This window comes from Camelus dromedarius, chromosome 4 (assembly GCF_036321535.1).
Source record: "Camelus dromedarius isolate mCamDro1 chromosome 4, mCamDro1.pat, whole genome shotgun sequence".
NCBI lineage: Eukaryota > Metazoa > Chordata > Mammalia > Artiodactyla > Camelidae > Camelus > Camelus dromedarius.
This window is the reverse complement of record NC_087439.1, coordinates 73,480,630-74,415,309: the sequence shown is the minus strand read 5'-3', so window position 1 is coordinate 74,415,309 and position 934,680 is coordinate 73,480,630. Positions and strand designations below refer to the sequence as shown.

Genomic DNA, 934,680 nt, shown 5'->3' with positions numbered 1-934,680 from the left:
CCCGAGAGACTGGGTCACACGCCTTCCTCTACACCTCTCCCCCTAGTCCAGAATCAGATTGCCCAACACTTCAAATTATCCCATCCGGGTCAGGGACCACAATGCTGATGCGCTCTTTGTTTAATGCGGGGAGGCCCTGACACTAGTTCTTTAGCGGGTGCTTGTCAAATCCTTGGGAGGTGGGGACAAAGGCTCTGGCCCTTTCCCTTGTTCAGCTGTCTCCCATCTAGACAGACACTGAACCCCACTGTTAAGTTCAAACACTGAGTTTTGATTTGGAGAGGAAGGAGGTGGAGTGGAGTTACTGAGAAGAAAAAAGGTCCTAGATTGCCGCATTCGTGGGGCTTCCGAGTGTTTCCACCAGTTCTGACTCATTCATTACTACAAATTCCAGTTACCATGCTCTTCTTCAACGGCTAGAGGACCCAGCTCTCAGACAGCATGGGATACACAGGGGATACACAACGGTAATACTCATAATCGTAGTTAAGTGTTGATACTTCTGAAATTCGGAGCAAACGCTTATTCATTCAACAATTACGTACTGAGTGCCAGCTTTGTGCGAGATACTGGCTGGGCACAGTATGAAAGGGGGAGCAAAGACATCCAAGACACCCAGTCTCAGGATGTATCTGACGTAAACCAAATGGTCACCCCTAATTAATGTAATTACAGACTGAGATAAGAGATCACAGGGGAAAGAAATAGTTGTGAAGGAATCCATGACAGATAAAATAGATCAGACTGGTAGGTGAGGATAGGCTTCCCTGAGAAAGTGACAAGAGCTGAGATTCTGCAAGAGGAAGGGTTAGGTAGGCAAGTGGATGAGGTGCTGCACCCAGTTAGCCCCACGTGCCCCTGGCATGCCATGGAACAAACCCTCATTGAACAGCAAGCCAGAATCACAGTTTCTGGGTCAAGACCAAATAGCTACCCTTCACAAACAAAATGTGGACTCTTCCTCCGCACTTCCAGAGCCTTCCCAAAGAATCTGTGTGAGAAAGGAAAGGAGGAGGTGGTAGCATTTGCCTAACATCCTCCCATTTATTATCTAACCTTGAACTTGTGACTCAGATCATGCCACAAGGGGCACCAAGAAAGCACTCTCCTGACTTCCACTCCTCTATCCTCAGTGATGCACAGAGACCAAAAAAATTCTCTCCAAGGCCTCCGTGCAACACAAAATAGATTGCTTTTGTTGCACCTATAAAGCAGTTCTTTACTGCTGTTGTGGTATAGTTATTTATTAATATCAGCCTGCATTTACCTTCATCTGGTTTTTAAAGTAAATGAATAGGACACTGACTTCTCTACTTAAATACTTAAATTCAGAAGAGTGATAATGCACGAATAGATTTGATGGATGCACTCGAGATCCACTTCTGTTTATCATGGGCATGCCTACACACAAGTTCTCGGGGCCTAGTTTGAAAGGAGGAGCAATCAGTTCTCAAGCCGATCAGTCCCATCATCCCCGGGTGTAACTAGTATTTTTAACACTCCCATTACTATCCAGAAATGAAATTCGTAGATATTATTACCTACCTATGCACATTTCCCTCAAATCAATATAATCTCCTAATTTGTATAATAAGGGAAAAATAAAAGGAAAGTAATTTATAACTAACGTGTATTTCAATAAGTATATGCTATAGCACAACTCTATTAGAAGAAAAAAGAAGTAGTAAGATGCTTGCACCTGGATGTAGAAGCTTTGTGAATGTGAGAACTACAAATGTGGTCCAATATAAATGTGTCTCTTAGCAACTAAGGTATCAACATGGGTGTTGTCATAGGTGGCATGATTTTGTGAAAGGGTGAACAGTTCTTGGTCGAGTTCTAAACAAAATAAAGAGCAAAGGATTGAGCTGAATTTATTGATATGAATGCATTTACCAGAAAGTCTGGATTTAATATGGGAGCTCATGAATTGAAAGTGACTCCAACAGCTTCCTTCATTGGTTAAATGAAACTCAGACTCAGTGGTCATCTATATTCGATGACATGGACATAACAGAATGCCCCTGGTATAATGCAGAGGAAAAAACCTAAAGGTTCATGGAGATGGGAATGTTGGAGTGATTTTATTATGCATAACCTGTACATACCCTAGAGTAAGGCATTGAAAAATACATTAGTAAGGGCAGCACCGGAAAAGCTCTGTGGTAGCTGGATATGATGGTGAAACATGCTTCCATTGCGACCGCTCCCTGATTTCTATGAGAGTGGGATCTTGGGATGGCGATGGCCGGGTTGCAGCACTTTACTGGCAGGGACCAAGGGGACACTTACCACAATGCGCATCAGGGACAAAGTGGTACCCAAAGGTCTTGACCTACAGGGATATTTGGTGATGCATTAGGTGGCCCTAGGAATGCAATAGATGGGTAGACTTCTGAAATATTCTTTGATCTCTCTAACAGGCAAAACTCTAAATCTGCTGCTTGAAATCTGACTTGAGCCATCAAATGAAAAGTTATTCTTTTCACTCAATTTCCATTCCTCAGACAGTTCTCAGACATACAGCCCTTGAGTGAAAGGGAGGCTGGTCCCCTTAAGGAAGAACCTTGCACAGTTGCCATAAATATATACTACAAATCTTCATCCAAGCCTTCCCCAGAGGAACGTGATTTTATTAAGGTGACCATACAACAGGTAACAGGAAACACCCAGATATTTCAGGGAGTACTTGAGACTGTTTCTGAATTAATGCTAATTCCTGAGGTTCCAGAATATCACTGGGTCCACCAGTCACAGTGGAGCCTTTTGGTACTCAGGTAATAAGTGGATTTTTCACCCAAGTATACATTACCATGGATCCAGTAGGTTTGCAGACCCACCCTGTGGTTATTGCCTTGGTTCCTGAATATATAATTAGAATAAACATACTCAACAACTGGCAGGATCACCACATAATTTCCCTGACCCACAAAGTGAAGGCTGTTGTGGTAGGAAGGCCAAGTGGAAGCCTCTGGAAATTTCCTCTTGCCACCAGGATAGAAGACCAAAATCTATACCACATCCCTGGAGAGACCTAGAAAACAGTACCACCATAAAAGATGTGGATGATGCAGAAGTGGTGATATGATCACTCCCCACCTTTAACTCACCTGTTCGGCCTATGCAGAGGCAGGTGGATCTTGGAGAATAATTATGAATCGTTCTGAACTTAATCAGATGGTATTGCCAGTTGCAGCTGCAGTTCTATATGTGCTATCTTTATCTATCCCAGTTTGCACCAAAGCTGTTTGCTGTTATATGGTGAGGCCAGCAGTACACCTTTACAGTCTTGTCTGTGGAATGTAAACTCTCCTGCTCTCTGCCATCATCTAGTCTGCAGAGATCTTGATCGCCATGTTGGAGTCATCAAGCTGATTGGACCTAATAAACAGGAAGTAACAAATACTTCAGAAATCTTAATAAGACACACGAAAACCAGAGGGAAGGATATAAATCCCAAGAAAATTCACCACCTTAGTGAAGTTTCTAGAGGTCCAAGTGATCTGAAAGATGTCAGGATACCCCCTCCAAGGTGAAAAACAGATTGTTGCATCTTACACCACCTACCACTTAAAATCAGACACAGTATTTGTTGGGCCTCTCTGGATTTTGGAAGAAATACATACCACTTTTGAGTGTGATGCTCTGACTATCTATCCAGTAACCCATACAGCTGGCATTTTTTATCAGGAGTAAAGGAAAGGAAGACTCTGTAGCAGAACCTTACAGTGCAGAGGAACCCCATAATACTTGAAATGTCTATGGCAAATATATGTATTTATTTATATATTTATATACATTCAATATATATATCAAATATTTGCCTCTGGCAAACTCTGATCGAAGACCCACAATGCAGGCTTCTTAGGTTTACAGCAAAGTCATGCCCTCTTCTGCAGTTAACGATTCTCCATTTGAGAAACTATACCTAGCTTGTTACTGAATTTGAATGACTGGCCATAAAACATCAAGTGACCATGCAACTCAGCTGCCCATTATGAACTGGATGTTATCTGACCCCTCGACACACAAGACTGGGCGTGCACAAGAGCAATCCCTCATCAGATGCAAATGGTACCTGAGAGACAGCTTGAGCAGGTCCAGAAGGCACAAGTTGCCTTAGACAGTGACTCAGATTCCTTTGATACTTACTCTCAGCATATTTTCCCCTTATCTTCAGCCAGTTAGATAGTTTACATGCAGTTCTCCTCAGTGTACTGGCACAAGCTGGAAGTGATCTGCTCTAGCATTAGAATTCCCAGGAGGAGTCCCTCTGACAGTAGTACTGAAGGGAAATTCTCTCAGTGCAAGGACTGTCCAGCAGTGCACTGGGTGTCTACTTTGTCTGCACTGAGAGATAGCCAGAGGTACGGATCTACACTCATTTATGGGCAATAACTGATGATTTTCCTGAATGATCAATAACTTGGAAAGAGAGGGATTGGGAGACTGATGACAAGGAGGTCTGGGGAAGAGGTATATGGATACACCTCTCAGAGTGGGCACAAAGTCTGAAAATATTTGTGTACACAAAAGGGCATCCACTCAGAGAAGGCTTTCAATAATCAAGGGATGACACACTTGGTGGAGCTGGCCTCATTCTCCACCTGCTACAGTTCTTGCACAAAGTAGCCATGGAGTCAGGAATAAAAGCTGTGCATGAGCTCAAGTATATGGACTTCCCCACAAAAAGGCTTATATCTGCCAACATCAGGGATCACCCACTGAGTTCCAATATGGTACTATTTCCAGGAGGGACTAGCCAGTTACCTGGCAACAGACTGATTGATTATTCTGGACCACTTCCATCATGGAGGAGACAGCTATTTGTCTTCACTGGAGACAAATAGCTGTCTTCACTATATACCCATGTGTGTATGTATGACTATATATGCCTATGTGTATTTAAAACATATCAACATAAATACGTAATATACATCACTGTAGTGGACACTGTGGTGTACCACCCGGTTCCTACCTTCAGGACCAAAGCCCTTGCTCCCCCAATTGTAGGGGCAGCCTGCATTTGAGTCTTTCCCCCAAGAATTGCCCTCAGCCAAAAGTAGCTGCCTCACCCGAGGTTATAACCCCTCCCTGAAGGTATTCTTATCCAGTGAGTGCAAGGGAACAAAGGCCCAGCCCCCTTGCCTCAATGTAGAACGTCTTAGCCCCAGAGCTCCCCATGGGATCAGCTGAGGCCTGTGCTGCAACGGCAGGGCAGATCAGCTTCTCCCTCATTCCCCACAGGCTGTGACCCTAAAAACCAGTAAGTCTCAGCCTGCCAGTCTCCAACTCAGAGACTGTTACTGAGAAACCCCATCCGGTATAATTATCTACTTCGAGTTTGCGCTGGTGGTTTAAATAATTGATGTCCTGTTTGTGAATAAATCAGAACACCTTCCTGGTGTAGGTGACAACCACAAGCAGAGCTGTGTAAATGACTTCTGAATGAGGGTAAATTTTGAATGAGGTTACCTCACCGTCTCAGCACAGAGACGCTTCGGTTTTGGAGCTGTTGTGGCCTTTGACTGCACGTTAAGCTACAGGAGGTCCAAGGGCTATCAGGTGATCATCACAGAGCAGAACCAAGGGCCTAGCAATCTACGCTAAGGAGATTAGAAAATTCTGTCAATGTATTTTTATAAAGTTTTATCTATAAGCACTATTTACTTCTGCACACACCTTGCTTCCTGGATTCTGAACAGCCATGGAGTTTAGGTTTGTACCCATGGTTTAATGGCAGTTTTTCAAAGGGGATAAGATGAAATATTTCCACCCCATTAAATGATCCATATTAACAAGTCGACACATATAAAGCACTCACAACAGTACTTTGCACAAAATCAGCATAAGATGAATGCTTTTATATCCATTGTAGTAAAATGTGAAAAGATGACATCTTAGAATTGAAGAAATATGGTAGTTTAAAAATAAACATACTGTAAAGTTGTTTTTGGTCTTCATTTGCTGGAAGTTACGTTCTTTAGAACAGGAAATGTCTTCCTTGGCTGTTGATTTTGACTGACCTTGACCTTCTAACACATGTGTAATCAGTAGCTTTCAGTCAAGTCCTTCATTGTTTTATTTGCTATTATTCATCTGTTCTATTTCATTATCTTATGAGTATCAACGTTCTATAACTTTTTATATTTTATTTTGTATTTGTGCTGTTTCCCTCATTGTATTAGAAACTTCTGCCTTATACTCCTTCAGTAACCCCTGTAGTGCTGGCTACTAAGTACTAATTTTATAAATAAGGGCACACTATCTGATTTTAAAAGCATGAGAGTGGAGGGCATGTTAGCTACAAACACAGAAATTCTACTCAATATATACTAAGATTATTTTATTTACATGCTTATTCAGAATCCCACTTCCCTACCCAAAGTGTAAAATTCAGCAACACAAAAAAACCTGTCAGAAGTAGAACAAAGAAAGAGCTAAGTTATTACAGTGATTTAGAAAGTACTTAAATTTTTCCTGTGAGAGTTTGTTATAATGAATATTGCATTTGCTCTGTTAAAATTTCCACTGTTTACTTGGTTTTAAAAATTCCATTCCATTTCTTTTCTTTTTCTTTTCTTCTTTTTTTTTTTTTTTAGTGGAGGTACCGGGGATTGAACCCAGGACCTTGTGCATCTTAAGCATGCCCTTGCTCTACCACTGAGCTATACCTGCACCCCCCATTCCATTTATTTTCAGCTTTTTCAGACAGCTGTGTTGGAAAAGCAAATCAAAAACAGGAGAGGATGAGAAGGTAAGAGTCACCTTAGAATACAATGGGATGGCAATAGAGAAGAGAAGAGAAGCTGCAAAGAATGTGGAAAAGGTAAAGTCAGTGGAGGCATCAGGTTCCATTAGAAGAGAAGCTCCCTGTGGGGCACTCGAACGTGCAGTGCTGGTCCTTCAGCTTCACTGGGACACCGTAGAATCTGAGGTATCATTCTCAGTCTTCCTCCAGGAAAATGATCACGCAAATTCACAAAATGTATTAACTGCCTCTCTCTCTTTTCCTTTACAGCCAAACATCTGAAAGGGGATATCTCTTTTTTCCTCCCCCCACCCTCTACTTCCTCACCTCCTCAGCCCTCTCCAACTCCGCTGAGCCACTCCCCTGAAAACACAGCAGCTCCAACCAGCTCCAGTTGGCCACATGCTGACAACACTTTGTCTTTGGCCCAAAATGCATTTCTGTGTCTCAGGACAACCATATTTCTCCTGTTCTCCAGACCAGCCAACTCCTCTCTTGGATGTCACAAAATCACATCACACTCGACATACCCAAAAAGGAATTCATGTTCTTCCCCTAAACTCACTCCTCCTCCTGTGTCTCCATCTCAGTAAATGACACTACCATGAACCTAGTTTGGTCTAAGAATAAAAGCTGATCTCTTCCAAGTCTGATCCATTCTTGTTTTGTCATATCTTTTAAATCTATCACTTATTCTGATCTTAATCGCTAGGACTTCACTTCAGACTAGTCTCAGAGTATACCTGCCTTATAGGAACAGCCTCCTAGCTGGTTTCCCTGGACCTGTTCTCCATCCCACAGGCAGTACAATCTTTCTAAGCTGCAAGCCTGATCAAGTCACTCTCCTTCAATGGCTTTCCATTACCTTCAGGCTATTGGCAAACATGTTAATATGCTTGATTTTCAAGTTCCTGCACTCTCCCCACCCACCATTCTTCTTGCAGGGAAGCCACGTTGCTCAGGTCTGGAAGGCACCATTCCCATCCTAGTCTATGTGAATGATGACTGCTAGAGCAGTGCAGTGCACAACCTGTGAGACTAAACATGGCAGCCTCGCCTCTTTATCTCACTTTATACTCTGAGTCTTTGCACATCGCTGTTTCCTGTTTATAATTTCTTCCACCTCAATGTCATTTTCATCTAGTTCAGATCTCAGATATCACTTACCCCAATGAAGCTCTCCCTTAATCACACCACCGCCTAATTTTGGAATAGGAATTTCCCTAAGGCTTATGTTTAGTGCCCTCTGCTTAACCCCTATTTTTGTACTTATCTCTTAATCCTATAAATGCCTGTTTACTTTTGTGACTCCTCTTTTAGGACAGGGACTGTGCTTTATTCACCTTTGCATCTCTAGTTCATTGTATAGCATCTAGCACAAGGTAGGTGCAAAGTAAATACTTTTGAATGAATGCAACTTGGGGCAAATCGTTTAATCTAGCTAAACCTTAGTTTATCACTGGTCACATAAGACTAAGAATGTCTGTCCTCAATATTTTACAGAACAATATGACAAAATGTATATGGAAAATGTTTTGAAAAGTGAAAAGAAATGATGAAGGAGAGAGAGAACAATTGGCATGGCATCACCATAAAGAGAAGGCAACAAGGAATGGGATGATTCTAAGGAAAGGCATGAGAGATACCTTTCAACTCCATCATGTTAAGACCTTAATGCTGGTGCTGCTGAAGTGAGCACAGATTCTGTCTTGTCTTAAACTAGAACAAGTAGCTGTAATGCTTCAAAAGTGAGGGCAAAAAGGAAGGGTATAACTCAGTGATGGAACCTGTGCTTAGCATGCATGAGGTCCTGGGATCAATCCTCTGTTAAATAAATAAATAAACCAAATTACCTCCCCTCTCCCAAAAACAAACAAAAAATGTTTATAAAAAATTTTTTTAAATAAATGTTTAAAAAGTAAGGACAAGTAGGAAATGAGGAACGTAGTTGTGAAACCATGATACCAGTTCATTAACTGGTCATACAATCTGTGAGATACATGTAATTATTTCTTTCCTGAAGACCAAATTGTTCAAAATGGTGTTCCAAGGGCTCAGGAAATCACAGGATAAACTCAGCTCTTCTTCCTGGAGCATGATTTTTACTCAGTGATTCAGGGACTTAAATCATTTACTTGGTAAGTAACTGGAAGCAGTATTTTCATATTTGTATAAACAAGTGGATTTATAATAGCTTGGACCATAGCATTTGCATACATCTTTCAAATAAACCTGAGACTTCTGACTTTCGGTGTTGGCAAATCCATATTGTCTCTCTCCCCTCCTGCTACCAAAGCTTCCTGCTCCAAGCCCTAGGAGTAAGTCTTTACTCACTGTGCTCTTGGAGTGCTTAGGAAAAGTGCTGCTTTTAGCAGTTTGTAGGCTTCTGTGCTGCTGAAAGGAAGAAAAGACAGAAGAATCTTCAGCAAACATGTCTGGTTCCATTGCACCAGAGGCCAAGTTTATCATTGAGTATTGATTTGTAGGTCTGTTCTTTACCCCTAGCTTGCCCACTGCACTGGTCAATTGTGTACATATTGATCACTAGTCCCCAGAAGAATCAAAAAAATTTTAATGCAGAGGAATCAGTACAAACTTAACAACAAGGGAAGAATTCCAAATCTATATTCCCTTGATATTTGGCCAGTGGCATCATAATCTTTGCATCTAAAGGTCAACACATTATATCCAAAGGAAAGGGAGAAGGAAACTTACATATTTGGAGCCTCTACTATGTGCCAGGCACAATGCCAGGAGCTGTCCATTCCCCCACCATCCTCCCTTATTGCCCCAGACACAGTTAATCCTGCTCCCCTTCGTATGATACCAGTACTACTTGGTATAACACTTTAAATATCAATGAGTTGTTTGTCTCAATCTACTGTAAACTCCTTGAGGGCAAGGCCCATTTCAAATTCATCTTTGTATCCCAAGCACACTCAGTACCTGGTCATATAATATGCCTTCAGTCAAATTTTTACTAACTGAATTAAAATTATCTTTTCTAACATACAGGATATTGTTAAGAAGCTAATGCTTTCATACTCCAAAAATTCTTTCTCTAGAGAATTATAGGCCAATATCACTGATGAACATAGACACCAAAATCCTCACCAAAATTTTAGCAAATAGAATCCAACAACACATAAAAAAGATTATACATCATGACCAAGTGGGGTTCATCCCAGGGACACAAGGCTGGTTCAACATACGCAAATCAATCAGTGTAATACATCACATCAACAAGAGAAAGGACAAAAACCACATGATCATCTCAATCGATGCAGAAAAAGCATTTGATAAAATTCAACACCCATTTATGATAAAAACTCTCGCCAAAGTGGGTATAGAGGGAACATATCTCAACATCATAAAAGCTATATATGACAAACCTACAGCCAGCATAGTACTCAACGGTGAAAAACTCAAAAGCTTCCCACTAAAATCTGGGACAAGACAAGGATGCCCACTATCACCACTCCTATTCAACATAGTCCTGGAAGTCCTAGCCACAGCAGTCAGGCAAGAGAAAGAAATAAAAGGGATCCAAATTGGAAAAGAAGAGGTAAAAGTGTCATTATAGTATATTAGTATATAAAATAATGACCCATACACACTTTTAAGTTATCTTTGCAAAGCACCCTTTTCAATAATATGTTAAGTAATCTGTGAAATGTATCTCTAAAGTGAATCACTAAGTGTAAATGACCCCCACTTCAGTCACTTTAACAAGTGACAAAGAACAGGACCAAACAGATCAGCCACTATGGAAAATAGTATAGAGGTTTCTCGAAATATTAAAAATAGAATTGCCATATGATCCAGGAATTCCACTTCTGGGTATTTTCTCAAATAAAACAAAAATACTAATTGGAAAAGATGCATGCACTCCAATGTTCATTCCAGCATTATTTATAACAGCAAGATATGGAAGCAACCTAAGTGCCCATCAAGATGAATGGATAAAGAAGATGTGGTGTATATATATATACATATATACATAATGGAATATTATATATATATATATAATGGAATATTACTCAGATATTAAAAATGAAATCTTGCCATTTGTGATGACATGGATAGATCTAGAGAGTATCATGCTAAGTGAAATAAGTCAGACAGAGAGACAAATACCATATTATTTCACTTATTGTGGAATCTGAAAAACAAACAAAATGAAAACAGACTCACAGATACAGAGAACAAGTGGTTGCCAGAGGGAAGAAGGTGGAGGAGTGGGGGTGAAATAGGTGAAGGGAATTAAGAGGTTCTGCAGTTATAGCATAAGCCATAGGAATGTAGTATATGGTATAAGGAATATTATCAATAATACTGTAATAACTTAATATAGGAGCAGATGGTTACTGGACTTATCATAGTGATCATTCAAATCACTATGTAGTACACCTGAAACTAATATAACATTGTACGTCAACTATATTTCAGTTGTAATAAAAGGAACAGTACCAAATTCACACTGCTCATAGAGGATTTAATATGCATACTGAATCTCCAAGTCTGCAGCCTCAGGATTGTTTTTCTTCCTTTTCCAAGTCCAATGTAATCAAAACAGAAATTTCTTCTCATCACTGCACTTTAGAGTGCATACGAAGTAGGCACTGTGTAAACAAACACATGCACACACACACACACACACAAGCATAGAAGAGGAAAAATAATTAGAAACCAGGGGACTCAACCATGCCCTGATTTAGAGCCAGCTCAGATTTATGAATTCAAATGTTTTGAGCCTAATCCTACTCCTATCAAGTTCAAATTTACTTGACATTTGTTATATTGTGACTTCCTGTTTTTGTAGAAGAAGAATCCCAAAAATGGTCCAATAAGCTCCTTGGACAGTGTCTAACTCCTGCAATGCAAGACTTGGTACATTTAGCAGTAAACGAATAAGAAACATATGCAATGCATTTCTTAAAATGTGTACATTTTCAAAAACTCAGGGGGATGAGTGCTTGACCAAGTCTATCTGTGGTTTCATTGAATACTTGAAAATTAGTTAATGACATTCAGAAACACAAAGACACAGCTGGGTTTTCCCATCCAATCTGCAAAACACGTAGCTGTCAACCAGTGATGACAGAACCCATAGGAAAGTACCCTCAATCTTTGTGGAAATAGGAAAGAATTAAGATTTAGTATCCGGCACTTTGTTGGTTGGATGCATCGCTAATAAGGAAATCAAGAACAAAGTGAAAGAATCTAAAAATATGCTTGCGTGTTTTACATTTACAACTTCTCTGCTGTGTAATTGCCAGCTCATGGCTCATGATGAAAAATAAACTGGCAAATATCAAATCCACCAAATGGTTCGCTGGCAAGTCTTAAGGAGCCTTGATGAAGGTCTATAATAGCTCATATTGTCATGCAAAAGCTTTCTTCCAAGTCAACAAGCACTTAGAATGTTGCAGATAGGGTTACAGAGCCCCACTTCCTCAAGCCCCATCAGCCTAAGGTTATGTTGGCTTTTAAGTCCAAATATGTTCCTGGCTAAGCACCCCCTACTTCCACTCCAGACCCTAAGTAACTCTCATGTGTTCAAGAAATAAATCAACACACGCTAGGTGCTTCTTCTCTCCCTCCGGGCTTTGCTGGGTACACACTGAGTCTGCTGAGCTTCTGTAATCTTCTACCAGCCCTACGGCTTTGCAGTGTTCTCCCAAAGCTCAGAGAGAAAGCATCCTACCCATGGCACAGTCCTTAGTGCTCCCAAACCTGTAACACCTTCCACGTGCCAAGTACCACTGGTTCCTCTTCGGGCTGCACTATGCCAACGCCATGCTGTGCTCCATGCAAAAAGGCAGGTACCATACTTCTCTCCAGAGAGTTCATATCCACTTCCTGGGGCTGGGTGGATGGAGGCCAAGCAGTGTCCTTCCACTCCCCCTCTTTCACATCTCTGGCTCCAGGAAATCACCTGCAGAATTTCCTGTGCTGGAGTGTGAATTTATCAACTCACTTAACCTAGCTCAGCTCAGATACAGCCAGGAGCATCCACTGGTAGAGTTATTGCCAGAAGGTTCCTTTTAATTTGATAATTCTGTGTGGTTGAACAGAACTGAGAGCCTGTTGTCGAAAGATAAAAGGAAAAGGAAATCAGGAAACAGGAAACAAAAAACACAAATAAATGTTATTTGTGCTAATGATTCCTCATACTATAACACACAATGGTCAAATAATCACAAGAAAAGCACGTGATCAATAGGTACTCAACAGATAAAGAAAAAAGCATTTGATAAACAGCACCCACTGATGATCACAAAACAACTCTTAAAGCTAAAAATAAAAGAGTAGAAGAGAGTGTCCTTCATGTGATAGTTGATATTTACCCCCCAAAAATTTAAAAGCAATCTTATTAATTAATGGTAAAAAGTTCAAAGCATTTTCTTTAAAGGTAGGAACAAAGCCAGGAGGCCAGCTATGACTGCTTCTATTCAACATTTTGCAAAAGAGCCAAGCTAAAGGGAAAAACCAAAATTATCTTAATCATAGACAATATGATAGTTTACATAAACAAGCTAAGAGAATTAACAGAAAAATCATTAGAACTAATAAGAGAGTTCAGCTACATTGCTGGACATAAGATATGCATGCAAAAATCAGTAGTGTTCCTATACATTTAGGGTCAGTAAATTTTTTCTGTAAAGAGCCAAGTAGTAAATATTTTAGATTTTGAAGGCATATGGTCTCCGTCTTAGCTAATCAAATCTGCCACTAACGTGCAAAAGCAGTCACATATGATATGTGAACAAATGGGCGTGGCTTTGTTCTTCTTTACAAAAGAAGGCTGTGGGCTGGATTTGGTCCACCGGCTATAGAGTTTGCAACTCCCATTATATACCATTGATGAAAAATTAGAAAACATTATTTAAAAAGAAAAGATACCATTTACTATATCAGCCCAAACTGGAAGGCAGCCCTTCTAGCAGCCCAAACTAGAAGGCACTTATGAATAAATCTAACAAAATACCTTAACAGATGTCAAGATTTATTGTGAAATAATAGAAACTATAGTAATATAGTATTAATAAAGAGACAGATAAATTGATCCACACAGTAAAACAGGGACCCCAGGAACAGACCCTTTGACAAAGGTGGCACTGCAGCTCAGTGGGGTAAAGACTGATTATTCAATAAATGGCACTGGAATAAATGGTTACTATATGGTAAAAAAAAAAAAAAAAAACAAAAAAACCCCTGAATTTATATCCTTTCCTCACACCACACAGAAAAATCAATTCCAGGTTGATAAAGTATCTAAGTAGAAAAATCAAAGCTAAAACCAATTAGAGAGCAATATAGGAGAATATCTTTAAGACTGTGAGAAAAGGAAAGATTTCTAAAACAAGACACAAAAAGCCCAAAACATAAATGAAAAAAATTAAAATATTTAACTACGTTAAAATAGAAAATTTCAGTACCTCAAATATGAATAATGTTAAAAGATAAGTTGTATTAGTAAAGATATTTGCATATACATAACTAAAAAAGGTTTCATATCCAAAATAAAATATAAAAATAAGAAAAATAACCCAATAAAATAGTATTTTTAAAACTGTAGTTGACCCACTAGTGAGCCCTGAAATCCATCTCATGGGTTGTAGACTAGCATTTAATAATATAAAGTAGATTAGAATAGAAAACATCTGAGTACATACCATACATTAAAGATAAATATTACTTTGTGAAATTTCTGCTTCAGTTATATATCTAAGTGTGTGTATGCATGTGAACATGAGTCACAATGTAAAAGTTCTTACAGTGGTAACAGTTTTAAACACACTAAAACAGAAAATTAATAAAATATATAGGGTTGTGCGAAAGTGTGAATGTGATTAGTGCCACTGATTTGTACCTTAAAAATGGTTTAAATGGTAAAATTTTGTTATATATATTTGATCGCAACATATATAAACAGGTAATTCACGAAAGAGGAAATCTTGAATGATCAAAAACACTTCTAAAAAATGCTTGATACCTGTAATCATCAGAGAAATGCAATTTTAAATCCTAATGAGTTACTCTTCACACTCATCAGATGAGCAAATAATTTAAAAGTCTAGCAATGCCAAGTGTTGCTAAGAATGTGAAGCAACAGAAACTGTCTTACTTGTATCTGGGATTATAAACTTATTATTTAGTAACGTCTAGTAAATTCAGCAAGCAATTCCACCAAGGAGAAATGCTCATTGCAGCACTGTTCATAATAGTGAAAAAAAATGAATACAATCTAAATATTGACTAACAAGAAAATGGATTTAAAAAAAACAATAAATACTGTACAACTATGATAATGAATGAGTCTCATGCATCAACATGGATAAATTCCCAAAATATAACTTTATGCCAACAAAGCTGTAAAAGCATATACAACAGCATGATTTATATTAAGTTTGAAATATTCAGAGGACTACTGCATAGTATTAAAAATAGAAATATTTTCAATGGATTGATAAATATCAAATGGAGGGCAAGGACCACCTTTGGGAAAGGAGGGAGGGAGATGTGATTATGGAGGGTACAAAGAATCTTGAATTTCATCTCTAAAATTTTATTTCTTGAGTTGGGTGCTGGGTACACAGACCATTATTTGTGATCCTTCCATTTTTTTTTCTTGCATGCTTAAATGTTTCATTTATTTAAAAACAATCAGTCAACAAGAGATCCTTGACAGTTAATTCTATGCCAAGCATTGTGCTTAGGCAATGAGATATATAATCCAGGATAATAGAATGCCCAGTGATGGGCACTCAATAAATATTCAGTTCATCCATGAAATGAATCACTACAAGACACAGTCAATTCCTAATTGTAAAAACTAGAATAATAGGCATGGGCCAAACAGAGACATGCACATGATTCTCAGCAGTCACTGAGAGTGATTCAGGAAAAGGGACAGGTTTAGGGATGGAGATGATGAGCTTGGTTGAGCCTGAGGTGCCTTTGGGGCATCCAAGCTGAGAAATATGTAGATGGAGTTGGATATATAAGAGGAGGTTTAGATTTGAGATTTGTCAGCACATGGTTGATTACAAAAGCCATGGAATCAACTAAGATAATAAAGGGAACAGGAAAAGAATGAAAAGAAATAAGCCCTGGGGAAAACTAAGGGTTAAAGATGGAGAACAAGCTGGAAAAGGGATTCAGTCCAATATTCCAGCTCCTTGAAAAATAATACTAAGGTGACACCCATCTGAAATGCTGCTGAAGGATATAAACAACGTTCTTAAATTTTATTGTTGTGACTACCAAGAAGAATTCTCCCAACCTCTGCCTCGCGATCTCTCATGTTAAAAATTTCAGATGGATGCTTTTGGTCAGGTGAAGCTAGGTCACATGCCTGTGTTCTAGCTGTCACAGAGCTGGGAAAGTGATTGTCTGATATGTTAGTTCATTATGGGAGGAGGACTCTATTTCCAATATTTCAGTCACACAAGGGAGGCACTTCCCTAAACAGAGGAAGAGGGTTCACATACAGACAGCCCCCCATTTGTAGTGACAAATGTCCACTATAGAAATCTTTTCAGCCTCACTCCTGCTCATCATGACCACAAAAGCCAATGAGTTTTCAGTGAGTTACAACCAACTGAGGACCAAATTATATTTCCAACAATGATTGTGATATGGCTTCTTGTGTAATTGTTTCACTGTACTTTTCAGTGAAAGACTGAAGACTATAAGAACTCATTTAGAAGACTATAAAAATCCTAATGAGATCATTTAAAAAAAAACTTTGTGGTAAATTTTAAACAAACACTGAAATAGAATAGCAATATAAACCCCCACCTACCCATCACCTGGGTTCAATAATTATCAACTCGTGGATAACTTTATTTTTTCTTTACTCCCATCTGCTACATCACCCCTTACTATTCTGAAGAAATCCCAGAAATCCTATTATTTCATTCATAAACATTTCAGTGTGGCTTCCTAAAAGGTAATGACTCTCTTTAAATATAACCACAGTACCGATTATCATACCTTTAAAAATCAACAGTAGTTCTTCAATATCATCAAATATTCAGTAGCTGTTCAAATTTCCAATCATTTCATAAGAGTCATAAATTTGTTTTATAATTTATTTGATTAGGATCTTACATATTGCCATTGGGTGATAATGTCTTTCAAAACCGCATCCACTCACCCATCATCTGTCTCTTTTTTTTCTTGCAACTTTAAACTGCAATTTAAAATTCCAACGGAAATAGATCAGGGCAATAAAGAGGTCACCCAGGTTTTCCCTGGAGAGCCATTTTGGTGGAAAATGCTTGGTGAGATGTCCAAGCTCATTTTTTTAGCTGAAATTGGAACTCGGGTTTGTTTATACTGTGGTTGCACAGAGCACCATTGCATTGCATTGTCAAAAGCTCTAATTTTGTTGGACTATCATGAAACATCCAGAAGTGCTATGGGATATCTTCCATCACTACACTTACCTCTTCTGAAAAATTAAGGACCAATCATCAAACACTTTTTTAAGGAACAGAAGAGATTGACTTTGGAGGTGCCCTTTTATAGTGACAGATTTCCTGAGGATTTATCTTCCCTAAATGAAGCAGCCACAAGTCAATTTGACTTTAGATAGTTGTCTCAGTAAAAACTGTTAACCTAACAATAAACTCAAAATCATTTTGAATTACTTTCTGAACTGTGGACAGAAATCCAGCCCCACAAAGTAGTCCTTAACACACACTTGATGTTTTTGGCTTATAAGACAATAATGAAATTTTACTTTTAGCATTTTTTAGTTTTCTTTTTTAAGATGCTTAAACATATGTTTATTTTAGCAAGTTTCCATGAGTCCTTAGAAGTGTTTTACTACACAACTACCATGGGTTTCCTCATTGATTCTGAATTCTGGTTTTTCATACATGGAGTCTATATCTTTAAAATTCTTATTGTTTATGCTATATATAAAATGGATAAACAACAAGGTCCTACTGTGTAGCACAGGGAACTATAGTCAATATCCTGTAATAAATCATAATAGAAAAGAATATGAAATAGTATATTTATATAACTGAATAACTTTGCTGTACACGAGACACTAATATGACGTTGTAAATCAACTATACTTCAATGTAAAAAAAAGGAAGAAAGGGAACGAAAATCCTGACGAGAAAAAAATTCTTGTTTAAAATTAAATTTCTTTGTAATGCACCTTTTTGAATATGAACTTTTTCTTCTTGTGCCTCTGAGGGCTTTCAGTGTTGCTGCACACTGAACCCATTTTACCTTGTTATCCATGGCAGCTGCTTTGTGATTGTAATGGAATCTAAACTGAGATTATATAATAAGGTGGTCAGTCCTCACAGGGAGCCCTGGCAGCTTGGACAACGGTGGAGCCCCCCCTCAAGTAACTTATAGACTGGAAACCATTCCTAGGGACTGGAGCGGGAGGATGTGAGAGGCCTCGTCAGGAGCATGTGTATATGAGACACCTGGAGAAACAGCTGAGGGGAGCTGGGACGAGGGAGGGGACGTTGCCAAGATCCTATGATTATGAGGTGAGGGAAATAGGCTGTCAACTCCCAAAGGTCACTGAGGCCTGCTTGTTTGATTTCCAGCAGCTCTAGTGATGAGGGCTTCCTTGGTTGCAGGTCCAACTTCCAAGAATCAAACTCACATTGGCCTAAGCAAAAAAGGAAAATCATTGGGTCACTTAATAGAAAAGCCCAGGAACTCAAACAATGTCACCAGGCCTGTTTTTTCCCCTCTCTCCACATCCTTCTTGGTACTTTCCTGTTCTGACTTCTTAGCCTGACATTCTACAGGCCTGAGAAGCTCCAGCCTTGTGTCAGCCTGACACTGGCAATCTCGGCAGAAGGAATAAATTTCTTTCCATTTAGTTACAGTAAAGGTCTCAGGGTTGGAACTCATTGGCTCAAATTGCGTCACTGAAGCAAAGCTGGTTAGGAGGAAGGAAGACCAGCCAGGCCTGGAACACAAAGAATGGGGTCTACTCTGTTCACATGCCTGAACTGAGCGTAATAGTGAGGCAATTCCTCCTAGGCAATCAGGACGCCGCTACCCAGAGAGGCAGGGGATAAGTGATGAGTAGACAACAACAACATACGTATGCGTGCAATAGCCGTGCTGTGTAAAATCTGTGTTGTTTTAAGCCCTTGACAAGTGATCAGTAGGGTATAGAGTGAGGGTAGAAGACAGGTTCTCCCCAGGAACAATGGGGCTGGTTCCTAGTGCAATAGGGAAGGTTTAAATGTGGGAGGAGAAATGCATTGCAGAGCAGAGAGCTAGAAATGATGTGATCTGGAGGTATCAACTAGGCCACCCAGGCATTCTGTGGAAGGACTATCAACTAGAAGGAAGTTGTCTGACAAAGAGCTGAAGGAGGCAGAGGCAGATTCAGAAAGTGTATCAGTTAATACGGTTTTGGCTGCATGTGACAGGACACATGACACATTCCAGAACAAATGGTAACACTCCATTATTCTATTAGGAGATTCCAGAGTTGGTAGAGCAATGGTCTAATGACATCAGGTCACTGGGCCAGCTTTTGTGAGCTTCTCTTGGCTTTCTCCTCATGGTTGCAAGATGACTGCCACAGCGCCAAGCATCACATTCTCACACATCAATGTTCAAAGACAGAAAGAAAGTGATGGGGTGGGTTCTCTCCCTACTTATCTCTCTTTTATCAGAGAAAAAAATCTTTCCTAAGTACTCAACTAATTTCCTTTTATATCTTACATATCCAGGTTTTCATTACAAGAGAGACAAAGTAAAATCTATAGATAGCTTTTCTTCTGATAAATCCAAGTAAAATTAAGCTCAATAACAGTTTTTGTTGAATGGTAAAAATATAGTACCATCCCACTTTTAGAAAACAACTTGACCTGTCCATTCATTGAGCAAACATGTCAGTGCCCATTACATACCAGACACTGTTCTAAGTGTGAGGACAAGCGGTGAACAGAACACATGTAAATCCCTGCCCTGTCTCTCCATCCAGCCAGCTGCCCAACTATTCTACATCTGCTTACGTGCACTAACGGAAGTGTTCCACAGTAAGACTTAGTTTGATTTATTCTTTTCTCCGTTGTATTTCTCTGAACAGCTTTATTGCTTAATGTAACTGTTATTTACATCCTCCAAGAAGCAGATATCAAAACGAAGATAAAGGGGCTAGAGGTGTGTCATGGTTAATGCCTGTGAAAAGTAGAGGTGAGAGGGAGCAGGAGTGGGCAGGGAAAACCTTCTGACCACAGTGTCGGTCTGACACCTGCAAAAGAGAGGGAAGGAAGGAAGCTTGGGAGAAAGAGCTCCAGACTGCAGTGCAGCTCCGAGAAGTTTCACACAATCCAACAGGCTGGTCTAGCCCCTGGGCTGCTTGTAGAGCAATCTGCCGGTGTGGGCAGAAAGGCCAGGCCTAGTCCCCCTGCCGTGCTCAGAACTGGCCAGGAGCTGCCTGGGAACAGAGTGGTCTCAGCTCAAACTGTGGCAGCCCCCAAGGGTGTGGCAGCTGGAGAGAATGCCCACCGTGCTCCTCACAGCTGAAAGGCGAGCTCCTTCTTGAAGTGAGGTCTGAGCAAGGCTTCCAGAGCTGCCACACTCACCATGCGAGACTTCTGGTTTAAAAAGTCATTTCTTAAAAAAAAAATTTTGTAGCCATCATATAAAGACAAAAGAGCAGAAAATAGTCTGGTTTATTTTCTGCTAAATTGAAGAACTGTGAAAGAAAACACAAACTTAACTGCATAACATTTTATAATTTCTATAACTTAAAAAGAACAATAAACAGAATTAAGGGCAAGCAACTAAACTACGGAAAACATTTGAAATAAATATGACAGGCAAGTTAACAGTCTTTAGCTGAAGAGAATTAATAAAAATTGATTAAAAAAAAAAACATTTGAACCCCAATAAAGATAATAGGTAAAAGATATTAGACAATTTGCCCAAAAAAGGTATAAAACAAATAGAATTGGAATATTTTTAACTTCACCTGTAATTAAAAATCTGTAATTTTATACAAGATTTTTTTTAACCTAAGAAATTCACAAAGGCTTAAAAAATTGTATTACTCAATACTTGTAAGAGTAGGTGAAACAAGTTATTCTTGTGCATTTCTGGAGATGGTATAATTTCGTGATAATTTTGGACCTATTATTTTCCCTTAATAGAATATATGCCAAGGAAATAATTTAAAATAGGGAAAAAAGCTTTAGGCACAAGAATGTTATTCCAGTCAGGAATCTTGATTATGAGAAACTCAACTCAAGCGGCTTAAGCCAAAAAGGGGAAATTATATGTTCATATAAACAAACCATCAAACCATGGAAAGTAGGGTTTAGAGCAAGCCTGGGGGTAGACTGGATGCAGGAACTCCACAGCAAGTCATGCGCACAAGCTCTCTCTCTCTCTGTCTCTCACACACACAAACACACACACATAGACTCCATGCCCCTCGGCATCTGATGTTTGTTGGCCTCATTCTCACAGCTCCAGGAGAAAAACAAAACAAAAACAATGGTATGTTAATTAGTAGGTATTGAAAGACTGTTTCTCTCAACAACAGTCGGAGTTTTAAAAGGAGCTCAGGTACAGTACATGATGGAGAACAAGGCAGCCACGAGCTTTAGGGGCACATCCTTACAGCTGGAATGCCAAGGGAGTAAGACTCTGCGCTACTCAGCCCAGCAGGTTCATAAGCCCATCACTGAGCCAGTTCACGGCCGGCTTTTCCCCGTCAGATCTCTCTCTCAGTAACCCCTGCCTATTAGTCTTATTCTAGATCCTCACAGTCTGTCACCTGGACTGTCCATATTTGCTCCCAAGAGGTCTCACACTTTCCATAACAACCCCCTACCTCTCCCTCACATGCCACATCAGCCCCCATTAATCCATCCTGTGCACTGTGAGCAGTGTTAGCTTTTTTCCTAAAACACAAATCCGACTGGGTCACTCTTTTGCACCACCTTTTCACCAGACCCCACTTCTCTTAGGATGAAGTCCATGTCCTCATGGAGAAGTCCATAAGGCGACACAATCTCCCCTCCCACTGTTCTCCTTGACACACACGCTCCAGGTCCACACCCTGCCCTTGAGCTTGCTCTGTTTTACCAGTGCTCGGGCAACCAGTTCCAGGCAGACTGTGACCAGCTCTGAGCAAGTCCAGCCATGGCCACCTTGTCTCCGTTCCACACCAGGGGCCTCTGGCTTGATTCTCTGGGGCTCCTTTAACCTCATGAAGTAGGATGTTCACGAGAACCTTCTGTTAAATTAATCAAACACGGAGGCCACTAGATTAACATGGCACTAATGCCATGGCAGCCTACTAAGCAAACCCAAATCTCAGCCTACAAAGACTCAAGGTCACAAAATCAAAACCTAAGGACAACTAATTACAGCCAACTGGGCTTCAAGCTACAGCCAATCAAGCAATTGCTTTGTTTCTGCAGCTTCTCTATAAATGTCTCCCCTCGGCTCCTGTTGGCAGAGTGCTCCTGACTACTTCCAGTTTGGTGCTGCCTGATTCTAATCAGTTTTTCTGCAGATAAACTCCTAAAATTTTTAACACACCGTGGTTTATCTTTTAACACTGCTCAACTCTCAGGCAGGCACCAGCCAAAGGCCCTGAACAACTGAAGCCTACGAGGCCATCCTTGACCAATATCAAAGCCAGTGGATAAATGCCTTCCTCTTTTGTTCCTCAAGAGGACAGTTTTAAGATGTTTCATAAAGCTCCTTGGAAGGCTCCACAGGATGGAGCACCAGTCACCCACGCTAGTGCCGGACTCAGTGGCCACGTGCACGTGTTGGTGCTTCTTCCCCGTTTCATGTCCCCTGAGATCACATTCCCAGAAAGTCTACCTGAACCCAAATCTCTGCCTCAGGATCTGCTCTGGGAGACCTCAGGCTAGGACACTAAGTTTTTCCAGGCCAACAACTTCCCTGGAAGGTCATAATCTGACCACCTTGGGCAGGAAGATCCAAAACCTGAGAAAAGAAGGAGGACTACTCAGTGAGAAGACAACTGCCTTAATCCAAAACCTAATTCTAACTCAGGTAGAACTGGGGATCCAAGAAGCCCAGTCTCAGAGCAGTTTGGCATTCAAAGCAGCAATCCAGCAACCAAACTAATGTGAGTAAAATCATTACCATCATTCCTATCAGAAAACATCAGGCATAGGGAAGTGTATTTTAATACACATGTATTTTTTTAATCCTCTCTCTTACCTCCACCACTCTCACTGTCCTCTACATGGAAAAGAACTGCCCGTCAAGTCTATATTCTCTCTCCTTGACCTCCAACTTTCAACTTCAAAACTCCTTAGAGAATGACAAAGTCTTCATAGTTCTAGACTTTCTTCTCCTTTCTTTTCCCCCTTTATCGTCCCTCTCTTTTGCTCTTGGGAGTAAATCTTGGCCTTTTTCTTTGAAAATACCCCAATCCATCTATTCTGTGTTATGTTTTCTACTACTGTCCCAATTCAGCATCACAGAGCCTAGAAACCAACCTAGCAAAGACCGAATCCTCTGCAGCTCTTGGAGAGGAAGAAGAAGTGGTAGCCCCAAGACTCAGAATTCTCTTTAGTGGGATAAAAGAGGCTGCGAACGCTCAAATAATTTGTTCTTAGTCACGCGATATGTAAGTTAAACACAAAGGCAAGTGCACCTCGAGTTTCCTCGTTCCTCTGCAAGGAAAAGAAGAAAAGAGGAGTGAAGGGAACAGCCTTTAAATATTGACATTAACCCAGGAATTCTCGTAGCCCATGTGCTGTCTACCTCTACTTTTGAAGCATATGTTATACAATATATTTTATATTTGTTAAATCCCTTAACGTACTTCTGTCACTGAGTAGTCACTGGTAGCTCAGATATTCACAGGCTGCGGGAAGTAGGGACTAACTCACACAGAAATATGCTAATGACACTAAATGGGCAGCAGGGGGAATTAACAGAAGGTTACCTGGATCACAGTGCTACAAACACTGGAAATCAGATTATAATCACATGCTATTTATGAGCCTGGACTCAGGGCCACAGGAGCTCATGACATCATGGAGCTATGATCGCTGGACACTTCCAACTCACCTCTAGAGCTGGACCTGCCACATAGGTGAGCTGGATGTGCTCCCAGGTTAGGGTGTAAGCTGTGCAGGAGAGAACTTGCCAGGGTCTCTCTCCCTACCTCTCCCTTTTACAAAGCTCTTCCTTTGGACAGCTTAACATCCTTGGTCAAGCCTGGTCCCATTGTGGGGTGATGGTGGTCAGGAGAGGATGTGGCTTGCGCATCACTTTCACAAAGGGTCTCAGGCGGAGGAGACAACTCATTGAACCAAGAGATACAATAATGGGGTTGAAGAAAGATGTGCGCCATATGCCATACGCTTAAACTCAAATCTAGTCCACACTGCCTGAGTGCTTGTGAAAGGATAATTTAATAAATCCTATAATTATCTTGTGAGCAGTGCAATTATATTGTATTATTTGTTAAATGTGTTAAACTGTTAATTGCCTCAATGTAAACATTCAAAACAGCACAGTTTTTCAAGTCATTTTGCATTTCTTCCTCTTTTTTAATAAATGGGAATAACTTAGGCCTGTCAAATTCTGAGCACTCCCAAGTCAAGTAGCTTTTGTCTGGACATTATGCTTCTATGGGCTTCGACTTTGTAGATCTCTACAACATTCATCTATGTGTTGACTAGTTAGCAAATAAGAGAAAATTAAATAACTGGTACCTGAGTGCATACTCTTTGTAAGTCACTGGCACAAATGAAAAAATAGTAGACATAGTTCTTGCCCCCAAGTTTATATTCCAGAGAGGGAGATGGGCACTCATCATGGAATCATGTCATTAATCTAAAATTACACTCATGATAAGTTGCAATAGAAGAATTTGACCTTCTTTGGTGGGAATCAGAAAAGTATTCATGAAAAAAGGACAGAGGTTAAACAAAAAGACAACCTATGGAATGGGAGAAAATATTTGCAAATGATGTGACTGACAAGGGCTTAATTTCCAGAATACAAACAGCTCATACAACTTAATAACAAAAAAAAAACAACCCAATAAAAAAACGGGCAGAAGACCTAATCAAGCAATTCTCCAATGAAGACATACAAATGGCCAATACACACATGAAAAAATGTTCAATATCACTAATTATCAGAGAAATGCAAATCAAAACTACAATGAGGTATCACCTCACATCAGTCAGAATGGCCATCATTGAAAAGTCCACAAGCAATAAATGCTGGAGAGGCTGTGGAGAAAAGGAAACCCTCCTACATTGTTAGTAGGAGTGTAGTTTGGTGCAGCCACTATGGAAAACAGTAAGGAGATTCCTCAAAAAACTAAAAATAGACTTACCATATATGATCCAGATTCCACTTCTGGGCATATATCTGGAGGAAACTAATTCAAAAAGATCCATGCTCCCCAGTGTTCATAGCAGCACCATTTACAACAGCCAAGACATGGAAACAGCCTAAATGTCCATCAACAGATGACTGGGTAAAGGAGTTGTAATACACACACACACACACACACACACACACACACACACACACACACACACACACACACACACGAATACTGCTCAGCCATAAAAAAGAATAAAATTATGTCTTTTGCAGCTACATGGATGGACCTGGTGATCATCATTCTCAGAGAAGCAAGCCAGAAAAAGAAAAATACCATATGATATCACTCACACATGGAATCTTAAAAAAAGACACAAATGAACTTCTTTACAAAACAGAAACAGACTCAAGAGACATAGAAAACAAACTTATGGTTACCAGCAGGGGAAGGGGGTGGGAAGGGATAAATTGGGGGTTTGAGATTTGGAGATACAAACTGCTGTATATAAACTAAATAAACAACAAGTTTATACTGTATAGCATGGGGAACTGTATTCAACATCTTGTAGTAAAATATAATGAAAAAGAATATGAAAATGAATATAAGTATGTATACGTATGACTGAAACATTATTCTGTACACCAGAAATTGACACAACTTCGCATGCTGAATATATTTCAACTAAAAATTTTTTTAATTAAAAAAAAATTTTTTTAAGAAAGGACAGAGGTTAAACAGCTATCTGAAAAGGGAATAGAAACAAAGTAGGAAAATGTGGCAGGGTTGGGGGAGAGAGTCCAAGGCAGGGGGAAGAGCAAGGTTAAAGGCCCTGTGGTGAGAGGGAGCAGCATAGATTAGAGACTTTGAAGGATGCCCTGAGCCTCTAAGGTACAGAGAACTGGAGAAAACAGAGTCGGGATGAGGCTGGTTGAGGAGATTACTTTGAATCCCCAGGATTTTTTTTTCTTTCGAGGAGGATCATCTCACCGCTGCCCACACACACCACCTTCAAGCCCTGCCCGGAACACCGCTGGCCCCCATCCCATAACCAAAGTCTAATTACCTTTCGGAGCTCAACTTGAGCCTGCGCTCTCTAGAATAAATCTGCTAAGTACTTACTGCTCTTAAAGCAGGACTTTCTTACTGTGCTGCAGATTTTGAACAGTAGTAAAACCATGAGGGAACAAACCCGTAATAGCGAAAGTGTTGTCCACAGGAAGAGGATCAAGCAACAGCATTAAAATGAGTTTAAAGAAGTAGACCAAAAAAAAAGGGAAATATGCCCACACAGGAATTTTTTAGTTTTTACAGATAAGGGGAATTTTTACGTATTCAGAACAACAGCTTTGACTTATTAGGAGAGTTTTCACATCAAAATACTGCAAGGCATGCCAAGGGGTGTGGTGTAAAAACGGGTTAGAAAGAAGCTGAAGAGAGAATCCACGGAGCCAAAATTTGCCTCTTTAAAAGACTTTCGAAAAAGTAGACAAAACTCTGGCAAATTGGTAAAGAAATCAAAAGAAGCATAAATAGACAATATTAGGAGTGATAAGTGAGCATTACTAAAGACGCCACAACGAGTTTTTAAAATAAGAGAACATTTTGGGGAGGATATAACTCCGTGGTGGAATGCGTGTTTAGCATGCACGAGGTCCTGGGTTCAATCCCCAGTACCTCCATTAAAATAAACAAACAAACCTAATTATTCCCTCCCCCAAAAAAGAACAAACCAACCGAAGAGAACACTAAGAACAATGTTTTGGCGTAAAGCTGTAAACAGATTAAGTAAATAATTGACTACAAAAATATATCTCGTCAAAATTAATTCAGCAAGAAAGTAAGTTAGACAATATATAACTGGAATTAGACAGGTAAGGTAGACTTAACCTCAAATAATTCAGGGCCAGTTTACGGCAAAGGAGAGAAAAGGCCCTCAGGAATTCCCACAGCAGCAAAATGGGTCTTTCCCCCACGCTCCTCCCAACTGCCTACCTGTGATGTACAAGGAGGACACCGAATAACTGAGACTATCAATGAGGCAGATTTTCTTCTCACACTGACATCATGTTGGCCTGCAGGTTTTCCTGAAATTTGCATCAGCAACACTATCCTTAAGGGTCTCTTTTAAGCAGGTGTGTGCGACGAAACCGGCCTAAAGCATCATGCCGGCAGTCCTAAGCCTCTTTGGTTGGTAGGACATTTTTGAACACCAGTGGCACACTTGAAAGGCCTTCAGACAATACCAAACAAGTCAGCAAGAATTATAATAGGATCGTGCTACAGTGGAATGAGGCACTGTGACTGTCAAAGCAGCACGGTCACGGCTGTCACCCTGCAGCACCATGTCAGTGTTTGAGCAGACCCTTTGCTACCTGACCAGGCTGTACCATACATTGTGAAGGCAAAGACCTGACATCTCACATCCAAGAACAGAAGACCTCTCTCTGGCACCAGCTTGCACTTTTCCTTAAATCTCTTATGTCTTAACCCATAGCAAGTTCTATGCATTGTGTCACACAGCCCTGGTTGAGTTACTCCATCAGAATTGTAACAGTGAGACTCTGTAAACACAGGACTTGCCCCAAGACTGGAAGAGTAATGAAGGCCCGAATCAATTAGCATATTTGATTGGAATTATGGTGTCATGTATGACACCGCCTTATTCACTCATTTCTCTACTGTCTTGGTCCTGGTTTCCCAGAAGTTGACCCTGAGACGAGGATTTGTGTGCAAGTGACTTATTAAGGAAAGGCTCCCAGGAGAAAGCAGTAAGAGGGTGGGAAAGCAGGTCAGAGAAGGGAAACAGCCAGGCCAGGCTCTTCACGCCCCAGCCTCAGCCTGATCCCACGGGAAACTCTGGAGGGTCAGTTGCAGCACAGAATCTGTCCTGCCTCAAGGCAAAGGAGCCAGCTTTCTACTCTTGTATCAGTCAGTCATTGCCTTTCAGCTGCCCTGAGGGCATGAAAATTCCCATTAACTTTGAGCTCTGGGAAGTGTCCAGTTCAGGCTGCTTCGTTAGCCCTAGGGTAGTTCTCCAAAGTGCAGGTTTAAGCTATTAAGAGCGGAAACCCCCAGAAGCTGTGGATGGGAACACAGCACTGGTAAATGTTGCCAAGGGGACAGGAGGTCTGAGACCTAAAAGTGCTTAACTGCTCTGAGTCTCAGCCTTTGCATCTGCGAAGTTCAATGGATTTACCTCCAACAAGGTGACCTTTAATCAGTTCTAAGATGCATGTATTTTCAAATTTCAAATCTTTGAAATCAGGATACATTTTATAATCACTGCTGGCCAGGCAGTAACCACGACAGAGTTGTTCCTGCCTGTGCTTTAGAGAACTTGGGCCTTGCTGCTCACATTAATGTCACCTTAATTGAGTGATATGCACTGTTAACAGTTTATATATTTTAATCACCATTTTAAAGGTCCGCAGAATGACTCCATTATGATTCAACATTGATATGAAAAGTTTCAACAGAAACACACAGCAGAAAGTGGAAAAAGCAGTAGAACATGTGAATTTGGTATTAAAGATACAAATGTTCCTCTTAGGAGGAATGACTATGTTTACATATTTTTAGCAAGGCAATAAACCAAACACAGCCTTTTTATAGACCCTTAGGAAGGAAGACACTCACAAGTAGATGAATTTTGTTACAGAGAAATGTGCAGAAAGCTTGCCTCTCGTGGCAGAGAACTTGCCCAATCCTTCAGAACAGAAGAAAGAAATTTCAAAGCAGTAAGGGGCTAGTGTGGCCGACTCATGGCAGACACTGGCATGTGTCACAGTCAGCTGGCAGGTTTTTTTCTTATTTCCTGATACATAAAATAATGGTGAACCAGACAGCCAGTGATGCCTGAGACTGGATGAAATTCCCCCAAACTCCAAAAGTCACAATCACATTTGGCTGTGCCCTGGAGCTGACAGTGCAAAGCAGAATGTGAGGAAACAGTGCCACCAGGTAAGAAGAGGCCAGACCTTATGGGTGTGGCCCTGGCTGGCAGCAACAACATGGGATCGACTTATAACAGATGGGAAGGAAACCTTTAACGTCTAAGAGAGAGTAGCTAGAGATGGCTCATGACGAACCAAGTGGTACCTTCTGGAGCTGCTCTGCCTCTGTTCTCTCCCCATGAGAGACTCCTTCTCCTCACCATGATACGCAGAGACTTCATAATCCTCACACGGCCCTAACAGCAGGCCCACTGAAGCCCTGGCTGGGCTGGCTGTGGCCCCTCTTGTTGCTTCCTGTGGGGGTCCCGGGGTCTCACAGGAGGAAGTGGAAGAGCCCTGGGGGCAGGGAGGGAACAAGGGCAGTAGCTACTTACCAGTGTGGAAATCCTTTAATGTTTAGAAAATCATTGCGGCCACATGGGTGTTTACCAGCTGAATGTCAGCCCCGCTGTGACCCTTCCTTCTACGTCTCTCCCTCCCCGTACGACTTGGAGAGGCCAGACAATGTAGAAAGCGTGGGTCAGGGTAGAGTCTGCCATGGGCCTGAATCCCTGCTGGATGACCTTAAGCAAGCCATGAACTTCTCACACTCTCAACTTTTTCATTTATATAATGCAGAAAACATGCAATCCTATAGGTTTCTTAAAATTAAATGCAATAAGGTGGATGGAGTGCTTACTCATGGGACTCAACACATAGCAAGTTCTTCACAAACAGAAGCTGCTACGACAGTTATGTTTCTCATGCACAGTTGTCCTGTGGTATCTGAGGGGACTGGTTCCAGGGCCCCCGCAGGTAGCAAAATCCTCAAATGCTCAAGTCTCTTATAAAAATGGCGTGGTGTTTGTGTATAGCCTACGCACACCTCCCGTATACTTTAAATCATCTCTGGATTACTGATTAATACCTAGTACAATGTAATGCAATGTAAATAGTTGTTATACTGTGTGGTTTAAGGAATCATGACAAGGAAAAAAGTCTGTACACATTCAATACAGACGGGAGGATAGAAGACCTAACGTCGGAGTGTAAGTCAGCAGCAACGTCACATTTTCTAATCCCCAGTTGGTTGAATCCGCGGATGCCGAGCCCTGGATGTGGAGGGCGGTGCTAATTTGTCCAGTCACTCGTGGATGACTCACACTAGCCAGGCCATGTTGAAGATGTGGGTTTTAGGGTCTGACTGCTGATAACCATTACAGCACACCCACAACGAGAACATCTGGTTTCATGGCAATTCTAGTCCCTGTGTTCTTTGAATCGGTTTAGGATTTCCTTTTCCACCTCCAAAACAAATAAAAGCTTTGTGCTAAATTTACCATTTCTGAGAGGGTTGAAAACATTCTTTATTAAAAAAAAAAAAAAACCAAAAACAAACAAACAAGCTCCAGGACGCTATGGGAGAGAGTTATCTATTTTGGCAAGTTGTGTTTCCACTAAGTGCACATTACAGAGTCAACTCACCCTGGTAAAGCAGTTGAGATATTTCTCACTGACCTTTCTGGCCCCAATTATCTAATGCTCAGCAAAGCTTTTATGGAAAATATCATCACAATTTATAGCTAATGAGTGAGCTGAGCACTCTCTGTGTCTTTAAAATGTGCCTCCTCATCCTATATTAATGCTCATTTAGTACTGTTTTTCATGTTATACATACTATCACAGTGAACATGCTTGTAGTTACATCTTTGTGCCTTCCTCTAATCACTTCCTGAGAAATTCCTAGAAATAGAATGGCTGGGAAATATGCTATACAGATTTTTTTTAACTGAACATGTATTGCCCTCCAGAAAGTTTGTTACCAATTTATGATTTAAGCAGTAGTGTATATAAGTGTCCTCACTCATATTCTCATCAACATCTAACTCTTTACGAGTCTGGTAGGTGAAAATACCACCGTATTGTTTTATTTTGCATTCCTTCAGTTACTCGTTCGTTAAGCATCTTTTTGTTTGCTTATTAACCACATGGATTACTCACTCTGCTTGAGTCTTTTGCTCATTTTTCTATGGGCTCCTGGAATTTTTATTGTTACAAACATTTTAAAATATATAATAAATAAATGTTATTTATATAAATGCAAATACAAATGAAGAACTCATGACTATATACAGAGGGTATTTGAAGGTTTTAGCTATTACAATCTGGCCTGGTAAAAAGGAGTTCGAGTCATTCTTTTTTTTAACGGAGGTACTGGGGATTGAACCCAGGACCTTGTGCATGCACACACTCTACCACTGAGCTATACCTTCCCCTCCAGAGTCACTCTTAGGTTTTAGTTTCAAATATAGTGCTTAGAGTAGATTCGAGATAATTTCGTGCTAGTCAACAAGACCTAGCCACAATATTCTGATTACTACTTTAGAAATCAAGATAAGCCAATGTGATTAGTAATAAATCTTGGCTCCTCTGAGCAGACCTAATAAATAGGCCCTGCTCTTAATGTAACAACCCTGGGGAAGAGAGATGGAAAATCACCTGTGAAGGGCAGACCTTACTGGTATTTCTCTGCTCCTAGTTGATGATGGCATAAAATTAGCAACAACTATTTCTCGGCATGAGACCTTTCAGCTCTTGGCAGTAGGAGGCACAGGGGCACTCTCCACACATTGACCTGCCCTGAGGGAGGATGGAGGGGTAAGGCTGGGGGAGGGATACAGCAGGCAGGATCCTCTTGGGAGAGAGAGGAGCGCTAAAGGTGAGCATCCTACAGGCCAGGCCAGCTCTGTCCAGGTGTGTGGTGGGGAAGGGGCTGGCTGGCAGAGGACAGTCAACCTGTGGGATGGCCATCCGCCCCAGAACGTCAAAGCTTTGGGAGGGCTGGTGGGGCCCCAGTGTTAGTGGTGGAAAATGTGCCCCTTCTCTGTTCATTAAGTTGCCTCAGGAGTAAATCTGTGTGTGTGCTAAGACCATGGTCCTTCCCTGGTTTCTGTGCAGTGATGGAATGCATGATTTTGGTTTTCTTTTTATCACTCATTATTTTTATTCATGAGTGTATACATGAATCTCCTTTCCTTTCCAACTGGGTTATAAACTCTTTGAAGGTAGTATTTCTTTGTAGAATTCTTAATGTTTAGCAAAGTTTTAAGTACGCAATAAATACTCAAATGTTTATCTCTACCAACATACAACCTACTAATAAATAACAGAATTTTTAAAGATTAAATAATACTATATAAAATAAATATTTTATTACTGAACTATTATTTATTTCCAAGATCTGTAAAATGGGAAGGAAGAAGAGAGAATACATAGGAAGGCAAATGGAAAAGAGGGTATGCTTTCTAGGTCACAGAATTTTATAACCAGAGGGGGTCATAAACATCATTAATCTAATACTTCTATTTTACAGAAGGAGAAAATGATATCAGAAAGAATGACTAATCTTTTTGTTTGTTTTTCTTTTTTAAAAAAATAAGATCACAGATAGCAGCTTTTTTTTCACTTATAAAACATGAACAATCTCCCCACATCATTAGATATTGTTCTATGGCATCATTTTTAATAACTTTGTGGTATTTTAATGTAAGAATATGCCACATTTATTTACTCATTCCTGGGAAGGCACTCTAACCTACAATAGAAGTACTACCAGGAGGGATAAACTGGGAGTTCGGGATTTGCAGATACTAACTACTATATATAAAATAGATAAACAACAAAGTCCTACTGTATAGCACAGGGAACCGTATTTGATACCTTGTAATGACCTAGAATGAAAAAAGAATATGAAAAGGAATATATATATGTATAAATAAATCACTATGCTGTACATCAGAAACTAATACAACATTGTAAATCAACTATACATCAATTAAAAAATATTTTTTGCTGCAAAAAATAAATTATCAATTATCCATAGTAAAAACAAAAACAAAAAGACTAGGAGTCATGGAAGCCTCTTTTCAAGAAAATGAAAATTTTGTTATCTTGGTATAAATATTTTAAGCTAGGCCCACAGGTGTTGCCTGGCAGGGGCCACCAGAATTTTGCTTTGACAGCAGATGGTCAGTATCTAGGAGATGATTATCTGTGTCTAAAAGGAAACCATGGGGCTCCCCAGGCTTCCCTCTTTTGCCTTCTCATTTCTTAGTCCCTCTATAATCTTATTTACTCCTACTGCTTGATTTACCTTCACACACACAAAAAGAAAAAAAGAATATTAATTCGCTGTTATTGGTATCATGTAAGACCCTTCCTCACCTGGCCAGGCCCACCTCTCACCCTCACCTGTTGCCTCACAGACCCTACAGGGTCCTGCACTCCAGCCCCTCCCCACTTACTCTCCAGCTCACTTTACATGTGCTGATTGCTTTGCTAAGAAGCCTTTCCTCTAAACCTCATATACCTGTTTTTCAAAACACAGCTCTGAGCTGACTTCACCTGAAGGCCTTCCATCAACCCCCACCTGGAGTGGGGCTAACCCCACCCAACGCCTGTCTGCATTTTGTGCAGCCTGTGCTCTCTCTCTCCAGGACTTACTACATAGAATGATAATGCTGCTTCCTTGGCCTTCTCACGCACTAAATTGTAAATCCTTGAGGGGACTGGGATCCTCAGCATCTTGTATATGCCTGGTGTGAAGTAAAGTGCTCAGTGAATGTCTAGTGAATGAAGTAGAAACTGCTTTTTTAAATTTCTCACATTATTTCATTCTTTGGCTCCCCACTGCACCGAGCACAAACCTCCCTGCCAGGTTTTCAATGTCACATCCAATAATCCTATCCCATCCACTCCTGACACACCCCTCCCTCAACTGGACAATCTGTGTGTTGTCCCTGAGCCTTCGGTCCTCAGTCCCACCTCTACCCTGCTCTCCAGCCTGCAGTGTCGTCCTCACACCAACATTCAAGGACGGATTCAGATCTTCCTGCTACTTGAAGTTGTCTCTGATGACTCTTTTCAATTTGTTTGTTTCCTTATTCTACAGATCTCCTTTTTCTAACAGCCTGATTTCAAATACTTAGTCATCTTTGATTTGTGTTCTGATATTTTGTTTGTAAACCATGCTCACGATATTCACCTGGCCACCTCTTACTCTTAATGAGCTTTCCTGACAATTACCACATGATTATTTTCTAATTTCACCTGATTTTGTAAATGTAGATTATAAACAAGTATAATTTCAGGTTCACTTACTGCTTCACGCGGTTACCAGGTCTTCCCGTATAACCGTATCTTCCCCGGGGAAATGTATTCTCCTTCTACATTCTCTTGCTGCTTCCTAAGACGCCTGGAATAGTGTCATATACATAACCAACAATAAATTCTCACCTTATTAGCTGACTTTAGATGGTTAAAGTTTTTCTAAATATTAGAAAATAATAACTAATGATGTAAAATGTTATAAAGGAAAAATTCATCCCACCCCAGTAACAGGATTTAGACTAATTCTAAATCAATGAAGGCCAAAATAATGGGATTTTACTTTATTTCATAGAGTCAGAATCTCTTACAGGAGGAAGGAAACTTCAGAATTACTTAGTCCTTATCCCAACACACCAATCAGCAGTCAGAGCCCCTCCTGCAGCTCCACCATGAAGCTTTGAGGCACAGCTTCCGGTGACAGCAGGCCCCGCTGTCTGAAAGCAGCTCAGTGAGCAAGTGTGTCCTTGTGCTGACACACAGATCTGTTTCCCTGCAGCTCCTCTCACTTGTCCTACTACTGCCCGTTTGAGGCCAAACAGAACAAATCTAATTCTTCCACATGACACTCCTTCTAGTATTTGAGACAGTTATGATGGCCTCTCTCCTCCTTTCCCTGCCCCATCTTCTCTATACTAAATCTCCAAACTCCGCACATGGTGGCCATTGTTCCTGTTCCCTTGCTACCTGTGTGTGTGTGTGTGTGTGCGCACACGCGCGCGTTTCCTGACCAAGATCCATGTTGTCCACGTTCCTCAAAGGGTGGGCCCACAATACTCTTGATTAGGGGCTGCAAATTCAGATACTCCCAGGGGCCAGACCCTACTAAAGGCAAATGCGTGGCTATGGCTCAGTGTAAAGAGATAAGGAGTGATGGGAGCTGACTTTACCCCTGACTCTCCTATGTGAAATCTTAAACCCATGTGCTGGCCAAATAATATTGGAGCGTGTGAACCATATATGCCATTTTGAGCCACGAGTTATGTGACTAAAGCAAAGCTGACTATCATCTCCCTGATACAAAAGAGGCAGCTGACATTATATTATACCAGCTACTACATGTGTTTGTACATATATATACATACATGTATATATAATATTATATGTTATATGCATTATATATTTTTGTGTTTTTATATTTTATATATAATAGTTTTATACTATAATTATAATTTGTATATTATACATTATATAATTTATATATTATACAAATGTTGATTTTACCTGAGCCCTGTGACCTCAAAAACAACAATGTTAAACCTCAGTTCCCCTCTTTGAGAAAGTCCTCTTATCAGATGAATTTTTTCTTTGATGGGACACCCCATTACTTTTGGCTGGTCAAGGCATCGTAGGATTCTAATTCTCTGACACCACTGAGGTAAGTGGTTCCATAGCATTTACTAACCTGGCCAAAAAGCCTTCAATACTTTTATTTGTGTCATCAATAAAACATGTTCGTGATACAGGGCTGAAAACTGAGTCCTCAGGAACATTTAGAAACCTTTGTCCTAGTCCCTTTTATTGTTAGTTAATGTAGAGTTAACTCTATAGGAAAATAGAGGTAATGAATTAAATATGAAAAATCATTGGCACTTCCTTAAGGCAGAGGCACAAAATAAATATTTGTTGAATTAATGGTCCAAGAAAGAACCACATTTCAATGTAATATTCTTTGATCTAATTGAGCATTTTTATTAAGTTTTATGTTTGTGAATAAAATAATATACTAGTATAGTCATGGGGGAAAAAGCTGCCCAACTAGCTCTGATCCACTCATTAGTCTTCTGAATATGTGATAGTAGAACCAGTTTTTTAAAATTTTTATTCATTCATCCAACAAATATTTATTAGTATTTATTGCACAACCAGATACCATTTTAGGCACTGAGGATAAAGAAGTAAATCAAACCAAGTTCCTAAACCAAACAGAGTTCCTAAACCAAGCCGAGTTCCTAAACCAAGCCGAGTTCCTACCTTGTTGAGCTCACATTCTAGCAGGGAACACGTAACGAGTAAGTCAACCAATAAATATATAATGTCAGCTTATAATAAGGGCCTCGTAGAAAAATAAAGCAGATTAGGGGATAGAGAGTGATGGTGGGAGGGGATACTTTAGACAGCATGGTCAGGAAAGGTAGGCGCAAGCAGCACACATACCCGAGAAGAGAGACTCCCAGGCCAAGAAAGGCAAGCGCAGAGAGAGGCCTGGGATGGAGACACAGTTGGCTTATCTGAGGGACAAAAAAAGAAGGCCAGTGCGGAGTGAGGAGGGGTGGAAAATGTGAGTGACAGGCAGGGCCCAGGTTATACAAAGCCCAGAAAGACATGGTAAGGACTTCGGATTTTGTCAAAGATGACTGGAAGCCACTGGCGGACTGAGCCCAGGAGCATGACGTGGCCCAATTTTCCTTTTGCAGGCTCACTCTGGCTGTTGTGTAGAGAGTAGACTGGATGTTCTACAAGGGACCAGAGAAGACATGAGTTTTTTCCTTTGTGCCTTTCTTGTATCTCTTTTACAACTCCAGTAAGGACCTTTTTAGAGTTTTTAAATATTTTAGCACCAATGAAATGGATGGGATTAGCCAAGTGGCCAATCAAAGATTCATGAGCTTTAGAATAGTTGCTTCAAAAGTTATTGTAAAGTTCACCCATCCATGAAATGTGAAATGCTTAGGTTGAAAACTACTTCCAGCTGTTCATGAAGATATACGTACCAGGACACTAATGCAGTTCTGTGCATGTCAGAACCCTGGAGGCAAATAGCTGGGGTTTCGCTCAACGATGCTTCTTTTAAGAAAGTGGATGTCAGTGGCCATTTCAAAGAAAACTGTATGGAAACTATAAGGCTATCAAGACAGAGGTAACTAATAATAATAATGAGGAAATAATATAGTAAAACTCTCTGCATTTTAAATATGTTTTGTGTGCTATTAAAAATTACGCTTGTAAATGTAATAAATTAGAACTCCATCTGATGACACTTCCTGCTGGTGATGACTCAAAACCTACCCATCCTCCACCTGATTTGGTTCAGAGAAGCAATGTACCCCATCTCAGGTGGATCAAAACTGGCCTAATCATGACCATGGTTTCTTCCTCTTCCACCTTCCCATGCAAGTGGAGGTGGCCATATGACCCACTTCTGGCCAGTGAGGCATAGGCAGAATCTGCTTGGGAGCATGATCTAAGGAAGCTTTAGCTTTCCTGATAAAAACGGTTGGACACAGCTGACCTCCCCTTTCCCTGCTTCCACCTGCCTTGTGTTTGGGCATGTCGGCTACTACTCTATGTACTGCAACCATGAGGGAAAGCCAAGAGCTCTACCAAGATGCTGACCACCATCTTTAGCCACCAAACCAACACCATCAGACTCCTACTTCCAGACTTCTTATTAAGTAAGAAATTGAAACTCCTGTGTTTAAACCTCTGTAAACTGGGTTTTCTGTTACTTGTGGCCAAAGAAATTTTTAATTGAGACCTTTGAAGTCACCATTATTCTAGGGAAATGAAATAGCCATCATTATGACTTATAATCTAAAGAACAAGATATGCTGTGCAAGTTCAATGATTGGGAGATATCACGCTAAAGAAATCCCTACAGGATATCATCAACCAGCATCTATCCTGGTCTTTCAGGATTCTCTCAGATTTGTCTGGTATAATAGTTTTAAAATGCCTTTTGGGAAAGATAGCTAACTCTCTTTCCCTCTAAACATAGGGAAATTTACTGCCAGGCTGAATAGGGAATGAGTATCTGGGATAAAGAGATGGACAAACTCAAGAATGGACTCGCTTCTGCTTTGATTAGGCTGGCAAGTTCAAGTCCTAGTACTCTGACAGCAGCTCATCACACACCAGCCCCTCTCTGTGCTTGGAGTTCCACGTCTGATTCTAGATTCGTGAAGAAAGAACCTCCAAGACACAAACGTCCACTTTGATTAGCTCATAACTAGGATGAAGCAGCACGGAAATCTGAATACAAAACATGTGTTACATATAGTCTACTGTCACTTGTGCGAAGTGAATAAATACGCAGGAAGGATTGTAATGGACGTGTGATTTACTAGCATTTGATTGCTTTCACCTGGCTGATGTAGACGGTAAAGAGGTACCCCCGGTTCAAGACTGCCTTTTCCTCTTTGTTTTCATTCCCTTTTTTCTTTTTCTTTCTTTCTTTCTTTTTTTTTTTTTTTTTCCCTTTGGTGGCATCTGTAAAGCATTTCGCTTTCTAATTGTGGATCGCACAGTGCTTTCATGGCTCATGTTACTGTCTTTCAACTTCAAGCCCCTCTTTCCACCCCCACTCTTAAATGAGACATAAAACAAAATGAAAAAGGAGGCCAGTTGGAATTTATTTTCCTCTCTCTGGAGCAGATGTTAAACTCAAACTTTTTAAACAAGGGGATATTAAAAGAGTCTTCTTTTCATGCCAGAGCAACTGCCCCCGCATCCTAAGTCGCAGCCTCAGGAGGAAGCCCCGCTGACCTTTTCATCTAGGGAGAGGGCAGAGGACGGGACGCCATGCTGGCTCCCAGCTTTTCCTACCGTGGGCCTTGGGCAAAACTTTGAATCTCTCTGGGTCTCAGTTTACTTACCTGAAGAGGGGTTGAATGAAGGAATCTTTGAAATTATTCCAGCTCCTAAGAGTCAATGAATTTTCTCAAAAATTCGAATGTAAAACCACTGACCATTTTTACGAGAAAAGTCACTTTCCCTCTTCCAATTCCTTTTCTCAGTAACCAGGGATCATCTCCTTAGTTTGATTTTATATGGGGTTTGATGCTAATCTCAGTTACTTGGTGTGAAAGCTTTCTAGTAAAGTAGATGTTGGAGAAGCTGCTCCTTTAATTCAGAGACGTAGGTTTAATCTGTTTAGAGAGCCTCACCTGACAAACAGCAGCACTTCTCTGCTTCAGGACTTTTGACATGAGAGCTATTTACTGTTCACGCCTGACCAAAGCAACTGTGTGTTATTAAACTCTCTGTCTCTCCTCTTTCTCTCCCCTACCCCGCTACACATGCACACGAGTGTTACGATCCTTCTAGCTAGTTCAGTTTTCCCCAAATTGAGGTCAAGAATCTTTTGACTTCCGCCCTCCCTGGTAGCTCCCTCCAATTCACGAGTGTCCATCCTGTTTTCTTTATTCACGGTCTGATAAACATCGTTACCCCATAATCCTCAGACGACAGGTACTCATGGATGGAACCTCTTGAGTGTCCCTTTCTAGACAAGCTAACCGGATGCTTCCTATAACAGTGGGTTAGAGAGAAAATGATGGGTTAAAAGGAACTTTCTTTGCTCTTTCTCCGGAAAGGCTACTAGACTCGTATGCCTGGGCATTGTCACTGTAGTCACGGCCACGACAGTGGTGGTGAGAAAAAGCAAGATCCTCGCTCACACAATTCCCCTTGTTTTTAACTCAGGAAAATGCCTGAGGCCAATTCACTTAAGACTGATTTAAATTTTATGGCTCATTTTTACAGCATCCTGAGCCTCTGATTCCACTCAATTTTGTCCTGTTTCAACAAATGAAAAGTGGTTTTGCTGCCAAGCAGCCTGAAGAACAGAAGCATTTGCTCAGGAGAAACGCAAGCCAAGGGACGCAAGAAGCCAAGGGATTTCTCATCGTTATCACCCAGGAACATCTAGCATGCTTTTTTTTCTTCTTCCTTGTTGGGGAAGCTTGAAGCTTCAAGGCCCGACTCAGAGCCACATGGTTTTCATTTCCTGGCCTCCTCCCTGGGCCTCTGCAACACCCGCAGAACACACAAAGGCCCCATCCTCTGTTTGTAGACTCAAGACATCGTCACTGGTACATTTTCCACAGAAGCAAATGAGGCATTAAAAAGTCCATACTCTGCATACGTATCAGCCCAAATAACAAATGGCTGCCTGCTGGCCCCATTCGTTCCCTTGATTTGTAGGAACGCTCATGCTGGTTCAGACTTGAACAGCTTACAAAGCACTTTTACGTTCATTAATCCGAGCCCTTGCTGTAAGCCTGAGAGAAGGGTACACCTTTCGCTTCATGTTACAGACAGGCAGATGACTGTGTGAAGAGGTGAGGTGACTGGCCGAGGTTACACAAGTCAGGGCAGAGCCGCGACTCAGCCCCAAGTCTCTGAATCTGAGTCCAGAGATCATTTTTCTCCCCCACAACTCTAACCTGTGCAATGTCTTCTCTTGTTAGATTGGAGACGTAACATAAATCAGAGCCTGACTGGGCAATGCTGGGTTCCAGAAAAGTTGTCTTGGAAAATACAGTATGAAAAGGTGCTAAGATCCTGGTTGTGGAGTCAAACAGCTTGGGTTGAATGTGAGTGCTGCCTGCTAATGGCTGTGTGCTATTGCATACTTGCAGGGGGCTTCGTTCACATGGTACATCATGAGAATGGGGTCCCTAGAGGTCTCCAGTGCAACTGTCTTGGGAATTACTTGACGTCCCTGTGACTCAGTAGTCCCAGCTGAGAAATGGGCATAATGAGTCCTACTTCCAAGGCTGTTGTGGCAACTGAATAAAATAAAGCATGACCTGGCCCAGTAAAAGACGCTCCAAAATGCTCTGTCCCCCTTGATTCCCCTGATCCTCACCTCCTTGGGTATGTCTCCACTCATACCCCTTCCTGTGGAAATGTTTGCCTCTAGTGAGAGTCTTCCCCTTGTATCCTATACATTTGCTACTATTCCTGTGGCTGGGCCACCCCGACCCCCATCCTGGCAGTCTACCTGGCGCACTGAAGACAGCACTGAGTCAGGCACTGTGCTAAGCCTGAACGTGTATGCCCTCCCTTCATCCCGTGTTCCAGGATCTGCCCCGCCCCATCACTGAACCAGGTCCCCCTGATGAATGAGCAGCATAAGGTGCTCCAGGGGAATCTGGATAAGAAGATTCCCATCCAGGTGACAAACAGGGCTGGGACATCCCCTCTCTGAGTCTCATCTAACTCATCTGCTAGGAGAGGTTTCCTAATACCTGCCCTGTCCCTGAAGAGAACTGCTGTCCCTACAAACACAATGAACCAAGAAAACCAGTGTAAGAGGCTCTGAGTGATTATTAAAAGAAAGGGCCAGGCTCTCATTATTTGCCAAGAGCCCAGTTTTAAAATCTGCCTCCAAGAAGTATAAACAGAACCTAACAGACAGGGAGTGGGTAGAAGTCTAACCACCAACATAATAAAAAGACAGAAAGCTCCATGTAGCAAAGGTACTGCAATGCTGGAGAGACATGAGGAAATTAGAGCTGAACTACCTAGGATTTCTAAGCTAAGAAGGAAAAGGACATCAGAGAACCCTAGAATGCCCTGCCAATTTCTTTTGTATTCCTAGTTTCAGGCTGATCATGTGGGCTGAGGGTCAACATCCCATCAACCAGACCCAGCTCACCTGCGTGTGTCTGAACTGCACGCACCCAACAGGCAACCACGTGGAGTCTTGCCCCTTTTTCTTTTTGCCACTCTGCCTTGCGTGATTGTAAATAAGAGAACATTAAGAGAGTCCCTGAAGTTAGACCTGGGATAGTGTTTCTAAATGCAGAGTCCTCACCTGTGTGTATTTATGGGACAATTAGATGCACAATACAACTCAGAAACTCTTCCGGGGAACTCACATGTGATCAGAGCAGTGGTATTTGTTTGTTCAATTCCCCACATATTTGCTGGGCACCTGCCTGTCATGCCAGGCCCTGCACTGGGCACTAGATGTAGAAAGGTGTGTAAGGATCAGAGTGGCCCCCAAAGACTCAGGCCATGACAGGTGGGGGAGGGACAATTAGGCTCCAGCTACTTGCTGCCATTGCTTGTTTGTTTGTTTTCTTCTTTGCTGTGTGTCTTTTTTCCCCAAAGCAGGTAAAGGGAGGGTAGCCCAAGCATCTGGTAAGAATTTGCAAATCTCAACACACTCCCTAAGACCCGCTGGAAATTCCTCATCCCCCAGCATCATTTTATAAGTTGCTGGCAAAAAAATAAGCACTCATCTTTTTTAATATTTGTAACTGTGAAATAATAGAAAATATATATTGACCCTTGCTCCCAGTTCCTAACACAGAGCTCCTAAATGTCTTGGAATTTCCTTGGTATAGGAGCAGTGTTTGGTTCTAAGGAGGCAAAGCTTGGTGGGCCCCTGGATGGGTGATGGTCACCAGAAAGACCAGCCAAGTTCCAAGTTGGGAGCTTGGAACTTTAAGCACCTTCCCCTATCCTCCGGGGAGGGGAGACTGGAAATGGAGTTAATGGTCGATCATGTCCGTGTGATGAAGCCTCCATAAAAATCCCAAATGTATATGGGGTTGGGGAGCTTCCAGGCTGGTGGCACGTGGCAGGGCTGGAAGCTCTGTGCCCCTTCCCACATGCCTTGCCCTGTGCATGTGTCTCTTCCACCTGGATGTTCATCTAGATCCTTTATCATATCCTTTCATAACAAACCAGTAAACGTAAGTGTTTCCTGAATTCTGTGAGCCATTCTACCAAATTATCTAACCCAAGGAGGGAGTAGTGGAACCTCATATTTACAGCCAGTCGGTCAGAAGTACTGGTGACAACATGGAACTTGAGATCGACATCTGCAGTTGGGGGCCTGGGGGCAGTCATGTGGGGGCTGAGCTCTTAGCCTGTGGGATCTGATGCATCTCCAGGTAGATAGTGTCAGAACTGAATTACAGGACACCCAGTTGGTGTCGGAGAGAACTGCTTTGTCAGAGGAAAAAAACCCACACATTTGGTGACCAAAAGTGTCAGCAGTGAAGTGCTCTGTGTGAGTAGTAAAGGGAAAACATACAGGAGGAAGAGTGAGTTTTTCCTGCCCTAACAAAATGAGGGAGATGATTATTTGCATTAAAAGTTATTTTTCCTTTAAAAAATAATCCTATAAATTATTTATAGTGCCTTCAAAGAATATTAAATTCATAAAATCCAGCATTTACCTTAAAGTCTTTATTCCACAGTGAGGTTTGCCGGATATCAAAGGCTAGTTTCTGCTAAAAATTGTTAAAGGTCTGGCTCCAAAGCTTTGCAAACTACCAGTTAAAGGGTCAACCTTGTTTTCATGGGCTCTGCTGCCCCCTATCAGAAGCTAAGGATGTTACAGGAAATCGAATTTTTTGAACAAAGCTTTTCCTCAGTCACCTGATGAAACAGATTATGCTCACACCTTGTGAATTAAGACCAAAGAACTATTTGCTTTAAAATGTGCCTGCTTGTGGAATCTAAAAAAAAAAAAAAAAAAGAGAGAAGAAGAACATAAATACAAAACAGAAACACACTCATAGAATACAAACTTGTGGTTGCCAAGGGGAAGTGGGGTGGGAAAGGACAGACTTGGACTTCGAAATTTATAGATACTGACAGGCATATGTAGAATAGATAAACAAGATTATACTGTATAGCACAGGGAAATGTAGCTCACAGCAAAAAAGAAAGCGACAGTGAATGTATGTATATTCACATATAACTGAAAAAAATGTGCTCTACACTGGAAATTGACACAACATTGTAAACTGACTATAACTCAATTCTTTTTAAATGTTAAAATAAAAAAAAATAAAATACAATGTGTCTGCTTGCTTTGCTGCCTAGAAGTTTTGTACAACAGTAATAATAATCACAGCAGGAATAATCTGTCTGAAATAATTTGGGGCAGTTGCCACTCATGGAGTCCGTCAGCCCATGGGCACTGAGCAGCAGGCAGGGGCTGGGCCCAGGCCACAGGCTCAAGCCTTTCCCAGACCGCTGGGCAAGAACACATGAGTGAATGGGCGACTTCAGCACGGAGTGAGGAGAGGCGTGTGGGTATCAGGTACTAGGGGAGCACACAGACGCAGCACTTTGACCAGTGGGTTCCAAACAAAGTAAGAGAAGCCCATTCTCAATGAAAGAGCAGGAGCCAGCCAAGAGAAGAGGGAAGCAAAGGGCTCTCCCACATAGTGGCAACTGTGTCTGCCAGGGCAGGGAAGCCCAGAAGAGGGTGGCAAGTGCAGGCCACAGCAAGAGGGGAACTGAATTAACTGAATTAAGTGGTGGGCTGACTCCCAGCAGCCCAGCTGCCTCTCCTCCGCCTGACGACTGCTGGCTGTGAGGTCACTTCATCCCATTGCCTCAGAGTCTGCCTGGGTCAGAGGTCTAGACAAAGGAGAGCAAGAGGGATTCAGCAGAGCAGCGAGTCCAGCCAGCAGCTGCCCTGTGTTCCGCAAGCATTCCACTTACATACACAGGAGGTGAAATACTTTGTTAGCTAACTAAGGACACTGTCTCAAGACTTGAATCAGGAAAGGGAGCCGTTAAATTGCCAATAAAGATTTGCACATAATCAGAGATACTGTTCACAAGACAACAGAAAGAAACACCAAGGGGTGAGGGGTGGTGCGGGGGAAAACCCTGTGATTTGTAAACTCAACCCATGAGAGAAACTGAAAATTTAGTGCTCACTTCCCTCATTTCCCTTCAGTGTTGGACATACTGCTTCACCTTGTGAAAGCAGTTTTGTCCTTTTTAGAGCACGCACGCACCGAGGCATTAATCATTTACAGTTGTCCATTATTTATCTCATTTCCATTTAGTGCATCATCTTTCAGTGAGTCATACGTTTTCCCTTTGAATAGCCTTTTGGCAAATTTTTTCCATTATTCTTTCCCTTCTCTTTAGTTCATTCTTTATTAAACATTAAATACACATTTATTTCTATACTCTGTAATAAGATTTTCCATTCTCCTGGTCTCCTAGTGACTTATTTGATTTTATTGGCCCTAAAGGATTTCAGTAAAAAAATGATACCCCTCCAAAAAAAAAAATGTATTTATCATTAGTCTAGAAGAATAGGGTCAAAAAACTAATTTCAATATTTAAAATAGTTTCAAATGGCACTGAATACACACACCAGTGGAAAGAGCATCAGCTTGGAGCCAGCCCGGCCATGGTTCAAATAATAACACTACCACTTAACCTGTCTAACTCTTAATTTTCTTCTCTGTACAATGGGCATACTAAATGTCTTCTTCACAAGCCTATTGTGAGGAACGAAGAAGGAAATTGATGATAAAGCACTTTGGAAATTATAAAGCACTAATCAAATGTAAAGCATATTGTTTAATTGCTTCCTGAATAAATATAGGTTTCATAATCTTTCCTTTGAACACAAAGGTTCTAATCATGAAAACATTCTTTACTTGCCTTATCTCACTGTTTTAGGACCTTGCCAAGGTCAGGAATGATTCCCTTCCCCCAGCGGCCTCAATTAAGTGATTCTTGTTAAAACCAGCGAGACAAAAATTTCAGCACATAAGTAAGAAAACAGCATTGCATTAGGATTTTCCTTCATGTCCTTTTATTTTTTTATGCAAGATAATATTATGTGGTAATTAGCTGTTATCCATCCCTTTTCAGGCCTTTTTTTTTTCTTTTTGTTCCCCAGAAGTCCAAATCACCTGGGACCCTTTAAGATGAGAGAGAGCGCTGGCAGGCCATGGAAAACCTCCATGGACTGGACCCAGTAACTGCGTCAGAGGGACCAGGTAGCTTGATCTCCTTTAATAACACTTCTTGGGCAGAGGTGATTGATTTCACTAACATCTAATTACAACCTTCTTTATCATACTAGAGCAAGAGGAGGTTATTTTTCTTCTCTAAGAAAAATATCAAAACATAGGATCCATGTATAATTTTGAGTGGAGACAGAAATATCATTAAAGTTTGCAGCACATTAACTGCTTCTGCTTCCTTACCTTGTTATGACATGTGTCCATGATCTCTTGGGGTGGCTGGCCAGCGCGCTGTAGTGCCATGCTCCAGGAACAACACTGACAGCTCATCCATCCCAACTCCCATGTGGAAAATGTCCAGGAAGCCACTTAGTCTGCAAGTGAAATTTGCCATGGTCTTTTGAAAGGTTCACTAGTAACCATTTTCCCCTGAAAAGCACAGAATATTCTAGATACTGTGTGGTATAAAAAATCATTTTTCTAACACCCTCCAGACTCTGAAAGATTGGACCTTTAGAGAAAGTAGCAAACAAGTAAGTAATCTGAAGAACATGAAACCAGCTTGATATCAATTCCTTCCCCAATTGGCCCCTGTTCTTCTGCAGTGGTTGGCCAGGTTGAGGCAGTGACCAGCAGGGCCAGTGTCACAGTGAAGAAGGAGGGAGAAAGGTGTTGGGTGGGGTCTCTGATTTAGTCAATCTGAGGGTCTTCTTTGAACTAGTTCTGCTCCGAGGACACTTGCTAGACACACTCTTTATATACATCTAAATGCTGTAGGTAAGGAAATGAACAAGGAATACTGATCCTCCTACAGCATGGTTCAATTCATGCCATTTCCCTGCTTGAAAACCTTCGATAAATATTTGTTGAATAAATGAATGTTGAATGGCCAGTGGTTACTCATTACCTACAAAGATCAAAGAATGGCCTTGGAGGCTTTCCATAAACTGAAGCACAAATACATACACCTCATTCATTCATTTATTCAATAAACATGTATTGGGTACCTAGTAAGGAAAGAATTATACTTGGTGCTGGAGATTCAGGTTGAGCAGACATATGATACTGGTGCGAACTTCTTGGGGCTACATCTGATCTTCCACTATTTCTTATCACTAGGGCTGCCCCCTGGCTCATGCCTTCTTCAACACCACCCAAACTTCCATTACTTTGTCAAAGTTTTTCCTCCTTCCCTTCTAATACCGTGTGTGCAATTCAAACTTCTCCTCAAATACAAGCTCAAGTGCACCCTCCTCAAGCTGCCTTCTAACCACACTTTCTCTCCTCCCTCTCCCACATGAAGCTCTGTCCTCTGAACTCACTGAGAACTTGACCCACAGCTTTGTTTTGGCATTATCTCCTCTTACCGTATTTCCTTCAGCAGGAAATACTTCAGTATTTCCTTCACCATCTTTCAGGGAAGGATCTTTTCAATTGTATTTAGAGCAGCTGGCCTTGCAATAGTTGGCACTTGTTAAACATTTGTCAAATGAATTAATAAATGAACGAACTCCTCGTGACTTAAGTTGTAGATGCTTCATTTACACCATTGAGAATGCATTTCCAAAATCCCCTTAAAGCTATGATTTCATGAACGTAAAAGCCAAATAGGTCATTTGTTCAAGATTATTCAGTGCAATGAAAACGTAAAAATGCCCATCAGAAAATGAAAATATGTTGCACTGCATATCTCATTAGTTAAGTACCTGAGGCAGAATCTGTCATTATCTCCAAAGAAGTAAAATTTGAGGAGTGAATTGTGCTTCTAACCACTGTGTGACACTAGTTCTACTAAATGATGTGAAGATTTGAACAGTAAACCTATGCTTGCAAGTCTTCAATTGCACTCAGCCCGGTCCCCTAATCCTCATCCTCCTTCTGCTGCACCTGAGATCAATCCAACCAAATACCTTCTCCATCCACCCGGGCTGTTGAGCAATACTAGAGAACACCCTGCAATTCCGTGGAACTATCAGGCAATCCTAAAGGTCCCTGATGAGTTCCTTCTCATTCTCCCCCAAGAGTTGTTTCCAAAGTCTTCTCCTCAAGCCACCTACCAGTCTCCATCCCCTCAAATTTCAGCAATAACAAAAGAGATCTCCTCCCTCATGATAATAAAAATAGTAAGCTATATCAACATCAACCACTGTTACATGTGTTAAGCACTATGCTTTGGCATTTTATCACAGAGGCATTATCTCAGAGAATCTTCACAAGGACCACCATTATTATTGAAGCACTGCTATTACCCTCAGTCTACAAATTAGGAAACTGAATCTGGGAAACTGAAGCACAGAGAGGCCGAATAACTTGCCCAAAGTCATAAAGCCACTAAGTGTCTTACCCAAGTTATAAATCCAAGTCCCAGTAAACTCCAGAGCCAATTGGTAAACCGGTGCTATGTTGATTCCCTGTTCCACTTTTCCCTCAGGATATGATACAGGTAGGGAGAAGATTCTCAACAGCCTGTCTGGCTCTTGTCCCATACCAGCTCATACGGGCCTCTAGAGAGTGAGCCTCTATCTGTTCAGCCCAAGGTTCTCCTACAACCAATGTCGACCACAAGTAGGAGAAGCAATGTAGATAATGCACCTATGAGGTTTACTAATGACACTGACTGAACCAGCTTGTCTCAGCTCATGCTGCTCTAACAGAATACCACAGATGGGCTGGGGAGGGGGATGCTTAAACAGTTAACATTTTTCCCTCATGGTTCTGGAGGCTGGGAAGTTAAGATCAAGGTGCCAGCAGGCGCTACTGTCTGGGGAGGGCATGCATGCTGCCTAGTTTGCAGGTGGCCATCTTCTCATTGCATCCTGACAAAGCGGAGAATGAGAGAGGGTTAGCTCTCATATCCCTTCTCAGGACACTAATCCCATTCATGAGGGCTCCACCCTCATAAGCTATTTATCTCCTAAAGGCCCATCTAATACCATCACGTTCGGGATTAGGGTTTCAGCACATGAATTTTGGGGGACACATTCAGTCCATAGCACAGCCTTATTGGAAAAAGCAATTGATTCTACATTAAAAAACAAAAACAAAAAACATTTTTCCTTCTCTTGTTCCCTCCCTATTGATTTTCCCCAGATTTCAGCAAGGTACCATCCTCAGGGGTTTCTGACCACACCTTGGCTATCTGTGTCTATGGAACAACCTGCTTTCACACCTATAATAGGAACTCTTGCCCTTTCATTACCATATCACTACCACATTAAGAATTGAGTAGACCCTAGACTATGGCTTCTCAAGCTTTAATGTACATATAGATTACCTAAGGATCTTATTAAAATGCAGATCCTAATTCAGCAGGTCTGGGGTACAGTATATCTAAAAAGCTCCAAACAGCATTGATACTTCTGATCTCCAGGCCACACTTTCAGTAGCAACGACCTAGACGTTTGGCATCTGAATTTCTTCCCTTGTGATCATATTGGAGCTAAGTGATTTTATTCCCAAATGTGTATATTCTGCTTTGGTGATCCAAATATGCAGAGCATCCAGCTACATGTTACACATTGTATACATATTACACATTGTATGCATATTACATACTACAGACACCAGTTGTTAAACTGCATCAGGTTTCAAAATTTTTTGGTTTGAGTATTTTTGTACGTCTAATTTTCCTCACTTGTTTCTAAAGCAGCAATAAAACCATTTGTATATTTTGATGCTGCCATGACATGGACAAACTTTCCATGCCTACAATCTCACATCGTCTTCCTTATGGACTCAGGGAAAGATGTTTCTCTTCCTGTCCAAGAAACTTCCTCCGTCTGTGCCGACTTCCACCTCCTCAGAAGCACATTGTTACCTGTTTCCTTTTGCTCATCAGCCTCCTTTTCTATTTTATCTAGTCCAAATTTCTTTTAAGTAATACTGATAGAAAATTACTTCATGAAATTATATTAGAGAGGGCAAAGGCAGCAAAATCTTAATTGTTGAATGTAGGTGGATGATAGATGGGTGTGCACTGTACTATTCTTTCAACTTTTCTCAGTATTTGAAAATTTTTAAGTTTGGGAGCAGTTAAGATAAAGAAACAATGAACAATTTATGCTACTTTTTTCTTTCTAGCACAAACATACTCCGGGATAACATAAATCCCCTCCAGCACCTCTCACTCGTTAAAAACTTCCCCCCAAATTTAACAAAGTTGTATTTGTCCAACATGACATGCAAGCATGCCTTTTATAATCTTTGGATTATAAAATGATAAACTATTAAGAATAAACTTTGAAATCTCAGCTTTTCTAGCATAAGCACTAACCTACCTCTTCTAGAGTTTACTGAGTCTTAAATTCTGAGTCACCTTAAATTCTAAATTCTACAGCTTCCTATCCACATTTTTTTAATAGGGAAAAACCAAGGGTCTGTGTGTCCTGCCTGCCCTCCTCCTCCAGCCACACTACACACCCCACCTCACAAGTGACAACCAGGGCCCTAAAAACTGCAAAGTGGCACACCAAGCAGCTGCAGCTCCTGTCCGTGTTGTGCACCTGGCTCCAACTGTCACAAGCTACTTAGAGGACCAGAGAGCAGTCAACAACTTACATGTTTTCAGTGCGCTTTTCCCAGGACCAACGCAGAGATTTACCCAATGTAGGTGTTTAAATATTTGTGTAAAGGTATTTCTACTTACTTCCAAGGTAACTGCTGCCTAAAATGTTTTTTATACCACACTTTATCAGCCATATGTGAGCCCTACTTAAACAAGTCTCAAAATGGTTCTCAAGCTAGGGAGACTCTGCCCTAAGGTACATGAGACAGCATCTGGAGGTGTATTTGGTTGTCACAACTAGGGTGGGGTGCTACTGGCATCTACTGGGTACTCAGGGATGCTGCCCAACAGCCTACAACGCCCAGGACAGGAACCCACAATGATGTCTGGTCCCAAATGTCAACAATGCCAAGGCTGAAAAATACTGTGACAGCTGCAGTTTCTGCTTCATCCAACCTTGCGGGATTTAAGCACTAAACATCAAAGAACCAAACGATTGAACCTATGTCGCTGCAGCTGTCTTTTTCAGCTTCTTTTAAAGAAAAAGCTTTTTGGTTTTTCAACATTAAGTTCTCTTGTTTGGAAAACAACACAAGCTCATTATCAAAGTGGCATAACCACAACATAGTATGATAACAATACAAAGTCAACTAAGATTAAAAACTGGTCTAAGACTTTAGATATAATAAGTTTTATTCATCTGGTAGTACCTGATGCTCACAGGGCACCGTACAACAAATTTAAAAAATACAATATGAAAAAAATTGAACAGCCAAAGAGATCAATTCCATTAGAGGGCCCACAGAAAAACCAACAAAAGCCCACAGAAAAACCCACCCACTATCACCTTAAGAACAATAATTTCTTCCTGCTTAGGTTTGGCTTTAAGAAACACCAAAGAAAATGCGAAAGAAAAAGTCTTTGAAAGATAGTTAAAATTTCACATAGCGTCTTTCACATGAGTATATCACAAAATGCTTTCTTTATTCAATAAGCATATAAAATAACCCAAACATCTGTGAGCCTCTATTTGGTCCCAACTTTTAAGATCGTAAGCAAGCCTCACCTCTCTGTTCTCAAATTTTTTATCAGTAAAAAGTCACTTACGGTGTAGTCTCCTTGCTCCACACTGCCACTACAAAGCATGGATGTTTTATATAAAGAGCAAGGGCCCAAGCAAATTGAAGTTATACAACTACCTGAAGTGAAAATGTAACTAAATTTTCCCAAGACTGGTTTAAAATCAAATTTTGGCTTTGAAATCTAATTGTATTCTTCAATTTTCGTGATTAGTAATTACTGAAGCACATTTGGCAACAAGTATAGAGAACGGCCAAGATTTAAAGTTGCATGAGGGTTACTGTTACAAAAACTTAAGATTAATTTTGGAAATTTAAGTACACACTGATATGTGACATGTTACGTCACACAAGAAACAATAACGAGTTACCAACTCTGCCTGGACAATCAACTAATGATCAGTATCCATTTTGTACAAGTCAGTGAATTACAAGCCGTTTCTCAAGTAAGCCTCCAAAACAGGAAGCCCCAAGTATTAACAGTTCAAGGAACAGACCTCCCAGTCTCGGAACACTGCTCTTACTGCGGCAGAGGCATCCCCTGTTTAGGATGCTGCAGAAGCTCATTTCCCATTAGAGTTCAGAGAAGTGCTATTTCATAAGGAGACAAAATTAAAACAGCTATGGAAAGTAAAATGACTAAGACTAAGAAATTTTTGGCCAGAAAATTAGGAAAAACTGAAAATATACTTTATTATACAAAAAACGGTAAGCACTGCCTTAAAGCTTGGTTCCTCTAGAATTAAATGGCATCTCAGTTTATGCTTGACCACTATACATCAACCTATCTGATTACTAACTGTAAAACTACGCAAACCTAGACATTTCAGCTGTGCCCACTGGGTAATGTAAGTACGTTAAGTAACCTGTAGCTAGATGTCTCTTCCTTTCCATCATACGGCATTTCTAAAGGGCGAGGGGGCAGGTCAAAAGCACCTTTGCATCCCCTACAACTGAACACAATGGTTGGTATACATACAGTAGGTGCTCAACAGGTATTTACTAAATACACTGTTGAGGAGTGGCTTATGACATGGGAAAAGAGCCCAAAGATTGTCTTATTCTATTAGCATTACTTAGGTAGCAAGCGGTTTTAAAGATACCTTCCCCACGTTCTAAACAGAATCAAGAGTTGGACATGACATGAATCACTTTCCTTAAACATGTTCATAAAGCATTTTGAGAAATCAAGCGATGAAAGGCGCTACGTAAGTGCAAAATAATATTTCAAGACAGTTCGGCAAAGGTGCTATATCTTCTATGGTGATGGAAGGGTTGTGCTAGTTTGAGGTGAACACCCCAAAGCTACTCTTCTCAGTATCAGTATTAACAGAAAATGGAATTTTGACAAGGATGCCATCACTTTATATAGTTTGCATTCTGCTAACTACTTTCTATAAACCAAGTGACAGAAAATGATATTGAGCCACTTATTCTACACAAACCAATACTTTATCAAAGTTCCGCATTTTACAAGTCATGTTCAAAAAACACACACAAGTTAGCATTTTGTACACAAATGTTTATTTCTCAATTAAACATTCCCTTTAAACAGAAGGAATGAATTCTAAATCTTCATAATGATGAATTAAAAATGAAATCCCTCCAGTATAGTGTGTGTAATCACTGTGTTCTTGGTCACTACTGGCATTTACTGTTTAACATCAAAAACAAACACAGGTTATTTAAAAATCATGCTACTGGATTTCTAGCTCTTCCTCTATTGACCAGTTCTACGCTGATCTGCAATGTTTAAAAGTTTACATCACCAAATCGAAGCAAGTTTAAGGTGTGAAACAGCTGTGCATTAAACACAAAATAAACAATAAAGTTATAAGATATAATCAAGTTCATAACGAATATAGGTGTTCTTATCATCATTGTAGATTCTTGGGTAATGTGCTATGAGAGCATCCTGTGAACCAATGTAGATGGAATTGTAAATTTTCCAATATACATCTCTGACTTTCCGGGCTGGATGAAACAAACCCTAGAATAATTAAAAGGTTACATTATTTCAAGAAATACATAACCTTAACACAACAAACAAAAAACCATAAAGATATGGTTCGAAACATTTAAGAGGAAAAAAACCTGACAATTGCACAAAACTGCAATGGGCAAAGACAAAATCTAATCCTCCCGCCCCCTCCACGACTGTCTTCCCATACAGCACAAATATACCCTCCTGATAACCCGAACAGAGACATAATTCAACTAAGTTACTTTGTTCAGTGAGTATCTTTTAAAAATCTTGAACCTACCTGTAAACAATACTGAAGCATTCTGCATGGTCCAATAGCAACTCTCAGACCCTCCAGGGCCCCCATAACTGCCTGAATTACATGGGGAGATGTCTCAAACACATTGGGCCATACATAGTTCAACAAGTGATTCAGCGAATCTTCACAACCGAATCCATAAACCCCAAGCGACATGTGCTGCACCACCGCACTAGCCGTCTGTCTGTGTACAAGGTCCCTGGAACAGGGAGGGGGAAAAAGCTCTTTGTCAAGATACAGTCTCTGTTTCACAGAAAATACTTGCCTGTCCATTAGAAACTAAATCACAAATTTAATGCATGGAATGGATGCAGGGTATCTTTACACCTTATGTATCTGATATAGAATGCTTTTAGAACGACTGATAATTCTACTTGAGAACTTGTTTTAATGACTCAAACCTCACCATGGCTCAGAAACAAGCCATATTCTCCTTTGAAAGTAGTGTGAGTAAGAGAGCCCTGAACAGTGTATTTCTGTATGCTTCTAAAAGGGGGATACATGGTCTTACATGTAAATGATTAACAGTAATATCTCATTTTAAACCCTGTAAATTTAAAATCTTAAAGTAATTAAATACTAGTATACAATAAACAAACTGAGATTAAATCCATTCTCTTGTAGATTTTTAAAGTTTCATTCAAGAACTCAATCTGGGGAAAGGAAGAGAAGGACCAATAATTTCTCAAACCTACAGAAGTAAGAACTCTTATCACCTCTCATGGTTTAACTAAATTTGTTTATGACTAACCATCAAGTTATCCATTCCACAATTATTCAACTGAGTACAAACACCATGTGAGTTGGTAGTGGGTATAAAAACAAGCTCACACTCTTTACTCTCAAAGGCAGAAGAATATCTTAAAGGTACAAAAGGAAAAAAAAAACAACAACAAAAAAACCAGAACACCTGAACTTACCACACCCTTATTTCTGTTATTTTATTATAATAATCTACTAGGCATCGTAGTGAAGCTATACTCCTCCTTAATAAATACATTTTCCAACTGAAGTAATGTTTTCATTTAGTAATTTTTGATGGAGTTACTACCTCAACTACTTGGTACATGCAACATAATTTTTTAGTTTTTTTTTTTAAGTGAAAGTGAGTTTACTTGGAGAGATATACATTCCATAGGCAGAATGAGGGCCATCTGAGGTCAGACAGCACATAACCTTTAACTGCAGGCCATATACATCAATGACTCCACTATGAAGCTCAGGCACACCTCACTGAATATGGAGCAAGTATGAGTTACTCCCACTTTAATGGACCCCAGATGGTCAGACTTTCAGAGAGCATGATTCTTATTCTGTCTCCATGTCTTCCATATAGACCTTGTGGTAACTTGCTGAGTCCTGTTAAGTCTCCCTTTTGGAAGGTCAATAATAAGTAACTTTAATATGCACCTAAGAGTAATTGAGTAATTGAATGAGCTCTAAGTTGAATAACTTATCCTTCCTGAAAAATAAAGAGCCAATGAAACAGTCCTTTCCCTTACTACTTGGACCTTGAACTTTCTCTTACATGATCTTCAGTAGCTTTTGTGTTTAAAGTTATTATGTCTGCCTAGATGGTTAAAGGTATCAGAACTCTATCAAGTCTATCAAGCCATACTTTATTAATGGCCACCATCTGAATAAGTAGGGGCCTGCAATGGGAATAGGGTGGCTTGGGCAGGACGGGCAGGCTATGTTCCATAGTTTAAAAGCCTAACAGAAATCTCTACTTCACCTGCCATAAAAGATCAGGTCTCTCTGGCACACCAATAAGCGCATGCTCATCAATTACATGATATAAATTAATTTTTAAAACAAAATTTGATCAATTGCCGCTTTTCAAAATGTATTCAGCCTAATAGATATAAGAGGGGATTAAAAAGGGGAGGGGACACTTGGAAAAGAAAATTTGGGGAACCACTATAGTATATATAATCATATTTAGTTTCATAAAAATCCAAGCTAGCAGTCCCTTCTTTAAGTGCATGACAACAAACAGGTCATTACTTCAGTAAGTTCTAAAATAAAAGAATTAGTATAACTTTCTTGCATTTAGTTCAAGTCACTTACCTATCCATTAAAGCATCTTCAAGTAGTGGTGTTACAGCATAAATGTAGTCCTTTCCCATTTCACCAATATATTCAAACAAGAAGGAAAGTGACTTTAACACTCCATTTTGAACATTCAGTTCAGGAACTCTGTATTCATTCATTAAGGCAGGCAGTACTGTGAAGGGTGAACACGTTTCAGCGACAATAGCTATTGCTACAGTGGTACAAACTCTGTTCTGCCTTTCCTGAACTTTGAGGTTGTTTAAAAGTGTAGCCAATACATCATGAGGGCTGGAAAAAAATAAATTTGTCAGCAAACTGTTAGATTACAAGTCAAAAAAAATTTTGGAGGGAAGAAAAAATACAAAAGAATGAAACTTTATGCTAAGTAATTAATTACTGGGAGCTTAGTAATTTTATGATAAAATACACTACTTTTAAGTCACTGGCATTATTGCTTCTACTTAAAAACTTCATTTAAATTAAAATGTTCACTTTCATGAAAAAGTTCAAATGGATTCATTCATTCTCAAATGTCATTTATGGTCTTTAGTAAATTTCCTGAAATACAAAAAAAATTTCATTGAATGTTTAGACTGAGTAATTCGAGTGGCCAGAACACAGCCATTAGAGCTAGGCAACCTTACAGTAGTATCCAAACTGTGGTCTCCCATGCCACAACCTGTTTTCCTTTATTTTCACTCCCACACACCTTTACTACATTTCTTCTTCTTCTTTAAGCATTTATTTTACCACAAACTTAGAGGGACACAGGAGATAAAAAGTTAGCACAACAGCTATTCATTGCAAATTTCTTGACTACATCACGGATGAAATAAATATTACAGCTACCAAAAGAAGGGTAGGGAGACTCTAATATGATTTTTGTTAACGTTGCACTGCTTGAAAATATTTTGTTATTAAGCCACACACATACATGAAATGAAGTATCTCATTTCCTACAATGACTTTCTTCTAGTTTGGCTGTGGTGGAGTGGAAGCAAATAACCACAAATTATCTAACAAAATAGCTGTTAATTCAGTTGTCTGTTGATCAATTTTTAAAAAAAAGTTTTTAAAACACATAAAGCAGAGTAACATGAGAACTGAATTATGTTACTTGTTTTATTAAGAACTGGCCTTAATATTTTAAGAGGACCAACAAAATTTGAGATTATTCTGAAATGGTACTGTTTCCCTCTCTAAAAATAATGAGGTATGATGAAATGAAATCTGAAACCCTTCCACTATTTTAATTCAATTTAAAATTTAAGAAACCATTTCAAAAATTGAAGTTCAGTGGTAAAAGTCCATTCTGATTTTGCCTTACTCACATGCCTTATAAGAGATTTCTACAGAAATAGAAGCATCAACACTACAACAGGTTTATTGTAAAGTAAAAACACACAAACAAAAAAAACACAGAAGTAAATAATACTCACCCAATGGCCTTTGCAATATAACCAAATGTGTTGACTGTGGCTCTACGAATAGCTTTCTTGTGAGCTTTTAAGAGCTCTAAAAGCTCAAAACAAATCCTCATCCATTCTCTTGCAGACACATATTCAGCTCCCCTAATTTTAAAAAAAAAGTTAAATTTTTGGTGACAAGAAGTTTTAAAAGGTAAACCTGCAAATTCAGTTCTCAAAACATGATTACCAATCCATTTAAGCATTAAACATAAATATTACTATTGTTCAGAAAGGATGGTTTAGTTTTAAAAATATACTGCCATTCCCTCATTACCATCCAAACTGAAATTTCACTGAAAGTATTAATACTGGATAGACTGACCATATATACTTACACTAGCAACATTAAGCAGATTTGCAAAGTGAATAAAAAGTTGCTAAATGTGAAAACCAATACTGCTTAAAAAATATTTAGGTAATCTGCTTACCTATCAGCAATACGTCCAACAAGATCAATACAATTCTCTTGTACTTTTTCATGCCTATTCTTTAAGATGGGGGTGAGTCTAGGCAGCAGATCTTTAATTGGTGGGGTCATCTTATGCATACCTATTTAATAGAAGTCAACACACTATCAATTAACATTTGAACTACAACCTCGGTTCACTATACCTTTTATTCAGCAAGTAATATACATGACTAGACATAAATATAAACTTACAGCTGCCTATGGAAAGAAAAAGCCCCAAATTCTGACCAAATGCAGAATTGTTTTTAACTCTTTATTAACAACTTCTGATTATGCAAAGAAATGAAAGAAATTAGTGAAGTGATTTAAAGAATGATGGATACTCAACAACAAAAAAAAGTTTTATTTGGTTCTGAAATGTATTTGTACACTGACATTTAAATATGGGGACAGCTTATGTTCCGGCCATACACAACAATATAAGCCAGAGGTAGACATGTAAATTAAAGCAAAATTTTCCAGAAAGGGCCCCCTTACCCTTTAACTGCAAAACAAACAGATCTCCAGTCTCCCTGCAATGCAGGGCATACTTGGATGGTATTTACACCTATGAAGAGAGAAAAAAGGAGGCAGCTGGCAGGGGCTCTTGCTCTAACTAGAACTGCTTGCTCTGACCAATAATATGGTTTACAACTCCCTGCAAACCAGAGCCCTCAAGTGGCCCAGTAACTAATTTTTGGCAAGTATCTCCAAGTATAGAAGACAGGGCTGAACTAGTGATTATATGTAAATGCAATGGTTCAAAGATCTCCTATACTGCATAAAAACCTCTTACCAAAATGAGAAAAACAGTGGCTATCACAGCCAGCTATTTTGACCTCCTGATAGGTTATTTCTGCCCTTCCAACCTCTGCACAAGTTATTTTTGCAATAATTACATTCAATTATAATGACGGATAAAACAGGAGACCATTTGTTTGCTCCATCATAAGGACCTTAAAGAATAAAAGCTTTGTTCATGCACTCCCGACAGCATTTGTAATAAAACTGTGTTTTAACTTTGGATTAAGAAACTGAACGGATAGTTTTAAAGAACTGGAACTAAATAAAAATGAGATTATTTGATCAAGTCACTTTTCTCCCTGGTTATTGTTCCTTGAGTTTGATAACAAGCAGGAAAACCTAACATAATCAAGTTTGAATTAAATATATATTTGATCCTAAAGCTAAATTAAAACTTCAGAGTTCTCTCTGTCCCCTCCACCTCCCTTCCCACATATTTTAGGTGAGACACTATTTTTACTAGGGTCCCCTAACCCATGACTTTTTTTAAAAGAGTTTTCTGAGTTGTGACTATTCCCTCCTCTCTTGCAGGTCCTCATCTTGCCCTCTTTTCTCTTTTAAAGTGAAAGATAAATGGGTTTTGGGAGGTAAGATTCTTATGACATTCCCAACTGAAACTTTCAGTGGTTAAAAAAGGTATCAGAGACTCAACTCCTAAGTAGGATTCTGTACTTTACTTTCAAAAAGCCAAAGAAAGTTAAAAAAAAAAAAAACAAAATTAAAAAATTCTTACATGACCAGCAAATTCCATACCTATTACATTTACAATGGCCTTCAGTGCTCCAAGAATGCTGCCCAAGACTTCAGGGTACTCTTCACCCAAATACTCATACAAAACAACACCCAAGTGCCCCATCAGTTTTTCCTGTAATAAAAAAAAAATGTTAAAAATGTTACTGCTTACATTACTCCTTTTGGTGAAGAAATAAGAATCTGATACAAAAGCTTACCTCTTGACAAGTCTTCATAACAACAGCAGTTCGAGAGATCAAGTCAGCTGCCTGTTGCCGAACTTTTGCTGACTTATTATTTAAACGCCACAAAACTGTACCACAGATCTGAGGCAAATAAGGTTTGACTCGTTTGCCAAGAGCATTGACCACTGTGCCAAAGCCGTTCAACATTACTGAGTCCTAAAATACAAACAAAAAGTTAAATTAAAAAACTACATTCAGGGGGGAGGGTATGGCTCAGTGGTTAGAGCACATACTTAGTATTTATGCATGAGGTCCTGGGTTCAATCCCCAGTGCCTCCATTAAAATAACTAACTAAATAAATCTAATTACCTCCCCCCTTAAAAAAAAAAACTACATTCAAAGTGAACAAGAATTCAGTGTGACTAAACAACTGAAATACATTAATATTGTTTTTAAAAATCTAACCTAAAATTCTGAGGTAAAAGAATACTTCTTTGTAGCCAACTAAATGAGAACATGAGCATTTAAAAAATTATTTCAAATTTAATTACTTTAGTGATAACAGTTGCTTGAAAATATGTTTTACAAATATGAAAGTCAGTAGCAACTTGCCATTAATAATTAATATCATTACCTCTGTAGTCTGTTCTTGGAAAGCATAAAGAATACCATCAATCAGTTGTTCTTCAAGTTTATGATCAATATCTGCTGCTCCCAAGTTGCCCATAATTTTCTCAATTGTTTCCATCACCATTTTTCTGTACTGCTCAGCTTCATCTTTCAGATCATCCACAATCCTGGAGATAATTTCTGCTGCACCTACTTTGTTTGCCAACTCCACAGTAGTATCAACTAACTAAAAAGAGAAGGAAAAATATCATTTAATTTATTGCTTTTCCAAGGAAATAGAGACATCATGAAAATGGAATATTCTAAAGATACTATTCAGCTGGTAAGCACGCTGACAACAGTTGACTCCTATTATAAACTTTAAGAGAAAGGTGACCAAAAAAATTTAAATGAGTCCAAATCTAAGTGATTTAAGGTTAAGACTGTATTCATGCTTCACCTAGCCAGATTAAGAGTTCATTTACTAGATAAAAATGTCAACTCATAGTTAGCTATTTATCCTAGAATGCAAAATCAAAATGGAAGTTAACTGGCTAACTAAAATCCATTTCCTTTCACAACCAAGCACAAACAACCCGTGAGGTTCCCAGAGCAAAAAATAATTTGTATAATATGCATTCTAACTGACTAAAGGATTAGCTGGAAGGATTTTTTTAATTTAAACTTTTCTTTTTAATGAAAGACCACCATTAAAAGTACCCATAGTTTCACTGGACAGTGGTTCCCAAACTCAGCTAATTAATCGCAATTACTGGAGCTTTTTAAAAAACACGTATTCTTGATTCCATCCCCCAGAGCATTACTTCTTAAACTTTAATGTGAAAACGAATCACTAGGGGATCTTATTAAAATACAGATTCTGATTCATAAGTCTAGGATGAGCAGCTCTTGATATTCTGCATTTCTAACAAGCTCCCACGTGATCACATTTTGAGTAGTCATTCCCCAGAACTTCTCATTCAGTAGCTGTAGGTTGGGCCCTATAGTAAAAATGCCCTAGTTAATCTCTCTAATGAATCAGGTTTCAATGGCATATTCTCTAATCAATGCTATAATGTAATAATGCCCAGGGATGAAAGGATTTTTGAAAATACTTAATTTTTTACAGTAAAAGCTTACCTGTCGGTAATTTCTTCTATCCAAAGCCATTCTATGTTGCCAGAAGTGTTTGAAAAAAGGAGGAAGGATCTCTGTTTTAATGTAGTTTGCTTCTACACCATCTGTTCCACAACACTGCTTTACAACCTAAAACATTAAAAAATAATATAAGTAACCAGAGTCCTGGTTTAATATATAGTATTTTTTTAATGATATAAAATTCTCTTTGAACCATGACACACACCCCAAATTAGACTAACAAATCTTGAACAATTAATAATTTGGAACAATTACCTTCAGCACAATTTTCTTCATTTCTTCATCAGGAGACTGGAATTCTCGAATAAGAATTAACATCACTTCTCTAGTATAGTAGTTGGCATATTCTGCATCCATGAGAGGAATAAGATACCCAATAGCTTTTAAGAAAGCAGCCAGACCCTGTTTTAATGTTAAAAAATACATATATACTTGGTAAATTACATTTAAATCACTTTAACTTCAATGAATAGAAATAAAAAGAAAAAAGAAATCAAATTGGTGGATCTACCTTTCCTCTGTGTTGGCGGATACCCTTCCATAGAGGCTTTAACACAGAATCAAAAGATTCAATACCATAGGGAGTTGCTGCTTCAGCCAAGGCAGCAATGGCCAAAGCACTAATGGTCCGAACTTTCTGCTGCTCATCCACGAGACCTATAAAAAAACCAAACACAGGTTTTAACTAAGCAATATTACCTAATTCATATCATTATCAAGATTCTAGCAATGTATCTAACCATTTAGTCAAACTGCAGAATCTGTTCACATTAGACAAAACTAGGCAAAAGCCAGTATAAACCACAGCTTATTAGCAGCTCATATTACAAATTCCATCATAAACTATATGGTGTTTATGTAGTTCACTTCTATTTCTCACTCCAAAAATCAAGAGCCTAATTTTCAGGAAACCTGTCTTATAAGATAGACAAAGTTATATTACAACTCACCATGCTCAATGATTTCAACTAAACTTCTGAGATGTGGCAAGATGGCACAGCCCATAAGAATAGCTATTTGCTGTACAATCTTAATACCAGTGTGTCTCGCTTGCCAGGACTTCTTGCTTTTGCACACAGCTTTTAAGAAGGGCAATAATGAAGGAATCCCCAGGGCAGAGGCGACAACAGCAAAAGCTCTAGCTGTTGTGTTACGGACATACTCATCCATGTTATCTATATCAGGTCTCATGGTAGAGATCATAGTAGCCAGACCAGCAGCCTAGAAGTGCAAGAAAAAAGGTAACATTAACCCTCAACTATTTCCTTCTAGTCAAATAATCTAATCAACAAATATAAAACTGGGAGGAGGGTATAGCTCAGTGGTAAAGCGCATGCTTAATGTGCATGAAGTCCTGGGTTCAATCCCCAGTATGTATGTATGTATGTATGTATAAATATAAATCTAATTCTCCCCTCAAAAACAATTAAAAAGAAAAAAAACCCAAATATAAAATGTTCTTTTCCAGAAATATAAATACCTTTGCCAAATTAGAAATAATCTCTCGACCTTCCACCCTGGCATAGTAATCTTCATCAATCAACAATGGTTCAATGACCACTAAGATCTGAAAAAGAGAAGGAGCTACATTTTCACACCAATTACTGACACAACGTTCATGTAGCAGACTACATATAGAAATTTATGAGGACTATGTTAGTCAAGGGACAAATTAAGAATTTTAATCACACAATTTCAAACTCCATATAAAGGTATTTGGGAGAATTGTTAACCACACAGACTATTAAATACACACACACACACACTACCCTGTAACTGGATTTTATAATTCTAAGCCATAATTACCATCAGTAAAAAGATGGTCCTTAGTACTAAATGGCATGGTATAGAAAACATACATTTTCTCATCCTAATATCAACAAAAGCAAATTTTAAAATATGAATAATATGAACCCATTCTATAAGATGGCAAAAAGTTAAATCTATTTATATATGTATTTATTTGTATGTGTGATAACACACTTGTGCAAAGAAAAAGATCTGGGAGGGCATATAAATTTAACATTGGTTAAACAAGTATCTTGAAAGGGGTTGAAATTTCCCTTTTCATTAGAAATGTATAGCTTCAGCTATTACTTTTTTAGAATGTTAAAATTTCACAAATACACCTAATAATAAGCTGGGAGGGGAGAAATCCATGAATTCCTTTTATTTTTTAAAAATATCAAATCATTAGAAACACAAATTGATAACAACAAACCTTGTGCACATATGGTCGAACTAAGTCATCAAGTTTGTATAATATTCTATCAATAACTTTCACAAGTAAATGACGTTCTTGATCCTCAAGTGTAGGAGACATCAGTAGAGGAAGAATCTGATTAAACAAAGGACCAGCTCCAAATTCACGAGCTTTATCAGTAATCTGACGCAACGCAGCCTGAATGAAAAGATTAAAAGGTTGTTTCTTTATAAGTGTTCTGAATGAGCAAATTAATTACTTCATGGTTTTCTGTAACTGAGTATTTTAATGTAAACTTCCCAGACATTTTACATAGGGTAATAGCAGGAATTCAAATAGTAGGAATTCAAAATTACTGAGGTATGAATTCCTGTGAAAAGGCTCAATGTTTTCAATTAATTCAAAAGGATAATAGAGCAAGAGTCACACGGGTGTAATACAAAATTCCTTAACCTTCCCTAAAGGATCACCCATCTTCAAGCCACATATGATTCTAATACAATTCCCCACATAATTCCACTAATTAGACCTTAGAATCTTCAGCATGTTTAAAAGGTTTTGAGGATAATATGGAGGATCTCTTTTTTTCCAATATCCTTATTAGCATAAAATCTCTGATGAAAAAGCTAAATCCTTCACACACCTTTCTCTCGCCTATACTCTGCCATTGGTAAAGATGAAGAAGTTAATTAGAAATTTCTAAACATATAATTATAATGAACATGATGATTTAATAAACTGGTACTTACCTTTCTCATTGGAGGTGTTCCATTCTTAATCTTTAAAAGCAACTTCATTATTTTTCTCTCTTTTTGCTCTTCTGGACTAAGTGTTGATTCATCAACATCAACCTAACAGTAAAAAGTAAAAAAATTTAAAGGTAGGTGTAGAGACTATGATTTGCAGCTGCTAAATAAAAATATTTTATTTCTGCTGTCACTTACCAAAAGTTTATCAAAGTACTGAATATCATCAGGTTTTAAAAATGGAAGATTTCCCGATGGCTGGTCATTAACACTTTTCATAGTTCTATCTTCAGTTTGCATGTGGAAACCGGTCATACCACCCAAAGGTGTTGGAGTTGCTGTCAGTTTTCGAGCTGGAGTTCGAATAGGAACATAACCAGCTGGAGGAGGAAGTACCTAATACAGTTAAAAAACAGTTTAGGATTTTCTTAACTTTATATAGTAAAGAATTGCATAAATGAGTAATATTTGCACTTACGCTTTCTGCTTAGAGACAAAAATTAACATCGATTCAGTTTTTCTATCTTAATTATAAATTTAAAATATATGACAAATATTAATATATCTCACCAAATTTAAATTTAAATTAACTGTATTAGGAGTGTGGGGAAATGAGGAGATACACAAAATGGGCTTATAAAATTCTGATCAAATATTACTCTATATAAACATGTTGGTGAACCAATGTCACGTAAATGGAAATAAGCTCACAAAGTGCACATAATATGTGAAAGATTATATTTTAGTAATAAAAACAAAGATTCTTCACATAAATTTCTGCACTGTAAAAGGAAACCTTAATATTTAAGTCACTCAACAAAAATGAGTTAAATGCATAAAAACTAAAACCAAAATATTTACCAAAGCCCTGTAGAATACACACCATTTGACTAAAACAAAAAAATTCACTAAAGATTCACAAAGATGATTTTTCCCTCCTATTAATAAAGAAATCAATGAATACAACTGAGACAGACACGCAGGCAGTCAAGAGCAGGTTGTAAAGTGACTATACCCACAGCATTACATGGAGGCTGTAAGAAGTTATTAAGCAGTAATTCGTGCATACTTGAAACAAATACTCTAACACAAACCTAATGAGGGGGCAAGGGGAAATACAAACAAGCATACAAACTGTTAAAAAGCAATAGCCCTTGGCAGAAAAAGGTTCTTTATATAAAGGCCACCAAATGATTTAGTTTCCAACTTTGGTTATAACATCAGATATGACCCACTTCAGATCAGCAAACGGTCCCTGAGTCCCAGGTACCTACAAGATTTTATAGTTTAAAACAAACTTCAAGTTGTTACAGTAAAGAAAGAACACTGTTTGTGTTCACTGGCAACCCATGAACTTAAATACACAAGATCTTGTGAGGCACCAAGTAAAATAACCATGATTTAATATGAGCTTAATCTTGGGGCTGCTGATAAACTGAAGCAGCAAGCTATTCTATACCCCTAAGGGAGCAGTTCTTAAATATGGTCCTAGAAGTCCTTGAGAGTTCTCATCTTCCATAAGTAATAAAAGCTTCATGTCTTTCATTTCTTTTCATCTCTATGACTTTTTGGAAATGAAATATACTTGGAAATAGCTAAAGAATGAAATAGTAGTAGTAAATTTGGAAAAGGCCAATGCAAACTTGATCAGTTAATATTTTTCAAAGAATATTTAAAATAAAATTCACATCCTAAAAACCACATTTGTATTCACTGTTATTACCTTATATCCTTCTGGGAACATAGCATCTAATTCTTCGTCAGACAGTGGGCGATTTCTCTCATCAATTTCTCTCTCCCACCGCCAAGCCTGAAGTTGTTCAGGAGTCATACTCATTATGTGACCTACCAAAAAAGCAAATTTCTGTAACAATCTACACAGTGTACTTCATCATACATAGGTCCTTGGGATGTAAGACAGTTAAGATCATTCTAACATTTAATAGTTTTTATATTATAAACTCAAACCAAGACTTCTTTTTATGTCCTGTTATTCTTGCTAAAAATTAGGCATTAATTAAGAAAAAACCACAAAGAAAAAATTCAAAATATTAACGGGGGAAAAAAATTATTTATGATAAAGTTCATACCTGGAGTAGGGGTAGCCATGTTCATGGCTGGTGTGCCAATTGGTGTTTTTCCAGGGGTCAGAACAGGAGTGCTTCCACCCATCTGACTAGCTGGTGTTTCATCCCAACGTGACTTTCTTTTACTGGCTCCAGGAGTTGGTGTTTCACCAATGGAATCTCCACCTCGATCTGTTCGAGGAGTCTCAGCCCATCCACTTCCATGCCCAGGGGTATCTTTAAAGAAAAAGAGTGAATAAGCCTACAATTTTAACCACTGTCAAAAAATTACTGTTTATTCTCAAACTGATTAGGTTCATAAACAGGATATTCCTAAAGTGGAGATCCATTTAAGTTTTAATGTTTCCTTTACTATTTTTTGGTTCTTTCCCACTGATGACAAAAACAATAAACAGTAACCACTGAGGAATAGGAAAACAGAGCAAGTAATTTTTTTTTTTTTTTTACCATCTATAGTATCACAACCCAGAGACTGCCACTTTATGTATCTTGAGCCACTCTTAATTTCTCCTTAAAGTGAGATTACTCCACATGCACAATTCTATACTGCTTCTCCGGTCCATTATATTTTAAACACTCTGCCTTATCATTAGAAATTTCGTAATAAAATTTTAATACAGCAGATGTATTACTAAATCTTAACTTCTCAAAGCTAATCTCAAAACTGTTAACGAAATACAATTTTAGAGAGTTTACACAAAAAAAGAAATTTAGGCAAATTTACACAGAAAGAAAGTACACTAAAGGTTACCAGGGTCTGGGAAGAGGAATGGAGAGTTACTGCTTAATGGGTACAGTTTTTGTTTGGGGGTAATGAAACAGTTCTAGAAATGAACAGTGGTAATGGCTGCACAACACTGTGAAAATACATGCCACTAACTGCACACTTAAAATGGTTACAATGGTAAATTTTATGTTATGTATATTTTACAACAATAAAAAAACAGGTTATGGTATACAAACTTTATTTTCTCCTAATGTTCTTCCTAAAACGAATCTTAAACTTCTTCAAGAAGGGAAAAGAATTAGGCACATAATCTCCTCAGTTTTTTATCTGTCCAGAAAGCAGTTATTTATCCACCCAGGACTAGAGAGAACAGATTTTGACCTGTAAACATACTACTCATCAAATCAACATTTCTCCTTAACATAAACCCAGACTCCAGTAGAAGTACCTCTTTCTGTTTTGGGGGTCTCATCCCATCTGTTTTTACGAGCACTGGAAGTTGCACCTCCGTGGCCTGGTGTTGCGTGCCCTGGTGTATCACCTCGTCCAGGAGTAGCAGCCCCCGCAGGTGTGTGACTAGGTGTAGGATCCCATATTTTTGAGCCTGGGGTTGCTCCAGGAGTCTCACTTCCCTTTGCACGACCTGGTGTCTCATCCCATCTTAAGGAAGGGGTATGTCCAGGGGTCTTAACAGAGCAAAAAAAAAAAAAAAATATTTCATACACCCACATAAAAACAACTAGAAAACTTCTGTTTAAGTAAACAGAAAAACTAAATAAATGTTTCAGTTCATAATTAAGAAAGATTATCCTTCTGCTTAAGATATGTACTTTCTAACAATATGTTTACAACTAAAAGCAATTCAAAGCTTTAATTTGGGGCAATGAAAAAGTCCTAGGTTAAAAAAACCGATGTATTTTGGGTAATATTCTTGGTTTTGCCACTACTAGCTCCATAACTTTGGGAAAATATTAAGGCTTCTGTCTGGATCAGCAAAGAATTTCAGCTTTAATTTTATCAGCACTGCTCAAACTGGAGCTTAGAGACACAGACAGACTCAGGAGTTCCCACTAAGAATATTTTTGTGTTTTTGTTCAATTTTGTGTGTATTTAATTAATATAGGCATGTTCTGGATCACCTGGGTAATTATAACTAGATCCTGACACATAATTTCAATCTTCAAGATGAGTTTATATCTATAACCACATTTATAAAAATATTACTCTAACTGATGCTGGCAAGATTAGTGAAAAAGATTAGAATTAGACTTAAGTAATCAAAAGTTCCATGGTAGTTCAAATAGAGACAAGTAGTGAGCAACGTAGGGCATCAGAAAGTGTGTGATAGCAAACAGTGCGAACAATACTATTATCAAGAACAGTAAGTAATTTAGCGGAAGCAAAATAAATTCTGTATTTAAATTCTGTTAAGTTTTGTAGTATACTTTTATATATTTCCTTTGAAGTTGGATGCTCCAACACAAGAGTCCTACTTTACTTTGTTTGCAAATTTGCCTATATACCATAACAAATATAAGACTCAGTATTTTTCCTTTCAAAAGATTCTACTACTTAGCGGTGAGACAATTCTGAATTAGGTGAGTAAAGCACATAAATTGTTGAAAATTTTGGTAACTGCTCCTCCTGCTGAATCAGGAAGGAAAAAAATTCTTCCTAGTGTTCATTCTAATTCCCACAGTCATGCTTAGGATGGAGTTATGTTAAATGAGAAGTGCGAAAGAAAAACATGGTCTGAATTTCTTTAGTTTTTATAAGACAGACACCGACTCCTGTGTCTACTTTTCAGTTAAACATGACAGAAGGACAAGTTTCTTTTTTTCAGTTTTTAAAATTTGCAATGAATGTCAGCAACAGAATTTAAGTTAGTAATAATTTATATTCTGCAGAATCAAAGCCTCTCATATATCAAGCAAGCAAATGGGAAGTCCCCAAGATCTAAAACTGAACAGTTCGGGAATTATGTATTAGGTTTAGCATATTTAAATTCTGGATTTGGGGAAACACTGCTGTGGTCTGACAGGTTTTCCCTAATTTGTAAAAAAAAAAAAAAAATCTGCAGTAGTCTATGTTAGCATCAACAGTGACTTACACTAGAGAGGTGGGGACAGAGATCATAAAAACTGGCTAGATCCTGAATATATTTAAAGGTGGGGCCAAGAAAATTTATTTATGAATAGGTGTCAGGTAAGAGAATAAGAGGCGTATAGGATGACCCTGAAACGATTCCTAAGGGTTTTGTTTGTGCCAACAGAGCAGGCTGGAGGGAGTGAACACGGAAAACACCTATTAAACATCAACTATGTCAGGTCAGAGAAGTAGGGATGGATTTGTAAGTTAGGGAGCTGTCTGATACGGACAGTACATAAAGACAGCAGTGAGATCCTAGGGAATAACTTTAGATGGAAAAGAGGACCAAGGATGGAGCACTGAGTACCCCGAAGTTAAGGAAACTGAGGAAGATACAACAAACAAGATTTAAGAGCAGCAGCCAGTGAGGGACGTACTATCAGAATCAAGAAAGACTGAAGCCCAGAGGCTGAGAAAGAGAAGAGTACCAACAAATGCCGAATGCTACTGATATGCTGAGTACTATGAGGACTGAGATCTGCTCTTCGGATTTAACAATGAGGAAGTCAAGTCACCTTGACAAAAGAGCTGGTGCGGTGGTGCACGTAAAAGCACAGAGCACAAGTATAGACAGACAACTCATTTAAAGCATTTTGTGGTAAAAAGAGATAGAAAAAGGATGATAGATGGGAGAGGATGTGAGGGTCAACAGAAGATTTCTTGTAGTTTTTTGTTGTCTTTTTTAAAGATGAAGATGGGTAAAATGTGTTTGCTGGTGATAATAACCTAGAGACAACTGAAGTTACATGAGAGTCCTTGAGTAATAGGAGATAGGAAATGGCACATAAGCATATGGGCTAGCTTTAGATGGCCAACCTGTACCAACAGTTCATATTATAACAGAAGGAAAAGCAAAGGAGATGAGAACATACACAGGCCTACCAGTAGATTTCACAGCAGGAACATGTATACTTTTCTCTTTTAATTGTTTCTATCTGGGGTAAGGGGAAATAGGAAGCAAAGTCATCAACTAAATAGGAAGCAGCTAAGGAGGTACTACAGGTTTGACATAGCATAAAGAAGTCCTCTGAAGGGGAGGGGAACAGAGTTATTGCTTAATTATTACAGAGTTTGCTTGAAGTGATGAAAAAGTTTTGGAAATAAATCATGCTAATGGTTGTACAACATTGTGAGTGTAATCAGTACCATCAAATTGTACACTTAAAAACGGTTAGAACGGCAAATTTTATACGTATTTTACCATACACACATAAAAAAGTTTTAGGTAAGTAAATGAATGAAGGAAACACACTTAAATTCTTCTTCCAGAAAATGAGGAAGACCACTATGTTATACTCAACCTCCACATAATGTGACATATTGCATTTCTATATTTAATATTCCAAAAGGAACATTCCTTTACTCCATGTTATGAACTGAATTGTGTCTGCCCCAAAAGTCATGTTGAAGCCCAAACCCCCACTGTGACTGTATGTGGAGATTAGATCTTTAGTGAGATAATTAGGTTAAATGAGGTCACAAAGCTGGACCCTAATGTGATAGGACTGGTGTCCTTATACAAAGAAACACCAGAGCTCACTCTCTTTCCATGTGCAGAGTGAGGATACAGCAAGAAGGCAGACATCTGCAAGCCAGAAAGAGAGCTCTCACCAGACACCAACCCTGTTGGCACCTTGATCTTTAAGCCTCCAGAATTGTGAGAAAATAAATGTCTTTTGTTTAAGCTACCCAGTCTGTGGTTATCTTTTTATGTCAACAAAACCAGACTAACATACAACATGAGAGAAAAAAATTTTTAAATAATAAATAAAAAGAAATTACCTCTGCTTGATCCCAACTTGATAGCTTTTTTGGAGTGGCACCAGGAGTCTGATCAGCTGTTTGATCCCAACGCCGTTTTCGTTTTGAAGGAGGCTGGGATGCTGCTGCTCCATTGACGACTTTTAGTTCTCCAGCTTTAGCTTTTTCTGCTAGCTGTTGCCTAATTTCTCTCTGAAAAATATTTAAATAAGCAGTGAGCATGTTTAAAACATTTTCAATAGACTTCTATATCATTAGTACAGTCATTTCTATTTAATGCCATTTTATTCTTCACTCAGTCTCCTTTCTATGCTACTGGTAGTCCCATTCCTTACTTTTCCCCTCCCATATTTTCAAGTTTTATACACTGTCTTTCTGCACAATAGACAAGCAAATATAGAATTTATAACAGAGTATGCTTATTTATATATAGTTCATGAAGTAAAATCTTCAGTCACTGGTAGTGAACTAAAATGTTTCCAGTGAAAAATAGTTTTACTTGAAACAAATATAAATAGCGATTATGTTAGAAAAGTGATAAAGTAAAAATTTCAAAATTATGTTACAATAACTAAATATTATATATATAGTCACAAAAAATGCACACTTAATGACTTTAAAGTGAGTTCCATTACCCCACTTAATCCATTCAACAAACAAATCTATTATATATTCATAATAAAGTTACGGAAATTAACTATTAAAACAAAATGAAGCAATCTTTGCAGGCCAGCAGGATTCTTGAGAATTTTCCACCCACATTCAAACTGAATTTTTTGGAAGAATTAGAGGCTTTTCAGAGAATGACTGTACTATACTGACTTTTCCCTTACACACTGACTTCAGGCACACATCATCAATCCTCCCCACAGATATATCCACTATAAGATGTGTGTGTGTGTGTGTGTGTCTGTCTGTCTGTCTGTCTGTCTGTCTCTCCAAGGAGCAAGGAGTCAGGCACTAGAAAAGCATAGAAATATGAAAAGTTTAATTGGGGAGGTGATAGAATTTGGGGTAAGGTTCTTTATTAACTTAATTTTTATTAATATTGTTAAAATACTACTTGTGGAGCAAATAAAAAGGAAATATAAAAGTTTCTCAATCTCAACTTTTTTTTTTACATTCTTTCACAATCATTAAAATAAAGCAGGTTCACAGACCTCTTCTTTAGTTAAATGCTGTTCTCGCATTACATCCATGTAAGTCCTAGCATTCATTTTAGGATCAGGGGTCTTCCCTCCTGCAGAAAAGAACAGCAACAGGACAAGAGTACAATAAATAAAAGATAATGAGGTTCAATTGATTTATCTGCCCTGCTCTACTATTACATTATTTCATAATCATTTAATTTATTTTTTGATGGAAAACTTTAATAATTATACATCTTACTTTTTATTGAGTTTGCTGATCAATTTAACCTGTTTGAACACAAACATATCTACAGCAGTTTAAAACAAATATTTTAATGCATATAAAAACAAAATGACAGCACAGTTTAGAGTCTTCAGAAGTGATGGGTTCCTGGGTTGCTAATCCGGAATACGTACACTTTCGTGCCTTTGTCTCCATCAGCAGTTCTGACTTCAAGCAGCAGAATAGAAGCCTAGAAAATTATCTCTTTACCATTAGTAACACTTTGGAAAGATATTTATATTCAAAACATTACCTGTTGCAAGCTGTTAAAATCCTGACTACAAGTAACTATGACTAGACAAATTCTTCATACAATGTTCTAGAACAGTTAAAGTTTAGAAAATGATTTTCAAAAATATACCTCTAATCTTATTCTGATGTCATGTTACTAAAAAGGGCTTCATGCTTTTTACATTTTGTTGAAGCAGAAACATTTTATTTTCTTAGAAAGTATAAGTAACAACTGGAAACATATTACTTGAGATATATTACTTCTACCAGTTATTATGATGCATACAGAAAAAAAGTGGTGTACAAAGAGATGTGTTAGTCTCTTGGTTAAAGTTTCAGCATTTGCTTTTCAAACTTCAAAATATCTTAAAGAAGCCCAAACAGTATATAACAAGATTCACAGAGGCACACTACGTTTTAGAAATGTGATAATTAGCTATACAAGTAGTATAGCATCACAATTTAGGAAAAAAATAATAAAATTCTAAGACATTTCCTATGCTGAAGATCATGCCCAATTGGTAGTGTCATTCTTTCTGACACTAGCTCTGATAAGACTTCCTTTGGAATACTTTTTCACCATAATCTAGAGAGGATGTGTTGAACTGCACCCTTAAGAATGCAGACAGGACTGGCATATAGCAGTACTGCTGTAGGAAAGAAATTAAGGACAGTTAGTATGGGCCTGTGAATTCTGACATACATGTTTAAATCAATTACAATTATGCAAGTAAAAAAAGAATATCCCTACTAATTCATGCAGGCTGAAAGTCTAATTTGTAAACCTGCAGCAGAATCTAATTTTAAGAAACAGGCACCTAATTTTGATTTTGAAACTCACTCACCTGAGGAAAGCTTCCATCAGGCTCACTATGTCCCTTGTGCTGACCTGCACACTAAAATTAGCAAAACAGACTCCAACTATTAAAAATATCAAAGTCTCTGTATACATACTTCTGTTTTAACTTTAAGTATGCTTAAAGCAAAGTAGGTGCAATTACTAAACTATATTTAGAGCAATATGGGGGGGCTCTAATGTGGAAACAGATTCTCAAAAGTAACAATCCTAAAAATCTAAGATTTGGAATGAAAACTTTCAATAATTTGAAAGTATTCTGAGCAGAAAAACACATTTGTTCAAAGTAAAGAAAGCGTACCCAAAACAAAAGTAAACGAAAAACCTTTAACCCTTTGCGTTTCTATGGCATTGGCTCATTATTTTCTTGTCCTTCTACCTGGAAAGAAAACTGGCATTATAAAGATGAAGAATATGGCATCTGTGACTTCAACCAAATCTATACAAATCTCTAACGGGGGGATTTTTAAAAAGAAAAGCAAATTCATAAGCATGCCAAAAAAAATCAAAGGGCTAAAGACAACTTAACACAAATAAATTTCTGAACACTTATAGAAAAATGGGAAAGAATTACCATCTGCAAAAGGATCAAGACGCTCCGGGGAAATTATCATGGTCCGCCTATGTTTTTTGTATTCATCTTCCCGGTCTGCAATCTTCGGAGGTCGGTGCTCAGCAAATGGATCATACTGAAAAGGGGTATGTCTCATTTAATACCCACTTATTAAATAACCAAACAGAATATTACAAACAAAAATCAAAACATTATAAAACACATAAAAATGTTTAATAAATGCCTATTAATGTTTCTGTATTTTATGAAGATATGCTCATGTGAAAAAAACAGGGCATATGGAAATGAGATAATTTCCACAGTTCAATTCTTCATGAAATGATTACCCTAATAAGATAAACTGGGGATTATTACTAATTCTCCCAAATCAAGTCTTCTCCATACATTCTAATAACCTGATTGCTAAAACATGTGAGTTTCCATGGGAATTAAGACAGTTTTATCTGAATAAACTCTGGCTTTAATTAAAAGCAAAAACAAAAAAAAAGGCACCTGTTCTGTTGACTGTGGTATGTCATTAAGCAGTGCCACAGGGGCGTGGTATCCTGGCTTCTTTTGCCCGAGCAGACTTGTAGATGATGAGTAGTCGTCGTCATCCTGCAATGAAACACCCCCAAAAGCCACAGACAAAAATGTCAGCACTTAAAAACTAGAACGAACATACAAAGAGATTCAACATAAAATCAAAAGACAGTATGATGAAACTTGTTAACACTTAGGTTTTCTTTTCAACTTGAAAAGCTATTAAGGAAATTCAGTTCACCACATTCTTTTTAAAAATAGTAAACAAGGAATGCTTTCTGTGGAAGTCAATTAAAGTAGGTAGAGACTAGGAAAACCTACGCATTTCCTTTTCTCAGAGGGCACAATGAAATTTGCTTTGGGAACTACAAACAGCTTCATATTTAGAACTATCCAGCTTCCTTGTCTTTTTAATTTTTTCTCCTAAACATGATTTAACCACAGAAACAAGTAAAATGTAACTAATTTTAAATGTATTATTCCTCTGGTAGTAAGTTTAAACAGAACAATGTTATATTATTACTTTACTAGTGTAAGAAGTGCAACAATGGGTAACTCTCCTGAAGATCTTAACATCTCATTTATTCTATTTAAAAATGAAATGACAGGCTGATCACACTTTCCTAGATGACCTCATGCTCTGGGGCTGCCTCTGGCCTTTTGAGATGGCCTGCACTCTGTCTATGGAGTGTGTATCTGTTTGAATAAACTTGCTCTCATTTAAAAAAAAGAAAAAGCAATGACAATTTCCCCCTCAGCTTCTGGAACATACAGCCATCACAGTCTCTTACCATTAAGGTATGATAGTGCAAATAGACTCTTGATTGGCTTCTAGAAATTTTGCCTTTGGAACTTTAAAATTTTTCTTAAAAGAAAAAAGTGCTAACTATAAAATACGACTTGAATTTCATAAAAATAACAAGTTTCATAAACTACATACAAAAAATGTTACTGAATCACACAAAAATGATTAGCTACTTCACCAAATTTGGATGTTCGGGATGGTCTGACAAAATATAAGCTATGTGTAATATATAAAAACACTTGAAGAGATGTATTTCAAAGTGAGAGGTGGTCATCCTCCACAGTAACTGAAATAGGCACACAATGCCCATTAGTATCAGTAACAAGAAACAGTCCATTCATATTAAGATACCAAAAGGGAAAAAACAGCATCAAGCACAAGTCAGAAATCAAAAGTCACAAGGACAGAAAGAAGTCACCTCACACTCTAGATAAAGCTCAGCAGGTAAAGATTACTTCACAATTGTTAATGATTTGCAGGTATTCTTCTGGATGAACAAACTAGTTCTAACATAAAAGATTCAGAATTGAGCACTTTCAGAAGTTTCTTAGAGAAGGACACCTTCAACAGTTTTACCCTCCCAAAGAAAGATCTCCCAATCTCCAAAATGTCCTCCCAGATTACACCAGATGACTCAAACAGAAGATTCCTTTATATATCTTGCTCTCCATCAAAACATGCTTGGACTCTTCATATACTTTGAGACTTACATCTTCAAGTTCAGTCGCAGCAATCGATGTCACGTATCCAGCAAATCTGCTGTCACTTCCACCATAAATTTCCTGGTCATAATAACCTGTAGAATCAAGGCCCACTCCTTGAGCTTCGTCAAGAGCTGCCTTCTTGCCTTGAATTTCTCGAATCTGTGCTTCAATGTCTGTAAGAAAATTAATACAGATTTCTTAATTTCATTTTCCAGAGGGTACTCAATACAACACATTTCTCTACTAGGCATTATCAAAAAAACTCTTCTAAAGAGGGTGGAGGGAGAAATTGAGAGTTTGGGATTTGCAGATACTAAATACTATACATAATAATAACAGAAAGGTCCTACTGTATAGCACAGAGAAGTACATTCAGTGCTTTGTAACAGCTTATAATGAAAAAGAATAGAAAAGGAATATATATATAAAACTGAATCACTATGCTGTAACACCAGAAATTGATACAACATTGTAAACTGACTACATTTCAATTTAAAAAAAGTTTAACACTACCAGAAAGGTAAAAACAGTACAATAGAGAGTGGTTCTCAAAATTCAATGTGCAACAAATCATCTACAGATTTTTATTTTGTTCAAATGCAGCAGGCCCAGATCAGACCTAAGTTTCTGCACTCCTAACAAGCTCTCTCGTGATGTCCTAAACATCTTCAACAGTCAAACAATAAAGGATGAAGTCTAAATTCTTAAGCATAGAATGCAGAGCCACAGAGTTTGGCTGTAACCATCATCATACTAGTTTTATAATTTAGAGTGTGAGTTTTAGAATCAAAATGTCTGCCTTCAAATAAAGGCTCTTTCTCTACTAATTAATACATTATTTAACTTATGTGTGTTTCCTACAACATAAAGTTTTAAGGATTAAATGAGACAATGAGCATGAAAAACTTGAGCATTCAATGACTAAATTAACTCTTGCCATATATCACTCCCCAAGCACTGTGTCTATTCATAGGTCTGACAATCAAAACATGCACATTTGGGGGGTAGTGAAGCATCAACTCTTCTTAACTGCTGTTTGAATTTTGAATTTTTTCAAGACTGAAAAACATTAAAACAGTACAATGAACACCCACATACTCCTCACCTATGTTCATCAACTGTTCATGTATATAAGAAATAAATATAGGTGTGTGCATATAACTTTTCTAAACCATTTAAAACCCCTAATATTTCAGCATGTATTTCCAGATCTAGTACACTCTCCTACATAACCACAACAGTATTAACATGCTCAAAAAATTAAACCTTGATGTGACATCTAACATACAATCCAGTTTCAAGTCTCCCTAATCATCCTAATAACATTCTTCATAGACGTTCTCTCCTTTGGTCCATGATCCAATCAAGAACCATGCACTGAACTTAGCTGTCACATCTCTTCAGTCTTCTTTAAATATAAACTAGTTTTCCAACCTTTTAAAGTCTTTACTGACACCAGCTAACTTTAAATTACAAACTAACGTTTCATTAGTTTGTAATATAAAATCTGATTAATATATAGATATGTAAACAGTTTTCTACTGCCAGTGGTCTGTGGCCTAATAAATAGATGTTTCAGTTCTTGCCTGCTCATCACCTTCAAATGAACTAAGCCCTTTGACATTAGGCACTTTTAAAATTAAGTTCATGTACTAATTTGTAAGGACCAAAAGGAAAAAAATTCAGTGGCGTAATGCAAGTGCCCAACCTCCAACCCCAGCTGAGGGAGAAAACCCTCCGTAGTTTCTCAAGACGGGGTTGGTTTAAAGCAGAAAATGTAATAACACTACCAAGTCCAAGGCACAGCTTGTGGGAGAGGATCTGAGAAGTTCAAAATAATCCAATAGGTTTAATATTGAAATTAACAGCCCCAGTCTGTAAATACACCTCAAAATTTTTTTAGTGTGTCACAGTCCCACCATCTCCAGTTGCTCATTTTTCTTGCATTTCTTCCCTCAAAGCTGTTACAGCAGCCCAGGCAGCCAGGAGTCTCCGCTGTGAGTAACCACAAATATTCTCATCTGAACTGGGTGATGCATTTTATTATTCTCTTTTGTTTTTGTCACAAGTATTAAATACGTACATATAAAGTTTTAACCCATATTTGCTGCCTTCCCCCCACCCCCCAGGAACACTTCTTCTCCTGGAACACAGAAGAAACCTCTCCGGGGTTAGTAAGACTGGCTAAAGGATGAGTGAAGGTCTACTCTTCATTTTTCCTTTCTGCACATTTCCATTTCTGAAATGTTTGAGTTTTTTTTTAAAATACTAAGTGTACATATCACTCTTAAGTAAATAGGTTCTTTTAAAGAACCACAAATGGTACTGCCATCAGGATCCAGGCACAAAACACAAATGGGTCAATCAGGCCAAATAGTCTGCAATCTCTCCTCTATAGCATCACTGTGGCCCGACCACTTGTATTTGAAATCACTTGGGGCACCTGCTACAATCACAAACTCCTAGGCCTCATTCACATTAAATGAGAACCTCCAACTTACGAGCTCAGGTTTCCACATTATTAACGAACACCCCAAGAAACTCATACCTGGCCCATCACTCCTCCACTTCCAGCCCCAGCCCACTCTTACCAAAATCATCTATTTTATACTTTCTTCTAGGTCACATGCAACTAAAAAACCAGGAAAGGGGTACTGTTTCACAAAAATTGCATCACAGGATACTTATCACTGTGCAGCTTGCTTCCCCCCACCCCCATCTCACTTAACACATCACAGCTTTATTTTCCCACTGAAGAACTTTTCCATCCTAAGTTTTCAGGAGCTATTATCCTTTATTTGGATAATATATTTATTCAGAAACTACTTTCATCTACTGAGTCTCCCCTACTGATTTTATGTACTTACTGATAAAACAACAGTTTTCTTACAAAGGTACACAAATATGGAATTAGAATTAGTGTTTATTTAAGCCTGTATGTATTGTGACTGAATATCCATTAAACCAAAATTCAGCAACAAAATTACCTAGCTCAAGGTCTTATGAGGCTAGGCAGCTGTTTATAGTTCATTCTGAGGGGAGTTCATTACTAAATTTCTACAGGTTGTATATTATAGTTTAACCAGGTAATGTTTCTGTATCTTTATGTACAGATTAAAAAGTCCAAAAAGCTAATTGGTCTTGTTCTGCATTGTGAACTGCAGCACATTTACACAAATCATGTTACCTACAATATTACAACAGATCCCACAAAACCCAGCAGTTAAGCAAGTGACAATAATTAAAAACGAGAAAACTCAGTAATTATTTCCAAATAAACCTCATGCCAAAATACCAAACATAATACAAATATTTACAAGCAAACAAATTTTATCAATACATTCATGAACAATGTAGCTGTTTTGTTTCCAAAATAAGTAAGATTTGTGGAACAATTATAGCAAAATATTAAGAACTGGTAAAGCTGAGCAATGGGTTACACTGTGTTCATTATATTTTTTCCCTATACTTCTCTATGTTACATTTCATAATAAAAATGTAATTTTCCATCTATAGAAGTTATTAAAAATAATTTTCAAATTTTTTCTCTCCAGCAAAGTTTGTAAATTTCCACAGCTTCAAACTTTATAAACATTTTACATCTCTACAAAAGGCAAAAAGTTGTCTTTAACTCTTTATTTTCAAAGCTAACTAAATTATAGCTATTGGTATGTAGATATTCCTGTACTTTCTTAAAAATGAACTGACTAAAAATAAGATAATTTCTGACAACAAATGATAAATACGTAAGACTCATTAGTAAGTAAGAAAACAAAACGAGAGGGAACATACCCAAAATAATAACCAGAGGTCTAAAATATTAAATAAAAGACTTGATGTGGCAGCGAAAGGAAATGTTTATGCTAATCTCCCTCTAGTTCAATCATGAACAACATGAGCAAATCCTCTGTTCCTAATCCCTTTCCAAATTAGAATCCCTGTAATCCCTGTAATGTCCCAAGACATTCGGATGTGAAAATAAAGAAAAATGGATACCGTCTGCTAGAAACTGGGTAAGAGCCTAGGATTGCCATACATGATTACCTGGAGCTGGCACTCTAATCCACCCACCCCATAAATGATTCCAGTCTTCATGCTGTGCGTACCAAGTTTGTGCCTTTTTATTACTAAGTAGCATTCTATTGTACTTCAGTGTGTTTATCCATTCTCTATTTGAGTGGCATTCAAGTTGTTTGCAGTTTGTAGATAAAAATACCATAAACATCAGTGTACAGGTTTTTGTGTCAACACAGGTTTTAGTATCACTTGGGTAAAAACCAGGAGTAGGACTGCTGGGTCTTACAATAAGCACACATTTAATTTTATCAGAAACTTCTGGAGTCTTTTTGGTGGGTTTACTTATGCAAGTTTAAGGACAGAGGAGAGTTGAATTATTTTGTGCAATAGAAGAATTTTGAGAAACGAAATGGAGGACAGAAATTAAGGGAATATATAAAATGAAGAAAAACTGGGTTAAGTGAGATTATAAAATTCCACAGCCTTATGATGTTAAAGGGTAACAGAAGGTAGAAATATCTAACATGAATTTCTGAATTATCTGATTATCTGGATCAAACCCTCACTTCTGTTCTCCACTTAATCTTACCCCCATCTTCAGTAAATCTATTGAGGGGGAGGAGAGTTTCTATGGCAGGACTCTTGGTAACTGATGCTGAACACTTAAAAAGAGAGCAGGGATTCCCTATTTTGACAGGAGATTCGGAATCCTAAAATTGAAATTATGGGTAGTCCTCCAAATCCCGAGTTGGTATAGTCTGGAAGTGGTAAAAAAAAAAAAAAAAAAAAAAAAAGCCTTAGACAAGAAACCAAAGTACTAGTTAAGTATCAGACTTGTATTTACCAAAGAGCCTAAAAGAGCCTCACTAAAGGAGGATTCTTAAGGGTAAACTGTCAAGGGTGGGGTTTTTCTTAAGTTGGTATTCCTATTTTAAGATATGTGTTATCAGTGGGACTCATTAAAAAAAAATTATTCCAAGTAGCAGTTAAGCTTATTAGAAACCTGTGAAGAGTATATTCCTTGCCATTAAAATTACAGTGGGAAAGGCACCTGAATTTGCAAGTCCTTTATTAGATTTCCTTGCCACGGCCAGTCCAACCTTAATCTTAAGTATGATTTCAGAAATGTGCTCATTCCAAAACCCAATAATTTTCTTGGAGCATCCCATGCTGTGGGCCTCCTGACATCTTGATTTCAGCAGTACTGGTGGGAGAATCTAAGAGGAAGTTGTGAGTTTTATTGCCATTTTCTTTCCCTCCAGACTGTGGGAAACTCTACAGGACAAAGGTACCCCAACAAATTAATTGCAAGGAAAAAGAAAAAGACATGAAACATAAAAATTTAAGACTAATCATGTATGGACTTTATTGGAATGATTCAAACTGAAAAAGTGTTTACAAGGCAATCAGCAAAAATGAACACTTACTGAATATTTTATTATATTAATTTTAGGTTTAATAATGGTATTTTTTTTTAAGTCCTTACACTTTAGAGATACACACTGAAAAATGTATGGATAAAATGGTATGTCTGGGATTTGCTTCACAGTAACAGGAAAGGTGAAACAGGCCAGTGAAGAGATTAAGAGTGGCCAGAGTTTATAACTGTTTAGCTAGATGATGGGTGCAACATGGGGGTTCATCTCACTATTCTTTGTATATGTTTTCAGTTTTCAATAAAAAGTTTTAAAACTTTTAAAACCTTTTAAGTTCCTCCCTTTTCTTCCCCTCATTCTTGGTAGTTCTTTCTCCTAGCCCTTTTGAAACCATGGAATCTGACCCCATGAAACAGAAAAGCTCTCTCTTCTGAAATAGAGTTCTCTGCTATACACAATTTTTCCCCAGCTCTTTTGTGTAATATCTTTAACCTTAAAAGTTTCAATTCTTCTGTCATGTTTTTCTTTTCTAGCTTTACTGACCTTGCAAATGATGTTAATGTAAAATTTAAATGTTAAGATGTAAAAATATTTATTTTAAAAACTAAATTTGTTCCTATGATCTATAAAGAAAAAATGTTATTATTCAATTGAACCACCCCCCCTTTTTCGGAGGGGAATTCTGATCCTAGGAATATTTTCAACTACCAGAGAACAAATCCCTTACCTAAAAGGTGGAGGTTAATGAAGTGTGAATTAATGAATAAATTTATGAACTGATCCACTTGAAATCTCAGTTCATATTCAATAAAAAGATTTCCATTTTTCATTTATGTATAAATTATTGTATTATTTTATAATTCAAAAAATGGGATAACTTAAAATTACAGACATTTTTCTGACATTAATACATTCAATGTCTTCTCTGAGACTTGAGTTTGACATCAAAAGATAGTACTACTAGAACCAGAGGTCTTTTAAAAGATGGGCAACATCTAGCCTACTGTTTGTATTTTTAACTAAGACCTAAATATTAAACTGAGATAAACCACCCCTCGTCACATCTGATACACCTATTTAATAACTGTCCTGCTGGTTTCCCCTCCTGTGTCTTCTTTTTCCTATGCCTCAGACAGTCTAAGTCCAGCTTGTAGCACTTCCTCTTCCTTGATGCATCTTTATTCCTCATTTTTAATTTGTATTATTTGCAACTTTCTAACCACTGTTCACTGTGTTACAGAGACACAGCCTCTGGATGTTAATCACTCACTGACACTTTCAGTCTGGTCCACATTTACTCTCCACCAGTCAGAAGCAAGTGGTAAGCAAGGATTTCTCAAAAAGACTCCTAAAAGACATCCAGAAAAATAGAAAGTATATTCTGTATACCAACTTTCAGTCTTAAAACAAAATCCAAGCAGGACAACTAATTACAGTGGTAAATTATTTTACTGAACATTACAGATATCAGTTCCTAAATGATTATTTCCTAGCTAATATCAATTAAATTAATTCCTAAATATTCTACAGAAAAGAATTTTTTCAAAATCTTTAAGCAATTTTTTTTTATCATTTTTATTTTGACTAGCAACATTCATACTGGACATCTACAAAACCAACACAATAACTATTCTGAACACAGGAAAATAAAAATCTCAGAAGATGAAGAGTGAAAAAATAACTATTCCAGCCATTCTACAAGCAAAGAATTAGGGAGAAAACTTTTTCAGCCTTGTGATGCCCCCAAAAATCCATTCAAAGGATGGCGGCAAAACAAGCCAATATATGGGATTTGGGGATAATTCATTTTTCTCTTTTCCGTAACACAAAAGTGTGTGTTCCCTCACTGGCCAAAATCACCAATACATGAAAAACTGATGGATGGCAAGATTATGCACATGAATTACTGTATACACTTGACATAATTTAACATCAAAAAGGGGTTTTTAAGAGACTTATCATATTTAATTATCTCCTAAATAATAGACACTTAGGTAATTTCCAATCCTGTTATTACAAATAGTACAGCAAAAAAAAAAATCACTGTTGATAAATGATTTTCCATGTGTGAACATTTGTAGAAGTAAAAGCGGAATTGCTGGATCATGATATATGCATTTAGCAGTTGAAGATATTTGCCATTTGATCTATTCTTCTTTTAACTTTATGTATTTATTTTATAATATTGTATTTTTAAAATTGAAGTATAGTTGATGTATAATATTATATGTTACAGGTATACAATATAGTGATTCACAATTTCTAAAGGTTATACTCCATTTAGTTATTATAAAATATTGACTATATTCCCCATGTTGTACAATTGTAGCTCATTTTATACCTAAAAGTTTGAACCTCTTAATCCTCCACCTCTTTCTTATCTCTTCCCCTTCCCCCTCCCCAGTGGTAATCACTAGTTCCTTATCTACATCTGTGAGTCTGTTTCTTTTCTGTTATATTCACTAGTTTGTTGCATTTTTTTAGATTCCACATGTAAGTGGTATCTTACAGTATTTGTCTTTCTTTGTCTGATTCACTTCACCCAGCATAAAAAAAGGGATTATTTTTGATTTGCAAAGTCCAGCTTCTTCTATATTTCACTCCTGGAAAGCATAAGCCATACTGACCAGGGATTTAAAATTAAAAAACAAAAACAAAAAACTGGGTGGTTAAAGAGGATGTTAAGGGCTGTTCCTAACAGAAGAAACATTTGAAAGAAATAACAGCAAGAAAGAAAAAGTTAGAAGTTTGGTTCAATGAAGGGAAGTAACAGCCTGTGAAAAAAACCATATTAGAAGGTACAACAATAACCTACTGCAGTTTGAATACATTATCATCTACCTAAGACTCAATTACGAAGTACAGATGCAGCCATTACCTTAATAATAAATTACAAGTTACAACAAAGAAATGTCTTTACCAGGACATTATTTAGGATGAAAAGTTTATATAATCTTCTTAACTTAAAAAGCAACATGATAGAAAACTCTAAGACAAAAATTAAACAACTATTACACATTTTTAAAAGCTGCTCCAGTGAGATTCAAATTCAAGACCTCCTGTCAACTACTTCAACAGCCTAAAAACAGTTGTTTTTACTCCCTCTAGGTCACCCTTCACTCTGCCCACCAATGACTTTCCTAAATCACAGAAGTAATTTGTTACCTGAGAGAATGAGAAGGGCACTTTATCCTGTAGATATTGGAAAGCCAAAATCAAAACCTAGCTCAGCATTCAAAGCCTTCCCTAATCTTATGCTAACCTAACATTTCTTCTTCTGAGCTCAGGAAGTTCCGAAAATAAAGCCCTACTTCCCACGTATCTTACCCAAACAGATGTACCCAAACCTATCTAATCGTTCAAAGATGTGTTTAAATGCCCCCTTTCTTTGAAACTCTTTAATACTTCCAGTATAAATTAATCTCTCAGTTAAGTGTTGGTAAAATATTCAGCACTCATCATGTGCCAGGGTACTAGCGATACCAAAGCAGTTTCTGCACACAACCACCTCAAGTATAAGAGAAAATCAACACGATAGCATATTCCCAGCAATAAAGGTTTGCAGAGTACTGCAGTAGCACAAAAACAGAAACAAACAAACCCACACACACACACACACACACACACACACAAAAAACCCAACCTAAGAAACTAATTCTGCTCCATGTTATCAGAAATGGCTTAACAAGTGAAAACTGAGATGGACATAAAGGACTAGCATTCTCCAAGAAAAAGCCACGCGGAAGGAGTTGGAAACTATGTAAATACTAGAAGTACTTCTACTAAACATTTATCACCCTGTCTTATACTCCAAAGTGATGGACAAATAGAGTTCAGATGCGAAACTGAATGTGCCAATACTTTCTTTATGGCATCAGTTAATTTGTACTGATGGAGAGCATATTCTGAAATAAAAAAAGCTGTTTTGGTAAATGAACTGCAATCTTCTATAAACCCAAACTTTCAACTGGGTTTCTAAAACACAGGAAAACTGATCATAACTTTGATTTTCTTATCCAAAAATATTTTACGATAAAGATATCATAAACAAGTAATCAAAAACATAAAATGCCCCCAAATGAATAATCTACTACTGAATGAACAAAAATAGCAACATCTTTACATTTTCCAATTATGTTGCAAAAGATGTTTGAGATAGTCTACAGACAGAAGAGTAAGTGCCTAGAAAACATTTGTGTTTGAAGTGTTTCAATCCCAAATACCTATCAAAAATAGTAAGATTAAAGTTATTGCCAATTTATAAGTTGCAGAAAGCTGGACTTCAGTTCTTAGGGGTGACACAACTATTTATGGTCCCAACCAACATTTCCAGACCCATCTACTTTTTCCCTCCTTGAGCTCTTGCACTCTTCCTGCCACAGCCAACTACTCAAACACATCTTTAACGACTCACTGCCTGGTTACAAGATGTTCTCTCAGGCTCGAACGTCCTCCCCTAATTTAAAACCGATTGATTCTTGCAGACCAGGGACACGTCATCTCCAGGAAATAGCCCTAAGCATAAATTAATCACTCCGTTACCCAGGTTCCCAGAACAAGTTGCTTCTACTTCTGTTAAACATTCATTTGCCTCATAAAAGAATGAAGATGTATACACATCTGTTTCCCCCCTAGACTGTAAAGCTTGATGGCCTTAGTCTTTGTTAACTCTCAGACTAACTGAGCCAGGTACCTAGAAACGACGTGTGAAATAAAAGTGACACTCTTCAAAGCTCCTGTTTGATGAAAATTTCGGATTCCAGGTCAGAAATCAAGGAATGCAGCTCCAACTCCCCATGTCTTATCTTTTCTCAAAAGTAACCCTGTTTCCTGTCATTTCTAAATACTCCTTAACGGATTCCAGCTTATTCCCAACATTTTCCTAATTTTGCATACTCTGTATTCCACAAAATGACCAACTACTTTTAAAATTTTAGCCATTAATTAATGTGCCTTTCCCTCTTCCACCAAAAATCAGTCTCCAAAGAACAATTCTATACTAAAAATAATCGAGAGAGAAAAACTACCAGTTTATGCCCAACTCATTGCGAACAACAACAACAAAAACCAAGAATATATCTCAGACACCAGAAGATACACAAACTAATGAAGGTTAAGAGTAATGGGCCTATTTGACTGAATTCGATTTAGGGCTGCCCGAAAATCGGCTGCTGTGTCTCAGGGCTTTTCTGACCGTCCTAAGCACTAACTATGCCAACGACAGTTCCGAGAGGCAAGAGACTGTTCCCACGCCCGTCTTTCCGATCCCTTCCCCAGGAATCCTCCTTAGCGAGCTGTTTAAAAGAGGCCCTCTGATAAGAGAAGAAAAGCAACTCCTATGTAGCAACATCCAAACACGGAACAAAGCGCCAGTCGGGGGTGTACGAGTAGGACGCCATTACGCGGGGCAGTGGCCTGCGCCGCGAGCGCCGAGCAGACGACCCGGGCCCCGAAGCGCGGCCTCGGGCCCCACAAAAGAAACCACAAAAAGAGGCAGAAACCTAAGAAGACAAACTCTTGGCATGTTGGGTAGCGGAGAACACACGTAACTAGGAGAAAACCGTTTACCTTCGTGAGTCTTGGCGATCTTCGCCATTTTGTCCACCCGAACACACAGACGGAACTGGCGCTCCCAAGAACTTCCGCTCGTCGCCGCGGCCACGGAGAAAAATAGCTGCAGGCTGTTCTCTGCGCATGCACCGGGCGGGAGCGCGCGCACCGTCGGGTAACACGTGACAGAGCAGCCACCTAGGTGGAACAAAGAGGTGCATTGTGGGTGGAGGGAGGATCGGGGCCGGAGGCGGCTTTCGTGGCAAACCCGTAAAGAACTAGGTGAGCCTTAGTGCTTTAAAGTGAGTAACTTTGCCCTGGGGGGAAAGTAGATTCCCCCAGGACAGTTAAAAACCATCATTGTAAGAAACGTTAAGGTTTCAGGCCTGGAAGAAGCCTCAAACCTTCAATCCCCTTTCTCCAAACTCACCGGAAGGCGTTTGGGGACCAGACAAAAGCTTTCTTTAGCGTGTCTCAGCTGTTGCAGTGCTTAGTTACGGAAACGATTGTAAGTTTCCTCTCTCGCACTGTAGTTCAAGGTCATTTTTCATTCTTTTTAAATAATTAGCTACCATTTGAGTAGGAGTTTGGTATACAGCATATGTTCCCAAGCACTATTGAAATTTACATAAAATGGGTAAATTGTTGCTAATCTCACGAAATGAGAGAAAAACTAGGACGGGGGTATACATAAATTGTGCAAGGTCAGACGGTTATTAAGTTACACAGCAGGAACTCTGCCACTCTTAAAGCTTTTTAACTTTAGATTCTTAGAAAAGCCCAGATCGTTAGCATTAATACTGATTTAATGCCTCTCTTAATCCTAAACATCATTCCTAAACCAGGAATTTTTAAAAGATAAGAATACTGCGGTCTTTCTTCCCCTAAGCATCAGCCATAGGAGCATTACCTTGTACTGGCCCTTGCACTTTAAAGAACGGAACTTAGAGAAGTTCTTTAGAAGCAGTTTAGGAAAGCAGGTAAGGGTCAAGGTTATAGCCATCACGAAGAAAACGATTTACCTCGATGTGTGATAGAGAAATACTTAGTAGAAACCTTAGTAACAAAAAAGTGAGATTTTTGTTAGCATCGATGAAATCATTTTGATGAGCTAAAATTTTCAGGTGTTTGATTTAATTGTTTTAATTTAAGTTAAACTAGCTAGGGGAGGAGGAGGATGAGACAAGAGAAGAACATGTAGATTATTATGCCAATTATTGATAAATTCTAGTTCTTGAATTGGCAGAGGGTCCACAGATATTCCTTAAATGGTTTATAACCTAGACATAGATTACATGTATTCTTTTAGATATACAAAATACCATATTTTAAAATAATAAAAGGAAAAAAGAATGAATGAGAAATTATGAATTAGAGAAAGGTGTTATTATCATCCATCAATAGCAAACAGGGAGAGGGTGTAGCTGGGTGGTAGAGTGCATGTCTGGCATGCATGAGATCCTGGGTTCAAGCCCCAGTACCTCCATTAAATAAATAGATGAATAAACCTAGTTACCTCCCTCCAAAAGTTTTTTTAACAACCCAACAAACTAAAAATTCATCCATGTTGACATAAAGAATTGCAAGGGTGTTGCATTTCTTGATTCGTGATTTTTTAAAAAAAGATAAATCCATAAATACAACTCAATCGCAGTCATATAAAAATATATGAAAATTCACCAAAATGTTAATAGTAGATGTTTGTGAATGATCGAATTATGAGTGGTTTTTTTCTTTGTAATTTTTAGTATTTTCCAGATACTCTGCTAGGAGCATATATAATTTTTACAAACAGGAAAAAAAATGAAATAGAAAGCATTTGTAAAGTAGGGAATCACGTCTTTTGTTTTTCCAAGATAGACAAGCTGTGCCTGCTGACCACTGTGTACTATGTGCATATTTCTCTAGGTTCCTAAGCATTAAGTTACTTTTGTAGGGCAAGTGCACATATGGGGTAGTGAGATTTAAGAGACTTTGCCAAAGATCAAGGGAGACTCCCTTCTTTTAATCGTCTTCTAAAGATGAACTGTCTTTAATAAAATAGTGACTTAGATATTCAGACAGAAATAAGGAGTTTTCAATAAGTACCCTTTAGTTTCCATTTTCAATATTAAATAATAATCAGGTATTACTTAAAGTGGATTTCCCACCCTTTTCTGGAGAGGTTTTTTATTTCAAAAGTCAGAAGAGGTGACCTCCCCGCTTTGTATAACCTAGACAACTGAGAGTGATGACACCCAATTAATTAAAAGGAAAATCCATTCCTTTTCTTATCAGGGCATTTGGAGGCTTGCTTTTCCTCAAAAAATACACCAAAGTAGCAAACATACATAATTTTTCTAGACAAAAAACAAGATATAATAATTTTCAGGATGTTAATTGCTAGTTGTAACTTGCACAAATTACCTTTGGGGATGAAGCTATAAAGGCCGTGAAACTCCATGCTATTGGAAAACCACTGACAGTTTATCAATCCCATCTTTTCAAAGGTAAAGGGACTGAATGGACCACAGTCTTGATGCATAATGTTAAGCTTTCCAGAAATCTCCTATATCAAAGGGACATTACACTCTACCTTCCCTAGGCCAAGACTCTATTTCCATCTGCCTTTCAGTTACACCTAAATTTCCAAAACTAGAGTTTTCTTTCTGAAAATTTGAAGCATTACTCGGTTAAATAAAAGATAACCCTGAGACAATGTTTTGAGTATGTCAGTCAATGTGCCTAACTTTTCCTTCTAGCTTCAATTGACCTGACCAAACTCTCTGTTCAGGGGAACAGCACTGGTTATTCTCCTGGAAGAGATAGGCACCTGACCAGCTATCTAGAACCTGGCCTCAAATATGCGCATAAACAAAGGAAGTTATTGGCTAAGCCAAGATACCTTCTCTTGGAAATTTTAACTGGAAGTATGAAAGGAACCTGCCAGTTGCTATTGAAACAGAAAGAGTCAGAGGAAAATGTCACTTTAATGACATAAGAGTGAAGAATCACTAACCCCTATTGCTTGAGTCCCCACAGCTACGTTGAGTCCAGAACCACCTCCAGTTCCAAGCATCCAAAGGACCATTCTTGAAATAATACAGCTTTTCTTGGACTACCTTGGGTGATTTCTCTTTCGGCTATACCAGGCCTAACTAGAAGAGAAGAGCAGTATATTAACATATTTGTGTGACTTTATTAACTAGCTTCTTTTTCTAGCTAAAAGTCAGCAAGGAGCTGTCTTTAATTCATATTGGTGAAATATCTAGATTCAGAGCACATGTAAGTAAAGTAGGTGTCCCAGATAGCTAAGGGGATTGGGTCTCAGAAACATTAGATGCCTGTAATGCTGTGATGGACTTCTAATATGTGTCAACTTAGCTAAGCTGTAGTCCCCAGTAATTCAAACAAATACTAATCTAGGTGTTGCTATAGAAGGTCTTGTGGTTGTGCTTTAAGTCTATAATAACTGACTTTAAGAAGATTGTCCTAGATAATCTGGTTAGGTCTAATTCAATCAGTTGAAAAGTCTTCAGAACTGAGGTTTCCCTGATGAAGAAATTCCACCTGTGGACAGCAACCTCAGCCTGTGCTGGAGATTTCCAGCCTGCCTTTGCTGACAGCCTGCCATATAGATTTTGGACTTGCTTGTTAGCCAGTGCCCCCAGTTGTATAAACCAATTCCTTGCAATAAATGCCTTGTTTGTTCTTGAATTAATGTCTTAATATGTATCTCATACTGGTCTGTTTCTCCAGTTGAACCCTCATCAGAACAAAAGTTAAAGTTAAATTTCATCACTCATTTATTAAAAAAAAATTTGAGAACCTCAATGAGGACCTATCATATACCAGACATTGCTTTAGATGCTGGAAATACAATGTTGAACAAGATACTGCCCTCACAGAGATCTGATTCTTAGAGAGATTAAAAATCTATTTGTATGTTTGTATAATTTCAGGTACTATCAAGTGCTATGTAAAAAATCAGGTGGAGTAAGGGGAGAGCGAGCAGGATGGCAGGGTGGGATAGAAACAATGAGGTGTCTGAGAGGACGACATCTGAGCAAATACCTAAATGAAGTAAGGGAATGAGGCTGGTACCAGAGTGAACTTACATATGTTGGCAATAATAACAACAACAATAGCTATAGTACAAAACTGGCAGTTTTTGATGCCACCCAAAACCCAAAGAAACCTACTAGGCAGTGGGAGGAACAAGATGCAACAGTTTGTCCTTTACTTTGGAGGGGCTGTGCAGGCATGCCCCAGGCCACTATGCTCTAAAACAGTGCTTCTCAACTGGGAGTGATTTTTGTCATCCAGGGAATACTTGGCAATGTCTACAGACTTTTTTGGTAATCACAACTTAATCCTCTTTAGGTTCCTAGAATGTTTGCCTTCCCATTTCCACCCGCATCTCCCGTACTCTCTTTCACCTGGCTTACTCCTTCTCACCCCATAGGACTGACCAGGTGTCATCCAACCCAGGAAATCTCCCCTGAGGAGTGATAGCTAGCATGCCTTGATATTGCCATGCTCCTGAAATACCAGAAACATCTCTAACTTCTCTAGCCACTTTATATGATAATTGTTTCCATGTGTCTTTCTCTCTGACCTGAACTGTAACACCTAAAGCAACTTCAAGGGAGGAATTACTCGCATCTGGAGGCCAGGGATGCTGCTCAACATCCTATGTTCCACAGGAAATCTCCCCACAACAGAATGTCAGCAGTGTCACCATTGAGGAATCCTGCCCTAAAATATCACTAATGGAGCAGACCCTTAATTTGCATTGGGTTTACCCCCACCCTCTAGAAAATACGTGTCTTTCCAAGCCTCCAACATACCTATCATTTCCTGATCATTTAGTCTGATTAACATGGTTACCACAATGCCATCCATACGGTGGATTAATACGTTTTGCTGTATGTCCAGATGTCTAGGTCCTTTAAGACTGTATTGTGATACCAGTACCTCCATTAAAATATAGAAGTAAATAAATAAACCTAGTTACCTCCCCCCTTTTAATAAAATTTTTTAAAGACTATATATTGATAATTATTATGATAGACTATATTATGGGAGAGTTAACAAAATTCAGGAGTAAAACTCAATGTATACTCTTGTCCAGCTCAAGAAAATGAATACTATTTTAAATCCTTATTATTAGGGATGGAAAACAACTCTTTCATCAAATCAATTGCTGCTTACCTGAGGTCACGTTGATCTGCTCTGGCTACCACATCTGGCACAGCAAATGCAATGTGGGGCTACCACCTGGTTGAATTTGTGATAGTTTACTGTTACCCACCAGGGTGTGTATAGCCCCTGTAAGGGCCAGACTTCAATTTAGACATGATGGGGACCACCACCCTTCCATTCTTCAGGTTTTTAAGGCACTAATCTATGCCATATTTTCTAGAATATGGTAATATTTTTATTTACTATCTTGGCAGAGAGTGTTTCATTAGCCTTCCCTACTACATTCTTATTCCACAGGCCAAGGACTCATTATAGCATCTGTAGGATTTTCTGTGTATAGTATCATCTCAGCTGAAAACAGTGGCAGTTTTACCACTTCTTTTCCAATTTGGGTTTCTTTTATTTCTTTTTTTCTCTGATTGCTGTGGCTAGGACTTCCAAAACTACGTTGAATAAAAGTGGCAAGAGTGGGCATCCTTTTCTTGTTCCTGATCTTAAAGGAAATGATTTCAGATTTTTACTGTTGAGTATGATGTGAGCTGTGGGTCTGTTATATATGGACTTTATTATGTAGAGGTATGTTCCTTCTGGAGAGTTTTTATCATAAATGGATGTTGAATTTTATCAAAAGCTTTTTCTGCATCTATTGAGATGATCATATGGTTTTTATTCTTCAGTTCATGTGGTGTTATCACACTGATTGATTTGCAGATATTGAAAAATACTTGCATCACTGGGATAAATCCCACTTGATCATGGTGTATGATCCTTTTAATGTATTGCTGGAGTTGACTTGCTAGTATTCTGTTGAGGATTTTTGTATCTCTGTTCATCAGTGATATTGGCCTGTAATCTTTTTTTGTGATGTCTTTGTCTAGTTTTGGTATCAGGTGACCTCATAGAACGAGTTCGGAAGTGTTCCTTTCCTTGTGAGTTCCTAAGTGATAAGAGCACTAGGAGCATCTTTTATTCTATTGAGGCAACTCTGGGTGGGCTCCTGGATGGAATTTCCAGCACCCCCTCCACACTTCTCCAAAGAGGGTAGAGGGGCTGGAAATGGAGCTAACAATTGATTATGCCTTTGTGATGAAGCCTCCAAAAAAAATCCCAATACTATGGGGTTCAGAGAGCTCCCAGGTTGGCAAACACATCTACACTGGGAAGGTGACGCATACCAACTCCATGGGTACAGAGGCTCCTGTGCTTGGGACTCTCTCATACCTCACCTTATGTATCTCTTCACCTGGCTGCTGTGCTCATCTGTATCCCTTATCATATCCTTTAATAAACTGGTTAACATAAATGTTTCCCTGAGTTCTGTGAACCTCAAAAAAATTAACTGAACCTGAGTAGAGGGTCATGGGAACTTCTGATTTGTAGCCAAGCTGGACAGAAGTTGTGGGTAACATGGGATCCTACTCCTTGCGATGGGCATCTGAAATAGGGTTGAAGCAGTCTTGTGGGACTGAGCCCTTAACCTGTGGGATCTGACACTATCTCCAGGTAGATAATGTTAGAATTAAGTCATAATGACACCCAGCTGGTGTCACAGAGAATTGGTGTGAGAAAATCCTCCGCACATTTGGTGATAAGAAGTGAATTGTTTTGTGTGAGTAGCAAAAGAGACACAGGAGGAATACACAGGTGGAAAACTGAGTTCTTCTAATTCACTGTGTGTTGACTTTTGCTCTGTTGATAGTGTCCTTTGATGTATAAATTTTTAATTTTGATGAAGTCCAATTTATATTTTCTTCTGTTGCTTGTGCATTTGTTGTCATATCCAAGAAATCACTGCCAAATCCAATATCATGAATAATTTAGTTTTCATTCCAGAAAATAATGTATATTACAAGTTATTCAAGTAGTACCTCCCAAAAAGATACAAAATGAAAAGTAAAAGCTCTTCCTCACGTCTCATTCCCCAAAGGTTTTATATATATATTTTTTTCAAACATCCACAAGAATTAGATACAACACTATTATAAACTCTCCATTACCCATATTCAGTTCAATAATTATCAACAAATGATCAATTTTGTTTCACACACTCTATTCCTCTGCCCTCCAGTGGATTATTTGAAAGCAAACCACAACCATCATATTCTATTTGTAAAATCTTCAGTTTGAATCTCTACTGAAGTAGAGGTTTCAGTTGAATTTGTGTATGTCTTCTTAATTTTGTATATGTCTTCTTATATTTTGTATAGATCTTGTATGACTTCTTATATTCTGTTCAAAACAAAATCCAAATAATGCCTCTTAAATCTTGTAAATTTCTAACAATCCTCCCACCCTGCTAGTCCCCCTTCTTTATTTGACCTTTATTTGTTGAAGAAATTGGGTCATTTGTCCTATAGAATTTCTCATATTCTGTATTTGGCAGATTATATCCCCCTGGTGTCATTTAACATGTTCTTCTATCCCCTGTTTAAACTGGCATATCTAAAAGCTTTACCAGATTCAGATTCAATTATTTTGGCAATAATATTTAATAGGGATGTTGTGTCAAATATATTTTTGGCAGCATCATTGGTTTGGACTCTAAGATACTGCTTCCCACAGGTATCTACTCAGTTTTAAGTTACTACCAATCTTTTCCTATTGCATAGACAGATTTTTAGCCCCCAATTTATGGAAGCGCTGTTGCCTACTAAAACTGAACCAGAGTTTTTTTTTTAATCACCTTTAAGCTTACAGCATATTATTCTTTCCTTTGCTAAGAAGTTTAATGAGTACCATGCACTGTCATTTATTACAAAGATTCCTTTATTTGCCTTAAAATCTGGGGTGGGGAGAATATTCAATTGGGTGACCCAGTTTAGTGGATATTTTCTTATGTCTAGAAAGAGTTCAATGAGAAAATGTTTGGTAGATGTAATTAAAAGAAGGCCTTATATTAAGTTCACAAACACATCAGGAGGTGGGGGTATAGCTCAGTGGTAGAGTGCATGCTTAGCATGCACGAGGTCCTAAGTTTAATACCCAGTACCTCCATTAAAATTTTTTAACTAAAAAAAAAGTACATCATGTATTGTACTGAAAAATATGTTCAACAGGGCTTCTAGTTAACAATACCAATGGTGTGAAATAAAACTTTGTAGAATGTGGCAACATGATGACTATTATTTTGTAGGCAACTGGTAACCACTGTGGTGTTGAGCAGGGGAGTAAAATGGTGAAAATGTGTTTTAAAGAAAGATACTATGGGCAATATTTAAGGTTTAAGGCAAGAAGGGCAGCGGTTGTGTATTTGAAGGTAATCTGAAATAGAATTGTTTGGATGCAGCTACAGGACCACCTCAATTTGACAAGTACATCCTGTATTGTATTGAAAAGTGCTTAACATACTTTGTAGCTGGGGATTTCAACTCACTCCACAAAGCATCTAGTAAGGGATGGCTGCAAAGAACAAAGCAAGAGTAGAAAATAATAATCATACATACACACAGAAGCTGAAATATTTATGTAAATGTAAATCAGATCCAGTCACCTCAAATGACTTCCCCTTACATTTAGAATAAAATCCAAAGTTCGAACCATGGCCTCCCATGTACTATGAAAAAGCCTTCACTACCTCTGACCTCACTCACTGTGAGCCAAAGCCCTGCTCCTCATAAAACAGGATCTTGGTCTGCAGCCTTTGCACTTGTTCCCTCCACCTAAAGACACTCCTCACCCAAATATTCACAGAGTTCACCTCCTCACTTCATTTAGGCCTTTGTTCATTATCACTTCCTCAGAGGCCCACCTGACCACCCCATATAAAATAGTACCCCACTTTACCCCCCTCCATGCTTTACTTTTTTCCTACAACACGTGATTATCTGACATTGTATTATATACTAATTGATTCCCCCCACTCTAGAATATGAGCTCTATGATTGTGAAGAGTTTTGTTCACTTATCCAGCACCTAAAACAGCAGAGTGAGTGCTCAATAAATATTTGTTGACTGCATTTAATCATCTACTTCATTTACTCCTCAAAATGGAATGCAGTAGGTAGTGTTGAGGGACACAACAGGTGGCAGGTTGGTGAACCAGTGACATGCAGACTGGTAAAAGAATTTACCAGAGGTAAAGCATGAGAATAGAAAAGGAGTTTATTAGGTACGCTGCCATAGACAACGACGGGCCATGCAGACAAGAGGTGCCTGCGTGAGCACCAGGGGCCAGTTGATGGGGTGTTTCATAAGGTAGGGCCACAAGGTGCCCGATCAGCGGAAGTCTGATTGGTTGTAGATGAGGTAAGAGGTTTAAGGTCCGTGAAAGCCAGTAGGGTTTATGACTGATAAGGTGGGCTGAAAGGAAGAAGCCTGAGCTATTCTGAGATTAGTCATCACCTAGGACTATTAGTTTATGAGGGCAAACACGCTCAGTAAAGAATGCACTTCATCTGTTGAGGGATCACAGACAGACAACTGAGAGTACAGAAATGGGGGTGGATGGACTTTGAAGGACATCAGTTGGCCCCACAGGTAGTATGGCGATCCCCACTCTACAGTTTACAGGGAACTATGACATACAAAGGGGTACAATGTCAAGACTTCTTGACTGACTGATTCCTGAAATGGGTGAACTGAAGCAAAGTCTGGTTTGTTGGGAGTAAGGGACACCCAAGCCATACACGGAAACCAATTAAAATGGCCACACTGTAAGAAAGCAAATAGAACGGAGTCTCTTCCTAAGGACACGACCTGATACTGCCCTCACCTCAACCTCACGGGGTAAGCACGGAAAATACTGTGTTAGACAATTAACAGCAACACTGACGGCCAGACTTCGCAGCCAGCAGTGACGGCGACGCTGGCCCAGCCCTCACGGATACGTAATTAACACCCAGAACCCCGACTTCCTCCCGCCCCTGGGCTGGGCTCACGTGGAGGTCCTCGCGTCGGGAAGCAGCACACACGAGAACTGCGGCGGTTGGCGAATTGGGAGAAGAGGTCCAGCGCGGGAGGTGTGGTGAGCGGACACCAAGGGTCTTACGTAAGGCGCCCGAGCGCCAGGCGGGAACTGAATCCCCGCCCGCAGGGAGGGGGTGCGCCCAGGCGCCCTGCGCTCCCTCTGATTGGCCAGCGGGATGACGAGCGCATTTACAGGCAGCTGTGGGCGCTGGGAACGTGCGTCAGCTTTGCGCAATCGGAGAGGGAGAAGGGGCGTGTCTGGCGGCTCAGGAAGCCCGCCGATTGGCTGGAAGGCGCCGGCCCCAGGCGGCCCAGGCCTGCCAGCCGAGGGCGGCGCCGTGGGAGGTGGCGACCGGCTTCTGTGAGATGATCATGGCAGCTCGGACCGGTCAGAGGGCCCTGAAAAAGGTGGTCTCGGGATGCCGTCTGAAGTCGGCGGCGGCGACCAGAGCCCTAGCTCCTGCGCAGGGGCTTGCGCGGAACGTCAGGTAATGAACAACGGGGTCGCCGCGGCGAGGGTAGTTTTCCGCCCGGGCCTGCTGAGCAGGGGGACCGGGGGCATTTGGGGTGAGGCTGAGCCGGACCGGATGAGTTTCCGCGTCTCTGGAGAGAAAGGGTCTCCTGCCTTCCGCATTTGAGGGACTGGGGCCCCGCGCATCCCTCCTTGGCCGAGGTTCGCCGGCCTGTCCCGGACCCCCGGTTTTGTGGGCGCTGCCCTCGCGAGAGGCGGTGAATCATCGGCGAAGCTACTTTGGAAGCAGCTGATAAAGCAGTTCGGCGGGGGTGCCTTTGGGCTCTTCCGGTCTCCTCCCCTATGGCCTACTGCTGGGGCTCTCGGAAAGTTTTAATTTCTCCGCTGAAGGGCTGTGAGCTGATGGGCGTGTGGGAGTTCATGGTTTGGCGGTGAGCCCCCTTCGGTTCCCCCAGCGTGCCAGATGCTCTCCCAGTTTTCTGGTAGCGGTCTTTGCCCCCGCCCTTTGTGGCTTGCTAAACTAAACGTAGCCGAAGTCGGAGACTTGGATTTTTCCCCATGCCCCTGTTACTTAGAGGTCCTGTAACCTTGAACCAGTCTTCGATTTTCCTGGTTGGTTTTGTTTGTTTGTTTTTTGGTAGATGATGGAAGTGGAGACAGGAAAGATTCCATAATTTCACCATTTAGTGTACTTTTATTAGTGACATTTTAATAAATTATACTAGAAAATTAAAGTTAACGTTTAACATGAATTCAGTTGTAAATAGCACGTGATGGAAGGCGAAAACACACATCTGGTTGAGCTCCAGGACATTTAGATTCAACGAAGAATTTTTTAAATACCAACAATCCAACCAACCCCAAATCCTTTTAGATATTTATTGGTTGAAACTAAAGTAAAATCATCTCATATCGTTCACTCTTGCTTTAGGAAATAACCTGAAAAAGTAGTTTCAAGCAGAACATACCCTATTGTCCTTTAGAGCTACTTGTATTACTCTTAAAAAGTGTTGGCTTGCAAATAAAACTGTTACTTTTGGTTAAAAGAATTGCTTTAGTGATCAAATTAAGGCTTAAAATCCTTGATAAGTATTTATTGTTTATGATAATAAAGAATAAGGGAGTTTATGAGGTCATTGCAAGGCTGAAACATTAACAGAGAGTCTGGCCTTTATTTTAATAGAGTATTTGAGATGCAGTATTGGAAGATTAGTGACAAAAAAAAACTCCTTCATCTGGTCCAGTTTTCATATCATGGTTTAACCATACTTATGAGTGTATGGCTCTCATACTGTAGTTGAAGACATTATTCTTGATAGTGTGTGAAAATGGATGTACTGTCCAGGGCATTGTAACCATGGTATGCAAGCTGATCTCAACAACAACTATTAGCTTGCTTTAAATAGGCATTCTTCTTGTGATTGTAATCAAATTGTGTAAGGGTTTCTTTTGGGGGGGTAGGGGGATGGTATTATATGAACTTGGTACAAAATTCAAAACTGTATACAGTGAAAAGTAAGCTTCCCAGACACCCAGTTCACCTCTTCAGAAGCAAGGATCTCGTTCTTTTTTTTTTTTTTTTTAAATAAAGATTTATCTCAGAGATGCCTTTTCTGGTACTGATTTATCAGAAAATTATTAATAATTGTACATAATGTGTGCTACATAATTGGCTTCCAATAATAGATAACAAGGTATCTATACAAAAAGTGAGAAAAATGGGTAAAACTTACAATAGTTAAAGACATCTAAAGAATGTCTCAGAAGGGCATTTTTTACACTGTTTGCTTTCTGTAATCAATATGACTACCAGAGATCCTAAATTATTTTTTGTGACTTCTTTTTAAAGGGGGAAGCTAAATTAACTGCCTGATTATTTTGTTTCCACTGTTCTGCTTCATTTAGCAGAGTAACTCATTCACTTTCATTGTTATGATCCCACTTTAAAGCAAACTATAGGTTTACTAAAAAAAAAAAAATCACCATAGGCTTTAAAAAATGTTATCACTGCCTTTAAAATAAGACTCACAGGGGGAGGGTGTAGCTCAGTGGTGGAGTGTTTGCCTAGTATACACAAAGTCCTGGGTTCAATCCCCAGTAGTTCCACCAAAAATAAATAAATATAAGCCTAATTATCTCCCTACCCCCCCCCCAAATAAGATTCACATTACAAGTCATAGTTTTAAAGATTTTCAGGAACACATAACACACTTATTCTCTCTAGGAGGTGAATCTATCCAAAATCTCTTTTGACTGAAAAAGAATATCATACATCTGTTTGAAATACGCTCTTACCATCATTATAAAATCAAATACTACTTGTGATTCCCTAGAAAACTTAGAATTCACAAAGCCATCTTGTTTTACCATCATTTACCCATTATTCCATCCTTGAAGTGCTGTTAACAGCTGGGTACGTAAGAATTCTAAAATCTTAAAAAGGGGCCAGTAAGTTCATTCATACATTTCATATGTTTGAGTTTTTCCCATTGTCATGCAGCATTTAGCTTAACTATTTTCACTGACCTTTCTTTCATCATCTCTGTAATGAGCCCATCCAATTTTTATAAACAGCCTTAATTGTTCAAAAGTCCTTTCTTGTATTTTTATAGCCATATTCTTAAGTATCACCCCTTATCTTCTGGCTGAATGTTCCCAGTTTCTTCAGCAGCTCTTAACTTGATTTTCTCTTCCTCCTCAGCCAGACATTAAGGTATTAGTATTAATATCCTTAAGGAAATTTTATTTATATGTAAATCATATTTTCTATAAATCACGTTTTATATATAACTTAAGGAGATTTCACTAGGTCACTCCAATTCCCTTTAAAAAAAAAAACTTGAAAGACTTGATTTAATGAAATATCACTGTCTTACCTGGAACTCTTCAACAGCTTCTCATTGAGAATAGATTCCAGATTTCTTTATCCTGGCTAATAATCCCCAGTATGATCGAGCTTCAGCTTGTCTCTAACGTTATTTCATGGTGCTCTCCCCCTGGCTTGCTATATTGCTTTATATATATATATAAAGTCTTTATATATAGTCTTTCTCAGTGTCTGGGTACTGCCAGGCTTTTTCCTGTATCTACCTCTTCTCTTCCCGTAGACATACACACATACATGTGTGAGAGAGAGATTATATATATGTGCGCACATAGTTATTATGTGCATACATACCTATTTCTCTTTGCATGGCTAACTCCTTATCCATTATGTCTCAGCTGAAATATAACCTCAGAGGACTTGCTCGACCACCCTGTCTAAAGGAAGTCCTAATTACATGTCCCTTCACCCATTTCTATTTTAGCACTTTTTTTGGATCATCAACTAGAATGTTTCATGTTTGCCTTATTCACCATTTATATCCTTACTGCCTGGCACAAAATAGGAGCTCAGTAAGTATGTGAACTAACACATGAATAGTAGTGTAAAATAGTTGTGCAGTAATTTTATTAAAGGCTAAAAATGTTTAGGTGAACAGGAGCATATCAGGCATCTGTATTTAGAAGTACCCTAAACAATTAACATTCTAATTACCTCGGCATGTTTTTACACATACACACTGAAATGGAGATTAGAAGGTAAAGGATAACAGAGCAGCAGTTCTCACGGGGCCATCAGATATCCAATCAGAGTGAGATCTAGTTTCAAGTTTCATAGAGTAAATCAAGAATTACAGAACCCCTATGGATCCAGCTGGGAAAACAACCTGGGTAGATGAGTTGAAAATTGGATGATAAATATTCTAGCAAACCAAGGGCAAGAGTATGTTGTAACACATGACTACAGAATAAAAGCAAGCTTCTGGGAGAGATAACCTTTTGTGCTAGAAGTTTCTAATCTTAACTCTAAGGTTATTTTTAGTTTTCTTTATGGTGTTTAAAAAGCTTATTTGTGTGTGTGTTTCAGGACTCTTCTAAGGTTGTAAAGCCTTCTAAGGTGTGATTGTTACTTTACGATCTCATTTGTGTTTCCTCTTAATTGTCAGTGTTACTCTAAATCAGATAATTTTTGTCTTTTTAGATATTTAGCTTCCTGTGGTATACTGATGAGCAGAACTCTTCCACTGCATACCTCAGTTTTGCCTAAGGAGATACATGCAAGAACTTTCTTCAGAATTGCTGCACCGTTAATAAACAAAAGAAAAGAATATTCAGAGAGGAGAATTATAGGGTTTGTATATAATAATTGTTCTATTAAAAGAGCATGGCCACAATTTTCCATAGACTGTCATGCCTCTTTTTCGGGATTCTCTTCTTACTAAGCTCTTATTTTTCTAGCTCTTTCTGTTTTATAAGTGTTTGTTGAATGAATATAATTATATGATAACTTTATAGGACATATTTAAATATCAACATTTAAAGGAAATAATTAAACTGTTTATGACCTGCATTTTTGTACACTATTCTTTTTTATACTGGAAACATTACTGATATGTTGGGCCAAATATGTTTGTATAGCCCCCTCACATACACACATACATAGGTAAGGACATATAAACACGCTGAGAGGCCCCTACCAGCTACAGCGGAAATTAGCAAACTTTCTGTAAAGTGCCAGTTAGTAAATAGGTTTGTGGACCACACTGTCTTTGTTGCAACTACTTAATTCTGTCATTGTAGCCCAAACATAGCCATAGACAATATGTAATAAATGAGTATGGCTGCGTTCTAATAAAACTTCATTTGCAAAACTAGACAGCGGGCCAGGTTTGGCTCCTCATCTAGGGATATACACAACAGAGTATAGAGACTGTAGTTCTGCTAAACCCGAAATACAGCAGTCCTTCATGTGGGGAGTTTCTTAATTCCCACCAAGCTGTCAAGTATTACATGAATTCTTGTAAAAGTGCGTTTCATTCATTTTATTCAATTGCTTTTTCCCTTCTGATTTTTCTGTAGTAAAGGAATTTCATCAGACTCATAACTTTTGTCACTAAACTTATCTTTATTATTGGCTAGTCACTGTATTAGTTAAGGTAGTGCTATTAGCTATATAGGTAAAACCCAGAAGTATTTTTCTTTCTCATGAAAAATTGAAGTGAGTGTTCCCAGTACATGGGCAGCAATCCTCAAGTAGTGATTCAGGAACCCAGGCTCCATCCAACTTGTGACTTTTGTAATTCCTTAGTCTTCAGAGTCTCTTAGGAAGAGACTTAATCATATTGGTTTGGAAGTGACGCAGTGTTTACTCTCAGATATTGTTGTCAAGAACTAGAGGGGAGGGTATAGATCAGTGGAGGTCCTGGATTCAATCCCCAGTATTTCCATTAAAATAAATCTAATTACCTCCCCTAGTCATGCTTTAACCTTAGGAATTGTAGCCTCCTGATGGCCAGCAATAATGCCACATAAAGTGAGTCTAAATAGGTAGACATCTTTGCCACAACTGGTGTCTTAAGAGAAATGGCAACAAAAAGATGAGAAATCAGATAGTGAATTGGTCTGCTTTACTTTTGAATCACTAGTAATAGCTTCCTTTTACTGAGTACCTGCCATTTGACAGGCACTGCTGGGTGCTGCATATTTGTTGTTTCATTTAATTCTCACAATCACCATGTGAACTAGGTATTATTCCCATTTTAGAGATGATGAAACAAGTTCAGAGAGATAATGTGTGTTGTGACCCCAAAGCTTACTTTTTCGCATCATGTTTACTTCTTACTTGCTTCCTTCTTCCTCATGCTAAAATTCTTATTACAAATGGTCTTATCTAATGATCTTCATCTTCCCCCATATTTGACATAAACACATTATAATGGGTACCATTTGCTAAGTGCTTAGTAAGCATTGTGCATTATGCCAAAACTAACCCTTAAAAGAACACTTTGAAGGCATTTTTCAATTATGAGTGAAGAAAATGAAGTTGAGAGATTAATCGATCTACCCAGGTCACATGACTTACTATGTTTTAGAGTTGATATTTGAACACAGTCCTTTGTGACCACAAAGATCATCCCTTGACCATTGTGCTATATTGCTTTCTTAGTCATTGTAGACTGCTTTTATGGCAATTAGCTTCCAGGCTACGAGGAAGCCTTCTTCATGGGACCTATTTTGACATTTATTTCCAAGTGTCTGAGAACTTGGGGAGGGTAGATTTATTTTCTCCCTCTTTGCTGTGGGCCTCATTTCATGATCATAAAGTTCATAAACATACATATACTCATTCTGTCATATTCCAAAAATACCCTTTTGAATTTAGATTGTGATTGTTTACTATATCAATTTGAGGTGAATTATGTTTTAACAGTGTTGAGTCTTTATATCAAGAGTAGTATGTGTCTGGCTCTCGTTATTCAGTTGTCTTTTACACATATCCACAGTGGGTTTTTGTTGTTTGTTTTTTTTATTTAAACCCTGAATTTTTTTTTGTTGAATTTATTTCTAGGTATTTTGCATTTCTGTGCTAATGTTTTCTACTTGTTCTTGTTAGTATAGGAACAGTATTAATTTTTACACACTTTATAACAGGCTGTCTTACTGAATTCTGAATTGATTCTCTACCAAATTGATAATCATATCACCTGCCAAATGATAATTTTGCCTAATTCTTGTCCACACATGTGCCTCATAGTTCATGTGCTAATTTAACGACTACTTTCAGAACAGTGTTAAGTAACAATGATAGTCAGCATCTTTGTTTTATTTCTAACTCTAATGGAAATGCTTCTGGTATTTTACCGTCCATGAAGGGAACCATATAATTTTTTTATATAGGCTAATTAATATGGTTATAATAATATAATTATTAGTGTTAAACCATTCATATATCCTTAAATGAGTTGTATTTCATTGTTGTTGGTTTTTATCAATATATTGCTGGATTATATTTGCTAATATTTAACTTAAAACTCTGTACTCACAGGTTATGTGGGTCTATAGATTTTGTAATATGTAGTTTGTGAGGTTTGGGTTGGCAGGATGTTAGGCTGGCTCATAAAAAGAATAAAAGGTTTCCTTTCTTTGTGTTCTAGAAGTTTCTTTCCCTTAATTACAAAATTATTACATGCTTGTATAAAAAGTAACAATATAGAAATATACCACAAGAGTTAGTCTATTTTAACTCCTACTTCTTTTTCCTGAATTAACAACTGGTAATTGTTTAATCTGTATTCTTCTAGGAGTTTTTAAATGTATTTTCATTACATTCATAATAATTATTTTTAGGAAAAAATCAAATGTTTAAAATTGAGGAAATAGAGTATATACTTATAATTTTTCTCAAATAGATAATAGAATTGTATATATCCTGTCTGCTTTAGTGTGCCTTTTTTCATATAACAGTATATTGTAGTAAAAACTATTAAGTGTAAAATAAGCTACAAGGATATATTGTACAACACAGGGAATATAGCAAATATTTAATAATAACTATAAATGGAATATAACCTTTAAAAATTGTGAATCACTATATTGTACATTTGTACCTTATATAATATTATATGTCAAGTATACTACTTCTTAAAGTATACAATTGACCCTTGAAAAATGGGAGAGGTTAAGTGTGTAGACCCCCTATGCATTAAAAAGTCTGCATACTACTGTTTCTGTCTCAAAAACAAAGGAATTGATAAATCACTTACCCAAGGGCAGGAAGCTGAAACAATTTGGATAGAATCAGGACTCAAACCCTAGCTTCTTCGATTCTGCGTATTGTAATCTCTAATAGAACTTTTCCTCACACATAATTTAAACATCTGTAAATGAAAATACAGGTACTATATTTACTGAAAAAAATTTACTTATAAGTGGACCCACACAGTTTAAAGCTCTGTTGTTCAAGGGTCAACTGTATATTTGATCTTAATCCTTTAAATAACTAATAGAGTTCCACAGTGTGAGTGTACCCTAATTTATCAATCATTTATCATTATATTAAGCAATATTAATGTTTATCATCTAATAAACATTTAGGTTGCTTCCAGTTATTTTTCCTCTTAAACTCTCAATTTTTAAATGCTGGTCATTAATTAAAATTTTAAAAACCACATCTTCAAGCCAGATCCAACCAGTGGTCTGCCCCTTTGCAATCTCTGCTAAACATAAATATTTAGCTCCATTTTATTTTCTTTGTTGCCTTGAAGTCATTTATCCCAGAGGTGGTGGTTTATCCTATTTGAGCCAAATGATTTATTGCTTTATACACAATAAGTTTTATTCATATTCAGTTTAAAGTGTACATATACCATACAACTAGGTGTGGTTAATATCTCTCTCTCTCTTTTTGGTGGGGGGAAGATATTCTATGCAGGAAATGTATGATGTAGTATCAGGAATGGAGGATTACAAGCATTTTGTTCCTTGGTGCAAAAAATCAGATGTAATATCAAGGAGATCCGGATACTGCAAAACACGACTAGAGATTGGATTTCCGCCTGTATTGGAGCGCTATACATCAGTAGTAACCTTGGTGAAACCACATTTGGTAAAGGTAATGGTTTTGTTATATGACATTTTAAAATATTCCCTGAATATTGATTATATCAAGTGAGCTAAAGGTATAATAGCTTAGAAAGATTTCTCTAAACTCATAGGAGGGAAAAAACAAACCATTTATTTTATCTTCTAATCATGTTATTTTATACAATATTAGCATTATTCTTTCCAAGTAGAAATTTAACTGGAACGTGGAAATGAAAAGCTTTTCTTTTGTCCCTCTGTTGACTACTGAACCACAGGAAAGATTCAGCCACACAAGTGAGAAATGTTTTAATTTAATCCTTACACTATTTTTTTTTTAAGTTAAGGAAGGAAAAATGGTGAGAGGATGAAGAAAGGTAGAAAGGCTATACATGTGGAGAACATAAACATTGTTGAGGTCATCCTGCCATGTACCAGGTACTGAAATGCCAGGTACTGTTGCATGCATTATCTTAATCATCTTACCTTCTCAGAGGAAAAGTTACCCAGACTTAAACACACAAAAAGGCAGAATTCCACAGAGTAATAGCCATTTCTTTTGAGTTCCTAGAGTGGTAACCAAAGACTTTCAAAGCTGAGTTGCCCACAAGATTTAGTGGCAGTGTCATTTCTTGGTAATTGGCCAGAGCTAAGTGCTTTCATCATCTCTTCATCAGGTGTTGAAGGAGATGAAACTTTCATACTGGGAAGTGTACACTGTCCAGTGAAGCTAAGAACTTGGAGTCCACTCTAGTCTCACTCTCAAAACTTAAACTCCACTTAAAAGCCATGCTCTGCCCCACCCTGGGACTTGGAGATTATTATGACTGTTTCCACCTGTTTGTCTCATAGTTTTTTGGAGCTTTTACCTTCTATGCTGCACTGCCTCTCTCGCAATGACTAACATAGACTGAGCTCTTTATAGTGCTTTACTTGAATTAATTCATTTAATCTTCACAACAGCCCTTTGAGGTTCAAAATGTATTATTCTCTGTCTTATGGTTGAGCACACTAAGGCTTAGAAGAGTTAGATAACTTGTCCAAGGTCACACAGCCAAGACTAGCTCCATCTGACACTAGCGAATAGCTCTATAATCTTAAATTTTTTTTTCTATTCCCTGACATCAGTCTTTGTACCATTCAAATTCTTATAACTTAGATCTTAACATTTTGCTGCATCTAACAGTCTTCGTACCATTCAAATTCTTATAACTTAGATCTTAACATTTTGCTGCATCTAACTAAAAGAACTCTTAAAAAAAAAAAAATCTCATTTTCTCCTCCTAGCTTTCTTCCCTCCCCTGGCTTCTTGACACATACAAGATAAAGTTAGTCACTTTATCATTGCTCATGGGCTCATCTGCCCACTCTCCCCCACCCCTCAAAACACTCTGCACTTAATGTTCAGTCAGTACCATACATCTTAAAAGTCCCATAAATGTACGTGTAGTACTTACACCACAGCCCTGGGCCTTTGCATATTGTTCTCTCTTCTACCTGTAATGAACTCAACTCCTTGCCTATTAATCCTTCAAGTTCCAGCCTGCTTTCTCCCTTTTCCTTTCATGTAGGTAATCAGTCCTGCCTGAATGATTCCTCTAGGCCTTGTACATGCTTTATTTCTTTCTTTTACCACTCTGTAGTATAATTTCTTTCTTCATTTGGATTTCCACTTGACAGAATTGAGCTACTTGAGGGAATGGGAGATCCCTTTTCATCCGTGTTTCCTTAGCACCAGTACTACAGTGACGGGAGTCATGAGAGCTCTTTGTTTATGAAGGTCTCAGCCTCATGTTCTTGGGTTATTGTAGATCCAGAGATGTTCATAATAACAAAGTTATTTCGGTAACTTTCAACACTGCTGAGGAGGGATGAGACTACTAAGAAAAAGAAAATCTTCAAAACAGTGTGTACTAGATGGTGATTACTATCTCAATTTTATGATGCTTAGGGAAATTAAGAGCCTTATACGAATTCATACTGTGTGTGTCTAATTCCAAAACTATTTTACCATTAAAATAAGCTGCCTCAATTAATGTGTTAATTTATTGTTTAAAAACATATTTGAGAATAACACACAACTGTACATATTCAGCTTTCAGTCGTCCCTGCTTTCAGGTTCTGCATGTTAATACCCAGTACACATGTATGACGTACAATAAAAATCACGGTAACCAAGGGAGCAGCAGAAGCTATGTGACGTTTTCTGTGAATTACTAGCTACCCTAAATGTGCCTGTGACTTACTGTGTCCGTGATTCTAATCTATACACATCTGTAATGGCCAGAAGCCTTCCTACTGTTTTCAGTGTCTCTGCTGGTAGGAATGAGGTCTTTGGCAGTATTGTCCTTATCAAAACATACTATTAAAAATCTCTGGGTCCTTTGCCTAGATTATTGATATGAGTATAGCACTGCCACATTTTGTGAAAAAGTAGTCAGAGGAAGGTGCTATATCGTGGTAAGTATTCTCAACAGCTTTTTCTCTTTCATTGTTGAATTTCCTGTAAGCTTCTTATGTGATTATTAAGGGTAGAATGCATTATCTTACAGTTGGATAACTGAAATAATAAGATTTTATTTTGGACTTTTGATATATTTAAAAATTTGATGGCCATTATTGAACTGTGTGTAAAACTGAGCCTTTGAAGAAAAATTTCACTTCTCCCCAGTGATTTAGCATAATGTGACTTAATTCAGCTATTAAAGTAGTTAGTATTTTAATAACTATTATTTTATCATGACTAAACAAGTTTTAAAACATTCACTGGTTTCCATTTTTTTAATTAAAATAATATTTTTTTAATAAACATGTAAATAGAGCATTTCTTTGTAAATGCTTCTTAACATGGATGCATTTGATCTTTATAATAATTCTACTGTGTTACTGTCTGGTTATCCATTCAGAAGGGTTTTAGATGAAGAGGAAGTGAGGAATACACTGCAGATAACTCCTTGGCCCCCAAGTTTGAACTGTCTGTGGAGATATCCAGATACAGTCAGAGAAATAATCCTACATTCTGTGTTTAGGAAGGCTGTAGCTTAGAAGAAAAAGTGACTCCATTCACTTTAGGGAAACAGAGTTTACCCATGCAGGTTCTTATTTTGCAAGTCTATAGTGTATAGCCTGAGAGGGGCAGTCCAAACCCTTGAGGGGGATAAATTATCAAAGAGAAAGGGGGTAGAGAGACTTGATCATTTATTGGCCCCAGGATATGACAGAATTGCTGCACACTTAAGGCTTAATTGAGGAGGAGGGTGTAGACTTTGAAACAATCATTTAAAAAATCATCTGCTGCTGAGAGAAGGTGATATGTACTCCTGAGGTCAGTTGTCTACTGCCATAATAAGACCCAGATAGCATCTTAGGACAGAAAATAAAGAAGCTGAACTTCATTCATGGTCCTTACAGTTCTAACAATGGACTAGTGGCTGTGGTTCTGGCCACCATTTTTCACACTGGCAACTCTTTAGTGGGCCTCAGTCAACACTTTTTAATGATACAGAAGGAAATACCAAAATGCACTGCACATAGTATCACTATGTATTGTGTTCTGGTGTGTACACACACGTAAAATAAATATGGATGCTGATGAGATTAGAGGTCAGAAAGCAGTGGGTCAGGGACAAGGGTCAGAGCCAGACTTTCAGAAAACTGAAACCATAGAGGCCTCTAGAAATAAAGAATAATGAGTGAAAGAAAGACTAAATGTGATTGACAAGAGAAAAATCTTTGGGTAGGAAAGAATTAGAGAATTGTGCTAGGAATCTGTGCCAGATGCCTTACAAATGGTTTAGCCATCTCAGCGATGTATCAAACAGGCATTATACTCATTTTAAAGATTCAGGAACTATGGTAACAGGGAATTAACTTGTTCAGGATCACTTATAAGAGGCAGAGGTAGAAATAAACTTCCAGAAAATCACTCCCTGTTTTGCTGTGAGAGAACTCTAAGTAGCACATCGGGTGATAGCAGTGGGAGGGAGAACAAGTGGCAGTCTTGGGGATCCCAGGAGAAAAGAAGATGACTTACATTGGCAACAGATCACTTCCTGGTACCAAGCTAACAATAAGCTGTTTTTGTCAACTGTGGTCTGACCTATAAAAATATTTACCTTTTGAAGAAATCATCCTCAGTTGTAGATTCTGGATAATCTAAATGGTATTTTACTGTGGTTTTATCTTTTTCTTTTTTTCATTTTGTTCTAGGCGTCCTGTACGGATGGGAAGCTCTTCAAACATTTGGAGACTGTTTGGCGTTTTAGCCCAGGTCTTCCTGGCTACCCAAGAACTTGTACTTTGGATTTTTCAGTAAGTATCTCATTAAGCCCTTAATTTGTTCCAAATATCAGGTAAAGCTGGTAAAGAAGGAGTAATCTATTTTTATTAGAACTCACATGCCATAATAAATAACCTATATGCATAGCAATTACTGAAAGACATTTTTTTAAATCTCAAATTTCTGAGTATTGAATACCTTTTTCTGCACTAATTTTATAAGAATGTTAATGAACCTTTCTCTTTCTCTATTCTATTTCTTGAAACTTTGCATAGTCATTCCTTATCTATAGATTAGAAGACACAAACACCAAATGAAATCTCCACATTGACCTGCATCTTATGATTTGCAGAAATAAAGTGCAAAGGAAAAAAATATATTTTTAATTTAGGGGCTATGGTATTTTCTTGTTCATATCACCTTAGCTATAGAAAACTTAGAGCCATTTGTGTGGCTTTTTCTTTGCCAACAGATAACATGAGATGTTCTGTTTTTGCAACTCAGGCTTACATTTTAAGAAATGGTCATAATTTTGAGTAAATTACATTGTTCTCAGCTCTTAAGTTGCTTTCATTAAAAAATTAGTGGGCATTAATGAGACAGTTGGGGAAATTTGAATGAAGTCTCTATAGATTAGGTAATAGCGTTATTATCTAATAATATTTTCTCTTAATTTCCTGGTTTGAATTGCACTGTGGTTATATAAGGCATTAAAATAGGGGAATCTGGGTGATAGGTATATGAGAAATCTTAGTACTATTTCTGCAACTTTTTAATAAATAAAATTATTATAAAATAAGAATTGAAAGTTTTAGAAGTTAGTGGATATTTGTTCCTTAAAATCTTTCTCCAACCAGTTGCCTTGAATTCTGTCTCGAGGGGAATATAAATAAAGTTCTAAATCATTGTCTACTTTAAGATTGACCCACCTTCCCCATCTATTTTGTGGATCAGTCTCTTCTTTCTGTTACTACTTCCCATGGGAATATCCTATCAGAAAGATCACTTACCTTTCTCATTTCCTTTTGGGAGGTAGAGTAGCTCTAAAAGGGGCACATGAATAAGAAGCCAAGTGATAAACATGGTATTTAGCAAAGCTTTTTTTCTTGTTTTCTGTAACTTAATAAAAGCAGACTCTTTGCCCTGAAATGAGATTCATTGACCTTGTTTACTTAAGCTGGTTGTGCAGCCATCGTTGTATTTACTGCAGTAAGACTCCCTCTTTTGAGGGATGTTAAGAATCTCATCCAGATAGACCCGTATAGCTATGCCTTAGCTATATGGCTGGGTGGACCAAGTAGCCCATTTCGCAGTGTGAACACCATAATCCTAAGTAGAGATCGAGTAAAAGAAAGATCTTTCTAAAATAGTTATTAACATTTTCCTACAGGTTTCTTTTGAATTTCGCTCCCTTCTACACTCTCAGCTTGCCACATTGTTTTTTGATGAAGTTGTAAAGCAGATGGTAGCTGCCTTTGAAAGAAGAGCTTGTAAGCTGTATGGTCCAGAAACAAATATACCTCGGGAATTAATGCTTCATGAAGTTCATCACACATAAAGGGAAAAAGGAACTGGTCACCTGCTTGTAACTAGTTTATTCACTTTTAGGAAGTGCTTTCATCATTTGCTTTCAGAAGCCGGAAAGCATTTGTTAAACACAGCTTTGATTATAAACCTGTACCATTGAAAATTTGCACTTGGAATATGGAACCACATGTACATAGAATTCAATCAAGTGTAATTCAGAGTAATATGTATATTAGCATATTTGTATTGTATATTTACAGTAATGGGATGTCATCACTTGCTAGAATACTGACATCACTCTTCTGAGCAGAAATTGAACCTGTAAATTTAAACCTTTTTAATATCTCCTGATCTGAAAGAGGTTGGTTGAGATAACTCATGCAGTGTATATTATATTAACCATGTCATGTTTAAGTTATTAAATTGAGACTATTTATAACTTTTTGTCATAGGGCCTGCCTTGTGGCCTAGGATATTTGAGTAATCATCAGATGCTTTAAGTAAAAATTTTGACTTAAAAATACTGTTAGTGAAGGTTCCCTGGCATTTTTCTTATTTTTAAATTGTTCTTATGGGTAGTAGAAGATAATTCTGTGCTATACTGAGGTTAGCTTCCAGAAAAAGTGAAAAAAAAATTTTTTTTTTTTTTTGGTGCGTGGTCCAGAGTTTTAAATTACTTTTCTCATAGTTAGCAACCCTCTCCCAGACACTTTGACTGCTGTTTCAATAATGCTGATTGCTTGTCAAATTTTGTCTACAACAGTGGGCAATAGATGAAGATAAATTGGTTGGTGTGTCTCCAGCACTGTGCATCCCTATTTTTTATTTATTGCGTGTACTCACTTTCAATAATGTATTTCAAACCGGTATTTTTGTAAACAAATCAATGTAAGGACTGAAGTAATAACTTAATAAAGTTAATTTGTTTATTTTTTGTACAGTTATTTTGGTTATTGAAATCCTCCTGGATTGTTTCAATGTGTATTTACATAGACACAGTAAAATTGGTTATTGTATTTTATGTCTTAAAACACTTTCATAGAAACAAATGTGAGCAAAATTCAGTCTTCCTTTAATCAATATTGATCCCCTTCTCTCTTGTCACTTCATACCCAACAACCCTCTTGCATTAGTTACCCTGACAGTCACAGTGCTATTAACTTTGTTTCATCAGATCAAGAAGGGACTCCAATAATTAGTTCCCTACATAAATGCATGTTTGCATCAACTTGTGCAGTAAATGTTTTGAGTAGCTGCTCTCTGCCAGACAGTGGGTATATGGTGGTGAATGATTGCTTGGTTGTTCCTTCACACAGGTAAAGTATCTTTCCACTTACAAATAAGCTATTTTTCCAGAGCATAGTTTGTATATAATTATGTACCTTTTAAATAACGAAGTTGTTTTTTTTTTTTAAGTGGCAAAGATAAGACATTTTCTTTTTTCCCTGTACAGTACTACTTCTCTTTTGATGGAAATAAGAACCTATGCTTTACCACTATTCCTACAAATGCCACAGGTAAACCCTTAGGTTCAGAATCTAACTTAGTGATTGGACGTAACTGAGCTGATACTATGATACTGTATGTACATGGTATTTTGGTGAGGGAACCCAGGAATACCCAAATATTTCCTTGATCTAGCCATCCCTGTGACCTGTGAGGTTTCCCAAGTACGGTCAGAATGCAAGGTACTAAACAGTTTATAGGAATTAAAATGAGGCATAGTGACTGGTGAGTTTCACTGTAAGGAGATCAGGTGAGCCAGACTTTCTATTGGGGGATTCCTCAAATGGCAGAATCTAGAGGTCTTTTCTCACAGTTTTCCTACACAAGTATTCTCCTATCTGCTGCCCTGGAGAAATACAGGGGTGGGAATAGAAAGGGGGACAGATGGAGTAGAAATAATGCCTGGCTGTTGGCATTTTGTAAGATTAGTAAGGGACTGAGGGCCCCATAGTTAGGAATGTAGGCTTTCCCTTAATCTATTTTTAGCTCCCTCTCTCAGCCTATCTCTGTTCTCTCTGGTGTCTCAGGCTGAGAATCATTCCTATTCAATTTCTACAGAGAATTAACCTCTAGGCATCGGTCCTCTAGTGGTGCGGGAAAGGGGAGGAGATGGGAGTCCAATATCCCAGTAATCCTTCAGCTGATTTCACCCTCATTTCCACTGCCACACCTGGCCTTACCTCACTCCCTAGACCCCCAGTATCCAGCGAGTCCAAATACTACATCTCTGGGGGAGTTCTGTGGGACTAAGTACTTTGCTTCTTGTATTCCTTCAGGTTCTTGGGTTGTAACTATATCAAGTCTAAGTCACATCACTTTTCCATCAATTTTCAAACTTCCTATAGATCTACTGACATCCCTCATCTGCAGTTGTCTCCTTGTCTTTTCTTTGTAATTTATTTCACCACTGTTTAGTGGGATTTTGAAAAGAATAAGTAAGAATGGTGAATACACTAGCTTATATAGAGAGATTTAATATGCATTCTTACTTGCATTTTTTCAAACTTAATTTTCATCTTTTGACAGATTAGACTTGTCACTAATTCTCGAGTGTAAATACTGCACATTGAGGGGAGAGAGCTCTTCAAGGCAAGTTTATGGGCCACTGTCATTACCTAGAATCCTAATCTCTTTCTTCCTCCAAGTACTAGTCATTTTTTATCCTATCCATTCATTCATATCCATTGGATGTTACTCCTTCCCCTCAGTTGCCCTGGAATTCCTTATGTATTCCTGAGGACAATTTGGGGAGTTTTTTGTTGTTGTATTTTTAATCAGAGGGGCTCTGCAGCAGTGGGTAAATACTTTTATTTGTCCCTTGTTTAATGTGTGATTTATTAATCTATGAATTTATTAAATAATTAAAATTTTAAAAAATTAAACAGCATGTCTAAGGGGAGGGTATAGCTTAGTGGTAGAGCATGTGCTGAGTATGCATGAGGTCCTGGGTTCAATCCCCAGGAACCCCATTAAAAAAGTAAAAATAAATTGAATAAATAAACCTAATTACCTCCCCCCCACCAAAAAAGGTAAAATTAAGTAGCATTTCTTTAGATACTCACATACTGCTTATATAAATAACCAACCTAAGTGTATGAAATTTAAATAAATTTCCCTGAATATTTAAATATTGCAGATTTAATCAAGGGCTTCTAAACATTTAACTAAAATTGCAAATTCAATATATCAGATTCTCTTTAATGTCTTAACATGTTATGAGACAGAAAGAGCCCACAATGTTATAATGATACAGTAATAGTTACACATAAATAGGATATGAGTGTTACTATTTCAGCTTCTTGTATTATTATTTCTATTTCTTCTGATGTTGCCTGTGTGAGTAGTTTTTATATCTTTCTGGACACTCAGTATATTAATTAGACTCAAACACTCAAGAAGAGACAGCATCTTAGACCAGCTGAGGTTGCAGGATGTTGGTAACCAACTGTTAAGAGCCTTGAGCCTTAGGATGAGTCCCTGTTTTTCGTTTTTGTATCAACACTTGTTACAACACGAGGGTCTTATATCCTTTGTGTTTCAGAGATTTTAATGCTTAGACACTTGATATCTTTCCTAGAAATGAAGTGCTCTTCAAGTTTTGTGTGGTTGTCAGAACCTAACTCTTGTTATTTATGGTATATTGACCTGATTTGTCAGTATAAAAAGAAAACATGTTGTCTCATGAATATATCAATATTCACGAGGTTCATCAGTTCAGCTCCAATGTTTCATTCCCTTGGGAAGTTAACTTCAAATTTCAAATTCTGGGGAATTTGGGAAATTTATTATCGTAGAACCCATTACTGGACGTTCTTTAATTATTCGTGACCTATGCTAGTTGGCTGCCGTACTCCCTTTCTACGTGATTATTTTATGAGACTCCCAGTCCCCCTCACTCTGCCGTTGGTTCAGTTCCTAGTCTCTATTTGGTTTTCTACTTTATTTTACTCCTTCCTATTTTAACTTGAATGGAAACATGAATATAATCTATACTTTATAAACAGATACATACTTATATGTCTGTACTCTGGCTTTTTTTCTAAACATTTTTTTATTGATTTATAATCATTTTACAATGTTGTGTCAAATCCCAGTGTTCAGCACAATTTTTCAGTTATTCTTGGACATATACACACTCATTGTCACATTTTTTTCTCTGTGAGTTATCGTAACATTTTGTGTATATTTCCCTGTGGCTTCTTAACATCAGTAAGGCATTAAACATATACCATTTACTAGTTTATGTTGGAAATATCTTTTTCTAGTCTTCACATTCACTTCCTTCTTTTGAGTATTATCATGAACTCTTGGCTTCGTTCTAATTCACTATAATTATTTGTTATTATTGTTACTCAAAATATCCTAACTTGGCCAGTAGACACCCCTTGGGTTAGTTCTAGGAAAAAAAAAAAAACAAAAAAAAACCACTCTTGATATCCTTGAAAGTATTCTGTCAGGCAGCAAGTTGTGTTTCAGACCCATCCTGATTGTTTTTTCTGTCCCAAGGCACGGACTTAACTGCTATCCAAGGAATCCTGTTCCCTTTTAGTGGAAATTAGTATTAGAGATGAAAATCTGGTTCTAGGGACATACACAAGAATTGGTGATGGGCACAAATTCTGTTGCTGCTGCCAATGATACCGTTAGGCCATTTTTTTGGTGACAGAGTCAGAGATTTTTCAAGATTACTAAATTCACAATGATTATTTTCAATTTGGTAGTTTTTCTTGTAATTTTTTATTTCACCAGCCACTTACTCCAACAGACAGCCCCTTATATTCAATCCAGTTTGAGAATCATCAGTTTGGCACTGCTGTTTGTGACAAACAGAGATATCCCTCGTTACATGCCCCAAAATGTGCTTTTTAGGTTTGAGATTCTCCAAGTCCTGAGCCTAGCTGGGGCTGCCTGAGTTGCAGTAGAAACATTCTATTTTCTCAACTCTTTTCCTAAAACAGCAACATCTGACTTCATAGTGTCATTCCTTTTTCCTTGGTTATTCCTCTATCCATCTTTAAAGCAGATCCAGCTGCCTTTTATTAAAGGTTCACCTTGATGGTCAGGGCTAAATATTGGATCAGTGGCTTGTGTCCCCTCAAATGCCCCTTTTCTCACTCAGGCTCATACATTTGTTCTCCTAACACTCCTGCAAAAATTTCTGCCTTGAAAAGGCCCTCCGTGGGTCTGTACTGTTCAAATGAATCCTACTTGCTTTCAAGTATGGCATTTAGGGCCTGGACATTATATTTTGTGTGGTTTCCCAAGAGATTTCCATGAAGGAAGGCCCTGAGCAGGTTTCCTCAGAGATCTACCATTCCTGCTTCCTCATCTAGTCACCACCATCTTTAGCCTTGACCAAATAAATGGTGTTTGAAGGAACCACCTTGTTTCTGGATACTCCTGCTTCTCGCTAGTATCTCTCCAATACTGTAATCACCTTGTGCAGTTCTAGTGAAGAAAGGAAAAAGGAATTTCCCCAACCACCTGTATTGACTTCTCTGGCTGCAGCTTTCAGTTTTCTTAAAATTGCCTAGATCCTGGCTTATGGGTTCATTCCAGGCTTGCTCTTTGGTTTGAATTTGAGCTCTTCAATCAAACCGTGATTCAAATCTGGGGTCTACCACTTAAATAGCTCTGAGACTTTGATAAAGTACTTAACCTTTCAGAGCCTGCTTACTAACTGTAGTATAGGTGTAGTAAGTAATCCCTAATTGAAGATTGTTCTAAGGGTTAAAATGATGCAAGTACTTAGTCCAGTGTCTAGCACATATAACTTTATATAATTTTTTTCCTCCGTCTCATTGGGCTCATCATTCTCTGAACTAATTAGTAACTAGAAATCTTCAAAGAAAACTAGAAAGCAGCTAGAAATCTCTAAAAATCCCAGGTATTTCTCACTTTCTTTTCTTCTATTCATGTAGGTTGGCCTTTAAGATACTAATTATATAAAACCGTTTCCCTATAGTTCCTTTTCCTCTAACCCTTGATAGTATTAGCTCTTTTGCTTTCTGCCATGTGAATAGCCAAAGCTATGTTCTAGGCAAGTTTTGTTTGCTTAAAATGCCTTTTATTCATTCAGTCCCCTCTAATCTGTCATTGTTTCTAACCCAACGAAGTTGAACAATGCAGAGGTATTTCTAGGTGCAGAATTTCAAGTGACTTCGGCTTTTGATCTGTGATGAACTTTATTTTTCCTTCTATTTCTGTCCAAACTATTCATACTAGGTAAGGAAAGCAGAAACATTTGCCTCAATGCCTACCTTACATCAAACCTCTTAGCAACAACCCAAGAGCCAAACTGACCAACAGACTGTTGTTCATTCCCCGGCAGGTCCAGATTCCATAGCTCTGAGGTAAGACTACATTCTTGGCACAGGTCAGAGTAAAAACTTAGATATGGCAGTTACAGAACTTGCACCTTATAGTCAATCTAGAAAGCAATGTTCTATTTTGCAAATCAGTGTTTGTCCCCAACACACTCACACACACAACCCCCACCCCCAGCTACTATATTAAAAATAAGCCATACCTCTATACTGTGTTATCTAATAAAGACAGTGCACTGAGACAGAAAACCATTTCAAGGTAAGAAACAAAGGTGATCACACTGGGCTGTGCCTGTCAAGTTGTGGATGCCCTTCCCCCACTATACATTATGCTGGCACACACCTCTTTTTCACTGAACACATTTCATCCTACAAACCCCACCCTCCTCACTTGTGAGTACCTAGCAGGGAAACCACTGCTTCTCTGTTATGCTGAAGCTCTAGAACAATAACTGTAATTCTTGTAAGAAACAAGTTGCTCTTTTCTTTATGGTCAAACCCTAAGATACACAATATTCAGAGTTACCACTTTTAAAAATTCACCCCCATTACCAATGTAATAATGTAATCCAGTCTGCAGCAAAGAGAAATACTATAGGTGGAATAACTTTATAAACTTGTGCAAAACCCCACCCCTCCTCCTTAAATTGGCTTTCATTCCTTGTATCTCTGGATCATGGAAAGGCTAACACAATTAACTTTAAACAATTTTTATTACACAAAGGTTGTCACATAATTGGATATTTCTCTACTCTGTACACAATTATTCTTACTCTCCACAGAAAGGCTGCTTCTTAACTTCTCATCTGGTGATGGCAAGTACTAAAATCCTGACTTTAACAGAATAGTAGTAAAAATGCCTCAGTGATTTAAGTTGAAAGCAGTACATTGGTACATGGCTCTTATTCTCATTTATCAGGAATGTACAAATGTCTTTATTCAAAAAATATAAAATAAATTATCTGTAGGTGTGGACAATGACAGCAGTAAACCATTCCATGTTGTCAACTGAAACCAGTAACTGATGGTTATAGTGATTTTCTTAAACATCAGCCAGCCTTTTCTTCAGTCATCTCCTTCAACCGACCCCTCTTGAAGTTATTGGTGAGGAATGCTGCCTCGAGCCTCCTCTCACAGTTCACTAATGGTAAAGCACTATTCTAGGAATTAGAACATGCCGCCTCCCATACCACCTCCCATTCCACCCATTCCACCCATGGCAGGATCCTTCTCTTCCTTAGGAATTTCTGTGACTACAACTTCTGCTGTAGTTAACAGAGAGGCCACTCCAGCAGCATCCAGCAATGCCGTTCTTACAACCTAGGGGAATAGTAATAAAATATTACTTTTCCTTAGTAAAAAATAAACTAGACCTAATGAAGAGTTCTTGAAAGTATTCCTGACAGTGGTCAAACTATTTACTATATAGTTTATAGTCACTATTTGATAGTGGCCAATTACTTACCTTAGTTGGATCAATGATTCCTTTTTCCACCATATTCACAAAATCTCCAAGCATAGCATCATAACCAACTTCTGAAGAACTCTGCAAAATTTTCTCAACTATCAATGATCCTTCAACACCGGCATTCTTAGCAATTGTCATTGCAGGAATTTTGAGTGTTCTTTTAATAATTTCTATTCCTATAAAGAAAATAATTTTTAGCAAATTAATTTTAGTTCTTTTGTATTAAAGCACAATTCTACTCGTAAGAGTACGGATATTGAAAAATTCCAACTAGGAAGATGCCACAGATCAAATCATTCCTCCTGAAAGACGTGACGCATCTTTCGTCTCTCCCTGACATCAGCACTATTCTACTTCTGTTATTCTGGAAATTGCTTTGTGACTTCTTGTTCCACTTAGTGGGCAGCAACAACATAATTCTAACAGAGTCTAAAACCTGGCTGCAAATAAACTAATTTCTAAGGTAACTTTTTACCAATTTTTTGATCTTCATTAGCTGGAGTTATTGAATCCAAGGCTGGAATGCACCGAAGCAAGGCACAGCCCCCTCCTAGAACGATGCCTTCTTCAACAGCAGCTCGTGTAGCATTAAGGGCATCAGTAACTCTGTCTTTCTTTTCATTTACTTCAACATCACTTGTTCCACCAACCTGAAGATTAAGAAAGAATTCCAGTTAGTATGGCCTCTGCCATTCAAGATGCTGACTGCCAGGAGTCATTAAAAAGCATCTGGTTTACTTAAAAAGCAATTTTACAAAGGCTGCCTATTAAACAGTTAACAGAGTGAGTTTAGTGTCAGACTCCAGAATGATCATTGAACATCTTCTCCCACACAATCCCCCCACTACAAGTTCAATTCTGGTTTTAAGAATATTTCAGTAAAGAAATTTTATAAATAAGTATCTCCACAAGAAAGTGGATTCCCTAAACATTTTGGTTACATGGCATTATTGGGGAATACCACTGAAACAATCATTCTTGGGCTAGAACCCAAGCAGCTTATAAAATACAACAATGAATCTTACCTTCAGCACAGCTACACCATCTGAGAGTTTTGCCAGACGTTCATTCAGTTTTTCCTTTTCATATTCACTGGTTGTGATATCTAACTGCTCAATGATTTCTTGAATACGCTTTTCAATTTGAGCCTTGTCACCTTTCCCTTTCAAGAGCATGGCATCATCTTTGGTCACAATGACCTCTCCAACTTTTCCTAAGTCATGGGGCTGAACATCTTCAAGATTTAGAGTCAGTCCCTCTTCTCCAAATACCTACAAAAACATTAAAAAAAAAAAAAAAAGGAACCAATTACAGTTTATACTTTTTTCATTATATCAAGTTTATTAATATATCACACAGGTGTTTTGAAGAGAGAAACATCTTATAATACTATGTTTCTTTGAAACATGAGATTTCAAGACCATAGCTAGTCCAGACAAAACTGAGTATTGTCTTTCATTACATTTCCAACTGCTCACTTAATCCTCAATTAATATTAGCTTTTTTGAGAAAAGTATAAACTCATCTAAGGCTATACTTTTAGTGGAACAAAGACTAGAACCTAGGCTTAAACTCTGAAGTCCTGTCTTTCTAGTACATTCCTGAAAACATGGTAGTCAATAAGCCCATTCTTGTGCCAGAGTCCTGGCAAGTTAAGCAAAGGGACCTTCGCAGTACTATTTAACCCAACCTCCTCCTCCCCACATCCAGCAGAAACACAGATTAGGTGAGCTGACAGTAGTATCTGTGAAAATGTGAATTCTCCTCATAAACCTCAGACCTGGATGTGTGACTAACATGCAGTAAATCAAAATCACATTTATTTTACTTACTGCTCCACCAGTAGCAATAGCCATGTCTTTAAGCTGGTTCTTTCTATTGTCACCAAAACCTGGAGCTTTGACTGCTACAACCTGGAGACCAACTTTCAGCCTGTTAAGAACAGTTATTAAGAAGATTTAAATTTTACAAAAAATACCTGTCTAGTTCTTCAAGTTCTGACTAAGGTTACTTAGGAAGCTGAACTTCTAAAGATTTTTTTTTTTTTTTTGCCACCTGGCAACTTTTAGATAAACTGAGACAGGAAAGAACAATTTATCCACATTTGCTAGTGTCTGCTTACCTTCTTAATGTAAACTGCTGACCTTACATCCCCGTTGAAAATGTGTAAGTTAAATATAGTGATAACTATTTTATAGATTGTGAGGATCAGAATTACTCTATACTAAATTTGGGGGTCATCTAGTCAGCAATTACCCCTACTGGATGGGTTCCATTTAGTATTAAGCTCCTATTAAAGTCAAGCTTGAGCAGCTCTTTCTTTTTTATTGAGATATAGTTGATTTACAGTAAGTTTTATGTGTATCACATAATGATTCATAATTTTAAAGGTTATACACTTCATTTACAGTTATAAAATACTAGCTATATCCTGAGCAAGCAGTTTTTAATTCAGTTCCTTTATAAATGTAAAATACTGCTGATAATAACATTAAGTTTATATACAATTTTTATCAGGTAATGAACTTAGAACATAAAATTTATAAAATGCCCAGTTGAGACTAGGCTGTGAAATGGAAGGAATATACAAACGTTTAAGACAGAAATGATCAATTTTATTAAGAAGTCAAATAAAAATCAGATTTAAACTGATGGTATGCCAAGTAAATTGGAGATCCAACTTTACAGCTACCAGTAAAATGGCTCCATGAAAACTCCTTAGGCCTGCTTTTTCTTTTTTTTTTTTTTTTTACTTCGGTTTCAAATCCCACAACTCTAGGGCTTTTTCATAACCCAAAAAGCAAATCCAGGCTACAAACATTCCAGGATAATTCACTTAGGTCAGGTCAAGGTGTGCAATTCTCTAACATATACCTGCTATTTCATTTGTGTCCTTCCATTATAATAAAATTGGAGAATCTCATTTCTAATATACCTCAGTTCTAAGACTAGGAAGAATGTGTATTTTAATAATGCCCTAAGATAACTGTTTGCAGCATTAATATTACCTGTCTTACACTAGAAAATACATTAAATTATAGATTTAAAAAATTAAGTGAACAGACCTCAGCTTACTTCAGGTAGAGGCCCAATCTCTATTTCAGACTATACATTAACATTTTCTTTTTAACATATTACGTAAAATACCAATGGCTAAATACACTTAGGTTAGAATGGTAGTTGTTTATTTATCTCTTCCCATGCAAAATTATAATTGGGAAAATATTTTTCTCTGGAAGTCTTTTTTTAAAAACCGAAGAAAACACAAGTCAGTCACCTTCAAAACAACTGTAAACTCTTAGGCTATCTTATGAGAAAGTTGCACAAAACATTAGGGCTCTGGGACCCCACTCAAAAAGACAGAAACATGACTGGACTAAGGGTTCATGAAGCACACCTACACAGCTCTAGATACAAACACAAGTGGTTTGGTGTGGAGGTACATACTGGAGATTTCAATCAATACAAATAACTGCCTTTCAACTGGAAATGTAAACCAAATACCACTGCCTATTACCTATTCAAAACGAGTGTACTCAGAGCTTCTCCATCCACATCTTCAGCAATTATGACCAAGGGCTTACGGTGAGCATTGGCAATTTCAAGAGCAGGAACAATGGATTGGACACTAGAAATTTTCTTTTCACTCAATAAAACATAGGCATCTTGGAATTCACATTTCTGACCTGCAAAAAACATAGACTATTTCTAACCAACTTCAGAACATTATTCTGAAAATGACTGCAATTTATTTAAGTGAAAAAGCTCTAAACCAAAGTTCCAGTACACTTTATGTTAAAAAAAAATTTTTGGGTTATTCCTGGGTTCTATCCCCGGTACCTCCCTTTAGAGAAAAACAAAAATCAGTTACTGATTTACTTACCTTTTGATGTATTAATAAAGTATGGAGAAATATAACCTCTATCAAACTTCATGCCTTCAATAATTTCTAATTCATCATTCAGTGTTTTTCCATCCTATGAAAATCAAAGAATTCGTTATATGAATTTCACTTAAGAAACACTAAGGTTCCAATTACAGACTAATTTTTATCAGGTCCTCACTTCTCATAAGGAATCCAGGTAGGACTACCAATGCCCCAGGGCATCCAACTCCATATCTGCAAAAGTTTCAAGAATGCATATTTGAACTAATTTTTACATCTATCATTTATTTATTTATTTTTTTCTTTTTATATTTTTACAGTATCATTTAAGTCAGGATGGATTTACTCCTAAAGGCAAAGTTTAATAGTTCACACAAAACACAGTAAGCACTCTATTCTATATAGGTGCCTATTATACCCATGAAAAATGAAATATACTTTTGGAAACACATATAGATCAAAATTTTTTTCATTTTGGGGAGAGGAAATTAGATTTATTCATTCATTTTTTAAAATGGAGGTACTGGGCATTGAACCCAGGACCTCATAGATGCTAAGCACACACTCTACATCACTGAGCTATACCCTCCCCCCAGATCAAATTTTTGTATTTGTAAAACTCAGATTTCATTACCAAACACCTCATTCCAATCCATCATTAAAAACACACTTGCCTTTACTGTGATAACGCCCTTTCTTCCAACCTTTTTCATTGCATCAGAAATGATGTTACCAATTTCTTTGTCTCCATTTGCAGAAATCGTAGCAACCTGAAATAATGAAATAACTCTTCCAAATAAGGCTAGTGTCCTCAATCAACTCCCTTACCCTCTCCCAGTTTCCAAATTGATACATCCTTGGTGGGAAGCTAGAAGGACAGTGACAGTGGTGAGACGGGGGAGGGGATTTTATGGCATAATTCTAATGGTTGTTTTCAACTTTTAAAATTCATTATTTACCCTCATTATTTTTGAAAGATATGAAATAAACACACAATTATTCTTTTAAACAGAAACAGAAGAGAAAAGGGAGGCTGACGCTTATTTTTACCCCTTGACAAATGTGGCAGTATTACAAATTACGCAACTTTGATAAATGGACAAGGAACATTTTCCACACATACAAATGAGTTTTTATTTGGAGCCATTTAGAACTAAAATGACAACCCATTTAAGATTCAAATTATGGTCACTGCATTACTTTCAAATGCTTCAGGAGCAAGAAAAATGCTTCCAATGCTGGTGACTGGGAAGTATTGTTATTCTGACACTAGTTGGTAATTATGGAACAAAATCATGTTACTAAAACTTTAAAAAAAAATTTATCATAAAATATTACCAAAAATTTTTGTACCTGGGCGATCTCTTCAGGGGTTGTGACAGGTTTAGACTGCTTCTTAAGTTCAGCAATTACAGCATCAACAGCTAGCATCACACCTGGTTGAAGAACAAATATTACAGTGCTCATTCTCTCATGGCTCCATGTCAAGTAAAATTTCTGGTTCACATTACATGTTGCAATGCCTTAATGCTTATGCACTGCTCCTGAGTCAGCACTTCTCACGTGGAGGAAGATGGCATGCACTGGAACGGGAACTTTAATAAATGAAGTCCCACAGTGCCAAAATTATTATGAAAATTGTATTTTAAAAAACCCAAGGTGTACAACTTCAAGAATTTCACCATCCAACTCATTCTGTGTAAATCTTCCCCATAATATGTTGTATATTTCTGAGGGTCATCCAACACATTTCCCCTCAACTGAATGACACAAAAAACACCCAAATGGATTACAGTCCATTATTTTAAACAAGTGTAACTCTCAAGGATAAGGACTTTCCTGTGGCTGTGCCCTTGGGTTTTAAGTGCCTGAAACTTTCTCACTTAAAAAATATGTAACTATGAATAAAACATCTTTAACATACAGCATCCCGATGTGGATTTGAGAAGCCCATTTTGTTTGAACAGGACTAGCTCTTCCCTTCTTTGAAAAATGTTACTTCAAAAAAAAAGCAAGTTGTGTGAAAACAATGACTTTATTTGGGAAGTATCCTTAATAACCTCAATTCAACTTGCGAGTGGTTAATGCAACACACTCATTTGGATCTCAAACACTGAAATAGATGAGATTATGATACCTCAGAACACCAGAGATGCCAGTTCTCACAAAGTTATTAATGGCATCCCCCTTTACTATCCTGGTTTAAGTTTCCTAATTTGGATGATAACAAACCCTAGAGATACATAGCAATTCCATGCCAAGGAGAGATCTTTAAATTGTGGCCCAGCTCCCTAAAACAAGCAAAAATAAACAAAATGCAGACGAATACACAATACGTGCTGTTAAGAGGCAAGGGAAAAAAAAGCAAACTCATTCTGACACCCTGGGTGACATGGTTTCTTGTTTAGCCCTACTTTCCACATAACTAAAGTAAAACATCAAAACTGTATAATCTCTTTCTGTTCTGATTCTCATTAAATTTACTATTTTCAAGGTACACAATATATGCTGTAACTTCCAATATAAGCTGTTGGTTTAAGGGAGAAGTGGGGGACAGGGGATGACAGGGATGGATGACTGTGGAAAACAGGACTGTCTTAGTCACATTTCCCCCTTTGATACCTAGCACAGAACCCACCACATAGCCAAACGTAAGATCACTACTCAAGAGATTTTTTTTTAAGGATTTTTAAAGATTTTTCAGGAAAGAGGAAAAACAACAAAGAATCAACTAATATAATTTAACTGATAGTTTAAAACACTGTGATGACAATAAAGAAACACTCCTACCTCTCCTGATTTCCACTGGATTAGCACCTTTGCTAATCTTCTCGAACCCTTCCTTGGCAATAGAACGTGCTAGTACAGTTGCAGTAGTGGTGCCATCCCCAGCCTCTTCGTTTGTGTTATTGGCAACATCTTGAACAAGTTTAGCGCCAATATTTTTATATTTATCCTTTAAGTCAATGGACTTTGCAACAGTCACACCATCTTTTGTCACTTTGGGACTTCCCCAACTCTGTTCAATAATCACTGTCCTTCCCTATAATTGCAGAGGAAAAAAAAGTCACAGACTCACGATTTAACTTAAAATAGGAGCAGTTTTTATAATAGGCAATTACTTGAAAGCCTCAGTCCAACACCTGACAGCATGAACCTCAAGGGCAAGCTCATCAATGTTCTTAGTTTACAAAGTGACCTCTTTGTTGCAAAGTACATTTCCTTGGATGAGATGTTATAGGAGATAAAAGTCCTAGAGACCCATGTCATCTTATAAAATAAGAACACAAGATAAACTAATAGCAATTTCGTGGATTATACTGAAATTCTAGAAGTCTTCACATAATTTATACTTAAGTTTTGTCCCGTGCCTGCTATCTCTAATAGTACTGTGAAAACTTTAAAACGTGCTTTAAAATTTACTTTCTAAAATATTAACAGCAAGATAAGTACAGCATACCCTTCCTGAGTTGTTCAACATTAAATCTCAAATATAGTGCAAATAGTATTGTGGCTTTGAATTTGAACCAAAGCTGCTTCTTGTGAGGCACGCAAATACCTTATTTTACAGTTTTGATCACTTCGATATTTGTAATGTCTTCAATCTGAAATGCACTCGACCATGCATGACCCTCAGAAAGGTTTCTTCAAATTACTCATTACCCTTTATTCCCCAATCTATTTGTTAAATGAGACTTAAACTTTTAAATGTGCTTTGGAACACAAGGGACAACAGGAAAACGTTAGGTTAAACTAGAACCTACAAGCACATACTTGAGGTATTATGGAAGTTACTCTCTTCCCTCTATGCTTGGTACTAAGCACTGGGAAAGAAATCAAAATCTAACTCAAGCAGGCAAGCAAAATTAATTCTACCCTGAGTTTAACAATCTATCTTGAGCTAGGAGTTAACAATTTGATTACGTCACATCGTACAAAATAAGGTTTTGCAAATTCGGCAGATACTGTTTAAAGTCACCAAAGCACTGTTCAATAGCTTTGTATGACTACTCGCCATCAACAAAATGTTATTCTTTAACAATATCATAAATAACAACAAAATTAACGATACTGATACCTTTGGCCCCATAGTAACGGCTACAGCATCGGCTAAAAGGTCTACACCTTGAAGCATTAAGGCTCGGGCATCTGCACCAAATTTTACATCTTTGGCATAAGCCCGAGTGAGATGAGGAGCCAGTGCTCTGGACACTGGCCTAATCTGGCGAAGGACTGCGGGTAATCGAAGCATTTCTGGAGGAGAAACAAGCAGATTATCAATATAATACTAGCACTACCCGTGGTGTGTTACAACGCGATCACCTGTGCAACAGAACAGGAACTGTTAGAAGCGAGCTGGGCTGACCTCTGCCAGCCACTGCACCTGGGCCTCGGAACGCTCCACAGCCCCGAACACCAGCAAATAGCGCAAGCTTTAAGAAACAGGCCGCCCCACGCCTCATCTAAAGCACGAGCACAAAACATATCCTTCCCCATGGCCACCTACCCCGGACGCTAAAAACGAGTTAATCTTTCACCGCTAAAATGGCCTTGTGAGCAAAACCGCTCCAAATGCCCCTGAAAACCCAAGTCAACAGGGAAGAGGCAGGCTATAAACCCAAATGACCAAGGGAGTAAAAATTCTCCCGAAGGTGCAAACATCCGCTGAGTAAAATGTGTCCTCATGTATCCACTCGGGGATACTGTATCAGGGCGGCATGCAAGGCCGCGATGCTGGGGGCGGCGGCACGGCCCACTCTGGGCGGCCCCACGTGTTTTTCCATCAGGACACCCAAGCAAGGTCAAAGGTGGAGGCGATGTACCCCAGCTGTCCGCGGGGCCAAGGGCGGTTCCCACGCGCAACGACCACCCTCCCCGGCACTCTACACCCGGCCAGAAACGGGCTGCATCGGAGGACCCATGTGAACACACTTCCCCGATTCCACACACACTCCCGGGTAAGCCCTCCCTGCTGCGCCCTGACCGGGCGGGAGACCCGGGAACTCCACTGCGCACGTGATGGGTCCCCTCATGGACCCAAGAGGCCTGGCTCTGCGGGCCTGGGCCTGCAGCGCCCCGGGGAAGCTCTGGCTGTCGCCGGCCCGCCAACTCAGGACAGCGGGGGAAGGCCGGCTCAGGGTTCCGAAGCGCAAGGGTAAGGAGGCGCGGGGCGGCCGCGTACCTGCGGGGCAGCGGCACGATGTGCGAGCGGAGAGACAGGCCGACGGCGGCGAGTGAGGGACAGAGCGCAGGGCGCACACGGCAATGAGCTTGTGTCCCCTCCCTCCGCGGCTCCCCCCGCCCCTCCGCAGCGCGCGTGCGGGCGGCGCCCACCCCCTTCCCGTCGGCTCGGGCCCGGCAATCTGCACGCGCCGCGCGCCAGCCCCGCCCCTCCCTACCCGCGCTAGGCCAGGCCGGCGAGCTCAGCTCTCTCCGGCCGGCTTAGGCTAGTTCCCGGGCGGCGCGCCGTTCCAGAACTTTCCGGGAAGCGCCGCGCTGTGTGGGTCAAGGGTCAAGTCGCGTCATTTCCGGGAGGGGGGGCGAAGGGCTAGTACTTTCACCTCGGCCGACGGCCTAGAAAAGCCTAGAAGGAGCTCCTCTTTTCTTCCGCCTCCCGGTCGGCGCGTCAGGGGCCTGCGCAGAGCTCAGGAGACGAATCGCGGGGCGCGCTGCTGCGGCCGCCCCCTCTCGCGGGGAGGGGCCGGGGCGGGAGCGAGCGCGCTTGCGCGTTGCACGGCCTTTTCCCCAGTTCACGTGGCCGGAGGGCTGGACTGCGGGTTTCTCTTTGCGGCAGCGGCGGGAGGGGAGAGTACGAACTGCGGGGACCGGAGTCATGGTGAGTACCGCGTCGGCCGGTGGCCCGAGGGCCAGGGTTGGCCTGGGGTGCACGCGGAGCCCGGACGGCTCCCTTTGGGCCTGTTGAGAGGGGTAGGCGGTCACTCAGTGACCGGGCGCTGCGCTAACCCTGAATAGGAGAGGCTCCACTGACCTTTTTCTCAGCCGAGAGCTCTTTGCACGCGCGTGGAGGCAACGTGTGGCGCAGGGGGTGGGAACCCCGACTCCAGCGCGGCGGCCGACCCAAGTGCAGTTCCGCAGGGCCTTAGCAGGTGTGCAGTCGTCTTGAAAAAAGCATGATTCCAGACGGAGGAAGTTTAATGTTTGCTGACAATTTCTAGGAAAATCCGAGGAAGAAGAGTGCTTGACCTTGGATTGAACTAAGGTTGTTCTTAAAGCTGCTCTGGCTACTGACCAGAGGAGCCACAACGACCCCTAACACACATAGGGAATGGAAAATTAAGCTTGGAATGTAGAGTTGAACGTTCTAAGGGATTTTCTTTTAGTAATCTGAATTTTGGCGTTATCTTTGAACGCCACATGTGGTCTGTTTAGCATATATTGTTTTTGTTTCAAGTTTAACATTTCTCTCTCTACAGGCAGGACAGGCATTTAGAAAGTTTCTCCCCCTCTTTGACCGCGTATTAGTTGAAAGGAGTGCAGCCGAAACTGTAACCAAAGGAGGCATCATGCTTCCAGAAAAATCTCAAGGGAAAGTATTGCAGGCAACAGTAGTAGCTGTTGGATCGGGCTCTAAAGGAAAGGTAAGGGACGACTAAAATGAAACTAATGTTTATGTGATGTGAAATGGAGAGAGAAAAAACCTTGGTTATTATTAAAAGTAGCCTTTTAGATAGCTTTTTTTTCTATTTATAATAGCTTGTTATCTTAAAGATCATTTCTTTGGGGATTCACATCTACTCTCACACTAGCAAAAATGATTGTGAAATGAAATAGCTTATTTTATATGATGGAGAGTTGCAGAGTGTTAAAATCAGTAGGAATAATTATGCTTAAAGATAACCCGTGGGGGCTTTTTAAGAATTGAAGGGAAATTTGAACTCTTGGTCTAACCTCTAACACTAAAATTGCCCTAATCCTTTAACCACTTTGGGCCTTGGTTGGCATACCTTTGAAAGGAACTGAAATATGCTTCCACGCATTCTTCAATTACTGTTTAGACCTCAGACTTACAAAAGTGTCAGCTGGATTACACATATGCCCTTTGGGACAAATATGTTAATTGCATTGTTTCAGTTGCCTCTAAGAAAGTTCTAGCAGGGAGTTACCTTATCCTGGAGTTAGGAATAGGAAGGCTTTGGGCACTCTGCTTCTACCCTCTCTGCAAATCTGCCTTGGAGGAAAGGAAATTGAATCACAAATGTATATGTTCCAGAGCCAGAAAACTTTTCATAAGGAAGTTGAATATGCCCATTGTACCTATGGTAGAGTTGAGTTTATGTTACTATTTAACGGTTAAAAACTAGTTTAGTTTTCCCAGTATAGCACTTTGAACTTTTACACTGAAATCAGGTTTTACTTTAAGCCACTGTGTGTGCATTATTTCAAAATGTAACTCTATAGTGGTGTTTTTGAGTGAAAGTCTATGATTGTATAAATTATATCACTTGGCCACCAAGTTCTTTTTTAACATTTGATTTGAGTGAGCACACTTATTAAAGAGTTAAGTGTAAATACTTGATCAACTAGATGTCTTTGCTAATAAACATCCTTATTTTCTGAAGGGTGGAGAGATTCAACCAGTTAGTGTGAAAGTTGGAGATAAAGTACTTCTCCCAGAATACGGAGGCACCAAAGTAGTTCTAGATGACAAGGTATGTAAATTTCATAATTTTAAGAGAAAGTTAAGTATTTGCTATTAGTTTTCTTAACTAATGGTTTCTCTATTTGCAGGATTATTTCTTATTTAGAGATGGTGACATTCTTGGAAAATATGTAGACTGAAATGTCACTATTGAAATGGCATCACGTGAAGCTGCCCATTCCACTGAAGTTCTGAAATCTTTTCATCATGTAAATAATTTCCACATCTCTCTTTTATAATAAACTAATGATATCCAAACTAATGACATCCAGTGTCTCTCAAATTTAGTTTCACTGTACTGATAGAAACATTTCCAAATAAAAATATATAAATGAATGGTTAATCTTTATTTAGTGATTTAAGATGGTTTTTAGGGTTCTTAGTTTGGTGGGGGGTTTTGTTTTGTTTTTTTCAAGTAACCTGTAGAGAATTCTGGGAAACAAGGTTTTCAATTTTCAAATTGAGTTTAGCTTTTATATATATATATATATATATATACTTGATGCTGATACAAAGCCACAGATTGACACTTAAGAAAGACAAGTAGTGACATTCTAATTTCATACATAACAAACATTTAAGTATAATTCTTCATTTATGAAATCTATATTTTGAAAAACTTAATGAACATTTCCAGTTCTTAAAACAATATTACTACTTAGTCTACTTAACAAAAAATCCAAGGCAGAGTATATAGTAGGTCCCATTGGCTGAGTGCCTTCTGTATGCCAGCTAGGCACTGTGATAGTATTTACAGCTAACACTTCAGGAGGGTTTTCCAGGTGTTGGCAACTGTTGTGGGTATTTTTGCATGTATCAGTTGGTTTAATTTTTAAACATAAGATGTAGGTACTATAATTCCCATCTGGAAGATGAGGCACAGAGGAGTTAAGTAATAACTGGAAATACTCAGTAGGAAGTGACAAAGCCAGGATTTGGACATGTCCACCTGCAGATGCTAAAACTTCATCTTATATGGCCTCTGCTACTTTGTCAGCTAATTCTAAGCACTTGATAGTTGTAATTTCAACCTTGGTGATAACCACTGTGGGGGTGGTACCTAAAGTGTCTGCCAATTTTAGTAGGTATCAAGTATAAAATTTGTTGAATTTAACATATAGGAAACTGAATCACAGAACTGGATAAAATAGCTTGATTGAGCTATAGCAGCTAGGGAGAATTAAGATTTGAATGTAGAGAGTCCTACACGAGAGTCGATTGCCAGACCCTAAACTTGACTACTTGGCTACCAGCTATTTTCTGCCTTGGCAGTCAAAATTTATTTCCTAGTTTTGGTTCCTTACAAGCTAGTTGATGATCATGTCTTAAAAGTTGTTTCCCATATTTAAATTGTGTAATTGAACTCTAAATGAAATTTTAAGTGGCATGGGATAAAAGTCTCCATTTTTGGCTATGTCCGCATCAGTAAAGTAGTATTTATGTGTACTTATATGTTAGTGCCATTTGGTAAACTAAGGTTTTTGTTATATTTAGATAAAAGATTAAAAGCTCTATTTTCACAGATCCAGAGTTGGTCATCAGTTTCTTACTGTGCCCCAGACACGTCATAACCTTGTAAGCACAATTTACCCTCTATTTCACCAGTGAGAAAACTGACTCAGAGATGAGGAAACTTGTTCAAGGCCATGTGGCTGGTAAATTGCAGTTAGGAATCCAGTCCAAAGGCCATGATTATGTTTTCCCAAAACCCCAAAAAATAAGTGAGTTTTGAGATCTAAAATGACAGTTTGTGAATCTTGGTTTGTCCTTGGAATTACTTGGTATACTTGAAACTTCAGGACTCCATCCACAATGTAAGTCAGAGGGATGGGAGAATTTTTTGTATCACAGAAGTCCTGTGATGCTTGTCTAGAAGAATTGCTAAAGATACAATTTTAGAGTGAGTCTTGCCTAATATGGGCAAGAGTTTTGGCATGAGATAATTTGGGCCAAAAATGAGGAATTTAGGGGTGTGGAACCATATGTTTTTGAAAAGCATGTCATTCACCTCAACAGAAAAATAGTAAGGAAAACAAAATAGATAAAATTCTGACTGGAATTTTCATGATAACATTACCATTTTTTGAGCACTTGCCAGGCACTGTTTTAAACACTTACCATATAATCTTGCTAAACTGTAGTCATAGCAATCCTTTGAGGCAGATGTTCTTTGCTTTATAGGTGAATGATGCACAGAGAAGTAGAATAACTTGCTCAAGCCGACACAAACTTTAAGTCATAGGTTGGAATTGAACTTAGGTTTGTCTGACTTCCAAGTCTGCCTTCCACTATTCTACACAAAAAATTTGGGAAATTGAGACTAAAAATTACCAGGGAGCTATTCTATCTACTATAGATAAGTGTTGTACAGTAGATATCTGGAACTTTTTCATCTTGCTTAACTGAAACTTTATGCCTGTTGATTAGCAATTCCCAATGTACCCTTCTTCCAGTCCCTGACCTCCACCCTTCTACTCTTCTCCTTCCACAAGTTTGACTATTTTAGATACTTCATGTAAGTGGAATGCAGGATTTGACCTTCTGTGATTGGTTTATTTCACTTAGCATAGTGTCCTCAAGGTTCATCCATGTTGCCAAATATTGCAGGATTGCCTTTTTTAAGGCTGAATAATATTCCATTGTATGTGTACACCACATTTTCTCTAACCAGTAGATGGACATTTAGGCATCCACATCTTGGCTATTGTGAATAGTGCTGCAGTTTACACAAAAGTGCTAGTATCCCTTTGAGATTCTGATTTCAATTCTTTTAGATAAATACCCAGAAGTGGAATTGCTGAATTCCACTACTATGGTAGTTCTATTAACTTTCTGAGGATCCTCTATACTGCTTTGCATGGTGGCTACGCCATTTTGCTTTCCCACCAACATGGATCATAAGGTTTTATGTAACAGAGATATGAACTTGTCACATTTGTTTCCTAATTTGATGTGCAGTTTTTGTTTATTGCTAGTCAAATCTCATTCTTTTGAAAATTTAAGTTATTCATTGATCCATAATTTTAGTGTATAGTATATGTCTCACTTTGGTTTTTTAACCAATGATTATCTTTTCTCAACTTTATTGGAGTATCCATTCTTCCCTACCACCACTCCCCTGCTCCAAAATTTGAGATGTCACTTTTATCATACATTAAATTTTTAAATAAACATATTTCTGGATTTTGTAGTCTGTTCCATTGATCTCTATTCCACACTGTTTTCAATATAAATAATAAAATTTTTAAGTTTTATATGGCATTTCTTCCCCATACTTTTTCAACAATACACTTAGATGGCTGTGAGCACTTAAGCTTCTCAGTATGGACTGCCAGATTGCTCTCCAGCATTATACTAAGTCATGCCTTATCCAGCAAGTTAATTGCTGTTTTCCCTGCACCCACACCAAAATGAATTTTGAACTTTTGGTTTATTTACATAGAGTATTTAAATGTTTTCCTTCACTCTTAAGCAATCTGTATGAGAGAGCCCACTCAAACCCAGGATCTGGATCCTGTGTTGCTTACATACTGGTTTTGTGACATTTGACAAATCCTAACTCCTCTTAGTTTAAGAATTAGCTGTAATAGGAGGGCTGTAGATGTCCCTAACATTTTTAGTGAAGTCTGTTATTTTCTTCCCAAACTTTAATTTTACTTAAAAATAGATAACATGTATGTAGTTAAAAATTCAAAAGGATATACACTGAAAGAGGCCTTCCCATCTCTGTGCCCCAGCCACACAGTTCCATCTCTGGAGGCAAATAATGTAACAGTTTATATTCTTCCTTTCAGGGGTGTTTTATGTATACATAAGTATTTGTGTGTATATGTATGTATTCTATGTATATAAAATATACATTTTTTCCTTTTAAGAATAAAATAACATTTCATACACTCCATTTGGCACCTGGCTTTTTTTGTATTAACAATTTGTTTTTAGAATTAATCTATAAAGTACATAAAAAAGCTTTTTCATTCTCTTTATAGCTGTATGATGTTTCGTTATATGGATAAGCCAAAATTTATTTAGGTGTTTCCCATTGATGGATATTTAAATTCTATTCTTATGCTAATAGAAATACTTCTGCAATAAATAAAATTTTTCATAAATTTTTTGCACATGTGAACAAGTATATCTGTAAGATAAATTGTTAGGCATGTAACTGCTATGTCAAAGGGTTTGTGGACTTTTATCACATACGTACACACATTTCTCCAAGTTGCACATTTGTATTAGTTTTATCAATTAATAGTCCTATCAGCAAATGTAAGACTGCTGATTTCTTCCCACTCTCAATAATACAGGATATTATACAGTTTTTATTTTGCCAAACTGATAATTTGTCATTATGAATGAAGGTAAACAACTCGTGTTTTAAGAGCCATCTCTATTTCCTTTACTGTTAACTGACTGTTCCTATTGAGTGTTAATGTCTTTGGCTCATTTTTCTAGTGGGTGACTTGACTTTTATGATTTGTGTGATATCTTTATTTATCAGGGAAATTGGTCCTTTGTGATAAGCTTTTTCCTCCAGTTCATCATTTTGTCTTTGATTTTGTTTATGCTTTGAACTTGTAGAAGTCACTTTGGTATAACTGAATAAATAAATGTTTCCCTTTATAGCTTCTGGTTATTATGTCAAACTCTGAAAGGTCTTCTCCAGTACTTTAAGGTTCTTTCATGGTTTCTTTAGGTATTTTCATAGTTTGGGTTTTTATTTTCCAATCTTGGCTTTATCTGGAGATTTTCCTGTTATAAGAGACAAGGAATGGATCCAACCCCTCTTCCTTTTTACAGATTAAGTGTAGCTCTTTAAGACATGTTAAAATTTAGCCTAACTTCTTGATCTCCAGAATATGTAAGCAGCTCATACAACTTAATAAGAAAAAAACAAACAACCCAATCCAAAAATGGGCAAAAGACCTAAACAGCAATTCTCCAAGGAAGAAATACAAATGATCAATAGGCACATGAAAAAATGCTCAGTATCACTAATTATCAGAGAAATGCAAATCAAAACTACAATGAGGTATCACCTCACACCAGTCAGAATGGCCATCATTCAAAAGTCCACAAACGACAAATGCTGGAGAGGCTGTGGAGTAAAGGGAACCCTCCTACACTGCTGGTGGGAATGCAGTTTGGTGCAGCCACTGTGGAAAACAGTATGGAGATTCCTCAGAAGACTAGGAATAGACTTACCATATGACCCAGGAATCCCGCTCCTGGGCATATATCCAGAAAGAACCCTACTTAAAAATGACACCTGCACCCCAATGTTCATAGCAGCACTATTTACAATAGCCAAGACATGGAAACAGCCTAAATGTCCATCAACAGATGACTGGATAAAGAAGATGTGGTATATTTATACAATGGAATACTATTCAGCCATAAAAACCAACAACATAACGCCATTTGCAGCAACATGGATGTTCCTGGAGAATGTCATTCTAAATGAAGTAAGCCAGAAAGAAAGAAAAATAACATATGAGATCGTTCATATGTGGAATCTAAAAAAAAAAAAATCATAAATATAAAACAGAAACAGACTTACAGACATAGAATACAAACTTGTGGTTGCCAAGGGGGCGGAGGGTGGGAAGGGAGAGACTGGGATTTCAAAGTGTAGAATAGATAAACAAGATTATACTGTATAGCACAGGGAAATATATACAAGATCTCTGGTAGCTCACAGCAAAAAAAAAGTGATAATAAATACATGTATGTTCATGTATAACAAAAATTGTGCTCTACACTGAAATTTGACACAACATTGTAAAATGACTATAACTCAATAAAAAAATGTTAAAAAAAAATTTAGCCTAACTCTTACAAAATGCTCTTTTGGTCTTAGTTAGCCTGGAGACTTGACTTGGAAGAAACAGTAGTGGATACTTAATTGGCTTGTCACTTTAAAAGGCCAGTTTGTTATAGTATTTTTATGCCATTCATTTTTTTTTTAACATGTGTCAGGCACTGTCTTAGGCCCTGGAGATAAGGGATGAATAAATGGAGGAGGCAGAAGTAAACAACTAAATTAATAGCATAATTTTAGACAGGAGGAGGGGATAACTCAGAGGTAGAGTGCCTGCCTAGCATGCACAAGGTCATGGGTTCAATCCCCAATCCCTCCACTTAAAAAATAAGTAAAGAAATAAACCTAATTACCCTCTCCCCTAAAAAAAATAGCATAATTTTAGAGATTAGTGTCATCAAGAAAATAAAAGTCGAGAATGCTGCTAAGTTAATGAGAGTATCCTATTGAACAAGGAAACCATAATAGTCTGTTGTGACTTATCTCTTCTGATCACCTCTTCCCTTCCTGAAAATTCAGGAATTGCTGTATTAGTTATCCATTGCTGCATAACAAATCATCCCAAACTTAGTGGCTTAAAACAACAATAAGCGTCTCACACAGTATATGTAGTTCAGAAATCTGGGGGCAGCTTATTCGGGTGATCCTAGTTTGGGGTCTTTTGTGAAGCTGCCATCATCCAGAGGTTTGACTGGAGCTGGAGATTTTACTTACAAGATGGACACTTACGCTGGGAGGGCAATGCTTGCTTGGTGTGAGCTTCGGTTCCCCACCATGCAGATCCCTTACAGGCTGCTTGAGGGTCCTCACACATGACAGCTTTCTCACCCAGGGCAGGTAAGCTAAGAGTGTAAAGTAGAACCACAATGTCTTTTATGACAAGTCACATGACATCATTTTCACAGTGTTCTGTTGGTTAAACAGATCAACCCTATTCAATGTGAGAGAGAATCACACAAAGATGTAAATCCCAGGAGATAATGATCACTGGGGACATCCTGGCAGCTGGCTACAACAATCACCAATTGGTCAAATATTCTGGAATTCCAGAGAGGAGAATGAAGTGCTGTGGGAGTTCAGTATCTCACTTATTTGTAGTCAAAGTTGTCTTAGTTTGAACTTTGTAAATCCAAAAAAATTGTCCATAACAAGTTTCATAAAGAGAAGTTAATTTTCAAATAATATGTTGAAAACGTATATAACCACACATACAATGTAACTAATTTTTTCAGCTATGAACGTACATCTCCATACTTCACTGCTGCTTCAACTTTACTTGGAGGAATGAAATCTCCTGCATCTCAGATAAATGCTACTTTAAGGCACATTTCAACTACTTTATGCATCATTCAGTCTGTCAGCTTTGTTCTTAGGCTGCCTTCTTTCAAGTCAAGATGGTTGATGCAGCTTCAGACTTGACAAGGTTCACTGGCAGAAAAAAGAGGCTATCTCTATTAGTATTTCTTCAGGAGCAAGAAAACCTTTCCCCCAAATGCTCCAGGTGCCTTTTCTTATCTCTTTAGATTAAAATGGAGTCACATGCCCATCCTTTAAATGTTGGCTTAGGCCAATAAGGATTTAACCTCAGCTAGAAATGGTTTTACCTTTCCATAGTCATATAGGGAGAGATGGATACTGAGCAAGAGCAAAGTCTTTTTGCAAAGAACATGTGTGAAGGGGAACGAATGGCAAGTAGGCAACCAACAGGGGCTGCTTAATACTTAAGACATTTTGTTTTGTAGTGTAGTAATCCATATATCTTCCTTTCCCCTTTATTTTTAAGCTTTTAAAGGAAAGGAGATTATACATCTTAGTCATGTCTCTCAGCACTTGCTCAGTGCCTTACACACAATGGGCATTCACTATTTTACTTGGATTTTAAAAGTCCCCAAAGAGATTTTCATACTGGATGCACATTTTTGAAATTATTTATGATACTTTGGGTTTACAAAGTATTTTCTGCCAAAACTTTAAAAGATTCCAGAAATATTTACCTTTATATTCGCTTTCATACTCTGTGAGGAGAAGGAAGGAAATGCCATGCACTATTTTCATTTAAAAAAAATCCTTTTATTTGATAGATTGTTCAAAGTCTTACAGTCAACAGGCACAAGAACTTAGATTTTCTGAATCTCAACCAGAGTTATTTCCACTTGTCTCTATTTCCTTTAAAAAGACTACTCCTTCTATCACCAAAATATTCAAGTAACCCATTATTACATGTAACAGTTATTACAGATCATGTTCTTTTTTTCTTCTCCTCCTCCTCCCTGCTAAATTAATCCTGGTTATAAAATTGTTTTTGTTTGGAGGTCACAATGTGCAGACTGACAGAGGCATTAAAATGTGAAGGTTATGAGCTAGAAACATTTCAACCATAAAAAGCAAAGTTCTTCCTGTAAACAAGGCCAAAATTGACATCACAGTACAACTTTGCTGGACTTTTCAAAGAGACAAATGCGTATTTTGTTCCTGAATTTAGTACCTCCTTAGGCACTTTTTCTCTTGTTCTTTTCAGGTGGGCTGAAACTTACAAACCTGAACTTACAGGAATATTTAAGATAAGCTCCTTCAACTATAGGTAACTGATTTTTACAGCTCCGGGACAGCACCACACAGTCTGCGACATTGTAACTTAATCATTGGAGTAAGTAAGGTGGGGGGCCTACCTAGGACTCTGCTCTCCACAGACCCACCCATAACTCTCTTAGGGAGGGAACATTTAGGTACTACTTATCTTAGTTTCTCACTGTATTTAGTAAGAGAATTAGTGATTTGCATGACTGTCTCCATTACTAGACTCTAAGAAACTTATAGTTAAGGACGGGGCCTTTTCATACTTGTACCTCAGAGCCGAATAGGTAGTAGAGCTTAATAAATATTTGTTTAATGAATAAATCTTCTGATATCTAGGAGGTAGTGATGGGATTAAGTCCTTCCTCTTGAAAAGTTACCAGTTTCTACATCTTCTAGAAAGAGGGAATCTTAAAGGCAGGTAGACTTCCTATTGTTAAACACCTTTGAACAAAGTTCCAAGTCACTGACAGTTACTCAGTTTTGCACTCACTCATTTGAACCAACTTCTCCTTCACGCCTCCCTTCCATCTTTGGAGGCTATCTGTGACCGTAGCTCTACTCTTAGCATTTTCAATACACCGTTAACTGTATGTGATGGGATATCTGATAGTTTGCTCTCTTGGAAATCACCCTTCTGTATGTACTCTTTGCCCTTTGAACTGTCTTTCCATCCGGTAACCGAAAGCCTCCCTCATCCTAGTTCAAAGGTTTAAAGTTTCTAAGCAGGAAACAAAAATGTTTGCCAAAACGTCCGTTAGTTCATGACTTAAGAGAACAATTAAAACTTGCAACAGAAGAAATTTGGAAACTTGTGAGATGTACAACTCCCACCGTCTTTCAAGGGGCATTCATTTTCTCCTTCTGCTTCTGATTTGCAAAAATTACAAGCTAATTTTGTCTGCTTAACGCACAATATCAAGTGTCCACTCTAGCTCAGATAATTGGCATGTGGGTCTTTTATCTACATAAACTAACTTGTCATTGAAAAGGTCCTTGGCTTTGAAGTCAGCGGATGGCAGAAATATCATTTGACACTCAAAACTCCAGTCTGATTTGAGATTGGGTCGATTTCAGGCAGGGTCTGTGGAATCTTCCCAGACTGCTGGCCTGTTTCCCACTTTGCATGCCTAGGCGGACTTCGGAACAGAATTATGCTTCTCTATGTAGTCGCCTGCACAAGGGTTTACTGAAAGGGTCGCCATTGTGCAAACTCTGTCCTTCCAGAGTGACTAACAAAGCCCAAGGAGATGCGTCAACGCCGGCCTTGCACATTCATTCGGTAGCCCTCTGCGCCAGACTGCAGGCTTACTCGGCAGCCGCTCTTGGCCGCGGAGGCCAGATCTTTCCCTACCTCCAGCAGCCGCCCGCTAGGCGTCGGCTGTTCCTTCTCTTGTCCCCCTCCCTCCGTCAGCCGGCCCTTTCCCGGACTCCCCCCGGTCCTCCCGCCCTGCTCCGCGCGGGCTACGGCTGTGCCGTCAGCAGCCACCCCTCCCCGGCGCCCAGGCCACAAGCGCCGCTCCGCCCCGCCTCCCGCGCAGGCAGCCGTCCCCCTACATCCGGGTACCGACTCCAGCCGCCCAGATTCTGGCACTATGGTCATGGCGGAGGGGACGGCAGTGCTGAGGCGGAACAGGCCGGGCACCAAGGCTCAGGTACTGTCTCTGCACCTTTGCTGGAGGGGGGGCCTCTTGGTGCCGAGCCGTGCCGCGCCGCGCCGTGCCGCTCCGCACCTGGACGGTGGATTCCTCTGGGAGGAGGTTGGGCCGGGGCGGCCGGCGGGTGGGGGCACTGGTGCCCGGCCTGCTCTTCCGGAGCCTCGGCCCCTCGGTTTGCCTGAGGCAGCGGCGGCACTGGCGGCCCGCGAGGCCTGCGGAGCCCTGACTTGAGGGTGGGCGTGAGCGGCGCGTGCGGGCCGCCGAGGCCGTGGGCTGGGATTGTGTCAGCAGCGACTGTTTGTTCTGGCTTCTCCTCGGATCCTCAGCTGACCAGCGTCGGAGGGGCGCGGACGGCCAGGTGGAGACCCCGGGGGTTCTGTGAGGGTTGAGGCTCCGGATGTGGGAGGGAGGGGTGTAAACACAGTCCACCTCGTCCTAGCTTCCAGTCCCTACCTGACTTGTGACGTGCCCGACCTCTGCCATCCAACTTGTCTAGCCGGATCTGGGAGTCGATAATATACTTTATCCTCCTCCTCCTGCTGCTTCCTTTTGACCACTTCTCGCCGCGGCTGTTCTCTGGTCCAGCAGGTTTTATCATCAGGTTGTGACTTGTTAGATGTCATTCCTTATGAATTTCTTTGTTATTAGGTGTGAAGCATAGGAAATGAACTGAAGATAATCGTATAATCATATCAACTTTTAGTAGGCCTGTGCGTGGGGGTGAATTGGTGCTCGTTTAGGTACGTTTAGGTATTGAGTCGGGATTTGCGAAAGACGGGATGCCTCATTCTTTAAAAAAAAATCAAATAGACGTTTAGACTTCCTTTTATTAATCTGCCTGGTGAAATGGCTTGCTGTTAGCTAGATGTTCTAAAGGCAGAAGAGGTGTGTTAAAATGTAATTTTAAAGAAAAAATGATCCTGTAAGTGAAAAAAAAAATAAGAAAGAGCCATGGAGCTATCACCGTATGCTAGAGAATAGATTTTAATATCTTGCACAGAATTTGGAAAGGGAGTCCTTTCAAAGGGGACTTTTAGATCCCAGACATCTTCCCATATCCATATTACACATAAGGAAACAAGCCCACAGATTAGACTGCGTTTGTAGTCTCCAAATTCTTAGTTCACTAGTGACCTTTTCTCTTTAACAAGTTACTTCTATTTCTGAATTTTAGAGTTTAGTCTGAAAGTCTTTATAGAGTCACCTATGTCATTTACTTACAGTGGCAGTTTTGTGGTAGTACTAAGAATTTATATATTATTATGCTTTCTTTTTAACTTTTCCAAAATTTCTTTCTTTATAAACTTTTCTCAGATAACTTTACTTCGTATTCTGTGGAAACATTGCTTCCGATTCTTTTAAGTGATCAACTTTATATTTTTGTATTCATAAATGGACTTCTGTACTCACATTCTGAGAGTTACCCATTTTTACTCAAAAGTTCTTAATTTTGAAAGGTTACAAAATCATGTATTTTAAGTCAGTATTGTTAACACATCTGTTTGCTCTGTTATGAATAAGTCACATATAAGAAAGCTCCTTTGCTTTTTTTCCACATTGTCATAGATTAATGTTGTTAAGTAAAATACAGCAGAAAAGGTTGGGACTAAAAAAAAAAGAACTGCTTAAGTAGCATTCAGTCCTATCCCTTGTCTTTCACACTGATTTCCTTCAATGAAATGGGTCTATTCTAAAATGATTTATTTAGAACTAAAATAGAGTAAGTAGAATATCTTCCTACTTATTTTTTTAAATTGGTTAGATTGGGATATAGGCACATAGTTGGTTTTCAACAAATGTTTGAAATAGATGAGAATGTTCATTAAGCTGGAGTTTTGGCACCTGTTGTAAGTGTTTAAAGTATATCACAGTTATGAGGCAAAACATTTAATTTCTAATTAACTTTTCAGACATCTTTTCTGTGTACTACTATATGTGTTTTCTAATATTTTGAAAACAAAATATTCTACAAACTATTTTGATTTTTTTAAAACAAAAAAATAGGCAAGCTATATTGATAGAAACATTTTTCACTACAAACCAGAAAGGAAGAATTTTAAAACTACTTTTTAATAATATGTAGGTGATATCTAGGAAAAGACATCCTGGAACAATCTCTAGGAAGTTATTTTTATTTCCCAACATGTAAAAATAAAGGTAGTTCATTTTCATTCAGATAAGGCAACTATTAAAAAAAATAGATGTGAAATGTTTAAGACACTTGAAAACGTACATCATACCCATCACCTACCCTCGGAACTAAGACATTACTGATATAGTTGAATCCCTCTGTACGACATTCTTTTGTCTTCTATCCATTCTCAGCCAGTAATGGTGATTATCATTTCTTCTCTTTCCTTTATACTTTTATTGAAATATACATTATCATAAGTATGCTTTGCACTTTCTTAAATTTTTATTCATGTGGTATCATACACTGTATTCTCCAATTTGCTCCAGTTTTTGCTCAAGATATTTGTAGACTTACCCATGTTTATTGATACAGGGTTATAGATCATTGCCTTACTACTACCTTTTCCCCTAGTTTTCCCTTAGACATTTGTTGAATACTTACAATTGTTAAACATTGTGCACCTTTTAAGAATATATAGGTAAACTGCTGAAAAATCAGTCAAATGTAAAGATTCTTAACCACTTAGGGGAATGCCTGTGAACTGAACTTTTTATAGAAGAATTTGGAACCAGTGCAAGGTGATCCACAAAAATATCTCTCTTAAAAGAAGATTGTTTGATTTGGATGGCTACTTTTTGATGGAGCTCATATTTTGATTTAAATATTTAAAATACCATTTGGAGTTGGAATTATAATTTATAATGTCTGTTTAAATAATACTGAAGGGATAGTAGCTATTTTTAACTCTAGCTGTTCTCTTTAGATGAAAACTGATTCAGTGTTTTGGTGCCTGGGGATTTTTTTTTATTTTATTTTATTTTTTTTTGCATTGTAACTTTTGGAAAGATATTTAACCACTGTGAACAAAAAAAGTGATAGACTTATTTCATCAGTTAAGTAATACATGAAAGGAGCCATATTTGAGGGATTTGTGGTTGAAAAAATGTAACTTGTTCAATTAAATGAAATCTTGGTGTTCATTTAAAAACATAGCATAAAATTCCTTTAATGTATTCATTAATAATCACATTGTTTATAATAGGAGAGCTTTTCTTCTCTTCTAGTATAACTTTGGATCTTTATTAAGAATTGAAGCTAATCATACTAGTATTGCATCTTCTTTGTAATTTGGTATGTGCTTTAACTATGAATTTTTTTTATAGGATTTCTATAATTGGCCTGATGAATCCTTTGATGAAATGGACAGTACACTAGCTGTTCAGCAGGTAATAACAACAGTTTCTTTCTCAACTCCAGTAACCTAAGCATTTTATCTCTCTTGGTATAGTTAAGTATTCATACCTTTTTTTGCACAGCCACAATCCATGGAATTAATGAGATGCCTGTTTAAAACTTTTATCAAACCTCATTTTGTTTTATGATGGCATATTAAACTATAATCAGACTTAAATACATTTTATTACCTGTTAATATGTACCAAATTAGGGTATAAAATTTGATTTTAGAATGAATTTAATTCAAACTGAAATGAAATGAAATGAATGCTTAATTAGAATAACATAAGTAGAAAGAAATAGCATACTCATTTGGTGACTGAATACTTGAGAACACGTGTCTAAACTTTACATTTTAATGTTAGTTACTGCTGCTTCTCAAATTTCCATAGCTAATTATTAAAAATTGCATTAAAAGGTTGGTAAAAAGATGACTGAAGTTGGTGTGCACTAGTATATTGAACAAGGCTGTTTGGCTTCATTTTGATAGCCAGATAATAAAAATAGATAGCTATTTGGATATACTATGTTATTTGAAGATCTTGAAAAACAAAATAAAAATACAATTGAATCCTTTGAGTTTTAAAAACTTAATTCATAATCTTAACAGAAACATTAAAAACCTTTAGAATGGATTCTGTAATATTTAGATATTTAGTACAGAAAATAGAATAGTACTGGTAAGTGAATGGCATTGCTCATTGCCTTTTAAGAATGTATTGTTCAATCAGCAAATATTTAATGGGCTAGCAAAGAGATAGATCTTGTGGAGGATACAGAAATATAAACATGGAGATCTATGCCTAGGAATTGGCAAAAATTAAGAGGAAAAATGTGCAGATATTTTTCCCTTTAAAAGCAGGGTTTTTGTCCTGATACTTTGTTGAATTTGTGTATTAGTTCTAACAATTTTTTTGTGGAATCTTTAGGGTTTTCTACATACGAGATTATTTCATTTGCAGATTTAACTTCTTTCTTTTCAATTTGGATGCCTTTTATTTTTCTTGCTAGTTGCTCTGGCTGAAAATTCCAATACTATTTTGAGTAGAAGCGGCAACAGCAGGCATCCTTATCTTGTTCCTAATCTTAGAGAAAAGCTTTCAGTCTTTTACATTGAGTATGATGTTTGCTGTGGGTTTTTCATATATGACCTTTATTATGTTGAGTTAGTTCCTTTTTATTTCTAGTTTGAGCTTGAGTGTTTTTAATCACAAAAAGATGTTGATTTTGTCAAATGTTCTTTCTGCACCAGTTGAGATGATCATGTATTTTTTTTCCTTCATGCTATTAACATGGTGTATTGATCAATTTTTGTATGTTGAACCATCCTTGCATTTTGGGAGTAAGTCCCACTTGATCATTGTGTATAGTCCCTGTAATTTGGTGCTAAATTTGGTTTGCTAAGATTTTTGCATCAATGTTCATAAATGATATTGTTTATAATTTTCTTAGAGTATCTTTGTCTGGCTTTGGTATCAGGAATGCTGCTCTCATAGAATCAGTTAGGAAGTATTCCCTTCTCTTCAATTTTGTGGAAGAGTTTGAGAAGGATTGGTGTTAGTTCTTTAAATATTTAGTAAAATTCACCAGTGAAGCCATGAGGTCCAAGGCTTTGCTTTGGTTACACAGCGTTGTGAATGTAATTAATGCCATTGAATGTACACTTAAAAATTGTTAAAATGACTATTCTTTCCTCACTGAATGGTTTTGTCATGGAAAGAAAAAAGATTAAAGAATATCATTTAACCTTATATGTATATGTGAGGGTTTATTTCTAGTTGCTGTATTCAATTCCATTGGTCTATATGTCTATCCTTATGTCAGTACTACACAGTTTTTTTATTACCATAGCTTTGTAGTAAGTCTTAAAATTGAGAAGTGTGCATCCTCCAACTTTTGTTTTCTTTTCAAGATTATTTTGGCTGTTTGGTGCCCCTTGCAATTACATACACATTTGAGAATCAGCTTTCCCATTTATACAAAAAAGAGTTCTGGAAGCTTAATAGAGATTGTATAGAATCTGCAGATTGCTTTGAGTAGTATTGATATCTTAACAATGTTAAGTCTTCTATGGACATGAGATGTCTTTCATTTAGGTGTTCTTTAATTACTTTGAGCAGTGTTTTGTAGTTTTCAGTATACAAGTGTTTAATCTTATTTAAATTTATTCCTACTTATTTTATTCTTTCAGATACTATTATAGATGGAATTGATTTCTTAATTTTCTTTTTGAATTGTTAATTGATGGTGTTTAGAAACAACTGATTTTTATATATTGATCCTGCTACTTTGCTGAATCCTTTTAGTAGCTTTATTAGCTTCCCTGTGGATTCTTTAGGGTTTCTGCATATTGGATCATATCATCTGTGACTAGAGATAGTGTTTTATTTATTTTTTCTTACTTAATTGCTCTGGCTGGAAATTAAATACAGCGTTGAATAGCAGTGGGGAAAGCAGGCATCCTTTTCTCATTTCTGATTTTGGAAGGAAATCTTTCAATCTTTCACCATTGAGTATGATGTTATCTGTGGGTTTTTCCCAAATGCCCTTCATCATATTGAGGGAGTTCTCTTCTACACCTAGTTTTCTGTGTTTTTATCATGAAGGGTGTTGGATTTTGTCGGAAACTTTTTCTGCACTAATTAAGATGATTGTGTTTTTCCCTTTATATATTAATGTAGTGTTTTCGTTGGTTAATTTTTTTTTTTATGTTCAACTACCTTTCATTCCTTGCAGCTTTCTTTTGATACATGTTTGCGTGGTGTATCTTTTTCCATCCTTTTACTTTTAACCTACCTATAACATTATATTTGAAGTAAGTTTCTTGTAGACAGTGTAGTTGGGTCATATTTGTTCTTTCTCACGGTCCTTGTGTTTTAACTGGTGTATTTAGGCCATTTAATGTGAATGTAGTTATTGATAGATAGATTCAGATCTACCATTTTATTACTTGTTTTCAGTTTGTTTCCTCTTTTTTGTTTCTCTTTTCCCTCCTTTCTGCCTTTTTAACGGTTATTTGAGCATTCTTAGTATTCTATTTAACTCTAATTTTGACAATATTTATGTAATTTTTTTGATGATTTCTCTAGAGATTACTTAAGTACATGCTTAATTTTTCTATTTAGTAAATATTTTACTACTTTGATTGAAATGTAGAAACTATTGTCATTTAGACTCCTTTACCCTTCCCGTTTATGCTGTAGTTGTCTATATTACATCTACATACATTGAAAACCCCGTCAGACGGTATCATATTTTTTGCTTTTATCTGCCAAATATATTTTAAAAATCAAGAGGAGAATGGTTTATTATATATATATATACCCAGATACTTATAATTTCTGTTGCTCCTTCTAAGTTTCCTTGTGGTATTATTTTTTTCCTTCTCTCTGAAGAACTTCAGAATTTCCTTTGGCAGTTCTTTTAGAGCTGGCTAGGAATTCTCCTTAGTTCTCTTTCATCAGAAAACATTTTTAATTTTATCATCATTCCTGAAGGGTATTTTTGTTAGTTGTAGAGGTTTGGGCTGACAGTTCTTTTCTTTCAGCACTTTAAAAATGTTCCATTTCTTCCCGGCTTCTGTGATTTCTGATGAGAAAGCTGTTCTTGTTTGAGTCTTTATTCTGTAGATCATGCATGTTTTCACTGGCTTCTGTATCTTTAGTTTTTTGGCAATTTGATTATGTATTTGAGCATGGATTTCTTTGGGTTTTTCTGTTTGGTGTTTACTCTACTTTTTTTTTTAATTGTAGTAAAAAATACATAACATAAAATGTGCCATTTTTAAGTGTACGGTTCTGTGGCATTAATTACATGCACAGTGTTATGCAACCATTACCGTCTCCATCTCCAGAACCTTTTTATCTTCTCCAGTTAAAACTCTGTGCCCATTAAACAGTAATAACTGCCATAAGATTTACCATGTAATGTGATATTTTAATTAATTCTAAGAACTTCTTTGTTTATAGTATATACAACAGAACATAAGGGCAGATTGTTCCAATATTGACAAGATTCTTGAACCACCTGAAGGCCAAGATGAAGGTGTATGGAAGTATGAACATTTAAGGTAGGTCTTTAATGATACACAAAATAGTTATAGTACTTTTTAGTAATATAATATAATATAATAGTCATAAATAAAAATGGAGAGCACTTTAGTATAATACATCCTCTGCCTTATTTTAACCAACTTTAAAATTAACTACTTGCTTACCTATGGGATTGATGATGAAAATAAGCAAGGGTGGTTTTTTTCACTATAAGCATAATTCCTAAGAAGTAAGAGTTCATTTTAATTTACAAGTTTTTAATTTCAGATCTAAGAAAACCTTTTCCTCCCTATTTAACTTAGACTATGAAATATTTATTATACAAAACTTAAAAAATCTTTGTCATGCATATTCCATTTGTCCTGGTGCTATCATTAATACTTCTGTTATTATTTTCTGAATATTAGCCACTTTGATTTGTATAATTTATGTATTATACATCACATATATATATTCTTTTGTGTCTTTATTATAGTGTATATGTCTTTATAGTTGACCAGGAAGAGTTTTAAAAATAGTTTGGCTTTTTTTTTTTTTTTTTGGGTGCATGCTTAGTGTTACTGATTTGAGATTTAATACTTGCTGTTACTGGTTAACGTGGTTGATTATATTATGATTTTAATGGGAACTGGGTCATGACTTCAGTCATATCTCCTGTAATTAAGAAAAGATACCACTTCCTCTGAGTGGATGTAATTCCATGCCAGTATGCATAGCTTAGTGACCGTAGATTGTAGACTAGAATTCAGCTTTGGCTTGTCTCTTCAGCTGCACAACTGTATGTGTTAGCCGTGTATTGAATTAACTTGAAGCTGTTACATTTGCACCATTTGCCACAGGTTGTACCCATAACACTACCAAATCAGTTAGCTTAATTTTGCTATTGGCCATAAGTAGATTGGACTAGACGAGAATCTTCTTTATCACCACCCATCTTTATTACAATTTAGTAGAAAATAACTCAAAAATACATAGCATACAGCTTATAGCTATGGGGCAATAGAGAATGGTGTGGTGATTCAGAAATAGTGTTAATTTTTATAATCTAAGAACAGCATTATTATTAGGCATCTGATTGAAAATTTGACTCTTCAGTTTGCTTTCTTCTATTTTAATGCACTGTAAATAAATAAGTAAATCTAGTTTTTCTTTCATATATATGCAGATTTTTTTCCTTTTGGAACTCTCTTTTATATTCTAGTTATGTAGGTTTTAGCTTTACATATTTATGGAACAAAAGTGTACTCATTTGTTTGATGAGGAAACATAATAGTGATTAACTATTTTGACACGATTTTTTAGAGAGAACACATTCATTATTCTGACAACATAAAGTCAGTTATTTTATGACATAAGGATTAATTGCCTTTTCATATAAATTAGCAAGTCTTTCTAAAAATGATCTAAAGGTCATATAATTTGCCCCATTTTTCATCTCTTCAAAAATGTTTTTTGAGCCCTCACTATATTCCAAGCATCGTTCTATAATTCTCAGTTTGATAATTTTAGAGGGAAAGGATATTGTGAAAAAATGCCCAAGATCTATTAAGTGACAGTAAAGCAAGTTACAGAATTGTGTATGATATTACCCCAATATATTTTTAATCTGTGCATAGAAAATCAAATTTGCATGTAAACAATAATTATCTTTTGGGAAGAGGTAGTAGAATTATGGCAGACTTTTCCTGTTTTATATTCTATATTTGGTCATGTTTAGGGTTCTTAGATGAAGCATGTTTATAATCAGAACAAGGCTTATATAATACATAGAAGTATAAAACATCTAGTCTTTTTTCTGTGTACCTGTTTGTATACAGATATATAAACACACATAAATTTTTATGTAACTGGAATCTTACTGTGAATATAAGCATATATCCTTTGTATGTTTGTGTAATACCAACATTTTACTACTTTCCAATTGCTAACACTTCAGAATGTTTCAAAATTTGTGTATATATATAGTTTGGGTGAACGTCTTTGTACATATATCTGCATGCAGTTCTGATTATTTCATTAGAATAGGTTGTTAGAACGACATAGTCAAAAAATATACACTTTGGCTTGGAGGGTATAACTCAAGCAGTAGAGCACATGCTTAGCATACACAAGGGATCAATCTCCAGTACCTCCTCCAAACATGAATAAACCTAATTACCTCCCCCTCATAAAACAAACAAAACAAGCAAAAACATGCACACTTTGTAAGGGTCTTGATAAATATTTCCAGATTACTTCTCAGAAAAATTTAACAATTTCCACTGGGTAACAGTGATCAACTCACTGAACTCTGATATTGAATATCATTAGGGTTGTTAGTTTTGGTAATCTATATGTCTTTGTAAGAAATATGCCACGTAAATTCAGATGGTGTTGATAATGGTGATGAGGGAGGAAGGGCAATATTGATGGCATTCTGTTTTTACAATTAATATTCTAAAAATGTGGAGAATAGATAAGAGTTTTCATTTATATATTTACATTTTTAGGCAATTCTGTCTTGAGCTAAATGGACTTGCTGTCAAACTTCAGGTAATATTTTCTTTAAGTTAAAGCTATAATTGAAAGTTCTGTTTTTTTTTTTCCTGATTTTGTATATTAATGTACTTACAAAGACTTATCCCAAATTTTTAATTATTCTAGAATTTTACATGAGAATGTAGCAACCCAAATGATAAGCTTTTTCATTATTATTTTACATATTAATAAAATAATACATTTTTAAACATTTTTATTGATTTATAATCATTTTACAATGTTGTGTCAAAATTCTAGTGTAGAGCACAATTTTTCAGTTATACGTGAACATACATATATATATTCATTGTCACATTTTTTTCTCTGTGAGCTACCATAAGATCTTGTGTATATTTCCCTGTGCTATACAGTATAATCTTGTTTATCTATTCTACAATTTTGAAATCCCATCTATTTTTATTTATGTACAATAAAATTACATATTTTTAACAGAGTGAATGCCATCCAGATACATGCACTCAGATGACAGCAACTGAACAATGGATTTTTCTTTGTGCAGCTCACAAAACTCCAAAAGAGGTAAGAATTTATGAACTAGAATGACTAATAAAAATCACGATAACCTAAATCTCTTCAAGACAGTGATAGACAAATTTTTAGCGTCTTTAGGTCACTTATTTTGTCTTTTGATTTAGAGTTATTTGCTTTAAGTTTACTGCCACAGTGCTATTTTAGGATTTCTTATTGTTAGTATCTTTTTAAAAATTTTTAATTGCAGTATAATTGACCTACACTATGTTAGTTTCATATGCACTACATAGTGATTCAGTATTTCTATGCATCACAGAATGATCACCATAAGTCTAGTTACTGTCTGTCACCATACAAAGTCATTATAATATTGTTGACAATATTCCTCATGCTGTACATTTCATCCCTGTGACTCATTCATTTTGCAACTGGAAGTTTATAACTCTTAGTCATCCTTACCTATTTCACTCATCCCCACCACCCATGTCTCCTCTGGCAACCACCTTTGTTCTCTGTATCTGTGACTCTTTCTGTTTTATTGTTTGTTCATGTATTTTGTTTTTTAGATTCCACATGTAAGTGAAATCACGTGGTATTTGTCTTTCTTTGACTTATTTCACTTAGTGTAATACCCTCGAAGTCCATACATGTTGTTGCAAATGATAAGGTTTTATTCCTTTTTATGATTGACTAGTATTCCATTGTGTGTGTGTGTGTGTGTGTGTGTGTGTGTGTGTGTGTGTGTGTGTGTGTGTGTGTGTGTGTATCTTGTTTATCCATTCATTTGTTGATAGACACTTAGGTTGCTTCCATATCTTGGCTATGATAAATAATGCTGCAGTGAACATAGGGATGCATAAAGCTTTTCAAATTAGTGTTTTTGTTTTCTTTGGAAGAATACCCAGGAGTGGAATTGCTGGATCCTATGGTAGTTCTATTTTTAATTTTTTGAGGAACCTCCATACCGTTTTCTAGTGGCTGCACCAGCTTACATTCCTTCAAACAGTGCATGAGGGTTCCCTTTTCTCCTCATCAACATTTACTTATTGTCTTTTTGATAATAGTCATTCTTAACAAGTGTGAGGTGGTATCTCATTGTGGTTTTGATTTGTATTTCTTTGATGATTAGTGATATTGAGCATCTTTTCATGTGTCTGTTGGCCATCTGTATGTCTTTGGTAGGGAAAACATATATTCAGGTCCTCTGGCCATTTTTTAATCTGGTTGTTTTTCTTTATATTGAGTTATATAAGTTCTTTGAATATTTTTGGATATTATCAGGTATGTCATTTGCACATTATCTTCTCCCATTCAGTAGGCTATCTTTTCATTTTATTGATTATTTCCTTTGCTGTACAGAAACTTTTTAGTTTGTTTTAGTCCCATTTGTTGATATTTGCTTTTGTCTTCCTTGCCTGAGGAGACATAATCAAAAAAGTATTGCTAAGACCAATACCAAAGAGCATACTACCTATGTTTTCTTCTGGGAGTTTTATGGTTTCCTATCATATATTTAAGTCTTAAATCCATTTTGAGTTTATTTTTGTACATTTTTAAATGGTTGAAGTGGCAAATTTTATGTTACTTATTTTACCACAATTTTTTTAATGGGAAAAAAGACACACCCCCATAATGGCATACACTTCTCCCGCTAGAATGACTGAAATATAAAAGACAGATAATAACAAGTGTTGGCCAAGATGTGGAGAAAGTGGACCCCTTATACATTACTGATGGGTTTGTGAAATACTGTAGCCACTTTGGAAAGCAGTTTGAAAGTTCCTCAAAATGATAAGCACAGAGTTACTGCATAACTTACTGATTCCACTCCTAGGTATATATGGAGAAGAAATGAAAACATATATCTACACAAAACTTATGCACTGATGCTGACAGTCACATTATTCACACTAGCCAAAAATGGAAACAGCCAAATTTCCATCAGCTGATGAGTAAATTAAAAATATGTGGTATATGCATAGAATGGAATATTATTCAGCCTTAAAAAGGAATGAAGTCTATAGAGGGAGAAACATATTTTACAGTATTTAGTGTATATTAAAAACATTAAAGTCTATAAAGGTTCTGAATTTTTAAAAAAAGAAAGTGATGAAGTACTGATTCTTGCTGCACTGTATCATTAAAATTAGTTTCAACTGTTTCTTTTTACTTTTTTAATGGAGATACTAGAAAATTTTGAATTAAATGTGTAGCTTACATTATATTTCCATCGAGTGGCACTGATTTAAAGATTGTAAAACCGTCCCATGGCACACCTAAATGACCAATATGAGTGAGAAACACAGTGACATGTGATACTTGTTTTCAACCAAATCACATGTAATCATATATATGGAGAAAGATTTTTTTTTCAATAAATACTGCTCATGGTACTGTTTTAGGTAGTGAGTCCACTAGCCACATATTCCTATGGATATATGGTTAGAAAAGTGCATTTTTTTTTGTTTTGATAATCTGTGTATTTATAGCCATGCACTAAGCTGTGTTTAGTAGTTAATAGGTTTTAAAATACCAGTTCATTCTCAACACTTGAAAAATACTCTGATTACTGGATTGAACTAGGATCATTTTTATTCCTTTCTCTGTTTTATTTTTCCTTTTTGGTTCCCTTGTTCATTCTTAGACTTCCTTTCCTTTGATGCTTCTCCCTCTCTGCCCTCAGAAGAACTGAATGAGGAGAATTACTTGGCAGTTTTATTTTCCTTCTAATAGGTTTACTGATTTGCCATGAGACAAATAGGTTTCGTTAGTTCTGATAAATAGAATAGGTTTATTTAAATGTAAAGAAACTTCATATTTCACGTTAAATTAAAGCAGATTCAAGGAGTAAGTTTTTTAGAAAGCTGCTAGATTAGTAACAAGATGCCAGTCGATGTAAGGGATGCTTTTTAGGATGTAAGAAGACAGTGATCTCTGGAAGTATTTGTGAAGAGAAAGAGGCTGCTGATCCAATTGGTAAAGTATAAATCAGTGGACTAGGAATCAGTATATCTGGGTTATGGTTTTTGAGTTCTTCTTCCTAACTGTATGAAGTTGCATAAGTCATAAACCATCAGTCAAGGGTAGTCTCTGCTCTGTGCATCATTCTCCGGAAGTCTCCCTCTCATGCTTTGGAGTTGGGATGTTTACATACTTGCTTACTTGAATCTCTGTGATACAGAGTCAGCCTCCTCTTAGCATGCCTAAAGAGCAGACTTTCCTAAGTTGGATTGCTTGTTTTTGAGGTGTTCTTTATCCTTGCCTATAGATTTTTAAGATCTGGGAGGAAACCTGTGCAAACTCTGCAAACTGACCAGCCTCAGTGTCCTCATTTGTAAAGCCAGAGGTTTAGATTAGATAATCAGGTGTTCTTCCCAGCTCTAAGCATTGTTCTCTTCTAGGTAGAATATTGAGAGTGAGAAATTGGGAGACTGATTCACTTATCTTCTAGAAGCTGCACAGCATAGTTCATGGGGATAAGAAAGCCTTATTTATTGAATTGCACAGTCATTCTGATATTGTAAGGCACTTTTTCTTAGCACATGCTCAGGTTTTGGGGATTAGACACCCATGTAATAAATATACCTGACTTCAGAGGTGGAGCTCTTTGTTGATGCATTTCTATATCCTTTCCTTTACAGTGTCCTGCCATAGACTATACTAGACACACTCTTGATGGTGCTGCATGTCTTCTGAATAGCAATAAATATTTTCCCAGCAGGTAAATAAAACTTTTAAACACGGTGCTAAACTTTTTTGGATTTAATTTTTAAAACTGATGTTTTTAAAACTAAAACTAGTTTGATTAATTCATTGAATTCTTTAAACTTACTTTTATCCTGTTGTATATTCAGCTTGTTCAAAATTATTCACATTTTGAAATTAGGGTTGTGGTTAAACTAAAAGCATCAAGACTCCTGAAGCTCACAGGTCAGTTCAGTCAAGAGTAGTCCTGTGCATACTGTAATATATTATATATTATTGGTGAGGTTTGTGACCGGACTTTTATTCTATTTAAGATATTTATTACCAGGTGGGTAGATTTGGAGACTCCGCCCCCCCCACCCCAAATATCACTAACTTCAAAGATCTCATATAAAATATGTAAAAAAAAAAATACTTTTTGCCTCAGTATCCTTTATACATTTTTAAAAATCAGTAATATGTAAGCAATTTTTATTTTTACACATACAAAAGAAATTCAGTTCTGTAGAATAAACTGATTCCTTTCAGTAGTTTTAATCAGCTCTAGTGGACAAAATATTAATGTAGTAAACAAATGTCTTAATAAGTTTTGATATGTCAGAATTTGTTTTAATTGCATTAAACCAAGTTTCAAAGCTATAATACTGAATTTCTTAGGCACTGTGGTTAGGTAGAAGGAGCACTGACCCAGGAGTTGATAATGGGTTTTAATCCTGCCTTCACCACTTACTAGCAGTATGACCTTGGACTGGTCACTTATTTTCCCTGGTGTCAGTTTCCACACTTGTGAATTGAGAAGATTGGTTTCTTTTTCCTGAGATCTGTTCAGCTCTATGAATCTGTGATTTCTTTTCTGTTTCTAGGGTTAGCATAAAGGAATCATCTGTAGCAAAACTAGGATCAGTATGCCGTAGGATTTACAGAATATTTTCACATGCTTATTTTCATCACCGGCAGATATTTGACGAATATGAAGTAAGTATATTTCACTAATTGTCCTGATATCTTATCAGAATGACAATAATTTATTTTGATATTATGTCTGGTTTATTTGATTTTGAATAATAAATTAAAATAACATTTTTTTCTTCCTCTACAGAATGAAACATTTTTGTGTCATCGGTTTACTAAATTTGTGATGAAATACAATTTGATGTCCAAGGATAACCTGATTGTACCAATTTTAGAAGAGGAAGTTCAGAATTCAGTTTCTGGAGAAAGTGAGGCATGAAGGGAATCATATAGAAAAAATGTACTGATCACATAATTAACATTAATTATGTACTGTATATATGTCATTTTAGACACATCAATCATGTATCCATATTATAGCTTCTTTGTTTAGTATAGGTTTTTGTATGCTAAGTGTTGCCTTTTAAAATGGGAAATACTTTTTAAGTTATTCATGAGCTGTATATTCACTGGTGTGGCACTCATGGTTTTTAAATAAGATTAGTATTATCTGTTTATAATGCCTGTTAATAAAAGAATTTACAGTTTGGTAAAATTGCTGCTAAACAATCATTGGATCACAATCCTCATCAAATCTATAAAAAGATGAGTGAGCTTGAGGTTTCACACAAGCCATTTACTAAAGAGGTAGTAATGTTTTCTTTTGATTTTATCCCTGAGTTTAGATATTCTAGAAAATTCTGTAGTACATAGTTCAGTCTTAACTGTTAACTTTTCCAAATTGAAATAAGAGTGTTTTTAAATTCTGTTTATAGTTTTTGATATACATATATGATTGTGTGTATATCCAAATATAAATGCAAATGAAACGTTAGTAGTAATTAAATACTCTTACTATGCTACATAAACTATATTCTAGACCAGCATACTTGGAAAGGATTTACCTTTCTGCATCAGTGGACTGTTACATACAAGATGATGATAAAGCATATAAATGATGTTCCACCGGAAACCTGCCCTGTCCTTCCCTTCTTTTCATTTCCCTTAACTCCCTCCCCAGGCTACATTAGCTGAGAAGCTTTTCACCAGACTGTGATTTAGTGGTGGCTTATACCTATTTATATTTGTATTAATTGCTTACAAATTATACCTCATATTAGCGATTCCATTACACTACAGGAAAAATGTACTGGTATAGGCTCTTGCTTATCTTTGCTTTGCGAAATTGTTCTAACTACTCAGAAAACAGTCTTTAAGATAGTTTGACTTCCTGTTAGTAATATTAATCTTTTCATCTAACCATCTCAGCAGCATTTAAATATTTACCTAGAGTTGAAAAATATTTAGTATTTATTTTACACTTTCTCTCCACAATGTTTACGTTTGAACTATATACACATGTGAAATGTTTTGCAATAATTCACAGTTTCCAAAGGTGTTGATGAACGCTCATACAGATTTTGGACTTAAAATTCAGCATCTTAAAAAGAATTCAACTGCAGATTTTACAGTCTTACCAACTGAATGCAATTTCAAACAAAGCACTGGAGGTCTTATTGCTAAACTGGTTGTAACAAGGCACTAAGGGTAAAAAAAATTGTACATGTAGTGAAGAAAATATTTAAATCTGTCTTTTGAATATAGTTAACAAACATGAGGAACTTCTTTTTCATTTAAATGGGTTTCTTTGAAATGAAGATAAATGTCTTCATTTTTTTTTTCAGATTGGAGGAAGTAATTTATACCACATGAGACAAGTATGTGCAGCAAAAATGTGGGAAATAGTACCGTCCTGAGAGTTTGTGTATATATTTATGCCTTCCCAATCCTGCCAGTACATCAGGCTACGAGCAGTGCTATCCCAGCAGCCAGTCATTACTTTACCCCAACCCACACCTATCTTTTGAGAAGTTTTATGTTCACAGTGAAAGGAATGTTGACTTTGAAATTATGCATTCATATTAATGTCACTATGAACCTATGGGAATAGTAATTTTTACACAAACTTGCTAAAACTTGAGAGACTAAAGTACTAAGGTAAACTATATAGCAGTGCAGCTGTTCTCTCTAGACGATGTCTCAGTGGATTTCTGTTGCTTGACTATTTTCGTAGTGAACATTTGAATTAAGGCAGTGGTTGGGATTGGTGATCTCACTAAGTATTTTGAAACACATTTTGAATAATATGGCTTGGTGTTAATGGGGAAATAAAATATGATTTTTTTCTTACTCATTTCATCTTCCCTGTACTGTGTGTTTGGAATTGATCATAAAAAAAAAAAGTCCCCCAAAGAAAACATCAGTTTGTAGTCTTGCTTTTGTATTCATATTGACATCTTATCCATACTTCTTGCACTATAAAGTTGACTCACATTATTTGGTAAGACCTAAATGAAACCGTTACTGTATTTCCTTAATACCGTTTACAGAATTTTGAAAACATACATGTGTATACCTAAGTGGCATTTTAAAAAACTAACGAGCCTGGCAAACCATTGTTTTGTAAAGTAAGTGTTCTAAGAAGAAAGGAATAGAAAACTCAGTTCTGTGCAGTAAGGAAGTTAGGCGCTACTTTTTGTTTGGATTATACAGTATAGATCCAGAAGTTAAAATTTTCTTTTCATAAAATTATTTTGACCATATAGTCAACTCGTTCTTTTTCTCCTATTGTATCTGGGAAAGTAGCTAATTTTTAATAATTTATGTTCCCATAAGTATCATAGTTCTCTTGTGTGTGTACATTTTCTTTTATCTGACTTGCAGTGTTAAATTTGCATTTCTGGAGCAGTTTCTCACTTAAATTTTTAACTAGTTAACACTTTTAATGTGAGAATAAAATTTTAAATCCATGATTAATTACATTGTTAGCAAGAACTGTGTTACAGTCTCAAACACGTTTACTGACCGATAGCAAATTAATTTTTTCCCTGGGTACTTTGCCCTCTTCGTTATGTGATGACTTCTTTTTGCCTGAAGGCTTCCTATAATTTTACTGCCCAGTTAAATTCTACATTTTATATACTTTATTTTTTAAATACCTCTTGAATGAGTTAAAAGGCTTCTGGGTGTAGTTCTTCCTTACTATGCAAATACTTCACTTTTTAGTAAAAGTAGTTGACTTTCGTATTTTGAATAGTTAATTCTTAACTAAGCAGACATTATGGATGTATGGATATAACATGTTTAGCAGTTTATTTGATACAGTGAAAACAAATGTATTTTCTGAAAAAAAAGTTATTACTGTAGGGTACACTATAAAACCAGATAACTACCAAGTTAATCCACTAGAGGGATAGATTACACATCTGAAAGTTTTAATTTAATGTTTGAGGATGCATAGATCTTTTCTGTGGGCTAAGAATCTAATTACAGTACTTTGATTTTTTTCTGCTATTTACATTTCTTTTTATAGTATACAAAGCTTCACATCAAATGTGAGAACCTAATGTAGTTAAACAGAGAATACTAAGTTTTCATAATAACCCACACTTCCAAAAGAGAAATACAACTGACATCCTGAACTTACATCCATGAAGATAGTATGTCAGTTAAGTGTTGTGTCTGATATTGATTCTAGGGTTAATTACAGCATCAACATTCAAAATTAGTAAGATACTCATTTTTTAATGAAATCAGCATTTTATCCTGATCTGAATTTCTGTTATAAACATTGGTAAAAGCAGATTATGATTCCATGAACAGTGTATTTACTACTTTATTTTGAGTGGACCTCATGAGAGCCATCTATATCTTGTATAATAATTAGAAATCTTCACTTAAAACATGTAGTTTGTCACAGATAATAGGGTTTTCTCTGCCCTTTTTTTGTTAACAATGTCAAAGGAACTCTCATACAATATGATGCTTTATATAAAAGAATTTTTTACATCTGTGTAATCATTTGCTGATTTAATATTTTTGGTTGTTTTAGTTACCAGTGTCAAGAAGAAAATGTTAGTTTCTTTTTAAAAAACTCTTTATATCTTGTTCTAAAAGTAAGGGATTAAATGAAATAGGAGTGATAGGATTTTGTCCTCGTATCTCCCCTACCTCCCTCAGAGATAGACTGAGGGAGTCAAAGGAGCAAGGCAACCCCAGAGATGTAGAAGCAGTGGGTAAGGTCATTATTGCACTGGCAATGAGATACCACTTCACCCAGTTCTAAAAATTCAACAGTGTCTTTTTGATTTTTGAGGGTAATCTCTTATTTAACTACCCTAAAAATGTCATGGTTTTAAAATCAGGGGTGTATATAAATTGTTCTTCCCTTTATTTGAATCAATATTTAAGCCACTTTTTAAACTGGTGCATTTGGGTTTTTAAACATTTTACAAAACAAATGCAGATCTTGGATTCTGATTTTTGAGATACCATGTTAGTGATTATATTAGTTTTCAGTGTCTGCTGTAGTAAATTACTACAGACTTAGCGGCTTAAAACAATACAACTTTATTCTCTTCTAGTTCTTTTGATCAGAAGCTTTAAGTAAGTTTTACTGGGCTAAAATTAGGTTCCCAGTTCTTTCCAGAGGCCCTGGGGAGAATCAGTTCCTTGCATCTTTTAGCTACCGGTGGCTGCTGGCATTATTTATCTTGTGGCTGCATCATTCCAGTCTCCACCTCTGTTGTCTCATTGCCTTCTCTTCAGTAGTGATAGCCTTCTCCACCTATCTTTTATAAGGATGCTTGTAAATGCATCTTTGGGCTCACCTGGATTTCCCTATCTCAAGATTGTTAACCACATTTGCAAAGTCCCTTTTGCCATATAAAGCAACATAGTCACAGATTCTAAAGATTAGGAAGGGGACGTCTTAGGGGGCCTTTATTCAGCCTACTACAGTGACCCTCAAATTCACATCGTTAATCTCAAAAAGTTCTCCATGCTATAGAATTAATTTTTGCTCTGATAGTGGTTTTTTTTTATTTCCTGCATGTTATCTAATTCATGCCAGCCAATCACACATGCTTCACTTAAATCTGATTGAAAAAGTTGGACTTGCGATCATTTTCTGCAGACTGCCGTTTACTACGCCCTCCTTGTATTGATCTGTTGATAGCTAAGTTCTTGGCATGATCATTTAGTTGACAGAACTGATCATTCTGCGGTTGAGAGAACTTGTTTACCAGTTTGTGAAAGACAGAGTAGGAGAGATGGAAGAAAATGGGATGGAAGAAGATTTCCCAAACTGCTTTGTATGTTAAAAAAAAAATGGGGGAGCATTTAAAACAACAGATTCCTAGGCTCCACCTTTGGAAACTGATTTAATAGATTCAGAATGGCAGGGCCTGAGTCTGGGTTTTAAAAGCTTCACAAGTGACTCTGATGTGCTCTCAGTTTGGGAAACCATCGGGGAAATTTAGGAGATGAGGTAAAAGTACAGTTCTTTCAAACCAGTAAGTAATAATTGTAGCCATAGTTTTCTCAGGGGAGAGATGAATCTGGCAATAGCAGAAACATTCACCGCTAAGGTGTTTTCCGAGGGGAAGGGGTGTTTGGGGCATGCCATCTGCTCCTCCCAGGGTCACCGAGGATGAGGAAGGCTACACAGAGCAAAGTGGGGAGAGAGGGTGGCTCCTCAGCTGACCCTCTGCCTCCAATCAGCTTTGTTGCCAGAGTTGTCAACAACTGGGTTTTAAATGTGGAAGCCTTTCGAGACATGTTGAACCCCACAATTTGATGGAATTCAAAAGCCTTGTTTTATCATAAGACCAGTACTATTTGTGGGGACCTTTAACCATGACGTTGAGGGTAAACGTCCTGTATTTTGGTTTGATTTATTGAGGAAAATCAGGTCTGTAATGTTTTGGTTGCTTACAAGTGAGAATGCTGCTATTGCAGAATTTCCAGGTGCATCTCGGATACAGGTGGGTATAGAGGAAATTGCCACTTAAGTGTTTCTTTTCTGAAGAAGTAAGTATAACTCATACCAGCTGCCTGGAATCTTTAGGGCACTTCGTAGGGATAGTAATTTTTTGCCATCAGTTGTGTGCACTCTTGTTTAGCATATTCTAGACTGAGGAACGTATTTATCTGTGTGAAGGCAGTGTAGATACTGAACACAGCCTTTATATCACCACTCTTGAATCACTTGACTTTATTTTGGGAACCAAATCCTAAGCAAGAGTTGGCAACCTCTTCTTCGCACATCTAAAATGTCTCCATTGTGCTGGTATTATTTAGCAAATCCCAGGGAAAAGATAAGAAAAATACATTTAGAGCTAGAAAAGGGAACTTAGGGATCATTGAGTTGAGCCTCCCTCTTCTTGTCCTCTTGTTTTACAGATTGAAATACAAAGCAGAAACCCCAACAACAAACTAAGGCCTCAGGAACTGGTTGTCCAGAATTCCCGCAGATAGATAGTGCAGAGCTGGGGCCTCAAATCCCTGAACATTGTGAAAGTTAACGTAGAAGAGAAGAAAGGAGAAAAGTTCACCTGATGGGGTCTGGGAAACCAGCACCCCCTCCCATATGCCTTCTCAGTCCTGTATAGATGCACCATCAGGTAGTCTCCATTCTTAAAACACCCAAGTTAAGTTGCATTTTAGATGGGATTCTAAGTGCTTCTTGGGGCCAGAGCTAACACAGCAGTCATATCTGAGTCTCCCAGAGTAGGCTAAAGTTGGGGGTTGTATGAAATCATTTCATCTAATAGAGCAGTTGGTACATCAGTGTGTAGTACACTAAGTGGTAGGGATGTTCAGGAACTTCCAAAACCCCTGATTAAGTTCCAGGGCATAACTGATTTGGGCTGATTATAAACAATCCTTCTCCTGTTTACAATTCCAGATTAGAAATAGGCCAATCATCAACTGGCTAAAATCCCATTTGCCTTTAGCTTTCACTAGCTAACTTACCAGTATGCCAGAAGCTTCACAGTGTACCCATTTTTTCCCAGAGCTTCCTATACAACCAAGTAGTAACCTGACGGATTTCTCAAGTTAGACCCAAGTGTGCTTCTTTGAGTCAGAATTGCACATTGCAGTTGTTACTTGGCCCCTAGCCTTCTCTGTTTATGTATCAACTGATTTAATATAAAATAAGAAATTTCAAATCATCACTCTATAAAAATTTAGCCTGTGATAACCTAGATCCACTGGAGTGAATAAATCAAGAAATTACAAGCTATTAATGCAGATGACATTATATGTCATGCATGGTTTCTCCTAAAAGAGGTCTTCCTCCTGATAAGAATACACTTGCATCTATCTAGTTCAGTAAGTGACTGAAGCATCTTAAGGCCTTTACTTACGATCCTGGAAGCAAATTAGAAAATAAACTTTAGGTAACAGCCATGTAAAGAGCAATACTTTCTAGAAGCTACAAATGAGATTACCAGAAAAGAAAGAAAATGTGATGTTTGTGAACTTGGGAGGAATAAGCTATGGAAAAGGATATCTTTAACTGTAGATTTTCAGTTCCTTTTTAAGTAAATGTAGAATATCTTACAATTTTTAGTTCTTCAATTCTACATTTTAATTTTTTTTTGTGAAAATTATCTCTAAAAAGTTTTTTAAAAATTCACTGGATAACATACAAATTGTGTTTTATAAAAATGTCTTATTTTAATGTTTTAGGTCTAGTTAGACTAAGTCTTGGGAACAATCTATATTAAAACATTCTTTTTTCTTAATCACATTAATAAGTTTTTTCGAATCAATATTCACAAGTATTCCATTTAGTAATTAATGAAGGTTTTTGTTTGGTGTTATGTTTATATATAGTTATTTTGAATATCTGAACATAGTTAAATGTGTTAACACAACAGGAGTTAAAATAACTTGGTGGTTGATGATTGCTTGGGGCAGAGGAAATGTAGCATGGTGCATCCATAGCAAAATGAGCTTGTTAGTTGTTGTTGAGAGATTACGGCTAGAATGGATGGAGATTGCTCTTTCTTACTGAATAAGATGCCAACTTTTAGGGCAAGGGTAGAGATCAAGTCCTTGTTATTTTAGTTAAATACCAGTTCCCAGATGTAGAGCAGTTAGTGTGGGAAGAATCCATCAGTAGAGAGGAAAGCTCAGATTTAGCAGAATAATAGCAAGTAGAATGTGACCGTACTGATCGGTGTCACATTTCTGGGGCAATGGGAGAGGCCACAGTCAGTGAAGTGAGGTGTTAGGTGTCAGGAAGGGCCTCTTGACTGTGCCTTTCCGGCCATCAAGGCCTCCAAACCCAAGGCCTTGTTTCCCCCGCCACTCTTCAGACACCACTCTCTTGCAAGATTCAAGGGCTCATACAATGAGAAATAACAAGTAATAGACATCACTCGTGTAGAATCAGAATGAAGTGTGAAAGGGGCTCCAAGATAGTAGCTGGAAGTTCAGTGATGATGGTGAAATTGAGGGCAGGTGGAGAGTGACAGGTAGGATAGATTTCTCCTGATGCAAATGTTCTCTCGACCTACAGGAGGATTTTTCATCTTTGTGAGTTCCCTAGTGCCTACTCTCTCCCAACGCCCCTGACATCGTATATCGACTGATACCTCCCTACCTCAGGTCCTGGCATAGCCATTTGCTACTCTGTATGAGCTGAGATGTTCTGTTCTGAGGTCCCAAGACCTTAAAACTAGACAGTTTTCAGTTCTTTTAGGCACCAGATTTCACTAACATGAGATCAAATATATCACAATGTAGACCCATTTCACATTAAATATAATTTTTACATTTAAAAAATATAAATTTGAATAGCCTTTTGTAGTTGATTTTAAGAATTTGGCTATTAGTCACTTAGTTTACACATGGCCATAGTTTCTCATCAATCATCACATATGCCTTGGAATTGAGAAAAGCTACTCTACAAAGTATTTTCAAAATGAATGACATTTTTTATGAATATGAAAGGAAATAATGTTGATGTATATTATGCTTTATAGCTATTTATTCATTTTGTGGTTTTCATATGTTAGAGCCAACACTTTTTTTAAAAGATCTCAAACACTTTGGGGGACTCCTGAAAAATTCATAGGTCTTCATGTTCGAAATGATCTGCTTATAATTTTATAACACAAACACATGCTATTATTAGAATATTATTATTGTTTATCAAGTATCATTTGCTCAAAGAAGCCTTCCCTGACCTTGAATATGTTAGGTTTGTCTTTTACAGCCTCTCCTAGCAAACTTTGCTTCCTCTGAGTATTTCCATCAACTGTAATTACATAATTATTTCTATTACTATTCATCTACCATCTGTCTCCTCTGCTAGCCCATTGATTCCATAAGGGCAAGACTGTGTCTGTTGGCTCCCTCGTCCCTGGCATGGCATCTGATCAAGAGTTAAATATTTGTTAAAGGGATGAATGGGTGAGAGAGTGAACCTGCATTGAACACTGAAAACTAAAAAGCACTCTTAAAACATGTCATCCCTCCTCTGTCTTTTATTAGGGATGTCTGCTTTTTATATTGTCTGTGCCGGTAGCGGAAGTAGCATGGCTTTCTGTAGATGTGATTTGTTCTTAGCTGCTTAGCATCCAGTCTTGGGGCTCTGGCTCTTTGGGAGACCTTGTGAACTGCCTAATACACTTGGCAAAGTAGTGATATATCTTTTTATTTACCACATACAAGTATAAAACTATATTTAAATGTTCAGATATTATATTCAAATTTAAAAGATGCCTTATGTTTATTCTGGAGTTTCTCCAGGCATAAAGTTATTCCCCACATTAAAAAGAACTTCTTTGCAAAGTTAAAATGAGACCTTTTGAAGAAAAATAGTGTTTTCAATTTATTGAGCACCTAGCCAGGTGTCAGGAACGGTAGTACATTTCCCACATGATCTCACTAAACGTTCATATGATTAAATTTGTATGTTACTACCCCCATTTTACATACGAGTAAACTGAGCTGCAAGGTAGCTGTTCAGTGTCCACAGGAACGAGTAGCAGGGCCAGGGTCTGAGCTCAGTCCTGGCTCCAAGGCTCAGGCTTCTCTGTTTTGATATGCTACCTCGTATGTTTCTGAGCGTTGCTGCTACCTATCTTTGGAAGAATTAATTCTCATATTGAGTAGGATTGTGTTAGGCAGCATGTGTTGGAATGGAGTGGCTTAACCAAATAAGGTTTTGCTTCACTTTGTAGCAAGACCAGAGGTCAGCAGTCTTGGGCTTGTGCAGTGGCTCCAGGGTCCTGATGCATGGAGTCCCAGGCTCCTCCTGACTCTCCATCCCACCATCCCTGCCTCTCTCCTCCAGGCTCCTGCATGATTATAAGAAGGCTGCTCCCCTCCAGGCTCCATACCCTGGCCAACCCTGGGTATTAACAATTTTTTTAAAACTGCTAACTCAGTGGAAAAAAAAAGGCATCTTTTTTTGCTGTTTGTTTTGCAGTTTTTCATTAGGGAGTTGAAATTGTGGCATGTTTATTGGTTATTTATGTTTCTTTTTTAAGAAATTGCCTATTTGTGTCATTTGCAGTCTTTTCTACTCGATTGTTCATCTGTTTTTTATTAACATCTTTGGTGTACTTAGAATATTAGCCCTTTGTCACTTGATTGTTTCTTCATTCCAGTTTTTTATCTTTCGACGATGTTGATGGAGTGTTTTAAATGTGTAGTTTTAGTATTTACATAGTCTTTTTCTTTATCTCTTCTGAGTTTTGAATTATGCTCTAAATATTTGCTCATATATTACTTCAGCATTTTTATATTTTTGTTTTTTACATTTGAGTCTCTAAGTCATCTGGAAGATGTTTTGGAATAAGGAATGAATCTCATTCACGTTAACTTGAGTCCATGGCAGTAGTTCTTTACATGAAGAGGTGGGAAGAAAGGGGAAGTACACATAGAATGTCACCTGTAGCTGCATCATAAAGCTGGAAGTTTTAAAAAATGGGATCCTAACACATACTTTTGGAGAATGTTTAAAAAGGAGAAAAATCTTGAGTCATATGGTTTCCCAAAAGAACAAATTCAAAAGACATGGGGTTGAATGAACTAACATTTACAGGAAAAAACATTGAAATGTTAAAACCTACTTTTTGTTTGCATGGTATAAACATTAAACGATGCCCGAGAAAGAAAAAAGTTAATCTAAATAAAATATCCAAACATAGTATCTTTCAGTTTCCTATTAATCACTGAAATTAGAAGACATGCTTCTTGTGTTAAATAAAAAGTTATGTTACTAACCACATCTATTGCAGTGATGTGAGTGGTTCTATTTTTGAAACTTTAACATATTGAAAACAACCCTGTCCCTGAGGATTAGTATCCCTATTAAGACACAGAGGAGATTAACCTGTGTCCTTGGTAGTTACATAACCAACGAAAGAAACTCTTACGTTAGAAAGCCTGGACTTCAGATTTCCCAGATGTCCATGTAGGTGGTTCTTGGCCAGCCCACCTGGGAGCCAGGTCGCCTGGCCACTCAGACACAGCAGTGATTAACTGGGAGGGCACAGAGCACACTCGATTGAAACTTGGAGGGTCAATTCAGACTTTCTTTTCATGCAGGCAAGTCTTCTAATTCCCAGCTGTTTTATTTAGTGATTCCATTTTTTATGAAAAAATAAGAATAACTCAATTTCCATTTTTTTATTGGTTTGCTTCATTGACTTTTTATGCCTTAATGCACCCTTCGGAACTTAATTTTCAGCAACTGAGAAAATATTTTGCAGGAAGGTGACTCAACAGGTGAAGGAAGTTAAAAAAAAAGTCCGTATGTTACTAGAACTGATTTTCCTTTGAAGCTGCTGTTTAGGGATGTAACAACAAAATGTGGCAGATGCTGTATTTGTGCAATCTTCAGTAAAGCCCCCTGAAATCAATTCTATTATCATCCCCATTTTACAGATAAAAAATGTAAATCTCAGAAAGGTTAAGCAACTTGTCCAGGATCACACAGCTAGCAAAGAGCAGATGCACCGAAGATGAGGCCACCTGGTCTGTCATCACTTCTGAAGTGTGGTCCTAGGTGATGATCTCCTTTTAAATTTGTTTCTATGGCTATTTTTCATATTTTCTAAATGTGTATCATTCTTTTTCGTTTACTGCTAGGGAATGACCAACCTATTGTCCTTCTTGAATGTCTTCCTAACCGATCAACAGTGTTGAGTAGATTTTCGAGTGTGTTGACACCCTGGCAATCTCACTGATTGTTTGTGAAGGAGTTGGAAGGATTTGGGGTATGAAAGGAGCTTCTGGGTTCAGGTCTTCCTATTTCTTTCCTAATGCTTTCTAAACTTTCGTCTGTTTTAAGCACTTTCATAACTTCTTGTTGAAGTATGTTCATCATATGTGCTCTATAATCTTTTAAAGATAATTCTAACATCTCTTTTGCTGTGGACATTTATTTATTGTCTTTTTTTACTTAGTTTGGGATCTTTCTGGTTGTTGGTTTCATGAATAATTTTCTATTGAAACCTGGTCAGTTTCATATCATGTTATAAGACTCTGGATCTTATTCCTGCCTTCTGTGCTGGTTGGCTTTTTCTGACACTATGCCAGCAGCAGAATGGGGGTACTGCCTAGTTACTGCCAGGTGGGAGTAGAAGACCGGGTACCCCACTCGACCTCTGCTGATTCCTGAGGGTGCTTTATTCACTTCTGCTGGGCAGGGGTGGGCGTTCCAGTTCCCTACGTGGTCTCCACTGAAACCTCAGTGGGAGTGTCCTCACTGATGCTTAGTGAAAGTCCTGACTCTCCACTAAGCCTCCTCTGACACCACCCCAGTGCGGAGGGAGAGAGATGCCTCATTACTACAGATGGAAGTGAACTTCCTACATGATCAACACTAAAACTATGTGGTGAGGGTTGTGGGGCTCTTACTGGCAAGTGGGGATGAACTTCCCGATTTCCTACGATCTGTCTCTGACATCACCCTGCCCAGGGTGTCAGCGCCCCTTGGTATAACTGTGTGAGGGTGGAAGTCTAGGCTTCCAGCTCGGTCCATGCTGGTGCAGCTCAGGGTGAGGTTGCAGGTTTTTCTGTGGTGTTTGGCTGGGGCGAAGCACTCATTGCCTAAATATGTGCTGCCTTGCTGGGCTTTCGTTAGGGTTGTTTGATCTGCAACGTTGGCATTTCTAGATTGCTAGTGTCTTCAGCTTCCAATTCTGAGAGGCAAAAATGAAACCAAGAAACTCACCACTGGTCATCTTATGTTTCTTTTATATATGATCGTCTGTCAGACCTGGCTCTGTAAACTTAGGCTATTGTACAAGGGAACTTCACTCTCAAGGTATGATAAATTGCCACAACAAACATTATTTAAATGGATGTGCTGCAAGTTCTGCTGGTTTGCATTTAGCTAGTTTTCCTTCTCCACCAGTAAATTTTGACTTAACTTGCTCAGCCGAGACTCTCCCCATTGCAAGCACTTGCTCCATCTGAGTCCTCACTCGAAATTCCATCTTTCCATACAGGGGGGTCTCTGGAGCCCTGAGTTGCTTAGAGAAAGAAATCTTTTTTCAGTCTTAATGCAGAAAGAGCCATAGTCCGTCCAACCCAGAGGGAATGGTAGTGGGGAATCAAGGGGGTGAGGAAAGACCAGGAAAAAGAGGCAGTTCCTCAGCTCTTCCAGAACGAGAGACATGAAACTGCATCTGGTAGATTGATGTTCAAATATACAGACGTCTGCTCCTGATAAAGCAAATGGTTTGGAGATCGTGATTTGGACTGACTGGAGCTCTGCCTCCTGCTTCTATGGGTGTCTCCTGAAAGCCTGTGAAGTCTCTTAAAGAAAGTCTCTTAAAGAGAGTGACGTTTCTGTTCATCTTTAAGAGAACTGTAGTGACGTTGATAGAGTTGCTTCTCAGCTCAGTGTGATATCTCTGGTGAGCAGGTGTTAAATGAACGCTGTCCATGCAGGTAACAGGGTGACAATCAACCCAGATGGGATGGAACTAACAGGTGGTTATTGGAACCTGACACAGAAGTGCCACAGATGCTGTACCAAGGGGACTGACAGAACTTCACACCCACATCTATGGTTTCAATATTTTCTGTCATCGTAACTTGTAGGTCTTAAAAATTCACATGCCAGAGCCCACAAGGAATTACATAGTGTTACGAAAAGAACTGATTTATGTGTGTCAGATAATGATAAGGTTAGTCACCTTTAACTCCTTAGGCATACAGAGTCCAAGTTTTGTCAATTTTCTTTTTTAAAAGATAGACTTGGAGTTACTTATATATATTTCGAATGCTCTAGAACCACTTGGTCATTATTTATTCACTATCATACAAATTTGCCACATAACTTAAGGGGAACTGTTAGTGTAAATGCTTATAAAATAGGTTTTGAGGATATAACTGCTTAGATTATTCTAATAAAAAGGTTTTTTTTAAATAAGAAGAAATAACCGATTAAAAACAAACTGAAAAATTATTCTTCCACAAATCAAAAAAAAAAAAAAAAAGGGATAGTCCTGAGTTTTCCTTTAGCCAATAAAATTTTCTATCTCTGTTTCTAACACTATAAATCCCTTCTGTGTCCTGGCAGATCATACTGGAGTCTTGGTCTCTTATAGATCCTGGTATTGGGGAAAACTGTCTGACCTTTGAGTTCATTACCTGTGTCTCATAACTCATGACGTTTTGTGGGCTCCAGAAGTAGTGCTTATTTCTACCAAAAATCCACCAACTCTTGAATATGGGACTCAATTTCATCTAAAAATCAAAACAACAACAACAACAACAAAAAATTTCTGCAGTATTGATAGCAATTTCCACAGAATAATACTGAACAGAATATTCTTAAGTTTCTTTATCCGTATAAAGGTAATGCTTCTGCCTGGCAGAAGTGGAATAACTCCATGTCAGTCTTATCAAGAATCCATGGAGATTGGCCTAGTTTAGTTACACTAATTGTTATATAATATATAACATGTGAAAATTATTAACATGTGATACGTATCTGTCATACATATAAAACATGTGAGCATTTGTGTTCAATAAAACAGCAGCCCAATAACAAACGAGATTTTATTATTTGAAGGATCTTATAATGTCAACACCAATGCTAATAAAATATATATAATAGGTTGAAATCCTCAATGGTACAGTCCGTTGTAACTCATTGAATTTTCCCACATTTCAAAGAAAGACTTTCATAGACAAATGAAAATCCTCTATTTTGTAAAATTTTGACCCTTACCTGCTAAGGGCTGGGCAAGTCTTAAGGCATCCCCACCAGCAGAGCGAGAACAGCAGAGATGGCACGATAGGTCACCAGACGCACGGCATGTGCTGTGAGCACCTCTGGATTCCTGCAGGACTGGGTTTCTACATTCTTCATGATTTAGCAATCAAAATAAAAGTATAACTCAAATCTAGACAGATGTAAAAGACTTCGGTCTCCATTTAAAGTTGATGTTACCCTTTTCAGACTATTTACAATTTAAAAGAAAGAAAATTAATTCTGTTGACTAAGGTTTTTAAATACTGAGATTGTGGGTTTTCGTATTGAGTTTTATGGGATGCTGCTTCGCTCCGTGTCTAGGCTGTTAGAAGCAACAATGTTTAAGCTCAACGAGTAAGTACAGAGTTGGTAACATGGTGACACTTTAAAACCGAAGACATACAAAAAGGACTTTTTCCCAAAGAATATTTTAACAAATAAGGGTTTGCTTTGTATATACATGCCAAAGTTAGAGACAAAATTTGGATTAATTGTTATATTTAGGGAATAGGTATTTTATTAATTAGCCCTTTACGTGTGTGTGTTTATGTGTGTATCTGTGAAAGAGAGAATTTTCAGCTTAAGTAAGACTTTGACTTCCTGAGAATTTTCTAATTATTAGGTAAAAATACTGGTTGAGATGCTTAGTTGCCTTACCAGGAATTTTAAGAAAAGTACACCTTGCACATTCATGAGAAACTGAGTACACTTTCGGTTATTAACCTAATGAGACATCTGCTTAAACAGATGTTTTAGTTGTGAGAACTGTAAACATGATTCTAAATTTACAAATATGTTGGTTATTCTTCTTCGTCTTGGAAGTTGAGCCAAAGTTTATGCAGACTGAAGGAAAGCCTGAGTCTGGAAAAATTCAAAGCATTACATAAATGCAGATAAAATAATACAATAAAGCCACTTGGCAATTATTTTAATAATTATTTACAGGGCGTCTTGCTTTCCTTCACTGCTCACATACAAGTGACCTGAGTTACTCCATCCTCCTGGTCAAACTGTCCGTCGTCTAGTTCCCGAAGGACGCTGTCGCTGCTGCTGAACCCGGAGAGGCTGCCATGCTGGGCGGGCCCCTTCTCCTTCATCCAGCACTCCCGGGAGGGAGGGAGGAGGCGCCCCTTGGGCGGGCTTCTGCTCTCCGCAGGTTGGGACAGGGCCGTGTCCAGCCCAACGCTCCTGCTGGTGGCTTTGCCCCTGTCTTCGCCTTTCACGTGCCGGCTGCCTTTCCTCTGAAACAAGAGATTGGCGGCCAGGAGTTAAAAGGATGGGTGCTGTCCTGCCCCTCTGATGGAGCACATACCGCCCTCTCCCCACTTCTCTTCCAAGTCCTGCTCTCTTCAAGGACCAGCTAGAGCCACCCTTCACGTCGCCTCCACCCCCAGGGGAAAGGGCACTCCCCTCTCTGTTCATGATCCTTATGGCTTCCTGGCACCTCATTCTCCTCATTGGCAGGTTGGCTGTGTGCCGTCTGGGCCCTCAATGACGTCTCTGAGGAGAGAAGCCTGTTGAGATCATAGTTTGGGGAACAAAACAGGTAGAAACACAGTAAAGTTTCCATTTTTCTCCTTGGTGTTGGGATCTAAGCAGCAGAGAAAGTGCTTCAGAGACCATCTCACCCCTCTCACATAGGAAGAGGCTGCTCAGATAATTCAGACCCAGGTCAGATTGGAAGAAGGGGCCCTCTTCTGGGTAGAGGGGGCCCTCTCCTCGTCCTGCTGCAAACCGCTTCTGCCTGACACGCTCAGCAACGGGACCAGCTCATCTGCAGACAGAGGAGCTGCGAGTGTTTTCACTATGAAATATTACTGAGGCCTGACTATGTCCTTGGTATGGTTCAGAATAAAGAGGAAACTTTATTCTGCCAAAGATACTCAAGTCAAACTAAGATACCTAAGTCAATAGAAGGAGGGCTCAGGGAGAGAACTGCGGGTGTTCAGACTCCTGATGAGATTTCCTCAATATGGATAACACGACATATATTAGATCATGATCCTATCCTCTGGCACAAGAACTGAGCAAGGAAGATAAAAAAAGATAAAGATAGAATAAAAAAGATAAATTAAAAAACATTTTAAAAAACCCCAGCAATTTCCCAGAGTACAAAGAGTTTATTTGTTTAAAGTTGATTTATATGTTAGGTGGGAGCTAGGATTACATTTTCTTAAATGTAAAAACTAAAATTACTCTCAAAGAAAAAACAAAACACAAAAACACAGATGTCAGATGCCTAGGCTAGTCTTAGAAAAGTTTGTTAAACCACAGGTTTGCTGAATTATAAAGTATAAAATATAAAAGTATTTTCTACTGGTTTTCATGGCAAATATACAGTGCAAACAAAAGAGCTTAATTACATTGGATTTTGTGGGCTACCGCAGAATGCAGCCACAGCTGATTACACTGTTTGTATAGGAAGACACAGTCCTCAGTGTGTTGCATTGTTCTGGGGGGAAGGTAACTAGGTTTACTTATTTGTTTTAATGGAGGTCCTGGGGATTGAACCCAGGACCTCGTGCATGCTAAGCACACACCCTACCACTGAGCTACACCCTCCCTGCTCAGTGTGTTACATTGAAAGGAGTGTGTTGGCAGCTCATCTTTTTCTTGGCTGAGTTACCACAGTCCTCAGGCAAGTTTAAAGGACCGAGCCTGCAGTGGGTCCTGCCTTAATAAAGGCCCACCCTCATAGTCCCAAGTCAGACATAGCTTGATGGTGGTGACATTTTCCATTGGCCCCCTTGCATTCACCCAGTGCAAAAATCAGATCTCAAATCCTTTTCCTTTTTATTCTCATTCACCAAATGTATTATAATTTACTCTCTTAGGGAACAGAATTTGAGAATGGCACGTTCCCCCTGGCATGGGGACACTGGTCAGCGAGGATATAGCCTTTTGGCTGCAGGCAGAGCTGGTGGGTACTGCCAGACAGGGCTCCTTTCTCAAGCCTGGCTACTGGCTCTCTTTCCCACATGTATAAAGAATGTATTCACTCTTGAACAACCTCTCAGGTTGACTGAATGAAATGGGAAGGAGGGGTTGCCTGGGAGCACTTGGCAGCCTGGATCTTTCCTTCCTCACCAGCATCGTGGCCAAAGGTGAATTTTGCAATAAATTCCTTATTGTATATGAGCCAACAGAGGCCAGCTCTCACATACTCAATGAAAACTTTCTAAATAAAAATTGGGTATTATTCAGAATAATAAGAGTCATAGTAATTCACTTTTAGATGAGTATTAATATGTAAACAGCTGCCAAATATAAATTTCAAATATTAGAAGATAACAAGTACCTAGTATGGTGACTCTAAACCAGATTTCAGAAGAAACACTTTTCTAGCACGTGACCCTTAGTAAATACATTTTCAGCAATGATGCTGCCTCCCCTACTCCACCCTCACTCCACACAAAATAATATCTTTTCCAACAAATCAAGTTGCAATGTTCTTACAACCTAAGAGTGTAGGAGTCTGGATCCTGAGCAGTCCTTGGAGATCATCTGCTTTAATCCCTATTTCTACAGAGGCAGGACCCAGGCCCAGAAAGTAGATGGAATTGGTCCAAGGTCATGGAGTAGCTGGCTTTGAACCTGAGCCTGAGTGTCTTACCTTATTCTTTTCACATTATTCACTCTGCAAAAATGTGAGTAGATTTGTGGTTGAAGACTTGTGTGTTTCTCAAATAAAAATTTCCAATTACAAAAATAATACACATTTAATTTAGAAAACCTGGCAAAAACAAAGGAAAAAGCAAAACCCACCCACAGTCCTATCTCACAGAGATACCACTGTTGAAATTTGGCGTGTTTTACTATGTATTTTCATATGCACACAGAGATGTATACAGCTCACTTTTGCCCTTAGCACTGACTATATTTTGAGTATTTCTCTATGTCAATTAGGAGATTTTTCCAGCTACATTGACAGGCTTATTCATATATCTTCTCACTTTCTTCTGATATTTTCACTATAAAATTGGGGGAGATTATACCAAGATTTGCATGCAGATCTAATATCACCCTTGATAAAATTGATCTACTTTTGAGAATCATTCTCATTTATTAAAAATGGGTGACCTATTCCAAATACATGAGACTCATTGACAAGTCAGGTGCATTTAGGGTGTCCTACCATTCTATCTTTTATTTTCCACTGTCGGTGTCTTAAAAACAAAAGCAAAAGAACAAAGTCAGAACTATACCAGCAATCATTAGACACTGTATTGTCTTGGACAGTGTTATGATGGACAGAGAGGAAGAGTAGCTAAAAAATACGGTTTATAAAACAATAAAAGCATGGAGTGGACATTCAGGATTTCTCTTCCTTGTGTGTCTCAGGCTTGGGGGAAGGATTAGGAAGCTGCTATAAACCTATGTGAAGTGTAGCTTTAGTACCAGTTAGAAGAGTCAAAGGTTTTGAATCATGCAGAGAAATCTCATCCCTGCTCACTCACAGAATATGTTCCTGTGTCACCCAAGCTTGGGGCTGTCAAAATCATTCTAATCTAGGAGGGGACAAGCTGTAGTGGACAATTGCCTTTCCAGCTAGCTTTCCTCTCCACCTTCTCCTCTGCTGCAGTGTGGCCACGTGACCCTGTCAGATCCAATCAGAGTCCTTTCTTGGGATGGCTATATTGACTTTGGGATCAAGACGTTCTTTCTTTCTAGAAATTGAAGTATAGTTGCTTTATGATATTATATTAGTTTCAGGTGTACACCACAGTGATTCAATAATAAAATAGATTATACTCCATTTAAAGTCATTATAAAATATTGGCTATCTTCCCTGTGCTCTAGTAAGTAAGTAGGTCCTTATAGCTTATTTTATACATAGCACTTTGTCCCTCTTAGTTCCCTACCCCATCTTGTCCCTCCCCACTCCCAGCGGGTAACCACTAGTTTGTTCTCTATATTTGTGAGTCTGCTTCTGCTTTGTTATATTCATTTGCTTATTTTTTTAGACTCCACATATAAGTGATAACATAGAGTATTTGTCTTTCTCTGTCTGACTTATTTCAAGAAGTCCTCCCTTTCCAATGAGGTGGCCACACTCACCTCATAAGAAGCCCTCTGCACATAAGACACAGAAGCTGAAGCAAACAGAACGTTCTGGGGGTGTTGACTCTGGTGTCATTCCATACCTGAGGCTCTGGTCTTTGTAGCTCTTTTTTTGATGTTATGAGCTATGCCAATATCCTTCCTATCTGGAAGCCAATAAATTGCCTTATGTACAGAGGCTAATCTGAGCAGGGTTTCTGTCCCTTACACCCCAAGGGGCACGAATAGGTCATACGGACACAAGTGTGGGTGGCCCAGGAGAGGGCTGCTCTCCACCCTGAATGTCGCCCACTGGCTACAGTGATCCCTTTTCCCTTCTGCCCACACCAGTAAAAAGCCCATTTGCTTTGAGTGAAAAGCATTCCTTAGATGAAGAACTTCTTTAATGATAAAAGCAAACTGCTTTCATCTTTGTTTTCACATGATGCTCTCTGAGGTACCCGACATCCTCTATTACACTGGCACCAGATTTGATTTTACATGGACTTCCGCTGAGGACACCAACAGCTAATGAATGAAATATGACCTGCATGACTTTCACATAATTTCAAATGAACTTCAAATGACTGGAAACGTAAGAACAAAGCTTGATAAATAATTATCTCACTGTAGAGTAAGGAAAGAAGTTAAGGTACATGTTAAATAGTTCTCAATATTCATATGACTTTATTACAGTTACCTTGGAAAAGATCTAATTCAGACCATTTCTCTGCTGCTCCTTCTCTTCTTGGTTTATATTAGAGAAATGGCTCAATAGATGTGATTTATCTCTTGAAATCATTCATTTTGAGGTATATTTAGAGACAGGAAAATTATTTGAATGCAAAATTGCTCTAAATAAGAAAAATAAATGTAAAATGGGAGCCATTTAAATGTGAACTCCTGTGTCCCAGGGCCTATTCTCTCCATCTTTCTTCTAATAACAGAACTCCGCCCCCGCCTCACCCCCAGTGCCTTGCAGTTTTTAGCTGGGCACATGCTATTTCACTGTGGTACCAGTACATGGTTGCCCCATGACATTTCCCAGCCTCCCTTGCTGACGCTTGTAATGACATAAATAAGCTCAGGCCAATGGGATGTGCGAAGAAATATGTCCGTGACTTGGGAATCAGTGCCTTAGAAGCATGCCTGGAATTCTCCTTTCCTACCTCCTGCTGGCTGGACAGGGCAACAACTGCGGCCGCAGCCCTGGGTCCAGGGGCAGAAGCCAGATGTTGTGGGTGGCAGAGTGGACCAGTCATGCGGCAGAGCCTCGCCCACCCTACAGTGCCTGTCCATCTTTAGACTGTTAGGAGAGAGTCCTTTCTGTTGTATTTAAGTCATTCTATATCGGTCTTTATGGCATAGCATCTTAGTAACTAATTAGTGACTAATTAATAACTAACAGAGAAAAAGTTGCTGGCAATCAAGGCTTTTTAGTTTAATCTCCCCCCAACTTTCCAATTATGAAAGATTTCAAGTATACAGAAAGTTTAAAGGATAGTATAATGAATCCACTACCTAATTCAACACATTAATATTTTGCCGTATTTGCTTTACATATATATGTACCTGTGTGTTTTTTAGAACATCGAAAAGCATCAGTACACTACATTTCTACCTACTAGCTGAAGGTAATTTTTAGCTGGAGAAAATGGAGGGTCATTATGAGTTTCTGGATTTTAATTCAGTTTCTCCACAGAGTTAAGTACTGACAGAAAAACATTCCTATAAAAACAAAAGCAACATTCCATGTGCCCAGGCGCTGTGCCCGGCCCCCTACATGTTTTCTCACTGAACTGTCCTTACAACCCTGTGGTGGGCACTAACGTCCATATTTTACAGAGGACGACACAGAGGCTTGGAGAGCGTGACACTGTGCGCGTGCACACACACACTCACATACATCCTGGAATCCCTTTCACGGCTTGTTGTCTACCCCTAAGAACACCACCGGATGGAAACCTTACTCTGAGTCAGTGGAAACTAAATACTTTTAAATGACCTTTTGTTTCTTGTAAATAATTATCAAAGGGAAACGGGCTGAAGAATTTAACTGAAATAGACTTTTAGGTAATAAAAAAAATCTGATGAGTTTTTATGCGAGTCTTCAAAGGAACAGAAAAGAAAGGAGATCTTGACAGAAAAATTGAGAACATATAATAGATGGAGGGAAAATCCTGGTCAGAGTCTCTTACCCTACTTAGCATAGCTAGCGCTTCCTTGAATCTAGTTAGACGCCTCCCCACAAAATAAAGAAAAATTTAAAAAATAAAAATAGATAAAAGGAACTGCAAGATAAAAAGAACCTTGCTTTATTCCCCTGCACAGCCTTATGCAGAGGAAGGGGAAGTTAACAACCTCATTACACTTCATAAAAATCCCATTACCCACGGAGAGTCTTTACTGAAGGACCAAGATATAAAAAATATAGTCTACGTGGTTTATAAAGCAAACATGGAAAAAACATGGAAAAGTGTAAAGTTCTATGAATCTTAACACATATGTACAAATTTGTGTACCCACAGTTAGGACACAGAACAGTTCCATTATCCCCCTCAACCCCCCGCCCCCCACCCAAGCTAGCCCTTTATCACACCTTACCTCAAACCCCTAAGCCCTGGCAACCATTGACCTGTTCTCCACACTACGGTTCCGTCTTTTTGAGGATGTCATATAAATAGAATAGTCCACTCTGGCTTCCTTTTAATCAGCATGCTTTTTGAGATTGATCCAAGTCATTGTGCATATGAAGAGTTCCTTTGTTTTTATTTCTGAGAAGTATTTCATTGTATGGAAGAACCACAGCTATTTACCCACACACCTGTTGAAGACATTTGGATTGTTTCCAGTTTTTGGAGATTATGAATAGAACATGTAAATATTTATGTGTAGCTTTTTGTGTGAACACAAGTTTTTATTTCTCAAGGGTAAATGCCTAAGAGTGGGATTGCTGGGTCATATGTAGTTGTATGTTTAACCCCATAAGAAGCTGCCAGACTGTTTTCCAGCGTGGTTGTACCATTTTGCATTCCTCTCAGCAGTGTTAGATAATTTCAATTGCTTCTCATTCTTGCCAGTTCTTAGTACTGTCAATTTTAAAACATTGTAGTCATTCTAGCAAACGTATGGTAGTATCTCATCATGGTTTTCATATGCATTTCCCTTAATGATTAACAGTTTAAATATTTTTCTACATGCTTATTTCTCATATACATATCTTCCTTGGTGAGATGTCCAAAACTTTCTAAAAAAATGTTGTTGTTGTTGTTGTTGTAGGGGTAGGTAATTAGGTTTGTTTACTTTTAATGGAGGTACTAGGGATTGAATCAAACCTCATGCATGCTAGGCATGCACTCTACCACTGAGCTACACCTTCCCTCCAAGACTTTTCACTATGTTTTACCTGGGTTGTTTGTTTCTTATTTTTAAGTTTTGAGAGATCTTGATACATCCAGGATTCGAGTCCTTTGTCACGTATGTGATTGGCAAGGTTTTTGTTTTTGCTCTGAGTCTGTGGCTTGTCTATTACTTCCTTAGTGTTATTTGAAAAATAAAAGTTTTTAATTTTGACAAAGTCTAATTTATCATGTTTGAAAAAATGAACTATGCTTTTGGTGCCATGTCTAAGAACTCTTTGCTTAGCCCCAGTTCATGAAGATTTTATTTTCTTCTATTATTTTTTTCTATGAATGTTCTAATTTTCCTAAAACAAACTGTCTTTCAATAGCTAAAAGAAAATTGAGGCAGTAAAGGGGAATAGAAATATTTTGAATTGATATTTTCCATGTTTAAAAAATTCTCAAGAATATTATATAAATCATATCTGTGAAATATAAACAAATTCCAAAAGTAAAGTTCATGATAACTTCAGGAGAAAAAATTCCAACAACATACTTTCTTCATTATGCAATTCTTAATTCCCTCCCCCATAACAGAGGCATGAAATGGATTTGCTTAATATAAAATTCTGTTCTATGTTGAGGTAACTGAATATGAAAAGTCTTGTAATCTTGACATTTGTCTCAGTAAAAGAAAGAGAGAAAATTCTTTTTAAGGGTTAAACTTTAGATCAGTTTCTACCAGCCCATGAAATTTATCATTTTATTGAAAACTCATTGACAATCCTAAGGCAACATTTGTAATATCTCAAATTTCCACTAACTGGTTTTTGGAAATAAACACCTTTGAAACAATTCTCTGAAAACCTTTATAAATGAAGCAATCCCCCCATCAATCCCTCACAAACAACAACTGATTTCAAGGTACAAACAAAGAATGGTGCCATTATGGACCTACAACTATAAACATTTTTTTCAAGGTGTTTTATAAATGTGTAACTTTCACAAAATACATATGAGATAGCTACATTAACTCTGTGGTGATAGTCATAGTCTACTTTCCCAATACTACTGCTACCTTTTTTGAGGTACAATAACAAATTCTTTCCATTAGAGAAAACTAAAAGAATTTACGAATTGGTTTTCTGTTATAGCTATTAGACTGAACCACCTACATGTTCTGTCCTGAAGTAATCTCAGTATTCCGAGATTTCCTGCTAGGAAAATTAAACATTTATTAAAGGAAGAAATAGCAAATCCATTTAAAATCCGTTTAAAAAAAGAATCCTGAGTTATAAAATACAGTACTTCTGGGCTTCTCATTGACACAAAGTGACTACTTGTATACTTCCTTACTACTGTATAAGTGAACCAGTAATTTTATATTTCAATGAATGTAAATATAAAGAATACCCAAAGAAAAGCTACCACTAGACTACTGAGTGGTATTTAAAATTAAACAAAAAGAGCTCAAATATTTTCAGGGAATCAGAACTGTAGCATGGTGAGAAGTTGCTTTGGGGCAGGAGAAAGAAGAATGAAAACCTTTTCTGGCCATTCATTACGTAGACCCCACTCATCTTGCTTCTTCTTGACAGAATATTTCTTGTGAACTAAATGAATTTGAGCTGTCGTCCTCCCCGGGGTTGGGAGGCACTGCTCACCTGCGGACTCTAATGCAGTCTTTCTGATAACTAGGTGCTTGGCCGCTCTGCTCTCCTCCCTGGGGAGGCATCTTCCTACCTATCTTTCTACCTCTCTACCTATTTACCTATCGAACCAGTGAGAGTCCTTCCAAAATTAACGTGAGAGAACTTGGCATGGCTGTATTATATACACTGTCAGTCTAGCTTTACTAGTTTAGAAAACTTTAAAGTTTTCTAAAACAATATTTTCTTAACATACAAAAAAGAATCACTTTAAATAATTAAATATTAAATCACTAATAATTTTCTGGTACATTTGCAAATTTTTTGTTTTAAAAGTTATACTTTATTAATGCACAGATTGCTACATTCAATGATACTGTTCTGGGGGTGCTGGGGAACAGCTCAGTGGTACAGTGTGTGCTTAGCATGCCTGAGTTCAATCCCCAGTACCTCCACTTAAAAAAAAAGTATTAAAAAAATGATACTATTCTAGCTGTGCATCTAGTAATGGTCTAGTAAGGATAAGGTGACTTGATACTCAGCATAGCCCTTTGCTGAAAAAATATGCCTTGAATGACAATACAAAGGTGCTGTCAGAGATCAAGACAGGACTGCACAGATCTGTTGTAATATCAGGTACATTCACTTATAAGGCTTATAACTGTAGGGGAGGAAAAAACTTTTCCTTTACCATCTTATGTTCAGTACCTTGGATCTGCAAATCAAACTGAAAAAGATTAACAGGAGAGAAGGAGGCAACTTCACAAGTGGAAATTTGTGTCACTTTTTAAGAAGAGCAATGTATGCCCTGTTTCTGTCAGAAAGGGAGAGGGTAGAGCGTTCCTCCCATGTCTGCTGTTTCCTAATTGCCTGTAGCTCAAAATACTAATCCTTGTGCTCAAGTGACATATTTTGGGGTAATCGTCTGATCCCTTTCAGAGCTGTCTCATGTGCCTGTTTGCTGGCACACTTCCCTTGTTATATGTTGGTTTGGAAGGTTGTTTCTGTATCAAGCCCACACTTCCTCATTTGTCCACCATTTAGAATTACAATGAGAGTTTAAGGATTAAATGCTCCTGTATAACATTTAGTTCATAAAGCACCAATTTTACTCACTTCTGGTGTCTGAGCAGCTGCATTCCACATAACTGGTCTCTGAAGGAAGACAACCTGCTTTGTAGCCAAATTGCCTTCACTGCAAATTAAAACAGTAGCATTAGTATTAGTGAATTAGTAATTCTCTATATTTCACATTTGGCTAGAATGTTCCACAGGTATCCTTTAGTAAAATAATCTTCTCATCCAAAAAAAATTATGAAATAAGATTCTACGTTAAGTTGCAGCTGGAAAAACGAGAAAAAAAGAAATCCCCCAAAACTAAATACAGTCATTACAATAGAACATTTTAATGTTTAAAACTTGCAGTCTCACTGTGCCAACATCCCTATTTTCATCTCTTTGTGTCCCCTCCTACTCTTTATCAACGAATAGATTTCCCCATGTCTACAACCACTGCATATTTGCATTTCTGTGTTCTATGTTTATCCCATTTCTTGTTTGCACACTGTTATCATATTCTTAATAGCTACAAAGAATTAAGCTTAACAGCTGCAAAGAATTAAGATACCAAAATGTACTAAGCCTTTATTATTGGAAAATTAGGTTGTTTCCAGTTTTCTGCTGATTATAAATAATGCTGCTATAGAAATATGTATAGTCTTTCTTATTCTTTATGACTTATTTCCTTGAGATAAATTCTCAGGAGTAGGATTATTAGGCCAAAAAAGGGTACAATTTAAGCTCCTTGGTGTGCACTGCCAGATTTGTCCTATAAAAAGAAGAGACCGCTCTGGACCGCTGCACGTGAGAAATTTCATATACATTTTCAGCTGCGGGACTTGAGCCCCCGTTAGTTTCATTTTCAGACGCTTCTTTGTAGTCAGCTACTCAGTATTCTCCCTGTTTAACTATCATCGTGGCAAATTACCCCTTGCCAAAGACTACTTGGGGTTTGGATTTCTCTGAAATGCTTTTCACAGAGTCTCCACGGATTTATGAGGAGGAGTGTCTGTAGCTAATGTTGCTCAGTTACGACTTTTATTATGCAAAAAACCCAAACAAAACCTCACTATTAGCTGCATTTTCTGCTGAGCTCTTTTTCTGGGAAACAAATGCAACATTGAAACTCTGGCCCTCGTGGTCAACCCCACACCACTTGAAAATCCCAAACTTACTGATACTGTTGAATTTTGAAAAACAGCAAATCCTCCCCCAAAGTGGTGGCTGCCTCTTTTCTATTTTATTTTTGAAAGGCTGCTCCTGGTCTAATCTCATTTTAGTTTGGCTTTATGTTTGATTAGAAGAAAAGACTTGAAATATAGCCTAACTTTGGGAACAACTTGAATCATCAGGAGACATCGACTTATGACATAGGTGTTCCAGGAAGGGACTAGCGGGCTACAGAGCAGGCTGGCCTGTTTGGGGGTGCATGGAGTTTACTGGAAAAGGTAGTAGCTTTGGAACCAGATGGGTCCTGGGTTCAAATCTCAACTCTGCTGTAAACAAAGAATGCTGCCCACCATCCCGTTCTGTAAGAATCAAGTCATTAGTCACTGGCCTACAATTCACCCTGAAAGGAATTCAGGCCAAGATAAGGGTGAGGCACTCCATGTTTTGGTAAAACAGGGGAAACAGGTAAAACAGGCCCTTCCATAGTTAGAAATATTTCAGGAGAAATTTCTTCCATGAACCCGGATTCTTGCATATTTAGAAAAGCACTAACAGCATTAACTGAGATATCTGTTCCTCATGACCAACCTTCTATCAAGATGTGTGCCTGACCACTCGTAACCCTTCTCTGAAATCACAGATATACTGACCTCCTGCCTTACCTCTTCGGAGCAGTTCCTCAGAGCTTTCTGAGAGACTGTATCCTGGGCTAGAGTCCTTAGGAAGTCCCCCCAAAAAACAAAACTCACAGCTCTCACGTTGTGTCCCCCTCGCCCCCGGTCGACACTACCATAGTAGGTGACAATACCCCGAATAGCGGAAGACTTTAGCAGAGTTTCAAAATTCTCTTTCGTTTCCTCTCAGGGACTTTGTGAGGAAAAACAAGCCAGTGTGTGTGAAGAGCCTCCGCCGTGCCTGCCGCCGGAGGAGCACAGCAATGTGATTTCCTTCCACGTCCTCCATTCATTCAGCAAAATGTGCAGAGCAGGGAAGTGGGAGGGAACTAGCTCAGAATCAAGAGTATCTTCCAGAGAGAAAAGTTGAGGGGAAGGGTACACAAGAACAGAGAAGAGGCTTCTGGATAGTGCTCGTGGGCTGTGCTCCAGGTAGCGAATCGTAGGAGGGAGCTGGGCCTACAACTATCCAAAGATGACAAGGGAAGATAAGGGTAGAATTATTCTTCCTGAATAGAAAGCAGGAGAATGTCAGGGGAGGGATCGGGGGTGACCTGGAGCGATGATAGGATGGGGCGAGTCTGAACGCATCAGGATATGATGCTTGGTTCACAGCAGGCTTCTCAACCTTTTCTGATGGGGTCAAACAATAAGTGTGGAGATAGTTTCTCAAAGGCTGACTATCTTAGGACAGTCTCTGGATGCCGAGATAAGACTTTGGATGGTTGGCATCTTCCCATCTCTTCGGAGGTCCTTAGAGCCAGACTCAATCTGAAATATGTCTGAGATCTCCATCTCCCTGGTTTTCTAAGGGATGTTCTGATTTAAAATAGGTCCTCTTATTTTCAGAACATCTGTGAGATGTGGAATGCCTTTTGGTTTGGAGAATCTGATCGCGGTAGAACTGTAAGGGGAAGAGGTCTGAAGCCTTACAGAGGGACACCTGTCCACAGGGCAGGTGAGTCCCTCACAGTCTGCAGTAGCTCACAAGGGACCTCGTTTACAGAGTGTGGATAGAATATCTGCCCCTGGAGCACAGGTTTCTGAAAGGATTTGACTTTGCGACGGGACCAGAGAGAACTTTAACGCTCTCCTCGATGCTCCAGGAGGACACGGCCTACATCGCTTATTCCCCACGGAAATTTCCATCCAAAAATGTTGTTAGTTAATTGAGTGATTTAGTATCACCCTGAGAGGAAGTTAAGAACCTCTGGATGGGCAGAATGGGCAGTCATGCTTTGATGTCATAGGAAACAAATACAGCTTTTGAAAGATGCTCGATTTACACATAAACTCTGAGAATGTTCTGGCACAGCCTGTGTTGGTTGAGATTTTAAGCTGCAGTATAAGCTGGTCAAGGGCACAGCCTGCAAAGAAGATGTGGAAATACCACTAGTCCGTCCTCTCTGAGGGCAGCACGTCAGCACGAGGGCCAGGGCACATCAGCATGAGGGCCAGGGCAGCCTGAGGGGCTCAGTCCCTGTAGGCAACCGTGGAGAGCAGGGTGGAAGGACGTGAGGGCCTGGGTCAGGGTAGGGAAAGGAGTCATTAGTACAGGAGAAGGACCAGGAAAACACCGCGACTCCAGAGGCCACAGCCCTGGTGGGATCTAGGGCACTAGGCCAAACTGAAGGAGGAAAACCAAAGTCAAACCCCTGAGGCCTACTGGAGAAAAACGAGATCGGTGGGAGAAGCCAGGTCAGGTGCAGGCATCTGACAGACCAAACCAGTTGAAGCAGAGGGAAAGTATGAAGCTGAGTCAGCTACTGGATCACAGGGAGGATCAGGCAAAGTCCAGAGGGCAGGTACGGACCTGGAAGAGGAAAGAGAATCCACCAGCACTGCTGTGATTCCCTGGGACAAGTGGCTTCTGCTCTCTGCCCTGGTATTAAGCTCATCTTTCAATGCGGGCAGATCTTAGCGTGGGATCTGGGGAGAGTGAGCCAGCGGCTGTATTCACAGCACAGGCAGAGCAGCCAGGCCACAGATGGGGGAGGAAATGAGTTCAACCAGCTGTGTGGCTTTACGCTACAAAGTGTCAGCACACCTCATTTCTCTGTGATGTATTTATCCGAGAGGCAGTCAGGTATGGGGAAACAGCATGGCTTTAGAGTCAATTAGACCCACCCTGGTTTTGCATCCCAGCTCAGTTTGCTAGTGATGAGACGCTGAGGTAGTTGCCCTATCTTTCTGAGCCTCCTGTTTCTCTTCTCTAAAACAGAGAAGGTTCTAGCAGTGCCAGTGAGACGGTGGAGGTAAAGTCCTTAGCCCTGGAGCACAGCAGATGCTCAGTAAATGTCTGCTTCTCCCTTCACTGCCTTCTTCCATGCATTCCATAAGGAAACAAAAAGAGGACTCTCTACTTCGTTGTTTTTAAGGGAGGGGGGTTTGCTGTGGCATCAACAGACAATCAAGAAGAAGACTGGCTTTCCAATAACAGAAGATCCAGTGGACTAAACTAAGAAAAATAACTTCCATGTGTGCAGTGCTTTCGGTGTACTGAGTACTTCCCACGTGCAATAGCACATTTGTTTCTTATGATAGTCCTTTCAGGTGGGCAGAGAAAATATTATTTTCCCCATTTTGTGAATAAGGAAATTGAAACCCAGAGTTTTCAAGAGTTTTGTCTTGAATCATCTCTGGTTCCCCCCTTTCCACAACACAATGGCATCTTGACAGCAAGTATAGATGAACTCAGGGGAGCCCTGACTACAGAGAGGAGGGGCCTCGTTTAATTCGATTCTGACCGGACAACTTTATAGTGAATGACTAAGTGTAAGCTATTTCGCAAAAGTCCAGATTTCTATGTTAGCATCTCCGCAATTTAGCATTTCAGCTTATAATGTTCAGGAGTTATAATGGACAAGAGTGAAGGAAATAAAAAGAAGGGTTCATCTTCCCTGGGTTAACTAGACTGTTGAAACAGAACACACAGATCGGTGTTAGTATGAGAAAAAGAAGAAGAGACAGGAGCAAGTTCATGACCTGTGGCATTTTAGTGACATTTTTATAAAAGATGAATCACTGAAAGCTTTGCCTTAAAAAATTCTCCCCATGAATTCAGTTTTACACAAGAGTGAGTAAGTGTTACTTATAAAAACGAACAAGCAACAAAAACAAAATAAAAAAGCAGTTCTATATTGGTTTGATGATATCTTTAGTGATATTTAAATTTTAAAGTCATTTTTGCGGGAAGTTACGAGGACAACTTGAGCTTCCGCTTGATCCAATATTTGCTTCCATTTCAAGCATCTTTGAAACAGAGCTGGAGACTTAGAATTTATGGATAGGTGGGAGAGAGGCTTTCTACACTCTTTAACATACAAAAACCAAGGTCACGTTGGATTGGCCTGTGGGAATGGCCCCCTCGACCCCCTGGCCCGCAGCTGAATGGCTGCTTGTGGCATTCTCATACCTGGAATGGCCACACCATCACCACTGCCTCTTTCCAGCCCGCCTATCTTTTAAGGTTCATTTTCAAGTGTGACCTCCTTCTGAAAGCCTTCAATGATCCCCCAATGCAAGGGCCACACACCCTTTTTGGGGCCCCCCCTGGGTCCCTCGCATGCAGCTTAATCCCTTTCCCAAGGACTTCTGTGGCCACTGGTACAGTTTCCCTCCTACTAGATCTAAGCTCTCTGAAGGAAGGTCTCCTTAAGCACTACATCTTCCACACTAATTAGCAGACAGCCCCTTTTAAAATGGTTCTCAGTAGATATTTGAAGAATCAAAGACTTCATGAATAAGTGGTCATTTGGTTTCTGTGATAATGTACTGATGCCAGAGAGCACGCTTAAAAAAAACCATAACAAGTGAGCAAAGGCTTGCAGGAGAGAAAAAAGGCTTCCTAGGTCTTCTTACATCTATGAAGTTCATTAATTTTTAGCATGAATCTTTTTAAGATTTAGCTGTTCCTTCTCCTTTCACAAAATGTACTCCTCAGGCACACCAGCCTATAGTAACTGTAGCTTCCAGAATTTTATGTTAATTTAAAAAATTAAAATGTCTCATGTTATGCCCAAATTTAAAAATAATTCACTCCTTGCTTCCCCATATTACTTCAGGTAAGGGAGAGATTTCTTAAATACTCCAAAAGGGGTAAAGATGCATATATTTGCATATTAATCCAAAGGCAAATCTGTTCATCCAAAGGCATCATAAAGAGAGTAAAAAGATAAGCCACAGAATTAGGAAGATCATTGCAACACGTGTAACAAATAAAAAGTCTCACCCAATATATATTTTAAAACTCCTATAAATACAACTTTAAATGTGGACAAAAGATTTAAACAGGTAGGTACTTTACAAAAGAAAAATCCCACTGGTCAATAAACATACGAAAATGTGCTCAATTTCAGTAGTAATTAGGTAAATATAAACTAAAACCACACTGAGATCATACAATATATACACTTACCAGAATGATAATATTTAAAAGTATGACAATTTTTTGTTGTTGTTGGAGCAATGGGAACTTTCATATTCTGCTGGTGGGGGCATAAGCTACAACATTCCACTTGGAAAGAATTTGGCATTTATATCTGATAAAGCTAAAGAAATGCCCTCTGACCCAGCAATTCCTCTTCCAGGACTATGCTCTTAAGAAACACAGGCATGAGTACTCAGGTTCAGAACAGCATGCTTGTCATAGCCACACCTGGAGGCAACCAACCCGTCAGAAGCAGAATGGATAAGTAAATACACACAACATGGATACATCTTAAAATGTTAAGTGAAAGAAGCAACATGTGAAAGAATATACATAATTCCATTTTTACATAATTTAATACAGGCAAAACTAAACTTTGTTTAGGGGTGCAAATGTGAGTGGTAAGGCTATTAGGAGAAACAAAGAAATGATTATCCTAAAAGTTGGGGTAATATTCCTTCTGTGAGAAGGGAGGGGGTGTGATGGGGAAACACATGGGGCACTTCTAGGGTGTGAGCAATATTCTATTTCTTGTCCAGTGGTAATTACACAAGTGTTTATGTAACTAAAATCATGCACATTTGTGGTTTATGCACTTTCTATATGTGTTTTATTAACCAAATTGTTTTAAGAGTGTACGTAATGCTAATATGTAGGAGAATAGTTGTGGATTTATACGTGATAAAAATGCTCCCTCCCCTTTTATATTTATTGGTTTTGGTAAAGTAAGTCGTGAATTCTATGGTTTTTTTTTTTTTAATTGAGGTATAGTTGATGTACAATATTATGTAAGTTCCAGGTAAAAAACACAGTGATTCACAATTTTTAAAGGTTATACTCCGTTTATAGTTATTATAAACTATTGGCTATATTCCTTGTGTTGTACAGTATATCCTTGCAACTTACTTATTTTACGCATAGTAGTTTGTACCTCTTAATCCCCTACCCCTATCTTGTCCCTCCCCACTCCCTACTGGTAACCACTAGTTTGTTCTCAATGTATAAGTCTGTTTCTTTTTTGTTATACCTATGGGTTTTCAATTAGGAGAGGCCTTTAGGAATTCATTCACCTGTACTCACTTTTCCTTGAATATATCCTACACTTTCCTGATTGTGTTTTTTGCTTAAGAAAGAGGAAATACTTTGCAGGATTCATACTTCAACTTTTCACCTTCCATGCTTAATAGCAGACATCACTGATTCATCACCACATGCTTTTTTGCTCATCCTGGACTTAGAATCCCTGCTTTTATTGCATTTGGGCAGCCACTACCAACAGACCAGCGCTGCTACCTGAGATGAAACCTATTTACTATTCCCAGTTAGCCCTACCTGCCACCAGGCGGATAAATGGTCTCCTCCCTAAAACTACTTTTGGAAGTTCTGTTCTTTCATAACAATGCCCCTCAGACTTCACAAACTTCACAGACCTCCTCTCCTTTTTTACGGACGTCCTCTATTCTGTGCACCAACCTCACACTCTCCCCATTTTTCATTATTGCTTCCCCAAGGAGCCTTCGTAGAAATTTTCTCCCCAATTCTTCCCCTTGCCCCATTAAATTTTAATACCAAAGATATGCTGTGTATTTGTTTATGTACTGTGACCTTGTGGAGTGCCACAAACTGTTGTAATAGCTAAGATTTTTTCACCTCTCTGGGGCAATATCTCCTTTATGGAGAACACATGGTCTAGATACCCATTGTGGGGCTTGTCAGGGTCTGTTCCGCATTAGTTACTTTTGACTGTGTCGTCTCTCCAAGTAGTTTATGAGTTCCTGGAAGCCAGGGTCTGCTCCTGGAGTGGGTAAAACATTGCCTTACACATACCAGGCACTCAGTAAATATTTGAGTTGAACTGAAAGAACATTCTGTTTAAAATAAAGCGCAAGAAATGTGAATCAGTCTGAGTACAAACTGAGCTGGTCCCTCAGATGAGTGGCTTATTTGCAACTACTTAGTCACTTGTGAGATAAAAATACTCTTATAAAAAGCTTTCATTCACGGTCCCAAAATCCATTAGACTGGAGAAAACAGAACTGTTAGGTTAATTTGTATCTTCTGACTCATTCTGCATCATCTTAAGCATTAATTAATTGCCATGGTTTAAAACTTGAGTTCCCTTACTGAGTTTATGATTAATCTCTCTATGCAAACTTTATTAGCTTGCTTGTCAGTATTAAAGAAAAGGGGGCGTTGAAACCAAGCAGGACCCTGTGGGGCCTGCTGGTACAAAAACTCCCTGAGTTCCAAAGAGCAAGTTCAAAGAGTTAAAGATTAGGACAGCCACAGGACTCCTAGCTCCTCCTAAAGGGGATATAGGTAACAATCTGATTCCTATGTGAGTTGTTCTATAGAAATAAGATCTCCACCCAGGTGGAGGATGGTGACTACATGCTGACCACAAGCACTGACCCCAGACTGGTTGGAACCAGAAGGTTGAGATTCCCAAACGTTGACCCAGAGGCTGCACAAAATGGACAAGTTGGGGCAGGGACAGTGAAAGTTTTCTCCTTTAGTTATCATATTTCGTCCTTTAGGACTAGACTTTTGAATATTCTCTGTACAGTATAACTTGATTTATTTTACCAAAAGTCCCCACCTTTAAGTTCTGTCTTCTGAGATTCAAATGAGGGTGTACATCTTTCTTCTATCTTGTGTTCTAAAATGCTTTCTCTGTCAATGTTAAGTTATAATTCAGTGTTTCTGCAAGTGCATCAGAATCACTTGGAATTCTTGTTAAAATGCGCACCCCCCTTCCCTGTCTGCCCCAGATTATTACTGAGGAGAGGGGAGCTGATCTGAGATAGCCAAACAGAGGGCACTCTGGCTCCTCCTTCCACTTTATTCCAGTGATTATTTAGAGGTCAGTAATATTAGCTGCTGGTTCAGCTAATTTGATCCTCTATCAGATTTACCCTGAAAAATTTAATGTAAATTTTTACCTTGTTTTTTGGAAAGGATAAGGACTGGGTCTATTTGTATAACTATATAGTGATAAGGATTAAAAAGGGATTCTGGCAAGTTTTCAGGGCTGACAACAATAACCCAGGAATAATGTAGTGATATCAGATTACCACATCATGATGTTTCCACAGTAATATAGCTTTAAACTTTGCTGGTATGATGATGCCTAAGTTAATGAAGCAACAACCTTAACCTAAGGACACTATGGAAAATAACTTATGTAACTGATTAACAGGATATATTTGTTTGTTTTTATTGAAGTAGAATTGCTTTACAATACTGTGTTAGTTTCAGATACACAGAATAGAGATTTAGTATTTTTGCAGATTATATTCCATTATATGTTATTACAAGATAATGAGTATGTAAGCAGATAGGGCAAGGGGTCCCCAGAGAAAGAGAACCAGGCATGGCTTTCTTGACACAAGAAAAGCCATTTTGGCCTAAGCCATTTTGTAATCTAACAGGTCTTGGTAATTAATGATCTTCAGGGAACAAAGGAATGAAGAAACAAAAGAAAAGTAATCAAGAAGCAAGAGTTCTGAGATAAAACAGAGTCCTAGTTTCTCCTCAAGGGACCTACAAAACAATCTGATACATATCTTTGAGGTCTGCAGGAAAACTAGGCCCCACCTGGTGAAGGATGGTAACCCTGTGCTATGTCCCCAGGCAGGTCAGAACCTAAGGAATGATGATTTTGACCTTGTCTGACCATGGTGACTTCAATCAACTAAAGCTTGGCTTCTGTCAACCTTTGCCCCAATTCTGTGCTAAGTTCTCTTCTGCTCAAACCCCTTCATGAATATTCATGTCTCCTTAGCTTAAAACTTCCCCAGTTTTGCTGTTGGGGAGACACTGCTTTGGGAAAGAGCCCTTGTGTCCTCCTTACTTGCTGCAAGTAGTAAGTCCTTCCTTCTCCTGGTCTTTGGCTAGGTTGTGTCTTTTGGCTTGATACTCATCAAGACGTAAACCTAGTTTTCGGGTAACAGGTACAATTCCCTGTACTATACAGTATACCCTTGCTGCTTATCTGTCTCTAGCAGTTTGCATCTGTTAATCCCATACCCCAATTTGTCTCCCCACTCCACCCTCTCCCCTTTGGTAACTACAAGTTTGTCTTCTATATAACAGGATGTATTTCAGTAATGAGAGAAATGAGGAGAAAATACCTTATGTATAGACCATTCAAGTTATGGTAAAGGTGACAGAAAAGTAGGAAAAAAATGAAATTTCTTAAGACACTTTGTTGTATATGAGTCAAAAATATTTAAGGAAGAAAGTTTTCACTGAGTTGTTTTCAGACATGTGGGTCCCAAAAGAAAGAGGATGACAAACATTCATTTTTCTGGGTGAGAGCATAACGTGTAAGCATATATCTTTATGGTGTCATTATTTCTGTCCCTTTTATTGGCTTGTAATACTCAGTGCTGATTTTGTATACAGTGAATTACAGTATTTACATTTTTTTGAAATATCCTGATTTAGGACAGGCCAAGCTATCATGCTTGCACAATTCGTTTTAGCTTCTTAGAGATTTTGGTTCTGCTAAAGGATTAGGTCCCATATTAATAGCTCTATTTTATTAGCCTAGTGTGCACAGGCCCTGCATGGGTACTTTGTATATATTATCTTGCTTAATTATTTTGATAATCCAGTAAAGTTGATATTATTGTACCATTTTCCAGATGAGGGAACTGAGACTTAAAGAGGTTCCCAAAGCATACAGCTGGCAAACAGTGAAGGTATAATTCAAATGAGATCTGTTTAGTTTAAAACCTGGACCACTCTTGTAGTTTCAGAAACTAAAAACTTTCAGGCTCTATTGTCTACCTGGACCAAAATGAACTGTATGTTATATTTTTATTTATATTTAAAGATGACCTGGCTAAAGGTGAATACAACCTCTTGTGTACTGAAGCAGCTAAGACCGGCCTATGTCTTAGAGATAGCATACTTGGACAAAAATAAAAAGGCCCTGCCTTGTGCAGAGGCTGGGCCAGCCACCGGTGGGTGGGGCTGGGTCACACGGCTGCTGGCTGCGGGGCCTGGAGGGTCCTAGTAGCCCCTTTGCTGTTTTAATTACACATAATGATGAGCTTTCACAAGGAGGGCCTGAAAGGTCCACTCTGACTCCACAGTGTCTTGGTGGATGCTAGGAGTACAGGAGACGCTGGAATGGTGGTGAGGTAGCCGTGCTGCCTCTGCTCCAGAAACAACACACGCAGCCACTCCTTAGTGCAGAGGGCCTCCTAATCACTGCACCCGCCTGTGACCTTACGTAGTCTGACATGCAGGACGAAGTGGTCAAGCCAAATATGGCTCTGGGCTCTGTCACCTCTCCCATCCAGTATAGTTGAGACCTCTTCCTTCCCACCTTTGGTGTCAGTCCTGTTCTCATTCCCAAACCAAGCAGGAGATACTCAAGGAGCTCCAGCCCATGTCCTAAGGCTCAGCACCCACATGTCAGTCTTGCCGTCTAAACTGGTGCCCAGTCAGTCACTCTTACCACTTTAGGAAATATTTAGACTCATGAGAACAGAAGCCCTGAGTGAACGGGAGGGAGGAATGATAAATACATTTTTCACTGGGGAAAAAGGAGCATGAAAGGTTCAGAACTCAGAGGACTTCTAGGAAGGACTAACTGTAATGGGCCAACAACACCCTAAATTATACACCTAGGACAACCACCAAAAAGAGGTGTGAAGGCCAAATACACAAGTTATTCCGAGGGAGGGTGGGGAGTGGGACAGACCAATGGCTTGGCGGATGGAAGGCGAGGGGTGGCAGGGAAGTGGAGTTTCCCTCTCGCTACCTCCTGCAAAGTTCCTCAAATGTTAATGAGCTTCAGGAGCTTGTGAAAATGCAGATTCATGGCTCCTGCTCTCAAGGCTTCTGACTGTGACACTGGGAAGAGCCACCCAGTACGTGTATGTTCACAGGTTCCCCAGGTGATTCATATTGCTTGGTCTGAAGACCAAATCTTGAGATACTGCTGTACTGTGATCTGACAGGTATGCCACAGATTTTTAAAAGCTGGGTAATAATTCAGAGAGTTGTCACTCACAATTTGAGAACAGTTACCAACAGATCTCTGAGAAGAAAAGCAAATTGCTTTGCTTACTTCTAATGCCTCTTTTTTAAAGCTTGAGTGTCTTTACTCTGTATTCACTTTTATCCCTCTCCCCACCTGAGGGAGGCGTGGCTTTATTAAAGGGCCATGTCAATCAAATGTTCTTAAAGTTTGTGGGGAGTTCGGGTTATGGGAAGGGGTAAGCTGGTAAACTGTAAAAACCAGAGGAGGCCGGAGTGGGGTAGATGTGACTGAGGAAGGAGGAACTGCCTCCTTTAGCTACAGACTGTTAACTGTAGTTGACTCTGCTTTTGGGGAGGCCGGTACTGTGCTGTCCTCTGCAGGTAGGACCAGCCCAGGCAGGACAGCCTTGGCAATCATTTCCTGGATGCCAAAGAGGGCGGGCGGAATGTTTCTGAGTCCAAGGGATAACAAAGCACTTTATACAGAAGGCTTAATTGGTCTCAATCTCTCTCCAAGCAAACAAGCAAAAAAATAACAACTCAATTTTTTCCTTCCCAGGAAAAGGAGAAAAGGCAAAGTTGGTATTTGTGAAGGGCTGGCATTTTGGTTCTAACATAGGTATTTATTTTAGTGGAAGTAGCTAACAAGTCCATACTGCAGCAGAAAATGAACCCCCTCCCCACTGGCCCTGGAGGAGAGGCACGGAGGCAGAGGGGCTGGTGCTCCTCCATCCGGCCCTCTCTGGGCCCCACTGTGGTCCTAGCCCTGCCCGTGTTCTGGGGGGAGGCCCGTTTCACACAGGCAGGGCAGAAGAGCAGGACAAAGAATCCTACACAGGGGGCTGTGTTTTCTGTTTGCAGATTCATATCGACTTAATCTTCGCTCTGGGGAAGAACAGACATCTCGAGTTGAGAAAAAGAAAGTATAGTAAAGTAGTCACTGAGTGGAGAGGCAGCATTCTGAGTGCTGGAAGCAGCACTGAATTGGGAGCTGGTCTGCTGTGCCCCTGCTCTGGCTGTGCCTTCAGGACCTCACACGCCCTTGGGAAGGAGATGTTATAGCTTGTACATACACAGTTGGCCTCTGATAGTGGATAGCAGTTCGGCATCGGAGGATTCAACCAATTGTTGATGGAAAACATTTGCAAAAAAACCCCCAGAAAATTCCAAAAAGCAAAACCTGAATTTGCCAGCAACATATTTACATAGAATTTACGTTGTATAGGTATTATATGTAACCTAGAGATGATTTAAAGTATAAGGGAAGGTGTGTGTAGGTTATATGCAAATACTGCACCATTTTATATAAGGGACTCGAGCATCTCCAGATTTTGGTACTCGCAGGGGTCCTGGAATCAGTCCCCCATGAATACTGAGGGATGAGTGTATGATGTGAAGGGGTTAGATTTGCTGATCTCCGAGGTCCATGAAATCAGATTAGTTCAGTGAAATGCTTTTTGTAGGCATTAAATAAGCAGATACGTTGGAGTTATCTTAACAGATGAGCTGTATTTCAGAATGCAACGAGGCTATGTCACGATACTTTGGCATTACCTGTCATGTCTCAGTATAGGTGTAGGCAGCACGCTTGTCAGGAGCCATCCAAACTCAGCCAGAGTGTGCAGCAGAGGGCCGTAATCTGTTTTGATTTCACAGCCCTGCGTGAATAAGCACAGAGCTCATAGTCTAATGACAAAGACACCCAGCTACACAAGTGATCACAGTGAAGGGTGATGAGTGTTAGGATCAGGGGACTTCACGCTCCATTAAGTGCCGTTTTACAGGCTGCAGTCGTCCTGGGCTTCATTTCTGCTCCCTGCTGCCTTCCTACCATTGAACTGAGTTAGAAACACCGGGGATCAGAGTGGAGCGAGGTTTCCGTCTGGTTCTCCAAGATTTGGGCCTTCCTTTTGTCTTACTCCCTTGGTCTCATTCTGGCATCAAACTTCAATGTTTGGGGCCCCAGGAAGCTCCCTGGGTGATTTGGATCTAAGCAGAGTCCACACTTTCAGAAAACTGGTCTCGGGACTGGGAAGCGAGGACGTGGTATAGAGTGAGGACTGGGGAGTGAAAGGTGAGAGACGCGGGGAGTGTCTGCACTTTTCACTCATTTGGAATTGATACTTACTGGGAGCTTTACCTCTTTTTCCAAATCCTTTTTTCCCCCTCAGTGGGATATCTAGTTTCTTTGAAAACAATCAAATGTGTCTCTCTAACCTTTCCAAGGCCAGAAAGGCAAACGTGTCCTTGAAAGAGGCTGTCAGCAGGGGCCTGGCGCACACAGGACAACCTCCCTGAATTCAGTCTATACACCTCAAGGACTGTCGGCTGGATGACATCTGAACTCGGAGCGCACACCATGATGCACTGTCATCTCTGACTAGGAAGGACAATGTTGTGTGTACATATCTGTTCTGGTGAGAGGGAGAACACCTTTGGATATTTTTACCTTTGAAAGTCAGTTCACAAGGTTAAAAAAAAGTCAGCCACAGGTTGCTTGAAGATAAAATACTAGTTATTGTTTTTTCACTTTCAGTCAGTTGTCATGGCATCGTGGAAAGGGAATCTCAGTGCCAGGGGACTTTGTTTAGGATTAGAATGCCAAATCTTTGGGAATCCTCTGCCATTTATGTATAGATAATTATTTTGCTATCTTATAACAAAGCTGAACAGGAAGTAAAGCAATCACCTTTTCACAAACCTGAAAGAAGTTTGTTCAAGCACTTGTGATGAAATTCTCAACATTGAATAAAACTGTTTGAGAGGGGAGGGTATAGCTCAACTGGTAGAGTGCGTGCTTGGTGTGCATGAGGCCCTGGGTTCAATCCCCTGTACCTCCAGTAAAAATAAACAAATAAATGAACTTCCCCACAAAAAAAAGAGAAAAAAAAAAAAAAGAAAAGAAACATGTTTGAAGAATACTGAATGTGTTAGGCAATGAAGACCTTTAATGTGTAAGACGAAATACAAAATGGAAGCCAAATTTTCAGAAAACAGTAGTTTACCTCAATAACAGTCCATTGTTCGACTACAATGGCATCATTTCCTTTCCTGCTGGATCCTGGAACTCCAGAGCCTTCTTCTTCATAGATAAAGAATCCTTCCAAAGATTTGGGGGAATGGTCCCCTGTGAGGAAAAGGATACAATTAATAAGAGTAGTAAATGCTAAAAGATCATTGAAAACCTCGAATAACCTTGTAGGAAGCTGAAAGAAAAACATTAATTAATGAACACTTGTTTTGACAGCCTCCTTCTCTTTGAAGGTAATTTTTAATGCTTTTTTTTGCAAAGGTCAAGACAGTTTTATACTTAACTGAATTAAAATCAAACTGTAAATATGAAAACCACAATAAAAACAAGATAAAATAATATACAGTGAGAAGCAAGTGGATTTCCTAAGCCTAAAAAGCATCTGGAAATCACCTTCAACTTGAAATCAAATTTTGGTTTCTGATCTAAATGTTGTATGCATGTTAATTATATCATTAAGAGAGACAACATCAGAAAGATTAATCCCTGAAATTACAGGTGTGATATTAAAATTAATGTGAAGTAAGATTACTTCAAAAAATATAAACACAGAACAATTCTTTACCTCAATAATGCTTGGAAAAAAAAAAAGAAAGAAAAAGAATGGTAACAGGAAGATCCTAAACAAGAAGTCATTGTCAGAAGAATTCCTGCTAGGAAGGAAGTTTTGAGGGAGGGCCTCTCTGACATTTTTTTGAATAGCTGACAATAACCAGCTGGCCAAAACTAAACTGATTTTTATGGAAGTTCTTTTGTCTCCTATTTTGCAATAAGAGACAATTTTCCCATGGTCATGTGCTGGTTAAACATTCTGGTTTTTGTACAGCTCATTGTCATATCAAAGTTTCCCTGGTTGACAGTTTTCTAAATAACAACCTACAAAGTTTTCAAAAGATCTATTTAGCTTAAAGATAAAAAAGAAAAAAGTGATTTAAACATAATTTTCAGTATTTATTTTTATTAACAGGCTATAAACTTCATGAGAAAATCATTATTATTATTATTGTTAATAATAATATTTTATGTCATTTACAGTTAGGGCAGAATATCATGAAAGATTTACATTGTTCAGACTGGTTCCCAACAGCCCAGTAAGGTTTAATTTACTGGTTGGAATTGTTTTTCTAATTACAGTATATATTCCACTTCCTTTAAATGTACTTGTCCACTGTCACACCACAGAGATCAGTGGAATTAAATCTGTTTTTGATTCTAAGTTTAGAGCATCACAAGACTATCTTTAAAATTGTATATTTGCCTCAATTCCTTTTTTAGAATGGGGATATGAACCTTAAAATAATTAGCTATTCTGATAATTATGTAGTTAGTTATAATCTGCTTCTTATTTACTTTAGGATTATATAGTTGGAGACTATGTGTTGTGACTGTCTGTTTTCTTTTTCTCAATTTTGAGATTCCCCAGCACTTTTAAACCTCTTTTGATTTATCAGAATAAGGGTGCTAGACTCAAACCCTGCGATATGACACAAGAATAAAAGAAAAAAATCACTGCTATGCAACAACATGGATGCGTCTCAGAGATACTATGTTGAGCAAAAGTGAGATATGAGAGAGTACCTACTGTGCATTTCAACAGACATAAAGTTCAAGAACAGGCAACTTAATCTATGGTGCTGGAAGTCAGAATAATGCTTATCTCTGTGTGGGAGGATACTGACTGGGAAGAGTCATGAGGAGGGATTTTGGAAATGTTCTGTATTTTTTTTTTTTTTTTGCATTTTTCCCAGCTTTACTGAGATATAATTGACATACAAGGAAATGTTCTGTATCTTGAACATTTGTGTTCTGTTCAGCTGTACCCAAAAGACTAATGCACTTTACTATATGTATCTTCTACTTCAATTAAAAACAAAAGTCCTTCCTTCTCACTTAAGAGCTCCCCAGGCTCCCTGGCTGGCTTTTTTAGGGTCCATGCCAGTCAGCAGAGCCACAGAAGAATGATACTTCCTTCCACAGGAGAGAGTAAGTCTGTCTCTTCAGACATTCTCCCTGACAGAAGTGGCAGCTGGGGAGGGTGCCAGGGAAGGCCTCAAGGGGAGTGACCATTTGGGTGCTGGACGTGTTAAATCTTCCAGGCATGGGGGTAAGGTGATAATTCCGAACAACTACTTAATAATTGTCCTGAACTGAGTCATCTCCTAACATTACATATCTCAGAGCTTCCCACCCAGTGTGCCTTGGCCCGTTCGTGAGTTTAGAACAGTCATGGGTGTGCTAAGGCATGGGCGCCCCCTCCTGCCCAGAGCAGCTTTTCCGCATATCCCTATGTGCGCTGCAATGCTGCCATTTCTACGTGTGCATAGTATGAAAAAGTCACAAAGCGTTGGCCTGACCCAAGGCTTCTCATTTTTTTTTTGGTCAAATACCACCAAAAGCAAAGGAAAAAAGACTTGTATCATTGAAGGATAGTCTCCAGGTACAGTTTGAAGTGATTTGTGGCAAACAAAAGGTTTTTTATAAAGTCTAATGTTTTATCTTAAAAACCCACTCAATTTTTGCATTCTCTTCAAATATGTTCATATTATGCGAAAAAGCAATGTTCCTTCTTCTGCCCTGTCAACCCCCAATCCTAAAGCAACATCGACATTCTAGGAAGAGGTTTATCCAGTGAAATTGTGTACTCCTGGCACAAAGCTGCATACCCCTCGGGTACTTGGACCCTGGTTTGAGAAGCACGAGCTTAAAAATTTTCAGGGAGTGGTTTACTTGTCTGGACATGTGATCATACCCATTCATTTCAGCTAGATATGACATTGACATTTTTGTAAACATGAGGAAATGGAACATTCCAATGGTCCCATTCCAGTGGAACATTTAGTATTTGGGGTCCATGTGTCATTTTTGGCATTAAACTGCCCAGAAGTGGTCCTGGGACCATCTCTGAGACGTGGGGGGCAGGCACATGTGGGAACTGTTATATCTGTATTTCATTCACGAACATTCTGTTTCCTGAATGCATCTCTGCCTGTTTACTCCTCTCCGTCTCTGCATCATCTTTCTGGGTCATTGCAACAGCCTTTTGACAGCCTCCCCACTTCCACACTTGCATTCAATGAGCCATTTCCCAAAGCGGGGCCAAGTAGGTTATTTTTAAAATGTAGGTCAGGTCATAACTCCCTCTTTAAATCTTCAGTGAGTGATTTGAAATAAAAATCCTGGTACGATGGCAAATTGGTTTAGAGCACACACTCCCTCTACCCTCACCTTCTAGTTGCATGAGCACATTACTTAATATTTCTGTGCCTCAGTTTCCTTATCTGTAAAAGGGGAATAATCATATCTGCCTCATAGGGCTGCTGTGGGGATTAAATGAGCTAGTAAATGTGAAGTACTCAGAGCAATGCTGGCATCGAGTAAGTGCAAGTACGTGTTAGTTCTCACTGCGTTATGTGTATTATAAGATCCGCACTGAGTGGCTGCTGCTCACCTCTTCCACCCTGACTGGAGCCATTCCTCTTGTAGACCCTGCTCCCAGCTCCTCCTTCCCACCCTAGGGTTTTCATACATTCGGGGACATTTCCTCTGGCTCTTGAATACCAACTCCTTTCCAGGCTTCCAGTCTCAGTGTACTTGTTACCCTGTCAGAAGGGATCCCCGGCCACTCCTCTAAGTTGGCTCTTCCCTGTTAATCTCATTACAATATTCTGTTGGGTAGCATCACAACACTTTTGTCAAGTTTGAAATTAGATATATGTTTTGATACCTGTTACTGCCTGGCTGCCGGATGCTGCCTGGCTAGCTTTTTGATGTTCATTTTGCTCATCCTTATAAACCCGTGCCTGGCCTAGGGCCTGGCACACACATATATGTGAACTGAACAGACATGTGTTTCACTGTCATCACTCTACCCTACTCCTCATTCTGATACATCTCCTCCACCAACTCCACACAAGTAATTTTATAGGGGTGAAAAGGTTAAAATGAATATCAAGTGAAGTCTGAAAAGAACTCACAAAAAGTAGCCTTCCGATGTGGGTATACTAAAGGTGGGAAGAGGATGATGCTCTGAGGATGATGGGGACATTGGTAGGTAGTGAAGTGTGAGAACTTCAAGGCTCTGTGTGTGTATGTGTATGTGTGTGTGTGTTTTGTACCAGCTGGCAAGGCTGCCCATCTCATCCATGTCTGCTGCCTGCTGGTTCTCTACCCATTTTGGAAGAATGAAGTGTTTTGTCTCTGTTGGCTCAAAATGGGTAAGCCTCTTGCAGGCTCCCCTAGGTCATCTGGAGGTTCTGTAAGTGTGCAGTGAATCCAGCTGTGGACCAGATGGTGGAGGCCCAGCAATGCTGGAGAAGGTCAGGAACAGGAGGCCTTTGCAGTGAGAACTCTCAGGCTACAAGAACAGCAAGAGGGTCCCTGGGGGCCTCTGCCTATGGGACTTTTTAAGGTAGAAAAGTCTTTGAAAGTGGGTGGGAAAGGGCATTGAAGAGGAATTTCACAGACCAGACAACTTTTCCACCACGACTCTCCTGAAGGAGATGACTTCAAAAAAGTTTTTTTCCCCTCTCTCTCTGTTTTTGGAGACTTTTATAAAGTGAGATTTCTGAAATGAGATTTGTGGAGTAACATATTTAAAGTTCTGAGCAATGTCAGGTTTTGTACTTCTACTCCTCAAGGTGGGCTGACTTCTGACAATATTTTAGAAGAGGATGGAAGCAAGACAAAACAAAATCTACATTGTCCTCTGTGTGCTTTAGATGTCAGGCATCAGATATCCCAGAACAAAGCCATCAGTTCAGCCCTGCTTCCTCTGACTGGCTTCTCACAGTCACACAGGCATTGGTCACAATTTCCCCTCTGCAGCTTCCCTGTGTCCTCCCAGGAAAGTCCCGAGTGACACACCCAGTTGCCAGACCCCACTGACTGTGGTGGCTCTGGTGGCTTGTTAGGGTTTGGCATGGCCTGCAGTACAAAACATCTAACGAGACATTCCAGAGCTGCTGAGAGGCAGGGGGGAGAGCGGGGAGGGGGGCACCACCCCCCATCCCCAGCTCTCTAAATAGCTTCTGAGGCTTTAAGAAACAAAAGCTCTACAGAGCCCCTGGCTGGCATCTGCTGTGGCTAATTTTATTTTCATCAGGCAAAGCCCAAGGCAGGGGTGCCTAAAAGATACTGTGAAAGGAGTGTTTTTTGTATTTCCTTCAGCAGTTAGTCACAATCCAAAATTTGAAATGGCTCCAACTTAGACTCTCTGGAGGGGGGAGGGAGGGAGAGAGAGAGACAGAGACAGAGACAGAGACACAGAGAGAGACAGAGAGAAATATATGAAGTACAAATTGACCTCCAGATAGGTGGTTCATCCTAGAAGTACTGTAGCTGCATCTAGCAAGTAGCAGGAAAGGAAAACAACCCCAGAAAATGAACTGACAAGGGGCGAGGTGCTGAGGGGTTCACTTTGTACATACTATATCTTATTAAATTCTATAACAATTAGGAGTGTTTTTGTCCTCCTTTTAGGAAACTGAGGCTCGGTGAGCTCAACTACCTTCCCCAGGTCACACAGCTCTAAGTAGAGGACGTAGGATTTAAACCCTCGCCTGTCTGATCCTCAAGTCCATGCTCTTCAAATCAGGCCTGGCTGTTTCCATAAAAGATCAACTTGGAAGAAGTTGCTGATAGCAAAAAATGCTAATAAATATTTACTGAGCACCTGTTAAGTGCCAAGCACTGTGCAAGGTGCTGTATTCCTGGGTGCTCCAATGAGCTGGATTCTTAATCTTGGTTGCTAGTTAAAGGGACCTACTGGAACATGACTCGTTAATTTTAAATAGTCATCCAAAATCTTTAGCTGTATTGGTCAAGGTGTCACTAGGCTGATTTAATGATAATAAGGTATATTGAGATTTCCTCATATTTGCTTTCTCATTCCATCCTGTAGCCTCATTGAGTTATGGTCCCTAGCTATCCTGAGCTTCATAACCTCCATCCTTCCTAATGCAGTTCCCAGTCTCCTTACTATCGATTTTTCTTTTCTTTTAGCACTAACTTCTTTTGAAAAACACTTTCCTTAGAAATCATTTATGGAAAATTTTGTTTATTTTTGTGATAGACATGAATGATTACATAATCCACTGTAACTAAAAGAAGAAGGCTAGAGAAAAATGAAAAATAGGGGGAAGGCTAAATAAATATAGGTTAGTATCATTTTCTGAACCAAAATTTATTTTTCTATACAAATTATAGAAAGAGTCAGGTATAGATTGGAGTACATGGCGGGTAGTGCCCCAAACTGGGCAAGTGTAATAAACTTGGATAGTCATTGTCAAATCCTGTCACAGGCCTCCTGACTGGCCTGCTGTAGTAAGTACACCTTCACTTGGAAAACCTTACTAGTTGATCACACAGTGGTTTGTCCATTCCTAATCGTTACAACCCAACAGCGAACATTACACTGTAATTCTACCGCACAGTATGGTTAAGCTTTTACATTAAAGCTACATAGCTGTGTAATAACTGGAATCTATTTCTTTAGGAATAATATCTGTCCTTTTAACCACAAAACTTGAGAGGCAAAGACATCTCCACCAACTCTGACATGAGGTCCAATTCTTTAGCTATTAATATATCATAATGTAAAACTTACCTTTAGATGTTTCCCAGCACACAAAAGAATCAATTAAAGACAAGCCTTGTTTATAATAAAATGTAGTTAACTCCAGCCAGTCGGCATCAAGCGTACTAACGACAGGGCCTTTTCTTGTCACTTTCATGGACAGGATGCCTTCCTGATAGGTCCAGCAGGTTGATTCATCATCAAAAACATTGAAGACTGTGTACAACTTGTTATCTGAGGACAGGCATTCAGAAGGAGGAAAAAGAGGGAAAACTGTAATTGTATTGAAAAGATTCCTAAAATCTTTTTTTGGTAGTATTCATAGGCTCTTTCAAGCAGTCAAACAAGCATACAGTATCATGAAATTACCCACACTTTATCAAATGTTAACATTGTGCCAAGTTTGCTTCAGATTTTTTTCAAGGAAATGAGAAATGGGTGTAGTTTTAGGCTCATGATTGTATCTCCCCAATCCTATCTCCAGAAATAGCTACTGTAATGAATTTGCTGTTTATCATTCTCGTGCAAGTTCTTTTAATGCACACTTCTATACCCAGAAATGGTGTTTTGCAGTTTAAAAACCATGTTTTGCATTTTTAAAAACTTTTTAAAAAAGGATATTATACTGTGTATATCAATCTATAAGTTGATTTTCTTGTTCAACATTATGCTTCTGAAATGTAATTAATACATTTAGATCTTACTCATTTAGTTTAACTACTACAGAGTATTCCGTTTCCTTTTCTCCTGTTGATAGACATACACATTATTTCTAGATTTTTGTTATTACAAACACTATGTCTCTTTGGACACGTATGTGAGAGTGACTCTAGAATGCATACTTAAGACATGCAACTGCTGGGTCATATACTTTACTATAAGTTGGCAAATTCTTAACTTCAGGGTCTACGGACCCACATCTATGGTTGTGTTTTAGGAAGCATATGGGGTGGGGGTATAGCTCAGCTAGTGCATGCATGAGGTACTTGGTTCAATTCCCAGTATCTCCATTTGCAAAAGAAAAAACAAAACAAAACAAAACAAAAAAGGAAGAGTAACACCGCTTGTATCACAGACAGAAGTGTTAGGGATGTGCGTGTTATGTGCATTTTTCTGCGTTGAGCCTCCATGAACTGCACCAGATTCTTCAAGAGGTCTTTTGTATGTGTCTTCGCCCAGCCCCCACCATTATTGCTCTTACTTCCCCTGCACCCAAAGTTAAGAACCAACCACTGCCACAGAAATGTTATTGAAAAGTACAGAATTTTAAAATAAACGAAATAGAAAGCAGAATCTAAAGACTGCTGATTAAATTAAGTAGCACATTGGATTTGGTGGTGAGGTGATGAGAGGGTAAGTTGGGAAATTCTCTGGGTTCTTTCTTAAGGCGGTTGTGTTGACTGTGGCCCAGTGGGTCTCTGCCTTGTGTGAATATTGAGGAAAGTCACCCCAACCCAGAAAGCCGACACCACCAGTGTGTGTGGCCTTAGCACCAACACTGATCAAAGGACCAGTTAATAGTAGCTAACTTAATACAGACTTTATTCTGTGCCAGGCACTAGGCTAAGCACTTTGTAGACATCTCATGTCAACTTCTCACAAGCATCCTTTCTGTAAAGAATTCATCAAAGTAGTCTGACTCCAGACTCTTAACTCTAAGGCGTACATAGTCTTTGATTTTTCTCTATTAGTGCTTTTTAAAGAATGCCCTTAAAGATATCAGAAAACTTAAAAAGCCCAAAATACATTAAAAAATACTCCCAATTTCTTGGAAGATTTGCTAGTTGGCAAAGAAGAATAAAACTATTGTTTAAAGTTATTTAAGGATGCAGGCACTATTGTTATATTAATTGTTTCATCATGATGTGCATTTTCATAGTCTAATTGACGATCAAAGAAAGCCAATTAACTTCAAAGGTGAAAATCATCCTTGAAATGGGAAAGGCCAAAACTAAAATTCTCACACACTATTTATAGAGAAAAACATAAATCAGAACAGCTTTCTTTACATAATCACTTTTTTGGTACACATGCACAGCCTCCAATTTACAGAGGAACTGGTCTATGACTAAATGGAAACCAACTGTCAACACGAAGTTTCATTATGTGGATGGCATTGTATGGCCATGCCAGGGACAACTGTTTGAAAAACTGCCCTACCTTATTTCCAGTGGTAATAATTAAAAAAAAAATCAAGACAAGTTTATATTAGTTTATTCAGTCTTTATAATTTTTAGAGGCTTTTTATTTATTTATTTCTTTGGGGAGAGGTAGTTCGGTTATTTATCTATTTATTTACTTTTAGAAGAGGTACTAGGGATTGAACCCAGGACCTGGTACATGCTAAGCACACGCTCTACCACTTGAGTGTTTGGAGGTTTACTTTGCCTCATATTTGTAAAAAACCAAAAACCAAAAACCAAAAAAACCCTTAAAACCCCCCTCAAAAACTTATGTTTGCTAAATGTCAATACACATACTATTTCTACTCATCTGGACTATTACCTTCTCCCTTCCTTGATTTAGAGAAACTGGGGCTGCCATCTCGTTCCATTTGACACTGTCCACTTTCATGATGGAGTTCTTCCTCAATGCCACTTTCAGATGACTGTCCACTTAATGTCCCCTCATTCCAGCTCTTATAGTTTTCCTCTGAACTGTGTCTCAGGTGTAGTGTCAATTCTGCATCTCCATCCTGGTTGGTTCCGTTGCAGAACTTAAGTGGTGGATAATGCTGTGATATGAATCCAACAAATTTCATTCCTCTTTTAGCATCTGCGTTAATCTGAGGTTTAAAAAGAGATGTAGAACAAAATGTAAACTTTGTTTGCATTGATTGCTTTTTCAATTAACTTTTAGGCTCCTTAAGGAAATTCATTAGAGAAGGAGTAAACTGACCAGTAATTAAACTCCCATTCATAAACAAATGAATAACTTCTAATATGGCACCACTCCTAAAACCATGTCACACTATTATCGTGATTACTTCAAATAGAATCAATACACTTTAGAAATTATGAAAACAGGAATCATATTTTCTCTGAAAGGTTACTATTTGGGAAGAACTAATAATTCTATAGCATGCTTTTGCAGCTCTGTTAATAATGGTTTTTTGACTTGGAGAAAAATTTAAAACTATTCCAAGAAATACTCAAAAATAGCATTACCAAATACATATTAATTAAAATAAAGAAGACATTAATTTAAAAACAAAAAACATACAGCCTTGTTTGCTTGATGTGGATAAAGAAAAATGCTAAAAAGACTAATTGCTAATTTTTTTATGACCTATATTATTTATTTTTTGGGGGGGAATTGAGTTTGTTTATTTGTTTTAATGGAGGTACTGGGGATCAAACCCAGGACCTTGTGCATGGTAAGCATGCACTCTACCACTGAGCTATATACCCTCCCCACAAATGATTAATTCTTGACAAATGTGTACATGTAATGCACAAGCGCAATTCATATTAGCACTCTTAAGAAGCTTTCTGATCTGTTTATCTCTTGACACTATTGTCTCCTTTCTGAGCTAAATACACATGATTAGATTCAATTCTATCAGTTAAAGAATAGGATGCAGAAGCACATGACATAATGCCAGTGAAATCATTAGTGACCTAAAGAGTGGCTATTTTCCTATCATCACTTTTCTCTTTCTCTGCTTTTGTGTCATTTCTTCATTCTTTTTGTTTCCATGTCTTTCTCTGGTGTTCAATTGGCAATTCTTTCAAGGGAAGGCACTGTGTCTTACTCATTTTTGTATTGCAATGTTTTGTACCTATAAGTGCTCTATAAGTACTTGTTAAATAGGTTAAAAGGAAGAAATAGCAACATCTTTTATATGGTCACTGTTTTAAACATTTAAATTAAATGTTTTAAATATTACCTGCAAGGGGGAGAAAGAGTTATGATGGAGGTTGCAAGTGCAAACATCTATAGTCAGAAATAGAATGGAATGAAAAAGGCCAGGAAGAAGTGGGACAAAACCAGATAGTAATGTCCAGTCAAAGGAGGCGACTGTAACTCAGCTCCAGCGGATGAGGAGGAGAATTCTGAGGACCAGAGGGTGTGGGTATGTGAGGCAAGGACAAACACTGCTGACACAGTATCACTTATGCCTATAAATGACCACATTAAGATTGTGACACTGCAAGAAGCCTCAAAAATAACCATAAATTGTCCTTTATATCAGGTGTCCCAGGAGAGGAGAAGGAGGTGGTAAGGAGGCAAGTGGAAACCGGTCAATTTATTGTCAGTGCTTTCTCTAGGTCTTATTCGTTGATTTTGGTGAAAAAGAAGGTTTTCTCTATTACTGAAAAGTATTATTTGGGAAAGTCTGGTAACGTATAAAGTATTATTGTCTTTTACATTTTTTAAGTTGGAAGATTGATATTTTTAATGTTTTTTAAATTAAAGTATAGTCAGTTTACAGTGTTGTGTCAACTTCTGGTGTGCAGCATAATGTTTCAGTCAAACCTATACACACATGTATTCATTTTCACATCCTTTTTCATTATAGGTTACTACAAGATATTGACTATAGTTCTCTGTGCTATACAGTTTCATGTTATTTTTATTTAAAAATCCTGGGGAAAACACTTGCAAATCTAATTTTAAAAGAGCAAACATTGACATAATGTTATAATGACTTAAAACCTAGCTGTTCAACAATCAACTTTTTATATAAAGCAGTCATTCAAGAATACTACTTGGCACTCATCTATTGTTCTTGTTCATAAACGAGGCAACGTCCACACATTTCATGTGCTATGTTTCCTGAAGCTTTTCTCTTCATGAAATAACCCCATTACTCTAATTGCTGAAATAACAGTGCTTTCCTGTTTAAACAGATCTCTTACTCAGTCCAGGAAGTCAAATGCAAAACAAGGGCTCTGATGATGATCTATTAAGACTAAATTAGTAGTTACTTTTTGTTTCTGGAGTGCATTTATTCCCAGAAAAAAAAAAAAAAAGAAATTTCCCAGAATAGTAGTAGTAAATAGTGTGTATACCTTGTTTATAAAAATCCAGTCTCAAAGACTGTTTCTGAAAAGTCTTACTGAATGGTGACTTTATATTTAAGTGGGAAATACCATTAGCAGCTATAACTGGCTACACACAAACCACAGATAATCTTACACACACTGTTATTTAGAGCTTGGGAACAATAAACAGTGAACAAATTTCATAGTTGCTTACTTGAAAGGAGACAGCTTAGGTTTTAGGCTGTATTCATTTAAACAAAGGCTAGACCTTACACATATGTCAATGCAACTAAAGTTAAAAAAAATTTTCACCATAATATCTCATCAATTTAGAATACTTATGAATGTACAGTTTTTTTTCTTGGTTTTAATCAATATATATTTGGTGCTCAGTGTTTCACTTAAGGTTCAATTAAGTTATATTGTATGGACTTTTTTCTCTCAACAGTCAATATAATTGTCATTTTTAATGAGCATAAAATATTCTATCATATTTGATATAAGATTGCCCCCTCAGTTTCCCAATTGTTGAGAATTTGGCCCCTGTTTACTGTTGATTAAAATATCTTTGCATAAACATGATTTTTCCCTTTTCAATTAATTTCTTGGAATAGATTCATAAAGAGGAAATTACTGGGTCACAAAATAAAACAAGACTTATGACTTTTATTACCAAATTAGTATTCAGAAACACTATACTAATTTATTACAATGCCAATTACAGTATATGCATGTTTCTTTAAAAGTCTTTCCAACACTGGATTTAATATTTTCAATTTAATTTCTCAGTTAACACTAGTGAGAAATTAATTCAGTTTTGATTTATATTAAAAATTATTAGTTGGGTTGAACTTTTTGCTGAATGTCTCTTTCTTATTTGTGTTTCTTTTTGTACTCTCTGTCCATAGATTCTGTCTACTCAAGACTGAACATACTTTCATGCATTCATTTCCTGTATATTCTGAAAATGAAGCTTCCATAGGACACATTTGTTGTGGATTTCCCCCTGCCTTGATTCTATTTTTTCCTAGTAAATAACATGTTTATATACTCAAATTCCTCAATCTGTTTATAATTAAATATGTCCACTCTTTCATTTTCTTTAGGATTTTTTATACTTGAAACACTTCTCTCTTCATCCCATGTGAAATGTGTGGAATCTATTTTCTACAGAACAATTGCCCATTTTCCCAGCAGCACTTACTGAGTAATGGTTGCTCCCTTATTTTATTTCATCAGGTTTGTTATGAAACTCCTTTTATGTGTATAAATTTATTTCTGGCATTTCCTTTCTGTTTCACCGGCCTGCATTTCTGTTTTTAACTCTATGATTTGGTACATGTGCTTCAATATGTTTTAAATTCCGGTAGACTAAGTCACCTATCATTTTCCTGTTCTTTTTAAAATAAGAAAGGAAATTGATGAAGAAGAAATACCAAATATCTCTCAATATCCCATGAAAAAAATGTATACTTTTAGTACCTTTTCTATCAGTTCTTTTGCTACGTCATTTGTTTGTGTCTCATAAGTTAGAGGACATTCCTCAATCACAAGCCTTGGGCGTCTTTGTCCACTGGGTGCTGTCGAATGCTTCGTGCTGCAACAGAGAATATGTTCATGGTTGGAAGCCAACTGCTGATTTTCAGCTAATATGCTCATGTGAAAATGAGTGAGCAACTCACAAATAAGGTCAAGGAAATCCTTTTTCTTTGTTACTTCAACCCTAATGGTTGTCTTCTTATGTAAAACTATTGGAAAAACACAGTAACTTCTATTAATTTAAACCTCTATTAATTTAATTTCTAATTTAATATGGAAGAAAAGTTTCATGTCTGTTGTTCTGATAAAAGTTATGAGAAATGATTTTAGATCACTGTTATACCTCATTATTGTACAAAAGCACAAGTAAAAATCCTATTTAAGTGCAGATAAATACTGTCCTGTCTTTTTCCATTTTCTTCTTTTCTGATTTTCACCACTTGCCTATTCTTAGCCTTGGCAGGGCACTGCTAAATCTATCTGAAGTAGTGTTAAAAGAGAAAAAATAATTTATCCACGGTTTATAAGATTTGTAATTTGAACATATGTGTTGCTGCTGTGTGATAAATGACATACTTACTTAGCAATGCTTGGATGTGTACATATCTGATGAGGCTCCGTGTCTTGGTGAAAGCTGAGAGCTGAACACACCCTCTAACACATGTGTAAGTGGGTCCCTTAAAAACACATCTGGGATTTTCTTAAAGCCCTTTTACTTTTTTTCAGTTTTCCTGTTTTCACACTTTTCCTCTTATTTCATTTTTCCTTCTCTGCTTGTCCCTTTCATAGTGAAAGTGATTGATTATTAACTAGTCCGTGGCTATAAACAGAAAACACAGTTCTTACCCTGGTCTTTGAGATGATTTTGATATAGTTGAAGAGTTGTGTAAAAAACAAAAATTAATGTGTTAATCGAAGACATTGGTCTGGTTATTTTCATTCTTCACTAGAAGGAGCAGCAGTATTTTGAATACTATCAAACATACAAGCTAAGCTGGCAAAAATGTTTGCAGTATTGTTTGGAAAAGCAGCTATTTTAAAAAGTTAAAAAAAAAACTAAAATGAGTGGCTTTTACATTCTGTTTTTTGGAAACAGCTGACAAGAGATCTATCCAGTTTGTGAGATCTTGGCATGTAGGCCTTTCTGCTGCAAAAGTTTTAGAAGGTAGAGATTGTTTCTGTTGCCATTATTAATAAAATAATATTGGACAGTTAAAAAAATGCTCAGTGAAAGTGGTCCTCGTTGGTCCGGTCAGCTCTTTTAGCCCAGTTATAGGATAGGAAGAATGCCACTAATGGCTACTCCTTCATCTGCTGAAGTTGCTACGGGAGCTTCCAGGTGCTTCTTGAGTCTATTTTCCTTTCTCTTTGTTCCCTGACATTCTTGCACAGGACCTGTGTTGTCTGCAAGGGGCTAAAATCTATGAGGAGTTTTAAAGAAGGAGATTTAAGTTTCCTTCTCTCAATCCAGGTTCAACTGCTGGGAAATGTGCCTCAAACCAAAACCCCTAATTTTCCTTTATTTGCCATTACTTTGTTCAAGCTTTCTTTTCTTTAGCCAAAGAAAACTGTCACTCTCAACAGCTTCTTAGTATGACAGTTTTTTTGAGCACCAGGCTTACCTTAACTTCAAGCGCGACAGGACCACCCTGTATAGGTAACTTGCAGGTAGGTGTTTTTGCTGCCCCACGGGTTGTATAACAGGATGAATAGCCCCAACAATATATCCTTTAAGATAGTAGTCTTCCACTTTTGTTACGATATCTGGAATTGAATTTATCTTGATGACTTCTGGGTTCGGTGAAGCTGCAAAGAGAATTGCACATTCATGTGTGCACGCTAAAATGCAAAGAGAAATTTACACATTCATAGAGATGAGTTATACATTATTTCTATCTATGTGTGATAAAACTAATGAATAGGAAACATATCCATATGATTTACTCTCAACTAAAGTTACACTAACATGTGTTATATATTTTCTAGATTAATTTCAGGAAAAAGCAAAAGTAACTTTGGGAGCTGGTCGATAGATAGTATTATCAATAATGTTTTAAAGTAGAAATACAAGGCCTTATATATATATTTTCAATTAAGGCAGCTTTATTTTTTAGGATTTCATTTGAGTGATGACATTTCCATTAATAGATATTGAAGACATACATAAGAGAAATAATATTATGTTGAAGAGCTAATTGTTTTAAAGATTCTGAACAATATGAGATGCATAATTTCTCAAGAATGATGTTCATACAAATCTAAAAATTAAAAATGGGAGAAATAGTACTTGTTAAGCAAGAAATGTCAAGTGCTTTTCTTCTTTCCAATTACATTTCAAAAACACTTTTTTAAGTTTCTCTGGGAGAATAAAAATGATCCTTTTTTTACAGCACTTACATAAATACTTGAGTAAAGAAATTGAAAAAGTAAAGGTCCAGAAGTTCTTTTTAATAAGAAAAAATTCTAAATATAGAGAAAATTTAAATGCAAAATTGATATGCTATTGAGCATCCCTCTGGAGAAAGGCAAATTTGTAGAAACTATAGAATAGTGCGATCTGTACAGCTTTTAGTAAAAGGGAGAAACGGGTGTGTTCTTTGGTTCTTAATGTTCCAGTAGTTTAAATTAATAATTTAAAAAAACAACTTTACTCTCTATAACAGAATTTCTCATTTTCTGGAAGACAACCAAGAATTAATATCTAGAAATAGACCTGCAGTTTGGTTATCTCTTGAGTAAGAAAACATATGAAATTAACTACAGGCATGGTCAGTGCTGACTGTTGGCCTTCTGTCAGCGTGGTCAGTGCTGTCAGAGCAAAAAGCTGCTGCTAATTGCCTGACCGCAGGAAGGAGGTTAAGAAGCAGACAAGGAAGACGGATCAGAGGAAATCCTCACCTCCTCTTAACATTAATATCCATGTGACAGAACAGAAATCCACTATGTGGATTCATGTGAGCTCATGCCAACTTCTTAAATGAAAATAAAGTACTGAAAGAAAAGTTATATAAATGAGGATGAATCCATTGACTCAAATTTTCATCCTCTTGGATTTAAACTAGTCTACTTGTAGTATATTTTCATCATGACAGATAGGAATAAAAAAAAAAAGAGAATGGTCCTGGACTTGGAAGAAACAGCTGGGTTTCATTGCAAAACGACGCAGTTCTGCCTGGTTGTGTACCAATCACTCTGTGATTCATCTGGTTTTACTTTTTTTTTTTTAGTATTTTAACTACCAACCCTGATTCCCAAACAAAGAAACTAAAAAACTATAAAATAGAATAAACTGTTAAGACTAAGGAATGAAACATAGCCTAAACTCATTTTTAGAACTATATACGAATCCTACAAAATTTTAAAGAAAATTTTGGCCTTCTAATGGATCTCACTGCTTATTGTAGAAAGTGGAAATGCTTAGCATGTTACAGAAGAACCTTCATAGTCTGGCCTCTGTCTACTTACTCAGCCTTTGCTCTTGTCATCCTTTTACTTGTGTGTCTTGCTGGGGCAGGACCGAGCTCCCAGAGTTCCTGAAGCTGGCACACTGTTTCATGCCACCGGGCCTTTGTTTCCCTTCCTGCTCCCAGGCCAGTTAACCACTCCTTCCTCTGTGCTATGTGTGTTTCCTCCTAGTCCCCTTGTCAGACTGTATTACAGTTCCTTGTATGTGTGTTTGTCTCTGCTGTCAGACTGAGAATTCCTTAAGGGCCAGGAACCTATCTTCTCTTTCTATGCCTAGCATTTTCCTTAGGTCACTATGTTAAGTTGGAAATAATTGTCCATAAGGGGAACAAAGAGGCAAAATTACTGCATAAAAAAGGAAAAGCTATCAAGATTAGCTAGTATAAATGTAAAAAGTAAGGTTAGTAAATTCAGGAACAGCTGCACTTATTCTAGGTTATTCCATGGCTTGTGAGAGAGAGACACAACAGAGAGAGACCACACAGGGAGAGTTGTGGGACAGTGACTCTTCTGATCACAGAAGTGAGGGTGGTCAAGAACACTGTGAGGAAGGTCGTATTCACTTCAGGAGGCTCTAGCTTCAGGCTGTACTTTATGTTCCTTAAGTTAATGATACTTTGGGGAGAAAAAAACACATTGCCATTGAGGTAAAAAGTAATGAGAGATGGAGCTACACTGGGTGTAATTACCTCTACCTTGGAGTGAAGTTTGGAGAGGAATTTGGGACAGGACTGCACTGCAGACAAGGAATGAGCTTGTGGACTTAGCAGATCTCTGGATCCTGCCTTGCTACTGTCACTGGTTTGGTTGGAGTCACCATTAGTTCCTATGCAGTCTTATCTGGTCTACTCTGGCATCATTGCTTGGAAGGAAATCCCAGAAATCAAGAACTCAGTGTTGGGAAAAGTCCTCTTTCCTGTAGCCCTGAGTTAAGAGTTCAGAGCGATTTAGGCAGCCTGATGCTCTGCTTACTCTCGGTGATCCTGCCACCATCCCAGAGAGCAGAACAGTGCAGGAGCCAATTCAGAAAAGGCACTTAATGAGCTCAAAGAGGCACTTAAGTTGTCATTAAACATAGAATATTTGAAAATATTTCAGTTATTCTGTATTATCATTAGATGCTCAGCAGTTAGTAATTAATATTGCTAGACTATTTTAGTTCTATCACACCACCTCCATCGTTAGAGATTGTCTATTATCTGGAGATGGATGGTGGTCATGGTTACACAACAATGTATGTGTACTTAATGCCACTTAAAATGGTTAATATGGTTAAATGGTTGATACAATAAATTTTATGTGTATTTTACCACAATAGAAACGTTGTATGTCAAAGATAATATATATTGTACATGTACCTATTCATATACATAATATATATTTATTTTAATTGTGTTAAAAACATAACAAATTTTACTATCATAACAATTTTTTGGGGGGAGGAGGAAATTAGGTTTATCTTATTTATTAATAATAATAATAAGGTACTGGGGATTGAACCCAGAACCCTGTGTATGCTAAGCATGCACTTTACCACTAAGCTATGCCCTCCCCCTCATAATCATTTTTAAGTGTACAGTTCAGTAGTGTTAAGTATATTCACATTGTTGTGCGATAGACCTCCAGAATGTTTCATCATGCAAAATTGAAACTCTATACCCATTAAATGACTCCTTATTTCTCCCTTCCCACAGTCCCTGGCTTAGAAATTCTCTAAGAGTTTGACTACTTTAGATACTTCATCTAAGTAGAATCATACAATATTTGTCTTTTTGTGTCTGGCTTATTTCACTTATTATAATGTCCTCACAATTCACTCATGTTGTAGCATGTGACAGGATTTCCTTCTTTTTTAAGACTGAATAAGATTCCATTGTGTGTATATTCCACACTTTGTTTATCCATTTATCCATCAGTGGACATTAAGTTGTAAGAAAATTCAAAGCTTATTGAAAAAATACTACTTACTTGACAAAAGTAAAACACAGAAATATATAGATTATAGCTGATATCTTAAGAAATTTATGAGTGGAGATGAACATTTTATTTTTGTGAAAGCATGTCTTTGAAAATTGCTACATTTAATACAAGAATAAGGAATGTGCCTTGGCTTGGAAATCTTCCCTTTACCATTACTGAAGGCCAGGTGATAATTATAGTGGGTATCACTACCTGCATGAAGCTGGTTATTTTTCCAAACGGTATGACTAGATAATTCAGAGAGCTTGAGGTGTCAGTCAACAAACCACTTAAGGATCATTTGCGTAAAAAAATATGAGTCAGGTTGTTGCCTGCAAACTTTCCATTTGGTAATTTCTGGCAATATCAAGAAAGCCCCCTCTCAAACTTGCAGAATGGGTGTTAGGTACTTGGGAGAAAGCTCTAGCACTCTTTTAAGAAATGTGGCATTGCCAATACTCTTGACAGCTCAGAGGAGAGAAAACTAAGTGGAAAAATGGGGGCATGAGGATTCTTAGTTCATTCTTGATTCAGAAGAATTGGGTCCTGAGTATGAAGAAGTTTTAGGAATATCTTTATTTCACTTAGCTTTCCTTTTTTATATGTGTAAGAGAAAGACAGAAGGAAAAATTTATGTTTAAAAATGTCTAAAAGAGCTTTCGCCACTGGTAAAAAATAAAATTACTAAGTGATAAGGAAATAGTCATAGTTTAATTTTTTAATATGTGCATTTTTTTCCTAATTGGTACATAAAGTAATGGTGTGTTTTACAATCAACAGTGTCTTGGAGTCAGTGGAAAATGGTAAATTATATAGCAAAGAAGTGATTGCAAAGACATTGGCTAGAAGGATAAGAAACTGAAGAACTATTGGTTTGGTAGTATAGATGCCCTCAATTAAAACAAACATCTAACAGGAATAAATTCTTAGTTCTTTCCTTAAGTCTAAAGCTCACAATGAGAGAAATCTGATTTAATTATGTTCATTTGGTGGGGGAAAGGTGGAAACCCTGGAGTCTTCATCTGACCACAGACTAATTACAAATTAGGAGTTTATCTGATGTGATTATGGGCAGTAGGAAGGGGGCTCATGGAATTCTGTGCTGAGCAGACCATCTCTGGCATACTCCCTGCTTATTTTTTTCTTTTTCACATATATCCCTATCTAAATAATATCAGAATATACTAACGTTCACCTGGCTATCTTGTTTAATATCTTCCTCCCTCACCTGAATGAAAGCTCTGAGAAGGCAGGGTTCATCACCATATTTCTATACCTAGAACAGTGCCTACCAAATCAAGGTTCAATGAATATTGGTAGAATGAACAAGTGGATTGTGTTCAATTTAAGGGCCAAATTAGAGACAGGCAGTTTCAAGCTGGAGTATGTTCCAGAGAAAGTGTTCAGGAGAGCGAGAAGTCTGAAGACCCTGCCAGATGTCCTTATCCATGTGCCAAATAAATGAGGAACAGGATGCCATGTGGATATATCTAAAGGGCTGTCACAGAGGAGAGGCTGGCAGGTGTGACACTAACTGAGCAATGGAGGAGGCGGGTACACAGAGGAGGATTCCTCTGAACTGCAGAGGGGCAGGGCCAAACAGGACTCTGAAGAGCTCAGTTCTCTAAATATATGTATGGCAAAGAAATATGGCCAAAAATTAGAGGTGAGAGAGATTTTTGTCCCACCAAACTGGGAAACAGACTGCTAGCAACCTCAAAAATCTAGTACTCAAAATACCCCTCAGCTTACAAAAAAAGTTCTCACAAAGCCCATCCACTTTTTCCATAAGAGAGGCATGGAGCTATACCCCCCAGCTCCCTCTCTACCAAGCAGCCATTGGACTAGGGTGAAATGTTCCACACTAAGTCATTGAGCACAGTTACACAATTTTTTTCACCTCTGAGTACCACCTGGACTTCTATATCATTATATTTTTCCTTTTAATTTTTCATCCTAAACTTAAATTCATTTCAAAAAGAATTTATATCTCTTATATAGCCATAAAACAGACTCATAATCCATAAGTAGAAAGTTACCTACAAATGTATACAACAAAAAGAGAACACTCATCAGATTCTAGCTAGATACCATTATCTGCCAAAGACTCTGAGCCACAATTCTGCCCTCTCTTTGTTGAAAGGGAGAATTAGCCACTAGAGAGATGTTAAAGACAAACTGATTGGAAGGCTTAAAAAGAACTGAAAAGGGCACAGCTTTCTAAGAGATTCAATGTTATTTAATTCTGTGTTTGTGTGTACAACTTAAAAGGCTTGGAGACTCTACGGGGATGGAAGTAGCAAGGACACAGTGATGGTAGCAAGGGGAACAGATGACATCAGAGGGAATAAAATGAATTATAAAACCAGATAAAAGAACCGTAAAAACTTTACAGATTGAGGTCCCTTAAAGGGCTTTTCACATGTCATTGGCCCAGGTGATAAAGACAATGAAATCATCCCCTCCATTCTATTGTTTCAGAACAAAGTTTTCAAAGGCAGTGATACGCAACACTTAACAGCAATCACCAAGAAGACAGCTGTAGCAGAAGAACACTGGTGCTTAAAGAGGTTCCTGTTCAGGTGGAGAATGCATTTATTTCTAAGGAGCACCTTGTTCTCAGGTGATGTCAAAAAAATCTTCTTGCACTCTCAAGAAAGTAAGGTTATTGTCTTAAGTTTCAGTGTGGAAGAAATGTTAATGCACAAAAGACACACACACACAGACACACACACACAGACACACACACACACACACACACGGAATTTTTGGGAAGAATCACAAATGAGAAATCCAGGAAAGTTATAAAGGAAGAAAAAAATTGTACATCAATACTAATAAGCCTATCTTAACCTAAGTTTTTGTAAAGATCATGTCATTTTGGGCCCAGTGCTTTATATTAATTATTCAACTGTCTCAAGTGTGCATGTTCTTCTGTCTGGAGGTCTGTGTCTTTTGATAAATGGCACTCAGCATAGACATGATAATTATGGTTAAGTGCTTCAAAATACTTATTAAAGCACCGACTGAATGAAAAATTGGTTGTAACATTAACATATTCAATAGACAGAGCTCCAGGATGCTCATGGAGCAGCAGTTTAGAGAATAGGACCAGGAGGTTTGGATGCAAATCCCAGCTCTGCCACTTACTAGCCTGGCAAGGTATTTTGCATGCATGTGCCTCAGTTTCTTCATATGCAGAGTGAGAATAATAACAACAGAGTTTACCCTATAGGGTTGTAAATAAATTTATAAATTATAAAGCATCTGGAACGTAGCATTTGCTATACAACTGTCGGTTGCTTTGTTGAATTAGGGCCTCCCCTGTGGAAAGAGAGGTAGTGCACTCTTCTCACTAAGAGCATTAGGGTATGGAAGCAAATCTTCTTGGCTCAAATCATGCCATTTACTAGATCTGGAACAAGTTACTTTGCCTTCTGAGACAGGGACAAACAATAGTATTAACTTCGTAGCGTTGCTTTGATATTAACTGTAAAACACGAGCCCAGGGCCTGGTACAAAGTAAACACTCAGACATGATGTGCCCGCTTGTTGCTGGCCCAGCTCAGAAAAGATAGTTTCGAATGAAGCTGTCCTCAGAGATAAGTCATTGTTGGCTTAAAAAATCTCCAGGAAGATCATTGTAGAGATCTGGATTTATTCCAAAAGCCTGGCCTGGCTCCCCACCTTTAGAATTCTATGTCAGAGGCCTCTAACTCATGCTCTAGATCTTGGGTCCCTAACTCACATTGTAGATTAGGTGTCCCCAACTCAGGGCCCCTAACTCACACTGATCTACTACACTGAGTCCTGGACTCAAGTGTCAAAGGTACCAGGCTGATAAAACAAGGAAAGGGGCCTGTGCTGGAGGAGGGACTTGCAGAAGACTCAAAACCTCGTCCAAGAGTGCAGCAGCCCTGGCCCAGTGCTGCTGTGTGGGCATGTGGGCCTGATGTAACGGATCTTCTAATTTTTAAGAAAACTCCCAAATCCAGATTCTTAGGCAATATCTCCCAATTTTAAAAGGTGATAGTTAATTCAAATATCTTAACACTCTACACATCAAGTGTGACCTGTCTAAAGGCTGAATACAGCCCATGCCTTGTTGGTTTGCAGCTTCTGTTCTGGTCAACCCAGGGATTCTGCAGCCCAGAGCCTGCCCAGGTCCAGGCCAGGCCACCTAGACCATCTTAGACAGTGCTCAGCATCCTAGGACACAGAAAGTGATTCAATTCTTCTTCACTAGTGGGGATGATGGTGACAGGGGAGGGCTTCTTATCCTACTTTGGGACATTAAACATGCTAGCATCATTCAAGAAAGGTAAACCCAGGAGCAAGGAAAAGAGAAATAAACATGGGAACTTTGTTTAGAAAGTCTCTTCATGTAATCCCCTCGATTTTAAGTAATATTTTAAACTGTGCTGAAAGAGACTGGAAGCCTGAGTCAGCTGAGAGATGTGAGCGAGGGAGTGCTCTGCACGCAGAGAGGGATTATCGTCAGTGCCCTCCAGAGGGAATGACTGTGTCTCCACCATAGGCTCAGTGTTTGAAGCCAAGCCTTTGATTCGGTGTCCTTACACTGGGGCAGTAATATCAGAGACTCTTATTACTTTTTAAACACAGGAAATCATGGGGGAGGTGTGGTTGTTTTGGCTAGAATTTGAACAGCACAGGCAGTTAGCAGCAGCTGCAAGCCATCTCGCTCTTCTGAGCTCCCCAACCACCAAAGAACTGAGTTCTTTCTCAGTTCTTTGGGAGAAGGAACAAATGGTGCTGCTGACAGCATTAATGGGTGTGGTTGGTTGCTGTTCAGTTGATGCTACATATTTGCAAAAGCTTTATTATACCTTACAAGGGTCTTGTAAAGAACTGATGAAGGAAAGTATTTTGTAATTGCTTTGAAAACTATACACTTGTGGGGTGGATTTTTATGATTAAAATGGAAACATGCTGAGGGTTATGCAACATTCTATCATTTATCCTCACAGTTTCTAAAATAAAGTATCAATAATAGACTTTATTATGGTGCTTTGCTTAAAAGCTTCACAAAGATAAAATTTTAAACAGAAAAAGTCACATTCCACCATAAAGCTAAGAACTTGTTCAATGCCAAAAGCTTTGCTCTGATGATGCAACTCCGAAAATAGCCCAAGACATATATCTGTTCTTTCCACCAATTTACTTCTGAAGATTGGTATGTATTTTTGAACTATTTATGAAACATTATTTTCTCAGACAAAAATACCATGTACAAACACTGGCAAGTAATTTTTACCATGTTTTCAAAAGGGAACAGACGGTCAAACTCCATATTATATCTAGCAAATACAGTCAAAAAATAATAAGTAACATGTACCAAGTGCATACTTTGTGCCAGGCACTATGCGAAGTGATTTACGTGCCTAATCTTACAAAACTCTATAAGGTAGATATTATCATTATGCTCAGATGAGGAAATTCAGAGAGATTTGATAACTTGCCCAAATTGTCAGTGAGTGAGTGGTAAGTCTGTGATCGAATCAGAGAGAATGCCTCCAGAGCCAGTACATTCTAGTGCCTACAGGAAAGTAAAACTTCATTGATTTGCATCATTGTTAATTCAGAAGCTGTGAAAATTCAGACATAAGCTGGGTGAAAGCTTTTGACTACTATAAACTGTTAAGCAATTTAATGTAGGCATGTTAAAAGGAGGTATCGGGTTTACTTATCAAAATGTTTTAAATTACTTAGAAATATAAACTACTATGTAAACAACATCCAAATTATGTAACCTTTTATGTCTTCAGTAAAAGCTGCCATCTTTGTAGTCACTCGCTAGCATATTTTTAATTGAAATAATACAACTGTAGTTTTGAAATACACTCAAACCCCAATACAGGCAGATATGCAAAAGATCACACCATGACTGTTTAAAACTCCTGCAGCCTTGTGTTTGCTGCCTCCTTCATGTGTTTCTCTCCACCTATTCTGTTCTATTCCTAGTTCCCACACAGACCATCAAATTGTCTCTTGTCTCTGAGTCTGTACATTTTGTCTTTTAGCCTTGTTTGCCTTCCCCCTACTTCCTACTCAGTCTTATTTTTAACCTTTAAAAAAATCTTTCGTGGGGTAAGAAATGAAACATACCCAAAAATGCAAAAAACGTACTTGAAACTGCCAACATTTGGTAAAAACCATCCATTCAAAAATCAGAAAGTGGTGGGCACTCCAGCAGCCTTCCATGCCACCCTTTCCAATCACAGTCCCCCTCGCCTGCTGTGCGCTACCTTGATTTTTATGGGCCTCACTTCCTTGCTCTTTTTAGTTTGCTATGCAAGAATGCAAGTAAACACTACAGTTTAGTTTTGCCAATTTTTGGAGATTTCTGTAAATGGAATCATGCAGAATGTACTTTTTTCTGTCTTCTTTCACTGAACACTATGCTGGTGAGATTCACCCTGTGTAGCTTGTGTAGTTGTAGCTTGCTCGCTTTCATTGCAGTGTAGCAGAGACAGCAAAGCGCAGGGCCTGTTTTGTTGCATATGGCGTGTTGGCACCACAAGGGCTGAGTTGAGTAATTGTGAGAGACCACGTGGCTTGAAAAGCCTGAAATATTTACTATCCAGCCCTTTACAGAAAACGCTGGCTGACTTCTGCAGTATAGTTTTGCATTGTCTGAGCATACCACAATTTATTTTTCCCGTCTCTTGTTCTTGGATTCCTGAGTTGTTCACACTTTTGGGTTATTACAAATAACCTTCTATGAATGTTCTTGTATGTCCACATGGTACGCACAGGCACACTCTTCCACTGGGTATACGTGTCTTCAGCTAACTAGGTGATGCCAAAGCATTTTTTCCCCCAAATGGTTGTACCAATTTACCAACACCTGCGATTAGCAGTCTTTCTACATTTTAGCCATTTTGGATGATTTGTAGTGTTTTCTTACTGTGGTTTTAACATGCATTTTTCCTGATTACTAATGAGGTTGAGCACATTTCATACATCTATTAACTGTTTGGATTTCCTGTTTTACTAACTACTTGTCCAAGTTTCTTGACCATTTTTCTATTGGGTTGTTTGTCTTTTCCTTTTTGATTTTCAGTTGTATTTTATACATTCTGAATACAAATCTTTGTCTAAGTTCCACTCATTCTTTGACCTCAGATGAGGTGGCACTTCTTTTAAGGAGTCTTTTGGGTCCTACCACTCAGATGGAGGTGCTCTTCCTTCTGCTTCGCTAACCCTCATACTTCTGGCATAGCCGGTATCACAGCGTAGAGCACATGGGTTGTAACTGGATGAGTGTTTATCAGGGCCCACTGGTAGGATGCTCACTAGGATGCAGGTTCATAGACATCAAGGACTAGGCTTTATTTATCTCCATATCCTCACTCTTAGCTCAGTAGGTGCTCAGTAAGTGTTAGTTCAAAGAATGAATAAATGTCCACCCAGATGTAAGAAAAAAACCCTAGATTGCCAATAGAAATGTATTTTCTCCCAACATCAATATTTATTTAAGTGGGTCAACTGTATGCTATTATCAGAGATTCCCTACTCCCTCAGGTCAGAATGGGATCTTTCTCTCCCACAATAATCTAAAATTGAGTTTTTTTATTTTTCTAAACCAAAATATCTCACCATTTCAAACATAATAGAACTCCTCATATAGTTATTTCACCTGGTAGGAATTTGGACTAGGCACCATGACAGGGATTATTATGTTGATGCTTGAGTAAATTTAGTCATTTTTATTATAAATTTCTTTCTACATATAGCACTTTACATTTGAAAATCTTTTGACTGCCTGAGGAAATACCCAAGAACTTATTAGATTCTGACAGATAAAGAAAATTTAGCTGGACTGGCCTTCCTTCCTTCTTTCTTTCCTCTCTCCCTGCCTCCCATCTATCCTTCTTTCCCTTATTTCTGATCCTTTATTCATCTCTTATTGATTTTTTTTAGTTTTAATTTTATTTTTTTATTTTTAGGGGAGGAGATAATTAGGTTTGTTTATTTATGTATGCATTTATGTATGTATGTATTTATTTATATAATGGAGGTACTGGGGATTGAACCCAGGACCTCGTGCATGCTAGGCACGTGCTCTACCATTTGAGCTATACTCTTCCCCCTCTAGTTGATTTTTTTTAATGCATTCTCTTCAATGCCACGTCTTTATTCTTTTTGAAAGTTCTCTAGTATTTAAAATTACTGACCATTTCTTTTTTAAAATTCTTTTTATATTTCCTTTTGGGGAGTGATTAGGTTTACTTATTTATTTATTTTAATGGAGGTACTGGGGATTGAACCCAGGACCTCATGCATGCTAAGCACACACTCTACCACCGAGATATGCTCTCCTCTTCATTTCTTGCTTTTTGAAATCCTCCCTTTCCTTATGTTCTCTGGTGCTACCTAGTCCTACCTGTCCTCATTCTTTGTCATTTTCATTGAGTTCTCCCCACTATGGCTAAATATGCCTGATGACTCAGCCCAAGACACTTATGCTCTGCCCGTATTCCTTCTCTTTAAGACCTTATTTCAGTTCCTCCTGGAAGTCATCATCTCTAGCCGTGCACCTGCAACTCTTTCTTCCAGGATGCTCCACTGCCCCCTCACATGCAATGTGCCTGGAAGGGAACTGCGCTTTCACCACACACTGACCCTCTGTGGGACGCCCCTCCTACTGTAAAAGGCATTATTCCCAGTTACTTGGCTCAGAACCAGGAAGTCATCCTGGACTCCTCATTCTTTCTGTCCCTTCACATCCAGCCAGCCACAGGCCAAGTTCCTCCTTGGTAATGTCTGCTACATTCGCCCCCGGCATCCCACCCTTATTGCTGCCCCTCACAGGCAGTCAGTCTTCTAACTTTTCTCCTCACTTCCATCTGTCCCCACCGCAAGGTCACAATAATCTAAAAACACTTCTCTGTATCTATCAACTACTTGTTCAAAAGCCTTTACAGCTATTATTCCCTGAAGAATCAAGGAATCATTCCTCAGCCAAGTAAGAACATTCTGTACTCCATTTATTTCCAGCTTTACTTTCTGCTTCTATAAAATCTCCCTTAGCTCACTCCTCTATTCAATAGCCCTTGAAAGTACCTCAGCCTCTTGATCTTTTTCTAATTATTTAAGCCCATTTTTTCTTCAGGGTCAGTGAAAGTCTTAATTTGAGTTCCAATTGATCCTATTCAAAACTGATTTTTCCTTTTTCTGACACATCTTGTATCTTGCATTGTAATTTTTCATTCATGAATTCAACACAACTTATTGGCCATTGGTCATGTGCCAAACACTGTGCCAAACACAGTGCCAAACACAGTGATTCAAAGGTGGATGTAGCATGTTTCCTGACTTTGAGGAGCTCACAGTCTTGTCCGGTTTGACCAATTAGAATATAAAATACTTGAGGGCAGAAACTATGTCTTACTCCTTTTTGCATTTCCACTACTTATGAGCACCTTCTACAGAATACACACATCAAAGTATTTATTACCGTTAACAGTGATGATAGAAGACAATGAGAATTTCTTGTTCAATAATTAAGAAACAAGCTAGAGGCCAGCAACAGTTTATGCAATATATTTTACATAATTCTACTAGAAAGTCAAATAAGGAAACTACCATCCATTAGGTGTTTTTAGTATGGTAGAAACTCTTTTTAATCATAAAGCTATACATGCTCTAAACAATCCTTAAGGCTATGGTGATTCAGATTGTTTTCTGGGATTGCCCAAGGAGGTGGACCAAGGAGGTTTTGCATCATTTGCAGAGTTAGTTTAACTTTTCACTAAGAAATTCTATAACATACTCAAATATATACTCATACATACTCATAAATACACACAAATAGATTACTATGCAATAATTCAGAAAATTTATCATAAGAATTGTGCTGAAATCTCACTAGTGTAGTTGATAGACCTGGCATGAAGCCAGAAGGGATAATAATAGTTTTATTAAGTGCTTACTAAGTGCCAGGTACCTTTTCGAGTAGATTATCTTGTATTATTGCCTTTAATCCTCAAAACAACTCTACATGTAAGCACTATCAGAATCCCCATCTTACAGACGAGGAAGCCAAGATCAGCAAAGTTTACAAACTTGCCAACTTAGTGAGTGAAAGAGCCTAGATTCAGAACCCAGGAACCTGACTCCAGAGTCTTATGTGCTTAATGATTAAGCTATTATTTCTCCCATTGAAATATATAAATAATGGCTCAAAGTACCCGCCTCAACGCCCTAAAAAAGTGTGGGAAAGGCAAACACACAGAGAATGGAACTAAATAGAAAACAGATATATAAATTATTCAAGATAATTATAGCCACCACAAAACAGGGCACTGGAAATTTCAAAGGGTCTCCTATTGCCCCACTGGGACTTGACTCTCTGTCCCATGCTCTCTGTTCGGAAAAACAGAGGAAAGCAAGGTAAGAGACAGGCTCTTCAGAGCACACACAGCTATCACCAGACCATCTTGTTTCCTGAAAGGTTGGCTCACTGCACATGGCCTCTGAGACGCAGGAGGTACCACTGTTCAGTACTCCTCACAGAAATCCCCAGCCAGAGGGCCAGTGTTGAACGAAGAGGGCTGGCATGCTTTAACTCCCCGCATGACTCACCCCTCTACACAGTGGAGGGGCAGGTGTGGAGCAGAGACAACTGAAGGGGGGAAGGTGTGGAGCTGGGCTGATAGAGTCTTCGCCTCTGAGGCAAAGGCAAAGGCAAGGACAAAAACAAAGCAAAACAAAAACCATGTGGAACAACTGGAGAGAAAAGGAGCACCACGAGACTAGGTGCCTGACGAAATAGGAACCAGGTGCAACTTTAAAATGTGTGCCTGCTATCTATGTTTGCAGACTATGCCCTTACACTTTATAATGTAATACTCTAGCACCTCCTCCAAAAACCTGGAGTAGAAGGTAGAAATGTTACTCCTTTCACAGAGAGAAGGGCTTCTGATAATAACAAAACCAGAATGACTTCTGAAGAAAGCTTTAGATATTTCTGATTCAAGGATGGCTGTATTTAAACAAATTTGTTTGAAATAGCTAGCATTGTTGTGAAGAAATAAGTCAGAAAAAAAATTTTAATTACTTTAAAACCTATGGGGATGGTGCAGCAAATCTGAAAACGCAGATCAAAATGGCTCTGGCCTAAACTTTATGAATAGACAAGGTTTTGAGATTAAGGAAAGTATATGTTTGTGTCCTATGGATTTACAGAAACTAGTCCTAAAAATAATTGACAAGGACAATCAGTGGAGAAAACACAGCACCACATCACGAATATTTTCTCAAATGAAGGTTTTTTAAAATGTGTAGAAAAAATTAATATGCGTGGTTACTTCTGTGATTATCATTATCCAAATTCACTCTTAACTTTCATAATTAAAAAGAAAGCTAAGAATATTGACATTTTCCCCTTTGGTAGTCTTAGCCTTAAATAAAAATGGAAATGTGAATATGTTAAAAGTATATGTACAGATTTTGCATATGTCTCTGGAAGGGAGTTTGCTTGCTGGCTAGTTTAATTTTTGACAAAGAAAAATGGGCTGCTCTTGCTTCTTGCACAAAGATGCACTGTTCACAGAGCAAACCAAAAAATGGAGAATTTGTATTTAAGTTGAAAAGAAATTAAGATCATATCCAAAATAATTTACTTAGTAAAAACTTTTGATTAATTGGTAAAATGTGTGGTTTATTAGAATTAAAAGTAAAACTTTGTAATAAGAACTTAAAATACTGATATCTGGAAATTCTAACAGCAAGCAAGACACTCTAAATTTCATTGTTAATACCCTGAAATTAAAGATATAGTTCTGCTTTTTAAAAACTCAGTTTTATCAATGTGGTTGTACAATACTCTGAAGTTTCCACAAGAAGTGAGGCAAAGTGTTTGTGAAGTCCGTCTGCCTCTGTTCCTTGCACAGGGCTGCCATCTGGGCTTGTTTATTTGTGTTTCCAACTTTCTGGAACAGGGAGTTTCTCTGTTAGGGACAGGGCACCAAGCAAAGGAAGTGTCTTACAGAAGACTATCTCTTTTTTCCTTTTTTACTGTATTTTCAAACTTCAAGTTTAGTTTGGTCAAAAATATCAAATGACTAGCACAATCATAAAATTTAACAGAGTTGGAAGCCTCAGAATTGTCTTAGCAGACACTTCCACTTGATGCAAGTAATATTTCCTACATGCTACCTTTTTGTGCCTTTCAGATCTTTTTCAAAACACAAACTGTCATTAAGGCTATAGCTATTTGGCCTGGAAATCAAATATTTTTTTCACGTACCCTTCTACAAATAAGCATTTGGTTTAAAAATGAAAGAAATATTTCCAAGCAGTTTTTCTAATTTTATAAAGCACATATGAGCCAAATTTACAAAAACAAAGCAAACAAAAATCTTTCAGAATGTAATTAAGAAACAAAGCATTATTGTTAGATTGACTGTACAATCTGATTATGAAGAACAGTTTAAAAATTCACAAACCAACACTGAAAAAAAACTAGTAGTCCCTTATCTTTGAAATCTTTCATTTAACAAATAAAATAGAAACAAAAAGTACCTTGTAAAGTAAAATCCAGCAATACATATTCGTAAGCAAATTCTGTCTTTGTTTCCACTTGCGGTCTCTTCAGGGTAGAAAATATTTTTCCAGGGCTGCTATCATCAGAGTCTTCTAGCTTTCTAAGTCCGCACCCCATGGCAAAATCTGTAAGGAATTAAATTGCAGGATAGGGGAGGGAGAGCAGCAAATTCTGTTGTTTAAGCTGCAAAAAGAAAGTTACAGACTTAACTGCTTTGATTTTTTCAGCTAAACCATAGATACTCAAAAAGAAAACATTTGAGTCCAAAGAAAGGAGCTGAAGACTTTTTCTATCCATTTTTCTGTGAAGTCGTTGAACCCATGATGATTAAGCTACAGCTCCGGGAGGCTGGGCTTGATCTTAGGAGAAACATGCAAGCTGCTACAACTTAGCGGAGAATTTCCATGCCACGTCAATTTACAGCCAGCCCCCTACCAGAGTTCTGTCGCTCAGGGCACCAACAGGGCTTTGTCTATCCCAGTTGGCTGGATGATAAAGGAGGTGTACAAAAACGGAAATAAAAAGGCAAAAGTGCAAATCAGATGGAATAATCTACAAGTAGAGGATATATTCAGACATAATGGCATGCAATTTCTGATTCTGTTTTCTCTTTTCCCTCTTTCCTGTGCCCACCCCCTCCTTCCTCCCTGCTACTACCAAGAAAGCAAAAGGAGAGAGAGAGGGGGAGAGAGAGAGAGAGAGAATGAAAAAAAAAAAATGGATTCTCAATGTGGTTGGAAAGAAAAATCATTTCCAGAAAGGAAGTCAGCTTTATGAGGAAACTGCTTCTGGAGAGTAAAAGGAGAAAATTTAAAGTTAAAAAAACCCCACTTTAGTCTTTAGATAGCACTTTTGAGGGTTTCTTTCCACATGAAGTTTTGTTGTGCTGGAAAAAATCACATAGTAGTTAAAACTGCCACATATGAAATTTTTTATTAAGTATCATAATAAAAAGACTTCACAAAGGAGACACGGTAATATGGATAATTAGTTTCCCTAACATTCTTAAAGTTTAAAATACTCTACTGTTAGAAGGCTTATGATAATAGTAACACTTCCAGTTTCCAGAGCATCCTTAAAAAAAACAACTGACAACTTGATTCATTCCGTCTCATAAAATGCCATTTACCTGAAGTCAAAAACAATTTATAATGGACCAATTATAATGAGTGTTTATTGTATTTTACCATTTATCGTCCAGTAGTATGGTGTACTTATCAAAACTGTGAGCTTTGGCATCAGTCCGCCTGGGTTCAACTCCTGGTTCCAATGCGTACTAGAGACGTGATCTTGGGCAAGTTACTGGATCTCTTCAAGTTTCAATTTCCTCCTCTATAAAATGGAGTTAATAATAGTACTTACTTCATAGGCTTGTTATGAAGGTTGAATGAGATAATCTTATCTCATATCTTAACATCACGCCTGGCAAATAGCATAAAACAAATTTGTTAATGTGTTTACATTATAAAACAGGGTTGAGAGTAGTAACAGAAAGGAAGTGATTCTGCTACCACTCCCATTTACAAACTAAACCTGGATCACATTTCAGATTTTAGGGAACACAAACCTGGAAAGATTTTTCAATTACATTGAAGAGTACACATGAAAACTCTCAAAGGGAGCTGGATTATTTAGTTTGTAGATCCCTATGACCTCTTGTCTCTTCCTTTTGCTTGCTTGTCTTTAAATAGTTTACTTCTCAGAAATGTTTTTCACAGAGGAAAATTCCACAGTTATTCATTCTCAAGGATGAGCATGGTGGTAAGCAACTTCTGGGTAAATTTGGCTAAAAAGACAGCAGACTGACCTAGTGTGACTCATTTGACTATTCCCAGTGCTTTCAAGCCTGTCATTCTTCATGTCCTCTTTTGTAGGACGGGCTATGAGCTTCTGGATAGCAGACGTAGACTATCTGGAGTTCACTAGTCCCTACTGCAGTGGCTGGAAGATTATTAAGTACTCATTATATTTGTTAAGTGCCTGCTATATTCCTGGCACTAAATTAGATGCTCGCTGGGCACACAAGTTGACTAAACATGGCCTCTGCCCTAAAGAAACTTAAGGCTTAATGTGGAAGATAGACTTACAAACAGATAATTTCAATTTGATTTGGTAGCTGCTAAGTTAGAAGTATGCATAGGGTGCTTTAGAAACTCAAGAAGGGTGCTCTAACTCAGCTTTAGGGTGATTTCTGAGCTGTCTTGAAGGATGAATACGCGTAAGATAGAGAAAGGTGGGGAGCACGTGCCAGGAAAAGGGGAAAACATGGGCAATGTCACAGAATCATGAAACAGCATGGCATGGACTTGAAGAGACACGAAGCAATTGAGAATCACTAGAACATAAACTCTGAAAGAAGACTAAGCTGTAAGGGAGGCAAGAGCTAATTGTAACAGCTTTTATATGCCACACAAAGGGGATTTTGACTATTTCATAGGCAACAGAGGAGAATCAAATAATCAAAAGGAAAAATCAAAGGAGGAGTTTGAAATAGGTAAGTGACATTAGTTTGTGCCTTTGATGGATCACAATGGCTGCTTTAAGGAAGATGGTGATCCATCACTTAATCATTTTTCTCTCCCAAAGTCCAATAGAGTAAAATTTTATTTGATGCTTAATGATGTTTCAAAACACATTTGCATGTATCAATATGGCACACACTTCTGCTATTTTAACAATTAAATGGGATTTCACTGTATTAATACAGTGCTTTATATGTAGAATTTTGGCTATTTCCAAAGTTTTATGGTGAAGAATTTTGTAAAGATTACTTTTCCCCCTACTTTGGATTATTTCCTGAATACTTAGATTCTATTTCATAAATGGTCAAAGGAAGTAGTTTACATACAAGGAAATCAGAAAGTAATAAGCAAGAGAAAATGTATTCTAATGAGTAAATAATTCATTTATATTACTTATAGAAATATGTGGTTGGCTATAAACTGTTTAAGGTATTAACCTTAGATTTTTTTTTCTTTAAAACTGTATTTTGGTCAGTAAGGTTTTGTTGGTTATCACATATATTTGCTCCATACCTCTTTAATGCTTGTGCATTTTTTTGTTTGCTTTTGTCATTATTTTAAAACATATTTTTTAATCAAAGTATAGTCGGTTTACAATGTTGTGTTAATTTCTGGTGTATAGCATAGTGATTCAGCTATGCATATACATTCCTTCTCATATTTTCATTATAGGTTATTACAAGATATTGAATACAGTTCTCTGCGTTATACATAGGACCCTGTTGTTTATTTTTTTTATATAGTAGTTTGTATCTGGAAATCCCAAACTCCCAATTTATCTCTCCACCTTGGTAACCATGTTTGTTTTCTATTTCTATGAGTCTGTTTCTGTTTTGTAAATGAGTTCATTTGTGTCTTTTTTTTTTTCAGATTCCCATGTTAAGTGATATATGATATTTTTCTCTCTTTCTGGTTTACTTAGAATGACAATTTCCAAGTCTATCCATGTTGCTGCAGATGGCATTATTTTATTCTTTTTTTATGACTGAGTAGTATTCCACTGTAATGGGTTTTATATGCCACAACTTCTTTATCCAGTCATCTGTCAATGGACACTTAGGTTGCTTCCATGTCTTGGCTATTGGAAATAGTGCTGCTATGAATATTGAGGTGCATTTATCTTTTCAAATTAGAATCTTCTCTGGATATATGCCCAGGAGTGGGATTGCTGGATTATATGGTAAGTCTATTTTTAGTTTTTTAAGGAATCTCCATACTATTTTCCATACTGGCTGCACTAAAGTATATTCCCACCAACAGTGTAGGAGGGTTCCCTTTTCTCCACACCCTCTGCAGCATTTATCATTTGTGGACTCTTTAATGATGGCCATTCTGACTGGTGTGAGGTGATACCTCATTGTAGTTTTGATTTTCATTTCTCTGATAACTAGTGATATTGAGCTTTTTTTTCATGTGCCTATTGGCCATTTGTATGTCTTCATTGGAGAAATGTTTGTTTAGGGCTTCTGCCCATTTTTTGACTGGGTTATTTTTTTTTTTGTTATTGAGTTGTATGAGCTTAAGCCTTTGTCAGTGGCATCATTTGCAAGTATTTTCTCCCAGTCCATACATTGTCTTATTTATAGTTTCCTTTGCTGTACAAAAGCTTGTAAGTTTAATTAGGTCCCATTTGTTTATTTTTGCTTTTATTGCTATTGCCTGGGTACACTGCCCTAGGAGAACATTGCTAAGATTTATGTTAGAGAATGTTTTGCCTATGTTTTCTTCTAGGAGGTTTATAGTTTCTTGTGTCATGTTTAAGTCTTTAAGCCATTTTGTTTATTTTTATGTATGTGAGGGAGTATTCTAACTTCATTGATTTACATGCAACTGTCCAGCTTTCCCAGCACCACTTGCTGAAGAAGAGGATGTCTTTTCTCCATGTGTATTCTTGCCTTCTTTGTCAAAGATTAATTGACCATAGGTGTGTGGGTTTATTTTGAGGTTCTCTATTCTATTCCATTGATTCATATGTCTGTTTTTGTGCCAATACCATGCTGTTTTGATTGCTATAGCTCTGTAATATTGTCTGAAGTCTGGGAGGGTTATTCCTCCAGCTTCATTCTTTTTCTTCAGTATTGCTTTGCAACTCTGGGTCTTTTGTGATTCCATATAAATTTTAGGACTATTTGTTTTAGCTCTGTGAAAAAAGTCCTGGGTAATTTGATAGGGGTTGCATTAAATCTGTAGATTGCTTTGGGTGGTATGGCCATTTAAACAATATTAATTCCTCCAATCTAAGAGCATGGGATATCTTTCCATTTCAATGCTTGTACATTTTTAGACAAACCCTTTTAGTCAAAAATTTTTTCCACATCTCCACTTTGTACTTAAGAAAAATGTACATTTCTTCAATAGTATATTTCTCCACTTGAGACACATGTTCTGTTTTCTGTTTTGTTTTTGTTTTCTAATAAATAAACTTGATATTTTGGAATAATATTAAGTTCACAGCAAAATTGAGCAGCACGTACAGAAAGTTCCCATATACCCCCTTGTTTCCCCACATGCACAACTTACCACTGACATCTAGCATCATCTTGTTGCATTTGTTACAATCAGTGAAACTGCACTGACACAACATTATCATCCAGAGTCCACAGTTTAGATTAGGGTTCATTCCTAATGTTGTGTATTCTATGGGTTTTGACATACACTGACATGTACCCACCATGATAGTATCATACAGAGTAGTTTTCACTGTCTAAAAAATCTGTGCTCCATCTATTCATCCCCCCTCCCTTACTTCTTGTTTAACTCTGATGTATCTGGAAATTGTAATACAAAGGGTAAAATACAGATCTAAGTCAATCCTTCCCACTCTGATACCCAATTGTCACAGCCACATTTATTTTCATAGATAAGCTTTTACCAATTGTGTGTCCCCAGGCTTGTCATATATTGAATACTTACAGTAATCAGGATACAGTTTTGAAATAAACATTTTCTAACATTGCTCATTTTTTCTGTATTGAATTATATTTGCAGCCAGTTGTAGATTTCAGGGATAGCTTTCAGTTCTGTATCATAAAGGGGGTTTTCCGAAGTGCAGACGCTTACGTGGCTGGATATGATGCAGATGTATTATCAGTTCTTATCTATGCTCTAGGATGGACTCACTTGGTCCTTGAATGAATGAATAAACCTTATGAAAACACTCTGCATAACTGGCAGCATATTAATCTCATAGTTACTACTCAAGTTTGGAACACTTGAGTTCACCAGTCTTAAAGCTTCTGAGAGATAATATGTATCATCCAACCCGTTTCCTACAGGGAAAAGTTTTTGCATAATAGTAATTTTGAAATCCAATCTATTTTATCTGGCCCTGATCCCCCCAAATAAATTCAACAGTTTTATGGAGTGCATACTATGTATGTAAGGCACTATGTGGACACAAAGATTAAAAAGCCAGTTTATGCTCTCCAGAGTTCACAAGCTAGCAGAATAACATTGAGTTTTAACTATTTAATATACTATTAGTTTCATAATATAATCAAACTTCCTAAGTCATTAGTGACTTTTTGAAAGTACTACTTATTGAAAAAGCCATTCTTTCTTTAATGATTAGAAATGCCACACTCATCACATATTTCATAGCTATATAGACTAAGAATTGTATTTTAACTTTTCACTTAGTTCTCTAGTCTGGCTTCTCAATATCACATATTAAAATTTTTTTATGGCTTTCTAATCTTTCAATATCCATCAGTTCACAATATTATTATTCTTTAAAACATACTGACTATTCTTAACTATTTATTCTTCTAGATGGGAAATTTTCAAACTATGTATACAGAATCCTCTGGTTCCAAAGAGGTGCCAACTTTGGTGACAAGACTGGGCTTTGATCATGAGGGGAGGCCAAGCACTCTTCCTTTAAACAGAATATCTTAGTTTTATCAGTTTCATATACCAGTAACAAATAATTAAAAAAACATAATTTTCAGAAAAGGACACCATTTACATTATTGATAAATTATGCAGTTTCAGAAATAAATCTACCAAAATATAAGCCAAACTTGTATGTAGAAATTATAAAATTTTAACAGCATTTAAGGGGACTTAAGTAAATGGAGAGATATGCATAGACATTTTAAGGAACACTTAGTATTGTAAGTATATTTCCCCCCCAACCCCTTAATACCTATTATTGAGCTATACATTTAATGCAATGGTGACCTTAATCCCAACAGGTTTTTTTTTTTTTTTGCATAAAATTTGTCAAGTTGATTTTAATATTTATGTGGAAGACAAAAGGGCCTAGAATGTCCAAGATACTTCTGAAGAATGAGGAAAGATTAGTTCTTTATATATTAAGACTTATTATAAAGCTATAGTAATTAAAGCTATTTTTAGCAAGGCATAGACAAATTAACCAATGGAACAGCATAAAGAGTCTAGAAACATAAATATGCATATGTGGAAATTTAACATATGATGGAGGTGGCCTAGCGGATCAGTGGGAAAGTGGACTTGCAACAATTAGCTATCTATATGGATAAGAACTGGATCCCTGTCTCATATCATATATAAAAATTTCAATTCTACAGAAACAATTTGAACATCAAAAGCAAAAAGTTTATACTTTTATATGAAAATATGGATAAATATTTATCATGACTTCAGAGTACTGTGTATTTTTAAGGCAAAAAAGATAATCATAAAATACTCCTAAATAATTAATTGTAAAATGACAATCATAAGATATATTTTAATAAATTCTACTATATTAAAATTAAGAACTTCTATTCATTAAGCCCCTTTAATGTGAAAGGACAAATTGATAGATGATATCTCAACCATTGAAGGAACAGTATCAAGAATATGTAAAGAACTCCTGCAAATAAATAAAAAGGCAAGCCAATAAAAATAGGCCCCAAATCTAAAAAGTTACTTCACAGGCAAAGAAACATACGTAATTAATAAATATATGAAGAGATTCTTGACTTTACTTCTATTTAGGGAAATGCAAATCAAGACCACAGTGAGATAACATCTTATTGGGGTAAAATACACATAATGTAAAATTTACCATTTTAACCATTTTAAACTATTCAGTGGCATTAAGTACAGCTGACCCTTGAACAACATCAGGGTTAAGGGCACAGACCCTCCGTATAGAGAAAAACCCAACCATAACTTTACAGTAGGCCCTCCATATCAGTGGTTCTACAGCTGTGAATTGTGTAGTGTGGGTTTATTGAAAAAAATTGCATACAACTGTATAAACCCATGTTGTTCAAGGGTCAGCTATACACTCACAATATTGTACAATGATCATCACTATCAAGTTCCACTATCAAGTTTTCATCACTTCCAGAAGAAAATTCATATCCTTTAAGCATTCCTTTACTCTCCATTTCAACTTTCTCCCAGCCCCTGGCAACCACTAATATCCTTTCTATCTCCATGCATTTGTCTGTTCTGAATGTTTCATATACTGGAATCTACAACATGTGGTCTTTTGTGCCTGGTTACTTTCGTTTAGCCTAATGTTTTAAAGATTTATCTGTGTGGTGGCATTTATTAGTACTTCATTCCTTTTTATGGCTGAATAGTATTCCACTGCATGGATATATCATATTTGTTTATCCAGTCATCTGAAGATACTAGCTATTTGGGTTGTTTCTACCTTTTGGCTATTGAGAATAGTGTTTCTATAAATATTAGTGAGATAACATTTTATACTTATTTGGCTGGAAAAAATTAAGAAGTAGATAATATCAAGTATTGGGGAGATGTCTTTAATGGTATGTTGTTGAGGGGAATGTAAATTTATTTAATCATGTTGGAAAATGGCATAACCTTGTGAAATCGAACTTTCACATCCTCTGTGATGGAGCAATAGCCCTCCTAGATATGTACCCATGAGAAATATTAGCATATAAGTACTGGGAGATATGAGAAAGTTAATAGTAGTATTGTTTCTGAGAGCCAAAAACTTGAACCTCTCAAATGAGCATTTCCAGCCATTTCTTTCAAGGAGTTCTGATATAATGGGAAGAAAAGAAATGGAGCATTAGTGGAGGCTGAAAATTTTTTTCTTTTTAAAATGGGAGAAAAAAAAATAGCATGTATGTATGTAGAAGAGTTGATTCCCCAGACAAGGGAAAAAAGGAATTGGGGGCAGGGAAGAATTTCTGGAGAACCTGACTTCTCAGATATTTAGTCTGGATTTGCCTTCTGGTTCTGGAGGGTCCTGTACATACCCTCCAGTTTTAAGTTTTACCTATCCTCTTGCCCTTCTTAAACTGCCGGATCAAATAGAGGACATCAACTAACCACCCAAAGGAAATTTGCTGTACCTACTGTAACTCCTACAGAGCATTTGATTGGTCTACTTTCTATATCACTACAGCAATTAGATCCAACTCACTACATGCCTCAATTAACAAATTATTATACAGCAGTCAAAATGAATTAATAAGAGTTATAGGCAAAACATGATCAATCAACTACATGTAGTATGATATCCTTTTTTAGAATGTTTAATGCAAGCAAAATTAAACAATATGTTACTTAGACATACTATGTACGTAATAACATAAATGCCAAAGTACAAAATTCAGGACAACGATTACCTCTGGGAGGAAGACAGGAAGACACGCAGAAAAGGAGCACATTGATCGAAATCACTGGTAATCTCCTAGTTCAGTGGTTCTCAAACGTTAGTGTGCATCAAAATCACCTAGAAAACTCATTAATACCTAGACTGCTAGGTGCTGCCCCCGAGTTTTTCATTCAGGAGGGGTGATGGGACTTAAGAATATTCCTTTCTTAAAAAAAAGATGGCCACTCACAGACCAAAGATGAGAGTATGTCATATTGCATTCCAGCTTTCTGGATCTCAGTAATCTTTTGCAAAGATTGGGCACATCACAAGTCTACCTCTTTCGTTGATTCAACAAAAATTGTGTTTGGAGGAAAGATTTCTCTTACTTTTTCAGTTCTTATCCTTCCGTCAAGTGCTTTAGGTCATTATTTTTCTTCCCTCCCTCCCCCTCTTCCTTCTGGATTTACTGTGCCAACTAGGTTCTGAGGTAAAATTTATATGCTATGTCAAATCCTTCCGTTGACCAGGGCATATGTAGAGGGTATACTGTTGCAATGTGCCACTGACTGCTGTTTGAGTAATGCCTGAATACAACATTCTCGCCCACAAGCAACTCAGCCTGGAGAAAAAAGCCAGACTCATTAACATAAAATTACAACCCAAGGCAGGACACGCAGTACGTACAGAAAGGTAAAGATTTAACTGCTTTCGTAACCTGCCACACACCCGGTTCCTCTAAGCTACCTCTCTTGCGCGCTCCCACAATTCACAACCGCTGTACGGCGGCGGGCGGAGGGAGAGCGCGGGCGGGCCGGCGGCGGGCCGGCTCTCGGGCGGGACTTCATTGGCTTTCTGGCCGGAAGCGGCGGTGCTGCCCGGCTGCGCATGCGCCCCTCACACGTGCTTCTAGAACGCCCCCTCCGCTGCTTCAGTCCGCCGGAACCATGCTGCGAATTCCTGCCTTTCGGCTGTTAGGACGCGCGGGGGCGAGTAGGGTCTCGCTCTTGGAGGACTTTGGCTTACGCCACTACAGTTCGGGCGCTCTCTGTGTCCGCGACGATACAGGCGACGCGCGCGCCTACTTCACGACACCCATTTTCTACGTGAACGCGGCGCCACACATCGGGCACCTGTACTCGGCACTGCTGGCGGACGCTCTGTGCCGCCACCATCGCCTCCGAGTTCCCAGCGCCGCTGCTACGCGATTCTCCACTGGGACGGACGAGCACGGCCTGAAGATTCAGCAGGCAGCAGCTGCTGCGGGCCTGGCCCCGTCCGAGCTATGCGACCGAGTGTCTGCCCAGTTCCAGCAGCTTTTCCGGGAGGCTGACATCTCCTCCACCGACTTCATCCGCACCACTGAGGCCCGACACCGGGTGGCTGTGCAGCATTTCTGGAGGGTGCTGAAGGCTCGAGGTCTTCTCTACAAGGGGCTCTATGAAGGTTGGTATTGCGCCTCCGACGAGTGCTTCCTGCCTGAAGCCAAGGTCACCAGGCAGCCGGGCCCGTCGGGGGATTTGTGTCCTGTATCTCTGGAGAGCGGGCATCCAGTCTCCTGGACCAAGGAAGAAAACTATATTTTCAGGCTTTCCCAGTTCCGGGAGCCTCTCCAGAGGTGGCTGCGGGGCGACCCCCAGGCAATCACCCCGGAGCCATTCCACCACGCAGTCCTTCAGTGGCTGGAGGAGGAGCTGCCGGACCTATCCGTCTCTCGAAGGAGTAGCCACTTGCACTGGGGTATTCCAGTGCCCGGGGACGATTCGCAGACCATCTACGTGTGGCTGGATGCCTTGGTCAACTACCTTACTGTAATTGGCTACCCAAACGCTGAATTCAAATCTTGGTGGCCGACCACCTCTCATATCATAGGCAAGGACATTCTCAAATTCCATGCTATCTATTGGCCTGCCCTCCTCTTAGGGGCCGGTATAAACCCACCACACCGCATCTATGTCCACTCTCACTGGACGGTCTGTGGCCAAAAGATGTCTAAGAGCTTGGGCAATGTGGTGGATCCCAGGACTTGCCTTGATCGCTATACTGTGGATGGCTTTCGCTACTTTCTCCTTCGGCAGGGAGTCCCCAACTGGGACTGTGATTACTATGATGAAAAAGTTGTTAAGTTGTTGGATGCTGAGCTGGCAGACTCTTTAGGAGGGCTCTTGAACAGATGCACTGCCAACAGAATAAATCCTTCTGGGACCTATCCGGCTTTCTGCACTACCTGCTTCCCCAGTGAGCCAGGGTTGGGGGGGGCATCAGTTCGTGCTCAGGCAGAGGACTATGCTCTGGTGAGCGCAGTGACCACTTTGCCCAAGCAGGTAGCCGACCACTATGATAACTTTCAGATCTATAAGGCTCTGGAGGCAGTGTCCACCTGCGTCCGGCAAACTAATGGCTTTGTCCAAAGGCATGCACCATGGAAACTGAACTGGGAGAGCCCAGTAGATGCTCCCTGGCTGGGTACTGTGCTTCATGTGGCCTTGGAATGTTTGCGAATCTTTGGAACTTTGCTCCAGCCTGTCACCCCAAGCCTGGCTGACAAGCTTCTGTCTAGGTTAGGGGTCTCTGCCACAGAGAGGGGCCTTGGAGAGCTCTATTTCTTGCCTCGATTCTATGGACATCCATGCCCTTTTGAAGGGAGGAGGCTGGGACCTGAAACTGGGGTCTTGTTTCCAAGACTGGACCAGTCCAGGGCCTGGCTGGTGAAAGCCCATAAGACCTAGAAACTCAGTTCTTACTAGCTTGTGGTAAAAAAGCAAATGTATTATTTTCTTATTTTGCATTTTCAGGAAAGTTATACTAATGTCTTCTAAAGTGTTGTGTCAAACGAGCACATAAATAACGTCCCTGTGAAAAGAGGTTTGTAGCCTTTCAGGAGCCTACTCCCTACTCCTCAGTTCTCTGTATCCATTAACCACTGTCCTTTGTACCCCAGTGTCTCTAAGAGATCTCCAGGGGAAATATGGGTAAGAGACAACTTTGCTGATACTGTTCCTTCTCCTGGTGCCTCCTTCCAAACCACAGCTACGTTATTTGCCCAATACTACCTCTCATGGCTTGTTTTTCATTGGCCTGGCCTCTGCTGGGCAAATTAATGAGAGTGGGGGTTGGAGGCCCCCTACCTCAGCTTTTACTTTGTTATATATTTTGGGTCTCCTATTAAAAAGAGATTGTTTCATTAAACCGTTAAAAACCAGTGTCCTAGACTACATGATTTTTGCCCATGTTTATATTTTCAGCTCTTAACTGTGACTCTCTTCTTTGCTAAAGTACAGTAGTTGTGCTTTGTAACATTACACTTCAACCAGTAGATGGCTCTAGTCTCACATATTTAATTACTTAACATTGAGGTTTCAGAATATTTAGAGTAAATTTTCTCCCTCCTAATTTTGCATAATTTAAATTTAAAGAAAAATTTTGTTCCTTTATTTAAAATAAGGATAACTGCAACCATGCTGTTTTACAGAAAGCTTTGAAAGAAGATCAGAATCCTCAGTTTTTATCAGACTACTGAAAAAGGGTATTTACTCTTAAATGTTTAGTAAGCTGATAAGTAAATGTATCAAGTTTGGACTATATGATAAATTATAAAGCTCTCTTGAGGTACTTGGTATGATAAAGTTTTTTTTTTTATAACAACAGGTTTATAGGTATGATTTAAAAAAATTTGTAGATAGTTCAGAAAGGCAATATTTTCTCTATATTTCTTGGTCTTTTTTGTTATCCACATACATAATTTACCTTATATGATTTGTTTTGGTCAGTCAGGAACTATAACACAATATAGAAATTGTGGAATAGCTATTATAAATGTTAATACATTTACTTTCAAGTACTCTTTACTGATTATTTCTTTTGCTCCTTTAACTTATTAAAGTTTAAAAGTTTCTAAGTACCTTATTCAGATCTGTTCTGCTGCATTTGTTGAAGGTGGTGGTGAAGGGAGGAAGTGATCAGTGCTCCAGGAATCTCAAACTGGATTTAGGGATCTCTCCAAGTCTCCATAAGAGAATATCACAAAGAAGATGTTAAGGTATCATTTATACAATGACTACAACACAGTAAGCCAGCATTGTATCTTATAGGTGACTGGATAGCAAGGGCAAAGTTTAAAATGAGAACTTGCCTTGAGATATCCATTCTAAGCATGGTAGCAAAGCAGAGAGGGCTCACTATGAAGTAAACTATTAATGCTGGTAGTTCCCCCAGATTTATTCAGCTCATTTCTGTTTATTAATTGGTGTTGTGAGAGTTTTCTGGCTGCTTGGAAAATTGCTTAGAAAAGAATGCTTGAAGGCATTCTAAAGGTGGAAGGACCATTTCTACCAATGTTCCTTCATATCTTCCTTATTCTTCATAATGGAATCCTCGGCTTGCCATATGACATATTCCAGTTCCTGCTGGGATTACTAGGGCAGATTCCTGGGAACTAAGATGGAGTGTAATAATCTAGGGCTGGACAGCAGAGCAGGGAAAGAGATGGGATATGTTTACATGGATGAAGGAAGACAGACTTGGAAAACAAATGTTGATAACCTCTGCCTTAGAAGTGCCATTATAACGGTCTTACAGTCACTATCATGAATGAAGGGACAGTGTCTTCCTCTTGAATGATCTTCCCCATGGCCTAATGCCAGTCAGTACACTGGACCTTGGCTTGCTGGGTATTAATTCCTTTTGTGCAGTCTCATTTGTGCAGGCACTTAACTGCTACCAGAGTATTTGTGGTACTGGAGGACACAAGAAAACAGGGGAACCAAAGAGGAGAGGGCATAATTATTACAGAAGACAGGGTATTTTGAGTGAAGAAGTGAGGTAAGTTGGATGTGACTTACTCTGTGGTGATATGAAGGTGAACCAGTTGGATTCTCTAGGAGGCAAAATAGGTAAAGCAAATATTCTTTGGGTATTGAGTTGATATGTTTAGTTTGATCCAGCAGTTTAAGAATGGCAAGTGGAGGACAGGTGAAACTTAAAACTGGAGGGCATGCACTTCCAAGAGAAGGCATCCTAATCACTTGTGGGAGATGATGATAATAAACTTGAGACATCTAAGAATTCCCCTATTCCAGAAATGCTAACACCTTATCTGGCATCGTGTGGATTCCTTGACCAGAAAGGAAGTTTCTCCCAAATACGATCCTAAGGCTTTCAAATATTCATTTTGGAGTATTCTTGGAGGCAGTGTTGCAGGAGGTGACAGAGCACTGAGCAGGTGTTCATGGGATGTCAAAGTAAAGTAATAAGCTGTCAACCCAGTAGATTACAGCCTTATCTATGAAGTCGTGCAAGAAATTGTAGGCAGTGTATATGTGGCACCATTGTATACTAGAGGGCTATTCCACAAGTGAACTCAAGGATTAGGCACCTCAGAAGACAAAGCCTATGGCTAAATGGAGGCCAAAAATAGGCAGCAATAATAAATAGTTTAATTTCAATGAAATCTCATACTTATTCTGGAAGTAGGCCTTATTATTTTTTTTAAACACCTGTGTGACTGTCAGGGCTGAGAAGAGCCTGATAAATTGAATATTAAGTTGAGAAACTCAAGAAGGCCTCTGCTGGGACATGGGCTCTGAGGCACAGGCCTTTGTTTCTTCCTCCCATAGGTGTACTTGTGATTGGCACGTAACTCTTTAGATCTGGGAATTTCTGAAACTGAAGTAAAGCCAGTAGTTGGTCAGGTTGTGGGCCTCCAACTAGGATGACTTACCATCACAAGTGGCTTGGGTAGCAGGTGGCAGTACCAACCATTTGACAGATTACTCCTTGGGCATTATGGTAGGGATGGTTTCCTGGACCTCTGATTGCTTCACCCCTAAGAGAGTGTATAGTTACAGTGTCGGCCTGCATTAATGTAACCTTGAGTTACGGTGGAGAGGCCAGGCCTCTTGACTAAGAGTTGGTCCATAAAGCTGCTGTCTGATAATCTGTAATTGCCTCTTGGAGGCAGTTCTCCCCTATCCATAGTTCTACCAGGTGTAGAACAACCGTTCTTCCTGCTGAGGTCTGGGATGCTGTAAACCTTGATGGGTCCTTGCCCTCATCTTTTGCCAGAATGAGTAATATAGTGGGCCTAAAAGGGTGTGGCAGTTAGGTGTCTGTTTTTGCTGAAAAAGTTTACTAGTTCAGAGAGCTTGAGGAGAGCTAGGGCACAGGCTGGGGTAACTAGGAGTACAGGTTAGGGGGATCAGTTCTAGAAAGCCTTGGAGTCCCTTGCAAAACTAAGACAGTATGAAGTATGTCATTTCAGCACAACACAGCTGGCCCTGCCCTTCCTCTTGCAGGAGCTTTGGATAGGATTGGTTAATTTCTATCAATAGGACACAATAAACTTGGAGGTTAATGTTGCTGGAAGGGCCAGAATAGTAACAACCAAGTTAATGGAAGTTAATTAGTGGGGACTTTCACCTTTAAAGGAGAGTGACTCTTTTTTTTGAGACAAGATAGGAGAAGTCCAGCTTAAGCTGATTTTTTTCTATCATCAAGAACTACTTTGAGTTTAGGGGAAGGGACTAACCAGTTTAGAGGTGAAATTGACTTCTTAGTTTTCAGGTAGTCCTAGGTTACCCATTATAGATCCTCTGAATTAAGCAGAACCATCTAATGGAATAGTTAACCATATTTAAAATACCCTGCTTAAGATTGTATCACATTAATCAGTTTCTACTTACATTTCCATGATGAGGAAAGGGGATTAGGAAGAGCTACACACCAAGAGGATCTTCCTATGGCCTTGACAACTAGAAATAATATACTCTGTACTGTACCTCCTTTCATGAATAGCTGTTGGCAGCTTCAGCTTTACTTGGATCTTCACCAAAGTAAGGCGAGACTATAGTATAGAAGTTCCACCCTTGGCTATGAACTGAGTTTCAATCCCATTTTGTCTATGACACAGTGTACTCACCATGGATTTTAAAGTCCACAGCTCTTCACTTAAGAACAGGATAGTATCAGATGTCAGGATGTTTTTGGAAACCGAACATACGATCTGCAAGAAGAAAATTATAGCTCCAAGGAGAGATGAGCCTTGCCTTCAAGTCATTAAGGATTTTTGAATGAAACATCTGCAGAGGCCTGAAAGACTCATTGGGTAAGCAGGACAGCTCTGGGAACAACTATGGAAATGGATGATGCCAATTTTCTTAGTGTATGGTGTGGGTAAAGCAGTACTAACCTCCTCTAATAAGGCCATACCTTGTATGTATACACTCTCCTTAGCTGACAGTCACTGTGCGATTTGTGGGATTGAACATGAAGATGAACTTTCAAAACCAGATTTATGACTGTTACAGATTGGAGTCATTGTCCTATTCTCTTAATACATTCAATTAAAATATGATTAATTATATATTTTCCTGATTAAAATATTTTTAAAAGGGTAATAACCTTTATTCTGGAACACATTAAATATGATAGTTCAGTAATCTGACTTCCTTTGAACTAATCTGGAAATGTCTATTGGTTAAAAGGCTATAAATACTAAAAATATAAAGTTATTAAGCATATTACACAATTTTAGTTGATCACTAAAATACTACAAATAGAATGTATTTCTTCCTAGCCAGATGAAATGTTAAAAAAAAAAACTCAGTCTAGTAGAAGAGAGGAATGAGAAAAAAAGGCAAAGAAAAATGAAAAATATGGCAAAAGAAAACCCATAATAAGATGGCAGAAATAAATACAAATATATCAGTAATGATAATAAAACAAAATGTCATAGGATGAACTTTCTGTCAAAAGACAGCAATATTCAAGCTTAAATTTAAAAAGTTAGCTCTATGTCATTAAAAGGTATATACTTATCACAGAAAATGAGACATGAAGAAACACTAGGCATGTATTAACCAAAATAAATCTGGTATCATAATATTAATAGTAGATAATCTGTTTTGAGGGGAAAACCATTACTAAAGTGAGACTTAATATAAAAGGAGTAACGTACCAAAAAATTACAACAATTACAAACTTATATGATCCAATGACAGATAGCCTCAAAATGTAAAAAGTTAAAACTGAAAATAACAAGAAATGTTCAAGTTTGGGAAGAAATGAAACTGCCGATTGTGAGTTCGGAGAAACCAGGCAATGAGAAAGTAAAAATATTATAACACTAGACATTAGCATTTCAGTCTTCAGTGCTCACTATTAAGTGTATCATCACTGCTAAGTGTAGAAAAAAATGAAAAATTTATAGCAGTTAAAGTTTTGTGACTCTAGAACTCTGTCCTTTTCCATGCATGCCTCTGTGAAAATAATGACTTGCTTTTTGAATAGAAATATTGGTAAATATAGCTGTTCAGTAAGTCTTCTCTGGATTATTAAAAGGGGAGGATCCCACGGCCACAATTTTGCCAAATTCTCTTAATTATTAGTTCAGTAATAAGTGAAGGTGAAGGGAGGGAACCACCAGTTCTGTGTTCCTTATTTGTGTTCTCTCATTTACTTTTTCGTCAGCCCTATGATGTATTCTTCTAACTCCATTTAACTGGTAAGAAATTGAGACACAGATTAAGTAACTTGGCTAAGGTTATATGGCTTATAAAACAGGAGAGCCTAGACTCAAACTTGTTTTAGTGCCAAAGCTCAACACCATCCTTAGCACCACGACAGTGCCTGAGTGTGTCCTGAGGGCGCTGTGTCGTGGGGAAGAGGAGGTAGTAAAATTAGTTCTTGACACTAGATTATGAAAGAGATGAGTGCCAGAATAGAAACTTAGGAAAAATACTTACCTTATGCTGAAATATGGTATATTTTCCTTTTGCTCAGTAGTTTCCTTTATACCTGAAGCCTGCTTATGTGTGCTGGTGTAAATTGTTAAAAGTGTTAATAGCTCTATAGTCTCTGTTTTTCTTTTCCCTTAAGATTATTTTGTTTCTTATTTTCAGAATAGGGTTCCAGGTTTTTGAATCCAACAGTTCTCTAAGTGAAAGTATGTTGTCATAAATTCATGAATCTAGTTATTTAAAAATAACATTTTACTAATTCTTTACACATTTATCTCTAAACATGAAAACATCAATATTCAAGTTTTATTTGAGTTAACTATTATAGCAACAAAGCCAGAGAATTTTATTAAAGGTCACAAACACTGAAACTTTTTCATTTCATACATACAGTTTAATACAAATGAACTTATTAAAAGACTCATCTATTTACTAACAATTTAAGTTCTGTGAATTTACTGAACATTTATTACTGTATTCTTATGACATCTTTCCTAACAAGCCTGCAGGAACCAGATTAAATGCCCTTGACTCCAGTTATTACCAAAGCAAATACCACCATGTTAGCAAAAATGCCACACATTGGATAATTCCTGGTAAATTGTATCTGCTATATGTCATATATGACAGTCAAGTTTTAACTTCTACAAGTTAGAGACTTTATTATGAATTGCATAAAGAATACGCTATTGTCATAGTTTACTTTTTTTTTTTAATGAAATGTAGCTAAAGTTGGGCTACACCGTGAAGAAGTTCAGTGTGAAACCCATGGTATATAGGTCTTTTAGCTATCATCTAAGTTGTACTTCTAAAAATGTATCAAAAACTATTAAAGTCTTTGCTAACTTGAGAGCTAAGAACATCTACATTTTATTTTGTTTTAAATAATTTCTTCAGAACTGTTTAAATTCAAGCTACACAGTCCCATAGTTAGCAAGGCACGATGGGTACTTTTCCCGTGTTTTTTGCATGGTAGATTACGACTTGTTAATAGAATCAGACTGATATATTATAAAAAAAACTCTACATAGCATTTTTAAGATTACCTTTGAAAATCACTTACTAAAGGAATTTATAAAGCCTTTCATAAAGCAGAGAATCCTCAGTCCTTGTAAATTGAAATTACTGCATTAACTTTTTGTATTTAAATTTCTATAAAAATTGTATTATGGAAACGCCCTACATTTTTAAAAAGCAAAACTTTTTAGTCCTGAGTTCAGTTTCATTTTACAACTCATTATTGGAATGTAATTAAATAAATCAAGTTACAATGTGTAAGAATCCTATTTTGGTATTATAGAAGAAAATTGTTAAGTACTAAAATAAAATTAATTATTGAAAATATGTGTGGTTAATTGCATGAAAGCTGATGGTAGGATTTTCACACCATTTTAAGATTGGGGAGGAGTATATTTTGCTGAATATAAAGGAAATATTTTTAACATTCATTATGACATTGTCTGACCTAGCTTTAAAAGTAACAATAATCAGTCCTCGAAGTATGAAGTTTTTTCTTATTAAAATTTTGTCCACATAAAAATCAGCTTCTAGAAGGTAGTTAATTCATAACAAGTTTTAAATAAAACATTTTTGGATGTAACTAATGTCATAAAATTAGCTTTCTAGCCTAACAAGACTATATAGCACTTCTTCCTTTTTTCCATAATCCATGGAGACCATCTAAAAGCGGAGCTATCGGTTCTGGGGCACAAAAACCAATATAAATGTATAACTGTGTATAGCTAAGTGTAAAAATTAGGAAATCAGACTGATCTCAGAAAAACAAAGGAAAAATAGTGAAGACTTACTGCTTAACATCTAATGTAGTGTGAAGGGGACTAGCCAAGTTCAACTAAGTTATCAAGACCCATCATTGGTTAAGTTTGTAGAGGTAGATGTCTTAAATATTCAATATGTGAAGGTAGGTAAGTCTGAGCTCGAGTTAATCAAGTCATTCTTTAAAGATAGGCACATAGCTAGGACACAGGTGTAAAAATGTATTTGGTAAACACAGGATTGTTGATAAGCTTATTTTCATTTTTCCTTTGGCTTAGACATTAGGATATTAAATATGTTATTTTATTGAAAGCTAGTCTCACAAACAAACAGCTGGTACATCCTGAATAAAAGAATCCTAAGGTTGACTTTACTAATCAGTATTTGGGTATGTATAGGGTAGGGAAAATTTACATCTATTACATTGTTTAAAAAATAGTTCGCATAATAGATCAGATACTAATAAGGATTTTAGGAAGTTTCTTTTAAGTGTTGCTAAAAATATGTTATGTAAGTGGATATTGTGTAGCTTTCTTTGTTTTGGTACCAAAGTTAGACATATTAAAAACAAAGATCCTAAAAATGATTAGCAAGAAACAAACTGAAAGTTATTAAAAATCACCTTAAATTGTTAGTGTATACTTTAAAACTATTATCCTTTAGATGTTTTCTCCAAAACACCAAAGGAAAAAAAAAGATATGCTTTTTTAGGTAATTTTTTTTATGTTAATTAAACATTTCCTTTATATACTGTCATTGGTTGTTTCAGAACTATATGCGGTTAAGCATGAGGGTTTAGTATCTATATCCTTGTTCATTTTTATATCATGACCTAGAATAAAAAGGACTTTGATAATTAAAAGTTAAAACATTGATCTTTTTATAGTTATTAAAGCTGTTTCTGCTATCATGGATATGTTATATTAGCTATAAAATAAGAGGAAAGTATCACAATTTAGGCAGAACAGGCTTTTTTTAGTACATTAGAATTAATGAACTTTCACATCACCTCTATTTTTTCTGTATTTTATATGTGGAGAGAAAAAGGAAGTAATATAATTTTTACAGAATTGAATGAATGTACTATGGAAGTACATCAGTACATTTTTGTAAAGAGCACAATTATCTACAATACCTTAGCTAAGAAAAACACTAACGTAAATTTTTTTGAAGCAAATGCAATTATTCTTGGACTCTTCAAATTTGTAAGTTTTAGAACAAGCCTGAATTATAAATATGGGATTAAAGTGTATACTGAAAACACCAGACAAGTGGAGTATTAGACTGTTTCATGATCTTTTTGACTAGAGCTTTAATTATAGAACACTGGAACATAACATACAGCATGCTACTTTCAAAATAAATGTAGCAAATAAAATATTCTCAATAGACGGACTGGTCTTTGGATATATACTATTTAGTCTATAACTGTGCTATTACATTTTATTCCTCAACCTAATTATTTTAGCCCAGAAACATTTTGGTGATTATACTCCAAAAATATATACATCAATGGATAATTAATTCTTCTTTATGAGACAGGATAAAAAAATTAACTTATAACTGGGTTATATCTTTCTAATATTATAAGAAAGTTTTAATATATAATTCTTATTCTTTCCTAACAAGTGCAAACCAACTTTAGTTTTTGGAGTGGACATGAAATTAAAATAGTGAAAAAAGTAAGACTTCTAGTATTGTGCAATCAAATTTAAATAAATGCTTGAATAAATTTCCTTATAGTTAATTTAAATATTGCTTATTTATATAACAATTTTTATTCTTTTACTATTAGCCCAATCTTCTATAAAATGAATATAATGTTTTTGCAGAAGAAACTTGGGGTATATATTAAACAGGCAGCATTTAAAGAGAAGTTGGCATGGCTGTTTTAAAATTTAAAAAGTTCTGTTAAGTGTGGTGTTTTTTAATGAAAAACTTTCAATTCTGTAAGAGCAGACAATCAAGCTTTGTATTTAGAACGTGAAATATAATGTTATGGTTAAGTTTTATTTAGTCAAAGTTAATGTTCTGAAAGTCTAGAAACCTTAAAAACTAAGACCTGAATGAAAGATAAAAAGCAGTATTAACAGTGTCACTGTGTGGACATGATAAATGCAGTGAATGCTTATACTTGCTAAGATGCTGTAAGAACCCTTATGCTTGCCTGAATAACAAGAGTGCCAGAAGTACATAAGGAGATAGAGATCTTTAAGTATATTTAAGAATAGTGTCAACTTTGGCCATTGTAATTGATATAAAATAAATGGTCATAATATCAGAGATTTCCAGATATTATATATACAAATTGTTCTTATATGTATTAATATCTGGCAAAATTTCTAATGTAAACCTAGAATTTGAAATGTTTTATCAAAAATATTGAAATAGGTAAAATATACACAAACCTAAATATAGTGAAAATAATGCGGAAGCTAGAATCTTCTACACATGCTATCTCCCCAACAAGATAGTGTTTTTTTTTTTTTTTTTTTAATTTACCTTATTACACCACATGGCTTGTTGCTATGTATGTTCTGTATATGCCATGCTATGTTTAAGAAATATAAAGCTTCCGGAATAAAACTGTAAAATCCAAACACTAAAGATGTTTTCAAGTGGTTGTATATGACATTATCATGTTGATAAGATAACCAGATGATGACCAAAATCTTCAAACTTTATCAAGATACTTGTTTTATAGATATGACCTTTATTTTATTTGTTACAGATTATAAGTCTATGTTACTTAAGTGTGTTGAATTATTAAAGGAAACCATGATTTTATCCTGTACCTCCAATATTCTGGCTACTTAGATTTCTTTACTTCCCTTAAAAAAGCAAAAACATTTAACCTTAAGCATGTCCGAAACCCTCACATTTGTTACCAGACCACACATGGGGCCAGTTGTTTTCTATTATTGGATATAATAGTTATCCAAGTCTCTACTTAACAGAATCAGTAGAGGAAGATGCAGTAAGAACTGAATTCTCTGCTCTGAAATCTTTTCTAGGATGAAAATGTGGGCTTCGAGAATATCGAGGTTTCAAACCTACAGATGAAGGCTGAGAAAAGCTTCTTCTCACAGAATGTAACCTTGGTTCCTATTAAGAGATTTAGAGAAAATTAGGGTTTTAATGCACTTTAAATGGCTCTTATTTTATAATTACTTAATGGAAAGATTTAAAAAATAATATTAACTGGGCCTGGATTCTGAGGAGAGAAGGTGTACATTAGGAAATTCCCACTAGAAAGAGTAGGCTACCTTATAACCCACTGCTGGACAGGGAGGCGTCTTAGGGCTATAAAAAAGACTCATAGCAAAGGGTGTGAGAATAGCCACATCTAATAGTATTTCTGAATTATTAGGTTCTACTTCCTCCTTTGTGCCAGCCCTAAACTTTGGTAAAGAAAAAAAGATTTATGTATTTAGTGATATACAAAATTACAGGCAGATCCTATGGTTGAGAAAGTGTCTATCCAGAGAAAATCAGGGAATTATTAATAAACTTTGATGTTAATAGAGGAATATTCTACTATTAAATATCTAATGGATAGACTGTGTTCTAACAAATGATTTTTATTTGATCCACTGTTGAACATAAGGACTGCTGGAGATACTGCTTTGCTCAATATACTTGAGAATAGGAAAATTTTAGCTAAGGCATCTCTAATGACAAATACCTTACTTCAGAGCATCAGTGTTTAGCCAGATCCTTTTGTCTCATCATTTGCTCATCATCAAAAAAAATCTCGTCATTTGCTCTGTCTGCTTTAGATGACCTGAGTTTAAATATTGTGATTCAAGAAGAATGCAGGCATCAAGGAGCCTAAGGAGTCTCTCTTAAAGATGAATAAAACTTTGGAAGTAGCATGTAGGCTAAATCAATTACCCAGCTTGAATTGAACAACAGAAATGTATTATCAAGTGTTCTGGTAGTTCTTCTAAAAACTAGCAACTTCAATATAATTAAGGGAAATTAACTAAAGCTTCTAAGATAAAAAGCCCAATTTCCCTAAAGAGGCATGGTAGATTAGCTATTGTACTCTCCATGATTTGGGCATTGATACTATTCTGTTGACCTGCTAAGACTAAGCATGTCTACTAACAATGAAACAATTTGCCAATGCTAAAATAGTTATAAAAACAATGGGTAATTTTTTAATGGCATATCAGACCTAGATGCTTCTAGTTTTAAAAATGTTTTAAATTGTGCAAGTTACACAGACTTTATTCATATCACTTATGGATCCTTTGTGGAGGTACAAAATAGTCTTCTAACCAGAAAAGAAGCATTTATCAAACATTGTAAAATAATGTAAAAGATAGTTATCAAAATCAGTGTTGTGAAAAAATGCACTTCAGTGACATCAAGCTATATTTAACTGTAGGCACTGTTAGAATTTTTGAGCTAAGGAGGCTTAAGTAGGCAATTATGATAATGATCCATTATCTTGGAATCACACATTTATTAGTATAAAAAGTAGCAAGAGTTTGGTACTGTCATTAGGATGTAAAAAAAAAAAAGAAAGAATAACCCTTTCCCAAAATAGCAAACACTACATAGAAGGTCCATTCAAAGACTGGTAAATGTCTGTATTGCAGTTATAAGCAAGAAGAATGGAAATGAAGAAGAAAAGAAACCAAAGGTGCATTTGTTTTTGTTGGTAGACTTTATGTTTTCAAAAACATGTGGAAATGTGCCATGTTCCCCAAATACAGAGTAGATGGCAATGCCTGTAGGTATCTTGTGCTATCAGAGGTAATCAAGTTTTTCTGGGATAACTTAAAAGGCCTTTTTTCTCACCTTGTGTTCCTTCTATTTCTGAGTGCTGAACTGCACAACTGTCAACACTTCTAAAGAAAATTTTTGACTAACAATCTAAAAAATTCTAGTGTAATTCTATTTCCACTATTTTGGTTGGGAAACTGTTCATACTTAGGTTACTTGATCAAAGCATGATTAAACAGTTTCATGTTAACCACAACTTTTTAATTTTAGAATTGAAACACTTTTTTGACCCTGACTCCCAGATGCTTAAGGGATTATGTTTAGACATTTTATTTGTGTCTAAGACTTAATTTTAGTAATTCAATGAAAGATGATCTATAACTCTTGAATAAGACAAAAATTATTTCTGAAAAGTATCATGTTCTCTAAGGATCTTCCCTTCTCAACTCCCTTCTGCAAAACCACTCCCCATAACCACTTACCTCTTACAAGTGACAGTTTATCAGTGATCAGAAGTTCTAGGTTCAACCTCTTAATAGTAATGTCATCATCTCTGGCAATTCTCTTAACCTTTCTAAGCCTCACTTCTCTTATAAAACGTTGTCTGATTATCTCACAAAAAATAGTGAGTGGATACAATGAGATAATCTATGTGAAGTGCCTGTAAGATTTATGGTGCTATATAAATACAAGGTATTATTCTTGTCCTGGAAAAATATAGTAAGCAAAAATGTGATATTCTAAGCATGACTTTATAGCAGATTATCATCAATATCAACAAAGTTAATGTGGTTTTTATATGACTTTATATAGTTTTTATAGACTTTAAATAATCTTCAATGACTAAACTGAAGCTTTTCTTTAGAACTACCTAGAAATCATATAGCAAATTTAGTTAACAGATTAATTTACTAATATTTTAAGACTAATATTGTAAGACTATTCCACAGTTATGGACCCTGTAGTCCTTAAGGTACATGATTCTATGATTTCATGTTTATAATATAGGGAAAGAGGCTTATACCTAAACATAATACATTTTTTTTTATATAGCTGTATCAGTGGCTAAGCCAGAAAGCAATAAAGCATCAAGGGCTGAAGTAACAGGGGAGATCACACCTATTCCTTGTGGCTGCGTGCCTTTCAGACTATACTTTTTGATCCTAGTTTAATGTTACATTCATTTTTTTAATGTCTTAATAGGGTTACCTACATCCCAGTTTCCCTGGGACAGTCTAGGTTTATGGCTTTTGTAATACTAGAATTTCATTTTTGAAAAATAGTCTTTGAATAGAATGATTTAATAGGTTTATTAATATGATAAACTTCTTTGTTGGTCAATAAGTACATATTTCAAAAATTATATAATTTTAATTATTTTTGGTGCCCATTTCAAGTGCCCTGATTTGAATGATAAATATATCATTTCGGCAGATGATGAGAACTGAGAACAGAGATCAGCAAAGTCAAGAACTTCCTGACTACTACAAGCAGCAGAAGTGAAAGCAGAACTTGATACGACTGATAAAATGTCAGAGGGCCTTGTCTATAGGTAAATACCTTTGATTTCTAATAAGAGAATCAAGTCAAGTCTGTTTGCTGCTCATCAATGAAGGTGGGAGTGAGATTCAAGAGGAAATAAATGCTGGAAAACAAGGACTTTTACTTCTGAATCCATATAATCCCATTTCCAAGAAGGTTAAGTTAATATTCATATTGGAACTTGGCAGGTCTCTGAGAATGTAATTATCTCTGAGAAAAGATGAAGTTACATTCTCACACATGACCCTACTTAAACAGACCCTAATGACAAGCTTGTTTTACTAGGATAAACTGTATTTATTAACAATAGAGACAAGACTCTTTTGAAATGGAATGACCTGAGATTAAATCATGTTAGTGAATACTATATTGTTGGCTACCTTTACCTAGAGTGTATAAAGATGTTTGGTTTGAAGGGTGTTTAATAAAGAAAGTAGATCAACTGGATGAAGAAATGATCTTTAGAAATAATTTTGGATATTTTCTCCAATAATTAATCAGTTAGAAGAAAATAAGGGAAGTTGAATTCTCTGTAATAGGTATACAAAATTTAAGCAAAGGTGATGATTTAAAAGTAATTTTCAAGAAGCAAGTGAATGGATTGAAAAGAAGCTTTTAACTTCAAAAATACAAATCTGTTCAAGTGCAAACCAAAATGTATTTCATTATCTAGGGTTGTACCTATGAGATCCTTTGAGGAAACAAGATAGCCTTTTTGAAATACAGTAAGATAAGATATACAAAAAGTATTAAATGACATATCCTTTCTAATTTCATCTGATCTTTAGGAATTAGACACAAAGATACTCTGTCCAATCATCATCTTTTAAAATTTCTTCTTATATAACACATAAAGCAAATGAAAGAAAAGGATATAACATTCCACATTCCAGCAAAAGTTACCCTGGTCCTCTCTCCCTTTTTTTCATACTTCCAAAATGCACTGTTATTAGGAGCCATTTGTGAAAAACATGGAGCTTCAAGAGCAACCAATAGGTTCAGAAACAGAAGAAGGAAAGAAGCTGTGAAAACCAAGAATGACACTCAGGTATGAATTAGGTACTTTTAAGCTGGATATCTTAAGCCAAAACATCTTTCCCCATATTGCCTGAGAAAACATGATTTTTTTTTTTCATGTTGCATTATACTACTGGAAATTCTACTAAATTGGATTGAGTGTTTGGGTTGATAGACATTCTCTTTAACCCTATTCTTAGGGCAGTCGAGGTGGGGAAAGATCCTTTGTTCTTTCTTTCATTCCCAAAATCTAGAATTCAAATTAGTTTTGTTAGATTATATATTTAGCCCAATACTGACATCTTTTCTGGGACTCTCCTGTGAATTTAAATATCATTGCTAATATGGTTGACATTTGGCAAAACTCTTCCCAAAATAAGTATGCTTGATTGCATTTTTTCTTTCAGTTTAGAGCCATATTTGCAAATGAAAGCAGAGGTGACAGTGCATATGTAATGGCTACATTATAAATATAAATAAGCCCTATTATTTTCAGTCAGTGAAAATTAATTGAATTGGGTGGATAAGAAGAGACTCAAGGGTCTCTAAAAATTTGGAGAAATTCTATCCAAAATAGAAAATGGAGGTCCTCAGAATGCTGAGAGCCATAAGGGGCAAAGCCAGATGGAGGGAGGTCTTCCTCATTGTCAGCACACTCAGGTGTTTTTTTGTTTTTGTTTTTAAACTGATTCAAACATCGAGGATACGGTATTTGGAAAACAAATTGGAATAGAGATATTCAGGTAAATAGACAGTGAATTCTTTCCAGACTGAAAGAAGACAACTGGTAGGCTTAGGGAATTCATGAGACAGGAAGAATATACAGTTGACCTTTGAACAACACACAGGTTTGAACTGTGTGGATCCACTTATAAGTGGATTTTTTTCAATAAATATGAACTACAGTACTTCACAATGTGCGGTTGGTTGAATTTGCAGATAAGGAACCAGAGAGGAACCAGAGAGGATACAGAATGGTGGATATGGAAGGTCAATTATGCATTATACTCAGATTTCTGACCGTGTGTGTGTGTGTGTGTGTGTGTGTGTGTGTGTGTGTTGGTGTCCCTAACCCCTGTGTTGTTTAAGTGTTAACTGTAGTTTGATTTTTCACTTGTAATTTTCCAACAGGGAAACTGCAAAAAGCACTGAAACCTGTTAAAGACAAAGATCTAGAGAAAATTCCACAAAACTTGTCAATGGTAAGTAATGGGAGGAAAATAAATGCTAAGAACTTCGAGACACTTACTTTGAAGCTTTTATACTTGACTCTTCTTATATAACAGAATAACACAAATACCATCTCCTCAAAAGCATTATTTTCCTCAGGAAAGAAAAACTCTCAGAGATCTATTTTACCCTCTCTACTCCATGAAGGAAGAAATTAAGAAAAAAGTAAGAGTCTAATAAAAAAAAACCTCCTTTTAGAAATTCTCTTTAGGCCTAAGAGCATACTGGAATCTTGTAGGTACATACATCCCAAAGAAGTATGAGGATCTAGAGTCCCTCAAATTTTCTCTGATGAGGAAAAAAACCGACAAGTAAGAGGGCTGAATTGAGGAAAGACTGTGGGAAGGGCTTTAGTCCCTACATATAGAGAGGCAGCTTCTTACACACCTTCTTTCCAAAGGGGAGAAAGTACACTAAGATGTATGACTCAGATCACCTTTAGAGAAATACTAAATGACCATTATACACCTTGAGAGAAATGCAAAACAGGTTAACACACTAGCTTCACTAATTATGCACCAAAATAGTAGTAAATAAACAAGTGTTGGCTTCTTTTAACTAAGAAATACATATCAAATGAAAACTGACAAATCAGTAGATGGAAAATGTAAAAATTTTATGTTTTAAAAATAAGTCAGATGTCAAAATGGTATCACTCACTAGCCTAAGTAAAATGTCTTAATGACTATTCATACTGTTATTGTGTATCTTTACTTTGATACAGTCAGGTCTGGCATTATATTAGTTGATACTATTTTAAGCACCATGCCTAAAAAGAATGACAAAATGAGAAATCCTTAATCTGTTATTTCACTAGTTCAAAATCTACACCTTCTATTTTATATTTGTGATTCTGATGGGTCAGAAAGTAGGTAACATCAAGATAACCATGAAACTAGTTTATAGAAAACCGAAGAAGGATTATGTCATGTGAAAAGGAGAAATAAAGACAATGTGAAATAATGTGATCTTGAATGGTACTTGATTTCTGAGAGGAACCAGGAATGTAGAAAACATTAGCAAACTTATGCAATACATAAAAGCAGAGACAGAAACACACAAAGCAGCTCTAACAACAGCAATAACTTCAGATGCTAATCAGAGAGTAGTACTCAAAATGTAAGTACAGAAGCTGATAGCATATTTTTAGGAATTTATGTAAAGAATTAACACACTGAATAGAGTTGAAAGAAACAGCACCAATTATGAATATTCTATCTATCTTTTGAAAAGAATTTGGCCCTTTCCCCCTGAAGTTTATAGAGATTTCAGAGTACATTTTACACAGGGTACAGGGTCTAGCAATTTATTACTATAACAATAGGGCATATTGACGCATGATATCAAAGTTGAATCAGGAAAAAAAAAGTTGAATTGGATGCCCTCCTAAAATTTTTTTCTAGTCCTTTGATTCTATATTTTAAATAGTATCCAGGCACTACTTTTGGGAAAAATACAATGACTTTTTGTGTATGACCCCAATTATTTTATAGTTAAATATAGCATAAATCCAGGAAATATACTTCCTTAATATATGAAAGTTATCATGTATAAACATGTCTGAAAATACTGTACTGCCATCATTGGCAAAAATTTATAAAGCAATGTTATAAACTAAATCATACCTCTTTTTCTAAGCTATCCTTCTGAAATCAGCTGACAGAGGAAGTTACAGACTTAATTTTCCAAGATGCTTTATCTTTTGCATGCTACCATCTTTCTATCTCTGACTGTATTAGAGATTCTGGGAAAACAGGTTGCAAAGTTACTACTTTGTGATTCTGGTATGGGTACTAATATATATATATATTATTCATTTCACTTTAAAACAGAGTGAACTGCAGATGTCTTAAGATTGGCCTTCCAAAATGGGTACTAAGTAAGTAAAAATTTCTTTTCAAAATTAATCTATAGAAGATATACTACAGAAAAGAAAAAATAAAAATGAACTTTACTTAGTATATGTAGGGAGAATTTTCAACCTCCAAATCTATTATCAGAGAAATATGTTTGAGCTATCAAGCTAGGCCATGAAGAAGGTTGAAGATGTCTTCCATGTATTAGGTTGCAATAAATGCCACCATTTTGATTAGCTTCTCAAAATAAAGCTAAATTGTAAGAAAGCCTATGTGTATGAATTATATACGCATGTATATTTATATAAACATGTACGTGTGTATGCATATTATGTATATATATTACATGTGTGCATACATATAATCTATATAGCTCTGTGGAAAAACACACTTTGGTATCCATAATTATCAAAATTCCTTATCCAACAATACATCATTAATTTTTATTAACAGGTCCGGGATTTGTTTAGCATCATGTTTAACATTTTGAAAATCAAAACATTAACTTTTTTGTCCTCAAAGATAGTACTATTAAAAGAAGATCTCTAACATCAGAGGTTAATAATTTTACTTACAGAACAAAAACTTCTGAAATTTCATTGTGGGCCTTTTAATTAGTCTTTTTACATTTCTAAAAACTGAGAATAATTAATGTACATGGGATCCTCATATGCTAGAGTATATTCATATGGTCCTACTGTTCTTAAGAAACCATTTGACTAGCAAGCTTATTCACTATGGTTTCAGAAGAAACACCCAGACTCACCAGGAAAAACTCTGGGGTCCAAGTCTTATTATTTCTGCTGCTGCTGAGCATGGAATATATTTGGGGATAGAATAAGAGAAGAAAGATATAGATTTATTAAGGTCATGCCAATATTTACGGGTTTTCTCCATCTCTCCTAAAATTAGGAGGTTAGTGAAAGAGTTGCAAATGGATTGAAGGATTTTTTCATACTACAAATAAATTTTAGTGATAAAAACACTTATGATTTGTTCTGTAACTTTTGAACAACAGCTTTTCTTTCCCCACCTATTTTCCAATTTTATAATAAGAACTGGCTTTAGAATAAGAATTTAAAGTTTTCCTTTGGTATAGAAATAGTTTTGCTTTTTATGGAAATAATTAATTGTCCTCTTAGGAATTGGTAACATATATAATTAAATATATCGGTAAAATATAAGATGAAAAGGTCAAAAGGTTAAAGCATTCATAGAACACCAAAATACAGTAGAATACCAGTCAATGTTATGGGATCATGGCAGAGGTGAGCCTTTCTTATAACAAAACAAGTCTACTAGGTGACCCATATTATATAAAATTTGGTACCAAATGGCTTATAGGTAAGCTAGATCAATATTAGAGAATAAAATTTAATATAGTAAAATTAATCACATGAAAAGGCAAGAATACTGATTATGTTGATAGTATTTCTATTTCTAATGTTTGGAAAATGTTATAAAGAAGTATAAATACTATTCAAGTTCTGAAAACCAATGTAGAAGCAACAGTAAATGAGGAATAGCAGTAACACATAAATAAAAAATTAGACAAAAAATGACAAAATAGCAAAGTAGTAGAACTGAGTCACTAAGATTAAACATAATATATACTAAAGGGCAAGAAAGTATTAAAAATTCTATTAGAACTAGAAATGACTCTTACCCTAAATATTAAAATAAATAACAAAGAATATGAAACATAACTTCTAAAAGACTGATAGAAAAAGAAATCACACAAAGCGGAGAAAATGAAGACACCTCACTATTCCCAATGTGGTTATTATTTATGGAATGGATAAAACATGTTGTAGAAAACGGCACTACAGTTAGATTAACACATTAAAACACCAACATGCCACATCTACCTAAATAATTTTCTAGAACAGCTGAAAAAGCAAATTTCATCAAATTTAGACAGCTTATAGTGGAATAAATAAGTATGGCGAGGTATTAACTAACCCTAAGTTTCACAACGGGCAGCTTCTAGCCGGTTCGTTGAAGCTGGATCTCGGCCACACAAGGATCGTTGGATAAGAAATCAGTTGAGCTGGACTAGAGCTGCCCAATTGTCTTAATAATGAATGCTCCACACTGTCTGTTAAGTAAAGAGAAAGAAAATACAGATCAGAAAGACTGAACTGAGGGAAAAAAGAATAAGTTAGAAGAGATGAGTGTAGGACATCAATGAACACTTACTAAATTCCTGCAGAACATGTGGTACTAATTTATTAAAGCGTTAAGAAGTGAAAGGATAGAGATGAGGAGGGGTCCGGAACTCAGGAAAGGCTTTCTCCCTGCTCTCGGAGAGCTTACAATCTATTTCACACAATCTCTAGTGTCACAGTATAAATGTTTCATACATATATAAATGAGTAACAGGTCAAAGAGAAACAAGTGAGTTACAACATTCCTTCTATTTTGAAAACATTATTATGCGTGTGTTAAACACATTTTTTATTTTTTAAAGAGAGTAGAGATTGGCAGAAGGCTATTTAGAAAGTTGTCTAGAACCCCTAAAATTCTCTTCAAGTTTGCATTGGTATGACAGGTATTTAGGTAGGTGTGTCATATAATACAGAGTAGTTCCATGTATCTGTGTCATCCTGAGATTTTTTAAATGTTAGTATTAGTTTGGGACAAAGAAACACCCTAGTTTCTACTACCTTTTTGACACTTTGGGCATAGGTCAGCTTCTAATTTAGGGAACCAAGTTATCCTATGACATATTTTAAAATTTTGGATAGGCTCAAAATTTTCCATATTCCAATTTCTCTAGAGCAGTACTATCTGACAGAAATTTCTGTGTTGATGGAAACATTCTATATTTACACTGTCAAATATGGTAGTCACTAGCCACACAGGGCTATTTAGCACTTGAAATGTGGTTTTAACAAGCGGTGCTGGGAAAACTGGACAGCCACATGTGAAACAATGAGATTAGAACATTCTCTCACACCATAAACAAAAATAAACTCAAAATGGTTTAAAGGCCTAGATGTAAGACCAGAAACCATAAAACTCCTAGAAGAGAACATAGGTGAAACGGTCTTTGACATAAATCATAGCAATATTTTCTTCGATCAGTCTTTCAAGGCAAAAGAAATAAAAGCAAAAATAAACAAGTAGGACCTAATTAAACTTAAAAACTTTCACAGCAAAGGAAACCATCAACAAAATGAAAAGACAACGTATGAGATGGGAAAAATATTTCTAAATGATGTGACTTACAAGGGGTTAATATCCAAAATATACCAACAGCTCATACAACTCAGTATCAAAAAAACAATCCAATCAAAAAGTGAGCAGAAGACTTTAAATAAACATTTTTCCAAAGAAGACATAGGATGGATACAGACACATAAAAAGATGCTCAGCATCACTAGAGAAATGCAAATCAAAACCGCAATGGGGTATCACCTCACACCTGTCAGAATGGCTGTCATCAAAAAGTTTACAGAAAGCAAATGTTGGTGAGGATGTGGAGAAAAGGGAACCCCTGTACAGTGTTGGTGGGAATGTAGATTGTTGCAACCATTATGGAAAACAGTAAGGAGGTTCCTCAAAAAATAAAACATAGAACTACCACATGATCCAGCAATTCCACTCCTGGGTATACATCTAGAAAAAAATGAAAACACTAATTTGAAAAGATACATGCACCTCAAATATTCATAGCAGCCCTATTTACGATAGCCAAGACATGGAAACAACCTACATGTCCATCAACAGATGACTGGATAAAGATGTGGCATATATATATATACAATGGAAAACTACTCAGCCATAAAAAAGAATGATATAATGCCATTTGCAGCAACATGGATGGACCTAGAGATTATCATACTTCATGAAAAAGAATATATATATGTATAACTGAATCACTATGCTGCACGCTAGAAACACTGTAAATCAACTATAATAAAAAATGTGATACACACACACATACACAATGGAGTATTATTCAGCCATACAAAAGAATGAAGTACTGTTACTTGCAGCAACATGGATGGACCTAGAGAATATTATGCTTAGTGAAATGAGTCAGAGAAAGACAAATAAAATATATTATCACTTATATGTGGAATCTAAAAAAGAGGACACAAATGAACTTATATACAAAACAGAAACAGATTCACAGACATAGAAAACAAACTCATGGTTACCAAAGGGGAAAGGGGAGGGGCAGGGATAAATCAAGAGTTTAGTATTAGCTGATACAAACTACTATATATAAAATAGCTAAGCAACAAGGATTTATTGTATAGCACAGGGAATTATATCCATTATCTTATAACCTATAATGGAATATAATCTGCAAAAAAACTGAATCGCTATGCTTTATACCTGAAACTAACACAATATTGTAAATTAATTATACCTCAATTAAAAAGAATGTGGCTAGTTGCAGCTGAGGAACTGAATTTTAAGTTTCATTTAATTAATTTAAAATTGAAATTAACTAGCCTCATGTGGCTAGTGGTTACCATGTTGGGAACAGCGTGACTCTAGGGGTTCAAACTTACCTGGTTTGCTGAACTCCACAGACGGGCCAGGATTTCTCTGGGCTGTTCAGTACTGTCCAGTATCACTTAATATCATTCACTGCTGTGTTCTCAGTGTCTAGAATACTGGCTTGCACATGGAGGTGCTCAACAAATGTTTGGTAAATGAATTGAATCTACTGTGGTAATATACAGCTATTTATGCCTAATCAGCTACTCATAGCTTACTGGCAATATGCCCTGGTTCTCTCAGGAAAGATAAAGAAGTGAAGTTAAACTTGTTTCTGTACGTGGAATTGCTTGGTTAAAGACTCAGTATGCCTAGAGAGAACAGGAGCAGTGCTAGCTTCACCATAGCTCAAAAATATGAATAGTTATATGTGAGTAATTTAGGTTGATAATTATGGAAATATTGAAGGCAGAATATAATATGTAATGGCAAAGAATTTGGTAAGGATGTGGATAAGAGCTGCTGAGAGTGATAAGAGGGAAAAAAACTAACTTCAGATTAAAAACTGAATTCAGATTTTATGCATGACTAAAGGATGGAAACTGAAGATAGAAAAGTCTTAAATAAACATACAGTAATCTGGTTAAGCAATAAAAGAGCTTAGAAGAGGGATTTGGCAGTGGGAAGACAAATGAATATATTATTTTTAGTAAGTTAGTGAGCTGAAAAAGGGACACAAAACAGTATAAATAGACCGTGTAACTTTAAGAGGTCAGAAAAATCACTGGTGTTTTGATTTCAGGGTATAAGGAGGATGGGCAAACTAACAAGAGGTGAGGAGTCTGAAAATAAAGTGTAAGATATTTTGTATTCAGTTTGAGGAGGTAGTGACCATCCATCCAGGTGTTGTTCTTTTAGTGTTAACACAGGAAGAAAATCAAAGCATTATGGTTAGACTCACTATTAAACACTACTAAAATGTAGAAGACTGGAAGACTCTAGAAGAAAAATTTGAGAGCAAAGAGAATCCATGATTAGTAGCTGGTAAAAGAGGAAGAAATCTATTTTTTTGAAAGAGAAAGATCAAACAGAGTATAAGGAAAGAAAGCCACATATGAGAATAAATAAAATTTGAGCACAGGCTAGTTGACAGTACTGAATTAAAGACAAGCTAAGAGGACAAGAAGTAGAACAAGACCCTTGGGGTTTGACTAATAAATCAAATCTTGGCAATAAATCTTAGGTAAGTAATCTGACTAAATCTCAGTACTGAAGGAACAATAATTTCATATGAGTGAAAAATACACCCCTATACTCCTCCTTCATGCCTTTCCAAAACATAAATTAAAAATATTATTAGTGTAGTGTGGAATACAAAATTCTATTGCTTATTATCCTGTGTCGTCAAAGTGGGGAAAGATATTATCCAAAGAATGTTCAGGAAACCATTCTGTAAGGTATTAAGGTTTGATGAGTTGAATCTTATGTCCTGAAAGTAAGGTGCTCATTCAAGTAGCATGAGTGCTAAGAGGAAAGAAAATAGATTGAGTAAAAGGAGGAAAAATGTTCAGTTAGAGGGAATGACAGACTCAGAATGCAAAGGAAGTAAGTGCTCAAACTAAGAATGGAAATACCTAATTGGTATGCAAATAAAATACATCAGAGAATGAGACAGATTCCCTTCCCCACCATAAAAGTACAAAATTTACTTAGAATACTATATCAGCCAATCCTTATCCTTACCCAGTAATGAACAAATATCCTTATTCACACTTACCCCACATTGATTACATATTTTGGCTGGTAAGAATTTATGGAAAATGTAAAATTAAAGCAGTCCAGATGCGAATGGTTAAATAATCCATGTAGGTTAAAAATAGATGAAAAACAAGTAATTAAAAATAGAAATAACCAAAGCATTTGTATTATATTTCACAGTATACTTTAAGAGGATATACGAACCTGACAATGGGTTAACCCAAATATTGTAAAACTATGGCCTTCAGGCCAAATCTGGCCAATCACCTGTTTTTGTAAATAAAATTTTACTGGAACACAGCCACAATCTTTATTTATACCTCATCCATAGTTGTTTTCAAGCTACAATAGCAGGGTTGAACAGTTGAGTTAGAGACATGTGGGCTACAAGCTTAAAATATTTACTATTGGGCCTTTTACAGAAAGTGCATTGACCCCTGGGGTTGAAACTATTCAGACGAAAAAAAGTTTCAGGCTGAGAACTTCTGAAAATCTTTGAAGGAAAACAATAAGACACTTTAAATTTGAAGAGTGTATAATACTCTATACTGTGGAAACAAATGATCAGCATCCTCAAATATATTGCATTCACCTTGATTAAAGTCAAAATCAGAAATTACAAGTTTAATAGGAACTTGAGAAAAACTAAGATGCTATTGATACTAATGCTTTTCAGACTACAAAGAACAGGGATTAACTAGGTTGTATGTTTAGATACATAAGATAAGTATTTGTGCACTAGTTACCACAGTGTTTAAGTTAAATCTATACAGTACTTATTCTATGTTTTACCATCAGGAAGTTGAGGTTCTAAGTCTACAGAAGCACAAAGAGCTCGCCTATAATATTAAGAAGTTTGTTTTTAATACTTCCAAGGCCTTGACTTTTTAACCTTGAGGTGTTTTTTCATAGAAAATTACATCTGTTATAATGTTTGTTGTAGGAATGTGTGTTTGCTTAATGTGGTAAACTGCATCTGCAGTTTCTGGTTGGTATTATTCCCCATCAGCCTGCTTCCTATGTCATTGTTTATCTAGTCTGAATAACCTCAGCTAGTATGGAAGACTCAAAAGCTCTCTTAGAATTAGGAACATGTAGCTAAAGACATTCCTCCTTATAAAAATTTATGTTACAGGTGAAATAAAGTGACTCTAACACAGAGGTTAACTGTTTTTATTAAAATTTCTTTTTGCTTTTTCTATATATTTATTACAGGTACAATAGAGGTCTTAATAAATAGTTGCAACAGGTTAATTGTTTTTGTGTATGTGTGCCATGGACTTTGGCAGTCTGCAGAGGCCTGTGAATCCTTCTCAGAAGCATGTTTTTAAACATATAAAATACGTAAGAGAAGGGAAACAAGGGAAACAAGTTATACTGTAGTACACTTATATCTGCGGACTCTTTAGGAGGGGACCTTGGGACCAGATTAACTTTAAAACTCAGTGCAGAATCTTACTATCTTTTTTCCTTGAACTCAAGATCAAATGTAAATGACTGGCATGGTGATTATTCTTTAATACCATTAAGAATCAGTGTGTTACTCTTTTTGCTACAAAGATACTCAATAGCATGTAGACCCCATCTTGCATACTATCATCATTAACATTTCAGGTATAAAAGTGACAATATTCAGTGACCATCTTAAGGCAATCTTAGTTTAGATTTCAACATTTTAGGAACACCAAGGGCAACAAGATCCAGGTCTACATATTTTCTTAAGAGCAGCAACTGAATTCTGAACTTAATTAATTAAAAATGTAATTCCCTAATTGTTTTAGAAAGTTTGATTCAGTGAGGATATACTACCATTTAAATGTGTCATTAAGATAAAAAAGAAAAATGTGGTGATATAAATTGCCATTTATATGGAAAATAAAAACTCTCAATTATATATTACATATAAATATATATGTTGTGTATATATAAATATATATAATGTGTATATATATGGTAATATACAATTATATTACCTTTCTAGAAGACAGAAATATAAAGAAAAGATTGTCATAATTATAATAGCTGTGAGGGACTAATGGGAAACAATTATTGACCCTGTTTCAATGTTTTCTTTTATTTGGGCACATCCACAATCAACTGTAGTACTAAACATATAAAATCAATAGTTAAAGGTTCTAGGTTGGAACCTGGGTACCTTGATAATTTAAAAAAAAAAACAAGACTTATTTTTTAGAGTAGTTTTAGGTTCACAGCAAAAATTGGGTAGGAAGTAGAGAGCTCCCGTTGACTCCTTACCCTCAGATATGCACAATGACCTCTACTCAAAACTGGTACCAGAATTGTGTATTTGTTACATCTGATGAACACAACATTATCACCCAAAGTCCACAGTTACATGAGAGTTCACTCTTGGTGTCACACGTTCTATGGGTTTTGACAACTGTATGACATGTATCCATCATTATACTATCAAACAGAATAGTTTTACTGACCTAAAAATCCTCTGTGCTCTGCCTATTCATCTTTCCCTCCTCACAACCCCTGACTACCACTGATCTTTTTAGTGTCTCCATAGTTTTGCTTTTTCCAAAATGTCATATAGTTGAACCATACAGTATGAAGTGTTTTAATTTTTTTTTTATTTTTAACTGAGTAATATGCATTTAAGATTCCTCCATGTCTTTTCATGGCTTGATAGCTCATTTCTTCTTAGTGCTAAACTATATTCCATTGTCTGGATGTACTGTTTATCCATTCACGTACTGAAGGGCATCTTGGTTGCTTCCAAATTTTAGCAATCATGAATAAGGCTGCTATAAACATCCTTGTGCAGGGTTTTGTGTGGACATAAATTTTCAACTCATTTGGGTTAACAGCTGAGAGCACAGTTGCTAGATTCTATGGTATGAGTATTATGAGTATTATATATACTAACTATGAGTTAGTATAGTTAGTTTTGTAAGAAACCGACGAATCGCCTTCCAAAGTAACTGTACCATTTTGCATTATACCACAAATGATTTTCCCTGTTGCTCCACATCCCTGCTAGCATTTAGTGCTGTCAGTGTTCTGGATTTTGACCATTCTAATGGGGGTGTAGTGGTATCTCATCTGCGTTTTAATTTGCGATTCCTTAATGACATATGATACTAAGCGTCTTTTCAAATCCTTCTTTTGACAACTGTATATCTTTTTTGTGCACTATAAAATTTTATTTTTTAAATATATTTTTATTGAAGTACAGTTTACAACATTGTATCAAGTTCTGGTGTGCAGCACAATACTTCAGTCACATAGGAACATACATACACCTGTTCTCATATTCTTCTTCACCATAGTTTACTACAAGATATTAAATATAGTTCCCTGTGCTATACAGAAGAAACTTGTTTATCTATTTTATATATATTAGTTAGTATCTGCAAATCTCCAACTCCCAATTTATCCTTTCCCATCCCCTTCCCCCTCTGGTAACCATAAGTTTGTTTTCTATGTCTGTGAGTCTGTTTCTGTTTTGTAAATAAGTTTGTCTTTTTTTTATTTTTAGATTCCACATATAAGTGATATCATGTGGTATTTTTCTTTCTCTTTCTGGCTAATTTCACTTAGAATGATGATCTCCAGGTCAATCCATGTTGCTGCAAATGGCACTATTTTATTCTTTTTTTATGGCTGAGTTGTATTCCATTGTATAAATATACCACAACTTCTTTATCCAGTCATCCATTGAAGGACATTTAGGTTGTTTCCTTGTCTTGGCTATTCTAAATAGTGCTGCTATGAACACTGGGGTGCATATATCTTTTTGAATTAAGGCTCCCTTTGGATATATGCACAGGAATGAGATTGCTGGATCATATGGTAAGTCTATTTTTAGCTTTTTGAGGAATCTCCATACTGTTTTCCATAACGGCTGCATAAAACTACTTTCCCACCAGCAGTAGGAGGGTTCCCTTTTCTCCACACCCTCTCCAGCATTTATTGTTTGTGTACTTTTGAATGATGGCCATTCTGACTGGTGTGAGGTGATACCTCATTGTAGTTTTGATTTTCATTTCTCTGATAACTAGCGATATTCAGCATTTTTTTCATGTGCCTACTGGCCATTTGTATCTCTTCCTTGGAGAACTGCTTGTTTAGGTCTTCTGCCCGTTTTTGGATTGGGTTGTTTGTTTTTTTGGTTATTAAGTTGTATGAGCTGTTTATTCTGGAAATTAAGCCCCTGTCAGTCTCATCTCTTGCAAATATTTTCTCCAATTCTGTAGGTTGTTGTTTTGTTTTGCTTATGGTTTCCTTTGGCGTGCAAAAGCTTGTAAGTTTAATTAGTTCCATTTGTTTATTTTTGCTTTCATTGCTACTTCCTGGGTACACTGCCCTAGGAGAACATTGCTAAGATTTATGTTAAAGAATGTTTTGCCTCTGTTTTCTTCTAAGAGGTTTCTAGTGTCTTGTCTTAAGTTTAAGTCTTTAAGCCATTTTGAGTTTATTTTTGTGTATGGTGTGATGGAGTGTTCTAACTTCATTGACTTACATGCAGCTGTCCAGTTGTCCCAACACCATTTGCTGAAGAGACTTTCTTTACTCCATTGTCATACAGTGTTTTCTTACACTAGCTAGCAACCATTTCATCTTTCCTGTTTTTCAGTTTGTAATTATTGGGAGAATGGGATATATTTTTAAAAACTCATTTAAATTCCTCTTATATATGTTCTAATACATAATACATATATATGCTATTTGTTTTTCACTTTTCAGCTTTATTAGGTAGAATTGTTGCAATTTGACTGCACATATACAATATATTTCATGTAAATATATATATACAATATGATTATGCTGTTTATTCTTATCCTCAATGTAGTTCCATATGCAAAAAAATTTTTACAGGACCCCATGCAGTGTATATTTTTCTGTATACTCATCATTGAATGGAGATCTATCCATGACAACTCTAAAACATTGGTTTCATGAGTCCTTGAGTCTCCTTACTGTTCTCTGTCCTCTCTTTTAGTTTCATAGCAAGAAGGAGGCTTGATACACATGGAACCAGTGCAATTACTGGTGCCTTCCTGGTTGAGCCTTTCTTTGCTCCTGCTGCCTAGTTCTCTGACTACTCAGTAAAATAATTTATTTTCTAGAATATGAGTCTATCTATAGTTTGACTATGCACAGTCCATGAAAATTTTTACCTCCACTGTGTGCTCAGAGCTGCTAAGCACAGGTCTTTCTTATTCCTGCTCTCCGGAATACAATGCTTTATACTTGTCCTCTACCCCAAGGACCTGTTGAATATAAGGGAATTTTAATCTCTAATTGCTTAATAAGAAGTGTTAATGATACTGAAATGAGGAAATAGTTAGGAAGAAGACAGTGGTGGAATTTTTATGTAGAGACAGTTGCTAATTTTTAGGCAAGAGCATATTATGGCTCTCTGAGCTAGAAATAAGACACAGTGGTAGTAGGTCATATCCTTTTCCAATTTACTTTTGAATCATTCTGTCTTTCTGAAGGGTAAGGTGTAACAGGCCAACAGTTGTTTTTCATTCAAGTCCAATCAGTGCTTTAATTAGAAGAAATTTCTCATAGCCTGGCAAGTGGTTAAATATTATCCTTAATATCAAATATTTTCATGAATCACTAGTATACACTGGACTTAAATAAAAAGAACATTTAACTTAAAGGTGAATTTCAAATTATAATTTACTCAGTTTCCTGTATCTCAATTAATCTTTATAAGAATAAACTTACTAAACACTTACATTAATGCACAAATGGAGAAACACTGTAAGGAAATGTAAATACTTTGTAATTCTCCATTTATACCTTTCTTACCTAGGGATTTGATATTCATCTTAAAATCATAATAGTTCAAGTGCCCAAACTGAACCAAGATTTTCCTTTTGTTCCTGCCTATAGTCTAGTTCAATGGGATACTTTTGACATTATTTGATTTTGCTTTAATGACTTTAAAAATTAATTCTATATAAGATATGACTCTGCTGAATTTGGGAATGATACCCTAATTAATATCATACTAACCTAGTAGTTTCTGTATTGGTCTGCTTTACAATGTATTTGATTTGACAGAGTACAGTAGCCTGTGGCTTAAAGTCAGTGAGAAGTTTCCAGCCGTCATTTCCAGCAGTTACACCTGCGCTCTGAGCTCTGAATAAGGTCTCTAGTTTATTGATTAGATTTGTTGCTTCAAGATAGTTTTGACATCTGAAATTGCTACATACATTTAACATCCTTAAAATTATAACAGAGTCTTAAAAATGATTTACACTTATAAAAACAACAGGCTCAAATTCTTCCAAGGAATTATTCCTAACTTTCTGTATTTTAAGGCACCAAAGATTTTGGTATACAAGGGAAAATTTGCATAGGAAGAATAAAGGCTAATTTTTCAAATGTCAATATTTTAATATTAGTCTACTTAAATAAATTTTAGGAAAAGATCGTCTCCTAGTGATCTAATAACATTTGTGTATTAATATTTCTATGTTATAATACAAATACACTATAAGCAAAAGTAGACAATTTTCCACACAGTAAAATGTGTATAGTAAAGCATTTCTACAAGCTGTATAGTTTTAGAAAACTATAGAACTGGTTTTGGATTTTCTGTTCCTGAGTAGGGCACCATTTCCTACTGAGTGCCATCAAATCACCTTAAGAAGAATACTGAGTATACAATACATAGAACATTCAACCTTGAAAAAGGCAAAAGATTAATACGATCTAAAGAGAAACCAGAGTATTAGAACGTTCAACCTTGAAAGATAAAACAGGAAATGTAAAACTCTATACAAAACCCCTGTGTTCCAGTTTTGACTTTGAAAGTTTATTTAATTAAATTTTCTTTTTTCTCCTCATCTCTAACAAAAAGAGAATTGTGGGTATTTTTCCTTCCCCTCTTAACTCAAGCTTTCTATGATCCTGCATCTCTAAATTAAAAATAAAAATGTCAAATCTCATTAATTCTGAGATATATATCTTTTTATGTTTCAAAAAATCTGAATCAGGATACATTCACAATTGATGGCAAGGTTTTTTTTCTTTTGTAGTGATACATAAAATAATGGTGTGTCTTATAATCCATGATATCTCAGATTCAATGAAATGATATGACAGTTGTGTGAGACGTGGGCTTTGAAGTAAGCTAGTTAACCACAGTTAATAGCTCTTCAACTCCTCTCTAATCCTTAAATCTTAACTTCGGCAGGACCAAAATATTCCTTAGGATGTATCCCATGTGATAACCAGAATTATCATAAACCTTAACAAGACAGATTAAATATAAATAGAAACAAGTCAATGGTTTTGTTCCTGTTTAGCCTGGGCATAACAGAGCAAAGATTTATGTCAGGATAGAAAGGGTAAAGTTCCACTTTGAAGCATTTTTCTAGACATGCAAGAGGCAGGTTTCTGATTCCAGAAAAAGGAAATATATCTATTCATGCCTCTGTTATGACTTATATTCAACATATGTGTAATTTTTATATGACTAAATTAAATAAGATACCAACTTCTCTTACAATTTCTGCCATTTCATACTCACAGATCTGAGAAAATGTAGGAAACTGTGTAGTCTTAAACTAGAAAAATTAAACTTTAAATCAAGAATGTTTAACATTAATATTCTTTGGAAATTTCTCCTATCTGACTACCACTCTATCCTCTATTAGAATTATCCAAGGAGTACAACTTCAGTCATTTGTGTTTACAATGTCTATGTATGTATAATATATACAATCTGTAACTGATTATCTAGTATGGCATAGCTATTTCAACTATTTCTAGAGAAGTGTATTTGGAGAAAATGTTAACATAAGAAGCAGTCTGTTTTAGAAGATTTTGATACTATAATAAAATCTCTACAAATAACATTTAGTAACACTTTAGGCTTTGATATTAGGTTGAAATTATGGTTTTACTCCATGTTTGCAGTGGCAACAGCAGTGAAGAAATGCAGTGAGTGGTGAAGGCGTGAGGTGATGAGAGAGTAGGGAGGCTCCTTAAAGTAGTTTAAAGTTACTGAAAGTTGGTATGGAGTTCCAACACATGGGTTGGATCAGAAGCAAAAACATGAGTGTGTAATAGCTAACCTCCATCATTTTGTTATACAGAATACACTGTAAGCAAGATTCATATTACCATTATAAGTTAATCAATCTGGGTTCTTTATTAGACATATAGTAACATTTCCCTAAGTGATGATGTAAGAGTTTCACTAAGAAACTAGGTCACATGGGAATAAGCAGAATTCTCTGCTATACAGTAGATAGTTGAAATATATTGAATATATAAGTGGATGTAACTAGACTATCACTCTTGGCCTGGATCTGATGTAGGATGCATGAGCACAATTCCTAAAGTGAAGAGTAGATCATTAACTGTCTTCATTTCCCCACATAATACTTAGCTACATGTCATTAACATAACATAATAAAAATATGAGTATATGAAATATCCAGGAAAATTCATAGAGACAGACAGTATATTAGAAGCTACCAGGGACTGGGGAGAGGAGAGAATGGGAAGTTATTGCTTAATGGGTACAGAGTTTCTATTTGGGGGTGACAAAAAGTTTGGAGATGGTGGTGATGGTTGCACAGAAATGTGAATATAATTAATACTATTTAGTTGTATATTTTAAAATGGCAGATTTTAAGTCATATATATTATGACAGTAAATAAAAGTTTTGACCACCTGTGGTTTATAAATTGCTTAAAACTAATTAAAAGAAATTATAGCTAATTTAGAATTGTATTTCCTTCACATGAAAGGTTTCACTAATTCTGTACTTCTGATCACAAATGTGATATAAATAAATATCCAAAGTTGTTTCTTTTTGGAAGAGAAATTTGGAAAACTTGAAATATGACTGAAGAATGACAGAAAAAAAATCAAAACCAACTTCTTACTTTGATTGGTTCGGGCTGCATCACAGGTGCAGGCATAGCAATGGCACTTGGAGCATAAACCTGGTGATATGTTGCTTGAACTCCATGATCAGAATAAGGCTATTACAAAAACAAGGAAAAATGTTGTTTTTCATTTATTAATTAAAAATATTTATTCAGCATTATAACATACTAGGCATTTTGCTACACAATGGAGAAATGCAGATGAGAAGCACATTCCCTGTCTTTAATTAACTTAAAGACTGATATGGGACAGACTAGTCAAAATTACCCTAAGACCTATGAGACACACAGGAAAGCATGGGAGAAAAGAACAGAATTAGTTGATGTAACTTAAAGTTGGGGAGGTGGTCAGGGAAAGCTTTCTAGTGGAGTTGATGCTTGAATTTGAAGAATTCGGGAAAGAAAGTGGAACCAACATGTGAAAAAGCACAGAGGCAACTAAGAACACACCTCATTTGGGAGATCTGTGAGTTTGTTTGGTACAGCTGGAAGGAAGATTATACACTAAACGACAGCTGAAAGATGAGGCAGTGGAGTAACAGGCAGGGAATAGATCATGTAAAAGTAGATTTATGGCTTGTCCAACAGATCATGGTACCGTTCACTGAGATACGGAATACAAGAAACACAAGGTTGATGTTTATGTAATTGTGAGTGGGTTGGAGTTAGGTTTGTAACATGTAAAAGTTGAGGTATCTGCAGGACTTCTAGTAGAGGTATACTGTTGATAGAAAGCTAGATGGCTCTATAGAACAGCACTAATAGAAATATTATGTGAACTACATATTAATTAAAATGAAGACAGTCAAAAGGTACAAACTTCTAGTTATGAGTAAGTAAGTACTAGGGATGTAATGCACAACACGATAAATAGAATTAACGCTGCTGTATGTTATATAGGAATGTTAAGAGAGTAAACCCTAAGAGTTCTTGTCATGCACAAATTTTTTTCCTAATTCTGTACTTTTGTATCTGTGAGATGATGGATGCTCACCCAAACTTACTGTGATAATCATCTCATGATGTATGTGAGTCAAATCATTATGCTGTAAACCTTAAACTTATACAGTGCTATATGTCAATTATATCTCAATAATACTGAAAGAAAAGAAAAATTTCCAGTAGCAATGTTAGAAAAGTAAAAAGAAACAAATAAAATAAATTTTTGGTAATACATTTATTTTAAACTGATATAGTCAAAATATATCAAAGTGTAATCAACATAAAATTAGTGATAAGTAAAAGTTTTACATTCCTTTTTCATACTATGTCATCAAAACTTGGTGTGTATTTTGCACTTACAACACTATTGAGACCAGCCACAGTTCAAGTGCTAAACAGCCACATGTGGTAGTGGCTATCGTTGTACTGGGCAGTGCAGGTCTAAAATTCAGGAGTGAGGCTCGGGCTAGAGACATGGGTATGGATGATAACCTCAGAATGAGTATGTAGGGTGAAAGAATGGAGAATCAAATATGAAATCATGGGGAGCAAAAGATCAGCTAACAAAGAAACATAAGGGGAGGAAAAAGAATTGCCAGAAGAAAGCAGTATCATGGGAACCAAAGGTAGGAAGAGTTTCAAGGAGTATGTCCAATGTCTCTGAGAGGTCAAGTAAGATTAAAAAGCAAGTATTTGGCAATTAGGGAGTCACTGATGACCTTTATCCAAGCAGCAGAAAGGTAATAAAGCAGACTTCAGCAGGCGAGGGGCGTATGGGTAGTGAGGCAGTAGAAACACTGAGTGTAGACTACTTTTTCAATCTTGGCTTTGAAAGGTATAAGAGAATTAGGGCATCAGTGGGGGTGTGTTACAGGATAATAATTTTTGTTCTACCAGGAGCTAGACACTATATCAAGAACTTCTGTATACAACTCTAATCTTTTCATCAATCCTGCAAAATAGATTTTTCTGATGTCTTTATTTTACAAATGTGGACATTATGAAGCCAACACTGTGAAGAGTTAAGTAATCATCCAAAGTGGCATACTAGTAAGTGGTGAAGCTATGAACCAATGGAGAGAAAATTAAATAAATGAGAAAAGAAGGATAATAGTGGAATGAGGTCTCTGAGGAAGAGGGAAGCGATAGTATCCAGAGCAAAGAGGCAGAAATAACCTTGGACAAGAAAGGTTACTTAAAAAAATACAAGATGCTAAGGATGAGTTATGATTCAGGTAAATTTGTATTTTGGGGGCTGGAAGCTGAGGTGGTTTCCACAAAGTGTTCCCTACCTACTCTGCAAGGTAGAAGGTGAAAGCTATATTCTAAGAGTGAAGGGGTAAATTAGCCACTGATACAAGTGAAAAATGATGCTAATTTATTTTTATATTTTAGGAAATCTAACTATAAAACTTGTAAGAATAAGCCCTATGTTTTTTAAATTTAGGGAAAAAACACTTAAAATATAAACTACTCCACCCTATTCATTAATTTATATATTAGACTTATATCTTCTACCAGAAATAATAATAAATTAAAAATATGCTTATATTATTTTGTATGGAAGTATCATAAAAATTAACAGTACAGTTATAACCTAACATAAACAATATTTCCAGAAAAATCTTATTAGATTCCACTAAATAGTGAACTATAACCTGGTAAGTTATCTGATGTAAGAAATTAAGAATGCAGTTTAGTGTCAAAATAGATTACGGCTAAAAATCTAATGTAAAAGCATTCTTACCTCACTGCTCCCCCAGCCCCCCAAAACCAGAAAACAACAAAAAGAACAAAAGACAGATTTTTTAAATGCCACCATCAAGTAAACAAGGAAGTGCCCATGATCCCCAAACTACAAACAATGCAGAATGTCTGTCAAATGCTATGCAACTTGGACCAATATAAAGGAGGATTCTGAAGCCTGAGGAAGGTTATGATTTCCCTGAAGGTCAATGTTCTGAAAGGTCTATTCAAAGATTCTTTATAGTCTCAAGTGAAGGGGTGTGTCAGGCCAAGGCATAAGCAGGAAAGATCACCACATAGATCTAATTTTACTTAATAGCAGAGGAGGCAGAACTGAAGGAGAAATCATGCTTTCAGTATTTCTGTGATCTGCTACCTTGCATTATGGCTGAGGGACACGCCGAAGGTGAAGCAGGGTGAAAGTGGAAAGTGAAGTAGCAATTACTGTAACCCAGCACAGAAAACCTGAGACAAAGGAGACTTTGCTAGGAGACAAGTGATCTCCAGAATGCTAAAAACCGGCAGAAGAGCATCTCAGGCAGGAGACGTGGCAGACTTGGTGGTAGGGTATTTGAGACAACAGCATGCTCCTCCCACCCTGTATTTCAACAAATAGCTGGTCTCATTTAAGAATTAGTAAAGACAGGAAGGAAAAGGAAGCAACCTGAGACTTCTCATCCTCTCCAACTCCATCAAGGGAAAAGCAGGAAGGGGGAAAGAAAAGAAAATAGTAGAACAGTTCAGATAAGTATAATTCTTTTGATCTCGAAAGAAATTATAATAACACGATCTCTAAAAAGAGCTTCAAAAAGAGATTTTAAGTTAAAAGACATTTATAGGCAATGATGTAAGCAAAGTATCAGAGTTTGGGATTAAAAAAAGCTAAAAATAAAATAGAGATGGAAGCTTCATTAGTCATAATAAAAAGCAGACTAAACACAATGAAAAATATAGTCATAGTTATCTTGAAAAAGCATATAAGACAACATTAAAAAAAAACCATGGTAAATTATATCAGAGATGACAGATATGAAAGACAAAAAGATCTAACATGTGCATCACTGGTGTTCCTGAAGAAGAAGGAATAGAACTGGAATAAAAAAATTTTTTTCAAACTTCTAACAGGAAAAAAGAAACCGTGAAATAAAAACTAGTCTAAAAATCAAAAGGGCAAACTGTGTCCCAGGAAAAATGTTATAAAGACTAATAAATTCCAAGACATATACTGGTGAAGTGATTTCAAATTAAGACAGACTTTTCAGACATGCAGGAAGAAAATGCAAATTATGTATAAGGGGGAAAATCAGGCTGGCTTCAATCTTCCTTATAGCTATACTCAACACCAGAAAAGAGTAGACTAGAAGTTCTAAACGAAAATCATATTTTTATGGGTTGAATTCTCTCAAAACTTTTGTGTTGAAGTCCTAACCTCCAGTATGTTAAGAGTGTGACCTTATTTGGAGAGAGGGTCTTTACAGAGGTAAGCAAATTGACATATGGTCATTAGAGTAGAATCTAATCCAGCATGACTGGTATCCTTTTAAAATTGGGAAATTTGTAAACAGAAACAGGAAAGACAATATGAAGACACAAGGTGATGATGGTCATCTTCAAGCCAAGAAGAGAGGCTTGGAATAGCCCCCAGATGGAACCAATTCTGCCAACACCTTGATTTTGAGCTTCTAGCCTCCAGAACTGCGAGACAATAAATTTCAGTTTTTTAAGGCATCCAGTTTACTGTACTTTGTTCCGGCAGTCTTGGAAATCTTCAAAGAGTATGATGCAGCTATTTTATAGCTAATCTTAATTTCTTTCAGATTTATAGACAACAAACATGTGGACCAAACAAGCCTGTAAGAACTCAGAGAATACAGCACCTATAAACCTTCTTCAACAAAGAGTACTTGCATATTTAGTCAACCAAGTGATAAATGGAGGCTGAGATGAAGAATGGAGAAATTCTAGTAAAACTACTGATAGTAAACATGAAGATTCAAAATTGTGGAAATTATTGTTTCAGAACAAAATTACAACATTACAAACCTTAGCAATATAATAATAATAATAAGGCTAAAACAATACACTCAAATTGGGTGGTGGGCATTAAATTCCAAATCTTTCACAACACATTTAAAACATGCTATGTACAGTTTCTGGCATATAGATGATAAGGTTATTAGTAATGGTCTGGGAATATAATTTAAACACATGGAAAATAATATTTACAATTTGTAGTTATAAAATAAATTTGATTTACATTTTTAAAGGAAGAATTTTTTAAAAGATTTTTTTCTTCTTTGACTTAACTTTTATATGCTTTAAATTGACAGAATGTTAGTAACAATACATATTAGCAGGCAAACCAGAAGAAGCATTTGACATCTTACTCTTTCAAGGGGATTGAGTCAGAGATTAGCCTAATAGAGTGAATGACTGAATTAAGAAATGGTTCAGAACTAGTTAAGAAGGCTAAGATGAAGCATTCTTAGATATAAAAATGTGAGTAAATCAAAGAATATACAAGATGTTCAACCTTAATGAAGGTCTTGAACAAATATCTTTAGGAAAGAAATAAATGTTAAGATGAAGTAGTTATAGATAAATTACTTTGAGACTAACACATACCTCTGGAACTGAAGCTTCCATCAGAGACAGTGGAGGAGGAACACATCCACTGTCTTGTGCAATTTCCACTGGTTGATAAATAACCTCTGAAGGTTGCAGGTATAAGAACGGAGCAGAAGAGGCAGGAGACTAAAATGCAAAATCGTATTTCTAATTAAAATAGGATTAGTTATTTCAATTAAACCAAATGACTTACCCAACACATGAAAGAAATATTGGTTTCTTATTTTCCTAAAGTTGTTTTTCAGGCACAGCACTAAAGTATCTTAGCAACAAACTAGTAACTCTGTATTGTTATAAATTCCAATTATGTGGATGTTACTAAAAAACGTTAACACTTATAAGTACTAAAAGTTCTTAGTACTTCAGAACCTCATATATAAATCAGATAATAATTAAGATCACAATTAAAGGTTGTAATAATATAACCTATGGTATTTAAATTGGCATAAATGTCTATTCTCAGCTTTCTGACTTCCCATGGAAATGGGAAATGTCATTAAACAATCTTTTCAGTGGTATACTATTTGTTATCAAAAAAAGTTGGGAGATGGAATACTTATTTAGGAGCACAAATAAAACTGAAGTAAAATCTGAAGTAAAGCTAGAAAAATGCTATATTTTCTAATAATACTAATAGTAAAAAGTAAATTTTCATTTCAGTTTGTATAGCACTTATTTATAAAATGCTTTCACTTACAAAAATCATGTGAGGAAACTTTTAAAGGTATAGTATTACTACTTTCACTTTACAAATGAGGAGGCTGAGAAATAGTGATTAAATGAATTTCCAAAGGTTATCACAGTTAATAGAAGAAGTCTCAAATCTAGTCCTCCTGTCTTAAATATTCATGCAGTCTTCACAAAAACCATGAAAAAAGTTAATACTTACCTGAGGAACACCCCACTGCCACTGACCTGGTAGACACTGTGCAGGGGCCTAAAATGAAAAAAAAAAATCCATTCCAATTATAAACAAGGGTTAAAACTGGATATCTACATGCAAAAGTATGAAGTTGGACCCCTACATTTCAAATCATATTACAAAACATTAACTCAAAATGGGTCAAAGACCTAAATGTAAGAGCTAAAATTATAAAACTCTTAGAAGAAAACATAGGTGTAAATCTTTGTTTTTTTGAAATAGACAATTAAATATTATGATCTCAAAAGCACAAGTAACAAAGCAACAAAAGAAAAAAGATAAACTGGACTTCATCAAAATTAAAAATTTCCATGCTGCAAAAGATACCATCAAGGAAGTGAAAATAAACCCACAAGATGGGAGAAAATATTTACAAATTATATATCTGATAAGAAACTTGTATCTGGAATATATCAAGAACTTTTATAACTCAATAATAAAAGGCAAGTAACCCAATTTAAAAACTGGTAAACAACATGAATAGGACATTTTCCCGAAGACAATATACAAAAATGGCCAGTAAGCATATAAAAGACATTCAACACCATTAGCTTTGGGTTATGGAAATCAAAACTACAAATTATTATCACTTCACATTCACTAGGATATAATAAAAAAGGTAGATATTAAGTATTGGCAAGGATGTGGAGAAGTTAGAACTCTCATAAACTGCTGATGGGAGTGTAAAATGGTGCAGCCTTTTGGGAAAATACTGTAACACTTCCTTGAAAGGTTAAATATAGAGATGCCATATGACCCAGTGATTCCACTCCTAGGTATAAGACCTAAGAGAAATGAACACATGTCCACACAAAAATTTGTACATTATGTTCACAGCAGCATAATTTGTAAGAGCTAAAAAGTGGAAATAACCCAAATGTCCATCATCACATGAATAGATAAACAAAATGCGGTATATCTGTGTAATGCCCAAAACAGGAAAATCTATAGACAGAAGGTAGATTACTGGTTGTCTAGGACTGGGATTATGGGAAAGGGAAATGGCTGCTAGTGGGTAAGGTTTTTAAACTTTTTTGGTGGTACAGTTGCATAACTCTTGTGAATTTAGTAAAAAAATCACTCTATTGTACACTTTAAAAGGTGAATTGTATGGTATGTGAATTATATCTAAACAAAGCTGTTATTTAAAAAAAGGAGGGTCAAATTATTTAAGAGTATTTATTGTAAGATGACAATATAAAAGACTATTTCTTAAATTAGTTGTATTATTTCTTAATAATAATTTTTTAGCTTATTTTCCACATTTGATAAAGTCTTTTTTTATTATTGAAATAAAAAAACAGAAAAAAAGAAGATCCCATGAATTTACCATCTAAACTTTTAATTTAGTTCTGACCACATCATCTGCTAATGGATGATAATCACTGTACTATAATGATGACCAAGATAAGGTGAGCTCTCTGATCTGTGTACCATGTTCAAAAAGGCAGGATAATGTATAATGTCTTAAGAAAATATTTTAATAAAAAATCTGATTTAAAGATTTCTATCTAGGTTTGTAGATAAACAAAATCATTATCTACTTAAGAAGTGAGAAATAAGGAGATAAATACTGACTGAACCATGCATTACCTGATTTTACTAACAAAAATTGGTAAAGCTGTCAATCTTAGAATTTGTAAAAAGAAGGAGCAAGAGAAGATGCTTATCAAAATAGCAATTTTAGGGGCAGAATGATGATAAATAAATTTATAACTGGAAAGAAATGTGTGAAGTGAAATTATTTCTTTTATTGCAAAATATTAGTATGTTACAAACTGGTACCAAAATCATTCCTGAGTATATCTCGGTAACATACTTCCAATTTTATAATTTGTGTCAAGTGGAAAACCAGAGTCAAAGTATAAAATTAAATTGTATTAGAAACTTTTCAGAACACATTTAGGTCATGTATGTATATATGTAATCAATTAATGAAGGAGGAGCTGGACTCCACAAGGTGTAAGCAGAAAGCAACTTTATTCTGTCTCACCCTTGGCACTGTAACAGCACTGTGTCGAAACTGGTGGTTACCAGTGGTGAGAGGGATGGTCGGTGGTAGGGGAGGGATATGATAAGGGTAGGAGATTAAAAGCTGCAAACTACTATGTATAAAATAAATAAGCTATAAGAATATATTGTACAGCACAGGGGATATAGCCAGTATTTTATAATAACTATAAATGAAGTATAACCTATAAAAATTTTGAATCACTATGTGGTATACCTGTAGCTAATATATATAATATTGTAAATCAACTATACCTTAATAAAAAATGAATAAATAAACTTTTCAAAGAGTAAAACAGACAAACAAAGGAAAAACACAATTCTGTGTTGAGCTGTTCTTCCTTGCCCCTGGATAAAAATTCAGATAGATCACTTCTAGGGGTGGGGCAGATTCCAAGTACTAACACTCCGGTTAGGTACTTTACCAGATTTTTTGGTGATTTCCCTGTTGAGAACTTCTGACTGCAATTCTAGACCTTGATTCTAGAGGTTCACTTCACATAGATTTTTTTCTCTCCTAGGGTAAGCTTAAAGTTTTTTGGAAAGAGTCTCTTCTGTGAGGTTCATATCTTGCTTTGGGAAATATAAACCTTCATTTGCTGTTAGGCATTTAACACTTTCCCACTGTACCCTTCTCGTCTGACTTTGCCTCCATAGACCACTCCAGCTTCTTCAGATACTTTTTAGGTGAGGTCTGGTCCAAGTGGTACTATCTCACAAATTTCAGGGGACAAATATTAAACTCTCATTCTCTGAAGTCATCTTTACTTGATTGAGGAGAATGGGAAATGCAACTCTCTCGTTAAAGAAAGCCTCATTACCAACCTCTCTTATTAACTGCGTCCTCATACGTGCTCAAGGTAGTCAATAAGCTAAGGGTCCCAAAACTGGTTTCACAAGTTTTGGTTTGTTATGCTAAATGGCCTGGTACCTAATGTTCTGTATTTGGGGTCCCTGTCAAAATTTTGAGGCACCTTAGGAAAAGTCATGCTTCATACATACTTTAAATAAATGTCATTTACTTACTTTCATTTTTACTAAGTGAAGAAAACACTCTAGATAATTTTATATTTAGCATAGTAATAGAATTTAAAAATAACTGACCTCCCCAAAACCTAGTCTAATACTAAAAATAATTCCAGTACTGTACTGTAATTTCATGTGGGTCTATTTAAAAAGTTCAAAAAGAAAAAAAAAACCCAGAAATAAATTCTCTTCCACTGTTCCAAAGGTATGAGACAATGTGACTTTATTTGTGAATGCTATTGATGACAAGTTGGCAAAATTTTTCTGTAAAGGGCCAGAGGATAAATAGTTTAAGCTTTGCAGGCCACAGAATCTCTGTCGCAGCTTCTCAATTCTGCCACTGCAGCACAAAGGAGCCACAGACATCATGTAAACGAATATGGCTGTATTTCAATTATGCTTTATTTACAAAACACCAAAGTGGTCTGGCATTACCGTTCACTTATCCCCAATTTCCCACAAGAATTAATGAAATAAAGAGGATTGTTTAACTAAATATATTACACAATATATTACTTATTTTAATATACATTTATTAAGCATAATAACTAGAAATTGACATAAGGTTAACAGTAACATTAAAAAAAAATCAGCCTGTGGTCCAAAATCTTTATCTTCCTTTGGGAATTATTTCTAAAGTCTTTTTAGATTAAACGTTAGCCACAGGAGCAAAACTGACCTCATTACATTTGCTAAAAGGAAATAAACAGTCCATCTTCTTGTATGATATTGTTTAATTCCTTCATAAAAAAAGAAAAATACCACTGCTATCAAGGCTTAACTTTTTAATTACTAGAAAATTTGTATGAGAGGGAAGAAAATGAAAGTTACTCAAAAAGGACAAAGTATCAAAGAAGATTTTATAATTTAATGTTTACCTGGTAGTGATATGCAGGTTGCTGATAGACAGGCTGAGCTACCATCACAGGGGAACTAGATATAGAACGTGACTGTAAGAGGAAAAACAAAACAGAAAAATTATTTCAGGCAAAATTCTTTAAAATAGTTTATAATAAAATTTATCTCACACTGTGACCTAAACGCAGCCAACTTACGGTTTATGATGGAAATGTCATTTTTCTACCTCTTATTGATATTGTTACAATTCCATTTAGCTTTAATTTTATAAGTCTAAAATTATCACAGTATTTTTACTTCCACGTGGTTTCACTTCCACAGCAATGCTAAAACCACCACCAGAAAAGCTGCTTTTAGTCCAAAGATTATGAAAATACAGTTCTAAGAGAATATTTAGAAGAAAATGGCAGCTAGACTTAAGGTAACACTGCCTATTTCCACTGTAGAGACCAGCAGTAGAATAATGTTTACATAGCATTTAGAGCTGAATGAATAATCATTATCTGATTTTGCCACTGATTTCCCACTACTTATAAATAGTTAACATCCTATTTCCTTGTTATACATTTAATTAAAACAAATACTTTATTTACTGAAGCATTTGTTAAATTGTATTTATTAATCTGATATTTAAATGAGTTAATCATCCAATAAACTTAAAGGTGATTTATTATGTTTGAAGAAAGTACATCTAACAGTTGGTTATTCAGAGTAATAGAGTGAACCCCAAAATTGGTCATTTAAAACTAGATCATTAATAAAATAGTGAAGTTGTATTACAAAATAGGTAAAATAGGCTTTAATGATAGAAATTAAAATTCAATTTCTAACATGGAATATAATTTACATTGTTTTAACGTTTACCCCCTCAAACTAAAGAAAAGTATCATAGTTTTGCATAATTTTCAGACTATCATGTGCTAATAAAATTGTGCCACAGATTAACATTAGAAAATAATAATGTAATTTACTGTACTTAGAATAATGGAGGAAAAAATGATAATCTCAGCAGATACAGAAAAAGCATTGTGAAAATTCAATACCCTTTCATAATAAAACCTCTTAAGTAATCCAAATAAAAAGTAACTTCCTTAATTGATTTAGGGCAATAAGTCACAACCTGGTGGGATTTTACCCTCCTAGGGAACAGTTGGTAATATTTTGGTTTTCATAGATGTGGGGAGGCTAGGATACTGCTAAAAATCCTGCAATGTATTGGACAGTCTCCCACAACAAAGAATTAGTCATTTGGCCCAAAATGTCACTAGTGCTAAGGTGAAGAAATCTTGGTTAAGGTTAAGAGTATCTTCTAAAACCTACATATAAAGCATGAAAGCACAACACTGATAGTGAATCACTGAACTTGTTTCCTTTTTTAAGAACAAGGTTATGGCATTATCACATAAATACTGTAGCAGAGACATTGCCAGTGCAATAACTTGTGAAAAAAAAAGAGAGAAACAAAAGAGCAGAAAGAGAAGAATACTGAGTCATAAATGATTGCCTATAGGAGAGTTTGGCAGGGTTACTGATAAAATATCAACATTTATGAATCAAAAGCATACTACACACCAGTCACAACCTACTGGGAAGTGTGATTAAAAAAAATATGCCATTCATAAAAGCAACAAAAACTACAGAGTACCTAAGAGTAAATCAAACAAATGATGTGTCAAATTTTTTTATGGAGAAAGCAAATTTTACTGATGGATGGAAAGACCTAAATAATGTTTATGAATTGGAAAATTCAGTATTATGCTTAAATGTCCCACATTAATGTATATATTTAATGCAATTCTAATAAAAACAAAGGCTTTTCACAGAGCTGAACAAGCTAAATTATGACATTTATATTTATAAAAGCAAAGACTTCAGGATAGATGAGAGACTCCTAAAGAACAGAGTGAGATTATTGCTCTATCAGTTTCTAAGACTTATTATAAAGCAACAGGAATTATAGCAGAATTAGGAAGGGCGAACAAATATACCAATGGAACATAACAGGGAGCCCAGAAGGAAACTCCCACGCACAGAAATTAGGCATTTGACAGAAGATTCATTTCAAAACAGTGGAAGAAGATGAATTAGTCAATACATAAGCTTCAGATTTAAGATCTAGATGTGAACAACAGCAACACCATGGTATTTTTTTTTTTAAACAAGACACAAATCTGAAACCATGAAAGAAAAGATTAATACATCTCTCAACATTAAAATAAAAAACTTCTGTATGACAAAAAAATACTATAAACTTAATGGACAAGGCACAAACTAGAAGATATTTACAATGCACAAAATTCATATAATGAACTCAAGAAAAAGACAAACAATCCCAATAGAAAAAAATGGGCAAAAGATACGAAGAGGCAGCTCACAGGAAGAAACTTAAGTGGGCAATAAATAAAGGAAACTATGTTCAGTCTTACCACTGGCTCAGCAAATGAAAGGTAAAACAAGATACCATTTCATGATACTATTGGCAAATCTAGTAAATTAAAGGACTGGCAGATTATGGAGAAACTGAAGCTCTCATAAACAGTTAACTAACTTGTATACTGGTACACTTTAGAAAGGTATTTGGCAACATCTACTCAAAGATGTGTATACTCTAGAAATGTGAAATTCTGCTTCTACACATATATTGTAGCCCAGACCAAGGCAGGGGAACACAAAAATCTTCCAGTGCTACCTGGGCATGAACAGGTTTAAGAGTGCTAATTTTCAGGTATTTCATATGGCCTCCTTCCTGATTTGATCTGTGAATGTATCTGTGTAAAATGGATTCTTCTTTTCAAAATTCCCCTTTCACAATTACTCTTTCCCTTCATTATTAAAGGCACACTTATTCTGGATCTTGCTATAATGTGTTGTTCTGGAATGTAAACACTAACAGGGCATCAAACAAATAGACAATTCAAGAGAGCAATACCCTTCAGAAATAGGAGAGAGCAAAGAAAAGAGAGCTTATATAAGAAATATTAAGGGGGAGTTGGTACCTTATTTCATATCCAGGGAAGAAAATAAATTATGTGATGGTCACAGGAATACATATTAATTCATTTATTTGAACTTAAAAATAAAGCCATAATTTTCTAATAGAAACTAAATTTTATTTGATTGACTAATTTTATTTGGTTGACTGGTTTTGTTAACTGAGTTATAGAGCAGATTTTTCCATTTTTCTAAGGTATAATTGACACATGACATACTAGTTTCAGGAGTATAACATAATGATTATACATATATATATATATATATATATATATATATATATATATATATATACACATACAAAAAATGAAATGATAACCACAATGAGTCTAGTTAACATCCATCACTACACATAGGACATTTTCCTTAAATGAAATCTGTAGCTACAAAGTTTTATAAAAATATACCTAAAGCAAATCTATAATATTTAATATGTCCAAACTATTTTTAATTATGGTAAATTTCAGATATCAACTTAAAAATGAGTGACAGTATTCATAATTTTTCCAAAAAACTTTAGAGGATATATAAGCAGAAACTTTGAAGACCACTGTCCTAGATAAGCTCTCACGCAATATATACCAAATCTAGATGTTCAATGTGGTCTTGATTATAGAAAAAACTGAAAATGCCTATGAACAGGGGAATATATACTCATACAATGGAATATATAAAAAATTGAAGTAAGTGAACTAGATATACTAGGCTCAGCATGGTTTAATCTCAAAAATACAGTGCTGAATAGAAAAACTAGGTTATGTACATAGTATTTAAAAACCACCAAAAGGAACACTGTATATCTATTGTTTAAGGATATCTATCTACATTTGTAGTAAAAACATATACAATTTTTTTTTTAGGAAACAGGAAAGATACTCTGGTTACCTCTGAGGAGGAAAAGAGGGTAGGATAATGAGGGTAAAGAGGCTTTACTTGAATTTATCATATTTTACACCTGCCATTGAAAGAACTTAAGTAAACATGGCAAAATGTTAACATCTATTAAATCTGAGTGGTCGCTATATGGCTGTTATATTATTATTTGTATTTGTCTGTGGTTGAAATAGTTCAGAAATAAAAAATTTAACAGTAATAGATGGAAATCCTTCTAAAATGAAATAACTTACAGGCCAAGGTGGTGGAACAGAAGTTACTTCTGGAGTTTGAAAATAAGCAACACCATTATGGTAAGTGTAAGGATATCCAGTTGAAGTTGTTAGATACATTGTTCCAGCTGCTGGCATTATGCTAGAACCTAAAATGAAGATTAAATAGTAATAACTGAAATGTTCAGTTTAACATTTAAAAATATAATTTCTGAACACTGGAAAATGTTTCTCTTAATACATGTAATATAACTACAGTAAAAATGGAATGTTACAAGTTTTTAAAAAATTCCATATCTTAACACATCTTTGAAGTATATATTTTCAAACCTACTACCTTAGAGCTTTTATTAGCTTAAGGTGAGTAAAAGAAAAAGAAACAAGTTTAACAAGGAATGCTAAAAATTTACCAATTCAGATTTTAATACCGGTATAATGAAACATAACACTTAACTGAGATTATTATTAGCAAAGTCATTATTTTTACAAATATAAATTACATTTAATTTAAAGTTACATCAAGACTCCAGACACTGTAGTGAAGTTCCTAAGATCTTAGTAAGACCTTGACCTTTTATTTGTACAAGGTCAAAGATGATAGAGGCAGTGAAGTTGGACAAGTTCTACTTTCTTCAGGACACTTGTTCCACCCTACAGGTTCTTTGGATCTACTATCAGCAAGCATTCACTCATGCTATGACTAACTTTTATTCTCTAGTCTCCCTTTGCTATAACTGCTGCTGTTGCAAACATGACCACAGATCTTCATGTTGCTAATTTTGGGTCCTCATCTCTTTTCCCAGGTCATGTATACTCCTTTCCCCAAAATAAAAAAGAAATTTTTTATTAGGAGGAGACTAAAAATTTTATATGCCAAGCTAGAGTTAAGTACTTGACCAGCAAGGTTATATAAATTACTGAACTGGCAATTCTCCACCCACTATACTAGCATTTCTCAAAACTTAAAATACATTGTAATAACCTAGACAGTTTATTAAAATACAAATTCCAGGTCCCCATTTCAAGAGATTTTGATTCAGGAGTTCTAGGACAGGGTCTGAGGAATTGCGTTTTGACAGATTCCAAGTGAACTGTTGGTGTCTGCAAACCACACTATGAGCAGAATTGGCCTACCACTTTAAGTAGCACTATTACTTCTCAGCTTTTATATTTTCACTGCATTTCACCTAGTATTGTTACTGCATATTTTAATGGTTCTTAATTCAATGCTTTTGAGAATTTGATGAGAGTCACAGACCCTTTTCTCAGAAGTATGTATATTCAAACAAAATTTTATACACAATTCAGGAGATTCATGGATTTCTCTCCAAAGATCATTAAGGAACCACAGGTTTATCTGTTAAATAAATAAATTTTGAGTGATTATTATTACAAGGCATTGAACTAGGCTCTGGTGACACAGCCAAAAAGAGAAAAGAAAAAAGTTGAGCATGCCATGGCCTCTATCTTCATAGAAGTTAGGTTCTGGTGGGGAAGACAGTCATCAGCTAATTACACGATTAATTAAATACAATTTTGACAAATACATGAAGAGGCAGTATAGGGTATTAACACTGGGTAGTATATGATACTATGCTGAACATTTCAAATATATACGTATGTATATATGTAGCATTTGTCAGGAAATGATGTTTGTTTTGGGCTGAGCTTTAAAGAATGAATGGGATGGCAAAAATCATTCTAGGTAAACAAAACAGTATATCAGGAGAATGGTTATGTTCTGAAACTGGAAGAAGGCTAGATGGTTAAAACATGGAAAGAAAAAGGAAGAACAACTCAAAATAAGCAGAGAATAACATAAGATGTGCAATTCTGAAAGATCACTCTGGCTGCTTTGTGTGTGATGGGTTGGAAGGTAGCAAGACTGAATTCAGAAAGACCAGTTAGGAGGTTTTTCTAGTAATTAAGGCAAGCAAAGTGAGTAGCTGGGACTCGAATGTTGGTAATGGAAATGGAAAAGAAATGACAGATTTGAAAAAAAGTGAAGATAAAAATCCTTTGTACTTTGTAAATGTACTTTTAATATTTATTATTTCTTCGTAGAAAAGTAAAAAGAGCTTTGGAGTCAAACTCTCCTGGATTTGAAGGCTAACGCTACCATTTGGTTAAGTTATTTAACCCCATACTTCTCAAATTTGGGCATGGGATGGTATGTCAGGAAATATGAAAAGGCATAAGCTGAACATGGTGATCTTCCTATACAATCAGTTTTATTAGAACAATTATTTTTAGGAAATATTTTTATATTATAAAAAACAATACAATGTTATGGAACAGACTGAAAATTGTGCATGAAGTTTTTACATAAACCATGAGACTTTAAAGAAAATTCATAATTCTGGTATGCTGCACTGGATTAAGACCCACAGCATGCCCAGATTAACTCTCCTCTACATTCAAGAGTATTTCAGCTGAAACGTTTCTAAAACAATGGTTTTACCTTTGTAAGACTATTTACAAAAATAAAGCAAACAATACCTTACAAGTTGCTGTAAAGATTAAATGAAATAAATGAAAACCCGTAACACTGACCCTTGCACCAAATAGTTCTTAAATAACTATTGGTCTGTTTGAAAGCATTCAGCATAGTGCTTATTTATGTTCTATTTTTAGCAACTTGTGGGTCATAATAGGAACAGTACTACTTGTTCCTACTGCTGGTGATAATGGGCTAAAGAACTGTTCCTTGTAGCTTAACTCTTGCAACTAATAATAGTAGTTTGAAGATATTTAGCATTCTGCCAGATTTGTGCATTCCATTTTGGAGTATCAATCTACTGAGGACACAGCAGTTATCTTCTAAATTAACAAATACTAAGCCAAAATTAAACTTGATATTTGTTGACTTCTAAGTCAAAAACAGAACAGTCCAAATGAGCACAATCAATTAGTTTGTTAACAGATATACAATAACTACCTAATGTTTTAAGCATCCCAGTAGACACTAGGACACTATGAAAATTTAGTTACAAATTTTATGTGAAGTTTCTCCTAATCAAAGACTCTGTTAAGAGATTTTAAAAAATAGTATAGGTAAAAAGTTAACTGTTAAGATGTCTAATTTAATAAATCAAAAGAATAAGAAAAAAAGAGTAGAGTTGAAAGCATTATGAAAATTTGCGGAAGGCACCTAATTTAGCCAATTCCTAAAGCTTTAGGGACTGTTTCTTCTGATAATTATGCTACACGTGGTTGGGTTAGAGTACACACCATACAGAGTTCTGATATTTGTTCTTTATTTTTACTTTCAGTAGTTTTACTCTAATTTTAAATTACTTTGTTAATTAGAAAATTTTCTAAATAGTAATTCTTAATTATTTCTAATTACTTTTGTAACTTTAAATTATATTTTTATCATAAATGATTTTCCTTTAAAGATGTAACTATATGGAATATAGTTAAACATCATTATTTATATAAAATTTTCCTAGCCCCCACACCCCACAATCTAGTATGTATTAATTTGTGGTGAGAACTATTCATTTGACCATCAAATTCACTAAAATAACTTTATTAAATGAAAGAAACTTGATATTTTAATGAAATTCTATCAAAAGTCTAGTATTTCAAAAAAGAACAATGCAAAAATATTGAAAAATACATTAGTTCTCAATACATACGAGGGATCCCTACTTGTTGTTTTCTTATTGCTGGACCAATGTTCAGTTTCTTATCCTTATAATTAAGTTTTTCAGCCTAAAATAAGAAAAAATAAATTATTTTATTATCATTCTTTGAAAGCATCAGGGCATAATGGAAAGGGCAAAGTCTTTGGATTTAAACATCTGGGTGTGAATCTTGGTTCCAATGTTCTGACCCTAAGTTCTTATCTGGCAATTTACCAGTTATTAGTGTGAGCAGAGAGGTGAAAAATTTGAGTCACCTGACACAATGGTCCCAGCTAAGGTCAAACAGGGTGACACTACGTTTTCTTGTTTCAGCTTTTATACTGTAAACAAGTGTCGTTTTCATATTCTATTTAGTGCCACGTTTTTAACACTTTTGTACTTTATGCGGGTGTTTCTGCTATTTAAAATATCTCTCAAGTGTAGTGCTGAAGTGCCTGCCGGCTAGTGTTGCTAGTGCAAAGAGACTGTCATGAGCATTAATGGAGAAAAATCTGTTAGTTGGGTTTAATTCAGGTATGAGTTATAGTGCTGTTGGCCATGGGTTCAATGTTAATGAATCAGAAATACACATTAAATATAATGTCTTTAAACAGAAACACACATAAAACAAAGTTATATATTGATTGGCTGATGAAGATATTGTGACCAGAAGCTTGCGGAGGCCTAGCCCTGATTTCTTCTAGAAGTACTTCAATATTTGCTACGTGGTGACTATAGAACACAACCACTACAAATAATGAGAATTGACTGCATATGACAATTAAATACAATTCAAGTAATATTTTTTCTTAAAAAATTAAATGTTATGCTTTCCAGATTTAAAGTTATTATACTGAACTGCAGGCTACAGACTTTTTCTAGGAATGCTCTTAGTTTATATGAAGTTTTTCATAGGTGGGAAATAATCTCAGCTAACTTCACTCTAGAAATCCACATTTGTAGTGGTTTTTCAGGAATTTAAAGTGCTATTAACAATTCAGAAAAGATACATCCCTAAATGCTTAGTTTAAGCAAATAAAGTGAAAAATTATATTACAGCTTCACAACCATACTTATATAATCATTTGGAATTTGTTTTTTTGCAGATAAAGTTTTGCTTTAATCTTTCTTTTATTCATTTTTTGGGAGATTAATGTCAATTTTAAGATGCAAAGAAGGTATATATATATATATATATATATATATATATATATATATATATATATATATATATATACACACATATATTTAGCAATTGATCATTGTACTGGAACCCCACTATTAAATTCATACCTTAAAGGATTAGTTTTAAAGAAAGAAGTTCCAAAAATGAAATTAAATACACCAAAAGATCTTACCTCTTGTAAAATTTTTTGTGCATCTTCTTGTGTTTCAAAAGTGACGAAACCATACCTAAATAAATGCATTAATTATTTTCTTAGAATATTACATTGGAATTATATTAAGATTAAAAAAATTTTTTTTAAGAATAGGCCATGGTAGGAGTGAGCATTTTCTTATGGCACACCAGTATGCAAAACTTAGGTGAATCATTCACAGCTTAACACTATCACCCCCTCTTAAAGTGAGGGGACTAAAAGAGAAAAAAAAGACCCCAAGGATACTGTAACAGTTTCAGATCTGAGCTATATGTAAGGTAGGAAAGCATGAGAGTTTTGTGTTCTGGTTTACAAATTAGGATGCAATAAATTTCAGTCCAGAGCAATAGTCTCCTTTTAAAATGACAGAAGTTTGGCTTAAATAGAAATCAAAATAGAAAAAACCTTTAAAAAAATTAAAAATTTCAACATAATAAAATTTTTTATATTGGCAAGTGAGAATACAAGCATTATTTACTATTATCAGCATATATAAACTGATAATGCAACTATTAGTATATTTCCCAAATAAAATCAACTAAAATATGTACAACACACCCAGACTTTATATCTGCTTTTCATATATAATTGCTACCTTCAGAATATAAATCATATGATTAAGATAAAAATACACAATGTATGTCATGTCCAAAAAGCCAAAATAGCTTCCTATAAAAAGGAACAAAAGAAATAAAAAGTATATCTCCCAAAAAAGTAACCTCTATTTAGATAACTTAGTGCTAAACTACTATTTTCTTCAAATCATAATTACTGTTATGTAATTAGTCAATATTTACTGTCTTCTTCAATTCATAATTTCTATATTATATATGAATTTTCTCTTTCCAGCAAAGAAATTTCTCTTTTTCTATTTGCCTAAACATTAAACAAGGGCTAAGGAAATATTTTGATGCTATTTTTTGTTTGGTAGAACACATATACCACCCAGTGGAAAAAGTATAAAATACAGTTTACATTTCTATGTATGCTTTTTAATGACAAAAAATGGACATTACAAATTCTATTAGCCAAATACAAGAGGTACAATCTCATTTCATCCCAATATTGTTTGTAAGTCTGAGGAAGTATTTAATTTGTTTAAAAATAACCTCTCTGCAGGATCCCATCTCTTCTAAAGTGTCCACCTGTCATACTTATATGTAGTTTCCCACTAATATAATTTTTAATCCTTATTGGTCCCTTCTTTTATGCCTATGAATATGTATATATTGCTTATTTTTCAAGAAAATAAACACAATCCTTCATTGACTTCCTTTCCTTAACTTTGCAGTCAAACTTCTTAAGCAAGCACACTATGTTAAATTACCTTTTTCTTCTCTGATATTTGGCTTTTGTATGTATTAATCCACTGAAATAGCTCTAAGGTCTCTAAACAAATCCTACCGCTTTTTCCTCAATTTTCATCCTCTTTGATTCAGCAATTAAAAATCATTCTCATTAGAGTTATATTTCTCAGATTAGTCCCTTAACTAGGTCTTTGAGACACAACCCACAGACATTATTTTGTGTCAGCCTTTTTAAAATAAAGTTCTCTTTAGTCTAAAGCAGGCATACAATTCCAAAAGTATCAGATTCCTTTAGCTTCTGGTTCCTTGGCTACTGGACATTAGCTACTCAATATTATGTGCTTACTTCCTAACAATGAACTGTCTCTCAGACTATGTAAGAATAACTTCCCAACGAATTAAGGAATATTATGGTGTCTCCCTCCAAAATACACATGTGTGCACACACACACACACACACAAAACAGGAGATCAAAAGGTAGGAGGAAAGATGGCATGAAACTCTGTTTTTAACAATGGAACCAAAGTAAGTTAGCATGCAAAACCTAGTAATCCAATAAAAATACAATTGTTAGTTCTATGTACTTTCTATAGTAATACTAACCCTTTGGACACTCCGGCTCTGTCATTTACAATCTTCACTTCTTTTACAGACCCATATTGGGAAAAAAATTTTCTTAAATCATTTTCATTTGTCTAATGGCATAAAAAGAAAACATGAAAAAAATTTTAATGTATAAATGATGAAACAACTCTTATGCTTGTTTTGGAGATGAAAAAGGTAATAAATGATAATAATATGCATATAAGAATGCCTCTCATAAAAATAGTGCATGAAACCACTAGGTTATTAAAATCAATATGAGTATTTTGCTTTATGCAGTAGCTATGTTAAAGTGTAACATAGCAATAAAAATTTTAAGCTGAATTTGTAAAAAAACTACAAAGAAAGTTCATTATTTAAAGGAATTCTTGTTCTCTAGTTGGCCAGTTTTTAATAAAATTGAATTAGGCATGGCTGTAATTATAGTAAGGGTTTATTACTATTGGTTCTTGTGGTTCAGAGAGGCCCACAGTCATGGTAGTGGAACTAGGTTACGCTGGACTACACCAGTCACTCCATTTTAATCAGCATAGTCTCCAGGAAAAGTAAGGTGTTAGGAAGGAAATATATTTCCAAAAGTACTTGAACTCAATTTGTGATAATAACAGAGAGGCTACAAGATTTAAAGTTTTAGATGCTTTATCTGTACTCAATACACATTTCAGCCTAATACAGACATTATGATGATATTCAAAATAAAAATGAGTCATAATTAGACTTTCACGTACAAGATATCTACAAAGATGGTTTGGCATATCTGGTTTTAACTGAAATAGTCTTATACTAGACTCTTATCACCTTTTCCTAGAGTATTCACACTAAATTCACTGTAACTTCAGTTTCTGGTTCAGCTATAAGTGTTTCTCCCAAGAGGAACTTTAAATATCCCTAGAAAAGATTTTCTTTATATATCTAGGAAAAAACACGCCTAACAGCAGAGAGCTATACCGCTTGAGCTCCACTGCTCCCTCACTACTTACTGGTTTCAAGCTAGTAACCTAAAGCGTGCTGAACTGGATGATGACAAATCCTGGGTTAATCAAAGAGTAACTAACTGCCTCTTATTTCAATAAACACAAAATGGAATCAACGCCAGAATAAAGATTTCTATTAGTGACTTGAAAACAAATTAATTCAAATTATTCTCTGATAGAAGAATCAGTAGTTCAATTTTGCAGCTCCACTTCTTTGTTGAAAAGTAAGGAGACAGAAACTCAAAATGATTAAATATTAAAAGGTATGGGCCGTAGGGTTTTAAAAAGAAGAGTTTTTAAAAGTTTGAGACTTCTTGCTACTATGGTAGACTATTTCCTTGCTAGAAATTACCTACAGTTTTGGGAAGGTAGAAGTATGATGGAGGGAAACCTAGCAGTTACCTTAAAGCTTTGACTGCATTGTAGCAATGTTTCCCAAGTTCATATTATAGCTGATAGGCTTCAGTAACCTACAATAACTTAGCCATACAAATTATTGCATTTATGGATGGTTTATTTAAAAAATTTAATAAGCTAATATAATAAATTCTTAACAAGAATATTCAACTTGAATATTTATGGGCCAGCTGTTAATAATTTTCATAGAAAAAGAAAATATTTTTCTAAAAGAGCATTTCATACATTGTTTTCCTTAATTTATTTTTAGTGCACCAATCACATTCTTGCTTAAGACTCATAATTTTGACAAATACATTTAGGGTAACATTTCTCTTGAGCAGGATTCCATTCAAATTGTGAGAGACTGACTACGGGAAAACAGTGAATTATAAATGTCAAATATCATACCCTAATCACACAGGATTTTTTTTTCATTAAGACGATTCTTCAATAAATTTCAAATATGTAATATATAAGCTTGGAAATCCTTCTATATATCCACTTGGAAGTAAGAGTATTCCACTTAAAATATCCATGCTTTTCCTTCTTGCTTTTCCTATAGGTGTTTACTACCACCTTCCACATGGGGGTGCTGCATAACATCTCACAAACTGTGCCTCTCTGAAAGAGGGAAATTGGCTGATTACATTATTTAAACATATTACTGTTAAGATGCTTTATTCTGACAAGGACACAGGGCTTTTTGGGTGATCAAATTCTAAATTACGTTATAGAAAGAAATTTACAAAAAAGTTTTGAAGTTACTCAGGAACCTGAGATAAAAGTTGGGATAGAGAAACAGGATTTCATAAAACTGTTTTCTGTTTTTTTATTTTTCCTCTTAATTGAGACTTCTTTTGAAAATTATAATCACTCATTATTTGGGCTACTGGAGTACTATGTAAAAAAGTACAATTAGTGTGGTATGGTAAAATAAAGAATGTGGAGCTATGAGTCAGAAATCTAGGATTCTAGTTTTCACTTTGTCATGAAGTAGCTATGAGCCTATAGAATACCAATGAATCTCAGTTTCCTTGTATGTGAAATTGGACAATTATATACACTCTACTTAACTGACATTGTTGTTGAAAAGATTCTTTATATTAAGACAATTTGAAACATCCTAAGCATTATGCAAATAGCAAATATGTTATTATTTTTATGGCCGCACAAAGAAACAACTTCTGAGAAAATAACTTCTAATACAAAAAAATACACGAGGTACCTTAAAGTCAATGCCTCCTACGAAGATGCGATTAGGGATCACTGTTCCATATCTTGGGGCACTTGTTGGGTTATTCAAAGGCACAGGTGACACAGGATTAGGGGATGAAGATAATGAATCTGTTTGCATTTGATTTGATGTTTGCTGTAAAATAAAATTCTTGTAAACTCTTAGCATAGGGTATAAGTTTTGATGCAGGCTGAAAGCATATATCCTTCAAAAAGATAAGTCATTGACAAAATGCAGTATTTTAGATTTCAATTTTATTCTATTATTATGAAGATTATAACTAGAGCTAAAAACTTTTTGGGGAAACAAAAATATAGGAAATGTAGAATCTACTTCTCTACAGAGAATATCTTAAATCTTAAACATATTACTTAAACATGCATGAGTTAATCATTATTAAATATACTATTTAAATATTTTAAGTATTAAGGAGGAATATTAAACTTAAAAAGATGTCTGAGAAAGAGAAAAGCAGCCCTGGACAGCGAGGAACTGGCCTGGCACAACCAACTAGGCCCTGGTGTTGTTAGGAGTTGGCCGGAACTCACAGCTAGGCTGTGCTGTTCTCTTGCTAACGGAACACCAACATCAGGCAAGTCTACTCTGTGACTGTGACGGAGAGAGAAAAAATAAGACCATTCCATAATCATGTCTGTGTAGTGACAAAAACAAAAGCATTGTCCAAACCACAAGAATGACTAAACATCCTTCTATCCTAGCTGATAAGACTACTCCTTCTTTATCAATCACAGCTTTAGCCTCAATCTGTTTTTCTTGCCTTCTAGGTAAAGAATTAACATACCCAATCATAGAATCACTCCCACTTCCTAACAACACGAATTTCAGAGTAAAGCCTTCTTCCTTAAGCCCTCCCAAAAAAAGTGCTTAACGTAAGTCTAAATTCTATAGTAAATTCTTTCCAACACCCTTTTAATGCTGAGAGGCCCCATGGTGTATGTTTTTCCTTGTTGCAGCAATTCAAAAGATCCAACTTTATTAAGTTACAAGTGTGTTCACAATGGTTTTTAGCTAAAGGGCACTGACAAGTAAATAGGCTCTGACAAGTTCACCATTTTTCAACTCTAAAGTGAAATTTTTAAATGCACTTGTCAATTTGAAAAGTGGACTGATTTTGTAAAAAAAAAAAAAAAGTACCTAAAACACATAGGTAGAAGTGAGTTCAGTACATATTCATATGTTCACAATTCTAAGTCAGGGGAACTAACTTAGATTTTAATCAGTATATATTAACATATAAGCCTTTGCACAATAGCAATATAGAAGACTCTTAGGGTACATCTGAAAAAAGAAAGACTTGAGAATAGAATTTTGAAGAGAAACCAATTTAAGAACTTGCTAATTATTTTCCTTCTGAGAATTCTAGACAGACTTCTAAGATAGTCTAATGCACTAAAAAGCTCCAAGTTTCAAAAAGGTTGATGTTCATAATTTAAATTCTCTGAGAAACAAATTTATGACAATGAATTTCCAACTTAGATAATGGATTTTTCTTTTTCACATTTGCTCTCCTTTCACTTCATTGGCCAATAAAACCATAATCCCTAAATTAATCTCTGCAAGATGTACAGAGAAATGACTAGGTCAGTGGTGACTATGGGGCTATAGGCTGCACCGTATGGGCTTATTCTCCACCTAGTCTTAAGGGCAAAAACCACTCCTCAGTAAGAGAGTTCATAAAAACATCTATTAAACCACAGAGTCATCATATTTAATAATTGCTATGTTGTAGTTGCTAATTAAAGAAATTGGGAATCCAAACGTAACAGCATCACATTTGGAAGTTATCTGCAACTTCTGTCACTTCACTTGTAAGACATGGTGCCCAGATTGGATGATTCTTGGATGCTCAGTTTTACTTTGCAACTGTGGATTTGTATTGCTAGAGATAACAGAACAGCTCTAGTAGATACAGTCTTTTCTTTCTGCCTGTTTGTTTAGAGAATGTAGAAACCACCTATTTGCAAAGCTTAAAAAAAATCAGTCTTCAAAAAATTCTCTTCTTAAAAACAAAATGAATTCAATGGATGAACTTATTTGTTCTCAGATTTGTTTAAATATAAGTCAACTCCATTATTTTTCATTGAGAGAGGAATGACATGAACAGAAGAGAACAGAGTGCTTTATTTCCAATCTTGAGAAATCAGTTAAACGATACAGAAGAAAGAAAATCATGAACTTTTTACATTCCACTCCCTTCATTCTCCAGTTTCTAAGGTTCCTGTTCTATTGTGGGTTCCAACTGCTTTATTTCTATCTTTACCACTAACCTCTTTCCAACATACTATATAATTTACTTATTAAGTTTATTGTCTGTCTCTTTTCACTATAATGTAATAATGTTCACGAAGAGAGGGAGTTTTGCCTATTTCGTTCACTGCAGCATCTAAAGTAGTAACCATACTAGCAGGAATTCAGTAAATATTTACAAAACAAATGAACAAACGAATAATTTCTTCCTGCTCACAAAATGACAACCATTAGATTGTGGGCTTAAGAACACAATATAAATAATGCCCTGAAAGTATTTAATCTTGGCAGTAACAAGGCTCAGGTAGAGGCAACATCCAAGTTCCTCAGAGGTCAGCGATTCACTGAGTTAGTAAAGAAAGCCTCAAATTCTGCTGGCAATAATTTTGCAAATGTATGAAAAGCACCTAGAAAAGTGCTGTTTTGAGGTAAGAGGTAAGGGACCTTAGCTTAGTAAAACTTCTAGCACTTAAGAGTTTATTCAGAATTTCCTCCAAAGTAATGTGTCCTCAGTGCCTCCTCCCCTCGAGAATTACCCTCGAAATCTATCAACTACTTTGCCAACGAGACCACGGGAAGAGGGCGGGCTAACCGTCGCTGTCACGGCCTCCGTGCTCCTTCCCCTCCGCGGCCAGCAAGTTGACGCGCTGGGGGAAATGGCCGCGGCGACAACTTCCTCGGGTTCTCTCGGGTCATCGTGAACTTGAGCACTGACTCGAGGATCCACCCCCTCCCCACTAAAGTGCGGGAGGGAAAAGAAGGCTAGCCAGCGAGAAATTTTGCCCCGCAAACCCGCTAGCAGCAGTGGCGGGAACCCTCAACGGCACCGACCCGGACGCCGGCCTCGTGTGCAGCCGGCCCTCGGCCCTCGCGTGGCGCGCGCTGATTGGCTGCCGGAGGGGCGGGGCTGGGCGAGGCGCGGTGGCACGTTGCCCTCGGGCCTCCTCGGCCTCCCTTAGGCGCGCACCCGTGCTAGAGTGCCCAGGTACGACCTAGTCACAGGTGGCCCCCGCCCCTCCCTGGTCTCTCAGGCCTTCTGGTCTCAGCCGACCAGTAGGGGAGAGGAAGCATCCGCAGTTCGGGCAACTCCCCACGTGGGCAGCTGGGCTGAGTCCGGCTGGACTGAGCGTCGAAGAGGCAGCCAAGCCCGGTTTCGGCGGGAAAACTTTCTCTAGCTGGACCCCCTTGGTGCACAGGGTCCAGCCACCCACTGCCTCCCGAAACCTCCCGGCCGTTTCCGAGGTCCCCCAGCCCGTCTACACCCAGTCCAGGCCCGGGGGCCGCACCTTCCCCACCCCACGACACAACCCGATGGGGGCCTGGCGGCTCTTCCCAGCCGTCTATGGGGCTCCCTGTCCACGTTCCTTCTCGACAAAATAACGGGCTATAGACTCGCCCTTCCAGCCCCTCATGGACGGAGTCCACGTTGCTCCTTCTCCCGGCTCCGCTACCCTGGGGCGCAAGGCCCAAGGCCCTACCGCCGTACTCACCGCTCGGGACTCGGTCTCCATCTTCCTTTCCACTCCTCAAAATCCGGGGGAAAGGAACCGAAGCCTAAAATTTCAAAGTACCTTCACACCCAGGAAGCCACACCACGTTTCTCGACGGAGACTCCCCCTGGCGGCGACGGCGGCGGTGGCAGCTGCAGGGGCGCAGGCTCGGACCCGGGGCCTGAACCTGCCACCGGGGGTGGTGGGAGGGGCAGACGACGTCGCCTCGGGCCGCGGGCGGCGGTGCGGGCGGGCGCCGCAAGGCGGGGAGGGGCGCGGGCGGGCAAGTTTCGGCGGTGGCCCGTGGTAGTCAAGCTGAGCTGTCTCAGGGGCTGAGCGTGCGGCAGGTCGGGGCGTGCGTGGAGTGTGCGGATCGAGGACTCGGTTCTGGGGCCACTCTTGCCTGCTTTCAGACGGCTGGGGAGGAGAGAACGAACGGTTCTGCAAGGCTCCATGCACCGCACGCCTTTCCCTCCTCCCCGTTGGAGAAAAGTTGGCCTCGGGGTCTGGTGGGTTTCGAGAGGTGGAGGTGACCTCCGGCTTCACTAAGGTGCGAAAAGCCGGTTGAGGGGCGACTTCGGAAGGCTGGTGCGGGGCGGGGAGGTCAGTTTGCAGAGTCAAAGTCTGACCCCCGGGGCCTGACGCGCCAAACTCGGGGGCTCCTGAGAAGCCGCGGACGCGGCGCTGCACCTGTTGTCGCCGTCACTCATCCCCGCCGAGCGGGCGGGGCGGCGCGGGCGGCTTGGCTGGGACTCGCCGCCCGCCCCAGGCCCGCGCCCGCTGAGCACCGCCTGGCCGCCGCACAACTTCGGGAGCCGGCCCGCGACGGAGCCACCCGCGCGCCCGAGGGGTGAGGACTGCGCGGCGCGACTTGGCTGGAGTGGCTCCAGCCGCCAGCAGCCTTGGGATCTCCTTTGAAAGAAGACTGCTTTGCAAAAAATATTTCTAAAGGGTAGCTGCAATTTATATATATAATATATATTATATATATATCACCATTATCACATATTTTATTTATAATATATAAAAAATATATAACTGAGTATTAAATAATTACAACTAGGTAGACTTCTGTAATAATGATGATTATAGCTACCATTTATGAAGGGCACACTTTGTGCAAGGCACAGTGCTTCACAGTCAGTATCATCTAATTTCATTCTCACAGAAGCCCTTCAGATAGATACTTCTATTATCTTCATATTACAGGTGAGAAACTGTACATTTGGAGGTTAAGTAATTAGGTCAAGATCTAAAGCTATGGATTTAACCAGGGGTCTCTCTGACAACACGTCATGATCTTAACCATTTTGACGTCTATTTTTAAAGAATTAGCAGCAACAGTTGTTAAAAGTTACATCAGTAATGACTTTTATATTCTCTATTGTAAAAGTTTGACTTTTGAGTTATTTTACTTTCATGATAGAGTTAAAAATGATATTATATATCTAATTTTTAACTTGTTTAAAGATTAGATCTTCATATTATTTATCAAAAGTAAAATGGGAAACAATTTTTTTCACTGAATACAGTTCAGCTAAAATATCCTAAAAGTTATTGTACATGTGTGCATGCAATTTAGGCTCATTTTCTCATGTTTTAGTTTCTGTGGAAACAGAATACAAACCCGTTCAAACTAAAACTCATTCCAGAACAGAATAATTTTGCTGTTCAATAACACTAGAACTGATCTTTTGGCATTTTTTCCCCAGTAGTAATGATAGATTTGTGTAGTTATTACTATATAAAAGAATATTTTAAAACTTGGGTAGATCATGTAAAGTTATACAATTCAACTTGGTATGTGTTTATAGAGTTCCTATTAAGTTCAGTACATAATACTATATGCTATGAGATATCAGAAGATGAACTAGATCAAACCTCTGTCCTTGATGTGTTTTCAGTCTAGAAGGGGAGAAAAGGCTAATATCTCAAAATAATAATTATACCTAAATATGCTTATAATAAATGGGATGCGTGCAGAATAAGGTAAGTGGTATGAACTATGATCAAAGACCTGTGGGAGCACAGGAGACAGCTTTGTGGAGCACAGTGTCCTGGGCTGGGTAAGGGCACCATCAGAGCCGAAATGCTGATCTGGGGGGGAATGTGAGGAAAGAATTTGAGCCCCTGTTATGTACCCAGCACTGGGCCAGGCACATTCTTTTAAAATCTTAGTTATCATTCTTTGTTTTTCTGGCAATCGGAGCACTACAGAGGTAAGAGTGACGCATTTAGTTACATTTCTAGAAAGTGGTAAATGCAATTTTTTATTCTTATTTTTTATTGCAGTGTAGTTGAGTTTTACAGTTAGTTTCAGGTGTACAGCAAAGCAATTCAGTTATACGTATACATGCATATTAAATGCAGTTTTAAGTTTGATTCATATGCAGTGCACTGTGCCATGTTATTTATACCATGTATTAAGGACTTAGAATTTTATTCTGGAGGTCTTTGCAAAAAGGGGGCCATTGAAGGTTATCGAGTCAGGAATTTATATAATGAGAGTCAAAATTTAGAAGGATAGTCTCAGACCAGAAAACACTTTTTAAGGGACTGGAAACAGAATAGAATTAGGAAGATACTACTCTAGTATCTAGTAATGGGGACTTGAACAGAGGAGGCAGCAGTGAGAATAAAATACTGTGAAAGAGTTAAGGAGAAACTAGAGAGGATTGGAGACTGTTGGGCATGGACAGTGATAGACGGGATTGGTGAGGGACATTCAGAAGTCTCAAGTTTCAGATACTGGAGATGTCATTGACAAAGATAAATATTAGAGTCCAACACGTAACAAATTGCAGACCTAAGTATCCCATTTCCTTATGTGTCATGCTGGCATCCCAGTGTCTCTCATCTTTTCTCTTCACAGTCTATCAGAGCATAGTTCTCGTTTCAGGGATTTACCTAAGCTTTACCCTCCCTCTTGTTTGCCTTCCCTTACTGGCAATTCTCCTGTTCCTGCCTCTTAAGTTTTCTAGCTACAGATCTAACTCCAGATGCCCATTTTCGGCATTCCTTTCCTTAATAACCCTTTGGATGCCTTCTTGAGCTTATAGACCTAGATGACCATTTGCGAACCTCCTTTGGACCAGCCTTTAAGGCAGGGATATGGCGGTGATTAAGACCTGGTTCTTGCCCTCCTTAGCCTGTGGTCTAGTGGGAAAATGAGCTAAGTAAAAAGAAAATTTATACACTTCTTGTGCTAAGTGGAAGCATAGAAGAGTTTCTAGGTGCAGAGATACCCCAGACCGAGGAGTGACTTAACTTGGTAGATAAAGCAACATGAAAAACCATGTTTAAAAGATTCCTCTGCTTCCATTTTCTTTCTTTTTTGTCCCAAGTTCTATTAACCTCTTGTTGTATTTTGGAGGATTATTAGGTGCTTTCTTTTTCTCCTTAATGGCTGGGTATTTGAAATAGGAGAGGTGAGGGATTGGAAAGAAATCTGCCGTAAGGAAGCCAAGAGGTCAGATTTCCTTTTCCTCTACAAGTAATACAGTATTTACATGTTGAGAGGATGTTACAGAAATAGTCTAGACTAAAGCAAAATCAGATTTATTGGAAAATTCCTCACAAAAATTAACTGGTTTATTTGATTATGCTGTTTACTTTGAGTAACTACTTAGTCACACGAATATACAATATAGAATCTATTGTGCAGCATAAGGTAGGAACTCAGTAAGTATTTATAGAATAAGAGGCCAAATGAACAGACAATTTTCACTCCACCCTCCACTTACTATTTTATTCTTCCTCTGGACTGAAAGTGAAGAACAATCAATCATTGCCAGAGAACCTTCATCTTGATTCACGCACAAAGTATGGTTTGATAATTATACACATTTTCAATTGCTTCTTAGGGGAAGACCTTATGTTTGGAACATCTCACTTGCAGAATCTTTTGAACATTCTCAGATATTTCCCTAAGAGCAAATAATACTACTGTATACAAAAATAAGACACACAAAGCAAGCCTTTAGTACAAGTATGGTTACCCAGAACTCATCGTTCGGTTGTAGCCTCGGTCCTACGGTGTTTGCCTTGGCTTGCCCCTTTATTTTATCCTAACCTGCTTTCACCTCCTGACCACTAACTTTGCTGGTTTTTATCCTCTTTTCATTCTTTTCTCATTCTTAGATTTGATCTGTAAGGGAGGAAAAAGTTTTCCTCAACCTTAGGATCCTTGGCTGGGCCTGAAAATTAAACTGACAAAGACATTAACAGGAGAAAAAGGATACAAATTTTATTGAATTGTCACATTAACATAGAAGCCTTCACAAAAGAATGAAGACCCGAAGAAGTAACTAGTACTGGAAGCTTTTACACCTTAGACAAAGAAACAATAGGTTTATGAAGAATTGACAAGACAAAAGGATTTGGGCTAGAGATAGTAAATGGTGAAAAATTAATGAGGAAGGTAAGGGTTGGTTTAACAAGGTTTGTTTGCAGATTCTTCTGGTACCGTGTCTGGACTAGAAAGAATTTGTCTCCAGTAAAAGGAGAATTAATTTCCTCCCTTTAGGCAGAAAAAGGGGGAGCTTGTTATACATTGACTGCTTCTTCATTGCTTTCAAATCTAAATAATTAGTATGTTGAAGAGGCATATTTTGGGTGACATTCTGATTTCCGTCAAATGCATGAGGTATTTTCACAGCTACAATCATGACACCTTTTAATGAATTTTTCTTATACCCTTAGGCTTCTTGGCAATACATCATATCATTCTCCTAGTGTTCTTTCTCCGTGATGTTTCAAACATCTATATATAAACATGTGTTGAATTGTCACTTGCTCATTCTACTCCAGCAACCACACTGTGTCTGAGTAGTGGGCAGTTGCTGCCTTGGTGTACTCTGATATTTTGTACCTGATAGGCCACCATGTGCTGTTGTGTAGATTATTCAATGCATAACAGTATATGGTCAAAGGAGTGACTAGGCTGAAACCTGGCCCTTGCTGCTCAACTCACATTATCATATAGCCACCGGGTCCCATCCATTCAATGAAAGAACCTTTTTTCTAATTCATAAAAAGGTGCTCAATGGGCCAGTGGCAGCCCTGTCTAAATATAGCTCCTGTATTGTAAGAGGGTATCAAGAAACACTAGCTTATGTTTGTCATGTTTTACTATGGCATTCTCAGATGTAGGTAGGTAACTGCTTGACATTTGGAAAAATTTTCAACTGGGTGAGTGTTTCAAATTGAGTTCCTCAGGAAACAGACTCTGACATTTGCATGCAGGAGTTTTTTTGGGACCTGTACTTGGGAACAGCACCTGAGAAGAGTGAGGGAAACAGAACTGGGCCAAAGTTGAATTGTGATGTTGCATTAGAGTTTTCAGCAATCTTAGGATGACTTTCAGAGTTGTCTCTAGTGACCAGGATTCCCTGCTTCTCCCCCCACCCCCACCCAGTCTACAGTCTATAGTCACTGGATGCAGGCTGCTCTCAGGGAGTGAACCTGACTTTGGACAAGATGGTGCTCTTTGGCTGAGGGCAGTTTCTGAGACAACTCATACTCCCAGCATCTAGGGAGCAAGGGCTCAGTACTGAAGGTGGATTTGGGCACGCCACAGCATATGCTAAAGTAACTTCATAACCACTGAGTGATTTTTTCTCCACAATGAGATTAAGCAGGTTACTACTAATTGATTTTGGTTGAAGGAACACATGATAGAAACAGAAAAATTCCAGGAAAAATTCAAATTTTTTTTTCTTAGAGCACCTGAGAGATTGAAGATGGGTTGCATACCAGTAACATAGATCCAGTAACATAAGATTGTCTGAAAATCCAGGTTGCACGTTGTATTTAATGACTGCAGGCTTGAAAATGTCTTTCCATGAGTTTGTCCTCTGTTGGTCCCATGGTCAAGAAAATATCTACATTGATTATTATTGGGGAAATATAATTAAAAGACAAAATCTTTTTGTAACCCAGAAAACCTCTCCAAAAGGTGACAGAGACAGAGAACAGTTTCATTATTGAATAAGCATGAAACTTGTGGTATGTATGACAGGCAGTCCACTGAGAGACTGCAAAGACAGAAAGGAATCTTACCCTTTATACAGCCAAGTGGATACAAACTGTTACATCACACAGAATTCATCCCAACTTTACCTGATAATTGGGGTGACCATCTTATTGGCTTTATCCAGAGGAAAAACAAACTTCTCATATCTTTGTCACGGGAGGTAGTTTTGCAAATTAGAGCCAGGCAACCACAAAGGTTAGGCTGTTAACCTTTTTACTGAAACTGGGAGATAGGGGAGCTATAACCTTGGATGTTTGAATTTCCAAAAGATGCATTAAAAAAGATGGTTCTTGAGGAAATATTTCTGAGTTGTGAGACTGGTCAGAGATTTATTTAGCTGTTATAGGTTTGCATACATTTGAAAAGGACAGAGAAAGAAATTCTGAAAGAAAAAGGAGAGGGGGAGAAGTCTCTTCTCTTATTTTCTTTCTTTTTTAAAAAATATTTTATTTATTTATTTATTATTTAATTATTTTATTTTGGTAAGGGGAAGGTAATTAGATTTGTTTACTTTTAGAGGAGGTACTGGGGATTGGACCCACCACTTCGTGCATGCGAAGCATGCACCCTACCACTTGAGCTATACCTTCCCCCCTTCTTCCCTTGTTTTCAATAGGAAGAATTAAGCATCTTATTTTAGTTTGTATTTGCCCTTTCATTATATATCTGGATGTATTTAAGTTTGGCTCTCTCTGAAGCACTGAAAAATTTTAGAAGCAATTCAAAGACATTATTTAAGCATCTGGAGTAGCTTCACTGACTATTATGGTAATAAGCTTGGGAGAGGTCAAGTTTTGAGAGGTAGTGTTATAATGTAGTGATTCAGTGACAGGAGTGGTGGGGCTTTGGATTCTGACTCTGCTGTGTACCCCAAAGGGAGTTGTATAACCTCTGTTTTCGATCCCCAAAATAAGGATGATAGCATTTACTACTTCGGGCTATTGATCAATTGAGATGATATGCACAAAAGCCCTAGCACAAAACCCACATTCAGTAGGTACTCACTGATGTTGTTTTACTGAGATCTGTTTCCACGTAATAGTAAGAATGTTGATTAACTTTATTTATAATACAAATATAGTCACACAAAAACTGCAGTTTAATTTAGTCTTTCTTATGGTACTAGTTACTTTGGATTTATTAGCTTGGTCTGGGTACAGCTTATTTGATTGTGAACTCAGAATGCAAGCTTTCCTTTAGCTTGTTCCTTTTCCCTTGGAGAAAGTGGACATGAACAATGTCCACTGTAGGAGAATGCCTTGGAAAATAACCTTGACAAGTCTGCATTGTTCTAATGGCTTGGATGCCTTGACTATTGTGCTGACACATCTCTATTTATATGTGTATATATATATAGATGAATGTAAACTGAAGTTGAAAAGATGCATACCTGGTTGTTAATTTGACTTGCAAGGAGTGGGAGGGTTGAGTGGATGGAAGAGTAGAGAAATGTGTAAGACAAGTAAAAGAGGATATGAAAAAATTTGTACAAAAATGCGTATGATCACATTCATGCTATTATTTCTAAATCTCATACGAAAGGCGAAATTGGGTTTATACAGCTTAGAGGAAAGAAATGAGAGAAATAATGTCACAGAAATGGAAATAACCATACACAATTTTATTGAATATACAACATTTTTTGGTTTTTACTGGTTTAATAGATGTCAAGAATGTTTATTTGCTATATAAATCAAGCAGTATCTGGTCATATGAACCAACAGCATGGTTGTGGAAAGAACTTAAACTTACACATCTGAATCAGTCAGGAGAGTTTAGATTCTGCTATAGCAGCAAATGACCTCCAAATCTCTGGGGCTTTCAACAAAGGTTGCTTTCTTGCTCATGTTACCTGTTCATTGCAGATTGACTGCAGCTCTGCTGGACCTCATTTTCAAGATCCAGCCTCTATCTGGTGAACAATTAATTTTGTGGCAAAGGAAAATGAGATCATGGTAAGTATATACTTGCTCTTAAAACTTCCGTCCACAAGGGGTTCTTCCATTCATCTTTTACTGGCCTAAGCAAGTCACATGTCTGAGCCTGCAGTCAATGGGACAAGGATGTATTAACTCTCTCACGGGAGAGGACTGGTAAACATATCCCAGAGTAGGAAGATCTGGTTTATGACAGAGTATTTATGAAGTATTTCTATGTAATCATAGTAATGAATATTGTTAATGATTGGTGAGTAAGGGGAACTAATGATGAGAAACAAGAGAAAATACTTTTTTTCTAAATTAGTAAGTGCTTTTTTCTCATCCACTGGGTGTACAGGTAAGAGACACTCCTTTTGATTTTAATTTAGTTTCAGTCACAGATCGTAGACCATTCTTTACATTTTCAGAATAGAAACAAAAACTTCTTTTAATCTATATTTTGCAGATAGGAAAAATTAAGGTAGATGGGAGGGTAAGATTCAATTTTATACACAGATTTAATTTTTCTGAAGTTTAGAATTCACAGCAATCTGTTGATGAGAAATGTAACATTTATCAAAAATCAGAAAAATATTCCTTCCTTTAGAAATGATAGTCTGAAAATAATAGTGTTTGGTACTTTTTGCTTAGAGTTTAAGTATTTGCTCATAAAGAATCTTCCAAATAAATTCTGTCTGCAGCTGTAAGCTTAGTTATTGAAAACTCATTTTGGTTCGGAGAAACTTTAAAGAAAGCTCTGTAACCTTTCATTACACTAATTATAGCATTATACCATGTTTGTTGCTTATTATCTCACTTCACAGTTTAAATTAAATTTTAGTCCTTTGCTGCTGCTCAGAATTTCAGATGACTCCTGCAACACGTTTTCCCCCCCTAATCTTTCAAAAACAATTGTGACATTATCTGAACAGTTTCACCAGTACATTTTATATAGAACAGAGAATGGCAAAATTCCCAAGTGTAGTTCAACAGCTGTTGCTCCTCCACTTGGGTTAAGGGTAGAGGCAGCTGTATCCATGGTGACCTGTCTGAGTCAGTGAGGGTGGGAACTGTGGGATTCTCACTGGGGTTAATGACAGAGCAAATGCAATCCAGCTTTCACTAGACATTTGGCCTCAAAAGGAATTTTTTAGAATAAAGGACTCACTTTTTACAGCTTCTCACTTTTGTAAAGCAGGTGAACTTGTGCTTAACCACAGAGCTACACCTGAAAACTTATTTGGAACTAAAAAAAGGCTTGCAAAAGGGACCATATTTCACTCATGTCTTATATTTGAATTTCAAACATACATTACGATTTTGTGCTTATTTAAATATCACACTCTGCTTCTTTCACCCAAAAGATTTGATGTAGAATGCAACAGAGGCATATTAATAAGGTTAACAAAACAGCTATAAGACTAATACACCATGACCAAAGGAAAGGAGTGCATCAGAGAAAGAAATATGACTCTCTATGTTCTTCCAGTGGGTCCTATGATGCTGAAAAGCATTGATAAACTTCATGTCTTGGCAAAATTGGAGGAAGAACCCCCACCACATGCAGATGAATTAGATTAGGGGTATGTACCTGGGATGGGGGAGGGGAGGAGGACCATACCTCATATTCACTCTTGCATCACAAGTGTCAGGCTTTGAGAGTATGTTTGATTTGAAGAAGTTTATATTATAAAATCATATCTGGGAAACACTCAAGTTGTTAAATAAAATAAATAAATAAGAGAAACACATTTTCATGGGGCCTCACAGGTGCCATTCCAGTGGTACTTTTCATATGTGCCTTTGTGGCTTCTGCATCACTGGGGAGCATAACCATAACATGAGCTCCAACTCCAGGATCTGTGTCAAAGTAAGTTAATACACAGAAAATAAATCAACACTTCACTGTCTATTTTTATAAGACCTTTGCCCTGCACATACAGACTGTTCCCAGATGATTGGCCAGGGGCTCCTGATAGTGTCTCTTAGCCTCAGGGTCGGTGTGGGGTGATTCCTGAGGGGTAGTGTTAATGGACAGACCCCCGAGCTTTCTGTTTTCCTGCAGATAGTACAGGTTTCCCAACACCTGGACAAAGCAGCAGCCATTTGACACTGAAGAACATTGACTGCAATTAGAGATTTCTTAAATTTATCGCCTTCCAGTACTTTGAAGTTTCATTAAACTGGTGAATCTAGATCTGTCCTAAACAATTTGTAACTTCGCATTCTTCTAGGACTGTTATCATGGAGTGGAGTGTACTGTACTTAGAAATAAAGTTAGTTGAGTTTTATGTTTTAGTTACTGAAATTTCCTACGTAATTGCTGATATAAGGGACAAAGGAATATCTGTCAAGAAAAGATAAATCTTGAATCTTAATAGGATGTATTAGGTTTTGCTTATCTTTAATTGACTTAACATATATTTAGGATACTGTAATATTTATACTACAAATTACCCTGTAAATTGTTTTTTTCTTGAACTAACAAATAAAAATGATTACAATGTGTATTGGGGAGTTCTGTGACTGAATACAAAGATATATGTGACTCAACTGAAAATGCTGTACTGATGTTCAATGAATCAGTCAGTTTGAATTTATCAGGAGAACTGGCTTTTAATATTAAAATATTCTTTCTTACATATATGTGGATGAGAGGATAAATGTATTTCTTCATGCACTAATAAATCAGTTAGCTGCATACTACATCGTGATGAAAGAAAGGTAATGCTGGTATTAAGAGAAGAGGTCGTTGTGCCTAATGTGAGTGGTCCCAGATCAGAAGGAGTGGTTCTTCAGAATACATGAAGTCTCCAGGACCATCACAGGACATGCTCCTTATGAGAGTCTTGTGTAGCAGGAAGAGTACAAGCTTCAGAGTCACTGACTGGGACTCAAATCCTGGTTCTGTCACTTCTGGTTGGCTCTGACTTTGAGCAAACTAATTGACCCTTTGAATCCTTAGTTTCCTTATCTGTAAAGTGAAGTCAGAGTTCTTTGTAGAGGATTATCTGGTACATAGAAAGCAGTTTTCAGTTCCCTTCCCCAACTGTGATTTCCTGGTAGTGTATGGGAAGTCTTAACATTCTCACTGGATTTTTCTTAGGCCCAGGGTTCTGGAGTGACTAACTCGGGCTGGGACTACATTGATGTATCTGATCTCTGATTCGGGGCTAGGTATTTTTAGTTTTGCTGGATCTGGCTAGGTTCTCATCAGTTGTTTTTCAATCCAATTCTAGATTTCATGTTACTCGAGTTTATAAGCATCCTTCTAATTTTGCAACTGTTTGCTTTGGGTCTTCTCTGATTTTTGCCCTGGGATGGAACTCTAGACTCCTTGACAATGAGAAGTCCTCAGTAACAGAGCCATTTTTCTTTATCAGAAGTGGTTGTTTTATTCAGTCAGAGGACTGAAAAAGTGCAGATTCTGCCCACAAATATTCATTGAGCACCTACTCTGTGCTAGGCGTGATTCTGGGAGCTGAAGATACAGTAGTGAACAAAACAGACAAGGTCTTTATGCACATGGGGATTATGTTCTCCATTTCAGTGGGGCAGAGACAGGAGGTCAGCATGACAGAGTATATAAGTAAGCAATTCCATGGACAGGACAGTTTATTTACAGTCATAAAATCCTATAAGAAACAAAACAGAATAATATGAATAATATGGTTTGTGTGTCGGGGTGAAGGGGCAACTTGAGATTTGTGGTCAGAGAAGGACTCTCTGAGGTGGTGACATTTGAATTGACAATTTATGGTTCTTATTCACATCCTTTCCTTCTCTCCCCAACCCCCAACTTCCATTTTGCCCATCAAGTGATTGCCACATTACTTGGTGAAAGATTGGGAGGCAGGAATTGTGGGTGATAGTAATTTGGAAAGAGGGGGTTGTTCATGGAGGGGTAGGAATGTGTCTATGGCTGCTGAACTAACTGAATCTGTCTAAACCTTTCTCTCAGTTTTGGGAATGGGGCCACAGAGCAGAATCTGTGCCTGGGAAGGAGCAGGTTCAATGGAAGGGTTTATTTTTTATTTTATTTTTAAAAATTATTTAACTGCAAACATGAATATCAGGAGAAGTCTTCTGAGCTTATGCTAGAAGACAACAGTATGAAAGACTATATTCTTAGAGTAGAATGAATTAGACAACAGCCTTAACGAACAGACACTTAGAGCAAAGGTTCAGGTGTGTATGTGTATGTGTGTGTGTGTGTGTGTGTGTGTGTGTTTGCCTTCAGATGATGGTGAGAGAGAAGCCTGCTAAGGAAGAAAAGAGATGAATCCAACTGCCCATCATCTAATTGAAACACAAAAAATTTTATATACTATATGCTATACTTTCTGGCTTTGTGTGTGTGTGTGTGTGTGTGTGTGTGTGTGTGTGTGATGATCACTGACCTTAAATGTTAGTAAGGTGACACTGATTTTAATATTAAAAAATTATTATCAGGATGGTATACACAAGCCATTTACATGGGAAATCCCTGTAAATGATGCTAATATCATAGAACAAGATATTGAGTGAGATAACTGCAGTTTTAAATTTCTCTGAGGACACTCCAAGAATGGAATTTTTATTTGGGTAACCAAGAAAAATAAAGCTCTGAAAGCAACTGTAGAAGACAGAAATAAAACAGTATTAGTTGAATATCAAAGAAAAAAATGGTACTTTAAAATAGGTTATATTTGTGAATTTAGCAAGTAAAATTCTTCCTATTATGAGATAGATGGGAATTCCCTGAACTAATGGAGAAGAAGGACATGTATTGTTCTTTCAAGTCTAGGTGCCCTTTTATTTCCTTTTACTTCCTTCCATTTGTGGGTTATAAAGGCAGATTAGTTGAAAGGACATTTTTAATTGAGTTTCCCCTCCTCTCTTTCACATATGAGAAAGAAAGAAAAAGCATTGCTATTGTGGATGCAATTCTCAGGGTTTCACTAGAGGGTAGTGTTGGTTCTAAAACGAGAGGTTGCTAATCTGGTATGTTCATTACTAGGCTGCATTTATATTTAAAGAAAAGGTAAAAATCAGGCCTTTTCAGTCTTCCCTCAAAGTTGGTAAATGTCAAGTCTGAAAACTCCCAAGGGCCTCATCCAGTTCTGGCTGCTTGCAGCCCCAGAGGAGCGAGATAAAGTGAAGAGATTACTGGAGGAGTTAAGTGGCAAGTTCTAATTTCAGCTCCTGCACTAACTAGTAGACAAGAAACTGAAATTTTCTGGGCCTTTATCTCATCTGTACAATAAAAGGGCTGCATCAGATAATCCCTAAATCTCTTTGCATCTCTAAAAGTCTGATATTCTAACAAATTGTGAGTCAGAAAGCCTGAAGAATTTCTCATGTTCTTGGCTGAAGGAACAAATAACACCCCAAATTATACAATTGTTAATAATTAAATTATAATTTAATGTATAAGCGAGGCTTAACATAGGTTCTAATATTAAAAAAGCCTTTAAATTAAAATGTCAAATCTTCTGTCCTACTAGGAGACATCAGAGCTATCCTTTTCTCATCTGAGTATTCTGCAGGTAATTTCAGTGCCTTAATGCATCATTCAAGGATATCTCCCCTCTTGGTTGCTAACTTGCTGGAAATGAGCTAAATATGTTTATATAGGATTATCTAAAGAAAGGAAGTTGAACCACTTTCAAATAGGGATGTTTTAGGATAGAGACTAAATCCCTCACCTCACCTTGTACTTAGCATCCATCACATCTGTGAGGAGTCACTCTCCAGAGGGGTTTAGTTGGTTCAGTTTCCTATTACCTTCACTTCTTTTATGTGATTCTCTTTTCATGTCACATTTTTTCACATTGCAGAGTGAACTGAAGATCTTTTCACGGAACTTGAAGCAGATTACCCAACTCTAGGATCCCAGTAAACCCTGGTTTATCTCAGCACGGACTTAACTTCTAAAGGTGAGAGTCTGCAGTTAACCCCTGATGGTGGGAAGCTGCACTCCGCGTCACGCCAAAGGCTTTGACACTGATACTCAGCATCCCGTTTCCTTGACATTGCTTTGCTTTAAAACGAAGTTTTTCTTTCCCCCTCCCCCATCCCCTGATTTTGTTGCGTCTTCAGGTTCGTTTCCAGCATCTAAACTTCCAAAATATACACCGAGCGCCTCCGGGTGCGCACACGCGCGCACGCGCTCACACCTCGCTCTAGTACACGAGCCCCGCTGGGCCGGCTCCCAGTGAGAGAACACATTCCATTCTTCGCGCTCGGGCACACCCCTCCGCAGTGGGGATTGGTCGGCCGACTCCCCCTCGGCGAGGCGAGGCTCCTAAGAGGCCCAGACGGCTGCCAATCCCCACGGGCTGTCAAAACAAGTCTTCCCTCCCTGTCACAACAGAGCGGAGTGGAGGTCGCCGCCGCCGCCGCCGCCGCCGCCGCCGCCGCTCTTCCTGGGGCCGCTGCGTCGCCGTCCGCGGGCAGGTGGAGGGTGCGCCGGGCCGCGGTCTCCGGCCTTGTCTCCTTTCAGGCCGCGCGCGTCCCGGCCTCGGAAGCCGCCGGGCCAGGCGCCCGGTGCCTTTTGTCTGGCGCAGAGCGGGCGTTTGCATCACATTTCGGACACCTCCCTCTCCTGTTCGCCTCTTCTTCTCCCTCCCGCTCACATCTTTTCCCCACCGCCGCTGCCGTCCCCCAGTGGACTGCCGGCCTCCTGGACCAGAGCCCACGGACGTCTCGACCCGAGCAATGTCTCCTCTCTAGAAAGTTGCCGCCGCCGCCCGGCGGTGAAACAAAGTCTGGCGGGGCCGCCACCCGGTGCGTGAGCGCACCCGTGCCCAGCGGCTGGACTCCGCTGCCGGGCGTGCCGCCTCGCCCGGGGGAGCCCGAAACGCGCTCGGCCATGGCCGAGGGAGCAGCCGGCAGGGACGGTCCCGTGCCGCCAGACGTGGCCGGGGGCGAAGAGGACCCCCGAGTGGGCCCAGACGCCACCTCCGGGGATGGCTTGGCGGCCGCCCCTGGGGGCCGGTGGAGGGACCGTCGCAGTGGGGTCGCGCTGCCCGGTGCTGCAGCGGCCCCGGCGGACTGCGAGGCCGGCCTCCTGGAGGCGGCGCGGGCGACCCCCCGGCGTAGCAGCATCATCAAGGTAAGCGAGGCCGCGCCGCCCCGGGAGCGTGGCTGTGGGTGGTGAGTGGGTCGGGATATACGGTGTCCGGAGGCATCTCAGGCTTGGCATTGTTTTCTCCCATCTCTTTCATTACTAATCCTTCCTTCCTCGTCCGGAGGTTCCCAGACTCAGCTCTTGGCGGTGGAAGCAGAAGTGACTTTTTTTCCTGATAGCGAAGGAAAAGTTCCGTTCTGCGTCTTTGTGTTTTAATGGATGCGTTTCCTCATTTTCCCTGAAAGCTTCGCTAAACCGTTGATGAGGAGGGAGAACTCAATATAAACGCAGACCCGCAGGATGGTTGTGCACTGCTCTCCAATGAAAAGTTAGCTTTTCCCCCACAGTAAAGGAAATGCAGTTTACTCTCAAGTGAAAAAACAAAAACAAAAAAACACCAACAATAAAAACCCCAAACCCTCAGGACTCAAATGGTCCTGACATCTCTCGGAGTGTGAAATTTCCCCCCGTAGGCAGGCAGAGTTTTCTTTGGACGCTGCGGCAAAGTAAAGAGCGATGGTGAAGTCCAGAGTTTCCGCGCTGCGGAAATCGCAACCGGAAAACAGTCAATCCACCAAGCAACATTCCGGGTCATTGTGGTTACCACCACATCCAGGGAAAACGCTTCCCGACCCTTCAGCCACCAGTCACGGTTTCCCTCCATCCATTTGACAGGAAATTTGTAAGCCTCGCCCCTTTCCTATCTCTTCATGTTTTCCTTACACTTGGGGCTTTTTTCCTATTTAGTATTTTATCTTGGGTGCATGACATTGGGATAAGGTCTCCTAGAAGTCAAAACCCTCCCACAGGCTTTGGGAAAGGGCCTCTTAGCATAAATGCATGTGGCTAATCTTGCGTATGTGACATTAAAATCTACTTTGGTAGAGCTATCGGTATGAAACTACTTATATATTAAAATAAGCCAAAGATGATAGTGAAAGGTGGACTTGGAACTGCTTAGGATTCAGCGTACTTGGTGTGCTAATACATTTAAAACGCTTGTTCAGGTTTAAATTGTATACACCACATAATACATATCTCTTTCTCAATCTCTAAATTGGAGCTCCTCCTGCCAGTGTGGGTAGACTGCTCCCACAGTCCATCCACCTAGTTCCAAGTATGGTCTAAGCTTTTCCCCAATCCTGACACACAGAAGTTTAAAACCGAACAGGGAGATTTCTATATTAAAAGAAGAGTGGGCGGTTGTTGCAAATGACTTATAGTAGTTTTGTTATTTTGTGACTTTCAGATTATGTGAAGAGGAGTGTTCTGTTCTGGGTGTGAATTTGGATAAAATGGAAATGATCGTTGTTTTTTCTTTTTAACCCACAGGTCAGAAAGTATATTGTTTTGAACCCCCCCCCCCAAAAAAAATCACAGTTAGGCAATGTACATTTTGGATTCTAAGATATAGAGAGTACACATGTTGTGTGAAAACAAGAGCCACAAGAAAGTTTAAAATAGAGCATCATAAAAAGCAGTGGGCTTTTCATGTTGTAAAAATAAAAGTAACAGAGTGTAAAGAATATACAAATCCTTATGCTAAATTTTCAGTTTTTAAATTTTAGTATGTGCTTTTTGATATTCTCAGAAGGGTCTTTGCTGAGTAATGGTGACTTTTTTTTCTTGAACTATAATTGATTTACAATATTGTTAGTTTTTGAAGTTTCTTTTTGTGACAAAAAGGAGGGAGGCAACAGAATAGCAGCTTGATCCTTTTCCTATTTAATAGGAAAATAAACAGTTAATAAATGGTGTTTAAAATTAAAGATACAAGAAAATGAAATCAGTTATTATTTTAGATTAGCTTTAATTGGAAAAGTAACATATGCACAGGATAAAAACAAATGTTGCAAAGGAGTATAAAGGTAAAACTCCCAGCCACTCCATATTCCCACTTACTTAGTCCACTCCCATAACTGCTAACACTTTCTTATGTATCCTTCTGGAAATATTCCAAGTATGTAAAAGCATGTGTATCTGTCCATATCTGTGGTGAACGATTGATGCGGCTGATTTATGTAATAAAATTTGGCTAGAGTTTTACAGACCTCATAGCTTCAGATTTGCTCCAAACATTTTGATGCCTAGAAGGTTGTCTAAGGTCATTGTGATGAGTCAGTTAAATTTCAAGGACAACCTTGTAGGTCATTGGTGGTCAGTGGTTCTTGGGGTCTATTCCCAGAGGTCTTCATTTTCTTCCATTTTCTTCATTTTCTTTCTTGGGGAAAGAGGCAGGTGGTGGGCTCTATTCTACTCCCTCTGTGAGGTCAAGGACCCTTCTGTTAACATCTTGAATCTGCCGCCCTGTGGTTTATTCACTGTAGCATAATAAAAATGAGAGTTTCTAAAAAAGTCTAGATCATATAAGGAATCAGTAGCATATGTTCTGTATTGAGAAAAAAGATGCATTCTTCATCGTTTTGCCAAGAGTTCTTTTTATTTGGCATTGAAACATATATGAAAAGAAAGGCTTTAGTACATTTTAAGTTAATCAAACTATTACATGTTGTTCCAAATAGCCTTAGTACAATGATAATTGATATTCATGATCATAACACTGAACCACTGAAAGATTGTGAATCATGAAATATTAAATTCCTTTCAGCTCAATTTTGGGTATTGTTTCCATTCTAATTTGACTGCTAATTCTCCATGAATTTGAATATTAGATAAAACAGAACAGTGCATTTCTCTTATCATGCCAGAAACCAGACTGTCTTGTATATTAATAAAATGAATGTTTTTAGTAAATTTGCCCTCCCTAATTTGTGAAAACATGTGTTTAATTGAGAAAATTTCCTTCTGAGCTGATGAAAACAATGGCAACATTTATCTTTATATATCTTTGGAAAGTCTTCATTCGACTATGATTGTTTCTTCCCTTATATGCCCAGTTCTAAGTTTTAAAAAATTTAATGTGAGAATTAAACTAAGTTCTCTTTAACCTGTCCATTTTTCCCTGTGTTTTTCTGCGTGATTATTTTTGACAGCATTGACATTGATAAATGTTGCATGTTTTTTGGTAAGTGCATTGTTGTATATACCACAATATTGCACTAGACTCCATCTTAATTGCTTCTTCATGACTAGTGGTTTAAAATGACAAATCAATTACATGCAAGATTGATACTATCTAACAATTATATACTATTCTCCATTCAAATATATTTCTACTTAAGAAATTAGACCATTTATCTATCTCATACTTAGTATCAAATTTATACATTTAAAATATTCAACGTTTTATAGTTTATAGCTCTGTAATAGAAATTTCTGGAAATAGAAAGGAGTGTAGCTTATTCCCTATACTAGATGGTAGGAATTGAGATACATACATGTTTTAAAAATAGCAGTTGATTTGTCTTCCAATATATATATATATCTCACATATAATCGTTTTTTCCATTTCCTTTTGATTCTACATAAGTGTGAATTCTCTAGAAGAAATTATCACTCAGATCCCGTGGACATAGGTGTGTGGGATGAGGATAGGAATTGGAAATAAGGTGCTGAGACGTGCACTGAAGCAGCTAAAGTAATGACTTCCGTGTTGTTTGTGTCTCTTATTTTATATCATGGCCAGTTATTCTGTCATGTTTATTGTGGGGCTGTTGTAGTGGGTTTCTGAGCTGTAGCCTCAAAGATGCACCTTGGGTACCTGTTGACCCAAATCAAAATTTTGGTACTCCTCAGAGGGGCAAAGGAAATTTTTTTCACTTCATGAAGTGCTGCCTACTATGAGTCAGGTACTATACTGAGAGCTTCCATTCATTATATCACTTAATCCTCATAGCAAACTCTCTACAGTAGAGAAGGGAGGCACAGAGAGCTACTAATGCTATGTGGAGTCAGGACTCATACCCATGTCTGTTTACCATGAGAACTTGTGGTCTCATGCTGATTCTCAGATGCAGGAAGCCCACAATCCATGACTACTTTTTAGATTAGAAACAACATGAACATCCAAGAAAGTGGCAGATTATTGGGACCCCCCAAACCATCCTTTCTCAGCTCCACCGTCTCCCCATTTCAGAACACCTGGATATGGATGACTCTGGAAAGGGATTGCAAACTCTCCTGCCTTTTGTCATTGTGTTAGGCCTACACTGTATTTGAAAAGGCATAGCAGCTTGGCAGATGTTCGACTCATCAGTGTATGGAGGGCGCATCTCCTCTCTTATACCAGGCCCACTTCTCCTGTGCCCATGCAGACAGTTGAGTTTGTGAAGGACTGTATTCTCTTTTAGATTGATGTAAATATCATAGGATATTTAGGGCATAGGAATATGAGTTATTCTAGAGGAGTGATTAAATAGGGTATCTTGAGTAGGAGCTTTGAAAACATTTTTTTATAGAGACAGCTATGAAGGGAATTAATTGTGATTGAAAAATAACTCAAAACTTTTAGACATTGGTCTGGGAGTTAATCAGCATTTATAGACTCTTTTGCCTGTAGAAATACATGTTAAAAGTTCCAAGTAAGCGACTCCTGGGTGAATTTTGGGTAAGCAACCCGATTGTACAGTGGAGCTGGCCAGCCTCTGCTGGGTACCATGAGCATGTCCTGGTGACTCCAGTTGTAGGTGCTCCTGAGGTTTGATTCATAAATAGCATTGAACTTCTTGTCTGGATTTGTTTTATTACCCAGTAACTTCAGTCAGAGTGTTTACTTTCCCTGAAATTGCCATAGAAACATGGTCACATTTCACCTTAGAAGTGGTTGCTTCTCATTGTAGTGCCTTTCTGATGTGATTTATTATAGCATCTCTCAAGAGAATTCAGAATAATATTTAGATAAGGAGCCTCGTCATATTTTGATGAAAGATTTTAGCAGTACGTGTTGATTAATGCTTGCTAATACTATCAGAATTTACACCAATTTTTTCCTTTTTGGAAAACATATTAAGGTTTAAAAAGTAGAAATTAATTGCATACCTACTGAGGAATCAAACATACATTGCAATTAAGACGGAAGAGTGGTTATCCTAGCCTTTACCTTTTCACAGTAAACAGGTGATTAAATTTTGTACAGTAAAATGTCAATTGAACATTTATTGCCAAATAACACCACAGGCACAACTGGGTGTAATGAAAAGATATCAAGAAACAGCCGACTTTACCTTTGGTGCTACTGAACTAACAATCCATTAATGCTTCTAGGTAATAATGCCAGAGTAACTGGTCAGGCAGTGGGCTGGGGAGTAATCAAAGAAAGAATTGCAGCAGGCTTCCCTGCCCACCCCTCCACCCCTGGCTCCCCACCCCAGTGACTTCTGTTCAACTTTAACAACTGAACATTAAACATAACTCCATTTTGGGGAGCAGTGTCTAAACTGAGATATGTATAAGATTGTACATCAAAACAAATTATCCAGCTTAAAATGACTAAACAGAAGTAAAAGGCAGGAGTAAAGTTATTTTTTGAGTTTCCCATTGGTATCTCAGTACCAGTAAATGACCCATTGGTTATTAAATGAGGAGGGAGAATAATCTGATTGCACTTCCAATCTAAATCTAGTAAACCTATCACAGCAGAACCTGTCAGTTTGACAAAATCTCGTATTTTGATGTGTTCTAATAATGTAAAAAGATTTGTTTGTAGTTTTATCAAATCTTATTTATTTTTACATGCCAGTTCATCTTTGTATCCCAGTTCCTATAAGGTTTATGATAGAATATATTGTAATTCATGAATTTACTAAATTGACAATAAAAAAACTGGTTAGCTTCTATAATGACAACGTTCTGTCTTGTGTATTTCAGCTAACATTTGATGGCAGCAGAATTATAGTATGACAAAGTATTGGAATAGTCCCTTGGATTTACAATTGGATTTGATTTGTAGTTTAATCTGTAACATTTTATGTGGATGTGTTGAAAAAGGATATAATCTAGCATTTTCAATTTACCTCACTAATAATTAATCTAGCATCATTTTGAGATAAGTAAGATTGCACAGGTGAGTAGAAAAGAATCATTTTTTATATTATCATTATTGCTCTGGGAAGAAGAAAGGCAAGTTAATTTTGAAAAAAAAAAAAAGAAAAAAACAATCCATCCAAAACAAAACAACATAACAACTAAACTACTTTAGTAAGTGTGCTTAGTTCTCAAAGATTTCTTAATTTGTACTTGTGAATTTAGGAAAGTGTGTACGTATTACTGGCAAGGTTATTGTGTTTTTCCTTAACCATACAACTTTGTATTTAAAAGTTTAAAATACCTTTCAAAGATAATATTTGCTTTCTCAATTCCTTCACACTGACTTGTTCAAGAGCCTTTTAAAAGATGCTAAATCTGTACTAGACTAAGCACAGGCAGTATGTATAAGCAGGCAAACTTGTATTATTGCATTGTACCATGTAATGATTAGAAATGAAGGTGAGATTATATTCAGAACACCTTCCTTGTGAGACGTTGAGGAAGATAAATGTATAAGGAAGGTGAAGAGACAAAAGAACCCTTGGTACTGTTAGCTAGGACCAAGATGGCAGGGCAGAATGCTAGAAATGGACCTGATTGTGTTATAGGTGCTTTTCTCTAAGGCTCAAGTGATTTCAAACCAAAGCAGTCCAAATAAGCCCACATCCCCCATCCCAGATCTGACCGCCAAAGATGAGCCAGATCCTTCGGGCTAGAGAATAAGGAGTCAGCGGGAGGAGAATGTGTATCCCCTCTAAGCCTTTCTTGGCCCAGGCTGGCTCAGCAAAAGGGCAACTGTGTCGGAAGATCAAGTGTAAACTGCCCTGCTCTGCTCCCTTCAGGTCAGCCCGTTGTTGGGTTGAGGGGAGAAAGAGGAAACCACGCTGTGTGCACTCTGACTTTTACCTCCTTTGAAAACTTCATCTCCATAAAATAGAGTCTATCAATGTCCTTGAAGATGCAGTCTCAGTCATTATCATGACTAATTTTTGGAGGAGGCAGTAGGGGCAGAGGTGAGGGGTGGGAGGTTGGCAGAGTCTGTGCTCCCCCGGAAACTTGGATGCAAAGACATCATCAGCATTTGGTGAACTCCCCTTTTGAAATATTTTGGAATTATTGATTCCATGGTATAATTAAATATTATGTATTTAGAAATGTTATTAAAAGTGAAATGCTTTATTTTTATGTTTAATCTAATAGGTAAAACGCCCAGTACATCCTGAAGAGATATTCCTGTTGAGAAATGTCCTTTATAATAATAGCAAATGCTTATATAAGTTGTATTATGGGTCTGGCATTGTTCTAAGCACTTCATGTGTATGAGCTTAGTATTTTCAATTGTTATTTCCATTTTTACAGATGCAGAGATGTTATATGACTTGCCCAATGTCACATAGTTAGTAAATGGTAGAGTCAGGAAAAGGACCCAGATAGTCCAGCTCCAGAGGTTGTTTTTAATCTTGTATATCCTCTTAGATAATATTGATTTAAACCTTAGCTAGTACGCATGAAAGACAAGACATTATGTAGCTACCTTAAAAACCAAGTTTAGCTGACAAATCAAAAAGGAAATTCTGAAAACAATTTTGGGAAACTCTGTTAAGGATTCTTTGAATATATTTTTTATAATAATATACCAGTTTCATAACCTTTCTTGTAAAATTCCCATGACTTTACAATAATGTTGTACTTCATTTTCCCTTGAGGTGAGTTGAATTCCTGTTACTATATTTTTACTCTTTTACTAGAATTTGCATCTTTACCATGAAGCAAGAATTTATGATCCAACTTTGGTATAAATTATGCAGGCTAAGGATGGACTGTTAATCATTGCAACCTGATATGATTTATTTTATATTTGATAGCTTTGTCTTCCAGCATCAATAAATCAATAAATGTATCTGAGTTGCCAATCCAAGGAAGTTGCAATTTTGATAAGTGGTAGAGGATATGATGCTATATGATTAAGATTTCCACCTAATTACATTTGAGATGGGTATAGTTCATCACACATACAAGGAATATTTGAGGAATTCCATTAAACTGAAAGTCTATTTAATCATTTAGTTCCCTTTTTGGGGGAGAAATTCCAAAGTCAGTATGTGGGAAATTTAAATGCGTGATTATGTAATGAAATTACTGTGCTTGTGGCCACTTTATTGTGTTGAAGGTAATGAGTCCATTCTGCTATGCAGAGATACAGCACCACGCCAAATGGTACCCAGAGGTTTGTCCCCATCATTTGGATACTGGCCAGGTATTAAAGGCACAGTCAGCTCTCTTGTTGAAACACTCCTCATATGGCAGCTTTAATTATCTGTCTGTGGTTATGTTACATTATTGAAAAGATAAAGGACGTTGGCTTTTTCTTTCTCTTCTCTCTCTCTCTTTTCTTTTATTGCAGCATTTGTACGATAAGGTGTTTGGTCACATTCTTTTTTTTTTTTTTTAACAATAAGTCTTTCCCTGAACTTCTGAAACTTATGAGAAATATTTTTCCTAACACCTTCTCATGTTCAGTTAGTATGGAATCAAGCTGGTTTTGTGATAAATACAGTCGTGTGTACTTGTGTGTACACACACTAGACACATTGGAAGTCAGAAGCCTCAACATCAGGTGATCTTTTGGTTCCCAGCTTTCTGTCCTACAGGTGGGATGATAGTCTTTATCTTTGTCACAAAAGTAATTGCATGGGCTGTGAGAAGTCACACTCAGAGTATTAGCAGTTAAATTTGACCAGAAATTGAGATTTCTGTGGTTTGGGGAGAAGAGGAAGAAGGATGAATGTGTGTTAAAGAGAATGGAGTCAGATGGGATCATATTTATAAATGGACAGAGTAATAGCTCAACAGATGTCTCTACTTGGATCCTTCTGCCAGAAGTTGTTCATTTGGGAACTCAAATTTTTGGGATTTTCTTGGCTTTTTGGTTCTTGTGGAGATTCTTTTAACTTATTAACACCTCACACCTTAACATGCCCAACAGTAATTGCTCGGCACAGAGCCCTTTGGGCCTAGAGATTCCTGGGAAGGATCTAGCAAGGACTGGTCTAGGTTGGTGATGGGAATGCTTGGCATTAAAGACAAGCCTTGTCTGCTTTTCTGTTTTTCTAGGCCTAGCCCTAGGAAAGTCCAAGGAAATTTTTCATAGTTGCACCTTCAGCATGACATGGTCACCAGCACAGAGAAATGGGTTCTGATAAACAAGTGGTCATAGAAGTTGGTGTAATAGGACAGAAGTAGTTGTGAGTGCTGGAATTAGTCATCACAGCTTAAAACAAAAGACAAAAGATTCCAGATTCAGGGGAACATGAACTGTTGTGTTCAACCATCACTTCCAGTCTTATAGAGAGGCAGCCTTCACTACTGCTCCTGCCTACCCTGCGTCTCTGAGTTAAATAAAAGGAGGACTTCAAGGGAGGAGGTAGCCTTGGAAGGGGGTTGTGATTCCTGAAGAGAGCCTGTTCCTTCTACTTTCCTCCTTTTGTGCGGAAGAGCTCATGACCCCTTCTGAAGTTGAGAGAGAAAGAACTCAAGAGAATCAAGTGAGAAGATTAGGCAGGTAATGGTGGTGGCATGCAGCAGTCCCCCTCTCCACTGAGTCTCCCTGGAAGTTGGGACTGATGCCCATCTCTTCTCTGTAAGGTACTGAGCTACCAGACTGTCAGAGCTCTGATGCCGTCCTGAGTGTGGAGAAAGGGAACACTTTAGAAGGTGGTCAGGCATCTTGCTGGTGCCCCTACCCAAAGAAGCCTTTTGAGCAGAGGAACTCTAGTAACAGAAGGCTGGGGCAGAGGCTGGGTAAGGGCTGGGAGGAAGTGGTCAGTGCCCAAGCCAGATCTCTAAAGTCAGTGTGATGAATGTGCTGGAAGAAGGGCACTGTGGAGAACCAGCAGCTCCACAGATGGTCAGCATTTGGATACCTGCCTCACAGAGAGAACCAACAGTTGGTTCAATGTTAGCCTGAGGAGCAGAGAAAACCAGCCCAGTGGGGCCTGCAACATCCCTATGATGCCATCTCTGGGGAGAGCGTGGCCCTTCCCATCCCTAGAAGGGAAGTATAGGGAGGAAGAGAAACAGAGAAGTGGTAGACCAGACCCACCCACAGCCGCAACCACCACCATCACCATCTACTTGCTTTGGGGGCTTTGGGGTAGAAAGAGGACCTTGAGTTGAACATGAGATTAAAGTTTTAAAATGAGTAGAAATGAGTTTTTAGGGACTTGAAAGAACCCTTCTAATAGCTGAAAGATACAGAAACACTGTGGAATCTTAGTGAACTCAGTTATTAGTAATAACTGGAGTACCTGGGGCAAGGGAAATCTGAGATGGCATAGTTGGGAGAGAGCAGTTGTGGGAAAAATAAAACTCACTTGCTTGTGCTCCAGCAGCTTGAGACTGCCCGATTATCCAATTATATTATTATAGAATGGGAGAGCTTAGAGATCACTCTCTAATTCTACCCTTTCATTTACTAAGCATGGCTGCCCACCATCTCTCCCCTTCTCCCCAGGAGCCATTAGGAGATCGTGTATGATACCATGAATAGGTAATGGAGGGTTCTTTTACAATTTCATGATATAGAGTAACAGGCACTAACGTTACCAGGATCTTACATTATTTTAAATTCTTATAACAATCTGGCAAGAAATGGCTAGGGTTATCATTTCAACCTTACAGATAAGGAAGTCAAGGCTCTGAGAGGTAGGGAGGCTTGTTCCGGGTCTCACAGATATTAAGTATGTGTGTGTATGGTAGGGTGGGGGTGGGAAAGGGCAGAATTTTTTTCTCTCTATTTTCTTTATCCCTCAAACCTGCAACCCCTAGTACTCTAAATTTAAAAAAAAAAACAAAAAAACAAACCCCCAAAAAACCAAAAAACAAAAAAACCCCAAACAGTGATTTAAGAATATATTGATTTGGTTGCATGGGACCAGGGTTAAGACAGAGTTAAGGTGGCTCAGTCTTGCATTGTTCTGCAGTGAAAGCAGCCACCATTTATTGGGTTAGGTGCACATATTTCATTTAAGATGAAAGTCAGAGGGATCTGAGCAACAGCAATAGATTTGCGGGGACCGCTTAGGCATACCTTCTGGAGTGCAGGCTTGGGTGTCTTACTCTTCAAAACCTACCTTTTAGGTGCCCTAAATATTAGTTTTCTGTTCTCGCTTTAGCAAATTACCACAAACTTAGTGTCTTCAAGGAACGCAAATTTGTTATCTTACCATCTAGAGGTCTACAGTCTGAAATGTGTCTTACTGGGCTAAAATCAAGTTATTGACAGGGCTGTGTTCCTTTTTGGAGGTTCTAGGGGAAAATCCATTTTATTGCCCCTTTCAGCTTCTAGAATCTGCTGCATTCTGTGGATCATGGCACCTTCCATCTTCAAGGCTAGCAACTGCTGGTGGAGTCTTTCTTACATCACACCCACCTTTAACTTTTAGTTTTCACTGTGCCCCATTCTAACTTTTCTGTCTTCCTCTTCATATTTAAGGATCCTTGTGATTACACTGGGCTCACCCAGATAATCCAAGATAATCTTCTTATTTTAAAATCAGTTGATAAGTAATCTTAATTCCATCTGTAACCTTAATTCCCCTTTGCCATGGAACCTAACATATTCACAGGTTCTGGGGAAATGGACATAAAACTCTTTGGGGACCATTACTCTGTCATATCCTAGTTTCAGAACAAAGTCATTGTTGTAGTGATGATTTTTTCCCATTATGGATGAATTTTATTAGATTCTTTAAATAAAAATGTAATTTGTTATCATTATGAACAGTTCATGGCATTAAATTTTAGGATTTTGATAGTAGTTTTAATGGAAAATAATTAATTTATGAATTTTAGGAACATTTCATTTCTAATTGCATTTGCATTTTTACATGATATACTTTTTATACTTTAATATATAGAGCTTTAATAGAAAATTAAACTAAAAGAATCCTTAGAGTTTACCTCATAATAGTTGAATCCACCTCTTTATAGATTTAGAAACTGAGACTTAGAGGGGTTATTGACTTCCTCAAGTCGTAAAGCAAATTGGTGGAGACCTGGTACTAACATCTTCCAACTTTTTATGATCTCATAAAATTTATGAAGAAAGGGATTCAGATTTTTGGATTTTATTCTTAATATGACCTTTACAAGAATTGAAGAACGGCTTTCAGGTTCTCACAACATTCTTATACATTTGATTTGGCTCTGAGTAGAATATACTTCTGAAAACTCTCCAGGAAAAAATTGATTCAACTGATCTATTTGGGCAGATGTCCTCTACTTTCTTCACTGTTAAAAGTATAAAACTTCATAATTTATAATTGGAATGAAGGGATGATGGTCCAGACAGAGGAATTTTTTGTGGTTAAAATGTGGGTCTTATGTTTCCTTTTAGAGGTATTTTGATGAGTCCTGGTGACTAGTGTGTGAAATCAGTTCTTTATTTTACCTCTTTCAACTATCTTGAATAAGTTTCCTCAGAAGATTCATATTTTAGAAGCTACTCATACAGCCATACACAAAGTACACACCTACCTGAGCCTCGAGTCATTATTGTGCTCCTGTGTATACTGTCAGAGGAAGGGGGTTTCCAGCCTGTAAGGCAATGCAAGGTGTTAAAATAAGAATAAACCCACATTTCCTCAGTGGTGTATATATTAAAGAGTAATTTCCAGGCAAGCTACATCATAGAGAACCAATTATTATCTGGTTTAATGGACAGACCAACCTATGGAATGTTTTCCATTGTATGAAGCCTGTTAAAAGCCAGAAGAGAACAATGGTATTCTCTGCTGACATTGGGATCAACTGAGGATAGGTTGGGTTTAGTGGCATTAAATAAAATTTAAAGAGTTGAAATCAAAATTTAAAAAAATCCTGGGTGTAAATAGTAAATATTTATTTATATAAAATGAAAACTCTGCACCAGGTATTTTTGTTGTTCTGAACCCCTTCAAGAAAAATGTGGAGGTAACTAAACTGTGACTTAAGTCCTTTAACAACTCTGCCTAATATCTGATTATCTTTTAAAAATCTACTTTCTTACAAGATATAAACCATTGCTCTGAAGTATCTTATGGACATAAAAGCTTAACTTTGTGTCACTCTGATTATGTCTTGAATCCTTCTGAATTCTTATTCATGATTTCAATTTTGATTTTTAGTTTTTACAGTTGAAAATTATTTGAGCACTTTAAAGGACAAGTAGATGACTAAGGTAGATTATTTGTCTCATTCCTATAAGGATCTTGGTGCTATTTCCTTTGAGGGACTATTTTTGTAGTTTTCTTCAAGTACTCTTTTTCTTTTATCATTTGGGTCTTTTCCTTCATAAACTAGTCTGTTTCCAGCTTCCAGAAAATGTATCATTGGTGAGACAAACAAAAGCATTGTTTGCTTTAAATGGCTGGCTCAAACTACATCAGAATTTTAAATTTCACTATTAAAAGTATTTATTAAAAGAGGAATTTAGCTGAGAATATTTATACACGAATCTCTGAGCCTTTGAAATGAGAGAGTTTACTTTCCATATTTATATAATACTTGCATTTATTGGGAGGTGAAGTTGCTCTAACAAACATATATTGGCTTAAACAGATAGAAGTTTATTCCTCTAGTAAGTAACATTTCATAACTAAGCAGATTATTCTGAATTAGGTAAGTGGTTCTGATCCCTAAAGTAATTCAGGTATCCAGTTTCCTTTTGTCTTCTTTTTGGGCATCCTATAAGATGTTGTTTTGTCCCTTTGATTAAGCTGGCCCACCAACATATCCCCCTTCTGTCCCATAAAAAAAGGGGAAAAAGAAAGTGGAGGGCAAGTAGCTTTCTTTTAAGGAAATTATCTGTAAATTGCACTTATCACTTCTACTTTTATTGTACTGGCCTGTTAGTGATATGGCTACGCCCAGCTGGGGAATGTAATCTCTACCTAGGTAGTCATGTGCTCAGCTTAAAGTTTAGGAGATTCTTATTAATAAAATGAAGAAAAAGAGACTGTAAATTTTGTTAAGATTAAAATAATTAGTCATGGAATATATTCTTAACTTGGAAAAGGAATAAAAATATTCTGTGATATAAGGGAGTTAAACATTACTCTGATATGTTTTGGGCTTCACATTGTTTGAGCTGGGTCAGGCAACTGATGAGACCGCAGCTTATGTGCTACGAGGTCCTATTTCAATACCAGTATGAATCCGTTAACTTCAAAATTATGTTTCACTGACATGAACTGCGCTTTTCATCTTGACTTGTAAATTCATACTATATGTGAAACACAAAAACAACCTCAAACAAGGACAATCCTGGATGTTTTGTGTGACTATGACGTGCCGCACATGGTGGGAAGAATCTGATGGACTGTCTTGGGTGAGCCTTGGGAGGGTGTCAGGTGCAGTAACCACACCAGAGGAGGAGCCCCTGTAGAGGTGTGGTTATTGGCCTCCAGTCAGCAAGGAGCCCCCTTCTCTTACAAGGGAGCCAATTCCATTTTCAGGCTGCTTTCACTGTTTGAAAAAAATTCTTCTGTTGAGTCCAAATCAAAGTCTTCTCTGATACATTTTCTAGGCAGTCTGATTTCTACCTCAGGAGCTAGAAAGAGTAAGTTTAAGTGCTCATGTGACAACTCTTGATGCATTTGAAGGGAGTTATATGAATGTCTCCTTCCACATTCCCACTGCAATAATAACCCTTGACATTTACTGAGTGCTTACTGTCTTCCAGACAATCTTCCAAGCACTCTACGTATGTTAACTCATATAATTCTCACTAGGCTTCTGAAGTGGGAAGGGGATGTCTACCCTACTTTCATAGATGAGGAGGCTGAGAGACAGACAGGTAAAATAACTTGCTCAGATTCACACAGCAAATAAATGATGTGTTCTGATTGTCAGTGTTTCGTTGAAATTGTTGTTCTTAGACTACAACATTGTTGTCACACTAGATGCACTGTGATCCACCGTAGTCGACTGTTTTACCTCCCTTTTTCTGGATGCTATGTTTCTATGAATATAATCATCAGGGGAATTTTCCTTCCAGAAAGAAAAAAACCTAACATGTTCCGCTGACAGCAGTTCAGCAAGTTGTCCTTGTATTCCAGATGCTATGCTTCTAAATTTGGGAGGATCTGATGCATTGATTGAAGGCAGGTTTGATATGGAAACTGTATTCAATTTAATGTGATATATAAAGCCACTGTATTTTTCTTAAATGGGAAGATAATTGGTAAAAAAAAATAGTAAAGAAAGATTTTCCTAATTACTGTGTGAAACAATGGAGATAAATTAGGGATTAAGAGACTGGCTAGAAGTTTCCAGAATTAGGTTTCAAGTTCAAGAGGTAATGTAGCACTGCTGTTAAAAGAGTGGGCCCTGGAAATGAACTACCAGAATTGATTTTCAGAGCTGATTTTCAGTTTATTAGCTATATGACATCAGGCATGTTACTTAATCTCTTTGGCCCTCCCTCAGTTTCATTACTGTAGTAGAACCTACCTCATAGGGTGGTTGGGAGGATTAAATGAGAGGATTCATGTAGAATACTTAGCTAAGTAGTTGGCACATGGTAGACAATCAATAAATACTGGTTATTATGATTTGGAAATGGAAAAGATAAAATCTGAGACAAATGTTGAAATACAGATTGTCAGGACTTTTTAGAGACATAAAGGAATCATTAAGTAAAAATAATTCTTAAGATTTTGATCACAGAGGGCTTTGAAGAGACTGGAATCTTTGAGTCATGGAGCAAAACCTGTCTCCTGGCTGCTGTGTATAACCTGATTAGGGTTGGAGTGGTCACCTTTCTAAAGTGATGGGACTCCAATGTCTCTGCTCCTGGTCTTTGGAGTTGTAGAGGTCAGTTACCATTTTTTCTCTAATTTCTTGCAGCATTACAAAGAAAAATGCACAGATTTTAGTTGATATAGTCACTAATCATTAAAAAACAAAGATTCCCATCCCTACCAAAAAAGTTCTGTAAACCAACCAGCAGTGTATGTAATTACTACCCACTATACCCCTTCTTGACCAGACAATTGTACAGTTTTTGACAGAGGGTCAAGTTTGTGCAAATACGGGTTTCAACTTCCTCAAATTCTAGAGGAAAAGAATGAGCTATATATGAATTTAATGTAACTCTACTTAGTTCAGCAAATGACTGTTAAGTATTTACCACATTTGACATAGAGCTGTGTGCTCGGCTTTGATTATTCTCTTGTCTAAAAATCTTTTATTAATGAACAGTATGTAGTGGGTTCTTTTTTCTTGCTTCTAGTTGATTGAAATTTAAAAAAAAAGCTCCCATAACCTCCACCTTGGCACACACTCAGCCTTAAGGAACACCTAAAACTTAGTAAAGGCATCTATTAGAAATAGCTTCTTCATTAATTTAGATTAAACCTTTCAAATTTCAATTTCATCTTACAATTCAACTAAATCTTTGCTTTTATTAAACAAAAACCTCTCACAGCTAATTACTTCCAAGTTCTTTTTTTCTTCTGGAATTAGGCTCATATTTGGGAAAGTTTGTGAATATAAGCAAGATGTGAGTGAAAATTTGACTAAAAATATTTTTAAAAATCATGTCTGACTCAGACTCAGGTTTTCTATATGTTTAAGCTTCTGTTTTCCTTGTTAGATTGTAAATTCCTTAAAAACAAGAACTCATTCAAACTGTTCGGTTTGTGGTCTCTAAAAGGAGAAGGTATGGGGGAGGGTGTAGCTTAGTGGTAGAGTGCGTGCTTAGCATGCGCAGGGTCCTAGGTTCAATACCTCGTACCTCCACTGAAAATAAATAAGTAAATAAACCTAATTACCTCCCCTCTGGAAAAAAAAAGTTAAAAAAATTAATAAAAGGAGAAGGCATAATGTTCTGTAAAAATGGGGGCCTTAAATAAATAATGACTAATATTAAAATAAATCCTTAACATTAAGGAAAGAAGTGAACCATAAAATTGGCAGCTATTACTCAATTTACTATGAGTAACAGTACAATAAAGGGGCAGTGCTATCTTTTTTTTTTTTTTCTGCAGCCTTTCCGACCAAGGCTGCTGAGAATCTGAGGAGCTTCCTGCTAGTCTTCTTGCTTAGGGGTTGCCACTTGCCAAGCTCTTATGAGAGACGTGCTGGTCAGTGGATGGAAGAAGATATAAAAGATACATTTTCTACTTCTCTCTTTATACTCCTTAGACTTAAACACAGCTTCTGTCTTTTTTTTTTTTTTAAATTGAGATATAATTGACACATAAGATTATACTAGTTTCAGGTGTACAACACAATGCTTTGATATATGCATATATTGTGAAATGATCACAACAATAAGTTTAGTTAACACTCATCGCCACGTATAGTTACAAATTTTCTTTTTCTTATCATAAGAACTTTTGAGATCTACTCTCAGCAACTTTCAAATATAACATTATTAACTATAGTCACCATTCTGTGCATTATATTCCCCTGACTTATTTAGTTTACAACTGGAAGTTTGTGCCTTTTAACCACCTTCACCCATTCTCTTCATTCCACATTCACAGACCACCCCCTGCCCCGCCTCTGGCAACCACCAATCTAATCTGTACTCCGTATCTATGAGTTCAGGTTTTTTGTTTGTTTTATTCCACATGTAAGTGAGATCATATGGTATTTGTCTTTCTCTGTCTGACTTATTTCACTTAGCGTAATACCCTCTAGAGCCCTTCATGTTGTTATGAATGGCAGGAACTCCTTTTTATGGCTGAATAATATTCCATGGTATATATACCACAAATTCTCTGTCTGTTCATTCATCTGTGGGCACTTAGGTTGTTTCTATATCTTAGCTACTATAAATAATGCTGCAGTGGACATGAGGGTGTAGATATCTTTTCAAGTTAGTGTTTTGGTTTCCTTCAGATAAATATCCAGATGTGGAATTGCTGGATCTGTATTTTCCTTTATTAAGACATCCTGAAAGAATTGGAATTTTGGCTGAAATCCTTGTGCAAACCAATCATAGATTCCATCTGAACTAGAGATAATGTATTGCTGCTGAATGACACTGGGCCCAGTCATAACCTCCACTCCCAGTAAACTTAATTGAGGAGCCAGTATTCTTGGAAGTTTAAAGCTGTAAGTCTTTACAGTAGATCATATGGGCAATATTCTCTGAGCTTCTCAGCCATAACCTTGATTTTGACAAGAAGGAACTAAATTAGAAACTATCCTATAAACCCTGGGAAATAACAGCACCCTTTGTTTATTCTCACCAATTCTAAAGAGAGAGACCACATTTTAGACTTTACTGGTGTCTTCTGTAGCTCTAAGTGTTAGGCATATACTTGATTTATTTCTCTCCCAAAATTGAATCAAGATGACGTTTTCTTCCACATTCCTACAGGATCCTTTACCTGAGTTAATGCACCTACCATTACTAGGTTCACTTTCCTTAATAGGAACTTAAATCTTTGGGAGACAGCTTGGGCAGGGAAGGGGACACAGACTTGAGAATTTGATCTGGGACACTGGAAGCTCAGTTTTGCTACTTACTAACTTTGTGATCATGAGAAAGTATTAAAATTTTTCTGAGCATCAGTTTCTTTGTTGGTAAAGTGGGAGTTACAGTGATCTGCAAATTTGCTGTATGGCCTGGAGGTGAGGAATATAATAAATATACCTATATAGATATATCTAAGATATATATTAGGCTGTACCTAAAAAGAGAAGACTTGGCAATCCATTTAACTAGCAACATCTCTAACAAAAAATACTGCTTATTAGCTGGTAGTGAAACGTCTGTAACTACAGAAATTTTAAAGACATGGTTTATATACATTCCCAGTGGCAGTGGTCAATATTTCCTTCGTGGTTTTTCACCCAACCTCCCAACAGCAGTGTACTAGTGTTATGATATGCAGTCCTATTGGCTGCCACAATCTCTTAATCAAGCCATGTATGACATTCATTCAGTCACATTATCTTTCTGTTATCTGAAAATGACTTGCCCACAATTGCTTAGGTTAATATGTGTGAATGTGGGCCATGTCTGGTGTCCTAGCCCTGTCATCTACCTGTACCTCATTCTGTGAGATACAACTAAAATAAAAGCAATGTTAATTCTTTAGGTAATTATATATAAAGGAATTTCTTAGTTATGACAGATTTTGACTGTTTTATTCAAATACTGAAAAATTGGGTTGATATATAGTAATACACATGCCAGGGCCAGGAAGATGTGGGCCGTGTATCTCATTATTCAATGTTTTATATTATTAAATCTTTAGTATGCTTAACGTCTCTGTTGCGGTGCCAAGGCCATTGAAATTTGACTCTAGTAACAGCCTTTTTGGCAAAGCTCATCAAAATTTTTTTCAAGCTGTAATACATTTGGCAAAGTTACTTTTAATGATTGATTCATTCATTTGTTCATTGATGCTTTTGTTATTTGTGACAAGATTATACTTTGTAATATAGAAATTCAAAAGTGAGGCAGATATAGTTTATACCCAATGTATTAAAATTATAATCTCAGATAGAAAGTAGTTGTTACAAAAATAGGGTATTGTACTGTGCTCCAGGCTAAATGCCTAAAAATACTTATTGAATAAATGAATCCCTCCAGGCCTGTACCTGTGTTTGCTGGGTATTTTCACACCCCAGATTTGTCCTTCTCCGTGTTCCCCATCTCAGGAATAGCACCACCGTGCCCTCAGTTGCCTCTGCTAGCAATCTGGATGTTGTCTTTGGCTCCCTCCTTCTCTCTCCCATCATCTCCAATCTATTCCCATGTTCTCTTGGTTCTACCTCCTCAATACTTCTCACGGCTGCTTTAGTTCTGGCTACTTCCATGCTTAGCGTCTATCACCATAGCATCTACCTTGCTGGCCTTCTGCCTCCTACCACCTTCTTTTTACTAATCTATTATCCAGAATAGAAGCTAGAGTCATATTCCTAAAAGGCAAATCCAATTGTACCATTTTCCTGCTTAAAACTTTGATCACTTCCCACTGCCCTATGAATAAAGTGCAAATTCCTTCATGTGGTTCAGGAGACCCTATACAATACAGACCCTTTTTACCTGTCTGGCTCCATCTCCCACCACTTCCTACTCTCACATTCCGTTCTATGAGATGACCCTATGTATAAAGCGTAGAGCCCTGCCCATTGCCGCTCGGTATATGTTACTGTTCTTATTCTCAATGTGCCTTCTCTGAAAGTGGCACAGCTGGAAAAAAAAATATTTTCAGAAGCATTGAACAAGGGAGGTTGGAAGAGAAAGAAGCTCATAGTTGACAAGAGGATATAATAAAATAATCTAGGTGCTGGCAATTAAATGAATAATGGGTACCCCATGATATTAAGGCATTATTAAATCCATTAAACTTCGGAAAACCTTTTTTTGGGGGGGTTGGTTTTTAAAAAATTATTCAGTGTAGCATATGAAAAAGGACTCTGTTGGATCTTAAGTTTATTGTTTCTTCAGATTATGATCTAGTTTAGAAAAGTCGCCAGATATTCACTCTTCAAGAATTATATTGTTTTCTGAAGTTCCCGAAATGGTCATGGCACTGCTGTTAAGTGTTTAGTTGGCTACAGAATTTCCTTAAATTGTGATTTTTAGTCAATAGAATATGATGACTCACAGGGAATGTAACTGCTTTCTGTTTTAGCTTGCTGATCTTTGTGTAGCCAAATCTACATGTCTGTTACTCTCACAGATTAAGACGTGTGTTTGTGTATTAGGGAGGAAATAAAGCTTCATTTAGCTAATATTCTATATCTAGCATGACAAATATTATTAATAACTTGAGTTTGAATCATTTAGGTCATGCTTTAAAGGTGAATAGTGAAGTTTGTCACTACTATTTTTCTGTAATATTGTTATAACTGGGTTGGAAGATTTGTTCTCATTAGTTTGGAGTAAATAGACCTTTTGAAAATATCAGTAATTCAGTGATGTTGCTATTTTTAATGAAACTTTGTGTAAGAGATTGATCGGTTTATCTGATGGCTGTTGTCAAATATCTTTGGAATAGTATAAATACTACATAAAAGATTTTTTTATGTTGTTGCAATATTTTGATGACCAAAATTACCTCTGAACTCAAAACTTAAGAAAACTGACAGTGAAAAGCAAAACAAAACATTTTATTTTAATGGCTCTGAATTTTTAAATGAGATTCAAAGTTTTAATTTTTTGCTAACTTAATATATATGTTTGATTAAGTAGAATTATTATCTAGCATAGGATATAAAAATTCTTATGCCTGGATGATTATGATTTAGCAATCAAGTATGGATTTTGAAAAAACATTCAGTAATGGTAATTTGGATGTTTAGAATAAATCTTTTAAAACTTCTCACAGCTTTAACATGTTGAGGGAACCTTTGTTAAAGTGTCCACATAGTGATGTGAAATACACTTGTATGGGCAGATGATTGATTGCCTTGATCAATTTTAATTATGTCCGTAAATCCATAATTGAATATTCTAGTCACTGCCATTTGGGTAAAAGCAAATACTAAGAGCTGTTATGCCTCTTTAAGAAGCATATCAAGAATGGCTGGAAACAGAGTGTCTTTAACTGTCCTAAAATAATTCTATAAATGGTTACTGCTTTCTTTCAAAAGTTAGGAATCCTGTTGAATCTATTACAGTTCTTTACATGAGCTGCCAGCTGATTGTGATAATTACATGCCATATAGCACAAAGTATGATCTATGATGTTATCATTACGGTGTGTTTGCTAAGTAGAAGAATGAAAAATAGAAAGTATAGTATTGGCAGAAGGACTGTATGTAAGATTGTCAGGCAACATACAGGATTCCCAGTTACATTTGCATTTCAACTGACTCAAAAAGATATATGCACCCACATGTTCATAGCAGCATTATTCATAATAGCCAAGAAATGGAAACAACCTAAATGTCCTTCAGTGGATGAATGGATAAATAAGTTGTGGTATTTTATATATGTTTCTATTATATATATATAGGAATATTGTTTAGCCATAAAAATGAGGAAATTTGCCATTTGTGACAACATGGATATAACTTGAAGGCATTATACTAAGTGAAATAAATCAGACAGAAAAAGACAGATACTGTATGGTCTCACTTACATGGGGAGTCTAGAAAAACAAACCCGTCCCCTAAAAAAAAAAAGCCAATGCAAATCAAACTCATAGAAAAAGAGATCAGACTTGTGGCTACCAGAGGTAGAAGGTAGAGGGATGGGAATTGAATGAAGGTGGTCAAAAAGTACAAACTGCAGTTATAAGATAAGTACTAGGGATGTAACATACACCATGGATGACCACAGCTAACACTGCTGCACGATATGTAGGCAAGTTAAGAGGAGAAATCCTTAGAGTTCTCATTACAAGGAACATATTTTTTCTTTTTTCTTTCTTTTCTTTTTATTGTGTATCTATATAAGAAGATTAATGTTAGCTGAACCTATTGTAATTATTCACAATATATGTAAATCAAACTATTATGCTGTATACCTTATACAATGATGTGTACCAGTTATTTTTCAATAAAACAGAAAACTTGCATTTCAGGTAAGTAACTTTTTTTCAGTGTAAGTATGTCTTATGAAAAAATTATTTATTGTTTATATGATTTAACTGGGCATCTTATATTTTTATTTGTTAAAACTGGCAATCCTACCTGTAGGTGATTGGGTAAAATACAGGTAACAGTACAGGAACAGATTTTTCTTAAGGAACTGAATTTCTTCCTAAACTTTCTCCAGAATCAAACAAAGAATAGCTTGGTTACCAAGCTGGTAAGTCAATCTGGAGCCTGGATTTGAACCCAGGGAGTTAGCCTTAAGAACCATACTCTGTATCACTACCTGTCACATACTGGTGTTCATGGTGCTAAAATTAAAAGTAATTCTGGTATTCTGCATTATTTCATCCTGTATTATATTGAAGTTTTGCATTATTTAAGTCATTAAAATGCGTCTTTTATTTTACACTAAGAATTTAACTCAGTTAAACTGAGTTTTTTTCTTTTCTAGTTAGATGTTTTTGCCTTGAGAATTTTCAAAAAACATGTAGATTTTTGCTGTTCTATTTTAAGTGGTGCTTGTTAGTTTAACCAAATGTTTTTGTTCACTGCGTGATTAATAATGCTTTGCTTTTAATTTGCCTGTTAAGACTGAATTACTGTGTTTGCACCATGCAATTGGGAAGCAGCCATGATTTGGAGCTGCACACTGTTCTGCTTGTTTCTTTAGCTTGGCTGGCCTCTGTCTATTCTGCTATAGCCATCAATCATCTAGTGCTCTTTCCATGCTATAGGACACATTTTTTCCCCCCATAAGTGACAGTAGTTGCCCTTTATAACCTAGTCCTCATTAATAGTTAGGCAGGTACTACATATGAGATCTTACAATAATTCATGGTCTGCATTCATTCATTTATAAATATTAAATATAAATTCATAAAACCTAACAGTGACAAAAAACTTGAAACTGGAACCTCTCAAATATGAAGATGAAAAACACTGCAAGCTACATTGGTTAAAAATAAGTTCTTGAGAATGGTTGAATTAACTTAGCTTGCTATTTTATTTTTTAATATATTTTTGTCTTTTCTGCTCTAATGAAACCTTTCTTCATAGGAAAACCCGATAGTAATACCAATTTAGAATATTCAAGAATAAAGGAGATACTTTGATTAAATAATAAAAAACAGACCAGATGATAAAGGCTTATTTACTATTAACTAATTTAATTAAACATACTGATGTTGGACTATAGCAATAAATGGACTAATATCTTTCAGAGTTTTCCCTTAGTTTACATTTATAAACTATAAATAAAATTTATAAAATACAAAGAATTTTTAAAAATATATAAAATATAATTTTAAAAACAAACTCTGTGAAAGAATCTAATGAGATTCTAGTGAGTGGTATAAAAAAGTATCAGTTATGGTGATACAGTATTTGCATTTAAACATGTTTATCATATTTATCATTATTTCAAAATGCAGCTTCAGATAATCTTGAAATTTCCCACTATGACAATCATATAACGTGATTTAAAAGCCTTCTGAATTAAAATTATAAAATTTGTAGGATACCAACAAAATGGGTATGATGTTGAATGCTACTTTTTTATTGTGGTGAAATATACATGACATAAAGTTACCATTTTAACCATTTTAAATGTACAGCTTAATGGCATTAAGTGCATTCACATTATTGTGAAACTGTACATCTCCAGAACTTTTTCATGATCCCAAACTAAAGCTCTTCACCCATTAAGCAGTAACTCCCCATTCTTTCCTCCCCCTGGCCTGTGGTAATCACCATTCTACCTTCTGTCTTTGTGAGTCTGTGAAGGACATTTTCAAATAGTGCTAAAAATTGATACCCACTATTTAAAGGAGCATCATGAGAAGGTGGAAAAAATTAGGGATTGAAGTCAAACCCTTTCTGCCATTCTCTAGTTAGTAATTTGGACCATTATTCTGTGAGCACTAAAATGGAACTAGTCATTTATTGTGCTTCTGGGAGGATAAGATGAGGTAATGTATGTAAAGCACCTGGCTTTAGTCTATTTTTATACTAATAGAGTGTTCTCAAATATTAACTCATTTTTTCAATTAGAAGAAATGACTTCTGCAGGAGCCAGTAAAAAAATAGTTTAATATTAGGACAATGTGAATTCAATTCTACCTATTACCCAGATGGCTTACAATATGTTACAAATGAAATCTTTTTTTTTTCTTCCCTTGAAAAGTAGAAATTGCAAATTATTGCATTTTATAAACTGAAGTTTTAAAGTGTTTTCATGTAACTACAGAAGTAAAATTTTTAGCTTCTACCAGTAGAAAACTAAATAGTTATTAAACTCATGAATTTTATATTTGGGCAGTGTTTTTTTTAAATCATTCTCTATTTCACCTACTCAAATTATCCTGTTTATAAACAATCCATATTCATTTGTCCAATTGACTAATTGTCACTTGCATCTTAGAGCATATGGAGGAAATAAAAGGTGGTTTAATTTAAGTTTGCCAAAATTTTGTTAGCTTTGATGAAGATTTATAAAACAGGTCTGTATTACAGGAATCAAAGAGTATGTTAAGCCACCCAAGTAATCAAGTTGTGAAAATTTAGCCAAATACTTATTTTAAGTTATATACTTAACTATTTTTGATTTGCTCATTGACAAATATTTACTAAACACTTTCTTAATGTCAAAGTACTAAGGATTAGTTTCTATGAGGGATTTAAAAAAAATCTAAATTATGGTTTCTTCCCTCAAAGAGTTTACAGTCAATCACCTTGGAGAGGGTTACTGCTTGTGCATTAAAGTTTAAGGTTGTAGTTCAATAAGTTCAGGGGCATGAGCTTTGAGAGAAAGATGACAGTTTAGGCTGAGACCATGTTGTATCTGTGGTGAAGGTGAGTTATACTAATGTAAATGAGGCTCTGGGTCTCAGACCAAAAGACTGGAGAGTTAGCTACGTAAAGAGTTCCATACACATTAATGAAGAAAGTAGAATGTTGACACAATTTGTAAATCTTGCTCTCTAAATACTAAGTACATTTTAAGTGTTCAATAAAGTGATCAAGTTTAATAATAATTTTCAGTTGTTTTTTTCTCTTTGTGGTCTCCTTTTGCTTAGCTCTTTTCTCCAAATCACTAGCTTCTTAAAGATTGAAGAATCTGTATTTGAAGGGCATCAGGAATATATTAAGATTGCACCTCAAGCTTAGTCCTTCTCAGGCTGCACATCTTCGCCACCTCCCCTAGACAGATGGACGCCAAAGATCCAATCTGGGTGCATTGAGGGTGGGAATTGGAGGACAGGAGATGGAGAGCCAGGGTTGAGTAGGGTGGATAGAAGGCTTCCAGTATGTCCAGGGGTTAAACCAATGACTCAGCTAAGTGAGTGAAGGGTTTCCATACACTCAGTCAGAGAATACCACTGTTTGCTAAAATTAGATTTCTAGGAAAAATTTTTGGGACTTTATTCCAAAGTCTTTGTCAGTCCTTAATTATCATGGGAGTCATTTGGTCCATATTGAAAGTGGAAGAAAACATTCATCCTAATTAGAAATACTATGCAGTTTAGCATCATCAGGGAAGGGAAACAGTAGCAATATTTCTGTTTGAAATTGAGGGCTGCTTCTTCCAGTTACATCTTTCAAAGATCAAAAAGTCATTAGTAAATTGAATTCAGCCATGCATTTAATAATTTTTATATTCTCAAATTTGTATGTGATGCATTAGATTTCTTTCCTCGGTAGCTGAAATTGGCTAGTCAGGTTAAAGATGAAAATACCTGGCATCTAAACTGGTCTTGAAGGACCAGCCTGTTTGTGAAGAAGCCCACCCCCGGGTCTGTGGATTTGTTTGAGTTCTGTTGCTACTTTTGATGCTGGCCAATCATCTTTCAGCATTTGAGTTACCCTTTGTCTATGTCAAGAGATCAAATTTGAAAAACTGGCTTTTGCTTTCCTCACTTAGAAGGGAGGGCCCATGTGATTCTACATTTGAAGAACTTTTAGTTTCTCCAAAGAAAAGTACTTGACTAATAAATCATAAAAAACTAATGCTTTTAATTGTTAATATTTAAATTTTGCTTGGTAGTGGCAGAAAAATCTAGGCAGTGGATACTTCTTCATTTTTAGGGTTGGGAAAGGATATAGCTGAGATTTTCAGGACATGAATGATTTTCTAACTTGGCAAATATTGGATCACAAAGAACACGAAAATGCTTTCAGTTTCTTTTAGGAAAAAACTCAAGAATTAAAAAAGTCTTTAAAAAGCCTTCTGTTTATACTAGGTACTTCCATACTGTTAGGACCTAAATCTGGAGACACTGTTCAAAGGAAATAGAAACATATGCATCCCAGAATGACTGAAATTTGACTTTAAGAGGGTAAGTGGCAGTGGAACTTCTGCTAGGTACCCTTTCTGTTTTGTTTCACTGGGGAGGATGGAAGTTGGCAGCAGAGGAGCTGACTTGATTTTACATGGATATGTCAGTAACGTGAGCCAGAGTTGGCGACATCCTGACCCACAGTAGGACCAGTGGCTCAGCTGTAATTGACCCATGAATGATTTTCTCCCTGATTAATCTGAAGAGGCCACTTTGAGAATTTTTTTAGGAACCCACTTTATCTTGGAAATATGACAACTAGTAAAATTGTAAAGATGAACAATCCACCGTTTTAGTGCATAAGCATTTAAGTGGAAGACTATTCAGTGGAATAGATTTTGCCTTATATATTCACTCTATCCTGTTTTTGAATCCCTACTGCTGTTGTCAACTTTTATAAAAGAAAAATAAATACTCAAAAAATTTCACTAATGTAAGATTTATTAATTAATATCTCCCTGTCAAGCATGTATAGGGTAGTTTAATAAAAAACTTTGAAAATGACCTTTAGAAAAAGTCCAGACTCATAGTTCATGTCAAACTTATATTCTAAATAATAATTCTAACAAGCCGCCTTAATATGAAATGCAAGAATACAGTACATTACGAAGTAAAATGTTATTTAAGAAACAGTTTTTATATTTCTGTTTATTTAAAGAAACAGATTTTATATTTCATATCTCTAGTGAGTCCTTTAAGCCAGTTAGACTATTCAGAGAAATTACCTAAATATAATTTAAAATAATTGCATTAGTATATTCCAAAACTGCATTTTCATTTCTTTTGTCATTTTAACCTTTGGAAAGTACAACTAGAAATACCTATTAGGGATGAATTCTAGGAAAATAAATATAAACAGAAACTCAGGCTGAATTTATTTTTCTTCTCTACAAGAATTGTTTAAAACCTGGCAACAGAAGACTGTTTTCTTGTCTACAAAGTATATAGTGGAAAGTACAAGGTCATTTATAAATACAAAAGACTCAATTTCTAAGGGGAAGAAAAAATTTTAAGAAGTGTAATGAAATAGTTGGCTAGAGGGAAGGGAAATTTCCTTATTTCACCCTGAAACTTGGTAGAATTTCTGAAACAGAGCTTGAAACTTGGGGACAAATTAAAGATAGTTTGAACCACCTTCTTTGGAAGCTCTCCTGCACCCAATTGACTTTCCCCACATGAAGTCAGTAAGGTATTTCATCTTCAAAGATTTTGCAAAACTTCTCTGGTTGATTAAAATGCAAATAGCAACCTTTTGGTGAGAAAATAATTTCAATTTCGTCAATTTTGGAGTTCTGTCTGCATATGCCATAGGTGAAATAAAACGTTTTCAAATCTGAATTTTTTTATGTAGGTTTGTTCATTAACTTATGTTTGCTAACTGAAATCTACTCTTTCAAACTACTTTGCTTTGTGTGTAATGGGGAGACTGAGGGTGAGTCAATAAGAGATTTTGGCAGAGCTCAAGCTGCTCAATTCTATCTCAAACAGAACCTGATGAAAAGGGAGAGTTCTACTGTCAGCACCATCTTCTGTAGAAATAGGATGAATAAACTCTCCTAGAATGTATGCAAAGTAAAGAAGAACAGAATAGAGGCCATGGTCTCTGACTCTGGAGAGATACACATCTCCAGCTTATCTATCTATCGATCAATCTATTTATTGATCTATCGATCTATCTGTCAATCCATCTCTGCAGATCTACAGCTCTCTCTCTCTCTCTGCCCAAACAGTTCTGATTTGAATCATTTAATATTTGTAGAACTTTCGTAAGATAAAAAATTAAGACATAGAGGAAACAATGACATAGGAGCCCTGAATTCCTGCCTTTGAGGAACATCATATAATATTATCAGGAGGATTACAAATGTGGATAAAATGGAATCCCCTAGAACTCAGGAAGCTGACAATTAAATTGAACAGAAAACTTAAGGTAGTTAGGATAAAAGATAAAACATTTTATAATGAGTACTCGGCAATTTACAAAATAATTGTTTCCTAATTTCATTTGACATAGGTAGGAAAGAGGTAGTGCAATATTTAGGGTAAGAAAGAAAAGTTGTGCAAATATAGTGGTTTGATGGTAAATGTTGGCAAGGCAGAGCCATACACAGACGATAGACCCTCAAGGATGTTTTATGGATTTAATATATTGATGATAGGAAATAGGTCCTGGTCTTTAGGGAAGGATCTAGGGAGTTGTGCAGTTGTACTGCTGGTATGAGACTTACGACTTCTTTTCCACATTTTATAACTATGAAGTAGTGGGCTAGGTCATTGAACAAATGTGTGTTCTTTGGTTTGCATGAATGGTATGTACTTTGAATTCTCAAAATAGAACTCCAGTTTATTTTCTCAGTAGTCCCAATGAGAAAAGCTATATTTCTTAAATATGGTCAGAAAGCACTTGGGGAGGAGTGTTTACTGTAGGAACCTGTGATTGTCTGCAGGCACCAGCATAAATATGTTTCCATTCCTGAACCCAGGGGAATAATCTGATTATTAAACCTGGGCAATGTTCAAGTAAGGTTTATTTCTTGGAGCTTGATTTAGTATTATAAAAGCAACAAGTGAACATGAAAAAAAGTTAAAAAAAGTATATTAGAGTATATAATGAATAGTAAGCCCCAGGTCCCCAGCACCCCTGAGGCAATCACTGTTAACAGTTTCTAGTGGTCTTCCACACAGAGGATGTTTCATTTTTATGGTGAGAATGGTTTTTATTTTATCTGTGGAAGGCATAAAAGATAACTATAGTTCCCCAGCAATGCAGTCAAAGATGATCTTTAACTGCTCTTTCCAAAGCTGCTTTGAAACATGAGTTTTGATGAGCAGGATTAAGCACTCTAACCTAAGAGACATAGATATTTGGATTTTTGTGAAGCTGTGTCCCGACTGATACTGACATGTAGAAACCTGGAACTGATAGCTTTCCTCCTCCTGTTAGGACATGGACATTTAATGGTTTAGCTCTAATTATGCATTTATATTTTATTCTGAATGATGCACGGGAAAATATTTGACCATTTTGACCATCAGAACACTTTCCCCACTCTCAAGATTTTCTTCCCACTGTATGTGTGCTGAAATGACAAGCTGCATTTAAGACCGCGGAAATGTTGGCAGTATCTGTCTCAGAATAAGCTTTCGCATGCAGCTTCAAACACCTTTGTGGTTTGGGTTGTATTTTGACAGTTGCTAGGTAGCTTGAATCAGAGAGTACAGCTGTGCAATTTAAGATGATTTTTTCCTGTCCCAGCCTCTAAAGAGAGCTAAATGAAACAAAACTATAATTAGCCTTTTAAAATGTTAAAGTTGACCAAACTGTTTGGATCTCATACAATAGAACAAAGTGGGTGAATTTTGACTGAAACACATATGTACTAAAATACACCAGTGAATTTAAGTCAGATGAAACTAGGTAGGCTCAGTGTAAACGGATGAACTTCTGACATTTCTGAACTATTTCTTTGAAAAGAAAACATTGGGTTTGCGAGCATGCAGACCTTTTGGCACAGGGGAGTGTTTGGCACTCATTAACTACTAAATTCCAACATGAACATGCTGTTTGTGATAAAGAGTTAGGGAGAGAGACTAAGGTTTCTGAAAGGACAGAGTAGAAGGAAATGTAGAAATCCACCTTTCTTGGTAAAGTGGAACACTCAGGATTTGAAATGTAGAAATGGGTTTTTGTAGAAGGAGAATTGAAGGTAGCTTATTAAAGGTTTCCTATTCTGAATGTATTTCTTGTGGATTTTCCTGGAGACAAGGACTAGGCTGAGGTGTGTTTGATGTGCACAGGGACAGTCATTTGTGATAGACTGTAATGGACTGCTGTTGGAGAGCAGTGTTCACAAAAGACACAGAGAAGGAAAATTAGCTAAAAACCTTGTGGAAAGTTGTCCAAGACGGATCTTGGAGAAGGGCTGATGAGATCAGCTGGAACAAATGGCAATGGAAATAGGCAAGGTCAAGATTTTCCTAGGCAAAGCGGGACAGTCAGATCAGCTACACAGTGCTGTGCTGCTGCCTGGAGTGTGGTTTGGGCCTGATCCTGTGACAGTGTCTGGAAAGCCTGACTTTACTTGCAAAAATACAGGACTGTGGAGATGGGAGAAGTGCTGTGTGCCCTGGGGCTAGAGCAGGAAATCGAGAGAAGGAAAATCCCTTTCTTGAACTAGAGGGGACGGTCCCTGCAGCCAACCTGTGTGTTTTCAGACCTGTATGTCTCTGTGTTCTGATACACCACAAGGTATTTTTTATGCTCTAGGTGCCTGGCTGAGTCGATGCTGAAGGTTTGGTATGGAGAGAATTAAGCAGGCAGGGCTCTGTTCCCAAGGCCACAGTCTGCAGAGTATAACCTGCCTCTCTGCCTCCTTTAGTCCCTGGGTGATGGTAGCAGGCAGGAGAAGAGCAAATGCAGAGAGCGGTAGGTCTGCAGTGCCATGGGCATTCTGCTTTTCCGTGCCTTGAAAACCATAAAAATAATGATACAAAAGAAAGTAGGTTTTTGTTTTTTTTTTTTGGAGGGAAGGAGAGTCTTTCTTAAACTTTGGCTTGAATTTTAAAGAAACATTTACTCATCTATATAATCAAACTAATTATGAGCTATCCAGTTGATACAGAGTAAAGGAAATTTAAAGATGTATCAGTGTTGCCTTTTTTAAATTAAAAACTAGGTCCAAAGCAAGAAATTTGTAGAGATGTAAAAAGTAGATGAGTGGTATTTTAAAATAAAATAGTCTCAGAATATTTAATGGTGGGGTTGGGTAGGATGTGGGTAAGAAACGTCACAGACCTTGAGGCAATAAAAAGGGTTTTAGAGAGTGATGAGGGAGATGGGACATGCCTCCTTTCAGATGTGTGGACCTGGCCCTACAATTCGGTCAATTGTAGAAATGTCTACCCAAGCATGATCTCTCCAGGGAGATCGTTAAAGTGAGAATAGATTTTCATGTGATAAACTGGTTCAAGTTCACTCAGGTGCTCCTGAAGTGGCGCTGACTGTTGAAGCTTGAACTTGAAATTGCCTTCTTACCCAAATTTTCATTGCTTCCATTAAACACAAACGGCACGTGCTCAAGTACACATACCTCAAGTACACACACACACACACACACACACACACACACACACACACACACACACACACACACACGGCAGCCAGAAAGCCTAGTTCACTTACCAGATAGTGCCGTGCCTTTGGGCAAATAATTTAGCCTTTCTGAGGTTTAGCAGGCCCTTCATTAGTGGCATGACACGATAGAATCTGATTTTCTCCAAGAGTCTGATTGGCTGAAACCCTTTTGTTCTAAGGCATTGATCTCATCCTCTCTTTCTCTTTCTGTCTCACTCCACCATTTCCTCTTGCCTTCAAAGTAATTAAACTATTCCCAGTTCAGACAGTGAGCTAAGTACTTTTCTGAGCATATGAACTCAAGGAATGCAGGAATGATACAAATAAAGGGTAAATTCTGCCTGGAATTCAGAAAATGTGACTGCCAAGTTGTCTTAATAAGCAGAAGTACGTGTTTGTGTGAGATAGAGAAAACATATAGGAGATGAGAAAAATGAGCAAGCTCACACTTTTTTAGTAGTATTTGGAATGAGGAAAATGAGGGTTGTGCGGTACTTGATGGGAATATGGGTTTCCTAGAGGGAGTAAACCTAAGGGTCATATTCACTCTGGGAGAGTTACTTTTTTGCTTATATTTTTACTTCCCTTCCAGGCTTGAAGAAGACAGGTCATACTGTCTGTACAACAGCTATTCCCAGCTACTCAAGATCTTCATCTTTGGTTGCATATGAATATAACTTTTGTTATACGGAGACAGGATTTCTGGAAACTTCAGACTTTGGGAGCAGTTCTGTGTATAGAAATACACAGAACAAATAGAAAACTCAGTAACATGTTTTTTGGTATTGAAGTGGTTTATGAATATCAAGCAACCAGCAGCCTAGAACGTGAAGGTTTGTTCTACTGCACGGGGATGGAGGGTATTGATTAGCTGGTTGCAAAGGAGAGCAGGGTTAATGTTTGGCTGCAAGCATTTTTATTTGCAGAAGCATGTGAGGTACTTGGTGTTTATGAGACGGTGTGGTTCCTGAACCACCATGTTTACTGTCATTGTTCTGGGAAATGTTTTCCATAGTCCAAATAACACAAGGAAGACTTTTCTAATGATATGGAAAACCTGGGGACAAGTGAGAGAAGAGAGAGGAGATAGGAACTGGGGTAAGTGGGGGAAAAGCCACAGAGACAACGGGGGGAGATTTCCTCTCTTTCTCCGGGAGAAGCGTCTTTACTTCTCTCACCCTCACCTGGAGGTCCTGGTTCAGAAAGAGGCCTGCACAGGAGACCTGGTTGGGAGGGTACAGCTTTGAATGAAGTTCAAGGGGCCTTTAATCCCACACAAGGTGAAAAAGAAGGAGAACTGGCTCCATTCACCTGACTCCCTCTCCTTCCAGCTCTGATGAGGGAAGTTCTGCATTGGTGTGAGGCCACATGAAAAATCGCTCGTGGCCTAGCATTTGGATTTTCCATTAGGAGTAAAAGGTGAATGTAGAACGATTTCCACATGACATTCCTCTCATGTATAAATAAGGATGGTTGGCATTTGATTTTGCTGTGTATTTGAAAGCTGCAGCAAATGCAGTGAATGAATTCAGTGACAGGCTTTGGTCATGTTTTTATTGTACTGGGTGGTGATAGCTGGAGGTAGGAGGGACATAGCAGCATGCAAAATGAGGGCAAAAATGTCATTCAAGGCAATGTGCCTCTCAGTTCCTGGCAACCCCTGCTACACAGCTGCAAAGTGGCAGGATGGGGGAGGGAGCGGGGAGGATGACGGGGGGGGGGGGGGTGATGGTACCACTGTGAGCAGCAGCAGCCTGGCCTGGCCTGCCCAGCTCTGGCACATCAGTTGGAGAGCACCAATCCTGGCTCTAGATTGTGATCTAATTACATATTACTTTGCACCTTTGTAACTGTTATCTGTTTACTCTGCCTGTTGAATAAATTTTTATGCATGTAGTGATTAAAAGATAGGCAGCACTTAATAAGCTCATTCATCTGCATTTATGGGAGGTTAGAGAGGAAATAAAGTCTGTAGCTGTCCTTTTGCTTTCAGGATTAATGCATCACATTGCATCTTTTCATTTAAAATTTTAATCTTTGCACTGATTGATTTTTCTTCAATATTCAAATACATACAGAGATGTTGATAGGTGCCAGTCACTGATAATTAATATTACGATTCTACGGCGGTGGGGTTGTTGATAGCTTTGGACAAAACTCTTTATGCCTCTCCTGGTTTGGCCCTCAGGATGAAACTAATTGGTTTCTCTAACCAATTCTCTAGGAAACAGAACTGGGCTTGAATCCCAGTGCAGCCACTAGGACAAATATTTTTAAAACATTTTTTTATTGTGGTAAAATATACATAACAAAATTTATCATTTTAACCATTGTAAATGTACAGTTCAGTGGCATTAAGTACATTCATGTTGTGGTGTAACCATCATCTCCATCTATTTCCAGAAATCTTTCATCTTCCCCAGCTAAACCTCTATGCCCATTAAACAATAGCTTCCGTCCCTCCTTCCCCCCAGCCCCTGGTGACCACCGTTCTGTTTTCTGTCTCTATGAATTTGATTACTCTATACCTCATATAAGTGGAATTATACAATATTTGCCCTTTTGTGACTGCCCCATTTCACTTAGCATAATGTCTTCAGAGTTCATCCAAGTTCTAGCATACATCGAAATTGCCTTCTTTCTGAAGGCTGAATAATATTCCATCATATGTAGGTATCACATTTTATTTATCCATTCATCTGTTGATGGACATTTGGGTTGTTTCTGTCTTCTGGCTATTGTGAATAATGTTGCTATGAGCATGGGTGTGCAAATATCTGTTCAAGTCTCTGCTTTCAATTTTTTTGGGTATATATGCCCGGAAGAGAAATTGCTGAATCATATGGTAATTCTGTCTAGTTTGAGGAACTGCCTGTTTTAGTAAATTTGGGTTGCTGTAACAGAATATCGTAGACTAGGTAGTTTATAAACAACAAAAATTTCTCTCTCCCTGTTTTGGAGGCTGGAAGTTCAAGATCAGGGTGCCAGCATAGCTGGGTTCTGGTGAGGACCCTCCTTTTAGTTGCAGTTTGCCATCTTCTCCTGTGTCTTCACATGGCGGAAGGGGAGAGAACTCTCTGGGTTCTTTTTTATAAGGACACTATTCTCATGAGGGCTCCATCCTCATGACGTAATCATCTCCCAAAGGCCCCATCTCTAAATGCCATCACATTGGGGGTTAGGATTTCAACATTCAGATTTGGGGATGACACAAACATTCAGTCCATGATACTGCCATACTATTTCTTGGGACAGATTTTAATCTCTCTAAGTCTCACTTTCCTCATTTGTAAAATAGGAATAATAATCCCTGCTCTGAACTGGGTTGTGAGGGTAGGAGATAATGTGGGTGAAGCTTTTCTTGCCCCAAGAAACTGTAGCAACACAATATGTAGTTTTTGCCCAAACCTCGCTGTTTCTCACCTGTCTCTGTTCTTACTCTATAATACCTCCTCTTACCAGGCTCCCTCCTACTTACCCATAAGATTTGCCCAGGGGCTGCTTCCCTAGGAAGCTGTCCCTGCTTCTCCCCAGGCTGTGTTACATGCCCCCTTTTAGGCTTTTGTGGCGCCTCTATTACGGAACCCACTCTACTATTTGGGGATTGTCTCTTCACTCTGTCTCTTGTAGGTTCACTCAGTACAAACACACTGAAATACTGACTGTTTGCCCAGTGCTGGGGATTCAGTGGTGACACCATACATGTGGAATCTATCTGCTGAGGGCTCCATCTGGACCAGTTCCTTAGGGTGTGGTCTGTAATCACTTGGCAGCTTTGGTGACCCTCTCTGGGCTCAGGCATCTGAACTGTTAACATTCATCTTGGGTGGCTCTTGTGCACATCAGTTAGGAGATTCTATAAGGGTGGGCCATGTGTCAGTCCAGCACTGCATCCCTAGTTGTGAGCGTAATTCCTGGAGCAAGTAGGTATGTAGAAATTATTGTAGAAGTAGAGTGCTCTGAACTGAAATGAGGTTGGAGGGTTGGGGTCCTTATGGGTCCTGTAGTAGGCGTGGCCAGCACTAGTATGAGTGGGGATTAACTCTATCTTTTCCCAGCAAAGGGAGTACCAAGACCATTCAGGGGTTCTAAACATTTATTGATTTTTGCTGAATGAGGCTTCTCTGCCCGAGTCTCATCTCTAGGAGATTTTTTGAAGGGAAGAGATGGGCCATTTTTACCTTAAATTACTTCAGATTCATGCCAGTCTTTTAAATGCTAATGCTTCTTTAGTTCTCAGGGAACTTTTCAATTTAGCTTTCGTCAAGGGTTACAATGATTGAAAAGGTGTATAGTGCAAGAATTTGAAATTAAGTTCTCTGGATGACATGATTTATATTAACATATATGCAGAAATAGTTTATATGCACATAATATAAACTTGTTTACTAGGATGACACTTGTATTCTAGGACTTGTAGACTATGCTTGCTTGCTAAAGTAAAGAGGTGAGTTTATTTTTGAGTGTAAGTGTGAAGAAGAAAAGGTGGGTAGATATGAATTATTTAAGAGCCTGATAATTACTAGCAGTCAGAATCTACTTCAGATAATTGTGGAGTGGCTCAGTTGGATGGCTTGTCACTTTTTTTGGTATTAATAAAATGCCATTCTTTCTTCCGTCTTTTGGCTTTTTGGTTTAGAGCTTAAGGTAAATATCATTCTGAAAATTACTTGTGTTTAAGATAAAGACAGAGTTTTTGCAGCCAGTCCTGTAGTCATTGTGAATATTCTTTTGGATGACTGAATTGGTCAGGCACTAGGATAAATATCCCTATGGTTGCTGAGGTCCTATTCCAGCTAATATCCTGGAAACAAATATCTTAATAAAAGTCATAACTATTCAGGTCAGTAAACTCATTTAGTTTAAGGAAAATGTGGAAGGAATTCTGACAAACTGAGCACTGGACTGAGAGAATAAGATCTTTCCTTGCATCAGTGCTGGTGATTAGCACCTGGCACTAGTTTCTTTTCATCTGAAATGCTTACTGTTTCTTCTAGAACTAAATCCTCTCTTCATTTTAGCTTTGCCCTCTTTCCCAACACTGCTATTTTTTTCAGAGAGGAAGCCACCTAATCTCTACCTGTGGATTCTGCCCAGTTTTAGGTTTTGGTAACAATCCTTTTCGACAATAAACCTTTTTCTTGTTCCTTGTGACCAAACTTCTCTGTTTTTGTCTTCCTTCCACCTTGTCTGGTAGCCCAGTTATTCTGGGCCTGGGCTCCTATTTGGCTTCTGTAGTCTTCTCTGGAAGAGCCTGGTTGGCTGGGTTTTACTTTACCTGCTGCCATGTATTCCCAATGCCAAGAGCTTACTCCGACCTTTTTCTAGCTCTACTATTCGTGTGCTTGGGCTTGCCCGCTTGATGTCCTTCCCCTGTCTCAGAATGCCCCAGCTCCGTTTGGCTGAGTGTCTGTTTCATCTTCGTGGCTACTTTTCCTTAATATGGCCCATCCTGCTTCAGCTGAGTTGGTTCTCCTTTCTGGAGAACCAAGCCCAAGTCAGTGTCTAAATTATTAACATCTGTGTTTTTGATCACTGAAAGATAAATGTCCTGGTTAACCTCTGTGTCTCAACTAGTTGTTCAAATGTGCCATGTGAGCACAATAAAATATATCATTTCAGAATGTTACTCAGTATGAGCATCTGTTTTAGCTTGGCTGCTTCTTTTTGACCTAAAACAGAATTCAGCCATATCTAAGCAAAGGTCACCACCAATTTTCTCCCATTGCATAAGCCGTACTTTCTCAGGTGATTCTGCATTGACCTTTAAGAGCATAGCAGGCAATTTTGACTTGCTTGTTTAGTTGTGCTTTTAATTGTTTTGATCCTTGAGAAAACACACATATGTACAGTGTTTTGTATATAAATTTAGGAGTTCATGGATCCCTTACAGGTCTGTAGGTGTAGCCCCATAGACCATAGCAACACTGTGAGGAAACTTGCACTTCTTCTTGTGGTGATCATGTAAACCGTGTAAAGACAACCTATAAGTGAGATGGAAGTGAATTTTTCTGATTAAAGGTCTCTTTTGGGTGAAAAAAGGAGATGGAAGTTGGAGTAAAGTTATTTCTTTAGCATCATAGATTCTTGAATTCATGCTGTTTGGCTTGCTGTTATTACAGTGATGTTTTATAAAAGTTACTTCTAAAAGACAATCTATCAAAAGCTACATATGCATGAAGTAATTGTGAAAAAATAAGAAAAGTATTTTGAACAGAATGTTATTGTCAAAACATTTTTTATTTATTTTGTGTATGCAGTACAAATGACATAAAAATGAATTTTGGCTAGCAACCAGAGACTGTATTTTATTTGAATCATTTGGAATTTTATTAAAATTCAAATATGCCATATTTTAATTGAAAGTTTAGGAATTACAGCTAGCCTAGTGGTTTATATGATGTATAGGATATGAAAACTAGTTTAAAGGACATTTCACTGATTTGTTGCCAAGTTTCTATAACCAACTTATAAAGATAAAATTAACCTTTATTTTGCCATTATTTGCCATATTTGCGACTTAGAATTTATCATCTACATATTCTATTGTTTAAACTACTTGTTGAAATACATTTTGTTGAGGCTGTTTGAAGGTTTTTCAAAGTGGTCCAACTTTGAGAAGATTGTGTATAGTATTTAGAATTCTCACACTTCAAAAATACTTGTTGAGAAATGAACACTTTAAAAAAAATCACTTTGATGAGAATAAAGGAGAAAGTTAGTAGATCCGTAGAATTTTATAGCTGAAGGGACCAAAAAGATCACCCAGGCCACTGTTTTAGATGGAGACCCAGAGATGACATGTGGCTAGTTGAGGTCTCTGATCCCTTCTTGCATTCTTTCCACTATACCTGGTTACCTGGCATGCTTTGAAGTCACCACCAGTACAACCTCTGCAGAGGGGTTTAGCTATTTTCCCCAGCAACTTAATTTTTCTCCCAAGGTTAAACCTTACACAGGAAGTTTGTTCTCTGATAGGAACAGGTACAAAGAATAAACTACTGCAGTAGATCAGGACTTCTGACCTTGAAACAGAGCTGCAAAACAGATGATCAGCTGATCGAATCAACTTAGTGAGGTGAAAAGCTAGGAATTCCTTGCACACTAACAGCCTATGTAAATGTTAAGTGAGAAGAAATCTGGTTTCCGTTCACCTGTTTTTTAGTGGAGGTCATTTGAAAGGAGAAGGAGCAGCAATGAATATAGCTGAACATAGAAACATTAGAAATTATGAAAATCTGACCTCACTTTGGACTTATTCTGCAGAGGCAAGTTTAGGTACGTGCTCGTAGGAACCTGATATAGAGACAGACCAGGCACAGGGAGTCCAGGCTAGGGAATGAACAGAAAAGTACGATGGCAGGGGCGTGTAACAGGCAGGAGAGCGAGAGAGCTGCATTCAGTGTTTCTGGCATTGTATAACCTTGCCTGTGAGGAAGCTGGCGTATGGTAAAAGGGGTCCTGAAAGAAAGGAGGCTAAAAGGGTCTCTGATTTAGGGCATTCGGTCTGCAGTTTCTTCATTTAATCAGAGAAACAGACAGGAAGCCAGGGCCTCTTGCCTCTGCTTCATAGGGCTGTGGAACATACCTCTTGAAATGCGAAATGCTTAGATGAGCTCCTTCAGAGAAATTCCATTTTCATGGAGATACATTTGGGGAAATTGAAGTAGAAGTGTTTTCAGTTGATGTAAAACGTGGTGTGGAGTAGATCACAAGGTAAAAATGAAAACATAAGAGTAGTACCAAGAGCACATGTTTTGGAAACAAAGAAATCTGAGCTCAATTGCTGGCTCTTTAGCTCATGGTCCATGTGCCCTAAGACAGGTGACAGCCACTCAGAGTTGTAGCTCCTCTTTGTAAGGTAGGAGTAGCAGTGTTAACTGCTGACGTGGATTTCCTGTGAAGTTAGTGAAGCTTAGTTAATGAAGGCCCCTGGGAAGGGCCCTAGTCCCGTGTTTCCATGCCATATGTTTTTATTATGTTTCTTTCCCTTCTGTTTCTCCTCTGTCACTTCCTCTTGTGTGAGGTGGCACTGGAGTGGCCATGGACATTTTTGGGTTTAGTGTTACATATGTATGCTCTCTGTATTTGTAATTTTGTATTATTATCTTATTTTTGTATTACGTATACAATTTTTTCCTAAGGAGAACCCCCCAATTTGTATAAACTTTGTGCCTCACAAAACCTGGGTCTGCCCTGGTTCTTAGATGAAGCAAAATAACCACGTAAAGCACTGTATCAATTACTTCTTGCTAAAAACAGCCCACCTCCCAGATTTAGTGGCGTAGAACGAGAACAGAATTGCTCACAATTCTGTCTATCGGCACTTTGACCTGGGCTCAGCTTGGTGGTTATTATGCTAGTCTCTCCTGGGCTCACTCCAACAGTAGCAGTCGGTGGGTGGCTTGGCAGGTACCAGATGGTCTAAGATGGCCTCACCCAAATATATGGCAGTTGTCAGGTTGCCAGCTGAATCTCATTGTTTCTCCTCCCTGGGGCTAGCTCAGAGCTGGTCACATGGCACAGCATTCCAAGAGGGAGAGCGTGAAAGTGGCAAGGCTTCCAGCTCCTCCAGGGCCACTTGGGCTGCGTTCTGCTTGTGCAAGCACGTCGCAAGTTCAGCCCAGATGTAAGAAGTGCAGAAATAGACTCCACTCTTGATAGAATGACCTGTAAAGAATTTGTGGCCATTGTTAATCTACCACAAACTCTGTACCTAAAATAGAAGATGCTGATGTATGTTAGCTTTCTTCTCTTCTTCCTTTTCCCACCTTGCTTCTTATTTCTGCTGAAATTAAATAAATGTGGATTAAAGAGAGGCTTCCACAGAAGAGAAAAATAAGACTTCCATCAATGCTTCTGATATTTGATTTTGTAAATTCCTTTTTTCCCCCAGTTTTATTGGGATATGATTGACACACAGAACTGTGTAAGTTTAGGGTGTAGAGCATAATGATTTGACTTACACATATCATGAAATGATTACCAAAATAAGTTTATCAATCATCTCATACAGATTTTATACATATATATTTTCCCTGGTGATAAGAACTCTTAGGATTTGCTTTCTTAACAACTTTTATAAATATTTTACAGCAGTGTTAACTATAGTCATCATGTTGTACATTGTATTCCTAGTACTTATTTATCTTATAACTGAAAGTTTGTGCTTTTTGACCACCTTTATCCAGTTTCCCTCCCTGTAAATTCTTAATCTGTCATTTGAATTAGATTGAATTTTTAATCCATACATACCTTTTAAAAAATAAAAATACTTAGAATTTTTCTGGTATTTTAATAAAATATGTATGAGGCATTAAATCTCTTATCTTTATTCAGTTTATATCAAGTAAAGAATTTACTAAAGACAATTTGGTTTGGTAATCAAAGTGAACTCATAACATAAAATACAGAAAAAAAGGATACATTGAACAGTTTATTAATAAAGGCTGTGTCATTCTTTTTTACTAGTTTAGTGGAATTGTATACATAGCATTAGGACAATAAAGTGAACTCCTAGAATTTTCCCCTCTAAGTGATAGTTAATTGTCTGCTTATTGAGTAATTAAATCAGTCAGTCTAATGATAGATGAGTTGCATGCTGTGTTTAATTATTTAGATAGCATCTAAAACTTTGAAAAGCCTGTTACCTAGTTGTAAGAGTCAACCGGCTCCTCTTAGTGATGCTGTGATCATAATAATGAGAATCACAACTGAAAACAATCATTTGGAAAATGAGTTTGAAACACTCATCCTTTATATAGTTAACAATAATAAATGTTTCTCTTATGAATACTAAATTGACTTTATTTCTATTGAAGATAATAATGAATGAAAAGAGATATGGAAAATAAAAGGGAAAGGAAGTATAAGCTGTTAGTTGTCTCTACTTTCTTTAGTTGCAAAGGACAGAAAATGAAAAATGGGAAATTGCTAGCTCATATAAAGGGAGAGTAAAAGGAAGATGTTAAGCACAGCTGGACACAGGGGCCCTAGAAGGAAATCAGGACCCAGTTTTTCTCTTTCGTTGAGTTGTGTCTCCTTCATCTGTGTTGATGTCAGTCTCAGACTTGATATGAGAACAATTTGGCTGTAGTAGTTTAGATCCCTATATCCTAAGAGGCTTAAGTCTGGTGGAAATGAGTGATTGTTTAGGAAAAGCCCCTGAGATTAGCTCTACTTAGTTGTGTGGGGTTTGGCGTGAGTCATGTGCCTCTCCATTCCTGGATGGTATGACCAGGAGGATGGAATACAGTAATTGTTTCAAGCCTCTCCTCTCATGCTTTTCTTCTGGAGCTAGGTCAGTTACCCTTATCCCAGCTCTACTGACTGAGGTGCAGTATTGGACAAATGTAGAAGAAAATATTTTCTCCATTAGGAAATTTTGTAAATTGTATTTAAAAGTACTCAAATTTGATAGCTGTATTTATTTTGTTTGCCCCAATCAATTTTTAAAGATAGTCTGTAACTGTTAGCCTGAGAGATAGATACATGTGCTGTATTCCTGCATGCCTTTGGGAAGCTTGTCATAGATACTATTTGTAGAATTTTGAGACACAACTAATGTATTATTTTAAAAACCAGAATAGATATTCTAATTTATTTTACCTGTTGGTAAAATTCAAGTCAGACATAAATTAACTCCTGCCAACTTGGCCTATTTAAGAAGTTTAGGGACTTTAATATTGTAAGGTATCATGAAATTGCTTTTTATTGTCATAGATTACTGTATAAATAGGTGATCGTATAATCAACTGTCCAAACTAGGACATCGTTGTGAAGCAGAGGGGAAAATTACAATGGGATATCATGTAATCTAGACAAATCAGTGCTTCTAGTCACCTTATGTATAAACAATATACCCTTTATTAACTGTAAACTTATTAAATTCTCTATATGAAGAGGTGTAGCAAGAGAAAAACAACTTCTTATATACAAGGGAACCCCCATAAGACTATCAGCAGATTTTTCAGCAGAAACTTTGCAGGCTAAAAGAGCGTGGTATGATATATTTGAAGTGCTGAAAGAAAAGAACTGCCAACCAAGAATATTCTACTCAGAAAAGTTTTAATTCAGAAGTGAAGGGGAGAGAAAGAGTTTTCCAGACAAGCAAAAGCTAAAGGAGTTTGTCGCCACAAAACTAGCCTTATGAGAAACATTAAAAGGACTTCTTTAAGCTGAAAAGAAAGGGTGCTGATTAGTAACAAGAACACATGTAAAAGAATAAATCTCACTGGACAGGTAAATATACAGAGAAAGTAGTGGATTAATCACACACAAAGCTAGTAAAAAGGTTGAAAGATAAAAGTAGTAAAAATAACTATGATTACAATAATTGGTTAAGAGATACACAAGATAAAAAGATGTAAAATGTGATATCAAAACCAAAACATGGATGGGGGAGAGTAATAATACTGAGTTTTATAATGGAATCAAACTTAGGTTGTTATCAACTTAGAATAGACTTATAAATATAAGTTGTTATATTTATAACATTATGTTTATAAGCTGTATGGTAATCACAAAGCAAAAACCTATAGTAAATATATAAGAGAAAAAGAGAAAGGAATATAAACATACCACTAAAGAAAGTCATCAAACCACAAAGGAACAGAGCAAGAGAAGAAAGGAGCAGAAAAAAACTACAAAAACAGCAAGAAAACACTAAACAAAGTGGCAATAAGCACATACCTATCAATAATTACTTTAAACATAAGTGGACTGAATTCTCCAATCAAGAGATAGAGTGGCTGAATAGATTAAAAAAAAACCCCAAAACCCATCTGTATGCTGCCTACAACAGACTCGCTTTAGATGTAAGGACAGGCACAGTCTGAAAGTGAAGGGATGGAAAAAGATACTCCATTTGAATGGAAATGAAAAGAAAGCTGGAGTAGCTGTACTTATATCAGATAAAATATAACTTAAAACAATGACCATGATAAGAAACAAAAAAAGGCATTGCAAAATGGTAAAGTGGTCAGTCCAATAAGAAGACACAACATTTGTAAATATTTATGCACCTAACATAGGAGCCCCTAGATATATAAAGCATATATTAACAGACATAAGAGGAAAATAAATAGCAATATAATAATAATAGAGGACTTCAATAGCCCACTTACATCAATGGATAAATCATCCAGATAGAAAATTAATAAGAAGACATCAACTTTAAATGACATATTTGACCAGATGGACTTAACAGATATTTACAGAATGTTTCCTTCAAAAGCAACAGAATACACATTCTTCTCAAGTGCATGTGGAATATTTTCCAAGATAGATCATATGTTAGGCCACAAAACAAGTCTTAATAAATTTATGAGAATTGAAATCATATCAAGCATCTATTCTGACCACAATGATATAAAACTTGAAATTAATTACATGAGGAAAACTGAAAAAATCACAAATTTGTAGAGATTAAACAACATGCTACCAGCAGGTCAAAGAAGAAATCAAAAGAGGAATAAAAAATACCTTAAGACAAACAAAAATGAAAATGTAACATACCAAAATTTATGGGATGCAGCAGAAGCAGTTCTAAGAGGGAAGTTCTTAGTGATAAATTGCTACCTCAAGAAATAAGAGAAGTTTCAAATAACCTAACTTTACACCTCTAGGAACTAGAAAAAGATGAATAAACAAAGCCCAAAGGTAGTAGAAGGAGGAAATAACAAAGATTACAACATAAATAAATGAAATAAAGAGACTTAAAAACAGTAGAAAAGATAATTGAAGCTAAGAACTGGTTTTTTGAAACAATAAGCAAACCTTTAAGCGAGACTTACAAAGGAAAAGAGAGGACTCAAATAAATAAAATCAGAAATCAAAGAGTGGATGTTACAACTGATAACTACAGAAATACAAAGGATCATAAGAGATTACTATGAACAGTCATACACCAATAAATTGAACAACCTAGAAGAAATGGCTAAATTCCTAGAAACATACAGCCAACTAAGACTGAATCATGATCAAACAGAAAATCTTAACAGACCTATTACTACTAAGGAGATTGACTCAGTGATCAAAAACCTCCCCAAAATCAAAGTCCAGGATCAGACAGCTTCACTGGTAAATTCTATGAGGAATTTCAATGAAGAATTAATAGCACTCCTTAAACTCTTCCAAAAAATAGAAAAGGAGGGAATTCTTCCAAATGCATTTTATAAGGCTAGCACTACCCTGATACCAAAACCAGACACAGATGCTGCAAGAAAAGAAAATTACAGGCCAGTATCTCTGAAAAACACAAATGCAGAAAACTTCAACAAAACATTAGCAAACTGAATTCAACAATATATTAAAAGAATCATACACCATGATCAAGTGGGGTTTATTCTGAGGATGCAAGTATGATTTAACATCTGCAAATCATTCAGTGTGATAAACCACATTAACAAAATGAAGGATAAAAATCAGTAGATGCAGAAAAGACATTTGACAAAATTCAATATCCATTTATGATAAAAACTCTCAACAAGGCAAGTATAGAGGTAACATAATAAAGGTTGTATATGACAGACTCACCTAACATCATACTCAATGGTGAAAAGTTCAAAGTTTTTCCTCTAAGATTGAGAACAAGATAAGGGTACCCACTCTTGCCACTAGGAAGTCTTAACTAGAGTAATTAGGCAAGAAAAAGAAATAGAAGGCATCCAAATTGTAAAGGAAGAAGTAAAACTGTCATTATTTACTGATGACAACATATATATAGAAAACCCTAAAGACTTCACTGGAAAAATATTTGAACTAATAAATGGAGTCACTAAAGCTGCAGGATACAAAATCAATACACAAAAATTTACGATTGCATCAAAAAGAATAAAATACCAAGGAATAAATTTAACTAAGGAGGTAAATGAGCTATATATTGAAATGGCATTTTCACAGAAATAGAACAGTCCTAAAATTTGTATGGAACCATAGAAGATCCTAGGTTTTATTTATCAATGTGGTCAATTAATTTATGACAAAGAGCCAAGAATATACAATGGGGAGAGGACAGTTTCTATCATAAATAGTATTGGGAAAATCGGACAGGTACATGAAAAAGAATGAAGCTGGACCACTATCTTACACCATACACAAAAATTAACTCAAAATGGATTAAAGACTTTAACATAAAACCTGAAACCACAAAACTCTTGAAAGAAAACATAGACAGTAATACCTGATAAAGACATGTTGATGGCATAATTGATAGTATCTCAGTAAGGAAGTGGAGGTTGGGAAAACATTGAGAGGTCTGCTACAGTTGTCTCTCGTTGGCCCTACCAATTTCAATATATCACACGGAAGTTATCTTTCCCATATCTTTGTCTCTCAGGGTGGCATTTCAGATTAGAGTGTAATGGAAACAGGGGGCCAAAGAATAAAGGCAGCAAATCTCACGTTAACTCTTCCTTTTTGTTGTTGCTCTATTTCTGTTGTTTATTTTTATTTTTTTAAAGAATGAGCTCTCATTGTATTATGTATCATTTCTGTTCTAGTATAGTAATTTAATAAATATTTAACAGTGTGAATTCATACGTCAGTAGCTTATGTTGATAGTTCAGGCAGAGCGAATGGGAAGCACAAAGGACTGAGAAGGGAGTGGAAGTCAGTCCAAAGATGTTGGAGCATAGAGAGTGAGAGAAAGAAACTTAGGAGACAGAATCAGAGAGACAGGCAGGGGCCAGATCATAGAACTTCCCAATATGGAGCCCTGTTCCCTTTCAATCTCCTCACCGACTTCTACCTACCATGCTTCCATAAATGCCTTTGCTCATGCTGTTTTCCCTTTAACTGAAATATTTTCTTTTCTCTTTTGTGTCTCCAAATTCTATCCATTCTTAAAAGCTCAGTGAAAGTCTCATGTTCTCTCACTTTGAATGAATTTGGCCCATATCAGTCTTATCCTCTCTGAGTTCCTGTTGCTCTTATGGCCATATCCATAGTTTTGTGTGTGGCTTCTCCCTGCTTCCCAGCTCTCCCACCTACTGGATTATTATCCTTGAAGGTAGAGGGTCTGGGTGTAGTACTTCTTTTGTGTCCCTCTTTGAATGTCTGGTATAGTATTGGATAGATCATTTGCTGTTCTAGATGGAAGCATAAGATCTGTGAATCCTCCTTGAGTTTACCCCATTATGAATCTTTAAAAACAATTTTGACTAAAAAAAGCCCAAATATAGATGGAAATATTAATTAGCACATTAAAATAAATGAAGCATGTCAATGGAATCAAACCTCATGCTTCAAATGATATATTTTAATATTTTAAATATTTAGTAGATAAAGTTGATAGCTAGGCAGAAATTTATGATAGCTTTTCTTAGATTGAACACTAAAAATATCTTGAACATTTGGATAGGTTGAAAATGTTCTGCGTATATAGTGAGAACAAAGCTTCATTTTTCATTATTTTTTTAAAAAAAGGATTAGTTATATTTCCTAGTACTTTCACATTGGGTTAGTTTGTCACTTACTCTGTGGACAAATAAAAATAGAACTAATTTACCTGCATGTCGATGTGCCAGATGCTGCCAGCACCCGTTCTTATTCCTGGAACCTTTCACTCTGCTCCAGTGGACTTCCAGCTGTTAGCACCTGCATCTGTGTGTCTGAGGGCTGCCCCTCAAAGGCCACTTTGTCCATGGTCAGCAGATCAGTTCTGGGGAATTAATATTCCTCTCTCCCCACCCAGCAGCAGGCCTCATTCAGTTACCCTCTAAGGCTGGTGTATAAAATACCACACCCAGCTCCTTCACCCTCAAATGCGGTAATCTTGTCACTATGTTTTGCACCATTTTCCAAAGTTTCTCCAGAGAATTTAACTCCAGGCACCCATCCTAGCTGTTTGAGAGCTCACCCTTTACTAGATGCCTTCCCCTCCTTTATCTCTCCTCCCCACTTTCCTGCCTTTATTCCCTACACCTCCTGAATAAACAGTTTGTACTTGAAGTCTTTTCTTGGGGTCTGCTTCTAGAGAACCCAAACCAAATCACAACGTTATGCATTATTTTTATTACATTTCCAAGAAGCTACTAGATTAACACTATGGAGATCATGGTTTAGGAATTCTCAAGTGTTTTACATAAAAGGCATTGTTTTTAAAACTAAAGAAGGCCCTGCAGGCACACTAACAGATTGGAGGAGTTATCCAGCAAGGCCCGAGATGCATCACACAAGAAATCTGGTCTTTGGAGGAAGCCCCTGACCTGAGCCAGGAGAGTGAGACTCGAGTTAGAGTGATGAGTCTTCCCTACGCTGTATCAACATTGCGTGGGATTTGCTGCAGAGTTAGCAGTCCACGGAGGATTTCTATGACTTCTTTTACTCTTGCATTTCCTTCCTTGCCTGACTAATGTTGGCAATGATTTCATCTGATTCTGTATTCCTAGATCTTACCCAGTGCTATACACACAGAGAGTGAATACTTGTTGATTAATGGGCCACTGTGTGCTAAACACTGTGCTGTCAGGGACTATAGCAAATTCTACATCAGTTACTCTTAGCATCTGCAGGTCTCTTTTGAACCATAAGGCCCCTGGTCTTTGTAGCTATTATGTTATAGATAATTGTCAAATATTCCATTTTCTCTTAATCTTTGGCACGATCGGCTTCTAATTATTTATTTTTGAAGACTAGTGATAAAATAGTGGTGAAATAAGTACTGTTTCTTTCAGTACTTTTGTTTCAGCTGTCATTGGTTCTGTGCAAGGTCTTGTGAATGGCAACTTTCATTTGCTAAGGACGTCTTCCAGTCTTGTCTGGCAGCAGTTTGGCCACCCAACTCTGCGCCTTGCTTTTCTGGCTGTGGTTTACTGGGATCCCCAGGTTAGTTGAAAACCATCATCACCTCCTCTAGTCTGCTCAAGAATTTCCAGCATGGCTCACCTTCCCCAACCAGGGATCCTTATCTGCAGTTCTTTGGAGATGTCACTTTGTCCCTCTGATCTTGCAGAAATACTCATAAAAGTTTTGAGAATTGCTGTATGCCATGAATTGCTTTTCTCGATTTGGAGTTATACCTCTTGAACTGCTGTTAATCATTTCAGTGACAACTGCACGAGTGTACTGTATACTTTAAACATGACATTGATCGATCCTATAGGTAAAATATCAAATGATAATTGTAAACAAGGGGCAAGAATTTTTTATAATTGAGAGGCCTATTCACCCCATTACCACTGCAGTATTTATTAGAAATGGACATAATAGATATTATAACCTCCTTTGGAAGTTCTCTGAACCCTCTGTGTTGTCAAAACTGCATACTCTGCATATGTTTATGACTATTGCTTCAAGCTAAACAAATGTTCTTTTTTTTCTTTTTTCCATTTAAGTACACTGCTAGGCATTTACTGGCAAGTGAGCTGATTACGGCAGCATCTTTCTTATCAGCTGTTGCTTATCTGGCAACCTAAACTAGGTGGAACCTTGCCAGGAAACAGGTAAGAAGCCGAATTTATCTCACAAGATGACCTAAGAGATATCCTAGTGTCTCTGTAGCGCCTATTCTCATGTACTTTATTCACTAAAGAGCCCCTTGAAGACCCCCATGCAAAATCTGTTCTTTTTTATTTTACATATGATTTTAACAGGTTTGGTTCAGTTAATGCGATTTCCTGGTTAGCAGCAAACCAGAAGGGGAGGAGAATAGACTACCAGAGAAAAATACCAAGAAATTATACTTTATTAGTATTTAAACTAGATAAACTTAGTGGAAGAGTGGGGTTTGGCTACATTTTATTTGAAAAACTGGTCACAGTTGTATTAGAAGGCTTCAAACTGTTTATTCAGTGTCCGTTAACGTGCCAAGCAATGAAATGCATTCTTTACGATGTCCTCTTTTGTCCTTCCATCCTGTCTTTGAGATAGACATTAATATTGCCATTTAAAAAATTAGAAAACTGAAGCTCATATGAGTGAAATGATTTGCTCAAAGCCAAGTAGTAAGTGACTGAGTCAAAATTAAACCTGGGACTGTCTGGTTTAAAAGCCTCTGTTGTGGATGAATGGATAAAGGAGATGTGGTGTTGTATATGTGTTGGAATACTACTCAGCCATAAAAATATGAAATTTTGCCATTTGCAATAACATGGAGGGACTTTGAGGATGTTATGCTAAGTGAAATAAATCAGATGGAGAAGGACAAATACTGTATGATTTCACTCATATGTAGAATATTAAATAAATAACAAAACCAAACCAAACCATATCAGACACATAGATACAGAGAACAGAGTAGTTGTCACCAGGAGGGAAGGAGCAGGGGGAGGGCAAAATGGGTAAAGACGATCAAGTGTGTGGTAACAGATGGAAATTAAATTTTTGGTGGTGAGCATGCTGTGGTATAGACAGAAGTAGAAATATAATGTTGTACACATGAAACAAATACAATGTTATAAACTAATGTTACCTCAATTAAAAAAAAATAAAAGCCCCTGTTTTTTCTGTCATGTCAAATCACATCCATGTAGAACATTTCATAATGAACTTAGTGGAATTATTGTTTTAAGTGTCATACACTCCTTTGAGAGACTTAATAGTAACCTCTTTTGACTCTCCTGAATTTACATTTTCTTTTTTGCTCCTGAAAGGATAGGTAGAAATATTGATTATTTTAGTTTTTGTTTATATAAATAACTTTCTCACTTTGTGTATATTCAGTTTGTGACTCTGGTAGTACTGTTTCTGGCCTCAAGACTGTTGCTGTTTGACTTGTGCAAGTCATATACCTGAGTTTTGAATGTTTGTGGTGAGGGAATCGTGCGAAGGAAGGGGCAGCAAGGAAAGCATCAGAACCCTTTCCAAGATAATCGTGGTACAGCAATTAAAGAGAACAGATAGTTATGTAAAAGTAATTTCTTTGCTAAACCCTCGCTGACACAGAGAGCAAAATAACAGGGACAGCTGTGACTGATAGAAGTTTTGATGTTATCCAAGTGTTTGGTTTTAATCCCTCCCCAGCCCTTAATACTGTTGATTTTTATCTGTTGTGTAAAAATAGAGACAACAATCCCTTGTAGGTGTGCTGCAATAGTAAGTTTCATGGTGAGACTTCTTACATAATTCAGCGACTGCATGAAAGAAAACCACATTATTTTCTAGCTTCTTATCTGATTTAGTAAAACGATTTTGAGAATCCTTTTTTTCCCCATAGGTATTATTTATCAGAAATCATAGAAACCAAACTTTGTCAAATATGAAAGGTAATAAAAATTCCAGCGTGCCTGGAAGCCGATGAAACGCTATGGAGTTTTCGTTTTGTTTCTCTCTGGAGTTAACTCATTTCAGCACTTCTATTCAACTGTAGCTAAAATGAGTTAAAAAAACAAAACAAAACAAAATCCAACAACTAATTAGAGTTGGTTTATGCCAGAATTAGTGTCAGTAAAGCGTGAAGAAATTGGAGTAAACTCAAAGGGGTTGTCTTCATCTTTTTAGGGTGTTTGATCTGTTGTGAATTCTGAGCTGGTCACTTGCTACCATCTGTTTGAGTCCAGAGGGATACCATGCAAGGAGCGCTCCGGCCCACGCAGGCTGCAGACCCCTATCTAGTTCTACATCTTGATGAGCCAGGCTGATCTTGTGTTTTGATTTTAGCATAAAATGTAGACTGGAGGCCTGTCTAAGTTATCTATTCTATATTTCCTTTTTTGGGAGTTAGAGCCCCACCCTGGACCTGCTGACTCAGAATCTCTTGGAGGGCCTAGAAGTGTCCTCCTTAAATCTAGTCCCCAGTTGGGTCTCGTGAATGAATGTCTAGGAACCGCTGCATAGGCCTCCTGAGTGTGATGGCACCTCCCGGACCTGTGGCACATCTAGGCTTCAGCGAGTGTTGCTGTATTTGTTGAGAGGGAGGGTTGAGAGAAAGGTGTCAGCCTTCAACAGTGGAGAACTTCGAACCTCTCTACTTCCCAAACCAACAAGCCCCAGTGCCTTGGCCTAACTGTGTTTCTTTAAAATCCGTATTTTCCTTGAGCTCTAATAGAACCCTTCTTCTCTGGTGTGGAATTGAGGTGAGGTAGATGGGAAGGACACTTTTCCCAGAGCAGGGATCTTAAACAATATTAAATAAAAATTAGACTAGGCTGCTCTCACTTCCCCTCACTCTTCTCATTCCCGATCACTATACCTGGTAACTGATTCAGATGCTCACTTTGGGAAAGAGAGTGTCTTAGTCCATTTGGGCTGCTCTAACAAGGCACCATAGACCGGGTGGCTTATAAACAGCAACGCGTTTCTCACGTTTCTGGAGGCTGGGAAGTTCAAGATCAAGGTGCCAGCAGATTCAGGTCTGATGAGAGCCCTTTTTCTGGTTTCCAAATGGCTCTTTTCTCTCTGTACCTTCACATGGCAGACAGAGATCAAGAGAACTCTCTGGGGTCCCTATTGTAAGGGCACCACTCCCACTTATGAGAGTTATGCCTTCATGACCTCCTATAATCCTAATTATCTCCCAAAGGTCCTGTCTTCTAATGCCATCACAAAGGTGGGTCGGGTTTCAACATATGAATTTGAAGGGGAGTGGGGCACAAATATTCAGTCCTTAAAGAGCTGTTTTTCTAGAGATTAGAATATGTTACCAAGAGTGAATATACTGTATTTGTGTAAAATTTTATGTTTGGGCTGGTGTTAGAGGTGGGGGCGTTTTCCTGGGCCTACTGTCAAACAAAGACTTTTGACATTTACCCTTAAGTGGGAGATACATTCAAGTCTCTAGGCCTTAATTTAGACTCCTTCTCCTGGAGAGTTATTGAGGGGCATGAAGGGCCTGCAGAGCTGCAGACTCACTGGCTTGATTCCAAACAGAACCTGTGCTGAGTCTGGGAAGAAGTCCCTGGTCTTCTCCATGGCGTCTGATGTCTCTTGGAGCCATGCTCATCTGGCTTCATATGTCCCTTGGACTCATTCACAGAATGAGGGTCATAGGAAGAGGAGCAGTGTGGCTTTCTCAGGTGAAAGGGAACAGGCTAGGACAGAGGTTCTCAGGTGTTCAGGTGCCAGAGTCACCTGACGTGCTTGGTGAAACGCATATTCCCGGACACTAACCTGGATCGCCTGCGCGTGGTGTGTGAGTTTCCTGTGGCTGCCATAACACAGTATCGCAGACTTGGTGGCGTAAAACAGAAATTTATTCTCTCACAGTTTTGGAGGTTGACGTCAAGGTGTCAGCAGAGCTAGTTCCCTTTGGAGGTGCTGAGGGAGAATCTGTTCTATGCCTCTCTCTTAGCTTCTGGGGCTGCCGGCAATCCTTGGCATTCCTTGGCTTGGAGACACCTCATTCCAATCTCTGCCTCCATTTTCCCATTCCCTTCTTCCCTGTGTGTCTCCAGCCTTCTTGTCTAAGGACAATAGTCATTGGATTTACTGATCCATCCTAATCCAGGATGATCTCATTTTGAGATTAGTAATTAACTGCGTCTGCAAAAGCCCTTTTCCCAATTCAGGTCACACAGATTCTGGGCAGACATATTTTGGGGTCATTATTCAACCGCCTACAGGTAGTGTTTAGGGACCTGCTTCTAAACAAATTCTTCGAGTGATTCTGATACAGATAGTCTTAGAACTGCATTTTACTAAACACTGGGGTGGGTGTATCAGTGTCTGGGGCTGCCCAGGAAGGATTCTTTTGCATTATAAACACTTGAAAAAGCAAATCATTGTTAGATTTTTCTGTAATAGTAGCTGCCAATTATTGAGCACCGTGTTAAGTGCTCTAATGTACAAGATTTTATTTAATATTCACAATATTCTGAGAAAGATACTATGAAGGACCTGCCAGTGTCACATAGTAAGGGGCAGTGTGGGGATTTGAACCCAGTTCTCTCTGATAGCCAAACCAGAACACTAAGCCACTTTGTTATGCAGTCTCCAAACACTGGATTCATCTCAGGCATAACTTTCCCAGGAAACTTCTTTTAACAGCTACCTCCTCCAACCCCCACCGCCCAAACCCTCCACAAATCAATATAAAACAAAAACAACAAAATCTACAACCTAAAAGTTAGGAGTTAGTGGCCCCCTCCCCCAGTACTCTGCCTGCATTTCTGATCAGCCTGGTTGTAACCACGCAGCTGATAAAATAGTGGAGACCACAGTGCAGATGTGCCTGACAAGGAAATCTGTGCTTTCCCCTTTAGCACATCACCCACCACCCCACAAAGGTCCTGAGAAGCTTTTTAGCCAATCAACCCTGTGACCTTTCTAAGTGGCTTGACTTCAGTAGGTGAGGAGCTGGGATGGGTGCTTGACTGCTTTGACTTCTGGTTTGCTCAGCTGTGCCACAGCTTTATTGCTGTTGGTTCTAAATTCCAATCTAGGTTAAAAAGATTTTGTGAGCAACTCTTTGACTAATATTTACAGTGCAGGAGGACTTAAAAAAAGTCAATTGACCTGAAACACTCTGTTAGTATCCACCCCCCCCCCCCACTCCACCTCCCGCTTCCCGGCCAAACTCCTGGCCTAATCCAAGAGCTTTCTGCTTAATTCATCACATTCTCCGGTGACCTTCATTTAGTTTTAGGTAGCAAAGTTCCTGCTCCATGCAAGTAGAGGAAGTTCCTTGAGTTGAGTACAGCAAAATCAGCACAATATCAACCACCTATATAATTGATTTCTTTATACTAAGTCTGGAAGGCATTTAGGATTTTGAATTTCTTTGCCTGCCTGCTTCCTCCATCCCCCTTCATTTATATTCTCAATATCCCTTTCTCACCCTCCTTCTCCCCCTTCGTCTCCCTCCTTCTGCCTCTGTGTCTTCTCCTCCTCCTTCCCCTCCCCCTCCCTCTATCTCTGTTTTACCTCTTTAAACTGTTGGTAGATGTCAACGCCAACCATAAGTTTATACCAAACATACAATTGGAGCCCTTGCTGGGAAGCATTGTGTCCTAATGGTTAAGAGCTATGCATTAGATCCAAATTTGTATTCCAGCTCTACCATGCACTGTCTTGTGACCTTGGCCAAGTTATTCAATGCTTCCAAGCTTCAGGTTTCCCATTTGAAACAGGACAACAGTGATAATGATAGTGGTGATGATGATGATACCTATCTCCTAGGATGATTGGCAGGATTAGATGAGGTAATCCTTATAAAGTGCTTAGCACATAATAATTTCTCACTTTCTCACTAACTGTTAGGTACTTTTATGATTACTGTTAATATAATAATTATTTTTTTATTATTGTTGCTGTTGTCTAAATTCTGCTTTCTCTATTCTATTTTCTTTAAAATGTATTTAAAGATGGACTTGAGTAAAAGATGAGTTTTCATAATAGAAAAGAAGCCAACGACTACAGAAGGAGGCTGAAATACAATTATTTGATAATAATGAACGTTGATTAGGCTCTTAATAGATGTTAGCACTCTTCTAATGTTGTTTCATATGCATGATCTCATTGAATTATCATGTATGGTAAGAGTTACTACTATCACCCCATTTTTCTGATGAGAAAACTGAAAGCACAGAGAGATTAAGTAACTTGTTCAAAATTTCTACCATGCACCATGTTAGAGTCACTCCACTGGCTTCAGCAGAATACTGGAGGGAGCATTTCCAAATTACTTATTTTTGTTATAGAATTATTCAACATAAAGTTTGTATTTATTCAGTAAAAATCATCCACTACAAAATCATTCAAAAGAACTTTCCTATTGATACACACGTTGTAAACACAGGCGTAGGGGTAAAAAGCCTCAGAATGTAAACATCTAGGCATGCGCCTGTAGACACAGAGTACTCTTTTTCTCTCTGGTGGTTTTCTCGACAGCATGATCAGCATGGAGTCCAGTGTCCATGGCTATTGGAGGAATAGCACGGAACCTGCTGTGAGACAGTGCCATCATGGCGTGTTGGTCAGGTTCCTAAACTTTGTGGTGGAGAACTCCCTTGCTTGGAGAGGCTCTTCTGGACTGTGGCTGCTCACAACCAGGCTGTAATTGGCTTCTGCTAAGTAACAAGCACATGGGCTCTGCTATCCCCACCTATCTGGCTGTGCGTTTTATGAATATGCAAATAATGGAACGCTTATTTGTGGCTGTCCCTGAGACTTATGCGTCACAACTCATGCATCCATATGGTTCACAGTGTCATACAGCCAGGGGAGGGAGTCGGGGGAATAGAGCGTTCTGATTCAGAAAGTCTGCCTTCATTACCTCTGCCTTGCCACAGGATCAGAGCACCTTCCTTGAATAGGAGAATCTTAAAAAACAAACAAACAATAGATAAAAGACTGAAACTCATGTCTCAATCTTTGCTAGATTCTTGGCACACCACAATCAGACATTAAATTATGATGCAAAATATTCTGGAAAAGACTTCACTGGATTAAAAAAATGAAAACAAAACTTTGAAATTCAATGGCTCAGTGTTTCTAGTAGTTTTAGTTAATATGTTTGTTTATTTCTTGTTTCTCTCCCAGTGTAGTTCATCTTAACACTCAACTGTTAAGTGATGATAACATTTTCTTCTTCGGGGAAACAATTTTTGTATTTGCTAGAGTTGACATGAGTAACACAATAATTTCAGTATTTCTAGAATGGTTCTTTAACCAAAATGTAAGCATAATTTCAGGCAAGCTTATGAAATTTTATGTATAAATTTTTCTCCCTTTCAAAGATAAAACAAATGGATAAGCCATTTATTTGATGGTTTATCCAAACACTTATACTTTTTTCAGTTGGAAAGGAAACTAGGTAATTTTTGAATATTGCAATTTAATTATGAAATGGTTTTCATTAAGAAGAAAAAAACCTTTATAATAATTATAGTTAAAAATTTTAGAATATGGAGATCATGCATATGTGGAATCTAAAAAAAAAAAAGAACATAAATACAAAACAGAAACAGACTCATAAATATAGAATACAAACTTGTGGTTGCCAAGGGGGTGGGTGGGAAGGGATAGACTGGGAGTTCAAAATTTGTAGATACTGACGGGCATATGTAGAATAGATAAATAAGATTATATGCTTTAGCACAGGGAAATATTTACAAGATCTTGTCATAGCTCACAGCAAAAAAAAAAAAATGTGACAATGAATATATGTATGTTCATGTATAACTGAAAAATTGTGCTCTACATTTGAATTTGACACAACATTGTAAAATGACTATAACTCAATAAAAAAAGTTTAAAAAATTTTAGAATATGTAGACAAGCAAAAAGAAGAAAGTAATAATTCCTTCACCCAGAGATAACCATTGTTAAAATTTGGTTTTTATAGTGAAATGAAATGATTATTAAAATTATTGTTTATTATGGGAAAATATATTAACAGAAAATGAAATGATCTGTTTAGAATAATCTTGAGAGATTTTTCATAAAAAGTCTGAGTCCTACAGACCATTACAAAAATAAGAAAAGCCTCATCTGAAATTTTAAGTGGCAAAATATTCAAATTAAAAATTAAATATTAAATGTTTCATACATAGCTGTTTTAAATTTACATGAAGTTCATGATTTGATGGTTGTATTTTTGTGTTATGTAGCATAATTTTGTGTTGAGATACAATTTGCATATGACACACTGAGGTTTCTTATATAGTGATAGTGTATAGTATATTTGTGCCTGTTTTCTAGGGTTTTAAGCATAATTTTATTGATTCAAATTTATAATAGTCAAAGCAACCAAAATATTCTTTAACATTAAAATAGATAACTAATGGTTTACATTATTATATGGAATACTACATAGCAGTGAAAATGAGTGAACTCCAGCCACATACAACCACAGGAATAAATCTCACAAGCATAAGATTGTCTGAAAGAAGCCAGACACAAACTAATACATGTGCTGTGTTACTGTATTTATATAAAGTTCAATAGTAGGTATACTACAGTATAGTTGGGATGATCAAGATAGTTAGGAAGTCAAGCAGAGTTAGGAAGTCAGGATACTTGTTACTTTTGGGAAGGTGGAAGGAGTGAGTGATTGGAAAGGCAGAGAGAATATCAGAATGATCTGTTTGTTCACCTGGGTGGTAGTTACATAGGTTTATTCACTTTTCAAAATAATTCATTGACCTTCATTTACATTTTGTGTACTCTGCTGTATGTATGATATACTTCAATATAAAAATGCAAACAGTTATAAAGAAGTCATATTGATATCTACTGTTTGCTGGCCACATGACATTCAATCTTTATATCATTTGTTCAGGGAAATAAGATCTGCTTTACTGTCATTCATTCATGGTTTCCAAGAAGGCCTTGGGTTTTTAAAAAAAAAAAGGGTAAAACTGCTACCATTTGCTTTTCCTCTATTGTGATAAAATTTCCAACTCATTGAAGTATTTTCTAGATGGCTGATACATTTTATTATTTCTTGTGCCCAGCAGATTTGTGACAGGCTGGTACTGCCGTCTCCATTGTGGCGATAAGGGAAGTAGACACAGGGAGGTAAATGTTTGGTTGAGCCTGGAATTGGAATGCAGTTCTTTTGGCATTCCTCTGTGCTGTCTGATTATGGAGCTCTGCTACAGTCGTAGATATCTTAGAATTTTGAAGTACCAAATCACCCCCCTGATAAAAAAAAAAAAAGAATTTCAAAATACCTTGGACTCTCAGGGAAAAAAAGATTTCCATGAGCACAGACTCCAACTATAAAAATATTTTTGTAGATTAAATTTACAGTTGTATCTAAGAACTGTGGATAAGCACATTACAGGGGTGGGGAGGGTATTCACTGATGCAAAAAACGTTTCTGAGCACTGTGTATTGTGTCCCACTTTGGGGGAAACAGATCCAGGAACATGACTATAATACAAATGTGATAAATGTAATGGTGAAGCTTTACACAGGTCTTTGTGAGACCACAGAGGAAGGGCCAGTAACCAGCTACATATGAAAGGAACATTTGGGAGGTCTTCTGAAGGAGAGGATGCCTGAGTCTAATCTAAAATATGTAAGGTTGTATTTAAAGCTAGATAGATCAGTTAGATTTTCTTCATTTTTCTCTTGTGATATTTCCACCTCCAAATTTTAGGAAACTTTAGATTCTCACAGAACATGTATCTTTCTGAATTTGAAATAGAAGACTGAATTTCCAGAGATGATGGATGGGAAGCTCCTTGAAGGTGGGGTGTGTTAATAATACCTTGTTGTTTTTTTTTTTTTACATAGGATCCTGCAGATTAGTAGCCAATTCATTAAGACCAACGTAGAGCTGTTTTGAAAGCAGGTTTTTTTTTTTTTTAAGACAATTTTTTAGAGTGGTTTTAGGTCCGTAGCACGATTGAGAGGAATGTACAGGGATTTCCCATATACTTCCTTTCCCCAGGGATGCGTAGACTCCCCCTTAGCATCCGCTACCAGAGTAGTGCCTTTGTTACAACTGAGGAACTTATGTGGACACATCACATTTATACACAGTTCATAGTTGACCTTAGGGTTCACTCTTGGTGTTGATATTCTATGGATGCAGACAAATGTATAATGACATGTATTTATCATTATGGTATCTGACAGAGTATTTCCATTACCCTAAAAATCCTAAATAAAAATATTTTATTTAAGCCTAATTCTAACACCACTAAATAATGCATATCAAAATCCAATTGCAAATAAATTCAGTTGATCTGCATAGAGCCTTTTGATGGTAACAATTTTTAAAAATAGGCTATACTATGGATTTAATTTATAGGCATTTAAATGAACTTAAACCTCCCAGGAAGCAAAGTCTCAGGTGCATTACATAATACCAACACAGGCAACCTCCCTAAGTTGGTATTTTTGTTTTTCAAATCTGATATCTGCATCTACTCTTCTTATTATTTTTGGTACATGATCTCTTGTTTGTAAACAGGCCTAACCAAGTTCTCACAATAAGATTCAGTTACAGGAGAATGTAGTAACATCGAAACCTCTATTCGGAAGTGTTATTTTTAATTTCTCAATAGACATTTCCTAGCATGTCTAATGACACTCACTAAGGTGGGTCTCTAAAATATTTTACAATCACTTTTAGAGTTATTAGGTAATAGACAGACAATTTCTTGAGTCCTGTTTCTTTTTTGTAGTAAGTGTACCTTGAAAATTCAAGTGAAAAACAATAGGGAGTTAGTGGTACAGCAAAAGATGAAACTTGAGGGGCCTGTGTCTATTCATGGATTTTGAAAGCTGACTGACCATACCATTAAAAAAAATAGTAAAATGGAAAATATTGGCCCATCTTACATGGCAGCTGAGGGGAACATCTCTTGAAAGTGATACTCTCATCCTTTGCCTTTTTCCCAAGTCCCCTAAATATTTGTAACAACCTATTAATGGACACAAAAGAAGCACTTATGGTTCAGAAATAAAAGAGGCATACATTTTAGCAAGTGAGTGGTAATCTATTCTTAGCCAATACAGTAGCCTAATTTATTTGCCCAGGACTGATCGGTTTAAAAAAGATTATACTTCTCAAATATGAAAGATTCTTTAAATATATGTAAACAAGAAAGGAAATGCATGCAAATATACTACCTTAATTTCTTTTTTTATTGCTTGAATTTTTAATAACAATTACACAATCCCCTTATTAAAAATAAAAACTAAAATATAGACCAGCATAGAAAAAAGTTGATGTAGGCTCACATCAAATTGTTTAGAATTGTTACTTCTGGAGGGTAGCATTAAAGAGAAGGACTTTTGCATCTCTATAGATTTTGTACATTTAAAATTTTAAATGGTTGGATTATGGGCATATTTTCTTTTTTATATATAACATTGTGGTATTTTTATTTTTTTATGTTTTTAAAAATTTCAGTATAATTGACATACAATATCATGTTAGTTTCAGGTGCATGACATAGTGACCCAACAATCAAATACACTACAAAATGATCACATGACAAGTCCAGTAACCATCTATCACCATAAAAATTATTGCAGTATTATTAACTATATGCTTTTCTACCTTGATTTCATAGATCATATCCTGAAAAAATGTTTTTGGAAGGTTAGCATAAATGAAACCAAATGAAACTATAACTGTAGGGTTCTTAAATAAAGGCCCTTGAATGAGCTTCTTCAGGGTGTTCTTGAACCCCTTAAAATTGTGTACACCATGTGGTAAATCAAAGCTTTTTTTCAGGGGCAGGGTGGATTCCTCCACTTTTATCAGGTTCTTAAGAGAGTTAAAAACCACTGATTAAACCAATGTGACCAGGGAGTGTTTGTTAGAGAGGATAAATAGATGGAAAATATAATGAGCCTGTAAAATACATCCATGTATATGGTAACAAAGATGAAAGACACTTACACTTCTGCGAATGCAATAAAATAATGCCTGTGTTATTAAGACATTTGCGTAGATTACTTTATTCTCTTGGTCGAGATGCAAAACTTTAATTTCCTCTGCCATGTTTCCTTACTCTTAAACAGTGAGAAGTAACATTCGCCATTATCAGAGCTGTGTGTAATTCAGAAGTTGGGACTTTTTTCTCCTGTTTATTCTCCTCCTGTTACCAATTTGCTTATACCATATCACAGACTGAATTATGAATAAAGGAAGGGCAATCTGGTAGCAGCTAGCATTTGACTTGTCACTGAAAATGAGCTTATTGGATTTTGAATGGGCTACTTCATACCCCTGAGAACAATTTGCAGCTGTTAAGTATATTTTGCTTTTTGTTAAGAGCAAAGACAACTGTAATTAAGCTCAGCCTGTATTTCAGTATTTAAATGTGTTTTAATGGATTTCCATTTTCTTGGTACACACAAGCAAGAATCCCTTAACTCCGTGATGGAAGTGCTTCAGATTTGTAATCCTGGATCTGTGGAAAAACAAAATGTGTGTGTCTATGTGTGTATAAAATTCTTTGACAAAAGTATGGTAGAGAAGTAGTGTCTCCCTTAGGATCAATTTGAAGTTTCCAAAGCATCTTTAGTCCTCCTTTGACTAGACTCCCACAGTGATCTCCAAGACTGTGAATTACAAGTTGGTGGAGGGAGAGTCAAGGAAATATTTTACTTCTTTCTTTCTCCATAGTTTCCTTGCAATCTCAAGCTGGCAGCCAGCTGGCTGAATCTGCCCACAGACATGTTTTATTTGGCCCATGCAGTGCTTTAAAAATTTTTGTGCCAACATTTTAATAGGAAGATTTCACATAGTAGTCTGCATTTCTGGCTTGTCTTGAGAAATCAGAAGATAGGGGAACACTTGGCTGGAGCTGAGAGGCAGCTGTCCCCCTCCCCCTGGGCCACAGCTTCCTTTCTGTAGCTCATTCAATTGCCCACCCCTCAACTCTTCCCCCTCCCCGATGACTTTATACAGTTATTTACCTGCTGGATTTCTGGGGGCATCTGAGTTTGAGACTGATTTAAGGCTGGCTTTGAGACTATCTTAGTTTTCTGATTAATAACCAGGTTTTGTATAACAGCTGTCTTCTTGATCCTCCAGAGCCTTATTATTTATTGTTACATTGACATCTGGGCATCAAATCTAATAATTTTCAGGTTTAAAGGATTTAGAATTCCTAATTTGGGTCCAGGATAGGAAGGGAGTGCAGATAGAACATAAATGCCTAAAATGCTTATCTTTCCTAACACACATTCAGTTGTTATTATCTACCAAAATTGGTCTGGAGCTGTAACTTTAAAACATGTAGACTCCTAGGACATTATAGTTTCTTTATGCTTTGAAGTACAACGGGTAGAATCCTGAGTAAAATTTAGCAGATTTTGGGTTGTCTCTTTAATTCATGAGGCTGCAAATTTCTAATTTCTACACTGTCAGTTATTTGGTCAGGATGGAGAGAGAGGCAAATTCAGGCAGTGTTTCTTTCCAGTTCTTCCAAATAACCCTTACTGGTGAAGACAGGGAACTCTTGCCAAAACTCATACTCAACTTGTCTGAGGGCTAGTCTTATCTTGTTATCTGAGGTCTATGCAAACCATTTTTAATCCCAGTAAATTCTGCATTTAATATAGAGGGGCTGAAACATAAGGTGTTTGTTAATATCATGAATATGAAGATAATTTTTATCTAGCTTTTAAAAGAAAAGAATAACAACTTTTCAAATATGGTTACTGGGAGCAATTATATTCCCTTCAAAACAACTTAAGTTTTCATATACTGCTAGACTAATCATGCAATGGGAGCATAACAGCACAAAGGCTCAAGGGATTTGAATGTGGAAATGGGTAAATATTATATAATGAGAGAGAATTCTTGTCCAACTTTAGGAATAAAAGCTCCACAGAATTATGAATGTCCAAATCAATAGCCTTTTTTATATCTGTAAGTCGTATTTGGGAATGCTTGTTTATGAACAGAGAAATGATCTAATGGTTACAAAATTAAGTGTCTTCAGTTTTTCCATCTTTTTTTTTTCCCTCATAGAGGCAGCCAAGGGACTTTGAGTAAACTACTTTAACTTGCTAAATTTCCCCCAACAGTGAAATTTTGGGAAATACATTTGAATATTCTGAGTACAGATCATATTATTTCTGTGATTTTTTTTAACATTTTTTATTGATTTATAATCATTTTACAATGTTGTGTCAAATTCCAATGTTCAGCACAATTTTTCAGTCATTCATGGACATATACACACTCATTGTCACATTTTTTTCTCTCTGAGTTACCATAACATTTTGTGTATATTTCCCTGTGCTATACAGTGTAATCTTGTTTATCTATTCTACAATTTTGAAATCCCAGTCTATCCCTTCCCACCCTCCACCCCCCTGGCAACCACAAGTCTGTATTCTCTGTCTGTGAGTCTATTTCTGTCCTGTATTTATGCTTCGTTTTTGTTTGTTTGTTTGTTTGTTTTGTTTTTGTTTTTTAGATTCCACATATGAGCGATCTCATATGGTATTTTTCTTTCTCTTTCTGGCTTACTTCACTTAGAATGACATTCTCCAGGAGCATCCATGTTGCTGCAAATGGCATTATGTTGTCAGTTTTTATGGCTGAGTAGTATTCCATTGTATAAATATACCACAGCTTCTTTATCCAGTCACCTGTTGATGGACATTTAGGCTGTTTCCATGTTTTGGCTATTGTAAATAGTGCTGCTATGAACATTGGGGTGCAGGTGTCATCCTGAAGTAGGGTTCCTTCTGGATACAAGCCCAGGAGTGGGATTCCTGGGTCATATGGTAAGTCTATTCCTAGTCTTTTGAGGAATCTCCACACTGTTTTCCATAGTGGCTGCACCAAACTGCATTCCCACCAGCAGTGTAGGAGGGTTCCCCTTTCTCCACAGCCTCTCCAGCATTTGTCATTTGTGGATTTTTGAATGACGGCCATTCTGACTGGTGTGAGGTGATATCTCATTGTAGTGTTGATTTGCATTTCTCTGATAATTAGTGATATTGAGCATTTTTTCATGTGCTTTTTGATCATTTGTATGTCTTCCTTGGAGAATTGCTTGTTTAGGTCTTCTGCCCATTTTTGGATTGGGTTGTTTATTTTTTTCTTATTGAGTCATATGAGCTGCTTATATATTCTGGAGATCAAGCCTTTGTTGGTTTCACTTGCAAAAATTTTCTCCCATTCCGTAGATTTTCTTCTTGTTTTACTTCTGGTTTCCTTTGCTGTGCAGAAGCTTGTAAGTTTCATTAGGTCCCATTTGTTTATTCTTGCTTTTATTTCTTCTAGGAGAAAATTTTTGAAATTTATGTCAGATAATGTTTTGCCTATGTTTTCCTCTAGGAGGTTTATTGTATCTTGTCTTATGTTTAAGTCTTTGATCCATTTTGAGGTGATTTTTGTATATGGTTTAAGGGAGTGTTCTAGCTTCATTGTTTTACATGCTGCTGTCCAGTTTTCCCAACACCATTTGCTGAAGAGACTGTCTTATTTCTGTGGTTTTTGAGACTGATCAGAGGAGACATTTATTTTTATGTGAAAAGTAAAAACCTTAAGAAAGTAGAAATTTTTTATTGCTTTTCTACTTTTAAAGTTATATTATTGCTTTACTTGTCTTCAGATATCCTAAAATAAAATGGAAAACACAAGGAAAAAAATTGAATTAATTTCCTAGTCTATCAAGGGAAAGGCAATCTACTCCAAAAGAACTAGAGGAGAGAATATGCCTGGTTAAGATTTTATTTAGTACAGCTAGAGTTTAGGATGAAAAAAATTATCTATAGAAGGCAAGTGGAACATTTATAATCTATGCAGTTTGGTCTTGCTTTGTTCCTTCACTCATGAAATATTAAGTACGTTTATACTCTGTGCTAGTTTGTCCTAGTAGGTCTAAAACATAGACTGTCCTTAAGGAGCTTAAATCTCTTTGAAAGTCACTCATATACCTCTCTTCTGGGAATATCACCTGGGAAAATAGTCAAATTATAGGCATCATGGTCAAAAGCAAACATTTACCAGGGCCTGACAGTTTTTTATCTTCTTGTAGGCAGTTGCCTTTACCTTATTAGTGCCTGATGATTTACTGGTTAGAATATAACTGTATCTGGTTTTTTAAATTTATGCTGATTTATTTCTTTAAAACTATGCACATCTGAACATGTCTAAATGTGCAGGGGTGTACCCTTTAAAGGCAAGTCAGTCTGAATCCAGAACAATAATAGGAAATTTAGATTTACCCCATGGTTCTCCTTCAGAATTACTTGATTAATAACTGTCAGCCCATGAGCTCCCTGAGGGCAGGGGCCGTGCTTATCTTTGCAGGATCTCCAGCTCCTAATACATTTCATGGCATTTGGTAAATGTTCGCTGTACGTTGTCTGACCGTCGAGTGATGGGTGATCAGCTGCTAGGGTTTCTGTTGCTCATGTGTGTAGGTCTCAAGCACCCTGTGAGGAAACTATGTGACTTCAGGAGAGAATTTAACTCAACAGTCATGCAAATAAACATAAAATTCTTGCCTCACTAATCAGAAGATTTTCTCTCTTTTATAAGGGGAACAGACCTCTGAGTTTTGCAGGCCAAGCACAATTTGTGATATAGCCCATGATTTGCAGTTCCAGGTGTTGTCTCTTTTGTCTGAATTCTTGTGCATCTAGTTTGGACTAGCTTCATAGCTTTGCCAGATACCACTCTGCATGGCAGCAGTCTGGAAGAAAGAGCAGTGCCTCTGTGTGTGTGTGACCCAGTCTTCCCTATCACTTCTGCCACCAACCGTGTGACCTTGGCAAGTCACTTAACCTCTAGACTTCAGAGTCACTCCTTTCTAGGTGTTGTCTTGATTTTAAAATGCCAGGGTTGGGATTCACAACTGCTCTGGCCCCTTTAAATTCCAATTAGCTATTTGAGTGCATATGTTAGTTTTTCTATTAGTCTGTATGCTCTTGGAGATCAGAAGCTGTCTGATACCTTGTGTGTGTGTGTGTGTGTGTGTGTGTGTGTGTGTTTAAACTTTTATTATAGATAATTTTTGAACACATGCAAAGCAGACAGATCAGCTTAATGAACCCCTTAGGATTTATTACCCAGCTCCAAAAATCAATCCATCAACGCAAGGCCAATCCTGTCCCATCATGCCCCCTTCTCTTACCCTCCTTAATTTGGAAGCTAATCTTAGATATATGTCATTTAATCTGTAAATATTTTATATTTACATTTTTTTGCCTCTTAGACATCTAATGTAGAACCTTGTATACATTACATTCGAGGAAGATAAATTTTGAATAAATGAATGAGAATGGGTTGGAAAAAGGTAAGAGGTTAGACACCCCAACACATACCCCAAATTATACATATCTTAATAAAATTTGTTAAGCTTTAATTTTTCAAAGTGGAGGAGGAGAGGAAGCCAAGTTTCCCAGCTATTGGGAATCCTTATGTGATTGGAATATTAACGCCTGTCTTTACCTATTACACTTACTCACCCCATCACTAGGGAGCCCATCATGCTCCGGAAGTTGAGTTACATGACAAAGATCAGCAAAAAGCCATCCAACTTTATGAGTGATCTTGAGGAGCTATCTTAGTGGTAGTAGGTGGCACAACCAAAGGCCACTCTGTGCTTTTCTAATTCATTGGGAACTTGAAAATTCTTGGGAAGGACTCGACCTAGCTACTGCTCTTTATTTTACATTTTCTATTACCTATTTCCTAAGCCCTCTAAAACGGGCTCTTTACCCACCTTTATTTTCTTTTCGTTACTTTTCTGACAATGCTCAATTCCTCAGGGGAGTTTGCTCAGAACATTGAGTTACACAGAATACATTTAGCCAAAGTATATGTGCTTGCTTTGGAGGTATTACTTCCAAATGTGTAGGCAAAGTAGTTTGTATAACTTCATGAATAAAATAAACAAAAATAAAAAGTAGAAAATTTCCCCACTGAAAAAGACTTGGACAACAAGGGTCATAGCATTATTTATAATATCTAAAACTGCAAATAATTCAGATGTCTATTAAGAGAATGGATAAATGGAATACTGTGCAGTGATTAAAAAGAATAAACTATGGCTATTTGGAAGAATATGGGTGATTTTTACAGACATAATGTTAAATGAACATTGTGTTGTTCCATTTCTATCAGGTTCAAAAACAGGCAAACGAATCTGTGGAATCTGAAGTCAGGACAGTAGTTAACTTTATCGGGGGGTGGGTGATGACTGGAGGAGTATGAGGGAGGATTCTAAGCGCTGCAAGTGTTCTGTAACCTGACCTGGGTTGTTAGCACACAGGTGTGCTCATTTTGTAAAGTTTCATCAAGCTCTCCAATTATGATCTGCATACTTCATAATGTGTATATTATACTTTAGTGAAAAAGTAAAAGAAAAACCTTCCTGTTTGACTACTTAGGAACACCTAAGTCTTAAGCCTTTAAGTGTTCTTGACTTTATAAGAGATAAGACTTGCTTCAGTAATCTGATTTTTTCTCTTTTATAGGACAGAACTGGTAGATTGAGGAAGGAGTGATAGATGTCTAATGTTTTTATTGTACAAAGCATTTGTTTCTCTGCTTCAAGAGATAATCATCAATACACATGAAACTGTGGTCAAGAGGAACTGCTTGTCAGATCTGTTGGTGCGGGAGCTCTGGAGAACTTATTATTACCCTACAAGGGGCATAATTAATGGGTCATGGAAGGGAAGGTCCTGGCTCAGTGTTGGAATACTTAATAGAATCCAGAATTACCTTAGTATGGCAAGATGAATTCAGAATGAAGTTCAGCATATATTTAGTTGCAAGAGAGTGCATAATATAAGTACCTAAATATAAGTAGCATTTAGTTAATTAATTGAATGCAGTTGATTTACAATATTATATTAGTGTCATGTGTAACATAGCATTTAACTACAATAAGAAAGAAAAAAAAATCTAGGGCTAAATGGATCAGGTGAATATAGTTAAAAATATATTGCTTTAAAAAAGGGTAAAGTAAACATGATTATAATACTGACATTTATATACATGTAAATAATAACACTTTAATATAGAAGATGATTCTTCCTTATATCAGACTGAGTAGAGCTATTTTGGGGTACCAGGTGCAAAACTGGTCCTAGACATGATTGTGCTATTGGAAACAGTTGACTCTGGTGCCTTCCTTCTGCTTTTCTTTTTTAGTACTGGGTAGTATAGTTTTAAAAAATGAACTTTGAAATCAGACTGCCTTCAGTTTAAATCTTGCCTCTATCTCAAGCTGACTGAATTTGCACAAATAACTTCTGTGACATTCAGCTTTCTCATCCTTAAAATGGGGGCTGTACCAGGTGGCATATTTAACAGGCATATTCATATCTTTCTTTGCATCGGGATTTATCAGTACATCTCCCTGGAATGTCAATTTTTTTAGGATTGTGAGAAAATATTTTCCTATCGAAAAAGTTTGGAGATATTTAAAGTTTGAGGATCTTCTGGATTCCTGAGGGACCGCTTTGACATTAGAGACAATTTAGTAGAAAGGCTTGAGTAGCACTGCTTAAAGGTATTAGCTCTTGGGTGGATATTTGCATTTTAATAGAGAATCCTTCAATCCATCCTGAAGTGTCGGTTGAGGAATTGTGCTTACTGAGTTTAGCCCAAAGCAATAGGTACTGGGGCAATAAAAAGTCTTCCTGAACGTTTGTCTATTCTCTTTAGTTTGCAAAGTGCTTTAACATACATTATTTTACCTAATTGAATTGTTATATCAGCCAAGTTGAGTATAAGCATGGGAGTTGCCTGCAGCCTACAAATAATCGCCAGGCATGAAAAAGATTAAACTTTTCAAATAGTGTTAAATTTTAAAATAACTGAAATGTAAGCCCCCCTCCCAAATCGGACTCTCGAGTCCTCAGTTCCCTTCAGTTTCTTGGGTATCTATCCAGAAATATTTTAATATTCTGGCACTGAGCACTAGCTCAGATCTTAGGGTACGATCTCCTTGCATTCTTTTTCATATACAAATGAGGAGTGTACAATACTATTCTCCTTTTTTAAAAATAAAGTGTAGTGTTTTACATTGGACTGCAGCGTTCTATTGTTTATGAGGTACACAAAATTTGTTTGATTACTTCAGATGGGTGGACATTGGGGCTGTCTTCAGTATTTTGCTGCAGTAGCTGATGCTCTCAGGAATATCCTTTACATGATTAGCATTTTTTTTTCTTTGTCCACATAAATAAAATAAATAATAAATTTCTAGGTGTGGAATAGCTGTGTCAAGGCTAACATTTTCAGTTCTGCTCCATGTGTAAAATTGCCCTTCGAAGAGATTCTAAACAGTGGATTCTCCATGATGGTGTAGGAGAGTAACTTCTACCTTACACCGTGGTCAGTTCAGCACATAGCCAATTTTTAAAGTTTTGTTAATACGAGTGAGAAAATGAAGTTTATATTTACTTGCAGTTATTTAATTGACTGAGATTAAGCATTTTTATTTCAAGTATTTCAAAATTATTTGCACTGAATTCTTTGTAAACTCTGGTTATTGTTCTCCTAATTTTCTACTGAGTTGTTAGTCTTTTTCTTTTTCTTTTTTTAATTTGTAAGGACATAACATATATTAAAGATACAAAATTAACTCTTTACTGTCATACATGTTTTAAATATTTGTCCCCAAGTAATTGTTTCAGGTGTTTAGGAGCAACCATTGACTTCAGGTGAAAATGTGTGTCATTTGGAACATAAAGATTTATAAACTGGTGGAATGTCATAGAGAGACAGCAAGAGATTCAGAGGAAAAGATCAGGGGATTGAGTCATGAATCTGGTGCTTTCTAGACTTATGACCTTGGACAATTACTTAATGTCAGGGAGTCTCACTTTCCTCATAGAGTCGGGATAGTTACAATACTTCTTCATAGAGTCATGAAGGTTTGGGAACATAATGCTTGTGAAAGTGTTCCATAAGTAGTACTAAGTGAATATTAGTTTTTATTACTGATTTGATAAGTGAGCTTTTGCATTGAAATACAACATTTTGGGAAATTGAAATTTTGGCCTTCAGTTATTTCTTTCAGAAAACAAAACTAGTTATCACTGTATCTCATATATTTTTCTGCCTTTTGTTCATCTCATGATTTCTTCTAATTAAATAGTTAGGAAAAACAAATTTTTTTCTAGTCATGGAACTAGAGAAGCAAAGGGTATGGTTTTATAGTGCTAATGAATAATAAAGAATGATACTAATAATGAAAAGTGAAATAATTATGTTGAAATGGTGGAATTATATCTTTTTCCCTTTTTCAAAATTTTAGTGGAAAAAAATCTGCAAAAATGCAGTTCTTTTATTTGTAGCTTTCACATATTATAAAAGGATGATATTTTGGGGTTGTATATGTCTGGAGAGAATGTGTAGAATTAGAGCTTAAAGGTTTTTTGATCTGGAAAGAACCTAAACATCATCTAGCCCAGTGCCTGTTTTTACAGAAAAGGAAGCCAGAAATTCTGAGAAGCAAAGTAACTAGCTTGAGTCATGTGGTCACTGCAGAACAAAAGGGAACTCATTGTGTCTCCTCCCTCCTAGCTTAGAGCCCCTTTCACCTACTGTGGCATTTTAGAAGCATAAGCTGCATGTTCCAGTTTTATGACAATAGCTACACTTCTAAACTTATCAAATGAGCAGCCATGTTTCTTGAACCTAGGGAGTAATAAGTTGTAGTCACATTTACCTTTTTGGAGGAATTATTTTGAGGTAGGTTAAACAGATGGGTTTAAAAATTCTTGTATTTTAATTTACTGAATTTTAATATTTTAGCAAGCCTTTTAAAGTTTCCCCCTCTATTTACTTTATGTTTTAATGTAGTAAGGATATTTTAGGAGAATCCAAGTAGGAAATGTGTTCAAGTTTTAGATCTATAACAATACATATTTTTCTGTTGCTACTATTTGAGAATACATAAAGCATTCAGAATTGATCCGAACTAATAAAATCTTACTGGTGACTAATGAAATTATTTCTATTGTTTGTCTCTTTGCAAATCTCTATTTTGCTTTTGCTTTAGGTTGAATGTTGAAATTAATGAGCAAAATACCACATTAGTTGACATTTTTCCTGTTGGAGGTATACTTTTAATTTGTTTTAATTATTTTTCTTCAGATCACCTTCTTTTCATGTAAAGTATTAATTGAAATAAATTTTGCTTGAAGTTTTCCCTTAGAGTAGAAGGAAAAAGTCTGGAGGGATCCCTTCATTCTTCTTAGTTACCCCTCTCATTGCAGAAGCAATGCCCCAATTTGGTGACAGTAACTGAAAGTCATTGACATCTGCTAAGACATCTATTTTTGGTATCATTCTAAATGAAGTAAAATTTAGTATTTGACAAATTCATCTTGGACAGTGAACATTATGAAAAGTGAGAGAAAAAGCAACAGGGGAAATAAGATAAGGTTGGAAGCCGATTTTCACAACTGAAAAAATCGACAGTAGATAGTTCCTTTATGCTGAGGCTAACTGATGTTGTCAGAATTGTTTCTGCTGGAAGCCACAGTTTTTATTAGAAAACTGTTATGTAATAACATATTAAAGGACATTTAAATATTTTTCTAAATCCCAGACAATAGGAGGAACATTGGTGAGAGCCAGTTGCTAAGGACGGCCCATTTCCTACGTTCTTCTTCTTAGCAACAGCACTGCCAACCTTTGGATCATTGCCAACATTCGGATCATTGCCAGCTTTTGGGAATCCCTGCTCTTGGAAGCTGAATAAGTGAAGCTCTCATTTACTGTAACGACACTCATTCCATAAGCATTTAAAACAGGAATAGCTTTAAAATTTTAGTAAAAAAAAATTATACCTGCTTATTGTGAAAAATTCAAATAATAGAAAAGAAGAGAATAATGTCATTCACAATCTCAGCACTCGGAATAACTACTGTTAACATTTTGGTGTATATTCTTTAAGATTATACTATGTTTATAATATGCTTTTTTGCTATAAAAAAGGAAGGATTGGGGTTTACTTCCAATCAATAAATAGTCAATGTCATCCATTTCACTGGATAATTACACCCAGTTAATTTAGGTATTTTTCAAATGATGGCGCTTAAGCTTGTTTCAATTTCTTTTTTCCTAGTTCAAACAATGCTGCAGTAAATCAGCAAATATTGAATACTCACTCTGCCAGACAATGTGGTAGATGTGGGGGATACAAGGATACATAGTACACATTTCCCATATTCAGGGACTCAGAGGGCATAGAAACAGGCATAGAAACATGTAATTACAATACTGTGTGAAGTGGACCACAGACGTGTGTATGGGGCTAGTGTTGGTACTAAGGATGGACTGATCCCCTCCTGCTTGAGTTCATCAGGAGGAACTTGACCAAGGATAAGAGATTTAGTCCTGAATGGATGGGCAATTGTTTCCCAAGAATCACATGGGAGAGCTGGTAAAGATCACTCCTTTCCAGTTTTATTCCCTAGAGAACATAATTCAGAGGGTCAAGGGTAGGGTCCCAGGTGGTTCTGTTGTACATGGTCTTCTCTTGACATTTTAGGAAATAGGTATAAGGCATGAGAAGGGGCTAGAGTGGAAAACCAAACTGGAAAAGGGGTTACTGCCAGATGAACAAGTACCTTGACTTTCTAACTAAGGACTTTAGGCTTTATGTGGTAGCTGATGGGAAATCACTGAAGATTGTGAGTGTCATTATTAGAACTGTGTTTTAGATCAATCAATCAGAAAGGTAAAATATTAAGTAAGAGTTTTACCGGTTTCTTGTGCAGAGGTAATTAACTCTTCTTGGTTTGCTGGTTATTTTTAACAACAATAAATCAGAACTAAATGCTAGCTGGGCAGGGAATAGTGCTTCTTAAACTTTAATGTGCCTATGAATCACCAAGGATCTTGCTGAAATACAGATTCGTATTCAGTAGATCTGGGCAGTGGGGAGAGCTGACCTTCTGCTTTTCTAACAAGCTTCCAGGTGATGTGGACAGCCATGATCTGTGGACTACACTGGCATACAAGATATGCTAGTAGAGAGTTTTGATTAAGTGAAGATTTCCTTTTTATTCTTTACATATGAATGTGCCCTGCAATCCTAGGACTTCAATAAGCTAACTTTGAAAATCTATTGTGCCAATACCCCTAACAAAATTGTTTTTCAGTTTCTCTGTGCAAGTAACATTTGTTTACTCATGATTTATTATGTAAAAGCTTAAAAGGGGAGTCATCCAATATATGTATGTAGCTCAGAGCCAGTTTTTGAGTTAAATCTTAAGCTTTTCAAAGAACTGTGAAACGCTATTGGGCTTTCACAGAATAAGAGGCTTGAAGTTGGTTAACAGTATTGAGTCGCAAGGCCACTGTTGCTTATTTCTTGGTATAGTTGTTCCTTAATCAAATTTCTCAATGAAATATAACCAACTAACTGATGAATTAAAAAGTAGGATTTAGAATATCTGTAACTTTAGAGTACCTCTTTTGTTTACCTTGACTATATTTATCTTGTCTCTCATTGGATTTAAACTCCTTTGGTGCATAGATCTTGTGTTGGCTAGAGAGTTAGCATAAATATCCTATAGGGAAGAACAATTAAAAGACCCATTAAGTAGTATCTTTTTAATGCTCTTCAGTAAATTCAGTGCCATAGTATATTTGCTGTAGGATTTGGGGGTGGGAGAGGTGGCAACTAAAGATATACAAGAAACATACAACTTTCACATTCATGATGCACTTTAGAGCTTATTCAGTCAAGTCCTTCACTTGGCCTCATAACAATCATGTGATGTAGGCAGGGCAGGCATCATTATTCTCATTTTACAAATGTGAGAAAACTGAGGCTCAGAGAGGTGAAATGATTTGCCTAAGGTCAAAAGCAATCATTGTCAATGTCTGGTTTAGAGTCCAGTGTGTTACCTTTCTCAGCATGCAAAACTCAAAGTCAAAGTAAGTTAGGTGCTTAAATGCTCTAGGTCAGCTAGACTTTAAATGGGTACTTACTACTGACATTGGTTTTTTTTTTTAAATAAAAACAGGAGTTTTTATTCACATTTATTTGCATATAAGTACACATAGCAAATGCAATCACCAAGCAAAAGAAACATTTGTAAATGACAATGCTACTTAGCACCATCTTATATTCAGGTCACACTGTTTTTGATGCAGAGCTGCTTTTCAATCTGTTAGGGAAGTGTTCAACTTCAAGCAACAGAAAGCTTGACTTAAAGTGACAAACAAGTAGATGTCCAATGTTTTCATACGTTTAGAAGCCTGGAGGTAGGCAGTTGTTGGTGCTGGTTGTGCTGCTCAGTGACCTAGGCTCTTTCTGATGTTTCACTGTGTTGTTTTTGTACTCACTAACTTTCATCCTTATGCTTGTCTCTTCGTAGTTGCAAGATGGCTGCCCCAGCTTTCAGCAAAAAGGGATGGAGTGAGTGTGTGTGCAGTGAGGGGATGCTAGCTTTATCTGTCCCTCTTGTGAGGAAAACCAAAGGCTGCCCAGAAATTTCACCAGCTGACCTCCTTAAGTCCTGTTGGCCAGAGACTTAGCACACGTCCCTGAATCTCCCCTCCCCTGCCCACACCTTACAAAAGAGGCGGGGAAAGTCAATGTTAGCTCTGAGAGCCTTAAAAGTAGAGGTAGGCAAGGGAGAAAGGTGGTTGGCAATGGGTGTTGAATGAGCCAGCCTTCAGTGTCTGTCACAGTCTTAACTGCAATTCCATACAGAGCAAACAACATTGGATAAACATCGGTTGAACATCCCTTTACATTCCTGCCACTGTGTGCGGTTTGTGAGTATTGCTTCTGAGTGGTAGGCAGCTTTTTCCTGATCACCTCCTAAGAAATACAAGTTTAAATAACTCTTACAGCATTTATTTTGCTGTAATTATGTTGCGGGTGGTTGTGGGAGGCTGGGTTGTTTGTTTGTTTTGCTTAGTAGCTCTTTACGAGCACGTCTATTTCATGAGGTTATTTGTGAGATAGTTACATGTCTACTTTATCATCCTTTGTAAACGTTTGTTTTCTGCATGCTTATAAATTAGGAAAGAGTAGAATGAAAATGTGTTTGCTGTCCCTAAGAGTGATTGTGTAGGGTCAGTGGGTCGGGATTGTGCGCACATTTACCCAGAGCTGAGTGTTTTTGTGAACAAGCACAGGCCTATTCATAAAGCTAATTTAAGTTAGAGCAAAATGATGGCACGTATTACTTTTCCCAGTTTAGTGGAGCAGGAAGAGAAGTTCTGGAAACAGATGGACATGTGTTATAATCCTGGGTCAACTCCTGAACCAGTCTCCTTCTTTTTCGAGTAGAGTAGCGGTGCTTACCTCAGAGCTATGAGGATTCACGATGTGACCCTCATGCCCGGCAGCACTGCAGAGCTGGGGTTAGAGAAGGTGTTTGTTGAGTTTTTAGCTCCCCTTTCCTCTGCAGTTCCTTGCTTCCCCTACAACACCCTGGCTTGTCGATCTTGGAAGCAGTTTATCTATTTCCCTTGATAAAAAAGATTAGTTTTTGTTTCTTACAGAAAGGGGAAGTAATTTAGAAATTTTGGCCCAGTGGACTTCCCATCTGATTAAATACACAGCAATCCTGTCTCATGAAAGAAAGGCAAGTACCCAATTAAATTATCATTAAGTTATCACTTTGGAGAAAGGCCGTCTCTACTCATGTTGAAAGTGCTCCATCACAGTGGAATCCAGAACTGTCTTTCCCTGCTCTCCTTTCCTCTTCATCCCACCCCAGTGAGCTCTCTTGAGTCAGAGAAAGTATGAAGAGTTCCATGGTAAGGTCAGTTTGAAAGGAAAACTCTTAATTTGGAGATGTGAATCTAAAATAAGAATACGGATAAATCAAAAATCATTTTAGTTTTTCTTTTTGTTGATAGTTTTAATATGTATGTGAAATTTTTGTATATAGAAATTCGTGTAGTTCTTAATGAAGTCAGTGAAGCTTACTTTCTGAGACAGGTAGTATTGTGATATTTAGAAAGCAGGTTGTATAGTATAATTAAAAGCAACCATCCTTTTGGTTTGCTAATTTCAATGAACACTTTAGAAAATTTCATTATATTTAGTTTAAACGGTGTGCTTTGAAAGCTTTTTTGGGGAACAGATTTGGTCAAGAAACAAGAAGCACTTCAGTAATAAGTTGGATCTCACCACACAAAGGCCATTTGTATCCAGTAGAAGGGAACTCGGCAGTTTGGTGTTATAGAATGATTAGGAGAACCAAAATTAACATGTGAAATGTGGGCCTTGAGTGAGAGCCCTTGAGGGAGAATGAATCACATCAGTGGAAGTTCTAAGGCAAGGTGGTCTTAAAAGCTTAGTGGATTCCTATTGAATTGATCGCCTTTTGGTGATACTGTCACATGTAACGAAGTCTTTTATCTGTAATTGCCATTCTCATTCAAGGATTATATACCACTTTTTGTTTTTCAGGACAAAATTCATTTTTGAATTGGCTACTTGAGATTAGAATTATAAAGCTGAGGAACAGAAGAAATCAAACCAGGTCTTAAAAAAATGGCACGTCTTTGACCTAGTTGTCTCAGGCTTCCACTGAACTCAGAGGCAGATGTAAACTGCACACTGTTTAGGGGAGGCATTTATATTCTTCTCATTCTCTGAATTTTGGATTGTTGGCAGAGATGATTTTATCTGGTGTGCAGATATATACCAAAAGAAACACAAGTGATAATACTTTAAAAAAAACCTTAAACAGATTAAAAAAAACTTTCATTATCAGATGGGTCAGGTATATGCATAAATAAGTAGAATAGAATAAATAAAGCATAAAGAGAATCATATAGTGAGCTCTCATGTATCTATCCTCAGCTTCAACAATTTGCAACTCACGGCCACCTTGTTTCTTCTCTTCCTCCTTGCACTGCCCTCTTTTCCTAGTTGGATTGTTTTGAAGCAAATCATATCATTTCATCCACAGATACTTCAGTACTTGATTCTAACGATAAGGACTATTCCCAATATTAAGCAGTTTGGAGTGGCTTTTCTGTGTGGTGGAAGTGTAAAATGTGTGGATGGCGTTTAACACCAGGCATATTAAATTGCACATCCACGTGATTTTCACACATCTGCTTGCTTCCAAGCTCATTTTCTACAAACCAGTGCTTTTGCTGCTTAATGTTTAGTGGTCTTTGTTTACATGTAATTTAGTTAAAATGTTAAAACAGCTTTGAATTTATTTTCTTCTTTGGTGACTTTTTTTCCAGATGGAAATTTTTGTCCCTGCAGAGTAGCTGAGCTAGTTTTATATGGGAATATTATCTATGAGAAGTGTTCCACATGACCTCCGGTGACTTTCCACCAGTGCTCTTCTGTCTTGAAACCACTCCCTGTTTTTGAGAGCAGATGGAAAGAAGATAAAAGCCCCTAAATTTAAAATTTGGGACTTAAGACAGATATGTCCATTTCATTTGGAAAACTATACATTGCATTTAATATGTTCTGATTAAACTACAAAGTGCAGTCGAACATTTTCACAGTGACACTTTTAGGGTCAGGACTATGACCCTTTTTTGTTGTTGTTAATTCTGTTATATGTAGTGTCTAGTCATGCTAGATTGGAGGATTTGGTTTGACATGGATGGATTTGCAGGCTAATGTATAAGGACATATATTATAATGAAGCTTTATTTTTGTAGAATAAAATGGAGGCAATATAGAGTGTTTTTGGTTCAGATGGTGGTTTCTGCAATCAAACTGCCCAGGGTTTGAGTACCTACTCCACCAACTAATAGCCATGTGATTTTGGCTAAGTCACATAACTTCTCAAAATCTGAGTTTCCCTTATTTGTGATATCAGGATATTAAGATAACTTATCTCCTGTATTTTTAATATATAGATTAAATGAAGTAAAACACAAATACAAATTATTATTAATTTTGGCTTAAATTCAATAGAGGTATTTATTTGTTACTGAACTTTTTTTCTAGATGCTCTAATTACTTGTTTAGTGATCCAAAACATAAGGATTGTTGGTTTCTGGATGTCAGGTGAATGTGCATTATAAATTGAAAAGTATTAAGAGACAAATTTTTTACTCTGAGGTCTGATAGCTACAAAATATTTTATATGAGAAGTTTCATACTCTTCAGGGCTGTGATCTATTCAGTTCTGATAATGCACATACCATGTTGCCTCAAGAAGCATTTGGAGGCTGAAACCGGTCTTCTTTGTCATTTTAGAAGTGACTCTAGTTTACCTTAAGTCCCATTTAGATTGAGAAGGTCTTGCCTATGTTGCTATTTTAGTGTGTGTCATGTGTTGTAGTGACAGGTTCAGCAGGCTCACATCTCCATGCAGAGTAGCCAGGCACACTGGCTGCAGAGCTTCTGTCCACTCTAAGGAGCCAAGCTTAGCTGCAGTGTCCTGGCATTTGCTTCTTGAGAACTAGGCCTGGCTGGGCTCTTACTAGTCCACAGGGCTTAATATCCTATCTTTAACAGTAAGGTTAAAATCAGGTTAAATTTCAGTCCTTGGCTGACTTGGTGGGTCCTTAGCTTTGCCATGGAACAGGTTACTAGGTCCAAAGGCCTCAACAGATCAGAGGACAGTGGGACACACTGAGCAGGGAAGCAGTACCAAAATGGAAATTGGAGAGACACCTACCCATTTCATGGAGTTGCCAGATCCCATTCTTGGGTCCTGTGAACTTAGAGCTTGTCACTCTCTAAGTATACTTTGTTTTATTTTTGTCAGGTTGGCATTTCACACCCTAGAGATGCTTAATGTGTCATTTGCAAAATTTGAAACATCATATTACTCAGTCTCTTCTAGTCCATTTATAAAATGTACAGTGAGGCTGATCTTGGCATCACTCCAAGAACACTGATGTTTGGCCCTTCTTCCATCTGAGAAGTACCTATTCATCCCTAAATTTGTGCTGCTTTCCTATTTCATGTTCCTGATGGAACATTTCCTATAATACCTATAATTTATTAAAATGAGATTTTGTAAGTGTGTGTGTGTGTGTGTGTGTGTGTGTGTGTGTGTGTGTGTGTGTTTGTATGTTTCCTTGTTCTTTGACTCAAACATCCTGGGTTCAAATTTCAGTTCCTGCATTTACAAATTGGTTACAGCCTCTGTTCCCTCAACTGTAATTTAAGGATAATGATAGTACTTACTTCATAAAGTTGTGCATACTGCATATTGCACTGAAAAACATTCAGCACAGTGCATGCCATCCCTTAAGGACTCACAAAAGATTGTTCATTTTGTCATTGTTATCGCCACACCAACATATTGTCTCTTTGACCAAAATAACATAGCACATTTCCACCTCCTTTTTGTCATATTCCTATTTACTCTTCAATATGTATTGAGTGTCTAGTGGACAGTTTTCCTAGGCACTAGGAATAGAGGGTTGAGCAAAACAGAGTCTCCACTGTAATCAAGCTTTTGCTTCTACTACTTTGGTAAAATTAAAATGGCAAAGGTTTCCAGTGACCTTTTTGCCAAATCTAAAGAGTTCTTTGGTCCTGCTCTTATTTGATGCTTCATAAAATTTGAAACTGTTAATTATTTCCTTCTTTAAGTTCTCTCTTTCTTCGAGTGCTGTAATACTGCACTCTCTTTCTAATTTTCTGACTTTTCCCTCTGACCATTGACCTAATTTCTTTTTTTTATTGACGTATAGTCAGTTTATAATGTTGTGTCAACTAATGATGTACAGCATAATAGTTCAGCCATACATATACATACATATATTTGTTTTCCATTATAGGTTACTACAAGATATTGAATATAGTTTCTTGTGGTATCAAGTATAAACTTATTGTTTATCTATTTTATATACAGTAGTTAGTATCTGCAAATCTTGAACTCCCAATTTATCCCTTCCCTTCCCTTCCTCTTCCCCTCTGGTAACCTTAAGTTTGTTTTCTATGTCTATGAGTCTCTTTCTTTGTAAGTAAGTTCATTTGTCTTTTTTTGAGATTCCACATATAAATGATATCATAAAGTATCTTTCTTTCTCTTTCTGGCTTGCTTCATTTAGAATGATGATCTCCAGGTCCATCCATGCTGCTGCAAATGGCATTATTTTATTATTTTTTATGGCAGTAGTAGTATTCCATTGTAGATATATATCACAACTTCTTTATCCAGTCATCTGTTGATGGACGTTCAGGTTGCTTCCATGTCTTGGCTGTTGTATATAGTGCTGCTATGAATATTGGGGTGCAAACTCTAATATCTTTCAAATTAGAGTTCCTTCTGGATATATGCCCAGGAGTGGTATTTCTAGATCATATGGTAAGTCTATTTTTTGTTTTTTTGAGGAATCTCCATACTGTTTTCCATAATGGCTGCACAACAGTGTAGGAGTGTTCCCTTTTCTCCACACCCTCTCCAGCATTTATTGTTTGTGTACTTTTGAATGATGGCCATCCTGACTGGTGTGAGGTGATACCTCATTGCAGTTTTGATTTTTATTTCTCTGATAACTAGTGACATTGGACATTTTTTCATGTGCCTATTGGTGTTTGTATGTCTTCATTGGAGAATTGCTTGTTTAGGCCTTCTGCCCATTTTTGGATTGAGTTGTTTGGTTTTTTTTTGTTATTAAGTTGTATGAGCTGTTTTTATGTTCTGGAAATTAAGCCCTTGTCAGTCTCATCTTTTGCAAGTATTTTTTTTTGCATTCCATAGACTGTCTTTTTGTTTTGTTTATGGTTTACTTTGCTGCACAAAAGCTTGTAAGTTTAATTCAGTCCCATTTGTTAATTTTTGCTTTTAGTTCTGTCGCCTGGGTAGACTGTCCTAGGAGAACATTGCTAAGATTTATGTCAGAGAATGTTTTGCCTATGTTTTCTTCTGTGAGGTTTATAGTGTCTTTTGTCTTACGTTTAAGTCTTTAAGCCATTTGGAGTTTAGTTTTGTGCATGGTGTGAGGGAGTGTTCTAGCTTCATTGATGTACATGCAGCTCAGTTTCCCCAGCACTATTTGTTGAAGAGACTGTGAGCTTTTCTCTTGCTTGATGGTGCAAGAGAAGGTTGGTTAAAGTGGATATCCTGTCCTCACCCCAACGTTTCTACATTTACTGTGATTTTTTTCTCCAAAGATTGTAAACATTCTTTTTTTAACCCCTGTTGTCAACTGGTCTGGTACTCAACTTTACCAGCTGGGATTTTGAAAAAAAGTCTCTAAACTAGGGAAACAGAAAAGTGGGCTAGGTACATATGCATTGAGAAAAGTGATGTCTTGAACCTGTGACTAGCAGGTAATTTGCTCAGTTCTAAAAATATGTGTTTCTAAAATGTACCCCTTTCATGGTGAGGATGACAGGCAATGGAAGTTAAGCTCTTACTAATCAGAATATGGAATTGGTGTATGAGGAGACTATTTTATCATTGTTACTCGGTACAGTTTGAATGATTATTATGTGTGACACACTGTAAGGTACACAAAGCTGAGTAAGAAATAAGAGTTTATAATCTAGCAGAAAGGATAAGGCAAGTATACAATGACTGCAATACAGGTAGCACTAGAATAAATGAAGAAAATAAAAGCTGATGAGGTGCACGAGGCAAAGGGATTGCTCAGAAAAGGCAAGAGGTGGTGTTTGTGGTGGAGCTTGAATAAGATTTTCTTATGAATGGAATGGCAATCCATGTGAGCAGAGGCAGAGGGGGAGAAGTGTGGGTCATGTTAAGGCAACAACATATGTTCTGGAAGAGGCAGAAGGAAATGAAGTCCAGATCTAGGGTGGAAAATTTACCTGTGATAAGAAGGAAGAATACTCCTACTTAGAGAGAGAAACAACGACCTACAGGGTGAATATTCAAAGTGATTTGAGTTGTAGCGGTAGAGGAGATCGTTTCATAGTTTCAATTTCATTAGATTAGGGGGCAAGGTCGTCTGTTGAGAAGGAGGGGTTGGGAAGTTATCTTCAGATCCACTTATTCCAAGAACTTTATTTCAGAGCTGTATGTCTTGAGAGGTTATGGCCTTGTCCAAGGTGACAGTTTGATACAGGAAACTGGAATCCAGGTCCTATGATTTCAACTCCAAGTGTTCTTTCTCGGCAAAAGTCAAAATTCCCCAAAGACCTATATACCAAAAATAATTTTCTAAGTTAAGCATTTCTCATTAAGTAAGTAACTTTGATCTGTGAACGGGATAATGCAGGCTATAAAAGAAATAAGATGAACCCTTACAAATGTGTCTTTTCAGAGGAAAACAAAGGAGATTTATTGCTTTCAACTGAAAGAGCACTATGTGTTGAGACAAGGGTAGTGTCCTGGCTGTGGCTGAGGCACTGCTGGGGTCCCTGAGTAGCCCCTTTCCTTTACCACCACACTGTTTCCATAGGCCTGGTATCTAGCTATCCTGGTACGGCCAAAGGAGAGAACTCGGATCTGCTGCTCTTGTGGACCTGTAGACCCTGAAATGGATAGTTCCAAACAGTATCTTAGTTTCAGTTAGTTTCATGGGTTTTGCATAATTTAAAGTTGGACATTCAAAATGATTTCTGGTCAGGGGTGGATATAGCTTAGTGGTAGAATGCATGCTTAGCATGTATAAGGTCCTGGGTTCAATCCCTTGTAAAAAAAAAATAAAATGGTTTCTGGTCATTCATGCCACTTGATCATCCAAGGGTGGGGTGGTAACATCAGTAATTGTTGGACTTCAGGCAGCATTGCAAGTTTGGGGTTGTCAGCACTGTGGCTCAAGTGTGAACGCAGTGTTGCATCATTGGCATCACATGACAGTTTAGAAGAGAAGAAGAAGTTAAGGTTACAGAGAAGTTTCGGCAGACAATGTATCCCTGTTTTTGTTAACCTCTGACAGAGGCAGCTCCCCAGTAGTTTTGTGCTGAAGGATTATTTGCACAGATGTAAAAATGAACTTACTGGGACAAAGAGAAGGATGGACTTACCACCCTTGGCATTTAAAAATTCCAGGCTTTTCCATGTGCAAACATATGTGTGTTGAGACTGAAAATCTCAAGATAATCCTTGGGTCAGCATACGGGGAAACAGAAGATCAAGTCCTGGAAATGAACCTCTCTGATTCTAGTGAGTTGAGATCCTTCACAAAGGGCTGTTTTTGGTTCTGAGATTTCCCAACCTGGATTTCAGTTATGAGATATAGTTTCAGAGGCAGACCTTCCAGGGCAGGAGATTTCTAATTCTGTACTCATGATACTGTTGACCTAGAAGAAGCTACATTTTGCACAAAATTCATGTCTGAAATCTGTTGACATGATTCATGAGATTTTTTAGGTTGTGGGGCAGTTAACCTAAACAGACCATTTATGGAAAGTATCAAAAAGAAATTTTGGTCCATTAGTGGGGCCAACTGGTGTTAGCATATTTGGATACATTTTTTCCCCTTCGTATCAGTCTTAGGAGATGTCCTAGCGATTCTCTGCCTCAGGGGTGGGAGTCTTTTCTTAAATGACCAGACAGCAAACTTTTTAGGATTTACAGGCCATATGGTCTTTATTGCAGGTACTTAAGGCTGGCTACTGTTTTAATGCATAAGCAACCACAGACAATATGCAAATGAATGGGCTTGGTTATGTTTCAGTAAATCTTTATTTATAAAAGCAGATGGTGAGCCATAGTTTGGTGACCCTTGCTCTACTCCAGTGTCTGTAGTTTTACTAAATCCCAGAAAAGCATCTGGGCTAAAGGTTACATAATGGCATGCTTGTGACAGAAATCTAGATCTTTTCCTTTTGACTCCATTTAAATTGTAAAAACATTTTAGTTATTAAATAATTACAAAAGAATATTTATTTGAGATGTAGAAGGTATAAAGAATAGCAAAGAATTGAACTTCTTTGTAACCATGATGAAGTCAGCTTAAGAAAGAGAACATTATCATTTCCATTGAAGTGCTGTGTGTGGTCCTCTCCAGTCCCTTCCATTTTTCTTTCCACACTGGAGGTATTCACCTGCCTGAATTTTGGGCTCTTTAGTCCTTCTTCTTCATGGTTTCACCCTATGTATTTCTATTCTTTTTGTAGAGTTCAAAAAGTTATTTTTAGATGCTTTCAATTCATCTCTCTAGTAGTATTAGAAAGTTTAGAAGAAGATAGCCAAACTTTGCTTGGTGAATAGTTGCAGATCTCCCTTTTGTTTACTCTTGGCACTATGCTGAGAAGGTTCAGGAAGCCAGGGTAGAGTGTCTACAGTGTCGGACTTTAATTCACTTCATGCTTATTCTTGGCTTTCTCATGCCAGAGCAGAGACCGTCATGGGCTGACAGACAAGTGTAGGTGTTTAGTGGCTTTCTACTCCCACACCCCTTCCTGAGGAAACTGCTGTGGTAAATCTGGGCTGCTTCTAGGAATGGCAAGGGCTGTTGGTCTGACAGTGATTTTATCTTTGAACTAAATGCATTTGATAGTACTGTACTTTCCCAAGTTATACTAATTGGAGAAAATTTTTTAAAGAAAAATTTTATTTGTGGCATATTGTAAACAAAAGGTCAATCTCAAGCATAATATTTGGTCAACAATCGAAAACATCTAGTGCTAATACTTGTGAATATTAGATATTAGAATATTATTTAGACAGATACATTTCTTAGCTTTCAAACCTTTTTTAGAATCTAATTTTTAGGGCATGCTTTTGGTAATTCTGTATGAAGAGCATTTTGTGATCTACTTACACAGATGCTCCAATTTTTTTTCATATGTCTGTAGATAATTCGCCTGGCTCGTTATGGGTTGTTCCCCGGGGACAGTAAAAAGTTTGATCTGATCCATCCACATATCTCACCTAATTCCCTGTGAGACTGGTTGTGACTGGTTGGTGGGTTATAATCTCTGACCATACTTGGGATGAAAAAAACTGGAGTTTTGCCATAAAGGTTGGCAACCATGTTCAATATCTCTTGGAGCTGTCTCAAAATATTTTTCAAATTTATATCCCAACTGTACCTTTCCTAGTCTATAGTTTATTTCTATTACTTTGGTACCTTTCTATCTTGCCTGCTTGCCTCTTTTTCAGTGGTTCTCGGTGCTGGCTGCACATTAGAATCACCTGAGAGCTTCAAAAAATTCTGTCCGGTCTATCACACAAAGATTTTGACCTAATCGGCATGGGGTACTTCAGGTGAGTCTAATGAGCAGCTAAGCTGTGAGCCACTGCTGTAGTGTGAGAGGGTCATCTGTTTTAACCCATCACCTTAGGTAAGAGATATTTGAGAGGGACAGTGGATAGGAGTTGGAGAGTGATCACGTTTGGGATGAGGAAGAGGGACGTGTCTACGATGTTGCCTAGGTTTGGGGCTTGTTCGATGAATGGATGATGGTCCCATTTACTGAGATAGCAAAAATAGGCTGATGCTTAGGAGAGAACATATGATTTGGTTTTGGACTGAGAATTTGAGCAACCTGTGGGACATCCATTTGGAGATAAGAAAGAACATCTCAAATATTAGAATGGCCAAAATTGGAATAGGAGTTTATTCCTTATTGCTAAAAATATTGAAGAATCCTTGCCAGATGCTTATTGATTTTTGCTTAAATATTCCTAGCAATAGAGAATGAATTACCCATTCTATCTTTGAACAGCTAAAATAGGTTCAAAAGTTCTTCCTTATATTGACCCTGAATCTGCTTTGCTCTGTGCAGTGATCCTTTCTCTGCCTTTGGAGCTACCCATTACAAATCCACTTTCTCTTCTATGCCTCAGAAGAAATTTATTCTCAAATGTTTTCTTGGGATCAAGGTTACCAGTTCATCATTTAACATGTCTGCAATACCCATACTTTCTAAGGTATCTTCTTACCAAGCTACCTAAAACATAAATGTTGAACACCTTAAACTTGATAAAGGGAGTAATAAGCATTTCCAATTATGTCTTCATCTTACGACATTAAATAGCACAACACTTTTTAAAAACTCTGTATATGTTTGCAGTATAGAAGTGATATTCTCTGAAATCTTTCTTAGTTTATTTATTATTGTATTATTTAATTATTTTATTTTGGTAGGGGGAGGTAATTAGGTTTTATTTATTTTTAAAGGAGATACTGGGGGTTGAACCCAGGATGTCATGCATGCTAAGCATGTGTTCTGCCACTTGAGCTATGCCCTCCACCCTAGTTTATATACTCTATTACATTTAAAAAAAAAGATATAAAAACAGAACATTTATGTAAAATACACTACACTTTGTTGAGTGAAAGGTCACGTAATTACCTTAAGGATTTATCTTAGTGTGGAAAAATACTTGACTTCTTTTTTTCCAGAGAGAAGAAAGTGACCATTTAAAAGTCTGTAAAGTTATAGAAGAGCATTGTCACTTTAAAAAAGGCCAAACATGAGACTGTTGCTATTCTTTTTGTGGAAGATTTAATCTTCAGGGATAGATATGGCAGTTTCCCATTACTTCTATTCCAGAAGGTATGCACACATTTGGATAACTGATCTCTCTTTTCTTCCCTTGGAAACTGTTTTGCACTTGGAATTTGTTGCTTAAATCATCACTCATATGTCAGAGAAGAACTGGAGAGTCTCCTTTAGGTACTTGGCCTAGCCAGGACATGTTTCCATATATAGCTGGAAAAACCTTTGTTTCCCCTTCTGGCTTGAGAGAATGTTATTAAAAGTTCATTCCTGAGTTCTTTTTGGCCTAGGAACAGTAGTGGGCACTGAAAATTCATGCTTGGAAGAACCAGGTTTTTCTCCAACATGGAGGACTGGCTGTGTGTCCTGAGAACCTTTCCTAGGTGTCCTCCGTCACTCCCTTCCCAGCACTTACGTGTACATCTGTGGGTGGCTGGGGTTGATTCCTTCCTGGCCCACTTCCCTCTCCTGCCCCTGGGAAGCCCCACAGACAGCCTCTGTAGAGATGAATCAAGGCAGCGCCTAATCTCCTGACTCATAGCTGGCAGCTCCTCAGTTACTCTCTGAGGATGGGATCTGTTTACCTCAGAGTTCCCTCTCTGAGAGGATATTTGGAATTTTGGATGGTGGCCTGGAATTTTGGAGTGTGGAGTTCTCGAGGGAAAAGTTATGCTGGTAGCAGTCAGCTTATAAAGTTTATACTGTCTGGCCTTTGATAAGGGTCATATGATGTAGTAAATGTTCTTTGGGAAAATGAAAAATCCAGTAGACCTTCAGTTCTGGCTTTGCACAGACTGGGCCCTCCAGGCAGCAGTATGGAGAAATGAGAAGGGAGCTCTCTCTGTACCTTTTCCTTTCCTCTCCGCCTGTTGCAGTTCTGTTCAGCTTTCAAGCTCATCTTCAAGTTGGAGTAAGACTGACCCATGTTTAAATCTTGGTCCTCACTCAAAGTATGAAACTTCGGTCACATTAATTTGCTTCTCTGGACTTGTTTTTCTTATTGGTAAATGAAGGTCAACAGGCCTACTGCACAGGGTGTTAGGCGGGGATTAAATGAGATTAGGTGAGTTAATGTATACAAAGAGGTTAGCACATCTATCTCCTTAGGGAAGCAAGTGTTTTTAGTCAAAAGAGCATGAACTTTGGAACCATTCACATTTGGCTTCTGCCTCGTTCTGTCTATTCTTGCCTAGCTGCATGATCTCTAATTAAAGATACCTGAGCCTTTTTGCTGTGCAGTGCTCAGTTTCATTCTATGTAAAACTGTATTATTCTCAGAGGGCTGTTTTAAGATTTAAGTGGGCCATTTTGTCCTACGTGGGCATCAGTTAGTAGGTGCTCCACATGTTAGCTCTGTTTCTCACTTCTGTTCTCCAAAAGCTTTTCCCAAGCCCCATCTCTACCCCACCACTCCTCAGAGACAATTATTTCTTTTCTTACCCTTCCAGTTTTTTTTTGTTTTTGTTTGCAACCTTATCCCATAAATTATTTCATTCTGTTTCTCACTGCACGTCTGTCTCTTCTCCACTTGATGGCAATTACTTGGAAGCAGAGTCTTCATCTCTTTGTTCCAATAGGTCTCAGATACTGAACATTTCTTTCTTCCCAGCAATCTGGAAAAACCCCCTTAAGTTCTCTTTAACTTGAACTCCAGTTTAATTAAGAGTTAGTTTCTTAATCTTTTCTGCCCAACTCAAATATCCTGCAGTAAATTACTGGAGAGGTAAAGAATTTTATGTTCAATGTAATGCATGTTACTTTTGGCTTTTATTTCAAAGTTCAATAACTTTGTGTCTTTGGTTTTGCTCTGAAAAGTTGCAAGAGAGAAGCTAGAATCAATAAAGACTATCCAGAAATAAAAGCTTTACACTTTGATATAAAATGAATGGACATGGTGTTCATTTAAAACAAATAAAGTTTGTGCACATTGTAAAATGAATCCTAATCCAGAAAGTTGATATTTTGGGTACAGTGTACTTAATTTAAAAGGATCACATATTTGTGACATTGATTTACTCAACTTTTAGTAATAGTTTAGTAATTTGGAAAAGAGAAACCTTTGAGAGAATATTCAAAAATCAGACTTTCTTCAAGAATAGGAAAAAAACAAATTTCCTTCAGAGATAATAACGATTTAAATACAAATTAGAACTGCATGGCACAGTTTATTTTATTTGTCTTTTGAAGATCATCCATTGCTTGCTGGTATGGTATTAGGAAGGCAGAATTCAGGAGTTCCTGATACTGTTAATCATTCCTCTCTTTTCCTTCTCTTCTTTTTCTAGCATCCTATTTAGTTTGTGTGGAATGCATATCATGAGTCTGGTACCTGAGCATGTTTAGAATATACTGTTGATTGGAACAACAGATCAAGAATGGTTTTCAGTAAAACATTGGGTGTTGGCTCAGTGACCTGTAACATAGCCTGTGCTTCTTGTCCCAGGCTCCACTATCTGCTGCCCCTGAGTCCCTGCCAGAACACACAGAGAAGCATTCCAGCCATCCCCGCCCAACCCCAAATGCATTCCTTGCATGCATAGCAATCTCTGGAAAGTTATGCTTTTGAAGAAAATGGAGAGAGGTGCTGCAGCTTCATACATCTTAACATGTCCAGGGTTATTTCCTAATACCAGGTCCTTTAGGCCTCATTAAAAATAGATTTGAGTGGCTGCCTTGGACACTGCTACAGGGAATTTTGAAGCTATATTCACTGCCTTAGTTATCACACAAAGTCATGGTTGAGGAAGAGGGTGCTGGTTGTGAACCATTAACTTGGTTTTCTGACTAGGCAAGGGATATTAAAATCTTTCTCTTTGTTGCTAGACCTTCGGATTTTGGTTTGGGAAAGGTTCATTGACTTCAGTGATGTAATTCAACAGTGTAATTCAACAGTGAAAAGCTGAAATACTTTACTTTGAAGGTAGAGTGATGGGAGAAAAACTGAAACTGCATTTAATGTAAAGGATAGCTTTTCTGGTGGTGGGACTTCATGGGTGTTCCTCAGTCTTTCCTTCTGGAGGGAGAGGTGGCTTTAGTTACCAGGCAAAAAAATGCCTGTTTGAAAAGACTTGGACGGTTTTCATGTATGAGTTAATCATATTTGGTTTTCCAAGTGCCACTTTGCCAAGTTAAGTGTCCCATACCCTAATGAAATTGCTAATCGTGTTCTCCATCAGTGCTATTTAGCAATAGAAGGCTGCTTCTTAGTTAAAGCTTTCTTAGCATAAATTGCAAATAAAACAAAATCAGCAATAAACAGCAACCAGTTTACAGGAGTATTGCAAGCTTACCTACGCTAATGTGTAATGTGGGACTGTTAGTTCTTTTTGGTAGATAACAGCTACCAGTAGGTAGGGGTGGGCAAAGGTTAGCTTCTCCACTACAATCCCCTACCAGGGTACAATGACATTAAGACTTGACCAAATTCCACTGCACAATAGATACATTACAGATGTTTTTAGATAAACATTAGACAACTTGTTCTATAAACTTGATGAAGTTAAGTTTTTCCTAGAATCTTCCAAACTTGTGATTGGACACAGGGTTGTTTAGCTCAGCCTTCGAGGACATCTTTGAGGGTGGAGGTGAAGAGTCTCCTAGGTTACCATGCCCTTTTCATGCAAGGGGGGGGTGCCTCTGTGATATCTTCTAACCAATTCATGTATCTTGAATATCAATAATTTTGCCAGTGACAATCTATTTTTAATATCTATTGTACCAAATAATAAGCCATATTTCTTTCTTTCTTTTTTAAATTGAAGTATCGTTGATTTACAATATTATATTAGTTTCAGGCTTAGAGCATAGTGGTTTAGTGTATTTTCAGATTATACTCCATTAAAAGTTATTACAAGGTAATGGTTATAATACCTTGTGCTATACAGTATATTCTTATTGCTTGTCTGTTTTATATGTAGTAGTTCATATCTCTTAATCCTATACCCCTCACTTGCCCCCCTCCCCTAATAAGCCAATATTTTGACCTATGGAAACTCATTTCTAACATTCATATGCTAATTAGTAAAGCCTGTGATTATGACCAGAGATAAAGAGATTTGAAGCATTTGTAGTAGCCTCTGATAGTGTGGCCTTTCTGATGAAGTGTTAACTAACCATCCCAGGAAGATGAGTCCCTGATTAACGTAACTGAAACACTAGCTTAACTTAATTCACACTTTTATAATGTTAAAGCATTTGAGAGTAAATTACAAACATAGTGAAATTGTATGTAAAGAAAAAAGTGAATAAAAGCAAATATCTGATTTATATTTTCATGCAAATGCATAGGTTCCATTTGCTTTGTATTATATTTTTATGTTGAAACATGTCCCTAGCGCATGAGAGAGATACTGTTAAACAGATTTATCAAATAAGAATCCTGTGTGTCTCAGGGTGGTTTATTAAGGCAGTTAACTCAAATATTTATTAAGCATCTAATCTGTGTAGGGGATATGAAGATGAAAGGGCACAGTTCTTGCTCTTGGCTCACTGTTACTGGTATGGATGGGGTCATGACATGAAGTAATGGCTTTGCAAATCTAGAAGGCACCACTTCTTACAAGTGAACAGCAGCCCAGCTGATGCCTAGAAAGGAGCAACACAGTGGCTGAGCAAGGCTTGTTGTTTCCTCCTAAAGTAACCTGGAACATGACTCATCTTGTTGGAATCAAGAATGGAATAAAGGAGCATTTGTTTAAAACATTGTTAGGGACATGGAACTCTTTCCAAGGAGCCAAAATGCCATTTAGAGTGCCAAAGATCCTGGATTCTTGTTTTGGCCTTGCTCCTTAGCTTGCAGTGCAGGTAAGAACAATCCCATCTTCCTAATGAGATTGAAGTGATTAATAAACTTGGAGCTCAGAAGGGGTTTAATCTTCAAATAATCTGTTTTTTTTTAAATTAATGTTTGGAAGCAATAACAATTCACATGATTAAAGCTGATCTCAAGGGTATAATCCATGAGAAGAAGTAATGGCAGCGTCAACCATGCAAAGTAAAGTAGAAGGATTTGTATGTACACAGTCCCATTTTAGAGGAAGCCAAGAAGTCCGCATCTTACTTCCTGCCCATGTTTAAATGGGGAATGAGTTTAGGAGGGATTTTAAGTGTCAGGTATGAAAGAAAGAAGTGAAATAGAAGAAATTCTTTCCAGGAACTCTGATGAAGAGAAGTTTTTGCCCAAACTTAAAGTCTTGCTTTTTAGAAGGAGATTAAAAGGAAAAAAAAAAAAAGTCCTGGTGACAGCTGGATATGAAGTTTCAAGCTGAGTGATGCTGAATCTTAAGCAGGGGAACGTAGAGCATCTCTCTTCTTAAAAGCACACGCCCCTTTCACAGAAGTGGCTGGTAACCCCTCAGGGAGGATTTCAGGTGTCCTAATGATGGTTTCTAGCCCAGCAGCGTTCACCCCCATGTGGCACTGACAATGTGACACCCCCATTTGTGTCTGATAAGGGGGTGGAGCTTGACGGTGGGGAGGCTGGGAGACATTGAGAGGTCATTCAGAATTTTGCCAGTGACACTTCCTAAGGTATCTTAGTTGCTGTGATTTCTATAATTAGCCTAGGATTCTTCAGAGGGCAGTGGGAGACATGGTTGAAGTAGCATCAAACTATACAGCAGCCTTAGTTGCTACCATTGAAGAACCTGGTAGGCTTGGTTCTGTGCTGCTTGTGGTCATATAATTTCTATGACTTGGAGATGGCGAAACCTTCCTTTGTGCTAAGCATTATATCCTTGGGGCAAGGACTGTGCCTCTCTGTATTGTACTTCTTCTGGGTCTTGCTTGGCAGCAGTACATTTCTAGCATTAAGAAACGTTATTTTGACTACTCATCAGTTGTCATTTTGACTCATTTTGACTACTTCATCAGTTACAGAGACGGGTGATTGTTTCATTCCTGTTTCATAGTTAGTGATGATTTTTTTAATAGTTTCCAAAAATGACTAATCTGGCATCTCAAATGAAGTATTTTTAAGAACTGGGAAAGAATATAAACTGTTTTTAGCTTTTTAACCTTTAGTTTCTAGGCATCGTGTATATTCCATATTGGTTAAAATCACAGGCTTCAAAGTCAACCTCCCTAGATGCGAATAATAGCCAGTTGCTTACTATTAACACAGGCAAGTTTCTTAATGTTCCCTAAGTATCAGTTTCCTAATTTATGAAACAGGGATGCTGATGGTACCTACCTTTTAGGGTTGTGAAGGGTAAATGAAGTAATCCATGCACTCAGGGTACTTGGCACATAGTTAGCACTCAAAGCATAGTAACATGATCGTCGTGATCATTGTCATCATCATTATCATCACCAGTTACAGCAGCTTAGAGGACAGGACGGAGTAAAAGTAAACAATGCAGGCTTTTAGAGGAAGCCAATTCAAATTGCATACCATGTGCTGCCCAAAAATTAGAGTGAAAGGAAAATGAAGAATGGACTCTGATACCCAGTGCCAAGGAAAATAATTTATAATAAAGAGTTACCACTAAACAGACACTACACTAAAGAAGATGTACGGAGAACAAATAAGCATATGAAAGGTGCTCAGAATCATCTGTCATAACGGAATTGCAAATTAAAACAATAATGTGATACCATTACACATCTTTTAGAATGGCAAAAATCTAAAAAAAACAAAACAAAACAAAAACCCCAACACCCCAGCAATACTAATTGCTGGCAAGGAAATGAAGCAAAAGGAACTTTCATTTATTCTGGTGAGATACTATGGCAGTTTTTTTTTCTTTTTAACAAAGCTAAAATTTATCTCACCATACCTATTCACCAATTGAAGGACCTCTTGGTTGACTCCAGTTTTTGGTGATTGTTAGTAAAGCTACCATACACATTCACAGGTAAGTTTTTATGTAGTCATAAGTTTTCACATCAATTTGGTAAATGCCCAGAGGTACAATTGCTGGATTGTATGGTGAGAATATTGAAATGAATGCTCAAATAGAGACAAAACTAACTTTTTACTGTGAGGGAGACAAGTCAATTTAACCTCTGTTGAACAAGACAGATTTGCGAGTCTATAGATAAGAATTATTTTGCATTGCATTCAGGTATCTATGAATACAGTGTTGTAAAATAACATCTGTAGAATGAGAATCTGGTAAGCCAGAAGGGATGCCTCCTAGACAATACGTAGTTTTCTACTGAAGCACAATTTTTTTCCTGTTCTATATTTTCCCCATGTATCATTTCCTAGGGTGATATTTCAATGTAACTAGAAAATATTGAGGTTGTTCTTGAAAGTTCCACCTACTTGCCAATTCTAATGTTGTTCCTTTTGTCTTTGAAAACCCCATTCACTGACTTCCTTTATGGCTGTCATTAGTTCTGTTCTGAAATATTTTGGTTCTCTGCCTTCTTGGCACATAGTAAGATTGCATTTCACCCCTCCTTTGAGGTTTGGCATAGCTACATGACTTGCAATGACCAATGAAATAGGAGAGGAAATGACATGTTTTTTCCTGGAAGAAATTTTAAGAGCTGCTGCAAGATTTGTCACATTTCTTTTTCTTGCCTTCTTGACTGAGGAAATATGTATGTGTCTTTCGTATACCTTCTGTGTGTCTAATTATCTGAGTGCTTATGAAGAGCAGAACCTCTCCCCTGCCCCACGACCTGTATTGGACTTGTAGCGTGATGAGAAATAAACTCACTTTGTTAAGTCACTGGGAAAAAAGTTACAAGACCTTAAGTCCGATTGCTTGGGGTTGGATCTTGGCTACATCATTTCCTAGTTTGTGATCTTAGGCAAGCCCCTTAATCCATGTTTTGATTTCCTCATTTGTAAAATAAGAATAATAATAATGCCTATGTCATAAGGTTGTGACGATTGAATAAAATATGTCATCCCTTGACACACATTAAATAACAATGGGATCTTTGTTTATCCTTTGGTCTTTTGGTTCTGTAACAAAATTTATCTGTGGTTTCTCAAATTATACTTTTGAATATAATATATTGAAGCACAGTGCTGCTCAGAATAGTATACAGGATACTGTCATAGGGACAGCTGTTCCACAGACTGCCTCAGAATGCTCCCTGGGAGGCTCATTTGATCATCTTTCTGTCTAGTGCTTTTGATGTTGAGTATTTTGTGAAACATAAGGAAACTGGACACCACACTAGAGTAGGAGATGCTACAGCAGTGACAGGCAGAGGACAGAGTGGCTGAGGAAGACAGATTTCTTTCTTGGAATTGGAAATTGTTAACTATTTTTTCTAGCTCCTGAAACGGTATCCTCATCTTCCCTTTGTTATTAACCAAATGGCTGCTTCATTTTATTGTAACATTTCTGCTAAGTGAAGTTAATGAAACGATTGCAAATTAGAGTAAGTGTACAATAAAGTACCTAAGGTTGCTCACACAGTTACTTGTATTCAAATTGTTATAGTTGTTATGGACAGTGTATAGTATAAAAAGTTACACTTGCTGTGGTTTTGTGCCTGCTAAAAGAGTATGTGTGTGTGTGTGTATATATATAACTAAGAATGGAATGAGTTGGTGTATTTTCTATAAATATATTGCAGCTGTTTTCCAAAAGTGGACAAATATCCAGCATTATTTGCAAGCCAGTTTAATGCTCATTGCAAACCAAAGTGCATAAGCCCTTTGTATTTTGATTTATGGGCAGTTTAATTTCCCAGCTCAATGAAAAAAAATATAGCAGTGAAGGTGTATTTATGTCTTTAGTATCTAGTGATTATATTTCTTTTGAAAAGTTGGTTTATATTAAATATTAGCAAATATCTTTATTCATTTGGGCTGCTATAACAGAATACCATAGAGGGGTGGCTTACGAACAACAGAAATTTACTTCTCACAGTTTTGGTGGCTGGGAAGTCCAACATCAAGGCACTGGCAGATCTGATGTCTAGTGAGAGCCTGCTTCCTGATTCATAGATGGTCATCTTCGTGCTATAACCTCACAAGGTGAAAGGAGTGAGGAAGGTCTTTGGGAACCCTTTTATAAGGGTAATAATCGCCTTTGTGAGGACTTTGCCTTCATGACCTAATTGCCTCCCAAAGGCTCCATCTTCAAATACCAGTACGTTGGGTGATAGGTTTCAATGTATGAATTTTGTGGGGATACAAATATTCTGTCTATAGCAACAAGCCATTCAGGTTATGTAAGGTGTCTATAATTTGCTGAATGTTACTTATAATGGCATGAAACCTATGAAATAGAAAAAATAAAAGGCACTTGTATTAACTGGGGTCTTTTCAAAGTTTGCGGGTGAAAAATTTTTAGATGTGGTGAGAATGTATGCTTTGATTATAAATATTGGCATGCAGAAAATGTACTCATATTTAATTCTGACAAATGTAAACTTCTAATAAAGGCAATGCAATTTAATTAAACAGATAAAAGTTGAAGATAAAAATATAAATAAAATTTTAATAAATAAACAAGTATTGTTTGAGTCTATGTTTGGAGAAAGACACTTATACTTACCCTCCAAGATCTCTTGCTTCGTCGCTCAATTTCTATGCATCTCCACTCTTGTTCCCACCTCTGTACCTTTGATTACACTGTCTCTCCACATGAAATGCACTTCTTTGAGATTAAGGTCCAGTAGAAATTGTATATCTTTACCAAAATATCAGCTGACTTCTCTGGCCCACATTGACCTTTCTCAGAATTTCTATGAATCTTGTGGTTGGTATCTTACAATCTAGTAGTTATGCAATCTTGTGTTATTATCTCTATATTTTGTGCTTCTGTATTTTTTCCCCTTTGCATTTGGTCTGTGATATTTAAGGAAAGCATCCTATATACAGAGTTCTGGGCACTGATAGAGATATCAAGTGCAGGTTGGTGGATGAATTCTTAATTGCAAGGAAATTGAAACCAGTTATATCGCAATACACAAACATCTTTTCACGTGACTCTTCCATTGGTATTGACAATGGAGGAAGGTCTGATAGATTCACTTTCAGATTTGAGTTAATTTTAATTGTTGTAAATTCTAACAACAACAATAGTGGTGGCTAAAATATAGTGCTTAATCTGCCATGCATTAGTATTTTACACATATCATTCTATTTAATCTTCACAACAACCCCATGAGCAATACTACTATTGTCAACACTTAACAGACAAGGAAAAGAAGCACAGAAGGCTTAAACTGTTTCCTGAAGGTCAAAGAGCTGAGGCTGACTCCCGAATAGAGGCCTCAAGCACCATGCTGACCTGCCCATCCGCATGGAGCCGGTGGCAGCTCAATTAAATATCCTTCTCATTTTGTGGGTTTTAAGTAGAAAAGCACACATTATATTCTGAGGACTTAAGTGGTTGACTGAAAATTCTAAGCACTTAAAGATTAAGCAATTAGGGTTTCCAGAATAATTTGGGATGATATAAAATTGAACATAGAATAAAGATAAGGGAATATAGATTTCTAGTTCTGGTTTTCCTACCAATTTATTGAATAAATTAGGTCAGCAGACCATCCTGCCATGAAGCATAAAATGGCTATTTTTAAGATGGGAAATAGTGGTTTATAAATCAAAAGATTAAGAATTCTTCTTGACTTTTTCTTATGAACTTTTGTGAATAGTGATGTAATCATTAATAATCTCCAATTTATGAATGTACTGGCTAGGAAATTATCAACAACATGTGCAGTTTCCCACACTGAAAGCATTTAAGTATTTAGAAAAAAATCTTTATATTTGGGTAATAAAGTAAAAAATATAAAATAAATTCTTTAGAGTTGTGGGGGATTTATTTATATGCTATAAAACTGTGTTGGGGAAGTTTTAAAAATCAGTTGGCTAAAAAGAAAAAATCAGTTAGGCTGAGTTTTGGGTAGGGTAGCTCAGTTCTAGCCATTGGATTGCTTAATGAGTCATCAGTGTTCAGCTTCTGGGAAGAAATTTTGTCCAAGTGAATACAAGTAGACTCTTAGTTTTCTCAGATTTAACATTTTCAATTTCTAGTATTTGGGAATGGACCTTAAGCTCTGCAATGCAGTGATTTATAATTCTGTCAAATTATAAGTATGACATTGAGAATGCAAGGCTGGTTTGTTGGAGCCACTCACAGCCAAGGAGAAAGTTTATACCCACATCTTCTCATGTGTGTATTTCATAGAGGAAATCATAATGCTGTTTTGGTAAATACAAAAGCCTGAGGACATCCATCACAAATGTTAATGGTCTATTAGTTGTACTTAAATTACATTTTTGCCATTTACTCACTCAGTCACTCACTGAGACCTTCTCTATGCCTGCAGAACGTCCTACCAAACCCTTCCCATATTTTTGTCATTAGCCTCTTCTCATTTTGATTTCTCTTCCAGCCAATGGCCTGATTTTTCTACTCACTTTCAAATTGCTTTTGAGCATAATGTTTAAAGTCACTTCTTTCACAGCACATTCATCTTCTTTTCTTCTGTATTCCAAACCTATTCTGAATCATACTCGATCTTAATTTGAAGGTCATCTTTCATTGTATTCAGTGTCATCTGCCTATTAATGGCGTTTGGCTTGTCTTTGCTTTCTCTTTCAATGTTATGAATCCTTCTTTGCTGCTCTAAATACGTGTGAACTTCCTGTTGACAGCATGTCAGCAAATAACTTGTCAAACTTCAGTGGGCTCTTGGTGATTTCTTTTAACCTCTGAAGTGTATATGGAGTAAACAATATCAGGACAGCAATGCTGCAGAGCCTCAAAACAACCCCTGTGGGAGAGGTCAGGGTTGCCCTCAGATCTTGCAGTAGAAACTCAAGAATAAACAGTGACCTCTGAACATGAAAACGTGTCAAGTATAGGCTGAACCCTCTTCTCAATTTTTGCACTGTCATTTTACCTCTTTTACACAAAGTAGGAGAGTTCTGTTTCTTGATCCCAGTCTCTTCTTTTAGAACCTTTGCATGTTAACATTCTTTTCTCTTTGTGCAGTGTTTCCCAAATGTCACCCACTCACAATCACATTTTTGTTATAGGTTTTCAAACTCGAATGATAATTTCCTTGATAATTTAAAGATTTGTCAACCTAAATATATTCATATGAAAATTCTCTTTCTAATCATTACCATAAATTAAAAAAAACCCACTACTGATTGCCACAAACATAAATAAGATGAAAAGAAAAGTCTTTTTACTTTTTGCTGTTGGCCTGTGCACTCACTGAACGTGAGCCCGTTCTTTTTCTTGGAAAGGGAGAGCAGGAAGTGTTCTGATGATCAGTTGCAAAACAAATCACCCTGAATTTGTGGCTTAAAATTACATTTTACTTCTATCTCTCACAGTATCATGGGTTGATTTGGGTCATCTGATGGTTCTCACTTGGGGTCTCATGTGGTTTCAGTCTGCAGCTGGAACAGAAGTCATATGAAGGCTCGTTTGGGCTGGATGTCACGATGACTCTCTCAGTTGGTTGGACAATAGATGCTGGCGGTTTGCTGTGACTTCCCTTGGGCCTTTACTGCCTGGACATTGCTGCTTCATGTGGTTTGTCCTTCTCACAAATGACAGCTGGGATCTAAGAGTAATTGTTCAAAGAGATATGGGTAGCCACTATGGGATTTCTTATGACCTAGCCTCTGCGGTCTCATAACATCTTTGTCACTTTCTGTCACTTGAGAAGTTACTAAGGCCAGTCTAGATTCAAGGAGAAGAATGGCAAAGAATTTGTGATCATCTTTAATCGACCACAGCTTACTGTTAGAGTGATGTTAAAAACTAGCATCAAACTTAGATATTCTCTATGATGCAATCAGAGCTGAACTGAAAGGGAATGACTTTCTCACTATGTAAGTCAGTGTTATTTAGTTCTGTCTCCGTTCATCACCTAAACTTGTCTTGGTGCTGCCATTACCTCCTTAGTGTATTCACCCTCTTCTGTGTCTCTTGCCTTTGGGATTTCAAGTATTAATTTGGCTGGTATGTTCTCACATTTTCATTCGGAGGGTTATCTTCTTCCTTTTGCTGATGCTAGTAATACAAGGGAAAAAGGTAGAAAGCCAAGAGAAGCAGTGTAATAAACAGAATTAGCTTTTCCAAGGCAAACAGCCAGGTATTATATAAGTCAACTTGGAGGGCGTCTCTACTAAAATTCTGGAGAAATAACTACACTGGTTTGCAGATTTAGCAGCTTCTCTGGGTCATTTGGAAGGACTCTTTGGGAGGACAGATTCTCAGTATACGTCTTTCTTCATGGGTCAGAGTTCTGATTCAAATGTGTGTGGGTGCGATTCTAGTATTTTCCCCAGATGTTAGATGATGTGGTTCTGTTCTTAAGATAAAATAATTTCAGTATGAACATCTGTGTGTATTATGGATAATTTTAAGGTTTTGCAGTTTTTTGGGAATAATCCACATAGATACTTACAATTAGCATTAGTGAACTTATGGCAAGCTCACATGAAAACTGATAAACAGATAGGGTGTAGTTTTTTTTCTATTTTAGGAAAAGCACAAAGAAGGACTTTTTTTTTGAGAAATACACAAAATACTAAGCTTAAATTTGTAACCAAATGTCATTTTTATTGAAATTTGATGGTATGAAATATTTTTGTATTGGTGTATTGCTTTATATCTAAATCTAGTTTTTATGTGCATATATTTCAACTAAAGGTATACAGTTTCAGAACCTTCCTTTCATACAAGTGTTAAAACATTGTATTGTGGATTAGCGTTTGGAATGATATATTAGCTCTTCATTTGGACAAGCAATTTCTTCTAATTTATATTATCACTCAGCATTAATGGCCTAGCTGTCAAGGTTAAATCTCCTTGGCTCTGTACTCAGCGGCATTAAGCAAGCAAATATTGTTTATTTGGTAGCAAGTCTTAACTGTGAAGAACTGTTAGGAGCTTCCAGGCTGTTACTTATACAAAAATTCTCTCTTGACCCATTCGATTTTTAAAGAAGCAACATAGATACTAGCTATTGCTTGGAATATGTTTTAGATAAATAAGGTTGAGATGTTCTGAGTGGAATCCATGTTAACATTATTGTCACTGGCAGTTTTTAGCTGTGAAGATTTCTGAAATGGATTCTGTTTTGAAAGTGTTGTGTGAAACATGGTTAGGGACCTGTCTGTCTCTGTCTTTGTCTCTCTTAAATTACACTAGATCCCACCATTTAAAAACTACTGATGAGAACAGTATGATGAAATGTTAATGATGGAAATATGTCTTTGAACTTTCTTTTTTTGTGTGTATTAAGTCACTCATGGGTCACTGCCTCTACTTTTGCTTACGTTCAGGGTTAAATTCAGTCATAAAGATGTTAATTAAGAGTTCTTAATTACTCAGGTGGTACAATATTAAATGCAATAACAGGATCACAATTATATACACATCTGGCCATAACAATGTGAAAATAAGGATGCCTAGAAAAATATCTGAAGAACATATATGATCATGTCAATAATCATTGCCTTAATATGTTTGGATGATATTTTTTTCTTTGGTAATTTTTTCTTTATACTTTTATTTTAGCTTTTCTAAAATGAGAACGTTTTAGCATAGACATGTGTCAAATAACCAAATGAAATCCTGCAATTACTAATGTTTATGCTTCAGCTGAATTGATAGTTTTTAAATTATGTTTATAAATAAACAAAGAAAAAGGTTCTAGGTCAGTCATTTTTTAGCTTCGTTTGTGCCATAGTGACATTTATTATTCACACCTCCCCCTTTTTAGTTTTATACACTTTTATTAGAGCTCATATAAACACTCCAGGTGGAAACAGCTCTGCCTTCCAGGTGATGAGGCAGTATATTCCTCTGCTGGTGAATGAAAATACTTCCCTTCTTTCACTCTTTGTTCGGTGGCCAGGAAGGCCCCCATTCTTCACTTGGAAGAGACTGCAGCTCTGTCGTTAGCAGACCAGCAGGAGCGGCCTGGCCCGTTTCTGCGACTCACGGTGACTCATTGGGATCCTCTGTGAAATTCCTTTCCCTTGTCCTGTCAGCTTTCAGCAGCTTCAGAAGTGTAGGTAGAAGGGATGTGAGTGACTAAAGGGCATTTTATAGGAATAATTGAAAGCTGGGCATTTTATCTGTTTTGATACTATCGAGGACAGGAAAGCTATGCATTCAGATTCTGGGCAGATATGAATCTTCAAGAATAACCATGTAAAAAGATAAAAAAGTGCTAGGTAACCAGCAAAATGAGTGATACAGAAGACTTTGTGCTTGTGCCTCCTCTGTCTTTGTTCCTCATTCTTTGACTTGTGTCATCTCTCATCCTTTCTCTATATTGTGAGGTTGTAAAATAATGGGAAAAAAGAGAAAAGAATATACTTAATATCAATCCATTTATCAAATCAAACTTCTTACCTAAAGTTGTTCTGTTGCATTTTTTTTCTCTTGTAATACACACACGTGTCATTGAGTGAGAGAGAAGAGGAACTCATTCCCATAGGTGAATCTGCATAGAAGTGTGTAGTAACTTGTGCAAATGACCGCCAGTCATAGGACTCCTGGAGTGAAGAAAAATCCATTACTATTGCTTTGTATAAGTATGAACAATCTAAAAGTTATTGGAATGGAATATGTGACATCTTTAACCAGTATCATGCTTTTACAAGAGATTATAGTGACCTTTTAGTATAAGACTTCCTGCATATCCCAATCTCTCATTTTAAAGAGGTGCTTTTGAAAATATCAGTCAAGGAGAATCTTCAATTATTACGTTACTTAAAGCAACAATACAGTTTTGGTCATTAGAAACACTACTCCATAAGATCTGTTCTTCACAAGATAGTGGAAGTCATCTTCGTTATATACTTGCCTATTACTTTACCCACTTCAGAGCAGCAGTCTGGAATTGGTGCTGTAATTTGAATTATGCTGAGAATATTTCACTTTTAAAAAAGAGAATAAAGTCATTGAATTGGCCTAGCACATGGGGCTCAGCTATTGCTGTAAGCAGTGTCTTATAAGGTTGGTCCTTTATTAAGTTACTAATTTCTCCATCCAAATTTCACCCATTCTTTTCTCTTTCACACAGAAGCTGCCAATATCTGTGCACAAATGGTCTTGGTGGGGTTTCTGCCTTCCTATTTAGAGATGGCCTTACTGAGTATGAGATCAAGGACATTAGGATGGACTTTGTGCCCTCCTCCAACCAGTATACCAACTAGCTCACCAACTGATCTTTTTACCATGGGGCAGAGCCCTTTATTCCCAGGTTTAAATTCAGTGTGAAGTATAAAAGACTATGATAAAATTCTTTCTTGAATGTTTTTATTACTACAAGGTCAGTTGAACACGAAGGGGAAAATGAAAAGTTTAAGGTGTTTGGGAGATTATTGAAACTGGAGGATTGTGGTCATTCTCCACACCGTATATATGTATTCCCAGTTTTGCTTAGACTAGACTATCAAATATCATCCATTGATCAGGACTGGGCTAGTAGAAATTCTCTTGAATGGTGAATGAGTAAGACACGATATAACTAAAGGACCCAAAGAATGACCAGTTTCTCTATTTTAGGCTCTGATGGTCCTTCACACACTTTCTCTTGTCGTTGCTGCTCTTCTTGCAGGGCCCTCTGCTACTTGGTCACCCATTCGACAGTAACCATCTGACGGGATATGGCCAGTTTTTGTGTGGATCCTGTGAAAGGAGGTTGTGTTGGGAACTTGGGTATTTTCTTCAGCTTGTGATTTGAGGAATTGCCATTCTCAGACGTCTCTTTACTGCATTAGACACAGTTATTCCCATTTCCAGGGACTTACAATGCTTTCTTGATAATTCACTATTCTGTGTGTGAGTGTGTGTGTGTGTGTGTGTGTTTGTGTGTGTGTGTGTGTGTGTGTGTGTGTGTGTGTAGAAAGGTGATGTCAATTTATTTTAATTCAAGCATCATTCTTTAGTCATCTAGTTTGAGTAAGACACTCTGCCAGGTGTTGCAGGGGTTCAAAGTGAGGCGTGGACTGCAGCTTCGAATTAATATTAAAGCTGGGGGGAGCTGCAGTTCAGAATGGAGAAGAAATAGAAGACAGCATTTTAAGCATCCCATTGTAAGTGTTAAAAGGAAAGGGAGATTACATCTAATAGGGAAGACATCCTGATTTGCTCAGGTCTGCTGGTTTGGGCTTTTTCCCCCTCCTCCTTTGGTGAGGTTTAGCATCAGTCTATAAAAAGTGAGAAACTTTTATTAAAGAAATATTTTAAAGGAAACAACACATGTATGAGGGGAGCAGTTACTGGCTCTCTGCTTTTTAAAGGCTTGTCCTTGACATAAGGCTGTGGAAAGAGAACTTGAAAAAATTTCAGCGAGTGGTGTGGACACCATTTCTCAGCTGATTCTTAATTATTCAGGAGCTCATTATCTAGTTGGAGTTACCTAAGTTGCCCTCTTTTTCTCCTTTTCTTTCTGCCTCTTATCTGATCTTTGTATCATTTCTATATATTCATTCCCCTATAGCTGGTAGAAAGGAAAATAAAAATATTAATTGCAAATCTTTAGAAAGAGTGGTTGAGGAAAAGGCTGTGATGTTTGGGCAAAATGGGAGTAGTTAGTAATTGGTGAGTTGGCTCTTTGTTCTGGCCCATCATCATCACCAGGGTAATGACTGATGCAAGTCAGTGGTACTGGGCCTGCTGAGTGACTTAAGATCAAGGTGTGTCTTGGACAAGAGTGGGAGGAAGGTTCTTGATGTTCATAGTTTTTCTTTATTTTGTATATTGTCCTGAACTATGGCCTACATGATATAATGATTTTGTAAAGTCTTTATGCTTTTTTTTTTTTGATACAGTATTTTAAATTCTGAGCCTAAAATAGACTTCCTGGAAGAGGAAGCTGGGTTAAAAATGGTTATAGCTGCAGAGATACATGCTGTGAGATGCTTCCAGAAATCTGTAAGGCAGACGTAAGTGCATTTCGGCTTGATACACTTAACTCTAATGCACCTCAGCCAATTAGAGTTATGGCAACGATCATTCAGTATTAGCAGCTATAGTTAAAAGATGAGTACTTTAAAATGAATGTGTTTACGGTTTCTTCTCTTCTTAGAGAAAATGTTTTGGTTTGCCACCAAGTGGTGGGTTTTTTTTTTGTTTGTTTGTTTGTTTTTTAGGATCCCTTCTAGGTTGTAAATGGACAGGAAGCTGTCTTCCAAGGGATTTCTTTCTTCAGCACTCTTAAAAGTAGTGTGAGCTAGGGATAATATGATAAAATGCCTAATGGATTCCCGAACCCACTTTCGCTGAGTCCATGGACGTTCATAAATGTGCAGCTGTAGTGCGGGAGTGCTCGTTAGAGCTGAGAAGGAGAGCACTGCTGGTGCTTCTGACATTGTGAAGGAAGTATATCCACATCCACAGTGCCTTCCCAGTGGCCACAGAAGTCACGTCAGGGTGTTTCTCTCCCTCTTTCGCTCTCATGTTGAGAAGCACTATTAGGATGATCAATACTGTTTGCATGAGTGTGTTCAGATAAGAGAGGCATAAGTTGACATGGATAAAATTTTGTAAAGCCCATTTCTCTCCTTGTCTCGTCTCTCTCACCAGCTCCTTCTATAGATTTTGTACAGTCCTGAGCACCCTATTGATGTTCTCTGCTATATCGGCCTCTAAATGTTGTAGGGATTGTTTGGACAAAGATATTTTACAAATAAACTTTAAGTGAAGAATTTTGAAAACAAACACAAACTACACACAGTTACAATGAAAGATTAAATAGAAATAAATCAGATGTTTGTTATAAGGATTGAAGAATTTACAGTCATTAATCTTGAAGAGAAAAGGCTGTAAAATAAACACAAGGGGATAATCAAAAGAATTATGAATTTTCCACATAGAGGAATGACTGACTTGGGACCCTGTACTGTTCCCTAAGCATTTAAGATGGTATTTGGCTGGCTGTGCTTCCTTTGCACTTTGTATTTGGGATGGGTCAGGCAATGATCCCACCTCACAAATTACCTCTGGAACAGACTTGTTTAAACTTCAGACTTTCACCTTCAACTCTGATGTGACAGCTCCAGGTTTGTGTCTCACAGCCATCTCAAGCTTTACATGGTTAAATTTCTGGATCTTCCCCTAGAAATATGCTTCTCTTCTATCTTCATGTGTAAATAAATGCCTTTATCTTCTTAGAACCTTGGGAGCCATGTTTGACACATCCCTCTATATTCATTGTATCATCAGTTTGTGTTGATTGTACTTGCAAAGTGTACCTTTGCTCCACCAACATCCCAAGTCCACCTCCACTGCCACTCCACTTCCCAGGTCCAAGCCACCAACTCCTATGCCTGGATGTCTGCAGTAACCTAACTGATCTCTTAACTTCCACATTTTCCTTTCTTCAAGCTTTTCTCCATACAATGTGTAGTGTATGGGACAGGGTATGCTGCTGTAATCTAGTGTCCTCGAAATAGAGTGTTCCAGACAAAATAGACATTTAATTTTTTCTCGAGTAATACGTAAACTAGGTAGGGGTCTTCAGCTGCTTGGGCTGTTCTAATATTTCCAAGACACGGTTTCTGTTTTGGGCCCTAAACTCCACTTATTACTATCTTCCACCAGCAGGGAAGAGGGAAAAGGCCAGGGTAAGACATACCCAGAACTTCGAAGAGGACTGCCTAGAAGCTTGGAGAGTGTATGTAACTTCCCGAAGGTCACACAGCTCTTTGGTGGTAGAGCTGATTGGATCTGAGGTCTGTGTGACTCAAAAGCCATGAGGCCACTCACAGGGGAAAGAAAGAAAACGTATAGCTGTTGCACTCCAAATTAACACTGAACCTATTAAAATCCATATTTTGAAATAGTTATAAAAATGTTTCAATTATGTAGAGATAAAACGTGGCAGTATTAAGAGAGAAAAGTTAGAGAAATAGAAATAACGTTTGATAACTATATTGTGAATGATAGAAAAAAAAATACTCACCTTTCACTGATGGAGGTGGGAACAGAAATGAGACAGAGCCAAGGGCACCATTTGTTTTTTTTTTTTTTTTTTGTGGGAGTTCTTCACTAGGTAGAGCAAAACCCTCAATAAAATAAAAAACTTTATTTTCTATCCAGTGTCTTGGTTATATTCATTTAATAGCTTCAGTAGGGAGATGTTACAGCTGCTCTCAAGTTAACATCAGGTAGAAAGCAGATGAAATCAGACTCCAGGACAGCTAAAGCAGTGGCTCGTAGCCGTGGACACACATGAAAATCACCTCAGAAGCATGTTTAAACTCCCTGATCTCTGCTGCGTCCATGCCTTTGAAGTCAGAATTCTGGCCATGTGACCTGTATTCATTTGCCAAGGCTGCCATGACAAAGTGCCACCATCTGCGTGGCCCATGATCGTTTATTTATTTGCTGTGATCTATTTTCCCACCGTTCTGGAGGCTGGAAGTCCGAAATAAAGGTGTCCTCAGGGTTGGTTTCTTCTGACGCCTCTCTTCTTGGCTTGTGGATGGCGGCCTCTTCACAGAGAACACATTCCCAAGGACAGTCACACTCTGAGGTACCAGGTGTCGGACTTCAACGTATGAATGTGGAGGGGGCACCATTCAGCCCCTAACAGGACCAAAGAGTGTTTTTAACCTCCACTCCCAAGTGATACCAATGTGCAGCCAATTTTGAGTCAGTGCCCTAAGTAGGATTCTCAAACCTGGCTGCATTAGAATCACCTGGGTAGCTTTAAAAAGTGAAAAACACTTGTTAGGCATCACCTTCAAATATTTCATTTGATCTATGTGGGATGGGATATTGTTCTTTTCCCAGATGATTTAAATGTGTACCCAGGTTTGAACACCACTGTTCTAAAATGTGTTTTTTTTTTTTTGAGGGGGGGAAGGTAATTAGGTTTATTTATTATTTTATTTATTTTTAATGGAGATACTGGGGACTGAACCCAGGACCTCATGCATGCTAAGCATGGGCTCTACCACTGAACTATATCCTTCCCCACTGTGTTTCTTAACTGTATAAACAAAAGAATATTTCTTACCTGCCTCTAAGTTTTTTCTTTGAAAATTTGTTAAGAAATACAGCTCTTTTCTATGAAAGCTGTGTATCTAACAAAGTAAAATTCAGGTATAAAAAAGAGCTAAATACTTCTAAGGTGGTATAGTTTCAAGTGTCAAACATGGGTTTGGATATTATTTTGTGTGTGACTTACAGCTTTTTTTCTGCTTAAAGAAAATAAATCAAAGGAACTTGGGCATGTCAATCAGAAAGCAAATGAAATGAAGTAACTGACACTTTAATGATTACGTTGACTAAAATGTCATAACTTCTAGTGAAATTTTTTGATTAAAGAAATTACATTTTTCAGCTTTCAGAAGGCGGCTAGATTTTCCTTTCCAGATGATATAAAAATCTGATAGAAATCCATTGATTTAATCAGGCCAGTTTCTGTGTTTTGCAGTAAAGCTACGTATCTGGCATTTTTCATTAAGGCTTCATGACAACTGGCTGCTTCCCAGAATACAGGACTGTGACAGAGATTATTATAAAGCCATGGACTAGCTGCCCTTGTAATTTGCCTGAATTATGTGTATATTTCTTCACTCTGTGGGCTTAAAAGAAGGCTGCACTTGGGTGAGGAAACAGTATTATTGTTTCAAAGACAAAAGACCATTTGTACTGTGCTATGTTAGATGGACACACTGTCTTTCCTATTGTGCCTTAATATTATTTTTGGTTTCAATTTTTTTCAGAAAGTTATTTTTAAATACTATGAATTATAAAGCTTTGATCAAGTGATTCAGACGTGGTATTAAAGATTAGAAAATACATCATTTAAACTACAAAATAATACACTTCCAGGAGAGTAGTTGATTTTTATTTGTCCTTTCTTTCTATTGATTTCTGACACAGAGATTTGGGAATGTGAGCTTTTACCTTAAGACAAAATAAAACTTTTATTTACATCTCTGCAGTAAGTAATCACTTTCTTAAGTTGTGGAGTATCCATGTCTTGCTGAAAGCTCTACAAGAAAGCTAAGGGCTGAGATTAAACTAGACTTAAATGTATCAATAAACTTAGATATCTTATTTAAAAACACTTAAGAATGTAGTCCTAGAAGTTTACTAGCAAAGTACCCAAAGGAGGAACCAAATTATGTGCTTTTCTTTTTTTTTTTAATTCAAACTAAGGACTGACCTAGGACCCTACTGCCAGTGTGGACTGAGGTTATTATTTTCTCAGTGATGGGAGATGCTTTTGGTTAAAAACAGGCTGAATAAAAAAAGAATGAGAAATGAGGTTTTGTGTTTTGGTTTTAATTTTTTTTTTCCACTGTGGAATCATAAGGTTAAGATTTGGTTAGCATCTCAGTGCCACTATAATTCCCAGTTACTGTGTGAATTATTAGCCCCTATAATTCTTTCTCTCTTTCTTCCATTGTTGTGAGAAAATAACAAAACCTCATAGATGTGCCTCATTGCAGATTATTACATTTTGGTCTCACTGGTGCCTTTAATACTGTTTGGAGTTCTTTCATTTGTACCCTGGGGACCCCTATCCAATGGCTTTCAGGTTTAGCTACTCATAGAGATCCCCTGGAGAGCCTGTTAAAAATGGATCCTCCAGTTTCATCCTGGACCTGTGGAATCAGTGTTCCTGAGGATGGGGCTGGGAATCTTTCTGTCTGACCACCTTTCTGGGTGATTCTTGGCGAGATCAGCCTTTCCCTGGTCCCGGGTATGGTCTTTGGGGACTCCTGGTGGTCCACTCTGGGAGAATGACTGTTCTCAATTCCTCTCACTCTTGAAAGTTCCCATTCCTAACTTCCCCCTTAGAAGACAACCGGTCCTTTCTTTCACTCAAAAACTAAGGCCATCCAGGAAATATCACTCATGTTCCCTTCCGTTTACCTCAGAAACATGTTTCTAGATATCATCTTCTTTGAGTTTCACAGGAAAGGATTTCTTGGTTGAAAGTAAACTTGGCTTTTGCTTTTCAGTTTATCCATTTCCACCTTTAGTTTCCCTCTGTACCACAATCTAGCAACTAACTTTTTTTTTTAATTACATCTTTTCCCCTTGAATTTGAACAGCTCAGATTTCTCCTATCTGGAAAATTTCTTCTCTCATGACCCTTACTACCACTGAATTTCTCAGTCTTTTTCCACCGAACTTCCAAATAGAATGATTTATTTCATCTGTACCACTAACTTCTAGCACTTTTCCTTACCACTGTAAACCTCCTGCCTCAGTAATTTCCTCTAATTATGGAATCAGTTTTCTTTTCTAGCAGTTGGACTGGCATTTCAAAGCAGAAAATAAAGAGTATGAAGAGAACTATGAAAAGGTTTTTCTTTGTCTTAATGAAATTAGGAATACACAAAGGGTACATGAATTTTATCTATTGTAAACATTTGATGAAGAAGTATGGTTGTCCCAGTAAAGATTCTGGTCTCTTGCAAAAGATAAGGTCAGAAGATAAATCTGTCCTAGTTTATCCTTGGCATGTTCATCACAAGCTCTCTTGTTTAACGGCTTGTAACTAAGTACAGCTTTGATCATGGAACTTGATGATGAATACTCACATAGTTTATTGCAAGATGTTTTAACCAGACCTCTCCTGATTTGGAATTTTTTTTTTTCTGTTGCTACAAAGTGGGAATCCCTTTATTACTGGAATATCAGAATAACTCCCATATTCTCTAAAGGTGCCTGTAACTTATAAACTATTTTATTTTTCTTTATATCTAAACTATCTAAATTTTTAAAATTATGAGGAAAGTATTACATGAAAATAAGTCAAATACTCCTATAAAGAATATTTTTAAAAAACCCAATATTCTTTTCTTTCTTCTCTCACTGTCTTGTTATACTTACTAGAAGAACCACTTCAATAGTTTTAGATGGTATTTACTTCCTTACTTGAAGAGAATATGCTTCTTGATTTATTAATATACTTACCTTAGGGTATGTTAGGATCTTCACACACTTGTGCTTCCTGTTCCTGTAAGTCCAAAATCGTGTCACAAACTGCTGTAATTTCTAAGCATGCCCTGATCTGAAATGTGTGTACTACAAAGCTGCACTAAGTAATTTGGTCTGTGTAGCAAAGTAAAAAAATTTGCTTCCTCCCTACATAATTTATTATGTCTAAATATGTGGTTACATCTTTTTCCAGTATCTTATTATGACGTATGCAAGTGCTTTCTACACTTGAGTAAACTGCTTGTGACTACATTTCTTTTCTTATTTTTGTGGTCATTTTTACCTGGAACAAGCAATTGCCTCATTTTTTCCTTTGTTTAATTTTCTTTGAATGATGTTTCTTCCAGCATCCTCAGTAGTCCTATAAAATGTCTCTCAGTACAGTGTTCCATGTGCTCAAGCAGTCAGATAATTTACCTGTTCCTTTTTTATTCCTTCTTCTTGGAGCCTCTGCCTCCTGCCCCAAGCCCCAATATGCATTGTGTTCACTAGACCTGAGGCATGGCTGTTCCTTTGGGAATGCCCATTGCTTCGCTCTTGTATTTCCTAAATTCACATCCTCTTCTTCTTGATTTGTTTCTTTGTTTTGGTGGGGCATATCCTGTAGTGACTTTTTGAAAAAGGTGCTTCGGAAAAGAATTTTTAGACTTTGCATGTCTGCATGTCACTGTAGGATGATCAGACAAGTTAGCTAGACTTTTCATTAAGACCCACCTTACCCCCACTCCACCCCCCACTGAAAATATTACTATTCATAAATCTTTTCTATGGGCAGTTTAGTTTCTCCAGAGAAGAATGCTCAGTCTCCTGCCAAGGGGGATGCAGTCTGAAGGCAGATGTTCTTGGGTTGAAAGAATGCAGTGATCAAAATACAGGTTTTCATATGTTATCAGCACCATACCTCTCATGTGCTGTCTTTTGTGTCTGTTGTGCTTGAGTCTGAAACCCCCATGGTTCAATTCTCTGGAGAATAAACCCAGATTTCCATTGGGTGGTAAAGATTAAGATTTGAGAGCTATGATATGCTAGTAAATGTTTAAGAATTAGCTCTCCGAAAAAAATAGAACAAACCACATTTCTAATTTGTAGCATTTGCCAATTCCTGTAATGTGAATATTCCCACAATGGTTGATTTCAGTCTGTCAGTGTGAGGTCACAGCACATTTGGCTCTTGCAAACTGGTACACACCAGCTGCAGCCCACCAATGACTGAGACTTAAAAATGTCTTCATTTTAGCAACTACCCTTACTTTCATCTTCCAGAGTACTCAGTGTGTCCATTTCCTTAAACATTTACAGGGACAAACTGGCTTCCTTCTTGGAGTCATTGACTCGACTTTTCTCCACTCTGCTTAAATGTTTCCTCTACCTGCTTTCCATCTTCAAATGTTAAATTATAGTTACTTCATTTCATTGAAGTTGGAGTTTGTGTTTTTGTTTCCTACTGTCTTTGTGGTTTTTAGAATTTTGAGAGCAGAAGGGAGTGAAACTATATTTTGCCATCATGAAAATTCTCATTTTTCTAAATAAAAACTAGAGTTACAAAATAACACCTGTCATTGTTAATAGCATTTTGAATAATCTTATCTAAATGTTTAAAATTTGCAGTATTTTGTGGTATAAGATGCCGAGAAATATTTTTTGACTTTGCTAGACCAAATTTTTCAGTGCTGCTCTGTATATTAGTATTTCAGATCAGGGCATGCTTGGAAACTTCAGCGGCTCATGGTTTTTAAACTTAAAAGATGTAAAGCATGAGTTAGTTGAGAGAGATATTAAATTTTGAGTCACCTTATATTGGACCTTCATAGATCCTTTATCAGTTATTGCAGCCAAAGGTATTATTGAATTTTGAGGTAGAATTTTTTTTTGAGGGGGAGGGGATTGGATGAGGGTGGGGATAGGGACATGATTATTCAATTTTCAGATTAGAAATACAGAATTAGAATACAGAATGTCCCAATAAAATAAGTATACCTTTTAGATGTTAATAGCAAAAAAACCTGTTGCTCCTTCTATTTTGTAGTCAATAATGATTTTTGAGGCAGAATGACATAGTAGTTAAGCCCTGGGCTCCTCATTGCTTCTGTCCCAGAGTGTGACTCTGCCAGTTGCTAATCATGGGACCTTGAGCAAGTTTCTTCATCTCTTGGTGCCACCATATTCTCATCTGTAAAAGTAAGATAGGGTAGAAACTCCTCATAGGCTTGCTTTGAGGATTAAATGTGTTAATACGTTTTAGCATTTCTAGTGTGTGGAGCATAATAATATGCTCGATAAACAGTAGTTATTGTTATTGTTCCTTTTGTCCTTGGCACTAGTGATATCCAAATTGGTTTTGGGTAACACCTGTCCACTTTATTATTAAGATGTACATTAATATCTGTTAATGTTATGTTACTGTTATACCTGAACACACATTTTTTGGGCTGTGTTGTTGTGTGATCCATAGCTATTTTGTAGCTTCATCACCCTTCTGATAATTTAACAAACATAGAGTATCAACCCTGTGTATCATTTTACTATGCTAAATGCTGAGGTTACAGAGTTTCCCAAATGGACTTGTTATTTGGAAAAAAATACTAGAAACGTTTTTCAACCTTCACACCAAGTTGATGAACTCCAAATGGATCAGATTTAAACCTTAAAAAAAAAATAGAGCCATAGAAGTACTAGTAGGAGGTATGGGTGAATATTTTAATGTATTTGGAAAAGAGGAAGCTTTTCTGTTTATTGACATTAAAATCAGAAACCTTAAAGTGAAAGATTGGTACATTTGAATAAATAAAATTTTAACTTCTGACTGAGGGAAGAATCAAAACATAGTCAAGAGTGAAACACAAACTGGGAAAAATAATGACAGCACATATGAGAGACAAAAGTAAACGTAGTTATCCAATCAATTGGAAAATGGCAAACAGCCTAAAAGAAAACCACAGGAACAGGCCATTCACAGAAAAAGAAGTTACAAATGGCAGGTGAAGATATGCAAAGGTCCTCATTATAATTTAAACAGATTTAAATCAAAGAAAAGAATTTTTCATTGATTGGGAAACGTGGTGTGGGTGGAAGGTGGGAAGAGACACATATGAACACACAGCCACTGCTTCCAGAGTCAAGGGAGAATGTCCTTTGAGGGTAGGATTATCTTGACCTCTGACCTGAGTCCCCAGCCTCCTCTTTATCTCTGCTTTCAAGATATCCTCTTGCGTGCTCTTCCTCTGCAGGTTTGTTTCCTTGGAAAAACGTCTTGGCAGGTTACTTGAGATTTAATGAGGCCTTCCAGCTCTGCATTAATCACAGGTAGCAATTACTTCACATTCAAGTGAGCCAAGTATGTTCAACATTTTAAAAGGCTCCATTCTGAAAGAGCCGGGGTTGGCAGGGCTTGGTTTGTAGCTGTTCAGCTGGATTTTCATATTGTTTTCTGAGGATCCCTGTGCCCATCTTCTTCAGGGGCCCTATCTCTAGAGGAAAACAAAACAAAACAGAGCCATGAGGCTTCTGGTGGAGGAAGGGGCTAGACTGGTCTGTTTGTGGGTTCACATATTCAATAAATATTTATTGAGTACCTATTGTGTGCCACATACTATTCTAATCATTGAGCATAGGGGTGAACATGAGTTTCTATGGAGCTTATATTTTAGGGGGGTAGGAACAGACAATTAAAAAATGAATAAGAATTTCAGATGACTGATAAGAAGAAGATAAAATCAGGTAATAAAATATAGGGATGGAGATAGCCAGATAAATATATACATATGTACACACGTTATGTACAAACACATACACACTTACAGCAGTGCTCTCAAACTTTCATGTGTGTCAGAAACACCTGTAGGATTTATTACAGCTCAGACTGCCGAGCCCCCCCTCAGTGTTTCTGATTCAGTCAAGGCCTGGTGTGGGGCTGAGGAACTCAACATTTCCAGCAAGTTACTGGGTACTGTTGCTGCTGCTGCTCCAGAGACCACACTTTGGGAACCACTGGCTCAGGGTGTTGAGTGGCCCCTGAAAGCCTCTCCAAAGGGGCCTGAATGATGAAAAGGAACCAATGATGTGAAGAAGATTGGTGCTGGGAGTGGAGGGTGGGAATGAAGAAGACCTTTCCAGGTAAAGCAGAGAAACTGTGGACTGAAGGAAGCAAGGAGGCTAGTGAGGCTGCAGTGTAGCAAATGGAGGGGACAGTGAGAGCAGATGAACTCAGAAAGGGAGGTAGACAGCGGGCAGGCCAGGGAGAGCAGTGGTCTTCTATTCTGAAAGCAAACTTGAAAAACAGTGCCACAGCCCACCTCCAGAGACTCTGATTTAATTCATCTGTGTGGCACCTAGTTATTTTTGAACGCTCTTCAGGTGATTCTGATAAACAGTCAAGGCTGAGAATGATGGATACAGGCCCTTTGTAGCCATGTAAAGTTAAGATTTTGTTTCAAATGTGATGGAAAGCTATTGAGCTGTAGAGGACATAATTGGATTTAGTTTCTAGCTGCTAGAATGGATTTGTAAGAGGTTAAGAGTGAATGAGGAGACCAGTTAGAAAATGTTACAGTTGTTTAGGGTAAAAGTGATGTTGGCTTCATTTAAATGGTAGTGGGGGGATGGTGAGAAGTGGGATGCTGGATGGTGGATGGGGTTTTGGGTAAAACAGAGAGGACTTGCTGATGAATTGGCTGAATCAGATATGAGAAATGAGAGAGAGGAAGCAGACTCAAATATGACTCTAAACTCATCTCTCAACTGGGTGAAAGGTGACACCATTAACTGAAAACATTGGGGTAGAAACTGGTTTGGGGAGAAACTAAACAGTTTTTATTTTGCTTATGTTAACTCTAAGATACCTTTTAGGAACACTTAAGAGCCAGATTGTTTTTAGGGAAAGGGAGTTGAACTGAGAGTGAACCAGTGCCTTGCTCTTTTGACAGGCACATTGTGATCACTAGCTCAGATAGGATTATTTTTTTATTTGGATTTCACATGCATCTTGGAAAATGTAGCCTCTCCTATAATGTGTGCCTTTTTTAATGGGTGGATAGAGTCATGACAGGAGCCTTCAAGAGGCTTAAACCTTTGAGCTTAAGCTGGTGGGCATATGGTAGGCACTCAATATATATTTGCTGAATTAATCAATGAATGAATGAGTGAACTTACTTTTATATATGAAGCCCACTTATAATTTTGATAGACAGTGTGTCTTCTGATCACATTGTATAGGGGACACCACATATCCAGTGGTTAAAGACTATGTCTAGATTAGAGTATCATAAAGTATTTAACTGGCCAAATGAATCCACAGAATCCAAAAGGGCAAAGGGTTTTTGGTATAAACAGTGTTGTGTTCCTTATGTTACCAGAGTCTCCTAAGATCTGTCTGGGCTTCTAGTTTGGTGCCTCTGTCTTTTTGCTTATTCTCATGAGCCCGTGTTACCTGTAATTTCAGCAGAATCAGACAGGGTTTGAAACCTGACTTCGCAGAAAGCCCTCTTGCTTCTCTGTGTGTCAGGGCCTGCCAGGCAGAGGGGGGAGAGGGTTCAGGGGCAAGAGGTCCTACAGGCCAGCTTGATGCAGTGTGGTATGTGGGGTGGGAGCTGATTTGCCTGAGATTTCGAAGATGATCAACATCTGCCTGTAAGTGCCTCATTTTCAATGAACCAAAAGTCAGAATTTGTTTCTGGAAAGGGGAGTCACTTCCACAACTAGAGAGATTGGAGAAGCAGCTGAGAGCTGTTCCCAGACTGGATTCAGATGCCTATACTTGGGAATGAACAGGAGCTGCTCCCTAGCCAGGCTGCCGTATCCCTAGATTATGGAGTGAAGAGCCACCCAAACTCATTTCTCCTTATTAGCTACATCCAGGGACCAGTGATTCCACTTCATTCTTGTGTAATGGGAGTTCAAAGTTATATCCAAGGTCTTAACAACTGTTACCCACGTTCCTCTGAAGGGAGAAAAACTCTATTTGTGAATGCCTTGATAATTCACTTAGGGGCATGAAGCAGAATTGGAGAGCATGTTTGGAGTCTTGACCCAAGATAGGAGAGGAGAATGGCTAAGTTGACACCCTGACCTAAGGAGGGGAATTCATTGTGCTCTTTCAAAGGGGATAAATAGAAAAAGGAGGGAGGAGAGAGAAGATTGCAGATACTGCAAAGCTGGGTGTAGTGACCTGAGGAAATAATCTGGTGTCAGGATGGCCAAAAGATAACTTAAGAAGAGAGATGTTCATTGTTCAATCTGAAATTATTTACTTTGTCATGTAAGCTCTTTTTACACCTCCCTTTCATTCACTGACAAAATCGCCTATGTTCCTGGATGCTTTATGTGATTGGGGAAGTGGATGGAGAGCTCAAGAAAGCTTGAACTTCATATTGGGTCTAATGCTGGAGAACAGAGGGGCTGTGAAGTAGGCACTGGGCTGACTTTGAGAAAATAAGATCTGCCCCTGTCCCTACCTTGTACACACCTAAGGAATCCTCAGAAATTTTGGGAATGGCTTTGGTGGGAGACCCAAACTCCAAGTGGCACTTGGGTCGTTAAATTTTGGGTAGCAAAGGTGATTTCTCTTGACAAAATTAAGGGTTCTAGCTCCTTTAAAGTGATTTGGGCCCTACTGTCTCTTTGTCAACTTTATTAGCTGTTTCATTAAACCTGCACTCCTGACTCACAGTGTCAGCTCTGCTTCTCCAACTGGTGTAGGTTCCTTGGTCTGATCTCCCTTTGGTTTGGACCGGGTTCTCGTTCCCTTGTTCCTGTGATCTTGGGGAATATCAGTTCTTCAATTCCACACCTGGGGGCCTATTTTACTCTGTTTAGCACCTGAACCCAGGAGACATCTGGACACCCAGGAAGAGCAGTCAGACATGACTAATATTCTGGGAGATTGTTTTCCTGAACATGAGTATGGGTGGAGCATTTGCTTTTCAAAGGTCATGTATTGTATGGTCATATGAATTTAAACTGGTAAGGATTTATGACTAATCAAGTAATATTAATAGATTATTCCCTCGAGAAGAAGGCAATAAAAGATTCATTATATCAGCAATACTGTAAACCCCAGAACTAGCACCTTGAAAATATTTTGTATACAGCAAACAACAAAGTCAGTGTACATGTTTTTGGAGGAAATAATTATAAATGTTAATATAAGGTAATTAAAAATATTTAAATATTTTAAAGTCTACTTTGCTACCATAGACTTTGTTAAATATAAGTAGGCAGACTTGTAAGACAGGAATGTAGTTTATATGTGAATACTGACCTTTTGACTTCATTCTAACAGTTGCTTAATATTCTCCTATAACAAAATTGTTTCCAGTAATAAAATTACATTGCAAAAACTTCTTAGGTTATCAGAGGCCAAAATTAGATACCTAGAATAACAAAGAAAATACCTCTTGCCTGAGGGCTACTCTAGACAAGAGAAGGATGGTTGTGAAATCACTGTAAATGGAATCTCTCCTGTAGAAGTGGCTACTTAGGAGGTTTATTGTGTTCCAGCTAAGAGTGGAGATGGGAATGATAGAAATACTGAGCTGAGAAGGTCAGGGATACAATAGATTACCTGACTTGAGTGGCTATAGAATTTATGGCCCATGGTTAAGTTTGGTGAAGGTTTATTTACAAAATGAACAAACATACATATTTTCATACCATGCTGATCCTTGAAATAAAAATTGCATGTATATACCTGTAGTAGTCGGCCATTGTTTCTATCCAGCCCTCCCCTCAGCCTTTCCTCTGGGAACAGTGCCCCCTTTCCTTTGGGAATGGCTCAGGCTTCCAGTGGGCACTGCCTTGTTCTTTGTATCACCCTGCCACTCCCTTTTACCATCCTTTCTCTTACCAGGGCTACAGTGGGCTGGCTGGGTGTGGGCAAATGACTCAAACTGGTCCTTCTCCTGAAGTTTGCAAGTGAGTTAGGAAAGAGTCAGTTCCTTTTGGCTGGGGAATTTACAAGCTGTGAAACCCAGGAGCTTCTGATAGCTAGGTTTGCTGCCCAGAGAAGGAAGTCAGTCTACAGTGAGAGGGTCAGACTGTGGAGAGACGCACACTTCCTGCAGTTTGAGTGTTTAATCCCTTAATAATGTAGGACACTTCAGTGTGCTTCCTATATATCTTTTTGTTGCTTAAACTAATCTAAGCTGGGTTTCTGTCATTTAGCAAAAAGCATCCTGATGAACACATAAGCACACAGGAAAGATGTTTTATTAAAGGCTGGAAGGCTGTAATCCTGAGGTTTATATCACTCTAAACTGGCTGGTTGTTGGACACGACTAAGGAACATGGACTTGTGTTGGTAGAAATTCTATCGATTGAGTGACTAATTGTCTTTTGATAAATATTTAACATTCTACAAGACTAGTCCAAAAACCTAAAGCCTAATCTGTCTCTTTTGGTTAGTCAGGACAGTTGTCCAAACTCATTTTGTGTGATGAGCATTCATGATTAATACACCAGAACTGATAGAACTCTGTCACTCTGTCCCCTAGCTGAGCAAATAGGTCCTTCCTGAAACTGAGTCCGGACAGCCTTGGAGGATACGATACATGTGAGGCCATTTATTGGCAATATAGCCAAGTAGTGAAAGCTTAAGTTCTGTCTTAAACCTTCTCAGCCCTAAGTTAATACTCTCCTGCTGATCAGCTAAAGAATTTGATAAACTACCCTGCTGAAGTGAAATTCATTGATAACGGCTTATTTTGTTGCCCTCTTCAGTTAGTGCTTACTTTTAATTCACTAGAGTAAGTTAGTTGTGGATTTAGGGTCCTATAGTAAGAAGAGGGGGAAATAACTTTTTGTGGAAGCAGCATCCAGTTATCAGTGGTTAAAAACCATTAAATGTATGGTTGCTGAAATTCTTCCTAGTGGTAAGCCTCCCATACATCATAACCATTCTTGGTAAATACTATTCTATATCATATATATAAAGCTGGAACAATCTTACTTTGTGTGTGCATGGCTGGATTTTTATTTTTCTGCCTTGACTGTGACCCAGTGTATAGTACTGGGGTTGACACCCCATCATTTGGGTACATGAATATTTAGAACTGCAGTCTTCTGGGAGACAATGTGGAGGGCAGTGGAAGGAACCTTACACTAGTGGTGAAAAGACTTTGCCATTCCAGCTGTGGGACCTTGATCCTCGTTTCTCTTGGCCTTAGAGGGAAGTAACTGAGAGAAATAATCTGCAGGTTTCATTTAAACCTTAAAGCTGGAATTCTGTTATGCCAGGTAATTGGAGATTTGTTTTCTGGTGTCTGATTACAAACCATTTTGGACATAGAAGAAAACAGCACAAATTATGTTGTTCACTGTGTTGGGATAGAAATTGAAGGCAGGAAGGCCTGCAGAGAGCCTCAGCTTAGTTTCTCAGATGGCTTGCCTCCTGTTTCCTTCAAAATAATGGAGAGAGATTTTAATCTCTATCGATTCAGCCTCTGTGGTTTCTTTCAAGAAAAAACATCATAGTGGGTGTCAAGAATCATGTGGTAATTTACAATTATTCTGCTGCATCATGTAATAGGTGTGTATTTGAGAATAATCGTTTTAGTGGTGCTCGTTTGCTGAAGTATGATTATATTCAGACAGGAGGAGCTTTGTAAGTGACAGAAACTCCAGACTTCCATGAATTTCATGTTTAAGCTCATTAATGGCAGAGGCTGTTTTTGGCATTCTGCTATCTGTGCTGTTCCTTGGCCCTTCCTCTACATGGCAGCTGTGGGAAAACCTCTGACAGGAGATAATGGTGATTTATTTTAATTTAGAGGCTAAAAAGTATTAAATGTTCCTTTGGGAAGGAACATTTGAGGAATGTTTTAAGAATCTGAAGATGGTATGTTGGGAATTATCATACTGAAATTGGGAAGTTTCTAGTTCCAGTGGGGATAAACATATCCATTTTCTTGGCAGTGAATATGCTAATTAATATCAGAACATTCTACATTTTAGGAACAGGTACCACTTCCATTAATCTTTTCCTTCTCATAGCTATACTCAATAATTTAGTCATTAATTAGCACTCTTAGGGGTTATTGTAGGAGTCTCCTAGTTTTTCTCCCCTCTCACTTTTTTTCTAAATACAACCTTGTACTTTATCAGGTAGATCAAACCCAGCTAAGATCAGGTCACAGCCTTTAGTGGTTTCCTACTGTTTAGCAAATAGATCCCAAACACTGCTGCTTAGCACTGAAAGTCTGTGACAGTCAGGTGAGATTCCAGCCTTGTCCCCCATAACTCTCCAGCCAGTACTCTACATCCTGCTGGATTCAATATTTGCTCCAGTTGCTTGTTCTCTCTTCTTTCCTTCATAGACATCTGCCTGTGCCACTCATTATATATTGTTCTCTTCCCATCTTACAGTCAAGTCAAGCCTGACTGCTCAGGTCTTCTCAAAAGCCCTTAACTTCATTCATTCTTTCCAATTCACTTCTGTTAGAATAATCTTTACTTCCTTTAACTCTGCTGGAATCGTGAAACACACTTAAAGCATTATGATTGTTCCTTTGTGTTATTATTGTCTCTTTTATATATATTATATATATATATATCCTCTGTGTTTATATATATATATCCTTTATGTTTATATATAAATATATATATATTCTTTATGTTCTATCCTTTGCCTAGATTATCACTTTTGAGGACAGAGGCTATGTCTTTCTGCTGCTTTTATTTTTCCTGTGAATGGTACTTTGCACAGGGTTGGTCTTGGTAACTGCTAGGTGAATGGGCCAGTAAATGAGGGGTTTTTTTGAAACCTCTTCTCTTGCAGCTTCTTTATTTTTGCTTATTTCATTGAGTTAGAAATCTCTCACTAATGTGAATTTGGTGACTTTCATGGGATCCTGCGCCCATGTAGATGTTGTTAGTCTGCTGTCAGGCTGATAAATTGTAAACACTGGTATTCTTGTCCAGAATCTAGTTCTTGCACTGCTGATTCTCTCACATATTCTCAGACTATCCCCTCTCTAGGGCACAGCCACCCCACCCTTGGCCCATCTGCCTCTGCTCAATGAGGATGCTTCTTCCTGGAGAGCCCCTCCTCGCAATTCAAGGTCCAAATGGAATAATGATACTTTTCATGCCCAAAACCTCATTTTGCCCAATCCTTGTTTTCTTGAGCATATTCCCTCTGATTAGGTCAAATCCTGTAGTTGTTATTGATCTCCATTATTTTTATTTTTCACCTTCAAGCCCATAAGCATGCCTCATAGGATCTGCAAAATTTTCCCTAAGTTTTAAGTTGTCCTAAAGCAGACCCGTTCTACTTTTAACCTTCTCATATTCAAATGTAAATTCAAATGCATCTCTTTGCATTAGAACTAATTTACATCCAGTTCTAAATGATCCAAAAGCCAACCATATTTCTGGCCTCACTTAACTTTCTCTCGAATGGCTCCCCTTTAATTGTGTGTTAGCGCCTGTATTTGTGCAGGATCAGTTTATTAGCTGATAATTCCTCTCAGGTTGAGTTTGGTGGGTGGGATGAAAGATTGAAAGATGAGTGAATTGGGCTTTTTTCTGGTGGGGGAGATAAATACTCCATGTGTCCACATTATTTTTAGCGTCCTTTTGTGACTTCTGTATGCATATCCTTCTTTAGATATCATCATGAGAATTTGTGAAAGAATCTTGGATCAAAGCCATTATATTAGTGTGAAAATTTAATTCAACAAATATTTACATTTGAATGTCTGTTATGGGGACTGTCTGAGCTAATGGCTGGAGAGCTAAAACATAAATAAAATATAGCCTCCACCCTTATAAAAACAGAGAAAGAAGAGGCTCAGTGGACTGCAGAAAGACCATGCTATCTAAGAAAGTCTCTCTCACTGTCTTCACACTGCATGGTACACATACACAGAAAACTCTGTTACCTGTTACAGTCAAATGTTATATTCAGGCTTGACAAATGTTCTAATTTTTAGAAAGTTATTGTTGATGTTACATGCAAATTACCAAGTTACAAAGAATTTGCAAAAAATGAAGCATATAACCACACTAATCTTTGCTTTAGCAAGTTTTTCAAGATTTTAAAGTGCCACTGTGATCATTACTATAATATCAATTAGCATGATACTGAAAATGTGCCAGGACACCTGTGATGAGAGAGGCTAGTAATAGCTACCGTTAATTAAATGCTAATTATGCATAAGTGTTTACAACCTTTCCTTCTTCACAGCTGGCATCATCTCTGGGATGTGAGGTGTGAAATGGACTCTACTTTGAACCAGGGGAGAAGTAACTGGCCTAAGATCACTCATGTAACTGGCAAGTGGTGGAACCGGGCTTCAGACCCAGGCAGTCTGGCTCCAGAGTCTTGCTCTTAACTACTACTCTATTTCGCCTCTTAGTTACTCCAGTGACTTCACACTTTGATGTGCACAGGAGTCATCTGTGAGAGCTGCCGAGATGCTGACGCCTGGGCCCCAGTCCTACAGAGCTGGATTCATCCCATCTGGAGCTAAACCTAGGAATCAGTATATAAATGAGCTTTTGCATGATTCTGTGGGCTGCAGCTGCACTCTGAGAAATACGCGTTGCATGTGGTGTTTCCAGGTGTTGTAATGCATATACACACACGAGGATGTGGCCCTAATCCTGTTGTCCCTCTCCACGAGGACTCCTGCTCCAGTACAGTACACTGGAACATAGTCTAGGGAAAGAGTTAGAACAATTTTTAAAAAATTTCCTTAAACTAGTTCTGTGACTTTGGCCAAATTAGCTGTATTAGGTTTACATATACAAAAAATATATTTAAATATTTATACACAAATAGAGAGAGAGGGAGAGAGAGAGATTTATTATAAATAATTGGCTTATACGATTATGGAGGCTGGTGAGTCCAAAATCTGTAGTGTGGGCCAGCAAGCTTGATACTAGAAGACCTGACAAAGTTCCAAAGCAGTCTTCTGGAGAATTCTCTCTTGCTCATGGAGGCCACTCTTTTTGTTCTATGCAGACCTTCAAATGAGTGGATGAGGGCCACTCACATTATGGAGAGCAATCTGCTTTACCCCAAATTCACAGATTTAAATGTTAATATCATCCAAAAACACCCTCCTAATTGACACATAAAATTAGCCATCATATCACTTAATCCCTCTGGGTTCCGTAGGTTAAAATCCCCATTGGTAAAGTCATCAGGGTTTGTGCTAGCTGATCTTAACTATATAATAGAGGCACCAAACAGGTGACCAATGGGACATACCTTGACAACTGATGGCTTTAGCTTGGCTCACCCAGAGTTACCCCATCTAGTGTTTTTAAACATTTGCATTACTAGTAGTTGCTAAAAAATTTCACATGAATATCTGTATTTTAGGTTTCTTTTTAAAAAAATTAGTGATCTGGCACCCTTGCATGGCCACAGTGTAGCTGAGTCACAGATGCCACCTGTTGGAGGGGTTTGCTGTCTCCCAGATCTCCACCACGCCTGCATCTCGCTTACTCTGTCCATGACATTTCTGTGAGCTTCTGAGTGCCTGTAGGCATTTGCGTTTTTGACCCTTGTCACCAGCAACCAAATGTCTGTGGCAGCTCCACCTTCCTGATTAAAAATGACAGCGGGAGAAGTAGGATCCTGACGCACATGAAAGCCTGTGCCTGGTTGGAAAACAGCTATTTCTTCATTGTGTGAGCAGCGTGGTTTATCACCCTTCCCAGGGTTGCCCTCTCTGGGCTCCTCAGATCACTACCTTATTTTGAATTAATAAAAGCGTTGCTTTTATTCTCCTGCATACTCTTTTTTGGTAGGTGATGATAGAAACTGTGAACTGGCTTCTTCAGAGATACAAAGATGAAGGAACGTTGATGTAAGAAGAGAACCTGCTAATTTTGCATGGGGTTGAATTAGTTCAATAAACAGTTTCAAATGTGAGAATTATCTTTCCTCTAGCCAGGCTGGCTTTATAGGAAAATAGAGTGGACAGTTATTTAAAGTAAGATGTCAAAGGTAACATAGCTTCGTAACTTCCCATTTGCTCTCTGAATGCTGAAATGACTTTGACCGGGACAAAGCCTTTTATTTCATAATGGGAAGGAAAGTTCAGCCTTTTATTCTATCATGAGAAAGGAAGCAGAGACCTCTGAGAGTAGCAATACACGGTCTAAATTGACACAGGAACAAAGTGGTGATATTAGATCCATATCACAAATACATTTTGATGGGGGACTAGGGAAAAGACGAAACCCAGGGGCCTTGCAGATCTGAAAATAGCAGAGGGAAAACGGATACAGTAAGGGGGAGGCTTGGACGACCAGGATGTTCTTTACTAACAGCTTAGTATGGCTAACCCAGCCACATCCTTTTTTTTCATGTTAACATGCATATAGTCAAGTTGTTTTTGTTTTTTTTTTTTTGACAAAATATATACAAATTTTCTTCAGGGCCTTGAAAATTAATTCCATTAGTCATATGGCTTGCAAACAAGCTCTATTTTTCTGTGTTTAAAAATGTATTTCAGATGTATGGCATTGTGGTTTCTCTAAAAGTTGTTCTTCATAAAAATAATTCAGGAATGTTAGAATCTTTGTCAGTTTCTTGGCAAATGGTGTTCGATTATGTATTTATACTCCATAGGACACACAATTTTAGAAGTATTCTGGAATGTTTCCAGATTTTATTTTGGAATTCAACATTTGGGTACTCTATTAATCCCAATCAATAATAGTTTGTAATAGTCATTAATGTGTTAGCTCTAAATAGCTGCTGTATTCCATCTCATCAAGAATGTTTTCCTTTCCCAGAGTGTATATTTGAATTTTGTATACAGAGTTTTTCTCTTGATACTTGGATTCCTGTGGATAATTTGCATGAAGATTATCCAGAGAGAGAATGCATAGGTTTTAATGTCTAATGTAAGATTTTATGCTTGGGAGGCATGTGCTTGCCTCTAGATTTTCCATTCTTAGAACATTTCCTATTACTTTTTCTTTCTATTAATTTTGAACATATTAAGGCCATCATTAACTCTAACCATTTCATCTTGAATAGATTTGTAGCTTTCTTATGTTTCAATCCACCTAGTAGTTTATTTTTAAATCCCTTTTCCTTTAAATCATAGAAAAAGAAATATTATACTAAGCAAAAGTTTTATGCTTCCTATGCTGTCTTTTGGAGTAATTTTAGTAAATTACTGACTATAGCTCTGGAAGATTGCTTATTATGCCATTCTGTTAGGAACTGTAGTCTTGTTTGGCTCAGAGACAAAGTAAGCTTAGGTCCGAGGGCCATGGCGGTTAACATCTTTTTCCTTCAACCAGATAATAGATTCTATGTGAGAGGTAGTTTTGGAAATGAAACTTTAGACCTCAGAGGGTTATTTTTGATTGACAAGGATAGGTAATAATGGTGCTTTCTCTTGGCCCAAAGGCTAAGATACTTCCTGCCTCTCCATTCAGGTAACGGGTGGAAAGTAACAAGAAATACATTGTGTTTTAGAAAAATAAATAAATGGACTCGGAGGAAGACTGTGTCTGTTTAAAGTAGTAATTCTGCTATAATTAAAAACATAAATAATTTGTATTTGGGATAATAGAAGTGATTAAACCATCCTTGGAATTTACATGGCACAGTGTATAGTAAAGTTTTTCTTTCTAAATGAGAGAAAAATAAGTTGTAAAAGACTCTCTGTCCTCAGAATAGCTTGCAGATTTTGTTCTCAATGCCTTTATCTTCATTCTTGTCCTCCTTCTCCCATTAAAGATATATAGATGCAAAAGGAAAGATGGTTCACGTATGGATGGGTCAGTAGGGTATCAGTGGAAAGACCACCCATGAGCAGACTGCTGAGGCTCAGAGTTGCCATGTGCAGTTTGGGGCATTTAAAGAAGAGTGCAACACATATGGTAACACGTTTGTCTGTGTTACCACTGGACTAACCACAGGTGGATTATCCATGCTGCTTTTAAAATCTCTGGTTAGTTTTTTGCTTCAACTCACAGTTCTTCTGGACCACCCTTCTTTGTGTGCCGACTAATGCCAACTAATTTCTTATGCAGCCTTGGCCCTACAGTAGTGTTAGGATCTGGGGCAGAAGCAAACTTGGAAGAGGAGGTTGCTGCTTCAACTTGGAAATTCGAAGGGCAGGAAGCTGAGCAGGTGTTGACTCTGTGGAACCCCAGGGAGGACTTGTCCCTGCAGCCTTATGAAACCCTGCTTTTCTGTTGTGCAGGAGAGCACCATGTTATGTTAGAGCACTTTCTGCTCACTCGTTGACAGCTGTCCTAAGTTTAGAAGTCACCTGGGTATCATTAGATACATACCAGCAACTAGAATACAGTCTAACCTGAGTAATTAGACCTGAAGCTACTAGTCTGCTCAAAGATAGGAAAACCACTTTCCGTGTGGTTTGTTAATTTATTTTAGGGGTTTCTTTGGTGACTCTGATGACTTACATGTGTATTCATTACCTACTTGACAGTTAAAAAGTTGTTCAGAAAGGCTATGTCTCCCTCATGGTCCTAGATGAAAAGGTAAGAAACTTAGAGGGAAAATTACATCTTCTCTCTTGGTTTATTTTTAATATTAATAAAATGTCAAACCTCTTTAAATGCTGAATTTTATAATGCATGTGTACTTTGAATTATTTTGATATAATGCATTTGTACTTTGAAATACGTGTACTTCTGTCAATAGAGAGAAGCATGGGAAAAAAATTACATGGTCCCTCATGTAGCTCAAAGGGCCTGGTCCATCAAAGCTGGTATAGTTATCTTGGATGACTTTCAGTTTCTCCCTTTTCCTTGTAAGGCCCACTATCTTCCACACACTAATCTCTCACACCTTCCCATTGCTGATATGTGTCTGGCTGAGTAACTTCTAGTGAATGTAGCTTAAGTGTCTTTCACTTATCATTCCTGTGACATTCTGTTACCTCAAGATAACTTACAAGCCTTATTTACTTATGAGTGGATATATTGCTTTTGTGCATGACATTATGCTCTAGAATTTCTAGGCTTTGAAATTATTTTCTGTTGCTCAGGAGTCCAAAAATCAAACTGTTTTCTGTTATCTTTATCTTTTTTAACCTTCAAGTAAGTTGAATTAAGTTGGATGCACCTCTGGTCTTGGGAGAGCTTAAGCCCAAGTGGTCACATAAAATTCAGACCATGGAGGCCCCAAGAGGCCAGTCCAGACGTCCCAGCGAGGTGTATACACTGCAAAGAATGATTAGGGACCTCCTAATAATGATAATGACAAGAATAGCTATCATATTTTGGATACTTACTACGTTTTGGACTCTTCCTGACATATTATCCTAAAGCAATCAGCTGGGAAGGTAGCAATACAGTACAAACTCCTTTTCTTTGCATGGAAAGGCTGCCTGCACACCACAGGGGCAGCTTAGTTTTCCAGTTTCAGTTTCCATTCCTCACTATCAACATTACTTTGTCTGATCAGAATGGTCTATTTATGGTTCTCTATAAACACGCATGCATTTTTTTTAAAAAGAACTGTTTTATTCTGATAAAATTCTCATAAACACACAATTCACCTATGTAAAGTGTACAACTCAGTCGTTTTTAGTGTATTTACAGAGTTGTGCAACCACCCGCAATCATTTTTAGAACGTTCTCATCTCACCTCTCCAAGAAAATCATGCTCATTAGCAGTCGCTTCCCTTCTGCCCTCCACTCACCTTTCTGCAAGCCACTAATCTATTCTCTATTGCTATAGATTTGCCTATTCTGGACCTTTCAAATAAATAGAACCATACTGTGTATGGTCTTTTGTGACTAGCTTCTTTCACTTAGCATAATGTGTTTAAAGTTTATCCATGTTGTAGCAAGTATCAATACTTCATTTCTTTCTATTGCCAAATAATATTTTCTTGTATGAATATATCATATTTTTTATCCACTCATCAGTTGATGGAAATTTGGGTTGTTTCTAATTTGGTGCTATTATGAACATGCTGCTGTGAACATTCATATTCAAGTTTTTGTGTGGACCCAAGATTTCTCTTGTGTGTATACCTAGGAGTGGAATCGCTGGGTCATATGTTTATTCTATGTTTGACTTTTTGAGAAAGTACTAGATTGTTTTCCAAAGCAGCTGTACCATTTAATATTCTCACCAGCCACAGTGGCTTAGGGTACTAATTTCTCCACATCCTTGCCATTATTATCTTGCCTCATTATTATCTGTTTTTTGGTTATAGCCATGTGAAGTGGTATTGCATTGTGGTTTTGGTTTGGTTTCCCTGATGACTAATGATGTTGGGCATTTTTCCTTGAGCTTTCTGGTCATTTGTGTATCTTCTCTGGAGAAATTCGGGGAAAATTTATTCAGATTCTTTGCTCACATTTAAAATGGATTGTTTCTGTTACTGTGTTGTGAGAGTTCTTTATGTATTCCAGATAAACATTATATGAGTCAATATTTTCTCTCCTTTTGTGGGTTGTCATTTCACTTCTTAATGGTGAAGCACAAAAGTTTTTAATTTTAATGACATTCAACATACCTATTTTTTCTTTAGTTGCATGTGCTTCAGTTGTCATCATTAAAAAGCCATTGCCTAACCTGAGGTCATGAAGATTTACCGCTCTGTTTTCTTCTAAGAATTTTATAGTTTTAGCTCTTATATTTATGTCTTTTTAATCTATTTTGGGTTAATTTTTCTAGGGGTCCAATTTCATTCTTCTGTATATGGATATCCAGTTGTTTCAGCATATACTTTGCATTTTGAACTTTTATTTTTCCCAGAATGCTCTTCTGTCTTCTTGGCTGTTGGAATCTTTTGAGTCAGCTCACCTTCTGCTTCCTATAGGATGTCTTTCGAGCACCTTAATTAAAGCAATCTCTCTCCGTTTAACTTACCTTTTCATGGGTATGTGCCTTTTCTCTCCGCAGAGCTGGAGGTAGGGAACTATATCTTATTCTCTTTGCGACTCACAGTGTTAACTGATGCCACTGTCAAAGTCAGTGAAAGGCTGGAAGGGCAATAGGTTTTTCTTGGTTCTGTAATTATGACATTGTTCATAGTCTCAGATGTGACTGTATTTGAGATGCAGGAGGTAATCAGAGGTACCTACTTCATGGCAATACTTTGCACATTCTTATGGCCTTATTGAAAATTATGTTAAATACATTAAATATTCTATTACATACGCATTTTTAAAGAACAGCAATATTGACATTTGTATAAAACCTTAATAATTATCTAATGTTTGGTTTTTGTGTGAAAAGAATTTGAGAACAAGGTTTCTTCTTGTGAGAAATTCTGTATGTTATCATAAGTATCTAATACACTTTAATCTTAAATGATTGACAGAATAAGATGCATCTTCTGTAACAAGGTAGGTCAGTGGATATTCTGCAAATTGTTTTTGGTTTTTTTTTCTGGATTATACATTGGTGACCCTGTCATTTCCAGGGTTAATACAGAATTATCTGCCATTTGGTAACTGGGTGAAGATATGGTTTTGGGGATAAGGTTGTATTTGATGAGAAATACTGTGAGTTATTTTGCATATGTAATGTGCTCCCTTTAATGATTGACAGAATGGGACATGTCTTATGCAATGTACAGCAAATCGGTAGATATTCTACAAGATATAATTCTTTTTCTGGAGTTTATATTACTGAACCCATCCACCTTTGCAGACTTGTGAGGATAAGCTGCCTTCTGTTTTCCATGAGGTATTCCTGGGAAGGTGGCATCCAGCAGTTCTGCATTTCTGGGTGCTTTTTAATGCAATAATCTCATAGCTCTGTAATATCTAAAATATCCCCAGGTATAGCTAACACCTCTCCAAATGGTGTATAAAGGCAAAGGAGAAGGCTTCTCAACCAAAGTCTCTCAGTGACTTTCCGGGATATTGCTTAGGAAATTGAAATTGTCTTTTTGATGCTATGTTTGGTTTTCCTTTGCATTTCTTATTCTGCTGGAGGCTTCCAGAACATGGTGCAGTGTTAGTCACTGCAGATTACTCCCCTCCCTCCCCCTTCTCTGAGATGTTAGAATGGTCCGGGTGATCTGATGGCTGGTTCAGAGACAGCTGTTTTATAATTTCAGAATAAGTGGTTTAAAAGGCCATTTTACACAGAATTACCCTCAAAGTGCATATTTGAGTCCAGTATAGATTGTACTGTACATTTTCACAGGGTGTGTGCAGTGACATTTGGTACTCTGTAATAGAGATGAGAGATATCTGGTTTCTCAAGGCTGGCCTCTGAGTTAATTAGGTGGGACTGTCTTCCAGATGTGTAAGGTAGTTCCAAGCAAGTACTAACTATTTATAGCTGCTTCTCTATTGGTGCCAGAAGTAACTGTGCTCTCTCCTGAACTCCTGTGGCATCTTATCTGTCCCTTGCTGAGTGCTCTCATCACCTTTCACCCCCTGTTGTAGCTTAGCTCTAGCTATTTCCCCCTTTATCTCCCGTCTTGCTTTTCATATTGTTTGACTCCTGGTGTTTACCTAAGAGATGTGGTAATCACTGGTGTTGGGCAGCAAATATTTCAGCTCTCAGCTTTCTGGGCAGGTGATAGGATTGCACTTCCCGCCACCTCGGTTAGAGGACTCCCTTTGGCGCAGAAGTCACGCATGTCACTTTCATGGAAGCGCTTGGTAGCCGGTGTTCAACTCCTGCTTTTCCTTCCTTTACTATGATCTTTTGTTGAGATGGTGCCCCAGTCCCTGAATGACTGCCAAAACCAGAGCTCCCCTGCTGACCTGCAGAGGACATATAGCTTGAGTGAGAAATATATTTTTGATGCTTTAAGCAGCTGAGATGTTGGGTTATTTGTACATGGCATAACCTGGCCTGTTATGACAGATGCACTAAACCCGTGCTTCCAATACAGTAGTCCTTGAAATATGGCTGGTCCAGTTGAGATGTGCTATCAGTATAAAACACACACTGGATTTTGAAGATTTGGTATGCAAAAAGTATGTAAAATATCTCATTAGTAATTTAAAAATGTTCTTTACATGTTGAAATAATATTTTGGATGTATTGGGTTAAATAAAACGTATTATTAAAATTAATTTCACCTGTTTCCTTTGACATCTTAAAAAATTACACACATGGCTTGCATTATCTTTCAGACGGTATGCACTGAACCATAAGCTTATTGAAGACAGGAGCTCTGTCTGCTTCACCTTTATTTTCCCACATCTATCAGTGTCTGGGATATGAGATATGGTAGACAAGTATAAGTTTAATGAGTGTACTTGTTCCCCATTCATATTTAACCTAACACTAAAAATAATGCAATCTTCAGCATGAAGTTTATTTGTATTTTTTAGTAATCCCCTTTTAGGTCCATTAGCTAAAGAATAAAATCCCTAATTTTTTAAAACCATCAGAGTATTAAATTCTATGTTTTTAATGTATATTTGTTAAGTTTTACAAATGTAACACACTATAAAAATTCTGGATTTATGATCATTAAATATTTGTCCTGATCAAATTTTTAGTGAGGTCTCTCTTTTATGACTAGCATTTTCTTATCTTCGTAAAAATAACCAAGTAGTCCCTGTTTGTTCAGTATAATTGTGACCTTTATTTATTTGACCATGGCATCCATTTATATTATTTATTGTATTGTCCTGCCCTTTTCATGAGGCCTTGTGCTACAAGTCAGAAAGAAGAAGAAAGGGAGACACAGAGCAGCCTCAAGGACCTTCTGCAACGTCAGGTGTGGAGGACCCCTTGTGTGAGGAGACAGGGCTTTCAGTTTCTAGATGAGTGAGACAAAGCGAAATAGGCGGTGAAGGGGCCCCTGAGGCAATGACAAATCTTTAAAAGATCAAAGGTGGAGGAAATGGGAGGTAACAAAGATGCTAGAAAAAATTTTAAGCACTCAATACTTTATAGCTATTGGCATAAAAGTGTATGAAGCGGGTATTATGGAAAGACAAATGCTAAACTGTTCCATCGGGGAAGGAGGGGAGCGAGAGGTGGACCAGGGGAAGGGGAGACTGTAGAATAAGCAAAGACTTATCCACAAACCAACTTATATATGATTCCATTTGCATAAAATCGTATGTGTATGTGCATAGTAAGATGTACAACATGTCACTTACCAAAATATTAGTGATGATTCTCTTTCTGAATGGTAGCTGAATTGCAGGTGATTTTTACTTTCTTGTTACACATTTTGAATTTTTTCCCAAATGAGCACTTATCGTTTGTGTAATCAGTAAACAATCTTGCTCCAGCGTTTTTATGTTTATGAGTAACATCATGACAAAGTTTAAGGACCCAACCCAGAAGTTGTCTATATTGTTTGCATTCTATTAAAGCAACTGTCAAATTATTATAAATAAAAAAAGAGAATGAAAGAGGTGAGCAAAATAGGTGAAGAGGATTAAGATGTACAGACCTCCAGTTATATAATAAAAAAGTCATGGGGGTGTAATCTACACCATAAAGGACATGGTCAATAATATTGTGATCACTTTGTATGGGGACACATGGTTACTAGACTTATCATGGTGAACATTTTATAATTTATGCAAATGTCAAATCATTATGTAGCACACCTGAAACTAACATAATATTGTATGTTAACTATATTTCAATAAAAATGAAAAAAATCAGTGAACAGTGTTGTGAACACAAAAAAAAAAAAATTAGAAGGGGGAGGTAATCAGAATCAGGGAGGTAATGTACTGCTTGAACACATTCATTTCAGTAATCAGGGAATATTTTAAATGGACATATTCACAGGTGTGGTAGTCTCCTCCCTGAATTAGGTTCCAGTTGACTTCCTAACTGACAAAGGGAAATAGTTGGTTCAGCTCATGGAAACATCTTATCTGAAAGTGAACATTTCTTTGGAAAGAAAGAAAATGCTTTTGTAAGATTATAGAGGATTTGGGAATTATGCCACAAGGGCACACGCTGAATAATGTCAGTTTTCGAGGCATGCTGCCAAGTTTTGTCAAAGAAAGGCAAATATGAGGTTTGTTTTGCAATATCAGGAAAACTTGGAACTCTATTTTCTTGGAAAATCTTTCCAAGATAAATTTAGTGTGAAGGCATTCTACTTCAAAAAATTACATGTAGCAAGAGAAAAGGAAAAACAAAATGTAGCAAGATGTGAGATGAGAAAAGGAGGTTTTTCTTTCCCTTAAGAGATTGTGACCTTGTTGAATTCAATTACATGTCTGACAACCTCAGAAAACGTCTTCATAAGGTTAATTGTACTGAACCCTTGAGCAAGAGCAAAATAAAGAAATTATCCTTCACGATCTGTTCACTTTTCTCTACCTTTAAAAATGCAAAAGATAAGATCTTGTGTATGAAAAACATTCTGAATTGCTGGGGGATCTTGAGCAAGTCATTTAAACTTTCTGGGTCCCATTTTACTTGTTTATCTAATCTGGAGGATTTGGGTTGTAAAACCTGGTCTTTCTAAGATTTTATTTTTAAAAGTAAAACAAACTATTTTATTATTTGTGGCATATTTGTATACCATTTGATATATGTCAGCAAAAAAAAATTTTTTTTGACTAAGGTCAAATTCTTCTGTGGTGTGAAAAGCATTGTAGGTGACATGCTTTACAGCATTGCCTAGAACTATGACCTGTCACAAAGCCCCTTCAAGTTCTCAGCACATTTTGAAAGCCTTTGTAGGGTTGTCACTAGAGTCATGGTGATTGACAGGAAGAATCCAACCACTACAGCTTTATGTCTGTTTCTACAAGATACAGAGAAATTCAGAATATGAGATTCAGCAATATTCCCTGTTGCAGGGGCAAATGTCCCTTGCCCCCAAGCCTTCTTGGAGCCGCCCTACTGCTGGTGACTCTGCCTGCCTGGGGTGAGGGGCTGCTTAGGTTCTTCAAGAAACACAGTCTGGGTCTTTGTCAGGAGACTCCTAGCTGCTATGAGAGGCTCTTAGCCAGAAGAGTGGATGCAGATACGAACTGTGAAGCTGCATGAGATTACAAGTGCATTTTGCTCTGAGACTTTTACCTCCATCTCTTCATATCAATTTGGGAGCTGATGGGAGTCACTCCTGAAGATTTTTGAGCAACCTTTTTTTTTTTTTTAAATGGAAGTATAGTTGATTTACAATTTTGTGTTAGTTTCTGCTGTACAGCACAATGACTCAGTTATACATACACACACATATATATATTTTCCTTATATGTTTGAAGGTGAGTTCCAGGTGACTTTGAGACTGGATTGTCCCAAGTTAGGATGATACTTTAAGAAAAATTGTGCGTGGTTTATTCATTAATTCTATACTGACTGAGTGATTACTATATGCCATCTTGGCAACAACAAATATGAAAAAATAAAACAGTACAATTCAACAGAGAAAGACTAGAAGGAGATACTAATTAAGATCGGGACAGCGTCGTTGAGGAGTTGCTCTTTCCTCCTTGGTGAAAAGGAGGAAACAGCCATGAAAAGGTCTGGTGTTAGGCTCTTCCAGGCAGAAGGACTAACAAGGGAAAGGTGAGGACGAGCTTCACACATTCACAGAACAGAAGGAAGGCCAGTGTGGCCAGAGTGCCATATGTAGCGGGGAGAGTGACTGGAGTTGAGGTAGGTGTGACATCAGGCGAACCTTGTAGGGAAAGGTCTGGATTTCATCGCAAGAGCAGTAAATCACTGGCGGGTTTCAGCGAGAGAATGGTACCATCTGATTTGTACTTTTTATGGTTCCTCTGGCTGTTTGGTGGAGAATGGATGGTGAAAGAGTAGGGAGAATGGTAGGGAGCTAGTAATCCAGCAGTCCAGGTGAGAGATGATGGTGATTTAGATGAGATTTGCCACTGGGAAGGAAAGGAAAGGAATGTCATGGCCTTGGGACATATTTTAGGGGGGAGCTCTCAGGGCTTGTAAATGGACGCTTGTAGGACAATAAGAAAAAGTATAAATCAAAGATGTTTCCTGTGTTTCGGGGCTTTAATAACTGGGTGAATGGTGGTGCCACTTACTGAGGAGGGGGAGGCCTGGGGAGGGGCTGCTATTTTTGCCGTGCTAAGTTGGAATGGCCTGACAAATATTGAAGAAGTGGTGTCAGAGAGGGCTTTTGGGCCTCAGTGGAAAGGTCTGGACAGGAGGTTTAAATTTGGGACTCACTAGCATAGACCTAAGATGAATTGTGAAGAGCTACATAAAATTGTAAACTAGTCTCATAATTTATCTTGAGTGTGTCGTACTTTCAGTCAGGAAAATAAAAAATCTCCTTTATGAAATGATATGGTAATTATTACTTATTACTTAGGCTTTTTGTAGTAGTTGATTATCAGGCAATTAGAGTAACCACTTTTATCTGATAATTAGAGTTAATTTGCAAGTGCTGATAATAGGCTGACTCACTGAATAAACAAAATACAGAGCACAATGTGTACCTCTGTGGCCACATGTGTGAAGTTCCTCTTCAGGTCTTTTTAGGCTCAGCTGCTGAATTATTGAGAGTTTAATTCGGAATTTTCATTGTTTTCATTGCTAAGTCAGTAGCTGTCATCTCTAATGGTATCGTGTACTTTGGCAGGAATGCCGTCGGTGGGATTCTTATGCCTCACTCACCCTGAGGTGTTCCTTCAGAAGCTCTTTGCACTGGCAGGCCTCGCAGCTTGGAAGCAAGCTGTGGTCATAGGTTATGCTTCACCTGAATGAGTGACCACTAAATGGTCCATAGATTATCCTGAAATTTTATTGAAACCCCTGCAAAGTCAGCATTTTTATGTCCGTTTTAACAATGAGGTACCAGAAGCATGAGGTCACGTGGCTAGTGAATGGTGGAGTCAGGACTCAGGTCTAGATCTACCTAATTCCAGATTTATTTACAGTTTTTATTTTGCCCGGCTGTTAAATGACCAAAATTGCCAGTCCCATTTTCCCCTATCAACCCTTTTATGTCTTCCTGGCCAAACCTTCAACTAGAAGCCACCCACATTTTCTCTCTTTAAAAATGCTTGACCAAGGTACACGTGCCCACCTCTGATGCTTCTGCTTTCTGTCTGTAGATTTCAGCCCCAGCTCCCCAGGCCATACCTGCCTTCTCCCAGCCATGCCCTCTGCTATACCCTAGTATTATACTAGTTAAACAGACTTAATATTCTTAACCTTTCCTTTCAACATTTCCCTACATTCTTGCTAAAACTCAGTCTTGGCTTTAGTCTAAGTTAAGTTCGTGAGCCAAATTCGTCACTAGTGGTCCCTTCGTCCACTTTCTCTGGCTCTCAGAGTGAGGAGCAGGGGTCAGCAAATTTCCTGCTTCCCACCATCACATCCAGACTGTTGTTTGTTCATTGTCTTTCAAGGACTTGTGTTTTGAGCACCTCTCGATCCCACGCTTTTTCCATCTTATATTCAACTCATACCTTGTGCTTCTTCTCACCCCATGAAGAGTCTGCTTCTGCTGTCTTCTTCTCTTTCTCCTGTCATCTTCAGGAACCTGAACACTTATCCAGTGTTTCAGTCCCTGTCCTCAGAGATCTCTGGTTTCTGAACCTGAAGCAAGTTTGTTTCTCTGACACGCTTGCTCCTTATAAGCACAGCTGCACCCCTCGTGTGAAATGATCTCAGACAGTATCAGTTGTGGTTCTGCCTCTTCTCCATCTTTTCTCCTGTTGAATCTTGGCTTTATTTTCACTGAAACAGCAACTTGCCTCTTCCCTTGCCTCCTGGTCCATGTGGACCTTTTGGTGTGCCATTTAAGCTTGGTTCTTGCTAGCTTCACGGCCTTCAGGCTCTAGTCCCCAGGCCTGTTTTACTTGCTCTGCAAATCTTCAATTCTGAGTAGGCTTCACCATCTCGATTTCTCTACTCCTGCTCTCACATCACTGCATAAAAACAAAAAGTCATAAACTCTGATTTTTTTTACAATAAGGAAAATTTATTGTAACATTTTAGCACATGGCCCCAAATCCCATGGTTAATTCAATCAGTAACTCAATAATATCTTCAGAGACCTGGGGTCTTTCCATTCTCCCTCCACCCTGTTGCTCCTATTAGGTCAGCTTCAGTGTGACTAGTTATCGTCTGCAGCACAGCTGCTGCGGTTCCAGGGGCCAGAGATAAGACTCAGCAGAAAAATTGATTCTGATTGATCTTACCACAAATATCAACCCTTCAATTAGACCTTCTCTGGCTCCACTGTGATCTCATTGCTAATTAGCTTCCAGTTGATTTCCCCACTGGGACTAGTCTGAGTCTTTTCCAATCCCAATCTTGTTAAGCCCTACCTACTGTCTCTCTCTTTTTTTTTTTTTTTTTTTATTTCAAAATTTTCTTCCATTTCTGCTCCTGTTGCCTGCACTCAGTTGTCCCACCCATTCACTCCAGTTTACCTGCCCAACAAGGGACTCTTCTTGAAGCATGATGTTGAGCTTTTTTGTTCAGCCCACCTCTAGTGGGTCCCTCAAGTTCATACTCCTTCATGTGTCATTCAAGGTCCATCATGACCTGGCCCCATCCTACATTTTCAGTCTTAAATTTCATTATTCCTGTTCATGTATCCAATGAGTCAATCAAACTGGAAACCCCTGGCCATTCCTTCAGTGCTACCCAGATTTTCCCACCTCTGTCTTTGTTCCCTTTTGCTGAAGGGGACTTCCCCTCAGCATTGCAAGTGAAATTACTACACACTTTAAGCTCTAACTCCAGTGTCACTTACTGTGAAAGCTTTTCTGATCTCTCTCATTCCCAGGGGGAAATGGTAGTTTTTCTGAATTTTGAAGTTGATTATCTTAGGCCATTTTTAATTTTGTCTGATTATTTTTATATATCTCCACTATTGATTGCTCTGTAGCCCCAGTTTTCAGTATTTCCCACTAATATAACTTGAAAAGTCCTTCAAGTGCTTGGTGTTTGGTTATTTTAGTTGTTGTTTAGACTTTTTTTCTGGCCTCTGATCCTTCCAAAGCTAAAAGTATCTGTTATGTGCTTAGACGACATCCGGCTTTGGGGCCGTTTGGGACTGTACTTAATTTTGCCTGGAGAGTGCCCAAACTCTTTAGTGAAAATTGTTCCCCTGGGTATCTAGTTCTATCAATATGAGGTTGTTTGTGTCTTTTCAGTTTTAATATAGTTTTTAAGTTACGAAACAGCAAAAAAGACTTAAACAAATATCACTGAGTTAGCTTTGAGGTAGGTACCCAGTTTTTTCTAACGTCCCACAACTCTATTGATTCTACCTTTAAAATACCTATGAAATCTGTCTCCTTATCTTCATTTCCACTGCTGCCGCCTCATTCCTGACCCTCACTACGTCTCTGCCACCAGCTTCTTCCCACTGCTGTCTGTCTGTGGCAGGGTTGTCTCTACCCAACACAAAATGGTGATGCCACTCCTCTGCTTGTACACATTTTCTGACTCTCTGTTGCTTCTAGAAGTTAAATCCAAATTCACCTGTGGGACCTCAAGTTCCCTTTAGATTCCCAGTTGCTTTCCTCCGGTTCATCTCTTGCCACTTATTCAGCTATCCTGGCCATGCTGAGTATTTCACTACTCCCAGAAAAGCCTGTGATCTTCTGAGACCTGAAACATCTTCCTCATTTCTTACCCTGGCCAATTCCTATTGATCATTTAAAACCAGCTCAAATATCACCTTGTCTGTGAGGTCTTTCCTGACACTCTCAAAGAGAGTGGTTCTTTTTCTGTTTTCTTATATCATTTATTAATTCATTTATTCATTCATGTACTGAAATCCAGGTGGTGAAAAATGCTGGGGTACAATGACCTGTATGTCCTTCCAGTTGGACTGTGAGAGGCTGTGCAGGGAAATGTACAAGAAAATGAAAATACAGAGGGAATGGAAGGGATCAAATTTGAGAGAACCCAATGCATTAGAAGAAACTAAGGCTTAGCTATGGTGGAATGCACAAAGTGGAAGAGAGGAGCATGCACCCCAGGTTTCTGCCTTAGTGACACAAGAGCTATGCGAACATCTATAGAGACATCTAAAGAAGAGAGCAGACCAGATGGGAAGTATGAATTCAGCTTTGAGGTGCCGCTGGGATATCTGAGTGGATGTGTCCAGCAAACAATGAGATATATGGATCAAGAGCTCAGATGAAATATACTTTGGGGAGATTCCAGCAAGTAAATGGCAGTTGATGTCTGGGAGATTTCTAAACATACCAGGTATTTGATTTATGCCTTTCTTTTGTTTCCATACCATATTGTAACATAATTATCTATTGATGTGCTTTGGTTCCCCCAGTAAGGACTCAGACTCACTTATTAAATTTCTTGTATCCTGTCACACTGCTTCTGACATAAAAATTTCATTTTAAATGTTCAAATGAGAGAATGAATATATGAGTTCACTCAGCTGTGACTTAATGATGGGTGAGAGAAGAATGCAATTAATTTATTTAACAATTTATTAAGCACCTTCTATGTACTGGGCAGTGTCCTACGCACTGGAAAGATAGCAGGGAAAGTAACAGTAGGGGGACAATAAAAAGTAAATAAACAAGATAATGTCCTATAGTAGCTAATACTATTGCGTTTTTATTATGTGTCAGGCCCTATTTCAGTGTTTAACGTGGATTTAAAATGTTAACCCTGTAAGGGTTAACAAAATCCTGTAAGATAAGTGGTGATAAATTCTATGAAGGAAATTAAACAGGGTAATACAGTGGCAAATGACTCAGGTGGTGGGTTGGTACTTTGGTGAGAATGGTTGGAGAAGGCTCTCTGAGGTTACATTTGAGCTGAATTGTGAAGGAGTCAGCTATCAAGGGATCTGGAGGAGGGAGATTCTAGTTTAAGCAAATTAAACATTTTCTTTTATTTTCTTTTAATGCTAAAAGAATATAGACTTTTCTTAAGGATTGAGATCATGTTTGCTAGCCCTCAAATATATCACACCTCAGTCCACCTACAGTCAATCAAACCAGCAGTAGTTCTTCCTGTACGCTGTAAGGTTAGGGCAAAAGAGCTTCAATGTACATTAAGACACCTGCTTAGCTCCTGTGGGTGGGGGTTGGGGGGGTTACACCTCATTGCTAATCACTGATGTATAGTGAAGGTTATCAGGGAAATTATATGAAAACAAATGTAAAGAAATGATTCTGATTTTAAAATGGAGTTTTTGATCAAAAAGAGCAAAATCATAGAGATATGCCTGCTTTACCTGCTCACCTGCTCAGACTAAATTATTAATGAGAAAGTGCTCAAGTGCAAGCAAGTATAAGCCATCCCTTTTAAATCCATTGTTTCCTCTTCTACATAGGTATTTGGCAAATAAATCATATTGACACATAGCCATTACTCTTTGTCAATCATTTAGGGCAACCATGATGGCTAGTAGCTGGAATTCTAACTTTATTTCCCTCCCTACTCTCAGAGTTTTTGATGAGACTGTGATGACTAAAGGCCTGATACGTCTGTTCTCGAAAGGAGTCTCTGCTTTCAAAAATGAATTTATCTATAGCAATCAATAAAAGAAATCCATGTAGAAAGACCTCTCAAACTAGGGGCATGGTGAAAAATTAATACCATACTACAGAAAAGTAGCTGAGCAGGGATCTTCTGATTCAGTTTTCCTAGTTTGCAGAGGAAGAAAGGCCAAAGGTCTTTCCAAAGTCACAGCCTTGAAGTCATGGGATTCTGGGTAGCATTTCTTGGCAGACTTGTGTGTTTTCCTGGAACTTTGCATTTATAATTTTATCTAAAGATTTTGATCATTTTAAATTAAAAAGGAGGCTTTGTAATATAATTATAAATTTTAAATTCAATTATATTCTTTTGTCTTAAGGAGCAATGGCTTAATTTATTTTGGCAGTTTGTATTTAACCATGGGAAAGTAAAAACTCTTGTTATTATATTTGGCTTACCAAATTAATGAAGAAATTAATTTCTGCCTGAATTTTTATTAAAAATGACATGCTTTGACCAATAGAATTTGCACATATATTACATTAGACAGCTTGGGCTGCCATAACAAATTACTATCAACTGGGTGACTTAAATAATAGAAATTTATTTTCCTATGGTTTTGGAGACTGGAAGGCCAAGATTAAGGCACGAGTAGAGTTGGTGTCTAGTGAGAGCTCTCTATTGGGATTACAGATGGCTGCCTTCTCTCTGTAGCTCACATGGTCTTCGCTTGGTGTGTGCATATGGAGAGAGCTAATGAGTGAGCTCTCTGTGTCTTTTTTTATAAGGATGCTGATCCTCTGGGATCAGGGGCCCCCACCCCATGACCATATTTATCTTTAAATACTTCCTTAGAGGCCCTGTCTCCAAATACAGCCACACTGGAGTTAGGGCTTCAACATAGGAATTTTGGGGGGATAGAAATATTCAGTCTGTAACATAGACAGAAGTCTAAATCTGACAAAACAAAAAGACAAAGGACATTAAGTGGCCCTGTGTATTTCTGCTATCTTTTTGGGTTCTTATTTTTGCATTATTTCCACTTCCACTGATGCCTAAACACTTTCCAAAGTTAAGTGCATAGTCCCAGAGAACAGTTAGGAATTTGCTGAAGGACAGTAAAGAAGACTTTTACTTTTAACTATCTTTAAACTTCCCCCATAGAAACAAACAAACAAAAATGTCCATCAATGGATGAATGGATAAAGAAAATGTGGTATGTGTATATATATATATCCCACACAGTGGGATATTGTTCAGCCTGAAAAATAGAGAAGTCCTGGCATATGTGACAAAATGGATGAACCTAAAAGACATTATGCTAAATGAAATAAACTAGTCACTGAAGGATGAGTACTATATGATTCCACTTATATGAGGCATCTAAAATATAAAGCTGGTAGAAGCAGAGAGTAGAAGGTGGCTGCCAGGGGCTGGAGGAGGGAGAAATGGGGAGTTGCTATTCACTGTGATACAGGTTTCAGTTACACAAGATGAGTAAATTCTAGAGATCTGTTGTGCAGCATTGTGTCTGTAGTTAATGATACTATATTATGCACTTAAAAACTGTTGAAGGTAGATTTCACAGTAGGTTCTTACCACAATAATTTAAAAAACCCTTCCACATGCTTTCTAAGAAATCAATCTTCTTTTTTCCTTTTTCTGACTTCTTTCTTTCTGTCTGTTTCATCTGGTACTTGGCCAACTCTTGCCGTTTCCTGCAGTTTAATCCAAATTATGTTCCTAGAATTTTATAGGTCTCAGAAGTTTGAAGATTGCTGGCATTCTGGATAATGATCAGTTATGGGACTCTCACATATACAAACTTTAATATACACTTCATATTTTAAGTGGGCCTCACTGTTGTTTTGGTTCCTTTTGTAATATGAATATGCAGTAGCCTGAGCTGTTGAGAGAGTAGCTGTGATCCAAAGATGCGTGTTGAATGACTAGCTCAGCATAATACGAGCCAGGCTTGGAGCCTTGAATGAACTTGCTTCCATCCGAGTCAACTGGCTTCTCTTTAGAAAAAGGAGAGCCTCAACAATTTGTTGATTCAAGCATTTTAAATATTAATATTTTTCCTTTAACAGTTTTACTTGTCTGACTTTTAAAGTATGATCCTTCTCTTAGCTAAATGGCTGCTTAATTTTAAAGAGAAATATTTAAAAATTGGCTTACAAATTAACCACTTTGATAGGATAGACTTTTAGTTCATCGTTAGTGAAATATTTTCCCCCCATGTTACACCTCTGTCCATGTGAGGAGTTAGGGAGGGCAGTGGTTATTTGCATCGTGTTTATAAATGGACTTGCTAAGGCACCCCTTGCTAGAGAGAACTCCTTATTTCATTTCCATTATGATTACAACTATATAGGTGAATATATATTTTTCATTTATTTAAAATTTGCTTAGCACTTAGTTGTATCGGGTTGTTTTGAGGCTTTAAATAAGCATTTTCTGTAAAAGAGTTATTGGCGCAGAGCCTGGCATATGGAAAGGATAAAATTACATTAGTTGTTGTTTTTACCATTATTGCTAGACCCTGTGCTAGGCACTGAAGACAGAAAGAAGATAAAAGGACACTATTTCAAAGGGAATCAAAGGCTGGTATGAGGCCTGGAGGGATGTGGTTAGAATTACCATTGTTCTCTGAAAATAGAATTTTGGCTATTTTGTAGTTTGGCTCGAAAGCCATCTGCCAGCTTTTACTCCAGGACTATGCATCTAGTCTTTAAAGTAATATGCAGATCCTCAAAATGCACGCAGGATTACAGAAAGATGAATAAAGTTCATCATGACATAGCGTTAAACCCCAGCATCTTCTAGTTAAAAAGTTTGACTATATTTCACAAGTTTTTGATTTTTGTTTTATCAGTTGCATCTTCCCTACCCCTTCAGGGGAAGCATAACTGGAACATAGCTACCAGTTGTGTTTATATTAAGCTTCATCCAGTTATCAAGGCACAAATCTTGCTTTGCTGAAGAACTTTTTAGATTTGTTTTTATTAGTGTAGTGATTAAGCAGATCTGTGGAAAATGGGTACTTGCCAATTTCTTGAAAATGTAAACATGTTTTAATGTTTTGTTTCAACATGTTTTACTTTATATATTTCAGAAGTTAAAAGTATATTGCTTATTTGAAGACAAAGAAATTCTTTTTAATTACTTCATGAATTTTACATTTATCCCTTATGGTAATTTGTAGTTAGAAAAATTTGGTTATCTTAGAAACATTTGAAGCTAATTTTTCCTAGCAACTAAAATGGTAATGTTTGGATGTGTTAGAAAACTTTCAATAGTGACTGGCTCTGATTTCTAAGGAAGTAACATGCTTTAACTTCTTTGGGAATCAGAGCCAGTCGGTTAGATTTTACAAATGATCTAAGATCCACTGAAAACTTACCAATATTAAGAAAATACATTAAAAACCCATTTAAATATGGTTTACCAGATCCCCAATAAAAAGAGTATCATGTTCATAATTTCTCCCTACTAAATATCTGAATTTTTTAACAATGGGGTTCTCTCATCTTGTTGGTTGTCTCCTGCATGGTCCATAATATTGACTTTGTTAGATTAGAAAAGTGAATTTTTGTTTCGAATTTAAGCACAAGAGAAGGCAAAAACACGTTTCTGGTGACATTGTTTGTAGCGAGAGAGAATAAGTCCCAGTGAAAATTCCAGAAAAATGATTTCCTACCTAGAAAAGTTTACTGGATTAGAAATGGGCCTGTGATTGGTTCACTGGCGTCTTCTACAAAAGGGTTTGTAAATAAAATTTATAGGCTCAATTTAAAACAAAAGGATGGTGAATGGAATTTAGTCTTACTCTTCCTGCTGCATGATTTATTCCAGCTAAATTTTTTTAATACTCACTTTCATTTTGAACATTCTCTAATGAAAGTTTAATGAGTATCCATGTCTCAGATTAGCTCAGGAATTTTTGGAGGCGTTCAGAAATTCCTGAGCATACCACACCGGCCGCTGAATGCTTTGGTGAAAGGGCAAGGTAGGTTCAGAGAACCCTGGGAGGAGATGCTGACTGCGTCATCCACCGGCTGTGTAACTGAGCCCGTTTAGGAAGCTTGCTGTTTCTCAGTTTCCTCACTTGTAAGATAGGGAGCAAAAGAATCACCTCGTAGGTGATTGCTTTGAGAAGAAAGCAAAATCCATTATGTAGGGTATCTTGCAGTGTTTTGTTTTACTTGTTATCCCTGTTTATAAAAATAATTATTCTTCAAAAGTTCAATACCATCTGAAATTGACTACAGCCCACAGAATGAAGTGAATGAATAGTCCAAGGCAGGGACTGGCGAACTGTGGCCTTCTGCCTTTTTGGTAGATCTCCGTTACGTCGCAGCACAGCGCGCTCGTTCTTTTAGGTCGAGTCTGGGGCTGCTTCCGCGCCGGCGCCGCAACGCAGTTGCCACGGGGACCCATCGGCCCATAAAGCCTGCAATATTTACCGTCCGACCTTCTACAGAAATAGTTTGCCAAACCCTGGTCTAAGCTGTTGTCAGGGGATTGCTTAATTGATATAACGAAGTGTCATGGTTTGCACGAATGGAAGAACGCACTTTAAGTGAGGAGCCATGGGAGTGGACCACAGAATTACCTAGCTCTTCTCGGGGCTCACCAGCGAACTCTGAGGGTTCTCTGTGATTAGCAGTGAGGTTGCCTGGAACAGTTGGGAATAACAAATGTAGGACCCGCAGAAGGGGATTTGGACGGGACTGAAGCTCTTCTAGTGGGGACTGATACCAGATCCTACTCTACGACATCCCTCATCGACCTACAGCTATGGAAACTGTTCAGAGCTCTCATCACACAGTGTGGATTCTGTCATTCTCAGCAGGTCCTTGTGTATCATTCTAAGTTCTGAGTTGTAAGATTACCTACCACCAGGCTATCTGTCCAGAGACCCTGAACTGAGTAGATTTTGCCTTGTTATTGGAATGGATGCTTCACAGACTAAAATGGGCCAAACCAGATTACGCTGTGTGTGTGCTACAAATTACCTGAAGGTTTGACACCACATTTCACTTAATTTAATAATTTTGATAAATTTAACGTCAAAATAGTTGTTGGCCCCTGAGAAGTCTCTCTTTCATTTTTTACAGTAAGTGGTATTTGGCTAATCTCAGAATCTATTTTTTTCTCCTGAATTGGTCTTTGGGGAGTTAGACAACACAGCAATCGTTCCTAAGAGCTGTTTAGTGCTTAGAGTTTACCAAGTGCTTCCATTTACACAATTGCATTCAAATATCAGCATCACCCTACAAGTTAGAATGATCGGAATTATCCCTGTTTTACAGATGATGAAAACTTCAGTTTCTATCTAAAAAGATAAGCCACTTGCCTAAAGCTATACAGCTCTGAAGAATGAAAGAGGGACTTGAATTCATCTTCTGATTTCATATACTGTGCGTTATCTGCCATGTCATTTTGTCTGATAATCCCTTTCAGCTAAGTTTCTTGAAAAATGGATAAAATATAAAATCTCAGTAGTTTGGAAAATAAGCATCCAGAGAAGAACACATAGAGAATTTTATGTAAGAAAGTAAGATCATCTAAACTGGAGATTGCAAACAGTTGGGCCATAGGTGTCATCTGGCCTGCAGGTGTGTTTGGTTGAGTCTACACAGTATCAGCCTATACACAAGTGAGAAGATCTGGCATACTGGTCCCACATTCCTCCATGGCAATAGACTGGATTTAAACACTTTAACACTTGTCTTCTTTGGAGCAGGCATCTGCTCTCCAGTTTCCATCAATCTCTGCCACTCCGTATTGTCCTCCCAGCCAAACCCACTCCAATCATCTGTAGTACCTGTCTGGCTCCTGCAGGCATTTGAGTTTGTGATCCTAATCTAGACTAGAATACTCACTTTGTAAATGGAGAAATGAGATTTGACGTAGCAAGGTAATTTGGCAACATCAAATTTGGAACTTGTTTTCCTTAGAGTTCTTTCTCTGGCGCTGGCACCACGTCCATATAATTCTTTATTATTGAAGAATAACAGAACAGCAAGGGAATAGTGATTAGTCAAGAAATGATGCACAGTCTCTAAATAAACTGATAATGTTTTAGTAAGGATCTGCTATATGTTTTAAATTCAGGACATGAGCCATATATCAAATAATTCATTATCAGACTATGGTTTGTAGGTTTTAGTTCAGAAAACATGGTCATGTAAATTGAAGGAAGCAGAAGTATGTTTCTCTTTTGTGTGTAATGGAAGCATCATCAGGCACGTGATAAATATCTCCTTTGTGAAAGACCTGCTAGGCAATAGTGTATGTTAAAGAGGGAAAAAGAGGCAATTGTAGATAATCATGAATATGTACTGAGAAACTGGAGAGAGCAATGTAGGCTGAGGCGGACCGGCACTCCATTACAAGGAGGAATATGCAGAGGTCCAGTGATTGCCAGTGATTTAAAGGAATTGATAGTCAGACTTGCTCAGAGATACAAAAGGGTGTCAGGTATACAAATAGGCTGAGTGAAGCAGAGTGTTTTTCACTTATTTTTTCTGAAGTGTAATTTCTAGGATGGATTATATAGTTTAAACCCAAGGGGATAAATTATAACCTGTTCAGTGAAACAACCAACTTTAGGGGACCTTTCAAAAAGTGACTATAATAAACAAAGAATGGCTGGCATTCTTGTTTTGAATGAATCTTTAAAATACATGAAACAAAATGTTAGATGAATACATTACCAGACAGTTATGATTGCTGTTCTTGTCATTATCCATTCATTCAATAATTATGTATGACAGTTTGCTTTGTGTAGGGCACCATACTAAGCATTGTGGATTCTTAGTGGTTGAACACTAGTCCCTGCCTTTAGGTTGCTTTTGACCTAGTTGGGCAGTTAAGACAGGAAGGTAGGAAAATTCTATGCAAGACAAGCCTATGTGAGTTAGCGTTTGGCAGTTTAGGGAAAGAGACACCACTTCTCCTGGCTGAATCTGGGGAAAGACTTTCTGAAGGATGAGGACTAAGGACTTGCACTAGACCTTAAAGGATGAGTAGGATTTGATATACCACGGGAGTTCCCTCCAGATATATGCCCAGGAGTGGGATTGCTGGATCATATAGTAAGTCTACTTTTGGTTTTTTAAGGAATCTCCGTACTGTTTTCCATAATGGCCATACCAAACTACATTCCTACCAACAATGTAGGAGGGTTCCCTTTTCTCCACACCCTCTCCAGCATTTATTGTTGGTGGATTTTTGAATGATGGCCATTGTGACTTGTGTGAGATGATATCTCATTGTAGTTTTGGTTTGCATTTCCCTCATAATTAGTGATATTGAGCATTTTTTCATGTACCTTTTGGCCACTTGTATGTCTTCATTGGAGAATTGCTTGTTTAAGTCTTCTGCTCATTTTTGGATTGGGTTGTTTGTTTTTTGTTATTAAGTTTTATGACCTGTTTATATATTCTGGAAATTAAACCTTTGTCATTGTTTCATTTACAAATATTTTCTCCCATTCCATAGGTTGTTGTTTTGTTTTGCTTATGGTTTCCTTTGCTGTGCAAAAGCTTATATGCTTAAGTAGGTCCCATTTGTTAACTTTTGTTTTTGTTTCTATTGCCTGGGTAGACTGCTCTAGGAGAACATTGCTAAGATTTATGTTAGAGAATGTTTTGCCTATGTTTTCTTCTAAGAGGTTTATCATGTCTTGTCTTAAATTTAAGTCTTTAAACTATTTTGAGTATATTTTTGTGTATGGTGTGAGGGAGTGTGCTAACTTCATTGATGTACATGCTGCTGTCCAGTTTTCCCAACACCACTTTCTTAAGAGACTGTCTTTTCTCTATTGTATATTTTTGCCTCCTTTGTTGAAGATTAATTGACTTTAGGTCTGTGGGTTTATTTCTGGGCTCTCTATTCTTTTCCATTAATCCATATGTCTGTTTTTATGCCAATACTAATTTGAAAAGATACATGTACCTCAATGTTCATAGCAGCACTATATACAATAGCCAAGACATGGAAGCAACTTAAATGTCTATGGACAGATGACTGGATAAAGAAGTTGTGGTATATTTATACAATGAAATACTACTCAGACATAAAAAAGAATAAAATAATACCATTTGCAGCAACATGGATGTACATAGAGATTGTCATTCTAAGTGAAGTAAGCCAGAAGGAGAAGGAAAAATACCATATGATATCCCTCATACGTGGAATCTAAAAAAAAAGAAGAAAAGAGGACACTAAGGAACTCATCTACAAAACACAAATAGACTTGCAGACATAGTAAACAATCTTACGGTTACCATGTGAACGTAGGTGGAAAGGGTTATATTTGGGAGTTTGAGATTTGCAAATGTTAGCTGTTATATATAAAAATAGATAAAAAATGCAAGTTTCTTCTGTATAGCACAGGGATCTATATTCAATATCTTGTAATAACCTTTAATGAAAAAGAATATGAAAACAAATATATGTATGTATATGCATGACTGGGACATTGTGCTGTACACCAGAAATTGACACATTGTAACTGACTATATAAATAATATAATAATAAAATAATATATAATAATATGGTAATAATAATAATAATAATAACAATAATATATAAGAAAGAAAATATAGGTGAGATCCCCTGGGAATGGTAGGAGTTTCTTTGGAGAGGGCTAGCGGCAGGACTCAGGCCTAGCAGCAGTGAGCAGTGAGTAGGAGACCGATGGGGCTGAGGTGCATGAGCGTCCTGGCCGAGTGGAAGAGAGAGTGGGATCAGTTAGAGGATACACGACTGTGAAGGGCCTTCACTCCCAGGCTAGAGATTTGCATTTTAAAGTTATGGTTTCTGTCATTGATCAAGGGAGGCTGGTGCCAAGATCATGGTATACATTTAAAAGTGTCTGCGAAAGGATAACTCTTGGTAGAACTTGTAAAATGTCTTTGTTAGTAGTCATAATTTAGAAAACGGCTTGCTCAGGAGAGAACCCAAACCTTCCTGTGAAGAAATAACTCCCCAGACTCTCACTTGGAGTCCACTTGCAGACTCCCCAAGGCATAACATTCGCTGTGCAGAGACCAGTGTACCACGTGAAGGGCAAATACACAGGGCAATGCCTACCAGGAAAAGCATACAGTTGGAGAATCCTATTTTGCTAAAGGCCGTGTGAATCTGGAATGTCATTTTATTTCAGTCTCTGTATACTCCTGTGGGAGTCACCTTCTATTGGAATCCTGGTGAAGTCTCTCATGTTACAGGGCACTCGCTCAACTACCTTATTTTGAACAGCACGGCACTATTTGGGGAAGACATATTAGACTGAAATGACCTCAATCAGTGCTATTTTTATTTGCTCACAGAAGTGTGCTCACATGATGCGTGAAAAAGAGGCAAAGAAATTTAATGCAGTTTCTGTTGTTTCTCCTGGAGGGATGAGTTTGCAGTGGCAGATGCTGGATATAATCTTGAACATGTCTTTTAGAGTAGATGTTTATATTGTGGATGTCATGAATACACACCTCACAACAAAGGGAAAACAGCCCTCTAACCTAATATGACTGGGAACCCATGACTTGTAATAAAATTTCCAGTGAGGGTAGATTCAGAAAATGTTTCTCAAACAAATTAGACAGATGTGAAGATGCGATTTTTAGAAAACTGATTACTTAAAAGTTTGGATAGAAATGGAGAGTGTGGGTAAAACTGTTCCATGAAAATGACAATATTCCAAAATTAATATATAATTTTATAGCATGTGTGTTTTAAAACATGGACAATTAAATTAATCCTATCCATTAGGTTTGAGCAAGTATTTATTATGGAGGATCCTCATAAAGCAACTTAATTTTTGTTACCTGCTGTGTTTTTAAACTTATTCTGTGCCCTTACTTCTTGCTCTTATTTGAAGTTTAGATACAGCCTTATGACTCTTCCAGTCACTTCCACTTCCTTCCCTAACAGCTGCTCCATTTTACATTGTGCATCAGTAATGCACGAGGGTTCCCCACCAACACTTGTTATTTCTTTCTTTATTTTGATAATAAAAAATTCTCATGGACATGAAGTGGTCTCACACAGTGGTGTTGAGTTTTGACTTGCATTTTCCTAGCGACCAATCATGTTGACCAAGATTTCATGTGCTTATTCATCATTTGTATTTCTTCCTTGGAAAAATGTGTCTTCAAGTCCTTTGCCCATTTTTAAATTGGGTTTTTTGTGTTTTCGTTGTTGAGGATCAGCATTCCTGTCTGGCCTCTGTGTGCTTATCATCTGGGTCTGGGAAGGGTACAGATGGCATACTTCAGCAGAGGAACTGAGGAGAGTCTGGTGAAGGGACTTTTCACGGAAGTGTGGCCAGGATTGAGAGACACAGATAAGGAATGTGAAACATCTGATAACCGTGTGGAGCCACTATTGCCCCTGGGCCTGGGGAATGAGGGAAGAATGGTGACAGAGAGCCTAGAGAGACCTCTATTTGCAGGAGAGGACTGCCTAGCAGGAAGGGTGAGCTGCGCAAGAGCCTCCTAACTTTCAGCCAGCAGGGAGGGAACTGGGGAAGTAACCACCCCATCTTCTCTCCCCTCCCTTGCTCTGCTGGTTCCTCCCATTGGGCAAACCTAGCTGCAAAGCCTGGTTGATGCAGTCTACAGAGGTCAGCCTCCAGGGCACAGAGCAGGATGGTGAAAGGTGCAGACTAGATCTGGGTTTGCGAAAGAAGATTTCTAGCACATCTGTGGAGTTGTCTTTTGGTCCACAGGACCTTCATCCATCATAAAAGTGAAGCTCCTTCTCAAACCACCATTACTCCTTTGCTGCCCCAGGCTGCTTCAGCCAGCTGCTGGCCCTTTAGAGTTCTCGGGTGTGTGAATCAGTTGCTGTTCTTACTGCATCCAGGAAACACATGTTACTCTAAGTAATTCTGTTGAAGCTCTTCACCCAGCTTGCGGTGAGGGGCAAGTCCTTCCCAACCCTTCCTTCTTGCGGGGAGGATGAGACTCACAGCACACCAATAGTTTTCTCCAAATATTCTCCTTTACTTTCTAACTACCTACACTTTTATGCCCTCAATAAAGGAGAGGAGAAGAGGTAAAAGCCACAAAACTACAAGTTTTGGATAGTGTCTCAGACTTCATTCTGGAATATATCAGCTCTGCGCTAGGGACTTCAGCAGAAACAGGGACTGAATTAGTTCAATTTTAACATCCTGTTACGAAAATCATATGCAATTCATATCCCTAAAAGTGGGCATATTTGAGTTAATGAAATATATTTTTCCAAGTCATCTCAAGTCATGGGAAATGGGGAAGATTGCTTCATATTTGGGATCAGATTTGGGGATGTAAGATATGCTTTCTTTGGAAGCTTTTTTGATATAGAAACACAAGTCAATTAGAATATCTCCTGATTCCTATGAAATTTACCTAGGTATTAATTATCCTAAAAGAACTAAAAGCTAAATTATGGAAATCATAATATTTCAAATTGGTAAGATGGGCCTAAATTAAAGTTCCTACTAGAAATATTCTTGTTCAGTTTCTGGTAGGTTCAACAGACTGTCTTACTTGGAATAAACAATTCCACATCTGATTTGTTTAAATATTTTCTGATTGTGAAGGCCTAATTTGTGAACTTCATAGACTGAGCCTTAAGCCATTTTCTTTGTCATGTGTATGACCCCTCCAAGCAGACGTGTTCTAGGAACGCATTTCCCTACCTTGTCGGAGTTGCAGTGGAGAGAAGGGTGTGCTGTCACCCGCATTCAGGAACAATGTGCCGAACTGTCATTTCTCCAAGCGTTCTCCTAATACTTGCCTCGTAGTTTTCAGGTTTTAAATGGATTTTGTGGAACTCTGAAGCTTTAATTTGTGACACATATCCATGATTTTAATAAAGTACAAAGATTAAGTTTTGTTCTTTCTGGTGAAGATGTGTTGTCATTTTGCTCTATTTTCACTTAAAATTTCAGCCTTACATATCTCTTCTAACTTCAGCCTTCTTTCTGTGATTGATGGAGTTTCATGTGCTACTATTTTAGATAAAGCCTTTCCTGTTCTCTCTCGTGAATCTCCTAAGAGCAGACCCATTTTGAGAACCAGTGGTTCTTGGAGAGTGGAAAGGGAAAGGGGCAGGGCTGGAGAGGTGGAGCACAGAGCATTTTTAGGGCAGTGAGACTGTTCTGTAGGATACTGTAAGAGTAGATGTATGACATGATGCATTTGCTAAAATCCATAGACCTATGCAACACAAGGAGTTAACCATAACGTAAACTATAGATTTTAGTTTAATAATGCTGTTACCAGTATTGGTTGACATACCCCATATTAATACATGTTCCAAACTAAAGCAAGATGTCAATAACAAGGGAAACTACAGTGAGGAAGGGGAGTATATGGGAACTCTGTGAACTTTCTGTGCAATTCTTCTGTAAATCTGAAACTGCTCTAAAAAATAGTCTATTGATTAAAAATCTTCTGCCTGTGAAGATCGGTTATATGCACAACTTTTGCAGAATCTCTTTGGTGAGCATACTCTTACAGTTAAAAGAAAAAAATAACACTCTTCTTAGAGAGAAATAATCAGTTGAACCAATCGGTAGTTATCAGAATGCAGGCTGTAGTACATCCTGTTTTTCTAACTCCTCTAATTTACTAGTAAAGCAACCCAAATTGCATGGAGGAAAGGAGGACGTTGCTTTTAAGGCTGCGTAAGTGGTGTTAGGGCCCCATTAGAACACTGGAGGGGAGTCTTCAGTACACCAGATTCTGGCAGTTTGAAAGAGTCTTGAGAGAGAGAGAGAGAGAGACAGAGAGATAGAAAGAGAAAGAGAGAGAGAGGGAAGCAGAGGGAGGATGTGCTTTGGTCTATTATGTGAAGGAGACTCAACTGTAATATAATTTTAGTGTCGTTTTTCATGCTCACTGAATACCAAGTACCCACCCCCACTTCCTCTTTTTTCTGGTCTTGGTGTTGAAGCTCAAGTGGCAGCTGAGTGGTTTTTTCTGGTCTTCTGAGGTCAGCCTCTAATCATCAGAAGTGATAGGTAATGACTTTCCCTTCTTAACCTTCAGCAGAGCTGCGTCTGTTCACATGCCACACTGTTCCAGGTCTAAACAACGTGTAGTAGAAATGGTCCTTTGTTAATGGAGCTTGTTCTCAGCCCTGGTGACTCTTCTGATTCACACCCAAGAGAGGCCTTTCCGTGGCCCCGTGCACACTGATGTCTGTTTCAGACAAACTCCAGCAGGCCAGAAACTTGAATCTCTTCAGTGCCGTGTGTGAAGGGGCTACCTGTTTTCCGAAATTTAACTCGGTTAGATTGAATCAGGTGCATTATAGGTTTGAGGAAGCATTGCCATTCCTGACCCCCACCTGCCATGACCTCGGAGTGGAGAAAAAAACAGAAGAAAAGAGGCCTTACATTAGTCTGATGAGGTTGTGTCCCCTGCAGTGAAATTTCAGGAGCTGCAGAAGGGGCTCTTTGCCCCCCTGAAAAGCATACTGAAGGCTGGTTTCTTTAACTCTATAATGTGTTTAGTAACATTTGGATCAAGGATGATCTTGTGAGGAAGTATAAATATCTCAGTGTATTACTCTTTTCAGTCATAGTCTTTATGGCGAATGAGTTTCTGAGCTCAGATATTGATAAGGCAGATGGAGGAGAAAGTCTGAGAATTTGGTGGCCTCGTTTGAGTGGGAGACGTGGAGACTGTGAGGGACACAGGAAATGAAAACTGTGCTTGTTTATCCTGTTTTCCCTGAGAGTTTCCTTGAGAAGAGTTGAGCTGGGTGTGTGTGAATCATATAAGTGTGTGTTTGTGTATCTGTGCACGTGTGTGAGATGTACATCTATTAAAGGGTATTGAGGGAAGGTTGGGATTGGACATGGCAGCTGGGATGAGCCAGACATCTAATCTATTCTTTTTAACTAACATTCATCTTCTTAGAATGATGCTAGGGTCCCTGGAGATTTTAGGATCATGAGTACTGAGTCTGAGAGTCTTGTGTGTGTGTGTATATGTGTGTGTGTGTGTGTGTGTTTGTATGTGTGTGTGTGTGTGTGAGTGAAGGGAGGCAGGCAGTACACAATGAGACTTTGATAGATGTCCAACACACCACTTTCATGAAATTACCATTTGTATTTACTTGATCTCTGGTCTGTTACAGAGCAATGTATTTATTGCCACTCAAGCTACTTCCTCCTGTCACAGTGGCCTCCTGTTTCTGCTGTAACCTAGGAAATCAGGACTGTGGATGATATCACATCAGGAAAGCTTTTATCTCCATGTGGTTTAAGCCTGACCAAGAAGTTGGCTGTATTGCACCTCCACAGACAGCTGAGACAGTGACTTCAAATGAACCTGCCTCTGTGCCCCAATTGTCCACCATTAAGACCTGCTCATTCACCCAATCCAAAGTGTACAACTCCTTCAATTCTATCTCTTCACCCTCTTACAACCTTTATCAAACAGATGACACACTCAAAGGGCTAATTAAAGAAGAGTTTACAAAGATGTGATGGGAAAGGAATCAACAAATGGTGGTGAATCACCCAGGGACCAGCAACAGAAGGAAACATTGCCACCCTGAAGCCTGAAGGGGCCAGGGGAGAGAGCGTGTTCTTGTAATCCTGGGTGAGGGGCCTCCCAGCAGGAGTTGTGGCCTTAGGTAGAAGGCAAGCACTTCAAGGCCTTGGCCTGGCGAGGGTAGAGCAGGGCAGCAATCAGTGTCCTGAAATTTCTCTCTTTGGCTGATCCCTTCATTGGCAGAACTGCAAGAGCGAGAGGACTAGGGTCCATGAAGGTGGGCTTCCTGGGACACAGAGCAGGGCAGAGAAGGGTGAAAAACGTTTTGGGAGGGGCAAATAGAAAATAGTACCACCTCAGTTTCCCCATCCATGAAGTGAAGATGTAGACTGCCAGGATTAAATATAATGATTTATATAAGCACTTAGCTCAGCACCTGCAGCATAATAAGGACCCTATAAATGTAGGCAAGTAGTAGTAGTAGTAAGATTAGGATATTTTTTACTACATTTTAGCTATACCGTCCCTGGCTGACTCTACCTGTACCCTAATAATTAACTTCCCTTTCATATTGCAACATTATTATGGAATAGACTCAAATAAGACATGTTTGTTTTGTTGCAGTCATATCTACAGGTGTGAATTTATAGCTACGTGCCTCTTTCATTTTGACAGATGGAAATGTGCAGAGTTGTAATTTAATTATAATTTCAACTGTACAGAATTCTGTAGGCAAGATGCATAGGGCATTGCAGCCCTAATGAATACCTGTAACTAAGAAATACCCAGTCTGTTTCTTTCTCAATTTATACCACAGTGCAGATTTTGGAAAGGAGCAGATGGAACATGAGCTTTAAGTTGAATGGGTAGATGTGGCTACAGAAGTTATATAGAGCCAGCACTTCCCTGTGTGTGTGTGAATCCACAGAGCCTGTGAGTCTGAGAAAGAAAGCAGATATAGATGCCTAAAATAGTGCAGCTGCAAATAACTAAAAGGTCTATTGAGTTGTTAATTATACTCTTGTTTGGAGCAAATTATTAAATGTCTGAATTCCTATTTGTGCTGTTCAATTGCCCAAAGTGTTATCTTCAATGACTTTTGACTTCCCAGAGTTGATGGCAATTTTATGCAGAAAGTAGAATCTTTTTTGTGCACCCATAGTGTACCTTAGATTAAGAAAGGTGTTATCAGAACGGTTGGGGAGCGTGGTTTCAGATTTGTCCCAGTTCAGTAGGTTATAATTGCAGTGCCTTGTACCGCATAGATTATTGCTGGTGCAGAGATGTCTGCTTAGTTTGGAGTTTTAGAATTAAAAAACGAATGAGATTCCATTTAACATTAGAGATATTCCCTTCTCCACCAGGCCAATTTTAGTGAGCCCAAAGCGGACAAAGTAATGCTCCAGTAGCATTATGAACTTGTCAAAATTATTTTGACATTTAATACCCATTTGTGGGGTCTTCTGTGTGGTCATGGGGGCCTAATACTTTACATGTTGAAGGGATCAGAGAAGTCATATGGTTTAAAACTTCATTTTATGAATGGGGAAGCTGATGCCCACAGGGGCTAAGTGACTTACTCAAGGTCACAGCACCAGTGAGCCAGAGAATAACTAGTTATCACTGTACTTACTTTCAGTTTTTATTTTGGAGACTTGTATTAAAAAGAAATACTTGAATTTTCTTTTAGGCCCATATTTATGAAGTCTGAGTGTTCTAATTTGCTTATTTAATCAAAAATATTTATTAATCTTCTATTATGTGTCTATATGCCAGGAACTGTGTTATACAAATGTAAAAGCAAGAACTGAGTGCTATATACATCCTCTCATTTATTTAATGGTAGGAGAACCTTGTAGTGAAGATGCCTCTAACACTGACAACAAGGGGTAGTTGAGATCAGACTCTAGAGGCATGATGGGTGATACATGAGGCTGAGTCAGTTTTGTTCTCCAAAGACGATTGGACTGAGGGAATACTAGGGTAGTACTAAGTTAGCTAGCAAGCCAATTATTAGCTTAGTTAAGCTTATTGACTTTCAGAGCCTTAAGTTTTCTATAGACCCAGCAAACTTCATTAGTAAAAATTTGAGCTTTGAAGGCAGAAAGGTGTGGTGTGGTGCTTCTGTTTACTACCTGTGTAACCAACTCACAGAGGAATAATAGCTTTCATAATAGGTTGTTTAGAGGAGAAAATGAGGTAACCTGCATAACGTATGTGACGTTCATTCCCTTTCTTCTGCATCTGTAAGTTGGGGATAATATTGCACGACTTGTCTACCATACAGGATTGCAGTTGCCGTGGATGGAAAAGGGCACTGTAAACAATGAAACATTACAGTTACACCCCTTGTAGAGGGATTTTTTTAAAGTCTATTTAGTTACTTTAATATGTTTTCTATCGAAGTTTATCATGCATACACAGAAGTACACACATAATTACTGTACAACTTCACAGATTTTCACAAAGCAAACATACTCATGTAACCAGAATCCAGATCATAAAATGCAATATCTTAGAAGACCCTGTGGCACCCTTTCCCAGTCACTGCTTCATCACAAAGATGATTATCCTGACTTCTAACACCATAGATTAGTTTTTCCTATTTTGGAAATTTTAATAAATGGAATCTTATAAAATGTTCTCTTTTGTTTCTGACTTTTTAGCTCCCCTTATGTTTGAGAGATTGATCCATTTTGTTTTATGTAGTTGTAGTCCCTTTATTCTAATGGCTTTAGAGTATTCTGCTGTATGAATATCCCACAATTTATGTGGTATCCTTCTTTAGATGACGGACATGTGAGTTGTTTCTGATTTTTGACTTTTATGAATAGTGCTGCTATGATCATTCTTATACATATCTTTTGAGAACATATATGTGCATTTTTGTTGTATATGTATCTTGGAGTGAATTGCTGAGTGACAAGGTGTACATATGTTTGATTTTAATAGATATGGGCAAATCATTTTCCAAAGTGATCGTACCAATTTACACTTCCACAAGCAGAATATTTCTTAACATCAGTAAAGTTCTGTTAAATCCATAGTAGGATTTTACAAAAATGCAGTTTGAATCATGTGAAAAATGGATATATGATTTTCTCATTTGTTGACATTTTTTTGTTGACGTGACTCCAGAGAGTAGGCTGAACGAGTTCAAAATGGGCACATTCCACATGAGAGTTTCTTCTTCTGCCTGGGTCCCTGAATGAGAAGACCTGCCCTTGGCCTACATGTACCCCAGTGCCTGATACATAATAAGTGTGGGATGGAAGCAGGTCCTGGACTATTGGAATGCTTTGAGGGGCTACCACTAATTGGGTGCCCACTCTGTGAGAGGGCCCTTTCACAATAACCCTGCAAGATGCTATCAAATTTTACAGATAAAGAAATTGAAACTCGAAGAGTAATTTGCCCGAGATCTCTCAGAACAACCTTTGTTTAAGACAGATGCTAGATAAATTGCACAGAATAATAAGAAAGTCATAAGAAAATTTTAGCAACCATTATTTTGAATTTATAATGGGAACTTTTTTTTACAATAGACATCTTAATGCAGACTTCTACTAAGATTTCCCAATTTTTTGGTCTTTATAGCTTAAAAAACAAGGAGGTAAGTTTTGCCATTTTGTGCTAACTTAGTCTATGCTGGTCCAACTAAAGAAGGAATGTTGGCCAAGGAAGGAATCTATTATGGGGAGCAGGGAAGACAGGTCTAAACAGTTCTGCATTTATGGGCAAATGAATGGATCATACAGGTGCTTCTTATAGAACCCAAGTGTGAAGACTCTTCTGGAAACTGCCACATCTTGGAGTTAGTTTCTGGAATCCTTTGTTGGTTCAATGGGTTTAGTTATAGCATGATAGAGGTGATAGCCAGAAACATACACCCTTGCTTCTAGCTTTCAGAGTCTTTACTCAACATAAGGACCTACCTATTTCACCTCATCTGCCTTCTAGTATTAGACATAATTTCCCCTGGGTACTTCCTTTGCCCAATTTATGCTTAGTATTTTTAGTTAGTGCCCACTCTGTCATCATCTGGGTGGTTTGCAGAAGAATATGTGGCCTCTGCAAATAATTTCTTACTTTGCATTCTTTATACAGACCTGTACAAATATTTCCATAGCACTTCGGAACTGGCGGTGGAGTCATTACAAAGTGTGGTTGGAAAACATTGAACTTCTAATGAGTTCAGGTTTTTCTTCACAAGACCCCTTTCCACCACAGGCACACAGCTGAAGATCCTACTTAGAGAAGTCACTAAAAAGGATTTGACCTAGTCTGTGGCTTAATTTATAGGTGAGATGCTTTTCTGAAAATGAAGTGATTAATATTAGTCAGTGCGTGCATAGGACCAGAAAGTCTTGTTCTAATGTTATTAAACTATCAGAGTGTTAAACATAGGAACAAAATGTGATTTCACTGTTGTATTCCTATAAGTTAAATTAAGCTTTACAGATTATTTAAGACTTTAATGTATTATATTTAGCATTTTAAAAAAATCAAGTCTGGAAGCTAGGCCTATTTCTATAAATGTTCTGCTCAATAGCTAGCCTTTTGTGGAAACAGTAGATTTTAAACCCTTGGCTCATTTAAATTACTCCTTCTTTTTGCTTTCAAGAAAGATTGAGAAGCGTTACAGGGAGGTTTAGTACATCAGTCATTCAATTTCTTGTTGGATCATTCATGTGTACCGGTGCCAGGGAACATTTAACTGATTAGACTATTCTGAATGAATTTGGCATTTGAGAGTACTCTTTGAATGACTGTCTTTGTTATTTTGAATGTATCCTACTGGTATTATTTAGTCTTGTTTCCAATATTAATTCATAAGAGACTTTGGCTAACTTATCCATTGAATGTATGTCCAAGTTAAGTCCATGATGTATATGGTTAAAGAATCTTCGTGGCTCTTGAAAGAAATTTAACAGTATTGTTTATAAAATCTAGAGTGGCAATGTTTAAATGATAACTTTAGTTAGATGATTAATTTTATAACTTTTTAAAGGTGAGAAACCTTAAATACTAAAAAGATAGATTCTTTAAAAAATTCCTAATATTTAAAACCCAAATATTTAAACATTTATCAATCTCAGTCTCATATATAAGAAATCTAAACTTACAGCATTGTTTACCAGCATAAGCACCTCCCGCATCCTTTTGTATAAGAGATTTCTTGAGAAAGAATAGATTTACCATGTCAGACCGATTATTTGAAACCTAAGTTCTGTTTCCAATTTCAGATTCTTAAAAAATGTCCGGTTTAGCCATTGAACATTAAAGTGGTTACTGCTAAATTATCTGTTGCTGCGGAACATGAAAGGAAATCATGAGGCCATTAACACATCTAGAAATAGTTCTTTCTAGCCTTCAGTTCCTAAAATAGCTTAGTGAAAATAAAATATTCAGATAAGGTAGGGTAGGGAGGTGAGCTTTTAAATTATTTTCTTTTTAAACTTTCCTTCCTTCCCCCCTCCCTCATTTCCACCCTTCCTTTATTTCTCCTTCTCCATATGTGTTAATTTAAAACTTCACATTCAAGATCTTCCTGGTGCTAAGTGATGCGAGCAGTGAAGTACATGCTTTGTCCCTGCATATGCAATGAGTGAAAAAGATGGGAAATTATAGCAAATTCACCATCAGATTTCAGAAGTTAAATTGTCCTTCTTGTACCAGGGTTTGATGTGACCTTCAGCGGAACACACCCACTATGTTGTTGGGGAAGAAAAGTTCTCCTTGAGGGGCTGAAATGAAGAGTACACTTTATTTACATCCTGAGTGTCCTTCTAGGCTAATGCTTGAGAAAGATCTTTATTTCCTTCATTCGTTTCTTTCTTCAGTACAGAATATTTGTTGACTACCCACCTATGTTAGACACTGAGCTAGTCCTGGGGTCCTGGCCACAAGATTAATGTGATGAGGAGGAGGCAGACATTAATTAAAGACTCACACAAATCTCAGCTGACACAATGGGATGAAAAGGTGTGTGAGGCCATGAGAGTGTGTAACAGGTGTAGGAGGGCAGGGAAACCTGACACTGGTTACTTGGGCAAAAGGGGCAAAGAGAGTGGCTCCAGGCAAGTCTCCTGGTCGGGGATGGAGGTCAAGGCTAGTGGCCAGGAGAGTGGCCTATCATATAAAGCAATGCCAGAAGACGCAGGGGACTGATGGCTTCTTTTCAGCCGGACAAATGATGCACATTTCTTCAATTCAAACTGTCCCTATTCTAGTAGAAAGATGGGAACATCCACATCTATATGACACAGCCCACATGTGTATGTAATAGCGGCTTAATAAATACCTACCAAAATAGGAGAGCTGATTGAGGCACTTAGGTTAACACTGGAAGGATGCTTAACACATTCAGAGATGATTCCTGGGTGTCTGGAAAAGAATATTTTAAACACATAAAAGAGGGAGGCAGTTTATTTCTTACCTTCAAAAGGAGCAACATGAAAGGACAGGGGTTGTTAAAAATAGGAGTGGGATGTCTGATGACAGAAAACATGAGAAAATTAAGTTAATGATGTTATGATTCAGAAGTAAGTTATTATTGTTAAGGGTGATAATGGCATTGGTTTTATGAAGATGTCCTGTTCTTTCTCCCATTAAATGTCAACGTGTGTGTGTGTGTGTGTGTGTGTGTGTGTGTACATGTGTATGTGCATACTTGAGGCCAAATTAAATTTTTGTAAAAGAGTGTAAGGTTGCCAGATTTAGTACATAAAATATAAGATGCTTAAATTTGAATTTCTGGTAAGCAGGTAATTTTTCATGTATGTATGTCCCAAATACCCTACAAGAGGGTCATTTTCCTCCAAGAACTTGGGGGGTAAATTGTCCATTTTCCCATATTTCAAACCACTGCCTATACACTGTTTATATTATTTATTCTCAATTCATTCCTGCCACATATATTTTCAGAATCTGAATTTTCTCTACAGTCTGGAACCTCGAGTGAATGTGTGGCACTGTGAGGACCCTTTCCTGCTGATTTATAGTTGAGACTCTGCTTCCTTGCTTCGGGCTTCTGCCTCTCCACTGTTAATATTAATTAATATTCCAAGAATGAGATTGGATCATTTGGCTGACTGTGGTGCCCTTTGGAGCACTGAAACAGAGGGCAGCCTTTGCTACAAAAGCCCCATAAAATGATTGTTGATCTGCCTTCTAAAGACTGAGCTGTGTCCCAAAGCCTCCAGCCAGTTTCATAAGGCATCTGCTGCTCCTTCTTAGGACAGTCTTTCAGGTGAGCAATGGGAACCCCTCTAGCTCTGCAATGCCCAGTAAGCAGATCACTGCGTGTGGATACCCTGAAATAGAAACAGATCAGTGAAGATAAAGATTAGAAAGTAATCTACACTAATAAAAAAAACTGTTTTCAATGGCAGGATTTTAAAATGTTCCTCAATATTGATGATGATGATTATGATGATGCTGGTGAGTTTATAAAAAGTAGAACCAGATTAGGGCCCATAGAAGCAGCTATAATATACATAACAGTCTGTTTTCTAAAGAGGGAAGTAGAAATTTAAAAACTGGGATGTTAATATGAGCATTGATGTGTCAGATGTAACACTGTCTATAAATATGTCTATAAATACTCATACCCCTATAATTTAAAGGCAACACATTATTAGAATTAATAAATGCCCCAAAGTGAGTAAATTTTTGTTTAGACGTTAGGGCATTTTGAATGAAAATTGTAGACTATCAAAGTCAGCAAGTGGTGTTAAAAATCAGCTGGGCTCTTATTTCATTGATGTGGCTTAGAAAAGAGAAACGCTTGGTCTTCAGGTCATCTGGCTGATTAGAACCTGGTAGAGAATCCAGATGTCCATCCAAGTGTATTCTCTAGAGCTCTTCCCACTTCACTTGGCTCCATCAGTTTTGAAGTTTCCACTATGGGCCCCAAGTCTGTGCTATTGAAACTTTCATACAAGGACTTTGTTATTTGGCATATTTCACACCCAGCACAGACTATAGCCCAAAGAAATTGCATGGTGTATTAGTTTCCTGAGGCTGTTGTAACAAATAATCATAAACTTGGTGACTTAAAACAGCAAAAATTTATTTTCTCAAAGCTCTGGAAGCCAGAAGTCTGAAATCAAGGTCTCAGCAGGGCTAGACTCCCTCCAGAGGCCCTAGGGGAGAATCCATTCCTTGTCTCTTCCAGCTTCTGGTGGCCTCTGGCATTCCTTGGCTTGTGGCTGCATCACTCCAATCTCTGCCCCTGTCTTTACGTGGTGTGTGTATCTTATCCCCTTTTGCCTTTCCCTTGTAAGGATACTTGTGATGGCATTTAGCACCCACCAGGGTAATCCAGGATAATCTCCTCATTTCAAAGTCCTTAACTTATTCACACCTGCAAAAACTGCCCTAGAAGGGAATAGCCATAAGCTCCCACAGGACTGATACCTTTGGGGGCCACCATTCTGCCGACTACACACAGTAAGGGAATAAATTTCCTTAGAAACCTAGAAACTGAACCAAAAAGTGTCCTATCCCCCTCATTTGTCTGTATTCTCTTCTGATAACCTACTAGCTATCATATTATCAAGTGGTTCTGGAGGTCAAGAACCCATACAGAATAACAGGAATTACTAGTGTCAACAGTGACAGCTAATATTCATGTGTATAGTTCAATATATGTGTTAAAAATTACATGTGTTGTACCAGCAAAAGAGCCCACTGACATGAAGTTTCACCAAAATGGTGCAAAGAAAAGATTTTAATTAAACCACTTTTTCTTAAAGTAAGGAAACCATTCTATCAATGGAATGTTAGCACTCTTTTATGAGTCAGTTATGCTGATTTCATCAACACCCTAAAAAATACGTTTAGCACCTGGCTGTACTAAAGATTTCTATGACTGTTTTTTTTATCAGAAAGTTGTTTAAAGTTCAGATTCCACTCCTCATCCTCCACAACCATTGATATATCCTAATTTATTTATTATTTACACCCTAACTACCTCCAAAAAATATGAAGTGACTTATTAAAAAAAACAGGTGTATACAACTAGAAATAAAATTTCAAACCGTTACAGAGGGAGAGGGAAACACATATGCCTCCCAAACCTAGGCTAATATATTACTGAGAATGAGTACTGATACTTATTTCTAAGCTCCCTGGTAGCCAGGGTGAAAGGGGTCTCCAATAGTAAAATATAATGCTCATTATTTCAGTGTTTACTTTTACTGCTTCCCTCCTTCCTAAGCTGAGGTTGTTATACAGATGTTAGTTAACACTTCCAATCTTAGTTATTAACTCTAGAAATAAATTTAAATTTTGATTTTCAATCACAATATGCTCTTCCCAATTTTCACATGCTCTATTACATTTGATTGAATCATTCTTTGGGCCTGGTTTTGGATTTTATATAGCGATACTAAAAATCAATCTGTGACAGTAAGTGCTATGACTAAATGAGACTGTCATCATTAGCCTTTATCTGAGCATTTTACTGACATGGGTGCTTTTCCCTCAAGGTTGTTTTTCATTTCCAGCTGAATCCCATTCGTTGACTCAAGGCACCTTTTGAATAAATCTTACCTGGAGACTCTAACCGTGTCTGTGTACGATGTTTATAAATGTTATCCTGGAAGGTGGTTTGCTGTTTTATTCAACCATAGCTTAACTGAAAATGTTTTGATTTTCACTAAGAAAATCTGAGAAAGCATTCCATAGGTAGTCTGAACTTAAGAAAAATGTGGGCAGTGATTAGACCAATTACAGGCAAACAGGTCAGGAAGCTGTGAGTATGTGTGTGAGATGAGTTATTATTAAACACCAGTAAAACCAGCACAGTTGGGGATTTAAACATCTATGGGGGCTTAATGTATCCTTTTATATAGCCGAACCAAATTAAAACGGTATTTTGTATGAACATTAAGCTTTTCTTTCTTGAGGCTGAAGACTGTGGGGGATTCGGCATAATGAAATTACTAATTTTCAGCCTAGTTCACACCTACTAGTTCACATCTCTTTTGAGATCTTAATGTAATGTGTTGCCATTTGAGCACCTGAAACTGTGAAGCAGTGAACTCCACATTCTTCATGGCCACAGCTTTTGCCACTAATTCCTCTGGCCTGTTTCCACCTATACATTACTGCTTCCAGGCTGAACCAGGCAGAAGAATGTCGAGGACTGGTGTGCCACCTTTGAGGACATGCTCTGGTTTAGAAATTCTTTGGCTGTCTTAGGTGGAAAAGTTTGGATTTGAAAGAAAAGTGACATGTGTTTTAAAGGAATAGAAATTCTTCGAGTTTAACTATAATTTTTTCATTCAGAACTTTGCTCTGGCTCAAGTGTCAGACTGCTTGAGTTCAAATTCAGATCGCTCCATTTACCATCTGTGTGACCTTGGTCAAGTTATTTTTCCAGTCATCAGGTTCCTCATCCAAAAAATGGACACAATGATAAGATCACAATTTAGTGGGTTCTAAATTAGAATTAAATGTACTAACCTGTGTAAATCAGCGATTAGCACAGTGCTTGGCACATGGTAAGCTCTCAAAGGTATTAGTTCTTTTTTGTTATTTTTGTTATTTATGTTATCTTCATTATTATCATGTGGGAAAGTTTGTGCTGAATAATAAATGATACTGGGTTTTTTTTATAGAGAATATGCGATAGCATCTGTAATGAGGGCATAAACAATTCTTGCATTTCCCCAAGTGCCTAATTCATTTTAAATGAAAGATTCATGACTCAGTTCAAATGTACAAGTAGATTAGCCTTTGCAAATAATTCACTTAATATCAGATGCAACATGTGGCAATTGTTTTAAAATCTGCTCTGTGGGAGGTTGTGCAGAGAAGGTCTGTCTGTGAAAATTGCTTTCCTTTTTATTTCATCAATTCTCAAAACATAGGTTGAATGCAGGAATTTTTTTCCTACAGAGATTTTGGAACTGTACGCAGTTTTGTATAGCCATAGCCAGTGAAGTTATTCTTACTGCTTTCTCTGGCAAAGTCACTGAGTCATTTTATCTTAATGTTTCAGAACTTATTGTCTGCCTTACCCTTGGCACTTACATGTTCAGAGGTTCAGAAGAAAACAGACATCTTTTTTTCTGTTGTTCATTTGTTTTTTTAATGGAGGTCGTGAGGACTGCACCCAGGACCTTGTGCATACTAAGCATGTGCTCTACCACTGAGCTATCCCCTCCCCTAGAAGACAATATAATGAAGGAACTCTCTGATTCCCAACCCACTAGATACAGGGCAGCAAAAAATAAGTGACAAGATGCATATCCTATTCTCCTTTTATTTCATCAAATCTGAAACTTTGAGCAGACTATGGCTACCTGTTGGGCACCTTACTGCTCTTGCCTCTAAATTGATTGATCGATCTATCTTTCTAGCTAGATAGCTATCTACTTGTCTAATATATATCATTTGTTTAGGGCCACAAAAGAGCTTAACAGAATTACAAAAGCACAGTAATGTGTCATTGGAAGATGTATTTACAAGAGTGGGAAATGATAACCACTTGGCAAAAGAAATAGAGAACATTATTTCATAAAGCATAATTTCACAAAACTTTCACAATTTAAACAATCACTTGAAAAATCAGAAAGTACAATTTATTTGGCCTAAATCTAGTTCATTTGTTGAAAATCGTATTGGTTATGGTGAGCAATCAGTTAATAGCTGTTCAGAGATCACTAAGTAAGAGAGATATTAACTGTGTTTCTTGGTATGGAAATGATTTATTTCTTCAACAAATACGTGTTAAGTGGGCTAGATACTGTTTTAAACACTGGTAATACAAATGGTGAATGAAATAATCTACAGTCCAATGGGGGAGAGAGTTCCAAGTTAACAAATAAGTAAAAATATAATCACATATGTAATGCAGGTAATACAGGACGATGACGGGTGGTCACAGTGTGATGGTGGTGATGGTAACCTACCTTAACTAGTGTGCTCGGAGTGTTGTGCTTGACAAATTAAGTGGTTACAGCATGTCCAAAACATTGGGCGAACATTTTGAGTACCTGTCTGAAATCACTTTTTACGGGAAAGGCGTCGCGCTTACATGTAGGTGTCTAGATATATGACTCTCTCTCTGAAAGTGACCTTATCTTCCAACTTTGCCTGACATGATCTTTTCAAGATTACAGTGAATTTTATGTGTTGGAAAACATTTATGTGAAAGGTACCATGGGCTTGACATGTAGATTAAAAACATTTAAAAAAATTTTTACTTTCAAAATTGCTACTCTGCCCCATGTAACATCTTGTAAAATAGCGACACGAATGCCACGCTCAGTGGGGAGGCAGATGCCGCTGGATGGGGACAGATGAATGGCTCAGTTGGCAGCCGCACATTTGAAGTGCCAGCTGATCAACAGTCTTTCACTTCGAGGGTCAGGGTGGTAACAGCTAATTAATAGGAGAGCAGGCTGGAAAAAGAGTGAAAGATCGACACGTTGGTGTTACTTGTGATGTTTGCAAAAAAGCAAACCGGCTTTCTGTGAGAAAAGTGTTTTCCCGTAACTTGACAGCATTGAGAATTTGGTCACCCTGGAACTCTCTTTGATACGCTTCCCTGCAAGTCCCACACGGCTGTCTCCCTTCTAAGAACGTCTGTGTAAACGGAGACGCTCTCTGCCGCTGTAAGCACCAGAGGCTGTGGCCTAGTGGACATGTTTGAGGTCAAAGGTAGTTCTGAATTCAAATCCAGGCTGTGACTCTTTCCAGCTGTGTGCCTGGAGCTGGTTATTTCACTTCCTTCATTGACAGCTTCCTTGACTCTAAAAGGGGGGAGAATAAAACCTCCCCGTTAGGGCTGTGTGAGGGTTAGCGAGACGGGCCTCGGGAAGGCATCTGGTACAGTGCTGGGTGCTTGGTTCTGCTTAATACTTAAGGCTCAACTCTGAAAGCACTCGAGATTGTAAAGCTCAGTGTGAAGTTATTTTCATGTTGTTTCATCTGCAAGACTCATTTCCCCCACAGTGTGGTGAGAATCTTGAGGGCAGGAAACATATTCTCGCTTCTTTTCTCTCTCTCACTGCACCTTGCAGAGTCCTCAGCACCAAGTCAGCACTTAATAAATGTTTTTATTGCCACTTCTGGACTGTGTTTTGAAATGTTTCTTAAAATCAGGGACCATGAGGGGGCATGGAGTGTGGTGCTTTTCACATTGTGCTCCCACAGATTTTGGTGGAGGGTGAGGGTGAGGGAAAGAAGGTGGCATCATGTGAAATCAGCTCCTGACATTGCGATGGGGACTAGAAAATAAAGTGTGCGTATCGCTTGATAGTCTCTATGCGTGGCCGAAACTGCAAAATGTTATTATGACTAAAACCACAGTGAAATGTGTGATGCCCATTTAGCCTGTCCCAAGACACAGTGAGAATTCACCTTCTTAAAGAACAATAGTCATGGAGCCAAGACCTTGGATTCTGGCCAGTTTTAAACATCTGCTTCCTCCTGAGACAGTCTGGAATTATCTTATGAGATTCAGCCTTAGAGCTGGGCTTGGGAACAGAGGGCCTGGTTTAAATTAAATCATGGAGATGTAGGCTGGCTGACCATGTAGAGTGACAATTCCCTTATCCCACTAAATCTGCAGAGGCTGTGTTCTGTCCTATAGTGGAATTTTTCCAGACTCTCCATCAGCACTGCAGTTACCTACCATAATAAAGGATTCTGGGGAAAATCTTCCACATAGGAGGCCCTCAGTACTTATAATAAAGGAAGAGAAAAAAAGAGATGTTCTCTTTGTATATTTCTTTGTAACCCTAAATTTCCAAGCTGATTTTTGCCATTATCCTAACATAATATAAGGATTTGGATACACCCATGCAGTATGTTGTAATTATTTTTGGCTTGTTGATTCTCAGCTCTAAGGAAATCTTTGCTTCTGGCAATAGGGACAGTTAGCAGTGTTCTTCTCTTTAATACTTTGGGAATTACATAGTTGCCCAAAAACCTAAACTCTATTCTGCAAAGTTACAACCTGGAACAGATTTTTAAGCAAGTTTAAATGTATTCTCTGAGCAACACTGGTCAGATATTCATTTATTCAACAGTAATTATTTATTTAAGTGCATACTATATACTGTTCTGGGTTGTGCTGGAGTTCAAAGATGAATGATACTCTATCTTTGCCACTTAAGACATTACAATTATTTATTATATAGACACATACCTTGAAGCAGTTGAAGAATTACTACAAGAATGATATTGTTTTTACAATAATATCTCCTTTATGTGGCATCATGAGAAGTTATGAATAGATGAATTCCCCTAATTAGCTTGATTCCATTATTCCTAGACACTGACATAATTTCTAATGATAGTACCATAAATAACAGGAATACTGAATATAATTTTCAAGACTTCTTTGTGATTCTTTTGATTTCCCATTGGGACGTATAGTCAATATTTTGTATTTTAAAGTCAACTTCATATACAACTAGGTTCATTTATTTGTTTTTTATTTTCAGGGATTGACTTATTTTTTTTCCTTTTGATTTAACTTGTTTTTTAATGATCTAAAACTTGCACATGATCCTAAAATAAAAACTATAAAGCAAGGTACATTTGGAGAAATCATTCCTGTTCATTCTCTACCCGTATTTAAAAAATAACTTTTTAAATTAATTTTAGTTTGTTTTATTTGGCTAGTTTGTTTCTTTTTGAATATATAAGCAAATATATACATATATACAAATAAAAATAAAAGACAAATATGTGAATATTCATATAGATATATATCTACTTATAAATCCCTTTCTATTCTTATACAAATATAGTAAAATAGACACACTTTTTTGGACCTTGCTTTTCTCACCTAACAATAGATCCTAAAGGTCATTTCTTTTTGCAGCTATACAGTACCATATGATGTGGTTATACAATATTTCATTCATTAGGTTGCCTGTTGAAAGACATATGGCTTGTCATATCAGGCTTGGAATAATGTTTCCCAAGTGGGAAAGGAAATGGGCTGATTAGCTGATCTGAATGTCTATCTTGTTGGTAGTTATATTTCTCGTTGCAGACTAATACTTAATATAAATCAGGTTTGTGTGTGTGTGTGTGTATGTGAGTTTTAATATTATTTTTTCAGTTTTGGCACAACCTTGAGGAAAACAGCGGAGCCCTAGACTTTTGCACCTAGTGCAACTAAAGCTGCCAAGACATAATCCCTCATGAAGAATTAATCATGAGTGGTCTGGGAAACTCCTATGTAAATGTTAAGAACCCAGTAAAAAAAAAAAGAGTGTTTGTGGGGTGGTAATTATCACTTAGGACTTTTCTGAAAATCTGAAAAATGCTAGATTATAAATTTTCAAAATAGTGATTAATAATATATTTAGATGACTTGTTTTGGAGGCTTTGGACCAAAAGTTTTGTTCAAATTGAAAATAAGGTAGAATTTATATTTGTAAAGGGGTTATTTGTTGTTCTTTATAGGCTTGGTTTACAAGGCTGGCATTAGGGTCTTTTTAAAAAATATTTTCTGGGCACTATGTCTGAGATCTTGGTGGAGGTGATCAGATGGGTCGTGTTGTGTGTATTGGTTTCATGGACTCATGCAGTTTTGCCACAGTGTCTTCTTGGGCATGAAGTATATGCCTGTGAACAGAGTTCCATGAACAGATCAATTTGAAAAGTGCTGGCTTAGACAAGTTTTTTAACAGCAAGATTTCTCAGGGCCTTTAATAACTAGTGTACACATGACTTCTGCTTTTCATAGACTTGTTTCTTTGTGTAGCCTGTTTTTCATGGAGCACATTTTAGGAAAGTTGGATGTAATGGTTAAGCTTCTTATAATTAAGGATGATTTAGAGAGTGAGTAGGAGGGAGAGAGAGAATGAATTGAACAGGGTACTGCCATTCCTGTGTTCCAGGGGCTGAGACCATGACTCAGGTGTTAGTGATGAACCTATCCTGGTTTGAAGGCAGATCTTCAGATTGTACATCATATGGGAAGATTTGAAGAAATAAGAAGTCTGGAAAGAGTTTAGTAATTGTCTTCAAAATATCAGTTGCCATGTCTAATGCAAGATTTTCCCAGCCTCCCTGGGAATTTTATTTTAAGAGTAAAAAATTTTCTAGGCCATGTATGATTTCAATAGGAATGGGATTGGGATTGTCACTCCATTTCCCCTTTCTGGATGGAATTTTAGATGAATGTACGGACATCAGAGGGTGGTTCCTTTGCTTCAGATGCCTTGTAATCAACACCCTGATAGGAGGATTTATCCTGTTTTCAATTTAAAAGAAATAAGGAATTATTTTTACCTTTCAGTTACTTTTTCACTCTAGTATTTCCCATCCCCTTGTTTTTTTTTCTCCTGACCACAGTAAAACTAGATATCCTTTATGTGACAGTGAAAGAGAGGCCAAGTCATTTTTTCTACACAAACCTTCTGAACCTCACATTGCTGTTGACCTTTTTCTATTCAGGGAGAAGAACATTAATTGCCTGCTTTCTCACCAAGTTCTTTAGCTTCTGATGCTCAGAGCTGTTATAAAAGCAAATTTGAAATTTTGTGGAATTACTTTCCTTGACTGAGGTGACAGGTTTCTAATGTGGCTTCTATCTGACCTGTTCACACAAACTGTTTCCTCTTGGAACTTCCTTTTTCTTTTCATAGAACACACATTTTAAGTCTATTTAAAGAGATTTCAAACAAACAGATGATGATTTTCAAACATTCTGAAATTGAGTACAGTTGGATTCAGATGAATTGAATAAATAAATGAATGACAATTCTTAATTTGGTATATTTACAACATCTAAATGAAGGGGTGACTATGTTTACTTCATTATTCTCAGCATGCTCGTGAATTTTAGCTGGTGTTTGAGAATTCTCTGATGCTGAGACTAAGAGTAATTCATCTTCCTAAAGACAAAAAGTCTTTCCGGCTTTTTGTTCCTGTCTGGCTTTTCTGATGGTTCTCACAACTTAATTATTTTTGATATATCCTACTGCTTACTTTATTTCATTGTATAGGTCCAACACTAGAAAGTCAGATTGGCTTTTGTCTGTCTTACCAAGCTTAGAAAACATAATTGTTTTAGAGTGTGATTTAAAGATTTTCACAAACACAGGGCAACTTTTCTACTACATAACATCATTAGAAATTATATTTTTCTTGTATTGAGGATGAGAATCACATTCTGTTTGGGATCTGAATTGCTTTGGTGTCAGGCAAAGTTCATGACTGTACCTTTGAGGAACAACCAGAGCACAGGCAAAGGCGTGTTTTAGACAACTGATAGAGGAATATACTCTGTGGGATGACGGCCACACTTGGCTTCACCAAATGGAGACTTGGGAACCCTTTGCCAAGGGTAGGCTAGTGGAAGCCCTCTGCAGCCAGTTCTGGGTGGTGGTCATTCTTTCAGCCATGCCCCTTTCTCACTTGCTTTTGTTGTGTTGGGGATAGTGCTGTCCTCTCACTCTATCCTCCAAAGTTCTGGACCCCAGAAGCACTAATAACTAAAAGGCTTTCCTCAAATTGAAGGAAGGAGGATGAAAGAAGTTTAGGAAGCAGACAAAGCAATCATGGAGTTTTTAATAGCCTTCCTTTCTTTGTATGGGATTGATGTGGTTTTTGGATGTACATGTACAAATACAACAGACTACAATCATATGTTGGTAAATGGTAGTAGTTGCCGGGTATTGGGTGCTGACCATGTGCCTGACACAGTGTAACTGCTTTAATTCATTATTGCAGTGAATTTCCTTAACTGCTCTATGAGATAAGTGCATTGTTACTCTTAACTGCAGCTTAAAGAGTTTAGTGGAGCAACTTTGCCCATGTTTAGAGTTAATGCATCTCAGAGGCAGAATTCTAAAGAAAGCATTTTCTACTCCATTTTTTTCTGCTTTGACAAAGGAGGCAGGGTAGGTGTCCATACCTGAACTAGTGAGTGTTGTAACAGGGAACATATACTTCATGTGTTTAGAGGGCACATGGGTTTGCCAAAGATGTCCTCTTTTGCTTCATTTTACATTTTATTCAGAATTGGTAAGCTTAATTAAAATATTATTTTCTTAATAGGGTCCCCTAGAAATGTTTAAACAAAATCCTGTACATCATACCTTAGTTGCTTTACTCATGCAACGTTAAATATTTTTTTACTTTTTGTGATTTCATCATTGCTTAATTTTTTAAAATATGACCTGGTTTTAACATGGTGAACCAATAGATTGATTTTTGGATTGGGTCATCTTCTGGGTTGTGGTTATCAGAATTTTTTGAGTAAGTGAGTATTTAGTTTAAAGCAACATTTTCAGTATTTTAATTGGTTGTTTGAAAATTATGATGTCTATTAAGAAATATAAGCAATGTTAAAGAAAGGGATGAAATTTTATATTTATTAATTATAAAAATTAATGATTTAGTGGTACATTATCTCTTCTTGCACATCACTTTTGGTTTTATATTATTATTATTTATATGCTTGTTTCTCTCTGTTGAATTGGAGGCTCTTAGAGTTTTGTTTTTTTTCATTTCATAGGCCCTCCGTAAATATTTGTGTCACAAATGATTGAATATTTCACTTATTATTAAGTTTGTGCTTCTCATTGTGTAGGGTGACAACCAGAAACGGATAATTACTGTATCAAAGATAAATCTGAGCACACAATCTCATAGGATTGTTATGTAAGGCTGGTACCTGTGGACTTAGGTTATCTTTCATTCTCTGGGCATGTGCAGTGAATCTGTAAAAATTAGTGGACGTGAAGCTTATTTCTGCATATGTGTTTAGAGAGACATAAAATACTGATTCTCCTCCTTGGAAAAAAAGTTAATGACTAAAGTTTCCTTGTGATCTCTATGACAGGCTTATCATATATGTCTCAAAAAACTAATCATTTTCTAAGAACAAATCTGTCTGTGTGCTAGCAGACTGTGAAAACCTATCAGTTGCCTTTCTTTTCTCTCTTTTTTTTAAATACCAAAAGCCAAAAGAAGTCAGCCTTTAAATATTTGGACATTTTTCTCTGAGATATGGCTGTACTAGGCAAACACACTGGCATTAACATCTCTAAAGCAGGCTCCAAATAAATGAGATTTTAAAAAATCAAACTCCTTCCAATCCCTATGCTAATTGTCATTTTAATTAAAGCTGCTTTGTGTCATCAGTGCCAGGAGATTGCCCCAGAAAGATAAAGTAAGATGGGGTCTGTCTGTGGCTTTCATGAAGGCAAAGGAGAGCGAGAGAAATCAAATGGCCAGATGAATTTGCCATTATATTAAAATAAATAATTTGCTAAGCATCAAGTGAACCACATTATTTGTTGATTAACATCCTTTCCTTTAGATTATTGCATTTCCTAATCTATCTTATGGGTGGATTTCCTGGTTTGGGGGCTTAAACATGTGTATGCTAGACTCTTCTAACACAGACTGTTTCATGGAGATAAAAGAATCTGGGAACGGAAATCACTTTTTTCAGTGGCTTTTGATTTGAAAATTTATTTATTCAGGTTACCACAAGGTTGTGAGATCAAATAAGAACATACTTGAAAGAACTTTGCTAAATGTAAAATATTACTCGTTATCATGAATTATTATTATCTGGACAACAAAGTAAAATCCCTGTGTTTACTCAGCCCCTCCTTCTGACGTATATTGCTCTGTTAGGAAACTGGGACTTGTCTTTGGAGCATTGGTTTAAAAGCTAAGAACTGGGACTTGGAGTTTGCTGCTCAAGGATCCTAGCCCAAGTGTCCTAAACTTTACAAAGCCAAATCAACGTAGGGGCATCAGGCAGCTTGCAAAGAACAGTGTCATCATTCCTCTCAGCTCCCGGCCAGGCTGAAATGTGTTTTATTGTAGAATAGGTAAAATTTGATTCTTGCTAATGGAGAACAAAAGAATAATTTTGATGATGAAGACAAACCTAGAATCTGAACGTCAAAGATAAAATGCAATCAGAGAAGCTCTGAAGACTATTAGGTGCACTCAGTACACAGAGGTAGGACTAGCATGAGCATCTTTCTAAGGCCTTATCTTAATTAGACCCAGTTATCTGAAATAATTTGATGAATGCAGGTTCTCCCCACAAAGGCTCTCATTCCTTGCTGCAAGGAGAGCCACATTTTCCAAAAAATTGTCCCTTCACTGAATGGAACCCAGACAGAGGGACCTGGAACTAACTGGCTTCAAGGGGGGTGCCATGTGAGAGTACTGAGAAGATGGAGATTTGGGGAGATCAGGTGTTCTCAGATGAGACAGATTTTACTCATACTGTTTTCTCATAGGAGCCAGTACAATGTGAGTCCTTTGAGGACAGCATCCAGGGTTCTGTATTTCCATCATGCACACCCACACTTCACATATTTACAACATACATGTGGTTGAGTGAATACCCTTATCCTCACACTACCAAAATCTATAACTCTTTATCCAACCTTATCTTGTTTACCTCTGTGCAGCACTGAAAATCACCCATCTCTCCTCCTGTTTGACACTCTCCTCAACTTCCCTGCTTCTCCTTTTACATGCTTTATTGCTACTTCTTCTATCTTTCTAAGTCCCAGTCCCCACCCCCTCGTGGCTATTTCCTGTGGTTCTGTTCCCAGTCATCTTCTTTATATTCTTTGGCTGGCTGGCTGTTTATTAAATCACTTGGGAGCCTCCTCTCCCTGCCCCCCGACGTCCGTCCCATAACATTGTGTGTGTGGGGAGTACACTCCTCTGAAATGTTTGCAAGTAAGTTACGGACTTAATGTCCCCTTATACCTCAGTGTGTATTTCTAAAAACAAGGACATTCTCTTATATAACCACAGGACAACTACCAAATCAAAATATTAACATTATCACTACTATTATCTAACCTAAAGATTTCATTCAAATTTTGCCAATTATTCCATTAGCGTCCTTTATAGCAAAGAGGGAAAACCCCAATTTTTGTGGTCTAGGAATTCAGTCCAGGATCACAAATTGCATTTTGCTCTCATTTTCTGTGGTCTTTTTAAATTCAGGGCAGTTCTTCAGTATTTCTTTGTTTTTCATGACCTTGACATTTTTGAAGTGTACAGGCCAGTTATTTTGGGTTCGTCTGATGTTTCCTAATGATCAGATTTAGATTATATATTTTTGGCAGGAATACCACAGAAATGATGTTATGCCCTATTTAATGTCTCATATCAGGGGCACATGGTATCTACTTGTGCTATTATTTGTGGTCACTTAGTTAATGAGGTGTCTCTTATATATCTGAGGTGTCTGTAAAATTATTCTTTTCCTCTTATAATTAATAACTTTCATGGGGAGATACTTTGAGACTTATGAAAATAAGTACAACCATTATGGATAATGAAGGTCAGATTTCTCATTGTTGGAGAAGGAAATTAGAAATACAGAAAGGTAGAAGCCCAAAATGAACCCACGTGGTACTGGATTGGGATTGGAGATATCAATATGAACTCATAGTTTTTATATCTATATAGATGTCTGTCTGTCTGTCTGTCTGTCTGTCTATCTGTCTATCTATCCATCCATCCGTCCTCCTAGCTCTATCTACTTCAAAGATGAAGAAGCAATGGTAACTTAGTAACAATGAGCACAATTGGTATCATACCTTGTTTTCTAAACACCATTCTTCAGTGAAAATCAACTGAATATTTTTCCTTGCTGGGGCAGGAAAAGAACAAGGTAAGCCTGGAACAGCTTGTTTGGCCAGAAAATAAGGCAGTGAGCAAAGAATGATGGAGGCATGTCAGAAGGACTCAGGAGCTAGCTTGAAGCGCTAACTCTGCACTGAACATAAAAATAAATGGTAGGAACAGATAGAATAAAATAAGAATTTACAAGTCCATATGCAAATAAATAAGAAAGGAAAGTTATTTTTTATAATAGAATTCCAACAAATAAATGTAAAAGGAATGACTGAATGAAAATTATCCTTTGTCGGTTACTATAGTAATGGTTGTTTGAGGCAAGACCCTTCAGTGGATTCCTTTCACTTTTAATAATGTTAGATTTGCTCTTTCTGATTCCTTCTCACCCAGTCGTTCAGTACACAGCTTTCAGCATGCAATTATGTCAGATCTGTTCTTAAGCTGGTCTTCCCTCTGCCCATCCTGCCATGTGCCTGAGCATCTAAGTTCCGGAAATACTCTGCATTTCCAGTATTGGATTAATATCTTATCCCATTTGTTCAGATTCTTTAAATTTTCCAAGGAAACATTTAGCTTATTTTATATCAGTTTATAGCAAGATGAGAATTAGAGAAATTCCCTGGATCATCTTTCCCTTTCAGCTAATATGAGTGCATTTTCAAACATGCTGTTGGTAAAATCCAGATAGCTAAGAGACAGATAGCTAGCTGTCTGGGAAACAGATAAAAGGGAATCTGTTGAGGGTTAATAAGATTTTGGAGCCTCCTCTTTGATCATAGGATAAATTGGTAGCTAATTTCTTCTTCTGCCTTGGAGAAAAGTGTTGAGAATTGACCTAAGTTGATGGTCATGCAAAGCCCTTAGGTTTTTGTTCTGTTTTATTTGTTTTGCTTTTTGTCCCTCCCCACCCCCGCCTTTGGTTCATCATTCAGAAGAGATTTGAGGTGGGTGAGTATTATCTACTACCCTGGGCTTTGCTACTATATTATAATAAAAGCAAGTCTCTGACTAAATACTGCTGCACACAGAAGCATTTATTATGATTAAGTAAATACTTAATAGCTTATTTATATAGCTTATTTTAGAACTTGTTAAGTAGTCCCAGTTTTGTTATCTTGCATAAAGGTTCCTTCAAGGCAGACAGGGCAACAATCAGAGACTGAATTCTGTTAACCTGTATCACAACTATCAGGCAACCCCAACTATTTTTAAACCAACAGATAGAAGTAGGGCCATTTAGATATCAAACCTCAAGTCCACCTCCATGAGCCGAGCCTTTCTGGATCCTTATGTTCCTTTCACACTAGAATGGAGAGTGTCTCTAAAGTATGTTTACTACTCTACATATTCTTGACTATCTTTAATTTTGCTTATGAGAGTCCATTTCTAGATTCTTCACATTAATTAATAAGCCACTAGTTTCACCAATTAAAATATTTGCTAACATTTATTGTACTGATGATCAAAGCCTTAGGTGTTGATATGGATAATGGAAGTAATTACACTATAATAAAAATATGGAGAATGGAAGTACTTGTGGTGGTTGCTTCTGGAGTGTCGCTTCCCTGAATGTGGAGTCTTGTTTAGGGCAACCTACTGTCCCCAGAGTTAAACACTGAAATAACTATAATGCACACAATATCACACTGTCCATGTTAAAGTTTTAAAAAGTAAATTATACAAGTTGTAATGAAATTGGGGAAGGAGGAGATGGTCTGAGCATCAGGATGTACCTAGGAATCCCAGTTCCAAGAGGTTCTTGATGGACACAAAGTCTGTGATCAAATGCATTGGGAAAACACTACATCCTATAGTGCCATCTTGGAAACTAAAAATACACATTAGCTATTTAGAGGTCAAGGTCCTATGGTAAAGGAACCTGCCTAGCTTTGACCCTTCGTTTCCCAAACTTAGCTGACCACAGGGTCCTTTTTTTCATTGCACTTTTGAAATTAATTTTCCTTGGGACATTCCTTAAAAAACACTACTTTAGAGATTATAGGAGAAGCTTTCTTAACCAACATCCACTTAACAGACACTCAGCATTCTCTTCCTAAAACTTGGGATTAAGTCTTTTCTTTAACATGAGTTGTATGCTTACAAAGAGTCAATTGAGTTTTTTCCAAAACCTGTTTATTCCATTTGTACTTGTAATTAAAATTGCATAACTTAATTAAATATTACATAATCCTGTGACTTGTGAGTGTAAATATAAAGAGTTATTGTTTCTCTGAAAAATAAATCGAATGCTTTGGAAAGACACAGTCAGGGAGAATTGCTGAAAGTATTGTTAACTTAGGTGCAAGCAGGGAAACTATAAAAGACTTGAGAAAAAAATAATAAAATGTAGATTGCTTTGCAGTTTCTTTTAAGTTACTGATGCATTTTAAAGAAACTGCAATGTATCGTTACTCAAGAAAGATTAACTGCATAACTTGAATTAGTGAGCCATTCTCAAAGCCTTATATTTAAATAAAATATCTAAGTACATATATACCAATTTTTACTATGCTTTCACTGAATTTTTTGAGTGTCAGATAAAAGGGCTTGTGTTCTAGCGAGAGAGAATTGAAGAGGGGGCATATATATATGTATATATTTTTGTTGTTGTTGAAGTATAGTCAGTTTACAATGTGTCAATTTTTGGTGTACAGCATAATGCTTCAGTCATACATGAACATACACATATTTGTTTTCATATTCTTTTCCACCGTAAGATGCTACAAGATACTGAATAGAAAGGGAAGTGTATATACATACACTCCATGGTATGTTTTAAATATTCAACACATATTTTTGTTCATATCTCTCGAGCCAGGCTCAGTTGTCTTTAGAACATACCCCCACCCCTTGACTTCTGCCTTTGTGTTTTTGGCTTTGTTATAAGTCCATTGAATTGCTTACTGCCCATGATGCTGTTAAAATTTTAATTTTTCTCTGGGAGTATTCCATACATACATATGTATGCATCCTTTTGAGTCTAGTCTTCTGTTTTTGGTTTTGTGGCTGGGAGCAAATTTTATTTATTTTGAATGTATTTTTTTCTGTATTACTTTGTAGTAAAAGTTCTTGAAGAATGTGCAGCAAACAACGTTTGATTTCTAACTGGGTTCTCTTAGACCATGGCAGCCTACAATTTAAGGTTAAGGTTATGTTGCTATTTAAGTCTTTTTAGGATCTGTACACATATGTGCTATGTAAATAAAACAATTATTTTATTGTGGAGCGGTTGTTTCTTTTGAAATGAATAGTTCAACATCATTTCTCAGGTTTATTTAAGACTGTACTTGTACATAGATCTGTACTTTATAAAAGTGATGTGATGAAGCAAGGAAATGCTTTTGTTATGTATAAAACAGAACAAAAAGAGAAAGTATTGCCTGATCCTTTAGTTAAAGACAAAAAAAAAAAAAAAGAGTCAGACAGATTTGGAATTCACTTAATTTTTATTTTATGTTTTTTTCCCCCACAAATACCAGAAGCAGAGCCATAAGACAGCAATTTGTCAAACTACATATTAAGCTGGTATTTGAATATGAAAAGGATTTTTCCACGCAGGGCAATATTGCTTTTTTGAAACATTGAAAGCCCTTCTGTTAGGGCAGTGATTGAATGAATGCTTTAAAAAAAAAAACCCAATGTACTTCATTTTGATAGATCCTTTGTACACTTTGTTGGAGGGTAACCAGGTCAGGATGTAGGATGAAGGGGGAAGGTGAAATTGAATAGGCGCAAAGGCATAGCTCTTCACTCTCAAGAAGAGAACTAGTTGGCACAAATGTTTTTGGGATCTGCTTGTAGTTTTAGATTCAACATGGAAACATATTATTCTCAATTCTAGTGACCTATCTGCCTATACTTTATGCTAAGCAGTATGGAATATTTGCTATCAATATTTGCTTATAGATTTTTTAGGAAGCCTTCTTGATGATGTGTTGAAATCTTATTCTTACAGTTAGAGCCGTAATTTTCTACCAAACCCCTTGTGGAACTGATACATAATTTATTTCTCAGGATGTGTTATTATAGCGGCCATGGAATCTTTTCTTGTTTCTTGCTGTACTTATACGCACTGTTTTCTTTATTTTCTAAGTCTTGTGAAGGAAGGATGACTTCTTTTTTTGTGCTATTCTAATTGAACTCTTGAACTTCTTTCTTGGGGGATTTTCATGGTTCTGACCATTTGCCATGGTTATCTGATTATTTTTGTTCCCTTAGGGTCAACTTACAGGATCAGAATGTACCATGTTCAGAAATTTGGGGAGCTTTTATTATGTTAAGAAGAGTAGATATTTTAAATGTGTAATCATATCACTCATTCACTCATTCAGTAAACATCTGTGGGTCCGGTAACAGCTAAGAACTAGAGATATTAAGATAAATGAGAGAACTTTCTGAAAGTTTGCTCCTTCAGTTGCTACTGTCTCAAAATGGTGCACTATATAAATATGTAATTGAAATGAACACCCTAAATTATTTGTTAGAATGGGCGAACATATCTCTTGGTCCACATGAAAAATGTGAGGGTGATATTACGATTGGAGTTAGGGAGAGAGATAAGGAATCAGATGTGAACATTGTGTCCTAAATAGAACAATAAGTTGTGTCCTAAATAGTACTCAGTACCCAAATCCAAGAGTAATATCTGCAGTAATATTTCTTTCAGGTGTAGCTCCTTTTTTGAATCTTATTTTGTAGTAGAAGCCATGAAACATGCTGAGGTTCCCAGCATAAGGGGATGGCCGTGGAATGTAGGGGAAAATGTAGGCAAAAATGGGACATGATTTTCATCAGGTGAGCATTGGGTTCACTTGAAAAATTGGCCTTTGGGCTTCATGTTTTGGGCAATCAGCACAGCGATACCTTTCAGTGATTATTTCACAGGAGTTAGTATTTGCAGCTTTTGCTGTTTTAGAGAATACAGCCATTGAAATAGTATGACGTGGTGCTGACAGCAATGGAATCAGGGAAAGGAGGCCTCTTTCCAGCTTTGCCCTCAGGCCTGTCGTTGGTCTTCCTTGTGCTGGTGGTGAAAGAAGAGATGCAGAGAGCAACCTAGCGCCCGCAGTGCGTCCAGACTCCCGCTCCCCAGGGGATGGAATTTCAGCTTCTGCACAGGATCTGAGGAGTCTGATAAGCCTTCCTGTGAACTGCTTTCTTTTGCCAGCTTATGAAGGGCTGTCCCCATTCAGGCCCAGAAGAATGAGGCAAATGTTGCACAGCTTTCATTTTGTGGGCTCCGCGATGAGTGGTGGGAAAACATGTTTCCATACGTTTTAAGTTATCTAGGCAACGAGTAGGACAAGGAACGGGCAACAAGCACACTATCAGGGCTGTCTGAAAACCCGGTCAGTAGGGGGCTGGGGAATTATGTCTCTTGAGTAAGTTGCTCCCAGTTAGAAATCTCCTTAGCACACTTGGAAAGCTGCTCTGTGGCTGACAGCAGTGTTAGGCGGAGATCTCTTAATCCCTGTATAGATCAGCATCTCTGTAAAATAAATAACTTGACTTTTTCCTGCCTAATGTTGCAGGAAATGGCTTAGGAGACTAACCCTCAGATCTGAAATGTCTGCAGACACTGCTTCTCTACTTCACAATTTTGAACTTTAGTTAGCTCTGCTGGTCTTTTTAGCTTTCTCAAAGGAAATAGTTTGCCACTGAAATTCAGATATAATCATTGTTATTTTCTCATCTTGTGGAGTGTATTTTTGCTGAAATAAGTGGATAATGTACTGTTTTCAAAGTCCCAACTGCAGTGTTTTTTTTTTATTACATTCAGTAATTCATGTATTGTTCTTTAGGCAATTGTAGAAAATTTCAGTCAGACAGTAATTTACTAAGCATATATCATGTTTTCAAGTGCTGTGCAAGGCACAGGGGCATGCCAAAGAAATCTGAGGCACAGTTTGTGTGTTTATGTAGGTTACAGTATTTGTAGAGGAATGAAACCAAGTCCGAGGAAACAGAGAACAAGAGTTAGATGTTCAACTATGTAGTACTCACTATAGGAACCACAGGTGAGAAAATACTGAATATGGATGAATGAATGAATGAATGAATGAATGAATGAATAAGAATGTTCATTTCAGGAAGGAAACATTGTGGACTCCGTGTGTCATAGAGTAGATGGGATAGATGGAGCAGCTGAGCAGAGCCATGAAAGATGAATAGAATTTAGCCAGTAGAAGTGGAGGAAGGATGTTCCAGGTAAAGAGAGCAAAGGTAAAAGGTGAAGGTGAGCATGCTGTGGTTGGGACCTTGAGAGAAGAGACCAGGCTGACCAGAGGACAAGCTTAGTATGCAGGAGGAATGAAAAAATAATGTTGGGCATCCCCTCTTCTTCCTTGATAACTGAATCTTAATTTTGTGCCTGTCCTCAAATGATGGATGATGATTGGTTTAATCCACTCATGACAGTTCTGTTCCCTACTTTTCCAGCCTCCTTTGCAGATAGAACATCTCTGTGACTTCATTCTGGCCAAGCTGAAGACTACTGATGGCATTTATGGGAAAGTTTTTGTTAGTATGATAACATGTTTATGATAACATGCAGGAACTTCCTTCCACCTCTTCCCTCCCTTGAGTGAAGATGTAAAGTCTAGAGCCATCCGGCAGCTTTGCTTCCAGGAGGAAGGGGCTAGGTGGTGTTGTCTCTGACACCACCAAACTGCTATCTCTGTGCCAAGAGCTGTCCACTTCTGGACTTCCTGTTACATGAGAAAAACCAAACTCTGTTTATGTAGAACACTCTAAGTCATGGTTTTTAAAAGTTATTTACATTATTTTAGGAAGGCTAAGTCTGTAACAGTGTGCAAAGTGACTTGGAAAGGGGTAAAAATTGAGGTGTTTGTCACAGCAACCTAGGCCAGATAGACAAGGTTCCGGACAAGACTTTCGGCAAGAGGAATAGCAGGGAGGCAGATATGTTGAGAAGAAGCAAAAGGATCCGGTACAGATTCAATGAAGTAGAGAAAAAGCCAATCACATCAAAGTTTCTAAACAGGAAAATTAGTGGGATAGCCATGCAGCTTTGGGAATACACAAATGATGATAAAAATGAATTCTTGTTAAAGGCATGTTGAGGTTTGGGTGGATGATGGGATATTTCCAAGTGGATGTGTTCTGAAAATATTGGAAATATAGCATTTGAATTTAGGTGAGTCTGAAGGGTGCCTATGACCTTGGATGTGGACAGAGAGAAAAGCATTAGACAATATCTCCAGTTATGAGTTGAGGGAAGGAGTAGAAGTCAGTAGTATAAACATGGAGACAGAGAAAGGAGATAACACAGGGTTTGAAGATTAAACAGGGTGCAATGCCGTCAAAGCAAAGGGCACATGGTGGGACATCAATAAATTGCATGTTGCCAAGACGAATGAGGTCATCATCATTGTCCAGTGCTCTAGAGAGGTCAAGGAAGATAAGGACTGAGGAGAGAAGAAGTGAATCTTGTAAAAGCAGGACACCAGTGATTTCTAAGAGTGGAATTTCTGCAGACTTGAGAGCCATATATCAGCTGCCCAGATCTGAGAAGAGGATGGGGTAATAAGTGGGAAGGGACAGGAGTAGAAACTGAAGATGGCAGGAAAGATCATTCATTGAAGGAGTTGAGTATTGAGAAATGCTGATTCTTGCAGGGTTAATAGACTTAGCAAAAGATGGTTTTAAAGAGATTGAAAACTAAGAAGGAAATAGTTAGTAGAAAGGTCCAAACACACAGCAAAATAGGCCTATGGGTGATGTTGGAGAAAGACTTTAGTTTTAAGGAGGTTCAGATGTTCCTCTGAAGTTGGAGGCAGGGGCAGCAAGGGAGCTGTAGAAACCAGTAGCTGGAAGCAAATATACTTGGGTGTCTGTCTCCACAGGGTAGAGAAAGTCAGCTGTTAGGAGCTGGGCTGGTTGTGGGGGAGAAGTGAAAAGGGAGCCTTGGGAGGGATTAACTCTGGATTATTATGAGGATGTGTGTTAGAGAGACATCTGTGCAAGGATCAACAGGCCTAACCTAAGTGAGATGGCAGCAGTCCTCGTCAAGGGCAAGGCTGCGTGATTTGTGTCCTCCTCAGAGATCCAGGAGACCCAGCCTCAGGTGGAAGCTTCGTGGGGAGTAGCCAAGGTGAGGGGCAGAACAGTGTTCCTGGGGAGGAAGGCAGATGAAAAGTCTAGCGTGCCAGGAAGAGGGAAGACCGTCCAGAGGATAGAGAGTGGGTTTGGAGGGTGTGGTGGGGAGGAAGTGGCAGAGGAAGGGGTTCTAACCTGTGAAGAGCAAATGCAGATCTCCAACGTGGAGTGGGACTTTGAGACAGCCAGGCACAGACATTGCCTCTTAGTCCTTGGGCACAGTGGCTTGTTTCAAGTAGAGGTTTATTTTATTTTATTTTTTTATTTTTTTGGTGAAAAAACACTTGGGCAAAATTCCATGGCATTTATTCAGAATATACTGGTGTATTATTTACTTAAAAATACAATTCAGGCTGAGTGAAAGTTAGGCACAAATCTAATAAGCTTTATGTCACTTTGATAAGACTTCCTAAATATGAATTAAAAGCACTGACATGCCACTTTCAGCAATAGTTTACCCTTCCACGTATTCAGCTACACTCTTGCTGGACTCAGCCCTGGGTTTCCGACAGTGTGGCTGAAACCTGCCATCCATTCACAGTGGCTTCGCCTAGTAATCTCTATGAAGCACAATTTTTAAAAAGTTCTTTTAAAAGCACACTACTTTAATGAGATAGCAGATGGCGTTTTGCATCAGTTCCTAAATGGTGTTGCTTCCACACTGTAACTGAACTATATAAGGGACTTTGCTGTCAACTCAGCAGGAATCCTGTGAAACTCAAGTTTATATCAACTTATGAAGGGACCGTTTCTGTATTCCGGGACTGCTTTTCTTATACATGTCAAAGCACCAGTTTTGTTGTATAAAAACTATACGTAAACCGAAAGGGGTAAAAGTGATACATGCAAATTGTGAGGGCCTTAGTAGGTCTTTATAGTCTTAATTTCTTCTGATTTTTAACTGTGAGGCATTATCACGGCAGAAAATTTGAAAAATAGAAAAAAAGAGAAAGGGAGTAAAAATTGCTCCAACGTCTTGGCGATAACCCACTATTTGCTTATTTTATGTTGGAGGAAGGGGCACTTTTTTCCTGAAACTGGAATCATATTAAACATACCTTTGTTTCCTACTTCAGTAGGTCAATTCAATTCTATGTAGTTTCATTTTCTGAAAACTCTCTAATGTCAGCAAGAAAGGATGTTAGAAGAAGGTAGCTTGCAGCATAAGTGTTAGCAGAAGGCTTAATTGCTGTGGGAGATAAAAGGGTGACTGATTTGCGACCTCCACTAACTTTCTACTAGAAAAATGTGGTTGCAGTGAGTTTAGTCCCCAGGGCCTCTATGTTTAAATGATAGTGATTTAACTCTATTAGGATTTTTACTCAAGTCTTGACAGGATTAACTCTGTAAGTATTGAAAAATTTTAGTTTTGTATCTTGGTTATAATTATTAACATACAGCCTAAAATATAGGAATTAATTTTGGATAAGTCCTTTCATGTTGTCAGATTATTTTCCTTTTAACATTTGTAAATTTTTTTGCATTATATTTTCTAATGGAAATCAAATGTCCATTAGAGTGAGTCAACTGACTATTTAAGTCAGTTTTGCTTTAATTTCTCAGTGTTTATTCAGTTTTATTTAATATTGTGGGTTTTTTTGAGGGTTATGAATTACAGGAATGTAGAGACTATGAAACATACTGAATTATTTTGGGTGGAAGGTTAAACTGTAGTCTGATTATGTTCTAATTTTTATTCCATAGGCTATTTTCACTGTTGCTGTTTTTTTTTTTTTTTAAACTGTGGAAATATTTGTTATGTCAGTTCATCCTGATTTATAGAATTTCCACTTTGAAATTGAGGGTGAAAAGGAATAATTGTTTTTACATTGATTTTTATTTAACATAAGCACTTGAGAGTAACCAGGAGTGGGAGAGAAGGGGGAAGACATTCATGGATATGCGTTCTGGAGTAATGAATTTTAATTGTCAGAAATCAGCAGGTTTGCCGAACACTCTAATGTTAATTTTTAATAAGTAGACATTTACTTAGGAACTGATTTCTTTGGACTCAAACGAAACATAAAAACAACTGAAAATTGTCAATAATAGTACATACCAGCTTATTTGAGTTTAGCTACAAATATTTGCTGAATAAAATACTCAAGGATGAAGTGGGATATAAGGGGGCACAAAAATCTTGGAAGTAAGCCCTACCAAGGCACAAATGTACCACTTAATTTGACAGAAATCTTCACTGAGGTGTATATATATATCTTACCACCTTTAATTTCAATTTAACAAGCAGTCAAAAACTTCTTGTGCAGTTGAGTTTGAATTACAGTGTTGACTGGTGAAGTGGTACTATATCATTTGTCTCTTTTGATGTTTTCTTAGTTTAAGTTTGAAGTTGACAAACTGTGGCCTGTAGGCCTAGTCCAGCCTGTGCCCTGTTTTTATAAGTTAAGTTTTTTTGGAACACAGCCATATTCATTTATGTATTCCTTATGGCTTCTTTTACACTACAATGGCAGAGTTAAGTAATTTCAACAGACACTATATGGACTGAAAGCTTAAAATATTGACTAGCTTTTTACTGACAAAGTTTGTCAGCTGCTGGTGTAAGTCAAACTAGGACCTCCCCTTCTAGTATTCTTTAAACCTGACAGTGTACAATTCTTTATATGTCAATATAGAATCAAATTACCAAGATGCTAAGGGAGACAGAAAAGAAGTGAAAAACCTATTCCCTGCCTTGGAGAACACGTCAGACAAGAAATTTATAAGGGAAATAACTGGAGAAAAATATGACACTTTAGAATCAAGTACTAAATTGTGTGATAGTAGCAAAATAAAACTACATTCTATATCATAAATATGTATGAATTGAAAGTTATGTTAATCTGATCAAAGCCAGTGCTCTCAGAAGTACAATGTGAGCACGCTAATATAGTAGATACTTTCTGACTTTATGTCTTAGAAATGGGAGCACCAATTTTTTGCCACACAGTTACATGGTTGAATGTAGGCTAGCAAGAGTTCTAAAGGAGTCGGGAGCTATTCCGGAAGTTGTAGAGTCAGAGAGTATGATGAACTAGGTTTCTTGAGTATGGGCCAGAAAAGAGGCAGTTGCTTTAGGACAGTTCTGTGTACAGGGATGCCCCACAACTGCTTCTGAAGAACTGAATTTTAATAACACAGGTATGGAGGCTTGGGCTCAAAACATCGTGAATTTCTATCTTCAAGGACTAAACGGAGCTGAGAGAAATAACCTGGCATACAACTGAACATATGTGGGGAAAAAGGTGAACTTGGGAGGAGCCCTAGGAGCAATTATAAAGTGGTGTGAGCTTACATGCAAGCATGAGCAACACAAAATGTTGTATCTGTAATTTGTTTCATTTGCATTTAATTTTGTACGTTGACTTTCTTGCATTATAATAAAGCAGGTCTCAGCTATAAACAGTGGAGTGTTTCTGTTCTGTATTGAAATGGCTGTTACAGGGCAGGGAGATGGGCATCAGAGAGTGGTGAACCCAATCACTCTGCATAAGTCTTCCATGTGCGTGTCGACAGATCAAGAACCTTATAGAGCAGAACTATTTGGTCACACTGTACTGACTACCAAATGCCATAGGGATCAAAAGAAATGAGAGATAAAGGTGATGGCCTTGATTAGCTGGGAAAAACCTCACGGAGAACATTGGATTTGGTTTCGGTTTCTGAGAAGAGTATGAATTTGGTTTGATAGAGAAACAAGATGGTGACTCTAGGACTTGAGTTAGTATGGTTCATGAGGAGGAAGAGCTTGGCTGAATGAATTTTTTATGCTTCGAGTTAGTAGATTAGTTGAGTAGCAAGAGGGGTGGGGAGAGGGAGTGGGTGGGTGGGTGGCAGAACCTAAAGGAACTAAGGTGCCATTTTGGTCGGCCTGGTTTCTGTGATTCCATTCCATTTCAGGTTGAGAGTTTAGTGCTCAGAAGCATCGCCTGAAGTAAAGCAGGGAGGTCAAGTGGTATGAGCAGGTTTGCATGGTTTGGGAACCACTAGAATTATTTTGTCTGCTCCTGGTTATGACTGATGACAAATCACATCCCTGGAGGGAAGGAACATCAAGCGACTAAAATACAACAGCATAAATCTTCTCTCTTAACAAACGGCACCTGCAGCCTGCTGGCTCTCTCCTCTAAACCTTTTATAGAAGAATGTAAGATGTGAATAGTAAATAAATAAAATTATCTCCTGATTTTATTTCACTGTAGAGCTAGTCAGGAATCCTTTTGGGGGCAGTCAGAGAGAGAAAGAGAAAACGCAGATAGGACCCTTTCTCTCATTTCGTCCAGTGGGCTTTCCTGAGTATTGCCTTTTTAGGAGAGCTGGATGGCACGGGAAGCTTTTCAGTGAAGTTTAACCATAAATTCTCCTGGGGGAGTGCTGTCCAGTCTCCCAGGATATGGCAGTAGAGTTGGCAGAGACTCTAGAAGCAGCAGGTGCTTATAGGTCCAGAAATCTCCAGCTCATTAGGACTGCTGTAAATCACAGCATCTTTCATGCCTTTTGAGTGAAACTTGGCACCTCCAGCTTACTACTGTGTGGTGGTCAGACCATCCCTGACTTCAGCAATATTAATAGATGGCACCTTCCATAGAACAATGAAAGTGGGTGGGCCTGTGCCCGTAATGATGGATTGAGAGCCTGAAAGACTCTGCAGAGAAGAGAGTAAGAGGATGCCAAGAACGCCTGTCTTTTTTGTAACAGAAGACTGGTAAATATGAAAAGTTGTTGGGCACATCTATCACCCACAGTGTCACTGCATCCTGGAAGGGCTTGTATGAAAACTGTGAGAAAGGCTTTGGCAAGGATGAATGCCCCAGCGCCTGGATGAGTGCGGGCCTCCCAGGCTGGGCTGGTTTGGGAGCGGGGTGAGGTTTGTGATCTGAAAGTTGCCTCCTGTCATGCTCAATCTGATTGGAAAGGTATCTGGCTCACACTTGCCTGGTAAGTCCATGGAAATGCTTCTGGCTTAATATTCAGGGTCTCTGTCTGCCAACGCCTGTTTTTCCCCCCCTTCATGATTATCATTATATGTAGACAATTATGGGTGAGATTTGGAAGAAAACAAGAGACTTGAGGAAAATAGACTTTACCAGAAAAATAAAAGTAACTCTTTTCATTATCCAGTAACATGACTAATAGGTAGATGCTTAAAGATCCTTTATCCCTCTTGCATCCCTGGGAGGCAGGGGTTTGTGGGGAGCAGAGGGGGAGATAAAAAAGAAAAGTAAAAAAGATGTATAAAATGAAGATCTAGCAAAGGTACCATTTTAGGAACCTTGGGAATAATAAAAAGAACAGAAGAAAACCCCTAATAGAACTCTTTTAGTTTAAAGCAGAATGTTTTGAACTAAACATTAATAATATATAATATAATAACAGTAAAAGATCGTTTTGTCTGATGTGTGCCACAGGAAGATTTTAAAGTATGTCTCATAACGTTCCTTTGACTTAGATAGTATTTAGATTAAGATGTACATATACCAGGTATTATTCATTTTGCAATTTGCCTGATATGAAACAATCTGGAATTAAAAATTCCTCTCTCTAGCTTTCCCCCTAAAAAATCTCTGTCTTCTTTATACTATTTTGTTCTCCTTTGCCTCTTCTTTCATAATTCTTCCTTTGTTTTCTCACATGCTAAAAACATCTGGAAATTCTCTTTAAAGGCTTCTGTGATCCTAGATTCCGCAGTTTGTTACCCAGTCAACACCTTTGGGAGCTATTTTTGATGTTCTGAAATTGATTTTCTTCAAATAGTTATATTTGGAAGTGTTATGCTATATAATCATTTGAAGGGGAAACATTTTAACATGGTACAACTGCAACATAGAGAGTGGAAATTAAGCTGAGTGAGTTCTGTCTCAAGTTCAAATCGCTCGAGTTTCCTGTCTTGAATGCAGAGTGAAATCAGCTTGAGGGATTGGGGATGACAAGAAAGCTATGAGGCGAAGAGTCATTGGAAAGGGGACTGAAAAATGGATAACAAGAGGGACAAACACAGAGGTCTTCCATATCGACGGAGACTTCAACATACACCGGATCTTTAAAAATAAACTTTTTATTTTGTAAAAATTTTACAAATAGAAATATTGTAATAGAAAAATTATAAAAAATAGTATAAATACAGCATGTATACCCTTTATCCAGCTCCTGTTAATGTTAACATCTTGTGGTTTTACATTTTTAATGGCTTTAATAAACATGAACCTATGGTTTATAGATGTTACTACTTTCTTATATAATTAGAAAAAATTAGAAATAATGAATCTTCTACTCAAAATGTCATCTCCTTATTTACACTTTAAGACTATATAATATCTTTTAGAGAACCTAATGCCCATAGGTGTGGTCTGTATGATTTCGGGGGGGAGAATTGCTTTTTTTACTCTGTAACAAATCCTCTACCGCAGACTTTGTACAAGAGTAAAGTTGGTAAGGTTTATTTGGGGTTCTCTTTCCTCTGTCTTCTCCATTTGATCATGATAACTCCTCTTCAGCATCATGGTTAAGCCGACTCTCAACATCTCTTCTTTCTCTGTTAAAACCTGCTCTTAGGAAAGACTCCCAACTGCATTCATGTTAAAAAAAAAATCCGAAACAAAACTAAACAACAGTAAAATCTAGTAATAGCTTCTCCAGGGTTATTTACATTTTAGCAGGGATAGAAAGCTTTATGCCTAAGCTTCCCAAATTTAAGTATGTTACCATGACATAGTATTCTGGGAAATTGCTTTTACTGGAACTTTTTTGGGGGAAAATCTCATTATTTTTATATTAAAATGCTCATGGAGTTATTATAGAATATAACAAAATGCATGCAGTTTTTAAGGTAAGATTTATCTTGAAGTGGGACTTTTTGGTGGTCTCTGGGAAGGTGCAGACCCTGGAAGTAGAAGTTCACTTTGCCTTGAATTATGGCTAAACTTAAGTTGAAACAAAAATTAAAAATCCATAGCCTTAAGCTAACAGACCTAAACTTTCCAAGTGAAACTTTATCACCAGCTAGTATTGGTTCCCCAGCTTTTTATAACTTTCACACTTTGAAAGAACATTAAAAAAATGCATACACACCCAGAATCTGATTAACCTTTTATTGAATATTACTGAATATGTACATTTCAGCACTTGATAAACATTTTTTAAATAAACAAATGAATGAAAAGGCGGAGTATTATTTTGCAAGTGGAGTCTTTCATGTATATTCTAAAATCTCATTCAGAAAATGTTCACTTATCCAGGAAAACCAGATTCTGCTGATCTGAGCTGTGTGTTCTGGGCCTTGGTCTGGGAGGGAAGAAGGGACTGATCAGTGCATGCATCATTTTAAGATGCTGTGGGCCTCTGAGTAAGATGTGGTAGCTCACTCTTCATTCCTAGCCTGGAAGAAGACTGGAGTGTTGAGATTATAGTTGAGGTCTCTATTTGTTATTTAGAAGTAATCAAATATACTACCCCATTATGACGTAAATGTTATAGCCGAAGAGAGACTGGCAAGAGAAGGCAGAGAAGAGGGAGAAAGAAAAAGGAGTTTATAGAATTGAGGAGATCGAAGTTCAAACCTTGGTTGCACCATTTGACCCCAGGTATGTTACTTATCTTCCTGAGACTTAAATTTCCTTGAAAGTGAAATGAGTGTATCAGTTATCTATTGTAAGAACTAAATATAATAGAGTATATTTAGCTTATTAGCTGGTCCTTGGCCTTTTTGCTATCAGCTCTATTCCTTGTCTCCCGCTCCCCTTTTCTGCATGGCAGAGGGTTCAACTTATGCTGGCTGATTTCCCAGCTCTGGTTCTGGCCAGTGGGAGGCACTGCTAGGAGAATGGAGAGGCAGCAGCTATGTTTGTTTTGTGTGTCCAGCTTCTGCAAAACAGGCCCATTGTAGTTCCAGCTTTTTCCAAGACTCTGGCCTTTGGGTGCTGGTGACACCTCTTCCCCCTTCTGTCCCTCCAGCTAGGAGTGGCGTAACTACCTACTGTGTTAATCTCTGGGTTGCCTCATTGTTGGCTCTTGGTTTCTCAGCTCTTCCAGCACTTGTGTATCTGATACCCTGTGTTAAATTCCCTCTCTTTTAAACATGTGAAGTGGTTTCTGTTTCTCTCATTAGACCTTTACTGATACAACCCATTTCAGTAACCTAACTGTGAGCTAAGGGCAGCTTCAGCTGGGCTGAAGAGGCAAAGATCAGGAGAAATAAGGTAGTTCAGACAGTGGGAACTGCCACCGATGGAGACAGGCCTTTGGAAGACAAGTCGGCTTTCGGGTAAAAGCTATGCATTTGGTATAGAGCTTGTCAAAGAAGAAACTTTGTAATTTCACTTAATCTGCACCTTTTGCCTTTCCCATTCAAGTGTACTGAAGCTGTAGGAGTATTTAGGGACGTGCCTTTCTCTCTTGGGGTAGGCTAAGGGGAGAAGTTCAGAGCGAAGAAATGAGAGCAGTGCGTGGCTGAGGAGAGGCACTCTGGCACCTTGCTGAGCCTGGAACATATCTCTCCAAATCCATTGACTCCAGCCCTGTCCCTGTAACCTTTCTGGAGAGTAGAATAGGAGGCTGGCTGCTCACAACCTGTTCTTTGCCAGTTGGGCGGCAGCTTTCCACCAAAAGGACCGAGATGAGTAGGTGGTTCCTTTTGCCAGTGCAGCATTTGCAAGAAGAGTGCTGTGGGAGTAGAGATGAAAATTGACTTCCAAATGGCCTGCAGGAAACAAGAGACATTTTTGGGACCAGCTTTTACGTCCAGGCTTAATAAACAAAACAGCAGATAGTTGAAGTTTTAATTTCCTTTTGGGTTAAGACAGTTCATGGTGGGGACAGTCCACATTGCCACAGTGTCCTGGGGCATTGTGGAAGATCATCTCTGCAGAAATGAGTCTCCATTTTCAGGAACAATGTTTAGATATATTAAGAAATGACCTCTGGTGGAAAACAAGCATAAAGTCATTCTGGCAAATCAGAGACAGCACATTATGTGGCTTTCATGATGTGTTTTATATGTGTGTTGGGAAAAAGGAGAAGACTCTAATAAATGAAGACAAACAGGAAGCCCTTCCCAAACTCTCTTCCAAAATACTTTTTAGTCACGTTGTGCAGGTCGAAGGTTCTGGGAAGAAACAGCTAGTGCTCTGACCTGCCTTCTGCAACTATAACATTTCCTGTTTTGTAGGAACTTGGGACTGAATAATGCACAAACCAATGGATTTAAACTCTTAAACTCAGAATATTCACAAACTTCAAGTACTGCTGGTTGAAGCCTGTGTGTGTGCGTGTGTGTGTGTGAGAGAGAGAGAGACAGAGAGACAGAAACAAAGAGACAGAGAGATTCCAGATGTCCTTAGAGGGTCACATTATATCTAACTTCCAGGTAATCTCTAGTTAATTAAATAATCGATTCAATTGTATTGAATGTTAAATGCATCAATATTCTATAGTTTCCCAAACTAACCTTTTGTTTTCTATGGTCTTTTTCAAAAACCATTTATGTTATGTCCTCTAAAATACAGTGAAGTGTAGCATGGGTTTCCTTGGATTGATGTTTGCATTAATAAAGCCTTTAATTCACGATGATCTAAATAATATGCAATTAAAATCAACTGCTGACCTCAGGGAGCAAGCAGAGGTTTTGATAAGGGTTGTATAGCCACTTTGACATTTCTTCCTTTCCTTTTTAATAAATGATGAAAGCTCCAGTGTTGTCATGAGATCACATTTATTTATACTGATAAGGATGAAGCTAATCCTTGTTTCATCACTCTGATCAGCGGTCACACAAACACAATGGAACCTGACATGCTGGCAGCCTTGCTCATTACAGCTTTCCCACCAGCCTTCGGGCTCATGGCTGGAAGTCAAATGGTGTGGGCTGGTTTCAAGTAAGAAAGAAAAATAATTGGCTTTGGAGAGAAAGGGATTATTAAAATTTCCATATGAAATTTCCACCACTTCTTGGCTTCAGATGGCATGGCAGTTACACTAATATGCTTCTGCTGCAATTTTGAAATTAAAAGCATTCAAAGAAATGGAGAAAATTTTTACAGACGACACCACTTCAGTAACAGCGCCCTGTCTACATGTTGTTTATCTGATTATTAATTGCCTGCTAATTAAAAGCAAAATAACTAAAAAAATTCTAACAACGAAATTTTTCATCAGAGAAATCTTTCAGTTAAAGCATTTTTCCCTATACTTACAATTTCAAACTGTTTTCTCACCCAAAAGGGAATGGTTAGGTTTTTAAATTGCTGTAGACATTGGGGAAAGAGCATAATGCTTTCTATGAAAAAATCAGTGTGACAAAGGCAACTTTTCTGGCCATCTGGTCTTTAGAGACAAACACGTCAGAGTCCAACAGATCCAGACTTAAATCCTCCATAGTCCCTCTTCAGCCTAGGCTTGAATGTCCGGTCGTCCCTGCTGTGTGACTGTAGGCAGTTAACTTCATCTCTCTAAGCCTCAATTGCTCCATTTGCAAAATAGGGATAAAGAAACCTCAACAAAGACCTGTTATGAGGGAAAAATAAGGTAGCAATCTGTGAAGAGCTTACATGACAGAGATCCTGGCACATAGCAAGGTTCAAACCTAGTAGCTGTTATTTTTAAAAATTACAATGCTATTTGCTTTTGTGACTATTAGCATTTGACAGTCTGCTTACTGCATTACTAAATTTTGTCATCATAGAGGAGCCCCCAAGTGATGGTGGAGGCCTCACATTAGATAGAATCGTGGAAGTGCTGGACTCCTATTTGGACCCTAGGACACCTCATTTGACACTCGTATGTGTGGCAAAAAATAAGTTCCATTTCAATCATTGCTACCCACAATCCTTGATTTGGGCTTTTTGAATAAAAATAGGATTTTATGCTTGAGGATGTAACACACTTAGAGCTGCTGAGTGAGACTGCACCTGGCCTTTGCCTTTCATTATATTTTTAATAATACTTAGCAAGAAGCAGAATTAAACTTGCGATTCATTCTGACAACCAGTTTTCTTGATGGAGATGAGCCTCTTTATCTCTTACTGGTTAATCCCTTGTGGTTCTAAATTAGGGTCCTTGATGTGACTGTATTCCTCCCAAACATTATTAAGAACTCGTTTCACAATGGAGAGGCTCGTGATTCAAGCAGTCGGGTAAGCAAAGTGTTCAGGCTTTTGGTGGCCTTAGGTTGAAGGAGAAAACAAGCTGGCTGGGATATGGCCAGGACATACTCTCTGGTGTGAGGAAGCTGACATTTATTTACTGTGTATTAGAAGCTTTGTATGTGTAATTTCAGTTAGTCCTCTCAATGGGTCTTTAAGGCATGTGTTATCATGCCTGTTTCATGGGCTCAGAGAGATGATTTATCCAAGATCATTACAAAGTGAGTAGAAAAGCAGTATTAGAAGAAGTTACCAGTTCTGGTTACAAGTGTATTCTGTGAAAAATCCATCAAGATGTATATTTAGAATTCATGCACTTTTCTGTGTCTATACGATATGTCAATAAAAAGTTGCTTATCAAAACAAATAGGCCTTTCTGGCTCAAAGTCTATGCCCTTTTCCCTCTGTTGTGCTGCCTCCAAGGAAGTAAATGATGGATGGCTCCACGGAATTTCCTCCATCGGTCACAGCCGGCTGTGGCCAGGAATAGTGCTGCTCTTAATAACCAGACCTGGCTTTGTAAGACTTGGATATTTCCAAGGAAAGATACACTCAGAGGAATGCAGTTTCCTAAAACTGAGGATGTTTATGTGCATATGAAGGGAATTCTGAGATGGTGTTCTGAAAATGCACTGAGCTTGTTACAGAGTTGTTCATAATTGTGAAAAATCAGGGGGAAACCCCCCTGAAATATCTATCAAAAGGAACTACATAAATAAATACTATGTGGTTTAAAAAGTGCCTATTCTGAATGATTTTTATGATATGTTGTGGAGTGAAAAACGGTTATGGAACTGCATATATATATAGGATGATGTTTTTGTATTTTTGTTTATATAACATATGTTTTCATAAGTTATATAAACATATAAATAAGTGCCTGGAAAGATATTTGCTAAAATACTAATAATGGTATCTGACAATTTGAGGTATTGGTTGAATTTTCTTTTCTTTTTTTTTAATCTTTCCATATTGTTTGACATTATTTTTCTGTAGTTCTGTAAACAGAAATTTGGTTTTAATTTTGAATGAAAGGATACCTTTAAGCAAAGGCTGCATTCTGAACTAAATATACCCCTTCTCAAGTTGTCTGCTGTGAAGGAGGGAACATACATTTTAGTGTATGAATTCTGACATATTAAAACAATACAATCTTATAGTCAAACCAAAGGGGAACATTTCAGGAGTAAAAAGAACCATTTTATAAGCTCAAACACATGCAATTACCAGACTTCTTGGCCTCTTTAAGCATTTAACAAAATCATTTTAAGGAAATGGTTTAAAATATTAAAAATAATAAAATATTTTAATTATATGCTAAATACACAGGATGTTCTACAGATATTAGAGCAATATCAGATCAGATATTACAGCAATCTGAAAAATAATTGTTTTACCTAACCAAATATATTGTATGGCTCACTTTAAAAAAGTCTCCTTTCTCTTTAGATTTTAGCATAATGATCAAGACATATGGTTATTTTATTTTGCTTTATTCCATTTTATTTCATTCTAGTGACTCTCTTTATCAATCAGGCTAACTAAAGACAGAATTGAAGTTGTACAGATTACATACTCATGCAAAAACAGATAACAAAGCAGGCTGTGACTTTCTTTTTTGTCTTCTTCTTGAAGATTTTCAAAGAACTAGAATAAGAAAATCCTGAGTATATTAATATATGCTATTTCATAATCTGTAACCCCCCCAACGCAAATGGTGAGACCTGGCTAAGTTCTTGTAATTACCACCTCTGAACAATTAGGAGTCTCAACAACATTTTCCCCTTTTGGATAAGTAGGTTCCCCAATTTGGAACACTGTCCCCCACACTTATCTGAATTTAGTTATCAGAAACTGGCTCAAGTGTTTTGGACACGGAAAGGTCTCTCTTTTGAACACATTGTGAACATATATGAAAATGGACAATGTGGTCTGACAAAATTCTCTTCCTGTTGTCAATTGGTATGTATGAAAAGACTTAGAACGTATAAAAAGAAAACCAAAGGTTTGTATTTAACAAATTTCATTTGTTAAAGATAATGTATGAAGAATCAAGATTTTTTTTTCCTGGAAAATTTAGCTGTTTAGTTTCTATATAGTACCAGTAAAGTTGATTTTTATTTGTATGTTTTACATATCATGAGGTAGGAAAATGTCTTTAGATTAACCATGTCTGACAGACATCATTTCTTTTACATAAGCAAGGCATTTTGTTTGGAGAGAAAGGTGTACTTGGTGTAGAGGCCCCCTGGAGTCTGGATGTGTAGTTGGAAGAAAGCAGTTTTAGCTTTCAGGGAGAAAAAGTTGAAAGAAGACAGGGAGAGTGGGGTTGGAGCCAATGAAATGGCTGTCAGTTAATATCCCCGCCTCCTCCACTTAGGACACGCACTCAGAATCTTAAGTAAGTCATAAAGTTTATTTATGTGTGGATTTCTGAGGAAATTGAGAAAGGTCATGAATTCTATGTTTTGCATGCAGAGACCTTCCAGAATAGAGAGAACTCAGGCAAGCAGAGGCAGGATACAGAGGCAATGTGAGGGCATTCATGTTGCACGAACTCCAGAAATGTGTATGGTCGAGGGAGCTGTGGTCTGTCATGGGCTGTAAAAGTGGATCCAGGCCATGCTGAATCCTATACCTGAAACTGTCAGTGGGCAAGGGTGTCTGGCCACACATCGTGTTACACGTGGGGGATGTACCCTCCCCATGGCCACATGCAGGGATGACATGCAGCAGAAAACTCACATGCCTATGATGTCCTACTGGAGCTGAGTTGAGTCCTTTAAAAAAGGTTTAGTCAGCTTTTCTCACCTCTGTTTCCTTAAAAATGAAAAAATCAGAAGCTACCATTTCATTTAAAATGCTACAGAAGGCCTTTGATGGGTTGTCAGTTAATTTCTTCAAAACAGAAAAATGAACTAACTTTGAGTAACTAAGGTCAGGGCAATGGATCCAAATTCAGTATTCAGCAGAAAATGCCTTATCTATTTTTGATAAAGGTACATGGATTAGTCAGTGAGTTGAAGCTGTTTCTGTATAAGTCACTATAGGTGTTAAGTTTAGCATAGACGTTAAACTCCTGAGAGTTTATTCTGCAGGAGACTGCAGAATATTGTGCTGTTAAACACACTCCCACTCAAATGAGCTACATGTTGAGTGATCTCATGTATTTTCCTGCTGAACTGTGACAGTAGTTATGGGTAAATCGGAACACTTCAGCCCCACAGCTCACCCTCACGCTGTCATTTTGTCCGTGGAGACCACTTATGGGAACGCATGAACACAGACATGCTCTGGAAATCTTGACAGAGGACATCCTTTCCTCCTGCCCCCACCCCCGACTCTCATATAGAACTTTTTGATTAATACATTTGATTATTCATTTTAAATTATGTTTTGAAAATAAATGAAATAGGTTAAATTGATCAGCACTTTCTGCCTTTGTATTACTGTTTGTTTGGGGAAAAAAAAATTAAATTTGTTCCCAGGTAGGACTTGATTTCATTTCCTGAGGTAACTTGAAAAATATCTTTCTCATGTTATGGTCCTTTAAAGTAACATTAAGCAAAATGAACATAAGGCGTGTTAATAGGATTGTTTTAGGATCAATGCACTGATACTGATGTATCTACCATGGTGGTGATTAGCAGAAAGCATTTATCAACACTGTTGGGTATAGAAGATGCAGATCCACTTTTGAAAACACATCAGCAGCTATCTGAAACTTCCTACTTAGCTTTCTTAGTCAGCAACTGTGGATGTAAAGGAGGCCCAACTGGAAGTAAGGACAGCAGATTTGACCCAGTAAGTGTAATGATTAGCATTGGAAATGTTCCACTGTGGGACCTTCGTTCCATCTGCTTGTGAACAAAAGATTACAGGTGATTATAATTAGGGATTCAGTGTGTGACAATGGATTAGATGTGAAAGGAACGATTGCTGAAAGCCACTGATCATGGGGGCCTGGGTGGGGTTGAAGGTGTAAGGAATATAAAAATTTCACCTGGAACTTGTGCGGGACACTTTTTTTAGTGACTCTCAATACCTTTATATTCTGCAGGTAGGATTTCTGTTATTTCTTAAATACAGGAAAATGCTTGGGCTGCAAATCGTGTTTCCCAGTGTACTTTGTACTACCTGCATGTAGTGGAGACGTTACCTATTCACATCCTCTATCGTGGCCTCTAACAGCGAAGGATAGTAGAGGTGGGGAGAGGAGCAGCTGTTACTGAAGAGGAGAAAAGGGTGGGGAAGGGAGCTCAGGGGAACTGGGGAAACTGGCTTCACTGGTGCATAGTCAGAGAGTGGGAGACACTGGTTCACGAATTAACAAGTCCTCTCTCTCATTCCAATGCATTATTAAGGCCAGTAGATATGTTGACTCCTAACTGTTTACACTCCATACATATTGCATGATACTGAGAGAGATGGTATTTCGCCCTTTCCAGCGCGGCGGTGGTTAGACTTCACTGAAGGACAGCTCCCTTCCTCTGCTTTTGAGGACATTGAACAGTACTAGGAGTACAGTACTGTAGTTTATATGAGACTGTTGTGATGAATTTTCTTTTTTTTTCTTTTTTTAAATTGAAATGTAGTTGATGTACAATATTATATAAGTTACAGGTGTACAATATAGTGGTTTACAGTTTTTAAAAGTTATATACTTCATGTAGAGTTATTATAAAATATTGACTATATTCCCTGTGTTGTACAATATATCCTTGTAGCTCATCTGTTTTATATGTAATAGTTTGTACCTCTTAATCCCTTACCCCTGTCTAGCCTCCACCTCCCTTCCCTCTCCCTACTGGTAACCACTAGTTTGTTCTCTATATCTGTGAGTCTGTATCCATTTTGTTACATTCACTAGTTTGTTTTATTTTTTTAGATTCCACATATAAGTGCTCTCATACAATATTTGTCTTTTTCCATCTGACTTATTTTACTTAGCATAATATGCTAGAAGTCCATCCATATTGTTTCAAATGGCAAAATTTCATTTTTTTAACATTTTTTTATTGAGTAATAGTCATTTTACAATGTTGTGTCAAATTCCAGTGTAGAGCACAATTTTTCAGTTATACATGAACAAACATATATTCATTGTCACATTTTTTTTCGCTGTGAGCTACCACAAGATCTTGTATATATTTCCCTGTGCTATACAGTATAATCTTGTTTATCTATTCTAAATTTCATTCTTCTTTTATCACTGAGTAATATTCCATTATATAAGTATACCACATCTTCTTTATCCGTTTATCTGTTGATGGACACTTAGGATGCTTCCCTATCTTTACAACTGTAAATAGTGCTGCTATGAACACTGGGGTACATGTATCTTTTCAAATTAGTGTTTTCATTTTTTCCAGATATATACCCAGGAGTGGAATTGCTGGGTCATGTTGTAGTTCTATGTTACTTTTTTAAGAAACCTCCATGCTGTTTTCCACAGTAGCTGCACCAATTTACATTCCCACCAATAGTGTAGGAGGATTTCCTTTTCTCCACATCCTCACCAACATTTGTTATTTGTGGTCTTGATGATAGCCACTCTGACAGGTGAGGTGATATCTCATTGTGTTCTTTTTTGGAAAAATGTCTATTCAGTTCTTCTGCCCATTTTTTAATCGGGTTTTTTGTTTGTTTGTTTGTTTGTTTTGATGTTGAGTTGTATGAGCTATTTATGTATTCTGGATGTTAACCCCCTATTGGTCGTATCATTTGCAAATATTTTCTCCCATTCAATAGATTGTCTTTTTGTTTTGTTGATAGTTTCCTTTGCTGTGCAAAAGCTTTTTAAGTCTAATTAGGTCCCATTTGTTTACTTTTGCTTTTATTTTCTTTGCTTTAGGAGACAGATCCAAAAAGACATTGCTACAGTTTATGTCAAAGAGTGTTCTGCCTTTGTTTTGTTCTAGGAGTTTTATGGTAACCAGTTTTACATTTAGGTCTTTAATCCACATGTTGAGTTTATTTTTGTATATGATGTGAGAAAATGTTCTAATTGTATTCTTTTATGTGTAGCTGTCCAGTGTTCCCAGCACCACTTATTGAAGAGACTGTCTTTTCTCCATTGTATATTCTTCCCTCTTTTGTCATATATTAATTGACTGTAAGTGCATGGGTTTATTTCTAGGCTTTCTATTCTGTTCCATTGATCTATGTGTGTTTTTGTGTTAGTACCATAGTGTTTTGATGACTGTAGCTTTGTAGTATAGTCTGAAGTCAGGAAGCATGATTCTTCCAGTTCTGTTTTTCTTTCTCAAGATTGTTTTGGCTATTTGGGGTTTTTGTATTTCCATACAAATTTTAAAATTATTTTTTCCAGTTCTGTGAAAAATGCTCTTGATATTTTGATAGGGATTGTATTGAATCTGTAGTTTGCCTTGGGTACTATGGTCATTTTACCAATATTAGATTAATCCTTTCTATTAGGAAAAAACCTGCAAGTTGCTGGACCCCACTCTAGATTCAGCAGGTCTGGAGTGAAGCCTGAAAAATCTGCATTTTTGACAAATTCCCTGATGATGCTGTTGCTGCTGGTCCAGGCACCACACTTTAGGAACTACTGATGTAGTAAAAAGAATGTAAACTTGAGACCAGATATATCTGGGTTCCAATCCTATATGTTAGCTGGGTAGCTTTAGTATAGTTACTTAATAACTCTTACCTTTTTTTCTCTTCTTTCTTTATTTTCAATTTTTTGTGTATGCATAAATAAGTTTGTGCATACATTACACATAAATATGTATATGTATTGTGTTTGGGAAGTGCAATAGGAGCTACCTTGGTTAAACATGGAGTACAGATGGAAACTGAGAGGGAGAAGGCAGCAAGAGGAGTAAGAGAGGAGGCTAAAAAGTGGGTAAGAGGGAGGGTGAGTGGTCAGCAAAGTGGTAACTGTGGGCTGGAATAACCACATCCTGTAAAACAACGTAACCTGAATTCAACTCAGGAATACAAAGTGAACCTATTAATAGTCAAGCTGTCAATTGTGTGAGAAAAGAAAGGTCACTTGGCTGTATGAGTTTGATAGCATTGATTAATCTGAATGCTTTGAATCATTACTGTCGAGATTCTGTAAGTTTGGATCCTGAAGAGACAAAAATAATGTTGAAATGGAGAAACCAGTCATCTGAGAGCTGTTTCCCACGGTAGTAGAGGATAAAATCATTGCTACCTGCTCTCCTTACACACATGACTAATGTGATATTTGTAAATTTAGTTGTGTTCTAAGAAAGAAATGTAGTCATCACATTCAGGGATCAAATACCATTATTTAAACTTGGATACATAGTTTCATAGTTTCTTACGGAAGTCAAACATTTAAGAATTATTTTTTTATCTCATGATATGAAAAGTAAAAGCCAATATGAGTGTAAAAAGCCAATGTTCACATAGAAGCCACATAGTATATGGAGATAATGTTCTCATGGAACTGATCTGGAGTAGCTGTTAAGAGAAAGGGCCCAGGAGTTAGATGCCTGAGTTCAAATCTTGCTTCTGCCTCTTAGGCAGGGTCCTTAGCACAGTGCTTACACTATAGTAAATGCTTAATAATGCAGCCATGGAATTTCTAAAGGTTTTATTCAATATTTATCAAGTGCCTACAAGGTGCCAGGCATGGTCCTAGGTACTGGGGACATTTACTTTCAGGGAGCTCTGGGCAACAGGCAATGAACTAAAGATGGAGCAGTGAGCAAAACAAAAAACAAAATCCTTATCTTTGCTAACTTCCATGCCTTATATTTAAGTTCATTCATATTATTCTGGTTCATTACAGGTAACATATAACTTAGATTTCCTGACTAGAGTTTTCTGCTTTAACCAGCAGATTGAGTTCCTTAATTTAATGATTTAGAGGTTAGTTTGCAACTTTAAAAAATCATCCATTTCCATCCTCTCTTAGGCATTAATAGATTTTGTCCATATTACCAGTGCAAATAACGGTAAACTTTCTATGTGTTTACTCTCTATTTGATGTAGCCATAAGTTAAGACTTAGCCACAATTAAAATATTATAGCTATAACTTTAAATTTTTGTTTATTTTATAATACCTTAGGAATTCTGTTATTTATGATTTAGTTATTTTCATTTACTTGAGGGCAGATTTAACTACATTTTTAAATTTAGGAAGCTATTGATTCCTACTAACCTCATCATTTTTATAGTCTTATGTTTGAAAATTTAAGCTAAATTTGTTTCCTGGGCCAAAAGGAGAGTACTATCTTAGTCTTGCCAAAATATACTGAAATTGTATTAATTATTACTGATGACTCATTTATGACTGTACGTCCTTCTGTGAGATTGTAACTAATTTCGAGCAAAGACTGAATGAAAGTCTTTATGTTTTGCAGACAAAAGAGCATCCATTTGTCCCCAGGCTTATGAATTGTTGGAACCAATAATTGCAGGGGACCATTTGGTATATGGAGGATTATGGACACAGAATCATCAACAGGCTGGGAAGATTGCTTTCTGGCCCAGGGACCAACACTAGTTTATGACACACAGAAGACACTGCAACATTGTTTCTGCTTTAGTCTACACACCTGGAGGATTTTTAGCATATTTGTAGCACACTTTAAATGGATAGATTTGCCTGTGGATGTGAATGTTGAAAACTAACAGAGCCCCACAGAAGCCCCCTAAATCAGAAGGCAAATCAGCATAGTGAGAGCGAGAAAAAACTATACTGGAACCTGGAAATGCAAAATAGAAGACTAGGGGGCAGCAAAGATTGTTCTTTAAGAATGCAGATGCACACGCATATGTTATGTACACCCTGCTAGGTGGGCATAGTGAAATGCTCAAAATCCTCTAAGATTAGAACAGAGAGAAGCACTCATCATTTGAAAGAATGAGGTACAATTTTTAGGAAGTAAGACTAGTATATGGGGAGATTTTGCATCTTCTGTGGTAGTCCTCCCTGGATTGGTTTAGATGTCACCTTGTCAGAAAACCTCTATAGAAAACTTCTTTAGAAAACTTTATTCAGTTCCGAAAATTTCTTCAGTCCCAGTATACTCTCCATCCAGGATAGGTAAGACTAGTCATTTCTTCGGTCCAAATGAATAAGAAAGTCAGAAAGAGCTATTTCAAATCTTTATAATCTTTTTCTTAGGGAATTCTCTCCAATAATTGCTTGATACATGTCAATTCAATGAAATGACTTTTACATTGAAAATCTTGGTAAATTCTTTTTTACACATTCTTCAGATTGGTTTTATTAAAAAAAAAAAAAAAAAAGAAACTTCTCCAAATATCTGGCTTGCCAATGACTCATTATTTTGTCACCCTATTTGTGTATGTTGCCTTTGTCATTCATAAGAGTTGTATTGTTTGGCTTTATTCAAGGATTCTGATTGAGCACCTGCAAATGTTTGCTTTATTGGCATTGAGATAAGAGAGAAAATTATTTGTTTCAGTGACAATGAATAATTGCATCTGTTTGTGGCTGTTAAATAATTTAATAGAATTTATAGGGCCTGTTTTCCCTTGGTTAAACTCCTGGCAAATATCAGTCTCTGCCTCATCTTGGATACACACATAGAAGAAAGCCATCTCCTTAATTTGTCTTTTGCCAGTTTAGATGTTAAGACACTGAGTGATCTTACATCCTTTTCACATTTGAGTTGAATGTCTTTAATTTAAACTTTAGACAAGAGAAAGACACAGTAAAATTAAAAGGAATGTACAGTGATTTCTCATATCCCCCTGTCCCCACATATGTACAGCCTCCCCCATTATCAACATCAGCAACCCGAGTGGAATATTTGTCACAGTCTATGAATCTTTATTGACACATCATTATCACTCCAAGTCCAGAGTTTACCTTAGGGTTCGCTCTTGGTGTTGAACATTCTGTGGGTTTGGACAAATGTATAATGACACGTATCCATCATTATAGTACCATTCAGAGTATTTTCACTTCCCTAAAAATCTTATGTGCTCTATCTATTCATCTCTCCCCTGACCCCAACCCCTGGCAACCACTGATTTTTTTACTGCCTCCATAATTTTGCCCTTTCCAGAATGTCATATAGTTGTCATCATGTAATATGTAGTGCGTTCACGTTGACTTTTTTCACTTAGTAATATGCATTTCAGGTTCCTCCATGTACTTTCATGGCTTGATAGCTCATTTCTTTTTAGCACTGAATAATATTCCATTGTCTGGATATATCACAGTTTATTTATCTATTCACCTGCTGAGGGACAGCTTAGTTGCTTCCAAGTTTGGGCAATTATGAACAAAGCTACTCTAAACATCTTGTGTAGGTTTTTGGGTGGACAGACGTTTTCAGCTTCTTTGGATAAACATCAAGCAGTGCAAGATCATATGGTAGAAGTGTATTTAGTTTTGTAAGAAACCACCAAACTGTCTTCCAAAGTGGCTGTAGCATTTTGCATTCCTATCAGCAATGAGTTCTTGAGAGTTCCTATTTCTCCACATCCTTGCCAGCATTTGATGTTTTTCAGTGTTCTGAATTTTGGCCATTCTACAAGATGTGTAGTGCTCTCCCTCTTCTCAGTTATCCTTCCCCTACCCCACTGTCCCTGTCTCCAGTTACTCTCACTTTCTTTCCCCTTGGTACAATGGCAAAAACAAATAAAAACATCTTTGATTCATCTCTCTCTCTCTCCAGCCATTGCTCTTTTCTCAGCTCCCTTCCTCAACCAAACTTCTGTGCTCTCTAAACATTCATTCTTCCATTTACTATTTTCTACTCTCTACAGCCACTGCTCCACCACTCCACTGATGCTGCTCTTTCCAAGGCACCAATGGCACTCATGTTATCAAATCTAGTGGACCCATCTCTTCATCTTACTAGCCTTCACCACAGCTGACCACCCCTTCCTTCTTGCAGAGTTCTCTTTTCCTGGCTGTCATGACAACATACACGTCTGGTTTCCTCCTACTGCTTTGGCTTTCTTTATCCATCTCCTTTGTAAGCTTTTCTTCTTCTAACCGATCTCAAAATATTCTTTCCCAAAGGTCAGTGCTAGATATGTTTCTCTTTTTATTCTCCCTTTTCCCCCTTAAGTTATTTCATACAGTCCTATGGCTTCAGATACCACAAATAACCTAACAGTTCCCAGTTCCCAAATTTATTTTGAACCCACATATCTATCCTGAGGTCTAGTCCTCTCTTTGCAACTGCATTCTCAGCACCTCCTGAGCCGCTCACAAATCTGCTCTTTCTCTAGTCTTTTAAAAAAATTTCTGCAGATAGTTCCTCCAATTTCTTCATTGCTCACACCAGAGATCTGGAGGTCATTTGTGGCAGCCCCTCCTCCCTTTCCCTATCTCCCACTCCACTTCTAGTAAGTCCTCAAAAAACCTGCTTCTCTCTAGTTCCCACCCTAGTTTAGTATACTCACATCTCCTGCGAGCACCATCTCAGGGATGGCTCCCTTAGTAATTCTGCATCCCCAAATTCGTTCTCCAGCAGTTAGAGAGATTTTTAATATAAGAACTTTCACCTTTCTGACTTAAAATCTCCATAGAATAAACTCCAGATTTTTCAGAAACAGCTTTCCCAGCCCGGTCTGGTTTGCCTTTTGCCTGACCCTCCAGCTTCGCTTGTTTTTCCCTTCTCTCACCCTGCGTTTGCTACACTGGCCTGCATGAGTGTGGTTACTTCAGGGCCTTCCTGTGTTGTTTCTTCTGTGTAGAATAGTCTTCCCACACTATTTGCCTGGCAGTTTGCCTAGTTTAAATGTCGGTTTCTCAGGGGACCTGTAGGACCCCACTCCAATCTAAATTAGTCCCTGTACCTCAAATATGTTCTATCAGAGCATTTCTTATAAATTTTAATAATGTTTATGTGACTATTCTTTAATGTATCTTTCTACGACAAGTGACATTACAGGACACATACTACCAAGCTGAGTGCCGACCTGCTCACCTAGATGAATGCCTGGCACTAAGTTGGAGCTCCATAAATTTACATTGGAAGAATTTAAAATATTCCAAAGTTATTTTCCATACCATATCCTCTTTTTGTGGTCCCTCTTTTCGAGGGGGCATCTTTCCCAAATAAAATAGCACAGTTGGGAAGAGATAAGTACTGTAAGTGACAGCCCCCTTTACTCAACATTCAGTGAGAGGAAACTGCGAGAGCTGTAAAACGCCCTCCTTACCGCGGCCAGAGGCTGAGAAAACGCCCTGGGAACTAATGAGCCTTTGTAGTAAAATGCAGAGATGGTGTGAACTCACAGGAAAACATTCAATCAGAAATAGGAATATGTGGGTTTGGTGTCCAACTGTGCCACTGATTTATATGTTTTTGGCAAGTCATTGTCTTTTTGTGCCTCGGATTTTTCTCATCTTTAAAATTTTGTGGAGATCTCATGAGAAAACAAATGTGAAAGCCCTTTGAAGGGTATAAAACTTCTTAGAAGTGTGAGATTCTCTTACTCTCTTTATTTTGGATTTTCATGTATGAATATAAAGTGATTTTACTTGGAGACTGTTGAAGGAATAATGAACGTAGTCACTCTCATAAGTAGGACTAGTTGCCACTTTCTTCTCAATTTTTAAAAGTTACTATTAAGCAACCACCTAGGAATATGGGATTAATAGATACACACTACTGTATATAAAATAGATAAATAACAATGTCCTACTGTGTAGCACAGAGAACTATACTCAGTATCTTGTAATGACCTATAATGGAAAAGAATCTGAAAAAAAAAAACAGATAAAACAGAATCACTTTGCTGTGCACCAGAAACTAACATAACATTATAAATTAGTTATATTTCAATAAAAAGGAAATATCTTAAAAGCTAAAAAAAGAAAAAGTAAAAAACCATCTAGCGATGATAATACGAACGTAAATGTAGTAAATTCATTATGGATTTCCTTTTAAATTCCTTACAAGCTTTCCTCATGGCACTACTAATTAAATTTAAATGTGTTGGGTTGTCAAGTCTCTTTTTCTAAGAGATTAATTAGAGATTAATCTCTAAGCTATTTGTAAATGACTATGCTTTTTCATTGCGAAGTGTTTAGTAGAAATGCTGTTTTAAGAAAATGATTATAGATTATAAATCGTTTCATTAAGTATTTTGTTTCTCTGTCATTCTACCAGTTCTATAGTAATACGTGACTTTAATATTCTTTTTACTGATAATTTAAATGAGATCTAAGAAATGAAATGTTATTTTGAAACAAGTTTAATTTAACTGACCCAGCATGGCATGGAATCCTTGCTGCCTGTGATCCTGTTATGATTAAGTACTAAAGAAGAATCTGTAATGTGAATCTCTCTCTTAGTTCTTCACCATGGGATTCACGCTCCCTGGGATAAAATATCTTACCCTTTTCAGAGAACATTAGTAGATGTATTAGAAATTTGTCCTCTCAAGGGTGTGCCAGTCAGTTTCATTAACAAATGGAAACTCAAGGTCCTTAAGTAAAACTAATGACCTTATGTAACAACAAAAATCCCTACACAATTCAAATTGTGTTTTAAATATCTTTGTGTTCAGGCAAATTGATAGCCTAGAGATCAGCATGTGTTAATTTAGAGTCCTGTAAAAGGCTGTGATGTTCATCCCATTTTTAAAACTGCTAAGATGAGCAAGTCTAACTATTTCAAATTTCACAGAGTTTTGTAAACTTCTATCAATGCCAAGAAAGCAAGCCACCTGGCAGTTTTTTAAAACAGTGAGCCAACGCTTAGGAATATGCACCATAATTGACTGTTAGCGTTTCGGCGGAATTTGGCTCAGATTTACACGGGATATGAGAGCATTTTTATTCTAGTTACATAGCTTATTATTTCTCATGATTATATTCTCATGCTGTGGATTTTCTGCTCATGACGCAGCCGTCCCAGTCGTAACGGAGCAGATTTAGTGTGTTTTAATATATTGAAATCATTTTATTTTTCCTGAAAGTGTAAACATAACTCAGAAAAATATTTGCTATTTTAAGTAGCATTCAAGGTGGAATACTGAGTTCATTAGTTGAATTTCCTAAGATTCACAAGTTAAATGCAGAGTTAAGTGTAGTTGGAAGAAGAGGGCTTTAAGTGGCAAGGATGGACAGAAATCACTTTGTAAGTTGGGGTTAGTTGAGTTTAATTAGATAAGAATCCTCTGTTAAAGAAGGGACTCTGTAGCTATAATTAAAGCAATAAAGAAGTGTGGGTTAGGAGACAATGAAAGACACTTTTGTGTACCATGTTTTCCAGAGAAAGACGTGGGAATGTGTTAAAGAGGACAGAACACAAAGGCAAATTTGGAGTCCATATCTGGACATGAAAATAGAGGGTTAGGTCAAGGTTACTGGAGGAGATCTTTTAAGGCTATGCTTTTGTATTTGATGAAAATTGTTGAAATTTTGATAATTAGGAAGTGTTCTCTAAGAGATTAAACTTCTTGTAACCTATATGAAATTCTTGCTGAATCCAATTTCTCTGAAACATATTTAAGTCCTAATTTAATACAGCAGATTTGAATCTCATTATCAGTGGAGTGCATTTAATTGAAATCAAATTGATTTAAACAACTAGTCAGGAAATCTCAGTTTAATCTCCTTTCCTCCTTGGGGAACATTCATCTACTTATACCTACTCTCAAAGCTGAGAGATAGCAAAAGTTTGATTCAAGAGGAGATATACTATACATTTTCATTTAAATTGATTGTTTAAGTACTCATGAGGTTAATTTTACAGATACATTACAAAATTGAATTGTGTTTTGGACATTCTTTTCACCACAGCTAATTAAAGTCAGTAGTTCTGAAGTGTAAGAGTCTAAAATAATTTCCAAATCAAAGATTTGTCACACTATTTAGGGAATATTTTGTTATACTGTAATAGAGATGCATTGACCAGTCCCAAGAATAATAAATATTTAAAGTATCATATTTAACTAAAATAACATTGGTGTAATTATTTGAATAAAAATAAGGTCATGCACTTTATGCCTCAAGTAAGTCTTTAAAGATAGATATTATTAATTATCTCTACAAAGTGCAACTTTCTGATAATTAATGAGGTAATTATAGGACTAACGCTATGGAAATATCGTTAATATGTTTTTTCATAATATATGCTAATATATGTTAATTTTAAATAATTTGAGCAATGCAGAGAAAACTAATTCTGTAATTCTGCTTCTTGTCCCCTAGAGGTAATCACTATTGCCAGTTGGAATATATCCTTCCAGATTTGTTATCTATAAATGATGAGATCTCCTAGTACATGTATGTACTCTTTTATATTATCCACTTTTTAAAGACACACACACACACATATGCATACAAAGATTATTCATTTTAAGATTTATAGATCTATGTCATTCATTATAAGGGCTGCAGAGAATCGTGTTGCATGAATGTACTGTGATTTATTTTGCCAATCGTTACTGGGAATGGGTGTTTAGTTCATTATTTTATTTCTAATATTTTTAATATTATTAACAGAGTGGCATTGAACTGCCTTATACTTACATCTTTGCCCATTTATTCAAATATTTCCATAAGATAGTCTCAAAAATGACATTGCTGTATCAAAGTAGATGCATCTTTAACATTTCAAAACATATAACCACATTGCCTTCTAGAAAAGTTGTACCATTTTATTTTGACATAACATTATAATATGAAAATCCCCATTTCCCCATAACCTCACAATTTTTAACCTTTGATAATCTGATATGCAAATGTAATAATTTTTGTGTTTTTATAGTACATATAGGTGATTGTATTTGAGCATCTTTTCATTACTTTTGAAGCAATTATATAATTTTGTGAATTTGTCTTTTCCATTTGTGTTTTTATAGTACATATAGGTGATTGTATTTGAGCATCTTTTCATTAATTTTGAAGCAATTATATAATTTTGTGAATTTGTCTTTTCCAAAATTAGTTTGTGAACACTTTTTATAAATTCAGGAACATATAGCGAATATTTTCCAGTTTGAAGTTTTGTTTTTTTTTAATTTGGACATAGTTTTAAGTTTTTATGTGCTCAATTCTGTCAGTCTTTCCCTCTGTGGCTGGTAGCCTTGATTTATTTGTTAAGAAGATATCTTCCCTATCCCAAAACTGTAGAAATATATGCTTACATCTTTTCTAGTACTTCTACATTTTATTTCATCTTCAATCCATCTAAAATAAATTTTTAGTCTGGCATGAAATAGAAATCTACTTATATTTTTCCTCAAATGAGTAGTGAATTTTTTCAACAATAATTGTTGAATAATATATTATTTCCTTTGTTATTTGAAATTCCACTTCCACCCCACCCCTGAAGCAATCCTACTGGACTTTTCATTACAATTTCATTGTATTTGTCTGCTGATTAGTGGAGAATTTGAATTTTGCCAATACTATCTTTCTAGTAGGTAATTTTCATGTTTTCATTTATTTGATCCTTCTTTTTCAACTTCAAACAGAATAAAATTCTATATATAATTTTGCACGTATTTTGTTAAATTTATTCTTGCTTGTTTACAATATCTGTTTTTTTTATACATTTTTTATTGATTTATAATCATTTTACAATGTTGTATCAAATTCCGGTGTTCAGCACAATTTTTCAGTCATTCATGGACATATACACACTCATTGTCATATTTTTTCTCTGTGAGTTATCATAACATTTTGTGTATATTTCCCTGTGCTATACAGTGTAATCTTGTTTATCTATTCTACAATTTTGAAATCCCAGTTTATCCCTTCCCACCCTCCACCCCCTGGCAACCACAAGTCTGTATTCTCTGTCTATGAGTCTATTTCTGTCCTGTATTTACGCTTTGTTTTTGTTTGTTTGTTTTTGTTTTTGTTTTTGTTTTTTAGATTCCACATATGAGCGATCTCATATGGTATTTTTCTTTCTCTTTCTGGCTTACTTCACTTAGAATGACATTCTCCAGGAGCATCCATGTTGCTGCAAATGGCATTATGTTGTCGGTTTTTATGGCTGAGTAGTATTCCATTGTATAAATATACCACAGCTTCTTTATCCAGTCACCTGTTGATGGACATTTAGGCTATTTCCATGTTTTGGCTATTGTAAATAGTGCTGCTATGAACATTGGGGTACAGGTGTCATCCTGAAGTAGGGTTCCTTCTGGATACAAGCCCAGGAGTGGGATTCCTGGGTCATATGGTAAGTCTATTCCTAGTCTTTTGAGGAATCTCCACACTGTTCTCCATAGTGGCTGCACCAAACTGCATTCCCACCAGCAGTGTAGGAGGGTTCCCCTTTCTCCACAGCCTCTCCGCATTTGTCATTTGTGGATTTTTGAATGACGGCCATTCTGACTGGTGTGAGGTGATACCTCATTGTAGTTTTGATTTGCATTTCTCTGATAATTAGTGATATTGAGCATTTTTTCATGTGCCTTTTGATCATTTGTATGTCTTCCTTGGAGAATTGCTTGTTTAGGTCTTCTGCCCATTTTTGGATTGGGTTGTTTACTTTTTTCTTATTGAGTCGTGTGAGCTGCTTATATATTCTGGAGATCAAGCCTTTGTCGGTTTCACTTGCAAAAATTTTCTCCCATTCCGAGGTTGTCTTCTTGTTGTTAATTTCAATGGGTTCCTCTCACTTCTAACCATCCCTGCCATTACATTTAGAAACAGGTTGTTATATAAGACAGCTATTAATTTTTCTATATTTATATTTTATTTTGGCACCATCAGTTTTATTAGTGCTGATAATTTTCAGTTGATCTTTTTGAATTTTCTAGGTAAATAGTTGTCTTCTGTGCAGCTAGTAATGATCTTTCACCTCCTTTATAGTATATTTGTCTAATTTCTTATCCTTGCCTTATTGCTTTGGCTTATGTATCCAGAATTATGTTAAAATATCGAGTAAGTAGTAGCCTTGTTTTGTTTCTTTTTTATTTTAATGGAAATTCATCTAAATCTTTACCAATTGATGTGATGTTTCCTCTAGGATTCTTTTTTTTTTTTTCCTCTAGGATTCTGAAATAGGATTTTGATCAAGTGAAGGAAATTATCTTCTTTTCATGGGTTACAGAGAGTTTTCATAAGAATTAATGTTGTATTGCCTTTAGGGAATTTATAGGTAGAATCATATTGTTTTTCTCTTTTAACCTATTCATTTATTGAATTATATTGATGACTTGTTTAATATTGATACATTCTTGCATTCCTGGAATAAACCTGACTTTTTGAAGAACTGATTGCTCTTTTAATATATGGCTTATATTTGTAAGTGAGATGGATCTATAATACACTGTTTTGGAATTTTATGCTTTTCAGAGTGCTTTAGCATGCTTTATTTCCTTTGATTCTTGAGATAGCTCTATGAATTAGGCCAGAAATTAGTAAATTCTTTTGATAAATATAAACAATAGACATAGAATTTTTTCCCTGTCACAAAATCATGCAAGTAGGTGGTGATGGTGAGAGTAATGTACCCATCCTATGCTTTGGGGAGATGAAATTTTTAATTAGTTCAGTAATTCCTAGAAGTAAGGTATTTATGGACTTTGAGTTTTATTATCTCAGATAAATACTATCCTTACATAGTTTTCTTTTGCATTTTCCTAAATTCAGACAATAGATTTGTTTCTGCTTTGATCATTGGAGCCTTCACTGAGTATCAGGGTGAAGGAGGACATTCACCCTAAAAGAGCTTCTGTGCTGAGAGTAAACATTTTCTGAGCTCTGCCATCTGTTTGTTGCACATGGACAGATGCCCAATGTTCAGTTAAACAGAAGTATTACAATAAGGATTAAAGTGTTAGATGGTTGTAACCCATTCCAGAAGTTATGGATAAAACTTGAAACCTTTAATCAGATTCACCTTGATGTTCAAGTCAAGTTGGCTATTTGAGTCAAAGCTTTTACATCTCTGTGGTTACTAGTCCCGAAGCGCATGTTCTATTATTTCCATAAGAGAAAAAAAAATATTAGGGATGCATTTGTGCATTGCATTGGGTCAAGAGAATTGACATTCTATTTTATATGTGATTCAGGGTTCTACCTTCTATAGAAAGCTCAGCTATTGCTCTTAGGGCTCTATTACAGAAGAAATACTCAACTGTGAAACTTAAAATAATTTAAATATAAATTTTAGAATCTATAAAACTTATTGCAAATGCAAGAAATAGTCCATTTGTTAAGATACACATTTATTTATTAAATGATAGAATAGACTTCCCCAAGTGTAGAGAAAAATGGAATTAGACTATAAATGGATTTTTTTGGTTTGAATAGAATTATGCTTTTATAAAATTTACATTTGATCTCCATGTCCTGAGTCACACATATTTATGAAATGCTTTGATGAAGTAAATTTATTGTTTTTAAATCTCTTATAAGATTTTTTTCCTTAATGAGAAACCTAAACATGTCTGTTTCTATATAGTACAACGGCACTGATTTCTCTAAGGAAAACCACCAATAGTTATATATTTTATATTTACCTCAATTGGAATTTAAAAATGGCGTATATAATCTGAAATCTTGTCCATACCAAATGTTGCACGGAAAACCATGAATTCCTGGAAGTTGACCATTTTTCAAATTCTTTTTCATTAATTTTACTTTATGCTCTGAATTGATGATTCAGAGGCTGATTGTAACCTTATTTCCACTTAAGCTAATATAACTCTAAATGATTGTTTTTTCAATTGAGATTTAATTGACACATAACATTGTGTTGGGTTTAGGTGTACATAAAGATTTGATATATATGTATATTGTGAAATGATTACCAGAATAATTTTAGTTAACTTCTTTCACCACACATAGTTAAAAATTACTTTTCTTATGATGAGACCTTTTAAGATCTGCCCTCCCAGCAACTTTCAAATTCTACATAATTTTGTTTTTGTAAATCATATCTATTTTTGAAATTCAGCTCCAATAATACCCTATGATAACAAATGGTAGAACTCACATAGTATTGAAACATACTGGGTATTTCCTTTTTAATTTTAAATATGATTTATTCAAATTAAGATGATTGGAGAATATGTTTAAATTCCAAAGTGACTAAAATCAATGTAAATAATATATTGGTGTCTCATATTTGATGGTAGATATTACCATTAAAATTGAAAAGTCAAAATCAAGTAAAAACTATTCTGTGAACTGGTTATTTAGCACACAGAGGAAAATGGGAAATTCTTTTAGGAACATTTGTGAAATGAACTCTATTTAATAATGTTCCTTTTCTGTTGATATTTTAATTTTTCAGATAATGTAGTTTAGGTAATATACAACACTGGTTGCAATGAAAAAAGTTTATACACAGATTTGAAGGCCTCCCTAATCATATATCAATTTCTGACCAATGCCCTTATTGAGCATCAATTACGTGGTTATTCCTATGAAATAACTAAGGTATTATATTTAATCTCTGCAATAATACACTGAAAGGGATGTATTAGCAAGATAGGTATTAAAAGCAGACATTACATATTCTTCATTGCAGACTTTCTCTTTCTGGGGACCATGACATGCTGCCTTCCATGAAGAACACTTTCAATAATCCTCACACCAGAAACAACAAAGTCGGCTCTGGCATAAGTTCGGCCAGAATTCCTGGGCCCTGCTGTGCAGGGAGTCTCGTGAGGAAGGACAGAATCACTTCTCAGTCTCCAGGCCCACCTGGTTCTTGGCACCTCTGCTGAGAGTTGCACAGTCCCCCAGTGAATTTTAAATGTACTGTTTTGAGTGTGAGGTGGACATCTGTCTTAGAGGAACAGGATTATTAGCATGTCATTCCGCAGATGCCGCTGAATAATTGTTGGATGACCTTTATTGGTGTTCACTTCATTTTGTCCACATTGGAGCTGCTAAGACACAGCACTGTAACACATTATCCTGGGCCTTATAAAGCAAAACCATGTATTGCATGTAGCAGTTGAGTGAGTTGAAATTGGTTATGTTTTTGACTAGAAAAATGGGAATGTTAATGTACCTTATAACTATATACAAAGAAGTGGCTTGTGAAGGATGCAAGGGAGATTGGCAAGATTAAGTGAGAAAGAAGGCCTTTCCCATGAAGGCAGTTGACACTCTAAAGGAACATCTACATTTGTGGACTTGCAGGGAAATAAGACTTGAGAATAAAGTCTGTCAGTTAGTGAAGTTTCACAATAAACAATGGCAGTGTTTGTGCCCTAATAATTTTGTGGCAAACAGAAATGGTAGAAATCAGTGAAACAATAGGATGAACTGGGCATCTGGAGACATGGGTTTTCAGATCCTTATCTGCCTGGTTTCCTCTGTGGGTAGCTCTCCTCACTTATATGGACTTAATTTCTGTACAGGTGAAAAAAAATTCCAAACAGGTGAATAGTCTTTGATTTTACCTGTGAGCATTGATCTACAATGAAAGGTCAGAGGTTTTAAATTAGGTTTTAATGATTTTGCCTCTTGAATGAATCACAGAAATGAGGATATATAAAAAAAGGGTCAAGGAGAGAGAATTCTTCACTGTTGTTGAATAAACATCACATATAAGTAGGCTATTTGAGATGTTTCACAAATAACATTTTAGGGTTTATGATATAGTATTCTTGAAATTGTGACTCTGAAAGGGTATTTTGGTATTATTTACTGTTAGTCTTACCATTCCTTTGAGTTGGTTTCTTCCCAGTTTTGTTAAAAATTTCAAACCAAATCTGTTTTGGTCTGTGACGAACATTATGATCTAGGGGAGAATAAAGAAACCTCTTGTTTCAAAATGAAACTGGTAGAATGTGGCTCCTTAACTCTGATTTTGCTATTCCAGTTATTTTCAGAGGCATTATAAAATTATTAAGCTATTAAAAATCCAGTAATATTCTGGTTAATAATAAACTTTCCAGTCTGACTATTAGCAGTTATTATGAGAGCCTGGCGACAGGACTTTGGTGTGACTAACCCCACTGATGCCATCTTCTGGGTTCCTGCAGCAAACTCTTACAAGTCACACTGTTAGTGGTAAGGTCTTTCTAGCACACCTAGGAATAACGGAGTCCCAGGTAGAGCTGTGTAATTTAAGATTTTTTTCCCCATGGTATAAAATTATGATGAGGTTCCATGTGAAAGTCGTATTAGTTTTCTTGTTAAATGGCAACGCTTTTAAAATTATTTTTCCTAAGACCTTTATAGATTTTGAACATTTCAAAGCTTAGTTTTTTCTTTTCTGTGAAGTATCTCAATAAACGCCCTAGCATTAAAGATATAACTTAACTATACTTAATTACTGGTACTTCCTTTTAATATCACAGCATCAGCTCTTGTGCCCCTTTGTGGTCTTGGTTCTCAGACATTCTCAATATTATTTAAAGCTGTTTTTGTTTATTTAGAAGCATTCATTTTATGCTTTGCTATAATTATTATATTTAATGATTTTTGTCATTATTCTATTTACTAATTTCATCTGCTATAAAAACCTATACACTAAAAGAGCAATGGAGAGAAAGCATTTATTCCAGGAGACATTAGTATTGGGATTAATAATTTTTAAAGAATCAATCACTGGGATGGTGCTTAGCACATAGTAGGTGCTCAGTTAATCCTCATATAAGTGAATGCTGTATTTTGAAATAATACATGGTACAAGCATAATAAGCATCATACCTGTGGAAACAACCTAACTGGGTAGGAACCAGGCAGCAGAAGAGCTTGAGATCATCACTTTTATTTAGAGCCACGTCTTAATGAATTCTAATGAATGATTGCAGGGAGATACAGCACAACAGAAGACTTCCTCTGTTCCACAAAACAAATCAATAGTACTAAAAACTCACCTGAAATGGACTCCTCCTATACTTTATCCCGTCTTTGCCTTTAGAATAGCAATGATTTTTGCTTTCAAGTGAGGAGAGTCACTTAAGAGATGTCATTTAAAAGACTATTTAGAGGGTCACCAGCTTCCTATGATTCAATGAGTTTCCTAACACCACCGCAGCGTATACACAGTGGAGTAGATTTCCTAAAGGAGATGGCTTTAGTGCATCTTATTAAATGGGTCACTTTTTATAAAGGAAATGCAGTGTTAAATACAGACATGAAACTTAATTTGGCAAGAGATATGTGCATGCATAAGTTAGCATTGCCTTTAATTAATGCTGTTGAATTGTAAGATGGTATAGAGAATGAATGCTTTCTCTATGGATAATAAAATTCAGCTTCTAACCAAGCAGGCTTAGTGAGAGCCACCAGGGAGAGCATGTGGTTCACAGAGCTTGGGTCAGGCTTCAGCCCCTTCTCAGCAGTGACTATCGGGACCTCCACTCCTGCTGTCCCACAGTGACATCAAGTGGGTCAGATGGTGTTGATCGCAAGTAAGTGATGCCACCTGTTAGTGACTTTGCATTAAGTAACTTGAGTTTACTGTGAGAAAATAACTTCAGAAATTTTAATATGGAATAAACGGTGTAATTCTATAGTTGCAGCCTTTCCTTACTTGAAACTTGAAGGCAACAGATAGAGTGAGTTTTATGTGAAGAGTTAGGCTTTGTGTATGGGGCTGGGTTTTTTCTAGACTGCCTAACTCCCAGACATGGTTGCGGATTTGGGCATAGGCACATTGGATAGGATACATTACATATATGTATACATTCCTTGAGTTGTCACCAATCTGAGTCAATAAAGTCAGCATTATGAGGGTGGCCTTCTCCTGGGTTGTCTCTCCTGGCCTCCGCCTGTTGTTCCAGTCTCCTCTGGGGCTGCTCTGCCCCTCAGTTACTATGTCATAGTCATCCTGACCTTCTAGCCCACTGAAGGACCTTTGTACCTGCTCGTCTACGTTCCTGGAACCCTTTGCTCTCAGCTCCTTTCAGGCTGCAGTTTGGCTTTCCCCCCGTCACCATCCTCACCATTTTGAAGGCAACATAAGACATTCTCTCATTAAAGTTACCAGGAATTATCTTAACAACTGAATCTAATAAGCCATTTTAATATCTTATTTTCTAGCACTTGCTCCTTCAGATCTATTCCTTGGTTTCTTTGAGACCCATGCTCCTGGTTCTCTTACTCCTCAGCCTTTTATTTCAGACTTAGGTCTTGTCCTCTGCCCAGCCTTTTCACCTCAGTGGCTCCTAGTCACCTAAACTCCACCAAGGCTTGAAGGAAACTTAGTTCCCCTTCAGCTTTACCTCTCCTCATATTTCATATCTGTTAACAATATTTCCATTCATCTCTCATTCAAGCTAGAAATCTAGGAGTTGTCCTAGACTGGGTCAAGAACTTCTGATTTTCCCTCCTATTTCTTGATACCTTCAGACTTTTCTCTATCACTTTTATTAGTAATCTACCTCAGGCCATCCCCCATCTTTCCCTTAATTCTACCGTACTCAACTACTGTACCATCTTCAGTTCTCTCCATATCAAATCCTTGAGTGCACATCCAAAGTAATCTATTTAACATTAAAGTCAGACGATATCAATTTCTTTCTTTTTTTTTTTAACATTTTTTATTGATTTATAATCATTTTACAATGTTGTGTCAAATTCCAGTGTTCAGCACAATTTTTCAGTTATTCATGGACATATACACACTCATTGTCACATTTTTTTCTCTGTGAGTTATCATAACATTTTGTGTATATTTCCCTGTGCTATACAGTGTAGTCTATTCTACAATTTTGAAATCCCAGTCTATCCCTTCCCACCCTCCACCCCCCTGGTAACCACAAGTCTGTATTCTCTGTCTGTGAGTCTATTTCTGTCCTTCATTTACGCTTTGTTTTTGTTTGTTTGTTTGTTTTTGTTTTTTAGATTCCACATATGAGCGATCTCATATGGTATTTTTCTTTCTCTTTCTGGCTTACTTCACTTAGAATGACATTCTCCAGGAGCATCCATGTTGCTGCAAATGGCATTATGTTGTCGGTTTTTATGGCTGAGTAGTATTCCATTGTATAAATATACCACAGCTTCTTTATCCAGTCACCTGTTGATGGACATTTAGGCTATTTCCATGTTTTGGCTATTGTAAATAGTGCTGCTATGAACATTGGGGTGCAGGTGTCATCCTGAAGTAGATTTCCTTCTGGATACAAGCCCAGGAGTGGGATTCCTGGGTCATATGGTAAGTCTATTCCTAGTCTTTTGAGGAATCTCCACACTGTTCTCCATAGTGGCTGCACCAAACTGCATTCCCACCAGCAGTGTAGGAGGGTTCCCCTTTCTCCATAGCCTCTCCGCATTTGTCATTTGTGGATTTTTGAATGACGGCCATTCTGACTGGTGTGAGGTGATACCTCATTGTAGTTTTGATTTGCATTTCTCTGATAATTAGTGATATTGAGCATTTTTTCATGTGCCTTTTGATCATTTGTATGTCTTCCTTGGAGAATTGCTTGTTTAGGTCTTCTGCCCATTTTTGGATTGGGTTGTTTATTTTTTTCTTATTGAGTCATATGAGCTGCTTATATATTCTGGAGATCAAGCCTTTGTCGGTTTCACTTGCAAAAATTTTCTCCCATTCCATAGGTTTTCTTCTTGTTTTATTTCTGGTTTCCTTTGCTGTGCAGAAGCTTGTAAGTTTCATTAGGTCCCATTTGTTTATTCTTGCTTTTATTTCTTCTAGGAGAAAATTTTTGAAATGTATGTCAGATAATGTTTTGCCTATGTTTTCCTCTAGGAGGTTTATTGTATCTTGTCTTATGTTTAAGTCTTTAATCCATTTTGAGTTGGTTTTTGTATATGGTGTAAGGGAGTGTTCTAGCTTCATTCTTTTACATGCTGCTGTCCAGTTTTCCCAACACCATTTGCTGAAGAGACTGTCTTTATTCCAATGTATATTCTTGCCTCCTTTGTCAAAGATGAGTTGAGCAAAAGTTTGTGGGTTCATTTCTGGGCTCTCTATTCTGTTCCATTGGTCTATATGTCTGTTTTGGTACCAATACCATGCTGTCTTGATGACTGTAGCTCTATAGTATTGTCTGAAGTCTGGAAGAGTTATTCCTCCAGCCTCTTTCTTTCTCTTCAGTAATGCTTTGGCAATTCTAGGTCTTTGATGGCTCCATATGAATTTTATTACGATTTTTTCTAGTTCTGTGAAATATGTCCTGGGTAATTGGGTAGGGATTGCATTAAATCTGTAGATTGCCTTGGGCAGTGTGACCATTTTAACAATATTGATTCTTCCAATCCAAGAGCATGGAATATCTTTCCATTTTTAAAGTCTTCTTTAATTTCCTTCATCAATGGTTTATAGTTTCTGTGTATAATTCTTTCACCTCCTTGGTTAGATTTATTCCCAGATATTTTATTACTTTGGGTGCTATTTTAAAGGGGATTGTTTCTTTACTTTCTTCTTCTGTTGATTTATCATTAGTGTAAAGAAATGCAACTGACTTCTGAACGTTAATTTTGTAACCTGCTACCTTGCTGAATTCTTCAATCAGCTCTAGTAGCTTTTGTGTGGACCTCTTAGGGTTTTCTATATATAGTAACATGTCATCAGCATATAATGACACTTTTACCTCTTCTTTTCCAATTTGGATCCCTTTTATTTCTTTCTCTTGCCTGACTGCTGTGGCTAGGACTTCCAGGACTATGTTGAATAGGAGTGGTGATAGTGGGCATCCTTGTCTTGTCCCAGATTTTAGTGGAAGCTTTTGAGTTTTTCACCGTTGAGTACTATGCTGGCTGTAGGTTTGTCATATATAGCTTTTATTATGTTGAGATATGTTCCCTCTATACCCACTTTGGCGAGAGTTTTTATCATAAATGGGTGTTGAATTTTATCAAATGCTTTTTCTGCATCGGTTGAGATGATCATGTGGTTTTTGTCCTTTCTCTTGTTGATGTGATGTATTACACTGATTGATTTGCGTATGTTGAACCAGCCTTGTGTCCCTGGGATGAACCCCACTTGGTCATGATGTATAATCTTTTTTATGTGTTGTTGGATTCTATTTGCTAAAATTTTGGTGAGGATTTTGGCGTCTATGTTCATCAGTGATATTGGCCTATAATTCTCTTTTTTTGTAGTGTCTTTGCCTGGTTTTGGTATCAGGGTGATGGTGGCTGCATAGAATGAGTTTGGGAGTAATCCCTCCTTTTCAGTCGTCTGGAAGAGTTTGAGAAGGACTGGTATGAGTTCTTCTTTGTATGTTTGGTAGAATTCCCCGGTGAAGCCATCCGGTCCTGGACTTTATTTGTAGGGAGGTTTTTAATTGCTATTTCTATTTCCTTTCTAGTGATCGGATCGTTCAAGTGTTCAGATTCTTCTTGATTCAGTTTTGGTGGACAGTATGTTTCCAGAAACTTGTCCATCTCCTCTAGGTTATCCAGTTTGGTTCCATATAGTTTTTCATAATATTCTCGTATGATATTCTGTATTTCTATTTTGTTTGTTGTAATTTCTCCATTTTCCTTTCTTATTTTGCTAATTTGTGATCTCTCTTTTTTCTTCTTTGTGAGTTTGGCCAGAGGTTTGTCGATTTTATTTACTTTTTCAAAAAACCAGCTTTTGGTTTGGTTGATTTTTTCTATGGTCTTGTTAATCTCTATTGTATTTAATTCCTCTCTGATCTTTATTATTTCCTTCCTTCTGCTGCTTTTTGGGGCTTTTTGTTCTTCTTTTTCTAATTCATTCAGGTGGTGGGTTAAATTGTTTATTTGAGATTGTTCTTCTTTTTTGAGGAAGGCCTGTATTGCTATAAACTTCCCTCTTAGCACTGCCTTTGCTGTGTCATATAGGTTTTGAGTGGTTGTGCTTTCATTATCATTTTTTAATTTCAGCTTTGATTTCCTCATTGATCCATTGTTTTTTCAATAACATATTGTTTAATCTCCATGCTTTCCTTTTTTTCTCGTTTGTTTCTCTGTTGTTGATTTCCAGTTTCATGGCATTGTGGTCAGTAAAGATGCTTGAGATAATTTCTATCTTCTTAAAATTGTTGAGGTTTCTTTTGTGCCCAAGTACATGATCGATCCTGGAAAATGTTCCATGTGCACTTGAAAAGAATGTATATCCTATTTTTGGGGGGTGTAATGCTCTGAAAATATCCACCAAATCTAGTTTTTCTATTGTAGTATTTAATTTCTCTGTTGCCTTGTTTATTTTCTGTCTGGAAGATCTGCCTAGTGATGTTAATGCAGTGTTAAAATCTCCAACTATGATTGTATTCCCATCAATATCCCCCTTCATCTCTGTTAGTAATTCTTGTATGTACTTAGGTGCTCCTATATTGGGTGCATATGTATTAACGAGTGTAATATCCTCATCTTGTATCACTCCTTTAATCATTATAAAATGTCCTTCTTTATCTTTCTTTATGGCCTTTGTTTTAAAGTCTATTTTGTCTGAAATCAGTACTGCAACACCTGCTTTTTTGGCTTTTCCATTTGCATGGAATACCCTTTTCCATCCTTTCACTCTCAATCTATATGTGTCCTTCTCCCTAAAGTGGGTCTCTTGTATGCAGCATATTGAAGGTTATTGCTTTATTATCCAGTCTGCCACTCTGTGTCTTTTGGCTGGAGCATTTAGTCCATTAACATTTACAGTAATTAATGATAGATGTGTGTTTATTGCCATTTTGAACTTATCTTTGCAGTTGACTTGGTATATCCTCTTTGTTCCTTTCTTCTTCCTTTTGTGGTTTGGTAATTTTCCTTTGTATTATCATGGATTTTATTTAATTTTTGTGACTCCTTTGTAAATTTTTGGCTTGTGGTTACCCTTTTTTGTAAATCTATCAACCCATTACTATAACTGTTTTTATTAAACTGATAGTAACATGATCTCAAACCCATCCTACTGTTAAAAAAAGTTAAAAAAGAAAGAAAAAAATGTTCTATATTTCCCTGCCTCCCTCTCCCACTCTCAGTGATTTGTATGTCTTCTTTTATAATTTCATGTTTACTTTATTTGTAATTCATGAGTTATCACCTTTCCAGTTGTGTGTTTCTCATTTCTGTAGCATCCTGCTGCTTTTCTATTTAGAATGGCCCTTTCAATATTTCTTTTAGCATGGGTTTAGTGTTGCTAAACTCCTGCAGCTTTTTTTTGTCTGTGAAACTATTTCTCCTTCTATCCTCAAGGATAGCCTTGCTGGATAAAGGATCATAGGCTGCATCTTTTTTTCATTCAGGGCTTTGAATATATCTTGCCACTCCCTTCTGGCCTGTAGTGTTTGTGTAGAGAAATCAGCTGAGAGCCTTATGGGCGGTCCCTTGTAACTTACTCTTTGCTTTTCTCTTGCTGCCTTTAGAATAATTTCTTTATCCTTGACTCTGGCCATCTTGATTATGATATGTCTTGGTGTGGGTCTATTTGGGTTCTTCCTGTTTGGGACCCTCTGAGCTTCCTGTACTTGGATATCTGATTCCTTCTTTAAGTTTGGGAAGTTTTCAGTCATGATTTCTTCAAAAACCTTTTCAATCCCCTTTGATCTTTCTTCTCCTTCTGGGACCCCTATTATGCGAAGATTGGGACGCTTTATATTATCCCATAGGTCCCTTATGCTATTTTCATTATTTTTTATTTGCTTCTCTTGTAGTTCTTCTGAATGGGTGCTTTCTATTGCCCTGTCTTCTAGATCACTAATTCGTTCCTCTGCATTATCTAGTCGGCTTTGCACAGCTATTAGATCATTCCTCATCTCTGTCAATGAGTTTACCCATTCTACTTGGCTCTTCTTTATAGCTTCAATTTCATTTATGACATATTTTATATCTCTAAACAGTATCTCTTTTAATTCCTTCAGCAATTCGATCACTCCTTTTTTGAAATCTTGATCTAGTAGGCTATCGATGTCTATTTCATTGATCTTTCTTTCAGGGGATTTCTCTTGTTCTTTTAATTGGGAAAGGTTTTTCTGCTTCTTCATCTTGCTCATACCTCTTTGGCACTGTGGTTTGTGGAGTATCAGTTGTTTATTTTGGTCCTTAAGGATTTTATCTATCTGATGCCTATTTAGGAATAGAACTTAGGAAAAAAAGAAAAAAAAGAGAGAGAGAGAAAGAATTTTAAAAGAAGGGAGAAAGAGGGTTTGAAAACAGTGTATAATGAATAATAGAAGGGTGAGTTGAAGCAGAGTATTAATCGGGTTTAAAAGGTTGACCTTTTTAAAAGGTCCTTTTAAAACCTTTACAAAAAAAGGGGGGGGGGATGAATAGATGTATTTGAAACCTGTGTCTAATCAATAGCAGGACATCAAAACCCAAGAGAAATAGAAATGAATTAAGAAGTAAAGATTAAGAGAGTAATAAAAAATAGAACAGGTAAAAACAGATTTAAAAAATGGGGGGGGGGGGGGTGTTTGTCGGTGTTCTCCTGGAGTCTGTGTGCTTTTAATGTGAAGTCTTTCTGTCTTCGTCCTGTTTTGGAAGCTCAGCTTGCTGTTTTCAGAGGCCCTCCGTTGGCGCCCTCTTCTGTGCTGCTCCCAGCACCTGTCGGCAAGCAGATCGCGCCTCCTCCTAACACTGGGTCAGGTGCAGCTCTCTGCTGTGGGCGGGCGGGTCGCTGCCCCTCCGGATGCCGCAGTCAGATGTTGCAGACTGGCCAGGTAGGAGGGTGGGTCGTACCCTCTCCCAGCACCTCGGTCAGGGGCTGTGTTCCTGCCCGAAAGGCGCGGGGGGGGGGGGGGGGGGGCGGGGGGCGCTCTCCCTCTACCTGCGCTGCCGGTAGTTCCGTTCTCTGTGCGGCTGCGCGCTCCGCCCTGGTCGGCGCTCCGCGGGTGGGCTCGGGGAAGACCGAGGGACAGCCCTGTCCCTGCTCCGAGCCAAAACCCAGCTCCTTGTTTGTCTTTGTGGAGCAAGTTCTCTGAGGGACCAGGATGGAAGGATCCTATCTGTCCCGGGCTGCAGGCCAGTCTCAGTCTGGCCTTTGAGGCTGCTAAGCCCTTCGGTGCGGATGCAGGTTTCGCCTCCACCCCCGCCTGAGTGCTAAGCGCGGAGGAAATGGCGGCTGTGCCTGAGCCCTGCCTCTCTTCCCCCGAAAACTTTCCGCGGGTTTTCAGAGATGGGGGTGTGCACCCTTCCCCCGAGAGCACATCAACCTTGCTGTTTTATGGAGGGCCCAGGTTGTTCTGCCCTGTGCACCCACAGCCACGGCGCGCAGCCCCTTGCGTTCCCCCGGGGCTGCCTCCGTGCAGCCACTTCCGTCCTCCGCCTGGCTTGTGCAGCCTGGCCCTGCCCGCCACTGCCGGCTCGCGTCTCAGGCTGGGTGTCGGGGGGACGCTCTGTGCCCGTTAAACTTAGTTCTGTTAGTCAAGGGCTCCTCTGTACAGATCCGAGCCTCAGAGGCTCCCCCTCCGTCCCGCTGGCCTCTCAGTTGGAGAGGGGAGACCCATCGAGCGAGCGCCAGTCCTCCTTTGCTGCTCCCTCCCTGCGGGACCCGTCCCGCGCTGCTTTGCCTTTTGTTCTTTCTTTTTTCCTTTTCTCCTACCAGATTTTTGGCGTCTTTATCTTTTGAAGAGGGCGATGTTCTGTCGGAGTTCCACAGGTGCTCTGGTTGGCTGAGTGGGTCTGTAGATGTGGGTCTTGGTGTATTTGTGGGAGAGGGTGACCTGCGAGCGTCCTTCTACTCCGCCATCTTCTCTTGTCGGTATCAATTTCTTTAAAACTCTAAAATGTGCCACTCCTTCACATGAAGTAGGTACCTATTATTGTTTGTTGAATGAATGAACAAAGAATGGAGACCAGAGGACTCTCAATATTCAACATTGGGGCTCATTTGAATCCCAAATTATTTATATTGTCTACAGTCCTTGGAAAATTTCATATATCAACTAAACCTTTTATTTCTGAATTTTGCTTGGAAATTCATAAAACTGGAATGAATATCATTAGTATAAAGTTGTAGCTCATAAGTTGTCTATACGAACAAGATAGGCTCCCTATGATGAAAATGAGATTTATGTGCCTATATATATTTTTTTTGTCTTTTAGTTATAATCTATTAAATTCTTATGTGAAGACTTCCTTAAGATAACTCTTCAAAAATAAATGTTTTCCCCCTATACTAAAAAGAAAAAGTAAATGTCACTTCAGTGTATTGGCATTTATGTAGGTGGATTATGAAACAAAGATTCCATCTGGTCACAGTTTGACAACCGATGTTTTGATTGATATTCTTTAAGTTTTTGTAAATTTGTTGTTTTACCAACAAATCAACTTAGAACTGTCCACCTAAAAGTAACCCCCCCATCCCAAATAGGAGTATGTGACAATACAATTAGATGTTTAAGCATGTTTGTCAGATCAGAACTGGGGAAATATGGGTATTTTTCCTTTACTCTGAAATTTTTGTACAAAGCTTTAGTATGCCTTTCTTTTGTGGTAAAATGTATATAACATAAAGTTTACCATCTTAATGATTTTTAAATGTACAGTTCCATGGAGTTAGGTATGTTTACATTTTTGTGCTGCTTTTTTCTTTAAAGTACTTTTTTCCCAAAATTATTATATTGAAACAATTCATTATTTAGACCCAAAGCTGCCCTTGCATTGAATAAGCAGAGTTCTTTCTGGGGTTTATCAGTGTGTTCTGATGAAAAATGATTTTGTCTGTTGAGTTATGTTAAGGAACTTGCAGCATATCCAGCCTTGTTGGGCTCAGAGAGCAAATGTCAATGGGAACTTGTGGAAACAAGTTTATTAGTTTGATTTATGTGAACAGTTTTCCCAATCTGAGCTTAATAAAACATGTTTAGGGTGCTATAAAGTTTTTACTGTTGTGTGGGAATCTCATGTACTCATGACTGGTATCCTATTCCTAGTAGTGGGTAAGCAACAATGTTGTAGAAAATAATGAAAAATTAAAAAAAAAACTAGACCAACATTTGTCCATTTTCCTTAGTATTTTGAAATTATTCTAAGATTGGACATCAACTCTTACATTATGAGATTAGATAGAAATTATCTTTATGATATGACTATATTAGAAACAGTGTTCATAGGCAAATCAATGTCTTGTTTGATAGAAGACTAAAACATGTTTCTATTGCTTTGCTAGTTTATGAGCCTCTTCTTGATTCTAATGATTAAATCTTTTTTATATGAAGTATTGATTAAGAAGACAGTAGATCCAAAAGGTAAAGTATTATGTGGAAATGTTCAGAGACTATATAAACGTAGTTTGGTTTAGTTATTATTTAACTTGTTTAAATTTAATCCCTTTTTGTGAAATGACAATTTGAAAACTTAAACATAAAATGTTAGGATATAGAGAGAATTGAGCTCAATGCCTGACTAAGTTTTGGACCCCACTAGAATATAAGGCTAAGCTTTAATTTAGGGGATAGAGGCATTACAGTGTGCTGTTTATCCAAATAAATTCAAACTTTTTTTTTGGTCAGCTGTTCTAGGAGAAACTCTGAGGGGAGTTGGTACTTTAGTCTCTTCCCTTCATTCTAGAGTCAGGAAATGTATCTTTGAAGTAAATGTCAAGTTCTCATACTGTACAATAATCTTTGTATAATATGTCCTTACAGTCATTGGAGTTATATAGATAACTGCAATGGATTTGCCCATATCTCATCATCAATTTTTTGTATTTATCAACAGGAAGATCTACAACTAGTACTTCAGCTTTTCTCAGTTGGGGCTACCCCCGTCTCTGTATCAGAACGATTCTCTTTCCCCACCACCAATCTGCCAAGATCTTCTTCAGGGAACTACAGAGGGTGTGCAGCTCAGCAAAGAGGCCAGGGTGGTGAAGAAGATCAGGAGATTTGGAATCACTCATCTTCCTGTCCACTCTAACACAGTTTCCAGCTCCCCTCCTCCCAGCTTTTCAGAGCTAATGCATAGCATGTCCATTGAAAGAACAGACCTAGAGAAATATCAGAGTCCTGAAACTTTTCCAGCATATTTTGAATATAAATAATCTTGGCTCTTGTCAACTGTAGACAAGCTAATTGTTCACATGTGCTATGACCTTTTTTTTTTTTTTTGGCTCTTTTGAGGGCTTATAATAACTTTGGATTTTGTCTTCTGTGAGATGACAACTTAAGATCATATCTTTTCCACTAGTTCCAAGTTTTAAGCCATTTTAATAATTAGTAAATTCAAGGGAAGAAATAGGCATTTTGAGGCAGGTGGATTCTTTTGTGGGGTAAGATATAAAACATCTGTCTCTTGAAGACTTATCTAAGTAGGAGAGAAAGTCTTGATTTAAGGAAATATCACCACAAAGAAGAGAGGCTCATAAAGGACCGCTATCCTGACAGCAGTAGTTTTGTTCTCATAAACAGGGGCTCAGGTCTGGAGTGGCTCACTAGACCACGAAGAGGGGGGTATGATAGCATGTGTGGTACAGGAACCTTACACATGCTTTAAGAGGAACACCGATTTCCCATTTAAGCTTTGTTAGGAACCATTAGTGGTTTTATAACTCTGTTGACAATAATCTTATTTGGAGCATGATCTGTTTATATAAAAATAACTTTTAATGTGAAAGCTCTCATTAGCTTAAAAGTCTAGTGAAATGGTATCTTTAAAATCTGAGTCACAGTCTCATTTGCCATCACAATTCACAGTTTCCTTCAGTATTTTACTTGGTAGATTAATCCCATCTCAGCAGTGCCATTAGGTGCCTGCCTTGATGGTGTGGAAAAATACACACAGACATCTGATATTTCTGAGCATGTAGGCTGTGACGAATTTAAATGTGTTTAATAGTGCATCTGCATATAAATAACTGAAGATTTATGGTTGTTTTTTAACTTAAGGATGAGGAAATTGACCACTGTGGGATAATTAAAAATAACAACTCTCTGGAAAAGCAGGAGCTAAGTTCTTAAATGCCAAGGCACCAAGAAGCGCTATCCTCTAATCTAAATTGAGTAATTTATATCTTTGTCACTTGAAGATCAGATATATGAGTTAATGAATCATCCCACCACCATCCCATAACTAAAGCAAATTTTGTTTCTTTTTCGCAGGCAAGGTTTTAGTCAATTGAATAATAAATCATCCTGCCCTTTTCTGAATCACAGGCTAGAGAGGCTCTTACAGGCAAGACCACGACTGAATAAGGCCCTAAAAGAGAGATTCTATCTTGTTCTAAAAGAATGCCAATGAAGGAGACGGCCTAGGCTACTTTGGCTACGTTTTTCAGTGCTTAAAAAAGTAATATCATATGGCATTTAAAAAACATTTTTGGTTTATCACTGCAGATTTGCCTTAAATGCTCAGAAGTCAGGAGTGAATCAACTTCTGCGTAACCCCCAGTATCCTGGCCAGTGCCTCCTGATGGTCCTACAGTGACCAGTTGCACGAGGAAGTGTTTCTCTCCCTTCAAAAAGAATAACCTTATAAGCACTTACAGCTTAAATAAAATATTCATGAACATTTGTTCTTTTGAGTCTCATGGTAACACTCTATTATACATAATGATTATTGGTTCCCACTTAAAAGCAGAAATTAAGATTGAGAGGCTAAGTGACTTATCCAAGGTCATATATCTAGGGAGTGGAATAAATACCAATTTGAGGCTAGTTATTTCTGCCATAAGGACAATGGCTGTCTATACTTGGCTGCCTCTTTGATATGCTTTATAAAATTGGGCACTGTCAACATGGATTAAGGTACTTTGGGGAAATGTGTTCCTGGGAACAGTATATGAATTGATCATGTGTTTGGGAGCATTGTTAATTTGAGTCTGTGGTCTGAATAGAGGAACGTATAAAGAAAAATCCAGTCTTAAGTGGCATTGGTCAGGTATTCAGTGTAAAGGAATTGAGAGTGACAGACATAGTGGAAGGTCCAGGACTAAGATGAAATAGATCATCTTATAATTATGAGTATTCAAAAAAAAAAAATAAAGGCAACCTATGTTAATGTAATAATAATAAAAAAGAATATTCAGAGGACTGGACATGAAATTTAGGAAAGACAATAGGTGAGAAGGCCTAGACACACCCAAGAAGGAAATAGCCACAAGAAATAATTAGCCTGCTTAAAATGCACTAATCTGCACAGATGAAGTTTGGTGTCCCGTTGGCACTGTTCAGGGACTGGTGAAATGGGCTGAGGAGACTAGAATTCTGTGAGACTAAGATTCAAAGACACTTACAGAAACGGGTGCAAGGCAAGGTGCAGATGCTCCCTGTGACATCTTATGGAAAAAGGCTTTGAGATTTAATTTACGTTGGAAGAACCTCAACAGTTAGTGGAGCCATTCACATTTCTGTTTAGTTCTCAGCAGTGACTGCAAACAGCATTATACTGAAAAGCAGATGTGAAGTCTCAATATTCATTTAAATTGTTTACCTCAGTCTGAAAATTTGCTCAGGTGAGAGTCATTTGTCTATTGCCAGCTCTCAATGTGACTTTCAAGATGCCTTTACTCTTCAAAATAGTTTGAGGAAAAAAAGTGATTTTTCAGTTACTCTATATTGTAAGCCTTTTTTGATGTAGTGTACATTAAGGTAAAAATCTTTTATTTGAAATAGAAGTATAGAACCTAAACTGTTGCAAAGTGTAAATGAGGAACACTTTTAAAGAAATCCAGCTTTTTGTTTTCATGTATCTATAGGACTTGAGCTAGGTTATCAAAGTACCAATAGGTAGAGGTTCTTAGCTAATCTGATTTAATGAACAAATAAGAGTGATTTGCAGTTAATTTAATACTTGATTGTATTTCAGAGAGCACACAGGCATTGGAAAAATAAGTTTTTTCTCAACCGAATAATATAAATTTTCTCAGCAATTTCTCTTTTCCGCAACAGTGCAAAGGCAAATTTTAGGCTAGCTCCTGTCCCAATCATCATCATATCTGAATGGAGTCTGAGGAGTTCATAGAGTGTTACTGAATTTGTTTATTTGCTAAAGGAAATTGATGCATTATCTTCAAATTGTTTTACAGGATCCTTCAAACCAAAAATGTGGTGGAAGAAAGAAAACTGTGTCCTTTAGCAGCATGCCGTCAGAAAAGAAGATCAGCAGCGCGAGCGACTGCATCAGCTTCATGCAGGCTGGCTGTGAGCTGAAGAAGGTTCGGCCCAACTCTCGCATTTACAACCGTTTTTTTACTCTGGACACAGACCTCCAGGCTCTTCGCTGGGAACCTTCCAAGAAAGACCTTGAGAAAGCTAAGCTTGATATTTCTGCCATTAAAGAGATCCGGCTGGGGAAGAACACGGAAACGTTTAGAAACAATGGCCTTGCTGACCAGATTTGTGAGGACTGTGCCTTTTCCATACTCCACGGGGAAAACTACGAGTCTCTGGACCTGGTTGCCAATTCAGCGGATGTAGCAAACATCTGGGTGTCAGGGTTACGGTATCTGGTTTCTCGAAGTAAGCAACCCCACGATTTTATGGAGGGCAACCAGAGCACCCCAAGGTTCATGTGGTTGAAAACCGTGTTTGAAGCAGCAGATATTGATGGGAATGGGATTATGTTGGAAGACACCTCCGTAGAATTAATAAAACAACTCAACCCTACCCTGAAGGAATCCAAGATCAGGTTAAAATTTAAAGAAATCCAGAAGAGCAAAGAAAAACTGACCACCCGAGTGACAGAAGAGGAGTTTTGTGAAGCTTTTTGTGAACTTTGCACTAGGCCAGAAGTGTACTTCTTGCTTGTACAGATATCTAAAAACAAAGAGTATTTGGACGCCAATGATCTAATGCTCTTTTTAGAAGCTGAGCAAGGAGTCACCCATATCACAGAGAACATGTGCTTAGACATTATTCGGAGATATGAACTTTCTGAAGAGGGACGTCAGAAAGGGTTTCTTGCAATTGATGGCTTTACTCAGTATTTGTTGTCACCAGAATGTGACATTTTTGATCCTGAGCAAAAAAAGGTTGCCCAAGATATGACCCAGCCATTATCTCACTACTACATCAATGCCTCGCACAACACCTATCTCATAGAAGACCAGTTCAGGGGGCCAGCTGATATTAATGGGTATGTTAGAGCTTTGAAAATGGGCTGTCGAAGCATTGAACTTGATGTAAATGATGGCTCAGACAATGAACCAATCCTTTGTAATCGAAATAACATGACAACACATCTTTCCTTTCGAAGCGTCATAGAGGTAATAAATAAATTTGCCTTCGTGGCTTCTGAATACCCACTCATTCTTTGCTTGGGGAATCACTGCTCCCTAGCACAGCAGAAAGTAATGGTTCAACAGATGAGAAAGGTCTTTGGCAGTAAACTCTATACTGAAGCACCTTTGCCATCAGAATCCTACCTCCCATCACCGGAAAAATTAAAAAGAATGATCATTGTGAAAGGAAAGAAATTGCCTTCCGATCCAGATGTTTTAGAAGGAGAGGTAACGGACGAAGATGAAGAAGCTGAAATGTCTCGAAGGATGTCGGTAGATTACAACGGTGAGCAGAAACAAATCTGGCTGTGCAGGGAGCTCTCTGACTTGGTGTCTATCTGTAAATCTGTGCAGTACAGGGATTTCGAACTGTCTATGAAAAGCCAAAACTATTGGGAAATTTGTTCATTTAGTGAAACAGAGGCTAGCCGAATTGCAAATGAATACCCGGAGGATTTTGTAAATTATAATAAGAAGTTCTTATCACGAGTCTATCCAAGCGCCATGAGAATCGATTCCAGTAACTTGAATCCACAGGACTTTTGGAATTGTGGCTGTCAGATTGTGGCAATGAATTTTCAGACTCCGGGACCAATGATGGACCTTCACACGGGCTGGTTTCTTCAGAATGGAGGCTGTGGTTATGTCCTAAGGCCATCTATCATGCGAGATGAAGTTTCTTACTTCAGTGCAAATACAAAGGGCATTGTACCCGGGGTGTCTCCTCTAGTTCTTCATATTAAGATCATCAGTGGTCAGAACTTCCCAAAGCCCAAGGGAGCTTGTGCCAAAGGGGATGTCATAGATCCCTACGTGTGTATAGAGATACATGGAATTCCAGCAGACTGTTCGGAACAAAGAACTAAAACTGTACAACAAAACAGTGATAATCCTATTTTTGATGAAACATTTGAGTTTCAAGTGAACCTACCTGAGCTGGCCATGATCCGTTTTGTTGTTCTGGATGACGACTACATTGGGGATGAGTTTATAGGGCAGTACACCATACCGTTTGAATGTTTGCAGCCTGGATATCGGCATGTTCCCCTCCGCTCCTTTGTGGGTGACATCATGGAGCACGTAACTCTTTTTGTCCACATAGCAATAACTAATAGAAGTGGAGGAGGAAAGCCACAGAAGCGCAGCCTTTCAGTGAGAATGGGGAAGAAAGTTCGGGAATATACTATGCTCAGGAATATTGGTCTTAAAACCATAGATGACATCTTTAAGATAGCAGTTCATCCCTTACGAGAAGCCATAGATATGAGAGAAAATATGCAGGTAGGAAAAATATACTGTTCTCCCCTACCCCTGCTTCTCCTGACCCCTCTCTCAGCAGTGAACATTGTTTTTCACTAATGATCTGATTCCTCAGAAAATGATCAGGAAAGATGTGCAAACCCATGTACTGCTGAACTAAGTTCAGTATTGCTTGTGATGAAGCAGATATATTTTATGCTTCTAATTGTGGATGCTGTGTTAAATTTGGCCTGAACAAAGCCAGTTAATGGAGTATCAGTGTAGCAAAATGCTTTATATACCCGTTAAATATCTCTAATACATAACCAAATTGATATATGGGAATGTGTACATAGAATATAAAATTATTATATGTGTATGTAATATGCAAAACTTTATATATACAAACACATGCATACTAATTGTAAGTATATATGTAAAATATTCACGGATAAGAACATAGAAGGGAATTTGAAGTCATATAAAACAAATGTTATGCCTGTTAGATTATTTAGTTGTTTAAATGTATAACAACAATAATAAATTACTCCCCACAAGAGCAAACAAAACTAATCAACAAACAAAATTCAACACTTGAACTTGTTGAAAACTATTTAGTCTTCTAGAACTGAGGTTTAATTGAAAGGACATGGATTCTGGATTAAACTCTATCCCTGTGTGATCTTGAGCAAATTATTTCAGATCTCTGATCATCAGTTGTCTCCTCATAAGGTAAGAAAAATAACAATACTTACATCACAGGACTATTATGAGAATTAAATGAGAGTGTAAGTAAATTACCCAGCTTCGACATACGGGAATTCAGTGTTGTTTTCCTTCCCTTCATTAATGCTTGTAATCAGAGATGGCTGCAAACTTCTTTTTTCTGTGCTACTTATATGCTTATTCTGGGCTCATGTTACTGAGACGCCGCCAAACAACAAATGCTTACTAAGTTCCTGCAATGTGCAAGGAAGTGTTGTTTGACAGAAGTGGCAGTGGTCTATGTATCAGAGCAAAACAAGAGAGGAATATTTTTCAAAGCAATTTATTTGCTCCTTTAGCTAACATTTTTATAGTAACCTTCACCAAAAATCCCTACATTCAAAATAGAAAATAAGATTGAAGAAGTTGAGTAATATTTCCCAAATATTGCATTTAATAGATAGGAAAGTTGAACTTTAAGTCCAGAATTACCTGCCACCAAAACCCAATGATCATTCATGGTTGTTAGTCATGTGATGTCAAGTGCCAAACCACGACTTGGTAAAAACTTTATTTTTACATTATTTCGCTGAGAAATTCTGAGATAGGCTTAAAATCAATTTTAAATCACCAAAATATGGGGAAATAAACCACATACAAACACTTAGATTGTAAGCATATAACTTGAGGTGGGTTGCCTTATCCACTATCTTAAAAATAGGCTACAAATATTAGCATTATCTACCTGACTTTTTGTGACGTAATTCTACAACTAGTATGAATCCATGTGTTAAATTAGTGGCAAGTTGTTTCTACATCTAAATTTGTATGTTCGAAGTAGATTCTATATAGTTTTATGTAATTCTTGAACTATATCCTTTGCATATATTATGTGTTTAAAATACATATTAGGGAGAGTTTGTGATGGATAAACTTTTTCCATTTAGTACTGATAACTTCTCCCACCTCAACGTATCTTTTTGGTTAAGGATTATTTGGTGCCTAATTAGTAGAAAAATGAATACCATCATTGTCACTAAATTCATCAGACACACATTAGGTTAGGTACACTGTTAATAGGCATAATTCCTACTTCAAGTGAAATTTTTTAAACGCCTGTCACATGGACAAATGTAGCTTTACATGAAATATGTTTTGTTATGTGTGTATCAGGTGCATTTCTAGTGGAATGATAAAGGAACACCACTGATGGTTTCGTTAAGTCAAAAGGGTACTGAGTAATAGTAGGCTGCTACCTTGAGGGGAGAAGCTCAAAGGAGATGCACTCCAATGCGCCACCACTGACATATTTTCTGCTCATTGTGATACATATTAAACAAGATATTTATGACCAGCCAATGTTAATTTCTCTGATTCTTCCAGAATATTTCAGATTTCCAGAATATTCCAAAGCCATGCTTTGAAAAGCACTGTGTAGCCTTGGGTTGTAATCTGCTTTACTTTGTGGCATATTTGTGCAGCTGCTAACAGTTGAGAAAGGTGAAGTGTAATTTTGAATTAGCTCTGTGTGTGATCTCCATGAGTAGCACACCGTTTTTAGTTGGTTATAATCCAGTTTGCTTCAAAGTACATATGTATTCAAGGGTATTCTTTTAATGAATATACTTTGGTGTAAACCTGGAAGCACTGGGGGTGATGTGTCATGTGGTCAGAAGTGTAATTCCATGTTTTCTTCCCCACAGAACACCATAGTGTCTGTTAAGGAACTGTGTGGACTTCCTCCAATTGCCAGTCTGAAGCAGTGCCTGTTGACCCTGTCCTCCCGGCTCATCACCAGTGACAGTACTCCCTCGGTCTCTCTTGTGATGAAAGACAACTTTCCTTATCTGGAGCCTCTGGGGGCAATTCCAGATGTGCAGAAAAAGATGCTGGCTGCTTATGATCTGGTAGGAAATTGTGACTCTGTTTCTTGTCTGTGTGGGGAGGAAGTCATATGGCAGGGGCTCTTTTGTGGCACTCTAGTGAGTAACCTGAAGTGACTGCCTTTGAAACCTAGATTGTGGGTGACAGGTCGAGCTGACACATTTAGCCTCCCCTAAGCTGCAGTGGAGACCTCTGAGGCAGTGCTTTGAACCCAGAGCTCCACAGATTAAAAATGGAAAATCTCTGCTTTAGCAAAGAATGATGCTCGATTAAGTCCTCAAAAGTATACACAATTTATCATTATCTAAATGACTTTAGCCTGTAATTCAACCATTTAATTGCATACTTATAGGAAGTAAAATTATGTCTCAGTATTGCCTTATGATGGTTGAGACAAAATATTTCTCTGGAATTTGTATTTCTAAGCTAATACTGTTACCTGATTTTTCCAAATATATAATGGAATTTAAGTAGCAACTGAATTTAAGAATAATTATATTTTTGTATCCCCTAATTCCATTAAAAAAATTAGGACCAAATGGAAAACTGGGAAAATTTGTGACATGTATGCCAAATAAAGTGTAAATAACCTTAAAATAGAAAAGAGTACTTTAAAAAAAAAGAACATAAATACAAAACAGAAACAGACTCAGACATAGAATACAAACTTGTGGTTGCCAAGGGAGCGGGGAGTGGGAAGGGACAGACTGGGATTTCAAAACTTGTAGATACTGACAGGCATATGTAGAATAGATAAACAAGATTATAATGTATAGCACAGGGAAATAAGTACAAGATCTTGTGGTAACTCACAGCAAAAAAAAAAAATGTGACAATGAATATATGTAAGTTCATGTATAACTGGAAACTTGTGCTCTACACTAGAATTTGACACAACATTGTAAAATGACTATAACTCAATAAAAAATGTTAAAAAAAAGAGTACTTAAAATGAATAAGAAAAAATTTGGGGAAAATCTTACATCAATCAGGATTAAGTTCAGCTTTGTGAAACTAAAAATGCGTACCAATCATGGCTTAAAAATACGGTTTTATTTTATAACATAAAAATCTGGAGACCAACCATGCAGGGTGTCACTTCTGTAAAATTCTTAGGAACCTAGTCTTCCTCTAGCTTTCTGCTCCACCGTCTCTAGACCATACTCATGGTTCAAAATGGCTACTGAAGCTCCAACCATAATAAATGCATCTGGAATGATAAAGAAGAAAAAGAGGGCATTACCTTTCCCTTAAGGACATTACTCAGAAAAAGCATAGACCACATTTGCTTATATTTCATCAGCCTGGAGTTGACACATAGACACTCTTATCTGCAAACGAGAATGGGAAATGTCTTTATTTTAAGGGGTTATGCTCAACTAAAAGTCATCTCCTCTGTTACTAAGAAATAGCGGGAGAATATATATTAGGGGACAACAAATAGTCTTTGCTTCTCAGGTGAACAGGCAATTTATGTGTCTCCACCCACTAAAAAGCAATGAAAATGTTAAAACATAGTTAATCTTAAAATAAGTTTTTAAGTAAAGACATTAAAGAAATATAGGGAGATACTTTCCCTTTCCATCAAATTAGTATTTTTTCTTTTTAAAAATGGTGCCTCTGATAAAGAATTTAAGGAAATGGATACTCTTATCCATCTACTTCTAGTGGGAAAATAAATTGATATAATTTGGGGGGAAGAATTTGGCAATATAATTTGAAATGTTTGTCCCATTTGACCCCTTTATTTCCTTTCCAGGGGCTCATTCTAAGCCAATAGATATGTACATAAACATTTATGGTTAATAATGTCAACATAGAGGGATAAGTTACATTAAAATATCATAAGCCATATTATAGACTCCTCTGAAACCATTAAAATTGTGTATTAAAAGAATAATGATGTGGAGAACTCCTTATAATATGTTTTGTGAAAAAGATTGGTTACAAAAAATACGTTATAGCATTTATATGTGTACACATCTAAAATGCTAGCAGTATATTAATACTGATTATTTTTGGATAAGGAGAGTGAGTTTTATTTTCTTGCGTCTGCTTTTGTATATTTTTTCCATATTTGCCAAACTCTTTACAATGAACCAACCACTTTTCATAATTGAATAAAAATAAATGTTGAGAAAAAAAGAATAATATTTTATCATTTAAAACTAGAAGAGAGACATTGGGGATAAGTACCCTACACCAGAAAAGGAGAAAAAGCCCACAGAGTGTATTCTGCTCATGAATGATCATACCTCTTACAAACTGTACTTCATGGTTGCTGGGGAAGAAGTTTGCTTATTACCTAAATCTCATTTTTCATGAAATCAAATTTTTCATCATAATAGTAGGGACTGAAAGCTATTCAGTGAATAGGTATATTCTAAGGTGAAATTAGGGTACCTGTTGCCATAGAGACAGACAGTAGAAATCGCTTATTCCTCCAATTCCCTTTTAAGCTGAGAAAGAAAAATCACTCACTGAGAGGGGAGCCTAGTCCCCTGGAGCTGGCCTGAAATAAGCAAAAAAGCACCTGGCCTGTGGCTGGCTAATTTTCATTTTACATCCCCGAGTGTCCCATGGTGTTGGGACCACATCTGCTGGAGCCAAATCTGAACATCAGCCTGTTCTCATTTGTATTTTTAAAATGCAATTTCTAATTGCAGGCATAACGTGGTTTTCCAAAGCTTAAAATAAAAGGCTATAGTGGAAAGCAGAAATACTTGTAATGATATGTTCGTTTACAGTTCCCTATGGAAATGATTTTTCATTCTGGTAGGGAATTGGGTGTAAATATCCCTATACCCTAAATGGTAAATTTAGCAGACTGTGGACATGATCAAAAATACTATCGATGTCTCGTTGGTTATTTCTTTTAGAGGGTTGGTGGATAGGTGGATAGGGATCAGATACATGCCGTGATGATCTTGAAACGCCATTTTCACTTTAGAATTTGCATAGTATTGGTTGGCATCTTTAATCCTCTTGGTGTATTAGTGTTATTTTAAAGAAGTCTTTTAAGGTACTCTGCAGATCCAGAGTGAAAATGTAAATCGCATCACATTATTTTCTTGCCTCCAGTGGCTTCCCATTAAAATAAAACTGAAACTTCTTACTGTGGCCTAGGGGGCCATTTATGACCTGGCCTTGCCTGCCTGTCTCACTTACTTCTCCCAGCCTCACCCCTATACACTCTCTTCTGCTCGCTCCAGTCAGCCACCTGGGCTTGCTTTCTTTCTTCAGACCCAGCTTGTTCCCATCTCTAGGCCATTTTACTCTTGGTTCTCTCTGCCTGGAATATTTTTCTCTTGCATATATAGTTGCTTCTTATCTCTTAATTCTTAGCTTTAATGTCCTATCATCAGAGAATTCTTCTCTTCTCTTACCTCTGTCTCCAACTGTCACTCTATCATGTAACCCTGTTTGATTTCCATCATTTTACTTAGCAGTATTGAAAAATATTTTGTCTGACTTTTGGTTTAATTTCTGTCCTTTTCCTTTACCCTCAGTTTGAATGTCCACTTCATGAGGGAAGAGAGTCTGTCTGCCCTGCTTACTACTGTTAACTCTAGCACCTAAAACACGGCTGTCACGTAGTATGTTATCAATTAAGATTAGTTGAATAAAATGTAAATAGATGTGTCTATTGTTGGTGAAAATAGTGTAGTTCTCATGCTATCATTGAATGTGTTTTATGGTAAATCATTAAATCCTCAGTCCCCAGTACCTCTGTTAAAAAAACAAAAACAAAAACCCAGTTGCCTCTCACCCCCTGCCAAAATAAATAAAATGAAATAAAATAAAAATTTAAAAAGTCAAATCCCCTTTGTTTTACTTCTATGATAATACCCTAGCCAAAATGTTCCCTGTCTTACATATACATATGAAAACTATAGAGTAAGGCAAAACTATGGAGACAGGAAAAAGATCAGTAGTTGCAAGGGGCTGGGGGCAGGATAGGGTGAGGATGGGATGAATAGGTGAAGCACAGGGCATTTTTAAGGCAGTGAAACTATGCTGCATACCAAAGCCTTAAATTATGGATTAGACCAGGTGGACTTGATATTTATAGAACATCCCATCAGAAAGCAGTGGAATACACATTCTTTTCAAGTGCACCTGGAACCTCCTCCAGGATAGATCACATACTGGGCCACAAAGCAAGCCTCAGTAAGTTTAAAAAGATTGAAATTATATCAAGCATCTTTTCTGACCACAATGCTATGAAATTAGAAATCAGCTGTAAGAAATTTAGTTTTTACCTAATGACCTGAGATGGCCCTATTGCTTACCAAACACTAGCTAATTTAATATTTGGAAATATTTCCTCTGGAGGGTTTTAGAAATTCAGCCTTAAAAATCATTTTAATATTATTGTTGCAATTAAAATTCTATTGTAGCATCTGTGTTGGTGTCAAGAATCAAAAGCCAATTATAATAGAGTGGATTTATTTACATGGCATAATTTCAGGAGACCTCCAACCCCCATTCCATATCTTAATTAAGACATATGTTTTCTACCTGCTCACTGATACTTAAAATTTCAAAACTACAGTCAATTCCTTGGGCTTACAACATTTTATCTCCTTTAAAATGCAAAAACATTTCAGTGAGTTATCCACTGATAACACATTGGGTTATCAGTAATTTGTACCTTTGGATGAGTTTAACAGATCCTGTCCTATAGGCAGGTTTTTACCTGGGGAAAGGGAGAGATCCTAATGACAGAGTGTTCCCTGAGTCTGGGTAGGGGGGCGGTGAGGTTGCCCAAATAACCGTAATTTTACTTAAGAGCAGCCCTGTCTACCATCTCCCTCAGTGCTCTGAATAGAGACGTAGCTGTGTAAATGCCTGGCTGATGTTTAGGGCAACTGAAGCAGAGGTGATTTTCCTGATATCAAACATATGTCACAGCCAGAAGTGGGAAGTGACAGCTTCTAGAAAGCACTAAAGCAGACTGGGAACATTCTTAGTCAATAACACATACAGGAGAGCATACCCTAAAAATGGAAAGTCGGTACCTGCTCCCCAGGCTAAAGACACACAGAGGAGAGCTGTGTGGTCAGACTCCTTGTTGTGGTGCCATTTTAGTGGCCCTGTGAACATCAGGACAGTTTTTCAGAACTCCCAAAACCTTAATTTAAAATCAGACCACCGTTTCTAACTGACTTGTCCCCTTTTTTGTACTGTGTTTTTTGGGGTCATTTCTACTCCGAATGTTCACTTTCTTTAAGAAAATATCCACTAACATAGGTAATATAGTCATGGAGTCACTGCTACATCTTTTAAGGCTGTTAAAGTATAATTATGTTTTGCAAATAATAAGTAAGATTTTCTTTTCTTTCCTCTTCTTCTTCTTTTTTTAAAGATTAATCTGAATCTTGGGGTTGTTAAAAATAAAAATTAGTTACCAAAAGAGTTCCTTAGTGTTAGAGCCAGAAATGGGGATGTTTAATTTTATAAACATATTCTGAGTGCCTCCCATGTGCAAGCCTTTGTGTTAATGCTGTGGGAGGTGCAGCAGACCCTGTGCTCCAGTAGCTTCCAGTGAGGGCAGGCGAACTGGTAAGGTCCAAAGCAGGCCTGTGAGTCTATGATTGGTGATCTGCTTGTGTCCCTCATTGTTTAACACAAGGTTGTAATGGTGAGTTGATTACATTGGAAAATACTTTGCAATTTCAGTAGAACACTATCAAAATTTGTTTGGTTAGGTTTGACTTTTTCCCTTCTACAACAGTGTTTTCATGCATGCACATTTTACGTTATTTTCAAAACCCCTCTGTAGCCTCAGCCCTAAATTGTCACTTTAGTCACATTTTCTACATTTGATTACAAGACATCACCTATGTGTCTCAAGAACAACCAACAGAAATTTAATAAGCCAAAAACTGGGTTAATTTTTTAATTCCCTAGGTGTTCATTTGCCCTTTTCCAACTATTGTAGAAGATAACACCAAGCCAGTGATCCTCAATTCCTCCCTTTCTCTCTCTCCATATTAAGCCAATAAGGTCTTTTTATGTATAATTCAATATCACTGAGATCTCTTGCTTCTTTCCTCATTGTATTTCTCATGTGTATCCATTTCCTTACATTGACATAGCCAAGGTTCTCAGCAGGCTCTCTTCTCCTCCTACCTGAATTTTTCAATGGGCTGACTAGTCCTCCATCTAGTCTCTACCTTTCTCTAATTCAACAATGGGAGTAACCATCATTGAATTTTGAATTTTAACTAGCCTTGCAAAGCATTTACCCACTAGTGCTGCCTAATTTTTTTTGCCACCCTAATTTCCCATTTCCTTCTGTCTGTACCCTCTCCTTCAGTCAAGCTGATTTATTTACCATGTACTTTTCATTCTCCACCCTTTGTATTTCTATTCTATACCACCTCGAATGACTTCTTAGCCTTAGTTCCTTCTCCATCCATCTAAGTCTGGCCTTTTGTTCTAACCTCTTGTAAAATTGACCTTAAGAAAAGATTCATATATGACATTGTTCATGACATTCAATGCATACCAACCATAAAACTTTGGTAGATTCTGTGCAGTTCAGAAATGAATAAACAGAGATAGGTATCAGCACAAATAGCCATAGGGTAAAGCATGACAGCTCTTTGGCTCAAGAGAGATGTAACTAAAATGAGATGGGATCATGTGTATTTGCTGCTTGCAGTACAACACTTTCTTGACTTATTATTTTGTCTATGTCTTTAGGCAATGATTAGTCAGCTCAACAAACAGATTTTGTACACCTGTTACTATGCAAATTGCTGCAGGAAAGAAATGATATGAAGCAATGGGAGGATTGGATTGAGAAATCCTGACGGGAAGGCAAGGTTTATACCTAAAAAGGGGAGGGGACAGAGACTCACAGTGTCCAAAGAGTGAACCAGATGGTGTTTTATGTCCTGAGCTGGTTGGAGTCTAAGGACCTCGAGTCCTTATGATGGACTTTTCACAGTGACTTGTAATATAGACCCCCCCTGACTTCCTCTCTATGCTCAGTAAAATTTAATCTGCAAATAATTTTGAAAGACAAAATTGTCTGACTTTTGTATATTTTTTCTTTAGACACCTGAATTTTTACTTTCTTTTGTTCTCACCTGTCTAACTTTTTATGCATAGTCAAGAAGTATTGCCTAACACATTTGGTCCTTTTAAATATTTTAAATTAGCGTGAACACTTTTGGGTAGCTAGTGTTCTGAATATAGCATTCAGAGGTAGAATAGTTACAGGGAATTGAGACTGTAAAAAATAAACCCAAAACATTCTTCAAAGGTGACTTCTGTACTGAATCAGCATTAACATAAAAGTGAAAACTTTACTTTATGGTAAGAGCAATAGTACTTTCTGAACATAAAATGAAAGCAATCTAGAGAATATGATTCAAGGGTTATTTAATCTTTGACTTAGTTGTGTGATTTGCAGAGTAGTTGATTGTGCTAGGAATCTAGCAGAAAGAACTAATTGCTGTCTTTAATCACTCTTGCAGTGGAATCAATATACTGGTCAGTATGACAAGTAAGCCAAACATAATGTGTTGGATTAAATATATTCTCTTCTGTCAGTGTTATTACCAATGTATGTTGAGCCTCAGGATGGGAAAAAATTGTAGGTATGTCAACAGTTCCCCATTGCAGTTTTACTTATTGAAATCAGTTTCAATTGGAATTAGGTAAATTAAAAATATTCTTCTCCCATCACTCTCTCTCATTGTGACATTATGTGAAACTTTGTATTAGTTTGCATTTCAAAAAATATGTTCAGCTGTATAGTAATGAAACCCAGGAAAAAAAGAACAGCCCACTGGCAGTGCTCAACCAGAGCTGGTTGTTTAAAAAGATGTCATGGACCTAGTGCATTGAAACTCCTTTATTCTTGTGTGTGGCAATGTCTTCTGATACATTTTCTGTATATTGGGGGAACTAGCAGCATCTTGAGAATTTCCAGCACTTCCTTTTGGTACCAGAGTCCCAAGGTCACTGGATATTAGAGATGCATCAATGAGCAAGTATTTCAGGAGGGCTCTCCCTGGCACATTAACATGCATCCTCAAAGTTGGCTTTGCATTCCTGAATATTCAAGTTCTTGCAACACTTTTAGTATAAGGCAGCGTGAGATAGTCAACTTGGCCTGAAAATTCTGAAGCAGGTTCATGAAGGTTAATCACCTGGTAATTTTATGAATGAACTAGATTTTAATCATAGTAGGATAAAAGTAAACATTTCTAATGATTACTCAACATATAGCTGACAACTGTATGTTGGAAACAGAAAAACTGGAGAAAAGAAAGGGTAAAATGATTCCTTTATGCAGAAAGCTGTTCACTGAAGTAGATCCTGTCACTATCATGAATGTGGGGACAAAGGTCCTTTGACCTGCTCTGTGCGAGTTCCCTTGTCCTGCACCATTATAAATCAGACTAGGAAATGTGACGCAGAGCTGATCCCAGGGCAGAGAATACTTCATCGCATACACCGTGGGCTTCTAGTAAGCCTGCAAATGTTCTAACCTTATGTGTGTTCCTGTTTCACCAAAAATTAGCAGTCTTACAGGATTGATTCTATTTAAAACTAAAAGATGCCTGTCTATCAACAATGTTTTTTACCCGCTTGATTTAAAATATTTAAGTAAATTAATAATTAAAGGAAATTATCTTCATTTTGGTTAGCACATATATTTCTAATATCAGATATTAAAATGTACCGAGTTTAATAAAATTCAAATCATATTTTAAACAATTTGAACAGATGAATCACTACAGAACTAAAAAGTAAAGCCCAGTGTTTGGATTAGAGGGAAGGTAGGAGATAGGTTAATTTTTTTCAGTCTTCTTAAGGGGAGAGAACAAAATAAGTCTAGAGCAGATTGGCTTTTCATTGACTCACATATTCTTGATTGCCTTTCCATATTTGATAACTCCATCCTTAAAAAACAGCAGATATAAGTAAGTACATTTCTTACTAGATTTCAAAAGAAGAGTATCTATATTGGTTAATGTGTGTTACAAATTAGACCTGGAGGGAGAAATAACCACAACAAAAATGTATTTTCATGATGTTTTACTTAGTAAATTCTAATGGATAAAATGTTTACTATCAACTTGCATTTGCAATAGGAAGTCTACACTTTAGTATAATATTAGCATCGAAGAACAGTTTATAAGGTCTGCTCCTCAAGAAAGCCTGAGTTCTAGTCTAAACTATTTCAGTAACTAGCTGTGTGGCATAAGGCAAGTCAATTTGGGGCTGAGGTTTTTCATCCGTAAAATGGGGTTTTCCATGATAGATGGTCCTTATGGTGACTTCTAGATATAAAATTCTGTGATTCTAAGAATTTAGATAAAATTCAGGAGAACACTGGAATCTATGGAAGGTTTGTGAGTCATGATATGATGAAATCTTATCTTTTCAGTACCATTAAATAATTACATTGACTCTGCAATGATTCTAGGCAGTTAGTCAAATTCCCTATTTAGCTGGAAAGACTTTTTTTCACACAGGTTAGACAATTTAATCCATCTTTGAGTAAAAGCATTACTGCCCCCTACAATAAAGTTTTTGTCTTAAATAAATTATTTTGATCTTAACTGACAACTTTACACACCCCTGTTCAGGACACATCTAATGCTTAAAGTAATGCCATCCTTTATCTGGGTTAAGTCCTCTATTCTGTTAGATTCAAAGCTTTGGCAAGGAAATAAGATCCATTAGGGGATAGTCATGTGACAGAACCGAAGAAAAGCTCTTTGTATTACTACAACAGCAAAGGCACCTGGGAGCTCAGGCTGAGACATCAGATATGGCAATCAGGCTACTGCCAGATTCTATTGATCGATCGAATCAATCCCGCCTCGGCTGGCTGGCTAAGAGTACTGACTCCCAACTGGGGGATTATCTGAGGACATGCTCTCACCTTCTCTCCTTGGCTTTAGCATGTTACATTTCATTTCTGTCGGAATAGGCAAAGACCTAGGAAGGAGGTGAAACTCAAATCAACCATTTTTCTCCTAACAACTTAGATCAATTACTTAGCTGAGGGGAAAGTTGAAATTGTTGATTTAAATGTGGTTTGGAATTGTTGGTACATTTCAGCCATTCATCTTACTTGTTTTCTCTACAACTACTAATAATTGAAAGTTAATTTCAGAAAATAGAATAAAATTGTTCTCCTAAATACAATGGAAGCTGTTATCATAGAGGAGCCAATGTTCTTATGAGAAAGTTTATATGAGCAATGATTTTAAGTTCTGAGAATATTAATGATGAGGTGTTTTGGAGTAAAAATTATGACTTTTATTACTAAAAGTGTTTAGGTTATCCTCTAAAAATCTCAAAAGGATGCTTTTCTACGTTGAAGATTAAATCACACTTGATTATCTATGAAGTAACCTGTTAGACAACAGGGAAAAAACAAACTTCTTACACTACGGGTTTAACAAATGTTTACATGGGAGATTTTGAAGAGAACTTAAATCATAGGCTTTTATTGCATGTTTTGGTCCTGAATTAATTTTGCCTCAAATAAGTAACACAGTTTTAAAATTTATTTTCTGAACTTGATTGTTATATTGTCTATAGGTATAATCCTATTAAAAGCTTTATGTTTGTTTTTCAGTACTCAATTTAAAAGGGAATTAAGAACACATAAGATTATAGAAAAATAGAGAACCCGGGAAAAGACTAGAGACAAAAAGAGAGGTTAGAATTCAAAAAAGACAATTAAGTTTGAGAAGTGATCAATAATAAATAAAATGTTTTATTGTGTGTACATGTGTAGGTAATCAATCTGTAGAAGAAATAAGTATCACAAAGTAAGATAAGGAAAATGTGATTGTATAAATGGATGGATGAATGTGGGGATATGAAGGTGATCAATATTGGGTCCCTGTTCCACTGGAATTACGAGTTACTGCAGAAGTGAGTGGTGACAGATAACATAGGTAAACAATTTTAATTTAAGATAGAAAATAAGAAATATTGTAGACGGACTGAAAAATAATAGAATGTTCTCAGAATTTGGAGGTGGGGGAGAAAGAAAGGGAAAATCAGAACACCAGTAGAAGGGAGGGCACTGAAGTGAGCTGTGAGGCCTGGTAGATTCTGAACCAGGAGAAATGGCTTAGGAGGACTTCCCTAATAGAATGAAACGTGTAGAGGAATGAGTAGGACATGTTTGGAGAAGTGTGATTCACACGGGTAAACTGGAACCAAGGAGAACTGGGAAACCACAGGAGGAAAGCCTGCTGAGGCCAATGGGAAGACTCAAACTCGAGGTTAGAGAACTTTTGCTTCATTCAATAGGCAAGGGAGAAAATGCCCACGCCAGGAAGCAACTAATGCTGTGCTTTTGGACGATGATTCTGGAAGCAGCATTTGAAAGGAGTGAGGTGGGAAGAACCAGAACCTACCAGCAGCAGAGCAGGGATTCAAACCCATCTCTGAGTGCCTCAAAGGGAGTTCTGTGAGAATTTGGAAAAAATAGGAGATTCCTCATGTTTTGTTGGGGATAGAAGGGGCAGAGGGTGAGGTAGGGAGGATGAAATGGAGCAGAAAACGTTTTTAAAGGTAACATTTGACCTGCCTCTGGAAGGACAGTTGGAATTTGACAGATGCTCCAGGGACTGGGAACAAGAGCTTGAACCAGGAGTGCTGTGGTGAAGAAGGAAACAAAGGGATAAAAGTGGTAGGCCAGGCAAGACGTGGTGACTGAGGAAGCATGGGGCACACCTGCAGGGTGCAGTGGAGGCCGAGAGGATGTCTGAGACTTGAGCCTGTGTGTCTGGTGAGACAGAGGATGCTGTGGGTATCTAGCAGGTAGGCATCTCCACTTTTTTTGGTTGAGCACTGTCTCAGGCTCTCTGCAGATAGCACACTCAAAAAGGGTGATTACAGGAGTAGAGGGGGATTGGTTATAAATGTGTGGGCAAGGGTTTGGGAAGCAACAGTGGAGAGTCAACACCCTAGGACAGGCAACAGTGGAGAGCTGTCATCATCCCCAGGCCTAAAAGGTCAAGAGAAGGGAGCCATTCCTGGCACTCAGTAATATCTGTACTTGTCAGAGAGAGGCCCCCTGACTGGAGCTGAGGCCTTGCAGAGAGGCCAGGAGGAGGGAATCATCAAGAGTGTAACTACCCTAAACCCTCTCTCCTTCTGTCCCCAATCGCAGTAGAAATCAGAGGCAAGGAAGCCTGGTTGATACTGTCTGTGGAGATCAACCTCCCCAGCACAGAGCATGGCAGAGAGTGGGTCTGGAGGGGTGAAAAGAGAGGACCCAGCACAGAACTCCTCAGTAAAAATATTTTGAGAATTTGCTCATTCATAAGTTATATAAACAGACTAACATACTGATATATACAGTGTATAACATATCAAGGATAGTAATTAGCATTGGGTTTTCAAGTAATTTTACTTATGAATGATAACATTTTTTTTGCTATCCCAATATGATCAAACATGTCAGATCTGACCAGACTGTTACTGTTTTCACTTCTTAATGTGCTGAGGAAGAACTCATGGTGGGAATAGGGTGAGTGGCAGTTCTCCCGTCTTTGCGTCGTTTGCCCTTTCTTTCATTATCTTCATTTTCTTTTCAAGGATCCATATTGGGAAGGTTTAGTTTATTTGGAGGCAGATAGTGTAAGTGGTACTGACTTTACCACTTTACAGGCGTGCGTAAGTAGAAATATTCTCCAAGAAACCACAACACTGTTGCCACCCCTTTTTTAGTGGGAATTCCCTCCTTTCCTTATCTTTCCTCATTTACCGCATTGGGACCACATGATCTTGATTTGGCAAGAGGGCCAGGATCAATCTGTAAAGCTTAATTTTGTGTCTAATTTTACAGATAAAATAAATGTGAGTTTATTGTTTCTTCTCACACCTCAGTGGATTTTCCCGTGTGCCCCACCACCCACCCTAGGGTGCATACATCTCCCTACTTTGGAAATCACTGGTGTAGACCATTGGTAGTATGAATCTGCAATCTAGAAGAGAGGCCGGGGTTGGAGACATTGATCTGTATGGGTGCAATACTTGATAGCTCCAGGAATGGATAAAATTACCAAGAAGAGAGAAAGTAGGAAGGGAAAGAATGGAGAACAGTGGCCAGGTGGCTTGGAGGATTCCTACGGGTATGGGAATGAAAAAGAAGCAGGAAGCAGTACGGAGGATAGAGAAGGACTGGAGCAGGAAAGAACCAGAATCCTGGAAGTCAGAAAGGAAAGATGCTCTGTGGTGTCAACCACAGAGTGAGAAAGAGGACCGAGGGTTGGCCAGGGGATAGTCTATGATGAGGCCAGGGTTCAACTTTGGGGGTCTCCGTGGAGTCCTGCCAAAGTCAAAGCAATGAGCCTGGGCTAGTTTTTTTAAGGAAGGGATGATGATGACAATTCAAAGTCTGATAGAATATTTTGTTACTGTTTTTGTTTGCTTACTTTAAGGTAGAAGATACTGTGTATGGAGAAGAGAAAAACCAGAGAGGTAGAAATTGTAGATGAAAAAAAGGAGTCTTTAAGAATGGGGTCCTGAGGGGAACAGGGAGAGGGGAGACTGGAAGTTGAGGTAGAAGAGTTAGCCTTGGTGAAGAGGACACGCCCTTAGTTTGTTACAAAGACGCTCTGGCATTTTCGGAGGTAGGAATTGTATTCCTTTTGTACTCAACACTGAGGAAATACTTAGCAAAATGCAAAGAAAACTGACAACAAATCAATAAAGGGTTTCTTTTTTTCTTTTAATCAGAGAATGGAATATGTTTTCTGCTAAAAGCAAAACCAAGAGACATGAATGATAGTCAAACTATTATCAAATGAAATTACCTATCCTGTCCGTTTTTGGAGTTTTTATTTAAAAGGACATATTTGCACCCGGTTGGAATAGATTGTGGGCATGCCTCATGTTGCTACTGGTGGTCAGCTGACTTTGGAAAGCTACATTTCAGGCTTGAAGGATAGCACGTGTGTGAAGACATGCACCATCTCAAGGAATGTGATCAAATCAGACAAAATCACAGGGTGCTATTTTTTCATGAAAATAAATGGATGCCAGGAAACTGGGATTGTAATTTTATCATTAATTAGTTCTATTTTTCAGTCAAGAATCTTAACTCCTGTAAGTCTTAGTTTCCTTTTTTACAAATTAAGGGGGTGGTCATGATAACTAAGATCCTTTCAGCCTTAAAATAGAATGATTCTAAAAATGTATAGTATATTACCTATTTTGCTCATGATAAGGTCACAGAACGTGTTTGTTCTTTATGAATGTTTCCCTTGCTTGAATTTCATGGAAAAATTTTGGCTGCTACTTGACTAATTGAAACATCGGATAACTTTATAACTTTATAAAAACTCAATTAGTATTGCATGTGTGGATGCTAAGCTTAGAAAAGACTGAATAAGATTGCTTTCATATTGAATCTTTTTTTGTCTGTAAGTTTCACTCACCTGAACGCTGCAGTACCTCAGGCAACTCTTAGCCATTTGACAAATTGTTAATTGATAAGCATTCTACTTCCTCTTAGGAACTGAAGGAGTTAATGCAGTTAAAAAGTTTGATTCAGCTTAGACCTTCTTGGGTGTCTAGTTTTGTGGTTTTGGTAGTCAATTTAGCCCTCCAAATAAATCACTTCAAACTATCATGTTAGGCAGAAAATATGAGTAATTGAAGTTTGATTAAGAGATCATATTTCATTCATTCATTTAAGTAGACTTCCCTATTAGACCACGAGCTTCATGTAGATAGAAATGTGTCTGTTTTTGCCCATCGATGCATTATATCCCCTGTATTTACCACAGTGCTTACACATAGTGGCTTCTGAATAGAGATTTGTTAAATGAATGAATGATATGATTTTACTTCTATGGCATTGTTAGGCACTAAAATTTTGTGATTCAGATGTTCTTTTCCATTTGAAAATCTGTAGTCATAAACCACTTTATATTTGAAAGTGATTGTAGAAGACTGCAATATGTTCAGCAGCATTTCATTATGAAAAATATCTTAGCCAAGACCTTTTATGTCCACTCTGAATTCTGCCTTGAATTCTCTTCAGATTAATAAGAGCCAGATAGATAAAACATGGAATAGCCAGCTTGAAGGAGACATTTATTAAAAGTAAAAGAGTGGCTGGAAATTCAGGAAGAGTTGGTTTGCCTATTGGTTGCCTTCCTTCAGTCATTTCTTCAGAAGGGCCCCAACCCTTTGTTTTTCTGATCACAGCGTCTTCACCTATTATCATCTTCTCCCTTCCTCAAATACAAATTTTTCTTTTCTTTATCTCCCCAACAGTTGTCTTATTTCCCCTACTTTACTCAGTATATTAATTGCCTCTTGGTCTTTTTTTCTTTGTACCCAAATGTAGAGGGCAGAGACACCATTTCAGTGTTGTTGCCTACAAGCTCTGTTGAATTGGTGGTGAATATGACCCACAACTCATTCTTGCCAACAGAGCTGGAGCCCTTCCGGAGGGAGGACCAGACCTCCGCCATCTTTGAGCTACTCAAGTCCAAGTTGCCAGCTTCACTGATGTGTCCAGTAGTCCTTTAGCTCATCACTAGGTGATTCTTTATTCTGATTCTCATTGCTATTGGCCTAGTACCACTTGCCTTGATGTTGTAGCAACTTTGAGGATGAGGGAATAAAATAAGAGGTATTCATAAGTGTGATCTGGTACTTAAAGAATGTGTAGGCATCAATTCAACAGTTATTCATTTGGCACCCATGGTGTGCCAGGCATGTTACATAACTGGAACAACTATAAGGTAGGTGACACTAGCTAGTGTCAGAGGGAGTGGAGGTCTGAGCCGAGATTATCCTTCCCTCTCCCATCTCTTGTGGTTATGGCCATAGCTCCCCATTACTGGCAGTGTCGTGTGGGTCTTTCTGTATGTCATCTCTCCAATGTTCCAGTTTAAGGATTTCTTACAACCACCTTTTTAATGTTTATTTTGTGACAGATGATTCAAGAGAGCCGGTTTCTCATAGAAATGGCAGACACAGTCCAAGAAAAGATTGTGCAGTGTCAGAAAGCAGGTAATCTCCCCCCACCACCCCCTCGCCCCCATTTTGTTTAGAAACCCTAATGATGATTCTTGGTAGACTTTTAAAGTTTCTCTTTTTACTCTTAAAATTCAAATATTTGATGTCATAGTTTAACTATACTTTGAGTTATGCTGAAGCCTTTGTTTGGTACAGAAGAGATCTAGGTGATAGTAGGTGGGTTGTGTGTGTGCATATAGGGGTGGTGTCTGAGGATGCCTAGAGAGGGGAGGGCTTCTGAATTTACCTTTGTGTTTTGGGAACCTGTCAAAACCTTTTACTACTGATAAGGAAACTATGGTTTCACATTACTGCTTAGGAATCACTTTATTTTACACTTTGAACCATGATCCTATTAATCTGCTAGGCTTTTGCCTCATTTTCTAGTCCTCATATTAGATTTCTTCTTTCCTTAAGGATGGGGTGGGCCACATCTCTCTCAGGGCACATCTGCGTGTTTATTTATGTTCACCTTCACCCTCAGCCCTGTATTTTTATCTCTCTTGGATCCATGTTCTCTTTGATCCACACATACACTGATGATTACGATGAGGAAGAGGACACTGACAATTGCTTGATATATATGCATATAATATACTAAGTACACATGCTCTGTTATTTAGTCCTCATAACAACTCTGCAAGGTAATCATCATTTTATCCAGTTTACAGATGAGGCATCTGAGATTGTGAGAGACTGAGTGAATTACATCAAGTCCCATGCCAATGTGTGGTAGAGATAATCTTCAAACCCAAACCAAGCTTTAAAAACGGCGCTCTTCATTACTGAGCCAGAGGCTTAAATGTTTCTGTTGACAGAAAGCGTGAAAATAATAATAATACCAAATACTTAGATCATGCTCTTATGTGCCAGGCACTACTTTGAGAGCTTTGTGTGTATTGGCTCATTTAATGTTCACCACAATCCCATGAGGTCAGCACTCTTGTTGTCACCATTGTACCAAAGACGAAACTGAATCACAGAGAATGTCAGGGATTCGCTCACGCTCGTGTCGCTGGTCAGTGGTAGAGCCAGAGTGTAAGCCTGGCCTCCGCAGTCATGCTCTTACTATGTGCTATGCTTGTCATGTTAGCACCAGGAGAGTTAATGTGGTTTCAGGCTGCATTAATAAAAGCATAGTAACTGGCAAGGAAGGTGGTGGTACAGTCCTACCTCATGTGGGCTGCTTCAAGCCCATTTTGAGTACAATGCTCCCGGACACAGGTCCCTACAAGCTACATCCCAGAGAGCCAAGCAGTGCAGTGGCCCTGCCTGGGTGTCCTCCTTAAAGAGAGACATTATTCGTAAACTGAAACATGCTTAATCTGGAGAAGGCAAAACTCTGATGGACTTTATCCACTGTCTTTCGTCAAATATTTAAAGTGCTGCACTGTGCAACAGAGATTAGACCTTGTTGGTCTGGGTCTAGCGAGCCCCAGGGAGCAGAAGTTGCAGGGAGAGAGACTGACTCGGTATCAGTCATAGCTTTCAAAAGGCAGAATGAGCTCTCCAGAAGAAAGAGATTCCCATCTCTGAAGTGCTAAGGTAAAGGCTGAAGAAACAGATGACGGTGATGTTTTTTATGGTATTCAAGCTTGGGAGAATGGTTTAGCCAAAAATAACTTTAAGGCTATTCTCAAATCTGAAACACTTGGGTGTTTCCAGGAATGCTATTTTTAAAAAACCTTTTTGTTTTTGCTCAACATTCACTGATTGCCATTGTTATCTGTGTGGGCTCCAGGGCCTACTGTCAGGCCATATGGATGGTTCATAAGGAAAAGTAAGATACGTGTATCTATCACATATGGCTGCCATTCACACATTACACCGTTTTATCTAAAAGCCAGGCAGAGGACACACAAGATGGATACAACCTGTTGGAAGAATTTGCTTTTCAACTTCTCATGTGTTTATCTATGGCTCCTGGCTGTTCAAAATCTAATTTAATCTAGCACATTGATTATTTTTAGTTTTCCCCTAAGGAGAGCCATTTGGTGGGGATGAACAGAATGGGAAGGAGAATTCAATTCAGGGATTTAGAAATTATGAGAGAAGAAGGACAGAAATGGGAAATTGTATTTTTACTGATAATATTTAAACAATAAAATGCCTATTTTTTCTGAAATTTATATAAGGAATTCTTTTATGTTCTTTTTTTAAAGGGATGGAGTTCCATGAGGAACTTCATAATCTGGGAGCAAAAGAAGGCTTGAAGGGAAGAAAACTCAACAAGGCAACTGAGAGCTTTGCTTGGAACATTACAGTATTGAAGGTAAATGAAGTACCCAGGTGCCCCTTTGCCTCTGTTTTTCTCCTCCTCATCTCTCTAATGTGTAGGGAAGCATCAGTGGTTAAATACGGTGATTTGAATTTTTAATTAATGTGTGGTCTAATTAATTCATGCTATAAGTGATGAGGAGATGCATACTGGGATTGACACACTTTTTGCCACAATAGGACAATGAGGTTTGTGGTGGAGGCAGAGGACAGCACGACCTAATTCCGTTACCTGGTATGTGTGTGTGTGTTTGTATGTGTGTTTACTCACACTTCTGTTCAAGTCAATATGACTGTTGTTGTTTGTGGAACGGATCACATAAAATGTCGCTGGAGAAGCACCCAACACAGGTAATTTGAAAGAGCCTTAAACTATAGAACACTTGAAGCCATTTAAGATTGTTTTATTTTAAGAACAATCTCTGTAAATACATTTATTTTTGCAAAAATGTTGGAACTCAGGTTTTTTCTTGAGATTATGATTTGCTCGGCTGAAAATTAATTTTAGGATTTTGAAGTAAAGATGCCACTTTTCATATTTTCATACATGAATGGAAAAATGATTTAGGCAGTTAGAATGATTTATCCTTAACAGTGTGATGGAGAAAAACAGCCAGAAACAAAATTAGTAATTGCTGACACTTAAAGAACACATACTCCAGGTACTGTTTTACAAAGATTTATATGAACTAATGTTTTAATACTTTCAGTAACCCAATACTATTACTATCCTCATTTTACAAGTGAGAAAACTGAGGCATTGAAAACCGATGTATAAAACCCAAGGTCACTCAGCTACTGAATGGTGGAGCTGGAGTGTGAACCCAGAGCCTACTCTGCAGAGAGAGAACTGTATGTGCTTATGTGACAGTGCTCGGTGAGCTGGAAGGCGTATCACAGAGGTTTATTAAAAATTCAACCCACAAATATTTGTTAAACTCCTACTGTGTACTGGGGTCTCTGCTACGCACTGGGGACCCGTGGAGAACAAAAGTGATACAGACCTTGACCTCCTGAATTAGCAGTCTGGGGCAGGAGGGTAGTGGGGGAAAATAGGCATCATTTGCTGAACGGGCAGGAACTATGGTGTTAATACCAAGAGGAGCTTGTTTTATAAAACTAGAGTACAGCACGGCAGTGCGGGCCCTGACACAGATGCTTTCTGTTCAGTGGACATTTACGTGGGCTTGTTAATGTGCCGATCACTGAGAAAGGAGCTAGGGAAACAAATATCAAAAAAAAAACAAACAAAAACCTGGGCCTCCAGGACTAGTCTACAAGGGGAGACAGACATGGAACTAATAACAGCCATCGATTATTTAGCACTTCATGTGTGACAAGCACTCAAGACCAAGTAGTTTATATATGTCCCCTCCTTTCTTCTTTGCAACAACTGTGTGGCCTTGCAGCAATTCATGCTGATCCTGATATGACCCTCGACCTCCCACAGATGAGGAAATTGAGGCTCAGGGAGGTTTCAGTTTCTTGCCTTCAGCTAGTAGATGGCAGAGCTGAGATTTTAACTCATGCGCATGGTTCTAACCCCCTCCCTGTCCTCCTGCCTCCATCCATGTGACTGAGTCCAGGCAGCCGAGTGCAGGGCGAGGGCACAGGCTTTGTGTGCAGATTGCCTGATGGCTGTGAGGCATTAACCAAGTTATGTAATCTCTCTGAGAGTGATCAAAATACCTGCACCCTGGGTTTCACATTTTGTAGGAATTAAGTGAGATAATACATACAAAATAGCTAAGTCACAGTGCACAAAACTAGACATAATATAGCTATATCCACACCTTTACTATATATATATATATACTATATATATATATATATGCTGTTGCTTTTGCCAGGGTGAAGAAGAAAAGGCTTTTGGTTTTCATTTATTTAAATTTTTAACAATTAAAATTGGGGTATAATTATTTGTTTCTTTGTTGACTTCTGACTTAAGCCACTGTTTTCTCAGGTCATTTTGTGTGTTTGAGTTAGTGACAGGAGCTGACTGTTAGATGGGGCCTAGCAAATGCTGTACAAATCATTCCAAGACAGATCTTTTGAAACAGAATCAATCGTCTATTACCCTGTCTCGGGTACCAGTGCTGGTATTTCAGCTTGAGCACTAGGAACTTAAACAAGAATAGTGAACGTTCTGAACTTCTTGAATTTCCTTTCTCTCCCCCATTGCATTTAGTGGACCTGTTAATTGTGTGCCCTTTCCCTAAATGCTAAACAAATGACCTCCTTGGAATTTGAATTTTCAGCTAAGGGACAGAGAGACCAGCTCTTCTGGAGACTGTATTCCAGTGGTGCCTCTCTGACAAGACCTTCCTCTGTAAGACCCTTTCTTTCTTGTATCTTGGATCTGAAGTTCTTAATTTTTGCTTTGTTTTTCGGCCTTCTTATTGATTTTCCAAGCTCTTAAAAATGCCCTTTTTCTTAAGTTGCTGGAGTCAATTTCTATTGCTTACAACTGGTTGAATTAGTAATAACCACACTTGTAAGACACAGTCACTGAAATAGTAAGCTATGTCAAAGCTCACCTATAGAATTCTGCATTGCTTACTAGAAGGGTTTCGTTACACACAATTTTTACAGTGCTTCCTGATATCTAGGGGAAGAGAGGGATGACTGACCAATATTTGCTGAATATGTGGGTTCATGTAGCTGAAAATATTTATTTCCAGTGTAATTTCCAACAAGTAAGGGAGGACGTAGAAAAATGAGAAATGTACCCTCAGGGAAATGGTGAGTTGGCAGCATGGAGTGGTGGAAAGGGGCATTGGCTTTAAAGCAAATTGAGCTGAGACTGAAAATAAATTCTGTATGTTTTCTGTGATTCAGTATTACACTGATCTGGTATTAATATATGACAGAGGAGCTAGAGAAAAATGTGCAGAGACAAAGATGAATAGCTTTACAATATAATGAACATGAATTATACCTACAGAGTCCAAATTTTCCAAGATGGAAATGAGGATTTAGAATCCAGCAAGGAGGCTGAAATCAAGATGGTCCCAGAAGCTCCCATACATATGTTTTTCTTTCATTCATATTTTAGCACCATGCATGGGTCCAAAGTGGGGACTTGATTAGCAGATCTTTTGCATTTCCCCCACACTTTTGCCACATGCCAATGGCCAACTGTTATAGTCATTTTCCTCCTCTCCCTTTCTTTCTCTTTCACAGCTGAGCACAAAATTGAATTCTTTAAATAGCTTCTGTATTCATTTGGGATGATGTGATGGTGCAGGTCTCAATGACTCAGTCTTCAGTATCTTTTCCTGATAATCATTGGAACAAGATAGCTCCGTCTCATCCCACCCTCACATGTTGACAGTTTCCTTCCATCTGTCTTTCCTCCATGCTGTCCTTCAGAAGTGAGTTTTGTTTAGCTATTAGCATAATATTAAAATCTCACAATGAAAATGTTTCCTGTTCTTTACATCTTTCAGAAAGAGATACCACAACATCGCTTCCATAGCCAGCCCATTGTAGTAAATTGTTATCAATTTTGGAAGTATTTCACTAATGAGAATTCTGAAGGTCTCTTGGTAAAAAGATATGAATTTATACCATACCACTGATAAAACATAAAGTATTAGGAAGTGGAATTCATTTAAAGTCCTAGACTCCATCCAGACTGATTTGATTCTTTAAGTACAAAAAGAACTTCTTTGAAAGGTGGTCACATCTATAAAACTGAAATTAGAAAGAACCTGACAGTGACATTTTAGTGAGTTTCCCAATATGTATTTTTCTAACTTGACTTGTTGGCCATTTTAAGGAACTAAATTCCATTATCTTTACATTTTTAAAAGCTTGATGAAAAAATCAGTTTTACCAGACTGGAGAAGTGTCATGTAGAGATATATAAAAATATTGAAGAAATATAATTAGTAAACATTTTATTATAAGGAAAAGCTATGAAGGAGGTGATCACTAGAGCTTAAAAATAAATAAGGTTAAGAAGTGGCTGACTCCCTATTTGTTCATGAGTTTCATTGACTACCAGTTGAATGGTATGTATTAAATAAATTATGAATAAATGATTACTTCATCAATGAGCACTTCTATTAATTGATATGTACCTATACTTTCCCAAAATAGATTTCCAGTTTATAATTTCTGTATTCCATTGGGTGCCATAAAAAAAAACTGGGTTTCTTTTATAGATTTATGTTCAGTGGATATGACTAATCTTTTTCCAGCTAACTTCTTTGCTTTCTATCCCTGAGTAAGCTTTGCTCCTTCTGTTTTTATCTTAACAACATTCTCATTTTCCTTGGGAACAGCAGAGGATGAAGCTTCTCACTTCTCCTTGGGTTCTTGTGTTTCTAACCCAGGAAGATTCTCTCACTTAATCCCCAAGTTCCAAACCCTCCCATGTCTGAGGAATCTTGCAACATAAGGGAAATTACATGGGTGTCAGTGCACTAATATGCTTTCCAGTAGAGACTGAAAACACATTCGAAGTCTGTACTCATTGTTAAGACAGGAGAAGAAAGGAAACAAGATGATGGGCTAATGGAAAAAGAAATATGAGGAGAGGCATCCATCTCTGCAAGGCTGAGTCTCAGAAAGAATGGAGTCACCCTCAGCAGAATGAGCACAGATATTTTAAATCATTCTCTGAGATACTGTGTGTGTTGGGGGATCCAACCAAGCTCTCCTGGTGGCCATCGTGACCATGCTGTGGGGGCTGCTTGGAGGTTATATAAAGAAGGAATTTGTCCAGTGTCCTCCATGTTTGTCCACTGAGAAATTCTCCAAGGGTGTTTCTGTCAGCTGCTGGCTATTGTTACAGTAGAGGCTGGAGAAAGGCTAGGTTTCCTCCTGAGCCAACTCATTCAGAAAAGAACAGCTATCTGTGAAGGCTGGAAGCAGATCTCCAGTGACAGCAGTGTGTTAGTAATAAACTACTCTTTATACTGACATTACAGTCAGTTACTAAGAAGCATAAAACAGAGTGGTCAGGAGCACAGATTCTGGAGCCAGGTACTTTCTAGCTGTGTGGTCTTGGGAGAATTTCCTTTTGTCTCTATGATTCTGAATCACTTGGCATATGCCAGGTTGTGCCATGGTAACAGTGATGAAAATCTCGGTGGCTTAAAACAGTAACTTTTTTCTTGCTCTCACTGTTTGTTCACTAGGGTCACCAAGGGTCACTTAGGAACTCAGGCTATCGGGAGCTCTACTTCAACTACTCCATTTATAATCCTAGAAGTAGGGAAGCACAAACTGGTTTTAAACTTTTCCACCAAGTAGTGTCACGTGTCCTTTCTATTCAAATATGACTGGCCAAAGCAAGGCAAATAATCAAAGCTGACTTCAGTGGAGTGGGGAAAGAACCTACTTCCTTAAGGAAGTTGGGAGCAGATGTTGGTGAATACAATCCGTCAGTGACAGGCTCCTCAGCTATACCCACCTCACAGGGTTATAGTGAGGACTAAATGAGTTAATATATATAAAGTGGTATCTGGGATATAAAAAGTGCTATGTTAAGAGTTTGTTATTTTTATTATTAATAATGAGCATTCATTACTCACAATGGGCAGTTTAGTAGTTTTCACACAACATGTTAAGTAATTTTAAGAGTCACCTTGTAAAGTTACTATTATTAGTCTCATTTTACAAGTAGGGGAACTGAGGCCTGAGAGATTAAGTAACCTTCCCATTGGCATTTAGGTAGTGAGTGATGGAGCAAGGGTCTAACTCCGAAGCCCATGCTGTCAGCCCACTATGTTAGGTTGCCCGAATATTTATGGCACCACAACAATGATGGCTTGTATTAACTGAGTGCTTTCTGTGTACCAAGTATTGTACTAAGTGCTTTATGTTTATTATCTCCATCCCAGAGAGTGAGTGTCCTGTCCAGCTAAAATGAATGTTCCATCCACTTAGGCCGTGTATACCTACCGTGTGCAAAGGTACATTGAGAGACTGAAACTTGGAACCACCAGTTCTCCTTGTTCTGACACTATATGCACTAAGCAACCCTGTTCTCAACTCGGCTTCCCAAGCATACTTTTCTAGTGAAGATGGAATGAGTTGACCAAGTGACATAACCAGTCACATCTGCCTGGGAGACTCTTTGTCAATGAGTCAGTTAACTTTTTTTTTTCAATCAGTCCATCTCCCGTGAGCTTGGGTAGCACGAATCAGCTCCCCAGGGCTTGGTCACTGCTGAATGACTGGATGCAATTGAGGCCCTGGACAGATACCACTGAGATTATGAAAGCAAAACAGAATAACAACAAAAATACCAAAGCAGAAAGCCGGATCCTGGACCCACCCTGCGAATGCAGCCAGCCTCCTGTTTCTCTTGGACAGCTTTGCAACTTCACTGGCCTTTAGTCCGGAGGTTGCCAGCCTCCACATCTTGTTGAGATAGAGGAAGCTTGAGAGCTGTGCCTCTAACAAAAACTTTGCAAAGGCCCTGCTCCCTTTCCTGTTCCTTCCCTTGCTCAACCTCCAAGCCTCAGTTCTGCCTTTCAGATCCTCGATCTTTCCTTTATCTTTTGGAGCAGAAGTCCTGGAATCTTCTTCCTTTGAATACCAAACCTGAGTTGATTTAGGAATGAGGTAAAGTCCCTGTAGGTGAATTCCTCAAGCTTCCCTGAGAAGAAAGGAGCCTCCAGAGAGGCAAAGTTGAGGAGCCTTTAAGTCACTTTCTTGAGAGGCAAGGTTCCAAAAGTTTAAACGAAATTTTAAATTCTGCTGAGTCTAAGGAAGATGCTTTCTAGTGATTTTATGCAAAATAAAAAATTCTTGGGCTGTGAATTCTCGTCTGTGCTATCTTAGAATTATCAAAGAGTTTACACCTGTAGGAAGTTGGACTTTGAGTCTGGAAATCTGCAACTAATATAATTTTTAAAAATTACCTTATCTTCTTTAGGACTCGATTTTCTCACCTAAAAATCAGATCAGACTTTATGACACTTACAATCCTTATAGCTTTACATTTTATGATTGTATGTTATCTTCCATCTTTTTCTGTGACTTAACTACATTACATAGCTTAAATACATTGATCCTTTTGTCACTAAACTTATCAATAGAGTAAATCTCTCTACTTTTATATCTTTTCTGTTATGTCTTGATCCCCTCACCCTTTTTTTTTTTTAACCAAGACACTATGAAATACTAATTATACTCAGTTTCTATCTTTACCTCCCACAATCTCCCACTGTGGTCCCTCCCACTGCTGTCTTTTCCTTCCCTGACTGCTCTTTCCAAATAAGATGGCCTCTGTTTACCATCTTGTTGGGAATTTTTTTTTCTGATTTTGTGTGTGTGTGTGTTTGTGGTAAAATACATATAAAATACATCTTAACCATTTTTAAGTGTATAGGTCAATGGTACTAAATACATTCATAATGTTGTGCAACCGTTACCACCATCCATCTCCAGAACTCTCCTCATGATGTAACACTGAAACTCTGTACTCATTAAACTATAACTCTGTTCTCTCGTCCCCCAACCCCTGGAAACCACCATTCTACTATTTGTCTCAATGATTTTTGACTACTCTAAGCATATCATATAAATGGAATAATGTAGCACTTGTCTTTTTGTGACTGTCTTATTTCACCTAGCACAATGTCCTGAACATTCATCCATGTTGTGACATATGTCAGGATTCCCTAGCTTTTTAGGGCTGAATAATATTCCATTGTATATAAATACCATATTTTGCATATCTGTTCACCTGTTGATGGACACTTGGACACTTCCATGGTTTAGCTTTGTGAATAATGCTGCTATGAACATGAGTGTACAAATATCTCTTTGAGACCCTGATTTCAATACTTTTAGATATATACCGAGAAGTGGAATTGTTGTGTCATATGGCAATTCTATGTTTAATTTTTTTGAGCAACCACCATATTGTTTTCCACATTGGCTGTTCCATTTTACATTCCCACCAAAGTTCATGAGAGTTCCAATTTCTCTACTTTGTCAACGACACTTATTTTGGGGTTTTTTTTCTTTTGATAGTAGTCACTCTAATGAATATGAAGTGATATCTCATTGTAGTTTTGATTTGCATTTTCCTAATGATTAATGGTGTTGAGCATCTTTTCATGTGCTTATTGGCCATTTGTATATCTTCTTTTGTTTATCAGTTGTTTATTTTTGTTGTTGTTGTTGTTGTTGAGTTTTAGAAGTTCTCTCTATATTGTGGATTTTAATCCTTTATCAGGTATATTCCTTGCAAATATTTTATCTCATTCTGTGGTTTGCCTTTTTACTCTGATCATATTGTCTTTCGATGCACAAAGGTTAAAATTTTTCATGAAGTCTAATTTGTCTATTTTTTGTTTTGTTGCCTGTGCCTTTGATGTCATATCCAAGAAATCATTACCAAATCCAATGTCATGAAGTTTTGCCATATATTTTCTTCCAAGAGTTTTATAGTTTTTGGTCTTAATTTAGGTCTTTGATCTATTTTGAGTTAATTGTTGTGTATATTGTTAAGAAAGGGTCCAACTTTATTCTTTTGCATGTGGATATCCAGTTTTCCTCCCATCATTTGTTGAAGACTGTTCTTTCCCCGTTGAATGGTCTTGGCACCCTTGGCAAAAATCATTTGAATGAATATATATATATACATATATATATATGTATATATATATAAAATTGTTTATTTCTGTGTTGTCTTTTCTATTCCATTGGGCTATGTGTCTGAGTTTATGCCAGTACTGCACTGTTTTGATTACTGTAGTTTTGTAGTCAGTTTTAAAATCATGAAGTATGAGTCCTCCAGCTTTGTTCTTCTTTTTCAAGATTGTTTTGGCTATTCAGGGTCCCTTGAGAGTCCATATGAATTTTAGGATGGGCTTTTCTATTTCCACAAAAACATTATGGGGACTTTGACAGGGATAGCATTGACTATGAAGATTGCTTTTGGTAGTTTTGGCATCTTAACAATATTGTCTTCTTCTTGGGAATCTTTGCAAACAGAGTGATCTTTTATTCTTTCTTTTGTTCTTCAAGGCCTCCCTGCAGTGAAAATACTCGATAAACATTATAGAGGTTCTGACAATTAAATTCAGTTTATATTTCACAGAAGTCCTTCGACTCTGGAAATATAGGTTACAGTCAGTTAAACTCCATAGGTTAAGTGTTCTATAGTAAAAAGCTAATTGTAAAAAGTGGACCACATAAGTAATCACTACCTCAAGACATACTTGTCTGTCTGTTCACCTACATAGCCAGCTAGCTGTGTATCTATCTGCTGAAAGTCTTACCTACCAACATAAAGAATGTCTTACATTGTTAGGTTAAGAGTGCCTAATAGCTAGTGAAAGGAATGTAGTATATTATCCTAGTATATATCTTGTCTAGGTTATATTTATTTTTAAAATTTTCATTTTATTTTAAAATTTATTTTCATTATCTAGGCTTATTAAATGTTTTTAAAAATTTTGGCAAGCATTTCTGGTACTTGTCTTGCTGGAAATTTTTGATAACTGCAACTGGGAAAGGCAAAATAGTGATGATGCCAAAATTGATGGTCTGATCCTAGTGGCAGCTGATTTAGCCTCACACAGCCTACCAAGCCCTAGATTCACCTGTAATCTCAGCCAGCTGCCTTACAGTGCATATCATTTATCACCAGGAAGAAGGTGGCAGGTGAGAGAGAATGGATGGATAAGTACTAGAAAAACAACTCTGATCTCATGTGTCGGTACTGTTATCTTTACACACAAAAGAGAATATCATTAGGCCTTGTGATGTGAAGAGTATATATTTAGAAGGCAGAGCATCTATTCCAGAGGTTTTATAAGCTAAGTTTCAAGTATTTGTACTCAGACCAGATGTTTGAAGAGGTACTCCTAGACACACGTTTAGAACCTTGTTATTGTTTGGCTTATTAGTACAGAATAAAGGCCTTTGTCTCTATCTCAAGAAGTTGTTTTAATTTGTTTCCACTTGAACATTTATAAATAAGAAAGTACACAGCATAAAAGAGACCTCTAATCCATAAATTAGCAAATAGAAATTTTGGTGTTTTGGTGGGTTTTTTTTTTTTTTTTGTAAAACCATATTCCTCCATTCAGCAAATTTCTGTAAGCCCCCACTGGGTACTTGCTTCTATGCTTGTGAAGTACTGGTGAATAAAAACACGGTCTCATGGAGCTGACAGTCCAGTGGGAGAGGCAGTCATTAATAATCACATACTGCATATTAAATTTGTCCCTGGGATGAGTGCTGTGAAGGAGAAGTAGGAGAATGTGTAATGGGATTTGACCTAATGGGAGGTCAGGGAAGTCTTCCATGAGGAAGTCCAGTTGAACAGAGTGTAAATATCTTCAGTCTTCCATGGATTCCAAAACCCTGCCTTGTATCCTGATACTTGAGTGTGGTTGCCAAAACAATCTGAGAATAATGGTGAAAAGAAAATAAATCAAAATAAAGATGTGCTAGACAGCCTCATCTTGGTCTGGAGAGTCCTGAGATGTCTGCCTCGCTCATTTAATTACCACTCATTAGCATCATAGCTAATTTGTTATATCAAATCTGGTCATGAGTCATATTGTTAATTGTATGTGAATTTAATCACTCATCTTCTAAAAAATAATCTGCAGCAACATTCTCTATCCATAAAATTCATTTGACAGCTTATCGTTGCAGAGGAGGATGTTGAAAGGTGGGTTTTTGAGAGATTTCTGTGATTTAAAGCTGAAAAGATGCAGAGAGAGAATTATAGAATGTACAATATCAAATGTAATAGCATTAGAAAAAAATAGTAAATTTGTTTTTTAAGAGTCTAATTAATGCATGTATAATAATTAAAAAAAATCGCAAATCTAAAACATTATTCCAAACAGCTCTTGTCCCACAGTATAGGATGATTCAGATGGAAAGTTAATGCTTCTTAGCAAGCAGGCTGGTTACATGGTATCCAGATTTCTGCCTTGGGTGGCTGCACCCCAGCTGTGCTGCCCAAGAGTTTAGTAGAGATAAAAGCCAGGCTGTTGACATGATTATGGAAGCACAGACCACTTTATCTCCAGTAGAACTAAATTTAGTGTCTCTTGGAGGCACATTTTTTTTTTCAGATGAAAGCTGCATTTTATAATGATTTTGAATAATTCAAAAGTGGCAGACTCCTAATGAATAGATGTATCATAGACTAGAGAACTTGGCTTCCAGTTGTGAGGTTATGGAAGGTCTTGCTTTTCTTGGAGGAAAACTTTCTTTGCAGGAAATTTATTTCTTACACAAAGTCTTAGTCTAAGGTGAGTTTGATGTCTTTAACTATTTTCTACAATGATATGTGGAAAGAAAGCATTAATAACGAAGGGGTTTCATTCTAATTTCTTATAGCCCTTTTAGGTTTTTCACACACAAGCTCCTCTTCTTTCCTTGTTACTCCAGGGAGAAGAAGATAGGATCCATCTATCTAACTTCCTTATTCCTAATCCAAATCAGAGCAACATGAGCTCACTACTCTGAATGTATATGCAGGTGTGTTGTGTACATTGTCAAGTAGAAACAAATCCAGGTTTAGGTAAAGAGAGATTCTATTTGAAAGGATTATTGCAATATGGGGAAGGAGACCATTGTAATAAATGGGGAGAATGATCTTTCCATAAAATTTGTGAGCTTCTTAAAGATCAGGCAAAAACAATTTTTTCATTTACTGGAAGGGGCAAATATAACTAGAAAGAATGGGGAGTGGGTAGTTGGGTGGTGTGATCCTGAGAGGCCATTAAGAAGGGACTGTATGCCGGCTCAGGCTACTGGGTGAGGGTCAAAGTTCAGGACCTGAAGGAAGGAGAGAAGCTTAAGTTTGGCTGAATCCAGGAAGCAGATATTTTGTCCAGATTGGTTAATGGGTACAAATAGTTCAGCTAACCATTTCTGAAAGGGACCTTGGAGGGTCTGTGTCTGGCCTTGGCATCCAGGAGTCTTATCTAAGTCATATGGGTAAGGGTGGTTCTTGGCAGTAAGCTATTCCCTAGACCACAAAGGGTTGGGGGCTTCTTAACCATTCCTGTTTTCCAGAAACATAGGGCTCATGTAAAGTTGAACATTGTCAACATACACATGTAAACACATAGCTAAGAAATGTTATATATTTGTGTCTATGTGTGTCTATATATATGTGTACACATGTACGTACATATCTGTAAATGTAAATATGTAAAGAACATTTGAGGTCAAGAATAATGAAATTATTATTTTAAAGCCATAGTGAAAAGATCATTATTATCTTCTACTTAATTCTTTCTTTCCTTCTTTCTTTCCTTCTTTCTTTCTTTCTTTCTTTCTTTCTTTCTTTCTTTCTTTCTTTCTTTCTTTCTTTCTTTCTTTCTTTCTTTCTTTCTTTCTTTCCTTTCTTTCTTTCCTTTCTTTTTCTTTCTTTCCCTTTCTTTCTTTCTGTCTTTCTTTCTTCCTTCCTTCCTTCCTTCCTTTTTTAACTTCTTTTTATTGAGTTATAGTCATTTTACAATATTGTGTCAAATTCCAGTGTAGAGCACAATTTTTCAGTTATACATGAACATACATATATTCATTGTCACATTTTTTTCACTGTGAGCTACCACAAGATCTTGTATATATTTCCCTGTGCTACACAGTACAATCTTGTTTATCTATTCTACATATGCCTGTCAGTATCTACACATTTTGAAATCCCAGTGTGTCCCTTGAAAAGATCAATATGGGCAGCAAGAAAATTTCTCTCAATCCAGAAGTGCTTACCTTCTGATTTAATTAGACTGCTCATTTCAGGTAGGTCCACTGTGCTCAAATACACAGCGTGTATGAGATTACATACTCATAATAACAGACTGGGATGAGGGGGCAATTTTTCTCCCTTATTTCCCACTTCTTGTAAAACAGTTTTGTATTGTTAAATCACTCCCCATATATTAGTGATAGATTAAGCTTTTGTAATGAGGGAAGGTACCAATTCCCTAAAGTAGAATAATTAGGGACTAAATTTCCCTTTTAAGGAAAAATCTATGGTTTTATGAGAAGGTCAGTTATTGATTTTTTTGAAAAAGAAATCTCTTTGGATTTTTGAAAGGAAGTTTAGTTTATGTAGATTCATAAAAACTTTACACATAACTGTTCAGAAAAGTATTTGAGTAAGAAAGAAACATTCACCATCGTCATCATCATTATCATTATAATCATCATATCAGTGTTTTGAAAGAAGATAATTTCCGGAAGGAAAAGACTCTTTGTCACAGAACTATGATTTCGAATTGAGTCTTAAACTTTTGCATTATCTGATGCTTTTATGGAAAGTTTATCAAATCATTAGGAAGAAGCTGCTTTCTTTCAGAGACAAAGAAGAGTATAGGTTTCTTTCTAGTTGAAGAGAATCCTTTAGTATGTAGTAAAATACACTAACCCCTTATGATTTTGTTTGTAAATCTTCCAGGACAAAGCTGTGTGTTCTAAAAATAGCCAAACTCTGTGAGTGTTTATTTAAAAGATACTTGTCTCAAAGGACTTTTGAGTCAATGGATTCAGGGATGGAACGTTCTTAAATTACTTCACAATGTCTTCCAGGATAAAAAGATTGCAATCCAAATCTCTCAGAGGCACCCCTCAACCAGCATATTCTAGATCTCCCAGTTGTCTGCTACTCAGCAGCTGGCATTACGGAACAACTGGAATAAAATTGGTTTGTGGCCCCTGTTGCCTGAGAAATATTAATCTTGTGGACAAAAAAGAAGTTCCTGATCAATTCCTAACAAATCTAGTTTCAGAAAGCTGAGCTTTTTTACTGAAACATGCACTAAGAACTGTATTTCTCATAAAAATTCGGAATATACTAGATGCCTGGGTTCCAGCAGGCAATTCTAATTGCCTTGGGTCAGAAATACGGGTTTGTCTCACTGCAATTTTCTGTTTCTCTAGACTTAGATTCACTTGAGATTCACTTCTTTTTAAAGCAAAATATATATATAGAGAGAGGGAAGGTTGAAAGTTTTAGAGAGTAACTTGTGTTCTCTGGTGGTACATTATCGAATCAATCATTTTTTCCCTCACATTGCTTCAGTGAGTACATCTTGAACATCTAATAGAACAGTCATACTGACACTTGAGAGCTATAGACGGTTAATTTGCTGGTGAAATCATGGCTGGTGGCACACCACTTCCTCATTCCTTCATCTTCCAGATGGTTCTTTATACTTATTAAAAATGTGGGAGGAAGCAGGCTCTTTTGTGTATTGTGGATTTGATATCAACCAAGAAACTGATATCCAAGGCCACTAAAAAATGAAGCTGGCATCTAAATGCTTGTGTACGAAGTGTGTTTTAATAGTAGCTATGTCTTAATATTAAATCTGAATAAATGAGACTAAAGATTCTTAACAATGTATATTGTGTATCCTCTGAGTCAGCCCACAGAGTGCTTTCATGTAATCTGAAACCAGAGAGGGGGAAAAACCAGCAACTTCCTTCCTATTCTCTTTTATCTATAATACGTTTTTGCCTGGGAGAGGAAGAATGCCATTGAAAGAAACAATTATGTGTATATATATATATAGCATGTGTGTGTGTGTGTGTGTATGTGTGTGTGTTATAACAAAGCCTAAAGCTCCCGGTGCTTATATTAATCCACTTACTAACCCCAATCATTGTAAGCTCTATAATAATATATGTTGATACAAAAATAAAAATAAGATTGGAGAAATGACATCTCCTCTGAGTTTTTGGTTATCTAAAACTATCCTCAGTTGTTCTTGTGAAAAAAACAAAAATGTATAACAATATGATAATTCCAAACACTGCTGGGGTGGTTATTTCCATTGCTGAATTTTGGAAAGTACTTTCTTAGCTACTACTAAACTATAGTTATATCACTCAGATTGAATCATTTCTGTCATCCTTCACTTAACAACCACTACCTTGCAGATTATTGGGTTCTTCTCAGAAGCATTTTGTTCTTAAACTTCCTCTCTGGTTAGAGGGAAAGGGAGTAAATAGTAAAGTGATTACTACTGTTTTTATTCTTTAAATAACTGCTCCTGGGAAGGTCATTTCCTTTGGCTCCTTTGTCAAGGATTCCCAGGAAGAGTTTTCACAGGAGACCCTGAACTACAGCTGGCCTTGATAATTAATTACATGAGACTTTATGAATTTCATTGAAGTGAAATAGCAATACAACCAAAATTATCTTCCTGGAGCTCTTAATTAGACATTTCTACACCAGTGCAATTTCCTTTTTGCAACACAAGGTTTAAGGATCTGATCCCTGAATGGGCCAGAGCGGCTATGTACTAACACTACCGTGTAAGTTGTGCACTGCACGGCTCTAGGGGGCGCCATTCCCTTTGAGTCTATGTGAATGGTGCCCTCTGGATTTGTCACCTAGCTGCCTTGGAATAGTCCAGTCATTTTTCTATTTCTAGCCTTCTGTTTTCCGTGAAGTTTGGGGGGAGTGTCTTAAATATTTATTACTTATTTTAATTTTAATTATTGTCTACTACAGTGATTTTCTCTACTAAGATTTACATTTAGGAGAAGTCTCCATAATTTAAGGATCCATGTGTGGTAGTGTGTCTTTTTGTGAACCTGCCACGTATTTGTATATTGAAGCGCAGCAGAGAAGCTCAGCAATCCAGAGTGTTATGTACATCAGATGAGGAAATTTCATTTGTAGCTTAGCTAGATCTTAACTTTAATTGGTTTTGGCAACCAAACTTGGTTAATTCTGTTTGTAACTCCAGATGACAGAAACAAGAGGCACTGGGAAAATAATACCTGATCCTCTTTTCAAGTCTAATACAAGCTTATGAGATAAAATTTAATTTTTTTTAATCTTCAGGGCAAATGCTCTAAATTCAAGAGGACTGAAAAACACAAACAAACAATTTTAACAGCCCAAGTAGACTTGAGTGAGAGAAATGTTTTTGATGGTTGTCTGTCAGCTGTAGGAAATAATTCCGAGTCCTCGTCATGGAAGGACGGTCCTCTGCGGTGGGGCCTCTGCCTAGCTCTGCACCTTCACATTGCAGACTCCCTGCCTCCCACAGCTCTGTGTTTCCTGGAACCTGTCAGGCCGTTTCAGGATTCCGTGCCTTTGCACGTGCCGTTCTGCTGACTGTAATGTTCTTTCCCTCCTCAGTCGCCTGACCAGCTCCTCCTCGTCACCCAGTCCAGCACAGGATTATCTGTTACTTTTCTCCAGAGGCTTTTCCTGCTCTTTTCTCTCCTTGGCCCCATTCTTCAGCTTTCCTCAAAGCCAGATCATCTCCTTTTTTCTAAGCTTTAAAAAAAAATTTTTTTTAGGGGAAGTAGTTAGGTTTATTTATTTAATAGAGGTAACTGGGGATTGAACCCAGGACCTCATGCATGCTAAGCACTCATTCTACCACTGAGCTATACCCTCCTTCCAGATCATTTTCTTTTTAGTGCTGTATCTGTAGCTTACACCCAGTTTTATTCCTATGTTGTAATGATTTGTTCCCCTGTCTCTTCGTATGAGGCCAAGTTCCTTCAGGTTGGGGCTGGGACTTACCATGGTGCTGAGCTTACGCTGAGAAAACAGAGGCTTACAGAAGCTAAGCAGTGTGTTCAAGGGGACATGAGTGACCAGGAAGCAGCAGAGCTCCATGCAGACCCTGATCTGTGTGACTCCACAGCTTGTTCGTCACATCCACAGTCACGATGTCCACCGTCACCGCCAGATGCCTGTGTGCCAGCTGGAGGACTGGTGTTTCTACTGTTCTCGGAGGTTCCATTTTCTCGTGGGGTTGACACTTTGTCCCCTTCCTGCTTCCTCCTGCCTCGTTGTCCCTGTCCACTCTTCCTCATGCCCATCTTTTCCAACCAGGGCATTCTGTCCTCACAGAAGACAGGCCGGCGCCCCTGGGCACTAGATTGGTAATTTGGCTTTAGCTTTGTCTCTCAGTAGGTCCATTGCCCACTTTTATTTTTCCCATCTTTCAGGTTCTCACTCATCTCTTGTCTGTCAGGCAACTATTGAGTCTTCTCAGGGTTATCTGTGGAGTAGCGTGGTGACATGGTGTTCCAGATCCCTGCTTCAGCTCTTTCCAGCCATTTTCCTCAGTTCATGCTGTGTAAACGCAGCGTGCACACACGTATGTAAATATTCTGCATATACATCATACACACTTTTTGGTGGTCCTGTTCTACATTTACAACTAGTGCCCACATTCAGTTTTTTATTATTGCCACAGAAACAGCAGATGGTATGGGCTCAAGATGTATTTGTTGAATTGAATTATTTGAATATAAACCTAGAACAGATATTAAAAATTGCCCTAGTGCAATAAAACTTTGGTCACTGTTGCCTTTAGTTGCTCAGAAGAGGATGGAAAAGATACTTTCATTATCTTTGCTTTTCTTGTCTTTTTCCAGCATGGTTCAGATATCATTAACAATCCAAATGACTGAACTTTAGAGTTGTTTATATGATCTTTTTAAAAAATCTGGGTGACGTTTATCTGAGTTCCTTCCTCCCTTTGTTAATCGTCACCATCTTCATCACCATCACTCTTTAAATATTTATCAAGAGCTCATCATATAACTAGTGCTATAAATACATGGAAATGCCTTGGGAGGTTGCTCTCCTTCCTAGATTTCACTTATGCTCAGAACAGGCAGAACTTCTCCCACTGGTCTTAGTTCCACTTGTGGAAAAATCCTCTCGTCTTGAGGTCATCGTTATTTTTATCCTATAACTTAGAGAATTATTAGCAAACAGCTTGTGTGCACCAGAAAAAAGGGACATTTTAGGGAAAATCAGAATAGTCACTGTAAAACTGCAGTCAAGCATACGATTGATGGAAATGGATGAATCTGATGCTCTTTCTAATGGTTTGCTTAGTGTGGAATGCACTTTAGCAACAACAAATAATAACAGCCAACAGTTATAAAATGCTTATTCTCTGCTGGACTGTGTTGCAAGTGCTTCATACTTACTAAACCACTCAATTCTAATAACAATCAAATGATGTAGGTACTATTAATATTTGTGATTTATACATGAGAAAACTGAGGGACAGAGAGGTGAGGTGATAGCTAACTTTTAACAAGGTCAACTAGCAAATGAATGGGGGAGCCAGAAATCAAAACCCAGGCTGTCTGGACCCGGAGTCCTTGTCTATCTTATGACAAGACTGCCTCACCAGTTACATATCTATTTCACATATAACATATGAAAAAGCATATTGACAATGGTAAAGCCATACTTTATGACAATAATTAAAATCCTAAACCTACAAATATATAAATGCAGCAGGGGTCTTCAGATGGGCAGAGAAGGGCTTGTCATTGATAGTACAATAAGCAGGCTATCCCCAAATTTTAAACACAGGTTTCCAGTATGGTTGGACGTAGATAGTAAATAAACTGGAGACACAGGTTGGAACATTGGGAAGGGGGTGACTTACAGGCTGGATTATGCTCCCCCAGAATCCATATGTTGAAGTCCCAAAGCCCAGTACCTTAGAAAGTGACTTTATTTGGAGATTGTGTCTTTAAAGAGATAGCTAAGTTAAAATGAGGTCATTAGCGTGAACCCTAATCCTGTAAGACTGTGTCCTTGTAAGAAGGGAACACTAAACGTGGACACCCAGAAGAAAGACCAAGCAAGGACCCAAGAAGAAGGCGGCCATATACACCCAGGGAGAGGGACCTCAGGAGAAACCAGCCCCGCCCACACAGAACACCAGACTTCCAGCCTCCAGAACTGTGAGAAGATAAACTTCGTCGTTTAACCCACCCACCCAGGCTGTGTTTCTTTGCTTTGGGAACTCTAAGAAACTCATACAGTAACTGTCTTCATCGGCTCGGGCTCCATTACAAGAACACCGTAGACTGGGTGGCTTAAACAACAAATATTTATTCCCCATGGTTCTGGAGGAGGCTGGGACGTCTGAGATCAGCGTGTCAGCAGGTCAATTTCTGCTGACAGCTTTTCTTCCTGGTTTCCTCACGTGGTGACAGAGGCAGCCACTGCACTCGAGGAGTGTGCGTTCTGGGGGAGCTGCAAATGTTTAAAAGTCCAAGCCATCCTCAGTTGTGTAGTCCTAACTGTGGCAAGTGCTATGTCAGGAAAGAGGCTGGAGAGAGTGAAAAATAATTTTACTTAATTCTCTATATTCCTGAAGATGGACATCATCTTTTAGCCTTTGTTGTCCAGTGTGGAAAACACTAGCCACAGGTATCTATTGAAACAAAAATAATTAAAATTAAATAAAGTTACATATTCAGTCCTCAGTGGCAGTAGTCACATGTGCCTAGTGACTGTTATGTTGGACAGCAGAGCTATAGAATATTTCCATCATTGCAGAAAACTTCTTTGGCAAACATTGTCTGGGCTCTAGAGTTATGCAGAATTACAGAGTAAAAATAAGAGAATTCTTAACTGTTAATTCCTTAGAGAATAGAAGATATGTATATGTACATATGTTGACCAAAGTAGTCCACTTTTGGCTGGAGGCCAAGGTACAAATCTCATCTTAGTGTGGTCTTCAAAATGAGGAAGGGGCTTGGTTTTAAACTAGAGATAGCTTTCCTTTTAGGACTCTGAATATTGAGGTTTTTGCATTCTTAGAGTCTTCATTTTTATATTTATGAACAATTTGTCCACAGTAACTAGAGGATTTTTTTATATTTTTTCCTTTTTATTTAAAAAACCTGACTCTATAAAATAAACCTCCTGTGGTTTATAGAGTTGAGGAATGTTGGAGACGAATGTTCCCCTAAAATAGCATAACGGCATTTGGACCCTCCACCGCTGAGAGAACTAATCCTGACCTCAGTACAGCCAAGCTCCATTTCCCCAAGTACGAGGGGAGAAAGAAGAGACTGAAATGCGGGTAAAGAAAAAGGAAATCAGCTGTGATGGTTTAATACCCTTGAAGCTGACATTAGTGGAAGACTTTATTAAAAATATGCAACCTGAAACTGAGGATTAAAAAAAATAATGTCATGGTGGGGGATGTGCTTTTGCTGCCACACCTAAAGGTCACCCTTTGAAGGGCACAGAGATGGCTGCCAGGACCCATTGATTTCTCTTCCTGCTGAAACGTCCCGTGACAGGTGTCAACTTGGCTGCTCTGACACATAAATACGGAAAGTTAAAGAGTAAGAAAGAGTGGCCCAGGGGCTCCCGCGGGAAGATGGTTAGAATGTGTCAGTGTTTGTTCTCAGTAGAGACGACACACATTTTTACTTAGGCAGTACATCAAACGTGACCCTCTGAAATAAACAAATACGGGTAAACAAATATTTCCCTTAGAGGAATACAACTTCTTCAGTCTCTAGGATAACAAAGTTTAAAAATCCTGCCTCGGTGTATACAGTTCCTTTCATTTGTCCCTGGTGAGGTGGTTTTACCTTGCCGAGTAGGTCATTCTCCTTCATCGCGTGCTTTCATTCTCCTTGTATTCATTTTCTCTTTTCCCCTGTGCTCCAGCTACAGCTATCCTTCTGCGAATCTCCAAATATCCCCTGGTCATTCTTGACTTCTGAGTTGATTTTGCTCAGTGGCTAATCCTTTGGATTTTTTTTCCTTCAAGTTTCTCAGAAAATGAGGAAGGAGGGATAAAAGAAGGAGTGAACATGATGAGCGGTCCCAGTCACAGGGATGTCCCACGGGGCTGTGAGGAGGGAGACCCCAGATCAGCGCTTCTCATTCCCACCCGGGTCCCAAGCCTGAGGGGCCACTGTTCATGCTGCACTAGTAACAAGTTAAAAATGGTAGAGCTGTGTCCTAAGGCTGGCAAGTGAGGACAACTGATTTTAGCTAGCGTATGTGTGTGTGTGTGTGTGTGTGTATGTGTGTGTGTGTGTGTGTGTGTATGTGTGTGTGTGTGTGTGTGTATGTGTGTGTGTGTGTGTGTGTGTGTGTGTTCTTAGGCTCTTTGTACTGATAGTTGTAAAACCGACCTTTGCCCTCCCTTTTGCTCTGGTATTTCTGGTGTTAGTGGGTGTCTCAGGCCCAGCAGGATGGCAGAGGGGCCAAGGGAAGTATCCAGGGAGTGGAGCTTTCCAATTGCCCTTCAGCCCACATACCTTCCTTATTGTGAATATTCATAAATGCTTAATAATAGCATGCCCTGAATGCTAAATCATGCGAACAACCCCTATCGAGTAAAGATCTTTGTGTCTTATAACTATCAACAAACTGCTTAAACCTGAGAGCTTGACATCAGAGGGACCTGTGTATGTTCAAATTCTCCAAACAACAGGTATAAAGATACCACCTTATACATGTGAGAGGCATTGATATTTTAACCTATGTATTATTATGTAAAACACATTTATTAGACATTTTGGAGTTATCAGTTTTTTTCTCCTTTCACTACACTGAGAAAGCAAGTAGCTAGATTTTATTTTATTTATTTATTTTTTTGCCTTTGAAGGGGCATGACTTTCAGATTCTGCTAAGAAAGATATCTTCCACCTAAAAATGCTTACATATGCCAGTTGGTGATACACGAATCTTTTTGATGACTCTGTTTTCTGAATTTATTTGAGGTCACTTTTACATGCTTAAAATGATTGAGGTGCAGGTCTACATGAAAGCAGAGGGAAAAAACCAAGTGGTGTTAGGAGGCCATTTCTGACATTGGAACACAAGCTTTTTGTGGACAGATAGGAACTTCCTACCTAAGCCCAAAACAGGAGAGCCACCTGGTGGACAATGTGAGAATTCTTCATTTTCTGGGGGTAGTTACAAATGTATAGACCATATGGAATCCCTGCTTTTTTACTTCCAAGTTTAGGTAGATTTACTTATATATTTAAATTAACATACTTTACATGTTTAATTGCTGAGTAACTCTCCCATTTCATACAAATAAGAGGCTCTGAAATAAGGAGAAGAAACATTAGGATACCAGAAAAATCAAGTGAGAACAGCCATCAATCCGAAAAGTCCAGGCTTTCAGTTATTCTGTTTCATATTTTGCCTTTTTCCTTTCACAACTCATTGCTCAGCCTAAGTGCATTTATACATATAAAACAGCTTTTATAAATACTCTCAGCTCCCCTCCAGTTACTTTACTCCACACCTCTCTCTTTGCCCGCACTGCCAAACTTTAACACAGCTGTTGACACATGCTGTATCCACTTCCTTACCTCCCACGCACTCCTTTAGCCAACTTTCATCTGTCTTCTTCCCCCGACACTCCATTAAATCGTCCTCACAGAGGTCACCAGTCACCTCCTTGTCACGAAGTCTTGTGGACACTTTTCAGCTTTTATTTTGCTTGACTACTTGGGAACATTCTACAGGGCTGATCACTCCCTCCTTTGCCTCACTGCTTCCCTTGATTTGGGGGGACACCCTCTGGACGTTCCGTTTGGCCTTCCTCTTACGTCTCTGGCTTTTTCTTCTCAGGAGTTTTGCAGGTTGCCCTTTCTCTACTTCTGCATTACATTCTGGTATTTCTTAGGGTTCTGTCTAGGCTCTCTTCTCCTCTTACTCCATCCTCCCTTCCTGGGTCACACTGTCCATGCAAATGGTTTCTAGCAGCCCCCTGTGCTGTCCAATCCCAAATGTAGATCTTCAGTCAGGCTGTGCTCATCTCCACCCACATCTCTTGCCTGCCCTCGGCGACACCTCTACTATCCCTCCCCAAATGAACGAATGACTACTCAGAGCAATCCAAGCAAGAATCCTGGGAGTTACCCTTGATCTTTCTCCTAAACCTCCACCTCTGAGCAATGACCAAGTATTGTTGGGTCAACGTCCTAAATATCTCCCTAAGAGACCTCCACCCCCATAGCTACTGCCTTAGTTATCACCCTAGTTAGTGACAAATCTCCCTCCCCATGCAACCCTGTCGCCTCTGCAGCACAGCAGCTGGGGTGATCTTTCTAAACGGAAGTCTGGTCATGGCCACTCTGCCCGCTTAAAGCCCTTCCAAGGTTTCCCATGGCTCTTCCTGCAAACTTCCTACCTTCCCCTGTGGAGCTCTTTGTGACCTCCTTACGCCACGGCTTTGACCCTCATCGCCTTCCTCTTCCGCACGCTACCCCAGCTACACGGGGCACCAGCTGTGCTCTCCTGCTGCGCAGTTACACCGGCTGTCCCTTCTACTTCAAAAGTGTGTCTTGCGCCCCTGCTCCCTGGGAGCCCCTCGCTGTTGTTCACACTCTGCCACGGGCACTTCACCTGTGCTCCAGCTCTTAGCTTAGGTGCCAAGTCTTCAGGATACCTTTTCCGAGGTGGCACTTTCTCCCTCTCCCCACCCCCCATCGGGGTTAGGATCTTTGCCACGTGTTTTCCACATCGCCTTGTTCTTCCCTGAACAGACACTTTCATTACCTCCTTATCTCTTCCCCACTAGACCATCTCTCTTACTTAAAATAGTTAGGTAATCAATTTTAACACAGCAATTTTAAATCAAGCCCTAATTAATCAATGATAGACATTGGGTATATAAGATGAACTCAAAGGACATCTCATCCAATCCCCATGTTTAATAGAGAAGGAAACTGCCTCTTGCAGGAGTTAGGAATGTTCCCAAGGTCACACAGCCGGTTCATAATTTGTTAATCATCTTTCAACTGCAGACATCAACCACAACCCCTTTATAGCTTTTTGACTGATTCTGGTTTTCCCTACAAGAAGCATGAAAACCTTAGCAGGGACAAAAGCATGATCTAAACTCTATTCTGTTTTGGCTTCCAACTCATCGAATGGTGTGATTAAAATTGTAACAGGCCTGTCATTTCTCATCTAAAGTAAAACTTTTTTTCTTGCCTGAGTTACAGGGAACAGAGATCCATTCAGGCTTCTTCTTCAGGTGAGACTACATGTGACAATGCAGGAACACATCTAGGAGACACATCTCCGGGGAAGAAGAGAAGCCACAGGACAGGCAGCCTCACAGGACCTCGGGCCAGGAGAGCATGACAATTCAAACAGGCTTTAGGGGACTGTGTTCTCTTTTCTCCTCTTGGGAGGAAGACTTTGTGGATTTTCACTCTAGTGCTGTGGCCTCAGATGGGCTCAACCCTCCTGTCTCTTTCTTTCCTCTGTTTTCTAGCACCTCTTTGTTAGCAGCTAAGTTAGTCTGATTGGTGTACCTGATTGTTGTCATTGCCGCCTGGAGTCAGGCCAGCTCATAGGTCACTGGCCAGCTACTGATTGTTCACTCTTGGGCCAGTGTGATGCTTGGTTTAACCAGTTGTGGCTGGGGAGGCGGGCTCTTAAAGCACAGAGCAGAGCTACCCCAGCTCAAGGTCAATCCAGGGCTCTTTAGCAGAAGTCCTTGGACGTGGACAGAATCATTCAAAGCTTGTTAAATGGAGTTCTGGATTTTCTAATGGTGCTAATTTAAATTTCCTCTAAAAATGTGGGCTTTTTTGGTCTGCATATCTAAGGCCTAAAAAAATACCAGCTACTGAAATATTGAATTTGAACATGAATGTTCTGTCCCACTAGTGTCTGATAGTTTGATTTCCACGGTCATCTATTCTGGGAAGAAATCTGAGGCCTGGCTAGGGAAAGCAGCGTGACACTCACAAAACTGAATGAGTTTCGTGAATGGACGATGAATTTTTCCAGGCATATATATTTATAAAGTTGATTTAAAAATAAGGATGTAAGAGTGATGGTATTTGACATTCAGAAGAAATGTTTTGACAGGCATATGGGATGATTTAGTGGTGTGTATTCCAGGAAGTGGACAGGAGTGAAGCTGTGGAAATGTATGTCTTTCAAGGAAAGTGAACTTAATGCTGTGAACTTGCTATTGAGTTTCCCCGTGCAATCCCCCATTACACGTGCTTTTATCCTAACTCACATAACTAAACCAGTATTTTCAAAGATGCTAGTGATGTGTGAACCTTGACTGGATTCTGGGTTCAAAAGAAGCTATGAAAGATGTTTTGGGACATTTCGGCTAATTTAATATGCACTGCATATTCAGGTAAAATTACTGAATGAATACCAGTTTTGTGGGGGCAATGATAGTATTGTGGTTATGTTGAAAAAGTCCTTATTTTCAGGATATGCGTACTGAGGTATTCAGCATGAAGTATACACAGATAGGTGGATAGCAATAGATAAGGTGATTAAGTCAACATGACACACTATAAACGATTGGGAAATTCGGATGCTATTATTTTAACTTCTGTGTGCATAATTTTAAAAATAAACATAAAAGGCGTGACAAAAGTGTGTTGCTAATAGTTTGGTGTTGTGGATGGCTTGAGTTTAACATCTGAAACTTGAGCAAGTCTCAGATTATGGAAAGCAGATCTTGACATTTCCTTGGAGTAACAGTAGTCTGGTCTTTAACCAAATGCCCTGCTGGATTCGGGCCACCAACAGTGAATAATTCATGAATGACCAAATCTCCAAACAGCCACTGTGAAGGGAGCTGAGTTGGCTGCTGCTCAGTTTAACTATTAATAAGAAGTAGCCCATTTCATTTGATGGCTGCCTTACCAGCATTAATTTAAAAAAATGACCCATTGGGTGGAGGGTGCAAGGCACTTGCCCATTTGACATCTTGCTAATAGCTGTTTGGCCACTGCAACTGACACTGAACCTAGAAGTCACGCCAGTTAAATGGGTGCCCATAGAGACACTGGATAGGCCAGTTCTGCACACGCCATGATGCACTCCTAATGGGGACTGTTTAAGGCTTTTTAAAAGCATTATGATTTGGCAGAGAATAAGGAATAAATGTCCTTGATAAAAGGACATATCTAGACCAGATGCAGTATGGCTGTCTTTGGGCTGCAGGGAATGCTATGCACATAGAAGACAGTGTGAATGGTGCCCCTGGAGTTGTGCAACTCAGGACCAGATGTCACAAGATGTTCACTTGCTGACTGAAATCCTCAGCACTGTGGCGGTTAAGCTCCTAAAGTCATTTTGTGATCAGTACACTCTGATTTTGGACCTTTGTCATTGCATCTACGCTCTTGGTCTGGCATTTTGGCAAATTTTTTTTTTCCTGAATGAATCAAGTAGCCAATAGTTTAAACAATGCAATCAGTAATTTCTTAAAGTGAAACCTTATCAAGCAAATTCCAGAATGGGTTTTTTAAATATCCTTCAAGTATTAGTAACTGCCTCTCTAGCATTTCTCTGCTAGGGGTTTAGGGCGTCCTACATGTTTCAAGCCATTGTAAATAGTACGGTTGAAATGGAAATAGCGTGAGTCGGCGAAGTAGAGGTTTCTAACGAAGCTCCCTTTGTGTTTGGCTTGTGGTACTCATGGTAGTTGTATGAAGTCAGATTTCAGGGTCATTTATTATATAAGAAAAATTAATTTGAGGTATTGGAACTTTTAAACAGTATTTGTTTTTTTGTGATGACGACCATCCATTACCAGAGTTTCATTTGAAGTGCAATTAATTACCTTTGTCACCTTGCTAAAGGTTGATATCAATCTTCTGTCCTTTCTTATTAGACCTGTTGACGTGGAGGCAGATGATCCCGGTAATGGGAAGGAAAGAACAGAGAGCGGGGAAATGAACAGGCAGTGGCTTCTTATTGTTTTATTGAATGGTTCTTTTGTCAAAATGACTGCCAGAGAATTCTCAGGACACCAGCATCACCATACAAACCTAAATTCATAAAACTTTCTGCACTTGAGCCACATTTTTAAAGTTTAGCTCGAGGTTTTCTGTGATTCAGCTCACTGGCGTTGAAGCAATTTTGTTGACATTTTCTGTAAGTGGATTAGGCTCACAGTCATTTGCCCAAAGCAGACAGATGGCTTCTTACACAGAGCACCCTCACGGAAACCTATCTTATGATACCTTCAGAAATGTAATGGGTCTGTCACAAAAGATAATGTTTGCCATTAATTTCTTTGGGTGACAGGTTATTTCAGTTCATTTTTACTTTCTCATCTGGCTTAAATGAAACAGCTGCTTAAAATTTGTTTATTCTTATAGTGAACAATGCTTCCAGGTTTTACACAGAACAATGTTGTACCCTCTAACTTACAAATAAGAAAACCAACTTTTGGAGGCGGGAGGATGACACGTTCTGATGTTCTCCAAGGAAAGTTCTCACATCACTGCAATTGTTGATCTTTTTGTTTTAAACATTATAGGGTCTTTCACAGGACAAATGGGTGGTCAGCCCTGGGTTTCGTTTGGTACTTTTTTGTTATTATTGACGAGCCATGGTAGGCATCCCACAGTTTCTTGGGAAGTAGCTGATGTTATCAACCACGAGGAAAATGTCCTTTGAGGTTCTTCTGAGGATTTGGCAGATTTGATGGGGTGTACGGACATTATTTACTTCCTCACTTGTGGGACTATCGGACGTTTTCTTGTGTGCCTGCCTGGGTATTTACATATTGAAATACATATTCTTTTGTTTTAAATGTCCATTCTCTTATTTCTCCTTATTTATAGCTAGGATACACATTTACTTAACTTTTAATAATGCATAGAATCAGGTTATATTATTTATGACTTTCATTTAGAATAATGAAGTCTTACGAAATATTTGTTTTAAAGGACCTTGGTTTTGGTAGGGTTGACAACTGTAGGTCAAAGCCTGGCATATGGTAGATGTTTAATAAGTATATGCTTGATGGATAAATAGATGAATAAAGCAAAAATGAAGACCCAAGTCCTAATTGATAGCTAACAGAGACGAACATTATTCCTAAACCAAAGAGAGAAGGTAATGTGTCTCAGGAGGGAGAATATAGCTCAAGTGGTAGAGGGCATGCTTGGTGTGCACAGGGTCCTGTGTTCAATCCCCAGTACCTCCTCCAAAAAGAAAGAAATAAACCAACCTAATTACCCCCACACACAAAAAATTAAAAATGAACAAAATAAGGTAAAAAAAAAAAAAACAAACCTAAGGTTTAAAGAGAAGAAGTTAATGTGTCTCAGTTCATATATACATAGCTTAGAACAACATACCATAGGGACAACAGTGGGCGTTGGAGATATTAAATTTCATACTTCTCTTTAAGATCTGGTCAACAAATGCATCTCAGTGCAGTAGGGTTTTGTTGATGAACGCAGATGTTACCTATCATTAACACTACCTGTCATCAGTACTGCTGCTGCTAATTATTAATTTTATTATTATGCTGTTATTTTTCAGCCTTATTGAGATATAACTGACATATTGTGTATGTTTAAGATGTACAGTGTGATGATTTGATGTATGTATATATTATGAGATGGCTTCTGCAATAAGGTTAATTAACACATCCATTCACCTCACAGTTTCCTTTTTTTTATGGTGAGAAGTTTTCAGATCTACTCTCTTAGCAACTTTCAAGCATACAGAACAGTACTGTTAATGATAGTCACCATGCTGTATATTAGATCTGCAGAGCCTACTCATATTGTAACTGGAAGTTTGTACTCTTTTACCAGTGGCTTCACCCATTTCCCCCAATGCCCTGCCCATGGTAACCATCAGTCTACTCTGTGTTTCTATGAGTTGGGTTTTTTTAGATTCCACATACAGATGAGATCATCTGGTATTTGTCTTTTTCTATTTCCATTACCGTAGCTTTGTAACGTAGTTTGAAATCAAGGAGGGTGATGCCTCCAGTTCGTTCTTCTCTGTCAGGATTGCTTTGGCTATTTGGGATCTTTTGTTCCATATGAATTTTAGGATTGTTTTTCTCTTCCCTCTTCCTATGAAAAATGCCATTGGAATTTTGATAGGGATGACATTGAATCTGTAGATGGCTTTGGGTAGCATGAACACTTTAATAATCTTAATTCTTCTGATTCAAGAACACAGAATGTCTTCCCATTTATTTATGTCTTCTTTAATTTCTTTCATTAGTGTCTTATAGTTTTCAGTGTACACATATTTTACACCCTATGTTCAGTTTACTCCTAAGTATTTTATTATTTTGGTGCTGTTGTAAATAGGATTGTTTCATTTATTTCTTTTTCTGATAGTTTATTGTTAGTGTATAGAAATACAACTGATTTTTTGTATGTTGATTTTGTATCCTGCAGCTTTACTGAATTCATTTATTGATTCTAACAGTTTTTTGATAGAGTCTTTAGGGTTTTCTATATATAAGACCAGGTCATCATTTTACTTCTTCCTTTCTGATTTGGATATCTTTTATTTCTTTTTCTTGCCTAATTTCTCTGGCTAGGACTTCCGGTTCTAGGCTGAATAGAAATTGTGAGAGTGGGCACCCCTATCTTGTTCCTGATCTTAGAGGAAAAGCTTTCATCCTTTCACTGTTGAGTATGGTGTTACTTGTGGGCTTGTCATATATGGCCTTTATTATGCGGAGGTACATTCCTTCTGTACTCAATTTGTTGAGAGATTTTATCTTGAAAAGATGTAGAATTTTGTCAAATGACTTCTATGCATTATTGAAAACATATAATTTTTACCTTTTATTCTATTAAAGTGATGCAATTGTTATTAGTGAGTAGCATTTAAATAATGTTAAACTACTTCATTTATACATAGTATTATGTATATGCATACAAGGACACAAAAGAAAGTGGTTTCCTTTATATTAAAAACTATTTTTTAAAAACATGATTAGTACAAAGATTTTCTGCTTAAGATGCAGTTAATTTCCATTTTGAGGTAAATAAGGTTCTTCATTCTTTCAACATTCAAGTTAGTCAAGACTTCTTAAAAATTAAAAAAAAAAAAAGACTTCTTGATGAGAAAAATACTGTAACAAAGCAGGATGGTATTTGAGAAACACTTATGGAAAAAGAAGGTCTTATTTTCCAGGTCTTAAAACATATGCTTTCAAATTTTAACTTTCAAAAATAATTTTCATTATGATGCATTTTAATAGAGCATGACTTCATATTTGTAGAGCCTTTTTATGCTTATAAAACATGTCATTCTGCTTCATTCTGTAATGTTGTGTGGTCTTGTTGGCATTAAATAATTCTTAAAATTTCTTTGAAATATCATCTATATTTTGTAAATTATTCTTCCTTCAGAACTAAAATCTTAGGTATTAAAAATACTTACTTATGTTCTGTTTCCACAGTCTTTGGAGATTAGAGTTTATGACCAGTACTAAAATTTATCAGTTATAAAACTGATTTTAAAAATGAAACTTATGGATAGACCTGGAGATCATCATTCTCAGTGAAGTCAGCCAGGAAGAGAAAGAAAAATACCATATGATGTCACTCATATGTGGAGTCTAAAAAAAAAAAAAAAAAAGGACACTAATGAACTCATCTACAAAACAGAAACAGACTTGCAGACATAGTAAACAATCTTACGGCTACTGGGGAAAGAGGGTGGGAAAGGATAAACTTGGGAATTTGAGATTTACAAATATTAGCCACTATATATAAAACTAGGTTAAAAAATATTTCTTCTGTATAGCACAGGGAACTATGTTTGACATCTTTTAATAACCTTTAATAAAAAAAATAAAAAGGAATATATGTATGTGTATGTATGACTGGGACATTGTGCTGCACCCCAGGAATTGATACATTGTAATTGACTGTACTTCAATTAAAAACATGAAACTTTATAAAAATTATAAAATCTAATGGCTCAGGTAAAATGTCCAATATAATTCACTTTTTGTTCCTATAAAAATAAAATAGTTTAATTGCATTATGCAATAAAGATTTGAAGAGCAGTGTTTTTTCATTTGTTTTGAGTTCAGCATTTTAGAAGAATAACATAAAAAGCTCCATTAAGTCAATACTCTTAGACCAGAACTACTCTACTATTATTTATCCATATTTCTTGAATGTTCATAGAGTAAAAATTCAACTTCTTAAGTGACAAGTAAGATGAAGTTGAAATATTTGGTTGTCAAGATGTTGAAAAATAATAAATCTGAGTGTTGATAACATAATGCAATGAAAACTTCTATTTTTGTGCTATTAAGGTATTTTGTACATAATTCCCCTAATGGCTACATCTTTGTGCCTGTAACTCTTGCGAACATTGTGAATGCATTCCCTACATGGTGAGGCTTTCATTCTGGAGACCAAGAATCCCAGGCCATCTTTGTAGTTTTACTCAATATTCCAGCAATGTAATATCAAGAGAAATGTATCTGTCATGACATCAACACATCTTTGATTTTCTATTTTAATTTTCTCAAATGAAGGACATTGTAATAGTTGTTTCTACTTCTTGGAAGCAAGACGTTTAACATCTTAATACAGAGGTTCCCCAGTAGCATGCTTTTTGAACTATTAAGATGGTAGTGGTGCACAGCCCACCACAATATGTTCTTGTCCACCAAACAGTAGCGGGGACAGATAAAGAGGTGCTAATGCCACCATGAGGTCGGTCTGTGCAGACTTGCTGCAGGATTATCCAGGGGGTGACTCTAGCTATGGGTGTGGATGCTCACATGGAAAGAACTTCAGGGAAATCAGTCTGCCGTTGAGTGTGTGCTGAAAAATACCCACATAGCCTGCCTGGAGACAGAACTACCTTTGTTATGTGTGTCATTGTGTATATGTGAGGGCTTCTCCATCCCCAGAGTCTCGATTAGCTGTTTTAAATATTTGTGGTGTTCTCTGAGACAGCCCACACATTTCCTTCACATGTAACAAGGACACTGGTTATGATCTCCAACTCTTCGGTGCACTCGTATCGCTAGGGATAGTGCAGTTCATGGGAAAAATGGGCATGAAAGGGCCATGGATGTCTCTTGTACGTTACTGTGCCGGATTGTAGCCAAAACTATTTTCAAACAATGGGGAGGAAACTGCAATTCTTAGTAAGAACAGAAATAACAAAAATTCTAAATGTCATTTTATGGATTATAAAATATATTGTTAATAAATAGCTGACAAATATATAACTAATAGATAACTCACATTTAGAATTCTAGCCCCTTTTATGGTTGTCATAGAATGGAATAATGTGTGCAAATTGGTTTACACTTAGTATCTCAAGTGTTCAATAAATGTTAGCTTCTGTTTAGTGTTGTGATCGCATTTTACTGTCAGTAATAATATATTAGCAGTAATAAAAATTGTTGGTAGCATTGTATACCAGTCCTATATACAATCTAAATTGCGTCAGATATTTCTTGATTTCTAGATAATATATTTTAACTGCAATTTAATGATGTTGGAAGGATTTGGTTATGAATGCTTAATGTCGCTTTTTAAAAAATCCATTAATCATTGCTAATTTTTAGATTCAGAATCTCTATAGCGATCTGATCTCTCTGTGGTTTTCTATGATTCCAAGTGTTACTCTCTGATGTGTTGGGATTTCCATGTGCTTTTACATTTGGAAGCCACACAACTGTGGAGGCTGAATTGGTGGTCATTGCTCTGGAGACTTTTGATAGCCCTGTTGCCCATCAGCATCCGTCTTCCTGAGATGCCCTCTGTCACTCTTACTTGTCTTTGAGTTAAAGGCGTCCTTCTCCCTTTCTTCCCCCTGAAGCATCTCTAATGCCAGAGGAGAGAAAATAAAATTCCCAGGAGATTTCTAGTATATTGAAACATTGGCAACTGCTTGACATTTCTTTCACATTGAGTGTTCAGTGGTCAGATTGTCCATTAATTTTACATCCCAGGCTATAACAATCCGGATTTATTTTTCCAAGAGATGTTGCAATTTATATACCACCAAGTGAAATGCATTCTCCTGGGCTTCTCTCCTTTCTCCTTCTCTCCCAAGACCTCTGTTTGAGGAGAATGTCTGAGCATATTCTTTAGAAAAGCCCCGTTGTCATACTCCTTAAATACATAATACACACCAGTATCTATAGGCGGCTTAAGTGATCTGGAAACCTGATATATGCTGTTGGAAATGATACACAGGTCACAGATGTTTTGAGGGAGGAGATGTGACATACGCTGGCCAGTTAGGAGGCGTTTGAGAGGGAGTGTAACAGAGTAGAGAGAAAGAAGCTAGTTGGTCAGGGGAAATCTCTGCACATTTAATGGGGTAAAGTCTGCACCGAAAAGGAATGCCAAGATGAGGGTTGTCAACAATAACCTTCACCTTTACAGTTTTGCCTAGAATGAGTCTTTTCTGGTTCTGCCACCTTAATCAGGGGGACTCAAGGAGTTTAACCACAGAACAGAAAGATGATCTATATGCCTCCTTCTATAGAAAACAACATTTTCACATCAGTTTGTCAAAGTAAACTCTTCTTAGTTTAGTCTTTCATTTTTTCTGCTTCTATTAGTTAATAGTTTAATTTCTCTTCCAGTTTTTTTTTTTTTTTTCCTGCCTGCGCCGTGTCACCAGGACATGTTGTCTCCTGGTTATCAGGAGATGATGTCGTTCAGTCTCTGCACTGGCACAAACTGGCTTCTCCAACTGGCCATTGTTTTCTAGAGAGACTGACTTCTATTTACCAGAACTGGCACAGGCTGGCATTTAGGCCTGGATGCCACCTCTCAGAACAGATGAGATGACATTCTGGCTGATTAATTAAACATGTTTCATAACCTGCTGCAGGAAAAGGGACGTGAGAGCATCATGCATTTGTAAGATCAAACTTGATATTTTTGCATGTTTTGCTGCTCTCTTGCAATTAGGGAACATGGCAGTTTTGCTTCTGTTGTTTTAAAATGCTTGATGAAAATTTCAACACTAAAAGGGAGCACTTAAAAGTAATAATCTGAAAATGAGTGTGGGTATAACCTATTTCCTAATACAGTTTTTTTAGGAGAATCTTTGCATTTGAAAAGCAGTAGCAATATCCGCATCTCTGTAGAAACAGACTGTTGAAGGTGCATTTTAAACAAGTTAGTAAAATTTCTATTAAAATCCGCACAGCACCAAGATATTTATTTTAGTAATAGACTATGTTAATTGCTTTTCATATCATCTAATAGCCTAGTTTACTTGTGATTATTTAAGTCACAAACAGCTTTTCAACATATTTTCTTTAATCTTTAAAACTGTGAGGAAGGCAGAAGAATAGTTTCATCATTTTTACAGGTGAGCAAACGGCCCAGGGAGAAACTGCTGGAGCTAAAAGCAAAACTAAGATACTCTGACTTTTGCCCCTGCCAGCGTATCTTGGTGCAATCTTAACCTTCCTGACTTTCTAGATCCCATCTCTAAATTCTGTCAGACTGTGCCACCTGGGCAATGATTGCCTTTTTGTCTGTGTTGTTTCCATAGGTAACAGTGGCTCGGAGGCTTTAATGTGCTTTGTAGAGAGAGCACAGTTTGCCTTGAAGAGATGCCACATCATGTAGTGGTTAAGACGACAGAGTCTGGAGCCAGCTGCTGCACTTTGTTTAAACCCCAGCTCTACCACTTAGCAGCTGTGTGACTCTTGGAAAGGGGGTCACTAGGCTTCAGTTTTTTCACTATAAACTTAAAATAAGAAAAGTGCCACTTTCATGGGAGGTTGTGATAACTGAATAAAGAACATATGTAAAGCATGAAGAAGAATGCCCGCAGAGAGCAAGCACTTTATATGCTGTATTATTATTACTTAAGAATTGCATTTTTCAAAGTGGACGTGACTTCATTTTTCAACGTCCAGAGGGGATTCAGTATGTTTATACTGTTCAGAACGGACTCCCTGCTGCTGGTGTAGTGAATATTTTTCCCTTGGAAAGTCCACCTCTATCTGAAAGAGTGTTCATTCATTCTTTAGTCTCTGGTCTTAGTCTAAATTATAAATGTGGTGTATGAAATAGGGCAGTGAACCAAGAGGCAGAAGACCTGGACTTTAATCCCAGCTCAGTCATAACCAGCTGGGACCTTGGGTCACTCCCTTCACCTCAGCAGGCTCAGTTCCTTTCTCCTTATGAGGAGGCTCGACTCTGCGACTTCCAGGACTGCTTCTAAACCCCCAATCCATGGCTGAGGTAAATGGGGGTAAGTTCACCTTAACAAAAATATCAAGCAAAGCCCTACTTATTCACCCGCCCCATATAGTTAAAGGCTGTTATTAGAAAGATTTAGCATCATGATGTAAGATAGAATTGGCAAGTGCCTCTACAGATTTTAAGGAATGAACTATTCGAAGGCATTTTTTAAGTACAAGATTCCTCATACACTCTAAGGTAAAAGCATCCATCAAATTAAAGAGATAAAACATTGTATCACAAATTTATGATTACCTGGGAGGAAGGGAATAGGGAGGGATAAATTGGGAGTTTGGGATTTGCAGATACAAACTACTATGCACAGAAGAGACAAACAACAAGGTCCTACTGTATAGCACAGGGAGCTATATTCAGTGGCTTGTAGTAACCTGTAATGAAAAAGAATATGAAAAAAAATATATATATATAACTGAATCACTATGTTGTACACTGGAAATTAATACAACATTGTAAATCAGCTATACTTCCATTTTAAAAAGGGGGAGAAAAACAGTGTATCATGAAGTATCTCACATGAAATAGGTGACTTATGCCTTCTCGGAGTCTCTGCTTTGTAGAGGAACTCTCTAGCCCTGAATGTAACCTCCAGTTTCAAGGTCACGCTCTCAGGCATTGTCGTGAGAATGGAGAGGAGAGAGGCGGAACTGCTTCCTCTTTTGTCTGTACACAACAGGAACACGTGCTGGCTTCCCTGCACTGACTCCTTCAGGCCCCTGGACCAGCGTCAGAACACACACTCAATTATTATAACAGTGAACTAAAAAAGAAGAAAAATAATGGGGAAAGCCCTTTCTCAGGCACTGATGTAGCTGACAGCTGATGGTTCCCTGTGATCCTCATTTGCTTTCTGTTTTGATTGGCACGCTGGGTGTCTGGAGCCTCTTTCTCCATTAGCCAGATGGGAACATTGTCCTCGGGGTGATGGAGAAGACAGAAGGAATGTGGGTAACTAGTACCTTATCAAAAGGCAGACTGCAGGGATAATCCAGTATGTAAAAAACCAGCTCACCAAGTAAAAGGGCATATGACTTACCTTACAGAAGGTATTTTGCTTTGTAAGCTCTTGTACACTGCGAGGGCTGATTTAATTTTCAGTTCATTTAGGAAGAGTGTCTTCCCTTGTTTTCTTCCAAGCCTAGGAATGCTGGGTTGGGTGGGACAGGAGCGTGCAGTGTAGCAGGTCTCAGACCCTGGTGATGGAAGGGCCTGACGAGGACAGCACATTCAGAGGAGGGTCCCCGGAGGCTTTCCCTACCATAGGGGTCTCCGGGGGCTGCTGGCAACCACAGAGTTCACTGGGTATGCTCAGGTTGAGGTCTTTGACTTAAAGAGCAAAGACCCTCAATAATGTGAGAAAAGGACGTTGGCCTAAACCCTGGAAAAGTGGGCTCTCTAGCCTGGGTCTGTTTCCTCACTGAGTAGGAGCGCAAGTGATAAAGAGAGATGGCATCAGGATATGCCTGGCCCATAACTTTCTTCTTTGGTGTCCATTTCTGCCTGTTTGCAGGGCCAAGGAGATCTGTTGAAGAATGCCAAGAATGAAGCTCTAGAAAACATGAAGCAGATCCAGCTAGCGTGCTTGTCGTGTGGACTTAGTAAAGCCCCCAGCAGCGGTGCCGAGGCCAAGAGCAAGCGCAGCCTGGAAGCCATAGAGGAGAAAGAGGGTGGCGAGGACAGTGGGAAGCTGTGACCCCGCGTGGCACCCACACCGTCACCCTTCCTTCCTGTCAAGGACTCTGGGTTTTCTTTCTTTATGCTTTTTAAGAAGTTCACCAAAAGACTCCCTCTATGGGGTGTTAGACATAAACAGATACTTTCACAATGTCAGTATTTTAATGTAGTTAATTTATCTAAGTTAAAACCTTCAGTAGCAGTGTTTTAAAATTCTGAGATATGTGTACATACTCACGTATGGAAGTGGGTGGAAGTGTGTGTGTGTGTGTGTGTGAGAGAGAGGGAGTGAGACAGAGACAGAGAGATGGAGAGACATAGACAGAGCGATAGACAGAGAGGAAGAGAGAGTGAAAGTGATTGAGAGAGATGGAGAGAGACAGAGAGAGAGTTCTTGTTAAAATCTATTCTGTGTTACATTATTCATTTAGTAAATTATTACTTTACCATTTTGGGACAAAATTGTTAATCTGAAATTCTAAAGAGCACTTACTATAACTTGTTGCTGTGTTTAACTTTACTTCTGTTTGTCATTTAATTTAGAAATCTTAACATGGCTTATTATTGAAGGAAACCAAATTTACCAACGCATAGATGTTTTAATAGATTAAATACAGATTAGACAAATTCCTAAGAATCACAGTAGAAATAAAAGTGAATGAAAGAGAAACAAATGATCAGAATTTCTGGGGAGATCAGCAAAGTCATATCTTCAGTTAGTGAACTCTTAAAAATACTTAATAAATAAAATCAATTTTTAGAAAGTTTTCTGTAGTTGTTTACTAAACAGATATGATTTCAGTGGAAAAGCTGATCATAGTTGAATTTACACGCACCCATGTGGTACTCTGAAACACACAGAGAACTCTGTTATAATTAAGATTTTGATGTGACAATAATATTCAGTTATGAAATTTCAAGGTTGAGATTTGTAAGAAGGTCTTATTCTTCCAAACTGGGAATCTAACATTTATAATAGACATAGGCAACTAGAGGGTTTTGGCTTTCATTGCATTTAATTTAGAGTACTACATTTAAATTTAAAAACATTGTCCAACCAATATCATATCATTCACCGTGAGCTGATATAAATTCTGTGGGTCAGGTAACATCTTTGTGATGATTTAAGAAGTAATTGATGCAAAATATCTATGGTATCAATTTAACACATGCAGAAAAAAACATATACCTAAAAGAAGCAAATGGCTAATTAGGGTACCTTTATAATTGCATCCAGATCACTTTTACCCTAATATCTTCATAAAGTACTTGAGTGTAATATGTTTGTTACCTCCAGCAGAACTAAATGTTCTATGGTTATGAAAATATATTTATTTAAAACATTGCTTTTATTTTGAAAAGCTTCTTAATTAATTTGATTAACAAATATGCTAATTTGGGGGAACCTAAGGAAGATCATTGTTGAAATTTTGGAAATATAAACATCTTCTATAGCTACTGTGTTAAGTTATTTCTGACTTCTTAACACTATTATGTTCATGTTGCACATTACTGAAAGAGTAAAGATATGAAACAACACTTTTATTGTTCTCTTTTATTGTGAATTAATTGATAAAGGAATGATCATGAAAATGAGTTATGATATCAAAAATATCTTACAGGGGGTGATATATCCATGGACCAGATAAGATGATATTTCTCCTTGAGTTTAAAACTGGCCGCTTGGAAAGGTAGATGAGCTCATTTTAAGGTAGGTTTCCAGTGCTACTACAATAGCCTGAGAAAATGTCTTTACCCTCCAGTATATTTAACCTGCATGGTAGAAGGAATGCAGGAATCTAAGCCCCGTATGATGGAAAAGAGGTGACACATACCGAAACAAAACCCTCCTTACATCAGCCAGTTTGCTGGTTTCGCCTGTGGACCTCTTCACCTCCCTGCATTCCATTCGGAGAAATCCATACCTTTCCTGGGGAGCAGAGAGGTGGGGAGACAAGATAAAGGGTGACAAACCCTCAAAGAATATTTATTCCTTTCTTTACTCTAGGGTCAAATCCAATCCTTGAGAGTGGCTTCCCTAATTTATTCCATGTGTCCTGGGGCTCCATGCACACTTAGGATCTACCCAGTTATTCTTTTTTTTTTTTTTTTAACTCAATTATTCTTGAGAACATAATATGATTCCACCTCATCTAATGCTACTTCTGGTGTCAGCCACTTTCTGCTCCATTGCGTTGGGTATCCTTGCTAGACAGGGAGCGAGTTGTGGGGTGCAGAAGCTTTAGATTCTGAGAGTTGAGAAGCTGCAAAGGAAGAGGTCCCAATGACAGTTTTGCCTCTGGATGGAATAGCAAAATTAAACAAACCAACCTTTTTACATTATTACATTCTACAAGTGTCTTCTTTCCAGACTTAAACCATGGTAGAAAAAGCCCCCTTCTCTCCTCTTAGCTTTTGGTGATGCTAGAAAGTTTACGTGGTATATATTAATTCTGTTTTTATTTATTAATTTTTACATTACCCAGGGGATGTGAGATGGAGCTGGTAGGTTTTATCACTGACATTTTATAGGTGAGAAAGCCCAAGGCCACTGATATAGTAAATGAAGGAACTGACTTTGAATTCTGGTTTGTCTGATTTTATGTGCAAGAGTATTCAGTGATTTTGATTTTTAATTTAATTCTCAAATTTAATTCTCAAAAATGTAAACTCAACTATTAACTTTTTTCTTTATAACCGCAAATAAAAAGAACTTCATCCTATTTTCTTATAATAAAATATTAATGATCAATATAAAATGGCAAAAATAGAAAAATATATAAAAAAATAAAAATCACCCAGTTTTACATTTAGATTTATACCCCTTCAGACATTGTTTAGCATTTATACATGTACATAAATATGCTTTCATTTTTAATAAAAAATGAGATCATATTATATAAACTTCTTTGTAACAGGCTTTTTACAACAATAAAAGCACTACATCCTGGAAATCTTTTTTTGTCAGTAACGTACATGTACATTGGAGCTCTCAGCCTTTGGAATCTAGACCATAAATGACATATTTTATTTGGTCACTGAATCAAGGCTATGGAAAACTTGTCCAATTTAATTTCCTACCAGGAGTTTATGAAAATGCTCAAATCTTGGCTAATACTAAGTTTAATTTTTCTTATTTTCATCTTTGTCAATCTAGGTTAAATATCTTATTTCTCTTTCTCTTTGTTCTCTAGTGAGATTGAACACATATTAGTATATTCTTTGACTATAATAATCTCATAGAGATTGTCTTTGTTTTTGATCACTTTTGGGTGGGGTGGTATATTTTTATTTTTTTATTATTTATTTTTAAGAGGAATTTACTTAATAAGAATCTTAACCCTGTGTTTGTCATGTGTGTTGCTACTGTCTTTTGATGTATAAATCCCTAATTTAATCCAATTTATGATTTTTTTTCCTTTATGGTTAGTGTGAAGACATCTTTGCCCCTATGTCCATGAAAATATTCTCCTACATTACCTGTCAGTAGTTTTCTTGGTTTACTTTTCACTTCAAATCTGCAATCCCCTAAAATTGATTTTTGTGTATAGTGTAAGATAGAGGTCCAATTTCATTTCTCCCTAACATGGATAATCAGTTGACTGGGCCATTTATTGTGAAGACTGTCCTTTGTCCACAACTCTGTAGTGACACTCTTGTGAAAAATGAAGCACTCATACATCTGTGTGTCTATATCTGGAATCTCTATTTGATTCCATTGGTCTATGTCTGTTCAGGCAACATTACCATACTGTCTAAATTACTATAGCTTTATAACATTTTGATATCAGAGAGTGTAGGCTCCACTTTTCTTCTTTGACATTTTTTTTTTTTTGGTTATTTTTGGCTCTTTGCATTTCCATATAAATTGTAGAATCAACTTGTCAATTTCTATCAGGCACCTGCTGGAATTCTGGTTGGTATTACATTGAATGTATGTATCATTTTGAGGAGTTCTGACATATTTACATTATTGATATTCCAATCTATTCACATGGTGTATTTTTCCATTTTAAGGTCTTATTTAATTTTTCTTAGTACAATTCTAGAGATTTTTGTGTAAACGTTTTGCACATCTTTCATTATATTTATTCCTAGGTATTTGATGTTTCTTATGCTGTCAGAAATAGTAACACTTTAAATTTTAAATTTCAAAATTGCTTATTTGTGGTATATAGAAAATACAGTTGACTGTTTTCTGATGGCCGTGTATAAAATGAACTTGCTAAACTCATTTGTTAATTTTAATTACCTATGTATTATTTTGGATTTTATGGGTATACAGTCATGTCATCTGCAAATAATAACAGTTTCACTTTTTCTTTCTGATCCTTATACATTTTATTTATGTTTTATTATTTAGTCCTCAAAACAATCTTAGAGATTAATATCATTATTATCCCCACTTTAGAAAGGGAAACTGAGGCTTAAAGATTGTTTAGTTGTCTATTGCTGCAAAACTCATCACCCCAAAGCCTATTGGGTTAAAAAATCACGAACATTTATTTTGTTCACAAATCTGCAGTTTAGGTAGGGTTCAACAGGGGTACCCACCTCTCCTCCACGCAGTGTCAGTGGGGATGATTTGAAGGCTAGGGGCTGGAATCATTTGAAGCCTTTTTCCTGCCTGTGGCTGGTGATGGATATTGACTGTTGGCTGAGACTTTAACTGGATGATCTACACGTAGCCTCTGCATGGGGCCTGGGCTTCCTTATAGCACAATGGCTGGATCCCAAAAGCAAGTGTCCCTTAAGAGAGTGAGGCATGGCGAAGCTGCATCACTTTTTATAACTTATAAGGCACACAGTGCCATTTCCACTGCATCACGTCATTGAAGCAGCCACAAAGGCATACACAGTATTAAGGATGGGTGGGACAGATTTCTACTTTTGTTGAGGTGTGGTAAGTCTCCAAAAGGGCATGTGAAACCAGAAATGTTACTCTTGCCATTTTCAGAAATTTTAATTTTCCACAGAGAAATTAAGTAATTTTCCCAAGGTCAAACGATAATAGTGAAGCAAGATTTCTTTTTTTCATAGAAATCATTTCTTCTTACATTTTATTGAGTATAAAAGAGATGCTATCTCAAATTTTCTTAAAAAGTTGTAAGTATGACCTTCCATGACTCTTGTGTTATGGTCATGTTCCTTTATGTTGTAGGATTTTTTTATTATAGTTTTTCATGTTACAAAATATTTTTATAAATTCATATGGATTGTATCTTGTGATTGGCTCTTGTAATATTTTATCCCCCAATTTTTTCCTCAAAAATGACATAAGTTTATTCTTGCTAGATTTGCTCACTTTTGCTTGGATGTTGTTAAAACCTTAAAATTTAAGTGAAGAACTAAATCTTTGATCTTAAGCCACAAGATCTGGTGTTATTTTGTGATCTAGTTATGTTAGGGGTAAGCACTCAAGACTTAGCAAAGCCTCAAGTGTTCTAATTCCTAATAAAAAGACAGCCTCATGGTAATAAAAGGGAAAGGCTTTTTACATGGTTTATTAATTTTATCCCAAATGGTGTGGTGTTTTGTTTTGCAACTTTCTTACATTTTGTGATAGGTTCTATAACCTCACTCATCTGTTGAGGAAACCTGGACATATTTCTTTGTCTGGGGGTCTCTACAAGTTACAGTTACTGGCTTTCAATTTGGTGACTTTTAATTCCACTGCTCTTTTTAGTAGTATCTTGTCAACAAGGTAAAGGAAACCAGAATAGAAAGTCATCCAAAATATGTTGAGGTCATATTTAAGCTTAAGCCCAAGAAAGTTCCAAAGATGCAATGCTGGGAATTTCTTTCTTCACATGTTTACATCATGGTGACCATGTTCCTGGCAGCCTGGTGGCTTTAGGTGTAAATGGACTTCTAGGCTCTAAATTTCTCCTAAATTCTTTAAATTTCCCCAGGCCCTAATTGAAATATATATTGGAATATGTTGGAATATATATGTTAGAATATATATATATATATATATATGAATGCATATTTTATATACATTTTGTTTGTTTGGTGATTGGTGGATTTGATGTTGCTTGTAATGACTCTTGTGTCTGCCTTTGTCTATTTCCAAATACGCCATACAAATATTATCCTTTCTTCTGTACAACCTCTTTATAAAATATAATGCATAAATGTTTAGATTTTAGGATTAGTAAAACAAACAAACATACAACAGCTCCTGGCACACTGCTTAATAGTCCTTTTTATCTATTATTTATGTAACCACAGATTTTAGCATTTCTCAAAAAGGAATTCACAACTGCTTTATGATTAAAACAAACCATTGACATAGGAAAGGAGAACAGAAGCTTTTATAAGAATATTTGATAGCAATTCTTATCTCTGAAGAAAGCAATGAGACACGGCTGAATGACAAAGAATGCTATTCAAGTAAAATCTCAAGGGCAGTGTTGCTGTTCCATTATTAGAAGTTCGCTCAGTAGCTGATATTAATGTCCTGTATTCTTAAAGTTCTCTTTATCTGCTTTGCTTCAGAGACACAGCTACCACTAGTCAGCACGTACAGCATCAGTATCTTGACCTTGTGAGCTGGAGAGTCCAGATTTTAGATTTCCTGCACAGTGTCGTTCATCAGTATATCCATACCTGGGTCACCATGAGTTCTGATTTTTCTTCCTAAAATACAGTCCTGCCAGGCATATGGGGCTGGGAGAGTATAGAAACCCCAGCACTTTGGTGAGAAGGCCTGGCTAATACACTGGACTTGCAATATTCTAACCTCCTTGTCGCCATATTTAGGTCGAGTTTCAGGGCATAGCACTTTTATTCCTTTTAGTAGAGCAACAGGGGTACATGTGGGAAAGGATGGAGGTTTATAATTACGGCCCCGCATTCTGAATTTCTTCTGTCTCCTTTCACGGCAGTCTTCCTGCTGCTTCCCCACCTCACTCAGGATGTTTTTCTATGTTTCCACAATATGCTCACTGATTCCCTCCTGAGCTCAAATTTTCAATTAGCCTTTTAAGCAAGAAAAATACCAAGATTTCTGGAAAAAAATTGTTAAATCTTCCTCAAAGGACATCCCATAGAGATAAATCAGTGAATACTCTGAGTTTGCTCCTCCTCCAATCAAATCCACTTTTATCCTTGTACAATCTCCATTTGATTTTGACTCCTGTGTACCACTCCCACTTCTAACTGGTTAATTCTCTGCTTGCTCAGAGGAGAGGTGTGCCTGAACCTGTTCTAATGGGCCACGTGTTCCACAGCAGACCACCCTCCATGGTGAAAACAAAGGGTTTTCTCACTGAATCTGAGGATTTCAGCAGTCATCAAATTAGGAGGTTTTCTTTTTCTTTTTTGGTTTAAATATCACAATGGATTTCTTTATCAATTAATTTCTCATGCCGTCAGTTCAGTTTAGTTGCGAAGTGGAATTGAACATGACAATTTAAGGAATTAGGATTTTCCTATTCAAAAAAAAAATCAAATTGTAAGAGAATATGCTTCAAAAATTGGTTTTTGTATTTGTTCATTTGTTAACTGTGTCAGATTTTACCCCCCCCCCTTTTTTTTTGCAGAGAACATTTTAACATCTCTGAGATTTGAAATACGTTTCTGAGTAAAAAAATTTGTTCATTAATTCTTTTCTTCTTGAACAGTTTCTAAATAGTCATGAAAACTATATTCCACAGAGAGACTAAAGCTCTATGGATTATGAGCTCATTTTCCAGTCGGTGGTGAATAGATTGTATTCTTTCCTCAGGTATGTGCAAGGAATCATAATATGGCAGTGCCTCTTTGTTGCAGCTTACAAAATAATGCTTTATTTCCTTTTATAGTCATAAACATGCCTGCAGTATTCCCTGCCATTGTAACTACAAGAGATTTAAAGTCAGATTATCATGTAAGAGGTATTGACTACCCACCCCCCCACACCCCTCACCACCCATCCTTCCCCTAGTCTTTTTCTCTCCCATGTCACCATTGCCCCAGGAGCTTAGGCCAGAATCCCAGAGGGCCATGTCCATTCCACCACCCAGATGACGACAAAATGTTCATGAAACAGAAATGGTGTTGCTACAGTCACATCTACAGGTCCTGTGATCATATGAATGGCAGAAGCTTAGTATTGCTTGTCTTAGGGTAGAGTTAGAGACGTGAAAATGAGAAGTCTGGTTACCCCATACGTTACACTTCAGGATGTAATGGTATTAAAATTCAGGTGGTCTGTTGTCATTTTCTCTCATTTTATTTTCTTTGCAGTTTTTGTACCTGCAGAAATAACACATTTCAGAGAGCAATCTTGTAATGCCTGGGCCACGTATGGACTATTTATATATACCTCATTTAAGCTTTCCCTTCCCCAGTTTCCTCAGTAATTATATGAACATGGGGTTGATGTCTGAAAAGCATCCTTTCCACTTGGCTCATGTGGTCCCAGGAAATGTCATAGAATCTTTAGATTTGTTCCCCATGGCAACAGGCAACTCTATCAACAAGAACACTGCTAGTTTTTCTCTCTGAGAAGGTTTGTTCTATATTTGAGATTCAAAGCTATCTTCTTTATTACTATTTATTTTTGGATGCATTGTGAGACACTGTGACTACAGAAATGACTTATTTGTTACACACACTTGATATGGGAAGACAATCAATGTCTTTTCACTAGGGAAGCAAAATATGGGTTATGTTAAATGGCTTTGCAAATGCTGTGGAATGGGAAGTTTTTGTGTGGCTGGGCTGAGAAGCAAAAGGAATATGGATAGAGAGAAAACAACAAACTAGGCCCTACTGACTGGAATATAAACACATATACACAAACTACACGTGTGTGCTCACACACATCAAAAACAAAATAGAGTAGACACCGTAGTATGATGAACAGCTCCTCTGCCTACTTAGAGTGGAAAGGTTTATTTCCAGCCATCTTCACTGTGAAATTCGTCATGGAGATGAAGGTCATAATCAGTGGTGTCTTTTCTACTGAGTGTCTGTGTTATTAGGGATATTAGCAAGGGTCACTGTTTGGGGCATGGTGATTTTTCTGTGTCTGGACTCTCATTATTTTATCACAGTTTCCATGATGTGACATGAGGGAAGAAATTATTGGCAACATTATAAGATTCAATCTATTAAGATTCCATTTCATGTCTTATGAAATGGAAACAAATATGAAAGGCTGCATAAAGGAAAGCCTTGTTTAAAGAAAACAAAACCAACCAACCAAAAAAAAAAAAAAACCCACAATGCCTCTTCCTCCTGAGAATCACATTAAAAAAAAAAATCCAGGTGATTTCGGTGTGTGACTAAGACTGGTTGGTTAATCACCTGAGAGATTATCAGCATTTTGCTTAATAAAGAAGTGTTTCATTATGCATTGTGTAAGAAGACTTGTCTTTCAGCTTGTGCAAGTCGGTTCAATAGGAATTTACTGGATATTTGGTTTTTGCAGGCATTAAGTGAGTTTTGGGGGGTCATAAAGAACAAGCTGTGGGCTCTGATTGGAGGTATTGACCACCTGGAGTTTGAAGTAATTCTGTCTCTCGGCAAAGGAGCTGAAAAGGCTTATGGGAATGCCAGTTTACTGGTCAGCGGGTGACAAGGGTTTTGAGTAAAAAGAAATAAAACAGAAAGGAAACAAGCAAAGACTTTGACCAGGCAAAGAGACCCCCATTGAAGATTTGAGCTTCACAGCTGCAAGAGGTTCCTTCCACAAAGGATGGATCTGGACCACATGGAGAAGTGATGTCCCTTGCTCTTTGGAATGTAACAAAGAGTCACAGGTGTTTGTTGGTGGGAAGGAATCTGTCACTATGCTCCATACAGACAGGTGTTTGCTGGGAGGTAATGGAGGTGGAGGAGGAGAAATTGCCTTGGCTAACTGGAAACACCGTCTGCCACAGGACTGAAAGTCCACTGAGACTTCTAAACTCAACAGGCATAATTTCACCAGCTGGCAACAAAGGTTAGGTAACTAACTGAAGTAAAGTTTCAGAGGGAGCTCCAGCAGCTTCTCGGTGGTCTTGTTGAGCTGAGATATGACCCATTTTTTTCTGGGTCAAGTGATGGAAAATTTTGCTTTTAAATATTTTTAGAAAGAAAAAAATAAATGCCACTTCTTTCAGAAAACACTTGTTTGGCTGTTTAGAAGTCAAGCAAAAACATTGTTTCTGTATATCTCTGATATTCTCATCAGTCTCAAGTCACTGGCAGTTAAGAAAATACCCAGTCTATCCGCGTCTATCGTAGTTCCCACAGATACTTCTCATCACCCTCCCACCCCCTGCATCTCTCTTTCCGTGGACTACACCCTGTGGCTCTCCCTGCACCTATGCATTTGTACATGGGTTTCACTTGCCTACAGTAGAGTCCTGTTTTAAGATCTCTGTTAGAGACCAAGACCAAACCAAATGAAGCAGCTTAAGATAATGATGTTGGTTCAAGAATTCAGGTTTTTCCATTGATGTATTTAGTTACCATATCCAGATTCAGATTTGGTGGTGATTCTGTTTTCTTCCTAATTAAAATAAATTCAGGAAAAGTGCCATTAAAAGGATGTGACCCAATTCATTTTGGAAGTTTTCTGCTGAAGAACCTCTGAAGTCTTCCTAAATGTTGAATATGCAAGGCAGGGGTTCTTTGATCAGTATCTTGTTTCTTTGTGTTCTAGTCCATGGGAATGCCTGTAGATGGCAGGGTGTTTCTCCAGGCTTCCTCGGCTTGTGGATACAAATGCAGCTCACATTGAGCAGAGGAATATCTTTCTGTCTCTTTCCCTCTCAGCTAACGTACGCACTCATTTATTTCTAGGAGTCCACAGGGAACATCACACATGCTCACAAACATCTGTCTCACAGTCTCCCATTCTGACCCTTCTCCAAGAATTTGTCCTTTAGGGGCACCATGTGCAGCAAACAACAGCATTTTCACAGTGCTGCATACAGCAGTGGTTCTGTCAACTTGGTCTGAACTGCCTTCTGGAAACCAAACTTAGTTTGAGTGATAGAGGCTATAATATAAATTCAGATTTCCTCATCTAACAGTATTTTGGCTAATTTAAGAAATAAGTGTGATATGTTTTAAGGTTCTAGGTGCATGTGTGAATTTCCTAACCTCAGTAATTCATTCACATTTATAATATTATTAAAACAAAAACTTATTTGCCTTCTTTAAACTTAAATAAGAAGAATAAGACCAAGCTTGTCGATGTTAATATCTGAAACCAGGTTGAGTATTGCATCAGGAGGAAAGTAGGATAGCTAAAAATCAAGGTATCGATTCACATGTTCATTATTTCTCAGCTCTCCTCTTGAAGTTCAGTTAATAATATTTTCCTTTATGCTCCTCCAGGGATTTCTAGAACTGTGATGCTACTATATAATTTATTGTTACAAAGCATTTTATTTATATTTGATCCTTATTATATTCCTCTGGGATAGAGAGATCCATGGGTGTGGGTGTCATTCTCTTTTACATTTAAAGACCTGAGGCTCAGGAAGGCACTTGAGTGTCCAAGATCGTGCACTTTGCATGTGGCAAAGTCAAGCTGGCATACGGAGGAGAGCACGTGATAGTCTTAGATTTCTGTTCCTGGCTTTCTGACTCAGAGGAAAGAAAATAACTTTGAGAACCTACTGTGTACCAAGCATCAGACAGTTCTCACAGTTGCCCTGGGAAGTAGATATTCTCTCCGATTTTTACAGATGAATAACAGATTCAAAGAGCTTTAAGTAACTTGCCTGAAGCCTCACCTGGGGAATAGAAAAGTCAGGATTGAGATCGAGGAATTCCTGTTCTTTCCATCACATCACAGTTGCATCTTCCATGTGTTTAGAGGAAATTTAACAATCAAAGGAGGCAGGACACATTCATGGACAGAAAATACTGTCCTCGGGATGAGCGGAGATGATAGGGTCCTCATGTGTATGTGAACCTTAGCAAAGTTTAGACTCCAGACTAGCCTGTCTCCTAGACAGAGAGGTCACTACCTACACTGTGTGACTTGAGAATCCGTGAAAGATACCTAAACAACCTTAAAAACGTTTCCCCCACAAACATGCTTAAAACTGTGTCTTGGAGTCCTTTTTAAAAATCCATATGCTTCTGGGAGTATAATATATATTCAGGTTAATTTGTTTAACTAGAGATTAGTAGAGCGTGTCTGCTGTGCCCGCTGCATTAAGGTCCTCAGGGATAAAGAACACACAGCAGGCATGTTGGAAGGGGGCTGAGGACTGGGGGCGGACAGGGCAGAGCAGGAAGAAGGGCTGCATGGTGGGAGAGGAGCCGTGAGCCGCAGGGCCCCAAGGCCCTCTCTGAGACTGGGGAAGAGACAAATGAAGGAGAGGAGAGGAGACCCTAGAGCCCTGTTATTTGCCTATTTTACCACTTATTCCACTGCCAGCTCTATTTACACTTGTCCTCTGATTTAATTTCCCTGGAAATTCTAGAAGTCTTTCTTCATCATTAAAAGCAATGTCCATTGACAGATGACTGGATAAAGAAGCTGTGGTATATTTATACAATGGAAGACTACTTAGCAATAAAAAAGAATAAAATAATGCCATTTGCAGCAACATGGATGGACCTGGAGATCATCATTCTAAGTGAAGAAAGCCAGAAAGAGAAAGAAAAATACCATATGATATCACTTATATGTGGAATCTTAAAAAAAGAAAAAAGAAGAAGTCATGAACTCATGTACAAAACAGAAACAGACTTGAAGACAGTAAACAATTCTATGGTTACTGGGGGAAATGGGATAAATTTGGGAATTTGAGATTTGCTAATTCTAACCACTGTATACAAAAATAGATTTTAAAAAGACAAATTTCTTCTGTATAGCTCAGCGAACTATATTCAATGTCTTGTAATAACCTCTAATGAAAAAGAAAATGAAAATGAATATGTGTGTGTGTGTGTATATGTATATATATAATATGTATATATGCATGACTGCGACATTATGCTGTATGTACATCAGCAATGGACACATTGTAATTGACTATACTTCAATAAAAAATAAATATTACAAGATAAAAAAAGCAATGCATTTTGGAGGGGGCTGGGTATGGCTCAGTGGCAGAGCACATGCTTAGCATGTATGAGGTCCTGGGTTCAATTCCCAGTACCTCCACTGAAAAAAAAGAGATGACCTCCTACAACTCCCTGAAAATAAAATTTAAAAAACCTAGATGAAATAAATAATTTTAAAGAGCAATGTGTATTATTTCATAGGCTGGTGTTTTTCAAATGTTCTGTGAATTCTGATTGATTATTTTTCCACACTCTGCAAACCGTATCACTCAACAACAAAACATTATTACTTGATTAGTAAAAGCTCGACCCTGACAGTTCATTTTTGAGAAATAGCCACTTGCTTCTATTCTTGATGTTGTGGCATGCGAGCTTTTTGTATTGGCATTTGGCAAAATCTTACTACTGCAGCAACTGTTCCCTGAAATTCTCCCTTTGTGGATCACAGAGCTGGCAGCCCACGCTCCTCCTGCTGCTTCTGCCGACACTAAGCTCAGAGCACCAGAAATAGGATTCTGGGCCCCTGCTGGCTGCCTCATCATCTTCTTCCAGTTCCCTGCCGCATTACACCTATCAGTCAAGCATACCCACAATTCAGGTATAATTTCTCTTTCTGAATATGATATGCAGTTTCTTCCCGATAGGTCAGGTATATGGTTTTACTTCTTAATTTTCAGTTGGCTCTTAAATCTGCCACCCAATGTCATGTCTCACAAGTGATAAGCCTTGGAAAACGTGGGTAGCCTGCGAAAGGCACAAAAGGTAAACTGGTGAAGTTGATCTGTTTGTTACTATTTAGGGGACCCGACCCAATGTCTTTTCCCATGCCGTGGATTTTGTCCCTAGCAAAACGGTGGAAGAGACCACATCTATATTTTGCATACTTGTTATTTTAATAGTAGTTTTTTTTAAAAGAAATGAGCATATGTAACTATTTTGTCACCACCCCACTCTATAAGGACCATGTGGTAGACATGACAGCATCCAGCCTTCAGCTCCTTCAGGGTCAGCCTCAGCTGCAGAGAGGGGCTCAGCCAGCATCACACTCTTTCCTAGTCAGCCTGCATCTCATGACTGAGTGAGGCAGGGGTATAAATCCTCAGGCATCTGGACCTGATTCAAGACATCTCTTTTGGGGGTAGGAAGTACTCCAGAGCTCCCCTCCAAACTGGCTAGGGCTTTGCCACACCTCTCTCAGTTGAATTATCTGTCTCCCTAGTCCTGCTTCTCCCCCTTTGCTCTCACAGGTATTAATCCCTAATAAACTTATTGCATCCTAACTTAGCCTCAGTATCTGCTTCCAGAAACCCCAACTTGGGACAGACACTGTTTATTTTAAATAAATAGACACACCTCTGACTTCTTGGAGTCTCAGAAACAGAGATGCGCAGGTCCCTCTCAGGATGTCTGAGGGGCTCCACCTGGTCCAGCTGAGGCAGTCAGGGCCAGATGGGGCAGGCTGAAACCAGGTGCAGGGGGCAAGCACTGCAGGCTCATTCTTGGGGAGGCATGTGGCTCTAAGGACTGCAGAAGAGTCCTGTGAGGGGCAGCTTGTGTCATCCCAACCAGCTCCACCCACAGGGTTACAACGTTCGGACTGAAGGACTACAGGCTGTTACCACAGACTGGTGTCGGAGCCTGGGGCTTTCCAGACTTCCCTCTGTCAGAAGGAAGGTGAAGCATCAAGGTTCATCGTATGGGCATTGGACTCAAGCAGGTCTAGGTTTTGAATAGCTTTACTGAGATATATTTACGTGTGATAAACTACACACTTAAAGTGCTTCACTCGATGGATACACACCCATGAAATCACCACCAGAATCAAGATAATGAACATATCCATCATCACTAAAATTCCTCCTTGTCCGTCTGTAATTCCTCCCTCCTGCCCTTCCTCGTCCCATCTCCTGTCTCCACACAGCAACTGACTTACACTTTGTCCTTACAGATTGTTTTCTATTTTCTAGAACCTTATAAAATTGGAATCATTCATTATGTACTCTTTTTTTTACCCCCCGGGGCTTCTGTCACTCAGCATAATTATTTTGAGATTCATTTAAGTTGTTGCATGTGTTATTCATTTCTTTGTATTGTTGAGTAAAATTCCATTATATGGATTTACCAGACTTTATACACTCACATTGAAAGACATGTGAGTTGTTTCCAGGCTTTTTCTTTTTTTTGGCATGTATGAATAAAGCCACAATGGATATTTGTGGGAAGGTTTTTGTGGAGCATTTGCATTCATTTCTCTAGGGAAAGATCAGCAAATTTTTTCCTGTAAAAGGACAAGTAATAAATATTTTAGGCTTTGCTGGCCATATAATTTCTATTCCAACTTCTCAATTCTACCACAAAAGTATGAAAAAAAAGTCATTGTCGTTACATAATAGTGCCTGAGTTCCAATAAAACTCTGTTTACAAAAACATGTGACACCTGATCTCAGGTAAATATTTAAAAGTGGGATTGATGGGTATATGGAAAGTGCGTGGTTATAGGAAACTGCCAAGGTGTTTTCAAGCGTGGCTTCACCATTTTGCAATCTCACTAGGAACGTATGAGGGTTCCAGTTGCTCCTAATCCTTTTTGACAAAATTTAACATGATTAAAACAACAAAAGGAAGTCTCAAAAACTAGGTATAGGAGGGAACTACCTTAACCTGATAAAGGCGTCTACAATGCCTAGGGCTTTGTCCACACTTTAGTGGTATGATGCTGAATGTCCTCGTATCAGATGCTGCTGGACGTCATGCCTTATTCCTGGTCCTAGAGAGCACTGGGACCTTGACTATTAAGAATGATGTTGGATGTAGGGTTTTTTTTTTTTTGTTTTTTTGTTTTTTTTGTAGATGCCCTTTATCAGGTTAAGGTAGTTTCCTTCTATTCCTAGTTTGTGAGACTTTTTGTTGTTGTTTTAATCATGAATGAATGTTGAATTTTTTTCAAATGCTTTTTCTGAATACATTGGTACTATGATGTGGGTTTTTTAACAATTCAATTAATACAATGCCTAACATTGATTTTTTTTTTTTTTGTAATACTGAACCAGCCTTGAATTTCTGAGATAAACCCCATTTAGTCGTGAGATGGCATTCTTTTTCTGTACTGCTGGATTTTATTTGCTAATATTCTGTGAGGATTCTTGCATCTACGTTCTTGAGGCAGAATGGCCCATAGTTGCCTTTTTTTGAATTATCTTTATCTAGTTTTGGTAATGCTGCTTCATAATGGGAATTATTTTCTGGATTGTATAGAACTGGTGTATTTCACCTACATTTTTGAAAGAGGATTTTTACTGAGTAAAGAATTCCAGGTTGCTCTTTTTCCTTTTAGTACTTTGAAGATGTTCCACTACTGTTCTCAGCTTACATTGTTTCCCACAAGAAATGTTCTGCCACTTGTATCTTTGTTCTTCTTTAAATGTCATATCTTTTAAAATCTGTGTACTTTCAAGATTTCTCTTCATTGCTGGTGTTGAGAATTTGATTGTGATGTGCCTTTTGTTTTGTTCATATTTCTTTGCTTGGGATTTGGTGAGCCTCTTGATCTGTCAGATTGTGGTCTTCATGAAATTTGGAAAAAAAACTGACCATTATTTCTTAAAATATTTTCTGTCTCCCTTTGCCCCTAGGACAATAATTATCCATATATTTAGCCTTTTGAAGGTGTCCTGCAGTTTATGGATACTCTATTATTTTCTTCAGTCTTTTTTCTCTTGGTGCTTCATTTTGGATAGTTTATATTGCTATGACTTCAAATTCAGTGATCACTGTCCTGTAGTGTCTAACTGCTATTAATACCATCCAGTGTGTTTTTCATCTCAGGCATCACTAAAAAGTTAAAATTGGGTCATCTTTCTATCTTCCATGTCTCTTCTTAACATGTTTAATCTTTCCTCTAATTTACTGAACATATGGAATAAAGCTACAGTAACAGCTATAATACAGTTACTATTTATCTACTATTTATCTTGCCTACTATTTATCATCTATATAATTCCTGGATCAGTTTTGGTTTATTGATTTTCTTATTCTTATGGGTTGTATTTTTTTTTTTTTTTGATTCTTTACCTGTCTGGCAACTTTCGATTGGATGCCAGACATTGTATACTATGCCTTTGTGGATCCTGGATACTTTCTATTCCTTTAAATTTTCTACAATATTTATTCTGCAATGCATTTAAGTTACTTTAAAATGGTTTGATCTTTTTGTGCCTTGTCTTTAAGGTATATTAGAGTATTTAGTCAGGGGTCACATTTTTTCCCCACTACTTTAGGCAAGAGACTTAGTTCTCTAAGCAATGTTCCATGAATTATGAGGTTTTTCCACTCTGGTTGTTGAGAGCAGGCATTGTTCTTAATTCTGTGTGATTTCTGGGCACTGTTCCTTCCAATCATTTCCATTTCTCTGCCACCTTCCCTCCCTATCTCACTCCTGCCAGACCTCACGTCGTTTCCTCAGATGCATGTGCTGATCAGTGTTCAACTGAATGCTTGAGGGAACTTCTCTGCAGATCCTTGGGGTTTTCGTCTCTGTGTAGCTGTCACCTTTCCAGGACTCTGTCCTGTGAACTCAAGCCACCTTGGGCTCCCTAGACCCGCACCTCTAGATTCTTAACTCAGGGAGACAACTGGGATTTTCTTGGGTTCCCCATCCCTACATCATGGCCTAGAAACGCTCTCTAGGCAGTAAATGCAGGCATTCATAGGGCTTATCTCATTTATTTCCCATCTCTCAGAGACCACTGTTCTTTGTTGCCTCACATGTACTATCATGCAAGCCTTGTTTCATAGATTTTGTTTGTTTGTTTTTGGTTGTTATGTGTAGGGGGATAAATCTGGTCTCTGCTATTTCATATTGGTCAGAGGTACAAGTTGAAGGCCTAAGCTCCATTTCTCTCCTATTTCCTTATCTTTTCTCAACTCGCAAGTCTTGAATCCTTCCATATCCTTTGATGTGGAATTGAAAGGACTTTGTGGAAACAGCTTGAGGCCCATAGCCCTTGGGAACTCGCATCTGGTAGAGTTTGACAGGTACCAGCCCTCCTGCAGTTTGTACCTTTCCAATTTGGCCTGACACCATGGGCTCTCGGACCTTGACCTGTAGCTCTGTGGCATGGTTACCAGGCTATATTCCCATCCAGGGCCGATGTCGGTGTGTTTCTGTTGCTGACAGCCCTGTATGTGAGCAGGTCCTACTACTGGGCATATTTTATTTTTTATTAGGATATAAGGCTCTACCATTTTTTTTTGTGCAAATATTTAAATAATATTTCTTCTGCAGAGTAGCTCAAGGATGCCTTGAGTTTACCACAGTATGTCTCCAAATTTGCAAGAATAAATTTTGCAACTATTGGCCTACAACATAAAAAGAATTTGAAGTAGAAAATATAGTGGTGCTGCTATCGGTTGAAGAGAGAGGGACCCTAGATCCTGTCACCTTGTATGAATATAAGTGACTGCACTTCCTTCTCTGGGCACCAACCTCAGGTCCTCCTGTAATAGACACTAGCTGCTCCTGTGTCTCTGAGGCCCAGGAACATGTCTTTAACTACTGCTTCAGGAGAGCACAGAGTGCCCATGAGCTAAACAGTAATATTTTAACTATTGCCAAATTTACTAAAGAACTCTAACAAAATAAAAGCAGAATGATGGAGAGAGACAGAAGAAACAAGAACAGCAGTGTGTTATTCTGCTGGGGCTGCCATAATAGAGTACTGCAGATGGAGCGCCTTAAACAACAGGAGCATGTTTTCTCGCAGTTCTGGCAGCTAGAAGTCCGAGATCAAGGTGCTGGCAGAGCTGGTTTCTCCGGAAGCCTCTCTCCTTGGTTTGCAGGTGACCACCTTCTCTCTGTGTCTTCACATGACCGTCTCTCTGTGTGAGGGCATCCCTGGTGTCTTTCCTGTGTCCTAAACTCTTCTTATAAGGACCCCAGTCAGATTAGATTAGTACCCCCCTTTAGTGACCTTATTTTAACTTAATCACCCGTTTAAAGGACCTGTCTCCAAATATATTCACATTCCAAGGTCCTGTGGGTTAGGGCTTCAGCATATGAATTTGGGGGAGATAATGCAGCTCCTGATAAGCAGAATGTTGATCACTGTGATTCTGCACGATGCACACATGGGAATTCATTATGTATTTCTCTCTACTTTTGTGTTACGTTTGAAAATTTGCTCGATAAAAAAAGGTTAAAAATATTCTAATGAAGATAAGGGGACTTGAGCTAAACTGGGGAAAAATTCTGCCCAAGTATTTCTCTGTATATTTCTCCATGAAGACATTGCTTCCTCTTAGTGTCCTCTTGTGATATCAACACACACACACACATCCTATTTGTAACCTTCAGCACTCTAAGGTCTCGGAGCACAATCCCGTCTATCCTATCTAGAACCATTTCTCAACTAATGCAAAATAATTTTGACAATAATAAATAACAATGGGCATTAGCATTTGCATGGGGTCTTGAAAAGGGATTGTACATATGTTTCACATATTTCTTGAGTCCCTGGGAGGCAGGCAGTATGACTGACATTGTCCCAAGTTAGTGGTGAGGAAAGCAGCTTCGGGTCAGCGACTCGCTGGGTCACTCAGGGTGGTGTCGTCGGTACCAGATCAAATCTGACTCCCGCCCCAGCCACTTCCCCAAGGATGTGCTTCCTTTGTGATGAAACAAGGAGTTACAACTCCTGCATTATTTTGGTCTCTCGATATTGCAAGAAGCTGTGACTGAATAAATAATGATACCCCTGGAAATGACCCTTTTCAAAAATGACTCTTTAAAAAAAACTGGCTTCTCCTGCCAGTTTTTCTCAAATGTTGCTGCTTCAAATTGGCACTTCAATCTATCAATACCGAAACCTACTTTCATGTTTAGTTGATTGCATTTAATTTCTGAAGTGCTGAGCCTTAAGATATTTTTTAATCTTTTTGGAACGACTGAATTTTTGGAACGACACAGGACAATTTTATGCTGTGTAGTATATTTTGCTTTTAAATGCAATGGGCCCTTTTAAGTATCACCTTTGTTAGAAATACTGCTTTTTCGGGTCTATTAATTATCTTGATATGAACTGAAATGCTGTTCATTTCAAGGGAAGGCTGGGCTATAAATAAGGAAAATCTTTTCTGTGAACTTTTTACCTTCAAATCTTTCCTCTGATATATATACCCTTTTATCATTTTAGTTCTAGAAACAATTTTATATGTACTGCAAGAATTTAGAATGATTTTTCTTCCCCATGGACTAAATTACCAATGTTCCTATCTCAAATAACCACGTGCTGGGGAGTGAACTATCAGAAAAAGTAAGAGGAAGCCTGTTTCTCTCCTTTCTGTGGACTCACTGTCTCCTTTCCCTCCCCACCTCCCATCCCAGGGAGGAGAGACCTATTCCTGGAGGCTGAGCTCCCTCTCCCCCTGCCCCACCCCCACTCCCTCTCCCCACCCTCAGCCTGCTGGGCCGAGTTAACAGTTGAAGGGGTTCTAGATCACCAAGATGGATTAGCCTGGATCTCCCCAGAGGTGGGTGGACTTGTGGGTTAGATAAGGCGGAAATTGGCAGACCCAAGAGATAAAAAATCACCTCCAGAAAGTGTAGGTTCCTTGAATGGCAGCATTGTGCCCAGCTTGCATGTAGTGGTCTCATAGCGGGACCAGTTGCGGCACTGGGTGCTAAGTGCTGAAGCCCCGAGGGCAGGAGTGAGGGACTCTGTGGCCATGGGAAGGGGTGCCTATAATGTTCTCAGACAGCAGAGCTTGAGGGACAGCGATGGGCCAGGCACAACACAGCTGTGTTGGGTAACAGAGGGAGTGACAGTGATAATGACAACCCCCATGGACGACAGAGACCCTGTTCTGTTTATGTCATATTAATGCACTCATTTATTGTCTGTCTCTCTCCCCTGGTAAACTTCTTCTTAAGTATCCATTGCTTGTATAATAAGTGATTCAATGAGTTTTTCTGGGAGCTATTATTCAAAGCAGCCAGATTCTTATATGAAACCAGGAAGACTGCCACCATGTAGTTCTTGTGTCTCCAGCCTCCGCAGCGCCCTCTTTCCTGTTGCATCAGTACAGACCCTTTGAATGGTCCTGGCCACCTCTCCACGATGCCACCTCAACACCTGAATTCTTCAGAAGACACTTGTGTGCAGAGAAATTTGTTCATAGCTTCTAGATCTGTATCATTTGGAATGCTTCTGGCTCTGTTCTGGTTTTCTATTGCTGTTAACAAAAAACTGAAAAACTGTTTTAAAACAATTATCTCTCATGGTCTATTAGTCAATGGAGCTCAGCTGGATGGCCCTTGCTTAGGCTGTTTCATGTGGTTGCAGTGAGATGACAGCTTTGGCTGGGGTCATATGAATACTTGATGACTGTAACAATAGGAAACAAATACAAGAGAGAAGACAAATAATTACAATTCAAAGTAGGAAAAAATAGTGTAATGTGTTTCACATGTAGGGCATTTTCATGTAATTCAAAGTCCTTTCCATTTCTGTGCTCTCATACAGCAACACATTAATGACATTATGAGTTATAATTAGAGAACTAGGCAAATGTAGAAGGTACCTAATGAAGAAAGACATTTACCGGAGGGGCTATTAGAGCACAGTCTTGAGGGAAGAATATGACTTTAGTGAATGTAAACTGTGGGAGGTAGGACTCTTCACCCTGAGGGGAGAGCATGGACAGAGATCCTAGAATATTAAAGTGTACAGTAAGGGGAAAATAGTCTAGGAACTAATGTGAGGGGTGCTTGGGAGACTGGATGAAGGAGATAGTTGATGAAATTGAAGTGAAACCTTGAAACTTACTAATTGGAGAAAGGAGTAAATTGGAGAGAAATTCCTTTACAATTAGGAAGTCCTGGCTAAATCTGACTTGTTCAGAGATGCAGATCTGACCACAAACCATGTCTTCCTACACGTGCCTTCTATCGTGTTACTAAGTTGTCAAATTCACTTACTCAAAATGGCAGCACCTACAACCTGGCTGGAAAAGGTTCCTTTTTCTCAGTTCAGGAACAGATCCCTGAGCAATAGAACAATGTCACATGTTATTAGTGACCTGGGGTAGATACTAAGTCCAGTACAGGAGGTGAAAATCATGGCACATTAAATAACCTTTGAAAACCCCTTAGGAAGTCGTCACAGTGGAGATCAACATACCATCTCTTACAGATCTAGCAGTATTGGAACAGATGTCTGTTTCTGTAATTGAGGACCAGATTAAGAACCTGTGTTTAGATGTCTTACACTACAAAAAGTTAAATGTTTGAATAGCATAGCTCAGCAAGATGTTCATACTGTAAGAGCCATGTGGGTACCAAGTGGGTAAGGGAAAAATGGATTCATGTCTCTCACTTGGAGAAGCTTAGTTCAAGGAAAACTATGTGACTATTTCTTATTCATTCACTCATATTTTCCACCCTCTCTCTCTCCCCCTTCTCCCTCCCCATCTCCAGTCTCCATCTCTCATCTCTTCCAACTCTGTCCCCTATCCCCCAATCCCTGCTCCCTCTTGCTCCCTATTGTGGAGCAGAAACTGGTGCAGGTGTGGAAGTTAAGCATGTATGTGATGTGCATCTTGTGACTGTAGGATCCTGAGGTTCCTGCTATGGTTCCCAGATGTCTTTCTTCCCTGGAAAGCCTGGGCTAAACATGCTGGAGGAAATTTTGGAAGTCTCTTGATCTCTCCACCTCTTGAGTCTGACAAGCAACCAGCTTCTCCCTCTCCGCCCTGCTCCAGTTCCTCTTAGCTCCCTAGAACCAAAAACAACTCACAGACTGAAGCCATCTCTAGACCCAAATGGGCCTCCAGGTGCCAAAAGGGCCACTAGAGACCTTAAAATAGCTTCCCTGGGCTCTTAAATCTGCTTCCCCACTTGACAAGCATTTATTGCACTCTTCATGGTGCAAGCTCTGATGACGTGGCAAGGACACTGCGGTAAACAAGACTTTTGTCGCAAACCACGACTCCTTTAAAAATCGAATTTAACCTCATGCCATCAGTTGATTTACAGTCAACTATAGCTGTGTTAGTTTCTGATGTATAGCATAGTGACTCAGTTATACATACATATATATATATATATATATATATATATATATATATATATATATTCTTTTCTGTTATAGGTTATTACAAGTTGTTGAATATAGTTCCCTGTGCTATACAGTAGGACCTTGTGGTTTATCTCTTCATGCCAGCAATCCTGATACCCGATTTTACATCTAATTGTTTTGTGTTATCCCTTAAATGCTTATTGTGGATATGGGTGATTTTTTACAACTTTTGTCTTTTAACCTCCTTACCAGCTTTGTGTGTAAATGATTTCCTACTTTTACTGTATGTTTGCCTTTATTGGTGAGCTCTTTCATTTCGTCATTTTCTTGTTTCTAGTTGTAGCCTTTTTTTTTCATTGTAAAGCTGGTTTGGTGATACTGAACTGTTAGCTTTTGCTTGTCTGTGACGCTTTTGATTTCTTCATCAAATCTGAAGGAGAGCCTTGATGAGTAGAGTATTCTTAGTTGTAGGTTTTTGCCTTTCATTATTTTGAATATATCATGCCACTCCCTTCTGGCCTGCAGTTTCTGCTGAAAAGTCAGCTGATATCCTTATGGGAGTTCCTTGTATGTTATTTGTTGCTTTTCCCTTGCTGCTTTTAATGTTCTCTGTTTAGCTTTAATTTTTGACATTTTAATTATAATGTGACTTAATGTGTTCCTCTTTGGGTTAATCCCTTATGGGAGTCTCTCGGAGCTTCCTGGACTTGAGTGACTGTTTCCTTTCCCAGGTTGTGGAAGTTTTCAGCTATTATGTCTCATATATGTTCTCAGGCTCTTTCTCTTCTCCTTCTAGGACTTCTTTTATGCAAATATTAGTGTGCTTGATGTTGTCCCAGAGGTCTCCTAAACTGTCATTTCTTTTCATCCTTTTTTTCCTCTGTTTAGTGGCAGTGACTTCTACTACTCTATCTTGCAGCTTGCTGATCCGTTCCTCTGTGTCATTTAGTCTAATGTGGATTCCTTCTAGTGTATTTTTCATCTCTGGCTGTTCTTTATATTTTCTAACTCTTTGTTAAAAACTTCTAACTTCTCGCTCTGTGCATCCAGTCTCCTTCCAAGTTATTTGATCATCTTTACAATTATTACTCTGAACTCTTTCTCGGGTAGATTGCCTATCCCCATGTCACTTAGTTCTGGAGTTTTAGCTTATTCCTTCGTCTGGAACATATTCCTCGGCCTCCTCATTTTGCCTAAGTTGCTATTTGTATTTTCATAGGTTAGTTAGTTACGTTTCTCTACCTTGGGGCAGTGGCCTTCTGTGGGAGATGCCATGTGCTTCCCAGCAGCACACTCCTCTCTGGTCACTAGAGCTACGTGAGCTAGGGGTTCCCGCTAAGAGGGCTGCGAGGGTCCTTCCACTGTAGCTGCTGGCTGTGCGAGCGGTTGGGTAGGCTCGGTTCTACTCTAGTCTGTTTGATTGTCAGGCTTTGCCTTGTGCGGATGCTGTTGGCTGCTGGTTAGAGGGGACTGGTCACGAGGCCACTGGCTGCAGAACCCTAGGGAGTCCCAGGGGCTAGTGCTGGCTCACTGGTGGGTGGTGTCAGGGTCCAGAAGACTCCAGGGCTGCTGCCCTCCCACTGGCAGGTGAAGCCAAATCCTAGGGTTAGTGCCAGATGACTGCTGGGTCCTGGAATCTGGCCACAGGGTCAGATGGCTGGGTGGGAAGGCACTTCCTGACATAGTTGGGTCTAGGGTCTGAGGTGTCCTGACGTTTGCGTTGGCCTGGTAGTGGGCAGGCTCGGGCCCAGCTGGTCCCAGAGTGGGGTCTGGCCTGCTACGGGGATTGTGGTTCTCTCGGGTCTGCTGTCCGCCCTCGGTGGGTGCGGCTGCTCCAGAGGCGGGCGCCGGCTTCCTGGAGGGCAGACCTGCCCACCGGTGGGCGAAGCGGGGGTCGCGGGCGTCTGGTGGGCCGGGCTGCATCCAGGGGCGTGTCTAGAGGCGACCTCAGGCCGCGGGCCGCTGAGGGGAGGGGCCGGCCTTGGCGCTAACGAGCGAGAGGGCGGAGCCACGAGGGCGGAGCCGCGCCAGAAGGTTCCGAAAGGTGGCGGCCAGCAGTCGGTGCTCTCAGGGCGACCCACAGGCGCCCTCGCCTCTCCGAGAGACTCCACGGCCAGCAGGTGGGTCTGGCGCAGGCTTCTACCAAATGGCCGCTTTCGCCCTGGGTCAGGTGCACGGGAGGTTTGCGCGCGCCCTTTGAGAGTGAAGTCTCTCCCCCCTCCCCCACCCCCGTGGGCCCCGAGATGAAGCCCCGCTGACCTTCAAAGCCAGATGCTCTGGGGGCGCGTGTTCCTGATGCAGGAGCTGGGGAGCCTGCCGTGGGGCTCAGAGCTCCCACTCCTGTGGGAGAACCTCTGAACTATAATTGTTCTCGGGCTTGCGGGTGGCCCAGCCCGGGGTGTGGGCCTTGACTGTCCCGAGTCCACGCCTTCTGTTCGTCTCATCTTGTTGTGGTTCCTTCTTTGTTGTTAGTCGTAGAAGATCTTTCCTGGTAGGTTCTGGTCTTCATGGATGGTGGTTCTGCGGAGAGTGGTGATTTTGGTGTGCTCGTGAGAGGAGGGTCTTTCTGCTCCACCGTCTTGGCCACTTTCCCCTCTTGTCACCAGTCTTTGCCCTCCAAGGCACTCATAGGAAAAGTGTGTTTGTATCACGCACCTGCAGTGCTGCATGGTAGCTTTCCGTAGACTGCTGTCCATCCAGCCTTACCAGGCCCGGCCCTGTGAATGTTAGGGAAGGAGAAAGACATCCACGCCATCCTCATGCTCCAGGCTGGGCACTGTCCTAAAGCCCCCTGTTACCCGCGTCTGTGATGGTCTTCGGTGTTTGTTTTTATTATGGATTGTTTACTTTCAGTTCTTTTAATCCTCTAATGGTAGGGCCAGTGAAGCCAGCTCAGACACACCTCAGGCCCTTTTTTGCCTGAATACCTCCTTCACCTCTGTCCCCTGTCCCACTGCAGGGTGTCCACCCTTACCTGTCCCTGCTACCTCAGCGGACCACTGACTACCACGGGGGAACACACAAACACTGGTGGGGGAATGGAGCCTGGGAAAGCTAATGTCTGTGTGAGTGGGAAGGAGTTAGGAGCTGTCAGAATCCATTATCTCCCATTTCCTTCCATGATGATAAAGACTTGGACAATACCTCTGTTCCAAGCTGGGACCACTTCAAGGTTTTCTTCCTCCTTTCTTGTAGCACTTGCTTTGGGAAGTGAGGAATGGTCCCGATTCTGTCTTTAGTCATTCACACCCATTTCCATTGATGTTGCAGGCTGAGAAATGACTAACTCTCTGCTTTTCTCTTTGTCAGCTTTCCCAATATCCTCTGGCTTTTAGCATGCCTACAGTTGCCTGTGGTCCAAGTCACTAAAAAGGTTTTTCTTAGCATTCTAGGTCCCCCTCAGAGCTTATTCTTATTTTAAACTCACACACCCACTGCTGCGGCTGCAGTGGAGTTGACTTTACTTTCTTGGCCGGATTATTGCGATCCTTTTCTAAGTGGCCCTCTAATTCTCATTAGCCTCCGTTCCCCCTCCCTGCACCATGCCATCAGCCAGAACTGGCTTTCAGAAAAAGGAATCTGATCAAGCCAGATCCCTGCTTAAAATCTTCACGAACTTTGCCTGCTTGTAAGGTCGTCTTCCTTCATTTACGTCTTTGTGTATATAAATAAATGCCACATCAGAAAGGCCTTCCCTTGTCAGTCTGTCTCAAATAGCACCCACCTCCTCACTCTGTCTCCTTACGTTGTTGCTTCTTAGCACTTTTCACTACATGCTGCATTATATAAGTGTTCATTGCCTGGCACCCTCCACTAGGGTGTACGCTCCATGAAGAGCTTCTGCCTCTTTTATTCACTGCTGAGTGCCGGCATGTACTAAATGTTTGCTCAATAAATAGATGTTGAATGAAAAAAATATTTTTCACAATCAGCTCATCACTCACATTGAGTCTCTCGTTCTGCTGCCCACTCCCTCCCCGCTCTGCCAACCCCCTTACTACCTTCTGCACACACAGAATATGCCATGCACTTTCAGCTATCTGCAGTTTTGGACAAAATTTTACCTTTGCCTGGACTTGTCTTTTCTTCCTCAATATCCCCAACCCAGCTCTTATGTGGAAAATCCCTTCCCACAATCCAGGGTAAAGCCCTGCATCACGTCTACTCTAAACACCGTTCTCTACCTGCTTCCCGGGCCCACCCAAACACCCTCACTTCTCCCACCTGGGCAGAGTACGCCTTCCTTTCTGGTTCTTTGGCACTTGGAACAGAGTTCTCCTTTATCCTGGAACACTCTAGTTAACTGTTTACTTGGAAAATGGCGGAGAATGTCACTTACAAGTATGGGATTTGGATTGCTGAGGTTTAAATGATGGCTTCAGCATTTACGTCACTTTGGGCTTATTGTGGAGCCTGTTTCTCAGTGTGCTTACCTATAAAGTGAGAAGAATAATGGTAACCACACAGAGAGGAAAGCCTTGTGCGTGGTAAGCACTCAGTTAATGTTACCAGCAATAACGGTGCTGTTACTCTCCTGCGTGACAGTAAGTGCATCTTGGGCAAAGATTGTTTCCTTTCTTGGTGTCTACCAGAATCTCTGTCCTCAAGGAACCAATCAGTACCCTTTCTCTTTCTTTAATTTTCTCTCTCTCCCATTTCCTCCCTGTCTCTCTTTTCTAACAAAAACTGCTATTGATTTTCAACCCTGGGTCAGGCATCATGTTACATGCTATTCATGTATTTATAAAAAAAGAATTCCATTGCAGTGCAAAAAATATGTTAATAGAGGCAGACACAAACAGTTTGATATTTTGGAAATGGCCTTTGTGGATGAGCTACCTCATGAGCTGAATCTTCAAGGACAGTTAGAGTGGGGACTGAAGCTGTTTAGAAAGTGAAAATTGTATCATTTTGTAATAATAGTTTAAAGGGCATTTTTAACATGAGGGAAGAAGACTATCATAGATAAGTAAGATTTTGTTTTTAATATCTTGAGTCTCTAAAGAAATCTCACATGATTGTGATTTAAGTCCTACTGATTCTGAGTGTGTATTGGAATTCATTTTTGATTGTAGTTAAGGCTAACTTCAGACAAACATTTCAGCAGCCGATGGATAAAATGGAGCTTCTGGTTCTTTCTTGTCCTCCTTTTCTCTCTTTTTGCACCCGTTCATACTCCCCAATCTAGCTTTAATTTAATTTATCCAAGTAGTTTTACAATCTTTAGAAAATATATTCTGCAGTCTCCTTATTTATTAAAATCTTCAAAGATTCAATCTTTATTTCTCACATCTTTAATGAGAGGGAATAATTTTTAAATCGACTCTAGACTCTTCCTTATAACTCAGTATCTTTTGTCTTTGTGTGTGTGGTAGAAAGAGCACAGATACCGTAATGTCTCTGCTACATATTCGCAACTTGATCTTGGACAAATTCATCCACCTCTCTAAACATTGATTTCCTTATTTGAAAATTGGGGCTAATCATACTTAACTCACAGAATTGGATTTCTGGAGAAGTAAGTCTACTTGTAAACATGAAGTGTTCAACACAGTTCCTGACTCAAAGCAAGCAGTTCGTGAGAGCTTGAGCCCTCAGTGATGGTGGGGAACTTAATGTGACAGCTCAGAATGGTGCTATCAGCTGTTTATTCTTCCTAGCATAGATGGTTTAGTTTAATTAAGTGTCTTATCTAGCCTCATTCCAGCCTTCCTTTTTCCCAGCTGGCTTCCATAATATTGTCAGAAAAATCTAGAGACTGACTGGGGGGAGGAGGAGAGCATGTCCATAAAAGCCCAAAGGTTCTTTGCATAAGGGGTGGGCCGTAATGTTGTTCTGCCCTCATCTATGATGTCACTTATTTGTAAATTTTTGGAAAACAGGTACCATACCTTATTTGGATTCCTCCTTACCTTCACCTCAGTTTTGCAGGGGGGACATATATTAGAATAGTAACTGCAATCTACATCCACACGCAATGTTTTAGGGACAGGAGTGCACTGATACAGAATTGCACTAACATGGGAGTCACGTAAGCCTCTTCATTCCAGCAATGCGGGGAATGCAGCACGTGGGGAAATCAGGACTGGAGGGGGGACAAAGCAAGGTCATTGCTGGCTGTCTCCGGTTCCTTCCTTGCTTACTGATAGATTTTAGGAATAGTGAGGATGAGGAGGAAACAAATGGATAGGTGTGAGCAGAAAGGTTATTCTAGGCATTTCTGCTAGAAAAAAGAAAAGAAAAATAAATGAATGAAATGAAATAAAGCTGCTAAAGGACTGAAGCTTGTCTTTCTCCCACCTCTGGTCCCAGTGTTATCTCACACTCTTGGATACATACCCAAGGCAGGAAGCTTGCTCTTATATGATCAAATTTCTTTGGTTTAAATGGACAAAATATTTTAGTCTATTTATTATTCCCTCTTAGCTAATTGCTAGAATCACAAATTCTTAATAATTTAATCTAACATAGGTGGTAGAGTGTCAGTGATATTTTCCAGACTCAGTGTATTTAGCAGGGTTATAAATGATGGAAATTTGCAGAAATAATACCAAAGTTTGATCATAAAGCTCATATCATTACTGTATAAAGAGCAACTGGGCAAGCGGTGCCAAGGAGATAGCCTGTGTGGTCTGTTGCATACGTAAGCTGATCTGTAGCCAGCAGAGCGTTCAGGTCTCTAAGTACTAATGAGACTTTATTTGGAGGGAGTCAAGTGATTTTTATTTCTGTAGTATAAAGAACAGCCGTGGATAGCCAAAGAATTGAGATCTGCTTTCTCAAAATTGATCATTGCTGTGATGGAGGTTACTAATCATCCACAAAAACTGTTTTGGCTTTTATACTGAGCATGTGGCTGGACTACATTTCCCAGACTCCCTTGCAGTGAGGAGCACCTGTGTGACTAAGATCTCACAGTGGAATGTGAGTAGACGTGAATGTGCCCAGTTCACCAGGAACTCAAGGCACTGGGTGATCCTCCTCTATGTGCTCTTCACCTCTGTTCCCCTCTCTGGAGTGATCGGTTCTGTGGGTGAACTTGGCTAAGCTGCAATCCCCAGTTATTCAATAGAACACAGATCTAGGGGTTGCTGCAAAGGTCTTTGTAGATGTGATTCATATCTGAGTTACCTGTAAAAGAGATTATCCTCAGGATGGGACTGAGCCAATCAATTGAAAGGCTTTAAGAGTAGAATTGAGGTTTCCTTGAGGAAGAAGAATTCCACCTGGGAACTAAAGTGTCCAAGCTCTGCCTGGGAAGTTCCAGCCCGGCCTTTGGGAGAGTCTGCCCTAGGATTTTGGGCTTGTCCAGCCAGCCCGCATAATCACATAAACCAATTCCTTGCAATAACTCTCTTGGTATATAAATTACCCTACTGGTTCTATTTTTCTGGTGGAATCCTTACTGATACACGCTGTCTGCTCTTTTCTCCACTATGTATCCTCGCCCATGTTCTCTCCTCCTTTCCCTCTGGCTTGAACACTATCCTCAAGAGTGAAGGAGCCCTAAGAGGGGAGGCACCTGCCTCCCTGAATGTCCATGTGGAAAAGCACTGCCCTGCCGACCTGGACTACCCATATGAGAACTGTTCTGTGAGTGGGAAATGAATGATTTTGTTCTTTAAGCCATTCTCTTTTATGAATCTCTTCATTACACTACCTACCTTTCCCCCTTACTAATATGATCACTATTTCAAAAGTACTGTTGCTTTTGATGTTTCTACTTAAGGATATTAATCTGGCTGAGAACTCTGATGTCAGTCTTTATATGGGATAAATTTACATAGGCTTTGTCTATGAGCAAATCAAACTTAGTCTGTCAGGCACTCAACAGCTCTTGAGTGCTAACTTACACCAAACAGTCTGGAAATACTACAGCATAAAACTAGATGATGTCACTGACATCACTGAGCTCACTAGTCAAAAGCAGTAGCAGGTCCGAGTCCATAGTCTGTTCAAGGAACAGAAAGATGTTCAGCATGGGAGAGGACTGAGTACACGCAGCACAGGCCTAGAGAGATATGCAAGAAACAGTTAATATAGGGCCTTTAAAGCCATGTGAAGATATTTGGGCTTTATCTTCAGAATATTGGAGGAGTAGCATGATTCTATTTGCATTTTCCCAAGATAATTCTGGTTCCATCATGGAGAATGGATTGGAGAAAAGCAAGAAAATAAGCAGGCAAAGCAATTAGGAGGCCATGGCCGTAATCCAGCAGGTGATGACACCTGCAATTAGAGTGGCAACAGTGGGTGCAGAGAAAAGTGGTCTGATCCTAGAGATCACAGGAAGGCTGGACCTGCCTGATGCGGGAGCGGAAGGACTCAAGATTGGCAGAGTTCCCTTTGAGGTAGTCAAATGGTCGAGGTGACCACTAAGAGCTCAGAGCTGAGGAGGATGTCAGGAGGTGAGGAGCTGGGGAGGAACGTGAAGAGCTTGCTTTGTGTCTCGTCAAGTCTGACAAAGCTGTGGAAGCAGTTAGGTAAATGGATCTGTACTAGTTCAGGTCAATACTGTGAGCTGCTGAAACAGACAACCTCTTAGTAGTTTAACACAATAAAAATTTATTTCTCACTCAAAAGTACAGTGTGGGCTGGAGTAGTGGGATGCAATCTGCTCCATAAAATAATTCAGACTCTTTGTATCTAGGACTTTCTTCTAGACGCTGGGCATTTTTTCGTTAACCTGAAAGAATGGGTATTGCACGTGGGAAGGGGTTACAGACTAGTCCTAGGACTGGAAAATCTCATTTCCTCTCCTTTCTGCTATCTAGAACCCATCATGTAATCACTTTGAACAGGAAGGTGACTGAAAAATACTTTTTAGCACTGTGCCTGTAAAGAACAGGAGAATTCAGTTATTGGTGAACATCAGCAGTCTCTGGCCAGGCTTCTGAACCTGAGAAAGAATGGGGCAGAAATATAGTTAGTAGTCATTTACTTGTAAATAGTGCTTAAGGTAATAAATGCAGAAGAGACTGCCAATGTGCAATATATAGAAGTGGTCAGAGCGCTTAGGATAAAATGTTGAGGAATATTAACCTAAGGAATGCGCAGAGAAAGAGGACTCACCAAGAAAACTGAAAAGCAGAGCCAAAGATGTCAGGGTATAGTGTTGCAGAATCTAAACGAAGAGAGTATTTCTAAGAGGAAATGGTCCTCAGTGTCAAAGGATTATCTGAAGTGTATGGATTAGGGAGGACATTCCTGCCGTTGGTCGGAGGTATTGGGGCAGAAATTCTATTTTGGAAGAATGTTTGGGAGATTAGAAGGCAGAAGCAGTGAGGCAGCAGATTAGTGAACTCATTCTAGAAAATAGAAGCAGCAAACACATAGAAAACACTTAAAAAAAAAGATACCTGTGATATTGTGATTTTTAATAAGAAATTTGGTCATTGAAGAGCTCCTAAAACCCTTGGAATTTGCTAAGTGACTAGAGCCACTTTTTGTTATGCTGATGAAATGACTTTGGGGGCTGGTTGCCAGGAGAACTAACCATGTGATTAAAAGGTTAGAACTTTCAGTCCCAGCCCCTTGACCTCTGGGAAGAGAGAGGAGCCAGAGGTTGAAATCATGCCCATGTAATGAAGCCTCCAGAAAAACCCCAAAGGAGGGGGTTTGGGGGGCTTCCAGGTTGGAGAACACGTGAAGGTTTGGAGAGTGCTACACCCGGAGAGGGCACTGAAGTCCGCTGTCCTTGCCGCACATCTTGCTCTAAGCACCTCTTCCATTTAGCTGTTCCTGAGTTTTATCCTTTTGTAATACACTGGCAATCTAGTAAGTAAAATATTCTTCTGAGTTCTGTGAGCTGCTCTGGTGAATAAATTGAACTCAGGGAGGGGCCTTTGGAACCTCTGATGTCTAGGTGCTTGGTGAGAAGCGCAGGTGGCAGCTGGGACTTGTGATTGGCATCCGAAATGTTGGGGGTGGGGAGCATTCTTGTAGGACAGAGCCCTTAACCTGTGGGGCCAGATGTTATCTCCAGATAGACAGTGTCAGAATTGAGTTGAATTGTTGGAGAATTTCTTGGTGTGGGAAAAAACCCTGCATGTTGTTATTGGTGCTCAGGATTGTAATACCATTTACAGTAGTGGTAAATAGTTAGTAACAAATCTAACAAATAATTTGCTAAGCTCTCTCTTTTTATTCTCTATTTCCAGTGTCTCATATTGGTCCAGAAGGTTTTAATCTGTAGAAGGGCATACAAATTAAGTTGGTTCAATCAGAACCAATCTGGAGTTTTGTGGAGTTTTTGGAAAAGAGGGGCTCTTTCTTGGGAGGATAATGGAGGCTGTTGGATAGATGCTCCAAGCTTCATGCCATGAGTGGAGGACTTGGCTTGGAATAAAGTCAACACAGAGGAAGCTGAGAGATGGGCAGAGAGTAAGACTTGGTGGCTGAGACCTGACATTTGAGCTCCTGGGTCCATCCAGTTTAAAAATTTGCTCTTGAGCTGTTCAGTTACACAAGTCAATGTCCATTTTATTTCTCCTTAAGCTAATTTGAGTTGAACTTATACCACTTGCAATAAAAAGATCTTCACTTACAAATGCATCAGTAAAATTGGGCTGATATGAACAGAGGACAGAGACGGAAGGGAGTATTTTCTTTCCTGAAGAGAATCACAAGTTGACCATCAGACAGCTCGCTCTGTGTATTACCAGTGTAGGCTGGTTTAAAAGAACAACGAAAGTTGCCTTTCATCTCAAATTATCTTTATACTAGCCCATTTTGGATATAAGCCAGCCTATAATTAGGAATTTATTATTTTGTTTTAAGATAGTTCCAAATACATTTTATTCCTTTGTATTTTTTATTTCATTTCACCATAATTTTATTTTGTTAGGTTTCTAGGTTCTATTCAGGCCTTCAGTTGATTGGATGGGGTCCATTCACCTTAGGGAGGGTAATCTACTTTAGTCTACCAATTTACATGGTAATCTCATCCAGAAAACCTCTTCACAGGTACACCCAGAATAATGTTTGGCCAAGAGTCTGGGCACCCTGTGATTTGGTTAAGTTGACACGTAAATTGCCACAAATCCAACCCTTGTCAACTTGCCACCCAGTGCAATGCCTTAAGCCATATTAATCCCCCAGTAAACATAATAACAAAGTCATAATTCCATCTAATATGGTACAGCTATCCTGCATACAACCAAAATGCACCTACCTCTTCCCCAGAAGAGGAGAGAAGGTCCTTTAATGGTGTTGACTTTTTGATATCCTGTGACTTGAGTACTATGATGTGAAGTAAGTATATTTTATATTACATGTTAAGGGAATAAGAGAAAGAAGAAAACAAAGATATTTGTTTAATATACACACTCATATTCATAACAAGGTGAAAGTAATCATGACAGTTACAGTCCTGTTTTCTGTAACTGGTCATGTGTGGAGCTGGTATTTATAATCATCTTCTTCCACTAGCCATTCTGTGGTCCTTTAGCCCTCAGCACGTGCCTCAGTTGGTTGTGGTTCTTTCCGTAGTAGGGTGACCCAAACCTTTACTCCTGAAGGGTCTGGGCCATTAGTAGTCTGCCCAAACTGGGTTGTTTTCCATTGACGTTACTCACAGGGCATGGTGATCCTAAGAGATACTTTAAGGGTCCTCTGTATACCGGACAAACTCTGTGTTACCTCCATTAGGGAGCAGTAGTCCAGTTTCCCCCTGTAGCAGTCAGGATCAATTACCCCAGCCAACACAGTAACTCCCTTCTTTGCCTATTGATTCAGGGACATGAGGAGTCCAAAGTGGCCAGGTGGCAGTTTTAACTTCCAGTTCAATGGAATAATTGTTGTATCTCCTGAAGGAAGCATCCCTTCCTTTGGAACCAACACTTCTAAGCCAGCAGAGCATGAGGACAGGAAGCAAGAATGTGTTAGTGAGTCATAAAGGGTAATACTGAGGGGTACCACTCCCATTTCCACCCCTTGATTCCTGGCTGTGAGAGAAACAACATCATTTTTGGATGTTGATTTAGAGCATACACAGCCTTCCAGAGTACCTTGCACTGGCCCTGCAATGTATCACCACCTAGCTGGTGCTGTAACTGAGTCTTCAAAAGGCCGTTCTGTGGTTCAGTTAGGGCAGCTACTTCAGGATGGTGGGGACCATGGTAAGACCAGAGAATTCTATGAGCATGGGCCCAAAGCTATACTTCTTTTGCTGTAAAGTGAGTTCCTGATCAGAAGAAATGCTGTGTGGAATACTATGACAGTAAATAGACATTCTGTAAGTCCATGGATAGTTTGGGGTAGTGTGCAGGGAAGGCAAATCCATATTCACAGGAAATGTCTATTTTAGTAGGAACAAAATGCTGCCTCTTCTGTGATGGAAGTGGTTCGATGTAATCAACGTGCCACCAGGTACCTGGCTGATTACTCCAAGGAACAGTGTCATACTGAGGACTCAGTGTTTGTCTCTGCTGCTGGAATATTGAGTACTCAGTGGTGGCCATAGCCAGGTGGGCCTTCGTGAATGGAAGTCCATGTTGGTGAGCCGATGTATAACCTCCACCCTTGCCACCATGGACACTCTGTTCATGAGCCCATTGGGTTTTGACAGAGTGTCTGGGGTGAGAGGCTGACTGGTATCCAAAATGGGTCATCCTGACCTCTTGATTATTAAAATCATCCTCTACTGTTGTAACCCTTTGAACATTTACATGGGACACACATATCTTCATGTCTTCTGCCCATTCTGAAAGGTCTCTCCATACACCTCATCCCCCAGTTTCCTTGTCACCATTTTTTCCAGCCATATTCCTTCCAAATCCCTGACCATCTATCCAAACCATTGGCTCAAACACATGAATTGGTAAATAGATGCACATCTGGCCATTTCTCCTTCCAACACAGTGAACAATGAGGTGCACTGCCTGAAGTTCTGCCCCCTGAGAAGATTTCCCCGTACCACTCTCCTTCAGGATGTCCCAGAAAGGGGCTGTAGTGCTGTAGCTGTTTGCTTTGGAGTAGTCTGCATATTACACATAACTGCATACCTTTAAACCAGGTTCTAGTCTTCCCTTCCTCTGTCCACTGATCTTAGTGAATTTCCCATGAGGCCTGGGCGCAGGCTGGGAGAGAAAAGGTTCTGCAGGAGAAGGGGGAACCGTGGGCATTTGGGCCACTTCTTCATGTAACTTACTGTGTCTTCAGGGCCTGCTTGGACTTGATTGGTTCTCCATTTTTTTTTCAATCTGTTGTGTCCTGTTTGAATATCTTTTTCTTTATGTCCTGTTTTCTAGATTGTCTTGAATAGATCTTACCATACTTCTTTATTATTTTTCTAAATTAAACTTTTTACAAGATCATTATAGACTCATGTCCAATTGTAAGAAATAATACAGGGAAATCCCTAACACTGTTTATCCAGTTTCTCTCAATGATAATATTTTGCAAAACTGTACTACAATTTCATAACTAGGCTACTGAAACAGTCAAGTAGAGATCTTTCCCGTCACTGCAAGCATCCTCGCCTAGACCTTTTGGATATATAGCCACACCCACCTTCCTTCCCCACCCCATCCCTGATTCCTCACAACCACTAATCTGTTCTCTATTTGTATAATTTTGTCATTTCAAGAGTGCTGTAAATGGAATCATACATCATGTTACCTTTTGGGATTGTTTTTTTCACTCAGCATAATTCCCTCCTGATTCGTGTAAGTTGTTTAGTGTATCAATTGTCTGTTCCATTTTGTAGCTGAGTAGTACTCCATAACATATTTGCTTAACTTATTCAACTGTTGAAGGACATCTGGGTTGTTCCCAGTTTTTGGCTATTAAGAATAAAGCAGCTATGAAAATTCATGTACAGATTTTTATGTGAACATAACTTTTTCATATCCCCGGGATAAATGCACAAGAGTGCAATTGCTGGATTGCAGCTATGTTCCTAGTTGGATATTTAGTTTTACAAGAAGCAGTTTAACTGTTTTCCATAATGATGTACCATTTTACTTTCCCACCAACACTGTATGGGTGATCTAGTTTTTCTGCATTCGCATCAGCATTTGACACTGTCACTGTTCTTTATTTAATGCATTCTTATTGGTATATGAGTGATATCTCATTGTGGTTTTAATTTGCATTTACCTGATGTCAAGTGATGTTAAAGGTCTTTTCGTGTGCTTATTTGACATCTGTACATCCTCTTTGGTGAAATGTTCATTTATATTTTTTGCCCATGTTCTAATTGAATTGTCTTTTTTAACTGTTGAATTTTGACCAGTGTGTATTTGTACTTTTATTTTCACTTTCTCTATTTCCAAGAAGTAAGGAGGATCTTTCTTACTGAATTGTAGTAATAATAATTTAAAAATCTTGATCATTTTTTTCAGAAGTACAGTGGCTTCTTTTATATTTTTGAGATTATTAATCTTTTAAAATTTTTAGAGCATTTTGATATCTGCATTGATTTTTTCAGTCCTTGATATTTCTTTCTTTGACTTGCTTTATACTCTTTCTTCATTTTCCCACTGAGGCTTTCCTCAAATCATGCTTTGGGGTTCAGGTCTGCCCCTAATATTGTGGGGCCCAGCACAAGACTACAAATGGAAACCCGTATGTCATATATTGAAGTATTTAGAGGTTATAATTCAAGCCAACAAACTGTTCAATTTTCCTACCTTGACAAGTATACTTTCAAAACAATGACAATAATAATTAAAAAAATGTGTAAAGCTGTATAACTGAAAAAATTGTGCTCTACACTGGAATTTGACACAACATTGTACAATGACTATAACTCAATAAAAAAAGTTTTAAAAAATATGTGAAGCTGGTTTTCATATGACTGGAAATCATTAAAACATCAAAGACAATTGAATTTAATTATTACAGCTCCTGTCTGATTCTTCTATAGCTCTATAGATGTCTGGAAAAGCAATACAATAGAGACATAATTTTTGAATTATTATATGTTCTCTAAGTTATTTTTCTTACCTTTATTTCAGCAGACATACTAATTATGTTGTTACAAGCAAGATTTTTACATAATTTATGTTACTGATAATAATGATCTAAAGAATTAAAAATAGCCATAATTGTATTCAATGTGTATACAGTTCGAACATATTTTCATCAGAAAATGTAAGCTAAAGTAAATGTAACATTTTATTTTTCATGTATATTGTCAAAAATTAATTTTTATTCAAGATATTCAGAATGCATGTTTATGGTTGTAATTCACTGTGCTGGCTCTGTATTAAGTCTGGAGTGAGAGGTCTCATGTGTTCTTGGATACGTTTGGTGTTTTGTGCTTAGGATATGTGGGGATCTTAAATGGAGAGCCGGGCAAGAGGGCAAGGAGTGGTTCTGCTTGGGTTTTCCATTCATACTTGAGCAGGATGCTAAAAAGACATTTTTTCTGTGTGTAGTGTAGCAGTGAGGCTTTTAACCTATGGGTTTCTCTGGTGAACAGACCAAAAATCTGGCCTTTTGTTGGATTCCCAGTTGTCAGTATTTGGACGTTTTCTCTCTGGGTAGGTCATTTTCTCCAGAGGAGAATCCTCTGATCCCCTCCAGCAACTGGAATCTGCAGGCAGAGGAGGGCGGCGGCGGGGTGGGGGTGGGGGTGGGGAGTGGGGGGTGGGGGTGGGGGCAGATGTGGGGCTCTTACTCAGACTGCTGCATAGCCCCCTGAGGTCCGCACTTAGCATACCCTTCCTTCACTATTCCTGGTTACATTCCTTGAGAGCAAACCCTCCTGGGGAGTCGATGAGGAGACCTGGAGTTTTAATAACTTCATATACAGGCTTTCAGCCAATCCTCCTTGGCAGGGCCAAAGTCTACCCCCTCGCCCCCTGCTTCCTTGATACTTCTGAGTCTTTGCTTTTGAGGGTGTGGAGGGCAGAAGTCAGCTCACTGCCTCTTGGTATCCCCTCTGCCAGGCTGGTTTTCTGCTCTTCGTCATCATTTGGTCGTTACTCCTCCATCCCCGTCGAATCTCCTAAATCTCCCCGCCATCGCTGGTTCATCTCTTCCATTCCTTTCTGTTGTGCATTGCTACCTTTTGAATGCTTTTGTTCTGCTATTCAAAGGCATTTTTGAAGCAACAGAGATAAATTGACCATGTTTACCTGAAAGGGATTATCATTTTTCAAATTTTGAAAGCCCCTCTAAAAGGTAGCATATTTTACTTAAGTTTGCTTGTATGTGCCACAGTCCAGTCACAACCCATTTAAGCAAATGCTACTGACTAGTGATAGGAAGATTTATTGGAAAGTGTCAGTGAAGGGTCCAGCAGGAAATGGAATTCACCCACATGGCTCCAATGGACATATGAGGGAGGCTCACAGTGGTTAAAGAAATAAAGAAGGGGTGGTGAGATACCGAGATCAGTAACAGTGGGAAGCCGATACCACCTCTGGCGCTAAAGGCAGAAGGGAGATAATAGTGTTTCTCGAGCCTGGGGTAGTTGAGACCTTGGGGGAGGGATTTCCTGGTAGAAGTCATCGTTGGGGTTTGCAGCTACTAGCAGAGAAGGCACTGAAGCATCGAAAAAGGGAGTAGGGGAGAAATACCCTAGCTTCTTTCTTCTCCACCCTCTGATGACCTGCAAGTGCCTCCCCTGGCCAACTCCAGTGGAAGCCAGGCAGCAGGAGAGCCAGAGTGACGCAGTGCCTTGGTGAGCTCCTGGAGCCCAGAGCAGGTAAGAGGAAGGGAGGGAAGACCTGGGGGAAGTCGGGGTAAGTGAAGTATAACCAGTACTGAAAGAGAAAAGAGTATCTTGTAGAATCAATGACAGTTACTGGACTTGAGAAGGAGTGGGAACCTGGCCAGTTTCAGGAACCTTAGGGATTCACTGAGCTTTATTGCTAATGATTTACATTGATATGATTCAGCTCCCTATGCTTAGCCTTTATATCTCATAGGTCAAACTCTTGACAAGGATTTTTACTGGCTGTGAGTCAGCCAGTCTAGTCTCTTTCCCCTGTCAGGTGCCACGCGTGATCCAATTAGCTATGCCTTGCGGCTTCTGCCATGTAGTACAGGCATGGCTGTAGTGGTTCATGCCCTTGGGTAAGAAGGCATTTCAGAGAGAGGACCGTGAATGGGAAGGCACCCCAATAGGTATCCGCTACTCACATGTAGGAGTAGTTATCCTACATCACATGAAGTCACTAGCTGACTATCAGCGCTGTCCTCAGGGCAGAGGGTAAGGTGGTTAATTTTAGGCACTGTAACTAAGGGTCAGGAATAAAAGTACAAAGTGTGTGTGTGGAGATGGTGGATGTACTGTGTCTCCTCCACAACTAGGGTTATTGTTAAGGGTATGTAGGCCGTGCACAGTGCAACTCCAGACACCACCATTCTGCAGTGGTGTGAATGGTGCTCCCCTGGAATTTTGCACAGTGGCAACCTTGTTCTCAACTTTGTTTAAGTACTCATTCTACCATGAAATCACTTGTGTGGCATTTGTAAGTTTTGTACCACAAGGCTAGAGGGATCCCAGAACCGAGTTTTACCTCTTACCATGTCTACCATCCATGGAAAGTGATGAAGCCAAACACAGCCTTAAGTAGCTTAACAGGGGTAATGTCTCTAAGAAGCACCAAAAGGCAACAGAACATAGACAAGAGGTTACAAGACTCAGTCATTTGGGAAAAGCACAATACTTTCAAAATATCAATTGTGAGCTTTCCAATGGTATGATAAAATGCTGTTATCTACTCATACTATCTCTATGAAAGGAAGAAAATCCATGAAGTGATTTTTTGATGGCTGATAATTTTAGTCAAATTACTTTGAAAGTTCTATTTCAGTTCGTCAGACACTTATAGTGATAACACGATTTAAAAGATATTGTAGAGGAGTGGTTTTTCATCATGTGGTTTCCAGACCAGTAAGATCAGTGTCACCTGGGAACTTAGACATGCAGATTCTTGGGCTGGGGAAAGTCTGAGAACCACTGCATCAGAATTGCCTGATGGGCTTTTTAAAACACAGCCTCTCCACACCCCTCTCCCCAGGGTCGCTGATTTAGGAGGTTTGGAGTAGGGCTTGGGAATTTGCTATTATTGGAGAGAAAGGTTTCTTAACAAAATAGTTTCCACCCCAAAATCGGTAAATGTATTAGGAATAGGTTTTTTAACTAGTGAAACAGCATGTGTTTCATATAATCCCTAGGAGGACACGTTCCAGAGTGTAGGATTGTCTACATTAAAATACAAAGATTCTAAATTTGGCAAGATTCCCCATTTCTAATGTTATTTGCTCTGGGATTGTGAGGTCTTCAGAAATCTCTTATAAAATATTAACACAAATAACTTCAAGAGCTCACAGATTTGTTTCAAATTTAGAAGAAAAATCAAACAAGACCCTGTGTATTACACATGTAAATAAATAGTCACTACCGTAATTAACTGAATTTGAAAAGTGATTTCTGATGAGTATAAAATAAACAGCCAAGTTCATAGTTCATTGTTATTTGAGAATCTTCTGCCACTATCCTAGAAAAAGAGGAAACAAAAGAAAGAATGCTAGATACACATCTTAGGAAATTGTTTTCCTGTTCTTCAGTGTTTTAATACCACTCATAGGCCCAGCAAGTGCTGTCTGTACACATTAGAGGGCTGTGCGGTTACTGGCACAGACGCACAAAGCCAGGGAGGTGACTTCGGAAAAACAATGAGTCTGTTAGGACATTGGGTATCACCACAGCATCCATTACTAAACTGCTCTAACATCATAATAGATACAAGATTTATGCTTTGTCGTCATTGAGAGCAGCCACGATACACATTTCCCTTCTTTTTATAATTTAATTTCTGTCACTGCACATCATTATCAGCCATTACCACAGACTCCAGAATGTAGAAAGTCATTGGAGCTGGAGCGAAAGAGCCAAGTAAAACACCTGCAAGGAATTTCACAAGTGATTACAGTTTAGTTGCTGTATTTTGAGTGAAAAATACAGATGATGAAGCAAAGAAGCATCTGTTCTCCTTTCCTCAGGCTCCGTGCAATACCGTGTCGTGCATCTGCCTTGTGACTTCCACCCACCCCGCTCCCTCGGAGCACACTGTCCTCATTCATACATACGGTCATTCAACAAACGCTTGTGTCTGATAAATATTTACTAAAGAAAGTCTGATCGAATGTCTGTTAGCAACAGTTTTTGGAGCAGATGCTGTTTTCGGAACTTGGTAGTCATCGCATGGATGACAAGAGTATAACACATTTCTGTGCTAACACCTGACAATTGTGTGATTTTTCTCAAGTTCTTAAGGAGATTTCATGCATAATATTTTGTGTCACCCTAGCCCCAAGCCTGGGATTAGACTGGAAAGCAATGATCCCCAAAGCAGCAGAAACCTGTACTGAGTGACTTGACCAAAGTCTCACTGCTAATGAGTAGTGGGGCAGGCACTCAGATGCAGCCTTTTCATTCCCAAGTTCAGCATTTTAAGTTAAGCCATAATAAAAGCAATGCTGTTAGGGTTCACATTCCCTTTCTAGAATGTTGAGTTAAGCTTCTCCCTTTTTCATTTGGCAAATGAGAACAGATTTTTTTTTTAAAGCAATTCCTTTCCCAAGATCCAAAAGGCTGCAGAATTAAGGACAGAGGTAAAAGAAGTCTAACCTTGGTGCCCAAAGTTCAGATACACTCCGGGCATTGGGGCCACCGATGATAAGTGCAGTGGCTCAGGAACTGTAGCCACTCAGTGGAGGTTTCCTTCTGCTGGCCTCTCAGTCCTCTTTCTAGTCTCAACTGCTCTGATCCCAGCCCAGGCAACCTACCAGGAATGTGCTATTTCTATAAAACATTGTGCCTTTTTGTAAAACCAGCTTTAAATGCTTCTCCTTCTTCTGTACATGTTGAAAATTGCTGTTTCTAGCTGGAAAGGGACTGCAGAAATTGCCTTGTAAGAATAGGGGCACAGTATATATCCTGCTCGGTGGTATGGCTATTGGTTTTGCTGCAAGGGAATCTGAGAGGCTTCCTTAAGATTCCTCAAATTCCATACTTAGTTTCATATAAGCTGAAGTAAAACTAGACAAACAAAGAAAGTGTATTCAATTTTAGCTCAGACTATAAAGTAAAACAAAAATAAACAGAACATGATTCAAGGTTTCCCTTGAGGTGCCTGCAAGTCTTGCACAGAGTATAGTGGTATAAATACAGTCATATTTGTGCCTGGTGATGTAGATAGGCTATATTTCTAAACATTTTGTATATATAGTGAGTAGAAGATACCATTGCATGTTTATTTTTAAGAAGCTTTATTTTTAACATATTTACTGATCATGAAGCATGCTAGACATTGAAGTCTTATTTTTAGTCAAAAAAAAAAAAAGGCCAAAAACTATTTACTCAGCCACAGAAATGCAGGTTAATCTTCACAGGTCCTGACAGACTCTGTCCAAGGCATCCTTTTCAAGGTAGACAGTGATGTGGTGTTTTTGGTTAGGGCAGGCAATAGAAATTCTACTTAGATTAAGCAGAAAATGGGTTTATTACAGGCCTATAAACAGTTTCCAGAATTGTTAGGAAGGTTAAAAATTGAACCTCAAAGAATTGCTTTAAGAGCCCGAAGGCCAACAACAAACTACGGAATTGAGACATTGCTGGTGCCAAAATCAAGTGGTTCAGCCACAGTCAGAAGGCCAGTGTGGTCAGCAAGCCCCGAGCATCTTCTGGAACTGCTTTCCAGCAGAACCAGCTGAAGCAGCAGCAGCCCAGCTTCCACTTCCCTGCTGTCCTCCAACTGTCGTAAAAGCACACCTGACAGAGCAGCCTCGAGCAGATCCAGGGCTCTGGCTGCAAGGGCTTTCTAGCACTGAACTCAATGACATGCATCCATCCCGTTTTACCTGTTCCCCTGGAATGGGCAGTGAGATTGCTTGCTTTCTGCAACCACAAAACTACAATGAAGATTCTTCTGGACTGTGTTATGTTATCTCTGGGATATATACCCAGGGGTGGGATGGCATTGTTAAAGGGTATATGCACACTTTTTTGTTTTTGACAAAGTACTACCCGAATATCACTCTCTAGAATGGTTCCACTCATCTAACTCCCTAAAGTTTAACATATAAATAACTTTACATTGATACATACTATCATAAGATACGAAGTTTCTACTTTCATGGAAGAGCTTGTTTATATTTAAAAGCAGACAGCAGATTTTTATGAAGTATTATATCTGAAATAGCATAATTAAATAAAAGATAAATCAGTAGGCTAACAGAATACTTTCTTGAGATTTTTATTTTCTTTCATAAAAATGGGCAGTAGAGAGAGGACTGCAGGCTCTTGTGTCTGAAGAATCTTAGAATCTTAGATAAGCTCCTGCTTGTGAGACACTGGACAAGCTCATTAACTCTTTTTGATGCTAATTTCTTTGACTGTCGGCAAAATGGTGGTAACGATACTAAGGATATTGTTGAAGAATTGAAGTTAATGGATAAGAAGCAGTCAAGACAATGCCTGGCACAGTTTTGCAAAAATGAAAGACTTTAGAGATCTGTTGTACAACTATGTAAATATACTTAACATTACTGAATTGTACACTTAAAAATGGTTTAGATGTTAGATTTTCTGTTACCTGGTTTTTACCACAAATAAAAATTAAAAAAAAATTGAAACTTTAGGATTCAGAAGTTCTGGCTATTTCTAAGACACTTTAGGTCTTTTTACTAATTTCTTAGCTTGATTCCTGTGGGCTTCTCCACGTTGCTTCCTGAAGAATCCTCATTCCTTACCCCATATTGATGTCTTCTTCATTGATACTTTAATAATACTCATGATACAAATGATAAAAGCAAGCAACTATTTATGAAATATGGTTGCAAAATAAGACATAGTTGTCTTGCAAAAAGGCTCTGCTCTACAGCAGCTTTTAAGATCTTATATGACTAGAATGGCCCAAAGTAGAACAAATTATTTAGGAAACCAGTAGAAACATTTTAATTAGATTTACAGGACACAGTGAAATTTCTTTGTCGAAATTGTGTGTAGTGGAGCCAGGTTTACGCTGTTCCATGGTCCATTCTCTGTTAAATTGCCTGCTGGAGCCAATCTTTGCTATGCTGCGTCATAAACTTTTACAGTAAATATTGCATTATTGGACACTGGGGTGGAGAGTGATGGGAGGGAATGTAATTGTTTTAGCTTTAAACTTAACCTTGTCCAGATTTGTCTTAGACATTCAGCACAAGACGAGCCAGTAAGTCATGAAGGCGTTCACCTCTCTGGAGGCTGGATTGCATTTAAACCATTCCAGAGAGATGAGGGAAGTGCCCCTTAGGAGAAGGGAGAAGTAATCCCACAACCCTTCTTAGTAACTCATCTCTGTGTTTGACAGATCTTGCCACCGGGGTCTTTGTAGTTAGCCCGCGTCTCATCTGCTGCCGTTTCCTCCTTTCCCTTCCCCCTTCTGGTTACATCATTAATGGAGATTGGATCCAGCTGGCCTCTTTCTTCTGTATGAGGCTTTTATGGATGTGAAAATGATTATTCAGTTTCTCTTCGACTACTTTGCTGAACAATACTTTCCTCTAACTTTGCCCCTATAATTTTATTTTTCAGATCCTTTGATGATCTTTTTGATGCTTCTCTGAAGCCTTTGTAATTTTAAACATAGTGCTCTAAAATGATGGGATTCCAGTTTTCATGGAACTCTAATCCATTTCTAAACATTTTTTAGATTAATGAAAGGATTACTCATTCCTATATAATAGTCACTTAAAAATAAATATCATTATTAAATCACCTCCTAAATCTTCATTGTTTTTCTGACAAAAAGGAAAAAATGTCACTCTTACTACTTTCTGCAAAGCTAAAATCCCTTGTAATCTCAGAAAATTAGTTTCTCTTTGAGAGGTTTTTTAATCTATCTGGAAAATTAGATAGAGGTAACAGAAAATATGTAAATATATATTGGTGGAAATGATGATCAGTTCTGATGAATATAACTGTGAGGGATTTTGCCCATATCATAAAAAGATTTTGTACTATTTTCTTATTCTTTAAAAAAACTGTATAAAGAAGAATGTTAAAAACCCCTAAAATTACACAATTTTGAGGTATCAGGATTTAATGTTTTAGTGACCATCTTTTTGTGTTTCTCTTTATATTTATGACGTATCCTAAGCAATCATGTTATTTCTATTGGTTGTGTTTTAAAAACATTTTTCTGTGTATATTATTTTCATATGATCTCCCTTCTCCCCCAAATAACTGATGTATTTATTCTTCCATTCCTTTTCCATGGACATGTAGTCATATTCTAGCATGTATCTAAAGGCTTGTCACTCTTTGTTATAGATAAAATTGTGGAGTCTTTTATACATCTTTTTTTCTCGCTAAACAAATTTTATAGAAATTTCTGCTAGGCAACCTGTATAAATTTAACTCCTTTATTTTCATGGCTGCATGATGGTGTGGATGTAACTCAGTCTGGCCAGTCTCTCATGTGTGTTTGTAACATTCATATTAGCTGTGTCAGGTTAGATCTGAAGAATGTGATTCCATGGCCACTAATGTATCACGAGTACGAAAGGCATTAAATTGCTATGGCCATAACGTATAAGCAGTTGAATTATACACTTACATAAAATCTAGAGAAAGAATTACAAAGGAAATAAAAAAGCAGTAGCAATGAATTAATAAAGATAAAAACAGAAAATAATTAATTAGAAACATAAAACAGAGAGGAGGTGAAGAAGCACTGATTCTTTGGGGGAAAAAATCAACAAAATAGAAAAACCGTTGGTCAAACTAACAAAGAAATAAAAGAGGAAACTTAGATATACAAAGTTAGAAGTCACAAGATGGACGTTCATAAGAGATCAATCCTTACAAATGATAAAAGACTACTTTGTACAACTCCCTGCAAGTAAATTTGAAATAAATGGTTTTCTGTGTAATACACTTCACCAGTAGATATGGAATGTATAAATAGACCGATCAATGGAGAAAAAATAGAAAAATCAAAGAGCACTCCACTCTAAATCCCAGATGGTTTCACATAGGAATTTACTAAAACTTTAAAAATCAGCTAATCCTAATAATACTTAAACTATTCCAGAGCATGGTTTAAGGAGAAAAATCTTCCAGATTTTTTTATGAAGTAAATTGATACCAAATCCTGATAAAATTTGCACCAAAAAATAAAATGACCATTTAGTCTCATTACAACTATCAATTAAAATATTCTAAATAAAATTTTAGGAAAAAGAATTGAACAGCCCATTAATAAAGTAATACATTATGACCAAATAAAGTTTTCTTGTAATGTAAAGTCTCAGGATTAGAATATCAGCTAATATAATCTATCATTTTAATAGAAATAAGGATCAAAATCACATGATCATCTTCATATATGCAGAAAAATAATTTGACAAGGTTCAACAGTAGTTCATTAAAATAGAAAATGGTGGATATTTTCTGAACACAATTATATATATATATCTGTGTGTGTGTGTGTGTGTGTGTATATACACACACACATATATATGCATAGCTCCACCTAAAGCCAATTTTACTCAATGGGCAAGCATTTAGAGAATTTCCTGCTAAAATGACAAGGAAGGCAAACATTTCCACACCATGCTGGAGGAAACAGGCAATGAATTTAGACAAGACAAACTAATTAGAGATATAAGAATTGAAATGAAGAATTAAAACTACATCTCTGTGTGGTTGATATGATTATATTGCTTGATTCCCAAAAGAATCAATGTGAAAACTACTTAAAAAGAGAATTTAGTAAAGTAGCAATTTATAAAATCATCATACAAAAATTAAACAAAAAATCAGTTCTACAGGTAAATACATATTCAGTGCTCAATAACATTCTTTTTGCCAGTGTCTCTCCAGATTCTAGAAAAGCTCATTTTCTACAAGAGTTCTCAGGAAGTGCTGTTGAGAACAATATTTATCCTATTCTTACATGTTCACAAGTATTTTTGTGGCACTTATACTTAAAGGTCAGTTTGTATATAAAATACTTGGCTCACATTTTCTTTTCTTGAGCATCTTAAGATATATTACTCAATTGTCTCTGGTATAAACAATTGCTATTTTAAAAGTGTAATGTAAATCTGTTTTTTCCCCTTATAAGTGACTTGATCTATTTGCCTGATCTCCTCCCTTTTCTTTTTGAAGTGACCAAATAGTTTTACTAGACAATGTTTTGATGTTGACTGCTTGGTTTGATTTTTTTTTCCAAGTATACAAAATGCCCTTTAGATATGTAGATTCAAGTTTTCTTGTATTTCAGGAAAGTTTCATTGAATTATAGATTGGTGACTCCTATTGTATATATGCTGAAGCTTCTTTGCCTATCTTTTATATTGTTTCTCTAAAATCTTTACAATTTTTTTCTTTCTTTTCCTTTTGGTTTAAAAATTTTTCTTCCTTTTAATCTCTTATTTCTTTTATGGCATTATTATTTGCTCTTATATTCCTTATAGTTTGTTTTAATTCTTTATTTCTTCTATAATTTTCTTAAATTCTTTTAGCTTGCTTTAAAATGTTATAAATATACTTGTATCTGTCCATGAATTTCCAAATGCCTTTATTATTTGCAGCAATATTGTTTTACTTTTTATGCACTTCCTGCTTGTAGTAACCTTATAGGAAATTCACTTGCAGTTGTCTTTTGTTGCTGGTGTTCAAGTGAGATGTGGTCTCCTGAATTTCTCAGGAGAGGAGGATGATGGGTCAGTTTATTTTGCCTAGTTTTGTCACTCTGGGGCTCTCTTTTGTTCTGATCCTGTTTAAAATATGACAGCCTTGTACTTTCAGAGGTCTGTCTTCTTTACTGCCCTTTTTCTTCTTTCCACCACTGTGCTCTTGCTGCGTCCACTGTTGGAGTGTCCACTGCTGATGTAAATCACTCTTTCTTTTTGCACGGCCCATGGACAAGGGCTCATCCTGCTGACTCAGACTCCCCAGAGTTTTGGTGGGGCTGTAGCTTCCTCCAGGATTTAGCTGTGACTCTCATTTAAACCTTATGTTGGGTGGTCAATTCTCCAGCTCTGCTAGAAGATCACTTTGTTCCTGTTTGGTGACACCTTCCTTCTTCACCTTCTTCCTTCTTCCTTCTCCACCTTCCTTCTCCACAAGTTGGCCACCAGCACTCTCAGCTCGCATCAGAAGGTGCCTGCCTGCTCCATGCTACTGGGGAGCCAAGGGAGACAAGCTGGGGTGCGAGTGGTGTGAGCAATTTCATAGGCCCTCTGTCTGTTTCATACCTGCTCTCATTGCTCTTGGAATCTAAGTATTTCCGTTCACATACTACTCCTTCTCCAGCATCTGTGTTTTCACTCTGGTTGGGGTCAGGAATAGAGCCCTTTTAGATAACTCCCTGTGTTAGCTCTGTATTCTGACCATTTTTACTCTGTGTGTGAATACTGTATTTTACATTTTTTTTTCCTATTCTGAATGCTTCAGATTCTCAGACCTTGAGCTCAACACGTTTGGTCTTTCAGAAGGCCTGGTTTTTGCAATAGAAGATCTGGGTTTGTTCTCTAAGCTTCCTGTGATTGCTCCTACTAGGCATTTAATGATAATATTTAGAAATGTGTCTACCTGATATTTTTCTTGCTCTATCTCACATCCTTTAAGAGCAGCATGTATGAAAAACTGTCATTGTGTATTGCCTAAATACCTGAGGAGAAGGTATGAATATAAATAAGTGTGTCATAGAGATTGTAAAAGAAAATTGCCCCAACTCGGATCTGCTTTGGGACAGAACTTTTGTGTGATGTAATGCACCATCACCTTCCAGCGGGAACATAGCATTCTCGATAAAATGTTTAAGCCATTTCCTGAGGAGCTTTAATGGGATTAAAAATCTGGGGTCCCAGTCACTTATGTACCCAGCTGACACCTGTCAAGAATAACCAACCACTTTTTTCTTTTTGATTTGAGTCTAACCAATGATAATCTAACCCTGTGCATCTTGACCAGGGGTAATTTTTTCCTGGAGAACATTTGGCGATGTCTGGGGATGTTCTTGGTTGTCACAACCCGGTGGAAGGAGTGGGGATTTCTGCTGGCGTCTAGTGTGTAGAGGTCAGAAATGCTGCGAAACATCCTGTAAGGCACAGGGTAGTCCCACCCTGCAAACAGAGAAGTATCAGGTCCAAAATGTCCACAGTACTGAGCCTGAGAAACACTGATCTAGCTGTTCTCTTTTCCTGTAAATTCTTGATTGAATTTTTGGATCAGTCTGCTGTAGGCTTTTTTCCCTTGAAGCAAGATTTAGTAAAATTTTTATATATTCTCATTGCTGATGTATTTAACAATTTTTTTTTAAATGGGAAATAAACTTCAGTTACTTCCTAAAAATATGATCCCACTACCCTGGGATGAGGCAGCTAAGAACTGATCTGGGGTTCGTGAGAGCATCATTCCCAGGCGAGGCGGGAAGTCTCTGCCTTTTGCTGTGAACAGAGACTTCTGGTGTGAAGGCTGTTAACAAGCTGGCACTGACCCAACCCAGCATGCGGGTGCTGACCGTGAGACTCCGCCCAACAGCACGGTGTTCACTGCGATCTCCTAATGCTTTAGTTCCTAATTTGTCTTGGCCCCCAACCCACCAGCTTTTCTCCTGGTGGCCTGAGGGCTGAGATTTATTTTTTGTTCTCATGCAGCTCCTCCCAACAGCCTCTCTTTGTTGCCTGCCTTTCCTGTCACCCAGGGGATGCTGCTCTGTGGACACTGATTGTCTTTCTGACCATACGTTGTACTGGTAGAAACTCGTCTAATTTCCCTCTCCCACCACCAGGAAGGCCAAACAGGAAGCTCAGCTGGTGAGACAGAGAGCGGGGGAATGGGAGATACAAATGCACTTCCATTTGGCCTGTGGGAGAATGCAGAGGGCACACAAGATGGCTTGTGAAAAAGACAGTCACAGCCTCCTCTCTGAGTTTTGCCAAATACCCAGGAGAGGAGCGCATGTACCAGATCTTCATTTTTACGAGGCAGATGGAGGTATCGGTAGTAACACATGGATTCACAAGATGAGGAAGGCAAGGAGGAAAAATAGCTCTACAGAATTATTTGAAAGAGACTTGGTAGGGTATTTTTCTTCTATATTTTCATGTGAAAGGCGAAATTTTTTTAAAGACACCGTTCACCTAGCAGAGACCCTGTGTCTGAAGCAAACTGATACAGTTGCTTTCTAAAGGGAAAACGGAAGAACAAGAGCCAAATATTCATGCATTCAAGGCTGTAGAAAGTTGATATGGAAGCTGGGGAAGAATATATTATTCTAACAAGAAAATGCCTTCCTTTAAAATGAAAGGAAAAGTGAGAGCATTCAAAGAAGTACGAGATCCTGAAAATATACATCTTACTAGACATCTTCTTCCACAATATTTTCAACTGGAAAATAAGGCAGATTTCTGGGTATTCGAGATTAGTACCTTGTGCCGTTGGCTTACATCTTACAGTTTTGTTTTTTTTTATGTTATAACAGGCTGCTGATTTTCTTCCAAGCACTCTCAAACCGGTAAGTGTGTAAATCCCAGCCAAAACTGCATGTAATCATCTAAAAATTCTCCTGTGTCCCGGCCAGCGGGCTGCTCTTGTTTGCCTCTGAGGCCTGTGCTCACTTTTCAACTCACTTCCCCTCGTGTCATTTTTTTTTTTCTAGGAAAAAAAAAAAAACTCGGTAATTCTTTCTGACACAATTTCAGCTATGTTCTTAAATCTTACTCAGTTAAATCTTACTCAGGACTTTTTTTTTTTTTAATTATTAGACCTGGTCCAAACTTCCAAGTCAGTTCTGAAGGTGTTGTTAGGCGTGATGACAGTGGCGTGAATTTGAAGGAATGCGTGTTCTGTCATGGTCCTTAAGGTGGAATGTGTTTTCGTGAAAGAGAAATTATGATACTCGACTCCGTGCCTACCAAAAATGGCAGTCTCTTGATGAAGATGAAAGAAGAGCTATTATCTCCCTTGAAATGTGATTTAGTACCCGGCACTGGGGAAACAACGATGAACGAGAGCGCACTCTCTGTTCTCAGGGACTTGTGTCTGGTGGGTCATTCCAGGACGCTGGAAGACATGTGGAAAGGGGTCTGATAGAGGAAGCAGAGAGGGTGTTGGGACTACTGACCAAGGGCTGTACTTAACTTGAGGGGGAACTGGGACCCTTCCTTGCGAGAGGAGACGTTTAAGTTGAAAACCAAAGTGACCCTCTCCATCAGTAAAATGAAGGAAGAGATGTAGTTAAGGGCCCATTATTCAAAGCAGAACTTGGGCTAAGCCCAGAAGATTTATCTGTGTGTGTGTGTGTGTGTGTGTGTGTGTGTAAATTTTAATATGGACATGTCTTATCTGAGAACTAAAATTTAATAAAGCTGCAGTCTGCCAAAACACCTGCTGGAGAAGTGGGTAAGTGGTTTCCCTTTCTTGCACTCCACTCTGGGATCTTTGGCCCCAACAGCAGGCTAACTAGGCCTGGGCTCCTTCAATCCTCCTTTTGAGTGAGGGTGATAGTGAGGCAAATGGCTTTTTAAAAGTATCTAAAGTTAACAACTGGAAAGTTCCACTTAGATTTTCTTTGGGGAAGAGAGGCAGAGAACCTGTGATTTCATTCCCAGTGGGAGAGTCACGTGTGCATATTAAGAAGCCCTTTCTGAAAAGACTCTTGGTAGATCAGTGCCTGGTTCTGGGTTGTGATCCTCAGCCCTGGCTCTACCTGACAAGTATCTAGAACTGTGGATTCTCCAGGTATACACAAGACTCATCCATTCACAGTTTCTAGGCATGGGGCCTTGGTATTGTCATTTAAGAAAGCTTCCCTGGTGATTTTAATGGACAGCCAAGATGGATGTGCGTTATACCAATGGGTAGCATGCCAAGCATATTGACTTTTAGTTCACTCAGTCTCTCAACCTATCCAAAGGCATTTGGGAATATATCGGGGTTGGTAATAGTTACTTGTATCTACTGGACATGTAAGCTGGTGGGCAGCATCTGCAGACAGTAGGCAGGGCCACACGTTTATGAAAACTCTGAGAGCGGTGAAGGAGAGCACACAGGGTTCCACCCTGTCTCCCCTCGTGCCCTCAGTATCATGGAGTGTTCATGGGGATTCACAAACCTGCACACGCTGCTGTGTAGCTCCCTCTGTCTTCCTGTGTACTGAGCTGTCACCTCTCAGTACATTAAACTTTAGTCTTCATCCATCAGCATCTTAGAATTGCTTGCCAGCCTTGTGATAATCTTGAAATTAATGCTCTACTCTTAACAGAGAAAGAGAGTATTTGAACCATTAAAACTGTGGCAGAATGAGATTATCTTCCCTTTAACTACTTCTTTACTTCCAATCCTCACCCCTGGAGGAGATGAGGGCTTTGCTTAGAGTAAGGAGAGAATTTGTTAGAACAATAATGTTTTCATGTTTTATCATGAGAGACAGCTTATAGTAGCAAAAAGAAAAATTTGTCCTTGTAAATATTCCACTCTGAGGAATGTGACTGTGCCTCTTGATGGATTATACCTACTTGCCTTCTGGGCAATGTGGGCACAAATAACAGTGTAGATTTTTTTGAAAGCAGCAATGATTTGTTGACCAAATGTTTGTAATAATTGCTTCCTTTTTAAATACTTAATTCCTAAAAACAACTTGTGATCTTTAAAAACATAACTTTAGTAGCATATAGTCATGGAAGAAAATTCAGAAAGTATGATCAAATAGAAAAGAAATAACCTAGAAAGAAAAGACTAACATTGTTTCATATAGATGGACTTCTAGAAGCATCCCTGTAAACGTATATTTATGTACATTCACACGTTCGTAATAGGTTCTCTGTACCAGGCTTAGAACTATTTGCAATCAGATGCACTCCTTCTTCTGCTCTACATAGAAAGGATGGAGGGAGCACTGCAGACAGCATTTCTGTTTTCCCCCATTACCGCATCATCTGGGTTTCAGAGAGTGGAGGGCCGGAGAAAGGGAGAAGCTGGGGTATTTCCGTCTCCCTCTCTCTGCCTTGAGGAACATCTCCTCCAGCTTCTGGGAGACAAGATGACTGAAGCCCTAGTTTCTGCCAGTCGACCTGCTTTTGGGCTTTTCTGTCACCACCTTTCCCTTTGTTTCACTGCTGTAAGGTCTGGGTAGCAGCTTCCTGGCCTTGATAATCTGTCATCTCATCTTCTGATTTCTCAACTCTTTCATCTCTTGTATATCCAGTTCTCTGGTTTAAATTCCCTCTATTTTAACTGCTAGTGTGGTTCTTGTGCACCTGGCTGGATGCTGACTGATGCAGGTTGATAGTGATAAAAGAATAATTTTACCCTCATCTAGGAGATATCAAAATTAAATGCTGCATTTCATCACAACTGGTTCTAAATAATTAAGTTGATTAAAGACTATGAACTTTGACCCTTGCTGTAACTAATTAAAGATATTTATCAATGAGCTGTGGGCTTTGTTGTTACCATCTGTTTACAGACCGATGGAATTGTTCCATCATTTCTAGGAGGCTAGTTTTCAAAGCTTAATTAGTACAGGTACCACTAAAACCTGCTTTCCCCATGAGCAAACTACTCAGTGATTTCTTCACTGACTTGGGTTCCTCCACCTGCCAAGATAATGGACACAACTTGGCTTTTTTTTTCCCTTATAAATCTCTGGTTGTCTTTGGTTTATTATTTGACACAAATGCTATTTTACTACATGCTTTTTTCTCTATACAATATTTCATGAAAATCTTACTATGTCAAATGTATTTATGACATTTTAATGTCATAATTTCTTCAGTCATTGTTAAACATTTAGTTTGATTCCAAGTTTTTTACTCACAGTGATTAATACCCCAATAGTTAAATATATGAAACTTTTTTCAATTATTTTTTCAAGTTGTAAACTTTTTGAGCAACTCTTTAGTACTAAAGTTTCAAACGACTGTCAGCTAAGATACAAGCTGCCGAGGAAGTAAGACCTGACAGAAAAGCTAAATGAAAAATAAATAGTAGTGGCTATCTTTCAGTGACCTTTTCATTATTCATTTTCCACCTCCTCCCTTTTGTTCAGGGGTCCAGTCCTGCCCAACTCAGTCCACATGTCTCAAGGGAAGCTGATCCCAGCCAAGCTCAAGGTTGGCCCTGTGGTTAAGCCTATTTGCCTTGCCTGAGATTGGCTCAAAAATTGTCATATGACCCAGTTTGCACCAGTAAGCATGGAGGAGAAGCTTGCTGTGGATTGTGGGAAAAGTGCTTCCTTTGGACGTTGTTGGGTGGTCCAGAAGTGCTTCAGTTTTCTTGGGTCCAGCCCAAGTAGGAAGCCACACACCAGAGCCATAGATGAGACTTATGTCTTATGTAAGCCAAGAAACCTATGTTTAAAGACATGTTGAATTAAATTTTCTGTTACCTCTAGCTCAAAGCATCCTAATTTTACAGCACATTAGTAAAATAAGTACTAGAGGTAAGTGTTCTAAGCTCTAATGTCTGAATCTAAGAAAGGAAAAAAAGGAAAAGAAGAGAAAAAAGTCTAAATGATTATATATATCAGCCAATTTAAAAACATTGTTTTTACACCTGACCAAAAAATTGAGACACATTCATTATTTCAGAATAAATCCATATATTTTTTAAAAGTGTGGTTCTGACATGTGTCTGTTGATATTTTTATTTATGTTGACAAGTAGGATGAAAGAGAAATAGCTGTGATGTGTCCTAGAACTTCACTGGCTCATCAAAGACATGAGAGACTTTTTGCTAAACTGGATGATAGTTTTAGAATACTGGGAGAATATTTCTTCAATTTTTATGTACCCTGTACTGTGTAATGACTATACTATATTACATCGTGCTTTTAAGTTTGAGATACATGAACATTTTCTCTATCACTTTAAGTCTAGACTATGGATTAGCAGAGTATAGCCTTAGAGGCCCATTCTGGCTGCCCCTGTTTTTGAAAATAGTGTTATTGAAACATAGCTGTGCTACTCACCTACATTTTGTCTGTGGATGCTCTCTCTCTGCCACAGTGGCCTTGGGTGGTTGTGACAGGGACTGTATGGACTGCAAAACCTAAAATACTTACTTGTCTGACCTTCTGTAGAAAGTGTTTGCCAAATCCCAGTCTGGATGATCAACAGAACAGTAAATCAAGCCCTGATTTGCAACATTTGTTGGTTTCTGTGGTGTAAATACTACCATCATGGCTGATTTCAAGCTACCAATGTGATTTACTAAATGAGAAGTTGGAAAGGGATGCACACTATCTTAAAGTATTTTTTACCATATATATATCCTAGAGATAACCTCAAGAATAAACGTAATGGTAAAACGTAGTAGAATCATTAGGAAACGATGAGTTTTGAGTATATATACCCATTACTTATAATATAATTTATTGAATTGTAAGTTTATTTAATTTTTAATTATGGTTGTGTTTAACACCCAGGTTGCAAAATTCCTGAATTTAACAATTGGGTCTTGCAAGCCAATATAAGCCAGCTCTATAATGCCACTGTTTAAGCTCTATATATAGTATTCAATTAGTCCTCAAGTGTTACCAGCAGTTTGCGTGAATGAACTAGGCACTATATGTTGCCTATTTGCATCCATTCCTCCCCAGAGATCTTGAAGATTGTAGGAAGTTGACTCCTATAGCATCTGAAGAACAGAGATTTGTGGATAGTACTTGCTCAATGAATGTTCAGAGAACAGCTCTAGTAGTTCTGGTCCGTAGACTACCTGTCTGTATGTCTCAGTGATTCTGTAAGCTGACCCTTGTCTTCTAACTTGTTGTGTATGTTACTTTGCTTTTATCAGTTTATGTAAGCCTAAGCATCAGATACTTTCTCATTAATGGGAATTATAATAACTGCATTTATTTTTCCTCCAAAAAGTGAGGGAAAAATGACTAAATTCATTTGCGATTCATTTGTGATTAGAAACAAGTTAAGTGAATTTGGAAGGGAGTTGAGTCTGAATAACCCAACACTCAGATTTTTCACATCTTGAACTGTGTTCAAAAGAACCTTTACTGGAACGATGCTTTAAGGATAAACATATTGAGGGAGTAACATCAGCAACATGGGCTTATAAGACATCCCTTGTTTGTATCTGCCCCTTAACAACAACAATTTGGCATCCATTCATGGACAAAAAAATTCCTCTGTGGGATCTGTGGAATCCAGCACCATACACCAAGGGGCTTGGGAAAAGACTCACTTACACGTGCCTTGGACAATAGACATACAGACCTCAGTTTGACTGTGGACTCTGCAGTGGCCCATGAACCAGCTCTAGCCCCTCTTGGTTGCAGTTCAGGGCCCCTGGAGGGGCCTCTCTCTCTCTCTTAAACAGTCACCTGTGGACAAAAAAACCTTTGTGGAAGTCTAGGTTTCTAGCAGAGAAGTTTCAGCACAGCATTGGAGCAAAAAGAAAAAGGGAGAGAGGGAGTTTGGACACATTGGAGGGGATAAGGACAATTTGACTTTACCTCAATCATGTCTTCCCCAAGGTGGCACAACTCAGTGCCAAGAGAAAATGTCTTGGTTTGTGGTTTGTCCTGCAGGGGAAAACGAGAGCATGCAAATGGGTGCCTGGCTTCCCCAGCTGTGCAGGATGCTGCCAAAGAAGCCCATTTTATCTCTCATCCGATCCAGAGCACTGAGTTGGGAGCTGCATGACTTGGTGAGAAGAAGCTGGGAGTGTGGCGGAGAGGACTCTCAGGGGGCGTTAAAAGGATGTGAATACTACTAACTGCATTAAGGGCTCCATCAGGAAGCCCACCCACTAGCTGCTAGAGATGCCCTGCTTGCATATCTCCCCAACTACCTTCAGCATTCTGTATGCCTCATCCACACCCCTTAAACTTGTGGCTGGCTCCTAGTAGTGAGAATGGGCTAGTGTGTTAACACAGAGAGCTAGCCTGAATCTGTCAGCTAGGGAGGAACCACAAACTTGAGCTTTAACTTCACTCTTGGGAAAGCAAAAGGGAGGCTATCAGTCCCCGGCCTGGTTCACTGCAGGGTCAAGAGAAGGCATACAAGCTTAAACGTCCTGCCACCAGCAGGAGCAAGAAGTGTGGAGCAGGAGTATCTCTAAAAGGTCTGAGAGAGCCTCAGAATCCCTAGCAGCACTCGACGGTTGGGTAGTTCTCTCCCAGGCAGTTAGTTAAGACTGGAGGAGGAGACTGCTGCTTCATATGTAAAGACAGCAAGACAGAACTTCAAGGAACATGAAAAATCAAGGACACGAGACACCACCAAAGGATCACAATAATCTTCCAGTAACTGATTCCAAAGATACGGAGATCTGTGATTTACCCGATGAAGAACTCAAAATAGCTGTTTTAAGGAAGCTCAATGAGATATAAGAAAACCCGGAAAAACAATTCAACAAAATCAGGAAAACAATACATGAACAAAATGAGAAGTTTAACAAAGAGAAAATCATAAAAAAGAAACCAGAAATTCTGGAGCTGAAGTATAGAATGAAGAAAATTTAAAATGCAGTAGAAGGCATCAACAGCGGATCAGTTCAGGCAGAATAAAGAGCTTGTGAATTAAAAGGCAGGGCCTTTGAAATTATCCAAACACAATACTTTGAAAGAAGGAAACTGCCAACCAAGAATACTCTACCTGACAAATTTTGTCTTTTAGAAATGAAGGAGAGATAAAGTTGTTTAAGACAAACAAAAGCTAAGAGTTCATTGCCACTTGACCTGCCATATAAAAAATGCTGAATGGACTTCTTCAAGCTGAAATGAAAGGATGCTTGAGACTTGCCCTTAATCATCGCAGTCTGTCTCACCTGCATGCACTCACAGTGGTGCAGACTCTGGGGCCCCAGCCAGGCTCACTGAATCAGAGCTTACAGGACATAGGGCCTGTAAACTTTTAGCAAGTACGTTTGATCAAATATGAAGAAATCAGCATCACCTTCCATGTGACATTTAAACAAAGTCTTTGGATCTCATTTGTAAAATGAAGGACTTGAGTTCTATGATTTTATGTAAACATTAAGATTGGTTGTTTTCTCACAGTACAGGAGGCTCACATGTGAAGGAGGCAAGAGCAGTAATTATGCCTTTAACTCTGTTGTTTGTTTAAAAATACATGCATGCACCCCTTTGCACCATAAGTATTCTAACACACGCTCTTCTCTTGCCATGTGTTTTTGGCAATGGCAGGCATTCATGGCAGGACTACTGTTTATACACAGCCTTTTTGGCATCAAATGGAGCATCATTAAATCCAGGCATGTTCTGGAAGAGAGCGTCCACACTGCACCTGCTGCATTAGCTGGTGAAACAGCGGGGAGGCCTCATGGGCAAGTTAAAGATGGAGTGGGCTACTGGCTGGGTGCTGCCACAGTTGCTCTTAAGGTAGTCACAGTGGACTGGGCAGGTGGCCTGCTTCAACTGGGTACCCCAGGGGTAGATTTTCACATCGGGCTTGCCAGTGATGAGTACATTGATGCCGTGGGACATAAACAACGCCGACTCTCACTCAGCTTGTGTTTACTGACTCACTTTTATTTATTTTTTTTCCCACGGCAAATCGCTTGATGGCCAAAACTTTGGTAGTTTCTATAAACACTTCAAGATCAGAAAGAGTAGAAAGATACCCACAAATTAATGTGGTAGTTCAGAAGCAAGACTTGGACTACACAAGGACACAATATTTTGTTCTTGTTGTATTATTTCCAAGTAGATAAAATTGCTTCTTTAATGTCTTTTGTAATAGAACGTGAGTCATCTTGCCGAGCTATCCTTCACGAGGTGCTTAATTTTCTTGTTTCATTTCTTACTTGTTCAGGACTGTACAACCTCTCCTACTTCTGCTGGGTTTCCTGGGTGTTTTAGCTCGAACAGCTTAACTGAAAAGTGACAAACCCTCTTCACCCGGGAGGCAAGCAGGAAAGGACTTGGACTTCTAGGTTGCTTTTAAATTACTGCCAGCTTGCACTCAAACTTTTCCAGGCACAGTCTGTGGAAAAGACTTGATGTGTCTCCTTACTCATGAAGATTTCACAACAGTCTCCTCGTATCAAGCCTGAATTTATGCAGATCGAAGCAAAGTCTGGGCACTGATGGAAACTAGGTCGTGACCTCTTGTCTGCTCACTTCTCATTGCCCTCTCCACTAAGACGCAGAGTTCAGGATGAAGTAAGATGGAATGAATTCTGAGATCCTTAATAAAAAGAACTTTCCAGATAGAAAGATCTTTCTAAAGTAGTGTTAAAATTAGGAACAATTTCAACATCATAATCTCTAAAACAAACTAGGTACCTCGGTTTGCTAGGGCTGCCATAACAAAATACCACAGACTGGAGGCTTAAACAACAGGAATTTTCTCATAGTTCTGGAGACTGGGAAGTCCAAGTTCAAGGTGTCAAGTTTGGTTTCTCCAAGGCCTGTCTCCGTGGCTTGTAGATACATGGCTGCCTGTTCACTGTGTCTTCACATGGTCTTTGTGCGGGCACACCCCTCGTGTCTCTCTTTTTGGGTGTCCAAATTTCCTCTTTTTACAAGGACAGCAGTCAGACTGAATTACAGCCCACTGTACCTCATTTTAACTTAATCACCTCTTCAAAGGTCCAGACTCCAAATATAGTTACCTTTTGAGGTACTGGGGGGTTAGGGCTTCAACATATCAATTTGGTGACACAATTCAACCCATAACTCTAAGTAACCCAGATTACTAGCATTCCATGAAGAGATGGAGCACAGGAATGATTTTAGTTTTCTACCCAATAATGCCCCTGAGTTGTTTCTTTTTTTTCTTTTTTCTTTTTTTTCTTTTTTTTTTGGTTTTGCTATCAAGCAAATGCTACAGGGTTAGAAAAAGAAGCCCATTTAAAAAATATATATATATTTATGTATTTTTTACTCTGGTTCCATGGGTTGCATCTGTTGAGAAGCTTCAACCTTACTCCCTTTATTCAGTGAGTTTTCTTTTCCAAACTTCTTAAACTGATCAATTGCAACTGACTCCCCTACATTCAATTGTTCTTTCACCCCATTTCAGCTGTCCTTTCCCATGGTCACACTTCTGACCTCATCCACAGCATGAACGCACACTTCTGAAATCTCGACTCTTTGCATCCACTAGTCTATTTTAGATGTCCCATTCAGCAATTCTTTGACTTCATTGAGACCTTTAGCCTACTGATCTTACCATGATCTAATTATCAATTATCCTTCCCACCCCACTATGTCTTCTCTTTCTCTGTTACCCAACTTACAGTCTAAGATCCATCACTAGAATTATCTTTTCTCCCTTTCCCTACCAGGGTTACAATCCTGCTAAAACCAAGCCCTCTACATCCTCCATGCCTTATCCCCTTAGAAATTGTAGACAAGTACAACTTTTTTTGTCTGTTCTCACTTCAGAGTCTTAGTATGTGGTGGAGAGAATAATGTTCCCCACAAAGACGTCCATGTTCCAACCCTAGAAACTAAATATGGGAATTTGAAGATGTGATTAAGAATCTTGGAATGAGCACAGACATAGAAAACAAACTTATGGATACCAAAGGGGAAAATGGGGGGATGGATAAACTAGGAGCTTTGAATTATTAGGTACACCCTACTATATAAAAATAGATAAACAACAAGGTCTTATTGTATACTACAGGAAACTATATTCAATACCTTGTAATAACCTATAATGGAAAAGAATCTGAAAAGAAATATGTATATACACACACACACACATATATATATATATATATATATATATATATATATATATATATATATATATATACATACACATGTATCTGAATCATTTTGCTATACACCAGAAACTAACACAACATTGTAAATCAATTATACTTCAATTTAAAGAAAGGAAAAAAAGGAATCTTGAAATGATTATCCTGAATTACCTGGTGGGCCCAGTGTAATCACATAGTTCCTTATAAGACGGAGGTTCAGGGAAGGTGATGTGATGATAGAAGCAGAGTCAGAGTAGGAGATGTGGCAGTGGAAGCCATGGGAGCGGGGAGAGAGAGGGAGAAGGAGGGAGGAGAGAGACAGACTGATTTAAAGATGCTAAGCTACTGGCTTTGAGGATAGGGGAAGAAATCATAATCAAAAAATGCAGGTGACCTCTAGAAGCTGGAAAATGCACGGAAACAGATTTTGCCCTAGCATCCCCAGAGGGACAGCTGACACCTGGATTTTAGCCCTGTGAAACTCACTTCCTGAGCTGAGCTCCAGCACTAGGATAGTAAATGTGTGTTGTCCTAAGCCACCAAGTAACTGGTGATTCATTACAGCACCAATAGGAAACCAGTACATAGAGCAAATGCCAAATGCCCACTGAACACCATGTGACAATTGGATCATACCGCCTAGTTTACTAGCTTTTCTACTTTACAAAATGAGTATCTCAAGCCTACTCTCTTCTCAGGTCTCCTCTCACAGCTCTTCCTACCGTAGCAGCTAACACTGCCTCACATTTCACAGAGAACCTGGCTCCCATTATAATTGATATATGTACTTCCTTGCTCAGCTACCTATATGTAATCAGTTTCTTGGCCAGGTTACCACCTCCCTGATCCTGCCACATCCTTGCCATGCCACATGACTGGCCATGCCACTGTCTTCAAGAGAAGGGAACGCAAGTGCAGAGGAAGAGCAGAGAAAAGTCGACATCCTACTTTTGAATGTTAGCTGAATATTTTCTTGAGATATAACATGATATACCTGTAGTATGTAAACTAAAGCTTCTTCATATACACATCCACAGAGCAATTCCTGCTTTAATTTTTAAAAACTGAGTTTTATTCTTATAAGATTATAGCCACACATTTACTATGACTGGCGGCTTTGTGTAATAATATTTTTTTCCAAACAAAGACTTTACTAAAAAAATGAATTTAACCAAAGACTAATCAGTAACTTGAAGTCTTTACCATGACAGACGTAAACCAACATAATTTCATCATTAAGAGGAGCACTTCGCTTTCCAATTTCTTAACTATGTTGAAATCTATTCAGCCATAGACAAAAGGGTGACTCCGTAGCATTTAGAGGTTGGCCAAGAGAAGATAACTTTACTGAAACTGATCTTTAGACCAAGGAGTTGATATCAGGAAAAGAAAGGTAAATGAGAGTGAGATGCATGAAAATAAATACTAAAGGTTTTAGAGAAGAGAGTTGGAAAAATTTGAAGATAAATTTTATGATTGTCTTGCAGGAAAATCACTTAGAAAATCTTGAGAGTGAACTCAAGAAAGCTCACAAGGGCTACAAGCCCAATGAAAAAAAAAACTATTTCTGTGTGATCAAATTAAACTTGTTACTATTTCTGTGCAAATTCTGAAATGGGAAACTGGAAAAGCATTTATATTAGAGACATCAAGTGCTGGCAGTGGAAGCTGAACTGATCTCCAGAGGAATAACTACAGAAAGTCACTCTGAAAAAGGATTTATTTCCTCTGAAAAGGTGTGCTGAAAGAGAGGACTCTGCCTTTCACCAAGGATAGAAGCAGGGGTAAAGATAGGAAAAGATTCAGGAGATAATTACACTATTTAAATCAAGACCATTATGTTTTACTGACAACACACGTTGATCATCTACCATATGCCAATCATTGTGCTTGGTATTAGGATAGATGCGTTTAGAATTACTCGATGATTAATTAAGGTGTTCAAAGTTACTTGAGTGTTTATATTGCATTCCCTGGCATAACTCACATTCATCCTTAGAGTCAGACATGCCTAGGTGTATTTGCAACACTTATGAGGAGACCTGATCAGGCACAGATTTGCTGAGGGATCAAGTTGCTGATGTCAGCATTGATTGCTTCTCAAGAGTACTACTTCATATGTTTATTGAAATAAATAAAACATACATAAAGTACCCTAGAAGTGAACACTGACTACTCACATCCCTTCTGTATCAATAGCGGTCGTGAAGAACTAGGGAATGTTCTTTACATTGGTGGATTATCAGAGAGTATGCTATTAACAGATAACTAATGTTAGAAACTATTATGTTAAGAACCACTCCCTTTCCAGCCTTCCATTATAGGCTTTTATACCTGAAGTTCATTTGTGAAATTTAGTTACCTACTTCAGATAGTTTATTAGATCAAACCTCACTGAGCCCCTTTTGGTTATACTGTGTTGTGGGTCAGGAATACAGAGATGCACAAGCCTTGCCGTTCCTGGAGATCAGTTGGGTGGTGGCAGCAGCCATATGGGCAGATAATTACTGTATAATGTGATAAGTGCTTCTGAGAGATAAAAGCAGAAGTGGAAATTCAGAGGAGGGAGTGATCACTTACCCAGGATATCAGAAAAGGATTTATAGCGGAGGGGGTGTTCTGGTCTTAAAAGATAAGTAATCTGACTAGGTCAGTGGAGCCACTGAGTTAGAAAGAGCATGACATATCCAGAGAGCCCTGTGGCATGGAATTCTAGGGGCAGGGGATGAGGCTGGTCTGAAAACACTTGTCAAAGGTAATGAAACTGAGGCTCAGCACATCTAGATGGGCAGGTAGAATATGGTACTTGATTTTTTATTTTTTAAACATCTTTGCTAAAAATGAGCAAAGTCTATATTCAGAGCCTTCAAATAATGAATATTTTTTTCTGAAGTGCCTTAACCTAATTAACTATTAGGAGTTAACAAAAGTTTGATGTAAGTTTTGGAAAATGGTTGTGATTAGCCTCTTCCTTCTGTGTCTCTAGTGAGCTCCCTTGATTCTTACCTGTTAAATACATAAATACATTTTTGGAATGAGCATGAATTACATTATGGGTATGCTCCTAGTCTTAGAGGGGCAGAATTACATTCATATTTCAACTGAAAATTGGAGAAGGTACACTTTTAAGTATGCTGCTTTTACAATAAAGTTTAATAACTGTATATCAATTCCCATTGATGTATAAGTATATTCTAAACAAATTCAGAGATACAGATCCATTTTCAGTTTGGAATAAAAAGTCAGGACCAAATGTTTCATATCTAAGGTAAGGGCAATAGTGGGAACTTGAAGACAACTATTAGGCCATGAGGTGTAAGTAATGTAAGGTGGGTTGGTGTTGGCCATGGGTTAACTGCCCATTACTTTCTCACTTTTTGTTTATCTGAGAATGTCTTAATTTCTCCTTCATTTTTGAAGAGCAGTTTTGTGGGATATAAATTCTTGGTGGATGTTTTTCCCTTTCAGCACTTTGAATATGTCATTCCATTGTCTTCTAATCTTAGTGGTTTTTGATCAGAAATCAGCAGTTAATCTTACTGAGAATCTCCTGTTTATAATGAGTTACTTTTTGCTTTCAAGATTTTCTCTTTTTCTTTGTCTTCTGACAGCTTGAGTATGATATATCTAGGTACAGAGCTCTTTTGGATTTTGTTGAGCTTCTTGGATGTGCAGATTAATAGTTTTCATCAAATTTGGGGAGTATTTTTATTATTATTTCTCCAAATATTCATTCTGACTTTTTCTGTCTTCTCATTCTGGGCCTCCCATTATGCATACATTGATATGTTCATGATGTTCCATAGATCTCTGAAGCTTTATTCATTCTTCTTTATCCTTTTTCTTTTACTTTCCTCAGACTGGATAACTTTAATTAACCTGTCTTAAATTTTGCTGATTCTGTCTTTTGCCTGTCCAGATGTGCTGTTGAGCCCTTCTAGTAAATTTTTAATTTCAGTTATTGTACTCTTCAAATCTAGAATTTATATTTGTTTCTTTTATTATTCATTTTTATTGAAGCATAGTTGATTTACAGTGTTGTTTTAGTTTCAGGTGTACAGCAAAGTGATTCAGTTATATTGAATATTTGTATATATAGAGAGAATATATGTATATATATGTGTGTGTATCTGAAAAAGAATTTTCATACTCTTTTCCATTATAGGTTATTACAAGACATTAAATATAGTTCCCTGTGCTATAGAGTAGGTCCTTGTTTTTTATGTTTTATATATAATAGTGTGTATATGTTAATCACAAACTCCTAATTTATATGATAATTTATATGATTTTTTTCTCTTTATTCTCTATTTGGCAAGGTATTGGTCTCATACTTTCCTTTAGTACTTTCAGCATGGTTTCCTTTAATTTTTTGAGCATATCTAGAATAGATGATTTAAAGTGCTTGTTCAAATGTTTAAAGGGTCTGATATCTAGGTTTCATCAGAGAAAGTTTCTATTGACTTCCTTATTTCCCCTGTGTATGGGCTACAATTTCTTGGAATTTATTTGTTTTATGTGTTATATGTGTGTTATTTTTTGTTAAAAATGGGACATTTAAAATAATATAATGTCATAACTCTGAAAATCAGATTTTCCCCTTCCCCAGGGTTTGTCCTTACTGTTTGTTTGTTTAGTGACTTTCTTGGGTTAGTTTTGTAAAGTCGCTCTTCTTTGTCATGTACAGCCAGTGGAGTCTCTATTTGGTTTTCTTAGTGGTCAGCTAAGGATTGGACAGAGAGTTCCTTCAGTGCCTGGAACCAGTAAGCCTCAGCCTTCGCTGAGGAGCTCTGCCTGTGTGCTGGGGCATGACTTCCATACTCAGTAGTTCAGCAGTTTACAGCTCTCCATTTGGCTTCACTTCCTGCTTGTGCACAGCCTCAAGGTCTGTCAGATGAGAGAAATTAGAGTCTTTTCAAGCCTTTCCTGGGCATACACATAAGCTCCGGAATAGGGTCATGACCTAGAGTTCCAGGAACATATAAGAGTTTTTCAAAGCTCTGTGAACATCTCATTCCCCAGTTTTCCCTTTCCCGTTTTGTGATCAACCTCTTGTTATCCTCACCTGGTAATGTTGCCACAGGAGCTGTGATGTTACACAATTGCTGCTGATTGTTTTCATCAGATACCTTAGGGATAGATTGTTCTTACGGAGTGAGATCTGAGTCAGGCCGAATAAAGACCATCCCAGAGAATGGAGCTTTTCAGTAAGCTGCCAGACAAGTAAAATAGGGAATGGGGCTTCTGAGGCATTCCAAGCCCACTTTGTTCCTTCCAGCGGCTGCTAGACTGCTGGTATTTACAGCTACCATAGCTACAAGGCTGTTGTTTTTCAAAGATACCAAGGAACTGGGGAGGGGAGGACACGACTAGGACAAGTTAGAACTCACTGTTCTTACTGACATTTACTCGTTTTTCTTGAATAGAATTCCTTGGATTGTTGCAAGTCTTTGGTTAATATCCAGAGCTCTGAACAGGTTGATTTTGACAAGTATTTCTAGTGTTCTTCTTGCTTTTATAGACTGCAGATTTTCAGTGGTCCTTTAACTCTATCCTTCTGGAAGTCATCCATCAGGCTGCAAACTTTAAGCCAGATTTTATGATAAGTTTGCACATAATCAAAGGGAAGTTTAAGACAAAAACATACAACTGCCACTAGGAGGAATGACTTTCTGAATCCAGGGATCAAGACTTCTAGTACTGGGAAGACCTACCAGGACCTCCCTGCTTAATTATAGTATGGATAGGGCTTCTCCCCAGACTATTTTCCTATATCTGGCAATAACTTGATCTTTATTACCAGGAAAGCAACAGAATTTGTTTCTTGTTTGTGGGCTTATTGTGACTTGCTGTGAAGCAAGAAATAGTAATGAGTTTTCTCCCTCATCAAAGTGCAAGGATAGTTCCTGGAACTATCTCCTCAGGTGATTGACAGTGGAAAATCCACTGCCTTCAAGGAAAGTCCCAATACTGCCTGCAGGATGTGGGTATGACCTTATACTCTGGCCTTAGGAAGTTAATCACCTCACAATGTAATGGTACAAAATGAGTGTATTCATCAAAGTCTGGGCTGTCTCATATGAAATAGCACAAGAAGAACATTAACAGACTGTTCTGCTTGAAAGTCATTAGGTTCTCTCTAGTTTCTTTTGGCTCCTTTCCCCATTTTTACTTGAAGAAACCTACATAAATCCTTTTCCCAAGTTTCTTGGTTTCAACTCCTCATCTTGTCTAAGATCTTATGCTCAAATAGGAATTAAATTTTTTTTTTCACACAAGCCAGGGAAAAACTTTAGGCAGAACGCATACTGAATTCCAAAGGAAAAAAAAGCGTTTTTCTCTGCCATCAGTTAAAAAAAAAAAAAAAAAAAAAAAAAGCAACAATGTCTGCAGAGGCTCCATCCAGTTTGTATCAGCAACAGAACTGCATGTTGCTTGTTCCTAACACCAGCATAAGGGTTTATGGGGCTTCAGACTTGTCCTCAAAGAGAATGGATTCATACTTGTTTTGAATGTTTATAGCTACGTGTGCCTGTTTGTCATCAGAACAATGAAATAGCAGGTCTCAGAAGAGAATTAAAGTTACTCTATCTTGTAAGATGGATTATTTTTGCAGATTTTAAATACAAGTTTTCAGATTTCTTACAGCTTCTTCTACTCATAAGAGTTTCAAAATACTTAGAGGTCTGGTTTTAGAGTTCATCCTTTCGCAAATGCACTATTTTCAAAAAGTTAATCTAAACATACACAAACACAAAAAACAGAGTGACCCTTGGTTGAAAATAAAATACTGAGGAGTTTGTGTTCTCCAAAATTACAAAGACAACTACTTATGAAACACTGACTTGATGTGGGGAAGAAGGAAACCACCATCCCTCCTATTTCTATGTGGAGGGAATTCGGTTTCTCCACAGCTGTAAATTCTAGATTTTTGATTTTATAAGGTCTTAAAGACCTGACAGATGAAGACAGAAGTATAAACTACTGCAATACAAGTTGGAGTCTTTGGTATCCAGGCAACAGTCATAGAAAGTTCCCTTTAAAAAGAACAGAGAGAACTTGAAGTTGAACTTGGTAGGGGCTACTGTTACAAAGCACTTAGATGGCTAGTTGAGGACGGCCAGCTTGTGAGCAAACAGGTGATGATTCCTTTTATAGTAATAAGCAGCATTAGTTACTGGCACAAATGGAGCACCACCCTGTCTGCCATAACTCCATCTTCTCCCTGCCTAGATGACTTAAACTTTGGGATGTCTTGTCCTGAATGGTTAGAGAGAAGCTCCAACAAAGGCATCTAGTAAAAGCACACACAAAAAAAACCCTAATTTTAGAATTGAGAGAGACCAGTTACATTTTTGCTTTACTCTGTAATCTATTTCACATGAACAGAACGGAAAGTTTTGTTCTGGTTCTATCAAGAGTGATGAAGTGCTTTGATTCTGGACTCATCTTCACAATCCCTGCTGCCTCATCTATCGTTTCTGTAAGTAGCAGTATAATTAATTATGGCATACTAATGTCCTCAATCACAAACTGGAAATTAATATCTGATATGTATGCACTTGAAGGACAAGTGAATAAACCAGATATTATTATTAGGGGTTGCTTTTTTTTTCTGTTACACTTCAGTTGTCTGGCTTAAGGAAATAAAATATGTAGATCACAAATATTTATTTCTGATCACAGTTGTCATAGTGATGAGGCCTTAATAAATACCTGTTGAATGAGTAGGTGAAATAAATGTCAAATCATTGTGCTTTGTGACTGTAGTTGTAGTGCATGGAGGATTCAGGTATGAAGTTGTCTTTCTTTAAAAAAATCACAAAGTAGCCCTGAATCCATCACCCAGGAAAAAAATCCCTGTTTTTGTAATGAACCCTGAGAGAACAACTGTCTCCCTTGTTTTTACTATGAAAAGTCTCTGGCAAATAAATCTCTTGAGGAATTTTTTAAGAATTTACTTTTAGAGCAATACACTCAATTTTCTAAGACCAGTAAGGCTAGAAATCTTGTGAAGACTGCAATATGGAGTACATGTGGGCTAATTCCCCCAACAGTTAGCTTATTTATCCTCTACAGGATATATAGGGTGTGTGCAGCTCCTGGAGGGGACTTACTGGTGGTGTTTGCTTGCAGAGGGGTGTTGATTTACTCCTGCTAGTGAAAACAAGCTATTATCTTATTTTCTGAGCAGCAACAACTCATGGTGTTGGACACAACTTTTGTAACTCATAAACAGTTTGTCAGGAGCAGCATATGAAGAACTAAAGAGAATAAAATAGATAAATTGCATTTATGAATTCTGGAAGTAGTCTTTAGGGAATGTTTCACTTTCTTATCATTAAGAATTAGCAATAATAGAATACTAAAAATCTGAAAAATTCCATATTGAATTTTCTTGGAATCTCATATTGTCTTAATCTGGAGGCTAAGGGGTCAGAGTAGCTGATGAAGAGGTTTGAGAGTAGAGGCTGTTGTGCTGTTTTCCAGGGTCAGCCAACTATAGGTTTCTCAATGATTTTTCCATTGCAGCCGCTCTTGCCTTCAGCTTACACTTTGATGCTCTTTCCTGCTACAGGGACTTTGCATATGATTTTATTAGACTACTCTTCCTGCTCCCTTTACCTAGTTTACTGCTACTCTTCAGATTTTTTAGGAAAGCCTTTTTTGAATACCTAAATGATCTTATAGTACCATTCTTCCTCTTCTTACCATAGTTTACTTTATATTTGTGATATTAATTGATTAATTGATTAATGTCTGACCTGCCATTAGACGGCTCCATGAGGGCAGGGATGATGTCTGTTTTGACCTCACATTGTATCCCTAGCATAGTATTTGAAATGAGTTCTCTACAACTCAGAGAGGGAAATGATTAATTCTGCCTGGAACCCAGCAAAAGATGAAATAACCATGAAGCATAACATAGATAGTGTATCAGTTTAGCTTGGCAGAATATAGTATGCCAGATAAGCAAGCTATTCCAACTGTGGGAACCACATAAGAAAAAGAATAGAAACAAGTAAGTACATAATGCCTTCAGAAGTCAGAACATGGATGTAGAGGAGGGAATGAGTAGAGATGAGCTTACAGGGGCAGATTGGAACCAGATTGCTTAGAGCCTTGGGCTTGTTAAGGAGTTTGGACGTTTTTTAGGCAATGAGGAGCCATTTGAAGACTATTAAGCAGTAGAATAACACAATCCCATCTGTGTTTCTGATGTAACTCTGGCAGCAGTGTGGAAGGCAGTGGAACTAAAAATAGGATTATAAGTAATGTGCTCATTGCTTTTCCCCTGTTTGCACAGTAACCCAATTTTGAGCCTTGACATACATCCTGTTTGTACAAGAAAAGCCTTAAGCCTGGAGAAGTATCTTCTGATACTATCTTAAGGAGAGTTTTGTTATAAAGCAAAAGGGCAAAGTTGGCCATCAGCCATTGTATCATGTCATGTGCCATTAAGTGTCTGATAATGAAATCATTTAAAAGTAGTTAACCTAATTCACAAAACTGTAAAATTCAGGTATTGTTCAGACATTCTCAGAAACTGACCTTTAGGAAATGTTGCAGAGAAATAGCCTAGAGAATTAATGTTATACATCTTCTAACAAAGGTCTAGGCCAGCAGAAGTCAACCAATTCTAAGAAAGTGATCAGCAGTATCCTAGAAATAACAGGTTATGGAAACCCATGATATATCTTGCTATTACTAGACATCTTGAAAAATGTCAACATTTAGGTGCCAGGAATATAGATAGTTATTTTTCTTGAGAACCTGTTATGCACTGGATGCTGTTCTGTTTTAACACGAGTAGCCCATGTATTCCTCACACCTTTATGAGACACTGATATCAGCTGTATTTTACATAGGAAAACATGGAGATAACAGTGAGGGTAAGTGATTTGTCCAGTGTTTCATAGGTAATAAGTGACAGAGATGGATTCAAACCAGTGAGTCTCACTCCAAGGCCGTGCTCTCAACAGTTGTCACCCAGAGCTGTGCTGAGCTTTGGAAAGGCCCCTCTCTCCTCTTGTAGTCACACCTTTACTCATCCTTTATTCTTTTCAGCTAAAGAGAACACATCAGTTTAACTAGATTCATGTTTGACTGACTTTCACATGAAATCACATAGATTTTTGCCTGGTAAGATATTATAAACATTTGATTTTGTTGGTGATTATTTGTAAAAATTGGCTCTGGCTAGTCCTGGTTCAAGAGGTAAGAAACACAGGCTATTAGAAATTCGGACTCTCAAGATGTCTGCGGAGGCTCACAGCTCTAACATAGACCCTAACTGTTCCACTTCTTGGGTGCTGTCTTAGAGTTAATTATATCACTCTTTAAATATTATTTTTTGGGGGAAGTGTACAATGAAGTTATTTTTTCCTAGTGCTCTATTCCTAGAGTTTATGCTGTCAAACAAAACCACAAATAAAACTGCATTTCCTTGTGCTTTGCTTTCACACATCACTCATCTTGCAAAAGCTCTGTAGTAACAGGTATGTCTGAACTGGGTGTTATGCAATTTTCTTTCTTGGTGTTGTGTTTGAAAGGATTCTTGTAGTAATCCTGACAACTCTTGGTGGTTTTGACACAGTAATGTTCAGAATCTTTGTAATAAAGAGAAAAAAAGTTTAGAATACTAGGTAGCATGAGCTATTTTGTTAGAGCCCACATAAGTTCAAGAATAAGAATATTTGGAATAGTTATTAATATGGTACTATATTAATAATAGTAATAATTCCCAACTATTATATGATGGTGCCCTCTTGAGCCTCTTAATTTTACGCAAGCCTTAGTTGCCTAAAATGACTAAACATAATCTAAAGAAATCAATAGGAGCTATTAGGATGCACTCTACTTTTATGTTATAGACTCCTAGGACCTCAAGAATAATGTACTTCAACTTCCTACCCTTCTCTGACCGCTGTTCCCCTCCACCCTCACCCCCTGCAGTCATGTGGATGGCTGCTCCAGTGTCTGTAAACTCAAATGCCTGTAGACATCAGACCATGATATAATGAGGATGATATAAATGAATAAAGCAGGCCTGGAGAACTCACTTTCCCCTGAACAAGCAGTACTCTCTTCCGCATTGTTAGAAACATGGGTCCAGGGAAAAGTTTTTCTACTTTGAAGAAGACCACAGTGTAATTAAGGTGATAAATGGCTCTTGACATTTTACCTTTAGATAGGGATGACCCACCTCCAGCCTGCAACCTTGGGCTCCAGATTGCCCTCTGCTGGCCCTCTTTCTCTTAGCCAAGCCTACCTTTTGGGGGTGTATTTCCTCATTCTTAGTACCAAATTCCTCATTCTTAGTACCAAATTCTGTATCAGTTTGAGTTGCAAGTAATAGAAAATAGAATTATTTCTATAATTCACATTCACCTTGCTTAAATGACAAAATAGCTACATGGTTTAAAAACTAGAGGTTGCGTTTCCAGAGGTTGAAGGTATTCAGGCAAGGTTTCATCAGGGTGCTGTCTCTGTGTCCCTGTGTTTTGTTTGGCTCTGTCCTCTTTCACATGTTGAGTACATTCTCATACTGACTTCTCTCAGGTGGTCAAATGGCTGCAGCAGCTGCAGTATCACCTCGGTACACAGTATTGTCCAGGACACAAAAGGCTATTACCTCAGCCATCAAACAGAAGTCCTGCATATTCACTCATGAGACTGGTCACTGTGGCCTGAAGGATCAGATTACAATTAGGACACTTTGGGGCCATCTCTGGAACTGCAGCCTGGGCTCATCACACCAAACTGTGGCTGTTACTTAATTGGGAAAGTGTAAAGGATGTGGAGGAGCTCTAGGCTTCAAGGCTCACCCAGGTCACTACCCAGAGAGAAGAGGAACAGTCCCCTAGGGGCCAAATATCTTGACTCTACTTGGGGATTTGGTCTTGTCTGACCCTATTTGGTCTTGTCTGACCCTATTTGGTCCTTGGACCAACCACAGTTTGGAAGACCACTATTGGCAAGGCTTGGGTCACGTGCTCACTTATGTGGCCAAACATCAGGAAAGGCTCTGTAATTGATATTTCGTTCCATATCGCATGAACCTGGGAGATTATTTTCACGATGGAAGAAGGGCAACTAATGGGTAAAAACAGCAGATGCTCACTCTACGTTGTATTCATGTTTTCTGCTCTTCAACAAGGAGCTGATGTCTCCCAGAAGTGACACCACATCCCCAGGCACTGATTCATAATATGCACTATTGTATTTTAAGGCACTATTAAAACACTATGAGAACAATGCATGGAATTTATGTCTAAATGTATCTGACAACACTGTTTGGCTATATTATATACTGCAAGCTTACTGAGCACACTTTGTGAATCATTCTATGGTTCACATATTCCTTAACATATGTCCAAATTTTAGTTCTTAGCACAATGTTCCGCCCCACCCCCCCTTTTCCCCCCAAAGTATATAAACAAAGAACTCATCAGAGAATCAAGAGACAGAAACTAGCCTTTCATTTCAATTCATTCACTCTTAAGAATTTGTCTTTGCCTGCTGGAAGGGTGAACTTCATGCTGGCTCTGGCCATTAGTTCATATTAACCCATCCTCAAAGATCCGTACTGAGTGGATTTGTGGTTTTTGAAAAGTCCCTCCAGGTAATCTTGAGAATTAGCTGTTTTTGGAAACCTCTGAAAAAGGACGCGCTGAGCTCTCCCCACCAGGGTATCTATGGCCCAGTGCACAGATGAAGTAGTGCCAGCCTCCTCAGTGTGGGAAGTCAGTGAGCCTTTTATTCACCATGTGACTATTTGTGCTTCTAATGGAAATGGCAGCCATTAGCTGACTGTAGCGCTTATCTCTCCTTCTCTAGCAGGTTTACCCACATCTGTGCCCCCTTCCAAGACTCACTTTAGATCCGTGTCAAGGAGGAACACAGGTGACTTTGGTGAAGTTCCTACCTAAACCTCCCTGATTGTTTAGGGATTATACTCATTTTCTTTTTATGTTTAAAGAAGAAAAAAAGCCTCCCCTTTGCCTCCATGATCCAGCTGATGTAACTAAGTGACAGGATGTCATAAAGGGGCCGTAGATTTTATCACGTGGAAAGTAATAAAAGAGGTCAAAGCAACTCTCCTCTTCTCACCTGAATACTGACCAAGTAGGTTTGTGTTCATATAAATTCAGCTGCAAGTTGTGGGCAACTCCTCTGCCTTATGATTCCAACAACAGAGTGATAAGACCAGTTGGGACTTAAGATAGCTTGGGACTCTGGACGGTTGAAAGAATCCCACCTTCAGGGGAAGGGAGGGGCAGAGGCAGGAGGAGTGCCGTCTAGATCAGCGCTGTCCCACCATGATACAAGGCAAGCCACAAAAGTCAACCATGTAGGTAATTTTAAGTTTTCTAATAACCGCATTAAAAGAGTAAAATAAACAAACATTACTTAGCATTGGGTGTGATAGGGATGAAAGGGAGAGTGCAATCTTTTGACTGATCTCGTTCTTGACAGCTTTCAATTTTTGCTTCATTTCATTAAATGAAGAAAAAATAATCAGGAAAGTTCTGGTCTGGAGAAAGGAGTTTGGCGGACACTAAGACGGAGCCCTGGTTCTCACTCCACGGAGCACAGAGCAAAGCTGCAGAGGAGAATGGACTGCATGCTGTTCCCATAGCTTGCACTGGGGGCCGCTGTAAGATGACTCACTAGTGAATTAGAAGTCTAAGGGGAGGACGTAAGTTACACAGATTTGAAAGTTAAGATCCACAAAGCTTTGTCTTATAACCCTGTCTGAGATGTAGGAGGTTAGATGATATTTAGACTGCTGTGTATTTGTATTATCAGGGCATGGTCAGATAAACCTACTTGTTTTCAACTTTAAGTGTCACTGAAGATTAGTTTTTAAGGATTTAAATCGACACACACAAGGAGAAGCAGCCTCCCTGCACAATTAAGAGTGAAAATAGCAATCTTCCTGCTGTGATAATGTTACCCCTGTCATGCTTGTTTTGGTGGTATCAAATGTCTACGTTTGTATAAATTAGTGTTCTCAGCAAAGATTTGCATGAATTCCATAGCCAACCTCAATTATAACTGAAATATTGAGCTTGATGCTGATTCAACATCTAGAAATTGCAATAAACTTAGGTTAGCAGCGATGGCTGTATTTCCAAGGGGCATTGAAAGTGAACGTAAACAACATACTTCTACATTCATGAAAGGAGAGTTGGCAAAAAATATCAGGTGTTTCCTAAAGTGACCAAAAATTCCCCAAAGCTATCTGCCTGTTCAGGGAGAATATGCACATAGACCAAGTTCAAGAGACTTGTTAAAGGTATTATATGAGGTGAAAGGGAATTAAATACTGAGCCTAAGCATGATTAATTTTCTTATACTTCTTTTGGTTGTTGTCTTACAGGATTATATAGTCTGGGTGAGCTGGAGGAATAATAAATCTGTAAGAAATAGTGAAGTTAAATAAATGGTACATCATTCCTTTGTGTTTTCCCAGTGTTCAGTGGTTAGAGTGCTAGCTGATGTAAGTGGCATTTTTCTTTAAATAAATGCCCAAATGGTACTAAACAACATCATCTTTTGATAATTATGATTCAACTGCTCGGTTCATAAACAGATACTACGAGGCACACTTTGATTTCTGCCCCTTTTTACTCCAAGACCTAGATTTGCAATGGTTGCAGTGTTAGTGATCACAAGGTCCGTTCTTGTTTTCCATCCTAAGCTCTGGTATAGATTGGTATGTATATAATATATAGCACTTGCTTTTATTAAATGGAAAATATTTCATTTATTCTTGTCACTTAAAATATTTAATGAGCACCTACTGTGGGTCAGAAACCATGCTAGGTGCTAGAGGCTGCAGAAATGAATCTGATGAAATTCCACACTTGAGAAGCTCACAGTCTAGTGAGGGTAAAACATAGCTATGTCATAATTAAGTGGGATATGAGAAGTGTCATAGCAAAGGACTTTGGAAACATTTCATACCCAGTCAGCACCAGCTACTGTTCTTATGAGAATACTTTAAGCTGATAACATCATGTTTCTTCACTAGTCCATTCTAAAACCTCATTGTGCATTAATTTGTACAAGTTGACAACTGAAATAGGAAAGTGGTCGTTATAGGAATTTGTACCCATATGGGAAGAGAAATCATTTGGGGGCATCAGGCATCACTTAATGGAGTGACTTTAGAAGGGGTGATGATGCAGACAGCGGTAGGCAGCCTCAATGTGCTTTTATTTTTTATTTTAATATAATTTATTTTTGGAGCGGTTTTAGGTCCACAGCAGTATTGAGCAGAAGGCACAGAGATTTCCCACATACTTCCTGTCTTCCCACATGCACAGCCTCCCTCATTATTAACATCCCCACCAGAGTGGTACATTCATTACACTTGATGAACGTATATTGACACACCATTATCCCTCAAAGCCATACTTTATGTTAGGGTTTGCTCTTGGTGTTGTACATCAGATCGTGTTTTAAGAGAGCCAAGAACTGAGGCGGATAACCAGGCAGGGTGTTGAACAGAAGCAGGGAGGTGTCTGTTTCACATTAACTAAGACTGGACCTGACTTGGTTTTGTTTTGTTTTCTTCCTACATGCTCCTCGGGTGTTAAGAAAAGCTTAATAGAGTCAGGGAACCGGTCTTGCAGAGAGCAGTGAGTGCAGTGGCTGAACACTCATTAACATGCAGGACCAGTGCAGTGATGAATATGCTGCCCTTGGGGTCTTTGAGGCTGACTAAGAACAAGTTGAGCCAGGGCACAGCTCATTACTCTGAAAGCTGATAATTAAAGGAAAAGAACTAAGTATTCACCTTGGATTTCTGGTATAAACTATTTGTCAGAGTAATCAAATGGTATTGGTGGATAGGGGAAGTTTTTCCATTCAGAAGAATTTCAGCAAATAAATGCAGAAGGAATAATAGAATTAGAAAAAATGATCATTTGTCAAGTTCTAATGAAATAACATACGCAGGTAATGGTCGTCAACAGATGGTAAAACCATTAGGTGACGTGTTGATGGGGAACTGACCTCTCTGATCAGTCTTAGCCTCACTGGGAGTGAGCCAACCAGACAAGAGGTGCCTCCTGATACGTTGCAGGATGAAACCCATGGCATGACTTAGGAGGTATGGGGGTCAAAAAATCAAACCTGAGACCAATGAACATTAAGTAGATCATTGAACTAGGACTCTAACTTTCAACTCTGGGGATAGAACCAGTTAAGCAGCATAGGATGAAGGTCATCAAGGGCGTGGGATCTTTTCTATTTCAAGTGATCCAGTTTTAAGTTTTAAATCCTTTGAAAGTATGACACATTTTGAGTAACTTGACTTTATAAAATCTGCTAGTTGTGGTTGTGCACCAAGGTAAATTTAAATTTTATAAACTGGAACATAGTAAATTGCAGAGTCTGAAAGATTTGTAGGCAGATTCATCTGCTAGTGGAGGAACCCTCAGAGTTTCTGCTTATAAACTGGGTTTTTGGATTCCTGGTTTCTGGTCAGAAATCAGTGTAGGGACAAGGAAGAAACGTGATGCATGTTTAAGGAATGAGTTGGTTATCCTGTCCAGTTGACCAGATTAGTCTCGTGTCAATTTGCTGAACTAATATTTCTGGTGAGACTTCAGCAAGTAAAATAAAGAGATGAACCACTTGAAAATGATACCCCCCCCCCCAAAGAAACAACGCTGAAAGCAAGTATCAGACTTAACAGTTGATCTTGATACTGGAGCTATGGTCCAGTGGGGTCTATCAAGTAGGATATATTTCAGCCATAGTGATGGAGAAATAACAGTAGCTTAAACAGATTAAGGCCTCGTTCTTTCTCACAAATATGTAGTCTGGAGGCAGGCAACTCAGGGCTGGTATAACAGCTCCCCGGTCGTTAACATCCTGGTTTTTTCGTTTTTGCTGCATGTTGGATTGCAACTTCATGGGGTCTCTAGGTGAAATTTGAAACTGGTCATGTACACTAAGGGCAAGGAGAGATGGAAGAATGAGGCAGAACACTGCAGCTTGAAAGGTGGCAGGTTTAATAAGCAAGGGGATTTCCATACCAGGCTTGTCTTGCAGGACTACAAGATAAATAGAGCTCTGCCCTCGCCTGTCAGAATCTTTAAAGTTTATATAGATGCCTTTATGGGATTCAGTCACGTACACAGTCTAGACGGTCTCAACAACATATTGCTCTGTTAGGGCTGTGCCCTTGAATTGGCTTCTAGATTGGGAACGGTGGGCAGAACGTACATTCCAAGGACGGGTGGGGGTGAGGAGCCTCTGACTGCCCAGGTCCAGTTCGTGGGTCAACCTGTGGTCACATCCTTGTGATGACCTCCTCTGACACCCCACCATCTTAGCTGCATCTCAGTATGTTCTGTCTGTGACCCAGCCAGCAGGAAGGAAGAAAGGAGGAGGGACAAAATGTCCCTCCTCCCAGCTGTGTCGCTTCCCTTCAAGCTGCCTTCCTAGATGTTTCACGTAGGAGTTCTAGTCACATTGCCCTGACCACTGGGTAACATGGCATACCTAGATGCAAGAAAGGCTGGAACTGCAGCCTTTTAGGTGGGTGCATTGCTGAACCAAATAAAACTGGAGTTCTGACACTAAGAAGGAAGGGCCACATGGATTGGGGAGGGGCAGTCTCTGTCAATGAGGACAACAGATACTTGAGAGAAAATAAAAATTGCTATTAAAATAACTTCATTTCTGCAAAATGCTATGAAGTAGAACATTCTATGGAAGATCTAATTTTGTAACATATTTTGTGTTATTTTTAACAATATGCCAGATTGTGTGATTAAAAGAGTGTAAATCTGTTGCATGTACTATTTTAAATGCTTTTGGGGAAAGACCATTGACCCTTGTTAGTGTGTCTAATTTTATATGTGTGTTACACCCATTTTGATGACTTCATGGTCCATTATTTTGCTACAAGCTTCTGTGTGATTTACTGAAAAATGTGTTGAGTTCCCATTAACTTCACCATTTTTTCTTTCTCATCCTGCCTCCATGTACGGCCTATTAGGCCAGAACAATGACATTTGAAAATCAGAGGCTGTTGAGTAGTTGTGTAGCGCTGTCATACTTTCTTGTCTCAGAAGTCATAATTGATGTTGGCAACCCTGCAGTGGTATGGTCTGCGGCTTGATTTGTTTTGCATCATTTCTGTCATGGGTCAGTTCTCTGGGGAAAGTATAAGCAGAGTAGGAAATCTGTGTAGACTTCCAGTCTTTGAAATCTCTGGGGCACGGCCTCCCTGACCTTATTCTGCAGAACTTCATTCAGGATTGAGGTAGCTCAGGACTTTAAGTTATTCAGAAGGGCTTTTATAAGGATACATCCCCAGGGAACAGAACTATACAGAGCTCTCCTGCTCCCAAATGCTCCATATCAGAGCAATAAATTTTGTGAAGTTTGATTTTTTATGTCAAAAGCTGAGTTATTCTTTTGAGCCAGTCTCTCTTTTTAAATTCATATATCGTGGCTTTATTTGAAAAAAACTAATGGGCTTTATAAACATGTGGAATGAAACACCATCTACATACTATGTTGTAATGAGTAAAACATCGGCTTTGGAGAGTGAGGACTAGAGGGGCTGAGTCTAACCCCTTCTGACTTGTGATCTTTGGTGACTGTAACTTCTCTGAGCCCCAGTTTTCTCTCTGTTACTTCTAACTAGATCCTATTTGAATGGCCAGACATTGCTATGTGCCAGTCACTGTATCAAGCACTGTATTAAGTCACTGGCTGTGAATAAGATAAAGGCAGTTGGGGCCTTTATAAAAATTGAAGCTGGAATTGCAATCTCCATTACTTTCCTAAGTCTCTTGACCTTAAGATGGGGAGCTGTGATATTGTGATTTTAGATAAGGAATATATATTTGGTCCTCCTCCCTACTTCTGGCACAGAGCCCCTAAAACTGTTGGAATTTCCTAAATGTTAAGAGTAGTAAAGGTGTCTTGATGTTCATAACAAACCCCTTTCAGTTGCTTCTGAGTTTGTTAATGAAGTGACTTTTGGAAAGCACCTAAGGATGGAAACTGGTTGCCAGGGGAGCCAATTATGTGATTAGAGGGTTGTTACTTTCAGTGCCCCCCACCCCCACTTCTGGGTAAGGGAGAGGGGCTGGAGGTTGAATCAGTTGCCAGCAGTGAATGATTTAATCAAACATGCCTATGTAATAAACCCTCCAGAAAAACCCCAAAAAGAGGGTTTTCGAGAGCTTTCTGGTTGGTGAATGTGTGAAGATTTGAGGACAGCATGGAAGCCCTGTGCCCCTCTCCACATATATCTCTTCTATCTGACTGTTCCTGAGTTATATCCTTTTATAATATGCTGGTGATTAGTGAGTAAAATGTTTCTCTGAGTTCTGTGAGCCACTGCAGCAAATTAATTGAACCCGAGGAGAGGGTTGTTGGAACCTCTGATCTGCAGCCTGTTAGTCAGAAGCACGGGGGACAGCCTGGACTTGTGACTGGCACCCGAGGTGGGGAGAAGGGCAGTCTTGTAGGACTGATGCTATTCTAGGTAGACAGTGTCAGAACTGAGCTGAAGAGTAAGACACCCAGCTGGTGCTGAAAAAGTGTTTGGTGGTGTGGAGAACACACACACACATCAGAATTGGTATTAGAGTTGGAAGAGCTGAGCCTGGATGATCAGGGTGGGTTCAACACAGTCACAAGGGTCCTTGAAAGTAGAAGAGGGAAGCAAGAAAGTTCAGAGTCAGAGGGAGAGGGGACTAGAGATACAAACCAAGCAGTGACATTAGTCATAGAGAATGGAGGGCAGGCATGGTCAGCTCTCCCACCCTTTCCTCTCTCCTCCTCCGTGTGCTTCCCCTCTGGTGCTGGGCTGGGGAAAATGATTGGCAGAGGCTGAGAGTTCCTTCCTTGATGACTGGTTGGCCTTTCCTCTGTCTAACACTTGACTGCCAATTGGGTGGGTCTGTGGGGCAAACAGTGTCCAAAAAAGTGTCCACGTGTGGTTCCTGGGCAGGACCTTTGGGAGATCTCACTTGGGTGCTAAACTCGTCTTCTGTACTCCCCAGCCCCACCCTGTGTGGTGCACTCCATGACCTCTTGCTGTTGGGTCTTACTTAACCAGCAGTGAGACATCTTAGTTAAGAGCTGGCAAGACTGCTCAAACCAGCCACCTTCCTCTGGTCCACTTACCACCAAGAAACAAGAAAATTGTTGTCTCCTCCCCGCCCCACAAGGTGGAAATGTGTCCCACTGCAATTTCAGCAGCATCAGTGGTACCAGGTTTGAGTGACTGGATAGCTTTCAGACCAGAAAGGAGGAGGTCATCATTAGTACTTGACGCACGAGGTGAAGGCACCCCCATTCTTTGAGAGTTATTCTCTCGGGCCCCCTTGGCTTTGGGGATGATAGTAACTCCCTTTGCCCACCCCAGAGTTAGCTTAGGGAAGGGATAATCTTTTCACAGACATAACACTCCTTCAAAACGCAGCCTTTCCCTCCCCTTGGTCTTCTTATTACTTGGTCGTGGTGACAGTGGTGTTAGGGCTGTGGACAGAAGTGGCAATTTCTGGCAGCCCTGAGGAGAGCTGACAGACCTCAGCCATCGGCAGTTCTCTGAGTCTCTAAACTTAGAAGGTGGGGTAGTTAGTCCTTTGGGGTCTTATAATTTCATGAAAATTGGGGAAAAACATCTCACTGGGCATTTGACACCATCCTTTATTACAGGCTAGGGAGGTGACATGGGGTGAGAGCCGTTGGGTCACCAGTTCTGCTAAGGTAGGTGAATGGGAGGGTGGCCCTTGTAGGCCATATTAAGGATTGAGATTTTGCCTTAAGAGCAATAAAAATCATTAAAGGATTTTAAACAGGGGAGTGATTTAATGAAGTGGTCAGATAATTTTTGAAGATTTTTTTTTCCCTCTCCGTTTATTTTCTCCTTTCTTCGTTCAATTCTGGTGTCCAGGTCCTCTGAATCTTCTTGTTTCAGGACTTTTGGTGGGGATGGAAGGTGGGCAAAGCAGCAGCTGTTTAAGTATAAGAGGCATTTCTGGGCTTTAAGAGCTAAGCTCACAGAAGAAACAACACCTGTTTCCAGTGGGGAGAGAGAAGGGGGAGCCTTCAAGGGTGCCGAGGGAGAAAGTAATTTCTCCAGGTCTGGGAAGGGCTTACAGTGAGAGGCTTCTGGGAGCAGCAGGACCTACCTGTATTCCTGACCCTGCTGAGAGTTGATGTGTGGACCTGCCTTGGTGGTGAGTGGGTGAGAGCATTCCAGGTGAGGCTGGCTAAGCACAGGGGCTCCTGGCCTGGCCCCGGGGCACCGGAACCACAGTTCCGCAGACTCTGAGCGACAGGAAGGCTTGGACCCTCCGCATTTTAGCAAGGAGCCTTGCTGGCTGAAGATCAAAGAAGCTTCAGTCCTGCAGGGCCTGTGTATGAGGCAAAGGAAGGGAGATCCACATTCATGACTGACGTTGGGTTTCTTAAGAATGTGTCTGACTAGAGGCTCAGAATGAAATTTAAGCTGATTTAAAGAAACATTATATGTCCTATCCATCTGAGTTTTGGTTATAAACTCATAAGGATAATAGTCAGATACACATTTTTGAAAGATAATTCTGGCTGCAGTGTGGGTTGGAGGAGGGCAAGATGAGATAAGGAATCTTGAGCAATAATCCTGTTCTGGTCAGAATGTATCAACATTTTCAAGTTTTATTATTATACACTCAGCATTGAAGATAAGATTATATACTTGTCAACTGATATTTTTGATTCTGTGTTCTTATTTTGATAGTATTAGTATTGATACTATTAGTGTTGGAACCTGTCCTTGACTATAACTTTATTGACTTACTAACAAAATATTTTTGTGTGAAGTGAACCTTTTTACATTGATTATGTCATCTTCTATTGGATGGTTCAAAACGTTGTGAAGAAAAATGTTCCAAGATATTTAGGAAATTGTATGGTTTAAGAGTTGTTGAAAGAAGGATATTTTGTCAGGTAAGAGAGGTTTGGGGGTGCCCACTGGAGAATTCTGAGTTAGTCCAGAGCCTGCTGAGGACAGACCTTGGGCAGAGGTAAGCGGAAAGAGGTTCCTGCTCCTGGAGTCATAAGAAAATATTAGGTGCACAGTAATATTTTCTCTGAATCTCTTCGGATTGTAATCTGTATCTGATAAGCCGAGAGTGAGAAAAGGTCCTGGGACAGCTGACAATGGAAAGAGAGTATATAACACTTAGGGTACCTCTGCTGCAAAAACAGAAAATCCACCAAGAGTAGCTTCAACAATAAACACTGAATTATCTCACGTAACCAGAAGCCTGGAGACTGGCAGCTCAGAGGAAATGTTTCATCTGCTAAGTGGTAGCCGTGTGGCTGGGGCGTCTTCTATTCTCTCCCTCTGCTGGCTTCAGCTTGACACACTTTTCATCTGTAGGCATATTGTCTTGTGATTGCAAGGTGGCCTCAGGAGTCAGGAAAGTCAGTTTCGTTCATTTCTCCTTTCTTTGTTCCCAGTACCTAGTACGGTACGTATATATAACTTGAGCACAAAGTAGCTGCTTAATAAATACTGTTTGAATGAGTGAAGAGAAGGTTGAGGGGTGTCATTGTCTGCTGGTTTTGCAATTAACTCTTTACTAGAACTTTACAGCCAGCGTTAATCACAGCTACCCCATTCTGACAAATGACAGGAGAGAGGTAGATGATGTAGGTAGTTAGCAGCAGACGGCTCAGCTAGGGTGGGGCCGGACACAGCGTCTAGGCTTTTCATCTCTTCTCTCTGAAAGTCCCAGTGTGAGTGTGAACAGACTTTCTCTGTGGACATGGGATGGACTGCCCCTCCAGTCTTGTGTTACTGCAAGAACTCTGGGCCTAATTTCCCTTCAGCCAGAACACTGGATCTTGCAAATCACAAGTCTTGGTTTGCAAGGTTGCTGCCTCTTTGTTCAAAGGAAGGAAGGCAACAATGAAATATGGGAAGCAGGGAACCATTATGAGATGTGCACAGTTTAGTTAATTCCGATCTTCTAGAACTAACCCATGATAGACTAACTGCATCCAAGACTCTGTAATCACGTAAATAAATGAAGAAAGTAATACCTCAGCAAATACAATGAATTCATCAAAACCCAGAAGAGGAGTTGAAGATCTGCCCGACAGCTGTCCTGAGTCTGTGTGATGTGATGAAATAGTCAGAGTAGTGACGGTGCTGCTGGTGGTTAACTGGCACCACGTTACACAGCCCGGAATTCTACTCCGAGAATTCCTAGGGGGGATCATGGGGCCAAATCTGTTTCCAGGGAAAACGTTTGGTTCCTATAACCCCTCGGAAATCAGTGACCCCCGCCTCCCAGCCTGAAGGGTGTTTTGGGATTGTTAGGAAGACAGAATGAAAGCCAGGCTACTGTGAGTTTCTTACAAGTGTGTGTCACAGCTCCTAATGAAACAGTGAGAGGTCCGTGATTAGAGGTTGCTCAACCCGATTTGCTTTGTCTTTAACAAAGGTCTGACTAGCTTACTGTTGAGTATCTGTTTCAGTACCCCACCCTCCGCCTCGCCATATGTTTCTGAAGCATTCAGAAGTAGAAGTGAGAAGTACTCTGATAGAATGAGTCTGCAAATGATAAAAATTTGGGAGGAATTACAAATAGTTTAGGAGATGTTCTTAAAATGCAATTTGATCTTGATAAATGAAAGACATGGGCTAAAATCAGTACAAGGAAATTTAATAAAGTAGCTCACACAGGGAGAAATGAAAATTCAGCTGAGTAAAATCTAGTTTCAGTAAAACTGCAAAGTAGGCTTTTGGGGATTTGTCTATTAATGAAGTGATTATGAGTCATCTGAGTGTGTTAAAATGACTGTATGTATATTGTTTTACATTGGTAGAAATATCACTAACAAAGTTATTTTAGAAAGACCATTTCACCACACATGGGACAATTAAGTGGCTGCTATAATTTAAGCAAGAAGAATAGTAGATTTGGAACATAAAATAGCCCCCAAACAACTCATGTTGGACTGCACGTTCTCTGATGCCCAGAAGAAGAGGACAGTGGAAAGATCAGAACTGAGGATGACACAGCATCTCTCTATTATATACAGAAAATGCATTGAGCTGCTTTAGTTGTGAAAACAGAAGGACTTTTCAGATGTTGCTTCTCTCTCTGCCACAGTCTCCTTTCCTCCACCGCGACTGTTATGTTGGAGGTGGCTGTGTGATCAATAGACGTGTTCTGTGACTGTCTTGAGACTGTTGCGGAGGTGAGCAAATGAATTCTCCCCTCTACTCTCACCTGGCTCCTGGACGTCAGGCACGCAGACCTAGATTAATCATAGGTGAAATTCATAGCATACTCCCAACATAGATCTACTTATGTCTCCTTTCAGTATTTAGTTATTTTTATTTTTCACATGTTAGTAAATATCTGTAAATCAACCACTTGAATCAAATAAGCCAGGAAGTTGCAGTAATTTCCATCTTAACCCCAGGGTCTCCCTCCATCCACTCATCACCCTGCCTCCTTGACCTGAGTTGACCATCTAAAATACCATGTTTGTCATTTTCTAAAATACCATGTTTGTCATTTTTTCTTTCTTCCCATTTGTTGCATAGCTTTATTGCATCTATTTAGAATCCTAAAAAGTAAATTTTTAACTTTGCAAAGAGTATCATAGTACATGTAATTTTGGGGGATTTACTTTTTCTCACCTATTGCCAATATGATCCATATCATTTATTTTACTGCTGTATAATGTTCCATTGTGTGACTGTACCGTGCTGTATTCATCTCTTCTCCTGTTGATGGATATTTGGATTATTTCCAGGTTTTTGCTATTGTGGAATACTACTGTGAACATTCTAGTAGATTTTCTTTTACTAGAAAAAAGAGTTCCCCTTGCATCATTTTCATTATTCAAACATGCTCCAGTGTCTCTGATGCTAAGTTCATCTGTCCTTACCCTTACCCGACTTTGTCTTGCAGCTGCTGCTAGGTCTCTATGTTCTCCTTTCCAGCCAAGACTTTCCTAAGAGTTGTACACACACTGTTTTTTCTTCCTCAGTGTCTACTCACTTTTTAGCACAGTTATTTCTGGCTTCTGGCTTCTGGCTTCTGCACCCACCAGTCCACCTACACTACTTTGGCTAAGCTTATCAATGGTCTTCACATTGCCACATCCAATGGACATTTTCCCACAAGTTTTCTTTTTTTTAATATGTTTGAAATTTTCTTTTTTTTAACTGAAATGTAGTCAGTTTACAATGTTGTGTCAATTTCTGCAGCATAATATTTCAGTCACACATATGTGTATATATATGTTTGTTTTCATATTCTTTTTCATTATGAGTTTCTACAAGATACTGAATATATTTCCCTGTGCTATGCAGTATAAACTTGTTGTTTATTTTATATAGAGTAGTTACTATCTGCAAATCTTGAATTCCCTATTTATCCCTTCCTAATCCCTTCCTCCCATGTAACCGTAAGTTTATTTTCTGTGTCTGTGAGTCAGTTTCTGTTCTATAAATAAGTTCATTTGTCTTTTTTTTTTTTAATATTCCCCTTATAAGTGAAATAATATGGTGTTTGTCTTTCTCTTTCTGGCTTACTTCACTTAGAATCACAATCTCTAGGTCCATCCATGTTGCTGTAAATGGCATTATTTTATTATTTGTTATGGCTGAGGTAGTATTCCATTGTATAAATGTGCCACAGCTTCTTTATTGGAAGTCTTAGGCATAGCAGTTAGACAAGAAAAATAAATAAAAGGGATCCAAATTGGAAGAGAAGAGGCAAAATTGTCACTGTATGAGGATGACATGATACTATATATAGAAAACCCTAAAGGCTCCACACAAAAACTACTAGAGCTGATGAAAGATTCGGCAAGGTAGCAGGATACAAGATTAACATACAGAAATCAGTTGCATTTCTTTACACTAACAATGAAATAGCAGAAAAGGAAAGAACAGAAATAATCCCTTTTAAAATCTCATCCAAAAACTGAAATTCTTAGGAATAAATCTGACCAAGGAATTGAAAGACTTAAATGTGGAGAATTACAAAACATTGACTAAGGAAATTAAAGATGACTTAAAGAAATGGAAAGATATCCCATGTTCTTGGATTGGAAGACTTAATATTGTTAAAATGGCCATATTACCCAAAGCAATCTACAGATTTAATGTGATCCCTATCAAATTACCCAGGACATTTTTCACAGAACTAGAACAAATAATCCTAAAATTTATATGGAATCCCATAATCTTATTAGAGTGGTTAACCATATTTGACTCGAGTGAGCATTTCCTCCTTAAAATACTTTCTTCTTTTAGATTCCATGTCACCACGTTCTCCTGGATTTCCTCTCTCTGTAATTTGATCCTTTATCCCCCACTTACTACTTAAAGATACATATTGAAATTCATCAGAGGTCAGTTCTCTCTCTCTCTCCTCACTCTGTACTCTCCCAGGGGTGGCCCTGTTTATGCCTACTGTCATAGCAAAATTCTTAATAGCATCCCTTTTCACTCTCAAAAGTGTCCCAGTTTGAATGATAAAATACATTTTCTCCCTGCCTCGATTCCAGTGATTCCCAGTTCACCCATGACTACTTACTATCAAATCCTCTGCTAGCATCTTTCCTGGCATATTTTACAGGCACTTTAAAGTTAACATTAACAGACTTTTGCTTTTCCATTCAAAACTCATTTCTCCCAAGTCTGTACCTCAGGAAATGGCACTTCTACCTACTTAATTGCTCAAGCTCTAAACCCTAGAGACCTTTCGGTTTGGCTTTTGTTGTTGTTGTTGTTATTGTTGTTGTTGTGTTATTCACTGTTCCTCAGCCTATCTCCAAGCCCTGTCCATTCTAACCCCATTAGTGTAGTCAAACCTCTACCCTCTCTTGCCTGGGAGCTGCAAAGTGCTCATAACTAACTCCTGGCTTCCACTCTTGCCCACCTCTCTCACCCTCATCCACTCCCCTACCCTGATACTTTTAAAACATAAATCAAATCATGTCATTACCTGTTTAAAACTTTTCATGACTTAACCACTGCACTCAGACTAAAACCACCCTGCTCTCTCTGACCTCTAAGGCTCAGCGTGCTCTGTCTCATGACTGCTGGTCTAGTCTCAGCCTGGGTCACTGTGCTGCTTCTCACCCACTTCGACCACACCATCTCTGGACTCTTCCCCTGCAGCGAGCTCTTCCCTGTCCCAGCGCCTTGGCACATGGAAGGCTCTCCCACTCACCCTACTGCCAGCCTGGCCAGCATGTACGTACCTGTTCTTGAGGTCACATCTGAAGTGTCTCTTCTACTGGAATGTAGCATCATTTTGGATGTGTGTGTGTGCAGGTGGAATTAAAAATCACTTTTTTCAATTCTGAAATAATACATGTTATTTTTTTAATTTAGAAAATAGAGTTAAGAAAAAAAAGTCATTCACAATCCCACCACTCAAAGATAAATATAGTTAACATTTTGGTGTGTATTTTTTTCAGACCTTTTCTCTGTCGGCATAGCCTATCAGCTGCTCAGATGGGCCCAAGTCCTATAATTGGTGGAAGTTATTCTGTCCTGTAAGTTTCACATATAATTTGCATCAGGACTACTCCTTCATGTTGGAAAACTTACTACCCTTCTCAGTATCTCTAGGGATTTTCAAGTTGGGCAAATGCTTCTCCAGCTTACATCTTGCTTCAATTTCCTGCTACTACTGCTGTCTTAATCTCCTTTGTGTCTAGTCTCTTGTGTAGACTCAGATGTGGGGTGGTGGGGGAGCTGGAATACGTTACAGGAGAGCACATGTTTATCACATCTCCATGTTCAAAACTCCTTTAACTATTTTAGCCTGGGCATGTGTCCCTATCTGAGTGGGTAAGTGCCTGCTACTCTACTCGGCTGATTCAGTCTCTCAGCAAGCGCCTCTCCTCACACAGTCCTCCAGCTGCCCCCGATCTGGTGACTTTCCTTATAGGGAGCCATTCAATGTCCTGTCTATTTAGATGGTTCTTTCCAGACCCTTTTCTGAACAGTCTCAGTTTCCATCCTCAAGATGTCTTTCCCAAATAATGGGTATTTTAGGCTGGTGAGGAATCGTTCCACTCTTCCAGTGGGCAGAAACAGTTCTGACTAGTTATTGTTTTAAATAGCAGGATTTTTTCCCCTTCTTCTTGGCACATAGAAATGTCTCTCCCACCCGTCCTCAAAAAGATATTATGCAATATATAGTGGTTAGAAGTCTGCCTTCTTCACTTAGTAACTGATGGTGAAAATCTTCTGTCTCTGCTATCCACATAGTGTAGACAGTGAGCAAAGCAAAGCATTTTCTAAGCTCTGGTGCACAGTCTGCCCTGGAAGGTTGTTAGAAATGCAGACTCTAAGGTTCCATGCCAAACCTAATCCACTCAGAACTACACTTTGATCCCCAGGACATTCGTGTGCACATGAAAGTTTGAGACACACTGGAGAACAACGTTTACATGGCTTTAATGAGAACAAAATAGCAATTCTTTTTTCTTCATTAGAAAATCCATAGAAGACATTTCTGGACATTTATATGGCTATTTAACTTGCGCTTTGACACAGCTAGATGCACTTACGAAAGGTGACGTTGCTGCCAAGTGCGGAACGCCTTCCTAGAATGCGACGTCTTCAGCTGCTCTCCTTTACTTCTCTGAAGTGAACTGTAGAGTCTCTGACTGTGACTTTACATTTTTAAAGAAAATCAAAATAACCATTTAGTGGCTTTTAAATTAATATAAAATCACCCCTTAGCTTTCCAAATATTTAGTATAAAATTCTAAATCAGTTTTAAAAGCAATTTGCAGATATCCATATTTAAGACTTTTGCTTTTGATTCATTGAGAACATAATTGCTTTGAGTCTGAGCTTTTTAAGGAGGGACTACCATTACTCATGGTTAGAGCGGAATATACTTACTGGGTCAGGTCAGTGGAGTTGAAAACTGTGATATGGTCTAATTTGGAAACCCAGGTAAATACAGAAAAAAAATCTCACTCTTGGTTCTCATGTTGCAGAAGATGATAATGAAGCAAACTGCTTTTCTCTTGAAAACAAGTAAGTTAATGTCACAAAAACAATACTTGCAATTTGTTTCATTACAGAGCTTTTTCAAAACCATTTATTTAATTAGTAAGCTACTTGCTGTGCTAGGGTAGCCATGTGAAAATTTTAGCTTTTAAAACCGCCTCCAATGAAAAGTCATCTAGCACATTTTTCTATTCACATTTTGAAAAGTTTCAGTTTCCCAGCTGGCAAAAGCATTAAGTGTGTGTATGCTTCCAATTAGAAGCAAGATTTTCCCGATGCGCAGTCCAAGGTCACGCAGTGATCCTGGGAGGATTTGTGGAGTCCTTTCCCTCTGTCTTCTCATTTTCTGCCGCTGTTATGTGGACAGTTTGCAGAACTTTGGCTGCTGAGCAAGATGTAAAAATTTCTGAACATTAATTTGTTACGAAGTAGCAATTCAATCTGAAGAAACAGAATGCCGCATTTATGATTTATTTCCTTGGGAATAACTTTCAGGAAGTCAGAGAGTTAAAAACCAGAAGGGCATTGTTTCACAAATGGAAGCTATTTGTTCGTGTGCCAGTGGGAATTGTTTTACAATGTTCCTTTCAGAACAGAGCAGGATTAAATAAAACGTTCTGAATTTTCTTTTTACCAAGTACAGTTACAAGTTTTCACAAGTTAAAGGGAGGAGAGAAAAGCCAAACTAAAGACAAAAATTATTCCTTAAGTCAAGCCTTCTTTAGAATGAAGAAATCACTCCTAAACAGGTCATGAGGATATTCAAATATTGCATTTTGTATCAGGAAAAAACAGTCATTTCACACTTTGGTCTCAGTCTGCTGAACGTGCTCTTTTTATGTTATGTTGTTTTGTATTATCACTTTGAAATACAGACCTGAAGGTTGGGATGGAAGCTGCTTTCACATCTTTACGAGACATCGAGGAGCGGTTCCTACTTAAGTTCAAAGGAACTTAAACTGTCATTAAACAAGAAGCATATCTGGAAAGAGTGTATTTCCGAATGTTCAACACAGAGAACCTTTTGCACAAATGATATTTAAGATGGCTGGAATCTGTTTTTTTTTCCTGGATCTATATGACATGCATGTTGAATATAAGAAATCTATCCACTTATCCTGTAAAACATTCATTGAATAAAATTCAGAGACCCGTTCATATTAATATTATTTTCAATTAATATTAATATTTATTGAAGCAAAAAGAACCAAGTCTTTAGGAGTTCTAATGTCTGTCAGATAAAGTTTAAAACTACTAAGACATGTGTTTCTATCCAGTATCTTTGTGATTTGAAAATATTATTTACATCAAAAATAGGTGGATATCTGAGCTAACGGTCAGGAGGACTTAACATGAAGATTTCCCACTGTTTTGGGTGTGGTCCCGTGCTCGTCCTGTGCAAAGTGCTTGCATGTGTGCTCCCACAGCCACGCCACATGCTCTACACTCAGGAGCGTTAGCTTTAAGAAAATTAAATTTACTCAAAGTGGAACCAGTTGGTATAGGAATGTAAGTATCTTGCTCAACGTACTTGTGCTGGTACAAGTAGATGATATTCATGTCATATTACATGTTACAAAATCAGTTATTAAAATGGCCTCACCAATGGGAAGGGTGACCCGCCCTCTCTAGTTCAGCCACTGTTTTCTTTCACCTCAACTCCTGCCAGTCTTCCAACTGGCCTTTCCGCTTCCATTGCTCCCCTCCAGTCTACTCTTCACGCCCCAGCCAGAGTGATGCATATTCTGAAGGTGTCTAGCATTTTAAAAATTGTGGTAAAATATATATAACCTAAAATTTACCATTTAAACCCTTTTCAGATGTACAGTTCAGGGGCATTAAGTTCATTTGCATTGTTGTGCAGTCATCATCACCGTTCATCTCCAGATCTTTTTCATCGCCCCAGACAGGAACTTTGTACCCATCAAACATTGACTTCCCCTCCCTCCTGCCCTCCAGCCTCTGGTAACTGCCATTCTACTTTCTGTCTCTATGAATTTAACCACTCTAGGTCCCTCATATAAGTGGAACTATACATTTGTCCTTTTTGTATGTGGTTTAATTTCATTTAGCATAATGAATTCAAGGTTCATCTACACTGTATCATGTGTGATTTTCTTCCTTTCTAAGGCCAAATACTATCCAAATACTATTCCGTTGTGTGTCTATACTATACTTTGTTTATCCATTCATTGGGTGATGGACATTTGGGTTTCCACTTGGCTATTATGAATAATGCTGCTGTGAACACTGGGTGAAAAACAACTGTTTGAGACTCTGCTTTCAATTCTTTTGAGTATATACCAGAAGAATTGCTTGGTCATGGAATAATTCTGTTTTTAATTTTTGAGGAACCACTATACCATACTGTTTTCCACAGCAACTACACAGCCAAGCACAAAGGGTCCGATTTCTCCACATCCTTCTCAATATGTGCTATTTAGGTTTTTTGGTGTGTTTTTTTTAATTAAAAAAATTAATGATAGCTTTTCTAATAGGTGTGCAGAGTAATATATTTTTAAAAAAATGTAAATGTCTTCCTGCTTAAAACTCTCTATGGCTTTTAGTTGCTCCCTACCATATTCAGCAACCCTGAACATGTCTGGCCCCTGCTTATTTTTCTAACTACATCCTGTGCCTTCCACCTTGACTTCCTAGAATACACAGAACTCTTCACTGTCTCGGTAATTTTCTATTTGTTCTTCCCTCTGCCAGGACTGCCTATTTCTTCACTTTGCACGGATGGCTGCTTATTATTCTTTGGGTCTTTGCCTCCACAAGGGTCCCTAACCATCCTTTGTAAGGATGTCTTCCCTTTGTTCTTTCCCCCAGCACCTTGTTCTTTCCTTTGTAGCATCTGTCACCATTGGTGATGGTTTCATCTTTTTGCTTGTTTCCTGCCTGCTTTCAGTAGAGTGTAAGTTCCATGAGGGCAAAACCAGGGGCTCTTTTTACTGTTGCTTTCCTAGGGCCTCGTAGGCTCTTAAGAATGGCTCAACAGAGAGTTAATAATTGAATTGCAAAAAGGTCATGGAAATTCCTCATGTGTTTATAACTTTTTCCTTCTACAAATGAAATATATTTTTAATTTGCCTGGTTTGTCAAATCCAAAGCCTTCAGAGACTAATTATTGTCTAAAACCTTGTAACATTTTTCTTTTCTTAAACATGTGCTTAATATGAACGAAATTACAGAGTTTGATATTTAGATTACTAGACTCAAAACTGCTAAACAGCTTACATCTAGATCAGCTGCTTTCTAATTGGTGAATAAAGTCATTTCCCTTAAAAAATCTGGTTGATACATTTAAAAGGTAATAAATCCCAAACACCATTTAATTTAAGCACTTTTGACTCATCAAGAAAAAAAAAGTGTCAGTTATAACTGTTGTTTGAAACCACGCCTGTTATTTTCCAGCATTCTTCCGTAAATGAGAAAACACCAAATAATTTGCCAAAACAGGTTTCAAGAGTAATTTGAAGGGTAGGTGGGAGGGAATTTGAAAGGATTTAATCTCTTCTTATAATTCCATATTGCTCACCTTGAGTGGGAGACTAGAAGCACCAACATCAATTATAGGGTCTGTAACTTACAAAGAGTAAGTGAATTTCCTGGCACTCATTGAGCCAAAAGTGTTTTCTACATGGATGATTTTAGAACGATCTCTTTGTACATTTACAGGCTGGTGTCTGGATGTAGGTCGTCTTCATTCATTCTGCTCAGCATGTAATGTGTCCTTCGATCTGAAAACTTCTCCCTTCTCACCTTCACAGCATCTGTTATTACCTATATGACTTCTTTTGAAAGTCATAGCATCCATTGTTTTACCTATTCTCTCACAATTTCTTTTCCATTTTTTCTCTCTCTTTTGTTATGTGTACTGTAGAGACATCTTTACTCTTTCTAAACTAATGGCTCCCAACCTTTTATGCACATTAGAATCAGCTGGAAGGCTTATTAAAAATAAACTGATGGAAGAGACAGACTGGGAGTTCAAAATTTGTAGATACTGACAGGCATATGTAGCACAGATAAACAAGATTATACTGTATAGCACAGAGAAATATATACAAGATCTTGTGGTAGCTCACAGTGAAAAAGAATGTGACAGTGAATATATGTATGTTCATATATAACTGAAAAATTATGCCCTACACTGGAAATTGACACAACATTGTAAAGTGACTATAACTTAATAAAAAAAAGTAAAAAAAAATTAATACTGGTACTGCAATAAATATCAGCTAACCTCAATCAATCAATCAATCGATCAATCAATTGATGGAGTCCTTCCCCAGAGTTTCTGATTCAGTAGTTCTGGAGCAGGGGCTGAAAAATTGCATTTCTAATAAATTTCCAGGTGACTCTAATGCTGTTGGTATGGGGGCCACATTTGAGAAGTCTGCTTCTATAGCCTTGCTACTCAAAGCATACCTGAGGATCAGCATGGCACTTCTAAAAAGCTGCCAGGTGATGAGGCTACTGGTCTTTGATCCATACTTTGAGTAGCAAGAATCTATAACAGTGGTTCTCAAATTCTGAGTCCGGGACCGGCAGCATTAGAATCACCTAATTTGTTAGACATACAATTTCTCAGGCTATATCTGAGACCTACTAAGTCAGAATCTGCATTTTAATAAAATCCCCGGGTGACCAGTAAGCGTAATAAAGCTGAGAAGCCCTGTTCTAGATCACCTAGTCAGTCTTCACTACACCGATTTTATTATATAGCCCATCCATTAATTTTCAGATAAAATTTTAATTTTATGTACCCTTTTAAAATTAAACAAAATGATTACTCATTTTTTATCATAGTCTAATTTTGATTACGGATGCAATATCATCTCAAAATATAATGAGGCTGCTAATGTTCCAGGTTTCTTTTTCACTTGGTTAATCTTGTTCTTTGTTATTTGTCGGCTGTCCTGTGGTAACAAGTAATCCCGCAAACCTCAATGGCTCATAGGAAACAAAGGTTTATTTCTTGTTTATCTTTTATGTTGGCTGAAAGTCAGTGCTGGTTCTACTCCTGCTCCACATGTCTTTGTATCCCAAGAGGCTGAAAGAGGGGACTTCATGTGAGCTATGCCTTTCTTGAGGCAGAAACAAAAGAGCAAGAGGGCTGATGGAAACCTACAGGGGCCCTTAAAAGTTTCACTTGGATACGGGGTTCTTCACATTTGCTCACCTGTTGTTGCCAAAGCAAGTCACAAGGATAGATGCAAGGCCAGTAGAATGGGGAGTTTGCTTTTCCCACAGGAGGTATGTTAAGACTGAATATTGTGCCTTCCATCCCCCAGTTCATACGCTGACATCTAATCTCTGATGTGTAGTATTAGGAAATGGGGCCTTTGGGAAGTAGTTAGGTCGTGAGGGTGGAGCCCTCATGAATGGGCCTCGTGGCCTGATGGGGTCTAGAAAGGACCAGCGCTCTCTCTTTCCACCCTGTGAGGACGCAGGAAGAAGTCAGCAGTCTGCGCCTGCAAGAAGGCCTTCCCCAGACTCAGACCTGACCATGCTGGCACCCGGCTCTCAGGCCTCCCGGCCCCAGAACTGGGAGAAGTAAGTGTGTGATGTTGGGAAGCCACCCAGTCTGTGGTGTTTAGTTACAGCACCCTGAACTGACTAAGACGGGGCACTAGCAAGTCACAGGTCAGTGAGGAGTGTTATGTAATCCTGTCACAAGAAGGGGGAGTAAATAACTACAAACAATGATACAATTTACCACTTTTATGATACTGGCTTTCTTCAAAGGCCTGATACGTAATTAAGTATGTAATGAAGTAATGAAGCAAATATCTATGAATATTTTTATATTCAGATATGCACTGCCTGGTTCACAGACGCTGTCTTTTTGTTGTGTCCTCACACTCTGGAAGGGTAGGAGTCTCTCTGGGGTCTCATTTATAAGGGCGCTAATCACATCCCTGAGGGCTCCACCCTCATGACCTAATCACCTCCCAAAGGCCCCACCTCCAGTTACCATGACATTAGGGATTGGGTTTCAACATATGCATTTTAGGGTGACACAAACATTTGGTCTGTAGTGGTGTGTTTCTACAGTGACCAGGCTCCATGGATGCAGTAGTTTTAACTTGGAGGAGACGTCTCTGTTCTCTCTTCCAACCTTCCCATCCCCTTTTTCCTTTCTTCCTACAAACACACACTGCGTTAGCATCTCAGTTTCAGTGGGCAGTGGCCCCATGTCCCTGCGTGGGTGGGAAGGCCAGCCTTGGAGCACAGAAACCCTGCTGGCGGGGAGGCCCACAATCTGCTGCTCTGGGCTCCATGAAAATGAGAGATGTATCTTCTCATATTCCTAAAATACCCTCCACTTGTCTACTTAGATGCCAAGTACCAGCAATTTACTATGTGAGGCTTGGCCAAGTCCTTGAACTTAGTAAAAGATTGATGGGATATGTAATGCTCATGCTCTAAGGACTTACCAAGGGGGTTCTTACCCAGAAAATGCATGGCACTCGTTATATGTTTTGAAAGAGTGAAGCTGGACCACTTTTGTGGTTTGTGTTCTGGACACTCCGTGGATGAAACAGAAGAGCAGAGACTATTACGTCATCTCTGTGGCTCAGCGTTACTAGCACTCGACCATCATTTAAAGTCCTAAGCCTTGGCTTTTCACATGCTCCCCAGAGTTAGAAGGCAAAAGCAATAAACTTTAGGACATTTTGTGTAGCTGAGAAGGAAGTAATTTGAAGCCTGTAATCAGGTCAACGTTTATCATGTGGTGTTACAGAATTGGAAAATGCCTTCTCCAAGGCTGTCCACCGAACTAACCCTCCCTTTAGAGTCAGGCCCTGAAAAGGGGAGACGCTTGTCCAGATCTAATTTCAGACCCCCAAAGCTGTAAAGCCACTTCCACACTCTAATGTAAGAGGCCAGTTCCATTTGTGTGGTATAAGGCAATTTGATAAATACACTTGATTTACAAGTGACCATATCAACTTATTATAATTGTATAGAATATCCTTCACAGTGTAACTTATTTCCTTCCTAAGGGTGCTGTTTAAGATGGTGTATTGACAGTGTTTCAACAATTTAACGAGAGGCCAACCTTATAACACAGTAAAGATATAAAGTAGCATTTAGGCACATTATAATGTTTAGCAGGTTATGAAAATAAGGCTTGCCTTTAAGGATATTCAGAAACAGACTTATTCCAGGGAGAAAAACCATGTGCATTCGTCATTTTTAATATATTTACAGGTCATGGCAAGATGAAAATGATTAATCCCCCCCCCCTTTTCTTCTTCTTTTTAAATGAACTATGCCCCAGCTAAAGGGGAGCTGGGGGTGGGGCATTTTACTGCACCATTAAAGATAAAAGTCTTAAAAGCCCTGCGTGGGGCTGAGCAAGTCTCCCACCCATCCTAGGAACATCCGGGCGGAGGGGAGGCTCCTGCTGAAAGAGGTGTGATGGGAAAGACCGCAGGGAACCGAGAGGACTTCTCACAGGAGTTACAAGGCTTCTTTCTTTCTCTCAAAGATAAAATGACCCCACAGACTAAGGTGGTGAAGATGAGACCTCGTGGAACTAGAAATACCACTGAGCCCTGGGAGCCTAGAATCAGGACAGACCGGAGAAAATAGATAACAGTGGTATGGAAAGTCTAGTTTTTCCTTCTATTTCCGCCTTCCCATCTCTTCTTTTCTCTTCTCTTCCCCTCCCCTCTTCCTTCTCCTTCCTCTCCTCTCTCTTCTAATGGTTTGTAGCCACATTTAAAAAGTAAAAAGAAACAGTAATTTCAATAAAAAATTTACTTAAAACAATCTATACCAAATATTGTCATGTTAGCATGTGATCAATATAAAAACCGTTAATGAGGCATTTTGCATTCTTTGGGGATTTGGGGTACAACGTTTTGAAGCTGGTGTGCATTTTGCACTCACGGCACATCTCCATTCAGACTCACCATATTTCAAGGGCTCAGTGGCCACGTGTGCTCGTGGTGACCACGCTGGACAGCACTGATCTGAGGGAAGGGAGAGGGCACTGGCGGATCTCTGGTTGTTTCCAGTTTGGGGAGAGGTATTTTTATGACGCTGCGATAAGAAGTATTATTCAGAGCTAGCCTTTCAGTGCCTTGATCTTTACCACATGTTTAGATATTTAATGATCTCAACCCTACACAGCAATAATGTAGTGATCAAAATTTCCTTCGAGGGAGCCAGGAAATCAGTTTTCCAGGCAGAGCACTCCCGAGTTCTGCTGAGGTCTGTGGGTAGACACAGGGAAATGGGACTCAGCCCGGCAGGGTGGGCTGGAGCTCACACCCAGTGTCCCCTCTGGTGATCACGGCAAAGTGAGATGACGGTCAAGGGCTGCCAAGGACTCACGAAATTTATTAGCAGAAACCAACTCAAAAAACCTAGACGGCATCCAGCAGCATAAAGGCTGCAGTGGGGTCAAGTTAAGAAAGAACACTCAAGTCTTTATGTGAGGAAGTATCTCAGAGGAGATATGTCTGGAAAAAAATCGTGGATGGCAAGTCAAGTTTTGGGCTGATTTTGCTTTTCAATTAAATGTGGTCAATTTGGGGCTAAGAAGACAGTCACACTTCCCTTTTTGGCGTTTCCTCAGTCTGAAGTCATCAGTATGCTATTCGGGTTTGCTGGACCCGCAGAGATTAGAACATGGCGTTCGGGGTGCTGTGGCCCATCCACCTGCTTCTGTGATGCACCCCTCCAGTTTCCTCCCCGTGGAGCAGCCAGTGTGAATTCATGAAGACGTAAATCAGAGTAATTTGTTCAAAAGCAAACAGGCAGAAATAGTCAAAAGAAACGGATGCTGTACTCAGGATTCTTGGCTCTAGAGAGGAGTCAGCAGAGAACCCGTAAAACTGGGGCTCAGAGGCTGCATCCTGTACGACGTCCCACATGTTCGCCACCTCCAGCCAGTGGGTCCCTCGCACACCTGCGCTTTTCCCCACTTGGGGGCCTGGGCCCTTGCTCGTGGCGTGGCGGGTTGGGGAGCAGACCTGGGAGCCGTGGGGTCGCAGGCAGCCTCTCTGTGTGCGCCTCTGTTTTCTCGTTTGGATGAGGCACAGCTGCCTCATAGAGTTGATATGAAGATTAAAGGAATTAATGTATGTGAGCACTTTAAATAGTGCCTGACATTGAAAAGTGGAAAAAAAACGTGGGTTTGATGCAAACTCTCTTAGCAGTAAAATGTGATCTGGACTGACTTGAGGTCGCTGGTGTTTATGCTGTTTAGTGTGATAAATAAACGTTTTTTGCAGAATTAGTGACAAGATTATAGGGTTCTGCCCAGACCCTGCCAAGCATGTCAGATGCAACAGGGTGTGGGTACTGTGTTCTATTTCTAAAACCCAAAACTCTCATCCTGAAACTTCTCTTTCCCTAAGAGTTTAGTGTAAGGGATCGAGATCGTTGCTCAAGATTCAGCTTACCTTTCACCCCCTCTGAGAGGCCTTCTGGCCGTCCTCCCTCACAGCCCCTCCCCTGCAGTGCCTTCTGGGATGCGACCCTGTTGACTGTTCCTTGTAGGACTTCTCGCTATCCGCAATGATCCTAGTTGCTTTGTGGCTGTAAGGGCCATTTCTTTCCTGACAGGTCCAGGAATGACACCTCCAGCAAGGACCTCTCCCCCAAACAGATCATATTTACAAATGATACCCTAATGTCTCTGCTTGGACGTCCAAAAGCTGAACTTCTGATCCACCCCTCTGCCCTGCTCCTCCGGCACGTTTTCCCGTTGTGGCTCAGGACAGCTCCATCCTTGCAGTGTTGTAGGTCAGGAGCCTTGGAGCTTGGCTCCTCCTTGACTCCTCTCCTCCCATACCCCACAGCCATGCCCCAGTGAATCCTGTCGGCTTCGCCTTCACCCTCTACCTGAGGTCTGGCCCCTGTCACCACTTCTGCCCTTCCTAGTCTGGGGCAGGTCATCACGGTCTGTTGCCTGGATTCCTGCGACAGCCCCGCCACCCCTGTGCTTCCTCTTCTGTCTGGAATCAGTCAGTCCTCCAGGATGATCTTCTGGTCCAGCCCACAGCCATGGGCCCTTCTCTTGGCCTCCTTCATGCTCTGACCTCTCCTCCCACCCCTCCTGCCTCCTTCTCCCTACGGGCCTCCCTGCTCTGCCCTCCAGACCTGTTGCCATGCTCTCTATCTAGAACGTGTATCCCCTGGGCTTGCTCCCTAATGTTCTCAAACACTTGTTAAAATGTTCAGACCTTCCCAGAGGGGCTTGCCTGACTGCTCTCCTAAAGCTGCAAACCTCCATCGCCCTCACGTTGCACCGGGGCCCCTTGCTGCTTATTCTGACATAGTCACAGTTCGGGAGTGTTCACACTCTCAGCACTCTCCAGCTACTCTTCCGGCCCTGGTCTGTGCACCCTCCAGGCTTCATTAGGCCCTGCTTTTGTGCTCAGTGCTACTGATGACCGTCCGGGAAGATCCCCTGACACCACCACATCTTGGTGGCCATAGAGGGGAGGGCTTGATCTGGCCTGAGAGCAGACCCCTCAAGCTTGGCCACCATCGCGGCAGGGCGGCATGGTGGGGTCACTGCCTTGGGCAGCTGGGCCCTCTGGGATGGCTGGATGGCTGCTCTCAGCCCCTCAGGCCCAGCTCAGGCACAGCCAGGGAGAGCTTTGCTCCGAGCCTCACACTTTGGCACCTCTGGCGTTCCGGGAGCCGCTGAGGATGGAGACTTCGCAGGAAATCAGTGCCGCGCGCGTGCCGACGCTAGCTCACCTGGCCAGGCTTTGAGGCTGCTGCTGGGCAGGTGGAGGGCCCAGCGGCTCGCCCTGGGCTGGGCTCATGAGTTAGAGAGGCTGCTGTTTCTGTCTTGGGATCCAGACTCCCCTGCAGCCACCTGGAGAGGCTGGGTGGCACAAACCGTAAGGCAGTGGGGTTGACAGTGCATGGGGGCAAACTCCTATGTCACAAGAGCCTGTGGTTAAATTTTTTCCCTTCCTGGTTATCAATTACTGAGTAACAAACTACCTTAATGGCTTAAAACACCAGTACTCACTTCACTCTTGGACCTGAAATGTGGCCAGGGATTATTGGTAATGACTCATCAAAGTCAGAGTACAAATGGACGTCCACATGTCACAAATCAGAATACTTCGAAGTGATAAATCTAACACACCATTGGATAAAAGCTTTTCTGTCTTCGTATCTCACCAGTGTGGCCCTTGTGTAATGACCTGGAAGGCCAGGTCTGCGTACAGAACCATCATGTTCTTCTGAGTTACAGACCCTGGTGCCAGCACACAGTGGGGAGGGACAGCAGCCAGTGTCCCCTCCCCTCTTCCTTCCCCAGCTCTGTGCAGCAGCACACACCTTTGTCAGCTCATGTACAGCCACTCTGGGGTCTAGGGGTGGGCACACCAGAGTCATGGCCCCCCAGCTATCTGAGACAGAACCGGGGCCAAGACCTGCACAGACATTGGAAGCTGGCTTGGGTCTCTCTGGGCAGGGAGTCTGGGTTCTGAGTTCTCTGCTTGTTCTGCAAGTAGGAAGTTCAGTAGAGCCCCCCTGCCTGAATCTGCTGGCAGTGGAGCTGGACCTACTCTAGATGTGGAGGGAGGAGGGAAGTCTTTGAGCAGGAGTAATCTCCTTTCTGGAGACATACTCGTCTGCAGATAACTTGCAGGGAGGGAGCAGAGGGACGTATCCTCCCTCCGATAACAGAGCCCCCACGGCTACCCCCAGCCAGAATGCGGAGGGCGCAGGCATGCTGGCAATGGAGCTCCCAGGCCAGAGAGCAGGAGAGAAGTGCACAGAGTGAACCTGGAGGGGCAGAGCCAAGGGAGCAGGCACAGGTCACATCAGGGGACAGTGCAGACCACTGTTCCCCACCTCACTCACAAGAGATGCTTTACCAACACCAGAAAAGAAAAAGGGGGCAGTGCCCATGGCCGGACACTGTCTGGGCCTCGGGGAAAGCCCCCAGGGGAGCCTGGGATCTGCTTACTCTTGACCTTCATGCTTTTCAAAAGTCAAGCCCTTGAAGCTGCCGGGAGGTGGGGGTATTAATGGGCACTGTCGTTTGGTTAAGTTCTTGAAAGAGTCGTTCATAGGGCACTGTTTACAATTGCTTCATTTTATAACTTTTCATTATTTTTAAGAACACCCTGCTAATCAGCACGAGTAATCATCCACACCGACTGATGTTTATTGTGGGCCAGTTCTGTGCGAGGCGCCAAGTCCACTCAGCCTGTGCCCTGAGGGGCTTGTAGTCTAAACCGAGAGGCTTGGACTCTGCTCTGAGACTTCCAATCTCTGAATCTCTCTCCTTTTCTTCCCCTGCCACCCCCATCTCTTGCTTCCTCTGGGCTCTAAGTAAGACAGAGTCAGAGGGAGCTACGGGAAACTTCTCTGTATGAGAGAAGGCAACAGGGAGAGAATAGAAGGGAGATTAAAAAAGGGGGTGATGGAGGGGTAGCTCAGAATGCAGTACCCAGTGATGCAGATGGAGTTCCAGGAGGAGGAGGAGGAGGGGGAGGAGGAGGAAGGGAATAAAAAGACCATGAAGCAGTGAACATAAAACAAGTAGAGGGAGGAACAAAGGCCGTCTCATCTTTCACGCATGTGTTCATTTCTTGAGCACCCTTTTCCTCGTTTCTTCAGAAATCGTGTGCATTACCGAGCTCCTGCTTTGGGTGTCTGAGGTCTCTGACGTGCACTGATGCTCTCAGTGTCTCCCACGCTGTTCATTCCTGTGTCTGCACCATTATTTGTAGGCTGCTAGAAATAATCTTATTTTTTTTCAAGACTGAGGTGATAAGAGTGAGATCAGATACCTTGGTGGCAAAAAACCTCAGTAACCAAGACAAATATTTTAATGTAGTACTTTAAAAAAAATCAAAATTAATGTAAAAAAAGTCCATGATGAACAAAATCTCAAAAATTCCAATAAAGGCAGGATCAATACCCTAGGGCTGAAACAACAGAATCGTTATGTTCCCGTCAATAGGGATTATAGGTTCCTTATAATCAAGGCCAAAGGGAAGGGATGGAGGGAAAGACGCCAGCCAGGGCAGCCGTAATTATTCATAATGCGTCGATTGTGCAAGTTCTGTTGGAGCAGCAGTCCAAGGTCTCAGGCTGCCTTAGGGACGATTCTGTGGTAGGTTCGTGCTGCCCCCTAGTGGTCAGATGTGATATGACGCAGCCTCACGTGTGGAGTCTCTTCAAGGGGCAATACTATAAAACCTGAAAAGATGCGGGGCAAAGAGATGGACAAATGCCAGAAACTCTCGGGATCAACAGGTTTTTGCAGTTATGCTCAGGTTCAACCCGTCGTTTGGTATCTGTGTTTTCCCCCTTTATTAAATACAAACTGAGTTCCTTCTGTGTTCAAGAACTGGGCTGGAGGCCGGGTATGGAATGGTGGAAAAGTGGCAGAGTGTTTTTCCCGGGGGAGCTCTTTCAGAGAGGCTGACTAGGAAGGGACTGCACAATTCCTCTACCAGCCCATTTTATTAAACACAAAAAACAAACAAAAAAAGAAGCCTGGCGGGAGCTGTAGGGAGCAAGTGATTTGTTAGAAGGAACCTAACTAGTTAGTTGAGTCAGACATTGAATTCGTTCGGGTGCACTTTCCGCGGCATGCTGTTTCCCTTCTCACCTCAGGGAAAACTGGTCCTTAAGAAGCTGAGACAAGCATTTGAAAACTCCTCTCATATTCTTAGTGGGATGAGTAATTGGAGCACATTTTAGAAATGGGTTAGGGAAGGAAGTCAGCTGAGTGTCTGCCAGTAATAACTCCCGCAGTCAGTTCTGCTTCGAAACACGCTCCGTGAGTACCTCAAAGTCAAGATAATGTAAAATGTACGACTCAGGTTGGCCGTTTATTTAACTCACACTAGGAAAGGGGAACAGTCACTTCCGTCTCGTCCACGTGCGCAGCTGTCTGGTTCTCTTCTCTGGTATCTGAGCTACTCCCACGCAAGTCTCAGGAGGACCCTGGCTTCAGGGGATCACTGTTAGCCCTCTTCTTCCTAATCTCTTGACAGTATCTTCATTTTTCTAGATATAAGGCATTAAATGCTCACTAACAACACGTTATATTGGTGCTTCTTGTTCAAGATATAATAATAAACTCTGACAAAGCCAAAAAAAAAAAAAAAAGAAGGCTAAGAGCTAAGTTCCATATGTTTCATATACCATAGACTCAGCTTTTATCCTGAAAATTTTTTAAGTATGCACAACTACAGAGTTTGCAGTGAGCCCCTACATCTCTGTCACCGAGTTTACCTATGTTGGCATCACTCACTTAGCAATGCCTTCCATTTTATTTTTGAAGAATTTAAACCTAACCCAGACATTTTACTCTTAGTACATCGTTAAGAATTCCTTAAAAATGTGGACATTTTCTCCCCACAATTCCATGATCATACCTGATAACAATAAACAGTAATTCCTGGGTATCATCCAAAATTCAGTCCATAATTTCCTCAAATGTTTCAGAACCATCTTTTCTGCTGTTGGTTTGTTCAAATCTTGAGTCAAACAAGGTCCAACGTTACGTTTGATTGTTCTGTCTCTTAAGTCTCTTTTTGTCTAGACAGCCTTCCCTCCCCTCCCTGCACCTCCCTGCTCCACCCCCATTGGTTTGTTTTAAAAATCCAGGCCAGGTGTCCTGAAGAACGTCCCCCTGGTGTTTGCTCCCTTGCGGTGTCCATGGTTCGTCCCACTATCCGCATTGACTACTGGGAAGGGTGTGGGTTCTAGAGGGTTGGCTGTGTTCAGGTTCTGTTCCCTCCTTCTCCTTTATGCAAGAATACCTCGTGGTGGGCCGTGCACCTCGTACGCAGCACATCAGGAGGCTCACCATGTCTGGGTGTTTCAGTCCTGGTGCATATGCCTCACCAAAGCTGTATTTTCAAGAATATTTCAAACAGAAAACGTGGCGTAACAGTGCCACACATGCACTCTTCATCTAGTTTCATGCACGGTGGTGTCAGCTGCTCAGTTGTTTCCTTACTTGCTTCATCTCTTCTCTCCTTTTGTCCCTAAGAAGTTGTATGATTATCACCTCCAATAAATTGAACAGTGATACAGCAATACTACCCTATGTGTAGTCCATTCGAAAATTTCTCCACTTGTCTCAATAATGTCTTTTGTAGCTTTCCTTCCCCTCCGCATCCAATCAAGGGCCATGTCTGCACTTAGCTCTCTTTTCTCCTAACCTCCTTCACCATTTCCCTTGCCTTGTTTTGTCTTCCTCGCATGGCCATTTTTGAAGAGCTCAGGCCAGCTGTCTCACAGAATTCCTTTTGATTAGGTTTGGGTTAAGCATTTTTGGCAAGAATAATCACATGGGTGATGTTGCAGCCTTCCCATCGCCCCAGATCTGACGGCCACAGCGCCGGTCTGTACTGCAACTGACAAGGCCAAGGTTGAGCCTCTGATTAGGTTGTTGTATTAGATGAGGTTCTCCAGGGACCCAGAACCAGTAGGAGACGGACATGTGAAGCTGGCTCACATGGTTCTAGAGGCTGACAAGCCCCACGATGTGCGGTCAGCAAGCTGGAGACCCAGGGCCACCTGTGGTGTCCGTCCAGCCCGGGTCTGAAGGCTGAGAACCAGGAGAGCTGATGATGTAAGTTCCAGCAAGCTGGAGGCCAAGATGAACCAGTTTTCTAAATCAAGTCCCAAGGCAGGAAGAGACCAGTGTCCCAGCTCAGTGGTCGGGCAGGGGGAGTGGCCTCTACTTCGGGAGAGTTGGCCTTTTTGTTCTCATCAGGCCTCCCTCGGATGAGGGCCGCCCATGTTAGGGAGGGTGATCTGCTCTACCCCGTCTACCAATTCGAATACTAGTTTCATCCCCAAACGCCCTCACCAACACACCCGGAATAATGTCTGACCGAGTGTCTGAGCCCCAGTGACCCAGTCAGACTGGCCCTGAGAGTTGGCCATCACAGTGGTGTCCACCAGGCCCTCTGTGTACGGGGTGGGGGAATGAGCACTCCATGGGGTCACACTCTGTGCTCTGAATGTCCTGCTCGCAGCCTGTTACCCAGTGGAATTCTAGATCTTTAAACTGCTGGAAGGTACTGCAGGGTGCTCGGGATGATTGAAAAGATGGAGAACCTCCTTCAGTGTCAAGAACATCCTACAGGGTTAGGGTTCAAGGTGAGGGTCCAGATTAGAGAGCTAAGGTCCAGACCAGAGATGTATGTGGGTCAGACAGGAGAGACCCTCTCGGGTCAGATGAGGGCGGGCGCGAGGCGGCCCTGAATGGCAGTGGCACTCCTGGAAACCCAGGGTCAGGCAGAAATTGGGGGAAACTCCGCATTTGCTCACCCAGCTCTCCCCCAGTTGTGGTTGTTTTAGCCGCTGTATAAGGTTTTAACCAACCGAGTCACTTGCACGTCACTTTAGGGCCTTCCAACTGCTGTGTTACCTTAGTTTTATTTACCCCTCCCCCCATTACCTAATCTCCCCCACGACAGCTTCTACCCACCTCATGTTTTACAGCATTTTATACTTTTGAAAGAGGAATTCCACAGCGTTTTATTTCACCCTCACAATAACAAGGAGATTTTGTTGCCAATTTATTTTCTGTAAATTGAGGCAAAGGCAAATAAAGTAACTCACTGGAAATTTCAGAGCAGCAGCCCCGGTTTCCTCAACGTGGCTCTAGCGAGAGGGCCCCTTGAACAGAGGACGCGGGCCGCAGTGGTGTCTCTGAGGGTTAAGTTCCTGCTTTATTGCTGCACATGTTACAGACTTTCATTAGAGCCCTTACTTGGGCTCCAGACGACTCAGTCACTTCTCCAAGCAATGTCTGTTGCACGGAGACATTTTGACAAGTTGGCTCACCTCTACCTCCTCAAAAACCAACCAAAACAAAGCTAACTTTACTGTGTCTTTCTACATTCATTGCTCTAAAAGGCATTGATTTGGAGATACTGGAAATAGACTCAGTGGGGACATCAATTTCAGGTTAATTTGCTCATAAACTCTTATGTACAAGAATTTCAAGCTAATTTACATGACTGTCTTCAAGAAGGGAATTAAATTTATCAGAATAAGTTATATTTACTATAATGCAAGTAAATATTAATTTTAGAGTGAACCAAGAATGGATAGATTCTCTTTGAGAATGGATAGAGCTCTTTGAGTTTGGAAAAGTATACAAAAATCTCTTCGTGTGGTACTTTGTCAAGTTTAAGTAACCAAATATCAAACTATTAGCGTTTTAAAAAGTAAACAGTTACGTTAAATATACACATGCCACTCACATTTATTTTAAAAATAAATTTCCCCCAGAATTTAAGTAATAGTTGTACACGTAATCGAACACTCTGAACAGTTAATTAAAATTACAGGTTTAACAGATTACATTATTTTTAAAAGATTGAAAACCATTAAAAACAGACCAAATACAAACAAGGCTGATTACTAACCAACTCTGTGGTTGAGTGCTAACCATGATCCTGCCTTTGTGACTCCCTGACCTTGTCTCTTAGCATCACTGGGATAATGGTCCTTATCAGGATTTTGTAATAACTTGAGGATTATCTACAGGTTGTAGATCCCAGGAGATGAGAAAGTCATTCTCTGTGAGCCCTCCTCTTTGGGCATCTCTCTGTTTTATCGTTTTGTAGCACACGGTTGAAACTTCCTTCTAGTAGTTATTTTGTGTGACCTTCAGGTGGTTGACAGTGGGTCCCCAGGATGCTGATCAGCCCCTTCTGTTCTGAGTGGAGTTCCTTCTATTTCTGTGTTAGCTCAGTTCACTCCCAATTAATTTTTCCACTCTTTTTTTCCTGCTTATCCAGACATATGTATATTATACATAGACACACACACTCATATATTTATAAAGTAGCAGCAAAATACATGTGTGTATATGCACACACATACATTGAAACACTTATAGTAATATATATATATGTATACATCCCTTAATGAAATAATGACCAGCATAAATCTTGTTTCATCCTTTTGTTGTATCACAACTTCCTTTTTGTACTTTTTAACTTTCTCTTTTGACTTGGATTTCGATCATAGAATTTTATAGATCAAATCATTACCATGAACTGTAATACGAAAAGCCGTTTTTAGTATTTAATTATAATTTAATAGGAATAATTGCTATTATTATTAAATACTTGAATTATTGCAACCTTTCAACGAGAACGTCTTTAGTGAGATCCTTTGATCTTTTGTCACCATTCCTACTACTCATGGCATTCTCCTTGTTTGCTGATACTCACAGGGTGACCTGACCCCTCCTGAGTGCCTTTGTTTACCCCACCAACTCTGACTCCCCCTGCCCCTCCATCCCCCTCACCTCCTGTGCTCACATGCCAGCTCCCTTGTGGCTACAGGCAGTGCCACTTTGCTGGTTGACGGTCCAGCCACCCTCCAGGGCAGAATGGGGAATAGGTTTGCCTGCAACTTGTGTGGATCTCCACAGTCACTCTCACTGGCTCCCTGAAAACCTGCTTTTTTTTTTTTTTTTTTTTTTTTTGCAAGACTTGGATTTCCCTTTGCAATCAGTTTGCAGTATTTTAGCACTGTATTATTCACCATTTACAACAGCAGACCATGGGGTGTGGGGTGGGGCTGGAATCATGAACAAAGACTTGACTTTACATGTTGGAAGGACCCAGATGGGAGGGCTGTTGGAGTAGGTACTCATTTTTATTAATGGTCAGTGTATTAGTAAATATTTAACGTTATGATGACTTTTGCTCTCCTGAGCAATATGGCAAGTTCAAAAAAAATTACATAATCAATGCTTGGGATAGCAAAGATCTGTTATGTTAAATAAATCAGGTGGACTAAATTCCGAGACTCCCAACCTAACCCACTACTCAAAATATAAAATTAATAATCAGCCTGATTGGCTGTCTGGGAAGGTTGCGCAGCATCCTCTGTCTTCTCTCTGAGCTTGGAAAGGCTCACAGTCTTCTTGGGCTTCCCTGTCCACACCTCTGCCCTTCTTGCTGGTGCTCACCTTTTACTGGAGCAGGCAACTCTCTGCATCTCCATCTCTTGAAGACATGACCCACCGAGTAAGATGCCAGCCGTAGGGGCTATTGGATTCTTTGCCTCCTGGTATGGGAACAAGCTTGATGAGAGTGATTACATAAAGAATCTTACATTTTTGCCTCATAAAAAGAGAATTGGAAGACTGGTTCCTCTGGAAAGAGATAGTGGAAACAGGACATCTTAATTAACAAAAGGGCTGATGGACAGACGTTTTTGCTTTCACCTTAGAACGTTCTGGTGGCCCTTAGTGTAAGGGTGCCTCCCTCGGTAGTAAGCTTTGGGCTTTGATAATCTAAAGAAAAATGGAGCTGCACCCAGTTCTAGAATTCCGAGAGAGAGCACATACTGCCTCCTTGAAGGTGATGTGTTTTCCCATAACTCGTGGTGAAGCGGTCCTCAGGTGATCTCTTCTTTGCCAAGCATCTCCAAACGCTACATCCCGTTAGTTTCACCCTAATTGTTACTTATTTAAGGTAAAAGAAAATGCAATCCTTATGCACCATATTCCATGAATTTAACTAATAAAAATGTTTTGTAAGAGCCTTTTGAAGTCCAAGAACACGTTGGAATAATTTTTATGAAACATGAAAAATCTTTCTTAGGGACAGGAAGTTCCGTTTTGCCAAGAATAAATGAACTCAAATAGCAAAGGGACTGGGCTTGACTTGAAACGCCAAACCCACAGTGTTTCGGTGGCTTCCTCCATGGGCCAAGAGCGTTTTCCAGCCCTGCGAGTTAGCGCTAGTATCTAAAGTTTCAGACAAACATGTTAGTACTTATAAATAATTATTTTAGTATGCCAGCTCCTCTTAAAGTAAAAAGTTTGGCTTCTTTTTTGAGCCAATTTGAATCTACAGGCAAGAAAGAGAAAGATTATCGATTTTATAAGTCATGTCTTTATTAGGGTTTGTTAAAATTGTGTGGAAAAAATGAATTTAATTTTCTCTTTGGTATTTCCTTGAATGTTCTTACTTTCTTCCTTCATATGCATTTAAGATAACTTAATGTTTTTTTCATGACAGGTCTGAACCATTTCTAGCGGTGTTTCCTAAAAGGAAAATTATGCAAACAACATAATTAATGTTGGCAGCTATAACAAAATTCATGGAAACGTCAAAGCATCATATTATGTCATATGTCGTCATTTTCAAAGAATTTTTCAGAAAGATGAGTATAAAATAAAATCAATACAAATTATTTTACTGCTTTAAGACAAGTTATTGATTTGAAAAACAAAAACATTTCACCAGTCCTTTTCTCCACTTGGTGACACTTCATTTTCCATCTATACAAGCTTCTCTGGTTTTGTCTGCTTATTCTCTCTCTGTCTATGCCTGACCTGCCACCATTCCTTCTATTTCAGTCTTGCTTATTACTCTTGTTGTTGCTTTCATTATTGTTATCATCACCATCATCATTATAACCATCATCATCATCCATCATCATCACCATCATCATCACCGTATCACCATCATCATCATTTTATTTTACCACTTTGCAGGCTCTACATTACTCTGGTCCCTACTTTCTTAAGTTCAGCCTCAAATGGCTTCTGTCTTTCTTTGGCCCTCCTCCTCCATCAGTCCATATAATTCTACCCTCTTTTACCCTGTCCCATGCATTAAATCCACTTCTGTCTTGTACTCACTCAGGGAGGGCCAACTATGTGCCAGGCGCGGGACCCAGGTACTTTGTAGGCAAAGATGAAAAAAAAAGGGACTGTCTTTGTAATAGGGTGCAATGCAAACCAGCCCCTAGAGGAGGCAGTGATGACTACCACTGCAAGAGGCTGGCAGTAAAGGCTCCCCAGAGGAAGAGATGCTTGCAGTGGGTTGCCCTGGTTGGACAAGCAATGCTGAGCAGACAAGGGGAGAAGACTATTCCAAGAAGAAGTAGTCATTTATGCAAAAGTGTGGAATGGGAAACAAGATGCATATGTATTTTACACATATGCATGCATATATATGTTTGTGTTCTAGATATCTGTGTATGCATTATATATATTTATTATGTATGCATTATATACAACACACATATACATATATGTGCATGCGTATGTGTAAAATGCATATGTGTGTGTGTGTGTGTATTAGTTGGGGTTCTTCAGGAAAACAAAACCAATAGGATGTGTATATATAGGTATAGAGATTTGTTTTAAGGAATTGGGGCAGGTTGTATCTGTTTGACTCCCCCTGAATGCCCAGCCTGCCAGGAGCTCTAGCACCCAGGACGTGATGGTCACACAGCATGGTGACTTTAGACTCAAGTTGCTTGTCAGATTTACTTCCTCTGTCTTCCTGTTGCATAACCTTGAGTAATTGTTTGAGTTTTCTGTGATTTAGTTTCCTTTTGCATAAAATAGGATAGTTGTATTTAACTGTTCTGAGGCTCCCATGAAATGATGCTTGGAAAGCCTCTGGAAGTGCCTGGAACACAGGAAGTGTGTTCAGCAAAATTTAGGTCATTATTTATACTCAGTAGATACTCACTGTATAAATGAATGGACGCTAAGCCCAAATTCGTCTCCCTCTACCTTAACTGTACCCATTCAAATTCAATTTACAGGCTAAATTCCCTCAGCTTTGCTCTGCCTCATGAAATCTGTCTTAGACAGTGATATATACACATATGTATATATGCATAATTTATATACCTGTATTAGAATAATATATGTATACTTTGGGGATATATATATATATATGACACATATATGTAACATATATATAAGATAGAAAATGTATCTTTTGTATATATATGTAAAAGAGAAAGTGATTTATTTTAAGGAATTTGCTCACGGGATTGTGGGGGTGGCAGGTTTGAAATCTAAAGGGCAGGCTGGCAGGCTGGCAGGCTGGAAAGTCAGGCAGGTGCTGATTTTGCAGTCTTGAGCCTGAATTCTGCATTGTAACAAGCAGGATTCCATGCTGTAATCTTAAGAAGACTTGTTTCTTCTTAGGGAAGCCTCTATCTCTGCTCTTATAGCCTTCAGCTGATCAGATGAGGACCACCCACACCATGGCGCTCATTCTGCTTAACTCAGTCACATCCAATTTAAATGTCAGTAACATCTGAAAAATAGCTCACAGCAACATCTAGGCTGATGTTTGACCCAGTGACTGGGCACCAAAGCCTAGCCAAGTTGACACATAAAATTTACCATCACAGACTGCTTGCTGTGCTTCCCCGTAAAAGGGGGAATTCTGGTATGTCAAAAAATGTGGTGAGTTTACATATTTGTGTTTGGCTCTTATCCTGTACTTGGCTATACTAAGGAGTTTCTGTTTGTTTGTTTTAGTTACGTGCAGTTTAAAATGTGCCTTCATGTACATTGTCTTATTTGATCTTCTCACCCGTCTTGAGGAATATGGGGATTCTATTAATCTACGTTATAGGGAAGGAAGTCAAAGCTCAGAGCAGTGTCTTGACTTGCTAGTGGGGTGAAGACACGCTCAGCATCTTAGCCAGGACTTGAAGCTCTGCTGCCCAGAGCCCTCCCTCAGCAGCTTGTGGCTTTCTAAGACATTAAAAAATTGCTCTAGGCACTTGGAAATGAAAATGAGATGAATAAGACATGCTTCCTATCCTCAAGGAGTTTGTGCTCATACCCAGCTAGCTAAAAACAATCCGACTTTAATTTTAGTAAGGACAAGAACAAAGTTTTCTAAACTCTGAGGAGGGAGGAATCCATTCTAGCTGGGGATGAGGAAGGTTTTGAAATAACCCACACAGAGCTGGAGGATCCAACAAGTCTCTTTTATTTTCAGGCCCATTAGGGTGCCGTCAGATTTTCTGGACCGCTCATTTGCACTATTACTTCTGTATCCAGATGGTGAAAAGTTTAATGGTGAAAATACTTGGCCAAAACTCCAATCTGGGAGAAAAGGAGTGGGGGCAAGCTAGGAAGGAAGGAGGAGGAAACCATTATTAGATGAAATCCTTACATGTTCCTTGTTGTTTTAATCACAGAAAAGACAAATTTAAACAGATGATGAGTACAGCATCCTGTGAAGATAATATCTGTATCACAGCATTTGACTTATAAAGAGCAGGAATTCTCGTGTGTGTGTGTGTGTGTGTGTGTGTGTGTGTGTGTGTGCATGTGCGTGTGTGTGTATTTCTCACAGCAGGGTGAGGAAATGACCTTGGACTCTTTGCCGTGATGAATTGTCCTCCAAAATTCCTCCAAAGTCCAGACCAGGACTCCCTAGGTTTGTCTTGGTAATTTTGCACTTACCTCTGTTCTCAGACTAACTCTAAGGATCTGAAAAAATTAAAACACATTCCCAAGAATGAGGACATCGTAAGACTAATTACTTTTCGGCCTATGTTAAATGTCTAAACCACATTGATTAATAAACTGCATCTTTTTTCTTGTACTTTTTTCCTTGAGCATTTATTATGTGCGATCTCATTAATGATCAGCGAAGAAAGAATTATCCCCATTTTACTGGTGATGATACTGGGGCTCAGAGAAATGAGCAGATGTGACCAAGGTGTCTGGCCAGTGTGTGCAGAGCTGTGACTGAAGCCTGAGTTCTCGCTTTTATGTCAAACGTCCTCATTCAGCCTCACAGCTGCTTCTGATGATATCAGCTTCAAATTGCCCCTGTTCTCATAGGTTGTCAATCTTTCTCATGACATATAACGTATTTCTTTTGCCTTTGCATCTTCTGGAAGCTTCTGAAATAGCCCTTGTCAGTTTGCCAGTCCTCTTGCCTTTGGAGTTTAGTGAATTCACTCGGGGAATTTAATGATTCTTGTGGGAGGAGTAAAGCCCATGCTCCAGATGCAGATGGTTATATATCTGAGTACAGTGTAAATATAAATGGATTTTGACGTATGTCATTCAAACTAAATTTTAGAAATGAGAAATAGGGACAGGTTCAGATGATTTGTGATGCAGATGCCAGTTCACACTTATGGTGTGTACACCAAACAAGGAAGTAACCTAGGTGGATGCTTTATTAGATCTAAATTGGGGAAATTAACTCTAACGTGCAGTGGGACCTTCTGTACTGTAATCGTCAACATACTGAACTAGTCCGGACGAAATCCTGTTTCAGCAATCTGTGCATATTCGTTCATCCCTTTGATGGGAACAGCAACGGCGGTGTTAACAACTGGTATCTTGAACAAAAATGTACAGATGCAGTCATTGCAGATAACAAGTTATGGTTTCACTTGTAAAAATATTTTGCATATTTTCCAGTGGAAATCTGAGTAAAAAATAATACTTCTTAAAGGCTACCTAGAGGAGAGGTACTTTTGAATTAAAAATCTGAAAGTTTAACAAATCCATATGAACACCTACTAACTATAAAAGCAAATGGAAAAGCTTTTGTCTAATCTACAGAAAAGACAGCTCAAATCCTCAGTCACATAATACAGTAATGTTTATTTGAAATGTGAAATTTTATAACATAATATGTGTCTTAACTGAGCAGCATTTTTATAACTTGTGCCATTCATGTAGAGAAGGGGAGTTTGCTTGCTATTGAGTGTCCTCTTGCAATTTTTAGAGATTGCATGAAAGACGCTATGGAATAAATTGCTCAAAAATTCCACGAACAAACTTGTCCCAAATGGACACAAGAGGGCGCCAAGCCTCTATGCCAAACGTGCAGTAGCTGCCGGAGATTTAATGGATGAAATAAACCCTGGCACTTAAAAATGAAGCCATGTTTATTTTATTCTGGGTAATACATTATGCACCTGCTTGTTTTGTTTTTCAGACTGATTCATGTCAGACGACTTTCCAGAAATGTGACGTGGGTACTGGGTCCAGGCAGAGCTAACTAGTCTTTCAACGCACAAGCAGGAGTATTATTTTGTGCAAAATATATTCCATGTTATAATGAAGTTTCACTTTATTATACTCATTCTAGAGGGAATTAAGAAAATGTAACAAGTTGTCACATACTTTTCAAGTATTTTTTTCTCTGTAACTCACTTAAGATATAGTTTTTGGCCATGGGCTGTTTCTCTCTCTCTCTCACACACACACACAGACACACACACACACACAGACACACATATTAAAACTGCTTTGCTAGAGGCAACAAATAGAGAATCTTTGTCCAGAGGGCTCAGGGGAAAATTTAGGGCAGAAACTTCTGGAAAAAAAGAGGACACAAAATGGCACCTGGGGGAACTGGGGTTTGCTGTAGATGGCGAAGAAAACTAAGGCTTTTTTTTTTCTTGGCCAGGTAAATATTTGATTTGTGTATTAATCCTCTAGGGCTGCCATACCAAAATACAACAGACTGGGCGGCTTAAACAACAGGAATTGATTTTCTTACAGTTCTGGAGGGTAGACGTCCAGGGTCCAAGTGCTGGCGGGGTCGGTGTCTCCCGAGGCCTGTCCCCTTGGCTTGCAGGTGGCCCTCTGTGTCCCCACATGGCCTCCCCTCTGTGCGCACCCTGTCCTGGTGTCTCTGTGTCCAAATCTCTTCTTACTGACATCAGCCAGGCTGGATTAGGGCCCACCTGAACAGCCTTATTTGAACAGAATCACATCTTTAAAGGTCCTGTCTCCAAAAACAGTCACATTCTGAGGCATTAGGAGTTCAGGGCTTCACCACGTGAATTTTGGGGGCCACTCAGCCTGTAACAACTTGGTGGCGTGTTTGTGTGACTTTAATGTGTGGTGGGTGTGGTCTCCCTTCTGTCTGAGTGTATTTACTGACCAGCTTTGAGTGAAACCTCGGCCCCGTGTGCCCCACACACATCAGATGCTCGAAATGCATATGTTGAATGAGTGAATTTCTGCCTTGAAAGGCTACCCATTTTGCTCTGCTCAGGCTTGCCTGAGATCTTCAGCCACCTGACAGGTAGTAATTAACTGCTGAAAGAAAGGCATAAATACTTCCTTTTAAACACTGACATTATGTCCATCTGGTGAAAGAAAGGATAGAGCCAAATAAAGAGAGTTCAGGAAATGCGAACATTTCTTTGAAATAATTTCATTGAAAATTAACAAGTTGATTATTGTGAAAACAGATTCCAGTTTGTACATAATGGCCAATCATCTAGCTTTCCCCGCCTTTGATGAAACCCTTCCTACCCAGAGCGATCTGCTTTTTACCTCGCCGTCCAGGGTAGCCGGGCTGCTAAGGTTAATTTGCCTTTCAGACTTCAGCCGCTTAAAGATAATGCATTTAACTCAATTATAAGCATTCGTCTTGGGCACAGTGCATTTTCTACTCCCCCAGCAGCCCTGCCCCGAGACTTCTACTGCCGTGCCCACCTCTTATTTGAGGTGCAGTCACTGAGTTCTTTGCAATTGGACAACTTGTGCAGGCTCTCCAAAACTCAAAACTCGAGTGGGAGCCAGTAGGGCAGACATCAGGGACTCCTGTATCCAGGAGACTTTCTGCTGTTTCAGGAAGAATTTACGTGGACAGAATGATGTCTCCTTGGTGGACCAGCTTTAAGTGGGTCAGAAGTCTGACCTCTTGGGACGACTTCTCTCGACACTACTTGGCAAGCTCGCTCCCTTAGTTCCTTTAGGCCTCAGACAGCAGGCACGTGCGTGGCTCAGCTCAAGGGCCCGGCAGGCGCATAGCAGGGAGCGAGAGACCTTCAGCTTGGGTGCTACTTGTGATAGCATTCCTTCCCTTGAAGCATGTGTCTGTTTCTGCAAAAAAGCCTCTCAAAAAAGATGGCTTCTTCCTTTTGTCTCTTGAACTTCCCCCTTTCAGGCTACTATGAGAAAGTTCTTGGTACTTTCTTTCACAAAAGGCTTCTTAAAAATGTCCCTGTGCTGGCAGGGAAGTAACTCATGAGTAAATGGATAGTAACAACGGCTGACATGTCTGGAGTGCTGACTGTCTGGCAGGCACTGAGCAGAGGGGTTTGCTTGCCTTGTCTCACTTGATCCTCTCGATGACAGCTTTATGATAAAGCCCACTTCACCTGGGAGGAGAGGAACGCTGAGTGGGGTGAGGAGCTCCTCCCGGGTCATAGGATGAGGCTGCAGAAATGCTGGACTCTCCAGTATAGAAGGGAAATGGGTCTGCACATGGAAACTCAGGACACGGAAACACACCCGAGGTAGATGGTCAAAAAGCTCCTGTCTGTTACTTTCACGTAGCAGGGGTGTGTTCAGTACTTCCTGCATGTCCTGAGGGTACCAAGGGACCCGATCTGCCCTTGGGGAGATTGCTCATCTAGTTCAAGGGTTCCCAAACTCGGCTGCACTTTGGAAAGATCCGGGAATCTGTAACATCTGCTAATGCCTCCTAGAGTCCCAGTGAATCGCCATAGGTGGTTAGGATGGGGTGTGACCTGAGCTTCGGGAAGTTTAAAAGCGCCCCAGGTGACTCCCAGATGCAGAGACTTGGTCTAGTTGAAGAGTGAAGCTGTAACACATTGATTGGGAAGCAGGAGATGAGATGTGTATCACTGCGTGGCGGGGTTATAATTTCCACAGGAGTTCTCATGAATCCTTTGCCATCCAAGTCACGTCAGCGGACCCTCAGATCGGCTTTTTCGGTGTGTCCCTCACTTTGCTCTGGCTGGCACATTCCTTTGTTCGCAGAGCCTCGGGTCAGTGGTGTGCGCGTTCCTTTTTGGCTAGCACGGGGTTAAACAGTGTCTCTGCCTGGGTTTCTTGGCCCCACCTCTGCTCCTGTGTGTCCCTTGCCGCACATTTCACTCCCCTGTGTAAGCTTTGTTCTTCATTTTCACTGGTTCCTTTTTGCCCACTTACATTTTCTCGTCATTTACTACTCCTCACCTGTCACTCATCCATCTCCCTGATTAAAATTTGACAAGCTCCATACTTTAAAAATAACTTTTTTTTTTTTTAAAGAGGAACAAAGTGTCTTTTGTGCCCTCATTTGGTTAGGAAATGTACACACACTCTGCCTTCCTTTCTGTGAAATTCCGTCCGTTTGTGCCGTTTCCTGTGCCCCCTGCTTAAACCCGGTCACTGAACCATTTTTCACCAGTATCTGCTGATCACCCTGTCCAAGGCACTGCCATTCCTCTTTCCGTGGTGGTTTTAAATCGTTACGAAGATAAAGAATTTTCTTTGCATGTTACCATTACTCCATTTGGTGTTTAACTGTACTGAACATATTGAAAGGTTGAAAGAGACATTACTATTTTGGTTATTTATCTGTTGCCGAATGTACATGAAAAGATGTAGCTTTTCTTCCAACGTTCGTCAACAGTAGCTAGCATTTTATGGCTGTAGAGACTACTTTTAAAGCAATTATAGCTGTTCATGTACTTTTTACTGATCGTTGAATTTTTTACTAATTTGGACGAGGTTCGAAAAATATAATGATGGTTTAAATGAAGAGCCATGAGAAGATAGTTAAGGGGAGAAAAAAAAAAAAAACCCAGAGAAGGAGAGTAAAAATTAAAGTACGAAATGAATTCCAAGTAAACGTCACCTGTAGAACTGGAGAGATCAGATCCAGCAAAAGCAGCAGAGACACATACATAGAACTGCTTACAGAGAAATGATTCTTAGGATAAAATGAGTTGGGAGGCATAGTCTAAGGTTGAAGTAAAATACCAGAAATTAAAGGTGACAACGGGAAAGTGGGAAAGAGAAATTAAAATAATTCAGCAGCTAGAGACAAAGCGATTTCTGTTTACAAAGGTGTATATATCAAAGGCAAATAAACAGGAAATTTAGTTGTCCCAGTACTAGTTACAAAGGGACAATGTTACACTTAACAATGAAAGCACTGTATTTGCAAACCTGGGGGAAGATTATTCACTATCCAAATTTAACGAACTTCCAGTAGTTTGACAGTAGAAGAGAGGAAACAGTTTATTGGTAGAGCCAGAAGATGGCACTGTTGTCAACGTTTACAGGGAAGATACCCTCTCGATCCGGAGAGCTGGCGAATAAAACGCATCAAGCTGGTTTCTGTTTGGTTCAGCCCAACAGAATGTACTTAAAGAAGGATTATGTGTAGGTTTCTTTTCATCTGGGTTTTCTGTAAAGTACAACAAAATATTCCAAAGCAATTTAAAATTCAAGGAAGGTGATACAGATAGATGTTTTAGATCCATATGCCTGTTACTCACCTTACCGCCCTGTAGTTACATCTTTATACTGGCATTCTATGTTGGTTAGGTTTTTTATTCATTTTCCCCCCATAATAGGCAAAATGTATTTCTCGCTGATTAAGGGTAGGTGAGGGACTCACTGCATTACATTCCTAAGTTAGCATTATTGGAAATCTGTAAAAATACTTGTGTTGCTATTGTTTCCGGATGTTAAGAACCTCTCTCTTGTCGGATTTCACCTTGTTTTCCAGCTGTGGCTCCTTACCTTACTGTGGTAGGAGATACTCTCCTCACGCTTAGGATGAAAAGCTGTACAGGGAAATGCTTTTTTTATTTTGTTTACAGGACATCTGAATCCAAGGTTGCCTCATTGTTGAAATTCCTTTGCCTTAACATTTTTTTTTTTTTTTGGTTTGTTCTTTGCAAAACTTTTAAAATTAAATGAGTAGCAAGCAAGCTAGACTTAAGAAATAATTCCTAGACCTAAAAAGGGCAACAAGAGTGAAAATTTCCTACTAAATTTTTTTTCCTGTAACCGTGTGTGTGTGCTGGGAACATGGTGAGAAGGAAAAGTGGGGTGATGGGAAGGTCAGAAGATGGGCGAGTGGAAAGACAGGCTAGCTCGGGTTATTTTAATTTCATACACTAAATACAAAATTCAGTCACATTCTTTGATTAAATGGAACTCTGAATCTATATTCTTAAAAATCACATAATGCTTAAAAAGAACATATTTGAAAATGACTTTAACAATTAATCAATAAAAAATAAGGATACATCCTGCTGTGGGATAACCTTTTTAAAAACTGCACTTGGTATTCCATTAAATAATGAATCCAGGTAAACCTCCCGCATTTATATAAAATGGGTACATTTTATCACAACCCATATGAGTCAGACCTCTGAAAAGTAAAAACATGACATTTTTGGTTAATAATTATTTCAGCGACATTTCCCAAGCATCTTTTATATCATAAACAACGAGGATCCTGATTCAGCTCTTCTGGATTCCATAATAACAGATGGATTTCGAGACTGTTTACTGCTGCTTCCCACAAACTTCCTCTTTGTAAACTACTATATTATTTATGAATCAGAAAAGTTTCAAAGGAGCCTCCTATCTGATTACTGCTTACTGATGGACTTGCATCAGAGAAACTTTTAGTCCAATTATACCAGTTTGTTATAAAGAACTGTTATTATTCCAAAGTCTGAATTTGTTAACTGGTTACTCTGCCGCTTCTCTGGGCCATTTGTTCACAAAGACCTTGTCAGACAGATTGTAGTAACTCTATCCACAGGAAACAAGGGATAGTGAATGTATCGGCACTGAAAAATCGAGGTAGTAGTAGTAAAAAGTGTTTGTAAGCAGCATTTCTACACCAGACACTGAGATATATTTAAAATGTACTTGAGAAAATATTGCAAGTAATTTTAGTTTTGAACTGGTTTATAGTCATCCTTGGGAAGAGCTGTATGTAGCTTTCTGCACTGACCCAGTCACAGACATTTAAATAGTTTACAGACATTTCTGGTCACTGACCCTGACACAGAATTGTTGGTTTGAGTGTCAGGCAGGAGTAAGTGTGGAAAAAGAAGAAACTGGAATGTACCCCTTTAAAGTTTATTTGCTGCATCCTGACTTTACAATTTACTTTAGCAATAGAAGCAATTTCCTTTTCTGTGTGTGCGTGAAGTGGGCATGGAGATATCCACCCTCATAGGATTTTAATTAGACACAAGAGAGGACAAGACAAAACAAAACCAACCAAAGCAAAAATCCCCACTGAAATAATGCCCTGCAAATAACTCTAACCTTGCCTTAAAATTTCCATCCTCTGTGCAACATAACGATAGACTACATGATTATGATTAATTCATTGTGACCTTGATAAGAAACATATTTACGGAGACGTGTTGTCAATTACGCGGTTCTTGGGCTGACCCTGAGCCTGTGTGTGTGTGGTGGGGGGCTAGGGCCGGTTATGCCATCATCCGATCAATTGTCAATATGCTGATTGTGAACGAGGCGAGCTCTCGCCCTGCCCCAGGCTGTGGGACGCCGTGCTCCCTGGGGACTCTGCCTTCCTGGGATCCTAATGCGGAGGCTGTTCCAGCTGCATGATCCCTAGATGCCAGACTCAACCAGAAAGGAGCCTGTGACAGATGCTTCTGCATTTTATGCAAATAGCAACTTCATGGATCAGTTTTCCTTCCCTCTGTGGAATATAAGCATCTGGAAAATAGAATTCCAAGAGCCTTAGCACATTAACAAATGAACAGAAATGACCAAACAAAACAGGTAACAGGACTAACCAGGAATGTCAAAGAGGACTGTGTTTACTGAAGCCCTCGTTTTTATTGTAAATTTTTCCACCTCAAACATGTACTTTTATCACTTCCTAGTACTTTACTTTCCATAAATCTGTAGTAATTGAAAAGTATATACTTTCTGTATACATGTCTCCTCGTCACTGTGCTGTAGTTTTAGAGTAACACAGGTCTGTAGTCATGGTGAAGAAATCCACACGTTGGCTGAAGATGTGTTTAAAACAATTTCAAACAAAAACAAAAACAAAACCAGAACATTCTTTCCCAGAAAAAAGGGTTTTTTTTCAAAGTAGAAATAAGTTTCAAAGCTTAAAGTCTTAGATCTCTTTGCAGTTAAATAATTACTATTTTTTTTTTTTGGTGTTACTGTGCCTCAGAATATGCTTATAAAAAAAAGTAAGCTTTATGATTAAGAATGTAGCAAACATTTATGTATATTCTGACATTCAGCTTTTAAATGGAGATTACTACTATTTCAATACATAAATAATTCTATAGTACTCATACATTTGCTTTAATAAGGCTTCTACATTATACCTAATTTTATGTAAATGTTATTCAGATTTCAATCCAAGAGTTTTGTAGGGGAGGTTAAAGGGTGTTTATCTTGATTTGTTAAAATGCACCATTAAAATTAAGCAGTGACAAATATTATGACTTTTTAAATTGTTCTAAATGTTTGTATTTGTTTATTAGGCTTGTGTTTATACAAAATATTTTAACTCTTTAAATATAACCTAATTTGATGAATTGTTCATACAGGAGCTGTGATCAGGAAATAGATCTGGTAATCTCAAATTCAACAATCAGCTTATATTCTCAGTAAACTCCCCTTTATGAGTAGTATTTAATGAAATAAAATGATATATATCACATTTAGAAAAATTAATGAAATTAATGAAAAGAAAGTCTAGATTATTTTATTTTTGAATAAAATAGCCTTTATGTGGAGTTATCATAAAGATTAGTGCTAAAATGTATTTCTTGAGCATACAGTTTTAACATTTGGAAGAACATATAATAAAAATAAATGTAAATTGACAAAAATACTTGTGAAAAAATGAAATTAAGAATATTTCATTTGTTCATTTAAAAAATACTTCTGCAAATAATATTTGAAGGAGGAGAAGAAAGTGATCAGAAATATCCTTCCACAAATACACGACTATTATATTCCTACATGTTACTTGTTAAAAGTAAATCAGTGAAGATGGAACAGAGACAAGACATGGCTCTAAGTGAAACCTTAACCAAAAATTCTAATAGCATTTCAGAATCAAGTATTAATAGAATAAACTTAATTTTAGTTTCTCATAAGTGCAGCTGCATTTTCTATTTAATTATGGGTTTTCAATAGTAGTAATTTTTCCTTGACCTACTCAATCTCAAAAGTCAGAAAATTGCTTCTTTTTAAAAACTGACAATGGCACGGTATGTTTCCAAAGAAAAAAAGACAAATTACAGAGAACCGTTAGTTTAAGCATATTTAAATAGCCGGGAAGAAGTTCTAATAGAAAACTTGGTTAAATATGAGGAAAAGTTATAACTTGCATTTATTGCATGGCATAATGTGAATGTTAAGATACTAGATTATTATTTTCTTCTTCTCTAAAAGCAAAATAAAAACGTGTTGTCTTGTTATAAAAAGCCTAATGCATTAAAGATGACTTGTTTCTTACTCTTTGGTAACTGGAATTCTTTACAATTGTAAATTAATGGAGATTTCGTCTGCAGCCTGGGTAGTAGATGAAGAGAAAAAGGTATTTTAAAAGAGAAAAGTTCAGCTTAGTAAGAGTTGTGAGATAGGATAGCAAGAAAAATAAAGAGCAGAGCTTTGGCCTTTGAAAACATAGTAAGATTGAAGCTGAGAATTTACTGACAAATACAGAAGCAAAACATGTTTTTTGACCTAAATTGTTAAATCATAGTGCAGAGTGTAAACACTCAGGGGTTTTTTCCTGAATGAGAACCTAGATAATCTTACTGATTTAATAAAGCAGATTTAACCACAAAGAAGAGGGGATGGTATTTTTTTTGTTCATTTGATACAGAGATTTTATATAGTATGTTTTAATCACACTGTTAAGCCTCCTTTTGTGGCCAGTGAAAAATTCGTGGGCTAAGGCTCCAGGTTATTGACTGCAAACAGAAAAATTTAATAGTCAGTGGATAATTATTCACTGTTCATTTTTCTTACTTTTATCATTCTCATAATATTTTTAAATTATACGTATATGTTGAGATTTCCTCTGACTCTTTAACTGGAATTAAGAGCAAATTGCATACAAATGAGTTAAATCTGATAAAAGAATATTTTTTTCCTAAAGCTTAGTTATTAATACTTTTAATTTGTGGTGCCAACATAAATTAGGTCTGTCTTGAGAGCCAAAACAGGGTTTCAATACTCAGTTAATTAAAAGGGCCACGTTATAGAATCTGAACCACTGGTACCCCCAGGATCTGTTGAGAGCAATACATCCAGCCAGGCAGTTTTCAGTAAAAACCAGGGATGTCCAGGCGTTCAGTGCTTTTATCTCTGCTAATCTGGATAGAATTGATTTCAACAAAATGACCCAAGACCGTCTTCTAAATGCATATCTTCCGAAACCCCAGTTTGCCCAGGAAGTCAGAGGCTCACGTTACTGTAAACTTTATGTGGTGACACCACTGGTGTTTAGCCTAATTTTTCCCGTTAGCGTTTCAGATGGATGTGCTCTATTTTAAAATGTACTTAGTAAAATACTCCTTTTACAATCTATCGTTGCTTGTGAGCAAGTTCCGAACGAGGGTGGCACTCAAATCTCATCAGCTTCCTCAGAAGCTATAAATTAAAAACAAAACCCGTGTAGCTCAAAAAAGAGGCTGCTTCACAGTGGGGAAGAATTGAGAGGATGTCAGATGGGTCAGTGGAGAGCCTGCCTTTAAAAGGTAATCACATCATTCATTCATGGGATAAAAACTTGTGAAAAAAGATATCTTTGGAGTGGAAGGGACCATGAGAATCTAAATAGAAAAATAAATACACATTTGCACCCAAATTCTTGTAAATCATCAACTCGTAAGAGGCTGATCTATGGGTCATAGGCAATGACCATAAATATTGTTACCAGTGGATGACAATATACTGTATTGTCCTCATGAACAGTTGGGCCATAAAACAAATGCATAATAATTTTAACACTTTTTTTATGGTGTCAGGAATTTCATAAGGAAGTCGTCACAAAGCTAAGTAAGTGCGGATTCAATGCCATAATGTTTACTTCTTCATTTGCTGAGATACTGTAAAACGAAAGTTCCAGGTAAAACTGAGCCAGAGGCCGACTAGACAGAGTACGGTGAGATATTTTAGGGGGTCCCAGGATCTAGTTTTGGTCTGACAGAGCCCTCTGTGTCTTAGCTTCTTCACCTGTAAAATGAGGATTTTTGGTTAGGTGATTTCTTGGGTCCTGACAAGCTCTGTAATTCGATGACTTTTGAAATTAGAAATAAAATACCATTTGATGTTTCTTGTAATCTAAAAAGTGCTGTTCGTATTTTTCAGTTGATTGATGCTCTATTACCTGACGGTGTTACATGCCCAGCTTTGTCAAATGAGTTAAGAAGTGCATTCTGGCATGCACAAAGGAATCAACTGAAGGTCACGTAGAGAGTGGAGAGGTAAAGGACTCGAGAACAGTGGCATTGCTGGAATGAAAATTTTAGGTATTACCACAAAAACAGAGATGCTGAGAAGTTAACTCTCACTGAACAATAGACGATTCCAAAGTAAGTAAAATATGTCTCCTCTCTCCACTACCGAAAAAAAAAAAAAGCAACCTAAAGAGATAAGAAGAGAAAGAAAGGAGAGACTAGACAGAGAAAGTGGGAGATGTGGGCTCTCTGTCTTTGGGTGAGAGTTATCACCGGTGTTCCGTTTATGATTGAAGGGGTTTTCATCTCTTGAGTGCTATATTTTGTATCCACTAAAAATAGTTATGCACATTTTAAAAACAGCAAGGCAATGAGCTTGAATTTTTTTAATTCAAAAAATGAAAATGGATCAAAATGAGTTTGAACAAGTGTGTACACAAGTCATTAGGTCAGGGAAATGTCAGAGAGACTGAGTGGCTGAGAAAGAAGGTGAGGGGAAGGGACGTTGAGTGATGGGGAAGAGAAAAAGGTGGCTGGGGCAATACCTTGATGAATGGAAATTACTTGAAGAATGATTCACCCCCTTCACCCTTCTTAGCAGTACCCTTAACCCTTTTTGCCTTTAGTCCTTTTTAAAATAATAATTTAAAAAATGCCACAGTCACTAAGAAAAAAGAGAAAAATGTTTCAGTCTCATGGTTGTGGTCCTGCTGTGCAGGCACTAATTGCTTAGGAAAATCCCAGCTGACTTCTGGATCTGGTACTTTAACCTCAAGTCCTCTGGCGTTACATCATTGGCTGTAGGTGTCTAGCGGGTGGCTAGTTATCAGTAGATCCACCCCATCAGCTTTCATTATTATCTTCATTTACTAGGAAACTCCTGACTGTCAATTGAGTGCTCTGGCAAATTATTTTAGCTGAAGTCTAGTTGTGATAACATTGGCTTAAGTCTTTTCTACCGGGGAAGATTTCTTACAACAAGCCTGTCAGCTTGGACTAAATTTTTGGTGTCCAGTTTGTATTTTACCGACTCTCCAGTGAAAGACTCAAAAAAAAAGGACTCAGTTCTACTGTCTGATAAAGGTGCCATTCAGGGGTGACATCCAAAAATCTTAACAACCAGGAAGGAAGGGGTTCTGACCATTAAGAAAGATGGCCTTGGACTGGTACTTGAAAGATGGCCCAGGTCTGGTACCCTGGACTGTGTAGTGGCTACCAGCCGGCATCAGAATATATTCCTACAGAATGTTAACTCAAAATTAAAGACAGGATCTGGGAAGATTCCTTTAATTTTAGGAACAATTATTACAGTTATTATTTTTACTAGTATTTAAGTTAGTATTTCTCTTGATCTGTAAGACTCAGATAGTTCTTATAAGTGTTAAAAAACAAAATTCAACTGAGTAAACTTTAAGGATCTTAGTGGCTTTATTTAATAGTTTGTGAATAGGGCAGCATTCAGTCTAGTAGAAAGGACCTCTGAAAAGCTATACAAGGCAAGGGATTTTATAGACAGAAGGGAGCAAAAAAAGGTACTAGGCAAAAAAGGTAATTGGTTACTCAAGGTTACTTCTCTTATGGGGGTGGCAGGGGCCTCTCAGGCAGATTACCTCACTGGTGCCGATCAGGTGGTTCCTGACTGACTGGTTTAAGATTCCATTTCTGGGAGAGCTGGCACTGTAATTTAGTTAAATCTTGGTTTGGTGACTTGGGGCTTAGCATGAGTGATTTCATTTTGGGCTTGTTGTCTTTAACCTAAGAAAATATCAGAACTTGGGGTAAATTTCTGAGCCATGTAAGAATATTTCAATTTGTAATTCTTAATTTTTTTTCTTAAATCTCATCATGCTTAGAAAAAATTAGGAGCAGTGCAACTAACCCTCCTCCACTTCAGCTCAAGTCCTTTTCTCGGTCTCAAAGTCACCTGCTCGTTACTGCCACGTATGATGGGTCTGCCGATTGGCTGAATGCGCCTAGGGCTGCCTGTGTTTAACTTTCCTCATCTTTCCGAGTTATTCTCCTTTGGTGCCTACATTTTCATGAGTTTGAAGTTCAGGATATATTTTATTTGAATGAGTCTTTTAAAAGCAGGCACAGAAGTTTGATTAACTTTATGAAAGGAAAGAAAATATTATTGGGTGGTGGTAAAATTTTTGTAAATTACGTCTCATTTTCCCATTTGTTTGAATTACAATTTCAATAAATCTTTAGATTCATTTCAAATATTTTTTTCAGATTGAAAGATTTTTGAACATGAAGACTTTACATTTTTCTCTCTGGTCTACCATCCCCACTCCCCAATTATTGACCTATAAATGAAACCAACACTTAAACCCAAAAGCACAGCATTGCCTCATTCAGTTGTCCCTTGGAACCAGACAATTTAGTTTTTATCATATAAAATTTTATAAAATTTAATACTTTGTTATCATAACATAGTGGCTTTACTCGGATTCTCACTTTTTTTTTAACTAAATGTTTGTGCATTACTTTTATTGAAGTATAGTCAGTTACAATGTCAATTTCTGGTGTACAGCATAATGTTTCAGTCACACATTTTGTATTAGTTTAATTTTTTATTAAGGAATACTTATGAAAAGAACAATTTTATTCTTTCACATTGTCCAAATACTTGGAGAATTGTAATTAGCGTTTCCCTTTGAAACTTTGTAATAATTCATAGCAAATTAAAAAACTAACCTGTTCCCTTACCAGTGGGGAGAGGGAAGGGGTAAGGAATTAAGAAGTACAAGCTACTGTGTATAAAGTAAATAAACTATGAGGATATACTGTACAGCACAGGAAATATAGCCCATAGTTTATAATAACTATGAATAGAGTATAATTCATAAAAATATTGAATCACTCTGCTGTTCACCTGAAACTAATACAATATTACAGATCAACTATATCTCAAAAAAACAAAACAAAACAAATTAACCATAGAAATGTGGCTTTTGAGACTGAACACAGTGACTCCTTCCCAGATAGTGAAGTCGTCATTTGAAGAACAATGAAATGATTTTAATAGCATGAGCTATTTCTGGTTTTCTCTACTTGATGAAGGTTCTGCTTTAAATTTAGGTTGCTTTGCTTATTATTGGGATCATCTATAATGTCACTGAGAAGAAATTCAGTAAATCTATAAAAACTTGTTAAAAATAGCAACAAAATTTGTGAAATTTAGTGGGCATCCCATGGTATTCATATACACAATATATACTTTTATAAATATTAAAATGAGACACAATATTTCTGGTTCTATTCATGGTTTACACATATAATTTCCTCCCGTAGACAGAGAAACATGGGGAATATTTTGTACAGGAATTTGGGGAAGTGGCATGGAGTCTATAGAACTGGGATCATGGATACAGGATTATATGAAGATCGTTATTCTCATTTTAGTATTTCCTGATGAGTTTAACTTTTTATTAAATTTAACATACCCCATTATTTTCTGTGGCATTAAACACTGATAGGTAAGGGAAAAAATGATCCTGGAAATAAACTCCTAAGTGCAGTTGCTTTTTACCTAAGTGATAAAGCTAATACAGAAAGCGAAAAGTGGCCCAGAGACCTCTTTGTGTGAAGTATCTCAACATATTGCTGTCTGTTATATTGTACCGAACACATGCACTTCTGTTTAGTAATATTTTGGGGAGCTGAGATTTAGGGCAGAAAAGACTGGAGCATCTTCGCAACTAATTCTAAAATTTTATAGGGTTATTTATTTATTGGTGCTGTGATGAACATGTATTATTTGTAATAACATTTTCATTTTAACATTCCTTTTTTATTTAACTCTGATTTTTAGACCCTCGAGTTTTTCTTTGCTTTAGCTTGGGAAAACCAAATAAGTGCAAGTTTCCTCCAAGACACCTCATGAAAACATTTTTTTTTAATAAAATCAAGAGTGAAACGAGTCTATATTTATTTGGAAGATCATCTGACTACTGCTAAATGGAGTATCTCAATCTGAAAGTGAAATCTGTTTCACTGCTAAAAATTGCCAAGAGTTTTTTGACTGAGATTTGGGAATCTGCAGAAAATGTAAAAGTTTTTTTTTCTACAATAATCTGTTCAGTGAACAAGCTGTGAAAAATAGTTCTGTATTTTGTCCATGTGATGCAGCAGACGGTAAATTTCCATTTTAAAGAACGATGTGAGTAGCTTCTGGCATCCGTCTCTATTGCCTTACTCGAATCTACTTACACTGAGTTACAACAATGCAATTTATTATTTCTTTAAAGCAAAAAATCAGAAGGGATCTTATATTCTTACTTTTCTTCTTTTTTAATCCACAGCTCAGCTCTGTTCCTTTATCTGGGATCAGTAATGTGAGGTCACTTAGAGGCCTTATCAAATGTGCCTTAAAAATACCACAGTAGTACTAAGAAGATATCATTTCCTTGCATTAAAGCTTTGTATTTGAAGAGCTTTAGAAGTAACTTACTATTTCTTTCTAAACGTACTCTTCTGAGGTAGGTGGTCCCATAATGGATGTCTATTATAAGCTGTTAAAGAATAGGTTTTTAAAAGAGGTATAATTATGATTCTCATGTAAACACAGAATGAACGTGCTTAAAGATTTTATTTATTCATTAATTAATGAGAGAAGCAGTAAGATGTTATAACCTACTTAAAGGAGAATTCAAATTTGCATTCATGTGCATATAGGTAAATAAATGAATGGAATGAATCGGCAAGCAGATACCAAACTGGCCAGTATTTACAGGGCAATGATCAATTGCATTCTGTAGGTCATAACATTTATATTTCTATGGACCAGAATAATTTGCATTATTGTTAATTTTCTACAACTCACAGATGCAAAATAGCTCAAAGGCAATGAAAGAGAGAACCTGGAAGGATGTGCTAGATAGGACACCAAATGATCTTTTTGATTTATTTCAAAGTCTTTCCCAGATTTTTACTTATAGATCCAATTAAAAAGTACTTTTAACATTTTCCACTCAAATTCATCAATTTTGTTTCCTGGTTTATATTTATCTTTTAAATCAAACACCTCCCTAGAACAGTGTCTGACACAGAGTAGATGGTCCATTCATACTTGTTGAGTGGATAAAAAACTTTCTTGTATTGTCCACTGACTGTTTTACAGATAACTCAGAAGTACAAACTAGTATGTTCTTTTATTCCCAAATCTCAAGCATGTCAGAAGGATTCTGGAAGAAACTGGGAGCAAGCTTGCAAGGCTGTGGTATGTGCCTTTCTTTAGCCTTTCATCTTTTTACAGTTAATGATGCATCTTCTGAGAGAGCATGAGATACATACATGAGATTACCTTTCTGAGAGTATCTCATGCTCTCTCAGAAAGAAACCATGAGTCAGAGTACTTCTGTATTCCCAGTCCCCCATGGCAGGGACATGAGCTCCAGTGGGTGAAATCAACATTAAACTGGCTACAGGATCAGTGGCCTCGGGGCACAAAGTCTTACCTTTCTGAGGACTCTATGTGCCTGCCTTTCTGAGGACTTTATTGCAAATCAGATGCTTGTCACTACTTGGATTATGACAATATTAGGTTGTCCCTAGAATTTTGTTCAGCTCCCATTTATTTTAACTAGATGATAATCCAAGGAGGCTGTTTCAGGCTTCCGAGGAGGGCTCCAACGCCCATCCTCCTTTGTCTGATGCCTGAAATCCTGCCGTTGTTATTTCACCTCTTGGACTTAGTTGCAGTGATACCACTGATGCACACCGACATTCCCTTAGGAGAGGTAGAGTTCTTTATGTTTTCTGTGTTGCACACTCCATTGGAAAGAAAATCAGTGACTAGTTTGTGATTTGTTATCCTATTAAGATTTTGAAGGGGGAAATGAGTGTTAGGCAGTAAGCACCAAACTCTGGGGACAGGTCAGAGTGAGGTCAAGTCAGGAATGAGAAAGTGGTACAAGGCAGAGTTCAGTGTCGTCAAGAAGTTTATGCACTAACCCTCTTCTTGCTGATGTATCCAGTGTAATGTTTGCAAAATATTCTGGGGTCAGCAGCAGCATTACAAAATGGAGAGCATTCATTTTACCGTGGAAAAATGTTAGCAAAACTGAGTTTTTCGTAACAGTGGCTATTTTGAATCTTTATTTAACCATTGGATTTCTTTGTTACTTATTAAAATTTTATAAACTTGTCTTTCAGATATTTTATCTTATCACTAGATTACCACACATCTGTATAGTCTCTTACAGTTGACAAAGCATTTTCATATACTTCATCTCATTTAATCTTTACAATAATTGCATAGCCTTCAGTTGTGAAAGATGGTCTTTGACTCAAAAACTATTGTTTTCTCCCACTCAAGGCAAGCTTTTCTGTGTAAAATAAATGACTGTCCTATAGTCAGTTTGTCCTCATCAACTGTGTGAGTGCTGGATGTTGATCACACTAATTATTTTTGTTGTGGTAGTCCATCTCCTGCAGGAAGACAACAAAAGAGAAAAGTCCGGAGCCACAACCTGATTCATCTGCCATTTATAGGTGTGGTTTAGCCTTTCCTTCCTCTCTGGCTTTGCTGTTACCACTGAAAAAAATTAGTTCTATAAACACCTCAAGTCTTGACTCACTGTCACTTTGCACTTTGTCATCCAATATTTTCAGGTCCTATAAAATTTGAATGAGGAAATCCTGGAACCTAGGTTATCCAGTATTCTCATCTATAACTCTTTATTAAAGCAGTAGGCGTGTTGGAATGAAAGTTAACTTTGAAAAATAATGTGACTTTTAAAGATAATAATAAATGATTGGATAATTCCCACTGTAAATAGCTAGTGTGACTTTAGACAAGTGACTTAATTTTCTAAAGTGAAAAGAACAATACTTTCAGTTTAGGGCAGAGAAATATTGTGAGAAGTAGGGACAGTGAAATATTCCTACTTGAAAGATGTTATTTAAATGCCAGGCATTATTACTGTGAAAAGGAATAGAGGACATAAGTTACATTATGATTAAATTTGCTTTTAAACTCTTGAACCTGAAAGGCCAAAGAAGTCTGTTCTCGTATATATCATTTTGTGCATGATAGCTGTCTACCTCAAAAGTGACTTTGGATGAATTTTCATTAAATGAATGAATACACTTCATTCAAGGATTCCTAACTGGCTTTGTTCTTTCTAAGTCAGTAGACAGTTTAAAAGTTTGGGTGGGTCAGGCTGTGGAGAGAAATAATTTAGGTGTATCCTTCAACAGTAGTTAAATTCAAATTCTTATGCACTGAATGAAATTCTAGTTTGAAAAATTCTTAATCTTAATGTACTTCAAAACATTTTTATATTTTCATTATTTCCTTACAGTAAATCTAGACCTTGTCTTATCTACATAGTGTGCCAATTTTTGACTGTCCAGAATCTCCACCATATTTTAAGCACTTTTCTCTCCATTTTTTAGGGAATTGTACCTCCACTGTGATAAGTAGTCCTAGGGTGATACTGAATTTTCATCCAAGGGACTAGGTTGTGTCTTTTCTCCTCCCTAGTTGTGTAGAGAGTGACTGAATATCAATTTTGGCCAATTATATGCTCTCTTTTGGGGACATGAAGTCTTGAGATGACAAGATCTGGGGTGTGATTTGAGGCTTTTGTAGCAGCGGCGGAGGCAGACATGGTGGCTGAAATGATGGGGGCATTCTTTCCAAATGTAAGCTGTGTGCTGTGCTTTCTGTGTCCTTTTTCTTGGTCCTTTGGAGCATCCTTGGATTTGGCCCATACCTGTAGCCAATCTTTCAGTTTCCTGTTCATTTTTTGAGCTTCACAAAATTTTCCAATAGATTTTTTTTTTTGCCTAAAGAAGTTAAAGTTGGTTTCTGTTGCTTGCATCCAAGAATTCAGACTGAGACAGTGCACCTGTGCTTCTGAGGAACATCAAGTTAATACAGGAAAAGTACTTGAACATCACTTGGTTTTAAGTAAGCATTGAAATGTCGGCCACTGTGATTAGTATTACTCTTGTTTTAGCACTATCATGTGATACTGTCATTATTCCTTTAGTTTGTCAGTCTCATAGATTAAAACACAAGCACTTTGCAAGAACCTTATCCTAGTTAGTTTTGCATGCAGCTTAGTACTTGGAATATAGTTGATATTCAACAAACACTTATTGGGTGGACGAAAAAATAAGCTGAATTTGGCATTATTAAACATATATTATTAATAGGCAATTAATTATTATGTTTAATTAAGTGCAATTTCACTCATTTCTTTGAGCCCTACTATGTTCAAGCTTCCATGAAGAATATAAAGTCATGCCCTTTGCTCTTTTACCTTTAATAAGTTTGTAATTTGATAATAAAGAAAGGATGAAATAAATTCATATTTAAATTTATTCCTCTACATGCACTTTCTTTTAGGGGAGGGGGTGTGGGGGCGTGGCTTTGATTCTATAGTATTGTACAATAAATTTGAACTCTGTATTTAAAACTAGCTTCTCTTAACCATGAGTGTAATTTAATGCTAAATATATTAAAACTGATTACAAGGTCAAAATGTGCATACTCTATGATGTTGTCTAGTGGTTTGCATTAGAGTTGACCTATTATCTCCATAACCTGGGATAATTGAGATTTTGCTATATTTAATCAACATTCTGATTTTAATTGATTCCACTGAAAATAGAAACAGTATTTTGTATTTTACACCAGCAGCTTATTTGAATGACCATGCACAGTGTGGTCATTCATAAAATACTGATAAAATTGAATGAACCTGGAAATTGGACTGAGCACCAGGAAAAAATATTTATGCCTACAGGTACATGGCCCTTATCAGAATACCCAAAAGGAATTATAGCTGTATTTCTACACTGTAATATATTATAGGAAGCAGCAGTTAAGACAAGACTGAACACCATCCTCAGGGTCTCTATTCTCAAGGCTCTGACTTCATAGTGACTTACAGGAGGGAGAGATGACTTTATATTATTGGAACTGGTAAGCCCCGATCTGAGTATCTTTGAACTATGTTTTTGCAAGTATGGCTCCTCAGACTGTGAAATGTGCTTGGCTGTTCTGGCCTCTCAACTGTTGGTCTGCTCAAGAGAAGAAGCTTGCTCCAGAATGTAAATCATCTCCATCATCAAACACACTGTTAAGTTCAGCTGACTTTTTTTTTTTTTTTAACAGCAGGATTGTATTAATGAAGGAAGCTATGCTTTGATTTACAGTCTGACATGAGTTCCTTATTTCACTGTAGACTGAAAACCAGACTTTGTAGCCTCGCCGCCTTGAGCAGTGGTGGTTGAAACAGTGTCGGCCAGGCTGCTTGGTGAACTGTGTTTTTAGGGCCACAGAGAACACCTACTGAAAACAGGCATTGGAGGAGGAGAGTCACTGGGAATCTTCGTCTCTAATAAGCTCTGCAAGTCATCCTTCTGCACAAAGTTCAAGAACCACTGTTCTAATATATAGCAGAGTCTTTCTCAGAGCATTCTTCAAAAGAGGGGGCAAATTTACTTTTTCAATTTTTGAAAAATATGAAGTTATATTATTTTTCCCATTTCCATGAAAATAAGACAAATGGTCAATCTCTCCTGGGTGAGCACTAATATCTCTATGGTTTAAGTTTCATTTTTCAGGTTTGTGATGTTACACATACTGAATGCTGATAACAAGGTTGTAAGAACACCTGCATTAACTTAGAGAGCTTCCTATATTTTAGGGACATTTTCTTGCTTTCTTTTAGAGCTTCGTTAATTCAAACAAGGCACTTATTAATTAACCTAGGAGAAAAAAGTATGAGTCTAAATGAGATTTTTGTAAAATTCTTCTTTGAGTAGATGAGGAAATTTCTATAACTTTGAGATAATCAGGGGTAAGTTTTTTTTTTTTATTAAAGTGTAGTCAGTTTACAATGTGTCAATTTCTGGTGTACAGCATAATGTTTCAGTTACACATGCACATACATATATTCGTTTTCATATTTTTTCATTATAGGTTATACTACAAGTTATTGAATATAGTTCCCTCTGCTATAGAGTAGAAACTTGTTGTTTATCTATTAGTTTTTAATACAAAATAAAAATAGAACTAAACCTCAGTTTGACCTTTCTGATAGTTGAAATTTCTTGCCTCCTGAGGATGGATAAATATTTGATTACTGTCAATTGACCATGAACTATAAAGGTCCTTCAGTTTGGGGACAGCATAAAGACATCCATGATCTGACAGTTTCAGGTCAAGCTCCTCAGAGCTTCGGAAGGCAGTAGACTATCTAAATTGATATCTCGTTGTTGACCATGGGCAGTTGAGGAAAGCCTTGCAACATTAAAGTGGGTAACTTCGTTTTGTGAAGGATTTGAAGGGCAGGTTGGAAGACAGGATATCAAACAGACTGGGCTGAAACGGGGCTGCTTGAGATACTTGATATAGGAGGTCGAGTATTATTATTTTTTGCTTTTTTATTGAAGTACAGTTGGTTTACAATGTTGTGTTAACTTATGGTATACAGCATAGTGATTCAGAGATATATATATATATATATATATATATATATATATATATATATATATTCCTTTTCATATTCTTTTTCATTATAGGCTATTACAAGATATTGAAGATAGTTCCATATGCTATACAGTAGGACCTTCTAGTTTATTTACTTTATATATAATAGTTTGTATCTGCAAATCCTGAACTCCCAATTTATCTGTCTACTCCTCACTTTCTTCCCTGGTAACCATTAGTTTGTTTTCTATGTTTGTGAGTCTGTTTCTGTTTTATAAATAAGTTCATTTGTGTCATTTTTTAGATTCCACATGTAAGTGATATCATATGGTATTTTTCTTTCTCTTTCTGGCTTACTTCACCTAGAATGACTATCTCTAGGTCCATTCATGTTGCTGTAAATGGCATTATTTTATCCTTTTAATGGCTGAGTAGTATTCCACAGTGTATCTATAAATAAATATATATATACACACACACTACATATTTTATATGTATACATATACATACCACAATTTATCCAGTCATTTTTTGATGGACATTTAGGTCACTTCCTTGTCTTGGATATTGTAAACAGTGCTGCTATGAACATTGGAAGAACTAATTATTTTTAATAACTCAATCTATTTCTTTTATAGAGGATGGGATTTAGTGATTTTGATAGGTATTACTAGTGCTCATCAGTATCTGATTCTTCCCTCCTCTCTGGCACATGGAAGTCTGCAAGTCTAAGTTTTGCAATTGGGGCTGACACAAGACTAGTTCTGGCCAATGGGCTGTGAGTGTAAGTGATGTCGTCTTCAGACTAAAGCCTGGAAGAGTGGGCATCATGTCTCCAGGTGCTCTTCTGCCTCAGCAACTTATAGGACCTTCTATTGAGAAGACAGAGCCACAAAATCAAAGTACCTTAGATTCTCCAAATTACTGCATAGAAGATAGTTGCCCTAAAATGTTGCCTGAACTTAGAACAGGCTTTGCACAAATGAGAAATAAGCTTGGTAGTGCTGAGCCATTGAGGTTATGGGTTCATCTGTTACAACAGCATAGCCTAGCTTAACTGATTCGTAGAATGATTTAATAATAATACCTTGAACAGCTCAATATTTAGGTTCCATAAGTAATTATGAAAAGTCTGGTTAAATAAGAGCTATAAACTATTTAGAACTATATACTATTTCTTTGTATTCATTTATTAATTTGTTCAACTACTCAGCAAAAGATCTAGTGTAAATTGTGTGCCAACCACTGGGCCGTGCTGAGGGGAGCAGAGTATTACAGTGAAGGGCACGAGCTTTGGAATCACTGCCTGAGTTTGAATTCTGGTTCCACTCTGTGTAAGCTGTGTGATTATTGCCAAGTCTTTTAACCTCGCTGTGCTTTTGTTTCTTTATCTCTTCACTTGTAAAATAGCAATTGTAACAGTACCTACCTAATGAGTTTGTGAAGATAAAAGCAGATGATATATGTAAAGCACTTGGCATTGTGCCCTACTAAGTAAATGATCAAAAACACCACTATTATTATTTGATAGCATCCCTGTCTTCCAGCAGCTCTTATTTCAACTGAGAATATCACAGCCTAGTAGTGAAACCCATTTATATTAATAATTCCTCTATCATATCTTTTATTACTGCCATAACAAATTACCACAAACTTAGCACTTAAAATGACACACATTTATTATCTCACAGCTCTACACGTAGGAAGTCTGGGTTGACTTGGCTGGTTTCTGTGCTCCCAAGTTTCGGAAGATTGAAATCAAGATGTCGACTGGCTGATTCTTACTGGAGGCTCTGGGAAGACTCTGCTTCCACCTCATTCAGGTATTGGCTGAATCCAGTTCCTTGCAGCTTTAAAACTCAAGTTCTCATTCCCTCTGGCTGTCAACTGGGGACTGCCCTTAGCGCCTGGAGGCCTTACTCTCATCCCTGCCTGTGGGGCCCTGTGTCCCAGAGCCAGCAATGGTGAGTCCAGTCTTTGTCACGCTTGGAATCTCTTTGAGTTCCCCTTCCGCCTCATCACTCTTCTGCCTCCAGCTGGGGAAAGTTCTCTGCTTTTAAGGGCTCATGTGATTAGATTGGGTTTACCTACATAGTCCAAGATACCTTCCCTTTTTAAAGATTTTTAACCTTAATTACATAGGCAAAGTCTTTTTTGCTGTTCAGTGTAACAGCATCTTCACAGGTTCCAGGGATTAGAGGGACCTGGGCATCTTTGGGGAACCATTATTCAGTGTTGACCACAATTCTACTGGGTCCACAATTTACCTTTTTCCTGTTCTTAATAATTATACTGCTACGTATTAAGTGCTTGCTGTGTGCTAGGCAGTAAACCACATCTCTCTCTCTCTAAATCTCTGTTGATAACTTTCTAATTTCAGGCAACTCTGCATGCAAGTTATTATTATTCCATTTTAAAGATAAGGTGCTGATGCTTACAAAGATTACTGAACTTGCCCAAGGTAGATTTACAAGCTGATAAATGGTAAAGAAGGAATCCCAAATCAGGTGTGACTGCCCGCCTTGGGACTTCTACTGCACTACACATCCATGACGCCACTGGGGCTCTTTTCAATAACATGCTTAGTCCATTATGCTAGCCCAGTGGGTTCCCAGACTGGCAGTAGCTCGATAATTAAGGTTCTGCTTAACTCTCTAGAGCCATCTAAATGTTTGCATGAGTCCAGAGTCACAAACTTACTTTGGCGCTCTCTGGTATTTTGCGTCAACACCAGAAAGAGAGGCGGGTGTCAATAGTAGGCATTGCTCACATTACAATAATGATTATAATAGCTGATATTTATAGAGAACCAATTGTGTGCTGGGCATTGTGCCAAGCACTTCACATGGAGTCTCAGCCCTCATTTCATTCTCAAAACAAGTTTACCAGGAAGGTGCTATCACCAGCTGCACTTTACAGGGCTTGAAACTGATGTACAGAAAGCTTGTGTAACTTTCCTAAGGTCACACAGCTAGAAAGTAGCAAAGCCTGGATTTGACCCCAACCCCGAGAGCTCCCCTTTATCCTTTAATATTGCCCCAGAAATAGGAGTCGCCTCTAGATTCTTATGCTTTACTCGAGTTATTTGTTGCACTTGAGTTATTTGTCATTCCTTCTCCTCCTCCCTGGAGGGTCATTAGTCAGGACTGGAGCTGGGGCTGTTGGCTGAGGTCAGAAAAATGGTAACCAGAGCAGATGGGGTTGCCCTACCTCTGGGCGAGGGTTTGGCATCTAGCCTGCCAGCTTTTCTCCCTAGCGTGGCGGTGAGTGAGCCCCTGAGAATGGGCCAGCTTGGGCTGCTGTTAATATATCACAGAATCAAGGAGAGGGGCCCCTGTCTGATACCACCCTGACCCCACAGTCAGCAACCATTTCAGAGAGTTACCCCTTCTCCGACCCCAGAACGCTTCACCTGCATGGATGGTTTTTCTGTCCTTACAAGCAACGCTTCCCGGCCTCTCCCAATTGCTGTGCTGAGCAGCTGCTTTTTCTGACCTTTATTCCTTTCCCTTTCAAAAGTGGTGACATGGGAAAGCGCATTCCTAAGAGTCTGCATGCACTTTTATTTACTTTTTCTTGGTTCTGATTTAGACTCTTTTCACAAATATCTTGAAGACAGAGTCTTACATATGTGACTGTTCTAAATTGCTTTTGAGGAAAGTTGTTAAAAAGTGATAAAGATGGGCGTGTGGTTGCAACATGAAAAGCTCTCAGCCAAAATTTAAGAGAACAAAAAAGGAAATTAAATGCATGTTGTTGAAGTTATTATACCCTAGAGAAAAAGGATGTGTAGATATTTTAGAAAGGTTTTTGTTGTCTTCTATACCTTTTCCAGATTCTATTGAATTTGACATTCCACGACTTAGAAGGATATAAGTTATGATGACAGTGGCAAGTTTGGTCATAATGACAGAATTTTGTGCCACAGGCGAAATCTGTAATGGTGATATTTAAGCTGAATTGAGAATTTCTTGTGATTTTGTATATTAACATGTGAAGGACTCCGAAGGCTTTACATCCTTATGTGGACTAACATTCCCTTGAAAAGATGTTTTAACTTACCACTGCAAAACAATGACAATTAAAATGTATTCTTAATTACTGGGCTAGAGGCATAAATGTGTTATAATCGCCTCTACTTGCTTCTCTGGAAGAGCTGCAGGTATCTTGCCAGATGCCCTTGATAGGGCTGGATTTTATGGCCTTTAATCTGAACTGCAGTACTTTTATCCTGAAAGTTTTCCAGGGCTAGATCTGATATTATTTAATTTAACATCACGCAGAAAAACAGGAATTTCAAATTGACAGAAGACAATCTCTCAATGTTTTGTTCATTTTCATTAATATAAAAGGAAACTGTGATATAAAAATGTTCTTTGAGCTCCTGCCAATTAAAAAACACACTAGAAAAGTCATCTGAAATATAATCGAAACATAACACTCAACAGCTGAAGGCTGCTATTTGGAAAACTTTGATGAGCCTATAGAGAGGTGGAATCAATTTCACCTTTTGACAGCAATGGAAATGTGTCTTAGAGGTTTTCAAGTTGTAAGGTATGTTCTGGTTCCATTCTAAAATTAAAAACTGTCAGCTCATTCTAGAAACTGACTCATATTCAATTTGAAGTTCTCCTTTGTCTAATAATTTTAAACGGTGATGCAGATGCTACTTTTTCTTTCCTATTTTTTGTGATAGATTAAATCAACAAGGGCTGGCCGAATAATTGCACAAAACCATAAAGCATTCCTTGAGAGAGGCAAATTTGGAATTTTTAATAGGCTTTTGGGTTTTGATGAGCATTTGTTCAATCTTGCTGCATTCTTCATGAAATGGAAAGTTTCAGTTTTCTGTTTATAAAACAACTGCAGACTGAGAATGCTGTTGCAGTTTTCAGCAAAGTTTGATACTGTTTTTGAACTTAGCAACCCTACCACAAGGACTTTAAAGAGGTCCTAAAACTGTTTGGTAAACTGTTTTGAGACAGAATTCTTCCATCTCAATTTCTTTGTATTTTTAGCTCCATAATTTAATACAGCACTAGATGCTGAACACTTACTGACTTGCTGTTTCATTAAAGACCAGCGGTGGACAGAAATACCATCAACAGAAAACAGTGTCAGTCATTCATCCATCCAATAAATAGTGATTCTGGCTGAGTCCTGTAGGCACAGCAATGAGCAGAACAGGCAGTTTTGCTGTTGTGGGATTTACAAGCAAAGAAGCTAAACCTTTTTTCTTTGTGGGAAACACTTTCCATTAAATCTAATGGTGCTAATTTTGCAGATAAAATCTCTTTATAAAATAAACTCCAGCTGATTTCAGGCTGTGGTGTATTTTTAAAATGCCAAATATTGACAAGTAATAGCCACATACTGCTATTACTTTCATTTGCTTTAGTAGAGTTTTTTGAAAATTAACAGATGATTATAAAATACTATGCATGTGCTTACTAGTATATTATGTCCGAGATTAGCTTTCTCTTGCTGCAGTCTTTTTAGCCTAAGCCTTACCTGTATATTAAACAAAATTAAGTCATAGGTATTACCCTTAGGAGCAAATGGGGAAGTAGTTGTAAATTCTTCCTCTCTGGCTTCTCTCAGTGTCTCTTACTAGGTTCCTGCTCTAATCTTAGTAGCCCCTAGGGATTAGCATAATCACTAATATGCAGATAAAATTATAGAACAATAAATTCCATTGATATTACTGTGTGCTTTGCATTATGCTAAACATTTTACATACCTTATTATATTCAGTCATTACAACAACTCTATGAGGTAGTAATTCTCACATTTTACAGATAAGAAAACTGAGCACAGAGGTAACTTAATCAAGATCTCAAAGCTAGGAAAATGGGACAAAGACTTGCACTCCAGAGATGATGCTCACAGTCACTGAGATTAAATATTTGTTGGGAAACAACCCATTTTTACAGCTCTGGAACTTCTGAGATGCAGGAATACAGATAGAGCACTTACACAGAATAAATAAACATCTCTCAGGTGCAAAAATAGTGTAGCCATTGGTGTCCTTCTTCTTGTGGGAGCAAGACTTCAGGGAGACTCCTCTTCCTCACTTGTTGGACCTATTAATTGCAGCATCTCTACAAAGGCAGTTTGGTGTTGTTTTCTTTCTAAAGGTCCAAGAGATCACAAGGTTAAAATTCAACTCACTGAACTTTGAAATCAGTAATTTCTTTATTAGAAAACAAATATGGTTAAAATAGCTAATTTAGTAACTATTAAAATAAGAGTCTATTGAAATAACAATAGGAGTTTTATGATTGGGCTAGGCCAACATAACCACCTTAAATAGTCACAAGATAGAAATAACAAAAGAATATTTTGAAAATAAAATATTTTCATATTTTCTTGACTCTTTGCTCCAAGCTTTTAAGTGATTTTCTTTCTTTCTTTCTTTCTTTCTTTCTTTCTTTCTTTCTTTCTTTCTTTCTTTCTTTCTTTCTTTCTTTCTTTCTTTCTTTCTTTCTTTCTTTCTTTCTCTCTTTCTCTCTTTCTCTCTTTCTCTCTTTCTCTCTTTCTCTCTTTCTCTCTTTCTTTCTTTCTTTTTCTTTCTTTCTTTCTTGTGAGATGGGTAGTTCTGTGCACAAAGCATGAGCATTTAGGTCCTCATGCTGCAGAAGTGAAAAGATGGCTGATTCTCTTCATGAGGAATTTTGGAATAGTATAAGAGTATAACAAACCTTGAAAAGAATGTCTCCTCCAATTTCAATAAGCCGTATTTGTGAGAAGCATAATAATGTCTTCATTTGCTGGAAAGATATGTTCAAATATAATGCCATAATGAGTTGTGAATTTGGTTACGAAGATAGAAAAGTCTGTTATGGTGGTGTCATGCCCTGATGATACAACTTTGCCTGAAGACACATCCATTACCTGCATCTGTGACCAAACTATTGGACAGAAGGAAGTTATTAGAAGTTTTAACTTGATGCATGGGATAGTGGGTGTCTCCTCATGAATTTGTGCGTGCGCGCGTGTGCGTGTGTGTGTCTGGCAGTTAATTAATCCAGGGTAAAGCCGGTCCTTAGAGATGGGTAGTTTACAACTTCGCTGTCCTAGACAAATCCCTTGAGATGAGAATGAAAAAAGCAAGAGAGATGCTGATCTGATTGAAAGACCAGTTTGACTGGAAACAGAGAAACCTACTACATCACATTGGAAGTGCCAAACACTGTGGTTTTAAAGTGCAGGTTGGCGTGGGAATTTCAGAAGCTCTGTGGCCAAAGAGCTTTACAAATGCCAAGAGTGGATGCTGGTCAATACTGGTACTTCAAAATGCCAGTCTGTGCTTTCCCTCACAGAGAACAGAGTTACATTTGATTAGGAATCATCCGGGAGTGGGAAAGAGGAGGCAGCTCTTTAGGAGAACTTTTCAGATGGAAGTGGAGAGAATTGGGATGAAGTCATTATTAGTATTGCCCAAGACTCAAAGGGATGGATTCTTTGTGAACACAAGCCCCAGGCGTCTCCTGTGGCCCCACACTGACATTCGCAGGCTGGTGATGACACTTACTCTCTTGGGGTGACTCCTGAGCTTTAAGAGCAAAACAAAACTGCAGCTTCTTGCCTTGTTTTAGACCAAACTTCGGGGCATATTAATATCAGAGACGGTTTAAACAGAGCAATAAGACGACAGCACACTTTAACTAAACCCAGCTTGCAGGCTAATTTTAAGGCAGCCCAGTTGGAGGAAGCCCATGCATTAATTTACTCTAATGGGGGGGGGTAGTAGGGGGAAGGAGGGGAAAAGAGGTTGAAAGGCATTGTTTAAAAAAAAAAACTCAACTCGTGTTCAATTTCTATCTTTTTTTTAGGTGTTTAACACTTGTACAATTTGGTCAAATTATGGGCAGGACAGCAAGAGAAGCTAGTCAGCTTTAAAAGATGGAGAGCGTGTGAGACAGGACATGATTACTTTGCTGAATCCCCACTTTTTTTTTTTCTTCCAAAAGAGACAAAGGGAAATACTTAAGAACCAATGGTGACGGCAACAAAGCAATCATTGAGTTGCAGGACACCTTTGTCTCTAGGGGCACGCGGTGATTTTTACATGTCTACCGCTGAGTGTCAAACCTTTTCTTTTCTTCTTCTTTTCATTCTGGATGGCCAAACTGATTATCTAAAATAGAAAATTAGCACACAATGGGTTTACTCCGGCGATACCCCTTATGCAACTAATGGCAAAGCTTGTTAATTGGTTGTAAATGCCAGCAGGTTGCCAGGATAATACTTCAGAAATAAGCGGGTATTCTGATAATTACAGCAATCTTCATCTATAAAAGCTTAAGTAGATGAAGTAGTGGCTGGCTTAAAACCAAGATTTATCCCGCTGCACTCACATTAAAAGAAAAAATAAGATGAAAACAATAATGTAACAAAACAATTATATAGCAGGAAGCTTTGTAGGTTTTAGAGATTGTGAAAACTCAGAAAGTAAAACAGTGCTGTAATAACCAGTTATGGAAAAATAGGCCATTTACATTTGTGTATAATTAAATAGTAGGCTATGCAATTTCACTTTTTAAAGTAAACTGCCTTTTCCTTTTTTTATAGGGCAACGTAGCCATAATTGCTGCATTAAAGCTTTAATGAAAGAAAAAAGCAGCAGATCAAGATGACATGTAACGTCTACATTTGTACCGTGGCGCTGTGCTTGTTTAGTAATGGGAAGCTACTGAGGAGATTGAAATTGCAGAATTCTTCCTAGTTTGTTCTAAAATTGCTATAGGAAGATCATTCAGGGTCTAAAATACACACAATTTATTTTTCCACTTTCAATCTTCCAGAATTTAATGGCTTTCATAACTAGTAGGTGGTTGGAGATATGTTTTATGTTTGAGCGAGAACTACTTTGGATCGTAAAAATGATCAGAAGTGAACGGATCAGGATTTAAGCCTGAAAGGGCCTTCCTTGGTGCTTTAGAATATGGCCCAAATATTATATTATAGTGTTTAACTTTGTACAGTCTAAGGAGCTCTCTTGTTCAAAATATCAACAGGTTGGCTTGTAATATTGTCCCTTTATATTTTGCAGTTTCTTTATCACCCCGACTAACATCAGGAACTGGTGCAAAAGGCAGCCAGCTCATGTAAGAAGGTAATATTCTGGTAAACCGTTAACTGGCATGTGGCTGATTTAGTTGAAGGAAAGTCTCTCCTGTGAGCTCCTTTCTCATAAGTTTGAAATATTCTTCAGATGTTACACTCCATGTAGGTTGGCTATGTTTTCTGTAAACCATCCCTGGCAAATAATGTAGGCAGAGATTGGAAGTCCTCATTATGTGTTACAGTACTGAGAAGAGGGTAGGAAAACCTGCTAAAAACACATCAGGCAAGAGAGCTAGGGAAAAAATACCAGAGCCATCAGTGCCAAAGGCTAGAGGGTTAAAAAGTAGCCTCAAGGAAGTAGAAAAAAAAAACTGTATAAAATCTACATGATTTTATCACTCCTTTTGTAAAAAGAGGAATGCAGAAGCAACTTCTTGTAAAAGAAAACCCAAGGAATGAACCCTACGAAGGCCTAGAATTTTGGCTTTTTGTGTTCTCACTTTAAGAAAGTGATGCAGTTGCTCCAGGGTTTTGTTTTGGTGTTTTGTTTCTTGCAGGGTTGATGAAATGCATCTTCATCTATGTGCAGTTCTTCGGGTATGGAAAACTTTAAATACATAGCCTTCTGGAGTGGCTGGCTTCCGCACAGAAGTCAGAATATGGTATTGGCATGGGGGCCGGAAGCGCGGGGGTGCCCAGGCGGCAGAGTGTAGGGGGGCAGAGCTGCCTGGGGCGGGACAGGCACACCACCACTTCTCAGGGATGGGGCGTTGGCAGTAACTTTCTTTGTGCAAATGCTCCTTGAAGCCGGAGAGGAAAATAATGGGAAAGGAACAAAAAGGGTTTATGGAACACACGTGGAAGTAAGAAGGGACGCTGGTCTTCCACCAAGACCCGTAGCTAGAAGAAGTTCGTACCCTCGCATGCGCTGCCGCTGCGTTCCTGTTGCTCAGACAAGATGCAGCGGGGATGGCCTCGCACCCTCCCAACAGTATTTCATGTCTCGTGGAGGCTGGCAGTTGTTGTAGCATTACGGATGGGGCCAAGAAGGCACTTGTTTTAGGCAGACTGACTTGAGATGTTCTCTCATCCACCTCTTTGGTGTGATTTGAAGGAGCAGAGAAAATAGCAGAGGGAGTCCTTCTTTCCAAGGAATTTGAAACCAGCAGATTTTTGGGTAGCTGGGTAGGTAGAGGTGAGAGGTAAGCTTTTAGGGGAAGAGAAATGAAACAAAACATACTCTTCAGAATAAGAAATGTGTCTGTGGAGTCATCATCTGAGATTGTCTTTTCTGTGTCTATCAGAAACCTTAGACACGACTTTTTCTTACGGTGCACTGAAATCTAATTGAGAGATATGGGAAGAAAGATATCACAAAATAAAATCGTCTTCATTCGGGGAGAGAACAACTTCTTGAAAAGTAAAAAACATTTTTTAAAAATCAAATTTTACAGCCAAGGGCACATGCAATTTTTGCCAGTGTGAGACTGCGGAAATTACTCATTTAATGTAGTTTTACCTTTCCTGAAAGAAGAAAATAGTCTCTTTTAAGTCTGTCTCATGCTTGACTTAAATAATTTATTATTCTTAATGATACAGCATCATTTTCCATATGGTAGTGAAATACTCGTCGTAACCTTCCTGAGGAACAAATAAAAATTAAATGGAAGAATTCAGTGCTTTGTAGATTTGTCTGTCACATTTAGGATGAATATTATCTTTTTCTCTGACTCTTGAATTCTGTGTTGGTTTAAGTCACTCATCCTTGTTGAACTTTTCCTGTACTTTGATTATCTTTCTGAATTGCTCAGTATATGAGGAATGTACATAATCTGATCAATTTACTTGTTAGTTTCTTTATGCTACTAGGGTATTTTTCTTCCTTGTCACTTAATACTTTAGTGAGGTACACACTCCGCAGAGTAAGCATTTGAGAAATATTTGTGAATGAATTACTTTTAACTAAACAGTGGAACATTTTTGCCCCACTTCAAGGTTTTAATGATAAACGCATTAAATAGCTAAAAATTTTTAAAGAAATATTTCCAAGCCAGTTTGAAGGTTTAGTACTTGAAAGGAAAAGTTCTTTGATTAGAATTTTCTCTAGGAGAACATACTTTCGATACGTACAAAAAGTATAGCATGCCATCCCGATGGCACACTCCTGCGTGAAACGTGTGTTCGTCCTCACAGTGAACATTTTCTCTGTTTCTGTGTCAGTTGTCACTAATCAGTTATGCATCTGATGAGCAGATCCATCAGGGAATAGAATTTAAGTCATTTTGGCTTTAGCACATATGATATGTTGTACAGGAGTTTACCAAAGCCCCTTTGGATACATTTTCAGAAGGGGACGTGCATATGTTATGGTACCTCTACAGCAGCAGTGACTGAACTAGCTGACAAGTGACAGGAGGGTTTTTTTCCCTCTTTGGTATTTCATGGAAGTGTGCACAAATCATAACAAGTTGCCTCACTTTCATAAGACAGGGAACGCTTCCCTTAAAGTGCACATGGCTATATGGTGTGTTTGTGTACATGAAAATTCATGCTTCTATCAAGTTTAATTTTGCCATTTTTGTTGTTTTTAAATTACAGGTTTGGGGTTTTTGAAGAGATGTAAATAATTGCTTTCCATTTCATCTTGACTGATTTTTTAAAAAAAACTCTAAAAAAGTCAGAGTGAAAAAGTCAAGTTCTTTACCATTGAAAGAAACTAGGATATACAGGTGACCCATTTCCCCTAGGCTGACTGTTGTTTTCTGTGTTTGTCAAGAAGCCTTGATAGATAGTAAATACCTACTGTATGCCAGGAAGTCCTGTGCTAGATGGCACGCAACAGGCCATGGTTCACAATAATCTGTCTGAATTCTGATCCTTGTTTTAAATCAGTATTATACGGCAACAACAGCAGTAAGTATAGGAGCCCTTACTTGGTTATTTCTTCATTGCATGCAAGTTATTAAGCTCTGTGCTGTAAGAAACCCTGTGATAACCTTTATGCTTATCCCCAACCAAATACTGTCAAGGGGGAAGAGGGAAGCGGAGAGGAAGTCGGCTTCAGTGTCATCAAGAAGTGCATTCAAATCAGCCTTTAGCACTTAATGAGCTCTGGTTTTGTCTGGGCCTCAGAATCCTCATCTCTAAAACAAAAACTGTTGCGAGGGACCAGTGTGCAAATCACTTACCATGTCACTTGATGATGGATGCCTAATGCATTTTGTTCCCTGAGCTCCCTTTTATCTTGTGACCTCTGAATAGCAAGAGATTTCATGCAGTTCTTTCTAGGTGAACTCCGATCTGGCTGCAGTTTTTTTTAAGGTAAACTAGGATCTCTCGTGGTAGGTTGCTGGACCTACGGAAGCTGACTGCCTGACTGTGACATCTGTGATAAGTGCCAATAAAATGATCTGCCCCAAATAGCTAATCAATATACACATATAAAGGTGGTTTTCCTTTTTCTGGTCCACAAATGTCTTCTCTGAAAATTATTCAACCTCTCAATAATTATCTGAGACATGAGATGTACCGGAGGCACTGAATGGCAGCTTTCAGCTGGCACAGATCTCCCCTTGAATGGAGGGACATTCATTTAAACCCAGGGAATTCGAGGGACGAGAGAAAGGAAAGCCCAGGGGAAAACTTGTCGTGAGCTCAGTCTGAATCCATTAATAATCTCATGGTCTTGAGGTTAGAAGTTGCACTGTTCTTTCTGAAGAAAAGACTGTTTCTACCTGCATCAGGGCCTGTGGTGTGATTTTCTGGCATGAATAGAACGAGAGCAGTGTTTCCAGGCACGCCAGAAGCGCTTGTTCAGACGTGGGAGTGAGGTCTCTGCTGTGGCGCCGTCTGCGGTGCCTGTCCTTGCTGTTAGTATTTCCTCTCTCTCTTCGTCCCTCCTCTGTTGCTCACCTCACTCTTCCCCCCGACAAGTGTGAATCTGAGCTTTTGGGATCTTAGGGGAGCGTCTTCTTCCTTTTTCTTTACATGTGAAGTGGCTTTTCTTTCTGTTTATATCTTCATGTGAACATTCTGGATGGTAAGAATGACAGATTATTGGCTCAGTCACAATTTGCCTTACACATAACCTCACTGCCAATTTTATTAAAAAAAAAGATGTCTTCCTTTATGGAGGAAATAAGCATAGCTTGGTTGTGGTTTAAAAATTACACAAAAAACTATTTCGTGAACCAAAATCTTCCATAAAAGCAAACACACCTGGTATCTATTGTGAGTCCTGGACAATGGAGTCTTATTTAACCTACTTCTTGGCCTGTCTTCTCGTTTTGTAATCATTATTGCAGGATGATCTCTAACCTCATGAGAGAGAGCTCTTTTGTGGCAAAATAATGATGATGATGAGACTAATAATAATATCATCTTACAAGAGTGCTTTCTATTCCATCTTCCAGGCTGAGCAGTGAGCCCATGACACGGTTAGACAAGGAGATAATACTGCACACTTAATGTGTCCGTGTGTTACTTCAGACTTGTCCAACCTCCTTTTTGCAAGGACTCTGAATGAGGACAATGAATATTCTGCTAACACCCTGGAGAAGACAGTGGGAAAGTGTAGACTTTTAATTCAGGAGATTTGGTCTCATTCTCATGAGATTTAAGGAACCTCTATTGGGAAGCTTTTTAAAATCACAATCTACAACTGAAAAAAAAAAAGAAATGTTAATTAAATTTCTGAATTATCTAAACAGTTTTGTAGAGAACACCAAATAATGAGCTTATCCATGGTTAGGAGTAATGGGAGATGGGTGAATAATAATTAGCTATTTTGTGGTATATCTTTCTTCTTCAGAGGTTAATTTGATTTAGATAGAAAGATGATGTTAACATTCTTTAATAGATTTCAGATTCCCTGGGGTAGCTTTTACTTCATAACCGCACTGTGCACTTAGTATGACTTTTATCACTGTGTCAATGTGTTGTCCCTTAACAGACTGTAGGATTTCAGTAAACTGCAGAGATTCTGTTTCATGGGATGATTTAGGGTCTTACGCTAGCTCTCTTGAATCTATGTAGAGAGTTGAACTAAACATTTTCTTTTCAAAGTTTTTAAAAACACCCTTGCCTCCTAAAGAGACAACCTTCTTATAAATGATAATACAAAGAAAAAAAGATTTAAAAATACTATTTTGGTTTGTATTGCATTAAAGAAAGCACATTTGATCTTGTAAGAAAGCACTGTAGATCTTGTCATGTTTGTGTTTTCGTACGGTTTTAGGTCCCGCTTTGTTAGGTACTTTAGGAATAGAGTAAGAGCGTATTCAGGATGAAAGAGGGGTTTTAGCTTTAGATGGCAGTCATTGTACATACATTGCAAATGTCAGTGCTTTTCATGCATTGAGAAGTAAATATGCTGCTGCCACTCATATAAATGACATTAAAACTATTGTGTCGTTGGAGATTTATGTGGCTTGCTTATAAAATGAGAGAGGATATTTTGGAGGACACACCATACAGTATGGGCTGACTGATGCATCAGAAGGACAGAGGATCTGTGAAAACAGACATTTGTGCTTAAGGCTACAAAGTGTGTCAGGTGTCGAGTATCTGGCTCTTGTGGGTAGTGTTTCTTTAAGGCACTAAACCTTTTAAGAGGTTTCAGAGTGATGATGTCATTAATTAATAACTGACTGCATGCTAATCAATATGATAGGTACACACTGTAATGGCTTATAAGCATGATGGCTTTTTAATGGCTCATGTATAAATGTTAATTGATTTAAAACAAAGGGAAATTTCTGTCTATTGGGTCAATAGTTTATAGATTATGACTACCTTTTAGTTTGAGATTGCTAATGAATGCTCCTTCCTCGCCCCCCTCCACTCTTGTTCTTCTATGTTTTTTAATCAGGAATGCCTGTAAACAAGAGACATTAGACCAGTTATTGAGACTGGAATCCAATAACACTTGTAAAGCCCCAAAGGCTTTTAGAAGAAGCCACACTGGGATTTCACAATATATATCCTATAACATGGAATATATATGAGTCTGTGGAAAGTTCTGTATTTACTTCTTTTACAAGATATTTTACACAAAAGATATATGTCATGTAAGTATGAAACCCTTGATATATTATTAAAGATTTTATGTTTGGTGTTTCTTAATGTGTGTAGAGTTAAGAGATGTACAGTGGATGTGTTATCTGCCGGAATAAGTGGCTGAGGCTATGTTTTTGCTCCAACACCTAAATTAAGAATCTAATAGACTTAGAACAGATTGAATGTCAGAAGCAAGAATTAGCAGATGGAATCTTACCTGGGAGATTCCTATTGGGAAGCAAGTACAGGATCTGCTTATAACAGGAGGACTGTGAAGACTTAGGAGTTGGTTATTGTAGTACAGTTTTGTGCTTAATAGAAAAGGGGTGTGCGGTTAATTCTTTATCATTCCAGACGGCAGTTACCGCTTTGTCTCCTCTTTCAACTGCCATTCGAGCATTTATTTTTTCTGTTCTATTGCTCCATTCTTGGAGGTCTGCTTTGGAATGGTGCCAGTTATCTTTTTTCATTCAGGCAAGTTTTACAGCAGAATACTGATTTTATATAGAAGGAACGGGTGGTTTGGAATGTTATCCCTGTCACCTTTTATATGAATGTGCATGCAGTTTAAGGAGCCAACTGGTATCATAAGAGGTATTGTGAAAAACAGCAGTCCTGTGCCCAAAACACTTCTGACTTCCTGCAGTTCTCACTTTGCAGAGAAACACTTTCAACTCTTCTAGCTGATTTTACCCCCCTGGTGTTTACTTCCATATTTAAAATAACTTACTTATATTTCAGGCTCCTAATTTTTCAGTTTTTAACATTATCTACTAATTTCTTTGTGTGGAAGATAGGAATTTAGCACCTTTACGTCTTCCCCTCCCCTTCTTAGAAAGATTCAGTGTTTACACTTCTTTCCTTATTACTTTTATTATTAACTCATACACAAATTTTTATAAGTGTAAATATCCTCTTAGTATGTTCAAACACTTTAGATAGTCTGCCCAAGAATAGTAAGAAAAGTGAGACCAGAAGTCTTTTTTCATAGTTGGCTGCGTGTGTGTGTGTGTGTGTATGTGTGTGTGGTCAGAGTAGGGGACTAATCGTGACAAATGGGAGACAAGAGCTTGTGAGGGAGACTGAGAAGGAATGATCAACGATATAGGAGGAAAACCAGGAGGAAATAGAAGTCCAGGCAGAGAGCATCAAGAGGGAGGTGGTAAACAAATGGCAAAAGCCACAGAGGCATAAAGAAGAGGAAGATGAAAAGGCAGCCACTGGTGGCTGCCAGACTATTGGGATCCAAAGCCTCAATGCAGTGGCAAATAGGAGGTAACTTTGTAGCAGTCACTTGAGGAGCTTGGTTCTGAAGGGAGAGAGAAGCTAGTTTAAAAATAATGTGGATGAAAGATTGAGTTAACATTTACTTTTTTCAGCATGGAAAAGCCTTTAGCATGTTTCTAGGTGAAGGTGTAAATTGAAAAATCTATAGGTGACCAGCAGTCTTTTCCAATCATACCTCTTTGACAACTGCATTATAATTTAGTGGTTATATTTTCCTATATTTATATTATAGCTTACAGTGTTTAAATAGCTGTTAAAAGAATGATCTTACTTTATCTTCACACACACACACACACACACACACACACACACACACACACGCTGGAAACTGGCAGTTTGAGGAGATGTGCCCACTTTACAGATTGGAGCCAAAACAAAGAAACTGCTAGTCCAGAGCCCTCACTACCGTCCTGCAGCCGCCCTTTAGATCACCTTTTATCTTCCTCTGCCTCTTGGCTGATCTTTGCTGTTAAGAGTTTACTCTTCCTTTTTTTGGCCAGGCTCATCTGTCCATCTGCCTGCTGTTATCATTTCCTTCAAATCCACAGCTATACCGTGTGTTGACTAACTTCATCACACCAGAAAGCCGCTGTTAGTATTCAGATCATACACAGATCCAGACATTTTGCAGGGAAAGTGATTCCTTCCAGTCTAGTAACCTATTTTGAGGACATATTTTTGTATGACTGTCACTAGAAACACCATTATCTCAAACAACGTGTGGACTGAGAGATACACATGAGGATAACAAAACTATTTTATGTAGCTGGAGTTTAACCCGGACATTGATGGTGTTTTGGTGCCAAATTCTACCAGCAACCTCACTAAGAATATATTTGCTTCTCATTTCACTTTTTAAAATGACTTTGGTCAGCCAGAGCCCACTGGAGGCTAGTTTATTTCATGGAGAGTGAAAGTCAGTAATGGTTTTCATTTCTACCTTATCAATGAAAATATTTGACTATGTGTAGGTTTGCTGGATGCTGGATAATACATTCCTCAACCATTCACCCATTCATTCTGTCAGTCTGCAAAATTTCTTGAGGGTTTACTGTGTTCCAAGAACTATGCCAGACATATTCCTGTCTTCAAGGGGGTCTCAGTCTTATAAGAGAACCAGAAGAGTGAACATATTATTGGACTGTCCTATGATTAGGGCAGGATACCTTTTCACAAATAATGGGCTGTAGGATCAGAATCCTGCACTTAGCCTGAATCTTGGTGGAGCAGCGTTTCAAAGAATGCTTTCTGGATAAAGTGGCACCTGAGCATGGAGGATGAGAAAGACAGGTGAGACTGGCAGAGAAGGAAAGGAAGGCTGCCAGGCAGAAGGAAGGATATGGGAAAAGGCATGGAGGCATGAGCAAGTAGGAGAAGCCTAGAACATTCTAGGGAGAACAAACTGTAACATGCTTGGAGTTAAGGGTGCACATGCAGAGGGTGCTAAGTGGTACTGCTGGGGAGGTGAGCAGGGTCCTGATCCTCAGAAGTCTTGCTTTTAAGGATTAGGATTTTAGGAGAGTATTGGGAATTTGTAGGTTTTTGAGCAAGAAAGTCATGTAATTCAATCAGTCATTTAGAAACACCAGTTAGGAGAAGGTATTGATTAGAACAGAAGCCTGGGGTCATGAGACCAGAAAGCTGGGTGAGAAATTCCGGCCTGAGCTAAGATGATGGGTGTGGATGACTATGAGGTGAATGAGAGAGATGTGAAGAAGAGAGAATCACCTGTGCCTGACGCTGTGCTTCAGTTTGGTGTCACGAGGAGCAGAGCAGGGTCTCGTCGGTGGTCACGCTGCCTTCTCGGTAACTTCTGTTGTGCATTTTTGGAACGAATGGTGCTGAGGCGTGCTCTGCGGTAATCTGAACAGCTGGTTTACACACGTGGAAGCATTCAAGAATTTCCGAATGACAGTATCTAGCGAGCCAAAGTTTCTTAAATACAACATATATACAAAATTCCCAAATGACTATAAATGTTATTCAGTGGTATCTTTAGCCCTGCTGGGTACCTAAATTAAAAAATCCCTGGCCTCGATTTATATCCTGTGACTAATGGTTAACCATATGTAAATACTAATACAGTTCTGAAATGAACATTCTTGCTGTTCTGTCTGAAGAAACAATACTTTGAGTTCTCAAGGATACTTGAGAACTGTTACAGAAAAGCTTTGGAGATGTGTTACTGTAAATGTTAGGCATTTACTTTCTTTTTCCAGGTATGCTATTTGATCCTAGAAACACAAAAGTTTTCAGAACTTATGACAATGTAAATACTTCAGACTCACCCAAAAAGTCAAAGAGCCTCACTTTTTTGAGTTTAACCAGTTGTCCTTGGCATCCTGAAAATGGAACCAGACAATTACATTTAGTCTTTGCATCTTTAAGAGTAGGATGACTTTTAAGTTTTTCAAAGGGGAAATAATTGTTTTGTTACTTATAAATTTAATAAATGCTCATTGCAAACAACAGAGAAACAAACAAAAATGTACAAAATGGAAAATCAAAAGTACCTTACAATCTACCATAATTCCATCACAAGAAACTCTATTTAAAATTTAGGGTGTATCTTCTAGGTATTTGTACACATATATTTATTAATGGAATCAAATTACACATAGTTTCCCATGACCTGTCTTTCTCAATTATGATGTTATGGCTATATTTCCATGCAAGGGTATAGACAGCCAGTCTTTAATTGTATTTTTTATATTATATGTGTATAATTTATTCATCCAGTCCCTTATTAATTTTTTCCACTAAATTTTCAGCTAATGATGTTGCTGTGGATGTCCTTGTATATGTTTATTTATTATGTTTTCCATTCTTTCATTTAGATAAATTTCTGAAGTAGAATGGTTGAGCCAAAGGTTACATATGTCTTTAATTTTGATAAGTATTTTCAAATTAATACCTCAAGCTGTACTATCAGCTAAGTAGGAGAGTACTTCTCACCATGTACTATTACCTACTTTGGTATAGTCAGCTTGTGATTTTCTTTCTTTATGAGATGGGGAAAAATACTTAAATACTCTAATTTGGGTATCTTTTATTTTTCATGATGCTGTTTATCTTATGTTTATTGTTCTTTTCCATATTCTCTTTTACAAATTACTTGTTAAAGGTCTTTGCTAATTTTTCTGTTTTGTTATCATTTGTCTGTTGATTCTGAAAAGCTTCTCATATATTCAAGTCAAACTTTTCCTTGCAGTTTATGATTTGGAACTTTGCTAAGAGAGGGCCTCCTCTTCCTCAGCATTAAAAGTAGGGTAAGTTTTAATTAAAAAAAAAAGCTAGGGATAAAAGGTCAAATAAAAAATTAAAAATAGAGAGTTCACAAACAAAAAACTTAACATAGGCAGTTGGAAGGATTGTGAAATGGTCTCTGAAAAAGAGAACCTTGTCTAATTTCACAATAAAATGAAAATAAGGACTAGAGTATAGATCACCTGAGGGTCGTGACCTCTGCCTTGTTCACTGCTGTGTTCCCCCAGCTAGCCACAACAGGAACACAGAAATCACTCACTTATGATTTTGGTATTAATGAAGGAATGCATGCATCCAGCTTGCCTGAATGAATACATGAAAACTTAATTTAGGAGAGAACAAAAAATAGGTATTATTTCTATAAGTACTGAGAAGCTACAGACCATGACCATTAAAATGGCCACTTTCACTATCATCGTGAAACTGGCAATTTGAGCTTTGAAATCCTTTTCTTTATTGAAATTTTTTTCTTGACTGAAGATCTCAAATTTTTCTAGTATGTGTGAGGAAATTAAATATGTGTCCCTTATTAACTAAGTGTTTGTTTTAGTGTAACATAAATCGTAAAGACGATTAGAGAATTTAAAAAGAATTAATGCTACACTACAGAGACAAGAAAGAACTGAGCTGATCATTACAGTATTCATTATTTAGTGATTTACACCTAAATGAATAAAAAAGACACTTTGGAATTTTCCTCATTTGGGATTCTTGAGCAAGTTCCAAGGTCTGACAAAAATGTAAAGTATACTGGGGAAGTGTAGGAGATAATCTAAGAATTAACCTAAATCTAAAGAATTAAAAGGCAGGAGGATGACAGTATTTTCATTTTAACCAATTGTTTGATCATTTTAAGGTTATTAGACATATACTTATGCTTAAATTCTGAGTTCCAACTTATGGGAAAATACAATGACCTTCTCTTTTTTTGTAATTTAGATACTTTCTTTGATGATTAAAAACAGCTCTTTATAAGCTGTATTCTCTAGCATTTTTTTCCCCTGAAAGAATGATCTTTTTTTTATTAGTATAATAGCTAATTTTAATTCTATGTGACACAAACCCCTTTAACTTTATATGGTATTTTATATAGTAATGTTTATTTCCTATACAAACTCTCTAGGATGTTTTATCTGTTTTATATCCCATTGAATTCTCCCTGAAACTGCACTAGTTTACAATAATTTTATTACTTTATTAATTAAACGTTTTCCAACAAGCTAGCTATGGCATTTCTTATCATCAAGGGTTCCATTAGTTTTTAATGGTGTGAGACAAAATTACCATTTACCCACATGCAATTTAAGAAGCATCATTAACACAGGAAAAGCACCAGGTGGGATTTCTAATAGTTACTGTTTCTCATTTTTGTTTTTATTTAAAAGGAATAACTGGTTTTGAGATTTTTTTTTTTTTTGCTGCTGTATCGCCAAATCTTCACTTGGATTTTATGATCAAGATAATTTAAAATAATGTTCTTCTATTTCCTTAGGCACTGTTCAACAACATTTTACTTATGTGCACACAGCTCCAGTCTAGCACTTTTTCTGCACAGACGGGTGACTGTTGTCTGCACAGAACAGAACAAAGAGAAACCTACATGGACTCAAGCAGGATGTGCGGCCGGGGTGTGGGCAGTGTCAGTGTGGTGGCCACAAAACTGCCTCCGCCATCATAGAAGCAGGAGTATTGAGACTAAAACGATCTAGGGGTCCCAAAACCCAAAGGAAATTCTAGCACTCTTGCAGGGTAGACGTTCTTTCTTTCTTTCTTTATTTTTCCTACAGATCATACGAACCTTTGAGAAAGAGGTCATATGTCATACATTAGATGATGCTTGCCCTCTGGGAGAGTGGAAAGTACCCATTTCTATAAAATGAATGTAAGAGAACCAATCAGGAATACCCAGGCATTGAAGTTTGTAACAGCATAGATACTCTTAGAAGATGGGGGAAAATAGCATCTTGCAATTCAGTGTATTGTAAAACATGTGGAATATAATACAGACTATTGCCTATAAACCCTAACTTGAAATGGCTGTTTATTCATTCAGGTCTTCAGTTAAAAAAAGTTTCTCAGCACTTGTAGAAATAATACTGATTTTTAGATCTTTTCTAATTCAAATTTTCATGTATTCATTCTTTATCAGCTATTAACAAAAGACCAAACAAAGCAAAACTCAGATAGTCTAAAAAGAGGTGTTACAAAGCCAATTTGGGCAATCATTTCAGATTTTGCTATTATTGGATCATTTCTGCTCTGGGATATAAAAGAAGCGGAATAGTAATGGAAAAATCAGTTTCAAAGGTTAGGGTTTGGGCAAAACCTAAACTCTTTGATGCAAAATAGACAAAATTTATGAAATGATCAGTATTTCAAGATATTTTTTATTAAAGGGTGGGATGTATTCAGGAATAGTCTACTCACTTGACACAGGAAAGGTAGATTAAAGCATCTTTAATCATCTTCTAGAAAATGTTCTATAAATTTTATTACTTACATAATTTATTGAAAACCTAAAGAAAATTGTTGACACACATCTAGTTTGCATGTCCTTTCTTTCTTTTGAGTAATTTGTAAATTAATGGATGGATATTTTGAACTTTAGCACGTTATAGGGGGATGCTGTTTATCCATCTTCGTACAGAGTGGTCTCCTCTGGGGTATTTTAAATAAAAGTATTAAGTGTAACTCAATTCAATTAATATTTATTGATTGGTTACTATAGGTTTATCATATTATAATCATATCTTGGTTAACACAGCACACTACATGACAAATTTTTGCTTCATTTCAAAGAGAACTGCTATAATAAAAAAGCTTAAAACAAAAAGTGGAGAGGAAAAAATATGAATAAAATCTTATGAAGTTTTGACACATTAGAAAAGATAATTCACTTCCTGAGACTAAGATATATTATATTAAGCTAAATCTACACCTCCCTCTTCTACCAATCTACATTTTTAGTTAATTGCTCAATAAGTATGTGTTGGAGTACAGAAAATACGTAAGCTTCTTCACAGCAGTGTGGTATGTGTGGTTATTTCTTGCTTTGTCTGCACAATGATCCTGTGCTAGATCGTTCTCCTGTGAGTACATCAATTCTATTTTTAGGTTGCCGACGAAAGAAAGAAAGTCAGCAAAGTTACTGATGAGCTTCTGTGTTGCACTTGCTCGGTAGTAGTCTTCTATTTTGAATTTGACCTAAATCAATTATTAAATTTTAAACCGGTCACTCTATCACTTTGAGTGAGAAAATATTTGGATAGATTGCTTTCAGCACTGGTATATAGGAAGACTCACTCTGAAAGTTCTTCTCTGGAACAGTTACATTATAACATAGTTTATTGGGTAAGTTGTATTTTATCTGGGCTGACACTTACTAACACTGGATTTCCAAGGATCCAGTAAAACAGTGTGGGTGCTGCTGGATTACCTAGCATTTGTTCCATTCCCATTCAGTGTGCTTTTATTGTGCTTGAAGCTGACAGAAGATTGCTATAGCCAATCACCAAAAAGTGCTTATTTTTTTATGACGTTTTATTTTCATTGCTCAACATTAACATAATGAAACTTTAGATTTTTCTATTAAAACATTGCAGTACATGTGAAGTGTCATGATGAATGACAATTTCTTGTGATACACATTCTGGAGCTTATAAAATAAAGATTGACATTAGAGCTTCCTGGATTGGATACTCTCCAATTTTATTTAGAGGCTTTTTGAAAAGCAGACACACCACACACACGCGTGTGCGTGCGCACACACACGTGTGTAATGTTCCTAACCGGGAGAAAGGTAATAAAAATTATTTATCAGAGCATTGTTTTTTCTGTCAATCTTATTATTCGGCATCTACTAAGCTTCTCATGCTTTGAAAGAGTCCAGGCCTTATTCCTTTGAACTGACATATTCTGTAGAATGGGATGCCAGCATATGTGATTGTATGTCATTGTAGATTCTCAAAAGTGGTACATGTGATATGAAAGAGATTTTTTTTTTTGGAAGCAGTCAGAAAATGAAATGCCTTCATTTTCTGTTGTGTGGATAGCATAAAGTTGGTGAACTTAAAAAAAATGTTTCTTTACTTTCAATGAGCTTTAACTGCTTTTGTTTTGAATCATTTTAGTAAAATAGTGTAGAAGTTAAGATATAATGGCAAGAAGAGACCTGTAATGAAAGTCTGAAATTAACATCCAAACTTTGTGGAACAGACACGCTACAACAAATCAGTGCCATGTGTCAAAGTTCCAATTCTCAGGCAACTAACTGGGTAAGGAGAAGAATCAGAAGGGTCAGAGGGATGAGGTCCTTCAACTTTTGCTGTCATTATCACACTCCTTGTTCTCTGTGTGCATGGGCTGGCAACCTGATTCATGCCATCCAGGGCTGCTCACATTCTACCAGAATGAGAAAGGCAAAGTGGTTTAGATCCAAAAGGCTTTGGGGTCAGATGCCGCTCATTTCCTAGCTTGTCTCCAAGTAATCTTGGGCAAGTCACTTCATCTCTCTCAGGCTTGGTTAAGTTTTCTCATCTGAAAACAGGAAAACAGGGTTGGATTGTTTTAAGGTGAAAATGGTACAAAGCAGCAAAATTTCTTAGCACGAGGGTTGGCACCCAGTGCTGATCAGTGCACGGTTTCCATTCTATGCGTCGTTTGTGTTGCTCCTACTCCCAGTAAAGACATAGTGACCCATTTGGCAGCTTAATGTGTGATTTATATTTATTTATTGAATTTAATTAAATACACAGGATTTTGATAATTAAAATATTCTTGAAAATAATATCTAGCATTTACTATGTGCTCAGCATGGTGTTCAGCATGTATGCCTTGATGTGTGTGGTATGCCAGTGCACACACAGACACACACACACACATCCCCAATCTCATTTTCTTCTCTCTAAAGTTTGTGAAGTAGGTACAAATGTTATTACCATGTTAAAAAAGAGGCAATGGAGGCTAGGAAACTTACATCTCTTGTCCAGCAGCTCTCTCTTACCAGGTGATGGCAATGAGATTCAAATCCAGGCAGTCCCAGAGCCCGCACATTTAACACTAGGAAGAAAGTTGCAGGTGAAGTGTTAAATGAGCACAAACGGTCCATTTCATTGATGAATAACAAGAAGCCTAGAGCACTCAGAAGGAAGAACCAAGAACAGGAAAAAACAGAGAAAATGGTGGTTGGTGCTTTAAAATGAAAGATCATCTGCAGAAGGTGAATGGATGGGAGAGAGTTTCATTATTAGAGGAAAAAAAAACAGATACATATTTGCAATGGCCATGATTTATGTTTGTCAAAGTTTCTTTTCTCTGGAGCTCAGTTTTCTCAATTGAAAAGAAGCTTGTTGGACCAAATGAACTCTGAGTTTCTTTCTCTAGTTTCTTTTTACATTTTCCTCATGGGTTCTAATCAGCTGCAAATACTACCTCCTACTTCTCCATGGATCATTCAGAGGGGACGCCAGCTAACGCCTGGCCACCTCTTGTACTGTCTCAGAGCTGTAGGTTGACAACTGACTCCACTCCTGTCTGTTTGCCAAGATGTCAAGAGTGGGGAAGTGCGGTGACTAAGGGGACCTCTTATTAATAGTGGAAGCAAATATCGACATAATGTTGGCAGAATTCTCTCCCACACACAAATTCTTCTGTGAATATCCAACAAAGAAATCCAGGTGAACAGAATCTGGTTGCATTTAGTATTTTAAGCCATCAACCTCTTTTTCCCTTAAAATCTTGGGTTTTGTGTTACTCAAGGATGGGCTTACTCAACAGGTCTTTTATTTAGCCCCACATCAATGGTTAGGTTAAGTCTTTGTCTTGAAGAAGTATGGTAATCAAAATCTTGTCCCTTGAAGTGATCTGTTACTTTAGACTTAATAATATTCTCAGAAAAGAGGCATTTTTCTTTTGTCTGCATCAGCGATGCAATATGAGGTGGAGATGTAGCAATGAACTGTGTGAGCCTGAAGGTAGGAGCAGGGGGAACCAACTCTGTCCAGTGAGTCATCCTGACTTACAGGTGATGTGGTTGAGTGGACCAAGAATCAGTCAGTTGGGCTCTAAGTCTGGCCCCAACATTCAATAGCACTGCTAAGCTTTTATTTCCTTCTCCCAACATGGTGATAATTCCTGACACGTGCTGTGAGGTACCACGAGGTATCACGGGGCTGTCCTGAAGAGTGAGATGATGTCGTGGAAGTGCTTTGTAAGCTATAAATCACAGATATGAAGTAATTCTGTGACTGGCTTTTCATTGTGAGAGGGCTGAGTTGAAGGCACTTTTACACAATGATGGCAGCATCACCAAAATAAATCTGCATGAAAGCAGGATAAGTGTTCACAGAGACCCAGGGGCATAAATAACAAAATAAGTAGGACGTTCAGGAAGTTAAGTGCCAGAGAGGTTATATGGGATTAAAGAGGGAAGTTAGCAGTTAAGTCAGCTAAGGTAAACTTCTATATCTACTAAGTTAGCTTAACATTTTAATAGCTTGAAACTGTGAAGAATGAACTGGTTAATGGAATTTTGGAAAATAGAAACTTAGAAAACACAATTGCGACAGGAAATGATGGGCATTTTAAGTACCTGAAGTTTTAAATGCATGCTTAAAACTATGTGCTTATCCAAATTGCCACAGATATTATGATAGAAATTACCCTAGAAAATTCTGTAGTGTCCTCTCTTAAACCCTCAAATAAAAGTCAGGTAAAGATACTAGCTTATCTCATTGGTGAACTCTCCTGGTCAAGTACCTTAGATAATATTATGCAGAGTTCTGAAGTAACTTTATAATAGGGTTTCTCAGCCTTGCCAGCATCAACATTTGGGACCACGTAATTCTTTGCTGGGTGGTGGTAGGTTGGAGGGGGCTGTCCTGTGCGTTGTAGGAAGTTTTAAGCATCCCTGACTTCTGTTTATTAGATGCCAGTATTCCTCTCAGTCATGAAAACCAAGAGTGTCCCTAAATATTGCCAAATATTCCCTGGGGAACAAAACTATTGCTTTTTGAGAGTCACTGCCCTTTAGTAGTATCTGAGAGGCTTCAGCTTCCATGACTCAGAATTCTAGAAATTCTGGGATAGTAAAATTAGTTAGATATATTATATTGCAGTCAATAGATGCACATAGATTTAAATGTTGTGTTACTAACATATCCCTCATGTTAACTCTTAACTTTTCCCTCTCTCCGTTTCCCTCTCTCCGTCTTTTTTTTTTTTTTTTTTTTTTGGTTTTGTTATAAAGATGCACAATTCTCTTCATGGTTAGACAGTGTGCTTCTGAGGGCAGGACCTGGGTTGTGTTTCTGAGGATCTCTGAATGTCTTCATCTCGTCTGGTGTGTAGTCACTCACAGTTTTATACACCTCCTGTGTCTCACTATTACATCTTCTCAGATGACGCTCAAAGTAGATAGAAACAGAACCGTGTTTGCCTGTCTCCCCAGCACTTTGAAATGACTGTTATTCCCACTGAGGTCACATTCCCCTTTGGCATTTGCATCTCTTTGGCTTTTTTGGTTAATTTTTCTTTCTTCCTAGCTTCTCATCCTGTAGGCATCCAGGACCATCTTAGGGTCCACTTTATCCTCTTTCCTTCTTCGCCTTCTCTGCCAGTCAGTTAACAAGCCATGTCATTTCTAAATCTGCAGTCTCTCTCCTGATTCTCCTTCTTAACCAACAAGCTCTCCAGGACACCTCCTAGCTTGTACTTGGACAACTGACCTATCTTCTAACTGCTCTTCCAGCCTCCAGTCTTTCTCCATCATGAATCTTTCACACTGTGAGACTGATATTCCTAAAATCCTCTCACCCCAGCAAATCCTTTAGCTCTCTAAGGCTGATCCTACCTTACTTTTTCAGCCCCGTTTCCTATTGCTGAAGCTAAAAATAATTTCTCTTTAACCTGCACTTCTGTAGGACTTTATCTCTTAATTTCTTTGAATCCTCTCATTTGCTCTAAACCGCTTTTTCTTTTGTGTTTTTGACAATTTGGATTAACATTTGCAAAAGAAACACAAACCCCCTTTAAAGTCTGAAATATATATGGGAATCAGAGAATCTACTTTGACTTAAGTACTCTAAAGTTACTTTAAAGATTATTTTAGAAAACTACAATATGCAGATGGTTATAAAATACTTTACATGGAATTCATGCATCCCTGATGTTGATACTGTTTATTTTGCCTCTTGGAATTTAACATACAGCAGGCCTTCTTTACCTCCTCATCTTATGGTGGGACATGAATATGTAAATTTAATTTCCATATTTAAAAAACTGTACATGAATCTTAATCTGAATTCCACTTCAATAGGTATTAAAAATACTTGCTTAGGAGAGGCTGACTTTACCAAGTTTAAAAATGGAGGTAACAGAAAATGACAGAAAGCCATGGTGGTTTAGTGGTGCTTAGTGCTACAGACACGGATCCATTTATTGGTGGGGAGTGAACACACATCGAACTTGCTATTTGTCATCAAGAATGCTAAAGCCGCTCCTTGGAGAAGGCCTTGGCTTGAGCCCAGGTTGGTAGTAAATATAAGCCATTAGTAGTCGATGTCTGTTTGATGGCCTGTATGAAATGAGTTGGTGGTCTCAGTACAGTTATTAGAAGACAGGTGTCTACATCTAAAACATCATGACAAGTGGCATTAATTGGCACCCTTGTTGGGCATCTCAGCAGAGAAATGGAAGAATCGGTTGAGGGAGGGGAGAAATGATTGTTGTCCTGCCCTTTAAGAGTTCCCTTTCCAACAGCAGATGATGGAAAATTCCCCTGCCTCAGATAAAGACGTCTTTGGGGGATTTAAGCAGAAAGTAAAACGTACTGCTGGAAGATCAAGACATTTCCAGTACCGAAAGGAATTTTAGTTGTGTGTCCTTCATCACTGTCATTTCCCTTCCCGCTCCCACATCCCTTTGTGTTTTAGAACAAGACTGTTGGTCCCACTTTCTCCTTCCAGATCCCAGGGAACATGTTCTGAGTTCAAAGAGCAGCTGCTCGAGTATCCACTATTCTTAAATTAGTTCACCCTCACTCTTCTTCATGCTCCCGATTTTCTCCCTGGATTTATTATACTGCCATTTCCATGTACGTTAAAGCACTGAGCGCATTGGTTCAATGGCTACCTATTAATGGCTTTTTCTCCCATGACATATTGAACTTGATTGTAATGGGAAACATGTTTCTTACATTCTGCTGCCCATCTTCCCCACTGTTCTGAGCTCCTCCAGAATAGGACCTTTACTTCATTCGTTTTGCCAGTCCCAGCACTCCATACCCCGCAGGGCGCGTATTAGGTACTCAGTAAATACATAAAGGAAAGACACAATGAATGAATGAATGAATGCATTCTCAGCCTGTTGGAGACATATATTGACATTTAGAAGTGAAGTGAGGAGTAAATATGAAAGAGGCAGATTTTTAAGAGGCAAAGTGGCACGAATTTCTAATTCTCTTCTACTTGGTGCCTTTGAAATTCTCCCACTTGCATTTTGAATGGTTACTTAGTGTTCCAATCCGTGCAAACCATTTTAGACAATTGCTTTGTAATCGGCATAATTGAGCTTCCTAACCCAGGAGCCTGCTCCAGTGTGTGTTTATAAGGGGAATTTCTCTGTTCTTCGTTAGAGTTCATAGCCTCACCACCGCTAAATCCAGTGTTCTTTATTTTGTGTGAATTAATAGTTTAATGAATGTGATTTTGATTATCCTAACCAATAAAATTATTTAAGACAAAGGGGAGAATTTCATAATTATGAAAACCTGACTATATTTTGGTGTTGCAAATAAATATAATATTAGAACTGTTTTACTTATATGTACTAGAACTGGATAAATGTTTCCAAGTGTTTTGCTTTTTTTTTCAAAATATAATTTATCATGAAAATTCAAAAAAGTACTATTTTAAAATTATAAACCTAAAAAATAACTGTCAAAATATGTCTAAAAGAGAGCTTAATTTGATTCTTATTTTGATTATTTATTTGAATAAATTACTAATGTTTAAAATAGGACTATTGAATGTAGCAAATGGTGACTATAAATTAGTATATGTTGACAAAAACATGTGATAACTAAAGTACATAGACTGAATAAAATGTTAAAGTTCTAAAATTATTTAAGACTTTTGAGTAGTAAAATGCTTTCTCTCTCTCTGCATATCAGTTTTGACTTGACTAGTTGTCTAGAGATTTTTGTCACCTGCATAATGATTAGAAACAACTTCACAAATACGACAAATTTTATGCTGTAATTTTCAGAGATGTGTTTCCTTACTTCAACATTACACGTTTTTTTTTTCTTTTTTTTTGAACATTAGACTATCAAGGAAGTAAATAGCAAATCTTTACAAATCCTTTTAGTATTAGAACCAAATCACTCTTGTTTTAGTTGCAGGAGTGTGCTGTGTCTTATTAGGACTCACCGTTGCAGGGTATTTGCCAAAGGCAAGGGGAAATCCAGATGCTTAGGTCTGTGATACAGGACTGTATGCATTTGAAAGCAAGGGAAATCAGTTCAGATACTGCAATCTTTAATAGCACAACAAGAAACTCAAATGCGCCATTGTTCTTATTCATTCTTTGATTTTATAGGTAATTTGAAATATCTTGAATTATGAGCTAAATGGTACATTAAGGCAAGATTCCTACCAAGATGAGAGCTTAGTGCCGAGTTCACATGCATATTAGTGCTGTGTTGGATAATTCGGATCGGTTTCAAGCAGCAGAAGTTTCTGCTAAGCACTTACCAAAAATTATTTTCAGTAAAGTATATGATATCGCAGACCCAATATAGACTTTCTATTAACAATAATCGATTTGTAAGCTGATCAATGTAGGATTCACTGTCTAAGGCATCTCAGTATGTCATGCTTCCATGCCTCTTGATATCATCACTAAAAAACTCGTTGGATTTATTTCCTTGATGTTTGTTGCAACAGCCTCTAGAAAGCAAAGCTGAGAGAATGCTTTTAAATTTCATCCCTTATCAGTGTATGGGGCCTCACCTTCAAAGTTTTCATGTTCCCTTAAGATATATTTGTGCTCACCTTTCCTTTGGAGTTGTAATTATTCCTGGGGAGCAGTGGTTTCCAATTAACCAGGAGGAGAAAAGTCACAACCGAAGTTTTATAACAAAGCATTAGGCATTCTGATATTAGACCAATTTATTATGAATTTCTGTGATAGAAATCTGTTATGTATTTTAAAAACAAATTCTTATTTTTTTGTGATCATTATATGGTTGTTCTTCTTGGCAATTATTGAGAAGACAGATATCTTGTTTTTTGAGCTGCCCGGGATTGAATTTCTACCACGCACATACACAGCATTTTGTAACTCATTTATTTCACACAAACAATAAAACGCACACTACCCATTCTGACACTGTGGCTTGCATTTAACAGTCACAGCATTACTTTAAGTTAACGTATTTTTAAATGAAGGATATCAAAGTCCTTTTAAAAGACAAAGAAAGTGACTATTTTAATGAGACAGATATCTGATTTCATCTGACAGTTGATTTCCTGCTATACCTTTGAATAGTGATGATCTATGCCCCTGGTACTTAACTTTTTCTTAAATAAATGTATTATAATTACAAAAGTTTTGGATCGCAACATTTAGAATTAAGATATTTAATCTTTTGCATGCAATTCTCTTTCTGTATAACAAATAGTTCATTGTAGATACTATTAAATATACCTAAGTAGGAAAAATGTGCTACAATTTATCTTTAGTAATCATAAACTCTTTAAGGAGAAGAGAAATGAAATTTAGTATGAAATAGCTTTTGATAATATACTGCAGGGTATATAAAGATTGTAGATTGTTGTTCTATTAAAAACATACACCCGGAGTAGTAAACAATGTATTTGTTGTGTAGCTCATTTTGATACCATATGGGACATACACAGACATGTGTAGGGCTAAAAGGTGGCCCTTCACGGGGTGGTTTAACAAGAATCTTTAAAAATTCTGTCAAAGCTGGGGAGGGAAGCTAATATCTCCCTGACCTTGGAAGTCAGTTTTGATTTCGACGTGCAAAAAGCTAGCATTATGTAGTAAAAATTGTATCTGTAAATTTTATCAATAGGCATGTATTTTTCATGTTCGGGCACCAAGTAAAAATTAAACAACCTTTGTTTGAAGAGAGTGGATTAATTCTGTACCACTTACAGAATGCTGTACACTAGGGTAAACATCTCCTTTGCTATTTGGGAATCAGAAAAGTTTTTGTAGGGCCCCTTCTTAACTATGTGTTTGTGTGTCTGGGGTGGGGGATGAATTGGAATAGAGGGAGCTGTCAATCAACTGTTTCTGCAACATGCCAATATGAGTAAAAAATTTATGTAGAATGTTACTCTGTTGTTTGTCAGATGTATTTTCCCTTCAGATGCAGCAAAAAAAGTTTGCTTGGTGTCTATTCAAGCAACGCTGTGTCTTCAGATTTGTAGGAGAACTCAGAAAGTTAGGATTTTTTTTATTCTTCTTCATTTAAGTATTATTTTTTAATTGCAGCATATTAAACATAAAATCTGGTACAATCTTTAAAAATAAATAGGACCTAACTATAAATGGGCCCTGTTGTGTTTTTATCTTTGACAAGCAAGTAATTGCTTCTCAAATTTATCAGTTTGTTTATGCAAAAACCATTTACCAAGCCTAGCTCAAAAGCATCAATTTCATCATTATCATCTTATTAATTTAGCCAAGCTATAACACAGCTGATTATTCCTGAGTAATATCCTCTGCAGCACATCATGTGTGGCAAAACCATCTGTACAGTACCTATTTAATAAATAAACCCTCGGCTAAATGTCTCTGTTTATTGAGAACTAATGTTTATAGAAAATATAATGGAACTCAATAAATAACTCAGCTTCATCAACCTGCATATGAATCAGTGCGAAGAACGCTGACATCATCACCTTTCAAGTACCAGAGAAAGCAAAATTACCCAAAAGAGCTATAGAGTCAATATTAAGGCATTAAAACTGCAATGAAGGCATATTAATGCTTAAAACTTCATTGTTGGCAGTGGAATTGGCACAATGGACATATTTTATAACTCTAGGAATACTTACGCTTTATGGCTGCTTCTTTGTTGACTGCCTTGCACTTAATGTAGTTTTCCACTTTAAATAAAAAAACCCTCAAGATCTTAAAAAAAAAAAAAAGAACAAAATTGCTGATTCTAAGCATTCATTTTTAAAATAATGCAAACTGCTGATTCCAATTGTTCAGATATAAGAGAAAAAAAAGCCAACTCCTTTAACTCCATGCTTTCTGAATTCCTATCAGTAGCAGCTAGATATTTTGAGGCAAAGCTTTTTTGAAAAGTCATGAATTTTTGAAAAATGAGATTAATGAATGGTATCTTTAGTACTGAGAGAGTGAAAATGATTAAATGATGTGGAATAAAGCCAAGTTAGCATGTTTAGGACAATTATTATTAATAATGCATATTAATAATAATACTATATATGCCCCCAATTTAAATATGCACAATTGTTTAACATATTCATCTTGACACTCATCACTAGGATATTAAAAAATTAGATTAATGACTTGAAATTTTATGCTAGGACAAATCCAGTGAAGCAAAATGAATTGTTTTGAAATAGATCAAGAAAATGGGTTCATTTCTTATAACGTATTTTAAAAGTCTGTCTGTCCACACTTTGCTTTCCAAAAAGAAAGTTTCACTGAAAAGAGAAAAAGCAAAACAAAACAAAATTTTCTTTATTCATATGTGAGGAATGGCCTTCATTGGTCTTTGAATGCAACTGTACTTTTAAGCATCAATATGGTGCACTTCCACCTTGTCATGCAGCTTAAAAATTTCCCTTCTTCTAACTTCAGATTTTTACCAAGGCCCGACCCTGATGTAATTTGAAATAGCAGGTACTGACCTGTTGCTACGGATGTGTTGGCTTATTCTCCAGGCCTTGCTTCTACTACTATTCATGCAGCTTCAAGATCTACCTGGCTTACTCTTTTCCAAGTGAAGACTTGTGCTCACAGTTTGAAGACCTTTTTTTCTCAAGGCCACAAGAGGTTTGCAGTTTGAACAATAAGGGCACAGAGCTGCTGATGCACCTTTCCCATGGGAATCTAAAAGTAGAGTGTTTTTTGTTTTGTTTTTGTTGTTATTCAAAACTTTTATGTGTAAGTCTCACCAGAAAAGGGGACAAAGTGTAATCACTTAAAGAGGGGTAAAATGCTATAATCTGCAGACATCAGCTTTCTTTCCTTGATGCTGGTTCCATTATTCTAGATGTGCAATTTTGTTTCCTAGTGTTTCAATTTATGCAGTGGGCTCTGTGGTTTGCACAGAGACTACCCATTCCCCAAACCTAGGAGGGCTCGGGGGTAATCCTAACAGAATCCCTGTACCTCCTAAATTAGGCAAATGCCTCAGACAAAATGAAGACCACATCAAAAGAGCAGAAAGATAGTGAAATTGTGCCAGTAATTGCCTTGTGGGGCAACTCAGCTTAAACAACTTAAAGCTTGCAAACACTGCACCCACACGACCCAGAAGAATACTTTTGTTCCAGGGCTTAAATTGCAAGCTAGAGAGCCAACAACTCTGAAACCCCTGTGTTTGGAGCCAGAGCACGCAGTGTGCCTCTGACATATGTCTATAAGTAAACCTGCGTCTGCCGCGTCAGCAGTTTTGAATAGCTTGGGTTTGGTGACCAAAGTCAACTTCCCACATATTTTGTCACAGCTGGGCCCAGATCAGCAAAAAGACTGCTGGATTGACCCACTGATTACATTTCCTTTACGATGACCTGTGGCTGAAAATGGCAAAAAAGGAGAAAGGCCAGCAAACAAACGTCAGACCATCAAGTGGCCCAAACCCAGAGAGCTCCTGAGATAAAGCGAAGTAAATTTTTATCTCTTTGTTCGGAGTCTACTTCACTGTCTAGCCTCCCCATTGTATAATCCATAAAGTCACTTTCATTCCATTTTAAGAAATCAATTTTAGATATTTCTGATGAGAGGTGATGTCAGGCCTTACCGTTTTGAGACAAGAAATCAAAATACCAATTCCAATCATCCATCCTGCACGGGAGCAGTGAGGCTGTGCGTGGGAGAGCGGGAGAGTGGGCCTCCCATAAAGCATGAGTAATTTGGGTATTTTTGAATGCATTGGCCTGACACAGCTCTTAAACAAATCCACCTTGACCTCGTCCTTAGGGCCAGTTTTTAAAGGGGTAGTCATTTAGCTTATATCTGCTAAGAACCAACAGCGAGGACCACTCAGCGTGACAGACCACAATTCAAGGTTATAATGCCAAAGCCACAGAAGCAAGGACAAACTTTCCCCCTAGGCAGGATACACTCTTGGAGAAATCCAGGAGTTGGTAAACCTGATGTATATCTGCGGAAAATTCTGACTTGATAAAGGGGCACAGTTATGAAATAGGTGGCATGTTGTTGGCTTTCCCTCATCTTTACAAGAAATGGAACAACTTACAATTCTCAGTTCCAAAGGGAATATTGCAATAAATACCAATAAAGAGTTGGTAGTTTCAGTTGGGTGATTTTAGCCACAGGAAAATATATTCATTTGTTCATTCCTTCAGTCAGGCAGCAATATTTACCAGGGGCCTGTGTTATGGTAGGCACTGCGATTCGGCAGTGAGCACAGGACATATTGTTCCGATGTTGCAGCACGCACAGTTGGGTGGAGAATTGAGAGGTTAGAGAGGTAAATGCAAAATTCAATCCAGAGAAAAACTGCAGGACGGACACAAGATGGATGGGGGGAATGTTTCAAACAAAAGAAGCATCCCCTTAAAACACCCACAGTGGTGAAGGAATCCATGATGCAAGCAAAGAACTAAAAGAACAGTGTGGTTAGAGAGCAGATGGCAAGAGACACCTGGTGAGAGGTGAAGGTGGATAAGTTGGTAGGAAGTGATGTTAAGAATTTTGGTCTTTAGAGTCATGTTGTATAGTTAATCCATGTCATCCGTGACCCTGTTGTTCATTGTTTGGAGAACTTATTACAAGGTCCTGTGGCAAAAAATATGTGCCATCAGCTGGCACTAAAATCCATTCCTTCAACTTATATTTTTATTAAACACTGAATCCATGCAAGGAATGAGCATTGGAAATACAGTGTTGATCCACGTGGACATGTGCTCACGAACGTGCATATCAGAGAAGATAAACTTTGAATAAGTGCAGGTGGACCAGGTGTTGTAGAAGCAAGCGCAGGGTTTACGAGAGCGGAGCTGCTTCAGTGGGGTGAGCTGGGGATGCTTACCTGAGGACGCATAAAGAAACTAGGGTCAAGACCCGCGAGACATCCAGTACCGGCAGCGAGGAGGAAAGCGGCCGGAGGTGACCTTAAAGACAGAGCACAGGGCTTGCCACCTCAGCAACTATTTCCGGCTGACAGTGACAACTATGTTTTTGCTCAACCTGGGACAAGGTGGCTGTCCTTTTCCATTCTTCAGAAAGACCTGCGTTTTCAGGAACGAGGGCCCCTTTGTGAAGTAGCTCCCGCTAACACGTGCAGTTCAGCCTGGGCCGGCCCGGGGCACGCTGCGGTGCCGAGGCCCCTCTTGCCTTTCACCCACTCCTTCCTGATGGGGCATCTTTTGTTCTTGGAGGCCAGACGCTCCTGAGTTAGGGCCACCCAAGCTGGGAGTGGAATGGGGCTGGGGATTAAGATGACCTCTCATTTTTTCTTTTGTTCCCCCCCCCCACCTTTTTGGGAAGCACATGGAAATGAATAAAATCTCTTTCTCCCATTGTCCTCCCAGGGGAAGGAAGGGAAGGGGTTGGAAATCTGAGGCTGAAGCAGACAGAATGGTGGACTGAGCTGAAATGGGACTCGCAGTTTATACACTTCCCACATTTGCCAGTTCTCTGCACCACCCTGACAAGGAGGAGACTGCCTGGAAGTGCTTCACAGCGTCCAGCCCTTTTTGGTTATAGTTTTGTTGTATATAGAGGCTCAGAACAGAAATGACAGCCATAGGTAGGGGTATTAAAATAATTGAAAGTCAACCCAGTACTGCAGAATCCTGAGCACTGTATGTTGACAGAGGGTGACAGCTTGGACACCACTGTCCACAATATTGGAGGCTGTCTTAGGTTCTACATCACTCTTTTAAAGGGAGTTACCCTGTGTTCACACATGGGCATGTTTATGGCCTAACGTCACACTGTTCTAGGCTTGTGTTTTAATATGTTCTAACCATCATTTCAGACTTTTACTGGTTACACGTAAAGGGATGGTTATATTAAAGCATATAATAAGTCAGTTGTGGCCGAGAAAATAAAAACTCTTGAGACAATCGTTTAAAAAAAAAAAAACCCTTGTTTTATACAGTGTCTTTTACATTCAAGACCTCTTAGTGTAGTAAAAGATATTTACTATAAAAAAATTTCAGTGTCAAACTGTTCATACTGCTGAGGTAAGCAATATGGATGTCATTTTTCTTGCAGAAAGAAAAAGTAAGATTTACAAATATTTTTTGACATTTTTTGTAAAATTTACAATGTAGTTTGAGTCCAAGGGGGCATTTCCTACTTAATGCATTTTCAATTATTTGTCTTTATTTTAACCTCTTTTGTACAAATCTGTAGTCCTTCTGGCAAGCCAAATTGTAGGCGTTCTGGTGGTTACTGCTCACTGAAAGGGGAGACAGGCTTGACTGGAGGGGGGTGGCTTGGGTGAAAAGGGCCATTCCTTACACAGTGATAGTCTTCAGACAGCATGGTGATAAAAAGCTTGTTGGAACCATACTGGTTCATCATTTCTTTATTATTTGGTGTCATTTTTTGCCTCTTCATTTGCTGCTGGAGTATCTCCTGACGCTAGAGATTGATTTCTCCTGCTGTCCCTGAATATGCAAGCAAAAGAGCTATATTAGACACATTTCATTACCAGTGTAAGTCAGAACAGGACAATTGTGTAAAGATTTTGCACAATCATGTTAATTCTTACAAAGCAGGTAAACTTGGTTAGTGTCTCTATGATTTAGCATTCCAGTGAAGAAAAGAGCTCCTCAAATCTTGAATTGTTATTTCTTTTTAATAGCATCTGAATAATTTTTATTTCTTTACTTTGTCCTTCAAGTGTAAGAAAAGATTGAGACTGTGCCTACTTGTAGGATATATCTCACCTACTTTTTTTTTTTTTTTTTTTAAGATTTTTGCTTGCTTACTTTTGAATGGAGCTGGGTCTAGATAATATGATATATTGATATGGGCAGTTTGATTTTCTTATAAAAAGTCATCTAGAGAATGATTACCACCTAGTTGGTCACAATGTTCTCAGGGTAATAAAGTAGGTGTTAATTATAGCTGTCTTAAGGTAGATGATGTACCTTTAGTTTTTTTGGTCACCTACTATTATGTAGACATAGTATTTAAATACAAATTACTAATGTGTCTAAAACCTATGTGAAAACTAAAGGGAAGCTTACAGTAGAATCAGGAAGTTGTTGGTGAAATTGTATTACTTACATTATTGTTATGCTTTTTTATTAATCAAATACCTTGTAAACATCACTTTGCTTGTGCTAAGGGAATCTTCGCATGAATAATATTAAAATCTTCACCAGGTCAGTGATTCTTCAACTATATTAGACTCAGTGCCCCCTTTTGATAATACTTATTGTGTGATGCCTAATTTGGTCATCTTAAATGAAATTCATAAATGATACCTACCTACACACATTATTTTAGAAAATTTGTAATGTCATAATTATAATACATAGGGAATATGAAAGGAAAGTATATAATAAAATAGTATGTGTGTAATCTGTAAGTCCTCTCACACAATGATGCTAGCAGACAAAAACATCCACCAAAATGTCCAAGTTTCCCCCTAGGTAGCGGGGTCGTCCCAACATTCCAGGAGAAAGGCAGTTCCCAAAGGTCTGGGAACACACCGTTGTATTCTTTGCTCTATGTCCAGTTCCAGACATGCTGTTTGGCATCGACTAAGTGCTCAATAAATATTTATACAGTGAATGTTTTATGAGCGAGAACAAAACTAAAAACCAAAACCCTAATTCCAAACCTTTAGGAATTTATCGTCGAGTTGGGATGGCAGTTGAGTTCAGTAACACACAGAGCAAGGCGCTGGCTCCCTGTGGAGTTCCAGGGTCTGGGTGCAGTGGTGCACAGCAGGAATTTAAGGAAGAGGGCGCACCCTCGCCCCCTGTGCCGCCCCAGGGCAGCAGCTCAGTTGTGCACTTCAGCTGCGCTCTGCCTGGTGCCACCCTGTGCCAGCTGCTGGAACAGACAGGTTAACGAGGCCTGGTGCTCCTGGAGTTGCCATTCAAGGGAATTTCCAATTTCCACGCGCCCTGAAGGAGGAATTAAATGCATGTTCCCACACCTGCCTTGGGCCTTCTGATCTGCCTTTTCAGCAAGCGTTAGGGATAAATTCTGAGGTAGTTCACGGGTCTCACAACCAGTAGGGATGGACAGCGCCCCTAATATGTTCCTCTTGAGAATTTTCAGTATTTGGAAAACCGGTAACCACTCTTGGGTGAATTTTGAGAATCAACTTGACAGGAAATTTGTTGTAGTCACTTCATAAATAGGGTGAAGGCCAAAGATGAGAGTATATTTTTAAGACTTCATTTATAAGACATGCTGTTTGTAAAATACTATTGTTTTAACATTCTTGTGACGGTAAAAATAGTTTTGATTATAGGTGGTGCAATTGTATTTACTTTCTTTCGCTAAAATTGCAAATAGTATCCAGGATGAAAATATATTGAGGAGAAAAAGGTTGTTCTGTTTTGCAAGATGAATTTCTTTTGTGGGTGGAGATCTTTAAATATTTAAAATCAAGTTTTGTTTTGTTTTGTTTTTTGTTTCCTACTGCCTGCCATCTTTATAAAAGCTATTTTGACTTAAATGGCAATGTGAGGTGTAATGTAATAGAACAAATTAGTTGTATCTTTCATTAGGAACTTTAAAAGTCATTTAGTTAACATTATCTTATACTAAAATTATTTCTCAGGATTTTTTTTTGTTCTTGTTTTACAATTGCCTTTTAAGAAACACTTTAGGATTAACCAGAAGTGTTTGCAGTTTTTCTCATTAGGTTAATATTTTATTTTCATCTGCCTTGTCTGAAGTTTTTAACTACAATTGAAATCATGATGCCTCTCATGACACATGCCCTTTTAATAGTATACATCTGACAAAATTTTAAATAGAATAGTAGCTGCCCTGGTTACAAACAGAACAGCTTAGTCTCAATATATCAAAGACTAATACAGGCTTTTTTGACTTTATATTTTTGATTCTACTTTTTAAAAAGATAATTGGGTGGAAGCAGAAGAGAAGAATTTCCAAGGTTTATTATAGTATACCATGTAGCTCAAAATAAGGGGGAGGCAGTTATCCCTGTAAATGGAGACCTAGAGTTGTGGGTAATTTCATTACTCCTTCCTTTTGGGGGCAGGGCCCCCACCTGGACAATACCTCACTGCCACACCCTCCCCCAGCCTCATCCTCATGAAAATGAATCAACCAATCAAGGAATTCTAATTTTGAATCACAGATCATCTCCTTTTTTTCTAACCACATTTGAATTAATCACAAATTCACAAATTACAAAAGCAATAAAATGATAGCTCAGTCAATAGCTGTGTCTGCATGATGCTAAGCAATTGGTTTTACTAATTTTCTGAACAGAATTTCTTCTTTTATTAACTGGTTTAATGCTATGGATACCCAGCCTTTTTTAAATAAGAGAATTTATTAGGCCCTGAGAATTATGGTTTTCCTTCTTTTGAAACTAGTAATTCTCTCAACACATTTAAAATAAACAGAATGACTGAAAAAAAAAAACCCCAAATATTCTGTTTATTGTTTAAGCTTGTAAATGATAAGAAGGTTGCCTTTTTATTCTTTGGAATAGTCCTATAATTTATTAAGATAAAATAAAGGAGTAGATTCATCTTTATAGTGGAGCACATTTTTACAAAAAGTTTTCCAAAGATCATTTATATGGGGAGAATCTTTTGCTCAGATGATTATTTTATGTATATAAATACAGTTGGGTAGAGAGTATGCTGAACAATTCCTGATTTTCAGTTAGATTTCTTTATTTTATGTGTGATCAGTGAAAATCTACAAATCAAAATCTGATTTAATTTGGACTCTTTCCAAGGAGACCAAGTTATGGAAGTGAGCACAAGGTCACATTTTGAGAGGGTCTTCCTCTTTTCTACTCATTCTCAGAATGTGAACAACATTTTAAAAAATGACCCAGTACTCGTTACATTCAAAAAGAAGAATGTTTTTTAACAGCACTATATGCAGATTTTTAGACTTTGATGCTCACGTGATGAGTAAATACTCAAGGAATTAGGGGCAGCTACACACAGAAGACTGACCCAGAGCAGTCGGCGGTGGTGCATGGGACAAACCAAAACTGCATTGTTGGATTGGAAATGTGTGAAGTCTCTTGCTCTTGAGTTCAGCTCATAGTTACACAAGATGCAGTAATATGACACGGGCAAAGGTCCCTCCTGACTTGTGTTGCACTGAGAGTCCAAGAAAGTTTGGCAAGTAGACCCTAAAGTCCTGTCCAGAGAATCCAAAATCATCACCCATGGAGCTTAATTCTGAATTTCCGGCCCAGACAAAACTCCGATTAAATTCAATGAGTGTTTCTCATTTTAGAAAGCTGTGCATGTGTGTGCCATGTTCTTTTCTTAGATAAAAACATACCCACAGCTCCTTCCATACAAAATGAAACCAAACACATTTAGAACACATGTAAGCCATTTCTCTATGGGAAAGGCCATTTGTGGTTAACACAGAAAGTATTTATGGTTTCACTGTTAATTGTGGTTTCTTTGTATTAGCCAAAAAAGGTAGCATTTTTCATGGTAGGAATAGTATGAAAGCAATAGCTTTTCTAAAAAATGGTGAATTTTCCGGGGCACGAGGAAGTGACTGAATTTATGATCTCTTCTAGACACCAAAGGAGTATATACAACCTACGACTGTGTTTTCAATTTGAATAAAAGTTTATGTAAAGTTGTCTTAATTGCTCTTTGGTACATTTCCACAAGTCAAATCTATATAATCAACATTACATAATATTTAAGGCTTGGGTGCATTTTAGTTTTTTATTTATAATTGTTACCTAGGGATAATAAAATTTCTTTCTGGATCGATGCTATCTTTGGAAATTTTTAGTTATCGTTTTTTTGAGAACTTATTAATTTCATGAATGTTAATACATTTAATTAAATCAGTGGAGTTTCTTTCCCTTCCTCCCTCCCTTCCTCCCTTCCTTCCCTCTTTCCTTCCATTTTTTTAATTTAAAAATTAAAGAACCATTACTGTGTTGAAATATTTTGATGATTTCATATTACTAAAAGTATAATTTTAAACTGCATTTTGGCAAAGATTCTATAATGTGGGTGAGTGAATTCGAAAGGTTAATTAAATATGAAAACAGCCAGATTAATTAATTTCAATGTAAATTTGTGGGGTCTATACACACATTTTTTTTAGCAGAGCCTTTTACACAAGGGCTGTGTTTTAACATCTGAATGCATCACATAAACATTATTAGAAGGTGGAAAGAGTAGACAATTCTGATTATTAGGTTAATAACCAGAATACTTAGAAAGATTAACATATAAAGCAGTTTTTCTTTAGTATTCTAGCTTTTATTACTTACAGGAAAAAATACATTTTATAATTTCATCATTATACAATTTTATTAATAGTTTTAGAGAAAGCAGTGATATATAAATATCTTATTAAATTCTGCAGGAAAAAACAAGTATGTAAACCATATGACCCTAATTGCCTCTTTCTGAATGTGAAACATTCTTCATAAAAATGCTTAAAGTATAATTTATCAATTTAATCACATATATTTATGTATATCTCATGAATGTATGTGAAAATGAGTCTAAACGAACATTTTATGATGTTAAATGCAGTTTTCCCAAGTTGTGCATTTATTCAAAGATCACGTAAAAAGGCTATTAACTTCACTAAATATTGCTGTGTCCATTGCTAAGCATTTATATAATTCTGGGTTTAATTTAATAGTTACAAACACCAAGTACACTGGTATATTTAAATTACACAAATATTAGAATTCAAAATTTTTCCAGTAAAAAAGTTCAAAGACTTTTGGTATATATTTTGTTTTTCCTATTCTTACAAATGGAAAGTTAAACTGAATAGATTATTATATATGAAATTTATTAACTTTAGTTTGCTGATAAACCACAAAACTTTGTTTCTCCACTATTATACTGTATATTATACAGTGTATAATATTGAATATTAACATAACATATTTGACACCATATTTATATATATATTTACATAGTATTTTAAAATATGTTGGTAAGCCTTTCATGTCTTCTTGTGATTTTTTTTTCTTCTTTTTTTTTAATCCCAGTCTATCCCTTCCCACCCTCCACCCCCCTTGTGATTTTTATTTTGAAAATCATTAACATATTAAGGGATAATGTTCATAGAAAGTAAACACTTCTTTGTGAAGTCTTTACAAAAAGGAATAAAACCTCAAACCAGAACTTCATTTTAATAAGTATATTACATCTTCTTTTTATGTTCACTCATATCCCATGCAAATGGTTTCCGATCCCAGATATAGTGTTCTTCTGCATAGCAGAATGTAATGTTTTTCTTTTCACTCATTTTCACATATATTCAAATGTCGATGTACAATAACCAAAGAACAAAAACAGACTTTACTAATACAAGTATATTTTCCTCAGTTGCAGGCAATAGATGATGATAGTCAAATGGAGGAAAAATTCAGGCAAAAGTCTTCCGTTCTTGCTGTTCACAAATGTGCAAAAACAGGAATTCATAGTGTCCGCATATTTCTTAGACTTTAAAGTCACCGTTTGTCAGCCGAGGTTCCTTACCTTCCTTTCGCTGACGCCTTACTGAGAATCCTCAGACACAGCAGGTCGACTCTCTCCTGGTCGTCTGCTTGCGTTGCGCACGTCGAGCTGTAGGGGGCACTGCGCAGCTGCCACAGAGAGAATCTTGTGCTAAGTCCTTTTTGTGGCTCTGAAACGTGTTTAATATTCATTATTTTATCAAGGCACTTATTCTAAAAAGCCTTCATAGTTCATCTTTAAAGCATGTATAGCCATAATTGCGTACAAAAAAAAAAAAACTCACGCAGGTATCAAGGTGTGCATTTGGCTTCCTGAGGATGTTAATGAAATTTATAATCCTGCATAGTGCCTGGGTAAATAAATACTTTTTAGAGCTCTCTTCTTGTTGTTCTTTTCCTCTTGGAGTTCAGGGTGGGTCTTATAACACCCAGATTTTTATTACTGTACCTCATCTTGTCCCTTTGCCTTCAGGACTCCCAGAGCGCAGAGGGTACAATGATCATGATTGATGTTTGGGAAGAGGAACCACAGAGTTTTTACGTAGAATTATGTGCTCTGCACTAAAGCTTATAAACGACTTATCTTTAATGGGAGTGAAATATTGAATTTAAGATTGTGTGTGGCCTTCCCTCCACTCTCGTCCCTCCACTTTGACTTCTCTTCCCTCGCCCCATCCCAAACAGACTCTACTTGTGTGGCAGCTCCCCGGACCCTTCCCACACTTAATGACATTGGTTTCTCACACGTCTACACCTTCTGGGTTCACCTCAGCGGCTGGGGCAGCTGCTTTGGCTTTTTATAACCCTTCCTACTTACCTTTCAGAGAGACTGGTAGCATTAACTAGTCTGACATGTTGGAAACTTACCTTCTTTCCACGCTCAACCTCTTACTTGCCTCTGGGCCCACAGCCCTGTCTTCCTGCTGAGGAATACAGCCGTGACTGCAGGCTCCTCACTTCTGTCTGGGGCCAGCCCCCCACCCCACCCCCAACTTGGGTCAGAGATTCCCTTGCTCCCCTGACGTGGGATGCCACTCTGGCAGTTACTTCCTTTTTCTCCTTCTTAACAAACTCTCCCCTTCTATGTTGTCATTTCTCCTCCTTAAACAAGAATTCCCTTTCTTCCGCAGTCTGCAGTGTCTTCACTTCTCAGTATCCTTTTGGAGTAAAGTCCCCCAGAGAACTGTCTCTATTCCGTATCCTGCCTCTCCTTTCCTCCCCTCCTACTGCACCACGGATGCTCCCTTCTTCTTCTTCTTCTTCTTCTTCTTTTTTAATTGAAGTATAGTCAGTTACAATGTGTCAGTTTCTGGTGTACAGCATAGAGTTTCAGTCATACACATACATACATATATTCCTTTTCATGTTCTTTTGGATGCTCCCTTCTTAAGGTCACCAGGGACCTCCATGTTGTAATACCAAATGGTCAGTCCTCAGCTCTTAAGCTACCTAGAGGCAACAGTCTTCCCCCAGCAGTGGATCACTCCCTTCTCCTTTCTATTTCATCCACGGAGCTCCTGCAGCCCAGACTCTGCTTGTGCTTCTAACTGCCGGGCAGCTGCTCCTCTGCTCCCCCACTGGCTGCATCTCATCTTCTTGAGGGGCTCGGCCCTCAGGCCTCTCTTATCTGTCTGCACTCTCTCTCTCTAGGTTTATCTCGTATTCTCTCAGCCTTTACATGCCCTCTCCACCCTGAAAAATCCGAAATTTATGTTTCCAGCCGGGACTACCCCTCTGAACTCTGACTCATGTATTCACCTGCTCTCTTTGCTGGATGTTGCTGCTTGGATTTGTGACTGGCTTCTCAAGCTGATCTCCATTCCACACCTCCGAAAAGCAAACAAACAGAAAAGTGAACAAACACATAACACTTCTTCACGATTTTTCCATCTTAGAAAATGGAATTTTCTCAGAATGAAAGCTTGGTTTATGTGATAGTAGTTCAAGCCACTCTGACCATCCATCTTGATAACTGTCTCCCTGCTCCTGTGCATTTCCATACACCCAATGTCAGTACATAGCAGTTCAGTGTCAGCTCATTTCAGTCCTTTTCTCAACATCCTTCAGTGGTCCGCATCTCACATTAAAAGGCACAGTCCTGGTAATGATGCACTAGCTGTGTTGATCTGGTCCCTGACATAAACTCTCAGTCTCATCCCTTACTCTTCTCCCTGGTTCACGTCTCACCAGCCACATACCTCTCCTTGCACTTACTTAGTAATCCACATAAGTCCCTGCCTCAGAAGCTCGTCACTTGTAATGTTCTTTGTCTGGAGTGCTCCTCCCCCAGGTGTCTTCATGACTCACCCTCTCACATCCATAAGCTCTTTCCCCAAAGTCATCCTCACAGTGAGAAGAACTCCCCTGACCACACTACTTAAAGTAGCAACCCTCCCCTACTGGTCCCTGCATTTCATATTCCTACTTTCTGTCTTTATTATCCTTTTCAATAGCACTTAATACCATCTGCCTAGCAGATATTGCACTTGCTTATCAGCTATTATCCTCCCATTAGTATCTGCATTCCAGGGGCAGAGGTTTTCAAAGTGTCGTGTCCACGTGGCGTCCCCACTGCCTAGAAAGCTATCTGCTGTGTGGTCAGCTCTCAGTCGTATTTGCTGAATGAATGAACATGTCTTCATACATCATCTGTGAAAGAACCTCTGTCCAAATTTGGAACTCAGCCAGGATTTGAATTGTGTTCTCTCTTTTCTGTTTTAAAGCTTGCTATCTGGTTTTAATAAGTTCCTCAAAGCGATGCTATTTTTTCTTGTGTTGGTATCTTTGGTTCTTCCGTTTAATCAGATTTGAACATCTTGGTCTTTTTACCTTTAATAAATATCTGATGTAATAATCTGTTAGTGACTTCAAGGTATTTTATTTTATTTTTTTTTTTTTTGGCAGGGGCACTTTTTTTTTTTGTAGGGCTTGGAATTACTGAGGCTTAGGAAAGGCAAGTCCCATGAGGATGGAATTCCCCGCTTTTGGGAAAATGATAAAGCACTCCTGACTTTCTTGCACTCAAGCTTTGTTGAGCAGACAAATTCTTTAACACATCTCATTCTACAAAATTTGGGGGAATTTGATAGAAGTAGTTGGTTACCAACCCTTATCTTTCTTGCTCTTCCTTGCCTTCCCCTCATACCTCAGTGATCACAAGGCTATTGTGGCCACACGGGATCACATTTTAAATATTTCACTGACAAAAGATGGCATGTTGAATTCTGTGCATCAAATTATATGACCAAATAGCGCTGCTTTACCTAAGTAAATGTGGAAGAAGCTATGGAGAGAGAAACCAGCATTTGTATAGGTCAAGGATTGTACTAGGTCTTTTTCATATGTCGACTTGTTTAGTTCTTAACACAACCCATTATACAGACTAAGAAACTCAGATTTGGAGAGATTGTGTAACTTTCCTAAGGTCTTATATCCAGTAAATTAGGGTCCTTGGGTTCAGAGATCTGTCTGTTTCCCAAACTCATTCATTCCCTTCAATGTATTATGCTGCCTTCTATGTTATCAGCTTAATGTATTTTGCTGCAAACTCTGAAATTCTTTTCAGGCAGTTTTCAGAAAGTAATATGTGTATATACTCAATTTTACAGTCACGAAGCTACATAGCTATGTGAGATAATAATAACTATCGTTTATCGCACCAAGTCCTTTTCTAATCTTTTGTAGACAGTATCTCTAATCTTGACAAGAATCCTAAATGATGGTGCTGTCAGCATCACCATTTTACATACAGAAAAGGAAATTGAAGCTCATAGAAGCAGGTTCCTTTGTTTTAAAGATGCTGATTCCTGGGCTGCTGCCTAGAGCAATAAATCATATTTTCACATCTTTTGCTCCTTCACTTCATTCAGGTGTCTGCTCCAATGTCAGCTCATCAGAAAGGCCCTCTTTAAGCAAGTCATCTAGATAGTTCTACCTAGTGTTGGTGTCTTCTTAGTCTGCTTAATTGTCTTTTAAAACTTACTACCACCTGTACATTACGTATTTTCTTATGTGTCGCCTGCTTTCTTCCAGCTAAAATACAAGCTGTGTGAGTTTAGGGAAGTTGTTTGTTCTCTGCTATATCTGCTGAGCTTAAAACTGCCAAATAGTCAATACATAATAAATGTTAGTCACATTAAGGAGAAGAAGTGTGGAGCTGAGTGTGTATGTGAAATTGGATTAATCTGGGCGAATTGAATAAAGAGGATAAAGGAATCTTTGAATAAAGGATAGTAGAAGAGAGAGGACCAGAACGGACCAGAACTGTCTGATAAGAAGCATCCAAGAAGTGTGAAGGTTTAGATTCTCCCAAAAACAGTCCTTGTGAACACAGGAAGATTTTCTTCTTACACAAGATGATGGGACTTCTGGAAGAAGGTCACATATATTTTGTGTCGAAGAAGACTAATAAAATTCTGAGCATCTGTTGTTTAAGAAGAGTGAAGTTTCGAAGTCAAGAGGTACTCAGAACCTAAGGTAGGACTGACTCTGGAATAAAGAGAAAAAGACTGTGTAAGGGCTACTAATAGAAGGAGATTTTGGTTGTCAAGTTAATCTGAAGATATGTAAACAAAGAGTTGAGGATATCTATAATACTTCATATTCAAAATAAACATTAAAAGAAAAGATGCAGTGGCCGTTAGGTGCAGAGACTTGTTTGAGGTCACATGGTCAGTGAGTGGTAAGGCAGGATGAGAAGCCCTGGCAGGTGGCTGCCAGAGTCCACACTCTGAGCCACTAGGCAACCTGGTCTTTTCTGACAACATTCTATTGACACTGAGCTTTTTAACTTTTTTTTGAAATCCTGTTACATGCACAACTTCTCTGTTTTCTTACCCTGCTGTGGCTTGCCACTGACATCGCTCAGTTCCAGTTAAGCAGCTGGGTGCCATGCAGCACAGAGGAGCTTCCCTGCCTTGGCTGTCTAAGAATGAGAGTCATCAAGAATTCTTTGAGTGATTGAGTGGTTATTATTGCTTGATCATTCAGCTGTGGAAAAATCAATCAGAGACCTTGGCAGGAGTGGCTTCAGGGAGAAGAGGTGTTTTAATTCTTATTAATAAGATTAAAAAGGTCTGATGGAAAGGAGGTGCATGTAGCATGGGAAGTATCAAGATCTAGGTGCTTTTTGGTCGAGGGAGGGGCAACAGAGGCTCCATGTGCTCTTCTTTAGGAGCTGAAGAATCCTGAATGTACCAGAAACATTGGGGAGGAGTGGAAGAAATGTAGCATTTGAATATAAATGGAAGAGAAGAAAATAACTAAGTCACAGTTCTTAAAAGGTGGCAGAGACCGTTTCTGAAAACAGTGGACAGTTTGGTATTTTAGAGGAACAAAATTTAAGGGGAAAATATATAATTAATTACAGCTAATCATCAATCCATTCATCATCCATCCATTCATTCCTCTAATCCCATTCTTCACATTTGGGAAGTAGACAGTGATGGAAATGGAAAGAATAAGTTAATCAGGAATGCCATTGCAGGCATCATGTGAATCATTTACTTTAATAAATCAAAGAGATACTTTATTGGAAATAAAATTTTCAATATTATTATAATTAAATATAAATGGATGCCATCCCGCACACATATTCTTTGTCTTATCTTATCTAATGAACACGTGGCCCTCTCTGTTTCTCACATTCAGTACTAAGAGCATGCACTGACTCTGAGAACTGATGCACAGATATGTGTCCTTTTTAGGGGGAGATAATGACCCAACCACTATAGATACATATTTGTGGCTAATGATAACACACACTCTGCTCCCTGCATTTGTAAGCTGTACATATGGTACGGACTATGTTGGAAACTTGTCCATTAACAGGTAGATTTCTTTTCTCATGAGCTCTTTCTAGTTGTAAAGAGTCATTTAGGAACATGTAAAGAAAACTGTGAAATTAACACTGTGAAAGGCATGTAATAGTGGTGCTAAAATCAAAGTTACCTCTGCCTGGTGCTAAGAGCTTTGTCTGTCTTGTAGACCCAACATGTGGTATTGGGTGAGTGAGTGTTGAACGTTTGATTTAGAAAATGAAGAGCTCTTTTCCCATGTAAGAACAAGCATTCACGCATTCTGTGCCTTTCAGAGGCATTTATATCCGGAAGCCTTTATGTTGCTATTCTCAGCGCTGCTGCTCTGCCTTATTATACCATTTCCTTTTGCTCATATATACCATTCTTTGCCTGCTATGTGGGGATGTGTTTCTTGGCTCCTCCTTCTTCATGACACTGTAGAATTGTGCCACATTTCTCAAGTTGAGCTTGACTTTATCCTTAAAGGATTATTTCTTCTTGTCCTGCCTGCAGTTTTCCCAGTAGAGCTTATGACTTGGCAGGTATCTGGGAGTGTCCGAGAAGTCTGTGGCTTCCTGTACTGTAGCAAGCATCCACTGTGTTTGAAGGGGCACAGCTAGAGCACAGGGCTTCTGTGTTGTTGATCTTCATTTTATTTCCATTAATTTTTTTTTACCCTGTAGATTGCTTTTGGTTTTCTAGGTATTACAGAACTAATTAAGAGGCATGCTATCTATGACTCATGGTATATATTCTGATTCCAACATGATTTTTTTTTTTTGCCATTTAGGAAAAGTTCTGCTCTTCCGCTGAAGCTCGTTGCATGAAAGAACAGTAACTCTAACATATAGCTAACTTGCTAAACTATGCTAAAAGAAAATCTCATGAAGTAGATAGCCTTTTCTAATATGATCAAATATTGGGATTTACAGGGGAGAAGAAGGCAGATGAACAACAGTACCTAGAGTGACATGGGTCAGGAAAGAGAGAGCAGAAAATTGCTCTCATTAGGTGACAATTAAGTGTTTTCTATATACCATGGGTCCAACCTGGACTTTTGGCACTTTTCTGAAGGGCAAGGCAGAAGGCAGAATAGCGATGGTTATCAAAGCTGGTGGCTGGCATTAGAAAGGGCATCTGATCTGGTCTGTTTAGGAACACTGCAATGAATGAGATGCAAAGACTCATAGCTTGAACATTTGGCTGGGGGTAGGGGGGCGGGTTGGAGAAGTGTAACATAGAAATGCAGAACACTCTGGAAATAAAACCACCATTCATCCCAGGCATGGAAAGGTACTAGTCTGACAGAGCCTGCATCTTCCAGTGCTATCCAGACTGTGGGCTGAGGATGGGTTTGCCATGGTTAAAATCAGTATTCTAAGACTTGTGTGTTTAAAATGGAAAAAAGACTGGTGGTTGGAAACCTCATTTTTCTTTGTTACTGTTTTTGAAACATCAGGACATCAGCTTGTCTCTTGGGACCGTGCCCAGGAGGTCTAATTTTGCTGAAGGATCCAGTCAAGGCTTTGGAGTTAGTTTAGTATTCTAAATTAGTTATATTTTGATTTTACTTGGATTTGTGGAAAAACTAAAAAAGTCAACATCTAAGAGAGGCAATTCCAGGTTCTTTCTACCTCCCATGAAATTGTATTTTGGTTGTTATGTTGAACACACAAAAGTAAAAAATATCCCTCTGAAAATGTTCATGCAGCAGTTCCTCTTTGAGAACTCATATTCCCTTGGATGAATGGCATAATTTCATTCCTAGAAGCATAATAGGGATTCCCTTCTCCTGTTCAGTGATTATAATGTTGAATAAATTCTTGCCTCCATTGTCTCCCTAAAGCACATATACCTGGAATAAATACACTGCAGATGACTTTACATCACCTGAGGAATAAAAGGAAGTAGGGGTGAGAGAGGGCAAAATGGAATTAGAGATTCAAGCTAAAACCCAAATCGATGAAGGCAAAAATAGTGAAGCAGAAAGTCAAGAGATTGGATCCAGGAAAGAGTCGGAAGCTGGAGGTCAAAGTAGGGAAGTGAGTCAGAGCCAAAATGGCTTGTACATTGACTTGAACTAGACGTGCAGAGAATGTTTATCAAAGCAAGTGGATAAATATGTTTATGTCTACATACATAAAAATGTATGTGTGTGTGTGTGTGTGTGTGTGTGTATGTGTGTATAGTTTCCCAGTAAGATGACCATGGAACTTTGCCTTACCTGTCATCTTTTGACAGAGGAAGGACCAATGACTTTGGTCGTGGTGTGAGGAGACTGAGGGCTCAAGACCATGCACCTGATAGCTATGCACTCTGTTCTCCAAGGGGTGGGAGTAGGGGGTTCTGGAATGCCCTAAAGGTTTGATTTTGGAAAGGATGCCTGTGCTGTGAATCCTTGCACTTTCTGTAAATTACATCAGCATTCCTTGGTCTATGCCATTCGGAAACATGTATTGCAAATTTAATTTGGTTAATTCACAAGTCTATTTTTTACCTGTTCAATTTAATACCGTTCAAATCTGCCAACAAGTGATATGCCAGTTTCCTGCCAGACTACTCAAGGCAAAATGTGAATCATCAGTGCCTAAATGGCTTTTCTTGACATTGAATAAATTTCCAACTTCCTATTTAGCAATGATGCATGTATATAACTGACCTTAATAGGAAAATAAGGTCTTTCTACAGTTTATCTAACTCAAGTCTTCACATAATTCTCCTTCATTGTGGACTTTTGTGTACAATAGTATAGCAGGCTTTATCCGATATGCGTATACATAACATGATACGAACACATGTAGATTTACTCATAAAATACCCATGGCTATGTAGAAGAAAATGACATAAAATTATTAACTTGCTGTTTTATTTAATATTACTTGATTCTACATATGTGAGATATAAGAATTTTCAAGCATGTTTTATTGGAGCCTTTTAACAGTTCTTTGAGGTAAGTAATATTATTCCTGTATTCCAGTAGAAGAAACAGATTCTGAGAGGTTAAAACATTTTCTGTAAAACTCCAAAGCCCATGTTTATTTCCATTGTCTCGTGTGGTTGATTTCCTTCCTGTGTTCGTATTTTCACTGACAACATGGATCACTTTATTTTGCTATTGTAGTCCACAGAGCTTGAATGTAAGTGTGAAATTTGTTGCCATAGTACATTCATTATAATTGCCACCTTCCATTTCTGATACCTGAGACTGAATCCAGTGAGGGAAACTAAGGTAAAATGTGCATGCCATATTTATCCTACAAAGAAATGTCAGTGTGTATGAGTAAAACTTATTAGGAATATATGCCTAAGCATATGAAAACTTTCTTGAATTCTTTTTTGATGACCACATGAAAGGTAATTCTTGAGGTTTAGAAAGACAAAAATATTCCTTGGAAAAACAAAAGAAAATTAGCAAAAATTAGTCCAAACACAAACACCACAAGAAAAACTGTATAACTATATTCCCATAAGTATATGTTAATAAATTTAGCAACAAAAATATACAGTGCTTCATGATGTGACTCATTAAAAGTGAATTTAACTAGATGGTGGCAGAATATGAGTGCACGCACAATGGTTACAGTAAATGTGCAAGTGTAGCCTTTCTTTTAGACCAAGTATTAGGGAAGAAAATTGCATACTTGATGTCTGGTGGTTTCTAGAATGCTGTTTTTGTTTACGGGTTGGGCAAATGCCAGTGGTTTCAACAAAATAAGAATAGAAATCATACATTATTGTGAAGTTATTTTAGAACAACAGATGCGAGGCAGGTCATGGAATGTTTTTGTGGCTATTTAGGCAAAGAAAGAGAAGCAGATCCTATGAAATTCTTGAAGGACCAAGGGTATAATTTTTATTGGGATATCACCAGAATTAATATTGTGAATGCCTCCCCTGATGCGCATACTATGCAGAAATATCAGGTTATTGGAATATTTGATCTGAATGGGTAATTGAAAACTGAATACATTTTTTTTTCAGAAGGAAATGGAAGTTGTTTGTTTTGATGAAGTTGGAACGATGCTAAAATCTATAATTTTTTTTTAACATTTTTTATTGATTTATAATCATTTTACAATGTTGTGTCAAATTCCAGTGTAGAGCACAATTTTTCAGTTATACATGAACATATATATATTAATTGTCACATTTTTTTCTCTGTGAGCTACCATAAGATCTTGTGTGTATTTCCCTGTGCTATACAGTATAATCTTGTTTATCAATTCTACAATTTTGAAATCTCGTCTATCCCTTCCCACCCTCTGCCCTCCTTGGCAACCACAAGTTTGTAGTCTATGTCTAGGAGTCTGTTTCTGTTTTGTATTTATGCTTTGTTTGGTTTTTTGTTTGTTTGTTTTTAGATTCCACATATGAGCGATCTCATATGGTATTTTTCTTTCTCTTTCTGTCTTACTTCACTTAGAATGACATTCTCCAGGAACGGCCATGTTGCTGCAAATGGCGTTATGTTGTCAGTTTTTATGGCTGAGTAATACTCCATTGTACAAATATACCATATCTTCTTTATCCAGTCATCTGTTGATGGACATTTAGGCTGTCTCCATGTCTTGGCTATTGTAAATAGTGCTGCTATGAACATTGGGGTGCAGGTGTCATCCTGAAGTAGGGTTCCTTCTGGATATATGCCCAGGAGCGGGATTCCTGGGTCATATGGTAAGTCTATTCCTAATCTTTTGAGGAATCTCCATACTGTTGTCCACAGTGGCTGCACCAAACTGTATTCCCACCAGCAGTGTAGGAGGGTTCCCCTTTCTCCACAGCCTCTCCAGCGTTTGTCATTTGTGGATTTTTGAATGACGGCCATTCTGACTGGTGTGAGGTGATATCTCATTGTAGTTTTGATTAGCATTTCTCTGATAATTAGTGATATTGAGCATTTTTTCATGTGCTTTTTGATAATTTGTATGTCTTCCTTGGAGAATTGCTTGTTTAGGTCTTCTGCCCATTTTTGGATTGGGTTGTTTACTTTTTTCTTATTGAGTCGTATGAGCTGCTTATATATTCTGGAGATCAAGCCTTTGTTGGTTTCATTTGCAAAAATTTTCTCCCATTCTGTAGGTTGTCTTTTTGTTTTACTTATGGTTTCCTTTGCTGTGCAGAAGCTTGTAAGTTTCATTAGGTCCCATTTGTTTATTCTTGCTTTTATTTCTATTGCTTGAGTAGACTGTTCTAGGAGAACATTTTTGAGATGTATGTCAGATAACGTTTTGCCTATATTTTCTTCTAGGAGGTTTATTGTATCTTGTCTTATGTTTAAGTCTTTGATCCATTTTGAGTTTATTTTTGTGTATGTGTAAGGGAGTGTTCTAGCTTCATTGTTTTACATGCTGCTGTCCAGTTTTCCCAACATTTGCTATAAATCTTCTTTTTCCTTTTTGACCTTTCTTTCTCTCTCAATGCTATTCTCACAGACTTCGTGGGTGGCATTTAAACTTCCTGAGAGTAGCTCTTTAACTCATTTTAACTATGCCTTGGTAAGACCTCCTGAGTATTTAGTAATATGTGCGTATTTCATCATCATAAACACCAAGGTAAAGTAGTGTAGTCTGTGGAAAGGGATGAGTCACAACACATATTTCCAAAATCGTGTTCCTTTGATTTTCCACCCATGAATATATTTGAAAGGACTAGTTTACAGGAAAACTTACAGAACTGAAATGGATAAGAGGTGTTTACACGGTGAAGGCCTTGGGTCACCAGAAGGTCTCTTATGGAGTGTTGGGGTACCTCATGTATATCTTGTGGTCCAAACAGTGGTTACTGACCTGGCTGTTTTTTCAGAAACTATTGCCTAATTGTCTAATTCATTTCTTGAATAATACATTTACTGTAATAGTTGCCTTCCAGTGGAGAGACCTGAATTTTAAAGTGTAACATAAAATTTTTATCTTTCAAAAGAATTTACAAAGATATGTGGTTATTACAATCTCTTTCTCATTTATAGCACAGTTTCTGAACCATCATGTTGTCTTTCTCAACCCCACCCCAGAATACAACATTAAAATTTTATCTGTGGTGGTTTGATTCCTCGTCGTGGCCCCCGACTGTTCCATGTTTTTCCTGGGTGGGTCACCCCTGGTGAATGGAGTTTTTTTCCCCTCTGGTATCTGCTTGTATCTTTTTGGCTTAACTGTGGCCAAGACATCAAAGGCAGTGTTGTGATACCCAGCTGGTTTAGGTCAGACCAGAGTATTCATGCCTTCATTCATTTCAGCCTATTTTTCCAAAACCACTAGAGTGATTATCTGAAAACATAAGTGTGATTAAACCATTGCCCTTATTATAATTTTTTCTAGAAACTTTATAATAGCCTTCCCACAGGGTATAAAACTTCAGGATCTTGTTATTGATCTGGGCTTAACTCTGATGGTCTGACCATGTCCTTGACCATGCTCAGATGCCACTGCCATTAAAGGTAAATCCCTATGCCACAGGGAACTTGGTTGGCTTAGCAGTCTCCATCAAGGTCAGTAGCGAATTCTTCTCCTTCTAAGGTTACACTCAGTGAGAGGTACCCACAAGAGATTTAAATGGGTCCCGACATGCTACTGAATTTATGTTCTTTCATTTGATGATAGGATTCTCCCCTTCTCACAGTCACATATGCCATCAAATTTGCTGACCCCGGATGGGTTCTAGTACTAGCCACAGTGGACCTGCAGCCATTCCTCCCTTCTGACATTCACACTCGCTGGTGGGATCTGCTTACCATTCCAGGCACTTGTTCATATGATACATTCTCTCTCAAGGATGCTATTACCCCTGTTTAGGATTTTGGTTTCCCATTAGGAAGTCAGATAAATAGAAACCCCCAACTGCAAATATTGCTCAGATTGCTTTATATATTCAGAAGCTCATCAGCCACCATGTAAATTAGTGGATGCAGAACAGTGTAGTTGGAGAAAGGGGTGCACCTAGCTCCACATGACTCTGCATGACTTCCTTATATCACACAACACATTACATTAAATGTCACCTATAGTTCACGAAATCATTGCCAAGACAAATATGATGAAGCTTTCCCTTGTTTTCCTCCAGGAATTTTCCAGTTTCAAGTCTTAGGTTTAAGTGTAATCCAAGTTGAGCTGATTTTCTTGTCTGAGAATGGTATGAGACAGTGGCACAATTTCATTCTTTTGCATGTGGATATCCAGTTTCCCCAGTTCTTGACAAGACTGCCATTTCCACCTTGTATATTCTTGGCACCCTTGTCAAAGATAAGTTGACTGGATATGAGTAGATTTATTTCTGGGCTCTTTATGTTGTTCCATTGTTGTATAGTATGTTTGTCTTTATGGAAGTACCAAACTGTTTTAATTACTATAACTTGTAATATATTTTGACCTCAGAAAGTGTTTCCACTATACCAAAAGCACAGGCATCAGAAGCAAAAATAGACAAATGGAACTATATCAAGCTAAAAATCTGCACAGCAAAGGAAACAATCAACTGAGCAAAAAGGCAAACTACAGAATGGGAGAAAATATTTGCAAACCGTATGTCTGATAAGGGATATATTTCCAAAATATACAAGGAACTCCTACAATCAGTAGCAAAAAATCAAATAACTCGGTGAAAAAAATGGGCGAAGGACTTGAATAGACATTTCTCCAAAGAAGACATACAAGTGGCCAACAGGTATATGAAAAGATGCTCAAAATCACTAATCATCAGAGAAATGCAAATAAAAACTACAATATCACTTGATGCCTTTTAGGACAGTTATTGTATATAGTTATATATATATATTACATATATAGACAGAAAGTGTTGGTGAGGATATGGAGAAATTAGAATCTTTATACATTATTTGAAATGCAATGATATAGCTCCTAAGGGAAATAGTATGGAGGTTCCTCAAAAAAATTAAAAATAGAACTACCATGTTATTCATCAGTCCAACTTTTGGGTATTTATCCAAAAGAATTGGAATTAGTATGTTAAAGATATTTTAGCCCTTGCATGCTCATTACAGCACTGTTGATGATAGCCAAATGTGGACACAACCTAAATGTCCATCAACGGATGGATAAAGAAAATGTGTTATATACACATAATAGAATATGGAATATTATTAAAGAAGGAAAACTGCAATATGGATGAACCTTGAAGAAATTATAAGTTGAATAGCCAATCACAGAAAGACAAATACTGCATGATTCCGTATACATGAAGTATCTAAAATAATCGAACTTATAGAAACAGAGAGTAGAATGGTGGGTGTCAGGGGCTGGTGGATTGGGAAATGAAGAGATATGAATCAAAGTTTACAAGGTTTCTGTTATGCGAGATGAATGAATTCTAGAGATCTGCTGTTCAACATAGTACCTGTGGTTAACAATACTGTATTATACACTTAAAAATTTGTGAAGAGGGTAGATCTCATGTTAAATGTTCTTACCACAATAAAACAAAATAAAACAAGCAAAAAAAAAAAAAGTCTATTGTCTTCCTCCTCAAAGCTGTAAATCCTTTGAGAGCAGGAGTTACATGAGATTTATTTTTGTCTTCCGGGGCTTTGGCACAGTCCATGCATAATTGTCCGTAGAGGGTAACAGTAGTTGAGCTGCATCAACAGATAAAGATCAAAGCTCTTAAAGGGGAGAATTCAAGGTGGAGGGAGAATTTTTTGTGTCTCTGAGAATGATGCTTCAAGGCCTTTGCTTGCTGGTTTATTTTTCAAAACAAAGTGAAGAAATAATTTCTGTTATATAGACCCATTCTTAGTGGTGTGCATAAAAGTTTAGTATTTCTATTCCCACTCTTTGTACTGGACCTGTTCAGTGGCAATAAATGCGGACATTCCTAGAAATGCTGCTTGGCTATGAATCTTCTATTAGTTTGCATTGCTTTGGCCGTATTATAAGAAAATGGTCATAACTGAATTTATCAAATTTCCATGAGCTGACAGATCTATGTTTGATGTATATTTGATCATGAAAGGTTCATGTGTTATGGCAGTGAATGCAGAGTAAAGATACTTCAAAAAATACTAGTTATGTGAATGCCAGAGATGAGCAAACTGGAAACAATAAATATATATGCACTTTGTGCCTTTGTCTTCATGTAAGAATTGGTTTGTCAATAATCTTAATGAAAATAAAAGTACAGAACGCTAAAAATCAGTTGACAGAAACATAAATAATGTCATAATTACAAATAAATGCTAAAATAAGTTTACATTTTTAAGCATGTAGGTCAGGTTACATATGGAAATGAATAAACAAATAGACTTCATTGCTTCATTGGCAATAATTATTTCCAGTCAATTAGCTTATAAATTCCAGATTCTTTCTTATTTCACAGCATTATATGATGTGAATAAATACCTGTTTTGTTTTGTTTTTTTTTAGCAGGAAAAGAGTACACTGTGTGTATTGGCCTAAAGATATAAGCATCTCTCTGTAATTTGTCTGTGTGCTGTTTTTCGCTAGCCGTATAATTTAGCCTTGATAAATAACACATGATAGAGTTGGCCCTGCTGGCTGACCACCTCCAAAGAAGATGCCTACAACACTGTCTATAATATTTGCATAGGAGTTGGGTTAGTGACCACAAGACAATGGCCACTCCAAAGTAAATAAGCAGAAGGCCAGTGGTGGTCACAGTCAGTACAGAAAAGGCAAGTCAATCTACAGATGAGAAAAAGTAGAGAGCCCAGTGAGCTGGGAGGCCCAGTCAGCTCTCGCATAAGCACTGCAGAAGGGAGAGAGGGCTCCACCTACCGAGCTTGCCTTCTTTACCACCAGAAACCACTGTCTTTATTTCAGATTTTTAAATATGTTAAAGTTACAATATAAAAAAGAGCAAGGAATTAGATAGCCCTGAACTCAAATCTTCATTTCCCCTATTTTCCACATTTTCTTTGGCTTTGGGACTATTCTTTCTATGCCTTAACTTCCTCATCAGCAAAAATGGGATAATAGCTCTAATTTAGATAATAACTCTAAATCTTAGAGTTGAAAGGTAAAATCGGGTCATGCAGGTGAAAGTACCCAGCACAGTAGCTGGAGCGCCCACCAATGTTTTCTTGCCTCCATCCATTCATGTGTGTGTCTCTCTATCCAACATATTTTTATTGCATGACAGTTGGTGCCAGGTCTTGCTCTTGACTCTGAGGTTTCCAACTGTACAACTCTATGGGGATCTCATTTCCACTCTGATCCCCTCATTCTCATTTTTGTGAATACAAAGCTTCTAAGAGACAATTTATATTTTTCAGCCAAACAGATGTGTGCAGCATCCCAAACATGATCCTAAACTCCTGCCTCCTAAATCTTTGCAGATGACAGCTGATCCATTTCCATAGTCCTCCTCACTCTTTTCTTCGACTTCTCCTAACTTCTCATTGAAAGCTTGTTCCTAATCTCCCCTCATCTTTGGGGTCTTTTCAGACTAATTCTACCTAATTCAGTTATTGTTGTCATTTTGACCAACTACCTAGAAGTCTGTGTGTAGTTGGATGCAACTCTAATTAGCAGAGCATGTTGAACATGTTTTTTGGCCATTTGAAATATTTACCGTACTACACTTTATGCAGTGAAGTATAGTATTTTTCCTTTGGACTCCCAAATCCTAGTAGCTGCTCTCAAAGCAATGGGTTTTCGAAAACGATGACTGGCCATCCATTGATCTTCCTCCACCCCTGGACTTTGTTTTCTTCATGATGGAGAATGGAACACTCTTCTTCAAACTTTTCTTCATGCTTTTCATACTCCTAATTTGGAGTAGTTTCTGTGCTTTCACCTTACTGTCAGAACATCCGTCTCTATTTATCAACACACTTTGCCTCAGTCCTCTCTGCAGTCTTTACTTGAAGCTCATGGCTTGAATTTAGATTCCAAAACAGAGTTGTCAGCAGCTCTTGGTCATGTTGATGGTTGTGATACAATAAATGATCTACCAGCAGTTAATTTTTTTCCATCTGAAATATTTAATGATCAATTTTAATTCAAAATGATGGCATAGAATGACCTACTTATTTAAAAAAGTCAGTTTTTAAGCTTCTAGCTTCACATGCCACGTGTATATATCATGAGATATAACTTGTAGCCAACTAAAATGTTCAGAAGAAAAGTCATAATTTAAGAAAATTAGAACTATGAAGCTATGCATTGTGATGCATTAGGATTTATTGCTTATAAGTAATAAACATGCCTTTCCATTATGTATGTTGAAATACATAGACAGAATAGTTTGTGAAATAAGAGAAAAAAGTCCTCATATAAATCCTATCATTGTATTCATTAACCTTCTAGAGAATCTACAGATAAGCCATCATTGTGGCTATGATCTCCAAAAGAATTCAAGGAGGAGCCAACAATCAACCATGGGCACTGAAGTTTTGTTGTGTTTGAAACATGTGATATGAAGGAAAGTACTGAAAATCTGATGGGCTTCAACGGAAGAAATGAGGGTTTTCTAGTACTTAAAATCTCACAAAAGAAAGATGAGGGAGGAAGAATAAGAGTTTATGTAAATCCATGGAGTTAGTCAACAGAAGCACAGTCACGGTGGCTGTGAATATGGTGATGCAACAAACACAAGGCCAGTCTGTCCCTGGAAACACATGCACAGCCATCAGAAGGCAGAATTTGCCTTTTAAGCAAATGTGGCAACAGGCAAAACAAACAAGGAACTGACAGCTGATTAAGAAACCTATTGGGTAAAGCTCTTGGAATGTTCTCTAAGCAAACCCATGAGAAGTTTGGAGGCAAAAAAATTACGAAGGAAAAGGAAAGTCAACTTATTTTTAGCAATGAAAGTGTAGTTTAAATGTTTCCTAAATTTCCACCTTTCATATTTATTCTGTACGTATCTAGGTGATTCAGCTAAGGAAAACAGATTTCATCTAACATTATTACAATGGAACATTATATTATCTGGCAGTGTCATTTAAAAAACATACATAGTGAATTCCATTAGGCTACCTTCAATATCATCTAAAACTCAGTTCCATGAAATTAATTTGACTTTTGTTTTAACTAGTCAGAATACACAACAACAGCAATACCTGTTTCCTTTTATTATCACAAACTTTTTACATAGCAGGCCTCCCGTTTGCCTGGCTTTGAAAGAAAGTGTAAGCAAGACACAAAGCAGCCAGGGCCTCATTTTATTCCCTTAAGTTTCCTTATGCCTTGGAAGTTGCTGGTTGATTTAAGACCTGAAGTTGGTCCATGAGAGCCAATTCTGGCTCATTAATAGTCTGGGATGTGATTTACCTTCTTGACCCTTTGTCTCCCCTGGAGCTCAACCTGCCTTGGCTTCTTAGGCTTTTGTGATTCAATCCAGACAACCTGGGTTTGAACATTTGACTAAGAAAATTGCTTAATTAACACTAAAGTGCTGGTCAAATTGACCAATGCTGCTTTTCCAAGCAATTTCAACATATTGAATTCATCTTATACGTGTTTTCAGCAACTTGAGCTTGGGGCAAATACAGTTCTCCATTCTTCACTTCCATACTGTTGCTCAGGCAAAGCCCCTTTGGCACCATCTTTCATTCTTCCAAAGGAAGGTTGAGGTCAAATGTAAGGTCTCTTTGGTTAGGACCACTTACAGGATCTTAACATTTATTCTTTCCTCCCGATACTTTCTTTTTCTAAGGGCTGAACATTAGCTAAATAGCTCCTCTATTACTCCTTCTCTCTTTCTGATTTCATGCTCAGTGACTTCATTCCTTCTTGTTCTCCTATTGCTATTTGATTGGCAAGTTCACTCCTTTTGATTTATTCATATTGTACGTCTTCCTGTACCATAATATTAGGTGGTACAATGATGAACAAGACATATACCTGTTACTCTCTAAGAGTAGCCAGTCTTATAAGGGAGAGATGAAAGGTAGATAGAAAATTACGTATGTGGTAAATGGCACAGTTGTAAATACAGGATAGGACCACACATGCATAGCCGCAAGAATTAACACGAACCAGAGCCATTAATGGGTGTGAGAAAACCAACTGAGTCCATCAGATTCCTTCCCTCAATAATTAGAATCAAGGATGCTGAATTAGCCAGTTAGCAATAGGAATTTAATCAGAAAGGTCACGAAGAAAGAAGAATTCAGGATTATCATGAGGTGGTGGAGAATACAAGAAACAAAAGGACACCAGCAATTGGGGAAAATTAGAACAGGCAGAAAGAGAATGCGCAACACAAGAGTCCAAGCAGCTCTTCCTAAGAGGCATGATTGTTGGAAGGACTGTGGGGATGCTGGGTGCCTGGGAAGGGAAGGGCCTTAGTAGTAGTGCATCTTGGAATTGTAATTTTTGAGGGTATATTGATTTCAGAGGATGAAGTAGGAGGCACCATAGTGTAGCAGTTATCAGCATTGCATCTAGAATGAATGATACGGCCATGTCATGTAACACTTGGCAAACCAGCTGACTGCTCTAATACTTACACTCTCCTCTATAACCTGGAGGAAATAATAGTGCTGAACTCTTAGGGTTATTGTAAGGATTAAATGAGATACTCCATGTAAAGTGCTTATCATAGTTCCTTGTGCATCATACATTCTAAAAAAAATAACTTGTTATTATTTTACTCTGCCTCAGTATATTAAAAAGGTATCTAAATTGTTGTTTTTTAAATTGTGGGTTGCAATCATGAGAGCATAAAATAATTAATTTAGCAATTTAAAGAAAGAAATAAAATAGAGTATCTGAGAAGCATTTTCTATAGTAAACATATCATTTGCAAAAAATTTTTTCAGCTACACACATGATTGTGCATGTGTGTTGGTATGTGTGTGTTTTTCCAGGATCATGCTTATAAAAACTTGGAGACCACTGCACTATATGAATGCCAGATAGATAATAGATTGGATCACGATTTATACAATTAATTGGTTTGCCAACTCTCGCTCTGAGAAGGGGGTACCAGTCTATCCATTAATGAAATCAAAGCCCCATGCAGAGTTGTTCCAGATTTAGGTGTTTGCATGCGTATGCCTGAATGCACATCACAGTTGTCAGTAACTTTGCACCTCCTGGTGTAAGGGTTTTGGGATCTCAAAGCTTATACTTCCTTCAATCTTAGAGAATTTTAGTGTATCTGCTGGGATCTCTATTGTGGGTTCTCTCTTCCATATTTTTTAGATAAAGAATGATAGGTTTATTGAAAAATGTCTATTCCTGTTCTTTCTATAATTAGCATCTAACAATACAGAGGACATCAGGAGTAGAACCCTAAAATTCTGAATCAGGCACATCATTGATTTATCAGAGTGAAATACAGACATATGCAGTTATGCATTACTCAGATCCAACTACTCATCTCAGAAAGGTCGTTGAGAAAGCACCCTTATCAGAAAGCCTGTAAGTAAAAACAGATATCTTGAGATGAGGGAAGATGAAGAAACAAGGAAATGTGTGAATTGTGCAGAACATGTACTTTAATCTAAAGGGTTCCTAAGAATGTATGTATACCATGAAGGATAGATAAAGTATCACGGAGTAGAGGTGACAGTACTGCAAGAAGAAGCTTAATTATAGTCCAGAATCATCAGCACTAAACAGCAGTAGAAAACCTAGGCATGCAGGGGCTCAGAAAGGGGGGTAAATAAAAGTATGATAAAGGTCTCATCATGTTAGGTTGAAGAGGAGGGAAAGCATCTTGACTGTTGGAAGAAAGACACCTTTGCTGGAGATACAAGGCTGGCTGTCGTTAGCATATGGATGGTAATGAGCCAATATATGTAGCTTTCCTCTCCCAGGTGGGATAGCCCTACTCTTCTGTTTTTCCTCTAACTTACCAGCAGTGCTTTGGATCTCTTTTGTTCTCTAACTACATTTATAGTCTTCTTGATTGCATCTAATCTCATCACATTGAAAAATCTAAAGTTGATGTACCCTACTCTGCCCAATGCTCTGAACTCCAGATTCTTGGCACCACCCCCACCTGTCATCTGCTCCACCCACAGACTTCCCTCATGCAGTTTCTGGTAACGCCATCATTCTGGTTGCCCAGACCAAAAATCTTAAGAGTCATCCTGGATGGTCTTCTATCCCAACCCACCTTCACTCTTAACAGTAAACCTGGATGGTCCATCTTCAGAATGTATACAAAAGCCAACCACTTGTCATGCATTCATTCACCCTCATCTGGGTTATGTTAGTAGCCTCCTAACTGGTCTCCCATTTTGTTCCCTTGTCTGTTATTCTCAACATGGCAGTCAGAGTAACCCTTTTAAAACTTAGTCAGATCATGTAACTTCATATAAAACCTTTCAGTGCTTATCCACATCAACAAGAGTGAAAGACAGATTTTTTAGTGGCTATCCCACCCTGTGCACTGTGCTGTTTTTAACCTACTATAATACATTGTCTACAACTCTGCGCTTTGCTCTCCAACACCCACTATAGGAAATCTCTTCCTATAGGTGCTTTGATCGCTTAAATATTCCCTCATCTCCTTCAGATCTTTTCACAGATGTCACCCTCCCAGAGGCTGACTTTGACCATACTCCTTAAAATTTCATGTCTGTGATCCCAATCCTCCTTTCTTGCTTTATTTTTCTTCATCAGAGTAATTACCACTTACTCTACCATACATTTTATCTTTTGCAGGGGATAGAGAGTCCTGTATCTTCCACCAGAATGTAAGCACCAGGGATTTTTTGTTGGTTTTGTTCCTGACTGTATCATTAGTTCTTAGGCTAGAGCAGTGCCTGGCACATAGAAGGGACTCACTAAATAATTCTTGAATAAGTGATATCAAATTAAAGATTAATATCTATATAGAGAAAGAGCTCATACAAATTATAAGAAGAAGACAACTCAATAGAAAAAGGAACAAAGAATATTATTCTAATGGTCAGTTAGTCCATCCAATGTCCATTCTCTCCCTATTCTTTACCACTAAAGCTCTAATCTCATCCAGAGTGTCCTGCATCCAGCTGAAGAGCTGCCCTGTCCCTCCCTTCAAGCTGGGGTGCCCTTGTGACTGGTCTTGGCCAAGGAGGCATAAGCAGAGGCTGCTGTGTAGACTTCTGCAAAAGTGCTTTTGTCTCTTGCACTTCACTTTCTTCTCTAGTTAGCTGGAGCTGTACAGCCACCTGTGAGCCTGGGGATGCCTTCATTTCCCAAGGAGGGGTGAGGGGAGAGCTCAAAGCAGCTCAGGTCCCCAGTGACCTTGGAAATCCAGTGCACCAGGGCTGGACTGCTCACCTCAGTCCTTATTTTTATATGGAAAAAACATCTTTATAAGGAAAAAAGTCCTTATTTTTATATGAAGGAAAAATAAATCCTTGTTACATTACGTTAATTTGGGCTTTCTGTTAAAGGCAACCCAGTTTAATCCCAAACTGATACAAACATGAATAAATAATTCATTAAAGACCATATACCTTAATGAGAAATAACTTCTAACAAGAAGTTCTACCACTTTAGTATTCATTTAAAAATGAAATGAAAGGAACAGAACGTATCACTTTATACCCATCACACTGGCAAAAAATTAAAGCAAAAAGTAGTGTAAGATTAAGGGCTATGAAACCAGAAACCCTGGGTTTAAATCCCTGTTTTTTCACTGACAAACTGTGTATCCTTGGGGAAATTCTTTTTTTTTTTTTTAACATTTTTTATTGATTTATAATCATTTTACAGTGTTGTGTCAAATTCCAGTGTTCAGCACAATTTTTCAGTTATTCATGGACATATACACACTCATTGTCACATTTTTTTCTCTGTGAGTTATCATAACATTTTGTGTATATTTCCCTGTGCTATACAGTGTAGTCTATTCTACAATTTTGAAATCCCAGTCTGTCCCTTCCCACCCTCCACCCCCCTGGTAACCACAAGTCTGTATTCTCTCTCTGTGAGTCTATTTCTGTCCTTCATTTATGCTTTGTTTTTGTTTGTTTGTTTGTTTTTGTTTTTGTTTTTTAGATTCCACATATGAGCGATCTCATATGGTATTTTTCTTTCTCTTTCTGGCTTACTTCACTTAGAATGACATTCTCCAGGAGCATCCATGTTGCTGCAAATGGCATTATGTTGTCGGTTTTTATGGCTGAGTAGTATTCCATTGTATAAATATACCACAGCTTCTTTATCCAGTCACCTGTTGATGGACATTTAGGCTGTTTCCATGTTTTGGCTATTGTAAATAGTGCTGCTATGAACATTGGGGTGCAGGTGTCATCCTGAAGTAGATTTCCTTCTGGATACAAGCCCAGGAGTGGGATTCCTGGGTCATATGGTAAGTCTATTCCTGGTCTTTTGAGGAATCTCCACACTGTTTTCCATAGTGGCTGCACCAAACTGCATTCCCACCAGCAGTGTAGGAGGGTTCCCCTTTCTCCACAGCCTCTCTAGCATTTGTTATTTGTGGATTTTTGAATGACGGCCATTCTGACCGGTGTGAGGTGATACCTCATTGTAGTTTTGATTAGCATTTCTCTGATAATAAGTGATATTGAGCATTTTTTCTTGTGCTTTTTGATCATTTGTATGTCTTCCTTGGAGAATTGCTTGTTTAGGTCTTCTGCCCATTTTTGGATTGGGTTGTTTATTTTTTTCTTATTGAGTCGTATGAGCTGCTTATATATTCTGGAGATCAAGCCTTTGTCGGTTTCACTTGCAAAAATTTTCTCCCATTCCGTAGGTTTTCTTCTTGTTTTACTTATGGTTTCCTTTGCTGTGCAGAAGCTTGTAAGTTTCATTAGGTCCCATTTGTTTATTCTTGCTTTTATTTCTTCTAGGAGAAAATTTTTGAGATGTATGTCAGATAACGTTTTGCCTATGTTTTCCTCTAGGAGGTTTATTGTATCCCCTTGTCTTATGTTTAAGTCTTTAATCCATTTTGAGTTGATTTTTGTATATGGTGTAAGGGAGTGTTCTAGCTTCATTGTTTTACATGCTGCTGTCCAGTTTTCCCAACACCATTTGCTGAAGAGACTGTCTTTATTCCAATGTATATTCTTGCCTCCTTTGTCAGAGATGAGTTGAGCAAAAGTTTGTGGGTTCATTTCTGGGCTCTCTATTCTGTTCCATTGGTCTATATGTCTGTTTTGGTACCAATACCATGCTGTCTTGATGACTGTAGCTCTATAGTATTGTCTGAAGTCTGGAAGAGTTATTCCTCCAGCCTCTTTCTTTCTCTTCAGTAATGCTTTGGCAATTCTAGGTCTTTGATGGTTCCATATGAATTTTATTATGATTTTTTCTAGTTCTGTGAAATATGTCCTGGGTAATTGGATAGGGATTGCATTAAATCTGTAGATTGCCTTGGGCAGTGTGACCATTTTAACAATATTGATTCTTCCAATCCAAGAGCATGGAATATCTTTCCATTTTTAAAGTCTTCTTTAATTTCCTTCATCAATGGTTTATAGTTTTCTGTGTATAATTCTTTCACCTCCTTGGTTAGATTTATTCCCAGATATTTTATTACTTTGGGTGCTATTTTAAAGGGGATTGTTTCTTTACTTTCTTCTTCTGTTGATTTATCATTAGTGTAGAGAAATGCAACTGATTTTTGAACGTTAATTTTGTAACCTGCTACCTTGCTGAATTCTTCAATCAGCTCTAGTAGCTTTTGTGTGGACCTCTTAGGGTTTTCTATATATAGTAACATGTCATCAGCATATAATGACACTTTTACCTCTTCTTTTCCAATTTGGATCCCTTTTATTTCTTTCTCTTGCCTGACTGCTGTGGCTAGGACTTCCAGGACTATGTTGAATAGGAGTGGTGATAGTGGGCATCCTTGTCTTGTCCCAGATTTTAGTGGAAGCTTTTGAGTTTTTCACCGTTGAGTACTATGCTGGCTGTAGGTTTCTCATATATAGCTTTTATTATGTTGAGATATGTTCCCTCTATACCCACTTTGTCGAGAGTTTTTATCATAAATGGGTGTTGAATTTTATCAAATGCTTTTTCTGCATCGATTGAGATGATCATGTGGTTTTTGTCCTTTCTCTTGTTGATGTGATGTATTACACTGATTGATTTGCGTATGTTGAACCAGCCTTGTGTCCCTGGGATGAACCCCACTTGGTCATGATGTATAATCTTTTTTATGTGTTGTTGGATTCTATTTGCTAAAATTTTGGTGAGGATTTTGGCGTCTATGTTCATCAGTGATATTGGCCTATAATTCTCTTTTTTTGTAGTGTCTTTGCCTGGTTTTGGTATCAGGGTGATGGTGGCTGCATAGAATGAGTTTGGGAGTATTCCCTCCTTTTCAATCATCTGGAAGAATTTGAGAAGGACAGGTACGAGTTCTTCTTTGTATGTTTGGTAGAATTCCCCAGTGAAGCCGTCCGGTCCTGGACTTTTATTTGTAGGGAGGTTTTTAATTGCTATTTCTATTTCCTTTCTAGTGATCGGGTTGTTCAAGTGTTCAGATTCTTCTTGATTCAGTTTTGGTGGACAGTATGTTTCCAGAAACTTGTCCATCTCCTCTAGGTTATCCAGTTTGGTTCCATATAGTTTTTCATAATATTCTCGTATGATATTCTGTATTTCTATTTTGTTTGTTGTAATTTCTCCATTTTCCTTTCTTATTTTGCTAATTTGTGATCTCTCTTTTTTCTTCTTTGTGAGTTTGGCCAGAGGTTTGTCGATTTTATTTACTTTTTCAAAAAACCAGCTTTTGGTTTGGTTGATTTTTTCTATGGTCTTGTTAATCTCTATTGTATTTAATTCCTCTCTGATCTTTATTATTTCCTTCCTTCTGCTGCTTTTTGGGGCTTTTTGTTCTTCTTTTTCTAATTCATTCAGGTGGTGGGTTAAATTGTTTATTTGAGATTGTTCTTCTTTTTTGAGGAAGGCCTGTATTGCTATAAACTTCCCTCTTAGCACTGCCTTTGCTGTGTCATATAGGTTTTGAGTGGTTGTGCTTTCATTATCATTTGTCTCAAGGTATTTTTTAATTTCAGCTTTGATTTCCTCATTGATCCATTGTTTTTTCAATAACATATTGTTTAATCTCCATGCTTTCCTTTTTTTCTCGTTTGTTTCTCTGTTGTTGATTTCCAGTTTCATGGCATTGTGGTCAGTAAAGATGCTTGAGATAATTTCTATCTTCTTAAAATTGTTGAGGTTTCTTTTGTGCCCAAGTACATGATCGATCCTGGAAAATGTTCCATGTGCACTTGAAAAGAATGTATATCCTATTTTTTTGGGGTGTAATGCTCTGAAAATATCCACCAAATCTAGTTTTTCTATTGTAGTATTTAATTTCTCTGTTGCCTTGTTTATTTTCTGTCTGGAAGATCTGCCTAGTGATGTTAATGCAGTGTTAAAATCTCCAACTATGATTGTATTCCCATCAATATCCCCCTTCATCTCTGTTAGTAATTCTTGTATGTACTTAGGTGCTCCTATATTGGGTGCATATGTATTAACGAGTGTAATATCCTCATCTTGTATCACTCCTTTAATCATTATAAAATGTCCTTCTTTATCTTTCTTTATGGCCTTTGTTTTAAAGTCTATTTTGTCTGAAATCAGTACTGCAACACCTGCTTTTTTGGCTTTTCCATTTGCATGGAATATCCTTTTCCATCCTTTCACTCTCAATCTATATGTGTCCTTCTCCCTAAAGTGGGTCTCTTGTATGCAGCATATTGAAGGTTCTTGCTTTATTATCCAGTCTGCCACTCTGTGTCTTTTGACTGGAGCATTTAGTCCATTAACATTTACAGTAATTAATGATAGATGTGTGTTTATTGCCATTTTGAACTTATCTTTGCAGTTGACTTGGTATATCCTCTATGTTCCTTTCTTCTTCCTTTTGTGGTTTGGTAATTTTCCTTTGTATTATCATGGATTTTATTTAATTTTTGTGACTCCTTTGTAAATTTTTGGCTTGTGGTTACCCTTTTTTGTAAATCTATCAACCCATTACTGTAACTGTTTTTATTAAACTGATAGTAACATGATCTCAAACCCATCCTACTGTTAAAAAAAATTTAAAAAGAAAGAAAAAAATATTCTATATTTCCCTGCCTCCCTCTCCCACTCTCAGTGATTTGTATGTCTTCTTTTATAATTTCATGTTTACTTTATTTGTAATTCATGAGTTATCACCTTTCCAGTTGTGTGTTTCTCATTTCTGTAGCATCCTGCTGCTTTTCTATTTAGAATAGCCCTTTCAATATTTCTTTTAGCATGGGTTTAGTGTTGCTAAACTCCTGCAGCTTTTTTTTGTCTGTGAAACTCTTTATTTCTCCTTCTATCCTCAAGGATAGCCTTGCTGGATAAAGGATCCTAGGCTGCATCTTTTTTTCATTCAGGGCTTTGAACATATCTTGCCACTCCCTTCTGGCCTGTAGTGTTTGTGTAGAGAAATCAGCTGAGAGCCTTATGGGCGTTCCCTTGTAACTTACTCTTTGCTTTTCTCTTGCTGCCTTTAGAATATTTCTTTATCCTTGACTCTGGCCATCTTGATTATGATATGTCTTGGTGTGAGTCTATTTGGGTTCTTCCTGTTTGGGACCCTCTGAGCTTCCTGTACTTGGATATCTGATTCCTTCTTTAAGTTTGGGAAGTTTTCAGTCATGATTTCTTCAAAAACCTTTTCAATCCCCTTTGATCTTTCTTCTCCTTCTGGGACCCCTATTATGCGAAGATTGGGACGCTTTATATTATCCCATAGGTCCCTTATGCTATTTTCATTATTTTTTATTTGCTTCTCTTGTAGTTCTTCTGAATGGGTGCTTTCTATTGCCCTGTCTTCTAGATCACTAATTCGTTCCTCTGCATTATCTAGTCGGCTTTGCACAGCTATTAGATCATTCCTCATGTCTGTCAATGAGTTTACCCATTCTACTTGGCTCTTCTTTATAGCTTCAATTTCATTTTTGACATATTTTATATCTCTAAACAGTATCTCTTTTAATTCCTTCAGCAATTCGATCACTCCTTTTTTGAAATCTTGATCTAGTAGGCTATCGATGTCTATTTCGTTGATCTTTCTTTCAGGGGATTTCTCTTGTTCTTTTAATTGGGAAAGGTTTTTCTGCTTCTTCATCTTGCTCATACCTCTTTGGCACTGTGGTTTATGGAGTATCAGTTGTTTATTTTGGTCCTTAAGGATTTTATCTATCTGATGCCTATTTAGGAATAGAACTTAGGAAAAAAAGAAAAAAAAAAATAAGAGAGAGAGAGAAAGAATTTTAAAAGAAGGGAGAAAGAGGGTTTGAAAACAGTGTATAATGAATAATAGAAGGGTGAGTTGAAGCAGAGTATTAATCGGGTTGAGACGTCCTTTTGAAACCTTTACAAAAAAAGGGGGGGGGGAGATGAATAGATGTATTTGAAACCTGTGTCTAATCAATAGCAGGACATCAAAACCCAAGAGAAATAGAAATGAATTAAGAAGTAAAGATTAAGAGAGTAATAGAAAATAGAACAGGTAAAAACAGATTTAAAAAAAAAAGGGGGGGTTGTCGGTGTTCTCCTGGAATCTGTGTGCTTTTAATGTGAAGTCTTTCTGTCTTTGTCCTGTTTTGGAAGCTCAGCTTGCTGTTTTCAGAGGCCCTCCGTTGGCGCCCTCTTCTGTGCTGCTCCCAGCACCTGTCGGCAAGCAGATCGCGCCTCCTCCTAACTCTGGGTCAGGTGTAGCTCTCCTCTGCTGTGGGCGGGCGGGTCGCTGCCCCTCCGGATGCCGCAGTCAGATGTTGCAGACTGGCCAGGTAGGAGGGCTGGTCGTACCCCCTCCCAGCACCTCGGTCAGGGGCTGTGTTCCTGCCCGAAAGGCGGGGGGGCCGCTCTCCCTCTACCTGCGCCGCCGGTAGTTCCGTTCTCTGTGCGGCTGTGCGCTCCGCCCTGGTCGGCGCTCCGCGGGTGGGCTCGGGGAAGACCGAGGGACAGCCCTGTCCCTGCTCCGAGCCAAAACCCAGCTCCTTGTTTGTCTTTGTGGAGCAAGTTCTCTGAGGGACCAGGATGGAAGGATCCTATCTGCCCCGGGCTGCAGGCCAGTCTCAGTCTGGCCTTTGAGGCTGCTAAGCCCTTCGGTGCGGATGCAGGTTTCGCCCCCGCCCCCGCCTGAGTGCTAAGCGCGGAGGAAATGGCGGCTGTGCCTGAGCCCTGCCTCTCTTCCCCCGAAAACTTTCCGCGGGTTTTCAGAGATGGGGGTGTGCACCCTTCCCCAGAGAGCACATCAACCTTGCTGTTTTATGGAGGGCCCAGGTTGTTCTGCCCTGTGCACCCACAACCACGGCGCGCAGCCCCTTGCGTTCCCCCGGGGCTGCCTCCGTGCAGCCACTTCCGTCCTCCGCCCGGCTTGTGCAGCCTGGCCCTGCCCGCGGCTGCCGGCCCGCGTCTCAGGCTGGGTGTCGGGGGGACGCTCTGTGCCCGTTTAACTTAGTTCTGTTAGTCAAGGGCTGCTCTGTACAGATCCGAGCCTCGGAGGCTCCCCCTCCGTCCCTCTGGCCTCTCAGTTGGAGAGGGGAGACCCAGCGAGCGAGCGCCAGTCCTCCTTTGCCGCTCCCTCCCCGCGGGACCCGTCCCGCGCTGCTTTGCCTTTTGTTCTTTCTTTTTTCCTTTTCTCCTACCAGATTTTTGGCGTCTTTATCTTTTGAAGAGGGCGATGTTCTGTCGGAGTTCCACAGGTGCTCTGGTTGGCCGAGTGGGTCTGTAGATGTGGGTCTTGGTGTATTTGTGGGAGAGGGTGACCTGCGAGCGTCCTTCTACTCCGCCATCTTCTCCCAGGGGAATCCTTGGGGAAATTCTTTAACCTCACTGAGTCTCTATTTAAGGAACCTAAAGTTTATTTAATGAATATAAAGTTTAGAATCATGCCTGGAATATAGTATTTTAAGCATTGCTGTTTCGATCCTTATTCAGGAGGGGTTTCAGAATAAAGAGTATTATCACATATTTGTGATGAGTTGGAGCCATTTGAGAAGTCAACCTGGCGATATCTTTTAAAAATAAAAATACATACGTATAACCTCCGAATCAGTGTTACCGCTTCTGGAAGTCTATCCCACAGGAATAAAAGTCTCAATATGTAAGGATATATGTACAAGAATAATCAGTCTGAGGCATCAAGAAACAAAGAGACTCTACTTCCACCAATGCCCAAAATGGAAATAAAGTGAATGCTTGTGACTAGAGAGGTTTTTAACAATTTGTGTTACATTTTTCTGATGAGATATCATTCAGCCATTAAAAAGAATCAGTTATATCAGTTAACTTGGAGAAATCTCTGCTGTTTACTGTTATTTGGGAGTAAGAAAGTTTCAAACACCTGTATAATATGCACATGCGTCTTTGTAAGCAATTATATAAACAGGGAGACTTGGAAGAAGGGTTCACACCAGGTAACGTCAGCTACCACAGTAAGGTGTGTTGTCATATTGGAGGGATGAGAGAGGAAAGAAGAAAAATAAACGGCATTTAAACGAGATGGTCATAATGGAATATGAAGCCACGTATGTAAAGTGGTAGATCTGAGCAGGCTCAGACATACGAACTGAAGCACCAAAAGGTGTTTCCAAAATGTTAATGGTGGCAGGATGGGGTTATTTTTACCTGCTTCTTTATTCTTTTATTTGTTGCCTGCTTTAAAAAATTACTGTATACTTTACATAATCAAAAATAGTTTTATCAATGAAAAATTTAAAAATAGAATGGGAAGGAAGGTAGTCAGGAGACAGCTTCTGTAGACTTTTTTGAAGTTCTTGGCTATGGAAGAAACAGAAGTGACATGGAATCTAGAGCTGAATACAGGTGTCAAAGGAAGTTTGGTTAAAATGGAGTCACTGGCATGAATTTGATGCTCAGGGTAATGACTTTGCACAGAGGGAGAATTTGGAAGTTCAGGTAATAGGGGAAATAACTGAAAGAGGAAAGTTCTGGAAGAGGTAAGAAGGTATGAGAGGATGGGATCCAGAACAAATGTGGAGGCCCTGGGCCTTGGCAAGAGGAAGGACACATCCTCAACACATGGGTCTGCAAGCAGCGGAGAAAGGGGAAGAGGAGTGAAGGGGCAGCCAGAGAGAAGAGATGGGAAGACCTGGAGCTGGAAAGATGAGGAGGTTCTCAGCTGATGGCTTTGACTTTCTCATGAAGTCTGAGGAGTCAGGCACTCATTGGGAGTGGCCCAGAAGGAAATGTGATGAGAACATCAGCAGTCAGAGGGGAGAGAGTGAGCTCACTAGAAAAATGTAGAATTGCTTGGCAGAGAGTAACCCCTGTGTAGTGCATGTCCTCTGTTTCCTGGCCTTCTGCCTTTATGTTCTGGCTGTGCTGGACCAACAAAAGGCGTCAGGATCTTCCAACTCATGGAAAAAGTGATTCCATATTGGATATGAGCTGAAACAAGAATTCCTCCATTGTGTGGCAATGTGGATCTCATCCCACCTCCTTCCTGTGTAATACTGTTTAGCACCAACATACTATTGTACGTGCTACAGCACAAATGCTCAGGAGATAGAAGCAAACATGGATGCTGTTATGGGGAAAAGAACAGCCCATAATTGGGAAATATTTATTGAAGATCTTTTTATATGTAGAATTGTGGGAAATAAACATTTAATATACAGAACTCTGCTCATCAAAAATCACATGAGAACACAGCACTATGTATAAAACAGATAAACAACAAGGACCTACTGTATTAGCACAGGGAACCATATTCAATATATTGTAATAACCTATAATGGAAAAGAATCTGAAAAAAAAATGTATAACTGAATCACTTTGCTGTGCACCTGAATCATTGTAAATCAACTATACTTCAATACAAATAATAGATAACATTTTTTTTAAAAAAATCACATGAGATAAATAGGGAATAATGGATGGAGAAGAAACCTGACTCATCTGAGATTACTTTTTTCATCATACCTCTGATTCCAAGGGGGTAAGCAGTAATGGTACAAGTCTAGGGTAGGAGTAGTTTAAAGAAACCATGGTCCAGCCTTATCCTAGAATATAAGATAATTGTAGAGTCTGCATCTTTGTGTTTTGATGATTCTCATCCACATAAAGCTATAAAGACTTATGACGGGATCTAACCTACTTTGAATGTACTGGGAAGGGCTGTTCACCCTGCCTCATCCTCTAACATGCTATGTCTCCAAGGGAGGCCAGGTATCTTTCTTCCCAGTAATTGTCTACATTGTTCTGCTAATACCAGTTTTTCTTTTGTCACTCCACACTATACTTACTCGAGTGTTTCCTATTTTATTACACAAATTTTATTCTCTCTCGGTGTTAAATATGTGCACTTTTGCTACAGTTGCCCAAACCAGGAGTGCACTAGTATCATGTCTCTCTCTCTCTCATTGATAGTTCTTTAAATGTAGAAAACTCTTCATTTTCAGCTTCCCAGAGATTCTGACAAGGTCTCTTCTGCTTTCTGAACCTTTCTGGTTTGTAACAATGTACACCATATGGCCTCAACAAACACTTCTTTGCAATGCCTAATTTTTTTGCAGCCAGCTTTCCCTCTTGAATGTATGTACTCGATGTGATTTTGCATACGCTTCTTTTATATAATGATCCAGATTCTTTGCTCTTCTGTTATGTTCTTTCACCGTTGCTTCAAGGTCTTTAGCTTAAGCAAAATATGACAGTGTATCTACATATTTGAGGTGTCTCTGGTCCTTGAGTCCTTTTTCTTTATTTGTAGAAACCTTGAAAGTTTGCTCAAGGCAGGAGGTGAAGAGTCTTAGTGAGACACCACCTATTAATTCTACACTACAAGCTGACCTTTACCACCCAATTTTCGAGTTAAATGTGACTGTATCATTTGTGAAAATATGTTTGGTGCACTTATCATGTGGGTCTTCTATTGCTTCTCTTACAGGGCTTCCAACAAAGCATCAGTTTCCATTAAGTCAAAATTTTTTTCAAGTCCTACAAAAGCCATACAAAGCGACTTGTTTACTGTCTGTTGTTCAGCCTGCTCTGCAGTTTGAAAGGAAATAAAAAATAATGCCTATTTTAACTACTCATACATGCTGGGTTACATCAGTTGTTACATGTTGTTTATTGTCTATAAAAGAAGTGTATCTCTAATTGAACTTCTGGGCCACAGATAATATTAATCAAATGATTAACTAAGAAGCAACACTCTTAAATGAATAAATGTCAACTAAGGGGGATGGTCATGCTTTCAAATTGATTCAGCTAACACTGTCACCCAATTCAAAATGCAAGCATGAGAAAACAGAAAGCAATAAATAGAAGCTATGTAAACATCAGGAACACTATATACAGACCCACAAAATGCAGATACAACTCATACCCAGGCAGGTTCTGCATACACAGACTCATACATTTAAGCTCAGTTTCCCTTTGGGTCAGAGGATATGTTCAGAGCTGCCTTTACCATATCTTTTGTTCCCTCCCTCCCTCTATCTCTCCTTTCTTTTTTCCTTCCTTCCTTGATTCCTCCCTCCCCCCTCCCTCCTGCTTACCCATCTCCCACTTTTCCTTCTTTTCTTTCTTCATGCCTTCCTTTCATCTTGGTAAGAATTATTTATGAAATAGGATTCTGTAACAGAAATCTGTGTCTGGATGGTTCCTAATGGAATATTATAGGCAGCAGGTATAGAAAGATGCTTTGTCATCTGAGTAACAAATTACTCCAAACCAGCAGGTTAAAACAGCAAATATCTATCACCTTACAGTTTCTGTGGATTACTAATCTCAGTGCAGTTTAGCTAGGAGCTTTTGACTCAGTCTCTCAGGAGGTTGTGGTCAAATTGTCAGCTGGGGTTCCAGTCTCATCTGAGGCTTGGCCAGCCAGGGACAAGGGGTCAGAATCCACTCACAGGTTCTCTTACTTGGTCGTTGGCAGATTTTAATCCTTCACTACATGAAACACGCCACGAGGCTGTCTCGTGAGATAGCAGCTGATTTCCCCACTGTGAGTGCTCAGGAGCGAGTGAGAGGAAGAACCCGAAATGGAAGTCGTAGTCTTTTTATAACCTAATATCAGAAGCGACAGGCTTTCATTTCCACCATATTCTGTTTGTTACAAGTGAGTCAAACAGTCCTGACCACACTCAGGGACAGGGTTGCATAATACCAGGAGGTGGGGGTTATTAGGGCCGTTTTAGAGGCTGCCGACTGCAGGGTCCAAAGATTTCTTTTGCTTCCCTGCTCCTCCTTTCCCTTAAAATGGAACTTAAACTTAATTCATATAGTTCCTGCAGTTAAATGTAGAAGTAATCACTTGTTTCCATTTTGGTGCATTGCATTAGTGCTTTTCACAGGGCAGTGACTTTTTCATCCTAATCTCAACCCTGCTTCATCTCTTTGTATTAAAATACTACCTATCCATCAGGTTGGTCCATCTAACATATTTCTGTTATTTATTTGCCAGTGTATCCCTGGTGTCTAGCATACTGTCTTGTGCTCAACTGATACTCAAGATACCTGCTAAATGAATGAGCTATGTCAACTTCTTCAAGAGCCATTAGCAATGATCTCCTTCAGTCCTGATTTCTCCTTCCCATCAATCTTGTGTTTTGAGAGGGAGTGTGGTTAAATACACCGTCTCTGGAGACAGAATTCCTACATTCATATCTTAATTCCGCCACTTACTAAGCTACTGAACTTCTCTTTGCCTCAGTTTCTTTACCTGTAAATTGTGCTTACTCTGAGAGTTAAATTGAGATGGCACAAGGAAAACTTGAGTATTTTCACATAGCTATTTATCATTTCCTCAGTTATTTCTCATTACTCAAATGTATTTTATTACTTGATTATTCTCATTATATTTCTCCTATCAAGCCTCGCAGTGTTGTTGTTTATCAATGGATGAATGATCCCACTGTGGTTGTTCTGACTTATTTTTATCCCAGCAAGTAGAATATGCCAGAACAACTGCAATGGGGTCACTCATCCATCTCCTCCCTCTGTGACTTCCTTACAACTGAGATCTTGTCTGATTTGTCTGAGTGTCTCAGGGTAGGACTACCATACAATGACTTTTTAACATGCATTTGCTGGACTTCAGGCTAAGTAAATATGGGCAGGAATGGTCACTTATCTTTTTTTCTTTTGTGAAACCTTTAAGACTCTAGAGGTACAATGCCTTTTACAAAGATGCTCAGATTTTTTTGAATTGACTTGAATTAATTGGGTGCCTTGTCCCTCTACTTCCACCAACACTGACTTTTTCCCCTGCAGTCATAGCAGTTTGGCACAGTGACTCCAGACCTTCTGCCATGAGCTATTGTTATTTTTAATATTTCTACCATGAAATATTAAAAATAATATTTTAAGCTGCCATGAACAATTTTTAGACCAAGGTAGAACATGCCTTGAAGTAAATAAATGAAACAGATTCATCATGTATGTCTTTGCTTTTGATTCCCTGTTTACCTTGGAGCATTTCCTGTTTCCCTGTAGTCTCAGGGACACCTCACAATGATTCTTTTTAAAACTTTTTTTATTAACCAAAAATACAAAATTATCCTCTTGTTTAGGATAGATGATAGTGGTTGACTATTAGTGAGCACTAATTAGTGATAAATTCTGAAAATGCTACTTCAAAGAGAGAGAAGCAAGAGCGAGAATTAATGGTATATTAATATTTTTCACAACCGGTTTTTCTGCATCCATTTTTTTCATGCAAGAATTATGCCAAACCTACACTTTGGAGAATGAGAGTCTCAAGGGGCTGATACATAACTTTGAACTTGATTATGCATATAATAAGATAAAAATTTAGGGAATTCAAAGATATAACTAGGAGAAAAGCAGCCTCCAATTATTTATTTTTGATGTTTTAAAATAAAAAGAGAAAATGGCAGCTATTCATTTTTTTATAAGTAAGTACACAAGCTAAAACCTGGTTAGACACTGCATGTAGAAACTGCTTAGAGGTTGAATTCATTAAAGTATTTCATAGTTCAGTTAGTGTTGTTTCAGGAGGGAGTTCCAATGAAAATTCAAACAAGAGATGTGCCTAGGTGTTCAAGAAAACATGGGATCAAATTTTAAAATAACTCATTTTACTAAAATGTGAAGTATAAATTTCCCATTTGGAGTCAGTTTCTACCAGCTGTCTTTTACGTATTTACGATTATAGCATCAAGAGAGCTAAAAATGAGTAAAGTAGCATGATTCACTTTCTCTAAGTTATTGCAAAGATTATAGACTTTCATTTGAGGTTTGTGTTAGGGACACGTTTTACTTTTTTATCATTGTGAACATGTTCAGACTTACAATTAAAATTTTGAAAACTGCTGGTTTTATGTGAAGGTAGAAAATAACGGTACAGTGATGCCTCCTTTTTAGTGATAGGAAAATCACATCCTTAAATGTTCTAATTTATACAGAAAGCACTCTAAAGTTCTACCATCAGAGTCATTCCAAGACTATTTCAGGTCAGCACACTCAGCATCATTTGAGACTGTTCAGACATCCTTGAGTCCGCTGACGACTTTGAAATATAAAGAAGCTGAAGAAAGAAGGATGTTTAAAGCATTACAAAGAAACATGGGTGTAGGAGATTAATGACAAATAAAATTTACAGCAAAGTAATAACCAATATAGAAAGTTAAGAGAAAGAAAAAAAAGAGAAAATATTTAAATGAAACACCTGCAGTCTGGTCCTAAGCTATAATATCAAATGAGGAAAGCATATTTACAATATTTTACTCATCAGTTGAAAAAAAGGCTACTCATTCGTTCTGTCTCTCCGAAGTTTCATTGGTGGTGGTACCACAGTGGGCTTCTCCTATTACAATGTACCCGCCTCACGTTCTAGTCCCTCAAGGACAGTTGCAGTGTCAGGTGGGGAATTATGGACATGGACATGGACATGTTTTTCCACAATATTAGCACTTGAGAGAAATTAAAATATTTGTCCTTTAAAGAGATGTTTTAGAAGGGATGCTTATACTGGAAGTTTCTAACCTCGTGCCAGCGTTAAGGAAGCGTTTCTTCACCTTTCTGGCAGTTGAGTCAGGCTGCTGAAGACCTCCCTGTCCTGTGGCATTAGGAGAGACAGTAGAGTATTGGGCTTTAGAAGAATGAAATATTTTGCATTCTTAAAAGAGAATTCTAAGGAGATTTCTATTGTTTTAGAAAAGTAAGATGTTACACATGAATAAAATACTGTTCCTTTTTATCAGTAGTCATTGACTTTATATAATTTAGAAGAATCACTATTAGATACCCTAATGTTTCTTGTTTGACTAAGCGGAATAATACATTAATACGATCAACATTGTGTTAAAAATATAATATGGACTCTTAGCTTGCTGCATTTTGTACTGTTCTTAGCTCTCATTTAAGTTTTTTTTTTTGAAGTGTGGTTACAATGTATCAATTTCTGGTATACAGCACAATGTCCCAGTCATGGCATTTAAGTTTTGAATACAGTAAACATTTGGAGTGTACTGAGTATGCACAATCAGAAATAATCATATTTTTGAGAAGAAATTGTTTTCATCTAAATTTTCAGGCCTATCCCAGAAATGCTGAGAAACATAAAAGATGTCATGAGCTGCAAATTGACAGTCTGATTAATAGGGTCCTTCCTGCTAGCTGATGTTAAATTCTAAGCACTGTTTTTTGTTTCTGTTTTGGGGGGTTTTTTTTGGCTTATATTTGGCTTTTGGTTAAAATCTGGAACCAAGATGGTATAGAAACATCAGTTTTGGTTTTTTTTTTTGAGTCCTTGTTTCAGTTAACACTGTAGAAAAGGCAGGTTTTCCTTTAATGTCCTTTGGGTTTGTGGGTTTTCATGTACTAGACATTTTAAGTATCAGATATAGATCAAATGATTTGAGAAGGAATGATTTACACTCATCTGAGACTGCCCCAGTGAGCCCAGAGGGGTTGATAGCGTGCTCCTTTCCCTACACTTGGAGGCTGGTGAGGTGAGCACTTGCAGCCACTCCATTGGGAGTCCGTGGCTGCATCCAGCTGTTCCTTTTAATCTTTACTGGCTGCTTGTCACAACTGCAAAAAGGGAGACATTACCTCTGATGATGTTTTGATCTGAATCTCGATTTGGCCTCCAAAATGCGAAAAATTTCAAGTTATTGGTTGAAGCTGGGCATCAAAGGGTCTTCTACCGCTGTAGGGAGGGTAGTGAGATACTGTGAATGAGCACGGGATTTGGAGTCATAGGTTTGAATTACAAGCTGTAAATTGGTTAATTGCTCTGAGTCTCAGTGTTTTTACCTGGGAAGTAGAAATCTGGGATAATAATATATACCTCCTAGGGCTGCAGAGGGGAGTAAATTAGGTGATGGATGAAAAATGTGGAGTCCACAGCTTAGTTTACTGTAGGCACTCAATACTCCTTTCCTCTACTGGGATCTGAAAGCTAGTTTAACTCACTGTGAGTCCTTAGTTGGATATCCTGTTCTCATCAGTCTTTAGGCCTTTCTCTCCAGGGAGCAATATAGATGGTGTTCTAAATGCTTCATAGATTGGGATAAACTAACACTAATCCCAAGACAAAATCTGGGATATATATAGTATACACATATCTGAGGAGATTTATTATAAGGTATTGGCTCATGCAACTAGGGAGGCTGGGAAGTCTCATGATCTGCCATCTGTGAGCTGGAGCCCCAGGAGAGATGGTGATTGTAGTTCCCAGGTTGGGAAGTCAGAGAACTCATGGTATAGATGCCAGTGGTCTGAAGGCCTGTAAACCAAGAACTCTGAGGGCAGGAAAAGGTCGATGTTCCAGCTCAGTCAGGAGGAGAGAGAAGGAAAAGACAAAGAAAGAGAGAGAGAGAACTCAACCTTCCTCTGCCCTCTTGTTCTATTCAGACCCTCAACGGGTTGGACGAGGCCCACCCACAATGGGGAGGGCCAAGTGCTTTACTCAGTTCACCAATTCAAATACTATTCCTTTTTGGAAGCACCCTCCCAGACACACCCAGAATTAATGTTTCACCAGCTATCTGGGCATCTCACGGCCCAGTCAAATTGACACATGAAATTAACCATCACAGCCTCCAAGGGGCAAAGATTGTATCAGCTTACATTGTCATCAGCATTTTAATTAATTTTAAAAAATATATGGTTGTGACAGTGGAGGGAGCTGCAACTTTTTTAGGCAAAAAAGAAGGCATGTTGTTATTATGGCTAATATATGTGAAATACTCTGGTTTCTACCTATTTTGTGAATTCACTATTAGTTTGGAAAAGATGTTTATTCTTGCTATTATATTTAGAGATTTTAAATTATATTATATCCCTAGATTTCTAGGGGAAAATAGATACTGAGTTTTACTAAATATTTGTTTATCCTCTATTTAGATGTTTTTCTCTCCCTTGTCTTTATTTTTTAAAAAACACATATTAATACTTTCTTTGATTAGTTTATGTCTATTCAAACTGGAGCACAATAGCCGTAATCTAGTTCCTGTAGGGTCGTATGCAGTTGGGTTTTTATGAAATGAAGTTTTTACTTATCAAATTTCAGTTTCATTCTCTGAATATTCAAATACATTTGTCAACTGCTTTGAGAGAAGAGGCTGTGAAAGGATGATGATAAATCTGGAAATATAATTCTGATCATTTGAAAGATGAAATTGTGATACAAAGAGCAGGGGCCCCATGGTTCTAAATCTAGACCACATCAGAATCACAAAGGGGATGTGACTAAATTCCCAGAGTACCCAAGCCTTGGTCCCTAAGGTCAACTAAGCCTGCAGAGAAGGGCTGAGATGTTAGTTTCTCAAAGCTTCCCGGGTGATCTAATGGGCAACCAGGATTGAAAAACAGCGAGGTTAAATGGATGCAGGTTCAAATCCACACTCTGCTCCTACCCAGTTGTAGCATCTTAGTCAAATGACCTAAAATGCTTGGGCCTTCAGAAAGGGAAGGCGAAGGTAAAGAGCTACTGAAATCTAAACCCTCTACCTGTTCTACAGTAAGCCTGTGCTTCCGTGATGCATGACTGTCCACGGTCTGGTGGTATCAGGAAGAAATGTTAACATCGCAGGTACACGTCTGTGTATTTGATGGAGCATATTTGTGTGGTTTATATACAGAGCATATCATTTGAAATTAAAATAGAGGAAGTTTTAAGTGATTTCACTCCAGGGTCCTTGCTAAAGGCCGGGTAACGCTGCCAGTTCTTCTGTGAGAATTACAGATTAGCAAAGTGAGAATTGTAGCAGTTTGGCTGTAAAGATATTAAAAAGTCTAGTAAGTTTAAGTTATTTTCACTCCAGGAAAACTATAATCATTTGAAAGATCGAAGAACAAGAGTGAAATTTAAAATAGGATTACATATTCACAAATCACTGTGTTCCTGGTAAAGAAGGCATTGATGATTATTTACCTGCTTTTCCCTGTACTAACAGGCCAATATCTTTATATTAAAAACAGTTTGCAATAGCTACTATCAATGCTTTAAACCTGTAAGATCTTAAACTTTGCTTGACAGACATTTTTGGTGGTGGTGGTGGTGGTGTTGTGAGGAAATCATCTCATTTCAAGCCAAGAATAACTTTTCTTTTACTGAGACATCAATGTATTACTGGACATAAATGTTAATGTCACTGAGTACCTTCTTTGTCTAGTTCTCAAGATCTGAGCAAATACAATATTCTTGAGTAATCCTTCACGTAGATATTCCAGCATCGAGAGTTTACTGACCAAACAACTTGAAAGGAAACACATTATAACATAACATTTCAAAATGGAGCTCAAAAAAGAATTCTAGCTGTTAAAAAGTGTCCATATGTCTGAATGTCTGTGTTGATGTGAGTTGATGTACATTTCCATGGCCTTATTATTTAATCTTTGTCGATGTGCATCATTATTAACTTTTTATGCAACAACTGTTCCTGTTTTGAGTCAACCAGTACAAGAGGCGGAGATACCGTAAGTGGCAGGCACAGATTTCTTGATCCAACTCTTAAAGGGATGCTTGCGAGGGAAGTAGCATAAAAGATGGAAGAACCCAGGTTTCTCATGAAATTTAAATTGTATAAATTCATAAACTAAAATGACTGCTTTTAGCTCCCCTGTTTTACCGGTATATTTTCTAAACTAGGGCAAGTAAGCTAAAATTCATAATTTATAAACAATCTGTGGGAAAATTAGTGAATTATTTACAACACTTTTGAAAAATGTGTTTGTATCTTATACAAAAATTAGCTAGTCTGTTAATCACAGTGGTGCCACAAATATGCTGGAAATTAGGACTTGCAAAAATAAGTTTGGGAAAAAAAAAAGAGTCCTGTAACTCAATCTGAGATTGGAAAACCAAACTGATCCTGAATGGTCTATTTAAACAAGTGCCAATTATTGAATAATTCTCTGACCTAAACAGAAAGTTATTGTATATGGAAAGATTTTTTTTCTCTTGGAGTGCTTTATTCCAGATGCCCTCTTAAATTGTTTTTAATTCTCTATGGGCAGTAGATAACTAAACCTACAGAATGTAGTAATGGCAAGGAGGAAGCAATCACGTTGGCCACTTCGAGTTAAGAGTCATTGGAAAAGGCATCTGTTATATATGAATTGCAGACTATAAGGACTTTGACAGTTCATAGACCAGACCTAATTTATTAAACTAAGTTTCTAATATAAACAGTAATTTGTTTCAGGCACTGACACTGCGGGTCTGGATTATGTGAACCAAATATAAAGAACTGTATTTCCCTTTAGGAAAGCGTGTGCCTTTCGAGCACTGAAAGAAAATAATCTAATATGTCATAATAGTAAATATGATGAACATGGCCCGCCTTCCTGAGCATGGGCTGATTCACACTCTCTCCTTTTAAAATTTTCCAGAAGTTATGTTAAAAGTACAGAGGCATGGTTTATAAACTTCAGAGCACACCTGTGTGTTATATTCCAAAGGGATAAGAAAATGGTGAGCCTACTTAGAGAGGTTCAGTCTTTCCTGCATTTTAAATCTGAGATATAGTTCAGTTTAAATTGGCGAAAACATTTTCACTACAAAATCAACTGTTTGATCAGAAAAATATGAAGATTCCTGTTAACTCTGTTGTGTCATTTTGCAGACAATGTCTGATGGAACAGGGATCCTGAAATTTATATATTAAAATAGCCTGGTCATTTAAAAAAGACTATGGACTAAATATAGCTTTATTTCAAGACCTTTGAAGGTTTGTTCCAAATCAGTCAAATAACATGTGGCTAGATTTTTTAAGTGGCTGTATTCTTTGTTTGTGAAAGCATTGACACATATTCTCACATTCACCCAGTACCCTTTGTTAAATTATTTATATGCGGCCAATTCCTACGTAAGGCAAGAAAAGATCTACAAATGCTTATTTTTTTCTTGTTCTAAAGGGCAGCGTATTAGCTAGGATGATTCTGGCTGCAAGTAACAAACTCGTCTTAAAATATGGCTAAAATATAAAGGGCATTTTATTATCTTATAAGAAGTAAGCCAAACAGCACTTCTGTGAGTGGTCGATTCAGTGATGTTCTTCTTGCGTCTCACTCAGCATTATGCAAACACATGACAGGGTGAGTTTCTGTTACATATCCCTTTGTAAGGAAGAAGAAAACTTTCCCTGGGATCTTAAATCAGACTCATTGGTCAGTGGTTGGGTCTGCAGCCATGTCTGTGTTGACCATAGCCAGGAGAATGGAATTACCCTGGTGGGCGTACACTGATAACAATTCCCCTCCTCACTGTGAAGGATTAGGCTATATGACATCTAAACAGAATCGAGGTACATTTTAGGTAGCCGAGGAGCAGTGTCTGCCAAAGGTAAGAATAAGAAATGGAGTTAATTTACTTGTAACCTCTGAACAATAGATTGTACTCATAAAAAGAAACTCATACAGTATTAGTTTATTACTTACATGCATCTGGGAAGAACTGTTTTTGTATTTTTCCATGACACATTCTATATAATCAAAGTAAAAATCTTTGTAGCATAATACATTTACAACAAAGTAAAATTCCAGGAGGGGTTGTGTGCTGTAACTGAAATATTTAGAGCATTTTGGTTGAACTGACTATGCAGTTAATCCCAAAAAGATTAGTTTCCTCAAGCCATTTTGGTTTATGCAGCCCTGAATTGACAAATTATTGAATACAGGAATACAGGCAGCCAATAGGTTGTTTTCATGTTTCAAAGAAGCCACTTGAATTTTTCCCCTACCTAATCACTGACTTGTCAGGGGTAACAGCTTCGCATGGGGAAAATGAGGGAGGGATGAGGGATGGAGAGAAAGAGAGAGGTGGGGGAGAGAAGAGATTGCACAGACAGCACAGGGGGAGCCAGTTGTTGGGCAGAGTGAGTCATTCAGGCTTCCTTTATTTTACTGTATTGGGTGGCAGATATTTTTGTTCTTGCTTGTAACAAATCCATTTAAATAATTTTCCTTTTTTAAAGTTAGGCTCTTTAAGATACAACTTCAACTCAATATATCTGATGGCCTTTAGAAATGTATTTTCTTCTTAGTAAATGGCTCTCTTTATAGATAATGGCAGTAATCTCTTGGAAGGCGTTATTTGCTGCCACACCTTAGGATCTTGAAATAATAGCTTAACAAAATTATCACCCTCAGTCAGTAAATGTGGAAGACCTACTAGAACTACAAGGAGCTGCCCTAATACTAGATATTTCTGTCTATTGCACAGAAATTGTTGTGCCCCTAATTTCTGAAAATATTTTCAAGGGGTAAGAGAGATAGAAATAGAAAAAAGAAAAAATAGCTCTAATCAGAAACACACTAATTTGGGGAATAACTTTAAACAGAGAGATGATATCTGGCGAATAGCTTCAACTGCTTTCCCCGACTCTACTCAAAATAGCTCCTGGTCCCTCTGTTAGCGGTAGGGCTGTGACTCACCTGGCCATTGATCTGATGCTGACAGCAAATATGCTGTGTCCAGGAGGTAACTGAAACAAGGAAACTGCAAACAAACAACAAAAGCAAACCCAGTCTTATTTACAGCCACACGGGCTCTTGGATTTAGATGTGCGTGTTTACATATGCGGACAATTACCTGGGGAAGGCATATTAGTTACACATAGGTTTGTAGTTCTTAAGACTAACATTTGCTTTGATTGAGATTACTACTGTATTTGTTGTTGTTATTGTTGTTTATAAGAACTTGTTTATTTCTTTAAAGTTTAACTTTTTAATATTGTCTTTGGATTGAAAAGCTTTGGCATAATATCATCAGTATAGAGAGAAGTTAATCTTGGATTTAAATCAGTCAGGAGCTCACATTAAAATAAGCTCATTTAAAATGCTAGTTGATTCAGATGCCTCTCTCCATGTCTCCTACTTCACCCCAATATTCTTCTTCCTTGAAATAGCATTATAAGAGAAAGTTCTTTACAAAAAGCATTTTACTTAGATTCAGGACACTTGAATCCTTGTTCTGCCATCTCCCTGATTTTTATTTCCATTCATGCTTTAGTTGGGATAATATAATTCGTGTTTTTCTGACTGATTCACATTGATTGACATTTCGGAGAAGACAGTGTGCTTCAGTTTCCTCATCTGTAGCAATAAAACTCTGTGATTCTTCGAAGTTTAGATTCCTGTTTATGAACTAATGATCTTTATGTGCACACTATGCCTAGAATCACTTGAGAATTTTTCACATTTCAATGAAAGGATTTCAATTATAGATTCTTTCTTACTGCTAAGTAGCTACATGGCTGTTCAATCCATGAAATGAGGTGCATCTGTCCTGAGTGTAATTTGCCAATTAGAAGAATAGCTTATTTCAAATACAAATTTTCTAAAACCAAGAAACTGCAGATGCAGAACCACACCTGCAAAAAATCTCTAAATTTGAAATTTTTTTGTGCATATGTTTAGCAGTGAATTTGGTTGAAAAAGAAAGCAAATTCTATAAATTCACTATGGTTTTCTTATTAGATTGCTTTTATTTGAGTTTCTCTTTGCTTCTGTGTTATTTCTGGCTTCAGTGTAAACTTTCAAAGGAACTGAAAAAGTTTGGTGTTTGTAATGCTTGTTTCCTTTGAGGAAACAAAAGCAAAATGAACAAAATTTTTTAGGATTATAAAAATTTGTATATTTTTTAAGTTAAATAAACCTTTAACATCTACAAACTTTTGAAAGTATCCATTTAAGTTCAGTATTTTAAAATTTCCGTTTCCTAATTTTAAGACTATGATTTTAAAATAGGGGGATAAAAATACTATTGATATATCTTAAAGCATATATGATTCCTTAATTTTTTTTCACTAAATCTCATATCAAATGAGTAATTATTATTGCCCATTAGTTGCTGCTTGGAACATGGAATCCGGTCAAATGCAATGTGACTTTTTATTTGTGATTCTGTTTTAATTGTAATTGATATCAACTTTTTGATAGTGCATAGGAAACAGGTATAAATGAAAAAGTAGATTATCAGTCAATTATATTTAAAAGCTTTGGGGCTAATCACATCAAAAAGAAAACTTAACTTACAAATTCTAAACAAGGATATAGTATTATCCCAAATGATTTCTTCATCCAGTATTGAGGAAATTAAACCTGATATATCAAGTTTCTAAAATTTCTAATATTTGTCTTCAATAAAATTTGCCCTGATTTTTACTTTTGTTCATGCTTTAGTTGGCGAATATAGTTGGTCTGTTTCTGATTTATTCTCACAATAAGCTGTATTTTTCCTTAAATCTATTGTCCATCTTTAAAAAGTTACCTTAATAGCTCTGTTTTCTCTTACCAATGACTATATTTTATCAATTAGAAAAGTAGCTGAACATCAAAATGTGGAACTTGATTTACAGCCCTAAGTGTGGCAGAGTTGCTGTTAGACTGACAGTCACCCCGCAGTCTAAGGAAGCAGAAGATGCTATCGTTAGCTCACCACCAATGGTTCTGCCTTTTAACCTTGGAATACCAGGTTCAAGTGTGGACTTCAGTACCTCAGTCTGTCTCTAGTTCACATGATCTTTAGGGCCAATAGGCAGAGTCGCTCAGTAGTTGCTTTGGGTCCCAGGGAGGGGACCTGGCAAAAGCAGGCCTTGTTTCTTAATGCATTCCCCAACAAACTCCTGCACTACCTGTGCTTGCCCATCCTGTGCTCTTTCTGGGACTCTGAGAGATTATTTCTGACTCCTTCTTACTGTGAAGCTCTCCCTTACACCATAGATTACGCTTCCTGAACTCTGGGGATGCTACACTGGGAAATGCACGAGGTACATTGGGGCTGTGGGTGTGACAGTTGGGTAGGGAACTGGTGAGACTTGCTTCTTTGCCTAAGATAAGATTAGGAAGCTGATTATCTTTCTAATTTTAAATATGATTTCCAAGAGAGATAGCTTATAAAATGACATTAGGTTTATGTACGTTATAGAGACCATGAGAGTAAGAATAAAGAAGTATTTCTATGCCCTCAAGATCCATATGTTGAAGTCCTAACCCCAAAATGATATTAGGAGGGAGGGCCTTTGAGAAGTGGTTAGGTCTTGGGGCCCTTATAATTGGGATTAGTGCCCTTATCAAAGAAACCCCAAAGAACTAGCTTGTACCTTCTGTTATGTGAGGACACAGGGAAGAGGTGAGGTACCGGAACCAGGAAGTAGTCCCTCACCAGATACCTGCCTGCACTGTATCTTGAACTTTCCAGCCTCCAGAATTGTGAGAAATAAGTGTTTGTTGTTCATACATCACCCAGTTTATAGTATTTTTGTTATAGCAGCCCAAATGAACTCAGACAAATAGAAAACTATTTGGGCTCTAATTCTTTTTTTACACATTTTTATTTTGCATACGGTGCTGCTTTGAAACCTTTGAGAACAACCTGTGTTGTTCTGGAATTTATCTCCTGGAAAGAAAAGTAGAATTGGAATATGACTCTACAAAAGTAATGACAATAGCAAAATTATTTCCTGCTTGGAATGAGAGGTGGGCTGCTAGATGCCTGTTTTGATTATTCCAAAGCAGGGAAAAGAGGCTGCATTATTTTCCTCTGCATTAAATATAAAGAAAAAGAGAGGGCTAGAAAAGAGTTATAATATAATATGATATAGACTAGTACCTACTCTTCAACAATGGATTTTCCCAGACCTCTGCCCAGAACACTGCAAATAGGGCCACTTATGTAGTAGCCTCCACACGCTTAGACCCCAGCATCCCTCATATGCTGTGCATCCTATACACCTGTAGTTTGAGGTTAACCAGTCTAAACACACCTACCCAGTAATCAATCTAAATGTGTCAAGTGCATTGAGTGCAAGCTGTAGCCACGTGGGGAACACAAGCCCTTTCTCAACTGGGACCCAGTGACAGCTTTTTGTTGCCAAGTGGAAATGCAGTTTTGGAGAGAAACCACAAGTTTGGATTGTGTGGAGAATACAGACTTTTCGATGTGAAATCTAACAATTTTTAAGTGTTGGCAACTGAGTACAATTTAGAAAAAAAGAAAAAAAAAAAAAAGAACCCACCTACCAATCAGACTGGAGCAATGAGTTTGATAGCTCAGATGTAGTCTGTTTGCTGGTAATGCTGACAATGATAGTTACCAATACTATCTTCCTGACAGGACATTTGTGCCCTGCCTTTAAGTGTAATCACAGATGTATTCAAGACGGTGGAAACATGTGTGGACAGTTTTTGTTAATGTCCATAAAAGGGGAGATGTTGACCTAATCTTTTTTAGATTTTTAATACCCAAAGTTAGTGATACTAGTTTTTGGTATTCTAGTACATATTTTTTAATGCATTGAAATACCAGTGTTTTGCTAGAATAATATCAATATTTTGGCATTTAAAATCCGAAACTTGAATCATTAACATTTTAAGGCATACTCAAGATGAAGTTTTTTAAATCAAATAAAGTTTAGAAAGTGTTTTTCTGTACTTGCATAACCTTTATAAGGAGGAAGAAATATAATTACCAAAACAAGAATTTCTTTTGTAACAGAAATGTATACCATCATTCTCCAAAGACTTATAAGCTAGTGGAATCTATTACCACATTAAAATTATACAAATAACTCTGCATCAGAATCACTATCTAATATGACACTAACCAATGACTACAAAGTTAAACTGGAAATATTTTTAATTGAAATTAACTTATCTTGCTGTTAATAAAATGTCTACACTAGTGGTATAGGTATTTTGATAGTAAATAAAAGTGATTTATGGTACTACTATTTGCTCTGTATTACAACCAACATATGTACTGACCAATGGTGGCTAATTTGAATGAATATGGATACATCGTGTACAAGTGGGGTTTAATAGGATAATATTAATAGTATGATTCTTTTTCCTTGTCTTTTCCTTCTAATGATTTTATATATATATTTTATATGTATATATATAAATATATAAAATATTATTCACTTCTTAAATGAGCTCACATACTTTCCCCTAAATGGTCTATTCTAGATAAATATTCTAGTTAGCTTTCCTAAACCTTGCATGAAATTTTTGCAATTTCTATTTTCCTAGACACATTTTCCCCATAATCTACTATCTAAACAATTGAAATACATCTAAAGTGTGATTTTGTATGAACGTGCCTTCAATATCCAGCATCCCATTTTATTTTTGTAATTCACACAAAATGAATTGTCTTTTTTTTCAAAGCTTTTCCTCGCTATTTCAGGTAATGGGGGACAGTACATGATACCAAATAGTACTAATCTGCTTGGTGAAAATCAAATGTATATGATAAAGTGTACTACTAAAATGATAGTAATTATTAGGGAGAGAGTGCAGTTTCATTTGTGGAAAAAAAGGGGCTAAATCTCGGAGCAGACAGAGTCCATATTTTCTGACTGCCGCTCAGGTGCTCAGCTGAGCTGCTCTGCGCTACTAGAGGGGTTGCTAAATTGCATAATTTACTTTACACATCTGCAATATATTAGTTATTTTGCTTAAAAACATTATTGTTTTCAGCTCATAGAAAAACTAAGGTCCAATAAACAGCTTTTGTTAAATAGAATATATAAAGCAACTACCACTGTGATTTTTTTCCAAACATGAAAACTCAAAGGGTTGCCTTCAGATTTTCAGAACAAAAAGTGATACTGACCAAAAACTAGCAAACTGCAAAAAATGTAATCTAACAGCATATGAAAATTGCATTAAATCTAATAGAAATGTTTCAATAGAGGCTAATAAATCAGGCTAAACTCTCAATTAGCATTAAATATTTTATATACACAAATGAAACACACCTGAGGCTAATTTGACATCAGCATCACCAATAAGGAAACAGTCAACAGATGTAATTACTTAACATTTGCAGTGCTATTGTAGGAGTAAACTGTTCCATAATAGTTTTTGTTAATTGCCTCCTTTGATCCAATTCTCAATGACATTAATCATTTCTCATTATTGGACAGTAAAAAAGTACTAGACCATCTATATCTCATAGAAAGGTTGTGCCTACTGGGTGTAAGTCCATTTTAGTTTTGATGTATGTGAGCACTGGGTCTACATAAGAGACACTTAAACTACTACAAATTAATGGTAGTCTTCTCAGGGGAAAAGTGGGCAGCTGTCACGAAAGGCAGAGGTCAAGGGTGGCTATTTTTATAAATAAATAACAAAGATATTTCCATTTCCTCAAATGATCATAAAATGTTCTACCTGAAAAGAGCCACCTTATGAATATAAAATTTCCTGGATGTGTGTGTGTAAATTATTGCTGAGCTGCTATGAGGGGAAAAAATGTTCTGAGATTTAGAATTTTAAAAAAGCCTTCCTGGTTCTGCCAAGTACTTGGTATGAGACCTTGAAAATGAAGAAAGGTTGTGAGGATCAGAAGAGAAGTACCCAGAACACTGCTGGTGATGCTGATGCTCTCAAAGGTCACAGGCGGCATCTTCAGACAAGTCAGGACAGGAGGCAGCCACGCATCGCACTTGTAGATGAGCATGGATTGGAGGGAAGACAAAACTCCTTCTCCTCTCTAGTTGGCGTGGAGGCCTCTGCTTGGGGAGCACTGACCTGACATACAAAGTTTGGGCATTTGCTTTGTCATAGTGAAAATAAGGGCTTGAACTTGTTATTTGAGTTCTCTTTCAGTTCTACAACTTGATAACCACTTTTTCCATTAAATCAGACTTCAGTCGTTTCCTGGCATTGGGTCTTTCTACTGACTCCTGGAGCAAACACCCAACACTGTTAGGAAACCCTTTTTCCTTGGTCAGTCGTGGGGAGGCACTGATTTCTCTTGAGTGTTCCTGGGGGTGGTTGGTGTAGCTCTCTCCATTTTTTTTTTCTGGGGAACGCTCTCATCTCGTGTACTTGGTTATGTTGTAAGTACCTGATCCTTTGCACCTTTCTTCAAGGTTTTTCTGCTTGTATTCCTGGGAGTAAGTATTTTATTTGTAATATAACTACTTTAAATTATATTTGTAACAAAGTTAGAGTATATACATTTAAAAAGTCCAAATATAAAATGAATTTTTTTCCCTTTGAGTACAGTCACTGAACTTTATTTTTTATATGTTTTTTAATTTTTTTTTTTTTACTCATTTTAGTTGAAGTATAGTCAGTTACAATGTGTCAATTTCTGGTGCGCAGCATAATGTTTCAGACATACATATACATACATATATTTGTTTTCATTTTCTTTTTCATGATAGGTTATTACAAGATACTATAGTTCCCTGTACTATGCAGAAGAAATTTGTTAAAATGAGTATTTTGATTGTAAAGAAAGATGAAGGGCTGCATGAAAATTTGTTAAGTGAATTAGAGTATTTTAATAATTATATATATTGTGGATGAGTTGGGATTTTATGAGACTCTGCGGAAGTGAAAAAGGTTATAGGTTCCTTTTCATTGAAAGAATACAACCTTTTAAAAATAATTCTTTTAATGGAGAATAGAAGGTTCAGATTTTAAGAAGATATATGTAACTAGAATTAAGAACAATGCTAACAAACTTCCAGGTATTCCAAGAATAGAGTCTTCTGAAAGCATACATTCATTGAACTCTATTCTATGGGAAATAATATGCAGGGAACTAGTGTGGGAGCCCATGATTGGGTTAACAAATTGTAACAGATCCCAGCCGCTTATCTTCTTAAAGAAGATGTGCTTAGTAACTGCCTTGAGGTTTTAGCAATGACCCAGGCCCCTGGCTATAAATGCTGGGCATGCCTGCTGTTAGTCTTCTATCCCCAAAACAGCCTTGGGCTGGAATGGTGAAAAGCTGCAGACTCAGAGGTGAGAAAGCTGGTAAGATCCCCTGAGGGGGGCAACCTAAGACAGGCACAGCCGCCTGAGTCCAAGAAGAATATTGTTAAGAAGCTGTTTCTCATACGTTCCGCCCTGATAAGCTGAAAGGCTCAACACGAATATGACTTACCAAAAAGGGTCTTATGACCTTGAGCCAAACACCAACAATAAACTAAGCCTTTGTACTCATTGTGATCCCACCCTATCCTTCCCTAAATTCCTGCATTCCTCCTTTGCCTGTACTCAATAAATACGGGAGTATTTGAGAGGCTCATGGAGTTGGCTCCCGACTCCCTCTTGCTCTCTTGACTTTTCCATAGTCTTGAGTAATTCATTCCGTCTCGGTGGGACTTCTGCTGGCCAGAACCCACAACTGATGACGAACCCACAAACTAGTGTAAAGATGGTAGGGGAGCAAGGGTTAGAAGTTGGGAAAGATGAATAAGACACTGGCCTTGGCCCCAAGGACCTTACGATCTAGCTGGATGTATGCAGAATGAGAAAAGGCACAAATAAGAGGCTGAGAGGAGGAAGGCTGAGGAAGGGGGTTTGATCATTAGAAGAGCCAATTTTTTATCTCTATTGGAACATGGATTTGACAATAGTTTGGGGTTACTTCTCTTTTGCTTCATAACCATTTTATCTAGCAAATAGGATGTTAATGGCCTGTTTTCAGATATAAGTTATAAGACATAACACCAGATGACTTTAAAAATAAATGGACTTTTGAGTAAGTAGAAATTATTAATTGTATACATCTAAAGGATATACAAGTAGACATTTAGGAAATCAGCTGCTTGTTGTGAATTGTTGCTTTAATTTTCTTTTAGAAACCTTACCAATGGGAAGTAGACTATTCCTAGATTGTTGATGACAAAGTATCAAAGAGATCATTTAAGAGTTTCCTCTGGTCCACTTGGTATTTGTTGTCCCACAGGGTAGGGAGAAGCAGGGAAAACTTTTGGATGTAATGTTATGAAGCATGGAATACTGAAGGGAACTAAGCTATGATTCAGAAGGCTTGGGTTTTAGACCTACCCCTCCAATTTATTTGCCATTGATTCTTAACTTCTCTGAGACTTGGTTTCTTCTTTGATAAAAGTGGGATTATTGGGGGAGGGTATAGCTCAGTGGTAGAGTGCTCACTCAGCATGCATGAGGTCCTGGGTTCAGTCCCCAGTATCTCCATCTAAATGAATAAGTAAATAAATAACCTAATCACCTTCCCTCCCAAAATAAATATAAAAAAATGGGATTATTAATCCACACTTTACCTATGTCATCACATTGCTATCAGGTTAAGATGAGATATAGTATGTGGAAGTTCTTTGAAAACTTGTGAAATACTAAGTAGATGCAAAGAATTATGATGAAGAAATAATAAATTTGTGCCAATTTTCTCAGGCATTTTGCCTCTTCTTTTAGAAAAGTAATATCCCTTTAATCCGTGAATTTATCTTTTAGACTAGTAAACCAATACCTTCCTGCACCTGATAATTTCTAGTTTCTAGTTGTATTCTACTGCTTGGATACCAAGAGCCGGCTGGGCCAACCTGAGTATCAAGGTTATCATAAACCAGGTGGAGCTAGACCTAAAGATATGGGAGGAGAGAGTCCCTACCATGTGGAAAGGGGGAAAATTCCGTTCTTAACATCCTTAGAAGAATGTAGGAAGGAAAAATGAAGGTCAAGTAGGATTAAAAAATTACAAGATAAAGTCCTCACTGTCCCTAAACTTGAGCAAGGGCAGGGAGCTGAAGGAGTCCTTAGAAAGATGTGAGAAGACCGGAGAACACCAGAGCTGTGGTTCGTGCTCCCAGGCATCCGTCCCGGCGCCTTGTGAGGCTTTGACAACAGAGTAGCTCTGGCAGAGGGAGAAGCAGGGATGACGGTGTTGAAGCTTCTCAACCTGCGGGTGGTCTTTAGGGGATTGAAATGTAATTGCGTAGTACCCTAGTGAGGGTCGGGCAGGAGCAGTAGTGAGGGGTCAGGAAGAGGCAATGGCATGGGCAGCAGTTAGCAGCAATGGATGCCATCTGTGCTGGAAGGCCAAAGGGAACTGGTCCATCACCAGGATTCAGGGATGACAGGCTCCTGCATAGACCCAAGGCAGGAAGAAACACTCCAGCCTGAGAACACTGGGCAGCATCCTTGGCCTCCCTTTGACCACTGTCATGAGAGTACATGACATTCTTGCTTTTGATATGGGAGCAACAGGAGGTGGGAGAGAAAACATAACTGTTTAACTATTCATCTAAAAAATACCTTCTGAAGAAGGTAATTTAAATTAGAAGGAATGGAGATAAAATTAATGGGCGCATTTTGTATTGTCTCCATCACCTCCTCATCTTCACATCCATCTCACAGGCTAAAGACTTATGAGGAAGAAAGATCTGTAACAGAAAAAAGAAGTCAGCATAGTTTGAGAAAATGTGTTTTTCTTCCACACGTCTGTTTGTTTCACTCACATGCCATTTCCTGAGGTTTTATCTTGTCAGTTGTTCCTTTTTGTTTTTCTCACAGGTGTTCAGACTATTTTGTCATTTATGGTTACTTAGCTTTTTAATAAAGTCATTTTATTTTCAGAGCAGTTTTAGGTTTACAATAAAAGTGAGAAGAAAGTGCAGAGGTTTCCCGTACACCCCCTGCTTCCACACATGCATAGCTTCTCCCATTATTAACATCATTTACCAAAATGGTACATTTTTTTTTACCATGGATGATCCTGTACTGATACATCATAATCACCCATAGTTTATATTAGGGCTCACTCGTGGTGTTTTACATTCTGTAGATTCGGACAAATGTGTAATGACATTATCTCCATCCTTCTAATATCATACAGAGTATTTTCACTGCCTTGAAACTCGTCTGTGCTCTGCCTGTTCACCCTTCCTCCCCAACTATGGCAACCAGTGATCTTTTGTCTTCCTAGTCTTGCTTTATCCAGAGGGTCATGTAGTTGAAATCATATGGTACAGATGGTACCTTTTAATATATGCTTATCTAGTCTTTATTATGTGCTAGGTACTCTTGCGGTTATTAATTTAATCAAGCCTCATAATAGCCCATTGAGTATTACAATTGTACCCATTTTCCAGGTGAAAAGACTGAGGCACAGAGAAATCAGTGTGGTAAAAACAGTCGTAGTGCCAGCATCCTGACTCAGAAAATCTAGCCTCAGAATGCATGTTTTCTATCATGACACCATGTGGCCTTTCATTCTTCATGCCTACTCAATCTCTAAATTTCTTAATCCCTTTACATTTAAAGCTCAAAAAGAGATTAATATTAGTATTGGACGGTGTGGTTTGTACATACTCAGGAAATACTGAATTCCTATGTGGTCTCAAACACACAATCCTGTGTTTGGGGAGCTTAGGTAATATATAATATTTGCCCCAAAAGGCCAGATGTTAGTTAGTAGTTGGCTGTCATAAAATTCGTCTATTAAAAGCTATTTATTACAGTCTAATAAAAATGCGCATAGGCTAACTGTGTGACTTTTAAGCAGCTCTAAGTTTTTATTTGGTGATTTTACCAAGGTTTTGTTTTGATTTTCATTATTTACTTGGAAGCTCTCATGAGACACATGAAGTACATTTTTTTATGTTCCATAAAATTAACAGGGAATAGCAACAGAAGGCTATTTCTTAGGGGGAGAAAACTTACTTGTGAAGAAATATATATGCTGAAAACACAGATCTTGAAGAAAATTTACCTATTACCTTAACTTTGTGACCATATACACATAAGAATCTAAAAGAATTTGTGAACATAATTATTTTTATCATGGTGTATACATAGTAATATCAAATTACAAAAGAGCTGGAAATGTTTTTAGAGATTAAACTTGCAAACTTGGTGCCTGTCTGTTCAGCCAGAGAAAAGCAATATTTTGCTCACAGGTGTGAAAAGTGGAGGGCTGAATTTGCTGTTGCCAGAATTATCTGAATAGCCTGTTTAGGGAGAAGGCTCCCTCTGTGAGCCCAGCCTCTTTCTGCTGAAGACCTGTGGGTCATGGATTCCTCGTCAGGCTCTGAGGATGCACCAAGAGCCCACCTCACACACCAGCAAGGTGGTCAGATCTTAAAGAAACAGTTCGTTCTCTTCAAAGGTGATACCTTGCGCACAGCCCCTGTTGTAACCATGCAGCTGTAAACAAGTGGTACAGTATTTGAAATTGCTTGTGGTCAAATTACATTTGGGTTTGTACTTTATTTTAAAGTATGATAGAGAATAATACAATTCACCGATGATATATAATATTAAATTTAAAGAAGCAAAAGTAAATTGATATGAAACTTGGCATTTATATTATTGTTAAAAAGTAATTTCTTCTTTTTCACTTTTTTTAAGCTTCTGTTAATTAAAAGGCATGACTTGGTTGCTAATCCCTAATAACAATAATTATCCCTTAGACTAACAGTAGTTGGATAAGCTTGAGGATTTTTTTTCCTTTTAACTAGTCTTCCTGAGTATTAAAATAAAGATTAACTAGTCACTTAATGAAGATTAAATAATCCACGTTAAATGGATTTAAAGTGACAAAATGTGGTATGATTTTTAGTCTTTTCAGTATGATTATAATAGAAAGACCCAGTGGTTCTAATAAGATCAGGACCATTGGTGATTAAACACCTCATTTTTGCAGAAAGGAGAAGTTTCCTTACAAAGAAATGGTAGGCAGATTGTCTTGGGTTTAAGCAAGTCTAAGACAGCTGACAGAGTGGACAGAGATGCAGTTCACTGAGACCAGGCACTGTAGGATAAGATAATTGCTGGACCACACGTCCCTTCGGACTGAGGACGGAACAGAGGCTCTTAAACTCATTAATGGAATCATTGTGTCAGAATAGCTGTGCCGCCCACCTCCCAGCAGAGCCACTGCTTGTGTGCACATCGTTTGGAAGGATAAGCTGTTAAATGGAATCTGCTCTTTGAAGCAAATTCCTTTTTTCTCTTGTCTTCCAAAGCACTAAAATGCTATAATACTTGACTCAAATGAGAATTTAGAGTTTCCTTTTCATACATGTGGTGCTGGGTAGGATCTACAGGGACTCTGATGAGGACAGGACAATGGCCTTTCCTTCAATATGCTTATGTCAGGAGGGAAAATAAGGTAACTCTTAACAGTTGGCACATCATTCATTCATTTAACAGCTATTTCCTGAGCCCTGTGATATGCCTGGTAGCATTCCCGTGGCTGGGAATTCAGCAGTTTAACAAGACTGAGTCCTTGTTTGGAGGTTTGCTTTATGGAGGCCGTGAGCATGGACCTTAATATAGACAAAGGGCTGGGATAAGTCAAGTGGAAGGGAACATGGCACTTGGCTGGGAGGAGCAGGACTGTTTGGTGGAGGATCATTAAAAGGAAACCAAGGGAATGAGAGACCACAAAGGTCGAATGATGGGGGAATAACATGCAACAGCCCTAGAAAGGGAGGTGAGAACCATGTTGCTGAATTCCAGAATTTAGTAGGCAATGAGCAGCCATTGAAGAATTTTGAACAGAATCACAAAATAAAAATACTTTAGGAAGGTTATTTTGGCAAGGGTTATTAACATAGACTGAAGTGAGGCAGTTGAGAGAGGGGCAGCCACATGAAAGGATTACTGCAGTGTTGGAGATGAGCAGTCCTCAGGCCTGGCCTTGTGGAAGCCAAGTGACCAGAAATAAAGATGAAAAGCGAGAGTCTATGGGATGTTTTAGATGATGTGAGGCCTTGGAAATTCTTTGAATTACTGCTCAATGCCCTTATTATGGGTAGTATTACTGCCCACTGTATATTAAATCAATATTCTTAATGCCTTTAAAACCCATTTGGACTCTGTTTGCAGATCAGCATCGCACTGACTCCTGCCCTGCACCATGGCTGTAATCCACAGGGTTTTCCTTGTGAATCGATCAGTCATTCTTCTTTGCGGAGTTTGTGCTGCAGGTTTGCTGTTTTGGAAAAAGATTATACACTAAAGTTTCTACCATTTAAAGACATAGATAAAATATATTAATTACTTTTAATACTTATTAATATATTATTAATATACATCTTAATTAAAGTAATTAATATATTTTATCTATGTAATACACATGATAAATATAATAACACAACAAAATAATATTTAAATTTAAGATAAAATTAATAATTTAGAATAACTATATTAGTGTATCATAAGATAAGTGCACTACTTACCTTAGGTAACATCTCAAAGCAAACTACACCTTTACAGGGAGGTTTATCATCAGCAATAGTGGATATGAATCCATATTTCAAGTAGTCTTTTTGAAGAGTGTGAAAAATGGACCCTGCCTCATCTCAGATGCTATTCAACCTCGCTTTACCCAACACTGTGGCTGCGAGCTCAGTAGCGGGGGGAGACACGTGGCACCTCTTTCTCCTGTGGTTTGCCTCTGCTTACTTTGTAGGTATCTCCTTTGGTCCACAGGAATTTTGCAATAATTTTTTAAGCTATTGTTCTTTTTGTCAAGGTTAGTTTAGTTAAAATTTGATAAAAAAAATCTGTATATCCATTTTTTTGAGTACACATACACTGCTGTCCACTGGAGTAGGGTGATGGCTAATAAAATGGTTGTGGGTTTGTTTCTCTGTCATCCAGTCTGGTTTTTCTTTCTGAATACAGTGACTACTGTGGGGCACACACCATCCACAGAGAGAGACCAAACAAGGGCACTGGTGTCAACCCAAATTTAAGTATTAATTAAGCTTTACTTCTCTCTCACTTTTATATGAATAGTAAACATAAGTAAAATTCCCAGTAAGAATTATCTTGTGGCAGGTGGTTTGTGTTGTTCATCTCCTGAGGTTTAGGCATCTTTTGCTTTGGAGGCTTCTGCTTGGAAAACCAGCAAAACCCTTCCTCAACCCATCTTTCTTACTTGCACCCACTTCTGCTATTTGCACGTACTAATTAATTGATACTCAATGTATTTTATACACTGGTAGACATTCCCGAGATGATTTAGTCTTCCTGGGATTCTATTCCATTTTATAATATAATCAGATTAGTTTTTGAAACTTAATTTAAAACATATATGCACGTGCACGCATGCACGCACGCGCGCACACACACACCCACCCCTCTTTTCTATGCTGGTGTTCCAATCAGTGGTCTGCAATAGATAACATGCAACTTCTACTTCCCTGAAGCTGCCTTTTTGATGTTGATTGGTTTCCTGAATACTTCTTTTTAGTATAAAGACCACCAATATGTATTTTTAATATATTTTAAAATGTAGGTTAATGCTATATATATGTTATGAGTTAGCGTATTTTCATTTCTTTCCAAATGAAAGAATTTTGGTTTGTATCTATGAAAATAAACTCAATTTGATAAAATATAGGGACTCTAGTAGCAAAGGCTCATAAAAACAAACAAATTAACTAGACAAATATGTACAATTATCTTTGATTCATCAATGTTTATGTAACGTAAGTGGGTATAATGGAAACATTTATAGATTCAGATTTCACATGTTGTTCAACTTTGTAGTCAGAGGAGAGAAAAAAACTTGCAATGGAAATACCACATTGACCTAGGTTTTCATAAGAACATGAACCTGGTCTCTAAATAAGGGTTCAGAAATTTAATTTCTGAGATAGATAAACTTTTATATTAATTCACATCCAGAATGAAGAAGTTTATTTGCTTGCACATATTATTAAGGGGTTTTTTTTTTTTAAGTCTTGAAATCTAAGTGGGTAGATGGATTGAACATTTTCTCCCTGGAAGAGTCATTGTGACTTTTGGTGAAAGCAATAACTTAAGTTTTAGACTTCTCTTCTTAACTCTCAATTGTTTCCTGTGTAACTGAAAAAAATGATTTTAGTCATCAGTGATTTATTGCCCCAGTTTCAAGATAGTAATGATAATTATTCTCACAGTTACAAGAGAAAAAAATTCCATGTTCTCACATTTGACTGTTGTTTTGGTACTTAGGGGGAACATCTGTTTACAAAGAGGCAGCTGTCTTCAGACAAAAATAAGTTGTGAAATGAGGTAACCCTTACTTTTATCAAATAAATTCAGTTTCATACACAATATAGACTTAAGATTTCTGAACAAAGAAAAATTTTGTGTGAAATTAAATAAACACAAATAAATATCCTACATTCAGTATTTAACCAGTTTTAAAATAAGCTAGTTTTTAGACTGAAGCATCGCTACATCTGGATTATGCTGCCCTACTTTGAACGTTTTTCACATTTCTCCATCCATTAGGCAAAGACTATTGAATGCTCCATTACAAAGAATGAACATTTTTAACAGCTTTTCCTTAAATTAACATGACAGGTACTACAGTGCAATGTTGTTAATCTTTTCCTAAAAGCTTAATGTTGCTATTTAGTTGTTTACTAATAAATCAAAGAAAACATTCCTTGTCATTTTAACTTAGACATAGATGGATGAATCTTCAGTGTCTTTGGAGATGGAGAGAAGGTCTTACAGGAAAGGTAATGATCATTTCCTTAAAAAGAAAAAGCGTGCACACACCAACTTGCATACCCACACATTGCCGTGAGTACTATGTCTGAAGAAGGTGAACGTAGGAGATACCATGTATAGGAAAACACTTTGTAAACTACAAAGTAGCAGTATAAATATCATTTTATTTACCCATCTGCCTATCTATCTTTGCATTTATGTATTATTTAATCTTCTTGCTTCTTTGTTGCTTTCTGAAAGGTCTACCAGAACAAAGTACTTGGTAGTTTTGCAAGTTTTTGTTTAGTGTCTTTCTAATCACATTTCAGGCTCTTGTGTCCATTCCTTCTGGAGCTTTGTTTGTTTATTTAAAATTCTCATACAGGCCTATCTTCAGTTTCCTGAACTTTTCTTTGATCTTAGTTTAAAAAATTATTCTGGTTGGGGCTGATAATTTGGTACTGCAGACTAGTAGGAAATAAGATAATATGTACCCTGAGGCTAACAATTTAATTTTGTTTATTTCTTATTCCCTCTCAGTGCTCTGTGGCAATAGACACTGAACAAATATTAATGAGTGAGGGAGGAAGTGAAGGAAGGAAAGGAAGAATAGGCAATTTTGAAGGGTTGAGTTATCCAAATGTAGATTTTGCTTTTATAGTAGCACGTGAGTTCTTAATAAAAATTCTTCTTTTTATTGTGGGTAATGGTAGACTGAAAATATAATATCTTTTTTATATTAGCCTAATTTTTTGCTAAATTTGCTTTAGTTTTTGTACTTCAGTTAATTTTTACTCCACAAAAAAACATAAAAATTTGAAAGGCTGTTTGTAACCAGAAAAATTGTCCTGAAGGCTGTCTATAGTTCAGTTTCTCCTCAAGAAGGAGTTAATCTTTGAAACAGTCTTGTAGAGTTAGTTTGGCTGACAAAGTTTTGGCCTGATAATTACATAATAAGCTGGTGCCTTCCCAAGTTATTAAGTTTTTAGAATCATTTTCAAAATTGTGTTTATTGGGTTTCATAAAATGTTAATGTTAGTTATGAACTATTCAAAACCTCCAGGAATTTCAGTATTTCTCTGGTGTTCAAGAATAAAGAAGATTTAAAAGTAAATATATTGAGCAGAATAAATAATACCCAAAATAAAATATTTCCATCACTTTGAGCTATGTTATCATCACTGTTAATGATAATTGATTGACAGACTTTGACAGGATTAGGTGCTTGAGAAAATTTGATTATAAGAGCAATATTTTTTTTTTTGCAAAACTGTGTAAACTAGTTTAAGAAATAAAACTGTATTGATAATGCAGAATAGTTGATCCAAATTTATTGGTAAGAAAGTCACAATAATTAGAAACATTTAAGAGGTTATGATATATGTTTAAAAATATTTTGCTTTCAGTTACAAGCCTTCGGTGATCCAGGTGAGATCCAGGTATTAAATCCTGTCCCTCCCATCTCCTGATTCAGGAACTCTGGGGGTGATGTAGGGTTGGGTCAAATGGTAAATCTTCTTTTTATGACTCCGAAGAATTCATGCCCTATGTCAATGAAGTGGTTTTACTCTCTACTTTGGAAACATCTAGTTTGATTTAAGTTTTTGAGAGCCAGAGAGGACAGCTCAAAAATAGGAGGGATGGGATGTCATGCTGCAAAAATGCTGCAGTGGGCAAGAGGGAGGGCCAGCGGGAACACCAGAGCTGTCTGGAGTGAGTGGCAGGGAGAAACCAGGTTCAACAAGATCTCTGGGGCCATGAGGAGTACCATTTAAGCCAAGTAACTCATTGTGTACCACGATAGGAAAGCATTTCAAGGAAATGTTCTTCTTGTAAACTTAACCCTCTTTCTCCTTTTCTGACTTCTGCTGATGGTACTCCCAACCTCCTTTTTTAAGAATAGAAACTTCACAGTTTTTCTGGTCTCTCACTTTCTACCTTAACAACAAGGCCAAAGATTTGCCAGATCTGAAGATCTAGTAGGACGCATCCAGCATTTCCTTTATTTGGCCGTCTCTCATCTAGTCTTTCCTTCTAGTGCTTCCAGTGCTTCCTATGTTCCAAAAATTAGCCTCTAAAATGCTTCCAGTCTCATCTCCTAAAGCACAGATCCTGTTGATGGCTCCTTGATGACGGAATAAAGTGATCCAAGCTCTGCTTAACCTGACATTCAAGGCCCTCCACGATCATGGAAGCGAGACTCCCATCCCAGTTATTTCCCTTACTCCTTCCTGCCACTGTCAGCAAGTACGTTGGAATGTTAATCATCATCCAAATGACCCCCATACTCTCTGCTTTATTTGGGGAATTTTTTCAGCCTTGTTATTTTTTTGGTCATCTTGCTGTTTGTTTGAAATACTATGCATTCTTCAGGATCCATTTCAAATGTCTTCTCTTCCCTGGAACTTACTTGACTCCTTCAGTTTAAATAACTGATCTCTTTCTCTATTAAATGTCCATGACACAGTTTTTATGGCATTAATCGGACTCTAGTTTTTACTATCCTGTCATTTTTATCCACAGTTTTGTCTCAAATGGTAATGCTATTTGATACATGTCAAATAAACAAATGAATGGTGTATCCATGAATGTATTTCCTTATGAGCTCAGTTTAGAGTATTAGACTAAAAGGGGATTGGTTTTTTTACATTTTTTTTGTGTGATTTTCCAAGGCCATAGTAACTTAATCAATAGAAAGGGACTTTAATGAATATCATATCGTGTCAGAAAGATCACCCGGGACAATTTAACGTCTTGCCTTTCTTATCTCACGATTCCAAAGACCCTTCTAAGATTGATGTGCTAAAAACTATTTGTGATGATTTTCACCTTTATTTTATTGCCACTGACTTAGTATGTTTAAAGCATTGATCCTTTGTTAGATTGGTCTTAATTGGGATTTTTTATTTGGAATATTTTATTGTGAATTTTGTCCAAATGTTGTCTTTTCTTGCCAGAATGGGCCACCAAGCATTTGAAGCTTTAGTTCTTTATGAAAAAATTTATTCTAAATATGATTTCAAGAGGTAGAGAAGAGGAAATGGCATGTTTGGCTGACAGTAGAGTTTGAGCAAAGATTAGACAAGGTAAAAATATTAGAGTCCTGTGGAAGTTCTGTTTACTTGCCATAAATAAGATGTCAAAAATATAGGAATTTAAGACCAGGACGTTGAGAATCTCACATTTAAAATCTTAGACTTATAGATGCTTGAGACCCTTGGAAGGTTTACCACCTAGAAAGCGAATGAACAAAACCTCTACTTTCAGGTATATGCATGCTTGGGGTGTGAAGGATAGACTGGACTATGAAAAACTAGAGATGAGAAAACAAAATTTTTTTATGATGGGCTAGGTAAGAGGCCCTAAATTGGATGATTAGGAAGGGTGTTTGGGGACTTGTAGCAGAGGAATACTGATAGGGTGTTTGATCTGCAAAGTGGTGGCATATTTTTCCTGATGTTTCTAGCATGGGTGATAGGAAAGCCGGCTGACATCAGAAACACAGGAGGGTGGGAGAGCGGGAAACTAGGAAAATGAGTTCAGTTTCTTGCCCATTGAATCTGAATTAATTCAGATTATGGACATTGTTATGTAGAGAATCAAAAATGCATATAGGGAATTTAAGAGATAAGGTGCTATAGATTCAGATCTGAAGGTCATAGCATAGATCTGATTGTTGAGATGCAGGGAAAAGAGAAAAGCAGCCAGACAAAGGATGTACAGCAACAGGAAAGGCTGGAACAAAGAGCCTCTGCAAACAGGTGAAGGGAGAAGGATAGAAGGAATGATGGAGACTGAGTAGAAACACACAGGGTTCATGGAAAGGGTGGGCTACCCATGCCTTTGCTGGCTGGGGCTAGGAGCCAGGTGGCAGAGTGAGCGCAGCGGGTCAGGAGGAATGTATGCCCTGCTCTTGCCTATGAGTGACTCATGGTTAAGCTTTCAACTTGTCTTCACATATTTGAAAATTGTTGTTAAGTGTTCTCCTGCAGCTGTTTTATTTTTTTTTAGGCACAAATGAGTCACTCTTCTTTGATTCAACCTTTCAAAATATAGTCTTGAAAATTTTTAACAGTTTTCTTGAGGCTCTTTAACATTTTGCCTCAAACTTTTCACATCTCATTTCACATGTAATCCTGTTACACGTTGAAGAGGACCTGCTTAGCTAAAGAAGAGCAAGAAGCCCTTTTCCCTTGACCTGCCACTAGTTATAAAATTCCAGTGTGGCGTTCACTTTACAACCTGCAGCATCGCTGTACAGGTTCACATTTGGTGTTCAACCAACTTTTTTAAAAAGTTGAAGTGTAATTGATTTACAGTGTGTTAATTTCTGGTGCACAGCATAGTGATTCAGTTGTGTATATATATATATATATGTATATGTATATGTATATGTATATATGTCCTTTTCATATTATTTTTCGTTATAGGCTATTACGAGATATTGAGTATAGCTCCCTGTGCTATAGAGTAGGACCTTGTTGTTTATCTATTTTATATATATTAGTTTGTATCTGCAAATCCCAAACTCCCAATTTATCCCTCCCAACCCCATTTCCCTCCTGGTATCCATAAGTTTGTTTTCAATGTCAGTGAATCTGTTTCTGTTCTGTAAATACGTTCATTTGTGTCATTGTTTAGATTCCACATATAGGTGATATATGGATATGACATTTTTCTTTCTCTTTCTGGCTTACTTCACTTAGTATGACCATCTCCAGGTCCATTCACATTACTGCAAATGGCATTATTTTATTCTTTTTTATGGCTGAGTAGTATTCCATTGTGTATATATACCACAACTTCTTAATTCAATTATCTGTCAATGGACATTTAGGTTCCTTCCACATCTTGGCTCTTGTAAATAGTGCTGCTATGAACAGTAGGGACCATGTCTTTTTTAATTAGTTTTTGTTGGACAATGCCCAAAAAAATCCAGTGGGATTGCTGGATCATATGGTAAGTCTATTTTTAATTTTTAAAGGATTCTCTATACTGTTTTTCTTAGTGGCTGCATCAAACCACATTACCACCAGCAGTGTAGGAAGGTTCACTTTTCTCCACACCCTCACCAGCATTTACTGTTTGTGGAACCAGCTTTCTTTTGACCTTTGCTCACAATATAATACCCACCTCAGGTTCACTTTGCAAGTGCACATCAAGCATGTAAAATTGTTTGCAATGGATGCTGAAAATGGGTTTAGTCTTAATCAACTTAATAGCTGTTTTTAATGAAGCATGGCAAGACCTAAATGTGTACCTAAAAACCATCGAGTTTAGAGATGGATTAGTCAATGAACTGGTCAAGTTAATCAAAATACAATTAAGGCTAACTTAGTTGCTTCTTCTCTTCAAACCTTCCATATGTAGGTCTATGAAGTATTAGAGAGAAGACCAAAATAGCATGACTTCCAAATTTTTACTCAACCATTTAAAATAGCTCGTTCTTCCCTGATGCTTGAGTGCATTTGTGCCTTTGTGTGTTTTGTTATCTATGCTCTTGGGTTCTAGAGCACTTTTTGTACATTTGCTCTTGTTATTTTCATTCTATATTCAAAATTATATTTACTTCTTTTTTAAAATTTTATTTTATTTTATTGGGGGGAGTAATTCTGTTTATTTATTTATTTATTTTAATGGAGGTACTGGGGATTGAACCCAGGACCCTGTGCATGCTAAGCACACACTCTACCCCTGAGCTATACCCTCCCCTACCAGAATTACACTTACTTCTGTGAATGTTTTCTTGGCTTCCTGATCGTAAACTCCCCTAGAGGCTAGGTCAGTGTCTTGCTTCCTCTGTGGTCTCTACAGCAGTCAGCCTTGTGCTCTGTTTCAAGGACATACTTAATAAAGAGTTGTTCAAAGAATTAATCCAAATAACATCCTAATAGTGTAGAGTTACTCTCTCCATTCTGTATGTCTGATTGAGATTTATTAGATCCTTGAGGTAAAGGCTGTTTCTAAGTTGTCTTTGTGATCTTTTCTTCTACATCTAATGTATTACCTCGCCCATGGTAGATGCAATTATTCATAAAACTGTGTGTATCTGCTACACATCAGGCACTGGGCTAGGCATTGGGATGTATAAAATGAAAAGATGGGATCATTCCTGGGTTGGTGTAGGGAGCAGGGCCCACATACTTTTCTGAGTAGATGTTTGGATGTGAAGAAAGCTGAAGGTTTGTGGGCCATATAGTGTAGGCATAGTTATAAAATACCAAGATGTGAAGGATCTTGAAACCCAGCCTAAGGATAGAACTAACCCTATAAACAAAAATACTTAATTTTTTCACTAATTTTTCTAACATTACATGTATGTTAATTTCCATTATAATGTCTTTGCACATAAAGACTAGTAGAGACTGGGATATGTGCCTACCCTAATTCTCATTCTTTCTTTGCTTCTTAGCAACAGACCCTGACTTTTAGTTGGATAGTTGACCATCTGAAATAAAAGCCTCTGTTTCCCATCTAACTGCATTTAGGTGTGTCCATGTGACAAGGCTCTGACTAATAAGATATAAGTGAAGGCAGTTTATAAGTTTTCTGGGAAGGCTGATTAAAAAGAGCTGTTTCAGCAGAGAAGAACCAGTCTTTGGTCCTTTGTCTTTCTTTTTTATTTTGGCTTGTAACAGTAATGCAATGGCTGGAGCTTCAGCCTCCATCTTGGACCATGAGGTGATAGACTATAATCCACATACTAGAATAATGGAGCAGAAAGATAGGAAACTGGGTCCCTTTTGGAGCTGCCTTACCAGTATTAGACTGCTAATCTCCAGACTTCCTTACAGAAGAGAGAAAGTATCTTCTATTTGTGTAAGCTTCACTTATTTTAGAATTTTCTAACCCTCACTAGAAAAGGGCCATTTAAAACATTTTGTATTAGTCCTCTTTTGAATTTAGAAAAATATTATAGTCATAGTAGACCCACTTAAAGCATGCTTTGATTTCCTGGCAGATAAAACTACCTGAGTGAGGCTGTTATCACCCTAAGATTATTCACTCTGGCTACAGAAAAAGGACTCAAAATGTAATTTCTTAATTATTGATCTTAAGCAAGATCTTGTGAAGGAGGGCTATATATTCAGTGAAGAATGGACTTTAGTTTGAATTCTTTTCTGGTGGTGTGACCACGGACAAAGTCATATTCTCATCTGTGGAAAGGAGGTTGCATCTACTGCCTGGCTGGTTGTGAATATTAAATGATTAAACGAGGTAACAGAAGAAGTGACATATGTTAGTTCTTATTTTCTCCTTTCCTTCTCTAAGAAAAAGAAATTTGAAAATTAGGAAATAAGCCAGGCTGATTCAGATAATTAAATGGGGCACTTTACTTAAAAATTGATATCTTTTTGGTACTAGTGTTATACTTTTGGTCAAAAATCAGATGTTTGAATCCTCAAATTTTCTTACTTGCCTTTGCCAATATATGAACTTGCCTACTATTCTTCCACCAAAAAAGGTTTTTTTTTTTAGAAAAAGTTAGTTTTAAAAATTATTATTAAATAAATAGATATGCTTTAGTTATGATGGTATATAGAAACTGGTAATTTTTCTTTTTTGTGTGTGTAAAATTCAGAATGATTATATGTCAGCACTATAAGGGTCTTCCTAAGGTACTGCCATTAATACTGACGACTAAGCCATTTTCTTAACTAGCTTCTTCATCTGATTCCATATGGAATTGTAAACAGTATAGCTATTTTAATGGCATTAGCTTTTAAGCAGTATAGATCATGTTCTTGTAAAATTTTAATTTTCATCTTATAACAGTCCCAATTTTATAGTTGTGACTTAAACATAAACAATGTTTTATCAGATTTATTTCCAGAAGTGTTCAGAAGTACACATTTTTTTCTTTCGATTTTAAATTCATGTGGCTGTCAATATATAACAGGTGGCAGCGAAGAAAACAGCTATCCTAAATTTATTATTTTCATCATATATTTAATATTTGGAAATTAATTGATTTTTATATAAATGGAAAATAGAACAGAGTCTGATACAGATTAGAAAAATAGATGATGATATGAATAATTAACATATGGGTTTCAGAAGAGATCTTCATTAATCATTAGCAACTGTTATAAATATTTTAGATTTTTATTAAAAATCTAATGCCAAACATTTTATAATTTGCATGTTGAGGAGTGGGTGAGTGGTGCTTGGGAAATGTTTCATAAAATAAACTCTGAGTCAGCTGGAATTCCAGAACTGAACTTATAAACTCAAGTTTTGTTCACTTGATCAATAATTGAACGTATCCTATAGATGCCACAAATAAGCATCAATTTCATTTCTGAAACCTGGTTTAATTTTTGTTCCAAATATGCTGTAAGCTTTATGCAAAACATAGAATAATAGAGTATATGTGATTTTCTCCTTCAAAAGTTATAAAAAAATCTTTTAAATTTTATCTTTGGTTTATTTAAAGATTTCCATATGAAACATTTTTGTTATAGAGTGATTATAAAGAAAGCCTTTGGAAGATCTCTGTTAGAATAAAGTGAAATCTCAGTGTGGCTCACCCACCTCTTCATGAATGCTGGCTTCTGCTGACTTTCTCTGAGTTCCCTTCACCCTGTACCCCACCATTGTGGGCTCCTGTGCTTGCCCTAAGTAATTGTGCTTTCTGTTCCCTCTGCTTGGCAGATGTGGTCCCTGTGGCGAGATCTGTCCCTCCCCCACCTCCCACTCTGCCTGCCTTTGCCTGGTTTAAATCCTGTTCTCCTTCAGTGGCAGCAGAGAGGTGATTTCCTCCATGAGGCTCCCCAGGCCCCAGCCCAGGTGAGGAGCCCTGCCTGTGTGTCCTCAGAGCACCCTGTGCTTCGGTACTGTCGCAGCTCCCACTCTGCCACTCTCTCTAAATTCCACTTCTGGACTGTAAGCCCCTGAGCGAGGACCCAGTACTACGTGGTCTTTGCTACCACGGTAAACCTGCGTCTACCAGAATGCTGGCACATTGTAGACAGTCAGTAAATATAATAAATGCATGAATGAAAATGAAGAAAATGAGACATCCTCAGCTTGAATGTATACGCATGTAAAATGCTAGCTCTGCCCACATTTGTTCCCTGTTACTGACCTGGAGTTCAGCATGGCCAATTTGATTATAACCACCTTTAGGACTATTGCTTGATTCGTTTAGTCACAGCTTTGGTGCCAATTGTGAGGATGACTGTGATTGTCAGAATGATTGTCCACATATGTGATTGTCCACATAACATTATGTTTTGGCTATTCCATTTAGATAGATCAAAATCAAGAGGTATTAATAAAATATGTAGTTTGTCAAGGTTGAGGGAAACACTAATCTTTAAAATATAAATATGAATTCAAATGGTTTTTAATGAACAGCTGGTCATTTTAAAGGAAGGATTTAAATAGAAGAAATTAGCAGCAGAAAAAGTTAAATAGCTTGGGTAAGAATTTAATGAAAAAACCCTATCTCAGCATTATCTCCATTTTTAAAATATCAGATTTATGGATATTTAATTGCACTTAAACTTAAGATAAAGTTGGAGTAAAGGCAGGAGACTAAACACACCACAAAAAATTGCTAGACTTTCTTTTCAGAGTCTACAGTGGCTTTTCTTTCCTTTGTATATTTATCCTTCAGCAGTAATAATAAAATAAGTTGAAGAGTTGAACCATATAATCACTCCTCCATGGCCCCATTTAAAGAACCCTGTCATCTAGGCTTGTCTCTGGCCCAGAAGCAGACTGGGCACATCTTCAGGCTGCCAGGCCACCAGGTTGGACACTGAGGTGACAAGTCCACCAGAGATGACAATCAAATCTAATGTAGAAAATCTGTCACTGGGAACCTACACACCTCCTCAGAAACTTCTGTGTTCGTTGAACATTTGGAGACAAGTCTTCATGTTATTTTTTTCAATTTTATTTCCCTCTCTCTTTGTACTCCCTTCACCCAACTCTGCCCTTGTTTATTTTCTTTGCATTTTCTGTCTCTCTCTTTGTTTCTATCCGCCTCCCGTCGTCTGCCTGCTCCACACTGCGCTGCTGCTGCACAGTGAATGACAGGTCACTAATGCCTTAAAGAAAGGAGGAACCACCTGCTGTCCATGGGCTGCAGACTTGATGAAGCCCCCAGCCACAGAATTTCAGTAGGATGTCAGAAAAAAAAAAAAAAAGAACCTATTCAAATGGATAAATAATTACATTGATTATTTCTTCACACTAGCTGACACTTGTGGGCTTTGTTCTGTGAAAATGCCCAGTGAGTCAAGACAGCCTGAGGCCAGACCAGTTGCGGCAGGTGATGGATGGCGGCACCACTTGTAGTGGCCGCTACCTGGCCCGTGGCTTTGGGACCTGCATACCAGGCTTGTGAGGCAGTGAGGAATCAGAGACCACAGAGAGGAGAGGTATTGTGACGTCACTTACATGTCCTCGCGTGGGGAAGTGCTGTACTGAGAATGATTCCCTGCAGCTCTGTCCTAGATCAGGGGTTGGGAGGGGAGGTCACAGGGTGTGCTCAGTCATCCCTGTCCCTCACTCAGATTTACCACTGCTTCTGCTGCGGTGTGCCAGGACATCCCCAAGGAATCTCTTAATGGGGCTGGATATTTTGTCCCTGTCCGTGATATAACAAACGTGTCAACAAATTGCCCTGTCCTGAATTTCTCACACCCGTGCGATTGGGCCTTATTTATCATCGCATGCTATGGTTTGTTTCAGCCGCTTGGCTTCTGACATCTTAGCTGAAAGCAGAGGGTGGTGGTGGAGGGAGAGACAAAAGAGGAGAGGGGGAGGGAGGAGGGAAGTGGGAAGGTTGAAGAGAAGAGGAAAGGGAAGGGGAGAGAGAAAGAGAGAGGGGAGAGAGGGAGAGATCTTAATGTCAGAAAAGTAACAAAGGAAGCACTTTCTATTTCCTCATTAAAAAAACTAAGTATGTATAAGCATATATATAAACCTCTTAAAAGCAGTTCTTAATCATTTTACTTCTTCATTTATCCCTTTGATGAAAAGACGACAGATAATTAGAGCAGATAGCCATTGAAAAAAATGACTTTGTATTCCTCAAAGAGGGCAGATACAAGTCAGGAGAACTGAAGTGGCACAATTCTTGCTCAGAAGCATTACATTCTCTATTTTGTCATTGAGTCTAACTCTAAGCCTGATTCTAGTATTCTTTGTCAGGGAGAAACTACTTGTTACTTTTGTTCAACAGAAAAACTATTAGTTTGTTACTTAAAAAAAATGGCATGGTGGCTCTAACATATTTGTCATCCTGTGTAATGCTTTTCCCCTTCCATCCTTGAAGCCTCATCAAAGACAGCTTCTCCGGGCTGCTGTGTTGGGTCTTCTTCCGTCTTCTTCCTTGGGGATTGGAGAGAGAGGTGACACAGAAGGGCTGTTCTGGCTGGGCTTGCACGAGTGCTATAATTTGGTTTTAATTCTTCCGGTTGGGGTCTGAACATGGTTGGGAAATAAGCTTGTGTGTGATCAATGAGATAGATACGTGTGTTCTCACTGAAAACCTTACCAGGTGAGATGAGCTCGAAAAATTCTGAGATCCTTTTCCTACTTTTCCATCATGAGCCCCTGGAAATGGAGCTATTCTGGAGGCACAAGCCATCCACTAGGGCTTCTGCTGAGCGGCTGGTCACTAGGGCACATTGAGTAGGAAAGCATCTGTGACTACTACCATGAGTTTACAAGAAGTGTGGCCACAAGCAGGAAATTAGATAGGATTCTATTTTATAAAAACTCTCTCAGAATGAACTAAATAAATTAAGATGGAAAAGACAATCTAAGTGTAATGAAGTCTAGGGTGATATGCTGTTACACAGTGGTATTTGGGGATGTCACTCATCACTGCCATTATTCTGCCAGTGGCCCAAAGAGGCATCTGCTCCAGCAACTGAAATATGACAAATGTCTCTCTCCCACATCAACCACTTTCCCCTCTATAGTGAATCATTCCTACTAGTATTCAAACATGTTCTAGAATATTCTGCCTAAAAACCCCTCTCCAATCCCACTGAAATAAACCAGCGAAGATTTTCTTCAGTACTCACACTCCGTGTAGTTACTACCTCATTTCTTTTTTTTAAACATTCTTTATTGAGTTATAGTCATTTTACAATGTTGTGTCAATTTCCAGTGTAGAGCACAATTTTTCAGTTATGCATGAACATACATATATTCATTGTCACATTTTTTTTTCCACTGTGAGCTACCACAAGATCTTGTATATATTTCCCTGTGTTATACAGTATAATCTTGTTTATCTATTCTGCATATTCCTGTCAGTATCTACAAATTTTGAAATCCCAGTCTATCCCTTCCCACCCCCCACCCCCTTGGCAACCACAAATTTGTATTTTATGTCTTTGAGTCTGTTTCTGTTTTCTATTTATGTTCTTTTTTTTAGATTCCACATATGAACGATCTCATATGGTATTTTTCTTTCTCTTTCTGGCGTACTTCACTTAGAATGACATTCTCCAGGGGCATCCATGTTGCTGCAAATGGCGTAATGTTGTCATTTTTATGGCTGAATAGTATTCCATCGTGTAAATATACCACATCTTCTTTATCCAGTCATCTGTTGATGGACATTTAGGCTGTTTTCATGTCTCGGCTATTGTAAATAGTGCTGCTATGAACATTGGGGTGCAGGAAAGAGGCTGGAGGAATAACTCTCTCAGACTTCAGACAAACTACAGAGCTACAGTAATCAAGACAGCATGGTATTGGTACAAAAACAGACATATAGACCAATGGAACAGAATAGAGAGCCAAGAAATGAACCCACAAACTTTTGGTCAACTAATCTTTGATGAAGGAGGCAAAAATATACAATGGAATAAAGACAGTCTCTTCAGCAAATGGTGTTGGGAAAACGGGATAGCAGCATGTAAATCAGTGAAGCTAGAACACTCCCTTATACCATATACAAAAATAAACTCAAAATGGATCAAAGACTTAAACATAAGGCAATATACAATAAACCTCCTAGAATAAAATATAGGCAAAACATTATCTGACATACATCTCAAAAACGTTCTCCTAGGGCAGTCTACCCAAGCAATAGAAATAAAAGCAAGAATAAACAAATGGGACCTAATTAAACTTACAAGCTTCTGCACAGCAAAGGAAACCATAAGTAAAACAAAATGACAACCTACGAAATGGGAGAAAATTTTTGCAAATGATGAAACTGACAAAGGCTTGATCTCCAGAATATTTAAGCAGCTTATATGACATAATAAGAAAAAAATAAACAACCCAATCCAAAAATGGGCAGAAGACCTAAACAAGCAATTCTCCAAGGAAAGAATACAAGTGATCAATAGGCACATGAAAAAATGCTCAATATCACTAATTATCAGAGAGAAATGCAAATCAAAACTACAATGAGGTATCACCTCACACCAGTTAGAATGGCCATCATTCAAAAGTCCACAAATGACAAATGCTAGAGAGGCTGTGGAGAAAAGGGAACCCTCCTAGGGTGGGAATGCAGTTTGGTGCAGCCACTGTGGACAACAGTATGGAGATTCCTCAAAAGACTAGGAATAGACTTACCATATGACCCAGGAATCCCGCTCCTGGGCATATATCCAGAAGGGACCCTACTTCAAAAAGACTACCTCATTTCTTGAACGTAAACTTCTCAGCTATCTCCTCTCCCTTCCCCATTACTGTTTCAGTTGATTCAAGATCTGCAGTCAACTGCTTTGACATAGAGATCATCATTTAGTAAGTGATGAGCGAAAAAGCTGAAAATCATCAAAGTCCCATAACTACAGATTCATGAGGTACTTTTACTGATAGCATAGAATGAAAAAAAAATCTAGTTATGGGGGGAAAAAAGCTTAGAAAGAATGACAAGAATAGTAAATAATTATACTCCTCTTTCCTAACTCTTACCGAGTACCCACTGAGTCCAGAAAGCTTTCTGGACTCTGGGTCCGTAATGCCGAAGGTGACAGATTCCTTGATTTCATTGTAGTGAGGAGACCTGTATAGCAACAGGTATTACAGGACAGCGTGGTAAATACCACAGAAGAATGCTGTATAAAGTGCTTTGCTACATAAAGAAGCCAGGAAAGGCTCCACAGATGAGATTTTCAAACTTCTATTTAAGAATCAGTAGGTGTTGGCCAGGGAGAGAAGGTGAAAAAGAAAGAGGAGGGCATTCTCAGAAAAAAAGAGAGGCATGAAGATGGGAGAGTGTGTTACATGTTACGAGAATGATCATTGGGTTGGAACAGAGGGTGCAGGGAGGACAGTATCAAGGGTGGTATCCATATCCTAGCTGTACTGATGTTTCTGTGAAAAAAATGATGAGGGCTTAGCATGCTCCATCAGTAACTGAGTAGGCTGTATAACATGAAAATGTCATTCTCTGAAGGTTATCTCCATTACATTTTAGGTTAATGTCATGATTTAAGAGTTCATAGTCTTGATAATGTTATTATGCAACTGTTTAAATAACCAGCCTGAGCATTTCCTGCTATTTTTCTTTAAGAACAGAGGCTATTAAGGCTATTCAAATATGGTAGTCTTTTATCTATGTATTTCTGCATCTTTAGATGATTTAGGGCCGAAATTTTAGCCTATCAATTTCAGGATCATTTAAAGATTAAACTGAAAATGTTTGGCTTATTAGAGTTCCTGCCCATGATTTGTTTTTTACATATGTCGAGTGGGTGGTCATCTGTGTTACATGATGGGGAGATTCCAGGAATGCCTTCTCGCTCATTTTATTTTATTTTTTTTTACAACTCATGAGTCACAGTGATAGACCTCCCATATTAGAAATTCCATAGGGTAAAAATATTGTCCCTTAAACCCAGTTCCTTTAATTTTCTTTTCTTTATCTTTTTAAGGTACAAATGTCTTTCCAACTGTCACATTCCAAGGACATTCTTAAATTGTCATCTTACTTGACTTCTTCTGCCAAGTATGAAACTCTGAGTACGTCATTTTTCTTGAGGTTTTTTTTTTCTTTCAGTTTTTATGTTCTCTAAATAGTCTTGAATTCCTACAAACTTATGCTTAAAAGATACAAGCCAGGGTTTAGAAAATAGATTTTTATTTAATCCCATTCATTTTAATATGTTGCCTCTCTGCAACCTTCTGTTTGTTTCGTGTCCCCAAGGCGGAAGTTCTATTTAACTTCTCCAGGGAGTCAAACTCCTCTCTTCTGTCTAGGTGCCCAAGGGCTTTTGTCCTGTCTGAATGGGAAGGCAGACAGGAATCTGAGGTTTAAGTTGCCTTTCTTCCCAATTTCAACCAATCCTCCTGTTTTTGCCACCTTCTTTCTTGTTTCCAGAGGTGCTCGGTTGCTCTTCTTTGTGGCGCTTCCAGATTTTAATGGTGCAGGTCCATTGTCTCCTCATTGATTTCCTCTCCTTTGACACTTAAATCCCTTTTAGCTTTAAGTCAACAACCATTTGTTGAACTTCTTTTTGGTTTTGATAATATAGTTGATAACATCTACTGTCGTGGCCTCTCTCATTCTTTGATCCTCTGAGATTTTAGTGGTTTTATTCCTTTTAGAAGGGTTTTGGGAAGGAACTAAGATACATGCCTGGCTTTAGGCTGCCATGTTTAAATGGAGATCTTCAGGACTGTTTTTCTAAAATACAAAGGTGATCCTATTAATCCCCCGTTTGAATGGTCTTACCTACCATTCCTATTGATCTGAATTCCTATTGTTTAATTTCCAAACTGCTTTAGGCTCTTGGACATTATTTACCTACAGTCCAGTAATGTCCTTTGCTTCTTTCAATTCTGGTCCTCTTAGAAGAGTCAGTTCAGGTATAACTGTCTTTTAATGTTTCCTGGTTGAAAGTTACAGAGAAGTAGGAGACCCACAGTGAATAAATTTCAACACACACTGTGGAGTAAAGACAGACTTTGGAAACCTCTTAATATATCAAGTAGTGAAAGCAAGAAGCAATGCAGAACATGTAGAATAGGATTTTCATCAAGGAAAAGAGGCCAATAAACTCACCAGAACCCTAAAGAGGCTCCAGGATCAGGTACAACAGATGTAATGGGGGATAAGAGAAGAAGCTGATATAAAAGTGACCTTAATTGTGGCATTGTCTGTTTATGCTGTTTTGAGTTCTATCAGTTTTTGCTTCAGGATTTCTGAAGCTCTGACATTAGGTGCATAAATGCGTAGGATTGTTATGTTATTTGATTAAATGAATTCTTTATCTTTATGAAATGACCTTCTTTATCCCTGGTGCTATCTCTGAATAGAAATAGATTCATCTGATTAAATTAGGGGATTTTCATTACATTTAAAGTAATTATTGATAGGCATGTACTTGTTTTGTTAATTGCTCTCCTACTATTTTTGTAATTTTTTTTGTTCTTTTTTTCTTCTTCACTCTCTTCCCTTAGGACTTGTTGACTATCTGTACTGCTCTGTTTGGGTTCCCTTCTCTGTTTTTGTGTATGTATCTATTATAGGTAGATATATGTGTACACACGTATTTTCTTTTTCCATTTATCTGTCAATAGACACTTAGGTTGTTTGCATGTCTTGGCTACTGTAAATAATGCTGCAATAAATATGGCTGTGCAGATTCCTCACTGAGATAGCAATTTTGTTTCCATTGGATATATACCCAGACATGACATTTGCTGGCTTATATGGTAATTCTATAATTGGATTTTTAACCAGTCAGAGAATCTGTGATTTTTAATGGACTGTTTTGACCATTTACCCTTAAGGTGATTATTAGGTTTGAGTCTATGCTCTTGTGATTTTTTTCTATTTGTCTACTCTGTTGTCTTTTCCTTTTTTGTTGTTGTTGAACTATTTGAACATCTAGTATGATTTCATTTTATCTCATTAGCTTGTTAGCTAAAACTTTCTTTTGTTATTTTGGTGATTGTTTTAGGTTTTACAGTATATATTTTAAATGCATGGTCTACCTTTAAGTAATGTTATCCAACTTGATGTATAGTTCACAAACCTTACAGTAATATATTTTCATGTCTTCCTTCCTAATTTTTTATTGCCACACAAATATGTTACATATGTTATAAACCTTACATTGTATTATTGTTGCTTTCATTTAAAGAATTGGTTATCTTTTAAAGACATTTATATATTTATTCCTGTAGGCCCATTTCTAAATGCTTTTCATGTCTTTGTCTATATTTATATTATATGTGTTACCATTTTCTTTCTACTTGACAGACTTCCTTTTAAAGTTTCTTGTTGGGTGGATTTACTGATGATGAATTATTTTAGCTTTTGTATATCTGAAAAAGTCTTTATGTCACCTTTATTTTTGAGAAATATTTTTGCTATGTATAGAAGTCTAAGTTGCTTTGTTTTCTTTTAATAATTTAAAGAAGTTTTTCCACTGTCTTTACTTTTGCATTGTTTAAGACATGATATCTGATGTATTTCTTGTTTAATTTTTCAGTACATAAAAATTCTTTTTTTTTTTTTCTGGCTGCATTTAAGATTTTCTCTTTATCACAGGCTGTGAACAACTTAGTTATGCTGTGCCTCAGTGTAGTTTTCTGTATGTTTCTTGTGCTTGGGTTTTCTTGAACTTGGATTTTTGGATTTATTATTTTCATCAAATCTGCAAAAGTTCCTATCATTATTTCTTCATGTATTTTTCCTGTCCCCACCTCTTCCTGCTATCAAAGACTCTAATTACATGTGTTTTCCTCCAGTTCACTGATACTCTTTTAAAAATTATTTTGATTCAGTTTTCATTTTGTATAGCTCCTAATGTATTATCTTCAAATTCACTAGCCTCTTCTACAATATCTAGCTTGCTGTTTTTTCTGTTCAGTGTATTTTTTTTATTTCAGATATTTTAGGTTTTATATCTAGAAGTTTGGTTTGGGTTATCTTTATGTCTTCTGTATCTCTACATAACTTTTTAAACCTGTGGTACATAGTTATAATAACTGATTGATGGTTCTTGTCTTCTGATTCTAACGTCTATGTCACTTCTTGGGTAGTTTTGATTAATAGATTATTCTTTTTCTTATGGCTTGTGTTTTCCAATGCTTCTTTACTAGACTGCTAATTTCTGATTGGCTATTAGACATTGTGGATTTTAACTTGGTGCTAGATATTTTTGTATTTCTTTAAATATTCTTAAGTTTTGTTTTGGGATGCATTTATATTACTTGGAAATAGCTTGATTCTTTTGGGTCTAGGTCTTGCTTTTAAAATATATTAGGCAGGACCTGATCAGTGTTCATTCTATTATTAATTATTCTCCACCACTGAGGTAGAATCCTTTTGTTTTCTCTATGAAGAGCCCATGAACTACGAGATTTTCAGATCAGCAGTTAGAAGCAGGTACTTTTCCTGGCCTTGTAGGTGTCTGGGCACTGTTTCTCTAATTCTTTTTTGTTAGTACTTTCCTCTGGGTTGGATAGTTTCCTCACTCATGTGTTCTGACTGATACTGAGCTGAATACTCAAAGGATACCCTTTTCAGATCAAGAGTTTATTTTATTTACACACTTTTATTTATATTTTATAGTTATCTGTATTTTACCTTTTGGTGTGGATATTATTTTATTATCAGAGAATAAGCCATTTACATTTTGAAAAAGTAAAAATTGAATGCCTAGAAATTATTAGAAAAATAAATGTGAGCTATCTGTTTTTAGAGTGGCACAGTGCTTTCATTGTATAACAGTAAGGATAGAAACCATAATTAAAATGACTGATATGTTTCAGATAAATCTGAAACTCATGTACTTCATAAAATACCATAAGTATCTTCAAAGGCAAATGACGTTATAATATATTTACAAAAATTAATATCTTTATGTATAAGAAATATTTACTTTAAAAAGTCAAACAACCTAATAAAATAATGGGCAAAAATATTGACTAGAAAATGTATAAAACAAGGATACAAATGCCCAACAAATGTGAAAAAATGGGCATCACTATTAGTAATCAAAAAATGGAAATAAAATACTGCAACAATGAACACGCTTGTTAAAAAAATAATAGTACATCTGTAAGAGTCTCTTTTGGATAAATTCCATGATGTAGAACTGCTGGGCCACATCAATGTAAACTTTTGGACTTCTAATACGTTTTATGCTACTTTCATTGTAGGAAAGAATTCCAGACACAACAACACATCAGTACTCGTGTGTGTGTGTGTGTGTGTTTTTAAAGTAGGCTAGGGGATCGATGCAATATAATAGTAAAAACAATAGGCTTTGGAAACAAACTCCTGTGTTGAGTCCTGCCTTTACTACTTGCTAGGCGTTTCTGACTGCTATTCTAGCCTTTTGGGCAAGTTACATTATTGCTCTGTGCCTTGTTCTATTCATCTGTAAAACAGGGGTATTAAAATAAGGATTTATTAATAATCCCCTTCACAGAGTTCTGTTTTTATTTTGTTAGTTTTGTTTGTTTATTTTAAAAATAAATAATTTAGTACACTTGAAGCACTTAGAAAATTGTTGGGCACAGTAAGTACTCCATATATTGACTTCTTATTATTACAGAAAGCTATTTACATTGTCAATCATCCTGTTTAAAAACGTTTAATAACATAAAACTTTTGAAAGACATAGTCTCAAGAGAGAGAAATAATTTTAAAAAATATATATTCATTTTATTTTTTTAAAAAGTAGATTATGTGCTAAAATACAACAAAAGATTTCAATGAATATTTCTGGGTTGCATTTTTTCCTTTTTTGTATTTTTTTCAAAAGCTTTTATAATTCAGAAAATCATTTTAATTAAATTAAACATACGCACACAACTTAAATGTCCTCTCTTAGGGCCTTCCCTAGCTTTTTGATCAGAGTTAATTGCCTCCCTCCTTAGTTCTCAAAGAGCTTCTATTAGGGAATTGTGTTCTAAGGACTGGTTTACAGTTCTGTCTCCACCACTAGACTCTTAGCTCCTTGAAGGTAGGAACCAAATTTGGTTAAATTTATGTCCCCAGTCTGACACTCAACAGACCTGTTAGGTACTAAAATCACCCTTAATAAGGTAAAATCCCAAACCCGTAAGGCAGCAACTTTCAGTCCGTGGCAGAGGGAATAGTGCTTGTAGTATTTAAAAGACATATGCTAGGTTAAAATGTCATTTTATATGTGGAAGATAAAAAAGATGCCAATTACAGAAGGTGAAGTTTAACAAGTCATCTTGGGTGGTAGTGATAGACTGGTATGTCTTCAGTATGGTATGGGACAGGCCACCCTGGAAAGGTTACAGAATTTGAGGCTGGTGATATGCAAGATATGTGTGTGTGTGTGTGTGTGTGTGTGTGTGTGTGTGTGTGTGTGTGTGTGTTTGTGTGTGTGTGAAGTGTTTACATTTAGGAAAAGGAATCCTGGCTTTGTAAAATACTGTTCTTAGATATGCCTTTAGAGGGAGAATCTCTAATTGAGGAAAGAGCACATGAGAGCCTCCTGAGTTCTTTGGATTTCTTGCCCAGAGTCATCTCCATACTGATCTCAAGGGATAATCTGCTCTTTCTAAGTAGATTATAGCTCACACAGAGTCCAAAATCCTTTCCCCTGGAGCTGAGGCTCTCCAGATAGTTTTACTAAATACTTAGTGGTTCATAAAGTACATATGAGTAGTCTATAGGGAGTATAAATTGTCTTGCTTACAAAATGTGGATTTCTTATCCTTTCATAGCTGACTCCCATTCAATTTCACATGAGAGTTATGAGTGGAATAAAGCCCCACACACGGGAGCCCCATTCACTCCATCCCTGCCCTATTCTGCCCTTAGGGCTCAAACTCTTTCTTCCAGGCTTGTTCTCTGGCCTAAAAGACAGTGTCTTTCCCACTAGTTCGTGCCAGAAGGCCCTTATTTTTAGATGAGTCCCTGTTTCTTAGCAGTAGGGATGTGGACATATTTTGGCACAAGTCCAATAATAGAATCAAGAGTGTTGAACATGGAGTTCTGAAGCAAGAATTGAGCAAATATTAACTGAGCCAGAATGAAGATGGAAGATGACATCATGTGGTAGGGCCTCGGGGAAGCAACAGTACACAGGGTTCTCTGCACCCAGGATGACACCAGAGTCGGAGTGGCATATGTCACACAGGTTATCACAAGGAGCTATGACACCTCTCGGTTTTCCCTGCAAAGTAGGCTGGTGCAGAAAGTACAGAAAATGTCAAGGCTCTAGAGAGGTGAAGGTACCAATTCCTGAAGCCCAGAGCTGTGCCAGGATGGGAGAAACATTTCCCAGGGCCTGAGGGGTGCATGTTTATGGGACAGGGAGCACAGGGAGGGAGCGGGCCTTACAGTGGAGAATAAAAAGGTCCCAATATATCTGAGCTCTCTGCCTTTGAATTGTTTAAATCCCAAGCTCGTTCTTTGTGATCATATCTGATTATGGGTATAGAAAAAAGCTATACCTCAATGTGGAACAAAATTTCTTTTCTGATTTGAAAAGTGCATTTGCTACAAAGGGCAACATGCAAAACAAAGAAAATTAAAGGGGAAGTGGAAATTTATTGAAAAGAGTTTTGTTTATAAATGGGAGTCATATAATTAGCCTAACACACAAATGCAGCATAATTAATGCTATTAACCAAAATGTATGTTTTAAAATATCTAGGAAAATTATATAATTATAATGTAATTGAAGCCATTTAAAGGGAAGCTCTGCCCTCTTCTTTGGGCTTGGATATTTTTTCCGTTGTCACACCCATGTTTTCTGATTCAAAAAAGTAAAATACGTTAAGGCATATCAAATCTCTAGACTTCTTTTCCTCTGGCAAACAGGCGTATTTAGCTTGTTCATAAATATTCTTTGTTACCGAGATCCAGTGTCACATAAAATTCACACTAACAAAATACATATGTGTCACTTTGATGAAATGTATAACTAATCTCAACATTACATGAAAATCCCAAATATAGTTACAAAAATAGATAATAGTATGAGTATATGAATAATCCGTGTTTCTATGGTTGTAATAATGCCAGTCTTTTCATAATAGTCCCTACTTCAAAAATTATAACTTGACCAAAGGATTTTATATTAAGATTTAATGTGGTTTTTGAGCTCTCAACCAGACCAATTTTTTTTCAAAGTGATTTTTCCCAGAAAGATTTGACATTTCTTAGTATTAGACAAGTACAGAAGGAGAACTGACTTCTTCACTGCAGCATCACTTCAATATCCTCTTGTTACTGAAACACCCTTGTATGCAAGAGAGGACCATCTGCATCCTTGGGTCTATGTCATGGGCTGTCTTACAGGGGAAACGACTTCTACAGTTATGAGACTCTTGACTGGGCTCCAAAGCAGCACCTTTCCTTTGTTGCTGAATTCCTCTTTTTATCTGGAGTTTCTGGGCTATTTTTCTAGTTCTTTATTTCAAAAGCCATCAATTCTAAGAATATTTTTCCCCCTTAAATCCTCTCAAGTGAGTAGGTCATCTCCCAAAACCATAAGACGTTTTCTATTATTGACATTCTTTTTTTTTTTTTTAACGTATTTTCTGATTTTTTCTTGCTTTTGACGACAGGGGCTAAGTGAGTTTCTCCAAATTAAAATTCCTAGTGACATAATTCAGTGCCTTATATCTTCATACACAATAGATTTAATACCTCCTGGGCCTCTAGGCCCCATCAGTTGGTATGGAACTTTTAATAATAACTTATTAATTAATTAATTAATTAATTGCGTTCAGATTATTGCTATAGCAACTTGGTTGTTTACAGGGCTCTCTGCCCTGAGAACTTCTTAAAGGGAGAGTCTCTCTGACCTAATTTTGTGCCTTTTCGTGGGCCCACTTCACCTATGTATGAGAGGCTAAATGTAAAATAAGGCCCTTTGACTCTGGCCTACTCCTGGCAACTGCTTGGACTCTCTAAATTGACTCTGCTCGAATTGTTGCTATATGAGATCCAATTTGAGCTCAATGATCTAACATATCTGACCACAGAAGATCGCTGTAGTACCTACCGTGCACTTTCTTCTTTCTCTCATGGTGGGAATTGGACAGGGACCAAGACTGTTTCCTTTTTGTATGTCCAGAGCTAAGGGCGTAGGAACTGTACACTATATATTTTCTGCATAAGTGAGATGATCTATTAATCAACAAGTTGAGACTTTTTTGTCCACTCTTCCTAGTAATTAATATAATGAGTAGTTAGAATGAGGAACCATCTCTCTGGCCATGAGGCAGAATAAATGGGGATTAAATACATGATTCTATCTGTATTAGCTCCATTCACCAACCAAATGAACTCACCATGTGCAGACTGTTCTGCAGAAGGTGTTAATTCACAATGATTCAAATTAACATTAATATTTGTAGACATTGCCTTTCATTTATCTTAGCTCATTTACTTTATCATAAAATAAAGCTGAGTTAAATATTACTATATGCAGAAGAAATTTAAAATGGTTATGTAGTACAGCAAGCCTTGTAAGGCATTAATCTTCATTACTGAGACGACGTTTGACAATTCCCTTAAGGATACACCACTTGAGTTACAAGATTCCTCAAGGGAAAATATGAACGCTTTGAAATATAAGCATCTTGCATGTTACCCAAATAAAGTATTTTTTTTATTATAGATTTGAGAACGGAGCCCAAGAAAAAGTGGAAATGTATATGTGGTAGATTGATTGAATTGATGGCCCAACTTTTTATTTCTCCCTTTAGCCAATCCCTTTGGTATAACTCTCTGACACTAATCTTCGACTTGGCCACATAACTTTTTTTGGCCAATGAGGCAGTATAAATCTGACATAAGAAGAAGCTTAAAAAGTGCTTGTTCACTTCCACTTCACTTGGACTTTTGCCACTATCAGGAGAACACACCCAGGCTGGCTGGCTGAAAGGAAGGGAGAGGGTAGAAAAGGTCAGAGTTGATCCTAGCTGAGGCCATCCCAGGCCAGCCAATTATATAGTCCATCCACCAACTGTCTGGACAGATGAGTGAGCCCAGCCTAGATCACGTGAACGCAGCCCTAATCAGCAGAACTGCTCAGTAGAGCCATAGTTTTGTGAGAAATAATTAATAATTGTTGTTTTAAGCCATTAATTTTTAGGGTGATTTATTCAATAGTATTACTGTGGCAATAGACAATTGATACTGTGGCTGATTTTCCTACAAGAGTATGTGAGAGCTACAATTCATTTAAGAATACATAAACTTGTTGATAATTTTGAGTAGAGAGCGACATACAGCAGCGGATAAAAACTGAACTGGAAATTAAAAGTAATTTTGTTTTCAGAAGGAATAAAAAAGTTTGGAGAAAATGAGATAATTTTCAGAGTCAGTTTGTTGTTTCAGTAAAACCTGGGCTCTGGAGGCAAATTGTGTGGGCTAGAATTCTGGCTCCAACTCTTTCATAGTTGTGTGCCTTTGATCAAATTACTTAATCTCTCTATGCTTCCTTTTCCTCATCTTTAAAGTTGGAATACCTACTGATGGTTGAAGATTATGAAAATTTTAAGAGGAGCTGCATGTAGGGTACTTTGAACAGTTTTGACATGTCATAAGCAGTTGATACTGTTAGACAGTATTATAGAATAGGTAAGGCTAAAATAGAGTGACACCAGATCATTACAATGTGGCAAGTGTCAGGATGCAAAGTAGCATTTCAAATAGGAGAGTTGTGTAGCCATTGTCAATCGCTTGTCTCTTCCCTGGATATTTTTAAAGGCTAGCATCAGTTGCAAAATCATTAAACAATAGAGCAATAGTGGGTTATAGGGAATGACAAACATGAATTCAAATTATTTAATGATAGACAAGTCATGAAGCCTTCTTGGAATTCAGCTTATTTATCATTATATGAGGGCTTGGTTGAACAAGATGATCTCCAAGGAAGTGTACATGTTGATGATTTATTACTCCTAAGCTTTTAATAGCAGAGTACTAAAAATAAACAACTGATGTCATGTTATAACTGTGAGTTGGTGATTTTCTTAATGCGTTAATAGCTTTAAATAATAAGAAAGAATAGTGATAATATTTTAAGTAAGACTCCGTTGTTTTATACAAAGACAAAAAATACAGTATGTATTGGTAATATTTCTTGGGGACCTACATTGTGCCAGATACTATGGTGGCTGCTAAGGACTAACAGATAACACATATTTCCATTGAGCATCAGTGCATGCCTTTGGATACTGCAGTGGGAAGAGCTGGGAGAGAAAAAAAATCCTACTTAAAAAGAAGATTATACTGTACAGAAATTATACCACAATAGTTGTTTAAAGATGATTATATCTTGTTCTTCATTAAAAGTTGGCCTTACTGGTTGATAACAGATAAAGTCCATATTTCTTGTGTTTATGTTTACAAGAACATAGACCCTCCTACATGGGTCTTTTATATTTTTATTATTATTCTGTATGAGTATAAAAATAAAAAAAATTTTTATTTTCTATACAAAGCAAAAAATATTGTTTGTCTCTTAAAAAAAATAAAAAATAAGATGGTGCTTGTCATGAAGTTGTTGTCTCCCAGCCCTACACCCGGCACTCTGCACTCCCCTTTGTGATACTGGCGCCAGGACTCCGTAAACCACATTTTAGCTTTGCCGCAGGCTCCCTGTAACACTCTGCCAATAGAGGGCACTAGAGGAAGACGGGGGAGAAGTAGGAGACGGATGAGGCTTTTCCTTCTGCTTTGTTCCTCGTGAGCCTCCTGTGGGCTTCCTGTGAGTTTGTGGTTGCCGTGACAGTCACCCTAGTAACATCTAAATCCAGTTTGCAGCTTTTTTCCAGCACATAAGAACCAGTTTTGTGATGTATCAAGGCAGATACACCAGTCCCAGCGGATCAGCACCCCTTACGGAAGTCTGAGTTTCAGCCCCACTGGGCCCGTCCCCTAGGACTCTGTTTCACAGTTGTCTCAGTCTTTTGTTGCTTTGCCCCTAGTCCCTAGGCTGGGAGCTACTTCTTGGAGTTGCTGTTTCTGAGGTACCTTAGGGTCCTCTTCCTACTCTTTGAATTACCTAGTTAAAAACGTCATAGTTATTAATTCTTTATATTAAATTTTCTCCATACAAAAACTGGTATAGTTTCTGTCTGGAGACAGAGTAAAGATCTTAACAATACACTTAAAAGTTTTAAACTGAAATACAATTACACACAGTAAGTGTGTGTCGTAGTCTGTTTGGGCTGCTGTGACAGAGTCCAGTTGACCCTTGAACAAGGTGGGGATCAGGGGCGCTGACCTGTGTGCAGTTGGAAATCTGAGTATAACTTTACAGTCAGCCCTCTGCGTCGGAGATTCTGCATCTGTGGACTCGGCCAGTTGTGGACTGTGTAGTACTGTGGTACGTGTTTAGTGAAAGAAATCCATGTGTAAGTGAATCCACCCAGTGCAAACTATGTTGTTCAAGAGTCACCTGTGCTATGAACTGGGTAGTGTATAAAAACCAAAAATTCAGTTCTCACAGTTTTGGAGTCTTGAGAAGTCCAAGGCCAAAGGCGTTGGCAGATGTAGTGTCTGATGAGAGCTCACTTCCTGGTTCATAGACAGCCATCTTGCTGTGTCCTCACAGGGTGGAAAGGGTACAGAGCTCTCTTTTTATAAGGGCACTTACATGAGTGGGGTCTCTTTTGTAAGGGCATTAATTCCATTCAAGAGGGCTGGACCCTCATGAGCTAATCACCTTCCAAAGGCCCCATCTCTAAATGCCACCATATTGGGGATTAAGTTTCAACATATGAATTTAGGGGAAGGGGAAGCAAATATTCAGGCAATAGCAGTATGTAAATCTTAAATGTAAAGATTGATGTTTTGTGTATGTATAGCCATCATCTGGATCAAAACATAGAACAGTTCTAGCACTCAGATGCTTCTTTGTGTCCTCTCCTAGTTAATACTCCCTGCAAAGGTAACTCCTATTTAACTTTTTATTAATATAACTATACAGTATCTAATTGTGTGTGTGTCTGGTTTCTTTTGCTGAACATAATATTTTTGAGATTTATGGACATTTTGTGTGTAGCTGTTCTCTTTTATTAGTGTGCTGTATTTCCCTTATGCATATCATATTTTGTTTATTTTCTTTTTGATGGACATTTGACTTGTTTCTAGTTTTTGACTATTTTGAATAAAGCTGTTATGAGAAATCTTGCACTAGTGTTTTGGTGAGCATAAGCCCTCATTTTGGGGTATATGCCTAGAAATGGAATGTTGGGTCATAGAATATGTATTTGTTCCATTTTAGGAACTACTGCCAAATTGTTTTCCAAGGCAGTTTTACCAATGTAGACTCCCGCCTGCAGTGTGTAAGAGCTCCAGTTGATCTACATCTTTGCCATAATTTCTTTAAATGTTACTTCTTTCCCGATTTCTCCCTCTTCTCTTTTGGGATGGGATAAATAGAGATTGGCATTTGTGTCCCACATGCGATACTGTGTTCTTTTTTTTTCTTCATCTTTGTACTTCACTTGTATATTTTCTATTCATGTCTTTGTGCTAATTTACCCAGTCTTTTCTTGTGTCCAATCTGATGTTAAACTTATGAGTTCTGAATCTCAGATACTGAATTATTCAGTTCTAGAATTCCCATTTCATTTTTTTGAAATTCACTGTTAAAAATTTTCCCTGTTTTCATCTTTTTTGTGCATATGATTTTTATTTTTTATAAATGTTAATCATAGTTATTTTAAAGTCCCTCCCTATCCGACATCTCTTTTTTCTGTATTATCTGTAGATCTCTTTCGATTTTCTGTTTCAGTTGAGATATGTACATTGTTGAAACTATGTATATTGATTATAATAACCATTTAAAATATCTTCCAAAAGATTAGCTCTGATTTAGTGTTGAAATGCAAAGTTATTATGTATTTAGCAAGGCACAGAAGCTGAGGTAAAATGATGTTTATTTTTTTCAAAGAACCAGCTTTTGGTTTCATTGATTTTTCTCTGTTGATTTTCTGCTACTCACTTTTATTGATTTAGGCTTTTATCTTTATTATTTCCTTTCTTATGCTTGATTTGAGTTTAATTTGTTATTCTTTTTCTAGTTTCTTAAAATAGATGCTAATTTGAAACTTTTCTTCTTTTCTAATGTAAGCATTTTATACTATAATTTTCCCTCAAACAATGCTTTAGCTGCATCCCACAAATTTTTGATATGTTGTATTTTCCTTTTAATTCAGTTCAAAATATTTTAAAATCACCTTTGAAAATTTAAATTTGTTAAAATTTGTCTTATGATCCAGAAAATGGTTTATTTTAGTAACTGTTTTATGTTCACTTTAAGAGAATGTGTATTTTGATGTTGTTGAGTGGAGTGTTCTATAATTGTCAATCAGATCAAACCATCTATATATTTACTCATTCTACCCATTTTACTGATTTTTTTCTACCAATTATTGAGAGAGGATTGTTTCCAACTAATTGTGGGTCTGTCTATTTCTCCTTTGAATTCAATCAATTTTTGCTTCATATATTTTAAAGCTCTATTACTAGGTGCGTTCCCATTTAGAATTCTGTGTCTTCTTAGACTTCTTAGAGAATTGACCACTTTATCATTATGTAATGTCCCTCTTTATAGCTAATAAATATTACTCGTTTTCTGTTTTCCGGCCTTTTCTGGTTTAACTGAGCATGTTTATAATTTAAATTTATTTCTTCTAATGACTTATTAATTACATCTTTTAAAAAACGTGGTGGTTGCCCTGGAGTCTAGAATATGCACATTTAATCTATCATAGTCTACCGTCAAGTAACATTATACTGCTTCATATATAGTATAAGAACTTTATAACAGTATACTCTCAATTTCTTCCTCCCATTCTTTGTGCTACTGTCATACATTTTAGTTGTAAATTTGCTACAAATATATAATCAATTACAATGGTATCATATTCTTCCCTGGGAGGAAAAATTCCTTCTATATTTCTTACAGAGTAGGATGTTTGATGTTGAATTTCTTCAGTAATTATTTACCTGAGATAATCTTCATTTCTGTTTGGAAATATGTTTTTCTTCAGTGTAGAAATCTGGGTTGAGGGCGCCCCCCACCCCACAACATAAAAAATGTCACTTATTGGCTTCAAGATTGCAAGATTTCTAATGAGAAATCTGCTATAATTCTTATTTGTGTTTCCATAGGTAATATATCTTTTTTCTTCTGACTGCCGTCAATATTTTTCTCTTGGTCTTTTCAGCATTTTGAATATAATACGTAGTTTGTTCGTATTTAACTGTTAAGTGTTTTCTGAGCTTCTTCAGTCTGTGGCTGGTATCCGTAATTAACACTGAAAAATTCTTGGTCATTAGTTCCTCAGGTATTTCCTTTGCCTCTTCTCTTTTCTTTCCAGGGTTTGAATTATGTATATGTTAGATCCATTGATATGTTGACGTTGTTTCATAGTTTTGGATGCTCTTTTTTTTTGCTTGTTTACATTTCTGTTCTTTTTCTTTTTTGTTTCAGTTTGGGTAATTTCTGCTGATTTATCTTCCAATTATCCTCAAGTTCACCGATTCTTTCCTTGTCTGTGTCAAGCCTAATGATGAACTTGTCAAAGGCATTCTTCATTTCCATCATTGTTTTTTTAATTTCTAGCATTTGCAGCTGACTCTTTCTTATAGTTTCCATCTCTTTCCTGAAATTACCTAACTAATCTTGCATGCTGTCTGCCTCTTCCATTAGAGACTTTAATATATTAATCACAATTACCTTAAGTTCCCTCCCTGGAAATTTCACTACTTGTGTTATAGTTGAGTCAGGTTCTGATAATTATTTTTTCTTTTAGGTGTATGATGTTTCTATTTGCATTTTTGCTTGCCTTGTAAATTTTGTTGTTGAAAGTCAGCCATCTTGTGTACATTTCTGTCTGGAAATCAGCATGTTTTTCCTTCTGCTAGACCTATAATGTGGGGATTCGAATTAAGGTAGTTAGGAGGTGGGTCTGGTTTTAGATTTGTTGTTATGGTTACTCTCAGCAGATTGCAGCCTTCAGATTCCTCCAGCTGATTCCTTGTGTTAGGTTGGTTTGCCAGAGAGTTATCTATTTTTTTTCCTCAATGAATGCTCCTGTATTAATTTTAGACCTTCCATTGTACTATGTGAGTATTTCTTTATCTGCTCTCGTTCCTCCCTGCCTCTCTCCCAGCCATATTCCTGTGCTGTTACTTAGTGCTTGTTAGCTTGCCTGTAGGGGGTGGTAGTGGGCATTTTCTCTTGTTCACATGAAGTCTGAGTTTTATACTGGGTTGATATCATGTTCCTGGGTCCTGGAGTATGCCTCAGTGATGCCTCTCCCCAGGCTCTAGCCCTGGGCCCTGCATGCAAGCCTGCCCTCTCTCAGGGGCAGGATTGTTTTGTTGTCATTCCCTCTCCCTCAGCTGCATTGGTTTCCACCAGTGTCCCACCAGTGACAGTTCGTTTGTTTGTTTCCCGTTGCTCCCATAGTTGAAGGCCTTGCTCTGTAGTGGAATGGTACAGACAGAGACCTGTGCCTCCCTTGCAGTGGCTTATCTGCATCATAAAGAACACTTTCTTAAAATTTTCTTCAGTTTTTTTCTGTGATTGTCCCTGGATCATTGAAGTTGATGTGGAATCCTTCAATTTTCTCATCTCCAAGGGACTTCACAGTCTCTCTAGAGTAAATTTGGCCTCTACCAGTTTTCCAGACAACCTAACTGAACTCTTTATGGGTGTTCTGTTGCACCTGCCACTGCAGATGTCATCACTTCTTGCAGACACCTGTCTTTGCTTAGATTCTGGGCTAGTTGGTTGTCCTGAAATCTCAGCCAACAATAGTTTCAAGAAAACTCATGAATTTTTTTGCTTTCTTTCATTATATGAGTGTAAATGACATTCCTTCCAGCTCTCCACATTGCTGGGTAGAAAATAAGTTTGATATTAATAAAGTATCATTGTAGAAATGATCAGAATTTCATATTTTCTTGCAAATTAACAACCAAGGGTTTTATAAACCTAAAAAAGGAAGATATCCACAAGTAGATGGAGATATGTTATGTTTTGTTCCTGAAATACTTGCAAAAAGATTATTCTCACACTCTAGGCACTGCAACTGAAGGTAGGGTAGATTGCCAAATTCTTTGGAATAGATGAAATCATTTCAAAGCAATGAGGGACTGATGTTATGAATTCATGTGTTGCACAGGATTATCATGAAGGCATCATGTCATGGTTTAAATAGCAGCATTTTTTCTTCCCTGTGGTTTATAAATAAAGGTGTGCCTTATAATTGATGGCATTCTCTGTACTGTTAACAAGAGGGTGGCACTTCACATTAAGTAGGTTGACAGGTGACTTTCAGATTAGGCATTGAGACTTAAATGCCTACGGAATAAAAATATCTGTGCAGAGCTGCCACATTAAATCTTTCTCATTTCTGATTGCCTGAAAAGAAACTTATTCATGAGGTTACAGCTGACACATTGGAAAATGGGCAAAAGCTTTTAATGACTTAGAATGTAGAATAGGTATATTTGCAATGAGGGAAAGTAGGTTAAAAGTCAATACAAAAGCAAATATTATTGGTATCTAAGAAGTCAGCATTGGACATGGATGGCTTGGAGTAGACAGGAAGGAAAAGGGCTGAAAGAGTAACAAAAGGGCTAGTGACTGGAGACAGGAGAACATCAACAATTGTGTTGCACCAGCTTCTCGATATCACTCAGGTCAATCTCTTCACATATTATTCTGATAATAATAAAGTGAGTGTAAACCTATGAGACTGGTCTCTACTACATATGCAAAGGAAATCTAACTCCTCCTTTTGACGACCATATGACACAGACCCTGGGGAGGGGGATGCAGGTTCTTAATCAGTAAATTGACTTGTTCACTCTGCTTTGCCAAGAAGACTTCGGTGTATTATGGAATTCTGCATGCTGGTGCTCTTAAGGTTCATGGTTAGGGAAAGTATGTACCTACAAAAAGAGTCCTCCAGCATTTTACCAAATCTTTGTAGTTCATTTTTTTTTTTTACATTTTTTATTGATTTATAATCATTTTACAATGTTGTGTCAAATTCCAGTGTTCAGCACAATTTTTCAGTTATTCATGGACATATACACACTCATTGTCACATTTTTTTCTCTGTGAGTTATCATAACATTTTGTGTATATTTCCCTGTGCTATACAGTGTAGTCTATTCTACAATTTTGAAATCCCAGTCTATCCCTTCCCACGCGCTGCCCCCCTGGTAACCACAAGTCTGTATTCTCTGTCTGTGAGTCTATTTCTGTCCTGTATTTATGCTTTGTTTTTGTTTGTTTGTTTGTTTTTGTTTTTGTTTTTTAGATTCCACATATGAGTGATCTCATATGGTATTTTTCTTTCTCTTTCTGGCTTACTTCACTTAGAATGACATTCTCCAGGAGCATCCATGTTGCTGCAAATGGCATTATGTTGTCGGTTTTTATGGCTGAGTAGTATTCCATTGTATAAATATACCACAGCTTCTTTATCCAGTCACCTGTTGATGGACATTTAGGCTGTTTCCATGGTGTAGTTCTTGACATTTAAAAAAAAATTTGTACATCTCTATCCCAAAACCCCATTATAATTTTCAAGGCAAAAAATAAAAATTAAGAGTTGGGTAAAGCCGAGGCTCTATCCTTCAAGAAATGCTTGATATCTTTGTTTTACATTAGGGTGTTTTCTTTAACCTTTGATTCTAAGTTGAATGTAAGATTTGTACATGTCCTGTGTTAGGGAATAAGGTGAAGTTGGGACCAGAAAATATTTGGTTTTCTTGTGTCTAGTTAGTTTTATCATTCATAAAAATTCCAAGTAAAGAGCTATGCCACATGCTAGTGTATTTTTTGTAATCTATTTCTTTGGTAGTATTTTAAATAACAGAGAGTACCAAAAAACTGATCATTATGGAGGGATTTAACCTCAGCTAGCTATTTTATAACCAATGCTTTATTCCAGCTCTATAATTAACATCTAAAATTAACATTTTTCAACATGACTTTAAACATTAAGGAATCTAAGTAGATATAAATACTTAAAGTACTATTGCTTTGCACTTTTTAGGCCTTTCAAAACGGAACTAAAGGCAGTCTCTCTCCACATGAAATATGGCACAGTACATGCTTTGGAACTGTTTTATAGTTTAAAATATTTTTTATGCAATTGGGTATAACTATTTCCATATGTTTATAAAGAGTAGAAGGAGGTAGCAGCAGAGATGCTGAAATGGTCTAGGTTCCTTTGCATTACTAGCCACATAAGAGATCTGGTTCCCTTCTTATCTCTAGTCTATTGGTAAATAGAATTTATTCACTTTCCTTAATGCTAACCTGAAGATGCTGTTTAATCCACCATAAACAAATCTTATGAATTTTTTACGTGATTAAAATGGTCATAACTATCCAATGTTTCTTGCTGATTGAATCTGCCACTTCTGTTTACTAGGAAAATAAATAACACATGTTTGCTCTCTTTCTAAAAGGTTCCTATTTATTCTGTGGTCATTCCCCACTTATAATATTTCCAGCTTAATTTCATAAAACAGGTTTTATATGACTTGAAAAAAAGCCCTATTGTACATTGTCTTCAAGTATTTTGCCTTTGAGCTCTGGACTTTTATTTGAAGAAACATCCCATCATTCAGTTTTTCTTTTCTTCTTTCCTTTCTTTTTTTTTTTTTTTTTTGTCTGTATTAGAGTTGGAATTTAAAAAGTGAAACAGCTGCATGCCTTGCATATGCATGCTAAGCAGGCAGAACTCAGCTGTTTCAAAACTTTCTCTGCCACCGTATCAGCAATGCTCGTGCCTAATTTATAGTTGTCAAACAAATAAAAACAAGGTTTACATGGCATTTGTCTGTCAGAGGGCTCATTAAGATGAACGAGCATGCAGAGAAGACTGTCTGGCAAGAAAACTCCCAGCGCTATCATCTCTTAAGGCATGAATGCCATAAGAAATGCTGTTTATACTTCCCTTCTGATGGTTTAAGGCCTGGATAAAGTTCAGTGAACATGGCTAAATCATATTTTCACTAGATAAACTGTCCTATGCTTGATATACATTCAAATTGAGAGCCAAGGTCTGTTTCTGTACCGTCACATTTATATTACAATATGAAACATTTTGGGTACATTTTTCAAAATGTATCTCAGATTGCATCTCCTCAGAGATACTTTCCTATTAGCTGTGCTGCATATGACCCGAGACTTTCACACGACGTGATATGTTCTGCATTGTATTGTAATTATTTGTGGATTTGTCTTGTTTCCTTCCATTTCCACTATGTGAACTTCTACTCTTCTTCTTTCCATCCCTGCTACCCTTATACGAAGACATCTCTCTTGGTAATATTCCTCCAATCTAGAGCAAGGGTTAAGGGTAGGTGTTCTTCATCCACGGAGTTGAAATAATATTTAATGTAAATAAAGAATACATATAATTATACACAATGTATAGTATAACCAGTTAAAAGTGTTAAATACATAATAAACTTAATTTGACATATTTCTAAGTAATTGTCTGATTTTCATAAGTCATTGAACTCTAGAAATGGAAAATACTTTTTTTTTAACTTTTTTTAGTTGAGTTATAGTCATTTACAATGTTGCATCAAATTCCAGTGTAGAGCACAATTTTTCAGTTATACACGAACATACATATATTCATTGTCACATTTTTATTTTGGCTGTGAGCTACCACAAGATCTTGTATATATTTCCCTGTGCTATACAGTATAATCTTGTTTATCTATTTTACATTTTGAAATCCCAGTCTGTCCCTTCCCACCCTCCCCCCACTTGGCAACCACAAATTTGTATTCTATGTCTGTGAGTCTGTTTCTGTTTTGTATTTATCTTCTTTTTTTTAGATTCCACATATGAGTGATTGCATATGGTATTTTTCTTTCTCTTTCTGGCGTACTTCACTTAGGATGACATTCTCCAGGAGCATCCATGTTGCTGCAAATGGCGTTATGTTGTCGGTTTTTATGGCTGAATAGTATTCCATTGTATAAATATACCACATCTTCTTTATCCAGTCATCTGTTGATGGACATTTAGGCTGTTTTCATGTCTTGGCTATTGTAAATAGTGCTGCTATGAACACTGGGGTGCAGATGTCATTTTGAAGTAGCGTTCCTTCTGGATACAAGCCCAGGAGCGGGATTCCTGGGTCATATGGTAAGTCTATAGAAATGGAAAATACTTTAAATTCAAACAATTCACGTTACAGAAAGAGGAAACTGACCTTCAGACTTTAGAGACACATAAGAACTTTTTTACTTTCAGTTAGGAATATTGTAAGACAACACAGTGGACTTCTGATTCAATAAATAACGGCTCTTCTTTCACTTGGACATTTTCTCTGTTAACCTTGTTGAAATTGAAATTGTGTCATTAGCATTATATTACATTTGGCGTTGAGCTGTATGCTAATGATTTAGTCACATTTCTATGACTATGAATTTTAGGAAGCAATCTATTACTATTATTTTTATTCCTGCCATATTTGGTTATAGGTGATTTCCAAGTGATTCACATTGCATTTTAGCCAGTTGTCTTCTGCTCAAAAGTCTGAGGCATCTTCATGGTGCTGACTGGCTGGGACAACCACCTTTGAGAGACTCTTATCATAAGAAGCAGAGTCCAGAGTAACTCAGGGCTTAGTAGCATGGGAGCCAAACTCACCTTGGAGAAAATGTCGTAGTTACTCCAAAGCCTCTGCGCATGTAAGGAGCACGCCCAGTTACTAGCCAAATGGATCTGGAACATTTTGCCTAAACCACAGGGCCCTAAACCACGGGGCCCTAAACCATGGTGTCCACAGTCTAAAGTTAGGCTTGCTATAAGTGATATTCCCCAGTGCCAAATGTGAGAATATTTTTATATAATAATTTTCCACACTTTCTCTTAGAAATTAAATTTTCAACAGGTTATATAGATTTTTTGCTAACAAAGTAAACTCAACTGTATGAGATTCCAACAGAGAAGTATATTATAGTAGCCGGTGAGTGGTACTAGACTGATAATGTCAAGTGTCCTCATCCATTCTTTATCTGTGTTATCTCGTTTGACTTTTGTAGTAACCCTTTGATGCTGGCATCTTTCCCGTTTTACACATGAGGTGCCTGAGGCTCAGTTATAGGGATTAATGATTGATGATGTTGGACTTCAAATCCAGGTTTGTTTTATTGAGACTACATACTCTTCATTACATCAAGCTGAATTCATCCTAAATTTACTTGTAGATCTCTCATTATTTGGAAATCTAAAATTGATTCAAATTCATTTGTGTGATGGAAGAGGCAGAGTTAGTCTTATTTGTAAGTGTAATTGGCATATTTTATTCCATAATCAACACAGTCTGCACCAACTGCCTTTTACATTTCTGGATGTGGCAGGAGAGGGTTATGTGAGTTATGTGAGACTGAGTTATTTAATCACTAGCAAGTTGCATACTATGGATATTCTGTGTCTACACCAAAAAACGGGAATATAAGGTGTTTTTATCTTTCAGAAACTTAGATCAGAAAGTTTGTGGGAGGAACTAAGACAGCTACATAAGCAGGGCTTAAGGTGGGCTGAAGGGAGATGAGTCCTTCCTGGAAGATTGAAAAAAAATTTTCAGGGCAAAGTCAACAGGATAAGATTGCTAGAAGTTCCCTGGAGAAGTATCATGATATTGCCCTTGATTGCAGGGTGGTATGACTTTGACCATAACAACTGAATAGATAAGTCAGATAGTGTTACCAGTGAATGTAAGGAAATCCGGTCATGCACAGCCATTTTGTTGTCTTTGTTGTTAATATGTGCCACCAGCCATTAGTGCAAGGGTTAGATAGTTCTCCATAAGCTCCAACAACTTAACCTCATCTTTCCCCTGTGCTCCACCTTTCTGCCTCCTTCCATGTATTAACTGTCCCTGTTCCTTTCCAAAGCCAGTCCTCTACTAGTGCAGTAGATTCTACCATATCTCCATTACTCAAAGACATTGCTCCAGAATCGCTCCACCTTCTTCTGCTCATCAGTTTGAACTTTCTTCACGTGAATCTACTCTTATTTCTCCCTGTCCACACTTTCCCTGCCAACTATTGATCCAATTATTAGATAGATTAGAGAGTCAGTCATTGAAGAAGATGATGTATCAAAAAGGAGAAGTAAATATTTTGACATTTGGGACTGATTACAGTCATAAGTTCCTTCTAATGATTTAGGGATAAAAAGAGATTTGAAGCTTCAGTGATTGATTCCTGTAAGTTTTATATATATATATGAAAATTTCCATTGAGAGGTAAAAAATCACTGGGTCTGATGTTGGTTCATAGCTCTGCTCATCATGATGAAAAAGTACTCCTAGAAATCTACTATTGCTTTTATAAAGGTGAGACCACTCTACAGATAAGAAGTCTTCAAGTGGATGACATGGAATAATGGGCTAGTTCTTTCATAAATATACTAGAAGGGAATGGAAAATCTTTTTAAGCTGGAGATTGTCTTAGAATTAAGGAGTTTAGGACTTCCAGCCGCTAACGATGTCAAGAGTAACAAGGATATGTGACCGGTGAAGGAAAACTGTCGTAATAAACACAGTAGCTTCCAAGATGTGCTGGTGGTATATTTGGAATATGTAAAATCGGATCTGCCTAAGTGTGCGGCTAAGCTATAGGCCTGGGGCAATTATGCCTGTTGCACTTGGCAATGACAGTGGACAGTTGAATCTTCAGTGTTTTGAAGGGCAGGTGAAACCCAGAAAAGTGATACCATGAGAAACTCAAGGTCTGAAATTTAGCAGTGGAAATGAAGATAAAAGAATAGATCCTGCCTACATATGAAAAAGATAACATTATTCCATTTCTCAATTTGTAGATATTTCCTGGGCATCTATGTATGGAAGAAAAAAGCTAAGAGAGATTAAAAAATATAAAAGAAATGTCTCCTGTTTTTATTATATATGTAGGTGCATAAGTATATTCACTGAGCTAATCGCAGAGTGATTACCAAAATAAAAACTAAGCTCTCTAGAATTTTTTGAGCAGCTGCTATATGCCTGTTCATACACCAGGCACCCTTTCCAAATCTCATTTAATTCTTATAGCAATCCTAAAATGCTGGTATTGGTAACTCCATTTCTATAGAAGACGTCAAGTAATGTATCCAGAGTATGGCAAGATTGTCTGTTTCTCAAGTTTCAAAGGAAATAATATTCACTCCAGACTGGGATTGTCAAAGATTTAAGTCTTATATTGGACAATGAAGAACGAAATAAATAAGTAAGAGAAGTGGAAAAATGTTAGAGGAAGGAATATTGAAGGCCACGATTATCAAGCTGGCTGGAAGAAAGCATATGTTTAAAAGCAGATGGAAAATATTTTGGAAAGGGGAGTTGGGCCTGAATTACAATGAGTCTGTAAACTTTTAATTGAAGTATAGTCAGTTAAAATGTGCCAGTTTCTGGTGTACAGCACAATGTCTCAGTCATGCATATACATACATGTATTTGTTTTCATATTCTTTTTCATTAAAGATTGTTGCAAGATATTGAATATAGTTCTCCGTGCTATATAGAAGAAATTTGTGTGCGTATGTATATGTATGTATACGCATATACATATATATATATAGTGGCTAACATTTGCTGATCTCTTTTAAATACCTCCCTCCTATCTCTCATCGTTCTGGTTTCTCAATTCCATTGAAAGGAAGGTCGTTTTGGTTTCGTATTCTCTATTTTACAGTTTTTTTGGGTGATGAAAGATCAAAGATAAAAAAAGAGGATTTGAGTTTCAGATCCTCTTATCTTGTAGTGATTTGGTTTTATAAAAAGATGCCCAAGCTACACTATTTGGACCTAGTTCATAATTTGTGCCTAATATAGTCTACACTTCAGATATGTATGTATATAAAGCCAATTTCAAGCAACTTGAAAGTAACACAGGAAATTCAGGTTAACATTTGTCACAGTTTCCAGTGGAAACAGCCTCTTCTATTTAACTTGCGATGAAATGAAAATGCTACACCTTATTTTCTCTCTCGGTGCCTTCCTCTGTCCTAGCCAAAATCTCACAAACTTGGACATTGCAAAGAATACTCTCTTCCTGGCCTTTATTGTGAGAGGCTGAGGACTGTTTTCTGTAAGGGACTAAAAAATATGCATTTAAGGAATGGTGAATGTTGCTCAGTGGTAAATCTTTGTGTAAAAATGTGTTAAATTTTAGTCATTTTCTGTGGGATTGTAGCATCAGCAACTGGCATGAGATGAATCAGACTGATGGTTCCAGTTCTTTGCAAAGCAGACAGCATGATATAATGGCACTGAAAAAATCTCCCTTGGCAACTTTTGTAGCCACGAAGTGCAAAAGAGGTGTTAGATATTACTATACTTGGAAAGAGCAGGAGTCCTCATTTCAACTATTGAAATTATTTGAAGCCATCTTTTACCATTTCCTTTAATGTGCATAATGTGGATATTGTCAGGATTTGATCTCTTAAGCAAAACAGTCTTACCTTAGTTTCCTGTGGGGTCCTGGAGCCCTTCAGAAGTCTAAGAACCTTTTCTTTTACGGGGCTGTTTGAACAATATATATCCAGATACATTTTTTTTTTCTTTGCATGCAACCTTGCCAAGTATCATTTCAAGAACTGGATGTCTAGTTTTTTGAAACTGCCATAATCTTGCTTGGAAGGTCACCTTCTGTGAGAACGGAATAGATGTAATTCTTTTAGGAAAAAAGATTAAGATGGATTGTATGATCCATAGTTTAGAAAGAAACACGTGTGTTGCAGAAATCACATAAAGAAATTTTCCTTAAGCAAGTAGTTGTCAGTGCTGTCAGGATATGTTAATTTAGGAGTGGCAGGGATTAACTGACCATCGGGAACTTTCAGTCTATTCATGGAGCCTACCACGGATGCTCAAAGCGATGAATGCTAGCATAGAAGTGTTATCCAAGTTCTGTTGGAGCTTAGAGCAGAAAGAGACTAATTCCAACCAACTTGGCGTCATTGTCTCTTGCCTGATTATATGAATCTATTGACTATTATAGAAGTGGGAAATCTGTTTTTAGCCACAGTTTGCCTACAGCAGCCAAGTATACTTTCCCCAGCTCTAAGCAGGCTAAATCCTGGGAAACAAGTTATAGAAACCATGTGGCTTAGATTCCTGGAAAATAGCACCAATATCAGGTCACTCCAACAGCATCTACCTGATGCTGCTGGCCTGTTTCGAGGTGACAGAAGCACCTGTGTGCCAGTTAAGATGTGTTTAGAGTGCTCTCCAGCTGCTGTTCCTTTTTGCCCATTACTGTTGCCATTCTGTCTTCCATCAAGCTTCCTCTCTCTATTGTTCATATTTTTATATCTGTGGAATATATAACTTCAAAAGATTTCTCCTTGTGTTCCTCATTCATACCCTATTATACAGGAAGCCGCATACTGTGGCCCTTTAACGTTATTCAACAACTGTAAGCTTATTGCTGACAGGTGCTTGTGTAAGCAGTTTTTTCAGTATTGGTATTTTAGATTTGGAGAGATATTTCATTTTAATTATTGATAAGTATTCTTTCATATTTGAAAGGTGCTTTTCAAAGTAAAGTGTGTTGTGTGTTGATTATAATAAATATCTCAAAGGCCCAGTTCTTGCAAAAGACCTAAATATACTATATGCAATTTGTTAATCTCTTCTTTGGACTTTCTATGAATTGGGGCCATCTAACTGCTACAACAAATGCCAAGTATCAATCAAAATCACGCAAGTTTATTTCTTACTCCTGTAGCAGTTCAACACAAGTGTTTTAGGATTGGCTTGTCACAGGTAGAGTTAGGAACTCAATTCCCTTGCATTTCTTGTGTGTCCTTTAGAGTCTCATAGGCTTCTGCTGAATCCTTTGCCTCCAGCCATCAAGAGGATGAAGAGAGAGTCCCATGGGATGATATTTGCAAACAAAACCTGGCAGTGGTGCCTGTCACTTCCATCCACATTCAACTGGTTAGAACTCAGGCTCACATCCTCACTACTTACAAGGGAGGCTGGGAGACGTCATCTAATTGTATTCCTAGTGGGAAAGCAGAACAGAAAAACAAAGTCGTCTCTGCTACAGTCGTTCTGCCTGAATTTGTAAGCTGCTTGTATTCCTGATACTGAATAATTTTTCATAAAATTTTGCTTTCATGTAATAATATCTTTTATTGCACCATAACCTTCAAAGAAAATAACTTCACAGTCCCATCTCCAAAAATATTTTAATGAGAGCTTTCTTATCTAAAATGTACATCCTCAGCTTCTTGTGAGAGCTTTTCTTTCAAAGGATGATGACTGTTCCTTGTGGGCAAGTAATTGGGTTATTTCTGGGTAAGAAATGAACTTCTTGACCATGTTTTTGGGCAATCCCCTCTTTGGCTCCTTACTAAGGGGTTCACAGTTTTCTGGACCTTCTGCCCAAACCAGATACCCATTGTCTTAGTGCTTCCTCTTGGCTCCCTAAAGATCTTCATCCAGGCTTCCATGTTGCCCCCCGCCCTCCGTTAAGGATTTTGACATTAATGGATGTTTACTGCTTGTGTTTTGAAGTTGGCTTTCTGGAGTTTAATGCCTTAAGCTGTTTCCCCTAGTGCCTCGCAGAAGCGCTGATTTCCATGGAATGTTAATAGGTGTTTCACACAGATGCACAAAAATACCGATACACAGACACACACACACACGTCCTCACATGGATTCCATGGCCCTCTATGTTTGGGGAATATTGATTTAAGAAAAATGAAACATTTTTCTCTCAAAATATTTCTTAAAGCCTGTTATGTTAATGTGCATTTTGACATCCCAGTAACTAAAAATAATATGTATATTCCCCAAATTTATTTGACCCTGGAAACTTTTTTTTTCAATAAGGGATTAGTCTGCAGCAAAACCCTACTTGGAAAACACTGCTTTAATCCATAGGCGTGGTCTTTCTATCAAACATGAACATGCTGTGGCAGGCCTGTGTCGGTGAGAACTGGAGACACAAAGATTTTTGTAAAAGGGAAACCATCCATATAGGATATCAGTTCTTTTCCTTCTGCTCGGAAGAAATTATTTCATTGAAGTATGCTTTGTTCCCAGTGGATGCTATAGTTGAGAAGCATATTATCATGATCTGCTAATTCAACTTCTATTAAAAAAAAAAAACACTAAAGTATTCTTTGTGTGAATTCCGTAAGCAACAGTTACTTAATACTTCAAAGGAGAACCAGGAAACTCTGACCCTTCTTATTTTTGATAACTTTATATTGTTCACCACTCCTCAGGAGATAAAATGATGAGCAATTTATTTTTATAGGGCAAGGAAATTCTAGTGGACTTGAAGGACATTTTTGGTCTAAAGAAGGAACTCTAATGACTGGTTGGTAAGGGAGCAAAATGTTGGTATTCTTTTGAATCTAAGCAGCGAGGTTTTGGTGAAGGATTTCAAACCGTAAGCTATTTGTAACCAAAACTATGGGAAATGACATTAAAATATTTTCTGACCTACAGTGTAATTTCAAGTCCCAATCCTGTTGGCTGCATATCTGCAGTTGACATAGAATTATTTAAATTATTAATTTGTTATCCATTTTCCTTTTTTATGAAATTACTATAAATCAGTTTATATCAGAGAAAACTTGCCCTGGGGCTTTAGAATCTTGCATCCCGTCTCAACAAGAGACTAAACAGTGCAAACCACTCCTTTGTTAATGGTTGGACAGAAAAGAGGATAAATGATAAATAGTGGAAAAGTATAATTGGATCTATTTTTGGGGCATCAATTGATGACATGCCAGGAAAACAGAGGCATTTTCAAATGACATGTTTGTTGACATCAAATGGTCTAAGCAAAGGTTAAATATCTGTGTGACAGGAGCATTTTAAACTCTGTATTGGCCACTGAAACTTCCCTTTCTTCACTGCAACCGGAAGAGGAAACTGCTGACTGATTCACCTAGTTAACATGGCAAATATGTACATACAAGTAGCATGTAGGGTTTTTCTGCCAATAATCCACACTGTTTTCCATTAGTGGTTTTACTTATATATTTCTCACAAGTGTTGATAAAGAATTTATATTAAATATATTTCTTTTTATTTATAGAAAACCTTCTTGACTGGATATCAAACCTGTCAGCCACTCTGTGACTATACTAGAGCAAAGGATGGCTAATGGTTTAAATTTTAGGAAATCATTGGAAATATACAAGAAACCGTTGTATTCTCATAGCTCTTCATTAGCTAAATATTATTGACATTCCTAGCTGGTCATTGAAAATCAGATTTGCGTCTTACCTAGTAGTTTGGTTGTATTCGCTAGACTTTTTCAGAAATGTTGTTAAGTTGAAGATTTAGAATTTCACATCCTCAGAAGAAAGTAAGGAACCTTGTACTAGTCTATTCTGACCTACAAGTTGAGGCTACTTCTTGTAAAAATGAGACCATCCATATTTTCTAGTCTAAAGGCAACTTTCATCTTTTTGGAGTGGAATGTTATGGAAATAGCTAAGGAGACATTAATAGGCATGAAGAACATTTTTCCTCAAAGTCACTCATCACACTTTAAAAAAAAAAGTTACAATATAATTCTATGTGGAAATCCTGACGATACAGAACATGCACAAAGTTTAACTTTAAAAAATATTTCATTGATGTATTAAATATATTCATACACACAAGTGAACAATGTATGAGTATACTGCTCAACAATTAACACAAAGTGAACACAGCAGAGCAACCAACACCCAGATAGAGGTGCAGAGTATCACCAGTACTTTAAAATAAGCAATCATGCCCTCTAAGACTATTTATCTGTCTTCCTTAAGGTAACTAATTTCCTAATTTCTAATACCATGTGTAAATCCCTTTTAATAATTTAGATAAATAGTATCATACATTATCTATCTTTTTCTCTTTGATTTCTTTCATTCAGTATTGTGTTCATGGGATTTATCCATGTTGGTGCATGTAGCTTTGATCAATCCATTTGTAAAACATTCTTTTAATCTAGAGTAGTTTTATATTTACAAAAAGGTGCAAAGATAGTATGAAGTTTCCATGTATGCCACATCCAGTTTCTTTTATTATTAACACCTCATGTTAGTGTGGTATATTTGTCACATGAGCCAATAGTGATGTATTATTATTATTATTATTATTTATTATTATTATTATTATTATTATTATTATTATTATTATTATTATTATTATTATTATTATTATTATTATTTAAAGCCTTGCTTTATTCCGGTTTCCTTACTTTTATCTAATATCACTTTTCTGTTCCAGGATCCCATCCAGGACACCATACTACATTTGGTCAACATGTCTCCTTAGGCTTCTCTTGTCTGTGATCATTTCTCGGATTTTTCTTGCATGTGTTAATCATTTTTGAAGAATAACTGTCAGTATTTTGTGGAGTGTCCCTCTTTGGAGACTTGGCTGATGTTCCCTCATGGTTAGACTCGGGTTTTGTGTTTTCTTTGGCAGGAGTGGGGAAGACCACAGAAACACAGCGCCCTTCTCCTCACATCCTACAAAGGAGCACGTACTATCAGTATGTACTATCAGTATGACTTAACGTCTGTTGATGTTCATCTTGATCAGCTGGCTGAGGCAGTGTTTTGTCAGGTTTCTCTACTGTAACTTTATTCTTTGCGCCTTCACTCCTGTCAACCCTGTGCTGTACTTAGAGGGAGGTCATTGTGTGTGGTCAGTACTTAAGGAGTGGAGTTATGGCTCTTTGAAGGCAGAATATCTTCATAGATCTTTTGGAATTCTTCTGCATGGGAAATTTGTCTCTTCTCCCCCATTCATTGATTTATTCAATTATTTATTTATGTCAGTATGGATTCAAGGATATTTATTTTATACTTTGGAAGTGCCATTTTGTTTCCAGTGCTATTTTGTTTTTGTTGCTGAAATTGTTCTAGCTTTGACCTACTGGGAGCTTTTTCACTTGGCTTCTATATTCTCATCAATATTGTATGTGTGTTTGTGCGTGTGTTTGAACACTTCTTTTGGCACTACAAGATGCTTCAGGCTCATAATATGTATTTCCTGCCTGAATCCTAGAATCAGCTATTTCTCCAGGATCCCCACTCAGTTCATTTTATTGAAGGATAGTGTTAGAAACCAAGATCTGGGTGCTTGTTGTGCTCATTGCTATTAGGGTGTATATGCTTCTAGGCCCTTTTAGCTGACAGAAAAAAAATGTGTGTATATGAATCATATATATATATATATATACACTATCTATAAATATTTCTATATATAACTATCTGTAGCAGTATTAAGCTAAACGGAGTTCATACTAATGTCTCCAACTCTAAGCCATTACAACACGCATCATTCTGGCCTCCTGTCCCTTGCTTCTCTATACACTCCTACTCCAACAACGAGAAACCTGCCTTCCACCATTCTTTATCCAAGTCCTTACTTGTTCAGTTCCACTATTCCTATATAATAGTGTCAGAATTATTAGCCTGTATCCCCAGTGGGAAACAATTTTATCAAGCAAGAGTTTAAGTGTACTCCCTTTTGCCTAAATCTAGAAGACTCTATCCATTTCCAAAGTTACTTTTGCCCCTACCCACTTCAGTGAGTGTTTTATACATTTCTAATGAAGTTAGATTCTTTTATGATAGTCTAAATTCTACTTTGGGTTACCCTGACCTCCTAAATGTTTTTTTTTTAAAGATTTACATTCATTAAAGTTCAACATTTCTGTTCTAAAATTTTATGAATTTTGACAAATGCATAGTATCCTATGTCCTATTTTAGTGTCATTCATAGCATTTCCACCACCCAGAAAAAATCCCCCATGCTTCACCAATTTTCACCACCTCCCCTCCTCACTGAACCGTTGGAAACTAATAATTTGTTCATCATCTCTATAGTTTTGCTTTTCCCACAATGTCATATGAATGGAGCAGTAAGAGTATGTGGCTTCTTTGACTTAGCATTATACATGGAAGATTCATCCATGTCTTTGCATGGCTTGCTAGCTCGTTTCTTTCTACTGCCAAGTAGTAGTCCACTGCATGAATGTACACAGTTTATTTATCCACAGGCTTGACTTTTAATTTTGTCCCACCTACCAGTATTTATGGACTGGCTGCTCTGAGCCCATTATTGTCTTAGGTATTGCAGAGTACCCAGAGGACGAATGAAGACACCACTCTCCATGTGGTTATAATCTTGTTGCAGAAACAAGGATTGTTATAAAGTAAGAATTAAATAACAATATGAGATAGTGTGACCAGATGAGGTACATTCCTTAAGTGCTAACAAATGGGAGTAGAAAGAAAGTAACAAATATAAGGAATGAGAGAGAGGGAAAAAGAGAGAGGGCTATGATCCGCAGTGCTCTAGAAGGATTAATAAGACCTTGAAAATGGATGGAGGGAAATGCACCTTGAAACAACTTGAGATACTGCTATGGACACGTTAGAATGTCTAAAACTGAAAAAGACTGATAACATCAAATATTGGCAAGGGTTTAGAGTGACTGGATTTCTTATATGCTGTTAGTGGGAATGTAAAATGGTACAAACTCTTTGGAAAATATATCTGGCAGTTTCTTATAAAACCAAACATATACTTATCATTTCAGCTAGTAGTTCCACTCTTACGTATTTGCCAAAGAGAAATGAAAAAGAATATGTCTACAAAAACACCTGTATAAAATATTCATACTACTTTATTTACAATAGCACCAAAGTATCAGCTTTCCAGTGTCCATCAATAAAAGAGTACACTAACAACTACTTAGCACAAAAAAGGAAGAACTACTGATACATGCAACCATATAGATGAATCTCAAAAAATCTGAGCATCTACAAAAAAGAATACATACTATAGTATTTCATTTATATAAAGTTCTAAAATAGGCAAAACTAATCTTAAGGGCAAAAATTAGAATGATGATGATTTTGGGCATGAGGGTGAGGAATGACCCAGAAGGGACATGAGGGGACTTCCTAAGGATATATTAATGTCCTGTATCTTCATGAAGGTTTGGTTGCACAGATATATGCTTTTGTCAGAATTTTTCAGATGATACATTTAAGATCTGTGTATTTTATTTTATATAACTTGTACCTCAAAATACTGTAAAAAATACTAAATTATGTGATATGCATGCAGAAGTATTTGAGGGGAAGTGTATTGACATTTGCAACTTTGAAAAGCATGAAAAAGAATATGGATTGATGCATAGAAGCATAGGTGTATGCTCCAGTCCATATAACAGTGGAACTCATGACATCTGTTGGATGTTCTCAGATCCAACTTCAATTCTCCCTCATGTCCTGCCTTAAGCCAGGTATGTAGACACTGCAACAACCCATAGTTCAACTGATTAAATATTAGCTTGAAGCCTTATTCAGTGCATCTCAAAATCAGCCATGCTCAGAGAAAAGAAGCATTTGTCCATTGGTTCTCCTCTTTTATTGGTCAGTGGTTGTTCCATTGACTTCCCAGTTGCAAGTGGGTAAGTGTCAGAAGGATGCCCCCCACCAGGTCTCAGTGAAACCCAGGGGAAAGAAGCAAGAGGAAGCTGCTCAGGAGCTGTTAGGTTAAGTCTATGTAAAAGGAGTCAAAACAGATACAGAGTGGTCATCACAGGAATGGCTGGGAAGAAAATGTGCTCCAGAGGATATGAAGTGATGCACAGGTGTCCCATACATTAGGTAAATTAAAAAAAAAAAAAAGAAAGGTGGAATTTTATTCAATCCTACAATAATTATTAGAGAGTGAATTATATAAGAAAAATGCAAAACATTGTGGTAAAAGTTCCTCTTGACTACTCCGTTACTGTCAATAATATTTAATGTTACTTTTGCTTACAATCAAGCATATTCAGGCCCCAGGGTGCCTGCTGTGAATGGGGTGCTTGAGCATATGTTTCCCTAGAAAATTCAGCTTGTTTCCCATTGAAACCATGGACTCAAGTGTGAGTCAGAGTGCTTTTATCAACCTCCCCCCACCCCCCAACACACACACAAAATCTGATCACCGTTTCCAAATGGAACGTGTGCATGGAGTTACAGGTTAAAAAATGAGTTTTATATTAAATTAGCTGTATGTTATTGGGGACACTTTTAAACTCAGCAAATGACAAAGAATTAGCCAAGGGATAGTACTCTTACAACAGCCTAATTATAATAAAAGATGTAAAGGACTTTTTTAGAGGCTAAAAGCTTGTGTAACTTTTTTCTTCCTAAAAGGCAGATATCATAACACATTTGATTGAACCTAAAAATGTTCAGTTATTGTCATGTCAAAGTATTTAATGCTTAACTATTATGAAATTGTGGCAATTTAGAATAAAACTAAATATTTCCTTATGTCACAAATACCATCTCTTCCATACTGCAAACTTCATAAACCATTTTCATACAGACTTTTCTCCCAGTACCAGGAAGGGCTGGACTTCTTTCCTAAGCTGGCTGAGGTATAAGAGCAAGTGAATACCAGTTTTCAGTGTTATAACTTCCCTCTCTTCTGCTACTACACCCTGCAGCATTAATCAGAACTCTTGAAATATGTTCATCTTGATTCACACAGCAGTGTAGGTTTTAGAGTCATGGGAGAATCTCTGTAATTTTTTAGTGCTTTTGGAAATACTATTCTGAATGTCTGTTCCATTGAAGGTGGGTTGCAGATTAATGTCTATTTGTCTGTCTATCAGTCATATAAAAAGATAGTGCATTTTAAATCAAGATCATCTGTAGCTTAGCAAAGTAAAGATTTGTACTTGGAAAAGCACAGAATTAAAAGCAGAATAATTAACTACTTAATTTATTGTCTAAAATAATGTAAATAATTGTTAATTGATAACTAAAAGATTCTTGTATCTTATTATTTATAAAACTTGTTCAACATTAACAACTGGACATTTAAGCTTCTTGTAAATGTTAATATACTCAAAGACCTTTTGTTATGTCCACTTCTCATTTAAATTTGTGGGAAAGATGATTATTAAAACTAATATTTTTCTTAGGAAAATGAGTGTAGTTATTGCTATTTGATAATTGGCTTCCACACACTCACAGTTATGTGCAATTTCTCATAACACTATTTTGTAGACACCACAGTTAGTTTAAATCAAGCTTGGAGTAGTATGGTATAATATGAATGTCATATCAACAAATTACATGATTAAGTAAAGTTTCAAAAATCTATTAGACATTTTAAGGATAATTTATTTTTTAAAAATCCTACACTTCTGGACCACTGGATTTTCAATATTTTTTTGTTTGTTATCATTTAAAGGGCAAATATATTTAGAAGTGCTCTTGAGGCATAAGAATATGTAAAGAGAAACTAGATGCATTTTATTTTGCACACTTACGGTCTAAAGAATCATTTTTAAGACTGTTTTTCTAGACTAAAATTTTACATTAAAAGAGCTACCAGGAAAGGTTTTCGATTTCTTTTTGACCCTATATAATTTGACTTGCTTATCAAGGATCTCTGCTAAAGATTTTAAAGCCTGTTAAGAATCTTTGAGCCAGGGAATGGAGGAACAAGATTTATCTTCCTGCTTTAAACAACTAAAAATCCCCCCCCCACCAAGTATATTTTTTTTTAAAAAAGGATTTAGGTGTTGGAAGGCAGGTAACTCAGGAGAGTGATTCCTGAGAGAAACTGTCCTAGCTGCAGCCCTCTTAGCTCACTGCATGAACAGTGCTGCAGTGATGGGAGGGAGAACCTCCAAATGTCCTAGTGATCTCTACAAGGTGAGGAGACAGAGTGTGGAGTAGCCAAAGGGGCTAGACTTTGGGCAAAGCACTGGTGAGAAGAGAGCAGCATAGTGGGAGAGAGAGATCTGGAGTGCAGTCTCCAGCTGAGTGCCCATCACCAAATGAGTGTGAGGAAACTGTATGAGGCCAGGAAGAGGCCCAGAAAGCATGGATCAGACCATCGCTGGAGCTCATACCTGGCTGGGAAAAGTTTGTGTTGCCACTACCAAAATGGAAAGAACTTCTAACACATAGGATATTGAGCTGAGTCCTGAGCACAGTATTGCCTTACCTGTGCAGAAAAACTAGCCCTACTCAGGGACTGGTAAACCGTAGCCCACAGGTCAAATCCAGCCTGTGGTCTGTTTTTGTATAGCACTCTTAACTATAAAAAGTTTGTCAGTTACTATACAATTATAAAAGAAGGAGTAGGAAAAGGAAAAGAACAGAAGAAGGCTGGCTGACACTTTGATTGTAGCCTTGTGAGACCCTAAACAGGAGGCCTAGCTAAGCCATGTTTGCTTTAGCTGCTCAATTTATATAATCTGTTATGCAGCAATAGGTAACTAACACAAAGAGGAAACACCTCCCAATGTATTCTATGAGGCCAGCATTATCCTCATACAAAAACCAGAGAAAGATATTACAAGAAAAATAAAAATACCTGGATAAGCTTGTATTTATTAAAGAAACTGAATCAGTAATTAATACCTTTCAAAATGGAAAGCACCAGGCCCAGATGGGTTCACTGGTGAATTCTACCTAACTTTTAAGGAAGAAACCATATCAATTTTTTACAATCCCTTTAAGAGTTTAGAAGCACAGGTATTACTTTCTTACTCATTCTGTGAGGCCAACATTACCCTAATACCAAAACCCCCAAAATGAAATGCTTAGGTATAATTCTAACATAGTATTTACAGGATCTATATGAGAAAAACTGTAAAATTCTCATGAATGAAATCAAAGAATAAGGAAATGGAGAGATATTCCTTGTTCATGGATAGGAAGACTCACTGTTGTCAGTGTTATTCCCAACCTGATCTATAGAGTCAATGCAATCACAATCAAAATCCTAGCAAGTTATTTTGTGGATAGCGACACAATCATTCTAAAGTTTATATGGAGAGGCAAAAGACTCAGAATAGCCAACCCAGCACTGAAAGAGAACAAAGTTGGAGGACTGACTTCAAGACTTACTGCAAAGCCATAGTAATCAAGACAGTGTGGTATTAGCAAAAACAAAAACAAAAACACAGAACCAGACAGACAGACCAGTGGAACAGAGTAGAGAATCATAAAATAGGCCCATGTAAATATAATCAACCAATCTTTGACAGAGTAGAAAAGCAATAGTGAGCCTTGCAACAGTGAGTCTTCTATCCATGAACAAGGAATATCTCTCCACTTCCTTACAAAGATAGTCTTTTCAATAAATGATGCTGAAACAACTGGATATCCACATGCAGGAAAGAAAGAAAGAAAGAAAGAAAGAAAGAAAGAAAGAAAGAAAGAAAGAAAGAAAGAAAGAAAGAAAGAAAGAAAGAAAGAAAGAAAGAAAGAAAGAAAGAAAGAAAGAAAGAAAGAAAGAAAGGGAGAGAGAGAGAGAGGGAGGGAAGGAGGGAGGGAGAGAGGAAGGAAGGAAGGAAGGAAGGAAGGAAGGAAGGAAGGAAGGAAGGAAGGAATAAATAAGAAATCTAGATGCAGACTTACAACTGTAACAAAATTTAACTCAAGTGGGTCATAGACCTAAATGTAAAACTCAAAATTATTATACTAGAAGACACCATAAGACATGTTATGATTTGGGGTATAGTGATGCTCTTTTGATATAACACCAAAGATTTGATTCATGAAGGAAATAATTGATAAACTGGACTTGATTTTTGTCAAAAATCTGCTCTATAGAATTAGAAAGCAAGGACAAACTGGGAGAAAATATTTGCAGAAGACATCTGATAAAGGGCTGTTATCCAGTATATACAAAGAACTGTTAAAGATCAACAATAAGAAAACAACCCAATTTAAAAATGGGCCAAAGACCTTAACAGATACCTTACCAAAGAAGATATACAAATGGCAAAGAAGCATATGAAAAGATGTCCCACATGAAATATCATCAGGGAAATGCAAATTAAAACGAGATAATCACTAGATGTCTATTAGAGTGGCCAAAATCCAGAACACTAGCAACGCCAAAAGCTGGTGAGGATATGGAGCAACAGATACATCATACATTGCTGATGGGAGTGCAAAAGGGGAACAACTACTTTGGAAGACAGTTTTTGGTTTCTTACAAAACTAAACATACTCTTACCATATGATCCAACAATCGTGCTTCTTGATATTTACTCAAAGGAGTTGAAAGTATATCCACACAAAAACTTGCACACAAATGTTTATAGCAGCTTTATTCATAATTGCCCAAACTTGGAAGCAACCAAAATGTCCTTTGCTAGGAGAATGGTTAAATAGACTGTGACATTCAGACAATAGAATACTATTCAGGACTAAGAAGAAATGAGCTCTCAAGCCATGAAAAGACATGGAGGAAACTTAAATGTATATTACCAAGGGAAAGAAGCCAATCTGAGAAGGTTGTGTACCATATAATTTCAACTATATAACATTATGGAAAGGGCAGAACTATGGAGACAACAAAGAGATCAGAGGTTACCAGGGGTGTGAGATGGATGGATATACGTTATTATATATTTGTCCCAATCCACTGAATACACAGCACCAAGACTGAACCCTTAGACACACTATGGATTTGAGGTAATTAAGATATGTCAAGGGAGGTTCAGACTTGGTTAAAAAAAAAAAAATACCATTTTGGTGAGTGATGTTGGTAATGAAAAGGCTATGCATGTGGGAGAAGGGGTCATATGGGAAATCTTTATATTTTCCTCTCCATTTTATTATAAACCTAAAACTACCCCAAAAATAGTCTTTTAAACCAGCCAGTCAACCAACCAACCAAACAAACAAAATCTCTAGGGCAATATCACTCATGAACATAAGTGCAAAATATTAACACATCAAATCCAACAATAAATGAAAAGAATAGTACATCCTGATCAAGTAGAGTTTATCCGAAAAAAGTAAGACTGGATTAACATTGGAAAATCAATAAATAAAAACCACTATTTTAGTAGACTAAAAGAGAAAAAACATATGATCATTTCAATTGATTGATGCAAAAAAACTGATGCAAAATTTCACGCAAAAAAAAAAAAAACTTGAAAAAATTCAGTATCTGTTCATGGTTTAAAAAAATAACTTTCAGTAAACTATAAATAGGAGGGAATTTCCTCAGCCTGATAAATGGTATCTGCAAAAAACCTAAAACAAACTTCATGCATAAATCAGATTAAATGCTTCCCCCTACTATTTGGAACAAGGTAAGGATTGCTCATACCAGTTCTTTTCAGCATTATGCTAAGGGTTCTAGCCAGTTCTGTAAGACAACTAAAAGAATTAAAAAGCACACAGATGCAGAATACCAGCTTTCTTAAATAAACGAGCATAGGAGGAGCAAGTATTCTTGTTTAATGAAACCCTGGTTTAAGTCTCATGCAGATGAATGTAGTTTTCCTCTTTATTTTTTGCATGTTTAAATTCCCATTCATCATTAGATTAAAAAAAAAAAAAAGAGGTAAATAAACTTCACAGTGGTACTTTTCCAAATGAAACCTTATTTTTTTTCTTCTACCAGTGAGTGAGTTTGAAAGGCTGATGTCAAATAATGTCTATGTTATAAGCCTGTTTTGTAAGGCCTGTTAATATTGACCAAGTGAGTATTTTCATATTCTTATATGGCAGTCAGCCTACTAATTTTCTGGCTAGCTCTGTAATATCCTTGTATATTCTTATAGACATAATAGCTGCCAGGAACATGTTTGGCCAGGCCTCATTCAAATAAGGGAAAGGATATTCATGATGATGTGACATGTATATTTAGAATATAATATTTCAAGTTAGATTTGGCAAGAAAACAGTCATGCACTAAAACATGTGAGATATCTTGAATCCTTTTGGAAAAACCCTTAAAGGAAAATAATTTAGGAGTTACTAACATTTCTCTTAACTCTGACTTCTCAATAAACTTTAGATTCACTTGCATTTTTGTTGACTGGTATTCCTTTCTATACAAAAACTATGCCTTTCTTTCCAAGTGTCCTTTGTTATAAAAGACCGTGTGACTTATGTTTTCGTATGAATTTGTATACACTAAATAATGATCACTTGTGTATTTCTCTAGGAGATTACCATGGTGTTGGGGAACTTTTCTCCAAATTATGTAAAAATAGTCCGAGGACTAGGAATGTAGGTGCATGTATACTTAGAACATCATAATACATTTCTTGTGTTGCTTGACTACTGTTAGAAATCTAGGACATCAACCATTCTGCAGTTCTGGCCTCCAGTAGTCTTCAAGCTGTACACACAGAGCCAGACTTTGGGATCTGACATGCCACTTACGTTTGAGATAATTTCTCTCTAGTCAAAGCCATTTTTTGTGCAGTATACTGGAGTTACAAAGGGAAAAAAAATCCAGCTGGTTTGATTTCAGTTGTTTTGAATCCTTCTCTTTCTCGTAGTATCTCATGTCAAAACCAATTCCACTTGGTTTTATTTAATTTTAAAAGGGCCAAAATTCATGGAGACATCGATAATGGGGTCATTGAAGTGTTGGTGAGAGTTGCAAATATTAGAAACTGTAAACTTGGTAAGCATGGCTTGAAAAGGCTTATTGGCATGGAGATTGGAAGATAAAGACATCAAGTCCACTTATCTCTTCTCTGTACTGTCTGTTTGTGGAGACAGATCTTCAGTTCCACTAACATCATTCAAGAATATGCCTGGGGAGTCTATTCTTCTATGACTCTCTGCCAAAACAGCTTGGGAAACAGCTGGTGATAATTCTGGCTTCCTTCCCCCGCTCCACAGCTGATGTTCAGAAACAGGAGGCAATTGAGTGGGTGTGTTCTGAGCCATGGTATCACTGCTTCCCCTTCAGCTGCTCCTGCTCCCACGCTGTGGAGCAGATCGGAAAGCTGACTTCCTAGAAGTGGCTTCAAAGGAAGGACAGTCCTACAGCTTTAGGTACTGGGGGAAAGAACGATTTTGACAAGCAGAGATTCAGGGGCGGGTGTAGAAATTATCAAGTGCTTCTATCATCCACAGAGGAGCTCTTATTTCATGTACATATTTCTATTCTTTTAAATGGAACAATAAAATAAGTGTGGAATTCCATGATTTATCATCTACGGGTAAAATCTCTCAATTCACATACTTTTCGTTAATTATTTTATTTTTTAATGTTTAAAACTTTTTTTTTCTTGTGGGGGAGTGTGTGAATTAGGTTTATTTATTTATTTTTAGAGGAAGTACTGGGGATTGAAGCCAGGACCTTGTGCATGCTAAGCATGCAGTCTGTCACTTGAGCTATACCCACCCCCTCCTTTCATTAATTATTTTAAGTGTTACCTTTTCTTAACCCTGGGCCCTATTGGCTAGAAATTTCAAAAATAGTAGCTAAGGATACTCTTGTCAACTATCTATTTTACCTTTCAGTAGTCTCATGTAGTGGCAAAAGCACCTCCACACCTAGATGTTTCGAGACATGTGTTCTAGTCTCAGCTTTACCAACACCTTATATCACTGTGAATAAATCACTATTTCCTGCAGCTGGATTTTCTCCCTATAAAATGAGAGAATTAGGTTAAAATGAATTCTAACTGCAGTCTGTTGAGCTGAAATAAGGACATTGTAATGATAACTTTGGATCAAGGTAGAATGACTTTAATCACTCTTGTGCTTTCCCATATTTGAAGAATGCACCTGTGTCTATTCTATCTTTTCTCCTTAACGCTCATATTTATTCTTCTTTCATCTCTTTTTCTCACATATCAGTTTCTACTTAAATGAGTTTGAGCATGCTTAAGAATATCACACCGGTTCTTAAACCATAGCTTCAAAACATCACACATGATGTTGAAGATGTGGTCCAGTCAACTCAGAGTAGTGTTAATTTGGGGGCAGTTACATCATCCTCTTGATTTTTATTGAGCTTGAAATCAAGCAACATCACCGAATCATTTAAATGTGCTTAACACGTACCTTTCATAGCTGTTACCTTTCAAGCCCCCTTTTTATGTTTTTTTTACTCATCTTTTTAGTTTTAAGTGCAAATATCTTGTCTATTTTTAAAACGGAGCCTTCATTTCCATTTTATTTTATTTATTTATTTTTTAGTATTTTTATTGAAGTATAGTCAGTTTACAATGCTGAATCAATTTCTGGTGTGCAGCACAATATTTCAGTCATATAGGAACATACATATATTCATTTTCATATTCTTTTTAAACATAAATTACTACAAGATATTGAATATAGTTCCCTGTGCTATCCAGTATAAACTTGTTGTTTATTGATTTTATAAAGAGTAGTTTGTATCTGCAAATCTTGAACTCCCGATTTATCCCTTCCCACTCCCTTACCCCCCTGGTAACCATAAGTTTGTTTTCTATGTCCATGAGTCTGTTTCTGTTTTGTAGATAAGTTTGTCTTTTTTAAGATTCCACATATAAGTGATATCATATGGTATTTTTCTTTTTCTTTCTGGCTTACTTCACTTAGAGTGACATTCACCACTTCCATCCATGTTGCTGCAAATGGCATTATTTTATTATTTTTTATGGCTGAGTAGTATTCCATTGTGTAAATACACCACAACTTCTTTATCCAGTCATCCGTCAATGGACATTTAGGTTGTTTCCATGTCTTGGCTATTGTAAATAGTGCTGCTATGAACATTGGGGTGCATGTATCTTTCTGAATTAAAGTTCCCTCTGGATACATGCCCAGGAGTGGGATTGCTGGATCATATGGTAAGTCTGTTTTTAGTTTTTTGAGGAATCTCCTTACTGTTTTCCATAGTGGCTGCACCAAACTACATTCCCACTAGCAGTGTAGGAAGGTTCCCTTTTCTCCACACCCTCTCTAGCATTTATTGTTTGTGGACTTTTGAATTATGGCCATTCTGACTGGTATAAGGTGATACCTCATTGTAGTTTTGATTGCAGTTCTCTTATAATTAGCGATATTGAACATTTTGTATTCATTTCCATTTTAAGAGGAACATAAACTTTTGTTTAAGAGCAAACTCTTTTTTTCTTGTCAGACTTCTGTTTAAATCCTAACTCTGACACTTCATAGCTTTGGGATGGTCTTAAGTCTAGTTAAAATCTTAATTCTCTTATCTGTAAAGTGGGAATATCCACCTAATATTTTTGTGTAAGCATTTACTGAGTTGATGTATGTGGAGCACTTGGTACAGCATCAAGAACTTAGAGAGTGCTCAGTGAGGAGTAATCATTACCATTGCCCCAGATCCATTTTCCATAGTATTTTTTTTAATCTCATTGAAGAGTTTCCTAAATAAACTATCTATATTTTCATCTAGGGCTGTGATAAAATTCTTTAGTGGAAAAACATTGAGGTGTGAATCCTGAAGGATGCTACTAGTGATCTCTAGTCAAGAGGTGAGGTTTTTTATTTGTTTATGGTATTTTTATTAAGCACTCCTTGGACCACATTATTCAATCATTAATCACCTAATATTATTTTCCAAATCTCCTAGCTCTATCTTGTCCATGAGAAAAATTTAAAAGAATTAAGACTCATTCTCACCTAATATATTCCTCGTGATGTTATTCTGGTTTCAAGTGATCATCAATTTCCATTCTAGGTTCTCCCAAACAATCTTTTAATAATTCGTTCTAGATTCTTGTCCAAATCTATGCCAAGTTTATTGACATTGTACACTGGAGCATTCTCTTTATTTCCCTTCTGCTCTTTGGCACCTCACACCATCATTCCTGGAAAACTATTGCTGGTGATGAAGTGGTTTCTTCCTACAGTATTTCTGTCCTCTTGGGACAGATCAGAAGACTTGCCTTTGAGAACATTTAGATGGCTCTTCCCATAAGCTCACTGATTTAGTTTTCAAATTTCTCCTACCTGTGTTTTTTAATACCATGCAGTCTTACGGTACTTCTCTTAATATTTACTTCCTTTCCTTTCCATTCAGAATCATTTTGTTTTGAGAAGATTGGAAGCTTCTCCAGTTAAGTATTATGAATTAGTCAGAGTTCTTTTGGATGCCAGTAACAGAAAATCCAATCCAAGGGAGTTTATTGGGAAACAACTGAACAGTCTAGGAACAATATGGCTAAAACATTATTGGCAAGAGGAATTCAAACACTGCCTTCAGGACCTGTTTATCTTTCCCTGTATGTATGCTTGTTACCTTTTGCAGATATTGGCCCTCCTGTGTATTAAAAGTCTGTGGCAGCTCCTATATGTAGGTCCTCTTGAGTCTAGTGATAAGGGACACCTGGCTTTCTGGCAAAATCAGCAAAAATTTCCTGGTATCTCTTTGGCTCTACTGAGATTACATGTACATCCCTGAACTAATCCCTGTGACCAGGGAAATTGGAGGTTCTGTTCACTACGCTTGATTGTCTGCTACTCCCTGAGATAAGAAGGATCCAACTTCAGTAGAATCATGTGGAATGTGAACGAGGACCAAGCCTCATTGCAATACTGTCTCTCTAAATTGATACACTAAACCTGAGAACCAGTGTAGAATTGTAATCAAACAAAATCCTTATTTTTCCTGATTATAATCTCTCTCAAAGATGTGTGTGCACATATCCTTATATACATGTGAGTTTGCCAGATACCCATTAACTTCTTTTGCTCTTCTGAATTTCTCATGTATCTGTTTACCTCTTTTGCTATTAATTGGACCTTTGCAAACAAATATCCTTGTTCTAAACTTTAAAGTGATAATTAGCAGTTAAATGTAAAAGCTTGAACATATTTTCTTCTGCTCTTTCCCCAAACTGAACTAAAATTACAGTGATGTAGTAAATACACAAATACAAAAAGAGCAGGAGTAAAGACAATTGAAGACTAGAGATGTAAACAAAATTTGGAAGATAGAAATTTTATAGACAAGCAAAATGGAGAAAGCCAGTATCTCTATGCCATGGTGAGAGAAGCCAATAGGAAACAAGATAATTTGCATTGGAGAACTCCAGAAAGAGTCAGGGAATGAGATATCACACATATCTGAAGGCTTCAGTGTGAAGTGGGACTGAAAACAAGATAATTGTTTGACAGTCTGTGTTAGGAGTTCTTAGACCATGCTTAGTTTCTTGTCCCTGCAGAAGACAGACAGGAGTTGTTTTCTCTGTAGAGATAAACTCTGACCTTAGGAGTCTCAAGCACAGTAGATGGTAAGATGAGGTGCTGGGTTGAAAATATGAAGATTAATCCTTTCCAATGAATCTTGAGATTTGGCCTTTTTCCACCTTGGCCCTAGGATGCTGGTAGCTAAGCTTGAACACTAGACCGGGGGACTGATGTGTTCTCTGGGGATGCTTACCAGTGCAAGAGAAAAGGTTTACATATATCGACATTTAAGAATCCTTTAATAAAGCTTGAAAATCTTGCCCATGCATTTAGAATTTACAATCAGCATTTTAGAATCTTCCTCTTAAAATATGAATAATGAGTTAAGAAGCACAGATATATAAGGAAAGCTCATAACATAAATGGCAAAGATCAAAATATGTAAATAGAAAATAGTAACACAAAGAAAACAGACAAGAGTAAAGAAGACTAAGAGTAAAATCTCTCAGAACTGTAGGACATGGGATCTAGATGAAGAGCTCGCTGAATGTCCAGTATAATGAATAGTAAAATAAAAGACACACTACCCCATTGGTACTCACACAGGTAGTGAATAGTGCCTGTTCCCATCAGCCAGAGTGGACAATTGTATGATTTATAGGGCATTTGGTATAGTAGAGAAGATCTTGCCTCGGTAGCAGGACCTTGCCTGAGAAGCACTGAGATCCTGCATAATAAATCTTAAAATCCAGAAAGGATCAAACTAGTTCCAAATAACTAAACTACATCTAAGAACAAAGTTCAAAAATATTTATAAAAATATAAAAATATGCAGCACCCAATAAGGTACAATTCATGTTTAGCATCCAATCAAAAATTAAAAGTCAAGCAGAGGAATAGGAAAACATGTCCCACAATGACTCTCAATGGGGAGAAAAATCAGTCAATTGAAACTGACTCAGAATTGATACAGATGTTAACATTGGCAGAGAAGAACATTAAAAATAATTGTAACTATATTCCACATGTTCAAAAAGTTAAGTGGAGCCATGGAAAATTTAAAGTTCTGAATCAGACTTTTAGGGATAAAAGTATAAAGTCTGAAATGAAAATTATACTTGATGGGATACACAGTAGAAGAAAAAATTAGCCAAGTTGAATAAGTAATATTAGAAACTATACAAAGTGGAAAATATAATTTAAAATGAACAAAGCATTAGTGAGCAATAGTACAACTCCAGACAGTCAGGTGGAGTTCCTAAAGCTCTGGAGGGAAGGGGACAGAGACAATATTTGAAAAATAATGCCTAGAAGACTTCTAAATTTTGTAAAAACTATAATCTTTGATATCTAAGAATCTCAATGAATTCTAAGCATAGAAAACATGAAGAAAACTACATACAGCAGGGTAAATTTTAACCAAGTTTCTTGAAACCCGTGAGAAATAAAAATTAAAAGAAGCCAGAGGGGGGTAGAAAAAAAGCCCACATGCTACATGTGGGAGAAATAAAGATAAGAATGAGAACAGATTTCTTGTCAAAAACACTGCAGTGATAAGGCAGTAGAGCAACATCTTTACTGAAAATAAGAAAACAAAACAACAAAAAACTATTAATGTAGAATTTTATACCCAGCAAAAATATCTTTCACTAACAAATATGAAAAGTTTAGCAAAAATACCATCACAAGTAGAAAGTCCATCAGAGACAAGGAAAATGATTCCAGATGGAAATATGGATCTACAAAAGGGCATACAGAGCACTGGAAATAGTAACTAAATAGAACACATAATATATTTTCTTATTTGAGTATCCTTAAAACCTAATCAACTATTTAAAAAGTAATAACAATGCAGCGTGGATTTTATAAAATATGTAAAAGTAAATGTGTGACAAACATAGTACAAAGATCAGGAGGAAAATAAAGGAAATATACTTACGTAAAGTTATCATACTATATACAGAGCAGTGTAATTCCAGCTGAAGATGGACTGTGATAAGTTAAAGATAAATTCAACCAAGCATCCATTCAAATAATTAAATGAGAAATTATAGCTAATAAGTCAACAATCGAGATAAAATAGAATAATAAATACTCAATTAACCCCCCAAAAAGCCAACAAAAAGAAAGAAAAAAGAAACAAGGTACAAAATAGTAGATGGAATAAACAGAGAATAAATAGAAAAATGATAGTTTTTAACCTAACTGTAGCAGTAATCATACTAAATATTACAGTTTAAACACCTCATTTAAAAGGGAATTATTTTAAAATTGGATAAAAAAACAAGATCCAACTGTGTACTGTCCATAAGAAATGTACTTTAAATATAAGATACAAGTAGACTACAAGTAAAAGAATGGAAAAGATACGTCATACTAATCCTAATTTAAATAAAACTGAAGGCTATGTTAATATCAGAAAAATTATATTTCAGAGAAAGTGATGTTACTAAAGATAAAGAAGAACATTTCATAATGATTTAATGATTCATCATGTGGACATAATATTGAATTTTTATGCACCTCGTAAGAGAGCTTCAAAGTATCTGAAATAAAGTAAGTAGAACTTCAAGTAGAAATAGTCAAATCCACAAATATATTTGAACATTTCTACAACCCTTTCTCAACTATCGATAAAATGAGTAGACAAAGTCCATGAAGAAGTAGCCGATTTGACTGTACTATTAATTAACCTTTACCTATTTGACACATTAAACACTCCACTAAACAACAGAATTCATGTTCTTTTGAAGTGCACACAGAATATTTATCAACATTGATCATGTTTTGGGTCATAAAGCAAATCTCTTTAAATTTAAAATGACTCAAGTCACATAATGCCTGTTTTCTGAGAACAACGTAATTAAAAATCCTGGAAATTTTCCAAATATTTGTAAACTAAATAACATAATTCTATTTAATCAATTGATAAAAGAAAAAAATTTACAAGGGAAATTAGAACCTTTTTTTTTTTGCACTGAATGGAAAAACATGTCAAAATTTATGAGGTGCACTAAAGCGGTACTAAGAAAAAATTATAGCACTCAACGCATATATTAGAAAACAAGAAATGTCTCCAATCAGTGACACTAACTTCCATCTTAAGAAATTTAAAACGTAGAGCAAATTAAACCCCATGTAAGTAGAAAACAAGAAAGAACAAAAACATGAGCAGCAGAAAAAGAAACAGAAAACAGAAAAGCAATAAAGAAAATCAATAAATCTAAAAGCTGTTTTTTAAGATGATCAATAAAAATGATAAACCTCTAGCTTGACTGACCAAGAACAAAGGCAAGAAGACAAATTACCAATACCCACAATGGGAGGAGTGACATTAGTACAGGGTCTACAGATATTAAAAATATAATAAGAATATTTTGAACATTGTGCTAATAATTTGAAAACTTGGTTGAAATGAGCAAATTCCATGAAAGCCACAAACTACCAAAACTCACTCAAGAGGAAATAATGTGAATAGCTTGTTCTCTTGCCCCACTTAATTTATCACAATTCTAACTCTAACTTATTGATTATAGAAGTTCTTTTTATATTTTAAATAGTTAGTCCTTTTAGTCACATGTATTGAAAATAACTTCCCCATGTCGTTTCTTACTCTTTTCACACTCTTAATAGTGTTATGATGAAAAAATATTAACTTTAGTGAAGTCAAATTTGTCAACCTTATGCTTTATGATTTGTAGTTATTTGTGTATCATTTTGGAAGTCTTCCACAACAAGATAACGAAGGTATTTTCCAAAGTTATTTCAAGACCCCTTATTATTTTACATCTCACTTCTAGATCTACAACAACGGCAAATTGATTTGGGGGTATAGTAAAGGATAGAAGTTTACCTGCCCCTTCCCCCAGTACACAGTTGTCTCTATCAACACCATTCATTTAAAAGATTTTCCTTTTTCTCTGTACTTAAGTGACAATAAAGAAAATATGAAATAGAAAGAAATTAAGAGAAAGAAAAACAGAAGAGATAAAGAAAAGAAAAATAGAAAAAAGATTAAGAAATAGCATAATTTGGAATATTAATTGGAGTTATGCAGTTAACCTATAGACCATTTTTCTAGAATTGACATTTTTATAATGCTTATTTTTCTAATCAACAAATGTGTATTTTCTCCATTTATTTCAACCTTATTTATATTTTCTTGCAATGAATATTGGTCCGAATTCTCCAGAGAAACAACAGGGGATACAGACACACACACACACACACACACACACACACACACACACACGTACATGCAGATATGTGGAAGGACATTTATTGTGAGGGATTGGTTCATGGGAATATGAAGGCTAAGATGTCCCATGGTCTACCACCTACAAGCTGGAGACCCAGGGAAGCTAGTGATATAATTAATTCCTGCCCAGACCACAGTGATTGAGAACCAGGTGTCTGTAGAAGTAAGTCCAGTCTGAGTGTGAAGGCCCCCAAACCAGAGACTTTCTCCCTTGCGTTTAGGTTGGGATTATGTAGAAAATCTTGGCTAACGGGCTGTGAATAGAAGTGAACTCCTCACTTTAACCTGAGGCAGTTAAGTAAGAGTGGGTGTATGTTCCCCATGTACTTTCTCTTTCAGTGATGCCGCAAATTCTGGTGTTGCTTCTTGATATAACAGCATCACAGGATGACGATTTTGTTGGCCTGCGATTCTTAGGTACTATGTGAAGCAGTGTTGCCTGACAACCTTCGCTGAACATACAACATGAGCAAGAAAAACAACTTTGTTTTATTAAGCCACCAAGAATTCTGGACACTTTGTTTCTACATCATATTCCAGCCTCTCATAAGTAATTTTATGAGTAATCATGGCCACATAGTAAGTACTCTTTATGAGAGAGTTGCCATTTGAGTGTTATGATTTGAAACATATTTTTTTAGTTTTAGCTTTGAAGTTTTAAAGTACTTTAACATATATTATCATTTGGTTTCACAATATATATGAGGTAGGTAGAGAGGCTTATGTCACTGTTTTACAAATTAAGAAAATGTGGCACAGATCTGTTACGTGACATACTCAAGAGCCCACTCATGGGAGACAGAGCTGGGGCTAGACATTTGAAGTTCAAGCCTAGAGTTCACATATTCTAAATTTATAGCAAGTCTCGTATTCTAAATTATTTTTTTCTTCAATGAACATTCATATTTCTCACCATCAAAAGTCAGTTTTGTAATAAGAGATCATATTATCTAAAGAAAGTTGGTTTTCTGTTATGTCTGGGATTTGATATCCTTATTCGGGAACTGCATGTTTCCTAAGGAGCATACAATTAATAAAATGGCTCACTCACTATGTATATATGAGTATATTATCCCTCTTCAGATTTTTTACATCACTATATATTTTAACAACTTTAAAATATTTTTATATATTTCTATTGAACTCAACTAGCACGAGTACCTGTATTTGCTCCTGCGATAAAAACCTTAAACTTACCTTCCCAAAATACCTCCATTACAACCTGTTTTAAAGGTAATCAATCTGATTTATCTGATTTAAACTCAGTCTAGTGGACAGTCTTCTGTGGCTTCTTTTCTCCTCCTCCCCGGGGCAGTCTGCGTTGGTGGGGTGGAGACTGAGTTTGCATATCATCCTTCATCAGGAGCCTGGAGGGGAACAGCAGAGCTCCTGGTCCAAGTCGGGGCCTTGGGACCATGCTGACTTCTGCTTCTCCTCTGGTCTGTGGGTATACCATGCTGCCATCTGCTTCCAGTGGCTGTAGTCCTAGCCATGATCCTGGTCACAAGGTCAACCACTCTTGTCCACCTTGTTCCCACCTCAGCTGCCTTCTGGTCTCCCCAGCCTTCCTAAAACTTCCCTGCCTGAATGTGGGGAGGATTGTAGTAGGGAGGGTGTGGGGCAGTTCAGGAACTCTTCCCTGCATGTCCAGCCCTGACAGGGCTTCTGTGAGGCTGCCGTCTGGTCCCTGTGTACAGGTACTTCTGTCCAACATTATCTTGGACATTCACCTTCTCCAAGCCACTTGGACTTTTCAGGGCTATGCCCTGACTTTCATTTTTATTAAATGCCTGCTTCCTAGATCCTAAAGATCAAAATCTTAAAAGAATTGTGCTTTTAGACTACAGTGCTGTGGTGTAAGGGGAAAAAAAAGAAAAACTAAAATTTCCTTCATCTCAACTGACTCCTTTGTCACCAGCTGTTAACTGCTTTCCCCCTGAGGACAGTTTGTACAGGAAGCTAATTTATTGTTAAGAGTAGGTTAAAGCTAAAAAGAGTAGGAACAATTTATGATCAGTGTATTATTCTCTAGTACACCTAGGTTTTTCTGGTCATTGGTGTTTTTATTTTCCTCATGTTAAAAATTCTAATCTTTAGCCTTTATCCAAAGAATCTGTCTTTGGCACCTCTTGTCCCAAGTGCCTACTAGGATATAGTAGCTACTTAGTTAATGTGTGCTGATTGCAGTTAAGAGAACCAGCAACTTTTTTGGCTTGGATTTGCTTCACGTTGTACCTCTCTGTACTGTATCTAAACCTAACTGATTCTTCCCAATGCCCTCAGAAGTGCTGAACGTTTAAGTAAGCATACATGTTTACTGATTCATTGGTATATGAATCATAACTCTTGAATACAAGGAATAGAAGGATGACTTGAGCTATAAGACAGAAGTAAGTATTTGAAGGACACTGGAGTATTTAATGCAACTAAGAAGAACAAGGATCCAGTTAGTCGTTCGGGTTAAAGATACCACAGCACTGAATCCTCCAGGTGACTCTCTGCTCTCACTTCCACTCTAAATACTGGCTTCAATCTCTCAGTCCGTTTGGTAGGAAATAATGATCACTGAATTCCCAAGCCTCACGTATCACACCTTGACCACCAAAGAGGAACTACTCCTCATCTCATAGCTCATTTTTAGAGCCTTAGGATAAAACTGTAGTTGATCTATCTTGAGTCAGGTGTTTGCCTTGGGACCAATCCAAACTGACAGTAGGTTGTTGTTACCGACCCCACTAAAGCCAAAAAGTTGCCAGTTCTCTTAAGGGATGTGACCTGGAATGAACAAATAATAACTGCATTGTACCCCTATGTGTTTAGCAGAGTGATGGACACATAGTAGGCATTCATAATTATTTGCTGGTTAGTTGAGCAATTTGTTGATTGATTATAGAAACGAGAGACTTGTCCAAGTCCATATGGCAGTATCACTTAAAGTAGTATTTTTTTGAAGCATTGTGTTTCCTTACATGAGTCCAGCTTTGTTGTGCACTTTATGAAGAAACATTCTCCATATAACTTATGAAAACAATCACTAAAATGATAAATATCCATTAATATGGATTAATAAGGAAGATCTAAACTAAACCGTGACAGTTTAATTTGAAATGCATTCAGAGTGATTTTTCCTGATTTTGAAGATTTTACAATTCCCTACCAGACCCTCCTTTTTGGATGAAAGCCCAAAGTACTGTTTTTGGGTTTATTTAAGTTCCTGATGGTAAATGACTATTCTCATTGACGCACGTTGTGAAAACATCTTTCCTACTGTTCGTGGGCTTAATTGTCCCAGTATACACATCAGCTCTGTGCGTGCATGTTTCACAAGACTCAGAGTTCAGTAGCCGGTTCTCTTTCAATACTATAACACATAGTCTCCGTTGACCTAAAGCATCATGATGTGTCAGTCTACTTCTTACAAGATTTGTGCATTTAAAGTATTTTAAATAAGACTTTTGGTTAATTAATTAGGTTGCCATTACTCTAGAAGGCTAGAGAAGAGAGTTTCTATGTGTTCAGGGAAAGGGATACGTGGAAATCAAGGATCTCACTCCCATGCTCAGATACCACAAATGAGCCTAAATTGTTTATGGATTCTGGATGAAGGTATTTCGAATCAGACTTCTCATCCAGGGATAGAGTTGTGCACACTAATCTGAAAACAAGGTAGTTATGATTGTGTTATGATTGTGTAAGATGCTGAATGAAGTAGGATATATGTATGTATACATACATATGCATATGTATACATACAACATATATATTTCATATATATACACATATGACTACCTGTATCTGTATTCAGTGTAAACTAGGTCTCAGTGCTATTTAGTAGTCTGCCAAAGATATCAAAGAATTTTCTGCTTCTCCTAAAATTGTGAAGAATTAAGCGGGCCTGTTGAAATAGAGACTGAAATAAAAACTTAAGGATTCCCTGAAATGAAGGCTAATAAAGTGAGCATCACTAGTCAAAGGCTCTGTTTCTTAAAATGAGGATGTTGGAATTTTATCAAATCCAGCATGCTGTTTTATTTGATCAAAATTAAGAACATACCTAAAAAACATTTTAAATTATATTTTTACTACCCTGATGATAATGACTAGTGTTATAATATAATCATATGTAATTGACATTGTCACAATATTTCAATGATCCATGGGATAATAATTACTTTATTCCAAACTATTATCTGTAAGTTCTAAGGACTTAACCAGGTATTTCTATATTTCCCAATTACCATTGATCTCTAGAATATGTAAACCTAAAAATTATAGATACTTATACTTCCTTAGAATTAAGGAAGTATTACATAACGGAAATGGAAAACCTGCCTTTTTGCTGGAAATTAGACCATAATTCATTTTCTGATTCAGTGTTTTTTCATCATATTCCTTTCCCAAAATCAAATGTGATTGTTTCTCTTACTTTATTTTAGTGAAATGCAAATTAGAAGTGTTATAGCTAATTGATGTCACCAAAATAGTTCTTTTAAATAACCAGGACATGAACCCTTTAACAAGATTCAGTCAGTTCTATTTATAGTTCCCCTAAGCTATGAACTATTTGTACACCCATGTTTCTGCATAATGACTTTTCAATGTGGTTTCAGTAATCATTCCAGAAGGCACAATCTCAAAATATCTATATGCATAGAGAATATATTTAAAATAAAGGCTAAATTGGCTGGCCATGCATTAAGCCATTTGCCTGTGAAATCACTTTGTGAAATATCTCCATACAGGAGATATTCCAGTCGACGGTAGGACATAGCAAACTTTTTTTTTTTCCTGCTTACCATATTGTATCACTGTAACTTCTTTTGGAAACAATTCTTCCTATAAGTGTCCTCTTAAAACACTTCTTCCTCTTTTCTCTAGGATGACAAGCCGTTTTGAGAATTTGGACTTAGTTGAGCCCATAAAGGATTAGCAGAAGAGACTTTCAAACAACTTGCCCTTAAATACTTAATAGCTGAAATGAGAGGTGCCGATGATTTTGCAAAGAAACAAACAAAAAAGTATGTTAGCACCAGACTCCCTCCCTCAGTTTCAGATATGAGCAGTGCAAAGAGCGAACACTGTAGGTTTCCTTGGAAGAACACTTGTCTTCTATGTTTCTGAATGGAAACTTCTTATTTTTTTTTTTAAGACTTTGGAAGGAAAGCATTTAAAAGAGCCATTTTTTGAATCTCAAAACAAAAATAATTCATTTCTTTTAAGCTTTTCTTTCATTAAGCCCATGAGTAAAATCTTTCTGCAGAAATGAATAAAGCTTTTATAATTAAATCTAGTCTTCACAAGACAATAATCAAGTACAGTGTTCCTTACTGCCATCTTCCTGCCTTTGTGTGAAGAGAGATGTTTGATCCAGACTTGCTTGTGGTTTCAGAACTCTAGTAATAGAGAAAAATCTTTCTGTATTATATCCTTCATTTTCAAATTAGTAAACTAATTATAATCTCTTCTCAGAGGAATTTTTATTTACTACCCTCTGCCATTCATGTGCCTTTAGAAAATAAAAATGTAGTTCTACAAACTTGACTGCTTTCTGAGATCTTTTTTTTCTTACCATGGGCAAAGGATCCCAGTCATCGACATGCTAGGGATCTTAATCAAGATACAGGAATACAAGTGAATAAAGGCTCCCAATTTTGTGTTTGGTAATTTTTTCTTGCTGCCACAAAATAATTTTTATATGTCTAGTCTTATCTCTGCTATCTATATGTATGGACATACATATTTTTAAGTGGTACGTGATGATAAAAAATGTCAAGGGTGTTGAAAAATATGATTTAGCTTTAGGTATGCATATTTATAGCCTCTAAATGAAGATACCTGCTCACTCTCTGTTTTAGGTAAAAAAGCAAGTTATATATTCTCCCATCCAACGACTACACCTATTTTCCTTGTATAAGCACATGACATCATCATTTAAATCAAACCGATTTCTAAGCACCACAGCTGTTACTAGTTATTTAGAAGTCTAATTTGAGCAGAATGTGTCACGCCAACTTTGCACACACACGCTCACACAGGCAGTATTCACATTAAAACTTTCACCTCTATTAAATAGCAACAGTTCTTCAAAAATTCCAACACTCTACTCTTAACGACCAAATAAAATATGTGTCTTTGAGGAGTAATGTGCCTATTTTATTTTTATTCCTAGAGGCAAATCATGTACTGAGGGTGCAGTTTTGTTAGCCTGCTGTCGCCTTCATCCGCTGCATTCAAAGATGCAAGTGACACTGGGTGAGTTTAGCCTTCCAACGCCGTTGTTTCACTCTTTCTGAATTGAAGGTACGTCTCTGTGACTTTGTTTTCAATGGAGGTCACATAGATACAGCCATCAATATTGAGATAGCATTTTCTCATGCAAACAGAAGCTTTAATAGCCTCTACAAAGGTTTGCTCCTTGGGGAGACTAAATTCAAAATGGCACAAGCCATCTGTCGTGGTGGGATTTTTCAGTTCGCTTCTGCTGCACCTCTCTCTCTCTCTCTCTTTCTCTCTCTCTCCTTCCCCCCCCCCTTTATTTCTTTTGGTTATATAAAGTGGAAGCTTTACAATCCATTCTTTCACGTTGACTGACTCATAAAATATAACATGTCCACAAACCTTTGTAGAGAGGCACTGTACACCCAGGTCAACTGAAAAATCAAATTTGCAGTATTGAGCCCAACAGTGAATTCTGTATCTACTGAGGAGACTCCCTCTTGCTCGGGCCATGGAGCATTTGGGGAGATGGGGAAAGAGCTGTAGGTAGGTCCAGATGGATGACTGTTGCAAGGTTCTCTTTATTGTGTACACCTCTACATCCTGATCTCAGAGGACTTTTGGCTGAGCTGGAATCGATATGAAAAGCATTTTTTAGAAAGAGGAAGGTTTCTTTGGGTGGAACTTCAATATTTCCCCCAAATTCAGAGATGAAAGAACTGATGAAGATTTTTAAGTCCTCGTATTCTGAGATTGCTCTACTACTCTATGCACAAAGTAGAAGTAATTCTAGGGTAGTATCAGCCTTCACCAGTAGATTGTAAGCTTACTGCAAGCTGAAAGTCTCATACATACACAGCCCTAGCAGGGTACCTGGCGTATATTAAGTACCTAGTTAGGGATTATTTGTGGAGGGAGGTGAGAAAGGGATACAGAGAAAGGAAGAAGAAGGGGAAGGATGGGAGGACAGGAGAAAGGGGAAAAAAAATCTTCAACAGAAAATGAAAAGTTCTCAGCTCTTTAGAAAGCATTGAACCTATGGAATCCACATCAAACACTGAAAGGATGGTGTAAAAAGTGAAATCTACAAGTTATGGAAAATATTCTTAAAACTAAATATCAACACTATGATCAGTTACACTAGGTACAATACAGAACTGGCCTCCAGATTTGACATTTTCTCTTTGAATCAAGAATTGAAATAGTTTTTGAATAACTTAACAACTTCAATTGGTCAAAAATCATGTCTGCAATAAGACTGGGGATGAACAATGCTTTGGGCAAAAGTATGATCTCCCTCTTTTCGAAGACTTTCCATGCTGTAATGAGGGATCAACCAGTCACCAGGGACTCTCAAACTTCATTTAAAAAAAGAGCTCTGGACTATGTCTAATTCAGTTTTCTAGACCGTGTTCACTATATTCTAATTAGTTTTTAGTGATAAGGTTTGCAGGATGTGACAAAGTATATTAAATTAGACTGCTTGAAAAATGTTATGCATTTCTATACAAGTGCAATATTTTCCCTGGGACATGTGCCTTAATTTCCATTTTGTCATTGGAAGGGCATGAGAACTAGAAATCACGGGCTGTACAAGGAATATGGAATATATGAGGGAAGAGTGTTAACCATAGACAGACAGACTGAGGCCAACACAGTAGTGTTTCACTGGGTGGTGCCTTGGCCCATCTTCTACATTTGATCTGGTCTTCATCTGGCATACACTTAGGTTGGAATTCAAGCCCCTCACCCCACCCCTAGCGTGGTGTTGCTACTACATTTCACTTGACTAAACTAATACAACATTGATCTTGAAAGAATAAGAGAAGAAGACTTCTGAGATCATCCAGTAAATGGTAGAATGTCTTTTGGCAGCCAAATTATTACTTCAAATGAAGGTTTTCTCAGAAACCTCAAATTAAAAAAAAAAAAAAACTGATAAATTCTGCATTGCTCTGGTTGAAGCTGAGGTGGGCTGTGTCTCTGTCGTCCCCTCTGCACTTCCCCTCAGTCCTGAACATGGATTTGCAAGTTCCCTCATCTGGACGGAACTTCAGTCACACTGTTCCCACCCTACTCAGTATCCTCCCCACGGGCCCCGTTACATGCCTGCTCTTTCGTTCAGAGCCCATTCAAAGCCATTCTTCTAGGTAGGCTTCTGTGGCAGAGTTATTTGACTTTTCAATTCTTCTCCACGAAACTCTACAATATTCTCAATTCAATTTATACAGATGTTATTTTGCTGATTCTTTGAGTAGAAGTTGGGTGTTTTATGACCAGATAGATTTGCCACATTGTTCACTAAGCTGTAAACCCTTTTATGACAGGATGGGCTCTGGTGACTCATACTTTTGTGATGTGCACCTTTGCCTCCCCCATGAGCAACTCAGTATGATGACTGCCATTTTTGTTTTAAAAAAATGACAGCTGTTTAGAGATTTGTAGTAATTAGTGATGTCCTGACTTACCTTCAACACTTATCCATGTTCACAGTAGCTTTAAAATTGAATTGTTTGGTCCTGGAGATCTTTATGTAGACCTCCACTGGCTTGAACTCCAAGTAACTGTTATTGTTTAGTAGCAGTTTAATTAGTCGTTCTTCAAATCGTGAGGAGAAAACCCTTATCATTATGTTTAACATATAATTTTTGTTGTCCAAACTGGGACAGTTTTGAGAGTCCAAGGGGGTACTATGAGTGATTTCCAGACACACAGGATTACACCAGGCATGTACCAGAGATGTCCTAGAATACTTGGTCACTCTAAGTATTATTCACCTATTTATTCAAGAAATATTTTTTGAGAGACTGTTGTTACCATGACCCCAGGGTGTTGTAGGAGAAAGCAAAAGCCCTGGGGTGGGAATCTGAAGACTCTGCTGGTGTTAGCTTCAGTGAGTCATTGAATTCACAGGGCTTGATTTTCCAAAAGGAGTCTTTCAATTTATGTACAAGGACTTAGTAACTCCCTCAGGGGTAGAGAAGGTAGCAGCAAAGCCTGGAACTCGGACCTGCAGGCCCTCAAGTGAGTCATCGTGGACACAAGGACCACAGGACACCATTTCTTGTCACTGCATCATCTTTCACCTAGTTTTCTCATCTGTGAAATGGAAGTGCATCACCAGATTGCACCTGGGGTTACTTTATGCTTCCAAGAACTAGGATAAAAGATCAAATTGATTGTTGAGTTCTACAGAAACAGAAGCTTTTCCACTTGATATTGATTGGAAAGTGATTAAATACTATGACATACTAAGAGCTTGGAGATGCTTGTACGTGGGAGCTACTTAATGGCAATATACAGGCATTGCTTAAATGGAAGACTCCCATTCATTATTTGAGTTCTGTTGACAGAGACTGTTCTGACTAAAGGCAGGTGAACCTGACCTGATTTTTTGTTTCAGATTCTTTTCCTCTAGATGTGCTAGTTGCCCACCCAAATCCTTTACCTATCTTTTTAAACATAACATCTGGCTGGGCATATGCCTTCCCTGCTCTAGGCTCTATTTCCTGGCCTCTGTTTCAGGTAGGTGGGTCAGTGAGCCTTGTCAATGGAACGGACACGCAGGGATGTGTTCTATATTCTAATGATGCGTTCACCTATATCACTTACTTAAAAGGAAATTGCTTGTGTCCCATTTGCTTTTTGACTTCCATCCCATGGGCTAGAACAGGGATGTGACCATGACCCAGCTTGATCAAGCAGATGACACCCAGTGTCTTAGGAGAGAGACTGCGAGTAACCAGATGAAGGTAAACTGAGATCCGAATGACTTCCTGGAGCAGAGCTGTGCTGCTAATCAGAACTTCCCATCCACTTCTAGGCTGATACTTAAAAAATAAATAGAATTCTCATCTTTCTCAATACAGTTTTTGACGTCCGTTTATTACAGAGGCTTAGCCTGTAACCTGACTAATGGCGTAAGTTTGCCAGCCAGAGGAGAGTGCCGTCACCACAGCTATAGACAAAAAAACTAACATTTGAGAGCAGTGACCCAACTGCCCTTCCATGCTTAGTGTGCACAGAGCAACAGTTCCTTATGGAAAACTTAGTTTTTGGCATTTTGAGCAAGTGCCAAACCAAAGTGTAAGATAGACCCTGAATTAAAAAACAGACATCATAGGGCAGTCAGGCTGTATCAGATTAAAGCAATAAGAATGCATAAAGATATAAATGGAGCATAAAATGTCCCTTAGTCATATTGGTTGAAGGTCATCATCTGTTCCTTGGTAAGGAGGAACTAGAGAAGCCAAAACCTCTGTACATCCTTTATAGTTCATTGGATATATGAACTATACATACTTTCATTACTCATGGAATTTACTCATTCTTAATAACTTCATTGCTATCTTCAGGGCACCATGACTTCATTCATTAAAGAACTCATATGGGAATTGCAATAAGACCTGTTCAAGCAGACGCTATCTGGCATCCAGAGTGGATGAAACTAAGCAGTCAGCATTTGGTTTATTTTTTTCTAGGAATTCTAGATTCAAATTTTATGGGATATGGTACCCTCATCCTCACTTTGATGGCATAATGCAAGCAATATTCATTAACTTTTCTCATACAAAGTATCTTTTTTGTTGAATGATTAGTATTTAGCTCCAGGCAGTGTTAGGCATACTGGGGGTTCAGAGTAAAATCATAGTCCTCCCAATTTAGGGAAGGAGCTGAGAGCACTCTAATTACTGCCATAATATTTCCGGACTTCATTCTCCTGGTTATTTTTGTTTTCTTTGCCTTTTACTCCATTCACTTCAGCAGTAGGTCAAAGGTGACGGTCATTCTTGATTCATTTATCAAATTTTCATATTCTTTTGTGTTTACATTGATATTGATAGCAGTTTTCATTGGGATCTTTATTGGTGTCCTCATATAAGTCGCTGATTATAAGCAGTGGTCATTTGGGGAAGTATTTCCATTAAAAAATTATTCCAAATATTGAAATTGATATGTATATTCACATGTGTCGTATTTCAATGCTTAATGAAGAATTCAAGGATAAATAAAGGAACTGACATTGTCTTTGGGATGTCCTAAGCTCATATACTCATTTCAGCTTCTGTACTGCATAGTAGAAGTAAATCAGGTGTCTTAGATATTCCTGTTATTTGACTAATGTGCTGTGACTAGTTGGTGGTCGGGGGAAAGCAGGTTGTTTCTCAAGGTGGGTTTTCATCAGCTGCGTGCTCCGGGCATCTCAACAGTTAACACCGAACAACTTACATTGGCTGAGTTCCTTCTTCCATTTGATAGCTCAACTGAAGCTTGATGTTTATGGTGGAAATTGTCTTGATTTCTTTAGATGAGATGAGCATCCAAGGAGTTTGAAAATGTGTTTTAATTAAGATTCTGCTAAATTTTACCAGACACCTACTTGGAAAACAAAGCAACTGAATAATTAACTCTGATGAGAGCAGATGCTGGTCTAATGACAACCTGTTACCGCTCAAGTGCGTCATTAGTTGCTTTACTGCGCTCCTTTAATACGGCCAGAGCTCTCCTCTGTTAATGAATACACTGGTAGCTGTGTGCTTAAAACAGTTCCTCATTCTGGACTGTTGTAAAAGATATTTCTAGCATCTGCAAAATTCTTCATTTAAATAATGTGGTCCCCACCCACCCACCCCCCCTCCTTCATCTCTTTGGCATGTGCTTGGAACCAAACACTTCTTTAGTTCTCCTTGTGGGATTATTTTAGCCATACATCAAGTGAAGCTTACAAATTGATGAGAATCTAATGATGCATTTATTAACAGATGTGCATTTCAGTTCCCTGTAATGTTGTTGAGGGGTAGGAAGAGTTTAAAGACTCTCTCTCCCCACCCCACCCCCACCAATGGTATGGGAATAGCCATGCATTTGACAAAATAAGAACTAGAAATAGCTTCATGTTAGATTTTTGCATACACTTATCAAATGTGAATTGGTAACAAATTCTTTTTAAGTGCATGGTTCATCTTTCAAAATAGCGAAAGACTGTTTTTGTTCGATTTTTAAATTTTTAATGCTGCAGTGACACTGTGCCATGGGTCCCTACTATAGCATGTATTATTTTTACATTAAAAGTCACAGGCATACCATTTAAACCTTAGGCACAGCACAAAACAACATCAATTGTCAAACTGATGCAAAGCAAGAAAATGTAGAAACCAATTTAGGTTCCATGTTCAGAGCCACAACATACATATCCTCATCTTGAGAAGTTTAAATGGTTTTAGGGCAATTCGTGAATGAAAAATGAATATGAGAAGGAGATCTTTTAGATCATCTTATGTAATGCGCTAATCAAACCAAAGCCAGGAGCACAGAAATATGTGTGAAGGGGCGAGACAATGATTCACACCCACGGTGCTTCAGGGCATTCTGTGCTGTCTTCCTTTTAAGTCTGTGAGGCAATTCCTCGGGAGCTGGTCAGACTGTTCAGGTCCTGGGTGAGTGCAGAACAGGGTGTTCTCCTCGCCCCCTGTACTTACTTCCAAAACCCAACTGCCTTCATCCAATAGAAGTTCGTTTTAGTATTCTTTCAAGATCTTCTGACAGAAAAAAAACACAGTACATAAAAATGGCTGAAGCATTGTACTTCATCAAGTCATATTTCAAAATGGTCATCTCACTGTGGTAAGCAAGGTTTCAAAATACTTCCAACTCTTTCCATTGTGGAGGGCAAAAGGAAACAAAGCCTGTCAGTCGTTTGTTTTATGAAATGTGCTTCGGAATGGTTTTATGCATTCACAATGATATACAGCTCCATTTTACTCATTAACAATTCTGGTTGATAGCCAGAAACATTTTAATATAGATGGTGTAGAGAAAGCTGCATTTCTGTTTCTGCCTTCCATCCATCTATGCCAAAGCTGTGTTCAGAATCTGGCTTTAATGTGCCTGCCAGAGCTGGACTCCCTCCTGGCAAACAATAGTCATTTCACTGCTAGAGCTGGGCGCCGCATGGACAGAGGCCTGCTATTCGCTTATAATGGAGAGGGGAGACGGAGGAGATGCCATCGCCTGCTCCAATTCCATCCTTCCCTACCGAGGGTTCCCTGCAATGGCACTCTGGGGTTATTTTCACTTTCTAACTTTTCAAACAATGGGTGATGTGTTCGCGGTCACAAATACATGATTTACGCTCTATTTTATGTGGCTTAGTTTATGTTCCATCCTGTTTCAGAGAGTTTTCATTCTTCCCCATCTCGGGACATGGAGCGATTATAGAAAGAATGGAAGTTAAAGTGGTGAGGGTTGTGAGGAGTCACTGTGATCCTATGAAAAGTGCCAAGCTCATGGCAGGTGCCTACGAATGCACGGCACTCCACTCTCACCCCCACCCCTTGGTGCAGGGAATACTCCGATCCCAGTAGAGGCAGATGGTAAAGGGGGCCCATCAGTATCTTGACTTTCCAGCTTCAAGCTGGCAGTATCATGGCCTGTTTGGCAGGAGATCCAGTGGGAACCACCCCGAATCTAGGCACCCAACACCTTCCAGCATAGAGACTGCAATTCCTTGACGCTCTCCTTTCTGCTGTGGGTTGGGGCAGTGGCAGGTGGGAAGGGGAGGTCAGCTTCCCAGGTGTCTGGGCTGCCTTTTCCTCTTGCCCAGGGTCCTGGCAAGTTAGGTAGCTTGGCCGATATTTAGCAGTTTCTGAAACGAGACCTAAACTCCTCAGAAACAGTTATAATGACACAGTCATTTTGTAAATGAGTTGCCAACTAAGTGTGTAATAACCCCAAGTGTGTAAGGGCACTTGCACATTTAAGAGACCCTCTGATCAGAAAGGTCACACAGGAATTGCTTGTTTACCCTTCTTGTTTTCTGGGAAATACTGCTTGATCTGACTTGCACAGTTGTTCGTCCAGCTTTGGATATACCAAGGAGAGTTGAGAATGAGAAAGGTAGAAATTTTGTTTGTTTTTTTGTTGTTGTTGTTTTATTTTTGTAGCAGAATCAGCAATAATAGCAATAAAAATAAGAAAAAAAAGTTAAATACCTAAAACTCCCTCTTTTGCCCAGCAGTGTCTGCTCTACCCTAAAGTGTGTAGAGTGTAGAGGTTAAAAGTAAGTAAGCACTTTCTTATCTAACACTAGAGAGGGTGAGATGCTAGCTGAGGGAGACTTTTAACTTTTCAAGCCTCAATTTCCTCATCTGAAATTGGGGGTGATAATGAAAGCTTTATGGAGTTGTGAGGGTTCAGTAAAAATGTATGGAAGGCACTTAACACAGTGCTCAGCATATGGCAAATCTTTAATATGTACAAAAGGAATTACTGTTGAAATACCACCACCATCCGCATCACCCACATTGATTTACTCAGAGAAAAATCTGCAAGAGAAAAAACAAAGCATCGACTCAGTCTTCTCTGGCTACTTTGTAAGTGATCTGGATTATGCATATCTCCTCTATGTGCTAAGAAAGTAAACACAATTACTAGGTATTAGATAGTAAATTGATACATACTGTAGATGGCAGTTTATATATATCTCCGTGTGGATGTGAAATGTATCAGAACCGTCAAGAACCTCAGTGATCAGGTATTTCAGTATGTTTAATTTATAGAGGAAGAAAGGGGGCTTCCATCAGATCACACAGTCTCTTAATGGCAGAGGAGGGCTGAAAACGTTGCAATCCCTCATCTGTCTAATTGGTGTGCAATGAGCATTTAGGTCCTGAAGATTAAACTGTTTTAAATTCTTATAGTTACTTATGGCTGTTACATTTTCCCTTGCTAGCCTATTTTTGTCACATCTATGATTTATGTGATGTGTGTGACCCTTGGTTAAGAATGTAGAACTCCAGTCATCACACCTTTCTCTGCAAAGCATGGTCTACTTTATGCCACCCTGTTTCACAGTACTTTCCAGAAATCCCATACAAGCAAAAGGGACAGCCTGCGTAATCAACATCTCCAATGAAATAGTTTCCATTTCTGCAGTTGATAGTTTTTCTTGCACATATATGAGGCCACTAATATGCCTTCCTTTCGGTCTGGTGCTGTGTGTTAGGGTGGCCCCACAGAACCATGTGTGGTAACACAACACGACGTGAATCGTCTTAGCTCTCGTTTGGCCAGGCTGTACATCAAAAATCTGAAATCAGGAGGCTGATTTTCATTTTGCCTCTTCCCCCAGCATATCTCCTTTAGGTCCAGGGTTGCCATTTACTTCAAAGGGAATGGCCTTCGTAGAGGAGGTATCCAGGAAGGGAAGAAAAATGAGAATCCAACTCATTATTTTCAAGATGGTTAAGATAAACAAGTCAGCTATGTATGTTTTCTTTTAGACGACTCACTTGGGACCTTTTTGTCAAAGCAGGGTAGTTTGGGAGGCTTCCATTATCTGATCCCCACGTGAAGGGGATCAAATGCATTTTTCATTTGATGAAGTTGGGTGGAAGTTGCACTGAACTGAATTATACTGATTGCTATACTCCATAATTCCCAACAAACTTGTAAAGTACACTTACCTGTTGTACCCCTTCATTTTCTGCAGACACTAGCTGCAAAAGTTAAAAAAAAAAAAAAAAAGACTAGTACAGATACAGACACTCAAAAAAGAAAGCCAGCCACTTGTTTTTATACAGAAACCAACACACTGACATTTTAATGATGCTGGGATACTGCCATAGTGTGAAATTTCATATTCAGAGCACTTAAAAAGGGACTGGTGCAAAAACAAGTAACCCCCAATGGAATGGATTCGATGAACTCAGTACAAGACAGGTACCATATAACAATCCGCCTCCTTGGGTCACCTTTCCTCCTTAAAAAAGAGAGGAGCCCTTTAAATTTATGGGATGCACAGCTGAGTGTGGTGCCTTTTATGGAGACCTCTTTGGGTCTGATTAATTAGTAATTGGGGCAAGAGCTATGCACTTCAGTGACTCTTGCTGCCTTGATTGTAAATCGCAATCTGGTGCTAAGTCTCAGCAGGTCACATTGCTGTTTTTGCTGTACCCCAGTGACACGACTGATTAAATCTGTGTAAACAGTATCATTATGAAAATATTTTTGTTATAGGCATGAGGAGTTAACACATTTTAATTTTGGATGGAAATTAAAATTATTTGTGGGAGCTTTGTATGTTTTCATCAATTGTCAGTCATCCCAATAGAGCATGTAGCGAAGTAACTGTTTTAATTTTCACAAAGGAAAAAAAAAAGTCTCTCAGACAGAGGGCTTTTAAAACTGAGAATTATGATAATTATGTCATTCATAATACACACAGCTACATTACAGGCAAGTATTATGTCACTTAATAGTTAAACAAGTAAACATAAATATGGGAATTCGCCTGCGTACTCCCCTTACAACGAGGGCACTTTTGAATGAGTAGGTAATGTTTTAATGGATGCCAGTACACACACACACACCCAGATGCTTCCTTTCTAGTCTACATGCTTCCTGAGTTAGCTTCAACAGAACTTTAATTGAGTTGCCTCTGGACAGGAGCACAGGGGACACAGAACGCACACTCCCAAGGTGATGACACAGGACCCCAGGGACCAGGAGGGGTTTCAGTGGAGAGATAGCGGTGGGCCATGAGATCACCTTGAGCAGTTTGTGTAACATTGTTCACACTTGATTCTGAAGCAAAGATGTTGGATTTTTACACTATCCCCACTTTGCAGTCCATCCACTGGCACCTTTGGGGGGAAAAGAATGTCTTTTGTGATGTAGTAAGTTTGCACAAATGTGCAATTTGTCAGGATTGTAAACTATGTCTTTGGTTCTGAATGGCTACCTAATTCTAAGTGAGCGTTAAAACTGTATTTGATAATCCTGATGAGGCCTGATTTCACCTTCGTTTGCTGAGGCTGGTGGTAGGTCCACCCCAGCAAGTGGGTGCTCTCCTGCTTGCTTCATTTCACAGAACACTTACTGGGAAAGGCTTAAATGAACTTTAATCAAATGTGCCTATTAAGTTACTGAGACTTGAGTTGCTCATTGTCTACTTGGTGGCAACTGAAGCTTAGATAAAAGAAAAATAACATTTATTTCTTTCTGTAAGGGCACAAACATCATTATCAAAATATCAAGGCAAAAAAAGGGGCTAACAAATCAGTAAATTTGCCCTGCGCCAACCTCCAGATTTAAACAAAGAGTCGGCTGTCTATGTTTCAAATGACTGCCTTCATATTATCTAGGCCTAAGAAACAAAAAAATAAAACTGCCTTTGAAGAGAAGAGGAAGTGTTTACCATACCCTTTAATGCTACACAGATGTTGCAAATGCTTTTGCCAAAGGTGGGAGGGACTGCGTCAGAAAGGACTGGATGGAGGATATTGGTTGTCAGTGGACTAGTCAGAATAATGGGATTGTGTGTTATTACTTGCGGCACACGTGCTTTCCTGGTAAGTTGTTTGGGGTTTCCAAAGAACTTTGGGAATAGGTCAGTCAAGAGAAATCTAGTATTTGTTCATGACTCTCAATTGTTCATTATACATAATTATATTATATATTATATAAATATATTATTATATTTTTATTGCAATGGCTACAAATTATATATCTATGTAGTCATTGCAATATTTGCCTCTAACTGGGAACTCTGAGGATCAGCTGATTAAATCATTTTAGGAATGCTTTTTGTCCATTAGCTATTACAGCTATCTTTCCAAACACCAAAGGGCAAAGATGTTTCAAAGAATTAAAATAGAGGAGAGGGGAGAGGGAGGGTAAAAAAGAAAAAATGCTGTTATTTACTTTTGAAACTACTCACCAATGTAGTTCAAAGAACAAGGCTAAATCTAGAAAAAAGAGATGAAGGAAAAACAAAGTGCAAGCTTGAGTTGTTCAAACAAATGACAACTAGGAAAATGTGAGGAGAGTTTATTATTAAATATAAACAAATTCTGAGTGGTTACATTTTTCTTGTGGAGTATTTTTTTTTTTACTAATTCTAACATTCTACCTTGTATGTAATATAACATATGCAATGTCAATAAAACTTTAACGCACTCAAGTCATTGAGAAGTAACATTTTACAAAGTGTAAAAGGCAACTTTCAATCAGCATTAAATGCCAGATAATTTTTACTGACCTATTCATGAAATCAGGAGTAATTCTGATTTAGGTAAAAATAAATGAAATACTCACTCTTTCCTAGTAAATATTTGCAGAGTAGTTTTTCAGAATATAATATACAGAGAGGTCAGGATACACACATACGCACACCCTGTGTAAGACACTGTGAACTTGCATGTTTTCTTCTCCTGAAGAACAGCCTCAGTGGCACAGAATAAGGAAAAGAAGTTCATTATAGTTCTGTTTAAAAGTATTTTCCATTGTAAGGGTAATGCAAGCTTACTACACAAGTATCAGAGGTGACAGTAAATAAAATAGTGGCAAAATCAATTAACTGCTTTGTATTTGTGGAAACTTTGAGAAATATGGATATTTGCATGTGACAAATCGAGAAGAACAGATTAGTGATTTGAAGTTAAGAAGGGGCGGGAGATGAGAGGGGAGTGAATATGGCTGTAAAAGGGCCACATGAAGGATCTTTGTGGTGATGGAAATGTTCTTTACCTTAAGTATATTATATACTATATATTATATACTATATATTTCTCAGTATTCTGGTTGTGAACTGCACTGTAGTTTTGCAAAGTGTTACCTTTGGGTGAGACTGAGTAAAGGATACCTGGGATCTCTCTGTCATTTCTTACAACTGTAGGTGAATCTACAATTATCTCAAAAAGTTTAATAAATAATGTAAAATCGATTAGTTATTTTGTTTTGGCAGAAACCTCTGGAAATACAGACATATGCATGTCTACATGCATTTGTATAGATTGTATAGATGACTTGCCTAAATTCTTTCAGGACTATACCTTTTTATTTCAGCTAAATAAAATATGCAAACACGTGTCCATGTATTGTTTATGTTTAATATATTTAACCTAATTTGATATTTTATTTAATTTGAAGAGTGTTTTATGTATCATCTTCAAAAACTTAAGAATGGTTGTTACTGAAATGTTGTCACGGTAAAATGGTTAAAATCATGTGCATGGAGGTCATACTGCCTGGTTTGAATCCCCTCTGTCATTTGTAGACTTGGGCAGGTCATTTAATCACTCTTCCTCAATTTGCTCCTCCTAAAATAATGACAACAGTAGCTACCTCGTAACATTGTTATAAGGATTAGATAAATTAATAACACAAAACACACAGAATACAGCCCAACCCATGGTAAGAACTGTGTAAGTATTAGCTGTTGCTGTGATGGTAGTGATGATGGTGCTTTACAAGCATCAGCTTATGGAAGCTCACGTCCATCCTTGTTGTAGGTACCACTATGGATCTCATTATAGATGGCTAGAAGGGGTACGTGCCTTGCCCAGGTCACAAAGCTTGTAATGTTTGGAGGGACTCTGCTTTATAGTCTCTTGACTATAAGTTTGTTAGTGAGATAGTCCATAATTTTATCTTGTTGTAATAAAATAGCAATGTATATTATTAGGCAAATAAAGATCTGATTTTCTATTTAAAAATAGTGATTTAGAAATAACACTAGAAAACTTTAAAAAAAGAAAATAAAAACAGGTTTTCTTCCTAGATTTCCATCATTCTTGGTTCTCCTGGGTCTGGAAGGCATCTTCTCTCTGGTATTTTGGTCTTTCAGTTTTTCAGCCTGGACAAACCCAGAGTGAAGAGGTGTATAAAAACAAAGGAGAGGAAGCCAAGCTAAAGTTCATTCTCAAAGTTTTGGAAAAGCTGAGGTTTTGGTTTCAGTCCAATAAAGGGTCAAGATTCAGGTCAAGTCTTATTTTATATAAAATGACTGCCTTCATTTTGAAACAATCTAGTAGTTAGAATTGTGGTAGTTTCTGGTTTTAGCTAGCCTTTGAGGGGAAATGCTGAAATTAATCTTTTCAATGGAAAGGGGACTCGACGACTTACCACAGCTACCAAAACAGGGACTTCCTGGGAAAAGAACTACCTTTTGTTAAACTGGTTGTCATGTGTAGCTAAGAGATTTTTATTTGGTTGTATTGAATATGTGAAAGTGGACACGTATGTGTGTTTGCCAAGTATATGCATGTGTAAAAAAATCATTGCCAAATTGGAAAATTGAAATCATTTGCAAATGAGAGATAGTGTAGCATGATAATTTAGGGTGCAGGCTTTGGGGCCGAACTTCTTTAGTTCAGATCTTGGCATTGCCATTTAAACATGTGTGACCTTATGAGAATAGGAACATAATAATTGTAGCTGCCTTATCAAGTGGTTTGGGAGTGTAAATAGTTAATATATGTAAAACAACTAGAAGATTGTATGGTACATAGAAAGCGCTTAATAAAATTTAACTGTGCTATAAATTGCATAGTTAAATGCCGACCATGTGCTGAGTTCTGACTTTACCTTATTTATGTAAAAATGTCCTTAATATTAGTAATTTCAAGCTAGTTAAGGCAATTAAATATATGCAAGGCAATATATTAGTGAATTAGTTACAAATGCATTTGGCTGCAAATAACAAAACACCCCACCTAGAGTTATTTTTTTCAAAATAGGGATTGAAATTCTCAGATAGAGAGTCTGGGGCTAGGCTATTCCTGGTGTTAGACTGTTGACTCATATCAATGTTTCTGCAGCTTTCTCAGTATCTTCCTAATAGTTGCAGACTATCACATCTTCCTTCACTCAGAGAAGACATTAAGAAAGGCAGTGCATCTCCTTAGGCAAGCTGAAGCTTTCCCAGAAGCCACACTCTCTGGCAGACTGTTTTCCAGCATCCCATTAAAATCCATACAGTATTTTTTTCTGAGTCACATGGCACCCTTAGCTACAAGGTAATCTAGAACAAGAGGTCCTAGGTTAGCTATGATTGGCCTACCCAATTTATGATCCATTGCTTTTCATCATAAAGGAAGGCAGAGCTCTGTTAGTCGTTAACGGGGAAATTGCTGTTGAGTAGGCAGCCGGGGTGTTTGCTGGCCACAGCCTCAGGGAGCACAGCAAGAGGGAGAGCACGGGTTAGTCAGGATAAGGCCTCCAGGAGGCAAGAGGTCGAAGGGAGAATTGTTAAATGAAATGTTGACTGTGAATCAGCAGCAATACTTTCTGGACGAAACAGAGATGAGAAATAACATAAACAAAACCAGGTGGGAAAAGGTAAGATGTATAAAGGAAGCCAGACTAGAATAGATCTGTCTAGAAAGACGAGGCCTTAAGGAGAATTGAAATGAAAAAATTTGGAGCCATATGTAGGTCTTAGTTTTGGAGGAAACAAATTATTCATTTCTTTGTTTTACTCCACCAAACTGACCAGCCAGTAAATGGTCAAAAATTTGAGATTTCCAGCAAACTGGGAATATGCTTTGTTTTCAAGCATCCATAGACCATTTGCAAATATGGAAAACCTCAATAAATTTCAACATTGAACCACATTGTCTAATAACAATAAAATAAAATTAGTAACAGATGTATAAAAACACTTCAACTTGGAATATTAAATATCTGTATACATATATGTATACATATATAATACATATAAATGCATATACGTATATAGTATTGATTCAAAAATAAATCAGAACTGCAATTATAGATTATTTAGAAAATAAAAAATAATTTAAAACTCTATGTGTCAAAGTGCATGAGATGTAACCAAAAACTATTCTTAGAAGATTCTGTACCGGAAGGGTTTTCATTGTTCAGTAGAAACAAAAGGAAACATCATTAAACAAGAAACCAAAGAGGAAGAAAAACAAGTTACCTGAGACTACCAAAGAAATGAATTTAAAAAGCAGGAAGCAAAAGAAACCTGGAAAAGGAATTACTGAAAAATAAAAACATATAACAGAGTAACTAGCAAACAGTAAATTGATAATATTCATGAATTTAACTTATAAATATTATTAAAAATTATAATAAAACCTGAATATGTCAGTAACCATAGCAGATGCTATGAAAATTATCAAAGAAGTTTCCCTTTGTAAAAGTTGCTGGGCTCACAGTTTCATGGAGAACTTCTTTCAAAAAAACTTGACAGAAAAATTTTATACCATTTAACATCTTTTATAGAATAAGAGAAAATAAAAAGTTTCCCAATTATAAGAAACTGTAGAAATTCTTATTTCTGGTATCATCATCATCACCAGAAATCCCATCATCAGAAAAAAATCAATGAAAAGCATAAGAAAAAAATTGAAAGTAGGGATTAAACTCACTTAAATTGAGTACAGAAATCTTTAGTAAATTATCAAGGATAGAATTTAGCTATTCATTTAGGGAAAGCTCAATATTAGGAAATTTATTAGCATAAATTACCATACCTCTGGGACAACAAGACAAAAAGGAGCATGATCATTTTCTTAGTTGCTCTCAATATGTTTGACAATATTGGAGAACATCTGTATTTTAGTTAGTAAAACCCATATACTATGTTTACTACATTTACTATACTAAAAATAGGAGGATTTTTTTAACAAGATAAATAAATAAACTTTATAGCAAGCCAAAAATCAGCATCATGTATGCTGGTGTAACACTAGAAGGACTGTATTTAAAGTCAGGAAAAACTTGAAGCTAGCACAGTATTGTAAATCAACTATGCTTCAATTAAAAAAAATTAAAAATAAGATCAAGAAAAAGACAAACATATTTGCTATTATTCTTTTTATATAACAATGCTAAGAAAGAGCTAGCGAGTAAAGTTAATTAAAATTTTAACAATTGATACAAATACTGGAATGAAAAATTTGATCATTTAATTATCCACATGGAATACCAAAAAAATAGTTATTAATACATGACTTAGGAAAAATATTATAGGAATGCAGTAGATGATCTAATAAACCCACAAAACTCAATAGCTATCTTGTATGCCAATCATTACCTCTAGAAAATGATGTAGAAAAAAACCCATTAATCATTATAGCAATAAGAAATAAATGTCAGGTAACAAATTTGCTAAGAAATGTCCAAGTTTTATCCATAACTTGTAATTTGCTAAAGGGCTTTTCAAAAAAGACATAGTTAAATCAAAACATACTTTGTTCTTAGCTGTAAAAATTTAATAGTATATATATATATATAAAATCTTCTGAAAGTCAACTGTAAATTCAATTCAACCCTGATCAAAACCCAGACAATTTACTTTTAAAAAACTGAAAATCTATCTGACATTTGTGGAATATATCAGATAGTTAAGAAAGTTCTGGAAGAAAATATTAATTGGAAGGAATGAAGCCTCCTTTATACCACAGAGTTAATATATACTTTCATGGTACCCTGTGTCTTCCCTTCTCAGCCCCTGTTATATTTTAAGTATAAATTTACTTGTGAAATTATTACGCTTCACATTTCCCATTAAACTATAAACCTCATAATGGCAATAGTCATGTCTCTTTTGCTCACTGTGCCCACTATAATA

At 37.8% G+C, this 934,680-nt stretch overlaps 8 protein-coding genes, 1 long non-coding RNA gene and 1 other non-coding gene across 23 annotated transcripts; 6 read left to right on the top strand and 4 right to left on the bottom strand.

The window, feature by feature from the left end:
- Window positions 1-52,753: 52,753 nt before the first annotated feature.
- Window positions 52,754-86,867, bottom strand: SF3B1 (splicing factor 3b subunit 1). 6 transcript variants are annotated; one of them, XM_010979745.3, is made up of 25 exons: window positions 86,734-86,866; window positions 75,779-75,945; window positions 74,234-74,338; window positions 73,742-73,856; window positions 71,828-71,907; window positions 70,689-70,859; window positions 67,207-67,444; window positions 66,035-66,247; window positions 65,668-65,789; window positions 64,143-64,340; window positions 63,948-64,049; window positions 63,217-63,396; window positions 62,476-62,562; window positions 61,946-62,216; window positions 61,507-61,652; window positions 61,251-61,397; window positions 60,978-61,103; window positions 59,863-60,084; window positions 59,261-59,443; window positions 59,064-59,175; window positions 57,487-57,607; window positions 57,029-57,160; window positions 55,605-55,877; window positions 53,517-53,733; window positions 52,754-53,242 (listed from the first exon to the last, which is right to left on the bottom strand). In XM_010979745.3, exons 1-25 carry the CDS (start codon window positions 86,759-86,761, stop codon window positions 53,084-53,086), a joined length of 3,915 nt encoding a protein of 1,304 aa, XP_010978047.1. In that variant the 5' UTR covers window positions 86,762-86,866; the 3' UTR covers window positions 52,754-53,083. The 6 variants fall into 6 exon arrangements, 4 of the variants coding, with proteins under 4 accessions (XP_010978047.1, XP_010978048.1, XP_031307931.1 ...); XM_031452071.2 differs by lacking the exons at window positions 52,754-53,242; window positions 53,517-53,733 and having other exon boundaries at window positions 55,610-55,761; window positions 86,734-86,867; XM_010979746.3 differs by lacking the exons at window positions 73,742-73,856; window positions 74,234-74,338; window positions 75,779-75,945; window positions 86,734-86,866 and adding an exon at window positions 72,215-73,675.
- Window positions 86,868-97,115: 10,248 nt separating this feature from the next.
- On the top strand, window positions 97,116-112,414 carry COQ10B (coenzyme Q10B). The gene is made up of 5 exons (XM_010979748.3): window positions 97,116-97,292; window positions 101,301-101,450; window positions 105,518-105,710; window positions 109,889-109,990; window positions 111,349-112,414. The coding sequence occupies exons 1-5, from the start codon at window positions 97,171-97,173 to the stop codon at window positions 111,514-111,516; spliced, it is 735 nt and encodes a 244-aa protein (XP_010978050.1). The 5' UTR covers window positions 97,116-97,170; the 3' UTR covers window positions 111,517-112,414.
- A 6,097-nt stretch (window positions 112,415-118,511) lies between these two features.
- HSPD1 (heat shock protein family D (Hsp60) member 1) lies at window positions 118,512-128,812 on the bottom strand. Of its 2 annotated transcripts, none has more exons than XM_031452066.2 (12): window positions 128,571-128,812; window positions 127,250-127,425; window positions 125,962-126,214; window positions 124,525-124,607; window positions 123,846-123,941; window positions 123,169-123,262; window positions 122,803-122,971; window positions 121,118-121,217; window positions 120,311-120,556; window positions 119,761-119,935; window positions 119,283-119,461; window positions 118,512-119,137 (listed from the first exon to the last, which is right to left on the bottom strand). In XM_031452066.2, the coding sequence occupies exons 2-12, from the start codon at window positions 127,421-127,423 to the stop codon at window positions 118,985-118,987; spliced, it is 1,722 nt and encodes a 573-aa protein (XP_031307926.1). In that variant the 5' UTR covers window positions 127,424-127,425; window positions 128,571-128,812; the 3' UTR covers window positions 118,512-118,984. The 2 variants fall into 2 exon arrangements, with proteins under 2 accessions (XP_031307926.1, XP_010978051.1); XM_010979749.3 differs by lacking the exon at window positions 128,571-128,812 and adding an exon at window positions 128,354-128,486.
- A 37-nt stretch (window positions 128,813-128,849) lies between these two features.
- HSPE1 (heat shock protein family E (Hsp10) member 1) lies at window positions 128,850-158,164 on the top strand. 4 transcript variants are annotated; one of them, XM_031452070.2, is made up of 9 exons: window positions 128,850-129,007; window positions 129,606-129,770; window positions 144,182-144,244; window positions 148,222-148,322; window positions 150,795-150,837; window positions 151,276-151,362; window positions 154,956-155,035; window positions 155,883-155,994; window positions 156,119-158,164. In XM_031452070.2, exons 1-9 carry the CDS (start codon window positions 129,005-129,007, stop codon window positions 156,248-156,250), a joined length of 786 nt encoding a protein of 261 aa, XP_031307930.1. In that variant the 5' UTR covers window positions 128,850-129,004; the 3' UTR covers window positions 156,251-158,164. The 4 variants fall into 4 exon arrangements, with proteins under 4 accessions (XP_031307930.1, XP_010978052.1, XP_064341196.1 ...); XM_064485126.1 differs by lacking the exons at window positions 128,850-129,007; window positions 129,606-129,770 and adding an exon at window positions 140,760-140,881 and having other exon boundaries at window positions 156,119-156,239; window positions 157,656-158,164; XM_031452067.2 differs by lacking the exons at window positions 128,850-129,007; window positions 129,606-129,770 and adding an exon at window positions 140,760-140,881.
- A 12,671-nt stretch (window positions 158,165-170,835) lies between these two features.
- Window positions 170,836-229,160, bottom strand: RFTN2 (raftlin family member 2). Of its 4 annotated transcripts, none has more exons than XM_010979754.3 (9): window positions 228,511-229,160; window positions 212,160-212,343; window positions 210,481-210,595; window positions 206,516-206,795; window positions 204,041-204,244; window positions 197,411-197,532; window positions 195,960-196,063; window positions 182,193-182,271; window positions 170,836-172,287 (listed from the first exon to the last, which is right to left on the bottom strand). In XM_010979754.3, the coding sequence occupies exons 1-9, from the start codon at window positions 228,647-228,649 to the stop codon at window positions 172,015-172,017; spliced, it is 1,500 nt and encodes a 499-aa protein (XP_010978056.3). In that variant the 5' UTR covers window positions 228,650-229,160; the 3' UTR covers window positions 170,836-172,014. The 4 variants fall into 4 exon arrangements, with proteins under 4 accessions (XP_010978056.3, XP_010978055.3, XP_064341194.1 ...); XM_010979753.3 differs by having other exon boundaries at window positions 212,160-212,376; window positions 228,511-229,154; XM_064485124.1 differs by lacking the exon at window positions 170,836-172,287 and adding an exon at window positions 172,296-172,560 and having other exon boundaries at window positions 212,160-212,376; window positions 228,511-229,157.
- Window positions 197,172-197,245, top strand: TRNAT-GGU (transfer RNA threonine (anticodon GGU)). Its single transcript has one exon. It is a non-coding gene; the product is annotated as a tRNA-Thr (tRNA).
- A 9,355-nt stretch (window positions 229,161-238,515) lies between the features above and the next one.
- Window positions 238,516-241,513, top strand: MARS2 (methionyl-tRNA synthetase 2, mitochondrial). The gene has a single exon (XM_064485122.1). The coding sequence runs from the start codon at window positions 238,555-238,557 to the stop codon at window positions 240,334-240,336; it is 1,782 nt and encodes a 593-aa protein (XP_064341192.1). The 5' UTR covers window positions 238,516-238,554; the 3' UTR covers window positions 240,337-241,513.
- Window positions 241,514-241,557: 44 nt separating this feature from the next.
- On the top strand, window positions 241,558-278,495 carry LOC116153094 (uncharacterized). The gene is made up of 6 exons (XR_010380676.1): window positions 241,558-244,709; window positions 254,287-254,404; window positions 255,348-255,442; window positions 256,543-256,613; window positions 258,474-258,520; window positions 278,108-278,495. It is a non-coding gene; the product is annotated as an uncharacterized LOC116153094 (long non-coding RNA).
- On the bottom strand, window positions 260,266-301,197 carry BOLL (boule homolog, RNA binding protein). 2 transcript variants are annotated; one of them, XM_010979757.3, is made up of 11 exons: window positions 301,116-301,197; window positions 297,349-297,492; window positions 294,751-294,842; window positions 292,819-292,873; window positions 291,473-291,548; window positions 287,853-287,980; window positions 283,755-283,826; window positions 279,808-279,855; window positions 278,916-279,044; window positions 273,600-273,698; window positions 260,266-260,595 (listed from the first exon to the last, which is right to left on the bottom strand). In XM_010979757.3, the coding sequence occupies exons 1-11, from the start codon at window positions 301,134-301,136 to the stop codon at window positions 260,572-260,574; spliced, it is 888 nt and encodes a 295-aa protein (XP_010978059.1). In that variant the 5' UTR covers window positions 301,137-301,197; the 3' UTR covers window positions 260,266-260,571. The 2 variants fall into 2 exon arrangements, with proteins under 2 accessions (XP_010978059.1, XP_031307924.2); XM_031452064.2 differs by lacking the exon at window positions 301,116-301,197 and adding an exon at window positions 300,218-300,486.
- Window positions 301,198-315,479: 14,282 nt separating this feature from the next.
- On the top strand, window positions 315,480-610,339 carry PLCL1 (phospholipase C like 1 (inactive)). The gene is made up of 6 exons (XM_031452062.2): window positions 315,480-316,164; window positions 549,053-551,527; window positions 553,894-554,097; window positions 570,025-570,100; window positions 572,269-572,378; window positions 608,637-610,339. The coding sequence occupies exons 1-6, from the start codon at window positions 315,922-315,924 to the stop codon at window positions 608,817-608,819; spliced, it is 3,291 nt and encodes a 1,096-aa protein (XP_031307922.2). The 5' UTR covers window positions 315,480-315,921; the 3' UTR covers window positions 608,820-610,339.
- The last annotated feature ends 324,341 nt before the right edge of the window (window positions 610,340-934,680 follow it).

What these genes read in the sequence shown, in the direction of transcription:
- SF3B1 (XM_010979745.3), bottom strand. Translation starts at nt 86,761, where the DNA reads ATGGCGAAGATCGCCAAGACTCACGAAG. An exon ending in TACCACAGTCAACAGAACAG is followed by an intron (nt 73,857 to 74,233) that starts GTGCCTTTTTTT and finishes ACCCCTTTTCAG; the next exon opens with TATGATCCATTTGCTGAGCA. An exon ending in GAAGATGCTTTAATGGATAG is followed by an intron (nt 53,734 to 55,604) that starts GTAAGTGACTTG and finishes TCCCTGTTCCAG; the next exon opens with GGACCTTGTACACAGACAGA.
- COQ10B (XM_010979748.3), top strand. Translation starts at nt 97,171, where the DNA reads ATGATCATGGCAGCTCGGACCGGTCAGAGGGCCCTGAAAAAGGTGGTC. An exon ending in TCAGAGAGGAGAATTATAGG is followed by an intron (nt 101,451 to 105,517) that starts GTTTGTATATAA and finishes GGTGGGGGGAAG; the next exon opens with ATATTCTATGCAGGAAATGT. An exon ending in CTTGTACTTTGGATTTTTCA is followed by an intron (nt 109,991 to 111,348) that starts GTAAGTATCTCA and finishes ATTTTCCTACAG; the next exon opens with GTTTCTTTTGAATTTCGCTC.
- HSPD1 (XM_031452066.2), bottom strand. Translation starts at nt 127,423, where the DNA reads ATGCTTCGATTACCCGCAGTCCTTCGCCAGATTAGGCCAGTGTCCAGA. An exon ending in CTTTATTAATACATCAAAAG is followed by an intron (nt 122,972 to 123,168) that starts GTAAGTAAATCA and finishes TGTTTTTTGCAG; the next exon opens with GTCAGAAATGTGAATTCCAA. An exon ending in ATGGTGTAGCTGTGCTGAAG is followed by an intron (nt 119,936 to 120,310) that starts GTAAGATTCATT and finishes CTTAATCTTCAG; the next exon opens with GTTGGTGGAACAAGTGATGT.
- HSPE1 (XM_031452070.2), top strand. An exon ending in CTCACAAAACTCCAAAAGAG is followed by an intron (nt 151,363 to 154,955) that starts GTAAGAATTTAT and finishes TTTCCTTTACAG; the next exon opens with TGTCCTGCCATAGACTATAC. An exon ending in AATAAATATTTTCCCAGCAG is followed by an intron (nt 155,036 to 155,882) that starts GTAAATAAAACT and finishes TTCTGTTTCTAG; the next exon opens with GGTTAGCATAAAGGAATCAT.
- RFTN2 (XM_010979753.3), bottom strand. Translation starts at nt 228,649, where the DNA reads ATGGGGTGCGGACTTAGAAAGCTAGAAGACTCTGATGATAGCAGCCCT. An exon ending in CTGTCGCGCTTGAAGTTAAG is followed by an intron (nt 210,596 to 212,159) that starts GTAAGCCTGGTG and finishes TCTCTGTTGCAG; the next exon opens with CACGAAGCATTCGACAGCAC. An exon ending in CCTATACTGAGACATGACAG is followed by an intron (nt 182,272 to 195,959) that starts GTAATGCCAAAG and finishes TTTAATTTGCAG; the next exon opens with TGAAGGCAATTTGGCTACAA.
- MARS2 (XM_064485122.1), top strand. Translation starts at nt 238,555, where the DNA reads ATGCTGCGAATTCCTGCCTTTCGGCTGTTAGGACGCGCGGGGGCGAGT.
- BOLL (XM_010979757.3), bottom strand. Translation starts at nt 301,136, where the DNA reads ATGGAGACCGAGTCCCGAGCG. An exon ending in TGGAGACCGAGTCCCGAGCG is followed by an intron (nt 297,493 to 301,115) that starts GTGAGTACGGCG and finishes TTTATTTTACAG; the next exon opens with CAAACATCAAATCAAATGCA. An exon ending in AACCTGCATATCACTACCAG is followed by an intron (nt 279,856 to 283,754) that starts GTAAACATTAAA and finishes TTTTCATTTTAG; the next exon opens with GCCCCTGCACAGTGTCTACC.
- PLCL1 (XM_031452062.2), top strand. Translation starts at nt 315,922, where the DNA reads ATGGCCGAGGGAGCAGCCGGCAGGGACGGTCCCGTGCCGCCAGACGTG. An exon ending in TGCTGGCTGCTTATGATCTG is followed by an intron (nt 554,098 to 570,024) that starts GTAGGAAATTGT and finishes ATTTTGTGACAG; the next exon opens with ATGATTCAAGAGAGCCGGTT. An exon ending in TGTGCAGTGTCAGAAAGCAG is followed by an intron (nt 570,101 to 572,268) that starts GTAATCTCCCCC and finishes CTTTTTTTAAAG; the next exon opens with GGATGGAGTTCCATGAGGAA.